The following is a 1,043,033-nucleotide window of genomic DNA, read 5'->3' as shown; positions in this document are numbered from 1 at the left end:
TTTAACGTTACCGTTAACTTTTAGTTAAAAATAAACGCACATAATAATTATTAACTCCAAAAATTTAAGGTGCGAGCTTGAACCCCGGACCTCCTGACTAGTAGGCCGACGTCTTAACCACTAGGCTTTTACCGACCGACTAGGCACCGGCGCACGTTCGTAAGATTCCCGGAGCCTCTTAATATGCGCTGAGGATGGCCATCGAGGGGGTTTTTAGTGGGTAGAAATCCCACATAACCCGATCTCTCCTCAAAGAGGTCGGGTATCTTGTGAAGATTTCCCCCCCGTCAACAAAAAAAAAAGGCTTTTATCGACCGATTTTTGATTAGGTATTTAAAAAATATTAAAGATTTTTGATTGGATTTTAAATCGCATTATTCGCCACGATCAGGGGGTCAAAGTGATCATAGACTAAAAAACTGCATCCCCTGTAAACATGCTCATAAGTTAGTGATAACGATATTTTTAAGCTGCGCTCGTGATAGTGATAAGAGTCACACGGTGGGCACGAATCCGTTAATAGATAGGAGTGAGTACAGTATGGAGTGATAACAGTGCAGTGACGTCATGGTAGGTAGGTACGTTCTAGAAAATGTGCTCGTGGCGACCACACTCCTTAGTTCATCCGGAACTTTGTTGTTTATTTTCCCTATTGGATTGAATCCTTATTGCTCCAAGCAATAAGGCCGCCTTTGCACACAATTGTTTTTTCTGTTTTTCTTCTTTCTGTGTTGTGATCCTTTACATGTGTTTTTGTGTGCAATATAGTGTTTCCATCTATCTATCTATCTATCCTGTGAATAACTAACTATGTATTTTATTTTTATTGCACACGCAAATATAGGTACAGAAAATATCATTAGCTTAAAAATATCGTTATCTAAACTAAATCAACAGGAATATTCAATACATATTTATAAAAAGTTCATTCATGAACGCTCATTATGAAAAGTTTCATCGAAATTAGGCTTTGTAATTCTGTCCTTCGACCTTTCTAACAAATAAAATAAATCTAGGCAAATAAATCATGGAAACACGGAAAGACTTCAACTGTTTCATGAAAACTGTGTTTTTTGGAACTTTCAGGTTGAATATTTCAACTATATTTCGTCGAGTAGAATAGTAGGTACCTACAAGTAATTTTTTTATCCGTTTTGAAGCCGTTCAAATGTTTTTAGTATGAACTGTAAAATATAGTCACTGGGTGTTCATATCGTTTTCAATAGGTTGGGTCGGGTCATCGGAAAAAAACCTTTTTGTTTTACTTACATTGGTCTTTTGACGTGACAACGTCTTATAATTCGATAGAGCCGGCTGCACGCACCAAAAAACATGACTCATGCGGCGTTACCTCGCTCTGAGGCGTTCCATGTAAGGCTTGAAGTGCAAGCGAGAGCGCGGAACGAGCGACAAAGAAGCACAATCGGCCTTTGTTGTCACGTTCAACTATCGTCAGTAAACCGACTTTACAGACAACCAATTTTTTGGGAAAGCGACCGGACCGGATTTAAACTACCTATATTATGTAAGTACATATATAGGTAGGTACCTATTATAATTATTCTCAAGTCTAATTGTTTATGAAAATATGATCATTATATAATTTTAACAACTTGTTGTCGTAAAAGATCATTTCCAAAGCAATAACGTCAATTATAAAGTAAACAGCTGATTAAGATCATCAATAATTATTTATCAATGTGATTTGGAGTCACGCCCATCGCGGGTGGTTTTCCTTATCGTCCACGCGCTGTCTTGCTGCCAAAGGTTGGTTGCAGGTGTGTACCGAGAGTACGTGAGGTGTGACAGTGCGATTAAGCCATAAATTACTGATTACCGATTAGTAAACATCGTTACCTACAATGTTTGGGCAAATCCAACGTTCTAATCTTTACTAATCAGCTTTCCGTCTTCAATTGTTGATGACATGGGAGGTCTACTTCTTGTATTACTTCTAATCAGCGGATGTCGGAGACCCAGAAAGGCATCACTAAATGAAGCCCCATTTGTGCCCTGGAGGGTGAGGCGTCTGTAAAGAAAATATTAATTTATTATACACCTATCTAATGTAAAACAAGCGAAAGCAAAGTGACCTAGAAATTGTTTGCTATAATATTACAGAAAAGATCCTTATTCTAAGTTACAGAAATCAGCGACTAAATAGATATTTAAAGCGAATCGAGCGGGATTTCTTATACCTACCTACCTACGTAAAGTAGAATTACTTACTCAATAAAAATTTAATTCAGAATTAATAAGCAAAAAATCGTGAACACGAGCGCGCGCGAGAATTTTTGTTTAATTCTTCAGTCCTACAGAACTGTTTTGTTCTATTTTTTTCCCTCCACATTAAAACTGCCCTAACCTTTCCAGGTTCCGTTTCCATCTTAGACTGCGCCATCACTTACCACCAGGTGATGCGATTTCGTTGCAGGCTGCAGAGTGGCTATTAAGAATGCCTCCAAACAGTTCCTCTATGATTAGAACTTCTAGAAGTCGCCATACAATAGGCTAGGCGCTTAGTAGCTTCCCGAATATTTTGCAACCAAAAATATAAAGAATACAGGTCTTTGTTCCACATAATTCGTTCAAGTTCCACATAAACAAACTATTTGATCAAGTGAAGTACTCGTAGATGACTCGTGGGTAGGTAAGTAAGTACATATTATTTATGTAGTTTATTTACATGCTGACTAATACCGTATGTCATATTATTATGTGTTTTATCTTTGCAAACTTTCCGCTGGAGCGTGTTTTATTATGTTCGTTATAATAAGACGTTGATTACTTGCTGTTCCATTTATAGTTTAATAACTTGGTGGAGTCGTTATGGTTCAATGATAAGAGCACGGAGATCCTTTTCAAGTTGTCGTGGTTTTTAAAAATTCCGGAATTTCCTTTGCTTTTTCGGGGATAAAAAGTATCGAACTATCTCTGTACGAAGTTGATGCTGGCCGGAGTTTCATCTAAGTAGGTAGATATGGATTTAGGCTGTTTAAAAATTCCGTGGGAAATTTTTTGATTTTCTGAGACCAAAAGTATAGGTGTAAATACTATCTTTCTACGGGATGCAAGGTATCTCTGTAACAATTATTTCGTCAAAATTGGTTATTCGGATGAGCCGTGAAAATATAGACAGACATAGACAGCTTTCGCATTGATAATGTCAGTAAGCAGGAAGGTATGGATTGAAATGCATTATTGAAACAGAGTTCAACTTTAAATGTTTTGATAAGTTTTGGAAGAATTATCAAGAAATAACAACACATCACGGAACCATGAACATCCAAAAGCATTTTTATTTTTGAACGCTCAAGTGATAAAATGAATCAACACTAAACTACATAAGTACTTACTTATATCCAAGCCACAAGAAGAACTTCACTTGACCCGGATTCGGGTACTGTCACGACCTTAAGCCTGGCAGCCTCGACAGTTAACCCGCCATCATGATAAACCCATCGGCGGCCCACTACTGAGCACTAGGTGTCCTCTCGCAATAGAAGCAGGGCTTAGGTTATAGTCCGTCACGCTGTCCAAGGGTCCAAGTGCGGATTGGCAGACTTCTCACACCTTTGAGAACATTATGGAGAACTCCCAGGCATGCAGGTTTCCTCACGATGTTTTTCTTCACCGTTACAGCAATGATATTTCATTACTTAAAACGCGTATTAAGTATATCCACAGTATATCTGACTCCAAAAGTTTAGAGATGCGTGCCCGGGATCGGAACTCCAACCTCCCGAATAAGAGACGGATTATGGCTATTTTGGCCCAAAGGGCTTGTCTTAAAACGGACTTACTCGACATTATTGGGTACCTAGCTATTAGATACCTATGTACTAGGTAGATACTCTTGTTTGTTTGTGTTGCTGTAATTGTACACACACATACATAAACAAAAACAGAAACATGCAAAAGGAAAACTAAATTTAAGAATTTTTGTAATTATTAGTAATATTTGTATTCGGGCAGACCTACGCAATCACCCAACACAATACAATAACTCATTTAAAATCATTAGGTAAACTCAACAAAATGCTTAGTAAACCAGAAGCGGTAATCTTTAGAGGTCAGGATCATCTTATCTGCGCTCCCAGGCCGCGGCGGCTGATAGCGCCAACAACATCGCTTATGCAGGACTCTTTCTTATTGCATCATTACATTAGTGCCTATTGAGCACAAGATAACTATATTTACTTGCTGTTAGACAATAAAATAAATAGCTGACCCGTCCCTTCTATTTTTGAGGAAAACCCATTTCTTAGTAGAAAAAGAAGCTACTGTAAGAAACCCTACATGCAAATTGCAAATCTCGAAGCTTCTAGTTCATAATATCGTTTTTGACGGCATAACTTTTAACTCTCTAACTTACTACAGGTATTAATTTAAATATAGTTGAACCAAATTCACAAAGAAGGCTTCAATAGATCATTCAAAAGTTTTTCATTTCAGCTAATTTTCTAGTTAATTTCTGTTTTGATGGTTCGGGTATTTAATTAAAAAGCTTCTAGCTATGGAGTCCATATCGATGTTTAGGAACTTTGTCATCTAGTACCGGAGCTTTTCGCTAGATGGCGACACACGAATAAAAGTTGTAAAGCTTCCGTTTTTTTAAAAGCGTATTGTAGATGGCGCGATAGGTCTCGTTTAAAGCGTGTATTAAGTAGTTTGGTTTTTCTCAATGCAATGTAGGAATTTCGTAAAAATGAAAATTAGGGTAAAATAACGAAGGAACTTATGTATTATCATCAATTTGTGAAAATCAAAGAAAATGCCGTCGGTGTCGTTGTGTTGACTCTTATCTCTGGTTCTACGTAGGACTAGTCTACTAATCACTATTGAACATTATTATAATAATAGTGTCTTGTAGGGATTTCCATAAACTTCAGCCTTGTGCCACGCTCCTTCCTGAAAAAAAAACAATTAAAATATTTAGTTATTTATTTACTGTAGGATATTACTGGACATGAACTATCTAATGTGTTTTTAAGTGGCAATTATTTACTTGTATTTACTTGTTTTGTATCAAATATTGTATAAAAATGAAAAAGATGGACAAGGAAAAACTTTACTCTGTAAGAGATCTCTAATTTCTATCACTGCCTTTGGCTCTGGGAGAGATTTTACTTACTTAGGCACTGTATTATTACATAGGTACTTATAGACTTTATTTATATTACATACCTGAAAAAAACGCTATTTTGATTATATTTTAAAGTCTTTATTATGTTTGACTTTTCTGCTTTTAATGTAGTTTTAAGCGTCAGACTCCGGTTAACTGAATTTAGGAAATAAGCTTATTTAAGATGGATCAGGAGTTATTAGTTATTGCTAGTTATGTAGAAAATTACATACTTGCTGATAATCCTTTCTTAGTGGTGATCTACGTTATAGGGAGAACCTGTGGGGACATTATGCATGCAGCATGCGATGCACTTTGAAGCACAATATTATATTCGCTTACGTGGGAACTGAATGGTAGTGCTAATAATACCTACCCTTGTGTACACTTGTAGATAATAAAGTACAACTAAAATAAATCTTATATTTAGCACTTCATCAGCACAGGTATTTCTCAAGTTGTGACCTACCACAATAAACAACCACTCAAAATCTTTTTTCTAGACTCACCGATTCGAGCTGTAAATAGGTATCTACGTTGATTATCTCAATCAGTAATTTTTTCCTTTTATAATTAACTTGATTTTACCCGCCACTTCATCCTCGTGATAAAAATAGTTGCCCATAAATGATCCCATCACGGGGATAACGTAATTTTGTATCAGTTAAGGAATTTTCAGATTTAGGTCATTAGTTCCGGAAATTAATCCTTACATCCAATCTTATAGTAACATTATGTATTACATACACACAATATTTCATATTTTTATCAAGTAAAGACTAGGAGGTCGATTAATTTAGTCGGCCATCGACTAATTAATCGTCTACCCAATTCTGAGTATGTTATTAGAATATTGCGCGAAACATTTGGAAATGTTAATTGGTATCCTATTATACATAACATGATTGTTTGCCAAATTGTGTGAATTATTATCAAACCGTACCTACCCATACTTAATTAATGTAATACCGCCATTATCAACATACGGAGTTTTCTCAGAAAACTAATTTGTATTATCAACATTAATTTTCTGTGGCCATGCAGTTTCTCTATCAATGAATTAATCTTGTCTAATAGATCACTCTACAAATTTTCAATACGAATCAAATTTTTTTAATTTTTGTAAAACATTTTGGATCAGATTTTTTTGAACTTGTTTAATTGTATTTTAAAAATTTTCTATAAAAATACTTAGTATCTGCATTCTTATCTATTAGGCAATTTATTTCTAAAATTTGTATTATTTATTTATTAAGTGACACTTTTAAACCTTTTCTATATTTTTAGTAATGCCTATTATTGTCTTTCTCTGCATGATTTGATTTAACCTATTGACTGAATATCTGATTGGGTATGTCAATAGTACCTACTCAGATATTCACTAATCCTTACCATAACATTTATGTATTTCTATTTCTATCGCTATTCCTTACCATAACATTCTTATTTAAATTGGCTATCATGGCACAAATAATAGCAGTTACATTATATCGTGGCTTACTGTATTCGGTATAGAAACGAGTATGTCTCGTAGTTTGCGGACGGTAAACAGGAAAGTTACCGCGCACGCGCACCGCAGTGTCAGAGGTCCGCGCCCTTAACCTCTTTAATATTTATCACTACCTACTTCTATTCTGTTTTGTTTTGCATCTATCGTATTGTCTGCCACGTTAGCATCCGCTTAGTCGTGCTACATTGTGGTAGCTAAACTGAATAACTTTATTTTGTTTATTTTTAATTTATTTAGCTTATTTTCAGTAGGTAAAGGTTACATATTAATTATGTGTATAAATTTTTCCTATTCATTTTTTCTTTTCTATTATTATTTATATCTACTTCATGGAAAGACCTGAAGTTTGAAATTGTATTAGAAATGAATGATTTTATTAATTAGAAAAAAGGTTGATTTCAGGTTTTTGGGAATAAAATGCTGAAATAAGTTTCATAATAATATTTTTTTATTAAATTATTCTTTTGCGTAATGGTTCACAGTAATGTGAAATCTTTTCAACGATAATAAATAACAATTTGAACCCACTCTAAATCGGCAAGGCTCGATACATCTCTCTACATACAATAATTATTCTTTAATATCACAAATATACTTATGAACTATTTTGTTTAAAGCTTTCGGTTTAACTTACGATCTAGATTTTTTAAACCTACACTAATTAGTTGTGAGATCTAAAGTTTTCTTGATAACACGTAGGTGCACTAAACTTATGGACGAGGCGGACACTTTGGGGGGCGAGCGGCTCCGAGCGGTGTTGGAACAGATGTGACCGTGGAGCCGGGTCCGCCGCTCCGAGCGTCGCGTCTACCACGGCCGCCACACTGCGGACGCCTTGGGGAAGCTGTTGGTGGTACAGTCCAGGGGAACGGCGGTGTGCACTGGGACCGGCGAGGCGGGCGGCGAGGGAGTCACGTAGCCGGACGAGGAGGACACGGTGGAGAGCGCGGGGCTGGGCGGGCTGGCGGGCGGGGTGTCGCTGCCGGCCGCTGCGCGCTGGATGTCGTTCAAGCGGTGTCCGAGGTGCGTCATCAGCTGCGTGCCCAGCCTCACATCCACTCCGGGGATGGAAGCCAGGCAGCGGGAGACTTCGTTGGCGGCGTGAGTGAATCCGGCTCTGAAGCGGTCGGCGTCCACGGTAGGGTTCAGCGACAGCCGACGTTGGCGGCGAAGTTTGTGAAGATGGCGAACGGTCAATTCCAAAATATCAGCTTTCTCCAACTTTGCGACGTTCTCTCCTTCCGACTGAAGAGCGCTGACCATCAGCTCCTTGAGCTCGTCGAGGCAGCGGTTGATGCGAGCGCGCCTTTTGCGCTCGAGCATCGGCTTCATCACTTTGCGATATTGATAAGTGCGCGAGACTGGCTGCGGGCCGTCGTCCGCGAGCGGATACGCGATATCGTAAGACATGGTAGACATTGTGTGTGTGTGGATGAGTGAGTGCGTTAGCGCTGAGCGTCGAACGCGGAATGCGGTACGGCGGTTCGGCGGGGGCTTATATAGGGAGTGGAGGGCGCGCGATCGTGGGAACGCGCAGAGCCGTCGAGTTCCCACACGCGCCACCTGTGCGGAGCAGCTGCCGCCGGGGCGCGGGGGGACACGCGCCGCGCCGCGCGTGCGCGCTGTAAACAATCGCCGGCGCGGCGCGGGCGCACGCCGCGACGCCGCGCCGCCGCACGCCGCACCTCCGGCCCACGGCTATTGCTGCCGTGGATGGACTGTAATGCTCATTGCGCTGAGCGCTCGCTTCCTAGTTCGATATCACGGGTTGATGTGTCACACAGAACATTAGCGCTTTTGACTCCCAGATCTATTTCAAATGATTGTTGTATGTTCTCACACGTCTACGTTTATTGGTCGTCTGTTGCTCGTATTTGAGCAATATGAAAGTGACATTTCCTGTTAATATGGTTAGTGGCATGGATGTATAAATTAGTGGTTAGTCATATTTAATTTTTCGACTGGACTCGATTAATGCATTTAAGATATTGTATCCGCAACAAATTAAAAATTAATTCCATAACATGTAGCGCAGTCGTTTATCTCGATTAGACACGGTCTGCGTATTCTCGATTAATCCGCTATCCCAGGGCTTCTATTGCATAAGTTACGTGTCTAATTAAACCTGCATTTAATTACGCGATTTATACTCGTATGGGTATGTCGTAATACGGTATTGGTGGCGCGGGGCGATCAATCAAGCGCCGGGCGCCGCACAATGGTGGCGTCAATTATAAACAGCTACTGTTGGCGTTCATCAATCATGGACTATGCGTAGTAATAATTATTGACAGATAGAATTACTGATGGCGCATTACGGTCCAGTAACATCCACTAATGGATCCGGAGAGCTGTCGGTCGGTGGAATTAAAAATGTGTTTTGCAATGAGGTTTTGTTTTGTTATTAATGTTGATTGCGCGTGTGTACGGCGCGGCGTGCCGCGGTAGCATTTCTCGGGATTACTTTCTGACCTCATAATCCCAAGGCGTTTTTGCTAATTCACTTGCTTGTAATTTGCATTCGTGTTGCATAAATTATTATCATTGAAATATAATGCTTTATCATGTAGGTAGGTACCTCTACCTACATATGGTTTTATGCTCTACAATTTTAGAGTTCAATCCACACAAATAAAATCAATTTGAACACACCTTTCAATTGAATATTTTTCCATAGTAGCTAAGCTAGTAGTTAGGTTTCAATTGAATATTTTTTGATAGTAGCTACTAGCTAGTAGCAAGCAGCCGCCAACTAGACGGGGGATTCAGTTTCAGATGGGATTTCAATGAGGCAATGACTAATAAAAAAGTTTGAAAGTTGTAAGACGGTATCTCCAACGTTTTATGGGGAATAGCCACGGAATAGCCCGGGGAAACGCATCGTCGAAACACATAAATCGTTGTGTTTACGGGTTTTGAATGTTAAGATGACTGTTATTGATGACTCAGACAATACTTTGAACTTTTGTTCGCTAATTGGAGTGTCGATTTAATGGATTTAAAAACTATATCTAAGGCAAACCGGACTTTTGGTATTTAATCTGCGTAGATTGTTTTGAGTAATTAAAAACGTTCCGCAAAATAAAATTTATTTAATAGTTCGCGTTATAGGTCTTCATAACACGTATTCTTTTTTATTGCAACATAATTGGTTACGTTCGTATGTCGTCATAATTCATTGATGATTTAGCAGAATTCAGATCGCAAAGTCCAAAGACAGAAAAGACTTTGGACTTAAGTTTGCAATTATGCTGAAATTAGTATTTTTTAGCATAATTAGCGTTCATTAATTTAGCATCGGGGATTTCTTATCTTTTATGTCTGTGATATAGAGTAGGTAGGTAAGTAATTGATTATTCCGGAAAGTATTGTGATAGTTTCTGGAATAAATCACAACCATTCCACTCTTTGTTTTTAACTTCTTCTTTACTACTACTATTGTTGTTATTGTTGTTGTGAATTTCAGATATGGATTAACACCTTTAACTTTTCGGGGTTATGTGTATGGAAGTGTTCTTTGATTTGAATTTGTTTGCTGCTGTAGTAACCGATGAGTTTGCACTGACGAAACATCTTGAAACTCTGTTTCTGTTTATGTATCGGGCTGCATTTGTATTGTGCTATAATTTTTGATGAGGTGTTCCTCTTCAAAAAATTATACGACATGGATAGTTAGTTTGATAAATATTTTAATAAATCTTGAAATCTGTCTGTATACGATTTTGTACTGTGTGAACGGAAATATTATGTACTTATTACAAAATAAGTTATAAGATTCGTCACATACGACGACCTGTCAAACATTCATATGTTAATATTTTTGGGGCAAACTAATGGTAAGCTGATATGGCCTGGAATCTGGACATATTAGTGTGTCTGAGTGGGAGGCAGCGTGGGACGCAGTGTGAGAAAATGTCAGAGTCAATCGTCTCGCGTCCTACGTCCGAGTTAAATCATACACTTTCTCCGAAAAATGTTCGCTTACCTAAAGTACTTAATAAAATGTTTATCGAAATCATTATCGACTTTGCTGCTGCACGCGTGCTTACTTAAGTAGGTACTGGACAGAATTTAGAGATTAGGGTCCCGTCTTTACAATTTTTTTATGTTGAAACGCTTTGTTTGTTTGTATTTGGTTGGTAAATGTTACATAAGAGTGGATTTCGGTCTTTTGTCAGATGATAAACAAAAGTTAGAAATTACCATTTGAAGCTTGAAGCTCTATCATCCTATGATTCGTCGTTGTCTTTACTGTTTCATCTGATAGCTGTGTGTGTCGATAGCTGGATAATGGATATAGATCTCTTGCAAGGACTTTCACAGAACCTCAGAACACATAATAGTATAGGACAGAACATAATATCCTTGTGCGGGTGCCATTTGTGTCTACCTAGTTGCTAAAAATCTTACATTAGGAACTTTCAGTGGGTAACTAACGGCCATCACTTGAGGTCTCCTGGTTAAAGATTGTGAAATATTATAGAGTAGATAAATGCTTAGGTAGTATATACTTACCTAATGTGTTGGTAATTTAAATTACTCATTAGTCTGTTTGCGTATATCGGACAATAGGCCTTACAGAGCGCGTCAGCGTACATGGTCTTCTTCATCCAGCCACTTCCCACTACCCTGATCAAGGCCAACGGCCCTACCAATGATAATTCACTATTCAGGCATTCAAAAATCGTAGGCGGGGTTGTAGATTCAAACACTTCAAAAGTCCACCGTTGGCTATTCTCATACCTACTCGTATTTACTTGTTCTCCCAGCTCAAAATGCTTAGGTACTAATAGTTGGAGGGCTAAAGAGGTTTTTTTTACAAGGAAAAGAAATGAGGGAAAGCAAAATATTGGCCATGTTTAAAAAAATTACGAAGCACAGGATAGAACTAGCGTGGACAAGCGTTGTCGGCACGCGTCAGACAGGAAATTCGACCACTGTACCAGATGGCCGTGGGACCTTGGTGTTGGTTTATCATACGAAATCGTTATCGCCTTTGCTGGGTGGCACGTGTCGGGGCTTGTACAACGTGTAGAACGATTATAACACTAAAACTAAAAAGCCATTGTATTAACTAACTATTCATTACAAAGGAGAACGGAGAGTGTAGATCATACGAATTAGATAGTAGGTACAATAGTTGACTAATATAGCTAGGTATCTAAAAATCTAGCTAGGTAAAAATTGGTTATAGATTACCTAAATGGAACGAGGATTAAAATTTAACACTATTACTTTTAAATACCGCTTAGGTGCTCAGATTTTCATGAAGGATATGTAAGTCCATGATATATCCCATAAATATTTCATTAGAAAATCTTTACCAACATCCAGTTGGTACAACCAACCAACGTGGGTAACCAATTGACTTGGGTGACATCTCGACCGAAAGAAACTCGCCCGAATAGCCGAGTGGCCACTTTGCAATAACGAATGGTAAACAAGTGTAAATTAAAAATTTTCAACACCCCCGACAAATCATTTTCAAATAAATAATTATGTATATCTAGGCAACGTTCATCTTGACAGCTTGACATTTGTCTATTGACACTTGAATATTATGAACCTAAGGGTTATCTAACCTTCTTTTCTACAAGAAAACTAGAAAATAGCTGATAACTTTTAAACGGCTGAACCTATTTTTTTGGATTATAGCTAAGAACACTCTCGATCAAGCCATCTTTCAAACAAAAAAAAGTTAATTAAAATCGGTTCATTCGTTTAGGCGCTACGATGCCACAGACAGATACACAGATACACAGATACACAGACACACAGATACACAGATACACACGTCAAACTTATAACACCCCTCTTTTTGGGTCGGGGGTTAAAAACAATATCGTATGACTATAGTTTGCCCCGCTAATCATTGAGTAGGTACCTAGCTACTACTACTAGGTAAGTAGGTACATATCGTTTACTTCACTTTAAGCGTAGGGCATAGGAACTTCCGGGTACGTAGCATACAACAATAATAAACAGTTTTATGATCATTTATATCGATAATGATAATGATAACAAATCGTCGTTATCAGTGCCAATCGCATCGTGGACATAGACATACCTACACAACGAAATCCCTAACACTTGATACGAATTAAAAATCACGCGATGGTATAAAGATACTTAATCTAATGATACGTACCTACCTACCTAGCTATCTTTTGATGATAGGACGTACCGTAAACGTTACACATAAAAGGTAGGTATTACTATCACGTAACAGATTATATCGTTGCTTTTTATGTTGATCAGTTATATCTATAATATAAAAATGAATCGCAAAATGTGTTGGTAAGCGCATAACTCAACAACGCCTGGACCAATTTGGCCAAATCTTTTTTTAAAATGTTCGTTGAAGTTCAAGGATGGTTTTTACGGCGAGAAAAATTAGAATTATTGCTGGAAAAACCCTAAAAACAGCCCTTTTCTTTTTTCCATACAAATGATTTCTAACTAAAACGTAGTCAATTTGAGCTTTATTGCTATGGTATAAAGTTCAAAGTACATTACAAATCTTTTTGACAGGACGAAGTCTGTCGGGTCAGCTAGGTATTAATAATTTATTATTAATTAGAGGTAAAGTTTGTAAGTTTGTTTATAGGAAGTAATCTCTGGAACTACTGAACCGATTTTGAAAATTCTTTCACCAGTAGAAAGTTACATTATTCTCGAGTGACACGGGCTACTTATATTCTTTTTTTTTTTTCAAAAAGTTATCGCTACGAAAATTGTAATAAGCTACACCTGCGAAGCCGGGACGGTTCACTAGTCTTATATAATATTATATGCTGTCTGTGGCGTTATCGGAATTATACAGGCGTAAAAACACTGCTTACTCTAGTCCATACTAATATTATAATTGCGAAAGTGTGTCTGTCTGTGTGAGGTACGGACTAACTCTAAAAATAAGGAAAACTATGAATTTAATCAATTACCTCCTTACCAATGTTTAAAGTTATGCAAAATATTTACATAATACCTGCAGTTTTTCTGATAATCACGGATTCTGCGTATTAAGGATTTCCGAATTCTTGAAATGACTAACATTTAAACATTAGGTAGGCATTTGAATCAGAAGAATTTGTGTCAGTCTGATATTAAAAAATGTTTTATTTCCGTTTCTCTACCTAGGTAGTTATGGTTCGCGACAGGTCGAGATGGCAATCGGGGTATGAGGCGGTTGGACGCACCGCACACCCGTGCTCGCCCGCATCAGCTTAGCGCGGGGGCTATGTCACCCCGATTGCCATCTCAACCTGTCGCGTCCACTCATCATCATCATCTCAACCCCATTGCCAGCCCACTATGAGTATACGGGTCTCTTCTCACAATGAGAAGGATTTAGGCAATAGTAATTATTAACTTTTAGATCTCGCAGGCATACAGTAAGTAGGTATGAAGGTACCTATGTATTTCCTTAAAACGCACATAACTCTGAACAGTTTCTGGTGCATGCCCGGGAATCGAACCCTGCAACTCCCATATTTTGCTCACTCTAGTATTATAAATATTCTAAGATCTAAATAAATATACGATAACGTATAGAAACCAAAGGAGTACCTATGGTATACCTAAGGGTTTAATAAATAAAAACTGGCATACCCCTTCCAGGTTAGCCCGCTTCCATCTAAGACTGCATCATCACTTACCATCAGGTGAGATTGCAGTCAAGGGTTAACTTGTATCTGAATAAAAAACAATAAATAAAATCGAGGGACCTATAAGTATTTAAATAGTTTTATTTTATTATTTGTCTACACAAGTAATTTCACAACAATACTTAACTAATCTCTGCCTAAGTAGAAAATCCATTAAATTCCACAAATCCGTTGACATTGCCCTTATTACGTAGCCTATTAGAAATGTTTCGTGTGTATAAACAAGGAGATAATTAATCTTAATAATAATTATAAATATTCCACTCCTCTGATAGCTATATTATGAACGGAAAAATAACGATTAAACGCGCGTCCGCGTCTGAGACTTGTGTTATGATGCTGTGTTACCTTCACATTAGAACAGGGAAGTTTAATATTTCACTCAATTAATTAGGGGTATTTAAGTAAACATCTAAGTAAATATTTAGCATTTAGATACCAACATTTCCACCACCTAATTAACGAAGATTTTTTTTCGAAAGTTTTTGGGAACATCACCGGAACGTCTGAGAAGAAATTAATTATCGCAGTTCTAAAATGCAGAATAATTGTCTGCCTTATATTGATCAGATCAATTTAATTAAAAAGGGAGTAAAAGCCACCAATCTATTTACCTAGCTAGATTCTTATGTATCCCATATTAAAATAATCCAATCCTATAGGTCTTGAAGTCGTAAACTTTGTACTGTCCGAAATCGAGCTACACCTATGAATACCAATTATTCGTAGAGCTAAACTAAAAATTGACCAAGTCGGTAAGTGACTACCTTTATTAGGCACTAATTAAAATTACACATACTTAATTACATACACATTAAAATACCTCAACTTCATTGCCGACACCTGAGGTGCCTGACACCACGTCAACGAATTCTAATACATTAAACATACATTACTTGATACTTGGTAGGTAGGTTGATAGTTACGTGTTAATTCACGAAAGATAGTCACCTCTCGTATACTTAGCTATCATTTTATAAGCTTGTTTAGCTCATAAAATTGCATTTTACATAAATTATGCTAATTCTAACGTAATCAATATTTTCACACACACGAGCGACGTCAACGGCCCCATAAATTAGTCGTTTCCTCGTTTCTCGAAATGTCATAAAATTACAATGATTAACAACAAAATATTCGCCACGAGCCCGTTGGTCAAATTGAGGAGGTGTTTGATAGCGACCCAGCAAACAGCCTGAACAAGAAGCGTGAGAAACAAGGTTCAACCAATTACAATATGCTCCCGAGCGATAGAAATTCCTTCAATTTCTGTTTAAATAGGTACACTAGGAATCATCTAAAAATATGAATAAGTTTCAGCTTTTTAACCCCCGACTCAAAAAGAGGGGTGTTATAAGTTTGACGTGTGTATCTGTGTATCTGTCTGTGGCATCGTAGCTCCTAAACTAATGAACCGATTTTAATTTTTTTTTTGTTTGAAAGGTGACTTGATCGAAAGTGTTCAAACTATAATTCAAGAAAATCAGTTCAGCCGTTTGAAAGTTATCAGCTCTTTTCTAGTTACTGTAACCTTCACTTGTGAGGGGTGTTATAAATTTTTAATTTACACTTGTAAGTTCTTTGTTTTTTGTGTAGTTGGCCATTCACTGTTGTAAGTACGCTAATTGAAGTTGTGCAAATTGATAAAACACCTTCAAACCTTTCGGCTTTCATTAGCAACCTTCTCAAAATGTCCTACGGGCTCTCGTGCCAAAATTACGATCAACAACAAAATACCGGTTGTTTGGAATGCAGGGGGTTTTATCACTTATTTTGCATTTCATTTTATTTGCCAATTTTAGATTTAATCAGCGTGAGAAAATAATGCAGGAACGCTACCGCAAAACCTCAAGAGATATAATTTACGGCTCTACTTTCCTATAAAAGTAGGTAGAACTTGATTACAAATGATCCTACGAACTTTTATAACACAGCTCGTGAAAAATAGGTACCTAACCTTACAAGACCTGCAGGCCGATTCAGAACCCTTCGATAACATAATTGTCGATCGATTCGGCAAGTTGTCGTTCGATAAATTGTATTTTCAATTCAGAATAACCGAATCGACAGTGAAATTGTCGAATCCGAAACCGAATCGAACAGACGTAGATATCGTTCGATTACGACTATCAAACGCTATTCACAACAACCTAACCGAATAATATTTGTCGAACGTCCGATAATTTTTGATGTTTACTTATCGAAAGCTATAGGGCATTCGATATCTTTTTGTTCACCTAGTTTCGTACCATCGTACAAGAAACAACAGTTTTGAGACTGTAATTTAATATTATTTGTTGTTATAGCGGCAAGAAATACACATTTTGTGAAAATTTCAACTCTCTACCTATTACGCTACACGAGATACAGCCCGCTGACAGACAGACGGACAGCGGAGTCTTAGTAATAGGGTCCCGTTGGTGCCCTTCGGGTACAAAACCCTAAAACCAGCGGACAAAAATCACAACACCGAGCTTAAAAAAGCTAGAACCCAGAGCCGTAAAACCAGTTAATAAAAAAAAAAACCAAACTTGCCATTGATTGACAGACGTAATTGATGTTTGACATTTGTGTGTATTTACGAGGATAGCTTTAATAAAACTTCACAAGTACATTTCGATGTTTTTCTCTCGAAATCAATAATTTAATAAGCTATCATTTTAAGTAATGACTTAAATTACCTTCAAGATGAATAAAAGTTATTTTTTTATGTTTAACTTGAATTTAAAAACAAGTAAAATTTTGGTAACAAAACATATTTTATAAATGCACATGTAATCGCAATGTTTCTTATCGAAAACGGTATCGTAATCGAAATCGAATCGAATCCTTTTGTCGAACGTTCTGAATTGCACGATAAAATTTGTTCGATTCGAGATCGATACCGAATCGAATCGATTCGTTATGTTATCGAAGTGTTCTGAATCGCCCTGCTGCAGGCCGATTCAGAACCCTTCGATAACATAATTGTCGATCGATTCGACAAGTTGTCGTTCGATAAAATGTATTTTCAATTCAGAATAACCGAATCGACAGTGAAATTGTCGAAACCGAAACCGAATCGAACAGACGTAGATATCGTTCGATTACGACTATCAAACGCTATTCACAACAACCTAACCGAATAATATTTGTCGAACGTCCGATAATTTTTGATGTTTACTTATCGAAAGCTACAGGGCATTCGATATCTTTTTGTTCAGGTAGTTTCGTACCATCGTACAAGAAACAACAGTTTTGAAACTTTGAAATTTAATATTATTTGTTGTTATAGCTGCAAGAAATACACATTTTGTGAAAATTTCAACTCTCTTCCTATTACGCTTCACGAGATACAGCCCGCTGACAGACAGACGGACAGCGGAGTCTTAGTAATAGGGTCCCGTTGGTGCCCTTCGGGTACAAAACTCTAAAACCAGCGGACAAAAATCACAATACCGAGCTTAAAAAGGCTAGAACCCAGAGCCGTAAAACCAGTTAATAAAAAAAAACCAAACTTGCCATTAATTGACAGACGTAATTGATGTTTGACATTTGTGTTGTATTTACGAGGATAGCTTTAATAAAACTTCACTAGTACATTTCGATGTTTTTCTCTCGAAATTAATAATGTAATAAGCTATCATTTTAAGTAATGACTTAAATTACCTTCAAGATGAATATAAGCTATTTTTTAATGTTTAACTTTAATTTAAAAACAAGTAAAATTTTGGTAACATAGCGTACTTTATAAATGCACATGTAATCGCAATGTTTCTTATCGAAAACGGTATCGTAATCGAAATCGAATCGAATCCTTTTCTCGAACGTCCTGAATTGCATGATAAAATTTGTTCGATTCGAGATCGATACCGAATCGAATCGATTCGTTATGTTATCGAAGTGTTCTGAATCGCCCTGCTGGTTCCATAAGTTTGTTTTATATTTGCCTAATAACAGAGGACAAATTGGCGAACACTGACCTTACAGATAAGATTCTTTAGTCTGGAAGCATTATTTTTTTAATGTAGCACACGCTAGAGGTCATAAGTCTGTCGGATATATTTAGTTTAACCTGGTAGCAAAGATTTTGAACTACCTATTCCTAGTCTCACTTGGCAGCCGAAAACATTACAGTGATCGCAAAACAAGTAGTCCAATCTGAAGCTTCGATATTGTGATCTGAAAATACACAAGCCTGAAATTTGATCGATCTTTTAGCGTAAGTAGGTCTGTAAACTCTTTTTTTTTAAATTGTTTAAAGGCAAGGCCTGACCACGATCACACTTGATGGAAAGTGATGGTGTGGCCTAAGATGGGACGCGTTTACCTAGAAGATGCCTAGTCACTTTTGTTTTAAAGATACCCGATTGTTATCGGTAGGAAACATTGATCGCGGTAGAGTATTCCAAACCTTAGCCATGCGTATGAGGAATAATGACGCGGAATGAAACCATGATACTGTACAGTCATAGAGTAGGTACGCCTCTTGTGCAGTTTGGCTTATCTATTATTGTTATTAGTTATGTAGTTTTGCGATCTGTACAAAGGAAGTGACATATGTAATTTATCCAGTTCGGAATATTTTGGTGAACACAAATTTTCGCTAAATTTTCCTTTCTACCATTAGCCGTTAATGAATGAACCCATTTAAATTCTATTTGCGACACCGCATATCTACAACGCATTCGGGTTAATGACTGGTCATGTATTGTATCCACAACTGACTGCACTTGATTGTAATGTAGGAATTTTCCTATTTATAATTAGTCTTGTTTGTAATGTCAGCACGCGTGCGTAATAGCTTCGAGATACTATTAAAGTGCTGTCATATCAGATAAGATATGGACGTCCCATTTATAAACTTGATCGTACTTAGATGTCTAGATACTTAGGAGCTCTATTTGCTTAGCTATAACGATATTGTCTATTGCTAAGGTTTACATTCAGTACTAGAAACCTAACCTAGCATAAAAACTCAGTAAGTCAGTAAGTAGTCCAGAGTCCACAAAAGTGTAGACTGTAGTGTATATCTATCTGTTTTCAAAAAGAATAACTGCTGAGTTTCTGGCAGGCTCTTGTCAGTAGAATCTGCTTTCTGAACTAGTGGTAATCCTGGCATATGGCATCACCGCATTGCTGATTGCCGTTCGCCTACTGGCTACTACCTGCTACTACGCCTACCTATTATAGGTAATATGTGCTTATATTAGATCCTGGAAGACCACGCGGATGAAGTTGTAGTAGGCTAGAGAAACTATAGGTAATTATTATCGTTCTAAAAAACCCGACAAACAAACTAGTGGTTTTCCTTACACGGCTTGGAGTTCGCAAGTGCGAAGTCATGTAATGTGAACGGAATAGCGTAGGTACGTGATGCTGGAGGCACGCGCGCAGCGGGCTCTGTGACTCATAAAGAGTGCGCGTGCGAAGCCCGACGTGCCGACGCTGATGGTTGCGTAGATTGCTTTGTTTCGTTATGGGGATTTTAGGGTTCCGTGGAAATGGAAAATGGAACCCTTATGGTGTGATTACTCCGTTTGTCTATCACAGTCGATTTTATAAGTAGCGCTTCGCTGTAGATACATATCAGTGGCCAAAGCTGATGGTAAATGATGATATTGTGGTCTAAAATTGACCGCGCTTGAGTAGAAGATGCGTAAGTAAAACTAATAAACTTTGGATTAAAAGGTCATACAAGATGGTGGGAAACAGAAGCTGCAGGGCATGTACCTATTTTTGCTTTGATTGATGCTACTATCTATACCTTTTTAATATCAGCTAATTATACAGTCCTTTTGTATTATTATATGACATTAATTGGTAGTTAAGATTGGTATTTAGCACTGAGTAGAGTTGTTTTTGTTATCTGTGGTATCTGGTATGTTTTCGTGAAATATATTAAAGTGCGCAAGGAATTTTGATTATTCGATAGGTACAGCTTAGGTCCTATGACCACATCTACTCATGTGCTATGACTTACGTACATACAACGTTTGTATACATGTATACGTATTTACCTAGATGTTATTGATAAGATCAGCGCTATTAGCAATAGAAAATTGCTCACTTAATAATCTAGCGTCTCATCATTATAAAGTAACAAAGTAGCGGAAATTCCAATGCAAGCCTACGGCTACTGTGCACAAGTACGCGATAGCCGTGTATCAAAACCTAGTAAGTGGCATTTTTTTTAATCCATTTGTAAAGCAACCGTTTCTGTATCTGAAAAGTACATATAAGTAAGAATATTTTTCGCTACTAGTTTGATTTATTTTATTTATGTGAAAGGAAACGATAAAATCGCAAAAAATTCATCAATAAGTGGATTTAAGAATAAATGGTTAACAAGGTAGAGCTCTATAAATATTATATGATAATTAGGATGAATATATAGATTTATATGTCTAGAGTCTAGACTTTAAGACTGGTTTAGCGCGATCCTTCTCCACTCCCCTGATAGATTTATGCGTCCGGTAATAATTTTTTCAAGGTAGTATCTAATGCCGGGAAGTGATACTATGACGAAGATGAAGACCGTATTTATTACATACAGTATTAATTTGATAAGTCGCATCGACAAAATTCGCTAGCGCAGAAAAATGCAACTTTATGCCATACGGACACTGAAATACACACCTTATTGCTTGAGATAAAGATATTAAATACAAGAACAACAGAGTCTCATGCTATGTCGCTTATAATTCGCGCGTACAAAACATGGCGCGTAGGCAACAACCAATACCGAACGGATGCGTTCTATGATTGGCTGAGATATTTTCATGGCATTTAAAAATGAATTTTCTGCGCAGGTCTGTCATGTATACCACAAAATTAGTACAAAAAAAAACACATACAAAGCACAACAAAATATAGGCAGGTAGGTACAATTTGGCAGCCTTATCGCTACCTAGCGATCTCTTCCAGGCAACCAAAATGTTGCAAAGGACATAGCCATAGATAAATAGAGGTAGGTGGTGCACGTATATACTGTATATATATACATTTATGTATAATATTAGAATAAATAAATACATAAAGACTAAATAAAATAGGTAGGTACTGTGGCGTGCTCTCGAAAATACCTCATATGTGATGCAGTCTCATGATATTGAAACCATTTCTAGGTTCTGATTCAAAGAAGCTAACCGGTATAGGGTAATTTACAGGTAATCAAAGTGGATAACCATCTAGCGCCGTTCCGGATCTTTCGTATGACGGTGCTTCCAAGGACCGGTTCGCCGTCTAATCTGAGGTCACCCGGGGCATGACGCAGAGGTTATAACTTAAGTTATAACATAGTAATGCCGAGTGTAGTGACGTCATAGCTGACTCACATAATGCTCCTGACTAAGCTAAGCATTAAGTTTTTTGAAGTTTGGACGCAGTTTACTACGTCATCGTTCAGCGTCACTTTTCATTTGATGAGTCTTGGAAATTGAGGCTTAAAGATTTAATTTAAATGCAAATTGTGAAACATTGCGAATTCACTACCTACTTCTGACCACTGACTAAGTAGGTAATTCAGGCTTCACGCAGCTATTAAGTATTTGGTTACGAATAGGTAGGCACGTCATCACAAACTGTGACGTCATCATCCGTCGTCTCGGAAGATAGTTTTCGAATGAATCTCGTGTTCCTATCATTGCAAATGTGTCATTGTTTTACATTGTAGAGCTATTTCAAACCGAGATAAAGTCTCCACCTCTAAATTTTCCATACTTCCGCACTAGAATTTTTCCACTAAATATTTGTAGATCATTGCGCTATCTAGTTTATTCTTGTAGCATGTATTTATTTTACTTTGTTATAAAACCGCGCATATTAGGCTATTCAAGGAGTTGATAGTTATTGTAATCTTATCTTACTAAATCTATTTTTCGCTTTCTGGGGACCATCAGGTTGTTTATATGTAAGTATAGTATCCACTGAACCGCGAGTCTTGGAAGGCTTCGGAATTCAAGGAGTTGATAATTAGGTATTATACCTATGTCGTACCTATACCTATGTTATTAACATTTGTGTAAATTGGATATCAGGTTATGGTATTATATATATGATATATATATATATATATATATATATATATATACTCAATTTACACAAAGGTTTCTATTCAAAAAACGATATTTTCAACACAACAATTTTAGAACTGGAAATTTTCTCTTTCTGGGCACTATCAGATTTATGATTATTATCCACCTAGGTGGCCACTTTCAGCGAATCTCGGAAGGCTTAGGAATCTCAAAAATCGGCAGCTGCTACCATTTAGCAACCCGTTAGCTATTAGTGCGGTTTCGATACCAAATCCTACGCTCATTTGTGTTCATTTGCCGACTCCTCAAATATTGTCTTAGCTGCCGTCATACGTCGCCTAAAAGTGTCCCCTGTCGGCATCGGAGTTACCAGAAACCACTAGCTAGTTTTTTGGATATTTGCAGGAGGTGTGGTATCCATTATCGTGGTTTGGAATTCGGGACCAGATGATTCTAGAAAAATACAGAGGACAGACGCAGAATATTATTAATAGTTGATTTTTACTGTGATAATGATGATTGATGCAAAGATATTCAACCTATTCACATAGACTAATTTGTACCTAAATCATATAAAAATATTTTAGTATGGCGCAAATCTCTTTCATGATAGTAACGGAAAGTTTACTGTACAACAATGTATGTACAACATTTCTACGTCAGATTCCTAAAATTGTTTTCGATGTCTTACTTATTCAGATAGTGTCGTCTATTTTGTTTGAATTTGACTCTAGTTAAAGCTATCTGGGGAAAATCCTGGATTTTTTAACGTTTGGTAATCACAGCCGGCACTTATAAAAGAAGCGGCCTTTTTGTCGTCTCAGCGGCGCCGAGATTTGCAAGCATCGCCAAATATTTGAGCTCAAGATGCCCCAGCCCCGACTAATGATTTACACGTGAGCGACATTTTTTTTAAAATAACTTTCTTATCTCTGGCGGCAAGTTTTTCGATTTCCCTCTTTTGAGATGTTATCGGATCTCGAGAATAAATTTTGTATGAAGAAAATTTATCAGAGCGATAAAATAAATGTCAATATTATGGTGGAAAATTTACAACGCCCTTAGGTGAGTACCTACGCCCGGTAAGGTTTTTGTTATCTCATAACCTCGAGTTTATTTATTTTGCAATATTTTTGAAATTTGACTCAAAAAGTATTGTATGCTTTATGTTATTTTAATCTCAATCAATGTATCACAACATACCTACTGCCAAAATTAGTGCCAAAATTATATTTTAGAAACCCAAAATAACCGAATGGGTACGTTGGAAGTATTTTTATATTTTCAATGTTTCTTTTATTTCTTCAGATTGTAACTATATGACTTTATTTTCAAAATCATTTCAATAACAGCTGATATTTCCCAACTCTCGACGTCAGTAATCGTATTTTTTGTTTAGGTTTTCAAAAACCTAGGCAGGTAGGTACCTACCTACACTTGAGAATGTTATCGTTTGAAGATCTGTACTGTCATAAATGAAGTGTTAATAAATGGGCCCCATAAAGTCATAACTGGCGCAATAAAACCTGTTTTTCTTGTACAAGTACCTATTATCTCTTCGGCATCTTTTAAGCTTTGTTCCAAGCGCTCTCAAGGAAGACAATGGACTTTACAGTCTTAAGCTGACACGTGTTCGCTAATGCTTCGAGGAACATAGACAATAGAGGGTAAGAACAGGTACAAACCCACAGAGGCAAGTGCACGGCCATAAACAATAATGTGGTTGCTCTTGAAACTGTTACAAGTCCCGAGGGTTCAACATAGGGTTGTCAAATGTTCCGACTTTATTGAAATTGAAGACTGATCGGATTTCGTCTTCTTGTAAAGCTTATTTTAAAGGAAAAATATAAGTTTTATTCAGATATTAATAAACTTATATTTATTTATTAGCTGAAGCCCGCGAATTCGTCTGCGTGGATTTACGTTTTTCAAAATCCCGCGGGAACTCTTTGATTTTCCAGGATAAAAATTAGGCTATCTGTTAATCCAGGGTATAATCTATCTCCATTCCAAATTTCAGCCAAAGCCGTCCAGTAGTTTTTGCGTGTATATACATTATTATATTGATTTTTTTTGTAACAAAAAAACCATAGTTAGATTTTCCAAAACCTCTACCGACATATTAAATTGTTATATTTCCGGTCTAATCTGGCAAATGGCAACTGACAACCCTAGTCTAACTGTCGCGTTAACTTCATTTATGATAACAATGTGGCGCCAATTTTTTTGCCACTTGTTGGTTTTGCCGTCGCGGCGAGGTGACGGTACAAACGATGTGAAATGTCTGTCTTTTGTACCTACGACGCGTCAAGTGTCAGCAGATGAGGCACTTGAAATAATCGCACTGCTAATGACATGGACGGAAGACCATAAGCCACGCCTTGAAAAAAAAAACTCCTTGATTTGTGACTGTCCCTTGATTTTTTTGACCGTTCCTAAGTATGCTGGACATTACTATTACCACGTATTTGCAGCATATGCAGGTATCTACCTATTTCAGGGGTTCAGCTTAATTTATTTAAAAGTTTAAAAAAAATAATTAGGTAGGTTCCTACTTCCTACTGATCTTCTTTTAAAAACTTTTCGTTTTATTTTTTGCACTTAAATATATGTAGGGCTTTATAATTTATTTGTGTAGGGAAGTATTAACTTTCTGGCTTTTATTCAGGTTCCTCAATAACGGACAGAATGTAAGCCGGTGGCTACTGCATTTATTGGGAATTGGAAATTAGGTACAGTGATTGAACGGAATTAAGGAAGCGCGTAATTCAAACTATTGTCATTGAATGTTCTTTTGCCAAAGTGAATTAAGGCTTTTGTATTGAAAGTGGACTACTATAGTATGTCTTATGGTAGATCCACATCTGCGCACGCACACTAACCGTGCAAACATTCGCACATCGAAGGTCTATGGACGGGTCTCGTGTGCACGTAGGTATACTATGTTTGTACTCCCAAAAACTCACGAACATGTACCTACCTACATGCCGTAACTTGTCGACCGCTCGCCACTTGTGAATTTTATGACATTGGTTCTGAGCGCAACTAAAGTTTAGAGTAAGTACTAAGTATTCGCATCTTTTTCTTACCAATGTAATAAGAAAAGGACAGACAACCCTTATTTAATTTAGAACTGTCAAACCTCGTAACTTGAGATGCCAGTCGTAGACTCATTGTTTAAATTTGTAGAGTGCACTAAAGTTGGTCTTAAAATTTTAAATGAAATGAAAAAGATGCAGATACTCCAAATTTTGCTTAGAAAAAACATCAGGATCAACACTATTACGTTCTTATTACGCGCGTTGTGAGCGATTCACTCGCGTTCGCAAGTGTGGATCAGCTTTACAAGGCGGTGCATAATAATATACTTGAGTAAGTATAAGTTGAGACTTGAGAGTATTCGCTATTCGTAAATAATATGAATACAATGGGGTTTTTTGTTTCCCATAACTGTCCCTACAAATTCCGAGAATGTTGTAAAATTAAAACCCTTTTTGTGCTTGACGTTCCTCACATATCCACGTGCCGACAAACGGACCTCTGGCCCTGGTCATATACATAATATTACAAAAAGCCTTTATGCTTGACTTTATTTCTTGTTATTGTGTAGGCTAGAAATAATAAAACGACGGTTAGACGCCCTTTAGCGATGTCTTTCTTGTCAAAAGTACCGCTTTTTGAATAGGCTATGGATCAGCAATTTTAAAAGTCGTATCAGTCTTATTCATAAAAATTTGTGGAAGCTTTATTAGCTTGTTATAAGCAAAGTTCTCAAAAACATGATTCATAAACGTTCAATAGTGCTAAAAGTGTTCAATAACGGCTCCATAACTTATAACAGGCTGAACCCTACTATAAACCCTTATTAAAGAACAAGATGGCCGCCGTCTTGTCTTAACAGCTGATAATTTGTTTGGAAGTGAGGTTATTTTGTTTTGGTTGATTCTAGTGTCATTGCATTGTAATTATTATTTGTACGTTATTTATTCTGGATTCGAGAGGCTGTGGTAATTAACTAGAGTTGTAAGTTTTAACTGCCATAAGATGCTAGGGACGGACGTCGTGAAGCAGGTACCTAAAAGTTTCTACCTAATTTCGAAGTTTCTTTTCATGTAATCATTCTTTTACATAGGTATGTGATTTCTTCTAACGTAAGAAATATGGCGGTGATGCAGCTCAGTACCTAACTACATAAACCGAGAAGGATTTGGGTAAAAAAAAAGGGCTGGCTCATTTTTTGCGCAACGGATCAGCCTGGCTGTCAAGCGTGGAAATGCAGCCAGTATTCTTGGCACCATTCCACACGGGCATGATTTGTATAGTAATTAGATAAGGCTAGCTTTAAGTTTTATTGTAATATTTTCAATTTAAAAAAAAAGGATTTTATTCCATGAATGTCCAGGTACTGTATCTAAATTCTAATACATACTTTTACCTAATACATCTTTTTTTTAAATAGTATAATAAAATCTAACGCTAATTTCTAAATTCCTTCCTGTTTCCATTTTTATAATTAAATAAATCGAAACACAAAACTCCGAACGATAATACCTAACTATCCTCCAGAACTCAGACAATTGACCGAAATTCGAAAACAAATGTCACACCTGCGTCACTTGTCTGTGTAGAGCCCAGTTTTTTTGCAATTTTGTCTATGAATTCATCAGGACGACAACATAACAAAGCGAAACTAGCCTATAGCGAGAATTTAGTTGTGAGAGGTTTATTGAACCTTTATGAATAAAGAAAGTTATGAAACGTTTAATAGGCCTAATGAGCATTTTAGCTAATGAACGTTTTAAACCAATATTAAGGGATTTTTATGAATAAGACTGGTTTATTATTTTGTCGGTTAGTCCAAATTTTATGGTCGCTCTTGTAATTTTATGATTTTCAAGTTTTCTTCATATTTTTTTGGGATTTTAAGATGAGTGCTTTGTTGTACCAATAGTTTTATGGTAGGTAGGTAATAATCAGTAGATACCTAATGCGATTCGAGATGTCCTTTCGTCCAAAACTCTTCAGTACTTGTAGATCAGTCTTTGAACAGTTCGTTTTGTCAGTGATTATGTAAAAATATACATATAGATCCGAGGCATGGTCTCTAACTATGGGTCTCATAAGAAAGCTCAGAGTCAGTCAGTGGGCGATGGACAGAGCTTTTGCTTGGAGTTTCTCTACGTGATCGAATCAGAAATGAAAAGCTCCTTTACCCGTAGGAGAAACAGAGTAATCGATATGCCTAGCTCCGCGGATTGCGATGATAAAATGGCAATGATAGTAATGATTGTAGTTATACCCGTAATATCGTGGTATGAGATCCATAATAAGTATAAAATACATAGATTTAAAATCCTTTTACATACCAAATACTTCGAAAAGACGACTTCACGTTTGAACACTTCTGAAAATAGGAAAAATACTGGTTACTTTGCATATTGTGCTAGGTTTATAAATATATATTGATTTATATCTTAATTCTGTTAATGTTATCTTTGTTTAAAGATTGTGATTTTTCGACAAGTGGGTACGTAGGATAATATATCAGATAAAAACAATCTTTGTTAAATATTGAGATTTGAATTAACTACTTACTTATATCATTAGGTAGGCGAGATTTTTCCGGATACGCTGGTATGTAAGAATTATCATGTTTTTTGCACGTGAAAAGTACGAATTTAACTGATATAATTAACTTTAACTAATAACAAAAACAATATTCCGTGCTCGAGCAAAAATAAGGAAAGGAAGAGGCGAGGTGTGGACTATTGCTAAAATAATATGTAGGTACTGGTAGGTATACCAGAATATCTTCCGAAGAAAAGGGCATTCTGAACCACAGTGCAGTGGTAGATTAATTTACCCGACGATGTAGCACTTTGAAAAAATACATAATAAAAAAAACTCTTTTATTCTATTCTATCAGCATTAGGACCTACACAGATTTACGATCTTTGACATTAGAAATTAAACATCGCGATTTTGGAATTATTCATTCTTTGGAAATTAATGCAATTTAGTATTCAATTCAGTGATCGATATGTGAACTTTGGGCTCAATTTTTAACCCCCGACCCAAAAAGAGGGGTGTTATAAGTTTGACGTGTCTGTGTCTGTCTGTGGCATCGTAGCTCCTAAACTAATAAACCGATTTTAATTTAGTTTTCTTTTAAAGGTAGCTTGATCGAGAGTGTTCTTAGCTATAATCCAAGAAAATCGCTTCAGCCGTTTAAAAGTTATTAGCTCTTTTCTAGTTACTGTAACCTTCACGTGTCGGGGGTGTTATAAATTTTTAATTTACACTTGTAGTTTAATTTTGACCGTTTTGCTTGGAAATTATTTGTAGATTGAGAGATTTGTATTCAGTTGGCTGAAAAAGTTCGATTGAAAGAAAAAACTATTTAGATCAGATGTGCAATTATACGCCATTTGGTTCGCCAGCTCCTCATTTGTTTCACAACAAAATAAGAAGAGCCCATAAGGTATCGGCCACACATGTAATGGATTGTAATTTAGCCGGGAGCACAGTGGCGAAGTCCGATTGATCGTATCGAAGCAAATTGCTGGTTGCCACGCTTTGCGTGTGCACAAACAAGATGACAAATTGATAGTGATGTATTTTAGTGCAGCACCAACCTTATTTAGCGAAGGATCTTAACAGGGCTCTCTCCGTCACTCGTTTCATACAATCGTAGTTCCAATTTCATTTGAATATTAAGCAACCAAAGTCCATGAAATTTTGCAGACATATTCTAGAAATTAATATCTGTGTCTGTGGTGTTTTAGATTTTTCTAAAAATATGTAGTTTTAAAATTACAGGGGCTCAAAGATTTGTATGAAAATTTTTAAGACCGCGTAACTTTGAAACCGAATATTTTAACAGAAATCTGGAAAACCACAGACATAGATATTAGTTTCTAGAATATGTCTGCAAAATTTCATGGACTTTGGTTGCTTTATATTCAAATGAAATTGGAACTACGATTGTATGAAACGAGTGACGGAGAGAGCCCTCTTAAACGCTTTTAATGGAGAGCCTATAAATAACCGCGGTTAAAAATAATATTGTTTTTGTGGATACAGGATAGGAATACATAAAAATCTGACTCTGAGATAGATACCAATTTATTATAAGCTATAAACTCCAATGTTTTGAAACTGGAACAGGTATTTACCATAACCAACCAATTTTCTTAATCTAAGTATATTTCATTTGGAACATAAAATCGCCAGGTTGGTAATATTATCAAGTCGGTAATATTTAATTAATTAGTATAATATATTCTATTGCAGTCAAAATCTATTAATTTGTAGATAGATACATAAAAAATGAACCACATGTGTGCTGGAGGCGATGAAAGATAAAATTTGGTAAACCATAAAAATATATTCACGTTACTTTAGACCGTAGTATCAAATAAATAGGAAGAGGAAGCTTTTATTGCGCTTTTTAAGAATTTTTTAGATAAACACTTCTTTTTATCTTGTTTTGTTAGCAGTTAGTATTTTAAAGTAAACCTATTTACTGGTTTGCTTTTAAAATATTTAAATTATTAAGATAATTAACTAAAACACATGTTTTTTGATTACGAAATCGTACAAAATAGCCTTATGTTACTACATACATTTATTAAATCTATTGCCTACCACATTAAGTAATATGTTGGAGTCATTAGATGGGTAGGTGCAAGTTTTTATTCATCACATTTTTTTGTAAAACAGGTAGGTAGATAAGTACATATTTAACATACCTAATTAGTAATTATGCCTACATTACATATCACACTGTCATTGCTATTCGTTAATTACACTGGTACGTTAATATATTTTGAAACTTTATTCCTAAAATTTGACTGGTATATAGGTAGGTATCGTGTGGAACTACCCTAATACCTGCTGTATTTTTAGATAATTATCACTAAACTGTGATAGCCTAGTGGTTAGAACGCCCGGCTTCTAATCGGAAGTCAAGGGTTCGATCCCGGGCACGCACCTCTAACTTTTCAGTTATGTACGTTTTAAAAAATTAAATATCACTTGCTTTAACGGTGAAGGAAAACATCTTGAGGAAACCTACCTAGATGCCTGGGAATTCTCCATGTACTCAAAGGTCTGTGAAGTCTGCCAATCCGCATTGGGCCAGCGTGGCAGACTATGGCCTAAACCCTTCTCATTCTGAGAAGAGACCCGTACTCAGTAGTGGGGCGAAAATGGGTTGATCATGATTCCTAAAAGACTGGTACATTGGTAGGTATCGTGTGACACTTCCCTAATACCTCCTGCATTGAAAGATAATTATCATTATCAAATATCAACCCATAGACGTCCACTACTGGACCACTGTCTCTTGTTACTTACACACGCCACGGTCTTGCGCTGCGCCGCCTGAATTTAGCGGCTCCCTGCAACTCGTTTTGATGTCGTCTATCCACCTCAAATTTAATCAGTAGAATGGAATCCAATCAGATAATATGTACTTACCTGTAAACTGATCCAGTATTATACTCATCTTATCGACGATATTCTCACGATGATCTTCATAATTGAGGCAGGTGACTCGGTACGGACTACGGTCAGCGCTAGTTGACAGTCAATTCACATTATGCTTCCGTTATACCTACCGTTAATAAAGTAGGTAGGTAGGTACTAGAGTTGGCAATTTCACAGCTAACATGTGAAAAATCACTTGGAAATCTTTTTCATAATATGTAACACTTGCTACCTTTCTTAAATTAAAATAGCATGTATAAATAACTAAGCGCTATAATTACTAGCGCACAGGCATAGCTTCGTCTGGGTAGTCAGCGCATGCGTCTAGTTGGTAATTCTATCTAGCTAAGTATCGAAAATATATGTACTTACCTATAATAAATAATTAATTGCAAAATTGATATTTCAAAAATCATTAGCTATACATACATACATAATATATAAATTAAAAAATATTCTAGTTTCCTTATTACAAAATATCGCCAATCGTGTTCGATTCACATTAAAACGGCAATCTTTGTGTCTAGCAAATAACTTCGTCCTTCGTTGTCTTCAGAACACAGTGAGTCATTTTTGGAGTGTGTGTTCCAAAACAAGTGTTCCAAACACTTGTTAAAACATTTGCTTTATATGGCACATTACAAAATGACGACATCGCTTAAAACTTTATATATTTAAATACACCTGAATGAGTCACCGCCATACAGTGTTATAAATTAAAAATTAAAAGCCATCTCAGTATTTATTACCGTGCATCGAATTCAGCGTAGAAGGAATTCGGCCTAACAATTCTCAGGTTTTAGGAAATATTGCTCACTGATTTACTTGACGATGTGTAAACTACTTTCACGTGATCAAACCTAGTGGTTACCCTGATCGATAAGCGCAAGCTTTTGTATATATCTAATAGATAATATAATCATAATCATCAATCAATAGACGATTATTGCTATAGGTCTTTTGTAGGGACTTCCACATGCTACGGTGCTGCCCCTCCTGAAACCAGCGGCTCCGTGCGAATCTTTGATGTTGCGTCCTAAGTAGGGAGTCTAGCAACGCTGCACTTTTCCGTGCGAGGTCCCATTCTAGCATCTTAAATAAAATAATATGATCAAGGTTCCGTCCATATAAAACACATTTTTAAATACTTATAGTACCTACTATTTTGTTAACATATTCTCTCTTATCTTACCTATAGAAAATCGAATGAACTAAACCCATTTCGTTGGATACAGATATCCATAGGAATAAAAAAAAAAATATATAAATCCTTTTAAAAGATACATCATCAGCTATTTGCTATAAATTATGGCGCAGTAAAGACATTGATTGCTCATTATTTTTCTCATTTCCTCTGCGGGTAAAAAAAGTAAATTGAGCGCTTGTTGGACGTGCATAATGAGGCTTCTATACCTCTGGGCTTGATAAAATAGTCGTTAGTTTGTACGTCACATGTTAGGTATATATAACTTTAGTCTCTAGATTAGTCTCTGGTCTCTACTCGAGTATATTATTGAAACAAATATGAACTGTATCTGGATGTCGCAAGCTGTCTGTTGAGGCACGCCCGAAAGGGGCTTGTGCCAAGGTCTATTTTATTAACCCCCGACCCAAAAAGAGGGGTGTTATAAGTTTGACGTGTGTATCTGTGTGTCTGTGTATCTGTGTATCTGTCTATCTGTGTATCTGTCTGTGGCATCGTAGCGCCTAAACGAATGAACCGATTTTAATTTAGTTTTTTTTTTTGTTTGAAAGGTGGCTTGATCGAGAGTGTTCTTAGCTATTATCCAAGAAAATCGGTTCAGCCGTTTGAAAGTTATCAGCTCTTTTCTTACTGTAACCTTCACTTGTCGGGGGTGTTATAAATTTTTAATTTACACTTGTTTTTATTCTTTTGTCAATACTATCATTCCTCTTTTCAATTACGAAAAGTCAAATTCAAGTCGGACTCGCTCAGACAGGGTTCTATTATCCGTTTACCATCGTACAAGAACTAATACCTACTGTTTAAATTTTTATGGCGGCTATTTTGAAATTTTAATTATTTGTTGTTATAGCAGCAACAGAAATATATGTTCTGTGAAAATTTCAACTCTCATAACTATTATGGTTCACGAGATATAGACAGACGGATGGACGGACGGACGGACGGATGGATTGACGAATAGCGGAGGGTAAGTAATGGGGCCCGTTGCCAAGGTTGCCAAGGGGGTTACGGATGAACTATAGCCCGCGACAAGTTGAGGTGGCAATCGGGTAATGAAGCGGGAGGACGCCCCGCACACCTCGCCAACAAACTAAGAGCCTCAATAGCTCAACAGGTAAAGGAGTGGACTGAAAACCGAAAGGTCGACGGTTCAAACCCCGCCCGTTGCACTATAATTGTCGTACCTACCTACTCCTAGCACACGCCTGACGCTTAGTTGGAGAGGAAAGGGGAATATTAGTCATTTAACATGGCTAATATTCTTTTTTTTTTTTTTTTTTTAAAAACAAAAAAAACTGGCCCACCAGTTTGGCGAGCTAAAAAATGAAAGATTAAAAAAAAAAAAAACAAACACCCGCACATCACCGGGGAGTTACCTCCCCGATTGCTATTTCAACCTGTCGCGTACTATACGTACATTTGCGGTCACACGTCAGGTATTTGTACCTACGTAGTTCGTGGTAGTACGTACCTACATGCACGTGTATTCCGAGTAGGTATTGTAAATCACATGATGTCCGTGCGTCCGTGGAGGTCGCTCGTGACTTATTGTCGTAAATATATTTAGCTCACGAGTGCCGAGTTCACGACTGCGGCGTGCCTTCTCACCTCTGGCTCCGCGTCTTCTCGAATTAATAAGGCGGAATTTACACGTTCACGACTACATTTTCATGTTTTACTTAATCGTGCTAATTTAAATCTCGCTGTAATGAGAATAGAGTCCAAATTTCATCATGAATACCTATTGATAGAATCAAGTGATTGATGTAGTTGGTAGGAATCTAACTTTTATAAAAGGTACAGTATCAATATCAATATGCCATTAAAAATTTAGGTAGTGAGGTATTTACTATAGCGGATAAATAAATATTATATATATATATATATATATATATATATATATATATATATATATATATATATATATATATAATATAAATATAATAAAAAAATAAAGTAAAAATGATAAATGATCTTTATTTGCAAAAAAACTTACCCGCTAACAGGCATGCAAATATTTATAGTACTTTTTTAAAGAATATTAGCCAAGTTTATTTTGCTGACTAATATTCCCCTTTCCCCTCCAATTAAGCGTAAAGTTTGTGCTAGGAATAATAATCAATATCTTAATTTTAAGGTTACATGCAGTCATGGATTGGCGAAGTTGAATTTTAGTGGTTGTTTAAACCCAAAGTTTATAATATGAAGATTGAAGGTGTTCAAAATGCCAAATTTTTGGAGTTTCATGGTGGAATATCAGAATAGTAAATTTAAAAAAATACCACGTCAGAAGTAACAATTCAAGTAAAAAACCGAATGGAATTTTTCCGAGCAGCACAAGTTTACTACCTATTGACGCAAGCTCTATTATTTACTCATCTGCATTAATTGCGGTACACGGTGTATTCATGTAAATGAATGAACGAATGAATGGATCTAGAAAAAAGGTATTTTTTTCAAGAAACTATAAATTACTTTCATTGTCTTAACTATGTATGTTCGAAAACGATTGTATTACAATAATTTGTGTCTAAAACTGTATGAGTATACAAAACCTTTTTTTGTGTAAAACTGTATGTATGTTGAGATGCAGTTCTAATCTCCAGTTAGATGGACACAAGTTTAGTAGTCTCTTGAAGGGATTTCCAAACTGTGCGGACTTTGTCGCTGCGCCCTATAATGTGCCAACAGTTACTTAATAGGATAAAGGCTACAAATATTTTAATTTTAAATAGCTTAATAAATATAACGCGCCTACTTCCTACTTATTGAATAAAATCGTCATAAAAGCCAAAAGCAATTTTTTTTAAACATAGACCGTATTAATGCAAATTAATCAGGCGGATAATCAGGTACAAATAAATCTTTCATCTATGTTAATTTAAGATTTTAAGGTTGTTATAATAATAAAAATCCTATTAGGTATGTAATTAACCTTGGAATGATGGATGTTTTGTGTCGCAGACGCGTGCTATGTTGCGTAGGTAGTTTTGTATATCCTCAAAAGATTAATTTATGCACGATTAGGATCTTAATACTCATCTCAAAATTGTAGAATCGCCAAAGGTCTGTTTAATTCAAAACGTTATTTCAGTCGACGTAGCTTTAAAACTTCAAGTAGTTACCTTTATGCAATAACTTACACAATAAAGACAAGTGTAAATTAAAAATTTATAACACCCCCGACAAGTGAAGGTTACAATAACTATAAAAGAGCTGATAACTTTCAAACGGCTGAACCAATTTTTTTGGATTATAGCTAAGAACACTCTCGATCAAGCCACCTTTCAACCAAAAAAAACTAAATTAAAATCGGTTCATTAGTTTAGGAGCTACGATGCCACATACAGATACACAGATGCACAGATACACAGATACACACGTCAAACTTATAACACCCCTCTTTTTGGGTCGGGGGTTAAAAAACGCTATTTGCCGATCTCAGGTAAGTACGTTACAATGTTGAAAGATTTGTTCCCAGTTTTCTTACTGGTTGTAAAACTAGAAATAATCTCAATAGTCTTGTTGCTAGTAATTATATGATTAGAGTACCTAATAGGTAACTGTAACTACCTAAATCTGGAATCCCCATGCCTTGCATCTTGTAACGTGGTGGGATCGATTTGTCGAAATTTGGTACAGGATTAGCTTACATCCCGGGGATATGTACAAAGGCTACTTTTTATCCCGGAAAATCAAAGAGCTCCCATGGGATTTTTAGAAAACTAAATCCGACGAAGGAAGTGGCGGGCATATCGTCTAGTTATTTATAACTGTGAGGTTGCATCTATGTACCCATTAGTCAAAAAACAACCTAACTAGTTTAATACCACATTCGAAATTGGTTGCCTTCATTAATACGAGTAACTGATACATACCTAAAATCTTGTTCCAATCACACCTTACGTCCAACGATCTCCCACAGGAAATGAGGCGCCCACGCGTTTTGGATTAGGCCGGTCGCATATCATCAGAAATTTTATATGAGAAAACTTTCTGAAGCATTTTTACTAAATCCGGGCGAATACTTTCAGATTTTTTGTAAGCAAAACTTATTAGGTAGGTACGTTGGTATAGGTAGATCACTCTGCTCATACATTTTGTATTAGAACCAGTAGACTGTTAGAATGTTGGCGGATCGGGTGTTCGCTACAGACAATTCATATTGTATTATATCTATCAGCCGTTTGATTTGGAAGGAAACAAATTAGTAAGTACTTACTCATGCAAGCCAGCCACATATTACCTATCAAAAATTGTCGTTAGAAAAATTTGGCCGTGCGTTGGAAGAACATGCTTATACATAATTTGTACTAGATCCCGTAAACTATCAGAATGTTGCCGAATCGGATGTATCTTCTGATATTGGTATAGTGAGTGCGACAGAAAGTTTTCTGACCGACAATTTCTGAGATTATGCGACGGGCCTAAATGTATGAAGAGCGTGTTTTCCGACTTTCTGATCCAGCAAATTTCGGATGTCCGATTAGCTTGCACCCGACGAACATTAGAAGTATTTACATCCGATCCATCAGCAACATTCTGATGCTCTGTGAGGTCCAGTACAAAATGAAAGACTATTTCTGATAATATGTAGCAAGCCTTAATATGATCCACATGTGTCTATATACATTTCATTGAATTATTTAATACTTAATAAATAACCTAATTCATTCTAACGTATGCCCGATGTGAATGGGGCCGGTGTTCATTCATTATCGAGTATGCAAATGAATGTTAGACGCCATTCTAATGAAGAGTGTCGCGAGTTTTATCTGGTCCCCAGAACATAAACTCTGGTTTATGTGTGAGTGCCCATTTCGTATACAGCTAGGTAGGTACGTATGCCTCATAAAATTTGTTATAGTCTATACATATAATAAAATTGTAGAAAAGTGGTGTCTGTACAATGGAAATATATAAAAAAAAAGTAGCAGGGGTTGTTATTATATCGATGCCGAACCCGAAATTGTAATTAATTTTTTTTTTGTCTGTTTGTCTGTTTGTCTGTTTGTCTGTTTGTCTGTGTGTTTGTGCACGCTAATCTCAGAAACGGCTAATTCGATTTAGATACGGTTTTCACTAATATATTGTAGTAAGCTTCACTTAGGATTTAGTGTTTATTTCATGTCAATCGGTTCATAAATAAAAAAGTTATGTCAATTTAAAGAATCACGGCGCCTCGCGCCTGAGCGTCCGTGGCTATATAAAGCGCGAAAAGTCACTATTCCTCGCGAACGAAGTCGCGGGCACAGCTAGTAGTAAATAAGGAGTAACGAGTAACGACCGAGTTATATCTGAATGCTAGACAAATGTTTCTCTCATAGCCTCATATAGGAGAGAGGGCTATCGTGGAAAGACAAATCTCAAAGTGGCAGTTAACCCCTACCGAAATAGAGCGAGGAAAATGCGAGGAAATGATACTTTCAGCAAACCGTATCTATGCTCGTATCATGCATACACAAGCTAGATGCTTTTGACGATTCAAAGTACTTGTAAAAGTTTAATTGAATAAAAATATTTTTAATTGGAATTTGAATAAATAGAGTTACGAGTAGTATAAAAGCAGAGTGAACTCACAAAACACAATATTCGTCGAACTCACAATCTAACTACCATAATACCTACTAGTTAACCATGTTAAGTGTGCTTATCTTACAACTACATACCTACATATTGAGCTATTATTTTCGCGACAACATAACTTTGTAAAAGAGGTATGTTTATTATACCTACAAGAACGTTTAATACACTGTCCACAAGACAGTTTAGATATCAATAAATCCCAGTAAACAAATTCCAGTAGCCCCTACAAGGTTTATATCATCAACTACAGATAAAAAGCTATCCTGCGCCATCGACGGCCAATACATAAAACCAAATACCAATCAGTCGCTGAAGTAAAAACAATAAAGAAAGCTTAATGCCATGTTAAATCCGAGACGCGCCGCCCGCCTACACGCACGGCACAAAAAATCTAATACTTTATAAGTTTATATACTCTGTAACTTGTAGGACACCCACACAAAATAAAATTCGAAATTCGAACACGGCACACACACGCGCACGCCACCCATTAGTATGTGTTAGCTGCGCGTGCTAGCCACTCGCTCCACGGCTTCTTATTATTATTATTTATTGTTGAATAATGTGAATGGTAATGCGTGGTTGTTCACGATCCCGCATAACACCTGCCGTCTTTTCCCACAGTCGAGCTTACGCTAGGGTGACCAGTTGTATCCACTTTTTTCGAGACATGGTCTTACACTTTGCCCCGAGGTAGTTTGTTGTTACGAAGTTGAAGATCTATCAATTTGTAGGACCCCAATTTTCCTATAAATAGTATTGACGTTTATTCTAGTTTTCATGCAAAAAATAACTCGATCGACTGTTTTTAAATACCAAAAGTTGCACGAGAGACATTATTATAATCTACATTAGTTTAATAAGTCTGTATTATACTATTTTAATTTTAATAAAATTCCAGTATTAGATGTGAGTCAAAGAACAAATTTATTAGGTGCTATTTTTATTTAATTGACGTTCGTTTATTAGTTCCGTGTTATCTAATTTTTAATAAAAGCATTCCAGAATTAAGTGTGAGTCAAACAAGAAATATTTCGTGCTATTTCTATTTAATTGGCATTCCTTTACAATAAATGATTTTCTTATAAATATTTATATGTCATAATTATTATCAAAATCATAGGTCAAAATGTTACCTAAACTTTTATGTCAGAATGTTTCTCTTGCGATGCTTATTAATATTTATAAAGGAGGACTTTTGTGCATCTTTATATAAATACTAATAGACAGCCTAAATTAACATGTTCAGGACTAATCCCGAAAATCCCGATGACGTGGTAAGGTTGGCTGACGATAGAATAGCGCGCGTGCAGGAAGTGTGAAAGAGAGGTCCAGCTCGCGTGCACTGCGCGTGCGAGAATAAGCGAACGATACTGTGACAGAGCAGGATAGCATGTGGGATAAGCGCCGTAGCTCGTAGCTCCGTAGCCACTTCGTAGCACTGAAAGTTTTTAGGTCTAATAAAAATAAAAAGTTCAAATCGTTTCAGAATCTCAAGTGTAATTTTGTGTGCTTAACTAACGCTTCTTGCTTCACTGTGGGAGGAAGGACTAAGTTGTGATGTGAATGTTGTGATTGTTAAGCAATGTTAACCCAAGTCGGTAAATGGATGAATGTGCACTTTGAAGCTCCAAATAATGGCATATATATTTTCATTTCCTCGTGCCTCGGAGAGCACGTAAAAACGGTCAGTTCCGGTTATTATTACTAACATGAGGTGACCTCAATTAAGCCTATGTCTAGAATAAACTTTATAATAAACCTATTAAGTATATTAATAATCAAAGTCAAAGGCATATACCAGGATAAATATAACACCTAATTTAAATAAATAATAATGACTTGACATTTATAGAGGATTTTTCTTTGTCGCCGACCCTGACGAATCTGTATGCAAATAATGCTATTTTTAGTTTTAGAATGATATTTACGAAATTTATTTGAATTCATAGGTTAGCTGTGGACGGTGGTATTTTTTAGAAGTAGGTATAATTAGTTTAAAAATAAACCTCTGAATGTGCAGCCAAAATTACCAACCTTCTGAACTTTAACATTCTTCTATTATTAAATACTGCTATGAATCAAATAATGGCTATTTTATATTAATTCTTGTATTGTGTGATTTTTAGTTGTAGGTACCTACTAGGTTCCTGACAACAGTAGAGATTACAAAATTATCAAATATCTGACCAGAGTCCAGACCATACCAGACCAGAGACAATTTTAGAAGACAAAAAAAATAACTCCCAAATTGCCTCTACCAGCAATAATTAAACCCTAGATACTATTACAAGAGCACAGCAGTCACTATTTTTTTTTTTTTTTCTGTTCAGTTTTACGATACTTATTTGAACGAAGATGGCTGGAACTGCGTTACAGTATAGTTTCAATGCATCAAAAAAATTGTGGAGTTTACCTACCTATAATTATATGTATCACAGGGGCCAAAAAGATTGTATGTTTCTCGAGGGTGATATTTTTAATTCAGAGCAAAGGATGTAAATTCCTGATTGTAGCGAGGAATTCAATATTCGCCACCCGAGAAAAAAAACAACACACTCTATTTTTCCATCACTACGTATGAGAAAGAACTAAACATATTAGGTATGCTAATGATGCTAATGCACAAACGCAGACCAGACCAATCATAGGAGAGAAAGTTCAAACTCACATTAGAACATACTAGAATTTTGTGCCCGCTGTCATGATGTGACACCCTGTAATGCCAATTTTCAAATAGGGATGATTAAAATTAATAATATCTTCTCTCGAACAATTAATGTCGGAAAACTTCAGTGCACTATAAAGTGCAAATAGTCTAGATTATCTTCGAGGTTCATACAAATCCTCTGACTTCCAAATATTCTCAAGTAGGTAGCACAGCAAGTAGTTCCTATATATTATCACGTATCAAGTTACACTTCTTTAAAATATTCATTGAGATGTTGAGATCATTCAAGATTCTTGCATTTGTATTGCGTGTTTCCATGTAAAATGCAATATTAAAGAGCTGGTTTTTTCCTTTTCCATTCAAATTGTAAATTGAAGATAATGTATGAAGTAGCCACTGCTCAATAGACACCCCGGATGTTCGCCATTTAGATTGCTCCGACTCAATGAACGCTATAGCTGAATTAACAATAAAAATTGCTCATCCCGTCCCCATACACTTTCGACGTACTATATGTTAAAGGATTTTCAACCTAATTTACTTTAAAATAGGGTATGTTTTCCAGATGTAGTATTTTTACACCGAAGATTGTCCACCATGTAGGTCAGTCTATTAAGTGGGTTGTCGTATACCGGATGGGACGATTAAGTTTCAGAGATTTTGAACATAATATTACTCTTATGTTACGTCACCCTATACTTTGTTTACCTGATAAAAGACTATCGTCTTCAAAGGATGTCTTGGAAATTAAGAAAAAACAACAAATAAGTGTCTAATAAATTTATGCCGTTGGATTTGTACAGGCGACTTGCAATGATGAATGTCACAGCCAAAACTCTTAACCGATCAAAAGGTGGTCAACCTTTGCTGAACGAAGTTCAAGTAAGTAAAGCTGAATGAAGGGATGACGGAGTGAGTCTTCTACCGTAGCCCATTTAAAACAACCGAGTCTTATTCAACATCCTTGTCAAAAAATTGGCGATAAGGACTTCGAAAATACTTTTTACTGTTTACTAACTCCTGGTCAAAACTACGTTTAAGTTCTAACGGGTTTTTAACTGAAAAGTCTCTATTTATGACTGCAAAAGTTTATACTCTTACTTTTAACTTCTTAGACCGTCCGCTTGAGTTCTCTGACATAATATTACCTAACAGAAGTTTTTTTCCAACTAACAAGTAGTAAGTAAGTAGGTAGGTTAGCTTAGCAAAATTCGAAAACCATTTTTACCCGACTACGGCAAAGCTAAAAGGATCCTTGATTTTGGCAGTGTTCACAAGTCTGCTTATTCGTCAAGCATATTGGTAGTGGGCATTAAATTTTCATGAACGTCGTTATAGTAACATACGATAATCGTGAATCACGGCATACGGCTAGGATTTCCAGGTCGGTGGTTACACAACGAGCGGGCTCGGACCCTTAATGGAAGTTTTTGCGTCACTTGGCCGCGGCGGGGTCAGTGTGGTCGCCAAATGTGCCCGTTCGCAAGAAACCCGACACGCGAAAGGCGATCCTGATGCCGAGATTCGCGTCACATGCTCCCGCACATGGTACGAGCGAGCTAAAGGTCGACCGAGGTGGCATTTTTTATGCGACCAAGTTTACGTCATGTTGATTCAAGATTACGTTACGTCGCCATTAAAAAAAATTGACCACAAGCACAGAATTATGGTTACAACCTGTTTAATAAAACTCCTCGATAGCTCAACAGTTGAGGAGCGGATTGAATTCCGAAAAGTCGGCGTTCGAACCCCATCCGTAGTTGAAGGTTAGGAGGAACGGGAGAAGTTAGGACTCGTAGTTAAAGGGTCCCGTACCTACCATCGTACAAGAAATAACACTTTAGTTTTCATAGCGGTTATTTTGAAATTTTTAGTATTTGTTGTAGGTACATTTTGTGAAAATTTGAGCTCTCCACCTATTACGGTTCACGAGATAGATACAGGCCGCTGGCAAAAAGACAGACGGACGGACGGTGGATGGACCGACGAACGGATGGAAAGCGGAGGATTAGTATAGGGTCCCGTAGGCACCCTTGGTTGGAACCCTGAAAAAGAATCTGTGCGATCCGTGGTTGTAATCCAAGTTTAAGGCGTAATCCAGTAGGTACGTAATTAGTAATTATGTACATTATAATATGTATTATAATATCACTGACCGCAAGCATCTTTTTTATATGACTCCTCGAACACCATTACGACTTACGAGACATCAATAAGCGGCTTACGTTCGATTTATTGCATTGTAATAATGACTCTCGACTCGGCCGCGCCGCGTCTCGTTGCGAAACATAAAGTTTATATCCAGTAGCAACTAGCTTTGGAAGTCCGATATAAATCAACAATTCCATTACAGTTTTATTCTGTCGAACATCGTTCCTTTCACGGTCCGTGCGACCGAGGGATTTGAATTCGAAGGCTCACAAATTATTGTTGGTTGTTGTTATTTTATTGTCGTATGATTTTTTTCTTTTCTTGACGCGCGTCCTTATCTGGCGTTGCGAGATCGGGTTCTCCGTCTCGCTTCGTCTCGACCCTGGTACACTGACCTTTATAAGTACGCTGGACTTGCTATTGCCGACCTGTTTTTGAAGCAACTTGATCATCGCCATTTTGGCGTAAAAGCATCAGTGAGCTTCATGTGAGCGTACTCTAATGATGAGGCATTTTTATTCCAATACAAGTTCTTCAACAGCAACCTCGCTTGGTGGTAAGTTACGATACAGTCTAGATTAAAGTGGTCTAACTGGTAACATAGAAGGATTATGGTAGTTTATTTACTAAACCACTACCCGCTAACGGTTCTTACATGGCATTGTACCGGAACGCTAAATCACTTGCCGGTACAGCTTTGCCGACAGGGTGGTAACTAGCCACTGCCATAGCCTTCCACGATCAGACCAGAATAAGAATAAGAAGTGTTTACTTATTTGCTAGAATATGGTATAATATCCATTGGTCTTAAATATTATGTAGAATCGCATATTCTGCCAAGCATGGCGTGCAAAATTTTATGAATTTATTGTGACCATTTAAAAATTATACAGGCCCAAATTGCCACTACCGAGAATAATTACAATATGGGTGATGGAACCTACCACATAATACAATACCACAGTGTTTACCACTGTCATCAAAACATCAATCATCATAGTATCAACACAAAGACCATACGGCACGTTCGATGAGGCGCTTTGAGTCGGCACAAAAGATACTTGTCGTTTTGTACGGCACAAAGTATCCAGCGTACTTGTGTTGATATCTGTGGCCTGGTAGCAGCGTCTCGAGCACGTGCGACACGTTAAAGGCAGAGCGTTCCCACGGTGCGGGCTCGAGGCGGCCCGCGCCCCGCCCCGCGCCCCGCGCCCCGCCCGCGCCCCGCTCGTGATTCTACTCCGGACACTCGTGTGCTCGTGCCAATGAAATAAAGTGCCCGCACACCACGTCCCAATTGCAAAACGCTGTTTGAAGATTTCGAGGTAATGAAAGTGGCGGAAATGGTTACTCTCTCGGATTGAGTAATGCTTTTAGGCTTGCACATTGTTCTCCGATATGAAACCGTCTTAGAACGTAATGGCCCATTGATAAATAGCTGACAAGAACTGTTCAGAAGATCGCATTAGCCTTTTTTGTGTACTCTATCGGGTCCATCGTGCTTTTTAGGGTTCCGTACACTAACGGTGTCAGCGGGACCCTATTACTAGGCCTCCGCTGTCCGTCCTTCCGTCAGTCCGACCGTCCGTCCATCTGTTTGTCTGTCAGCGGGCTGTAGGTACCTATCTCGTAAATCGTAATATGTATATTGACTTTAAATTTTTACAGATTATACCTACCTACCCCTATGTATTTCTATTGCCGCTATAGCAACAAACACAAGTTGTCAGGTCGTGATACTAGAGCTCTGCCTGAAAATCAGCGCTGCAGTAGTCAAATACTGCAGCATTATTGTGGCATTATGCTGAGGCAGAGTCCTTTTAGCTCACACATGGCACACACAAAATATTGTTATTTGTTTTGTAGTTTTAAGTACAGTTGTTATTTTGTAGAATTAACATAAATTGTATTTTTTCTATTCTTATTCTTTATTGTGCTTTTGTGGAGCTAATTAAACGTTTATTTGTTTATTTAAATAATAAAAATCTCAAAACGGCGGCCAAGAAAATTTAAAATGTAAGTATGTATTATTTCTTGTACTACGGAACTCTTCATGTGTGAGTCCAAATCGCACTTGACCGATTTTTTCGTGTATTTGATACTTCTATTGAGTCTATCGTGCTTTTTATTATGACGAGGTGCCAAAAAGATTCAACTTTTTAAGGCTCAGCTGAAGCCGTTTTATTTTTTGACCTGAATACTTTTTTGGAGTTATGAAACATTGTTACTTTTGGGAACTGACGTAAAAGTAGGTAGCTTAAGTTTGAAAACTGGTTTTTGCTGTTAACTACGCAATGCCTCTTAATTTTTATTGCCGTTCAAGTTATCTGTGGTGAAAACATACATTTCATCAAGTCACTTTCTTTATCTCTACAGATGCCAAACTATATTCGAATATCATGCTTTCTTGGGATTAAAGTTTGGAACCTGGTAGATATTATATAACACATCATCTCTCAAATATTCAACTTTTCTTTGGACCATGATGCAGGTAGACATCTTCTTTCAGCAGAGTTCTACACAAAGCAGAGGAAAGTCTATGACATATTACCTATAGGTAGGTACAGTAGGTACTAGATATATCGCTGTTACTTACTTATCTAGTATAGTTTTACTTGTGTGTTAGACAAACTTTCCTGATTAAGCAGAGCTTGTAACTCTCTATTAATTAACGAATTTCATCATGTTAGGTTATTTACTGTCCATGTTCTCAGACAGGACACAAGTTTGCCTAACACACTCTATGATAGTGTCACATGCAATCGCGATAACACATTGTCTTGTAGCGCCTTATCTCCAACAAGGTCCCGTTAATTGACATAGAAATTAGAAACTGCTACCACTCTGCTACTCGAATTGTTGCTTAGGAAATAATAAACACTAGCGACCCGCCCCGGCTTCGCAGATCGCACGGATGCAATGTAAGTAGATACTACATATAATATGGTACCTATCAGTGTAGTTATTTTTAGGGTTTCAAAAGGAAAAACGGAACCCTTATAGGATCACTTTGTTGTCTGTCTGTCTGTCCGTCCGTCCGTCCGTCCGTCCGTCCGTCTGTCTGTCTATCTGTCTGTCACCTACAGGGTACTTCTAGAAAATTTAATTTTCAATGTTATCAAGAGACGGTTATTGACATCGTCTTCCACTTTTACCTATAGTCCCAGTCATCCCTGTCAATGGCAAAGATCAAAGCTCTTTTTAGAAAGTTTCACACTTTCTGAGATAAAATAATAATTGGACAATTACCTACGTTGAAATGTGTTACAATTTCAAAAGAATCATACGTCTAACGGCGCGAGATCGATTATATTTTCATACAATCGTCTGTAAAGGTCACGCGTAATGCTATTCACTGCATCATTCTATACTGAAGAAACTATCCATTTTGTATCTCGTAAAACATTTCATACTTTCAAACTGCAAACGATTTTAAACTGAAATATTAGAGTGCTTGAGCTGAAATTTATTCGATTAAGAATTTTTGTAGCAACAATTTAAGTTTATTTGTAAAACATCGAAATTGAGACGCAGTTTATCGGAATGTGGCATCTTTGCGTATCACGATAAGGGTCAAAATGATGTTTCGGGGGCTAAGTGAGATTGTGTATCGAAAGCCAGGAAGCGCATTGTTAGGTCACGTTCTCACAACTCCCCTTTTCTTCGAGGGGGAATATATAATTGCACTTTTTTCTGTCGCATATGGCCAAGGAAACGGTGGATTGTGCAAGATCGTTCCCACGGTTCGCCCCTTGGGCATAAAGGCCGAGGTCAGGAAAAAATACGTGCCGGCATAATGCGGGGGCTTCTTTTGTAACGGCAGATGCACTCTAGGGTTAAGTGTGGAATAGATGTGGAAAATGGACTGATTGACGCGATATTGTTAGCGAAATCCTATTGAAGGTTTTTTAAGGCGATTGGGATTTCTTTTTGATAAAAAAAATGGTTTAGGTAAGACCTGAAGCCGCATTAGCTCAACGCTTAAGGTACAGGAGCGAACTGAATTCTGAAAGGTCGGCGGTTCAAAGCTCACCTGTTACACTACCTACCTACTTCTAGCACAAGCTTTACGCTTAGTTGTAGGTGAGAGGGGAATATCAGTCAGGAACAACGTGGCTAATATTTTCTTTTTTTTGTAAAAAAAGGCTGTCAAGAAACTTGCACTATGAAGAAATAAATATTAGGTATGTAGAGATGATAGGTATCTATTTGATTTCGAATTCGTTAGTAGAGTTCCTACTAGATTCAAATGTCTCGTATTTCGATGGAAGATAATTATGATATTATGTTACTGTTTTTGCATTAATAAAATGGCGAATTAATGAAATCAGTGAGTGAATGCTACTATAATGGTTCCGTTTTAGCAAATTAATAGGTAGTCCACAAAGAAAGCAATAATTATGAAGCAACCGTTAGCAATACTTCGTTCGATTTCCTGGTCGAAATGTAAATTTGAAAAAGAAAACGATTCCGTAAAAAATTATCAAGAACCGGTCCGCAAAAAGAGTCACGTTTTGTAACTGGCTAAACACTTTTTGCAATCTGTTCCAACTCAAACATCTTATCTTCAGTTCAAATATCGAATTCCACTCGTTCCAATTTCAAATTTCACTCGCCACTAGTTCTACATGTGGCCGCCATTAGGGAAAAAAGATGTTGACAAAAAAAGAATTGCACCTTTTCTAAGGCGTTCTTTACCTATTTGGAACTGGTCTCGTTCCCACGGTCGCTCGCGCCAGTTGCGTCTCCCCTCCGTAGCTTTTTTTCTTTTTCTTGCCATATCAATATTTATGTGTAGGTAGGTATAATTAAATTGCATATTACGTATGTGTAGGTTGTGTGTAGGTATGTGTTTTATATTTGCTTTTAAAATGGTCTTTTTTCGACTTTTATTACGTTTAAAGCTTTAAAATTAAATTGCTTGAATAAGTAGGTACCTACCTACACATAATGGACTTTTTTATCGTGAGAAGATTTTCTCATTTATGATATTACCTTCCTTTTTTTTTAAATTACAAGTACTTATTGGTCATTTATGTACCTATTAATTTCAGATATCCTGTGATTTTGTATGGTGATATTTACTTGGTTTTATTCCGTATTCGTCATAATTTTTTTGACAAATTATAGAAGGTATAGGAAGGTAGAAGAACGTAAAAGGATAAGCTAATGGACAGACATATTATGAATTACGTACCAGCAGCTTACACTGTTAATCTGGTCAAGAAACTTAAGAGATTGGTCTTCTCTATAACTTAGACCCCTAGTAAGAAAGGATTTTCAGAAATTCCAACAGAGCGGAGCCGGATCAGCTAAGTAGTCTCTAATAAAACACTTCATTAACAAAATAAACACTGTTTTCACGCGCACTTATCCTGAATAATCATAGAGGACATGTGCAAGGCTATAGGGCACATTGAAACAATAAAATCTCGATTTAAATACAATATGCACAGAGATCAAAATTCAAATTGATTTCCTTGGCGAATGCATGAATAAAGTATCAAATGTTTGGAAATTGAACTCTATGTCGTAAAGATTGAATTCAAATTCGTTGCAGCGATGTTTGAAGTTGCTCCATACGTTGACAGGCGTAAAGCCGCGCACACATTGCGTTTACGCTGTGATCCGTTCCCACGATCCACGCGGCATATGGCGCGAGCGCGGACTGGGGAGCACTTACGCGCGAACGGTGACGCGTGCACAAAAAATACTCGGACTTATGCCCTAAGCGGATCTATGGAGTACTTATGAATAATAATGAAATAATACATGTGTAAGGTAAGAAAACCAGTACCTACTTTAATACAATGTTTTGTTAGGTACTTACATAAGTAGTATTAGTAGGTAATTTGAACTGAATATGGATTTCATTGAATTTCAGGGGAAAAAGTGGTGATAGTTTTTCATCTCTTTCCTTCTTACTTCACAGGAAATAACAATAGTGTGACGTAGTAAAGTTCCGGGAGTGGAATAAACCCACAATTCAGCACAAGGAAATTATTTAAAAGTGGTAGATAGGGTCGTGAGTTCATGGGCCGGTCACTATCACCTCCAAGCTTGTAGCAGGCAATACTTCCCTGACACGCCGCGTGGTGACATCCCAGATGGCAGTGGGAACACGGCAAGATGTTTTCAGGTCTGATGGTAGGCGCGCTGGTGGAGACTGGAGAGTGCCGCAAATAAGCGTGCCTGGAATAGGAAGCGTCAGCGACAACCAAGGCCAAGAACTAAGGCAAAGGACCAAGGCAAAGAACCAAGGCAAAGAACCAAGGCAAAGAACCTGGAATGCACATTCCAGTGCGTGATAGTATAGGTATTACGCGGTGATGTCCTCGTGGTTAAGAAGTCGGCCTCCTATTCGGATGGTCCATGCTTCTATCCTAGGCACGCACTTCATCCGCGTGGTCTACACACATTTCAAACCCTTTTTTTAGCCACTTAGAGGTTTGGATTTTCAAAAATCCTTTCTAAGCGGATGTCTAGATCATAATAGCTATCAGCATGATTTTCAGCTCGATCCTTAATTAATTTACCTAATCCGATAATAATAAATAAGTCTATGATGCGGACCAAGTTTCAATCGTGCATAAACAAAACAAATCCAGAATAATTAACGAGCCAAATCAAACAAAAAATTAAGGTCAAATAAATCGTTCGAAATTGTAATTTTGGAAGTGTTTTATAGGCGGGCAGGTGGCGCTCGCAACTGTCGCCGTTTCCCACGGTGCGAGTTCGCCTCGCGCAGCGCGTCGCGTCATGCCACCAGCCACTCTTGACTCGCGATCGCGACCGCCATTTAAAAAAAAAAAAAGAATATTAGCCAACTTTATCTTTATGACTAATATTCCCCTTTACCCTCCAATTAAGCGTAAAGCTTGTGCTAGGAGTAGGTACGACATAGTGCAACGGGTGGGGTTTGAACGGGCGACATTTCGAATTTCAGTCCGCTCCTTTAACCGTTGAGCTATCGAGGCTATTAATTCTATTATTATGAAATTCCAAATTGCTCCGTGACGTCACCCGGGTCACAGCTGAAAATCAGCGTCCTGCATTTCTGAATGCGTGATGGTGCATAATGACGAAGGGCTATGATGCTGAGCTTAGCTACTGGGGTGGTGTCAAAGATGAAAATGTTACATTATGTGAATAGCTTAATAATAGCTTAACTTTTTCCTCTTTTATTTTTTCCTTGAAATCATTTTTCGGGTACATCCACGGGTTTCAACTTTTTATTTTATTTTTTTATTCAGATACAAGTTAGCCCTTGACTGCAATCTCACCTGATGGTAAGTGACGATGCAGTCTAAGATGGAAGAGGGCTAAACTGGAAGGGGTATGGCAGTTTTCCATTAAACCGATACCCCTTTGGTTTCTACACGCCATCGTACCGGAACGCCTGGCGGCACGGCTTTGCCGGTAGGGTGGTAACTAGCCGCGGCCGAAGTCTCCCACCAACTTATCATATTATACTTATGTAAGTACTTACTTAATCATAATAGCTACCTACTTATTAGAATGTTAACTCATACCTGTCAGCTACCTTCTAAATGGATATTAGATAGGAGCCTAACCATGAATAGTAAAATTATTCATATTAGGTATAGGTAGGTAGGTATTTATCATCGAAATGCCAGCGCGTGCTGCGCACGAGTCGAATGACGCATGCGCACAACAATTATTTGGAGTTTGCGTCATAGATAGAGGTTTTTATGTAAAACAATCATTGTTAATAACTCGTAGGTACATGATAGGTATGTTACTTATTATTACCTTAAGATGTATTTATTTACTTTAATAAAGATAAACCTCAGTATAACACATAGGTATTCGAATAGGTAGGTAATAAAGTCATAAACCGTATCTTACTTATATTAAGTAGATTCCTAGGTAGGTACCTACCTACCTATACTTACCAGTTTTGAAGGTGCGTCTATTCTAAGATGTAGAATTTCCAAAAAATATTTCAAGGAGTTTATAAAATACAGAAAACCTCCATGCCAAATCTAGTTTTTAGATCAGCAACTTTTGGCATGGAGGCACTAGATAAATACACAATGCGCTAAAGAACGCCTTATTGTAGAGTAGGTAGGTAGGTACTGTACCTATAAAATTAATAATTATTAATTAATCATTTTTAGTAAAACTATCTATTGTTCCTTGTCTCTATATAAATTATTATCTCTGTATAGCTCTCTATTGAAAAATTCATAGCGTTGAAACTTTGATCTTTAGTTGACGATAAAGTACTGCCATCTAGCGGCAGTCCGTCGCACTACATTTAACAATGCATAGTCCCGCAATAGAAGGGGAGTACAGGAAGTGATACAAGACAATTCTTTCGAGAACAATAGGATCTTTAGGTCAAAGTTTAAGAATTTTTGGAGCCCGTGGGAAAGGTTGCGATTTTGCAATTATCGAGGGTGCATCCTAGTATATATTTTGGACACAGCACCGTTGAATGTTCAGTTAATTTTGGGATCTGTAACAGGAAGTAACTAAATATTAACTTAGTAATTGTAGAAAACTGTAAATGTAGCCAAGTAAAAAGTACTCTAATTTTTTAAAGTGCCATTTTGTGTGAAGTGTGTTTCTTAATGAATGTCTACATAATATTAGCTATCTGTATGGCAAATTTCAGCCCGATCCGCCCAGCTGTGCCTTGATAGATTAGACTGATCAATCTATCTAGATATATATATTTAGAAAAATATCGATTTAAAATATGCTCCCCAATTTTTTCAAATAAAAAGAACTAACCAGTGAATAACGTTTAGATGGATGTCGTATGCATTACCAGCAACCCAAAAAACATTTATTTGAGTCAAGTAGGTATCTATAATTTGTATCTCTCGTCGAAATTTTAATACTTTTACGTACCACATTTTCATTCTCAACACCGGATTGATTGGTCATATCAGTGAAATATTTACAAGCGCTATTTGTGGTTTCCATGTGTAAGCTTTCATCTTGTCTATTGATATCCTCATTCAAACTGGAAAAAAATACTCATAGAGCGAGATGCCAGAACCACCTAACCTTACTTATGTCCTGTGTGGGATAGAGTAGTGTTAGCGTGTACTTTTATCGTACACATATAGCTGCTAGCTTGTGCCGACGGTCAATATACAGATATCAGCTGCTATAGGTACCAAATGTAAAAATATTACTCATTTCTCTTAAAGTGTAAGTGCTGATTGTATGTTTTACAAAATATTGTTAATTTTCAATATTGTAAAATACTTCCTGTCGGCGGCTATTTCCGCCAGACGCTTTAAAGCTTGCAAAAAATAACTTTAATCAAACTCCTTTAAACATACTACAAACATATGTACATAAAAATCAGCACTCTCAACTTTAAGAAAAGTGAGTAATGTTTTTACGTACCTTTAACATCTGCTATCTTTAGATTATCCGCCAGCACAACCTAGCAAATATGCGTAAGTACGTTAAAAGTACACACTAATACTACTCTATGCCACACATATTGTTTCTCAAAAAGTAAATAAAATATACCCATTAAATTACAAAATCACCAAAGAATTACATGTATAGATAGATCCAATAAGAAAAAAACCGGTCAAGTGTGAGTCGGGGATGATATTAATCAAAACTATGTAATGTATTTACAGGTTTCCCTAAAATTTGCCTTAATAATTGGGCTATATATTTCGACATAATACTATATAGTATATACTAAGTACTAACTATTTCTGAAACCGGTAAAGAAGTTTTGCTTTAAAAAACACTCAAGGTATTCTGTCTTTTTTATTTATTTGCCGCCTCTGCCACTTTCATAAGCTGCCGCGAAAACTCTGCGTCATCACTACATAGACTTATAAAACGAAGTGGCGTCCCGCCGTCTGTCAGTCCCTACGTATGCTTAGATTTGCAAACGCGGGCTATGAGATAGGTCAAAAAAAGGGTTCCGTTTTTCCTTTTGAGGTACGTAACCCTAAAAATTTATGCCATCAAGAAATAATTAGTATTTTCAAATTTCAAAGGTAACTATTTATAACAAATGGGGTATCATAATATTGTGAAATCGCTTTACTATATTTTTATTTATTTTTATGCACAATAGTTTTTGATTTATCGTGTAAAATTTCGAAAAAATACCTGAGTACAGAACCCTCGGGGCGTGAGTCTAACTCGCACTTGGCCGGTTTTTCTAGCTTCTGTTTTATTATTATTCATCAACTAGGTAGATACTCACGTTATGGTGGTGTTCCCAGATTCGGATTGCCCGATCTTTGATTCTGGAAATACGGTATTTTGATCTATTGGTTGTAAAACTTGTCTTTTATTCGCTTTTCTAAAATAATAAAAGTAAACAAAGAAACTGTTGTTAGTAACCTACCTGTCACCTATAGGTACCTATCGTACAATTTGCAATATTATGAAGGTATATATAGTACACGACAAATCGAGATGGCAATCGGGATGGGGACGTCCCACTCACCCGTACAGCCCTCGCGCTAACCCGGTGCGGGATAGCGCGGGTGATGTGCGGCTCATTACCCGATTGCCATGTCAACCTGTCGCGTACTATGGGGTGCTTTTATAGGTACCTCTACCTACTTATAAAATAAGTTTTGACCATTATTGTAATCTGTGACGGTACGTAGGAAGCTACTAGGTAGGTAGGTACTTAGTACTTACCTACTTACAGTATTTTGCCCAGCTGCTTACAAGAATGACGCAACAAGGAATGGTGTGTGTTTATCTATACTAATAAATAAAATTTAAGTGTCTGTCTGTAATTTCGAAATAACTACCTCATATAAAGCTCATATGGTTATTTGAACGATACCATAACCGAATCACACGTTTTTAAAATTTTTGTCTGTCTGTCTGTCTGTCTGTTTGAAAAGGCTAATCTTCGGAACGGCTGAACCGATTTTGACGGGACTTTCACAGACAAGTAGAGGATTCATCAGGGTGTAACATAGGCTACTTTTTTAACCGACTTTCAAAAAAGGAGTTGTGTTTTTCTACCTATGTATACCGAAATCTTCGAGATTTCTGAACCGATTTGAGTAAATTTTTTTTTAATAATCGATAGAGGAACTTTGCGACATTGCCCTATAAAAAATTTAGATTCCAACTCCTCAATCCTGATGCTGCAGGGGATCTGATCACCAAAGTGGATGGGGTTTAGAAACTGTCGTCGGTTATAACTTGATATTGAAGGTATATTTACCAAGTAAAGACTTTGTCGCGCGGTAGGGATAGACTACTTTTGTCCTGGGAACTCAAAAGTTCCCACGGGATTTCTAAAAACCTAAATCCACGCGGGCGAAGCTGCGGGCATCAGCTAGTTCATAATAAAAAGAAGAAAAGTTTGTATGAAGTAATCTCTGGAACTACTGAACCAATTTTGAAAATTCTTTCATCAGTAGAAAGCTACTGCTTTCTGCTAAGCATTATTCCTGAGTGACATAGGCTGTACCTATTTATTTTCAAAAAAGCCGTAGGTACGAAGCCGGGGGCGAGGCCGTTTATAGTAAGTAGTAGTACCTAGTTAGTCAGGAGTTTCAATGTTCCACTATGGGTGACAAGGTTTTGGATTCAATTCCAGGGATCGGGCCAAAAAAGTGTGCCGCACAATATTTTTATGTAATAATAGGTATATGGGAAGATAAGTAGGTACTTACGCGATTTTCATGCTTTCAATCTTTTGTAGTTGAGATCGTTTTAGTCGAGATATTTTCGGCATCCTGATATTTGACTATGATACCTTCGTACCTACCTAACACAATTTAAAACAACGAAATAACTCTAAAAAACACTACTAAGTACCTATTTACTATGGAGTTCACTAATATTTAGATGATAAAAGTTTCTTAAAACTAAAACAATTAATCATCCTTATTCAATAATTTATAAATAATAATTTCGCTACAATTACACAAAAAATATTTTCCGTAAATCGAGAGCGATTGGCGGGAAAAATTGCGCACATCCACCACGTCTGAAGGGCGCCTGCCGTATGCGTCGCGTCTCCCGCGCAGGGCCGACTAGGATTATTTTACCCAAATGTGAATTTTTCATAAAGAATGTCGAAATACAATAAAATACGTTTCGAAAGTGTATCATATATATATTCCCTATTATTAAATGTAAGATTTACTTTCATGGTTGCACAGGTAAAGAAGTTGATACACGATCTTATATGAAGCTACTATTGTATAAGATTCGTGTATTTATCGTAATAAACGATTATTTGAAAAAAAAAACTCCACATAACTAAAGACCATTAACTAAACTATTGTACATATTTTTTTGAAAATTTTGTAATGTCATTTGTAGGACTAGATAGGTGTTGAATAACAATACTTTCAAAGGAATAATGTCGGCAGGCCCTTAAGGATAGAGACTAAATTCCTACGTCCAAGAGGGTTTTGTAGCGTTTTGTTAAAAATTAGTTTAGTTTTAGCATCTATCGAAATTTCGAGCACTATTAATAACTAACATGTCGGTGACGCGAACTTGAAGTTCTTAGTTCTTACCCAAAATCGCCCAATCCAAAATCACCCAACTTGTCTTGAGATGTTTTCACTCCAAAAAAAATTGATCACCAATTTGTAAACTCGGGATACCTACCACGTTGGCGTGGCGGTGATGATTACACCTTTAGTACCTAAGAATAAATTGACAATAATAAAATAATAATTACTTAGACTAAGTATGCTAAGTAATATTATGTAAGAAGCCTCGAATATTTTAAGATTGCAAGGATAATAATAATTTACATACCTACTAACATTTTATTTTTATCGATTGATATGGAAATTTGAATAATTAAAGCTAATCTTTTAAACAATTCTCCAAATTAAATCAAAAAATTTGAATAGGCAGGCAATTTCCTCATTAATTACAATGCTGGATGACAGCGTCATAAGAACACTTTAATTTAAAGAATTCATTAGAAAATCATCAAACTTTTGTGGGAAAATAATAATCAACTAATATAATAATTAACAAACAATAACTATTTTTTAAATTATTATTATTTAATGCATTTGTGAGTAAATGAAATAGGAAAAAGCTATAGCATTAAACGTGTCTGTTATTTGACGCAAAAGTCAGTCAATACGTTAAATTCAGTTGTTTATTGAAAAGCTGTTTTTAACTCGATGACTCATTAATGATTGAGTTAAGGGGTAGTCATCAAATTAATAGAAACAAATATAATGAAGACCTTTGCAAAGTGTTTAGGCTTTAGATACGTAGGTGGATGCTATGCTCGTGGAATTATTTGAGTGAAATCATTGATTTCTTGTAGTAGAAAGAAAAAAGTTTCAGCTCTAACAAGAATTAAGTAGGCAAGTACCTAGCCCTACCTATTTACTGAACATAAAAATACCAAATGTATGTTTAAAACGCAAATAAATGTTATGTAGTCCTTAACATCAACAATGCTACCTAATAATATTCATTATCAAAGCAATCATCTGAGCAAACACCATGATATCACCAAATTTAAAGCAAAACAGTTGTGCAAATGTCTCTTAATTTTAACAGCAGAACCTGAATGGGCTTTCTAATAAAATGAATTCATATAAAATAAATTATACTACACTAGCTGATGCCCGCGACTTCGTTCGCGTTGATGTGGGTTTTTAAAATTCCCGTGGGAACTCTTTGATCTTTATAATCTATCTCCATTCTAAATTTCAGCCCAATCCGTCCAGTAGTTTTTGTGTGAAGGAGTAATAAACATACACACACACACACACACACACACACACACACATACAAACTTTTTCCTTTATAATATTAGTGTGATACATTATATTATTTGACGCGCGAGTCGCGACATTCGAGCAATCATCTGAGCAAACAAGGTGAGATCATCCAGCAAAGAAGCAATTGTTTCAGCAATGAAGAGATATTGACAAAAGCTGGATTGACGTAGAATGGAATGCGATATTTTTCTAAAGACCAAAGAATAATGAAACGTCTTACTTACTTACACATCCGAAAGATAGCCTATAGGATAGGTACGTAGAGAAAATGAGGTAGTATAAACCTAAATACGAAATTATGTTTGTTTGTTAGTTTGTCTTTCAATTACGTCGCAATGGAGATTGGCGCGACTTTTGCATGGATATAGTTTTTGAATACCTGGAGTGGAGTGACACTGGCTATACTTTTTATCCCGGAAAATCAAAGAGCTCAATTTCAAACCAAATTTAAAATTAAATAACATAAATTTTCATTTTTTTGTATTGAATTAATTGAATTAATTTTTAGGCTTTGCGCATCCCAGAACAAAAATATACCTAAGCATGAATATTTATGGAATATTTAAATACTTACTGTATAATATGAATAAAGTGACATTCAGAATACAAAGTCAATAATATAAGGATGGATTTATATTATTACACCGTGTAAACGTAGGGACGCCCGCCGTGCTACGACCGGGCTGTTGTCAATAGGTGCCAGTTTCTGGTGGAAGTCTTCGGCCGTGGCTCGTTAGGTACCTGTATCGGTCAAGCTATTTAGCGTTCAGGTACGATACCGCGTAGAAATCTATAAGGGGTATGGGTTTAATAAAAACTGCCAGAGCCTTCCAAGTTAGCCCGCTTCCATCTCAGACTGCATCATCATATATAAATACAATCACAGTCCAGTCAAGGGCTAAGTACATTCGTGCTGTTCTTTCTTACAGTTCAGAGTTGAGACCAGCGCAGACAGAGTGAGCCGAGTGGCAGCGAATGGAGCAGAGGCGCGGAAAGTGGCGGCGAGTAGATACGTCTCCACTCCTTTGTGGGGGGTTTTTTAATTATATAGACTAGCGCTTGGCTGCAATCAGACCTGCTAGTGATGATGCAGCCAAAGATGGAGCGCGCTTGCCTAGAAGTTGCCTATTCACTCTTGACTTGAAGGTACCTATATTATAGGTGCACCTAAAGATGCCTGCTTACTGAAGTGGAGTCATCTCCACTCCGATAGACAAGTACTCAATAGACAGACATCCATGCTAGAACATAATATATTTATGACTACCCGGGCACAGGCTTGGTGTAATATAAATCGACTATTAAATTCGCGAGAATTTATAATTCGATCTGAATGCCAAATAGTTGGCAATAGGCACGTGCAATTTACATTCAGCAAAATGCCTAAATTAATGAAATATTAATATGCAATTGGCATATTGACCTTCAAATTAAACAATATGGAGACCATTCTATCTGCCTATTTAACAATCATCATATCTACCTAATTATAAAAATAGTCATAATATTATATTATTGTCATTAACAATCGCAGTTTTTATTAACACATGGATGTTAATAATGCTATGTTGAAAACTTGAAAGTAAGGTGGTAATTACTCTCGATTGCATAGGTCTGGACTTTTAGTTTTTATTAATGTTGTTCTTGGATCGCTTTCAGACTGATGATTAAAGCCTGAGATTGACTTGTAACTTTTTGATGTACCTATGTACTTATTGAGTTTTTGTAACTCAAACTGAAGACAGACTTGTAACGTTACTTTGTAATTTATCATTCGCGGCGAGCGCCACGTGCACAACTCGACTCGGTTTTTTCGCGAATTCTCTTACACTAAGTATAGTTAGAGTGTTACATTACAACTACACATTACATTATTACAGTGCAAGTCTGCCATTTTTAGTAAAAATGGAGCACACTTGACCCAAGAGCTCGAATACATTACCATGGATCAATCATTACAAACACACGCAACAAGACAGTCTGTGTCAATCAAACGGTACAAGTCAATTTATTCCTTCAGATATTCAGATATGTTAGTTTGTTTCATTAATTTTTTAAGTCCATAAAGTAGTTATTTCTCTCCTGAAAACAGACGATTCTAGTTTGTAAAGTTTTTAGGTAAAATACTTAACTAAATTTTCTCAGCATGTTTTCATTGAAATTCTTGAAAACGAATATGAAAGTAACGTTTTACAGTAGAAACAAGCGATTCAAGGAACTTTTTAATTGCATTCTCATTTAAAACGCTTGAATCAGTCTGAAAGCAATCTTATAAGAAACCTGTATCATCAGTGGCAGCTCCATTATAACAGTTTAATTGTAATCGAAAACTAATTAGCTAGCGTTGGTACGTACAAGCTTTTTATAAATCGTAAGTTCTGTTGATACAACATTCAATTATTTCATCATGTGCTTGTGATATTATGTACTCACTTATCTTGAAAAGTATGAGTAGGTACATATACCTACCTAGCTAATGCGTCCTCACTCTGCAGCCAACATTCTAGTATCCTAAGCTGCTTACAGTGTTATATATCAACCATCAATATGTGTGTGACTATCAATCCAATGAATCTCTACAGTCTGTACATAGAAAAGTAGAAGGAGCTACTATTTGCTTAGGTAGGTACTTAGGTATTTATCTGGTTGACGATTTTCCATGCAATTGCATACCTACTTACCTATTTAAAACTGTTCTGAAATCAGAACTCTAAATAGTATGAGGTAGATCATAAATCATAATATGCCGCGTAGTACCTATTAATGTTTTCTTTTATAAAGGAGTCGTAACACATTTTGCTTTAGTTGGATATCTATGCAAACATTTAGCTAGTGATAGGTCATCCTAAATGGTTCTTATAAAGAGTTTTTTTACAGAATTCTTCAAGTTAATTTTTTTTTTCAGGAAAATTTTACGTAGCAAGTTGTAGCCACGTCGCAACGATTATTGCGTGTTTAACAACTGTTGCGTAGCTATAAGCCATGCCGTAAAACATTCGTAAGTATAAAAATAATATATATGTATTTAAAAACATATTTAATGTAAACACAAATATTTTTAATGGAAAATGTAGAGAGACTCTTGTCAATATTGTATAGATATTAAGTAGCTTTCATTATTTTTTTGGTTTTCAAACATTCCTATCCAACTATTGCAATGCACGTGTACGAAACGCGCCGAATCCGAAATTAGTTTGCAAAAAAATTTAAGTTTAACCCAAATTTCGCAAGAGTTGCGGAATTCAGAATAAGGGGTTGCAAAAAAAGCCTTTCTAACCCGAACGTCCGATAAACACGTGCATGAGGTAACAATGCCGATGACTCAGACCCATAGCGTTGGACTTTATTATTAAGAAAATAAAAAAAAGATACGCGCTCTCGTCGTATCGTCGAGAATTGTACATCTGCCGAAATTTCTCACGGCTCCAAGAGCGCCGTGTATGGTATTATTATACCGGACCTTATTAGGGCTGGCACATTAGAAGTTTTTTTTCTGAAACTGGAAGAAATGGTAACCCGCAGACATGCCTTGCATCTAATTTGCACTATATAGCCCTTTGATTTTACGAACAAGACAAAGTAATACGGGTGTTATTAATTATGTGTCTTGACAGTAAACAATGTATATGTGGGCAGCATTGTATTGTATGTGGGCTACAAGAGCCCACCTAGAAAGAAAATGGGTAGTTACTAGTTGTTATGTTATGTTGTTGTTAACTAGCTAACTACTTAATCATAAGCATAGTGCAATCATTTTTCTTCTCGCTTTGCCCTGCATTTCATCGTTTAGTATTCCTACCTATTCTTTATTCAATTTTATCTTTATTTATATTGATTTGTTAGTAAATTTAATTGCTAATAACATTTGGTTAAACTTAAAGAATCGGTTTCATTATTATATCTATTTGTTTTTAAGTATAATACATGCTTCAAGCACAGTATAAATAGTTAGATCATTCATTTTACAATTAAAAATAAGCTAGTGGAGTGTCCAATACAAGCTTTAGGGGTTAGGACACGCGACGCGTAGGGGTTTCAATGATTAAAGTGTCAACCCTATACCCAATCTACCTACGCATACACCGCTGATTATGACAACTGTGCGCCTAGCGGTATTACTTGGCGACTTTTTAATCAATAGCGCGCGTTTAGCATATCCGGTTTTGCGATACGAATTTACATAACGACTTTAGTAAAAGCTGTGGCAACAGTATGCAAATTGACGTGTCAATTTTGGGTTTAAGTTTCCCACAGTTTTATTGCTATTTCGTACGTAGTTCTCGCGAGTGTTAGCAAAGGTTGCGTTTTGCATATTTTGATTAGGTAGGTATAGATACTTACACATAACTTTTTAATAGTCTATAAAAATACGTTTTTTACGTAATTTACGTACACAGATAAGATTGGAAAATTACCTATTATAGTAAGTACATAGGTGGATTAACATATTTTTAAAGCGGACTTCGTCTGTGTTGGTGTTAGCTGGCGGGCGTGCTCTGCCTCTTTGGAGTGTTTTTTTTTTTTGTTAAAACTGACTGGAAAGCGCTCTAAGGGGGTGCGTATGTCGGCGAGCTCCGGCACAGACGGGGTCCATACTTGTATCGTTTAACAAACTTGTGTTACAAATAACTACAAACTTGACATTGGCTAATCTTTGTAAAGCCAGCCAGCCAGACAGAAAAAAAAGTACATAGGTAAGATTAAGTGTAATTTGTGTATTTTGCATGAAAATATATGTAAGTGCATGACTTTTCAATTAGGTAGTGCCGGCGAAAATGAATTTGGTGTATCTATCTACTGTGCTTATGTAGGTAAGATTAGATGAGAGAGGAATTAAACTTCAATTTTACTCTAGAAAATCTTTCAGCATTTCGGCAAGGAAAGTGAATTTATATTAGGTACCTAGTAATTCTACCAACTGTTAGGAATACTTTCAGATTTAATTATACTTAGTTTTGCTTTAATTTAGTATCTGTAACGACGGCGCTGGATACGAGATAGATCACCTATAAAAGCCATGTAAAAATATTTATGAAAAACTCCTGAAAATTCTAATACGATGTTTTCATTTAAGTACATAGAAGTCATTGATTTTTTGAATAATTTTGTAATGACAAGACACATTACCTCTTTGGTTTTCGGATTACGTGACAATGTACGGTGTGACGACACCTTTGAATAAAGTTTCATTTACGCCAATCATGAATAACTTAAAAGCTTTTGTAATTTGCACGTGCGTTACGATAAAATGGGCATGCTTATTGTCATCAATCTAAAGTGAAATAACAGTAGAAAGAATAGCTTGTTCTTCTTGCGTTGTGCAAAGCTTTTTTTTTTTCTTTTTTTTCAGTAGGTATATCTATAAAAGTTGAAAGCGAGTATAATAACCGCCTTGGGCTGAACTTCGCAACAGATTGGAACTTGTCGAAACGTGTCGGGGTGGCTTTCGCACACTATAACTTTATATAGTTAAGACTGATTTTGCAAAACTTTTGGTATTTTGGATGCTACAAACCCATTGCAAAGCTTTTGATATTTTCGTTAAATATTTCTTTTTCCATTTTAAACTGTATACCTAGCTATAAAACATTGTTTTAAGTACTTATATTGTTTTTAAATTTTTGGTAAGGTTCACGAGAAGCATGTATTGGATGCGCAATATTGAAAAATAATTGATGGAAAAATGACGTCTTTGCTACTTTATAATTTAGTGATCTTTTACTGCGATGATAACTGCACGCTTCTATGAAGAATTCAATGTTTTTGATACTTAATTAATTTACAGTAGAGCATGAGTAGAGTTAGTCTCTAAAATGTACATGTCTAGCTTGTGTGTGATCCTAATGGTGATCATTTTAAGTTTATTTATTTTATTGTTGGAGGTTTAGACAAACATTGTTGGTTTACTTAGATAGTGTAGCTGATACTAATTAATTTTTATTTGGTGACCTACTTATGAATGATTATTTGCCACAAGCTTATCTTTACGTAGGTTGCATACCTACGTAAAGATAAGCTTAGCTTAGCTTAGGTTAGTAGAGCTTAGAGCGTGGCTGGTCAAGTTTTTCATCTGGAATTGGAAGGTAATCTCTGCAAACTGGATCTGCAAACTAAAGAATGGCTTCTTAATCATTAATTTATTGTTAATCATTCTTAATCAAGTACCTATATGCTTGATCTATCTAATATGTAGTAAAGAGGTACACAGTTTTTTTTTAATATTTGCGTGGTTTGTTATATTTTTGGAAAATTGTATCATGCCATCTATTCTTATCCGCCATACTTTGGTAAGTCTGCCTATACAAATATTTATAGATTTTGATTGTTATTAAAAATCTTGCGTCATCTAAATGCCATCAATAGTAGCTTACAGTTAGTCCGTCGATGTATATCGACCTATGTTTTGTACTCGATAATCTCTCAAAATCGGCCATTAACTGAGACACAAAAAGAAAAGCATCTCAACAGCGCCTATTAAAAACCCAGTAGCGACCCGCCTCAGGCCCTGCACGTGCGCGGCCGTAGAAATGTTGTCCGCCAAGTATGGACCCGTCTCACGTTGGTCCAAACTGTAGCGCCAATACTGGCCAACAATTTTCATTACTAAACGACCACATGGAAGCCTATTGGAACGTTTGGTCAAACATTGGCTTTATAGTTACGTAGTAGTTATATTATACCTCTACGTATGTTGGCTCGCGCCGTCGCCTTTTCTTAATATCTGGTCAGACAACTTTTGACTATAGATTCCAGAGTCGATATGCGGTTCAACTTTACTGTGTTATTAGTTTCGAATAACTTGTTCAACAAATCAATTAAGTTACTTGTATATTTATCTCTTTTTTAAATATTAGGTACTTATTACTAAGGGGGTTGTAAAGGAAAGAGAAAATTCATTTCATTTCTTGTTTTATTAACGCTTTCAAGTCATTGACTTATTTACAACATGTAAAATATATAAATTACTATCCCTAAAACAATTAAAGCTTGGAAGGATGATCTCAATAAGATCGGCTACATCTAAAATAATTTTATACAATATCAAAATATCACAACACCAAGTGAAAAAGTACAATTAAAGCTTTTCCTGGAGCTATCACGAATACCTAACCCTAATACTTATGGCACCATAGAATAATTTAAAGCTAACATCACAGACGGTTGCCGAAACCAAGGCACTGGTTCCACGGAAGACACTGATTGTTGTTTCGTATTTCATTTAGGCTTGAACCCAGCGGTCTTGGAAGACGGGGTGTTGTTGTTCGGCTGTTTGGCATTCGGTGTAGCAGTGGGCGGCAGCGAAGTCGGCCTCGGTCTTGGAAACTGTGGTCCAGAAGAAGGTGCCGGCGTCCGTGCGCGCGAAGTGGACCGGAATGTAGAAGTCTTCACGAGCGATGGGCACAAGGTCGTAGGAGTCATCTTGGTTGGAGACGAGGAAGGCGGCGGACTGGCACGCGTCCATCTCGCTGTAGATTTTCTTCTCGAGCGCCTCGTTGCACGCGTTCTGGTCTTCCTCGTAACACGTGTCGACCGTTTTGGTGGGAGCGCGCTTCGTCGTTTTCTTTATCATTTTCATGATTGGCTTCAGGAGCGCCTTGAAGCCACTGTTTTTCATCTTTTCACTGTTGTATTTGTTCTCGTTCATCGAGTTGTTAGTCGCGATGATGTATTCGCTGTTCGCGTAGCAAGACATTTTGGGAAAGATATAGAGAGCGTGTGTTGCTAGTGAGAATACAAGCGGGAATGTAGGGCTGATCGAGCCGAGCGGTTATTTATACTCGGCCGGCCGCCCCCGGCACAAAGGCCGCGCATGCGTGAAAAGCTCCCCTCTCTATGTGTGAGTGTGTGTTTTTTTATTCGCTTGATATTTTCATGAAAGTTTAATTTGTTTCGGCAAGTTTTCTTTGGAGTAACAAGTATAATGTATTAGATAAACTTTGGGCTTGTAATGCAAAGATGGACGAAGATAATTCAATACGAGTAGTACGGTCTACGTCTTATTAGAACTTTTAGTTAGCTCTACGCCGTAGTAGCTAATTTCTACGTTATAGACGTAGTAGATACCTACACAGTTTATTAGTGCACAAGTCGTTAATCTTCAATTTAGTTTTTATTTAAAAATACATAATATTTATAATGTACCTAAATTAATTAATATGATTTAATTATATGTTAAGCTAATTTATTTGTAGTAGGTACTAGACACTTATTGCAATGAAAATATTTTCAAGTCTGTTTAGGTAGTAGTTAACTGGCATGTATTAAACTTAACGAATAAGATATTTCTAAAAGTTCAAAAAATATATTCATATCCTTTTTATTTCAGAATACTTACCTATCTACTGAATTAACGTATCATTTATGTTATTATTCATTTCCTTTTAACCCTATTGAAAAGCACTAACAAGGCTCTTGCAGTGACCACGTGCGGTCCACGCGCCCTCGGTTAATTGAAGATGATATTGTGTTCATTACCCATGGCGTGCGGACAACGGGGGTCATGAAGTCAGGGGTGACTTCCCCTTTGCGCCTGCGAAACGCTGGGGTAACGACAATAACGCACCTGATACACTTGACTGGATTAGGTAAGGTGCTTTCATTGAACATGATTTTTTTTAAAATTGTAATAATTGAAAAACCTTTATCAAAAATGTAATCTTTCTAAATTACATTTATGAAGATTAATGTTGGTATGTCTGTACCATGTAACATTTTTTACCCCTCAGCCTTTAATTCGGTATTTTAAACATTCAAATCGGACTGCATTAGCATTTTGTTTACAAAAAGAAACATTAGACATAGGATGCCACCTACGCACGAAATATTCGAGCGTACCGGTCCAAACATGTAGCATTTTTTCCATGTACGTTGAAGACGTATTACAAAAAAAATTAGTTTAAAAAGAAATCAGTGTAGCGGTGATAGCGACGATCGGCCAATGAGATGCGCGAGAGCAGACAGGTGCCGAGATCGCGCCTCACGCACACACGAGCGCACGAGTTTAAATATACGATCTTCGAACACGTGCATTCGAGGGGGATGAAAATATCAAATTCCCCATCAAACGAGCGGGACGTAAAATGTTTTTTATCGATGAATAGATTCACGACTCCTTCATATCCGAAATAGGGTAACGCAAACGCTAATTTGGTTATTGAAAATTGAGGGGTTGTTCGTGGGAATGCTCTCCGCTCCTAGGTTCCCAGGGTTGCTCGCACATTGAGCTTTTTTTGGTGCGATTCGGAACGACGACAGATGGCAAGCGGTCGATCGATCCCGTTCAGCTTTGTTATAATAAATCGTAAGTATATTGGAATTAAACATTCCATTTAGATGGTTCAGCGCGTTCGTGGGGTGGGGGATGAAGATGTAAACAAGTGTAAAAGGGGTCAGTGGAACTCGGGGCTGTAATTAAATGTCTATTAGAGGCATTTTGAGATTATTAGCAACGATTGCGTTGGGTTGGATTTTTGAGTTTTTTGGTAATTATAGCAATTATGGCGCTGTGTTGATGATTCGGATGGTAATCAGCGCGCCTTTCAAAAACTTTAGGATTTTAATGACTGACGAGCTACCATTTTTAGAAGATAGAGTGTACTTAATTCAAGATTCCGCTTAGACCATACCTTAACCTAGGTACTAAATTAAATATCTTGTTAGTAGGTTAGACTAGACATTAGTTAATATTTTTCTCCTTTTTGATAAGCTTCGTTTGCCAACTATCCTCGAATCCAATCTGAGCATCTGGTTTGATTCCAATAAGGATTATGGTTCTGTAAAATTGACATATCTCCTCAATTTAAGATAGAATGCACTTATAGCCTTTACCTTGAAGTAAAACCTATCCGCAGCAAAAAAATGATTCTAATTTTTACTATTAAAGTACCTATTTCACGATAAATGATATAGTTTTTTCTTTACCAACAGATTCAATAATTCATCGCGGTCTGCTCGATTCCCATGAAGATGCAAAAACCGAGTTCTGTGCCTAGTCGGAGTTTTTTAACCTATTCGATCGCGTAAAAGTTAACTGCGTTTTGTATGGAATTGAAATAGCGCCATCTAGTGACAAGAAGTGGAAACATAATTTGTGAGTGCGAGTTTTTTACGTCCTCGGGACCGACTATTGTTTACCGACTCGCATGCGAAAGTGACAACGTGAGCGCACGTGATTGGTCGATTCCAGAACTATGCGAGTGCGAGTATCAAATTTTGACAATCCGCGAAGTAAATCGAGTAAACACGACGCTAACGCGATAGTTAAGTTGTCGCATAGATTTTTACAGTGAAAGTTGAGTGAGGAGATAATTTTAAAGACATTTATTTGCATTTTTCAAGTTTAATTTAAAGGACTACGATTTAAAAATTATGGCAGGGCGGTATTTTAGTCAAAACTACTTTTAATTTACTTTTCTAGGCTCTAAAAGAATATGTGTTCATAAACATAATCAGTTTTATAAATCACGTATAGATGGCGCTGTTGTTATTAACTTATAGTCTTCCACGTAAAATTATTAAAATATCTTGTACGATGCTACGAAACCCTTAGAGTGCGAGTCCGACTCACCCTTGACTCATTTTTAATACATAATGATGACGTACATACTATACCTACCTACAAAGACGATGATTTCAAAACATAAACATAGAGAGTAGATATAACCAGTTAAATTTTGATAGACAGCTGCTTCCATACAATCACTTCATAGAAATTTCATTCTAAATTTGGTTGGTTTATATCACGACGCCAACATTACAAAAATAATAAACGCCATTCACGGTGAGGAAACGCGTATGGGCTGGTTAGCTTCGATAGTAACACACACTCACTTGCACACGATTCTCGGTGCGTTTGACGTTAGCTCGATTAACGCGCTGGTGAAGTCATGCGAATAATTTTGTACAACTCCCACTCGGCACACAGTCATAGTGAACAATGTGGAAGAATAAATTTCAAGGAAGATGCACTTTGCGTTATGTGCTTATTTAAAAAGTGAGATAGGTGAAAAAGTGAATATCCCATGGCGTGACAAGTGAGCGTAGGATTGCTTGGGATCGAGGGTGAAAAGAGGGTGCCCGCCTTCATTATTTTGTATTGTTTGTTACTTGCGGTCGAGGGAGAGAAGGGTGTCATTATCTGTGATTTTTGTAAAGTGATTTATTTTTTGGATTGTCCTAATAATTATGTAGATTGTTATTTTTTTCAGTTAATTGGTTATTTATTAATGATTTAATAGTGATTGTAGGTGTTATTATATAACTTTGCATAATTCTAGTGCACTTGTTTTATAATTTAAAAAATCTAATTAAAACTAAATAATAATAAATATAAGTACATATGTACCTACATTTATTATTGTGTTAATACCTTTACATAATCAATATGTTGTTTTCTTGATTCTTTTTTGAACGTGTAAAGCTTTTATCGGAATTTTCTCTTATTTTAAATATTGTTATAAAATAAAATTTTTTGTTAAAAACTTTTGGGTCGTTCAAAATTTTATTATTACCTTTATCTAGTTATGGAACTAATTTTGTTGTAGAAATTTGGTTGTACCTACGGTTAGGTAGATTTTAAGAATAACTACTTATTTTAAAAGCGAAATGTTTTTTTAATTTAAGTTAAGACTACAAAATACTTACCTACCAAGTAGGTATAACAGCCCTACCTGCTCCTATTGTGTTTGTAGTGTGGGAATTTCAGTTAAGAGATTTAATAAAATAAAATCGGGGGTGGAAAATAAAAGACATGTATAAATCACCCCTAATCGCTTCTTTTTGCCTTCTACACTTGTTGCGTCACCCATACTCTGTAAAAGATTGGAAACCAACTAAAAATTTCGTTTCGTAAACTATATATTTTAACAACGAACCTTATTATATTAACTGTAGAGTTTAAATTGTAACGAATGTTAATTTGTAATCGCAAAAATAACTATGTAAGGGTCATAGAATATGGGGGCGGTGAATTTCAGGGGTTGTTGAACAATTAACCGAATCGCAGGTAAACTTATTTCGATTTAGGAAAAAAAAGGTTAGATGATTTTGCATTTGTATAGAAATAGAAATGTGATTAGACTGTGTTATTATTATTAGACCGTGTTAAGTTATTAATGCATTTTTGTATTGTATTATAGGTAGATATATTATTATCTTGTTAATACACGTAGAAATAAAAAGTTTTTGAAGATTTTTTCTTTTTTTTTAACCCCCGACCCAAAAAGAGGGGTGTTATAAGTTTGACGTGTGTATCTGTGTGTCTGTGTATCTGTGTATCTGTCTGTGGCACCGTAGCGCCTAAACGAATGAACCGATTTTAATTTAGTTTTTTTTGTTTGAAAGGTGGCTTGATCGAGAGTGTTCTTAGCTATAATCCAAAAAAATTGGTTCAGCCGTTTAAGAGTTATCAGCTCTTTTCTAGTTTTCTTGCAGAAAAGAAGGTTACATAACCGTTAGGTTCATAATATTATGTCAATTGACAAATGTCAAGCTGTCAAGATGGACGTTGCCTAGATATACATAATTATTTATTTGAAAATGATTTGTCGGGGGTGTTGAAAATTTTTAATTTGCACTTGTTAATAAACGAGATCAAGACATTATTTTGAAAATCTAATCCAGCACGTACAAATAACGTATGCGCATGACACAGTTTTTTTTATAGATTACTAGGTAGGTACCTACTTCTTATGAGCGATACGACGACGTCTTGAAAAACTTAAATGGTACCTATACCTACGGTAAGAAATGTTTCAGACACAATCATGGCTATGATAGCCATGATTGTGTCTCTGTGCTATTAATTCAGTTCTACATAAATACTTCGATGGTGTGTTCCTTCCATTTCATCTTCCACATGGTGATCGGAGACTATTCATGTTTGAAGTGAATGTATAATAATACTTACATATAAAAAGTTTGGTAGTGGAGATGCAGCACTCTCAAATGAGTATACTTCACAGGTATACTTCAACTATAATCACTTCAAAAGTTAATGACTTCTGTCATTAAGAGGGCTCTCTCCGTCACTCGTTTCATACAATCGTAGTTCCAATTTCATTTGAATATTAAGCAACCAAAGTCCATGAAATTTTGCAAACATATTCTAGAAACTAATATCTATGTCTGTGGTTTTCCAGATTTCTGTTAAAATATTCGGTTTCAAAGTTACGCGGTCTTAAAAAATTTCATACAAATCTTTGAGCCTCTGTAATTTTAAAACTACATATTTTTAGAAAAATCTAAAACACCACAGACACAGATATTAGTTTCTAGAATATGTCTGCAAAATTTCATGGACTTTGGTTGCTTAATATTCAAATGAAATTGGAACTACGATTGTATGAAACGAGTGACGGAGAGAGCCCTGTTAAATACGGCGAGGGAGGAGAGGTGATGATCACCCCCAACCTCCTCTCTCGTTAAGGTTCTATTTTATTTTGAATACCTCAGAAAGTCAGAAATGAGTTCGGGAGGAATAAGTGTAATAAAAATTTAGTGAACAGGTTAAGTAGGAGTCGATGCGGAAAAAGGGTTCCGTACCCAATTGATTTAGGTAAGTTTGAATACGAAGATCTACTTCTATCACCTAGGTCACCTAGGTTATCTGTGGTGTCATCCATGACTATTTGATCGATACCTTTGACGGCTTTCTCGTTTGCCCACAGATTCTCAAAAATACTACTATTAAATATTAAAATTTATAGATGAAATCTACATAGGTACCTAATATTAGAATTTGTATTTGAAGTGTTTTTTTCTGTAATGCCGAAATTTTATTCACTAACACTAAGTATTTTATACTTGAAACTGTACATAATAATTAATCCTACATAATTCGTATGAAAGTTTAAGTACTTACCTACTCATTAATTTTCCCACATTTGAGAGCGGCTGAAAGAACTCTCTGGTGGGTGAAAGCAGAGATAAGTCATCCTTTATGCACTGGTTTTCATTGTACATATTTTTTAGAAGCTATTGGTACATTAATAAATTAATAATATATAAATTTTATAAAATAATTTAAAGTTAAATCGACTCTACGGGGGGAAGATGTAAAATTAAGAAGATCATCGAAGATCAGAACGAGAGTTTAAGATTCTAGCTTGTGTCTTAAAGTATTGACTTTAAAACACAAGCTAGTTTCACTGGTCTTCAAGAGTACCTAGTTATTTTGTTAACAGAACCCTAAAAAAGAGGGTTATTACAATTTTAATTAAGGATTCGGCGCGCTCTGCTTGAGCGGCCTAATAAAAATCAAACAGCTTTTTCTAAGATAGGATCGCCTTTAAGATTATAGTCATGACTCGAAATAGTAGCTACGTACTCGTAGGATATTTTAATGGATTTAGTATGAGATCGACTTGATTACTTCTAAACTTTTAATACATTTTGGATTTCGGAAGGAGCTTTGTTGATTACCGATTCGGATTCTTGATAAATCGATTCGATTCGAATTTGTTTCGAGTCATAAAGTGTAATTAGTTCATATATACGTAACTGCAGCTTGAGATTTCTAATTACTATTGCTTCGGTAATTTTTCTCATTATTGAGGCGGCTCCAGAGTCCAGAGACCATAAAAGAGTACACTTAGTATAAAGCGTGAACAGTACAGTATTTGTTAGAATCTCTGAAAGGTAGGATAGAAAGTAATTAACAGTCTTATACCTTCTTCTTCTAGTGCCAGCTCCAATCGGAGTTTGGTAACCGTTAAGGCTAACTGGATTTTGTTCTGCGCTGCCCTAAACAGTAGGTACCTTGTACTCATGATGAACCACTAGCGGAGGGTGTTCGTATACGGCCAAGATCTACGTTGGCCTTTTATCTAGCTGTATTAAAAGCTGTAGTAGGTCTTAATATTTTCAATTGCGAACCTCCGCGTGGATTTAGGTTTTTATAATCCCAGGAAAACTCTTTGATTTTCCGGAATGAAAGTAGCCTATGTCACTTTCCAGGACTTTACCTCTATCCATGCAAAAATCAGACTGATCCGTTGCTCCGTTGCAGCGTGATTGAAGGACAAACCAATAAACCAACAAACAAACATACATACATCGTGATTCGTGATGAAATTAACCAAGCCAAAATAACAATTTCAGTAATATAAATTTTTTAAAACCCTGACTAATAAAATAAGAAGCAACTCCATAGCGTGCGCGTGTCGCATGTCACAATGCGCCGGCGCATTGTGTAATTGAAACTAATAGACAACATCCAATTTGTTCCCTTGTTAAGATCGCACGCGTTGTTTTAATTTGTATGGCCTAGATACTCCTAACATAATACTATTATGCAATCAGTTTCAATAGAGGCTACAGTTTTAAATTACTCAATTGTTCATAGAGCGTTAGTGCTCGGTTCACATCAGATCATCCTAGTGCTGGGCTTCATTTCGGTAGCAATGCAGCGTGTGACTGTATAGCTGGATCGAAAGAGTATTGCAATGTTGTGACAAGTGTAAATTAAATTGTACATAACTTGTATATTCTAAAACAGATGTCTATTTACTTTTAAGCATAATAGTTTTTGATTTATCGTGCAAAGTGTCGGAAAAATACCCGAGTACGGTACCCTCGGTGCGCGAGTCTGACTCGCACTTGGCCGGTTTTTTTTTCTGGGCAGAGCTCCACCTTTAACCTTCTGTCGGTTGTGCGAGCCGAGTTCTTATCCGTCAGCGTGGTCAGTCCAGCCATCCAAGATCGCTCCAGAAGCCAAGCTAGACCGAAGAAGAAAAGCCGCCGTTTAAAAAATAGCAATAAGTCCTACATAAGTAGGTTTCCTTTCCGTAGTCACATGAAACGTTATCTTTACGAGTTACAAATCATTTAATGTAGGAAGTGAACTAACTACTCCATTCGTAATAAGTCCATTGAACGCATTTTATCGCTTACGATGGACGTGTCCGTGTCTGTGTATCGTGTAATTGAAACTATTAGCGATATCGAGCGACGCGCTCCCATGTTTAGATCGCACGCGATCTTGCTTTATGACTTACATGGTGTGTTAATTTTCACTTAAATGGATCTTGTCTGAACGAACCTTTTCTTTTGTCAATATAAAATACTGTATAACGTGTGCTCAAAGCGTTTTGAAAGCTTGTTCTAATTTAAAAAAATATCATAGATTGTCTCTCAAGCTAGTTGGACAGAAGCCGAAGTTTTGGCTTTAGACTAAGATAAATGAAAAAAGGCCTTATGGTGACAGAATGACTGGCTCATCTTTAGCGCAAAGGATCAGCCTGGCTGTCCAGTGCGGAAGGCTATTATTTTCAAGAGATAAAAAAAGAAATAAATATAATAACATACATTAAAAGAAATATATGTATATCTAACAAATATAAAGCCGCCGCCGCCGCTTCCGCCGTAGCGTCCGTCACCCAATAGTTGCCAAAAAAGCCGCCCAACAATTCGTTGGGCGTATTCGAAGGCGACTACGTACTTGCCCAATTTTGCTTCCCGCGAGTGTAACTTTTATAAAAGTCTAGGGTCGCTACGGATCTGTGAATTATTAACATTTTTCTTTCCTTTTAGACACCTATAAATCTTATCATAATTCGAGAGGATGCCATCTTTGAAAGTTTCTCATTCCACAGTTCTTTATTATTTGTTTTATGAAACAGCGCCGCTGTGCCTTAACCCCTACTAATAAGGTAATCTTAAATAGTCTCACGTATGTAACTAATTATCCTACCCAAGGTTTTATTCCTCCTAATAACTCCCAATAAATTAGGGGCAATTATCGTTGATGATGGAATAGATTTTTTGACGGAATTAAGCATCATTAACTAAACCGTGGACTGTATCACGGTGGACTAATTGCGTATTATTTTTTGGTTTTTGTTCTAATTAACTATTTATGAGTTAGTTTTTGTTTCTAATTAGGTAATTGAGATGGATCTGTGATGTGCATTTATCTTTTTGTTGATGATTTAGGCAGGTGTAAGGTGAGGTTAGAAAAGTTGAAGTATTTTCTTGGTAAATGTTTCCGCGTAAACAAATGGTAGGTAAAGAAACGATACTTAATTATTGTAACAAGGCGGAACTATAATTTTGCTAAACTTTGACTGTTTGTTTGTTTGTTTGAATCTAGTTTCAAAACTGGTACAGGGCTCCAACTGTCGCTACTTATTCTACCTAGCTAAAAGAAGATAGGACCTTTTTCTTATAATAAAGTTAAAAAACTAGTTTCTTGTAGGCATTTCCACACTCTATTGCATCGCTCTTCGCTTGTCCGTCTAGTGAAGAGTTCTACTCTTTACCGTTAAAAAAACGTTTTCATTCTATCAAAAAAAAAACTATATATTATGTGGCTGACTCATGGCATCTTCCAGACCTCATCATTGCTTTCCATAAAGCATAATGTCATCAAACGCAAGAACTTGTAATAAAAAAAATATCTCACAGGTACCTACCTGGTATCTTCTTGGATCAATCGATTTTCAATTTAATCAAAATTTAACCAACCTCGTAATTTATTACAAAATTAACACGTCAGTGGAGGGTTGTTTATAAAATACCCCTTTTGTTGCGGTGGTACATCAATTTAACCCTTTTCGATCATCTTAACCTGTAATAAATCAGAAACTTGATGGTTAAAAATTAACTATCGATTGGGAAACGAATAGGGATAATTTTAGGTAATTATGCAAGGTATGTTGTTATTGAAAACACAATTTGAGTTAAGTATGTTTTTAAAATGTGGTAAAAAGAAAAAACTATAAAATCTCAGACGGGTTCAGTAGGTATAGTACCTACCCGTGCAGTAGGCAATAGATTCTTTTTTACTATAAGTATAGCCTCCCAGTTTCACCATGATCATCATCTCCACCCATCGCCGGTCCACTACTGAACACGAGTTTCCTTTCAGAATGAGAATGGTTTTAAATTATAGTCCACCACGCTATGCGGATTGGTAGACTTCCTGTAAATGAAATATGTGTTCCTTCACATAGTACTTACCTACCTTTAAGAGTATTATGGAGAATTCTCAAGCATGCAGGTTCCCTCACGATGTTTTCCTTCACCGTCAAAGTAAGTGATATTTAATTAATTAAAACGCACATAACTGCGAAAATTGAATTGAGCCCTGGACTTTCTGAATAGGACGCTGAAATCTTAACGACCAGCCTATGAACCCTTCTCACAACCTCCCAAATTAGAAGCCTCTTTTCTTAGGAAGGTAAGTGATCGCAAATCTTTTTGAACTCTGGCGAGATCCGTACATTATCTTTTATTAAAAAAGGTGCAATTTTAAAATTTGTGAGCTCAATAAAAATGAGTTAAATTAATGCGAACTCGACGAAGTAACAAACAGCCTATAGTCATCATAAATAATTTTCACAAGTTCCGTTATCCAAGATTATTCACCACTAAGTGATGTTCTGGACTGGAAATGATACCTACTGTACCGATCCTTATATGAGGTTATAACGTTTCAGGTCTTTAATATCCGACTGTAACACCTTTTTTGCCTTGAAAAACACCCAATTATCGTCGATTGGCATCATTTGGGTTGATTTGTCTTAATGATTGTAAATTGGAAGGTAAATGTGGCCCGTGCGTTATACTGGGTTGCAGGGCCATTTATGATAGCCCCTTTTCTTCCTTCATTATGTAGGTATTTAATATCGGTTATTATGTGCACCTATTTTTGGGCCTGCTTATTACCGATGTCTCTTTTAGTATCAGGTTAACGAACTGTTCAAATTGGTTTCATACATTTTACGTATTGAATGCCGAAGTTTTTTGGCCTTTGAAATGTTGCAATTGGCTTAACATTGTTGCAGTCAAAAATGGAGCCCGTTTCCAAACATAGTCATTGCCCGTTTCCCTGGAAAATAATTTAAGGGCGGGAACATCGTGCGTGAGCCTTTGCTCCTTAATTTAAGACATGAGGGTAATTGCCTGAAGGGCTCCACATCGGCCACATCCAAATCCTAGCCTTAAAAGACTACCATCTGCATCCCTTATTAGTAGTAATCTATTCTTCTGTGATACTCACGTTTGAGCCTGATAATCTATCTTTTCTTTGCATGACTGAAGACATATTTACCATTACCTACTACTTTCAGTATCGTCATCGTTCCTGTTTCAACTGATGTCGTCCACTGAAAATAAGGCTCTTGCATGGATTTTTCATGATTTTACATGTGTTTCAGCTTTCGGCTAAGTACTCACTTAAGTTCATCCATATTACTCACAGGTATCCATCCGATACCAGTGAGGTCACCGACTCACCATTTCAGCGATATCTTTAGCATAACTTTATTCAAGCCTATTTTCTTGTATCAGTGGTAAGTGAAAAAAATGTGTGCTTTATTATCAGTTTCTCCGCTTTGAACCCTTCCTTGAGTTTAAACCACATTCAAACTATGTTTTATCAGAACTGAAAAAAAAACAGAGATAATCGAATCCACACTTTTTTATACCCCAAAAACTCTTTACATATAACCGAAAACGAACCAAAAGCAACTAATGGGAAGCGAAGTTTTTAGGTTTTTTATGACCACCCTAAATAATAGTGATAAAGTGCGGGATAAAAAGATTCCGTAAATATATTACGTAGGAGGTTTATCGTTTTGATTATAAAATATCACTTAGCACCCCAATAAACCCTCTGTTATCAGTTATCTAGCTTCGAGGGAGGCAAAGGTTGCGTTACTAACCTTTTGATAAGGATTTTTTTGTATTATAGAAGCAGGCGTTGTTTTGCTTCCTTGTATACTTAAAGGATTTTTTTACGAGACTAGTTTAAAGTAAGAGTAGGTCAGTAAAATTCACATTCTACTATAGATAATTTTGAGAACAATAAATAATAAATATTATATTTGGTATTGGTAAATGTAGGTACGTCTTTCTTTTAAAGCATGACTATGATATAATTACCTAAACATGATTTGTTTTGATAGGTTTGATTTTGATTGAGATTTAGGTAGTAATTTATAAATCCCAACCTTTGATTTTATGGGGATTTACTTTCAACTTTTTTTAACCAATAACTTTTTCACTTATTAAGTATTTATAGGTATAAATTTAATTTGAGGTATATTTTAACAAGTTATATATAATAGACCTATCGATTGTACTGGAAACTGTTTCGATGTCAGAATCAACGATTCTCAAATATCTAGGAAAAAATCAAATCATCTAGCATGCAACCTCTAAAAGGCGTATTATCTCGGTTGAAAGGGAGCGGGTAAAAAACCGTGCGCAACCCCGGCACAGCTATTATCTTTGAACACCGAAGTCATTTTAGCCATAATAAGATAACATTAAGGAGCGACATAGAGTGCAGTGCTCAAAGTTTGAGAAGAGAAATTAAATTGAACAGATTTATTCAAGCAAAGCAAGAGTGCTAAATATGGAAAGTCTGCTAGCTATAATATTGGTACCTTCAAAATAAGAATGAATGGGCACCTTCTGGGCAGGCGTGCTCCACCTTAGGCTGTCTCAGTTTGTACATAGTCAAAAAAATCGTCAAGATCTGCACCCGTACGTAGTCGAAATTCCACGGGCACGCAGGTACCTAAGTACGAAGCGAATCCTTCTCGTCTCTGATACAAACCGCCTACATATGGAATGCCCTTGCAGTTTCGTTTTACCTCCACTTTTAATATAGGTACCTTCATCTTCCAGGCAAGCGTGCTCCGTCTTAGGTTGCATCATTTATTTATTTACTTATTAATAAATAAATAAATAAATCATCACTTGCCAGCAGGTCTGATTGCAGACAAGCGCTTGTCTATACTTAGAAAAATTGATAAGTAGATTTTTACCAGGATCAAGCAATTAGTTAACAGAAAGTTAGCGAGTAATAGCAACGTATTTTATAATATAAACCTTCACTTCTATTTATTTTTGTGTCGGCATCATCATCACATTTCATCGCGAGCCCACTTCTTACCAAGCTGGCCGACTTCACTCGTCTTTTAAAATATTATGGAGAACTGTCAGGTGTGCATGTTTCCTTACGATGTTTTCCTTCAAAGTTAATTTATAGGAGACCATAGTAAAACTTTGGGAACCTGGCCTCCTATAGCGCGTCAGCGGGACCTGTCGGTCTCGAGTAGGGAACAGGTATAGCATTTTTTGTTGTTCCTTTTGGCGCGCGCGCACGTGTGCTGCCGCCCCTTAATTACCGACGCATACCATAAACAGATCTTTACGCTCCCTTAAATAAATCTTCGAGCCAATTTTTTCTTGTTTTCTTAGGCCCGTAATTTCGGAGCAGGGTTCGGTTCACCATATAGCATGGAGCAGCGGTTGCTAGGGTTGCAGTTGAGCCGGGAGTCGATACTCGATACATCCAACAAAGTGTGTTATCGATAAAAGTGTAGAATTTAATAAATAAATAAATTGATCATGTACACTTACCATTGATTGAACATGACGTACCTATACGTAGCTACTACACAATGTACTTAGTTAAGTTACTAAAGTAGGTATACTGTGTTGTAAGTCTTAAATTACAATGTAGGTACGCAACTGTAGTAGGTACTATAAGTTCTACTTGAGCGGATATTATAGAAGTTTTTGTTTTATGACCACCTCCTTGGCACAGTGTTTCGAGCAGTCATGTTAGGAACGGACCTATAAAGACGTTATAGAGTAGGAGTTAGGTAGGTACGAAACCGTAAATAAACTATCGATATACTTACATAAAAATTCCAGTATCGATAAGAATCGATAATTTTTGCAGCTCCCTAGAGCCAAGTCCGATCCGAGATGATCGATGGTGAGTCCTTGTTTTCACAGTTGATACGTAAATCGCCCGAGTGTTTTTAAACTATTCATTATGGGACGGATGTTTGAATACACTGATTCACTTGGGATGAGGATTATTGGATTAGAGTTGATGAAATACGTATCTAACCAGCCAATAGCAATACATATTTTTAGGATGAAATTATTATGGACAAGTGTAAATTAAAAATTTAAAACACCCCCGACAAGTGAAGGTTACAGTAACTAGAAAAGAGCTGATAACTTTCAAACGGCTGAACCGATTTTCTTGGATTATAGCTAAGAACACTCTCGATCAAGCCACCTTTCAAACAAAAAAAACTAAATTAAAATCGGTTCATTAGTTTAGGCACTACGGTGCCACAGACAGATACACAGATACACAGACACACAGATACACAGATACACAGATACACACGTCAAACTTATAACACCCCTCTTTTTGGGTCGGGGGTTAAAAACAAGAAATAAATGGTTGTGGGTGTCTAACTTTATACACTGAACGGGAGTTCGAGTCTTTATTTTTATCAAAAATTCGTTATTATTAAAGGATTTATTTAGGTACATGCTTAGATACCTATAAATCTTAAAACCCATGTAACTTTAAAACTAGATATTTTAACAGAAATCTGGCAAACCACAAAAACTAAATATTAGTTTTTAGAACGTGTCTACAAAATGCATTGAGTTTGATTGGTTGATATTTAGATAAATTAAGTCTAAAATAAGCTACTTTTTATCCCGGAAAATCAATGAGTTCCCACGGGATTTTTAAAAACCTGCTACCATCCACAGGAACGAAGTCGCGGGCATCAGCTAGCAATATATAAGCATGGCTAAAAAACCGACAGTAAAATGGTCTCCCGCAGGAACTATCCCTGTCACGTAACAATGCTATCTAGCATCGGCACGTGGTAAACATCGCCTTGTTTACAAATGCAGGGATCAATTTCAATGAAATGCATAGCTTAGTTTGTATGCAACTAACCGTAGACAATAGACTCAGGAACTTATTGACACAATAATGGAGAGTGCGCTACGAATACTGATAGGCTGTGATGATGACGATGTCTACTTTATTTCGCTGTGGAACAGTCGAAGGGTTTGCATCCTTACCTAAGAAACGTTCTTGTTGTACAGAAGCAGGCGTTATTTTGCGGAAGTCAACGATATACAAGGAACCAACAGCTTAATTTACTATGATCCACTAAACCATACAAATCTGTATGATGCATCGATATGCACCGCCCGCCCCCCTACTGCTAAACATGTAGGAAAAGCCAGCCACTGAGGATACTCTGGTGTTGAGGCGAAACTTACGTCGAGTGGTTTTGGGATCTGTGTGAGGTGGAAGCTTACCGAGTTTCAATAAAAAATCCTTCAGATAATGTTTAATAACGAACAACACCGCCCAACTCATGCGCATATGACAACTGCATTGTCATATCTTTTATTGTTTTTATAGTACACATAATTATTTTTAGAACCGACATAAAGACATAAAAATTATGGTCCTATAACTTTTCATAACGCTCTATAGGTAATTTTTCATTTGCTTCATTTCGTATTCCTCCACATTTTTTATGGGGATTTCATAAATATCCAGCATCATTAGTATTCGACGTCTGAAGCCGTAACTTTTAAAATATTCCGTGAATAAAATAATATATCATCAGGGGATCTCACACGCGTGTCGCGTCAGCGTTGACAGAGACATTCGTACTAACTTTAATTTGATTAGTTAGCGCTCTCTCGGGTTGTATAATTTAGTTTTAACGAGCTCCGGGGATTCGACGATTAGTGGAATCCTTCGTCAGAATCCGTGACGTAATGTTTGTTTAGCTGGTGTTGTCTGCTATGGATGAATTTCTTTTGCATGGTGATAAATTGATTTTAATTATTCGAGAATCCTTATCTTGGTGTGGGTCTATGAAACTCTGAAAATAACTAACCAACTGCATTGGAATGATATGCGAACCTGGCTACTACAACTTACAAGTACCTAACTACCTATTTTACACTTCTCTACTTAAGATTTATAAAATTTCAAGCTTACGCCTTTGAGAAAATATTAGGTGCAATTAACTGCATTGGAAAAATGTATACCGTGTTAATTTAGTAACACTTATTTTATCAAATTAAAAAAATGAAAATTTAGTTAAAGAAATTCCAAGCTCGTCATATATAAACAAAAAACAAACCGTTTTCCAATTCTTCCTTTCCGAGTCGAGTAGGTACCCGGAAAATTCTGGTCACTTGGATATGAAATTAAATACCTAAAGTTTATTTGCGTTTGCTAAATTGTACAGGATACTATTTTGCTGGAGTTTACATTGCGAAACGGTTGAGCTTTGAATATATTTTTCTAGACAAAATTTAGTCAAATACTTATTGCACTTTTTATTTATGTTACTAACGACTACCCGAGGCTTCGCTCGGGGAAAAAAGATACTTCTTTATTTCCGTGGAAATTATTCCCTTATGCGTTGTCTACATTATAAATGGTACCTCTGTGCAAAGTGTCTGCATCAATCAGTGAGTCAGCACTTTTCTATTTAGAGATAACATTTCAATTTCATGTGGCATATCTTTTTATCTGAAAACAGTATACCTTTAGAAAAAGGTTCAATCTCAAAGGTTCAAGCCCAAACAAAACTTCAAAGAAAGCCCTATTCTTATACATTTGCACAATATGATAATCTTGTCACGGTACACTTGACGCGAATGCTCGTAGCATCAAGGATCAAGGATTACGATGTTTATCAATATTCCTCGCAAATATTGTGTATCGCAACAATTATTGTGTTTATCGAACATCCTGCGTGACAATGACGACATAATATTTGTATTGTATCGGATTTAAGACTGAGTCCACACCGTGTGGCCACACCACACGATGCGTTTCCGTTGCGTTGCGGCGCCGCATCGCTGTGCATATATTACCTAATATACCTAAGTACTTGATGCCACACGGGCATTGCGTTGCCGTTCCAGCAAAAAGTATGGCGTTGCAACGCACCATCCCTCGTCTCTCTGGCCCCAAATCCGTTGAGCGTGCGGTGCGGCGCCGCACGACGTTGTGACGCATCATGTAGCATGGTACAGCGGTTTCTATCTACTAGGATGATACAGCGGCACTGCCACCGCAACGCATCATGTGGCTTCACTCTAAGATTCGTCACATCATGGAAAATAACGTGATTAGAATTTTTTTAATAAATTATTTCATGGTTTTCGTATACAGCTTCCAGACGCTGTTGGAACGATGAAGTACGTTATAATAGAGGTAATGTAGACACATAGTATTTATACCCTTTCTATGTGATGCCACATCTCTTATGTGTAACTAATGCCATACTCGGTTTATGTACCTACCTACGTCGTCTGTGCCAGGTAAGTACCTACCAAGTCAACTTCTTGCGCCACTTGAATCTTGAAGTTGGGTGCCATCTCCTTAACTAGCGAGAGGTCTGCCAACACAGCGCTTTCCAATGCGAAGTCGCTATTCTAGCAGCTTAGCTCTTAACGTCTATCGGTGTTCCAACTGTATGCCCTGCTGTTGCTAGGTATTTTCGCTTCGTTCTCTGGTTCTTCTACGAATCTCTACATTTCTACGATGACATAGGGGAAAAAAGCATTCAAAATACTGTCAAATAATTCCTATTTTTTTTTGTATAAGTACTTTAAGAATCCTTTATCATTAAACATTATAGAATGTATAATAAACATTTTATACTAAAAGCAATAATGCCCAATAAAGGTACGACACCAAATGGGGCGAATCCCAAACCCGCTTTATCTGCTAGATACGATCTCCGGTCCGTGGGTGTAGAGTTACAATACAACAAACTATACCTAAGAAAGGGAATTGTATAAACCTTAACAATTCGTTTTATTTGACCCACGAATGTAAAATTCACGCGTGAATTAATTTCCTTTACGTTCTTACAAAAATATTTAAGCTTTTTCTATGAAGTTATCTTGTAAGGATGTTTTAATAAAAGATTTATATTTTGTACCTACCTGTAAAAAGTGGATGCATGGTGTGACGGTGCAATTATTTGTTTATAAGTTTAGTATTACTATAGTTTGGGTCTTTGCTCGTAAAAATAAGGAGTAAGTTTTAATAAAGTCTTTGTCTTTATCTTATATTTATGTAGTGGGCATAAAATCCTTAATCCACGTGGACGAAGTTGAATGAATGAATGAATGAATAAAGAAGGAAGGAAAAAGGAACATTGAGCCGCCACTGTCTTTGAGACACATTCATACATGTGTATGATATGTACTTAATATGATGTGGTTCGCCAAATATTATCTATATATAATTCCATTCTAACGTGATCAGAATTCGACTTTGTTCGATTTGTAAGAAATATCATTCCAAAAAATAAATTCTTTTATTGCGTATACGCATACCACCCGCCCCTGTTCCGCGGCCTAACTTACAAATATTTTGGAAATATTTCTCCAACTTGTCGGCGTTTTATCTACCGCTTCTTTCCGTTTAGTTGCCTATGGGTTTTAGGGCCCATTAAATTTTGTATTAACGAAACACGCAAGCATTACCAATTTCATCCTTATCACTTAATAATACGACTTATTTGGCGTTGAATGATACTAGGCACTTAAAACGTTTGAAGATGCTTTATAATTTATTATCTTAGAGCAAAATCTTCACGAAAAACTAAAAATGGTGCCCGCAAAAAAAGTACGATCTCCGTATTCCGATAGGGCTGTCACATAAATCTCAATTTATTAACTAATAATTTCATTTTAATAATCTATAATTGATAGAGCGGTTATTAATGTTGTAAAATTTATAGTTTCCTCGTGGTTTTTATAAAATTGAATAACTTTATGTTTTTGCTCGTATGTACTTATCTATCCTATAAACCTATTTTAAGAAGATTTTGATTATATTGAATTGTTCGATATACATAATTTTATATATGAACCTATCAATAGCTTCTCATACATACGGCATTACGTTTCCGAATAAGGTTTATCTTGATAGAATTTTCATCTGATGAAAAATGTCTAATGAACTAAATCTTTAAAATATTCTCCACATCAGAAATTTATTCATTCGAATTTTGTTGACTATGCACATCACAGTTATGATGCACATTCATTGAAGTTCGAAATTAACCAAAACCAAACAATCACGAATTTTCTTAAAATTTTGATCCTTAATAAATGTTACAGTAAAATGTATAAAAAGGTTCCTAACTACATAGTTGTTTTTTCTAATTCCTTTGACACAGAGAAACCAAATTAAAACAAAATAAGTTTCCAAAACCCGGACCCCCATAAACAACGTCCGTCAACCCTAGTTTATCTCCCATCTCGTGCCACGTAATTTGACACTTTTCTCTGACAAAGCCCACGTCTCGACAGACAGACCTATGAACCGTCTCGCAAAAACCTTTGACGACTTACAAAAAGCAATTAGTATTTTTTGCGCCCCAAAATTAATATTTACGGGAATGTAGGAACTTGGGGGATGAAAAAATAACCCCAGCACGTGTTAAATGAATAGCGGACTGTAAAGTATGTCTTATTTTTCATAATTAGGCCGTGAAGTTCTCGAAAGTTTAAGGAATTTTGAGAATTTTTGCACGGGAAATGGATTAGGGTGGTCTATTCGCTCGTGTTTGGATATGGACAAATAGCTAGGTAATTCGATACTTCCTTTTGATTTTCGTGATTATAAGTAGGACGTTTATCAAATAATTTTAGTAAATACTTAATTAAAAACTCACGCGCCCCGGGTTTTGTTCGAGTAGAATTTTTGAATTTTTGAATTCTATATATTACGGGGTATTCTATATATAATACGGGGTCTATCTTATAACCAATATGATACGGCTATGAAAACCAAAAGCAAATTCCCATGTTTCAGTCTAGATCCATCTGTTTGTGCTAAGGGTTGTGCCCCCGTTTCATTAATTACATATTGTAGGTATATTGATAGGATTTTTCATGCGATAATAATTATATCACCTATCGTCCGCATACAATTCGACTACGAGAACTATTCATATTAGCGATAATACCCGGAAATCTGAAGTCGGTCACCTATCCAGTTCCTGACTAGGTTCAACGTTGCTTTTAACAATGGCAATCAATTGATTTGCGTCGTCACATCTAGGCCACATGTCTGTTTGAGCTTTACACATTGATAACAAGGCATTTTAAAATCTTCATAAGAATCATCAATCTACCATCGATTTGGACAGAATAGAAGAAGGGCATAATTAGTAAGCGTAATAATTTTCGCTCGCAATAATAATAAATAAAAAGACATGTATTTACGTACACGTGAAATCATCAATCAATTTGCCCCATAATACAACATCGAGATAAAAATATCCCGAAGGCGATACGCGATCCGTATCTCATAATCCGAACAGGAAGCTCATTGTCCAATACCAGATGCGAAATTCCGTAAACCGTTGTATGAGGCTTCTAATTGTACGTACAGAATAGTGCACTTGTGGGCGTGGTCCGATTGTGCATTCCGATCTAAGGTTCCGTCTTCCCGATTGTTCTGACAAAATGGTGTCAGGCCTTTTAGACCTTAGACCTTTATAGGTTTGCGTACTAAAATTTGATATGTTTCTGTATTTTTTATTCAGGTGTATTATTTTGGCAGAGTTAAGCAATCCTTTTGTATTCCGATGTAGTAGAAAAGAAATATAGGCTGTATGGTTTTCGATCTTTGCCTAAAAAAGTAAAAACCTGTCCGATGATAAAAATGCATTAGTAAAATAAAAGAATGATAGGTTTGTTACGAACAAAGTCTGTTATAGCTGTTAATTTTTTTTATAAAAAAAATGTGCATGCCCTGTTTTACTGTATTCACATTCTAAACACATTCCAAATCCAAAGGTGCTAACCCGTTGCTTTATTAAAAAAAAATCCGAATTGAATTTCAAAAAAGGAACACAGAATGAAGTAGCTCAGGCGGTAAATTGATATCGAAGAAGGATTTTCTACTGTTTTGAAAATAGAACGTGCATGGCGGTGCACTTTGAAAAGGATTACGTTCGGGAACTCAAACCTTTTAGGATTGTTTTTACAGCTTTACGGAACTCTTTGTCGGTTTTTGGACTGATAGAATGGAACTAAATACAATGCGGAACTTTGTATCGTAGTCCTTTCGCAAAGGCACCCATTTTACGGTTCTTGAATGGTCCTTCGGGTCCTTTGACGTTAGAACTACGTGATCGTGAAAAACCCTGTTTCTGTTTTACGGTCTTAGATCGTCAATAGGCCTGCAAATAAGCGTTTACGGTTCGTGTATTAGACGCGCTACCTTATTTTGTTTTGTGCTCGAGCCCACAACACTTCTAAGTTTTGTACCCTTTTATTGCTCTGAGATGGCACTAAGGATTCCTTTGTGTCGTTTCGTGAAACGCGTTAAATCTGTCTTTTTTCATATGCAACGAAGCAACACTTAGTTCCTATTATTGTGGTAGTAAATAATGATTTAAGGATTCATTACTTTTAAAAACGCGTGAAAATTCTGTATTTCAACATCCACGTACAATTAAATTCATCTATCCATTATGGTTTGATTCTTGTTAATCTTTACATTAATATTTTCTAAATATCAAGTTTGTTATGGGAGAATTATAGAGGTTATTAAAAAATAAAAATTTAGTGCAAGTTTTTATAATTTTCAACTAAATTAAAAATTGACCATTAGATTAAAATTCAGAGGGAACTCTTTGATTTTTCGAGATAAAATGTAGTTTAAGTACTTAGGTATGTCACTTTCCAGGACTTTAACTACATATATGCAAAAAACCACAGGTCCAACCAGTAAAGAAACAAACAAACACCCTCTCGCATTTACAATATGGGTAGTGATTTAGGTATACGCGAAATTCCACACTCCTTCACTAACAGTGAGTTGGGGAGCAGTAAGCTACTAATGAGTTAGTAGAACATTAGAAATATTACAAGCATCCGCGAAACTCAGGTAGCTCAAAGCCTTATCTTTCTGATAACCATTTTCAAAATAATTATAATTTTATTTATCTTGAAAATGGCCATTTTTAAGACAGTAATTTTAATGTTGTGGTAAAATCTATAAGAATTTTAGATAGTTCTTTTCTTTGGGAATATGATATTTCATCATAATAAATATGGGATAAGAAGTATCTTTTGTCTAATTCTGTGCTTTCACCATGATCGGTTGATAGTTGCACCGTGACAAGGTATCTCAGACAGGTAGACACACTTTCACATATTTTATAGGTTGATACTCATTAGTATGAATATACCTAGATTAGTAATAATTTTGAATTAAATATAATTAATAATATAGGTGAATTAAATCAAGAGAATTTCAGAATGTATGTACTATGTATGTATAATAATCCTCTCAAATTCTCAAAAAGCCCAAATGGAACAATATGCTGAGGACCTATTCAACTCGCCCATTCTAAATTCACATTCAAGGTAGTAGTACTATGTCATTTGTTTCCTTTAAATCAATCATAAATAACCTATTCTATATTTTTGTACTAAAAAGGATCTTCAGATTTTTTAGCATAACCCACTCGAAATAGCCGGAAGCCATATGCGCACAAATATTTAAAAGTGGTTCGTCTACGGACATTTTTTTTTTCAAAAACTTTTTATCTAAATTTATTTAATGGTTACTAAGTATTACTACGATCCTTTTTCACAATGACTTCGGGGTTTGACAGATTAGCGTCCGCGTTGGCAGCTATTTTTTCGCCTCCAAAGCCTTTTTTGTTATTTTGTGACAAGGGCATTAATAAATAACGAATAACCTAATAAGGTGGTTGAAAAAACTGTTCCATTTTCAAATTTTGTATCAGGGATTTTTTGCAGTAGGTATGTCCTTTTGTAATTTTGAATTTTGAAATCTTATGGGGTCGTTTATTTTTCATAATATTATCCTTCAATGGATTTTGAATTTTATTAAATGACGATATGCTCGTCACTTATCAATCGTCATTTATTTATTTATAAGCTAAGTATTTATCGGATATTTTGGGTGTCGGTAGACCTTACTTTATTCAGGTAAAACAACCAATAAACTAAACACAAACTAACTGCAGCTTCTGTTTGAGATTTGATCTAGATTGGTCCCTAGGTTATACTTTTATCTTTATGTACCTACCTTTCTATCTTTACCTTTATCTACCTACCTTTATGTATTGTATACCATCCATACTAATCCATACTAATATTATAAATGCGAAAGTGTGTCTGTCTGTCTGTCTGTCTGTCTGTCTGCTACGTTTTCACGGCCCAACCGCTGAACCGATTTGAATGAAAGGTACAGACATGGGATACATCCCGGGGAAGGACATAGGCTACTTTTTATCCCGGAAAATCAAAGAGTTCCCACGGGATTTTAAAAACCGAAATCTACGCGGGCGAAGCCGCGGGCATCCTCTAGTATTATTATAAATGAGAAAGTATATCTGTCTCTCTAAATCCACGCCAAATAAGCTATGGGCATCATTCCGGAAACGGATAGATAGAGACTATTTTTTATCCCGGAAAATCTATGTGTTCCCACGGGATTAAAAAAAACCGAAACTTATGCGGACGAAAACGTGGCGTGGGCGTCATCTGGTAGGACATAAAGCACTATCCTCTCAACTAAAATGTGCACTAAATCTAGAGAAGTAATATCTATAACCGAACAATATCTGGGAACCAATTGTCATGAAATAAATTGTGCTGATTGATATACCACCGACAAACTCAGTTGTCGTGTCCTTACAATGTGCCCCGAATATGCCTTCCAAGTGTGCCCTATAAATAATACATTATATTCATTGAAAAGACTCCCAATGTAAAGCTTTAAAGTTGGATGATCTCTTAAAATAACAAGTGTTTGCTTCAATGATTATCAACAATACACATACCTTTAGCTGCCTTATAAAAGCCTTCTTATGACACAGGAGCGATTAAAAATCCTTACAAACAAGACACCTCATTCAAAATCGAACTCAAAACTTTAAAGCTTAAAGTTGATTTTTAATTATACGTTCTCGTCTAAACTTTTAGAAAAATACGTTGCAATTTCTGTTTTATTTTATATTAATAGGGTTGATTTTTGTTTGTAGTGATTTGGTGAAAAATGTTGTAGAATAGTTTCCAAAAGTAAAATGCGCGTGAAACATCACGGCCAAGTTGGTTCACCATAACATAAAGAAACATTCAACTATTGATACTTCGCTATTTAAATGGTTTTACACATTTATAATATGAGAGACGATAAATAGAGTCTTTTGTGATGCAGTTTTTATATTGTTCCGTAGGATATTGTATGAAACTAATGCATTTAATTCTATTTTCAATATTTAGACGATCAGTTTTGAGGGTGCTTACGCGACGAGTATTATAATTCTGAATATTGGTTAGATATAATATCTAAGTAGGCATTAGGGGATTATTGATACGAAGATGATATTCATTTAGGAATATGTAAAAATATGTATTAAAAATTACCTAAGTTTATTTTAACCTTATTCTCGCAACAAGTAGGTAAAGTGAACTTTTGTTGCATCTTATAGGTCTTCATAGTAGAGCTTAATTGAATTTTGACAAACCTTTTATTCCAAAAAGAAATCATGAACCAAATCTATTATTACATAAGAAAAAGTATACATAAAAACTGGTCAAGGGCGAGTTGGGCTCGCATACGAAGGGTTCCGTAGGTAAATTTCGTGGTTCTAGGTCAACCGGAAGTACCCTATGGGTTTTCTTGCCAGACACGATGGACGGACGGACGGACAGACAGACATACAGACAGACGGACAACAAAGTGATCCTATAAGGGTTCCGTTTTTCTTTTTGAGGTACGGAACCCTAAAATTATTATACTAACCATAATACATAGTTCCTCAAAACGATAAACAATATAAAGGTATATATTTTGTAACATAAAAAAATATGACATTATAAATACCATCCTGCTTTTTTTTATTTCTACCCAATGACTTTCTAAGCATGCTTAGAAAGTCATTGTTTCTACCTAAGTAAGTGTAACCACTTAGGTAGAAATATTAAAAAGAATTCGGGCACAATTTGCGATTAGGCACAGCAGCTGGTCGCTCTGTCAAGAATACAAAACGCAAAGTCATCTAGAATCAGTACAAAACTACAAAGTAGGTACCCGCCCAAGCAATCAATCTCACAAATTGGAGGAATTCTACAAACTCGTTATAATTCTTAACTGATCTCCGCCTTGCTTTCTTTCGCTCCGCCTTTTACGCTTCAAGTCACTCGGTCAGATCAGCAGGAGTTTCAAGAGTCGTTAGCAATGTCGTTAGAGATAAAAAAACTATAAATATATTAAATTTACGTAGATACAGACGGATTCCCTAAAAAGTATCTTTTTTTGTTACAAAATATACATCAATTAGCTGTGTGAGAATTCACACCAACCTCACACGTGATCTGTGAGTAAAGATAAGTAACAATAAGTAGGTAAATAAATAATTATACATTTTCATAGCGCAGCGTTGAACTCTTTTACACCTAATCTTAAAAGATGTATAGAAATACCTGTAAAAGCGGTGTGTAATAAAAAGCACATTTTCACTGTGGTTGTTTTTCTATAAATTCATAGCTATAATAATATTTCGCCAACGTCCAACGAACGGTTTACTTTTCCATATTTTTCAAATAAAATCCATACTATACCTTATATTATATTTAGGTATATACTACAATATGCGAAAGTGTCTCTATCTGTCTGTCTATCTGCCGGCATTTCAAGGCCCATCCGTTTACCCATTTCAACGAAACTTGGTTTCATAGAAAGCTTGCATCCCATGACAGACATAAGCTCCTTTTTATTTTGGAAAGTTTCCCATGGGATTATTAAAATCCTTAATTGCAAGCGAATAAAGTGGCGAGCGTCATTTAGATTAATACATCCAATTTAAAGCCTTAAGTACATTCGCAGATTTGAGGTTGAGAGAGTCTGATTTATAATATCAGCGATATTTTTAAGTGCAGACAGGCACCGTAATAAGTATAATTTCGGTCCAAATAATTCTTATACCTAAATGATAATCACTAAGCAGGTGCTAAAATTCTCGAGTGTAAGTGTCCGCCTATGTTATTAATCACACAAATTGTTACAAACCAAATAATATAGCTTCGTCCCGCCCTAGGTATCGCGCGCCCCGCCCTATCACGCCTGGAATACGTAACAGCTCTAGGGCGGTACGGGTAAATTGTTTGGTCAAGAACACTTCCTTTTGTTAAATGCAGAGCTTTTAGGAAGGTTGTTCTTGGGTTTAATGTATCAGATAGTGATATTTCGCTGAATTAGGAATATGAGTATGTACAAGTGAGTGAGAGAGGAGAGGTGATAGGTATTAGTCAAAAAATACTAAGTACACTTCATTCTTGAAAACAGCGGGATGCCCATTCTAAAATGTTACGCACTGTAGGGTAAAAACCGTAAATACAAAAACGTATTGATTGACACAAATACTTGACAGCCGTCGCGAAACAAGCCAAAACGGACTCTCAACTTTAACGTGCAGTCTCTTTAAACCTGGAGTCTTATAGGCTAGGAGACAGTTGAAGGTAAATTATGTACTCGTAAATGTGAGTTCACACCTAAAAACATTAAACATGTGAATGTTTGACAGGTCTTCGTAATATGTGAAGAATCTCATAACTTATCTGTTGGATTCATAGACATCTCGTTGTAGTAAGTCGCCTGCGAAAGGACCTGGGGACCCACTACATTATTATCCCAAGAAAATGCCCACTATTATGCGGTTTAAGGAAAAGAGTCACAACCCTTAGGAATAAGGAAACTATGCCCAGCGAGAGATAGATAGTTTAGTGGGTTTAATTCTTAAGAAAACTTACCACTGGCTTCTGGTCTACAGTGCTCTTATCTTCAGATCTCACATTTTTATCTCAGATCTCGAGTATGAAAGAAGATGTTATCAGGGCTTTGAGAGGGTCTAATCCAATACGGGCAGACACAATGGGTCCAAATCAATGAAACACGTGGACGGCTATTCACGCCATATAAATTGGATGTCCCAAACATAATATTTTTTATAACGTCTTGTATTGTTTTCGGTTTGGCCACTATTATCTGTGAAATGAAAATACATAATAGTCAGCCACAGAGATATATAAAAGTAAGTACCTACCTAAGTAGGGAAAAATAATTAATTAAATCAACAGACAGAAAATAGTATTGTTTTAATATTACTCATTGTGAATTAAAATTTAAAATTTTGCCTGAATAAAAAACCATAAAAAAGTAAAAACCCATGAAAAAAAAGTAAAAAGTAAGTATCCATAAAAAGATACTTGGATGGAAAAGATACCTTCTAATAATAATTTTGGAGTCAATAGGCTTGTGTAAATAAGAGGCAGTTTTATACGACTGCCCCAATAGGATTGTAATATTTTCAGGGTTCATGAAAGTGGGCTTTTTTGTTCTAGGTAACTTCTAAATGCCTGACCAGATTTAGATGTATGGGGTACCTAAGTATATTTAGAATGAGTGCCACTGGCTATAAATTAAAAAAAAAAAAACATTGTGGCGGCTGTATGGTACCATTTTCAAATGTGTTGAATGTGTGTGTTATTTCTTTAATTATAACAATTCTTTTTTTTACTTCTCAGTTCGTTTTTTGGCATGGCAGTCATGCTTTTTTAAATTATCATTATTTAGAAAACCATTTCAATGCATTTTTATGAAGTATGCATGCTGTAGGTACCTAACTAAGTTTAAATTAAGAAGGAACTTTTAAATAAACTACAATAATAATTCTTAACTTTACAAAGAAATGAAAATGCAAAGGTCTTTAAGATTTGATAATAACATCGTTATTATAAAGTATCTAATATATCTTTACGCTAAATATCGTTAACCTAAAGGATTTTTCGAAGCGAAAACACATTATTATAATCTAAGATTCGAGTCATCTGCTATTGATGTTATTATGTCCCCTTTGTCAAATTTAATCGCTTGACGCTTTTGGTTAACGAATTCTACAATACAAGGTGTTCACAAAATGAAGTTTTGATTTGGTTGAGTTTACGAATTATTTTACCAAGCGTGAATTTGCAGTTTGTACTGACGAAACATTTGCATAAAACATATTGAAAGCTCTGTTAATGTATCGAACTGCGTTTGAAGCGTCGCGTTATTTGTTGAAGAGTTTGACATGTCAATTAAATTTTGGAATTTGTCAGAGAAATTACCCGATTTTCTGCAATTAAAAAAACAAGCTATGATATTCGGCACATACCTACATAAAACATTCACAAGTTTAATGTTTTTTGGTGCATACTCACGCTAAGATATTATAGGTAGGACCTAATCTAATTTACGTAGAAAATAGTTTCTTGAAACAGATGTTTTTATAATATATAATACACACTATTATAGGTACGTACCTAATTTAATTTATGTAATGTATTATTTATTTGCTTTGGCAAAACACATACATAGGAAACTGGCATCTCCTGGGGGGAATTTTGTATTGCTTCTACGAGTAAGAAAGGAATCCTGTCCAGCAATATAAGAGGCTGTTATTAACCCTCCTATTTACTAACGGAAGAGATAAATTAAACGGATAAACGTGGTTATGTTAAACACCCTGTATAGTCATTCGTTACAGTCAACTACAAATCAATGGCCGACAAAGAGCAATTTAATGGCCCTTTTAGTATTTTAAATGGAGACAAATTCACTTTAAAAGCCAATTTTAACGCGTTTGCTCATTCGACCGAGGAATTTTATTGAATTTCCTACATTTTATTATAATTTATAGTAAAGATACATAATAAAAGATGTGATAAACATGTGATGAATGTATGAGTGGATTTTGAATAGAGTATATCTACCTATGCAGCTGCTATTTACTATTATAATGTTGCTATTATACATATACATATTATCATGACCACAAAATATCTAAAATGCCAATAAAATCAATGAACTAACAGCTAAACTTCCCCTATATTTTATTAAAATAATAATATTGTACTTAGGTAAAAAAAAGAAGTACCTACGTATAGTGGTATACCTACCTACGTTAGTAAGATACAAAACTATTTTGAACATTCCTCATTACTCATTAGTCTTAATTCTATATCAATATAAATATTGCTCTTCAATATTATATATAAATAAAAGAAAAGTGATTTTGTCCACATTAAATGACTCCTAAATGAGATATTAGACGATAATGCTCATAGTAAAAGTTATAATACATTTGAATAAAAGAAAACACTACTAAGATGCTGCTTAACATGCTTTGTCTTGCTCTTATAATAAGATATCTTCACATGATTCTATTACATCTATTTTGTTTGATAAATGATGTAAAATTGAATGTAAGTGCTTGTTTTCAACATCTGCTCATAAGCTGAGAAAACATTCTTTGACGTCACATTACATTTCGAGTTCCGCCTAATATCCTCCAAGGTATGGTCTCCATTCATATAATTATTGTCAAACGTCATACAAGACCTTCCTTATATTTAATGCAATTTTTACACGCGCGGATGATTTTCTGCGCAAAATATAGAAAATTATTTACGCTGAATACCCTAAATTGAATAGAGGATTGAAAAACTTGATCGCCTTTTGGAGGCTTCCTTTTAGTATAAAAGGGGAACGAATAAAGCATCATATTTATTTCATAATAAATGACAATTATCGAAAATTGATTTCCGAGCCGACAATAGGTATGCAGCTAACCAAACATTGGCCAGAAAGGATAGGCCGATGTCATTGTTGAGATTTTCGAGGACACAAAAGGTATCTTTCTTGTTACCTTGAGACGTATAGAAGAGGTTTGTATTCATTGTGCTAGAGGCAACAAATATTATACATGAATATTGGACGCTAGGTTTTTGGTTGTTCGGAGTAGTTGGCTTATTTATATAAATAGGTTTAAGTAAATACATAACTAGGTAAAGTCATACAAGAAAATATAAATACAACGGTTAATAACGATATTGATTTGGTGGGTAAAAGCAGTTATGAAAAGCCTTTGAGGCAAACTAATGATGAAATTCTAGTAGTGTGTGAAGAAACTACATAGTTCCTTACTTGAATATTTTTTCGCATCGGAACTTGGGTCGGATTAACTATGTATTACGAAGGTTACAAACACGTACAATGAATGGTCATCATTAAACTAACTTCCTTAAAGATGTCGTCCGTGCTAAAAACTAAATAAGGGTCCACCCAGGTGCATACAATTCCCTAATTGTGATTATGCCCTAATTGTATGGCTATAAATGGTATGCTTGGAGTGTGATCATCATAATATTTGTAGTAGCTGTACATTTATACTCATTTATACCTACTGGGAATACACAGTCTTGCAGCAGATTGTTAAAGACTGCAGACCATTTTTTTTCTATATGTATGTGGTCATAAATGTCATATTAAAAGCTGAAACATAGGCTATAGAATAGAATAGAATAGAATAGAATAGATTTTTATTCAAATAAACTTTTACAAGTGCTTTTGAATCGTCAAATAATTTGCCATCTATCTATTAAGTATATCTTACTTAGATACCCCACTGTTTCAATCAGCTGCTCATCTCAAACCACACAGACTAAAATATTGTTCGCGTCTTGTCAAACACGCACAATGAGTGGTCATCAATTAAACTCACTTCCTTAAAGATGTCGTCCGTGCTAAAAACTAAATAAGGGTCCACCCAGGTGCATACATTAGAGGATAATCACTATTTAGGTATGTTAGGAGTGTGATCATCATAATATTTCTAGTAGCTGTACATTTATACTCATTTATACTGGGAATACACAATCTTGCAGCAGATTGTTAAAGACTGCAGACCATTTTTTCAATAGGTATGGGGTAATAAATGTCATATTAAAAGCTGAAACATAGGCTATATCTTACATAGATACCCCACTGTTTCAATCAGCTGCTCATCTCAAACCACACAGACTAAAATATTGTTCGTGTCTTGTCAAACACGCACAATGAGTGGTCATCAATTAAACTCACTTCCTTAAAGATGTCGTCCATGCTAAAAACTAAATAAGGGTCCACCCAGGTGCATACATTAGAGGATAATCACTATTTAGGTATGTTAGGAGTGTGATCATCATAATATTTCTAGTAGCTGTACATTTATACTCTTTTATACTGGGAAAACACAGTCTTGCAGCAGATTGTTTAAGACTGCAGACCATTTTTTTTTGATAGGTATTGGGTCATAAATGTCATATTAAAAGCTGAAACATAGGATATTGCTTACTTAGATACCCCACTGTTTCAATCAGCTGCTCATCTCGAACCACACAGACTAAAATATTGTTCGTCTTGTCAAACACGCACAATGAGTGGTCATCAATTAAACTCACTTCCTTAAAGATGTTGTCCATGCTAAAAACTAAATAAGGGTCCACCCAGGTGCGTACATTAGAGGATAATCACTATTTAGGTATGTTAGGAGCGTGATCATCATAATATTTCTAGTAGCTGTACATTTATACTCATTTATACTGGGAATACACATAGTCTTGCAGCAGATTGTTAAAGACTGCAGACCATTTTTTTTTTGTTGATAGGTATGGGGTCATAAATGTCATATTAAAAGCTGAAACATAGGCTATTTCTTACTTAATACCCCACTGTTTCAATCAGCTGCTCATCTCAAACCACACAGACTAAAATATTGTTCGCGTCTTGTCAAACACGCATAATGAGTGGTCATCAATTAAACTCACTTCCTTAAAGATGTCGTCCATGCTAAAAACTAAATAAGGGTCCACCCAGGTGCATACAATTAGGGCATAATCACTATATTTGGAGTGTTGTCACGGAACTTCTTAGAAGCTCATTGTTGTCCGCCACCCAGTAGAGGAGTGTTTGCAAACGGCCTGAATAAGCCGGCCCCAATATTTGCCTTACGAATGAACGAAACAAAGCCTCTGGTGGGACAGTTAGCGTTTTCTTGCGAGTCACGAGGACAATGTTAAGGTGCAATTTCATGGGCACTATATTCATTTAAAATCTTACAACGGAACACCTGCAAGAAAAACGCAAACCCCTAACTGTCATAACTCATGACATACATAATAAACACTATAGGTATGTCATACTATGTTAAGCTTGAGTTTGTCATCATCGTCATCATCTATACAAGCTGTAGATATGGGACAAGGTCTTTTAATTCATGGTCACGAACAAAATCTATTTATTTGTTGAAATAGATAGACCAATAAGGTGATGCTACAATTTTGTAAGGCCAGTTACATGATGCACCCAATCATTTCTATCTGCTTCCTCGAAGTCGTAAACTTGAGGTAAAGAACAACGTGTTTAGGAGTGGGAGGGCGGGCGGTGCATATTGCATCATACAGATTTGTCTGGTTGAGCGGATTATAGCAAACTAGAGGATGCCCGCGACTTCGTCCGCGTGGATTTAGGTTATTAAAGATCCAGTGGGACTGTTTGATTTTCTGGGATAAAAAGTTGCCTATATCAATTACAGGGACGCAAGCTATCTCGGTATCTTTCATAAAAATCGGCTAAGCGGATGGGTTTTTGATAATCCCGAGGGAACTCGTTGATTTTCCGGGATAAAAAATAGCCTATGTCCGTCCACGGGATATAAGCTAACCCTGTACCAAATTTCGTCAGAATCGGTTAAATTGTTGGGCCGTGAAAAGGCAGCAGACCGACAGACAGACAGACAGACACACTTTCGCATTTATAATATTAGTAAGGATTTAGTATGGATTAAGCTTTTGGTTCCTTGTTTAAAGAACAACGTTTATTTAGTCATAGCTACTGAAATGGCACCCTAAAAGGAATTTAGCGAGCACAGGCGTCTATGTTTGCACGTCCACGGACGTCGCCGCGGGAGGTGCGACCACCGCGTCCTAATGCCGTATTGTTAGTATTATATTGTATTTATTTTATTGTATCTACCACGCGCTCTCCAAGTCATACCCTGTAAATTAGTTAACAGCACGTAATTGGCGATGTGACATGCTTATAACTATTTATTTTGGTAGACTTAGCATAAGATTCACTAGATATACCGGTTCGGAATGTAGATTCTACTGAAAAGAGCCAGCATCAAAAGTTACAATAGATAGGTAGGTATGTACATGTAACAATACACTACGTGACCATACTGTGGGGTGGGCAACTGAAAACTCGCAACTTACTTTGTCAGATGCTAAGTCTTAGTCACAGATAGATAGATAAGAAACACCGGTTCAGAATGTAGATTCTAATGAAAAGAGCCGGCATGAAACTCAAGAGTTACTCTTTGCAAATACTAAAAAGTTACAATGGATAGGTAGGTATATACATGTAACAATACACTACGTGAACATACTGTGGGCAACTGAATACTCAGCCGGTTACTTTCACGCAACTTTGTCCACACAACACACAACACACAGCATACACACATAGAGAACAAAGATATAAGTAAGTACCTTGAAGTCTACCTATGACAAGTGTAAATTAAAAATTTATAACACCCCCGACAAGTGAAGGTTACAGTAACTAGAAAAAAGCTGATAACTTTCAAACGGCTGAACCGATTTTCTTGGATGATAGCTAAGAACACTCTCGATCAAGCCACCTTTCAAACAAAAAAAACTAAATTAAAATCGGTTCATTCGTTTAGGCGCTACGATGCCACAGACATATACACAGATACACAGATACACACGTCAAACTTATAACACCCCTCTTTTTGGGTCGGGGGTTAATAAAATGAAGTAGCTATTTTTTTCGGTTTAATAACTTCTAATGAGCCATGACTTACCTGTTAAATTAAAGAAAAAAAAAAACAAAAGTCATGCAACAAAAACTAGACATTAATATCTAAGTAGAGCAAAAATATAAAAAAGCTACAAATAGGTACTACACAGTTACTTATTCCACATCCTTTCCACAATCAAACAAAGTTGTGTTGCCAACAAACACGAGCAAACAAAAGCTTCTTTACGGTGTCATTAAAAGCACAATCAGTACCAAGAAGGAAGAGATAAGTCAACTCGACTGCTGATAGCATCCTGTGTAGATAGCGCGGTTTACTTTACAAATTGTTGAGGCAGGTCCTGGATAATTTACCCCGCCTGCATTAGAATTTAGACCCTAATGCTGTTACGTCTAAGGTGGTTAATTGCAAGTTTGTGTTAAAGGTAAGTATGGTGAGTTGTCATTATTAATTTACCTTACTGCATTCGAATTTATACCTTAAGAATATTATATTGAAGGTTGATAAAAGAAAGATCGTGATAATCTTGTACTTAGATTACAAGCACGCGCTTAGTAACTGCCTCGGATGCTAAAATGCGCAATAAACACTTACGTTTAAATGATCTTGGATAAAATTTAATAGTCAATCGTAGGTATAGCTGTTCCAGTCCCATAATAATATTATCTACCAAAGCAAACAGGTTTTGCTTAGATTTGATGATTGAAGATTCCACCATCACACAACACATATCTAGATTTTCATCTAGTTCCAAATTCATGTAAAATGGAGGAACATAAGTAATACGTCATTAAAATTTTACAGCGGTTACGGAATATAATAGATTTTTACCAAGGTTAATCAAGAGTTTCTTATCTATTACAAATTACAATGTTGAGAATATCAGCTTGGACCGAATTTTGAATCAACAAGTAAATTCTCGAAGAACTCGGCTTCAGTAGCGTCTGTCCTATGCTGTATCTTCATGCTCGCATTCTCACTTGTTTAAAGGTCACATATCTAGACGCGACGATATCGCCATTGAACGTCCAGTAGTTCAAGGAAGAGTAGAGGGTACCAGAGCATGTGGTAGATCGCCCATGAGATGGACAGACCAAGTGAGGGCTGTGATTGATATCTTCTTACTTAAGTGCACAAGGATGGCACCTATCAGATAGGAATGGAGACGCATCACTGCAGTGACGACCACGGTCGCTCTGTCAAGAGTGTTCCGACAAAGAAGAAAGAATAACATTACAATGTGGCTAAATTTAATTACACCCATACCTAAAATCCCTTAACAAGTAATCTTTACCTCAATAACAGAACCGACACAATCAAAGTTTCCATAGACGTTCAGCAATGACCTCATACTGGGACATTATGCTCCAACCGTCACACCTCAGTTCAATCTCCCTGACAATATTGTGAAACTTCACGCGACCCGCAGGGTTGGCAATTGTTGTCACACGTGCGCTCTGAATGGGCCCTCAATGGAATGTGTCGGCCCTATTTATGACGCCTAATTGAATTATAGACCTCGGTTTCCACTTATCAGATAAGCTTGTTTAATTCGTTAACTTAACTTTGGTTTAAATAATAAGACCAAGTAATATCTACTGGCAGACACTTTTCCGTATTCTTATACTTTTAGCAAATATTATAATTTTGTGAGTCTATCGATAAAAGATTTGGGATGTAAGTATTTAAGTAGGTGCCAAATTCCATGGGAACCCCGTTAAAACTTAGATAGGTTTTATGTTTGCTACACACCTAGGCAGTGGCGTGCAGCTCATAGAGGTATAAAAGTACTCGCTACCCTAGCTGTAATAAATCAACACTTATTTTCCATTATGACCTGCCAGAAAATAAGTTCATATACTCGTACCTTAATGCCTACCCTGGCTTTGAACTTGTGCACGCCACTGCACCTAGGTAAATGTAGCTTTATTTCTTCGACTAAAAACTAGCCTGTAAAAATCTCATTTCTGGTAAGTGATGATGCAGTTAAGATGGAAACAGGCTACCTGAAAGGGATATTTTTAAGCCCATACCTACCCCTAATTAATTTCTATTCAGCATCGTACCAGAACAATAAATATTCTGTGCCGGAAAGCTAAACTGCGCAAGGAAAGAGCAAAAAAAAAAACAAGTCAGTATATCGAAACTTTCCAAAATTCCTTCAAACTTAGGTAAGTATATATTTTGTTTCATGTTCAGATCACTATAGAGTCTAGTCTCTCTCTTAATCATTCAGATAATATACAACCGAATGCATTAAGTATATCTTTTTACCTCTCAGTGGTCCTATACCCCTATACCTTTATCGATATTTTCTGATCAAACTGATCCAAGTTATGATCCGTTTAGTGGCATAAGACTTCGTCACAAAGGTTCTCCATTGAAATCAAGACTGACTTCTCTCAACAAGTCACGGTCTACCAGTTAAGGATCTTCCATGTAATCCAAACATTCGCGTCGAGTGCTTGGCACATATTTGTTTTGTTAGATTCGGACTGTTATCTTTGCAAACATGGAGGCTGTTTGGATAAGAGGGATGGCGTCGGCAAATACCGCCATGGATTTCGTGTTTAGTTTAGATTTGTCGGATTTTCGTGGAACGTAAATAAACGTCGATTCTGTATCGATTCGCTGTATTTTTATAACATTTAAAGATTGTTAGACCCAATTTTATTGAAATTCCTTTCGAGGTGTAAAAATAAAATTAGCTAAACTGACACTTTTTGATCATCATCATTATCAACCTATCGCCGTCTCACTACTGAGCACATTTCCTCTCAAAAATAGAAGAGTTTGGCCATACTCTATCACGCTGGCCAAGTTCGGATTAGTAGACTTCACACATCTTTGAGAACATTATGAAAAACTCAGGCGTGCAGGTTTCCTCACGATTTATTTTTTCATCGATATTAAACAAAATTAATTGCTAAGCAAGCCATTAATTAGCTATAAGAATTACGTTCATTCAAGACTCGAAAGTCTTTTAAATGGACATCAAAAAAGCAAGGGCTGAATGCTTACATCTTTAAACCTATAAATTTAATTTGACTTAAGCGTAACGAGAACATTACTGCATGAAAAATATTCAAAGAATATACTACTTCACTTGAAAAACTATTACAAAAGGATTCTCTTCAAAGTAGAGTACATTGAAAAGGATGCGTATCAAATTAATACAGAAAGAACTCACATTCATGATACTTCATAGGAGATAATAAGGAAACGTGAATTATCCGCTTTGGGGATAAAAAATTTGGACAATTTTTGTTAGGTTCGGTATCAGAAGCCTTAGATGTGGCATCCGTTATTCTCAGCGATTGTGCACACTCAGTTCAGTCCATTCATAAGTTCAACGAAGCAAAGATCCTTGGTTTATCGAGGAATATTTTCGTGGTAATTATAAATCCTAAAGAGTCCAAACTATCTGACATTGATAGAATACATTGTGCTGGTATGGCATAAATAAAAGCCAAAACAGAAAAAGCACGAATTGGAATTCGTAAGTTCAGAGGTTACTCGTTGCTCTGATGCAAAAGTGTCTTTAGCACTCATTCTCTGTAAATGGGGAATTCGTGAGTGGAAAGAATTAGAAAATTATAAGTGATCAAATATTTCTTGTGTAGGTATTTTTCCATAAAATGATCCACAGTTAAGATAGTAAATATGGTGATGTTGTTGTATTTGATGAATGAATGAAATATGCTTTATTATACAACAAAAGAGAGCAAACAATAACATTATTGTATTTGAAAAGTACATAGATTTAACTAGCGCGTTCATCGATATTTTCTATCAGTTTGATTTTTCATCGAGACAAAAATCGAAATTAACTAAGTAGTTAGATCGCACGCGCAGCAAATAATATTGCCGATTTCTTTGAAAATAGTATACACCTAATATAATTCAGATATAAACCGTATAATATGAGTATTATATTATTTTAAAGTAAAAAGTTCGTTGCGCAGGCGAAAAAAAAGCAAAATTATCGGGACTATAATGAGCCCCTATGGCACAGCGTGAGTCCGAAATTCGATCAATAGGAATTTATTGGCCAGATTCGCAAAGCAACGCTTCCTTTTAAAGTTTCGATTGTTAAGGCGGGCAGGATTTTTTTCTTTTTTTCGAGATTTCTTTTTTTTTTTGAGATAATAGGACGGCGCGAGCGTTATTCCTCTGAGCTATTATGCTCGGAACTGAAATGACAGTAAGAGTTACGCCCACTTTTTAATTCTTTTTGTCCGAGTGTTCGAGTTTTTAAAGATTATAGAATGGTTCGTGAATAGACCTTCGAGCGGTTTCGGACGTAAATGGATGGCTGCAAAATTATATTTTATTTTTAGTTTATTATGCAATTATATATGAGCTGGCTATTGGTCATTGTTTTGTCTGTGTAAAGTTTATTTGAAAAATTAAAGACCAGATCTGAATATTATATTTTTAACCCCCGACCCAAAAAGAGGGGTGTTATAAGTTTGACGTGTGTATCTGTGTATCTGTGTGTCTGTGTATCTGTGTATCTGTCTGTGGCATCGTAGCGCCTAAACGAATGAACCGATTTTAATTTAGTTTTTTTTGTTTGAAAGGTGGCTTGATCGAGAGTGTTCTTAGCTATAATCTAAAAAAATTGGTTCAGCCGTTTAAGAGTTATCAGGTCTTTTCTAGTTTTCTTGTAGAAAAGAAGGTTAGATAACCGTTAGGTTCATAATATTATGTCAATAGACAAAATATGTCAAGCTGTCAAGATGGACGTTGCCTAAATACATAATTATTTATTAGAAAATGATGTTTTGGAAAACAAGGATCGTCGGGGGTGTTATAAATTTTTAATTTACACTTGTTTCCGTACTAGTCAAACAACTGGTATCCCAATCAAAACTATTTTTAGTTTCTTTTAGCTATTTACCGATAAAAAAGTTAGAATGAGAGATACCTTACTAAATACTGTTTTTCATTTTATCTTGTTCGTTAGTAACTTTCATAAAATTAACTACATATTATGTAAAATGATACAGCTGTAGGTAACTACTCTACTCTACTAACTCTAATTTAACTATCTTTGAATTTATTAAAAGTTTTAAATCACAACCCAATCAAAGCCTACCCACGCTTATGAAAGGGTCGTTATCTTGATGCCCGTAAACAAACCCCAATGGTCCTCTAGTGGCCAACTAACACGTGTTCAACTATTTGGTTACACTTGTGTATTGACTGCTTAACGTTCTAACTTAAGAATATAGCGGTGAAAACTTTGCTTTACCACTTTCACTTAAAGTTGATTTTTCATTGATTCATCAAGCTTGATTAATTTCATCACAGCAATATAAGATCGGAACTCACAATCAAATTAAGAATCAAATAACCGTTTAAAAGTGATAGTGTTAGAGCTCAGTGTTGCATGGCAGTATATAAAGTCTAGTTTACATGGGCATAAAATTGAATAATATCACTTCATCTTTAAGGGGCACTTTAAACCGTCTTAGGCATGTCGTAGCGAATGATTGTGTTACGTCGATACATCAAGCCGTAGACACTTCGTAGGCTTCTATTCAGTTTCGCCGCCCCATCATTTCCTGTCCCAATCGTGCCCCGAGGCGATTTTTGCAATACAATTAAATTTTTTCCGCACCTTTTTTCAATTTTTTAAATCTCGGTCAGTCGGTATTATGTTACAGATGAAAAAAATTGGGATTTTAGTTTTGTAAAGATAGCGCTGTTTTTAACTGAATACGTTTTTGTAGGTATAGGTAGAGTTTAGTTTTTTTGAGGCTGCATCTTTGCGAAATGACCGCATCGGTGGAATTATTTTTTTAGAGACGTTCAAAGATGTGCTTTCGGTTCGGGATTGCAACCTGCAGTTTTTTTTTCGGAGCCTCAGGTTTTGTATTTTTTACTTCCATTTATATACCTACCTACCTACCTACTCATCTCATCAACCGTCTTGTCAATTTATTTATTTACTAGCTGATGCCCGTAGCTTCGCCCGCGTGGATTGGTCAGATCCCCTGCAGCATCAGGATTGAGGAGTTGGACTCCAAATTTTTTATGAAACAATGTCGCAAAGTTTCTCTATCGATTAAAAAAAAATACGCAAATCGGTTCAGAAATCTCGGAGATTTCGGTGTACATAGGTAGAAAAACACAACTCCCCTTTTGAAAGTCGGTTAAAAAAGTAGCCTATGTTACGCCCTGGTCAATCCTCAACTTGTCTGTGAAAATCCTGTCAAAATCGGTTCAGCCGTTCCGGAGATTAGCCTTTTCAAACAGACAGACAGACAGACAGACAGAAATTTTAAAAACGTGTTATTCAGTGTTGGTATCGTTCAAATAACCATATGAGCTTAATATGAGGTAGTTATTTCGAAATTACAGACAGACACTCCAATTTTATTTATTAGTATAGATTTTACCTACCCTAGAGTCCCTAGAAATAAGATTTTACACGCCCAACAAGTCTACTTACGTCGCTGGAAAATATTTTCAGCTATGATGTTATAAATACCTAACTATAACTAACTTAAACTGATTTAAACTTATATAGCCGTATCATCCATAGCCAATTGCACTTACCTACCTGTAGAGATTTCAAAATTTATTATTGACTTCAAGTTTACTGTAACCTATGGCCTATGTGATAATATGCATGTACCAAGTTGCAAAGGTAAAAATATTTTGCCGCAATATAACTGTCAAAATATTCGCCCGCTTTTTTTGTGAACTCCGAAAAATCCGCAGTTTCCGTTTTAAAAAAGGAATGCGCTGTAATTTAAAACCGCACGAAATCGTCGCACCACGTGCAGAATGTATTTTTTCCCACTTGTTACCATGTTTTATAAAAACAAACGGGGATGTGTTATTTTTTTTAGCAACATTCTAGCGTCACGTGTTAGTGATTTGCCACTAATGGCGGCGTGGTCGCTACTTCCGATTGCTTCGAGGTTGCAGCAAAAATGCATTTCTCAACATTGTGACCACACTACAAGCTTCAAGACGTATATTTAAATTAATAATGTATTTTTAATTTAGGTATCAAACTCTTAATTTTTATTCTATGCGGGCCAATCTGAGATCTCTTTTTATCCTATCCCCAGAAAATTATTAACATTTTGGATTAGCAATAAAATTGTGATATCCAAATAAACTTTTACAGGTGAATTTTAATCGTCAAAAGAATTTATCACTTGTTTGGAATTCCCACCGCAAAGAACTAGCAAGAAACTCGGCGGTTGCTAAAGAGCAAACGCAAGAAAAGACTGTAAAGACAGTCATTTCTCTATGTTCATTTTACAATAATATGTCACAGGTATTGAAAGGTTTAGACCCTCAGAAATTAGAAATCTTTAAAAAAATTAGAAACGTAAGCTCTAGGTTATTTATGTCTTAAACGTAGGTACGTAGGTAGATAGGTAAGTACCAAATCTCTAAATTGCAAGATGTTAATGGGTCATGCAAGACGACAAACGAACTATTTATAAATTTTCAAATTCAAATTCAAAATATTTTTATATTCAATTAGACTTTTACAAGTTCTTTTGAATCGTCAAAAGCATCTACCACTGGTTCGGAATGCCTTTCCTACCGAGAAGAACCAGCAAGAAACTCGGCGATTGCTCTTTTAAATTTTTATTTTTTTCTTTTAGCAATCTCTGGATACTATTACTCCGTTATTATTAATATACTTACTCGATATCATTATCCTGCGTTTTTCTTACCAAGCATATGCAACATAGTCGGAAGTGCATAAGTGTTACACAACCAGCTAATTATGAGCCTTAAGTAACGTTTTCCTGTTCACTTAGCGCGTCCTTGCGAATTGCGAAGCTTGCAGCTAAATGTTATTTCCCTGTAGGTACAATGACACTGGATTGGCAGACTTCATACACCTTTGAGAACATGTTGGAGAACTCTTAGGCATGTAGGTTTCCTCACGATGGTTTCCTTCACCGTTAACGCAACACCGTATTTATTAATCAAAAGTATTTTTAACCCCCGACCCAAAAACAGGGGTGTTAGGTATAAGTTTGACGTGTGTATCTGTGTATCTGTCTGAGGCATCGAAGCTCCTAAACTAATGAACCGATTTTAATTTAGTTTATTTTTGTTTGAAAGGTGGCTTGATCGAGAGTGTTCTTAGCTATAATCCAAGAAAATTGGTTCAGCCGTTTGAAAGTTATCCGCTCTTTTCTAGTTACTGTAACCTTCACTTGTCGGGGGTGTTATAAATTTTTAATTTACACTTGTAATTGCCTAAAGTACGCTTGGTCAAGCGTTGTGGACTATGGCCCACACCGTTCTTATTCTGAACGAGACCCGTGCTGAGTAGTGCGTCAATGATGACTTGAGAATTGAGCTGATGATGCCACTGATACTGACAAGTTTAAAAAAGCTTGTTTTTAAAGTTAGCGCTTGACTGCGATTTCACCGAGACGAGGGTATTCAATGACCCTAGATGAAAACTTGGACCTAAATACAACATACAACCAGATTTATAGGTATGAGTCCCCTTTTCAGTATATGAAGTGACTCCAATAATGTCGTAATTAATAAAAATGCATTAAAAAAATTATAGGTAAAAGCGAAGTTAACATTTGCGTCATTCTTTTTTTTGGTGTATTTTCATTGCCATGATTTTCCAAAATCCTTATACAGTTAGCTACTTGGGTAAGTACCTCCTACTGATGGTGTGCCTACCCAAGTAGCTACTAGACCTAACTATACCTAACTTACAGATATTATCAACTTTATTTGTCGCTTTAAAAATACAACAAGTGTAAATTAAAAATTTATAACACCCCCGACGATCCACAGTATTTGAGTTTTCCAAAACATCATTTTCAAATAAATAATTATGTATTTAGGCAACGTCCATCTTGACAGCTTGACATTTGTCTATTGACATAATATTAGGAACCTAACGGTTATCTAACCTTCTTTTCTACAAGAAAACTAGAAAAGAGCTAATAACTCTTAAACGGCTGAACCAATTTTTTTAGATTATAGCTAAGTTAGTTACACTCTCGATCAAGCCACCTTTCAAACAAAAAAAACTAAATTAAAATCGGTTCATTCGTTTAGGCGCTACGATGCCACAGACAGATACACAGATACACAGATACACAGACACACAGATACACAGATACACACGTCAAACTTATAACACCCCTCTTTTTGGGTCGGGGGTTAAAAAGAATATACAAAAGCCTTCCGTTTCCCAGACTACAGAAACTGTTGCTTTTAACAGTATTCAAGTACCTATTTAAGTGTTATGTCCGCTTCTGCATTCTTGGGAATGACGTGGAAGTGACAATATAGTGTGAGGTTCGCAAGGGTCCGCTAAGTGGCCAGGAAGTGTTACTTAGGGACAATTAAATGGTTCTAAAATGCACACACAGACCTCTTGAATTTCCACATTTAAGTGTTTCGTAGCGTGACCCATTTACCTATTTTTCTTATCAGTTTATGTTAGTATATCGAAATATATGCAAATTTTATAAACGCAAAAGAAATCGTAACGATTTCTGTCAGCGAATTTTCTTGTAAAAATTACTGTAAGCGATCACACTATCTGTATCTACATATTATTTATAGCTAACCTAAGTAATTGACCTATTTAGTTTTTCTCTGTAAGTTTTTTGTGTGCAATAAAGTATTTCTATCTAAGTATCAATTTATAGTATAAGTACTTCCCTACCTATCTCTCAATTTTTGAATCACCTGCACAAAAATGCCATTATTATATTTTAAACAATTATAAATCTACCTAAATCCAGTACATAATATAAGAGCCTCAATAGCTCAACGGATGCTTTCGGAGGGGAAAGGGGAATATTAGTTACGGTTTAACATGGCAAAATATATTCTTTAAAAAATAGTTCAATGCCTAAATCTATTTTCGAAACTCATCTGAATTTTTAGATCTCTATGTGGACAATTACTTATTCAGCCACAGAAAACATTACTAAAACATTGCTTCTGCCGTAAAGATCCAATGTGAAGATGAAGATCTCTGTTTACGATATCTTTCAGCGAAGCTACAAAAAAATAAAGACATCTGCTGTTGCATATTTGGACCTTAGCTCTGTGTCGGTATGTCTTTAAATAAATTAAGTAACGCCGTTTTTGTGAAAAATCACACCAGCGTTTAACGGTTGCCAAACACCGTGAAAGCCTCAATCTCACCTTTATATACGATCGTTCTACCTTTTAAAAACGTCTTGGATTCTCTTAAAAGCAGCACTTTGGTCGTCAGCTCTTGTTGATGTTATATCGATGCGTGAACTCTGCCTGAGGCTATAATTATTATGCTTTTTTGCATGTTGGTATGGCGGTAAGGTTCAAAGTTGAATTTTGGGGTATTCATTCGTAATTATGTAACATGCATATTGCATAATATATACCTATATACATTTTTTTTGACTAAATAGGCATGCGATTGACTCTACTTTTTGAAAATTGTAAAGGATTAGATATTAAAAGAAAGCTTAAAATTCGAGAAATATCACGGACTTTGTCTACAACATGAATTGGTGCTAATCCGTCAGCTTTATCCGAATTTCACGCCAGGCTTGTTTGTTTCACGCGTCGGTATTTTGCACAAAGAGTTGTGAATTTTAACAAGGCAAGTGGCAAGTCCTATTGATGTTCACAGCTATTTGGGCTTGAATGACTGGCTCGTACCTATTAACCATTGCCATAGAATAATAGCGGTCTCTATTGCTGCAGATAACTTGAAATAGGTTGCGTGTGCTAATATAATTTTACTACTTACGCTGTACATTTTAGGATAATTTATATGTACGTGTCTACTGTTTAATACTAAGAGTATAGGAATTGCAGTCTAAAATTTTATGCTTATAAAAGAGAAAAATTGTCAACAGATCTTTTGCCCAATGTTTAGCTAATAATGAAAAATATCTCGAGTATCTCGAAAAAGACATTCCGAACCAGTGGTAAATGCATTTGATGATTCAAAAGAACTTGGGAAATTTTAATTGAATAAAAATTGATTTGATTTACTGCTGTCTATATCAAAGTATAGGTATATTTAGTGATTGGTCAGTAATAGGTGTAGGTACTGGAACAGCATCTATGTCAGTGGGAGTCAGTCAGACAGTCGCAGGAGTAGGCAATGGGTCAGAAAGTTGCCGTCGTTGCAGATATCGTTGATACAACATAAAATATGAAAGACCAATGAATCAGCGTACAATAAATTGTGCTAAATACATTAACCTGTCAGATCCTTAGATTCCATGAAACGAGCATCTAGCAGCTGTGACGGAAGGTAAGTCAACATCAATGTAACGCGTCGCAAACCGTGAAATCTGTCGCGAAATCCAAAAGCCGTCTCGGATCCCTGAATGCAGAGCTAGGCTAAATCAAAGAGCATGTGTTTGTAATACTGACACCCGTGCACCGAGACGAATCAGCGAAGAAAGCCCGTACAAATCCCTAAGAAATAACCGAAAAACCGAAATTTTTCTGCGATTCGACACAGCGCCGAAATTTCACGGTGCCCTATTATTGCATCCTTCGGAACTCATGTCTCCATGCGTCAGCTTATCGTCCGGACAGTTTGAATTCTATAACATTGTTTTGTTTTAAAGAAACTTGACCTATAGAGGACTATTTTAAATACCTATCTATTAAAATTCATTTTAAGAGCTGACCTTTTAGATAGTATTAAGTAAGGTGATAAAATATGTGTGTAGTTAAGTCAAAGGTTAAGTCAAAACTCAAAATTCATTCAAGTACTTTAGGTACTCGAAGAAATCACTCGCATTACTGCATGCCTGAGATTTTTCCATAATGTTTGCAGCTCGTTGTGTGTGATGATGTTAGTCAATCCGCGCTGAGCCAAAATGGTAGACTATGGCCCTAAACTCTTCTCATTCTGGAGGACACCAGTGCTTAGTAATGGGCAGGCGATGGGTTGCGAATCTTGAGGTGATGATGATATGACTAGCTACTACAAACAAAGAACCGTAACTGTCCCGGATTTTTACCTGCTAAATTACAGGCGCCCTTCAAAAGGACCTTTACCTCATCTATGTTTGTCGCTCTTAAAACTACCTTTGTCGCAGACATGAGCTGAGGTATCGCACTTTGTTCCTTCTTGCGGGATCGGAACGAATCGCGTTTAGAATTCATCCCGATTTATCATTCTTAAACGTTTGCCCGCCGCATTATACCCCTTACATGGACATCCAACACTTTTGTAGAATGTCACGTATCTTATACTATTTCTTGACACGTAATGTCGATATCCATTTATTTTTTATTCATACTGAATATATTGTGTCCACCACTGAATATGATTACTACAATGCCCGGCTGAATGTGTGGCATTAGATTTTTTCATCCAATCCTATATCAACCCTGAAGCGTCAATTCGTATAAAGCTACAAAAATTATTCGGTAGCTCAGGCGCTGCTTATTTAGCAAAATGCTATAACATACTACACAGTGATCTAGTTTTGAGTACGCCAAATGTCCTGAGCTTCGAATTTAATCAGTATCATCAATTAGGTATATTAATCCATATTAATCCTGTCTTTTTACAAGACATGTCTTTCATGCAACTTGTCGAGTTCGTACCTATGTAAGTACGCACATAATAATATTATTATGGCTATACCTATGGCCAAATCTCAGAATTTTAGACCAGTTCCTCTCAACCAATTTGAGCTGGGGTTATGTAGCTTCTATGACAATGCAATAATATCACGGAGGTAGTCTCTTGATGCAGCCGGAAGGTGGTCATGGAACTCATCAAGTACCCCACATACCTACTTACGAGTAGGTATATAACTCCATCGTGTTTGGCTAGATTTGTCTTGATAATGGTTTTAATACATGACTTAAATAAAAGCTTTTCTAAACAATTTTTTTCAAATTGAGGGTATTATTATGTGGCCGAGCTGGTCACATAAAAAAAGATTGGCAGATGATAATATAACCGTAAGTACCTATTTAAAAAGTTATAATAAACCAAATAGGGAGGGTCTGATTAACATTCCGAAATATGCTAGGAAAAAGAAAAGTGGTTTACACAGTTCATATGAGATTAGGTAGGTATATGTTTCTTAATAGACATTTACATAGCTTACATTGTTATTAAATACCGGCCAAGTGCGAGTCAGACTCGCGTACTGAGGGTTGCGTTACTCGGGTATTTTCCAACATTTTGCACGATAAATCAAAAACTATTAGGTATACATAAAAATAAAAATCTGTTTTAGAATGTACAGGTAAAGCCCTTTCATATGATACCCCACTTCGAATAGTTATCTTACTTTGAAAATTGAAACACGTTTTAATTTTTTTTTAATGATGTAACCACAAATTCGCGGTTTTCAGATTTATTCCTGTATTTGTGCTATAAGACCTACCTACCTGCCAAATTTCATGATTCTAGGACAACGGGAAGTACCCTATAGGTTTCTTGATAGACAGACAGACAGACAACAAAGTGATCCTATAAGGGTTCCGTTTTTTCTTTTGAGGTACGGAACCCTAAAAATAAGGTACTTTTCTCCTCCGCGGATATTAGCCCCTCGTCTACGCAAGTCTTAGTATTACCAAGTAGTTATATTTATTATTATTATATTATTATTTATAGTTATTTTAGAACAGACAAAGCACCGACCTGAATTTCAAAGTCAAATTATTTGTTAACAGAAATGTTTCTGCAAAGTATTTTAATTCAGTTTGGTACTTGTACTAGGACTAGGTAGTAAAAAGGAACAAAAATCATTAAAAGATATCTTTATTGAGATACAGAGATCAAACGAAAGTCTTGAAGTTACTTAACATTATCAGTCTACAAAAATGGTTTATAGTCTAAACTTAAAACTAAGAATTACGATACTATTCAAAGAAAATACTAAACTAACAATTGACATAAGAGGGAGAAATCGACAAAATTGTAATAACACAAACATAAAACTATAAGTTATAGATGTTAAAGCTTATCTTAAACTAAGATGCTTATATCTAAGAAAGATCTAAAACTAAGATTGGCACGCTCGGCCCATTTCTAATGATACACGTAAGAAAAAATTTAAGACAAGTTCTAAAGCAAGTTACAAGAAATATAAAACTTTAGAGAACTTATTCCTATTAAAGCTTTCGTCATGGATTCAATCTCATATTACGAGTATATTTTCTTATATAAAAACACTAAAAGCAATGTAGGACAAACATACATTTTATGTATCACAATTATTATTGATTGAAGAGTTAATTACTCTAAAAACAAAAATTTATTCGGTACTGAAGCTAAGTTCAAAGGCTTTGAAATTAGCTTGAATATCAGGAGTCCAACATCACTGTTAGTGTTTCAATGTATTTTGATAAAAATCTATAATTTTAAGTCATCTCTTATTCTAATTAAAGCTTCGAGTCATGTACTCTTGTTATCACAGACAAAACTTACAATCTAATGGAAGACAATGGACAAAGACGTTAATGAAAAGTGTTACACTTGAGATAGAATGAAGAAATTAGGATGAAATTGGTGCAATGATAATTACAGTGCAGTTGACATTAAAGCTGTCTACCAAAACGGGCACTTTATACGGTACACAATATCGAACACTAATACGCCGAGTGCTGATACAAAATACTCTACAATAACATCTAAAACTTGAAAATCTAAACCTTAATACTCTAAGATCACAAAAAGATAAATCACAACATTAGAGTGAGGTTGTATCAGCATACCGCGTTACTAATTCTAACGGAAGACGCCGAAGTGCTATCGAAGCACACACTAAACCTAATATTGGACACGATTTTGTTTTCACTGCATTAGTACCAAAATATTATTACGGATAATGGAAATAATTGGAAGACGATTATGATTTTGGAGATGCACGAATTAGTAGCAAAGCTTACATACGAAGCAGCTGGACTTGTTCGCCGTGTAGCAGATCTCCCGGACTTCGTTGGCCATGTTGTCATTGATCTCCTCTTCAGAGATGAGATTGAAACGGCTGGAGTTCAGGATGTTCTGGTTTTCGGCGTTGTCGTTGTCTTCGACGGGAACCGGTTTCATCGGGTCCATTGGATAGAAATATTCGGAGAACGGCACCAAAACTGGTTCTCCGGTATAAGCAGTCTTGTTCGATGGCAGGTCAGTGCGAGGCGATGAATTGGAGATCAACTCTCCAAGCTTCGACCAACATTTGTTGAGATTCACTCTCGTAGAGGCAGTCACCTTTCGTGGCAGCCTTGGTTTTGAGCTCTGTAAATAGTAAAAACAAATATTAGCTACAATATCCAATTATAAGGGTGTTATCAGGGAAACTGTTTATACAGGGGATCAAATTCTAATTGACAGAAGAGATAATTAAATTCTATAGCATGAAAAACTATCAAAATAAACAAAAATTAAAAATCTTACCTGGCGATTCAAGAGCTTCATCCAAGGCGAACGAGGCGACTGTGCCTCCTTCTGGGGCGATAGTGAATCTTCCTTAGCGAGACACATGTTTACAACTACGAACTTAATACGAATACTACGACTACGTATTTACAAGGTTACGTGAGGCCGTAAGCGCAAGCGACATGCACACACGGAGCGTATGAAGGGAATGATTGAATCAGGAAGGGTGGCGGGGTTTATATAGCGGGACCTCGATCGTGTGCGCCCGCGCGTGCGTCCCGAAGCGGGCGGCGCGCGCTCAGCACGCGAGCAGTAGCGCGCGCCTACGAACTGGTTTTTACTAACACTTCTACGAATAGAGGCTTTGACGCGCCGCGACTCGGTATAGTCTCTGACTAGATTGGGCTCATAAAGCCTTATTAATCATTCTATGTCCCAAGTCGGATGAGACTCTGAGATTCTTCATGTTTTTATTCGTTTGTTTGTCATACCAGAGCTTTAAGTGTATTCCGTTTTTATTGACTCGTCCGACGACTGAGAGTATCGTCTACGACTCTACGAGATTCTTAGCATGCAGCATGAGTCATTTATTTCTTTCGTATTAATATGCAGCGATTTATCGTTGCGTCTATGACTCTATAATAATCTAGAGTCGCTATTATCCTGCATAGCAATCGTGTCTTGCATATATTTGCATGTTAGTCAGGTCCGGCGGCCGGAGGCGAGTCCGCGTAGAATAAACAAGGCTATCGCACTATTATGAATCACTGCAAGCAGCTGGCTAGCAGAGGATAGATAAGTTCCTGTAGTACAGCAGATTGATCATGCACCCGCGCTGTCGCTTCCTGCGATTACACCGGCGCGGGGCTCGCAAATCACGTATGAACACTGATAAATCATTTCCTTTGGTCACTGAGGATACCTACACTGATGAATTATTTTAATACTAGATTTTAATATCCGATAGCGCTCAATCATTGTATGAGTGAAATAAGATTTTGTTCTGATAGCTACTGCAAAAGGTAAATCAGAATGTACCTAAATCAAGAATATTTTGTTCCACTAAGTTTTTTTTATATTTTAGACTGACGTTACGGTGTAGAGTTCTTACTAGTACCTAGATATTATGTGGTAGGTCTCAGGTTCGATTTCTAAGTGACTTATTTCGGGAATCGATACGAATACCTATTATAAAATATGAAAGTGTCTATCTATCTGCTAGATTTTCATGACCCATCCGTTTAACCGATTTTGATGACTTTTTTTACAGGGATAGGTTGCATCCCGAAAGCGAAAATATAGGATACCTACGTTTTATACCGAAGAATCGAAGAGTTGCCAAAAGATTTTTAAAAACCTAAATCCACGCGGATGAAGTCGCAGGCAACATCCTAGCAATACGATAAGTAAAAGATTCATAAGTTGTAATTTAATTAAGATGTTCAAAGGTGCCTTTATGGTTTTATATGTATAACCGTTACTTAGTTGTAGCTCCAAGTATAGAAAGACAAGCATTTAAACACGATTAGAAAATGGATAAAAGAAATAAAAGTGGTAAGCGTTTATCTAGTTTACAAGCACGGGAGTGATTAACATAATTTCTCACTTAAGTAATGATACGAGTGGAGCATCAAATTGGCATGCTATATGACCATTATATGTTATAGCTAGTAACTCCATCAAGTAACTTGAAAAATTAGGATTAGAATTATGAAAAATTTATATTATACCTAATCGTTAAATTCAGCCAAATAAGCATAATATGTAAGTATCTAAGTAGTTATCTTCAATCCGGTGTTTGAAAACTAGTCAAATCAGTATCTTTTTATCAAACGTCAAAACACGGGCTTAGTTTGCGAGCTTCTATGAAATACTAGCATGTGATGTCACAATGATTTGACGTGCAACTACTAACTACTAACTAACAAAAGGATCTGGATTTCAAATATTTAGGAAGACACTCTATTTAATTAATTAATCACTGAGAAATAATTTATTTTTGACATAAGCAACAAATACGTGAAACACACAAATGCATTCAACGATGCAATAGAAATAGAACAGAATAGAAATGAGTGCGGAATAAATGAAATTTTTTATTTAAATAATTTTTTATAAGTTCTTTGAATCGTCAAATACATCTACCACTGATTAGGAATTATCTTTCCTAACGAGAAGAACCAGCAAAAAAACTTGGTGGTTGCTTTTTATAAAGATTCAATTTATGATTAATATAATCTACGATTGTGTAACATCCTTTTTTCAGGAACATAATATGTATAATAAGTGGGTCTTACCTATTTTTAAAGTTGTATTTTTTTATTGCATTAATTCTAATAGTTGCAAAATGGCCTCCGCCTCATCCCAAACTTGTACAAATTGGGAAATTCCTATATGAGTAAAAAATATGGTAACACTAATAAGCATTCATAACTTTAATGGTAATTATTATTTGCGAAATCCAACGAGTTCTGTATGTGTCAGGTAAATAATTATTATGGAGGGCTACTGTGCGCGAGTATAAATTGCTTTCCAATAAGTCTTATAAGAATTATGTCGTCTTTTGTTTTGGTTGTTAAACTGCTGTGACTTCTTGTGTTGGTTGATTTTTTTTCTTTGTGTATTATAACTCCCTGAAACCATGATTGAATCAATGGTACCTATTTATTGGGTATTTAAGTATATATAGTAGTGAATACGTAACATAATATTACCAAGTACCAACCTATGTAAAGTGAAGACTTAAAGCTATGATAGGTACATGGAATTTTCACATCATTTAGAATTTTATTTCACCAAGAATGTTTAAATTAAATGGGTCAGTCGCAAGCATCTGTCTATAATATTATGTAGTTCCTAACGTTTATATTACCTATTAACTATTAGTTGTACCTAACGCTACAATATTTTGAATATAATTAACACTTCATTCAGCAAATGTTAAAAACTAGTTTTTTTTTTCAGGTTTTTATAATTTTCACATTTGTTATTTTATTATTTTATTTTATTCTTATGATTTCTTGTTTAACCTTATTGAAAATTACGTATTGTACCTACCTAGTTTCTTATACAACCTATGCTTCAAATAAACTTCTTATTGGAAATTTTCACATTTTCGGCGACCAATTAGAATTGTGGGAAATCTGAGGATTGGTTTTCATCGTGTTTGTTATTTTTACCTTATATCTTCTTATCTAAAAGATAAACCACTAAAGCGGATATCTGCTCAAACTGAATTTATCATAAGTTATGCTATAAAACATTGTCGGTTATTATAAGTTGCTAGGTAGGTACTTACCGTACCAACTGGTTTTATTGTATTCTGGTGATGCAACATAAGGTGCCTTTAAAACTGGCCAAGTGCGAGTCGGACTAGCACAAGAAGGCTTCCACAAGATTTTTGTTTTTAATAACTTACATTGCCGTCATTTTGAATTTTTTTATTATTTGTTGTTATAACGGCAATACAAATAGACATTATGTGAAAATTCCAACTCTCTATCAATTAGTTACGGTTCAAAAGATATAGCCCGCTAATAGACAGACAGACTGCTGGACGGACGGACAGCGAAGGCTTAGTAACAGAGTTCCGTTGGTACGCTTCGGGTACGGAACCCTGAAAACCGATATTGACGTCGAAAGCTGTCGTAACCGATCCCCTTGCGCTCTCCGCTGAAGAATTTTACTCAACATAATACTTTCATTAAAAAGAAAAAACAACGTACACCACAACCCGACCACGTGCAGCTTTTAAGAAAAAAAAAGAATATAAAATCTTAACCTTTTTGCCGCGTCCCCATCGTATAGGGTTACAACTTATACACATATAAAACGTACTATGGTCCGTGCATTCATCATGAAATGTAAAAATAGAAAGAGACATCACTATACTAGAAAAAAAGTAGCTTATGTCTTATGTTTTGAAATATCGCGTGAAAACTCTTTAATTTTCTGGCATAAAAAGTAGCCTATTTCACTCTCCAGGTCTTGTCTTTAACTATAATATTATAGTAGTGCAAAAAATCATGTCGATCCGTTTGTTGTGGCGTTATTGAAGGACAAACCAACTAACAAACACACTTTCCATTCATACTGATAAAATATGTAGTTTTATGCATAGGGGCTGTCTCTCTTTTATTCTTTCTGTCTAGTTAGTTTTCCGCAGAGTCCGAGTTGTTTATGGTTTATGAAACTTTGTATTCCGAACGTTACGTGTAAAACTATGCATTACGCTTTAGAATCTATGGTTGTGTATGGACCATAGAGAGATAAATTCAATGTGAATGTGTGCGTGAAGAGTGCAATACACGAGCAACTCCCCACATTGTTTGACTTTGGTTTGGGGACTTGGCTGTGCTTGGGGTATTGTGTGGTATCAATTATTATGAAAGTGTGTACGTTTTTATTATGTTGTTGAAATGTGAAAGGAATGCCACAATGGGTCGTTGGATTGTAATTACTTAAGTAAAGAATTTCGAATTTTCGGTAGGGACTCTAATTATATGTGTAGGTAACCTACCGTTTACTTTTTTGTAGATTTCAGTAATATTAGGTATGAAGTCTTAGCATGCTTTATTTACAGTATCTGGATAAAGATTGGGTGGTCCTTATATTTTTCAGATCTTATAAGCCCTGTAACTTCCATAAACATAAAATAATTCACTTTAGTGTTCGCCCACCAAGTCGGAAAATCCTGAAACCACCAGACAAATTTTGTCCGACTAGGATATGCCAGCCCCATCGTAGCCAAAATTGCAATCTAAAAATACATAATGGAATGCAACAGATAGAACCCTCACATAAATTACTTATCTATTACTAACCTATAGTAAATTTTGGTTTAGCCTGTTTGTATTATCGTGTCGGACAGCACGCGTTGTCGCGCGTGGGGACGCGTGGCGTGCGTACGTGCACTCATATTATATAGGCACGTGATTGCTGCTGTTCGGTACACTTCAATCTTTTTTATCTAGTACGTGTATTAGGTACTACAATACAACACAATGAATGAAGGGTTTACAACAATGCCTGATGGGTTAATTTATGTGATAATTATCTACATGATGGTAAGTAGTTAATAGAGTAACTATGTAGAGTATTTGATATAATCACTACGTCTCATCACTTCAGTGTAAACCTCGGCTAAGAACTTAATACTTAAGGACCTAGGTGGTCGTAGATATATTTTATAGCCTATTTGGTAAGAATGGTCCACACTCCAACCACTGGCCAAGTACGGATTGGTAGACTTCACACACCTTTTGAGTACGTTTTAGAGAACTCTTAGGCATGTAGGTTTCCTCATATTTTACTTCACCGTTAAAGCATGTGATACCTAATTTAATTAACGCACATAAGCCAGAGCAGCATAATTTGTTCAGTCGGTCAGTCAGGTTCTTAATAAATAATGGCGTCAAAAATTTACTCGTCGCTTCTCTCCGCTTCGCTTGCGAGTACCTACCTTAGCCGGTACTTCCGGGTCTTAGCCAACATCATTTGACGTACTCCGTTTGTTTTTTTTTTCTCTCTCATCAAAGATTTACAAAGCTTTACAAAGATTAGCCAATGTCAAGTTTGTAGTTATTTGTAACAAGTTAATTAAACTATTCAAGTATGAACCCCGTCTGTACCGGCGCTCGCCGACGTACGCACGGCACCCCCTTAGAGCGCTTTCCAGTCAGTTTTAACAAAAAAAAAACACTCCAAAAAGGCAGAGTACGGCCGCCAGCTAACACCAACACAGACGAAGTCCATACTCCGTTTGTTACGCGTTTACGTTGTTTCCTAATATTATTTTAATCAAGAGGATATTGTACTCGTGACAGTGACAAAATGTGCCCCTTGAATTAGCCCGTATCGTATCGGAATGCGTGTACTGTCGTATTGTATGGAGAGTGACGCGACGCGTGGCGTGCGTGCGCGCATTTATCTAACGCACGTGATTGTTTTGTACGATAATATGATAAGCTGGACAAAATATTTGTACTTCAGTATAATGGAGGGTGGGTTAGGATAGTTTATTGAGCTTTTGCCTAGTTGCAACGGCTTATACTACAAAAATGAAAATGACAGTAGATAACGTAGGTAACTCGGGTAATAAGATGAATGAATTACCAGGTTGGTAAAAACAGGGATGTTGTCCAGGTCAAAAATAATTTTTTTTCTTGTTACTATTACCTAATAATGACAATTAAATAGAGGGTCTTCCGAAATACGTAAAAAGCTTTCGGAAAATGGCTGGTACCTATCTAAATAAATACCTAAGTATCTTATTTTTGTAACATTGCAAAATATTTAAACTTATCGCTAATTTAAATTGCATACCTAGGCTTAAAGTACCGTTATAATATCCTAGATGTTACTCTTATCCACATTAAGTAGGTACCTATTTGTTATCTGTATTCTGTAATTCTACTCGCACTTTAATGTGCCGTGTACCTATTAATTTCTAAGATGTAATTACAGATGCAATCTAAATGAAAAACTGCCGCAAAAGTAATTAGAAACACTGTAGCATTAATAAAAAGAAAATGCGTGGCTATTACCGGCGTCAATTATCATTAAAATAGCATGGCGCATAAATCAAAATAACGCACACCTACACACTTACACTCACAGGGTAAACATCGAATAGCCCTTTTACGGGGGGTGTTGTTTAGGTTTGAATACGTTACTCCATATGACATTGTTAAAGTGTTCAAATCTTTACAAAGCAAAAAAACCGGAGATCTGTGGGGAATATCAGTAAAAATAATTAACAATATTATTGATATTATTGCGCCATATCTAGCCTTAATTTTTAATGAGTCTGTGGATACAGGCGCTTTTCCAGATCTCATGAAATGTAGTAAATTGATACCTCTTTTTAAATCGGGTAGCAAAAGTGACCCAAACAATTACAGGCCAATTTCAATTTTGCCAACACTGAGCAAGATATTTGAGAAAATCATGCTCAACCAACTGCTTCAGCATTTCAATTTAAATAAGCTACTCCATTCTGAACAGTATGGCTTCACTAAAGGTCGATCAACAACCGACGCGGCCGCAATGCTGTTAAAGCATATATTCAATGCGTGGGAGGGGTCACAGAATGCCATTGGTATTTTCTGTGATTTATCCAAGGCATTTGATTGCGTTGAGCACGAGACTCTTTTAGTTAAATTGAGCCACTATGGAATCAAAGACACTGCGCTTGGTCTCATTGCGTCCTATCTTAGTGATCGTATTCAAACAGTATGTGTGAATGATGTGAAGTCATCCGGATCAGCCTCACTAATGGGTGTTCCTCAAGGCTCTATTCTAGGTCCTTTCATGTTCTTAGTATACATAAACGATTTACCATATGTAGTCCAAAATATTTGCGATATCGTACTATTTGCTGACGATACGTCTTTGATTTTTAAAGTCGATAGAAATAAGGACAATTTTGACGATATAAATGGTGCCATATCTCAGGTAACTCACTGGTTTACTGTAAATAATCTACTTTTAAATGCAAAAAAAACTAAGTGTATTGAATTCGCACTGCCCAATACCAAGAACACAAGTAACATTAATTTAATGATAAATAATGATATTTTGAAAATAGAAGAGACTACTACATTTTTGGGGATAACCTTAGATGCGAAGCTGCAATGGGGCACCCATATATCAACTCTTGCTGGCAAACTAAGCTCTGCTGCTTACGCGGTTAGAAAGATTCGACAATTAACTGACGTGGAGACCGCAAAGATAGTATATTTTGCTTATTTTCATAGTATTATGTCTTATGGAATCTTAATATGGGGTAGAGCGGCAGATATTGGGAGAATTTTTGTATTACAGAAAAGGGCAATACGCGCAATTTATAACTTAAAACCACGCGATTCACTTCGAGAAAAATTTAAGGAAATAGGTATCCTTACCGTAGCCTCTCAATATATTTACAACAACATAATTTTTGTAAGACAAAATATTCTTAGTTACAAGAAGGTTGGCGATCTACACAACAGGCTGACTAGACACCGTAACAGGCTTGCGACTCCTACGCTCCGTCTCAGGAAGGTCCAAAAGTCATTTGTGGGAATGGGTATAATCTTCTATAACAAAATTCCTCAGTCAATTTTGGACTTGCCTTTACACAGGTTCAAAAAATCTATTAAAAATATGCTCCTGAGAAAAGCATATTATACTATCGAAGATTGTGTAAATGATAAAAAAGCGTGGATTTGAACTTCGATTCGCTCCAGCAATGCGCAGGACTTCAATTGCTTTTATACATGGCATAATATTGTATATCAAATCTTTGAAAAGAGCAACCGCCGAGTTTCTTGCTGGTTCTTCTCGGTAGGAAAGGCATTCCGAACCAGTGGTAGATGCTTTTGACGATTCGAAAGAACTTGTAAAAGTCTAATTGAATAAAAACATTTTGAATTTGAATTTGAATTTGAAATAAATCCTGAAATCGGAGCCACGCACACGCACGCACGCCCGTACGCACGCGCACGGCTCGAGCGTGCACGCACACGCGAGGCGCGAGCTACGCACACACGCGCAGGCTTCTAATCGACGCTTTCCTTCGCGTGGCAGTCGTGTGTGTAGCATGAAACATCCCCGTTAAGGGGCGCAGGTGTGTCTTGCTGAATGACGCGGCCGTGGGAACACGGCTCAACCCCGAGTTCCCATGCTCGCCGCCACCTGCCACCTGCCGTACTACGCATAATTCGCGTTCGTAAATGAACGGTAGTGACCACGTGTGCCCACTTTTTTCATCTCGGACGAGGACGCGGAAGACCGGTGGGGCCCAATTAATTTTATCTTTAATGATACCGGGCCGCTCGATCCCGGGGATGATGGACACTTCTCGAAGCTAATCGATTAAGTCCTGATAACTTTAACATGCAAAACCTATTATAAAATACCCGAGCTGATAAAATATTAATCACTTAGTCCTCGTCCGTTGGATTAAAAAAATGTTGATAATAACTATAATTACACCTCTCGACTACGTTTGCGACTGGTGTGATGGTGACACATGTTAAATTACTTTAATGACGAATTCAATTACGAAATTAATCAATCAAACTGTTAAAATGTCATTACCAATACACAAGACGCCGAAAACAATTACAGGACAAAAAGCTCTCGCACATCAATTATGTCTCGTAGCAATAACGATAAAAAATTCACTAACTTTTCAACAAGATTGAATACAGTAAATTTGTGAACTGACCACGGTAAGAAGTCCACTGGTAAGTAAAATGTGATAAGTAAGTATAATTTATACAAACCTATATACATATTTATAAGAGCAAAACATAGAGCAACGAGCAGAATAAGAAGGAAAAAACATGCATGAAAAATGCACTATTCCGTTGATTCACGTTGATTCTGTCGATATGGATTAATCGGTAGGTAAAGAAACGAGAAATAAAATTACTCAATACAATATTAGTTAATATTCCCGAAAAAGAAACATTGCGGAGAATCTCTTTAGAAAGATCCTACAGCCCTAAGTTAGCACAAAAAAGAAAATTAAAAAACCGAAAAAAAAAAGATTTAAAAGTGTAAGTAAATTAAAAATCTATAACACCCCCGAAAAGTGAACGTTACAGTAACTAGAAAAGAGCTGATAACTTTCAAACGGCTGAACCGATTTTTATGGATTATAGCTAAGAACACTCTCGATCAAGCCACCTTTCAAACAAAAAAAAAAACTTAATTAAAATCGGTTCATTAGTTTAGGAGCAATGATGCCACAGACAGATACACAGATACACACGTTAAACTTACCCCTCTTTTTGGGTCGGGGGTTAAAAAAGATCGGTTGGGTTATGAGTAGGTATGACAATAATTAGCTATTAGAGGAATAAATAAAGGGCTAATCGTTTGACCTTTGCCGCACTTGCTGCGACCTTACCTGTTAGTTCCGGTTAACATATTCCTGTTCCGGTTCGGTGAGTTTTGTTCCGCTCGTGCCCTATGGCCGTTGATGTCTTTTTAACCACGTGACGGTTAATATTAAAATTAGGTAACTGAAATAATACTTTATTGGTAAGAACCAATTCTCTTATTTTCATAAAAAGTGTCTGGAGCCTGAAAATATAATGTACTTAATTGGTACTTACCTAATTACCTAATGAAAGAATATAAAAAGAATTTTTCTTGCTGATTCTTCTTGGTACCGAAGAGAATTCTGATTTCGGAACCAGGGCAGTGGTAGATTCACTTGACGTTCCAAAAGTACTTGAAGAGTTAAAATGAATAAAAAAAATATCTATTTCTATACAATGAATAATAGAAAAGTATGATTACATAGTATGGTTATAATATCAAATATCAATCTACTGACAATTTTAGCGGTTAAATTAATTAGTCAAATTGACCACCTACAGCCTCTACGTTTTTTCAAGTGATTATTATACCGTTTAGATTACATTATGTTGAGCTTATAAAATAGGTATTTACTATTTAAGTATTATTGGTATAACCATAAGCCCTAAAAACCTTTAGTGCTGAGTGAAAAATATTTAACTAAAACCTTATTGCTATTGTGGCAGTGCTCCCAATCCAATAAGTTTTCAATGAGCTCTCTGTTCATCATAACACCAGTGCAAATTATTATGTTTTAATCATGTCTTAGTTTTTGTCAGTCGTAACGAAACAAAAGTTTAACTTATTAGTTATTTTTATAAAATACATTGTTGCAACAAAGAGTATTTTATCTCTTTCACAATTCAATTAAACCTTTTTCGAATCCAAAATCGATCAAGATATCAATTATTTATCAGATAAATTATTAAAAGCGAACACGGAACGCGATGAAAATAATTGTAATAAAAAACAATCATCCTATAAAGAGGCCCAAAATGACCGGTGCACACTTTTATTTTAATAACTCAGGCCGGAGAGGTGATTTGTACCTACTAGAGGTAGTGATGTCCTGCAAAACGCCCCCAACGACTGATGACAAAGAGGACGAGTCGAGCTATTTGTATTTGTCCTACATTTACTTTTTTCGGAAAATAATATCATTATATTTAATCTTTCATTTTATGGTATAACAGCTGATGCCACGACTTCGACCATAAAAAATAGCCTTTCATAAAAAATAGCCAATGTCACTCTCCAGGCCTTTAACTGTATCCATGTAGAGAAACAGGTCAATTCGTTGCTCCGTTGTGGTGTGAAGGGTAAACCTACAAACAAATACATTTTTGAATTTATAACATGGATAGTGATTGTAAAACTAAAAAAGGAAAAATATTACACTTACTTAAAAATATGTTTGATAAAGTATTGATGAACTCCCTGATGCAGTGATCAGCGCTGTAGTCTTAGGTCCTGGTTTCGATGCCGGGCTGGGGCAATTTGGAAATTTACAATTCCAATTGTCTCTGGTCTGGTCGGAAGTTTCAGCCGTGGCTATTAAGCCTTGCTGCCAAACAATTCAAGATTCCGGTACAATGCCGTCCAGAAACTGGTAAGGGGTTTAGTAAAACTGCCACAACCCTTCGAAGTTGGCCTGCTTTCATCTTATAGTGCATCATCACTTACCATGAAGTAAGATCGCAGCCAAAGGATAATTTGTACTTATCAGAATAAAAAAGAATTCAGCCAACACGTGCAGTAGGTACCTCACCTCCTACGGTACAAAAGGAGTCGATCATAATGGACACGAGAGACGAGATGACGGTGTGACTTGCTATACAAAGTTTTAGTCTTTATAAGATTTTTGGGCGCGTTTTTTCGTTGGTCGCATCTCTATGAACTATAACTCAATGGTACAGGCCCATATTTGGAAAACGGTGGCAAAATCAGCTCAATTATATCGTCTGTATTCAGAGCCGCGAGCGTAATGTCACTTCGGGTAGTAATTATGGTGTTGCGTTAAATATTATCCGTGGGCGTTGCAGCTCTTGAAGGGCGGTAATCAGCGGGTGTGGAAGATACAGTCACTAAGAAATATAGGTTTATTATAGCCACCAGTGTTAGCTAATGCTATTAGTTATTTATGTTCTAAGGCCTAGTTCTATTTTTATACTTACTTTCAGTATAGTTCATACAAAATTACTTCTCATTTCAACTCTGTAGGTCAACTGTCATGTGAAAATTACGGTTCACCTTTAGAATAAGAACTAAAATCGTACTTTTGACATGATATTTGACACATAAATTTAAAATTGACGCGTGAGAACTCATTTTTTACGCACTATAGGTATATCTATTATGTCACTACAATACTAAAACTAGCTAACCCAACCCCCGGCTTCGTTAGAGTGAAAATCTTTCCTAGTGAGGTTCTAAAAAACCTGAATGCAACTCGTTTCTAGACGCAGCTATTTTAGCTGTTCGTTGATATAAGTCAGTCAGTCAGTTTCTGTTTTTATATCACTTTATAATTTTAAAAAAATCTTGCTTTAAAACATTAAAAAAAAGGCATTGGCTGTGTTGAGATTAATAAATATCATTCCATTCAATTATATTGTATTATTATACCAATACTAGCGACCCGCCCCAGCTTCGCACGGGTGGACATTTATTTTTTCTATTTTCCGGGATAAAATATAGCCTATACGGATTCGGAAGAATCCCTCTAAGTAATGGCAAAAGAAATTTTGAAATCGGTCCAGTAGTTTTTGAGCCTATTCAATACAAACATACAAAAATACAAAGGTTTCCTCTTTATAATATTAGTACCTATAGATTGATAAATTAAACAATGTTATTTGTATTTTGACTGTACTTACGATATTTTCTTTAAAGATATTTAAACACGAACAACATAATATGTATTTAAAACAATGTCAAAATTAGCAAAGTTAAATCGTTTGTACCTACTTCAGCCTCAAGCGAAATGTAATATCAGGTTAGTAGTACCTAATTACCTACCTGTAAATGCCAAGATGTTAATTGCTTGTGTAGAATTGACTTGAAAACTAGTCAGTAGCCACCAGAGTACAAGAAAGAAAGATTTTTCCTTTTAAGGGCCGATTTTTCTATTGTCAAATTACTTTTATCTAAGGAATAAATTTGACAGATTTCCTATACAAACTGTCAAAACCTCAAATTAATTCCTCAAATCAAAGTTATTTGACGATATAAAAACTGGCCAAGTGGGAGTCAGACTCGCGCACCGAAGGTTCCGCAAGGGTTTCGTAAAGAAATATTTTTCACTGAAGTGAAGTGATAACTATATCCAGTTTCCAAATAAGCTCTGTTGAGAAGAAATTCCACAAAGTCACATAAATTTTAATGTATGACCAAAATTGGAAAGCTTCAATACATATTTATTATGAAATCTGTATATTGTATAACAAGTTTAAACAAATTTACAACCACACACCCCCGGCAAGTGAAGTTTACAGTAACTAGAAAAGAGCTGATAACTTTCAAACGGCTAAACCGATTTTTTTGGATTATAGCTAAGAACACTCTCGATGAAGCCACCTTTCGAACAAAAAAACTATATTAAAATCGGTTCATTCGTTTAGGCGCTACGATGCCACAGACAGATAAACAGATGCACACGTCAAACTTATCACACCCCTCTTTTTGGGTCGGGGGTTAAAAAGAAAAGCTGACTGACTGATTTATCAACGCACAGCTCAAACTATCAGGCTGAAATTTGGCATGCAGATAGCTATTATGACGTAGACATCCGCTAAGAAAGGGTTTCTGAAAATTCTATCCTTAAGAGGGCTCTCTCCGTCACTCGTTTCCACTCGTTTCATACAATCGTAGTTCCAATTTCATTTGAATATTAAGCAACCAAAGTCCATGAAATTTTGCACATATATTCTAGAAACTAATATCTATGTCTGTGGTTTTCCAGATTTCTGTTAAAATATTCGGTTTCAAAGTTACGCGGTCTTAAAATTTTCATACAAATCTATGAGCCCCTGTAATTTTAAAACTACATATTTTTAGAAAAATCTAAAACACCACAGACACAGATATTAGTTTCTAGAATATGTCTGCAAAATTTCATGGACTTTGGTTGCTTAACATTCAAATGAAATTGGAACTACGTTTGTATGAAACGAGTGGAAACGAGTGACGGAGAGAGCCCTGTTAAAAGGGTAAAACAGGGGTTTGAAATTTGTATAGTCCATGCAGATATAGTGGTATAACATAATCTAGTCGGATAAAAAGTTGGCAATCGCCATTTCAGGATTGAGACAATCATTGCAAACCACAGCTAGCATATTATTTCGCCCAGGTGCTCCTTGTAATGATAACTTATTGAGAACTTACGTGCGAGAATTCTAGGTAAATCCCTTATTAAAGCTATAAGTACCTTCATTCTTTCTTCAGCGTATTTACAAGAAATTTTAAATGATTCATTCCTTAAACCTGGGTGCGCACAGTGGAGTAGCGAAAAAGTACGTACCTACTAGTAAAAGTAGTACCTACTTACTAGTTTTCGTAACTATTAAGTAGGTAGGTATTTCTGATTTATTGACGCAGATATAACACTTAGATAATAATATGAAGACTATCCAACTAACTTTTTGGTTATTACCAACAATCTCAAAGTGTAAGTAGGTATACCAACAAATAACACTCGAAGAATTGTTGTGGATAAATTGTATATAGTCTTTTTTATATAATATACTACAAAAAAAGTCGTTCTCGCATGCATAAGAGTCTATTATCTTGTCATACGTTGCAGATCTTATATATATTATATCTTATAGATCTATAATAATACATCGAGTAGGTAGGTAATATTACAAGGATTCACTCATGTTCGTCGAACGTTTGTTAAGAAAGTACATACTAATCATTTTTTTAAATAACTAAAGGTAATCATAGTTTTGCAAATACAAGTGGAAACTATTAAGAAAGGAATAACAGAAATATTGGATTTTTAAACACCTCTGTGGACTGTAATGATAGACATAGGCCTTATTACGATCGACTTAATAGGTAATTATGTCTAGAAATAATCCTGTTTAAATAGCAAGGTGTTTGTATGTACACGGGAAGCGTAATTTAAAATTATCTATTAGCCACGGGAAAAAAAGTTACAGAATTTTAGGGTTCCGTACCTCAAAAGGAAAAAGGGAAGCCTTATAGGATCACTTTGTTGTCTGTCTGTCTGTCTGTCCGTCCGTCCGTCCGTCGTGTCTGTCAAGAAAACCTATAGGGTACTTCCCGTTGACGTAGAATCATGAAATTTGGCAGGTAGGTAGGTCTTATAGCACAAGTAAAGGAATAAATCTGAACACCGTGAATTTGTGGTTACATCATAAAAAAAAATTAAAATGTGTTTCAATTTTCAAAGTAAGATAACTTTACCAAGTGGGGTATCATATGAAAGGGCTTTACCTATACATCCTAAAACAGTTTTTATTTATTTTTATGTATGATAGTTTTTGATTTATCGTGCAAAATGTTGGAAAAAAATACCCGAGTACGAACTCTCGGTGCGCGAGTCCGACTCGCACTTGGCCGGTTTTTTAAAATAATAGATACCTAATAGCACATAGCGAGCAAACGAGCAAGCGGGTCGGATTTTCATATTTGCAGCACCCATGCAGTGCTGCATGGGTGCTGCAGAGGAACCGCCAATGCGATGTTTTTGAGGAATTTGTTTCCCCTTGAATAGCTCCCTTTAGTATTATGGGAATACAGATAGATAGATAGAACACTTTATTGCACACAATAACACATGTAAAGGAACACAACACAGAAAGAAGAAAGCAGAAAAAACAATTGTGTGCAAGGGTGGCCTTATTGCTTGGAGCAATCTCTACCAGGCAACCTTTACAGGAGGTAGAAGCCGGTGCTTTCAATTCTTATTCAATATGTTCTATTTACGCCCACTCATAGTACGTTCATGTATCTTTTAACACGTAGGCGTGCGTGGGAGTTATTCAGCTGTACCTAGCTATAGCTACGTAGGTACTAGGTACAATAAATATCAGTATAAATTATGTTTACTGAATCCAACAACCATCTTGATTAAAATGTTTATACGATTGTCGGACGTGGGCGGAAGTTGACTGATTAATTCGAATTACCTTAGTGTGGTAGGTACCTTACTTAACAGGGCTCTCTCCGTCACTCGCTTCATACAATCGTAGTTCCAATTTCATTTGAATATTAAGCAACCAAAGTCCACGAAATTTTGCAGACATATTCTAGAAACTAATATCTGTGTCTGTGGTGTTTTAGATTTTTCTAAAAATATATAGTTTTAAAATTACAGGGGCTCAAAGATTTGTATGCAAATTTTTAAGACCGCGTAACTTTGAAACCGAATATTTTAACAGAAATTTGGAAAACCACAGACATAGATATTAGTTTCTAGAATATGTCTGCAAAATTTCATGGACTTTGGTTGCTTAATATTCAAATGAAATTGGAACTACGTTTGTATGAAGCGAGTGACGGAGAGATCCCTCTTAACTACCTAATCATCTTACTCTATATAGGTGTGATATTTATTATTTAGATAGGCATTAGGTAGATAATACCCGCGTCTTAGTCTGTATGGACTTGGGCTTTTAAAAATTCAGTAGGAACTCTTTGATTTTATCCATACTAATATTATAAATGCGAAAGTGTGTCTGTCTGTCTGTCTGTCTGCTACCTTTTCACGGCCCAACAGTTTAACCGATTCTGGGGACGGAAATAGGCTACTTCTTATCCCGGAAAATCAAAGAGTTTCCACGGGATTCCTAAATACCCATCCGCTCAACCGATTTGTATGAAAGGCACCGAGGTAGCTTGCGTCCATGTTATTGACATAGACAACTTGTATCCCGGAAAACCAAACAGTTCCCACAGGATCTTCAAAAACCTACATCCACGCGGATGAAGTCGCGGTCATTCTCTAGTTTTTTATAAATAAATGATCTCCAATCCCAATTTCAGCCAAATCGGAAATCTTTCACATTTGTCTACAATATTAGTAGGCTTAGGATATAAGGATTAGGACTACATCATAATAATTGTCTTATGATTAAAAAAAATGTGTGCTCAAGCTTTGTGACCATTCCAGTGTTAAAAAAGTAGGTTAGTTACATACGAATAAGTAGATTGTTTTCTACATAGGTACTTGAATTGAGTGTGAAATATTGAAATAGCCTGTCTTCAATTAACCATTTATAAAAACAAAAAAACACCCGAAGCCCTTTCTGTACCACACCGCGTCTAATTGCATTAAGCGCGTTATTTTTTAAACTGCAAAATGTACATGATCTTCGCATTACTGCCTCTTGATAGATGAAGCGTGTAAGCAAAATTTATATCCCGCTCATTTAAATGCCAAATAACAGACCTCATCCTCGGTTACTTTATTCGATTGCTTGACTGCAAGAGATCGGTATTAATCTGATGATACGTTAAAGAAGAAACAGTCGGCTTTGCATTCAGTAACCCACAAGGTAGTGTAATCAACTGCTGAATTTTTTGCCGGCTCTTATCATTAGAATTATTCTTTCTGAAAGACTCTATCTTGACATAGATACGTCTACCTAAGTGGCATAAGTTGACCATCATGAAACAAATAGTAGGTATGTATTTCAGATATAATTTTCTGGTGGGAGGCTTCGGCCGTGGCTAGTTACCATCCTACCGACAAAGCCGTGCCGCCAAGGGATTTAGCGTTCCGGTACGACGCCATGTAGAAACCAAAGGGACATGGGTTTAATAAAAACTGCCATACGCCTTTCAGGTTAGCCCGTTTCCATCTTAGACTGCATCATCACTTACCATCAGGTGAGATTACAGTCAAGGGCTAACTTGTATGAGAATAAAAAATAAAAAAGTTACCTACCTACCTGAAATTGACGGTAAAGGTAATTACTGTTGAACAGCTTTACACATTTGACCTCCTTTAATAGATTAGGTAGGTACCTACCTAAATGCATTGCATACCTACGTAGATACTCCAGGAAAGTTGCATGTAGAAAGGCTGTGGAGGAGGAAAGACCTATTATTATAGTAAACCTTGAAGCTTTAGTTTAAAAGTTTACGTAATTACCTACTTATAAAGTTTGTAAAATTCAACAATTGATAATCGAAATGTGCTAATATAAATTAACTAAATTGACTCAGTCAGGAATAGAACTTCCTTGCAAGTCCACAGAACACAGTAGGACTTATAACGTAGGTACTGCTAAGCCAGAAAGCTTTCAAAAAGTCGAGAAAAGGTTACGCATCGATCTTTACGACTCCCACTTAATTTAACCACACCAATTAAGGGTGACTCAATAAATTGAACAAAAATAAAACACGCCACATTTAGTCTCTCAAAAGCGTCGCAAAAAAAAGATGTCGTCCGATAACCGAACCGAGGCGTACCAAAAAAGTAAGCAGTATCATTAAGCACACAAAATATGTTTTCCATTTACACAGACGCTACGAGGCGGTTATAATATTGTATACGCGGAGTGTTTACTCAGTAAGAAGTGCTTCGGATCCGTAACACCTGCCGCGTTTTCCCACGATTGCATTCGGCTTGTCTTCGGCTAAGCTCGGGGGCACTCGGCTTCGCGCGTCTCTCGCATACAAATTACTCACAATATTAAAGTATTATGTTACTAGCAATCTGCCGCGACTTTGTTCGCATTGGCTGACAACTTGGCCCTGAAGGCAAAGTTGGCTAAAACAAACGCGAGATCATTTTTAGTAGCAATTTAGATTTTCTGTAAGGTAAAGTTGCTGACTAATTTTGAAAGTAGGTGTTATGTCACTTGCAATCGACCGCGATTTCTTTGACATTGGTTTGTAACTTGGCCCTCAATGCGTTTGCTATCAAAATATATTATGAATTTTCTTTCTAGCAAAGTTGCGTACCAATAACTATTGATAGTTTATTTGGAACTTACTCTACGGAAAAGCTGGATCAATCATTACTACAATCTCAATTGTTATCATTAGCTGAATATTACTGAATGGAATTTTTCTTCAGGTTAATATGCATTTTTTAACAGCGAGGGAGTCGGTAAATGCGATCGTCACACTGAAGCTCTCATTTTACTGTAATCGAGCCCCTGGTTACTTATTTTGTATCATCTTGTCCTCCAATTAGAATATTTAGTCCTCAAAATACAGATTCTATTCTATTCTGAGATTGGAAACTTAAAAAAATGAATAAGCAACTTTTACGCTCCTCTAAGACTGCATTATCATATTTTATCACCCACTTACCTACTATTTGATTATACTTCAGTCAAGCGCATACCTATATTATGAAAAGGGTAAGTATGAAAAAATATATTATGCAAAAAGTATACGTACATAACGTACTTACACGTTATGTAATAGGTACCTAAGTACTTAGTATATTGTTCAAGAAAGTCTAGGGTTTATTTAAGAATTATACTTAATTTCATAAATCATCCTAGTTCTACTTAGAAGCTAACTTGGACAAACAAACTCTAACATTGCCTTTTTACGATATTAGTATTGATAAAATGTCTTCTATCGCTTGTCACGAATCACTGTCAATCGCATATAGGCACGACTCTTTAAATGCTTTTCAAAGTAGATACATACGTGCTTCGGCATATCGATGATTAATATCGTAATCCCTTTTGGTTATTGATTTATTGGGATAATATACGTCGATCTTAAATTAATATCTAATAGGAATCTAACTAATCGATTAGATATCACTTACTACGGTGAAGGAAAACATCGCGAGGAAGCCTATATGAATGAGAGTTCTTCATAATGTTTTCAAAGATGTATGAAGTCTGTTAATCCGCTTAATTGGCCTGTGCAGCGTGGTGGGACATTCTGAGAGGAGACCCATGCTCTGGCGAGCACGTCGGCGATAAGAGATGACGGAAAAACGAAGTAATTTTGCAGATTTTTTGGCATCAGGTAAGTAACTTGAATCTACGAAGTTGGTGCTTTGTCGATCTTTGTGGTACGGAGTGAGACGAAACGGGGCTATTATGCTGCCGCGACGTTTGTTCGTCAAGTAACTTTTCACTTCCCGCGCTGTAGGGAATTAGGTACAGTACCTACCTATTCGCAAACATTCAGCTCTTTTTTAGCTAACACAACTGATAACTGCTACTGGCTTTGTAATTATGTATTCAAATTCAACTTCAAATTATTTTTATTCAAGTAAACTTTTACAAGTGCTTTCGAATCGTCAAAATAATCTACCACTGGTTCGGAATGCTGTTCCTACCGAGAAGAACCAACAAGAAACTCGGCTATAACTGCTAAGTGCAGATACCTACTTAGGTACTATTGCTAAACCACTTTATGTTAAGTTTTGGTTTGAAATATAATTTCAGATTAGACAAAATATTTTATAGATATAATATAAATAGTTATACATTTAATAAGCGTGGATAAATATCTCTTTGCGGTTGTATTTTAATGTTAAAAAAGTACAATAAATAAGAACTAATTTCCATAATAGAAGACCACAACTCGCTTGTTGTACGATCGATGAACAATAAGGCCTAGTGCATACTGGCGCAAGATTGATGGAAATGAAAATTTAAGAGAGAGCTTTTCAAAAGCTGAATTTAAATTTAACTTTAAATCTGTCTCTAGCACGTAATGATAATAATCATTAATTATATATTATTATACAAAACATGTTCAATTGGAGAGGTTTACCGCCGTAGTTTGATTGTTACAGTGATCACAATCAAACTAAGTAGGTACGGCGGTAAATCGTAATCATCTCTGATTGGCCGTCACTCTAACATTGGCTGAAATGCATTGTTCCAGCTAGAATATTATAATTTCAGTCAATCACAATTAATCACAACTAAACAAAACAACTGAGATTCGTCTCTTACGTAGACATAAATAAAACTAGCGCTCCAAAATCGATGGTCTCATACGCGCGACGACCTGTCAAACATAACATGGTCAATGTTGTTTTGGTTCCGTGTAAACTCACAGTTTGGAAAGTAACTACATTTATTTTAGTGTAGAAATTGTAATTTTTCTGGTAAATATACGAGCATGCATAACCATTTTGTTGGTTGGCGGCTTGGCGCTTGTTTGTTATAGGGACTGGTAGTTTGTGTACGCCCTTATCGTCGCGTTGGATCTATCGGTACCCGTTATATCAAAAAGAGCAAAACGCGTATTTACGCATAGCGTGGCAAAAATAGTAAAAGAGTTGGTAGAAATAAAACATAATTGGCCGCAACTGGTAGAGCTGGTCGGTTGTTTACAATATTGTAGGCCAAATAAGCTGTGAATAAATTGTATATATGGCAAGTACCGTTGTATGTACCGGTGGCGATATTGTCTTGGGACAAGACATGATACTACTTGTTATTAAAGCAACCTTGAATTTATTCTTGTTTGTTTTTATCCATACTTAACTTATTTATAGATTTTATTTGAAGCCTGTATGAAGCCTGTATTATTAAAACAACTTAGGTAAATTATACGCACGCTAAGTTGCTTTTCAAGTTTTAGCTTGTGATGCTTGTATGATAAAATAATTAAGTTAGATATGCATAAGTATATGGAGTTGGGGTAATTAGGTAAGCTAGTACTAGACGCCTAAAACGAATTGAGAGATTGAATTACCTTTCAAAGTCTATCTAGCAATTAAATACATAGGTATATCTAATAATTACTTGGTTAAGTATCAATAGTTACCCAACCTATTTCCTACTAAAATTATATGATTAGGAAAATTATAATTATTTACCTAGCAGCTAGTTGTGTGATAGGGACGGTGTCAGTGACTTCGTCCACGTGGATTTAGGTTTTAAAAAATCCCGCGCGAGCTCTATTTTCCGAGATAAAAAGTAGGCGATTCTAGATCACCGGGAAGTACCCTATAGGTTTTCTTGACAGACACGACGGACGGACGGGCCGACAGACAGACAACAAAGTGATCCATCCTATAAGGGTTCCGTTTTTCCTTTTGAGGTTCGGAACCCTAATCACGTCGATCCGTTGCTCCATTGCGGTGTGATTAAAGGACAAACAAGCACACTTTCGCTTTTAATTAGCTAAAACTTTAATGCTCATTTTCTTATGGCTACCCATACCTACTAGATAAGATAGATAAAATCTACATTCTTGATATCATCATTACCATCGCGTGCAATCTTCGAAACGAAGTTTGACGATCATCATCCGAAAGCCGCCTCTTTCAACTTCGGGTAACTAAGCCCTGTGGGGGTGGACGATATTATAAGGGGGTGGCCCCTCAGAATATTGTCCAAAATTCTTGATATAGGTTGGTATATTTTGGTTTGCATAAAACACACCAAAAAAAAAAAACACTAGACACTAGTAGGTAGGTATACCTACCAACTAACTATACTTACCTACCGCTAGTAGGTACCTATAGATACCTACTAGCGGTAGGTAAGTATAGTTAGTTAGCTACTTAGGCTTTCTTTTTAACCCCCGACCCAAAAAGAGGGGTGTTATAAGTTTGACGTGTGTATCTGTGTATCTGTCTGTGGCATCGTAGCTCCTAAACTAATGAACCGATTTTAATTTAGTTTTTTTTTTTTGATTGAAAGGTGGCTTGATCGAGAGTGTTCTTAGCTATAATCGAAGAAAATCGGTTCAGCCGTTTGAAAGTTATCAGCTCTTTTCTAGTTATTGTAACTTTTACTTGTCGGGGGTGCTATAGGTAAATTTTTAGTTAACACTTGTTGTCGAACATTTCGGAAGAGATTGTTGACAAAACGGTTACACGCAGCTTCATCTTTTAAAATACGACAATTTAATTGGCGACTTTTACATTCAATAAATATTATTGACAAGTACAAAAACAATAAAACAAATGTCAGATTACTCGAAAACAGTTCCGGTCAATAAGTCTTATTACACGATTGCGAAGGCTTTTTATTTTAAAATTAAAACAAGTTCAGCGCTAATTAAAAATCAATATGGCCGCAGCATAGACTTAACGAAAACTTAGACAAGACGCGCGAAAATTAAATTACTTATTAACATCGTAAAAATAAAAAAGAGAAACAAATTAAAGAAGTTTTACATTATGACCAGTATGACAATAATTAAATGACTATCGCTTATCACCAGGTGAGATTACAGTCAAGGGCTGTAATCTCACCTGTATCTGAATAACAAACCGGTACATTTTTTATTTATTTTAAAACAGATATACATTTTAGGTATACTTATATAACAATGATTAGTAAGTACAATGGCCAGTCTCATAATTATAAGTGCATACACTAAACTTAAAATGCACTAAATCCTTAACAGAGCTCTCTCCGTCACTTACTCCATACAATCGTAGTTCCCATTTCATTTGAATATTAAGCAACCAAAGTCCATGAAATTTTGCAGACATAGTCTAGAAACTAATATCTGTGTCTGTGGTGTTTTAGATTTTTCTAAAAATATGTAGTTTTAAAATTACAGGGGCTCAAAGATTTGTATTTTTCTTTAAAAAAAGGCCCAACTTTGTGCTCGTTTTTCTAGACAACGAAGCAATTTAATGAAATTTGGAAAAACCACAGACCTAGAAAATTTAATGAATATTATGTAGTAAAAAAATTATCGTTATATATTTTATATTGTTATAATTATGTGGGAACTACGAAAACCAGAAATTACATCCAGAAATCTTGAAAATTTCGTGCTGTCTCGATTTGTGCAAGCGGGGGACGACACGTGAAACTGACAGAAACGGACAGTCTAAACACACGGGCCACATTTAGACTGCACCCGACTCCAAACTTGTCGATAGGTCTAACTAAATACATTTCAACTTGCGTTAGACGTATGCGTTACCTACTCAGACGTTGCCTGTAGATAAAAATATGTCTCATGTTTGCTGGCAATAGCGTATGCATCAAACCCTGCAAGTTGCAACTCTCTTGCAACCTATTCCTCACGCAATACGCACAGCTTTAATATTATAATTTTTGACAATGTATACTATATGTAATGCCATATCACAGGTCACTCTCTGATTTATTGCTAACAATTTACTTCCAAATGCAAAGAAATCTAAGTGTGTTGAATTCACACTGCCCAATACCAGGACCTTAAATGACATAAATTCATTGATAAATAATCATATGTTGAAAATAAAGGAGAACCCCGTGTTTCTCAGTATAATGTTAGATGCAAAGCTTCTATGGAACACCCACATATCAACACTTGATGGTAAACTCAGCTCTGCTGCTTACACTGTTAGAAAAATTCGACAGGTACTGACGTGGAAACTGCAAAAATTGTATATTTTGACTATTTTCACTGTATTATGTCTTACAGACTCTTGCTATGAGATAAAGCGGTAGATATTGAGAAAAAAATGTATTACAGAAAAGGACAGGACGTGCAATTTATAATTTAAAACCGCGCGCTGCCATACATTAAAAATATAAGGAAATAAGTACCTTATCTATTATCTTATAGTAGCTTCTAAACATATTTACAACTAGCTAATGCCCGCAGCTTCGCTCGCGTGGATTTAGGTTTTTAAAAATCCCGATCCTTTCATTTCCCAGAACAAAAGTTGCCTCTCCGTAATAGCCCGTCCCCGGGATGCAACTTGTTTCTGTATCACGTAAGAACATTTAAACGGATGATCCTTTTCAAATCCCGAGGGATCACCAGGATTTAGGAATGCAATTTCTTACAGCATCAGGGTTGAGGTCAACGACAAAGTATTTACTTGGTATAGATACCTTCAATATCAATTAATAATCGACACTTTTTAAATCCCATTAGCTTTAGTAGTCAGGTCCCCTGCAACGTCAGGATTGAGGAGTTGGAATCCAAATTTTTTATTGAACAATGTCGCAAACTTTCTTTATCGATTAAAAAAACTACCCAAAATTACGCAGTTAGGTTACCTGCCAAATTTCATGGTTTTGAGTCAACGGGAAGTACCCTAGAGGTTTTCTTGACACACACGACAGACAGAGAGATAGACAACAAAGTGATCCTATAAGAGTTCCGTTTTTCATTTTGAGGTACGAAACCCTAGAAAACGTAGGAACGGCATTCCGAACCAGTGGTAAATTTTTCTGACCATCCAAAAACACTTTGAAGTTTACCTAAAAGTTTACAGGAATAAAAATTTATCATTGTATTCCATTCCATTTCATTCTATTCCATTCTGTTCAAAGATAAATAGATAATAAAAATATTTGTCACCGAAACAATAATTTACGATACATCGACCAATATCAATTTTACTGATGACAATCTGACTATTACCAAAGTGAACGACTACTATAATATCTATTATATACGACTAACATAATATGTATTATAAATTGTGTGCCGTTTGCATTCTCACTAGGTTCTCATTAAGTTTGTTTTATTTGGTTAAACTTTCTGGCATTTATATTGTTATGACGTTTAATTGGCAAACAGTCTGTTTATTGGCTGAAACTCAAAAATTCAGCCAATCACAACAAAGAAAATATTGTAATAATGATTGATGCAGCTTTCTGTAATTGAAAACAAAATATTTGACATTAACTTGAATGTGACAGTGTTTTCCGAATAGGGTTGCCAGAGGCCCCGTATTTTACTGGTTACCCCGTATGTCAGGATAGAGAAACCGGTAATTATGAAAATAAAATACGGGGCAAATAAAACTAAATATTTTTAGGGTTCCGTAACTCAAAAGCAAAAAGAACTCTTATAGGATCACTTCGTTGTCTATCAGTCTGTCTGTCTTTCCGTCTGTCCGTCTGTCCATCTGTCCTTCTATCCGTCTGTCATGTGTTCATGAACAAATATTAGTATTTTCAATTTTCAAAGTAAGATAACTACATATATCAAGTGGGTTATCATATGAAAGGGCTTTACCTGTTCATTCTAAAACAGATTTTTATTTATTTTTATGCATATTTTTTTTAATGCATAACAGTTTTTGATTTCTCGTGTAAAATGTCGAAAAAAATACCCGAATCGGAACCCTCGGTGCGTGAGTCTGACTCGCACTTGGCTGGCGAAACCGAACACTGACGTTATGTCCAGTAGAAAGAATATTTTCCTTTTGCGGCAATGCGTAGCCGAAACCCACTCGATATTGATCATGGTCGTAGCCAAGGCGGCGGGGCTTGGTTTGAGGATGTTAGCCTTTTTTTATACAAGTTAGCCCATGACTTTAATCTTTTCTAGTGGTAAGTGATGATGCAGTCTAATTTCTTGGCCGTTAGGGCCATACTAACCATATAACTAGCCATGACCGAAGCCTCCCACCAGACCAGAAATTTTGAAATGGCGACTGCGCCTGGGAAGCCGTCAAAAACCTAAGCCTAAAATAATACTTACACTATTTCTTGCATTTGCTTACCAATTTTTTTTTGGAAATATATCAAACATTTCGCGCTCACTTCACTCGCGCTTTGAATTTGTATTACTTGGTGTAAGCCCCGCAATTTCGTTTGCATGAATTTAGAGTTTTAAAAATTCCGTGGGGGATTTTCCGGGCTAAAAAGTTTATGTCTGGGATGCAAGTTACCTCTGAATAGTAAGTACCAAAATTTTGGTAAAGAAGATGGGCCGTGAAAGGGTAACAAATAGATAGGCAAATAGATATACTGTCGTATTTGTAATATTAGTATGGATAGGGAGCTTTAAAAATAAAATCTTGCTATGGCTAAACTCGTTTCCCTTTCACTTTAATTCTTTCTGTAATTGAACCAAAAACACTTACGCTCACTGCGCTCGCGCTTTTTTATTGTTGTATTTTATCTCACTGTCAAATTGAAAGGCGATATTCCACTAACCAGGTAATTAGCCCATAAAGTTGAGCGAATGTTTTTTTCCTCATGACAGGATTCAGTTCCGGCCCTGATAAAACCTCTCCCGAAATCGATTCCTGGCTACGGCCATAGTATTGATACTGTGAAGGTGGAATTACAAGTTAAATGTAAATTTAAGTTAAAATGCAAAGATTGTATGCATGAAATGTATAACATTTTGCTTTACAAAACTAGAGTTTTTAAAAGCTATTTAAATAAATAAATCTTTTATTTAAAATCACATTGCAAACACAGTTCACCAATCAAGACACGGCAACATACAGAGAAAAAATACAAAACTTACAAATAAACTGAAATATCTAAATAGGCTTTCCATGCATTTCAGAGAGAACCACCGCCTATTTCTTCAAATACTTCAAATTTTTAAATTACTTCAAATCTAAACCCCGTATTTTTGATGGTGGTAGCCTGTAAATCAAAAAGAGGCAGGTGGCAACCCTACTTGCCACATGACATTACAGAATGAAAAATTGTTTTCATTACTCGGTAAGCCTACTGCCATAGTTTCACAGAAAGTGTGACGGTAGTTGTGACCTCTGATTGGTCGACTCTCTTTCACTATTTGCTAAAATTGATGATTGCAACAACAATTTTTTCTTTTTTGTAATCAAAAACAGAACACGGACGTCATACAGGTTGACTAATTGCAATCATTTCTGACCGGCTAACATTGTTCCGCTAGTGGCTCAAACTCACTGTCGCAGCAAGAACATGGTAAATTCAGCCAATCACAGCAATTAGAATTGGTTATCACAAATGCACCGATCTAGGAACCGAGAATACACGAACCAGGGCAGATAGAGATGAGAACAATAATATCATACGTAGGAAATCGACGGGGGATCGTTGACAATGATCCTCTTAACTTAACAAGATAAAGTTGAAAAGTAAAACCCGACTGCGATCGTCTTAATAAACGCTGAAATATTATAGTGAAATTGTTTTTCTGTCGCTTGGTATTTTTAAATTTGTAGTACATTTATATTTATGAACTCAGAATTTTCTCCTCTTTCATTTGACACCCCACTAGATACAATAGCAAAAAAAATATTTGCAGACCTCACTTTTTTTCATGCAACATTCGCAAACTTAGTCACCCGGACCTTTACGACGAATCGATTGACACCTCATTCATCAAAATCGGCCCAGTAGTTTAGGCACTACGTTGGAACACACAGAATCTGAATACAAACATACACACACACATACATACATAAATAGATTGCTAAAATTATAACCCTTCCTTTTGGCTTTGCCGCAGTCGGGTAAAAATACATTTTTTTTCTCTCACGTCTGACTTTACAAAGATAAGCCAATTTGAAGTTTGTAGTTATTTGTAACAAGTTAGTTAAACTATACAAGTATGGACCCCGTCTGTGCCGGCGCTCGCCGACATACGCACGGCACCCCCTTAGAGCGCCTTCCAGTCAGTTTTAACAAAAAAAAAAAACACTCCAAAAAGGCAGAGCACGCCCGCCAGCTAACACCAACACAGACGAAGTCCGTAAAAACACATACACTTTTACACTAAAATTGTTTCCATATTTGAAAATCGTACCGTATTGGCGCCCATTTCGAATTTCGAATCAACTTATCTCATTACGTCTATGGCCCGCAAAAACTATACTCGACCGTGTCACGGCACACAGTTCCCGCTGCGCGCACCTGCCCGAGTCTCCCACGGTACACATCGCGTTTGCAACTTTTTGCCCTTTTTCCACCGCCTGCATTTTAAGTAACCACTTTCCTTACAATTTTAAAATTTTGCTTATTACACCTCGTCGTTCATTTTGTGGCGCGCTTTTTGACAGATGCGTTTTGTTTATGCTTCGATGCGTATTTTCCACATTAAAATTTTAATTTATTTTTTGTCTGGTTTTGGACGTTTTGGTTATAATTCAGTCTAGTTTTAATATGATATTGGCAAGGTTCAACGGTTAATTACTTAGGTAAGTAGATAAGTTTAATGCTTCCATTTTTGATGCGCCATCGAAAAATCGTCTGTGTTCACATTAATTTTAATTGCTGATTTTGTAATAATAGCTGTTCATCATTCTGAATTGCTGATTGAAAGAGCTTAGACAATTTGTTTTCAAGCCATACCTAGGCTTGAAAACAATTGTCTAAGCTCTTTCTGGATAAAAATCTTTCATTACGAACAATTTGTTGTAACACCTCATAAAACGAGGAATTTTCAAAGTTTATAATCTGATCAAAACGCTTTTCCTAAGCATGTGGCGCGAAAATTACTTTTTATAATTATTAATTATAAAAAGGTTCCAATACTTGTATTAATAATAATAAGTTATAATTTTCTACATTGCAACACCTCATAAAAAAGGAAAATTGACTTTCAAATTTTATACCTAATCTGATCAAAATGCTTTTCCTAAGCGTTCCAACTTATGGCGCGAAAATAACTGTCTAAGCTCTTTTTGGATAAAAAGCTTTCAATAAGAATAATTTCCTCTAAGTAATACCTCACAAAAAGAGGTAATTGACTTTCAAAGTTTATAATCTAACCCAAACGCTTTTCCTAAGCGTATGGTGCGAAAATGACTGTCTAAGCTCTTTCTGGATAAAAAGCTTTCAATACGAATAAATTTCTACATTATACCAAACACCTCATACAAACGGAAAATTGTTTTCAAAGTTTTTAATCTGATCAAAACGCTTTCCCTAAGAGTACCTACTTATGGCTCTAAAATACGAACAATTTTCTACATTGCAAGTTGCAACACCTCATAAAAACAGAAAATTGACTTTCAAAGCTTATAATCTGATCAAAACGCTTTGCCTAAGCGTATGGTGCGAAAATACCTGTCTAAGCTCTTTCTGGATAAAAAGCTTTCAATACGAATACTTAATTTTCTACATTGCATCAGCTTATAAAAACGAAAAATTGACTTTCAAAGTTTATAATCTCATCAAAACGCTTTTCCTAAGAGTATGGCTCGAAAACACAAATAATTTTCTACATTGCAACACCTCATAAAAACGGAAAATTGACTTTCAAAATTTATAATCTGATCAAAACGCTTTTCCTAAGCGTGTGACGTGAAAATAACTGTCTTAGCTCTTTCTGGATAAAAAGCTTCCAATACGAATAATTTTCTACATTGTAACACTTCATAAAAACGGAAAATTGGCTTTCAAAGTTTATAACCTGATCAAATCGCTTTTCCTAAGCTTGTGGCGCGAAAATACGAATAATTTTCTACATTGTAAGACCTCATAAAAACGGAAAATTGATTTCAAAGTTTATAACCTGATCAAAAGGCTTTTCCTAAGCGTGTGGTGCGAAAATACGAATAATTTTCTACATTGCAACACCTCATAAAAACAGAAAATTGACTTTCAAAGCTTATAATCTGATTAAAATGCTTTTCCTAAGCGTATGTTGCGAAAATATCTAACTGTCTAAGCTCTTTCTGGATAAAAAGCTTCCAATACGAATAATTTTCTACATTGTAACACCTCATAAAAACGGAAAATTGACTTTTAAAGTTTATAATCTTATCAAATCGCTTTTCCTAAGCGTGTGGCGCGAAAATCCATCACGCCTAGGTCGGCCTCCCGCCGTGATTGGCGCCCGCATGACCAATAGGAACGCATCGATGCGCACGCCTACCAGACTATTTTCCGATTTGAATAGATTGAATACATTCCAAATTCAAAAGTTTTTTGTTCTTTTATTAAACTATTTATTGTCTGTGAGTGCTTGTGGCATGTTTTGAACGTGTAAGGTCATTTATTGTAGACGTAACCTCAATGAAAATATACAGAAACAACCATGTTAGCAACCGCTGTTAGCAACATATTATTGCGTATTAATTTTAAATTGTAGGTGCCTAAGAAGTACTAAGTAGGTAAATACCTACTTACAAAAGCTTCAATAGTTGTTTGCTGAAATTTTTCATATTTCAGACTTCATTAGATAAGTATATTTTATTTTAATTTTTTTGGAACCATCTAATTACTGAGTTCTAATAAAATATAAAAATATTCCTTTAGATAGGAAAACCATAATTAAGTGTTATTAAAATATCTACTTACTTGTAGTAAATATAGGTATCTTAATCTATTGTAATTAAGTTATTGATTTACTTATCTAATCTTACTGTTTCAGATTTTGGAGACAATCTGATGCAACAAATGGTGATCAGTTTGCTACTAGATACCTATTATCCACTCGTAAGAACCTATCTAAGGGTAGATTCATCACAGGTACCTACTTAGGTACGATGTATCACGACAGCTATCACCTCACGATATTATCATTGTCGTGTCCCGTGAAGTGGAGCTTGTTTATTTTGATAGGTAGGGTTATTATCACGATTTTCAGGTCATGTTGATTATAGAGAAAGTTAGATTGAATCACTAGGAAAATAATACTTAGGATGATCATAAAGTTCTTCTTAGTAAGTAGGTAATTAAGTAGCATAGTATAATACAAAATTATAAAAATCCACCATGCATAGGTAGTAATCTAAAATGAGTAGGTATGTACTTAACTATACCTAGGTACCTACATAGGTATGTGGAGAGGAAAATTGCAAAAAAGAGTGCGCCATTTTGAGACATTGACTGAAGTTATTCACAAGTGAGGGATATTAGAGGCTAGCAATTTAATTTGTAAATGGAATCAGAGTGAAGTTTTTAAAACATTAAGACTCCGACCACGTATTGAATTCTCATCGGCTTTGGACCACTTCTTACTGGCCAATAAAAATGTTTCAATAAAAAATATCTCGATCTAAAAGAAAGGAAGCCGCAATCTTTCACTGCCCATTGATCTTGCCATGAAATATATTATAAAATATTGGACGATAATCAACTTGTCGGACGTCATTAATATCTGTAACCACGATATAAAAGATAATAATAATATAATGTTTCATGGGTAGGAGGTGAGTAGGTATAATGAACAAAAAGTAGGGATAAATTTCTATCTTTTGTAATCAGTAGGTATGTACTTAAGTAGGTGTGACACAAAGACTTTATTATTCCTTAGTTACAAATAAATAAAGAATAATAATGTCACAAATAAAGACTAACGTAACGTGTAACGTAACGTAGGTAATTTTAGTAAGTATGAAAAATAAATAAAAAGAGATGTTAAAAATGGTACCTATAAGACGGTACCTACCTACCTACCTAAATAGGTACTTAAGCAGGGTGTTATCATTATATTAAATTATTCATACACTATTATAATATATTGACCATTCACCCTCTGGGCGGAATTTCAGTCTTTTTCTTGGTACCGATGGTTAATTCCCATCTATTTTCTTAAGGGGGGGAGGGGGGGGGGGGGGGGGGGTCTTATCTCCAAAACTACTACGAAATTTTGAAAAAATCTGAAAATAGATCTTCACTTAAAGATTACAGGGAAATCTATAAGAAGTCTGAGATCTGAGAACCCTTCGTCGCGTCGAGGACTAAACCAGGGTAAGTCAACTGGTAGAAAATAGAAATCCAGACGCTATTTTTGATGACTGATTTTAATTTCCAAAAATATTAATAAGTAAATAGATTAAAATTATTTATTACGATTTTCGATCCACATTTATACTACTATCGCCATCTAGTTGAAAACCATGGAACGAAAAAAAAATTTCTGTCTCCGTCTGGTGGCGCTGGTGTCTAAGCTGGTATCGCATTTTCATCATGTCAATCAATATTGGTGAAATTAAATGAAATAAAAGAAAATATTATGAATTGAACTATTTAATATTTCAAATTGTATTATGTAGCTATCACAAATTAGTGATTTTCTCATACTAAAATATTATGTACATATTTGTTTTTACCAAGCTATGCAAGATACTGAGGAAATCATTAGAAAGAAAATCAATAGAAATGTATAAAACTTATTCCGATCAAGAAACATGAACATTAAGTCTCATCCATTTCATAATGCATATTTAGTAAACTCGTAAATGTTTGCAAAATTCACATTAAACGCTATTCAATACGCATTGTTATGAAACATGAACCGCACAATAGGCTGAAGCTTTTTAAACACCCGCTGAAATGTATACAGCGCCCTCTTTTGTTGCGGCGTCGAAGGAAACTGCCACGAGCCAAACATCACTCTATCTCATTCTTTCTAATGTTAAACTGTATATTTCTCTCTTTCTATACATTGTCGTGTGTCTCTCTCTCTTATCGATCGGATCATTGATCTTTGAAATTCGTTGGCAAGTCGAGTGGCGCGCGCAGTCGTCGGTCAGTAATTTCCGTCTCACTCGCGCACGCTACGGTTACGTTCTCTCGTGTTTCTTTTATTGCCGTTTTATTATTTCTTGTAGATGATCACGCGATTGTAAGCTGTCGCTTGGCGCGCACACGTCATGTCTTCTGTCCTTGTTTGACGTGTGAGCGATGGGATGTTGCGTCTCGCTCTGGCCGGCGCACGTCGGACTCGCTGCCGTGCGTCGATGTTTTGGGAAGTGCACCCGCCCGCCGTTCCCACGGTTCACCTTCTGAGTTCTGACTTCCTTACGAAAAAAACAAACAAGAGCACTCTGTTGAAGAAAATCGACGTCTGCCGGTCGCGTTGAATGATTAATACAATTATGAACGCGCACGCCGGCTACCATCTCGTCTTGACGTTAATAATAGTTCTTTATAAAGGACACGTGGTTGGTCAATGTCAGTTATTCGAAGGTTTAAGGAAGGCTTTGATAGGCATTATAATAAGCGTATTGAGGAACAGAAATTATGTTTTGAATCCGAAGATGTTTTTGATAGCTGCAATGTAGAGTTCCGTACCTACTTGATAGAGATCATAGAGGCTTTCTCTCTCCTTTCCCGAATTTAGTACTTAGTCCTATCTGAAGGTTTAAGTTTTAGTGGTCCAACTTTACTGTTTGAAATTTGAATTGAGTCTATTTGTCTTTTCAAATTCAAATTCAAATTCAATGATTTATTCAATAAAATGTAGGTACAATATGTTGGAATAATGTCTGATGAGCCTTATACATTTTACCACTATAACTGGTGTTTGAATATTATCTTAAATTCAATTAAATTAAATACAAATAAAGTCAAGACTAAAATATTAAGTAAAGAAAGACATACATAGACTTTACACAAGCAAAGTATAAAATAATAGTTAAATAAAGATCAAAAAATGTCAACATTATAAAAACCATAAAAAACATATCAATTGTTATTAACAACTCAAAATATGCTTGTCTGTTAGGTAGTGCTTAATGTCAGAATATATTTTGTTTTTTACACATATTTTAAAAATAATTAGACAAACAAAATAAAAATAAAAACTAGAGATATCGAAAAATCATAGGTGCTATTATTTATAAGGATTCAAGTATTCCTTAATCGAATAGAAGCATTTCTCTAATAGCCACTTATTTAAAAATGATTTTAATGTAGTTAATGGCATAACTTTGACGTGGGAAGGAAGCTGATTAAATATGCTTATTGCCATGCAATACGAATTATTTTGGAATAAGCATAATTTTATATCAGGGTATATCAATCTGTCTTTGTGTCTCGTTGCTTTTCCAAGTGCATCTCCATGTCTGGTGAAGAGATCAGGGTTATTTTTTACAAATATGCACATTTCTTTTATATACATACAAGGTAGAGGGAGTATATTAAGGGATTTAAAAAGAGGTTTGCAACTATCCAAATAGTGAGCTCCGCATATTGCCCGTATACATTTTTTTTGTACTTTGAATGCTCTGTCTATGTCAACTGAGTTACCCCAAATTATCAGACCGTAATTAAGTACAGATGATACGTAACCGTGATACGCACTCAAAACAGCGTCTCTAGTGGCTATCTTCCTTAATTTTTTTAAAGCGAACACAAACTTATTGATTCTACTACATACAATGTCAATGTGATTTTTCCAGTTGCAGTGTTTATCAAGTTCAATCCCTAGAAATTTGGTTGATTCCACTTCACATATGACACTGTTATTGTAATGAATATGATTTGTTTAATTTTCTCTCAGTAGGATCAAAGTAAAATCTTAAATTAATTTATCTTTTGTCTGCAATCCAGATTCTAGCTAAGCAATAGGTAGGTATTACAATACCTATTAAGTTTATCTTAAACATCGAATCAGAGACTACTTAGCTACCAAACAGACAGATATTTTTATTCATCCTTAGCACTTATGGATATAATATGTAGGGTTGTATTTAGTATAATTTTAAAAATGTGATATTTATGTGGTTATATTAATCTACTTAGCTCTATGGTAGGCAATAGCTACATAGATGCACAGCCTTAATTTGGAACTCATTATAAAGGATGCTTAGATTAAGAATGTCCCAGTAAGTAGGTAGTAGGTACCTACTTACTTGAATTTTGAAACTTTCGGTGCTTCCGACTGTGAAATGTTAAGTCTGTGACATTTTGCAGTTAAGTATTCAATTTAAGAAATGAATGACATTTACAAAAATTACGAGTAAGTAAAAAACGTTTATTATCAGTAAAAACAGATTTCAAAAATTGAAGTAATTTTCCGGGATAAAAAATTATCTCCCGCAGTAAGTAGGTAGGTAAGCATTTTAGAATCTCTGTGATGCAATCTATTTGTGTATTTCGTTGAAATTAATTTGACGGATAATCCGTGAAAAGGTAACAGACAGACACACTTTCGTATTTATAATAGTACTTATTACTTAGATAAAGTTTCTTATTTCGTACCTCTATTATAATATGGATCTTTGCAAGATACCTAAGTGTTGATTGCAATGAAAATGACGACATCATAAGTAGGTATAGGTACAAAACACAAGCGTGTTCTTTGAAACTTTAATTTATTAATGTAAACTAAATACCTACTGATAAAAAGCAAATATTGGCACGACACGTGTACGAAGACCGTGGGAACTGCGCTCCCTAAGGATATCTTTAGTGAGGGATATTGTTTCTTGAGCACATGCCAGTGGAGCGCTAGTTTAACAAGGATATACCCCGTTGAATTTAAATAGTAGCTATGAATAGATTTTCTTATTTTGTGCTATAATTTTACTATTGTTTACCAGCTATACTGTGAACGTACGTTTTATATCATAGCTGTGTCCTACCTTTAGTAGGTATTTAATTGTAATTAATATTATTCTGCAATAAAAACAATATTCCAGTAGTTTTCCAGTACGCGCAGCAGGCAGAACGGTACGTGGAACCCTGAAAACTTTTCCTATTCATTTCTAAGTGGATTTAACTATTACCTACCTACTTCAAAATGTTTTTCTGAAACAAAGAAGTGGTTTTCAGAGCCAGTTGGATTGGTTTACATACGGTTACCGTTAAGCTTTGACCACCAATAGAAAGCAAAACCAACAATTACTTAATAATGGAATTTATTTTGAACCTATTTTAGTCATGATTCAAATAAACTTTTCAAACTAAGCGTAACCCAGAGTTTGAGGAAGATTCTATAATAAAATCAAATAGGTGGCTAGGCGACATCCTAACCCTGTATTATTGAGGTTTAATTTTATATTAGGTAGGTGTTACATATTATTGTTACTTATGGATTTCCACTCAGCGCTGATGGCTGACGGCCCTAGGCCCTTTCACGCGGTGGCTTTATCATATACTGCATAGAAAATAATAATAATTCTTATCCACGCAATTCTTTCCTCGTTCCCGCTCCATTGAATACACGTCCCGCATGAAGATTCGCCATCTGTCTCTCGTTGAATCACGACGCGCCGATTTGGGCCGTCGAGTTCGGTTGACACGTCTATTGACCTAACTGTTCTAATTTAATTAAATAGGACACGATAAAAACAATGTAGAAGACAAAGACAAAACATAATGAAGCATATCACTTTAGAGTTTCATTTAGGGATCAAATGGAATAGCTTTAGGTACACCAGACACTAAGACAGGTACTGGAATTAGTCAGGAAAGAAAGAGAACTCACATGTCCACCATTGTGCGAAGAAAGCTCGCCTTCCTTGGACACTTACAGAAAGTAGCCCAATTCTCATCACACCTATTCATCACTACATTCAATTACCATCCAAGACAGCTAGTCTCCCCTTTCATCAAAGGTTGCCTGGTGGAAATTGCTTTAAGCAATAGAGCTGCCTTTGTAAACAATTATTTTTAGTTTATGGTTAGTTGTTTTATCTTGGTTTTTTTTCTTGTTCTGTGTGAAATAAAGTATTCCATCTATCTATCTCATTTTCAATTGTCACGGGGTAATAATAACGTAACCTAAATACAGTTTTACTCTTAGAATAAACACCGTTTTACTGATGTAATAAGTAAATGCGTAATGTCTAAAGGTTCGTTTGTAAGAGAGTTCATGGTTTTTTTAAACAACTTCTTTTTACTCATGCTATGTTACGGACTAATACCTAATTACGTAATGCAGTTTTACTGTATGACGTAGGCAAGTAAATACCTACCTACTATTAGCAATAAGTTCACACGTCTGTCGCGATGTAAGAGAAAAGGGTCGTTATATAAATTGTAAAATTGGATAAACGGGGACAGACTGACGGACGGCAGGAAAAAGAGCGCAATCAATCAATCATTCATTATTTTAAGACATAATAAAAACAGCTACTCACTTTAAAGTACTTACAGAGCCTCGAATTACAGCTCATATCTCTCAGCAATACGGTCGAAAATCCTTTGTGCTCGCTCTAATGCGATTTGAACAGAAAAGGCGAGGAAAGCGAGAAATCAAATAATCAAGAATGTAATTTGAATTATGACACCTACCGTAAAATGATCGGATGTATTTGTGAATTTGATTGTGTTACACCTATGACGAAAGTTTCGTCTTTAATAGCTTTGTCGTTTAAGAGAAAAATTCAAAAGTCTAAATTTTTTGACCAATATTCTGAATATTTTTAACCCCCGACCCAAAAAGAGGGGTGTTATAAGTTTGACGTGTGTATCTGTGTATCTGTCTGTGGCATCGTAGCGCCTAAACGAATGAACCGATTTTAATTTACTTTTTTTTGTTTGAAAGGTGGCTTGATCGAGAGTGTTCTTAGCTATAATCCAAAAAAATTGGTTCAGCCGTCTAAAAGTTATCAGCTATTTTCTAGTTTTCTTGTAGAAAAGAAGGTTAGATAACCCTTAGGTTCATAATATTCAAGTGTCAATTGACAAATGTCAAGCTGTCAAGATGGACGTTGCCTAGATATACATAATTATTTATTTGAAAATGATTTGTCGGGGGTGTTGAAATTTTTTAATTTACACTTGTTTTATAGAATTCATTAACCCCCGACCCAAAAAGAGGGGTGTTATAAGTTTGACATGTGTATCTGTGTATCTATGTATCTGTCTGTGGCATCGTAGCTCCTAAACTAATGAACCGATTTTAATTTAGTGTTTTTTGTTTGAAAGTTGGCTTGATCGAGAGTGTTGTTAGCTGTAACCCAAGAAAATCGGTTCAGCCGTTTGAAAATTATCAGCTCTTTTCTAGTTACTGTAAACTTCACTTGTCGGGGGTGTTATACATTTTTAATTTAAGTACACTTGTTCTATCGAGAAAAGTTAGTCCAATCATGTTTTGTCGGATGATATTCTAGAGAATATAATGAAAAATACTATAAATTAATTTCAAATTTTTCAATTCACGCGTTACGAACCGAACTTATTTTGATTTTAGTATCGACGAAAGTGGAGACTGGTCCGTTAACACTCATTTTCGAAATCATGCTGGTATTAGGTATACAATAAGTAGAGTAAGGCTTATGCACTGTCGCCTATATCATATGATTAAATATCTCCTTAGGGAGAGTTGGTTCCTATATACCTAATAAATTTGTAGGTACCAACATTTTAATATTATGCAGAAGTTATTTATATTTTGGTACTTACTCCTAACCTATCTTTTTTGAACAATAAAGAATTTCTTATTATTATAGGTATTATATATGGGGAAAAGTTACTTAGGGGAAGTCCCAATGTGCTGCAATGGTGACCTTGCACCGGAAAGCACAAATTTGGAAAAGAGACCTATAAAATAAGTAGGTACCTACTAAATACTAGATACCTAAAGCTTTTAAAAGCTCTTAGCTGATGCAAATTTTATGCAATATTCAATTCCCTTAATCAACTCAAGAAAGACATTTCAATACAGTTTATATCTAAAAGGTATATAGAACCAATTCTCGGGTCTCCAATAATAAAATCGAAGGGTTCTTAATCAAAGTGCCTTATACGGTCACCATTTGTGCCCTCCACGGCTGAGAAATTAAACATAATAAATTCAGGGACTAACGTAGGTGTGAGTAAACTGTATGTATTTATCTTTTATTTATACGTATAATAAAATCTTTGCAAAATGTTTGTCCGGGCGTTTCTCAGGGCTACATAGATACATACCTAGGACCTAGCTAAGTATATACTTAAGTGAACTAAGCTAAGTAAGTATACACTTGAACTGAACTGCAACTGAACTGCGCATCGCGGCAGCGCCCCGCACGATATTCTCTCCAGCCGCGACGCGCGGCAGTGACGCGCTACGCGGTACGCGCGTCGCGGCTGGAGAGAATATCGTGCGGGGCGCTGCCGCGACGCGTAGTTCAGCTGCAGTTCAGTTCGAGTGCGTGGGCACCTTTATGGGCTTGCGATGGACTGCCGCGATCTCGAGATCCAGCGTTGATAAAATCGATAGACTCTACATCATCCTCATCTAATCAAGGTAGAAAAGTTCTAACCTTGGTAAACTCTAGTCTTGGTATTGGGAGTAGGCATGTGGCATTACTATTAGTATAGTAGCACCTGTGATAGAAGGTACCTTACTTATTTATACAAATTGAAATTAAGATATCAGGAGTAGGTAAAGATGTTATTGTTATTGATATAGAGTACCTAGTTTGTAGGTCTACAATATATATTTTCTAAGGTGGTTCAAAAGGTACATAAATCATTAGTTAATTTTAATTTACTTAGCGGGTAATTTTACAGAATGAAGGTTAATGGGCACTCAAGAAAAGTTTTTTTTCATAATAGATCCTACTCTAGCAACGTGGTATCACACTAATTCACTAAAACAGACAGTTGCTGCAGATTATTATCCAAGGTACGACCCAGGCGAAACCAGAGGGCATGTGCAAGTTATCAAGCTTACTTAACATGCAGCATCCGTTACTGCTTGTGGGAAAAGTAGACAGGTGTCACTTATCGCTCTATAAAGAAGCTGCGAGGACTTGATTAACAGCGTTCCCACTGAAAAATAAACTCTACTACACCAGCTTTAGAGTTTATTTTATATTATTTTTAATGGTTTCTTTTGGACAGCCAAATGAAAAAGCCAAGTGTAAGGAAGTATCAATATAGTCATAAACGGCACTGATACGTCAACTTAACATCAATTTGAACGCTTGGCGTAAGTATGGGATCCAATTAAGGCTTTTTAGGGTTACGTACCTCAAAAGGAAAAGCGGAACCCTTATAGCATTACTTTGGTGTCTTTCTGTCTGCCTGTCGGTCCGTCCGTCCGTCCGTCGTGTCTGTCAAGAAAATCTATAGGGCACTTGACGTGACTCCCGTTGACCTAGAATCATGAAATTTGGTAGGTAGGTACTTAGATCTTATAGTACAAGTATAAGAGAAATCCGAAAACCGTGAATTTGTGGTTACGATAACTATACCAAGTGGGGTATCATATGAAAGGGGTAGGGGTAAGAGTGGGGTATCATACTTACCTGTAAATTCTGACAGTTATATGCATAACAGTTTTTGATTTATCGTGCAAAATGTCGGAAAAAATACCCGAGTAAGGAACCCCCGGTGCGCGAGTCTAACTCGCACTTGCCGGTTTTTTTTTCATTCTGTTTTTGTGTGGCATAGACTGACCAGCTACAGCTATCTTCATTAAATCAGTTTATTTTATTAGTAGGCAAATAGCTAAGTAACGTAATCAATTCTCTATTTAGTACGTGTTAGATAGGTACCTATACCTACTATTAACATATTACATCTTTTATTCTGAAATTGTACCAAGTTGTCTATCTGTAAAAATAAATTAGATATAGAAATAGGGTTAGAAACAGGGTTTGGCCATAGTCTACCACGCTGACCAAGTGCGTATTGGCAGACTTTACACACCTTTTAAAACTTTACGGAGAACTCTCAGGTATACAGGTTGCCTCAACGATGTTTTCCTTCACCGTTAAAGCAAGTGATAGTACCTATTTTAATTGCTTATAACTCTGAAAAGTTAGAGGTGTGTGCCGGGATCGAACCCCCGACCTCCCGAAAAGGAGGCGGATTTCTTAACCACTTGGCTATCACCGCTTCAATTTCTTCAGAGAAAGCAATAATACAATGCTAGGAAATTGAACAAAACGCTCATTTTCTTAATTAAATTCAATAGTTAAAAATTTTGGTGTTCCAATACCATAAATCTTTCATAAAAATTTATGATTTTATTACATTCAATAAATCGACAGCTTTTTTGATTGAACGCAGTTTATATTAATTATTTTAAGATCTTTTTGGAATTCAAAAATATATACCTGTATTTACCTATATCATTTTACCGAAGACATTTTAATTCATGGTGCGTGCTTAATTACCTACAATAAATTATACCCGCATATTTTCTAGAATCAAGGCATTCTTTTTTTCTGTGTCCGCGATGGAAATTAAAATTGACGTAGGCAGTAGGTATATTCTTAAAAAAATACTTTTTAAAATCAAAAAATCAAAAATATCTCAAACCATCGCATCGCTGGTCCCATACTGAGCATGGAAGTAGGTACTTTTAATAAGTAACCTAGTTAGGTACCTAGTACCTAGGTACTTAGCCTACCTATCCATACTTCCATACTAATATTATAAATGCGAAAGTGTGTATGTTTGTCTGTCTGTCTGTCTATCTATCTGTCTGTCTGTTTGTCTCTCTGCTACCTTTTCACGGCCCGGATATAGTCTACTTTTTATTCCGGAAAATCAAAGAGTTCCCACAGGATTCCCAAAAACCCATCCGCTCAACCGATTTGTATGTTTGGTACCGAGGTAGCTTGCGCCCCTGTAATTGACATAGGCAACTTTTTATCCCGGAAAATCAAATAGTTCCCACGGAATCTTTGAAAAACCTAAATCCACGCGGACGAAGTCGCGGGCACCCTCTAGTCACACTAATATTATAAAGGAGAAAGTTTGTATGTGTGTGTGTGTGTGTGTGTGTGTGTGTGTATGTTTGTTACTCCTTCACGCAAAAACTACTGGACGGATTGGGCTGAAATTTAGAATGGAGATAGATTATACCCTGGATTAGCACATAGGCTACTTTTTATCCCGGAAAATCAAAGAGTTCCCACGGGAATTTTAAAAAACCTACATCCACGCGAACGAAGTCGCGGGTATCAGCTAGTAAGTATATAAAACAAACTTAGCAGACGTCCTTTTTCTGGGTAATTAATATTGATACGGGCTTCCGTTCACACGGAGGTCATCTAAATCGTTAAATCAGTGTGAGGAGGTGTGCAGTTATTGGGCTTTCGTAATTTAATCCGGTGTAAAACTTTTTACACAAACTTTGGACATATTTCAAGGGCGCGAAACGAGGAAGTGGTTACGATATGATATTGTAATTGTAAGGTTTCGTTTAAAATATAATACAAGCCAAAATAAGTTCATACTTTTTATCAATAAAAATGCGTGTTTGTTTGTTGCTCCTTCAGTTACGCCGGCCGTAATTTAGCAATGGATCGACGTGACTTTTTGCATGTATCTAAGTACCTACATAATTAAAACCTGGTTTTAAACAAATATGTAGTTACATAAAAACATTGTGATTGGCATGTTTTAATTGAATAAATACTTGATATAATGTATAGAATCTGGATACAAACATACATTCATGCCTACATACATACATAGACTGCTTAAATCATAAACTTTCCTTTTGGCTTTGCCGCAGTCGGGTAAAAAAGTAATATAAATTGACATAAGTACCCTAACTATCTTAATTTGTATAAGTAACTGTTTTTTTGGCCTCGACGGACCACCCGGTTAAGAAATAAATGTTCAAACGCGTAATTGGTAGCACTTTTATGGTGTAGGTAACAAGTTTGTATTGACTTTCAATTAATGTTATGCCGGTGACTTCAGCCGGCGGCCATGACAGTGCAGGAGGAATTATTTATGTTTTAATAACCCTCTTTTGGACGCCGCGCCGCCGTTTCATGTTATCATTTCTATATTTATAAAACAGTCCGCCTGTCTGTTCGTTTATAACTTCAGATTAATTATTATTGTATCGATGAAATACATCAAACTCTATGGAATAACGAATTGAATTGAATGGCGTAAACCTTGGAAATCAGCCTTGGAAACATAAAGTCCAATAAGTAGGTAAAGGAAAAGTAGGGACACAGCTGCGGGCAAATGAAAAGTTGTATAAAATCTGCTGTAGGTAGATATAGGTAACTTTTTTAGCTAATTAATTACCTATTATTCATGCACTCATCCGTAAAAGCGAACTGCAAGTGTTGAAACCAGACAAACCCATTATTTATTACCATTTCGACTTCAATCTATGAAATCGAGGGTATCCTGTGAAAACCCAATAAGATTTTCTTCGGTTCCTATAATAAATAATGTATACCCACCGCTTGAATCACACGTTATATATAGACTTCGTCCGCGAGGATTTAGATTTTCAAAAATTCCGTGGAATAACTCTTTAATTTTCCGTGATAAAAGGTAGTCTCCGTCATTCTTAGTCTAGGGCTTTAACAGGGCTCTCTCCGTCACTCGTTTCACACAATCGTAGTTTCAATTTCATTTGAATATTAAGCAACCAAAGTCCATGAAATTTTGCAGACATATTCTAGAAACTAATATCTGTGTCTGTGGTGTTTTAGATTTTTCTAAAAATACGTAGTTTTAAAATTACAGGGGCTCAAAGATTTGTATGAAAATTTTTAAGACCGCGTAACTTTGAAACCGAATATTTTAACAGAAATCTGGAAAACCACAGACATAGATATTAGTTTCTAGAATATGTCTGCAAAATTTCATGGACTTTGGTTGCTTAATATTCAAATGAAATTGGAACTACGATTGTATGAAACGAGTGACGGAGAGAGCCCTCTTAACTATTTCCATGCAAAAAATTACGTTCATCCGTTGCTAGAAGGACAAATCAACAGACGAACACATTTTCGCATTTCTATAATCAGTAGTGGTTTATGTATAAAACTATAGTTACCTACACCCTGTCTAATTCAAACACAATAATACTGAATTGTCCTTAACCCTTAATCGCAATAACAATTTCCCACAATTCCCACCGTTAGAATCACACGTTAAACAATTTATAGCAGATTTAACGATCCTCCAACAGCTTGCTTTACGACACTTCATTTGTTTCAATGCAGAACCATCCGTGTTGACAATCGTGATTACAGGATGGTGACTAACGCAGGATAATGCAATCACTGCAATGTTGATTGTAATTGCATTTAGATTGTTGTAAGGCACCTTAAAGTTTATGATCGAAGCTTAGGCTGAGATCTATAGGACGCACTTTGACTTTGCTCAGACTTAAGACACCGTTAAAAAGAGACAGATTTCATCCATATCCTCCACCTCTATATATTTCAACCATAGTGCGAGACACCTATTTTATAGCAAACTCCGTTAATACGAAGCATCAACATATTCCTATGTTATTAAGAGGTAAAATTAACAATCAATTTCCTTTGCACCTGCAAGACATTAATGATTTTAGTGAGGACATGGTTAGGTGGCTGCTGGATTATACTAGGAAGACTGGATTATATAGTAAAACCGATATCAAATTAATAGTCCGCCGCTGCCGTGTTGTGTGTTTGATCATGCCAGCTAATCTCAAAATACTTACTGATTAGATTTTGTTCAAGTTTTCACCACTGATTTACTTACTAATGTCTCCTGAAAAAGGTAGATACCTAGGTATATTATTTCCGGCTATTCCTTGACGGTTGTAGAAATAGAAATAATTCTTATTCAAATAAACTTTTACCAGTACTTAGATACCTACTTTTGAATCGTCAAATGCATCTTCCACTGCACAGCTGAGTGATTCGCTAACTCAGTGTCTAACACTGAATGAAAGCCACCGAGGTTGGTTGATTCTGCAGTCTCCTTCACTGCTGCAATAAAATATTTTTTGTAGAAAACTTTCAATGGATTAAAAATGAGCTCGGTGGCTATCATTCAGTGTTAGACACTGAGTTAGCGAATCACCCCGCTGTTCGGTCTCCGGTATGCCTTTCCGCGGCGGAACATCACTACATTTTATTACATTATTGGGTACACTTCCGTATCTGATCTTCCGCATAATATGTCGGATAACAGTAAATCAAATTATTATGTACCTAGGTAATAAAACGCAGTAGTAAAATCACATCCGAGAACGGAACTCTACGCACTAATCCGATCTCTGATCCAAATCCATGACATTCAGTGGACATCTTTGACATATCTACGTCATACATCCGAGGCACATCCGAGAAATTCTCACGGTTGACAAAGAAAACTCGGATGACGGAAGTCGGAGCTAGTACGTAAGCGCCCATGCAAACAGTTCTATGAATAGTTACTTCAGAATGTATTTTCACGGATTCTGATCGGATGCAGTGTGTAATCGCCCTAACTTTCTATATTACTTATGCTTTTAAAATGTATTCGAAAGTTTCGTATGAATTGGTTCAGTGATAATCGCATTTTGCACGTACAAACAGACAAATACATAAATATTAATAGGTAAATGATAGGTAGAGTCATCTCCGATACGAAGATGTGCGGAAATTACACCGTTATATAGAGCGCCCGTAATACCGTTCTGCTAATGAATTGTTATTTTAACCGTGAGAGTGTGATAGTTAACTGTAAAGTTAACAAGCTGAAAAAATATAGAACGATTTTTCGAGAGCAGAGCTGGTACTTGGAGATCTATTTAAACTATGTGTAGACAGTTAAGTACAGGTAAGTATACAAACCGTTAGTTAAATCCCAGTTTTTTTGGCCTAACTCCTAACCTTTAAACTTTCATTTATTCGATGACTAGCAATGGGGGTATGAGGAGAGGGAATGCCCATCACACGCACGCGGCTGTGAGGGTGTGGGAGGCGTTCCCACCCGATTGCCATCTTGACCTGGCGCGTACTATAGTTAGCCGCTGACTGCAATCGAGCAGTCTAAGTAGACTAACTTGGCAGCGATATACCTAAGTTTTACGTCAATAATATTGGATTTAAAATAAATCAGTAATTCTTTCATTCTTCTAGCGCTGGCAGTTTTAACTTCAAACGATAACAAGTGTAAATTAAAAATTTATAACACCCCCGATAAGTGAAGCTTATAGTAACTAGAAAAGAGCTGATAACTTTCAAACGGCTGAACCGATTTTCTTGAATTATATCTAAGAACACTCTCGATCAAGCCACCTTTCAAACAAAAAAAAAACTAAATTAAAATTGGGTTATTCGTTTAGGAGCTACGATGCCACAGACAGATACACACGTCAAACTTATAACACCCCTCTTTTTGGGTCGGGGGTTAAAAAGGAAAGTCCCGTCTCACTGACTGATCATCAACGCTCAGTCCAAACCCTTGGATCTAGAAAGCTGAAATTTTTAAATGTTGTATAGAAGCATTAGGTACTTTGCGGTAGTCCATGATATACAAGAAAGCAAAAGCTTAATTTCCTATAATCCGCTGAAAAAGACAAATCTGTATAGTGCAACATGCAGCATGCGATATGCACCGCCCGCCCTCCTACTGTTAAACATGCAGGAAAAGCTAGCCACCAAGCAAGCAATATGCACCACAACGCAGTACCACACAAATCCCAAGAGTCGAGTTATTTTATAGTTCAAAAACGACAAACACTAAAAAGTAAAAAATAACTTTTGTTTAGCTACACGTGTAATGCACCTAGGTATGAAGTCGAGCGAGCATATTAAAACAAAATTTGAAATCCAAGAGTGAAGCTCGCCCGACTTCATACCTAGGTGCATTACACGTGTAGCTAAACAAAAGTTATTTTTTACTTTTTAGTGTTTGTCGTTTTTGAAGTCGGTTTTATTTTTCTTTTGAAAATTTTTTATTTCACAATTTTTAGTGGCCCTACTGTACTATAATATGCTGTGCCCAGTTAAAACCCTACTGTTTACTAAGCTATTACACTGATCGCGAGCAATTTGCTCCTATCCATTGAGGAGTTCTGTTCTCCATCTCCGAAGATATTCATCAGATCTTCACCAAATTTATATGGGACCACCTGCACAGTATACCCTTCCAAACAAAAAAAAAATTTCCAAATCGGTCCAGGGGTCTTTGAGTAATCGGGGAACATACATAAAAAATATAAAAAAAAAAAAAAAGATCCCGACGAATTGAGAACCTCCTCCTTTTTTGGAAGTCGGTTAAAAATAGGCCAATGTATTGCGTATTCGTTCGACTACTTAATATTCGATAAATGAAATGAACACGCGATTTATTGTACTGATTAGATTTTATGCTGTTCGAGATCGATATCAATGCAAACAAGCTGTTGACATCATCTATATGCATAATAAAACTAGATAAAACTAGAAAAGCGTGCCTTTGAAGTTCGCCGCAGGTTGTAACTTTGTAGGTAATGATTTTACACTTCCTAGCAGGTTGTTGTGTCTATCCGTTATACATAGTAAAATATGTACAATCTAATGATAAAAAATTAAAAAAGTAAAAAAGATAAATAAAAGATTGTAAATAATGGATTTTAGCTAATTGTTTGTTTATTCAGTTTTGTGTTCCGTATCCTGTCCATTTGTTGCATATTTTTATTCATAAACTAATAAGTACTTCAGTAAGTAAAGATAACAAAGTTTTTTCACAAATATCGCTATGGGTTATGGACCTACCTACTTATTTTAAATTTTATTCCCATTAAAGATGTTCCCTGATGTATTTTAATACGGTATTACACAAAATCACACAAAATCAAATATTTGTACTTTACACAAATAGGTAGGTATGATAATATACTTAGTACAACAGCTAGGTACTTTTAGAGTTTTCGCTTATTTCTGGTAGGGATTCTAAAAACTCTTTCATTAGGTCTAGATTATAAAGAGAACATAATTGCAAAACCTCAAGCTTCTAAGGCCTAGCCCGCACAGCGATTTTTATTCGCGCGATTTATTTTCCGCGTAAGGAATTTCACCTAGCACGCACTGCGAAAGCGGTGAGCGCCGTATAACTCCATAGTGCACAAAATATTCGCGCGAATTTAATTCGCACCGCACCGCATCAATTTACAGATTTTTTCCCCGCGCGATTTTTATTTGCTGTGTGGACCTAGCATGAAACTTTACCTAGGTAGGTAGTAGGTACATAGATAATCTGTCAGCCGGCCACATTTTCCTTTATAATAATGTGTATGATATACCTAAATTTGGGATATTTTTTCTCCTAAACTTACTTTTTCACTCCCAAAAAATCCCAAAAAAATTGTTGAAAAATCCCAAACTTCCTGAGCCGCCCACAAAGTGTGAGAAAATAATGGAGAAATAATTAATTTAATGTGCATTACATGTCTTACAAAACATTGTAAATTCTGAATATTTAAAAAATATACCTATTAGTATTTGGGTACTGAATAATCCAACCTCCCTAATATATTTTAATATATTAAACATGTCCCAAATATTACTTATGGTAATTTTATCAAACAGTAGATTCAACAGGATGATGAAACTATGAAACTTGAGTCCATCGTTAGCTAATGGCCGTCATTAAAAGCTAAAATTTATATTTTGATATGTCAACAAAATATTAAATATTTTAGATTATTAATTATTATTTATAAATTAGGAACGCAAGGCCTGATGTAATATAATATTTTACCGAAGAGATGTTATATTACTGGAGGAGCAAACTTCACACCAAAATATCATAGGTGCAGTCAAAAGGTTCATGTGTATATTATAGTTATTATTATTTCAACAATTTAAATTATATTCTAATTTAATTTATAAATTACAACTTATTGCTCACAATTTATTGCATATACTGCAAAGCTACATCCAAAGGTTGGCCCACAGAAATTCTTCCAGAGGATGAATCCTAGGGCTCGCCCTTGGGAGGCTTTATGGAACATATCTGTCAAGGTTTCCAATACTTCTCCTGTCCACAAACTCACTCCTATAGAAGCTGTCGTGTTCAACGTAGCGAAAGCTTTCGATATGGACTGTGGACTTATGCGTTTGCTACGAAAGTTCTTCACCCATCGAATTTTCCGCTACGGCTTGAACGAGAGTCGAGACAGGTCTTCCCTAAGGTCAAATCATGTCAGAGTCTCTCAGTGCTCGGTTCTTTTGATTTCTCTTGTGTATGGCGACATCCCCATTGTCAATGATTATAATGAAAGAAGCTTGAAAATATTATGAGCATCATAAATAAATGAAGTAAATGTATGTCTTAGAAAATAAAGAGTTTCTGATGTTCTTCTACACCACTCAGGATATGTAAGGGAGATTAGACTCTTTAGAAATATGACATCTCCTGGTATTTAACAGGGCTCTCTCCGTCACTTACTCCATACAATCGTAGTTCCAATTTCATTTGAATATTAAGCAACCAAAGTCCATGAAATTTTGCAGACATATTCTAGAAACTAATATCTGTGTCTGTGGTGTTTTAGATGTTTCTAAAAATATGTAGTTTTAAAATTAGAGGGGCTCAAAGATTTGTATGTGAATTTTTAAGACCGCGTAACTTTGAAACCGAATATTTTACCAGAAATCTGGAAAACTACAGGCATAGATATTAGTTTCTAGAATATGTCTGCGAAATTTCATGGACTTTGGTTGCTTAGTATTCAAATGAAATTGGAACTACGTTTGTATGGAGCGAGTGACGGAGAGACCCCTCTTAAGAAAAAAATCATTATAAAAGGGCTGTTACGCAAAGCAATAAAGCACAATGATTAATATTGTATAAACAGATATTATAAAAAAATTAATCACTATTATGTAATTAGGAGGCTCAGTAGGCACGTGTTCATTTTTTTATATGGTGTGTAGCATTAAAATTCCTGTTATAGTTCCGCATAATATCATTTATAAGTCCATATTATTATTCATACGTGAATATTTTTTATTGAGATAAAATTATGCCTAAAACTATCTTGCAAATTGGCCAGCTAATTATTCAGTGGCAGACATCCTATAGTTTATTTAAATGAATAAAAAATATTTTGACTTCATAATTTATTATAAGCAAAAATGAATATGCCAAAAGATGCAAGATGGACACCAAAGATACGTGTAGGATAAATACCTGGATTTAGGCAGGATAGGTCACCGGTGGTTTGGAGTCTTCCCTTTCTCGTATTCCGTGGATAGTTTCTTCGAAGCACAGATTCGCAGAACACTTCACTTAATTTTAAAGTTTATGTGATTTAACTTATTTATTTAGCGTAGCGTTTTTACAGTTTAATAGCGGGTTTTGCGTGATTAATTTAGCGTTATATGAGTTTTTTACACAAGCGGCGCGTGGCGTTTTGTACAGCGGGCGTCACGCAGTTAGCGGGTTTCAGACTCGACGTGCGTAAACGCCGGTTCAAAGGTAACTGACAGGAGCGGGGTGTGAGAGCGGGTAATAGGATGGAATTTTATGTGTGCGTGAGTGTTTGTATGTGTGTATGTATGATAGCGTAATTAAATATATAATAATAACTTAAGTAACTAGAGGGCGCTTACAACTTCCCCCGCCTAGAGGTAATCCTCTAAACAGAACGAATTGCAAGACAGAGAGATAAAAATTATAGCGTTAAAAGCGTTTAAATAGAGTTAATAGCAGCCTATTGAGAAGGTAGAGGGCATATCCGAACTACAGGTCTGATGTAGCTTCCGGAACGCGTTCTAACTTTGACTGCTCGAATTATACTGTCTTTCCCTGGATAGAGTTCTTCTATAACTCCTAGAGGCCAGCAAAGAGGATGAACGTTGGAGTCTTTGATTACAACAACAGCTCCAAGACTCACAGGGTTGGATGGAGTATTCCACTTTTGTCTGTGTTGTAAAGAAGTCAAATATTCTTGGCTCCAGCGTTTCCAGAAAGAACAAGTAATTTTAGTTAACAATTGATAGCGGGATAAGCGGCTGTCGGGAATATCCGTTAAATCCTCGACAGGTAAATATTTTGCGGGAGTGAGATTGAGAAAATGATTGGGCGTAAGTGCGGAAAGATCTGACGGATCAGAGCTTAAAATACATAATGGTCTACTATTTAATAAGTTTTCGATTTGAATTATAATTGTATTTAATTCTTCATAAGTAAGGATTTGTGTCCCTACTACCTTGTATAAATGCGTTTTTACACAGCGAACGTTAATTTCGCTAAGACCATTAAAATGCGGGCCGTAAGGCGGGCTATGTTTAAATTGAATACGATGTTCTGCGAGGCGATTTTCAATAAAATTTTTATGAGCATTGGACTGTATGAGAGTGTAAAGTTCATCTAATTTGCGTTTAGCTCCGAAAAATGTAGTAGCTCCATCGCTGTATATTAGACTTACAGGGCCTTTGAGTGCGCTTAGTCTTAAAAAAGCTGCAAGAAATAAGTCAGAACTAAGATCTGAGACTAATTCTAGGTGTACTGCCTTGGTAGTCATGCATGTAAATATGCAGACGTACGCTTTATGACTTTTAATACCTCGGCGGCGAATGTGAGTTACAAAGAAAGGTCCCATGTAGTCCACAGCGGTGTGAACGAAGGCTTTAACTTGCGCTACTCTAAAAGCGGGTAACTCTCCCATTTGTGGAAAAGTAGATTGAGGGTTGGTGCGAAAACAAATATTGCATTTGTGTACACGTTGTCGAACCAAGTTTCTGGCAGCAATGATCCAGAACTTCTGTCTGAGTAAAGCGAGTAATAACGCGGGTCCTGTATGCAAATTAGTGATATGATAATAATCAACTATTAGTTGAGTGATGCGGTCTTTAGAAGGTAAGATTATTGGATGTTTTTGACCAAAATTTAATTGCGAATTGCTTAAACGACCACCAACTCTGATGATGTCGTCTGCGAGAAATGGGTTAAGTTTTAAGATCGATTTCGAGCAAGGTTTATTATTTTTGAGAGCGTGAATATCTTGAGAAAAATGTTTATTTTGAACATAGCGAATTATATAAGTTTCTGCAAAATCTAGATCTGAAACTGTAATAGAACCGCGTGATTTTAAGCGTTTGGAGAATCTTAACATGTAAACAATGGTGCGCAATAATTTAGACCAGCTAGAAGAGCGTTCGGCTAAGATATCAATCGGATGTTGAGTGTCGGAAACAGAAGTTTCAACTGCTAGAACAGTAATTTTTGCTTCTTCAAAATTTTCATTATGAGCGTTTACTTGAAAAGGCGTTATAGGCCATCGCGATATAGGATGCGTTGTCCACTGAGGAGCGTTAAACCAAAGTTTGCGTTCTAATAATTCTTTCGGCGTGACTGGACGAGATATAATGTCCGCAGGATTTTCGCGTCCTTTTATATGATACCAATGTTCAGCAGATAACTTTGAATTAATTTCGGTAATCCTATTGGCAACGAATGTATGGTATTTATATGCGGGAGAATGCAGCCATGAAAGAGCTACTGTAGAGTCCGAAAATGCGTAAATGTTATTTATTTTGCAGCGCTTGCTAAGAGTTTCACGTATCAAATCAATTAAACTGGCTAATAGAAGAGATGCGCAAAGCTCGAGTCGAGCGAGTGATGTTTTCTTAAGCGGTGCGACTCTAGATTTTGAAGCGAGCAAATGAATAGATCCAGAAGAATGTTCATCTGAACTTACGCGTATGTAAACGGCGGCTCCATAGCATTTTTCACTAGCGTCAGAAAAACCTATGAGCGTTACATGGGATTCAGAGTTCATACCTACGTAGCGTGGAATTTTGATTTGTTCTAAATGTGGTAGTTCATTACAAAATTGTTCAAACTGTTGAGCGATTGAGCTGGGTACTGGAGTATCCCAGTCGAGATTTAATTTCCAACATTCTTGGACGAGAAGTTTCATAAAAGCGGTAACAGGACCTATTAGACCGATTGGATCGAACAGGCGCGCGGTAATTGAAAGAATTAAGCGTTTTGTATAATCGCGTGGACTTTCCTTAGCGTTGATTTTAAAAGTAAAAGTATCGAGTTTAGGATGCCACTGCATTCCTACTATTTTTGTAACGTCTTGAGCATCTGAATCAAAATTAATTGCGTGCGGATTTTTATGAGAGCTAGGAACTTCATTTAGAAATTTAGTGTCATTGGAGATCCATTTGGTTAAATTGAAACCACCTGAGTTGAACATATCGACCATTTCATGATAAGTTGCTTTGGCTTTCTCAAAACCATCGATTGAGTTTATGTAATCGTCCATGTACATGTGATGAGTAGCTTCATTAGCTGCGAGCGGGTACCTGTCAATGCTGTCTTCAGCTAGCTGACGCACGACTCTCATAGCGAGATAAGGTGAACTAGATACTCCAAATGATACTACGGTGAAGTTATAAGTGTCAATAGATTGCTCAGTGTCAAATCTAAAAAGAATTCTTTGAAAAGCGTGATGCGCGGGCGTTAAATTTAATTGAAAATAATGTTTTTCAATATCTGCGGTTACTGCGATTGAGAATAAGCGTAAATTTATTAAGAGTTCAAATATGTTATTTTGTAAGTTAGGACCTACATATAATAAATCGTTAAGCGATTTTCCGGAGGTAGTTCGACTTGAAGCGTTTAGAACGATACGAGTTTTCGAAGTCTGCTTATCAGGGCGATAAACAGCTCTGTGCGGAATATAATAACAATTTATATCGCGTGAAGGGTTGTCTACTTTCGTAAGATAACCTTTGTCTATGTATGACTGAATGGTTGCGTTATAATCTTTACGAAGAGCGGGATTAGCGTTTAATTTCTTCTCTAATTGAAGAAAGCGGAGTTTGGCGATCGAGTATGAGTCACCGAGTTTAGCGGGATCATCTTTAAAGGGTAAGTGAACAGTATATCGGCCTGTTTCATCGCGTGAGTAAGTATCTTTAAAGATGCGTTCACATGCTTCATCATCAGGGCTTATGTGAATTTTATTAGGTACATTTTCTAATGACCAAAAGCGTTCAGTAATTTCATCAAGTGACGGAGAGTCTGTGTGACATAAAAAAGTTTTAAAATCGTTTGAGCGGTGAGTCGAGTTGTGAGCTGCGCAGTCTGCTCTCCCCATCAGTATGTAGCCTAGCGTGCTTTGAACCGCGACTACAGACGAACGAGGCGAGACCACTCTGTCACACCCAAGCAAGAAGGGGAACAGTTCATTACCGATTAGGCAATCGATCGGCCCTGGAGTATGATAATCGTCGTCAGCCAATGGCAATGCGTGTAAATGAGTTAACTGGGAAACATCGATACGAGCGTTTGGTAAGTGGTCGGTAATTGTGTCTATCACCCTAGCGGTAATAGTATAAGAACAGCGTGAGTCAAAGCGAGAGTAAATTTTAAATGTGACGAATCCCAGGGATGTGCTTTCTGTTTGACCAATGCCTTTTACAACTGACGGAGCGAATTTAATTTTCAAATTTAAGCGTTGGCAACATTCTTTTGATATAAAATTAGTCATTGAACCTGTATCTAAAAATAAGCGGATAGCGTATTGCGTATTGTTACTACATACATTTACTTTCGCGGTAGGTAAAAGTACAGTTGTATCTTTCGAGTAATTGCGTGAAGAGGTAGTCACCGAAAGTGCTAATTCTGTAGGATTAGTTGGCGGAGCGTGAGGTGCGGGTAGCGGTGCTGGATTCTTTGGCAAATCACTAGATTTATCATTCTGCGGTGGCATCTGTATCGGAGTGTTATTGTTGTTAGCACCATAGCGGTTCGGTGAGTAAGCGGTGGCATGTGACTGTGAGGTCCCGGGTTCATACCTAGGCTTAGAAAAAGAGCTACATAACAGACTGTGATGTGAGCTAGATGCACAGTTCCCACATCGACCCTGGCTCTTACAGCGGAATTTTAAATGAAATCCTAGGCAGAACTCACAAAATCTATTTTTTCTCACTATGTCTAGCTTAGTTTTAGCGTCTTGGTTTTTAAAAACCTCACACTTGTAAAGCGGATGAGCGTCTTGATTTTTACAGATTATGCACTTACGTTGAGTATTTTGAGAATTTAAATTATAATTATTGTTGTTGCTGACTGTACTCGTATAAGTCTGAGTTTGCGATTTAGGTTTATATGAATTAGGTTTTTTATTTGGAGTTTGAGTGTTAACTTGAACGGAGCGTAATGTTTGTATTTTTAATTGTTCTTTTAGAAAGTTATTTAAATCGGAAAAGGTAGGTATTTTAATGTGTTTGTGATTTTGTTCAAATAATGACACAACATCTTTACTTAACTTTGAGAGTGCAATGTGTGTAATCATAAAGTCTGATAAGTCTGGTATTTCTAGGCGTTGCAGTGCCGCTTGCGCGGAGCAAAATTGATCAACAAAAGATTCGAGCGGTTGATTTTGTTTGCAATTTAAAATCGTATCTATATATTGAGTAGCTTGCACTCTAGTATCTTGATATTTCTCTAATAATGCGTTCCATATAATAAGATAATTCTCAGAGGTGGGTGGTATGCCAGAACAAACCAAAAGCGCCTTATCAGTTAAGCAACTAACTAAGTATTGGACTTTCTGTACATCAGTGAGTCTATTGTTGTTATGGATTAAGTTCAAAAAGTTTTCATAAAAGACAGTCCATTTTGACGGACAGCCATCAAATGTTTTTAAATTCAGCGGAGGTAATTTTTTATTCAACAAACTGTATTGGTTGTCAAACTGTGACATAGCAGATTCACTTTTAATTTCATTCAGAGTATATTGAATTTGACAGTATAATGTGTCAAATGCGCCTAGCGGGGCATAGTTCGGCGTATAAACAGGGTCATGTTTCAAATAGGCTGAAATTAAATCGTCTATAACTATTGCGAAATCTTGACGTAATTTCTCTAAACTTTGAACGCGAGACAAGAAATTCGTTTTGTTCACAGGATCACTCACCTTCAGACTTAAATCATATATTTGTTGAATTGATAAAAACAAGAATTCTTTCTTAGCCTCTAATCTAACAATGGTTTCGTTAGATTTCGACATTCTGATATCTGATATGCGATAATAAACGTTATTTCAAGCGAATAAGACTCAATACGGGCGAATAATTATTGCGATATAATTTTTATAATGAGTTAGTTGTAGGTAGATATAAAATGTTTTAATCTTTAAATATTGAAAAATATACATAAATAATTATATATAATGCGTTGATATAATGTAATGCGTGGATCTAAACATAAATATGCGTAATTATACAAGATTTTTGTATATTTTTGTTAGCGGCGGTACCTATGTTCCGAACGTAATTCTATTGCAATGAATATTGAAATATACAATAAATAGCGTGTTTAGTGTTGAATTGTATATGGAATACGATTCTAGGAAGAGAAATAGGATACGGTGCGATAGGACCAGAGAAATTGTAGGATAAATACCTGGATTTAGGCAGGATAGGTCACCGGTGGTTTGGAGTCTTCCCTTTCTCGTATTCCGTGGATAGTTTCTTCGAAGCACAGATTCGCAGAACACTTCACTTAATTTTAAAGTTTATGTGATTTAACTTATTTATTTAGCGTAGCGTTTTTACAGTTTAATAGCGGGTTTTGCGTGATTAATTTAGCGTTATATGAGTTTTTTACACAAGCGGCGCGTGGCGTTTTGTACAGCGGGCGTCACGCAGTTAGCGGGTTTCAGACTCGACGTGCGTAAACGCCGGTTCAAAGGTAACTGACAGGAGCGGGGTGTGAGAGCGGGTAATAGGATGGAATTTTATGTGTGCGTGAGTGTTTGTATGTGTGTATGTATGATAGCGTAATTAAATATATAATAATAACTTAAGTAACTAGAGGGCGCTTACAATACGTAAAAATTAGCAACTTACATTTTTTTACCTAGTTGGCACCTATAGATTAATTAAAGTAAAAAAAGTATAATGTTTTATTTCACAAGGACAAAGCGAAAAACCAGAAGTTTATTCGATGTTTAAAGCACCGGCCACACAGGCCGCGTATGCGTCGCGTAGCGTAGACGTAGCGCGTACCATTGCGTTGTAATGTATGAAACTGTATGAGACATGGCATACCGCTTGCGTGGCGTGAACGTTCGCGTAGAAGAAATGTGTGCAGTTATGTCTACGGATTCACACGTGTCACTAAGCGTGTGTCACATGTACGTGCTTGGTGTGAATCGGCTTTTAAGCTGCAACAAGCAAGACGCACGACGACAGCAGCGCGGCTGTGTGAATGCAGTTCTGCATGAAAGTACACAATATAACGCGCGTTTACGCAAGTGCAGTTATTAATCAAAGAAAATATGTGAAGCATGTCAAATTACAATGCGCGACGAAGGCATGGAGCATGGCTCCAATTAGCACTTCACAGTGTGACCACTTTCATAATATTATAGACAGCTTGTAATAGGGTGTGATTATTATAAAATAAAGCTTAAAAGCGGAGTTATGTACGTTTTAAGTAATTTTCAAATATCACTTATTTTAACGGTGAAGGAAAACATCGTGAGGAAACCTGCATACCTGAGAGTTTTCCATAATGTTCTCAAAGGTGTGTGAAGTCTGCCAATCCGCACTTGCCAGCGTGGCGACTTATGTATTTTAATCCTTAGTCCATTACTTGCGCAAACCGCCATTTTGCAACTTCAGATTGAACTATGTACTTGTTTTGCGATCACTAGAGTAGAGTGTAAGAGCTTCGTTGGAAACCCTGCCGTCACACCGCGTTGCCATCGCGGTGGGTGTGTTTCAGGCTTTACTTGTATCTCAAAATGCATCAGAGCACGTGCAAAAAGACCCAATTAATTAAGAAACAAAAAAGTTGCTCTTTTTAGTCCTTAAGCGATTCGGATGTCATGTAAACTGTAGCAACTTGCTGCAACATTGTTGCTATGAATAATTACGAGTTAAGAATGGTCATTTTCATTATTAATGCTTTTATAATATACATAATGCATCTTGCTTGGCGAAGACACCTGCAGATGAGAAAGTGTTGTTATAAGATGTTTTTGGGCTGAGGCTAATAGGTATAGTAAGGGGAGGCAGAGTAAAATGAAATGCACTAGACAATTATAGTAGGTATATTTCTTAGTTCTCAGTTTTGGTCTAAAATAGATCATGAAAATATTTCTTTTATATCTATATGGCGCATTTTTCATCTAGTTTCAGTCTCTTACAGTTTGCATCACGATACGAAAACGAATAAATGCTTTTTTTTTATTCCATTACAAGTTAGTTATACATTATTTATGTTGCTTTATATACCAGGGACAGATCCATACCAACCCTGAGCTTTGAAGATCACTGTGCTCATTGGAACTTGGTTAGTGCAAGATGGAGCCTTATTTTATTTTATTTTCCAATTCCAATTTTATCGACCCTGATTCACGCCACTCGAAGAGATTCAGAATTCGAACAAAAACTGAATCGCAAACGACGCATGTCGACGGTCGCTCTGTTTGCGCTTGCGCATTATTATATACCTATCTAGGTATATAATAAAGCGCAAGGTAGGGGTACTTCGCTCTTGATCAAGTAATTCTTTGCTGGGCAAATGCAGGCAGCGCTAATATTTAAATAAAGCTTAATGCATCATTTCCTTTTGCAACTGCTTGCTTATAGAGTAAGCAAGTTGTAGAGGCGGTTTCGGATTTTTATCATTTTATCTAGATTTTTATCATTCATCGTCCTAGATACATAAATATGTAATTTGTTATATAGAGATTAATAGGAATTAAAAAATCTATTTATATTTCTAAAATTAGACATTGACTGACTTCTAATAATTATATCAATGTGAGTCCTTGCTACAGCTCAAAAGGCCCAGTCTAGAAACTAGTAAAAATACTTATTTGATGTGTGTACCTACTTATCTAAGTTTTTTTTATAACATAGACCTTTAGCTTTCAGATATTTTACCCGATCGAAGTTAGAATGGGTCAGCTAGTATTTTATACAAAAATAAGGTTTGGAATTTGAGACCTTTAGGTACTAGAATATTTTTAAATACTTTAGTACTTACTTACAACCTTGTACTGAAAACTTAACACAGAATGTACTTTTCTGGAACATATATTAATATCCTATATTATGATAGAATAAATAGTAATAAGTAATTCGAAAACAAACCATGATTTTTATTGATAGGTATTCAGTTAAATTCTTCGTAACTTATTGTGTAATTTTTCTTAACTCTGTAGCTTACCTATAGGTGTAGTAAGTATCTATAAAGTAGGTACATGCGGAGGTCGGTATGCGTTTTCATATTTCCCAAGCCCTGCATAATATTGCACATGAATAAATTGAGTTATCAAGGTAATGCGATTTAAATTGTCCCGGAGGCTTTGACACCTGCATGGGAATAATCAAAGGGACATAAGAAAGACCTCTATTTGATAGGGCTTCGTGACTTATTGTACTCGGTCTGGTACCCACTCGACCATCGTCAAACAATCTGATATACCAGTAAATAATGTGCTAATAGTTTTAAAGTTAAATAATAATTTGAAGATTAGAACTAGGGACTGATGTGATTTGGATTTAGATGAAATTATTACGATTTATTATTAAATTGATACGATTTCAGGAACAGAAAATATTACTGTGTGTTTTTTTCTGTAATTGTAAAATTTAATCTTACAGCTACGACGTTAAATCCTCTCAGTCTTACTGTTGATATCTCTGCGTAGGTTATAGAACTTATAGATAAGTCATTTATGTAATTATGCCAAAATATAAACCAATAAAACTAAAAAATTTGATATATCTAAGGATCGATCACATTCAGACAACCAAAACTGTGAATACCTGTCAAAATTACCTGTAAAAAAGAGCAGGTCCAAATCCAGCGCTAGATTTGAAACAAATTGGGTAGATGAAATTTTTTTTTATTGCGAGATAGGCTTGGGCTTGACGACGATTCGACTAATATAATTTATTCGAGCACTCCTTGCCTATAAGAAATCTAGTCACTCTTGCCTTGAAAGGAAGTATCAGAAAACACTGGCAGTCGGAAGGGCATTCCAGATCTTATCGGTTCGTATCAGAATTCACAAACATGAGTGATGTGACATAAAATGAAAATAAAATACTAGTAGGTACATAATATATTCTCTGTAGAGGTTATACTAGAGCCTGATTGAATAAGTAAGTGGAAAATGGTTGGTTTAAAGTGGTACCGAACAATCACACTAATATTATAAAGGAGAAAGTTTGTATGTGTGCGTGTGTGTGTGTGTGTGTGTATGTTTGTTACTCCTTCACGCAAAAACTACTGGAAGGATTGGGCTGAAATTTAGAATGGAGATAGATTATACCCTGGATTAGCACATAGGCTACTTTTTATCCCGGAAAATCAAAGAGTTCCTACGGGATTTTAAAAAATCGAAATCCACGCGGGCGAAGTCGCGGGCATCTTCTAGTTACCTATATTTTGGCTTGTATAGTATGTAATGGTTGAACGCGGTACAAACCACGGTCATCCAACGCGTGACCAGATATAATGGTGCAAACATAAGTAGGTGTTTTTGCCTACATTAAGTTATGGCTACGGGCGGCTGGACCCTTAACATATGCGTGGACAATCCGCATTGCGAAGCTGTAAGATAGAGCGTTTAAAATTAAATTGTATTATAATGATTGTAGTGCAATATGCAAGTGTACTTTACCTTCATAAATAAACAGACCAAAACAAGTGTATGTGGGCATTAAATACGTAAGTGGCAATAGAGCAGAGAATCTTTAATAAGGTACTAGCTGCCGCCCGCGACTTCGTCCGCGTGGATTTAGGTTTTCCGAAATCCTGTTTGAACTCTTTGATTTTCCGGGATAAAAAGTAGCCTATGTACTAATCCAGGATAATAGGTATCTATTTTCATTCCAAACAGCCAAATCCGTCCAGTAGTTTTTGTGTGAAGGAGTAACAAACATACACACACAAACTTTCGCGTTTATAATATTAGTGTGAAGTGTGATTGTTTGATTCGCCTTTTCGTTGTAGGTACCTACTTACTTAAATATAATATCATATTCTTATAGGTATTATGGTCAATAAATTAAGAAACACTGCCAGAATCTTGGGGGGTTTCCCTTGCACAGTGAAATCAATAATCTATTTTACATTTAACTTAATTTACTTAAGTTTTTGTATTTATTAATTTAGTTTTTATATCTATTTTAGTTTAATTTATTTTGGTCATAAATTATAAAGTCTAATTATGAGTAAAATAAAGCACTAATCACACCGGTTGGATTAAAAATTAGACCCGTTCATATCTTACAACAAGGAAAAGCACTTAAACAAACTTAGGTATGTTAAGATAAACACTTTATCCGGTCTTGAATGCGCTGATTTGCTTTTCGTACCTAAGAATAAGATAAAGAATCAGTTAGGTACTTACCTATACTTTTTACTTTTTGGAATTTCGTTCACTTTTCATTTATATCGATGTCAATAAACTGAAGTCAAGATAAAATGTATAAGATTGTAAAATGTAGATATAATATGTATTATGTAAAATGTATCATAGACTGGATGACACCTCGTGACTTCATCTGCTTGGATTTAGGTGTTCAAAAATCTCGTGGGAACTCTTTGCTTTGAAAAAAATAGCGTCTTTCCGGCTCCGGTTTGCAAACATCTCTGTACCAAATATCAAAATCAGTTAAGCGGATGGGCCATGAAAAGATAATACAGACAGATACCAGATTAGTGTGGATTTATTAAAGCTAGAATTGCCATTTAAATAAACCTGGAAGGAATAAGTTTAACTTTTATAACAGCTGTTCTTGTATAAGCACCTATTTACCTATAGGAAATCTGCTTAGATAGCCTCGTACTGAAGGTACCTAATCACTTTAAATTATGTAACGATTGAAATACCAATCCTAAATTATTTTATGGATCGCAGAGTAGGTATAGAGGTCCTAACTTTATCTAATGTTAAAAATTGCATACGACTCATGGGTAAGTATTGCTTCGATGTGCGATATCTTTTCAGTAAGATAATATTGAATTAGAGAAGGCACCCACATACGTTTACACCATACGTTTCATTCATTTCATTTTAGCTCAAATACTTACATGCACTAACTAATAAGTAGGTGACAAGTAGATGACCCGCTATCGATATCTCGTTCATTCAAAATTCATCTGAAGCGTTCAGAACCTCAAGTTTGTTGAAGTAAAATGAATCTTTCCACATAATTGCTTTACTATAACTAAGTTATAACCCGAAGTTCCTGTCACGCAAGTAAGCTCAATGTGAAAATTTTGTCACGTCAGCTAGGGTTGTCAATTCCTGAAGTCTAAAAAATTCTATATGGAGATAATACAATAGGTACCTAAAACGATATTAAGGCCGCATTTTCGTTATTGTAGGTAACCCTTATTTTATGCCTTTAAGGGTAGAATTTTCAAAAATTCTTTCTTAAAGGATTTCTACGTTACAATAACAGAATTCAGATAGAATACCAAATTACAGCACTATCCATCCAGTAGTTTGAACTGTGCGTGGCAGTCAGTTAGTCACCTTTTCACTTTATTAGATTTAGGATGAACCTTTAGAGGTAGGTATACCTAAGTATCGGTGGTTGCTAGAGATGTTATCTTTAATAGAACATTTGGACATAGTAAAGTTTAGTGGATGATATCCACGGTTTCACTCGCGTGGATTTAGGTTTTATGAAAATTCCATGGAAACTCTTCGATTTTCCGAAATAAAATATCCGGATGCAAGCTATCTTTGTATCAAAATTTGTCTAAATCGGTCAAGCTGGTAGACCGTGAAAAGCTAGCAGAAAAGTATGGATTTTGCAAGAATTGTTTCTTTGGCGCTCCGAATAATTACAGTTAAGTAGGACAAATAGAAAAATAGTGGAGTCGGAGTAAGCAAAAATTCGCGAATATGTACATTTTTCTTGAAAATTACGGCACCAAATTATATCAACGTATTGGTAGGTACCTAGATAAATGATGAGGAAGAAACGCGTCGTATCTTGTAAGAGTTACTTATTAAGAGATACTTTAGGCTGTTAATGAAAGGAAGTCGCGTAATAAATGACTACCAAAAATTTTATAATGAGCAATGATGGTGCAATAATTAAACCTGTGCTTGTTTTTATCAGAGATTAAATAAAATTATTACTGACCAGTAAGAGGATGTCATAAATATCCGAATGAATAAAAAGTAAAGTCAATAAATAAGACTCTGCAACCTTTTGGGCTAAGGTAGGTACCTACCTACCTACTTTTTACAGTATTACAATATTATTCTGTGCTTTTACTATACGTATCGATATTTAAACTGTTCAAAACTACTTAAGTAAGTATAGATAAATCCTAAGATTCCGTAACAGTGCGTACCTACTGGAGTGATTTTAATCAAAAGACCGTATCGTATGGCTCGTCCACAATGCTAAGAGACTAGACAAAAGCTTTACTTACTAATAAGCCTACATCATCATAGTTGTATCTAATCAACGCCCAGCCCAAACTCTTGGACCCACACATACAAATCGAGTGCGGACAGACCGGTGTCCTGGTCACAGTAATAGGTCAAATCAATTCGCTTTTATAGAGTATCGGAGGCGTGTTATTAGTGTTGTACATAAACGCCTCAGTATTTTACTGTCGGTCGAGTTGACCATCCAAAAATTGATAAAATTGTAAAGAGGCAACTCGGCCGTTCGGACGAGTTTCTTTCGGTCGAGATGCACCCAAAGTCGTGTATTTAAAGTCAATCTGATATCATGTATGTAATATACCTAACACAATTACACAATAAGGTGTAACCAGGCGTGGCAATAGGCGTAAACTCCTCTACTCTAGCATAACTGGTCCATATTTATGAAGCAAAAACCACGTTATGATATACGTTGTGCGCGGTATTATCTCGGCCGATATAAATTGTACGGATATTTCTCGCTAATAAAACAGCACATTTTTATAATGAGTTTTGAACAATTTGCGTTGACTTACAGACAGACAAATAATTGCTACTTTTTGCTTAGGTGGCGCCCGCTTAATCTGTAGACAGCGATCTCTATGTACCTACTTAGTAGTAGGTACCTAGGTAGGTACTTACTATGCACTATACTCTATCTGCTGAAAGAAGTTATTATACCTACCTAGGGCTCTCTTTGTTACCTAATCCCATACAAATGATTAAGAGAATAATCTCAGTGTTGAGTTAGCATTTTGAGTCACCAACCCCTCACAAAATGTTTCCAAAAACATTCGAAATTTTGTTCGAAAATCGTTGGTCTGTCCCCGAGGACCGACCTTCGCCATTTATATATCCCATCCATCCCATCCATTATATTATAGCCATCGCCAAATAACGAAGGTTTATACCCTCACGGGCGCTCTCTCTATAAATCGACTCCTAACTTTCATTAATAGCAGGGAAAGAGGAATAGGTAGGTACTGATAAAGGTATTTGAAAAGACGACTCGAAGAAGACAACGGATATAAAAATGCTGCGTCTCTTGAATCATATTAAGGAAGGTAAGTTTTAAAAGGAAGGAGGGAATTGCGAACCAGTTGCAGTGGCAGACAATTCAAAAGAACTTGAAAAAGTTTTTTTTTTTTTTTAAAAAAAAATCATTTTGTTTCTCCTCAAAAGTCAGATCCTTTTTAACCCCCGACCCAAAAAGAGGGGTGTTATAAGTTTGACGTGTGTATCTGTGTATCTGTGTATCTGTGTATCTGTGTGTCTGTGTATCTGTGTATCTGTGTATCTGTGTATCTGTGTATCTGTGTATCTGTCTGTGGCATCGTAGCGCCTAAACGAATGAACCGATTTTAATTTAGTTTTTTTTGTTTGAAAGGTGGCTTGATCGAGAGTGTTCTTAGCTATAATCTAAAAAAATTGGTTCAGCCGTTTAAGAGTTATCAGCTCTTTTCTAGTTTTCTTGTAGAAAAGAAGGTTACATAACCGTTAGGTTCATAATATTATGTCAATAGACAAATGTCAAGCTGTCAAGATGGACGTTGCCTAAATACATAATTATTTATTTGAAAATGATGTTTTGGAAAACTCAGATACTTTGGATCGTCGGGGGTGTTATAAATTTTTAATTTACACTTGTTACAATAAGTACCTAACCAAGAGAATAAAACATAACTGAATATTGTTTTCAAGTTTTACGTTTTCAAATTATTCAATCGCTAGACATTTTCCGGATTGGAATGCCGGCATTATTTCTTTCCCAAGCAAATCTAGGACATACTGCTAGTCACCTAGCATAATAAAGTACTGTACTGACTACATTAGCATTGTAATAGGCATATGTCAATACTAATCTATTCTCAGTAAGTAGCCGTCATATTCAATGTTAAACATTCATGTTTGCTGTTTGCACAAACTGTTTGCTCACGGGCGTGGTGGGGCTGGTAGGCGTGCGCAATCCTCGTGCAAACCTTACCTAAAGATGGTAGGTACCTAGTGTTGTAATTATACGAGTAAGTGGTGTTGAGAAAAATGTTGGGTGTGTTATTGCTGTCTTTTTTTATCTACGTGACATAGCGGACGATATTGATACGAGTATCTAATGTAAATGAAAACTACATGAACTGATCGATAATTGAATCGATCGATCGATCATGAATGATCCAATCGTTTTTCGCACTTTTGAAAATCGAATTGAGAACTGCTGTGCCTCTCATACGCTTATCAGTTTGTATCTACTATTGGCGTCACTCAGAAAAGCAGGTATTATTTAATTATTTTTATCGAATTATTGGAATGTTCTCTCCAAAACCAACACAAAAAACACAAGCTTAATGTGTAAGGTTATCCGAGAGTTTTAATCTAAACAAACTAATGCCAAAATAAATAATTTAATTAGAGCGTGATTGCTATCACAACATCTAATTATTCAGTTCACAATCCAAATACCGAAAATATGCGATATCGCACCGAATCTCAGAAGGAGACTGAACTAAAACCTTCGAAACACCCGTATTTATGCAAGTTCAATCTTGTTGGCCTCCTAGCAACAGATTGTATGACATCGAATGAGCCAAATATCGATTTTATCAAACTACCTGCATTAGGTAAATTAATAATTTTATATTATTTTTGACAACTCAAATCAATTTTTAAAAATAACCTTACAGTTCGGCCGTCCTGAATTTAACACGTCCTCGTGTTTCTAATCAATCTTGTCATGTCAGTCGCGGGCTTCCTTGCCCTAAGTCAAATCTAAATCATGGGCTATCCTGCCCTCCGTCAAATCATTAAAACCTATCCTTGAACTGCCAAACTCTCAGTTTTAATATCAAGTCAACAATAAATCCAAACGACTAACTTCTCATTCGATGTATACAAAATCTGAACCACTCATTGCAAATTACTTTCCAATTCACAAAAGACTAAATTATTAAAAAAAAACTAAAAATTTTAATCACCAAATCAAACTCAATAAAAATTTTAATTAAATGTGGGTTGTTTACAAAAAGATACCAAAGCGAAATTAAGACAACGTGAGACACGTCCCGCTTCTGAATTATTGGCGTCACTCAGAAAAGCAGGTATTATTTAATTATTTTTATCGAATTATTGGAATGTTCTCTCCAAAACCAACACAAAAAACACAAGCTTAATGTGTAAGGTTATCCGAGAGTTTTAATCTAAACAAACTAATGCCAAAATAAATAATTTAATTAGAGCGTGATTGCTATCACAACATCTAATTATTCAGTTCACAATCCAAATACCGAAAATATGTGATATCGCACCGAATCTCAGAAGGAGACTGAACTAAAACCTTCGAAACACCCGTATTTATGCAAGTTCAATCTTGTTGGCCTCCTAGCAACAGATTGTATGACATCGAATGAGCCAAATATCGATTTTATCAAACTACCTGCATTAGGTAAATTAATAATTTTATATTATTTTTGACAACTCAAATCAATTTTTAAAAATAACCTTACACTACTTACTTTAAATAGCTGCGACTGTTCTTGGGCCGTCAAGGATGATGCAGATCCAAAATGTAGAACGCAAAATAGATAAACGGATTCATAAATATGATATACTTACTCCAACCTATCGTACGAAGGTAGATAAACGGCAAACGAAGGCCTGGTCGAAGAAGAATAAATAACCTGGGTTAAAAACCTTCGCCAGTGATTTAGCATGAGCTCATGGTTTAGGTACTTTATAGGCGTTAAAAAAAGTCCACCTAGTTTTAATGGTTGCCAACATCCGGGCTCCGATAGAAGATGAAGATTTGCAAATACGTTATAACATTTTTTTTCCTCTCTCGTCTGGCTTTACAAAGATTAGCCAATGTCAAGTTTTTAGTTAATTGTAACAAGTTAGTGAAACTATACAAGTATGGACCCCGTCTGTGCCGGCGCTCGCCGACACACGCACGGCACCCCCTTAGAGCGGTTTCCAGTCAGTTTAAACAAAAAAAAAAAAAACACTCCAAAAAGGCATTGCCAGCCAGCTAACACCAACACAGACGAAGTCCACGTTATAACATAGGCATAGCATATCATAATATACCTAATGAATTATTATCTGTTGATCAATAAATAATTATCTCAAGAAAACCGCCTACAGGGGCCACAGACCCTCAATGAGTTTATGACGCAGACAGACATCATCATGATATATTATGTGTATCATGATGATCGGTCTTTCTGGTCGAGGATTTTTGGTGAAGACCATGGTCGTCAAATGGCCTTAGACAATGTAAATAAAGAAACACTAGGTATTTAATTCATAGAATTAGGCGATGTAATTCTATGACTTGATTACTTTCAAAAGGACCAAGAGGGCAGTTTCATTGAACAACGAATGAGCTTTAGTTATCAAGCTACCTACTTAGTAAGTGCGGAATTGCTAGGCATTCTTGGCACCATTCCAAGCGAACATGATTTGTATAATAATTATTGGTTTATAGATAAATTGAGATAGAAATAACTCTTGTCGTAATAATTCTTAAAATACCTATCATAAAGGAAGCATAAAGTTTTCTTTAGTTTTTAAACAAAAATGTGCTTAGGTATGTAAGTACATAGTTAGGAGCAAGATTTTGTGCTATACATATAACTGTTGCTACAATATAAATGTAATGTTGGCTGTTGGCGAATTAGGGGGTTATAGTTAATGCTCAGCTAGACTTTAATATGATCTAAACTCATAAAAGGAAAATAGGTTAAAAAATCCTATATACCTCATTTTTTTACCTTTAAATAATAGGTAGATATCGCACCTAGCACCAAAACCTTTACCCAGGTGCTAAATCTACGCATTATTAATATAAAAATCTGGGTGCGGCCAGGTGTAACAACCTGTTTATTCCAATACACGAATGTATGATAAAATATTTTTCCATATCAAGTGCCTCGAGCAAACATTGTGCTGTTGATTTTTTATAGATTAAACCCAGATATTGTGATGATCAAACACCACGTTCGTAGGTTCGATATACTCGACAAATATTTAATATTAATTGCTTAGAGATACGCAGGTAGGACGTATTAGCTTAACTTTGAAGTTGCTTGTGCCTGAATTATGTCAATAAAGTTCTCCGATAGTACCTACCTAATAATGTTCTGACGGAATTCAGCCACGGGTGCCAATCTCAACTTGGAAGCGGTATTATACCCACTTACTTAGTGCAAAAGACACGTGTGCGCAAAACGTATGCAAATACAGACATACCTACACTCTCTATTCCTCTCATAGCACGACCGGAGGGCAATTCGACACGACCGGAGAGAGAATAATAAGCACAAGACCAAAGCCCTTTACGGGATGTAGGGGGCAAGGCGGTGTATCACTGCCATATTTCCTACACCGCACTGCTGTTCTTGATAGAAACCCCCAACAATTTTTGACGCACTCTGGGAGTCAAACTGAACCTCATGAATGTCAGCCAAATAAGCTAGCCCCTAGAGTAACATGGGTATACCATATGGTTATGATGGTCAGACGAGCAATGTTGGGTATCTTTCGCAGGATTAAAATTCGGAACGAGGAAATTCGCAGAAGAACAAAAGCGACAGACATAGCTCAAAGGATTAACATGCTGGAGTAGCAATGGAAAGACCATGTCTCTCGCAGAACCAACGACTGATGGGACAGACGTGTTCCGGAGTGAAGACCACGTACCTACCGGTAAGCGCATTGTAAGACAATCTCGATTCTCCAGCCCGCTGGGCCGAGGACGTGAAGAAGGTAGCGGGAAACGGATGGATGAGGAAGGCGGAGGATCGGGTTTGGAGATGCGCTCTTGAAAGGCCTAAGTATATTATGTTCAGCATTGGACGCATGTACGTACACTGTACAGGCTAATGGATTGGATTAGAATGCACAGATCAACAAGGCAATATCATCATGTCGCACTGATTGTGCTTGGGATGCCAGTAGTAGGCTGATCAATCACCCAACATGACGTGATATTTGACAAATAGACAAATAAGACGTTTGATTGCCAAATAGTTTGTCAAACAAAAGTTTGGTCGTTTAACGGCATCTTGATGACTATCGCACGATTATGATCAGCTATGATTTATTCTATGGGGAATTTGGGGAAATAGAGTCACGTAGATCGTAGAGTCATGACAAGTGGGTAAGGAGGATATCTTCAGTAGGCGTAGTTTGTCAAACAAAAGTTTGGGCGTTTAACGGCATCTTGATGACTATCTCACAATCATGACCAGCTATGATTTATTTTATGGGGAATTTGGGGAAATAGAGTCACGTAGATCGTAGAGTCATGACAAGTGGGTAAGGAGGATATCTTCAGTAGGCGTAGTTTGTCAAACAAAAGTTTGGGCGTTTAACGGCATCTTGATGACTATCGCACGATCATGATCAGCTATGATTTATTCTATGGGGAATTTGGGGAAATAGAGTCACGTAGATCGTAGAGTCATGACAAGTGGGTAAGGAGGATATCTTCAGTAGGCGTAGTTTGTCAAACAAAAGTTTGGGCGTTTAACGGCATCTTGATGACTATCTCACGATCATGATCAGCTATGATTTATTCTATGGGGAATTTGGGGAAATAGAGTCACGTAGATCGTAGAGTCATGACAAGTGGGTAAGGAGGATATCTTCAGTAGGCGTAGTTTGTCAAACAAAAGTTTGGGCGTTTAACGGCATCTTGATGACTATCGCACGATCATGATCAGCTATGATTTATTCTATGGGGAATTTGGGGAAATAGAGTCACGTAGATCGTAGAGTCATGACAAGTGGGTAAGGAGGATATCTTCAGTAGGCGTAGTTTGTCAAACAAAAGTTTGGGCGTTTAACGGCATCTTGATGACTATCTCACGATCATGATCAGCTATGATTTATTCTATGGGGAATTTGGGAAAATAGAGTCACGTAGATCGTAGAGTCATGACAAGTGGGTAAGGAGGATATCTTCAGTAGGCGTAGTTTGTCAAACAAAAGTTTGGGCGTTTAACGGCATCTTGATGACTATCGCACGATCATGATCAGCTATGATTTATTCTATGGGGAATTTGGGGAAATAGAGTCACGTAGATCGTAGAGTCATGACAAGTGGGTAAGGAGGATATCTTCAGTAGGCGTAGTTTGTCAAACAAAAGTTTGGGCGTTTAACGGCATCTTGATGACTATCTCACGATCATGATCAGCTATGATTTATTCTATGGGGAATTTGGGGAAATAGAGTCACGTAGATCGTAGAGTCATGACAAGTGGGTAAGGAGGATATCTTCAATAGGCGTAGTTTGTCAAACAAAAGTTTGGGCGTTTAACGGCATCTTAATGACTATCTCACGCTATGATTTAAGTATTCTATGGGGGATTTGGATAAATAACCATGTAGATTGTATAGTCACAAAGTTATGTCAAGTAGGAAGGATATCAGCTTCAGTAGGCTGTAAAAGGCTATTTAATGAATTGAAGGTATGATAAGGAATTGGAGCGCTAGGATATGGAATGGCCTTCCAGATCAGTTTTCTCCTCCAATTTTAATATGGATAGGTACCTTCAAGTCTAGACACAAGAGTGAATAGGCATCTTTCAGAATCTAGGCAAGAGCGCTCCATCTTCGGCTGCATCATAACCTTGCCAGCAGGTCTGATAACGGCCAAGCACTAGTCTATACCTAAGTAAATTAAAATAAAAAAGAAGATAAATGTGACCTAAATCAACATTTCAAATCAAAGTAGTTACAAAAATGGTTATACTTAATTTTAATTATATCTAACCGTGTAGGCACGTGTAGGTGTTTATTCCGTATACGTTGTTCGCATTAAAACGCATTCATCACAGAAAAATTCACTACCGCCTTACTGCTACGAGGAAATAAAAACAAACGAGCCCCGTGTGTGTCCGTACACCGAAGTCCTTGCGTCAACAAAGCCTCAGTCCACGCGCTAACATATTCAACACAGCGATTGATGAAGTATAAAATTTCTTAGTACCGTCTCACTCACAATGGAATTATGATAATTTATCGGTTGGCTTGTGCCGGCCGAGTGTGGGAGCGCGCGCGGCACGGGCTTTCCCACGGCATTGCGATGCGAAGAAGAATGTCTGCTTCTGTATAAACTTATGCGTCACTTACGCTCTTGTTCTGTAGAGCGACAAAACGGGTTTAAAACTAGAATGTCTCAAGCGACGCGCGTTCATACCGAGCGGTACTTTTGGCGTCTCGGAAAGGCTTTTGTCTGTGAGTTAAGCCGTTTCGCAGTCTGGAGGGCTAAGACAGAATTAGAGTAGGTAGCGTCACGGCAGTTTCGACCGCACAATGGGTCGGTGTCGAGTCGACTAGCGGTGCTGGGAACCACTCACACCTTTGCACCGATAAAGCGAATGTTATTGTTTTTGTGACTAATTAAAGTGGACTCCTTTTTTATCACAAAAGCTTTACCTACATATCAAGTCAGAGGTATAAAATATAAATTGAAATGTTTATTGATTCTCATAGGTATTATGAAAAATTATAGAAAATATTCGATAAAACTGACGCAACTGACTAAAGTTAGTTTTAATCATTTTTACTTGCTGAAGAAAAAAATTATAGCCAGGTATGTAGGTACATAATACAATATACATAATACACTTAGATAGGTAGGTAGATATAGATATCTATCTACTCAGATTTCCACTTTATAACATGAAACTGCACATGCTTAGCACAAGGAAAATACCGTTATTAAAAGGTAAGTAGGTACCTACCTACCTACAACACATGTATCTAAACAGACCTACTATGATCGTTTGTACTTTTATCATCGACAAGCTTTTTTCCGTGACTTCGCACGCGTAATTTATCGCGTAGGTATTTTTTTTGCACGATAATTCAAAAAAACTATTATGCATACAATTCTGTTAAGTATAGAATGTACTGTACAGGTAAATCCCTTTCATATTATGTTACCCCACTTGATATAGTTATCAATTGACGTAATTTCCCCCCTTTGTAATAATTAAATTTAAAATACTTTTGATTTTTTTCCAATGATGTTGGGCCACTATTACCTATATACGACTACACCATCGATACCTCCAATAGTTACTAAATAATTGACTGGTGACAGACGGACAGCCGGATGGAGAAAGTCACACCAAGGGTTTCATTTTTAACATTTTGGTACGGGGCCCTCAAAATGAATAAAATATTGGAAATCAGACATATTGATATTATGAATACAAAGTTACACTTTTTAGTTTTTATCTAAGTCCATAGTAGAGCAGAGTAACTTTCAAACTGTCACAACGTAGATAGGTAGGTACAAACTAGGTTAGGTACCTATGGCCACCGGAACAGTTTCTTATTGATAATTTCATGTGTTACCGGTAAAAACTTTGTATAATAGAAAATTTTCTATCCGTCTTGTCTGTCTGTAGGACTGAACGGAGGCGATAACATGCCTCGTGTTACGGGGACCTGCGGACGGAATATCTTAGGGTTGCCACTTCCCTATTTTAAACGTCAATATTTAATTTTCCTTCTCCATTGTATTTTTTCTTTAGCATTGTATTCAAAATCTATGTATCAAATGAGAAAATAGCTGTCTGGCAGTGCCAGCCTGGGTCAGTTTTGCTGTGGTGCGAGAGATTACATTTTGGCACCTCCCAGGTCCCCAATTAGCAATTATTTTCACATATTTTTTATATTTCAATTATATATATTCATAAATTAAGTCTGTGCTAATTACTAACTGAAGGATTTTCTCATATCATTAAAATTAAAAGGAGGTACATAATCAGAAGCCTGTAATAATAATGGCGAATGAAGCAAGCGCAGTTTTTTTTAATATCTAATGTTATTACATAGTTAATGAAAGCTCTGTTTTGTAGACTTCAGAAAAATATAGGTTAGACAAAAATAATTTTAACTAATAAATGATTTTAGCATAATAAATGTTAAGTACTTATGATGAATTGTAAAATATACGTAGGAGTAAGGCGCATTGCTCAACAAATTCTCAATCTTGATGATAATTTGGAGTTTAATCATGTTTTAATTTAAAAAACCTACCTATATAACGAATTACATTTTTTACCGTAAATAATAAGTAAATTTTGCTCTGTAGACTAAAATATTGATTCTCTCTTTTAAACTTAATTTAACGGGATTTTTAGACGTCATTTTTCTTTTGTATTCTCATATAAAAAACGTAGTTGACAAAAGATCGCGACAGTGATTTAATACGTCGCCACGAGTCGGCAGGGGAACGTGACGTCATTGTGCTGGTTCGCCTCAAGGGGAGCGTCTTGTGCAGCTTTGCCGGGGGAGCGCGTGGGAACGCGTGCTGGCCAGGTGCCGTCAGCTGACTGCCTTGGTACAGCTGTTCGTAGCTCAAGAACAGTAAATTACTTTACCTATGTGTGAAAAGACTTTATTTCTGTAGTCTGATTTTTTTTGTAGATTAATCTTTGTTTTTTTTTAATATTTCACTTAGAATACCTATGGGAAAAAAAATTTAAACATATGTATTTAAAATAAATAATACCTATAATAGTAGGTAATATATTTATAGTAGTAAATAAATAGTAAATATTAGGTATATACTTAAGATGTAGGTCTATTATCAGTAAAAATGTATTTATGACAACTGAAAAAATATAGCTACCGTTCAGATATTAAAAATATAAATTAATTATAATATTAAAAGTATAAAAGTAACAAAATAAAATAATTATATAAAATTATAATAATTTGCTCAAAAATTTCAGAATTAATCCATAAAATACCTACTAATTTTCTGCGTATACCTATTTCATATTTTAAGTTTTTCATTATTAATTAAATTATTAAAATAAATCATTTTTGGGTTTACTTTAAAAATACGTATTTTTCAACATTTTTCTAAATTTTTAAGTTGCTGCCTATATTTTCTTAATATTAACCAGATTTAATAACAAAGTTTACTGTAAGAAACTGTGGGTAACGTATATATTTTGAAAAACTGCCCTTCAAATAACTTCGTGCGCGGCACCCCTATTTTTATCACGGGCGCTTTGCCACAATCGGTGTAGGGCGCATAAAACCAGAGTGTTCAGACTCGCGCGCGCCATTCGCTCAGAAACCGTCGCGAGAGCAACAATGATCCTTCCCACTCGTACCATGTCCCCACCGCACGGGGCCTTCCATCCGCCGGCGCACGCGCACCCCGACGAAGAACCCGTATCACGCACTTATCAGTACCGCAAGGTGATGAAACCCATGCTCGAAAGAAAACGCCGCGCTCGCATCAACCGCTGCCTCGACGAACTCAAAGACCTCATGGTTACCGCTCTGCAAGCAGAAGGCGAAAACGTCTCCAAGCTCGAGAAAGCCGACATCCTCGAGCTGACAGTACGCCATCTTCACAGCCTGAAAAGAAGAGGACAGTTAGTGTTAAACCCCGAAATGTCTTACGCGGAACGGTTCCGAGCAGGTTTTGCTCAGTGTGCAACAGAAGTGTCACAGTTTATTACGAACGCTACAGTAGCGGCGAACGCTATGCATCGGCAGGGTCCGGTGGATCCTCAAGCTGGAGCTAGATTGTTACAGCACTTGAGTAACTGCATACGAAGACTGGAGAGTCCGCAGGTGGTTCAGCCTCAGCCGATCGCGCCTGGAGTGGCGAGGCCGACGCCTGTGCAAGCGATCGCCCCCGCGCCGAGCCAGCCTGTACCCCAAGCCCCTCAGCCGGTCCCCAGAACGTCGATAGAACGGAAGAGACCAGCGGAGGAGCTCATCGACGTGGAAACGATCGCCACGAAGAGGTTATACGCGCCGCCCTCGCCGCCTCACAGCCCCGCCTCCGAAACAGACTCCGCCCAGTCGATGTGGCGTCCCTGGTGAACTAGCCGCCACCTCTCACCATGATCTCGTATGCTCACCATCCAGGATTGTGACAACCGTGTGATAGTTCCAATGTTTTGTTGTTTGATACCGTTAACGTTCCTAGAACCGATGTGTGTTGATTTACCTACTAGTATGCATGAACTCGATTTGATTTGTTGAAGTTTGTTTTTAATTTAATAAAAGTAAGGTTTTGTTTTCTTGTAAACTTACTGTTATTTTTGTCCTACATCGTCTTCCGCGTCGGTAGCATTTATGTTAAAGTTGATAAGTACCATAGCGTAGCGTAGCACCTAAGTTAACACTGTGATACCTGTTTGTAGTTGTCGCTCGAATAGGATTGTTAGTAGACAAAATGCTTCTTTAATCTCGCTATAATAGTGAATGAAAAATATAAGAGTTTTGTATATAATTCAATTGTTTTAGTTGATACCCCAAACGAATAACTTCAAAATAAGAAATCTTCAAAAACTTCTTATAACAAAAGTAACATTTTCAGTGCATCTAATGCTTCATTCAAATCAAGGCATTCAAATAATAAGCACTTGCATAAACCTCTAAAAACCATAAAGCTCTAGCACATTTTCACTGATTAATACCTAAGTACCTACCTAAGTACGAACTTACAATAAAATACTTCATGCCTCACAATTTCGAAGAATGATATACCTAAGTAAATGAATGATTTCCTAAATATAATAGCAAGCCTAAAATCCGATCAAAGTAGCTTATTAATACTCATTTATTTATTTATTTTTATTTTTCACGTACCAAAACTGCAGTTACAAAGTTATAGGTAATAAATTAAGTTACATTGGAAATGCTACCATACATTTTCCTGATGTAAAAATTATATTTTTAAGTACCGTAGGCACTTAGGCGTACTATATCTATAAACGAAAGAGTAGTATCAATATACTATGTTTAGTATCTACGTAATAATGTACCAAATAATCAAGTTATGTATCTATAGGTAAGTCGTGGGACGTTAGTCTTCAAAGTCAATTAAATCCGAGGCTAATTCGATGCGAATTCAAAATATCAAGTTACGCTGAGAAAACTGGAAAGCGTGTGAACGCAACGATAATAAAATAAACATTCGCCAAATCCTTCCTACGTCCGCAATAAATTATGGAAAAATATTTAAATTTTATTATCGTGTATATTTATTTATAAGTAAAAGCATAAACGTGTAAGTTGATGCTAAATCTTTCGCTAGTCCATAATAAATATATTTTTTTAAATACCTAAGTAGGTGCAAGAAGTAGGTGAGTAAGTTAGCACCTGCATCTCAATCTGCATTATCAGCAATTATTGCCGTGAAAAAAAAATACTGACTACGGGGTAAGATCCTAAAAAGAGAAGATAAAAATAAAACTGATATGTTTAGCAATCCCAAAAAAATCTCGTAAAAATCTCAAGAAAACTCTATCTTTTTGGTTATTTTAATTTTACCTAAAAAAATTACTTAGATATAGCTACTTTGAAATTTTTTGTTTAGTTTTCAGTCTTGGGTACACAAAAATCTCAGTTCAGTAAGAGCTGAGTAGAAAATCTGCAGCGGAGACCATAGTTTTTATCGAAGTTTTATCGTATTGTTTCGAACTAAGTAAATACAGTCTGCTTAACCGTAACTTGCAGTATAGAAAGTCCAGAATTGACAGGCTGTCAGTATTTACACAGACAGATCGCTATCAGACCGCGTGCGAAACCGCAGGCAAGCGCTAGAGTATAATAAAAGTGTAATCATGAAATATTCAAGAGCGGCTCGGGTAAATGTCAATTCTCACGCTGTCAGGCTATCGCTACATCAGCCGTTACGAACGGTTGTTCGAGACCTAAGATATTATTTTCGTGCAATGAACTGATGTCAATTTTCTCAACACTTTTATCCATACCTAGTCTTCTAGTATTAGGATTCCGTTTCTTAAAAGGAAAAAAATATCCCCTATAGAATCACTTCGATGTCTATCTGTCTGGCGAGACCCGTTTAAGGAATCAAAACATGATCAAAACCAATAGGGTACTTCCTTTTGACCTAGAATCATGAAATTTGACAGGTAGCAATGTTGTACGGAAAAATCCGAAAACCATGAATTTGTAGTTACGTCACAAAAAAGTGTTATCTTTGTACCATGGTACGGAACCCTTCATATGCGAGACCGATTCGCACTTGATTAAACTCATGTTTATAATATGAAAGGAGAAACTGTCTGTCTACAATACCAGTAAGTTACTACCACACTATTATAATTGTCATGTAGCTACGTTTTATCTATAACTTCCACTAAGAAAGGATTATCAGAAATTCCAATGAGATCTGTAAATCCACGCGGAAGAAGTCGCAGGAAAAACTAGTTAATATCATAAAGCAAAAATGTGTCTATTTGTCTGTAAGCATTTCACAGATAACCACAGATATACCTTGGAAACTGGAAACAAACAAGATTGCAGAATAACACATTCGAATTTGTTTGAATGAGCAATAAACTTTTGGATTGAAAATTACAAAATCCAAAAAGTTCCCTAATAATCACACTAGTCACACTCTTCACACTAATATTATAAAGGCGAAAGTTTGTATGTGTGTGTGTGTGTGTGTGTGTGTGTGTGTGTGTGTGTGTGTGTGTGTGTGTGTGTGTGTGTATGTTTGTTACTCCTTCACGCTAAAACTACTGGACGGATTGGGCTGAAATTTAGAATGGAGATAGATTATACTCTGGATTAGCACATAGGCTACTTTTTATCCCGGAAAATCAAAGAGTTCCCACGGGATTTTTGAATAACTACATCCACGCGAACGAAGTCGTGGGCATCAGCTAGTAATTATATAATTTAAATGTCCACTAAAATAACTACCCACTTTTAACTGGCTATATAACATTGAGTTGTAGATAGGTACATAACGCAAAATGTAAAACTGCGTGATTGGGTAACTTTGGTGACTAATCATGATGTCATCATTTTCCATGACGTGATGATAGGCACCGCTAGAGGTGGCATGGGCACCGTAACACAGTTTATAGACACTGCACGGTATCGGTAGGTAGAACCAAAGTGAACGAGAGTGAGGGAACTCTCAGTTTGATCCTGAATCAACGATATGTTAAATATTAGGCTCTGGGTAACGTGAAATTAAACAATAACTCAAAATTTAAAAAACCCCCGACACAAAACCTCTATAAGAAAACTAGAAAAGAGCTGATAACTTTCAAACGGCTGAACCGCTTTTCTTCGATAATAGCTAAGAACACTCTCAATCAAGCCACCTTTCAAACAAAAAAAAAACTAAATTAAAATCGGTTCATTCGTTTAGGAGCTACGATGCCACAGACAGATACACAGATACACACGTCAAACTTATAACACCCCTCTTTTTGCGTCGGAGGTTAGAAATAGGGCTACCTGCTTCAAATGTACATACCTACTAACATTTGACGCCTGCCAGTGACGTCGAAGCGACGACGTTTTGTTAGAAGTTCCCTAACTGTCGTGAACTGTGGTACCTATAACTAAATTGCATGTCTGCTCAAATACAGGATAGGCCTGCTAAAATTGCAGGCTAAACCTGAATGAAAAGTCATTCTGGTTTAGCCTAGGTGAAAGTATTTTTATAAATGCGAAAGTGTGTCTGTCTGTCTGTCTGTCTATCAGCTACCTATTTACGGCCCAATTACAGGGTTAGCTTATATCCCGGGGACGGACATAGGCTATTTTTTATCCCGGAAAATCAAACAGTTCCTACGGGATCTTTAAAAACCTAAATCCACGCGGACGAAGTCGCGGGCATCCTCTAGTATGTATATAAAAGGAAATATACATCTAGCTATGAGTATTATAGGTCCATGCTAGATATCTATTGTACGACCATTCTATTCTATTCTTGTTTATTGTGAAATCATACGCAAGTACACGTTAGATTATAATACGTCGTAAATTACAAACCTATTCTGTAATTCTCTCTTTATTCCGGATGAATTATTCAGTTTTTTCAATTCAATTACTGCACAATCCTAAGCAATTATGCTATAAATATTTCTACTAATAATATTATTATTGAGTTATAACTTGAGTTTACTTGTGACTTAACATTAGAGTAGGTAAAGTTGGTCGGTCGGTAACGGTGGTTGGGGGCACGTAGTGTGCCAGTGGTGGGTCTACTGCGGTGGACATCCGCTGGCGGAGTAACGAGGCGTTGTCGGTCCCTTGTGCTCCGTCGTCAGCGATGGGATGGAACTTCTTGAGGTTTTTAGTCTAGATCCGACATAACCACTGTGCTCTCCCGTTGTCAAATAAAAAAAGGTAAAGTTGCTCAGTAGAAATCAGGGAACTCGGTAGAAAGCAACAAAAAATCTAAAGTCAGTGAAGTATTACTTTATTTGACAAAAGACTTTTCCCACATTTTGGTTATTTTGATTTATTTTAAAACAATTATTTAATACCACCTTGTAAGTACATAGCTAGTTACCACGCTACCGGCAAAGCCGTGCCGCCAAGAGATTAAGGCTGGTTTTATAGTGACGCTTACCGCCAGCGGGTGGTGCGCGCGGGTGGTAAGCGCGGTGGTCGAATAGCCGTCAGCGCGGGCCATCCGCGCGACTATGTAACGATCCAAGAGACGCAAAGCTCGTGACCGCGACGCTTAACAACCGCGCTGGCGAAAGCGTCGTTGTAAAACCACACTTAGCGTTCCGGTACGATGCCGTGTAGAAACCAAAGAGTTATGGATAGCCCTTCTAAGCTAGCTCGCTTGCATCTTAGACTGCATCATGACTTACCACCAGGTGAGATTGCAGTCAAGGGCTAACTTGTATCCGAAAAAGAAAAAAAAACATACTGCAGAAATGATGTCAGCTTTGCAATGCGAACAAGCACTTTTCATACTCATGACCAACATCAGCGTCGGAGGTAGGTAGTATCCAGACACTTATGATTTCTTTAAGGCCTATAAACTCATATCATTCTGAGTGGAGACCCGTGCTCATTAGTGAGCCGGCGATGATTGGGATGATGTATTCATCATCTCAATTATCATCATACAGATATTCATTACTATATAGGTGATGATAAACCATAATTATTATAATTGTTCATATAATATTTGTGATGGTAGGTATCTATCTACCAAATAAAGCGGTTAATTATCGAGAGCGAATCCTCTCGCACGAGTTAGTAAGTTATGTGCCCATTTCGTGATACAAATATGTGCGTAGCGTGCCAATCACAATAAACGAGACCGGAACGAATAAAGATGAGGCAGTTAACCTTTCTTTGAGTATTTAACTTTTCTAACTTTTGTTTTATAGCGCAATTAGTACGAAGAGTATGAAATGGTTGTTAACACAAAATTGGCGTATTGGTCAATTGGAGTGTAATGGCAATGGGCCTTTACAAAGTTCAAATGAAATTTCACTCTATGGCTTGCAAAATCGTTAGCCTAACGGCACTATTAAATAGGTGAAAAGTCTTGGTTATAGGAATGGCTGTTGATTGAGGTCTAAAGTTGAAATCAAGGTGCAACGCTTTCTCGTTTTAAGTGTCTTAAATCTGAGCAAAGTCAAAGTGTAGTCTATAGATCTCAGCCTAAGTATAGGAATGGGACGTAGATTCGGCATCTGTAGGCGTTTTCAGATCAAAATAAACAAAATTATAAATAACTAGCTGATGCCCGCGACTTCGTTCGCGTGGATGTAGGTTATTTAAAATTCCCGTGGGAACTCTTTGATTTTCCGGGATAAAAGTAGCCTATGTGCTAATCCAGGGTATAATCTATCTACATTTTAAATTTCAGCCCAATCCGTCCAGTAGTTTTTGTGTGAAGGAGTAACAAACATACACACACACACACACTAACACACACACACATACAAACTTTCTCCTTTATAATATTAGTGTGATAACTAAATCTATACTTACATATAAAATGATAAAGTGTCTGACTGATATTAACGTACAGCTGAAACCGCAGGATCTAAAAACTTGATATTATGTAAGTAGGAATAGTTTTCCATAGATCCTCACTAAGAAAAGGTGTTCAGACCAAAGTGAAACTGGCTGGATCAGCTAGTCATACTACCTGTATTAATATAGTAATGTCACAGCCACGTTTGTCTGTGTTATATTCTCTTATAACTTCTAAAGTTCTTAATAAACTTCAATGCGGTCTCGCTGGGTCTCGCTATCACTTAGAAGCATAGATATAAAATGCTTAAAAGTAACACATTTTCATGAGAAAGCCCATTTGTGCAAATTCGTAGTCTCTTACATTTATGAGTCTTCAGCAACAAAAAGTACTTATAAAAGCGTAAGGTCCCATATTAATAAGCGGTATCAGTTCAGTAGTTATCGAACATTAATTATAGCAAACGTAAAACAAAAACCACAGCCACTGTTATATGGTGGCCATAACATTTTTGAACTTTTTTCAGCCCCTTATTAGTTAAGATAGCGATTACTGTCTTGGTGAACGCACGCGCGCCCAACATTAGCTCGGTCCATTGTAGAGTAGAAACACACTTTTAATACGATCCGATGAAGTTCAAATCAATTTAGTCACAGAAGAGTCAATATAGAATAGATGTAGTCAAGAATAGTCAAAGAAATATAGGTAAAGTCTAATTATGTTAGATGGTAATACCTAAGTTCTATAAGTCAAATCACGTCTCTTCACGTGTTTGTAATACAATTTTGAGATAAAAGTTTTAATTTTTCTAGATGTAACTGTATGGAAGTGTTAAATCACAACGTTAATCTAAACACATACATAAGCTCTGTAACATATAATAGGTAGGTACATAATTATATAGGATCTAGTTATTAAGGATCCCACAGCAGCCGCTATGTATGAAAGAAATGTTAAGAGCGCACGTTTTAACAATCACGTTAACGACGTTGATAATCACGGTTTCGATAACCTCAAAAAACCATGTCAGAACGTTTCAATAGACAGCGTTTTAGTGGCATATCGCTTTGTAACGGCCCTGCTATCCTAGGAAGCTACGCTAACGCCTATGAGGTTATGGCATCAGTTGTTCCTCTACTTTTAATTTAGATATCAGTATGAAGCACTAACCTAACAATTCAAATCAAGGGTGAAGCTTTTAGGCAAGCACGCTCCACTAGGCTGCATTATTTCTTGCCAATGCAACGGTCTGATTACAGCCAAGCGCTAGAAAAGAAAAAGATACCTACTTGCAAACTTATACAGGAAGTTCTATGGTTATAGCCGACTCGTGCCGCGTCCCATTGGATCGCGGCACGTGATAAAAGTGTGTTTCCATCTTCATTATCCCGGTCCATTGTAATTGGGTGTCGTTGCGTGCGCAGCCGTGGGAAGCGGCGGTGAAAACGACTCGGACTGTACTTTGTAGCCCGCAATTTGTATTTAGTTATGGCCGTGAGATATTTGATTTAAGTGTAACAAAACAACGATGGTTACATCTCGATGGTGTTTTGGTATTTTGGTACCATGGAATGGATTTTAATTGCTGTTAATGGTGGTTTTTACTCATAGGGATCCGTACCTGCCTGAAGGGCGGCAACGGGGCCCTATTATTAAGCCTCCGCTGTCCGTCCATCTGTCTATTAGCGGCTATACCTATCTCATGAACTGTAATAGATAGAGAGCTAAAACTTCCACACAATGTGTGTTTCTGTTGCCGCTATGATAAATATAAATACTTAAAAATGACAAAATGGCTGCCATTTAAATTTACAAAAATTTAAAAGTTTTATTTCTTTTACAATGGTATGAGTCTTCGTGTGCGAGTCTGACTTACACTTGACCGTTTAGTTACTTTTTTACCGATTTCCAAAAAAAAATCTATATTCTCAATTCGGTTCGTATTTGTTTAATAGCTATGTACAATAAAATATAAAAACATCATTCATATAAGTTAAATTAGGTACTTACTTACTTACCTATTTTGCTGTGAAATATATAAAACATTTTTATTTTGTATTTTTTGAGGAAAAATTAAGATCAATATCAAGTTTCTTTACGTCAATCAGGAAAAAATATCCACTAAAAAGGTATACAGCTATAGGTATACACATGTATATAAAATAAGTATACTAGGTAGTAGGTACCTATGTATGTAAAGTAGTGTAATATAAATCTTAGAGGCCATTAAGCTAGGTTATTTATATTTCGTTTGAGATTTTTCGTTATGTTAGGCTACAAAGTTTTGGATTTAATTTAAAGCTTGCAAATAAAGCTTATAAATTATTATTATTTAAGTGATATTGCGCTGTTAAATCTACAATATTGCCTTTGGACTTTACGCAAGTTGTTTTTACGGTTAAACAATGACTGTTTTAAAACAAATCGTGGTGAAACATAAAAAGTAACAACTAAAGAAATAAAAAGTAAAAGCCGGGTGGAGATTTCAATCGGCTACCAATTTTACGTAACCCCCGATCGGATCAAAGCTTTATTATATTAACGTAACAATATTACTTTCTGTACTATTGTTACAATCTTTAGGAAATAAGAGAATAGATACAATCAAAAATTCGATATGATCAATACGATTTGATACTATTGGTACTTGGTAGTTAGGTAGGTACTTAGTGTAACTAATATATCCCAAAAGCGTGGTTTCAAAATAGGTAATGTAGATATTCTTTCACTCATTCTCTACGTTGAAGTCCTCATTGCTGATAGAATTTTTTTGTTATGCACATATCTAACATTAAATAAGGTGATCTAAGCATGTTTAACATTTAAAAAATTTAAAAAAAAACCCGACTTCAGTAACCACCAACCGTAAAAAGTAAAAAATAATTTAATTCATTATCGAATATATTATGTACTAGCTGAAGCCCGCGACTTCGTTCGCGTGGATGTAGGTTTTTAAAATTCCCGTGGGAACTCTTTGATTTTTCGGGATAAAAAGTAGCCTATGTGCTAATCCAGGGTATAATCTATCTCCATTCAAAATTTCAGCCCAATCCGTCCAGTAGTTTTTGCGTGAAGGAGTAACAAACATACACACACAACATTTTTTGGAGCTGGTGCCAATTAGCCGCATGAACCGTCTACTTTTCATGCAGTCTATTGTTTGTGACTCCACATTGGCACCAAAAAAACATATGTAACCTCCCCCTTTTTTTGAAGTCGGTTAAAAATCATCACAAAAGTGAGAACATTCTATGATGTGAGTATAGATAGATAGTTTGTAAAAATAGCAATAGTTGTAGTCACGTCCCAAATAATAAGTAGTTGGTAGTTTTTGTTATAAACCGACGTGATATTTTAGAGTTGAGTTCCAATAATGTTTCCTGTATACGTTAGGGTCTCCAATGTTGGAACAACATTAATCTAACTTAAATAAAAATGTGTTTTATTATTCAAATAGCAAATTTTGTAAGCTGATACATATCTTGTACAGTTTGTCTATCCATTAATTTTTTAGGGAAATTATTTTGCCAGATACTAAAAAATGAAACGGTGGCAAATAGTACGTAATAAAATAAACTGGCAACTTTTTTTTTGCGACAAGTAAACTGAATACTGAGCAAAAAATAAGCTTCTTAAAAATATACAAAAGGTAGAATTGCCGTTAGTTTAATTACTTAATTAGCCGGTAAGAGTCTGGGACTATCCTATTCGGATGTCAATGAGGATTTCTCCACCTCCGGGAATAAAAGAAAATAACCAGTAAGTTAACTATGACATTCTTTTTGTTTTTCTTAGGAATGATCGTTGGCTTGCACTGTCAATTTTTTTAAATTTATTTAGCATATAAGTGCACAAGAATTCCTTAAAATCTATATCTCGCCAAACAGCACAGAAGTAGATATAACCATGTTAGCTACTATTATGCATCCAGATTCCATTTCACAAACTCTTTTTTCAGCCTTTCGCATCCAATCAGTGCCAGCTCTCAGCCAATTAGCCAGCAGATCGTGTATAGGAGACATAATAAAACTTCCGTATGATATTATATGAAGCCTTCATAGGATCTCACATTTCATTTTATTTCCTTTTTTTAAATCAATTACTTCATTTCACGTCCGAAGGCGTCGGACATCACGTTCTTCATTTTATAACTTTTTTTTCACTTCAAAGTGAGATGCACGTTTCAGTATAATATTATGTGTAGCTTGTCAGAATCAAGATTTGAAAGACAGCACTTAAAACACCTTGTAACATGCTATTGCGGGCCGCGGATATAAAAAAAATACATAAAATATATTTTTAATTAACGTAACTGAATAATTAACGTAACCGAATAATTAAAGGTGAAAGAGGTATGAAAGATTAATTTAGCAGGAGTCGTTTTCAATTTAGAAAAAGCTGGTGAAGTGCGAATCGGACTCCCACACGTCGGGTTCCGTACCATCGCACAATTTTTTTTGTTTTTTTTTTTTTTGTAATGTAAGCCACATATTTACGATTTTTCCCTTTACTTGCGCTATAAGCCCTACCTATCTGCCAATTTTCACGATTCTAGGTCAACGGGAAGTACCCTATCCTGTCCTACTCTATCTTGACAGACACCACAGACAGACAAAGTGATCCTGAAAGGGTTCCTTTTTCCTTTTGAGGTACGAAACCCTAACGGTAGATTTGGTTTGTTTAGGATCTTCTCAGCTGAGAGTGTTCAGTATTCATATCTGGCTACACATTGCCTACGATCATCGTTAATTTTCTGGCAAGACTTAACAAGTAATATTTGGTATGATGTGCCTTTTCCGTGTATACCTGGCTTAAACTATTAATTAATAGGAGTCGATTTCCATTCAAAAAGTGGTGGGTTTGCTTAGTCTATACAGGATCTTCTTTTTTTTGCGAGGGGGAAATCTTCTTAAGCTCGGGTTATGTGGGATTTTTACCTACTAAAACTCCCTCAATGGCCCTCCTCAGCACATATTGAGAAGCTCCGGGAACTCTGAGGAACGTGCGCCGGTGCCTCTCTCGCACGACGTCCTCTGGGTTCCTCCTGAAGGCTAAACTAGTGCCTGGCTGAGCTGTCATAGTATATTTTCAGGCCAAACTTAACCAGTATTCAATTCAATACTTAACAAAATAATAATGGTTTGTAATAAATATCGCATACATTTCGCAAGATAAGTCGCAGATTCGGTTGCGTCAAGAGCCGAGTCCCACGTCAGAGCGTCGTGAGCGAGGCGCGCGCCGTCGCGTCGTCACGCGCCCGTGGGCTCTGCACGAGCGGCTGGGGCCGGACTCTGAACACCATGTTTATTATCCTTGCTTCCTTACTTATTTTTAGTATTATAATTAATGCGAAAGTATGTCTGTGTGTTACGCAAACACGTCTAAACTACTGAACCGTTTTAAATGTTTGGTACAGAGATAGTCTAGAGCCTGAGAAAGGACATGAGCTACTTTTTAATGGGGGATGAAAGTTTGTATCGAAATTACTTCATTTTTAAAGCTTAGAAGAAAGACTTAAAACATATTTTTCAGGCTTTTGATTAGATATAAATAAATACGACATTTAAAGTTTAAAAAAAATTTAACCTTTTTAAAGTAAAATTCTGTAAATACCTTATTTTAATGTAAGTATGTGTTTTATTTGCAAAATAATTAGAGTAAAAAATTAAAAATGCTGTCGAAAGTCACTATTCCACGCGGATGTCGCAAACACAGCTAGTACTTATCGTGGATTTTTTGTTGTATCATGTCTCAGGTCAAAGCCTCGTATGCTGGCTACAGGACCGTAGGATGGCTTGGAATTTCATTCTGTCAAGGGCCGCGTAGCTTGCGCTACCATTGTTTGAATTTGAAGAAATCGTAAGAAATATCAAATGGTGGGGCCATAATATGGAGACATAGGTACCTATTATTAGTCTACTTTGACTGTCCGTGCCTATATTCCATAGTAGCGACCCCATTACTGAGTGACTCCATGGTCAATATCTAGACTCTGTTAAGAGGACACAAATAAATGCACCCTTATATGTTAGAACAGTGTTTTTATTCCTATACTGCAGGACTTTCTGCTATCTAAATAGTATACCACTCACCCCCAAGACGTTCTTATCGACTTTAAATCCCTCTATACAACAAAGTCTTATCAGTCTCCTTTTTAGGGGGTCTGGGGTTCGATCCCGGGCACGCATCTCTAACTTTTTAACCAGTACCATCTTTATCATTGTCAGGTATATGCGTTTAATTAAAATATCAATTGCTTCAACGAGGAAGGAAAACATCGTGAGGACAACTACATGCCTGAGAGTTTTCCATAAAGTTCTCAAAGGTGTGATGTCTGGCCAAACCCTTATCATTCGATCTCTTACCAGTGCTCAGTAGTGAGCGATTGGTTGATCATGGTGAATTGGCAAGTTATGCCTAATTAATTATTCAGATAATCATTTTCAAAATCAAGTGCGGTCCTGACCACGCTCGCCACAGGCGATAGTTTTCCCACGGTCGCGGACGGCCAAGTATAGCCCTGCCATTTGCATGTCCGCCCCCCACTGCCTACCACATTACACGACCAATTTAAAGAGCACTCATAACCACGTTATATCAGAACAATCGAGGCGATATCATATTCAGTAGGATGATAGAGCCAATTCATTTGGTACTTAGATCGGACAGTAAAGCTACTTAAGAGGCGACTGGATAATATACCAATTATCTGGTGATATATAATGCAACATAATCGGGTTTGGACTTACCTTAACATAAATTTAAACATTGAGTCTTTATTAACCTAGGTAGATACATAAGCTACTTTAAGAAAGGCCTATTACACCGTTGCTAATAAGACGTTGGTATGTGGAAGTCACTACAAGAGGCCTATGTCCAGCTGAGGTAAATGATGATGGTAAATTTAAAAATATTGTATTAGAGATATCTTGCATCTTCCTACCAAATGATATACCTAATCCAATCCACATACATAGTATAGGTACTTTAATCCTAGGAAAACATCCTATTTAGGTACTTACCGCTGATTGACAGACAACGCAGTCTAAACTGGTGGATCTTGCATGATCTCCGAGTCACAACATTATAGACCGTATGTAAGTTATAGAGAAAACCTATCTAGGTTTTTCTCTATGACTTAGAACCTGACTAAAAAAAGGGTTTGGAAAATTCCAACGGGATCCTTAAAAATATTATTATGGTCTAATGCCATACAAATGTACCTAGTAGTAGTAAGTTCAAGATATTCAAGACACATAAAAGAAAATACTGATGAGATATAAAAGTTAATCCTTGTATAGCTCATATAATTAATTAGGTATTTGGCCATTGATGACTGTCTGCCATTTAGCTTTTTGATGAAAGACGTCTAGTCATTTAAACTGTTAGATGTTAGTCATATAAACTTTATCGGCATCAAATCTACCATTCCGGACGTCTCTTTTTACTCATTAAATTATAATTATGACGCAAGCTACGTGGGAAAGCATCCAAACCATCGCACTGTAGTAATTAGTGTCTCCCTGTAAATTGACCCTCGAAAATGAACGCATCTTCGCTCTTTGAACACGCATCATCAAAAACTAATAACAGGTTACTCGAATAACATGTCTACTAAGGAAGCTTTATTATGATAATAATAATTAGCCCGTGCCACCCATTTTGATCCCCTTTCAAACTTCATACACCAGCCACAGAACACCTCATATGCAAAACGCGAGTTAAACTCGCACACTAAGGGTTCCGTACCATCCTACAAAATTAACTTTTTAATTTTGTTAAATATACTATACATTTTAAAATTTTTATTATTTGTTGTTAGGCGGCAATAGAAATCACACTAATATTATATAGGCGAAAGTTTGTGTCTATCTATGTATGTGTGTGTGTCTGTGTGTGTATGTTTGTTACTCCTTCACGCAAAAACTAATGGACGGATTTGGCTGAAATTTGGAATGGAGATAGATAATATCCTGGATTAGCACACAGGCTACTTTTCATTCCGGAAAATCGAAGAGTTCCCACGGGATTTCGATGAACATAAATCCAAGCGGACGAAGTCGCGGGCGTCAGCTAGTAGGTACATATTTTGTGAAAATCTCAACTTTCTACCTGTTACGGTTTATGAGATAGGTACAAGTACAACATACGTTCGGGTCAGTCGGATGGACAGCGAAGACTTAGTAATAGAGTCCTGTTCCCTTCGGTACGGAACCCTAAAAACGGTTTAACGATCAGTAATTAAAGTTTAGAATTTAGATTTATAAATCTAATTTAATAAATTAAAATAAAATTTAATAAATTTAATAAATAATCCTAGATTTAGCTAATCAAATGATCTAAAAAATAAAAATACCTATAATATCAGAAACGTTGCACAATAAGTAGTATGTACTATTTTTTATTTGAAAAAGAGTGTAGAGACCTGGGTTTTTATTCTAAGGTAGAGACCATAGACGTATTATACATACTGCAAAGTTATGTAAGTAGACCTACTGAATACCGATACTGAGACTTAAAAAACTGTAGTTTACTTGATTAGGAAATATTATTATGATTTGGTTCCTGATTTTAAATCATTATAATTCGAGCCCTATTTGCTGTAGAGACAATGGCACATAAATATCCTAATAACACATGTTGCAATTGATGGTACATTTCTTTACTAAAAATGTTATTGAACGGATGCGTTTAATTTATGCTAGTGTAATAAATTATTATTTCCTATTATAATAAGTAGATAATCACATTAAATTCGTGGTTAGTGGCATCAAATTTAAAATTATTAATGAATTATTCATAAAACTTCTTTGATTACATAGTTAAACGTGTTTTAAATCTGTTTCTACTTGAAATTATTACAATCTTAATTCAAGATATCTATTTGAGTTGGTTAAGTTTACGACCTATCCTAATTTTTTGCCTCCTTTAAAATTTAAATTCTTTTTTCATAAAAGTTCTGTAGATTTTAAGAGGTCTATCAAAATAAAGACTATTCCAAACCAAACTCCAAGTACAACATTACTTCACGCCAACACGATTCGTGAAGCTAAAATGAATAAAAAAGGATTGGAGCTATCACTATTTAAGATACATTCGCGATTTATTGAGAAAACTGATCGCCACCCGTTCCCACGGCTTAAGTTTCCGGCCGCGGCGAATTTTGACAGATAACCACAGACTAACTGCGTCGGTACAGATAACAAAAAGATAACGCGAATTTATAAAACATTTATTTTCGTTTCATTGTCATTGAGTGATAATATGATTCAATCTATTTATGTATCTACTATTTGAGTTGTCTCCGATACCTATAATATGAAAACATGGAATGTTATCACTGCAGTGTCAATCTGCACTTTATCTGAGATTCTGTGACATTGGCAAAGTAAAGTCTGTGATTTCGACATAGGTGCCTACTTGATTCTTGATTTGATTATCTTGAGTCTTTAGGAAAGAATACATGCTACCAGGATATTAAATAGTGCTGTAATAAATAACATTCAAAGCATTTTATGATATTAGATAGATAGATAGATAGAACACTTTATTGCACACGAAAACACATGCAAAGGAACACAACACAGAAAGAATAAAACAGAAAAAACAATTGTGTGCAAAGGCGGCCTTATTGCTTGGAGCAATCTCTACCAGGCAACCTTTGCTGAAAGGAGAAGCTAGTGTTGGATATTAATTCAGTATGTAATTTGAAGAAATGCATTTCACTCGCATGCGCGGGTGCATTAAGCAATATGTAGGTATTAACAAATTGCCGGCCCGTGGCACGCGTGCGTGAGAGGCGTTAAGTAAATTCACCCTGATTCTTATCTAGCCACCATATTATTGTGTGAGCTCTTGATGCTATAATTTTAATCAATTCATGGTAGGTCCTGACTCCTGCCATATGCATGCTCGCTACGAATACAATTAGCAATATTCACAAATTGCACGTCCTTTGCGTGACGTAAGAAGTTCAACCTAATATTTAAACCTAATTCTACCATAATATTATCTGACTTCACCTATGACCTATGCTGTACCCAATGTTAATCAATTCAATTATTATGTTAATATTTGGCATACCTGAGTCAAATTTAGAAAATCTTGTAGCTTAAAATATACCTAATGTCATTTCATTGCATAATTTACCTACCCAATAAAAATTTTACAAATAAAAATAGAAATATTTATGACACTAAATTATGCGTGTCGAGAAGAATTCACACGAAAAATAAATTTTATCAATAGGTTTATTAAATAATTTTATTGTTTTGCGTATACCTAATTCTTTTTTTGCTGTCGTTCCAGTCAGAGAAGAATGACCATCAATTAAGTGCGCGGGCGCCGCAGCAAACTAGTTCTGTAAACTATCGTCGATACTCTTTTTATTATCGACAAACGATACATTCGTTCGATTTTAAATTTTTAATCGATTTTTTTGCTAAACACTGCCGGATAGGTGTCGCCTTGCCTCATCATGGGTGTCTATTACTGCACGCTTATCTTCCTTATACTTACCTCTGTATTTTAATGAAGATTGAGCGATATCATAATATAACTATGAGAAAAGACAGACTAAAATCACTTATTGAGAAATCTCTACATTATCTCTAAGGTCTGGGTTTATGTATTTATTTTGATTCAATAAAAACTGGTCTGTCCGTGTCAGAAACGCGTATAAAATAAAACGGCCACTTTATGTCACGGGGTACTTTGTAAACGGTAATTTTTTTCGAAAAACTGTTTATAAAACCTCATAATGATTTGAAAATACCTTTTTATCGAGGTCCCACTCCAGGAATATGCACATTTTTTTACTTTCACTTTTTAGTATTTAGCTAAAGACACTTGTTTTCACAATATTTAAGTAAATAACGTATACAGGTATCTCTCTATGTAGGCAGCGGACTTTCTATAACTATGCCAAATATCAACTTTTAAACTTTATTAGTTTATTTAGGACTGAATGAAACTATAATAATACCTATATGCTATAAAATGTTCCTTACGTGCGTTCGTACGTGCAATCATTTAGAATTTAAATCCCAAGTCAATAATAAAGTAGGTACATTATACCTTTATTATTTATTATCTACTAATGTTTTCAATTTTACCAAAAGTTGGCAGAAAAAGAAAAATTCTACGAGAGTTTTGATCTGGCCCCAGGCCATATCTCGTGATTAAGTATTTAGCGAGGCACGCCTAGAATTATTGTTCTACGGACTATTTTTCAATAGGGCGTAGTTACAGAATACCGGATAGTGATAATAACCTCAAAATTTCAAAGAAACAGCCTCAGACCAGTTACTGATCTGTGGAAATATCATAACCAAGATTTGATGGTCGTAAAAATAAATTACATAAAATGCAAATCCAACGGATATTAATTTATGGATTACCTGATTAGAGTTGATTTGTGATTTGATTTTTTAACCTTTTAATAGGTATCCGGAGGTTATAAAGCTTTATAGGCCTATTTAAAACACGTTCTTCAAATTAAATGCCAGTTAAATCTCCTAAATATTTATATGTGTTTTTACCACGTGCTTATTCAATAACTTGGACAAACCTAGTAGTACCTATGTAATTTATATGTATCAAGGCCAGCTTTACTTACGCAGTCCCTACTTACCTACCTACTACCATAAATTACACATCCGAGTTATCCACATTAGGGATAATCGAAGAGGTCAACCCAGCTTTTTTCACTTTAAAATCACCTAATTCTACCGGAGGACGTACACCATTTATTAGTGGAATGTGTGCGGAACGAGGCGGAGAGATGGGAGATATGCAATAGGCAATAGATTTCCCATTCTTCGCCAGGTCGGTGGCTGTAACGGTGCCCTATCCCAACCTCTGTCGGATGAGGCTAGGGCACTGTTACTGCTGTACAAGAAGGCCTTACGCAAATAAGTTGTTAAGTATATAATGTGGCCTTACGGAGTGGCATTTTCCAAACGGAAAAAACTCCCAAAAATCAAGAATAAAAAAATTAAAAAAAACACCTAGGGAATTACCTGCACCCACCTCCCATTAACTAGTTAATCTGAAAAACTAAATAATTTTTCGCACTATCGTGAAGTCAGCAGTTAGAGTAACTTTAAGAGTTAGCTTTTAACTAGTTAATCTCAACTCTAACTGATTTAGTGTTAACATAATAATATTATGAGCTACATAAATTCATACCAAAATGTGACGCATTACTGTATTGGAACCGAAACTGTATGACCAGTTTGATAAAAAATATCAAAATTTTGGTATAATTAGGTAGGTAATTAGGTATCTAAGTTAGTATGCATGATATTTTCAGAAATTGAAGAAACTTTAACCTAAACAAAATTCACGTGATAGTTTGGTAAGTGCCTAATTTTAAATCTAAATAGGTAGGTGCATTAGTAAATAAAAACCAAATCCTAATAGATTTACATGTTGTTTACCTTGAGACGTTGAATACTTAAGTAGTCAACGTAATCTGGTAATAATGATACTGGTAATCTTATTATATTTTATAATTCAAATATGTATATTAAGTTACTAAATGTGTTTTGTCAAGAGATTAAAGTGGTAATCCATGATCTCAATCCTAACTTTTCTTCGAATAAAATGTGATAAAAATGATAACTTTTGTCACATGTAATATCTTTTGTAGAATTTTCAAGTTTTCATAAATTTTATTTAACACCCTCCTCTAAATATGTTAATCGTAAAACATTAACTAAACAAAGTATGATTGAAAAGCCTATCTACAACGATTAAGTAGGTATGCAGTGAATTTAAAAACCAAAAGATCAGGTAAGTGTGAGAAGATTTCTCAAGACAATCGCTATACATAATTAAATATGTAACAATTAATCGTCAACATAATATGTCACAGCATATTCTGAGCAGACTAAGTAACAAGTTACGATACAGACGCTTTAATATTTAAAAATTACCTTTTAAAAACATATTATTATGTATATACTTAATTTTTAATTAGGCAGGGAAATTGGCAGGCAAATACATTAGGTACGTGGTAATTGAAATAGAATAGAATAGAATGAGATTTATTTGTTGAACCAACACATAATATAATTACACAATAAACATAATATTACAAATAATAACGCTTGAAATATAAGACTTAAAATATAAAATTTATAATATAAACTATAAAATGGCTATAAAAGCCTACAGAGGGAATAGAATATACCTACATTTTCGCGGATTTACATATTGATTGGAGCGCGCTAGAGAAACCTCTCTTAGTAAGCTCACTGACTGACTGTAGGTAACTGCTGTCGTACCTAACACATTTGTTTATCACACTTAGCTCCAATTCAAAGCAAAATTCCTAGATAATCTTATCTTAAAGTATTCCTTTCTACTAAGAAAAATCTGTAGGTATAGGTATGAAGGTATACCACACAACGAGCCTGTGTTTACATTTCGTTCCTATATCGAACTTCGGACACGCGATGTGAGAGTGTCAGCCGCCGGTTTCCCACGCGTCACAGATTAAACAAAAACACTCGTTGTCGTCTTCGGCCAGCGATAAAATGGTCCACTAGATGCGGCGCTTCATAGCAACAGCCAAGCACTCCTATCAATTATTGTAATCCACTTTAATGCAGCCAGTTTGGTAAAAAATTAAACTTGGGCGAAAACTCTAAATTATTGTCACGTTATCATTTTTTTAAAGAATATTAGACATGCTAATCATGACTAATACTCCCCTTTCCCCTCCAATCAAGCGTACATAAAGCTTGTGCCAGGAGTGGATACGACAATAGTGCAACGGGTGGGGTTTGAACCGCCGACATTTCGGAAGTTAGTCCGCTCCTCAACCGTTGAGCTATCGAGGCTCTAATCTATCATATTTGAGTAAATGTAAGTAACGTTAAGCCTTATTTAAGCCAAATAGAACAAATGTATTTCCAAGTGTACGTATGTTCACACGTCAAGGTTTTTTTTACGTGTGAACGTTTGGGAATACATTTATTTGTTTTATTTGGACGCTACAGTGTGTTCTCATTTCTAACCTATCTATGTTCGTAGAAACGGATTGACAGGAGTGCGGACACCGATGTTCGTTGGAACTTGGAACATGTTGTTAAAGTATGAAGAGCCGCATCTAGCGTAACATTTATATCGATGTCTTCGGCTAATTATAATGAAGCAATTACACCCCACGTGTGGACAGTTGCGTCAAACTTGGATTGAACAAGCTAGTTGAACAAATAATGGCTGTTTTATCGTGTAAATTCAAATTCGTACCTATGTTTTATTCAAATAGGCCTTTACAAGCTTTTGCGACGAGCTATGTCACAGAATTGTTCACTGAGTTGACATTAATAACTTTACAACGGTGCTAATTCGGCTGTCCACAATCTTTGCTGCTAATTCAGTTGTCCACAATCTTTGGTGCTGATTCGGTTGTCCAAATCTTTGGTGCTAATTCGGTTGTCCACAATCTTTGGATTGAATTAAATTGACAGGTCTAAAAGTGGCACAATCTGCCTCGTAGACTAGGTTTATTCAGAACCTCGTTCAAGAAATTCTAGTTTGACACTTTACAAAAACACTAGTGAAGCCTCAAAAGAGATTTTTCAAGGGTCACAATAGCTATCAAACCAAATGCTTTAATTTTACTTACCTACTGTTTACTCATAGCTCTAATAATGAAGAGATAAATTGATATAAAAAATATAGAATGAATAAAGCGCAATTAATACCTATTAAGTTATTATGGAAAAGCGGGTCAGAGCTGATCTAGGTCCCGCAAGAATCAATTTTGGTCAAAATCGGAACTGTATTTGCCCAAAGTAAGGACTAAAATATGGTTTTGAATAACCAAAGTTTATTCTCAAGGGGTTCATTTGATTTTGAATGGTGAGCGCACATGTATAAAAAAGGAAAACTAAATATCTAAGTATTTAAAATTTATAGTAGGATAGAGATAAGGATAAAAGCTTTATCGTTTTGAGTATAATAAACAAACAAGTTTAAATTCCAAGCAGTTGAAGCGTGTTACGGCAAGTTTTTACGCCTACGTGCATACATGCACGAGTCAATAGTCAATAGTCTAGCGTGCGCTTTAAAGCTAGCCTGCACAGCGAATAAAAAACGCGCGAATATTTTCTTCGCAATTCTGACACTTGCAATCATATTACCTATGGAGAAGAATATCCGCACTGCGATTCAAAATTTGCGTGGAAAAAAATTCTGTGATTTGTTACAGATTTCACGCAGTGCGGTGTTAAATTCGCGCGAATATTTCGTACAGTATGGAGCTGTTGTAGGGCGCTCACCGCATTCACAGTGCGTGCAGGTGAAAATATTACGTACGTTTCCTTTTTATTAACCCCCGACCCAAAAAGAGGGGTGTTATAAGTTTGACGTGTGTATCTGTGTATCTGTGTATCTGTCTGTGGCATCGTAGCGCCTAAACGAATGAACCGATTTTAATTTACTTTTTTTTGTTTGAAAGGTGGCTTGATCGAGAGTGTTCTTAGCTATAATCCAAAAAAATCGGTTCAGCCGTTTAAAAGTTATCAACTCTTTTCTAGTTTTCTTGTAGGAAAGAAGGTTAGATAACCCTTAGGTTCATAATATTCAAGTGTCAATTGACAAATGTCAAGCTGTCAAGATGGACGTTGCCTAGATATACATAATTATTTATTTGAAAATGATGTTTTGGAAAACTCAGATACTTTGGATCGTAGGCGCGGAATAGTCCAAGAAAATCGGTTCAGTTCAGCCGTTGGAAAGTTATCAGCTCTTTTCTAGTTACTGTAACCTTCACTTGTCGGGGGTGTTGAAAATTTTTAATTTACACTTGTTTTTTGTCTAAATTTAGCCTAAATAACCTCGTGACTATAAATACCCACGAAATCTAAAAAATGTATATAAATGTCAAGTTTTTGTTTTAATTAATCAACTGAATAATAAACGAAGAGATGGAACTCGTTTCTTTACAATAAATAGCTATAAGTAATCTGAAATACCTATAAAATAAAACAGAGACCCACCACGACGCGATGTTTCAAATTATTCTTAGTTCTTCAACTACTAGAATACTTTGATAATAAAATAAGCTTGCTTGGTTAGTATTTTCTATTTAATAGGTAACTAATAAAATAATCAGAGGAATAAGGATTTTAAAAAATATACCAAGCTCACACGGAATAAGTATGCAACTTTGAAAAATCGGTCAAGTTTGAGTCAGGCTCGCACACAAAGGGTTCCTTACCATCGTACAAAGAATAACACTTTTTAATTTTTTTTACATTTTCATAGTGGTCATTTTGAGATTCTCATTACTTGTTGTTAAAGCGGCAATACAAATACAAATCCTGTGAAAATTTCAACTCTACCTGTTACGGTTCACGAGATACATCCCGCTGACAGACTCACGGACGGACGAACAGCGGAGTCTTAGCGGAGAAAGGAGAAAGGGACCCTCCCTTTGGCACCCTTCGGGTAAGGGACCCTAAAAAACGTCCACCAGTCTTGAACTATGAAACATTTTTAACCGGCTTCAAAAAAGGAGGAGGTTCTCTTCAATTTTTAATATACCTACTTACCTATTACCATATCCTTAAGCTTTTTTTGATAAGACATTACGAAAAATCAATGACTAAAATTGATAATATGTAACTCAACAAAGTCCACATTCATTGATTCATATTCATTCAAAAATAAGTCCTTAATGAGATTCAAACTAGATTCGGCTATATTTAGCTCAAAAACTTATTGACTCTAAAAATATGTACATACTTATAGATTGTCTGAGAAAATTGTTCCTTGAATGTCGCGAGTTCAAAAAAGTCGTTGCACAAAATATTTGTAAATAATGACACAGATATTATTTTTAGATGACTTTCAAGTAATTTATAATTAATTTTAAGCACACGTTCTGTTATCCAATTCCCTTCGTCTATAAAGTGAATCCTATTTTTAACCCCCGACCCAAAAAGAGGGGTGTTATAAGTTTGACGTGTGTATCTGTGTATCTGTGTGTCTGTGTATCTGTGTATCTGTGTATCTGTGTATCTGTCTGTGGCATCGTAGCGCCTAAACGAATGAACCGATTTCAATTTAGTTTTTTTTGTTTGAAAGGTAGCTTGATCGAGAGTGTTCTTAGCTATAATCTAAAAAAATTGGTTCAGCCGTTTAAGAGTTATCAGCTCTTTTCTAGTTTTCTTGTAGAAAAAAAGGTTAGATAACCGTTAGGTTCATAATGTTATGTCAATACACAAATGTCAAGCTGTCAAGATGGACGTTGCCTAAATACATAATTATTTATTTGAAAATGATGTTTTGGAAAACTCAGATAGGTACTTTGGATCGTCGGGGGTGTTATAAATTTTTAATTTACACTTGTAATTTGTTTGAGCTTCCCTTTTTATTAATAATAAAATATTAAAAGTATAGATTGCTATCCGGTTATATTTTTGTAATAAATTAAATTATTAAAATTGTGTATGAAAACACATGTTGATTGATGAATTTCTTAATAAGCAAGTTGCGTGGAGGTAACCGGCTGAGCTTTCAGTGGCGCACAAGATGGTGTAGTATATCTACCTATTACATTGATGATAATATGGTAACAATTTTTTTTTGTTTTGAAAAAACAACTGCTGAGTTTATTGACGGCTTTACTCAGTAGAATTTGCTTTCCGGACCGGCAGTAGAGTCACAGATGTAGGGTAAGAATCTAGTAATTTACAGGAAATCCTTTGAATTTCCTGGCCACCTTCTGATTTTCTCTTTCCAAAGCGTTTCCTTTCAAAAAGGAGAATTTTTTTTCCTTTTTCAATTTCGTTTGGAATTTCACAGTTTTCTGATTCGCTAGGTAGATAGATACCTAACCGATAAAGGAAAAGCTCTCCCGTTTGTAAGGACATACTTTTGGAAAGAGAAAATCAGAAGGAAATTTTTGTCAGTACAGAAAATGTGGAAAAGTACCATGCAATGACCAATTAAATTTATCGCATTGAAAGTAAATTAGGTATGTTTTAAAGTCCCAAGTTATTTTTAAGTCGAAAGTAATCATTTTAATGATACAATTAATTTTAAAGTCCTTAAAAGGCAATTTTATCATCAAAAATAGAAGACAGGGGTTCGAAATTCCAAACACCACTGACAAAAACTATTCGGGAATTTGGAAGAGGGACGCGCGCCAATTTCTACCTGGTAAGGAAAAAATCCAAAGACCAACATTTGGCTCGTTTTCTTGCCCATTCATTTGTTACATTTTTTTATTGCCATTTGTCCTCTAAGGTCGCATGCCGCCAAAGTAAGGCGGTCTCTTAGATTTTTTTAAGATTTTAAAAGTGTTTTAAAATCAAAATAAGGTACAGTTACTCATTATCATCTTCATTTTTGTCTTATTTTATTACGGTTCATTTAAGTTTTTTTTTGTTGCGGTAATCATTTTACCAATTACCCACTAGAATGTTTATGTTTGGTAAGTAAAATTCATTGTTCCGTTAATATTATTATCTATCGAGTACCGACAAAGAAGTTAGGGAAGGGAAATAACTATGTAAGTAAATATAATGAGAGACAATAGAGTCCAGTAAAAAGTTTTCGCTAAGTTTTTGCTGTTTAATATTTTGCCACGTGTTTGTAACACGTTAAAAGAAACCTAACGGTTTTTAAATTAGGCCCAAACAATTATTACCTATCTAAGGTCTTTTAGTAGATTTTTTTTAACTAGATTTTAATTAAGTTTGAATCAATCGTGTTTTGTTTCGATAGGTACGTAGTTGTGAAGATTTATCCTGTGTATGGCTAGGTAATAAATTGATATTACCTAGCCATACACAGGCCTAGCCATAATACATAATATGTATTATGTATTTTTGTATTAAGTAAAGGCAACTGGCAGGACACTAGCCAGTCATAGTGGGGTAGGTATACCTACTTATAGCAATTCGATTTTAGTGCATTAGCTCAATGAAATCATTAATTTTAATTCAAAGCCCCCGCAATTTATAAACGGGGCACATCCAAAAACCATAAAAAAGGCTTAAACTGCAAGTCGTAACTCCTTGAAAGATATTTAATACCTCAAACCCTCCCTGGGAAAGAAGCGCATGCCCGTAAGTTGATCCCATGACCACACGTGGCTATGAATGGCAGGGATGGGACGGGAAGGGAAGGGTAGAGGGGAGGGGCGGAGGGTAAAGGCTTTTTTCAGGCAGTACCATTCGAACCTCGGTAGGAGGCGCGTGTGTCGTTGAGCGTGGCAAATCATTTAAAAATTCAACGTGATCGTAATTCTCAAGGTTAGCTCACTAATATTTCTACAATAAAAAAAAAGCTATTTCGCTTCTATTTTTGAATGAACTTGACCCGCGCATATTTTAGAGTTGTTTCACTTTTGCATTAAAGCCTTTGCACTAAAAATTTTATTGCAGTGAATTATTTAAATAGTGTGTTAGATGTATAATTAAATTGACTTCCGGAAATAGAACTATGTAAATTGTTTTAAAAAGGGGGGGATCGTACGTAATATTAAGATTTATTTACTTATAAAAGAAAAGTTTCTAAATTAAATTTTACAAAATTTTGTCCTGGGTTGGTAGAAAGAAAGGTTATTAATAAGTTGCTGTGTTTGTCAGGTAAACAAAATGTCGGAGCCGGCGCCTTTGTCAAAGACGGCAAAGTACAAGAAGATAACCAAACCCCTGCTTGAAAGAAAACGGCGCGCGCGCATCAACCGATGCCTCGACGAGCTGAAGGATTTAATGGTCGGCGCTCTAGAGGTAAGACCCACTACCGTACTGTTTTTTTTTTAATTGATAATATAATAATAAATTCATTTCGAATTCAATTATAATTAATATTAGGTATATAAATGTGCTAATATATCTAATATACCTACTATAGGGATCTACATGTTACTGTATAACTTTCGAGACATACCTACTTAGCCTTTCATTAAAAAGCAACTTTGGCGCGCGTTGAATTCTTTTTGAACGAAATAGCGAATAACAACAGTTAAGTGCTCCAAGCCAGGAAACTAGAAATGAATTTACGCCATATTGTAACGTCTTAAACGGAAAACCGTAATTTTTCATGTGTAAGTTGACAGATAGAGGTCATTGGTTTTCCTATTCTTAGTTTGTATGCATACTGTAATATTCCCCGCCAACCTACGTTCAGTCTTTATATGAGATCCTATTTTTCGCTTTAGATTTAGACGCCTACCTTATTTTGCTAAATAGCATAGGGCAGGTCCTTACACTATGTATGTTTATCTAACGCAACGCTATAAAATTTCGATGCAAAATAATGCTTAATGTACAAAATGTACCTACTGTCTTAAAATAAAAAATTAAAAACAGTATTGCAATACAATAGTTAATAATTCATAGCTCCCATCCTTTAGTAGAGTCGGGCATAATTTATCTCTACTGTTTATGAAAAAAGTACTTATTCCAGTCATCAAAGTGCAATCCATCTTACATTCACACGCCATTTATTTTTATCAAGGACCGGTTGTCCTTTTGTTTATCCGAGGGCCTATTACTGCGAGACCGTGGCAAACTGGAATACTAAATTAAATGCCCGTTAATAAACAGGACTACAGTTATATTAATGTGACTCGAACTCCCGTAACATGAGAAGCGAGGAACGCACCTGCCCATTTGTTCATCTATTTTATTTTTGTCCACAGATCGATGACGACAACCTGAGCAAGTTGGAAAAGGCAGATATCCTTGAGCTAACTGTTAACCACCTTACAAAGTTGCACCGGCCTAAAGATCCTCTTCTGGAAGCGAAGAAGTTTCAAGCTGGGTTCGGACAGTGCGCTGCCGAAGCGTGCAGGTTTATCATGTCCGTTCCAGACTTAGATTCAAAAGTTAGCCAAAATTTAGTAGGACATTTGTCAAGACTGATTACATCGCAGCCTTTGAGTATTCAAGTAACAGAACGACCTACGTTTTCGCCACCCGTTTCCCCCTCTTCGGTTGTCTCTGATAGACAGCATTATTATAGCGACCATGAACGATCCTCCTCCGACGCTGAGGATTCAGTTTACTCAGCGGATAGTGCTTCCAAACAGTGGTCGTTCCCGCGACCTAATAATAAACAAAGTCTTCCAATCGCTGGTTTACTGACAACTGTTGACAAATTGGTTCCACATCACACAGAACATGCTATGAATGGTCATCGGAATGGCGCCTACTTCAACAAAGTTCCAGCTGAAGCCAAAGACATCATATTACAGAAAATAAGACAACACATAATGGACAAACGTGGTCATGAAAATATAGGAAACGTCGATGTTAACACCAACCCTGAAGTTCACCCAGAACGTTATGTTCGTGAGGAAATATACAGAGACGACGCCGCGTATTATCCTCCACAGAGTTACCCCAGCAGTAATGATACTTTAGATCTCCGAAAAGTTCGCTCACCGGCAAAATCAGTCAACACACCCCATTCACCAAAAGAGCAAGCTGCATACAAAATTGCCAAAGAAGTAGAATCGTCTTCTGTCGAAAGAAAATTACCAAACCCTCCAGAACCGTGCGAATTGCCAATGGATTACAACAACTTGCCGCCTAAAAAGAAAAGGAAATTAATCGAGTATCAGGAGTATAAAAAACAAGAGGAGGCAAGACGACAGCTCGACGCTTTTTATGCTGAGCAAAAAGATCGTCTAGTTCAGGGACCACCAGCAGACCATGATAATATAGACGCGAACAAGTGGCGCCCTTGGTAATCGCGACTTGATTTTAGGGTTCCGTACCTCAAAAGGAAAAACGGAACCCTTATAGGATCACTTTGTTTTTTATTCTTGAGTTGTCACGACACTAATTTGAGAAACAAACTCATCATACCACTTGAAGACTGAAGTTCGTATTTAGTTAAAATACATATGAAATATTGATGGTCATAATAAAATCTATGTCAATTCTCGATAATAATATTATAAAAAACCAGCTGATAGCTCCAATTGCCTTCAAGTTGAACTTATTCAAGAAGCGTTGCAATTTTTTTCAGTGCCTTTTTTAAATAAATATATTTTTCGTTAGTTTTAGTTGGAGCGGTCATCAGAAATGGAATTTTTCACCTGTTAAGGGATCGATTAAACCATAAACTTTAATAGTTAATAAATCCCTCTAATTTTGAACTTTAAAAAATGCAATGGACGGCATTAAATAATTTCACTTTTTGATTGTGATATTAATTCTTCCATGACAAAGCTTTAATTCGTTATTAAATTGTTATATAGAGATTAGTTGTTAATTTACAGAGGTGCCTTATTTAAGAAGTAATTTAGATTATGTTATATGTACTTAGTTAAGTTTAAGATTTATCACATGAATATGTGCCATGTATTTTGATCTCTATGTCTTCCCAACAGATACGAAATCATTTTGTAATGGTTGAAATTATTCTGTTGAATGTTTATTTTTTGAATTGATAATATAAATCTCGATGATTTATTCAAAATGTAATAATCATTATATTATACGATTGTGTTTGTATAATTAATAATAATCTGTCATTTGATTAAAAACAAATTACAACAAAATTACCTTTGATATTTTTTATTTTCTGTGACCTATTTATACCTAAGCATTATTATTTTTATAAAGGTAAGGTAGGTATTTTAAAATCTGATGATTTTTTTGTGAATACACTAGTAATAAAATTAAGCAGTAAGTAAGTACAACTTTCTACCTATTTTCGAAAAAAAATTGATTAGTATTTGAAAATAATATTAGATGTACATAATTTTTGAAATCTCGACTTATTTTAACAACTTTTGCAAACTTTTGAACAAATCGTAGAGTGCCTTTTGGTTTCCTCAGGTTGAGAATCGCTACTACTAGCGACATCTATTAACAGAATAATTATGTACTAATTTTTTTTTATACCATTAATACCACCATCTGTTACAGAATTTTAACACCAAAAATAAGTCATTTGTCAAGTGCCGGCTGAAACTTTTATCAAAATCTCATCTACGCAATGTTTCAAAATATACTAAGATTTTTAAAAATGTAATAAATGATACACTGCCATCTATACTAATTTTGAAGTACTACGGCAGCTTAGTTCTGCTTTTTGAGAGCGCCATCTATGTTCTACACAAAACATTAAGTTACGAGTCCATTTGTTGATAATGCTATTCAACACTAGATGGTGCTGTATAATATTTTATTATAATAATTTAATTAATTATTAATTTGGTTTTTCGTTTGCTATTTCTAAGTGATAATTGCTTTAATTAAATAGTCATTAAAATTTTAAAAAGTAGGTATGTTATAATCATGTTATAGTTATAGTTTGATGCCCGAAATCAAGAAATCGTGTTTTTTTGTTCAATTTAGTTAAGTAGAGTTAATTCAGTTATGTGCAAGATGTTAAAATTAAATAAAGTTGTAATTAATCAATCATTTTAAAAAAAAAGTATGTGTATTTTTGTTTGTTGTTTTAGAATACTTATATTTTGTTGTTTATGTTTTAGAATACTTAAGAATCTATTCCATTCACTGATAGATGGCGCTGTACGATAAATTACAAATCGTAGTAGAATCTTGGTGGGGTCACGCACGCGGCACGAGCGTAGAACAGAACAACTTCATTCATTCAATAACATGACGGTTTGTCGGCAAGTCGGTTCATAACTTTTGCCGCTCGATTAAGTGACAGGCAAAATGAACGCGCAAAACATAACGAACTTATTCGAATTTTAAATCGATTTGACAGTTGATTGAGAGAGTTATTTGACGTTAGCAATATTGCATTTTCCTTCATGTTGGATTGTGTTTCGTGATAATATTTGAGTGGAAGTGGAGTGTTTATCGTTAAAATGTTATGGTGATTGGAAATGCTCGTGGGTGAGCAGTCGCCGGCGCCCCGGGTGGTAGCCGGCTTGCGGAAACTCCGGCCTGAATTGACGCCAGGACCCTTTCCTACTCCTGCAGATCCAGATATTCGGATATCAGGTCAGTTGGCAATCCAGAACGAGTAGAAATTGTAGGAAACTTAAAACGCTTATGCCTTGCTTAAGCTCGAAAACTCAAAATAGAGATCAGCTGTTTGCTGCAAAGTCTGTTTTGTTACTTTGACTGTTCTTTAACCCCTGACCCAAAAAGAGTGGTGTACTTATAAGTTTGACGCATGTATCTGTGTAATCAAGAGTGTTCTTAGCTATAATCCAAGAAAATCGGTTCAGCCGTTTGAAAGTTATCAGCTGTTTTCTAGTTACCTACTGTAACCTTTACTTGTCGGGGGTGTTATAAATTTTTAATTTACACTTTGTTATTATAACCACATACCTACCTATAGACAAAAATTACGAGGTAATAATATGTAAGTCTATGTTAAAATCATTAAAATCATGATTTTTTTAATTGAAATTGAGGTATTTTAATTAGGTGCCTAGGCTACATTTTGGAAAAAATATCGTAAGTAGGTAAGTCTGTTTGTTTGTCTCTGATCATAATAATTATTATAATATTACTAAGTATAGTATTGTGTTATAGGTTTTTTCACAATAGGGAAGTAGGACATTAGATTAAAAATATCGTTGATCTATAAAGTTACGAGATTGTTTACATTTTAAATTAAATACATAACTAAACGTTGGTTACGTCTTACTAGGTTAATTTCAGGGTTCATTCACCTTTTCCATCGATGACCTTTCGTAATACATTAGTTGATAAGTTGACGAACGACGAATTATTTTCATAAATTGGTTCCTAGCTAATTTACATAGGACATAGGTAATAGGTAGGAACTGAATCAAGGTAGGTAAGTAGATAGGATCTACTGCGATTCTCTTGGTTACAATTTTTCAACCCCTTTTAATCAAGACGTGATATACACATAGGTAAATAGGGTAGGTAGGTACAATACAGACCTTAGTAAGGTATTAAGTATAGGTATTGTGTACACATAGCTAATGACCCTAACCTAATAGGTCTTTGTACCGCTATAAAACTTTAAAATAATAAAACAATGAGCGAGACGAATGCGAACCAGATGTTAAAAATATCCCATTTGCTTGCTTTCCGCCCCACTGTCGACAGATGGTTTCATATTATGAAAGGATATTGTGATCTATGTTTTAGGTACCTACTTAATCCATACTATCCATACTAATTAATATAAATGCGAAAGTGTGTCCGTCTGTCTTTTGCTAGCTTTTCACAGCCCAACAGTTTGATGTTTGGTACAGAGTTAGCTTACATCCCGGGGATGGACATAGTTAATTTTTATCCCGGAAAATCAAAGAGTTCCTTCGGGATAGGTACTTTAAGGCCCAACGATTTACTCGATTGGTAGGTTTGAAGTACAAAGGTTTGCATCCTGGGAATTGACATAGGTAACTTTTATCCCGGAAAATTAAAGAGTTCCCACGGGATATTTGAAATCTGAATCCACGCGGATGAAGTCGCGGGCATCATCTAGTAGGTAATAATAATGTCCTCCTGACCGAATTTTGGTCTCGACGGCCAATCTCCATAGAGATTAGCCAACTGCGCGAGAGATATTATAGTGCATAGGTACAGCACATTGTGTGTGCTCAAAATACAGGTGCACTCTCTATTCCAATCACTCTCATAGCCCGATGGGACGGAAATCCGACACGGCCGGAGAGAGGTCGTGTGCGGGGCGTCCCCACCCCAATTGCCATGTCGACCGGTCGCGAACTATATCTACTACACTTTCAGATATACAATACATATACTTACAGATAGAAGGGTTTGGGCCATAGTCTGCAAGTTGACCCAGGTTCAGTGTGGACTTCACACACCTTTGAGAACATTATGGAGAACTCTCAGGCATGCAGCTTTCCTCACGATGTTTTGTTTCACTGCCCGTGATCGCACCCCCGACCTCCCTAATAAAAGGCAGACGTCTTAACCACTAGGCCTATAGGTACACTGCGTTAACTACTCCAGAACACATAGATAAACGTTTGATAGATACAAGTGTAAATTAAAAATTTATAACACCCCCAACAAGTGAAGGTTACAGTAAGAACTAGAAAAGAGCTGATAACTTTCAAACAGCTGAACCGATTTTCTTGGATTATAGCTAAGAACACTCTCGATCAAGCCACCTTTCAAACAAAAAAAACTAATTTAAAATCGGTTCATTAGTTAAGGAGCTACGATACCACAGACAGATACACAGATACACACGTCAAACTTATAACACCCCTCTTTTTGGGTCGGGGGTTAAAAATAAAATAACTATCCAATTGCATAGACATCAAACTTAATCGGACAATCGGACAAAATTAGACGAATTCAAGTCATTACGTTCTATCTAACTAGTTAGTGTTATCGGAGCTGTTTACACAATTATCGCTAACAGCTGCTCTCTGAGGCGCCCTTTAACATTCTTGTTCTAATTTGAGTTTGTCCACTTCTTGATAAACTGACAGCAATGATATAAGATTTTATTAAAAGCTTGGATTTGATGCGCTCCAGCAATACACGGCGCTGCAATTGCTTGTATACAGTATGGCATATTATTGTAAATTGTACATTTGAAAAGAGCAACCGCCGAGTTTCTTGCTGGTTCTTCTCGGTAGGAACAGCATTCCGAACCAGTGGTAGATTATTTTGACGATTCAAAAGCACTTGTAAAAGTTTAATTGAATAAAAATAATTTGAATTTGAATTTGAATAGGACAGTAGCAGAATAAACTAGAGTGCAGGAACTCTCGGTTCGATCCTGAATCGACGAATGACGATGGATCGATGTGAAATATTAATGGGTGACCTGAAATCAAAGAAAAATAAGCGATTCATAGCCTACCTAGCGTCAAATATATTATAGAAACATTTGACACCTGCCAGCGACGTCGAAGCATCGATGTTTTGGTTTTTTTTTCCCCCGTCTTGAACTGTGACCATGTGACAGTACCTAGTTAGATAAAGTAGGTAATTACGATTGCTCATCGACCCTCCGTTTTTAATCTCTCAGTATGTTAAGTACGTTTAAGTATTTAATTTTAATTTATGGTGGCGAACAAAACAGTTATTGCATAAAATAAAATTTTATAGGAGAAGGAACATTTGTTCTTCATCTGAATCAAAGCTGTTGAAACTTTACTGTGATTGTGCCGTTTGATTGAAATTACGAACTTTGGACTCAATTTCAGTCAAATTTTAGCACAGTCTTAGGCTGTTTTGCTTGGAAATGATTTGAATTTTTTATTTAGTGATCGAAATTATGAACTTTGGACTCAGTATCAGTACAGTTTCAGGCCGTTTTGTTTAGAAATTCCAAAAGTGGTTTGTTTCCAATTGTGTTACTAAGACACCGGGAACCGATTTACATAAAAGTTGAATAAATGAGTAAAATTGCTTAAACAGGGAAATCCTGTGAACAGCCTTCCGACGTTTATCAACTCTGCGGAATGATACAAGGTCCAATGTCAAATTATACATTTTTATTGTTTTCATATGAGGTGTCTGTATTATTATTACTTACTTAAATAAAATATTATACTTAATTATTTATTTATCCTTGCCTTAATAAAAGTACCTTATCATTCAATAATGAAACAAAAAGTCTGTCTAATTTTGAACGTCTTTTAGATGTCTTTGACACGAGAATTGGATACCTTTGAAAAATAATTATTTAGATTTTTAACCCCCGACGCAAAAAGAGGAGTGTTATAAGTTTGACGTGTGTCTGTGGCATCGTAGCTCCTACACTAATGAACCGATTTTAATTTAGTTTTTTTTTATTTGAAAGGTGGCTTGATCGAGATTGTTTTTAGCTATAATCCAAGAAAATCGGTTCAGCCGTTTGGAAGTTATCAGCTCTTTTCTAGTTACTGTAATCTTCACTTGTCGGTGGTGTTATAAATATTTAATTTACATTTGTTAGGTATATACGTACCTACCTATGTAGGTACTTAATTAAGATCTTAATATTAACTAATGATCACAGGTTTAGCATTTTTTGATAGTAAAAAAAATTGAATTTTTTAATATAGACGCGTATGTAATGTAGCTACCTATCTACTTCTTTTTTACTAACACGTTTGTATTAAACCGCTTCCTTTTCACATCGATGTTTCTTGTTTACATATTATAATATCAGCGGATGATAAATGAAGCGTGACTATCCAGCTGGAAAGCCTAGAACGTCTTGTTTACTCCGTCACGCTAGATTGGTTATTAAACGAGATGAATGTTGGTCAATATCAAGGATGGTAATGAATCAAATAAAAACAAAACTTACTTTTATTTAGCCTGTTAACGAATTGCAAGAGGGCTCTCTCCGTCACTCGTTTCATACAATCGTAGTTCCAATTTCATTTGAATATTAAGCAACCAAAGTCCATGAAATTTTGCAGACATATTCTAGAAACTAATATCTATGTCTGTGGTTTTCCAGATTTCTGTTAAAATATTCGGTTTCAAAGTTACGCGGTCTTAAAAAATTTCATACAAATCTTTGAGCCCCTGTAATTTTAAAACTACATATTTTTAGAAAAATCTAAAACACCACAGACACAGATATTAGTTTCTAGAATATGTCTGCAAAATTTCATGGACTTTGGTAGCTTAGTATTCAAATGAAATTGGAACTACGATTGTATGAAACGAGTGACGGAGAGAGCCCTGTTAAAGTTGCGGCAGAAAACCAGCTTCCATGTCGTAAGAAGAGATTCCAGTTGAGTAGCTAATAGTAAAGTCTGCTCCCGAAGGACTATTTTACTTTCCTTTTTAACCTTGACCCAAAAAGAGGGGTGTTATAAGTTTGACGTGTGTATCTTTGTATCTGTCTGTGGCATCGTAGTTCCTAAACGAATGAACCGATTTTAATTTTATTTTATTTTGTTTGAAAGGTGGCTTGATCGAGAGTGTTCTTAGCTATAATCCAGGAAAATCGGTTCAGCCGTTTGAAAGTTATCAGCTCTTTTCTAGTTATTACTGTAATCTTCACTTGTCGGGGGTGTTAATTTTTAATTTACACTTGTAGCTAAAGACGTTCGTAATTTATAGTTGCGATCTGCTAGAGCGGAAAGAAAGAATCTTGGTCATTATCAAGGATGGTAATGAATCGAATCAAATCGAATCTAATAAAAACAAAGCTGATATTGTTTGGCCTGTTGCCGACACGCCTGGAATTTAATCCAAGGCCTAAGTGGGTTAAGCTGACATTTGCTAAGTCATTCCGTTGTCGTCTAACAACTCTTTACATAATAATCGGTTGTATTACCTAATATGATTTGTTTACAAACTGTTTAGCGATTTTTAGGTATTTTAAAGGTAAATTGTTATGTGCGTTTGTTATTACTAAGTCTAGCCAAGCTGCGAATTAAGTAATAAGTGGCTTAACATTTTTGCCAGGTCTGCCCTCGCGAAAAAAAGATACAATTTGCTACTTGTTATTTCAACTCAAAACTCATCGGGAAGGGGGAGAGTGGGGGGGACGTAACAATATCAATACCATATCGTGATTTTGGTATCGTAGGATTAGCTACATTCATCATTGATGGCAATATTGATAAGATACTGTCATTACCATATTTCCTCGATAGGGAGTTGCCATATCGCGTACCTATCTCGTAATACAATAGGTACCTAATATTCATGTGAAGCAACTCCCATAACTTCTATGTAACCAAGGGAGGTTAGTAACCACGACCACATCTGCAAAAAGTGAACGAAGAGGAAAAGAAGAAGCAGCTCCCATAATCTGCAACGTCGATTGTACTATCTTCGTAAAAGTCAAAAATATAAGGAACTAGCTTATGCTTGCGACTTCGTGGATTTAGGTTTTTGAAAATCCCGTGGGAACTCTTTGATTTTCCGCGATAAAAGTAGCCTATGGCACTCTCTAGGTCTTTAACTATGCACATGCAAAAAATCACGTCAATCCGTTGCTCCGTTGCGACGTGATTGAAGGACAAAGCCATCAAACCAACAAACAAACACCCTTTCGCATTAACAATATGGTTCGGGAATGGGATAACTAACCTCACTCTCAACAGTTCCAATCCTCCAAATTGAGAAACGCTTTTAACTGTAATTTACTTAAATGTGTTTTTTTTGTCACCAGGTGTCCTTCGTCAGTATTACAATGACGATGACGAGTCGTGGGCATGGGTGCACGCCGCCGTCCGTGGAGGGTGTCTGCTCGCGTGTCGGGATGGCACCCTGCCCAGGCGATCCGCAGCTAGGCTGCCCCTTCGCCACCTGCACCTGCGAGCTGCGGCCAAGTTGCCCAACGCGTTCCAGCTGTCGCGACTGCGGGATGACGTCTCCGTTGCCACGTTCCAGGTATTGAGGCATACTTTAAATACTGCTTATCGTATATGCCCCGGTGATGTACAGCTAGGCTGCTCAGCTGTGAGCTGCGGCCAAGTTGCTCAACGCGTTCCAGCTGTCACGACTGCGCGACCGCGACACCTCCGTTGCCATGTTCCAGGTAATTTAAGGGCATACGCCAAAACTTGTGGTATACGCCAATACTGCGGCTACCGAGCTGCGGCCAAATAGCCCAACGCGTTCCAGCTGTCGCGATTGTGGGATGACGCCTCTGTTGCCACGTCCCTGGTAATTTGAGGTATACGCAATTACTTGTGGTATAGCACCCAGGTGATCTATGGCTAGGTTGCTCCTGCGTCACCTGCACCTGCGAGCTGCGGTCAAGTTGCTCAACGCGTTCCAGCTGTCGCGACTGCGGGATGACGTCTCCGTTGCCACGTTCCAGGTATTGAGACATACTTCAATACTGCTTATCGTATAGCTCCTAGGTAATCTGCGGCTAGGCTGCCCCTGCGTCACCTGCACCTGCGAGCTGCGGTCAAGTTGCTCAACGCGTTCCAGCTGTCGTGACTGTGGGAGACGCCTCCGTTGCCACGTTCCAGGTATTGAGGCATACTTCAATACTGCTTATCGTATAGCTCCTAGGTAATCTGCGGCTAGGCTGCCCCTGCGTCACCTGCACATGCGAGCTGCGGCCAAGTTGCTCAACGCGTTCCAGCTGTCGCGACTGCGGAGTGACGCCTCCGTTGCCACGTTCCAGGTACCTATTGAGGCATACTATAATACTACTTATCGTATAGCTCCCAGGCGATCCGCGGCTAGGCTGCCCCTGCGTCACCTGCACCTGCGAGCTGCGGCCAAGTTGCTCAACGCGTTCCAGCTGTTGCGACTGCGGAATGACGCCTCCGTTGCCATGTTCCAGGTATTGAGGCATACTACTCGACTTCTTTCGGTATACAAAGCAAAACAGTTTCTTAGGCTTGCAACAGTTTGCCGAATCGTTTCTACTTTCTGTATTATAAAATAAATCAGCAACTTGCGCCATGTTAAGGAAAATTATTTAAAGTAGGTGTATGAGGTAAAACTCGAGCAGAAGGAGCGCATGCCACATGTCACGTTTGAGGACATCGCGTGACATGAGAGTAATTTTTAATTACCTCCTTACTCATTATAATAAACAAAAGCTAACCTGCAGCTTAACTCTTGCAAAACATATTAATTTCAAATGGTTTGAGTTTGATCCCAATCCTAATGTTCCTAAAATCTACGTAGTTAAGATTATCAGCCTATTCATCCTAAATGCTGCTACTATGTTTTACGTTTTTGTCGCTATAGTTTTTTTTTAAAAGAATATTAGCATGACTAATCACCCCTTTCCCCTCCAATTAAGCGTTAAGCTTGTGCTAGGAGTGGGTACGACAATAATGCAACGGGTGGGGCTAGAACCGCTAACCTTTCGGAATTCAGTCCGCCCCTCAACCGTTGAGCTATCGAGGCTCTAAATGTCTTTAAGTTTGGTATACCTCCTTCAATGCCGACTTCTTCATGGCCAACCTTCCTCAATTAGGTACACCCTGCCTTGAGTGCCTTGCTAGTCTTCCCATCTTGTACCTTGTTTCTCTCTGTAATGCCCGTGAGATGGTAAACAAGGGTACCTACTACCTAGGTATAGTTAATAAAGCAAAAATAAAACCTTGTTTATCACATCCACATCGCGTGATCTGAACTTAACTCGTCAAGTCTATTATAGTATCGTGATTATAGTATGATACATTGTATCGCTGGTATAATTGACTTCTTGTATTACTTAACTTACGTTCAAGTTTTTACCGAATCGATCCTAAATTCCTTTAATTAATACATTGAAGGTTTGATCACCGTGAAGCAAACTAGGTATACAAAAAAGTTAATCCTGCTCCTATTTTGCTAATGTACCTACCTACTTTAGTCCAATCCGGTTATTAGCAAGTCACTGTACCTAATTGTACTATTACATGTACAATGTACATGGTATGAAAAAATAACTATATATTTATATAACAACTTTATATCAAATAGTTACGTCCTTACCGGCTAGTTAAACAATAATTAGGTATTATGTAGTTAACAAGACGCTCACACCTTGTAAGATTAAAATGTTGATGCAGAAATCGTTTAGTAACAGCGATACACTATCCGCGGAAAGAAGTTACCCCATACAAAATATGATAGAAACGATCTGAATGAGCGCTAATTTTGAGTCACCAACCAATCATAAACGAAACTATGTTTTCGAATTGAATTTCGAATGATTTTTGAAAACATTTTCGAATTAATTTTCAAATGTTTTTGAAAACGTGTTGGTGATTGGTTGTTGTTCAAAATGGTTAATGCCCACTGAAATAATTTTATTCGAATCCCGTTGTCCCCGTTACCGGTGACATGATTAACGGGGACAACGGGACTACACGAGATTTTTGTCTCTATCATTTGTATGGAATTACGTGACAGAGAAAGCGACTAACTTCTTTCCGCGGTTAGAGTAAAGCTGTTACTAAACGATTTCTTCATCAAACATTTTTCCATGAAGGTTCAGAATACCGGTTATGAAACTAGGTATATGTTTAAAGGGCAATTAAAGTCACAAGTTTACTTGGCAGAACATTTTTTCTTATTCTTAATTTCAATATAATAACAGACAGCAAAAACTGGTTCCCATCCGTGATCAGACACATTAGTAAGTAGGTAGGTAGTAGCAGAATATTTTTTGCGTATGTACAAATTATCTTTTTTTTATATCACAAAGAGTACCTACCTATGGTACCTACTCATAGGGATAACTTGGGTACCTAAATAATTGATATTATGCAATATTCTTAGCATACATATATATTATTAAAGTTGTACCTACATACATTTTTCGATTGGCAAAGAAAAATTTTCTCAATAGCTTGAGAAATTGATGGATATCATATAGCTTTTAATCCATAAACCTGTATGAATAATGTACCTAATTGATACGTAAATCGTCGTCAACACCATATTTACGTAATTCCAAAGACATTTATCGTTTGCCTGACACAAGAATCCACCGCAAACTAGCACCGTCCTTGGAGACACGTTTAATATTGCAATTATTTGATATCATAAATATTACACTGCACGTGTGTGCAATAGTGATGTGCCTCAGCTTCATTGTAATCAAAAACATCCATCTTCGACTTATTCTTCGATCTATTTTATTCTTAATCTATTTAAATTATTTCAAAGTGTATATGTAGGTAACAAAAGCGATATTCTCCTCTTAAATTTTACAAATATTATAGATGTGTAATTTTGGATAAATGACTGAAACGATTTGACAATTTGTAATGGAGATAGCTTATATTCTGAATTAATTTACTTAGCTACTTTTTATCCTGGAAAATAAGAGAGTCTTCGCCGGGTATTTAAAACCTACCTTACCTAGGTAGGTATATAGTATATACGCGCCGACAATGTCGCGGGCATCATCTAATTATTGAGTATAATCATTTGTATTTTTTTTTTGCATTAAGTTATTACTTAAAAAATACAAGGTTTTTGCAATAAGTAATAACCTAATACAAAAAATAATACAAGGTTCTTAAGTATAATAATTTCAATTAAAGTCCAAATATGACCTCCTACAGAACTTACAAGTTGTTGATTAAAGTCATTTAACACACCACTTATTCGGTAGATTAAATAAATATCTAATTAATGACCTACATTACGTTCTGAAGTTCCGATTCAAATGTTAATCGACTCTAATACAAACTGCGTTTTGTGGTTCGACATTGATAAATAATTCACTTTTGTGACATCACTAATGGTAGTTATTCCTTAGCTAAAGTTTATCTTGCAATTAACCATAATTATACAGCTATGACATTAACGTAGATGTTAATTATTATTAACATACACATAGTCTCATACCCATAATCAACAATTAATCAATTAGTCATACCAAGAATACATAGTAGATAGGTTATTTGAATTAAGCTTCCGACCATCGAGCAGTATTGATTTGCGTAGAATGATTTTACGATAAAAATATTTGACTCGTATCAAGAAGTTTATAACTTACCCTCTTTCTTAATCCAAATTGATATCCAAAATGTACCTAAAAGGTTCAAAAATTATATTTTGTTATATAAAACTTTAAATCAATCGTAAGTCCTTGTAACAAGTGTACCTAAATTAAAAATTTATAACACCCCCGACCAATGAAGGTTAACTAGAAAAGAGCTGATAACTTTCAAACGGCAGAACCGATTTTCTTGGATTGTAGCTAAGAACACTCTCGATCAAGCCACCTTTAAAAAAAACTAAATTAAAATCGGTTTATTAGTTTAGGAGCTACGGCCTACGATGCCACAGACAGATACACAAATACACAGATACACACATCAAACTTATAACACCCCTCTTTTTGGGTCGGGGGTTAAAAATGTGTGGATGTACTAAAGACCGTTAGTAAAGCCAACGAACTCAGCATAAAGGGATCTAAAGCGTGGGTGAAATGCGAGCATAAAGTACCCCTGAAAGTAATAAGAGCTCCCTCAATCGGGCTGTAAGAGGAATAACAGCTTTGTTGGTATTGAATTGCCAACAACACAGATCTGAGTCAGACCTCTTTTCATTACCACAACATTGTATGCCCGTTTTGTTTTGGCACTCTTTTTAACCGACTTCAAAAAAAGGAGTAGGTTCTCAATTCGTCGGAATCTTTTTTAAACACAGTTAATTATTAAATTAAGGAAATTTTGTATCTGAAAAGTTATTCAGAAAAAACTTATATGAACCACTACTGCATGGATTCTCTTTCTATATACATCAGCTAAAACCTTGTAACAGAGGTTCACATAACAGAAGTCAAGCCAGCTGGCTATCATGCTCTCGATTCTCTGGACGCTGGCTTATACCCCGTGCACCAGCAATGTGGATCTTATGCACAAAGAAGCAGTCTATTCTGGCGTCAGCGAACATAAAAACATATTATATTACATGCGAAGGTCAAATCCCATAGCATCGGGATCCAGGTTGATAAGCTTAGAAAGCAAAAAATGTGGTTCTCCACATAGCAATAGCAAGGTCATTGCTGACTGAATAGTAATACCTACTCCGAGAGCTTATTCTGTTACAAAAGTTGGAAAATTAAACTATCCAGTAAACGTAGCTAGCTAGTTGGAATATATTTACCTCAAACAGTACGTACATTTTGTGTGGCATTCAAAAAGTCACGTTTACCAACAATACCTTGCCAATAATTTATGGAAGTATTGTCAACAAACAATGCCCTGTGCATGTGAGCGAAGAGCATAATATTGGCAAACTGAAGATAATTCGTTACGCACGCCACGGATCGTATTATCGCAATTTGTTAGCAATCATTAGTAACTAACAGAAACGATACAATCAACTCGTGATCCTAATGTTAAACAATCTAACATCTACCTATTACAAAAACGACCAGTTTAAAAATATCTCTTATTACAATATTTAAAGCAATAGCTACTTCTAGTAAAATAACCACTTACACAATAGGATAGCAACATCTCGCAAGACGTTGGAACTTGGAAGCCCCTTCAAAACTCACCTTTCTCACGACTCGGTCGATTTAATAGACCTCACTAAAGCGCAACACCCGTAAATCATTGCACCTTTGTATTCCGCGATCTTTTGATGGTCCTATTTAACATAAGAAGGGCTAGAAAGCGAAGGTGTTGACACGTAAAGAAACACGTTATGACGAGAGGAAATCCTTATTCTACATAATGGTACAAATAGTCCAAACTAGTTCTTGGAAAGAAGAAGTTACCCTTTGGAAATGTTAATCTATGACACTATTATACGTTTAACTTGTAATTTTGGTGCCATTCACAGCTGTTTAACTATTAAGCTATAAGTCTGGCATCGTTGTTAAGGCCGATAATAATTTTATTTTTCTTTGTTGCAGGCTTGCAATGCGACCGAATACGCCCGGTGGGTACGAGCACTATGCGTTGAAATACTTGGACAGACACCGTTACCACAAGTTAGATTTTTGGACGTGTTACCGGCCGCGGACACGTGTAAGGAACCAAAGAAAGAACCTCTCCAGGAGACGCCTGCCTGCCCTCCTAGACCGCCGCCAAGAGCACGGAGAAGGCTGTTGCCAACCGCAGAGACCCAGCTACCTCGGCGAGACCACTCCCCGGCCGCGCCGGACGAGGGCATCGTCGTAGAAGACGACGATTATGATTCATCGTCCGACCGCAGTCTCGACCTATCCCTTTCTCTCGACGCTCTCAAGACCATCGACGTGGTCGATGCGCCAGTACGGAAAGCTGAGGTCATCAAATGCGACAACTGCAGCAAATTAAATGCAAGTCCGCCGCAGCATCACACATTACCGCGTGCGAGAGCAAACGAAAATGAAATAGGTCGCCACCGGTATCTGAAAAGATGGGAGGGTCCAACGGGCAGAGCGGACAGAGGTAGATTTACAATGGAAGCAGCGAGAAGAAAGGCGGCTTCGTTGGAGAATCGGGCGAGGTCTTGTTCGCCGAATTCACACGAAGTTGTGTCCCAGTACGTTCCCGTACGAGAGAGGCGAGCTTTGTTCGAGTCTTTGTCGCAAAGCGGGGGTAGTTTAGCACGCAGTAGCGAGCAGTTGGCTCGTCCGGTACCCGTGATGGAGACGACGCCTCGTCGTGCGGCGTCACTGCACGACCTGCAGGCGCCTCCGACGAGGTCAGTGAGTGACCTGCGGCAGTTCTTCGAGGCAGTAGCACGCGGGGCTGGCCCGTGCTCCGGTCTCCAGCGCCACAGCGCGCCGAACCCTGTGCGCGCCTTCGCGTCTCTCACCTGTGCCTGACTGAACACTCTGTAAATATTGTAAATAAGACTCACGGCGTCGACCGTCGATCGTCTCACTAAGTCGTTCGTTGTAAGACTGTTAAAAGTATTGTTATAAAGTACCTAATATAAATGTATTAACTATTACGATGACTTTCTTTGAGCCCCTTGATGCGACGCGTTAGTGGTTATTGTTTCTAAAACGGGCAATGACCTAATACAGCGGGTTATTTTAATAGAAACTAATCATTTTTATTGCGCGCTGCACCCGTCACGCATTGTTTGCAAGTGAAATACTGATGTTCTTAATAGGGTTTTGACAATAATAGTCTCTTGAAATGTCACTCACTGAGTTTCAAAGGTCGAGCCTCAGACCGAGTCCTTCACACGATCTTACATTGTGTTGTAAATGTTGTATTGCAAAACCTAGGCAATGCCATGTTCTGCGATTGTTAGTGTAGTAGTAGTTTTTTGGGCTTATTAATATGAGAATAGAATCGCTTTATGATTAGAATCAATAAAAAACGCGACTTTCTGGTCGCCCACTTGATAAGGAGGATATAACCTCATAAGGAGAGATATCAGGTAGGTAGCGTCATTCTCATTCTTGATCTGAATCACTCGTAACCTTTATAACTTAATACGGATGTGCCTGAACTTAATATGAACTTTTATTGTAGGCAATAAAAGCTTTATTTGTATTTATTAATAAGTAAGCACCAAGTTAGCAAAAGTTTGGAAAACCAATGGGCCTTCCAATATGACCTTCAACTTAAAAGTGTGGTCCTGCAATGTCCTCAATACTGCCGGGTGCAGAAAAGTGGCGGCGACAAAGGATCAACTCTGCCAGAAATCATACGTAGAGCTTGGTACAACGTCTTCTACAGTGTATCCAGTGGCCATTGATTTGGTAAGTACCTACTTACCGAAATTATGTGAACAACTCATGAAAGATTTAATTACATCAAATTCTCAAATTCTTATTAATTCCTCGTATTCTTGCTAATCTATTCGCCAATAATAACTTTGGCGCCAGCATGTTCGTCATTTTGCTAAAGGGACCTACTGAAATGAATCAGAACGACCAATTAAGACATAGTCGCATATACGCGACATTGTCACGGCGTAGTTAAAAATCGACCAAATGCAAGACAGACTCGCGTACCGAGGGCCGGGTATTTTTTCCGATATTTTGCACGATAATCAAAAACTATGCTTAAAAATAAATAAGAATCAGTTATAGAATGTACAAGTAAAAGCCTTTCACATGATACCCCACTTGGTATAGTTATCTTACTTTGGAAATTGAAACACATTTTAATTTTTTTTTCTGTGTGGCAACCACAAATTCGGTTTTCGGATTTATTCCTTTACTTGTGCTTTAAGAGCTACCTACCTGCCAAACACAATTCTAGGTCAACGGGAAGTACCCTATAGGTTTTCTTTGTGCATTTTAAGCCGTTAAATATCACTTGCTTTGTGGGTGAAGGAAAATATCGTGAGGAAACTTGCATGCTTGAGAGTTCTCCATAATGTTCTCAGAGGTGTACTGTGAAGTCTGCCAATCCACATTGGGCCAGCGTGGCAGATTATGACCAACTCATTCTGAGAGGAGACCCATTCTCAGAAGAGGGCGGTGATCATGATGCATAGTCACCACATATGCATGCGGTCAGTCATAACTAAATCCATTGCTTATCACGGAAATGACGCGACCTCTGCGCTTATCATTCGGAAGCATTTTGTTTTAATCTTATCTCGTTTCTAGGGTTCTCACATACTTTTGAGTTTTTATTGCCGGAAGTAAATGAACCTAAATACTAATTAGTAATTATATGTATACTTATTATATAATCAAAATCCTGTACAAAATCGCATCGCATACCATTACCCATTTACCCAGGTAAGTACATATTATAAATGCGAAACTGTGATTAGGTATTTGTTGGTTTGTATTTCAATCACGTTGCAACCTATTTTAGGCTACTTTTCGTCCCGAAAACTCAGTGTTCCCATAGGATTTTTAAAAATTGAAATCCACGCGGACGAAGTCGTGGGCATCGGCTAGTTATCCATCAGTAGATATAGGTAATTTAGACAGTTGTAGCCTTGTAGGTTTTGACTTTATACTGGCCATAACAGATGTAGGTACTTACCTAATTTTTAGGCTGGCAGAGGAGTCACCAAATTATATAAACATTTAGATTAAATTAGGAAAAAGTTAATTAAATCTAAATATTCTGATATGACTAACAGTAAGGCCCTATTCAGTGCGACGCGGACGCGGACGGACGGACGGTAAAATGTATGAAACCTCAACAGCGCGTTCAGAGCGACGCGGAGCTGTCCGCGTCGCGGAGTTGTTGAGGTTTCATACATTTTACCGTCCGTCGCGGACGTCCGCGTAGGTCATCCGCGTCGCACTGAAAAGGCCCTAAAAGTTTCATCAAAAATCAAAATTCACTACATATATTTTGATGAAACTTGAACCTTACTTTTACGTCAATATAACCTGAAGAAACTGAGGAGAATCTAACAAAAAATAAAAATTGTTTCGAATTTCTAACTTAAAATCGAATCCAGAATCTGTTCATTACGAAGTGAACATTTTTGAATTGTGCAATTGGAGTTTGTCAATATTCATTAAAGTATTGCCAATTGTTGCTAAACAAATTAACATTCCCATCGCTAATTCTAAACACGACAAGTTCAGATGTTAAATTGAAGCAATTACGGCCTTAATTGAGACAAAGTATCTACTAAAGACTACTGGGACCAACCTACAAGACTATTTACGTAAACTAATTGATGTGTAGTTAACTGTGAAAGGTTCTAGGAACTAATTAGTAGGCAGAGACTACGCGTAGGTAGGACTACACATGAATAAGAGGTTTACTTTTAGAATTTAAAGAAATTCGCATTTAGCAGCTAGGAGTTGGGAACTTGCGTTGTGACTCCTCCGAGCCACGGAGAACACGTCCGTGTAATATTTCTCCTATCGTGTCGGATTGCCATCCCATCGGACTAAAGACTGAGGGAATAGATAGTGCACCATACCAATTAACCTGTGTTACCAATATCTCGTAACATACATAATAATTGGCCAGTATCCTTTGGGTTTGGCCACGGTGGCCGAAATTCGGTCCGGGCAACGTTTTTTTTGTAATTTAAAAGCTTAAACAAGTAGACCGTGGCACGAGATGGGTACGTGTCCAGCGTGTCTCTTAGAAGCTTTAATATAAGTTCACAAAAAAACGGTACCAACGGTCTGGGTACGGTACAAATTACAGTTATCATCCGGTTCGAAGGATCAAAATATACCTACGAGTACCGTACCGTACAAACTGTATCACTGTTTATACTGCTTCGTACAGTAGGTAATTCTTTAGTCCTAGAACACACGTTGCAATTCCATAGTGTGAAACTGCAACTTGAATTAGGTTTAAGTTTCATGCCTATCTATCGTCTTTGACTGACTGACACAGTTTAACTAGCACTGAATATAATGCAAAGGTGTAGTCCACAAACAATATATTTATCGTAGTCGTTATGACAGATTCAATTTCCGTTTTAGGCTTTCTGAAGAATCGCAAATATTTTTCACTATATCTAAATTATTGAATAGTTGAATACCTACATAAGTACTTACATAGACACAACAGGGGTCAATATTATGTCCATGAAACATTGAAGTAAGGTTATAAGGTTATCTTCGTCATCAACACAATAAACTCAACAAATTAATCATTTCTCTAATAATAATAACAAAAATATTGTCCAAGATTAATACCATCCCTTTCTAACGTCACAAAGATTTAATACCACCATATTAGCAGCTGGAATGCAGCCGTGTCGAATGTTGGATGCGACCGCACAATTCCGTAATTCAATCAACAAAAAACACTCGGACAAAGGGTGGAAAAAATCACAAAAGGTGCTAAGGGATGACGTGATACAGGTAGCTTATAAAATACATTCGGCTTGCGTTGATGTCGAGTTTTTTAACCCCCGACCCAAAAAGAGGGGTGTTATAAGTTTGACGTGTGTATCTGTGTATTTGTGTATCTGTCTGTGGCATCGTAGCTCCTAAACTAATGAACCGATTTTGATTTAGTTTTTTTTGTTTGAAAGGTGGCTTGATAGAGAGTGTTCTTAGCTGTAATTCAAGAAAATCGGTTCAGCCGTTTGAAAGTTATCAGCTCTTTTCTAGTTACCTACTGTAACCTTCACTTGTCGGGGGTGTTATAAATTTTTAATTTACACTTTTATGATATCACCATCACGAAAGTCCTATCTGACGCAGTGGGAAACATTTTTACCTAAGTATCTCTAAAATTTCGGCTTATTGTCTACCTCAGCATTTTTTATCAGTAAGTGGATTATGTCACAGGGAAATTATAGAACCCGGGATTTCATCAAATCCCGGCCCCGGCAGATGTTAAAGTAACAACTCAATTTGATTATTTCACTAAACAAATCTAGTGTTGTGATCATTTCATTACCAAATCTAGTGGTATGATAAAATACTGAGCATAGTTTAGATTCTACTATCTGCCGGGATTTCATCAAATGCCTTAGGGATATGATCAAGTCTCGGTTTCTTTTCCCTTCGACAGAATATAAAGTACCTACCTACCTACTTACTACATACATGATACCCACTTCTTATCACACTAATATTATAAAGGCGAAAGTTTGTATGTGTGTGTGTGTGTGTGTATGTTTGTTACTCCTTCACGCAAAAACTACTGGACGGATTTGGCTGAAATTTGGAATGGAGATAGATACTATCCCGGAATAGCACATAGGCTATTTTTATCCCGGAAAATCAAAGAGTTCCCACGGGATTTTTAAAAACCTAATTCCACGCGGACGAAGTCGCGGGCATCGGCTAGTTGTTGCATAAAAACTAGATACTCAAGAACATAAAGACCTTTCCTATTATGCACCTAGCATTTAAACGGTGACCGATGAATGATATTATCCTCAAAAGTAAACAACAAAGATTTTTTATCTCCCGCTCGATCAAATAGGTATTACATTTGCTCGGTGATTCACGTTCAAGTGACTGGCGATAGTTTTTTCGGACTCGGTCTAGGCGCAAGGCCGCCATTTAATAAAAAGGTTTGTTAATAGTCTTTCTGAACGTGCAACAATGGAAGCTGAAAAAGGTTTAATTTGAAAATCGAATGTGCTCTTACGTCCAATTTGACATTGTAGTAGAAGCAAACGGGTAGGTAACCTGGTGTGACGTGATCATCGCAACCCATGAACATTTGCAGCACCAGAGGAGGTATAGTTCTGGATGGAAGTGTCCCAAATAAAATCGGCTAGGTCAAAATAAAAATTATATTATAAAATCTGTCCTGCCGAGCGATTGAGCATTCAAGTGGGTACGATTGTTTAGTTTACTTGGAATGAGTTATCAACGTAACTTACTATCAAGTATGGTCCGTTTAGCGCCGTCGCATACGTTTCATGCGGCTAATTGGCACCGACTCCAAAAAATGTCATTATAGAACTACATTACCTCTTGTATATAGGTATATTCGATGGCAAATTAAATTATTTTATACTTTTTAGTGTTTGTTGTTATTATAGTTGGTTTTTTTTTAGAAAAAAAATAAATATTTTACAGTTTTTAGTGGGCCCACTGCATTAAAATATGGGCTATGCCTGGTTAAAAACCTACTCTTTACTAAGCTGTAACACTGATCGCGAGCAATTTACTCTTATTCCTGAGGAGTTCTGTTCTCCATCTCCGAAGATATTCATCAGATCTTCACCAAACTAAAATGCTACGTCAACCTCAGAAGTATAACGTACCAAGCAAAAAAAAAAAAAACTAAATCAGAATTTGGAGGAGTAATCGCGTAACAAACACAAAAAAAACATACAGTCAAATAGAGAACCTCCTCCTTTTTGAAGTCGGTTAAAAAAGGTTGTTATGTAGATTTAAATAGGTACCGAAACTAATTTGAAATTTCGAATACAAAGTATCAAATTGGCTATCGACTAATAAGTACGAGTATCGTGAAAGGCGATCTCATTCATCAAGCAATATAATTTGTAACCAACTCCGGCGCTAAGAGAAAGCAAATTAATAAGGCTCGATGGAAAATCAGCAACATTCTAGTTAATTTACCCAAGTGGTCTAGTACTAGATACTTATTTCATTATAGACACGAAACTGGTAAACCTGTTATTTGATCGCTATTCCAATTCGTCCTTCGCGAACCGGTAAAATAGAGAAAAGGCAGCTGTCTTGAGACGTTTTGATAGACCACCGAACCGCAAACACTTCAAGGTAAAACCACCCCTAAGTTAACGTGATTAAGGACGATAATAACATGGGGTATTTTGCGTTTCAGTAACAATGTGCAGTAGTATTTTAACTATGAGAAAGGATCTAGTTGTACGGATTAAAGGCTTGGCCAGATACAAAGCGTGACGGAGAATACTTGGCACAAAGTCACATGAAGGTGCACGTATGCGTTTTTTAGAAAGACGTTTTCTGCAGAGGATGACAATGACGGCGCGTGACTGCAGCTTCGCGGCTCTTTCGCGCCTCCACATTATGAACAAGGTAGGTAGAGTAAGAAATTCTTACGAGACATTTCACGGAGGTTAACCTTATCTAATGATAGAAGAGCCCAAACTCAACTTTGCGTAAAGAATGAACCTGGCTGTTCATTGCAGAGATTCAAAATAGAGCTTTCATTCTATGACACTAACTATTTGGCACTTAATAAAACACCTCGATAAAAGATGGTGGCCTCAATATAGCTGTTCTGTTTGGTGGCCATTTTAAATAACGGAAGTAACATTTACGTTTGTTCCTTTGGAAAAAAATCTGACTTAATCTGATCTCAAGCGCGCCTAAAGAAAGTTTTTAACCCCCGACCAAAAAAGAGGGGTGTTATAAGTTTGACGTGTGTATCTGTGTATCTGTGTGTCTGTGTATCTGTGTATCTGTGTATCTGTGTATCTGTGTATCTGTGTATCTGTGTATCTGTCTGTGGCATCGTAGCGCCTAAACGAATGAACCGATTTTAATTTAGTTTTTTTTGTTTGAAAGGTGGCTTGATCGAGAGTGTTCTTAGCTATAATCTAAAAAAATTGGTTCAGCCGTTTAAGAGTTATCAGCTCTTTTCTAGTTTTCTTGTAGAAAAGAAGGTTAGATAACCGTTAGGTTCATAATATTATGTCAATAGACAAATGTCAAGCTGTCAAGATGGACGTTGCCTAAATACATAATTATTTATTTGAAAATGATGTTTTGGAAAACTCAGATACTTTGGATCGTCGGGGGTGTTATAAATTTTTAATTTACACTTGTTGTTATTCTTCAAACACTTTATATTAATACCTCTGAGAACCGCTTCTTTGTACTTACACATACTGCACGTTGACATCACGCCGAGCCGCCGATATCACGCGTTTTGTGTGCCCAAGCCCTAAAGATTAACTCTACTGCGTGCCACCGCCAGTAAAAGGGTAAAAGGACAAAAAAGGAAACGGATTGGAATAATGGATTTATTCTTACGTCACTCTTAAGATGGATTCCAGTCTGTCCATGCGGGCCAGTCAAAGGGGACTTGTGGGAACTAATAACAATTAGTTGCATCCACGACACAATGACAAACCTATTGTTAAAGAATGGACATCGAACGAACGAGCTACCCTACAAAAAATTATGAACATGCATTATCACGCGTATCCAACTTTTAAGTGTTACCTACGTCCTACCTACTTAGGTAATTTATAAACTGATTTGAACAAATCCAATAGGTATTTTTGTATTTTTTTTTATTCAGATACAAGTTAGCCTTTGACTGCAATATCACCTGGTGGTAAGTGATGATGTAGTCTAAGATGGAAGCGGGCTAACCTGGAAGTGGTATGCCAGTTATTAAACCCATACGCCCTTGGTTTCTACAAGGCGCCCGAACGCTAAATTGCTTGGTGGCACGGCTTTGCCGGTAGGGTGATAACCAGACCAGATCAGAGAAATTATAAAATTTCAAATGCTCGCCGGAAATCGAACCCGGGACCTCCTACTAATTAGACCACAGCGCTTACTTACCGCTGCGCCGGAGAGTTCGTCGTATTTTTTTTTTTAAATCCGCTAAATTAGATAAATCTGTCGATGTGATGTGAAAGATGTCGGAGCCTCCCAATATGTGCTGAGGGTGGCTACTGGAGGAAAGGAGTTTAGTAGGTAAAAATCCTACATAACCCGATGTCTTTCCCAGGACATCGGGTAGCACATCAAGATTAAAACGGAACCTAGATAATAATATTATACCTGGGTTCCAACTTCCAACCTCAACAGAATATTTTATGCAATACAAATTACAGTAGAAAATAGAAAGCCTTCGATATTAACATAATTATTATGTATGTTTTGTCTGTTAAGGTATACCTACAATGTCTATTATGCTAACTATTTCCCTATGTGTTTTGTCAGTTTATATTGGACTAACAGTCACTTTCAATATTTACTAAGGTACATATTATACTAACTTCAATTACTTTTACGAGTGTCTATGTATAAATAACCACTTATACCGACCTATCTATTTTCCTATAAAAAGTATAACTGGTTAAATCAGTTTCCTAAAATACCTTTATTAGTCATATCAAAATAAAACTACCTAAGTATTAGGTTCCTACTTTTTTGTCAGTCTAACAATAAATAATAATATCCATTCATTCGTTTTAATCTAGACTAACATTTTAAAAACATACGTAAGTAGGTACCTACCTACCTATTGTTTGGTAAAAAGCACTACACAAATAAAAAATCGAACAAGTTAACAAAAAGAATAACCTTACAAAAAGCATACTGTTTCGTAGAAAACTATTCGAAGAAAAAATCAATCACTTAAAAACAGAAAACCAAAAATGCTTCACATTAGTACCTTATACCTTTACCATACCTTTCGCCGATCTATCGTTTATACTAAAAGAAGTAACACATCCAATAAAATTAAAATATTCCCCAGAGCGGATGTTTGAATATTCTAATTTTATTTACTCGTAACGATATCGGTTTGAACGATGTTCCGTTAACGATAGAAATGTTATACAAACAGTACAGTACAGTATTAACTACATATATGTAAATTATTGTAGGTGCCTACACATTGTTGGTTTTCTACTTTGTGTGGAAAATATTGTAAAATTACTACGTGAGATCTAAATGTTTGAGAAAGACTTAAACACTAGAAAGTAGATAGATAATGTAAGTAACTATAATATGTAAATGGATATTGTATCATGTACATGTAATTTTACATAAACGACTTTATATAGGTACACTATTCATTTACTTTCTATTGTCAAATGCCTTTATTATTATAGTTTTTATAACATGTAATCGTTTGTTAGCAGTTAGCAAGCGTAAATCAAACGATTTTTCAACAAAAACAACAGCATTTTACAGAACGTCGAGGAAATCTATACATATAATGAAAACGTAGACTTTGCCGGTAGAACTATTATAATAATATGTAATTGATATTTAATTATTTATCAGTTTTTGCTTTAACTTTGCAACACAATTTTTTTAGCTCCTCTAACAGTTCCTTAGCAGAAAAGATAAATTCAGCCAACCTTATAAGGAAAGTCTATTAATTCTGCAGATATATGGATTCCAGAAAACGATGTTATTAACAGAGCTCTCTCCGTCACTTACTCCATACAATCGTAGTTCCCATTTCATTTGAATATTAAGCAACCAAAGTCCATGAAATTTTGCAGACATAGTCTAGAAACTAATATCTGTGTCTGTGGTGTTTTAGATTTTTCTAAAAATATGTAGTTTTAAAATTACAGGGGCTCAAAGATTTGTATTTTTCTTTAAAAAAAGGCCCAACTTTGTGCTCGTTTTTCTAGACAACGAAGCAATTTAATGAAATTTGGAAAAACCACAGACCTAGAAAATTTAATGAATATTATGTAGTAAAAAAATTATCGTTATATATTTTATATTGTTATAATTATGTGGGAACTACGAAAACCAGAAATTACACCCAGAAATCTTAAAAATTTCGTGCTGTCTCGATTTGTGCAAGCGGGGTGGTGAAGTGCGGGGGACGACACGTGAAACTGACAGAAACTGACAGTCTAAACACACGGGCCACATTTAGACTGCACCCAACTCCAAACTTGTCGATAGGTCTAACTAAATACACTGGTACATTTCAACTTGCGTTAAACGTATGCGTTACCTACTCAGACGTTGCCTGTAGATAAAAATATGTCTCATGTTTGCTGGCAATAGCGCATGCATCAAACCCTGCAAGTTGCAACTCTCTTGCAACCTATTCCTCACGCAATACGCACAGCTTTAATATTATAATTTTTGACAATGTATACTATATGTAATGCCATATAACAGGTCACTCTCTGATTTATTGCTAACAATTTACTTCCAAATGCAAAGAAATCTAAGTGTGTTGAATTCACACTGCCCAATACCAGGACCTTAAATGACATAAATTCATTGATAAATAATCATATGTTGAAAATAAAGGAGAACCCCGTGTTTCTCGGTATAATGTTAGATGCAAAGCTTCTATGGAACACCTACATATCAACACTTGATGGTAAACTCAGCTCTGCTGCTTACACTGTTAGAAAAATTCGACAGGTACTGACGTGGAAACTGCAAAAATTGTATATTTTGCTTATTTTCACTGTATTATGTCTTACGGACTCTTGCTATGAGATAAAGCGGTAGATATTGAGAAAAAAATGTATTACAGAAAAGGACAGGACGTGCAATTTATAATTTAAAAAAAACCGCGCGCTGCCATACAATAAAAATATAAGGAAATAAGTACCTTATCTATTATCTTATAGTAGCTTCTAAATATATTTACAACTAGCTAATGCCCGCAGCTTCGCTCGCGTGGATTTAGGTTTTTATAAATCCCGATCCTTTCATTTCCCAGAACAAAAGTTGCCTCTCCGTAATAGCCCGTCCCCGGGATGCAACTTGTTTCTGTATCACGTAAGAATATTTAAACGGATGATCCTTTTCAAATCCCGAGGGATCACCAGGATTTAGGAATGCAATTTCTTACAGCATCAGGGTTGAGGTCAACGACAAAGTGTTTACTTGGTATAGATACCTTCAATATCAATTAATAATCGACACTTTTTAAATCCCATTAGCTTTAGTAGTCAGGTCCCCTGCAACATCAGGGTTGAGGAGTTGGAATCCAAATTTTTTATTGAACAATGTCGCAAACTTTCTTTATCGATTAAAAAAACTACCCAAAATTACGCAGTTAGGTTACCTGCCAAATTTCATGGTTTTGAGTCAACGGGAAGTACCCTAGAGGTTTTCTTGACACACACGACAGACAGAGAGATAGACAACAAAGTGATCCTATAAGAGTTCCGTTTTTCATTTTGAGGTACGAAACCCTAGAAAACGTAGGATCGGCATTCCGAACCAGTGGTAAATTTTTCTGACCATCCAAAAACACTTTGAAGTTTACCTAAAAGTTTACAGGAATAAAAATTTATCATTGTATTCCATTCCATTTCATTCTATTCCATTCTGTTCAAAGATAAATAGATAATAAAAATATTTGTCACCGAAACAATAATTTACGATACATCGACCAATATCAATTTTACTGATGACAATCTGACTATTACCAAAGTGAACGACTACTATAATATCTATTATATACGACTAACATAATATGTATTATAAATTGTGTGCCGTTTGCATTCTCACTAGGTTCTCATTAAGTTTGTTTTATTTGGTTAAACTTTCTGGCATTTATATTGTTATGACGTTTAATTGGCAAATAGTCTGTTTATTGGCTGAAACTCAAAAATTCAGCCAATCACAACAAAGAAAATATTGTAATAATGATTGATGCAGCTTTCTGTAATTGAAAACAAAATATTTGACATTAACTTGAATGTGACAGTGTTTTCCGAATAGGGTTGCCAGAGGCCCCGTATTTTACTAGTTACCCCGTATTTCAGGATACAGAAACCTGTAATTATGAAAATAAAATACGGGACAAATAAAACTAAATATTTTTAGGGTTCCGTAACTCAAAAGCAAAAAAGAACTCTTATAGGATCACTTCGTTGTCTGTCAGTCTGTCAGTCTTTCCGTCTGTCCGTCTGTCCATTTGTCCTTCTATCCGTCTGTCATGTGTTCATGAACAAATATTAGTATTTTCAATTTTCAAAGTAAGATAACTACATATATCAAGTGGGTTATCATATGAAAGGGCTTTACCTGTTCATTCTAAAACAGATTTTTATTTATTTTTATGCATATTTTTTTAATGCATAACAGTTTTTGATTTCTCGAGTAAAATGTCGGAAATAATACCCGAATACGGAACCCTCGGTGCGTGGGTCTGACTCGCACTTGGCCGGTTTTTTACAAATTCAGCAGGAGCTGGCTGGCGAAATCAAACACTGACGTTATGTCCAGTAGAAAGAATATTTTCCTTTTGCGGCAATGCGTAGCCGAAACCCATTCGATATTGATCATGGTCGTAGCCAAGGCGGCGGGGCTTGGTTTGAGGATGTAAGCCTTTTTTTATACAAGTTAGCCCGTGACTTTAATCTTTTCTAGTGGTAAGTGATGATGCAGTCTAATTCTTGGCCGTTAGGGCCATACTAACTATATAACTAGCCATGACCGAAGCCTCCCACCAGACCAGAAATTTCGAAATGGCGACTGCGCCTGGGAAGCCGTCAAAAACCTAAGCCTAAAATAATACTTACACTATTTCTTGCATTTGCTTACCAATTTTTTTTTTGGAAATATATCAAACATTTCGCGCTCACTTCACTCGCGCTTTGAATTTCTATTACTTGGTGTAAACCCCGCAATTTCGTTTGCATGAATTTAGATTTTTAAAAATTCCGTGGGGGATTTTCCGGGCTAAAAAGCCGCCTAAAAAAAATGTCTGGGATGCAAGTTACCTCTGAATAGTAAGTACCAAAATTTTGGTAAAGAAGATGGGCCGTGAAAGGGTAACAAATAGATAGGCAAATAGATATACTGTCGTATTCGTAATATTAGTATGGATAGGAAGCTTTAAAAATAAAATCTTGCTATGGCTACACTCGTTTCCCTTTCACTTTAATTTTTTCTGTATTGAACCAAAAACACTTACGCTCACTGCGCTCGCGCTTTTTTATTGTTGTATTTTATCTCACTGTCAAATTGAAAGGCGAAATTCCACAAACCAGGTAATTAGCCCATAAAGTTGAGCGAATGTTTTTTTCCTCATGACAGGATTCAGTTCCGGCCCTAATAAAACCTCTCCCGCAATCGATTCCTGGCTACGGCCATAGTATTGATACTGTGAAGGTGGAATTACAAATTAAATGTAATTTTAAGTTGAAATGAGAAGATTGTATGCATGAAATGTATAACATTTTGCTTTACAACACTAAGAGTTTTTAAAAGCTATTTAAATAAATAAATCTTTTATTTAAAACCACATTGCAAACACAGTTCACCAATCAAGATACGGCAACATACAGAGAAAAAATACAAAACTTATAAATAAACTGAAATATCTAAATAGGCTTTCCATGCATTTCAGAGAGAACCACCGCCTATATATATATTCTTCAAATACTTCAAAATTTCAAATTTCTTCAAATCTAAACCCCGTATTTTTGATGGTGGTAGCCTGTAAATCAAAAAGAGCCAGGTGGCAACCCTACTTCGACCTAGACAGAATGAAAAATTGTTTTCATTACTCGGTATGCCTACTGCCATAGTGTGACAGAAAGTGTGACGGTAGTTGTGACCTCTGATTGGCCGACTCTCTTTCACTATTTGCTAAAATTGATGATTGCAACAACAATTTTTTCTTTTTTGTAATCGAAAACAGAACACGGACGTCAAACAGGTTGACTAATTGCAATCATTTCTGACCGGCTAACATTGTTCCGCTAGTGGCTCAAACTCACTGTCGCAGCAAGAACATGGTAAATTCAGCCAATCACAGCAATTTGAAATTTGGTTATCACAAATGTACCGATCTAGGAACCGAGAATGCACGAACCAGGGCAGATAGAGATAAGAACAATAATATCATACGTAGGAAATCGACGGGGGATCGTTGGCAAGGATAGCCTTAATTAAACAAGTCGATTACAGTTAGCGAACATGTGTGGGCTGCAACTGAGTCAAAATTTAAAAGAAGCAGGTTTGAGTCAACCCAGTTCGTGTAAGAAAAGAATATCTTCAACTAATGAGTCAATATCATAAAGGAATACTTAGGAGGAAAGGAGTAGACCTTGACGTCCTGGTAAAAAAAAAATTGATTTCAAAATTAATCTAACCGTCCCACCGCGGTCTTGTGATAACCAGCGGCTTTCTGCGACTCGTTTGATGTCGTCTGGTGTTGGGTCTACCAATGCTGCGAATTTCGGTGCGATGTCACCATCCCAACACCTTGGGGTTTCAACGCGTAGGTATCTTCTTCTTCTTCTTCTCTCTGGGCTGGTTTCCGTACTTAAACGTTTCCGTCTGTTGTGCGTGCGTTGCCCCTCCCCGCCGAAGTCTTCACTCCAGCCATCCAAGCTCGCTCCAGAAGCCAAGTAGACGCGTAGGTATCTGTATGTTCTTCGAAATATTGAGCACATACTCTGAAAAATATAGGTGACACTATTGAACGCATACTCTTGCAAATAAGTGATCATCTCCAACACATGCCAAAATAAAATATAAAATGCTCTCACATATTTCTAGACCCAGTGGTCCGGTACATTGACAGAAGGGAATTTTCGAGGAGGAGGGGTATTGCATTTGTCTGAAAAGAATATCTTCAAGCAATGAGTCAAGTACTTGGGCAGTGTATAAATTAATCTTGCACGACAGGCGATAGATGGGTCACACGCGTTGATTACTCATTTGAGCTTATTCTTTATTTTCGTACCGTAAATGGTTTGAAAAAGGGTCTCAAGACCTACGCTAAATAAAGAGATGTGAGTTCCGTTTTATTGGCGATGTCGTACGGATATGAAAGGTAGGTAAAGACTTGCCTACAATCCGACAAATCGATTGTAACATTTACTAATCTTAAAATCATTTTCGGTCTAAAATGGACAGAAAAGAAAAGGAAGATAAGTCAGACCGTGGCTGGTAGTAGGCAACAAGGCGAGAACATTTTTACTGCTTGGAGAAAAGAGATGTTTTTAGCCGGTAGGAGTCCTGTACAACCCGATTTGGATCTCCATGAAGATTTTCCTCTCCTACGCGAAATAAAACTTGTTTACTACTGTACCGTACTGTACTGTAGGAAAGCACCAAAAAAGATTCGGTAGCATTAGTTTAACTGGTTTTTAAAATGCTAATGTTCTAGGAAGTCCGTGTAACATAATTTCTAGAAAGTCTGATCAATACCTAACCGTGTCTAGTTTCTAGGACAATGACCACTTGTGGAACTAATGATTTAATTTTGTGCGCCGAATAGACGTTCGACATCAGTAGAGACCTTTCTTTTTACCCGAGTGCGGCAAAACTCAAAAGGAGAGTTATGTTTTTGACTTGTTTGTATGCCCGTTCCTATGTCTTTTCGTAACTACTCAAAGGCTCCACCGATTTTGATAAATGATACGTCGCTCGTTAGATTCTTCTTGATGGTGCGAGTGTTACTGGATACATAAATTCTTAAAAAATCAAAATGGCAGGTTTTATGTGCTTAATGTCCGGGCTGAGAAAGATGCAGTGCAAACCGCAGTAAGAATTTTTTTGAAAACTTTTAAAGTAGGTACCTACCTACTTGTCAATTCATGCATTATAATCTAACTAATCAAACTATCTGGGACGTTGTTTATTCACTTTGAGGCTAAGCCCCGATTTCACCAACGTCAAATAAATCTTATCAGAGAATGAATTTGATATTTTGGCAGATTTTCTATACAAAAACTGTCGTTACGTCCAATTCATTCCTCGGTTAAACGTCACTCGACGTTGGTGAAATCGGCACTAAGCCTCAATTAGTGAATAGACAATAGACTTAGCCAGCTTTTTTAGCTTATAACAATCTTTTTCAGCTTTAGCTTAGCTATTCAATAATAATTCATACATTCGCATACTTTGCGTTGACCTATTGAGATTTTATCACACTAGTAATAAAAGTGTATACCTATAAAGTAATATCAAAATGCCAACTAGTCGAGTATAGAATTCCAGCACCAAATTATACTAGCTACCAACTTACTCAGACCGCAAACTCTCTTTGTGCTTATGAATTATTATGGGTGAAACACATTTGTGGCATGTCACCCAGCACCCCAAGCGCACAGACAGATACTTTCAAGTAAAAAGACCTGTGGCCGAACTGAAGGGGATGTGTTACACAAGTCCTGCGGCTTCATTACGCTAAAATGACAGCTACAGTGTGACAATCGCAATCACCTCTGATTGACCGACACTCGCTTACTATGGGCTACAATGTATTTTTGAAACAAGAATACCGATTGAAATTGCGATTGAAATTATGATTCATCAAGATCAGCCTGTTTGCGTCCACTGCTGGACATAGGCCTTCCCGAGAGCGCGCCACCACACACAATCCTCCGCCTTCCTCATCCACCCACTTCCCGCTAACTTAATTAATGCAGATTTTTCGAAATCGTATCGGAATATATAGCAGAGGAATAACAGTGGTATTTTTCTGGACCCTATTGTTCAAACTTTGAACTATCGTGAGTAAACATCATATTATTGGCATCATGGCAAAGGACTGCAATGTGTCTTGTAGTGCATGGTGGGTCGCTTGTTAGTAGTGTAGTAGGTATGTTTCACTAAAGTACGATTTCATTTACAGTGAGACTAAACATGCGTTGCATGGTGTAGGATCACGGGTATTGTGTCAATATGTTTGTACCATTATTTTATTTGAGCCAGGGACCTTCGTGAATTGGTTGCTGAACGGAGATTAAAGTGACTCATTACCTACAAACCAGTTTAATATTACAGCAATTAGTTTTGTATTACTTGCTGAGTAACCTTTAACATGGGAAAAGTAATAAAAACACCTACCTGTGCACTTCGATTGTAATTATTTACCTTATTAAACCCCGACCCAAAAAGAGGGGTTTTATAAGTTTGACGTGTGTATCTGTGTATCTGTCTGTGGCATCGTAGCTCCTAAACTAATGAACCGATTTTAATTGAGTTTTTTTTTGTTTGAAAGGTGGCTTGATCGAGGGTATTCTTAGCTATAATCCAAGAAAATCGGTTCAGCCGTTTGAAAGTTATCAGCTCTTTTCTAGTTCTTACTGTAACCTTCATTTGTCGGGGGTGTTATACTTAAATTTATAATTTACACTTGTTTAATAAGTACCTACTTCTCAAAAACTTGTTATGTTAAAGCGCCATTCTGAGGATTACTGCGAAAAACGCGAAATTATAGATAACACCACCGCCGCGCTACCTAAGAAACGCTCGCGGAATGTCCAGATGTTCCAGACGACAAAATATCGTACACATTCATTAGTCCGCTTGTGATATTTCACCAGGTCTGTCCCTAACCTTAGGTGGTATAAAATCCGCAATTAATTCATTGACCAGTCTATCAAGGATGATGATATAGTTTAACAACCTGACGTGGTAATGGACTAGACATGTCGCATATCCACTAGTCCAATAACACCATGTAAGGAATATAGAAAAGTTGTTGACTAGACAGCATTTTCATCTTTTTAAATGACTAGCTGATGCCCGCGACTTCGTTCGCGTGGATGTAGGTTTTTTAAAATTCCCGTGGGAACTCTTTGATTTTCCGGGATAAAAAGTAGCCTATGTGCTAATCCAGGGTATAATCTATCTCCATTCTGAATTTCAGCCCAATCCGTCCAGTAGTTTTTGCGTGAAGGAGTAACAAACATACACACACACACACATACAAACTTTCTCCTTTATAATATTAGTGTGATAATTAGCCTAGAGTTCATTAATCCAGATATAGCACGGGTTGTATTGAACTTACCACTTCTATCTTTTTGCAATAATTATGCCACTACGCCTGAAGATGCCCCGATTTGCTTTTCTTGCAAGTGTAGTAGGTCCCTATCTACCGAGCGGACTGCATCCTGCACATTATATCATACAGATATCTGGGTTAGCAGATTCATCATCATCATCAACCGAGAGGCGTCCACAGCTGGACATAGATCTCTTCTTGACACTTCCACACGCTACGGTATTGCCACAATGAGCAATTCAAAAACAAAAGTATTCCCAAAGTAGGTAGGTAGATACCTAAGCATTTATCTCGACGATTGCATAAAAACTGCACTGGCAAGAACAATACAAAAGGTAATAATAATTAGTTATCAAGTCGTGAAAGTTAAGCTTTTTCACGAAGACTCGCCGCCACGAACAAAGCATCACGGCCGATCGTGCCGCCGCCAAAGATCTAACAATACTTAGAACTTCTCTCATTGATATTTACCATATTAGTTCCTGTGGCCGCGGTAGGTTGACAGCTACAGTGTGACGATGGCAATCACTTCTGATTGGTCGACGCTCGTCACTATTGGCTGTGCTTATTGGCTACAATGCATTGTTGTCATCAAGAATACCATAAATTAAACAATTGAAATTGTAAAAATGATTGGATGCAGGTTTTTCGGACATTAAATTAGGCATTACAGGGACATCGTTATAATTTTGCCTTTATTTATTTATTTATTAACTAGCTAATGCCCGTGACTTCGTCCACCTGGATAGGTTTGTGAATTCCCGTGGGAATCCTTTGATTTTCTGGGATATAAAGTATCCTATAATGTGATTGAAGGATAAACCAACAAACACACTTTCGCATTTATAATATGGGTAGTGATAAGGTCATTTCCATTTATTTGTATGTCTACGTTTACCCAGAAAGTGAGAGTAATGGATGCGCTCACAGCGCTCTGTGCATCGTGAATGACGTTTATAATTAACGGCTGTGAGCTGCGCCCGCGCCGCCGCCGGGTCACTTGTGCACTTTTACTTTCATCGTGGTCCAAGAGCAGGTGGCAGACTTTGAGGAGGTAGGTACTTCATAAAACTATAGTAGATACCTGCCTCGTTACAAGTTAAACAGCCATTAAAATCTTGACCAGCTTATGTTCTTCAAAACCTGACAAGTTCCTGTCTTTGTGTTGATTGTCAGCGGAGCCCGCATATAGAAGTAGCTATCTACCTCTATTGTTACTTCCTTTATTTCTTACACCTTACTACTACTATATACCTTAATAGCGTGACTATTTGCCTATTTGCAAACCAAAGATATTCTTTTTTGGGTAGGAAAAGACGTTGTCCGTCCGTTAATCTGTCTGTCTAGTGGCTGTATCTCGTGAACCGTAGTAGGTGTAGTCGTAAATAGTAATTTAACAGACTACATAGATACTGAAGCGGTGTTTAGGCCTCTATGGGTAAAATGACACCTACGAGCATGCTTCAAAATATAGTGGCCGTTATAGTAAAAGTCATTGTTGTATAAAATAAGCTTAACTTGAACTTTGTCCGAAGAGTTAAAGATACTGAGATACCTGCCAAGGATTAATACTCATAAGCCTTTAATTATAGAGTCTAAAGTACCGAATTTTAGTTATTCACAAGAACCTCCTAAAATTTTCTACTAGCTCTCTGTTAATCACTTAACTTTACCACAAGCATGTTACGAGGCGACACGTAATAGATTGCTATCTCGGCCATTTGGTCATAATAAAGACGTCTTCCTCCGTCTATGACCTACTTCAAAAAGTCTGTATTTTTTAGGTCCATTTTATAAGACAGGTTTTGGCGCTTGACTCCGAATTGCGATCTCATCATGAGAAGATGCAATCTAAGTAAGACGGGCTAGGCGGAAAGTATCATCAGCATTCAGCATCAACCCATCGCCGACACACTACAGAGCACGGTTCGCCTCTCCGAATGAAAAGAGTTTATGTATGTTTCCTGACAATGTTTATTGTTCTCCTTCACCGTTAAAGTAAGTTAAACATTTAACGCAGATAACTCCACAATGTTAGAGGTGTGTGCCCGGAATCAAACTTCGCATCTCTCGAACTGGAAGCCGGTGTTTATTTTTTTTTGATAAAAATAATAAATATTAAATACCCGATGCCCGCGGCTTCGCCCGCGTGGATTTCGTTTTTCTTAATCCTGTAGGAACTCTTCGATTTTCCGCGATAAAAAGTAGCCTATGTCCTTCCCCGGGATGTACCCCAAGTCTGTACCAAATTTCATTAAATCGGTTCAGCGGTTGGGCCGTGAAAACGTAGCAGACAGACATACAGACACACTTTCGCATTTATAATATTAGAATGGATTAAGTATGGATTTAAATATATTTAATATTATAAATGCAGTAGGCTATCACCGCTTCGGCCTATTTATCGAATATCGGATAGTCCTATTTAGATATTTTAAATGCGGGCTATGATTGAAAATGAACATGAAGCGGCCATTATATTAAGCCCAGCGCGCGTCGCGGTGGGTCCGTGCTCCAAATGCAGGATTTCACGCTGATCTCTGGCGTTTGACAGGCGAACGAACATTTGGTATATCTGACATGACAATGTTTCTGATATTTTGAACTCTACGATCTTCTATACAAATGGGGTGAGTTACTTTACAATTGAGGTGTGCTACCCATTCGTAATGTAAAGTACCTAAATTAAAACATTGTTAATACTGGGTGTAAACAGAAAGCTAGCAAAAACGAAGACATGTGATATTACTGATGAAATACTTATCTTATAAGATACCACAAAAAAAGCTATTTTTTTTAAATCCTGGATTTTTTAAAAGTTCACGATATATTTCAAATAAAACATCTGACTGACGCTAGAGGTCAACGTAACGCTAAGTTTTTGCTAGCGTTCTGGTTACATCCTGTATATCGGCTCTTTAATTCTGTTTTGGTATGGTCTATGTTAGGTGTGTGCAAGTGCATTTGGGTAGTAGTGTTTGGGTGGGCGTTTTTGGGGGGACACACTTTGACATGTATGTTTACCGCGCAATTATTTTATAATTTTCCAAAAATATAAGAAAGACTAGTTAAAATTACCTACCTAGTACCTATTACCCAGAAAACCAACATACCGCATATAACAACCAAAACAAAGCACAGTATTAAATTTATAAACGAGTAGCCCACTGGCCTCCGGCTTAGCTCGGGTGGAATTTCTTAAAATCCTCCCTTACAAGGAATTACAGGCAAAATTAAGTTTCTAGACAAAACCCAGTGATTTAAGATGTTCGTTCATATGTCAATCAGTTCAGAAAACAGATTTTACTGTGCTTTTCATTTAAGTTTTTAAAAATACGAATAAATGTTACAAGCAACTTCCAAGTTTTATTATTAAAAATATAAAAGCGAGTGTGTTACATACCATATTTAGTACTATTATACGAATAGCCTATTATCCTTTAATGCGGTTAGGCTGCGTCGGGTATTCCATAATGGGACGTCTTTGAGATGAATTGATTCGGATTAGGAATGCAGCCCGTGATTGAACGGTGAAGTTAAGACGAACCGAGATTAATAATAATAAATTATCTATCCTACCATCATCAAAATATTCCAAAATTTTTACTGACAAAAAGGTATTGCCTAAAGTGGACCAGCCCAAACATTACCTATCAGTGTGATAACGCTTTTAAACGATAATTTATAATTGTCAAAATCTAACAACCATCGATGCTAACAACCCGTTTACGCTGCAAGCGACGCCATTCAATTTTTTGGTACTTAGTATGCATTGACAAACGCTCATACACTCGAAAAACATTACCCTATTTCAGGTGCAGTCGGGTAAAAACGCGTTTGTTAGGACTTGGAAAACGTTGTCGCACTGGTAGCGCTTGGACTGCAGATTTAGCCAGAACTCATAGTATAAATTGATACTACTTGATAACTACTACTGTACTATACTATAATACTAATTGATACTATTTTCGGATTTCAGCCAACATAAGTTTAATCTTCTAATACCTAGATTCAGATTAAAAATCGTCAATATTTTTCACAAAAAAAAAAAACATGTAAACCAAATTAGCACTATAATCAACATGGGATCTGACAAAAAGAGAAAACCGTAAAAGGAGCAGTGATCAATTATAGAAAAGGCATTATTCATTCCTTGTCCAAAGACACCACCCCTAAAAATATCACAATGAAGATAACAGTACAAAATAAATACGAAAGCAAAGGTATCATTAAATCGAGAACCTGGGGGATAAAAAACGAAATTTATCTGCGAAGGGACTATTTTAACAAAGCGCCCCGTTATTCTGGTGCGGCCATACGTGGGAATATGCTTATGCCCAATTGCTGTTAAAGTATCGCACACTACATAGACAAATGTTATGCCGTGGTTACATTAGCTCAGGATAAACCGTCAAAAAATAAAACAAAAGTGTACTAAACTATATTTAAATATAGTTAACATAAGTAATTTTTAAGTTTAAATTTTCCTTGAGAGTACCTAATGGTTTAGATAAAATTCGATGTTGTGTCGTACCTAAGCGAGAGTTGATATGATAGGTTACTTATTCTCACATTATAGGTTTTTAACTTAACCAGTTTCTCGCAGCAGATAAAACCTTTTTCAAATACGGGGGTATTTGTAAAAAAGCTTTCTAACCTAACCGCTGATTAGCCATAACTTATAACTGTTTAAAAGAAACTTTCTCATGCATCTGTTAAAAGATAAATTACAATAACAAAAAATAACACGAGTAAATCATGATATACACCGGATTACGAGAATAGCTGCAAGTATGTAGAGCATTAATTTTTCATCATTAGATTCTTTGTTTTGCTCCAATTAGTATGTATCGGAGCTGAAATCTCAGTAATTAGTTACTCTATCTAAATTCATGTACAAAAATTTTTAGTCCAATTCCGATCCCTTGTACAATCGTAATAAGTGTTGAATTCACTCGCATGGCTTGCGTTTTGTTTTTTTAATAAGGTAATGAGTACGCATGTGAAGTAGGCCTTTTAGCCTAAATGTTGTCCCAAAAAATAATTAAAATTACAGATAAGGAACAAAATACAATACAATAACTTTGAAATTGCATGAAAAGATAGTGAAAATAATGTTAATAATAATTTATAACAACAATCACACTAATATTATAAAGGCGAAAGTTTGTATGTGTGTGTGTGTGTGTGTGTGTGTGTGTGTGTGTGTGTGTGTGTGTGTGTGTGTGTGTATGTTTGTTACTCCTTCAGGCAAAAACCACTGGACGGATTTGGCTGAAATTCAGAATGGAGATAGATAATATCCTGGATTAGCACATAGGCTACTTTTTATCCCGGAAAATCAAAGAGTTCCCACGGGATTTCAAAAAACCTAAATTCACGCGGGCGAAGTCGCGGGCATCGGCTAGTACATAATAACTTCTTGTGGTAGTACAAATAAAGAGTACAAAAGTGTGGTAGTACAAAATAATAACTTATAAATTAAGCCAAATAAAAAGAAAAGAGCTATTGTGTGTGTTTACAAGCAAAGCAACCAAGACAGATAACCAGAAAATTAAAAAAAAAAATGTCTTATCCTCTCTTCAATAAAATCCATTCAGGAAACGGGACAAAGTAGACATTTGTGTAATTGCATACCTCTCGAAACATAAAGTTAAATTTACATTCCCAGGGACACCCAGGTTAATGATATATTCATAAATAAGTTACTTGTATGCTATTTCAGGCTTTAACGTAGTTTTGTCATTTTTAAAGAAGAAAACGCTATACAGCAACTAAACACGTCCGTTCAGCGCCGGCTCTAGGGCGACAGTCGACACTAGCGACACAATTCAAATTTCGAATCTCTTTCACAATTTTACAGCAAGAAACTTGCAAGAAACCCTTCGTCTCCGTTCGTTTTACATGATGAAGTTATTTGTATGACGATTATGTTTTAACAAATAATTACTCTGTCTATGAAACAAATCGAGATAACAATCGGGGTGGGGACGCCCCGCACACCTCCACAGTCCCCCCCGCCTTTGCCCCGATTGCCATTTTGATCTGTCGCGTACTATACCTACCTACCTACTAACTGATTTGATTCGAATAAGAATAAAACGCACCTACTTTCATGTTTATTACTTACCTACTTTTAGACTGGCAGACCACACTAGCTAGCACAATTGGTGTGACAAAGCTTTTTCGCAGCTTTTACAATGCTTTGTTGGTGCAAAACCCCATGAAACCATTGTTTACCCAAATTACGCAATAAAGAAATTGATTTGATTTGATTTGAAAGTCGTAAGAAAGTGTTGTCGCACTGATGGTGCTTGGCCTGCTGTCCATTTTTTTCAGTGTGTATAGACAGCCGAATTAGCTCAATTTTAAGATTTATAATGTAATACAGAGGTTATAAGGGCACTTATTTCAAAAAATGTATTACCTACTAGTTTGGTTCAAAAATATCTTTTATCGATTGAGTACACTAATCAAATAATCTATTCTTTTATCATCACTCTAATCATGTTTTTAATTTGTGTCTCATTACAGGTAACAAATTGCTGCAGTACCTCATCATTAACTATAATACTATCGGTTACATCTTCTTTGCTATTACCTGTCAATTTTGAACTCTCTCTCACTTTCGCTAAACAAACAACACGTCGATTTCTTGTTTGTTAAGTTAAGGTGATCGCTTACTGCCGCAAGATCCAAGTTTTTCTCATTCCTCTGTATTTTTTTATTATATTATTATTATATTTATACCTTCACATTTCTCTTGTATTTTTTTATTGTTATTTATTATGCTGAAAAAGTGTGTGCCTACAAACCACACAAATACTTTAAAAATCAGTACTTTTTAACTACACCAGAATACTCTTAAAAGCCATACGCGTGAGTGGTGGATCTGATTCCTAACTAGTTTACCTGTGTCTAGGATGTCATTTACATTCCCAATGCGTCCCAATGGTTTCCAGTAATTGATACTATACGCTTTTCAGTAAAACTTGCAATTATTCCGATAAATCTAAAATACCACCCATAAAAAAAATTAGTAAAAAGTTTGAAGAGAAAATGCATAAAATTACAGATGAATGAGTTTTTCTGATCTCTGCTGATGTTATTTGTAAAATCAGCGTAGTCGGAACTGCATAATATGTCACGATCAGTCTCTGATAGTTATAATTAAATGTCGACTTTATGCATTTCTAAACAGACATTGCAGCGGTGGTTGTTTTACCCTTTAGGTGTTGAAAAATCTTTTCCAAGCGGATGGCTACGTCATAATAGTTATCTGAATGCCAAATTTCAGCCCGATATGTCCAGTGGTTTGAGCTGTGCGTTGATAGACCAGTCAGTCAATCAGTCAGTCAGTCAGCTTTTCCTTTTATATGTATATAGATTTATGTGCCAAAAATTGCTCGCGACAGTTGCAGTTCAGTCTGCGCTGGGCTTTTAGACGCATTTGTGTAAATTAAAAAATTATAACACCCCCGACAAGTGAAGGTTACAGTAACTAGAAAAGAGCTGATAACTTTCAAACGGCTGAACTGATTTTCTTGGATTATAGCCAAGAACACTCTCAATAAAGCTACCTTTGAAACAAAAAAAAAAACAAAATTAAAATCGGTCCATTAGTTTAGGAGCTACGATGCCACAAACAGATACACAGATACACAAACATACGTTAAACTTATAACACCCCTCTTTTTGGGTCGGGGGTTAAAATACGTTGCGTTCAAGTGATGAAGTGACTGTTGCGGCTTTGCGGCTCGTCTCATGATAGTTATAGTTATATGCGATTAACTTTATACCCACTACATTATAAATTTTAACGAAGAACTATACTTATTTCCGCCAACAATAGTATTAGTTAGCGGTAACTACATACTCGTAGGTAGTAGATACCTACTAATAAAAATATAGTATATATATCGAGGTACGTAACATACAGGCTCATAAATAATATTGGATGCATCCGCGTTATTATATCTATAATAATTTTTAGTTTTAATTTTAATTGTAACTTCCTACTTTTTATTGTTGAATGATTTCAATTTGTTACTAATACATTTCCTGAATTTGATTTAAACTCTAAATTGTTTAAGGAAGTGCACTTTTAGCATTTAGTTTGTTAACTTTTTTGTTTGAAATAGTGAAATTATTGAAATCTATTACTTTTTCAAAAAACTTTAAGTACCTAAGTAGTAAGTAGGTATAACTAAAATAAGCGTAGATTCTACACCCAACGATGCCCAAAGGTGTCGAAATTACATGAGCATGCCTACAGACGTAAAATGACTTATTACACACAATTGTTTTGAACAATGAAATTATTCTGCTTGCGAAAGTTTATGTTTCTTGTAGGTGTGAGATATCATTAAAATAATATAAGGCTAAGTGCAATATACCTAACGGTCATAACTAATTTTATTTTTTTAGAAAATACGATTGAACACGATTTCACTCAGCTGAAAAATACAATACACTAAATTAAACTAAGAATAATACGTAAAAATCGGTGGAACTGAATAAAAGAATTTAAAAGAAGTATCTTTCGTTTTATTTTTCTCTGGCATTATTAGTATTTCAATACTCGAAAATAGAAATCTATCAACATTTTCGAGATGTGCAAACTGGTGCTAAGCCTCCATCGAACCAGACACAAAGTTAACAAAACAACCTAAGTTGTTCAATTTTAAACTGTTCAAGGATAAGGTAGTAAAATTATATGCTTAGTGACTAATATTAAAAGTTAAGGAAAACACAGTAGGTAGGTAACCTACAGTAACCTCACCTTATCAAGACATAATGATAAATCAGAAGGTAGGTACAATCTGTAGCTTCCCTTTATCTGTCTGATCTGTATGATGTTGCTATCTGAACCCTGATTTGATTTCCAAATTGGTAAAGGTTTTTCAATTAGTAGCTCCAATAGCAAGAACACAATATTAGTTAATATAGGTAGCTACATCAATCTGCCCAGTGATATCCTACATAGTTAGTATGAAGGTAAACTATCAAAACATTTCCGTTGGAACCCCGTAGAGCCTTATTAACCATCGACAGCTGATTCGTCAAACGTAAAATTAATAACATTTCATTCATTCGTACTCATTCCCTAGTGATTAAAAAAAATCTGACGAGGAACCCCTGCTGTAATGGATTGAAATGACAAATCGAAGGACATTCGTCACCAAACATCATTACAACAAACGGTTAAAATATTATTATTCTTTAGTTTTCCCTAGCAGAACTATAGGTACATTGATACGTAAGTAAGCAGGGACGTGGCGTTTTTAGCATCTTCTTTCAACATCTTTCTTCCATAGATCTAGGGTACGCCGTTGACACCACCACTGCCATATTGCTCCTATTTATGATGGTATAATCTGCATCATATTTTTATCTATGGAAGGACATGTCCGCCGCGATATAAATGATACGCTTACATAGCTTTTCTATACAAAATAGGACAAACACAGCAATAAAGTAGGATACACTTACGAATAGTTAAGTGGGTATTATGTAATAACATATATAAAGCAATATATTATACTTTTTTTCAGATCATTGCACTAAAAGCAACTTGTTGGTGGCCAGCCATTTCGGAATCTTCCACTGAAGCAGCCCTAGCAATATTGGCGCCAAAACGCGGCTTTTTCATCGACAAAGCTGTAGCAAAATCTTTTTGGGAAAGCTATTGTCCTAAATCGGTTTTGCTCAGGTTTAGGTTCTCTCAAGCCCAGCGGAGTTATTCGTTAATTATTCAGTGATCATTACTAAATGGCAATAGTTGATTATATATTGCTGCTTCACACAGCGATATAAAAATATTATTTTGTAGCAAATCTGCAATGGATTAAAAATAAAATTTCAAATGAGCCTGATACCTTTCATTCAGTGATTATCACTCAGTTAGCAAATTAACCCGCTGGGTCTCTTGTTAGGAGGTGTTCTGTGGTCTCTTGTGAGACGAATTTGGAATACTGGCAGTTAAACGGAAATCTCAAAAACAGCAAACTCCATAATTCATCCAAATAATAAATCTATTCGACAATCCACAATCAGATGTTTTGGCAACAATAATATAAGGACGCCATTCGCCACAATACGGGTAAGTATAGGGATTGTGCAAGCTGTGATTGTATCTTCACGATGTGCGAGATAAGACATTTCGTGTTACAATGCCTCGCTATTGTGTTTGACTATTCGGATATACCTACGAGTGCCTTTGACAAAGTTTTATACGTAGTTTTAGGCGTTACTTTGATTTTATAGTGCAAAATAACTTAATAAATGAGACAACTACATACCTATAAACTAGCTGATGTCCGTGACTTTGTTCCCATGGATATAGGTTTTTAAAAATATCGTAGGAATTCATTTATTTTTCGGGATAAAAAGTAGTCTTTGTATCCCATTATGTAATCTGTATGTAATCCAGGGTATAATCTATCTACATTCCAAATTTCAGCCAAATCGGTGCAGTAGTTTTTGAGTGAAAGAGTAACAAACACCCATCCACACATATAAACTTTCGCGTTTATAATATTAGTAGGAAGTGCCAGTATTCTTCAATTTAAAATTTAAGGCTTAGCCATTTTCATAAAGCCACTTTCTACTTTCGTAGTACAGACTTCCCTAAATTTATTTTTAGTTTATTTTTAGTTTATTTATGTAACATAGTTCTAGCTTATCCTTCGGAACTTCGTCGCACAGAGTTTGAGCGTTTCTTGATTACCATATTCCGAACAGGTGGCATTTTTCCAAAACAGTTTTTTGGCAAGCGTATCAAAAACTTTGTGCTCGATTCAGTGCCTGGAGTGTAACTTTTCAAGTTAAAAAGTTCGCTAGTTTTCAAGCTTAAAAAAACACCTGCCTTAATGTAGAAGTAGTAGAATTAATGTATGAAAAGTTCTAAAATGACGATGCTTGACTCCATTTCTTAACTCCATGTCATATTGATTAGGTAACTTGAAAAGTTATGTTGAGGCTTCAGCTCGAATCGTTCACCAGCCACCACACCAATGATTTCTCTGGTTTTCACATTGGCAATTCTTCTTCTTTTCTTGTTTGGCTTCTTTTATAATGCCAGCACAGCTCAATGCACTGCGCCAGTGTCAAGTTGCTTGAGGGAGGGCACATAGGAGATTATTCTTTGCATCTCATACAATACTGTCACTCTGACAGTTGTCATTTAAAGTGTTTTGTGAGCCGACCGCAGTAGATCGCGACTTTTACACAAAAATCGCTTTAAAATTGTCAAAAAAAGTTATAGAATCAGCGAGCTTTTTTTTCTGTGTGACTTATTACTTATTAGTCAGACCTTAAAAAAACAGCAAGCCATTACGTAGATAAAAATGCTAACTATGGAATTAAAATCGTATGCATTACTCGTAAATAGGGCATCAAGGAGTGGTAAAGTGGGCTGAAGGGACCACCCGCAGAGTAATTATTTGACACGTCACCAGAGTATGAAGTGACGTGGGAACATTAACCCTCCCATGCCCAAATAACAATGGACTTCGCCATCATGTACTCGTATGCATAGTTGATGAAATACTTAATCATCTATAAAAAATCTAGTGATTGCATTCATTTTGTATAACCGGTATAACGGTCGGTAGCCAAAAGCTCGCGATTTATTTGACCTACCTACAAAGATTTAAGTGTGTGTAAAGATTTAAAAGAAAATACCTAAGAGTCGACGCATACGAGTAGATGCATACTAACGGGGTCAGAGTGAACTAGAGTGAGTAGGTATCTCAGTTTAAAGCTGAACCGGGACTTCGTCTGTGTTGGTGTTAGCTGGTGGGCGTGCTCTGCCTTTTTGGAGTGTTTATTTTGTTAAAACTAACTGGAAAGTGCTCTAGGGGGTGCGCCGTGCGTATGTCGGCGAGCGCCGGCACAGACGGGGTCCATACTTGTATAATACTTGTGTTTAACTAACTTGTTACAAATAACTACAAACTTGACATTGGCTAATCTTTGTAAAGCCAGACGAGAGAGAAAAAAAAATCCTGAATCGACGACATTATGTCAAATATTAGGCCATGGTGACGTAAAATCAAAGAAAAACACGTCTATTTTAGGGCCACCTGCGTCAAATGTCCGTTTTGTTAGAAGTTCCCTAACTGTCGTGATCTGTGGGACTGACGGGGTCGGAGGCGAAAATTGGCTTATAAAAAAAAAGATTCCGACGAATTGAGAACCTCGTCCTTTTTTGGAAGTCTAATAAAGCTTAGTTTGAGTTATCAAGAAAGAAGTTGCGCCTTGGCTGCAATTAACTCTGCCGGTATGCATTGCGCTTAAAATAGATATTTTTCCGTAAAATAAGTCCTGAATATAATTTCAATTGATTTCTGCATTTTTGAACCTGTGCCTAGTTTTAGGTAAAGTAGGCAGCTATTGTAGTTTAAATTCTAGTTATGTTTATATTAAAAATTATAAGCCACAAACTACGAAAGGAGGGGTCATTATAAGTATTACCAATTCACATACAATGATGTAGCATTTACCTATTCAAATTTTCAAAATTCTCATAATTTAGAATATAATTATGTATATGAATTACGTGACTAATCACTTTGAGCATGCATCATTTGCCTAATTTCTCATGAGAAAAAGCTCGATACCAACATTATTATAATGGAAACTGGCATTAGACTTGTGGGCTTTAGATTAGTCCTTAAAACTTCAAGCAATTGAGGATATGCACTAAAATAAACTTATAGAAGTAAGCTTCGGTTGGAATATATAGAGCGCACTTTGACATTGCTTAGACTTTTTAAGTTTCAGTTAAAACGAGACAGATTTACGCCAGCGGTATAACGCTGTCTCGTTTTAACAGTTTCTCAAGTCGGGGCAAAGTGCGCACTATAGATCTTAGCCTTAGTGTGCCATACAAAATGAAAGTTCTTTTTTGACCAACGAAGAACTTCTTCGTTGACACTATGTTGACAGATGTCTACATCCTACTCTACCTTAGTAGGTACCTATCTCTAGCAGTGGATGACGATGATGATGATTTAAGCATTTAACTACTCTTCAGTAGGAATGCGCGTAGAAGACGTGCTACCTTTTTTTTTGTGGGTGAAATCCTCATGGATACCACCGCGCCCGGGGAGGCACGGGGGTTATGTCGGACTCTTACCGATTAAAACCCACCGGTGTTCCAAGCATCGCCTGGTGGCCGGGCTACGGGGCCAAACACGTTCGCGCACTAGCCAGCGGCGCCTGCTGAGGGGGCGACTGGTCCTTAGGAGACCAACATAGTCCCTACTCCCTACAGACCGGGTGAGGCTCACCACGAACATAAAGGTGCGCCTCCCGACTCAAAACTATGCCAACTATACTACTAGAATAAAATGTCTTTGATTACACACTTTTTTCACTTAAGGTTGCTACGATGTAGCAAACTTAAGTGAAAAAAGACTTGGCCTAAAAAGCTCAATATGCCCGTCACCAAAACGCAAATAAACCATAAAAGCTTGTGCAGATAAACAAAGAAACACGGTTAATCGATAGGCACACACATCAATTCTACCAAAGCTTACGAATCTACGAGCGATCGATAAACAATACTTTACGATGTATTACGAGGTCAGGCAAACTTTGATATTACAGACACACGTCATATTTTATATACCGCTGTAGGGTTCCGTGAAATAGCCATTTTTAGGCAGGGATTTTTAGGGAGCGTATTTTGAGTTTGTCAGACTTCAGACACAGTTACAAGGAGACATAGTTATGTCACTCACATAAATAGTCTGAGCTAAATCAACCTAAAAGTCCTTCCGCTCAAAAGATTTCAGCCTTATTCTTCTTTACATTGAGGTGTTTCATACACTTATAAACATTTTTTAAACTTCAAATGGAGTAATTTGAAAGAAACTCGATAAACGTAGTAAAGGTAGGTACTGTAACTACCTATTCCATTTTAATAGATAGAATTGGATGCCCTAAAACGTTCGGAATAAATTTAGGAATAACCATAACTAGAACCATTCTTCGAAATTATTCAAATCCTAAATCGATCAAACTTCAAGCGGGGCATCGTAAACTTTCTTTCGGGGGAAGTACAAAGCATTATGACTTATTCCTATATCAAACGTGGAATTGAGATTTCTTTTTATTTAGGAAAGTATGAGTAGGTACAAATTTATCGGAGAGGAAATATCATCAAACAAGAGAAAATCATAAAGATTGTTGCAAATTGCAAATGAGGTTGCAGTGAAAAAGGTATGGTGGAATAGAACCAATTATTTTTTATAAATGAGTGGAGTTAAAAAGTTCGGTTTTTTATTAATAGCGTGCTAACGAATAGAGGTTAATGTTATTACGGCCACACATGAAAATTTGCAGGAGCAAAGGAACGATGTGTTTGCCGACTTTTGGAAGGGAACAAATATTGGAAGATGGCAGACTAAAGATAATAATAATAATAATTAAACTTTCTTTCTTTAATTCGCTTTCTCAACCTGTCGCCCTGACTCCCGCGCCGGCCGTTTGGTCTCCCCTGCCGGGGCGTAATCCTCCGCCCTGTACAAATATGTATTTATGTAAATGTGTATGTAGGTTTATTTATTTTTATGTATGTAAGTATATTCCCTTTGGCTTTTATATATATCTATTTTGTAACCGGGCGTGAGAGTAAGTTATATAGATAATAATAATTAATTAACAATGTATACGGAATCCCAATAAGCTCCAAAAGGTTAAAGGTCTATGTCCAGTGGATCACGATTGTATCCGTTCGTTTCTGGATATGAGGTTGAATCAATCATACATGATATGCTCGTAGGCAGGTAGGTACCTACTCGTATGTCAAATTGAAATAACCTGCCATCACGACTTCACTGATGTTTGGATAAGTTATTATTTATTATTGTTTATTTTCGTGTTCAATCTTCGTTCGGAAATCAAAATTTTGTCGGAAATCCTTTTATTTTGTTAAAAGGTTTTTTGTGTGTGATGTTTTTGTTCTTGCTAACTCAAAAGTAAGGGTGCCCACGCACTTGAACTGAACTGCAGCTGAACTGCGCGTCGCGTCAGCGCCCCGCACGATATTCTCTCCAGCCGCGACGCGCGTACGTCACTGCCGCGCGGCGCGGCTGGAGAGAATAATATCGTGCTGGGCGCTGAAGCGACGCGCAGTTCCGCTGCAGTGCAGTTCGAGTGCGTGGGCATAAAGTCTAAAGTATCCTTCCTTACTTTAGTGGTTTCAACACTGTTTTCCCATCTGTATAGCAGGTACCTACCTAATTCTGATTTAAAATGTCTACTGCTAGTAGTAGGTTAGTTGGTAGAGATAGGTAGTTATTTCTAATAGCCTTATATGTACCAACTCTGCCAAAGTATTTTTCGATAATTTTAATTGGAAGTCGGTTATCTATCGCGTTTATTACAGACCTACTTAAATAAGTAATAGCTATAAAGATTAAAACTCTCAAGATTTTTTCGCTTCTTTTTGATTTTATTGCCCAATCAAATTTCATTATGATTTTCATTTTTAATTTGAAGTACACTTTCAAATTGCACACATAACAGCATAAAAAAAGTTATAAGTTATCGAACAAAGTTAGAAAAAATAACGTACACATATCTAAAGGGCATTGGCGTTATAATGTTTTTGTTCAAGGTTAAAAACCAGTAAGACAACTAATTACTAAGTGGCTGATAAAAGCATAGCACAGTTGCAAATGCAAGGGTTATCGCTGGGTCAATGCATTGGTAGTTGCATTGCTATAATTAGCGAACACTCAGGTCTCGGCGTACCATTCATACAGACAGACAGAGTAAAAAGATCAGTACGAAAAATGTTTTAAGCGACATTTGTAATGTCGCTTAAATACTGATGTCGTCCAAAAGCCGGCCGACTTTGATTGTCTGACTGGCACTCGTATCTTTAAGAATGAGAAGGGTTTGGTTTTAGTGTACCACGCTGGCCAAGTGCCGACTGGCAGGCTTCACAGTTCACACACCTTCGAGAACATTATGGAGAACTCTCAGGTATGTTAGATTTTCTCACGATGTTTTTTTCACCGTTGAAGCAAGTGATATTTAACTGCTTAAAAACACACACATAACTCCGAGTTAGAAGTCAATTCGAACCCCAGATCTCCAAATAGGAGGCCGATATCCTAACCACTAGGCTAGCTCCTCCTAGAATTAAAAAAAATAGAGTGCTTTAATTTGATAGCTTAGCATAAATATGCTGATTGCTGGATGTTGATAAAAAAAGAAAAGTGTTTAGTTCTTTCATCTATGAAATGATCTAGATCTTACAATGTGATGGAAGCTATAGATAAAACTTATAACTGTGTAGGCTTCTGCGGTAGTGGAGTGGTGCGGAAGGGGTGATAATAATGACACAAGTCGACAAATCACTGAGAAACCTACGTAATGTGATTTGCCTGTAGACGGAAGCTGATACATGGTTTTACTGCTATACTTACACTGTAAAATTTATCATCAATGATTCAGCAGCAACAAAGTTGGGCAATTTATGCGGTGAAAGGTGGATGCGCCTTGAAAAGACTTACAAGATAAACGACGTGAAAGAACACTCTTGTTTGTTTTTTTTTAATTGACACTTTGTGTCCAAACATAAAGTACTTAAGTCATAATAAGTAATAATAAATGTACTGTTTCACTTTGTTAAAGTAAAAAGTTGCTTAATTTGTATCTTTACTTACAGTTAAGAACTTTGCACCTATGTAGTACCTATTTACTTAGACAATTTTTTGAAATGAATGTTTTTGGCTATTAGAAGGTAAGTCAGAGTTCCGACATATTAGTAATTAAGTTTTATAAATGCTTGATATTTAACTCAAAATTTAAAAAACCCCGACACAAAAACTTCAATAAGAAAACTATAAAAGAGCTAATAACTTTCAAACGGCTGAACCGATTTTCTTCAATTAAGTATAGCTAAGAACATTCTCGATCAAGCCACCTTTCAAACAAAAAAAAAAACTAAATTAAAATCAGTTCATTCGTTTAGGAGCTACGATGCCACAGATACACAGATACACACGTCAAACTTATAACACCTCTCTTTCCCGGGAGTTAAAAATATGATATTTTATCATATGCAATTATGGTCCTATACGAGTAATACCTACACAATAAGTAATAATTAATACTTGTGTGTTGCTTTTTTTATATACCTACCTAATCTCATAAATAGAAACAGCTAAGATAATAGACCTTATTTAATAAAAACTTAGTACCTAACTAGGTGCTTATGTATAAAATATGGGCTTAATCATTCGATCTAGATATTATATCAGCTCATATCTAGGCGCAGGGTGGCCAGCTGCGGTCAGCCAAGGCACGATTACGTAACACTATGGAGTCTATGGATAATTCATGTCAGAACTACAACAAAGAATGTAGTCTACCTACCGTTTGTGTTTTATAGTCAAGGAACTGGCGACTTTAAGATGGAAACAATTGGACAATCGTCAACATGGTCAGTTCGCTAAAAATATGTGCATGGAAGATACAAATTACAAACCAAAATCACAATAACACGGTATTTGCCTATGTCAAAAATAAATTATTTCTCAGTGATTATTAAAAAGAGGGTAATCCAAAATACGTAAAATCCACGTCCTTTGTTAGTTTTAAGTGTAATAGCGATTTTCAATTCTCGATTATACTAAAAAAGCACAACAAATTGTGACGTCATATGCTAGTATTTCATAGAAGCTCGTCTACTCAGCGCGTGTTTTGACGTTTGATAAAAAGATACTGATTTGACTAGTTTATCAAACACTAGATTATCTCAATTCTCAACCCATCGCCCGGTCTATGAGGAACTATAGGCCATCATCCAGGTCGCCATGCTGACCAAGTGCGGTACGTATGGCAGATTTGAGAACATTATGGGAAACTCTCAGGCATGAATATTAGGCATAATATTGATGCTTTATTCGGATTCTGTTTGGTGTTTTCATAAAATTCCACAAAACAACGCATATTCGACAATATAACTTGAATAAGTAATCCTCGTTTCGATTTTTGTTTGGTCCAATAAGTAATCAGTGTCAATATAATATGGTACTTATCATAAAGATGTCTCATTCAGAATTTTTAATTGGTTACTTTAATTTGATTTGTGGTCGTAAGTTCACCATCTCTTACACTATAAAAAGCTAGTGTCAACGTTACTCCTTGAATATTATTAAACCTATCAGATGACAGCAACGCGAACTGTGTCCGGACGCCATTCGCCCTCGTAAACATGGGAGTTCCATCACTGATCCCACATACCTACGCACACTCCTCAAGTCTGATTGATAGAAACAGGTATTTATCGTTACTTTGCGGAACTCAATGCAACATGATGGCAGGCTTCGGCCGTGGCTAGTTACCACCCTACCGGCAAAGCCGTGCCGCCAAGCGATTATTAGAATTCCGCTACGATGCCATGTAAAACCATAGGAGTATGAGTTTAATGAAAACTGCTATAAGTACCAGGTTAGCCTGCTTCCATCTTAGACTGCATCATCACTTACCTACCACCAGGTGAGATTGCTGTCAAGGGCTAACTTGTATCACTGTTCTATCAACTTCTCATTCTTTTCCTTCCGTAATCAAAAAGATAGCTATATTTATTCTTTAGATTGTGCCATCTCTTCTTGCACATTTCTTTCTATTTCAGTTATCGTTCACAACCTCATCAATGACGTCATTAGATACAACTAATAATATATTCCAACGTCTCCACTATAAATACCTTAGCATGAATTGTTATTCAGATGGTGTCTCATATAATTCCCTTTGCTGAAGCAGGAAATAATGGTTCGTTTGGCGTTTAGATGGCCAACAATGGCGGTCGATTAGTGGATAATGTGTATGGGATGAATACGTTATGCGTCTTTGTACGAGTAGGCATGTGTAATTTTGTAATCTGTCTGATATTTTACATAGGGAGTCAGACTAGAGAAACCGATAAAGCTCAACGAGTTGCAATGATGAAGTGGCAATGAGCGGGGTACATAGTTCGAAGAACTGATAGACCAAAGTTTTGGAGTGGTGACCACGCACCGGAAAGCTCAGTGTTGGCAGATCTTTCATTATTTAGGTGGACATAATGACGTCCAATTAAGTTTAACTGAGTAACAAAAACCTATAACAGAGATATCAAATCTTGAAAATGTAAGGAATAACAGACTCTTTTGACCCGACTACGGTAAAGCCGAAAGGGTTATGATTTTTATTTTTTTTATTTTTTAATGACATCCAACGATTTCTAGGGAGACACTAGAGAAAGACGGCGCAAAATCATTTCGTGTGTAGGTGGACGACGACAATGGCGGCTTAGTGAGGTGGTCTATATGAGTAGGTACCTTTTCTGCTCAATGAGTATAATACACTCTTTGCGATTTTATAACACTTTGCTGATAAAAAAGCCGCGAGAAAACGTTGTCGCACTGGTTATGCTAGGGCCACACTAGGGCTACTGGCTACTGTTCTTCTTTCAAAGACGCTTTTTGCTCACTACGGAACGCAAATCGGTGGGGTTATTTGTGTGCATGTTTGTTCTTTTTGTTGGGAAAAGGACTTACTTACTTATGGACTTAAGGACTTATGTTCGATTTGCCATACTCATTTTGTTAAAAAATTCTGACGATGAATGAATGAAAAACAAGGGTTATAGTTTTACTTAAGTATACCTACCTATTTAGCGAATAATAAATAATGTGGTGATCATTGATCTATTGTTTCATTCAAGTAGATACCTATTTTTATTTTATCAAACAAAAACCGCAGACAATATTATTGCTCCAATTTGCAAAAAATATAATAAATTGCTTACATGCTTACATATTTTAAAACACCTATTGTCCTTATTCAATTTACTTGCAGGTAGGTACTTAACCTAAATACTTAATGAAAACACACACGCTCCACACACGCTTCACACGCTCCCCGAACATGCTCCACACACGCACCACACACGCTCCACACACGCTCCCCACATGCTCCATACATGCTCCACAGGCTCCACACAGGCTTCACATGCTCCCCACATACACTTCATACGCACTCCACATACGCTCCACACACGCTCCACACACACTCCACACACGCTTCACACGCTCCCCACATACGCTCCACACACGCTCTATACGCTCCACAGGCTCCTCCCACACGCTCCACACACGCTCCACACACACTCCACACACGCTTCACACGCTCCCCACATACGCTCCACACACGCTCTATACGCTCCACAGGCTCCTCCCACACGCTCCACACACGCTCCACACACACTCCACACACGCTTCACACGCTCCCCACATACGCTCCACACACGCTCTATACGCTCCACAGGCTCCTCCCACACGCTCCACACACGCTCCACACATGGTTCACACACCTGCTACACACCAACCTACCTACTACTCATCGCGTGACTCGCGAGGTTATATTTCGCAATCTATACACAAAATAGAGTTAGTTATACCTAATTAATTATAATTGAAAGTCAATTAATTACACATAACACAATATCGCTTGTACATGCATACTTGTGCCACGTGGTGTGATCTACCTCATAACCACAGTTTAGCAATTGAACAGTAGAACAACGAATGTGGCTTCTTGTGGCTATGGCGAAACGAAAATCATTCGCTGCTGACTAGGAGGACCCTGGTCAAGCTGGGCATTGCAATTTGCATTTTCAAATAGACAAAAATCCTTATCATGTCGATACATAGGTTAGATATTTTGCTTGATTAAATAAATTATTATAGGTAAGTATGCTTAGAACATTTCCAGCGCGGCGTCCGCGATTCAAGCTGATGCAGACCAACGCCACCAAAAGTCAAAACACATGTTTATGCTTATGTATTTACGCTTTCCAAGCGACTAACTGTATGTTTGCTAAACTTCGCAACCACTATCGCCGAAGCGAATTCGGCCTCGATAGCAATTGCGAATTATCGAAATAATTAATTCGAACAGTTGCAGATCAATTTGTTCGACATTGGCGAGGCCTTAGCACGGATGTTCAACGGAAGTGCGCCCTCGATTTGTTTAATGGTCCAATTCACGATATCTAAAGTAAATATTATCCTTTCTTCCACTTCGGCGGCTGACCTAGCTTGTTCCCGGTATATTTACATTTTAAATACAGCATTTTCAGCAAGGTCTCTTCGCGCTTGAATACGTTTGGTGTTTAGGCGATGCTGACATCTCTCAAACATCGCAACGAGACGTGACGCAAGCATCATTTGATTTCAGCTCTGAGTTGGATCAATTTAGGATACCTATTCAACCCATCACCGGCTCACTACAGAGCATGGCTCTCCTTTCGGATTGAGATTAGTTTCACCACAGACAGACAGTCCACCACGCTGGCGAAGTGCGGATTGGCAGACTCTACACGCCTTTGAGAACGTTATGAAGAACTCTCAGGCGTGCAGGTTTCGTCACGATATTTTCCTTCACCGTTAAATCGAGTGATATTAATAATTTTATTTAATTACTTAAAACGCATATAACTCTGAAAAGTTAAAGTTGCATGCCCAGGATCGAACCCCCGACCTCCGATTAGGAGGCGGACGCTCTAACCAATAGGCTATCACCACTTTTAAGATACCTATTACTTTATTCTAACTGAATTACCTAAAGCTAAAATTAGGATATTAATAGGGGGCTACCAAACCTTGAAAAACAGTTTTTAGTCAAATCTCAAATACGTTTAATAAATAAAAGCTTTGTAGTTGAAAGCTAACGCTAATGTGAATCAATGAAAAAAATTGCGTTCGCTGCGCTCGTTTTTTTATTCCACGATTGAATTATTATTATAAATACTATGCGAGACGCGTTTTTGAGTTTGCTTGGGCCAACGCAGCTTTGGTTTTTTTTTAAATCTTCATTTTTTTGGGACTTTTGTCCGACACGGACAGCTTTGGTTTGTTGATCGACACAAATATTATGGGTTGTCAAAACCAAGAATTCAACATAAACCTTACAATGATCCTTTTAACCGATTTATTACACTCACAGCACATACATCCAAATGAAATATATTCTGCGAATGAGCTTTCTAATTTAATGGCAACAATTTATTAACATTGCTCGCGCACTGTCACCCTTTGTACATGCTGAGTGCCGACAGAGTCTGTGAGGATGTGAAGTAAAATATTGGTACATTAAATTGTGATTTATTGAATAAAGGTTATGTAAGCCAACTTAAATTGTATTTTATAAATAAAATTCCATGAAAACATGAATGTTTCAATCAAACTGCCTTTAGGTAAAACTTGAATAAGCCCCACTGATTTCTCATTGAGAGTTTTAATAAAAACATGTAAGTATATCTACCTGTTTTCATGAATGTTTGATCGATGGGATAAAGGTCATGTAGGCTAACTTGTCCTAAAAACATAAAAACATGAATAAGTACATAAATTTAAATCAAATTCCCTTTAAATCTACACTCACTTATTACTACGAGTATAAAGAGGTAAAGTTTGTTTCTAGGAAGTAATCTCTGGAAGTACTGAACCGATTTTAAAGATTCTTTCATCAGTAGAAAGTTACAATATTCCTGAGTTACATAGGTTACATTATAATTAATTCAAAAAAATTAGAGATCCCTAAGTAAAGTGTAATAAGTTACCCGTGCGAAACCGGGGTGGATCACTATTATAGTTTTGAATAAATTTAATGATTCTTAAGTTTGATGAAAACAAGAAAACATTTTCGTCGAGTTTATTTATTGAAACTTTCAAAGTATTTGCTGTTCACGAAATTGAATTATGACAGACTTTAAAAACTTATAGGCCACTAAAACCTGTGCTAAAACCATTAAAACATTACTAAAAAATACTTTTTTCTAAAAATTACACTTAAAAAAAATGTAGGTAGGTACAGGTACCTGGAACATATATATGAATATTTTAATTGATTTGATATTAACCGAAAATGATAACATTGCTTAATAGGTGGGAACAAGATAGAGTGACACATTTTAATTGGTCAATCGATTTGATATTTGGTCAATTGATTTGATATCAACACTGGACTGTACAAACAGTTATTATCAAAGCATAGTTTACACTCAGATTGGTCGTCCATACAATCAATAACGGACAATGAAGACATACGTTCTCATTATCAATACTTATCGCTGACCAGCCTCAATATGTCATGTCTTCATTTATCGAGTGTGAACCGACCTTTACTACGTACCTAATTTGTGTAATGTTTGCTTATAACAAATTCTGCCTTATGTAAAAGTTAGTAAACATAAATGTAGGCCAGCGAACATGTTTGTCAATTAAAAACGTGCATGTTTCTAATCGCATGTGAAATTCAATTAGGTGTTAATGTGACAGACCTCACGCACCTAAACAAAGCATAAATTACGTAACCGTCTGTTATGGTCATTTTTTTATTGGGGGTTGGACTTATTACATACGTTTGTCTGAACTGGGTTAGGTATAGAATATTCTTCAAGTGTCTGTCCTAGAACAATTACCTCTAATCATAATCATCGTTGTCAATTGACGGTTTAGGCTATAGTTCACCACGCTGGCCAAATTTGGTTTGGCAGACTTCACAAACCTTTGAGAATATTACGGAGAACCCTCAGGCATACCGATTTTCTCATAATGGTTTTCTTCACTGTTAAAGCAAATGATATTTAATTGCTACGCACATACTTAGTTCTCCGACAAAGTTACTGGCGCTTGCTTGGGAACGGATTTTGGAGTCCGGACTTCCCGACTGCCTATAGCATCTTCTTAATATTTTAAATATGGAGCAAATTGATAACCTAAGGTCGTACAAGTTATAGGTCTGTAAATTATTTGGAACTAGATGATTTTCCGGGATAAAAAGTAGCCTATGTCCTTCCCCGGGATGTAAGCTAACGCTGTACGAAATATCAATATTGATTAAACTGTTGGGCCGTGAAAAGCTAACAGACGTCTGTCTGACTAACAGACAGACAGGCATTTATAATATTAATAAGTATGGATTAAACTAATCAAACCTACTATTGCACCTGACACTTAGTATTTCCTAAAGCATTATCGTATTGGAAGAGTCGTGACCTTTGATAAACATCTTGAAAATTTCCTGATAGTAGGTACATCGTGATCTCGGAATTTGTACATCTCCTTGTGACACAAGCTCTCATCTCGTGATTTTCTTATTAACATGATAAAATTAGTAGTCACGACGAGCTATGTATTTACAACAGTTGATATGAATATACAAGGTGTTAGAAAATGTCCGTCATATCCCGGCAGAACAGATGTCTAGATGTACCAAAAAATAACTAGTAGGTATCCTAGCGTGATACCTGATATTATGAGTATACTCAAAACTCCAATGTAACAACCCTGCAAACAGCTTATCGCGAAAATGAACTCTTAAAAACTTCTGTGAACTCGAAGGACCGTTTGAACATTAGTCATGTAGCAGAGACAAAGAAAGAATCGATGGCACAAACTATTTCGTGCTACATACCGCATTTTTTCATGTTATATTATTTATCAAATGAAACGAAAATGAAATGAAATGAAAATTTATGTAGGTACCTATCAAATTTAAGTACATGAGTTTCATGGAGTCCTATGTTGGCCCCTAAAATAGTACAGTCCGTGTTTTAGGGACAAGTGCCTTCCCATACAAATTATTATAATTAAGATTGATTAAAATCAAATACTCGTAAGTACGATATCAAACACACTGTATTATGTAAAAGGTAAAGTTATTATGTTACATCTTCTTGATGGACTCATAGTATTATTTTGATGCGTTCTGATTTTGAAAACCAGTTTCTTTATCATGTTTTTAGTAGATAAATTATCAAAATCCACGTAAGCTGTGGTTACTATGCAGCTATCAGATATGGTGAAAGTGAATGTAAATAAAACAAAGAACTTTGGTTTGGAAAAGAAGCAATGTAGAATGAAATTAATAGATGAGAACAAAAGAAAATACCTACAGAAAAGCGTATTAGAAATTAGAATAAGTTTAATTAGACTTTTTCGAACGAAACAATTTTAAGAATTAGTAAGTATAGAAATAGAATAAGAGCAGAAAGAAGAGTGAATTGAATTACCATGAAACTGTTGTTGTACCAAGAATCAGCTGCATCAGTGGCTTGCATCTTGCAGCTAAGCTACTAAGCTATGTAGCTGTGCGAGGAGGATGCGCTATGAAGATGCGCCGCCGCAAAGTAGCTGCGCGAGAAAGATGCGCAGCTCGAGCTATGCGATGTATCGATAGTAGGGAAGCGGTGAGAGCGACGCGGTGAGGAGAGAGGCGCTCACGCGTCCTGCCGTGCCTGCACACAGCTAACCACTCGCGACGGCCCATAGCAGGCATCCATAGCAGGCATCCTTCCATATAAAAAACATATCTTAATTGAACCCGTTTCCACCAGTGCTAAGCTATGTGCATGTATATGATTGGTGGATATCAAACGTATCAATAGCAACGTACCATAACACATCTCTGGTGTAAAAGCAGCCTTACTGTATTGCTGAAAAATGTCATGAGTGATGCTCTTTAGGGCGTTTATGCACGAGCCACCGCACGGCACGATTTGCGGTCACGATACACAACACACGACGACGTGAGTTTGTACCTTTTTCCTCTAGTGACAATTCCGTAACCCCACAGCAGTTTGAGGTTGTTGTGTTCACGTTCGCAACTCATCATATCGTGTCCCCAATTGCCAGCATTTTTTTGCAATCCTACTTTACTTATAAGAAGATGCAAAATATATTGAATTCATCCATTTCTAAGAGAAGGATCGTCAGTGACTTCATACTTGATTCGTACAGCCGCTATATCGTCACCAATTAAAAAAAAAATAGCAACAACATAGCGGCACCGATGACACAACCCAACCACAAAGTCATCTGCAAAACGTGCGTCGTGCTGTGCGGTGTCGTTGAATGAGTAAAAGTGAATGTGCTCGGAGTCGACAATGCATTTTATCGTGCCGTGAGGTAGCTCGTTCATAACCGCCCTTAAAATGTAAAGGTCATCGCCCACCGCAATTATTATCTAATAATTGTATTGTTACAGCAAGAATTCCAGCCTATAATAACAACTGAGATTGTAGCAAAGTGATAGTCACAACTTTCATGCTAAAGGAGCGAAATACAAGAGACTGCATAGAAGCGTTAGCATAGCTACCTACCTACATGCTTATCATGTAGCACCTATAGGACAATATCGCGTGTCATGGCCTAAGTAATTTATTAAAAGTAATGAAGGAAATGTACCTAATGAAGTCATCAACTTCAATCATTTCGCAATCAACCTTTTTTTTGTTGAACATATAAAACGATCCTTTGCATCCTGCTTATATTATAGTCTGTAACTAATAAATCTATCAAACATTATCTTCGGACAATAAAACAACAATTATTATTATATCATTACAGTATTTATCGTTAATACTTTATTTTATTTTTATGGTGTAAGTAATTTTTTTTCATCTTCATATTCATGAGTAACGTCGCCTTGGTGCGAAATTGATTAACAATTCACCTACTTTTAAAATGGTTATTAGACGTTCCCTAACTTATAGCCATATAATATTTATTTTTTCATAGTTAATTTACATACACTATCGATTTAGATATAATAATAAATGTTCATACTACAATCGTATTAAAAGCTAAATAAAAATGAATTACTTTTCACTTCATTTTTGAAAAATATTAATTATATTTATTTATCTCAAGCGGGAGAAAAATCCCTCATATTATTTAGGGATGTAATATTTCAAAATGTGTCAAAAAAATTCATAATTTAGGTAACTTTCATTTAAAAAAAAAAGATTCCGACGAATCGAGAACCTCCTCCTTTTTTGGAAGTCGGTTAAAAACCTCGATAACTTAATGTAGGCGGCAATAAAAACTAATTATACGTAGGCTAACTGATTACAATAGTGGCGCCATTAAATTAAATATTATCGCAAATTGCATGGTATAATCACAAACGGATGAATGGCGTTATCACATCAGCACATACTCGTCGTGCCACAGAGGATCTGCTCGCTCTGATAACTGATAAGAGGCGCCACATCTGTCTGTCACGTTTCCGCGATAAACTTGACCTCTTTTGATGTATCTATTAATTAACTCTAGAAAAGTTTACCTAGCGCGCTCCCCAGTTCTCTCCATATAATCATAGTTTGGTTCTCATTTGACTACTGTAAAAGGAATAACACTTGCTCATTGCCACTTCAATGTGCTAATCCTTTGAGCTATGTCGATCGATTTTGTTCTTTCACGAATTTCCTCGTTCCGGATTTTAATTTAAAGATTGCTTGAGTTAAATAAATTTTTAACGTAAAGATTTCGATTCTTCCCCCAATTACCTGTTTATTAATTATTCTCTCTAGTCTCTTCCGAAACACTTTGTTGTGAACCATCAGTCATCCTCAAAAACGTAAAAGTCTGAAAAGATAATATCAATAAAATAAAGAAAGCGAAAGCGAAAGCTCACGAATTTTTACGGTATCTTTGCAATTCGTGACTTTTTTTATGTTTGTCTATACATTGCATTCTGGCAATGGATGACTATTCTATACTAATATTATACAGAGGAAACCTTTGTATTTTTGTATATTTGTATTGAATAGGCTCAAAAACTACTGGACCGATTTGAAAATTTCTTTTACCATTACTTAGAGGGATTCTTCCGAATCCGTATAGGCTATATTTTATTCCGGAAAATATAGGATTTTTCGTGGTAGTGTCCACCCGTGCGAAGCCGGGGCGGGTCGCTAGTTAGAGATAAAGAAGACACATTATACATTAACATAACATTATAGCACAGGTTCGACAAATGCTTAATTATTTCACATTTTCAAATATTTTTTCCACACTCTAAAAACGACATTTAAAACAAATTTAAAAAATGATATACATGCCGAAATATTAACAAAACTTGCTCTTTAATTTGATTTCATGATTCGTTATTCTATTAGCCGCCCGAACTGTGACGGCAAAAAAGTTATCACAAACTCGCGGAACGAATGGATAAGCGACGAGACTAATTGGCAAGAGCCAGGTCTCCGAGCATAAACATTAAACACACGTTATAAATGAAGGTAGGTATATAAAAACCCCTCTTAGCAGGAATTTTTATAGCTCTATAAAAAGTTTATTAGAGAACTTAAATAGAAATCAAGTTAAATAGAAATCAAGGGAAACTTTAAAACAGGTTACCTTCTCTATACCGAAATTTTACCTAAGTTAAATTTAGATCAACGCAATATTTGTAGGCTTTTAAAAAGGTAGTTTCAAAATAGAGGACGTACCTAGGTACCTAGGTACTTAGGTACTTGCTTTCTATGGCTCAGACTGAAGTATAGTAGGTATAGCTTAGGCTTCTATCGTGATTCTCGAGGGCGGCTCAGCTCAGCTCATTGCTTTCGTGAATATGAGTATTTTCAAAGCTGCCGTTTAGATGCTATGGCTACTGGATAGACTAGATACTCAGTTTAACGAGAGAAACTAGAACTCAGTGTTTACTTGAATAAAGGTTAAACCGATTCGTAACTATTACTTGGATAGTTTTGGTACTCATATGTTGATCTGTACGAGTTATTTAGAGCTAGGATTCAGTCAGATCTACGCTTTCTATCTAAAATTACAGGACTCGAAATAGCTAAAACCATTCCCACTCCATAAATATTAAATTAATTATTATTTTTGACAAAAACCTATGCTTTTGCTAATACCTAATGATGCAATTCATATAACTTTTTTAACTATTGCATAATGACATAGGTCAAATAAAATAGTACCTCACAACCATAACTCTTAGTGAACGAACGGTCTACTTGTTTGTCTCTTTATACATTTCAAAAGTAAACGTTAAAGCAATTAAACGAAAACAAACAAAGGCACCTACGAGCGTTGAAATGGTTGAAATGTCTATAAGCTTGCAGCTATGTTCAATACACATACATCTTAGTCAACTTAACCTTTTATGCTTCTTACGTTAGAACATGCCATACGTAAAGGATTTACTAATCGTAAAGATGTACACGTAATTCAATAAAATAACCCTTATCCCTAATGTTATAAGGTGCAATGCATAGTCTAACAAAGGTATTGCTCATCTTTGCACTTCATATTCAGGGTTACCAACAACGAATTCATTTATAAAAATCAAGTTATAATGGGCCCATCAAAGCTTTTAATTATAAAAGCTCTAATAAGGAAATACATTTTTGAACTCAATAGTTCAATTCAAACATATTAGGTAGGATCTGGGAGTCTACCTACTGCACAAGAAAAGCCCAAGCCATCTTTACCTATCTACTTGGTGTTGCAGACAAGCGCAAGGATGTATGTATAGCTAAGAAAAGAGATAACGACCCGTAGAAATGAGGATAAAGACGCAGAGGGAGAGAAATGTAATTCCACATATTTTTCAATAACATATCTCCATCATCAGCAACCCATCGGCTCTCCTCTCAGAATGAGAGGTGCTTGGCCATAGTCAACCACGCAGGCCAAGTGCAGATTCGAAGACAAGGGCAAATTAAATAAATATTTTTATTACTAGCTGTGCCCGCGACTTCGTTCGCGTGGAATAGTGACTTTTCGGCAGCATATACTCTGTACGTTAAAAATGTTCGCCGTGATTCTTTAAATTGACATAACTTTTTTATTTATGAACCGATTGACATGAAATAAACACTAAATGTTAAGTGAAGCTTACTAAAATATATTAGTGAAAACCGTATCTAAATCGAATAAGCCGTTTCTGATATTAGTGTGCACAAAAACACAGACAAACAGACAAAAAAAAATTAATTACAATTTCGGGTTCGGCATCGATATAATAACAACCCCTGCTACTTTTTTTTATATATTTCCATTGTAAAGACACCACTTTTCTACAATTTTATTATATGTATAGATTTATTACAAGTTAGCCCTTGACTGCAACTCACCTGGTGGTAAGTGATGATGCAGTCTCAGATGCTAGCGTTCTAACTTAGAAAGGTATGGCAGTTTTTATTAAACCCATACCCCTTATCAGTTTCTACGTGACGACATCGTACCGCAACGCTAAATCATTTGGCGGCGCGGCTTTGCCGGTAAGTTGGTAACTACTTAACTAGCCACGGACGTAGAGTCCTACCGGAGTAGACCATACAAGACACAATTTAGAAATTTAGAAAAAAAATTGGTTGTCTGTAAAGTCGGTTTACTGACGATAGTTGAACGTGACAACAAAGGCCGATTGTGCTTCTTTGTCGCTCGTTCCGCGCTCTCGCTTGCACTTCAAGCCTTACATGAAACGCCTCAGAGCGAGGTAACGTCGCATGAGTCATGTTTTTTCGTGCGTGCAGCCGGCTCTATCGAATTATAAGACGTTGTCACGTCAAAAAACCCTCCTATTACATTGAAAATATTAGATAGGCAACCCTATAGGTATTACGCAAGTAGCTACGGAACCAGTTCCGCTAACCCACTTGTACACAGGTGCGGCGCCGCGCCGTCTGCCGGGACGGGACCAGCTTGCGCAATCGATACGAAAAGCCTTTATTTACTTTTTGTGCCATTTACGTTTTGTTTACTATGCTGGTCAATACACCTGCAGGTTATGTAACGTTATGTTTCAATTTAAGTTTAGGTTATGTTTGAAAATAAAGTTTTTTTTTTTTTTTAATTATGCTAGCAGCTAGAATTGGGCATTTATTGGTGTCACTCTTGATGTCGCATAATTAATATGACACAATACAAACAGGTTTATAATAATTAATTACAGCTGATTTTGTAGGTAATCATTTTTTAACCCCCGACCCAAAAAGAGGGGTGTTATAAGTTTGACGTATGTTTCTGTGTATCTGTTTGTGGCATCGTAGCTCCTAAACTAATGAACCGATTTTAATTTAGTTTTTTTGTTTGGAAGGTGGCTTGATCGAGAGTGTTCTTAGCTATAATTCAAGAAAATCGGTTCAGCTGTTTGATAGTTATCAGCTCTTTTCTAGTTACTGTAACCTTCACTTGTCGGGGGTGTTATAAATTTTTAATTTACACTTGCATAATATTAACTATAATTATAATAATGACATGGTCCCAACTCCCAACATTATAATTTGTAAGTATGTAAGTACAATATAGTTTCGGCTTACATAGCATTGTTTTTCGCTATACGATGGTTTAAACTTATAATAAGAGGTCCTTATTAAAAAATCCTGCACGGAGAAAATGGAAAAAATATATTATTTTCTATTCGATAGAGTCAAATTAAGTCAAGAAATGATCACCCATTCTGTACTTACTGTAGGTATTTTCTAACATTGTGAAGGTAATAAACATAAAAGTTATGAACATATTCAACGGCCTTATATTTCCGTAACAAATGAGAATACCACGAACATGGAAAATTTTAACATTCTTAACGACAAACTTAGCATTGCTAAAATAAAAAAAAACATATTAAACACACGCGTTTTGCCTCAATAAAAAATAAAATATAGTAAGTATCCTTTTATATTTCCTCTTAACAGGACTCTCTCCGTCACTCGCTTCATACAATCGTAGTTCCAATTTCATTTGAATATTAAGCAACCAAAGTCCATGAAATTTTGCAGACATATTTTAGAAACTAATATCTGTGTATGTGGTGTTTTAGATTTTTCTAAAAATATGTAGTTTTAGATTTGTATGTAAATTTTTAAGACCGCGTAACTTTGAAAGCGAATATTTTAACAGAAATGTGGAAAACCACAGACATAGATATTAGTTTCTAGAATATGTCTGCAAAATTTCATGGACTTTGGGTGCTTAATATTCAAATGAAATTGCAACTACGTTTGTATGAAGCGAGTGACGGAGAGATCCCTCTTAAAATAACTTTGACGTAGACGTGTCTAACCCATGGCCAGGTTAAGCTTTAACCTTGGCCTGACTTATTTTACATATATCTCTCATCTTCTATTGTCTTTTAACCCACGTTCCGAGAGCTATTCTTTACAAAGTTACCTATACCTACTGCCGAACATTGTCGAACATGACAACAAATAGGTAAGATATGAGATCTTGTTAAATATAAGAAGGATTAGGTATTTTATTTATTATATTTAGGGTCTGTTCCACAACCTCCAGATAAACTTTATCTAACGAATCATATAAGCCATATTTTTGCTAGCTATATTGGCTAATAAAAATATTAGTCTCTAAATAGGTATAGTGCGCGACAGGTTGAGATGGCAATCGGGATGGGGACTACCCCGATTGAAATCTCGACCTGTGACGTACTGTACTCGTACAAGAATTAAAAAAAAACTTTTCCATGTACTCCAAAAAGCAGCTTTTAAAATATTGTAAGATTTCATTTTCAAGTTTCGAAAGCAAATTGTACGGAGAAAAGCCTACAACTTAGCAGTTACGCATTTCAGTGCAGCGTATTAATTTGTTCAATTCAATACTAATGGAAAACGTATTAATATAAATTAATGAGGGAGCTTAAGGCCAAGAAAGTTGCCCTTAGCTTTCTTATCGAAGTAGGTCAAGTCAGGATTTTAATCCGTGTTACTAAGTTGTTAGAAAGCTCCTGACCCAATGCTTGAAAAGCTAATTAATAACCTGATCCCCGATCTCAATAAGTTTTTGTGATAGTGGTTAAGACGTCCGCCTGTTAATCGGAGGTCGGGGGTTCGATCCTGGGCACGCACCTATAACTTTTCGGAGTAATGTGCGTTTCTAAGTAATTTAATATCAGTTGCTTTAATGGCGAAGGAAAACATCGTGAGGAAACGTTATACCTGAGAGTTCTCCATAATGTTTTCAAAGGTGTGTGAAGTTTGCCAATCCGGACTTAGACAGCGTGGTAGATTATGTTCAAAACCCTTCTCACTCTGAGAAAAGACCTGTGCTCTGTAGTGAGCCGGCGATGGGTTGACCGTGATGATTAAGTTTTTATCAAAACAAATCTAAATAGGTTCTTGTATATGGGCTTGTCTTTTTCAAAACAAATAAACAGAATGTTAGATTAAAATACAGCTTGAATGGTTAGTTCATTGCCCCTATTGGTTTCCATTCCATTCCAGATCAGTTTAATTGGTTATCATTAATGATGAACGGCTTCAGTCGTGCGGTGGTGATAGGAACGTTAAACTCCCTTTATAGTATACGACAGTAGAAATCGTGTCGTGCAACTTTATATGTTTTATGAAAGTTAATGTTAATGACAAATAATGCAGTTATTTTCTCTTAAAGGATGCCTGCGGCTTCGGCCGCGTGGATTTCGGATTTTTAGATCCCGTAGGAACTCTTTGATTTTCCGGGATAAAAGTAGCCTATGTCCTTCCCCGGGATGTATCCCATGTCTGTACCAAATTTTATTTAAATCGGTTCAGTGGTTGTGCCGTGAAAATGTAGCAGACAGACAGACAGACAGACACATTTTCACATTTATAATATTAGTGTGGATTCATTTCAAAGGTTTGAAATGGTTAAAAGTTTGATAAAAGCTAACATTTTATAGTTTTTACCACAGTAAATTATTGATGAGGTATTCTGGTCAGTTTGTAGACTTGCATAGGTTATATTCGCACTGCTTAAAACTATAGGCACAAGTCACATTAACAAAAAACCAGCTAGTGCGAGTCGGACTCGCGCACCGAGGGTTCCGTACTCGGGTATTTTTTTCGACACTGTGCACAATAAATCAAAAACTATTGTGCATAAAAATAAATAAAAATCTGTTTTAGAATATACAGGTAAAGCCCTTTTATATGATACCTCACTTGGAATAGTTATCTTATTTTGAAAATTGAAACACATTTTAAATTTTTTTTAACTGATATAGGTAACCACAAATTCTCGGTTTTCAGATTTATTCCTGTACTTGTGCTGTAAGACCTACCTACCTACCAAATTTTATGATTCTAGGTCAACGGGAAGTACCCTATAGGTTTCTTGACAGACACGACGGACAGACAGACAGACAGACAGACAGACAGACAGACAGACAGACAGACAGACAAAAAAAGTGATCCTATAAGGGTTCCGTTTTTCCTTTTGAGGTACGGAAAATCGGTAGCTATAAAATACCCCAATGACGCACAGCGTGCAACACCTACTGTGCATAGAAGCAACAATTTTGCCAATAGCTTGCGTGAAGTAATGCGGCCTTCCCATCCCACAGTGGCACACTTATAAAATATACGCAGTAGGCGAAAATCCTTATTACAGTAGGACTGATCGTCCGAGGCCACTTTAATAAAGCCTATTGTTTCTATTTTTATCCAATTCTAAGCCTGTATCTTTGTTTACTATACTATCCTAGACATAATATATCATCACTTGTACCCACCAAGTACTAAGTCGAGTGCAAATGCTAATCTCCTAATTATATGCATATACTTACGATCCCGAGATGAGCATAATTGATCAATTTACTGAGAATTTTAATAAAATATCATTCATTATTTTCAAAAGTTCAGTAGCCTGTTATTAGCGAAATAACCTCAGGATAATATTATGTTATTGGAGACACCATTTAATTTTTATGTACCGTTACTTAGAGAGGCTGTAGTATGTCATGTTGGACATATTTTTAACCCCCGACCCAAAAAGAGGGGTGTTATAAGTTTGACGTGTGTATCTGTACGTATCTGTCTGTGGCATCGTAGCTCCTAAACGAACGAACCGATTTTAATTTAGTTTTTTTGTTTGAAACGTGGCTTGATCGAGAGTGTTCTTAGCTATAATAATCGAAGACAATCGGACAATCGCCGTTTGAAAGTTATCAACCCTTTTCTAGTTTTCTTATAGAGGTTTTTGTGTCGGGGGTTTTTTAAATTTTAAGTTATTAATGGTTATGGTACGTACTTCTGGTTATGGTACGTAGATATTATGTTGGAAACTGAATTCATCATTGTGGTAATCCTATATTTGGTCAATGACTTATTTATTATCATTTTTTTTTTGATGTCTTAAGTTTTGATTGTAGACACATATAGATCGGGGTTTGCATTTTTTATCATCATCATAATTAATATGATTACAAATTAGTATGCAACTTGGAAATTTAAAAAGATAAGCAGCTATTTTTTGTTATATTTATTTAGCACTAAAGAAAGTAAAATAATTGGAAAGCATTAATGTACGGTTTATAATATCCATATTATAAACTCTCTTTAAAAATACAATTAAAATGAACTTGTATTTAAAACAAATTGCAAGAAACTGATCAGTGTAAATATGGTAAGTGCCCAATAAAATCAATATGAGATTAAAAAATATGTTAACTTTTTTGTAACCCGCTTAAAAGTATTTCATATTTAATGTGGTTCAAGTAAATTGTATTCGATTTCTTTAAGTATTAACATTCCAACATTCCAGAGCAGCAATTTTAGTTGTAAACATAAAGTTGCTAGTACGAGTATATGTACGTTTATTTGGGGTCCCCTCTATTTGGAATGGTATGCATAGACCTCTAAAAAAATTATTCTATAGAACCATTTAAAGATGGTAATATAATGTACCTATGTATATTTTTATAGCACATCGCAAAAACACAAAATAGATCAGAAAAGAAAGACTTAAAAAGGCAAGTACAATGAAAAAATAACTACACAGCAGTAGGTATTAAAGCTGTAATGATGTCTTCCATATTATAATGTTGCAAGAATAGGGGGAAATTGATAAAGTGGACAGTGCAAATGGAAAAAAAAACAAAAAGTCCGTGCACACTAATTTTTCCAAGCTAGTTAAATTGGGTCACGAATCACGATTTAGCGTTCTGCTAACGATATCTATGGAATCTATAGATGAAAAAATGATACTTGTGACTTCGTCCGCGTGGATTTTGGTTTTTTGTAAAATACTCTTTGATTTTCCGTTATTCCAGAATACAAGTTTTCTTCTTGCTAAGTTGTAGCGCAACATTCATCCGCGAAAATGAAAGAATTTCAGCAATTTATGAATAAACAGGTAACAAACAGATTGTCAGCTGTTACTATGGAATCCCATTTGTAATATTAATCCGAGAACATGGCAGACACACTGGCCGTGTGTAGGTATGGAGATAAGTAGTACATGTACGAGTAAGTATCTACATATTGCAATTACAGTACCCTACATCTTTGTAAATCTTGAATTTTTTCAAGGAATTTTAATGCCCACCATAAAGTTAATAAATATGGTCAACATCAATACAATGTAAACGTTATACGTACATGCGTTCCAAAGATAGGTGTTTAAATAAAAATACCAAGCAAGGACTCGTTTAAACATCAAAGCGTTCAATTTATAAGAATAATAAAGTTCTTTTGGAGTAATATCTTTACTCAGTGGTAATGGCATTGTCTACACCATAGGCTCTCAACCTGTATTTGAGCAGCTACTGGATTAATATCGATGACAACTTGTTCATTTCAAAACCTTCAAATTAAATTCTTACCAATATTAATATCAGGCATGAAATAAATAAAACTTATAATTCGAAAAATTCTTTTATCTTAAATATTTTTTTCGATAGAAATACTTTTTAGTTTCAATCGAAAACTGTACTTATGTCGTTTATTATCATGGGTTTTTTAAATGCTTACTCATAATTTTATTTTTTGCGTTATTGCAATTCCTATCTCTTTCTCGACACCTGAAGTGAATGAATCTATCCTTTGCATATGATAGCTTGTAGCCCCATATATAAGGCACTATAAGTTTGAGAACCTGTGCTCTACATTCTACATTTAACACCATATGGCGGCAAAATATTGGCGCCAAATGTGAAAGGCGACCGTATTTGTGCAAGTATGTTTTTTTTTTTGAATTCCAACTTAAATAACACATTAACATTCCGGACCATTTAGCTGGCTGAAAACAAAAGGGTTTTATTATCTCTGATGGCGCCTACAAGGAGCGAATGGGATCATTGCGTTTATGGGAGGTCGATTCTTTTAAAATAGGTAGGGTCCAGCGGCGGACTAATTCCATCCGAGGCCCGGGATGGCATCACTAACTGAGTCCCCCATTTATAAAAACTTATAGTAGCTACTCTTGGATCGGCAAATGGATCTACCACTGCATTCTGGATCGGTATGGCTTTCCAACCAGAAGAACGAGCAAGAAACTCAGCGGTTGCTCTTATCATGCTATGCGTGCCTGCTTATATCCAGCGCATTGCTGGAGCGAGCTGCACATCAAGTCACTCTGGGATCAGCTAGATCTAGATAGGTATAGACTATAGAATGATGTGAGCACTATATTTATAGGTTATTATATTATAGAATGCTTCGGCATCAGGTGATAGTAATTTAATTTAGGAATATTAAACGTGAGTAATGCGAGCATGAAAACTTTTCAGTCTAATCTGTTATGGGGGAGGCCCCCATAACTCCAAACTGGCTGTCATTAATTTAACATAATATCTATGCCCATTAGGGGCCCTCAATATCCGAGGCCCGAGGGGGACCGGCTTCTCCACTTTACTCTTGTCCGTCTCTGGTATGGTCCTAGTAAAAGGGCTGTGTGGTTTGACCAAAGAGCCGAAGGTTAATGGGTCTATCAGTCACTGAATTACACAATTTCTGATTGATTCATTCCGTTCGTCCATCATATTTTATTAGTTGAACCACTTTTAAACAGGGTTGTGCCTTGTTTATCATCCAGAAGCTATACATATTGTAATAGGTACGTAGGTATCTATAATATGTATGTGTAAGAGATGGTAATGTACAAAACTTCGAATTTCGAAAGGTTTAAGAACAGTTTTATCATTTTTCCTCCTCCAAAAAAAAAAAAACGGTAACAGTTCATAAATTGCTGTTTGCTGTGCGATCGAATGAATCATAGTGTTCGATTGTGGATTATGGTATCAAAAAAAAGCTAAAGCAAAAGTCGGTCTTGCAGGGTCTCTTCGGTTATGGACACAATTACGAAATCTGCGATTTGCGATTTTTGGAGTCTTGGCTGGTGATGGAGGCAATTATTTTAGCAGAGAATTTCATTTTCAATTTGGAAATAGTTAAGGGAAGAAAAAAATTCATAATGCGGTCTCCATTTCCAGACATGGCTTGCTAGGCTATGTCGGTTACTTTGGTTCTCCCAACATAGCCCGCTCTCATAGTACGCTTAGCGTCTTTGAGCTTATGAACAGGGCGAACCATTAGTATCCAAGTTTCCCTTTCCGAACTTAGGTGTCACCCGTTGTATTTGTACCTGAAATCTGAAATCTTTCATGTCATTTGATTTAGCTAGTATAAAAAAACGTTGTTTCTAAACAGGAGGCGCCAGACATGTGGCCAATTTATCGCTCGAAAGACTTTATCACGACTGTGGGTCACTCCTTGAATGGTTTTTGTGGTGGGCCACACGCGATTGCGAGCAGTTTCGCTCCACATGACTAAATAAATAAAAAATATGTAGGTACCTAATATTAATTAATTATATTTTTTTGCATATTAATGCGGTCATGAGTGGTGACCGTAATAATTTATCTCATTATTTTGTTTTGGTGCGTGATAATACTGTTAATGTTAGATTAACTTGTTTTTTTAATTAATTTTATAAGGATAAAAATGGCCAAATCTAAATATTATGACTCTAATGATAAACCGACCGAAGATACAAAATTTAAAGCGAGTTTCATATTATGATAACTATTAATACTTCAGTAGGTAGTGTGAATCTGTGGAGTTATAATAAACTAAATAATTAAGTAATTTATAATGATGTAAAGAATAAATCACCATCTCAGGTATAGTACCTACGCGACAGGTGGGCCATACTCCGATTGCCATCTCAACGTGTCACGTTATTAGTTTACATACTATATTTTTATGTCTTTAGTTTAGACGTATATTATGTAAACTACTTCTAATGGGAACATATCGCCCATTACCAAAATATCACGCTTGGTGGCACAGCCATGTCAAAACTTAATGCTCGGAATGGTTGCATTCGGGTTGAATTACTATAAAAACATGCAAATAGATCAATGTCGGTCCTAAATAAATAGATGCAAACGTGCAGCAAACAATGGCTGAAACAGATGACGTGTCCGTAGATTTACTGCCTGTCTACTTGTCTAGTGTTTTTTGTTAAACAAATATTTGTATTAGAAATGGACATGAGGCAAAAAATTCAAGGACCTCAATCTATTTTCTGTTAGTAGTGGAATTTTCTCATACCTACTAAAAACAAGCACTCAAGGAAAGTTAACTTGGTAATTTGCATGGACCTCGCTACAATTTATAAGCATTTCGGAAAAAACTGCGCCCTAAGAAATAGCGTAAATGATCACTACGAATCTACGATATCGTAGTTTACGATTCTACATAGGTGTATCACAAACCTACCTAACTGGTTAAACTAACGCGCGTAAACCACAAACAATGCTTATTATTTATTACCTTTCTTGTCAAAAGATCATCATTGAAAAATTAAAACTATTTAATCACTAGCGACCCGCCCCGGCTTCGCACGGGTGGACACTACCACGAAAAATCCTATCTATTTTCCGGGATAAAATATAGCCTATACGGATTCGGAAGAATCCCTCTAAGTAATGGTAAAAGAAATTTTGAAATCGGTCCAGTAGTTTTTGAGCCTATTCAATATAAACATACAAAAATACAAAAATACAAAGGTTTCCTCTTTATAATATTAGTATAGATTAACACTTAGCAATTATATAATATGATAATAAATTCAGTACATTACTTTAATTACTATAATCATAGAAGGAGATATCGTAGAGGCGCTTTTCATAGACTTAGGGGAATATAATTACATATTTATCCAAATTTTTATTGCCATATCGTCAAAGCAACCAGTTTTTAAATCTCATATTCTGTAGTAAAAAGTAGCTAACCGAAATTCAACATCTGCCTTATAGACCCATCTAGCGGGTGGCAACAATTTACGAGGATTTTAATGTCCTGCTTAAAATTAAGGTCATAAAATGTTAACGATCACAATGAGAGGTTTATAGTTTACAGGCGGCCGTAATTTATCCTATTATGACAGAGCTAAGCTTGTAGCTGAATTTTACGTATCAATAGATTAAACGTACCTGAAATGTAATAAAAATGTTATAATATGCTTTAACTATGGGACTTAAAATTATGTGTTACCCACGATGATCCATGATCTTTCGTTCCTACCTGTGATGGAGACAATGCGCATAGAAACTTTCTGCTTATATAAAATAAGGAAATCTGGCCCTCACGCGCTCTTATCTATACCTGCAATTTCATGAATAATTTTTTTTTTTAATTAAACGGAACCCTTATAGGATCACTTTGTTGTCTGTCTGTCTGTCCGTCCGTCCGTCCGTCTAGTTTTATAGTTTTTGTGCATAATAGTTTTTTGATTTATCGTGCAATATGTCGGAAAAAAATCCCGAGTATGAAACCCTGTGCGCGAGTCTGACTCCCACTTAGCCGGTTTCTTTATAAGTTTGTAGTCTTCCATGCTGCCCAAGTTCGGAATTCGGATTGGTAAACTTCACACACCTTTAACAAAATTATGGAGAACGCAGGATTCCTTACAATGTTTTCTTCCACCATTAAAGCAAGTGATGCTTGCGACAACATAGATAATGGCAAAGAGATCATTGCACAATAGTATCACGTAGATAATAGAAGTCCTAATTAAAGACAGAAATGCAAGATTGATTTTAAAACCAAACCCTATCCTTTAATCCAATATTTTAAATCCCTTTTTAACCGCATAACTAAGTCGGGTTAAAGTAATGAATCTATCTATTAAAAATATGCGTTCGGATGAAAAAAGAGAAAATTTGTGAAAGGATTATTCATAATTTATGACGATTAAGAATTAGACAAGCACACTTTTAACTGAACAACAAGCAATAACTACCAACTCGTTTATTATAAACGACAATCAACACGAGTCGTTATAGAGATTTTTCCGACAAAAAACCAGCACCCGACATTAAAAGCAGCCTATCAACAGAATCCCGGAGCCGACAAAAAAGAAGACAACCCATAAATCATCTTCGGATTACAAAAAAATGGAGAAGGGCCTCGATTCTAATCGCTTCGATACATTTCTCGTGCTACCTGTTTTTTGATAGGACCGATGTAGAAGTCATGGTTTTTTTTAAAATATAATTTCTACTATAATTCCAGATATAGATACATATTATGAGGTAAAAAGTTTAGCCAGAAAAAAAAAGTCAAAACTTAGAGAAACTCCGAGGTTACAAAGTGGATAGTTATTTTAGGGGCAGGTATAGCAAAATGCTGCAATATTGGCGATGAGTATTATTCAGTGGTTAACGAAATTATTGAAGAAAAGAAAAAAGATTTAGGTTTTTGAAAATTCTGTGAGAACTCTGTTTTTTTGGAATGAAAGGTATCATAAGACATAATCCAGGATGCAAGCTATCTTTGTACCCATCAAGATCAGTTCAACGTTTGTGCCGAGCCATGAAAAAGTAATTTAATAATAGACAGACAGACACACTTTCGCAATACATATTATGGATACAAAATACTTATAACTACTCGTAACATGTGTAACACACAAATAAATATGACAAAAGTAGGCATTGGGTGGATATTTTACTACACCTTTACTAAAAATTCTGAGAAAGTCAAGAGTGCATTGATAACGTTCAAAGATAACGCGTAAAACTGACTGACACTATCTGACCGTCTCTTCAAATTATTATGGCAAGAATGTTGAGCAATAGTATTTATTTACATATTTACTGTCTTCACACTAATATTATAAAGGCGAAAGTTTGTATGTGTGTGTGTGTGTGTGTGTGTGTGTGTATGTTTGTTACTCCTTCACGCAAAAACCACTGCACGGATTTGGCTGAAATTCAGAATGTAGATAGATAATATCCTGGACTAGCGCATAGGCTACTTTTTATCCCAGAAAATCAAAGAGTTCCCACGGGATTTCGAAAAATCTAAATCCACGCGGGCGAAGTCGCGGGCATCGGCTAGTGTAAGTATAATTTTATGTTATAATCCTCCTTGCGAATCGTTTAATGTCTTCTGAAGTTCTGTCCTCCTATTAGCGGCTCAGCTTTCCAGTGCTAGGTTGCCATTCCTAAGAAGCCCAACATCGATCGTTCCTCGAAGTATGTATAGGGTCGAAATGACCATTAAAAGGCCATTTTAAAGTCTGGTCTTTTTCGTTAGTCCAGTATACCTACTTACTAAGAAACCCATACCTACATTTTTAGTTTTATTAGGTTAAATTTTAATGACGAGATAATATTGTGTAATTTTAGTTTTAATGTCAAACAGCTTTTACTAGCTTAGATCAATTACTTATGTCACTTTATCAAAGGTTACTACCATTAATCCTTAGTAATCAACTAAGAACAAACAATAGAACAGAATCCATTTGCATCCGCAATCACTTCCATCAACGCGCCTATGTGTTAAAATATTTAAAGTAATCACCACAATATTCCCCTTTATCTCCTAACACAGCTACTTATCTCCAGATGACAGATCTCAAATCCCATTGGTGACGAAAAACTTCACACCTCGCCTATCATCAATCTTTAAAAACAAATAACTTAAAACTAATATTTAGGCTAGCATCCACTGCCATTCTCGACTAAACTATAATGCACGTACCTACTTCTTTTAGGGAAAAGATATTATGTTTTACTGGGATTTCGACGATGGGAGTGCTGAGTCACATGACATGTAGAAGCTAGCAAGCACTTTGACACGCCTAAGGTTCTGTCTTGAGGCTATACTTATAAATTATAGCTAATACGATTGTTTAAAATCTTAGCTCGCTTGTTGGTACTAATAACGTAGACTACAATTTTTATTCAGTTTTTTTACTAGTTTTTTTTCCTAGTAAATTAAGTTTTACTTTCAGATTTAATTAATTCCTTTGTAAACGTAAGCATTGATTTAGCTAACAACAATAACATAAACATTATTTCGATTATCTTTCTTGTATTAGCTTCGCATAGTATCGTGTTATCAGTGGACAAATACCTACTTTCACAATCGGATTATTTCTGAGAAGAAATTACCGGCAGCACAAACATTCTGCTTCACATTTATTGAAAAGACAAGAAATTCATTTTCAATCCTATGACTTTCCACTTAAAGTTCAATTTTCTTTATCATACATGGTTGACTGGATATCTTGGATACGTGACGTCCTCACCCCTTGTAGTGTGAGGTCCACGGGATATTAATACAAAATTATGTCCTTGGGAACTCATTCCCCTTTTTCTTTAACAATAAACACGTTTTAAAAATCTTTAGAAACCTTTTTTCGTCTATAAATTGTTCGTCCTTCTGGCCTATGATCTTTATAGCAAATATTGCAAAAAAATCTCTGGGAACCCGGTAATAAATAGACCTTACATTTAGAACAATAAAGCGCTTTACGGCGTATAGTAAAATCGTGGTAGGTACTTTGATCAATGCATACCTATCGGTTTTGCCCGATATAATATTTTATTGAGAACAAAAATTGTGCCTGCGACCTTTAACAATTTGTGACCTTGCAATCCATGTCATAAGGTGTCTTGCTTGAACCATAACACGTAATATATTGCTGTAGGTTTTCAGTAACAAAGTAGGTAGAAAGGTACATAATTAAAAATTCAATTCATCTGAGACACAAATCTTAATAGTAGGTCTACCTAAGTAGATATACCTACTCAGAGCTTATACTAACACAAACAACACAAATGAAAAAGTATTCGGACTAGTCTCAGAATTTCGTTAATTTAGAACAAAAACTGTTTTATTGTTTCTTAAACCCGTTCTTCACTCACATGCGAATCGTGGTGTAGACGGCAGAAGCCCACGAACGACGCGAAACAACGGATGGTTGTTCGGGGTGTTCAGGACTTTCGTGCTGCAATTTTCATAGATTGAATAAATTGGATGTCGATCCCGAGGCACAGAGTAAGGACAGTATTGTGACTCTTCATAGTTTCTTTATACTGTGCCCGAGGCTTCACAGAGAAGTTTAATGATTTTAATCAGCTTCGGAGTTACTTACAGAGTTGTTTTTAAAATAAACCATAACACATGAAATGAACAATAAGAAATTGTCTATATAAAAAATGGCGCGTCTTTCCAGCCAGTTGTACTTATTTATACCTATACACTCATTTTTATATTTCTTGAGCTGTAAATAAATTCATGAGCGTACACAAACGCAATTAACAGCCTAGCATGACGTGATGTGTACACATTAATTTAAGCCGCTACCACATTACCAAAGAAGAAATCAGTCTTACCACAGCGTCTTCAGCAGAGATGAATAGCTCAAACATTTGTACTTGTCAGCACTCGTTGAAATAGAAAAGTCTTATAACAGGGTGCTAGAGTTTAGAATTGTGCGCGATTTTGTAGTGACTTGTATTAAAAATATGACTTTCTTCGTCCTTCATCCCCGATGCTTATACAGATGTCTTCCCTGTGTCCATAAATAAAGATTATAAGCACATTAAAGTTAAGCTTGGGGACCCACTATGGACACCATCAATCGGATTTCCTTCGGAAAAGTCTTCAAAATCTTTTAGTAGTTTAATCAATTAATTACATAAATTAATTATTATTATTGCAGTTACGATTAAAGATTGCAATCTATATTTTAAGAGAAATGCCGATTTTTAACTTTTAGAGCTTTGATATTTTAAACGTTTGTCCTGTTTTCTATAATTTATCTAGCCACCCTAGTTTGTTATTTAAAAGGGTGCATTTCTATGAGATTTTTACAATATTGTCCTTTGGTGGTAAACGCTAAGTTGCTTTTCTAAAGATAGCGGCTTAAAATGTAAATAAATGTAGATACCATCTTAGTGAAGATATCGATCTTTTTGAAGAACTCTTTGGGAAGCTGCTGATAACAAAAAAAAATTGTATTTTTTATAAGTAAACTGAATGAAAAAGGTATTAGGTAAGTGACAAAGTGAAAAGACAGTCATTAGATATACTTAATAACTTTATATAATGTAATATTTAATAGTTTTTTAAACTAATTATTCAATAAATAAAATCAATTATAACTTAAAATTAGAAATTTTTTTGTAAAAGAAAGCTACCAGGCTCTCAACTACGAGCATTTTGAGTCTGACTATATATGAGACTTCTTAGTTTGTATTCTGACATGGCTTCTTCGATTAGGTACAACCTATTTTTTAAAGTTTAAGAAGAGTTTAAGCTAGATCTATTCAGTTATAATGACCACAATGCTATATTTAAAAAAAATGGTAGGTATGTGCTAAATACAAGATTAAAATACAGCCGATTTATGCTCTCATGTAAAAACATGCCTTCAAGAAAATAAATATTACAAAGAACAGTTACATTTTGTATTGTAATTGTAATATTGTACTAACAATGAAACGGAGAAACCTCATTGAATCCATCTGTGTCACTATTATTGATTTCGAATTGATACAAGTTTTGTTAGTTGGTTATGCTGATCGCACATCAGATGAACCGCACGCGCTGATCATACCGCGTATACATAACATACGTTCCGAACTCATTATTTAATAGGTAGATCCATTTTTCCACGCATACGCAAACTGTGGAATCAACAACTGTTTCGATTAGACTACAACATCGGGTTATTTAAGGGGCGGATCAACAAATTCCTGAAATGGCGTAGTGCGCACCGCAGTTAAGATGTTCGCTCACCACGAAAAGGAGGCACAAGAGCTACAAGAATCGCAAGAATCGCACGCAATGCATGTTTAATACCTACTGAAAATGCTAAATATGCACGAATCCAGAGCGCCGAAAAATTGCCGAATCAACCGAGTTCAATAGAAATCATGTCAGCGCTGTCCTCTGACGATGTGACTGCTACTAAGGAATACGCATTGTATTCTTCTTCGTCTTAACTCTCTTAGCACAGCGGTCGTGGTCATCACTCATCACGAAGTAACTTTGAAGGCAGATGTTATACGCCTCACGAGCATTCGCCACTTGCTCTGCTGGCCTGGTACACTCCTGCAAGAGACCGCCCACAGCAGACTCAATTTGGTCGGTTCATCGCATGGGCAACCCGGTTGGTGCCCTCCACCTTGCCCTGCACGACAAGACACTCGATCGAGTTACTCTCACGTCGGGAGACGAGTCCAAAGATTTTCAACATGCGACTCTGTACTAACGCTGAAAGTCGTTGTTTAATGCCGAGTTCTTTTCGCATTTTCAGTACTTACTAATAGCCTCTTTTGCGAAACTTGCAGTCATCTCACCCACGCGGCTACTTCATCATCTTTATTTGGCACGGACTATGGGCTGTTCTTGTGAGCAGACTACTAGCGCCATTTGTATTATATCAGTGATCAAATATTCGGTACGTAGGTCTAGTATGCGGATTGTCCTAAATGGGCAATCAACTTCTAATTTTATGCGGCTCATAAGCTGTAAAATAAGGATAGAAAATACCGCTTACCCTATTAACCTATAATTGGAAAGTGTCTAATCATTTAACTTTTACTGAACCATAGATAGATCCTTTGAAATTAATAAAATATTTTGATCTTCCATCTAAGGCTGCGCACAGATTGCGTGAAGAAAGTATATGGTGTATTTTTTGTTAATATCTTATTTTTATAGCGTCGAAAGCGGTCTTCCCCTAAGACTGAGGCTGGTTTCCTACTCATGCTGGTCCTCGACCCTATAGCACCTAGCTACTTTTCTTATGCACATAGTTAGCGACCATGGCTCGGATCCTAAGGAATGCTTAATATTAATGCAAATACATTTAACATTATATTGACCTGTCAGCCCTGATGGTCACCATGAGAAAAAACAAGTCTGAGATGTTTTACTGTGATAAAAAAGCACAATATATTGTTTGTTTCTAAAATGCAAGGCTTCTTCAAGATTTATTCAGCGATTTTGGTGTGAAAAGCAAAAAAAGTATAATTAGACAGACGCATACACTTTCGCATTTATAACGGTAAGTACCTACTGTGGACTATAATTATCTATTTATACAAAATAACAATTGCATACAAATTACATGAGAAAATAGTGTATACAGGTAGCTTATCAATATGAGAGATCTATTCCAGCTTCCCTGCAGTGTGAGAGAATAGAGTTCATTACCATATTTTGCAGCCCTCAAATAAAATTAATCCCTAATGATTATTCTAATCTTTGCTTGCTCTTTCCTAAATCTCTAGGGACACATGACAAGCATTAAGCCTCTTGGATCACTGGGATTGAATGAATGAAGAAGGAAAAATGATAAATGATGAATGTTATGAAATGAGTTACTGCGCTTGTATTATCTATACTAATAAATAAAATTGGAGTGTCTGTCTGTAATTTCGAAATAACTACCTCATATTAAGCTCATATGGTTATTTGAACGATACCATAACTGAATCACACGTTTTTAAAATTTTTGTCTGTCTGTCTGTCTGTCTGTCTGTCTGTTTGAAAAGGCTAATCTTCGGAACGGCTGAACCGATTTTGACGGGATTTTCACAGACAAGTAGAGGATTGGCCAGGGAGTAACATAGGCTACTTTTTTAACCGACTTTCAAAAAGGGAGTTGTGTTTCTCTACCTATGTACGCCGAAATCTCCGAGATTTCTGAACCGATATGCGTAATTTTTTTTTAATCCCACGGGAAAGTTCCCACGGGATTTCAGACCCTAAATCCACGCGCGCGAAGCTGCGGGCATCAGCTAGTTATAGATAAAAGTACATGCAGATAGAATAATTTGTTGTGAGACGCGATTTTTCAGTCTTTCATACCTTGTGTGCTTGCCCTAAAAGACGCGTAACGAAATTAACCACGAAAAAACATCAAGTTGATTAATTTTTATAGGCTGTAACTTGTAAGAAGTACCTATATTTAGTGCAGATACGATCTTTGTAATATATCTTCCATATTAAATGCGTAGGCATGGAATCACTGCCAGAGGCCCAAAATACACTGCGCTGTGTTTTAAGCCCTAGACCACACACAACGCGTGGCGGTAAAGGTACGCAACATATCAGCAGCGTATTAAAAGCGGTTCCTAGAAGTTGGCATTAAATTCGGTTGTTGTATTGCGGGAACTTTAATCTGTATAACAAAGTGCGTGCGACAAAGACGCAGTGCTGTTATCACGCGTTCAGTGGGAAGTCTTGCAGCCCATGCATACCACATCGGTGCAACGACGCTTTTTCGCAGATTTTGCATTTTCTCGCGGCTTTTTCAACACTTTTTCGATGAGACGTGAGAGACGTATGTGGCACCGACGGTGCTTGGATTGCTGCCACCACGCGTCGCTGCCATCACGCGCTTTATCTATCCGAAGCTTTAAGTTATAGCGATACGCCGATAAGAGAGAAAAAAGGAAACGTTTATGCGAAGCGTTTCCTAAATTAACTCTGTTCGTATGCAAGTTTATTCTGGGTTTCAAAACAAAAAATTCTTATAGCAGGCCGTTTGCTACCTACAGTTAAAGAAACGGATAACAAAGTTTTAAAGATTTTTTGAGTAGGTAATTTAAAGGTATTAATTTAATACCTTTAAATTACCGCCGTGTGTGCGCATAATAGGTCATCATGAAATCATCACCGGCTCACTACTGGGCATGGATCTCCTCTCACAATGCGAAAGGTTGGCCATAGTCTAAGTACCAAGTGCGGATTGGCACACTTCACACACTTTTGAGAACATTATGGAGAATTCTCAGGCATGCAGGTTTCCTCACGATATTTTCCTTCATTGTTAAAGTAAGGGATAAAATTAGTTGCTTTAAACGTACATAACTCTGAAAAGTTAGGGGAAGGTTCATACTCGTAATATGGGAATGAACCCCCGGACACCCAATTGAAAATCTGACGTCTTTAACAACTAGACTACCAACATAGAAATAATAGTTGGTAGATAATAGCTGATAATAGGTAGATATAGTACGCGACATGTCGAGATGGCAATCGTTGTGGGGAGTGGGGACGCCCCGCACACCCGCCCGTCACCCGCGCTATCCCGCACCGGGTTAGCGCGGGGACTGTGTGTAGCGCGGGTGACGGGCGGGTGTGCGGGGCGTCCCCACTCCCCACAACGATTGCCATCTCGACCTGTCACGTACTGTAGGTACACAATCTCTATTTATATCTTTAATTATTAAGTACTCACGTGTTTTAAATTTAAATTTAATTTAATTATTATAAGTGGTTATATTATATTGTGCTGTACACTATAATATGGGAAGACACTGCCTCCTGAAACACAGTTTCCACTTCATCAGGAGGCAGGGCCTCACACCAAAGTCTGTAAATAAAGTTCTGCTAAGATAATAAAGATTTATTTATTTATTTATTTATTTATTTAATTAATTACAATAGTCATAGGTAGGTATAATTAACAGTTAACTGAATGTTATACTTAGGTACTGAAAATAATCGCGGACAGTTAACCACAAGTGAGTATTGCAAAAATCCCTTCAAAACATCCCGCCTGACTCAGCGACATGACACATTTAGGGCGCCGATATAGATTATACATAACAATAGGCAGGAATGTATGGAATTCTGATTGCTGAACTGTCATAACCATCATAATTAACTCATCTAAACCCTGTTGTACAAAATCCCAAATCGATTCAACTGTTTTTAAATAGTGTTAAAATAAAATGAAATATTTTTTATACGTTTTGATATTTAGATTAAAACCTGTTTAAAAATATGTGCCTCATGAAATCTTGTACAAACTGGTGAAACTTAAGAAACTATAGTAATATACCTAAGTACCTACCTAAGTACAACTTTCTTTTTTTAATTACCTAAACATTAATTTGGGCTATCTGGACTATATTCCGAAGTCTGAACTGAGTTATGGACAATGGTATGTATTACCTATTTATTAAAGTAATAAATAAACAGTTCTTCATTTCTTGTAAATGAGCAAATACCTAGCAATGATCTAAGATAAACGTCGTAGGCAATAATGGCATACAGTGGACCCCCGGTAATCCGGCCCCTGTCTAATCCGGCGCCCCCTGTAATCCGACAAGTCTATTTTATTATTGAACTAGCTGATGCCCGCGACTTCGTTCGCGTGGATGTAAGATTTTTAAAAATCCCGTGGGAACACTTTAATTTTCCGGGATAAAAAGTAGCCTATGTGCTAATCCAGGGTATTATCCATCTCCAATCTTAATTTCAGCCCAATCCGTTTAGTAGTTTTTTGCGTGAAGGAGTAACCACACACAAACTTTCCCCTTTATAGTATTAGTGTGATGTGATGTGATTTACTTTTGACATACATGGTGAAGTACCTATGACTTGTATTTCAGAGTAAGTATGTATAACATATAGAATCTTATCGTTAGATCTTTAATTTGTCGGATTACAAGGTACTCTTTTGTAAAAAACGCCAGACTATAGGGGTTCTTACGCAGTACTCAATAATCCGACAAATTCGATAGTCCGACACTGCCCTGCAAAACGTTTGTCGGATTACCGGGGGTCCACTGTATTTTGAATTAGGCCACTTCAGTATTTTATAATCAATACTTTCATTTATGTTAAGAAATTTATTATCCAGTTTCCAATTATGAAATAATTTGTATATTATAATCTCATGACACAGTTCAAAAACCCAGCTGAAAAGACCACGCGTTGATATATTTTTAGGTTCCATATCTCTTGTTAGTCATTTGATGCGTCCCAGCTGCCTCCGATTGAGTTTGTCCTATAATTTGTCTGTTTTATATCGCATTAGTTAGACGCAGTGCTTGTTAAATTGAACCGTAATTAATTTATATTATAAACAAAGGACCACTGATGTTGAGAAATGTTCAAGTATAAATTCTTAATTAGTCGTGCAATCTTAAAACATTTTTATTATACTTAGATTTATATTTTTTGAAACTTCCTTTCGTTAAAATGATATTAAGTTATTCTATTTTCATAGCGACAATGTTAACAATATTTTGTTATTTAGGTTTTCCTACATATACAGTATGGCATATTATTGTAAATTGTACATTTGAAAAGAGCAACCGCCGAGTTTCTTGCTGGTTCTTCTCGGTAGGAACAGCATTCCGAACCAGTGGTAGATTATTTTGACGATTCAAAAGCACTTGTAAAAGTTTAATTGAATAAAAATAATTTTAATTTGAATTAGAATTCCTTTGTTCATTAAAATAATGTAAAGTGCATAATATTTTTTATTAAAAAAATCCTTTATTTACAAATGATTCTTCAAGGATCTTGTTCAATTGTGTCAAGGTCAGATTAAATAAATAAAATTGGTAACAGGTAATAGATAATATATGGATTTAATAAACTGCACATCGTTTACAATATTTCAGACTGAAAGTAATGTGATTCACATCAAATAAAACCCTATGAGAAAAGTTATAACAGCTTAACTAGAATCTAGATTCTAGATAATGATGAACTAAATACTATCTACTTAATAATTAGTTACAGTGGAATTAACTATCAAGAATACGTCGAATTAATCAACGACGCATAGCTGAAGCCATCTGCATGCAATCAATCAAGATGGATATCTAGGCAGGGCTTTCAACGAATTATTCTACCAGTCTGCTATACCAAACAAGACCACCAAATAAAAAATCGGAGACGAAGATATCAAAGGAAGTCATACGCATATTAGTTGCACAAATAGAGTTACCATACATATAAGTAATTGGTGAGCAACCGCCGAGTTTCTTGGTGGTTCTTCTCGGTAGGAAAGGCATTCCGAACCAGTGGTAGATGCTTTTGACGATTCAAAAGAACTTGTAAAAGTCTTAAAAATATTTTAAATTTTGAATTCCAAAAATCTACAAGCACAATTCGTTCGTACATGATAAAGTTTAAATGACTAATGAAAAAATCCCTTTTAAGTATTATTCATATTTCAGACGATATACCTATAATTATGTAAAGAGTATTTATTTATTTTATTTACCTACTTTTTCGATTGTAGATACGCGGAAACCTGTCGGTGAGAAAAATATCTTCACTAATATTATAAAGAAATTAAGTTTGTAAGTTTGGATGTAGGGGGTAATCTCCAAAACTAATGATCCTATTCCGAAGATTCTTTTCACTGAGAGATAGCTGCGTATGCTATAAATATATTAACAGACGAAGATGCGGGAAAAAGCACTACCTTTTCTCTTCCACCAACTTTTTTTTCGGTAGGTACCTACCAACCTACCGAATTTTTAACCGAAAGATGACTTAGTTAAAACAGTTAGTAAAAATCTCTATGAAAATAGTCAAGTGTTAACCAACCCTTAGCGAATCTAATTCGACATGGCTCGTCTTATTTTGTCTGGCGCATCATGTTTGTCGCAATTGCTTACCACGGTTAATATACTCCGTTAACAACATCAGAGCAAATAAAACAATCCAATTGTACGCTATACACTGACCTATACTAATACACGCTGGATTTGCGATTGCTCACCTGTTTTTGTGGCAGCTTGCTTATACATTTTGGCGCTGATAGCAGCAGCAAGCTTTATGTAAGCGTACTCAGAACATCTATCAACATAGTGTCAACACAAATAAGGTGACAAAAATACTTACAATCTTAATTCCCAGTAGGTACGCTCGATGGCATGCTTCGTCACAAAAAAATCTTCATTTGTATGGCACGCGTCTTCCAGTGTACTTGTATATATTATATCCATTTCAGTGACTCTATACTATATAATAAGAGCAATTGCTTTAATGCCGTAACACGTGTGTCTAGAAATATGAATTGAATGAAACTTTCAAGTGCTTTCTTTAGATGACCCGTCTGGGAGGCGTGTGAACGGAAATAGCATTGCGAAATTCAGACTAGTGCTTTCTTGGGATATTGCGGCTATAATAGTTAAGTATTAGATAAGTATAATTAAAACTCTAGACAAAACAAGCAAAGTAGTGAAGATTTTAGCATTCCAACTATTTTGAGTAACAGCCATTATACCGTCTTTGAAGTAGTCTTTTTTCAATGGGAAAATTTCATAGACGAAACGAGATGGGTTAGGTTAGGCAGATGCTAACACATAAAACTGGCTAGTCAAAATTGATTAGCTCAAGCTTTAACAGCAATACTTATTTCATTCAATACTGATAATACAGCCAATGCGCAATATGCCGATACCACGTGTGGCAGGTTTTTATAAGAGTTTTTGCCCCGAATTCCTTTGGCAACGGTCAAAAAAGGACGGTTTATGATACTTCTCACATTGACTGGAATGGACAGGACAGTGGACGCCGACAAAATAAATGGCGTTATAATAAAAGCTGCTAATTAACATACTTGTATCCATACTGTAGGCATGGATATAGAAAATCCATACTTCCATACTAATATTATGCGAATTGTAATGCGAAAGTCTGTCTGTCTGTCCGTCCGTCCGTCCGTCCGTCGTGTCTGTCAAGAAACCTATAGGGTACTTCCCGTTGACCTAGAATCATGAAATTTGGCAGGTAGTTAGGTCTTATAGTACAAATATAGGAATAATCTGAAAAGCGCGAATTTGTGGTTATATCATGAAAAAAAAATGTGTTTCAATTTTCAAAGTAAGATTACTATACCAAGTGGGGTATCATATGAAAGGGCTTTACCTGTAGATTCTAAAACAGATTTAAATTTATTTTTATGCATAATAGTTTTTGATTTATCGTGCAAAATGTTGGAAAGAATACCCGAGTACGGAACCCTCAGTGCACGAGTCTGACTCGCACTTGGCCGGTTTTTTTTAGTGAAACAAAACCCGTAACCAATTTGATGTGAAGAGTCCTTCTAAATTAAAGTCTCATTACAAGATCACGTATCAGGGATTCGGAGGTGGACGCGATTCAAGGACGCTCGTTTATCGTCGCATATCACTCCAAAAAACAATGGCTACTACGTGACATAAATAATCCATGACAAATATATTTACTTCGATACTTATCTATAGCTACTTATCAAGACAGCAAAGTATTTCACACTACCACTCAACTTTATGATAGCAGCTTTTATTGCTATTTCAAAAAGCTATAAGTACTTAATACACTCACTTCTTCATTACTAAAGATCGTGGACTTGGTGAGATACGAGTATCTTAGGATAGGTGGATAAATAAAGTTCATGTTTCGCTGTTTCCACCGATTTATGTGGAATAGAATAGAATAGAATAGGTTTTTATTCAACTAGATTTTTACAAGTGCACTGTTGGTTTCTATTTGTTCTATATTAGTTTTCTATAAGCATAGTGCGCCAGGTCGAGATGACAGCCGGCAAATGGGTTGATCATGATGACTTATACTTACATATTATGACGATTACAACTCTTTCAACTTTTTGAATCGTTATATCTCACAAACGGTGGCTCTTAGGAAAAAAAAATTTGTGAACATTTTTTTATAGATCTACAATTTTTGTGTGGGCTAGTTTTATGATAAAACTCTGTTTTTGTGACTTTTGACCCCGAGTAATTTTTTCCAGGTGTCGGATCGATGAGGACTTTTCACATTTCATTTATCAACATTTATTTAGGTAAATAATATATATTTAGGTGTTTTGAACAATCCTATCAATTTTCAGCCAAGTGTGAATTTTTGTAACCTTGGATGTCTAAATTGACCGGACTATAATTTATCACCAAATTGTCAATTTGGTGATAAATTATAGCTATTACTTAGTATATATACCTACTTGGCAAATTTAATTGCACGTTATGAATTAATTTTATTACTATTTCTTCTATTAAGTGTGCCATTAAAATCTCTGATAACCTCAGATTAATACTGATAACAAATTATATTGACCAACAAGACAAGAAACTTTGAAACTCGACATTTTGCAATATGAGCACATGGTGTCGTAAGCGTAACTATTGAAAAAACCTTCATCATAGTAGATGTAGGTATTAGAATAGTTATAGAAACAAGCCAATTATGTCATAATGCTAAATCATGAGCTTGTGCATTAAAAATAATGACCAATCCCATTTTATTATCTTCCAGGGCGTGTCGAGCTTTCATTAGGCCTTAATAAAAGTTTATTGCTTTATTAATAATCATTAATAGCTCGAAAAACGAAGAGCGCACACGTTTTAATAAGTGAAAGTCATTAATCCTAAATAATGGTGATACTTAATAGTAATAAAGGTTTATGGGATTTATAAAAAGTACAAGTTCGTATGAAGAGATTAGGTAAATGATAGTGAGAATCTACCTACCTAAGCCTCTTCTTACGGAATTTAACTCCGCTAAGATAGTGTCGTCATAAGTTTTCTTGGTTCCAGAATCCAGATTCGCTCGTATTCTAAGCGATTTGTATGTATGTCGCAGGGAAATGGTCAAAATCGATGTTAGATGATAAAATTACAACTCAATTTGATCTTTTCACTAGACAAATCTAGTGATTTGATCATTTCACTAATTAAATCTAGTGATATGATGCAATACTAAGCATAGCTTAGTGGTTATTGATAATATTAAGATAATATTACCCAGTGGAACCTACGTTTGTTCTAATCTAACCTAACCTAATTTAAGATACGAACTATGATTCAGTCGTACTTATTACAAAACGCTAAAATATTCAATATTATTCCATATTCCTACTTATAGTTCGTTTCTCCTTCCTTCATTAATAACAAAATCTAAGGAACTCTAAATCTCTACAAAATGTACATGCATCACGTCTACTTTCTCTGACAATTTACAGACTTATCTTAACTCAAGGTCAGGATGACCGATGAATACATTTAAAATGGAAATTAGTTTTAAAAAACGCGCCGAATTGTAAACCTCTTCCTTTTTGGAAGTCGGTTACAATTTAGCAAAACGCAAATACTAAAATACATTTTACATACATTTAACATACATTAAAAATGTATTTTACATTTTCAAAGATAATTTGTAGTCAAGAAGCTTTTGCAGTTTTGTAACATTCTCAAAGAATGAAATATCCCAAAAGTAGGTACAAAAACAGGCAAGAACATTGAGAGTCATATTCTGAGTTGAATTTATTATAGTAACAGTTCAAAATCCTCAAAATAACCCACCATTTTTTGGAGGTCAGCTAAAGGTCAAAATCACGAGTCATGTTATTGCACTATACTCCTGCGTAATTTACCATTTCCTGTGCAAAACATCCGAAATAATGCGCGTCACATCAGATAATAATATTATGCCGGACGTAATAATATGTCTGAATTGAACAAAATTACTAAAACCGGTCTTCGCCCCCATAAGATAGGCAAAAAGCTCTTGTACTCAAAGATTAAAGAATAACAAAGCAATGATCCTAGAAGTGAGAGATATTATATAAATTATATATTATATTATATTTATAAATTAATTTATTGGTTTGCCATGTCGACGGATATACAAGCTAGCACATGTATTTGTAGTTAAATCAATGATTTCCATAATAATCGAAGCATTTTCGTGAGTTCTAAGCGCTTTACCATTGCTTATTTTCAAATACATTATAATATTTAACACACAAATCCTACAAAAAATCGACGTATTTAAATGTAAGATCTATTGTCGGCCGTTGTCAGTCATAACCAGTCGAGAGAAAATAAATAATTGATTTCATGAAATAGTAGTTAAGTAAAATATTGAATTAAAGAAAAGAAACACGCGAGGTTTCTTTGGATGTTTGATATATCCTATCCATTTTTTAACTTATCTATGATGTCCCGAACTCCAACCTAAGATAATTACACACGCAACTGGTACAGTGACCATTATTGTATCATTAAGGCCCGTTACACATAACTGGGGCTCCAAATATTGCTGCGGTCACATTTGAAAGGAATTCTTTGGTAGCCACTCACTGTTGATTACTGCAGTCTAAGAGATGTTGTATTACTGGAGGTGCAAATCCATATCCAGGCATCAAAATATCGCATAAAAGGTAACAAAGAGCTTGCGAAGAGCTTTCGAGAAGTTTCGTAGCTTTGCATTGCACTTCGCTGCTTTTCTTTTTTCATGACCGTTTTCAAGTCGTTTGACTATCCACGAGAGGGGCTACAAAAGCGAGAGACTATAAATAATAATCTTTATTAATTTCACAAAAACGTATTAACAAACTTGAATGAGGCCCTGCCTCTTGAGAAAGTACATACATGTGTTACGATAGCAACAAACAACCACTTTTGAGAAATTAATAATACTACTACGCACATCGTTTTTAACCCCCAGCCCCGATCCAAAAAGAGGGGTGTTATAAGTTTGATATGTGTGTCTGTGTATCTGTCTGTGGCATCGTAGCTCCTAAACTAATGAACCGATTTTAATTTAGTTTTTTTTTTAAAGGTGGCTTGATCGAGAGTGTTCTTGGGTATAATCCAAGAAAATTGGTTCAGCCGTTTGAAAGTTATCAGCTCTTTTCTAGTTATTACTGTAACCTTCACTTGTCGGGGGTGTTATAAATTTTTAATTGTAAATGAAATTGTTAATAGCATTAACAATTATTGAGAGTGTAGAGGAACATATCATTTCATGTGCAAATCGCGGACAAAATTCACACTTGTGAAGAGCGGGTAATCTCTTGTTACCCAAAGAGTTGCTCCACATGATAAAGGAAGCAATATTATTAAAAGACGCGGTGAAGGCCGGTCACTAATTTACTGATCGGTATCGCTGAACACCAGTCAAATTGAGGCCATTTTTTGGAACATCCGATGGTAGTCTAAAGTCTAGAGTCTTCACTCATGTAGCTCTAGTAATATTCCAGTAACTTCTCTATGGCAGCGGTTATAACAGATCTGCCCACTACCCACTACCCAGTAACCTATGAAAGTCGCTATAGTTTTTGTTCCTTAGGTAAGAGCACATTACGTAGAGTCATTTGCTGATAGATTAGATGCCGGTAGATCACTCACAGTCAACGGTAAGCTTTTTGCTTACCGTTTTGTAGTAGTATGTACATTTAAAAAGAACTCCACATAGTCTATACATCATTATTGTGATAGTAATATGAAGAAGAATATGATCATTTAACATATTTCTTCTAAACAGGTTTGATGAAATTGCATTTGGCACTTTAAGATTGGTTCACACCAAAGAAACAACTTGCTACAAATGCGATATGTTACCAATGGAAACATTGATTTTGCCACCGCAACATTCAACAGGTTATTTTATGCCAAGACTCGTGCATCATATTAAGTATAGCCGGCGAAAGATCCTTGCTACGTTTTATTATTGAAGCAAGTGGCATGTAGTATGCCGCAATGTCGCACCATATTAATCTGGTGTAAACGATGTTTTATAGTGCTCTTCTCTATCTTTGGAGAGCATTAAAATTTTAAATCAAAACATTTATTTATATTTATTTTGTTATATTTTATGCGGATATTTTTATTTTGTTAATGACAAAATGAATTTTATGAATGAATGAATTTTAATACCTACTGTAAAATTGGAATAAAGAGTTATTTTGCATGCCACTCCATGGCAGATTTTAATTACTGTAGCCATACCTAAGCATAACATCTATTCTACACCTCAATCTATGAAAATAAATGAAACGCAATGAAAAATATATTAGGTAGGATTTTTAAGTATTTTCTAATGGAAATAGTGGCAAATACTTGATGCATCCATTATATCACCTCATTTATAAACATTTATATGTTTACCACATATAATATTATAATTCAATATTTATATTTATATCCATGAGAAGCTATGAAATAACAGCCATTATTTATTAGTAATGATGGACATAAACTAAAAGTTAATGTTGACATAAATCTGACGATTACACCTAAAACCTGTTAAGCGAAATTTCTACGAACATTTTGTAATCCATTATGTAATTCAAAGGACCTATTACGAAAGACCAAGGTCGGTAGTCAATACAATGGGTGTTATTTTGATAAGAGATCGGACTACGCACCTGACAGATTAGCGCATAAACAAAGATGAGGAATGTAGTTTTGATAGAAATCGCATTATCTATCGAGGCGTAGCTACTAGCTACCTACTCATGAATTTATGCAACGGTTCGGTAACGAGTCAATTAATCGGTGCTTCGGTGTAAGTAACCAAGGTAGGTATTAGACTAAAATGTCAATCATAATTTTAGACTCCAATTGATAGACCGTCTGATATTATGTCCAAAAATCTATACTAATCAGACTATCATATTAATATAATATTATAAAGGCGAAAGTTTGTGTGTATGTGTGTATGTTTGTAACTCTTTCACGCAAAAACTACACGACGGATTTAGCGACGAACCAATTGTCGATACTTTGTAGAATCTGCTTTCCGAATCAGTCGGAACTTATCATAAAAACCACAAGTTGGATATTTGAATTAATTCGTCTAAGGCTATGTTCATACCAGACTCATAGTTGGCAGCTCACTCCGAGCCATCAGTTAGCACCCAATACTATAAATGACTAGATGATGCCCGCGGCTTCGCCCGCGTATATAGATGTTTTTTTTTTAAATTCCCGTGGGAACTCTTTGATTTCCCGGACAGGATTTCCGTGTAGGACAATCTCTAGTCCTATCGACGACCTGTAGAAAAAGACGGGTGGATAAGAGAGGTGGAGCTTCGTATTTCGCGCTCCTGAAAATGCCTGTGTCCAGAGTGGGGTGGACGCTGGACAGGCTGATTGGGTTGGATTTCGTTTTAATGCTGAGACAATATCTAGCTATAGTATTGGAATATGCATTATACCTACGGTATGAAAGTCTGCCGACGATTATTATTGCTACATCCATCCATACTAATATAATGAATGCGAAAGTGTGTCTGTCTGTCTGTCCGTCTGTCTATCTGTCTGCTACTTTTTCACGGCCCAATAGCTTAACCAATTCTGACGAAATTTGGTACATGGTTAGCTTATATCCCGGGGACATAGGCTACTTTTTATCCCGGAAAAACAAAGAGTTCCCACGGGATTCCTAAAAAACCATCCGCTTAACCGATTTGTATGAAATGAGGTACCGAGGTAGCTTGCGTCCCTGTAATTGACATAGGCATTAGCCGGAAAATCAAACCGTTCCCACGGGATCTTTAAAAACTTAAATCCACGCGGACGAAGTCGCGGGCATCCTCTAGTTTTAAATAATTCCATCATGCGGGACTGTGGTTTGTGGCTCATAGTCAGCTGATCATAGCCTTTATAGGCAAGAAAATCTAATAAAACATTTTTACGTTGATATAATATGTCAGTCAGTCAGTTTCACCATCGATTTATTATAAACTTGGTAGATTGCAGTAAATGGTAGATCTATAGAACAAAATAGATTCCATTGCAGATTGGAGAACCCTTGCAAAATGAGATCAACGTACCTAATAAGCTGACCTGCGTAGGTATGTAAACCACTGCGTATGGCTTCCAATAATCCTCGGATATAACATGGTTAACACGAGTATTCTAGTTTATTCTTATGCATTACAATTACAATTTAATTAATTTAGTAACCCCCGACCCAAAAAGAGGGGTGTTATGAGTTTGACGTGTGTATCTGTCTGTGGCATCATAGCTCCTAAACTAATAAACCGATTTTAATTTAGTCTTTTTTGTTTGAAAGGTGGCTTGATGGAGGGAATTCTTAGCTATAATCCAAGAAAATCGGTTCAGCCGTTTGAAAGTTATGTGCCCTTTTCTAGTTACCTACTGGAACCTTCACTTGTCGGGGGTGTTATAAATTTTTAATTTACACTTGTTTTTTTTAACGCGAGTAGGTTAGGCAGGCAGTTTATAATTAAATATAATACTTACGTGTTTAATAAACCATACTAATATTATAAATGCGAATTTGCTTTTGAAAATAACCTTGTAGTAATGAATAATATTTTATAAAAAAAAGTTAAACAACTTGTGGACATGGCCCTCACCTAAAAAAAACCGGCCAAGTGCGAGTCAGACTCGCACTCGGACGGGCGAACGTACGGACGGACGAACGGACGGACGGACGAACAAACGGACGGACGGACAGACGGACAGACAGACAACAAAGTGATACTATAAGGGTTCCGTTTTTCCTTTTGAGGAACGAAACCCTAAAAAACATACTAATATTATAAATGCGAATTTGGTGGCGAGCTCTTGGAAAGGCTTATGTCCAGAAGTGGACGCATACAGGCTGATGGAATGGAAATTCAACTTAAAGCTTGCATGATTGATTCAAGTTAAAACACTACGGTTCAAAAGCAGATTATACGAAGAGTCGACAAGAAACTATGGTATAAGTTATTGGTTAGGTACCACTTCATACAAGGGTACGTTCACTCGACGTCCTTGGTAGGTCGGCCACGTGTCAGCATAAATAAACACAAGGGACGGCCACCGGTTCCGATCGCCAGTCCGCAAGTCACACGCATTGTTCAAACTTGATTCATCACCTATCCATTATTGTGGAACCTGATTCAATAGTTGCATTTACGCTTTGTGGTATGAAGATATAAATCGCGACTCTTGACTGGTTTGAATGATTAAGCATTTAATAGCAGTATTAAGTTAGGGTTGCTAAATATGCTAAATATTGCTCGTAGGGTAGGGTATGATCTTGGATTAACCCTGATTTATTAAGACGCTAGTCCGTGAATACCTACCTATTCTATTCTCAATAGTTTAAAACGAGGTCGCCATCCGCGTTCACACTATTTAATGCCTATGGTTTACTAGCCGATGCTCGCGACTTCGCCGGCGTGGATTTAAGTTTTTCGAAATCCCGTGGGAACTTTTTGATTTTCCGGGATAAAAAGTAGCCTATGTGCTAACCCAGGATATTATCTATCTCCATTCCAAATTTCAGCTAAATCCGTCAAGTAGTTTTTGCGTGAAGGAGTAACAAACATACACACACCCTACACACACGCACACACATACACACAAACTTTCGCCTTTATAATATTAGTGTGATAGTGTGATTAGTGTGAAGTGTGATACAAGTAAGTAGTAAGTACTTAGTAACCTATTCGCTCAAAGTTCTAATTCGATTTCAATATGATTTCACCATCGTTTAGAACATAATATTACAAGAGCGTTTTATATGTGCATAACTGTAACTCATTCAAAACGGACAAAATCGCATGCAATATGCTTCAATAGCATGTATGTATCTTAATTCTTAATATTAGAAGATGCTCTTATTTTTGAGCATAGGCAACTGATATATGTATTTTATTAACTTTTTTTAAACTATCTAAGCTCGCGGCTTATGTTTACCAACACAATATAACGAACTCACCTCTAGGCAAGCGCGCACAATCTTAGACTGCATCATCACTTGCTAGCAGGTCTCATTGCAGCCAGCGCTATTTAAAAACAACTGTAAATTAAAAATTTATAACACCCCCGACAAGTGAAGGTTACAGTAACTAGAAAAGAGCTGATAACTTTCAAACGGCTGAACCGATTTTCTTGGATTATAGCTAAGAACACTCTCGATCAAGCCACCTTTCAAACAAAAAAAAACTGAATTAAAATCGGTTCATTAGTTTAGGAGCTACGATGCCACAGTCAGATACATAGATACACAGATACACACGTCAAACTTATAACACCCCTCTTTTTGGGTCGGGGGTTAAAAAAAGTCTATGTCGTTCGCTAACACGCTTGCCAAGGAGATGCCTCTTCGCTCCTGTTTTGAAGTTATTTAAATTATACGAGGCAGGAAACAAGGATTCCGGAAAGGCGTTCCATCCCACGATTTGTAATATAAAATTAATTAATAACGAAAACCACTGAACGAATTTCATGAAAAAAAGGAGAAAACTAATCACAATCGAGCAGGTTGGTTATTAAAATGAAGGCTATTGAACGTTTCATGTAACAGCACCGCAACGGTAACGCTCTTGCAGCTTTTTCATCACTCCAATTAGCTTAATCGACTTCTCAGACCATTAAATATTAATTTTATTACAATATGAGCTAATTTATTTTCTGCAACTTCGTACGCTTGTAAAATCTAATAATTAAACTATCTAGATAAGTAAAATAACTATATGTGCGTTACACAAAAATTTTATGACGCAACTTTCGCAGTTCAAATATACCTACCTAAGAAAATAATGCTAAAATTTTGATCGCATAGATGGCACAAGAGCCTTAGAAAAGTTTCTGGACAGCAAACCGGAGAATCCTAGAGGCCACTGAATAGAAAAATCGGTCAAGTTCGAGTTGGATTCGCAAACGAAGGATTCATATACGATAATTAATATAATGATTATTATAATGATTATTAATATAATGATTAATATATATTGATGGAATTAATATTATTATTAAGATAATATTATACAACTTAGGTACACAAAATAAAACTTTTTTGTTTCATTTTTTTTTTCAAGGCAGCCATTTTGAAGTTTTTGCTTATAGGTTGTAGAATTTTGATGACAAAGTTACCATAACTTCGATCGATCCGCTAACCCGAATTTCACGTGGACATAGAAGAGTGAAAAGCTATTGTTAAATTATAATTTCATATTATTTAACTTCATATTTTAGTAATGATCTCTCTATTGTACCACTATAATTTTCAAAGGCCTTTAATACAATTATGTATTTCAAAGCACCTTACTCATAGTATGAAGACATCAACATTATTATTTAGTGTCGACCTTTTGACAATCACAATATTAAAATCATTTTGAAATATTTTGAAACAAATGCGATATTTTCATGGTCAGTTACCAATTACTTTTATTAGTACACGAACAAATGCACAAGTCAGTGTGAAATTAATTAAAAGTTTTGCAACAAACAGTATCTACTTCGAGTAAAGATGATCACAGATTAAGGCAGGAGCTGCCAGAAACGCGTAAGGCTTATCGAAAAGCATTTTTAGGGTTCCGTACCTCAAAAGGAAAAACGGAACCCTTATAGGATCACTTTGTCTGTCTGTCTGTCTGTCCGTCCGTCCGTCTGTCCGTCCGTCCGTCTGTCAAGAAAACCTATAGGGTACTTCCCGTTGACCTAGAATCATGAAATAAAGGATTAAATCTGAAAACCGTGAGTTTGTGGTTACATCGTTGAAAAAAAATGTTAAAATGTGTTTAAATTTACAAAGTAAGATAACTGTATCAATTGGGGTATCATATGAAAGAACTTTACCTGTACATTCTAAAACAGATTTTTATGTATTTTTATGCATAATAGTTTTTGATTTATCGTTCAAAATGTCAGAAAAAATACCCGAGTATGGAACCCTCGGTGGGCGAGTCTGACTCGCACTTGGCCGGTTTTTTTTTGTACTGCAAATAGCTGAGTCCCCCATAAGCGTGGCAGCCCCGCGAGGCTGTTGCGCTTATGCTTTGTGCGATAGCGTAGCTGATAGGACAAGCACTGACATAAGTAAAAGCTTTATTTTCCGATTGATGCAGCTTGGTACAATGCCCATATCAAGAGGACCCAGTTAATAATGGACGGCCGTACAGATTATATTGTCCAGGGATTAACCAGTGTGTGTATATCGAATAAATGTGACGGTCATTCCCATTTTGGTGGTTGTGGTGTCTGGCTGGTGTTGAAATTTTTAATCTTGAAAAATGAATTGCGTCCGGAGAGAGCAACTTGCGTGATGCGTCTATGGCGGCTCTTGCTGTAATATGCGATCATCTTAATGCTACTCTCTAGGCCGTTATGAAAGGCAAAAAAATGTTAGATAATGCTGTTTAATGTTTATAAACAACTTGATTTAAGTATAAGTAGGTATATGGCATTCGCCTACTTAATTTATTGCATTGGGTTCTTCCACACATGATCGTCTGCATATTTTATTTTTCTTACGTAGCTGCGTAGGTATGATTACTGATATCGCTAGAATTACAATAGCACCAGGTGGTAAATGGTGCTTCGGATAAAGCGTGCTTTGCCATAAGATATTTATTCACTATTTATTGGAATAATAGGTACCTACAGATGGAGAAAACTGATGCCCAAAATTATATTTTCATAGATGAAATTGCGAACAGCAATACCGCAATTCATATATTTTTAATTTTTAACAGTTTCGGGTAGTTTTCCAAATAGCTAAGTACCTATATTATGATTGATTATATATGAATTTTTTTTATTTTTATTTTATTTATTAATCATTAAATAATTTAAAATCTTACTATGAATAACTTAAGCGATTAAGTGCATTCAGTCCCCTATGCAACCTTAATTACAGGTTACAATATAATTGATAGTTACAATATTCGGAGGCAATATTACAACTAGGTTCGTAACAAATCATTCAAATTCAAATTAGTTTGCTATTACATGCTGTAATAATATGGAACTTTTTGCTCCAGTTTCTGAAATAGTTCCTTAATTGTATTGAACAACCAGAAATTAATTGAATAGATTTTGTAATACAACTGTGGTATTTTTATTACACACAAATTACTATCAATTTGCACTGTAGCATGACTAAGTGTAACATTGACGGCTATTGTTATGTTTATTCTCCCTTTCATAATTTTATTCGTTAGTTAATTTAATTATTATGTAAAAAGGCAGTTATTCTGAAATTAACGGGGCTCTCTCCGTCACTTACTCCATACAATCGTAGTTACAATTTCATTTTAATATTAAGCAACCAAAGTCCATGAAATTTTGCAGACATATTCTAGATACTAATATCTGTGCCTGTGGTGTTTTAGATTTTTCTAAAGTTTCAAAATTACAGAAGCTCAAAGATTTATATGTGAATTTTTAAGACCGCGTAACTTTGAAACCGAATATTTTAACAGAAATCTGGAAAACCACAGGCATAGATATTACTATCTAGGATATGCCTGCAAAATTTCATGGACTTTGGTTGCTTAATATTCAAATGAAATTGGAACTACGTTTGTATGAAGCGAGTGACCGAGAGACCCCTCTATAATGCGTAAAAATTGACTCTCACGGGCCATGAGTCAAATGCCATGTCAAAAGTACTATTTTAGGCGGAATAACCAAAAAAAAAAATCAATTCCACCAGTAGTCGATTTCAATGATGCATCATAACATAAATCATAGTGCGGTTTTATTATAGCAGCGAATCAAAAGAAATGCTCGAAAGTATGCCGTGTCTAATGAACCAAGCAAACTGCACATTAGTACAATCAGCTGCACGCAATAAAATACAGTATACACAAGTTTAATACTTATTTACTAATGCAATATAGATCATTATGGTACCCAAGAATTAAAGTGTGTAAATGTTTATGGTCTGGGTGGTATGGTATGCCTTTGCATTACTGTACTTCTAGTACGAGTTTGCATGACTCGAAACTTAGATGGTTTTCGTAAGTGCCGATTTTATAACCACTACTACTACCGTCTAAGCGATCGCTTCTCCCTAGATGGACAGATGATATCAGACGACTTACAGAAAGCGGGAGCCTCTGGATTCAATCGGCGCAAGACCATCCATAGCGTGTGGCAGTCCTGATGGCCTAACATGCGCCACACGAGAAAATTTTGCCTTCACATTTTCTCGTGTTATTCATAGAGATAACACAAGTAAATGCGTAGACAAAATTTTGTCGTGGGTTTTGTCTTCTATCAATTGATGACCACGAGGATGATGCAGTAGAGCCACTAGAGATTGTTCTTTAATTGCATTGGCTACTAGAGAGGCTAGACGCTCACGCATTAGTTTCTAGACATGATGAACATGGACATTAGAAACTATCGCGTGAGCATCAGCTCAAAGATTGGATGTTATTTTACGTTACGTTTCCTCAACGTAAAAGTAGTAACGCTAAAGTTAGTGCTAGAGGCGTGGCGATCGATTGACGGATTCCACATCGAAGTTCGTTTTCGGAAACCCGTACTAGACATGTTGTTATTACTCGACCACAGGTGAAAGGTGTAAGTGTAGTGGGTTAAACATAACTTCGCCATGGTCCATTTTTCAAGGTAAATTGTATTGTTTGGTTGTTTTGCTACTTTTCACTATCAATCAAAAGCTTTTAAACCTTTCTAAAAGCTACATTATAAACGAAGTGTAACTCTAACAGAGCAGCGCTGCAAATATAATTCCAAAGGTCCAGGGTTTGATACCTGGCACCGGCAAGAGCAGTGTTTGCACACACCCACTAAGTGGATTAAATGGTAGATGACATATAATGAGTCCCAAGGGGCCGCTGAATCCAATGGTACAAGACCGTGGCATGTGGAAGTCTCCACAAGAGACTTAGGTAGGCACTGGTCCAGCTGTAGGCACTGGGCGTCTATCGGTTGACGACAAAGCCAACGAAGACTATTTGGCATTATTGTCTTTAAATGAGAGGAGAGGGCCTTCGGCTCTTCGATTCGTTCAATTTGGGAATACATTCTACATTGGCTAAAATTGCCAGATCTGGAAGGAAACCTCGACCGTGGTTTTAGTTTACTATCTTACTGGAAAATTTGAGGGTAGGTATCACTCAATAGGTAGCTACGTGAGTACTATTAGCGGCTATTGCCGGGCATTTAGCGCTGTTTTATCGTAGATTCTGATATATAAAATGCCGTCACTTATCAAGAGATACCTACCTACCAAAGTCAAGTGCAACAACAACAAAACATACTATACTATGAAAGGGTTTATGTGGTCTATTTAAATCATTAAAAGAAAGGGACATCTAGCTGTCAGATCGCTGTCTGATATCTAGACCAAATATGGTAGAACTTTCATACGCGTGGTATGAATACGTTAGGCGTAGAAACTTGACAATTTACACTAGATATTTCCATATGAAATGAACTCAGAATTATCTTGATACAGATCGTACAATAACTTCACTTTCTATGTAAAATACGAGTAGATATTCGTTTGTAAAGAGTCCAGTACACATTAGGCCAACTTACTCGTCCAATGCAGTCGGCGAACATGTAAAATAAATGCCACTTGGGCTACAAGAACAAATACTTTTTTAGCGTCTACGCAAAGACTCCTAACATAATATTATTAGGTTCTACGATTTGCCGCTCAGGGCTATTGGCCGGCTTGCCGATTCATGTGAGTTTTCAAACATGAAGGCTTTGTGCAATTCTGTAACAGCGTTTACACATAGCCGCTCACTTGCCGAACGTATAGGGCCAATGTGTATTGGAGATTTTATAAGTGTAGAAATCGACTTAGTTAAACTGACTTTCATGCAGGCGTTTCCTTCATAGTCTACCATTATGTGACTACGCGTTGTGATAAAATACTGTATAGACTACAGAAGCATCCACTCATACCAAACATTGGTATTTTAAATTGATTCTCACCTTTCGTCCACGATACTACAAGGCTGTGATTTACAAAAATAGGAATGTATATAGAGACAAAATGTAAGAATTCCTGCGTGTTCTTTAATGATTAAATTAAAACAATTTATTCACTCAGTATAAAAGTTAAAGACGAACAAAATAAAGTTCTATTAAAACACAACAAATTAATATACCTACATACCTAGAGGATGCCCGCGACCTCATCCGCGTGGGGTTTTAAAGATCCCGTGGAAAATGTTAGATTTTCCGGGATAAAATGGCTATGTAATGTATGTATAACTATATGCAATAACAGGGACGCAAGCTACCTCGGTACCAAACATACAAATCGGTTAAGCGGATGGGTTTTTAGGAATCCCGTGGAAACTCTTTGATTTTCTGGGATAAAAAGTAGCCTATGTCCGTCCCCGGGATATAAGCTAACCCTGTACCAAATTTCGTCAGAATCGATTAAACTGTGAAAAGATAGCAGACAGACAGACAAACAGACAGACAGACACACTTTCGCATTTTAGTATGGATTGGACGGACGTATATCAGATACGTACTTAATATTTAAAACTAAATATTGAATAGAAATACAATTAAAAATGCTAAGTGCAAACTAAATGAGATTGTTATCATGCACAAAAATTTTGTAATTGTAATTTGAATTTTAAAAATGTACCTAGGGACTGCCTGTCGCGTTCAATGATAACACGAAATTGCACCAGAGTTTAGCAATCGTTAAAACAGAAAAATAGCGATAATACTTTCCAACCCGTATAACGTGTAAGGTTGTGTAATTCACGTTACAAAATGTTACCATATCGTTATGAAACTGAAAATACTCGTAAACCTACTTGTTCTGTGTACAAGTAGTTAATTTATAGCAAAACTAATGGACAGCAGCCAACATCGCTGAATATCACACTAATATTATAAAGGAGAAAGTTTGTATGTGTGTGTGTGTATGTTTAATACTCCTTCACGCAAAAACTACTGGACGGATTGGGCTGAAATTTAGAATGGAGATAGATTATACCCTGGATTAGCACATAGGCTACTTTTTATCCCGGAAAATCAAAGAGTTCCCACGGGAATTTTAAAAACCTACATCCACGCGAACGAAGTCGTGGGTATCAGCTAGTACAGGAATATAACAATTATAATAATGTAAAGCATAACAATTATTTAGATTATTTAGATGATGCCAGCGATTTCCTCCCTGGAGCCTTTAGGATATTTAAAATCACTTGGGGATTCTTTGATTTTCCAAGATAAAAAATATGCTATATCCATCTCCTAGACGCAAACTATCTCAGTACCAAATAGATAGATAGATGGTAGTTTATTTTATTTAAAAAAACTCAGTTGATGTGAATATAGAATAAAAAATGTGAAGTTTAAAAAAAAGATAAACTTATTTGCACACAAAACAAAAAAAAACACAAAGAAACCAAACAAATAGATGATGCCCGAGATATGTTTTTTAAGAATCCCGGGGGAACTCTTTGATTAAACAAGTGTAAATTAAAAATTTATAACACCCCCGACAAGTGAAGGTTACAGAAAAAAGCTGATAACTTTCAAACGGATGAACCGATTTTCTTGGATAATAGCTAAAGAACACTCTCGATCAAGCCACCTTTCAAACAAAAAAAACTAAATTAAAATCGGTTCATTCGTTTAGGCGCTACGATGCCACAGACAGATACACAGATACACACGTCAAACTTATAACACCCCTCTTCTTGGGTCGGGGGTTAAAAATAGACTATATCTGTCTCTGTAACAAATGTTAAAATAGGTTAAAATGGGCCGTGAAAAGCTAGCAAAAAAACAGACAGACAGCACACAGACACGCTTTCGCATTTATAACATTAGTACGAAGGATATGGATCACACAATTTTATTCTCACAGTTTTAATCTCAAAGGATGTTGTTGCATGTTGTTTGTTTGCCAACAAGTGAATAGATAGGAGTAAACTGCACACAGTGCAGTCAGTAAATTTCCTCATTTACTAGATTCGCAACGGAAACTTCGTGGGCGAGTTTCCTATTTGGAAACATTCCTAGCGTTTATTTTCCATGTTTATCCTGATATTCATAATAATACATATTATGTTGCATTTCCTAGAAACGCATGATATATTATAAGCGCATTATATTGTAGCGGCTATGAACATCCTCATTAGCGCGTGTGCACGCTGCGCCGTTCGGCGACGGACTGAGCTTCATGCGGCCGTGCATTCCACATACAGAGGCTGCCCGGAGAGATGCATTCGCCGATGGATGGTCGCTCCACGCCGCACCGCTGCCCGCTGTAGACTGAGTTTCGAAGACACGGTTTCTTGCCTTATATAGACGACACTTATTGCTCGAAGCTGTCTGTTGCGCCTGCGCCGATATTGCGGTTTATGATTTGTCGATTGCGAATAATCTACTCGTGTATGTAGTCAGTTTCGTAAGTCCCAAAATTGTATATTACAAGTTCCCAAATAAATGATTTTCATGATCCCAAAAGCCAGTTTTATTTGAATCGCCTAACAATAACTATGGACGGCAACACTGGTAACTCCGACGTAAAAAAAGAAGATCTTACAGAACTCGCAGCAATATCACTCAAGTCCCGCATTCCGGTATTTTGGCGGCATAAACCACGATTATGGTTCGCCCAGTTTGAATGTATAGTAGCAAGCCAGAAACTCGGCGATGAAGCTAAATTTCAATTCGCCGTCGGACAGCTTGAATTATGCGACATCGAGCAAATCGGCGACATCGTGTTGGACCCCCCCGCGACCGCAAAGTACGAAACTCTTAAATCGAGGTTAATAGACCTTTACGAAGAAACAAATACGAAAAGATTACACAAGGTAATACATGAAATGGAGCTTGGGAGTCAGAAGCCATCACAACTGTTAAGGCGAATGCGAGATGTGGCACAGAAATTATTTCCAGAAGACACATTGAAGCTACTATGGATTAGTCATCTCCCTCAAGGAGTTCGCACCCCGCTTACTATGAGTACAGAAACGAGCCTAGATAAACTCGCCACGACAGCTGACAAGATGATTGAACAACAGAATTCAGAAGTGAACTCCGTCTGCCAACCATCAACATCAACACAGGGCAACAGTGATGTAGTTTTGAACAAAATCGAAGAATTATCAAAGGAAATCGCCGCTATTAAATTGAACCAATCACACTTCTCTCGTCGGCCCCACCGAGCCAATTTGTATCGCCCGCCTGTATCGCAAGAACAGAAGTTTAATCGCTCAAGAGTTTGTTTCTACCATCGTCGGTTTGGAGACCAAGCTTATCGCTGCCTATCACCTTGTGATTACAAGAAGCAAGTCAACAACCAAAGTACGGGAAACTAACGACGACTCAAGCTGCGACGGGAGCCCGGGTCGAAGAAGTACAAGTGAACCGTCTATTCATCAAGGACAAATCAGGCGGATTACGTTACCTAGTCGATACTGGAGCCAACATATCAGTCCTACCACTGCAAAACTGCAAAAGAAAAAGGCGTGATCCTCAAAATTACCTGTATGCAGCTAACGGGACTTCCATACCTACATACGGCAACCAAACAATAGAGCTCGACCTAGGTCTACGACAATCATACAAATGGACGTTCGTCATAGCTTCAGTGAGCCGACCCATCATAGGCGCAGATTTCCTCCAGCATTACAACCTGATGGTCGACATTCGAGGCCGAAGATTAATCGACTCAAGAGGTACTTCGATAGCAAGAGGATGTGTATCTTCGTCTGTAGAACCAAGCATACGTACCATCGACGATAGGCAACCTTATCACGATTTATTGGCGAAGTATCCCGACATCACAAGACCCAATGCAATGAAAACTTCTCGAAGTAACGTAGAACACCACATTGAGACCACCGGCCCACCAGTATTCGCTAAGGCACGACCACTATCACCACAGAAAAGCAAAATTGCCAAGGAAGAATTCCAACACATGATGGACCAAGGGATCTGTCGACCCTCCAGCAGCTCTTGGGCTAGTCCATTACATATGGTGGAAAAGAAAAATGGCCAATATCGCCCCTGCGGTGACTACAGAAGACTAAATGCGATGACAGTTCCTGATCGGTATCCCGTGCCGCGCCTTCACGACTTCACTCATTGTTTGGAAAACAAGAACATTTTCTCAAAACTTGACTTAGAGAAAGCTTACTTCCAAATCAAAGTCCGAGAAAGCGACATTCAAAAGACTGCGATCATCACTCCATTCGGACTTTTTGAATTCACCAAGATGTGTTTTGGACTGAGAAATGCAGGTCAAACCTTCCAGAGACACATCGATAACGTACTAAGGGGCCTACCAGTATTTCCTTTCATCGACGACATATTAATAGCTTCGGAGACCGAAGAGAAACACAGAGAACATCTAGAAGAAGTCTTTAAACGCTTGGAAGAAAATGGGTTGACACTGAACGTTTCAAAATGTATCTTCGGTGTACCACAGCTAGATTTTTTGGGCTACACCGTGTCTAAAGAGGGCATCAAACCTACAGAAGAGAAAGTCAAAGCTATATCTACATATCCATTACCTGAAACAATACAACAACTCCGAAGATTCTTGGGAATGTTAAATTTTTACCGGGAAAATATACCACAAGCAGCAGAGCACCAAAAAGACCTCCATAGATACCTTCACAACACTAAGAAGAACGACACAACAAGAGTACATTGGACAGACGCAGCTAAAAAGGCTTTCGAGTTATGTAAAGAAGATATCAAGTCCGCGGCTTTGCTATACCACCCATCCTCAGTAATGCCATACTCTCTTATGACCGACGCCTCAGATTCATGCGCCGGCGCTGTCCTACAGCAAAAAAGAAAAGGATCATGGGTACCTATTGGTTTTTTCTCCAAGAAGTTTAATGAAGCACAAAGGAAATACAGCACATACGACAGAGAACTATTGTCGATCTACATGGCCATTCGTCATTTCCGGCATATATTCGAGGGTCAGGAACTAACGGTATATACTGACCACAAGCCATTAACATATGCACTGACTGCGCAAAGCAAGACAGAATCTCCACGCAGAGCACGTTACCTGGATTACATTGGCCAGTTCGCGTCTGAAATTAAATATATCTCCGGCAAAGAGAATGAAGTTGCAGACGCCTTATCAAGAGTCGAAACCTTATTCTGCCCTTCTCCGATCGACTACGAACAGTTGGCCCAGAGTCAGAAACACGATGTCGAGCTTGTCAATCTACAAGACCGCAGCAACTTGAAATTCCAATCTGTAACCCTACCCGACACTTCAATAACTATCATCTGTGAGATGTCCACGGGAAGCGCACGCCCATACCTGACCAAGGAGTTTCGTAAACTAGCATATAACGCAATTCACGAGCTCAGTCATCCAGGCGTTAGAGGAACAAGAAGATTGATCACTGCACGATTTTTTTGGCCCAGCATGAATAAAGATGTAAACGAATGGACTCGAACTTGCATACCTTGCCAGAAATCGAAAATTCAACGACATGTCCACGCACCCCTGGAAAGTTTCGAGTTCGCAGAAAAGCTTCAACACGTGCACTTGGATATCATTGGACCACTACCCACATCCAACGGATATCGTTATTGTCTGACTATGATAGACCGAGCAACGAGGTGGACTGAAGCATGCCCTATAACGGATATAACTGCAGAAACTGTAGCCACAGCATTCTATGAAGTATGGATAAGCCGTTTTGGGACACCGGAGAAGATTACAACAGACCAAGGGAGGCAATTTCAGGGTGAAATATTTAAGAATCTAGCACGACGTATGGGAATACTGCAGAACCGCACCACAGCTTACCACCCACAGACTAACGGTATAATCGAAAGATGGCACAGAACCCTGAAATGTGCATTAACGACACGCCTAAACGCTGATAACTGGTCTTACGAATTACCTACCGTTTTGTTAGGACTTCGAGCAGCTGTCAAAGAAGATATCGGGTACAGTGCAGCTGAGTTATTGTACGGACAGACGATTCGCTTGCCAGGGGAGTTCTATGGTGCAGCGAACAATAATTCAACTGAATCCAACATAAAACTAATGACCAACATAAGCAATGCAATAAAGAAATCACAAGAGTAAAGAAAGCCAAATTGTCGTCCAATATTTGTTCCTCAAGACCTTTCAAGGTGCGAACATGTATTTGTGCGACACGACGCAGTAAGCAAGCCTCTCACTCCCGCCTACGACGGCCCATTTCAAGTCATCGAGCGATGTGCAAAATTTTTCAAGATCTCCGTAAATAAGAAGATAATAAATATTTCCATCGACCGACTGAAGCCTGCCTATGTAGTAAAGAGCCCCGATCAAGAAGAAGCTCAAGAACCTAAAAGCTACGCTCATGTAACAAGATATGGAAGAGTCTCGAAACAACCCAAACGCTTCGCTGATGAGGGGGTGGTGTAGCGGCTATGAACATCCTCATTAGCGCGTGTGCACGCTGCGCCGTTCGGCGACGGACTGAGCTTCATGCGGCCGTGCATTCCACATACAGAGGCTGCCCGGAGAGATGCATTCGCCGATGGATGGTCGCTCCACGCCGCACCGCTGCCCGCTGTAGACTGAGTTTCGAAGACACGGTTTCTTGCCTTATATAGACGACACTTATTGCTCGAAGCTGTCTGTTGCGCCTGCGCCGATATTGCGGTTTATGATTTGTCGATTGCGAATAATCTACTCGTGTATGTAGTCAGTTTCGTAAGTCCCAAAATTGTATATTACAAGTTCCCAAATAAATGATTTTCATGATCCCAAAAGCCAGTTTTATTTGAATCGCCTAACAATAACTATGGACGGCAACAATATAATATGTAAGTTCTAGGTTCTAGGTCATAAACAGAGTCTCTACAGACTGCATAACCTCAGGCACTATCCCACAAGACCTAACCGTGGGAACGGAGGCATACGGTAGGTAAACAGTGGGTCCCACGTGGCCCTAACTGCCTAGGAAGCGTTTATCGGCGACCTTCACGCCGCACGCGCACTAATCGCGCTTCCTGGACCATGCTCACTGATTTCAGAGCAATTGATAAAAATAAATACCTATCTATAAACACATAATATAAACACGAGCAATGAGCATGAACAAATCACAATCTGAACCTAATCCATATCCATCCATTTTATCCAATATCCATCTATATCCAATTATCCATAGTATAAATGCGGAAGTGTGTCTGTCTGTCTGCTAGGTTTTACCGGCCCATCAGTTTAACCGCTTTTGACGTAATTTGGTATAAAGATAGCAAGCAATCCTGGTACTTATTTCGGAGGGATCTTCGATTCTCGTTATAAAGAGAATAGAATAGAATAGAATAGAATAGAATAAAATTTATTCATTGAAACCGACACATAAACATAGTATTACAAATAATGACGCTTATATACAAAACTAAAAATAAAAAATACAAATAAAAAATATAAAACCTAGAATATAAAATTTAAAATATAAAACTTAAAAACTAACTTAACTTAAAGAGTGTATTATGTATGTATTATGTGTCGTGCCAACGAAAGGGCCCGAAGAGAATCAAATGATACCAAAACTATTATCTAAGAAGCTGCGACGTTACATAACAGGCCCTCAGAAAGGTCACAGTAAGAAAACTGATACATTCTAGTTAACTTATGTTCGGATTCAAACAAACGGCCCAAAGATCAGTTTCCAAGAATCGCAAGTTGGCTCTTAATCTTGAGTTTAGAACTCATTTATCTTGTTAATGTTTGGAACAGTGTCAAATAACGAACAGTTCCACGTATCGTGTTACCAAAATATATGAGTATATAATGAATAAATAGACAATATAATAGACAGCTTCAAATAAGTATTATGACGGCAGATATGTGTGTTCTAACCCTAATTTGTAGTTTTGTAAAAGATAAACGTAACTAAGTAACTTCATCTTTTTTATTCAAATTAATTCAAACTAATGACCTCTATTTAGACCGTTTTGACGTTCCATTAATTTAATTCTCACAAAATTCAACAGAAAATAAAATTAAATTGGTCAACCGTTAGAACAATGTCCTTTTACTAACGGCATAAGATGACAAACGTTTACAAAGACGAAAAAAACGTTTTACAATGTAGGTTATTATATCTATCGAATTGGCCAATTAGGTATCAAAGCTATAAAGATTTGAAATGAAAAAAAAAACATTACAAATCTTCAAAGACTGATACATAGGTACCTACTTACTTACACATAAATGCCAGAGCGTTTGTTTTTTTTTTGAGAGTAACAGAAATAAACATAGTTATTTATAAAAAATGTAGGTACGTTTTTATTTATAATTACATATTTGAAAACATACCAGTTATAATCTCATTTCTAAAATTGGATTGGGTAGGTAGGTATAGGATCTATAATAATAAACGAAGTAAGTCCCCTTTATTACTGGCATCGGCTCAATCAAAGGCAACATGCAAATCAGCCGTCAAAGGAGAACAGAGTAACAAATCATTAGCCAAATCTACTCTACGCACTACACGGAAGTGTGTTTGTATAAACATTGCGAGTGTACAGTTACATCCTCTCCTTTGTTATAGGTCGCCGACCAGCTATTGTACTAGTATATTTACTAAACACCCAAATTAATACTAACCCGCGAATCTTAGCTTTGTGAGAACCGAGAACCGACATAGCATTCATTTTGTTTTCAAATGTTCTACTGTTCCACTGTTTAAATTAAAAAGTTTTTTTTTTAATCTTAATTTTTATGGGACTTGTTATAGGTACCTACAGCAAACCTTGAGACCCCCTTTCGCCTTTTCAATTCAAGTAAAGTATGCATAGAGTTCCTACTAACTACAAGCTACAAGTTCATTTTATCTATAAAACATATTTTTCGCAGTTTCCCAGGATACTAACTGATATTTTTTTTTACTTTTCAGTGCAATCAGCTTCGTAACAGAGGTTTATTTCGCCGCGGGACGGATCCCGAGGCATCTAGGAGTCCCAGCATTGAACTAATAATACTACGTATCTACCTCAGTAAGTAACAGGCCCTTAAGCAGTTGCCTACAGTCAACAGTACCTGTGTGGATGAACAATCCGAGACCAATATTATATTATTATCTCTTAGTAGACGCCTAGATTTAGAAGTTGAAATTTTCGTCCGCTCCGAATTGAAAGAATCGTAATCTGATCTTCGAATTGATGAATGGTGCAGTATCTCATTGCCGTAGCCTATTTGAAACTTACTTTTAGTTATAAATACATATAATAAAATTATGTACAATAAAACTTATTTTCAGGAGAACCTATGTACGTTCTATGATGACTTAAAAATTCTTATTTTTTTTAACTGAATGCTTATTTTTTATTATAATTAGATTGTTCCCGACCTCGCATATTCATACGCCTAATTATCTACTTAGTAGAAACCTTTCCCAATCCCAAGATACTGAAACAATGGCGATTCAGTTCAACGACACCCGTGGGACGAAAAGAGTTAATTGTATTCGACGCATCATGTGCAAAACCTCCACACGTGGGCGACTGAATATGCAAACTTAGGGTGACCATCGCCTTCGGATTCTGGGACATAGTGCAAACAGTGAACCAAATAGGTCCTAAGGGACTAAGCTCACAGAGACAGATTTATTTATATCTTCACTTTATATCTATCTAGATATAAAGTTTGTAAGATTAGATGTAGGAGGTAATCTCCGAAACTACTCCTTCGAATTCAAATATGCATGCACTGACACAAGTCTCAGCCTAAATTGCTGCTAGTCATGTCTATCTTGGATTACTTCAAGCCAATCGTCTCTTTCAAGGGCTTGTAGACTAAAATAATACAAGAGGTCCATGTGTTGAAGATTTTTTTATGTAAATAGGCATTTCATAAAATTAATTATTATCCATTAGATCATAGCATTTGTTTTAATCTTAATTCTTAGCATAATCAAGATAGTTCGTACACGTACCAGCAAACTCATTTATTTATTATCAATATACATGTCACTAAACTGATAAAGAAATATCTAGAAACAAATTAAAGAAACACACACACACACACACACACACACACACACACACACACACACACACACACACACACACACACACACACACACACACACTTATACTACACATACAAACACACATACTGTGCACCCTATAGTTTACCTTTAAGAGCTGGGACACACCAAACGCGTATGCAGCACGTACACGTGACCACGCGCGTAGTGACGCGCGTGAATCCATAGACATGACAGCACGCAATACGTCTACGCGAACGTTCACGTCACGCAAGCGGTATGCCATATCTCATACAGTTCCATACATTACAACGTCATGGTACGCGCTACGTCTACGCTTACGTGCTGCATACGCGCTTGGTGTGTCCCAGCCTTAAATGTAGTAAACTACATGTATAGGTTCATACATTTGTTTAAATTGAAAATGTTAAAGAAGTTGTAACTGTTGTATTGTATTGAACTTGTATGTAACTTTCTGAAATAATTCATTTGTGCTCGTGCATTATTTATTTATTTTTTAGAAAACCGAGAGAGAGATCTAAAATCTTGCTAAGACTCTATGTACAAACTGAAGTTAACATTCTGGATTTAAAAACGTATGGTCACCCTAAAAATACTGATGAGTTAATCTTAAAATCGTTAGGATTAACGCGGTTTGCTTTGTAACCATTTATTCAGTGAAGGCAATAGCGTCTTTTATAAAGTCTACCTACACATGTCTCGATAGTAGATAACGACTACGTTACGTAGGCAGAATCTTAATCATTGTAAACAATATTAGCATTTGGGACTCTTTTATCATTTGTAAAGCTAAGTATGCTAACAGGTTGATACTTACTTAATATGCATGTCTTGAAACTTGACCATAGTAAATAATCATACCTACTTTAATAAATGTAAGAACTTATATATTGTGCTGAAGTTAAATCGCTCATCCTTTTACCTATGTAGGTAAATGATAATACCACGTACCAACTCGAAACGCTTCGACGCTGGCGCTACTCCTACTCGACTCACAGTGAATCATACAAATGTGAGCTTTATGTCCTGTTCCTTCATGGACTACAAGCAGTCCACCTGTCATAACTCTTCAGAAAAACTTCAACTATTTTACTTCTTCAACTTCAATGTTGAAAATTTCACCGTGAGGGCGTTTGTGCACTCATTCGTATTCGGATATTGACGGATCCGTCAAATCACGAATCGAATGAGTGCACACGCGTACGTCCGTTTTGTGTGACGGCCACTTCGAATCGTATTTTTACGAATCACAAAAACGAACCGAATACGAATGAGTGCACTAGCGCCGGAATACGATATACAGCTCCTGTGAGTTCCTGTCATGCTGCATTCTGTGTAATATGCGAAGACCTTTAATAGGTATAAAAATAAAACGTGGAAGACCCATAATGACTAAAGATAGCTTGTATGCGGGAGCTGAGACGGACATACAAAACTACTTTTTATCTTGAAAAATCAAAGAGTTCCCACCAGACGCGAACAAAGTCGCGGGCATCTTCTAGTAAAGAATATAATTTAAAATGAATAACTACACTACAGTAGTGAAGTTTTTATTAAAACTTAAGATTAAACTTGTTTTTCGGTACATTCAATTATCACTTTGATCATGATTGATTGATGGACAGTGACAGCTGAACTTTTTGTGTGTAAAAAGTCGCGCCTACGCACTACTATGTAAGCTATCATTAATTTAAATCAATCTTTAATTATTGTATAGTGCGCTATAACTAAGTACGTTGACTTATCAACAAGTAATTAAAAGTTGAAAAATTTATGATAATAATTAGGTAAGCTTTAGCGTTTGACATAATAACAAATGGCAGATGGCTACCTTATACAATCTTGGTTTTACATAGGCTTTTCTTGGATATACATACTTTGTAGAAAGCTCAGATAAAGTATGCCACCTTTGTGAAAGGGTAGTTAAGTACCTATTAAGTCACATACAAAATCTGCAAGAATAATAATTTCAGTAACTAGAAAAGAGCTGATAACTTTCAAACGGCTGAACCGATTTTCTTGGATTATAGCTAAGAATACTCTCGATCAAGCCAAGCCACCTTTCAAACAAAAAAAAACTAAATTAAAATCGATTCATTAGTTTAGGAGCTACGATGCCACAGACAGATACACAGATACACACGTCAAAGTTATAACACCCCTCTTTTTGGGTCGGGGGTTAAAAAGTGTCATCCTGTTATTATTTCTAAAAGCTTAGGGTTGAATGTTCAGAAAGTTTGACCTACGAAATACTATTCGATACCTATCTACATACCTACAGGCAAACTAAGAAAGATACTTACATTTAATATCACTATATCAACAGCTTATACTAAGTATTTATTAGTAAGTATATGTTCTTGCCTCAAGCTTTGAACTTTTGCTTACACTATCATAATACATATTTTCTCTTCTAGCGTACAGAATTTCATTTTAGACAGAATTATCATAATAACATCAAACGAGAAGTATCGCAGTCAAGCGCAAACCTGTCAATTATAAAAAAAACCCGCCCAAGTGCGAGTTGGACTCGGACACGAAGGGTTCCGTACCATCCGTACAAGAAATAACACTTTATTTCATGGCGGCCAATTTTTTTTATTATTCGTTGTTATAGCAATAGAATTTCCGTGAAAATTTCAACTCTCTACCTAGTACGGTTCACGAGATACACCCCGCTGACAGACAGACGGACGGATGGACAGCGGAGGCTTAGTAATACAATACGGAACCCTAAAAACGTTACCTTATATTCGTACGTTCATTATAACTGCTCAATAGAGCATAAACTGAGGCGAGGTCAACGACAGCCACCTAGGTGGTCAGAGGCGATCTTGGCATCGTACCAACGCATGCTGGATGCATGCCAGACAACTTGGCGCTCCATTTACCTGTAATCCAAGCTCAAATATTACCATCGAGATAAATCCATAATTATTTTGCTTATCGGTAGCTTCTCTATAAGAGATTGTCTAGGGACAAATAGTAATTGCGCAAGCGAAAAAACGCCCGTCGAATTTCTCTTCACCATTTCGTATCTATCTACATGGAGATATGATATGGCGTGGTGGCTCCACGTGGCTCTAACATGTCAAATTGTTATGTTGCAGCTGGTTTCCACGGTTTACGTGAAGGACGCGAAACAATATGTTGTTTTCTGTTGTTACCATAGGTAAATATTGTTTTCATTACGTTTTTTCCTTAGATTAAGGATAGGTCTTAGACCAATACTTAGTCTATTCTTTCAAGGGCATTAGCGCCGCTTTTCAACGTGATAACATGAGTGAAGAGCGTGCTTTAGGTCTACTTACACAAAAAGTAGTTTTCCAATTAACAGGACTCTATCCGTCACTCGTTTCATGCAATCGTAGTTCCAATTTCATTTGAATATTAAGCAACCAAAGTCCATGAAATTTTGCAGACATATTCTAGAAACTAATATCTGTGTCTGTGGTGTTTTAGATTTTTCTAAAAATATGTAGTTTTAAAATTACAGGGGCTTAAAGATTTGTATGAAAATTTTTAAGACCGCGTAACTTTGAAACCGAATATTTTAACAGAAATCTGGAAAACCACAGACATAGATATTAGTTTCTAGAATATGTCTGCAAAATTTCATGGACTTTGGTTGCTTAATATTCAAATGAAATTGGAACTACGATTGCATGAAACGAGTGACGGATAGAGTCCTCTTAAACATCACAAGTAGCAATAAATCAATCTTAGCTTTAATTACCAAAGAATAAACAAAAAAACTCATTCCTTATGAATGTGATAGTAAAAAATTCGCATTGTTATGGTGTTTATGTACTTATTTTTGACTGATTAATTATACCTACCTACGCCTATGTGGGAGTCCGCGGTGCCGAGCGATGATACATAGCCTTGAGAGGCCAAAGCTCGGTGTCATTCGATTTGTATTGTTTTTTATTATAATAAAATGTATTTGGTATTGTTTGTATGTTTCATCGTAATCACCTTTCGAACAAACGAGTAACAAAGCAAATTTTGTTTCTTGAAATTTCTGAAAATCCGGTATTTGTGGAAGAAAACCTACATGCAAAGTTTACAGACCTAGTGGTTTAAGCTCACTTTGATAAATTAGTTAGTCAGTTTATTCTTTTATAGTAATGGTAAAGAAGATTATGTGAGGGTGCAGTTCGAGATGAAAACGTAACAACTAACTCAGGAAACCTATAATTTTTGAAAAACTAAAATAATAGGAGTATTTTGAGAAATCCATCCTTAAATAGATTGGCAGTATGATTTTTCAGTAAGCTGCTACAACTGACGTCTTACCAGACCAAACCTATTCAGTATTAGTAGTAGTATCTGTTGTAGTAGTAGGTATTCAGTAGGTAATCATCATCATCGGCGTTACAGTACAGCTTCGTGATCCCGAGTCCAGGAAGGTCCTCATCTATATTCCATCTACTGACTACTCTATGACCAGTTAACAAAATTTTTAGATTATAGAGCAGATTCTAATTACTTTAATGAATACTATAAGAATATTATTTGGTTAACTGATAGGTGAGCAAAACCACAGAGGAATTTGATTCGAGGTAACACCCTCCCTTGGTATTTAATATTTATCAACTAGTCGGTCGGTTAGTTCAAAGAAACATTGACGATTGTTTACCACGCAAACTCTACCTAAGGTCTCGCTAAAACAAACCGATTAATTTATAACATCAAACATGGTCTCCGTAAGCACCGTGTAGGCAAGATTACCTGACTTCCGCATCATATCATGACTTAATCATGTTAATTTTAAGACGATTAGTGAACCTACACCTGCCCTTAACTGCTTATGTTACCAATATAGAACATGTGTAATCAAATCCAATCCAGTCCAATCCATCAGCCTGTATGCGTCCTGTATCAGCCTGTAGGCCTTTTCAAGAGCGCGCAACCAAACACGGTCCTCCACCTTCCGCATTAACCCGCTCCCCGCCACATTCAAATATTATTGAAATCATCAAAATTCAAATCAAATCACTAATCATCAGTAATATGGCATAGGTGATGTTCATCCTAAATGTAGACAACCCCTACTTAAACTTAATTTAAATTTAATATTAGCTAAAATTGTAAAGCATATTTCTTATTTTGTAGCGTAGATAGGCATGTAGGTAGGTACTTGTGCTGTAAGACATTGCTGTCTGCCTTCATGATAGGAAGTACTCTATAGGTTTTGATTTCAATGAGGGGTCTTGACAAAAAGGCAGATAGTCAGACAGACAACGAAGTGATCTTATAAAGGTTCCTTTATTCCTTTTGAGATACGGAACCCTAAAAAAGTACTTTACAAGCTTTCTCGTAGAAGGAAAAAGTCACAGGTAAGTCTAAATGCTTTTAGTCGTTATTTGATAAGTTAACTTTCCCTCATAAATATTCAGCGTTAAAAGCATGTGAAAATTTTCCAACGCTTCAACGCAGTTATTGTTACGGCCATTTCACTCTTATCATAATATCATTATCTAATCTATGCTTAGTATGAGGACTTTTTCGTGTTATTATGTATGTACCAAATTTCCTCATATCATTGATAAGATTTGACTAAGTACCTACCTACATTTAAAAAAAAAAGATTAATATTAGCCATGCTAATCATGACTAATACTCCCCTTTCCCCACCAATTAAGTGTAAAGCTTGTGCCAGGAGTGGGTACGACAATAGTGCAACGGGTGGTGTTTGAACCGCCGACCTTTCGGAAGTTAGTCCGCTCCTCAACCGTTGAGCTATCGAGGCTCTGATTTGGGGACGGATTTGGAGCAAACTTTACGCTCAGCCGCTTCAGCACTGTACGATAAGTTGTCCCACACAATATGACACTGTTCATTCCGGTGCTTCTTCTGTTTAGGGCCTTACCTACCTTTAGCTAAGCTTTAGTGAGGCTAGATTTTTAAATAAACGTTTTTTTGTTTGTTGTAAAAATAAGAGCAGAACTACGTTTGTATGGTGCTAGTGATGGAGAGACCCCTCTTAAGGTAGGTATGTGTATAACAGCTCCATAGAAAGAGAAATCTGCATTTGTTCAAACTTCAAGCCAAGCGTATCAATGAAAGAAAGCATTTCCGATCACTTTTCCATTCTACATAAGGCTTACAAATTACCTTTGCGTGTGATACAGATATTATCCGGAAAGCTGGTGAATTAATTATGTTTATGCCGGTGCTACCATAAACAACTAGATGATAGACTCCGTGTGGATTTAGGTTTTTGAAAATCCCGTGGGAATGTTTTAATTTTCCGCGACAAAATGTAGCGGATCCCCGGAATCCCCGGAACTTAAACTATTTCTATAGGTACCTACCTCTTTCGTCAAAATCGGCCATTGTTAGTATTTAGCTGTTAGTTCTTCTTCTATCTTAAGAGATCTACTGGGTCAACCGATTGAGTTAAATTAACTTTAAAAAAATGCATGGACCAATTTATTTTGCCAACGTTTTACCAGTAAGAAATAAACTTAGAAAAAAAAATCCTTTTTTTAACTTTATTTATGATTAATTTATATAAGTACAATAGGTACATATTTACAACTACAAGACTCTCCAAATTGGTGAGGCAGTTTGTTGGTGTACAAAAGCCTATATTGTGCCTACAGAAAAAGTACTGTGTAGATAATATATGTATTCCATTTCAAAAAGATATTGTGACGTGTATAACGTCATTGTTAACTGATCCTTAGCGAATTCTGCATAAACTGCGTCAATCTATTCGGCGTAAACGATCAACTGATATGCGCACGCGACATAACCACAACAAACGAAATTACGAATTCAAATCGTAAGTATGTGCCTAAGTGAAAATAATATATTCAATGAAATTGAGACAGAAACAAGCAGATAAAATGGGCACCAAAGTAGTCTGATTCATAGTTCCACGATGAAAATGCAATGAAATGAAAATTTATTTTTAAAACTAAGTCGTTTAACAACTGTGCCGGGAACCCTGTAGTAAGTTTATTAAAATAAATTTTATGATTTTATATTCGAACTTTGAATGTAATGTCTGAAAAGAGCAACCACCGAGTTTCTTGCTGGTTATTCCCGGTCGAAAAGGCTTCTAAAAAATTCTATTTTATCTTCGGACCAGAGACACGTAGAATAAAGCTAAAAACAGACCCGTATGGTTTCGTCCTTAAAAGCTTTTAAGCGAAATTTCATTTTAAACGACAATAGTAAAATTTAATAACTATAAAACGAGCATAAAGAAACCTTGTTGGAAGATTTAAGCGCCTCACCTACGCTTTTCAAGACCATCTTGGTGCATTTACGTTTCGGATTTAACCATGTACAATCACAGTGAAAACTTTTATCAAAAGAAAAAGATGACTAACTGACTGCCTGACTGATCTATCAACATGTAGCTCAAATTACTTGTCCAATTGGGCTGGACATGCAAATAGCTAAGGGATTTTTAATTTATGTAGTCCACGCGATCGAAGTCGCGGGCATAAACTAGTGTGAGTATAATTAGTAGGTAGGTTGCTCCTATTGTATTAAAAACAGCTTAAGCGGACTAACCACCAAGGTAAAAGATATATTTTTCTAGCCACGGCCGAAGTTTCGTCGAAGTCGTGGGCCACCCTGTCTACAAAGCCGTGCATGCCGCTAAGAGATTTAGCGTTTCGGTACGATGCCATCATATCATAGAGGTAAAATGAAATAAAATAAATCTTTATTGACAAGAAAGTTTTACAGTCATTTTGCCTTTGGCCTCCACACTACGGTTCCCTGTATCGTGGAGACCTAGGTATAGGTTTAATAAAATCTGCCTCTTCCAGGTTAGCCCGCTTCCATCTTAAACTGCATCGTCATTTGCCACCAGGTGAGGTGGCTGTCAAGAGCTAACTTGTAATATTCAAAACAATTTTTTTAATAAAGAGCGATAAACTAGTCAGTCGCAGAAAAGTTGCATTAGTATCATTTGTTGTGATTGGCTGAATTCATGGCATTTTTACTGTTACAATGGATTTTAAGTTTTAACCAACGACGAAAGAATGTTAACTATTTGGCATTTAGAGGTGATTGCGGAATGCGACTTTTATACTGTAGCTATAATTTTACCGCAATCGACCTGTTGATTGCAAGCGTTACATTTTAGCTGTCACTTGACTAGCTGCACTCTGCAATCTGCACTAGTCCAATCTGAAGTTGCACTGTATTTTTTTAGTTTTATGTACATAGTTTTAAGTGTTATTCTCTCGCCAGTACCTATCGCCTATTGCTTACATTTAGTAAGGGCTTTCTAATGCAACTTTTACGAGCTATCCCTGTACACTTTTGTTTTTATGTCCTGTCCATCCACGTCTTTAAGTGAAACGTGATGAAGTTTAGAGTTTATGTTCTCTGTTTTTTACTTGTGTAAATGCGTATCAAGAACCAATGTTACAAGTTTACAACCGTAAAAGGAACTACGTATCTTCGTTTCTTATTTTTTTGGTGTATATAAGTGTACAATCAATCAATCTTTTATTATCAAGTAGTTTACTAGAAATTCAAGAAAAACTTACAGTTTTACACTATTCAAGTACCTACTTAGTGTTAATTTTCCTAGCAATTTAGGAACTCTAGCGACCTTCACGCCCAACAAAATACCAATTGTTGATGGAGCAGAAGAACTAAACCTATTGTGTAAGGTTAGAATAGATGAATTTTTCTAAACGAATCAATAGAAAAACTTTGATTATTTTTCAGGGAAGCGGCAAGCAGTGCAGTTTTTTTTGTCCGAATAAAAGAAACCGAATAAAAGTTTTTTATTCGGTGTCTAGTTAGATTGATCACTGTTGATTTAGTCGGTACTTATGCACGTTTAAAAAAAACTACAAAATTAAAAAATCAGTGCTATTCAGTTACTAGAAATCAGTTGTAAATAAAAGGAAAACTAGTTGTCTAGGCAAGTAGGTAAACTCTTCTACTACCATATCTTCATGTGTTTCCAAGATAATGGTAAAACTACTTTTTGTGACCGTGACAAAAAGTCACTATAGTGCAACTTTTGCCTAACTTGACAAAAAACTGCATGCCGCTAGATAGTGTCTAGTCCAGTGTCCCAGTATGGCAAGTTACTTTCGTATTTTCTTAGTTTAATAATAAATGTAAACAGGTCTGAAAGTGTAACTGTCGACTACGCTTATTGTATACGGATTATATTATATACTTATATTTATTCTTTTGAATAGGTTTTTAAATATCCTAACGCAACAAGAAAAAAATAAGAAAAATAAGGTATTCACTATTTAGGTATTTTATTTGCAAGTAAATTGTTCAAGAATTTGATCAAATAGTTTAAGTACGAGGTGGGTTACGATATTTCACTGTGATTAATTTAATCTTATGTGAATAACATAGGCTTCTGCTAAAAATAAATAAAAACCTTTAAAGTATTCAGTATTAATTTTATTATTATTAGCGCCACTGCATATTACAATAAAATCCGTGGTGAAAATAATTCTTCTGAAGTCTAAACTGTCCATTTTTGTTTTAGTAAACTGAAAGACTAGTGACATCTAGTGGCAAGTAGACACAAAATAATTATGTTATGCAGCGCCATCTTGTGTTCAATAGCCAACTAAGAAAATGTTTTCAAAAACACACGCTAGATGTCGTTTATACTAAGTAGAATTTTTTAAATGAAATGTTTCAAAAAGAAAAAGCATAATAGTATAAAATATTAATTCGTATTGCAGGGATTATGTACTCTGACTGCTTATTGAAAATTAATTCAAGAAAACACCTGTAAAAAATACAAACCGGTTTATAATGTAAAACTTGCCCATTGTTTTCGATATAAAGGTCAATATTTTCATAGTTCAAAAATACTTTTTGAGTTTAAATCATTGAATATAATAATAAATTAGATTTAATAACCAAAATTACATTCACATCTTGTATTATTTTTATTATGAATACTACTAAGTAATTTCGTCATATCTTCTACAAGCTGCGGTGTCCGAGTGGTTAAGGAGATGGACTTGAAATCCATTGGGTTCTACCCGCACAGGTTCGAATCCTGTCCGCAGCGAATTTTTGTCATCGGAACATAAGTTAATTTTACAATAATTCATTCATTCAGTTGATAAAATAAAACGATACTATTAAATTGATAGCAATATCATTCTTATCATGATAATTCTTAGTACAACTAAATTAGTATTTTTAGCAAAATAAATTGCTTCTTCAAGATTTTGATGTAAAATTGAAATTAACTTTAAAAAAAAAATAACAAAAAGATTCCTTCGAACCGGATTTGAACCAGTGACCTATGGATGACAGTGTTATGTTATTCCTCTACAGTCCACCGCTCTACCAACTGAGCTATCGAAGGTTATGAATCTAATGTAAAATTTTACATATCTACAGAAATAGCAAATTCAAACTACGTCATCATCATAATAATGAAGGAGACGATAATGATATGAGCATTCATCCAAGAATATGAGCACATAAAAAGTGTGTTGCGTTAAAACCCGGCGTTGCGCTGAAAATACAACAGTGCGCGATAAAAAAGCGTTGACGTGTGAATAGATACTTGAGAATGCATATTTTGTTCTATTTGAACGCTTTTTTTAACGGACGTTACAAAAGTTCTCGTATGAATGAGGCCTAAGTAGATATGAGCGTTGAATTGACGGGTCAAGGCTGCGTGTTTATGCGATATCTGACCGATATCGGCAATCTATGCAATTCGATATCGCGTCGCATTAGTAGTCTATAAACTGTCTATCGATAGATCTAAACAGCAGAGATATTTTAATCTCCATTGTTTGCATACGGCCAAAGCTCTTGAAACCGCGGGTCAACATCCCGCGCAAAATAGCTCCGATGAAAATATCTCAGCCTATGCAAATCTACCTCAAAATAACCTTTCACCAACATCACTACCCATATTATAAATACTAAAGTGTGTCTGTTTGTTTGGTTTATATTGCCAACAAACCAACAAGAAATAAATAAAGAAAGAAAGAAAGAAAACTTTTTTATTTGATCACTAGGTATAACACTAGGTACAATAATCTTAAAAGTAATTTAATTAATCTACATAATATTAGAATTATAAGTTAAAATATACTAAATAAAGTGTCATAATGTGTCCAAATATAGGTCTCCCGCTCAGCATAATGCTGCAGCAGGCTGCAGCGCTGGTTTTCAGTGAGAGCCTTAAAAAGTGAGGTCACGGACTACGAGTTACGAACAAACAAGCGGTCCTTCAATCGTGTCGCAAAGGAGCTACATATCGGCGTGATTTTTTGCACGGTTATAGCTGTGGTTATATAGGTAGTCAAAAACCTGGAGAGTGGGCATAGGCCTTTTATCCCGGAAAATCTAAAGTTCCCGAGGTCCCCGTCCGATCAATCCACGTGGATGAAATCGCGAGCATCATCTAGCATTTAATAACTCTGCCTATTATAGTATTAATTATTATTTACTAAACGTAGCTAAACTAATAGAACTTGAAATAGGAACTTACTCTATGGATAAGTACCTAATTTATGGACTGGAGAGGATTTTTTACTGTCTACTTTCGAGAAAGACGAGTACTAAGGTGCGTATATATGTATATTTTTCCTGCTTGATGGCTAGACGTCTTGTATTCTTAGTATTACCAGAGTGATCTAAAATGAGGGAACTCTCGATTTCATCCTGAATCGACGGTATGCCAAAGTAGGCAATGGTGACGTGAAATCATGGAAAAATAGGGCTACCCATAAGGCTACCTGCTTCAAATGTACACACCTACTAACATTTGACGCCTGCCAGTGACGTCGAAGCCTAGACGTTTTGTTAGGAATTCCCTAACTGTCGTGAACTGTGGTATTACTGAGTAGTACTTACTAGATTTATTGCTTGGGTTGCTTTTAAAAAATAACTTTAGTTATAAGGCTGCCTTACATCCTAGCACAATTATTGTCTTTCTTCTTGTGTGTATGAGCCATGAGGTTTACCACTGAATCCAACTAGGTGAGGTAGCGTCCGGAAAACTCCAAGCTCCAAGACTTCTTGTCCGAAATTCCTCAAATGCCTCGGTACTAATAATGTCAGTTTTTTGTTCAGTTTGCTTTTTTGTGGCGGTACAAATAAAGTGTTTTGAAAAAGCTACTACGTAATTGTGGGTGGACGCAGTACAATCTTCTCCAACTTCCAAATTACTCCCCTTAAACTGATAGATATCGTAGCATTTAAATAAAAAGAATCAACTAGGCAGGTAATATAAAATGAAATTCCAGTTAAACCTGCTATACTCATTCAAAGAAGCAAAAGAACCAAAAGAATAATAATATTCATTTCAACTTATACAAAGTCTCGAGCAAATGCTAATTTTGTAAAGAGAGTCAAGGCTTCACCTAACCTCATTTCGCGCAACCGTAGATGCAAGCCTGTGCCCGTTTCTGCTTCAAAAATTTGTCTAATAGCGCGTTCATCCCGCTCTTTGGCACATTGACGTCATCAGCTCCACGGCACAGCCTCCGCTGTATTGTCAAACACATATTTAATTACCAACGTGTGCAGTGCGGCACGCGCAAACCCAACTTGAAGATGACCAAAGATTGGTCGTTGATTTGGGCCAAAAACGGCTCTGTTCGATTCGGGATTGAAGATGTTTTCGGGAGAAGTACACGCGGTGGTTATGATGTTCTTCCAAGGGAGATGTCGGGTGAATTTCGGCCGATCCTTGCTTCTCACCGCGTCTGCGCAAAAAACGTTCGGGCACGTATATCAGTCAAAGTAAGGCGGCGCGCCGGCTAGCGCGCTCGCCTGGCGTACGGCCCGGGCTCCCACGACGTCTCCTCTGAAGCCGGGAGCAGTTTCATCAATAAAAAGATGCCCCCAAACATGTTTACCGAATGCGTGTGGTACCGCAATACGTCAATTTAGCCGCATAACGCATGTAAATGGACACGTGACTGCGCTGCCCGTAGTGTCTTCCTTTGTAGTGTGATTGACTCTAGTGCTGGTTGTTTTTGTGAGGTGAGTTTAGTGACTAAGGTCGAAGGTTACCCTTGTGAAATGTCACATGCATGGCCCTTCATGTGGCAAATTATACTTCGCGTGTCGGCCACAAAGGATCATTCAGAAAAATGCTCTTTCATGATGTATTTTTCAGGGTAACTTTGAGATTGCATGTGCAATGTAATCGCTTTAGGAAAACGTTTAACGTGACTAGGAAACAACAATATGGTAATCTATTGCCTTGTTTTGATAGAGTGAATCCGAATTGGTGTATTGCAATTCAGTATTTGGATTTGGCTGGTTGCTTTATTACGACTTTCAGTCAGCAGAACGCCACATTCAATAAGTACCTACCCCAAAGATTTTCATGGTTTGATCAAAAACCTATAACTGATTCAATATAGAACGCCCACATTAGGTATATCTATTTACTGTGGTTGTCATTGAATCTGAGTCAACACATAATCTCATTGAGATTTATATATTCCTGTCTCTATGTATCATCTTGACAAAATCAGTGATGTGGAAAATATAATAATCATGTTCAATAAGTATCTTTACTTGTTTTTATTAATTCTCTTCTTCAAAGGTTCTAAAATGAATCTCACAATTTAGGAAATTAACTCATCCGATCGTCTCTATATTCAAGTTTTTATTATTTCTGTAATCAACCTTATTTTAAAGTTTTCTGTACCTACCAGAACTGTTATTTTCTTGATACCAATAGGAACCTGCTGTGTTCTTCTGTAATTTTACTGTTATCTCCGCTTGTAGTTATTTTTTGTTAAGGTTTGTAGCTAGGACGTACATTTGTTATCTTTGATAATTGATTTGTTTGAATTCAAATATGATAATGTTATCAACTTGTTCTTGTCTTCAAAGAATTATGACTATTCCAATCATGAAGACTTCAACTAAGGCCGCAAGCAACGTTATATTTAAAATCACCCTTTATCATAAGGTCTTTGGCAAACTGTCAAGGCAATACAATTGCCCTTTCCAAAGTTCACATGACGGAATTCGCGGTGAAATTCAATTAGGGCCACGCTTCTTTGTTCCTTCGTCAATCCATATCAAAAGGGCTTATTCAATTCCTGTTTGACCTTTTTCCCTGCTCTTATTATTTTTGGCATTATTAGGCAGCTGTTCGACGGCCGCGAGAAACGAGTTAAGCTATAAATTAGAAACGAGCTGGCGACCAATAAATAGCGAGTGTGTAGTACAGATAGTTTTGTCGTTGGAGTTTGGACTATGAGTGAGTGTCACCTACTCGCCCGACTTTCCCTGCGTGAACGCCTACGCGGCGGGTGTTAAGACTGCCAAAACGACGTCGCTGAGCGAGTTTTTAATTTTTATTTCATAGCTTTTGTCGCTGCGACAAACTAGTGAAGAGAGAGTTCTCGCCGGCAGTGTGCACAGTAAGCGATCAACCATGGATATATTATTTTGTTATCTCTTTGATTGACACAGAAACACAGAATCCTACAAGGATTACCTATACTTTTCTTGGGCGAGAAAATTGTCGATAGCTATAATCGCTTCCTCGCTGGTGGTAGCACAAGCGCCTTAAGTATCTAAAAATTTACTTTGGCGGTTCTAACTGGGATCGCGTTTCCTCCTATGCTGTCATTTAAAAACTTTTGCTCCTCAACTTTGTCTACGCTGATGCTCTTCAACTTATAGACATGACATTTCGTGACTTCAAACTTCTGAAAAGCTAAAACACGATTATGAAATAAGACCACATTAGTACGGATGTTTTTTTTTAAATATAAATTCTATAGCACTCCTAATAAGTAAATGTGCTAAAAGTACGAAGTACTATCGGCGGTTCCTCTGGTGCCACAAAATATGTTCATGGGTGGCGGTTATCACTTGTCATCAAGTGACCCTCTTCCTCTTTTACTTTCACTTTATATTTAAAAAATACCAGAAACTTTATTTACTTCCCGATTGACATTAATTGATTTGATAGAAAAATCAAGACCTCAAATTATTCGCAGTTGAATAATATTTTTTCTGTTTATTTACAGTACCTATTATTGTTATTGAGATTTGAATATTGATACCTGAAGAATACCTGGCATGATAATCACGTAAAACTATTGTTAAGGGGCTTAAGTACGGTCATTTGTAAACCTTTTTAACCTCGCAATAACTTCAGAATTAAGAAGTACTAAGCACTTCTGTAAGTAGGTATGTTTAGAAGGTTAAGTTCAATGTTTATGTGCATGTAAAACATGACGTGGCTTACCTTTTTAGATCCAAGTATTTAGCTTTTAAAGAAACAATATTTTAACGAGTAGCAACCCAGCAGCGTTTCTTTTAGTGGCATATGAACAGCGCAACAATAATTTGCGAATGTTATACAATACCGTTGCCAAATTCAAATAGGTAGAGCATGTAGCTCTCTATAACTTTAAAGGTAAACATAGTTTGTATAATCTACTAAAGTTGTTGCAGATATAACAGAGAGTGTATAATCAAGTTAAAGTTTGAAGAGCGTAACCTTTTGTCGTTTTAGTTATTAACCGACTTCCAAAAAAGGAGGATGTTCCTAATTATTCGTGATCTTTTTTTTTTATGTATGTTCCCCGATTACTCAAAGACGCCTGGACCGATTTTGAAATTTTTTTTGTTTGAAAGGGTTATATATACTTCGCAGTTGGTCCCATATAAATTTTATGAAGATCTGATGAATATCTTCGGAGACGGAGAACAGAACTCCTCAATGGATAAGAGCAAATTGCTCCCGATTAGTGTAATAGCTTAGTAAACAGTAGTTTTGACTGGGCATCGCATATTATAGTACAGTAGGGCTAGAGCCACTAAAAATTGTGAAATAAAAAAAATTCAAAAGAAAAATAAAACCGACTTCAAAAACCACAAGCACTAAAAAGTAAAAAATAACTTTTGTTTCTACACGTGTAATGGATGTATGAAGTCGGGCGAGCTTTACACTTGGATTTCTAGTTTCTTTTATTATGTTCGCTCGACTTCATACATACATTACATGTGTAGAAACAAAAGTTATTTTTACTTTTTAGTGCTTGTGGTTTTTGAAGTCAGTTTTATTTTTATTTTGAAATTTTTTTAGTCATAACTAAACCTAACTACTTGATTTTATGTAAAAGGTTGAAAAGCCGATGTAGGTAATGAAAACTTGGAAAGCTCTTAACCCAGTTTCTTTCTTGAAAAGTGTAAATTCAAAAAGTTGAGAAAGTAACCCAAGTCATAATAATATGCATTGTCACGTTGATATTTGCATAAACCCTTTTTGTTTTAAGTCTCACAACATCTTTGAACTCCTCTTAAGAGTGCTTTCCATGGTCGCTCCATGTCGAGCGTGAGAGCATGGGAATCAACATTTACGTACGGATGGGATATGCAAGAGCGAGATGCGTGTTGATTGAACCACGTAAGAAGCGCGTAATGGTGTGGCTCCATTGGCGAACATTCGGCAAATCTTCGGCAAAAATCATCTGTGTGGTCCGACGTCAATCGTATAGTTTGACATTCGCAATATATTTGTCAAACATTCGTTTTGAAGCGGCAATTTGGCCCACATCAAAGGTATAATTAGTCTGAGATCCGACTACTTGAATCTGCAGGGATCTATTTTGATAAAACTTTTTTTTTTAATAATACATGATAATAGAATAGATTACAGCAGGGTTGCCTGGCAAACGCCGAATTTTAACAAAAAATAATTTCTTACAAGTTACAAAATATTTAGTTAAAAGTGATTGGGGCAAAATTTTGCCAGGCAACCCTCTGTAATCTATTCTACTAACGTGTATTATTCATAAAAATTAAGTACCTTAATAAAACAGACAGATACCTGCAGATCAAGCGGCTGGATCTTAGGTTGAAATCTATAGAGCGCATTTTGACTTTGCTTTGGCTTAAGTTTATGCCAGCGATATAACGCGGTCTCGCTTTACCCGTGTTTGAACTCTGAGCAAACTCAAAGTGCGCTCTATAGGTCTCAGCCTTAGACAGAAACATTCGCTGAATCCCGAATGTGGTGGCTACACTGGCAACTAGCTAGAAAATTTGCCGCTTCTCGAACCTTCGTCAAACTCGCCCAAACTCGAAACCTTCGAGCAGTGTCGTTGAGCCACACCGTAAGAAGTGTACCCTTAATATTTCATAAAGAAAATCTTGAAAACACCGCATGTTGGACGCAATATTACATAAAAATGTTACCTTATACCGGACAGCTGGTAATGGAGTGGCCATTTACCGCGTTGCGGTGTGCCCGGATGCGGTGCTGACGTCACCAACACACCAGTGTCCGGCTCACTAACTCAACTTTGGGACTTGGACTACTAGTAACTAGTTACTAGATGGACTAGTTTTGCTGACAAACTGTTCAATTCAAACATGCGATTCAATTTCCGCAGGTAGAGCCGGAGTTAAAAGTAAGATCTTGACGATACAAATAGATGATAAGTGATAACGTAAAATATTTTAAGAATAATTTAATTTGCACGCAATTTAAGTCTTGCGCGCGCCGTTTGAATCTAGCGACTCCATGTGACCTTGTGGAGTTCTGAAAAAGCTGCTCTTGCGAGTGTAAGGTCGCCATTCCAGCATCTTAGGACCCCAACGTTTCACTTAAGTCTCTTACCAAGCACGTACACGTGACACGTGCGTAGTGACGCGCGTAAACCCCTAACGGGTTACGCATATGTCCACGCTTTACGCAAGCGGTGTGCCATGTTTCATACAGTTCCATACATTACAACGCAATGGTACGCGCTACGTCTACGCTTACGCAGCCTGTGTGAACGAGCTATTAACACATGAAACTTGAGCCTTTAATCCAACCTACCTATTTACGTTTTAACTTTCAAAAAACTTTACAGAGTAAAGACGAGATGAAGGGTCCCTCAACCCTAAAATCTTAAACTATTCACGCGAAACCTTAAACTATCTAAATGGTTCCTAATTGACCCACGGGGCTCACTGTAGAGTGTTGCTCACACTCGCACACGTGTCTTGGCAGAATTACGAGATGTGCGTATTTCAGATACGCGTCGGGAAATGTCTGAAACTTGGAGGATTTATTATTCCCTCGCAGGATTCGTAAGCCTATATGAGCTTTTAGATTGGAGAAATGATATGACTAGGTACGTTTTCAGAATATAAATACATAAAAGGAAAACTGACTGACTGACTGACTGATCAACGCACAGCTCAAACTACTGGACGGATGAGGGTGAAATTCGGCATGCAAGCGTCCGCTAAGAAAGGAGTTTTGAAAACACCCCAAATCCCTAACAACAACAAACAACACAAATTCAAATCCTAAACTAGTTCGGTATATTATGTGTACTGTAGGTATAGGTCTGGGCACATTCGTAAAACCTCGCTGTTGCAGTTGGTGAGAATTGTAGATCGATAAGGTTAGCTCTTGACTGCGATCTCATCTGATGGTATGTGATGATGCAGTCTAAGATGGAAGCGGGCTAACTCGGAAGGGATATGGAAGTATTTTATTAAACCTATTGCCCTTATTGGTTTCTACACGGCAACGTACCGGAACGCTAAATCGCTTGGCAACTTTCTTATAGGTACTTCTATCTCTGTACCAAGCGAATACAAATCAGTTAACAGGGCTCTCTCTCCGTCACTCCATACAATCGTAGTTCCAATTTCATTTGAATACTAAGCAACCAAAGTCCATGAAATTTTGCAGACATATTGCTAGACACTAGAAAATAATATCTGTGCCTCCTCTTAAACGGATAGGCTGTGAAAAGGTAGCAGACAGACAGGCACACTTTCACATAGTTATAATATTAGGCAGTACTAATTAATTTGTTATTCCTTGTGAAAGCATAACCTTGACCAAAATTCTACCGAAATCTGGTCTAGATTTATCTAGAATCTAAATCGCGTAACGAATATCAAAAATGCCAGCTATATTTTTTGATTAAATACTTTAGATTAAGGGATTAAGTAGGTGTTTGAGGGGTCATGGAAAAATATTGCTGAAATACTGAAAAAAGAAATCGAATTTTTCTCTGTTTTCTGTGTGCTTAGTATGAGATTTCAACGCGAACGTTGATAGAATTCGAAAGTCACAACTCTTCAGCCTTACAGTAAAATGGACCTTAATTACCTTGTCTTAAAGCTTACATTCATCTATACATTTACTACAGCCAGCGCTCCAAGCGGTTTTTATGTTTCGACGCTCGAACTAAAATGAACTAAGTGAGGAAACTCTCTGTTTTGATACTGAATCGAGATCTGTACATATTAGGTTAGGGATGACATGAAAGATACATAGTCGTTTTATAGCCTACCAAGCGTCAAATGTAGGCAGCATTTGACGCCTCCCGTGTAGGTGAAGCCTCGACGTTTTGTTACAAGTTTCTACACTGTTGTGCTCGAATCCTATCAACGAATGTCTGTGCGATATAAATTCTCATACTAAGCACACTGATCCAGTCACGTAGAAGTTTGAAAGCTATCCAATATTTTGAGGATTTCTCCTGGGGATGTTTTCAGAAGAAATACTGAGACAAAATCTTCACACTGCTTCACAGATATCTAGTACAGCTCGATCGTATCTCGTAACATACGTGAAATATTTTCTCATGAGAATTGTTCGAAAGACGCACGCACTATTTAGCTTTCTGAAAATATGCCACGTAGAAACTATTATGGGATTTCAAAACTATGAAACCTTAGGTTAGCTTAGCCTGCTTTCATGGTTGTAGTAAATTAACTAGCCATCGAGTAAGAAACCTTAGATAGAAACTAAACCAATAATAAAGATTGTAGAATTATTGTAGAGACGAGATGAATCATAATAGATGTTTTATATATCGACCTATACCTTGACGACCTCGCAAGACATAGAAAACGACAAAAACAAAAAAAAAAACACTAAAACTTGCTGTGATGTTTTCAGCCCCTGAAGGCATAAGACCAGAGTAAAATATGAAAGAGTCGTCTTAAAATAGCAACGCCTTTCGTATCTACGGGCACTCTCAAAGAGTAAAGTCAAGCCACATCATTCTGGAGGCTCGAAACACAAAAGACAGTCGCAGTTGACAACAAACACGATTGAAACCATGGAGATGTGATATTACAAGAGGGTATAACACTGAAATGGTCATATAAGTAACATTGATAAAATTCTGTATAATGACAGAGTAATCTGAACTCATTTCATATCTAAACAACTTAAAACTGTACTTAAATTGAATGTAAAGTTCATGATTTCTATCAGTGACTACAAAAGAAAACCTATTTCCTAGCAAAACGGCCTAAAACTGTGCTAAAAGTCAAGTTCATGAAAAAAACTTGAACTGATTTCCGAGCAAAACGGTCTATAACTCAAAATGTAATAAACCCCCGACACAAAAACCTCTATAAGAAAACTAGAAAAGAGCTGATAACTTTCAAACGGCTGAACCGATTTTCTTCGATTTCATAGCTAAGAACACTCTCGATCAAGCCACCTTTCAAACAAAAAAAACTTAATTAAAATCGGTTCATTCGTTTAGGGGCTACGATGTCACAGACAGATACACAGATACACACGTCAAATTTATAACACCCATCTTGGGTCCGGGGTTAAAAACTGGGCGAATGGAATTCAAATTTAATGATTCCGGAACTAATTTCTAAGCAAAATGGCACAAAACTGTGCCAAATTGAGTCCCAAGTTCATTATTTCGATTGAATCGGTACAATTATTTCAATAGCTTTCATTTAGTTTTTTTTGCTTCTCTTGTAAAATTTTATTTCGTGCAATTGCACTGTCTTTTTCGCCAGCTCCTCAAATAAAACCTTACGAATTTCGCCTGTGCCTAGGGATAGGTGTCGTTATAAAACTTCTTTTAGAAAAAGATCTTCTCAAGTATGCTCTGGGGAAGAGTGAAATGATCTATTTCCTTAGTCACGAGGACCGTATAGAAAATAATGAACCCAAGATGTGCCGCGCTCGCTTTTTATTATGCTTGTAGTAATTGTTTTCCTTTCTTTCACGTTTCACAATATGAAAATACTTTCACAAGACAACTCAAGAGTAAAAATAACGGTTTGATATGTATGTAGTAGGTATATATATTATTTGTTACTAGATGATGTTGGTAACTACGTTCGCGTGGATTGAGGTTTTTAAAAATCCCCCGGAATTTTATGATTTTCTGGGGCAAAAAGTAGGAAAACGTACACTCGGAAAAATAATTCGCTTGGCAGAGCATACTAATGCGCGCGTATGTATACAAACACAAAGATACGACCCGATGCTATCCGATAATAGATACACTCACACTTACTACACTCACTCACACTTCTAGATAACCTTACCAGTCGTATAGGGTTGCAAATTTCACATTCGTCAACATAGTTCTGATGGCCGAGTGGTAATAGTGTTGAAGTTCTTAAATATGGCGTGAGTTCTAATCCTAGTGGGGGATTGCTTTTTTATTTTTGCAATTATTTATTTTGTCTTCTTTATACAGTCAAAATTATCATACTTTCAAACAATATAATTATAAGCAAGAAAAAACAAAAATAATAACACTTTTCTATTTTAGAAGTTATTTATTTGTCTTTTGTGCAGTTCATAAATTATTATAATAAGCAAGAAATAAATAAGACGCTTGTCAAAAAATTAACACATCAAGTTAACAGAAGGTATACAAAAGAGGAAAAAAAATTGACATACTTTATCTACTCCTATTACTACTATAGTAATTTAAAACCAATATCGATGTGAAGTATGCTAAAAGTCGGTCAAGTATGAACGTAATGTTTTATTTACGTTTTGGGTTACTTTTAGGTTTGTGAGATGAATCAACATGTTAATTACTTAGTTAGAAATCAAAATCAATTATAACTTCTAACTGCAATAACAATAACATCACTCACAAATAGAATTAAATTAATTACCTATACTTTATTTAATAATGTATAAAGGTAGGCCACCCTCGTAAGCTATTACTTTTTGTAATCGACTCGTCATGTTAGTAACCATATTCCAGCAAGTCTATGCTGCCCCACAGAGACTCCCAGGTTGAAGTTACCACTTTATTCAAAGTATAATATATCGTTTACCTGTTGTTCTATTATTATAGTATTTTACGTCCATCCTTGTCCGACTCAAAAGATTTTTCATTATTAAAAATAACAACGTAATTACATCAGTCAAAGTTTATATATTTCATTGCAAAATGAAAGTCTATGGTCCTGGTGCAAACCATTCGTAATATTTTCTTCGTAATGTATTCCGGCCGCACGCAAATGCTTCCGCACAGTTTGTAGAACTACATTGTGCTTGGTCGCTGTCAACCAAATTTTTAAAAAGGAATCCACGCTATGCATTGCAACGATTTCTTGGTGGTGATGTGACTCCATCTTATAAGCTGATGGTTTGGGCCCAGGTCAACAATTGTCTACATGCCCCGTTTCTCCGTAGTGACAGACCCACAAGCGCACGGTATTCATCTGTAAATGATTATATCCTGGATTAATACATAGGTTACTTTTTATCCCGGAAAATTAATGAGTTCCACGGGATTTTTAATAACCTATATACACGGGAATGAAGTCGCGGGCATCAACTAGTATTTAGTATATTGGTTACATTGTTATATTATAATGCGTCTGATTAAAAGTATTAAATGGACTAAAAACATTACGCTAACATTTAGAAAATACTAAATGCACATAAGTAAAACCATAAACATAATTTCAATACGAGTAGGTTATATTTGTTTACTTACCGATATCATCGATTTCGGTTATCGAAATATTCCGCTCAAATAACAATCTCTGCTTTTTAAACAAAGATAAATAAATGTTCCATGGTGGTGAGAAGTTCAGTAGTTATTCAGTGTGAAAAATAACACAATACACCATAAATGAATTCACTACTAGGATCTATTAATCCGCGTGCTCAAGTTCTATTTGACAATAATTTTTAAAATAGGTAGGGTAGATTTAAAAAATGGGACATCAACTTGATATTGCCATTCTGTAATCTATAGGTATACCTACACCGCATAATTTATCGTTTTGTGGGTTCGAAACATTTCAGTGATGAATAGACCTTAACTGTCTTGTTTTAAAGCTTAAATTCGTCCACATATCTACAGCCAGCACTGCAAGTGAAAACTGCTAATTAAAGTCGTGAATTTTAGACGTTATCTCAAGGTGGTTTAAGGCCATTTTACTCTGACATAATTGTGCTTCGACGATCGGATTCTATCAGCGTGGGTAAGCGGCAATACTACCTAGTGCCTGCTGTGGGGAAATCAGCGAAATATGTAATTTGTAATTATTGCAAGTAGGTATGGTGAAAAGAGACCGACAATTCATTAAAGAGAGATAGGTGTAAAATAATAAGTAAACGAGTTATGCACACACATAATGCTTCGTTGTGTTGCCTGCTTACCGATTTGTTTTGCTTTGTGTACCTTGGTCAAACAGACAGACAGGCACACTTTCGCATTTATAATGTTAGTATTGATTTTCAAAATGAAATAATTAAGTAGGTACTTGTTTCATATTATTACCATACGAACAATTCTTTATTCATTGTTTGGTTAAAATAATTAAATTAGGTTTTTAAGATTTAGATACGCTAAACAGGTATATCAAACACATAGGTTTAGTGTTATTTATATTTTTATAATATTTAAGTACTTACGTCTTTTACTCAAAATTATGTAACTTGTTACATCAAGAATGAAAGAACTTACAAACAAGTGACTCGTTAGGGAATTCTGCAATACAGATCAAATTCTATAATACCGTAATTTGCGGCACATTCACAATTTCCTTTAGATATAGGAATAGTATAGTAGGTACTTTGATGTAGGTACATAAAAAGCAGTTTTACATGATGGCATAGAACAAGAAATGTATGGATAGGTCGTTTTTACTAAACAAATCATCACAAAGTAGGGATTATAATTAGGTTGCTTGCGACTTACATACAATAGTATACTTACATTAAACTTTACCAAAACATATTTTGGGAATTATCCACATTACCTACCAGTCAAAGTATTCTTAACTCAATCTATAAATTTGAAATTTTTAGAATATAATATGGATTTAATACAGAGGTAGCTTGCGTCCCAGAAATTGACATGAAAAAGTTCCCGCGGGATTTTTTCTAAACACAAATCCACGCGGACGTGATGCGGACGAAGCCGCGGGCGTCATCTAGTACCTAACTTATAAAGTTCAACCAACTGTAGGTAGAGGAGTAAATTTTAAAGTTCACTACTATTCATATCGTAGAAAAATTTCATTGTTTGAAAAGTTTGTAAACAGTAAACACCCACTTCATAATCGATACCATGGAGTAGGTACTTGATACCAAGACGGTGTCATTAACCTTTATAAGCAGCCATTACCTGCAGACCTACTTACAGAATGGCAATCATTTATATGGCCTAGATATGAAGCTTTTACACAAAATAGTATTTCGAATATAAGTAGCACTTCTTTGAATGAGGAAAATCGCAATAAATTCTGCCGTTGTTATATCTCTCGACATTCTGGAGATCGTAAGTATATTCATACAAGATTGATACATTCTTTATTCCAACTCTCAACCTCATCTTGGCTTTAATGGCCGATTCATACCAATTGCGTATGCAGCACGTACACGTGACACGTGCGTAGTGACGCGCGTGAACCCATAGACGTACTCGTAACTGCACGCATTACGTCTACGTGAACATTCACGCCACGCAAGCGGTATGCCATGTTTTATACAGTTCCATACATTACAATGCAATGGTACGCGCTACGTCTACGCTTACGCAGCCTGTGTGAACGAGCTCTTACAAATTTTTAGAGATTCGATATACTTATTACCATCGTCAATCGATAGACGTCCTCAGCTGGAGATAGGTCTCTAGCAGGAACTTCCACCCGCCACGGTCTTGCGCCGCCTAAATCCAGCGGCTCTCTGCTAGTTTGATGTCGTCTGCCCTGTAGTGGGGGTCTTTCATAATTTAATCAGTAATTACATTAAATATAATTCACAAAAAACAAAAAATATTATACACTTCAAACGATTATAGGTAACATGGTGCCCAAGAAACTGGCTATTGCCTAGCTGGATTACTAGATGATGCCCGCGACTTTGTCCACATGGCTTTAGGTTTCTGAATATTCCGTGGGGACTTTTTTAATTTTTTCGCCCCGATCAAATTAATATTGCAGTTGGGTTATTTAAAGATCAAAACTCTTGATAAGCCTCTGAGCGTTGTGGCTTATGTCCTCGCGAAGGCTTAGTATGAAAGAACATTTTAATAACTTATAAAAATAGTTAAATTATAACGGCCCTTTTGGCCTAAGCTTACAGTTCAGAAGTGGGATGGAATTAACGCAAAAATCCACTTAAGCATACAAAATATAGTTCACAAATGAATATAGTTCGGAGTTAAGGGACAACCCTGGTCCTAGAATAAAATGTGTTGGGACAACCCTGGTCCACTCATTCAACACCCTTTAAGGGACAACCCTGGTCCTAGAATAAAATGTGTTGGGACAACCCTGGTCCACTCATTCAACACCCTTTAAGGGACAACCCTGGTCCTGAATAAAATGTGTCGGGACGACCCTGGTCCCGTAGTATTACGAACAACCGTCCCCCTATTAGTATTCTGGACAACCTGGCCTAATATTTATTTCCGTCGCTCGAGGTCGAACGACCCAATTTGGATGGCCGACTGTTAGCTTTTCAAAAAAACTATTTAAAATTTAAAATAATTAAACAGATATTTGACTCATTCGACGTCACATGATTTCTTCCGAGCAGCCATCTTGAATCGATTTGTATAAATACGGCTGCTTGATGGTTTTTAAGCCAGTCTCGCTCCGACTCGAGACTCAACGACTATTAATACTTTTGTGTTTGGGTCGCTATTTTGATTGAGTGGTTGCAATAGCAATTGCGCCCCGATCAAATTAATATTGCAGTTGGGTTATTTAAAGATCAAAACTCTTGATAAGCCTCTGAGCGTTGTGGCTTATGTCCTCGCGAAGGCTTAGTATGAAAGAACATTTTAATAACTTATAAAAATAGTTAAATTATAACGGCCCTTTTGGCCTAAGCTTACATTAATTTCATAGTTTCATAGTTTAAATGCTGAACAATAGTTTCTCATAACTATTTTACTTTTCATTCTGAGCTGTCAACATTCAACGTCGCTCAGAAGGAAACGATCAATCAACTCATCCATATACCCATTGCCTCTATTTTGGGTTCGCCATTTACCCGTCCAACAGAAACTTTGTTAAAAACTAATTTAGCGCCTAAACCGATTGCCCCGTCGTCGACGTCGCTGCTAATATCGGCTAAATTGATAACGGAGCGTACTTAATCTTCATAAGATTCTTTACGAGAAAATCTATTTCATCCAAAGGTACTTAAATAAAAATTATTTTAAAAAATTGATCTACCTAAATCATATATTCATACAAGATTGATACATTCTTTATTCCAACTCTCAACCTCATCTTGGCTTTAATGGCCGATTCATACCAATTGCGTATGCAGCACGTACACGTGACACGTGCGTAGTGACGCGCGTGAACCCATAGACGTACTCGTAACTGCACGCATTACGTCTACGTGAACATTCACGCCACGCAAGCGGTATGCCATGTTTTATACAGTTCCATACATTACAATGCAATGGTACGCGCTACGTCTACGCTTACGCAGCCTGTGTGAACGAGCTCTTACAAATTTTTAGAGATTCGATATACTTATTACCATCGTCAATCGATAGACGTCCTCAGCTGGAGATAGGTCTCTAGCAGGAACTTCCACCCGCCACGGTCTTGCGCCGCCTAAATCCAGCGGCTCTCTGCTAGTTTGATGTCGTCTGCCCTGTAGTGGGGGTCTTTCATAATTTAATCAGTAATTACATTAAATATAATTCACAAAAAACAAAAAATATTATACACTTCAAACGATTATAGGTAACATGGTGCCCAAGAAACTGGCTATTGCCTAGCTGGATTACTAGATGATGCCCGCGACTTTGTCCACATGGCTTTAGGTTTCTGAATATTCCGTGGGGACTTTTTTAATTTTCCGGGATATAAAGTTGCTTATATCAGTCTCCGGGATGCAAGCTACCTCTGTACCAAGATTCGTCAAAATTGGTTAAACTGTTGGGCCGTGAAAAACTAGCAAACAGACAGACACACTTTCGCATTTATAATATTAGTATAGATTTATCTGTCTAAAAAGCATCTAAATAAAATTATCAAGTAGTTCTATACGTGAGGTATCATCGATGTAAGATATACATCACCACATTTCACAATACAAACAAATCAAATCGCCTTAGATGCGTCTATTTCCACGTCTAAAACAATTCCAATGATAATCGTGTTCAATTTAAATTCAGCTAGGTATTGATATTCAATTTCTAATACAATTCTGTGTAGGTACCTACAGCCCTAAAAGCTGTCGTGACTCGTGACACAATCCGATCAGTATCGCATCAATACGCTACTTGGTACACTGGCACGGGGGTATACCGTGGCAGTTAATCTGTGATACTAGGAGTCGGGATACAAGGTCTATTGTCCTTGACAAAGGGTCTATGAATTTTACCCATTTTACCCTAACATAACCGGCCAAGTGCGCGTCAGACTCGCGCACCGAGGGGTCCGTATTTGGATATTTTTTCCGTCATTTTGCACTATAAATCAACAACTATTATGTACAAAAATAAATAAAAATCTGTATTAGAATGTACAGGTAAAGCCCTTTCATGTGATATCCCACTTGGTATAGTTTCACATGGTATAGTACAAATTCACGGTTTTAGGATTTTTTTCTTTACTTGTGTTATAAGACCTACCTACCTTTCACGATTCTAGATCAACGAGAAGTACTCTATAGGTTTTCCTGAAACTATGAAATTAATGTTAGCTTTTCAAAAAAACTATTTAAAATTTAAAATAATTAAACAGATATTTGACTCATTCGACGTCACATGATTTCTTCCGAGCAGCCATCTTGAATCGATTTGTATAAATACGGCTGCTTGATGGTTTTTAAGCCAGTCTCGCTCCGACTCGAGACTCAACGACTATTAATACTTTTGTGTTTGGGTCGCTATTTTGATTGAGTGGTTGCAATAGCAATTGCGCCCCGATCAAATTAATATTGCAGTTGGGTTATTTAAAGATCAAAACTCTTGATAAGCCTCTGAGCGTTGTGGCTTATGTCCTCGCGAAGGCTTAGTATGAAAGAACATTTTAATAACTTATAAAAATAGTTAAATTATAACGGCCCTTTTGGCCTAAGCTTACAGTTCAGAAGTGGGATGGAATTAACGCAAAAATCCACTTAAGCATACAAAATATAGTTCACAAATGAATATAGTTCGGAGTTAAGGGACAACCCTGGTCCTAGAATAAAATGTGTTGGGACAACCCTGGTCCACTCATTCAACACCCTTTAAGGGACAACCCTGGTCCTAGAATAAAATGTGTTGGGACAACCCTGGTCCACTCATTCAACACCCTTTAAGGGACAACCCTGGTCCTGAATAAAATGTGTCGGGACGACCCTGGTCCCGTAGTATTACGAACAACCGTCCCCCTATTAGTATTCTGGACAACCTGGCCTAATATTTATTTCCGTCGCTCGAGGTCGAACGACCCAATTTGGATGGCCGACTGTTAGCTTTTCAAAAAAACTATTTAAAATTTAAAATAATTAAACAGATATTTGACTCATTCGACGTCACATGATTTCTTCCGAGCAGCCATCTTGAATCGATTTGTATAAATACGGCTGCTTGATGGTTTTTAAGCCAGTCTCGCTCCGACTCGAGACTCAACGACTATTAATACTTTTGTGTTTGGGTCGCTATTTTGATTGAGTGGTTGCAATAGCAATTGCGCCCCGATCAAATTAATATTGCAGTTGGGTTATTTAAAGATCAAAACTCTTGATAAGCCTCTGAGCGTTGTGGCTTATGTCCTCGCGAAGGCTTAGTATGAAAGAACATTTTAATAACTTATAAAAATAGTTAAATTATAACGGCCCTTTTGGCCTAAGCTTACATTAATTTCATAGTTTCATAGTTTAAATGCTGAACAATAGTTTCTCATAACTATTTTACTTTTCATTCTGAGCTGTCAACATTCAACGTCGCTCAGAAGGAAACGATCAATCAACTCATCCATATACCCATTGCCTCTATTTTGGGTTCGCCATTTACCCGTCCAACAGAAACTTTGTTAAAAACTAATTTAGCGCCTAAACCGATTGCCCCGTCGTCGACGTCGCTGCTAATATCGGCTAAATTGATAACGGAGCGTACTTAATCTTCATAAGATTCTTTACGAGAAAATCTATTTCATCCAAAGGTACTTAAATAAAAATTATTTTAAAAAATTGATCTACCTAAATCCCTCTAATACCTATCATCAAAATTGGTTAAACAGATGAACCGTGAAAAGGTACATAACAGACAGACATGCAGGTAGTCACACTTTCGCATTTATAATGTAAGGATAAATACTACGGTTCTTTACCAACAATTAATTTAATCAAAGGGTTATTGGAATTGGAAATAATGACGAATTTCTGAATTTCACAGATTTTATTTTACAATTTACATCTCTTTCATAATACAATCATTATTTTGGATATTTCATAATTTGAAACAGGGTTCGCATAAAAAAAATTAAGAGAAGTAACCCTAGCGCTTTTCAGACAGACGTAATTTGGTTCTCATTTTAATACTAACCAATTAAGCTCAATGAAACGTAGATAGTTCTAGACACTAAGATTTGTGTCGGGTTTGTTAATTTTCCATAAAAATGTGTAGTTGCAAGGTTACAGCAGATCAAGTATGTAAATCTTGATTGAAACGGAAACCAAACTACGTTTGTATATAAAGCGCGCCAGGGTTACTTCTCTTAATAGATGTAATCCCCTGTTTATCATATTTTAATTGAATGTTGCAAACCTGACACAAAATTTATTAAAAATGATTCTGACGTAGAATTTAATTAAAACACTTTCCTTTGTTCCAGGTTAATCGTAGCGGGAATCCTGTAAATAAGGTCTATTACTAAAGCAATAATATAAAATCTAGAAACCCCGTAGGTAAATAAAATAAGTAATATTATTAGTTGACGCTGTAGAAGTGCAAAAAAAAAAAACAGAAAACCAGCTCTAGTCTACGCAGTATCTTCCATTATTAACTGTAACTAATTAAATTAACTATTTTATAGTTTTAAAATAAAAATAAACTGTGCAAAATGTTTCGGAACGCGAAAATCGAGTTAAAATACTCGTATATCGAGTCGCCGGGCAGTGTCGAGGGAATGAGTGTTGTGGTTTAAACTAAAAGAAATGCCAATAAAATGCCGCAGCGCGCTTCGTCATCGTCCAGCTTGATACGACCCTTCGTGGTGTTGGCGTTGCCCGGAATGTACCTGCTGTATAAGTACAACCAGTACCGACAACAGCAAATGGAGACCGCGCGGCGCCGGGTCACCGAGCGTGAGCTTATGCACCTCAACACCAAAATTGTAAGTACTCGTACTAGTAACAATTTCCTGAAAGACCGGCAACGCATCAGCGGTACCTCTGGTGCTGCAAATGTTCATGGGCGGCGGTAATCACTTAACACCAGGTGACCCGCCTGCTAGTTTGCTTGCTATTCTTAATTTTTAAAAAAACTTGGTACTAGTCAACGAATTTCACAGTATAGCCCAGTAACGAACAGACTTCAAAATATGGCAGCCTATATTTTGAAGCCTGCTCGTCGGTGTCGACCTAAGATTTGGGAAAAAATATAACCAAATAACTAGCGCCCGTCACACCGAAGTTCCAAAACTTTTAACTAGAGACTTAGATTAATTACTATAATTTTGAATTACTTATTTGGAATTAATTTACAAATTGGAAGAACTTTCAGTTGTCGATCTAGTTGCAATAAAAATAAACAAAATTGATAAGAAAATTAAAAAAAATAAGTTTTGTAAAGCCCATAATAATAACAGGTAGAGGTCAAAAGTTCAAAAGCTATTTTTTTGTTTCAAAAATAGATTTTATTAACCTCACTCCAATTTGTGGTTCATTCTTTAAATAGGTCAAGAATTTGCAATTTGCTCATAAAGTTTTTGCATAGGTATCCATAAAACTTCATTTATATTCTGTCCATGAAGTGTTTTTAAATATGCTGAAGAATTTTATCTCGAGAGCCCCGTCCGGGACTCGATAGCCTAAAAGCTCTTTAAAGTCTAACGTCCACTAGCAAGTCAGTATTTCGCCTCTATTTATTATGTGCGAGCATGGTTGGCACTGGCTTTAACATTTGCTCTCGCTTAGATGTTTGAAAAAATTGTTCATTCAACTGCCGCTTTGTTTTCGTTAGTACTCATGTATCCTACCAAAACTAGTAGCCACCACCACTTTTCAACTCATTGAATAAGTAAAGAATCGACTTCACTGAAACGGGTCAGCAAAGCATGCTATGGACGGTGTATTAGTGCGTTGATTACTTCGAACTAACAAAGAAGACTAGGTACATGAGAAAAGCCAAACTTTGAAAGCTTAAAGCACCGGGCAAAGCACATCCTTGTGCGTTTTCCTGAGAAATTTTCTGTGATTTGTAGGTTACGTGGAGGTTTATCCATTGCATTATAGGTCCGCGAACTAGTGGACGTTGGACTTTATTCTAAAGTATCAAAGCAAAGCACGTATTTAATAGTATATGCATGACGGACTACCTACTTCACATACCGTAGATTAGGTACAATTTGCAGTAACAAGTATTAAATATTTATGAAAATAATGTTAAAAAAATTCCTTCAAGTTTATTTAAGTGAAAATGTATTCGGTAATTCGAACTAAGCGTATTTGTATGCAATTTACTGACTTTATAAATTATTTCAAAGCTACAATTACTTAGGAACTTAGGTAATTTTCATACAACAAAAAGTCAAGGCTGGTTGAATACGAACCGTAGGGGCTTCCCAAGGAGGTACCTACTAGAACGCATAAAACTGCGAGACATATTTTATTTTGGTCAAATTTTTGTTTACTAGCTAAGTTTGTCTTGGGCTCTCAGTTCTCACAGGTGGCCAGTTAATACATAAGTGTTTATAGTCCAACGTGGGAAAACAGGACTTTGGATTAAATTCTCAGTTACCTGAAAATAGTCCAAAGTCCTAAAAATTCGTTACGCAAAAACCAAAGGGGCCAACCCTTAAAGAAAGCTGTTCCAAATACATTGGGTATTTGGAAAATTTTCTTTGATTTCTTTCCCAACGAATAGAGTACCTGTATATTGGGAAAGACAATTCATCTAGTACTTTTTACATATACTATATGTACAATATACTATAGTGATGATAGTTGTTTGTCAGACGGTAATCGACCTCCGACGTAACATGCTGGCAACTGCGCCAAACGGCGACACATATTTCCATATCATATTAATATAAAAAGCGATGCCAAGGCCATTTTCAGCCCCTGAACCTAAGCATTGCAGTGGTAGGTACTTCGACCCACTCAGCAAATCACGCAAAGTTATGTCCATTTTTTTGCGTAGGCACAAAATAATAGGCGAGGCGGAACACGCGATGCTCCTGTTTTGCCTCATGAGTCATTAGGTTTCATTATTGGAAATGAGTTTGATGTTTGGTCATGAAATTACATTGTTCGATGAAACAATTCTGTCGATCTGGAATTAAAATCGATTTCCGTGTAGATAATAATTAATTATTCATCGTAGATGGTTACTAGGAAGTAGGAACCCTCGGGCCACCTACAAAACCAGTGCTACGTAATCAGTTTTCAGTTCAGTTCCTATAAAATCAATATTCAATTCGGAATAGGTATTTCTAAGTTCAGCGGTGATAGCCTAGTGGCTAAGATGTCGACCATCTATTCGGGAGATCGGAGTTTGTTCCCGGGCACAATCGAACTCCTTTTCGGAGTTATGTGCGTTTTAAGCAACTAAATGTCACTTGCTTTAACGGTGAAGGATGTTGTCCTCTCAAGGACAAGTTCCCCATAATGTTCTCAAAGGTGTGTGAAGTCTGACAATCCACACTGGATCAGCACGGCAGACTATGGCTTAAACTCCTTCTCATTCTTCTATGTACTGTGTTTGCGCCTAGCTTATAGTCCCGAATAAAAGTATATTTATTTATTTATTTATTTATAGAGGAGACCTGTGTTCACAAGTGGGCTGGCGATGGGTTGATCATGAGGATTTCTAAATTTTAGTGACGTGCTATAGGTATGTTAGCAATGAGACAGTAATATAATAGGTGTCTTACTAAAAATTATGAAATTGCTCTAGCAACTCTAGCTACAAAACCCAAATGTGGTTTTACAGACCTTAATAATAAAACATCAATTTTATGATGAAGCTATAAACGTGAGTTTTCTTTATAATATTATCGTGAACGTACCTATTCCTTATTTCACTATTAGGCACTTTTTGACCTTTTAATAGATTAGCTGATGCCCACGACTTCGTTCGCGTGGGTATAGGTTTCTAAAAATCCCATAGAATTTTTTTAATTTTCCGGGGCAAAAAGCCTATGTATTAATCCAGGGTATAATCTATCTCTATTCTAAATTTCAGCCAAAACTGTCCGGTAGTTTTTGCGTGAAAAAGTAACAAACATACACACATACTCACAAACTTTCGTCTTTATAATATTAGTGTGATAACCACTACTATACTTATTTATTCTTATTTATTTTATAAACTATGAGGTATATCATCTAATGCAGTTAAAATATAGGTACTTGGCGGTTTTTAGCCATCGTGAAAAAAGGGAGACGGTTCTCAATTACGAATAACAATATCTGTTATTCGTAGGTTCTCAATATTTCCTACTTCAAACTTATTGATGATCAAATAGATTCTCTTGTAAACCTACGATCGATCAGACACAAGAGATAGTGGAGTAAATAAAGCCGTAAAATAGCCAATCTTAGGAAGTCCTCAGAAACAGCTCCGATTTTGATGATTTTTTTTTTAAATTCTTGTTTTTTATACATTATTTAAAATCAGAAACGTTTTGAAGCGGGGAAATAATTTTTAGTATTTTTTTATCCATATGTGCGATATTTATACACGAGGTCCAGAAAAACGCTACCTTCTCTTTGAGAAGTTGTAGAGGAGGTTAAATGCTACAAATGACTTACTTCTAAACACTTATGGGCAAAAACCGCCCGTTTTTGAGTTATTGATCGTTTTCAGAAAAATACGTATTTGTTTCTTAAAAAAAAAAAAGTAAGGCATATTGCCGACTTTTTATTTAATTTCTAAGTACTAGACATCTCAATTAATAATTGTAAATTCTAAAATAAAAATAATCTTTGTAGGTTCCCCGGTTAGGGATCCAAGATTGTACCAGTTTCATAATTTCTATTGGGTTACTTTGCCAAAAATGCTATTTTTTTTTTAAGTTACAGAAATTTTTCGCCTGCAAGTTATTTTCAAAGCTTCTACACATTCTCAGCTATCTAATGATGTACAAAACTTTAAAATAAGTTGAAAATTAACTGAAAAAACGATAAAATAATAGCACAAGGAAGAAATTTCTTAACGCTTAAATTTTAAACAAATCGTTTTTTCTTTGTTTAGAGGTAGTCTCTACTTAGAAAGAGGTAACAGTTTACTGTGAATATGTGATCTGGTCAAGTCTGATTATAAAATCCGCCACGGGATAGCTCAATTGATCGATAGGAACGATTTGTTTAAAATTTAAGCGTTAAGAAATTTCTCCCTTGTGCTATTATTTTATCATTTTTTTAGCTAATTTTCAACTTATTTTAAAGTTTTGTACATCATTAGATAGCTGAGAATGTGTAGAAGCTTTGCAAATAATTTGCAGGCCAAAAATTTCTGTAACTTTAAAAAATATAGCATTTTTGGCAAAGTAACCCAATAGAAATTATGAAACTGGTACAGTCTTGGATCTCTAACCGGGGAACCTACAAAGATTATTTTTATTTTAGAATTCACAATTATTAATTGAGATGTCTAATACTTAGAAATTAAATAAAAAGTCGGCAATATGCCTTACTTTTTTTTTTAGGAAACAAATACGTATTTTTCTGAAAACGATCAATAACTCAAAAACGGGCGGTTTTTGCCCATAAGTGTTCAGAGGTCATTTGTAGCATTTAACCTCCTCTACAACTTCTCAAAGAGAAAGTAGCGTTTTTCTGAACTTCGTGTATAAATATCGCACATATGGATAAAAAAATACTAAAAATTATTTCCCCGCTTCAAAACGTTTCTGATTTTAAATAATGTATAAAAAACAAGAATTTAAAAAAAAAACACCAAAATCGGAGCTGTTTCTGAGGACTTCCGACGAAAATGCTTCGTTTACTCCACTAAGATTACAAGTCATGGCATTAACAGAGCTCTCTCCGTCACTTACTCCATACAATCGTAGTTCCCATTTCATTTGAATATTAAGCAACCAAAGTCCATGAAATTTTGCAGAAATAGTCTAGAAACTAATATCTGTGTCTGTGGTGTTTTAGATTTTTCTAAAAATATGTAGTTTTAAAATTACAGGGGCTCAAAGATTTGTATTTTTCTTTAAAAAAAGGCCCAACTTTGTGCTCGTTTTTCTAGACAACGAAGCAATTTAATGAAATTTGGAAAAACCACAGACCTAGAAAATTTAATGAATATTATGTAGTAAAAAAATTATCGTTATATATTTTATATTGTTATAATTATGTGGGAACTACGAAAACCAGAAATTACACCCAGAAATCTTGAAAATTTCGTGCTGTCTCGATTTGTGCAAGCGGGGTGGTGAAGTGCGGGGGACGACACGTGAAACTGACAGAAACGGACAGTCTAAACACACGGGCCACATTTAGACTGCACCCGACTCCAAACTTGTCGATAGGTCTAACTAAATACATTTCAACTTGCGTTAGACGTATGCGTTACCTACTCAGACGTTGCCTGTAGATAAAAATATGTCTCATGTTTGCTGGCAATAGCGTATGCATCAAACCCTGCAAGTTGCAACTCTCTTGCAACCTATTCCTCACGCAATACGCACAGCTTTAATATTATAATTTTTGACAATGTATACTATATGTAATGCCATATCACAGGTCACTCTCTGATTTATTGCTAACAATTTACTTCCAAATGCAAAGAAATCTAAGTGTGTTGAATTCACACTGCCCAATACCAGGACCTTAAATGACATAAATTCATTGATAAATAATCATATGTTGAAAATAAAGGAGAACCCCGTGTTTCTCGGTATAATGTTAGATGCAAAGCTTCTATGGAACACCCACATATCAACACTTGATGGTAAACTCAGCTCTGCTGCTTACACTGTTAGAAAAATTCGACAGGTACTGACGTGGAAACTGCAAAAATTGTATATTTTGCCTATTTTCACTGTATTATGTCTTACGGACTCTTGCTATGAGATAAAGCGGTAGATATTGAGAAAAAAATGTATTACAGAAAAGGACAGGACGTGCAATTTATAATTTAAAACCGCGCGCTGCCATACAATAAAAATATAAGGAAATAAGTACCTTATCTATTATCTTATAGTAGCTTCTAAATATATTTACAACTAGCTAATGCCCGCAGCTTCGCTCGCGTGGATTTAGGTTTTTAAAAATCCCGATCCTTTCATTTCCCAGAACAAAAGTTGCCTCTCCGTCCCCGGGATGCAACTTGTTTCTGTATCACGTAAGAATATTTAAACGGATTATCCTTTTCAAATCCCGAGGGATCACCAGGATTTAGGAATGCAATTTCTTACAGCATCAGGGTTGAGGTCAACGACAAAGTGTTTACTTGGTATAGATACCTTCAATATCAATTAATAATCGACACTTTTTAAATCCCATTAGCTTTAGTAGTCAGGTCCCCTGCAACATCAGGATTGAGGAGTTGGAATCCAAATTTTTTATTGAACAATGTCGCAAACTTTCTTTATCGATTAAAAAAACTACCCAAAATTACGCAGTTAGGTTACCTGCCAAATTTCATGGTTTTGAGTCAACGGGAAGTACCCTAGAGGTTTTCTTGACACACACGACAGACAGAGAGATAGACAACAAAGTGATCCTATAAGAGTTCCGTTTTTCATTTTGAGGTACGAAACCCTAGAAAACGTAGGAACGGCATTCCGAACCAGTGGTAAATTTTTCTGACCATCCAAAAACACTTTGAAGTTTACCTAAAAGTTTACAGGAATAAAAATCTATCATTGTATTCCATTCCATTTCATTCTATTCCATTCTGTTCAAAGATAAATAGATAATAAAAATATTTGTCACCGAAACAATAATTTACGATACATCGACCAATATCAATTTTACTGATGACAATCTGACTATTACCAAAGTGAACGACTACTATAATATCTATTATATACGACTAACATAATATGTATTATAAATTGTGTGCCGTTTGCATTCTCACTAGGTTCTCATTAAGTTTGTTTTATTTGGTTAAACTTTCTGGCATTTATATTGTTATGACGTTTAATTGGCAAACAGTCTGTTTATTGGCTGAAACTCAAAAATTCAGCCAATCACAACAAAGAAAATATTGTAATAATGATTGATGCAGCTTTCTGTAATTGAAAACAAAATATTTGACATTAACTTGAATGTGACAGTGTTTTCCGAATAGGGTTGCCAGAGGCCCCGTATTTTACTGGTTACCCCGTATGTCAGGATAGAGAAACCGGTAATTATGAAAATAAAATACGGGGCAAATAAAACTAAATATTTTTAGGGTTCCGTAACTCAAAAGCAAAAAGAACTCTTATAGGATCACTTCGTTGTCTATCAGTCTGTCTGTCTTTCCGTCTGTCCGTCTGTCCATCTGTCCTTCTATCCGTCTGTCATGTGTTCATGAACAAATATTAGTATTTTCAATTTTCAAAGTAAGATAACTACATATATCAAGTGGGTTATCATATGAAAGGGCTTTACCTGTTCATTCTAAAACAGATTTTTATTTATTTTTATGCATATTTTTTTTAATGCATAACAGTTTTTGATTTCTCGTGTAAAATGTCGAAAAAAATACCCGAATCGGAACCCTCGGTGCGTGAGTCTGACTCGCACTTGGCTGGCGAAACCGAACACTGACGTTATGTCCAGTAGAAAGAATATTTTCCTTTTGCGGCAATGCGTAGCCGAAACCCACTCGATATTGATCATGGTCGTAGCCAAGGCGGCGGGGCTTGGTTTGAGGATGTTAGCCTTTTTTTATACAAGTTAGCCCGTGACTTTAATCTTTTCTAGTGGTAAGTGATGATGCAGTCTAATTTCTTGGCCGTTAGGGCCATACTAACCATATAACTAGCCATGACCGAAGCCTCCCACCAGACCAGAAATTTAGAAATGGCGACTGCGCCTGGGAAGCCGTCAAAAACCTAAGCCTAAAATAATACTTACACTATTTCTTGCATTTGCTTACCAATTTTTTTTTGGAAATATATCAAACATTTCGCGCTCACTTCACTCGCGCTTTGAATTTGTATTACTTGGTGTAAGCCCCGCAATTTCGTTTGCATGAATTTAGAGTTTTAAAAATTCCGTGGGGGATTTTCCGGGCTAAAAAGTTTATGTCTGGGATGCAAGTTACCTCTGAATAGTAAGTACCAAAATTTTGGTAAAGAAGATGGGCCGTGAAAGGGTAACAAATAGATAGGCAAATAGATATACTGTCGTATTTGTAATATTAGTATGGATAGGGAGCTTTAAAAATAAAATCTTGCTATGGCTAAACTCGTTTCCCTTTCACTTTAATTCTTTCTGTAATTGAACCAAAAACACTTACGCTCACTGCGCTCGCGCTTTTTTATTGTTGTATTTTATCTCACTGTCAAATTGAAAGGCGAAATTCCACTAACCAGGTAATTAGCCCATAAAGTTGAGCGAATGTTATTTTCCTCATGACAGGATTCAGTTCCGGCCCTGATAAAACCTCTCCCGAAATCGATTCCTGGCTACGGCCATAGTATTGATACTGTGAAGGTGGAATTACAAGTTAAATGTAAATTTAAGTTAAAATGCAAAGATTGTATGCATGAAATGTATAACATTTTGCTTTACAAAACTAGAGTTTTTAAAAGCTATTTAAATAAATAAATCTTTTATTTAAAATCACATTGCAAACACAGTTCACCAATCAAGACACGGCAACATACAGAGAAAAAATACAAAACTTACAAATAAACTGAAATATCTAAATAGGCTTTCCATGCATTTCAGAGAGAACCACCGCCTATTTCTTCAAATACTTCAAATTTTTAAATTTCTTCAAATCTAAACCCCGTATTTTTGATGGTGGTAGCCTGTAAATCAAAAAGAGGCAGGTGGCAACCCTACTTGCCACATGACATTACAGAATGAAAAATTGTTTTCATTACTCGGTAAGCCTACTGCCATAGTTTCACAGAAAGTGTGACGGTAGTTGTGACCTCTGATTGGTCGACTGTCTTTCACTATTTGCTAAAATTGATGATTGCAACAACAATTTTTTCTTTTTTGTAATCAAAAACAGAACACGGACGTCATACAGGTTGACTAATTGCAATCATTTCTGACCGGCTAACATTGTTCCGCTAGTGGCTCAAACTCACTGTCGCAGCAAGAACATGGTAAATTCAGCCAATCACAGCAATTAGAATTGGTTATCACAAATGCACCGATCTAGGAACCGAGAATACACGAACCAGGGCAGATAGAGATGAGAACAATAATATCATACGTAGGAAATCGACGGGGGATCGTTGACAATGATCCTCTTATGTGCACTTTCCTTCACCGCCCTGTTTGCTAAACGTCATAAATCGTTACAGACGCTATTACATAACAGTGCCGTCTCTTGGCCGACAGCAGCTCACATACGTTGTACATACATGGAGATCATTGGTTATACGTCACTAGTTACGTCAAAGGACGTTAGGGGAAACAAAGTTAAAATCACGTGGAGTGACGTGGAGTTATTGAATTTACGTGTACTAACGTTTTAGCGAGTAACTACCTACATACTGTTAGTTTATCGAGAAATTTTGTCTATCGCATAAACTTAGTTTACTAGATATACGTAAAACTGTGTATTTATTACGGGATTAATCACCCGTCACAACTCACATGTGTTTGTAGTGAAATCGCGCGACGTCGCGCGTTGCCCGCATTCACCAGACTTCATACGACGTACCTATCTGGCGACAAAAGTTTGTGACACAAGATTTCTGGTGACGTCAAGTGACGTCGTGAGACTTATGTCACTGGAGACGCGTATCGCGGGACATTTTGTCCCCTAAAGCCAAATCTACCAGAGTGGAAATGGGTGGAAGAAGACGAATCAGATTAGGTATTGTTAGAGGACATGATGATTTTTCGCGTCATCTATCAGTAATCTGATTGGTCTGCTAAACACATTTCCGCCTATCCCGCTCTGGCGAATACACGGTTTTAACTTCACTCTTGGATTCAGCCATTTCTTCTTTCTTTCATCCTAATATTATACGTAGCAGGTAATTACATTACTTTCGCGAAACTCTTAAAGTTAAAACTAGGTATTTACTTAATTTGCGAGTCTAATTTGTAGGCGTGCTTACGTCTAAGTGTACCTACGTAGCGCTGAACTCCATTTCAGTTTCATGAACTTTTTAACTGAAAAGTCGTTCAGAAACTTAGTCCGGTGATTGCGAAGATATTTTTCAGATTAAACGAGTCGCTCCACTCAACTGTAATTGGTCTGCTCGTTTGACGTCACTGAGGTAATTTGTCATGGCAGGTATTTTTTTTACAAAGTTTTTCAGAGATTCAGGGACTCCTAGCCTACTTACGCTTCGTATAGTCTTTGGTACGTAGCATTTGCAAAATAGATATCACCTACTACTATTTTTATATTTATAACTGGATTGTACCCGCAACTTCGTCCGCGTCGGGCTACATAAATGTCAAAGCCTAAGGCCTCAATAGGTTAACGTTTGAGGAGCGGACTGAATTCCGAAAGGTCGACGGTTCAAGGTTTCCTCACACTTAACTCCGAAAAGTTAAAGGTGCGTGCCCGGGATCTAATGGACCTCTGAACTAGGAGGCCGACGTCGTAACCACTAATGAGCCTCGATAGCTCAACGGTTGAGGAGCAGACTGAATTCCGAAAGGTCGGCGGTTCAAACCCAACCCGTTGCACTATTGTCGTACCCACTCCTGGCACATGCTTCACGCTTAATTGGAGGGGAAAGGGGAGTAGGCTAATATTCTTTTCAAAAAAACCCTATTTTACCCCTTTAGGGATTCAATTTTCGAAAATTCTTTGTTAGCGGATGTCTGTGTCATAATAGCTATCTCCATGCCAAACAACCCAATCCGTCCGTCCGTTTAAGCTGTGCGTTAAGTTTCCAAAGGTTTCTTTATTTGCATTTACAGCTAAACATAAAACACTTTCACGAATAGGGCTATAAGAGTGCACCTATTAATACGACACGGCCAAGGTAGAGCGTCGCCCGCCCCTGTTTCCCACTCGACGGTGAACTATTGTTGTTTTCTATAGTTCTAGCATTCCAGCTTATTTATAAACCTATAGCAGAATTTCTGAAGCTACGTGTGAACCCAGTTCACACGTATCTAAGTTCCCAATAGAACTCAACAATGTGAAATCAATGCTATTTTGGTTCAATTCTAATATGCGTTCTGTGTAAGTGGATGTTTGTTTTTCTGATTCCCATACAGTACTCATCATTCTACGTGATTAAAGCAAGATTGAGGAGATCCGTAGAAGAACCAGAGTAATCGTGACAGAACATCCTTCGGGTTATGAAGCTGAAGTGACAATGTGCGGGGCAAATAACCCATTATCACCACTATATCGCACAAGTTTAACAATTTCGACCATCAAAAGGAGTACAATTGTACCTACTTTGAATAAATGTTTTTGACTTTGACTTTGACTTTGAAATAGAAGAACCAATAAACGTTGGCTTATGATTATAAGCTGCTGAAATGGCGGCCTCGCAGTGGAAAGATCCTTAGCAGACCCTTAGCTGAACAGACGACATCAAACGAGTCGCAGGAAACTGCAAGACTGCAGCATGTGGAAGTCCTGGCAAGAGACTTATTATGTTCAACCGTGGACATCTATAGTTTGACGACTGCCGTCTACTGACTGACTGACTGACTGGGCGTCGACTTTGTCTAGTGGTCCACCTTTATATAATGGTACTATATATGCCAAAAAGTAGTTCATGATCCTGAAGAATGTAATAAATTTCTGTTCTAAGGCAACTAAAAAAATAAATTGTAACATGGATTTGAAATATCTAGGCACTCATTAAAACTTCAAAGCAAAATAATATAGGCTCCCAACTACAACTAAGCTGCTACGTTATAAGACGTTGAGACTAATAATGTACCTAACAACAAAGTAGAACTAGCCCGAAGCTATCTTTGTAGACAACTATGTTTTAAGTTGAACTCGTCAAAACTACATACGGATAGACAGCAAAAATAACTTTTTCAAGCACTGTTATGTTGAGAAAGGTGCATGTGGGTGCTCTCTCCACTCTCACAAAGGCTTCATGCCCGAATGCCAATTAGACAATTTATATTCCCTGCATCCTAAACTCGAAAACAACTCTCATTCGGGACATATATAAGCATATACATTATACCTACTTAATTTGTCATTCAATATGAATCTAAAACCTAAAAAATCTCAAGAAACTCAAAATATTCATACCAAAACCCAAAACCTAACCAAAACTAATATAAATATGTAATATGTAAGATGTAAGAATTTTATAAATTAAGTAATACTTCTTGGAAAGAAATTCTTTCCATAAATTGGAAACCAGTCAGAATTATAAAATCTTTTTAATTGACATTGACATCACCAAATCAAAAGATCATTCACGATTACAAAATTCTTGCATGGATTCAAAAATGAATTAAATAATTAAACGTAATAATAATGATCTAAATTCAACAAGTATTTACGAAAAATTATTATAAAACGACAGCAACTTCCTATAACCAATATAAACAAAAATCTTGATACTAAAAATGCACTCCTCAAAAGCATTTTCTCTCACGAATGGATTATGGGATAATGTTCTTAACTCTTCTCGAATGTTGGGAAATAATGGCGTAAATCGTAGACAGTATACAAAACAAGCGAAGGATAGTGTTTGTATCTTCAGCTTATCGCGGAGTTTGGTAAATAATAGTGTAAATAAGAGAGGGTATGCGAAAAAACCGAGTGACGATTGTAGAAAGGCTTGCGTTGATATACCACCGGAAGTAGACCCTGTATGTAATCAACCGAATGAAAGAAAAACTAAGAAGAAGCAGGGCATCTTGCACAAGATTAAACTGAAAATCGTCGAAGGAGGAACAAATTTTGGGAGTAACTATATATTTCTAACTATACTTATATCTAACTATTTTTCATGTCTAATTTGTTTTAAATTCTCTTCTCTGGAAATCCATCGCTAATAGTCCTTAGGTGTCATCAGATTCTATTTTGTGAGACAGCCATTATAATCGCTATCATCCATTGGCCATAGAACTATAAATTCAGACAATTTTAATAATTATCTCAGTGTGATAATTATTAACCGCCATTTCTTTTTTCACCACAAATGGAGCCTTCTACTTCAGCGGTGTTATTCAAGGCACGAATCAATAAATTCCTGAAAACCCGGGAACGCGTTGATGGTTCCTTTGGTGCTGCAAATGTTCATGGTCATATTATTACCAACCTGCTCGTTTGCTCCCTATTTATTTAAAATTTAAAAAACCCGCAATTTACTAGCAAGTCTTTTAAATAAGTAATCCTGTAGATCTCGATATAGTTGCTTTGTCATCGGAACGAAAACCACAGTTGCAATTTCTCGACTTCCTAAATTGGGTGCACTTTACTTAGGAAGTGCAGTTCTGAGTACCGTTTAGCTATATTTCTGCCCATCTTAACACAGCTCCATTTCGAAGTCTCCAACGTAAAGACAAGGTGTGCAAGGAAGTAGTCGTGTCGGAACCGAAGGCGTTGCCCGATCCAGTGCCTCAGCCAACCCCGCTACCGCCGCCTCGGCCTGCTGTCCAAGTGTCAGTACTAGGTGCCGACACTAGTTTAGGGCAATATGTGGCGTTGCTGCTCAAACAGTGCCCTTGTATAAAAAAGTAAGTAGATTAATTTTCAGTAGAGTATGCCGTATTTAACAAAAGCTGACTCGCCTTGGCATGGTACAGGTAAAACTCATTCTATATACCAAATGTAAATTTGACCATCAGCATTTACTTGTGTTTTGGATTATATCATGGATGATGTTATCGAGTATCTTTGTATGTATGTTTGCAAGGGCATCACGTCCGAGACCTCGCCTTTCATGCCATAGAGTTTTGCTGTAGAAACGGAGAAATCTTATCGTACCAATTTTGGTTAACCTTGCCGCGTGTATTGCTTAAAATTTTTGCCAATGCTATCATTGTTTTGCAGGTCCTTTGAAAGGCTTCAAGTTTTTATATTTATTTTTGTTTAATCAGAAACTCCCTAATTTATATTTCAGGGTCCTTGAGACTTAACGTTAACTATCTTACCAATATTTGCTACGATAGTTGTATAAAATGTATGCACTATAGCTATGCAACCCACTCCAATAAGGATGCCCCATTTAGGAGTCACACCCGTATAATCAATTGCTTCCTACACGATGTTTATCCTATTAAAATTCCATCTTAGATTACCTTTATTATCATTTGATACAAAAATTTCTAGTTGTTGAGATCATACGTAACTCCAACGACAGAAGAATCTGGTTGATTCGAGAACAAAGCTATTACCAGTGGCTATTACAGACTCAAGTTTTGTATTGCTTATACCCTGAATTAGTATAGTAAATAAGATACTTTTATCTCGGAAAATCAAAGAGTTCCCGCGGGATTTAAAAAAAACATTTCACGCGGTCAATGTCGCCACGTCCGCCTGTATCATTTAGTCATTTATCATGATATGCATACTCGGTAAAATATTACGTACCTACGTATATTCCGACTATCACACTAATATTATAAAGGCGAAAGTTTGTGTGTATGTGTGTGTGAGTGTGTCTATGTTTGTTACAAGCAAAAACTACTGGACGGATTGGGCTGAAATTTAGAATGGAGATAGACTTTACCCTGAATTAGCACATAGGCTACTTTTTATCCCGGAAAATCAAAGAGTTCCTACGGGATTTTTTAAAAACCTACATCCACGCGAACGAAGTCGCGGGCATCAGCTGGTATGTTATAAAAATTTTAGCTGATGCCTGAGACTTCGTCCGCATGATATTGGTTTTCAAAAATCTCGCGGAAACATTTTGATTTTTCCGGATAAAAAGTAGTCACTCTCCAGGACTCAGGTCTGTAATTACTTATACCCGTGCCAAAATTACGCCAAACCACACTTTCGGAGTTATAATATGGGTGATGAAAAATTAACTTTGTAAAGTTTTGAACCACAACATTGTGTAAATATAAAGTTATTTCATTATTTCAATGCATGTCATAATACGAATATTTGATAGAGCTTCATTTTACCAGTTCCATGAGGCGAGCATGACGCATGGCCGCTCTGGGACCGTTCGTCTTTTAGTTACATAACATCAATTTCATCTGTAATGTTTATTTACACGAGCGCCCCGAAACCCGACATAAATAATGGACTTTTAGGCTTCATCCATATTGCACCTTTTTGTGTAAGCTCTTAATCTCTACTATGATAAGGAAAGCCTTTTCCCTCCCGTCAGCGTTTAATATGCTGTTACTTTGTCTGTAGGTTAAGTAGGACCGCGATTACACCTGTAAATTTTACTCACGTAAATGTACTTACAAGAGTGTTTACATTAGTTTTGTCATAAGTTAATCATGCAAGCTACTTACGTAAGTAAAACTTAGAAGTGAATCCGCGGTCTAACATAAGTCCCTCTTATTGGTACATGATTAGAACGACGCTCAAGAATGTAAAGACCTGCGTGCCAACAGGGGCCGATAGGGGTTTATTTTATCGGTTGCTCTTAACTTTCTTAGGTACCGTTACCTAAATTAAACCTTTTTTCGAAAGCGACTTCTAAAGAACTACCCAAAACAAGTAGGCCAATTACAGATGTTGGTCTGCGCAGATATATCCAAGAACACAAGCCACACGGAGATATGTTTTTGACTTTTGTAAGGTATAAGGCAGTGTTTAGACTGGACTAATTACTTCTTTTGCGATCACCATTTACTGTAAATATTTGCTAGATATATTGCAAAATTGCTTGGCAGTACGAGACGTGACGACTAACCAAATGCCCTCACAAGATACGCCCGTATCGAAGCCTTCAATCGCTTTAGTTTCGAAAACATGAGTTCCTTTGAAACTGTGCATGCATTCAGGAATCTTAGATGTAAACAAAACGAACTTCATTCCTCTGTGCTTTCTATGTTAATTTATACGCCCAAAGGCTTTAGTATAAAAACACTCAAAAGGTTATGAATGTGCATCGCATTCCAAAAACATTTTCCATTTTCATTTCCACGTGAAAATATATTATTACGTTTGTCCAGTTATATTTCAGCGGCCGTCAGCATTAATCTTTTTTACTTTTCAACTTTTCCCATAAAGCATGTTTCGACTTCACTTGGAATTTGTATAGGCTTTCATTCGTTATACAGAAGTTTTGCGTATTCCATCAAGTAGGGTTGTTGAAATACAAGGTCAAGGTATTTATATTCGATGGTTTGATTTATTGGCTTCAAATACACTCACGAGGCATAATTTTGTGAAAAGCATTAAGTATACCTATTTTATTTATGGTAGTATAACTGGCCACTATGAATAATATTGAGTTACAATTTTATTTAGAGAATTCCTATTCAGAATATGTTGTTATATTACTACTACTTTATAATAATAAAAAATCTCCAATATTCGAGAAATGTTTTACTGAAACAAGTAGCTAACATCGTCTAGGGAGTAGGGACTAATAAACTGGAAAACCTTTGATGAAAAACTCAATCATATCTAGCGGAAACATTCGACAGAAAACATTGAAATATGCAGGTAGGTACTAGGTAGGTATATTTCATACATAAAAAGAGGAATTATAAAAACCAACGTTCATATATTTTTGTATTTTCTGAATGGGATATCCAATTATATTATTATTTCCCGAGACTCTTCAGTAAATCATATAATATATGAAAATATAAAAAAAATATATCATATTATATTTGTGTGTAAATAAAAATAGTCTAAAACAATGGGTTTATATGTATAAAAAAAGAAACCCATTTAAATAACTACGAGACTGCTTTTGTAATATCTATTGTTCTCATTCCTTTCAAAAGATCCGTCGACAATATCTAGGAAACCATTTGCCACCATCTAAAATCTAGATATTATTTTATGCTACTTTAGACTCAATAAACGTTTAACTTTGAAAGCATACTCGAGCTTTTCGAAGACAAAAGATTGATAAGTAGACACTTTACCTGAATTGGAAATGGTTAGGCTGAAAAAACTGCATCTTATCAACTTTTTTGATGTTCTTTTCTTATCGATGACAGATTCGCTCTTGACTCCGCTTGATCTCAAGATAAGAGTCATGATGTATTTTAATATACTAAGTTCGGCTAATAAGCCCTTAAGTACCTGAAAATGGTAATTATTGAAACAGGTATCTCTAAATGGCTGGAGTGCATCTGGAGTGAGTCGTATAGGTAAGTTTAAATAAAGTCCCGTGAGAAAGAAAAATGAAATGTTAAAAAAAAATGTTTCGTACCTACCTACCAGCCAAGTAAAAGTAATGCCTCCACTATAGTGACTTACAATACAACACAAGATTCGGTTCCCTACCCAAGATGCCCAAAGGCTTTACTACTCTTCCGAATCGTTGTCACGCGCATAATAAATGTCACTCTCAGTACGTGAAATCACTGACGCATCCGGAATAGGTGCACATCAAACATTTACAGGAGCCTGACATGCCATTATGTCGGGTCATTCACAGAATGTAATAAAATGAGTCGGGATTTTATGAGCTTCGAGTAGGTACGTCAAGTCTCTTGCGTCGTCTTCTACTTTTTTATTACAAAATATTTTACACAAACTTTACGGTTACTGAAATAATAGTTTTATCCTTAGATTCAGGTAGGTAGGTCTTTATTGGTAGATTTGCTATACCTTGTCAGGTATCTTCATAGTGTTTTTAACCCCCGACCCAAAAAGAGGAGTGTTTTAAGTTTGACGTCTGTGGCATCGTAGCTCGTAAACTAAGGAACCGATTTCAATTTAGTTTTTTTTTGTTTGAAAGGTGGCTTGATCGAGAGTGTTCTTAGCTATAATTCAAGAAAATTGGTTCAGCTGTTTGAAAGTGATAAACTCTTTTCTAGTTACTCTAACCTTCACTTGTTGGGGGGAAGGGGGGGGGGGGGGTTAATTTTTAATTTACACTTGTTAGATTTTGTTATCATCAAAATTTCTAGTTCTGATAAAATGAAAATTGAATTTTTTATCATAAACAAATTCGGTCTCGTGTAGACCTTTAATAGATTAATTCTAGGGTTAATTATGTACACTAATATTGTAAATGTGTGCTTGTATATCTGTTACGTTTACTTTTTATCTAAGTTAATGTTTTTGTATACTTTTTATACTGAAAAATCAAACAGCTGTGACGAGATTTTAAAAATCTCCAACGTGTAAGTTAAAGTTGCAGGCATAATCCTGTAAACCGTAACAATCACAGATGAATAAAAAGCTTTAAAATATGAAGAAAAATCTTTTACAATAATTGGACAAAAAGACGAAAACCACAAAGATCACACGAAAAGTCGGTTTTTGATATTCATGCAGGGTTCAACTTTAAAGTCTGAATTTTATGGTGAATATCCAAAACCAACTTTATGCGGGTTGGCACCTTTTTGCGTAACAACGTCCAATTGTGATTCGTCTACCCGCAGTGTGATTAGCCTAAGCTCCATATTACAATCTTACGCTAATGAGACAGGTCTTAATTGATCAGGAGGATAATAATAAACTATCATTCTTACATAATATTACATGGAATAAACTTATTCTCTCAGAGAATTCCCAGATACACCAAATGACAGAGATATTTTGAAAATAGGTGTACATTAAACTTTTATAGAAGCCAGTAGACATAACATTTAGATAATTCACAGAATGTAATAAAAAGACGGCATTTTATAGGTATGTCGTGTGCCTTTTATGGCAAAATATAAAATGTTTTGTCTATTAGAAAAGTGACCTTTTCGTTTCTTTGAAAGAAAGAGGTCTTGGATAGTTTTATTTTGAAAGTTGGGAAGTAAATGATGATAAAGAAAAGCTGATTGATTAAAACATTCAATTTTATATTTGGCGGCTCGTCCGCAGAGGTTTACCTACTAGACAAAAACTCCGGATGGGTTCGAAACTAGTCGGGCATACACCGAGTGAGTTCAACCGTCAGACATGTTTTTTATTTAAAAATATTAAATGATGGCCGCGACTTCATTCGCGTGGATTTAGGTTTTTTTAAAAATGTGGCCCATCCTTTTTTAAAAGAGCTAATAACTTTCAAACGGCTGAACCGATTTTCTTGGATTATAGCTAAGAACACTCGATCAAGCTAACTTCCAAACAAAAAAAAACTAAATTAAATGAATGGGCCGGAAAAAGCTAGCAGACATACAGACAGACAGATAGACAAACACACTTTCGCATTTATAATATTAGTATGGATTAAAGTAATTTTTCTTCCAAAATCTGCATAGCCGAGATGTAGTTTAACTCGTTAATAAAAAAAGGCACTGCATGCGGAAAGGAAAATAGAGCAAAGTGCCTCGGCGCCAGTACAGTGTTTCTTCGATCATATTTATAACAGAAAAGACTGGAAGAAAAGTCTTGTTATTTTCCGCTTTCACTTAACGACCAACGTGTTATCTTAAGGACCCCTATAGCGAGGCATGGCTTGTTGTAATGGGAGGGATTCCAAACGGGGAGGCGTTAGGTACGAGAATAAGAAAAGTCCGGCCATATATTCGCTAAAAGGTTTCACTGGATAAAACTGTCACATCACTCTATGAAAATTCAGTTTAAAATTAAATGCGCAAAACTGGTAATGTTAGGAATTAAAAGAAGGAATAGTAACACTGCATAGGACTAACATTAACAAGTTTTATTATAAAAAATTAAAAACGACTACCCTGCCAAAAAACTAATTAAAAAATAAAAAGTGCCATTTGAAAATGGCGCCTGACAGTCGCCATATTTAATTTTGAAGATTCTAACGATACCACACACATCCAAATCTGTAAGAAGTTATGGTGGTATAAAGAAACTCTCATAAGTACATGACTTGTACATGAATCCTGAAAACATATCTAATCCTTTTTTGGGAAGTTGTGTAAAAATACTTATATTTTCTTCGTGTCCTTTCGAATACTTTACGGGAAAGCTCTTTCCCCCACTCTAATAAATGGCTTAACAGAGCAGAACTTATTGGACGTGTTGCTGTATTTACTTCAATTCATTTCTATGCTTTACAGTCTACACATATATCTGTTTTTTAATGGTTTTATATGGTGATGAATGATCAATTAAGACAAAAACGTAGATCACACTAATATTATAAAGGAGAAAGTTTGTATGTGTGTGTGTGTGTGTGTGTGTGTGTGTGTGTATGTTTGTTACTCCTTCACGCAAAAACTACTGGACGGATTGGGCTGAAATTGAGAATGGAGATAGATTATACCCTGGATTAGCACATAGGCTACTTTTTATCCCGGAAAATCAAAGAGTTCCCACGGGAATTTTAAAAAAGCTACAACCACGCGAACGAAGTCGCGGGTTTCAGCTAGTCTTATATAAGAGAACAAAAAAATACTTCAATTTTAACCCCCGGCCCTGAGTGTGACCCAAAAAGAGTGGTGTTATAAGTTTGACGTGTATATCTGTGTATCTGTGTATCTGTCTGTGACATCGTAGCTCCGATTTTAATTTAGTTTTTTTTTTGTTTGAAAGGTGGCTTGATCGAGAATGTTCTTAGCTATATTCCAAGAAAATCGGTTCAGCCGTTTGAGAGTTATCAGCTAGCATATCTAGTTACTGTAACCTTCACTTGTCGGGGGTGTTATAAATTTTTAATTTACACTTATTCATATTTCAGATTGCGTTTATATGAAGCGACATCAAATTCGGAATGCTCTCGAGACTTGTGCCAAGTGGTCCAAGATCTTCAACATATCGATACAAACTGTGTGGTTCAAGCGTTCAGTTGTGCAAGCTGTGAGCTTGAACGATGTCTTCAGGTTTGAAAGGATTTTTCAACTTGTAGCTTCTGACCGATTTCCTATTATCATTATAATTAATAATAATAATAAGTCTGAGTTTGTACCGCAATTTAGGGCTAGAATGATTTTAGTTTTTGATATACTTACTCGTAATTACACTTTGTATATATTTTTAATCATGTTAAGTATGAAGGTATAAATGATTAAAAATTCATTGCATAGCTTTGTTATTTAGTATCTACCTATGTGTAGGTTTGTAAATGTTGTATTGTATTGTATTTCTCATACGAGTATGTTTTAGTGGTTAGTTTTTGAACACTATTAAACACACTGTTCTCAGTAAGAAGGGCATTCTGAACCACCAGTAATTCACTTGACGATTCAAAATCACTTACTCATAAAAGTTTCATCATCATCATCATCATCAGCCTGCGGACTTCCACTGTTGGACATAGGCCTTCCCTAAAGAGCGCCACCACACCCGGTCCTAAGCCTTCCTCATCCAGCCACTTCCCGCCAGCCGCTTTATATCGTCGGTCCATCGTGCTGGAGGGCGTCCCACACTACGCTTACGGTCTCCACTCAAGGACTTTCTGGCTTCGACGGCCATCGCCTCTAGGACAGGCCTGCCCACTGCCACTTCAGCTTGTTAATAGTTTGGGCTTCTCAGTGACCTTGGTTCTCCTGCGGATCTCCTGTACAAGTTTATTGAAATAAAAAAACCTTTCTATTCTATCTATCTCTACGATTTAGTTGCCTACATTAAAAAAAGCCTACATTGAAACATAAATAGGTTAGCTAAGTAGCTAAGTACCTATCAAACCCTCGATTTTCTTGCAAACTCAGTTTTACATCTTATAATGTTAGTGTAGCTGTAGATATGATAGATAGGGAGACTTAAAATTCAAAAACACTTCATGCCGTGCCTAGTTGTAAAGTGGTTGCCGACGATAGACTCAAAATCTGCATATCTTGAAGAGCACTTACCTCCCCAAGTCGACTTGAACTGAAACAAACTTCAACAATTTTCACCAAGTTTCTCAATACCAATTTATATTCAAAGTTTGTTGTAATTTATTTTTTAATAGGTATATATAGCATAGTGTTTAAAATAACCGTAATTATAGACAAGACTAACGTTTATTAAAAAAATACACGGATGTTAAAAAAGTAAAGTAGATACTCGTACCTACTCTTGTGAGGAAGAAATTTGCTTCTCTCTCTCTCTCTCTCTCTTTAGTAATGGCCGAATTTACACTAGCGGCACGCTATGATGGCCGGTTTGACACATTACAATAGTGATGTGGAATGTCAATTTATTCTCGAACAAAAAACAATTAAGTTTTGTTTTTGTACCTGATTAAATAGGTTTAATAAAACAAAAATGTATATGTTTATTTAATTTATTTGAACGAACTGAATATTTGAACGAAAATGAATATACATACTTTATATGCACACAAGAAACATATGAATACAAAAGATACCAAAAAAGGTGCCACAAAAGGCCATAATTAATCAGATTCGTCCATACTACTATTTTCACTGTCGTCACTGCTATCATCACATACATTAATAATTATATGTTCGTTTTCTATAATATTATCTATTTTCACATCTCTTTCATAATCTTCCCTTATTAATTTAACAGTTCTATTCACAACCTTTTCCCAGTCTCCTTTAGTCACATGTTCACAAGCTTCTTCTAATAATTTTAGCATTTTTTTTGTGGTAAATGGGGGTTCTGTATTGTGTCTTGCAGCATATCCCTTAATTTGAGCCCACACCAACTCAATCGCATTATACTCACAATGGTAAGGCGGTAACCGTATAACTCTGTGCCCATGTTCTAATGCTATTTCGTCAATGACGTATCGGATCTTGGTTGGTTTGTTTTCTTTTAAAAGACGTACTAATTCCGCTTTTAACATATTCATGTTTGCATCTACGCCATTTTTACGAAGCCATGCGACGATATCAGCTTTCTTTTGGGATTGGGCAGGTGGCTTGTCAATTTGCATCGAGTGGTATGGGGCGTTGTCCATAATTATAATAGATGGTTCAGGGAGGCTACACAACATTGAGGTAAACCATTCAGTAAACTTTTCTCCATTCATGTCTTCATGATAGTCTCCAGTGGTTTTTGACGCAAAAGCCATGAGAGAACCTTCGACAAACCCGTTGATGGTTCCGGCGTGACAAATTATAAGTCGCGATCCTTTTCCTACAGGAACTTTGGAAGTAGATGCTGCTGTGTCATCGTTCCAAGAACGGCCTACAGTATGGTTAGCATTAAGCCATGTTTCATCCAAGAACACAACATTTTGCCAATTTTTGATTTCTTTCACTTGCCGTAAAAAAGTATACCTTGCCATCGCTATATCAAATCTTTCCATCAATATTTTGCGTTTGTTACATTTTTTGTATCGAAATCCAATGGTCTTCAAAATCTTCGTTAAAGAACTTTCCCCACCGAAGAATAATCCAGCTTCCTTCAGTGAATGCACCAACTTTTTTCTTGTTGGATACTCCTTCTGTAAATAGTAGCCGTAAACATGTCTTCGGATAGCATCGGCATCAAAGCTATCGATGCCTACGACTGGTTTTGCTCGTTTTCTCTTTTTTGGTGTGTGAAGTTTATTTTCTTCTGTGCCAGTCTCGCCATATTTTTTTTTAGTTATCCGTCTAACAGTTCGTTGTCCAATATTAAGCGCATCAGCTACGCGTTCAACCACTGACGTTATAGGTAAAATTGGCCCTCCATTTTGAGCTTCACGATCGAAATAGTTACGAAGGCGTATTACGAACTCACGTGTCTGACTATTTAGAACAGTTCTCTGCGTACGTTCGGTCATATCGACGAAATCCACAACAAAGGGCTTGAACAGAGTCCAAATTAACGAGCAAGGGTCAACAGTAATGCAGTATCAATATTTGAAATCCAAAGCCAGGTCAAAACTATATCACAATCGCATTGCACTGACAGTTTATACTTTTCGAAGCAACGTCAATTCGAAACTGCTTTGTTTTGCATTGAGCATTGACGCGAGTTTGCCGGAGGTAGTAGTTGTGCTAGCCAGCGATCCTATGTGACGATCGTATTAGATTCCATTTTTAAAAATTTATTGATATTTTTTTGCGATTTCAGAGGTTTGTCCACATAGTGAAAATTGTTCATATTCACAAGTACATTCACCCCTTAAATGGTGCAAACTGATTTTTCTACACTTGTATACATTTAAGAAATCAATTTAATAAATAAATTTTGAGTCCTAAACCTAAAACTACATTCGATAAAATTTATGAATCTCTGCACATCACTATCGTCAATAAAGTAATACAATTATTTCCTTCAAAGTCGTTATCAATTAATACGGAACTTCATGAGCGGACAAACGTCAAACCGGCCATCATAGCGTGCCGCTAGTTTAATAATAAAATAATCCATGTATTATGGATAAGGTACTTAGCAACGTAGTAGGTATAGGTAGGTACACACTATACCTACAGATGGATTACGGATACTACAGAAAACAGTATCAATGATAAAAAATTGTAAACTTTAGTGATGGTCGTATAAAAATGAAATTGAAGTCCCACTTCAATCAGTTATTTGTATGCACCAAGAGATTTATATAAATAAAATAAATATTATTTTATTTGGGGTCATAGCGCAAATACAGTATGTATACAGTATAAAACACAGAAACATACAGGAAAGAGATCACAAATACCAAGTCTTAAATTACGGCTTTGCTATGCAATTCAACCGAGAAAACCTTAAAAAAAGAAAACCTAAGAATTTTTTTTGGACCATAGAATGGGTTAGTTGGAACCTTTATTTAGTTGGGTCTTTAAACCTTAATTTAGATCTCCTTTCGATATATAGCTTTCGCTTTAACCTAAACCTTATCGGAAAGACTTCAAGTTAACGAATACCGAAATTGATGCCGTTTTCCATTCTTACCCACAACAAAGTAAAGTAATCTAGACAACACAATAGAATGAATTGCCAGTGGCTTGGTTCTCGTGGTATTTGCAAGCAACTGAGGGTGGTGACCCTTCACCGCTTGCCAATCAATACCGCAAACGACCACGTACTAAATCTTGCACGTTATTCACATGATTAAGGCCTTGGCAAACCCCTTTTTAGAGGCCATCATAAAAGGTTTTAACGTGTTATTCGGTTGGGGATGTAATCACGTCGCCACAATCATAATATTATTGTGGTCAGACAACTTGACAGATCACTTTACATCGCTTCAATGACGATAGTTCACTCTGCCAACGATCTCTATGTACTAAGTAGGTACACATAGGTAGAGTTACACCGTTAAAAGCTAAACACCAAAAATGTAAAATATACGCAACACAAATGAATGATGAATTTTAGCACATTTTTAAAGATGTTTTTATTACAAACAAAACAGCGATATAGTATAGAGTTTCTTATAATAGGTATATCTTTATTAGTATATTATAGTGTCTATAACTTTTTAATCCATACTTAATATTTCAAATGCGAAAGTGTGTCTGTCAGTCTGTCCGCCTGCTACGTTTTCACGGCTCAACCGCTGAAACGATTTTAATGAAAGGTACAGAGTAAGCTTACATCCCGGGGACGGATATAGGCTACTTTTATCCCGGAAAATCAAAGAGTTCAAAGTCAGATAGTTGGGTCTATCCGTTTAACCGATTTATATGAAAGGAACAGAGGTAGTTTACGCCCCGGAAATTGACTTCGGCAACTTTTTATCCCGGAAAAACAAAGAGTTCCCACGGGATTTTTAGAAAACCTAAATAAACGCGGACGGAGACGCGGGCATCAGCTAGTCTAATAATAAATGAGCATGGCGACAATGGGTTACTCCAACCGTATTTCTGTGGTTACTCCTGTGTAAGATTGGATACAAGTAATTTATCACCAAGTAATATGAAATGTGGGTAATTAATATTTGTTCATTATTGGCCTCCCGTCACTACAGCCGCGCCCTCAATGCGGTCGTGGGTATGATTAAATGTTATTGACCTTTTACGGTGCCACGGAACTTCAACAGCACAATAAACGAACCTCCAAACGTAAAACACAATTAAAACTAGAGATGGTCTTTATTGCTACTTTTAAATCATTTTCATTTGGTGAAATTACTATGTTTCTTCACAGCGATTTTGCACGGAAAATGATTTTTCAATTTTCGCATTTTACAATCTTTTGTTAGAACTAGAAATTATGATCATGATCAACAGCGCTGATATTTGACAGGAGAGTTTTTACGGAAAGCGAATTTTCGCACTTATGATTGTACAAATGCGAAAATTCGCTTTCTGTAAAACGATGTTTCATGATTTTTCACAGGCTACTTTAAATAAAGTAGCTAGTGAAGCTTTCCCATTATTTTTCACATATTACCTGTGAAATGGTCCATCTCTTATTAAAAACACAGCCCCGTTTGTGATTATGACCCAATTATTCAATTTCTACTTTAGAATTCAGTTAAAAGATCTCTGGCACGGTAATGGTATGTATACAGTATTCCAACTTCATACAAACGGGCGAAATGCAAGCTATACCTACGCACCTCGATGTCGGCAGGCGCTCGACACGCAGACAGTCGCGACTGTGCCGCAGTGACGAACGGGCGGTGTTTTGTTTTTCTAACAATAACCACGCGATTTTTTCGTTGTATGTGAAACCCGATCAAAGAAGCCACAATTTCAGCTCAGAATGTCGGTATTTAAGGTACCGGGACTACAATAAGATTAATTCGCAAACTTTTTTGATTGTACCCAGCGATGATTTTATGAAATATATGCAAAAAAATGGAGAAAATATTCCGAACTTCATTTAAAACCAAATATATAAATTGTAAAGTAACTGCAGGTATCTATAACCAAGGAAAAGATATTCCATTTTCTCCATCTTGTCCATGTCACCCAAAACAATTTTTGATTAAAAGCTTTATACTAGAATGCGGATTTTTTAAACTTTAAAATTTAATAATTCGTAACGTTCGTTTAATTTCCTACATCTCAGTCGAGGCGCAAATATTTTTCGGTCTCGAATATATAAGACCGATTTGTTATTCAATCATAAACATGATTTTTTAATTAAATCTACCAATCAAAAAACAACACGCATTTTTATTGGACATTTCCTATGCAATTCACAAAGTATTTTATTTGTTTATATAAAAAAGTATATTTACAATCACAAAACTAGATGGAAACACAAAGTAGGCAAAAATTAAAATACTGGCGGCAGGCAGCCCTATTGCATGTTTACGTACCGCGCAGCTGTAGGTATTTATTTCAAAGAAACGGCCGAGTTAGAATACTGTATCTATACTCTATACTAATAAATAAAATTGGAGTGTCTGTCTGTAATTTCGAAATAACTACCTCATATTAAGCTCATATGGTTATTTGAACGATACCATAACTGAATCACACGTTTTTAAAATTTTTGTCTGTCTGTCTGTCTGTCTGTCTGTCTGTCTGTCTGTCTGTCTGTCTGTCTGTCTGTTTGAAAAGGCTAATCTTTGGAACGGCTGAACCGATTTTGACGGGACTTTCACAGGCAAGTAAAGGATTGACCAGGGCGTAAAATAGGCTACTTTTTTAACCGACTTTCAAAAAGGGAGTTGTGTTTTTCTACCTATGTACACCGAAATCTCCGAGATTTCTGAACCGATTTGCGTCATTTCTTTTTTAATCGATAGAGGAACTTTGCGACATTGTTTCATAAAAAATTTGGAGTCCAACTCCTCAATCCTGATGCTGCAGGGGATCTGACCAATCCACGCGGGCGAAGCTGCGGGCATCAGCTAGTAGATAATATTACCGTGTCTCTGGCATTGTACGGGGGAAAATAAACGGATTTTACTGCATCGCTATACAATATTATATTATGTATAAATCCGCAATGTGTTTGTCTAATAACTACCCACATAGTCTCGTCTCTATGTTGTTCGTATTTACCTAACTATTTTAAACCTAACACGTGGAACATTTTTGTTATAATAATGAAAACCGTATTTTTTTAATAGCTATAGGTACCTAGTTCATTTATTCATGTAGCTAGGTAAAAAATCGATGCTCATGAAACATTATTCACGAAGCATGAGTGCTGACTCATTATGTTTTCAATTTTTCATATCGTAGATCGTAGTTTTATTGTAGACTGCATAGTTTGTCGGCAGTTTCGATGCAACTGCAATACTAGGTACTTACTGCACCCAAACTGTAATTTGGCTGTCTGCTTGCTGCAGTCCAAATGTAGAACAGCTATATTCTCATACTAGCTGATACCCGCGACTTCGTTCGCGTGGATGTAGGTTTTTTAAAATTCCCGTGGGAACTCTTTGATTTTCCGGGATAAAAAGTAGCCTATGTGCTAATCCAGGGTATAATCTATCTCCATTCTAAATTTCAGCCCAATCCGTCCAGTAGTTTTTGCGTGAAGGAGTAACAAACTTACACACACACACACACACACACACACATACAAACTTTCTCCTTTATAATATTAGTGTGATCTTGACTGAATGCTGATAAAAATGCTCTGATGGCATTACCATAATCCAACAACGGCCAAAATTAATAAGCAATCTATTCGTAATCTGTCTATAAGTTACTAACGTAAAAGTTACGTATCAACGTAACTTTTACGTTTGTAAAAATCGAAAAATTGTATTATCTTTTCAGACAATCATCAGATTGTCTGAAAAGATAATACAATTTTTCAAAAACACACACACACACACATACAAACTTTCTCCTTTATGATATTAGTGTGATGTGATGTGATGTGATGTGATGTGATATTATTGCTTTTCAGAACTCAGATATCGTGTTATTACTGGAAAGTGGGAGTGTGTCCATGGATATGCCAATAGTTAATAGGTTCAACGTTCAGGCACCGATAGTAAAAGCTTACGCCGATGCCATTGCTAAGGAATGTCCGAATGCTTTTATTATTGTTTGTACTACACCTATTGAATGCATGGTGCCATTGATTGCTGAGGTAACTTAAGTTTTTGGTATATTTTTATTTAGATTTGTTTTAATTCATAGATAAATAAATCTAAATCTATCGTTAAAATTTCCTAAAACCGGCAATTCCCGTTTAACGTCCCACGTTATTGAGGCAAGTGTACAAGTGTAAATTAAAAATTTATAGCACCTCCGACAAGTGAAGATTACATACAGTAACTAGAAAAGAGCTGATAACTTTCAAACGGCTGAACCGATTTTCTTGGATTATAGCCAAGAACACTCTCGATCAAGCCACCTTTCAAACAAAAAAACTAAATTAAAATTGGTTCATTAGTTTAGGAGCTACGATGCCACTGACAGATACACAGACACTCGTTAAACTTATAACACCCCTCTTTTTGGGTCGGGGGTTAAAAACGGCGAAGATACATGCCTGAAAGTTTTCCATTAGGTAGGTATGTTCTCAAAGGTGAAAATCTGCTAATCCACACTTGGCCAGCATGTTGGACTATGCTTTACCTTTCTCAGTTCAGTACGTTCAGTAGTGGGCCGGCGATGGTTTGATGATGATGATGAGTAAGCAAGCAACCTCAATTTTTTTAATGTCTATCATCTCTTCCGAATAGGTCTAAATACCTAATAATATTATGTTTGCAAGGTCTTGTACTTTAACCTTTTCCGGTAAATTTTACAAAAATTTCGACAACAGTTTAAAAGCACTTTCGTCTTAACGACCGGAACATCCATCGCCATCATGCCCCTCTTTCCCTTGATATTTTATTCAAGCTTTTTTATTAAGTATTAAGAGCAATATTATGTTGTTGCTGCCTCAAGAGTTTTATAATTTAGTGTTGCTACTTATATATAGTCTGGGTAGTGGTTACATCGATGTATGCATGTCATTTGCACATAATAATGTCTAGATTTCTTATTATTATTGTGACTTATGCCACTCTGAGAAGAGAATACCCTTCTCATTTTGAGACGACGACGCCCATGCTCAGTAGTGGGTCGGCGATGGGTTGATCATAATGATGACTTACATCATATTCCACTGCTGCTACTTATAGATTACAACACTGTATGCAAGGGGCGACTAGCAAATTCGTTAATAGACGGCAACACATAGGCGGTTCCTTTGGTACTACAAATGTTCATTGGGCAGTGGTAAGGAAACCCGACTGCTCGTTTGCTCGCTTTTTTATTTAAAAAAAGCATCAGTTTCAGAATTCATATTTATTTTATTCGGTGCTTCCTTTGTTTTATTCAGTTTTGTCAAAATCCTAGTGACCTGCTTTATGGGAACTTTTGCTTTTAATAAATATTCATGAGAACAACCCAGATATCCGTTTTTTGTATTACGTTTTCATACTTATCTTATGCGTAAATCTAGTGTATAAGTCACCAACGAAAAACAAGAGACTTTTTAAAAGCGTTTTACCGCAACGAGCGTAACATCCATACTATCCATACCTACTAGTATTATTATAAATGCGAAAGTGTGTCTGTCTGTCTGTCTGCTACGTTTTCACGGCCCAACCGCTGAACCGATTTTAATGAAATTTGTTACAGACTTGGGATACATCCCGGGAAAAGACATAGACTATTTTTTATACCGGAAAATCAAAGAGTTCCTTGGGATTTAATAAACCGAAATCAACGCGGGCGTAGCCGCGGGCGTAGCCGCAGGCATCCTCTAGTAATACATATTTACCTATATTTTCTCCAGTAACTACAAGCTATCTTATAGGTACTTACTCCCATAGATTATCACAGCTTCCTTTGGACATTAAAAGTTTTACGAACTTCCATTATCGGAATATCAACACGTTACGACGTCCGATATGGATCATCAATGTGTACTTAATAGTTGTTAGCATTATTTACTTCTCTATTCTTTCATCCCACACCTACGAGTACTTTTTCTTTAACTGAAATAAAAACGTCATTCAGCCGAGATATTTCATTGAACGATTGTGATTTCATTGATTAAGGCCATGGATGACCAATCAGATTATTGATAGATGACGTGATCTAATTTTTTCACATGATTCATCAAATAATCTGATTGGTCTTTTTTTCATTACCTCGATGTTTCGAGCGTGCCCGATTCCATCGGGGAAGCTGCCCAACGGCCTGCGGACTAAACACCTTCTCCATCCGTTCGCTCTATCTTTTAGGTAATATCCTTCCGTTTCATCTGAGAATACCTTAGCATTTCAGATGAATAAATACATAATTCTGATTTGTCTGCTGAACACATTTCTGCTCCACTACACCTAAGTGGATACCGGTTCTAAACAACCACTTTGGTCCTATGTTGCTTTAGTACATTTTTATTTTCGTAGACGCTAAAGGAAACAGGCTGGTACAATCCTCGTAAGTTGTTGGGCTCACTAGCGGTCCCAGAGATGCGTGCAAGTACCCTCGCAGCTCGAGCCCTTTGTCTGGAGCCCTATTATGTGCATGTGCCCTGCGTCTGTGGAACTGAAGGACCTACTTTGGTACCTTTGTTTTCAAAGGCATTGCAGTATTTTGACTTTAGTGAGGTAACATTATTGTTGTTTATATTCCTGTATTTCAATATACATGTCTAATAATTTCAATACAGTTCAGTGAATGTGAAATAATTTGGTCACTAAAATTGCTGTTTGATTTGAAATTTTCATAAATCAATTGGATAAGCCCATTGAATTAAATTAGTACCTCAATAACGTGCATCTTAGGTACATGACGTATAATATGCGTGTTCGGTACCTAATTAATTAGACAGACGATAAAGCATTAAAGTAGCAGAGTTAACGCTCTACAAATACCTATACATATACCTATACATATAGAAGGTAAGTATGTGTCCCAGCCTCAAGTGTGGTAGTTTTAAGTCTTCCCTTTAGGTATGTATGTAACTACTACTTTAGAAAAGCTGTTTCAATTAAAAAATCAAGTTCTATGAAGCTATCAAAAGTATTATAATATGACACTGGACATCAGACACTGTAAGCAAAAACCAGTTGCAGGCCACAAAATTTTTGTTCAAATTGACTCTTCTTATGCTTAGTAATACAAACGTGTTGGATAAGCCTGTTATATCAGTATGCACTTTTATTCGATATCCTAATCGAAAATTTACAAAACCAAATCCAATATTATCTTGTAGCATAACGCGGAAATGATGACGCAGACCGTTCGCTGCGCTGCATCAGCCGTGGCTCGAGCAGATGGCAATTGTTGCAAAGCTGCTGAACTAAGCGAAGCACATGCTATAGCGGGGCTGGTAACGAGAGTGGCTTGGGCGTTACTGTGCAAGGATGTACCGAGGATATCTGGATTTGTTGAAACGGACCCGGCGCAAGTCGTATCTCCTGCCAGGTTAATTTTTTATTACTTGCTTAGTTTAGGTTGTATTCGCTGAAATTTTTCAAACATTTGTTTTTTTATTACTTGCTTGGATTGAGGTGTATTAGCTGATATTTTTTGAACATTTTTTCGAGAGCAGGTGTAGAATAATCTATATACGGGCTGGAGTTTTGATAAAAAGGTTATTTTCCTGCTTTTTAAAGTATATTTTAATAGATGATGGACCTTTAGTTTCATCATCATTATCAACCGATAGTCTTTTGTAGGGACTACCACACGCCACGGCCATGCGCCGCCAGAATCGAGCGGCTTCTTGCAACTGGTTAGATGATTATCTGTCGCTTTCATCATCATTGTAGCAGATTGGGACCCCAATAACGTCTATCGGTTTTTTGAATTATGTGCCCTGCGAATTATCACTTCAGCTTCGCAATCCGTTGAGCTATGTCGGTTACTCTGGTTTTTCTACGGATCTCCTCATTTCTAATTTAATCACGTAGAGAATCTTCAAGCATTACAATTTACAAGGTTTATTTTGTACATCACTTTATTCTAGTTTAAATTTTATTATCGAATATTCGTGAATGTGCGTACAGGCGTTAAATAGTGGAAGTGAGTCAGGGACAAAATTGGATTACTGGATAAATTATCGTGCATTTAAACGGAAATGTCCTTGGCCCAAGTTACAATAAATTTGATAAAGCCGTTTAACCTTGCCATAAAAACAATTCGTTATTTATTGGAACGTGCGAGTATCAGATTGCAAAAGTAAGATAACTATCGCTCTCTGAAAAGTCGGCAGAATTAAATTTATAATAACTTCAGCATGTTTGATAAATTATACTTATACGTATGTGGTGCCAAATAGTTAGTGTCATAGAGCCTTTCGTTGTCTCTGCTACTTGAAAAACGGTCCTTCGAGGCTCGAGCTTACGAAACTTTTTTACCATCAGCTGCAGCAGGGTTATCACATTGGAGTTTAAACAAATTCTTTAAGTCCTCATATCAAACACGAGTATCATGCTACGAAACTCATTGCTTTTGGTAGATCTACACATCATTCCTAAAGTCAGCTTATCGGGATGTTACTAACACCTCATATTATAACTATGCTGAGAAGAATAAGTTATTGTCAAACGGGCTATACCAAAGAATAAGAAAGGTATAAAAAATATTAGATTGTTGTATATTCTGGATAACCGTACTTCAACCATGGGACAGGATAATGTCATTTGTAGGAATTAATCTTTAGCTATCTTAACATACAATACAGTATTTGAAAAGCCTAGAAAATCAGAACTAAGATATGCAGAAAGGTACAATACAAATTCTGTCTTCAGATTCATTGCGAATGCCGTGGAGATTACGGGCTCGGGGATCACTAAGAGCCTTGGATTACCGAAAATGTCGGATGCAGAAGTAAAACAAGTCGACGATGCCCTTAACAAGCTTTATTTCACGCAGCAGATGGTGAATGATTGGTATTGCAAGTACTGTAGTTCTACGAAAAAACTTGACGCCTGCCAAACACATTTCTTCAACCCGAAAGCTTCGCAACGTTTCGAAGATTGCGCGTACGCCGCCCTTTGACTGTGATTTTAGTGTTATTTTTGTATCCTTTAATTACGTCTTGTTAATGATATGCTGTTTTTTCATTACGAGTAGATATTTGGTAGTATTGTTTGGTCAAGTCAGTGGTTGAATTGTGATTTTTTTGTGTATCGTAATTTTGAATATATTGTTATAATAAATATTGTTGTTTCTTTGTTATCCTCCTTCTTTAGCAAAGCAGGATTTAATAAATACAATATCAATGTATCGCGAAAAAAAGTAACAAGTTATAAACTGTAATTTTTTTAATAACTAGTCAATGGTTATCTCATATTTTGACGAAATGAAAGACTCAAAATGAAATCCTTCCTACCTTTATCAAATTCAAAAAGCTTGTGTATAGAATATATACGCACTACATCGTCATTTACTTACAAAATTCTGTTAGCTTCTAGTAATTTAGCCCGTTTTCAAACTTAGCCATACCTAAATATTCTAGCGTTAAACCAAGTTAAGTAGCTATCCTTAGCGATGTTAGCGCCTTTAATATAAGCGTTTAATTTACCGCTACAACACATGTTAATCTATTTAGTTATCTAGGCAATATTAATTTTAGTAAAATATATGTACAAAAACAGAACCACGGATCTTTAGCATGTTTTTAATTACTTCAAAAAAAGTAGGAGGTTCTCAATTCAACACTTACTTTTTTGGTGATCTTACTCTTATGGTAGGGTGGTAACTACCCACGGCCGAAGCCTCCCTCCAGACAAAAATCACTCGCATTCTTTGCTACAGCTAGTACCTAAATCTTTTTAACCACGTATTGATTTGAATGAATACCTCAGGTTTTTTGCGACTGACGTTCTTATAAGTGGCACGGGGGTATGCGACAAAATGGCACTCCCAAAAATAAGCCCTTTTGAAATGGAGTTGTTGGACGCCGCATTTGGCAACGTCAAAAACAGCGAAGACCTTGCAATAGCCTGGAACCGAGAACACATGGGATACCAATATTCATCTGCCAAGATTGGATCGAAAAATGAATTCTTAAGCTGGAAAAATCTCGAACATACTCGTATACAACCCTGCATAGACACAATAGTGGAGTAGGTAAACACCTTTTTAATGAAAATAGGTAAAAAATTCCTGTCTATAAAAATATTGAATATTTGTGAACGTAAAACGTATAAAACATATTAATTTGGAGTCTGTAATTCGTTTGAAATCTAATTATTTATCAAATTATAAAAAAAGTAAAATAAAAACACACGTTTGGTTAAATTTTACAGAGTTTCTTTTAAATCACCTGTTCTTGAAACATCCATGTGACATAGTAAAAGCTTTATGAAGTCACAATATCAACAGTTTATGGGTCATTAAACAGTTCATAAATACCTGATCACTGTTTGCTCTATCAGCTAATAACGTTGACGATGAGTTAACAGCTTTAAGCCTTGGTCAAATAGAACGCGTATCTACCTAGCACCGCATTGTAGCGTTGTAGCGGCGTCGCTTTGGTCTTTGGATGTCAGTCTGAAATTGCGACTGGCAACGCTCTACAGTAGAATATGTACTATTTTCAGAGCGTACCGCAGATCTCTCTATCTTTGGGAAGTTTGTTCGCTATTAAGGGGACTCGAATGATTCGGATGTGGAATAATCTTTAGGGACTTTCGTAAGCTTTTATCATGATCACAGAGAAAAATATTATCGATTTCCGATTAGCTGCCACAATTATGATTTTATTGCTATTTTAATGGGATTTATCATTTGTATTACTTGTATAATTTAATTTTTTAGTTTTTTACTAATATTGCAAGTGCACACAGCACATAAACATTGGGCGCTAAAATTAAATGTTGTAAAAAAAATGTCCTACGCCACGTTAAAGCGCCACGTAATGCTAGCTATAATTAATAAGAAATTAATTTGCTAGCGCGCGCACTCTTTTCGGCGATAAAATAACGACACCACTAGACGCTATAATGCGGGACAGGCACGCGTTCTGTTTGGCGAAAGCACATACCATACATCGTAATTTGTGGTTAGGTGTCACTGACTTTGTACGTTTTGGTAAGAGTTTGATTACAACCAATAACACGATTACTTTCACTCAAATGTTTCATGAATAAATGCTTATTTATATTGCTCGAAAATTGCTTTGATATGTCTTTATAGCATGAAGTGATTCACCGCTGGCGAGCTAGCAACCAGTAAGTTAAACATCGTACATCGTCGTGAGGAAACCTTCTTAAAGAATTTTGAACAAACTCTACAATTGTTTTCTATGATAGCATAGTAAGAGCCTCTTCTCTGTTTCAGGTAGGTTACTAATGGTCTTATAAATTCGTATTTGAGACAAATATTTATCCATTCTATCATTTACTTAACTGTTCACATTATAGGTACCTAAATATTATCTGATTATATAGGTATCTTTTAAAGATAGTGTATAAGTCGCAATCTTCTTTCGTCAATGTCAACGCTCATACTATCTGAACTTTTAGTTTAAAAAGATGAAAGTATTTTTTGGAACTAAATCATTTCACGAGGAAGAAAGGAAGGTAGAATAACACATTCACATTTAGTATATACAGTAAAGTCTACAGAATAATTAAGCTCACTCACCAGCCCACCATGCGAATCTGGAACGATTAGCTAGCTATTAATATTTTTTGATTATTTACTACACAATAGTATATTCATAGTGAGTATGTATTTAATCTTGAATAAGCGAAGTATTAAATTCAAAGGAAATCCCGATATAAATGAAATCTATTCAGTAATCAGACTCAGAAGCAGCCTCTTGTTTGAAAATATATTTGAATGAAGTATTTTCATATTTTGCCTCTTTTAAGCCGCTGCTTTGGGAGCTTATTATCCTCATCCAATCCTATTCATTCCAGCTATTCAACTCGAAGTCATAATATTAATGAGGTCATAATGGTAGAAACACATTTGCAAAACGCTATCGCCACGCCAACGCTACGTATCATGTTGAGGTAAATCTATAGTATTTTGTAAGGCCAGAAACATACTATTAACACTCGACGCGAAGCAACGGAATGCCCTCCACAGCCTTTTATGCTTTAGCCAATCAGATTATTAAGAGATAACGTGATAAAATCTGATTCATCTGCCAAACACGCCTACACTCCGCTTCAGTGGGAACATACTCTAACTGACTCTAACAGCTGCTGTTATATCCAACGTATCCCTTGCAATATGTTTCAATACAACACTTGATGCCAATGGGGTCTTGACCTGTAGTAATAAAATGATGTGATGTTTTGAAAAGGGGTAGTTTAAGGGAATAATTAAATTAAAATCATGACTTATTTATTTTTAAGAATAAGAATAAGAAGTGTTTATTTGCTAGAATATGGTATAACATACAAGTACATTGGTCTTAAATATTATGTGGAACCGCATATTCTGCCAAGCATGGCGTGCAAAATTTATTGAATTTATTTAATGATTTTTTTTAATATATTAATTAGTAACTATTGCTAAAAACGCTGGCGTGGCGTTTCTTTTCACGCTGAACGTCGCTGCTGGCAACCAGGGTGTAGTTATTCAGGGCTCACCGGTTGGTTATTCAAGAAGACTTCCGTAGCAAGGCAAACGGCCGCGCACTGTTCAACATTGAACGATAATAATATTAGAAACGCTTCATAGTAATGCAAACATAGGTATTGCACTGTCACGCCTGCGATCAGCGAAGAAAACCAACCTAATGTGCCCAGTACACGCAGGTATTGACCACGCGTCGCATTAGCTGGGGGTGTTACAAATATGTTTCTACCATAATAATTGTAGGGCAGAGTTAGCAGATTGTCACTGACGGGGCAGATTACGACAAATGAGTATGTGAGAGGCTTAGTCGTCATCAATATCTGTAAACATGATCTCGATTCGCGCGAAATGAGAAATGAAGCACTATCACGTTAGATGTTAGTCCGATGCGGGATTTATCGATGTTCTGATTCGGTTACATCGATTTGTGTCGAAGTGTTATTCGTTTTGCATCCATCACCTCGTCTTGATATTGGTTTTATCGATGCAACGTAACACGAACGAACACTTTACGAAATACGTATACAATTTAGGTACACATTGAGCCCATCTTATGTAGGTTAAATCTGCATAAGCAAGAAAACATGTGTAGGTACGGTTCTGAAAAATGGTGATAGAACAGATTATTATAGGATAGTGAAATTTTAGCCCTTCGCATTGTAATAATGTCCCTGAAAGTCGAAAAGTAACGCAGCTACGTGATGCATGCTGGTTTTACTGAAACGGAACGTTTCTAGAAACGTTAATTCAAATGGGTAACAAAAACTTACCGATTTGTAAGGTCTGAATTTGGCCATTTCGCCCCTTCTGTGTCTCGAAGAGCACGTTATTGACCTTGGTTATTATGTAATCAAAGTCTGATAATAATCATAACCTAAGAGTCGAAATCCCTTGTTTCTCTCGAATACAACTCTTTTAGTCGAAACGTATTCGGGAAGACCTGAGAGTCCATCGCATTATCATCCCAAGAAAACACATACCCTTCGTGAATAATGGGAGAGTCACAACTCCACAATTACTCTAATACGACGCAGAGTGGTCGTCGTAGACGTAGGCTAAAGTTATGGAGAAGACTTTAGGCCTTTAGTAGGGATTTCCAAAGACCACACACACGACGCAGAGTTTTTTTTTAAATAAACTAGTGCTTGGCTGCAATCAGACCTGGCAAGTAGTGCTGTAGCTTAAAATGGAGCGCGCTTGCCTAGAAGATGCTTATTCACTATTGACTTGTACCTATATTAAAAGTGGACAGGAAAACTATATAAATTACAGGAGAATGCCGTTAAAATATTAGTAGGTTGAGGGCAATTCACACTTATTGGGCAAATTACGGCGAATAGACACATAACGTCGAAATCGCGTTAGCGTTATCAGCGAACATGATCAGCATTCGGGCGAAATTAAATGCTATTGGGATAGTACTGTGCCAATTTCATCGGCAAGTAATACGTTTGGCTTGTTTGGCCTGAAGATAAGATAAATGATATTAGTTTGCTATAAATTGCTCTGTAGCAATGAATGAAAAATTTTATGGACTTTTGGAACTGAAGGCTTTGTACGACCTTTATAATGAGAATTTGAAGGCTTTTTTATAATGAGAATTTTGATACCAATGCAATCAATGCTAGATTACGATTTAATCTGCGCTGTCCTTTTTACTAACTTTTTGAAGAACACAATACACCAAAGCTTTATATACTTGTACAAGATATGATTCAAACCTTCAAGTAAACCTATCCAAATAGACCTAAAAGCTACGTTGCTAGCTAACAACAATCAATCTTGTGTAACCCAACGAAAAGGTCAAAAAAGCAATTAAAAGTTCAAGACTCTAATCTCACATGTTTGTGTGGAGAAATTGAGGGATTCTTCTCGTAAAGCTCGAGATTACGCCCTTGTTTTTATTACGAAATCCATCGAGTGACGTAACATGTTACAATAAAAAGAAAACCTCATCTCGTCTCTGTGTGATCAAAGCTTCGAACGTTTGCAGTAAAGAGAAAAAGTATAACCCATATTGGATTGTTCTTGTTTCGATAAAAACCATGTTCAATCCAACTTTTTCCACCACTATCTGATATTGGTGGAACAAAGTTATTAAAACTAGGTTGATAGAACAAAAGGTAGGGCCGGGTGAAATGGGACTAGAATTAGATTTTTTTAATTCAGTGATGATATCTAAATGGACAATTAGTGTAAATTAAAAATTTATAACACCCCCGACAAATGAAGATTACAGTAACTAGAAAAGAGCTGATAACTTTCAAACGGCTGAACCGATTTTCTTGGATTTATAGCTAGGAACACTCTCGATCAAGCCACCTTTCAAACAAAAAATATATATTTAAAATTGGTTCATTAGTTTAGGAGCTACGATGCCACAGACAGATACACAGATACACACGTCAAACTTATAACACCCCTTTTTTTGGGTCGGGGGTTAAAAAGGCGACTGACTAACTGATCTATCAACGCATAGCTCAAACTACTGGACGGATCGGGCTGTAGTTTGGCATGCAGATAGCCTATTATTCCTAGACATCCGCTAAAAAAGGATTTTTGAAAATTCAACCCCTATGGAGATAAAATAGGAGTTTGAAATTTGTAATCCGAGAAATGGTCGCCCATAGACCTCATAAAAAAAACAGTGTCACTCAGTAGGCGAACGTTTGCTCCACTTGTGGCGGGTAGTAGAAACTATATACTTCTCCAAGTCGATCTATCATGGCCTTATGAAATTAAAATAACACTTTATAATTAATATCTACTGTTGAAATACGGTATCTGGACTGCAGACACACCCAATGTTTCGTAACAATGTTTGCGTAAGCAAGGCTGGTAGGAAATTGGGAGAAAATTTTTATGCCTACCTGGCAGAAGCCCAGTAATTTGAAAAACTGCAATTTTTCAAGAAACTGACACAAGTTATACGTAGGTTAGATAAGTGTGGGCTATCTATAGCTCAATTTTAAATGATAAAATAACAAAAACCGACGTTTTTTTTATTCCGATGCAAGTTAGCCCTTGATTGCGATCTAACCGTGATAAGATGAAAGCGAACTAACTTGGTAGGGGTTGGCAGTTTCATTAAACTCATAGCCCTGATCGGTTTCTACATGGAAGGTGGAATCGTACTGGAATACTGTATTCTGCCACGGCCGAAGCCTCCCACCAGACAAAACCTACGAGTACGTTATGGGGTTGGTATGGAGCGTTTATTCTGTGTAACCTGCTTACTCCATCCCATTCGTTCATCCGTTCGCCGTCCGTCTGTCATTGAAGTCGATCGCAGAACTCAGAACTCTAACAGTAGGTTCAAAGCCTTTCCTTACTTGTTTTAGGCCCTTATCCTTAAGATCTTCCCTCAGGTAAAAGTAAGTACATAACGCCAAGACTTCAGGGCACTAAGAATACAATGTAAATAGTTGTAAGAATTATGTAAATACAATAAATAAAAAAATAAAAAATAAGTAGGTATGTGTTTGTGTCCAGAATTACAAGTGAAGTACCTAAATATTTGCTAAAGTCTGAGCCATCTCGGAATATTTTTAAGGCTCAAGGGGACTTGGAACAAAATAATTAAGGTTTTAGACTAGAGAACTGAGACTTTATTGTTAACAAAACATTAAATATTTATTTTTTACTGAATAAGATTTAAATACTATTACAATAATACTTAAAATATTTGACTACAATGAGAATTTAATGCTTTATGATTACTTTCTTATCTCTAGGGTCCATTTCTAGCGAACGGTGGCTTATCGTTTGTGAGCAAATACATTTTGCCTTTTGCCCTGAAAATAAAGAAAGATAATCTTGTTATAAATTTAGTGCCTCGCATTTAGTGCATCGCACACGAAGGGTTCCGTACAAGAATTAATGACACTTATTTTTAATTTTCATGGCGCCATTTCATAATTATTATTTGTTATTATAGCGGCAATAGAAACACACGTTCTGTGAAAATTTCCACCCTCTACCTATTACGGTTCACGAGATATAGCCCGATGACAGACAGAGGGACGGACGGCCCTTCGTGGGAGAGCCCGACAATAATTTTTCTTAAAAATATAAAATAAGAAAAATATAAAATAAGATAAAATAAACATTAATAATCAATTGTGTCTTCAAAAAAATGCCATTTTACTTACGGTAACTTTGCTCCTAAGCCCATATAACCGTCGACAACAAACCTACAAGATGCTGTCGCGCTTGTCCAGTCCTTACACAGCGTTGCTGGAAATCCTCTAGGGTTCCTAATAGATTCCGCATACAATCTCCAGGCACGGTTGTGGCTGCAGCCATCTGAAAAAAAAAAAACTTTAATCACTAGTCAGCTATGATAGTCTAGTAGCTAAGACGTCCACCTCCTGTTCGGAAGGTCGGGGATTCGGTCCCGGGCACGAAACTAACTTTCCGTAGCTATTAAATATCACTTGCTTTAACGGTGAAGGAAAATATTGTGAGGAAACCTGCATGCCTGAGAGTTCTCCATAATGTTCTCAAAGGTTTGTGAAGTCTGGCTGTGGTAGACTATGGCCAAATCCTTATTTTCTAAGAGACCTGTGCTTATTAGTGAGACGATGGGTTGATCATGATGATAATTATGACTTTAATCGCTTTAAAAGATGTTGTTAAAATAAGCCAAAGAATTCTTCCTTCATCTCAATCCATCGCAGGCCTCTCAAAATGAGAGGGTTTAGGCCACAGCTAGTCCTAAAAAATAAATTCCATCCAAAATGCAAGTCATTAGCGCAAAGTCACAGTCATCTTATAATGCACAGGCACTACGTTGCTGCTCCGACAAAAAGTATGGCGTTGCAACGCACCACCCCTCCCCGCCTCGTCTCTATGATCCCAAGTCCGTTGCGTGTGCGGTGCGGCGCCGCACGACGTCGTAACGCATCGTATGGCATGGTGCAGCGATTTCTATGTAGGATAACGCAGCGCCACCGCCAACGCAACGCATCATGTGACTTCACTCTAATGACTTTTCCCAGTTAAAAAGAAATAGTGAAACATCTCAGCATGCAAATAATGCGATGAAACTTTTGGAAAGTTGGAATAATGGAAATAAAGTTTGCGCTGCGAAGTTTAGTAGCAACTAGCAGCGTTCTCCAAAGTTTGTCTTGGGATTTTAAATTATTATTAGTAACACACGCCGGGAATCCGGTAGTAATAATATAATTATTATTTATCTTTAAGAACACGAAAAGTTCAGTTTTAATTTTCGACTTAAATTTTTGAATTCGTCCTGATTCTTATGAAAAAGATCTCGCATTACAAAGCCCTTCATTCATCTGAAAACCAGATGAAAGGTACTTTGTTTTATGAATAACTAGATGATGTCCACGAGTTGGTAAAAATTCCGCGGGAATTTTTATCCCTTTGGGGGTTGAATTTTCAAAAATCCTTTCTTGGCGGATATCTACGTCATAATAGCTATCTGCATGCCTAGCCCGACCCGTTCAGTAGTTTGAGTTGTGCGTTGATAGACCAGTCAGTCAGTCAGTTAGCTTTTCCTGGTTTAGGGTTACGACACAATACACGAACTTACATATTCCGAACTAGCTGTGCCCGCGACTTCGTTCGCGTGGAATAGTGACTTTTCGCGCTTTATATAGCCACGGACGCTCAGGCGCGAGGCGTGTAGTACGTACTCTGTACGTGAAAAATGTTCGCCGTGATTCTTTAAATTGACATAACTTTTTTATTTATGAACCGATTGACATGAAATAAACACTAAATGTTAAGTGAAGCTTACTACAATATATTAGTGAAAACCGTATCTAAATCGAATAAGCCGTTTCTGATATTAGCGTGCACAAACACACAGACAAACAGACAAAAAAAATTAATTACAATTTCGGGTTCGGCATCGATATAATAACAACCCCTGCTACTTTTTTTTAACCCCCGACCCAAAAAGAGGGGTGTTATAAGTTTGACGTGTGTATCTGTGTATCTGTGTGTCTGTGTGTCTGTGTATCTGTGTATCTGTGTATCTGTCTGTGGCATCGTAGCACCTAAACGAATGAACCGATTTTAATTTACTTTTTTTTGTTTGAAAGGTGGCTCGATCGAGAGTGTTCTTAGCTATAATTCAAAAAAATTGGTTCAGCCGTTTAAGAGTTATCAGCTCTTTTCTAGTTTTCTTGTAGAAAAGAAGGTTGATAACCGTTAGGTTCTTAATATTATTTCAATTGACAAATTTATGTCAAGCTGTCAAGATGCCTTCACTTGTCGGGGGTGTTATAAATTTTTAATTTACACTTTTTATATATTTCGATTGTACAGACATCACTTTTCTACAATTTTATTATATGTATAGATGAGTTGCCTAAATGGGCATACTACATAGTAGGTAGTAGGTACCTCTATAAACTGTTCATTCCGTTTAAAGATTTATCTTTGGAAACGCCAAAACATGAGATCCGTTAGCATTGTGATATTGTAAGCAAACTGGCGTACCAATTGGCTCCTATCCAAAACTTGAACGTTTTGTCCAAATTTCAATACGTTTCTGAATAGTTGCTTTCTTAGGTAATAGATAACTTTCGAGATTATGCATGCCAAGCTTTCCAATAACTGGCTAAGTTATAGATTCTATTAAAAAAAAAAATCTAATCATAGGTTTCAGGTACGTAGTCCTTTAGAGAGATAAATTAAGTCGATTTTAATGCAGTTTTTACTAGGAAGGGTTAAATAAGCAATCCTAACACATGTGAAGTCGGCCTGAGTTATACATGTAGGTACCTAACTAGTTATTTATAATATAAAGAAAGAAAAAAAGTCACAAATCCATTTATATATACAACATAACCCAAACTAATTTCTGTGAACATAACCGTTAATCTCAAAAATTGCTATACATAATCTCAAACCTACTTGAGGGAGCAATCGGCATTTGGGGAGATCCAGGCAGTAGCATTCGTCTTGTACTCTGAGGTAACCAATCTTCATTGACATTTGGACATGGCGATCAATCTTCGGACGTAAGCCGACTAGTTCGCCAGTTTGATGTTATTATCTACACAGCCTCGCTTTTAACCCTGGCTGAATTTCAGTCCGCCCTTACCGTATAGCTCTCTCTTTACAAGCAACGTATCGTAACGCTGAGGGTAGGGACCCTTTCAATTAAGCACGTAATGGCAGATGTTTTATTAAGGACTCCGGAGTCTCGATCCTTCGATAAAATCGAGTGGATAAAAGTATAATTTCGACTCTTATCAGATGTCAACGATGATAACCGGAAACAATTTTGTATAATGGTTACTCATCCAGTTACTGGTATAGGGTCAACATTGTTTAACTAGCACAATCGATTGATTTGATGGTGATGATGAGGATGAAGTTCTTTTATTCCCTCGTGGAACCTAGGGCTGCCGGCTGTAGCATTTGTTTTCCATGTCCCCATATCTTTGGCCACTGCCTTGACATGGCTCCATGAGACAGTCTGTTTCAATGGACCTCCTCCAGGTGTCGATCAGTCACCCAGGTCTCCTTCGACCGATAGGCTGCTTTTGGGATCGCGATCTATCGGTAGATTTAGGCCGTCGCAACTAGGCCTCGCAAATCGCCACCCTCGTGTAATTCTAATAAATGCTAAAATATTAAATTTATTTTTACTGTCTTTACATCCTGTAGGAAGCTTCAATTATAATCTACCTGCCTTTATGATTTCATCAATAATAATTAATTCTAGCCTAACTTAATTAAAAGCTAACAGAGTAGCAATTCTCGGTAAATGGATTAATTCGATGAGTTAAAGTTACATAAAACGTCCTAACCAAGCATTTAGTGCAATGCAACCTAATTAGTCAACCCGACCTATTTACACTGTACTAGCAACAAAATATTTTTTTACCCACTGTCTACATATCACAACAAATCAAGCATAGATATTGGTTTTAAAAAAAAAACTTACAAATTTTTCAATCCTCATATCAACACCGATCATCGCTTTCAACGTATAAGTCTTGTCACGTTATTCTCGATTAGTGTACCCACGTAAATCGTTTCCACAATAACGTCATATTACCTACTACCTTTAGGATGCTTTAGGGAAAAAACGTAATCGTTACTCTTTTGTCCTTCGCCCCCAGCATCCGTGACGTCAGAGCATCGATCGATTTAAACGCGAAGCAGGCTTGAATCTTTGTTCCCAAAACAATAAAGGGCAAGCAGTGACATTTAAGGAATGGGCTGAGGGTGACAAAATATCCTTGCCTATACCAACGTTGTATGATCAGTAGGTATAATGCATAAGTAAGTTGATGTTAAATAGTTATGTATAGGCATTTACAGTGAGAGTTGAGTGAATAGGTAATTAAATACTGGCAGAAGAGGGTGAGGCCATTCACCAACTGAAGTAGTCCAGTGCAGAGTGATAGGCATCTTCTAGGCAAGAGAGTTTTATTAAGGACTCCAGTTAAAAGTTTGATAGCCGTGTAGAAACCCAAGGCGTATGGGTTTAATAAAAACTGGCATACCCCTTCCAGATTAGCTCGCTTCCATCTTAGGCTGCATCATCACTTCCCAGCAGGTCTGATAACAGTCAGCCACTAGTCTTTAAATAAAATAAAAAAATGGTGCAAGTTTGCTAAAGTGATCGCCGATAGACAAAAATGAAGACATTTGATTTAGTTGAGACTGTCCTCTTGCCTACACCACAGTTTACAGTAATGAAGGAAAGATAAGAGGAAGAAAGAAAATGTCTATTATTTTTTTAACTTTTTAGGGTTCCGTACCTCAAAAGGAAAAACGGAACCCTTATAGGATCACTTTGTTGTCTGTCTATCTGTCTGTCTGTCTGTCTGTCCGTCCGTCCGTCCGTCCGTCCGCCCGTCCGTCCGTCCGTCCGTCTCATTGCCTAATTGCAAAGAGTTTGCAATTACGCATTGTAAGGTCTACATCTCCTGAGGATGCTCCGGTGTCGGGGCGAAACGTGCGTCGAGTGGTGTTGGAATTTGTGTGGTGCTCCGTGGTGGTGGTTCGTATGGCTTGCTTGGTGGCTGGCTTTTCCTGCATGTTTTTCAGTGGGAGGGCGGGCGGTGCATGTCGCATGCTGCATGTTGCACCATACAGATTTCTTTGTTTGGCGGATTATAGGAAAATAAGTTTTTAGTTCCTTGTATATCATGTAAAAAAAAAAATTAAAATGTGTTTTAATTTTCAAAGTAAGATAACTAAGTATACCAAGTGGGGTATCATAATATGAAAGGGCTTTACCTGTACATTCTAAAACAGATTTTTATTTATTTTCATGTTTTTGATTTATCGTGCAAAATGTTGGAAGAAATACCCGAGTACGGAACCCTCAGTGCGCGAGTCTGACTCGCACTTGGCCGGCTTTTTTAATAATGTACGGAATAACACAAAATATTGGATTGCCTGCGAATTTCTTCGGTTTCTGAGTATCTCCAAGTTAAATGTCCGAACCCCTCCAAAACAAGATGAACACTGAATATACTTACAAAAATAACTCAACTCTCTATTCTTCACGAGTTCATCGAACCAGCATCCAGGCTGGATCCATTGCCCGTGGTTAGGGTAGAAGTCCACATCACCAATCGGATGAGGAAACCCAAAGATCCCAGGATTTGTGTGTAGCACGTCTACGAATATAGCGTCTCCTTTAGCAAGATGGTTCTCTTGGCCGCCCAAACTGTAACCGGGATACGCTGGATCCAATCCTTTAGGAAGAGGAAAGTTTATTTTAAAAATCGGTCAAGTGCGAGACGGACTCGTACATGAAGGGTTCTGTATCATGGTCTAAGAAATAACACTTTTCAATTTTTTTTAATATTCATGGCGACTTTTTTGAAATTTTATATTTGTTGTTACAGCGGCAATAAATACACATTCTGTGATTCTGTGAAAATTCCAACTCTCAGCCTTTTACGGTTCAAGAGATACAGCCCGCTGACAGACAGACGGACGGACGGTATAGCCGAGGTTTAGTAATAGGCTGTTGGCAACAGAAATTAGCCATCTGCAGGTGAGATATCATAGTTCACAAAAGTGTACACAAACACAGGTGTACTTTCTATTCCTTCACTCTCACCCTGGAACGGAAATCCGACACGATCGGAGAGAGGTCAGGACCACCGTCTTTCCATGAGGAGGCACGGTGATGAAACACCGCCAACTTCCTAACTCCGGGCTTAGTGCCTACTGAGAACTCTTTTTTTTTTCTCTTCTGGCTTTACAAAGGTTAGCCAATGTCAATTTGTAGTTATTTACAAGTTAGGGAAACTATATAGGTAAGTATGGACTTCGTCTGTGCCGGCGCTCGCCGACATACGCGCGGCGCCTCTTTTGAGCGCTTCCCAGTCAGTTTCACCACCAAAAAACACCAGTGAAACACAAAAACCGGCCATTTTTAACAAAAAAAAAAACACTCCAAAAAGGCACCGCACGCACGCCAACAAACGCCACCACAGACGAAGTCAGGAGAACAGGAGAGTAATAAAAGGTCTTACCAGTAATTCTTCCCAATCTCAGCCTCGGAGTACGAGACCGAAGCACCTTGCCTGCAAACCCAGCAGCCTCCGCTCCTAAAGAAAATCCGATAACATGCAGAGATTCCGCTGGCACGCCAGTCAAGTTCAAGAACTCTACAAAATTTGCTAATCTCTCTCCCATGTATCTTGTGTTCCTTACTGCTGATATGTACCTTGAAGGAAAAGCAGCCGAATGTCTTATAAAAAAATCTCTTCTATTTATTCTGGTATCTTTCAAATTGTTCTTTATTCTAACACTAGCTTTTGCCAGCAATTTCGTCCGCGATACTTATAATAAAATTTATTTGATTGAGGTTTATTGAAAATCTCATAGGAATTCTTTGATTTTCCGGGATAATAAGTTGTCCATGTCAGTTTCCGGGATGCAAGCTACCTCTGTACAAAATTTCATATAAATAGGTTAAACGGATGGGCCTTTAAGAATGGAAACTCTTTGATATTCCTGGATAAAAAGTAGCCTATGTCCCCGGGATGTAATCTAACTCTATACCAAACATCAAATTTTTTTTTTTTTCGCGTTCTGGTTACACCCTGTATGTGCGTATGTTTGTTACTCTTTCACGCAAAACTGCCAGACGGATTTAGCTGTGGAATGGAGATAGATTATACCCTGGATTAACACATAGGCTACTTTTTACCCCGGAAAATCAAAGAGTTTCCACGGGATTTTTAAAAACCTATATCCATGCGAATGAAGTCGCGAGAATCAGCTACTAAAGTAATAAAGTTTCGTGAAGGTACTGTATAATGAATTGTACTAATCTAATTCTAATCCAGCGCTTCACGGCATCTTAAACAAACGATCAGAACGCAAAGCTCATCTTAAGCCGAGTGGAAAATACGTTAATGTTTGTGCATAATTGTTGAGATGAATAATTTATCCCGCGTCAGTCTCGTAATGGGAAGCCTGTTTAGGTCAGGTATACTTTTGTCTCCTTAGTTCGAGTTTGTACGTTTCGATTACGCTGATAGATTTCGCTAATCGAAATCTATAAGAATCGAAGCAGTCTTATTCATAAAAATCCCTTAATATAGGTTTAAAACGTTCATTAGCTAAAATGCTCATTAGGCCTATTAAACGTTTCATAACTTTCTTTATTCATAAAGGTTCAATAAACCTCTCACAACTAAATTCTCGCTATAGGCTAGTTTCGCTTTGTTATGTTGTCGTTCTGATGAATTCATAGACAAAATTGCAAAAAAACTGGGCTCTACACAGAAAAGTGACACAGGTGTGACATTTGTTTTCGAATTTCGGTCAATTGTCTGAGTTCTGAAGGATAGTTAGGTATTATCGTTCGGAGTTTTGTTCCGCTTTATTTAATTATAAAAATGGAAACAGGAAGGATTTTAGAAATTAGCGTTAGATTTTATTATACTATTTAAAAAAAAAGATGTATTAGGTAAAAGTATGTATTAGAATTTAGATACAGTACCTGGACATTCATGGAATAAAATCCTTTTTTTTTTAATTGAAAATATTACAATAAAACTTAAAGCTAGCCTTATCTAATTACTATACAAATCATGCCCGTGTGGAATGGTGCCAAGAATACTGGCTGCATTTCCACGCTTGACAGCCAGGCTGATCCGTTGCGCAAAAAATGAGCCAGCCCTTTTTTTACCCAAATCCTTCTCGGTTTATGTAGTTAGATACTGAGCTGCATCACCGCCATATTTCTTACGTTAGAAGAAATCACATACCTATGTAAAAGAATGATTACATGAAAAGAAACTTCGAAATTAGGTAGAAACTTTTAGGTACCTACTTCACGACGTCCGTCCCTAGCATCTTATAGCAATTAAAACTTGGAACTCTAGTTAATTACCACAGCCTCTCGAATCCAGAATAAATAACGTACAAATAATAATGACAATGCAATGGCACTAGAATCAACCAAAACAAAATAACCTCACTTCCAAACAAATTATCAGCTGTTAAGACAAGACGGCGGCCATCTTGTTCTTTAATAAGGGTTTATAGTAGGGTTCAGCCTGTTATAAGTTATGGAGCCGTTATTGAACACTTTTAGCACTATTGAACGTTTATGAATCATGTTTTTGAGAACTTTGCTTATAACAAGCTAATAAAGCTTCTACAAATTTTTATGAATAAGACTATAACGTCATTCAGAGCAAAATAGGCCTCTTTGTTTTCTCTGTTTTATGCCCACTTGGACAAGGACACTTAAAATGATAAATTTTTTAAGCTGTCGCTTTTTGGGAACTGCAGGAACCGCATTAATGCTCATATCAAAAGTGACAGCATTACAAAAAATAAATCAATTTAACTGACCTTGTGCAAATGGACCGTAAAACCATTTTTATCTGGACGAACTTGAGCCTTAAAATAAGGTAGGTCATTTAGGGTTTCACTTTAACGTAATAGTGTTTTGATACTCGATGTCGCAGTAGAGCAAACTTGTACTAAGCCTATCGAATGTGACCTCATTGCTTCAAGCTTCTGCTGTAAACAAGGGATTTGGTTTAAAACGCTTAAGTTTGAGTCGGGAGACGGGACGGTTAACCTGTGCGGTCAATGAGACTTGATATGCTTAGAATTTGATCTCTTTTTTAAGGGTTCCGTATCCACAAAGAAAAAAAAACCGGTCAACTGCGAGTCGGACTCGCGCATGAAGGGTTCCGTACCATCGTACAAGATATACCTAACACCTTTATTAGTACTCTGCAAGTCAATAACAGTCAGCGCCATCTATATGTGATTTAGTGAATTAAGTTTTTCGTGAACACGTTTGATTTTTTTTTTGTATGATGTAACCACAAATTCACGGTTATCGGATTTTTTCTTTACTTGTCCTATACCTACCGCCAAATTTCATGATTCTAGGTCAACGGGAAGTATCCTATAGGTTTTCTTAACAGAGACGACAGACGGATAGACAGACAGACAACAAAGTGATCCTATAAAGGTTCCGTTTTTCCTTTTGAGATACGGAACCCAAAAAGGAACTCTTATAGGATCACTCCGTTGTTTATCTGTCTATCGTGTCTGACAAAACGGCAAAATTTCAGTAGAAGGGTTTGCGCTCGAGATCGAAGGGTTTGAACTGGGCGTTGATGAGTCACTAGTCAGTCAGTGAGTCAGGGCTTTTCGTTTTAGTATAGACTAACAGTTAATTGCAAAATATCCATACTTCCATACTCTATACTTAATATTAGAAATGCGAAATCGTGTCGGCTAGCTTTTCACGGTTCATCAGTTTAACCGATTATGATGAAACTAGTCTGCGGCTTCAACCGCGTGGAGTAAACAAATTTCAAACCCTTGTTTTACCCCTTCAGAATGGTGCCAAGAATACTGGCTGCATTTCCACGCTGGACAGCCAGGCTGATCCGTCGCGCCAAAATGAGCCAGCCCTTCTGTCACCCGATGAGGCTATTAATCGCGGTAAAATGTCTCGTAAATGGTTAGAAGCTCTTACCAGGGAAAAACGACAAGTCGAGACCAATCCACTGCAATGAAGTTATAATCACCTCTAAATAAAAACGCTGAAAGAAAATAATTTTTTTAGTAATATAATTTAGCTAAGTCTGACTTAAACTGACTGACTTAGACTGAGTCGTCAAACCTCTGAATGTAATATCATATCCTTAGTCCTTACTCTGGTTGATCTTTGCCCCGTGGGGAACAGTGGAAAAGCGTATCATGAGAAAGCTAGGGCGATTTCTTATAGCTAGGAAACCCAAGAAAGGTAATTGGACATTTTGGACCCGCTTTGCGGACATGAACCAAAATAGTTTTACATCAAAGATAATATTGATTTTTTTTGTATATAATAATATAAATATTTGATTCAAAATTGATGGCGGAAAAAAGATATTAAATACGGAATTGATTTATACTCTTATAAATCAATAGGTTTTCTTTCATGGTACAAAAATCATTTGATTTTTTTTTTTCGTGATTCCCATGACCCACGACAACGCGACCAATGTAGATGCCGAATTTGAATGCATACTTTTCGCTTATGTCCACCGCCGCGGGTATGGTTAATGGTATCCATACTAAAGTACTCGTTTAACTTTTAATCCAAGATTTTTTTAATTTTTGATAGGTACTTATAATAGGTTTATGTATCGTTTAAAGATCTCACCATTTTTCAACATTGTAGTACTTGCACCTGTGATGGCTTCAGAAAATCCATATAAATAAATGACTGTGGGTCTTGATGAACTGAAGCGCGTGTCATATAACGCTCTTTGGTCTCCCGGTATGATGGAATCGTGGTAAATTGGATTTCCCCTGGAACAAGAAAATATAATACTGGCTTAAATCCCGCGAGTTCGTTCACGTGGATTTAGGTTTTTTTATAATTAAGTCACAGTCAAGCGTAAATCGGCTCATTATTCCGATCCCGATCCAAAATCTGATTAATTAAATATACCTATTACCTATATAAAGAGAGAAAACTTAGTGAAGGAAAAGGTAAAACCCTCAAATATACAATGGCTTCTGTTATCACACTAATAAATTATTATAAAGGCGAAATTTTGTATTTGTGTGTGTATTTGTTTCTTTCACACAAAAATCACTGGACAGAATTGGCGAAAATGTGGAACAGACATAGATTATACCCTAGATTAACACATAGGCTAGTTCTTATCTCGGAAAATCAAAGAGTTCCCACGGGATTTAGAAAAACCTAAATCCACGCGGACGAAGTCGCGAGCATCAGCTAGTAGCTCAAATAAAATAGAACTAAATAATTGTATCCTCAAACCACGAGTTAAGAAATCAAATTTAATAATCGTTATAATACAGAAATACATCTACTTATCTAAAAATCGACTAGACTAGACTGATCTATCATCACACAGTTCAAACAACTGGACGGATTGGGCTGAAATCTGGCATGCAAATAGCTATTATGACGTCAACAGCCACTTAGAAAGGATTTTGGACAATTCAACCCCTAAGCGAGTAAAACGGGTTTGCTGTAGTCCCCGCGGGCAGTCACGGGCATAAACTAGTTACTAGATAAAACTTACCTAGTAAAAAGTTTATATTGAATGTCGATGGTATCGTCTCTCGCGCAACAGGTTTCGCAATCGCCCACCGGGGCTGGCATGAAGCACACTTGAGTGATGCCTGAAAGCATGGAAATAAAACAACGTAATAAGGTACCCACTTCACCTAACACCTTTAGAGTTTAGACCGGCCGCATATTACACTGGTTTTCTTTTTGAGGTACGGAACCCTAAAAATAGACTTTTTAGGGTTCCGTAACTCAAAAGGGACAACGGAACCCTTATAGGATCACTTTGTTGTCTGTCTGTCTATCTATCTGTCTGTCTGTCTGTCTGTCCGTCCGTCCGTCCGTCCGTCTGTCCGTCCGTCCGTCCATCCGTCCGTCCTTCCGTCCGTCCGTCCGTTCGTCGTGTCTGTAAAGAAACCTATAGGGTACTTCCCATTGACCTACAATCATGAAATTTGGTAGGTAGTTAGGTCTTATAGCACAAGTACAGGAATAAATCTGAAAACAGCGAATTTGTGGTTACATCATTCATTAAAAAAAATTAAAATGTGTTTCAAAATAAGAACTATACCAAGTGGGGTATCATATGAAAGGACTTTTCCTGTACATCCTAAAACAGATTTTTATTAATTTTTATGTTTAATAGTTTTTTATTTATCGTGTGGAAAAAATACCCGAGTACGGAACCCTCAGTGCTCGAGTCCGACTCGCACTTGGCCGGTTTTTTATTGTTTGTAATACAGTCGTAGAACTACGTTGTAATACATTACAATAATAATTTATATGCTCGAGCGAGTAAGCACAATGTGTGCGTAAGATAACATTGTATGTATAACACTAAAGTATAAGTTATAACATAAAGTTTACTTTGCTAAGTTATTTCCGATTGTTCTATTGCGCTCCGACCATTGCTATAATAAAATACCTATTACCTACCTAACATAATTTTGTTTTTCAATTCAATTTAATGCTTATACATATTTCTGTTCATAAAGTATATTTTGAAAATTTTATTCGGATGAAGCAATTGATCGTAGAGCCCAGCGAGGGTGATTTGCTGACTTAGTGATCAACACTCAACTGAATGATATCCACCGAGCTAATTCTAATTGACCGGTTGGGTGACGAATAAACCCATGATGATCATGAGGTGATCAGTAGGAGAATCAAAGCAGCCGACATACCTACTCGTAGCTTAGTTCAAAGAATCGATAGACGTTGGGGCTCCAAGCTGCTTGAATAGGGACCTCGCACCGGAAAGCGTAGCGTTGGAAGATCCCCCACTAGGTGGACAACAGACATCAAATGAATAGCAAGGAGCCAATCACTCCAAGAGACCTACGTCCAGCTGTGGAGTCTATCAGTTCATAATGATGATTATAAATAAACTATGTGTTACTGGCCTTCTATAGGCTTTTGGAGTGAACTTGAACGTAGAGTCTAGAGTCATACTCTATCTAAGGAATCGTACAAGCGGTCTCACGCTCAACGATCGGACGTGGCACTGTAAGCACATGAATTAAAAAACCGGTCAAGTGCGAGTCAGACTCGCGCACCAAGCGTTTCGTACTTAGGTTTTTTTCCGACATTTTGCACGATAAATCAAAAACTATTCTCTATAAAAATATATAAAAATCACTTGTCACGAGATCAAAGACGTAGGACTACTGTGTATCCTTAAATACTGTGGTGTAAGTGCGGAAGGCTCAGGAAATAAACAAAGACAAAGTAATAATATCCAATTAACTATAAATAATATAGCCAAGTGGCTGGGTACTATACTGTAGTAATTACCAGAGAAAAATAATAAACACTTTGTTAATTTTACATTAGACCAATAATAATAATTGCAGTCAACACGCGATTTAATTAAATAAACCTTAGCAAGTCCTTCATTCTGCAAACAAACATAGCTGTTGCATGACAAGTAGTCTGTAAACATATAAGTGCATACGATTTACTCATACTTCATACGTCTCTAAATACTTCGACAAGTATTTATTTCTCTCTTTATTTCACTAGATTGTAAAGTTATAAAGCCCAGCGAATGTGTCTGTTTGAAAGTGCGAAACTTAAAAATCGATCAACAGATTGTACCTAGGTATTCAAGTTTTCACCAATAGAAGGCGTGTTTTGTTGAAGGGTCCAAAGTATAGGCCACCCCTGCGAAGCAACGGTGAGTCGGATGATTGCCAATAAAAGCTAGAGCGTATAGCACCGGCCAAGCCGGTCCAGAACTAAAGGAACTGCACTATATGTTGCTCTTTCTGTTCCCTATGATATATAAATATAAAAATAATAATAATTATACTTAGTTAGTTATAACATTACCTACTAACTGTAAGATTTATAACGAAACACGTGGGGCCACGTTTGGCGAACGCTTGGAAAGTGCGAACGTAATCAGAATGCAATAGATATAATTGATCAATGCATGATTGACACCTGAGTTTCAAACAGTTTTATTCTTCTGCAAATCATATGAACTGTTGTGAGTTGTGAGAGTATTTTCCAAGATAGCTACTCATTATTAACCAGAATTATTGAACCCTCACTTCAAACTTATTAACCGCCGAGTTTCTTGCTGGTTCTTCTCGCTAGGAAAGGCTAATGCCTTTGCGAACCAGTGGTCGAGGCTTTTGACGATTCAAAAGTGCTTTTAGAAGTCTAATTGAATAAAAATATTTTAAATTAAAACCGCAACACTAAACATTGCGCAATCAATATACCTACTTTGTCATCAGGTAATCAATATTACCTCAAATTGTCTGCCAATCCGCACTAGGCCAGCGTGGTAAACTATGACCAAAACCCTTCTCACTCTGAAAGGAGATGATGCGATGGGTTCATCATGATTATCTACCACAATATGGATCGTAATAACATGCGTGGATCGTGTGATAATATTGAACATTTACCTAGTAGGCCAATATAAGATTGAGATGTATGTAATTCGTGCATCCACTATTATGAAACATCCACTTTGCTACTTACTTGACATAATAACACACACAGCTGTACATAAAGGATCCAGCAGCATATTTATAAAAATATGAGAACAAGGTACCTAACTAACATTGAAGACTGCTTTGTTAGAGAAGGTATCCAATATTATTACAACATCAACTGTTTCAGTACCTAGCAATTCTGTATTAATTTGAAGCCATTAAGATAGCTGAAACCGTAAAGAATTTAATAAAAAGCAATGCTGAACTAGTTATAATGATTTAAAACCAATTTTACCAATGCTAAATAGGCTGTTGTGTAATTATTTCTAAACGATTTTCATCGATGCGGGCTAAATATTGAAGAGTTGGTATGAAATTGAAATATCAACTGTTATTATTTTATTAGTGGGTCTGTAACTTTATGTTACAGACCCACTAATTAGTAACTACTACCGTTGTAGTAACTACCGTTTTTAGGGTTCCGTACCCCTAGGGTGCCAATGGGACTCCATTATAAGCCTCCGCTGTAGGTCCGTCCGTCTATCTGTCTATCAGCGGGCTGTACCTATGTCGTGAACCGTAATACGAGTAGGTAGAGACTTGTAATTTTCACAGAATGTGTATTTCTATTGTCGCCAAAACAAAAAATCTTAACGAATAATAAAATTTTCAAAATGGCTAACCATGAAAATTAAAGTAAAGAAAAAGTGCTATTTCTTGAAAGATGATACGGAACCCTTCAAGAGCGAGTCCGAGTCGCATTGGCCGTTTTTTTGTGGATTAGTTAGTAAAAGAGGTACCTATAAGATTCCGAAAATTTAAATATGTAGTTTTTGCCAAAATAGCCTTGCTTTTTATAGTTTGGTAGAAACCGAACCGGAACGGTTCGCCCGGGTCATAATACCTATAATATAACATTATACTTAGACATAATATATATTATACACTATATATTATTATATAACATAGCCGATGTCCTTCTGGAATACGAGGATGTCCATCTGGTGAAAGAATTTTTCCGGATGTAGTTCCGGAGATCACCTTCCACGTATGTTATACTTATACAAAAAGTAGGTACCTATATACTTACATGTAATTAATTATCACCACTATATCATCTTACAAATATAACAATTTTGACCATAAAAAGGTGTACAATAGTACCTAAATGATTTTGAGTTTGAGTTTACACAAACTCATAATACTTTTTAGTAAGTATAGAAGTAAGTAAGTACCTTTTTATATAGGTACCTATTACGATTATCACCACGAAATATTTCTACATCAAACCTAGTAATATCTAGAATATTATTTTTATTTTTATTGTATCTAACCCAGATTAAAAGTCCTTCATATTCATTGTAAACTTTCTTAAAATAAATATACCTAGTTACCTAATTCTTATTGATATAATACGTCCACTGAAATAACAAAATCTTTACACAAAAATATATAACAGATTGAAGTCAAAGCTGGTAATCCAACTTATAAAGTAAACAGTCATAAAGTATAGTAATCTATAAGGGAACTTTATGAAATATTAATAATAATTATTTGTCTATTTAATTATTTGTTTTGGCGCACATCACGCCGAAACTGAATCCTTATATACTGAAACGGAAATACTGAATCCATTGAGACGAACTTTCACAGTTCGAATTACTTAAGATTGTTTTTTTCTCTCATTTATTTATTTTTCCCATTTTATCCTATTTTTAAACAACAAATAATAAAATAACAAAAACAAGAGAAAAAATAACAGAAACACAGAAAAAATAACAGAAACAACAGAAAAAATAACAGAAACACAGAAAAAATAACAGAAACAACAGAAAAAATAACAGAAACAGAAAAAATAACAGAAACATATTTATTATTAGAATTCACACTTATTTCCACAATTTCATTATTTATTTTATCTGATTGTAAATATGATTTATGATTTGCTATGTTAACTTCCGATCTCTGATTTAATAATAGATCTTTACTTTTTTTTTGTTTCCCTTTGACACTGACGCAAAAGCTGGCTTTTGGTCCCAAAGGTTTGGTTGAGATTTGCGTCCACCTCACTCAAACCCGTTCTCTAACCTACTTTTATATTATCTATTATATATATATCTATTGATAAAATATATATTTATTAATCCTATAATAATTTCTATTGAGGGCAACCAATAACTAGTAATAAAACATCTTTTATATAAACTTTTACAAGTGCTTTTAAATCATCAATAAGTTTACCAATTTTTCAAACCACTCACCAATATAAAAAGACATCAATTGGCATGTCGCTGTAGTGTTGAACATACTCCAAAACATTTTAAAATTTCCACTTTTCCACGCGTAATGGAAAATATTTCTGATACATTTTATCACGTTCTGAGATTACCTGGTACACCGATATACTCTGCACCAATACACATTTCGATTAACAGACAAAAACTTTTTTCGATTATTAAAGGTCTTTTTTTGTATAGACGAGTAGATTTCGTATATGAAATCTACAGAAACAAATAGGAAACCTTATTTGAAACACGGCATTCGCACACGGATATTCACTTCTATATAAGATGAGATTGTTCCATACGTAATTTTTCTTTGAGCATCTACTTCGGAGCTCCTTTATTTATAAGATACGAGGAGCAAAAATAAATAACGCGAATAAATTAATTCAATTTCAATCTCTTCAGCGTTCAAGGTATTTTTGAAGACTAAGTTTCTATTATCGTAGCGTTCGTTCACGGTACCTACCCGAATGTTATGCAAATGTTTTATTATTTTGTTTTATCTCCGATAATGGCAGATTAGCCATAGAACTGCGGTGTGCAATAGCGCTCCGTCGAATCGATTACTTCGACGTCTAAAATAAGAATAAAATTACTATAAGCTTTATCGCCATGATCGGTTTGATGACGATGATGCCTTTGATTTTGTTAACCCCCGACCCAAAAAGAGAGGTGTTTTAAGTTTGACTTGTGTATCTGTGTATCTGTCTGTGGCATCGTAGCTCCTGAACGAATGAACCGATTTTAATTTAGTTTATTTTTGTTCTTAGCTATAATCCAAGAAAATCGGTTCAGCCGTTTGAAAATTATAAGCTCTTTTCTAGTTTTCTTATTAGACCGGTTATTACTATCCGAGTCCGACCAATACAAATTAGTGTCCAGCCAAATTCTAATAAAAATGTGTCGGGGGTTTTTTAAATTTTGAAAATTTTACTTGTTTGCGATTATGTATGATCAAATACAACTATGTACATTTTATGAAATGTACCTACTCTTGAAAAATTTATTATTTTCAGCAAGAGCTGATCATATTACTAGAACGGCTGAACAAATTTTCACTATCAATACTTATAAAAAGAAAAGTCCTGAATCATCTACTGTTGACTCATCTACGCCAAAAGTTTTTTTAGAAAGATTCCGTTTATATTGTAAACAAGAAATAAGGTAGAACTTTTCTAAATCGTCACGGGAGTGAAACTTCGAGAGATGAACTTTTAAATTTTGAAATTGGACTGATTTAATGCGGTTTTCAAAAAATGCGTTCAGTTCAGACACACAGACAGACAAAACAGTGAAATTATAACACCCGTCTTTTTATTTTTCATCCAGTGAGCAAACTCAAAAATTGTTAACGTAGGAAACTTATAGACATGACAAATTATACTTAACTTTTCCTTAGTAAACCTTCTCTAAGAAACGCGTAAGCGACGTGATTTGCCCGGCGCTTTCGACCTTCTTGAGTTAGATTTTTCACTCGCATCATGATTTCATTGTCAGTTCGCGGTACCATAAGGTCGTATGGGCCGCGTATAGTGCGTCCCCTAACGCATTTCAGCAAGAAGCTACTAAACTAAAGGAAAACTTACACCTTCCTCTATAGTTTTATCAAATCAGCAATTCAACGTACAGAAGCGAGTTCCCTCTCAATTTTATATTAAGGATGATTGTCATTACAGTAATTGAATTTAACAACCTGCTCGTGACTTAAGGCGTTTACATTATCATATCCCATTGTATTGTTAAAGATAATTTTGTTTAAATTTGCGTTTATAAAAATTATTTTTTAAGTTACTCTTACGGCCGAGGCATAGAGACGGTGTGATGTCTAGTCTTTTTAACCCCCGACCCAAAAAGAGCGGTGTTATAAGTTTGACGTGTGTATCTGTGTATCTGTGTATCTGTCTGTGGCATTGTAGCTGCTAAACTAATGAACCGATATTAATATAGTTTTTTTTTGTTTGAAAGGTGGCTTGATCGAGAGTGTTCTTAGCTATAATCCAAGAAAATCGGTTCAGCCGTTTGAAAGTTATCAGCTCTTTTCTAGTTACTGTAACCTTCACTTGTCGGGGGTGTTATAAATTTTTAATTTACACTTGTTAATAATATATAACTTTGATTCGCTATACATAATAGCCCTTGACAGGTAGATGTACGGTGGAAATTCCTTCGTCATGTGCTATAACATTTACCTACCTGCCAAACTTCATGACTCTAGGTCAACGGGAAGTACCATAATTATAGGTTTTCTTGACAGACATGACAGACGGACCGACAAACAACTAAGTGATCCTATAAGTGTTTCCTTTTGTACGGAACCCTAAAAACCGATAGATGTCCACTGTGGACGACTATCGGTCCACAGCTGGACTTGTTGTGTCTTGTTGATTTCCATACGCCTCCTGCGACTCGTTTGAAATTGTCCTACTAGAAGCCAAAAGTCATTAGGTAAATAAACATTGAAAGTTCAAAGGTAATTCTGAGTCATACCATTATTATTGAGATGTGAGAGATTGATCAGCAGTCATCAAGAATCATGATTATTTTGTAGTTGCAATCATTAGTGTTAGGGTAACCACGTACAAAAACTTCTTGATAATAAATAAATAGATAGTGTGTATGTATGTACCAACATGTTGCATTAACGTAAAACAGATAGGTAGGTAAATTATAATTAAATATTTCCATGAGTATACATTGTAATTACCTACTTATGTAAGTTATGTGTATGTATGTAGTTACGTGGAGATGATTATTATTATTATAATATTATAGTTTGCCCTGTTATATATACCAAGAAAAATATGGCGGCATGAAAAACGCCAGGTTCGGAGTTCATGGAATTTTCCACTTGCTAGGCTCAAGGTACAGGCACGGAGTCCAAGCGAAGTAACGCGTCTTTAATAAATAATTGTTTCAAAGTAAACTGAATGCTTAATTGCTACTTCCGCTCGTTAAGTAGATAAGTGTGGAAAAGGGTACGTCGTCAATGCGCTTCTAATCTGCGCTCATGTGCCGTGAACCTTATTGTAAGGTTATTTTTAAAAATTGATTTGAGTTGTCAAAAATAATATAAAATTATTAATTTATCTAATGCAGGTAGTTTGATAAAATCGATATTTGGCTCATTCGATGTCATACAATCTGTTACTAGGAGGCCAACAAGGTTGAACTTGCATAAATACGGGTGTTTTGAAGGTTTTAGTTTAGTCTCCTTCTGAGATTCGGAGCGATATCGCATATTTTCGGTATTTTGGGTTGTGAACTGGATAATTAGATGTTGTGATAGCAATCACGCTCTAATTAAATTATTTATTTTGGCATTAGTTTGTTTAGATTAAAACTCTCGGATAACCTTGCACATTAAACTTGTGTTTTTTTTGTGTTGGTTTTGGAGAGGACATTCCAATAATTCGATAAAAATATTTAAATAATACCTGCTTTTCTGAGTGACGCCAATATTATAATATTAGACAGACCTACCTACATTTTGACTACGCGCGCAAAAAAATGAAAAAAGATAACGATACTTTCTTACCAAAAGATTGTTCTTTTCTTTGCCTGATCAATAAAGCATTAAATATTCACATCTTCAAACGGGCAAGGACGTAGGTACATATTATTATTAATATGTAGGTAGATACTGACTACTAACCGTATAATTAATTATTTTGCATTTTTTACTTATATTTTTAAATACAGCACAGCCAAAGACTTACGGAGTAATAAATAATTTTGATTACAAATAAAAGTTTCATATCCAAGGAATCACAGACGAATAAATAGATATGGAAACTCTAGTCCTAACTCTATTAAGCAATACCACACACTGGTGTGCAACTGGTCTTCAGATTGAGCACCTACTCTACAATCACTTAAGATGTGATAATAAAATTTTGTGGCCTTCGTTACAATGAGATTATAATATTTTAGTTTACTTAGTAACCTATAAGAGGAAACTCGTGCAACACCAACATTCTATCGGATCATGAGACAGACGACGTTAGCATAGCAGTGATTGATTCTGAGGATGAGCATTCTTCGGTTATTTTTGAAGGAGTTCCCCGGATTGTTCGGAAAACTATACCTGTACTAGATAGGTACCTATAGTTTTCCACCTATTAACTGGTACAAACATAAGAAGGTTCTTATTTACTTTTGGTGTCAACTGTCATGCAACGTTTTCCTCCTCTTCCGATTTCCACCAGTCTTCACGATTAAAATAAAATAATTACTCACCCATCCACTACCTCCATAACTAATATAACTATTATAAATGCGAAAGTGTGTGTTGTTTGTTGGTTTATTGGTTTGTCCTTCAATCACGTCGCAAAGGAGCAAGGAATCGACCTATTTTTTTGCATGGGTATAGTTAAATACCTGGAGAGTGACATACTTTTTATCCCAGAAAATCAAAGAGTTCCCACGGGGTTTTTAAACCTAAATCCACGTTCACGAATTTGCGGGCACCAACTATAGTGTTTGAATAATAAAATTAAACCGTTAACCAATGTCCAATATCTTGTGCCGAGAAAATTAGTGTTAGTCTAAGTATTTCTACTATGTAATCCAAAAAAAATGTTTGAAGATCACTCAGCCGCAAAATTCGTAAACCAAACTTTTTGTTACAAAAGTTTGTTATGTATTAACCAGCTGTGGACGCTGTGATGGTACGTAAATAGTGGTAAATAGCAGTGTTTTTGCGCTCTGCACTATTTTGTGGTGTGGCCGTGTGGAATCGTGAAATTGTGCTCTCTGATTACATTTTAGGAAATCATGCAATTTCCATAGAAGATTGCCGAGGCAAGTTTAATCACGGCTGAAGGCATTTGTGTAGTCGTGCTACGGTTCACTGTTTCTATTTGATCGTTGACCGACTCTTGACTTGCCTACCTAATTGCCTACTTATCAAGCGAATTACTCACATTTTAAGAAGTTAAATGAAATATATTTATTTCAACTGATATAACTACTAAAACATTGTAATTGTAAGACTGTGGGCGCGTTTGGAACCCTCGTAGCTTTAGTTTTAAGTTTAGGTAGGTACATAATTAGGGGAAGTCCGGGAGAGTTGAACCGCTTTTTGCTTAAAGTGTCGTATTTTCTTATAAATGAGGCTTAGTGATTCAATTGTAATTATAAACAGTAGCTTATTTATTTAGGATTACTTATGCATAAATACTTTTTCGAAATTATAATACTAAAATATGTTATATATATTTGAATGAAAAATGGGATTTGGGTCAACTCTCCCCACCCCGAGGGACACTTGAACCGGGGTCTGGGGAGAGTTGAACATAGCATTTTAAAGGGGAAAATAAAAACATTTTGTAGCTTAAATTACAGATATACTAAACAAAACATCACAAAATGAAATTAAATCATAAATAAACATAGCTATTGCTTTTCTTATAAAGAAAAAACTGATGTGAGTCAGACTCGCGCACTCGGAATTTTTTTCCAACATTTTGCACGATAAATCTAAAACTATTATACATAAAAATAAATAAAAATCTGTTTTAGAATGTGCAGGTAAAGCCCTTTCATATGATACCCCACTTGGTATAGTTATCTTATTTTGAAAATTGAAACACATTTGAATTTTTTTTTTTTAACGATGTAACCACAAATCCGCGGTTTTCAGATTTATTCCTGTACTTGTGCTATGAAACCTACCTATAAGGGTTCCGTTTTTCCTTTTGAGGTACGGAACCCTAAAACGTACGCAACATCTTCACACACGTCTTCACACTCGGTTTCACTATTATCATTAACATTTTTATTTTTTTTAGCCTTTTCCAGTTTTCTTTCTCTGGGCTTTTTGTTTCGAACCTTGTTTAGTTTTCAAAGTTTTCTTTCTAAATTTCTAAATTTATTAAATAAAACTTCAAATTTTTCCACTGGTCATATCTCCCGCACCCGCCATGGTTCAACTCTCCCGCATATACTACTTTGCCATTAAATTTTACTCACAGAAAAAACAATCAATCTTAGCAAAAAAATACTTAGCACATGTCAAACTACAATAATCAGGCAGTACAATAGTAATAACACACAATACGTAACTCTATAAACACGGCTGCAATCTTAAAAATACATAAATTAATAAAATTTACTTCGTCGTAACAAAAACACTTTTCCGAGCCTGATAGCCAAACAAACCGGCCATTGTAAAAAATGGCGGCGTGCTGGTTATTGGCCTCCCACGCTTTACCAATGAACGTCTTGACGTTTCATTAGCGCGAAATTTAAGCTGAATTTTAAAAGGTGGTTCAACTCTCCCACCTGAGCAAGTCTCCCGGACTTCCCCTAATTATTTATCACCACTAAGACACACATCTACATCAAAAAGAGCACAATTTAGTAGGTACCTATTTTGAATAAATGATAGACTTTCGAACTAAAGTGAACCTCTTCCTTTTTTTGAAGTCGGTTAAAAACCCAAGACGTTTTTGGTCCGACCCGAGAATTGAATCCAGGACCTCCTCGTTCGTAGTCGCACATACTAACCATTAGATAAACGAGTAACTACATCTACCTAGAGGTGCTTTAGCAACACAAAATTATTATGATCATAACATGGACAGATAAATACTCGATCATAATTACTACAAGTGCGTATTATATACTTTTCACTAAACAAACTTTTCCTTGTTACAGGATAAATTGCTCAATAAATTGGAAGAAAATGAGCCTGAACTCGCTACGTCACCCGAGGAAGAAGTAAGAATTTTGATTATAACCATACCACAATAATCCATACTAATCCTTACTTAATTTTATATATGGGAAAGTGTGTATGTCTGTCTACTAGCTATTCACGTCCCATTCGTTTAACCGATTTTGACGAGACAGCTTGCATTCCGGGGGAGGACATAGGTTACTTTTAATCCCGGAAAATCCAAGTTCCCACGGGATTTTTAAAAAGCCTAACTCCACGTGGATCAACTATGAAGTTGTGGGCATTATCTACTTGGTATAGAGATATAGCTTTTATCTTGGAGGCGGACATAGGCTTTTTAATCCCGGCAAATCACCGGTTGCAGCACTATGCAAGCTGATTAACAATTTATTGCGTGGTACCAAGAATCAGCTGTGATAGCCTAGTGGTTAGAACGTCCGCCTCCTAATCGGAGGACGGGGGTTCGATCCCGGGCACGCATCTCTAACTTTTCAGTTATGTGCGTTTTAAGCAATTAAATATCACTTGCTTTAACGGTGAAGGAAAACATCGTGAGGAAACCTGCATGCCTGAGAGCTCTCCATTTTCTCAAAATGTGTGAAGTTTGCCAATCCGCATTGGGCCAGGCAGCGTGGCAGTGGCCTAAACCCTTGTCATTTTGAGAGGAGACCCGTACTCAGTAGTGGGGCGGAAATGGGTTGATCATGATGATGATGATGATGATGATGACCAAGAATCGCTATATATTTAAACATCTTTGAAGAGCGAGCCTTCGGTACCTGAAACTCTGTGGTTACTCCAGCCAACTACACTGGTTCCTGGACTGAGTTCAATGCCCGCTAATGAAACCTGTCTTTTCCGTTTTCCAGTGTGTAATATGCGTAAATGCGAAGGCGACGATGCAAACATCTCCGTGCGGCCACCGTGTGGTCTGCCGGAGGTGCTTCGTGAAGACCATTCAGATGGCAGTCAGTCAGAGACTGCTGCCGCTGCGCTGTGTGATCTGCCGGGCGAAGATCCTGCGACTGCGGCAGGCACCTCGCTTGGTGACCAGCAAAAGTTGGCAGGTGAGTGAGGAAAATCTGCTATCTTTCCTTGGAACTTGGAATAGACACACAATAACTTTTGGTCTGCCAGATGGCTGTCAGACAAAGACTACTGCCACTGCGCTGTGTGATCTACCGGGCGAAGAGCCTCCGCCTGGCGCAGGAACCAGCAGGTCTGATTGCAGCCAAGTGCTAGTCTATAAATTAAAAAAAATGTTCTGAATTCTAGGTGTCAAGTGGAAGTGGAAAGTCATGGGGAGTGCCAGGATCCGTGTCGTCGTACTCGGTCGGTGCGCGGTCAGTGCCTGCCTCCGCATCGCTTTACTCCGTCACCAGTGGCGAGTCTTCCCTTTCAGGTAAACACACTTCTTTGCATTCACTTCAAGGCAAACCAGCCGTGATAGCCTAATGGTCAAGAAGTTAGACGTCCAGCTCGTATTCGGGAGGTTAGAGCTTACGCACCTCTACTTTTCGGAGTTATGTGTGTTCTAAGAAATATAAATATTTGCTTTAACGACGAAGGGAAACATCGTAAGGAAACCTGCACAACAACACAATTTTCATTTTCATTATAGAATTCACAAGTCTTTTATCATTAAATTCGCGATTAATTCTGGATATTCATAAATGTTTCTGAATTCTCCTGGAAATAAATCTTTACACATTCCAGGTGTATCTTCCGTATCGTCTAACAGTGGTGGGAATGTGAGTAACACTGGTTGTTCCACCAAGCTGTGTGGAGGCGCGAAGTGTGGTGGGGCGTGTCTAGGCGCGGTGCCTAGGGTGCCTGCCGCCTCCGCTCCGCCAAAAGCGCGGCAACCAGCCTCCAACTGCCTGCGACGATCACAGCATCATAGCATGAAGGTAATTTTACCTACTATAAGTAATGCCCGTATGATCAAACACCGGTTGGCAATATGAGCAGCACCAATTGTTTTACTGAGTCTTATAGAGGAACTAAGTGGTGGAGACTAGAACGTGTCTGTTGGCGCGGTGCCTAGGGTGCCTGCCACTTCTGCTCCGCCAAAACTGAGGCAACCTACTGTATCTCTTTGCATGACGGTAATTTTATCTTACTTATCCATACAGCACCAATGAAAGCCGCGTCCAAAGTATTTAAATCAATATGAGTTATGAGTTATGACCCATATTATCCACATGCTCATCGTACCTTTAAAGAGAACTACTTAGTTTTCGTGCGACGTTTGTTAACAAATTCCTTTTCACTTATTTCAGGCAAGATTGCAAGATTATCAAGTACACAGCTATACGGGTGGGCCGGCCGGAGAACCTTCAGGCAGACTACCTCCAATCCGCGAATTCCAAAGAGAATTCCGCGAAGGACGGCGAGAAAGCGCCGCTGCCGCTTCAGCGTCGACTAGAATAAGGTTGAACCTACTCTTAAAAAATAATTACTTATAATGTTAAAATTACTGGTAATGTTAAAAATTAACTAATTCTAAAAATATACCTAGGTCTATAAAGCACAATTCATACTTTCACAGGTGCGCACAAAAAATTGTAACGCAGCTAGAAACATCGCCACAAAAGAATAAACAACATTTTTTTCGACCCCTAAAACCCCCTAATAAAGACGAAACCCCACCAAAATCAAGAGATCACAGCAAAGAGACTGACAGCAAAAAGGAAAACCCCAAAGCGAAACCGAAAAAAGAAGAAAAGAAAAAGAAAGAACCAGATGAAAACGTAAAGCAAGGTGAAAAGAATAAAAAAGACGAAACTAATGATAATAAAAAGAATGAAATAGCTGAAAAGAAAAAAGAGGAAAAACTTAGACTTAAGGCGGAGAAAGAAGCTAAAAAGGAAGCTAAATTACAAGCTAAAGAAGAAGAAAGACAAGCTAAGCTTCTCGCTAAAGAGGAAGAAAGACAAGCGAAACTATTAGCTAAAGAAGAAAAGAAGAAAGCTAAAAAGGAGGCAAAACTTGCGGCACAAGCTGAAAAAGAAAAAGCTAAATAATAAAATATCCATATAATTTTTACATCTTAGAAACTTTTAGCCGTCTTTAGATTTTAGATTCGGAAATCGTTAGGTACTATCGGAACAAAGATAAAATTTTACAAGTATTGTAAATTCGTATTAGACATAAATAAATTACTGTAACTTATAAAATAATGATTAGCATGATTTCATTTCTATTTTTTTACTCCTTTTGTTACCCTACATTATTTTATATTATGATAAGACAATATGAATGAAATAGATAATGTTAGAAATAGATATAGATAAAGATTACGTTACCGAGTAGTGCATTACAAAATTGCTCTCATACTGTTATTATAATTGGAATGTTAAACATAAATAAGGCAGTGTATGCTGTGGTGTTAGTGGTTCCCTATCACTTTGGAATGCATTACCATGAAACGTGGTTATGTGCATTCATCGCCCCTTCATTCAGCTTCACCTACTAGACCTTCGTTTCAGGAAATCATTCGCGCGCTTCAGCTTACAAAACACTCTAGGAGTAGGACAGACTAGAGTACTTGGGGACGGGGTTCTTTTTCGTTCTGGACCACATTTGGCCTAATTTTATGCATTATTTAATTGAACGTGATAATCATTTGACTACGAAGTCTCACCTTTGGCACTGTTGCCAAGCAACGGCACTGCAACCAGTCTTACGGCAACGCGAACCAAAGTGATAGGGCACCGCTATGCCCTAATTCGCATGAGCGTTATAAAAGCGTTGCGTTAAAACCCGGCGTTGGCGGGTAATAACGTTGTATATAAGCGTTGTCGATTGAACAGATACTTGAGAATGCATGTGTTCTATTTGAACGCTTTTTTAATCGACGTTAAAAAAGCCCTCGTGCGAATTAGCCCAAGGCATCGCATACATTTCCTAAAATAATATAGTTTTTAAAACCGAAGGTTATAAAAAGCAATTTAATTAAATAGAATGTTGGGTCATAGTTGGAATTTTACAAACTGCGAAGACTGAACGAATGAGATAAAGAAATCATATCGTTTTGTAATTTGTGTGTAACAGTCGTAGTTAGGAGCTCTGTGCATTACTGCATTGCCAAAGAATTTATTTACTGAGAGTTAGCACCAAAATTTTTACCTATGGCATTGCGGTAACCGCAATTGTTGTGATTGGCTGAATTATGGTATTCCTGCTAATACATCAGCGCATTTTAGCCAATAGTGAGATCTGTAGCTAATTCTGTTGTAGATAATCCTTAAACTAAACTTATATTGACAAGTCGAAATCTAGTGCTATCCTTTTCCGCTGGGAGCATTATGAAAGAGATAGCAATTCATTTAGACCTATCATTTTAGTTTATTTCAGTGATTGTGAACAACAGAATTACTATTTAGTCACACTGTCAGCACATCAAACATATTGCGATGGTCACATTAAATAGCAGTCAAATTTTGATGCTAAGTCTTCTGATTTTATGGTGATCCAACCCATCTCTTAAGTATATTCTAGAACTCCAAGTAGTAAATTGAGTAAGGTATTTTGCAAGGTTTTCTCATGGTTTGTCAGTGTTTGTCACCATCATCTGCCAGGCGGAATGCAATTTTTATTTTCATATTGTAAAAGTAGTGATCGCAAAACAAGTAGTCCAATCTGAAGTTGCAACATGACAATTTTCGTACGTCATAGACTATACTTGACTGAGATCTATAGAGTAGGTATATTTTGACTTTGCTCAGACTTAAGCTTCAATTAAAACGAGATGGTTTTATGTCAGCAGTATAGCTCTGTCTCATTTTAACAGTATCTTAAGTCTAAGCAAAGTCAAAGTGCCCTCTATAGATCTCAACCTAAGAATTAAAATATACACAAGCCCAGCGGAGATCCTTTTTGTACAATGCGCAGTCATACGCTTCGAGTTCAGATTGGAGTACTTTTTTGCGCACACTTTACTATCTTAGAGACTTTATAAAATACCAAACCCAATTATACGTTTGGGTTCTAAGAATATTATTGGTATATTGTACTTAATTTCGAAATAAAAAATAGAGAAGCTAGGTAGTATTATTTTTTTAATATTTAAGGATTTCTTATATGCTTACCATAGAAAATCCTATCTGGATCAACAGCTATACGATGTGACTAAGGCACGACGCAGACCTGCAGAATGGAGTGAAACCAAGGTGCAGAGCCTTTCTGAATAATAACTCAAACTAACCTTTATTTATTTTGACATAAAGGCGACGACTAGTGCCGCGTTAAACGTGCCATGCGTCCTTTCAGTTTCCTGTTTTGTTTTCAGTACGTATATGAGAATGAGCTCGCACGGTAAAATTACACAGCGCCATTTTAAAATAAATTTTCAAAGCAGAAAAATAGCGCGAATAAATATAAAATTACCTTAACCCTTTGTCTATTATGTAAAGGCGCTATCTACCTGTAATCTGTAGTTATGTTACTTAGCAACATTGTTATCTGTCAAAAGAAATGTACAATTTTTGACAAATAACAACGTTGCCAAGATGTTGCCAAGTAACTTATTTACAGTTGCCAAAAAGATTGATTTGCAAGGGATCCTTGATTAAACAGGGCAAAGCGGAGTGTAAGTTTTTAACACAAAGACTGTTCCACTTGGCTCTACTCCACTCTGTCTGTATGTGTTGACCCTAATTAGTTGCCAAAAACTGGAAATTAACATAACCACAGTCCGTCTGTCATCCTAATCTCAAACGAGTCACAAGGTAATATTTTAAATTTTAAATATTGTAATGTAGAATCATATCAAGTTGAGTTAGCATGAACCTAGGTAAGTGTTGAGGTTTCTTTTATAAGGTTTCCATGTCGGAATCTATTGTCAATCGTTAGAAGTTTCCTGTAAATTAAATAACAATGTTACCTAATCATGTGTTTTATTATCCTATTTAGTAAGTATCACATTATACTTACCAAAAAAGTCTGGCTAGGTATAACTTATACAAAAATTAATGTTTGTCTTAGAGTCTAAGACAAACATTAATTTTACTATCGCGTAAGAAAACGAATAGGTCTAAATATCTAATCGGTGTGCGGACGCCCCGCACACCCACACAGCACCGGCGCTTACCCGGTGCAGACGAGTGCGGGTGTGGGGTGTCCCCCCGCCTCATACCTCGATTGCCATCTCGGCCTGTCGCGAACTACACATAAATGCATTCGCGCATTGTTCATCTGATTAAGTTGAAATTGAAGTTTCTAATGTAGTATATCAGCTAATAAATTAATAACTCAAAATTTAAAAAAACCCCTGACACAAAAACCTCTACAAGAAAACTAGAAAAGAGCTGATAACTTTCAAACGGTTCTTTGATTAATTATAGCTAAGAACACTCTCGATCAGCCCACCTTTCAAACAAAAATATTTTTTTCTCATACTAGCAATTGCCCACTTCAGCGTGGGTTTTGGTTTTTAAAAATCCAACTGTGGACTCTTAGATTTTCTGGTATATAAAGTAGCCAGGTCTTCAACTATACCTATGCAAAAAAATTACGTCATCAATCCTTTGCTTGGTTGCAATATGATTGAGGGGCAATCTAACAAACAAACACACTTTCGCATTTATAATATGAGTAGGGTAGTGATTATAAAAAGGAAAGATTTTGTTTGTTTTTAAACTGTAAACTCTGAAACTACTGAACCAATTTTAATAATTATTTCACAATTGAAAGCTTTTTTACCCTAAAGTAATATAGGCATAAAAAATATCTGCTTTTAAGAATGAATAAAATTCAAAAATCCATCTATTATTTAGTCTCAAATTATTTATTCACAACGAAAACTATAAATCAGAAAGCATCCTTTAATCATGGTATGGAAGAAAACCAATAAATTATATCAAAAGATAGAAAAACTCAAAAGGTTGCACTTATCTACATATAACAATATGTTACTATACACTTGATCACTAAATTACTAATAATAGTATAACAGAATAAACTTAATCTTTATAGTCATCACCAATACGTTCCAAGATATCATCACCAGTTTTCTTGTTGATGCGGAGGTATTTGTTGACCATTGGTCGGTAATAGTAGGCTTGGTAGTCATTCCTCTCTGCCATCTTTTTGTTGACTTGCTTCTCTAGAGCTCTTATCTTCTGCTTTTGAGCTTCTTCATCTATGTAATGGAGGAACTTCTCATATTCCTGTAATAAGAAAAAAAATAGATTATACAGTGGAGCCTCTTTGACTCGAACTTCAAGGAAAAGGATACAAATCTTTGACTTATCGAGGACTTGGAGGTAAGGAGTTTTAAATTATTCGATTTCAACATATAGAGGCACTTAAGTTTTATACAATGATACTTCAAGAGAATAAAAATTCAACTTATAGAGATTTATTTTAAGGAAAAAGAATGAACTTGAAAATAGCAAACCAATTTTCTATGTAGACAGCACAAGCAGTAATGAATGACACTTTCAATGAAGCAAAGGAAAAAAATCGCCCTGTCAGCTAAATGATTTTTTGGAATTTGTTATTGAACAATTCAAATTTTGTTCGAGATGAAGAGTCCTATAGACAAATTTCAATTTATAGATGCCGCAAAGTTAACATATTATTACTCTTTCGAGATATAAAGTCTGTTAGATTTGTTCTTCAAGTCACAGTGTGATATGTATGAATAGAACATCACAGGGAAATTATATTGAATTTGAGTTATAGGTTTTTTATACTTCAACAGAAGGGAATAACTAATTTCTTTGTCTTAGTGAGGATTTAGAGTTATTGGGGTTCAAGTTAAAGAGGGTAATGTATACTTTCATAGCATGCATGATAAATATCATAACATTTAGCTATGAAGGATTACAGAGACAATCATGATCAACCCATCACTTGCTCAATACTGACCATGGGTCTCCTTTTTTTCACACATCCATTGCTCAAAGACAGTACTTTTCTCCAGACATCACACAATTAAATTAATCTTCAACATAAATTACCTGTTGAGGACTGTTGTGAATGTATCGGGCGATGAATCTGGTGATGGGATGGCGGTGGTATTCCCAGTGCTTAGGATTATAGTCGTCAGGGATAGGGGTCAGCTCGGCAGGCCCAATAAACACATTACTGTAGAAAATTATAGCACCGACAGGAATCAGCCCAACCATCAGGTAATAATGGAACATGTCCTTGAATTTGTGCCATTGCCACCTGTAATGTAGGTAAGTACAAAATTATTTGATGAATCTACGTAAATACGAGTTTTCTTCTAAATTGGTTAGGTAATCACTGAATGGAGCACCTTACCTGGACGGCTGTAATGCCATGGTTCTAGGGCCATGATCGCTCGCTAACTTTTTGCCTACCGAGAAATTTACATTTTGCACTATGTACGATGTTTTTAAGTTATTCTTAAAAAGATTTGTGCCGAAAGATCGGCCTAAAGCACTCCAGGAAACCATTTTTATTATGAAAAATGTGACAGGCGACAGCCCACAGGTGACGGTGACAGTGACAACGGGGGTCAGAAGAAATGTCATCTTTCCAAAGCTACCAACCTAATATAAAAATTTCTATGCTAAAGTCTATGGTCTACACTCTACACTACACCATAGCAATAGACTTTTATGAGGCGTCCACACGTTCGCTTCGCTCTTGCCTGTGCGCTTACGTCTTATGATGCGTGTGGAGAGGATTGAGCTTTATGAGAACGGTGAAAGGTGCGATAACCAGGCGAGATGCAGGTTCGAATCCTGCCTGTTACACAATTTTTGATAGTATGTCTTAAAATTATTACTAAGGAATAGGTAAAACACTATCAAAAAAATTATAAATCGATAACTTGGTTTGTTGATATGTAGTATTATAGGGATCTTAATAATAAACGAATAAATCATAATAAATTACCAAAGGGTAGCAACCAATTTCATACAATTTAATAGCACGATATCTTACCGGACTGTAAAATCAAATTAAAATAATATTCTAACACTTGATAACTTCTTTTTCTAGTGACATCTCCTAATTGGAGGTTGGGTGGATGGATTTTGATTACTGCTACCCTAAACAGCCCTAAACAGCCCCTTTTTTCTCATGTTGAACCACTGGCGAAGGTTCTTAGGCAAGAATGTTCGTCTACGGCCTATGTTTGCATTTTATTTTGGCTTGCCTTTTTTAATACCTATAAAAGGGCCCTACTTATAGGTATAATAATAATTTAACATTGCCTATCTTGATTACCGCAAACATCCAAGGTTTTGAATAAAATTTAATTAATAATACCTTGCCACCTGTTGATATACGCACTACAATAAACTAAACTAACAAAAAAAAACAACAGCAACCGACTGAGGTATTGATTTTTAGTTTGAGCATGCTCCGAAGGATCCTCTCTCGATAAGACCACCCACTCACCGTAGTATTACGCAGTTTATCACACGAATACTTATTATTGTTAGGTTTTCTGGACTCCTAGTAAAATAAATTCGTGTTTAAGTTTTTAAAGGGGTTGAGTTTCTATAAAATGGTTTGGATCGATGAGTGATATGGAGGAATTGCTGCAAGATATCTTCAGGGAAGCTACCGGACCGAAGTTAATTTCTCTCAAAAAATCATGTCAGGATGCCTTAGGTAATATTTTTTTAATAGTATTTAACACTGTAACAGTTTAGGCTCAATAATATTAATAATATGTTTTAGTACCTACACTCGCTCTAATGACGGATTGACCAAACATGCTCTAGCCTCTAACGCACCTACTCACACAGCACACAGCTTGGCTCTCGACGCTGTCGCAGCGACGACATTTGTAGCGAAATTGAAACATTTGACATTCAGAGCTTATGACGTCAAATATACTTAGTATATGCAGGTACCATATGGCAGATCTCATGAAGATCTTTGGAGATGGCCCTCCAAAGATCTCCCTGCCATCTCCAAAGATCTTCATTCGTTCACATTTCCTCCACAACATCCTCCATTTCGTATCAAAACTACAATTAAGACGTAACAGTCAATCCCACCACCACGCCAAGAAACAGTTCAGATAATTTTTTATTAAATAGATATTAGTACCCATATATGAATTCCATAATTTCCCCTGCTGAGAATCGTATCCGGGACCATAATCTTGCAAGACCACAGCGCTCACCACTGCACCAGCGAGGCATTGTTTGCACCCTTTTTTTGCATCATAAGTGCCAATACAAATTAATACGTTTCGTATCTGAAGAGTGCGTCCGTCCATGCGTTCGTCCGTCTGTCTGTCAGTGGACTGTATCTCGTGAATCGTAATCGGTAGAGAATTGAAACACCAATGTTAGGACGGGGCGTCTCGGCGGCAGAGAAACAAACACGAAGTCAAAACACCCCGTTTATTTAGTGTTCTTTGTTCATACAGTCGACTTGGATACTTGGATTATACCGAGCGCGGAACCCTAGTGAAGGGTTTAGAGAGCCGGAGTCTCTTCTTCAATCTTTTCCGAGGTCTAACCGGCAGGCAAAAACCATGTCCGAAGTTAGAGCAGATCGGATTGAAGAGTTGAAAATTTAAAAAAGTGTTATTTCTTGTACGATGGTATCTACGGGGCCCTTCGTATGCGTGTCCAACTCTCACTTGGCATATTTTTAAATCCCATGTTGTATGTTCTGGATTCCAGAGGTGCTATGTATGCAAGAAAGCAGCCGGCGGGCGTCGTTCGAGCTCCGGCGTGCGTGCTTGCTGCCGCTGCAGATCGCGCTCGAGAGCAAGCGCCCGCGCCTAGTCACCTTCGCTCTCCAGGGGTTTCATGTGAGAGTTCTAACCCAAATATAGTAGCTTCAGGAATCAGGATCCTGCCTTTAGAATTTAAACCCATTACGCACGGTCGACTAGTCGCCCGGCAAATTGGTCGAGGCGATCGTTAGACCGTGCGTAATGGATCATTCAGCAATGCGCGGGACTGCAATTACTTTTACACATGGCATAATAGATATTGTGAATCGAATCTTTGAAAAGCCATACCCCGAATTTCTTGCTGGTTGTTCTCGGTAGGATAGGCATTCCAAAGTAACTATTATTTGGAATGCCTATCCTACCGAGAAGAACTATGCATTTAACAGTTCAAAAGTCCTTGTAAAATTTATTTGAATACCTATGTATAAAAATATTACTAGAATTCTATTTCTAACTATTCTATTGTAATAGTATCAAATAAGCTGAAGCGCCCCGCCTTCTCTGAAGGAAAACATTATTTAGAAGTGAGTCCTTGCGTTTTATAAGGAACCTTAGGCATGCGTTGATATATCAGACAGGACAAATTATTTATTTATTATTTACGTACGTACTACCCTACGTAAATAAAAATTTAGATAGGTTTGTTGATAACTAGCAGTGTTGCCAGTGGCAGATAGTCAATTGTAACACGAGACATCTCAAAATGTAACATTTTCACGAGAAAAGTAACATTTCCTTATTTTTCGTGGAAAATAAAAGTAATAAGGTACACAGGTTAATATGGCACTTTATTATACAAAAATTTAAACAGTTTTCTTGTCCCATTAGTTAAGCTTAAAAAGAATCGTAATAATAATTGTTGATTGAATAAATTGACTGCTGATCCTGAAAAAGAAAAACAAATCAATATGTAAAATAATAATATACCAATGGATTTAGAAATGTCTTTGAATAGCTATAACTTATTTTGTTAATCAATTTATAATACAAGTGTACTTAAATTAAAAATTTATATCACCCCAACAAGTGAAGGTTACATTAACTAGAAAAGAGCTGATAACTTTCAAACGGCTGAACCGATTTTCTTTGATTATAGCTAAGAAGTACTAAGAACACTCTCCATCAAGCCACTAAATTACAACTAAATTAAAATCGGTTCATTAGTTTGAGAGCTACGATGCCATACACAGATACACACGTCAAACTTATAACACCCCTCTTTTTGGATCGGGGGTTAAAAAGATTAAAATCGTCTTATATCGGGCGATCTGGCAACACAGGACTGTTTGAGTTTGAGAGGCTACGCACTAGGTGGACTTTGTCTGTGTAGCGTTTGATGGCGCGCGTGTGGTGCCTTTTTGGAGCGTTTTTTTTTTTTTTTTGTTAAAAGTGGCTGATTTTTGTGTTTCACTGGCGTTTTTGGTGCTAGAACCATGCTGGAACTAACTGGGAAGCGCTCTAAAGGGGTGCCGTGCGTATGTCGGCGAGCGCCGGCACAGACGATGTCCTTACTTATATAGTTTCCCTAACCTAAAAATATCTTCAAACTTGACATTGGTTAATCTTTGTAAAGCCAGACGAGAGAATAAAAAAAAACGCACTAGGTAGGTACGCAGTGAAGAAAATTACGCGGGAATTTCAAATTCGTTTTGTTAACTGAACAATACTAGGTAGGTACCTAACTACTTACCTTGGTCTCAGCAAAGAGATCGATAGATTCGATAGCAAAACTCAAATTTTAGGTTACGCCGGCCGGTATCTACTTAGCTCGCTCTCATGCCTGTAAAGAAAACCGAAGTTACCTACAACAATAACTAAGTAGTAAATAGCTAAATGAACTTCTGGAAACTAATGTGACTTAATAATAAGATGACAGTCAATACAAAAACGAACTGCTTTCAGTTGCAAATACTATAACTTTGTTTTTGCATTACTGATTCCCTAATTAGTTAACTACTTACTTATTTACTTAAAACTACATTGTATACAACATTTACTTACCAAGCAAGTAGTGTTAGCAACACATATACACAGTCGATAAGGATAACGAACAAACCAATCACTTTCGAATTTTGACGAAATAAAGATACAAATTTTTTTTGTACTTAGATACCTAACTACCTACAATATCACTACCCCGCAACGAATAACTTTTTTTTTTTTCTCTCGACTGGCTTTATACTGATTAGCCAATGTCAAGTTTGTAGTTATTTACAAGTTAGGAAAACTATAATATGTATAAGAATGGACTTCGTCTGTACCGGCGCCCGCCAACATACACGCGGCGCCCCTTTAGAGTGCTTCCCAGTCAGTTCCTTGGTCAGTTCCACCACCAATAAACACTAGCAGAACACAAAAACCGGCCACTTCTAACAAAAAAACACTCCAAAAAGTCACAACACGCGCGCCAGCAAACGCCACCACAGACGAAATCCACGAATAACTTTATTAGCCAAAACTTGGCCAAAACAAAGTTGAGTCACAGAGAAAAACAAACAAAACACTTTTTTAATCACAGAGTAATTACAAAACAAAGTGAACTTAGACCAATAACTTAGAGAAAGTGAAATAAACTAACAAATGGGCCAATTACGACAAACGAAAACTGTTTTGGATGCGTTCCGTTTCACGATTATTTTTGGTTTGCTGGGAAAAATTTGAATATTTTTATGAAGTCCTAAAAGTAACGTAAAGTAACATTTTGAGTCGTGTAACATAGAGGAAACATGAGGGGGTCAAAAGTAACGTAAAATGTTACAAAAGTAACATTCTGGCAACGCTGATAACTAGTGTCTAGTCTAAGTGTAGACACGTCCTAACTCTCTCTGACAGTTTTTGAGATGTCTATGCTTTGGGCAACTCTATGCACTCTCTCATCTGGTGAAATGGCCAATCAAATATCAATGGCCAATGGCCAGCCAATGGCAAATCAAATCGACAAATCAATAACGTAACGTAGTGTCTAGTGATTACATACTCTTTGTGAAATCAATGATGGCGATTGGCAAATGGCGATGTTTGTTATTGTAAAATAATTGAAAAGTAAAATAGAAGTCTATTCCTGATTCTGATAAATCGTTTAATCGGAGCTTACCTTTAACAGTATGTATATTAATTGTTTAGAATTATAAACACTTTGGTACTTACTTTACTGGTTCCGTGACCCAATGCGGAGGGGTTGTTCCCTGTTCTGTTCCCATTGAAACACACCACAGTTTTACGATCTATCTGTGGACACACTCCCGTGAGTAAGACTGTGTCAGCGGAGAAAAAATCCTCGAGAGTCCCAGTGTGACACGAGGAAATTTTGGGCTCCAACTAAAATCTGCCATTTTGCGCCGTTTGACTCTTCAGATGCTTCAGATTACGCTTAGCGTGTAGGTATTCACACATTTCGTCGATTCAGTTTTACAGCTCGTTGGAATCCACAAATCCTTACCATTTATGATGATCAGTGTATTTTTTTTTTTCTAGAAAATACTCCGAGATGATCGTTTCCATCGAGGCATCGAACCCGAAGATGATTCGCTGTGGATGCCGTCCCAGCTGCTGTGCGCCACCACGTCTGTCATGTACCATTTGCCCGACACTCAGGTAAAATACCCCTAATGATTTTTCTGTAATATATGATGCTAATTGGAATAGTTTATTTGAGTACCTACCACCTATTTAATTAGTGATGATTGGGTTTATGATTAGACTATCTATAAAATGATTGTGTTGAAGCAAATACTTACCTCAATGTAGAAAATGCAGAAACTGAAAGGAATTCTTTATCAAATTGTGGTACATGATCCTACTGGGTATAAGGTACTACGGACTACTTACCCGTTAGGCCTTGTCTCATATTGTCACAGTTTAGTGCAAATAACTTTTTAATCTGCACTGTGTAAAAAAGTCTAATACAGATTTCCACATAATATGATAATCTTATCGCTTTTGCCCAGCAGCTCCAGTTATTCCTTTGATTCGCTTGAAAAATTCTCTCTACCCATTGGAGGAGTCTGCCATGCCAAGCTAGACAATCAAATGACTCGTACCACACCACTCAACTCACTATTGTCATCATCACAGATTCAGTATAAAAAAGTTCATTTACCTGGTGTAGGTGCAAATATTCCGCATGTACCTATCAATGGCGCTGTCTCCGCGGCGCACGCTCAACGGGCGGCTGTGCGTGTGGGCGTGCGGGCGCTGCGGCGAGGCGGCGGGCGCGGCGCCGCACGTCGCGGCCGCGGCGAGGGCCGCTGCTGCCCAGATGCTCAGAGCGTACTGTGCTCAGTTAGGTGAGTTGAAACCCTAAACTATTTGTGTTATTTTCACCTGTTCATGAAGTAAACTTAAACTCAAAGCATTTGTTCAAAGTTGATAGGTACCATTGTACACCTTTTGATTGTCAATTACTTACTAAGTTTGTAATTGGTGAAACAATTTTAAATTATCCTGGGAATATTAACTTTTCGATTTTTCTGCTATCAAGTTTCTTCTGATAGTGCCTCATGCTTTAGTTTTTTGTTTGGTTGGTAAATTTTATTATCAACTTGGTAGGTACATCAACTACATTCAATAGATAGATAAAAAACTTTACTGCACACAAAATATGAAATAATTAATCAAGACAAAACAAAGAAACTAAAACTAAAAACAATTGTATGCAAAGGTGACTTTATTGTTCAGAGCAATCTCCACCAGGCAACCTTTCGTGAAAGGATAAACATTCCATGTTTCTTTTTCAGATGAAGAATGTCAAGAATTGCTATCAGAAGGTTCTCCTTTGGGCAGAAACCACATAGTGGCTGTGGGATGTTACAGTGAAGTTATACCTGTCATCCAATATCTATGCAGCAGGCTCTCTGAAACTCAGTTGTAAGTACTGGTGCTTTGACCTTGCCACCAGGGGTTCGATTATGGTAAAATGCCAGATTGGTCGACAGTCGACACTTGTTCACAGACAGACAGACAACAAAGTTATCCTATAAAAGGGTTCCATTTTTTGTAAAGAGTTAGTGAACCCTAAAAATTAAAAAAAAAAAAAACAATGATTGATGCAGCTTTTTGTAATTAACCTGGAGATTACTAATCTCTATCGTGTCCGACATATAGTACACAACAGGTTGAATGGCATTCGAGGAGGGAATGCCCCACCTCATACCCCGATTGCCATCACAACCTGTTACGGACTATACCTACCAGCATATAGGATGCAATCGCTTATAATTTTTTCGCCCTGTGAAGCAAAGAAACTTAGTGTTATTTGCAATTTTTAAACTATATGTCCCCTTTCAGGATACCAAAACAGAATCCATTAGCGTTATTCTTTTTGGACTGTCTCCTGACATTGATGTCAAGTCTTTCGGAGCGAGTAAGTGGAAACTCTCACTTCACCACATTCTTATGGCAGAAGTTTTGCCCATCGCTCATATCGTTCTTGGGTACTCCAAGAGTTGATAAAAATATTAAATCTAGGTAAGCAAACGTTAACCTTAACATTTAATAAAAACTTCGTAATCGTCGTGAAAAATGCATGTATATATCACAAACTACCTATAGTACGGGGACAGGTCGAGATGGCAATCGGGATGGGGCCCCGCACACCCGCACAGCACCCTTGCTAATCTAGTGCAGGATGGCGCGGGTGACGTGCGGGGCGTCCCCCGCCTCATACTCTGGTTGCCATGTCGATCTGTCACGTATTGTAGTACTCCATCTAAAGTGTAGTATGTAGTTACTCTGTCAAGAAAATACCGGAAATTGGTTAACGAAACACAAATTTATTCATCCAAAATTGTATTGCCTTCAAAATAGGCTTCTGAAGTAATACACAACAATATGCCAACAAATAACCCAATCATCAAAACAAACACATCTTCAGTGCCCACTCGCCACAAATTCTCTTTTATCTCTTCTAGTGACTGAAAACGGGTATAAGTCAATGATCAAATGCCTAGTTAGTTTCATTAATTTTATTGTTATTGCAGGGAGCATGATGGCCACCTAGTAGACGATTCAGGCAGAGGATCTGGAGCATTAGTTTGTGCACCAAGTTTCAATAGCAAACAAGCCAAAGCTATTTACAGGTACTTAGCATGTTTACTTCCCATGAATCACATGTGGCTCTAATCTAAAATCTTATACTACGCGTTTGAACTAGGTATCTATAGTACGCGACAGGTTGAGATGGCAATTGGGGTACGAGGCGGGGGAACACCCCGCACAGCTGCACGTCACCCGCGCTCATCCGCAGCGGGTTAGCACGGGAGGTGTGCTTGGCGTCCCGACTCCAGTTGCCATGTCAACCTGTCAAATTGAATTAAATACGGGAAGCCAATAACTTCTAAAGTAAAAAAATTGCAAGGACTGCACTGATTACTACTTTTATAAGATAAAACCAACTATTTATTCTAGCTACCTAACTAGATGTAAAATTCCCCCATAATCTTCTTGGGTAAATTTCATAACGAGCTGTAAACCCGTAAAGATTATCATTTTGATAGACAAGGATCGTGTAAACTGAGATTGATCTATTTCAGACCCAACACAAAACCTTCACATAATTAATAATATTTTTCCTATATACAGCATTGCCAACCAACTGGTCCGTCTCGTTGGTTCAACTTCAAACTTGAGACCAGTTCTGGAAGCATTGTACCACCGAATGTTGCTATACCCACCGGTACAACATCGCGTAGAGCCATTGCGAAGTGTTCGAGAACTCTTGCACAATCCAAAGAGGCTATGCCAACTTGTGCTCATGAAGAAGGCGGATCATCCAGAACGTCATAGTGATGATATGGCTATTGTAAGACTGTGAGTATTTGACCACTACTTGAAATGTTTTTTTGTATTTGAACCTTCATTTTCCATCATTATTGGCAAAATATTTGTATGTAGGATTTTACCATCAGTATTTTTGTAAGGTTCTGTGTAAAAATCACTATCAAATACTTATCATAATTTTACGACCATGATGTCGATACGCACATTCAGACAACTATGCATGAAAAAGCTTATGTCGTTATTATTATTTATTATTGACTAGCAGCTTTCGCTGATGTGTCTATATAAGAAGCTTCGAGTTTTCTAAATCGCTAAATCATCATCGCTATTTAGCGATAAGACCACCTTTTTGTACCTACATTTTAAGTTTTCTTTTTTGTAACCTGTCATTTGTGTTTTGTGTATGTAATAAAGTATATACATACATCATTGTCAACTATCGGTAGTAGGGATTTCCATACGCTACGGCCTTGCGCTGCCTGAATCCAGCGGCTCCCTAAGATTCGTTTGATGTCGTAATATTTGAATACATCAAATTAATCACGTGGAATGTATAACCCCAATATAGAATCAGTCATCAGTACAGCTTCTTTGAATCTGATGAACCAAATGCATAACAGATTTGAAAGTTTAAATTTATTTTACAGAATAATGGATGGGATTGAAGACTGTGGTCGAAGTGGTAACCCTGAGGTAGTAGCAGCTGCGGTCGAATGTGTATTCTCTCTCCTCGACGCTCTGGAGAAACTTTGTTCTGGATCAGTGGAATACCTGCCGCTGGACACGGCGACCCTCATTTTGAATCACTGGCCCAAACTCCAAGACGCTGATTATAGTGGACCTTTGACTTATCAGACCCTGGCGAGATTACCAAGCCCATATCGGTAAGAATTTTCTTTGATATTTTTGCAGATGTTGATGGTAATTAAATCACTCACGAGATAGCCTAGTGGCACGCACCTCTAATATTTCGGAGTTATGTGAGTATATTAAATATCAATTGCCTTAACGGTGAAGAAAAACATCGTGAAGAGGAGAGTTCTCCATAATATTCTCAAAGGTGTGTGAAGTCTGCTAACCCGCAGTTGGCCAGCGTGGCGGACCGTGGCCTTTCTCTCATTCCGAGAGAAGACTTGTGCTCAGAACAGAGCCAGCAATGGGTTGATCATGATGATGTAAAGGACCTCCGGCCCTAAGCATTTCGGCGCACATTGGCTGGTCTATGACTAGTGTGAATATCCACATACTCAAACGGTGATCGTCATCGATAATGATGTAAAGCAAAACAACATATTTTTCATTGTTACAGAGATGTGGTTGCAGTTTTACAGAGTAATGAATCTAAGGACCACGATTCTTCTGGTAAGTTGAACTAATCGTCTACCATCTTTATAATCAGAGAAACTAAAAATAATTGAATTTTAAAAACTACCTTCAATTAGGTGTATACTAATTACTACTAAAGGTTGAGAAGTCAAATATTTAGTTATTTGCGTCTATCGTAAAAAGTGATGGCACTCCCTTAGTAAAATAATTGCAAAGAATTTCGATGTTCAATATTTCACCAGATACCTCAGGCCCAGAAAATGTAAGCTCAGGCAGTGAAGCCGAACCCGATTCAGATGCAGACAACGTCTTCCTTCCTTCCAGAGCAAACAATCCAGCATCACCCAAAAACGCACAAAAGGAACCGTTTAGTGACAAAACTAAAGCTGTACCAAAAACCTTGAATCTTGGAAGGTACTTTTTTTTTGTAATTGCACATACACACTGGAATTCATAGTCAAGATAGGGGCTTCTTTAGGGAACCATTCAGACGACATGTGTCATATTCAACCTTTATGCAATGCATTAGGATCAAATTGAATATGACAGCCAGTCTATGAATTCCAGTGTCAAACAAAAACTATACAAGAGACAAGAAACTACAAAAGGTTGCAAAAACGGCCTTAATCGCAAAAGCAATCTCTTACAGGGTTTGGTGAAAGAAATCAATTAATCATAGCGCAGGATGGTGCAATAAATTTTGTGCATAGCTATAAAAATATGAAAAAACTTTTTTTTTTTCAGATGTACTGTAACAGAATGCAACGTAGACTTGGAAAGGCATAATGCAAGGCAATTTGTTAAAACTCTGCAGAACTCTTTGCTGCCAAAGTTGATAAACCTGAGAACTTGTATTGAAGTAAGTAACTCGAAAAACTCTTTGGTATCTCAGAACTTAATGAAATTTGGTACTAGCTTGCATCCCAGCCCGGCTAGCATGGGCAGTAGATAAAAATTATATCCCCCGATTATATCCACCGATGCCATAGAAATCATGCTAGCCGGGCAGGAAAAGATATATTCTATTCTCAAGTAAAAAAAAACATTAAAAAATTTATTTACTACTAGCTGATACCCGCGACTTCGCCCGCGTAGATTAGGTTTTTCTAAATCCCGTGGGAACTCTTTGATTTTCCGGGATAAAAGTAGCCTATGTGCTAATCCAGGATATTATCTATCTCCATTCCACAGCCAAATCCGTCTAGTTGTTTTTGCGTGAAGGAGTAACAAACACACACACACACACACACATATACACACACATACAAACTTTCACCTTTATAATATTAGTGTGACTAATAAAACTAATCTTTTGTAGGTGGATGAAGCAATGCAAGACTTCGCATCCAAATGCTGTCAACATAATGCGTCACAACCACCGGCCACTGCTTGCATCATGAACGCTGATGGCGTGTATTTGGCTACGTACGCTGCACTACTTCTCACTTTGAAACAGCGTCGCACCAGATATTATACTGATACTAATGTAAGTAAACTAGCCAATTTCAAACCCCTATTTTTACCACCTTAGCGGTTGAATATGTAAAAATCGTTTCTTAGTGGATGTCTACATCATAATGCCTATCTGCATGCCTTTCAGCCCGATCCATCCCTTGGTTGGAGCTGTGCGTTGATAGATCAGTCAGTCAGTCAATCAATCAATCAATCAGTCAGTCACAGTTAGTCAGCTTTTCCTATATATAGATTATTGTGGCTAATGGAGAAGTTTCATGTTGTTAATACCATATTGAAGGAAAACTACGTGATCAAACCGGCATGCCTAAGACTTGCCCGTAAAGTTTTCAAAGGTGTGTGAAGTCTGCCAATCTGCACTTGGCCCTCTCACAGAATGAGTTTGGCCAGACTATTGCCGAACTCCTCATTTGGAGAGGAGGCCCGTGCTCAGTAGTGAGCTGGCAATGGGATGATGATGATGAACTTCAGTTCTATATTCAATAATTTGTCTAAACGAGCTAAGATAACTTTGGCAGGCTATCCTTATGTAAACAATTTTAGAAATTTTCATAAGTTCATATTCAAATCCATCAAACTCGTGGTAAACATTAAAATGCTAATTAAAAAAATTCTCACAGAAAATTCCAGTGCCACTAACAGAAGACGAATTTGTTGACGAAGTTCAAGGCAGCGGAGTTTTGGTATATTTATCCGCAACTTGGCTACGAGAGCTGTACCAACAAGTCCTGGCCTCTGATTTGTTGAAGGACGTAGCTAGTGCAGACCATCCACTAATACATCTGTTATCAGGTAACTAACTTATTGTGTGAAACTCAACTCAAAACATTTAATCAAAGTGGGTACCATTATACTGACTGTTTTAATGGGAATGTTTTAGTAAAATGCGGATGTCTTTTTCCATGCTTTATTTGCGTCTGGTTTACTAAATAGGTAAAATGCATAAATGTTAATACATCACTTCATAGATACTTTCGCGACAATGTATATAGGTTAAAAATCATAGAATGGTAGGCTTGAATAATAGGATAAGATAAATAATAATTATGTACTAGCTGATGCCCGCGGCTTTGTTCGCGTGGATATAGGTTTTTTGCTGGTTCTTCTCGGTAGGAACAGCATTCCGAACCAGTGGTAGATTATTTTGACGATTCGAAAGCACTTGTAAAAGTTTACTTGAATAAAAATGATTTGAATTTGAATTTGAATTTTTTTAAATCCCGGGAATGGGAACTTGTTGATTTTCCGGGATAAAAAGCAGCCTATGTTTTAATCTAGGGTATAATCTATCTGCATTCCAAATTTCAGTCAAATCCGTCCAGTAGTTTTTGCGTGAAAGAGTAACAAACATACACACAAACTTTCGCCTTTATAATATTGGTGTGATGGCTATTACCATCCCACCAAGTATTCGTTTTGGATGGTTGGTGTCGCTTATTAGCGGCATAAATATGGGAATGAGTATATAGTATACTTTATCACCATTTCACAATTATCACTTAAACTTATTGAAACTATCAGAGCTCATTCGCAAGTTTTCTTATGATTTAAATAATCCTTTTGCATTGATGTATTGTAATAAAATGATTCATAGACGTTTTATTATATTAAGTTTTACTAACAATTTGCAATAAGAGTTCAGTAAATTACTATGGGAGAATCTAATTTTACTTTTTCAGATTTGGGAGGACTAGACCAGAACCCAGTTATGTCAGATTGGCAAAAACTAAAAGAAGTCTCCATGGTTTATAATAATACTAATGATTCACCACAGTATCAAGCCAGCTTACGTTGGGCTAGAAGGTAAGCTATTTTGCACTAGGTTTAGGTATTCAGAAACAGACCTTAAGTATTTAGACATCATATTAGATTTTGAAAACCAGAAACTAAAATTCGTATTTTGAAGTCTAAAACCATTTTTAAGTTTCATACATTCAGGAGATAGTTCAATCTCGAAAGAGCTTAGTTCTAAAAAGATACTATAATTTTCAAGTTATGGCGACTGGTATACCTTCTGTAAACCTTGACAAGCTGTGTAAAAACATCTGATCTGATTTCAGAATTTTAACTTGTATCTGGGATTCAATGGTGACGGTACTGAGCGTGCCTCTAACGGGGTACAGAAATAAGAAACACAAATTGCGTGGTATGATAACGACGAAGATCAACACTTTCGGGAAGAGGAAGCGCATTGCTTGGGAGGGATTGACTATACAATGCTTAGAAGGATTGCACAAGGTACCTACTTCAAACTGCTAACTTCTCTGAAAATTTTGAAAAATTAATACTTAGTTCATCAATCAACAAGTGCCTTAAAAATATTAAGTCATAAGGTCAAATAAAAATAAAAAATCAAGATCAAAACTAGCGATGGGCGATTGTTGCAAAATAAAAACAATCGAAAGACACTCGATTGTTCAATTGTTCGATTCATTCGATTGTTACGTAATAATGACGAAAACAACGAATGCGGAGTGCACGGTCTAGAACGAATAAATCGAAAACTTAATTGCGTAGTTACATTTGATTTCCGATTTATTCGTCCCAGACCCTAGTGCTAAGGAACAATTTGAAAAAAATGATAAGTTAAAACATTTTTAAGCCCCGACCCAAAAAGAGGGGTGTTATAAGTTTGACGTGTGTATCTGTGTATCTGTGTGTCTGTGTATCTGTGTATCTGTCTGTGGCATCGTAGCGCCTAAACGAATGAACCGATTTTAATTTAGTTTTTTTTGTTTGAAAGGTGGCTTGATCGAGAGTGTTCTTAGCTATAATCTAAAAAAATTGGTTCAGCCGTTTAAGAGTTATCAGCTCTTTTCTAGTTTTCTTGTAGAAAAGAAGGTTAGATAACCGTTAGGTTCATAATATTATGTCAATAGACAAATGTCAAGCTGTCAAGATGGACGTTGCCTAAATACATAGGTAATTATTTATTTGAAAATGATGTTTTGGAAAACTCAGATACTTTGGATCGTCGGGGGTGTTATAAATTTTTAATTTACACTTGTGTAATCCCTTTTTAGGCAGCACGCATAAGCACAACTCTCAGCTTACAGAATCGCTGCAGCAGTATACTGGCCCTGCTGGCGAATTCAGCAATTTCACAACCTGCTAATGGAAAAATTCTGTCTACGCACGCCTTATCACTGGATATTTTAATTTCAGGTAGGTCCACACTCACAGTTTTAACGCACACTTTCCTTCACTTTATACGCTTTCACTATTCATCACTGTACTCACACCAGAATTTATTTAATGATAGCAGTATAACTTATATTCTATCACACTTAAGACTCTACTTTTTGTAACACTTAGTCCCATTTGATGTAATTAACATCATATAACTGGGTACTGAATCTGAAAACGCAAATCACGAAGAAGGTGTTCGTTGTTATTCAGTTTTTAGGAACCTATTTACAAAATACACTGAACTGAAATTATACAGTTAATAGTATACATCAAATTCAAACCCGGATGTTTTTTTAATTCTTTGCTTACAGTGATTTGATAATATTAATTATTTATATAGTAAAGAATTTTTTATTTTTTTAAATTGGTACCAGAAAGTTGTAACAATAAAAATAAAAATAAAGTAAAAGTGGAAGTTATTTACTAGACGATGCCCGCGACTTCGTGCGCGTGAACTCTTTGATTTTCCGGGATTAAATGTAGCCTATGTTACGAGGTGCAATGTTTTACAATATAGCCTTTGACTGCAATCTCACCCGCTGGTAGGTGATGATGCAGTCTAAGATGGAAGCGGGCTAACCTGGAAGAGGTATTGGAAGAGTCATTAAACAGATACCTTTTTGGTTTCTACTCGACGGCATCGTACCGGAACGCTAAATCGCTTGGCGAAACGGCTTTACCGGTAGGGTGGTAACTAGCCATGGTAACGGCCGAAGCCTCCCACCAGACCAAGGCTATCTCCGTAACTTTCATCGAAATCGTTTAAATGGATGGGTCGTGAAAAGCTAGCAGACAGACAGACAGCTATTAAGTTTGAAATCTATAGAGCGCACTTTGACTTTGCTTAGACTTAAGTTTCAGTTAAAACGAGATAGGTTTATTTCTAGCGATATAACGTTGTCTCGTTTTAACAGTGTCTTAAGTCTCAGCAAAGTCAAAGTGCGCTCTATAGATCTCAGCCTAAATATGGATTAGCATGAACAAAGTTCATTAAATCAGCCATACCTGTCGTAGAGGTGGAGCTGAAAGGATCTAGAGTGGAGACCGCGTATAAGTAAGCGTAGTGCGGGACGCTCTCAGGCACGATGGACCGACTACATAAAGATGCTGGCGGAAAGTGGCTTGTGGCTGGATGAGGAAGGCTAAATACCGGGTAGTGGCGCTCTTTGGGCAAGACCTAGGTCCCATGCTCTTTAGGAAAGGCATAGGTCCAACTGTGGACTTCCACAGGCTGATGATGATGATATAAAAACAAAATTATAAACCTTGAAAATTTATCAAAACATTACATACACTGCGTCGTTACGCCTACCAAATCTGATATGTTTTGCAATGTCGTAAACTTTAATACGCTACGCTAAAAGTTTGAAACCCTACCTGAGACCAGCATTTTACTATGAGAAACTTGAAAATATGTACCACTTTTAAATTGATGGTCTGGTACATTATCCTAGTTAATATAACATATCAGGTTTGGTAGGCGTAACGACGCAGTGGCTTTAAATCCACAGGCGGCCTGGAACTCGGGTCCAAAGCTCCGGAATGCTGGGAGCACATCTTCGCTGCATGCCAGTATGTCTCCAGCTTTGAGCACTCGTTGTTCGGGCAGCAAGGAAACAATGCTACTCCTATTGTCACCATGCAAACAGGGAGAAATAAGACCGTTTCCATACTACAGGCCGATGCTAAGTTGATACTCGATGGAAGAGATGATGAAACATGGTAAGGGACTTTAAAACATTTCAAGATCCATTTCAAATCTTTTGACATAAAAAACAATGCAGTGCCCGGTAGGAAATATTGTACGAGTACATTGAACTTTAGAACGAGATTTCGGCTTCGTTGAGCGTTGTCTCTGTCACTCATACCTATATGACGTTTCGTCGATCTTAACGAGAGGCTCTCGAACTATAGAAAGAGATAACGGTTTCGTAGAGCGTTGTCTCTCGTTGAAACAGACGAAACGTCACATACGGATGAGTGACAGAGACAACGCTCTAAGAAACCAAAACCCCTTTCTAAATTTTGATGTACAATATTTCCTGCCTGGCACTATACATAAAAATTACAAATCAAAAATATCCTCTAAACCACTGTAACAAGACAAGATGCCTAAAACACTGGCTGTGTCACCTTGTTGAATGGCCAGACTAATAATATGCTGACCGAGGTAACTGCCAGCCCTCCGGTAAATTAATAATAGTATTTATTGTACTTTCAAATCTTTTAAAGGAACTTTAAAGTGCATTAGTTACTTTTGGAAAGGCAAGATTTATCTTGACTTGAACAAGAAACCCTAACAAACCCCATCTTTGCAAACTAAGCATTAAAGTATAAAGAGACAAGAGTAGACATTTGAAGGAGATTTGCAATAGTGAAAGCAGTTGAGTGTAACTTTTGTTTCAGTGTCGATGTCTTCAACTTCTTACAACCTGTGCTTGAAAATAACCCAAATAATGATATGTCCGTGGCGAAAATTGTGGAAACTTGCAGACAAGAGGTAATTCATTTTCCGATTCATGACTAGACGTAGACGTATGTGAATGTCATTAATGATGCCTGGGATAGAAGGGGTGATAGCCAAGTGGTTACGACGCCGGCCTTTTCGGAAGGTCGGGAGTTCGATCCCGGGCACCCGTAACTGTTCAGAGTTATGTGCGTTTTAAGCAATTAAATATCACTTGCTTTAATAGTGAAAGAAATTATCGTAAAGAAACCTGCATGCCTGAGAGTTCTCTTTAACGTTCTCAAAAGTGTGTGAAGTCTTGTAATCCATATTGGGCCAGTGTGGCATACTATGGCATAAACTACTAAAATTATTATACTAACCTTATCTACTAACCACATTATTTATTTGTACTCACTTATGTTGTATCTTATTTACTGTACGAAACTTCTGGCTTCACGGAAGACCAGCGCTGTGCCTGCGTTCCTGACACAGGCGCAGCAAATGCTGAGTGGAGTCATTTTGGTACCACATACCACGCATCTCATTTTACATTTAATTTATTTTTAGTTATCTTTTTGTTGGCACCAAATAAACAGTTTTTCTTTCTTTCTTTCTATACCCTTCTCATTCCGACAGTAGTGAGCCGGCGAAGAGTTGATCATGATGATGACGATAGGGTTTCTAATGGAAGTCCAAAAACCAAACCCTTAAAACCTTAACTGCTGTCTTATGCCATCCCTCTCGTAATTTAGATTTATTGTTTTGGGGTTTCCCTTTCAGATTCTCCTAGTGAAGGTATTGGTTTTAGTTTTGTATTTCCTTAGGCAGGTAACGTGATCTCTGGGTCAGGAGCAGCCAGGGTATGCTGCGCCCTGTCTGCGGCTGCGGACGCCCTATTCACACGTCTCGCTGCCACGACCACGTTGCCAACTTTGCGGGCAGCACTACAGAGGCTTGTGGCCCATAACCATAGATTGGTAAGCTTTAGCTTAGCAATAGTTCAAGATTGAATTACAATCTGCCGTTTCAGCCATATTAATATGAATTTTTTTCCGTATCCCAATTTATTATTTTTTACGCGACTACGGCAAAGCCAAAAGGAAGGGTTATGATTTAAGCAGTCTATGTAGGTATGTATGTTTGTATCCAGATTCTGTGTGTTCTACCGTAGCGCCTAAACTACGGGGCCGATTTTAATGAATGAGGTGTCAATTGATTCTTGTAAAGGTCCAGGTGACATATTTTATACAAAAAAATTGTCCTAACGGATGTTACATAAAAAATAGTGGGGGGTCTCCAAATTTTTTTTTGCTATTATATTGAATGTTATGTCAAACGAAAGAGGAGAAAATTCTGACTTCATGAACTACAACATTAAAGTATACCAAGCGACAAAAAAACTATTTTACTATTTTCAGTGTTTATTAAGACGATCGAAGTCGGGTTTTAGTTTTCAACTTTTATCTTGTTCTCAGCTATTTTCCTCATGGGAACAAGACGTAGCGAACAACAATGCGACTTGGTGGCGTCGTGGCAAGTCGGTTACGGGGGGAGTTACAGGGGGAGGGGAAGCGGCGCGGGCGCTGTGCCGAGCGGGCGACGTGGCTTTGAGGTGCCTTCGCGCTGCAAGACCGTTAGCTCATCGTATGGCCATATGGACTGTGGTTGGACCTCACTTTATGCAGGTAAGACTTTTCAATTTTGAATTATTCTTCTTTATTCTTTAAGTTATTTTTCAGACTACCATTTCATATCCCAAACCGATTTAGAATAATGAGTAATACAGATTTACAACAATTTTCACTGACTTACAGTATAAATATATCGTAACTAGACTAAAAGTTAATAGCTCGTTCACACAGGCTGCGTAAGCGTAGATGTAGCGCGTATCATTGCGTTGTATGGAATTGTATGAAAAATGGCACACCGCTTGCGTAAAGCGTGGACGTATGCGTAACCCGGTGTGTTAGGGGTTTACGCGCGTCACTACGCACGTGTCTCGTGTACGCAATTGGCGTGAATCGGCCTTAAACGGTTTTTCGTAAATCTAGGTACAAAAATAACTTAAAAATTTTGTACCACAACGTTCATTGAAGCACCCCCACCATTATTTATTATGTTAATAATAAATAATTAGAACTAAAATATTACAGGCTGCTTGCCATAAGGATATCCAAATATCAAGCTTGGCCATTCAATGTCTGCACGATTGTGCGACTGCATTACTGAACCAACAAGTTGAACTGCCCCACTTCCACTTCAATGAGGCTTTGCTGAAACCTTTCGAGAACCTACTATGTTTAGAACTATGTGATGATGACATACAGGTACCATATTTTCTCTAACTCTTGAATGAAAATGATCGTTTAACATTTTTAAGGAATCACCGAATTTTAATACTTACTCTTTTTCAGGAACAAATTATTTCCTGTATATGTGAATTTGTTGAAACAAATAGAATGGAAATAAGATCCGGTTGGAGGCCGTTATTCAACACGCTCCGGGCAGCTAACAATTCAAACCAATATTCAGCTATTCTCGAAATTTTCAAAGTATTTTTAAATACAGATAACACTTTAGTATTTGCAAATGCGGCTCTTGACTGTATTTTGTGTCTCTTGAGCCACATAAAAGGATTACATTACGATGAAGTACAAGCAACAGAAGTTAAACCCAAGAAAGTAACGACACCTCCCCAGCCAAAGCCAAGTCTCAGCCTTAAATTTTCAAAGAACAGTAAATTTATACCTCTTAGTGAAGAAAAGTCTGAGAAAGTTATCGTCGATATGTGTAGAGAGGCATTATATCATTTAGAAAATTGTGCTGATATTTTAACAATGATGTATAATATGCCTAAGTGTCCTATTTTCAATACAGGGAATAGAATTAAAGGGGATTTGCCATTATCAGTAGTTGATCCTATAATACCAAATGATTCTCTTGATGTGACCAAATACATCGTTAACGAAAATTGCGAAGAGGAACAAATCTCTTACAGAAAATTATCAACAAGCTTACCACCTATGAGTACGACAAACAATTGCTTACTAAAATTTGATAAGCCTAGTAATATTTTTAAAGTATGGTACGTTCTAATTGAAGGATTAATATCGGCTACAGTTGTGTGCTCTAAGAAAAATCAACCTGCAGCTATGGAAACTTTATTCAAGTTACTCAAAAATATAGCTGATGTTCCAGGAACACACTTTGGGTTTCATTGTATAAATCATTTACTCTTGCCAACCGTTCAAAACTGGTTGAGGCAGATTAGTAATGTAAATACACATTGGGATAGCGTTATGCCAAATTTTAAACAATGCTGTGGGATGACTACTGATACTATTGTTGTGTACCTCCATCAGTTGCAACAAATTAATGTTGAAAGAACCAATGATAAGGGTGAAGAATTGGAACCAATTGAAAGTTTAGAGGCGACATTTGCTCTGAAGCAAATAATGTTAATATTAGTGGAATGTATTGCTCAACCGCAAGAACCGATCGCTAGATTAGGAGCTTCATGTATAAGACACATAATTTTAACTTCAGGCCACCTTCTAACAGACAATCAATGGGAAATTATTTGTATAAGTCTACACAGAGCTTGCAATGCCAGTCTGAGCCCTTTGAAGCAGCTAACTTATGCATTCAATGAGAATTCCAATAGCTTTTACGGAGATCTAGCTATTGTTAAAGTAGCAGCAAGACGAGATTGCTCTGTAAACGATAATGTAAGATTACATGCTATGGCTCAACAAGTATTTTTAACAGAACAACTGAGAGTTGACACTCATACAAAACAAACTGGTAAAAACACCAGTCAAAACTTAATTGATGACAGAAGTTACATATTTCTTATTTATCTGCAAGAATCTGTGAATTCTCATAATCCTGACTTGTTCACGGTTAGAATTCCTAACAGAGGATTGGTGGTTGGACTCCTGGCTCATCAAATACTGGTTCAAATTATTGCAACTGTACTCATTCAAGCCTCGTCGGATGTATTTTATGGTATAAATAATATTTTGCTAGAAGGTTTTAAGAGTGGCACAAATATTTGTAATTATAAGTTTTTCCTAAATAAGTCTAACATTAATCTTTTACTAATGAGTTTAGAATTATCATATACCCGGGCGATGCAGTTTGATGCAAGACCAGGACTTAAGTTTCTCGTACAAAAAGTATCAAATTTAGACCACGCCGCTAATTTATACAAACAAACGTCTTCCTCTTGGCTGATTAAAACTATAGCCCTGACTGAAATATTTTTCAGTGGCGTAATAAAATTCAAATTGAGATCAACAGATGTTTCTATAATATTGAACAACTATAAGACAACACTAAACATGACGTTAGAGTACGATCAATTCGTTATGAAAATATTCGACTTGAAAGCGACTTGGGAACTGTTATGTTGTAATTATGTAAAACATCTCATAAGTGTTTCTGACTTCGATAATTGTGATAATAATAAAGATCGAATCTCGTGCAGCTCTGTAGAAACAGATTCTTCATCGAATAATTATGAACACTATTTTTCACAAGAAACAACCGAACCAGATAAATTTATTACCGAAGATATTTGTGAATCTGAAGAGGTTGAAATTGAAAAACCAAAACCTTTTACTTTTGCTGACTTTAAAGCAAACTCTGTAAACGAAGATAACGCTACTGAATCATTTAAGTCATCAAATGAAAATTTAAAAGCTGTAGATGAAACTAGAGGCTTAGAGGAATCTGAAAATAAAATCCAAAAGGACTCTAATGACTATGAAGAAATAAAACATAGCTCCCGTAAATCGGCTGACTACCCTCAAAGTAATAGAAGTCCAATCAAAATGAAACAACGTTCTGCATCTGAAAATAATGATAATGCACGCAAAGTTAACATCACCATATGTGACGGGCCTGCATATGACAAGAACAAACATGTGGAACCATTGATCCCACCACAGCCAGTTCCACCAGAAATAGAACAGCAAAGAACACTCAGTATTAATAAGGTAAACTTTAAACTTTGTGCTTAAGCCATGACTTGACATAACTTGATCAATGAATCGTTTTAATAAATCACATTTTTAACCCCCGACCCAAAAAGAGGGGTGTTACAAGTTTGACGTGTGTATCTGTCTATCTGTCTGTGGCATCGTAGGTCCTAAACTAATGAACCGATTTTAATTTAATTTTTTTTTTTGTTTGAAAGGTGGCTTGTCGAGAGTGTTCTTAGCTATAATCCAAGAAAATCGGTTCAGCCGTTTGAAAGTTATCAGCTCTTTTCGAATAACTGTAACCTTCACTTGTCCCCTGTTATGAATTTTTAATTTACACTTGTATTTTTGTTTCAGGACATTGAAGTGCAAAGGAATTGTTTCCAGAACATTTTGATGGCGTATCTTGAACTCGTTCTAACATTTCCTTTGGAACGGTTTCATGTAATATATCCAGTCTTGCAGACGGGGTTCATGCAGTTAGCTAAAACGGTCACTGACCCTCAACTTCTCGATAGAATCAACATATTTTTCGATAAAAAAGACTTAACTGAATTTAGATATAAGTAATCAATTAATAATATAGTGATATCGGAACAAGCATATTCTTCTTAATATTATATTCTTCAATATTTGTTGTGCGTAAATAAAACAACTATATCATGAACTGAATATTATTTTAATCCAGTTTTATGCACATAAATATATTTTTCTCGTAATAAGTATATCGAAATATATCAACAAAACAACAAAAATAACTTTCACATATTTGGTATAAGGACTACTCCATAAATTGTCTTTTGTAAAATTGATAAAAATGCTTATTTCAGTCTATCAGATGTACTGTTAATATTTAAAATATGCAAATACGTACATAAAGCTTTGTTTAATGGCACATTTAACTCACAATTATCAAATTTCTACAACATCGACTGTGCCCTCGGTAAAGCGGACCAAAGCATTTATAATCTCAAAATAACACTAACATATTTGGTGTTTAACATTTCGTATGTACAATATCTATTTACAAATCAAATTATCTTACACAATAGACAGTCGTTAACATTTCACCTTAAAACGAAAATGAAGAGATATGATAACAGTATTAGCGAAACCGATAAACTTACACTAGAAGTACCTTGCGTCGGATGAGTATGAACAACCAAGGCATATGATAGAGCACTTAAACCTAGATCGCTGGTAATCAAAGCACTTTCTCGGTTGATGAGATCCGCCAATCTCTCAGCCTCCAAAATGCAAACATTTAACTGTAAATCTGTCGGATTTTTCAAAATTGACTCTACTGTAACAAATATTTCCATTTCAATGGTAAGATATCCTCTTAGAGCGCATTGAGCTACTTTGACATGTCTATCAAGAGCAGATAGTACATTGTGTAAGTTGATAACGCTTGCCGATATGTTAGTGCCGTATAATGCCCTGTCTATTTGCTTTTTAGAATAAAGGATTCTTAGAGCTCCACCGCATTTAGGGCAACATGCTCCAGGAGCTGTGAATCCAAGACAGTCTTGTATCTTGAGGGGAGGACAGATGATTCTGTCGAACTGGCACTTGGGTTCCATGCGGTCCGAGATGGGGCCAACAGCGAAGCAAGGTCCTATATAGTCCACACTGACATACTCTGCCCAAGCAGCGCACTCTGAAGTATACGTGATACCATTCACTCCACACACACTGCCAGTCTGAAAACAACATATTTCAAGTTTTTCATACTTTTGGTCAGTAAATAATTAAGTCGTGATAAAATCCGCACAAAAATAGACTGTCCAAATCTTTAGACCGAACTTCTGTTAATTTCTGAGTTTTAATAATATTTTGGAAATCACAAACATTTTCAAAGATTGACTACGATTTTGGGGGTAGTAAGAAATTTCACTGGATGCTTACCGCAGAACAGCCCCGCAAACATTGTCCCCAATAGGCTAGTTTTCGTCCACTCATGACAAGATGGCACGGGTTAGAATGCGTGCGTCCATCAGTGTCGCATACTGGTATAGATGATTGTGCATTGCATGCTGTCATGTTCACTGTAAATAACGAAACCTGATTAAACAGTAGGCATTTTCTTTATTTACATAGTAATATAGATAATATTAAAAGGCGAAATGGAAGTAAGCTAAGTCCAGGCTGGGCCTAGAAACATGAAATCTTGCATATTATAGTTTTTGCATGCCGCCTCCACTCCTTCTGGATGCATTGATTTTACATCTATGAGTTATTGATTTTTTTTATTGGGAGATAAGCTTGTCCTTGACGACAATCACGCCTAGGTAGATAGTAAAAAGCAGTATAAGGTCTAGGTTGGAGTGCGCTTGCCTTTTATAGAAGATGCCTATTCACTCTTCCTTTAAAGGTATTTAGGTTATACTAATGATAAGGCATTTCGTATACTCATTACTCACTCAAAAGAAATGTATCAATCGTGTGATTATGCCATTAAGAAATATCTGTGATAAAGTTTGGTAGAACTTACCGCATTTAAATTGAGGACAGGCAGTTTGAAGACGTGACAGACAAACAGAACGCGCGGGAAGACATGCGTGATGCCGCCCGCACGCCGCGCCCGCGCACGCGGCTCTGGACCCGAAGTCAATGTCTCCATCCGTTGCTCCCGCGCATCTGAGTAGTATGTAAACAACAGGGTTTGGTAAAAAAGTCTCATAATTGATATCTCTATAGACTTCTAAATTAAAACAATACAAGAAACTCTGAATAAAAAAAATGTTTTCAAGCTTAAACGACGAATTTCCACAGTCTACATTGTATTTAGCGAGCTACGCATTTAGTCCTGCTATCTAGTCGATAGTTAGATAGTCGCAACTGCAGGGCAGCCCCGTCAACAGGGAAGCGCATCACACGCGCTCGCCCGTCAGGCATGGATTATGGCAAAAGAAAATATAACCGGAACTTTTGTTCAGGATTAGATCATTGCATACTAACTTGGCAAGGCAAGCGTTCGGATACAGTCTTCCGGGCGAATGTACAGGCAGATGGTGCGGCGGGCAGTTGCAGGGCAGCCCCGTCAGCAGGGCAGCGTGTCCGCACGCGCGGCGCGCACACACGCGCTCGCCCGCCACGCACACGCACTCGTTGCACTCCATGTAATACTTCTCTCCTGCAAGATAGAAAATATAACATTCTTGCTGCAACTGTGCGTTTAGTCAGAAGTGAGAGAGTGCCGTCGCAGTTCACGACAGGCTTCGACGTCACTGGAATGCGTCAAATGTAGGAACATTAGACACAACCAACAGTAATCGCCAACTGTAGGAGCTAGGTAGCCTATGAATAGCCTATTTTTCTTTGTTTTCCTTGTTGTTTTGTTTATTAATTAGCCTGATATTTGACATATAGTCGATTGAGGATCAAACCGAGAGTTCCTTCTATCTGGTGTCTGGTCCGTTCAATCGGATTGCCACAAATAGCTGTCAAACTACCACAGTAGGCGTACCAAAGGCGTACCGAATGATCTTAAAATGGGATGCCATCGAGATAATAGCTCCTTTTTTCATCCGAACGAGGTATATTCATGGAGCGGGGATTCTACATCCTAAACCTATCTCATATTTTCTCCCAGAAAAACGATTCTCACGACGTTCAGGGTTTGGAATAAAAATTCTTTACTGTTCCACATACACCAGAATTTCTCCCAATTCTGCAAATTTTCATACAAATTTTTTCTTTTCCGAAGATGTATGTCGATTAAATGAATTTCCATGGAAAACTAGAAGAGCTTGGGATTCAAACAGTACGGCTCTGGTTCTCTGGTATGGTCACAGACCAAAGCCCTGAAGTAGTGTAATAAAAGGTACCCTTACCATGTTTGACAACTTTGTCATGCAGTCGACAGTTATCCAGTGCCACGCTGGGCAATGGCTGGCAGTGCGAGAGGCCTCGATTGGTGCATCGACAGATCTTGATGCAGACTTTTTGCGAAGCGCAAGTCATTGGCACCCTCACCCTTGAGCCCATCGGGACTATGTATGAACTTCCATCACCTAAAAACAACAGAAGGATAAAATAACCGTTCAAGAGCTTAGATCTGAGTATTACGCCATACATGCATGTACCAGAACTAATCAAAGGAATTTTCAGACAAGTTTTACAATAAACTCAGCCTATCCAGGAATGATAAGTGTTCTAATCATACTTGATAGGAACAACGAATGAGGGTAGGTTTAAAAATATAAACTACCTAATGGGCATCCATCGATGCAAGTATATTTCATGCAAGAGCCTCCTTGAAGACAATTCCTGTTCACGACGCAAACTTGAGTTCCGTTGCACGGAGAGCCCGCGCAGGGAGACGTGATCACTTCCGTGGCGGAGAGTAGAGGTGGATCAATACCTGAAAAATTGGAAAACTTTATTTTTAATCTAGCGGGAGTTAATATAATATTACTAAGTGCTCTTTCGAAAATAAAAATATAAGATTGTGACACCAATCTAAACATACTGCGCTCCTCAAATTCGGGTACATATTCACTTTGTCGACAACCATTCAAAGTAACTCAAAACATTTTATACTCAAAATGGGTACCATTGTACATTTTTTAACCGTCAATTGTTGAATTTTGCGAGGGTTCCAATCGCGCCCTGGTCTAAGATTCTTCCAAAATAAACTCAGCTAGGTATTCTTATGAGTGAGTGGTTTAACTATGACCGTTTAACTTATCAGACCCATCCAAACTGTTCCATCCAGTTCTTATGTTTTATAGAGTGATCTAAAATCTAACGCTAATTTCACAAATAATATGACTGCCCCACTGACAGCATATTAGTTTAATAGCCACATCTTACTATACCTACGAGCTTTAACATTTAAGCAAAGTCTTACTTGGAGCCATAAACTCCCTCAAGGAGACGCATGGAGCATTCTCACTGGAGGGAGCGAGTCTGGCGCACAGGGCGGTGGCTGACAGAGACGCTCGCGACCACTCCACGCAAGAAGACACCAACCGCTTGCAGTCCTCCATGCAAAGCAGGCTGCTGTGACCCTTCAAACAAAACCACTTCTTTGTAAAAGAGGAACTCATTTGTCAGTTGTGTGAACTGATGTCCGTACCAACAAGTATCTTTAAAATCAAGCGCGAGTTGTCAACAACCCAATATCTAAGCTTGCCTTCGTGATGATACAACAGAAGAGGAATAAAATCTTAGCCAGCTATATTGTGCGTACAATCTGAGAAAGGACTCGCAATATGTGTTAACTGTCATGTTAAAAGTACAGTTTACCCAAAGAATAATTAGCACTTCCCGATTCCATGGGTTTCCCTAAGGATTTACCGTACATTTAGCATACTTTATACATGACAGATGACTCATAGAGCAAATATGGCGGGTCTTTTCACAGATTGTGCGCGTAATGGCATATGTTTACAAACCGAAAAAAGTGACCATATAGGTACAATAAACAATGGAAAATATACCTTTGCTGTACATGGTTTAACGTGCAATGCACAAGCCACACTCTTCCAGACATCTGTAGTACATTGAGAAGAATTCTTTAACGGTAGCTGAAGTCCTGCAACAGTCACGTACCTGAAAATATTAACCGTTTAAAATTATTTACCGTCTCAACATTCAGAGAAATCGTTAGAGTCAGTCATCAGTGAATTTCTATTTTTAAAGAAATCCAATCAGTTTTGAAGTCGGTGCCAACCTTTTGCTCATTAATGGTTGTTTTAATATTTCAATTCTTGGTATATTGTGATTTGTGGCAGACAAGGATATGACTTCATTAGCGATTTAATTTGTTTAAACATCTTTGTTGTTAAATAATGTGACAAACAATAAAAAATACAGGAGAGACTTAAAAACAAACGACGACCTTACATGATGAATTACTACAGTGAATTCTTCCAGTAGAATTGCAAGCTGTTCATGTTTCTCAGATAGATACCTACTTAAAATAATAGATGATTTAAATAGGCTATCACATTGACTTTCCAATAGGAGAAAACATGGTAACTGCAGGTGCTTGGAAATAAAATCTGTCTTTTTTAGTAGCCAATTTAACTTACCCGCTACCTTTTTGTTCTGCTACTGCTGAATGTGCATCAAGGTCGGCTTGAGAGGAACAAGACCTGAACAGACTTGTTGGTCGGTTGTTCATCTGGCTGCAGTACGTTAGCCCTGAACAGCCGAGGGTGCATGGTGCTTCTACTGAAAATCCAAATATTTGTATTAAATATCAAAAGAAATAAGTTCAAATCAGAAATGAGGAGATCCGTTGGAGAAGCAGTAACTGATATAGCTTAACATGTTGCGAAGCTAAAGCAATGGGCAGGACACATCGTTCGAAAAACCGATAGGCGTTGGCGTCCCAAGGTGCTAGTATGGCGACCTTGCTCCCGAAAGCACAACATTGGACTTGGAAAACCCCTTACTACAACATCAAAAGGAGTTGCAGGGAGCTAAGCAGTGGGTTTCAGGCGGCGCAAGATGGTGGCGTATAGAAATCCTAAAGAGACCTAGTTCCAACAGTAGACATCTATCGGCTTATAATATGACTAGAGGATGCCCGCGACTTCGTCCGCGTGGATTTAGATTTTTAAAGATCCTGTGGGAACTGTGTGATTTTCCGGGATAAAAGTTGCCTATGGCAATGACAGGGACGCAAGGTACCTACCTTTCATACAAATCGGTTAAGCGGATGGGTTTTGGAAATCCCGTGTGAACTCTTTGATTTTCCGGGATAAAAAGTAGTCTACGTCCGTCCCCGGGATATAAGCTTACCCTGTACCAAATTTCGTCAGAGTCGGTTAAACTATTGGGCCGTGAAAAGGTAGCAGACAGACATACTTTTGCATTTACAATATTAAAGTACGGATAATGGAGCACCTATTGCTGAAAAGGTCAAGCCGCAAATGTTTGTTATGGTTCAAGAACTAGTAGAAGAGGCTGATTCTTCTACTATTTGAGGCGGTCCTTACCTTCTTCTATACATTCCGCCATTTCCATCTCCTGCGGGTCTCCAAGACATTCTGTGTCAAATTTCTGCCAATTTAATTGCCAGCCATTGTTGAACGTGTTAAAACAGAGTCTTCGGCAATTTATTGTAGCTCCCTGAAAGAGAAAAATTATATTTTATTCAAATATAGTCCTAGAGAGCGCAGTCCTGTGTTTAGCCGTTGAAGAGTTGTATAGAAATCATTTGTAGCCGGCTATAGCATCTAGATTTTAATCCGATGTTTTAACTAAATAATGTTCATTATTTTTCATTACCTAAGCGTACCTCTCTCAAAGAAAATCGCTCGAATATTTCTAAGATTTTATCAAGTCGAAAGATCCGTTCGACTAATGAGCTCACACAATATGTTTTCTTCATTTTATTCGTACCTTTTGACAGCAATGTAGCTTAGCCACGTCGTGCGGGATCACGTCTTTGGTTTCAGGCGGTGCGTCCTTCCTGAGGAAACATTGCCACATGTTGTCGTGCAGAGCCGGCGCGCCGCACTCCTGAGATAACGCTTCTGCTATCTCTTGAGACTCGCCAGTACGACGGAGAACTGCTTCGCAGGTACTTCGACATTCTTGACTAGGAGATTCGTGACAGCATGGTAAATCTAGAGCAGAATTAAAACTTATTCTTCTATCTTATTTCTCACACGATTTACTCTTCGTTTCTCCTTGACCTCGCTTCTCTTAAATAAATTCAGTAACTTCAAGGCAGGAGCTAACTATGTAACTTTTCCTAGAAAAAATGTACCTAGATACTTTTAATCATAGATTTTTTCATCATGATCTATAATATATTAATATGAGCGTCTACAGTCAACAGGATTGAGAAGCAGAGCTCTGATATTTTTAGTTATGATTTTGGCAGTTCCGAATACTCAGGTTTTCCGTCTTAGGTAATTCATGTTATCGTACTCACATTTAGACGTATCTGTGAGCACAGTGGAAACTGTGAGGTCTCGTAAACAATGGAGCAATGGAGGCGACTGCTCGCACAGCTCCACTGCCTTTTCTCGAACACCACTGTCCGCTCGCGTCTGTCCGACTCGCCACACTGCGCGCTGGCATGCTTCATGACAACTCAGCGATTGGGTTTGTGCTGAAGAAAGTGAACTTGTTTTAGGTGGAGTCAACATAACTTAAGCTGGGAATCCCTGGAGAGTGTCTATATGGACACTACCAGATTTTTTTTTTGAGATTTTGAATAAGGAGGTTATCAATTTTACGCGTTAGTTCATATCTCCATCAAAGACTGTCAATTGCGAGAATTCCAGTACTTAGAGTGTAAACTAGAACGGAGTGCGGTCTACTAAATAACTGCTGCTGGAGCTACGGTGATAACATAGTGGTTAGAATGTCAGCCTTTTTGCTGGAGATCAGGCATGTCTTAACTTTTCGGAGTTATGTATGTGCGTGAATTAAGCCATTAACGATCACTTGCTTTAACGGTGAAGAAAAATCGTGAACCTGAGAGTTTTCCATAATGTTCTCAAAGATGTGTGAAGTCTGCCAATCCACACAGGGCCAGCGTGGAAGACTATGGCCTAAACCCTTCTCATTCTAATAGGGGGCCCGTTCGAAATAATGAGCGGGCGATGGGTTGGATAATGATGGAGGCCCTTAGGTAGATATGTTTAGGAATTTGCTTTAACAATATATTCTAGATACTTATGTTTAGGAATTAGCTTTATACCTACCTACCTCTATTACGTAGATGTCCAATTTAAACTGGGACATCAATAAAAATTGTTCGGAAAGATAAGTAAATATTCTATACTTACAACAGCACCACTGCGCTTCTTGCTGCCTTTGAACGCAGTCGAAGAAAGCGATCTCATCAGATCGCCGACAGGGCTCGGACAGCGCACTGGCGTCCGCAGCCGTGGCGCAAGCGCGGCGACACCGCGGGGAGTGCCCGAGCGAGCAGCACGCTCTGCCCCACCAGCCTGACCCGGACACTACCTCTGAAATATAAAGAACTTATGAAATACTAGCTGATGCCCGCGACTTCGTCGGGATAAAAGTAGCTTATATCTTAATCCAGGGTATAATCTATCTCCATGCCAAATTTCATCCAAATCCGTTCAGCCGTTTTTGCGTGATTGAGCAACAAACATCCACACTTTCACATTAATAATAATTATAATATTAGTTAGTAGGAAGATCAACTAACCATAGTAGAACTCGAGAGATTTGAGGATGAATTCGTGATTGCTCTTGGAATCCGAAAATAACCATCAGCGACATTATTCCTAAGCCCAAGCGATGTCTTCGAGACGAAAATTAACATTGTTTTGCCAACTGAATTTTGGCCACGACATACAGACAAAGTAGCCATTTGAGCGTAACACAAGCGTGTGTGCAAACACAGGTGCACTCTCTATTCCCTCCTTCTCATAGCCAGATGGGATGGCAATCCTACACCACGGGAGAAAGAGTAGGCGCAGGACCGACGGTTTTTACGTGCTCTCGGAGACATGGGGATAAAAATTCACCAACTTCCTAACCCCGGGTAATTAGGTACCTACTGGAAATTACTTGACAGAAAACCCCAATGAGTAGGTATACCTAACTATTTTTGACTCAATCCGGAAACCGAATCAGAAACCTCGTCATCGGCAGTCATGCTTCAACCAACGAGGCAGCCAAGACGAAAAATAACAAAATTGCAGGCCGACTCGAAGTGGCACCAAATAGGCATTTGTGATGAGATCAAAATAAGGTTCCTATTCCTTCTAAGAAACTTTTCCGTAATTAATTGGGCTATTTCGACAGTTCCTCAGAAATGTTGTCCCAAATGACGAACATTTCACTGAGTAATTTGGAAAATTGAAAACGTTCGCTTTCCAACTTGATCAAAATAATGTTTCAAAAGTAAGTAAGTAGATAGTTAAGTAATTATTTTCAGTTGCTTTTAACTAAATTGAATGGGTACCTACTTAAAGTCCTCAACACAAAATTATGACTTACCTTGAATAGTTTGATTCATACATATCCAGAACTCTATCTGCAAAGATAAATACGTATTATTCTTAGTCGAAAACAAAGATTTACGTCGGCATGTCTTTGTTATATGATTTCCCTATCTATTATTTGTATGTAATTCGACACGACCGTAACCGAAGACGATCACAAAACCTCCCCAATTACAATACAATGACGATAGGCGGTTTATTGACGATGGCAAAGGAAGGTTTTAGTATAAATGCCACCATTTTGTAAATGAATGAATAAATATCATCTTACTCAATACAAGAATTAAGAATCGGGACTTTCAATATTGGAAATTGTGAGGCGGCGAAATAAAGATGAAATTGATAAATGGCCAAAGAAATTTACACCCAGGTCTTTGGACTTTTTTTAACTCATACTAAAATGCTGAGTAGGTAAGTACTCATGAAAAATACTAACTAATAATTATATTAACTAATAATTAAGTACCTACTGAAATATGAAATGTATTGAATTTATTTATTTCATGTAAGGTACCTACCAAAGGTAGGACAGTTTGCGCCACTTATGAGTCAAAACTCTACCATCGTGCATCGGTTCGGAAGATACCTACATAGTTACCTACATTCTTTTGAGAATAGGCGGCAAGAAAATTAATAAGTATGTCTCGTAAATATTATAGATAAACTTCTCTACATGTGTGTATTATTCAAACTTATACAAGGAATAAATTATAGATACTTGAACAAGGAAGAAAGAAAAGAAACTAAGTAAATAAGTAAGATATAATATATAAATCTATCTACGGATTATAGAAGAGCACGAAGTCTTATTGCTGTGAGCAATATTATGTTACAAAAATAAACAAATAAGCGAGACAAATGAAAAAAAGTAACATACCAAATTTGGTATGCAAAACTTGTAAATATTCTGTATTCTCTCCTCCCGCATCGCAGAGTCAGAGGCAATTTCCACGAGGGACATCTAAAACAAAGAAAATGCTACATTTTACTCTCATTAGGAACTAACATTAGCACACAAAGCTGCAACTTGAAATTGCCGATGAAAATTTTGCTCAGGTAATTTCATTAAAATACATGGGAGCAGGTACATAATGATACAGCTGGCACCAGCCATCTCTGGCGAAAATATCGGGTCTTCATTTACATATTATTTTCCCACTAAAACAAAAAACGTTTGTGCACGTCTTTTCATCGTACATATCTAGCTTTAGTTTTGAGTAAATGTTACATGGATAAATTAATAAGGATTATAAGTTACCTACTAAGTCTTAAGTATAATTGATTTAAACGTGTAGAGGTGCCTATATTTTCTGTAAGAGGAAAAACCAAAACTCTAGAAAATCAAGATATTTAAGAATCAGTTGGTTCGACGTAAATTAATACACACTTAGTTATTGGTAGGTACCTAATAAAATGAATTTTAAGGTGAAATCAAAGTAAAAATCTTTTTTCTTCTAAATCTCTGGTCTGGTCTGGTGGAAGACTTCGGTCGTGGCTAGTTGACACCCTAACGGCAAAGCTGTGCCGCCAAGCGATTTAGCGTTCCAGTACGATGCCGTGTAGAAACCAAAGGGCTATGGGTTTAGCAAAAACTGCCAAACCCCATCCAGGTTAGCCCGCTTCTATCTTAGACTGCATCATCACTTACCACCAGGTGAGATTGCAGTCAAGGGCTAACGTACTCGTATATCTGAACAGAATGACAAGCAAACCAGGAACATACTAGCAGAGTGAACTAATACTAGAGCAGTAATATCGAGATTCGTCGTCATCCAATGCTGGACCTAAATTATTTATTATGTCTCTTGTAGGGATTTGAACACTCCACCGGTCTTATGCCATTTGTTTCAACGGCACCCAAGGACTCGTTTAATGTACAAACATTCTTAATAGACGAGAATACCTAATAATAATTATGATAAAATTGTAACCCAATTTATACCAGTAACGATTCCCACATGGCTCTCTTATGACACAATCATAATCAACATCAAATGCCGTACAAATAGGCCACAGCCAATAAATCACCTAACCCGACTTCGGAGATGCAATAAAACTAACTCGACGAGAGCGTAGATCGAAATAAACACATGTTCTCTGCTCTTTATTAGTGGCATTAGGGGTAATGAAATTAATTGACGAGCGTCTACCGTCTGTCCCTTTTAAAATATCTGATTACCTCGCGACTAAAAGAGGCAAACTTCCTAAATATCAACAATAGATAGAGTGTCTCATATTATTATGGCGTTCCGTGGAAGCGGTGTGAATTATTTTATTTTTTCAATCTTACATTTACTCTTTGCTAATAGCCCGTGAAGGCCAGACCTTCGTTATTTTACAGCTGAAAGTTTCTCGCGTATTGTCCCTTAACACAGAGAGGAACGATCAGTGACTATGAAGTTTGGATCATGGTGGCTTTGGGAGATTACCGGTAACAAAAGTTTAAAAAGTCTTTCGACAAACTTACGTTACTCACATAAAATTTAGTTTATAATTTCTTCGGAATAGTATTAGAATTCGGAATAGTCATAATTGCCAGACACTTAGTATCGTGGCAACCTCTGCCAGACACAAATAACGAAGGTTTGGCTCTCACAAGCTCTCCCTGTATACCTACTGTGTTTATTAATTTTTTATTTTGGTTCTGACGTGAATATCTCAGAATTAAAAACAAAACAACCTGTTACTTCATAATGCTCTTTTAAAGTTGTAAGCGTTCAACGCTTAGAACTTTGTCGAAATAAACCTCACTACCACGTGCGCCACATACATAATCGCTAGTCATTATTCAACGCATATTACACGTATCCTCTTGAAATGACTCAGGATATGTTACATTGTGATTAAATAACTCTAGCGACGCGGATGGTGAAGTAAGTTAGTTGTTTTTATCGCTATCTTGTGTTAATAAGGTTATCTGGGAGCGACCCACTTACTTGATTAATGACGACGAAATCTCTCACCGAGAGGACCGTGCGTTGTGTCGTCAAGAATGTCTGGATAGTTTTCCTTGCTTATACATTTTGTATTTTCGTCACTAATGTAAAGCTTACATGATAAAGGTTTTTTTTTCTATATTCAGTATATATTATTATTTGATGTCAATATTTTTAGTGTAATAGGAATTATTATTTTACAATATATACAATATTTTAATCTGTTTCATTTCACCTCTTTCGCAAGGTGGTAAGAATGCACTTAAAATTAAAAAAATTGGTAGCTTGGCCATCCAAAGGGGCAATACTGTTAGCATCCTGGATATAAAGGTATAGTTGTATGCCTCACTGCGATGAAATCGATGAGAACTTAAGGTACTTGCACTATAATATTGTGCATGGATAAATAAATATATTGTGGTAACTGTGTTTTAAATAAATTAGGAAAAATATTCGTTTCAATTAGCTCTGATGAGGAAGTTATGTTAAAAACCCGCATTTCAAATTAATTTTTGAAATGGTGAATGGCCCTTTCCCTCTTCGAAGTTTACGCATCTATTTATTAATTTAATTAAACTACAATATGGCAAATAAATAATTTAGCTAGGTAACAAATAGAACTTGATTAATGTAGATAAGTAACTAGTATAACTTAACATGAAAGAACGCGGAAAAAACCGTGATTGCTAGTAACTAACTAATATTTTAATTAACTTCTACTGTTGCTATTTTTATTCAAACAGGAAACTTGTACCTAGTCATGATAATTACACACACATCTCATTCAAATTGCCTGTTATAAACATGCGTTAATGTTTAATACATGTCAAGTACTACATTGAATAGGTATGCGATGAGCATACATTAAACCGACATGCAATATTAATTCGGATCATCACATAATATCGTTCCTCTATTAAGCAGGAATCGACGCCATGCGGTTATTAAACTGTATGAATAGGGCTTTTGGCCTCTATAGACGTCCCAATTTATAAATGAGCTTTGGGTTAAGAAACACGATTATAGAACTTAAAGGATTCCCTAACCTGAATCTATTACCAAGTAGGTAATTGGAAGAGCTAGCTCAACACATTACTAGTAGTCAGTCATTAATAAATGTACTCTACCTACAGCGTAATAATATAATCACTTATTAGGTTTTGATTCAAGGTTTTAATTTACTACTAACGGCCAAAACTATGAATCAATCCTATCTTTAATCTATCGATAGATTACTTTAGCAACCTACGATTAGCAGCATTGTTTTTTTGTCAAAAATTGATTGGTCTTTTTTTGACAGTTGTCAACGTCCCACCGTTAGGTGCCGTTAGTCTGCATATTGTGTAAAGTTTGAAATGAAAATGTTTCCTCCCTTTGTCCTAATTCTTGGTGAAATCCATACATTATAAATACAAATACAAAATTGTTTATTTGCAAAAATGCGAAAATTTATCTGTCTGTCTGTCTGCTAACTTTTCACTGCCCATCCATTTGACCGATTTTAACCAAAGTTACAGAAATAACTTGCATTCCAGAGAAGGACATAATATGCTACTTTTTATTCCGGAAAATCGAAGAGTTCCCTTGGGGTTTTATGAAAACCTAAATCCATGCGGGAATCATCTAGTAAATGACACCAAAATGTAATGGCAAGTATTTACTGAGAACCACATTAAAAATTACTCTTTTCTGTATCTAACTTACAATCGGGACGTGAGGAAGGGCCTTTACACTTCGAACAATGATCATTGTATACAAATCAGGTGTCGTTAAACAAGCCCAAATCAGCCCACACCACTGACAATCATTAAATTTATTCAGTGCCATTGCAAAATTGCGACAGTCATTTATAACATAACTAAATAATAGTCTACTATACGTGAAAAAAATTAATCAAATGAAGACCGCCCGCGTGTTTTTATCTTGGCCCTTCCTCTTGGAAGAAAAAATCTTTTTTGAATTTAATCCAAAAAAAGCTAGAGGATTTACAAAAGAAGATTAAGATTTAATCATTAACTACTTACAACATATTTTGTAGACTTATTTTATCATTGTACTGTACTTATCTGACTTTCATAAGCGCTTTTATAAGTCGAAATCAAAGATTAAAAAAAAATAAGACTATCTTGGGGAATCGATGTATTAAATGAAAAAGTGGCTAAATGCAACATTGGAAACAAATGGGAGTCCTAAATAGATCTAAGTAATTTGAGCTCCAATCCAAGACAAGGCAAAAGGTTTGTTGGAAGACAAACAAAATCCTGGCCGAGAAACCTGCGCCAATGGTTTAATAAAAACACCCGTGCTGTGTCCACAGTTCAGGATGCTATAATGATCGACAATCTTTACATCTATTACTTAGAGGAAAAAAGAAAAATTCTAATAGAACGCACTTGTGTAAACATTATTTCAAAGGACCTCCTTATACCTATGTATTTTATAATATTTTTAATGTTTTACGTGATAATGATCGCATTGGCTATGTGCCTAAAATTGGTAATAATTTAGTAGCTATCTTTGTCAGAAGTTTATTTATGCTTTCAAGTTCCGATCCTACGTAGCTCTATTACCATACATATTCAACAAAGATTGTTACGGTTATTTTCGTTTTGAGAAAAAGTCTTTGTTCTACAGAACTGTGGTAGTAGATTTTTTTTTAATGTCGTACATCCACCTTAGGGGTCTGCAAACAGTGCACTTTCTGGTGCGAGGTCGCAAACCTTGGTACCTCAGGGTTTATCAGTTTTTAGAACCATGTGCCCTGCCCATTACAACTTCAGCTTCGTAACCCGTTGATCTGTATGTCGGTTACTCTGCTATGTTAGACGACATCAAAAGAATCGCAGGGAACCGCTGCTACGCTGGATTCAGGCGGTGCAAGACCGTGGATGGCGTGTGGAATGGAATCTCAAGCCTTGACATCTTAATTTATCAAATAAATAGGTACCTACGAGTAGAACAAAGAATTCTTAGATATACAAAATGGTACATTAGACTTTAGATGAATCACCAGTTTTTATGATATGAGGAGCATGAGTCTATAGTGGGACATATGGTTTCTTTCTGTTCACACGCCTCTGTCTAGAATACCGATTTTCGCAACACGTAAACAAGAATTAGATCAAATGTGTTATGAAATAACTATTATAAACACACCTACAGTGATATTTACATACTCAAACGATCAAAGTAATAAAGACGCGTCCTAAAATACTCATCTTTTTTCGCTGGGGAAAATGCACTTATCTACGCATCCCGCACACACACACATACATACATACACACAAACTTTCGCCTTTATAATATTAGTGTGATCTATAAGGCATTATAGTACGTAGGTAGCACATTTACAGAATAATTTTCATAGTGATTATCATCTAACATAATTGAAAATGACCGAGACTGAAGTTACTCTCCGAGATATGGAGATCGGATACCTTATAGCATAATTTAGTTTCGCCAAGCCTAGGTTCTACTACACCTAAAGAGATTATGTGCACAAAATGTAGAGTTTGTGCTACCGCACTAAAATTGTTTGACAAATAATTTAGTGCTAAATCAAATTATATCTAACATAGATGAAACTATGCCTACCTAATTATTATAGCCGTCAGTTATATTATGTACCTACACCGTATAGGTACGCTGAGGCCGTACCTATATTTAACTGATTATAAATACCAATAAGCCGGTTTAATTTATCAAAATTGATTTGTATTGAAATTGAAGTACCGGTACCTAGGTACGTAGAATTTGTAATATTGCCTCATTGCCATGAAGGTACACGTAGATATAAAACATTTTCAAAGACATTCAGACACTCTTTCTCGGTAATATATAACGAAATAAAATGCCAAACAAAAGGCCAATTGATGTGTGAAAAATATATAACAAATCATGACAAATAAGAATAGCTACAATAAAAGCGATGTCGACGAATAGAGAATAGATGCGACACAAACACAGACACAAAGTAGGCGACAGGGTATTTTTATTTCACATCGGGCATTTCAAAAGCGGCATTTATTATTCAATCCGCGAAACACATTTGTCAGTGTGACAGAATAAGGAGTGTTTCGGTGTATAAAGTGATGGAAGTCTCTAGGTTTGATAAGTTCGTAACATTGAAAAAGTTCTTTTCGGGTTTTTAGGGCTCCGTAGTCCATACCTAAAGGGTTAAACGGAGCCTTATTAATGTCAATCTGCTATCTGTCTGTCTGGATTTTTTAAAAACACCTAAATCCACGAGGACCAAGTCACAGGCATGAGCTAGTAATAATGTATTTTAAAGAAAATATTATATCAATGAACTTGGCAGGACTCCTAGAATTTTCATGAGAAGCGTAAAGTCCTAAATAAAACCTACGGGATAGATGACAACCCTGATTTAGCTCCGACATGGTAGGTACCTACCTATTGAGCTATTTAGTATGGACATAATCCATGGGGTTGGCTGACATCACAATGGTATTATAATGGCGATCACACATCCTGTGTGAATCGTGTACGACATCCTGGCACATTGGATCGGTATTTCCAGGAAATATTTCGAAACAATACATCTAATTGTTCCTCTAATGCAGGATACATTATCATGATTTCGGGAGGTACGTAGGTATATGAAAAATTAAATTTAAATAATTACTTATAATAAAAAAGTACTTTTGAATTTGTAGTTTTAGGTTTATTTCGTGGCTTAACATAATATTATACTGTAAATAACGGGCATAAATGAGCAACGATGATTTTAAATTTATTAATATTTCGCTCCAGACGATGCCCTGTCAAAATTTCGTTAGGTAATTCAAAATCATCGTATTGATTGTAGTGCGTACCTGTTATTTGCTTTATAAATAATTTATAAACACTAGAAAACTATTGAAATGACGGAAAAATAAATTAACTACGAGTATTTCAAGCTTATTTTTGCAGCGTGCAATTTGAAACACAAGCTCATTGAAGCATAATATGTATAATGAGCTGTGATTTTTTACGTTCCACTAATTTTGTCGTTGTATAAGCATAATATTTACCTATATTGATTCGTAGGTCTAATGGATTCGAGCAAAATAAAGTAATTTATCTAATTATTCAGGACTTGAGACTTGAGAAATGCCAGCAACACATTGCGGCGGTTCTTTTGGTGCAAATCACCACTTTTTTGGTGCATGGGTGGCGGCAGATCACTTAACATCAGGTGACCTGCCAGCGCGTTTGATTGTTAGGTAGGTATAAAAAAAAAATTGTTAAATTGACCACTATTTAAATGACACTACAGCCGGGCTATTCAGAACACTCGATTCGGTAAGTTATCGTTCGATAAGATGTATTTTTCATTAAAATTCATCTTATCAAACGATAACTTACCGAATAGAGTGTTCTGAATCGCCCAGCTGTTCTGTTCACTGACTGAGGTTAATTAAATCAACTAACAACTACTAGCTGTCAAAGTTAACAAACGGTTTATGTGGGTAGTCAATCGTCATCATAGTTCACTCTGATAGTACCTACCTAACACCTCACGTTATGCAACATACATAGGGGTCGTGACTCGTGAACCCTAATTTATAGAGCCTACAGCCTACCTTACAGTATCTATAACACCAGACAGTCATATCAGACCACAAGACAATATATTAGAATTCGGAGCGCATCACTACGCAGACATTCTGCATATAGAGACATCATAATAAAATTTAAGGGCACGTGTGATGTGACAATATCTAATTATTACTATTATAACATATTACAGGTTACCACACTTCAAGTTAAAATCGAAGGTTATGTACAAATAAAAATGCTTAAATAAAAGCGATATTCTAATAAGTAAAAATATTTCTTGGAATAAAAAACAACAAACTTGGCATAAACAAAAAAAAACAATTATATGTATAAATAACAATTAATATGGTTTTTGGCTGTAAACAGACAACTTAAGGCACCTCCTGAGGTTCGAACATAACAATTAAAGCTGTTATTGTAATTTTTTCTTCCCAGTAAGTAGGTGCTGACTTTTTAATTGGATCATTAGGGTCGGCGCACAATAAGTGGCGGAGCGCAGCGCAGAGCATTTTTTACAGTCAAAGTATTATCGACATTGTCCTCATTGAAATAATATCTAAAATCAATTGTGCATCCGTATCCGCGCGCAGTCCCGCCCGTGCTCGCGCATTCTCTGGTAGAAATTCGCGTAATGTGTCACGCGATTAGAAAACTTCGCGGGCATGCTCTGCGCTGCGCTCCGCCGCGCTCCGCTATAGTATGTGCGCCAGCCCTTAGTCTCTTATCTTATCCTGAAGAGATCGGAGTCGTACGACGAGGTTATCGGGCGAGATCACGTTAGCCTAATAATGAAATATCTATGAAAATTTCTTCAAATAAGCTTCGAACATACTAAGATGATTAGACTCTCAACAGAACTCAACTCAAAACAAAATAGTTCGCTCACTAACGTCTATGCTAGTTAAAACACAAAGGGCCATAGTTGACATAATAAAACGTAGCCGAGTGCGTACGCCCGCCCCAAATAGTGTATGTAGCCACTATAGCTAGTGGCTACTAGTACTAGCCTTTCGCGGCTAGCGAGTGCCGCCTGTAATTATTGCACAGGGTGACACTGCCAGCCCTGACTGGATACCATAGGGTTGTACAAAACTTTTTATAAGTATTTGAAATAACATTATTATTAACCAGAGTTAAAGAATCAACAACTTTGGGGAACAGGGTAACTGATCAGCTTTTAAGAATTCAAAATTTACGGTCAACACAAGTAAACACCTACTCGCAAAATAAAAACACTATGGAACTCAAACCGCAATGTACCTTTACCGTAAAAACAGAGTTAAATAAAGATTACCTATACTTTATCTCAGATGATGTGATAAACGATTTTTATGAGAATTTTATACTTAACGTATTATTAGATAAATAGGTAGGTACATCAGTTACAGTTCACTAAATCATTATCGTCAACCCTTATTTCCTCCATTTAGCTTTGAATTCATTGTTTTCCTTTTGTTACTTTAATTCAAAACTTTACAAACTCAAGTTTACTCTGCAGTGTAGATTAGTGTGATACAGGGTGGTCAAAAAGTCGTGGATCAAACGCAATAGGGAGATAGAGGAGGTCATTTCCAGCAAAAAAAATTTCTACAGCATGGCCATATTTAAATTGCCCTAAAAGTTATGACTATTTTTGGATTTTTTAACAAAATACCAAATTCTCTTACAATTAGACTAATTAAAAAAAAATGTGATAAAAAACAATAAAACAAACGATGTTGTGTCATTACTAGATAATGTATCAGCACTCAAAACCTTCTATTGAGGCTCTGGCTACCAAATTACAAAAGCAATTAATTTTTTTCCAAAACTTTTAAAGCGTTACCAAAAATTAAATGTCACTTTAAAAGCGCACTGTGAAAAAAAAAATGTGCTACGGAAAAGTGACACTGTATTAGAAAAACTTGCTGATTTAATGCCAATTCAAATGAGGTATAACACATTACTCGTTGTTTCGTAATTATGGTATTATAATCGTTTTTTCATATGAAGGTGCAAATTTCAGTAGATTAGTTTCATTCAAAATCATTTTGAAGATTATCATGCTGCTAGTTAAACTGCTAGTTTTTGTACGTTGGAATGCTAGAAACATCACTGTGCTTGTCACACTTAAAATTTGTGAAAAGGACAGAAACTCTTCACTACCACCACGTGCCAGAACTACCTAGAACGCCCGTCTTGCAAGTCATTCAGATAGCGATATCTTTTCTAGGAAACAAAAGTATAAAGAAACTATGCCTCTCTTTCACACTAATCATCCTTCCTTATTTCAACAATACAAATAGGAACGATGATTTTGTTTCCTAGATAAGATATTTTTGGTAACGCTTTAAAAGTTTTGGAAAAAAATTAATTGCTTTTGTAATTTGGTAGCCAGAGCCTCAATAAAAGGTTTTGAGTGCTGATAAATTATCTAGTAATGACACAACATCGTTTGTTTTATTGTTTTTTATCACATTTTTTTTTAAATTAGTCTAATTGTAAGAGAATTTGGTATTTTGTTAAAAAACCTAAAAATAGTCATAACTTTAAGGGCAATTTAAATATGGCCATGCTGTAGAATTTTTTTTTGCTGGAAATGACCTCCTCTATCTCCCTATTGCGTTTGATCCACGACTTTTTGACCACCCTGTATATATTTTTTAAATAAACTTTTACAATTACAAAAGTACTAAGTAGTTACATATTTAGTGAAGCGAAATTTCTGAACTTAACAAAAAAGTGGAACGAACTCGACATCTCATTTCGCGGCAGCCCGTAATTTTACAAGACTATGTGCAATGCGAAGAAGTGTTTTTAACCCCCAACCCAAAAAGAGGGGTGTTATAAGTTTGACGTGTGTATCTGTGTATCTGTGTATCTGTCTGTGGCATCCTAGCGCCTAAACGAATGAACCGATTTTAATTTAGTTTTTTTTGTTTGAAAGGTGGCTTGATCGAGAGTGTTCTTAGCTATAATCCAAAAAAATTGGTTCAGCCGTTTAAAAGTTATCAGCTCTTTTCTAGTTTTCTTGTAGAAAAGAAGGTAAGATAACCCTTAGGTTCATAATATTCAAGTGTCAATTGACAAATGTCAAGCTGTCAAGATGGACGTTGCCTAGATATACATAATTATTTATTTGAAAATGATGTTTTGGAAAACTCAAATACTTTGGATTGTAGGCGCGGAATAGTCCAAGAAAATCGATTCAGCCGTTTGAAAGTTATCAGCTCTTTTCTAGTTACTTAGTTCTAGTTAGTGTAACCTTCACTGGTCGGGGGTGTTGAAAATTTTTAATTTACACTTGTGACTTTTGACCACATGACTATGAGCGAGGCATATATTAAACAGCGTCATTTCTGTCGGGTGTTTCACATGGTTTCACGACATTACACGGTTTTTTTCTTGAGAGTGGTAGCCCTGCGTCACGACTAGAGTGTCAGGTCGAAAATAGCGAATGGGACGAACTCGGTCGGTAATCAAAGGACGGAATCGCATCGCTGGCCGCCTCCGACAACGCGCCCGCTTTGAAGTTTCTTTGTAAATTAGTTTTGACTGCTTTGACTTTTATGTTTTTGATCCGTATTATTTTAAGTAAATGCGACACGCTAACAAATATTTTTTGTTTTGATATTTTGAAACGTAAACTGTAATTCGAAAAGCTACGCATAGAAAATCTTTCATTTGATTCTTAATATCAGCACTAGGTAAGAATGTTAGTTAGAAAATTAGAAAAAATCATGAATAAAAAACAATATAATTCGAATTCATCAAAATAACTGAAATAATCCAAAAAGGCAAATTTGAGTTACACCCTAAGGATCTCTGTTCATATTTAGGTAAACAACAATATTATCTCTGTCGTAGGAAAATCCAGAAGAATATTGTTTGAAGATATTAAGTATCTATTTCACAATTATTTATTCCATTTTCAAAATCTTCACAAAGTAGTAAAATATTGTATGTCAAAAATACAAATATAGAAGGAACAGTCGCTTCCAGCTCGCATAAAATGACATTTAACAAAGCAAACAGTCAGAAAGAAGGCGACTTTGGTTTACTTTTAGCGGGCCATATATTCCAATTATGAGCATGAGGTCGGCGCTCTGAATACAGTGACGCGAAACTCATAATTCCGAGTACTTCAATAAATTAAAACGCTAATTTATAAAGCGACAGACGTTTACGAGCATGAGAATGTCTTTTTAAGGTGATCGTATACCCATCTCAACCACAAGAAGGCATACAATGCTGAGAATTGAAAACGCATGTATGATGTTAACAACATAAATCGTTCGCAGGAAGAAGTTGCAGGGCGGCGTTGTGATGCCACTCGGTGTTTCATTACTGATAAATACACTTATTGCAGCTTTAGAAGGTCCTGCGTGGTGCTCCCGCACGTACTACTTATATCTTATACCTCTAGGTGTGGTTATGTGTACGATCACTTTTATTCAGCGTTGCTAGCGTAAGCTTCCGCCGTATTTTCTGAATATTGAAAAGTAAAAAACTGATCCATGTGTCAAAAATGTTACTGTTCGTCGCTGCGTCAGCGTTGAAAGTCAGACTGCGTTTAGAGAATAGCATCACAGTTACAGACATTGATTAATGACTAATGAGCAACAGACTGAAACACACATATTATTTTCAAACTTTAGGACACCACGTTTTCTAACAACCTAAAACATTTAATAAGAATTGGGAAAAATCAAGCGCATTGATTTCATCAGTAGGAGCCCGAGTTATAGCTGATGGTCATGTATTTTCAAAAATTTCATTAAAATTATTCGAAAAGTTCAACAGGTTGCCTTCCTTTTTTAATTAGCAGCAAATTAAGGTGTAACCAAATCGCCTAAAAACGTTGTGTATCACAAAAATTGGTGGTTCGTACAAACATAAGTAGCATCTAAACTTTCATAATTTAATATACTGTAGGTAATTTAACGAACTACTTAGCTTATCACAAATTCTAAAATCAAAGTCACATAACTATTAAGTATAGGTACTTTTATAAGTCAAAACACGAGTTTATTAAGCGACAGACGTTTACGATCGTCAAGAGCGCGTCTTCATACAGTCTGTTGAGCTATAAACTTCAGCAGAGATATCACGGGCGAGGACAGACGCGTGATTAATGACCCAAACTCGCGTACACAGCGTTTCAAATGATCGTTGAGAATAAACGCTTCACCAAAAATTATTATCTCTACTTTTTTCGTAAACAAACACTCAAGCTTTTAAACATTGATAAACGAGTTTTAAACTTAGGTATACAATATAGGTAGTAAATCTTAGCAATTCCCGCGATTTCATCCGCCTAGATTTAACTGGAGTTGGAACTTTCTAAAATCCTTTCTTACTTAGGGGTTTACGTTGTAGAGAGGACCTACATGCAAAATCTTAGGATTCTAGACCATGTAGTTTGAGTTGCACGTTGATTGATATATTATCAGGCCATTTTTAGGCAGTCAGTTTCAATTTTTTTGGCTTTATATTTAGAATATAATTAGATTGTTTTCCTTAGGGCATGCACGGGTTTAAAACGCTTTCCTTTCTTAATTTGTTTTTGTCGTGAAATCCTAATCCTTATTTGGGATGACGTATAAACATTACAGTTACCTACTGTATAATGCTGGTTTTAGGGTGTATTGAGGGATAAGATTTATAGAATCGAAAGGGACTTAAGGGATACGCTTATAAGTTAGAAAGTTTGGCTGTAAATCCTTGTCTGAACTTTTTACCAACTGTAAAGTCAGTAAGGATGAATGGCTAGGGTAAGCTTTCAGTGTGACACAACTTTACAATGGCGAGAAACCCTCGACCTTCCCCTCATGTCAGTCGTAGACCATTTCTGGGAAGCGATAAGCCCGTCGTAATAATATAATCGCATGCGAACTCAATAGCTTTGCGACATTCATATTATTGTAAGTTGTTAAATAATTTAGCTTTGAATGAGTTTGTTTCTACTTTCGACGAAACTATTAGTTTAATGAAAACAGTTGAAGTTAAGAAATTCCAAACCGCCCGCCCCTGAAACTAAAACTGTCGTAGCTACTCGTAGCGCCTTTGGTGTAAGTTCGACATTTTACTACCACTACCCATATTATAAATGAGAATGTGTGTTTGTTTGTCAGTTTAATGGTTTATCTTCTTGTTGATTTGTTTTTCAATAACATCGCATCAGAACAACGGATCGACGTGATGTTTTGGCGTGGTTATAGTTTAAGACCTGGAAAGTGACATAGGGTACTTTTTATTCCGGAAAATCAAAGAGTTCCCACGGGATTGTAAGAAATCTAAATCCTAAAAAAAATTAATACAGCAAAGTATGTTCAAAGTCCAAGTGAATGTATCTTCTGGAACAAGCAAGCTTAAAATCTAGACGGCATCTTAGAATTCCATCGGACATGATTGTATTCAAACATAAGACTATCTTGCATTAAAAATAATTAAGTATTATTATATAGTAGATAATATTATGCAATCGATGAATTCTACACAATATAATGAATTTTTGGAATTCAAAGAATAGTTTTAGACTGTACAAATTTTGCATGCCTGATTATGTAAGGTGAAACATTTCCACTGGACAATATGTACTTAATAACATCTCATTGTAAAAAATGTTTCTGCAAATAAAAAATCTTGAATCACACTTCACATCAGACTAATCACACTTTGAATATTATAAAGGTGAACCTTTCTTTGTACCTGGACGGATTTGTTTGAAATTCAAAATAGAGATAGATTATACTCTAAATTAATGCATAGGCTTATTTTTATCTCGAAAAATTAAAGAGTTCCTACGGGATTTTTAAAAACCTATAACTATCCACGCGAACGAAATCGCTGTCATCAGCTAGTAGAAATGTAATTTTTCCAAGGAGTGTCTGTCTCAGCCTAGTCCAGTATGTCACAACAGCATTTCTGTGAAACGATAAGCCCTACCACAAATATTCGTATTTACGACGTCAATAATATACCGAGTAGGTACGTGGCGAGTGGCGACGTCCTGTTCAGATTTGTTGATAACATGTCGGACATGACTTCAACTTCGACAATTAAGTTCTTCGGAACATTTTAGGAAAAAACTACTGCTAAAAGTATCATTAGTTATCATCCAAAGAAAAACCTGACCAAAATACCGGCGACATGGTAACATTAGTTACTCACATAAGTAGCTTACGTGAATTAGCCTTTTCAAACAAACAAACAGACAGACAGACAGACAAAAATTTTAAAAACGTGTGATTCAGTGTTGGTATCATATCGTTCAAATAACCATATGAGCTTAATATGAGGTAATTATTTCGAAATTACAGACAGACACTCCAATTTTATTTATTAGTATAGATGGGTATACTAGTACTAGTAATGCATTAAAATGCACGAAATTCCTTGTTAGACAGGTACTCTTCTTTAAAGTCTACTAAAAGGATGCCTTTATCCGGGTGCCATATAACTTCTAATTTGTTCTAATCCACTGCAGTTAAAAAGGGTTATTATGAAAATTTATGTGAGCTTTTCTAGAAAATGTTTGCAGTGGTGAAATTTTGGTCTCATTCCTGAATTTCCTGGCCCCTTCCCCGTCACAGCGCGATAAGCCGGCCATAATATTCACATTAGCATCATCTAATACGACAGGGCTGTAGTTAGAGAGGTTGCATTTCCTTTCCATAAATCTTGTCGTACGATTAAATGGGTTAAAATAAACTCGTCTAACTGAATATTATTCATGCTTAGAAAGTTTGAGCTTTTGGACTTTTCTTAGAGCAGTTTTATAAAGGCATGGTGGCCTATCACCAGTGTTGCCCCTAGCTTATAAAATCCCCCGCCTAGTGAGTAGAGATCTTCAAACAACGTTGTCAAAGGTGTTCCTGAAATCTCAATAAGAAAGGTTAACACTTGTCGCCGGAGTGGGCCGGCCGGCGACGGACATGAAAGGATTTCAGATGAGTCTATTTTCACCCGCTTTGAAACGGCGAGACACATTACTTTGTTTATTTTTGCAACTTTCAACTTGAAGAATGTTGCATTAGCGTAACTAAGGCGAGACTTTTTTTGTTTCGGTATTTATGTTGATTTTTTTCTAAATAAAAATAAACCGTTTATTTTTAGGATTCCGTATGTCAAGTTCTCAAGAGAAAAAAGAATAGTATCACTTCGTTGTTCGTCTGTCCGTCTGTCTTTGGTGTAAGTCTGTCTGTCAAAACCCGTCAAGAGAATCAAAACCTATCATGAATATTTTAACTTATAAGTACAATGTTATGTAGATTAATTCAATTAGTTTTAAGATAATATTGTAGTGTTATAGTGATCAAATCAAAAACGTTTTCTATTATTCTTTCTTTCTTTCAAAGGCAAATTAAAATTAAAATCAAACGTGAAGTAGAGTGGACGATATCTCACTTTTAATAGTTAGCTAACTAAGTCTAAGAAATTCTACGTCTTATTTTAAAACACCGCACTCACTGGAGTAATAACATTTTCATACACAACCTTCTCCTCGTATGATTTAATTAAAAAAAGTGTGAAATAAATTCTGAAGCTTCAAAGTTTCGTAGCTGGCTTTAACTCGACTCGAGAGTTTCTCTGTGACTGTTAGTTCGTTTTTAATTAAAAATTATTTAATATTTATGCTTAATTAGGTAGGTACTGTTTACTTTCCAAAGTGGAACACGCATATTATATACCTACATTTTAAATGCTTACTCCATGTTATCAAAATAATTTATTCAAAGTATGCTATTGTACACCTTTTGATAGTCAGAATTGTTAGATTTGTAAGATGATACTTATTAATTAAACTAAAGCTACGAGGGTTCCAAAGGCGCCCGGTCTGAAGAGAGCCTACAACAAACTCAGCCGGGCATTCTTTTTAACCCCCGACCAAGTTTGACGTGTGTATCTGCGTATCTGTCTGTGGCATCGTAGCTCCTAAACTAATGAACCGATTTTAATTAAAAAAAATTGTGTTTGAAAGATGGCTTGACCGAGAGTGTTATTAGCTATAATCCAAGAAAATCGGTTTAACCGTTTGAAAGTTACCAGCTCTTTTCTAGTTACTGTAACCTTCACTTGTCGGAGGTGGTATAAATTTTTAAATTACACTTGTTATCACCACTTCACAAAATCACTCAACTTATTAGAACTATCCAACCCAATCTATCGGCCTTCGTCCAGCGGGTTGGAGGTCTACCTACACTGTGCTTGCCGTTACTTTACGCGGTCTCCACGTCTTCAGATCATCTCTGCATTGTCGGCAGTCGATTCTGCGACAGATATGGCCTGCCCAATCATAGTTAGGGTAAACTGAAGTCCTTCCGTAGATCTTAACTGCACCCTTAGTCTAGCTTGCCCAACTGTATTTCTAGCAAACTACTGTACGCTTGGCTTAAGCGCACAAGATAAGCAATAGACCTGTCCCTACGAACTCTCTCCTCCTCCGGGTCTTTTCTCAGAACAAGAAGAGTTTGACCATAGTTTACCACGCTGGCCCAGCGTGAATTGGCAGACTTTAGACACCTTTGAAAACATTATGGAGAACTTTCAGGCATGCCGGTTTCCTCACAATGTTTTCCTTCACCGTTAAAGCAAGTGACATAAATCCAAAAAGTTAGAAATACGTGCCAAGGATCGAACCTTGGACTTTCCGACTAGGATGCTGACGTCTTAAAACTACTAGCTTATCACCGCTTTTTATCGAATAAAGTACAAACGGGAGAGCAATTATTATTTTGATAAAACAGTCAAGACAGGAAAAGCAACCCCAAAATTTTATTTACGGTCTAGTCAAGCCCGACAGTTCAAGCAAAAAAATAAAGGAAACTACAGACAAACCTTTTCTGATTTCGTCCCTATTCCGAAGGATTTTCTTTGAAGTGCGCTAACGAAAACAGCAGTCGTATAAAGGCACCTAAGGTCGCCCTACGTGATCGGAATCCCGCCTGCATGTCCATTTTCTAGTATATTATTCTAAACGTATTTCCCAGAAACGCGATGGCCAAGTAGTCAGAACACGTGGTACCTACCTTACGAAGAGGCACAGAGAACTGAATTTCTAAACATTACGCTTATTCATTCAAGCGCTTTCTGCATGAAGAAAATTCTAGGGTTTTCGTGAAAAATATGAATTAACTAACGATCTCGCGCGGCTTCGCTGCCGTCGGGATTTTGGAAAATTCGGTCGTATTCCGTGTCTACTGTCTACATTATATTATTGGAAACCTATATTATGCACAATTTCAGGTTTTTGTCAGTCAGTAAGTCAAGACTTTTCTTTTTTTAAGTATCTATTAAATCCAGTTGAATCATTTTCCCATATTTTCTCTCTTCTATTAGAAAATTAAAATACTCAATCAAATGGTACTGGCATTGTTAAACAAATAGAGGGAACTCATATCCACCATCATACGGGAAAAACTCGCTATCTTTAGACATTTACAGATAGCCCAATTTTCAATCCAAAGATTAGTGCTGGAAAGGAGAATTGAAGCCAAAAGGGCTCCAGATCGTCAAATGATTGGACGATATGATGGTGGATAGGGCTTAGTTACCTGAAGTTGAAAGAGGTCGCTTTACGTATGATGACCACCAAACTCCGTTTCGAAGAGGGAACAATGATGATGATGAGATAGAATAGAGTTTGTAATAGACTATTACGATGACTATAGGCAGGCACATGATACCTTAGGCGCGTGATTACAGTCTCAAATTGATAATTCTTTCCAGCAGCCTCTTCCAGTAAGCAATTGGAGTCTGAATTGTTATAAATAAACATTTAATCAAAATTTTCTTCGAATATATTCCCAAAATATTCAACTCTCTGGTTAAACGTGCCTGAAGTCGGTAGCTACGTGATTGGAATCTGGCGGCTCGGTCCGGGATTTCAATTGGCATGACACTCGTCCCGCGTATTGCTATTGAATTCCCGGACATAACGAACCCGATAATCAATGCACAGCTGTTACAGGCTAAAGCAATCCCTGAAATATTACTAACACAAACAATACAATCTCCAATGTACAGAGATATCCAAATAATAAGCGGACCTGCAAATATTAACTGTATAGCAAGCGGTGGCTAACGGAAAGGTGCTTCTACACAAAAGATGAACTTTTAAATTTTAAAGAACCAGGTTAGGTAAATACCTACATTGGTAAATATTATGTAAATATCGTAAATATTGAATAATTGTACAATGCACAAATTTTGCATGCCTGATTATGTAAGGTGAAACATTTCTACTGTACAATATGTAGTAAACATCTTATTGTTAAAAATGTATCTGTAAATAAATAATCTTGAATCTTGAATCTAAAGCAGTTTTAGGCTAGGTCTATTTGCACAATTACGCGTAGGTACAATCTGAGAAAGGACTCGCCTTATTTGCTTGTGTCATGTCAAAAGTACGATTTACTCCTGGATTACCCATGGAAGTAGAAGGTAATAATGCTTGAGTTTACCTAAGTACTCATGGATGTAGGAAATAATAATACTTAGAGAAGACCGTCCTGAACTGAGCCGTACCTTTGACATGACAGTTGACACGTAGAGCAAATTATAAGGCGAGTCCTTTCCCTTTTTCAGATTGCACGCGTTGCGTATAGTAAATTTTTTATGCTGCCGATATGCTGATCCCGTACCTACTATAAAAATCGGATTCGAAAGGAAAACAATAAGAAGACATTCTAAGCAATGCTCCACCTTCATTCGAAACACATTACGTAGATACTCGTAGGTACGTAGAATCGAACAATGATCGTGCGAAAACTTAGCGCGGGAGTACCGCACGTCCTGTGTCTGTACGTGATTAGAGTGCCACCTTCCATGGATAGTATCAAGACTGACGAATTCCTATTGTGTATTTATTATTTACTAGGGGATGCCCGCGGCTTCGCCCGCGTGGATTTCGATTTTTTTTAAATCCCGTAGGAACTCTTTGATTTTCCGGGATAAAAAGTAGCCTATGTCCTTCCCCGGGATGTATCCCAAGTCTGTACCAAATTGCATTGAAATCGGTTCAGTGGTTAGGCCGTGAAAACGTAGCAGACAGACAGACACACTTTCGCATTTATAATATTAGTATGGATATGGATTTGACACTGATTATATACCACAGAGAAGTAAGGATAGTAATATGTACTGGTATTAGTTAGTAGAGAGACAGAGCAATCGTGCTCTAAATGAGGGGCGAAGGAACGACTCAAACTGGCCTAAAATCTTCCAGAACACAACTTACGCTTCACGTTCGCGACACCCGAGCATCTTCGGTGTGAAACGTACATTTATGTGTTCTGGGAAATTTGTTTGGTGCTGTGTGTTCATGTGGTGTGAATCGCTTATTAAGAACTTATCAACATTTACAATTACACTATCAAAGGGAAGTAAGCAATACACGCCACCAACACGAAACATCACACAAAAATCTTCCAGAACACAACTTACGTTTCACGTTCCCGACACTGGAGCTTCTTCGGGGCGAAACGTAAGTGTTCTAGAAGATTTGTTTGGTGTTGTGGGTTAATATCGTGTGAATCGCTTGTTAAGTAACAACATTTCACAATAACACTATCAAAAAGCAAGCAATGTATACATGCAATATCATATAAATCTTCCAGAACACAACTTACGTTTCACGTTCACGACACAGGAGTATCTTCAGGAGTGAAGCGTAAGCGTGAGTGTGTTCTGGAAGATTTGTGTGGTGTCATGTATTCGTGTGGTGTGTATATCTTACTTTAAGTTCGTGGTTCCTTGTACATAATATATAAAAACTCATACGAAACGTATTCCGTCCGATAGAGCTTGCGAAAACACGGCACTGGGGTAAACGCGCCCAAAGTTGGGCGTACGTGACCGGAATCCCAACTGTCCCGGATCCCGCGTCCTGTCGAATTGTCGGACTCCCGGTACGGAACGTGATTGTCACGTCGTAATCCCAGTAATCAATTGTCACAACCATTACACGGAATACGGATTTCGGGATCGAGTTGGAGTATCATGTTGAATGCCGTTGATTTATGTTCGAAATTCGAATTAAGTATACGAAAAGGTTTTTTTTTTAATAAACCTACAGAGTATATTATAAAAGTGGGTGTTCAATGTACATTTATTTTCTTCAGAAGAACACACTCCTACTTGGTGTGTGAGACAGAGAAATCGAAGGAAGTAGGTATATGGAATTAAATATCTGCTAGTGAGCGGGTGGAAAATTTTAAGGACTGGATATTTTTTTATAATTAGTAAATGTATGTAAAAAAAGTCAGAATAATTTGATTGATTAGATTTAAAAACGAATTCATCGACTGGGTGCATCACCACTCCACTCCGCTTCAGCGAAATGGCATCCTAACTGTATAAATTATTTATCTAAGTCTAATCTACCTACTTATATCAATGCATATTACCTATATGCATAATGTAACAGAACGTTGCCTACAAGTATGTACCTACTAGGTACCTATTAGAATAAAAACTCACAGCCAATGTGGACCAAAGCACTACGTTATGTATTTTTCTTCAGAGCTAAAATATTGCGAGTTTTGCTAGTTCACAGTGTGTACGTACAGTGTACACCTGCTTAAATGTGACTAATATGATACCTATAAAGATTGGCACGATAAGCTAAAAGGAATTGAAAAAAATAGTGTCACAAAAGTGGCATTTATTTTTCAGTAGGTAACGTAGCGGTTTTCAGCGCGCGGCGCGCGGCGGCGAGTTCAAAGCGCGCGGTCGCTTTGATGTGCGCGCGTATGATCTAAGTTGTCGCGGACGCAGCTGCTACGTTTATTAATATACATTCTTGTTTACTTACAGCGAGCTACAGTTATTTGCCATTAAAAAAATTCACACGGATTAAACGTAGGTATGTTAGAACTGCTCTTATAGTGAATCTCCTTTGGTTGGGGCTTTAATCTGGGTCTGCTCTACTTTTAGTAAAATTAAACTGAAAGCTAGGTTTGCTTGGTACACTTATATAGTTAGTGATATAATTTTAAAAGAAGTACTTAGGTACCTAACTAATACTCTCATTTATTTATTTTGCACATTTTACCCTATTTAAAAAAAAAAAAAACAAAAATAACAGCAATAACAAAAACAACAGAAAAAATAACGGAAACACAAAAAGAACAAAAAATAAACTAACAGCAACAACAAAATCAATAAATAACAGAAACAAAAGAGAAATAAAATAACAGAAACAACAAAAAGATAAAGTAAGGGAAGAAAAAAAAATTGGATAAAAATGCGGTAAAATGGGTCCCACTAGCAGCGGGGTATATAACTAATTATTATTAGAAGTAGGATCTGAATAAAACCTAGGTACTGATAGGTACTCATAGATGTTAATATAGTCCCAAGTCGAAATGCCTGATAGATCTGGATAACTTTAGAGAGCGCTTAGTCCAGCTTAGTGCAAAGTCAAAACTTCGGTTTCTAGAAAGATATCTTGCCTCGGAGAGAAGTTTTTAAAATATCTTTTATACATTACATCTTTGACTCACTCATATTCTAAGTCGTAACCTCATGATTTCTTCGACTCGACTCAACCTCACTGAGGCGTTTTAATATTCTCAGTTACTACTGTGAGGTAAGTCTTTGAGTTTATTAATTAAGTACCAACTCTAAGACCAAATTATTTAGGAAAAACTCCTGGTAAATTAGCAACATAACACATGTAGTCACAAATTTGTCATGCAGGTGATAACCACGTCGGTGTATACTCGTACATCGCAATATTTCTGTGTTTACACGTCGCGAACTAGATACGAGCGTGTTTTTATGAGCCGTAAGTTTTTCGCGGGCCATCGCCTGTCATGTAATCTTCTGAACCAGTGCCGACGCTTCATAAATTACCAACTTTAAAGAGCTGAAATGTGGCTGAGACTTGAATTTCAAGAACGAATTTATTATAAAGTTAATAGAGATATCTGAATATGTAAAAAGAAAAGGACGTCTCACTGACTGACTCATCAACGTCCAACTTTTGGCCCTGGAAAGCAAAAATTTTGCACAGAAGTTCCCTTTAAATCTAGACAAAAAAATAAAACCAGATTCCTCGGATTTCCCACGGGATAGAACTAAAATTTGCAAGGCAGGTTTTAGTATAGGTAGATACTATTTCCATTTGGACAAATGCCATATAAACTTTTACTTTGTAAGTCAGCAAACAAATCATTCAAGGAAAAGTTTGAAATCTACGATCCCACAGATTTCAGTTCAACTTTAAAACCCCAATAAAATTGTTGCTATTTATAAAAAACTTGTAAAACAAGCAACAGAATATAAACAAAGAAAGCACTAGCCCACACTTTCAACAAAACTAATAATTGTCAAGCCAACAAGAATTTACCTAGTAATTACCTACCTGGAAAAGGCTTTGATACTAATTTAATAGACTTTCCGGAAAGCCCGACTACTGAAAGCATGGCTGAAAAGCTTGTTATTATGGTGTCATTACCTCCCCCCTCCCCCCTCATTCCTGTCCGGACAACATGCCTGCTATTGGTGATGGGTATATTGCTATTTTTATTAAATCATTTTGTTTTAATGATTTTTTTTCAACAGGTGATTTCACAGGCGATTTTTCAAGGAAAGTAATTTTTTTAAATGATCAAGATCATTAACGCTAATATTTCAAAGGTGGTTTTTCCCGTTTTTCGCTCTTATTATCTTTAATTTAATTCATTTTTACTAGATTTTTTGATTTTTACAAACACGAATTGATGCGAGCGTTCTTGCTCGCGAACATCTGCTTAGCTAGTGTTGATGATGATGACCATGCGAGGGGCAAAAATTGACCGCGATTAAATGTAATAATTTTAGACTTTTTTATTAATTAAATTTTTAAACTGAATTATTTTTATTTGTTAAAGTGCTCTAGATAATAAGTCAGACAATTATTCAATACTTAGGAAGGCACTGGCCCCTAAAATATGGGTTTCCCTAGTTTAGGGGTCAGGATTCCTGTAATCCTACTACTGTACATACTGAGTTTAACTAATAAAGATCTTCTAATTTTTTCTAATATTTTGTAGGTACTAACAAATAATTGAAATACGCAACATTCCACAATCCGCGCATAATCAGTTAGGTATGTAGTCTGAAGATATAGGTATAGTCTGGAGATAGAAATACATAAGTCACGAACTTCCACCGATACTGACCTGCAACAGAGCGAACTACCAGCAGTCTACTTTGCAATAAAAATGCAAGATAGAATAGCAATGTCAAAAACTTTCAAGTAGGTATTGTATACAAAATTCAAAACTAACTCTGTGGCCAGGCCTTTCCATGATCTATCTTAAAAGAATGCATCAGAGTCTAACGAATTGTCAAACGTTTCAAATAGGGTTAAATACGTTAATGGGGCGCCTAACAAGCAACCACTTTATTTAGATTGTCTGTCCGTTGCACCGCTTTATTAAAATCACCGGATGAGCTAGGGCTGCGACCATTGAGACAATCGATCCGTCTGTACGTGGTACCTACGGTGTAATACCTAACCTATTATGTAGGTATAGCAAAGGGGCCTGCCAAGTTGAAGCTCCTGGGTTCAAGACCTGATTGGTTCAATACCTACAGGAAATCATCTTGTTTGAATTTCCTCAACTCACTATTATAGGTATTAGGTACTGCTCGTAGAGGCTTTCAGTTATAAGCGAACTAGCGACCCGCCCTGGCTTCGCATGGGTATTACAATTTTCATAGGGTTACTCAGGAATAATGTAGCTTCTAGTAGTAAAATTATTGTCAAAATCAGGCAAACTGCTCTCGGGTCTCGAACTTTAAAATTATGCTTGTAGGTTTTCTTGTACAATATAGACCATCACTAACAAAATATTTCAGAAATTCAACCCAAGTGAAATCAAGATGGGTCACCTAATTACTTATACTCGTACTTATTGCTATTCAATAGTCAAATGGTCACTTCACAATAGGCTAGATTCAATCTTCATTTCAGATTCAAGTTTCTTGCTGGTTCTTCTCGGTAGGAAAGGCACTCCGAACCAGTGGTATATGATTTGAGAATTCAAAAGTGCATACTTGCATAAAAATTTTATCGAATAAATAAATATTTTTTATTTATTTATTTAATCTTACCATTATAACTCCACCATGGTCTTTTCACCATGATAACTCCAGTAATTCATCATGAATTAAGTTATTGAGGCCGGAATACCACTATTAATGTCTCATGAACTTCAGCAGGTCACTCGTTAACGTTGATCAAGAATGTTAGAAATGTGTTATCGATGGGATTCTCTCATGTGCCAACATCGAGCATACTTGGAAAGTTGTTCACGGTTATGTATTACATTCTTGGGGCGGTCGGCCTTTTGCATCAGCTGCATCCTAATCACTATTGAATCCCAATCATAGTACCTACCCGAGTCAAATCAGCATCTACTTTATCTATATGTAAATGAAGATACATGTAGGTACTCGATCAATGTGCAGACTCCAGACCAAACAGCTCAAGTTGAACTATAAAACTGCGACAAGAGTAATTCAATTTTATGACAGACGCCCTAAAAAAAGATCGATTTGAAATTCATAGATTTTGCACTGGTGTGACTACATGAATGTACTTAAAGTTGACCCTTTCAAGTAGGTAAACATCTACTCTCTCAACTGGCTCCTGACAGGGATCAAACCCTCACCACTACATGGACCCTCACCACTCTACTAGAGAAGTAAAACAAATTATTTATTGTAATACTTTCTTTTTCAGAAGTTGAAACTCAAAGATCTTTGCTCTTTTATACTATAGGTGCTGTACGTCTACTTGTACTAACTATTTAAAAATAATTGATAACGAAGTCTGAAGATAAAGATAAAACTATACCTACTAAGTACTACGTAACCTTAGCTAAATTGAAAAATATTAATCGAATAATGTTAACAGTAGCTGAACAATCAATAATAATCTATTGAGATATACACTATAGGTACAGTAACAAAAGTTTTCATTGACTAATTAAGCCGATTTATAGCTTCCGTAGCGCTTCCAAGTTCCACCGGAGATATTTTTAACATCCGTTCACATTTAAGGTCATTTGATATCTGTACACATAATAGAAGTACAGAATACGAATGCGGCTTTGATTTTTTGTTCGATAGAAGTTAAGACAGTCTTTTGATCCGAAAGCAAACAAATAAAGGATACGTGGTGAAAGATCATCGACTTTCTTGTATCCTGTAGATTGTAGAATACATCTACCTAGGTTGAGAGACGGTGACCTAGACGTCGTTGTTCTAAGCACTTTTAACCCATTTCATGAACAATTTTTCATAGCAAGCCTGTATGTAGGTACTCGTAGGTCCGCTGTAATATTTCCTCTGCTGTAGTTTTTGTTTAACAGTTGAAAATTTAAATTAATAAAATCAATGTAAGTATCTATAATCTGGCGACAAAGTTAGTTAGCAAAGTTGTTACATTTGTACATAAGCTATTTTCCCCCGGAAGATCAAAGATTTCCCACGTCATTAAAATAGCCAAAAACTTAAATCTTGGATGAACTCACAGGCAATTTGGTAACTTGGAACCTGAAGACAAACATAGAATACTTTTACACCGGAAAATCTACGAGTTTTCCATGGTTTTAAAAACATGCGAACAAAATTGGGGGCCAGTTCTAAATATTTTGTATAACTAGGCTTACATATTTTAAATTGCCATATTTTTTTTTATTTTTTTTTATTTTTTTTTTTTTTAAAAAAAAAGAATATTAGCCACGTTAAAATGACTAATATTCCCCTTTCCTCTCCAACTAAGCGTCAGGCTTGTGCTAGGAGTAGGTACGACAATAGTGCAACGGGCGGGGTTTGAACCGTCAACCTTTCGGTTTTCAGTCCACTCCTTTACCGGTTGAGCTATTGAGGCTTAAACTTAATATTATAACCCCTTCCAAGTTAGCCCGCTACCATCTTAGACTGCATCATCACTTACCATCAGGTGAGGCCACAGTCAAGGGCTTGTATCAAAAATCAGAATTAATAAATAAAAACTACTTAGTCCGCCAGCTCTTAGAACAATAGTTGTGGATATTCGACGCATCGCGTCGGGGCTAATCAGGAATCGTGTCACATTGGATAGTGTTCCGAGAAGGAGCGTCGAGTGAATAAAGGAAAATTATTAAAACGTGTAAGAGGAGCCGTGGACGGGGTCCGGGACTAGCGTTGCCAGATGTGTCGACCTGTGGAGGACGTCCCGATTTTCAGTGATTCTAGTTCACAAGAAATCCCTACCATAATGTTATTCACAGAAATAGGTCGCGACCCTCAGCAATGACGAATACGATGCAGAGAGACTACCCTTTGAATCGAGTTGCCGAATGTACTGTAGGTCGATTCCGGAAAATCTGTATCGAGCCATAGGTGCTTGATTGCGGTAGAATGACAGCTACAATGTCACGATCGCAATCACCTATGATTGGTTGACGCTCGCTCACTATTGGCTACATGCATTGTTGCAACAAGAATACCACAAATTCTGCCAATCACAACAATTCACATTGTAATAATGATTGACGCAGTTTTTCTTCAACCGACCAGCTGGTATCCTTAGCACAAGTAGGTACCTACTACATAGATAATCCATTGAGTCTGGATAAAAGTGATTGTCGCTCGTCGTGAAGCATTAAGGCTGGGTGCACATTGGTTTCTATCGGCTGAGCGAACCGCTTATTTGCAACAGCTAAAGCAGCAGATTTATGGCAACATAAACTTCAATCAAGAGACAAGAGGGTAACTCGGGCATCCTAACGTAAGCATTTGAGCAATTAAGAGCTGCCGTAGAGAATCCTAATTTTATAGAGTGGCTATAGACGCTCCGGCAATAGTCGCCAATAGCGTCCAACTCTAAAGCAGTGTTACTGAATCATAGTTTGCTGAGAGAACCCTTCCTATACCTATACCTAATATACCTTAAACAGCTTCATTTCCAGCTTATTGTACTCAGAAATTTTTAAATGATTTAAAAATTTAGGCAAAGTTAGGCATCAAATAGTACTTAAAGCTGTCAAGTAATTTATAAAAATAAACGTTGATTAATGGTTTCGATTTCCCGGTTTTTATCCTCTGTCCCGAAATTGCAACAAACGTGGCAGCACTACGCTACGCCGGACTAATACATTCGTATTTAATTCCGTCTCCGAACCGCGTGACGTTCGCTTCCTCTGCGCGACACTGTTTGAATAAGATTGACGCGATTTAATTGTATTTCGAATCGTCGATAACTTTGTGTAGTGATTGCAGTCGATTTGTTTGCAACAAAGCTGTCGAGAGAAATTTAATTACAGGATTTGCATTAGGTAACCTACTGCTTTAAATCGGTCGCACATCATCGTGCTATTGGCATGACAGAAAAAAAAATGCATTGGTACGATGTAAAACACTGAAATAGATGGACAGAATAAGACAGGTTAGGACAGGTCAGTCTTCAGACATAAAGATTCGGATGAGGAGGCACTTAAATATTTTCTTTTTGACTGATATATCTTTTTTCTGTGTACACATCTAAAGACTTATAAGAAAATACCTTATAACCACTCTTCAATCATGGGCGAACCATGGCGCGAAAGTCCGTGAGCCATCCATGAACGTAGAGAGACATTCACAAACAAACGTCATAGAATTTCTTTCAATTATGAACGGCGGGAAGTGGCCATCCACTCTATCGTTCGCACCCCGCCGTTCTTGGCCATATGACAAAAGATCCATAAGGGTTCATCAATTCAATTCAAAGTTCATCTCTTTAAAAACAAAATTATGCCATCAAATATTGTTTTCATGAGTTCAATAACTTACCTTCTCGCAAACGCTCCGGCATGTCCCGACGGCTTTATCGCAGCACGCCGATATATCTGAAAAGAGAAATGCCCACAATAAGTCTCCAAACGACCGTACCTACTGTTTACTGAAGGGAAAACAACAGCTGTGCCCGCTACAATAAAGTAGCAACTCTCATATTTAATGTGCCTTTATATGGCCTTTATTCGCTTCGTTTTACTAGAAAAAGTAAATTTCGAATACTGGCAAGTTAATTAATTCTTTAGGTCATCTTTGATTTAAAGACATTGATTTTGTTGTATGGATAAAAATGTCTAAGAACACGTGAAAATATTATATATTCAAATCGTCTTTTAGGATTCAGGTGTAGGTATAAGCACGAATTCCATTATCCATACTAAATATAGTATAAATGCGAAAGTGTCTGTCCATTTGTCTGTTACTTTTTGAAATCAGGCTAGCAGTTCTATAGAATAAGATCATTTTATTTCCAGAAAAATTTAACTTGTGAACTCCTTTATGTGCTATGAAGAACACTTTTTTGTAGGTACATATTAAGAAGAGATTTGTGATTTTATTAGAAGGTCGTAATTATCATGTAAAAAAGCCCTAACAATGTCAACTAAATCCTCAAACTTCGAAAAAAAGCTTTTAATTGGAGTCAAAGTGAATGTTTACATTTTTATTATAAAAATCCCTTAAATTATGCATGGGAAAATGTATATCACCAACAAAATCCTTATTAAATCTTTATTAACTTCTATTGAGAAGCCAAAAAACTACCTGTTTGCTACCGGCAAGTGTGCGACCGCTCTAACACGCCGGTAATTATTAAATTAATTACATCGTTTCACTCATCTAAAGTAACTCAAATTAAAATGAGTTATGCTAGCAATCCAACATTCCCGTCGAGATTAAAATGAAAATTAATGTGTAACAATTTCAACCCCGTGCAGTAGGTATAGGTAGTACCATATACATGTTAAATGTACCTACCTCAATTGCAGACTCGGTGTAAAAGATTAATTTACACCAAGGTGCCTTAGGTAACAGAAAATTGAAAGTTCAGTAGCTTCTTTTGCGTCCTTGCAAATATCATAAAAGCATAATAGGATAATTTTGTTTTAGTATTTGGAATCATTCTAAATACCTACTTAAATTTGATAGATTAAGTAGACACAGATTTTTACATCCTTTATATCAAGCATTAATTATTTATTGTTATCAACGATACACTTTGTTAATAAAGCTAGAGACCAATATACATTTTGATATATGTGTACTTAAAACTACTTACCTACCTACAATGTCTAATACAAAAGAAATTAACGCAAAATCTACGTGCCCTAATTATAGGCACCTACCTTCATCATCATTTCAATCAATCGCAAGCCCACAACTAGCATGCCAAGCTGTTGTAGTCCATTATTTATCAATACCATGCCTAAATCATTTCGTATTAAATATATCAATTAGAATAATAATTTATTTATATTAAATATATTGCTAATATTCTTAAAAAATAAAAATATATCATGATTTATATCACGCCGTGCACGCATAAGAGCAATTAGACATTGATGAACTCTGCGCACTGACACATGAATTGTACTTCACTGTAATAATATACTCGTAGCTCATACAGTGTCATACGATTCTTGAAAACGTGCCCCGTCCAGCCACTCAGCCGGTGTGTGTACAACCACGCTAAAACCAGCGCTGAGGTTTTATTTTTGAAACCTGCAGCATTAATGCTGAGCCGTGGCCTTTTCTTAATTATTAAGTAGGTACTTCATTTAAAACTACTACTAGATACTCTGTGCACAAGATGAATAAATTAGTTTTCTTCCTTTCTTCTTTTAAAACACCGACTGTTAAGAAGGATGTCATAAAGCTTTGATCTATTCCGTAAACGACTCCCGTTCAGCCGTCCAAAGTGATCCGAATTAAAGAGAGTTATGCTGGCAATTAAACAACTCTGTCTACATTAGGTTGGACTTGAGAAGATTGATGCTCTCGTTTACACGGTTTTGAACTTAAAAATCCGTGAAAGATAAATAACTTTAAATTGTTATTATAATTACATGAATAAAGATGAAAATTATTAAGATCAAGAAAATACCTACCTTGTTATGGGTGTACCTATCTATAAATCATAACACATACAGGACATAATACCAACTTATAGCTCAGCTTTATATATTAGTCAGCGTCTACGGTATAAAGGAAACTTCCATGCAAAATGAATCTCACTTATGATTTTCACAAACATCCGAGCGATACCAGCGCGGTTCATTACCTTACACCATAAAACACTCATAAATAATTTGATTAATAATCTATTAATTTCTTAAATTTCTTTTTTAAATTGGAAACTTAATATTCTCAGATAAAATCAGACAAAAATATTTTAAACTAGCTGATGCCCGCGGCTTTTGGATTTTAAAAATCCCGTGGGAACTTTTGATTTCCCCGGGACAAAAGTAACCTATCCGGTAATATCCCGTCCCCGGGATGCAACGTATTCTGTACCACGTAAAAACATTTAAGCGAATGATCCTTTAAAAATCCTGTGGGATCACCAGGATTTATACATCATCAGGGTTGAGGAGTTGGGTCCTCGAGGTCGACGACAAAGTCTTTACTTGTATTTTATAAGTATTGAACAAGAAATAAAACCTCGCTTACGGCGGTAACCAGCTCTTCATTTATATCTAGATAGGTACCTAGGTACATATTGCATGCGAAACTACATCGCGTAACCCAACCATTAGCTTAATATTTTATAGAAGCAGCTTTATAGAATATCACGCGATTACCCATCCTAGTTACTGTAATCACAGCTCGACTGTCCTGCGCTTAACAATCTATGAGAAGTGCTTCCTATAATTTTGTTTCATTGAAAACGCGCTAGAGGGAAAAGACATAATGTAAACGTGTTTTATCAACTCGCATATTAAGTGCTTTCACTGGTAATTCTAATATCGATTATGTATTGAGTTAGGAAATGGGTATAACTTAAAACATAATTGCACCCGGTACCTAACCTATTACGAGTTACGATTACCGAAGACCCAATGGTCTAGTGGTTAAGATACTCAGAAATTCTCCCAAGATTTTTAAAAATCTAATAGAGAATTCAATCCGTGAGATGTCACGGATGCGTGTTTGCATAAAAGAAAATAGGTAGGTAAGTACTTAAGATATTTTTTTAAGGTATAACGCCTTAACATTTTTTCATCAACATAGAAAATTAAAAAATTAAAAGCAGGACTGCCCTACCATATTGATTTGTTATTCTATTCTTTAAAATTAAAAATGAATATTGAATTTTATAGCACAGTAGGTAGGTATAATGAATAGGTAATATTTTATTACATACTTAATTTCAATTGGCAATCAAATGAAAACCATACCGGTCTACATATTATTAAAATCAATACAAACAATAAAACATGCCAACAGCACTTGTCGATTCATTGGGGCGCAAATTAAATTTCAATTAGTTAGCAGATTGGATACTCCGTCACAGGTAAGCTTAATTAATGAACGTGATGTGATTATCTGTACAAACCTATCATGCTCTACCTACCCAGTATTATAAAAGAGTCTGACTGCTCTATGTAAAATCATAAGTGTAATATGTATATAGTACTGTCGTTATATATAGTATTTCTAGTCTGTCTGCCTGCTGGTAGGGACGATGAATATATGAACAAAGATAGGGACTATAGGTACTTATCCTAAGGCCACTTTTCCTCCTAAACGTAGCCAGCGATGTGTGCGTGCGTGCGTGCGTGCGTGCGTGCATGCGTGCGTGCGTGCGTGCCTGTGTGTGTGTGTGTGTGTGGGCGTGTGTTTGTGTGGGTGCGTGTGTGTGTGTGTGTGCGTATGCGTGCGTGTGCGTGTGAAATATCTAGCACTCACACTTTTCCCTTGCTTCATTTTCTTTAATTGCGCCAATGGCCTCTAGTATCGACTAATCTGTATAAATTAGTCGATTCTAGAGCTAATTTCTTAAACTGGACCCTTTCAAGTAAAGATTTTTAAGTATATAAACCTGTGAGGATGATACTGCCATTGGCGCAATTAAAATGCCATAAGCCCATATGTTGTCAAATTGCGAAAAACCAAATTTAATTTGAATTTCGGGGGCCGACCCGTCTCATGCCCCTTAAACCTTTTTTCTTTTGAGCTAAGATGCAGCAATGAAAATGAAACACCTCGTTAAGTACCCTGATTCCTGACAGATCTCTAGTAGAGAAAGAGCCCAATATTCTTAAACCTATAACCTATTAAAGTACTTATGTGAATAGTCTTACCCTGTGAGTTAGCGCTAGCCAGAGTGAAGGCTGCCAGTATAAGCCTCGTCTTCCACCAGCTGCGGTCTGCCTTCATTCTGCGTCTGCTCGCGGTCATGATTGCATGACGTCACTGATCACCATAACATCCTTCCACCTGTAACGATGTTGCTGTTTAGACTCTCTGAAGATTGGATAATCGCTCCTTCACTCATTCACTCATTCAATTTTAAAGCCCTGGTCATAAACAACGCGTGAGAGTGGCGACTCCAAGCGGCTTTTAGAAGTTGGAACACAAGGAATTGTAGGATGGTGGTGGTATCTAAAGGTTGCTAGCTACATCATCTAACTAGTCATAATCAGAGAAAACTTCGTCTGTTCCTATAATGACGTAGGTAGTCAGATTTTGCCATCTGTGCTACCGTACCTTATGTCTATCCTCATCTGATGAGGAAAAAGTCTTAGTCAGTGTCAGTGCAAATAACATCACAATACGGTATTTGCCTATGAAAAAAAAGAAATTATTTCTCAGTGATTATTAAATAGAGGTGGTAATAATCATTTTAAATTATCGATTATACTAAAAAAGCTCGTCATATCATTGTGACGTCACATGCCAGTATTTCATGAAGCTCGCATACTAAGCGCTGTTTTGAAGTTGGATTATAAGATGCTGATTTGTCTAGTTACCAAGCACCGGATTACTTAAATACCCTAGGTACTATGCTTCCGTCCTATATCTAAAAAGCCGTTACTGCAAACAAAATTGAAATATCGTGAAAAACACAGGAATTTTCAAAAACAATTGTTTCTAAAAAACCAATGTTAGTTTTTAGTTTGGTCTTCTTTAGACAACTTTTTACAAACATTAGTTTTTTCAAAATTCCCATACCTATTTTTGACGATAACTTTTGAACTATTTTTTGCAGTTAACGGCTTTTTAGATATAGGACGGCAGTAGAAATATATATACCTACCTACAATCAAAACTCAAAAAATCACGTCTTATTATGTTCAAGATGTACCTACAGAAGAATAATAATAATAATCGATGGAAATGAAAGATAAACGCTTATGAAATATAATTCGTAAACATAATATAAATAATCTGTAAACACCGCGCTGCTAACCTTTAAAACACTGAATGAACTTACAAATTATTACAATAACAATAACCAAGTGATTTGACTATTTAATAGTAGAGACAAAAATCATAAAAAGTAATTTTAATACGAATAATTGAAATCAAAAAGTACCTGCTTTATGTTTACATAATTAATACAACTTGGATGATTTTTACGAGACATTCCACCGCCTTTAATAGCCTCATCAGGTGACAGAAGGGCTGGCTCATTTTTTGCGCAACGGATCAGCCTGGCTGTCCAGTGTGGAAATGCAACCAGTATTCTTGGCACCATTCCAAGCAGGCATGATTTGTATAGAAATTAGATAAGATTAGCTTTAAGTTATATTTCGAATTTTATAAAAAAAACTTGGATGATAAGTGTAAATTGTTTATTTAGTGTAGAGCTTATCTTATGACGCACTTTAGTAGTCATCCTTTTATACCTACTCTAACTTTTAATTAAACCTTCAACACCTTTGTTTTGTTTACTAACTAAAATAAACTTCTTTTAACTCATGTAAACCACGTATTATTAAATATACCTTTTAACGATACTTGTGGCTTTAGATTTTACATATTATTTTATATTATCAGTGCCAGAAAAGGGTTTTGACCACGAGAAACTAAGAGGTATTAACACTATTAGCACATGTAGATAATAATAATATGTATAATGACTATTATCACGTCGCATTATACGAAATGGATGGCAAAATGTCTCTCCAACGATTTTATGCGTATATATAAATATAATTTTTAATTAAGTTATCACATAACTTAGAATAATTCATAAAGTTGCACAGTCTGACTAGGTGAGCCGCAAACGGGTTACGAACACACATTTTGAGGACTGAAAAACTTACTGAAAAAGCAACGATACCTATACAGCTCTATAACCTATGCGGACGTCTTCATCATCCGCATCGGCGCGCCGGATGCAGTTGACTGTTCATTTTCACTGTCAGTACGGAAAAATACCTTGTCATTATCACACTAATATTATAAAGGAGAAAGTTTGTATGTGTGTGTGTGTGTGTGTATGTTTGTTACTCCTTCACGCAAAAACTACTGGACGGATTGGACTGAAATTTAGAATGGAGATAGATTATACCCTGGATTAGCACATATGCTACTTTTTATCCCGGAAAATCAAAGAGTTCCCACGGGAATTTAAAAAAACCTACATCCACACGAACGAAGTCGCGGGCATCAGCTAGTACCTAATATGCGTCGGTTGCTGTAATTTGCAATCAGCTAAATATAAAATACCGACCTAGGCTCAAAGTTCTTAAACTAGGTACCGAATGTTCTATGAAGGGTAAAGGTCATCACCCAAACCTGCGCTACCAAAGCGACTACGAAGCGGGAACGTAAGCTGCGCGGCGGTCTACTCACACGTGCACATTGATTACGAGTCGCGTCCCATATCCCGCGTTCATGACGCTCAGGTGTGGCCGTAGCTTTAATAAAGTTATAAAAAGTTAACGTTGTCTATTAATCTGAAAGTACAAAAGTACTCATCTATTATGTATTCCATTATCCAGCCTTATTGCAAAAGTTAGTAAATTGATAAGTAACATCTTACACTATTGTTATTCAATTTCAGGTCTGCAGACTTTATTAAAAGCGCGCGGCGAACTGAAGACAGATTGCTTCATATTAAATCTACAAACGAGATGGATATTGCCTTTAATATTGCTCCTGGATAGTACCTCCTGTATCTATTCCATATCTATTCACATTATTTAAGAAGACATTCCCTTATCTTCAGGTGTTTTCAACATAATTTCGATAGCTGAACTATGTACTTTAACAACAGTAGTTAGGTAATAGATACGTGAAAAAATGATTCAATTGATTTTTTAACTTACTTACTAAATTGTTTAATTAATAAATGTTGCAGTTAAAAAAGTTAAACTTAACAAAAACATGAAAGTTAAAAATGACGATTATTATTCACCCCTTTTAAAAATTGACTTTTTCACGACTGACCAAAAAAGGAGTGTTAGGTACCTATCTAGTATCTACCTAATATTTTCAGGGTTCATTGTATCCGATCCCCCATTACTTCTAAATGCTTGAACAGATTTGAATGTCTTACTTATTAGAAACCTTACATCATCCAGAGCTAACCAGAGTGATATGGCTATTTTTTTTTTCGGAAAAAAGTATGGCGGCAGTATGGTGCCATTTTCATATATGAAAAATTTTACTTTTTAGTTCGTTTTTTGGCAGGGCAGTCGTGTTTTAAATTTTTTAAATTATGACTTTATTAATTTTATTGTTTCTAGAATTAAGGAGAAACATATTGCATAATAAATTATTCAATTATTATATTAATCAAAATTAATAAATACTATTTAAGTAAGTACCTAGGTACCTAGTGCCTACAGCGTTTTATTAAAAAAGCAATGGGTATAAACTGTAAAGAAGCTTTGAAAGCATTTAACTCGAAAACGTTGAATTCAGTTCTCCTTTGTAGGTAGGAACACAATTATTATTTCACAATCGTTCTTTGTTCTAAACAAACAGTACTGACCTGTCCAGTCCTGAAGTAGGTGCAAGATGCCCTAGTTTCATGATGATATAGATACTACCCAGATCCTTATATACAGAAGTATATTACATACAAACTACTACATATAATGTCATGATACAACACAAGATAATGCTATGCATTCATCATCATCATCATGATCAACCCATCGTCAGCCCACTACTGAGCACGGGTCTCTTCTCAGAATGAGAAAAGTTTTAAGCCCTAGTCTACCACGCTGGCTCAGTGTGGTTTGACAGACTTCACACGCCTTTAGAATAGAATAGAACAGAACAGAACAGAACAGAAGAGAACAGAACAGAATAGAACAGAACAGAATAGAGTAGAGTAGAAAAGAATAGAGTAGATTTTTATTCAACCAAACTTTTTACAACTGCTTTTGAATCGTCAAAATAATTTACCACATAATCCAATCTATCTTACCTTTGAAAACACTATGGAGAATTACTCTCAGGTGATATTTTAAATTTTGAAAAGTTAGAAGTGTGTGCCTAGGATCGAACCCCGGCCCCCGAATATCAACCGCTATGCCTACATCTTTATTATTTTACATTCCCATTTCCTAGTACCTACTATAATATAATAAATGCAAAAGTCTCTATTTGTCTGTTACCTTTTCACGATGACGAAATCAGCAGAAGTAGCTTGGTATAATGAAGTCAAGGGCATCATTTATAGTTTTATATTATCCTATATAGCCATCTTAAGGATGCAAACCGTCTCTGTACCGAATTTCATCAAAATCGGTTAATCGCCTTCGCATGGATCATGTAAAGCTCACAGACCTGTATATTAGTATGTATAGTATATACAGTCGCTTTCTGTATTTACGAAACAAAACTTTTCACATGAATCAAAAGGGACTTGCAAACTGCAAAGTTACGTGAATCGCACGAGGATAAAAATTTCACAGCATGTGCGCCAAAGTTGCAGCAATGCACGAAAATTGCTCTTTGCCGGACAACTTTTAACATAAACTAGTGCAAATGGACTTTTGCAGCGCTTGCTTATGTTTTAACTTTCAAGTAGGTACCTCATCAAAAGACTGTCAAGCATGCATGGAAGTAAGCATGCAAGCGAAAGAGCAGCTGGAAGTAGTACATAATATATTGTTACGTAAAACAAAAGAAATATAGGTGTCTTAAATTAAACTTTTTTTGACAAATCGCTTTTCAGGGGCCATACCTAGTATGTTGTACCTAATACCTACCTCCTGGGTAAAAAATCATTTTGTTCAAAAAGTAATTAAAATATATTAGTAAGCGTTTACATTTTTTTTTAATTTAAGACACGTTTGTATTTATGTGAAAAGTTCGAAGTGCATGCCTGAGATCGAACCCACGACCTTCCGAATGGCCGGCGGACTGTCTTAACCACCTGGACTGTAGGTCCTAGACCATCACGACTTACAATTATTTTATTATTATTATTATCACTTTAGGTAGGCAGCGACTCATGTTTTTTTTATTGCTTATATTTTTAGACCTGCCTAGGTATAAAAATATACTCAACACAACGCAAAAAGTAAAAAAAAAATACTCGGTTTTTCTAATGGATCTTTATAAGCAAACAAAAGTTTTCACATAAATCAAGCGTGACTTGGAAAATTGCGGAAATCGTTAGGAGGGAAAAATTTTCACAGCATGTGCGCGAAAATCACGTAGGTACAAACAAACTACGGAAATTGCTTTTGGAACATTACCTGTCTTCAAAACTTGTAAACAGCTCTGAAGGTGTTTTTCTTAAAAGAAAATACAAATAGAGAGAGCTTTTATTGGTGTACGTACTTAATTATGGAGTATATAATATTAGTATTTATAATATTCGTGATAGACATGTACTTAAGTATACCTAAGTAGGTATGACTTTATTGTATCAGGTTTTATTTTGTTTGCCTTGTTTATCAGATACATTAATAAATAACAAACTCATCTAATTGAAATAAATCATTGATCATCATTAATTATTTTTTAAGTACCTACATCATTTATTTTATACTATCTTTTTTGTTTTTGTTTAATTATATTTTCAATAATTGTTAACTATTTTCATTTTCTTTAAGAGAGACCCAGTAGGTACTTTATACGTCCATGGAGAGACCGAACTTTTCCCGATATCAAAAGGAAGTAGGTACCTACATTCTGAAGAAACCAGAACCAGAAAGGTATGAAAAACGCGTCACAGAAGTTCTGCTCTACATTGATTAAGTACCTATTTAAAGTCATAAACATTATTCTGTCTAGAAAAAATGTTATTTTATCTAATGAACCGATTTTGATGTTTCTTGGATGGGTTTTGAAAAAATATGCTTGCACAAACATGAAAATTTCATGAGCTTATTCATTGATCAGTAAAAATTGAATAAAAAATGGTACCTATGTTCAATTACGTTTTCATTTTCAGGAACTCTATATACCTATCTGGTAAAAAACTTGTGGAGTTGTTTAACAACTTACTTATACTTTTAAATGCCGACTTGTAAGTTCCACAACTCTTTTAGAAGTAGGCAAGTCGGAGTAGCCCACTTGCAGTTTATTAATATATCGAAGTGTTAGTCATTATCAATTTGCTCTACATTTCAGAGGATCATAGCAAAGAAAACATTCACAGACGGTATTTCTAATATCTCGGTTATTTTAGGCCGAGCTCATCTCTCTCTATATCACTTCAAAGCACACCCCGGACGCCTTATCTTTATTATTATTTACCTATATTCCTCTTAAACTTCCTGATAAAAAGCACTTCAACACAAATCACGAATAAAAACTTTAAAAAATGAAAGAAAAGTTTTTAAAAAGTTAACACTAAAATTGCGCGGAGCTTTTACAATTATTTTTTTGGTAAAGACGCGGTTCGCGGGCTTTTTATGACGTCAGAGCAAAGTCTCACCCACAACCTTACTCGCGCCAAATTGACGCGTAACTAAATGGACCGGCATAAATTCATTCAACTTCAGACTCCATCGCTCATCCTTTTCTTACAAACGCTTTATCGTGTCTCGCTCTCCCTATCTGTAGCTTCCGCTTGATGAACCCTATTGAGCTGGTTAGTCATTAATTAATTCTGCATAAGAAAATTACTTTTAATTTAAACGGTGCACAGATGTGACCGAGCGGGCTATCAGTGAAGTGTTAAAACTTTGCGGATAATATGCGCTGATCTCCTGTGTGGTCCGGTTATAGTATGGTATGATCCTTAGGTACTTATTTACCTAGGTAGGTAGTAGAGTAGGTACCTACTTCTATATTTAGTTTACATTTTTCACGTGCACATTAAGATTTTCACATTAGTTTTCCCTATCATTTGCTCGAATCGGTAACTTACGAAAACGATTGCTGGTACAGGAAATACGAATTATAAGGATACGCACCATAAGTGTTTTTTTACATAACGCAAATTTTGACACCTTCGAGTATGCTTTATAAAATTAGTAGGATTAAGTACATTTATGGAACAAATTACCTACTACCAATCTTGTGGGCAACTGAAAGCTTTGTCGGTTCCGCGATTGCTTACACGCAACTTAAACTTGCAATTTAAGTAAGTATAAAGTAGGTAAATACTAGGTACCTAGGTACATTATATTCTAAAGGTAAAGGTAACAAAACATAGATTTCATGTAAGCAACAGCTATCTTTTATACTCAAAAGTACCTACGTATCCTAATGTACACATAACTCTCAGTTTCAGTTATCAGAACTACCTATTTATTACAAACCAAGTCCGCCGCTCGCAAAGGCGTCCAAGTCGAAAACTATAAATTTCACTTTGCGTCGAAAAACTTCGTATCGGTTCTTGGTGCGCGCTGTTTGATGTAATTGATAGCGGATTTAAGTTAAAATACGTCTTCTTTGCGACACTGTAATGGCGGTAAAAATGTTCTAAGTACGCCATATTCCCATAGTCTTACTATTATAAATGCGAAAGTGGATATGTCTGTCTGCAAGCTTTTCACGGTCAAACCTTTGACCAAAGCTTGCATCCCGGGAAAGGACATGGGCTTCTTTTGGTCCCGGAAAATTAAAAAATTCTTTAAAAGACTTTAATCCACGTGGGCAAAGTTGCAGGCATCACCTACTCGGTACAGACTTGCAGAGATACGCTTGCATCCTAGAGGCGTACACAGGCTACTTTTATCCCATAAAGTCAAAGAGTTCCCTCGGGATTTTAAAACCTAAATCCACGGTAAAGAAGTCACAGGCATCATCTAGATTCTGGTAGAACTTACCTACCTACTTAATGGGAAATGTGAATTGCATATAACGACCTTTCTTGTTAGCAAGGGTCGCTACCTGCCGTCAAGTGCTTAGGTACTTGAGGAACATTTTGCCTAAGCACATGGACACACTTCAGGGCCTTTCGTTCACAAGACCGTTGAAATATCCACAAGACCGAAACTATAAGAGGTTTTCAATAGCTTTTTTAATCTATAAGTAACAGCTGTAACACTATTTTATAATTATTTTATTTTATATTTTATTATTTTATAACTACTTGATATTATTACCTTAGCTTGGAACAGAGGATTAGAACTTTTTATAACAGGTAAACAAGGTTTTCCTGCGTGATTTCTAAATTAGCCTATCTTCACGGACGAAGTCGCTGGCGACAGCTAATATACCTAGTACCTATACATGCAACTAATTATTATCTATGCTACGTAGGAGAAGAAAATTAAATTAAAAGCCCTAAAGGTTGGTTGGAAAATTAATCACAAACAACAAAAGTTAGAAGAAAATTGTAATTTAATTCAGTTTTTATCTCAAAATGGTAACATATCGGGCTATTTTTCTTTCCCTCGAACCGTTTCAGCATAGAGTAAAAGTTATTTTTATGCAAAAATATACAGCAAGTTACGGCCCGCGACATTGACGGATGAGCTCGGGCCCGCTTGAAATGGGCCGAGGATCTTTTCGATCTCGCCCCACGTCATTTACTTTATCGCCATTTAATTATAAGCAACTCCTTTATAGAGGCTTTTTCAGCAAGTATCAAGGGAAAAGGCCGAATACTGATTAAATGATAACGAACAAAAAGTGCCTGTTTGCTGACATATTAATTTATCTAAGAATTCTATCTTAGATAAAATATGTCAATATAAATAGGTCTTAACTTTTAGTAGTAAGTATTTAGTCGTTGAAGTCGCAATTAAATGCCTCAAACTAGTGATTGATTTATGAAAGTTTATATAGGTCTCATTCTAGATGTATGCTACTTTGACTTTCTATCCTACGTATGGACCCATAAATACTCGCTACATAGTGCTACATACTCGTATTATGTATCAATTTTAGACATATAATACGACTATTCGAAATCCAGTTAGATTTTAGGTATTTTATTGAGACTATGTAATATGTACATTGTCCTATATAATATATTACATTTCCTAAGTACATACATATATTACCTAAGTTTCAAACGATTCATGGCCATATGGATCTAGTAACAAAAATTAAGATTCCCACAGTTATTTACCTGATACGAAATCTTGAAAAATATTGATATGCAACTATGATAGGTCGTCAGAACTATTTGGTTTTACATAAATCAGAATGGGATAGACTAAGAAGAAAATCAAATCCCGATTCCACTGACAACAAAAGAGAGGAATATTTCAAAGCCTTAAATGAACAGTCACAAAAGTGGATGAAGCTTTGGCCAGATACAGTACAGGTACCTACTTATAGGGTGGCAAGTGGCCAGAAATTCAATAATATAATTATATCCTTACTTAATATTATTAATGCGAAAGTGTGTCTGTCTGTCTGTCTGCTAGCTGTTCGCGGCCATTAAACCGATTTTAATGAAATTTTTTAAGAGATAGCTTGCATCCCGAGAAAGAACATACTTTTTGTCCCGAAAAATCAATAATAGATTAAAGCAAGTGACTCTCTGAATTGCTTAAAATGTAATCATTATCATTGTAGTCAATAATTGTTATAGGTGATGCACTCCTAAAAGTTAGAGGTGCATTCCCCGGTACCTACTACATATAGACTTTTCACATTAGGGTACTTAATGCACATACATAAGGCACACTTTAAATATCGTAGGGACGTGTGTATCAGTTGAAAAAACAAAAAACCATAGAACACCACAAACATATACAGACTGTAAAAGAATTTGTTCTAAAAAAGAAACAATATGATACGGCCGACGCAATCAAAAGAGCCAAAGAGCAAATTTTTGCAGACAGTTGCTATGGAAGACAATTATTAAGGTATTAAGATTTAGTATAGCTACTTATCTACGTTAATATTATAAGGAAGTAAAGTTTGTAAGGTGTAAGTAATTTCGGAAACTAATAATAATCCGATTCTCAATTTTTTTTTATTATCTGTGTAGTTGCTGTATGCTATAAACTACGCGAATTAAATCGCGGGAAGCTAGATAGATAGATAAATGCATGTAATTCCACTTTACATATTTCAACTTACATTAAAACCTTACATATTACAGCGCTCTTCTAGAGTCGAAAACTTTAGAAGAAAGAGACCTGCAATTAAAATTTAAAAAAGAATTAAATGAAAACATTTCAAAAATTGCTCAGTCTAACAAACCAAAAAGTTTGTCCTTACGAGATGCTGAACAAATGGAAGTCGATGAAATAATAAATATATCGCGAAGAGATCAAATTGCTAAAGAAGTAGCGAAAATTAATATAGAAATGTGAGTAACCGAAGTTTATTTAACAAATGTTATGAAGATTAAAATTAATACTTAGAACTAATTACGTTTTGTCAAGGTTTGAAATGAAGAAAGAAAGAAGATTAAAAGAAAAAGAAGAAAAGAAACTGGAACTTGAAGATGCAATATTGAACAACGAATTTCTGAAAAAATATACCGAGATTGAGGTAAAAAAATTACACTGACTTGTAGAGCATCTTAAATATGTGACTAATATTAGGCATCTTGATACAACAAATACAAAAAAAAAAAACAGTTAACTACTTAATATTTTAAGAAGCTATTAATTACCTACTTATTAAAAACGTTACTTATTTACTTAAAAACATAAGTGCGTAATTACAACGATATTTTCGTATAGTCAAAATTGGCGTATCAAGAGAAAGAAGAAATAAAAGAATACGAAGCAGAAAATAAAAAAATTAAAGACTTTCGAGCAAAAAGAGAAGAACAGGAAGAACTAAAAAGGGAAATATGGCAAAAATATCAAGATAGGATAAGAAACAGAGAGAAAGCTGTTTTATATAAGGTAAAATATCACTGATAAAATACGTCCTACCTCTCCGGACAAGCGAATGATTTAATTAAACTTAATATGAACCACTCCACTAGTTCAACTGATTAGTACCTAGGTACAACCTTTGAGCTAATGATACTTTTTCTTCCCAGTACCTAGTTCAACTGCATCTAAACCACCCTAGCCCGTCTGAACGAAGTTTATATTATGTATTTTAGTTACACCATGAGAAATACGATTCGCCTCAGTGCCAGAAAATCTTCAAAACCATTCAAAACATTGAAGAGAATAAGAATAATAAATGCCTGCCCGGCGTGGCTGAACTAGCGAATGATCTGGGTTGTAGCCTATACCAGGCGGCTCCTAGACATTCGCTGGTTCGGCTATACGAGGCACCCTTCATGCAACCGGGCGGGTCGGCGGGGTTGCGGATCGCCGGCGTCCCCAGGACCCTGGACAAGAAGGACTGCTACGGTACCACTCCCAACACCGAGCAGTGTCCAAGTAACCCTTTCCCGTGTTCCCCCAGCCTACTCCTAAACCAAATGTCCTATCATAAAAGTCCCTCAATTAATCCTAAACTCCCGCACACTCCACACTCACTTACACACAGAGACACACACAAACACTACTCAGATAACACACAAACTTTTAAAAAACAAATGGCGGATCTTAAAACTAATTTCGGTCTCCTGGTGGGTAGCGGCTCAGTGCCCAAATCCCACCCTGGCACCCAGGCGACGTCTACCGACGGCGCCCAGGGCCCAGGCTGCCCCACCGTATCAGGAGGGGGCAAAGACCCGCAAACCATCGGTTCGACAATGATGAAAACAACGACCTCGGCTACTAACATGGACATGTCCTCCCTTGCCGAAGCGATCCCTGTGCCTGCCAGCGCAAGCACATGGACGCTTGTGGCCCCCAAGCAAAGACGGAAAAACAAGGGGAACAGGACAGACAGACGGACACGAAAACAAACGGACACACAGGCAGACGAACAGACGGACAAATTGAAAAACAGACCGACGGACGGTAGGGAAAACGGAGGCGGGAAGCGAAAGGAACCCGACTGCCCAAGCGCGGACGCCAGCCACTTGGCCGGAGGAAGCAAAGGTGGAAGCGAGGGACGACCCCCACTAAGTGGCGGCCGGCCTTCTGCGGACACTGGCGCAACCCCTGGCTGTTCCGCAGGCGAACAGGCGAGCGGGCAGGTATCGGCCCCCGATCGCAACCCTAATGCCTCGGGGAAGTCGAGCACCACCACTGTCGGGGCTGGGCAAACCGCAGTCGAGGACAGGGGGAACGATGGTGGTCACACTGACCCCGACGGGAACCCAATCCAGGCGCGGGGCGCAACGGGCCCTGGCGGTTCCAACACCGCTCGACCCCCAACTACAACAACAACAAAAACAACATCCAACAAACCAACAGATAAAACAGACGCAACAAAGACCTTGAACCCACCTAAAGCGAGGGCACGCCCGCGCTTTAGGAAGCGGAACAGGGGACAGACAAAAGACAGACAGGACCCCGGGACGTCATCGAGTCAGACGAACAAGAAAAGAGACAGACTTGACGACACGATTTCACCCAGGGGGGAACACAAACGCGCACGGACTGACGACAGACACACCCGAGATGCGAAGGGCTCCTATGCCACAGCAGCCCAATCGCATCTGAGCGTCGCTGTAACCACCACCCCCAGAGTTGACCTCACCCAAGATGAGGCGAATGCCATTCAGGCCCAGATACAGAAGGCGATTTTCGCGGCCTGTATCGAGCCTCTGGCACCAGGCCAAACCCGATACGCCCCGGCGTTTGAGGGTAAGGCCTTCCTCAGCGAGGGTGTACTAAAAATGTGGTGCCACGATGACCAAGCCTGTAACTGGCTCATAAACGTGGTGCCAAAACTAACATCACCCAGGAGCGGAACAGGGCTCACTGTGATAAAACAGACCGAAATCCCAGTCAGGATTAGGTCGGGACTTTATGTCCCTGACTACGACGGGGAGATAGGCCAGCTACACCAGGTCCTATCTCACCAAAACCCATGGTACGGAGTGTCACAGTGGACCCTGTTCAGCTACCGTAGAACAACCAGCAGCCCTCCTGGGGTGTTCCTAATATTAGGAATCCCCAATGTAGAGCTGCCAACGATTCTGGCGCGCGGCAGGAAGGTCGCCTATTCCACGGGCTCCATCTACATCAGGTTCTTCACGAGTGAAGGACTGAGTGATGTACCGCCCGGGCATGACTCAGCGCCTGAAACTCGAGAGGAGCCTGATGCGGATCGGGACATGGATGTGGATGGACCAACCGGCCAGCTCCCAGTGACACCTGAGCCTTCCGTGAGTGCTGTCCTAGACAATATCGAGGAAGTGCTGGCGGACTCCCGGATCAATACGAAATCACGGGAGAGGAAGGCGACACACAACGCTCCAGACGCAACAGCCCCCGCCGAACAACCACCGGCGCAGAGGGCGACAAAATAAAAATCATCCAGACCAACCTCCAGCACAAACATCTCGCCACGGCCACGCTACGAAGGCAGCTGGAGGTTGAACCCGAGACCATCGCACTGATCCAGGAGCCGTGGGTCAGGGGTAAAACCATATGCGGTTTCGGAAGCTGCAATGGTAAGATCTTTTCACATTGCAATGACGAAGCACCAAGAACATGCATTTACATTCCGCGCTGCATTACAGCGTCACTACTAACACAATACTGTTCCAGAGATCTGACAGCAGTAAAAATAAAAAATGGAATACAACAGGGCGTGGGACTACCACCAAGACCAGTGGTCCTAGTCTCACTCTACATGCCCATAGAAGACCGAATACCAACAAAAGAACTGGTGGACCTCACAACACATTGTGAGGACAACGACATAGATCTAATTATCTCTGTCGATAGCAACGCACATCACAACCTGTGGGGATGCACAGCCAACAACAAAAGAGGTGAGAATCTCATGGACTTTCTACTAACAACCAACCTAACAATTACTAACAAGGGCACTGAACCGACTTTCGTGTCGAGTAGGTACCAAACCATAATCGATCTAACCTTAGCGTCAACCAGAGCTGCAGACCAAGTAACGAACTGGCATGTCAGCGACGAGCCTTCGCTCTCCGACCACAGGCGGATATGCTATGAGCTAGATCTGATGATAACCCAACACGCACCAAAGAGAAATCCAAGGAAAACTAACAGACTAAAATACAAAACCTTGCTAACGCATCAGATAGGTACAAACAAACCTAACGACATCGACGATATCGACAACCTCGAACAAAACGTAAACAAACTAACGGAGTGCATTAAGACAAGTTATGAACAAGCTTGTCCTCTGAAGAAAATCAACACAAATCGACTGCCAAAAAACAGCTGGTGGGGCCCAGATCTGGAAAGAATGAGGAAAAACCTCAGACATCTTTTCAACAGAGCAAAAAACACCAGACAAGAACAAGATTGGGACAACTACAAGGAAGCCCAATACAAATACAACAAACGCGTCAGAGAAAAAGACAAAACCGCGTGGCAAAAGTTTTGTACAAGCATAGAGTCGAACGACACTGCAGCCCGCATACGTAAGATTCTAGCAGACGACAACACCCGCACACTCGGCTCGCTGAGGAAAGCTGACGGAACATACACGAAGGATGACAAAGAAATAAGCGAAACGCTCATTGAAACGCATTTCCCTGGCTGTAGAATAGTAGACTCAGCAGACTGGGAACACAACCTAGGACACCATCCCACAGATGAGGATTGGGATCTTGCTAACAACACAGTCACGCGAGATAGAATCAGCTGGGCTATTGACACCTTTCACCCTTTTAAATCAGGGGGGACCGACAAAATTTTCCCTGCACTTTTACAATGGGGAAAACTTCAACTGACACCATGGCTGGAAATAATATATAAGGCCTGTATAGCATACAAATATATCCCAACAGCCTGGAGAGAAGTAAAGGTAGTCTTTCTACCAAAACCTGGAAAGAGTGACTACACTTTACCAAAGTCCTTCAGGCCTATCAGCCTTACATCATTTCTACTAAAAACACTAGAGAGACTGGTTGATCGGTATCTCAGGGATGGAACCCTAAGACATGTACCCCTACACTCACACCAACATGCTTACAGCACTGGCAAATCAACGGAAACCGCTCTGCATTCCGTTGTTGGCAAAATTGAACATGATCTAGAAAACAAACTATCAACACTGGGTGTCTTCATTGATATTGAAGGAGCTTTCGACAAGACAACCTTTAATAGCATAGACAGGGCCTTGGGACGATACGGGGCGCCAAGAACTATACGCAGCTGGATAAGAGCATTATTAGAACTAAGAATCATACAACTAGATATCAACGGAGTCACAAAAGGCATAGTAGCGAGAGGCTGCCCTCAAGGAGGTGTCCTATCACCAATCTTGTGGAACCTTGTAGTTGACGACTTGATAAACAAACTAAACACAAGCGGATTTTACACCATTGGTTATGCTGATGATCTCACCATCTTAATCAGTGGAAAACTAGAGAACACATTATATGAAGTCATGCAACGGGCATTGCGCGTAATCGAAAGATGGTGCAATGAAAATGAACTCACCGTAAATCCAAAGAAAACAGAGATGATTCTGTTTACCAACAAAAGGAAAATAGAGCTAACCAAACCACCAACTCTGTTCAACACAAGCCTCAAACTGTCAACTGAGGTAAAATACCTTGGTGTGACTCTGGACAGCAAGCTCAGCTGGAAAAGGCATACAGAAGATAAAATTAATAAATCGCTTACGATACTAAACCAATGTAAACGCATGCTGGGGAAAAAATGGGGGCTTAAACCAAAGATAATAAAGTGGTTATACCTAGCGGTAGTAAGAAGCTCATTAACATACGCCGCTTTGATATGGTGGCCGAGAACTCTTCTTACGACCGCCCAGCAAGAACTACAGAAATTTCAACGACAAGCATGCCTCGCCATTACAGGCTGCATGAGTACCACACCAACAACAGCACTTGAAATCATACTGGGGATCCCGCCCCTACACTTACAAATCAGAGAAGAAGCAACGCTCGCAGCCTTGAGACTGAAAACCTCAGGTCTATGGAAAGAACAGAACACAAGGCACACTAAAATTCTAGTGCAAAGCATAACCAAAGAACCACGCCTGGAGTGGAAATGTGACAGAACCAGGAAACAACACATACTGGACAAACCATACAAAATATATCCAGAGATAAACATAGATACGAAGTCAACACGGGATGCAATAGAAGTGTACACCGATGGATCCAAAACAAAAACTGGCACAGGAGCAGGGGCCTACTGCCAAGAACTAAACATGAAAATAAGTCACGCACTCGGTAAGGACAACTCTGTCTTCCAAGCAGAGTGTGTAGGCATTACAACCGCAGCCATAGCAATGGCAAATCGACAGGTAAAAAACTTTAAGATTAACATTAACTCAGATAGCCAAGCTGTTCTCAAAGCTTTGGCTAAATTCTGGACAACCTCCGAACTCATACAAGACTGCCATAAGGCTCTGGAAACACTCGCCATGTCGAATGATATCACCCTACGGTGGGTCAAAGGACATGATGGGGACCAGGGAAACGAGGCAGCGGACGCATTAGCACGCAAGGCCACGACGCTGAAGGTGACAGGGCCTCAGCCTATTGTACCCATACCCTTCAGTGAGTATAAAACTTGGTTGCATGAACTAACACTTAAGGAGCATTCCCAATTATGGGCAAACGCAACTGACTGCAGGCAAGCCAAAGAGGCTTTCCCTAACATAGATATACGACAAACTAACAAACTACTCCGCCTGGACAAAGGTAAACTTAGGAAGGTGGTGGGACTCATAACAGGGCATAGCCCACTAAACAAACACCTTTTCGTTATAGGTGTTACCGACAGTCCTCTGTGCAGGGCCTGCATGGAGGTCGATGAGACGCCGACACACGTGCTCCTGGAGTGCATGGTCGTGGCAGAACAACGAGAACGCCATTTGGGTTCCCCAACCTCACTCCATGAAGTCCTCGGCAACCTGGGCGGTCTACTTGGCTTCTGGAGCGAGCTTGGATGGCTGGAGTGAAGACTTCGGCGGGGAGGGGCAACGCACGCACAACAGACGGAAACGTTTAAGTGCGGAAACCAGCCCAGAGAGAAGAAGAAGAAGAAGAAGAATAATAAATATGATGAATTCATTAAAAAAGGCATCGAACGATGGTTAGATCGGTAAGTAATCTACCTATTGCAGTGAAAAAGTTTATCTAAAATGAATCACTAGGATTTAAAGATCGACTTCTACTATAGTACTGAATTGCTAGTTGTACCTACTACTGAATTATACAGATCTTACAAACGAGAACAGAAAGAAATTGAGAACAAAACTTCCCTACGCAATGAAAGGAAATTATTGGATGAAGAAAATAAAATTCAAGCTGAATTACAAAATCGCAGACGTTTGCAGGAGATAGAAAAATGTGCATCTTACAGACAATGCATTCTACCAAAAGGTTGTGGAGCAAAAAAACATGAGAGTATGATAAAGAAGGGTAAGTAAATACTATTACCTATGTCTGTCTTCTTTATAAAATTATAAAAAACAGGTCAAGTGCGAGTTGGACTCGCATACGAAGGGTTCCGTACCATCGTACAAGATGTGGTGCAATAGGTGGCGCGTATACAAGCTGCCTATCGCTACGCATGTCACGGTAATAGGTAAGCAAGCTAATATGATATAAATCATTGAAAAAAATTCTATGATTCCTTGATGAACTTTCATTCTGTTAACGAAACTTCTCTTTACGAAGTAATACTCTACTACTATCTACTCTAATATGATATTACGATTGAGAATCCATAGTCCGAAACCATCTCTCCGAAACATCTTCATGAATCAATGAGTCAAATATTAGTACGTAGTACACACACCCGCACCGCTTGCGTTTGCCAAAGTTAGCTGTTTGATATCCGCCGCTCAGCTTTTTCGATCTGATGTGGCACGGAGCCATGTGTCAAACGTAGACGGCGCGTGTGACGTCACACTTTAGCGTAGGTAGTAACTTTACTCTTTTCGGGCAACAAGCGCTAGTCATTGCCCGAAAAGAGCAGAGTTACTCTGAATCTATTGATTGAACACTAATCACACTATTGGTTCAATTACAATACTAATTCTTAATTAGGTACCTACTATAAAAAATCTGCTTATTTAGAATTCGATACTTCACGTTGAAGCAGTTAAAACTGAGTCCCTCTGAGTGTCCCGAGCAGAGGGCGCAGTAGACGCACCCATGTGGCATTGCTCCAGGAGCGGAGGGTGTGTGTGGTGGGTGGTTGGTGATAAGTGTTTCGTCACCCATTCAATCACTGACTGCCGCACCGGTTTCTCGCCTGCCCGGTTTGGTGATGGGCGAGGAAAACAATCTTAACTTTATTTAATTACCCGCTGTCCCCTTGGCAACTTTCGGAGACGAAATCCTAAGAAGTATTCTGTGCTACTGTTACAGATGTCCCTACTCCTTCATTTTTACTACCAAGAAACAAGCAGCTAGAGGACCTTAAAGTCCGCCAAACGGAGCCTACCCCCTGGAGCGCATTGAAACCAGCGCACGAACAGTTTTCCCAGCACGCTAGCAAAACTTTACAGGAGTGCCGGTACAAAAACGCTGCCAGGAAAGTTGTTGATGTAAGCTCTCTGTACATGAACATCCCTCCCTCCTCCCATCAATGTGTGACATTACCCAATTCTCGTCGTCTCAACCTATAGACGTTCGTTGCTGGATTTAGTTATCTTGCAAGGCTCTCCACAGGACAGGGTCGGGAACCGCTTGTTACGTTCGACGTTAATCCATATACTAATATTAATGCGAAAGTGTGTCTGTCTGACTGCTAGCGTTTCACAGCCCAACACTTTAGCCGATTTTGATGAAAGGTACAGAGTTAGCTTGCATCCCGGGGATGGTCATAGGCTATTTATCCCTGAAAATTGAAGTGTTCGCACGGAATTCTCAGACCCATCCTTTTATATTTTTTTTTTTTGATTTATACGAAATTTGATACAGACATAGCTTGCATCCCGGTAATTGATACAGGCAAATTTTTATCCCGGAAAAGCATAGAGTTCCCGGGATTTACAAAACCTAAATCCACGGCGGTTGAAGTCATATGCATCATCTATTATTTCTATAAAAAGAGAGATCCCGAACTAGAAAACTGAAATTTTTCATTTACTGAAGTACCCTTACAATGTAGACAGGGAATAAGGCAGGATTTTTCGAAATTCCCACGGGATAGAGAATACAGGGGATTTATAATATTTTTGTCGCACGACCCCGCAGGCGGTCGCTAATATTATTTACTAAAGTATTTTATATTAAATAATTGAACTTTCGCTTATCGAACTTTTACTAGCTAGAAGTATTATTCTTAATTAATTTAATATTTTTATTATTTTCAGAATTATAGAAGAGTTAACTGTTTGGACTCAAAATCACTTCCAGTTTCTAATTATTATTAATGTTTTATAATATGTTTTTATGGTTTAATTTGGTAAAAATAAAATAAAAGACATGTTTCGACAATCATTATACTACATTTTATTTTATACTAAACACTTATTTACAAAACCTCTCCTTACTCCTTACTTCTTGTTAAATACGATGCAATGACATTCCGATGTTCCTACTGATTTGAGATAAATTTTATTTAAATTGGAATATTGGATAATATTGCTGTTAATTATAATACAAAATAAATAACATCTAATTCTAGTCAAAACTTTTGTGTACAGTCGAACGCATAATTTATTATTAGTTTTAAATATGAAGATATAAGGAATGTCCGCCCGACTGTAGCTTGTACTACGTAAAAATGATTGCAGAAAGATAAAAAGTTAAATTTAAAAATAGCTAAATTTGAAACTAATTTTGTTTATCATGGATAATTTAAACAAAAGTAGTTACAAACATTAATAAATCGATCGCTTAATAATAAATACGAATACTTGAAATACAGTTGGAATAATTTTAAATTCAATGATATTTCTTACTACAATACGTATGTATGCGTACGTCAAGAAATGTATTCGTACGCGTGTATTTGTATTGAAAATCATCTTAACATAACTAATCAATTTATGTATTAAGTATTTCGCACACTGAAAACAAAAATGGCACTATTCAAAAATTGGTGATTCTGAGTTACAACTACATTCATCTTTAATCTGCGAGAATAAATACGTCCGTTTCTAAGGGCACTGTCTCATTAGGTCTCCGGTAGTCGCGCAACCAGATCGTGCAACCAACGAAATTCATACAGCTTTATGGAGTGTATCCACCTGGTGCCCGCGTTGTTACGCAACCAGGCGGATATCCTCTACAGAGCTGTGCATAAAAATATATATATTGTTATGAAGAACCTCCTTAGAAGTGCAACGAGACTTATGAAGATAGCTGTCATCTTTCGATTGTCATGGATACATCACGTCAAACAATCATTAATTAATTGTTGATATCTCAAGCTCTACAATTTCGATATCTTCCTACGATTATATTATTCCAAATTGCCCTTTTTGTTCATTTTATAAGATCAGAAGTGGGATTGAAGGCCTATTTCGTTCGATACCATCTCTGATTTTATAAATTTGAAGAATTATCTAAATTTTGATATGTTCTAAAATTTTCGAGAAAATTTTTCATTGTTCTGTTAACATTGAGCAGAGATACTTACAATACCGTCTGATATCTAGCAGACGTAGTAAAAGTAAAGAGGGACGTCCTTTGCGGACTCTCTCAACCACTAATTGTTTGGAAAAGCTTTTACAGTGTTTTCACGTTTGAAGAAATGTCACGTGTGGGTATGGATCCGGTAGCCGCTACTAGCTTCGGTGGTGCTGGTGCATGCGGGCAGCGAGACGCGGTCCGTGTCGGTGCCGATTGCGGAGCCTAGCCAGACTCTGGTGCTGCTCAGCACGTCGTCGTGAGCTTCAGCGCTCTCCGGAGCGCGAGGCTTTGTTGTGCTGTGGCACGACGCCGAGTACATCGCTACGGGTTTCAGCGCTCTCCGCTAGTACGAGGCCTTCTGCACGTCGCTGCCAGACGTAATGCCTCGTCACGGTGTCCGAGTGCGCGCCGCCAGCGCCAGGTTGCAGTCAACGGGTATCTGAGTGCTACAACATCGATGCCGCGCCGTGCAGCGATATGCATAACGCTGCAGACCGTTTGTATAAACCTATCGTTCCCTTTTTATCACTACGAGTGTTCATGATATCGATATGGTCTGGAAAAATACTTGCTTTGTACCATTGGGAAAATAGAAAACCACAATCATTGCTTTAAAGGTGAAACAAACCTAGCTCAATGAATGTGAACAGACTAGCGCTGTACACATTTTATTTCTTTTCTTTATAAGTTATGCTCACGAGTTGTCGATATTACGAACATTCTCTGTTTGTTTATAGTTTAGACTCGGTAAGCCAGACAAACTTCCCACTTTTCCAGAATGCTTGCGATGCGATCTTTGAGATTTTTGCTGAAAATATGCATGTTAAATTGCTTTAGCATTTTGCTGTTTATTTTATTGACGAATCGAAATGTGATCCACGGATTACATCATGTTGCTGACCCATAGATTTGTGCCTATGCTTAGATGAATTGATTACTATTATTGATAGCACTGTGGAATATTTGTCAAACTGCTGAGATAACAAACTCTCATAACGTGTCTAATCAAACCAGTTGTTAAATGTTTTTGAACCAGTCAACCAATCTTCAAATTAGTTGTGATTTATTACGATTCAAATAATGACGTGTTAGGAAGTAGGTATGCATTATATTACATCAAAAATATTGTTCCTTGTGTGTGTATCAGTCCAAATAAAAACACAGTTTTGTCCGAAAATGACTGAAGGCAGATTTAGAAGATGTAAGATCTAAAATACATGGTCAAGTTAAGTAGTGAAGTTCATAATCGAAAAGTATCTAATTTTATTAAGCAATGAAAATTTATTTTTGTCAGCAATTTATACATTCTACTGGATAGGACGATTCATAGTCATGTTTCAACGAAAATCAATTCAGGAACTCCTCCAATCGAGTTCATAGTCCCATAGATGTACGTCTGTAGTCTGTACTATGCACTTTGTGTCGGTTTAAAAATCGTATGAGATGACATCATTTAATAATTTTTGGTATCAGCTTTTGTCCAGTTAGGCACCTATTGTTATGATTTTGAGAAACCTAGTGGCATTGTCTTATGAAAGAATAGGGATGATGACTACTAGTCAAATCGGCGACTTTTTACTTGCTTTTTACTCGCTTAGTAACTCCCTTACTTGAATGAAATTCACAGATGTGACGTCATAACATTTGACGTAATTTAACATATTTTTTTTAGTTAAATCGATAATTTAAAATGGTTAGCAATATTATAACTAGCATCGAATGCGCATTTTAAGAACTTTGGAAGATACTCTATTGAACAATTACTAAGAAATAATTTATTATGATGACAGGCATCATCCCCATTGCGCTTATGTATACATGTAACCATTAACCTCTATTACAAGTGAGTAGCTACGCTGGATTTGCGATTGAATAACTTAGTTTTGTAGCAAATCATTTTCGTCATTCTGGTACGGTTAGCAGCAGTGAGTGAAGGTGAACTAAACGTTAGTGTTGAGATATCTATCTGCCAATGCCAATGTAGTGTCGACGAGAAGACTACCAATTACTGAAACAGTGACAATTTCAATTCGTATCAAGTTATTACAAAAAATATTGTAATTTGTGTAATATATACATCTTTTCTCGCGTACTTGTATGAATCTAATCCTATGCATATGACTTATCTCCACTGAATGACAAGATTAAAGACAAATAATAATTAGGGTCAGGTAGACCGAACGGTTCTAAAATTAATCAGACTGACTAATGATACCTAATCATGTTCTCAGTTACGCAGGCTAGTCTAGTTAGCGTATGCTGTTATACGCCTACTTGGGAAATAATTTACATAGGTAGTTGAAGTTTTTATTTTCACACTCTCATCGCGGAAAGTTTATTTTTATTTCATCGCCGATCCTGTATTGACTAAATTCAATATTATAAAATTACCTACGGAACTACAATATTTTACACAACAAAGCGAAAATGAATGTCAATGCGTAACGATGTAAGTCTTACTTTCTGTAGAGGTATTTAATTTTCATTACTCGGTGATAGATTAACATGCAAGTTTTTGATATACCTACCAATGCAAACCAGGATAATGTTTTCACTACTGTAGAGAAATATAACAGGCATAGTAAGCTTAGGTAACTTTTTCGTATAAAATACCTCGTGTATCGTTATAGCTTATTGCATCTTTGCAACTTATGTTATCTTCGTGCCAAAAGGCTCGTATCGTTCGAAAGGTAGACATATTATGCCGATCAACTCGGTTGAATGAAATAATTAAATAGTTTCAACTGGATTTTAAGTACATTACGATAAATAACTGACGTGTCCATATACCTATTGTTTGATATATGGTCTATGACAAGACTGTGATCAGAATTATCTCGTTGTTTAGCACTTTTAAGCAATTAGGGTGCGATCATACTCGAATGATTAATAAAAGCGAATTTGAACAACGCTTTACTAACTTTGGGGTTGTAAACTATCAGTTCAACTAATTAATTTGGTTAAAGCAAATCTATCGGTTTAATAGTTTTATGAACTCATCGAAGTGGAGACAAATATCGTTGTGAATACGTCAATACGAGTACTTAATACTGGGTATCTAATGAACTTTTAGTTAGAGAACTTGTACAGGTCTGTCTAAAACTTGACAGATACTTGTTTTACATTGACAACGTGCATATTACCAGGTATTGCTAGATAGTCGTGACGACTATGTACACAAAATTGGGTTCTAATTCTTCTTGAGTTTCTGATTAACGATTTGGTTCATAATAATGAATATGTTAGTGTTATAAACGTTCGTAAAATACTGGTTAATTAGACAGCGGCATGAGAGGTCCAAATAAAGTAAATGCAGTTGGTTCAAGTATTAGAAATGAACGTGTCTTTTGAACGTGGCTTTTAGCTATGTGACTTTTGGCTATGAAGTTTTTAGCTATATGTGATACCTACTTATCGTGGATTTTTGTGCTGATGCTTATGGCAAGAGCAGTGCTGACTGAGTTCATGGTGTTGTGCTTTGAGCGATGACACCTTACACAATGTTCTAGTATTTTGAAAGTTAGTCAAGAACATCGATGGTTGAGAACCTCCTGAGTTTTAAGATTAAGTACTATTTGAACCCAACTTTCGTTTGCTTTAGTGATTATGAATTTTACAGTCTATGTACCAACCAAACAATCATAAGTTGCTTTCGTCTTTTGTGATACATGTCTCTTCGTTCTGTTCTTCTGTTTGTGATGTTGTTGGTGATCCCCTAAGCAGAGTTAATGCTATGTGAAAATCATAAAAATGTGCAAATAAATGAAATTGAATTGAATTGAATGTGGTGTTGCACGCAATGAAACTGGTGTGGTAACGAAGTTTACTCGTCGAAAAGCAATCAACTATTATACTGTTTATTGATATCACTATGTCATTGTTTTAATTAAATGAAGTAAAGATTACATTGGATATAATTACATGATGCAACGAACAATGTGAACCGTGCTATAGCCGATGGAAGAGAGATTGAAGGAAACTGTCAGCTTGACAGCATATAAGTCAAATGTCAGAATGACGTATTAGAGAGGATATACTTACAAATGAAAAAAAAAAATATTATTTTAACAGAATCTTTGATACTTACAGATGAAATAAACATTATTTTAGCAGAATCTTTATGGAGGCCTCCGTGTTTGGAAAGGGGATCGACCGTTGTGGCCCATTTTGTGCCTGTGAGCATACCAGCTGAGGGTATGGCTTGCGTTTTGGCTGTGAGTCTTACCAGTTGAGGGTCTGGCTTGCAGACGAGGTGGCGAGGTGTCAGTAGGGGCCCATGCTGACCCTGCGTTATAAATCCTCGGTAGGTATCGTGTGGGTGACCTACTTTAACTGGAGTAAGTCCTTAGTGCACGTGGCATTCGGTGTGGGAATATACCACCGTGTAATTCCTACTCTTGTGATCGTCGAGACGTGTTATTTTGTGTGTTTTAATGTCATAAGTGTACTTGCAACTATGATGAATTGTTGCGTGCGACTGAATTGTTGCGTGCGACTGTCTGATTATGTTCGTAAGTATACTTTCAACTGTGATGAGTTGTCGCGTGTGACTGACTGATTGTGTTGTTCGGTACATAGGCTGGACATAGACAAAATAGGTTGAACCATAATAATTAAATGCTTTTTAATTGCTGATTAATAATAATTACCGTCAAGTTCTTCGAAAGCTTTACATATTGAACAAAAAAAAAGGAAATTAAGGACCAATTTTATCAACATAAAATAAGTCTTATCCGAGGTTAAATCTGAAATTTTGACAGATTATCCATTTAAAACTGTCTTTACGCCTACGGTCTACGTTTATGCTTACGTTCTACGGTTAAACATCATTCAAGTTGGTGAAATCAGCACCTAGATTGTGTGCTAAATGATTGCTCTGGTTACAGGTTGTGGTGACTGCTCAGTCTATGAATAGCGGAAGAAGAGGGCACCGAGGACGGCGCCGTGGTCAGTCTGGCCGTGTTATGAAGAACCTCCTTAGAAGTGCAACGAGACTTATGAAGATAGCTGTCATCTTTCGATTGTCATGGATACATCACGTCAAACAATCATTAATTAATTGTTGATATCTCAAGCTCTACAATTTCGATATCTTCCTACGATTATATTATTCCAAATTGCCCTTTTTGTTCATTTTATAAGAATATAATATATTTTTATGGTAGCTTGAAATCTCTGGAGCGTACTTTGACTTAGCTTAGACTTAAGTTTCAGTTAAAATGAGACAGATTTATGCCAGCGGTATAACGCTGTCTCGTTTTTACAGTGTATTAAGTCTGAGCAAAGTCAAAGTGCACTTTATAGATCTCAGTCTTAGAAGTAATAAATAGTAAGAATAAAGACGCTGGGTCTTTAGTCTAAGCAAAGTCAAAGTGAGCTCTATAGATCTCAGCCTTAGCGAGATAATGCACTTAAGATTCTTGTCTCGGTAACTTCTATGCTTTTTACTAGTTTTCGGTTTATGATCTATCACAAATCTTAAAATGTCCATGAAAAAATGAGAATTTTGAATAGGGTCAGTTTTGTTTTCAATGAGTGATTTGTATTCGCGTATTGTTTGCTAGATGTATAGTTGTTCTAGTAGGGCGACTGTTTCTGCTTCATGACGGCTTGGACGCACTTGGCCATGGTGGGTGAGGCGCGGCTGATTGCGTCCGTCATGAAGAAGTCCTCTAGGTGCTTCAGTTGTACGTCCAGTTTACCCGACACTGGCTTTTGGAGGCTCTGTAACAACAATATCAGTATAAAAAATGGGACTTAAACTATTTTGTATAGTAGTCTTACTACCGAAAGTAATAATAATAATCAACCTATCCGTAAGCTAAGGTACTTAATAACATTTGTCAAGAAAGACATAATTTTTGACAAATGGCTGACCTAGTATAAATTGCGGACTTAAGGGTTATCGCACACGGGAGCTTTTCGTATCAATACAGGTGAGCGTTTCTTGAACCAGACTCTGAATTGCGACAGTAGCGATTCAGAATAGTGGGCAAGAGACATGTGCCGCTACTGTATCGCGACCTTTTTGCGGCTGTATCGCTATCGCATCGCTGCAAAAAGCCGCGGTGGACGACCTCCCTAAGGTGGCCTTTTGAGTCCAGCGTATAATATGTCGCATCATTAACGCACTCACCGCACCGCAATGATGAGTGGCAATCGTCACTGACGCATATTGCGTTAGTGACGATTGTCATTCAACATCATCGTCATCATCATCATCATGATCAACCAATCGCCGGCTCACTACTGAGCACGGGTTTCCTCTCCAAATGAGAAAGGTTGAGCCATAGTCCACCATGATGCCCAAGTGCGGATTGGCAGACAAGACTAAAATCATTAGTACTTAGTACTATTTGTATGATAAGTTGCACACTAGATCCGAATTTGGTTCTACAGTTCTGCCGTCCTAACAAAGAGTGCAATAAGTCGAGTTTTTGGCCAAATTGACTTAAGACCATATCCGTAATCAGGAAAATGAGCTCTATATTTTCGCCTTAGACATCTTTTTTGTATCTTCAGTAGTTTCGGTTCTGTTGGTTATCAAAACTGCAATATGTAATATTACGATTTGTAAGTAGCTAATCATAACCGCGAATATCTCGAAAGTAGTCGAAACCTAGTTATTGCTCTCTTCGTTAGGGTAATCAAGAAAATGAGCTCTATATTTTCGCCTTAGACGTCTTTTTTGTATCTTCAGTAGTTTCGGTTCTGTTGGTTATCAAAACTGCAATATGTAATATTACGATTTGTAAGTAGCTAATCATAACCGCGAATATCTCGAAAGTAGTCGAAACCTAGTTATTGCTCTCTTCGTTAGGACGGCAGAGTTATCAGATCAGAAGGGTAGGAAAATGTTTACCTGAGCGAGCGCCCTGGCTTGCGCGAAGTAGTTGTTGTTCTGCACCTCTCCGTAGCTGACCAGTGTGGGGCTCACTTCGCTGAGGCGGTCGCGCACGTCGTCCAACGTGTCGTAGGGCAGACGCTCGCCGCATACTTCCGAAAGAGCTCTGGCCATAACAAAAAAAAATCGATAGAACGATTTAACGAGATTTCTATTTATATAGAATTATACTGGAGCCTGCAACCTCGCCTGTGTCGATTTATGTTTTAAAAATTCCGTGGAAACTCATGTTCTGAGATAAAAATACTAGTCCTCCAATAGCGCTCCTAGTCTATGACACTCTCTTTAAACTTCATTCAAACTTTCACCTTGCCTTGCCTACCTGATAATCTTCCAGTCTTCCCTGGCCTTGCCGGGTGGGGTGACGGCGGGCAAAGTCTGCTGCGCTCTGCCTTCCGCGTTAACGTACGTGGCTCGCTTCTCCGTGTACGCCGCTCCGGGCAATACGATGTCTGCGATCGAAGCTCCCGCGTCGCCATGATGCCCTGGTAGAATAGAAACGGAAAGTTATGGTTAACATAACCTGGACGCTAAACCCTAGTCCGTTCAAATTAACGTAGATACTTTGTTTTTTTCTTTAAATCTGGCTTTACTCTGATTAGCCAATGTCAAGTTTGTGATATTTTCAAGTTATTGAATTTAAACAAGTATGGACTCCGTCTGCGCCGGCGCCCGCCGACACACGCGCGGCGCCCCTTTAGAGCGCTTCCCAGTCAGTTCCACCACCAAAAAATACCAACTAACACAAAAACCAGCCACTCTTAACAAAATAAAAACACTCCAAACAAGCACAGCACGCGCGCCAGCAAACGCCATCACAGACGAAGTCCACGTAGATACTTAAATATCGAATAAAAAATCGTGGCAGTAGCCAGAGACGAAATTTGTGATATGTAGTATGTTCACTCAGGACAGTACTGAAGCGACTGTTAATGCCATCTAGTAGCGACACTGCACTTTGATATGTATTTAAAAAATATTTAGAAGAGTTGAGACTCTTATATGGTCTCGTCTATGGTCGAAAAAGCAGAAAACTCAAAATGTATGCACTAACCTTGGTAAATAACCACGCAGTCTTTAGGCAGCGACTCCCTCGTCACGACTCCCGCGTCGGCTCCCAGCAGAAACACCACTTTGGGTCCTTCCTGCAGGAATTTGCCCACGCCCGGCTTGTACCCGATGTCTAAGGCGGCCACTTGAGACGCGGTGCGTTGAAGGACGTTCAGTACCTAACAACAGAGTTTTATTAGATTTAGATTAGATTAAATTATATTTTATAGTAGTCTTCAAACGTTAAAAAAATTATGACACTATTTTGTGAGAAATTTAAAAGAAAAATAGAAACTACTAAGAAGCTATGACTACGAAATTTAAATAATTACGGTTACAGAATTATTCCGCTTAGACTAAGAGAAAAAACTGTTATGGGAGGCATATAAAAAACCAAATAGTTTTAAACTCATTAAGTTTTTGCGTGTAAGCCAATAGAATGAGAACTTTCTTAAGTTGGTCGTCGTCGTCTATGACTTTTAGTTTAGCACTTAGTGCCTTTAGTTCTGAGCTAACACATACCTGTCATCATTGACAGTCAGTTTGCTCTGCAGACCTAAGGCCCATAAGCTAATAGAGCGAAGTATTTTGATCTGTTCGGCTCCTTTGATGACGACAAGGCGTTTGGCACTATCTAGCCTTGAGTTAACTACGAGTACCACATACCCTCCACTCCTTGTCAGCGAGTTTGTCCTGCAGACGCAAGGCCAGTTCCTGCGTGTAGGCCAGTAGAGCGGGTCCTTCTGGCGTCTTCAGTTGATCGGCTCCGATGATTACTACGGGGCGTTTGGCGCTCTCCAACCTTTTCAGAGCTTCGTGTGAGGATGAACCGGTGGCGAAGTCCTTGACTATGGACGCTGAGTCACCGACATGCTAGCGTAAAAACATAAAAATAAAACTTAATTTATAAAAAATAAGCACTAACTGCTTGATTTATAGGTTTTCAACTGACTTAACAGCTTTGGATTCTAGCTCTTTTGAGCCACTTGATTTCACGATAATATGGCACCTTAGAGTAAAGTCAATGGTAGCTTTTGAGTGCGCAATTTAAAACTTTATTTCGTAATTTCGTCATAAAACATATTGCTTGTAAAACGTACGATATATTCGTAGGTGAGGTCAACTTTGGGCCCGATGGACGCGATGTCGGTCTCCTTGTGTATGAAGGCCTTGCGGATGCGCGCGTTCAGCAGCGGCGCCTCGAAACGCACGTTCGTGCCGATCAGCAGTACGAAGTCTGCATCTTCCACGTCTAAGAGAACACATTACTTTATAATTTTTGTTTTCATTCATTGAAGAACAGAGACAGTCGATACGAATCCAGGGCAATCTATATCGCCAACTCTGTCAACATTTTGTCGCTGCCACCGGCAAATAACTTGAGCAAAAATCGGTCGATTGCGAGAATAGAAATACAGATTCTGTAAAAATTTCCTCTCTGCCTATTACGGTTCACGAAATATAGCTCGCTGACAGACAGACATATTGCGTGTTCCCACACGGTAGAAATCCCGTCACGCCTTCTTCGTTCCGCTAAAGGGACCTAAAAATCTATACTGCTCAAGCTGCATTTGTTCAAGTTGTTTGCCGCTAGCTGTTTATTTCATGTTTATGATTCACAATAGGGTACAAAAAGTATTTCTCAATAAGGTAACAATACAATAATAATCATGTTGTTGTAGCAAAATATATGTGTTGCCAAAAAGAACTAGAACTAAAAAAAATATGCAAAAACACGTACTGGCAATCTTCGTATTCAACACGTAGGACGAGCGCAGGTCGGTGCCGGCGCCCTCTTGCGGGAAGTACTGTTCCGTGCAAGCGTTCTCTGAACCGAGCCTGTTCAGAAGGTCTTTGAGCGCTACCAAAGCTTCCGCGTCTGCTAACTCGCCCGCTACTGCTAATAACTGTGGAAGTCACATACGTACTTGTTTGCGTTCATATGTGTGCGTGAGTGCAAGCGTGCTTGCGTACTTGCATGCGTGTGAATGTGTCTGAGCGTGCTAAAATATTATGTGCGTACGTGCGTGTAAAAACACATGAGTGCGTGCGAGTGTGTATGTGTTCACATACAGTACCCGGCGAGAAATATTGCACATCGAAATTTAAAACAGATTGCGGCTTTATAGGACCTCGTCTCAGTCACTCATATCTATGTGACGTTTCGTCGATCTGAACGACAGAGACAACACTACGAAACCGTTAATTTTTCTAAAGTTCGATGTGCAATATTTTCTGCCGGGTACTGTATATGATGTAACATACGGCCTTAGTTGACTAAACCCCGCACGCACAACGCACTCATATGTTCTTACACGCACGAACAATTCATGCACGCACATATGTATGCACGCTCGCACAAGACACGCACACCTATGCGAGTACGCACTCATGCACACGTATGCACGCAAACAAGTACGTCCACACACTCACCAATGCACTAAACACATTTTAAATACCTATATCTGGACGCTAAATCCCTTGGCAACCCTTCAGTGCCAGTAGAGTAACTGTTACCTTATTCGGTGGGCAGTCGCGCAAGGCCCTCCCGGCAGCCACGATGGCCTCCTCCCACTCGACGGGCGTGAGGTTGCCGCGACTGTCGGCGATCATCGGCGTCACCAGCCGCTGCCGCTTCAAGCCGTCGCAGGCGAAGCGAGACTTGTCCGACAACCATTCTTCGTTGATCTCCTAGTCATTTTGAATACCTATATTACTTTTTATGTAGTGGTTTATTTAAAACGAAGATTCTGGAATCTTCTAAAGCGTTTTGTATGAGATACAGGAAAATTTTTGAGACATTTATTATTAGAAGCAACATTATATGTTACGAAACAAATAAAACACTAATTGTTGGTTTGGTAGCCATGATACAAACTGAGGTTGTCAACATACCCAAATAAATTAACTTTATTCACAAGCAAAGGGGCCTATACAACAAAACACAAGCCTTTAACAATCCTCACTAGCTATACTGTATACATTTACATAAATAACATTACATCTTTCATGTAGATGAGGTGTTCCAAAGGACAGAAAATTCCCAATTGTTTAAATTATTTTTATTTGTAGCAAGACATTTAGCGCCTCTTAGATTCTAAATCCCCAATAATAATGGCCTTTAAAATAGCAGTTTAGAAGTGAAAGAAGACCCTGTATACACTTCTTTGGAATATAGTAAGCAGAGTTTATTTATCTTTTGTTTGAAATTGTAACAAATGGTATGTCCACTTACTTCATTAGTCCTAGGCAAGATACGCAACACTTCATTGGTACGTGTTGCAACGACAATGTTACTTCCCAAGGGGTCAAGGACATCAACTGAATCAATCTGGAACAAAATATATTTTAGCAAAAAATATAAAACCTTTTAAATTTTTACAGAATGTGTAGTTCTATTGCCACTATAACAACAAATAGCAAAAATTTCAAAATATCCACTATAAAAATTAAAAATGTAATTTCATTTGACTGTATGGAACCCTTCGTGTGTGAGTTCAACTCGCACTTGAACGATTTTTTTGTATTTAACATTTAAAAGGCAACTCACCCTTCTAGTCTCCCATGGTCGAGCGGCGAAACTGTATGGTTTGGATGTTAGGGCGCCGACAGGGCATAGATCAATAATGTTGCCAGATAACTCTGACAGGAACATTTTCTCTACGTAAGTTCCCACCTGCAAGAAACCGCACACTAAATATAACATGTTTTTGGTAGCTCTCACAATTTAAAACTTTAATTTTTTTCAAGAGTGCCTTATATTGTAATGCTTGGATCCATAGCCATGTAATTCGGGATCATATATATTTGTAATTAACTGTCCCTGCGTCATTGAACGCAGATTTCAATTACCTGCATTTCAGTGCCCCTTCCAGTGGTACCAAAGTCGTCAACACCGGCCACCTCTGACGCGAAACGAATACATCGAGTGCAGTGGATGCATCGCGTCATAATCGTCTTTATCAATGGACCCACATCCTTGTCTTCTACAGCCCTGGTAGTAAAATGAGAGTAACAAAAATCTAAAATTTAGAAAATCTTAGAAAAATATGCAAAAAAAAAAGGTGCAGTTAGTTCATTTCAGTTGAGTGCTGGGTGACAGTAGTGGGGATTATTTAAGCATGTTTAAGCCATTTACCATTGTACACATTTTGATTGTCAAATTGTTGAATATGTAAGACAATTAGTAAGCAAATACATAAACTTAAAACTAAAGCTACAAGGGTTCCAAACGCGCCCTGGTCTGAGAAGAGCCCTGAATTTGAAACATTCATTAATTTAATAAATGAATAAGATTCCAATAACTTACCGTTTTCCAGAGAAATGAATATCAGTGAATCGACTTTTATCAGAACCGAAAGCCATAGATTGATCTTGCAGGTCACACTCCCCTCCCTGGTCACAGATAGGGCAGTCCAAGGGATGATTGACCAAAAGGAACTCCATAACACCTTCTCTAGCTTTGCGGGTGAGATCAGAGTTGGTTTTCACCCTCATTCCCTTCATAACAGGCATGGCGCAGGCTGCAACAGGCTTGGGTGACTTCTCAACTTCAACTAAGCACATGCGACAATTGCCGGCTACTGCTAATCTTTCATGGTAACAGAAGCGGGGTATCTCAACTCCAACTTGGGCAGCTGCCTGTCACACAATATTTGCAAAATTAATTTTATGTTAGAATAATTATGAACTTTATTCATAACACAAAAAACCTGATACAAAAGGTATTGTCTAGAAAGATCTGTCTGGAGAAAATGATGATTATTTTATTCATTATTAATTATTATTGATCAGTGATAAATTTTATTACATTTTTGTTGCTACCTTACTGTCTTCTGTGAGCTTTTTCTCTATGTTGTTTAACATAGCAGACTGTCTCTGGCTCTATCCATACTATGTTTAAATTGATAAAATAAAAACTTTTGAAAAAGGTTTGTTTGTTGCTGTATTACAATATATAACTTGTTCAATGTCATGACCATTCTTGAATTTAATGTTATAATTGTTCCTGTTATAAGTATATGATTTAAATAAAATAAAAATGATTTCCTAGATTATAGTAGCACTATACTAAATGAGTAGTATGTCACCTGCAGAACAGTGGTACCAGGTGGCACTGATACAGGCTGATCATCAATAAACACTTCCACATTATCAGGCTGTGCCTGGACCTGGTCGGCGAACTTGCGAGCCGTCAGAGGCGCCCGGCGGCTCGGTGACAGCGCAAGCGCCCTGGACAGCGGCTGGCGCAGCATTCTCTGCAGTAACAGTAACTACCTATATAACAATCAATGATACACTCACACTTTAACTCCGTATATTTCACAACAATTTAATTAAACTTAAAAGGTAATAGTATATTATCTAGACTTTAAATTAACAACTGGAAATCATAAGTATGAGTAGAATAGTAGTGAAAAATCAATTTATAAGACATAAACCCTCTTGTTATTGTTACATAATTTAAGATGTCTAACCTAAATAAATGTATTATAAAGAAACCGATTTTAAAAACTAATAATAAGGTAGCAAGGAAACTAATCGGAAACCATTAATTTAGAATATACGACGCACTTTTAATTAAAACGTACTTAGAAAAATATTTTTCAGATTTTGAAGAATGATGACAAAACGCAAGGCGAAATCTGTCACTCACAGCTGTCGCCTGTCACTTCAATTGCTGTCATAAGTCACTATCAGTCAACTAAATAACTTTTTTTCAACTGGCTTTACGGCTCTAGGTTCTATAGTCATTGAAGAAGTTTATTATTGTTAAATTGCAAACTGATCTAATTATACCGCTCAGCACAAAGTTTTTAATGGCAGCGACCTAAACAGCTTTAAACTTCTCAGTTGCAAACTTGCAATACACCATTTTCCATTTTTAACCCTATTATCGAGATTTTATATAGGTAGTCTGAAATCATTATTGATGTCAAAATTTTGTCTGGGGAGGGCGGGAAACTGCGTACATAAGCGGACGTGAAATTTTCTTCCTTTAATTTTTTAATACAATTTGGAAAGGGATTGGTGTTGTTTTATAGTGTAAATATTGTAGTTTTAGTGACATTTTCATAGTAGATAGCTGTATATATAGGTAAGTTTTAAAATTTAGTATAGTTTAAATTTCAACGTTATGGACATCCGGCCCCCCGATCCAGGGGGGTCAAATCCTTCGGGATCATTGGATAATACATCAAAAATGGATATACTAATAGCAGCGGTTGAGTCGTCAATGGACACTGATGCATCTGTCGTGTCCAATGTCGACAAAACTCTTAAAAGGAAAATATTCTCACGCAATTGTTTAACATGTAATAAACGAAAAAGGAAAACAAAAACTAGAGATGGAAAAGAACAGTACAGTTGCGATTGCAAGTTTGAAATTAATAATAATAGTAATAATAACAAGGCTAACCCAAATCCGACATACCCTACTGAATCTACAAACCCCACCGATAATAATGGAACCTCCTCACTACCAACTCGAGTGCCAATTGGCCGTACTTATTACCAACAATCCGATAGTGCCCCATATGTAGTGCATATACAAAAAGAATGCGAAAATAGTGATAGCTCAACAACTCTGCATCCTATAACTTTTGGTCGCTTTTTAAAACATAATAAATTCAATGGTGTTGTGAACGGAAGCTTGAAACGGGTAGGAAGGAATCGCATTAGTATGGCTTTTTCTTCCTACTTGGATGCCAATAATTTCTTGACAAACAAAATTCTTGAATCCGCAAAATATAGGGCATTTATACCTACTTTTAATGTCACACGCATGGGTGTAGTAAAAGGTGTACCTAATGACTGGTCCGAAGAAGAGGTATTACTTAACATGAGTGTTCCACTTGGTTGTGGTCCAATCATTAAAATAAGGCGGATCAAAAGAAAAATCGTTGTAAATGATACAAACCAATTCATTAGTACTGGGACAGTAATAATAACCTTTGATGGCCAAATTTTACCTACCCGGGTATACATGTGTTACACGGCTTTACCTGTTGAATTGTATATTTATCCGACTGTGCAGTGCTACCGATGCTGCCGTTTTGGCCACGTGAAAAATCAGTGCAGGTCAGTGCCAAAGTGTTATAAATGTACCCAAGGGCATTCTGGTGATACTTGTCAGGTGGAAGAGGAGGATTACCGGTGTTGCTTATGCAAGGGAGCGCATCAGGCTATAAATAAAAAATGTTTAGAACATAACAGACAAAGAGCAATTAAAGAAACCATGAGCAAAAGTTGTATTTCTTATATGGAAGCAATTAAAATGCATCCACCAGTTTCAAACATGTCATATGCTGAAGCTTTGTTTTCAACACCTGTATCATCCTCTCCACCACAGGATATACATGGTCCTCAAAAATCCAACATTCCATCCACTTCAAACTCAGTGCCTCATTCATATAAAAAAACAGTCTTCGCAAAGCCAAGATTACCCTCAAAGCCTAGCAAAGGCTATGACCACTTTGCCCACTCAGAAATAATAAGAGATCCTGTTTTACCTAAACAGAAGTTTAATTTTAATAACAATAGTACTGAAAATAACATGAAAATGGCAGACATTATTAAAATATTGATTCAATTATTATCACAATCGAATATAGTTACACCGTCCCACGTTGCCACAGTAATTGAAGCCTTATATCAAATATCTAATAATAATGGATCACAGAGCCAGAGTGATTCAGTGGAATTGCTTGAGTCTCAACAGTAGAAAACAAGACTTAATACATCTCATAAATAAACATGATCCTTTTCTCATCTGTCTCCAAGAGACATGGTTGAGAAAGGAATTTTTATTCAAAATGCCGGGGTATGTTTGTCTCAGGGAAGACAGACCTGATGGGTATGGTGGAGTGGCTATACTCATCAAAAATACTCTGACATTCACACCTATCACTCTTCCTGTACATAGCGATAACTTGTCTGTTATTGCAGTTATTGTAAATAGTATATGTTATGTATCTGTATATTTCTCTCGTCCTAATAATGATATATTTAATGAAATTAGTGAAATTTTTAATTTTTTACCGAAACCATTTTTATGTTTAGGGGATTTTAACTCTCATCACGAATTATGGGGTTGTGCCACATCAACCTTCTATGGAGAAAAGTTGTTAGATTTAATAAGCTCCCATAATCTGTGCATTTTGAATACTGGGTCTCCCACTCGGTTGGCACGGACACCTAGTGCTCCTGATTTGTCCATTTGCACTCCTGATCTTGCTTCATCTCTCATCTGGTCTCCCGCTGAATCTACTGGTGGTAGTGATCACTACCCTTTAATCATTACTTTCCCTTTTGAAAAACCTCCAAAACATGTAAGACAGCCACGCATAAAACATAAACTGATAGACGCTAAATGGAGTCTGTATAGTGTAGCTGTAGAAAAGAAAATCAATAATTTACCAGAAATTAGTCACTCTAACATATTAGAATGCTCACAAGCATTATCTACAATATTAATTGAAGCTGCAAATGAAACTTTTCCTGTAAAAAGGTGTGGTATGGAATTTATTCCATCACCACCATGGTGGGATGTGGAATGCACTAATGCAGTTAAGCAAAGAAAAGAAGCAGAGAAGCAATTTTGCCAAAATATGACTGATGACAATTTTGAGCGTTACTTAGAAATTGCTAATACTACTAAGGAGCTACTTCGGGTAAAAAAATATGAAGGGTGGCACAGGTTTTGTAAATCCTTAAGTCCTAATGTTTCACCATCAATTGTTTGGCAAAATATAAGAAGGTTTAGATCTGCATTTAAAGATTCCCAACAGAATAAAATATCTCCAGTTCTAGCAGAGCAAGTCATGGATCGTTTGGGTCCTCCTTATGTACCTGAATGTCCCATGGCCTTAACCCCCATATTGTCTAATAATTGTAATGTAGATTTAAATTCGCCATTTACAATTAACGAATTGAAAGGCGTACTTTCAACGACTAAAGACTCTGCACCAGGTGAAGACGGAATTCCTTATTCCTTCTTATCGAATCTTGACGACAATGGTCTCAGGTACTACCTTTCTTTGATCAACAACGTTATGATGGCGGGTATCGTCCCCGAATCCTGGCGGTCCCAAACTTTGATCTTATTACGGAAGCCGAATAAACCGAGTTCAGATCCAACATCGTATAGACCAATAGCATTATCGTCAGTATTAGCTAAAACTGCTGAACACCTTATTAAAATCAGGCTGGAATGGTTTTTAGAACATAATACATTATTATCGAGAAACCAGTTTGGTTTTAGGAAAGGTAAATGTACTATTGACAGCTTAAGCATTTTTACCACGGACATAAGACTAAGCTTCTCTAAAAATGAGTCATTGGTTGCTGCCTTCCTGGACATAAAAGCCGCCTACGATAATGTAAATATTTCAATTCTAAAACATAAATTGCTTGCCCTGAATATTCCTAACTTATTAATTAATTTTATTGTAAATATGTTGTACGAAAGATATATAAAGTATTCGCTAGATTCGGTCGAAGATGAATTTATTTATAGAACTGTGTGGAAGGGTTTGCCACAAGGTTCTGTTTTGAGCCCTATTTTATATAACATTTATACTTACGATTTGGACATTTCTGTAAATAGATATGCAAATGTGCTTCAATATGCAGATGATTTGCTTTTGTATGTTGCTGGGCCATCCTTAGATAATGTTAGTGAGTTGTTAAACTTAGCGTTAAATGCCTTAAAATGTTGGTTACATAATAATGGTCTAGATTTGTCACCATCTAAAAGCTCTGTTGTAGTATTTTCTCGGAAGCGAAATCTACCATCTCCTCATATTAATTACAATGGAATTCCGCTAGCAGTTAAAGATCAAGCGAAATTTCTAGGTGTAATATTAGACTCTAAACTTACTGGAATTCCACATTGGGAATATGTTTTATTAAGATGCGAGAAAAATTTGAATATTTTAAGGTGTCTTACAGGAGTATGGTGGGGTGCTCATCCTTTTACAATGAGACTGCTATACAATGCTTTAATAAGAAGTGTTTTAGACTATGGAACATTCCTATTACATCCTGGTAATAAAACTGCAGTTAAAAAGCTGGATATAATCCAGGCAAAGGCTTTGAGGTTGGTTACGGGTGCGATGAAATCAACTCCAATAAAATGTCTTCAGGTAGAATGTTGTGATCCGCCCTTGTATCTAAGGAGACAGTTCCTTTGTGATAAATACTTTTTCCGTACATTACAGCTAAGTTCTCATCCTTTGTTTTTAAAGATACGTCAACTTGCTTATCAGGTTGATACCGGTAAATACTGGACTAATAGGGATTCTCCATGTCTTGTAAACAGTCTTAGAAAATATGAAAGTTTGGGAGCTCCCACCCATCGAAGTATTATTCTTCCTCTATACCAACACAACTACAAGGGTCTTATTACTGTCCCGGAAATTAAATTCGACATAGGATCCAAATTAAAAAATAACCCTAACTCAAAACAGGAATTTATAAACATTCTCAATGATAAATGGCCTGACTGGCATTATGTGTTCACGGATGCCTCTAAACATGAGGATAAGAGTTGCGTTGGCATTGGGATCTATCATTCACAATATAAAGGTATACAACAAGTTAAACTTCCACCTGAAGCTTCCGTTTACACGGGTGAATGTTATGGTTTACTTAAAGCTTTAGAATATGTTTTAATTTTAAAGATACCAAAAACAGTCATATTCTCTGATTCCTGCAGTGCTCTAGAAGCTATCAATAGATTTCCATTCAAATCCCATAAGCAGTCTTCAATTGTTTTTGGCATTAAAGATCTTTTATATAAGTGTTCACAGAAAAATTGTGATGTTGTGTTGGCTTGGGTTCCAAGCCATGTGGGCATTCCCGGAAATGAAAGAGCTGACCAATTGGCAAATGAGGCGATACGTGTTGGAGATACTGTTCCATTCACCAATTATTGTTCTGATTTGATAAATTTATCCAAAGTATATTTGTATGAAGCGTGGGATGGGGTATGGAGTAACGATGGTTCAGTAGGTAAACATTATAGAAAAATTCAGACGTCCATCCCGAGGAAACCATGGTTCAGCCAGTTAGTTTTCTCAAAAACTGTTACTTCTATTCTGTGTAGAATGCGCCTGGGTCATGTATGTACCCCGGCGCATTTACACAGGATGAAAATTGTTCCCGATCCTCACTGTTCCTGTGGGGAGTATGGGGATTTGAACCATGTTTTCTTTGCATGCACTCTATATGATCGAACTGACTTTCTTGCTAATCTCGAATCATTGCACATTCCATTTCCTACATCTATATTATGTTTGTTATACACAAATTCATTTAATGTTTACAAAGTTTTATCTTTGTTCATAGAACATAATGATATCAAGATATAGTTAATGTATAGTTACTTATATTATATTATTATTTATGTATATGTTTAGATATATGTATATTATGTAATTATTTAAAAAAACCTTATCCGTTTCCTTTCCAATTCTAAATCCCGATTTTTCATTATTTTATACATAATATATAGTTTCCCTAACTTGTAATTATAACTACAAACCTGACATTGGCTAATCTATGTAAAGCCAGACGAGAAGAAAAAAAAAAAAAAAAAAAAAAAAATTTTGTCTGGGGAGGGCGGGAAACTGCGTACATAAGCGGACGTGAAATTTTCTTCCTTTAATTTTTTAATACAATTTGGAAAGGGATTGGTGTTGTTTTATAGTGTAAATATTGTAGTTTTAGTGACATTTTCATAGTAGATAGCTGTATATATAGGTAAGTTTTAAAATTTAGTATAGTTTAAATTTCAACGTTATGGACATCCGGCCCCCCGATCCAGGGGGGTCAAATCCTTCGGGATCATTGGATAATGCATCAAAAATGGATATACTAATAGCAGCGGTTGAGTCGTCAATGGACACTGATGTATCTGTCGTGTCCAATGTCGACAAAACTCTTAAAAGGAAAATATTCTCACGCATTTGTTTAACATGTAATAAACGAAAAAGGAAAACAAAAACTAGAGATGGAAAAGAACAGTACAGTTGCGATTGCAAGTTTGAAATTAATAATAATAGTAATAATAACAAGGCTAACCCAAATCCGACATACCCTACTGAATCTACAAACCCCACCGATAATAATGGAACCTCCTCACTACCAACTCGAGTGCCAATTGGCCGTACTTATTACCAACAATCCGATAGTGCCCCATATGTAGTGCATATACAAAAAGAATGCGAAAATAGTGATAGCTCAACTACTCTGCATCCTATAACTTTTGGTCGCTTTTTAAAACATAATAAATTCAATGGTGTTGTGAACGGAAGCTTGAAACGGGTAGGAAGGAATCGCATTAGTATGGCTTTTTCTTCCTACTTGGATGCCAATAATTTCTTGACAAACAAAATTCTTGAATCCGCAAAATATAGGGCATTTATACCTACTTTTAATGTCACACGCATGGGTGTAGTAAAAGGTGTACCTAATGACTGGTCCGAAGAAGAGGTATTACTTAACATGAGTGTTCCACTTGGTTGTGGTCCAATCATTAAAATAAGGCGGATCAAAAGAAAAATCGTTGTAAATGATACAAACCAATTCATTAGTACTGGGACAGTAATAATAACCTTTGATGGCCAAATTTTACCTACCCGGGTATACATGTGTTACACGGCTTTACCTGTTGAATTGTATATTTATCCGACTGTGCAGTGCTACCGATGCTGCCGTTTTGGCCACGTGAAAAATCAGTGCAGGTCAGTGCCAAAGTGTTATAAATGTACCCAAGGGCACTCTGGTGATACTTGTCAGGTGGAAGAGGAGGATTACCGGTGTTGCTTATGCAAGGGAGCGCATCAAGCTATAAATAAAAAATGTTTAGAACATAACAGACAAAGAGCAATTAAAGAAACCATGAGCAAAAGTTGTATTTCTTATATGGAAGCAATTAAAATGCATCCACCAGTTTCAAACATGTCATATGCTGAAGCTTTGTTTTCAACACCTGTATCATCCTCTCCACCACAGGATATACATGGTCCTCAAAAATCCAACATTCCATCCACTTCAAACTCAGTGCCTCATTCATATAAAAAAACAGTCTTCGCAAAGCCAAGATTACCCTCAAAGCTTAGCAAAGGCTATGACCACTTTGCCCACTCAGAAATAATAAGAGATCCTGTTTTACCTAAACAGAAGTTTAATTTTAATAACAATAGTACTGAAAATAACATGAAAATGGCAGACATTATTAAAATATTGATTCAATTATTATCACAATCGAATATAGTTACACCGTCCCACGTTGCCACAGTAATTGAAGCCTTATATCAAATATCTAATAATAATGGATCACAGAGCCAGAGTGATTCAGTGGAATTGCTTGAGTCTCAACAGTAGAAAACAAGACTTAATACATCTCATAAATAAACATGATCCTTTTCTCATCTGTCTCCAAGAGACATGGTTGAGAAAGGAATTTTTATTCAAAATGCCGGGGTATGTTTGTCTCAGGGAAGACAGACCTGATGGGTATGGTGGAGTGGCTATACTCATCAAAAATACTCTGACATTCACACCTATCACTCTTCCTGTACATAGCGATAACTTGTCTGTTATTGCAGTTATTGTAAATAGTATATGTTATGTATCTGTATATTTCTCTCGTCCTAATAATGATATATTTAATGAAATTAGTGAAATTTTTAATTTTTTACCGAAACCATTTTTATGTTTAGGGGATTTTAACTCTCATCACGAATTATGGGGTTGTGCCACATCAACCTTCTATGGAGAAAAGTTGTTAGATTTAATAAGCTCCCATAATCTGTGCATTTTGAATACTGGGTCTCCCACTCGGTTGGCACGGACACCTAGTGCTCCTGATTTGTCCATTTGCACTCCTGATCTTGCTTCATCTCTCATCTGGTCTCCCGCTGAATCTACTGGTGGTAGTGATCACTACCCTTTAATCATTACTTTCCCTTTTGAAAAACCTCCAAAACATGTAAGACAGCCACGCATAAAACATAAACTGATAGACGCTAAATGGAGTCTGTATAGTGTAGCTGTAGAAAAGAAAATCAATAATTTACCAGAAATTAGTCACTCTAACATATTAGAATGCTCACAAGCATTATCTACAATATTAATTGAAGCTGCAAATGAAACTTTTCCTGTAAAAAGGTGTGGTATGGAATTTATTCCATCACCACCATGGTGGGATGTAGAATGCACTAATGCAGTTAAGCAAAGAAAAGAAGCAGAGAAGCAATTTTGCCAAAATATGACTGATGACAATTTTGAGCGTTACTTAGAAATTGCTAATACTACTAAGGAGCTACTTCGGGTAAAAAAATATGAAGGGTGGCACAGGTTTTGTAAATCCTTAAGTCCTAATGTTTCACCATCAATTGTTTGGCAAAATATAAGAAGGTTTAGATCTGCATTTAAAGATTCCCAACAGAATAAAATATCTCCAGTTCTAGCAGAGCAAGTCATGGATCGTTTGGGTCCTCCTTATGTACCTGAATGTCCCATGGCCTTAACCCCCATATTGTCTAATAATTGTAATGTAGATTTAAATTCGCCATTTACACTTAACGAATTGAAAGGCGTACTTTCAACGACTAAAGACTCTGCACCAGGTGAAGACGGAATTCCTTATTCCTTCTTATCGAATCTTGACGACAATGGTCTCAGGTACTACCTTTCTTTGATCAACAACGTTATGATGGCGGGTATCGTCCCCGAATCCTGGCGGTCCCAAACTTTGATCTTATTACGGAAGCCGAATAAACCGAGTTCAGATCCAACATCGTATAGACCAATAGCATTATCGTCAGTATTAGCTAAAACTGCTGAACACCTTATTAAAATCAGGCTGGAATGGTTTTTAGAACATAATACATTATTATCGAGAAACCAGTTTGGTTTTAGGAAAGGTAAATGTACTATTGACAGCTTAAGCATTTTTACCACAGACATAAGACTAAGCTTCTCTAAAAATGAGTCATTGGTTGCTGCCTTCCTGGACATAAAAGCCGCCTACGATAATGTAAATATTTCAATTCTAAAACATAAATTGCTTGCCCTGAATATTCCTAACTTATTAATTAATTTTATTGTAAATATGTTGTACGAAAGATATATAAAGTATTCGCTAGATTCGGTCGAAGATGAATTTATTTATAGAACTGTGTGGAAGGGTTTGCCACAAGGTTCTGTTTTGAGCCCTATTTTATATAACATTTATACTTACGATTTGGACATTTCTGTAAATAGATATGCAAATGTGCTTCAATATGCAGATGATTTGCTTTTGTATGTTGCTGGGCCATCCTTAGATAATGTTAGTGAGTTGTTAAACTTAGCGTTAAATGCCTTAAAATGTTGGTTACATAATAATGGTCTAGATTTGTCACCATCTAAAAGCTCTGTTGTAGTATTTTCTCGGAAGCGAAATCTACCATCTCCTCATATTAATTACAATGGAATTCCGCTAGCAGTTAAAGATCAGGCGAAATTTCTAGGTGTAATATTGGACTCTAAACTTACTGGAATTCCACATTGGGAATATGTTTTATTAAGATGCGAGAAAAATTTGAATATTTTAAGGTGTCTTACAGGAGTATGGTGGGGTGCTCATCCTTTTACAATGAGACTGCTATACAATGCTTTAATAAGAAGTGTTTTAGACTATGGAACATTCCTATTACATCCTGGTAATAAAACTGCAGTTAGAAAGCTGGATATAATCCAGGCAAAGGCTTTGAGGTTGGTTACGGGTGCGATGAAATCAACTCCAATAAAATGTCTTCAGGTAGAATGTTGTGATCCGCCCTTATATCTAAGGAGACAGTTCCTTTGTGATAAATACTTTTTCCGTACATTACAGCTAAGTTCTCATCCTTTGTTTTTAAAGATACGTCAACTTGCTTATCAGGTTGATACCGGTAACTACTGGACTAATAGAGATTCTCCATGTCTTGTAAACAGTCTTAGAAAATATGAAAGTTTGGGAGCTCCCACTCATCGAAGTATTATTCTTCCTCTATACCAACACAACTACAAGGGTCTTATTACTGTCCCGGAAATTAAATTCGACATAGGATCCAAATTAAAAAATAACCCTAACTCAAAACAGGAATTTATAAACATTCTCAATGATAAATGGCCTGACTGGCATTATGTGTTCACGGATGCATCTAAACATGAGGATAAGAGTTGCGTTGGCATTGGGATCTATCATTCACAATATAAGGGTATACAACAAGTTAAACTTCCACCTGAAGCTTCCGTTTACACGGGTGAATGTTATGGTTTACTTAAAGCTTTAGAATATGTTTTAATTTTAAAGATACCAAAAACAGTCATATTCTCTGATTCCTGCAGTGCTCTAGAAGCTATCAATAGATTTCCATTCAAATCCCATAAGCAGTCTTCAATTGTTTTTGGCATTAGAGATCTTTTATATAAGTGTTCACAGAAAAATTGTGATGTTGTGTTGGCTTGGGTTCCAAGCCATGTGGGCATTCCCGGAAATGAAAGAGCTGACCAATTGGCAAATGAGGCGATACGTGTTGGAGATACTGTTCCATTCACCAATTATTGTTCTGATTTGATAAATTTATCCAAAGTATATTTGTATGAAGCGTGGGATGGGGTATGGAGTAACGATGGTTCAGTGGGTAAACATTATAGAAAAATTCAGACGTCCATTCCGAGGAAACCATGGTTCAGCCAGTTAGTTTTCTCAAAAACTGTTACTTCTATTCTGTGTAGAATGCGCCTGGGTCATGTATGTACCCCGGCGCATTTACACAGGATGAAAATTGTTCCCGATCCTCACTGTTCCTGTGGGGAGTATGGGGATTTGAACCATGTTTTCTTTGCATGCACTCTATATGATCGAACTGACTTTCTTGCTAATCTCGAATCATTGCACATTCCATTTCCTACATCTATATTATGTTTGTTATACACAAATTCATTTAATGTTTACAAAGTTTTATCTTTGTTCATAGAACATAATGATATCAAGATATAGTTAATGTATAGTTACTTATATTATATTATTATTTATGTATATGTTTAGATATATGTATATTATGTAATTATTTTAAAAAAATCCTTTTCCTTTCCAATTCCAAATCCCGATTTTTCATTATTTTATACATAATATATAGTTTCCCTAACTTGTAATTATAAATACAAACCTGACATTGGCTAATCTATGTAAAGCCAGACGAGAAGAAAAAAAAAAAAAAAAAAAAAATTTTGTCTATGTAAAATCGCTCCATCTCTTTCTTTCGCTCACTCAAATCGGCCGTGTGGTGTGGAATTGTACGAAGTAGTCTAATAAATTCACAAAAATGGCATTCGGAGACGTAAAATCTCAACAGGGTCTAAGTGAATTGAACAAATATTTAGCTGAGAAGAGTTATATATCTGGGTAAGTCGTATTTTTGTTTTAATATCAGGTTTAAGTGCACCACGTCGACGTACGTTAACCTCTATTTTTAGGAAAGCCGAATAATATAAATCGCTATATATTTCTGTATCAATGAACCTGCCCTTAACCGCGTACTCTTAGTATTGAGTCGTTATCTACTTGTTTAGGTACACTCTTTCTCAAGCTGATGTTCAAGTGTTGGAGGAAGTAGGCAAGGCGCCGGCCGCAAGCTTGCCTCATGCCCTTCGCTGGTACAACCACATCGCTTCATACACTCCTGCCGAACGCAAGGTGTGGGCACAGGGAGTGAGCCCACTCAACGCCGGTGCTAAGCCTACAGCATCTGCACCTGCAAAGAAGGATGATGATGACGACGATGACGTAGATCTATTTGGCTCTGGAGATGAGGAAGAGGTTTGTATTTTACAATTGAATAAACTGTAGTAGTCATTATTGTATGCAATATTGGCATTACAAAATTTTGAAAAATATAAAAATTGTGCTATTCTATTACTCTCCAGAAAAGGATAGCACTGAATAGAGCAGTCAATTAGTTCAGAGGTATAAAAACAAATTAGCATTCATCCAAATTAGAAAATTGGCCACATCTCTAAATGAGTATGAATAATTTTGAAATTTTGTGTATTAAAATTAATTCTGACTAAAGTTTTAATCATTATAGGACGCAGAAGCAGCCAGAATCCGTGAAGAACGTCTCCAAGCATATGCAGACAAGAAGTCAAAGAAACCAGCCCTTATTGCTAAATCATCTATAATCCTTGATGTCAAACCATGGGATGATGAAACAGATATGGCTGAGATGGAAAAACAAGTACGGACCATTGAAATGGATGGTTTGTTGTGGGGAGCTTCCAAACTAGTCCCAGTAGGCTATGGTATCAACAAACTACAGATCATGTGCGTCATTGAGGATGACAAGGTGTCCGTTGATCTCCTAACAGAAAAGATCCAGGAGTTTGAAGACTTTGTCCAGTCTGTAGACATTGCCGCCTTCAATAAAATCTAAATGCCATTTTAAATTTATTTATTTTATTTTCAAATAAAATCAGTTTTTCTTTATATTTAGTGAGTTTTATTATAAATTTATAACATACAAAAAGTACACTTCAATCTGTGTTGTTTATCATGATGAACATTTTATAAGTATATAATCTATTACTTAAGGTGATAATGATAGGACTTATGCAGATGTTTTGATTTTTCTTTATTAGCTATGTATGAGTATATTTCACAAAAATCTAGATAGAATAATTTGCTATTTTATCTTTATGAGTGTATTTTTATTAGGTACAATTAAAAATGTTTAAATTATTTAAAAAAAAAAATTACAATTAAAACAAAACATTTTTGACAACAAAAATAAAACATCTAAACCCGTAAATATTCACAAAATACACACGAATTATAACATTTATTTTTGGAGCATTAATTTCTTAACAACACTTCAATGACTAGTTTCTGTCCTCTCAGGGCATTTAATGTTCTATTCAACTTGAATTGGCGGTACGTCTATCGGTTTTGAAACAGTTTCACCAACATTTGCTTGTAAGAACATATTAGGGATATCATTGCCAAAATAGATTTTGTTGTTTAATGCAAGTGCTTCATACTTTTTAAGTTCTAAATATTCTCTAGTTAGAAGCAGTTTGTTGGCTTCAGCTTGTTTCTTTAAATGGTAAAACTCTGCTTCAGACTTTGTTTGGTGTTTAGCTTTATGTATACTGTCTTGGATGAGCTCCATTTTCTGCATAGATTCCTTTTCCATGATCTTCTGTTCAAAGTGGATCTTGGCAACATGAGCCTCTTTCTCTGCCTCTATCACAGCTTTCCGACGAGCAGTCTCAGCTTCCTTTTCAACAACCTTATAAACAAAATTTTTATTAGTAGTAAGTTCATAATATAAATTTTATAAGTACAAAGTTATAAACTGATTTGTTTCTAAACAAATAATACCTAGTAAAAACTAACTTTATAATTTGCCTTTCCTGAAGAAAACATAAAATTGAAGAAAAATTAGTAAATACAATGGTTAATTTGATTGATTATTTGATGATTTTATTTGACGATATTTCGACCTGATTGCACCGGTCATGGTTGCAACAGATCTGCATTCTGCTGGAACTTCAACACAAAAGTGGTTAAAAACAACAATCCTCAGAAGTATGTGATCACTGAGTATATTCTACAGCCAGGCACAAAACATTGGATTGAACTTTACAACCACACCAACACCACTGTATACCTAGACTAGTGCATGAAGCAATTGAAATCCAGAAACACCAGAATTTCGATTGTGAGGATGGCTTTAAACTAGCAAGTATGTGAAATCCAGTAGTAGAATTATGCAAACCAGGACAGCTTCGTACGACATCAAAAGTTAATAGTGACGTTGCAACAACATTTTGCTAGACAGCTTGTGAAGTTCCAGCAAAAAAAAAAAACAAGAAAGAGGGTAGTTCGCTACTGTCCAAGACAGCTCAAACTTCAGCTCTCGCAACACTGCAATCCCGTCATGACCACAACCCATCACCTGTGCAATTGGGTTGAAATGTCGACAAAAAAAATTTACAGTGGTATGTACCCCTTACATACATTAAAATATGTCATCAAACTACGAAATAAGCTTAAAAATCATCAAATTAGTAAACTCAAAAATAGTCTACATTATACCTTTTGATGTTGCTCTGCAATTAGAAACTTAGATTTCTCAGCCTCCATAAGCTCATAGTTCTTTCGTATGATTTCTGGAATCTTTGGTTTGGTCACTCGAACACCCTTCACTTTTAGGCCTGGTGCCAATTCATTTAAGTCATTTTGTAGAGCCTTAATTAAAAAAAATGTTATCAGCATAAAGATTTTACTAAACATATTTTCAATAAATAAATAATTGTATATTATATTATTCTTACTAGGTAGATGGTGTGTGAAGAAAATGATACCTACTTTCGCGGTAAGGTCACCCTATGTTTTACTTAATTATATTATTACATTATTTGTACTTATTGTGTAATATTTGCTATAAAATAGTTTATGAATAAATAAACAATACTTACTGTGCTAAGGTTCTCATCAATCTGGTCGAACAATGCAATGTATACTTCATGCAGAGTGTGGGCACTGCAAAACTGATTCAACTCATGATGCACCTTGTTGAATATCAGGGTCTTGTCATAGTCGGCTGTGAAGTTGCGTACCACATCAAGAACTAGAAATAGAACAATAAAATTTATTAGCATTAAAAACCCATATCTTTGGTATGCTTGTGTCAGTATTGTGACTTATGAAAAAAATGTTAGTCTCTAATAAAACATTGTGCTGGAACATGTTAACTAAAGTTAATATCTATAATATTTATCAAAAAGCTAGTCTCATCAATTCCCAGATAAAGATAATAATCTAAAAATAAAAAATTAAACATACCACTATTGGGGTCCAATTTATTGACAACTTCAATTCTTTCAAAATATATCATAACACCACCACTTGTACCACAAGGGACATTTTTAACTTCATCAGTTTGTAGAGTAGTCTGTAAATAGAATTGTAATAAAGTAAATACAATCTATGTACCTAACTACTCAATTATTTTAAGATAAAAGATTAAGCTATCAAAAATAAAACAGAAAAATGATCTAGTGCTGACCAGATATAATAAGTTAGGTACCTGAATAGCCTTATAAGTGGTGAGCAATGGGACCATCATGTGAAAGCCAGGTTGACTTGTAACTGGGAGTAACGCTCCACCCTGAAAACAATATTTTTGGCTTGATAACATAAACTAATAAAGAAATAGTAGTCTGAGGAAGATTGCATTATTTTAAAGTTTTTAACTATATTATAAAGTGTTGTTACTTACGCGGTAATAAACGCCAACATAACCCTCTTCAACTTTGTGTAAGGAAAAATGCACTGAAACACCTACAGCCAAAATAACAACCGCTAACGTTGAGGTCTGATCAGCCATGGCTGGGCTACGAAAAAGTTAGAAATTAAGGTTATTAAGCTAGTAGGAACCTATATATTGCAAACACTGTAGAGTGTAAAACACTATATTTACCTCCAAAAATCTAAATGAACGCTCAATATTAGCGGTATGATGAAAATTAATCCGCACCTGAATTTTACATTAAATCTTTGTAGGTATCACTAAAACTTCTACTGATTATACTTATGATTAAGTCATGTACAATGAGACTTTATTAATTACTCAGTAATTATATTCTATAAGCCGCTTGCGTCAATTAAGAATTTATACAAATTACAAACAAGAAAATTATCTATTTTTCATCCCTGTTTTGACTATTGACATTTTGTTTCTTTATCGTCTTCTGTGCTGTGTCCTCTTCACTTATTTTACCTCTGGGTTCTGATATTTTGCTCCCGTATGTTGGCAATGTTTCCGGTCTACATAGAGTAGGTAGTAACCATAGACTTTTTCTTGAACTAGTTTTACGGCTCTGGATTCTAGCTTTTTTGAGCCTTAACCTTAGACCAAGGGACTATGAAATTAAGGGATATAAGGCGGCCCTGCCCGCGAAATTCAAGTTTAATTTGGTTTACAAATTGCGAAAAACCAAATGAAATTTCAATTTTGCGGGCAGGCCCGTCTCTTCCACCTTAAGGCAAGATATAACTAATAATAATAATATGTAACAATTCTCTAGTCGATCGTTGCTAGTTCGACTTTGATGTGATGATCACATAATGATGAAAAATCGATACAAGAATATCGATTTTTTAATGGTCGATTTAGATAATATTATATTATAGGACTTGTGAATTGGCTAAAAGAATTCATAGCGAAGTAGCCTCGGCCTACCGCCATGCCCTTCTCCAACATTTGTGTAAATCACTACCTATACTATAAATAGTTACGAAAGTCTTTGTTGCTTATAGGTTTTGTCGATTTATTAATTTCTCGCTCGTTCAACCATTTCGCAACGGAGAGTGCTACTTTTTACGAAAGTTCCTATAGGGGTTTAAAAACTAAATCCACGCGAAAAAAGTCGCGGGCATCAGCTAGTATGGAATGAAAGAATGTTTCTTTAAATAGAAAAATAAATCGTAATATTGTATTGTAGTTTAATTTATTTCGTTTATTACAGGAACTGAAAAGGTTCTTTAATCTATTTCAGGGCGTAAAGGCACTTCTTCAGGAATATTTTCGCTTTCATATGTCTTCCCCTCTGCATGGACGCTGTCCAATACTTTAGCTATTGTTATTTTCAACGCTCTATACTCTTCTAAGGCCTTTGCGCACAGTTCGCCTTCAGGAGAGTTGCCTGGTTCAATGACTAACATTTCTAGAGCACGTTTTAGGTGTTTCTCAGCATTTAACAGTTCATCCTAAAAAAAATATCTTTATTTTTTTATTACATAAGGCTTAGTACAAGTTTGCAGCTCTCAAAAACTCTGATGCGTTTAGAGTAAGTATCGAAATACTGGCTTCAAACATTCGCATTTTCGAATGTTTTTTTGATTCCAATATAAGCGAGACAGAGTCTCAAAATCATAGTCTAAAGCCGTAAAGTCTAGTCATAGTCATAGTTTACAGTAAAATTATTTAGTAAGTAGTTTGTACCTATCTCCTTAAAATTACATACCACGAAAACCGAAGCGGTGATTTCACGCGCATCAAATAACTTCTTTGCGAGCTGCACGATCGTCGCATGAAGTTCATAAAGAGTGATTGCTGAAAGAAAGTGGTAATTTTGTTTATGTATGTAAAGAAAATGGTAATCTTGTTTATGCATGTAAAGAAAATGGTAAATTAAGGTGCACTACGTCTAGTGCCCACTAGACGCCTCTAGTACTAGACTAGGGGTCTAGTAGCGGGGGGGTCTGCCCGCGAAATTCAAATTTAATTTGGTTTTTCGCAATTTGTAAACTAATACGATAAAGTAGTAGTACAGGTTTAAATAAAAATCTTTACTTGCAAGTGTCCCGTTTAGGAAATTTCAAAAAAGTCAGTGAGTCACTCACATATTAGTCGATACTCTGACTAATTTCGACTTGGTGCGTGTATAGTAAGTTTGTAATATAAGCGCAGATTACTTAATAGTACCTTCCAGGGACAGAAAGATCAATCTGCAAAGATGTTAAAATAAAAAAAAACTCTTGTATTACACAATTAAGTACAATTCAGCTCCTACAGCGCTGCAGCATAAATAAACACCTCTCTTTCTATCGCGTAAACTCTTATAATACATCTCTCATTCTCATAAGAGACGAGTTCACAATTGCCGCAGAAGGGACGCGCCGCCGTAGGTATATTTCTCAGGTCACGTGACCAACTGAACCCGCCGTGGATAGATTCCTAAGAAGCTGCATCAATCAATTTTACTATCTCAATAGTTGTGATATTAGCTGTATTTATGGTATTGTTTCTGTAACAAAGCATTTCAGCCAGTAGTGAGAGAGTGTCGACCAATCAGAGATGATTGCGATCGTCACACTGTAACTGTCAAACTACAGCGGTAGAGCCACCGGCCTGATACTGACCGGTCTGCTCTTTTTCTTTCTTACCTTTTATACGACAAATCCCTGGGCTTAGTGTCTCCAAAACTGGCAATAGTTCCTTACACAGCTCTATTTTTCGTCGCATCACCTTCTTGGTAGGTCTGGGTTCTCTGTTTATAACATCTCTTAGTACTCCCGCAAGGCGTTGTTTAGCGTCTAATAAAAGATAGTGATTTGGAGCCAATACTAATGATACATGTTTTATGTACTCTTCTAACTCTTTATCGTCCTTTTTATCTAGAAAAAAATATAAGTATATAGGAATAAGATTGCAAAAAGATTTCAAAATCTAGTAGTCCGTATGAAATGTATGTTAAAAAATTAATATTAAGTACTGGCGTGCCATGCGCCAGAACTATGTGTTTTCTAAAAAAAAATATTATTAGAAATTTCTTCCAAGTGAAGCCGGGACGGATCAGCTAGTTATAACATTAAAAAATCCAATTTTCTTTGCCTGATTAGTAATTACCTAGAAGCAATTCTGGTAACGGGGCGCCATTTTTCGCAGCACGCACGTAGATGTCAAAAGGTTCGTAAATCCACGCCAGTATATTTTATGGAGTCTGTGTCGCTACGCGTATGCGTCACACATACAAGCGTAACAATTTGTCTTCACTTTTTAAAATACAATTGTATGAGCGTTCCCCATTTGGAGTTTGCACACAAATTACTTACTAATAACTTCTAACTTATCCGAGCAGCATTGAACCTTATGCCCTATGACAGAGTGTTCAGATTCCTTCTTGCAACTATGACAGACCCACGACTCTCCAACCCTGGACATATAACCGGTTTTACACTCTGAACAAATGGCGGAGCTCATAAAAGTGTCCATTTCGGTTATATCCGAGCATCTTGAGCATGTGCATTGGAAATATTTTCCGACCATTAGATGCTGCTGTCTAACTTCTGTACCCTGAAAGTAAATTTATTAAGCGTAAGTTATGACAATTTATTGAATCACGCTTGAATGATAAAATACCTATAATACTATTTACTTTTTAATTTTTTTACTTACAGGGTGGCCATTTTGATACTCGCCATCTTGGTTCTTAGGGTTCCGCGCCCGTAGGGTGCCAATGGCACCCTTTTACTAAGACTGCGCTGTCCATCCGTCTGTCTGTCTGTCAGCAGGCTTTATCTCGTGAACCGTAATAGGTAGAGAGATGAAATTGTCACAGAATGTCTACCTATTTATATTGCCGCTATAACAAAAATTTCAAAATGGCCGCGATGAAAATGAATAAGAATGAAAAAAGTGTTATTTTTTATACGATGGTACGGAATCCTCCGTGTGCGAATCCGACTCGCACTTGATTGATTTTTTATTATTATTTATTACGCCAATATAAATAAACACTCTTTGGAAATTTCTACTCTGCCTATTATGATACATGAGATACAGACCGCTGACAGACGGACGGATAGCGGAGGCTTAGTAATAGGGTCCAGTAGGCACCTTTCGGGTACGAAAACCTAAAAAGGGAAAATTAAGCGTCATAAAAATGTCGCTGTTGCTAAAAAAAATCAAGTATAAAATTGCACTCACTTTGAAAGGGTCGGTATAGTTATAATAAATAGGCTCCCCTTTCTTGATGTCGGTACTAGCGTGGCACACCAACACGTTGTTGTCGTTGATCGACATGTGCGTGTTGGCGACACAGTCATGCGCCAATAGGGCCGCCTGAAAAAAGCATTACCTATAGACCGTTCACTAAAATTGTACCCTGCCGTCAAGTTGGCACTATTGCTTGATTTGTTTGCTTTTTAATACATATGTATTTAGGGTTTATTATAGTGTGACTTGCAATGGTGACAACATACGGTGGGTACGCCTCGCACACCCACACAGCCCCCGCGGCAACTCAGTGTGGGACAGCGCGGGTGAGATGGGGGTGTGCGGGGCGTCCCCCCGTCTCATTACTTCACTTGCCTGTAAGTAAACTCCACGTAGCACCTCAGCGCATCCTATAGCTGGAATCGGCGGACCGCGGACTTCGAAACTGTTCACATCAATCGCAGCACATATCTGTTGGACCAAGTCCTGGTTCTGTCCATTTTCGAGGAGCCCGAGTGATTGAATAAACTGAAATGGTAAGAGTAAAGGCAACACACACCTGCAGAATCGAATAGAGTTAAAGCGTCTTGATTAAAACTCAGCTTTTATTTAATTTCGCATGACGGCGAGTGCACGCCACACGTCCTTTGATTCACCTACGTATTTACTTTCCAGTGCACCAATTTCAACTGTATAAATAACTCAGCTTTATGTATTAGAAAGTCTTAAAACCACTCCACTCCGTCTGTATTCATCAGTCCTATGAGAAAAATCTATCCTTACTATTGAAACTGTTACAAAAAAACAATGATTCTACCTTTACAGTGTTATCATAGTATTCCCAGACGCGACTTTCTCTCCTTCTATCCAAATGAGATTCCAACTCACTGAACATCTTCCACTCCCGAGGGTTGGTGTTCTGTTTGAGCAGCGCTCGCAAAACTAGCAACGACCCAACATTCTGAACCATTGTCATGGGGTTTAATCCTTTGTTCAATTTTAAGTTTCGGAAGAAGTCGCACTCTTGCTGATTGTGCCATTCTGTAATATTAGACGAACTTTTGTTATTGACATAATTTTACTGTGTAACTGTCGAACTTCGACCCTTTCTGCTCGCATTTTTTTAATGAGCCGAAGTATAAGAATAAGTTTGGTAATTTATAATTTTTATGAGTATTTTACCTGCACTTCAAGGAAATTTCTAAATAGTTTCAAATACATGATCAAAAATTGCGGAACCGGCAGTTTTTTTTTACACAACACACAAAATATAAGAACATTATTTTAAGCGCCGTACTCTCAAAACTGCCATTTCTTACTTCCACCTCGATTACCACGGCAACTTTGACGTCTATATATTTTACCAAAACATATAAAGCAGAAGTAAATAGTACTTACTAGCAAACTGTTCTGGGCATCCATCTCCAGGGCATATCGGAGCCATACCACAATTCTTGCACACCAGGAACTTGCTGATGAGTGGCAGGTAGCAGTTAAAGCAAACCAGCGAAGTATCGCTATTGGGGCCCAACACAAATGGCTGGTCCAACAAAATCCTCTCCCCTGCTCTTATATCATTTGCCGCTACTAGGTATCTACAGAGCATAAACGTTAAAAATCAATAAAATCGATTTCTCTAAGAGATTTGTAAGTAATTTCGTAAAAATAATATTGAACTTAAAGATACAAGTACGTAGCGACTGCAGGCAGTAGCAGCAGGCAACTTGTCGCCACTACACTACTGGTTTCTATGTATTTCTAGCGACACATCGGCGTCACATCGTCTGTAAAGTATCTGGCAGAAATACGTAGAAACTGTCGCGGCTACACCTCTCCTGCTGCAGCGGCTACAGACTTGTACCTTAGAACAACTCATTCAAAGATGTAGGCAGTAATGGATATTTACTGCACTAGAATAAAGACTAAATAAATAATCGTTTATTCGCAAGAAAGTTGTTACAAGAAAGATTGAAGTAGGTATAAGAAGCCATAACATTCGACTAATTCGAATAATGTGCACATATTTAAAGAAGGGTTAATTTTGTTTTAGAATGCAATATATACATTGTAGCTATACTTATATAGATGCATATTCGCCAAGCGAATATTCTCTAAAAATAAATAAGTATGTAAAAAAAGTTATTAAATAAATAATACAAGAGAAACCAAAAACTTAAAAATGAATTTATCAAATAAATAAGGCACATAAAATACTCATCCTTTGGAACAATTCGTAATTATTGTTTATATAAAGTAAGAAACAGCCGTACCAAAGAGTTTCGGCGCATTGGTACCGTTTTACGGTAACCGAAACGGTAACCGGTTCGGTTACCGTTTTGGTATGAAGCCAGCTGAAAAAGCTAAGATACACACCTGCCTAGTTTATCTGATGTTTTCACTTCATATTTAATACTCATTTTGGTATCAAAACAAAAAACTGTTGTTAATAGAGTTCAACTCGACCCAAGCACACGTGAAACTGAATCGCCGGCCGTATTTATAGAATCTAGTGTGCTGTGCTATTTTTAACATATCTAATACAAAAGTTTGCTACTTTGCCCGCAACTTCGTACTTACATATTGAATAAAAGGTGTTCTTTTAAAATATAATAATCCACACATCCACGGGATTATCTACTTTCTTGCCAAATTCTAACAAAACCCATCCTCCTGATTTCGCAAATACTTATTTATTAGCTTATTTTCTTGGGACTGTAGTGTAAAGATTACTATAGAGACAAGTTTAATATTCCTTTAAGGGTTGCGGTAGGCGCGGCCCGACAGTTAATTTGTACGTACTTGAATTGAGCTTTTAAGTTAAAGATGCAATGCTTTTGTTTTTCTTTATTTAATTAGCATTCTTCAAACACATTAATTGGCAGAATAATTTTTAAAATCATTAAACGCTTAATAGATGACCTCTGAGCCAAAACGGATGTTCTTATAAAAATTGGAAGGCATATAATAAAACAAACGCGACTTTTAGAAGTAAAAATGTCTCTTTTATTAAGTATAATATCACTATTATTTACATTTCTTCCTTATGTAAATATATTTTTACATAAGGCACATGCTTATGACTAGAATAACATAAAATATATGTACATTATTTACACATTTGCGATGTAACAGTGTTAAACATCTGATATAACCTAGTATCTTATTTTGGCTAAAGTATTTACAATATATTCCATTTTAAGCATTCACAAGAATATTTATAACAATATATCAATGGTTACTATTTACTTAACAGTCTTTTTATACAAAGAAAATAACGTATTATTAAAGCTTTACACCCATTACATAGAACCGCATTTCTATCGGATTGATATGATATCGATGTTATAACGTGCGCCATACTTTTTCGTAGATGATTTCGATCCAGTCTGATTTATTTAATAGAGAATATTTGATATTCCGAGGCTACGATCAATGTGGATTTATGTTGATTGTAGCTGTCATAAAAATTCATTAATAACAACCAAGTCATAAGGAAAAAATTGAAATAATAATTAAAATGTCCACAAACTTTCACTTTATTCACTAGTAATACGAAAATACCGCATACAATCTTTCCATTGACGCAAACTAGGGAACAAGAGGCTCCTTTTCTAGCTTTAATAGTTTCTTTATGAAACAAAATATGGTCAGGAAGAACGAGTGAATGAATATTATAAGTAAGTAGCAGTCAACACTCAACAAGTTCTCTTGACAATCTTTTAGTTCCGACATGAGGATATTTACTATACTGTTCCGAAACTAATTCCTTAAACATCATTAAGTATGTGCACATGTACCAATGAAAGTGCGGCCCTATGAAGTGGGTGGAGACTAATAGCAAATTCGTAATAGGAACATTATAAAAAAATATAGAGATTGCACTAAAAAAAGATTGCTCTAGGTATATAATATTAATTTCAACTATCACTTGTGGAATATATTAGTGCTGTATAATTAATTATTATTATCACTGTACACCGCTCAGAGAACTTTCCTTCGAATATCATGCGGGTTCCTAAAACAATGTAAAACGTAATGTTTATTTCTTGCAATAATGTAAAGCGGCAGGAACGCGCGTGGTGTACTTAAGTCTTAACGGGGTTTCGTGAGATGTAGCCCTGTTTCGTTCTACAATCATTTACAAAGTTTTTAAGGTGTTGATTACACCCTAAAAACTTCCTCAAAAATGACACCCATACCGAGTTCCAAAAAATACGTCAGCCATTTTGAATTTCAAAATTAAAAATTTTCAAAAGCTTCGGAGACAATACAAAAAGCTTTGGAAATGACACCTACAATAATATCGATTTCTTAAATGTATTTGAAGGCTGGCGGCTTTTTCGCACCATCGCTTTGCTAAAAAGCCAATCCACTATGTCAGAGCGGCTTACGCCGGTCGGCAGAGCGGAGTCAAAGTTATTTTTGTGATGCTGATGAAAAAAGATGACTCGGTCGTTTGATCGCCGGTCATCTAGTGCGATCCTACTCTACTATACCATACACAGAACATACCTCCTCCATGAGGCACGGCTTCTATTACTTTTGTTCTGACGCTGCAGGGTTACCTGTGTGCGTCAACATTCACCTCCTTGATGACGTCAGGAATGGTGTTTGTCACCCTTTGCTCCGGCTCCGTGTTTGCTCCTTGTTGTCCACCGCGGACGCTATGGGGCACTGGAATACGGCTTCTATCACTTGTTGTCATGTGGTACCGTTTGCATCAACACTCACCTCCTCCATCAATCCGACCGACGTGCTCTGGTGCGCGGCGCTGATGATGTCCTGCAGACAGCGCGCGAACTCCTCGATGACGTTGCGCATAGGGTCCGTCACCCTCTGCTCCGGCTCATCCTTGTTGTCCACCGCGGACGCTATGAGGCACTGGCACACGGCTTCTATCACTCCGGTTGTCATAAAGCTGCAGGGTTGCCTAGTAAAAACAAAGCGACATTAATTTCCGAGCATCGAGAAGGTAAAATAAGCAAAAAAGAAAGCAAAGGTAAAGAGCATAAGGTAAGATGGACAGACTACGGACTTATATACCAACTTGGGCGCAAGGGGCACGTCGGGCGGCGGCGCGGGCAGGAGGCGCGGCAGGTGGTTGCGATGTCGTCGCTCTAATGTTTCTTCAACGTTGCGACAGCCGACGCATTTGCAGATCGCCGTGCAGGCTATTTTCGCCTACACAAATTATAAAAATAATAGGTTAAGTGTGAAGAGCCCCTAGAGGGTCAAATGGTTGCAAAATTCATCAAATGGAATTTTGCCACAAATGGTTTGCTTCAAACCTCACCTATATAGTGGAGTATGGTTTAAAAACAATCAACAATGGTTTGATAGGTATGTTACCTGTCAAACCAATGTCATAGACAATTTTTTTTTTTTTTTCTCGTCTGGCTTTACACTGATTAGCCAATGTCAAGTTTGTAGTTATAAATATACAAATTAGGGAAACTATATGTATAAGTATGGACTTCGTCTATGCCGGCGCCCGCCGACATACACGCGGCGCCCCTTTAGAGCGCTTTTCAGTCAGTTCCACCACCAATAAACACCAGCAGAACGCAAAAACCGGCCACTTCTAACAAAAACACTCCAAAAAGTCACAACACGCGCGCCAGCAAACGCCACCACAGATGAAGTCCTGTCATAGACAATTAAAATGGTTGGACTCAAAGCAAAATGTATTTGAATCGAACCGTTTGACCATCTCTGTTACCTCTGTTATTTACAGACAAACAGAAATTGGTGGACAACAGAGGTAATGCTTATTTCTACTAACTATGTGCAGGGGTTTTTTTCTCTTACCATAAAGCTCCATTATATCATGGCAGCTTTATTGCTACTACCATCTAGCCTATGGGCTAATAAGTAATATTATTCTAGCTTAAACTTCTACAATTAATACTGACAGGGTGGTATCGTTTTCATATATCATTTACGAGTATATCGCACTGATATTGCTGCTAAAAATACGCACACAACAAGATATGGTATCTAAATAAAATTGATCTTTTAAAAATAACTAAATATTATTTAGTTACCTCATAACATTCACAATAGTTCTTGAGACAGCCGCTCCGTTTACAGTTGCATCCCTTGTTGTGCCTCCGAATTATCTCGGGACCTCCAACTTTCGTCTTGCCAATTTTAGGCCTGTAAAATATGTTTCGTTAAAACGTGCATATTTTCGTTCCTACGGTTGCGCGATACAGAAAACAACTTTGCGGCTGTAAGTCACCTCCCTCGCACTGCACTTTGGATGTTACAGTTGTATCTTCAAATCGCGAAAGGAACAAATAAGAAATACCAGCATGGACAAACTATTTCGTTTTTTTAATTAACTTTAAATAAAATAATAACTTAAGATATTAGAAGGGCGTGTGGCCTAGTTGTGACAACGCATATCAATCGAATGCGATCGTTATGCAACATTGACCCAATTCGGTAACCGAATGGGTCTTTCGAGGTCTGAATTTGGCCTTACGAAAAATATACACGGTAAGCCATCGTCGCTATTTAGTTATTATCATTAACGTCTGATGATAACTAATAAACCCAAGGGAACCCACTGTATTACTATCCCAAAAATATACCTATCATTATGTGATTAATAAACGGGGTTCTATTTATATTTCAACTCTATCTACTGAATCTCCGCAATGAGGAATACAGTGCAGAGAGGAATACCTGAAGGCTAAAAGTTCCTATCGAGACTCGGATGGCCATCTGGCGCTCGTTCTGCAAGTTATTGTGCCAGTAGCAGCAGTTGCAGAACTTTCTCTTAGAGACCCAATCGCAGTATAGTTTGAAGTATTGGTACTTTATATAGGTGTACTCTTCATGGCACTTTTCATTTCAATTCTCAGATTAAAAATGCGTTGCGGTCCTAAAGGATCTTGTGGAAGGCACTATTTCTGGGCTCACCTTAAATTTTTTAATTATTACTATATTTTATGAGAATTCTTACCTAAAGGCATTAGGGTTCCTGTCCAGACAACCCCGGATGGCCTTCTGGCGCAACTCCTCGTTCTCCAAGTTGTTATGGCAGTTGATGCAGTTGCAGCGGTTGCAGAACTCCCCATTGGCGAAGCAATCGCAGTACAGCTTGAGACATTGCGACTTTGTACAGTTGCACGCTTTGCGTGGACGGAGGCCGAAATCTGATGGCTTTGCCTCTGGAATTAAAAACATATTAAAAAACCGGTCAAATGCCAGTCGGACTCACATACAAAGGGTTCCATAATATATATTATGTACTTTTTTTTTAATTTGCCCATTTTGCAATTCGCCCTCTTGGTTTTATATTATTTTTTATCTTGGTTTTATATAGCGGCAATAGAAATAAATACACACAAACTTTCTACATATTGCGGTTCATGAGAAACAACCCGCTGACAGACAGACAAACGGACGGACTGCGGGGGTTCAGTAATAGGGTTTGCAGTGATTTTATGCATGAAGGTAGGGTACACCCCTGAACGTGATTACTGCTCCTAGTATCTTATATTTTAAGATATGCATAAATCAGTGCAATACACGTATGGAGGGCACGTCCTCGCCGATTTGGGTGGTCTGCTTGGATTTTGGAGTCAGTTCGGCTGGAAGCAGCACCAAGGTCTCACGTCAAACGGACGGACGATTACTTCTAAGGCTGAGATCTATAAAGTGCACTTTGACTTTGCTCAGACTTAATACACTGTATAACCGAGACAGTGTTATACCGCTGGCATAAATCTGTCTCGTTTTAAGTGAAACTTAAGTATAAGCAAAGTCAAAGTGCACTCTATAGATGTCAACCTTAGTGCGGAAAAGAAACCAAGGAAGAAATGAGAAGAAGGAGGGCACGTCATTGCAGAGAAGCTATTGATGTTGTTTCAAAAACAAGTTTAAAATTGTAACATACCTTGATCGTTTAGGGCCTCAAGGATTTTCGAATCGAATTCGGTCATTGCTTCGTCGTCCATGTTTATCGTGTTATCCATTTGTTGCGAATCATCCTGTATTTAAGAATTATGTATTAAATCTAGCGGTTATAGTGTGTTTTATTTATATTAAAATTTGATACACACAAAATGATACACAGAATAAAATAAACAAAAAACTAAGAGCAGAATGCAAAAGCGTCTTATAGCTAAAGGCGATCTCTCCCAGACAACCTTTAGAGAAAGGAGAAGAGAACAGAGAAGTAGTATTATAGTTATTATAAAAACAAGCAAAAGCGTTTGATTTTGTTTTTGTTTGTTTTGAAGATTTCCTTGAAGTTATCATAAAAATAATTAAGTATTAAAAGGGATTTCGATTCAATGGGATCTTTGAAAAGCCTAAATCCATGCAAAGTTACGGGTAAAAGCTAGTACTGAATAATTACCATTCTGTCTTGCACGGCTTCTATAGTTATTTCAGTTTGCTCGGGCTCATACTTGGTAGGAAGCATGATCAAACGTTGCTCTTCTGACTGACTGCTAGACTCGTGTTGCTCCATACTGTCCATACTATTGTCTTGTACTGGACTCTGAAATTATTTTTAAATCACTAAAAAGGCAAATCCTTGTGGATAAGACTTTAACCTCCTATTCATGATACTCTGTAATATTTAAAGTACGTTTAATACTCACGTGCGGCTGTTGCTTAAATTCGATCTCAACCTCGGTCATGGACAAGTTTTCGTCCTCTGCTACCGTGTTCTCTATGAGTTGCCGTAGCGCCGTTTTCGAGTCAACCTCTTCCAATCCGTCCGCTAAATCCTCTGACTTCGCTATCGCTTCCACGGCCAGTGCCGCTTCCGCGCCCGCTTCCTCTTCTGTGAGCTCGCTTTGTACTAGTTCTTGCTCCTCTAATAGGGTCTTGATTTCAGGTAAACTGGTGTCAGTTGTCATGTGGACAGGCGATATTGGGGCTAAAAGGCTTTGTGATGATCTTCCGGGTTGCTATAACAACATTTAAATTGATAGGCAAGTTTGCTTTGTCTGTGACCAGGCCTATTAGTAACAAAGAGCAAAGAAAGAAAAAAAAGAAAGTTCGAGGGTAAATAAGCTTACAACTTTACTATCTCAATAAAAAGCAAGTTTAGTCACGGTCACTATAAGGGTCTGTTCAGATAGACCGGTACGGAGAGCAGAGCTAGTTTTGATTGTATTTAAAATTGAGTTTTAGAATATTGACACAAGCTTTATTTTTAACCGACTTCGTTCTCAATTCGTCATGTTCTCCGATTACTCAAAGACGCCTGGACCGTTTTAGATTATTTTTTTATTGTTTGAAAGGGTATATTTCACAGGTGGCCCCATATAAATTTGGTGAAGATCTGATGAATATCTTCGGACATGAAGAACAGAAGTCCGCAATGGATAAGAGTAAATTGCTCGCGATTAGTGTAATAGCTTTGTAAACAGTAGGGTCTTACTGGGCATAGTGGTGCCGCTAAAAAATGTGAATTAAAAAAATTTCAAAAGAAAAATAAAACCAACTTCAAAAACCACAAACACTAAAAAGTAAAAAATAATTTTTGTTTCTACATGTGTAATGTATGTATGTATGAAGTCGGGCGAGCTTCGCACTTTTGGATTTCTAGTTTCTTTTAATTATGCTCCCTCGATTTCATACATACATTACTTTATACACCTATTTTTACTTTTCAAATTATTTTACAATTTTTTTAAAACTTTTAACAGATATAATAATTGCAGACTCCGCCTGAAACCACACATACAGTTTATTTAATATCAACTTCTTTTTTAATATTAACTTACTATGCTTACTGTATATTTAATAATATTAACTAGTTACACATATTTAATATATTATAATGTTATATTACCAATATGTGTATACTGTCATAGCAACGTTTTTATCATAGCGACCCTTATCATTTCATTTTTTGATCAAGGTTTATACAAAAAGTGTACTTACCGTAGCCGCTTGCGTAGTTTTCGCCCCAACCGGTGCAATTCGCACAAGTTTATGTTGAGGCTTTGACGCCGCTGCAACAAAACCACAATTTTATACTGTTCCACCAACACAACCAACTTTTATTCATTAACTGACATTCAACTGACTTGAAATATTTAAATTGTTCCAAAATTCTTAATTCCTATTTAAAATTATTTCAAATACAAAAAATAACATTCTTTTGAAAAAAAAAAAATGATTGTCACTAACTACATATTTGAATATTTTAAATTTTACCTTCTATTCCTTCCATTTTTAAGTTTTAGGAATAAAATCATTTTTGCCTGTTTTAACTTTGTATACATTGCATGTTTACTTTTTTTTACTGTTAAGAGCGGTTACGCACTCATCCGACCCGAATCCTTGAAAATATGGATATAAAAATTCGGACTGAGTTCGGATATTGCTTACGCACTCTGAATCCGAGGTAATACGAAAGCGTTCGTACAAACAGTACTACGGCTACTTCGTCGGTCCAAACCGCTATTGAGTTGGATTTTTTTTCAGATGACCGATAGAAATCGAATGACGGAAGCCGGATATAGTGCGTAAACTACCATAAAAATAGTTCTATGACTACTTTGGAACGTATTTTCACGGATTCGGATCGGAAGTATTGCGAAACCGCCCTAAAGTATAAGCATTAAGCTCATTTCTCCCCTATCACAAAAACCGTTGATATAATGCCACATTCATTTTAAAGTCCCCTTAAATTTTATCAAATCATTTTCAAGGTCTGCGCAGCTGAGGGACAACCCATGGATGGGGTCTCAAAATAGATAGCTTGAATTGAAATGCATCTTATATAACGCACATGATGGACTAATATTGTACGATGACTAAGCAGTAGCATAGAGCGCAAAAGTACTTTTGACATGGCAGTTGTCACATAGAGCAAATATGAAGAGTTCTTAAAATTTACGCATTACAGTAAACTAGCGATACCCGGCGAGTGCTACTACGCTAAAAAATAATGTTCCTAATGCATAGTTTTTTTTTTGTCTAAAACCATCTAACCATTATTACCTTTTTAATGAAACCGGTTAGGGGCACATTGGTTGATGGTTTCAAAGTCATACATAGGTAGAAATATTTTTTATGTTTTATAAATAGAGATTACAACTTATACGTACTTGTGCTAGTGTTTGCATTGCTCGTAACCACAAGAGAGGGCGGTTGCCCAGCTGTCATCTTCTCTGCTGTCATTTGGATTATATTCCCTGTCAAATGTTTATAGAAATTAGAAAATACTTGTTTCTTTTTAGACAGTTCAGTACAATATATTGGAATCCTGACTCCTAACTAGGAAAGCCTGTATCTTCGTCCTTATGGCCGGCCAATGTGTAGCCGCTGTTTACGGATTGCACAAAAATACTCTTGTTTATATTAATAGAACTAGCGACCCGCCTCGGCTTCGCACGGGTAGCTTATTACAATTTTCGTAGTTATCTCTAACTTTTTTGAAAATAAAATATAGCCTATAATAATGAAGGCGTCAGGAATAGTGTAGCTTTCTACTGGTGAAAGAATTTTCAAAATATGTTCAGTAGTTCCAGAGATTACTTCCCACAAACAAATTTACAAACTTTGCCTCTTTATAATATTAGTATAGATGAGAAAGGTACTAATCTAAACAAATACTACAAAGTCATGATGACGGCCAAATCTGCTGGGTTGGCAGATTTCACACACCTTTGAGAACATTATGGAGAACTCTTAGGCATGCAGGTTTCCTCACGATGTTTTCCTTTACTGTTAAAGTAAGTTATATTTGTTTAAAATGCACATAGACTCCCTGACTAGGAGGTCGAGCTATTCAATTGTGGTTCGAGAAACTTTCCCCTCCCTTTCCATCCGGCATGAGAAATAAGATGCTGTTACGTTACCTTAAATTAGCTTACCTTTACTGTCTGTTAGTACAAATGTTTTAGAGTTAACAGCCTTGGGTACTGCTTTGGGTGCCAAATTTTTGTATAGGCGAACATATTGGACCTAAAACGATTTAAAAAAGTCATAATTGTAATTGAACACCTGAAGCAGAGTTATCCTCTGTTTCACTTACTCATTAGAAGAAGCTTACGTACCCAGCCAATAATTAATAGAAACGATTTTTATTTTACTCTATTACTTCCTCTCTCTCTCACTCATAATATGGGCAACAATATGCGCTATCCAAGCCAATAAGGGTTTTTTTAGTCTTAGGGTTCTGTACCTCAAAAGGAAAAACGGAACCCTTATAGGATCACTTTGTTATCTATCTGTCTTTGTTGTCTGTCTGTCCGTCCATCGTGTCTGTCAAGAAAATCTATGGGGTACTTCCAGTTGACCTAGAATCACGAAATATGGTAGGTAGGTGGGTCTTAGAGCACAAGTAAACAAATAAATCTGGAAACACAGAATTTGTGGTTACATCACAAAAAAAATTATCACATATAGATGGCGCTGTTGTCATTAACTTGCTATGTTGCACATAAAAATATTAAAATATCTTGTACGATGGTACGGAACCCTTCGTATGCGAGTCCGACTCGCACTTAACCTGTTTTGTATTATTCATGTTTTAGTTGGACACAGATGTTCGTTGGAACATGTTATTATTATGAAACTGGAATATTCACTGGGAACTCTCTGATTTTCTCGTGTCAGCTCTTAATCAATTAAGTTTACTTACACCTTTGCCTGGCACACTGATCTGATGCAGTTGGGACTTTTGATTCTCGATCACTTGAATGCCATCGTTTGTCACCTAAAACCACATAATTCAGAATAAGTTCCACTGTTAAATCATTAATAACCTAGTGATTAACACTTGTGTCTCATATTGGGGTGGGGGTCCGTTTCCAAAAATTAAATATCACGTTGCCTCTAACCTTTAGGAGTTATATGTATATATGTTTTAATTGTAATCAATTAAATAAGCATATAATCAATTATTATAATAATATAATAAGCATATTAAATATCACTTCCTTTAACAGTGAAGAAAAACATTGAGACAAAATTATCTGAGAGGAGAGAGGTGTTTAAGTAGCAGGCTGGTGGCAATGCAATAAGCTACTTTTATGATCTTTCCAAAATAAACATCTGTTTCTGCACCGGCAGCAAGTGAACATGGCCTGGCGGCGGTCTAAGGCTTCCCAGGTAGACGCAGGTTTGAAATTTGAATCCTAAAGGTTCCGCAATTTTTGATATGTATTTAAAAACTATTTAGAAATTTCCTTGAAGTTGTAGGTAAAAAAACTTTATAAAAATTATTGAATTATTACCTCAGTAGCTTTAGTTGGAGTAACTGGTTTAAAGACAACATTTTTCGTTGTGTTTGTTACTTGCAATACTTTGCTTTTGGTAGGGCCACTGCTGACGGGAACTGTAACAGAAATATTAAGTAGTAGATAGTAGTAGTAGTAAAAGAAGTAGATATAACAATGTGAATCCGGAAGGATTCGAACCTGCGCCTCCTCTGGGTTTCGTGCCTTTGAATACTAGGCCACAGTTCACTTACTGCCGGTGACAAGTGTAAGGTTGAAATCTATAGAGCGCACTTAGACTTTGCTTATACTTAAGTTTCAGTTAAAACGAGACAGACTTATGTCAGCGGTATAATGTTGTCTCGTTTTAACCGTGTCTTAAGTCTGAGCAAAGTCATAGTGCGCTCTACAGATCTCAGCCTAAGAGTAACATGTTTGTAGTAGATGGCATAACAGTTGCTAAGCACTGAATAAAAATGGCCCTGGCGGCTGGCCACGATATCTGGAGGAGATGCAGGTACGAATCCTGCGGGTTCCGCAATTTTTAATATGTATTTAAAATTATTTAGAAACTAAATCATACTGTTAATTGTGCTATATACCCGCTATTTTACATTATAGTGGTAAACCATGAAATAAGCCTAAAATCTTTTAATTAGGTTTTATCAAAACTAATGCAGCAAAGCCAGATTAACTTGACACTGCAATTAATTTTAGCTCACTATTTTTTTATATAAAAAAAGAAATTGAAAATAAACTGGTATTTTTTTTAATTTGCATGGCAGCCATTTTGAAATATGCCATCTTTTTCATTATTTGTTTTTATAGCAGCAATAGAAATACACACCATCGTGAAAATTCCTATTATAAGTTCATGAGATACTGCCCACTGACAGTCAGATGGAGAGACGGATAGATGGAGGGACAGTAGAGGGACAGTAGAGCAATAGGGTCCCATTGGAACCCTTTGGGTACGGAACTTTAAAAAGTAAATATCACATACCCAGTGCTGGAGCAGGCAGTAACTTTGCAGTGGGTGACTTAATAGTTATAATTTCTTGTTTCTTTGCCAACTTCACTAGACCTTGTGTCGAAGGTGTTGCCATTAAAACCTGAAATAGGAAAATTCGTAACAGCCGACCATATTGGTAGTTGATGTTTTGTTGATCATGGCTATGACTAATTAATCCATACTTAATATTATAAATGCTAAAGTGGCAATATTACGAAAAAAGTGTATGTGTGTTACCAATTCATTGCATTCGTATCAGAGATAACTACTTATATATAGCATAATAATATATATAAGTAGATGGGCATAGGCTACTTCTTGTGCTAGAAGTTTCCATATTTTTAAAAACCTAAATACACGCGTACTAAATCGAGGATATGATCTAATATTACATATGTCTTATTTCAGAAGGATTCCATCAGATTTGTGCGTAGCCTTATGGCGTTACCATAGAATACTTGGTTGGTGTCTCAAAATAGTTAACGCTGAGATTGTCGTCTCTGTCATTTGTATGGTAATACGTAACAGAGAGAGCGCTATACCAACTTATTTCCGTTGATAGAGTAGTGTTACCTTGTTTCCAAAAGAGATGGGCACATTCTTTGGCGGCAAGGCGACGAACCGCGGCGTGCCGCCGATCTTTCCGCTCCCCACTGGCATTATCTTAGTGATTACTGCGGGCTGATTTGATGGGTCGAATTTCGGCGGACCTACAATGCAGAAGTACTTGTTATTATATTTTATTTTATGGCGCGGAGCTGCACCAGGTGGGCGCGATTTACTTCGCCAATAACGTGTGGGATTGAAGAGACACGAGAATGGTTGGTGATAGCTGAGAATTTCGAGCAGCTTTTAAATTTGGGTAATTTTATAGGCAGGTTTTTTCAGAATATGTTAATTTATAGGGTTAGTTTCTAGTTTTATTACCTTGAACTGCAAATAACTTAGCCATAACAGGCTTGCTCTGTGTACCGCTGAGATTTTTATTTGCAATCAATTGTGCCTGAAAAATAAATATTAATAACTGTTTGAAAAAGTCACAAGATTTTTAAGTTTATGTACTAGTCATTGGGTAGATTATTTTAGCTTGTAGTAGATTGATTTTGCTTAAGTGCATAGAATACTATTTCAACATTAATTAAACGTTTTCCTTTTGAACTGCGTGTTTTGTCTCGGTTGGTCTGGTGACTTATACAACCTCTGTGAGTTTGCACTGACGAAGCATTCACAAGACATGTTGAAAATTCTATTTTCTGATCATACAGCGTGTGCAATTTATATTATCGTGTATTTTGTTAAATAGGACTTGTTTGATAGATAGCCTTTGCCATACAAATCTTGAATTACGTCGAAGAATTTATGATGCGTAAAAAATTACTTCTCATGCGCCGTTTTAACTATATGTGTCAACTGTCATGTCAAAAGTACTTTTGACATGACAGTTGACCCATAGAGTCAAACAGGTGCGTGAGAAGTCATTTTGTACGGACTATACATGATTATGATTTTGATGTAAATTTTAATTAAACAAAACAAGTTTTGAGATTCACCACATACAACAACCTGTCAAACATTCATATGTTCATTCTGAGGTGCAAACGCTCAGTAAGAAATAAACAAAATATTCAAAACTAATATATTATTTAGTAAATAGTGTTCACCTGATCAGAGTCTGGTCTGACATACTGTATGTTAGGCACTGAACCAGTTGGAGACACAAGTTTTATCTTCTGAGACCCAGACGGCACCATTATTAACTGCTTCCCTATTTGTGCTGTAACAAAATATCTCATAGCAGTTAATACATTATGGCATATACTATGTATAGTTACAAATATGTACTTGTATTTATATGTAAATTATGTACTGGAGTACCTACTTATCTCTTTAGTATTTTTATAATTGTTTTTTGTAAATAGTATGTCTATGACATGTTTAATATAAAGCCATAATATTGAAAATAATATTATTTATGAAAAAGGTGCTTAGGTATCTTATCAATTTTTATGCCATTTTCATCATTAACTATTATTATTTGGATCCTGCAACATATTCTGTTTATTATTGTGCTGTACTGATCGGACTTTCGTGAGCGCTATTATAAGTCTAAATCGAGGAATAAATAAATACAAAATACAAATAAATAAATACCTAATATAAGTAACTTACCTAATACAGAATTGCCCTTAGTCGTTCCCTGCACAACGTTAGCTATGGATACCTTCACCAGACTTTGGGCACGATTGGAGGGCATGTTCATGGGCTTGGGTGCTATGGGCAGTTGTTTGGGCGGGGTGTAGGTCTTGGTGGCCACAAGCTTGGGCAGTTTAGGCGCGATCGCCACTTGTCGCGGCGCGGGTGCCAGGGCCGTTTCGGCTTTTTTGACTACTGGCCGGGCTGCTGCCACATTCTACAAAATTGCAATTAATTAGTACCTATATGATTGTATCAACTATCAAAAATCAGACAAATAATATCAACAATATCCTTAAGGTTGAAATCTATAAAGCACACTTTGACTTTGTTTAGACTTAACTTTCAGTTAAAGTAACATAGATTTATGCTGTACTAGCTGACGCCCGCGACTTCGTCCGCGTGGATTTAGGTTTTTTGAAATCCCGTGGGAATTCTTTGGTTTTCTGGGATAAAAAGTAGCCTAACGCTGTGTTAAGTGATAACGCTGTCTTGTTTCAACAGTTTTTTAAGTAGATTTGCCACTATGGCTAGTATCCAGAGCCGTAAAGCACAACAAGCTGTACTATGATGGAAAAATATTTTAAAGCATTTTTCAATATTTGCTTAACAAAACAGTGCTTTAATAAAAAAAAATTATATTAAAGATGTGTGAGTAAAGTATGCCAATATGTGACACATTTTAATTTCATAATCACAATTTTAAGATATGAGAGTAGATAAATATGTTTTTGTGTTCGGAAATTAGTTTATTATAGCTCACCTTGACAGTGATGAGTTTAGGTGGCAACATGTCAGTTTTGACAGTGCTCACTAGCTGCGGCTGGTACTGGATGTCTATCATAGTATCCGACTGAGATGCTAGTATCTGCTGTTGCTGTAACATTCAATTCATTATAATCCATGCTTGTAATTCATAATTATTATTCATTATAATATATTATGAATGCGAAAGTGTCTCTGTCTGTCTGTCTGGTATCTTTTCACAGCCCAACAGTTTAACCGATTCTGACGAAATTTGGTACAAAGTTAGCTTATATCCTGGGGACGGACATAAGCTTTTTATTCAGGTAAATCAAAGAGTTCCTACGGGATTCCTAAAGAACCGCTTAACTGATTTGTATGAAAGTTGGTACTGAGGTAGCTTGCGTCCCTGTAATTGACATAGACAACTTTTTATTCTGGAAATTCTAACAGTGCCCACAGGATCTTTAAAACCTAAATACACGCGGACGAAGTCGCAGGCAGCCTCTAGTTGATTATAATTTTAAATAAATAAATAACAAATATTTATTCGCTTTGGATTGCAAATATATACAGTAATCCCAAAAGAAGTAGTTTAATCTGTTGTTGCAACATGGCAATTTATATAAGACTAAGGATTAAATACACAAACCCAGCTGAGATCTGATTTTATCGCTGATAGCGAATCAGTACTCTGAAAATGAAGTGCATTGTGCGCTTCAGGTTCAGAGTAATGATTTGCTGACTCAGTGTCTTAACACTGAAACACTGAACGATAGCCACCAAGCTCATTTGACATTTATTTTTAATCCATTGAAGGTTTTCTACGAAAAATAATTTTGATATCGCTCAATAAAGCAGCAATGTTGAACCACCCAATGTCAAATGAGCTTGTTGGCTATCATTCAGTGTTAGACACTGATTTAGCGAGTCAGACTATTTGTTGTGCACTATAAAGGATTCCTAACATCTTTGGCATGTAGGCATGCAAATTTTGGCTAGGTACTTGTTAAGCATTTTACACTTCTTTGTAAACCTTATTAAAAAATTCTAGAAACAAAATAATTGCTAGACCAAATGCTTTTTTAGACAAGATATATACAAATCTTACATTAGACTCAACTGTTGTGGTCAAACCAGTGGTTTGGTCGCTCTGCACAGAATACTCCTGCAAAGTAAACTGGTCCCCCATAAACTCTGAAACTAAAAAATTACCTAATAAATTGCTAAACTATCCTTAGAATTTTATTTCAGTTTGAATGAGTGAATTTAATTTACCAATAATTTCTTCATTGGTTGTATCCATGAGTATGGGCTGTTCTTCGGTGTGTTCAAATTCCATCGGAATGCTCTGTTCATGTGGCGTAGCTTCAATTGACATGCCAGCTTCACTCACCACTATATCCTCAGGTTGCTCAAAATCAACCTTACAAAAAGAAAACTTTCATGTAAATCTAAACAAACATAGATCAACTTAGGATATTATTTTAATGTATTACACATTTATGTATTTATTTATCAATATAAGAATTAAAGTATAATTCACAAAGCATATTTTTATAACTATAAATTATAAATATATTATAAAAATAGACTTAAAAGTTGGTGTACTAAAGCACTTACACCCATAGCACTCTCCAGGTTTAACGAGTCGTCCAAATTGTGATCCATGTTGATTATATGATGTGTACCCTTGTTTACATAGTCCCCATACAGCTTGTACACAATATTTATTGAGAAGTGATCACCAAAAACATAACATTTTTGAGTTCAAAAGAGGCCGCCATTTTAACTTGTCAAATAAAATTTGCCTCTCCCGCAGTTCGCCACGGTTAAAAACAAATTGTCACAAATATGAAACACTATTATTGAGAAGTACACACTCGTAAAAGCAAAACTTATAATCACTTATGCAAGATAAAATATATCTCATGCGATTTCAATAATTATAGCGTTATTTGAGTGCAATTTCTTGAAAAATAACACAAAAATTGCTATAATATTATGGCGCTTGATTTGATTTTTGTAAAATTGTCAAAAAACACTAGTACCAACATTAAGATATTCTATGTTTTTGGTTTTGTCTATGCCATAATTTGCGTTCATTTTAACACTACGTTAGAAACGGGTAACATTAATATAGTAGTAGCGAGCACGTGGCGGGATCCATACAAATTTATTTTATTTACTAGCTGATACCCGCGACTTCGTTCGCGTGGATGTAGGTTTTTTTAAATTCCCGTGGGAACTCTTTGATTTTCCGGGATAAAAAGTAACCTATGTGCTATTCCAGGGTATAATCTATGTCCATTCTAAATTTCAGCCCAATCCGTCCAGTAGTTTTAGCGTGAAGGAGTAACAAACATACACACACACACACACACACACACACACATACAAACTTTCGCCTTTATAATATTAGTGTGATATACCAAAAAATAATAGGAAATCACCATTTACTTTGTACTACGAGGGCGGCACTGAAAATTTCGGGAATCAAGGAAGTGACACAACATTACTATTTAAAAATGTATTTATTGCTTTTCGAAGTATTCTCCGGGAAATTTGACACATTTTTCCATACGATGGAACCAATCATTGAAGCAACCATTCCATTCGGAAGTTGGGGTCTTCAAAATCATGGCCGTTTTGTAGGCGTCCATAGCTTCTTCAGGTGATGAAAATCTCTGACCACGCAATGTATTCTTTATTTTAGGGATAGTACAGAAATCATTAGGGCTTAGGTCGGGGCTGTACGGCGGATGGACTAATAATTTTATGTTTTCTTGCTCTAAAAACTCTTTTGTTCTGTGCGCGGTGTGAGAACTCGCATTGTCGTGATGGAGGATGATGCGGCGGTTGCAGTTCTCTTTACGGAGTTCATAAACGACCTGTGGCAAACAAATGCTAGCATACCATTCTGCATTAACCGTTCTTTGTCCCTCAACAGGAATAGTCGCAACATGGCCGGTTTTGGAGACAAACGTGGCCACCATTTTTTTTGCAACACTTCGTGAACGAACAATTTTTGTTGGCTTTAACTCATTTTCGAACACCCAAACTCGTGACTGGTTTTTTGTTTCGGGTTCGTACGCGTATATCCAGGATTCGTCACCTGAAACGATGTTGTATACAGCATTTGAGGATCCTGCGTGGAATATATCGAGAGTTCTGACGCACCAAGTAACGCGAGCCGCTTTTTGCTCTTCACAGAGCAAATGCGGTATCCATCGGGAAAACAACTTTTTTACACCTAATTGTTCATGCAAGATTATTTGTATTTGACTCATGCCAATGTCTAAAGTTGCCTGAATTTCGCGGTATGTCACATGTCGATCTTCCTCAATCAGCTTACGCACAGCATCAACGTTTTCTTGGGTGACTGCAGTTTTTGGACGACCTTGACGGGGATCATCACTGAGCTTGACACGTCCACGTTGAAATTCAGCAAACCAGCGATAAATTATGGTTTTAGATGGGGCTTCATCACCAAATGCAGAAGTCATCCGGTCAACACACTGTTTTTGTGTTAAACCACTTCGAAAGTCATAATAAATCATCGCTCTAGAATTATATCGAGTCAATTCCATTTTCTCGACGACTAAACAAGTTTGACAAGACCTTGTGACAAGACCGAGAATCTTTTTTTAAATAAATAAATGGTATTCGATTTTTAAAACCAAGGAGTTTTCAATTAAAAAGATTTTAATATGACAGGGACAGTGGAAATATTCCATTCCCGATACTTTTAGTGCAGCCTATGTAGATGATACCCACGACTTCGTCCGCGTGAATATAGGAGTTTTAATCCCACGAGAACTCTTTGATTTTCAGGCATAAAAGTACAATGAGTTAAATCAAGGTAACTATAAGTCATATCTGTTCCAAATTTCAGCCAAATCTGTTCTGTAATTATTGCGTGAAAGAGTAAAAAATATACATATTTTCTCTTTTATAATATTAGTGTGATTGATTTTCTATATTGATTTCTAAGACTTTGCGCGAATTTTGTAGTGCGTTTCATCAAGGTTTCATCGTATAGTACCTATGAAGTTATGTTGGCTCCCCTGTCTATCCAACTCATTGGCAAAGAGTATATAAACACTACGTTCTACTCATTGGCACCATATTTGCATAAGAAGACGCAGATTTTGTTTATTTTCATTTGATTTTCCTGAATGAATGAAATGAAAATCAAATGAAAATAAACAAAATCTGCGTCTAAATATGGTGCCTATGACCACCCAACAGACAGGGGAGCCAACATAACGCTATAGGTACTATTCGATGAAACGCACTATACTTGAATTTTAATTATTTGTGGCGACATTTAGCGACTTTTTGAAAGTATCATAGCGACAAACTGTTTTAAAGAGTTGGCAGTACTGAGCATAGAGTAAAGTAAACTAAAGTATGCAGCAGAGCAAAGAGAAAGAGGCTTATCTGTGCATCCAGAAGAAAAAAAAAGAGAAAGATCTCTATGGTTTTCAGGAAAAGCAAGAATTATTTTATTTTATTGGTAGGTATCTACTATTGAAAATTATTTAAACAAACGTCCAGCGCTATTAAAAAATAATGCCGCTCAATTTACCCGGCGTACGCCAGTATTTAAGTGAGTTAAGGATTTGGGGTGGTTTACATAAAGATCAGGCTGAAAAGTAAGTATTTCAATCAATATTCTAACATCCAAAACAAAAATTGTACCTACAATAATCTCCAAAAAATAATAAAAGTATTCTATTTTAGGTACCGCAATGTGTTACGGGAAATACTGAAAAACCCTGAGGGAGAAGTAGCTGAATGTTTGAAAGCTTTTGTGGAAGCAAGTAAGTATTCTTAGAGTACCATGTATGTTTGAGCTCTAATTGAGCTTTTGAATGTTAAAGTATGAATAATATCAGTTGCTTTAACTGGTCTCAAAAGTGTGTGAAGTCTGCCAATCTGCAGTTGGAAAGAGTAGCAGACTTTGGTCAAACCCCTCTCATTCAGGAGACCCATGCTCAGTAGTAAGTTAGCAGTGAGATTGTGGTTTATGGCAATTAAGGTTCCTTATTTCAGTTGTAAATGAGAATGTAAGCTTGGTGATATCCCGGCAGTTGCTCACAGAAGTCAGTACACACTTGGCTCTGCTGCCAGACAGTGTGTCACAGGACGTGTCACACTTTGCCCTGGACGTGATACAACCAAGAGTCATATCGTTTGAGGAACAGGTGAAGAGTTATCATAAAAAAAATATTTTATTTTTTACTCGCTGATGCCCACGACTTCATTCCTGTGCATATGGGTTTTTAAAAATCCTGTGGGAACTCATTAATTTTCTGGGATAAAAAGTAGCCTACCAGGGTATTATCTATCTCCATTACAAACAGCCAAATCTGTTCAGGAGTTTTTGTGTGAAAGAGTAACAAACATCCATACATACAAACTTTCGCATTCATAATATTGTAGGAAGTAGGATTTTACAGCTTACAGGAAAAAGTAAATAAATATGAACATAAGAAAATTAAAGCTAATAACAAGTTTTCACAGATAGAATTTACATAAGAAAATAATTTACAAAGGAAAACTCCAATTGGTCCACATTTTTTACTTAACTTTGTGTAACACAAGTAAATTAGACTTATTCTTGCTTTGGTTATTCTTTATCAAAAGTTTAGGATGTTGTTTGTAATTTCAGGTTGCTAGCATCAGACAGCACCTGGCAGATATTTATGAGCGTAATCAAAACTGGAAGGAGGCTGCAAATGTTCTGGTTGGCATCCCTCTTGAGACAGGACAGAAGTATGAAAATTTATTTATTTGAACAATATTAACTTACTTACTAGAGGATGCAAATAACCAGAAAACATTATACACATTATGAAAGAGCACATCACATTTATACCTAAGAGTTGGTACCTTATACCCGGCGCTTCCTCTACTTGAGCATTAGATTCAAAATGCCTCAAGCAGAAGAAATGCCGGAGTAAACAGTCATGTTGGCACAACCCGAAAAAATATACATCTGCTCAGCACAACGCTGTATGCATAGATATACAAGAGAGCATACAGCACTGATTTTCAGCTGAGCCCCTGATCAAGGTGACACCACAGAACTATACTACCAAGTTATACTACACAGTACTGAAACTAAAGATCATCATTGTCATTAAGTAATACAATGGTTTTCCTAAATCTTTCAGACAATACTCAGTCGACTACAAACTAGAGACTTACTTGAAGATTGCCCGCCTTTACTTGGAAGTTGACGATCCAGTGCAAGCGGAGGCCTATGTGAACAGGGCGTCGCTATTGCAGGCTGAGACTACTAATGAACAACTACAGATATATTATAAAGTGTGCTATGCCAGAGTATTGGATTATAGAAGGTATGTAATGTAACTCATACTTGAAATACTTTACAGGCTGCTGATGAGGCTGACATGTGGGTTATTACAATAACCTTATTTAAAATTCTTTAACTGTTTTTGGCAGCCTATTTGCAGTAACTGCATATGTGCAATAGTGATTCATATTATTGCATGGCTTTTGTATGCATCCTACTCTATAATAATATCTCATCCAGAGGCAGCTTTACTTATGGCACAGGGTATGCGGGGTGCACATGGGCGCCGAAGACACGTCACGTTCAAAGAACACGCGTCGCTCGCAACGCGCCGGCGGTCTCGAACATCCTGCATCCGTGTTCTGTTAGGTTCAGCGCATATTGGCCAAAATCTGTCACAAATTCTGATGTCTTTCTGTCATTTAATTCATTGCACACGGGCGCTACATAGGCTAGAGCCGCCTCTGATCTCATTGCACATTTCTATTTTGCAATTATATCTACAAATCACTTTACAAGCAAGCTAATTGAAACTAATATGAAGTAAAACCTTCCAGGAAATTCATAGAGGCAGCGCAGAGGTACAACGAGCTGTCATATCGCAACATCATACACGATGACGAGAGAATGACTTGCCTCCGAAACGCGCTCATTTGCACCGTGCTGGCTTCCGCAGGTAACCCTTGGATCTTAGTAACAAGTTTCATAACTTAAAATCTAGATAAAAAATGTAACATCAATTTTCAGTGTGATGCCTTAAGAACATTAACAATTTAATAATGTGCAAACCATCATCACACTAATATTATATAGGCGAAAGTTTGTATATGTGTGTGTGCGTGTGTATGTTTGTTACTCCTTCAAGCAAAAACTACTGCATGGATTTGGCTGAAATTTAGAATGGAGATAGATTATACCCTGGATTATAAGTTTCTACATGGCATCATACCAGAACTCACTTGGCGGCATGGCCATAGTGAATTGGGTGATAGCATATCACTTTGTGCTGTGTTGCTGTGCACATCCTATATTTTATTTGAATTGTCTATGTGCAGGTCAGCAGCGCTCGCGGATGCTGGCGACGCTGTTCAAGGACGAGCGCTGCCAGCAGCTGCCCGCCTACTCCATCCTGGAGAAGATGTACCTGGACCGCATCATCCGCCGCGCGGAGCTGCACGAGTTCGAGGCCCTCATGCAGACTCATCAGAAGGTCACATTCATTCCCATTGCATAAAACTCACAAATTATATTATAATTACACTAATATTATAGAGGCGAAAGTTTGTGTGTATGTATGTGTGTATTGTTTGTTACTCTTTCACGCAAAAGCTATTGGACGAATTTGGCTGAAATTTAGAATGAAGGTAGATTACACTATGGATTAACGCATAGGCTAATTTTTATCCCGAAAAATCAAAGAATCCCCATGGGATTTTTAAAATCTATATAGGTTACTTTTTATAGATGTGTTAATCCATGGTATAATCTATCCATTCCACACAGACAAATCCGTGAACAACAAACATACACACAAACTTTCGCCTTTATAATGTCAGTGTGATATTCGGCAGGCGTCCACGCCAGACGGATCAACGATACTAGACCGCGCAGTGTTCGAGCACAACTTGCTCTCGGCCAGCAAGCTGTACAACAACATCACGTTCGAGGAGCTCGGCGCGTTGCTGGAGACGCCGCCCGCGCGCGCCGAGCGCATCGCCTCGCACATGATCAGCGAGGGCCGGATGAACGGCTACATCGACCAGATTAGCGCTGTCGTGCATTTTGAGAGTAAGTTAAATAACAGATTTCACCTGTCACTTAACGTCACGTTTATACTATGCAGTTAGTTGCACGAAACTAGTTTCGTCTAAAAATCGCGTTGAGCACGAAAGTAGTTTAGTTTCGCGAAAGTAATGCATGCATTACGAAAGTAGACGTCTACACGTGCAAGTGGTTACGAAAGTAATGTCGCGTAACTAATGTCGCGCCACTAAATGCATAGTGTACATTCGGCATAACTGTAACTGTGTGTATTGTTGCTAACTATTGTACCGCGTACTGGGAAAATTCAGTAGTACAGTAGTACAGAAACCGAGCAACCTCCTTCGTACTTCGGCGGGGAGGGGCAATGCACGCACAACACAGAAACGTTTAAGTGTGGAAACCAGCCCAGAGAGAAGAAGAAGAAGAACCTCCTTCGTGTTTTCTTCAAGCTAAACGACATTGGTGAAGTATATTGTGCCATGGTGGTACTACCAAAAGCCACTAAACCAAGAAATACCAACAACAGCTTTTCACCTGAAACCCTACTCTCTCACTCTCCTGTCTTAGCATTAGTCATTGCTGTAGAAGAGTCGTGGAGACTATTGAATAATTCTGTTAAGTAAATTGATACCTATATCAAGTTCTATCCTCTTCCGTAAGGAGCAAATCGAAAGGAATAGCAATACATAAATTACATCTATAATTTTGGTTTAGAGATGGCAGAATTAAAATTTATCACAATGGTAAGGATTCTCGGGATAGCATCTGGCGAGGCAAAGCGCGGAGCAACTGCCAAACCGTTATTGACTTGACATATTTACTATTCCCCAAGAGTAAAAGGGAAAGTCTAACTAATAGTTTTCAATTTATTTCCAATACTATTTTAACGTGAGCAAAGTAAATAATGCTTTGTAAAAAATGATCATGGTGCCAGATGTGCGCTGGTTTTAAGAGTGCAATTTCGACTTTTTAACAACGTTTAACGATTCTTCATTTTCTTTGAATATCAAAACCGTTTATTGGTAGAGCTTGTCTATTTTGAAATGACGCGCCCCACCACCGCAATTTACACATCACTACTACACAAAATTATGTAGTGGGGCTCGTCATTTCAGGATAGACAAGCTCTACTTGTTGATTATTACTTGTTAAAGTAGTGGCCTCAAAACACAATAATCTTGAGTAATATTTTGGATTCCCCCAGCACGCGAGATCTTGCCGCAGTGGGACAAGCAAATCCAAAGTCTGTGCTACCAAGTCAACGGTCTCATCGAGAAGATCGCGGCCGCCGAGCCGGAGTGGATGGCCAAACTGATGGAGGAAGAGATGATTCAGTAACTTGTGCATAAACTATAGCTAATAATAAACTTACTTTTTACTATCTACAAGTAGTTTTTAGAGTTCCATACCTCAAAAGGAAAAACGGAACCCTTATAGAAAAGTCTGTCAAGAAACCTATAGGGTACTTCCCGTTGACCTAGAATCATGAAAGGTAGGTAGGTAGGTCTTATAGCACAAGTACAGGAATAAATCTGAAAACCGCGAATTTATGGTTTACAAAAAAATTAAAATGTGTTTCAATTTTCAAAGTAAGATAACTATACCAAGTGGTGTATCATATGAAAGGGCTGTACCTGTACATTCTAGAACAGATATTTATTTATTTTTATGTATAATGTTTTTGATTTATTGAGCGAAATGTTGGAAAAAATACCTGAGTACGGAACCCTCAGTGCGCGAGTTTGACTCGCACTTGGCCGGGTTTTTTTAGGGGTCCGTACCTCAAAAGGAAACCCATATACTTATATAGGTTCACTTCATTTTCTGTCTGCCGTGTCTGTCTAGAAACCTGTAGGGTAATTATTTCCCGTTGACCTAGAATCATGAAATTTTGCAGGTAGGTAGTTCTTATAGCACACGTAAAGGGCATTTAATAATATCTATTACCCTGCGGGGTCTAGTACGAAATATATGATCAGCGTCTTCCGACGCGCATCAAATTTTTTCTGACGAGCTTAGAATTTCCTTTCGAAGAGGTTAACTTGGTTAATTACGGGCAAGTTGTTTCAACTTTCATGAGTCATACCTTCATCAATATCAGTTCAGCCGCATCGCATTTATACAGCATCAAACATCCACTTTCGCATTTTTAAAAAATTAATACGAACAATATTTAAAAAAAAGTTTATTTTCACAATCTTACGAAGAGAATAAAATAAAGATACTATAAAAGCATGAATTTTGCAAAGGTAGATAGTTATTAGCACTAAACTATTCAATGGGACAAGGAAGGAATACGTGATATAGGATAAGGAAAGGATAAATCGTAATAGGGGTTGTTATCACAATGAAACAAAAAATATGATATTGATTCCAACAGACTATTCATTTAATTCTCAATCAATCAATAGTATACACACCGTAGGTGTATTATTTACAAGATGATACGGATAGGTAGTAAATTAGTTGTTTAAATAAAAGTCGCAACAAATGGTGACAGGCGCGCGTGCTTCGAACATGTACAAGGCAACGTTACGATTAAGAAAAGCGCTGCTTCCTGTTATTTTATATTTAAAAAGTTTTTTTTTTTTTTATTCACTATAGGTAAGCGCTTGACAACAATCACACCTGATGGAAAGTGATTTGGAAAATACCCCCAAAATGTTCCCAGAAATTAATGACTAACTTTCTGTGACTCATTTCCTGGCTATAACTATTTTCTTAAACTAACTTTTCAGTTTCATCTTTATGTTCTAAAAAATACTTGTACTGGCTTAGCCAAGTTTGCAAGTCAAGTCATCGATTTTTATTTTGTCAAATGGGGGTATTTTTAAAATAACCCAGAACAGTGAACTGCGCTTAATAGGTGCATTTGCACCGAACAAGTCACGTTAAAAGAATTAAGGTCGCGTTAGACGGACAAAATACTGCATAGTAAGAGACACTTGGAAAGTATGATTTTATGTGATACATACGCTTTCACAATATAACAGTTAATGTGGTGTTATATATTATCTACATATCTATAAGCCGGCGACTAAGTAAATGCCTAGGGCTCGAGCTCTAGGGCGACGCCCACTTTGTGGCCGCCGGCGTTGAAGTTCTGCCCGTCGATGGCCGCGGACAGGGTCAAGGTAACGCCTGGAAAAAATTAAGTTTATATTTGACAGGGTAAAACTTTGTTGAAAACTAGCTTATGGCAGTGAGTTCGTCCATGTAGACTGCAAAAATTTCAACGCAGTATTTTACTGCCTAAGGGGTATTTTCAAAAATTCTTTTTGAGCCAATGTCTGTCATAATGGTCTGCATGTCAAATTTCAGCTCAAACCATCCATTGAAAGATCAATTTGCTATAAATCATGCTAAGACAAGCGGAGATAACATGAGATTATGATTTTATGTGAAGATTTGATTGTTATCAAGTGTGATAAAATAGAAATCTAAAATAGATATCCAAGAAACATGCACATTTTGTAAAACTGACATTTTACAAAGAATGTGAAGTAGGGTCAAGATTTTTACTTAGTTTGGAGTTTTAGGTGATAATTCAATAAATACTTTTGTAATTGACCGCTTTTTAGAAATAAGACAGCAGGAGGAGATCTGCTCTGTAGTGATGATTCAAAATTATTTTACAGCGCTACCTTGCATGTAAAATTCAAAATATTTTTACACAATTACACTTTTACAAATACTTTTGAAACGTCAAAAGCATGCTTCGGACGTTCAATTCGTTGTAAACTAGGTAAAATGGTATAATTACCTGGACGCAGCTTCTGCTGGTAGCCCAGGCCGACGAGCGACTTGTTGTTGAGCTTGGCGTGCAGCGACGCGTCGTCGTCCAGCGCGAACTTGGCGCCCACGCCGAATAGCGTGTCCGCCGAGCCCGACGTCCACTTCATGCTCACGCCGCACTCCAGCTTGTCCGACACCTTCTGGTAGATGGAGCCACCGAACTCCTTGCCGTTGTCACTGTTGGGTAGACAAACATTCATATATAATCATCATCATTGTCAACTGATAGATGTGCAGCAGCTGGACATACGTCTCTTGTAGACACTTCCACATGCCACAGTCCTGCGCCGCCTGAATCCAGCGGCTTCCTGCTGCAATGTTGTCTGGACACCTAGTGGGGGGTCTTCTAACACTGCGCTTTCCCGTGCGAGGTCGCCATTCCAGCACCTTGGGATCCCTATAACTATCGGTTTTTCGAACTATGTGCCCTGCCCGTTGCCGCATCAGCTCAGATTACTGATTATGATTAGTACTTTGTAAATATAGGCAGGCTTTAAATTCATCTCTACCAATCTATATAGTGAAACGTCAACTATATTGTGTAACAACTAACATTCAATCAATACATTCACAGTTCAGTGAATAATATGCAATGTGTCAAGTTTCACATACAAGGGTACAGATTTTAAATTCGCAGAATGGGAGATTAATGAGGCTAGTTTTTAAGTACTAACAAGTTAATTGATTCATCCTAAACCTAATCCTACCAATATTATATATGTGAAGTGTGGATGTTTGGATGTTTGTTACTCAATCACGCAAAAACTACTGGACGGATTTGGCTGAAATTTGGAATGGAGATAGGTTATACCCTGGATTAACACATAGGCTCCTTTTTATTCCGGAAAATCAAAGAGTTCCCGCGGGATTTTGAAAAACGTAAATCCACGCAGACGAAGTCGCGGGCATCAGCTAGTATTAGAATAAATACTAAGATTTATCACAATGGAGTCTATTGTTAAACCCTTCTTATTCTGCGAAGAGACCTGTGCTCAGTAGTGGTCCAGCGATGCTGTACAGTGTGATCTAACCATATAAGCAATATCCATATAATAGCCTATAAGCACAAATGTATCTCAATGTGTTTCTAAGAATAATTTTTATTAGATACAGGAGCCAGCATATCAGCAGTTTGTAAAACAATATTAATGTAACAATACACCCACAGCCATATTCTAATCAAAGGTGTGTGAGGTCAAATTCAAGGGAAAGGCTCTGTTTATTTAACACTAACTGCTCCAAGTGGTATACAATTACCGCATGAGTTCTTAGTATTTGATTGTTTATCTGTATGGCTAATGGAATTTTACATCTAGATTTTCTCTCTTTGTACGGAGCTCATATTGACTTAGAAAATTGCATTTTAACACTGAATAAATTAACCCCCGACCCAAAAAGAAGGGTGTTATAAGTTTGACGTGTGTATCTGTGTTTCTGTGTATCTGTCTGTGGCATCGTAGCTCCTAAACTAATGAACCGATTTTAATTTCGTTTTTTTGTTTGAAAGGTGGCTTGATCGAGAGTGTTCTTAGCTATAATCTAAGAAAATCGGTTCAGCCGTTTGAAAGTTATAAGTTCTTTTCTAGTTACTGTAACCTTCACTTGTCGGGGGTGTTATAAATTTTTAATTTACACTTGTAATGGAATAAAATTCGTATTACCATTGTTAAATAATATTAAAGTTGAGAAACCTGACTTTTTGATTATACCTGCTAGGTCTGAATATACACATCATATTAGTACTATCCAAAATGCAAGATAGATTTTTTTTGCAAGTATGCTAGTTATGCTTAAGGACGGGAAACACGGGAAAATACCCAAAGTATCAATACTTCTGAAACGATTTTTATTCACAGGATATAATATTATACACAAGGCTAGTGATTATGATATTTGTTTATTTGAAAATCCCTGTAGAGACTCAGAGTGAAACGTTTATTGAAATTATTAAAAAACCGTTTAATTTTGGAGGAACAAGCTAGCATTGAAAATATATGTGCAAAATATAATGACATATTTTAACTTGATCATTTTGTAAGCTAATTCGTCTGCGTGAAAGACTGAAGCAAATGGTATCAAAGTAATGAAAATCTATACTAATAATAATAATAAATAAAATTGAAGTGTCTGTCTGTAATTACTAATTTCGTAATAACTACCTCATATTAAGCTCATATGGTTATTTGATCAGTACCATAACTGAATCACACGTTTTTAAAATTTTTGTGTCTGTCTGTCAGTTAGAATGGGCTAATCTTCGGAACGGCTGAACCTATTTTGACGGGACTTTCAAAGACAAGTAGAGGATTAACCAAGGAGTAACATAGGCTATTTTTTAACCAACTTTCAAAAAAGGAGGAATTGTGTTTTTCTACCTATGAAATAATATACCATATAAGCAATATCTGTATAATAACCTATAAGCACATATTATAATGTATCTTAATGAGTTTCTATGAACAAAGGCAGTCCTAAACCAACCATCGGATTGTTTGCTAATTTCCGCCAATTGCCTCAACCTTAGAATGGGTTAAAATGAATGAATGATGATGAAAAAATTTAGTTCAAAGGTACTTACACATTGGTGTGGAGGGCAAAGTCATTGGTCTGGTAGCCAAAGGCAAAGTTGTTCTTGGCGAACTTTGCCTTCTGTGTGTCAAACTGTGTGTGTGCTCCGGCCAGCCAGCCCTGGTACTTCAACACCGCCGCTACATCCACAATAGGTCCCGCCAGGTCAAGGTCTAAGTTAGTGTTGACGGCTACTGTTTCATTTGCAAATGATGTCTTGAGTTTACCAGTCTTGCTTCTGCAAAGTACATGAAATCAACAATATTTATTTGAAAACCCTTGTAATGAAACATACTTATACAATCAATGATATCAAGACAATGTCACAAAGTGTGACCAGACTTGTCACATTTGGAACTGAGGTCTTTCTTGGAATTCAGCTAATTTGTAATGAGTATGAGAAATGAATCCTTAAATGATTACAAAAAATTTCCAAAGAGAATTAATGAATACAAAAGTGGATCACTCGAAGCAAAAACTCTTACCTAAAAAATTTAAAGAAAAGCTTCTTTCTACATTTCTAGAGATTTTTTTACTGGATTATGTCATATGTGGTTATTTAAGATCTTTAATGATAACACATATTATATATTTTGTGATAGCGGGTGTTACAAAGGTATTTGGTATAGAAGTTATTATTTACCCGGTCTGTGGTGCAAAAGTGCCCTCAAGCGTGACCTTGAGTCCAGCGGCAATCTTATCCTGGATGGTGATGTCTGTGGCAAGGGTGTTGTCTGTGTTCCACTTCTCTGTGAACGTCAGACCGTAGTCTTTTACCGCATATTTCGATGAAAGGCTGCCGAAAACCTGTATAACAACATAAATATGGATTTTCTGACTGAAGTAGGTTTTTATGTCAAGGCTTGTATACGTGCAAATAGACCTTTTAGTGTTTACTACTAGCAATCTATTGTGCCTATAATAAGAACAATTCATATGTACATTGTAACAGTTACGTAGAGAGTGCTGTACAGTATCTGGCAGGAAAGATTGCACATTGAACTTTGGAAAGAGATAACTGTTTCATAGAGCATTGTCTCTGTCATTAAAACTGACAAAATGTGTTATCTTAATCATAAATGTGACACAGTCAGTCAGTACAGTATACATTACTATGATGTATGACGCTGAAATCCCTTTTTTTAAGTATGCTATGCTATCTTACCTGCTGGGTACAGTACATTACTTTTTAAGGAACCAGATGATGTCCGTGACTTCATTTACATAGATTTTTTTTAATCCCTTGTGTACATTAATTTATTTGAAATTGGCTGAGAGCATGGGCCATGAAAAGGTCAGACAGATAGATTGAGTTTCGCATTTATTAGTATGGATTAACATAAAACAGGTTGAGAAAAAGTGACTTGCTATTAGTACAATGAATTATTGGGGTGGCCTTATCGCTATATACCAATTACTTCTCTAGTATAAGCATAGTATAAGAGATATAAAGAGAGGCAAAAGTATGGAACAAAACATATAAATATGTATACTAAAAATTAACTAAGCTTCTTACAAATAATACTAATTAGATAAAGATAGTTATGGCTCGTCCATCTGTCCTGTTAAGATTTCTTTGAAATGCATGTCAGGGTTTTGTGCCTCCAGCAAGTGGTGACAGTGTGTCGCGTGATTATTATTTTCATTATTAAAGATGCCTCAATATCTAAGTTGTTTCTTTTACATTTTCCCTGGTGAAAATACCAGGAAAACTCGGAAAGCTCCCGAAAATCAAAAGTAGATATAAAAGAGTATGTTTTTAAACACAAAGTAAACAAAACTGACATGTTATGGTAAAATTTCATAATCATTTCATAATCATATTTCTGTTTGAATATTAGAGTATATTATATGTATAAAAATGATATTCTACTCTACCTTTCCACTTTCTTGGTTAGAGGTGATGCCACTGCTGAACTCAACACCTGACTCACTCTTGGTCTTCAGATCGAGTTTGAACACTCCAAAATGGTAACCCTTTGAGAAAACATCACTGGACTTCTTTCCCAGATCAGCATAGTATGGGGGAGCCATTTCCTGAAAAATACCTTACGTTTAGTTCATACAAAATGTTCAGAACTCATGTAAATTGCTAAACTAATAAGACATCGCGACTGCGATGTGCGAAGCTCGTTCAACTATTACGAGCGTCAGAGGGCATTGAACTCTTAAAAATTGAAATGTTTCAAATAAACCTGTAAACCTGTTCATCCCCCAATTTTCCGAAACTCGACTCTCGAGTGGCAGAACAAACAGTCAGTGCCAGCTGTGTCAGGGTCAACAAATTCACATTATTCTATTTAAAAGCCACATTAGACTAACAGGGTTACATAACACATGCAAGGATTATAACAGCCATTATGCAAATCCTTACTGTACTGAGCACTTTAAATTTCTTTAACCTTACGACCTAAAATCGTTTATTTAAGATGACCGTAAACTTGACCTTTGTCAAAATGGCCTAAAATAAGTTTCCAGAGGCTATAATCATATGCTAACGAGGTCCCCATAACATCGCAAAAAATCTTTTAATTATGCAAGTTTTGGCCGTAAAACAACTACGACATGAATTAGACATTATAAATAACATCTCTATTGTCTTTATATTGCGTATTTAGACTAAAATAATAAATAAATCACGTGTGTGACGTAGATAGTTCTCCGGCTAGTGAACAATTATTTTGCTAACCTAATAAGAATTTTACAACTTTTTAAAATGAAACCTGTGACAAATATGAAAGCTTAAATACTCACTTTAGCTTATATTGTTGCACTTAACGAAATAAGATATGTAGAATTCAGAGAATTCTTGGCAGTAACTTCACCTAGTATACCAATGTACTCTGTGCACCGCACCACAAGACAAATCAAATTTGCGAAAATGTCAGAAAGAGGGCGTTCGCACACCGGATATAACGTTATTGACAAAATTTGCAACAATCTTTTAAAATCACAAAATGAATAATTACAATGAATTACGAGTTAAAATATTCAATTAATAATATTTTAAATATAAATGTTTTAAACAACGTTGATAAAATATTTTATGTAACTCAAGAAAGTTATACAATATAATTAAGACTCAACTTGACCGATAATTGATGCAGCAACTTCATGCGCATAAACCCAAGTTTTATCAATACAGCAACAAAATAATATCACTCTCTAATTAATTAAGTAATTTTTAACACATATTTTACTTGAAATAATCTTTAAATAAATAAATATTCCTTAGTCAATACTCAAGTGAAAAAATAATCAATAAAGAAGATAAATTCATCACCGCAGACGGAAAACAGATCGTTCCCGCGAAGTTTCAAACCAAACACGTCTTACCAATATTTTCAAATTGTCTGTCAAAAAAAAACTTACTATTTTATTTTCGCTGTTTTTTGCTTCACAAGTTTCTAAAACTATATCTATTAGGTAAGTAATTTCAAATTATTAAACTTACCGGACAACATAATAATTTTTGGGATGAAAAGTGTTCTTCTTGGAATTCTCTGTCTTCGTCGTCATCTTCACAAGGACAATCAATTCTTCGACCCAATTCATCTTTACAGACTATCATTTCACCTAGAGACCCATCCTGGTGGGCAAAAAAGGAGACGTGATTAACTACCCTAATAAAATGGCAAAAAAGCCCAATATATTGACCTAGTACTTAAAACGCTACTTCGCTATGTACTTACTTAGATCCCTAACTGACACCACATCTTAACAGCATCATCATCATATCAACCCATCGTCAGCTCACTACGGAGCACGACTCTCCTATCAAGTGCGGATTGTCAGACTTCACAAACCTTTGAGAACATTATGGAGAACTCTTGAATGTATACAGCTGTGATGTGCAAACAATAGCACATTTAGGTACTTTTGTAATTTTTGTGAGTGAAAAAACTAACATTTTACAGGTTTATTAATTTACTAGCTAGTGTTCGTTCCACGGCTGCATTTAATGTACCTACTGCACAAAATCTTGGTCAGGACTCAGGACGCCATATACTTTGTAAACACCTCCTTTGTAGGAATGCGCTGGCGATCATGAGCGGATTCATACTCCGACTCGCACTTGACTGATTTTCGGGTTGCTGTGCCCACAACCTTTTTTGAGGTCTGGATCCGCGCCTGGGAACCCCCGTCTTAAAACCACTAGCTAAGCTATCACCCCTGTTTTACATCTTACGTTACAGATTAACTAGCTGATACCCGCCACGTCCTCGTCCTTTAGGTTTTTAAAAACCTCGTGGGAACTCTTTGATTTGCCGAGATAAAAAGTAGCCTATGTCACTCTCCTGGTTTTTAACTATCCGGTTTACCCATGCAAAAAATAACGTCGATCCGTTGCTCCTTTGCGACGTGACAAACCAATAAACTAACAACAAGTACTATTATACAGGGTTACTGGTAATATGTCGGCAATCCGTTAAGGGGGTGTGGGCGAAGTAATTTGCAATCAAATGACCCCTTATGACCCCTAGGCAAATGTCAACCATTTTCGAGTAATTTGACTTTTTGTGTTTTTTAGAAGAATTTGAGGTATGCAACTTTGAAAATTTATAAAAAAAAAACCAATGCATGATTTTTTTTATTATTATTATTATTTGCTTGCTAACACTTCAATACATAATAATCAACCATAAAATGACACTTATCTTTAATAGTTTTCAAATCACAGCTACAAATCTGTACAAGTTTCATAATTTACACCAGGTGGTCTGACAAAAATGGTCGATTTATGTAAAAAATTACTGAAGAACTTTATCGGCAGAACACATGAAAAACATGTACAACTTCTCAGCTACCCAACGAGATACAATATGGTACCAGAAATCAGAAAATGGCCGAAAAAAAATACAATTATTGTTAAAAAGACGAAATCGTCTGCAATCAAAAATTACAATAATCGTTTAGGAAGTTTAAAATAATTACGTAGATAAGTTACACTAAGCCATTAAAACTAAATTCTAAAGTTCATTTTCAAAATGTGACCCTCTATTTCTTATGCACAGGCGCATTCTTTTTCTTAATTGAGATTTTACTACATTACTTGTCAAATTGGTTCTTATTGAATTAGCTGCATTTATTATTCTAATTTTCAATTCTTCGACTGATGGCACTGGTGAGACATCGTACACTAGGCTCTTCATATGTCCCCAGACATAATAGTCCATAGGTGTCAGGTCTGGACATCTTGCTGGCCAAGGAATTGGGCCTCCTCTGAGGAGGAAATCGGCGAAGATATTCACGGCGAGCGGCCAAAGCATTGCCGTCACAATATCCATAACAAAAAAGGATATTGGCGTATTCCTCATTGGAGTACTGGGTTCTTTCTGCAGCCATTAGTCCTTTTGACGCGCCAAATTGTCGGGAGAGCAATAAATCAGAGTCCAATCACAAGCCAAATCACAGAGTATGCCAGAAACAGTCCATAAGAAAAAGCCTGGTCAATTCACTTCCAAATTCACAATGATGTAGGTACCAACTTAGGTAGAGATGATCTGTACAGTACGAGTGGCACAAGCAAACTGTAAATTTTTGCAGTTTTGCAAAAATTATGAAACATTTTAAATGTCTTATCTTTTAAGTCTAAGAATTTATAAATACAATACAATTAAATAAGTTAAGGATCCCACCCTTCACCTAATGTTATTGTACTTGCCAGTGCTTTAATTATTATCCTATTCTCTGAAAAATGTTAGGCAAATCTAGCTATTTATGCCTTTGTTTTTTCTATCCAGTCACTAGATAATGTTTTTAAGCTCTTCTTATCGGAGAGCGCTGATTGGTGCACGTGTTCATACAAAGGATTAAAAATGTCATTCTTGGAACTCTCATTATTTTTAGAGTGTTATTTTTAGAGTTTTATACTTCGAAAATGAATTGTAAGATTAATTATAACTCATTACTCATCCTAAATAAGAAATAAGAATATTACCATAAAATTCGACGTTGAGATATTATTTCGTATTCTTAAGACGATTTCATTTTTTTCACAATAATTGCATTTTTTTCGGCCAATTTCTAATTTCTGGTACCATATTGTATCTCGTTGGATAGCTGAGAAGTTGTACATGTTTTTCATGTGTTCTGCCGATAAAGTTCCTTAGTAATTTTTTACATAAATCGACCATTTTTGTCAGACCACCTGGTGTAAATTATGAAACTTGTACAGATTTGTAGCTGTGATTTAAAAACTATTAAAGATATGTATCATTTTATGATTGATTATTATGTATTGAAGTGTTAGCAAGCAAATAATAATAAAAATAAAAAAAAATCATGCATTGGTTTTTTTTTATAAATTTTCAAAGTTGCATACCTCAAATTCTTCTAAAAAACACAAAAGGTCAAATTACTCGAAAATGGTTGACATTTGCCTAGGGGTCATTAGGGGTCATTTGGTTGCAAATTACTTCGCCTACACCCCCTTAACAGATTGCCGACATATTACCAGTAACCCTGTATAGTTCTGCGCCAACAAACAAACCACTTTCGAATTTATAATATGAGTAGTGATTATAGGGAGATATATCTAGCTATATTTAAAATCAATTGATAAAAGTATGTATAGGTAGGTAGTTAGGTACTTACGGAACGACGACATGGCACTGTTTCCTTGAAAACTGCAGCATCCACTGTGGGAAGTGTAAACCAATTTAAAAGATCGTCGATATTGAACACACTAGTCAATACATTCTTAAAAATTGACATAATTAAGAAAAAACATATAGGAAATAATAATTTAATAACACATCATTTAGATTCGATCGAGTCTAGATTACCAAAAATTTTGAATGTTAAAATCTATATGGCTTCTACTTACCATGTGTTTTTGAATCACTTCATAATGCCTTAAATCGAATGTAAACACAGATCTTAAAAAATATAATTGATACCTAGATTTTGCTGCACACATTGCATCCTAAATGTTAATCTGCTAATACCAGATAATCCATACTTAATATTATAAATGCGAAAGTGTGTGTGTTCATCTGTCTGTCTGCTACGTTTTCACGGCCCAACCGCTGAACCGATTTTGATGAAGTCGGTACAGACTAGGAAAGATGCCGGAAAATCAAAGAGTTCCTACGGGATTAAAAACCCGAAATCCACGCGGGCATCCTCTAGTACTAAACATTTTGATTTTTGCATCTGTACCTGCATACTTAATTATTATTATCTTGATATTTTGATCACACAAGATTTGCGATAGCCTATTACTGCGCTTAGAACCTAACTAATGGCCAATATTATTTACCACTTACATATTTACTCTACCTATTGATAGAGTGATGGTGTGATGGTGCTGGTACAATATGCGTATTGAATAGGTACGGGTCGTACACCATCGGTTCTCCGCATGTCCCCTAGAAAATTGCTCAATTTTAGAAAAAATAATTTCTTGGTAAAGCTCTTTAAATAAACTCAAGACATTTCCATTGATATGGTAGGAGAGTTTTAGACCAATTGCTTAAAAAGTTGTGCGAACGTATGTAAAAGTAAAATACAGTAAGAAACAAAACTTTGTTTATTTTTAATCAAAAATAGCACAATATTTAGGTAGGTATACTTAGTTACCTAAGTATAGGTAGCTTTCTCGAGTATTCGGCTGGCATTTCTCGAACGCTCATCCGCTTATTTTAGGACGATCTAAGGCTAAAGACATTTCAGTCTTCAATCTTCGTCTGGCATCCCACAACGATAGTGCAAACAATTTATTTCTATGTTTATTGTAAAACAAATAACTTAATTGACGAGAATGGCCGACGTGTGCAACTATGATATATTAAAAAATGAAAAATACGGTCGTTATTTGGTCGCTAACAAAGATTTGGATTGTGGCGAATTAATTTTTACAGATACACCAATCGCCGTAGGCCCAAAACCAGGCAAGTATTAATTAACCCCTAAGGAATGTGCAGGTTCTATATTTACTGTTATAATATAGCGAAAAGGAAAATGGAATTTCCTGATGCATGGCCTCAATTCTGTGTGAGTAAAAATAAATCATGCAATACATATCAAAACGATTTGGAAGTCGCGGAATTAGATTGCTAGCCTACCTCAACAAGAAACTTATTAATTTGCCGAGTGTTAAGTACGAGTGCCTAATGTAGATTCATGCCTTTAAAAAAAAAACCGGCCAAGTGCGAGGCAGACTCGCGCACTGAGGGTTCCGTACTCGGGTATTTTTTCCAACATTTTGCACGATAAATCAAAAACTGTTGTACATAAAAATAAATAAAAATCTGTTTTAGGATGTACAGGTAAAGCCCTTTATAGTTTTCTTATTTTGAAAATTGAAACACATTTTTTTTTTGAATGATGTAACCACAAATTCGCAGTTTTCAGATTTATTCCTGTACTTGTGCTATAAGATCTACCTACCTACCAAATTTCATGATTCTAGGTCAACGGGAACTACCCTATATAGGTTTCTTGACAAACACCACAGACGGATAGACGGACAGACAGACAAAAAGCGATCCTATTAGGGTTCCGTTTTTCCTTTTGAGGTACGGAACCCTAATTATTACAGCAAACGATCAATAATACGAGATTTCCGTTTTGCACTAAAGATACTCCACCACTGTGCTTGGGCTGTTACTGTCCCGTGGAGAGCACACTGTGCTCGCGATGCGGCTGGCCGATTTGCGGCAGCGAGTGTGAGAAGTCTCCGCACCACTTGCCTGAATGTGACGTGTTCTCGCAAGCTATTAAAGTGCGCTTTCAGCCAGTAGACGATTGGACTGCCAGTTCCCCTCAACTTGATTGTATTACTCCTTTGAGGTAACTTCAATATAATAAGTACCTAGATTTGTTTTACCCGGGTATTCGAATTCGGAATACCTACCTCTACTCACTTTTGAAACTCATATCAAACTGGAAAACTTTTAAAAGTTAGGCTCCGTAGTTTTTGAAGGGCTAAGGGCTTTGAAGTGAATGATATAGCTGGAACTCACGACGTACATCCTGGGATCTATATATATATATATATATGTAATGCAAATTAGCAAATTATTCCTAGTTATCTTTATCTGTCCCTGCTTAGCGGTGAAGGAAAACATCGTGAGGACACCTGCATGCCTATGAGCTCTCCATAATGTTTCCAAGGGTGTTTGAAGTCTACCAATTCGCAGTTGACCAACGTGGTGGAATATGGCCAAACACTTCTCATTCTGAGAGAAGATCCGTGCTTAGTAGTGAGCCGGCGATGGGTTGATGATGATGATGATGATGATGATGATGATGATAAAACCAGTAACGTTTATCTAACTATGTTAATCTCAACAGATTGTTCCTAGCCAAAGAGAAGGACCCGGAAAGATGGAATCGAGATGTAGCAATAATGGAAACTCACACGGAGGAGCGAAAGAAGCGACCTGCTTGGGAGGCTGACCAGAACAACATCGTCAACTACCTGATAGACCGCTGCAAACTGGGAGATCGGTGCTCTAGGGAATTGTTGACACAGATCTGTGGGATTTTGGAGGTAGGGAATGCCCTCGTCCGCCAACGCGTGACCACAGCATCGCGCGGTATCAAAAAGTCAGAACGCAACACTAAGGCCTCATTTACACGAGAGCTTTTTAACGTCTGTTAAATAATGTTAAATAGAACAAATATATTCCCAAGTATATGTATACACGTAAAAAGATACTTGAGAATACATTTGTTCTATTTAGACGCTTTTTTAACGGACGTTAAAAAAACTCTCGTGTAAATGAAGCCTGACGCAAGTCACGACTCTTTGAAATTGTAATAAAAACAAATATTAAACTTCGGTAAAGAGTCTATCTGTCCCTGTTTTAACGACGGAGGAAAACACCTAACACAATCCAATGCCAATCACTAAATATTTTTAAATCCGAATTGTATAGCGTACAAAACTCGGGTCAATGACCCCACCTACGACGCGGCATTGACTTCGGGTGCCCTATTTACGGAACGTTCGTTGACTTCTAGCGTCAGTCAAATGTTTTATTTGCAATAATATTGTGAACTTTTAAAAAATAAGTAGGTACCTACAGGAGTTTTTAAATACTTTTTTCGTCATTTTTTGTGGTACAATATATTATGAGCAATCGTCAGTACCTACTTATTAGCTGTCTTCGTTTATGCAAGTGTTCTGGGTACACCCTGTATCTTCTCATTCTACTCTTAGAAGGGAGACTAACGCTTAGTACCTGATGGGCCGGCGATGGTTTAAGATGATGATGATGATGATATGAAGCACGTCACTGCGGAGTTGCGCTACTGCCGCGTCGCTGCAAGCGTTCAGTGACGACGTTCCACTATGTCATTGTTTAATTCTCCATTTGAGATTCTTGAAGCTGAAGTGTTTCGGTTGCAACATTTTCTGTAGGGCTCTAGATATAGACTCTATTTAAAAATGCAGACGGTAAAATACCTAGTTGTGAAAGCAAAGTTAAAATTTTGGCAAAGAAACGCGGTCAAAGACGCCAGAAACAATTGTTTACGGTGATAGGTTAGAAAATTATGGCTGCTAATGATAGTCATATTATTTTACTTACATCGATGCCGCTATATGTCTTTGACACAAATTATTGGTTTCTCAGCGAAAACATGGAACAAATGATTTCAGACAGAAGCCACTCTAGATTGTTCAGAGATGAAGCCAAAAGCATGTTGTATATTCGGAGATCAGAGAAACTTCAGCTATTTTTAGGTAACACAAACATTTACCTAATTCTTCTCAAGGAGCAGCATTAAATCTGTGCTGGTACACAGTTTGGTAATAGCTTAAAATTTACTTTATTTTTAACTTAGGTGAATGCTGTGGAAATCCCTTCGCGAGGTGGTTTCAGTATACGCGCAGTCTATCCTCGCCTTGCCATCGCAGCCCACAGCTGCGTCCCTAACATCGTTCATAGCATCTTTCAGAACGATTACCAGTAAGTTTGACGAAATTTCTGGTGCATGTTGACATTGTGGTCTATAAATGGGAGGTCCCAGCCCAGGTCGGATTCCCGGCAGCAATATGGACAGTTATATTGTCCCTGTTCGGTCTGGTAGTAGCCTAGTTAGTTACTAAGCGATAGTCAGTTACTACTCTATAGGCAAAGGCAGACGCTCAAGCGATTTAGCAAGCATTCTAAGTACTATTTTAAACCGTGTAAAAACCGATTTGAGGTACTATGAGTTTAATTAAACTGCCACACCCTTTCAAGTTAGCCCGCTTCCAACTTATATGCTACATCGTCACTTGCGAACATCCGCGATTAGAAATTAAGAAAATTTTTGAGTGATCACTATTCATTATAGAGATAAGTAGGGCGGCAAGATCGAAACCTACTTATTTGACCTATATTACCTAAATTGCTTGCCAAAATTTTCTAAACTCTCCTACCTAATGTTTTTACAGGGTGCAAATACGAGCAGCAATCCCCATCAAGACTGGCGAACTTCTACACATGAGCTACACTCACGTGTTGTCCCCTACCATCGTGCGTCGGGAACACCTCTTGGAGTCAAAGTTCTTCTGTTGCGACTGTCCACGATGCGCCGACCCCACTGAACTCGGCACTCATTTGAGCACTCTCAAGTGTACCAAATGTGACAATGGGGTTATACTTTCAAGCAATCCTTTGGGTAAGTGCAGGATTGGTACATAAAATGATGTTCCACAGTTAAACCTTCTATCATCAACCATCGGAAACAATTCTTACCAAAGTCCATATCATATTATTTGTAGTAAATTATTGAAAAAAAATCGGTTAAATGCGAGTTGGACACCGCGGAGTTCCATACCATCGCACAGGAAATAACACTTTTTTTCATAATGGTTATTTTGAGATTTTTAGCACCTAGGTATTTGTTGTTATAGCGGCAGTAAAAATATACGACATTTTGTGAAAATTTCAACTCTCTATTATGCCGGTCCTATGGATGGTTCACGAGATATAGCCCGTTGACAGACGGACGGACTGTGGAGGCTGTGTAATAGGGTCCCATTGGCACCTTTCGGGTACGGAACCCTAAAACATATCCAGCCTTTTATTTTTTTGTATGAGGTCTATTAAAATGCGAGCTTAGCAGCCCAAGCTGCCTGGATCAAGCCGGCATTGGAAGATCGCAGATGACATAATCACATTCAGTTGTTTTTGAATTCCTTGACTTTTTGAACCATTTTACATAGTACCTTTACTTACACTTATAGTAAAAAGATATTCACATAAACAGATAGCGATGCATCCTGGAACTGTACGGACAAGAAATGTGAGTTCAAGACATCCGGCGCTGCGATGCGCAAGATGTTAGGTGTGGTGCAGGCCGAGCTGGACCAGCTGGACGCGCTGGAGCCCGGCCCACAGGCGATAGAGATGCGGGAGGCCACGCTCCACAAGGTACGAAGCTTCAAGCTACCCTCAAAGTTTAAGAGTTTAATCTGTCACGATCGCATAGTTTGAGGAACCAATAGATCTTAGGATTGCCCATAGGGGTGGAGGTCAGTACATGAATGGCGCCTTCTTACTAGAAAGACGCAGAATCGCAGGACACCGTTTGGTACAGGCTGCTAGTGGCGTGCAGTTTGAAGCCAGGATAGCCTTGATGAGTTAGATTATTTATTTACTGGCAGGTCACAATGGAAAATGAGCGTAAAGCTATTACAGCTGAAGTAAGGAGTGCATAAGCAACCATCACACCGCGGCGGCGTATGGAAGTCCCCAAAAAATCTCTATTCTCCTAGATCCTTTACGATGCCTATTCTTATAAAAGTAACTACAAACTAACAGATTGCTACCAACGACGAATGGTTCATAATATATTTATATAAAAACTGTACGTTTTCGGATTCTCTACATGATAGATAGATTTATTTCAATTTAGTTTTCAAGAAGAATTTTTTATCACATCCACCATGTTGAACTTATCATGACGTCATGTTGCCTTTTCAACCGTAGCTTTCAACACAAGGTATACTCGAACAATTTGAGTGCTTATTGCCGTAAACGACACACAACTTCAAGATCAAGAGCTGGCTATCCTAGCTAGATTTTAGATCTATTTATCGATATCAAATGATGCAGAAAAAAGTTATGGTGCTATTTAATTTCAGTACAAATCCGTGTTTCATCCGAGTCACGCCATATTGCTGTCCATAAAGCACGCATTGGCGCAACTGTACGGGCGCGTGGAGGAGTACAGCATTGACGAGTTGCCGGACCTCGTGCTGGAACGGAAAGCGGAGTTCTGCCGGTTGGTGCTGAAGACCCTCGATGTCATATCGCCGGGAGACAGCAGAATGCGAGGCAAGGCTTGATTCTTTTAGAGTTTCGTACGTCTGAACGTTTCGTACGGAACCGAGTATCTCGTGTGTGTCTGTCTGTCTGTGTGCTACAGCCAATTTACTCCGGATCTACTTGGTACGCATATTATGAACTTCTATAACCCAAACACGACGTGTAACATAAATAAATGAATTCTGAATATGGGAGTCGTTTTTGGGGGGCAAAGCAGACAATTTAAATAAAAAGTTTTGCAAAGTGTACCATGTGACATATCAAATGAAAGGGCTTGTTGTGAGGGTCTCATATATACATTTTTATCATTTTAAAATAAATAAGTTTTTAAGTTATTTAAGAAATAACATAGGTGAAACTGACCATTCGCCCCCTCGTCTCCAAAAGTGAGCCTACAGTTTTGAAAAATACAGAAAATGGTAGTGCTTTACGTATAGATCACAGAAAAACTTATAAGAAGTCTGCGGTCTTTAACATGGTTTTGCTTCTGTCGGGTGCCCCATGACTTATCAACTTAAGTATTACCTATTTGTTCACAGGAATGATGCTATACGAACTCCACGCTCCGCTAATGTACCTGGCAAGGAGCGAGTTTAGCGCCGGTCTCATCACCCAAGACAAGCTGAAGGATCGTCTGCAGGAGCCCATACAATGTTTGTCCGAAGCGGCTCGCATACTGCGCCGAGAAGACCCAATAAGCCCTGAGGGCATCACTGGCAACATTGCCTACCAATCCATGGAACAACTGAAAGCTAGTCTTGAATCTTTGTAGAGCCAATTTTTTTTAAATCTTTTATTTAGAACCTTTTCTTGTTTATGATTTGCGATTGTATTCAAAATAAAGTGTATCTACAATTCTGTAGTTTGATTTTATTTCCTGAATTTGATATCCTTCTGCTCAATCATTCATAAAATATTACTAACTAGACGATGCCCGCGACTTCGTCTGCGTGGTTTTAGTTTTTTTTAATCCTGTCGGAAACCTTTGATTTTCCAGGATAAAAAATTGCTACTGTCAATTTCCGTAATGCAAGCTACTTCTGTACCAAACACATAAATCGGTTTAACAGATGGGCTTATAAGAACCCCGTGGGAACTCTTTGATTTTCCAGGATAAAAAGTAGCCTATGCCCTTCCCCGGGATGTAAGCTAACTCTGTACCAAATATCATCAAAGTCGGTTAAAGTTTAAACTGTTAGACTGTGAAAAGGTAACAGAGAGACAGACACATTTTCGCATTTATAATATTAGTATGGATATGGATAGCAAAAATAAAATATCAAATTACCTTTTTAAATGTTTTATTTGTAGGTACATGAAATAAATTAGAATGTTATCTTTTTAGGTTTCTTAGACACTGGTTCTTCAGACACTTGTTTAATATTTTGTCCAATATCCTCAATATTGTCATCTGTCAAAGTCTGTAGCTTGATAGAAGTGCTTTCCTTCTTCTCATTTACCTGTAAGTTAAACAGTTTAAATTAATTCATCTATGATTTTATATATGAGAGTTCCATCACTGTACTGGAATCAAAAACCGAATGTACACTGCAAAATAAACACCAAATATGAAGAAAAAATTACTTAAATTACTTACTGTTGGACAATCCTTTCTCAAGTGAGTGACATCTCCACAAAGTTTACAGCACCCACCATTTGGATACAAGCCCTTAGGATTATCAGGACATTGCCTTGCTATATGACCCTGTTGGATATAAAAAAATAAAATTTAAAACAAATAATTTATAGTTAAATACAAATTAAAGTAACAAAAAATAATAGTTGTAAAGTTTGTTTCACATACAAAGACTGGGAAGTACAGGTTTTCACATGGCAGTAACTAATAAATCAATGCCAGGCAGTATAGATGCCCCCCTCATACTTTATACCACCAAATAGTAACCATTATAGAAATAAATAGAGTGCCACCGAATAGATCACCTGCTATACAGATACAAGGTCAGCAGTCATTTTATGTGAAACAAACTGTACAATTCAAACTTACAGCTTCCTTGCAAATAAAACAAGTAGCAAATCTAAACTCCTTATCCCTCTGCACTTTACATTCAAACTGCCTATGCTCTGTGGAGCCACATTTAAAGCATACACCATCCGCTGCACCAGCACCGGGAATATTAGCCTTTAAATCTGGACAATCAGATAAATTGTGGCCACCTTTCCTACAATTATAACATACATCTCTTTTAAGTCTTGCCAAAGCTTTCTCAGCTCTTCTCCTCTCTAGTTTCATGGTCCTTTGGACTTCGCTTTTCGGAATGCCTTTCGCTATCATACTTTTTTTTAATTCCTCAAGTCTTTCTGCATCCCTTTTCATTATAGGGAATCCATCATATCTTACTAATTGTACTTCTTTTGAATTGATTATAAGCTGGAAGCTATTGTCGTTTACAGGTTTTCTGCGACCCTGCTTGTCCTTTTTTTTCTTTGATTTCTTTGATGGTGTAGGTTGATTTGGCGTACTCAATTTTTGTTCTGTGCTATTTTCCGATTTATTACTTTCTTCATTAACATTCTTCTCAGGAATCTTTCGTTTTTTATTCCTTTTATTTTTCTTTTTTTTACTGTCTGGCTGTTGTCTGTTAGGTTCTGCTGGATTTAATTCCTTCTCAGAGGTGTTTACTGATTCATCAGTCTGTGTAGTCACTTTTATTTCTGTGGATTGCTTTTCCTCCTTTTTTTTCTTTTTCTTCTGTGGAGTTTGTTGTGTGTGGTTGGTTGTAACTTGGTTATTTTCGGTGGCCTCTTTTACATCTTCCTGGTGATTATCATTTATTTCTATCGCTGAAGGCTCAATGCTGTGTTCAATATTATTTGATTTCTTTTTCTTGTTCTTCTTTTTAAGCGACTTATTTATTTTCAGATCATCATCACCATCTCTACCATTTTGTAAATTTGCTTCAGGATTAGACACACATTGATTATTTGGTTTCTTTTTATTGTTTTTTGCATGGTTTTTACTTTCATTTGAAGATGAACTTATTTGATTGTTAGTTTGTGCTTCAGGGAATTCACACCATGTAGCTTTTCTCTTCTGAGTCTTTTGATCTTTGAGAAAGTTATTGTAGTTTTCTATTCTCTGCTTTTCCGCCTGGAATATTAGATAAACAAAATAATATTTATACCTAGATGCTTCTTTTTAAATCACTAAGCAATCCATATATTAAATAATAAATGCAAAAGTGTGTCTGTCTGTCTGCTGGATTTTCATTGCTCAACAGCTTAACCACTTTTGATTAAATTTGGTAGAGTTAGCTTACATCCCAGGAACAGACATAGGCTACTTTTAATCCCGGAAAATCAAAGGATTTATGAAAATCCTTTGATTTGAAAAGATTTATGAAACACTTAGGGGTTGAATTTTCATAAATCCTTTCATAGCGGATGTCTACGTCACAAAAGCTATCTGCATACTAAATTATATCAGCTCAATCCAGCCAGTAGTTTGAGCTGTGTACTGATAGATCAATCAGTCAGTCAGGCACCTTTTCCTTATATAAAATGATTTATATTAAACTTAATTTGTAAAACATTTCCGTTCCCGTAAAATCCGACACTGTAGAGTTTATACATTTGGAGAAATGCAATTATGGGTGATGGGAGCTGGAACTGCACTAGATAAGGATAGGTGCTTTATAGAGAAGTACTTATCAAAATATAATCATGATTGATAAAAAGCTCTTTACCTCTTCTCGATTTTTGCTTTCTTCGTTTTCTTTTTTAGATTTTAGCAATTGATCTTTCATTACCTCCCATGGAGTACTATCTTCTGGAGATTTTAGGTTAGAAGCCTTAGAGCCTTGAGCCCTGGCAAACCTGGTCATATTGTATCAAGTTTAATACTTCTCACGCAACGAGTGATTATTATGCTTGTATGCTTGTAAACCGTAAGTTACATCAATTAATACCTAATGGAATTTTACATAAAATCCCACGTTATAATTTACGTGCTTTGATTTGATTGACATGTGACATTGTTGGTGACAATCATATGACAATCACAGACCAATAACATAAAGGATATGACTTAAGACGTTATCCATAGAGTAAGTTAATTTTTTTATTTTAAATGAGCTCTGGGTTTTAGGTCTTTTGAAATTCAAATTGATTGCGCATCCAAGTAGGTACACAAGCCTACAAGGCAAGGTAAGTAGAGGTGTAAAAGTAACGAAAACGAGCGTACCCGTATGCATTCGTTACTATAACAATTAGTACTCGTTACTATCGTATCGTTACTCGTTACTTTTGATACCACGTAAGATGAACGAATCGAGTCGTATTGCGTACGACAGTATGAAGTCGCGGCGTCCGCATCGCAACATTCGTAATTTGTAGAAAACATACTTAGGTCTACATTGCATACAAAGCTGCGTAAGGTGCAATTTCTCACTTTTCCGTATTTTGAACCAGACGTGTGTTTAAGTTATTCTCAATTTAGATTGATTTAATAAGTGTAGAACTACAAATGAACTGTTGACGGAATCTACTAAAATATTAAAAATTTTAACCTTGAGCTTGAGCTTATGTTAAATATCTATACTATTACATAAAATTAGAGTATTTGTCTGTAATTTCCAAATAACTGTCTCAATATTAAGCTCATATGGTTATTTGAACGATACCATAACAGAATCATACGTTTTTAAAATTTTAACAATAAACTAAACAAACATCGGCCTTTGTAACGTACGTTTTTAAATTCACCGAATGAGCGCGCCTGCGCGTAAAACATACGGTTAGCAAACGTTTCAATACACGTATCTACGGTACTTGCGTGAACCGAAAGGGTCATTCTACCGAAACGCTATATTTGTGTTCGCTTAAAATATATCGTAGCTCCGTAAATTTTAACTAATTTTAAAACCTAATTATTAAATTTCATGACCTTCTTCAACATATTAAATAACTATTTTTATAATTAAATATTAAATTTTACTTTAATTCAGTGGTACAGTACGTGATTACTCACGTCCTGTAGAATGTTCGCGACATAGGATATAATATTGACGTGTCTCTAAAAATTATTTAGAAAGTCTCAACATGTATGGCAAATTAATTATTGTGTAAAGTATATGACAAAGAAAGCACCAATAAAAATAACAAAAAATCTCACTTATTATTTTAAAAGTTATTTATCATTCTACAATGTTTGTGAAAAATAATCACACCTGTAGAAAAAAATTGCCGAAATGCTAAAATTTTTATTTTTCAAGTTGGAACATTCGTTTATAGCTCTAGCAACTCTATGATTTGCCTTGTTATGACTAGTGTAGGCCATATTTCTGCAAGTGATAGCATTTCAGAGAATCATTAAGTTGTATAGGCGTTCTACACCAGTGTCAAAGTTGAAGTCTCATTTCTGTACTCAATAAAAAAAAGTAAGTAAAGAATTTAAAAATATGATTTGCTTAGGGCCTTATTAATAAGTTGATTAATTAATATAATCGAGTGAATCTTGTTTTCATAACTTAAAGTTTTGCACCGAAAACATATTTTTAAGTTAAAACGCCACTTCTGTAGAATTCACTTCTGTTGATATAGCTTTCTCCAGAAGTGAGATATTTCTACAGAAATGATAATTTACTTATTATTCTAATATATTTTATCTTCTGTGTACAAATACAAATTTATAATTATTATAATTTAACTAATGCAGAATGCTGTTTTTTATTATGAACTGGTTTTAGATATTGTACTGCTAGCTTTATTATTATTATTTTCGACAGAAGTGACTTGTTTTCTACAGGAATAATAAGCATGGCTCTATTTGGTAGTTTTTTCAGGCATATCAGGCAAAACGCGATTGGAGAAAGAAAAAGAGTAACGTTTAGGAAGAACAAAAAAAGACTTGGATACCGAAGAAGAGACAAAAAATGACCAAAGCTGGACCGGAAGGAGCGCATCGAAAATATAGAGAAAGATACTAAAAAAAACTATTAAGAAGCTGGGAAAATAAAATCAATTAAAGACTACACACCAAGAGCACAAAAAACAATAAGAAAGAGTTGGCCAGAGCGTGTATAAGGATTGAAAAGAAGATAATTCTCCTTCAAGTCCAGTTTCACAAATATCTACAGTATTTTCTAGACTTTCCTTAGATCAAAGTCTTGCAGACAAAAATAGATGAACACTGAAATTAGAAAATTTGCTTCTTAAGCTAAGAAAATTAAGCTGGCAGAGTTTGAAAAACAGCTCGGATTTGCTCCCATTACAAAATTAGGATTATTTACTTTACTCCCAAAAAAAACTGAAGACTGAGCTGATTTAACGAAACCAACCCATTCACAGCTGGTATCTGCAGAACCAATAATAATATAGGAATATACAGGAACCCAATAGCGACAACGTCAAGTCCAGGGTTGAAATTTTTTACAGATCAACCTTTGAATGTGAGGGTACTTCTGATATTTTTCAAACTGGAAAATGCAAACCAAAAAATAAAATATAATTTGTATGATACGTTCAATAATGTCATAAAACATGTTTTAAAAACTTTTTTTGCTTCGCCAGACGAAGAAAATGATATTTTGTAATGATTCTATTTTCAGGATCTTATTCTACAGGGATCTTATGTTTAAGTACGTCATTTCTGTAGAATATGTTTGTTGATTTTTTTTAATAGTTTTTAACTAAATTTCACTTCCTGAAATTGACATATTAAGACTGTTGACACCAAAAACAATTAAGCCTGGTTATTTTTTTTTGCATTCTTACATAAATTTGTAATTTTAATAAAATTCCTGTCACTCATGGCGAAATTCATGTCACTCCTGTTGATATGAAAAAACCAAAATATGCGATTATTTCAAAATATTATTGTTATTGATCTCTGTTTAAATTTTTTAGATGATAATTACATTAAAACTTATCATAATAACCCAACAAAAAGTTGATATTGTTAAATAAAATTTTATTTTTTTATTTTTATCACTCGGTAGAATTACCCGAAACAGTGTAGGAACCATAGGAACGGTCATACGACGAAAAGTGCGAGTAACGAGATGCATTTGTGAGTAACGATTCGGTACTCTGTACTAGATGGCGCACCCGTTACTCAGTAACGAATACATACGGTTCGCTACAGCTCTAAAGGTAAGGTACCCTCCTTGTATACATTTTGTCGGTAGCGCATTGTAGTCACTGGCTATGCCGCCACTGGTGTCCTAGTTAAATAATGTCCTAAGAGCAACCTCCAAGACCCAAGTTCGTATTACGGGGAAAGATATTCTCATCCGAACCAGGGCAGTTCACTAATCTTCACAAAATGTAGGAACAACACATTATGTAAGTAGGTACGTAGTAAAAATATGAATAAAAAAACTTTGTTTTCTCTATTTTACATTTTTATTCCACTAATTTAAATGCTATGTACTGAAACAGCTACAATTACGATCAATGTTAATAGTATAGTACTTATTGTTACATTAATGCAAATGAATACAAAGTCTCTGTGTGAAGTAAGTAACAATCTTGTTCTATTATACGAAAAGGTGCTGATAAACCTGAGTATTCAACACCAAAACATTGAACACTCGCCGCTTTTAATTGACGAGCAAGGACTAGAGCAGGTACCGTCGAGTGACCACTGTGCAAATTGCAATGCAGTGCAGTTCTGCTGTAATGCGGTCCGGTACCTTTGGTTCACGTACGTTATTCCTTGTCAAAATTTTAAATCGGCAAATGCTCAATGTTTTGTTACAAGTAAATGCTCAAGTTTATCTGCACCTTTAAGCAAAACTAGACTAAACACTTGAATCTGTTTTGTTAATTATTATTCGTAACAATAATAAACCGCTACAATCATCACTTGGAATTTAATTTTATTAATCATTCAAAGTCATCTGTACCAATCAGCCTCACAAATGGGTGTTCCTCAAGGCTCTGTTCCACAATAGGTCCTTTCATGTTCTTAGTATATATAACGATTCACCATATTTGAGCCAAAATACACATGTTATTGTACTATTTGCTGTAACAATGTCTTTGATTTTTAGAGTTGATAGAATTAAGTAAATCACTGGTTCAATTAACAATTTACTTACAAAGCAAAAACCAGCAAGGATTCGCACTGCCCAATATTAAGACCATAAGTAACGTTAATTTAATGATAAATAATGATATTATTTTGAAAATAGAAACCTACTATAACCTACTATTGGGTAAGCATGCATAATATGTGTATGTGTGCATGTTGAAGATTATGTAAATAACAAAAGAGTGTACTTTTATACATGGCATAAATATACATTATTGTTAATCGAATCTTTGAAATAAAGCAACCGGCGAGTTTCTTGCTGGTTCTTTTCGTAGGAAAGTCAATCCGAACCAATGGAAAATGCATTTAACGATTCAAAAGTCTCCCTACTTGTACATAATATATAATTAATAATAAAAATCTTTCGACTTAATCCAGTTCAGGATCAGGATGTACCGCGGACTCAGGGTCGCGTAGACTGTTCAGATAATAGTCATCCGGCACCAACACACCGTCCGTCGCTGGTGGCTCCTCGTCAAATATCTCGGATAATTCGGCATCCTTCAGGAAGTCGCCGGGTGCGAACGTGGCCATATCGGGCAGAGCGTCCATGGGCGTGGCGCTGGAGCCGAGCGGCTCGTGCGACTCGGTGAAGATGGAGTCCAGGTCTGCGAGCGAGTACTGCATGTGGTCCGAGGGCGGGAGCACGCGCGAGGGCGAGGAGGGCGAGCGGCGGCGCGGCGCGCGCTGCGGACGGCGGTCCTTACGCCCTCCCGAAGACTCCTGTTATGCCTTCAACTTCTTCCCCTCCTTTTTTAGGGCACGCTCTTTTGCCTTCTCATACAAGGGCATGAGCTTTTTGTTCTCTGCCAGTATCTGAAGAAGTGTTATAATGAATGGGAGATAGTTGTGCCTCCTTCGCGCTAGCTCTTCTTGGTATCTAAAACAAGATGTGTTAAATTCGAATTAAAGACCTCTATGTGCTATGCACTAAATAGTAATTCCAAAGGAAAATCAGACTGAAACTGTCAAAATTATCCAATAGATTCTCTTGTACACAATCTCTAAACCAAGTCTATTTCTAGTACTATCTTTTTTTGGAGGAGACATTATGAAAGGGATAGCAATAGATTATTTAGACGTATCATTTTAGTTTAGTTTAGAAACAAATTCAAGGTTTTCAGATTTTTTCCTTTACTTTTGCTATAAGAAATTGCTACCTGCCAAATTACATGATTCTAGGTCCAGGAGAAGTTTAGGTTTTGATTCCCTTGGTGGGTCTTGACAGACATGTCAAATGGACAGGCAACAAAGTGATTTTATTAGGGTTCCTATTTTTCTCTGGAGATTCAGAATCTTAAAAAACGAGTTTGACTTTACCTCGACATCTTTTGGTCCTCAAGTTCGATCAGCATTTGCAAATTGCGAATTTCATTTTCGACCTCATTTGTGTCCATCCCGAGTGCTCGTGTATCGTCAGTTAGCTCCTGTATTTTTCGTTCGTGGACCATTTTCCTGTCTGATACTAGTGCCATTAAATTGAAATGGATTTCATCATTCAAATACCTGTAACATGACCCATATTATAAATGCAAAATAATGTTTGTGTGTTGGTTTACCCATCAACCAGGTCTCAATGGAGCGACGTCAATTTTTGTATGGGTATATAGTTAAAGACCTGGAGAGTGACAAAGGCTGGCTAAGTGTGGATTGGCAGAATGAAATAATATATAATTAAACAGAAACTGACGCCTTACGTATTGATTCTCTTTAAGATGATAGGGCGAACTACATCCAGCCAGTCTTGTTCGGGTGCAATGGGCCCGTGATCAATGGGGCCATCTTTCAGTCCATCAAGTTCATACAACCGTCCTTGAATAGGTATATAACCAACAAAGTGATAAGCATCTTCTTCCTAAAAATATTTAATTCATAAGTAAAATGTGATGAATATTATTTGAGAAGGTTGAACTCTTCAATGAATAACAATTCATAAGAGAATTCTCTTGCATAAGACATCATCATTTGATCTTTCATCATTGCATATCATCATCATCTTCATCAACGCATCGCCGGCTCACTACTGGGCACAGGTGTCCTTTCAGAATGAGAAGGGTTTCACCATGCTGACCAAGTGCAGATTGGCAGACTACATCAGGGCTGGCAGTTTTAAATTTTTTCAACAAAAAAAAAAGGTTTATTGTCCAACACACTTCACCTTTGAGAAAAACTCTCAGGCGTGCAGGTATCCTCAGTATTTTTTCTTTCACTGATAAAGGAAGTATAATTGCCTAATACACACAATATAACAAAAAAAAAACAGTCAAGTACGAGGTCAAAACTCGGGTATTTTTTTCGACACGATACACAACTTTGCATGATAAATCAAAAACTGTTATGCATAAAAATAAATAAAAATCTGTTTAAGGATGTATAGGTAAAGCCCTTTCATATGATACCCCACTTGGTATAGTTATCGTAAACACAAATTCACGGTTTTCAGATTTATTCCTTTACTTGTGCTAATTCCTTTAATGTGCTATAAGACCTACCTACCTGCCTTTCATGATTCTAAGACAACGGGAAGTACCCTATAGGTTTCTTGACAGACACGACGGACGGATGGACAGACAAACAGACAGACAGACAACAAAGTGATCCTATAAGGGTTCAGTTTTTCCTTTTGAGGTACGGAACCCTAAAACAAGTACTAAACAAGTAATAAAATAACATGAAATGTACCTTGGTGGCTACTTTTGGTTCAAACTCGTACAGCGTTGCTTGCGCCACCGAGTTATGGGCACTTCGAATAGTCTGAGAGTTACTCAGAGTTAGACCGCGCATTTTAGGATCGAAGGACATGCTGAACTCCTTCAGCCTTGTAAGCTCAGGTCCGAGCCATACATCTGGGTGAGTGCAGTTTAACAACAGGCTTATTACTGCTTGCGTCGCACATGCGTTGTTAATGACCTGAAAAATAACAATATAAACACTAGCTTCTCCTTTCAGCAAAGGTTGCCTGGCAGAGATTGCTCTAAGCAATAAGGCTGCCTTTGCACACAATTGTTTTTTCTGTTTTGAACAATTATCATCATCATATTTCAAAAAATTTACACAAAACAAAATATGTTTAAACTTTCCTCTTGAATCACCCTATCTATTAATGAAAACTGCATTAAAATCTGTTGCATATCTCAAAAGATCTAAGTGTACAGTAAGACAGACTGCAGGTAGGAACTTTGTTTTATACTATATGTAGAGATAAGCAGTGCAGTGCAGCACAGCTATGTAAAGAAAGGCAGTGATAGCCTAGTGGTTAGGATATCTGCCTCCTATATGGTAGGTCGGGCTTCGATCCTGGGCACTGGATCCAACTCTAACTTTTCGAAAGTTATGTGTGTTTTAAGAAATTAAATACCACTTGCTTTAACGGTGAAGAAAAGATCATGAGGAAACCTGCATACTTGAGTGTTCTCCATAATGTTCTCTAAGGAATGTGAAGCCAATCCGCACATAGCCAGCGTGGTGGACTATGGTTAAACCCTTCTCATCCTGAGAGGAGACCCGTGCTCAGTAGTGAGCTGGCGATGAGTGGATCATGATGAGATAAACAAGTCAAAATTAATAACTACATGATTAGGTCCTACCTGCTTAGCAAAATAAATGGTCTTAAGTCGGTCATCAGTTACAACCGGGTTGGATGCTTCCTCATGTTGTACATACTTAAAAAGGAATATGAGGCCGTGGACTGGTCTGAAAAGTTTAGTAAGTATGAATATAAAGTATTCAATTTAATTATTAGCAAATATTAAATAAACAAGCAATAAGTACGCATCTAAATACCTTAGATTTTCAAATATGCCTTCATCTATGGTCCACATTTCTTCTACTTGGACACCTTTTGCTCCTAAAAATAGTTTATTAAGAATTAGCAAAAAATAACAGCGTTAGATCTGGCACAAGGTGGACAGACAAACATCAAACAGGTCACAGGGAGCCACTGATTTCAGGCGCCTCAATACTGTGTGTGGTGGTGTGGTGGTGTGACAGTTCCTACAAGAGACCTATTTTCAGCAGTGGACTTCTATCGATTGACGATGATGATGATGATGATAGATAATGAAGGTACCTATTGTAAAATAAAAATATTGTCCTGTGTATTACGAGCACTGTAGTCTATACTAACTATGAAGTAGGTACTTACCAAACTTTTTTATTAATTCAGTAAAAACCCCAGGATCGCTTTCAATCAGACACCAATCTCCGGCAGACTCCATGTTGAACCTACGAAAAATGGGACATATTAATATAAATTATTAGATATCTATACAAATCTAATCAAAGGACTAATCGATTGCCGCCCGTTTTTATGATTATTAAAGCCTTATATAAAATAATATAAGACGGACGCCTTCCCAAATCTGGGAAGAAACGAAATTGTGAAAAAATGTACTTGAGTTTAATGTTTACTTATTAAATTATTATAAATAATCAATATTTCTTACCTGAAATGCAAAGTAAAATGGAGAGGAAATGCAGAGTAAAAGTATAAAACAAAGAGTGTATGTATGTAAGATCTCTATGTTATTTACAAAAATTACAAGAATAAAATTATAGCTTTGATCACCGACCAAAAAAAAACTGAAAAGAGGCTTTGATATTTTGGATTCAAAACATTGTCCAATGATTCAAAATGACGTAAAATGACCAACCAAAAATGACCGCTGACAAAATTCTGTTACGACTCTGGGTTCTAGCCTTTTGAGCATGACAAAACAAAATATGGTATCGCCAGACGGTTGCGGCAAACGGCATACAGCAAGCATCGGCAAATATGACAGAGTAAAATTTTATGTACACAGGGTTGCCAATGCTTGGGAGCGCTTGTCGTTTGAACCAATTGGCTGCATGCTAAACTATTGCTAAACAGTTGTGTATAAATAAAAAGTACTATAATAATATGTTGTTTGCCGCAAGCGTCTAGCAGCACCATAAGGATTATACTGGAAACCAATAGGTATTGTCAATGCCAAAAACGGAACACAATTGTTCCTAAAGGTTGGCCCGACTGAAAACCATAGACTACAAGAGAAATCTCTTACTCTCTCTACTAATCTTTGTAAAGCCAGACGAGAGAAAAAAAAATGTATTCAATGTACTCTGTGCTGGCCAGTTAGATATTCCGCACGTTTCGCGCTCATGCTATGGCAACTTAAAGCTACGGGAGTCTAAGACTTTTAGCAGCGCCATCTATGAAAAGGATAGGCTACAAAAATATGACGGATTACGCAGTGTTACTAGACTAAAATATACAATTGCAAGATGGGAATTTGTACAAGTTAAAAATCATCCTTATTAATTAATTTATCATTGAATGATAGAAAAACACACAAAAAATATGTCCTGTTAAATAAATGTACCCTAAACTCATTTTTGGCTGTAATGATATAGAGTAATTTATTGTTCTTTACTGATGCCCTATGTAAAAATGGTCATATTTAAGTTTAGTAATATGGCATTACTTTATTGCAAATGGCTGCGTATGAGTTTCAAGTCGCTCGTATTAAACTTTTGCAATAAAATTCTGTATGTCCTGTCCTGTCCTGCCCGGCTAGCATGGGCAGTAGATAAAAATTATATCCACTGATTTCTATGACATCAGTGGATATAATTTTTATCTACTGCCCATGCTAGCCGGGCAGCTAAGTACAATTTTATTTGAGTAGGTACTACATTCTATAGCTCTACCTATAGGTAGCTATATATACGATATGGCAAAGTTTTGCCTAGACAAACATTAGATGGCGCTCACTCGAAAGGACCGCCCATAGAACCCGACAGAACCCATGTTGCCTGTCTATACCTAGTATAATATTGTAGTCTTTGTTTCGCGCTAACCCGAATGGTTGGCGCGAATGTTTTGAAAATTCCAAGAAAATTCTTCGTTTTTAAGGGAATGTCGTAGGTATCTAATACACCTTTATAATGATTTATGACTATGAATACTCCATAGGAAGGACACTGTCTGCTCATAGATATGTTCATCCAAGCGTCTGCCCGTCTGATTTGCCAAAGTTAGGTATTTAAAAATTCGCCAAAAAAAAAAAACATTCGCAGTATACCGAATAATGTGGCTATTAGTATTATTGGTATTGGGTTCTCTGTCAAAAAATATCAGTATTATCCCGGAATCAAGTGGTGGTACCTACCTATTCGGAAAGCATGTAAAGCTCTCAGAGCTGCGCCTGATCTCTCTCCAGTTGTGTTGTATTTCCGTCCCATCAAACTTGAGAGAGGGAATAGAGTGAGTGTAGAAAAAATTTGTTAGTTCTCACGCGCCATTATGTATCAAAGATCATGTCAAAGGAACGATTTTAGTCCTTATTTTAAAGGTGAATAGTACTTTTGACATGATAGTTGACCCATAGGTAGAGTTCAAATGGCACATGAGAAGCCATTTTGTATGGACTATACTTATTTGTGAATTCATACATACTAAACGTAATAATAAATATCTTCCGCACTGATAGCTAATACTATGAGGATTGGCTCGTGGGAATTCGGTCAAGATGGCTAAAAAGAATGCGAAATTTTAATTTAAAGAATTTTTATTTCTTTTTATTTGGACCTAACTTAGCTTCTATCAGTTTCACCCAGTTATCATATTGTACATTATCTTCTTCGTCTAATTCATCACAAAACTTATCGATTTCTTCATCTGCAGGTTCTTCCTCATCGTCGGTTTTCATTTTTCCTCCTTTATTTATCGTAACTTCTGTTCCTTCCTCATTATCGTCTGTAAAAATTATTTTTTTGTTTTGTTTAGTTTTGTTATTTTCTATATTGTTCTCGGTACTCCTAGTGTTTTTATTCCGGCTTTTATTAGGCGAAGTCGTGCTAAGTGCATTGGTGATTTTCTTAACTGGTGCTATTTTAGTGGGTTCATCATTATCAAATACAATTTTCTTATTTTTTCCGTTGCCAGTTGTTTCTATACGAGATATTTCTTCTGTGGTGTCATCATTGGCTGCTATATTATTATTTGATCTCTTTTTCTTTGTTTTAACGTTATTATCCTTTTGTTCGCCTTTATTTCTCTTGCCCATATTTCTGTAACAAAAATAACTTCCTTTAAAATAAAACATAGTAAAAAAAAGGTAAGAAGAAAGATAAACTTATCGTTTAGTTTACAGTTTGGTATTTTAAACATTACGATCTAGACTACTAGGTAGTTCCAAGATTTTAAATAAAGTGGAGATTAAAAAATTAAACAGCAGGCCTGTATTTTTCTGTTTTGTAAAGTGGGCTTGTGGTGGGTGGGTTGTAAAATACAGCTTCTAACGTTTTGTTTATATTTCCACGAATTGGTACAATCAATAAACCTGTTGAATAACGTCGAAACAGCATTTCAATATTAATCTTTAGCCTCTACGGATTTATATAGATTAAAATAATAGCACATTTCTTTTTGGTTTATTTCTGTCAGGCAACACATTTTCTCTGAACTGCCAGCAGTTTTAGGGGTCCTTTATAGATCGTTCCTAATCGTTCAAAATATTATTGTGGTAAGAAATAATGCATGTTCTATAAATAATTGTTATGTAATATTAATACTGTACCTTTGACCTATCTACGTACTACTTACAGTTAGTTAAATTGCAAAATGGCGTAACTGTTTAACTTAACTTGAACTCCAGTTTCCATACCAGGTAGGTACTTGACAAAACCAAGTCTAGTGTTATATTTTGAATACTTACCTACCTATTTAAAAATCCATACTAATATTATAAATGCGAAAGTGTGTCTGTATGTTTGTCTGGTAGCATTTCACAGCCCATCCGTTTGACCGGTTTATGCAAGCTAAGTCCCGGAAAAACAAAGTTCCCATGACATTTTTACAAAACCTAAATCCACCCGAACGAAGTGGATGGCTTCCTTATTTGGTACAGAGACGAACATAGGCTACTTTTTATCCCGGCAAAACAAACAGTTCCCACAGGATTGGAAAAACTAAATCCACGCGGACGGATCTAGATTCTAGAAGTATTTAATTTTCTAAACAGCAACGTGCCTAGCATTATTAGCAATATTCCGAGCATTGAGCTATCAATGTGCTTACGCGATCTTGAGACTCTACATTTCTTGCATCTTAAAACGCTTCTAAATATTCTTATCAGTTTTCATAAAACAATGCTCTTCTGTTGAGTTTGTCTACATATTTAGCTCGCTAATCTCATGGGTTTTTCACGATTTCCATTAGTGAAAAGACGCATTCTTCGAAAAGATTAAGGTGTATAATTTATAAAGATTTAGATGATTACTGTCCGAAAGGTCAGCTAAAATCGCGCTACTTGAGAGCTTTATTGCTTAAAAATAAAAATAATGCATTGTGGAAATGTCTCTGTTAAACTCTCAAATAGATCAAAAAGTTTATGATTATTCAAAGCTTAACTCACAATAACATATCTAGGCTACCCGTGCGAAGCCAGGATAGAATGCTAGTCTCATCCAAAGCGAAGTTTCTAAAAGAAAAGGAGGTCAAGGGCACCAAAGTGGGATTGACGTCATAAATGCAAATAGGCCGAAATGCGTTGTGCACATTTGCGTGAAACCCGCGGGTTTTATTGATTTTAAGGTTCCTATTTCGCCTTTGAACTCCGTTTCGTAGTCTACGGGTCTGTACACAAGCTACTAAGTACCTAAGGCACAGACATGGAAATAACGATTGGTCTTTAGTGATTAAAGAGAAGTCTTTAGTGGGAGGTTCGATTCCCGGCAGGGGAAATTTAGAAATTTATCAATTTCTAAATATTTCTGGTCTGGTGGGACGCTTCGGTCGTGGCTAGTTACCACTCTACCGCCAAAAACGTGCCGCAAAGCGATTTAGCGTCCCGACACGATGCCGTGTAGAGACCAAAGGGGTACCTATGGGCTCATTAAAAAACTTCCATACCCCTTCCAGGTTAGCCCACTTCCATCTTAGACTGTATCATCACTTACCACCAGGTGAGATTGCTCTCAAGGGCTAGCTTGTATCTGAATAAAAAACTAGAGAATAAGAGACAAAATGTGGGTTCAATTCACCCCCCTCGGAAAAAGCTAAGGTCGTCGTCACAGCCCATTCATACAACCTACTCGTATTTAGACGAAAGATGTTTATACTTCTAGCGATAGAGTCTTCATTCCGGAGACAGACATAGGCAAGTATAGAGAGTATAGCCTACTTTTTATCTCAGAAAATTAAAGAGTTCCCATAAGATTTTTAAAAAACCCAAAGCCACTCGACCGAAGTCACGGGCATCAACAAGTATACAAAATTTAATTCGTTACCGCCAAAATTAGACTCTTATCATAATGATGTATCCGTGGCAATTAAAAGAGTAGATACCCACCTAATTGCATGTGGAATGCATGTGGACCAAAAAATACGACTGATGACATGTTGAACAAGTAGGTACTCTTATGATTAATCGTTTCATTAATGACTTCTAGTAATAATTAGTGGGACGAGATGAGCCAATGCTTTGATATATTAGTACCTACTAGTTAATAACGTTTTGAGTACTTGCCAGAATAATTTAGAATTTTCTCTTTTTCTTCAGTTACATAAATGTCAAATGCAGTCTCGTTTTAAAATATTGGTTGGTAATAAAACACGTCAAGACTCGAGCCACAGATATGATCGTTTCGTGGCAGAGTTATATTAGAATTAGGTACCTACGTTAAAAATGGAAATGATAACGTGAAATACCGGTAGGTGGATTGGTAGGTTAGTTACCTACCTTACTACGTAAGCAAAAGTAAGTTTGCTTTAAAATCTATTTTGAAATGGATTTATCATACGTAGGTACGTATTTTTCGAATAACGTTTAGCTGCCTAGGCATCGGCTAGGTTACTTATTTATAATTATATCTATCTACACGCAACATGTTCGTGTGGATTTAGGTTTTTATAAATCCCATGGGAACTCTTCGATTTTCCGGGATAAAAAGTAGCTTATGTCCGTCTTCGGAATGCAAGCTATCCTGTACCAATATTCAAAATGACAAAATTGGTTAAACGAATGGGATTTGAAAAGTTCCGTGGAAACTCATTGATATTCCGGGATAAAAAATAGCTTAAATGTCAGTCCCGGGGATGTGAGCTAACTCTGTACCTTTCGTCAACATTGGTCAAGTGGATGGGCCGTGAAAAACTAGCAGATATAGACAGACACACTTTCACATAATATTGTTATTTTCCTTTGCCTACAGTGGTTAAGACGTCGGTCTCCAATTCGAGGAGGCAGGGGTTCGATTCCGAGCACGCACTAATTATTTTTAAGAGTTATGTGCGTTTCAAACAATTAAAATATCACTTGCTTTAACGGTAAAGGAAAACGTCGTGAGAACATCTGCATTCCCGAGAGTGCTCTATAATGTGCTCAAAGGTGTGTGAAGTATAACGATCCGTACTTGGCCAGCGTGGTGGTCAATGGCCTAAGCCTTTCTCATTCTCAGAGGAGACCCGCGCTCAATATTGGACTGGCAATGGGTATATATACTAGATATATTATACTTAATGATAATAAGGATGAAGTTTCCCTACGTACGATAATACAAATACGAGTAAAATAACCTTATGGACAGACCTTCTGTGCCTTAATGTATCGATGACTGCCAATTAATTTGGGTTTATTATCACTAAACGAAAAAGTGACAAGAGGATTTATTGACTTTGTTAGCAATAAGTCTGAACAGCAGTGTGATAAACATATCGGCCACTCGAAGAGATAATGCAACACAGTATACACATTACATTTAATTACGTAACACGAGAGACGCGAGAAGGGGGCTGCGGGCGTATTGCCACCAACGTCACTCCCCAACCGCGGCCAGTCGGTCGGCCACCCGCCTCCCACTTGACTCGCGTTGCACTGCCACTGGCCGTACTGATTAAAACTTCCTATCGAGTGCCGCGTAAACAATCGTCTCAAAAACGGAAAATTGTTTTGAACTATAAGTACTATTTTTTTATAAATACAATATGGCAGAAAAACAATACATTTTGGGAATGGACATCGGCACGACTTCCGTCAAAGTTTGCGTATACGATCCCGACACCAAGGAATTAGTGGCTAAGCAGAGTAAGGACACCGCGGCGAACATTCCCAGCGACCAGGGCATCGAAGGAAACAAGCAGGATGTTCCCAAAATAGTCTCTGCTGTTCATTACTGTGTCTCGAGATTGCCTAGAGATGTTTTACGGCATGTCAAGAAAATTGGCGTTTGCGGTCAAATGCACGGCGTCGTGTTGTGGAAAAACAGGTTTGTGATTTCGTTTTCCGTATCCACTAATTACCTATTACCTACCTAATTCATCGTCTTCGTCAACCCGTCGCCGGCTCACTACTGAGAACGGGTCTTCTCTTAGAATAAGAAGGGTTCTCGCTTCTCATTACTTATACTTGATCCTAAAGGTTATAGTTAAAAGGATAGTTTGCATCCTAGACACGAACATAACCTACTTTTGATCCCCAAAATCAGAGTTCCCACAGGATATTTTAAAAGCCCATCTGTTTACCTAACAGATTTTGATGAGAGTTGGTACAGAGATATCTTGCATCTCTGGGACAGTCTATATAACTTAATATTTTTTTATTGTTTACAGAGCTTGGGAAAAGGTAGAAAAAGAAGGCGTCGTAATTCGTTTCGAGGCTACCAGGGAGAAAATGTCGGCGCTGTACACCTGGCAGGACACAAGGTGCAAACCAGAATTTTTGGACACTTTACCAAAGCCTGATTCACATCTCCAATGCTATTCTGGTTATGGTTGTGCCACCTTGTTATGGATGCTGAAACACAAGCCGGAGAAACTGAAAAGTTTCACTTGCTCAGCCACAGTTCAAGATTTTGTTGTAACAATGTTATGTGACTTAGAGTGCCCTTTTACATCGGATCAAAATGCTGCTAGTTGGGGTTACTTCAATACAGAAAAAAATGAGTGGAATATGGATATATTGAAATCAATTGATTTTCCAGTCAATCTTTTGCCTAAAGTTTTAAAGAGTGCGGAAATTGCAGGAGTACTGAGCAGTTCTTGGAATGGTATTCCAGAAGGGACACCGGTCGGTGTAGCAATGGGTGATCTTCAATGTTCCATTATTGCCACACTTGAAAATAAACAGGATGCAGTGTTAAATGTATCTACCTCAGCCCAGCTTGCCATTGTAGCTGATAGGATAAATGATTTAGGATGTAAGACAATTGAGCACTTGCCATACTTTAACAATTCTTATTTGGTTGTCGCTGCGTCTTTAAACGGAGGAAATGTGCTGGCTACATTCGTGAAAATGCTTCAACAGTGGATGCTTGAGTTTGGATTCCCTATTCCTCAATCTAAAGTATGGGAGAAACTTATAGCCCTCGGATTGGAGGCTCCAGAAGGCACGAATATGAAAATAAGCCCCTTGTTGTTGGGTGAAAGGCGTGCCCCAACTGCTAAGGCTTCAGTGGAGAATATAGACCTGTCTAATATACAACTAGGGCACGTGTTCAGATCTTTATGTGACAGTCTCATTGAAAATTTACATTCCATGATGCCCAAAGAGATTTTAAGGAATGCTAATATAAAGAGAATAGTTGGGAATGGCTCTGGCTTGTCAAGGAATGCAGTGTTGCAAAGGGCGGTGGAGCACTATTATAGCTTGCCTTTAGAATTTACCTCGGGCGGTGATGCTGCCAAAGGGGCAGCTATAGCTGTCCTAACAGCGACCTAATCACTGTCAATTACTTTGAAATGGAAATTCTTTTATATAATCCATACTAATATTATACATATACATGCAAGAGTGTGTGTCTGTCTATCTGCTAGCTTTTCATAGCCTATCTGTTTAAATGATTTTGAGAAAATTTGGTGAATTGCTTAGCACTGGGTAAGTTTGCTTACATCCCAGGGATGGATATAGGTTACTTTTTGTCCCAGAAACTCAATAACTTGCCACAATCTCACTTAAACCATGTCATAGACATCATTTATGTAATATAAAGTTACCTTATATCGTAGAGATATGTTACTTTTCATCCCAGCAAATCACCATGGGTTTTTTAAAAACTTATATCCATACGGAAGTTAAATCCAGGACATCATCTATTTTAAGAATTTAATATATTTTTTTTAATTTTATTAAAAAGAATTTGAGCCATGTTTATCATGACTAATATTCTCTTCTTTTTTTTAAAGAATAGATAGTTAGATAATAGATACCTATATTTGTTTTACTCTAAAATAAACAACCACCTATTCACCACTCAGGTAGCCGTATCTGTACCGAAACATTTTGATAAATATTCTGATGTATCTGTAGTCTATTTTAAGATCCAGATATAGGTTATGTTACACGTTTATTAAAAAAACAAAGTAAGTTAAGGACAAAGATTTAACATACCTTAATAACGGCTTATCCTTATATTTTGATAGGAGAAGACAGAAGTTCGAATTAAAATTATTTATTCAGAGTAATCTATAGACTTCTCAGTAACATAAAGGTGATATGACATGCCTTTAACTAGATTGAATGGCTGAATTACTAGGTACCTTACTTATTCATTAATAAATCAACTACCTATTTCAACAATAAAATAAAGAGAACATAATTATGAAAGGATTTTACACAAATTCAAAATATCTATTAATACCAGTGTTGCCAGTGGCAGATAGTCAATTGTAACACGAGACATCTCAAAATGTAACATTTTCACGAGAAAAGTAACATATTTCCTTATTTTTCGTGGAAAATAAAAGTAATAAGGTACACAGGTTAATATGGCACTTTATTATACAAAAATTTAAACAGTTTTCTTGTCCCATTAGTTAAGCTTAAAAAGAATCGTAATAATAATTGTTGATTGAATAAATTGACTGCTGATCCTGAAAAAGAAAAACAAATCAATATGTAAAATAATAATATACCAATGGATTTAGAAATGTCTTTGAATAGCTATAACTTATTTTGTTAATCAATTTATAATACAAGTGTAAATTAAAAATTTATATCACCCCAACAAGTGAAGGTATGTAATGTAATTAACTAGAAAAGAGCTGATAACTTTCAAACGGCTGAACCGATTTTCATTGATTATAGCTAAGAACACTCTCCATCAAGCCACCTTTCAAACAAAAAAACTAAATTAAAATCGGTTCATTAGTTTGAGAGCTACGATGCCATACACAGATACACACGTCAAACTTATAACACCCCTCTTTTTGGATCGGGGGTTAAAAAGATTAAAATCGTCTTATATCGGGCGATCTGGCAACACAGGACTGTTTGAGTTTGAGAGGCTACGCACTAGGTGGACTTTGTCTGTGTAGCGTTTGATGGCGCGCGTGTGGTGCCTTTTTGGAGCGTTTTTTTTTTTTTTTGTTAAAAGTGGCTGGTTTTTGTGTTTCACTGGCGTTTTTGGTGCTAGAACCATGCTGGAACTAACTGGGAAGCGCTCTAAAGGGGTGCCGTGCGTATGTCGGCGAGCGCCGGCACAGACGATGTCCTTACTTATATAGTTTCCCTAACTTAAAAATATCTTCAAACTTGACATTGGCTAATCTTTGTAAAGCCAGACGAGAGAATAAAAAAAAACGCACTAGGTAGGTACGCAGTGAAGAAAATTACGTGGGAATTTCAAATTCGTTTTGTTAACTGAACAATACTAGGTAGGTACCTAACTACTTACCTTGGTCTCAGCAAAGAGATCGATAGATTCGATAGCAAAACTCAAATTTTAGGTTACGCCGGCCGGTATCTACTCAGCTCGCTCTCATTCCTGTAAAGAAAACCGAAGTTACCTACAACAATAACTAAGTAGTAAATAGCTAAATGAACTTTTGGAAACTAATGTGACTTAATAATAAGATGTCAGTCAATACAAAAACGAACTGCTTTCAGTTGCAAATACTATGACTTTGTTTTTGCATTACTGATTCCCTAATTAGTTAACTACTTACTTATTTACTTAAAACTACATTGTATACAACATTTACTTACCAAGCAAGTAGTGTTAGCAACACATATACACAGTCGATAAGGATAACGAACAAACCAATCACTTTCGAATTTTGACGAAATAAAGATACAATTTTTTTTTGTACTTAGATACCTAGTTAACTACCTACAATATCACTACCCCGCAACGAATAACTTTTTTTTTTTCTCTCGACTGGCTTTATACTGATTAGCCAATGTCAAGTTTGTAGTTATTTACAAGTTAGGAAAACTATATGTATAAGAATGGACTTCGTCTGTACCGGCGCCTGCCAACATACACGCGGCGCCCCTTTAGAGTGCTTCCCAGTCAGTTCCTTGGTCAGTTCCACCACCAATAAACACTAGCAGAACACAAAAACCGGCCACTTCTAACAAAAAAACACTCCAAAAAGTCACAACACGCGCGCCAGCAAACGCCACCACAGACGAAGTCCACGAATAACTTTATTAGCCAAAACTTGGCCAAAACAAAGTTGAGTCACAGAGAAAAACAAACAAAACACTTTTTTAATCACAGAGTAATTACAAAACAAAGTGAACTTAGACCAATAACTTAGAGAAAGTGAAATAAACTAACAAATGGGCCAATTACGACAAACGAAAACTGTTTTGGATGCGTTCCGTTTCACGATTATTTTTGGTTTGCTGGGAAAAATTTGAATATTTTTATGAAGTCCTAAAAGTAACGTAAAGTAACATTTTGAGTCGTGTAACATGGAGGAAACATGAGGGGGTCAAAAGTAACGTAAAATGTTACAAAAGTAACATTCTGGCAACGCTGATTAATACCAAAACAAAATGTCACTTGACTTGAGACTTCATCAAAATCAATTTTTGACATTGACAAATGACATCATTTTTCATAACCATTCGGACATGCCATTCATTCAGTCCTCGTAAGAGAGTAGTATATTCTTTGATTCAGTCATTCGTTTTGGAATCTGGAATCCGGATTCCGATTTCCGACACTAGAATACCTAGGAATTTTGTAGTGTAAAGCCATTGTAAAGCCAGACGAGAGAAAAAAAAGGAATTTAGTAATTGACTTGAAGCACAACTTATGGAGTAGCCAAATGCTTATGACAAAAAGCAAAAAGACAACAGCAGGCGTATGGACAGTTGCTTGAATATTATGCTTGCCAATACTTTGGAGCGTTCCGAATCACAAAGACAAGCTATCTGTGGTGTTTGCCGAGCATGCTGTTTGTTGTTTGCCACAAGCGTGAAGCGCATCCATTAGATTAACGAAATAGAATAGTGTTGGCGCTTGGCAAGACTGCCAGCGATTTTGATTTTTGACATGACAATAATTGACAACTGACAAGTTACTGTCAGAAGAGTTTAAAATTTCAAGTGTACACATACCTACATAACCCAATTTTACTGTATGAAATTGGGTTTTGGTGTTAGTATTTATTTATTAAGTACTGCAAACGTATCATTAATTTAAATAAACATTGTTGCTTTTACCATACAACATATAAGAAATATTGAAAAATGCAACTCTACAGAAACAAAGTCATATGAAAAATTGGTTCGCCTTAGTGCATTTCTGAAATAGAAATCGTGCTTTAAGTTTAGGTTTCACTAAATCGGAATCGAAAATGGAAAACATAAAAAAATCAGAGGATTTGGACAGTCCAACAGCTGATGGAAACCTTTTACAGCCACCGAAGGATCAGAGTATTCCAACAAGAAACCCTCTGATGAAAGTACGTACTTATGTGCTAGCGCTGCGGCCGTGGTCTCTTAGCGGAAGCCTCCTGCCTACTCTACTAGGAGCTGCACTGGCGTATCGTCTTCCAGGCGACAATGGTTTCAGTTGGGTGACATTGCTACTCACTTTGTGCACAGTTATCCCCGTCCACGGCGCCGGGAACGTCGTCAACACATACTTCGATTTCGTCAAAGGTATAGACAACCGAAAATCAGATGACCGAACTTTAGTCGACCATATCTTAAGTATTGATGAAGTTGTTTCCCTTGGAGCCATACTTTATATGGCAGGATGTGCATTTTTTGTATTGCTTGTCATAATGTCTCCAGCAAGAATGGAACACTTAGCTTTAGTGTACTTCGGAGGCTTGTCATCCTCTTTTCTTTACACTGGGGGCATCGGTCTTAAGTACATAGCCCTCGGTGATATTATAGTTCTAGTCATATTTGGGCCTGTGTCTGTAGTGTTTGCCTTCCTAGCACAAACAGGAAGAGTAGATTGGCCTATTTTTTACTATGCTATACCACTGGCCCTAAACACTGAGGCTATTTTACATAGTAACAATACTAGGGACTTGGAGGCAGACAGTAAAGCAGAGATTGTAACGTTAGCTATTCTAATAGGCAGAACTGCATCTCATTTACTTTATGCATTTTTACTTTTCACCCCATACATAATGTTTGTAGTGGCATCAGTCAGATGTTCCCTTTGGTTTCTATTGCCATTGTTGACTTTGCCCCGAGCATTTGAAATTGAGAGGAGGTTTAGACGCCCTGAAACAATGCAGTATGTTCCCAGACAAACTGCAAGACTTAATTTTTATTTTGGAATGTTGTATATGATTTCATGTCTGTTTGCTAATAAATTACCATTTCTTCTGAGATAATAAAAAACTGTTTATTATTTGGTATCATTAATATTTATGTACTTAATGGAGCTTATTTTTAACTATTGTGAATAAACTGCCCTATACATATAAAAATGGACCTTTTATTTATAAGAATGTATAACAATGATGTATTATTAAGGTGCATGCTCAAAAAGTAATGTTGACATCCTTTATCATTAGATTTTATCAACTTTAGAAAGTTATGATGTATAAATAAATGATTTTATGCAAAATTAATGATATTTATGGCAGTTATTCTTGTTATTGATATATTATGTATACTTATGTGTATGGAATATTTTTGTGAGTTTTGTTAAGACATTTTATTATTTATTAATTTTACTCATCTGTTGCTATAGTTTTGGGTATTAGTTTTTGTAGAAACTTAATACTTAGCGTAAAATATAATTTAATTTTGTGAGACTCAACATCTAAACCAGGATGACTAAAATACTAGCATGAAATGAACAAAATTGATGACGGTTACAGATAACTATTGTTATCTAAGCAAGCAGTCCATACAAATGTAAAGTAGTTTGACTCTCGAAAAATGTATTATTTTATGTATGCTTGTAGTTATACCACATTGGTGTAGTCAATATGAATCTCCTTTAGTTTCAATATTTTTTGTCAATAGTCGTGTTTTGTTATTTAAATTATTATATTATATCTAGGTGACACAAAAAATGAGAACCAACTCCTTTTAGAAGGCAGTTAATAAGTTGCAGTCCACAAAAATGTGTAATGGGCCCATCTTGTGACTTTGGTTTTTGTCTTTTATTCAAATGCAGCTCATGATATTTTAATTTGTAAAAGTATAAATATAACGTAAAAATATTAAAACAATGATCAACTCATCTGACAATAAACTATTAAAATAAATAGATTATTTTATCTAATTGCTGAAGTTTTATTTGCAAGTTTTCAATTAAAACAAAGATTCAATGTTTATTATATTTTATTGACATCAACATAAGAGTTTTTTTACTATTATAATACATCTTTAAAATATATAAGATAAATATGAGACAAATTATTATAATACAGTGAGACCAAGTAATTTTAAAGGTGTATATTATAATTTAGGAATGCCTGATGTATAGACTAAGTTGAATTGTCTTGGCAGTGACAGGAGAAAATTACTACTTTATCAAAAATAATAAATTGTTGGCCTGATCTTGTATTATTCTGGCATTATTCCCATTTTAATAATTATTAATTAAACTGACTGAGATGTCTAATTTTAAACATTTAAATGTACTTACTTAATAAGATTACTTTTTTATAGAAATGCATTATAATTATATTATTATCAAGTTAATTTTCTAAAAAATCCATAAGGAAATTAATCCATTTGACTATATAATAAAGGAACAAATCACATAGGTAAATTCTATGCAACAATATTATGAGAACCGAATTTGTAACGAAAAACTTAATTACATCACTATGTGCAAGACAAATACATAAAAATATAATTCATTCTACATTCTAATTTCTATTTTCTCATGAAAATATAGTCGCTTCCAAATTCCATAAAATCTTGTATGTAACATATGCGTCACCGAACTCTGTGCGAGCAAGAGAGCAATATATACATATTTAAAAGCGTGCGACAGAGGTAATGAATTCTTCTCTTTAATTCAGCGCAGTAGTTTATAATAAAATCAGAATATGCAAGTTTCGCGAATGAATATTAAATTACTGACAATCTATCCAGGCAAACAATATGCATGAAAACAATGCTCTATAACTAGATGAAAAGGCCGTTTAATATAAATTATTTGGCGAAAAATTGTGATTGGTGGTATTATTTAGGCCTCCATTTCATTGACATACTTATAAAATCTAATATAAGTTCATATTCTAGTTCACAAACATGAAACATTGCTGACTCTGTACATCTGTGTGCAGTTATAACTTAAATTGAACAATGGGACTGTTCAGTTAAATAGCTATCAACAACACACATATAAATCTGTCAGATATAAGAGCCCTCACACACTTGTCGACTAGTCGCCCATGGGCCTAACCACATGCAAACTTAACACTGAACTTGTGATTATTTTATTAATGGATTGAATTTACGATACTACAGTGGATTTTACCATAAACGATTGCAATTATCATTTTCATCATGATCAACCCATCGCCGGATCACCACAAAGCATGGGTCTCCCCTCAGAGTGAGAAGGGTTTTGGTCATAGTCTAACCACGCTGGCCAAGTGCGGCTTGGCAGACTTCACACACCTTTGAGAACATTATGTAGAAGACTCAGGCATGCAGGTTTTTTCACGATGTTTTCCTTCACCGTTACAGCAAGTGATATTTAATTACTTAAAACGCACATAACTCCGAAAAGTTATAGCTACGTGCCTGGGATCGAACCCTTGATCTCCGATTAGGAGGCGGACGCCCTAACCACTATGCTATCACGGTTTTAAAAAAAAAACATATTATCGCAGACGAATTTCAATGCTTTTTAAAAGAGTTGTTGAAAGTAAATAACAGGCTGCAAAAATATACATATTAAGCATTTTATAAGTAACATTCGTAGGCACCTAAAATAATTGTATTACAGGTAGAATCGAGATTTAAATTGTGATAGATTTGCCCTCGTCTATGAACAAAATCTGTTCACAGTGAATAACTAGATCTCTGACTTGACTTAAGAATTGAGATAGAAAGTATTCGCTTAGGTAAGAGAAAAAGAGATGCCACTAACCTCTCAGTAGCGTTGAATTTATAGTGATTAGCTTATGTACATCCAGGCACAATTTACATCAAACTTAAGATAAAAGAAATTGAATAAAAACATTTTTATGAGTTGCCAAAACATGTGCCACAATCGTTCATGTCAGAGCATATTTTGATTTAAAATCTTTGGGTACAATAATCCTTGGACTACCTAAAATTTGAGCACAGTTAATTGCCCATATGAATTTGAGTGTAAACGCATAATCGATATGTTTCTTATATTCATGAATCCTACATCGAAATGACAGTAAAATTATGGATCAGTATTAGTTTTGATGATAAATAAAACTTGAATATTTTTATAACTATAGTACTTATCTTACGCGATTGAACGAACAATTTTTGCTACTCAGTATGTACGTTTTGTAATGCATACTGTAAGAGCAGGCATTCAAAGGTATGCTCTCTTTCACGATGACCACTCAGTCTTGGTTGTAGTACCTACCGATGAGCGTTAACGCATTTGTGTGCGTAATGCTTCGTGGTCGAAACTGAACGCCGTGCACACTATAACAATGTGTACATATACATTCACACAAACATGGTCAAACGGTCTTCGTGAAATAGAACATCTGCAGCAGTCATGGCTGACCACTTTAAGATGTGACTGCATAGCGAACTATAGTCTTCCTTTTATTGTCATATTGATACACGAGACTGCTCCAGGCAGTCGTGCGGTGGAGTGTTTTACAACTCACACAGACTGCTGTCGGGTCTTGACTGCTCTGGCAGTCAAACCCTTTCAGTTTCTATATTGCGACTACAGATAAACAGCTATCTGCTCAAGCAATTGATAGTGACTGTCAGTCTGTGTATATTGTTCAACAATCAACTGCTCAAGTTACCAGTGTACGACTGCTCTAAAGGTGCAAACAAATGACTGTGTTGTGGTGTATCATATTACGACAAAAGACAATTAAAGTGATGCATTTTATATTTGCTGCTTAGTAACGGTCAGGGCTACCGCAACCCAAGGTTCATGGTACCCTGGTGTCTCTGCCCGCTGTAATGTGCTTGCACAGAAAGATTTTCAGCCTTTATACTTTGAGGTAGTTTAGGCATTCATGGGCTCTTGGACCATGTACTGTATCTCTTTGACCCAAAATAAAGAATTATTTATTTATATAAACGCCTGAGTAAGATTGGCCGATCGTTTCGCCAGATATTTCGTGTTTCAACACACGACAACACTGTAATGTGTCTGCACCTTAATTTTTTACTCAACAAAATCCTCAATCTTAGCATAGGTAAACATTTACTGGACTGTTTCATTCCAAAAAAACGTTCTGTATTTTTACTGATTAGCTTATGTACATTCAGGCACAATTTACACCAACCGCAAGATAATAAAACTTGTAATTGAAAGAATAAAATCGTTTTGAAAATTTCTAATACATCTGAGCGTATCTTTTTGAGTCAAACCGCTTTAGAGATCGTAGTTTTTCAGTATAATGCGCGCTCAACATCCAACTAGTCAATCTTAACACGAAGCGTATGACCGCGCATTGCACAAAAACAGATCTCAGCCGGGCTTTTGTAAGGTCGTAAGTCGTTTAGCATGTTAATGATCATATCCGCGTGGCACGGTTATGCGCATGCGTTAGGTGTATGTGGCGTGTTTATACAAAAAGGTAGGTTTTCGATGCAGTAGTTTCGCGGAATTGCTACACGAATTCGGAGGCCGACCGTACATTCGGTTTTAGTCAGCATTAGGTCACGCTTTTCTGTGCAAACGAATATTGCCAATGCAACTTATAAAAGTTGTAGTTCAATTGGAAAAACAGTGCGCAGTAATCTCTCATCCATCCATGTGGACAATAGTCCGTTTGGTCGCTGTAAACACGCAGCATAGTCTTTATATATGTCATACATTATATACATCAGACTTTGGGTTGGCTTAGAACGTTTAGGACGTTGAGGCTTTCTTATCGCGTTGCCATTGGAGTATCCTTTCTTTTAGTTCCGTCGCTGTAAAAGGAAATTATAGCATAAAATAATTTGTGTTGGAAATGGAGTAAAAAAATGGAAGGAAATGAACAAAGCCATCTAAGAAACACACCCTGGAAAGTTTCTTGAATCTAAACGTATTTTTATATGTGTTAAACCAACAAATACTTTGATATAATAATTCAAAATATACAAGGTATATAATGGTCCTTGAATACAATTGTATAAATAGTAGTGGGTTTTTTGGAAGAAGAAAAAAAACCAAAGCAGTAGTAGATTCACTAAAGCTTTTAAAAGCTTATTTGAAAAAAAAATATTTCAATTTCTTTTTAGGGTTCAATAGAAAAAACTGAACCCTTATAGGATTACTTTGTTGTCTGTCCGTCTGTCGTGTATGTCAAGAAAACATATGGGGTACTTCCTGTTGACCTAGAATCATAAAATTTGGCAGGTAAATAGGTCTTACAGCACAAGTAAAGGGAAAAATCCGAAAACCGTGAATTTGTGGTTACATCACAAAAATTTAAATGTGTTTCAATTTTCAAAGTAAGATAACTATACCAAGTGGGGTATCATAAGAAAGGGCCTTATATATACATTCTAAAAATGTTTTTTATTTCTTTTTAAGCATAATAGTTTTTGATTTATCGTGCAAAATGTCGAAAAAAATACCTGAGTACGGAACTCTCGGTGCGCGAGTCTGAATCGCACTTTTCTCAATTCACATATAAATATTTTTTAAGATAATTTATTATACCTGGATGCAACTGGTCTTCAGTGAGCGGCTGTCGGTTGAAGGGGTCGGTGGCGCTGTTCAACAAGTGACGCAGGATTACTGAACGATCCATGACCTGCAAATCAGTAAAGAAAACCCATAAAATTAACTGCGCTTTAAACCAGACTCGAATCGGAAAGTTAGCTATGAAATATCTTTAGTAATTGTATGTTATACATTTTATCCTGCGAGAACTCTTATTTTCCGTGATAAAAAGTAGCTTATGTTACTCTTCAGCTCTTCAGCTATATTTATGCAATAAAGCACGTCAATCTCTTTCTCAATTACAATGGTATGATTGAGAGACAAACCAAACACTTTCGCATTTATTATAATATACTAGTTGATGCCTGCGACTTTGTTCGCCTGGATACAGGTTTTTTTAAAAATTCCGTGGGAACTCATTGATTTTCCAGGATAAAAAAATAGCCTACATGTTATTCCAGGGTATAATCTATCTCCATATCTATCTAACCCTAAGCCAGATCTGTCCAGTACTTTTTGCGTGAAAGAGTAACAAACATACACACACACAAACTTAACTTTCACCTTTATAATATTAGTGGGATCAGTAGGGATATTAAATCAATTTGATAAGTTTATTTACTTTATCATTTATTATTTAATTATTAACTATTATTTAGGTTCGACATCCTCTCCAAGATAACGATCCTCTAGATCAAAACGATTATATAGATGGACAAAAGAAGAAATATATATGAGGTGAGAAGAAAATTTGATATTTCGATCTCACCTTTCCAGAGGGCAGGAAAACGGGGTCAGTCATTAAGGTATCCATCAGAGGATCTCTGAATTCTTCCGGAGCATCTGCAAACTCGTCACTCTTTTGTTGATTAGATACTGAAAAAAATGTATTATGAATTTTTAAAAATAATTAAATAAAATTTTCCCAAAAAAAAACTATTGGTTTAAAAATTTAAGAAATCCAATATCAATAACCTTATACTTGTATTTTTAGTGATTTAATATTTTCAAACCCGCAATATATAGGGTGCAAAAGTCGAAGTCCCGTCTAAGAGCGGCATTGACCCTGCCGCACCTAACTACGCAACGTTCGATGACCTCTAACGTCAGTCAGATATTTTATTTGCATACACATACATTACGAACTTTTAGAAAATAGTTTTTTTTAAAATCACTTTTTTGTTGTATCAGTAATAATATCAGTATTATCACCTGTTTTCGTTTTGCTAGCGTTCTATTTACACTCAGTATATTATATAGATGAACATACCGGCAATCTGATATGCATTGTCTGCTAGTGTCTTGAAGCGTTCAATCTCGGAGGGTGTCTTGATACAAGACTTGGCGAGCCTTAGGGCGGCCTCCTCGAATAACTCCTTTCGGAATGATCTCTGTGGATATTGCATTCATTACATAACATCCGAGTCTTAAATTTTAAGTGAAAATATCACACATAGAAAATTTTCTCAATGCATATAGCAATAAAATTACAGCCAGAATATTGACTGATGAACTGACAAGTACGTTTTAAAATTTCACACGGTATTGAGATACGGAACCCTAAAAAAAGGATGATAGCTCACCTCGTCCGCTGCGAGCGCGGCGTGGAACTGCGGGCAGTCGAGATGAAGGTAGATGTCTACCAGCTGACTCAGCAGCCGCCGTGGTTCCCATCCGTACTTTTCTGGCCGACGCACCTGAAAACGAAATACGTATTTTAGCTTAGCTTATTAGGTTTGGTTATTTACTCACAGCTCGTTTGTTGTCACCCATTACCCTAGAGATAGTTATTCTGTCACTGATAAGTGTGAAAGAATATACTTAATTCAGCTAAACTTAAACGGCCGAGCTATTCTGCCACCAACCTTATTTGAATGAACATAATCAGACAGTCATCAACTATTGTAAACCAATGTATTAGGGTCTCACTCCTTAATCAGGAAAAAGAGAACCAATAGATCTAATCAAACGAAAAGCAGATCAGGAATAATTCTCCACAGTGAGCTTTTGAATATGACAACTTCTCACGCTAGACCAGAGTGAGGTACGAGTATGACCGGCATTGCCGCTCGTCTTGTACGAGAAGTAGTAGTAGATAGAGAGTATTGTTTTGTCAGTTATTCTGTCAAAAGCTTGGTTAGAAATCGATCATTTCTTACTTTGAGATTATTGCACTTGGGCCCACATAGTTGCTGCAGGTTGAAGTTCAGCATGGACGCGAGGCGCTCCACTAGCTCAGCCCTAAGGAAAGGCTCTTTGATCTCCACTGTGAGATACTCCAACATGTCCACAGTTTCTCGCGCGAGTGTGAGATAAGACCGACACTGTCGCTCGTCTTGCGCGAGTGCTCTCGCGCGCGCTTCGCTTGAACTCGTGCTTGCGCCGTTCGCTTCTGCTTCTTGAACTTCGTGGATGCGTTTCAGGTACTAGAATAAAGCAAAGTTTACATTAATTTCAAAGTAGGTGTGTGTGACCTATGCATCAGAAAAATGGGAATAACACAAAATTAGCACAAGGTTGCACAAACAAGAACAGAATGGATATTAACATACCGTAAGACATTCGTCGAGCAGGAATGTGGTGTCATTCATCAGCATGTTAATGAATTTGACGAACTGCCGACCCGACCGAGATTCTTTCACGATTGCCTGAAACAGAATTTTAACAACTTTAGTCATATATAATCATTCATTTTTTTACTGTATTCATATCTAACTCGTGTACCCAGATGAATCGAGCGCTCCTAATACCTACTTGAAACAAATACCTACGTATCGCTATCTCACTTCGACTAAACAAATTGGAACGAGATCGGATGACTCCTGTAGTCTTCCTACTTTTATCTATACATTCCTGGTATTAACCCGGTGAAAGATGGTGGCCTCAAAACTGCAAATCTGTTTCGCGGCCATTTTTGAAGAAAGTGACGTAGAAAGTTACAATCCGGCAGGTCGATTCGCGAAAAACTGCATCAATCATTATTATTATAATCGCAATTGTTGTGATTGGCTATATTTATGGTATTCTTGTTGCAACAATTGATTGAAGCCAATAGTGAGCAAACGTCATTGTAGCTTGTAAAAAGAAAACAAAAAAAAATAAAAATGGGAAAAGATAGAAATTAGATTGTAATTACCTGTTTGTGTATCGGCCTTTCCCACATCCCTTTGAGTATTATGCTAATATGAAACCGAATCGTGAACTTGTCATAGAACTCTGTACTTTGGCCTGTCGTCTCAATATCCGTGTAGAACTTCATCAAAGCACTTGGTAAAGCGGTTTGTGACATCGGGTGGTCCATGAATTTCTCGTATACATTCTTGATTTTCATTGGCAGGGATAGATTGATGACGAACAGAACCTCCACTATTTTCGCTACGAGATACGGGTTCTTGATTAGGTGGGAATTGCAAATGGCGCCTAGAAGCCAGGTTATTATGGGGTCCTCAATGTAGTTGGCTACTGTGTGTGGTACGTATCTGGAAATGAAGATAGTTAGATTTAATTGTCTAGCATTGTATTGGTTAACAACTGTGTAGTTAACGGTAACATAAGGCAGTTTTTCTTGTGGTAGGTATATGAAATTGATAAAAATTGCAATATCGCTTTACTTACGTATAAGCGTTGCCCTTGTCCCGCTAGGTTGACTTCGCTCAGACCACAGCCATGTTCAACCCTAACGGACCTAAATTAATTACCCAGACACAAATCTTGTGCGGACAGTTCGGTGTTCCGGTAGTAGTAAATGGTAATTAAATCAGTTCGCTGGTATGAAGTGCTCGACCGCCGCTTAACCAGCATAGCGCCTGACGAGTAGCTAGAGCAGGGAGTGTGGAAGGTGTACTCACTGCACAGTGAAGAGCATGAACTCGGCGATGTCCTCCACATACCACTCGGGCGTGGCTCGGAACGCGTGTGCGGTCGATGACTGCGACGTGCTGGGCTCCGCCGCCGCTTCCAGCTGCTTCACCAGCATAGCGCATACCGACGAGTAGAACTGAACTCCGCGCCGCATTAGTTCAATGTCTAGGAGCGCCGTTTCTGCGCACTGCTTTGATCTGTGGACGAGAAAGTGCTTTCCAATCTTGTGCACTAAGGCCTGAGATCTATAGAACGCACTTTGACTTTGCTCAGTATCAACGACATCAAATGCGGCACATCAAAGTGTTTTTTTTTAATAGACTAGCGCTTGGCTGCAATCAGACATAGTGGCAAGTGATGATGCAGCCTAAGATAAAGCGCGCTTGCCTAGAAGATCCCTAATCACTCTTGACTTAAAGGTACCCATATTAAAAGTGGAGGGGAATAAGACTGTATATACCTGTGTAGCCTTTTAATCTGTTTTCTCCATCTTCTCAGTAGTTCTCTGTTCCTGTTCGCTGAGTAGCTGTTCCGCCACTGAGGCTCGGCCGCCATCAGCTCCTCGATTACCTTCTGCAGGTCGCGGAATGCCCTGAAGAATTACGAAAATTCAATATATTTGCTCATAACTTTTGTCAAACCAGTGCAGCTGTCAAAATTGTAGCGAACACCTTAATATAATATGGTGGCCTTAAAACAGCTGTTCTGTTTGGCGGCAATTTTGAATATTGCCACATTAGTACGATAATGAAAATTACTGCACGCCTTTGTAGGTCGATAAGTGTGCAGGTGGGATATTTTGTCACCCATTTGTAGTAAGTATATACTTTAGTTTTAATAGCGATGAGGTACAAACCACTTCACAAACAAATGTGAACGTGTTAGATATCGTATACATCTTTGACAACGACCCCTATATAGTTGTCCTACCCACAAGACGCGCAATTACAAACAAAAACTCATTTTTGCTTACATTTTGATCCCCAGTTTCATACCAATTTTAACATCTTCATATTCATAATGTTGTAAAGCTTCACAGAACAAGACTTTTTTTAAATTGCCCTTCTAAAGTAGTACTTATTTAATGAATTATACCTACATACAGCACTCTACAGGTGGAGATGACAATCGGGATGGGGACGCCCCGTACAACCCCTGCGCTAACCCGTACGAGATAGTGCGGGTGACGTGCAGGTGTGCGGGGCGTCCCCCCACCTCACACCCCGATTGCTATCTCAACCTGTCGCGTACTATACATAATACTGTATATAAACATGAACATAGTTACCGTATGCGTCTCTGGTGCGTGTGTAGAGCCGGGATGAGAGCAACGTGATGCATATGCAGGGTGAGGAACCAGCACACAGTTTGGAACTTCGCCTCGGGCCACTGGTGTGCGGGGTCATTGTCTAAACAAAAACGTTATATTTAGAGGTCAGGTTTCGTAGGCTGAGATCTTTGGGGCGTACATTGACTTTCCTCAGACTAAAGTTTCAGTTTTGAAACTTTGGAGCAAATAAACTTACTAAGAGCATCCAGCCAGTCCTGCGCTTCCTGAGCGGTGAAGTAAAGTCTAGTTTCGTCACGCACACTGATCCACGTGTCCGGTTGAAATGTGTAAAGCGGATACACACGCTCCAACTTTATCCGCACCGACAGTAGCTGCAGCACCGAGCATACATTTAACATGAAGCCGTCACCTGGAAAAAAAGTACAACTTAAACCGTTGGGTCTAAAACTTGCGATTTTGGATATAGGTGTGTGTGCCCCCCCCCCCCCATTACAAAAGGATTTTTTCTAGCTAATCAGGGATAGAGGACAAAAAGAGTTCTTAATATAGTCTGATTGCTTGTGGTAGTAAAATAAAAATTAACAGACTATCCAGGAATAAAAATACGTCTTCTTCACTGGATAATTTATTGATAGCTGTTTTTAGTACAACAGTTTAATCAAACTAATACCCTTAAGCAGTTGCTCGCGGCACTATACCGAAGCCTGAATCACTTTGCGAAACGTCCTTGAGTAGTAACTAGCCATAGCTGAAGCCTAGCACCACAACAGACCATATACAATTTAGAAATCTATATCTATAGATAGGAAAAGTTGACTGACTGACTGATCTATCAACGCACAGCTCAAACTAATAGACGAATCGGGCTGAGGCATGCAGATAGCTATTATGACGTAGACATCCGCTAAGGATTTTTGAAAATTCAAGCCCTAAGGAGGTGAATTAGGGGTTTGAAATTTGTGTAGTTCACTTGGACGAAGTCGCGAGCATAAGCTTGTTAAAAATCCTCCCACTTACAAGACAGTCAAGGAGGTCATCAATGCAATTTATCTGTTACTGATACTACCGTGTATATGATATGTATTGTATTACTATAGTTACCTACTGTATCAAGTACCTAACTATCAAGGATAAGGTCAGGAAGGTAGATACGAGTAGAAATGTGTGGCATTAACGATCCGAATATATAGTAAATCGCATCCACCTGGCATGAATGTGTAATTAATAGTTGATTACAAATGTTAAATTAAAGCAATTTTCACTGAAGAAATTACTATCATGTTTCTTGCCAGTTCTTGTACCTACAATTTATAATTTTAAAGATATTAAATAATATCACCAAAGCAGACTTATTTTTAGGTGGCATCTACTGTGCTTTAATTCCACAAATACTCCCAATGAACTGAAAAAAAATTATGTGAAAAGATGCGATCACAATCACATCTTTTCGTCGTTTTTATATAAATTAGAAATCGTTAATTTAAACAGAAAATGTTCTTACACAGATTACATTTTTGTTCATTTCATTCGCCGTATTCTTCTAATTTTGTACATTTTGTCATTTAATTTATTTGTCAACGGAAGTGTCACATAAAAATCTATTTATGTCGAGTACAGTTCGCAAAAAAGTAGCAAAAATATATTGTTTTTTAATTTTTGCTAAGAGCCGGTGTTTATACCGTGATCTTGGAAAGCTTATAAATTGGATTGACGCCAATAGAAAATCATTCAACGAGGTGAGGTGAGCGACATTCAACGCAATATCTATTTCGGCTATACTCATTAGGCGTTATCGTACTTTGAAGGGTCTAACTACGCATTCTTTGTGATACAACTTTAAACATGGTCAAAAGTTCTTATAATAGTATCTTCAATAAAAATTAAATTAAAAATTTAAAAAACCCCCGACACATAAACCTCTAAAAAGTAAAAAAATAATAGGTAAGTATGTATGGGCCCTTTAAGAATAGTATAAATAGTAAAGTTTTTATCCAAGCGTTCGTTGCGTCGGGGGACCGCTACCTATCATAAACTATGAAAGTCATGTTGTAGGAAGAATAGTTTTTGTTAACTTTAGCGGTCCCCCGACGCAACGAACGCTTGGATAAAAACTTTACTATTTATACTATTCTTAAAGGGCCCATACATACTTACCTATTATTTTTTTACTTTTTAGAGGTTTATGTGTCGGGGGTTTTTTAAATTTTTAATTTAATTTTTATTTCACGCTTTTTAAACTTTTATTCATAAATTACCGTTTATATTTTGTGCCATTCTAAAACCCAATTTCTATAATAATATAAATCCAATAAGGCAGCTAATATCTCTTCAAAAGTAACATCAATGTTATGTTAATTATACGTTCCATGAAATATTTTTGACCGAACATCACTAAATCAAGAATTATCTGAATGACTCACATAGTTTAACATGACCAAAACGAAATATCTGTTTCTAACATGTCGTTGCTTTAAAAATGTACCCATTTTACGTAGTCGTATAATAATAATATAAGCTTTTCAAGATATACCTACGATTAAATTGAAATCGACTTTCACCCGATGAAATAAGGAATAAAGTGGCTTGTATTTCATTTTGTTTGTTATTGCATGTAAAATTTTTATTTGACATAACTTTCAAAAACCGGTCAAGTGCGAGTCTGCCTCACACATGAAGAGTTCCGTACAAGTTTTTTTTTATGTAATGACAATTCAGTTGTCGGATTTTTCTGTTTACTTGGGCCACAGGAGTAGAGTGCTTGGCCTATAAGATATTGCTACCTGCTTTTCATGACTCTACGTAAACGGGAAGTACCCAATTTATAAGTTTTGATTCTCTTGAAAGATGACACACAGACAGACAACGAAGTGGTGAAGGAAAACACCGTCAGGAAACCTGCATGCTTAAAAGTTGGCCATAATGCTCCCTCAAAGGTGCGTGAGGTGTGCCAATACGTGCTTGGCCAGTGTGGTAGCTTCTCATTCTGAGAGGAGACTTGTACTCAGTAGTGAGCCGGCGATGGGTTGATCCTAATGATGATGAATTTTTAACGTATTTTGTCAAAATAAATAAGCTGAGTTCAAGCAGATAAAATATAAAGAAGGTGCGCCTAATGCATCATCCAAACCTGCGTGACAAAGCGACTACGATGCGGGAACCTCAGCCGCGCGGAGGGTCATCGCCTCCTACGATATTTAATGGTGCCATGCACACCTACGCGACTAAAACAGTCGAGGCTACATCTTTTTTTTTTTTCTACAGATACCTACTGAACCCTAAAAATAGTTTGACTATGGTTTGGGTTTGGGTCGATTGTTCGTGGCCTTTAGTTGACTGTTGGATATTATAATTGAATTGATGATTTCTCGTTTAACTGTGATTATAATATTTTATAAATTAGAAACTCCGCGCCTACGATCCAAAGTATCGGAGTTTTCCAAAACATTATTTTCAAATAAATAATTATGTATCTAAGCAACGTCCATCTTGACAGCTTGACATTTGCCAATTGACATAATATTATGAACCTCTGTTACAATAGTGAAAGATCCCAGGGCCACCAGCCGTCACGTATTTTCTGACGAACGAAATGTGGACGATTGAGTAGTGTTAGTATGTACTAAGAACGCATGCCTACAGACCTGCTAGCTTGCTTAGACGGCCAATTTTCAGGTATCAGGTAATTAAGGTACATAAAAACATTACTTACCTCACGTGAATTCTCCAATTTTTTTAATTTTTAGCTGTTTTTTTTTAATATTAATAATTAATTGACATAAGTAAACTATAAGAGAGTGAGAGAGAAGTCAATATATCCTAATACATGTCTTACTCAATCTCATGCGCGTAGATAATGATGCCCTCGCGCTCAAACCCACAGAGGCATTAAAATTGAATTTAGGGGATGATTGGCCCTCTGGATCGGTCTGTCTTCTTGTAAAAGGTTTTAAAATAGTTGTCTGGTGGACATATATAAAAATGAAGCATCAGAATTTACGTGCAGTTAAGTATTTACTTATTTTGGGAGCTTTAAAGCGTCTGCAAAGCAATACGGCCGACGCGGGAAGTGTCTGGGAGTATTGGCGACATATTTTTAAGGATATTGCCTAAAATATACGTAAAAATCAGTTTGGAGAATTTACGTGAGGTAAGTAATGGTTTTATGTACCTTGATTATCAGATACCTGAAAATTGGCCGTCCAAGCAAGCTAGCACGTAGGCTAGGCATGCTTTCTTAGTACTTACTAACACTACTCAATCGTACATATTTCCTGTGTCAGAAAATACGTAACTTCTGGTGGTCCTGGGATAAAAGTAATAAGAAAACCAGAAAAGAGCTGATAACTTCCAAACGGCTGAACCAATTTTTTTGGATTATAGCTAAGAACACTCTCGATCAAGCCACCTTTCAAACAAAAAAAACTAAATTAAAATCGGTCCATTCGTTTAGGCGCTACGAGGCCACAGACAGATACACAGATACACAGATACACAGATACACAGATACACACGTCAAACTTATAACACCCCTCTTTTTGGGTCGGGGGTTAAAAAAGGACTGATTGTTTGATAAAATTAGTCTTTACTTACTCTAGATTAATTCAATAATAGTTTTAAATAAAAAATCATCATACAAGAAATAAATAACACTTTTTAATTATTTTTATTTTCATGGCGGCCATTTTTAAATTTTTATTCTTTGCTGTTATAGCGGCAATACAAATACAAACACATTTTGTAAAAATTTCAACTCTCTACCTATTACGGTTCACGAGATAAAGCCCACTGATAGATAGACACGACCGCGACGGACGGACGGACGGACGGACAGACAGATAGACAGACACACAGACAACAAGTGATCCTATAAGGTACGGAACCCTAAAAAAACCACCCTTTTCATCGAAGTTGTTTATAAACAAGCGTTTTGGAATTCAAGTCGAATGAAAGTATAAGAATATTTTTTGCCATTCTGCACATCTTAATCTTGGCTCCAGGTTGGGATATTATAAAAGTAATTTCGTACCAAGCATTGAAAACTAAATATAAATTACAATGCTAAAGAATAAATAACGGGCATCATTGACTAATAAAAGCAAACACCGGTTTTCCTGATAAAAAAATATTCAAAGGTCATTCTAACAATGGAAAATGAAATGAAAAGTCTAACAAAGCACGCTATGGCAAATGTTTTACGTAGGTATTAACACAGGTTATAAGTCAATGGCTCCACTGGGTACTGACTCATCAGCGTCCAGACGAAAACGCCAGACACGTCGGGTGTGTTTAGATTTGGCCATGCTACACAAAAACAATATTTTGTAAATTCAGATTCGTATAGACGTCAGACGAATAGAATACAATTCAGTTATGCGTACGCGATTTGAATCTGTGAAAACATCGATAATATTCTGTAGCCCGTGTAACCATTGAAAATCATATACAAAAAAGGCTTAGTGGGTATCCATTTGACCAGCCGGCCTCTAATTGTAGCTGATCAGAAATCTTAGCTCGACCTTGGTGGCTTGATCGAGAGGGTTCTAAGCTATAATCCAAGAAAATCGGTTCAGCCGTTTAAAAATTATCAGCTCTTTTCTAGTTACTGTAACCTTCACTTGTCGGGGGGTGTTATAAACTTTTGACTTACAATTTTTTCATATAAAATGTAGCCTATGTCACCCTTTACGACAAATCGATTGACACCTCATGGTTCATACATTAAAATCGGCCCAGCAGTTTAGGCGCTACAGTGGAACACACAGAATCTGGATACAAACATACATACATATACATAGACTGCTAAAATCATAACCCTTCCTTTGCCGCAGTTGGGGAAAAAATGCGCATCCCTGGAGCGCCGGGTATGGGTCAGCGCCAAAAGTCGTGAGCATGATACCGACTGTTACGTGAACCGCTGCTGAATGGTTTTAGTTAGTGGTAGAAACCATGCTATAGTGGTTCACATAAGTTTTATTTTATTTGGTCATTATTAGCGTAATTCCATTTATAAGTCTTTGTTACAAACTTCTATTTAATAATATGTCGTATGTAACGGCATGCTTTAGGCTGAGGGAGGTTAAGGCGTCTCCAGTGGGCTGTGCTATTTCGACCCGTAGCTACCTATAAATATAAATATCTTACGGCTAGACTCGGTGATTAGTCAAAGTATACCTACTCGACTAGTTTCGATCCCGTCCGGGGTCCTTATCTATAGGGCCACTACTCACGACGCGGAGCGAATGAAACGGATCGTACTTCAAGTTCTAGTGGATATACTAAGCTTAAGATACAAAAGGGACATTTTGTGTGTTACTTTTTGCTTTATCACATTGTTGTGTTATTATTAAACGTCGCATGTTATTTCCCTTTGTAAATGCGCCGTGAGTTGGTTATATCAACGCGGCAGAAATAACTTGGCTATCTTTTTTGTCAACAGTTGCGCGCGAAACAATTTACAAACGCAACGTAGTTTTTTTTAAACTGTTTGCGATCTCTAGTTTTTACATGGTGCGTTGATGTGAATCTAGTGATAAATAAATTGGTCTGTAAGCCAGAGAGTAGTCAAAATCATGGCAGACCCAAGGCTAAGTGAATAGACTGTATAAAGTGTGCCCTGTCTTAGCGGTCAGAATATATAAAAGAAACTGGTGGAAACATTTAGTAGACCAACCCAAGGTTCACAAAGGGCTATATAGCAAAATCAATTCTCAAATCATTCGAGTTAAATCAAGTCAGTCTTTAACAACATTGTAGCATTAATTCACTAGTCGAGGATACCCCTCAGATGAAGTAATATGTTTACATAGTAATCTAACCTGGACCCAATTTTTGTTTTTTTTTAGTTGCTTAAACTTACCAGCAAGAGATCTTTCGTCCGTCTGCAGTTGTGCGCGTCTTTCGTTCCGTTGCAGCAAGTTTGCGAAGTAGTTGAGGAAGGGTTCCCTGGCATCTGGACACAGGAGTATGTTGTGGCAGATGTTGTGGAGCGTGTTGCGGCTGGCTTCCACCTCTCGCTGCAGAGCGAATACTAGGCTCTGGTCGGTGCCGGTTGCGAACATACGCTCCGCAAAGCGGGGGTTCTCTTCCGCGAACAGGGATATCTGGAGGACAAATGTAAGGTTTTCACTACGTAAGTTCGCATCGTGCTTTTAGAATTAGAAGTTGCTGGAAATAAATGATGATGTGGCCCTTCCATTGTTTTTTTTTCTGTCACAAATCTTCTGAGTGGTGACTGAGGATTTGAGTAGGTACATACTAAAGACTTTTATGTAAGTTTCTTTATATATATTTGGATATAATTTATTCAGCACTTCTTGGTTATAATATAAGGCCTTGCTCGTAGTTCGCAAAAAAAAAACGTAGCGTACGTACCTGATTCGGCGGCCAAACACGGCAAAGAAGTGCCAAGAGATAGGCTTGGACATCAGAACACTGGTTTTGCGAAATGTCTCGGCCCAGCTCTTATCTTGTAAGAGCGGTCAGCTCGCACCATTGCTGTGATTAAATTGACGAGCCGAAATACGCTTACCTAGATATTAAAGTAGGAATAACTCACGGCGAAGAAAGGTCCGAGAAAGCTGACTCTCGCGATCTCTCGTCCAGGCGCAGTGGTTAACGCAGGCGGGCAGAGGCTCGGCAGGCGGGCGATCAGAGCGCACACCGGTCTAGCGGAGAGTCTCGGCCCCGCTCTCAGCTCGCATAGAGAGCGTAGAGCGCGCAACGCCGCACCGTGGCCTCGTCCCACGAGTTGGGACACGCAACGACGCATTTCTTCGCGAATCCCCATTAGTAGGGGGATGAATACCTGTGCCCAATATAATGATATTTTGGAACAAATAAAGATGGGTATCAATGGACCATGTAGGACTAAGCCTTTGTTATTTAATGAAGAAATACATCAATGCCTATGCAAAGTATTTTCCCTGCAAACCATAAATGTGTTTTCTACTGACAGTTGTCTTTTGCTTGTTTAAGTTGCCTTTGTTGATTTATAATTCAAAGGCTGAATTTGAAAACTAATACTAGCAATGTTTAGGATTTTTTTTTTTTTATACTAGAAAAATATGCAAAGCAACAGGATGATAATGTTTGAGTAGAAAGATTATAAATAACCACAGAATATAGAAGTTGCTAAATAAGTTCTGTCACAAACAAATAACATAATTTATATTACTCACATCGTCGAAGGCTTCTTGATCCAAATATGTAGCCAAGACGACTTCAGGAATGAGACCAATCGGCGTGTTCCCGATCAGGATATATGGTAACAGTGGCGATTTCCTACACTTTTCCAGTTCAAACATGCCTCTAAGCACTAACACTAAATTATTTACAAGTAAAGTCCTTAAACTCTGTAGCAAATCACTCAGGGGTGGTTCCGAACTTTTCTTTGAATGTTCTCTCTCATAAAGGTTTATGTTGTTGTAGAACTTAAGTAAGTAACTAACAGCTAGGCCCTGTGAGGGAATCGTTTTTGGAATAGGCAGTGATGGGGTGGGACAGTCCGCTTTGTCTGGGTCACTTTCGGAACCGAGGTGTCCAGTCGTCAAAATATCATCACCACAGTCTTCACTTAGTCTTTTGGTCGTCTCAGACACTGCAATCAGTTTTTGATTGAGAGGATCTGAGCCATCTACAATTTGAGTAATGACATCCATTACAGCCTCTGATGCTAGTTCCTCTAAACTTAGTTTTGGATTGTCCAGCAACGATGCCGCCACTGACGGCACAAAGATTCCACCTGTAATGGAAAAAGTATTAAACGATCTTCATTATGTAGCGTCATAGATCCCAAAGAACCAAACCTATTTTTTCATTTATTTAATATATTCCTTAGAAAGATTATTTGCTTAAGTGAGCCCAAATCTGATCAAAGATTGCCCATAGTTATAGAATACTGATGCCCGCAACTCTGCGTGGATTTAGATTGTTTAGGTCCCGTGGGAACTTTTTGATTTTCCAGAATAAAAGTATCCTATGATACTCTCCAGGTCTTTAACTACAAAAAACCATGCTGATCCGTGGCTCCGTTGCAGCGTGATTGACAGACAAACCGACAAGCAAGCAAACTTTCGCATTTATATTATGGGTAGTGATATCTACCTGATTAGTGATTACACATAATTAGACCCCAGCAGTAGATAATGTTTTAGAATTTTAATTGACAGTCAGTCATGGCTATGCAGTTAGTTACAAGAATACACAGGTGATGTAAAGCAAGTACCTCACAGACCACACCTATTATAACCATACAATTCTATAAAGAGAACAAGTGTCAGCATTTCTCTCTCCTTATCTCTGCCGCTGGCATCTATAAACCAATTTTGATTTGTGCTGTTACATAATAACTTTGTTTTCACATTATAAACATTATTTAAATACATGCAGACCATTGAAAATCATGAATGGTAAACATATTGTGACTTACATAAAAGTATGTAAATATTCCTAGGTCTCACCTGCACTGTCCTCGGACCATGATACTTGGAGTATTTTCCCAACAATATGCCTAAGTTGTTCCTCCGTAAGTTCTGTGCCACTTACTGTGCGAGACCTTTGTATTTTACGAGCAGGTGATTGTGTTGAGTCATTGTCTTCAACCTAAAATATACTCTGTTTTGTAGAATTGCAAGTTTATACTGTTCATTTTAAAACATATCATACAGCAACGATTGAATGAAATCATTATTGTATGAGAATTTGTAATAGATATAGTCACAAATACAACAATATTTGAGGTCAATATAATCAATATCAATTTAACTGCATACATAATCTATAAAGTATTAATATTACAGTATGTCTGAATAACAAGCCTGGAAAGAACAAAGTAAAAGATGATTTAAAAAGGAAACCTTAGCAGAATGGTCATGCAATGTAAAATATAAGCATGACACATACACACACAACTGACTTTACTTTAATATAAAGCAGAACAAGTCCTATGCACAAAATTTATAGGAAAATATTTATCTTTATCTTAATAATTTAGAAATATACAAACTTAAACAAAAATTCAAAATACTTGATTCATATACAAGTGTAAATTAAAAATTTATAACACCCCCGACAAGTGAAGGTTACAGTAACTAGAAAAGAGCTGATAACTTTCAAGCTACAGCTTTATAGCTAAGAACACTTTCGATCAAGCCACCTTTCAAACAACAAAAAAAACTAAATTAAAATCGGTTCCTCAGTTTAGGAGCTACGATGCCACAGACAGATACACACGTCAAACTTATAACACCCCTCTTTTTGGGTCAGGTTGAAAATTAATATTGCAATATTTTCATAAGACCTATAAAGTTTGTGCCCAAGCTCTCATCATCACGAACAACCCATCGCTTAGTCACTGTTGAGCATAGGTCTGCGAATGTCTCAGAATGAGAATGGCTTGGCCATAGTAGTATGCTAGCCAAGTGCAAATTGGTAGATATAGATTATATTACTAGTACCTATTAGATAGTTATTTATATGTATTCTTAGGAAGACAATTGATCCACAAGTTAAAGTAAAACTTTTGTATTCTAGACATATTGTGCTAAACAGTTTCGCAGTGTGGATGGGTAAGGCCCCATCTTTTAACTGTGCAGAGTGCGATATAGTGCACATAATGGCTGAATGTGTCCAGAATGAAGCTAAACGGTCTGATTTTGGAATCAGAATATGGAACAGCCTTGCCGGCATCCGAGAAGGCAAGAATGCTATAAAAATTAGTATTAAAAGGGCTAAAGCGTAGAAATTAAAATATTTTTAAGTTGATTTTGTATACGGTTTAATTCTACAGGGCTGACATGATCACTTTGTAAAACCACATTGTTTTGAAACCCTTTTAAATAAATTTGATTAAAAAAAGTAAGTAAGTATAAAATAAATAAGTAGGAAATATAGCTATGACAAAAACAAAAAATAGAAACCATTATAACACTCTTGACTAATTAAGTAATATTGAATGCAAAATATTGTAATAAAAATTACACAATCATACTAACTGCTACTGTATGAAACAGTATTTTAATGTAGCTACATAATGAATAAAATCAGAGCGCATTTACTCTGATAAATGTATGCATAAGTCAGGTAATTAACAATTAATGATAAACACTGGTTTCTACAAACATAAATACCAATAATAGCCAAGTCAATCAGGACAAGAATAACAATAGCTTGTAGTTACTATAATACGGCTGAATTAACTGTACACCCCAGTGCAATGTGTACCTCTTGCTTTCTCTATATGTCTCTTGTATCCATCTTCCTCTCACACACATTGTGACATCATCAAATTCAGAAGCACAATTAATTCAACATAGTAATATGTGTCATTGTGTGTTGTATGTTATTAATAAGAAGACCAAATGCAATATTACGCTGCTTCCTAAACTTGCACAATAGACTATGAAATTTAATAGTTATGTATTTTAATATTACTATGAATTTTAAATCTTTAATCTAATTTTGTACATTTTTTGAAAGGAGATTCAAATATTCAAAAATCTATCAAATAATGGAATTTAAGTCTGATATTAACCCCAATGATAAAAATTCTACACCTTATCTTAGCAAGAAGTGCATTCCAAAAGAGAAGTAATCCAAAGCACTTTGTAAGAGATTATTTAAATAAAAAGTTACTAATCACACACTATAAAAATTGCATTATGACTCATTTGTAAAATATTGTTAGGGCTTTTTTTAAGAAACCAAATTGAAAGTCAAACTATGCACTAAATATCATTTAATCTGAGTACTCACCTCCATAGCTTCCTGTGGTGGTTCAGACTGAGAGTTTCTTTCTGATACATCATCTACTTCCATAGAGAGAGATCTTCGCGAGCAACTAGGTGAGGCGGTGCTTGTCCGTGGCTTCACAGGTGGAGGCTCAGCGAACTGTGCAGGCGAGTTAGACCGAGATGTGCTGTCTTCTCTATTAGATGCACCCTCAGAACTGCTCACAGTGGACTGAGGCAGGCCTCGCACCGATCCACAGCTCAACAAAGTATCGTCACCCATGGAATCAAAACTATTGTATTGTCTCGTTTGGGACAAATCTGTCATTTTGGTATCAGGCATTTCATCCAGTAAATTACTCTCCGCCTTCTCCGTAACGATTAACCCATCTGGTGGGATTTTCGTCTGATCTGGCACTTCACTTTTGTTCTCTGCAAAGCTCTGTTCTTTGTCTGTGCTCTCGGAGTTTTCATTGGAACTGCGAGGCGCGGGCGATACGACAGTGGCAGGCGCGGGACTCAGCACGTCGGCTGGCATGGAAGCGCCAGGCGTGATGGGGGGACTAGGGGGAGCTGGTGACGGACCAGTACCTCCCAGAGCTGCCAACCGAGCCAATCTCCGTCTTCGTATCTGCAACGAAGCAAAATTGATCGTCGGGAACCGAGCACGTGTAGAAATTTACACTCACACCAACGCTAAACACCACGACACTAACGCTTTGTTTTGTTACGAAATTAGATTGGCCATACGCACTATGCCAAGGGCCGTTTACAAAATACGACTCACCTCTTCTTGACTGAGTTCACTCATTATAGGTCGTTTTGTAGACTTTGTATCAAATAACTGGTAATATCACTACAAGAAAGAATTTAGATTTTCTGATTGAATAAGACAGTATTGTAGCGCAAACCCCAACGTCAACCAGTCAGTCACCTTTGGCTCAGCTGAGACCGCTGAGACGATTGGCCATGGCTATTTGACGTTTACTTGTAGATAGATGACGAGAAAGTATTGAAAATACACGCGTCATCCTCCCCAAGTCCCCACTTACACAAAGACTTATGTTATTTATTATCTGTGACTTTTGTATTTAGTACAAGGATGTTGGATAACACGATAGACGATAGAACTATTGTACTGAATGTTGCCATAAAAAAGATGTATAATTATTTCAAATTGTATAATAGTCTTATTTCAAGGATACATTAAGTAAAGATTTATTTTAATTTAATTTGTTTTTATTTTTAAATTTTTTCCTGAAAATATTAAGGTCCAAGTTATTTTATTTAGTCAAATTATATGGACGCCCTCCACGCTCGTGGCAGACTACATGCATTGGCAAGCGTGTGAACGTGTTTTAGTGCATCTTGCCAGTGCTTTGGAGATTTTCTGATTGGCAGGGAAGCCATCTGTGGTGTTTGCCGATGCTTGCAATGCTTGCCATTTGTTGTTTGTTTGCCACAAGCATGAAGCAATTGCATAATTATTCCATTCATTCATTCAGCTCATTTATGGTTTTAACACAAATGGAACACAACCAACACAACTACTCATGTAACCACAGAGTAGATACCTACAAGTTTGCTGTTGACACTTGTGCACTTGACACCACAGACCAATAACATTTGACACTTTACTCATTTTCAATGATGGCCGCATGTTTTCAATTTGTAATTTGTTTACATTTTGATTATAACTAAAATAGTAATATTTGTGAAATAATTACTAATTTATGGGCAATATAAGTGCGCAATATATTATATAAACTATGTCGAAAACGATAAAAATGTTTAAAGTGTACTGTGGCTAAATTAGTCTAGTAGTATTTCCACATTTCTGTTTATTTTGTGGATCTTAAAACAAAAAACAAGATGACGAATAGTCAATTAGTATCTGATTTGATTGTGGGCTTAAAATCTCGTCACACAGAAACCCGACATAAAGCTATTCGGGAGCTCCAGAACTTCGCTAAGCTCGACCTGCGAGAGATGTCTCAGGATGCTTTAACTCAAGTCCTGGATGAATTCAGTCAACAAATTCATATAATGACTTCAAGCTACGATATCAACGACAAAAAAGCGGGAATTTTGACTATTGGTAATAAATCTTATAATAATAAAAAAAAACCTCTCATCAAATTACTAAAACAATAATGAATCTCATGAGAAACCTTTTGCCAGCTAGATACAGCTATGCTAGAAGCTATTTTTTTAAGTACCTAGTACCTAATATTCATAATTCAGTGTGTCCTTGTCTCACTTCAAGATGATAACTTACACCTGAGAATAAAATTAGTACACAATAAAAATCGATAATGTAAATCAATTTTATCCAGAAAATAAGTATATTAAAATATAGTAATTAATTATTATTTAATACTAATATTTTTTTCCAGTTTGCCTCATAAGCAGTGACTCAGAAGCAAATAAGACAAGAATAACTCGCTATGCTCATTACTTGAGAAACATATTCCCATCAAATGATATAAATATTTTAGAACTGGCGGCAAAAACGATGGGTAGAATAGCAACATCACTGGGTATAAAACGTGGGGAATATGTAGAAATGGAGATAAAAAGAGCCTTTGAATGGCTAACTGGGGAAAGAAATGAGGGGAAAAGACTATCGGCTTGTCTCATTTTAAGAGAACTAGCTATTGCTATGCCATCATTCTTTTTTCAGCATATCAATAGCTTTTTTAACTATATCATGACAGCAATGCGAGATCCTAAAGAGCAGATTAGAGAAGCTGCAGCCAAAGCTATCAGAGCTGCTTTTGTAGTGACGTCTCAGAGGGAAATACCAGAACAGAGCAACAAGGCTCACTGGTACATTCAATGCTATGAGGAATCCATGTCTTCTTTCTCAGACCCAATGAGAGAAAGATTTATGAGCAGAGATGAGCATGTTCACGGGGGATTATTAATTTTAAACGAACTGTTCCGTTGTTCTAATTCCAATTGGGAGAAGAAATACACTGGTCTCATGCAGAAGCTTGATTCAGAACAGGAAATTTCTGATGAAATGTCTTCATTTAACCCAAAACTGTATGGCTCATTGTCATACCAATATGATGATAAAAACCAACATATTATTTTGGAATCGTCAATATGCAAGAAGTTATTAATGGAAAAGTATGATAAAATATCTGTGGGTAAGTTAATTTTCTTTCTATGATAGCTTAGTGGGTAGCTTACTATTTGCTCAACGTTTTACTACTCTAAAACTGGAGATTGACTTGTAACATATTGGTGCAATGTATCGAGTTATAACTCAAACCAAAGACTGACTTTTAATGTTAGTTTGTAACGTATCATTTGCGGCGAGCACCGCGTGCTCCACTCACCTGTCGGTTTTTTCGCGAATTCCATTTGAGTGTTACATTGCAAGTCAGTATAGGTCGCGTCATCGCGAGAGCAAATTGTAGGCGCAAGCCATCTCAATGGAGCACACTTAGAGTCAAGAACTCCAATGATGATACATTACAAACACATGCTACAAGTTAGTCTGTGTTGCCATATCGAGATCGCCTGGAATGGTAAATGGACAAGTCCTTCTCCAGCTTTAGGAACTACTGATTAAAATGATGTTCAACAGTGTGATAACCAATTATTTATTAGTGTTAAGTGAAAAGATCTTCCATAACTCTGTATATTAAATTGTATGATTGTTTCTTATACTTTCAGATGTCATGGCACAGCAGATATCAAGGTCTCACAGTGTTCATCAGATGCTTCTTCTAGTGATACCAAGATTAGCAGCGTTCAACAGAGAAGCATTTGCTAAAAAACATCTTAAATCTACCATCAATCATTTGATTACTTTTTTGAGAGGCAGAGAAAAAGAGAAAGCTATGGCTTTCACAACATTAGGTCTTATTTGCATAGCAGTCGAAGATGATATTAAACAGTACCTGCCTAGAATTATAGAAATCATAAAACAAACTTTTCCACTCAAAGATGTACCAAGAAAAAAAGTTGGAATAGATACACCTTTGTTTCATTGTGTTACTTTACTAGGTATTGCAATGAAAGAAAATGTTGCAAATGAAATAAAAGAGCTTCTTGACCCTATGTGTGCAACTGGACTGAGTTCACAGTTGACAACGTGTTTTAAGGAGCTGAGTCAAAAAGTTCCATCATTGAAAAAAGAAATTACAGATAGATTGCTCAATATCCTGTCTCTAATATTGAGGAAGAAGCCTTATATCTCCAGCAGTGTAGAATCACCTTCTGTACATGCACTATCAAAAGCTTTGTTAGTAGAACCACATGATGCTGTAAAATTAGTCTTAGCATTACATACTTTAGGTACATTTGACTTTGAGTGGAACAATACTCTGATGTCGTTTATAAGAAGATGTACTGATCATTACCTACAGTATGAGCAGCAGGATGTGAGACTAGAGGCAGTAAAAACTGTAGCCAAATTGCTAATCAAAGCCATTGAACGATGTTCAGCCACTAATTCACGAACTTTGAATTCTTTGATTGACGAATCTCTTGGCAAACTTTTATCCATCGGTCGATCTGATTTCGATCAAGAAATACGGTACAAGGTTCTCGAAATTTTTACGAACCCAATTTTTGACAAGTATTTAGCTGTTGAGGAACATTTGAGTTGCCTGTTTGTTGCCATCAATGATTCAAATACCGACGTGAGTGAATTGGCTCTATGTGTCACGGGGAGGTTGAGCAATATAAATCCGAGTTACACTACGCCAATTCTGCGGCAACTGTTCGTACAGATTTTAATGGAGTTGCAGTATTCAGAATCAGCTCGCAATAAGGAGCAGTCTCTCAGGATGGTGAACAACATCATATCGCACGCCCCGCGGCTGACGCAACAGTTTGTAGATACGATTTTGAAAGTGCTCATACCTAAGTTGAAAGAGGATGAAACAAATTCAACTATGATATCTATAATTTTGAAGTCTATAGGAGATCTGGCGGAGATACACGGCGGAGGCAATGCTCTGATCCAATGGTTGCCAGAACTTATGTCGATCCAGATAGAAATACTGTCAGATCCCAATCAACCTGAAAAGAAAAGTGTGGCTTTATGGTCCTTTGGTCAAATCATCGGGGCGATTGGTTATGTAGTGACGCCATATATGGAATATCCCAATCTAATGGATATGCTACTGAATTTCTTAAAGACTGAACAACATCCTGTAGATAGAAGGGAAACTATTCGCGTTTTGGGTCTCTTGGGTGCCCTAGATCCTTATAAACACAGAGTTAACCAAGGTTTGATTGATTTTCAAACTATCTCTACCTTGATTCCTGTGCCTGACACGTCGGCGAATGATACTTTCGATACTAATATAAGTGAAATGCTTGTGAGCATGTCGCCGTTAGTCCTGGATGAGTTCTACCCAGCAATCGCAGTAACTTCGTTGATGCGTATACTTCGCGATCCTCTACTTGCTCAACACCATACCAGTGTAGTTCATTCCGTCACCTATATCTTCCAAACTCTGGGTATTAAATGCGTGCCGTATATCTCCCGTGTTACTCCGAGTCTTTTATACGTAATCCGATCGACAGACAATCAGAATTTTAGAGAATTCTTGTTCACTCAGTTAGCATTGCTTATTTCTGTTGTTAAAATCCACATCAGGGCGTATTTAGAGGATATATTTGATCTCATCAGGGAATACTGGACTCCAGACAGTCCATTGCAACCCACACTCATATTACTAGTCGAACACATAACAGTAGCTATTGGTACTGAATTTAAAATATACCTACGCAAAATACTACCAAATATTTTGAGGGTCTTAAAAAACGATAAAAGCAAGGATAAAATTTTAACCGAGAAGTTACTACTTGCTATTCAGAAATTCGAAAACAATTTGGATGATGTTTTATTATCGGTAGTACCCGCTATAACTGGGCTCTTTGACGGAAGGAATATACCGGCTTCAATATCCAAATTGGCGATGGAAACCATTGAACATTTGGCCATGTATTTATATTTTAAGCCATATTCGGCGATGATAATCCAAGCATTAGCCAAGGTCTTGGAAAACAGTCCATCTCTGCAACAAACGGCTATGAACACGCTATGTGCTCTAATCGTCCAATTGGGACGCGAGTACATCGACTACATAGCTTCAATCGACAGAATATTGGTCAAACATAAAATACAATGTCCAAATTATATAGTGCTAGTGACCAGACTACAGGTCATTTCCACTTTAGCCTCAGACGATGACTATCTGGACGAAACAAGATTACGAATACGAAATCTAAAGAAGAATGTAAGTATTGTGTTTTTTTAATAGACTATGTGATATAGTGATGCAGCCTAAGATGGAGCGCCCTTTCCTAGAAGATACCAATTCACTCTTCACTTCAAGTACCTATATTAGCTGTTTAATAAATTTTGCATTAATATTGATCGAGAATTGTTTATAAGGTGGTCAACAACGATCCTCAAACAATCCAGAAGTTGGCACTCAATGTTGAAAAACTCCGAAAATGTTGGATGGTGCACAATGTTGTATCAAAAGAAGACTGGTTAGAATGGCTGCGTCAGTTAAGCGTTGGATTCCTGACTGAGTCTAATAGCCCTGCAATAAGGTAATAAAATAAATATAAGATTGACCAAAAAGTTTATTTATTTTCTCTGCTAAATTCTCTATTAAACAAGGAATGCGATGATGGTGTCGATTCTGTTGTTTTCTCTAAACTAAATTTAGATTTTGTATCTGTTTTTAATGTTGCTAAAAAGGACGGAAAATGAATTTTAAACTAAATAGGTAGGTACTCTATATTTTAGTGCTACTCTACAAACACTGCTCCAGATTGGCACCTAAATTAAAGTCACGAGGTTTGATAGTTTGTCCTTTTCTTATTACATTGGTAAGAAAAAGATGCTAATACTCTAAAATTTAGTTGCACTCAGAATCTGCACCATTATCATATAACATATTTTCTTTCAGAGCTTGTTCGAGTCTAGCCCAAAACTATCCACAACTAGCAAGTGACTTATTCAATGCGGCCTTTATGTCGTGTTGGACGGAGTTGGGCGAACAGTCTCGCAATGAACTTGTGACGTCATTGGAGCGAGTGCTCAGAGTTCCCGATGCTCCGGAACTTGCCTTAGTTGTCCTCAACCTGGCGGAATTCCTGGAACATTGCGAAAAAGGCGCGCTACCCATATCCATTAAACTTCTTGGTGATACCGCTATAACTTGTCGGGCTTACGCAAAAGCACTTTATTACAAGGTATTTTATTAATCATTTTAGGCTATTTTTTATCAAAATGAATCTTAACTTATAGTTTGGTTTTAATCCATTTTCGCAGGAAGAAGAATATCGAAGAAATCCTACGACTCAAGTGGTCGAGGCGCTTATACATATAAACAACAAATTACAACAAAAAGAATCCGCTAATGGGTTAATTGAAAAAGTGATATCCCAGAAAAAGAATGGTGACTGTTCTCTCAATGTTCACGTGCGATGGTACGAGAAACTGCATAACTGGGATCAGGCATTGGAACTTTACAACAAAAAGTTGGAAGAAGAGCCTCAAGATTGTGAGTCAAAGTTGGGAATGATGAGATGTCTAGAAGCTTTGGGAGAATGGCGGAAGCTCTATACCATAACTGCAGAAGATTGGGATTCTATGAACGAAGATTTAAAAAAGAAATCTGCGAAAATTGCTGCCGCGGCGTCTTGGGGTTTGCAAGAGTGGGATTCTATGAAAAAATACGTGGACTGTATTCCAGATGATACTCAAGATGGAGCATTTTATAGAGCCATTTTGTCGATTCATGAAGGGCATTGGTCGGAGTCGAGACATTACGTCGATACTGCAAGAAGCTTATTAGATGCAGAGTTGTCAGCCGTAGTCGGGGAAAGTTATCAGAGGGCGTACGGGGCTTTGGTGAATGCTCAGTTGTTGACAGAATTGGAGGAAGTTGTTACTTACAAGCTCGTCGAAGAGAGAAGAGGTATCATTCATAGAACGTGGTGGACGAGGTTGCAAGGCGGGCAGCGTTTAGTCGAAGACTGGCGAAGAATGCTTCAAATTCGGACCTTGGTTATGACACCTCGGGAAGACTTTCAAACTTGGTTAAAGTTTGCGTCCTTGTGCAGAAAAACAGGTGCCGTTAACCAGGCACACAAAGTAGTTCTCACGGTTTTAGGTTGCGATCCGATGTCTAATTCTGACGTGCTTTTGCGGAACCAAGATCCACGAATCGTTTTATCCTATAGCAAAAATTTGTGGGACGCGGGAAATAAACGATATGCCTACGATGTTTTGCAAAGATTCGTGGACACCTCCGAACCAGAAAGTGAAGACCACTGTCGCTTGCTAGCACGATGTCACTTGAAGTTGGGTTCCTGGAGCGAGTCTCTTCAAGAAATTAATGAATTGTCAATACCGGAAATCTTGAGAAACTATGATGCGGCGATAAATCTTGCCCCAGAGTGGTACAAAGCTTGTCACGCTTGGGCGTGTATGAATTTTGAGACTGTCCTGTTCTATAAGCAACAAGACAATATGTCGGAGAGTAGTTTAGCCGGCGGTTCCAGCGAGAAGAAGGTGTCAAGGGCGGAATTCATCAACACGTATACTATACCTGCTATTAAAGGATTCTTTAAGTCCATCAGTCTTTCAAACGGAAGTTCTTTGCAGGACACGCTAAGACTTCTCACTTTGTGGTTCGACCACGGACATCATCCTGCCGTATACGACGCTTTGTTCGAAGGTATCAGACAAATCGATGTCAAAATATGGTTGCAAGTGATACCGCAACTCATAGCTAGGATAGATTCACCGAGGAGCCTTGTGGCTAAATTGGTCCATATTTTGCTCATTGATATTGGCAAGCTACACCCGCAGGCTTTGGTCTATCCTTTGACTGTTGCCACGAAGTCGTCTTTTGTTACGCGAAAGAATGCTGCAAATTATATTTTGAGGACCATGTGTACTCATTCACAAAAACTCGTCAACGAAGCTGAAATCATATCAGAGGAATTGATCAAAATTGCCATGTTGTGGCACGACCAAGTCTACACTGCGCTAGAAGATGCCTCAAGGTGATAACTAAAAACTTTTAAAAGCTTTTCGGTTATAATTTCGTAACATATGTGCCTGTATTGTGAATTGCCTATTTCAGATTATATTTTAGCGAAAAAGACTACAGGGGCATGTTTAGGACTCTTGATAAAATGCACGCGATGCTCGATCAACCACCCGAGACGTTAAAGGAAGTTTCGTTTCTGCAAATGTATGGCAGAGATTTGCAGGAAGCACAACGCTGGTGTGAAATGTACAAGGTAAAATAATTTGTGTTAAAGAATCTGTAAGGTAATAAAAGTTGTAGATTCAATACAATATCACACCCTGCGTTCGATAAAAACCATTTAATTTTTCTGGCGTAGATAAATCTATAACCGATAAAAGTAAAAAATTTATACAATTTGAGTTCATCGCGCCAACAATGACTTTACCAGATTTGAAGTTGTTACATTATGTATAGAGCATTTCTCATACGCAACATAGAGCCGCGTAGCTGTGAATTGTGGCGCTGGAAACGTGTCAGTGACGCGCTCAAGTTTGAGCGATGGATGTGAAAAATGTGGTTCGTTATCTGTGGCCGTGACGAAATTACATATATAGTCTCATGATCTGTGCGCTGTGCTGGTGAAATGTTAGTAGCTCCTAAGACGTGCCTAATAGAGTTGTTCGCCCGCTACCAGGAGACCAACGAGGACCGGTACCTGAACGAGGCTTGGGACCTATACTGTCACGTGGTGCGACGTATTGGCGCGCAGTTCCGCTCGCACACATCGCTGGAGCTGCAGTACGTGAGCCGGCGACTGCACGCGTGCCGCGACCTGGAGCTGGCCGTGCCCGGCTCCTATGTACCCGACGAACGCGTTATCCGCATCGCGCACATAAATAGTCACTTGCGGGTAAGTACCAGGAGAGCAGCGTGCGCAGGACCTGCCAGTCGCTGGAGCTGCAGTACGGAACCGGCAACTGCGTGTTGCTGACTGTGCCCAGCTTCTATGTGCCCGACGAACGTTCCGCATCGCACATATAAATACCTAGCCACTTGAGGGTAAGTACCAGGAAAGCAGTCGGCGATGCGACGTAACAACGTGGCGTTTATATAATGTCGGTATTTGGTGCTTTTACTTTATTTTTACACATAAGAAAGTCGTGGAACCTGTCCGCAGATGTTGACGTGACATAGGCAATAGGGAGGAGGGGAAAGCTTGACTTCACTTCATACGCCAAGATGTACTCTCTTGCAGGTACCGCAACATCACCTTGAGGTATCAGGGAATCAGCGAAACGTAGACTTCTTGATCAAGTGCTAGTGATTTAACCTTCAGATGCGCCATAAATTTATTTGGAGTAGCGGAGAATTGATTCTACTCTACTCCACTTCTTTTTTGGTTTACTTTTTTATTGCCGCAGAATAAATAAGAACTCAACTTAATATTGCCAACAGGTTATCAAATCCAAACAACGCCCACGTCGTCTCACAATACAAGGCTCGGACGGAAAGCAGTACATGTTCCTCCTCAAGGGCCACGAAGACTTACGTCAGGATGAACGAGTGATGCAACTGTTTGGGCTCGTCAACACGTTACTGCAGGCAGACACGAACACATACAGACACGATCTAGCCATACAGCGGTATGCGGTCGTCCCGCTGTCTCCCAACTCTGGCCTGATCGGTTGGGTGCCCCAGTGTGACACACTGTACAACCTAATAAGCGACTACAGAGACAAGAAGTCAAATAAGATGGCTTTGAACACTGAGCAGCAGATTATGTTGCGGATGGCGTCGGATTATCAGAAATTGATGCTGAAACATAAGGTATGCTTTTAATGACATTGAGAATTTAGAGATCTTAAAATTTTCTTCAATTTTGCACCTAGAATTTCTTTAATTTTGCACCTAGAAACGAACTAGAAATATTTTGTACCATTTTTATTTACAATATGAGCTAATGCATGCGGCAGGATGCGATTTCGAATCTCGCTATTTCAAGTTTTATACTACCATAGTAGTTATGCTACTGTTATTTTTCCTTCCTATGTTCATTTTTACTTTTGTAGAAACAAACTCTACTTCAAAATGTTCTGTAGTAAAATACTCGCTCTCACTAAAATCTGAAACTTTGGCCTGGCCAAATCAAGAGAATCTAGATGTTTTCAATGTAGCTATTACATACATGACACGTTTAAACTAACCAAATTTACAGATTGATTTGATGTCAGATTGATTACATAAACAAAAGCAAAAAAAAAAAAAACGGTAGATCATATTAAAGCATAAGTAATACAATTTCAGGTAGAAGTTTTCGAATACACTCTATCCCAAACGCCAGGGAATGACCTATCCAGACTGCTGTGGCTAAAGAGTCCTTCAGCGGAAGCTTGGTTCGAGCGTCGCACGAACTACACCCGTTCTCTCGCAGTCATGAGCATGGTGGGCTACATCCTGGGGCTGGGCGACCGGCATCCCTCGAACATCATGCTGCATAGAGTAACAGGGAAAGTGCTGCATATCGACTTCGGGGATTGCTTTGAAGTCACACAGAGTAGAGAACGGTTTCCAGAGAAGATTCCGTTCAGATTAACTCGGATGTTGATCAACGCTATGGAGGTAAGACTAAAACTGGATATTTTCAATTCTCTGTTATTTTCTACTCTATAGTAGGTAATATTATCCTGCTAGTTCGTTAGAGTTAGGTTTCAAAAAAAATCATTATTGAATAGTTATTTAGTGATTCTACAGTTTTTTGTTAGTTTTATGCCCCAGTATTTTAGTTAGCCTTTGATGGAAGTAGATAGATAGATATTTAGTTACCTTCAAGTTTAAGCACACTCCGATAGAGTTGAAGCGACGTCAATTTCTAAAATGTTTCAAAGAAAATTAAATTTTAACTCCTCTATGTAATGTTCGAATTTGTACGAAGCAAATTTTCGTGGCTACTTATTTAGATCATCACTTTTTTTTACAAAATATTTCTCACCAAACTGTTGACTATTTTGTTGACGAGTTCGCGGTTTTATGACTAACTTATCCTAAACACAAATAGTTGCACTAATTCCTACATACTAAACCAATAAACGATCATTGGATCAAGGATTGGTCTCTACTGCGCTCCGAGCGCATACATTTTCAAACAATAGTTTACTCAGTACTATTTTTCGCAGGTTACGGGCATAGAAGGCTCATATCGTTCCACGTGCGAATCCGTAATGCACGTCCTTCACAAACACAGAGACAGTGTGATGGCCGTACTAGAAGCATTCGTGTACGATCCCCTGCTCAACTGGAGACTCATAGACAACGAGAAACATTCTATCACAGAATCCACATTCTCATCGGACATAGACTCCTCATATTCTCTACCAAGCAGAAGTAGAAATCACTTAAGATATGAGTCCTTAGAAATGCCACCCGAATCTAATCTGAACAAGCGAGCGCTTGCAATACTAAATCGTATTAGAGATAAATTGACAGGAAGGGATTTCCCCCATATAGAAGCGGTGGTAAGTGTACCAAAGCAAGTGGATCTGTTGATTAAAATCGCGACGAACAATGAGAATTTGTGTCAGTGTTATATCGGTTGGTGTCCGTTTTGGTGAACTGTGACGGTTTTTCAGTGTGTTTTTATTATGAAAATGATTTGTATGTGAAGGCCAGGATCCTTGCCTAAGGCTGAGATCTATGAACTGTAGGTACTTTGACTTTGCTCAGACTTAAGTTTCAGTTAAAACAAGACAGATTTATGCCTGCGAAATAAAGCTGTTTCGTTTTAACATTGTCTTAAAGTCTTAGTAACCTTAGTCTTAATTTACATTGAAAGGGAATGGAAGCGAATTCCTATAATATTACACAGCATATTGACTTCATCTCCACACTAAAGCACCAATTTACGGTAATTTTCGCGCATTCCGGTGGGTTATTCATTTGGGCAAGGTGCTGGAGATAAAAGTCAATATGCTATGTAATATTTTAGAAATTCGCCTAGGACGTGTGTTAAACTAACGTTATGGGATCATAATAAGCACTGATTTAATTCAAGAAAATACAGGTCTAATTAAATATATTCTTATAGCAGCGAAACATCATATTATTGCCTATCAGTATTGTTTATACAACAAAATAATAAGTTCCTATTCTTACACTACAAAATAGACGTCGAAAAATTGTCTAAAAGCTTGCCAATTGGCTAATTCTATTGAATAGTTTCATATATTGTATACGATTCCTGAGACTGTTCACGCCATACAGCGCATAGAAAACTGCGAACTACGCGGACGGCAGAACTAAAGATATGTGTACATTTTTATGTCCATAGGTTTCGTTTCATTTTAAAATAATACCATCCTTTTCTGCACGGAACATTGTAAATGAGATAGCATTACGATAGGTTGAGATTTATAGAGCGTAGGTACTTGGCCTTTCGTGAGATTTAAGTGTTATAACGAGACAGGATGTCAAGACACATATCTGTCTAGTTTTAACTCTAGGCTTAGATCTATAGTGTACTTTGACTTTGCTCAGACTGTATTAGAGTTTATAAAAGAAAGTAAGAATAAACGTTTATTTTGTAAGTTGTGTCACACACCACTTTATATCTCAATCAGTGAGCCTGTCTGCGTCCACTGCTGGACATAGGCCTTTCCACCACTCACATACATTCGGTCCTTCGCCTTTCTCATCCACCCACTCCACTTCCCACTATTCTATTAAGGTCGTCGGTCCAGCGGATTGGGCGACTTTAAATACCTAAGGGTTGGTTATCTCAGCGCTTCCTCCACTCAAGCATTAAAGCTGCATGCCTCAATGTGGTAAAACGAGAAAGAGAAAATTACTTCAGAGGTACAAATCTGTCTCTGTCTAAGTAAAGTCAAAGTACCTTCAGCACTATCATCAGCTGATATTCTAATTTAGTTTAGCGGTTGGGTGCTGCCGAATTAGATGCCTATTGCAATTGAAACAATACTCTTGGAAAGTTGTATAAATGTCAAGTACAATTCGCCTCATCTTTTGATAAGATAAAATAAGACTCACCCGGGGACTCCCCTCAACTTTATAGTCATTTGTAAACTTCATTATAATGAAACTATTGTAGGTAACTTCCCTTATTTAATTTCTCTTATATTAAAATACTGTGCGTATAAAAGTGTAAACTGTAATATAGCTATGTATGATGTAAAACATAATTATGATAAGGTATTAAGTTTATCATAATAAACAAAAGTTATTATTGAACTGTCTTTATTTTTCACGTCCTCGACGTCTTTAGCTCTCACCACCATTGTTCACATTATTACATTCATTATTATTTACAAAGAGATGTCATATTACCTACTAGAACATACAATGCCCCGAGTAATTACCATTGCCGGCTCACTATTGAGCCACCGGTCTGTCAGAAAGAAAAGAGTTTGGCCATAGTCTACCAGGCTGGCCACGTGCGGATTAGCAGACTATCCTCACAATGTTATGCTTCACCGTTAAAGCAAGAGATACTTAATTGTCTAAAGCGCATATTATAATAAACTCCGAAAGTTAGAGGTCGTGCGCGGGATCGAACCCCGGACCCTGGACCCGTCTAGGAGGACGACTGACCTCTTAAACACTAGGCTATTCGCACATTTTTTATATACAGTCTGTAAACCTTACTTCGCTCATCGTTTATGGCGCAAGTTTTACGACAATCTCCAATCCAATCCATCAGCCTGTATGCGTCCACAGCTGGACATGGGCCTTTCCAAGAGCGCGCCTCCAAATACGGCCCTGCGCCTTCCTAATCCGAATTACGACAATCTAGTTAATAAGTGAAAAAAAAGTAAGACGTGTGTTCTTAAAAATATCGACCAGACCTTATACTTATTATGTGCTCCTTAAAGGAATCCTCGGTGCGTTGGTGATAAAGTAATTAAACGGCACGAGTTCCTTTGTAAAAATTTAGTTTTTAATTTTTCTCACAACAACATAAATAAACAATGATAACAAAAACAGTCTTGACGTATATAATCTGAGTGAAGGTTTTTTTTTCTTTTTTTCAAACTTTTATTTTTAAATAAGAATGTGTGTAACCTACACTCCTTCAGTATTATGACATCTCTGAATTATTATTATTTGCAATTATTAATTACACTATCTTTTTGATAACTAACAAACGATAGCGGCAGCAACTGGGACAGCTTCGTGCACAAAACCTGATCCATAGTTGGTTTGCAGAGGTATATGTCCATGTCGCCGTCTGAGCCGCGGAATTCGCTTAGAGTTTGCCTGCACACCCCACAGGGCGCTGTGTACGAGTCGTGTTGGTGAGCGGCAACCGCCACCATTTTGAATTTTAAATAACCGTCACAAACGGCCCTCGGTACGGCCGCTCTTTCGGCGCATATGCTCGGCGACAATGTTGAGTTCTCAATGTTAAACCCTGTGTACACTTTGGAGTCCTCTTCGGTTAATATTGCGGCTCCAACGGCGAAGTTTGAGTACGGACAGTAAGCTCGCTTTCGTATTTCCACCGCTTCTCGTATTAAATTTTTGACCACCTCGCCTGTAATAATTCAAACGTATATGTTGATTTGTATTAACAAATCCTTAATCAAGATTAATTAGATAATGTCTGAAGGGTACAATAAATATGTGATACGAAGTCGCTTCACAATAGATTAGGTGGTCATTTAAAGCCGATCGTAGTTTATTACACAGCGCGTAAGGTACAATGTTACAAGTTTCTTTACAATAGATAGTATAGACAAAATATCATTATTGCAAATCATTGTTTATTTACAATAGCATTAGGAACTGGGTCAACGCGTAATTGAAGGCGTTTATAAATAGACAGACAGCTTTATAATTTTGCAAGAACACACGATGACCTGCGCAAAAATTGAACCAAAAATATATGAAAATAATTAATATCCTACATTTTTATGGCTCACAAAATGCATATACCTACCTAAGTATTAAAATTGTGAATAAATACTTACTTAAAGAATTAAAGTCCACAATTCGGAAATTGTCCATCGGCGCGTAATTTATCGTATTGTCGTAATTGAAAATTGCGTGGGAAGAGGAGTGCGGCTCGGCGAGCGGTCGGCGGCCAACTGATTATGTTTAATGATTGTTGATTAGATACGCAGCTTCAATGATTGAAAGTCTTATACGGCTAGGGTGTCCATAAAAGTAGAGTGAAGTAGAGAAGCTATTAGTCTTAGCTGAAAAATTCGTATCCTTTCATAATAGATACAATTAGTAGATTTAAAGGTAAGATATTTGTGAAGAAGAAACGATACTTTGTTAGAAATATTATACAGAACTAAAGTTCGTTCTTTTCGCTGCGGGTGCCTAGAGCTTTGTCACGGATCACACAAGGTCAAAAGAGCGAGAGCCCGTACCAACTAAGTACGTAGGTCGTGTTAACAGCAGAGGGACTACCTACATAACGAAAATTTTTCAACACCGCTATTAAATGGACAGCAACCGAAGTTTGAAACAATCCTTTCCAGCGTCATCTCGCCAGGACCACAATCTTCAGCAATGAAAGAAACACCGGATGAGACTGTTGGATAATAAATAATCTTATAAAGAAAACTGTCCCAGACACGTCGAAGCAATGGTATCCGAACCTTAGGATTTGCCGTGCGTAGTGGGAGTCAGTATCCGTGCCCTATTCGCAATAATTCGTAATCACAACAGATACATTGTACACAATATGATTGTGCATCATATAACAGGTTCTCGATCATTCATCGTTATACTTGTAGGTAGGTACCTACTTATACTATAGTTGTATTTTGACTAAACTGATTTTGATTAAACGGATATTCACAGTTAACATAATACCTATTATTTAGGTAGGTATATCTGCTTAAGGTTGCCGTACAAAGAATCGTAGAGCAGACAAAGGAAGTAGGTACATACCTTACGATCGTGAACGAACGAAGGTTTTGCGGTGAAAGTCAAGGTAATGTTACAAGGATTGCCAGACAGCGAATCAAGTAGTTAGTAGATAAACTTATAAGTTACAACGTAGGTAGAGAAAATACTATAAATAATCAGTCGTTTACTATGATGAAGGTAGTAAGGAGGTATACTCATACGCGGCCAAGCTAAAATCTAATTCAGACTTTGCTGTTTCGAAAAGACATACATACAATTTAACGAAGTACCTAATTGAAATGTAGGCACTTGCGATATAGTTCTTAGAAATAATTAATTAATCAAGTATTATAAGTTCTTAGAATGAGTTCGTCCTCTAATGCTGCGTACAGACCGGCCAAACGAACGCCAACGAACGGGTTTCGTTGACCTTCGTTGCTGCAATCTGGACGGCTTAGCGAATGCCAACGATCGCTCGTTGGCGTGTGCCGGCGATCCGAAGCGTGGCGGTAACATCAAAGAAATCGAGCTATTTGATCGAACTCTGTTTGGACGGTCGCCGAAGGCCAACGAACGAACGCTCAGTTGAAGCAAGAGTGCGTAGCGTGTAGACGTCCAATTTGATAATTACTTGGATATTTCTTATCGTTTATTTTTTCTTGTTCTTGCTAACTCGTTTTGGTATATAAAACTAGCAATTATAATGATGTCGTCGTCGTCCATGATTAAATTGCGAATGAAAGAGAAAAGATCCGGAATCAAGTGCCAACGAACGTTCGTTCGAGCACATGTATTTGGACGTATTAACGAACTCCAACGAGCGTGCGGAAGCCAACGCTAGCGAACGATAAATATCCATCGTAGGGCGTTCGTTGGGCCGGTCTGTACGCAGCTTATCTGGATTAGATAGAGGACGTCTCGTTGTAAACTCTATGGTGGGTACATCCCTGAATGAACAATCGAAAATACTACAGACAGACATCAATGCATAAGGATCAAGTTTTTAGCAGTACCCTTATTTTCGTCTGGAAATTTAAAAAAGCATGGTCTCCTCCAAAATAAGTGACTTTAGTCTAATTTGTGGGTTCAGTGTCCAAAAGTTTCAAACTACTCGCGCTCGTTCCCGCTAGTTCAACCGTTGAACTATTGAGACTTTTTTTCCCAGTAGTTCAACTGCGTCTAAATTATTTTGAGAGTTGAATACTGGTACTAAATGGTTAAACTCAGATAGTGAGGGGAATTTGAGGGAACTGATTTAATTAAACCATAAAATGAAATTATGTGTAGGTAAGTGTAGTACTCTTCCATATCTATGACCTCCGTGAATTTCTTACAATACCAAGTACCTGAGTTCAACTATTTATTCCCAGAAGTTCAACTGTAACTAAATAATTTTAAGAGTTGAGCTAGCAGGAACAAGCGATTACTCGACCGTGACAGATCTGCTTTGTACTGGATTGGCGCGAACAAAAGCCAAAATAAACAAAGAAAGAATGGTTGAGAAAATAAAAGTCACGAATTTAATTCACATTTATTATATTTTTAAATGCCAAGACTGTATACAATATTTATATTAGTATGATGATATAAGTATCAGCTTTTGCTGTTGAAAAAAATATGTTTAGGTACAAATACCTAAAAGCAATATATAATACCTAATTGAACGTTTTGCAACCTTAACTTCAGCTAAAGATGATGAAATTTTGAGTTAAGCAGTTCTAAGCAGACCAACTCACAAGAAATATGCATTAATTTTATGTCATGAACATAAGGTTTTTAATTTTAAGTTATTGCACGCTCGGTGTTCTTACGTGAATGATTGATAATATTCATATTATCAGAATATATTGAATACATTTTATATACACTTCAAGCATCTTCAGTACTACCATTCTTATAAGTCAGTAGGTTTTGCATAGAAAAGCGTAACCACACTGAACTGACTAAAACTAATGTATACCTGTACCTATACAAACCTTATCGCTAGACGTTGAGATTTTAAACACAATTCTATCTCGCTCACATTTCGCGCGTACAAAACATGGCCGTAGACAACAACCAATAGCGAATGGACATGAGCTATGGTTGGTCAAGATATTTTTGCGCCATTCGAAAATAAGATTTCTGCGCAGGTATATCGGCGTAACTTATAAAAGTGGTAAGTATCAGTTTGACAACCAAAATACTTGACGTTGTGTAATGAAGCTTCAATCTACCAAAACGGACACCACCCGACATAGCACTGGCAAAGATTTTCATTACTAGTCGCTTGCTGTATCAACAAATCAACTTGCTTCTGTACGGAAACGCTCGCGTCGTCTATATGCGTGAAATCCCGTCCAGTTAACTTATCCCTGACTCGATTCACGATAGCTAAAGCCCGTTTGTTTAGATTTGTCTCGGCGGGTTGGTCGACGTCGTTCAATGGTAGAGCTCGACTTCGGCTGGGTTGCGGAGACGCGGCATCTGATGAAGAAGCGTCGGCGTCATTTCTAGAGCGTCGGGCCGCGTCTATGAGCCTCCAGTTCAATAATGGGTCGTATACGAAAGCTTCGAGTACGGCCATGACGCTGTCTTTATGGCGGTGGAGGACCTCCATTACGGATTCGCAAGTGCGACGGTATATACCTTCGATGCCGGTTACCTGAAAAGGACGAGATTTTTGAGTCAAAACTTTTTAGGGTTCCAACTTCCGTACCCGAAGGGTACCCAATGGGACTATTACTAAACCTCCGCCGCCTGTCACCCGTCCGTCTGTTTTCAGCGGGCTGTATCTCGTGAACCATAATAGGTAGAGAGTTGAGATTTTCACAGAATGTGTATTTCTATTGCCACTTTAACAAAAAGTGTTATTGCTTGTGCGATGGCACGGAACTCTTCATGTGTGGGTCTGACTCGCACTTGACCGATGTTTTTAGATGACAAGCCAGGTGAAACTGATAAATCAATGATTAATCAATCGATTACCTATTACAGAATACATACCTCCATAGCATTAATCAGCATACGCGTCAACCGGAACGGTATCTTCTCGGGAAACTTGTCCCTAGTAACGGCTACTTCGAAGCAATCTCCGAAGTCTATATGCAGGAACTTGCCCGTGACTCTATCGAGCATGATATTCGAGGGGTGCCGGTCGCCCAGCCCCAGGATGTAGCCCACCATGCTCATGACTGCGAGAGAACGGGTGTAGTTTGTGCGCCGCTCGAACCAGACCTCTGAAGAAGGGCTTTTAAGCCACAGTAGTTTGGCAAGGTCATCCCCAGCTGTATGCTCCAGAGCATGCTCGAACACTTCCACCTGGAAAAAATAAAGTGGCATTGGTGCTTCTCCAGCTAAACACAAATCTCTAAACGAAGTGTCTAAGGGTGAGATCTATAGAGCACACTCTGATTTTGCTTACATTTAAGACAGAGTTAAAACGGGATGGATGTATATCTCTCACATAAATCTGTCTCGTTTCAACTCAATCTTAAGTCTGAGCGTCAATGTGCGCACTATAAATCTCAGCCTATGTACCGCTATCCTTTTCCACTGGAAATATTGAAACAAGTACAAGTATATTAAAACTTTTAGACTTTTCAATTTAATTTATCAGATTTGTTGCTAAACCTTGGTTGCTAAACAAAACATAACCAGCATGACAAGTGCTAACATTTTCACAAAGTTTCGTGTACAATGCTTTATTGCAAATTGAGCTTATTGTAAGTTTCTTGTTCACCTGTATTATCGTCTCTACTTCCAGCCATCCATAATTACATTATTTGGACCTTTATTTGTAAGATATAGATTGACATAAAAAGATCCTTAAGCTAAGCGTAACCACGAAAATATTATGTAATAATGTAACAGATTTTATTTATTAGAGAATTGATCCTTTTCTACAGTTCTATGATTTGGTTCTCGAAAGACAACTAATTCCAACTCACCTTTTGCATCAACATAAGCTTCTCCAAATCAGATGCCATCCGTTGCATAATCCTATGCTCAATATTGAGCAGAATCTTCCTCTTCTCTCTATAATCCTTTATCAACGAGTGCAATGTGTCACAGTGAGGCACCCAGCCAATCAGACCCGAGTTAGTTGACAGAGGTATTACTGCGTATCTTTGTATGGCCAAATCTCGTCTGAAAGTGTCCGGATCGGCTTGAAGCAGGGTGTTGACTAGGCCGAAGAGTTGCATCACTCGCTCATCCTGACGCAAGTCCTCGTGGCCCTTGAGAAGGAACATGTAATCTTTGCCGTTGGAACCTCTGATGCAAAGGCGACGCGGGCGTTGCTTCGATGATATCACCTGTTTATGAAGCACAAAGAAAATCACTACCCATATTATAAATGCCAAAGTGTGCTTGTTGTTGGTTTGTTCTTCAAGCACGCCACAAAGGAGCAACGGAATGACGTGATGTTTTGAAAAGTTATGAAATAACTGTAGGAATGTAGTCAGCTTTTATGAACTTACAATAAAAGTAAAGGTGAAAACACTTGGTAGTACTCGCTGCTGTTAAGGTGCATTTCTCCCCTGAAGCTGAGATGTGATCAATGTACCAATCAGGTTATTGTTAGAAGACGTAATAATTTAGTACGTCACCACTGAATATTCTGATTGGTCCAAGTCAAAGTCATTTATTCAAATTGGGTACTATTGTACACTTTCTGACTGTCAACAATGATGTAGTGGGGATAATAGATGGTCGAAAACAAGTCTCCGTTTAACGAACGCACGCACCCTAAATGTTCATGCGATGCAAACGTTTATATCATAAGCTATTCACAGAGTAAATTTTACCTGTAAGCTGCTCTGTATATGCGCGATTCGGATGAGGTCCTGATCCGGCACGTACGAGCCGGGGACTGCTAACTCCAAGTCTCGGCAGTTGAGCAGTCGAGGGCTCACGAACTGCAGTTCTAAAGATGCCAGTTGTGAAAGTTGGCGACTTATGCGCCGGAACACGTGGTAATACAAGTCCCACGCTTGGTTTAGGTCGCGGACCAATCCTGACTCCTGGAAGGAACAATCATACATATACAAGGTGTGGTTTATATAAGAGTAGCGAGTAGCAGAGACGTTAACAGACACATTTTTTGTATAGATTAAAGTAAGGATTTAGGCAAATAAAGAAAAAATGAGTCCAAAGCCTATCTATCATGTTTCAATGTTAATTTTAGAAATTTGTCAATTGAATTGATTAGTCTAGAAACTGTTGATATAAAAGTCTAGATCAATAAGAATGTAAATCACCGTAGTTACCAACTAATCGAACTCCATAAGGCATTAAGTTCACTCTACTACTTGTGTGATTAAGAATTAAAACAACAGACTAAATCAAAAAAGGAAATGTTCATCAGTCACTGAATGCTTCTTACCTTAAATCGGTTACACCATTCTTGCGCTTCGTTCAGATCTCTCCCATACGCTTGACTGAACGATGCTTCCTTTGATGTCTTCGGGCCCCTTTCTAACATCGCGTGCAATGGCTCCAAAGTTTTAAACATAGCCTTAACATCGTGCTCACTGAAATACAATCTAGAAGCTTCTTCCAAAGCCTCATGCCATTGCTCGTGCCATAATATAGCGACTCGGATGAGCTCCTCAGATATCATGGCCGCTTGGTTGACTAAATTAATCGAATGGGTACACATCGACTTCAGAATTTGATTCGCGGCATTCTTACGATCAACAAAGGATGATTTTGACGCCACTGTCAAGGGATAGACTAAAGCTTGAGGATGCGATTTGCCTATATCAATGAGCAGGGAGTGAATAAGCTTTCCAACTAAAGCTCTCGGGGTGTCAATTCTAGCGATAAGCTGAGGTATGACTTGAAGCCACACATTAATTTCTATAGTCCTTATCCCTTCAACTAAAGCTTCATGAACGGCGGGATGGTGTCCGTAATCGAACCACAGTGTGAGCAATCTCAAGGTATCTTGCAAAGAACTGCCCTGGGATAAGTTTATCGATTTGAAAAATCCTTCAACTGCAGGCACAGTGTGCGTTTGAATGTACTCGGTAACGGGTTTGGCCTCTTCAGGATTAGACGTATCGACTTCCTGATGCTTGTAAAAGAGAACCGTTTCAAAGTTCATATAAGCCCACGCATGCCAGGCTTTGTACCAATCGGATGCTAAGTTAGTGGCAGCTGAGTAGTTTCGTAATATTTCTGGAATGGACTGTTGATTAATGCCTAGTAAAGATTCACACCAAGATCCCAGCTTTAAATGACAGCGAGCGACAAGCCTGCAATGTTCTGCATCTCCCGTCTCTACTGTATCGACGTAACGTTGAAGCTGGTCGTATGCTAGTTGTTTGTCTCCAGCGACCCATAGATGTTTGGCGTATGCGAGGGTGAGCCTGGGTCTTTGAGTCGGAAGGGGTTTGTCCCGATTCGCATTAGGATCCATTCCGAGAAGCATGACTAGCGTCTTATGCGCTTGTCGCGGTGCCCCACTCTTCCTGCATAGTGAGGCAAACTTTAGCCACGTCGCCATATCTTCTTGAGGCGTCAAAACTAAACCTCGAACTTGCAAAATTTTGCGCCAATCCTCTACCAATCTCTGGCCACCTTGAAGTCTTGTCCACCAAGCTTGTTTTATCGATTCCCTCCTTTCTGGAACCAACTTGTACGTAATCACTTCCTCTAATTCAGCGAGCAATTGAGCATTCACTAAAGCTCCATAAGCCCTTTGATAGCTTTCGCCGGCCATTGCCGTCAATTCCGAGTCCAGTAGCGTTCTAGCTTGATCGATATATAATTTCGATAAACTGTAATCTTCGTTGTGAATATTTAGAACGGCTCTATAGAAAGCACCGTCTTGCGTATTGTCCGGTAAGAAGTTCACATATTTAACCATAGAATCCCATTCGTTCAACCCCCAAGCGGCAGCGGCGGCCAGTCTGGCGGCTTTGAATTTTTCCTCATCGCACATTCTCGTCCAACGCTTGGACACCGTATTATACAACTCCGTCCACTCTCCTAAAGCTTCGTAACAGCGCATTTCACCCAGATAGGCCTCCATATTATCATCGTCCCCAACTAATTTTGCGCCATAAAGATTTAATGCCTTTTCCCAATTGTGCAATTTTTCGTACCACCTTATTTGAACTTTGAGGTTAGTATCGCCGGCTTCCCGTTGAGCCATCACCCGCTCAAGTAATCCTTCGGCAGCCTCTTTTTGCTGCAACTTGTTATTGATGTGTATTAAAGCCTCTACTACTTGAGAGGTCGCCCCATTACGGAATTCTTCCTCCTGCAAAAAGGTCAGTTTTTAATAGAAAACTATGAAATAAACGCTGAACGCAAATAAAAGTCGCTTGCAATAAACTCAACGCATTTTTTGTATTGAAAATTCGATTGACGTCGCAGAAATATTCGTGAAATTGTCACATTTTTGTCATGTTTACGCACATTCAACGCTTCGATCAGTCATTTTGATGATCATCGAAGGAATTCGCGGCCCATCGTATTTTATTATGGCAAACATGCACAAAACACCTATAACGCTAAACTTTACATGGGAAAAACAATCTTTTTTACGCCGCAACGTTACACACTCAAATTTTTTATGGAGTGGCTGCACTTAATGTGTAATCAGTAGGTATACAAACCTTATAATGAAGTGCTTTAGCATATGCCCTGCAGTGCATGGCTCTTTCACCAAGAAGCTGTGTAGAGATTGGTAAGGCCCCTCCTTCACAATGCTCCATGAACTCCGCGAGGTTCAGTACCGTGTGAGCGAGTTCGGGGGCATCGGGAGCTGTCAAGGCCTGCTCTAAAGCATTGGAGAGTTCTGTACGTGAAGTGCTATCGAGCTCCGTCCAGCAAGAGACGAAAGCTGCATTGAATAGATCGCGTAGCAACTGGGAATAATTGTGTGCGAGAGTTCGACACGCTCTGAAAAGTTTTAGATTAATATAGTCAAAGCCGACATTCCGCTAATCCACGGTTTGCCTAGACAGTAAGTTATCACATCGAAAACAAGTCAAAAACCAAAACAAGAGTTTTAGGGCACTCAGGGCCAAACTTTGTCAGATACAATGTGATGATCAATCATTTTCGCAGATTGGTTCCTAAATCTGTGGCTGATACAGTATTGACTAAAATGCAGTCTAAAACGCAGCAGACTAAAAAGACTAAGCTAAAAGTGTCAGGCTTTACATATTGTGCTTTTGATTACTCAAAGAATTGGCCAAAAATTTATTAGTCGACGGCTTGCTTTGCTTCCTTGCCTGACCTGAGAATTGATTAGGCAAAACTAGAAATGGCGTTAATTCAGCTTTTGATTATAAAGTTTACACACATATTTTATCAATGAAAATTTGAAATAATTCAAACGTTTCTTAAAATAAAATCTCAAATAATTTTAATTACTAACCTCAAAGCAGGGCTGGGAGATTCAGTAATCAGCCCAATGCTGAAAGGTCGCAGCCATTCAAGCCAATCGTCCTTGGACACCCGACTGCTCACTGTCCACGCAACTTTTAGGCTGTGCGCGTTCACGTAAAGCTTGCGACTCGAATGGGACGGGTCGCACGCTACTATGCGTGTCTGAAAAAGTGACCACGGTTTAAGGGCGACATTTTTTAAACCGATACGCCGACATACGGATATATTTTAGCTAAAAAATCAAGTAATTTTATTGGTGCTTTTCTCTCAGATATATTTAAATTCTAACTGCTGTGGCAATTGAGATAGCAGTAAGTAAGAAAGGGCGGTTTCCAAAAGGCGGTGTTTTAAGAAAAAATTATACACTACCTATTTTTATGCTACATGGGTATGAAAAATATCGTTTGACAAACATTCCATAAATGTAATTAAAAAAAAAAAACGAAAATCCAACTTTAGTGCCCTCTCAATTACCATAGCAGCCAAGCACCCTTCAATAACTCTGGTGTAAAGACAAAAAGAAGAATTACAGTACAAAATATAGGCACACACCTCTTGGTTGTTATTCCTAGGTCTTCGTCTTGTGCTCTGCAAGAAATCGTCCACAGATAATGTTGTATTGGACTGCAACTTTGAAAGCATCAATTCGTAATTGTGATGCTGAATCCTGTGTTTTATTATGACTTTCTGAACTAGGGGTATAAAGTCATTATATTTCCGACCCAGTTGAATGATCAGAGCGCATAATGTGTCCATAGCTGTCGTACGAAGAGGGGCACATGTGTCCAAACTTCTTACGAGAGGATGAATTATTCTGGATACAAGTTCGCTGTAATTCAAAGAGTCTGAAAGACAATCAACTGTTTCCATTGCAACTTTTGCTACCGGTATAGGGCAGTCCGATGCATCAAACAACTTGACTATCGATGGAATCACCAAATGCATGTAGTCATCAAGGTTATCCTCAAACTTTTGTAAAGCATAAAGTAGCTTCTCAGTAACAAATCTGTCTTTACTCGTATCGTGAGCGAGGACGCGTAATATTTGCGGCATTAATTGAGGCAAGTATACTTTAAATTCAGATCCGAGAGCCCAGGCAATATGTTCGACCAGTAATATTAACGTCGGTTGCAATGGACTGTTTGGAGTCCAAAACTCCTTGATCAGTTCGAAAATTTTATCCAAATAGTTCCGGATGTGGTGCTTCACGATTGCAATAAGTTTGGCTAGTTGTGTAAAGAGAAATTCTCTGAAGTTGTTATTATTTTCGGTCGCTCGGGCCACGTAGAGTAGACTCGGAGTTACGCGTGATATGTAGGGCACGCATTTAATGCCAAGGGACTGGAATATAGCCGTTACGGCTTCTACGACATTTTTATGATGCTGCTGCAATGTCGGGTCGCGTAGAATGCGCATTAGAGTCGAGATCACAATCGCCGGATAATACTCATCGAGCACAGGTGAAGACATGTTCACAAGCATTTCACTTGTGGTCATATCGAAGTTGTTTTCCTCTGCCTTGCTATCAGCGACTGGCACTAAGCTCGAATCAGGCTGGCCATCGATTAATCCTCTAGTCACCTTATGTTTGTAAGGATCTAAGGCGCCCAAAAGTCCTAAAACACGAATCGTTTCTCGCCTGTCTTTGGGTTGCTGCTCCGTTTTCAAGAAGTTTAGTAAAACATCCATTAAGTTCGGGTATTCAGTGTATGGTGTAACGACGTAGCCCGTCGCACTAATTAGCTGACCGAACGCCCATAAAGCAACACTTCTTTTCTCTGTAGCAGAAGCATCGGATAGTAAATCCAGGAGAATTGATAATAATTCTGGCAGACATTTTTTTAAACCAGTATTGTCTCCATGGACATCAGCCAAGTCTCCTACAGCTTTCAAAACGCTGATTACTACCCCAGGATTTAAATCAGGTTCCTTTAATTTAGGAACAAGGACATTGAGGATAGTTTCCATGTAGGGTTTAACAAGTTTTGGAGCGTGTAAAATGAGATTATCTAACATCCTAGCTGCCTGTTCTTTATTTCTGCCCATTCCAGAATGTTCAAGTTCAGTTAGGAACTGTATTAAAGTCTTACGAAGCCCAGGCATCACATATGCGGGATTGACTGAACTCAAACGACCAATAGTACAAATGGCTAGTTCCCGAATCTCTAAGTGTTCATCATTCATTGCAATGAAAAGGAAACTTAAATTTTCAATCTGTGCCAAATGGGTGTCGAAGATTTTCGTCAGGGATTCTAAAACCCAGTATCGTACTTCGTAATCTGGATCTGTGACGGATACAACCAGCATTTTGCCCACAACTTCAGCAGTTAGCATGGTAAGAGTTCTAGATGGTGTTTTCATAGTTCTAACTGTGGCATCGGCTAGTAATTTTGCTGCGGTTTTTACTGCTTCTACTCTGATTTCTTGTTGATCGCTCTGTAAGAAATGATCGGCGCATCGTCGGACGAAGGTTAATAAGCTGTGTTGCCCCACAAAATGGAATGTCCCAAGCGTTCTCAATGCCAGAACTATACTGGCAGTATCCTGTTGCTCTATGGGGACACTCATAGTGCTCTGTTGTTCTAAGCTTCGCGGCACACCGGGGTGCAAGAAAGGTTTATTCCGTAACACTTGCGAAAGCATATTTAGGAGACCCTCGGAAATTTCACACTTAAGTGTAGGTAAATTTTGACATAATTCCTTCAAACATATGGTCAAAGATGGACTTAAACCAGTTACAAACATTGCATCAAGTAATTCTTTAATATCAGTGACCACTAGATCTTTGACTGCACTACTTAGTAAAGTAATGCATGCGAAAATGGATGGGTCAATCCACATTCTTTTTTTAGTTTGAGTATCCCTTACAGGTAGAGCTTGTTTGATCACATCCATTATTTTTGGAATATAAATCTTTATATCCCCTTCTATAGCTGCTGCCATTAGACCTAATGTAGTGAAAGCCATGTTCCTATCTTTTTCCCTACTCTTTATTGAATTGAGTAAGTAATGCATGGTGGAATGCAAGTATTTCCTTAAGAACAAGTCTTTATTAAATGCTGCTAGTCTTGGAATTATAATGAGCAGAGTTTGTGGTACACCTTGCGTTTTGAGGAGCCTCTGACATGACATAACATCTGAAATATAAATTATTTTTATTTGATGTTAAATAAATTATTGTTTTATAAATAAAAATTATTATTAAGAAATAAGCTACAAGACTAATGATAAGTATGGTCTGAGTGCTAAGCTGTGTTCTTTATCTTGCTGCACCCAGTTTCTCAACTCTCATCACTAAGATACAGTAGGTACAGTAAGCTGGAAAAATGAATAGCTTTTGGAAAGGACCTTCTTGATCTTTGAATAAAGTTGTATCCACACAAAAAAAGTTTGTGTTGTGCATTGTGCTTGATGTAAATTTATTGAAGCTCAGTTTCATTGGTTTGAATCAAAATAGCAGCAAAAATAGTTACGATGCAAGCAATGTTCACTATACAATACATATGTTTACTGGTGTGAATGAGCCTTAAGGTTCTTCAACTTATTCATTAAAACTTTAATGGTAATTTTATCAATTAAACTAACCTTGACAAATTCTCTCAATTTTTTCCATTAACAATTTCCTACACACTTCTGATTCATAATTAGGAACTGGATACTGAACGTTTTCAGTCTTGAAGCCATCACACAAGTAGCCTCTCTTCACAGATGGACTGTGGAGCTTCGAACTTATGAAGATTATATCATCTGATACTGTTATATCCTTCTGCGTATCTAGGCTTCGCATTAAATGGGTATATTTCTTCTCCCATACTGCATTTGAACATCTTAAAAGTTCATTTAGTATAAGTAAACCTCCATGAACTCTATCCTCTTTGGTAATACCCTTTTCCCTAATCGGAACCTCTTCAAATGATAGCATAGCTTCTTCATAACACTGCATATACCATTGAGGTTTTGCCGTTGATTGTTTAGCTGTTTCCCGCTGGGCGGTTACAACTAAACCAGCTCTTAAGGCTTTTGCAGCTGCTTCTCTAATTTGTTGCTTAGGATCTTTTAGAGCTATTAGTATATGATCGAAAAAACCAGATACTTGTTGATAAAAGTATGTTGGCATGGCAATGGCTAATTCTTTTAGCAATAAAACAGCAGAATGCCTCCGACCTTCATTTCTCTCTTCTGATAACCATTCAAAAGCTCTTTTTACCTCAAACTCAACATATTCTGCTCTTTTTACTCCTGATACAGTTGCTAGACGTCCAACTGTTTTAGCAGCCAGTTCCATTACACCTACGTCAGAGGATGGTAGGAGATTTCTCAAATAGTTTGCGAACCTCGTTATTCTGGTTTTTGTTGTATCACAATCACCTCCAATAAGACACACTGAAAAAAAAGGTTTTAATTTGTATTGATCTAAATTTATTTAAAAAAAATCTGCGGTGAATTGAGGACCTGACATTTTTAAGCTGGTTAAAAAGATGTAAATGTATGACTTACAAAAACCGTAAAATGCACTTTAGATGAGCTTTACTCATCTAAAGTGCATTCCCTCCCTGTCGATTTACTGGCTAGCTTACTGCTAGCCACTAAATCAACAGCACACACACACACACAGAGGGAATGCACTTAAATAAAACAGGGAGCTAATGATATGTACCTATGGCGAGTACACCTCCTTTCTTCTCGTGAACATCGTTGCTGGAAACCATCTCAAATATTTGGTGGTTAAACTCATCGAGGAACTGCGTGAGCTCTTCTTGCGGTACCTCCCGCAGCTCGGTCTTTGCATAGTGATACAATTCCCGAGCTGTTTTGGTTTGTATATCCACATTTCGGTTCTTCAAGCCCGCTACAAACGCGGGCACTTGATTTGACATTTTTATTCACGGCGCCACGGCGCACAACCAAACATTATGCCCTATACGGTATTAAAAATTAATGTGTTTGTTTGATAATTGAAACATGAGAACAGAGATACGATCTTCGACCTCTTCGACCCACAAGGCACAATTATACAAATCAGGACAAAATTATTTACGTTTTTGCAACTTTGTAGGTAGGTATATTTCATAAAATGTAAGTATAAACACAAAACAACATAATATGTTATTGGTCTGTGTTTTTTTTTTTCACATGACCAAAGACAAAATTCGATATGATGTTTCGTCCATTCATCAAACTTGGCAGCAGGCAGCATCTTGGCCACTGGGCAACAATTATCCATAGAGTAAAGATCAATGATCTATGGTCAGATGGCCACTGGCACAGGCATGCCACAGGCCACCACAGACTCATATTTCAGTCATAAATCATCGTTTTGAAGCTTCGTTTTCTTTCTCTGTCGTTTAGGTACCTAATGTACGGGCGGTCATCGTTGAAGATATCCGTATAAATTATTAAATGAAGGTGCTATAAGTGTTGATTTTATGAAAAAGCTGTAGGTTATAAATTGTTAAATAATGATCTTGCTGGAGATCAATAATAGAATTATAGAAGAAACACTAACAGTTAAATATAAAAATGCACTGGCGCGGTGAGTACGTTACGCTTAGAAAGTTTACCTGTTTTTATAACGAGTGCGATCTCTATTGGCTGTGCGGTTCCTATACGTGCTGTTTTCTGCAATTAGTGCTTATCTTTAGAATAATTATAAGAGAATTTGGTTCATAACCCCTTATGTGGAAACTTGACAAATGTCAAATAGAATTCACACAGGGTGGGCCCACGTTGGCCGCGGAATATGCAAAATTCGAATCATATTGGCATTATGTCAGTGTATTCATGGTATATATTTCCCCAAACCATGGCTGTGCCGTGACGTGATACGGTCTATATCAGCGCTGATGAGTCATGTCGGTCGGGTGCGGAATCGTTCCATAAATTGTTTTCGGATTCCTTAGGTAGTAAACAATATTATATTTTTATTATAGCTATACTTACTGATATACAAACAGAGAGGGACATGTAATTTAGTGGCTAACAGGAAATGAGTAATAATGTTGCTTTTGCTGCAAATTGATGTAGGAGCTTATCAAGTCAGCTCCCTAAAACCAAAATTAATGCAATCTATATACGACAATCAAAATCCCAATGATTGGCTGATACTCGTCCACTAGTTGCACCCAGGAAATTAATTATTGGTACACAAATTGTAAAGCATTCCCCCGTTGATCCTATAATAAATAATCAAAGGTAAATTAAGATACTTCTGATTTTCGGACACTCTTTACCTTTGTGGCTCCCAGAATAAGAGTAATAAAGTTTTGTTCAATAGTGTACCAGTTTATTAGCCCCCCAAAGACAAACTTATGAACAATTTTAAAGAATGTAAACCACACTTTTCCACTACCTATATATTATTAAAATTCACAGTTATGTAAGTCACCCAAATCATGTTGTTACAATGATTACTAGGTTTATTGATATTTTATAGTACCTATTTTCTATAGATTTAATTTTTTTCCAGCTTAAAGCCTGAATCCATAGATGTGACGCTTGCAGACTTTGACGGTGTGCTCTTTCATATATCCAATGTAAATGGGGATAAAACCAAAGTTAGGGTATGTTGAATATAAACTTTTTGATAAAAAATTATGAGTCAAGCTGGTAATGGTCCAGCTTTAAGGAAAATAATCCCACTCCATCTATACTAATATATTAATAAGTAAAATATGAAACTGTGTTATTAGTAAAATGTTACTAATTTAAATATTAGTTTCAACATCAACTTTTTAATTAAATCGGATACTCATTTGTATTCAAATTAAATTGATAACAACAAATGCTATTGTCAATTACCACAAGTAGGTATTTAGTATTCTGGAAAATGTCATGGCTTCATTTGGTTTCAGTTTTATTTAAAAAAGAATAACTGGTGTAAAGCAACCTTTCCAATAATCCATTCTTATATTATAAATGTGAAAGTGTGTGTTATCTTTTCATTGGCCACCTGTTTTACCAATTTTGATGAATGATTCAGAAATAGCTTGTATCCTGGAGACAGACAGGCTACTTTATATCTCAGAAATTTCTTCTAAGTGTACAACAATAACTAGTGAACCTATGATCTTGTAGATTTCAGTCCACCCAATAAACCATTAAACTTTTTAAGCTTTCACTGCTGTTGACCTTTTTGCTAGCTCTTCTCAATATAGTACTTTCCGAATTATGGCAGTAGAATCTTGAATAGACATAAATACAAGTTTTACAATAATTGATTCATTTTCCAGGTTAGTATATCACTGAAGTTTTATAAGCAGTTAGAGGAACATGGGGCAGATGAACTGCTCAAAAGGGTGTATGGAGAACTGCTCACTGAACCAGAATCTGGTAAGTGGATTTATCATTTCATGCCTATTATATCAAAACCATGGAGGTTGTATGGCCTATATCTGACTGTTAATACTAGATTGTCACTTTAGATAATAGTTACTATAATTTTGCACCTCAGAAATGTTCATCACCATGTGTCATCAGTGTTATACCGCTGGCATTGAACTGTCTTGGTTTGACTGAAACTTTTTTTTTGCCACAAGATTTTTAAAAACCTAAATAGACGCGTACGATCTCGTAGATATCCTCTAGTAAAATTATAATATATATTTGTACCATAAATTGTGTGAGTTAACAGTACAATAAATTATATTTTCGAAAAGGATTTAGCCAAGATAAAGTGACTTTGAACATTAAAATATTATTGTGTTATCTTTTAATAGTTATTTCAATTATTCTTATTCTGTCTTTACTCAAGATTACTAGCGCCTTTTGTAAAACTCCACAGCATAATAAGCAACATCTTAATCACACTCTAAACACTAACACTTGCATCGAACACTCAACACATACACACTTTATTAAACCACACACAAAATATATTCCTCATCCAACTCGCTCCCGAATTCACAAATCAAATATCATACAACATTTTTACCACACCCACGTCACTTTTAAAATAAACGTCAGAATTATTCCGTCTCGATCTTCAAGCAAATGTTACCTTATATATCCGAACAATTCAGCCTGTCTTCATTACTCACAATACTGCCTAGGTATATCCATATATTACTTTTCTATATTTTGGTACTTATTGCACATTCAAGGGCGCTAATACAATAGAAATACTATACCAAAATGTGCGTGGTCTACGCACTAAAACGAATGAATTTAGACAAAACATACTAAACCACGATTATGACTTAATTTTAATTACAGAATCATGGCTCACTAACGGTATCTATGACAGTGAGATCTGTGACAATAGATATGACATCTTACGATGTGACCGAAACCAGGAAACATCTGCTAAAAAAATGGGTGGGGGAGTTCTATTATGTGCGTCAAAGAAGCTACATATCCAACATCAACGTGAGTGGATCTGTCCCGGCGTCGAATCCTTGTGGGCAACTATACCAGCTGACTCACTCAAAATTCCAGGGCACCGCAACCTTCATATTGGATTAATATACGCACCACCAGACTCAGAGTTACCTATTCGACTCGAGTCAGTCTCTAACCGTCTGGCAGAAGTTCTGGCAACTCACCCCAATGACTATTTTATCTTAGCTGGCGATTTTAACTTACCGAATGTTACTTGGACTGATACCGGCCCCACAGTACAAAAACGTGGCTCAGTGGAACTACAGAATTCTTTTATAAAAATTTTGGACATATGTAATCTCTCTGGCTTGGCACAACATAACACTATCCTTAACAGTAAGGGTAACACTTTAGACCTCTTGTTTAGCAACATTGATTTTGTTGTTCACCGCGGCATTAATCCCCTCGTCGCAGAAGACGTATACCATCCATGTCTAGAATTTAATCTCTCGAATCTATTTATCCGTAATACTCGACACAAACCCGTGAAAAGACCTAATTTCTATAAAGGAGACTACGTAAAAATAAACGAATACCTTTCAGGAATTAACTGGCATGAGCTGCTAGTAGCTGACTCCATTAATGAAACAACAAATATTTTCTACGCCATTCTAAACGATGCCATAAATAAATTTGTGCCACTCAAAGTTAAATATAAATCTAATTTCCCTGTATGGTACTCTAGGTCTTTAACTCATATAGTGAAAGAAAAACTACAGAAGCACAAGCAATGGAAAGAAAGTAGAAACCCTCGCGATTACGACGAGTTTGTTATACTCAGGGCCCGCCAAAAACTTGTACAGAGACAATGCCATACCTCTTACACTCAGCGTATGCAATGCTACATCCGCAAAGATCCTAAACTTCTATTCTCTTATACAAAGTCCCTAAGAAAAAGTGATCAAGGATATCCCACCAAGCTCACTCTTGGAAATACTACATACACAGACGAAACTTCAGCTTGTAATGGATTCAGCCAATATTTTGAGAGTGTATTCGTAAAACCGGCGAGCTCGTACGATGTAACAAGTTCTCTAAATTTAAACCATAACGAAACCATTTGCAAAATTATTGTGAGTGAAGATGAAGTTTGTAAACTACTGAAAAATTTAAAAACTAATAAGGGAGCGGGTAGTGATGGCATCCCACCCGTCTTTCTAACTAAGTGTGCTAACAATTTAGCACTGCCACTCTCCATAATTTTTAACCTGTCCATTAATGTATTTGGCAATTTCCCAGATATATGGAAAGAAGCACTTATAGTACCTATACATAAAAGCGGATCAAAAACCCAAATAGAAAATTATCGGCCCATTTCAATCCTAAACGTGATGAGTAAAATATTTGAAAGAGTTGTCTATAGACATATATGTCCCATTATAACTAGGTCTATTCCCTACGAGCAGCACGGTTTCATGAAGAGCCGTTCTACCGTTACAAATTTAGCTGTTTTCACGGATTATGTACTACAAAGCATGGATGAGAGATATCAAGTGGATGTGGTCTACACAGACTTCGAAAAAGCATTCGACCGCGTAGATCACGTTATCCTACTTCAAAAACTAAGCGTGCTTGGAATAAATGGGAGCCTGCTCCGGTGGTTTACTTCATACATTAAAAAGCGTATGCAAGCAGTCGTGACGGGTAGTGCTAGAAGTAACTTCGTGATGATACCCTCAGGAGTACCCCAGGGGTCCATTTTAGGCCCTCTTTTATATAACGCCTATATATTTGACATTGGAAGCTGCTTCCAACATGCGCAATACCTAATGTTTGCGGACGATAAAAAAGTGTTTGTTAAAATACGTTCCATTGAAGATTGCCACAAGTTACAGCAAGACCTTAATGCTTTGACAGAATACTATGCGAGGAACAGAATCACAGTTAATGTTAAAAAGTGCCACCATATAACTCTGACTCGTAAAATTAATACACTTGAATTCGATTACAGAATCAATGGGACAAGTATACCCAAAGTGACCACCGTTAGAGATCTGGGTATCCAAATTGATGCAAAACTTTCAATGACTGACCATATCGATAATGTAGCTAATAGAGCCTACAAACAACTGGGTTTCATCAAACGGGTAACTCGGTATTTTAGTAATGTGGATTGCATTAAATCACTTTACTTTGCGTATGTCAGGAGTATTCTTGAATATGCGTGTAGTATTTGGTCGCCCCAATACATAATATATATCCAAAGGCTTGAAAGCATACAGAGGCAGTTTGTGAAATTCTTAGCTTTTAAAGATTTTAAAAAATTCAATAGTTATGAGGAAGCGTGTTCGTATTACAGTATCGACTCGCTAGAACAAAGAAGAGAACAGCTGGATATGCTATTACTGCAAGCTATTTTGACTGGCTCGATCGACTGTCCTAGCCTGTTGTCAGCCTTTTCATTTAGTGCACAATCTCTACGAACACGCCACACGCGCCTTCTGTATGTTCCCAAATCCAACACAAATTATGGTCAAAATTCTATAATTCCGCGCCTGGCACGCACTTATAATAAGCAGTATGCTGAGTTCGACTTATTTCACCTGACAAAAAATAAATTAAAAAAGGAATTCCATCTTCGCAAAAAAAAAAAAAAAATTGATAACAACTAAACATGCACACACTCACGCACAATCATATACACCACACACACGCACACACACACACACACACACACACGCACGCACGCGCACACACACACACACACACACACACACACACACACACACACACACACACACACACACACACACAGTTTTAATTTTTGTACATCTCTTTGTTTTTATTGTTTTTCTTTATATTATTGTATACTCTGTTAAAATACTTGTCAATTAATTTTAAGAAGGTAATCTCATGTGGCCTTAAGTTTAACTTAGATTTATTATAATAATTATGTTGTATAACGCTGTTGATTACAATTGAATAATAAAATAAAATAAAATAAAATCAGGGATATTGCCCAACTGCTTATTAGAGTGAAAAGTGATATGGTTCATGAAACACTAGCTATTGTCTGTGTAATTAGTACTTTCCTTACTACCATTTTAATTGTACTATGAATACACATTCTTTGTTATAAATGTATTCATATTACATAAAAAGGTGCAGTGAGAAAAAAATTAACTGACCTTGAATCTTTCTTCATAGTAACTAGTAAGTGTTTTTTAGATCAATATAGTAGTTTAAACTTTAAATTGTCGCTTGATGGTGGGGATATGTGTATCGCCGCGCGATTGGTTCATCAATCAACTTTTCGCTTCTTGCACAAGAGTACCTCTGCAGAGACACCATAATATTCTCTCTCTGCTATGCAGTGTTTCAGTAATAATTTCAATATATATTTTTTGGCACATGTTCTGTAATATTCCTGTTTTCTGTTATTAGATTCTAAAACATTGTTGAAAGCTATACTTACTTATATTAATAAATAAATACAATATGATTCTCATACAAAATTAATTAAAATAACTCAAATATTTTACATTTAGCTGTACAATGTGATAAGAAAATTGTTAAAATATGTTATCATACATACTCAAATTGTAAAATTTGCAAAAACATTACATAATGAACATTATATTGTATGTACATTGTGAGTATAAAAAAGCTAACAACAATTTACTGTTAAAAATGAATTACATGCTGCCTACAATGTGTTTATCTGTCAGAGCTGAATAATTTTGTGATAAGATTAAAACTTGGACTTTAAAGAATGATTCCCTGATAAGATTCCAAATCAATTTTTCTGTATTTCAGAACATAATGTATGTCATGATGAGTAAATTAAATTGTCAGGTTTTGCCAGTGATTTTCCTTAAATCATTCTGAATTCTGAAATATCTTCCATAAAATAATAATACATGTAACTAATATGAAATAATGTCTGATATACTTACATCCATATTACTATTATAATTTATAATCTCCCTCTGACTGTCTGTTACATTTTCACAGTTCAATCACTGCATCCGAAATATAGACAAAAATGAAACAAATATTTATTTATTTATTTAATTAAAGACTTAATTAACAAAGAACATTTTACACCAATTGTTGTAGACCAAAGCACTAGATAAAAACTGAGAAAGTTAGTAAATTAACTAAACTCACTTAAAAAAACAGATACTTATGTTGCAATTGGGCTAAGTATAAATTATAGTTGATACAAACCTAAGCCGTACACATACAGTAGGTTAACCAGCGATTTTAAACTTTTATCAGCTTACAACTTGTTACTATAAAAGATGGAGGCCTGAAAAGCTTCTCTGGTTTGTGACCATATTGGCCACATTAGTGTGAAATGTCAAGCACCACAGCTTTTGCATTGAAAAGGTTATATTACCACTCTTGTGCAAGAATAAATAAAATATTACCGCACAGTCCATATAGGTAGCCAAGTGTGCAGTAATAGTCCATTTTACAGTTTTACAGATAGGGGTGTAATAATAGCCCCTTTCTAAGCAAATATAATGAAAAGGAAATATTTTTTTGCAGGTTACAATGTATCAGTACTACTGGACATGGAGACCATCCCAGAGGACTGGGAGGCGATCGTCAAGAAGGTGGGCCTGCTGAAGCGGAACTGCTTCGCCTCTGTGTTCGAACGCTACTTCCGGCTGCAGGAGGACGGCGACGTGGGCCACAAACGTGCCGTCATCAACTACCGCCAGGATGAGACCTTGTGAGTATAGTAATAGAAAGATTTTATTCAAATAAACTTTTACAAGGGCTTTTGGATTGCTTCTTTTAATTGATACTATTCTGACGTTTTTGAGGCTTATTAATATCATCCATTTTATAATCCAAGATGACCAAAGTAGTTTTTCTGCTATACTAAAAGTGTCATTCCAGATATGTGGAAGCGCAAGAAGATCGAGTGACAGTGGTATTCTCCACAGTTTTCCGTCATGAAGACGATGTGGTCATCGGCAAAGTATTCATGCAGGAACTAAAGGAAGGAAGAAGAGCGTCCCATACCGCGCCTCAGGTAATAAAATATAACTTATTTTGCAATACATTTTCTCATAAAGTGGTTCACCTCTATTGAAACTATAAAGTATTAGCGTTAAAAAATTACCACACGAAAATATCCACTATCGCACTAGTGCGGGAATATAACGGTTGCAACAACTGTTTCGGAGCCGACATCATTATCGAGGTGTTCTAAAGTATCAAATAAAATACCTAATCTCAATATGATAGAATCTAAAAACTCTGTATCTTACTAACTACATGATATAATAAAAAACCTTGCTGCCCCATTTTCAAGAACGGATTCGCGCGCGGGTTTTTGTTATTGGTTAGTAATGGCAATGCCAATTTGATGAATCATAGATTTATTAGTATAATAGCATGTTATAATTTTAGCATAGACTCCGTTGTTCCCAGGTGTTGTTTTCACACAAGGAGCCACCCTTAGAGCTCTTGGACACTGATGCCAAAGTAGGTGAAAATATCAGTTATGTCACATTCGGTGAGTGAAACCTTTTTATTATGTTTGTTTACGTATTAAAACAACTAATTTATGTCCACGTGGACTACACGAATTATAAACCCCTATTTTACCTCTCTAGGCATAGGAATTTTCAAAAATGCTTTCTTAGCCGATGTCTATGTCTGTATGCCAAATTTCAGCCCGATCTGTTCGTATCAGTAGTTTGAACTATCTGTTTGTCTATAAAATGTAACTCACTATAAGCTCTTTTCTACGCAAACGATTTTTGCTTATGTGGCTTATAAAAGTGGTGATACTGTAAAACGTTAATATCCCCATTTGCACCGTCATTGGTTACAACCAATTGTATGGTAAAAATGGTAATGAAGGTGATGAAGAACCCAATGTTGTCTAGTATTATAGAATGCCAAGATTAACATGGGCAAAAATTGCGCTGTTCTGTTCCTTTCGAAAAATCACATAGACTATACAAAAAAAATATCTAAAAAACGTCTCTGACATGACGTCAGAGGCAGCAGCCACCTCTTGTTAAGTTATGAGAGAATTAATAAAAAAAAACCCTTGTACGGAGAATGTTGTGTGACGTGTGTGTCGTTGTGCAGTGCTGTTCCCGCGGCACACGTGCGCGGCGGCGCGCGACAACACCATCGACCTGCTGCACATGTTCCGCGACTACCTCCACTATCACATCAAGTGTTCCAAGGTAAAACTTAATTGCCTTAACTTAATACATTTGCCGCCTCTGTAGTTTAACTTATCTGACTTTAGACTAACTTTTTTATTAACAACATAATTGTATTAAAATAGGTAACATAATCCATGTCAATAAGGTTTATGAAAATTTAACAACTGTGCCAGGAACTCTGAAGTAGGTTTAATAACAATTAATCTGTCTATCCCCGCTCAGGTTAGTTTAGGATCTAAAAACAAAGAATTAGTGGCTTCCATTTTTTATACAGTTCCTTCCAGTATCACTTATAGAGACTTTACAGTTTCCTTTTTATGATCACAAAGAACCCCAGATATTGATTTTGAAAAATGCGCCAATTCATCAATGTAATGGCACAGCTACTGGTTCTACCGCGTGACGTCACTCGGTTCTCACTTGCCACACGAGCGAGAATCACTGATGTGATCACTTATGTACCTATAGGCTATCCTTGTCTCGCTTAGACCTCGGCCATGCTCTTAACATGACAATAATTAAAATCGTGTGCGGACAGGCCGGTGCTCGGTATTAGTAATAGGTAATTAAATCAGTTCGCTTGTATGGAGTGTCGGGAGTGTAGTTCTTCAAGTGAAACGTGTACGCAGGTGTACGTGCACTCGCGCATGCGCGCCAAGGCGGGCGACTTGCTGAAGGTGCTAAACCGCGCTCGTCCCACGCCCACCTCGCGACCCACCGAGCGGAAGACCATCTCGTGAGTAATACTTTTATGCTGACTAGGATCTGGCGCCCAGTGGTGGCATAGCACGGCAAGGGATCTTTGGCATCCCTGCGAATACTGGTAGTAACTCTGCCGCGGTATCCTTAGGTATGCTGTAACGTCCTTAGGAATGCTGAGACATCCGTCTAAGCTAATAGCAACGCGCGCGGTTCTCTGGCGCTGTCTTGTCTAGGCATCCCGAAGAATGCCGAAGCGTCCCGAGTGCTACCGAAGCCCCGAATGCTACTGATACGGCATGCTTAGAGCTTACCGCGGGCCGCGGCATTGTTTTTGTGCCTATCACCATTACCATTGAAATTTCAACTTTAAGTCAGTAATTATGGCATATTCATTACTTCAAAACCCCCTTGCAGTGCTGTGCCGCCAGTGGACGCTGGGCTTAAAACTGGTAATCTTTTATGGTAATCCCTTAGCTAACTTTAGGTATTTACACTCTACCAATTCCGATCAATTTATTATTATTATTAAAGTTCTCATGTTTGTTACAGGGGAAGAACGTTTGTAAGGCGAGATTGAGTGTTGCGAGTCGGCGAGACGTAGACGCCGAACATCGCCACCGCTCCACACCACTCGGCTGCACTCCGACCGTCACACCACTCACCACCTACCACGTACCACTTACCACTTAACAGATACCACTACAGTACGCGTCAGGAAAGTTGAAAATTGAGTTGTTATTGTGCTCCGCGCAAGATGTCTTGAAAACGACGTTCTTGCCACCGTCACCCAAAAGAGGGTTTATTTTTGCGCTATCGCCAAAAAACGTGTGTATTTTGAAAAACTGATGATGTTTCTTAAAAAACAATGATACATAAGACCAAACTAAAAAACCTTGGTCTTACGAAGCATTTTTTAGAAGCACCAACTTTTTAAAATTCCTACATTTTTTGGGAATAACTCAAAAACTACTTTTTGTAGTTTAAATTCTTTTTAGAAATAGATGGTAGTTTTAGTGCTTGTTCATGTTAACTCTTGGCTCGTAGCGGTTTTCGCGATCAAATGTATAAATTAAAGTGTGTCACGTAAAAAGAACTCTGACTTTGAATCGTATTTTAAATCATAAAACGTTTTGAAATAAAAGCACATGTCCGAAAAAGGGATCTTGTATTTTACATTATATTATTTAGGTTTTTTATGTGACACTTTACCGTTACTAGTGAAGTGACAAGTTTGAACATTTGAGCGAATAAGAGCCGTTTCAACTTTCGTGACGTAACTGTAGCTTACCACTTATTTACCACCTACCGCCGTGTTCAAAACCGGACTCTAACCACAGTATGTACCGTATTTATTAAGTTTATGCCCATATTTCCATATAAATAAAGCGGCGGGATGTAGTACATGACACGAAAGTTGAAAATGTGAGTTTTGATTGATCGCCTTTTTTTGACCACACTGCCTGGCGCAATAGAGTGCGCTTTGGTCTCATATAGGGAGATGCCGGGTTCGATTCCCGACAGGGTCAATTTGGGAATTTCGTATTTTCTAGAATGCGGTCTGGTTTGGTGGGAGGCTTCGTTCGTGACTAGTTACCACCTTACCGGCCAGAATATGCCGCTAAGCGATTTATCGTTCAGGTACGATGAAACATAGAAATAGAGTTAAAATACTGCAGTTTTTAATAAAAACTGTAGTACTCCTTCCAAGCTAGCCAGCTTCCATCTTAAACTGCATCATCACTTACCATATGAAATCACTGTCAAAGTCAAAGCTATTTAAATTCAAAATAAGTACCAACACACTTTAATTGTTGAATTTGTGAGATAATTCATGTAATGGTGATAATTACGCAAACATATAACTAAAGCTACACGGGTTACAAACGCTCCTTGGTGCTCGATTGTGGTAGAATGACAGCTACAATGTCACGATCGCAATCACCTCTGATTGGTCGACGCTCGCTCACAATTGGTTACAATGCATTGTTGCAACCATAGTACCATAAATTCAGCCAATCACAATAATTGAGATTGTAATAATGATTGATGCAGTTTTTCCGCAATCGACCAGTTGGTCCATAGGCTAGGTTGTCATAAAAAACTGACTATTCCAGTTTCAACTTTCGTGACGGGCTTGTATACAGGCGACTCGGTCTGAGTGGATGTCCTCAGTAACGAAACTCTGACAATGTGCGTATTTCCTGTGACCACAGTGTAAGTAAACTTATATGCAGTCTGTATTCATTGCACTCTTCATCTTAATTTATTGCATCCATAATTATAATTGTTGAAACTTCGAATCGTTAGCTTTGTGTTTGTGTGAGTCTGAAATAGTTTTTTTTAAAGAGTATAATACTCGGATTTAGATTTTTGAAAATCCCCTTGTTTTTCCACGGCAAAAAGTAGTCTTATGTGCGTCTATGGGTTGTAAGAATTTTCATCAAAACTGGATGGGCCCTGAAAAGCTAGCAGACAGACAGCCACCCTTTCGCATTATAATATTATTATGGAGTATGCATTTGGCTTTGTGTAAGATGGTAACTTAAATACTATCAGACCAGACTTGACCTAATTAAGAAAATTTTACTGTCTAAAGTTTAGACTCTAAACTATCTCAGTCAATGTTTGAATCCAGCACTTTCCAATATGACCATTTCCCTGTATGTCCATTCCTATATGACCACATCCCAGTATGGCCACTTCTTGATGTATGACCTGACCACTTCCCATTATGACCACTTTCTGAAATAACCAGTTCTCTATATGGCTATACCCCGGTATGTTCATTCCGAGTATGGCCAGTTCTCGAAATCGCCACATATTTTAACATTTACAAAATTCAAAAGGAATAATCAGATCTTTTCAGATTTATATTTTAGCAACCTATTTAGAGTGTTATTTTTAACCCCCGACCCAAAAAGAAGGGTGTAATAAGTTTGACATCTGTGTAAACTCAGTGTCAGTGCAAAACTATACAACTTTGAAATCACGGAAGTGCAAAGCTCGTTTCGTCGTTTCAACTACTACGTCACAAAGTACTTATCCCTTGTTTGTCTTTCGTTGCCATCTCGCGGGAAAATCTATTGCCAAATATTATGCTCAATATTCGGTGTACATGTTACGTTGGACGGGAGAAATGTGCACATTGTGACCATGTTAAATACTATATTTATTGCGTTGATATACAATACACCGAAGATATACAGATCGTTTGGATTGGAAGTACTAAAAGTGGCCTAATATTGTTGGCCTTTCCAAAGTTTACAATTTAAAGAAATTAATTGGCTTTACCGGAAATAAAAAACCGGAATTAAAAAGTTCTCAAAAAGTCTCCAATGTTTTGACGCATGAAAACTTCTCACTACAGTTAGTAAGTTACATCAAATAACATTTGGTCATCCATATGAATTGACAAAATAATGTTTATCACACATAACAATTATTTACAACTAAGTCAAACCGTACATGGTGAAACTTGATATTGAATTAAAAATTAATATTCGATGAAGAAATTACATTGCTTTCGGCTCATCTGATAGTATGCGATCAGCTTAAAATTTACTCAACACTTATTAGTAGACCAATAACATAATTTATTCGGACACTTTCACGGACGTCTGTATATCTTGGGTTTCGTATGTCGATGGTTTATTATTATCGATTCTCCATGCCTAACATAGATGAAGTCAAATAAATAATGTTGCTGTAATTCTTGTTGATAATCGAAATTATGCTTTATTGTAAAACAAATATAGTTCTATTTATAGTGGAGGCATTGCAGTCGCGACTTGGGTTCCTAATTACCGTGCTCTGCCCTGACAGGGCGCCTTTTACATTATCATATAGATTCAAAGCCAGGAGTAGGTAGGTACAGGGCGGCCGGTCGAAATCAGTATAGCGAAACGATTAACGCCTATGGCGTAAATGCGTATCGCATGTCGCGTGCAAATGCGTTAGTGTTCTAAAGGCGTTAAGCTGCAAATATAATGTATGTATCGTAAATCGTAGTGTACTCTTCGACCAATTAGAGAACGCCTTTAGCGAAACGTTCGCGTACCATTTGAAATACTTGTACCTGTTTATCTATTTTATTTACTATCCTATTTATTTATGAGAATAATTCGACAAACGACTATTGACAATAGCATCGGACATACATAATTTTGAATATTTTTACAATTTTTTTTTTTTTACTTAAGTACCTAAGTAAAATAGAAATCGTCCATCACTTAATAAAGATCACTGCCATAGATGTCTTTTATTAGCAAATTTCAAAAATAATGTAGAAAATAATTTATTATTTTCTACATTATTTGGTAGAATAATACAATAGTATCCCTATGTTACTGTCTTTTGACCCTTTCCAGCTCTCTTATTCTTAAAGATTTGACTATGATAATGTAATAGGTGCCTTCTTAGAACACTTTTGTTTAGAGTTAGACCACTCTGGTGTCCGTCGGAGTGTCGACTTGTTTAGCTTACGTAATTTGTTGATATAAGTTATTCAATTAACAGTCCTCATGTAGGGTAACCATGTATTATAAAAACCTTAGCCTATACTGGGCTCGGCGTAAGTTGTCATGCAGGCGATGGTTAAGACTCCTCACGTCATTGACCGTGAACCATACGTGGTCCACGCGTCTTACACTTCCCAACGTTGAAAATTCGATCGTTTATAGCACGATCCAACCACCACCACGATATAAAGTTCACATTTCCATGCTTTACTGTGAGTTAAGTTGGAGTGGAGTTAGCGTCGAGTCTGTTGTGTGAAGTGTGCCAAGACTTATCCACTTTGCCCTGTGTCCCTCGCCCGCCTGACAGATTACACTTGGCCTTATTGTTTCGGTTTTACAGACGTGTAAAAATTGTAAATCCGCGATGAAACAGGTAATCATGCACAAACTTACGAATTATTCATTGTTTAAATTTAAAAAAAAACGCTCGTAATGATTGTATTTAATTTGATAGCTATGCAATACGAACAATAAAATAACTAATGAAATTAAATAGCTATTTAATATGTGACAAGTTGGAATAGTTCCAAATCATAAATGGTAGATTATATTGTACCTACTATCTTATGGTGCAAACGCATTGCTGTTGTAATGTGTTACAACGATCGACCAATCAGAACGCGTTTCGAGCATCAGCGCACCGAACGGATCTGATTTGCGCCACCGATAAAGTATGGTGATCGATTTGTAACTTTTTCGACTCGTCCCATATAATATTTTAGGCAGAAATGCTTTGAAAATCCACTGTTAACGCCAAACAAAGTCGCAACTAAAAATATAATATTTATTCCTTCAAACGTTCTATAAAAGTATTAACAAATGTTACTAATATACTTACCTAATAAGTACGACTGCGTTCATACAATAACAGAATTTTTCACAAAGTTTCTGAAATAGCATTCGGTTTTTAATACATCGTGATGCCACTAAAACTGTTTGGACGCTGTTAAATCTTGACTAAAGACCTTGAAAAAGTGGATCTTCAAAGCATCTCCCGCATAAAATGTATTATGTTTTTAGGTAGGCCCCATTCAATTATTAATATGTAAGTGAAAGTGTATAAATATTTCTCTACACATTCTTCCATAGACAGGTGACTTGACGTATAAATTGAAATTGCCTTATTTAAGGGAAAAGGTTTCTATTTCGGTTCCGAAAACCGCTGCGGTTTTGAGTGAGTAGTGTCGCTAGTGTAGATCACGGTTATATTACGGTCACGAAAGTTGAAAATGTGTTATCTTATCTAAGTACCTTCAAGCAGGAAATATTACACATCGAATTTTAGACAGAGAATTTAGCTTCGTAGAGCGTCGTCTCTGTCGCTCACACTTATGTGACGTTTTGTCGGTCTCAACGACAGAGACGGCGCTCTACGAAACGTTATCTTTTTCTAAAGTTCGATGTGCAATTTACAACCACTTTTATAAGTTACGCCGATGTACCTGCGCAGAAGTCTTATTTTTGAATTATGGAAAATATCTCAGCTAATCATAGCGCGCGTCCATCCGCTATTCGTTAGCCTACGCGCGATTTATGAGCTAAATGGCACGAGTCTCTGTTGTTCTTGCGCTTACGTAAGCAACAAGGTCTGTATTTCATTGGTGTACATTTGGTTTTAGTCGGCGTAAGGTTGCACTTTTCTGCGCAAACGAATTTTGCCGATGCGACTTATAAAGGTGGTAGTAATGTAATACGCTTGATTCGTCTCGCGCACAGCACCTCAACCACAAAATAGAAAGATATCAAAATGCGGTGTGCCTCGGTCCCACTTCACTCTACTGGTGTGCGTTGTGCCTCATACCCTCTCTATTTTGTGCCTTAACTCTTGCACCGTTTCAACTTTTGTGAATCGTTATGTATCGATTGTTTATGTGCAATTCGGCCGCTACTTTTATTCCAATTCGCATTTATTAATTTATTTTAATTCCAAAGAATGTGCAAGCAAAAGAAATAATTTCACTGAAAAGTAGCTGTAAATATCTAATGTACGATTACAATTAATGTACCTATTGCTACCTTGCTCTCACATGAGGTGGTCAGCGATTAACATTAGTATGTGACAGAGATAAACATAAGTTTTGATGAGGAATTTTTTTTTCGGTCGCAGTGTACAGAGCAGGTTTATTGTTAAACTAAATAATGAGAAAGACGTAGAATGTAATGAAACCAGTACATAATCGTGTTATTCTATTTATTTTCAGTGAACAAACTACGAGATAGAAATGTCACTAAGAAATTATTAATATTAAATGAGATTTTTAATCTCGCAATTACTTGTTGACATTTAAATAATTGTTTTAAAACCAGAATAACGTTACAATAATTATAAATTTGCTCAATAAAGAAACAATATGGCGAAGTAAATCGTGCACAAATAGCAGCCAATAGCCATAAACCAAAACTTAAAAATGGAGCGTTAAATATTTAAATAATACCTACTGTACAAAATTAAAAGATGCTGTGTAAAATAAAGGCTAGCGCACATAAGAGGTCGCACCGCAAACGCAACGCAAAAATCAAGATGAATTTGAATAGTTCACCTAGCTTTAATAAAATGAAAAATCCGTTCATCACTTTAAAATAAAGTATAATATAAATATTTTATTATATTATAAGGGGTTTTAAACGAAGACGTGATGGGTTAACTTTCTACTACATAGTGGTAAACTAGTGACTATAATAGATAACACGTCCAACTAGTTAACTTACATAACGACTAGTAGGTATTCCTTAGGACGGTATTTATTTAGCTAGACTAAAATAAGTCATTTAAACCATAAAATCACGACTTATAGCACATCAAAAAATACACAGACTATTATTGAATGAAAAATTACGGACGGATTTTGCAAAGCGGCGCAGCCTGCTTTTGTGTACATAGCCTTAGAATATTGCTTTGAAAGGTAAATGTAAATTCAACTGTAGAACAGAGGTATTAGCGGTTAAGGATATAAAGGAATGAGATTGTGGCAAATATCGAGTCATGGACTGAGAAATGTTTAGGGTATACTATCGTTCGTCGGAAGAAATCACTAGGGATTCGCAGGAGAAAACAAAAGTATCGATAAAATATTAAAACGAGTGTGTTACCTTTAACTTTTCAAAGTTTAATCCCCGATTACTGCAAAGCATTCTTTAACAAAAGAGATAATTGTTATTATGTAGGTATTCGGGGGCTCGAACTCAATTCGATTAAAAATGAGATACGAATAGGTTCCCACCATAAACCATTCGATTACAATAATGAATGAAAGACTGTATCGTATTAAAATCTATACTTATTCGTAATAAAAGTATCGAAACTTTTGGCGAATCCCTAGAAATTATTAATTAACTAAGTCACTAATTAATATAGAAGATAAACGTGACAAAAACTAATTTACATGACAGGCCCGGAAGCGGCGTATTGTTCAGTTGTTCAGAAAAGTAATGAGCGTGTAGAAACAATTTATATTATTATCTATTTAAAATAAAATTGTAGCTAACTTGAATTTTACGTAATTTTTATTTGCAAGGATGTATTATTTATGTATAATAAAAATGTAAGTTAAATGTTGCTTTAGTTATCGCTTACGATTTGATCATTGTTTTTTTTAACTGTCAGTTAAGTGTAACAGGAGATTATGTAAACATGCAGATTACTGAAGTTATTTGTGAATATGTAATTATTCTTGTGATCTAAAATCCGTTTATATACTGTATTTTTTATTTTCTAGATTAAAGAAAACATCTTACTGCATAGGTAATTTGGTTTTTCTTGAAACCTAGCCGTAATAGCAAGCGCATAATATGGGCATTATATTTCTTTATTAGGGCAACGTTAGACAGTAAAAACCACGTGGATTTTATTTATCTCTACATTCATTCATTTCAGTCCTAACCGCGTGGACGTAAAATCCGCGCGTTCGCTGTTACTCGACACCCGGAAAATAGCTTTGCACAGCTTTTGTGTAGTGCTATTGCTAAGACCTATCTAGACAATGTTAATTGCCTTGCGATGGTAACAATTCCTATTCTTACATTTATTCTGACGCTCACCGAGACTGTCTCAACAATAGGTTACAGCTGTTAAAATCGCGCGGTTTGTATCCGTACGTTTTCGTCATGTCTGAACTGGTCCTAATTTTTGGCGTAAAGCCGCACGCCTTCAATTCCATGTCACAGGATTCTGCGAGTATTTTAAGTATGCATTTACCCTTAGATTAAATAGGTCGCGGGTTCAAATCGCAGTCAAGTGCCGATTCAATTCACAGTTGGGTCAATTGAAAAGAAGTTTAGGTCAGTTTAATTGTGGTCTAAACCAACTAGGTACATCGTCAAACAATATAATCATTCAGTTGAGAATACGTGTTGCCATTTTTTTTTACATAAAACCGAACGAAAAAGATATGGTTATTTAAAACAGAAATCAAAGCTAATTTAAATATATTTATTATGTAGGTAGGTACCTATATATTATGATAAATTCTTAAAAAATATATTTTTCATAGTTATGCATATTTAGGTACAATAGATACGTATCTACTTAGATAATTTTTCGTTAAGTACTACTATTCTATCTATTTGCCAAAAATAAAAGGAACAATATTTCAATTAAAGCTAATAGTGTTGTAGCCTTAATTAAATTAGCATACTATATTTTTTTATATATTTGCTGTGCGAAACGAGAGATCTCCAAGTTTAAACTCATGTCCAAGTAAAAGTGCTTAAAAATCCATCTTATTATCTGAAGTGGTTGGCGAAGTGGGCGACTTCGGTTGGCCAAGTTTTGACAAATTGGCCACTTTGGTCGCGAACTTCACAAAGTTGAGCCCAGACGCTTGCGGCTCCGGCTTCTGGCCTCCATCGGGCTGGAAAGAGGCTTCTAGTGAACCTGAAATAAACAAAAACATTTATTAATGCCCTCTTTGACTGAAATCGATTTAAAATACACTGTAATCAAGGGTCAGTGCATACCTACACACGGAGTGGAAGTAAAGCTGAGTTTTTGCCGTGCCACAATGAATAAAGCTTAGTTTGAGATTGTCGTCATGAAGAAAGATGTTGCCTCGGTTCCACTTCACTCTGCTGGTGGGCGTTCCGCCTATATATGTAACCACGTAGGTATATGTACATACCTAACTACCGTAGACATACAAAAATCGATGTAGGTATCGTCAGTAACACGAATTCTACTATGTATAATATATTAAACTTTGTAACTAACTCTGCCTAAGGAGAAAATACAAACAACGATCTTTTATGAGATAAGACAATTTTATTTTAATGTTCAAAAAGTCTCCAGGTTCGTTTTCTAGTTGAATAAATTTAGAGTTTAGACAGTTAGAAATGTTTTTGAGCTACATAGAAAACTAAGAATAACTTAGCAGGCGACGCAGAAATAAAAAAGCAATTCTCGGAGTTTCTCTACATGATCAAATTTGAATGAGGAGATAAGTAAAAGTAACAAAGTAAGTTGAGCTACATCTCAACAGGTTACTAAGCTGAAGTGGCACTGTATGGGGCACATAATTCGAAGAACCGATAATCGTTGGGGTACCAAGGTGCAGGAATGGTGACCTTGCAACGGAGAACTCAACGTTGGCAGACCTTCCAATAGCTAATCAAAGGGAGTCGCTGGATTCAGGCGACTTATAAGGGCTCTTTTCTGGACACGCCGTGGAGTGGCATCGTACTACGCATTATAACATGCAAACGCTTCTACAGAAACGCTCTCATACTTGGCCATATTATGTTTACATCACGAGAATCTTTAAGAGATAGCTGCGGTCTAAGTAACTGAAGCTGAATTTCTTGATCATTAGGTAAAGGATCATAGGAGTAGGTACTTACTTTGTTGAGGGGACACCATGGAGCTGTGCTGAGAGCCTTGCTGATTCTCCCCCTCCATTGATTGGCTCTTCTCGTGCAATAGCTCCAATGCTGATGAAACGACTTGGTTAATTATCTACGGCTGTTAAACTGTAGGTAAGATAAGTTATCGAGATAACGTCTTTTAAGCAAACAGGAATCAACATTACGTTAGTGAGACATTCCACCGTATGAACAGTGCAAATAATTACACCTACTGCCATCTGATGATGTAAAAACATAGATATTTAGAGTAGATTTCGGCAAAAAAATTATAACCTGTAACGATTAAAATGAAAATGAATAGGTATTTAAATACCTACTTATAATTGACGTCGCGCGATGTGTGCGTCCATGCCTTTACATATTGAATACCTACTGAGGCACACAACTTTGTCCGCGTGGTTTTAAGTTTTAAAACTCTTTAATTTTCCGGGATAGCAAGTTATTTAAAAAGTTAGCGCATAAAATCCGCGATTTTGATTTTTTTAGAGTTCTTGTACCCAGTGACTCGCGCTATCAAGACGAATCTGATGACGTATAATTTATCAAAATCTGTATAGGCCGTTTAGTAGTTACGAGGGGACATAGAAACGGACACACGTCAAAATTCAAACTCAAACTCAAAATCATTTATTCCATATTTATCATAAATCATATTATATCTACCTATAGTGGTGATAAATAATTACGTAAACTTAAAACTAAAGCTACGAGGGTTCCAAACGCGCCCAGGTCTGAGAAGAGCCAACAACGTTATACACACAACCTCCACTTTTTGGACTTCTCTTGAAATGTAGCGCGTCACTTTCCAGGTCTTTAACTTTAAGTAGGTACCTACCCAACAAATCTGTTGTTCATAAATTCGCGCCGTTCAGCAGTTTTGAGTCGGTTCTTGTATATTTTTTGCGAAGAGCTGAAAGGTGAGCAGGCCGGTGCCTTTGTGAAATGTGCTAGATCGTTGTCTTTGACACGAGGAATTAGCTCAGTGTCAAGTGAGGGCCATCGAGACGGGCTTTGTTATACGAAAAAGCCTCAATCAACAATTTTTTAGTTCATCGACTTAGGTAATACACTTAAGTGTTGAAGAAAAGAAAATTCTTTAACTTTCCTATCCGATCCAATTCAATTCTCAAGAATATTTAGATATCTAAAGATGCCTAAGTTAGTAATTACTTATACCTATGTGCCATAGCTCATTCTAAAATTAGGTAGGTACTTATCTAGTTAAAATACCTTGTTAATAAAAAGTGTGCACAATATGCATGTATACCTACCTACTGTTCATTCATCATCATCATCAGCCCAGCGCCGGCCCACTGCACGCGTTACTTCTCAGAATGAGAAAGGTTTTAGGCCACAGTCCACTTTGTACTACCAAATAGATCGTTAAACGTCACTGTGCCGGGTCACAGCTTTTTTAGAGATGCCAAATGTAGGACCTACCGTCTTTCAGGGAAATGGCGTCCATTTTGGAGTCTTGGATAGTTTCCAGCTGCTGGCGGAACTTGGTGGTGATCTTGCGGCGCTTGTAGTCTGCTTCGATCTGTTGCTTCGTGCGCGGGATGCGGAAGCGGAAGCAGCAACAGATCACCACGACTACAGATAAACCCATCAATTTTTTATTTTAGTATGGGCTCGCAAGTCGCAACGCCCTGTATAATACGTGCGAGCTAAGAATAAGAATTTCTCCATATTGTGGATAAATAGCAAATATGAAATATCTGCCTACTTATTCGCTAACTCAGTGTCTAACACTGAATGATAGCCACGAACGAACTCATTTGATATTTATTTTTAATACATTGAAGGTTTTCTATTAAAACTATTTTAATTTCACTCAATGAAACAGCAATGTAGAACGAACCAATGTCAAATGAGCTTAGTGGTTATAATTGAGTGCTAGACAGTAGACACTGAGTTAAAGAAACACCCCGCTGCTAGGCACCTCGAAAGAATCTTCACCCCAGTCTCGCCCCGTTAGTAATACGTCACAGTGTAAAGAGAGACAGTAGTCCGACGAGGTTGATCTCGTGCTAAATGACAACCACGATGACCGACGACGAATTTTTTATAAAACTTAAAACAAGCTAAAACGTCTCTGACCACCACATCAGAGGAAGCGGCCGCCTCCTGTCATACCCACATGAGAAAAAACAACTACGACGACCTTTCAACATAGAGCCCTAACTACTTAGTAACTTATAACTACGTAGGGCCAGTTGTAAGTAGGTACGTCCCGCACTTTTGCTTTGCTTTGTCTAGTTGGCTTCGTCGAATCTCTGTATGTAACCATTATATCATTTTTCTGTGATAATAATATACTAACCCACCCGTTTACCTACTACTAACTAAATAGGTAACTAGGTATCTACGTTAGGAAAGGATCTATAATTTCATTAATTTTTAAATTAAGCCAGCAGCTATTGGCATTACCACAGAATCCTAAATAACATAATAGAATGGTATCTTCTGTCTTTAATAGCGGGACAGCAACATGTTGCCGATTTTTAGCAACAGAGTGAGTTGGTAGAGAAATACCTAATTCGAATTTTTTTTTGGTTTCAAAAATTATCGACCCTGGTCTAATATGTTTTGATTATGAAGAATTTATGAACAAATATGACGTAAAATAAATAAATTAATATAACACTAGATAGTTATCAAAGTATTAAGAAAACGTATTATATAATAAAGGCTTTTTTATTGAGCTTACGTTGGCTTTGCTCAAACTTTACATAGAGTTAAAACGACACAGATGTGCCTCACATAAATTCTTCTGGCTTAAGTCCGAGCTGAGCAAAGTAAAATGTACAATCTGAGTAGGTAAATATCTCTAGCGTCCACAGCAAACGCTATTTGACGTATCACACTAATATTATAAAGGCGAAAGTTTGTATGTGTATGTGTGTGTGTGTGTGTGTGTGTGTGTGTGTGTGTATGTTTGTTACTCCTTCACGCAAAAACTACAGGACGGATTTGGCTGAAATTTAGAATGGAGATAGATAATATCCTGGATTAGCACATAGGCTACTTTCTATCCCGGAAAATCAAAGAGTTCCCACGGGATTTCGAAAAACCTAAATCCACGGGAGCGAAGTCGCGGGCATCGGCTAGTATTTAATAAGTTGCAATCTCTTTTACCTTCTCTATATCATCTATTTTAAATTCTGTGGCTATAACTTTTCTCTACTTCGTCTAGCACATGCTGTGATATACTTGCCTATAAGTAGTCTATTACTACCTACCATTCTAAGCTCACGAATTTTCAAGTAGTCCAAACATCTATTACCTAACCTCGACTGTGTTGACTCATTAACAATTAAAGCTCCTACCTAACTGGGGCAAATCATATACCTACTTTCAAGTTAAAGGTTTTGACGACCTTAGTGGTGCATTGGTTTGTGGATCGGAGGATATGATAGGAATCCCATAGAGATCAAATCTCGATAGTCAAAATTTTGTTCGATATTAGATTTCGGCCTACTTCGGCGCAACTGCACACTAAAGTCGGTTTTAGATTAGCGTTTTATCTGTAGATACACGCTAACGCACGCGCTCCATTTTTAGGGTTCCGTACCTTAAAAGGAAAAACGGAACTTTTATAGGATCACTTTGTTGTCTGTCTGTCCGTCCGTCCGTCGTGTCCGTCTAGAAAACCAATAGGGTACTTCCCGTTGACCTAGAATCATGAAATTTGGTAGATATGCAGGTCTTATATCACAAGTAAAGGAATAAATCTGAAAACCGTGAATTTGTGGTTACATTATTAAAAAAAAATTAAAATGTGTTTAAATTTTCAAAGTAAGAAACTATACCAAGTGGGGTATCATATGAAAGGGTTTACCTGTCATTCTAAAACAGATTTTTATTTATTTTTATGGATAATAGTTTTTGATTTATCATGCAAAATTTCGAAAAACATACCCGAGTACGGAACCCTCGGTGTGCTAATCTGACTCGCACTTGGCCAGTTTTTCTTTTTCGCTTCAATCAAACTAACGCGCGTGCACGCGCTGAATTCCGGCGTGTTTTCTCGAACCAGTTGCGGTGGCCTCCCTATAGAGTAAATAATGTTCCTTGGCGGTGGCAATATGAATTCCAACGAGGAAACGCCTCGCGCGTACGCTTGTATGAAGCCCGCGTGTGACAAATAGGCGTGTAGATATAGCGCGTACAAAACCAGCTTACACACGCAAAAAACGCCAAACCGGCGGTAGGCCGGCGAAGCCAACTACAAAGTCTTTTTTTTATAGATATTCTTTGAAAATCGCGGTTCAAATCTTTCTCCTTCAAAAAAAAAGTAATGTTAGCGCTGCTTATTACCTAAGTAGTAATAAGTAGTCGCAGTTCGATTCCTTCCTAATTTAGGTCGATAACTACTCCTTAGTTACCTTAGTTAAAATAAAATTTCCAGTACCTATATAAAATAGTGCATTATTAGTTGCACTTAAGTTAGCTTAATTAAATGATTACTTACTCAGAGAAGTGACCCCGGCTAAGCACAGGAACATAATTTGCCAAACTCGTAATTCCCCTACTATTGTCCTTTCAAGCCATTCCGGCTCCTCTGAATTTTTTATTACGTCCATTATGGGATCCATTATACAGCAGGATGTAGATATAAGTACCTAGTACTAGTAAGTGTAACCTTTTATGTAAGTTAAATAGGACAAAGCGTACAATACGCGTCCGTAAAACAGTTCAGCTCAAGTAAAAACTAATTGTCCCAATTTCGAGGAGTGGTTCATAGCCACACCTACACAATAGCATCATGGTATCAACCTTCGTTAGTCGTCACATCCTGAAGTTTATTACTTACTAAGCCATTATGAAATTAATCAATAGTCTAGTTTAATTGTTATATATGTGATAGGCTGTTTTAAAAAGATAATAAAAAGTGGTTTTATAAATGTATTGTTTTATTTGATTTTTATCGGTAAAGTGCGAAGGGTTACCATACAGCATGGGAATAAAAATTCATATTTCCCTCCGAAAGTCGTAAGATAGCCGTGAAAGTGTTGCCATACGAAAATAATATGACGTCCACGGCCTAATGAAAACTGAATGAACCTCTAGCGAACTTGACATTCATTAATAACTCATGAATTAATTATTTTAAACTCACTTGAAAACATGGTATATACCGATTTTTCAGTAGCCAAATATCAGAGCCTGGTAGTGTTTTCCATGTGCCTAATATAACTTAGATTCATGTCTTTTTACAGATCTGTCATTTAGCTGAACTTGTTTCATTGTAAGACAGAATTTATTTATTTGTTATAGTTAATATACCTTTTCATCATAATTTTAAAAATTAGTTGACTATTACATCGTCCAATATTATATTGTGTTTTTAAATAAAAATAAATGAAAACGCGAACGAATGAATGTGATTTTTTTTCTAATGACAACATATGGCCGATCGTTTTTCTCTTTCGTTCAAAAAGCTATTTCACTTTCCCGCAGAAAATAGGGTGTCGAATCTGTCCTATAACCTCCGTTATATTTATTACAATTTAAAGATCGAAGATGTATCTTTTATGATAATTGTGGATAAATTCATATAAAGATTGTTCAAAGTGATGTTGTGTAAGATCATTTGTGTTCTTGCGATAATTCTGTAGCGTTTTTAAAAATTAAACATGGCCTCGAATCGAGGAATTCAGATTGGATCCGCGTGGTTTCAACGGAAGCTCAACTTGAGGCCGCAGCACCGGGGCGTGCACCTGGTCACCGAGGAGATCCTCAAGCAGGTGCCCGAGTTGTCGCAGTTTGCGGTCGGGCTCTGCCACATCCAAAGTGAGTACCGGGGACCACTCTGCCCACTTGCCGCCGATGTTTAGACTTGTCGCTAAATGTTTCATGTATTTAATGCTCATTAGTTCCAATTTCGTAATGTTGTTATGTTAATATTGCAATAAGATATCGGCAAACATGATTTTGTCACACAGAAACTCTTGATACGTTTGAAGACAGCTGATCCTTCTGATACATGGTAAACTCTTACAGTAATGCACACATCGGCGAGCCTCGCGCTCAACGAGAGCTGGGACCCTGATGTCAGAGACGATATGGAAATGATGCTCAACAAAATAGTGCCAGAAGGTCTGCCTTACCGCCACTCGTGCGAAGGCCCTGACGACATGGTAAGTTGCAGAACTTGTGTGCAAATGTTTTGAGTCATAAACTCTTAGTTTAAATGTTATTAGTAAAGTTTCATTTGTTTGTATTTAGTAAAGACAGTTCATGGGTTGTTTTGTTAATTGTTTGACTGTTGCTACAGTTGGGGTAAATATTATTAAGTCATGGCTTTCTTTACAAAGTAATACTAAAATTAATAACTTTATTATCTCTATAATAGTAACAAATAAAATAATAATGTGAAGCAATAGCAACATAGGTTAGAATTTATGAAACATGACAAAATGATGAAGTTAGCCTGATTTTTAAACTATGATAAACTGTGTTTGTGTTATTAAAAGCATTTTGATCTCCACATAGTATAAAAATAGGTGTCTGACTTTTGAAAATTCTTCTAAAAGAGTTTATATAAGAAATCAATAAATTCTAAAAGAATTTTATTCAAATTTAATGTCATACACTTAAAAAACTGGGGCGAGTCAGCAAGTAATCACTAAAGTACACTTTATACAAACATATCATTTGTTATAGTATTTAGGTCATAATGCAGATGGTATATCTATACTTAATTAACATAATAGCGCTGAAAAATCAAGGCTAAAATAACATAATATAATAGGTATATAAAACTACTTGTTTATTCTTGCAGTTATGTATACTCTGAAGTGACCTTGAAGTGATATGCTGATAACGGTTGACTATATAACCTTACTATTGTTCAATTCAATTTGCAATATTGCAGAATTTCACTTTGTAGCATCTTCTAATTAACACAGCTTAATTGGTTTATGTCAAATACTTGAATTTATATTCCATTTTACTAAACTGAATGCTGTTATGAAACTACTCTTAATTTATTTTGTTATGACATAGTTGATTCTTCGTTAATAGTTTATGTAAAATTGAGTTATTTCATTCACTCCATAAGTTGTTTATTTCCTGATGAGCTACTGTACTGTATAGTACATAAATAGTCTAACTTTGGGGGATATTTTTGAGTTTACTGGATGATGCCAGCGACATCATCCTTGGGTATATAGGTTTTTAAAAATCCCATGGGTTTATTTGATTTGAATCCTTGATTTTCTGAGATAAAACGTAGCCCATCTCTATCTTTGGGATGTAAACCAATTGCTATCTTACCAAAGATTGTACCTTTTGTCAAAATTAGGTTAACCGATGGACTGTGAAAAAGTAACAGACACTTTCACATTTATAATAAGTATGGATTATCATTGACATTAAAATAAGGAACAATTTATGACCACTAAATAAAAGTAAGCCAATAGTCCTGGATTCCTTTCCCAGTTGGGTCAGTTTGACATCGCTTGTGGCTGATTACCATCTGTCTGTTAAAGTTGTACCTATATAACATAGTTCTATAAGTTGTAACATTAAGTGCTTGGATGCATCCTTAAAACCTCAAATGCTCACATTCTACAGTTAAGAATTTCTAAATAATTGTTCTATATACCAATTACTATTGGGATGATAAGTCTCATCTCATTATTTCACTTTTTATTTATTTACCTTCTTCGGCTCTTCTGCATGGATTTTCGTTTTTTAAATCCCATGCAAACTCTTACTTTCTGGGACAAAAAGTAGCTTATGGCCCTGGGATAAGAGTTATTTTTGCCAAATTTTATCAAAATTGTTTAAGCAGATAAGCTGTGAAATGAAACAGACAGGCTTTCACATTTATAATATTGGTATGGCAGTATGGATGACAAATTGACTATCTTGTTGGTTTAGCTATCTTGTTTGGACTGCAAGTCCGGGGTTAGGGTCTCCGTTGGGTCAAAAAGAGTCATTGGGTTTTTGGTAAATGATGATTGCTAATGTAATTTTGTATTTGTTTACCAGCCCGCACATGTGAAAGCTTGCTTCCTCGGGTCTTCGCTGACGATCCCTATCACAGATGGCAAATTGAACTTGGGTACTTGGCAAGGAGTATGGCTTTGTGAACATCGGAATCACGCTGGAAGCCGAAAGGTATTGTTATGATGAAATTGTAATATTTTAATACCAATTTTATTTCTTCATTTTACAAATAAAATGAATTTTAGTTGTATGCAATGCTAAGGAGTGGTATACAGCCTCGCATTGTTGGACATAGACTGTATGCAATAAGCCATCGTTGCTCGTGCAAGTTTATCTACAAAACTTACCACAAGGGAGAAACTCTCGCAGTTCCATGAGATTGTTTAGAGGTTTATACAGCCTTTCCTCTTACCTCATTCTAACTTCTCCAATAGGGATGATGACTACTAGTCAAATCAGTGACTTTTTATCAAACGTCAAAACTCAAAACGCTCGCTTAGTAAGGGATCTTGTATGAAATTCACAGATGTGATGTCATAGACATTTGACATAATTGGACCTACTTTTTTAATTAAATCGATAATTTAAAATAGTTAGCAAACTTAAAACTAACATCGAATGTGGATTTTACGAATTTTTGAAGTCCCTCTATTTAATGACTCCTAATAAATAAATTATTTTAGACATAGGCATCATCCCAATATACAACATGAAGGGGGCTGGAACATAATATATATGGCTAATTGAGCCAGTAGATATATTGGAAAAAGTCATCTTTCTACCATAGGCATGTTCCGCACTTGTACAGCAGTAGTTTAGCTATGAACCAATAAATCGTTGTTATAAACCGATAGACATCCACTGCTGGAAATAAATTTATTGTAAGGATTTTCGCACTCTGCAGTCTTGCTTTGCCTAGATCAAACTAGTTAATTGATGACATCCGTCTGTACAAGCAGTACAAGCTCACTAGCACTTGAGACCCTGTCAAACTATGTGTCCTGCCCATTGCCACTTCAGCTTTGCAACCCGTTGAGCTTTTAAGATAATTTTGCTTATCTCTTGTGTTGGCCAGGTGGTGGTGACTCTGTCGGGGTGTCCGCGAGACTCCCCGCTATCGCCGGTATCAGCCGCGTCGTGTTCCAGTTAGGAGAGGGGGGGGGTCGCGACCCCCCGCACGCAGTCCCACTCGCGACCCTCCTCCAAGAGCACGCGGAGGTAAACCCACCCCACTCACACACCAAAAAACAAGCAACAAACCCTAGGCGATAGTTCTTACTCTTATCTTCGAACGACAATATGTACATAAGATTAATGTTTTTGTAATCTACAACCACTCAACCCATAGGAGACACTTCCAAAGTCCGACATATTATTTACTCTTTATAAGGTTTCAGGCAAGAATTAATTACCTATAGTATTTTACACTAGATGAATTTATTTGTCAGAGTATAGAATCTTATTGTACACGATTGTCAAAGTTGGTTAATTTACAAATTTTTAAAGTAGGTCTTTTTTCCAAGCTTTTTGTATCGACTATTGATAACCTGTTGCTATATTTAGGCATGTTCTTTAGTGGATATAATGCTGTATTCTCTGAAATCATGAATATAGGAAATGATTCAAAATAAACAACTACATCAACTCATTAGTTGGTGATAATACTCAAAGGATTCATTTAGGTCTAATTTGGCAAATTAATTATTATTTAAAAAAAAATAGCTCATTTAGCCTTGAAAATAAAATTTGGAATAGTAACCAGTCCATATTATATGGGCTGGTTACTATTCTTCTTTCTGATACGTAATAAATTTCAGTTACCATCATTACTATTATTCTGGTATCGATTGTTTATATCAACAGTTGCTATTGTACTAATGGTTTTTGATTCATGACAGATGTAAGGGTTCTGTTTTTCTTTTTATAGTGTAGAATCCTAAAAATTAAGTTCAACGACGGCGTCTCTTATGGGTTGAATGCTAGATGTTTGTAACTCTGCATGGCAGTTTGAGCAGAACCTTCAAGACCACCTCGCATGCCGATTTTGTGCAAGCCAAATTGAACGAACCACCATTTGAGGTTCATTGATTAAAATTATTGATCGTAATTTCATCAATACTACCCTTAGAATGAGTTTCTACATCTCGAACATGTTGATAGTTTCTGGTGTTACACTATAATGTCAATAGATGATATTATTGTATGGCTCAAATTCGTCCATACAACTACAGCTAGCATCCCGGAAACTATACTAAATTAAACTAGGTTATTAGATTAATGTACGACTTTTAAACAAGGGAGTTTTAGGTTTATTTTACATCAATGTTAACTGTTTCAATACTCAAAACTATCAATGTTGTCGAGATATGAAAACTGTTACTAAGGGTACTGTTTATATGAGTGCTCAGTACTACATAGTTGGTGTTTGCATACAAGCGAATGGTCAAATCTTTAGAATCATAGTTTAGCAGAAGCGTCACAAAAATTGAAGAGTAAACGGTCCCTGCGTTGGCTGTTGCGGCGGTTGTTTCGTTCCTACACCACCACAGTTGGCACAACAGTTTCAACTTTCGTAGGCCGAGCTAATCAGTTGGTGTTAGGAAAAAGCTCTGAGCTTGAACCTGCGCAGTGGGTGATTTATTGATCTATTTAGTGGTACGCAGTTAGGCACAACTGTGTGGATATCTGTCCTGCCACGCAATCGGTTTATCAGGCAAACTTTTCGTTTTTACAAGCAGTACCTATGTGCGACACATTCCCCTCCACTGTCGCCCAGAGCTCTTTTTAACCGACATCAAAAAAGGAGGAGGTTCTCAATTCATCGGTTTTTTTTAACCTGAAACCAACATCATAGACTGGTGGCCTGTTCAAATAGGAATTGATATTGGTTCCCGTTCCCCGACCATTTCCGTACCTGTAGCGAAGTGCCATGCAAAGATAATGCCCTGTTGATGTTATTAGTGTCCGACCGAATTTCTATCATTAATAGTAGTCAGATTTTTGGTTTTGGCTGAGTTTATTGTAAATGGGCTCGAGTTAAATATTTTTAAAACCAGTTTTCTTGGTGTAAATTACGAATTATCTGAATGTTTGTAAAGATCATATTGCGCGCTCAATTGAGCTTCATAGCTCAATTGAGTGCGAATTGGAACTGTAAACTTTCTGTTAAGTAGTGCGAGAAAATTTGAGGCTGGAGTCCTGTTACGATATGGACCGCGAAAAATATGCATTAAAAAATAATGTACCAAAAGCTGTTCAAAGTGTGCAGAGGGGTGTTTTGGGCGGCAAGTACCATACCTCGCATACGATACGTAGCATACCTCGCAGATCTCACGTTATTGTGCACGTGTAGATAACTAAACAAAATACGATGTTTTGGAAAACTCCTTCAGCCAAATATTTTTTAGCCGCGGTTCCTGCGAAAGAAAAAAATGAACATCGGTCGGACACTAGATGTAATTGTTCGGTCAAAGTAAACTGAACCAGTTTAATTTGTACATATAAGGTTATGTGCAACAATTTTAAAACGTATACATAAAATAATGAATTGTTGTTTTGTTACGACAAGTTGTCGATATGTAAATAGATCACGCGTGGTCGTGGACATGCTTGTAGTCTCGGTTATCGAAGGGTCGATGTGACATCTATTTTAACCATTTCTAATCGTAATTATGTTAAGGGATACGAGAGTTCAGTCGTATTTATTTCTACTGCACGACTATTTTCACTTTCACACGTTCTTTTGTCAACGCTCACCAGTAGGCTTAGTGTAAGATTTTACCATCTCGTTGATAGAATTCGAGCGTCGAAACACTTCATCGATAAAGTTAAACTAGCTCGTTTTAAAGCTTCCATAGAACATACATCTTCAGCCGCGGAAATGTTGCGAAATTAAAATTGGTGGTGCTGAATTTTTGACTTGTAGGATTTAAAGTTCTTTAGGCTCATTTTAGTTTGAAGTTATTGCGATTCGACGCTCGCATTTTATCAACGAGGGTGAGATGTAAAATCTCCTACTGACCACACTGAAGTCACTATATTTTCACCACGGTACGTTAGACGTTTTTATGAGGTCGACACTTATTTAACGACACCAAAACTTTGTACGTAACCGCACTGGTTAAAAATCAGTTGGATGAAGTTTGACGATCCGGACTTAGGATGTATAGTTAAGTACTGTGTACGTCTACGATACCTCCCTTCTTTCTCCGTGTTAGGTTAGAAATTGATTAACGGTTAGTATGTGAAAATATGTCCATAGCTTTAAATGTGTCGCGCCCGTTGTATCAACGGGTCCCTGACGGGTGACAGTGAGCTAACCAAATGTAACACTAGTTAGAGTAGTATATCATTAACAGTTAAGGTCATTTAAGTGCCTCGGACTCATGGGGTGGTATGTATCATTTGCGAATCGTCTCGGACGGCTGGCTTCTACCGACATTATACTGACATTACACAGCATCACACTCACTCGCCTCTCATAGCGTCTGCTTCTCTCGATCGCGTGCGCTCCGTAGCCTTAGTTAAGGTTTTACATTTCAACAACTTTGATTGAATTCGAGCGTCAAAGCACTTTAATATTAAAATGTACCTTAACTGCCTTGTTTTAAAGCTCAAGTTCGTCCATACATCTATAGCCAGCGCTTTCAAGCGGAAACTTTGCGAAATTAAAATCGGTGGTAGGTAGTTAGGTACTGAATTTTTGACTTTAAATCAAGAACCTTTAGGTCTATTTTACTCAGACGCTATTGTGTTTTGACTTTCGAATTGTATCTACCTTGGTGAGATGTAAAATCTCATACTAACCATATTAGCGTTTGACGCAACGTCGCGTCGCTTGTTTTCCCATCGTACACGCACTGGTTTTCGGGTATACATCTTTGGAAACGATCTTTGAATTCATAATGTGTATGTAAAGCGTATATATGTATAGATGTATGTCTTCCTATGTAAGTACACCAGGATTAGTGTTATATTGGCATATGGTATCTGGAATATGTGAACGGCTTAGGTATACCAGCATCGCCTGATCCGGCCACGACTAAGTAACTTAGCATACGAATATAACGATAGTGGACTTCATTGGACCTGTCGACATTCTAGTAAATAATAGCCAGTAAAATAGAATAAATGGAATAATTGGTAGCGAATGTCTTTTTATATGGACTGAATGGTAGCGAGAATTAAATTTAGAGAGTACTCCATTGTATGACTCGGTTCATATAATTTTAAATAACATTCCATTAAAGTACAGATTTGTAAGACACATTCCAAGTGTGAAACGACACTGGTCTCCTTATCACAGTGCTTCAAAGTGTTCTATTAGCATTTTTACACAGTAACGTGTCATCGAAATTGCCTATACTGCACAATTAGACTCAAATCTAGTTAGGAGTTAAAATTATAAAAAATAGACTACAGAAGTTAAGGTCACTTTAGAGGTGCTGGCTGTGGGACAGTTGTTTATCGAGTGCAGTGGGAGTCTCGGAACACGCCAATATTGGGTGCTTTGCAGGACATTTACAATATTTAAATGGCGCTGGCGCCTAGAGCCTGCATGGCGGGATGTATTTCGAAATTTATCTGTATTGTAAGATTGGACGACTTGATATCAAAAGGCTAAACCGTAATCAAAATGCAATCGGCCTGAAGTGCAACGGGACCGTACTGAAAAGCTTTACATTAACTCAAACAATGTCCGATGCGACTTCAGCGGTTGCAGCGTAAAGGCTCGTATGAGTGCTCAGGGAACATACGCACAAGCACCGCGGCCAGCGCCGCACTCACGTTTTGATACCGCAATGTACAGCGTAGATGTCACGGACATGCGAACTTTTGTCTCATGGACAATATAGACTTACTCTACTTAGAGCTTATCGACTGTTTATAAAGCGGACTCGTTTGGCGCTATTCAATCATAAAATGGGACGTTCGGGCATCGCTTTTTCGAGTGTCTTCAAGCAGACACACAGAGTGCGGCTCTCAAAGCAAATCTAGTGGAATTTATACACCTCTAAACCTCCAGGAACTGATTTCTGCTTCAATAATCACGCAAGTGGATGTTTCATTGCGTGGTTAGTAAGAGTAGGTATAGTCCGTACCAAATGACTTCTCACGCGCCATTTTAACTCTATATCAAAAGTACGGTTCGCCTTTAAAATAAGGACTAAAATCGTACTTTTGACATGACATTTGAGTCATAAAGTTGAAATGGCGCGTTAGTAATTTTTCACGCATTATACGATAATTTTATGTCAAAATGTATCAGTAGTATACGAAAAGACACGCGCGCGAACTTTTTATCGGTCAGTTATAGTTTGAAAGAAATATAATATGACGCGACGCAGTGAAATTACGTGAGGTATCGCCGCGATATTCGGTTTAGATCTGTCTCTAGCTTTACGATTCAATAGCGCACAGTGTGTCCTGTCTATTATCCCTCACTACACAATTTCTTTTTCTTCGCATTCAATGAACAAATAGTTAGGGCACTTCATGACAGTTTTTGATTACATTTTGCTACTTTTTGCACTTTCTTTTACAATCGCTTTAATAATAATATTATGTACATTATATGCTTTCTCTTGGATAGTATTTGGGTGTCGGTTTTAGGGAGGAGTTTAATAAGTGCTTTTTACAATATTGATCGGTAATTTGTAAATATTTTTTGCTATTATATAGTGTACATGTATATTTATTCGTGTACATAAATAAAAGTTCATAATAATTATGTAAAAAATGTTCAAGTGCTATTTGTGTATGAGTGTTAGGTATGCCACTGCCATTGGAGATTTGCCTCTTTATAATGTTACGTGAATAAACAAATTAAGCTTGAAACATATTTATAACTTGCCACTCGCTGAGCCGACCGCCGTGGACTCCACGGAACGTTGTTGTAGTATTTTCTACGACCACCAAAACACATTACTATATAGATACGAGACATTACGTCGCATCATCGGGTGGCATGTTAAAAGTATGTTCCCGGCCATATAGTCTTCGATTAATTATGATTTGACTATCCTGAGTTTATACTTCATATTATCTTAATAATGAATTCTGTAAATGTAGCAAGACGACTGGTTTCGTCGATATTTCCCTTATTTTGGTCAAAATAATGTTTCCACCATTCCGGGGCAATAAGTTTCCCCTTTTTATGTGTGAACCCATTCCAGGCTGTTTAATTACAACGAAAACGTTAGTTTTACCTTAGGTTTTATTGGTCATTGCTTCTAGAAATTGTCCAAATAATAAGATTTCAATCTGTGTACAGAACCTAATCATTTTAGTAAGGTTTAAAAAAAAGTGAGTCTTAGATCACAACGCCGCGCTGTTACTTTTTGCAGAGCTACCAAGTGTTAGTGGATATTGGGTGACTTTCGATTACAGATAGCTCCTTATAGAAGGTATAAAAAGTTACTCAGTGTTGTTTTGTTGCAAAACATTGCTCCACAAAAAGTTACAGCGGTGTGGATGCACCATTCGGTGATGTAAATCCTATTGTATCCTTCCGTTCATTGAAACTGAATTTTATGGTCATTTATTTTTGATTTTAATGTAAAAAGTATTGATAAACGACAATATCATTTATGGCCATGTGAGTAAGATTTAGTTTTGAGGGACGCAATTTAGAATTTAATTTAGCTTAGTGACTCAAACAAATTACTTACCTACCAATAAATAAGAAAACAAAACACAAATAGCCAAAATAACATTAAGTAAGAGTAGAAACATACTTGGGAGACACGACGTGTGTTCAGTTTTTTTCTATGAGAACCACGCTGAGTGAAAACGACGCATCTGGTGACTGGTCGCGTTTCAAAAGTATGCATCTGCCTGATTAACGCATTTATTTGTTCTCTGTTTGGGTGTTTTCAATATTATGAATAAACATATTGATTAATTAATAAAAAAGTAAATTCACTATAAGGGCACGAGTTTTTAATCTTAATAATTATTTATCAGCATAAGGTAATTAATTTGTTAATTATACTGCACATAGAAAAGTGAGGTTGTAATCAGGATTTATAAAAATTTAACCAATATATAAAAAGATGGCAGACAAATAATTTGTGTGTATATTATTTAAGATCGATATTTATGGTATGAATACGATTGTACAGATCACAAAACTCAAGTCTCTGGGCCATACACACAGTTGGTTTTATGAGCTCACATGTGACTGAGGAAAGTCACAATAATTTAATTGTATAAACTTGTACAATATAAATATTATAGATCCACAATTATGAAAAAGATTAAATATTTGCAAAAGTTAATTTATTGCATTTTTATTTCACTTTCATCACGTCTGTCAAGTTAATCTAAACTATACAGGATGGCGTCGACAAAGTACAAAGTATTAGGCTGAGATTTGACTTTCCTCAGACTTAAGAACTGTTCAAACGAGACAGCGTTATACTGCTGGCATAAATCTGTCTCGTTTTAACTGAAACTTAAGTCTATCCAAAGTCAAAGTGCGGTCTATAGATTTCAAACCTTAGACTCTGTGCAGTCGAGTCAACTATATTGTCCGAGGAGGACAAAAGACCGTCGTCTTTTACTACGAGCTTTCTGCGTACTATTAAGTCCACCGTGTGTGTTGCGCGATGCAGATCTGTAAAAGATCAATTTGTCCTCCGCGGACGATAATTAATCGTCTGCGTAGACCCTTAAAACGTTGAAACATTTAAAAATAATGATCAGTTGAGATGAACGCATTTACATTAATTAATGCCTCAATATCGTCGCCACCCTGTATATTTGCTTACAATTAAGTATTGTCTACATTATTTGGTACATTACAACTACAGCACTGTTTGCTCCACACTTAATTGGTAGCCGCGACGTGGGGCCCAGGACCGCTATCTGTAAATGGGAAGAAATTAAATTATTTTCTTAATAACAATTTCACTATACAGGACTGGTTATTGTTTAAAATATTTTTTGCGTTACTAACAGTGCAGTGCGCGCAAAACCGATCTGAACACAAGGCGTACAACTGCGTATTTTACAGAAATCTCAGCTGGGCTTGTGTATTAAATGAAATCTAGGCTTTGATCTACAGAGCGTAGATACTTTGCTCAGACTCACCTCAGACTTAAGTTTCAGTTAAAAGGAGTCTGATTTGATTACTGTACAGCGGCGCTGTATACAATCTTTTGGCACAGTTTTCTAACATCTAACTTGTGTCGCGAGGTCAAATTCGGAACGAACCACAGGATTTTCCTATTAATGTTCAACTAACCTTCTAATTTGGCTTGAACGTCATGGAAACTCGTCTTGGCCTTCTCCAGAGCTTCGCCGAGGCCGGTTTTGATCTGCCCGAACTCCTGCGTGACGAGCGACAGTCGGCCGAGCAAGTAGTTCAAATTGTCGTCCACCTCCAACATGCGTGCCGTTATGCTGCCCACCTGGGAATACACGGGGAATTAACTACATAGCGATAATGAGGAGCTGGCAAATAAAACGGTGTTAGGGTGCATCGAGACGGGTCTGCCCGCGAAATTCAAATTTAATTTGGTTTTTCGCAATTTGTAAACTAATACAACAAAGTAGGCTTATGGCATTCTAATTCCCACAATGGAGGGCGTCCCCGCCTCATACTTCGATTGGCATCTCAACCTGTCGCGTACTACTCCTACTTACATTTCTTTAAAAATCAAATGAGGTATCTAGCTATCTAGTAAGAAATATTGAAAAAATGTAGGTACCGACTACCTACCTACATACGATTTTCTGAAAACCCATTCTATCTTCTTTAAAATTCTCTATGAATCTAGTTTGATCCTTTTTTCTTCAGTTATTATTCTTTAGAGTACAATACACCCATTTGTAATTTTCGCCTCGCTAACCCATTACTAGAATTTCTCTTCATAAATAAGTAACTCTTATGAGCTTGAACTTAAAGACCTTTTTACCTAATACATAGAGTTTTAACTTACGTTCTTTTTCATGCTGTCTAATGTGGTGGTGCTTCCATTAACGTATCGCGCCGTTTGCTCCTGCAGATACAATCAGCCGTTAGTTAATTGTGATATGTAAAGTGGTACAATGGAAATGGGAATGTATGACGTAGTTTTTTAAAATAGCAAATAACCGTCTCTTTTTCCTTAATTGAAATGAATGAAATACCTTTTTCCTAAAAGGACAATTCACAGGTATTTGAAGTAAATTCGTTACAATCACGAACTGTATGAACTTTTTATGGAGCCTGTCGTCAAAACCATTAAACTGGCAAGAATGTGATGGGCAGGACATGTGCAACACATGGACGACACACAAGCCGCGAAAAAGTTGTTGGACAGCAAACCAGAGGGCCGAAGACCTAGAGGTCGGTGAGTTGTTGGAGTGGAGAAGGACCTAAGGGTTCTGGGGCTCAGAGCTTGAAGGAATCTGCATTAGACCGGCCCCGATGGCGGAGTTCGCTTAATCACCCAGGGCTGTAGTGCGTTGATATTATAGAAGCAGGCGTTATTTTGCGGAAGTCCATGATATACAAGGAACGAAAAGCTTAATTCGCTATAATACGTCAAACAAAACAAATCTGTATGGTCCAACATGCAGCATGCGACATGCACAGCGTATGGATTGCTTGGTGGCTGGCTTTTCCTGCATTTTTATCAGTGGGAGGGTGGGCGGTGCATGTCGCATTCTGCATGTTGCACCATACAGATTTGTGTGGTGTGACAGATTATGGCGAATTAAGCTTTTTGTTCCTTGTATACCTATCGTTGATGATGATGCTTCGCTACAGTCAGACCTGCTGGCAAATGATGATGCAGCCTAAGGTAGGTAGAAAGGGTTTCTTATTAAGTAAGGGTTGAGGGTTAAGGATTTTTTAGGGTTTCCCACTCACAGTGAGGCCGTCTAGCGCGGTGCGGCTGGCGGTGAGCTGCTGGTACACGATGCCGATCTGACGCCACACCTGCGACATCTCCGACTCGATCTTGGCAGTTAAATTGCTCAGCGCGTATGTCTGGTTGGTCACTATTTGCGACTCGAGGGCGTTTAACCTGGGGACACGAGGATTACCCATCAATTAAATTTTAAATGGTTTAGGGGCCTAATAAAAATAATGGTTATTAATAATGGTTTAGGGGGTTTAGGTGAAGCCGTCTAGACAACAATCGTGCGAAGTGCGGAAGGAGCGACCCGAACTGGCCTACATTCTTGCCTATACTTAGTCCACGAAAGGTTGAATCGGCAATTGGGGAGGGAACGCCCCGCACAGCCCCCGCGCTAACCCGATGCGGGTGGCACGGGTGTGTGTCCACACCTTTTACCCTGATTGCCATCTCAACCTGTCACGTATAATGGTTATGGCCCTATGTTGAAGGATTGTTCTGGTTGTCATTTATCACGAGATAACAGCCGATCGCTTACCTTAATCAATAATTAATCAAAATACAAGTAGTATACGCAAATCTGAATCACACTAATAGCGTTTTTTGTGATCTGCACTATATTTAAGTTTCAAGATACAACCGTTGGCCCAGCTGGCGCTACCGTGCTCTTCACCACTCGGTGGGTTTCCTTATCGCTACGGTCGGACACACAGACACCGCTCCCGTACAGTACTACGCCCGAATACCTATATGTAGGTAAGAAAGTAAATAAATGTCCGTACCTATCATGAATAGTCTTGTTGAGTTGGCTGCTCTGGATCATGATGAGCGTTATCTGCTGCACGCCGTACTCGAGGCGCTTCTTGGTCGCGAGCACGCTGTCCGCTGTTTGCTGCATCACGTGCTCGTTTTTGGAGAAAGCTTGCACCTGCAGAAGTTAATAATAATTCATGCCATTTTTTTTTCTGTTTCTGTTATTTTTCTATGTTTCTGTTATTTTTTCTGTGTTTCTGTTATTTTTTCTGTTGTTTCTGTTATTTTTTCTGTGTTTCTGTTATTTTTTCTGTTGTTTCTGTTATTTTTTCTGTGTTTCTGTTATTTTTTCTGTTGTTTTTGTTATTTTATTATTTGTTGTTTAAAAATAGGATAAAATGGGAAAAATAAATAAATGAGAGAAAAAAATTAATTCATGCCATAAGTTAACCATTTTATTTTTGGGACTTCGTCTGTGTTGGTGTTAGCTGGCGGGCGTGCTCTGCCTTTTTGGTGTGTTTTTTTTGTCCAAACTGACTGGAAAGCGCTCTAAGGGGGTGCATATGTCGGTGAGCACCGGCACAGACGGGGTCCATACTTGTATAGTTTAATTGTTACAAATTACTACAAACTTGACATTGGCTAATCTTTGTCAAGCCAGACGAGAGAGAAAAAAAAACCATTTTATTTTAGTTATTAAAACAATAGGTAGGTACTAGCTGATGCCTGCGACTTCGTTCCCGTGGATATAGGTTCTCAAGAATCCCGTGGGAACTCTTTAATTTTTCGGGATAAAAAATGCAGTAAATTTAATAATTATGTGAACAGTTAAATAAAAGCCTGTTAAAGTATATAAAAGTGTTTTTTTTTTCTATTAGATATATTAGATGGAATGTCTATAAAGACATAAGAAGATGGACCTACCTAATAAGTATCGCGTGTTAAAACTTTAAAAGCAGGATTTATGATCGAACAACTTCGCCGATTCTGTTTCTTGAATTACCTAAGTACTAACCAGGATTTCATAATAATAAGGAAAACCGTCAATATACTAATTATATCATACCTAGTTTAATAAATATGTAAATACGATGGTAAATATGGAATATAACACTAATAATTTATATGATAGTATACTGATTTTCGAGGTATATTTCCTCTTATGACCTACCGTTACAAAAATACCTAGTCCTAATAACCAGGAAGAAGAAAATAATATGATGGCTGTACCCACCTCACTTCTCAGACTCTCATAGCTGGTTTGTATGTCGTTGTAAGCCCGCTCGCTCATCGTGTTGCCTTGCGTCAGGCTTTGCTGGATGTCCTCATTGGTTGCCACCAGTCTATCGCCCATCTCGCGCAACTTCAGGTTTATTTTGGTGACGGCTAAAAGTGAGGAGAGATAGTTACACATCTTGAGAAGGCAACACTAATTCCACTCATGAAAGTGCATCTGCTGTACCTACCTAACTACTTTGTTACGGACGGACGGACAGACAAACAGACAGACAACAAAGTGATCCTATAAGGATTCCGTTTTTCCTTTTGACGTACGGAACCCTAAAAATCGAAAAATAAAGTCCAGTTTTGACCAAGCTAACCTTGTACCTTCGGGCTTTTTAACGGGCCAAGAAAGTGATAATCTAGTAGAAATTGTGGAGAGAATGATGAATGAGAAACAGACGGATCAAATTTCAAAATGTTGAACCAGTTCAAAAATCTTCAAGTAGTTTCTAATGGTAAGAACATTTAGCTAGATACCTACGCGTAAATATCCAAAAAAATGCGCCCAGTCGCCCACCAGCAAAATGGATCGATGATAATAATTATAAAGGCTGGACAAGGAAGGGTGACGATCAGCTTACAATCGTGTATAGCGACGCTTTTTCGGTAAGGCATATTCAGCAGACGATGTATGTCTGCAGTCTGAATTGATGATGACTTACCCCTGTCCTGGTTTCCAGTGAGGTTGGCTTGCAGCTCGCGCAGCCCTTCCAGCGTATAGTTGGAGCCCCGCTGCAGGTCCGCGAGCCGCGGCAGGTCCTTCCACATGCTCTCCGCGTCTGACAACAGCTTCTGGATCTTGTTTATACTCTTCTCTTGACGCTCCATTACTATTCGACAAAGTATTAAAGTTAATAAGTACCAAAATTATAATTTCTTTTATTCCTGTGCAGTTGTGTCTTGTGCTGGTGTATAGCAGCAAACAACATTATTTATGGGCTGAACAGTATATCGCCATTAGCCTAGGCAGTCCTCAAAATGCCGAAAGCGCTTAGTCAAAAGCCAAGCCTTGGGATTCCGCCTAAGTTTTTTTTCCTACCATAAAACACTCTTATAATAGCAGCTTAGCCATAATAATTTTTTTGGTGCATCTTAGAAAAACCTACTTATCTGAATATTCATTCCAAAACTGGAACTCAATTTTATCAATTCAGCAATTTTGCAAGTTCACGTACCTAACATCTTTTTAAAAACAAAAATTAGGTACCTACCTATCATTATAAATCATTGTAGCCACCTAAATATTTTGTATACCTATAAATATTTATGTGTTCAGGATTCAATAATTTTCGTATGCTACGAGTATTTTGGAACAAAGCTAAAGATAAACCTACAAATCGTTTCAAAGCATATATAAAATAAATATATAGTAGTAAATAAATAAAGCATATATGTAGTAAATAAATAAAGCATAATATCTCAAAGCGTTTACCTATAGTTAGATTTGTAGGAAATCAAATCCAAAAATGTTTATAAATAGAAGTAAAACTGATACTTAGAAGTGCAATACACCCATTTCGTATTCCATTTAGTATTTTTAGATCGATTTGGCAGCCATTGCAACCATTATTGGCGGAACATCAATCAGTATAGCTAATAAATAATGATAATGATCGATTCTGAAATTACTGGATTGAAAAGCTTTTACGCGAACCTATTTAAGTATGACCATTAGACTCTTCTACGCATTTATATTACAGTATTACTTATATATGTATATCTAGCTCTATGTAGAGCCTCGATAGCTCAACGGTTGAGGAGCGGACTGAATTCCGAAAGGTCGGCGGTTCAAACCCCACCCGTTGCACTATTGTCGTACCCACTCCTGGCACAAGCTTTACGCTTAATTTGACGGGAAAAGGGAGTCATGATTAGCATGGCTAATATTCTTTTGAAAAAAAATCTAGGAGTTTTTGAACTAGTCACCGACCACAGGATAACTTCGATACTTTACATTTTAACTTTTTCCAGATAATATGGTCTTTCGAGCCGGATTCGCAAATTGATGAGGTATCTAGTAGGAAAGTAGCTATATATTTAATTTAAATGAAAAATTACGAGGTTGTTAAAAACGGGACCTCCGCCTAGTGAAAATAGTTGGCTATAAACTTATATGGCACAATATATTCACTTAAATGGTCGCGTAAAGTTTAAACCGATATCGTGACTTATCACTTTAAAGCTGATTAGATATACCTAGTCATAATTTACGCGACTGAGAACTGTACTGGACCCGTTAACTTGCAAGCTTTGCTCGCTCTTATACTTACGTAGATTCAGATTATAGAAAATTGCTAAGTATACTGAAATAAGTTTCGTGATGAAATATTTTTGTTTCAGCAATGAACTAAAATGTGCCTTCTAGCAACGGTTCTAGCAAACAAGAAGCGTACCTACCTATTTTAAGATTTACTTACAAAAGCCCAAGAGATGCCTAACTCCCCCAATATAAGATAGAAGATCTTCGAAGGAGGTTTTAAAAGGTCCGGTATAAGATGCGGTTGTTACTTGTTGATGTCAATTTTTTAGAACTGAAATTAAATTGTTGTGTCGATGGAGATTCTGTGGGAAACTTTTATTTGTTTTTAGGGTTCCGTACCTCAAAAGGAAAAATGGAACCCTTATAGGATCACTTTGTTAGGTCTGTCTGTCTGCCTGTCTGTCCGTCTGTCGTGTCTGTCAAGAAAACCTATAGAGTTCTTCCTGATATGCAGGTAGGTAGGTCTTATAGCACAAGTCGTTCGGGTATGTACTCGTTGGTGCTACGACCGTAAAGCCGGTTCGTCCGCAAAACGTGAAGGCGTCGTCTCACTGTACCTACCTATGTGTCGCTGTCCTACACTGTGCTTCTACCTACCTTCAGTCATCTTGCTGTGCCACGCCTCATCAGCCAGCGCAACTTCGCTAAGTGGCACGAAATCAGTCTGCACTTTAGTGCCGTTTCCGTTCAACTCGTTGAGCTTCATGTCATACTTGTTCAGGAGCTTCTCCGCTTCTGAGATGTGCCTCTCGAACGGATTCATCTCTATAGCTACGTCCAGGCACATGTTTCTTAGAGCATCCTGAAAAATAGATGCGATATTGGAGCAAAATTATAGTAGTAGGTAGGTACAACACAAAGTGAAGAATACAGACATCATTAAAAGAAACAAAAGGAAGAGAGTAATATGCGAAAGGCCTTTTGGCTCAGTAGCGATATCTGCCAGGCAACTTTAGATTATGTAGGTATGTAGTAGGAAAGATTGAGGAAATTGAATAGCGAGTAGATAGTATAATATTTAACTATTATAAACACACTACGTATTTATAAGTATTTATATAACAATTATAAACACACTACGCGAAAAGTTGGTTTTCTACTTCTCCGTGTTCAATCCGGTGAATATATTTGAGATAGGAAGTATTCATGGCATATCTGATGTATTGAGTTTAGAGTTCAAAATAATTTCTAAAGAATTTTGTCTCGCTCTACTAGTAATTTATCTTGCAGATGACAAAAGGGAGATAAAAATTTCAATTTCCAAATCAGTGTGGACTTTACCTTGCTTAAGCTATTCTTCAAAGCTTCAACTTCTTTTTTAATGGAATCCAATTTAGCGTCAGTGGCATCAAGTCGACTGCTTAATGGATCTCCGATAGGATTCAGGCTGTTATCCAACTCTGCGGGTGGGGCAGGCTTGAGATTCGTTGTTACGATGGCTGTTAATGTCTGTAGAGACTTCTTTATCTCATCTAGTGCTTCGTTCGTCTTCTTCTGAGTTTCTTTTTCTCTTTCTTCCTTCTGTCACAGATTGGAAAGATTAATTAATAGGTACCTACTCGTTATTTATCTCTAGTACCTACCTATTATTAAGTTTCACAATTAATCATTAATTTAATTTATATTAGAAGTCAATAGAAAACAAGTGAGTCTTGTTTGAAAAGGATTGCATCACGTTCATAGATTAGCCCCTTGAAGTTTAATTTTTTTTTCAATAGGGTTAAGATGAGCTCAAGGAGCAATAATGAATATTTATTGATTAGTAGGTACTTTCACACACATCCCTACTGAAATTGCAGGCTTAAAGTAGAGTAGGCTTTCTTGATCGTGTTTTCTTGAATGTTACCTGTAAGAATATATTCTCCACATTGTATAACCTATCGTCTAGCCTCGATATCGTGCCCTTCATGGACTCTAAGTTCCTGTGCTTCTTCTCCAAGCCTAGGATCATCTTCTTCAGTTGTTCTCCGAGGGCCTTCTCTCGGTACTCATGCCGTTCCAGCTTGTCTTCTGATATTCGGAACATGTGGACTAGGGACATCATTGCGTCGCGGATGTCTTCGTGACTGAAATAAAACTGCTATGAAAATGTTTTGCCTAAGTATAGATTTCATCGAAGCAGTGTTGTAATTTATAGCGCTATTTTGGCCGTAGTTTTTACAATTTTGACGAAATTATTACATAAGTGCACCTTAACATTAGAGACTACTTATATATTTGACGATTTTCCTTGAGATATGAAAACTTTCTCATGAAACTAAGTACATAATATAAGTAAATAGGTACGGTCGGCTTCAGCATTTGAGTAGCAATTCCGCGAAACTATTGCATCAAAAAGCTATCGCACTTATGACCTTTTCCTATAAATATGCCACACACACCTTACGCATGTGCGAATATTATGATCATTAGGGTGCTAAACGACTTACGGCCTTTGACTGTACAATCAACATTTTGTAAATTCAACGAGTTTCGTTTCCGAAGTTCGAAACCAAGTGCTTTATAGGCGCCTCCGATTTGAGGACGTTCGTAAAGATACTTCAATATTTAACTCGGGCCAAGTACCTAGGTATTATAATAAAGTGTTCACATGTGAATCTCTAATGTTTATCTAAACGGTTCGCGCTCATTCAACATTATGAATGGTTGAATTGAAATTATAATGGCACAGGAGATTGTGACCGCTGTAGTGGTTGTATTGTACTCATGTTTGCAAGCTACATGAGTACGGAATGCGATTAAATAATCCATACTGCAGGTGCAGTATGCATCTCCTATGCAGGTTACAATTTTAAGGATATACATATAATCTTAAGTTTATAGGTACTCAGGCTTAAAAATTTTAATTCAGTTAAACTTATTCGTTACACGCAATTCAACTATTTTTATCAGGTACTTAGGTACATATATGTGTTCAAAGACAAGTACCTAGGTACCTAGGTGTTGTATGAATAAAGAAATCTAGTTTAGACCATATCAAAACGATAGCCAAGCGTGGATTGGTAGACTTCACACACATTTCTCTTGATTTGAGAACTCTCAGGCATGCAGGTTTCCTCACGATAATTTTCCTTCACCGTAAGTGATACCTACCTAATAGCTCCGAAAAGTTAGATGCGTGCCCGGGATCGATCTCCGAGCCCACGAATACGAGGCAGAAGTTTTAACCACTAGTCTATCACTACTTTATGTAGCGGTGATGTAAAGTAAGGCCTAATTATATCCATAATCACAAGTATTCGATTCCGATCTAAAAATCGATTTTTGAACTTAATATCTACTACCTACTCTGATTGATTGGCTCATGCATGCCAGTCTGATCGTACAGTGTTGTATATTGTGCTCGCCGTCTCTTGGCCTATAACGTTTGTAGTTTGTACAATACATCCTGTAACAAGTACCTAATCGATTCATAACATTCCGAACTAAAAATGGATTCTTGATTTTCCTTGAACTGAATATAGACTCGCCCCTGATTGATTGGCTGGTGCATATCGTGTTGGTAGAGTGTTGTATTTGATGCATATTATGTAGTTTTGATCGTGCAGTTGTATTGTGCTCGCCATCTCTTTATTTATAACGTTTATACAATATGTAGTGTAACAAGTATGTTCCCAATCGATTCATAACATTCCTTACAAAAATTGATTTTGAATTTTCCTTGAATTGAATATACCTTCGCCCCCGATTGATTGGCTCATGCATGCTAGCTTGTTCGTGCAGTGTCGTATTGTGCTCGCCATCTCTTGGCCTATTTACATTTGTACAATACGTCGTGCTAATTCAATAAGATAATGATGTAATATCTCGAGTGCCCATCGCGGTTACACAACGGCCCTTAGTTTTAAAGTTTAAACTATTCGACTAGCTTTAGGACAGAGAAAGGCGTTTTTACATAACATTTAACTACAGCGACATCATAGAGAAAAGTGACGATGCAAGATTGAAAATTTAAATTTTGATATATTATACTGCACTACTAATTTTTACGTACCACTCCTAGAGCCTCAATAGCTCAACGGTTGAGGAGCGGATTGAATTCCGAAAGGACGGCGGTTCAAACCCCATCCGTTGCACTATTGTCGTACCCACTCCTAGCACAAGCTTTACGCTTTATTGGAGGGGAAAGGGGAGTAATAGTCATGATAAGCATGGCTAATATTCTTAAAAAAAAAAAAATCTTATACAAATACGTAAATTGACGCAACGTTTATACGTAATTATCACAATTACGTAATTACTAATTACGCATTAAACTAAAGCTACGAGGGTTCCAGACGCGCCCTGAGAAGAAGCCCACAACAAACTCAGCCGATAGGTACTTACGTGACATTTCTTGCTTGTGTGTTTGTTGACGCCAGCAGTACGGCCGCGACCACCCACCATAGTCTCTGTGGACAAAATATGACTATTGAATACTGATGACAAACAGCCACATAGACTTCAAAGTTCAAACTAAGTAGGTATAAATCATACTCGTAGTAAGTAAGTAGGTACAACACATTTAAATCTCCCTCGTGAAATGTTCTGACTGATGTGATGTGAAACCTATAGGCGGTAGGCCGCATTGAATTGCTGTGAGAGGTGACAATTTTTTAGGGTTTCGTACCTCAAAAGGAAAAACGGAACCCTTACAGGATCACATTATTGTCTGTCTGTCTGTCCGTCCGTCCGTCCGTCGTGTCTGTCAAGAAAACCTATACTATACATAGGGTACTTCCCGTTGACCTAGAATCATGAAATTTGGCAGGTAGGTAGGTCTCATAGCACAAGTAAAGGAATAAATCTGAAACACCCTCGGTGCGCGAGTCCCAACTCGCACTTTGCCGGTTTTTTTAACCGGGGCTTACTGATAGGGAAAGAATGAATATTGTGTGTAAGTATATTACAATTGAATTTCCTACACAAATATAGGATCCTAGCTTTATTATTTAGTAGGTACCTACCTACGTGCTTAATTGTAAGTAGTATACACGCTTCCATAACGGCCCTTTTTTCATTCATTAGCATATTAAATTACGACGATTGTTGGCCAACGCCATAAATATTAGCATGTCAACTTTAATTTGTTACCCATATTTAAACTATAAGTTGTCATTTAACCCCATTAACCTTATAGTTAACCTACATACCGCGAATCGCCTCTCACTTATTAAAGTTATTAACATGGGGAATGCAATATTTTGGTTCCTTATCGAACTCTACATGTTAGAGCAAGATAACATAACCTATATAATAGTCACCTATAGTGATTAATGATATGCATGACATACATTATTATGTAAATAGTAAAGTATCTACATATTTAGGTAGGCGTCCATCAGCCATAATGTTAATCAACATCATCATCATTAACCCATCGACGCGACGGCTCACTACTGAGCCGGCACGGCACGGCGCAGTACCTAATGAAAACGGTTTGGCCACTAAGGCCAACTACTCAGGGAGGCAATGGTACTGCGGTTAAACTCTACCCTGAAATACGTTTCTGATTGGGGTGATGCCAATTTGGTAGAGTTTAACGCTACCAAGACGCAGGCGTGTCTACTCACAGCTAAACGGAGTCCTTTTACCTTGACTCCCACTTTCCGGAATATATCTATTAATATCACCGATCATATTGATCTCCTAGGTCTCGACGTGTCTGCTAACATCAACTTCGGAAGATCCATCGAAGCCAAAGCCAAGACCGCCGCAAAAAAACTAGGCATTCTCAACAAGGTCAAGCAGTACTTCACGCCGCGCCAACTGATAACTTTGTATCAAGCACAAGTCAGGTCGTGCATGGAGTACTGCAGTCACCTCTATGATGGCTCCGCTAAATATCAACTAGCAGCTCTGGATGCCGTTGATCGTCGAGCTAGGAGACTTGTAGGCGAAGACTCTCCTTTGTTGGCGAAACTTCATAGTCTTGATCACCGCCGTAAGGTCGCTGGCTTATCGGTGTTTTATAGGATATATTTCGGAGAGTGTGCACAGGAACTTTTCGATCTTGTCCCCCCTTCACCATTTTACCACCGAACCGCAAGACGTCGGGCGAGTTTCCATCCTTATGTCGTCGACATTCCATCTACACGCACGAAACGTTTTGCGTCTTCATTCCTCATACGCATGGCTAAGGTTTGGAATACTCTTCCCCGATCTGTGTTTCCTACCAATTACAATCCGAGTATCTTTAAAACAAGAGTGAATAGGCACCTTCTAGGTAAACGCGTCACATCTTAGACCACATCATCACTTTCCATCAGGTGTGATTGTGGTCAAGCGCTTGCCTATAGTGAATAAAAAAAAAAAAAAAAAAAAAACTACCACGCTGGCCAAGTGCGGATTGATGGACCTCACAGTCCAGAGACCTTTGAGAACATTTTTTTTTAAAGAATATTAGCCATGCTAATCATGACTAATACTCCCCATTCCCCTCCAATTAAGCGTAAAGCTTGTGCCAGGAGGACAATAGTGCAACGGATAGGGTTTGAACCGCCGACCTTTCGGAATTCAGTCCGCTCTTCAACCGTTGAGCTAACGAGGCTCTAATATTAAATTACGCGAACTCTTAGGCATGCAGGTTCCCTCATGTTAATCCAGTGGTAAGTACCTATTTAATTGCATAAAACGCACATATTATATCTAACTCTGAAAAGTTAGAGGTGCGTGGCGCGCGCTCGGGTTTGAATCCAGGATCCTCCGAATATCCGATATCTTAACCACTAGTCGCTGGGCTATCATCTATACTAATAAATAAAATTGGAGTGTCTGTCTGTAATTTCGAAATAACTACCACATATTAAGGTCATATGATTATTTGAACGATACCATAACTGAATCACACGTTTTTAAAATTTTTGTCTGTCTGGCTGTCTGTCTGTCTGTCTGTCTGTCTATCTGTTTGAAAAGGCTAATCTTCGGAACGGCTGAACCGATTTTAACGGGATTTTCACATACAAGTAGAGGATTGACCAGGGTGTAACATAGGCTACTTTTTTAACCGACTTTCAAGAAGGGAGTTGTGTTTTTCTACCTATGTACACCAAAATCTCCAAGATTTCTGAACCGATTTGCGTCATTTCTTTTTTAATCGATAGAGGAACTTTGCGACATTGTTTCATAAAAAATTTGGATTCCAACTCCTCAATCCTGATGCTGCAGGGGATCTGACCAATCCACGCGGGCGAAGCTGCGGGCATCAGCTAGTAATAAATATAGCTAGCTCCATAATAGCGTAATACAAAGTTGGAACGTTGTTTTACTATAAGAAAATGCCCGGAAGATGTGAAACAAGCTGTCTCACGATCTATGATCTATAATCTACATTATATATGCAGGCACAAATTGATTTACCTGCAATTCTTTTATGTAAAAGGGCATTCGGTTTAGAGTTGCGTGGTAAAATAATGAACCCTTACAGTTTCATCTAGTCCGGGTCCTTTTGTCTTTGTGTAACATCAATTTTTAGAATGAACTAAGTACTTATAAAAGTATTTTTTCCAACATGTTTTTTTAATAAAATAAATTTACATCTAAATTAAAACTAAAAAGAGAATTTTATTATTTTCTAAATTAGCTCAATCAGGAAATCTTTTCAATTTTTAGGGTTCCGTACTTGAAGGGTATGCGATTTAGTATACCGAGTATTCTTCAATAAATCAATCAATAAAATCTATAATGGTACCAACGGGACCCTATAAAAGACTCCGCTGTCCGTCCGTCTGTATGACAGTCGGCTGTAGGTACCTATCTCGTGAACCGTAATAGGTAGAGAGTTGATGCGTACTGCGTATTTCTATTGCCGCTATAACAACAAATAGGTACCTAGGTACTTACTAAAAGTTTCAAAATGGCCGCCACGAATGAAAAAATTAATAAGTGTTGCTTCTTGTACAATGGTACGAAACCCTTCGTGTGCGGGTCCGACTCACACTTAACCGATTTTTAGTAATAAATCGATCTTGAATGGATATCTACACTACACTAGGAACCTGTTAACACATAGATCTCCTTTTACCATAATGAACGTAGGCCGCTATAATTTGTCTCTCCTAGCGATTTTCTAGGCTCCCGTTAGCTTAGAAAACTAGATAATGAGAATTACGTAAGTACTACTTAGTTACAGGTCCGTATACCTATTATCTAGGTAATTTTTATTCTAATAAACACAAGCCAGCTCTTAGTTCGCTGGGGTGGCCAACATTAATTTTGGTTTGAGGGGACCAATCATGTACAGAAGGTACTTACTTACCTACCCTAAAAAACCGGCCAAGTGCGAGTCAGACTTGTGCACCGAGGGTTCCGTACTCGGGTAATTTTTCGACATTTTGCACGATAAATCAAAAACTATTATTTATAAAAATAAATAAATATCTGATTTAGAATAAACCCTTCAGGTTAAAAGTGTTGAATTCCTAAAATGTTGAATTCTCATAATGTTGGATTCGCAAAATGTTCATATGATACCCCACTTAGTATAGTTATCTTACTTCGAAAATTGAATCGTAACTTTTTGCACTATAAGACCCCCACCTACCTGCCAAAATTCATGATTGTAGGTCATCGGGAAGTACCCTATAGGTTTTCTTGACAGACACTACGGACGGATGGATGGACGCGGGACGGACAGACAGACAGACAACAAAGTGATCCTATAAGGGTTCCGTTTTTACTTTTAAGATACGGAACCCTAAAAAATTAAAATCTGTATAGTTTTCTAAAAGAGAACCTGCGAGGTTGCATATCCCACGGTATCTATTGTAGACGTAGGCAGTCACCACTGCATTAACTTACTTGGAATAAGTTTCCAAAGGTCTATAAAAATCGACTTAGCATTTTAGAGAGGAAATGCATCAGCATTAGGTACCGAGGTGTAGGTATAGGCACTATAGGTACCTACTACCTCTCTATTAGAATTTTGCAAGTATGACAGGTACTTCAATTTATAAATATATTCAACTAATTTATATTAAACTAGCTGATGCCCGCGACTTCGTTCGCATGGATGTAGGTTTTTTAAATCCTGTGGGAACTCTTGTTTTCCGGGATAAAAAGTTGCCTATGTGTTAATCCAAGGTATAAATTTCAGCCAAATCCGTTCAGTAGGGTTTGCATGAAAGAGTAACAAACATACATACACACACACACACACACACACACAGCATACAATTTTTCGCCTTTATAATATTAGGGTGACAATCGTACTGACATTTTGATACCTTCTAACGGTTTCTATAAAAGGTAATGAGCCGCCCTATTTTGAAGCATGCTCATGGGTGTCGCTCGTTTTACCTAAAGGTGAGTAAGCAGTAAACGCATCGCCCAAGTATAAGTGTAATGCACGCACATGCGTGTTACACATATAATATTACAAGGGTATGAATCTGTCTTCACATTTAAAATTAGTACAAATATTATGTATGAGCCTATCTATGGCTTCTAGTAAATATCATAGGATGTGCAACAATGAAGTCCTTGTGAACAATGACGTAATATAATATGGATGCACTTTGCATATACAAATAATAGTTAATTTAATTACTGTTTGGACACGCAGATGATGCTTTTCCCTTTACTTACGTCTTTCGCAACAATGTGTGGCTCGGCCGGCGCACACGCACAGGACTTTTTTTTGTTGACAGGAGAAAACCATTTAAGATACCCGATCTCTTTGGGGAGGGATCGGGTTATGTGGGGTTTCTTCTCACTAAAACCCCCTTTGGTAGCCGTCCTTAGCGCATATTAAAAAGCTCGCGTACTAAAGAACGTACGCCGGTGTCTCTTGTACGATGCCCATTGGGCTCATTCTGGAAGATGTACTCCCCAGGCGTCCTTGCATGTACTCGTAGGCACGATAGCTTTTCCCACAACAAGCTGCCATCTTCCCAGCGTCGCCGGCTAGAGTAGGTACCACTTAGGCAAATCGCGACCCTGAGGTCACAGCGATGGATTAGGACCTTGATCAGCGCCATCTGGTGTCTTCACTAGAGCCTATACCTACGCACTTGGAGATCTAGGATGCTATTATCTAATAGTGCATAGACCAATAGGCATTAGTTCAACGTGCACGCTTTATAGAGCAAATAAATTCTCGACAGTGTATCCACGTACTTAGGTACCGTCTATCAATTGGAATTTGTCTGAACGTCGAGCCTTTAGAGTTTATTACTTAGGCACTTCGTACTCACACCTAGCACTAAATGAATCGGTAGGTACCTAGGCACGACAATGACGTTATGTACTTATACACTACGCAATGTGTTGACAACGGGAAAGGAGTTTTAGGCTACTGGTACAGCTGAGCGCAGACCTTGGCCGAGATCCAGGTTAACGCCGTGCACAAAGCTTTTGAGCTTTCAAACAAAGGCACAGGAATGTTAGGATTAGCTGCGTTGTACCGGAATTAATAAATTATACTGAACGTATGTGTTTAGTTTATAAATATAAGGACTAAAATTGGAAATAACTGGAATGATTCCAATTCTTCCGCTATTAAGCACGTTCCAGATGGCAGTAGGTACTTATAAATTTTGAATAAAACGGCCGTAATATACCTACGGATTTAGGTATACACCCAGCTTATTCCCACGAAGCTACGGTAGAATTAGCTCTTTATACCCTGCATCCGATCCGAATCCACGAAAATTCAGATCTCTGAAAACTAACGGACCGAATCCGGATGTCGATTTTACACTGTTTCGACGGATGTCGCGTATTTTGCGGTTACGGTTTGATCTTTGGGTTGCAGCTTCGGGTGCTGTGCGTAAAGACGTAGGTTATATTATTATCATTGTAAATTGAACATTTGACAGGAGTAACCGCCGAGTAGGTATCTTGCTGGTTCTTCTCAGTAGGAATGGCATTTCAAACCAGTGCAGATTCTTTTGACGATTTAAAAGCACAATAAAAGTTTATTTGAATAAAAAATCTCTCTATTTCTATTTCAGAGCCTCGAGTGTTGTAATTTTTACTTTTGAGTACGGATCACTAAAAATGAAACCTAACTCATCAATTACCCGCGGGTCCACTACTGAGTACGAGTCTTCTTTCAGAAGGGCTAGGCTTTAGTCTCCCACGCTGGCCCAGTGCGGATTGACAGCCTTCACACACTTTTTCCTTTGAGAACATTATGAAGAACTCTCAGGCATGCAGGTTTCATCACGATGTTTTCCTTCGCTGTTAAAGTAAGCGATATTTAGGTAATTGCTTAGAACACATATAAATCCGAAAAGATACGTATCTTTTCGGATATGCGTGTCCGGGATCGAACCCGCGACCTCCCGATTAGAAGGCCGACGTATGTACCACTAGGCTATCATCGCTTATAGAAATCTAAGTAGGTAAGTACCTATAATTACTTATGCTAAAGGCGCTCAGGTGATAACTCAATTTCTTGTCACGAAGACGCGTGAAAAGCATGCGTCAACTTCCAGCCTGGGGCAATAAACTTTCTTGGGCGATCATTAGCATAAAATAAAATTTTTAAGCGCTTTTGAGAAATTCAATCACCTACCTACCTTGACTACTGGTCTTACGACGAATAAAGTTAAATTTTACTGGTGTCAATATTAATAATCTAAAGGTCGATAGATTAAGGGCTCGTAAAGTGTGCATTAGGTAAGTATCCTATGCAGAGATCGTTATTCTAAACAGATAATATTAACAGTCGTTTACTAGAGTTTATCTGAGCAGGGTTAGTGACATCAGAGCCAAACAAAATATAAGTAGTTAGCTATGTAGGCAGGCCTCGTAGGCTAGAAGCAAGCCCGAAAAATCTATGAAATGTTCTAGGTAGGTAGGTACCTGGTCCACAACGTGAAACTAGGACGTTTTATATCGAGTAATGTAATAGGTAATTTGAACGACAGATTTACCTAGGTAGGTACCTATTTATCTATACTTACTTATTTTGAGGAAAAACAATGAATTACATAATTTGTAAAAAAAAATCGCCACCTCTCCCATAATTGGGTACATCTATCTATTAGCTATTATATTAATACATACTGTGCAATTAGATAGTATATCATGTCAGTTAGGTACTTTATAGAATTTTTTAATCTACGTAACTCTACGGAAAACTCTACCTACCTATGCCCTTGCGTAATTGTGATTTTTCTGATTCGGACTTTTTATTTTGCCTTTAAAACACTTTGTCATGTTATACGCTTCAAAAGGTCCATTAAATCCAGTGTCCATTAAAAAGTAGGTACCTACTTAATAATCAAGTCATAACAAACTTGTTTTAAGATCCTTTGTTTATAAGTTATTCTTATTAGTAATTCATTCAACACGATAAACAATTTAATCGAGACGTGCGTCTACATTAGGTATTTAAATACGGACTTGTCACACACCCTACTGTTTACACATGGTTTACACCAAGTTATGTCCTGCGTTGTATTATACCTACGTAAATACCTATAAAATCATGTTTCTCTGTTTATTATTCAGCTAATAACAAAGAAAGCTCAATTTAGTTCGAAATGTAAAACTGCATTATTTAACCGTATTATTTAATTTAACTATTAAATGAGGTACTTACTTATCTATATTTTTTCAAATTTTAAATCTATATTTTGTTGGCTATTTTATAATTTTATTATGAAAGATATTTGGATTCATTTCATGAGTGAATTTCATGGAAAGAAGCTTAATTTGGGTTCAAACGTAAAGCGTGTTCTTTTAACGGTATTAAAATTTAAAATATGGATTTATTTTTTTGATCAATAACAAGATATTTTATAATTCTGGCATTTTATAAAAAGCTTCAATATTTCAATATTGCATTATATAGTAAAAATCAATAGATATACAAACATACAGGGTTTGTAGTGTGTCCCATTTAAACTAAACTAAATTAAAATCGGTTCATTATTTTAGGAGCTACGATGCCACAGACAGATACACAGATACACACGTCAAACTTATAACACCCCTCTTTTTGGGTCGGGGATTAAAAATAAAAACCTCAAAGGAAAAATAGTAAAAGAGCTCACCGCACTAAATACTGCCATGTCCTTTAAGTTCTAATTTTATGTAGGAAGCACTTCCTTTTTGTTTTTATTCGTGCGACGTCCTCGTACGAGTTTGGAACGTGTTCTAAATTTGAACTGATGGGCTGCGCTCGCGCGCGCAGTCTCTCGCGAACTGATCGGTGAACTTTTGTCGATTACTCGGTAGCTGCTGGCAGTGCTGGCGCCGGTAAGCGCAGGGTGAACGAATGCCTGTTTATTATGCCCGGACGTGCTTGATCGACATTCCATAGGGTTAAAGAGCCTTATTTTGGGACACTATCGGTCAATCAACGTTCAACAACCATTAATTACCGGTAGTCTGAAGGAAGCCGTAAATCTATTACGGTAGCCTTTATAACATGTTCTTTATATCCTTTGATTATACGGACGGTATCTCTGAAAGTTGTCAGTATGAAATAAATTAGTTATAATTAATTGACTAAGATTAAAGACATTTTGTATTCATCTTATCATTACGATACTGATACGCTTATTTAAACGGGAATAGTACTTACCTTCCCTGAGAACTTAAGTACGCAGTTTATAAAGGTAGACAAGATAAAGACGTGGCGCGGACAAATCGCGTATGGCGTTCCGCTTTAGTGATACAGGGAACGCATAGCCATTCTATTGTTGCATCGTGATCCTCATTTCTGACGATATAACACACCCTTCCAATAATCACATAAATATTGGGTTATTTCAAGTTTTTCTTTTGAGACCACTACCTACGTCTATTGTGTGCATTTAACTAACGCCATATTTGGATTAGGAAAGAGCCAAGAGTGTATCTGCGTCACGTCCGAGCCATGTCTCTAGTCTCTACCCTTTTAAACCGATTAAGTAAGTAATTGTGGAGTCGTGATGAACGTCTCTACGTTAGAATACCAAGAAGTAGCGGGCTCGAGTGTCAGGCTACGTTTAAAATGGATTGCGTTTGGACTAGCAAGTTTTTCATTTAAATATGTAGGTATGGGAAAAACTCAATGATCAACCCAGCAGGAGATTCGCTCCTATTTAAACATGAAAGATCGGTTCGGATAAAAAAGCAGCCAAGTGCGAGTGAGATTCGCGCACCGAGGGTTCCGTAATCGGGTATTATTTTCTACATTTTGCATGATAAATCAAAAACTATTATGCATAAAAATAAATAAAAATCTGTTTAAGAATGTACAGGTAAAACTCTTTCATATGATACCCCTCTAGATATCTTAATTTGAAAATTAAAAATACTAATTATGAATGAACACATTTTAATTTTTTTTGTGATGTTACCACAAATTTTCGGTTTTTTTTCCGTAACTTGTGCTATAAGACCTACCTATTTGTCAAATTTCATGATTCTAGGTCAACGGGGAGTACCAACCCTAAAGGTTTTCTTGACAGACAGACGGACAACAAAGTCATCCTATAAGGGTTTTTTTCTTTTTGAGGTACGGAACCCTAAAAAAGCGCTCTCTATGCCCACGACATCATCTCAGTGAATTTAGGTTTTAAAAAATCCCGTGGGAACTCTATGTTCCGGGATAAAAAATTGTCTATGTCACTATCTAGATCTTTGACTAACTATGTCGTGATTGAAGGAAAAACCAACAAACGAGCACACTTTCTCATTTATAATATGGGTCGTTTCATGGTAAAATTTCAATTATTATGAATGTAATATAAAGATGAATATTTTTAAACGAGTAGGTAAATACCAAAAATATGTGTAGGGACTATAGGGAGCTAATGTACAGGCGAAACGATTCTTTTTCTATTTATCTATAGGTATGGAGCTTATCGTCGTATAGTTGAACTCATTTAGATAAACCCTACTTCAATTGTTTAGACTACAGGCCCATGTTTAAAAATGGGTGGGTCATATGAACCACCAGGTGACGTATACAGGACGATATAAGAGCATAAAATAATAAGTTTCAGCACTATGCCGTCACTTGTAAGCTGTCCAACAGAGTGCTGGTGAGAATTGAAAAGTGCAGGTAGAGTGAGTACATTTTGGTCATATATTTTTGTACGGCATTTTTACCATCGATAGATCCATGAAAAATAATAAGAAAGCGCGCAGTGCCGTAAAAAAATGGTGCGCCACAAAGTCAGTAAATGTTTTGATTTTCTGACAATTTCCGGGGTAAATTTGGTCATTTAATTCTGTACGGCACTAGTTTCATACTGTTTCAATACAGCCTCTAATCCATTATTCCGCAACGCCGTACAAAAATCATGCGACAAGGGGAAAAAATTGAGGGTAGCAACCCCCTCTCTTTCCGTGGTCCGGGGGGTGATTTGAAACAACATAAAATTAATTTATTTTGAAAGTGTTTTATGCATAGATAATATTTTTTTACATGCCGTACATTTTCGTTGGTCCAAAGGTTTGTAGGGGATGTGGATATTATATACACACCCGTTCACTTCAGTTAGACGGCATAGTGATTTTATCATATTATCAATTGTTCTCTTCAAAAATATGTTAATGCCGTACAGTATCAGATGGCCATAAAGTACTACCCTTAAAATGGTAGCGTCATTTTCATCAGCCTAAAAGATATGGTCTGCATTAAAATGTACGGCATAATTTTTTCCTAATTTATTTATCTTAATACTATTTAAAACAAGGGAAAAGCGTAGAAAATTGCTATATTTTATTAATCTATGAATATTTAAACTTTTGCAATAATTTGAAAAATTTCAGTTTTTGTATTTATCTATAATTTTTTTTAGAACAGTTTCTTTTGAACGGCAATACTATATAACAATAGTATTTTACACTATCATGTTAAAAAAAAAGTTGCCGTACAGAGTCAAATGATTTTACAGCTTTAAAAATTAAGTATACCATGAAATTAAGATAATTATTGATACACATTCAAATGAACACTAATTTTTTTACGGCATTATTTTTAATAGTACTTTTGAGTGCTAGATAATGTTTTGGAACCAAAGCCGTACTTTCTCAAATCACCCCCCGGACCACGGAAAGAGAGGGGGTTGCTACCCTCAATTTTTTCCCCTTGTCGCATGATTTTTGTACGGCGTTGCGGAATAATGGATTAGAGGCTGTATTGAAACAGTATGAAACTAGTGCCGTACAGAATTAAATGACCAAATTTACCCCGGAAATTGTCAGAAAATCAAAACATTTACTGACTTTGTGGCGCACCATTTTTTTACGGCACTGCGCGCTTTCTTATTATTTTTCATGGATCTATCGATGGTAAAAATGCCGTACAAAAATATATGACCAAAATGTACTCACTCTACCTGCACTTTTCAATTCTCACCAGCACTCTGTTGGACAGCTTACAAGTGACGGCATAGTGCTGAAACTTATTATTTTATGCTCTTATATCGTCCTGTATACGTCACCTGGTGGTTCATATGACCCACCCATTTTTAAACATGGGCCTGTAGTCTAGTTGAGTTCAATATGACATTCAAACAGCGAAGACTCAATGAAATCGTGTCACTAGTTTATCTTTGAAATAGGTAGATACTACGAACAAATAAACAAATGACAAACAAGTGTAAATTAAAAATTTATAAGACCCCCGACAAGTGAAGGTTACAGTAACTAGAAAATTGCTGATAACTTTCAAACGGCTGAACCGATTTTCTTGGAATATAGCTAAGAACACTCTCGATCAAGCAACATTTCAAACGAAAAAACTAAATTAATAAATCAGTTCATTAGTTTAGCAGCTACGACGCCACAGACAGATACACAAATTACACACGTCAAACTTATAACACCCCTCTTTTTGGGTTGGGGGCTAAAAACAATAAGTAATATAATATGAAAGAAAAAGCAAATTAGGTGTGTTAAATTGTTTCGTTCCCTAAATTATGTGCACTAAATAAAATATTCGCAATAAGTACTTACCAATTAAAAAAAAAATTCATTCAGTTGAATGAAAATTGAAAATTTTACACCATTCTCTTGCTATTTTTTTGGGCGAATAGCTAAGTTACACATGTATAACCGTCTCTTTGACTATCTGTGAAGTTCGGAATTTCAAATGATTACCTATGTAAGAGCCAAAGAGCGACGATAGCTTAGTGGTTTAGACGTCAGCCTCCTACTCGGCGGGTCAGGGGTTCGGTCCCGGGCATGCTACTCTATCTTTCGGAGTTATGTACCTACCTGCGTTTTAAGCAATTAATATCACTTGCTTTAATGGTGAAGGAAAAGATCATGAGGAAAGCTGAACGCCTGAGAGTTCTTCATAAGTTCGTGCTTGTGAAGTCTGCCATTCCACACTTGACCAGCATGGAGGACTATAATATTGGCCAAACTCTTCTCATTCTGAGAATGGTTCCAATGCTCAGTAGTGAGCCGGCAATGGTTTGATGATGATGTAAACAGCCTAATCCGAATCAGAGTCAAAACTCGATAAGATAAGACAAAGGAAATTCTTACAATATCGGATAAATCAAATAATCACATAGCAAAGTAACTTTCTATCTCGAGCCTGCAAAAAATATAAATCGCGAAAATCTTTTTCCATAAGACTTCTTATAGTTCAGACATAAACGTAACAAAATTTATGTAGTATCTACTAATTAGGTACTATTCGAATGGATAAATCCATATCCATCCATACTAATATTATAAATGCGAAAGTGTGTGTCTGTCTGCTACCTTTTCACGGCCCAACAGTTTGTACCGAGCGAGGTAGCTTACATCCCTGTAATTGAAATAAGCAACTTTTTATCCCGGAAAATCAAAGAGTTTCCACGGGATCTTTAAAAACCTAAATCCACGCGGACGAAGTCGCGGGCATTCTCTAGTGGTTATATAAACATTAAACAGCCTAATCCAAACACTCGATCAGTCATCAGACAATATAAAGGACATTGCTCTTATAAATTCGGTTAAGCTAACAATGCAGATAGTGTGGCGGCGGCTATCGTTTTCCTTAGCAGCGGTTATGGTCGACACTTTCGACTGCCGTATATGCCCATGTATATGGGCAGCTCGATCAGTTATTATTAGCTACTCGAGCAGTCATTGCCAACTGCTGGAATAGTAGTTTCCCTAGAGCAATTCAAAATTTAATTGTACCTAATTACAACACAAAAGCTGCACCAGAGCTATGTACCTACTTAGTGTCACTGCCAACTGCTCGAACAGTCGTTTTTAACCGCTGGAGCAGTTAGAAACCATTAAGGCTTATAATAAAACTGCCATGCCTCTTCCACGTTAACCAGCTTCAATCTTAGACTGCATCATCACTTACCACCAGGTGGCATCACAGGAAAGGGCTATCTTGTATCTGAGTAAAATAATACGTACCTATATCTCTCGTAAGATCGCCGAAGAATAATGAGTCCATTGCGAATCAGTTTAGTGTTAGAAAGTCCTCTTTTCTGTGACATTTTGCAATAGGTGACGTCGACCTTTGGTCTTTAAAGACTCTAAAACTTAGACTGAACTTAGAAAGTTCAATGAGTAAGCTTAATATATTTTCTCCTACATAAACGCCCACAACTGTATCCCAAAAAATAAATCTAACTTTTTAGCATCTACTTAAACTAGTTTTACCGTTTTGCGATATTTAAATGCAGATTTTCCGTTTCGTAAGATAAGTTACCGAATAGGGAAGGCTATTGTCATGCAAATGTTCCACAGAATAGAAATTAACATTAAAATGCGAACCTTTGCGTCTTTCGTCACTGATCTGTGTTCCTGAGGTAGCTTTGGTTCGAATCTAGTTCGATATTTGTAAAGCAAATTAGAAACATTTGTATTGGGAACAGTTCATGAGATCACAGATGTGAGGATGGGATATTTTACCTAGGTAGTAAGAGTAAGTGCTGTGAAGTAAACACGAAACTAAAGGTAGTTCACAATTCACATGACTACAATTATGCATGTCTATTCAGACAGCTGATATAACTTCAATAACTTCAAATATATCGGCAGGCAAAGGTCGTGAGGCCACGCTGCCAGCCTTTTCATGGAATAGAATAGGTAGGATATTATATAAAGTCTAAAATATTAACTCTTTTTTTAAAATTCAGATACAAGTTAGCCCTTGACTGCAGTCTCACCTGTTGGTAAGTGACGATGCAGTCTAAGATGGAAGCGGGCTAACCTGGAAGGGGTATGGGGGGTTTCGTGGATGCAAAAATAGCATTCACTTTAGGCTGCATCATCACTTACTATCTGATGTGAATACAGTTACGCGCAAGTTAAATAAAATCCGTATACAACACTACACTACCGCAAATTGTTTGCTTTGCTTTTTACCTGATGATTATACCTAATAATGCGCTAAAACTTTGAATAATAATATATTAATACACCCAACAAATTATGAACTGATAAGGGGAACCCCAAAAATTAGGTACAGCTAATAAACAAAACCCGTTGCGAAAGAAATAAATAAAACACGTGTATAGTCACCGTCAAAGAGATAATGTGCTTTAATAAATAATTCGGAGCCGATAACGAGGTCAAATACACACTACAACAACAATTATAATAATTTCTGTTCGACTTTTTGAACTTTGATATTTCTGTGAACTATTCTCCTGTGTCGAGACACACAACCCGAAGTCCTAAACGTTTTGCCACACTCGGAACAAGTGAAAGGCCGTTCATCTGTATGGGACCTGTTGTGGACTCTGAGAATGTCCAAGGAATTGAACCGCTTCCCACAGGTCTCGCACGCGTGTTTCCTCTCGTTCGCGTGTATAGCGTAATGTTTGCGATATTGGGCCATAATGAAGAAATTTTTCCCGCACACTTCACAAGTTTTCTTCGGCGTGGTCGCATGAATCGCTTTATGTAGAATAACACCGCTTTTGAACTTGAATTTCTTCTGGCAAATCTCGCACGAGTATATTTTATCGTTGGAGTGAGATTCCATATGGGTGACTAGATTCCTCGTATTTTTCCCGCACACTTCGCAAATCTTCCAATATTCGTATCTAGGTTTTCGGACCCTGTTCCTTTTCAAAATTTTCTTACTCTCCCTTTTGATTGAAGGTTTTTGTTTTTTCGCTTGACTTAATTTTATAATGCGTGTTTTAACTTCAGTCAGTTCGGTAGGTTGGTCATCGTAGTTCGCGTCTATTTCAAACTCTATGGCATCGTGTCCACTGTCTCTTTCGTCGTTGTTATCATTGTGATGATAGTTTGGGTGTGACTCCATTTTAACTTGACTAGCTTGGTCCCTGAACATTTTGTCCATGTCTTGACATTTTCTTCTGAATTTGTAAGCGTTTTCTAATTCTCGAAGGCAGTTTAAACAAATTTGTGACGGAAGAGTGTCGGATTGATCAACCTATAACAATACAATTTATAGAATATTTACGATGAAAGCACGGTAAAATCTTTGTCACGATATTTGATGTAAATTCTCTAATTCTTTGGAAAAATGTAAATTGCTAAATCAATTAAATATTCAAGATATTTGAAAGCTCTTGTAAAAAAAAAATTAGATATTGACTGAGAAAAATCTTACATCAAAAGCAAATAGATTTTCAAGAACAAATATTATTTAGACTTGATTTTTAGAATACAAACTTAGGTGCTAATTCGTTCCCACACACTACCGATACTAGGCGTCTTGACGTCAAAGCTCAGTTTGATGAATCATAACGTGTTTCAAGTAAAAACTACCTCAATACCGCAGATGATCTTCAACTTGTGCGCCAAATCGACCTCACCCTCGTCTTTCTGGTCGTAAATACCGACAACGCCGTCTTCATTGGAACAACATCGACACACATTGGCGTCCATCACTTCAAACTTCGGTTTGACGAGTGTTAACCTCTGTTTCAAATCAAATAACTTCATGTCGTCTTCAATATCGTCATCTGTTAAAAATGAAAATCAATTAATTCCTTGTTTTGTAATACTCACCTCTGTTTTGCTTTGGTTTAACATAAAGTTCATAAAGTACTAAGTAGTTTAACATAAGTTATACATAAATATCCTATAATATAATAGGGACAAATCCTTAGCAAGAATCTACATGCAAAAGACTAGTTAAGTTACTAGACTCAGCAATTTGAGCTATTCCTGACGCTTAGTTGGAGAGGAAAGGGGAATATTAGTCATTTAACATGGCTAATATTCTTTTTAAAAAAAAACGTTGATATGCCAGTCAGTCAGTTCCTTCTATATTAATAAATGCTCAGAAATACAAACCCCGAGTGACGTGATTGGTGGTATAGTATAGTATGTCATAAAACATTACACCAACCTGACATAAAATTGTGTTCTGGTTATGTGGTGAATGAATGAAAAATGCTTCGCAAGATTTGATTAAGTACGAAAGTACCTAATATAAAATTATTTAAAAAACAACATAAGTATGGGTAGAGGCTTTTGAGTTATAATGTTACATACCCACAGCCCCGTCTTCGTAGTCATCCTGCTTCTGTTGTTTGATTTGGTGCAGTTCATGTGTTTCCATGTACTTGGCCATTGCGTCAAAGTACGGCCATTGCTCGTTTAGTATGCCCTTGATAGCGAATTTTCTTTTCCACTGCAATAAAGATTTAACTCTACTTAATGGGGATCCACAGGCAAAACTCAGAGGGCGCCACAAGAGGTCCACCCAATAATCTATATCTATATTCTATAATAATAAATAAAATTGGAGTGTCTGTCTGTAATTTCGAAATAACTACCGCATTTTAAGGTCATATGGTTATTTGAACGATACTATAACTGAATCACACGTTTTTAAAATTTTTGTCTGTCTGTCTGTCTGTCTGTTTGAAAAGGCTAATCTTGGGAACGGCAGAACCGATTTTGACGGGATTTTCACCGACAAGTAGAGAATTGACCAGGGAGTAACATAGGCTACTTTTTTAACCGACTTTCAAAAAGGGAGTTGTGTTTTTCTACCTATGTACACCGAAATCTCCGAGATTTCTGAACTGATTTGCGTCATTTCTTTTTTAATCGATAGAGGAACTTTGCGACATTGTTTCATAAATTTGGAGTCCAACTCCTCAATCCTGATGCTGCAGGAGATCTGACCAATCCACGCGGGCGAAGCTGCGGGCATCAGCTAGTGTCAGATAAAATCAATTATTTTTTGTTTGGTTGCTAGCGTTGCTAAGAATTGTTGATATCAATACAATGTAAGATGGTTTTGTGAAATTTAAGATGTATGATACCTGGAAGCTCGTACAATAAAAATTATGGCGTTTGATAACTCAGTAAAGCCGGTCCCACAGATGAAATACTATCTTTATGGCCAGTTCGTTTATGCGCCACCTATCGGGATAAATTGGCTGTGTAGATCCCCATTAGTGTAGTGCACCTACTTGTCTTTTGAAACTAACCAATTAACTTGAATAATTTTCAAAACAATTTTGGGCTCATTGAGAAAGGGTGTTGGAGTGCTTACGCTTAGAGATTTCAAGAGAATTTTTTTTTAAAGTGTAATAGAAGTTTTGGTATCAAGTTTACCCTGAAAGTTCTCAGTAAATGCAGCCAAATGTCTTCAATGTCCAACAAACTGTGGTCTATGGGAATACCAACAGTTCTCAGTCTTTTTTCAACCTCCCTGTGAAAATAAATTATTTTCAAGTTCAATGGCATACAACATTGTAACATTTGATGACATCCTTGGCGCAGTGGTGAACGCTGTGGTCTTTTAAGTGGGAGGTTCCGGGTTCGATTCCCCGCAGGGGCAGTTTGGGAATTTATATTTTCTAAATGGTCTCTGGTCTAGTCTGATGGGAGGCTACGGCCCTGGATAGTTACCACATTGTCGGCAAACCCGTGCCGCCAAGCGATTTAGCATTCCGGTGCGTATGCGTAGAAACCGACTTAGACTGCATCTTCACTTACCACCAGGTGAGATCGCAGTCAAGGGCTTACTTGTAGAGGATTTTTTATAATATTGTATAAAGCGAAAAATAAAATATAATAAGCCTTACCGCCACCCCTGTTGTATATATTTGTCGGAAAATCGGAACAAATGCTCCAAGTCTGTTCTTGCGCTTATCAAGTTTTGAACCCACTCTTCTTGCCCTGCGGAAAAACAATTTTGTCTGTGACATTCATATTTTTAATACAAACATTTTTGCAGCAATGGCGATGATGATCCTATTATATTATTATTATGGCTTTTCTTTAACTAACTGATCCGCCCGGCTTCGCTCGGGTGTAATTTCTTTTATAATATACATAATATATTATAGCCAAGATATCCATCTGAAATAATATACCTTTCAAATGGTGAATGAATTTTTCAAATAGGTGCAGTGGTTCTGGATATCACCCTCCAAATATACACAATCTCATTAAAATTGCACTCTTTCTTTATACTATTACTAGGTTATGCCCGTGACTTCGTCCGCGTGGACTACGCGAATTTCAAACCCTTATTTTACCCTCTTAAGGGTTGAATCTTCGAAAAACCTTTCTTAGCAGATTTCTGCATCTGCAGCCAAATATCAGCCCGATCAGTGCAGGTAGTTTGAGCTGTGCTTTGATAGATCAGTCAGTCAGTCAGCTTTTCCTTTTATATATACAATTAGTTTAATGCAAGAAAAAAAAGAGCCCTTGAAAACCCCTAGAATATGATTAGGTAATGGAAGGGGTAATAACCCCAACACCATGAGGAATACAATGTAGTGATATCGCTCAATATAACTCATTAACTAGTCAATTACATATTAGTATTGAGATACACTCATTAAAATTTACTCACAGCCAACCATAGGATTTAGACTTAAGCTTCCTTCTCCAAGGTATAATTCTAGTAAGTTATAGTACACCCATGATTTGTTGTTGGTCGCCTTCGCTTTTTGGTACTCCTAGAATAACATAAAAATAATGTATAATAATGCAAGCAACCTTATTCAAACAATAAACCAGCCCCCGATTGTGTTACAAAAATGTATTTATCATTATCGTAATTGACAGCAAAATTCTGCCATTTGATTGGTTGATTCGCTATTTACATTTTTACTATATATTTTACATTTTTTCACAGCCAATCAAATGGGTAGAATTTGCTACCAACTACGATAACTACGAATACGTTTTTTTTTTACACAATTTGCGGGCAGACTTTTCTTGAATGCCAAAAAGTACGTTAGAACAAAAAAACGGTCTCGCTTTTATAAAGGGCTCATTTTTCAATCGCCAAATAAATCTTCGACTTAGATTATTATTTGTTGTTATAGCAGCAAAAGATGAAAATTTTAACTCTCTGCTTTAGTTGAAATTTTCAAGTTTAAGTAAACTCAGTACAGGGCTTTCAAGAATAGTACAAAATGAATAAGAACATAAGTATATTGTTATACATACGCCGTAAGTCGCAGCCCATTTCCTAGAAAGCTCCCGCGAGCTCAGCGTTTGGGGGAAACCGTACTCTTCTATCATTATCTTTCGAAGGTTACTGCAAAAAATTGATGATTGTTTAATTAAAAAAAATGAATATTATTTTCGTAATCAGCTCCTCGAAACCATCGGAAATGACACGTTAACTATGCATTGAAAAAGTATAGCTGCGATCTAGAAATTGAAAGTGGATATCATTTTTGTAACCAGTATTCCAAAAATCCTCAGAAATGACGCCCATATTATTCTTCAATAGAATTGGTGGCTTTTTAGCCATTTTGTGGGTAGTCGAGTCTGTGGTGCTACAGGAGCTGATCATATTATAGATACTACAAATGAAATAACTTACTTCCAAGCCCATTTCCTGTCTCTAAATAGCCAATCGTGCTGCAATCGGATCTGTATAAACGTTTCTGTTATGTCTTTCGACCCTGAAAAATAAAGCACAGCATTTTTTAATAATATATTCAACAATATAATTTCTCTACATGATCAAAGCAGAAATTAGGGGATCCAAAGCAGAACCAGAGTAACCAACAACAACAATCTTCTTCTGCTTTGGGGCTATGCAGGTTCTTGTATACATTTGACCATCTCCGATCCATTGTGATCGCCTCCATTTCATATTTCCTTGTCAAAACCTGTAGCCCTGAGACTGCAGCACTTTTCTCACTGGAATTGAAGTAGTATCCTCTGGGTATACGATGTGTTTCCCTAGATGGATGCTCTGTTTAGGCATTAAAGCGGGGGAAAAGCAGACTACGTGCATCAGAGTTTCGATAGACTCCTGGCACAGTCTGCAGATGTCTGTACCCTATAGCTTAAGGTTGTAGATGTGTCTGTGTAGTCCACAGTGCCCCGTCAAAGTTCGTACTAGGATGTATAGATTTCTCCTACTAAGAGCCAGCACTTAAGACGCTTATTGATGAATTTCACCAGCGCTTTCACCCTGTAAAGTAACAATAACAATACTAACATTGGAAATCCTCTTCAATTTCCTGTTTAAAGGTGCCCTTGGGTACATGTTTCTTCCTCAGCTCTATGCTCGCGAGGCTCGCAGCGGGCATGTTCTCGAGGCGCGCCAAGTACTCTGCCTCGAACCTCTGGTAGTAATCTAACATTGTAGGGTATAACGGCCAGTCTTCCGGGTTCAAACTCTGTTTCAGTACTAGACGATGTTTTCTCTAAAAATATTACTAATATTAACAGTAAAGGAAAACGTGAGGATACTTTGGGATCCCCAATCTCACTCCATGAAGCTCCCAGCTACCTGGGCAGTCTATCGACTTCTGGAGCGAGCTAGGATGGCTGGAGTGAAGACTTCGGCGGGGAGGGACAAACCACCCCAGAGAGAAGAAAGAGAAAGGAGAACAGTGAAGAAAAACATAGTGAGGAAATCCGCATGCCTGAGAGTTCTCCATAATATTATCAAAGGTGTATGAAGTGTGCCAATTTGTACTAGGCACATCAGCGTGGCGTAGTATGGCCTAAGCCCTTACATTCAGGAGCTGATCAGTAGTGAGCCGGTAATGTGTTGATCATGATGATGACGATGAAGTTTTGTTACTTAGCTTAAACTATGAGGATAACTTGAGTTTTTATAATTACATACATTAAAAGTAACTTTGATATAATGCCAGAGCCCTTTCAGGTCTTGAATACAACAATCTGGCGGCAAGTCCTGACATCTCAATGCTCTTTCCACAGTCCTCCACATGTTATGAAAGTCGAGTTTTACTTCTTTTGTCTCAGATATGCATATTATTAGTTTTAATCTCCATTCATCATTCCCTACAATAAAAAGGTTCACATAATTTTTACAAAAGAAATAATTAAAACAATTACATATAAGTAAGTTAATGTTGTGACTTACATGATTCATATTTGTCTAAAACTTTTTTGCCAAAATGTTTATCAAACATTTTATAATATTTCCAATCTTTATTTTTAGTCTTTTTGGCTAGTCTATATGACTGTAAGAAAAATTATAGGTGAATTGAATGAGTATTTATTTTATTAAAAAAAAATGTAATTAAATTATTTTGAAGAGAAGAAAACTTACATCATAAGTATAAGACCACTTCTTTCTAATGTGATTCATAGTCATTTCCTCAGGAAAGCCATCCTCAAGAAGGATCTTACGGAATTCCCTACAATAAAAACACTTTATGTATGATAGGAATATTCAATGAGAGATCAGTGTGGATTTAAGTTTTTTAGAGATCCCTAAAACTTTGAACATAAAAATTGCTTATATTTTACAATTTGGCCACACATATTAAAAACTAAGCAACCAGAACTCTTAAATTAGTTAGGCTAAGTGGTCTTTAATCAATAGGGTTGAAATTCAAGTACTCATATGACTTTTCATTGGAAACGACACATTTTTTTATTGTTTTTTTTTTTTTTTTAATTTTTTCTAAAGATTACATTAGGAAAATCTATTCAACATATCTGATCAACCACATGATAACCCACACAGGAGAAATAAATTATATTCAAGTGAATGAACTAAGTATTTAATTTGCAGTTAGCATAAATATTACATGACATGCATCTGATATATTATATCAAAACATAACTAAAATCTGATTCCAGTCAGAAATCATTTCATATCAATAATCCAAACTAGAGGAATCAATTTGACAAATCTACAACATATCTGGCATTTGCTTTCACAATCGAAAGCACCTATATTACATGCCATGATTTTCCTAGCTTATTCCTATTTCTTAACCAAGCTTGGTACACATCTTAAAGCAAAGTGACTGCCATCCTTTTTCTGGCTTGTGCAAATAGTTAAAAAAAGAAAGTAATTAAATTTTAAAATACTAATCACTTCAAGGCTTTCTTAATGTTTACTATACAGTGTTGTGATATTAATCGGGACAGATGCTTAGCTTGACTTTCAAAATACCTATACCTATAAACAGTAAGAATTAAATTCCTCCATTCATCAGTAATGTACTAACTTGGTCACCACTCCCCACCAAGCTTCAGTGATTGCGACGGAATGTGACCAGACATCCAGTGATTAAACTTACCTAATTATAATACAAGGCAAATTCAGTAAAGGTTACTCACGTCCAAGGCTGTTTCTTTTGTTTAAATAGCCACTCATGTTCGAAACGTAATTCGAAAAATCGTTGCGTTATATCTGGAGTCCCTTTAATAAAGAATACAACAACAGAGAATCAGAAAGAAATCAGTTTACACACATTAAAAACTATAAAAACCTTATCTTACAAATAAAATTTTTTTCTTCCATTTTCAGAAATATTTCACTTTTAATTATACTAGCATCATCTTTGATTATTATTTCGTAGAATAAATCTGATAGTAAGCGTGAGAAAGCTCATTTAATATTAATTGTACTTATTTAAAATTTTAATTTAATTGCGATATTTGACTTTGTGTATTGACGTATTTACTATTTATACACACTACACTCAGATCACTATTTAACAGTAATTCTGATTACATACTCTTTGGTGGATTGTGAAGGTGAAGGACTTCGTCTGTGTTGGTGTTAGCTGGCGGCCGTGCTCTGCCTTTTTGGAGTGTTTTTTTGTTAAAACTGACTGGAAAGCGCTCTAAGGGGGGTGCCATGCGTATATCGGTGAGCGTTGGCATAGACGGGGTCCATACTTGTATGTTTTAACTAACTTGTTACAAATAACTACAAACTTGACATTGGTTAATCTTTGTAAAGCCAGACGAGAGAGAGAAAAAAAAGAAGGTGAAGTTGACGTAGAGTTGACCACAGATACGTAAATCAGTGTTTCCATAAATGATTTGGTTTTTACTTTTATATAGTTAGTGTTACCGTCTCAGACTAAGTATAGGTTACCTTGGATGGGTTTTCATAGAAATTCGCCCTAAATTAACCTGTTAAAACAAAATACTCTGAATAATTTGGGTGCATTTTTATCATTATTAAGAACAACTTTGCTTCCCGTTTTCAATCACTTAACTCACCATCTTTTTTTTTAAATTATTAATAGACTAGCGCTTGGCTGCAATGATGATGCAGCCTAAGATGGAGCGTGCTTGCCTAGAAGTTGCCTATTCACTCTTGACTTGAAGGGAAAACTGATGGTGGAAGGGCGTTCCATATTCTAGCGGTTCGGATTAGAAACGAGTAAGCAAATCGCTTCGTACATGTTTGAAAAATTTTTGTTTATTTTACAAATTTCAACCATCTGAATAAATTATCCTGCCATTAGAAAAGCCCGCCTAAACTAGGCCGATACCCTAAAAATGGAAACACTGCGTGAAGATAATAATCTGTATCGATTTGGTATCGATTGTCAATGTCTGTTTCGCTGAGAATGAGATTTTTGTATTTTTGTCTGTGTTTTGTCCTACTTCATTTTCACGTGCTTTTACAAAAGTAAAAATATCGGCATTATTTTGTGATTATTTTTAAATTAGTGTTATTATAATTATTGAAAAACAAACAAATAAATAATGCATAGGCTTCTGTCCGCAAAGAGCTTGTGCCAAAATAATTTCCACGGAGTTACATTGCCAGCAACTAATTCATATAAAAGTGTTTCCCTCACTCAAATAAAATGTTCTTTTTGCCGTAAAGTACTTTTAACTTCCCATTGTACAGGTACGATATTTAATAGAAACTTTTATATGCATTTGGAATTAGAAATAATGTTAGTTTCACGTGATTGTTTATATATAAACATAACCTGTAAAATGATTTAATTATATAACATTCTAGAGAACTTATTCCTCGCGCGACACCAGTCTACTAGAACGGTTAATGCTGTGAGATCTCTAAAGAAGAAAACCAAACATAAAGGATACAAAAAGTATGGTGAACTGTTACAGGGTAAGTTGAATGAAAGTAAAGTGTACAAGAGTAATGTTTACAATTTCCACACAACATTTGAACTTACTTTTTTCTATTTACAGTAAACGAAAGTAGCATGACTGAAATGAAAGTGTCTATAAGCAAGTTAAACGCATCTCACCTCTCTAAGCTAGCTTCCAGTCCAGTATCCTTGGGGCAGCTTCATCAATTAACAACAAAACCACCCAAAAACATTGAAGTTGATAAAGAGCTCCTGCAGACTGTTAGAGAAAAGATTTTAAAGAGACCAAAGTCAGATATCAAATTAGAGGATGATAAATGTGCACTGATATTCACAAATCATAAAATAACTACTTTGGAAGAGAGATTTAAAGCCAAACAGTACATAGACATGGTAAAGGAGAGCTATTATAACTTTAGAAAAGCTACTATTTATGACCAAAGGTTGCAGGACCTCAGATATGCAATAAATGAAGGATTGAATCAGGAATTTGACTTTGAGACAAAGTCTCAGATGCTAAATGCTGATCCAAAATCATTACCAAAAGGTCCACATGCAGTTTTTAGAGAGTTGTTTATTGATAACCAGTTAGACAGTTATGACCAGGAGCTCATGAGTCACATTGCAAACTTACAGTAAGTTAATTCATTCTATTAGAAAAAAATCAAAACTTTTGTCAGGATCCACAATTCTTTATTAGACTGTCACACTTCCCAATGTAACTGATTTTCCACTCTCTAATCAATGTAGCTTGTACATTGATTAGAGAGTGGAAAATCAAATAGTGAAGTCTGAATAACACATCTCATATTTGGTTTTTTTTTATTTCTATATAGTTATGATTTTTCAGGATGCAAGGTTTATCCCACCCTGCTATTGATGAAATCTGTGATGATTCAGTACACACTGAAATAGGAGATGTAAAAGAGGACTCAAATATTGAAAATGAAATTGCCAATATCAAGAGTTTAAATGTAAAGAAAAAGTAAGTGTAATACCTGAGTATTAAGTATAAGATTTATTTTTTACTAGAAGTAGTAAAAGTTTATATTTTAATGGGTGACAGATTTTCCCATAACATTTCAGAAGGCCATCTCATTTCCCCCATATTTTGTAAGCCATCTGATAATAATTCTAAACCTAAAAATCTAAATTTAACACTCTTAAGGCCAGACCACATTAAAGCGTCAGCGCCTCAAGCGTGGCGCGTCAAAATATTCACTATGCTGCGACGCGCTGTGGAGCCCCGCTCTAGTGTGACATGCATCATACGAAATGATTGAAATAATATTTTGACTCTTTGTGCTGCCCAAGTTTACGTGTGGAAGTATCTGGAAACCCACTGCATACCTAGAAAATCCCCACCATTATGTGATTAATGAAAAGCAATCAAAACCCTGAAATAGGTACAAATATAATGTTTATTTATAGACGGCAAGCAATAAAACAGAAAAAGAAGAAGCTGCGTGAGAAACGTCGCGCCGCCAAAGAGGTACATATGAAGCAGGACATGCGTGAGATGGAACGGCGCGGCAAGCAGGACTCCCTGCACAAGCTGCTCACTTCACACCTGCAACTGCTTTGCTCCCTTGACATGATGAGCGAGGTAAATTCTCCCTACAATGACTTTATAGGGTTTTGTAGTCAGCAAGGAACCCTTATTTACCTGTCCATCCGTTACATATAGTTTGCGGCTTAGCTTAGAGATTCAAAGGTTGAAATCTATAGACCGCACTTTGACTTTGCTTCGACTTAAGATTCAGTTAAAACGAGATAGATTTATGCCAGCTGTATAGCTCTGTCTCTTTTTAACAGTGTCTTAAGTCTTAGCAAAGTCAAAGTGCTCTCTTAGATCTCAACCTTAGTACTAGAAAGCTGTAATTTGGCAAGGGTATACATATTAACCATGCGGTCAAAGTGGTAAAATAAAATCGCGATAGAACGAGAGCCGTTTATAAGATTTTAGGCTGCAGCGATGACCCATGTGGAAGTTGTGCTTTATTGTGTCATAACTTTGTGTAGTGATAATTTTGTATAAGTTGACTGCCAATATCTGGTTGTTATTGTTCCTTTTAACTAACCAATCGTGTCAAAATTTTTGTGTAAAATCTTGATACACAAAAAAGATACAAGCATTAGCTTTACAAGATGTTCAGGATCACCATGGATTGGAGACGGTTCATGTGATACTGGGAATTCAAGGACCAAAGAAAAAGAAGAACAAGATGTTAAGACATGGCAAATTGTTTCAGGGTCGGCAAGTATTACAGTATTACCGGCAGAGAAGTGCCAGGGCGCCGGAACACCCCAAAGTCACCAGTGTCAAAGTTTACAACACACTTTTACATGGATTTGCTTCATTGGTGAGTGACAATCAGCCAATTCCGTCGAGTGGTTTTTGCGTGAAGGAGTAACAAACATACATACACACACACACACACACACACACGCACGCACGCACGCACACACAAGCACGCACACACACAAACTTTCGCCTTTATAATATTAGTGTGATGCTTTGAAAAACATGATGTTTTTGTATTGTATCATCTATGTCTATTGTTTACAGGGCCAACTAGAAAATGTGAAAGAGTTACTATCATTCATGTCAGAAGACCAAGTGGAGCCCAACGCTCAAACGTTTGCTGCAATATTTGAGTGTGTTGAGAGAAGCGATTTGATAAATAAAAACTTAGCGTTACATTATTATCATAGTCAAATGCAAGAGAAGGTAACAAAATGATTAACCCATTATGAAGTATAAGCTTTATAAACATCTGAATTAGCTTCATTATAGCCTCGATAACTCAACGGTTGAGGAGCGGACTGAATTCCGAAAGGTCGGCGGTTCAAACCCCACCCGTTGCACTATTGTCCTACCCACTCCTGACACAAGCTTTACGCTTAATTGGAGGGGAAAGGGGAGTATTAGTCATGATTAGCATGGCTAACATTATTTTAAAAAAAATATATGCCTAACATCCAACGTTTACAACATTCATGCGTGCGCGTTTGCGTGCAAGATAGGGTGCTTGTGTAATAGACAAACATTTTATTTTAGGGGTTAACACTAAACGACTTGCTAGACAAGACGAAATTCCTCCAAAACCAACGCGAAGTGGTATTAAAAGCTGTGCGTCGGTTAGACCCACATTTTGAACCAGTATACACCCCGCCAGCGCTAGACTACGACTGCCCCTTACTCGAGAATATTAAACTAGAGAATGTGGAAAATAGGAAGGGGTTACTGACGTCACCTGCGAGTGGTTTGCTGAGCTTAGAAGATTTGAGGCTTAAGGGTAAAGAGCAGTTGGCAATGGAAATTTCTGGGGAGATCGAGGTGCAGAATATTGCTGTAAAGGATGAGACTACGAAGAGTGTGGAGAAATATGTAAGTTTCTATTAATTCTTCATTCTTGCATGCACTCAGTCAGTTATTTTGCTAACCTCTTTTGTTATTTTAAGGATCCTACCATATTATATTATGGTTTTCAATCATTCAGTAATGTGAAACCACAAAAATTTAAAGGTAATAGAAATGGTATTTGTTTATCTGTTGTCTTTGTACGCCGTTGTTGTCGCAGTTTCCGAATAACTCTCTAAACTAAAATATACAAAAGTAATTCTTTTTCAGAAAAATATTATTCTCTAGCATCCAAAACCAAAGTAAATTAAACTGTAATGCAATGCAAATAAGTCTACTTTTACAATAACGGGCAATGATGCCTTATTGTTCCAGAGAGAGAAATACAACGCCATCGAGAAGGAGTGGCGCGATGTTATTCACGAGGCGTTTACGCGCAACATGAGCACGCTCAAATCGCGCAGCAACGCTTCGCACTCCGCCATCACGCTCTATCCCTACCTGAAAGTTCTAGAAGTAAGTACAACGATAATTTTCATTATCATAATTTTTAGGTTTTACGTTAAAAAAACGGTCAAGTGTGAGTCGGGCTGGCACACGAAGGGTTCCGTACCATCGTACAAGGTATACCTGACACTTTTATGTACCTTATCTAAAATACCCCCTTCATAACTTTGAATTTTCAATGAAAAACATTGTCGTCAACAAGTTCCCAAATATGAATGTTGTTAAAATATACATACTTTGTTTCAGATTGATCAATTTGTAGAGCTGATAATGAGTGAAATCAGCAAACTAGTAGATGGCAGTGAGACATACAGCCCTACGCTGAAATTATTGCAGAGGGACTTGGGAACTCAGGTTTATAACAAGTAAGTTTCTAACATTAGAAAGTACTTACGCCTACTGAAATAATACTTTTACGCACAAGAGTGCGTAAAAAATATTTAAAAACCTTCAACTTTTATAAAATAACGAAGGTCCGGTACGCGCTGGCTCTCTCTCTAATATTAAGTTAAACGCTAGATAATCTTCTATAAAAAAATGTTATTTCAGGTATCAAATAGAACAATTCCGACGTAACGGTGTTCTAGAAAAGATCGAGCAAATATACGAGAAATACTGCAAATGGTACCTTGAAAGGCACCCATTGGATGACACCAATAGGCCCTACAATGGTAGACAAGCGTGGCAGTTACTAGTTCACCAGAACAGAGAAGGGGCTAGCTTGGTAAGTGATATTGAACTTTATTACCTTGGAGCTAATGTTGCTTTTACGACAATAATAAATCCATCGTTTAAATTTTTGTATTCTTAATTATGTGTTTGTTAAATGAGCTTTATGGTATGGAATAAAAGTTGCTTTTACAACAAAAACATATTTAATTAACTTTTTTTGAACTAAAACTTCTATAGATACGATTTGAGATTAACCCAGATTCTCGGTCAGAAGTAACGTGAAGTTCTACCCATATTTGAAATGTGTGCCAAACAGAACAGCTGCTTTTAGGCTGTCATCTTTGCCATAACATCAAAGAAATTTTACTTCAACTGTGTGTGAAATTTTATTCCCATTAATGTTTTTTTTGGTAAACAGCAATTTGGTATTTTAATTCAGTAAATACTTTGTTTCAGAATGTCGAAGAAGCTCCTTGGCCCGTGGAAATACGACAGAACATTGGGAAATTCCTCTACAACATAATCATAAATGATGTTAAAATTGACGTCAACATGTTCAAACAGAAAGCGAAAGTGTGAGTTTGAGCTTTGTTTACTCTAAATTTTCTTGCCATATTTTCAATTTTAATAAATCAGTTATATTGAAATACTTTTTAGTAAGTTATTATGTGTTGAAAGCTTGAACATAAAAATTGATGCCGGTGACAAAATAAGACTTTTGAAAGGAACATCACAATCTTTTGGAATGAGTTAATAAAAACTTTTTTTTTTAACTACAATCAAAATATTTTAAGATTATGTGGTATTTAATTCTAAGAATAGCCTTTTATAACATCAGGAAGAAGCTTCCAGCAGTATACAAAGTCCACCGCCCTTGGGGCAGACTAGTACGGCTAGAACTCAAACCGCATCCGGCACTAAGTCGATTATGGGCGTCGGCTGCTCGCCCACAACTCAAGATGCGCGCCGCCCTAGCGCCCACGAGAGCGCCGCCCGCACCCTGGCTCGCGCCCACGGCCAATGGCGCTTATCTGCTCACCGCTACTCCTTTAGTCAGGTATGACATCATACAGTTTCACAGTGTGACCAAATTCAGGGTAAAGTTGTACAGCTTGAATTAAAACCTCATGCGGTGTTCAGTCGTTTCTAGGCGTCACCCGCGCTCACAACTCAAGATATGCGCCCACGAGAGCGCCATGCGTGCCCACCGTTAACTGTGGCGGATATCTTGCTTACTTCTACATCTTGGGTCAGAAATATTATAGATATAGAGGTCTACTATAGCATGATTAAAAATTTTATCACTATGTAATTAGGTCCTGCAAAATCATATTTGACAGATGTTTACAGCTTTTTTATGACTTCAGACTACGAAACTAATGGTCTTGGCCTTACTAAAAACAGTGTTTTCATTTAAGAGTGTACATATTTTGTTTGAACATTACCGTTTTCCCCAGAATGCCCTACTTTGTAATGGCCCAGACTAAGAGGCTGGAGGAAGCACCACCCGCGTCGTTGTACCCAGTGCTGGACAGCCTCAACCAGCTGGGCGAAGTGCCGTGGCGCATCAACCAGCCCGTGCTCGACCTGCAGATGAAGATATTCAGGTAGCTCCTACATCTATACTAATCTATACTAATAAATAAAATTGGAGTGTCTGTCTGTAATTTCGAAATAATTACCTCATATTAAGCTCATATGGTTATTTGAACGATACCAACACTGAATCACACGTTTTTAAAATTTTTGTCTGTCTGTCTGTCTGTCTGTCTGTCTGTCTGTCTGTTTGAAAAGGCTAATCTTCGGAACGGCTGAACCGATTTTGACGGGATTTTCACTGACAAGTAGAGGAATGACCAGGGTGTAACATAGGCTACTTTTTTAACCGACTTTCAAAAAGGGAGTTGTGTGTTTCTTCCTATGGACACCGAAATCTCCGAGATTTCTGAACCGATTTGCCTCATTTCTTTTTTAATCGATAGAGGAACTTTGCGACATTGTTTCATAAAAAATTTGGATTCCAACTCCTCAATCCTGATGCTGCAGGGGATCTGACCAATCCACGCGGGCGAAGCTGCGGGCATCAGCTAGTCTTAGATAAATCCCTACTACGTAATAGCTGACAGCAGAAGGCTGGAATCGCCGTCGGCTATGTTGTATCCAATGATGGACAGCATTGTGGCGACGATCCACATACAAACACAAGAATCACTTGAGTCTGTATGTGGATGGATGTTACGATAACTTTAAGGAACTTACAACTGGATGTCGCCTCTCGCCATATCGCTCGCACTTGCGAGGTTTTTCTTACGCAGCACTATAACAAGTATACAAGTTTTAAGACCAAAGTTTTGGCCACATGTCCCCAGACAACAACAGTCCAGACAGAGTAAGATTTTCCTATTGTTAAAGTTGAATGCACATCACCTGTTCCCATTCACTTTTAATCAGCCCATACTGGAACTGCAGTTGAATGAGGAATGATAGAGCAGCTGTTCTGTTTGGCGGCCATTATTCAATGGAAATGACGTTTGAATGTTATTCCCGTTTAAATAAAACTTTCATAGGTGCGACTTGAGTGTTATTCTCAAGAAATACTTCAATATTCGATGTGGTTGACAACAGGTCAGGCGGTGATAAGAAATTGGACATCCCGCCTCCCTCGTCGTCGTTGAATTTGTCGCAGTGGACGGCTACGGGCGACCAGCGCCCGGTGGCCGGCGACCATAGCCCAGGTGGTGACCACGGCAAGGCCAGCGGTGACCACAGCCCCGCCAATGCGCTGCGGCGCCGAGTGGCCATCAACCGCGCGCGTGCTGAGATGCACTCGTTGTGGTGCGATGCATTATACAAACTGTCACTGGCCAACCACTACAGGTGAGCTGAATGTACGCGCATCAGAAGTAAAAACATTGTTTTGAGGCCACATCTGGCACTAAATATACGCGTTTTAGGAATTGAAAAGTCGTATTAGTCATATCTGAGAAGCAGAGAGTCAGTGACGTATTTACGCATTATACACCGTTTCATTGAAGTACGGGCCGGTTGCGGAAAGTCAAGGCGCTCAGCGTCCCTGTCATTTTCCAGGAACGTTCGAACAGTCGTCATTATCTATTTGTTCGAAATGTGTTTCTTCTACGTTTCTGACACGCATTGAGGTTTAAAACGCTAATCTGGCATCAGTTTCCTGTCATGTAGAACCCAAGTAATATTTTGAAGGCAAGAAAGGATAGGTATCTTTGGCTGCATCTTTACGTCTTGTAATAAAATAAAATCCGCGCCATACCCCACGAGCCGTCTCAGTAAAACACTTATCTCTGGGTGATTGCTTATTTCGCTATTTTGTTAGCAGTATATGTATAAGTTGTGTTTCCCAGGGACCGTATATTCTGGCTGCCACACAACATGGACTTCCGCGGTCGCGTGTACGCGGTGGGGCCGCATGTGTCGGTGCTAGGAGCGGACGCGGCGCGATCTTTGCTACAACTCGCTCAACAGAGGCCGCTGGGCCCGCGCGGTTTGAGCTGGCTCAAGCTGCACGCCATCAACCTTACTGGCACTAAGAAGAGAAGTACTGTTGCTGAAAGGTGAGGAAATCATGCCTGTCAACTTCCATTGTTCAACATATGCCTATAGATCGCTACTACATCCATTGCTCAGCCAGTCTCACCTAGCCACTAAACTCCTCAAAAACTGGAAACGCAATGGCGATCCCTCAAGTGTTGCGTTTCGTTCATATACATATCTAGTACATACATTTGATTGCCCAATTGCTTGATGTTTAAAAACCCATGGCAATTCACCTCCAAGTGAAAGCACGAATGACGGAACATTTCTCGTTGTCCATAGACTGGCTTACGCAGACAGCATCATAGACAAGATCCTGGACTCTGCAGACAACCCATTGAATGGACAAGGATGGTGGAAGAAATCTGAGGAGCCTTGGCAAACGCTCGCCTGCTGTATGGAGATCGCTAATGCCATGCGATCGCCAAACCCCGAAGGTACAACAAGCACTTTTGACTACATCCCTAGTGTTGTGTATATATATAGTAGTACTGGGTAGAGGGTCCCGGATTCGATTCCTAGCAGGGGATTTTTTATAATTTATAAATTGTCTCTGGCCCTTTGTAGTAAGTAGGAGTGGCTAGCTACCACCCTACCGGCAAAGACGTACGATGCTGCATAGAACCGATTAGGGATATGGGTTTCATTAAAATTTCCATACCTCAATCAAGTTGGTTTGCTACCACCTTTGACACCATCATCACTTCGTCATGATTGCTGTCAAGGGTAAACATTTCCCCCGCAGGATTTCTCTTGTCTAAATTATGTCTCCATCGACCGACTGTATGAAATTTCACTGTAAGATGTTGTGTACTACAAGTTTGCACATCTCGATACCGTTAATTTATTTCGATTTTCGAATGTCGAAACAGTGAAGTAAAGTAAAAGTAAAATATTCTTTATTGTACACCAACAAGACAGTAATATATAAATAACATTATAGATTTATGTACAAAAGGCGGCCTTATCGCTAATAGCGATCTCTTCCAGGCAACCTTAGGGTGAGGAGATAAAGGGTGAAAATGATGGTTTTAAAGTCGTTTATTTCGTTTACAAAGTTGCCCCTTGGGGTCTAGCTGTAAATGTTATGTTTTTGTTGACAAATAAGTGGCATATAAGAATAGCAAGATAAATACACCATTTTGTAATACTCTAAGGTTGAAATCTATAGCGCGCACTTTGACTTTGCTTACACTTAAGTTTCAGTTAAAACGAGATAGATCTATGCCAGCGGTATATCGCTGTCACGTTTTAACTCTGTTTTAAGTCTGAGCAAAGTCCAAAGTACGCTCTATAGATCTCAGCCTTATTTTCCATTGTTTGTCCGTAGAGTACATGTGCGGGTTCCCCGTACACCAGGACGGGTCGTGTAACGGGCTGCAGCACTACGCGGCGCTGGGCGGCGACGCGGTGGGCGCGGCCGCCGTCAACCTGGCGCCGCGCGACAAACCGCAAGATGTTTACAGCGAAATTGCCGCTCTGGTAAGGAAACAGATGTTTTACACCGTGTTTGTCCTTAGAGTACATGTGCGGTTTGGTGAAAGCGGCGTTCACAGTGAAATTGCCGCTCTGGTAATGAAACGGAGATTTTTTTGTGAAATAACCTCTTTTACATTTTTATGGTGTTTCGCTATGTCAAGATGTCGACATAGCGAAAAGCTGGTGGCTTCACAATGACGTTATATTAGTATACTAGCAGCGCGTAACGCAATTTATTTGTTTGAAAAATGCGTTTGATTCAACGAACGCCCCCAGTAAAGCTGTGGTGTATATACGCAGCTATACGCTTGAAGATTAAAATGGACCAGCTCCTTGTTTCAAATAAGTACATTGTATATTACCGATGTTTAAATGTACATTTTTTTTTACTAAGAGTTTTGCGCTGCGCTGTTTACAGTACCCTTAGTTCGAGTTTTCTTATAGTTTCTCATAGCTGTCAATCTGATTCATCGATGTGAAAATGGTTGATTTATTTCTTGCAGGTGGAAAGCATGCGAGTGAGAGACGCGGCGGCCGGTGTGCCCGCTGCTGTAATATTAGAGAACTTTGTCCGACGAAAAGTCATCAAGCAGACTGTCATGACTACTGTGTATGGAGTCACCAAGTTCGGAGCTCGATTGCAAATCGCCAAGCAACTCAAAGGTAATTATTATTTACAAAAAGCTCCCAGAAGATATGTTGAGGATATTATCTTTCAACAAATTAAGAGTTTTTATAAAAATCCTTTTTGTAAAATTCTTCTTTATACTGGCTGTAAGCGGACTAAAACTGCTTTTTACGCTCTCGTGCATAAAAGTGTTCCTAGCGTTCTATACTCCTATGCTCTTCTGTTACTTAATGTAAGCTACAGTTGGTAAAATACCTACATACTTGGCGTCTCATTAAAAAGACTGACCTTGTACCTGCGCAGTGAGTGATTTATCGATATATGGCTAGAGCATATGTAATGACCAGAAGAGGTGAAGTATAAGAATGAACTCACCCACGGGTCGCGGTCGCGTATCACTGTTTTGTTTTCTCATAATCGAAGTGTATAAAACCCATTTATTCTGTTTTAAACCCATTTTAACCTCGAATAAAAAAATATATATACATAAATGTCTCGAATGAAATGGCTTGTTTTATGTCCTTGTTATACAATCTACTATTTACAATGTAATTAAGAAAAGTTTGGGAAATCGGTGAAAAAATAGAAACCCATATGGAAAATGGATGGCAACTTTAAAGAATGTTTGTGAGTGAATGTTAACAGACTATTATTATTGTTTTATAGATATCGACGACTTCCCTAAAGATCAAGTATGGCCGTGCTCGCAATATTTGACGTCGCGAACGTTCGACTCCTTGCGAGAGATGTTCTCTTCCACAAAGCTGATACAAGACTGGTTTACCGACTGCGCCAAGTAAGACAATTAAAAATTCATTTTATCACTGAAATGGACTTATACATGTACACTGGAAGAGGTTTACAAGTCACTGGAATAGAGTACTTAATACAAGTATGTTGGCGAGGCCCAACAAAATGACAGTTATTTTTTGTGCCTATTCGAAGCGCCCTAACGTGTGTACCGGCAATTATTATCATTGTGGGTCTTTGTGATGACGCTATGTAGACAGTTAGGCTGAGATTTAAGAGCGCACTTTGACTTTGCTCAGACTTTAAAACGAGACAGCGTTATACCTACTGCTGGCATAAATCTGTCTCGTTTTTACTTAAACTTAAATCTAAGCAAAGTCAAAGTTCGCTCTATAGATTTCAACCTTAGTTTAGTTCCGGATCGCTCACAAGACAATCATTGCTGCTGCTAGCAGCGCCAAAATTAAGTTGCTTCTAAAAAGGTCGGCAATTACAAGTCCAGTGTACTTGTGTTAGTAGAGTCAGTGCATTTTATTCTAATCTTTACTTGGATTAATCAGAACAGTTTCAATATAAATTAAAAATATACATTTATTTTATGTAGAATTTTCGAAAATTCAACCCCTAAGGGGGTAAAGTAAGTTTGTTTAGTTCATGCGCACGAAGTCGCGGGCGTCAGCTAATTACTCAATAAAGTGAGTAACAAAGTTCTCCAACATTCTCAATTTTCGGTAATCCCAGCCTTTAATCTCATTCACTCAAGAACATTCTCACTCTACAGAGTGATATCGGGCGTTTGCGGTGAGAGTGTGGAGTGGGTGACTCCACTAGGGTTGCCAGTTCTGCAGCCGTACTACAGACGCGGGCCTCCCACTAACAACTCCGCGCAGCACTCGCCCGCTGCACCCGTCGACCTACACCAGTAAGTATTATGTAACCAGAACGCTAGCAAAAACTTAGGGTTGGGAAAAAAAAATTAACATACACCTCTATTTCTATTTCGTAATAGGCAAGCGCGCTCAACTTTAGGCTGCATTATCACTTACTGTTTGATGTGATTGCAGCCAAGCTCAGGCCTATTTAGTATTAAAAAATAACAGAGTACAAAAAAGTATCGTTGTTTTCCAGGCGGCCGTGCACAATGAAGCAGCGTAACGCGTTTCCGCCCAACTTCATCCACTCTCTGGACTCCTCACACATGATGCTGACTGCACTGCACTGCGAAGCGGCCGCTGTCACCTTCGTCTCCGTGCACGACTGCTTCTGGACGCACCCCGACACTGTGGACCAGATGAACCAGGTTTGCTGCAGGCATAAAGCTTAACTGAGTAGGCTCCTACCGAGTAGGCCGAGTTCCCATCGCACGCATACCAAATCATTTTCAACGAACAAATTAGACGTTACTAAAGAATCTACAATTTCTGGCCATAGAATCGTGCTGAAAATGCTATTATTATACTACATAACATGCATTACAATATACAAGTTCCAAAACAAAATTTAGACCAGTTGAGTCCCCCCGGACATAATAACAGTCCAGACAATAATCTTTCAATTGAGCGCATATCATCTGCCCCATACAACTGTTCGTAAAATTAAATGATGACAAAAATATCAAGCTCACCAAATTAATTTTAAAGCAAGTTTACTTTCAACTTCGCATTAATATTAAATTTTTTTTTTTTTTATTTCAGATATGTCGCGAGCAGTTTGTGGCCCTGCATTCGCAACCGATTTTGGAAAACCTATCCGAATTCCTTGTGAAACGATACAGTTACCCAGAGAGGTAAATATGTCTGAATCATTTTTTTCATAACAAGCCCATTTTTCATTTCTGGGGTAAAAAATACCCTATATCTGACTCTAGAATGTAAGCTGACTGTGCCAAATAGATGATGCCTGCGACTTCTTCGGTGTGAATTTTGGGTTTTTTGAATCACCAGTGGTAACTTTCTGAGATAAAAATAGCGTATATCCTCTATCTTTCAGCGGATCGCGGGTAGTAGTCGGGTTTTAGTGCTGCTAAACTTTATCTTGTTTGTTTTACTGTAGTGAACTTGAAGACGGCACTATCGGCGCAGCAAACAAAGAGAGAGTCAACGCGTTACTGAAAAAAGTTCCAGAAAAGGGAGACTTCGACATCAACAGTGTGCTCGACTCAGTATACTTCTTCAGCTAGTTCCGTTCCGTAGTAGACTGGACATGCGCGTAGAACAAGATCCCAGGACCGCCAGACATTACTTATGTATTTTCTGAGAAAGTATGTGTGTCCTACACATATACTTTCTCAAAGTAGTGCTAAGGCGGACACAAGTTATCGGACGTGTCCGTAAGCCGTGGTCACGTCTGTGGCAGTTGTGGAAGATAGGTGTGCAGTCGTTTGGGACGCGGGTTACGAACTCATCCGAGCGTTTTCGGCTGTGAAAAACATCCAGCGGCCCAGAATGGGGATGATGCCTATGTCAAAAATAAATTATTTCTTAGTAATTATTAAATAGAGTGTCTTCCAAAATTCGTAAAATCCGCATTTGATGCTAGTTATAAGTTTGCTAACCAAATCTTATGACGTCACATCTGTGTATTTCATACAAGCTCCCATACTAAACAAACGTTTTGACGTTTAATAAAAAGTAGCTGATTTGACTAGTAGTCATTGTCCCTATTCTATCGAACGTCCAAGCGCTCAAGGACGTCCCAAAGTTACGTCCGCTACTCACGTCCGATAGTTTGCGCAGTGTACATTTTATCATCTAAGATACCTATAAATCGCGGCGGTCACCCGCGTCCGATATAATTTGTCTCCGTCTCTAGCGTTGTACTTTTGAAGTACGCATATCTGCTAGCTTGTGTCTACAGCCAATCTATAGGTATTAGCAGGCGGTCCATGGATCTTGGAACAACGGTCCTGTGGCCGTATCAAACTTGTTCGTAATGCGTTTTATGACTACTTTTGCACATCAAGAACTGCCAATATTGACGACTGTATTAAGAGTGTTGAACCGGCATGAGCTATTCTTAAGCCATTTTGCCCCCCTATATTTTATTAAACACTGCATTTATGTAAAACATGTATATACTACTTTGTAGAATATTTCCTGTTTTATTAAATTGACAGACAACATTTTGCAATTTATTCATAGTTTATCTTTTATTGCCTAAAATACCAAAAGACTATTACTGAATTTTGGATTTCGTGTCATCTTTGACGTTCACTACATCAAAAGTTACTTGGTCGATTCTCACAAAGAGATATATTTACCAAAGAAAAGGTCCTAAACTAATAAGATGACAGAACCAAATCTTTCGTTTGGCATTTTTTACATTATAAAAATTCAAACAAAAAAGTCATAATTTCATAAAACTACAGACACATAAAACTGTCATTTAGGTGGGTTATTTTTCTTCATTTATAAATAAAACTAAGTACTCATTAAAGAAGAACATATTTGCAATATAAACAGAAAAAAAATATTTAAATTTAATTAATATTTGTTTCCAAAAAATAATCTTGAAACACACTACAAAACCGTGCAACAAGCAATAGTAAATTGAACTAGGAAATTAGTATCGGCCGAGGCCTCTCCGAGAACGGACGTAACGCTTGTTTGCTTAGCAATTGTTATCGGATTATTTACGATTTACCTGAAATTGTAGTGCGACTATCACTTCTCAATACTAGGTATTTTTATTATAGTAGGTGATTTTTATTATAGTAGGAAAATTATTATAGTAGGTGTAACTATTTATACTGTGCATGATAAGGGAACCATATTTTCGTAAATATGTATAAGGAAAGTTGAATTTTGTATAATTTCTTGACTCTCTTATACTTACACAAGTATATAAAAGATTAGTATTAAGTATTGACTACAATTATAAGTTTTATTCACTCGTACTTAATCTATAAAGACAATACACTGTTTTAAAAAACACCATTGTTTTGAAAAAAACGACAAACTAACACCACATACTTAAAAATATTGAAAAAATAATCTGTTTGAAAATCGTCTAGGATCAAAACGGTTTGTTATAAACTAAACTGCGCTGGGTACGTCCGTTCACGGAAACAAACAAAGAACCTCGGGTAAATACCTAAACTTGTGTTCCAAGCTCATGCTTCAACGCTCTTAACGATTTCAATATCATAATAGTATAAGGCTAGACACAAATATAAAGGAATCCGCGGGCGGAAAAACGCGCGCGAACTTATCACTTCAATATATTGAAAAATTTAATGAATTGAATTTAGACAATATTCGGCGGATAACACATTTTCCGCGCGCGTTTTCCGCACGTCTGCGCTTATGCGGAATTTCGACAACTTACTGTAACCTTCGATATCAACTTTGAATAATTGAAAGGGAAATTTTTGCTTTGTTTTTTGTTTCTAGTATTTCCGAATTTGTTTCTAGCCTAAGCACCCAAGTTATTGTATTTGAATAAAGATTTTCGTCTATTGTATGGCACATGTTATAATTCTATGAGTAACATAGTTTGCGTCACAAAAATTATTATTTAAGTAGACGCCAGCTGTCAAAGGATGTTATTTTCCTCTAGGAGGCCTAGACTGATTGTGTATTCTTATTTTTAAGTTGATGTTAAGGTTGTTTTGCTATGACTCTAGATGTCAGAGCACTAAATAGAATAGAGTTGAAGGTACCTTTTATGCGCCAACTGAAACACGGCTTTATTTACTTTAATGTATGGTTGAAATTCTATTGAATGAAAACAAAACAAGAGATCTCCATTCAATCATATTTTAACCTTATGTCAAGGTGTATAAAGCTGAGTTTCAAATGCCATCTATTAAACGGCTTTGACTCTAATCTGCTGGTGGAAGGCAAAGCTTTTAAAGCTGCGATTGTTTTTCACGTTTTCTCTTTATAATACTAGTTACTAGTATTGAAAGAAAATTATGTATTTTACACCAAAATATTATAAATAGTTCAAGTATTAGTCTGTGATGATTACCTAGAATTACATGAAATAAATTGATACTTACATGAAATACATGTTTTTTTTTTGTTATTTTGTCATTTATCCATCATAAATTATAATCCATATTTATATTATAAATGCTTAGACAAGGAGGCACCTTTTTGTCTTAAATACTAAATCGATTTGCGTTCTGGACTTCTGAAGATCGACATCTCTGCGTCATATTTCTCATTGATAAGGGTCTTGCCTTAATTACATAATGGCAGGATATCTCGGTCTTTTCCAGCAGTGGTGAAATTGGTGGTTAGACTAGTTTTTTCTACGGTTTCCATTATTTAGATTCATTTGACTAATAAAGTCTTACCACAAAAAAAAAGAAGTATAAAATATTATGCCTAAATTGAAGTATTAAACAGTTTTTGTATGGGAAATCTATCCAAGTTTAAAAAACACGCATCCAACATTTGCTTAGGTTTTTTGTGGTAAGGCGTTTTAGTTTTCTTGGGATAATAATGCGGTGCGTTCCCAAATTCTTCATACAGATTCCTTACGATGTTTTCCTTCACCGCTATACTAAGTGATATAACTCCGAAAAGTTGGGGTGCGTGCTCCGAATCGAACGCCTGACCTCCCGAATAGGAGGCGAAAGCCACTTAACCACTGGGCTATCACGGCTCAAAAGCACGTAGTCACACTCAAAACGTGTAACTACCCACTTCTACTTTTCCGGATTTTAAATAAATAAAAATACATCCATGGAAAAAAACCTTTTATTGGTACAAAATTAGTATCGAATTGACATGAAACAGTTAATTTAATACAACAATTATTGATTTATGCAAGACAAGTCACTAAACATTTAAATAAATCACGAATTATAAGTGAACATTTAGTTTTTTTTTTGTATTATTTCAATAATTAACATCTTTTTAATTTTTAACATTACTACAAGGACTACTTATTAAAAATATAGTGGAACAAATTGTAAAAGGCGGGAAAATATTTGGCGTTTGTGCAGTCTACTGATTTTTTGATAATAATAGCAAGTCTGTTGCACCCAAAACTTTAAGCAAGACATCAAGTAGGTTATTGCGATAGGTATAAATAACATAATTATACATTAGTAAATGAAATTAGATAACTATTGATATTTGTGATACGTAGGGCCGTAAAGGATTCATAATCTGTCTTGTATCTGTAGTCTACAAAAAGGTTAATAAGACGTATCGTAGGTACCTTCGCGTCCTGAGAACAACAGACTTGGTAGTTGACGTGATTTATAAATTCTTGTTTTTCTATTAACTAGACAAATGATAAAAATGCATTTTTTTGTAACAATCACTACACATATTATAAACTATATCATTTCGTAACGGAGCAACGAATCGACGTGATTTTTTGGATTAAAGACGAAGAGTTTTCATCCCGCAAAGTTTCCATGGGGGTTTTAAAAACTTAAATCCACGCGAACGATGTCGCTGGCATCAGCTAGTAATTCATAACCTATGAATAATAATCCATTAATACCCATGTAAGTACCTACATAGTTCTAAATCCTTCTTTAGAAACAAATCTACTTAGTTACATATATTGCTGACTTTTGCATTTCAGCAGATCTACTTACTACTTATTTGAAAAGACCCTTTTACTTTTTTTATAAAGTTCAAAGACATGTTTTTTTGACATGTACCTAGTCTACCTACCGTACATAATATACGAGCTTTCTGCTCTTGGGACAAACGCATTCCTCCTACGCACCTCATCAAAACAAAAACTTGAATCCTAAGTATAAACAAGTACATTAATGAGAAATCTACAAGCGAATTTACGCCCATTATTCTCTAAATTATCGAAAAACTATACCTAATACCTATTTTATGTAAGTACGTACTTGATTATTTTCAAAAATATTTATAAAATTCGCGCGCTTTTTTTTTTTTGCAATAACAACAGCAATGTTATGAGACTTTTTTTTTTCTCTCTCGTCTGGCTTTACAAAGATTAGCCAATGTCAAGTTTGTATTTATTTGTAACAAGTTAGTTAAACTATACAAGTATGGACCCCGTCTGTGCCAGCGCTTGCCGACATACGCACGGCACCCCCTTAGAGCACTTTCCAGTCAGTTTCCAAAAAAAAAACAATCCAAAAAGGCAGAGCACGCCCGCCAGCTAACACCAACAAAGACGAAGTCCTGTTATGAGACTTGACATAAAGAGAGATATGACCATAGATTATCTACTATATAGAGATATGACCAAAGAGTATGTAATTAGTAATTACGTTTTGAAATGATATGTGCGCCAAGAATAAACTTTAAAATGTAAACAGGAGGTGATTCTACAACTTTTAACATCGCCATCGTTTCATTTTAATTTATTGAGGTACGAGTTATTTGAATTAATATTTTTATAGTTAATAGTAACGCCGAACACACTATAAAGTGCTATTTATAATAATTGTTATTGTTGTACGATGGCACGGAACCCTTCGTGTACGAGTCCGACTTACACTTGACCGGATTTTAAGCTTAATTAATAGTAGACCAATAATTCATTGTTGAAGGTCGCTCTTGAACGTAAACCCGTGCACTGCAGTGTGCGGTCTGGCGGCGGGGTCGGCTGCGCTTCCACTTGTCGTGCTGCGACTGGCTTCCGATGGGCTGGTCATACAAAAAACTGGTTATTCTCCTTCTCTGCATTGTATTACTCATTACTGAGGGTCGTGACCGCTTTCTTTTATTCACATGACAGAAGTTTTCATGGGATAGTAAAGTGATGGGTTTAAAGATCCTTCCACATTCAAACAGAAAACGAGATTTTGATTCTTAGGTTTAACGGTTATTCTCAGATATTAGTGGTAATAATCGGGATCAACGGCTTAACTTGCTCTCCGAGGCACGGGTATATTCATCCATCTACCCATATTACTCGTAGGACTTTAAATAATGCAATACTTCCAATCAAGGCGGTCGATGGACTATCAAAAATTGCAGAAATGACCGGATTCAGGGCTGAAAATTTTGATACATTTATTTGTTAGAGATTCTAAAGGAAATTATTTACCTGGGTGAAAGATTGTCGATGTCAACATCCTGTAAGCATATCCACTGTGGAACTAGTTCTTCACCTTTAGCCATTTCCAACGAGCCCGTGTATACCAATAAGTCGTCCATCAAGACCTGAATATTACAGTTATTATATTAGCAAATTCATTTTTTGGAGAGTGGAATTTGTGCTTATCTGGAAACCATTGGTATATTTTGTCTTAAAAGTGTTCGTATTTTATTGTTACTCGTTAATACATAGGCCATTTTAGGCAATTAATTATTATCATCATTGAGTGTAGTAAAAATAATGTTACCCCAAATTCTTTGACGCCTCTGGTAGGGGTTTTGCCGTAGTTCCAAATCTTCATACCATATACTGAAATTGGGGAATCAAATACGAAAAATACCCTGCAAAAGAAAAAGTTACTATTTACCACAAAATTTTTATTGAGACAAAATGTAAAAAGATTTTTGATTTGATATAACAAGACTCCATTGTGTTGTCGGTTTGACATTTCGAGACAAAAGGTGTCGGTTCTCATATATTTTATCCTTTCATGATTTTCTTCCAGTTCATAAGTATGCCATCGTAACCCGTGTGAGCCTTACTTACCTTATACCAATGCACTTTGTGCCTACCCTCTTCTCTGTTTTGACTTCTAACAATGGTGAAATACGCCAACAAAGAGGTCTAATAATAACTGAGGAACTTAACAAGAAATTTATAGCTACCTATTAAGCGTATGCGGTAAGATTGGCGCAAGCCACGAGTGGTGAGCGTGCGATGCACGCGAGTTGTGCCCGTCCACAAGACGCGCAGGCGTGCGCACGTCACGGACACCGCGAGAACCACGTGATTCCAATACATTAACGCTCGCTGGTTGCGCACAAACGTCTGTAAGTTTAGGAATATTTAATTGTTACAATAAAATAAACTGGCATTCTTCGAAATGGAATAGGCCTGGCTAAAATATGTTGTTGTAGGTCCGCGTCACGCACGCAAAACAGTTTATCGTTCATAATAAGAATAACAATAATCAGCTCTGTACGAGTAAATGTGCTAATAGTAAGAAGCTAGTTACATGGTGAATACTAAAAATATCTTACTAGACTCAGTAACTTCAATCATATTTTCCTGTGGATCGTAGAGCTCAACACCAGTAAGGCCGACGTAGTAAGGATCACCCCACGTCGAATAAATGCTGATCTGTAGGACGAAACCCGTCGGTACTTTCAATTCTAGCGTGCCGTAGAGTAGCCATTCTGGAGTCGAGTCGGATGCTTGATGACTGTTTAACCTGAGTTTATGGATGAATAATTTCAAAGTTACACGAGTTCAAAGATATACATAGAAATCTTTGAACCTGTGTTTTTAGCGTGTCTACAAAACTTTATTGAGTTTGTTTGGTTTATATTTAAAATAAACAAAAGTCGTTTATGTCTACACTTCTCTTAAGAAGTTTCGATTCATCAAATTCTAACTTTATAAAGTTCTTAGTTTACTTGCCTATCATCCAACGCAGCAAGTTCAAGATGTTGTACGTAGTCATAACAAGTATCGCCTGGAGCGCGTCGCAGTAAAATCGCTCGCTGATGCAATGGCTCCTCATCGAGCGAAATTCGCACATGCTTCGCTCCGATATACGACATATCCATGTTCGCATTGTAATTCCATATGCGGACACCTACATACGAGTATTATTTATTTATCGTGAATGAATAGTAATTTAAGAACTATCGTAATAAATATCTTTCTATTTTTTTAAAAATAAAACCGTTTATTAATTCCTCTCACTAATAAAAGACATACATGAAATAAGTTCCACGATGCTGAGAGGAAAGTGCTTACAATGTGAAAGAACAGGGCATTACAAATTACAATGCAAAACACATAATTCTATAAAGAAGAAACTAGCAAACATATTAAAAATAATACAACGCAATCGAAAACGGATATCATTTTCTTATTCAGAATTATAGATTTTCAATTAACGCACTCGAATGTGACCATGATTGGCATTCGGGACTACTTGGTAAAAATGAAGAAGAGATTTATAAAACTTTAACAGAACTCAATATATCACGACTTTTCAAGTGAATGGCAGTAAAACTTACTTGTAATCTCAGTCGGCTCTACAAATTCCATGACAATGTGACAGAATTTATACCCTGGGGCAAAATTCGTGCACCACATCTCATCAAGTTCTGTGGTGATATTGTTTCCATTAAACAAACTTTTACAATCAATATAACTGTTGTGTGTTGGACTTAGTTCATCGCTGATATGGGACGTGTATGCGTGAGCACGATGCACTTCAATCGAATTATTATTGCAGAGGATATCAATACCTGAAATGATTCATAATTATGAAATATACATCCACCGAATGGATGAACTGAATTCACTGATTTAGTTGAAGTTTTTATTGAGATAATACAAATGAGCTCAAACACAATACGAGTGTCTGGTACATACAATTCTACGGGAGTCTACGGGTGGGGTTTGAACTGCCGACCTTTCCGAGTTCAGTACGCTCCTCAACCGTTGAGCTATCGAGGCTCAATTGTGTTTAAACATAGTTACCCGTCAATCCAATAAGTTTCTTCTGCCCCCAGTTGGACATCAGAGTTAACTTTACACTTCTGACTACATACTTAATTTCATGTTCATTACTTCCAAAATCCCCTATTGTTGGAGGGCTTAAATTGTTTTTATTTGCGTTGGCTGTTGGTGGCCGTTTTTCGACAGTAGAATCAACCATTGGTTCATTGTCCTTTAAAAGTGATTGAAAGTTCTTATCGTTAGCCAAAATGGATTCGAGAATGTTTGGATCTTTGGTGAAAATTATGGTCTGTAAAGAAATCAAAATTGAATTTTTACAACTCCGCGGGAGCAACACGACCTGTCTGATATATGCACTGGAGCATAGCAGGGTAGATCCACCTTGACCCTTTGCTAATTATTCATACTTGTAAGCTTAGACCAAAAGGGGCGTTATAATTTAACTATTTTTATAAGTTATTAAATGTTCTTTCATATTAAGCTTGCGCGAGGCCATAAGCCACAACGCGTAGAGGCTTATCAAGAGTTTTAATCTTTAAATAACCTAACTGCAATATTAATTTGATCGGGGCGCAATTGCTATTGCAACCACTCAATCAAAATAGCGACCTAAACACAAAAGTATTTAATTGTCGTTGAGTCTCGAGTCGGAGCGAGACTGGCTTAAAAACCGTCAAGCAGCCGTATTTATACAAATCGATTCAAGATGGCTGCTCGGAAGAGATCGTGTGACGTCGAATGAATCAAATATCTGTTTTATTATGTTAAATTTTAAATAGTTTTTTTGAAAAAGCTAACATACTAATGTGTTCGTACGTCTGTTACCTTTTCATGGACCATCCATTAGTTACGAGGAAAGTATCTGCATATCTTGTTAACTAGACCATCACCTAGCTAAGCAATTTTGTATAACATTTATTTAATTTAGTTAAGCATTTTGCAATACTTTTACTATTAATAATAAGTAACATATTTGAAGAAAAAATGATAAATACTCACGTCTCCAAAAGATTGCATGGACCCTTTTAATTCTCCACTGGCGCGAGCGATTTCACCGTGAAATATGACTTGATCATCCAGTTTTATCTGAACCAATCTAACCCCACGGCTTGAATAGATGCGTGATTTGTTGTAATTCTATTTGCAATAGATATTTTATTATTTTTATTTATATTTTATATAATAAAATTTAACTATGCACTCACGTATGTAAGCATGTTTTGTAAAACTTTTAATTCTTTGTAAATTCTTGTGTTTTGTAAACACAAGAATTCTTTGAAATTATGAAGTTGCATTTTAAGCGCCCGTATATTACAAGTAGGAACCTACTTCAATTATTGGAGTACGAGTAAAACTACGATGACGGCGTTCAACTCTTTACAAATCTACCTAATAACAATGAAAATCCCAGTCAAAACTTTTCGCTGAAACAAATTGGACGTAAAAGAATCTACTTTTGATTGTTTATTAGTAAAAAGTAGTTTGATCCCTTATGGTTTTAACAGTAACATATAAATTATTGCGATAACTTACGTAACTAGGTATATGAACTCACCCATATCCTCAACAAAGCCAGTTTAGTGCAAGTAGTCAAGAGCACACTAATGGCAATAGGTAACGCTCGCGTCACGGATGTACTCCAAGCGTGCTTATCGTCCCGAGTACGCACCACACCATCTACTATGTTCTCTAAGCGACCGTACTTAGAATAGTCTCCTGTGTCTGAGTCTGTCCACACCTATAAATAATAGAAATAATAAAAACCACTGCTTGTGAGTGATTTGCTGCTAGTCTATACTAATATTATAAAGAGGAAACCTTTGTATTTTTGTATGTTTGTATTGAATAGGCTCAAAAACTACTGGACCCATTTCAAAATTTTTTTTACCATTACTTAGAGGGATTCTTCCGAATCCGTATAGGCTATATTTTATCCCGGAAAATAGAAAAAATAAATGTCCACCCGTGCGAAGCCGGGGCGGGTCACTAGTTATATTATGATATTTCCAAAGATTTTGTCTACAGAGGTATATTATACATGTCGGAATAAGCACGGCTACTCATCATATTGGGGCATCAAAACATAAGTCGTCTTGAGATGCAGGGCTACATCGTCTGACAGAGTCCCTGGTGCCACGGCCGGAGAATGTAGACGTATAACAATAAATTGAGGAGGTAATAAGAGATGCTACGCGTACCTTGAATCTATCTTTTTCACTGTTTCTATGATATGTAATGGCCTCATAGAATTGGTTTACCGAACCGCTTTTATCAGAATTGATTAAAAGAAAATCAATTAATAATATTTGTAGCTTTAACCTGCATCCTGCGGAATACGCCAAGCAATCGTTAAACTTTTTTTTAAGTTTCCAAATGACATTACCTTTTCAATATTAATCTGATGACCATTTGAATCGAACATCTCCACACCATTCATACCAACTAGAAATTTATCGCCCCAGTTTGAATAAATCTTAATTTCTAACAATCTTCCTTCGGGTAGTTCTGGTATAATAAATTCACTTTTGAGTCTCTCTTTTTGTGAATGTCTTCCGGAGACAGATATTAGGGACGTAGGTTTTTTCGAGGACACGTTGGTAATTGTATTAAACGTATTTTGTGTAATACTTGATGATGCTTCTTTTGGGACATGATTTTTGTTATTTCGATAAGCCTCCTGGAAACCTTAAATGTAAAATAAATGCAGGTATAGTGCAACTTAACTAAATAGTTAAATGATTTACAATACTCAAGTTAATCAATCCTTTATACTTACTAATATTATAAATGCGAAAGTGTGTACCTATGTCTATCAGACATCTAGTAAAGCATAAGATTAAGTCGAATACAGCTTAGAATAGATATCAATTTGGTCCTTTGAGCCGGATATTTGAAATAATTGAATAAAATATAACAGTGAGGAAATACAAATACCTGTCTTATATTATTTATAAGTTAGGTACCTAGTTATTTGTATTTTCTTATTAAATTGGTCTCGTATTTAGATATGTACCTAAGAGATTTTATAAAAAATCTTACGTGATCCTAAAATGACGTCGTTAAAATCATCATCGCCAGGGTTCTTCAAACATCTGTGTCTCGGCGTCACATAATGAGGAAGTAGATCCGAGAGAAAATCATTTGTTGCAACGTTTGTAGAATCACTCCATTCTTGTTTTCCGTTAATATTTTGTTTTCTTCGTCCATTATGTGTGTAGCCTGATTAGATACACGAAAAGTAGTTAGATACATACCCACTTCTCCACAAAAGTTACATTTTGTCTCTTAATTGGCATCGCATAGTATTTTAATTTTAATTGATTAAATTTTAATTGACTAATCAAATTATTGGCTTATATCTTCTTAAAATTAGTAGTTTTTTTACCGTTATTCCGATTGTTCCGTAAAGTGCCAGCTGATTGTGCATTTTGATGTTTTTGAGGCTTTAAAATCATATCCATTGCTGTATCTAACGACGTTCTTCGTAATAACCTAGAGAAATATCGAATTAATAAATTAATCGGTTAAGATTCTTAACTAGCTTATAAAATCATAAAATTCTATACCTGTGAGTGTCCAATTTGGAATTTCCATATTTAGGACAAGGGAGATCAAACGTTGGAGAACAATCATTTTTGTCGTTTTTTATGTGTGTCTCTTTGATTTTCCTACAATAAAACATTTACATGCATTATTTGTGTTTAAAATAATTTCCGCTAAGGCCACGACTGTTGCGTGTTACCACATAGGGGTTTTTGCCTATGGATCTTGCATTTTGAAAAGTCGTAGCCCTGCTTGTTTGTCCTAAGGTCAAGTAAACGTAGATTCACCATATTAATTTAGTAGGTAGGTACATAATAATTACTTACTTGCTAATATCTTCGAGCCATAATGGAACCTTCGCGTCCTCAGCCGAATGCTCAAACCCATGGTGTTGTGCCATTCTTCAGCCATCAATGTATTACACTATCCATTATTATGAAAAAATCTTTGGATTAGCTATAAAGGTGGCATTGAAAACAAGTAATTTGGGGTAAAAATCATTTTAGCCAATTTTTATACTGCAGAGTTTGCTGAACTATTTAAATGATAAGAATAAATAATGGCTGATTAGTTTTATTTATAGTATTTATAGGCATTTAATTCATCACTTCATTACCACTTGCCAGTTTTGAAATGTAATTTGGCGCTGTTTGTTTGACCTTGGTTACTAGGCAACAAACGTCAATTACTGTTGAAAATAACTTGGAATAGTCCATATACGTCCATGGTCCAAAGCCAGCAGAGACTTACATGCACGTTAAACTTTAAAATTCTTTATGGTTCTGACACGTCACACTGGCAGTCAATGTCACTTGTGACATGTGATGTGAGATGTCCAGTCAACTGTCAAGATGGAAATTGGATAGGTAACCTAAAAATATTTTTGGATCAACTGGTTTTCAATAAAAAAGTGGAAACCCACACGGTTTCTTAGATTTTTTAGTAACATAAACTGTTTAAGGAATATATAGTGTAATCTTTATTGTTGAATAAAATGTCCGAATTAAATCCTGAAGTACTCGAAGAAAGGACTAACAGTGCCGAAAAACAGGTGAAGGAAATAGAAGATGAATTGGAAAAGCTGACAGAAGGAGACCTCAGTTACATAGGCGATCCACGACTCGATAAACTGCTCTCTGACAACGAGAAATTAAAACATCGTCTTGCGATACTCGAAAATGCAATCAAAAAGGAACAAGCCGGAGGCAGCTCAGTAGGGGTAAAGAAAGCGCCCCAAAAGCGACCTACGTTAATTACTGACATAAATTCCGTGGATGGAACATTGTGCTTACTAGATGAACTCAAAAACATCTTCACTGTCGCCATAACATCAGCTTACCCGGACTTAGAAGATCCACCGATTCAAATCAGTCTGTCTGGGAACAATCCTAAATTCGGAGACTACCAGTGCAACTCTGCCATGCAGATTTCGCAGCTACTTAAAGCTAAGAATGTTAAAACGAATCCTAGAGAAGTAGCTAACAATATTCTAAACAAAACACCTTCATCACCACTTGTTACTAAAATTGAAGTTGCCGGAGCTGGTTTTCTAAACATTTACTTAAATAAGGAATTTGCTGAACATGTTCTTAATTGTATTCTCAGATTTGGTGTAAAACCTCCGCCTGTGAAAAGGGAACGAATCATAGTTGACTTTTCATCTCCAAATATTGCTAAAGAAATGCATGTAGGTCACTTAAGGTCCACTATAATAGGTGATAGTATTTGTAGGCTTTTGGAGTTTTTGAATCATGATGTACTCCGAATAAATCATCTCGGAGACTGGGGCACACAGTTTGGTATGTTAATTGCTCATTTGCAAGACATGTACCCAGATTTTAAAACCCATTCTCCACCTATAGCAGACTTGCAAGCATTTTACAAGGAGTCTAAGAAAAGATTTGATGAAGATGAGGAGTTCAAAAAGAGGGCTTACGCCTGCGTGGTTCAGCTGCAATCAGGACAACCTGACTATATTGCTGCTTGGAAGTTAATTTGTAATGTATCACTCCAGGACTTTCAAAAGATTTATGATCGCTTAAACATCAAAATCACCCCTAGAGGAGAGTCTTTCTATCACAGCCGGATGAATACAGATGTTAAAGAATTGAAAGAAAAAGGATATTTGGAAGAAGACGAAGGAAGGTTAATCATGTGGCCGAATCCTGATAATCATGATGGTATTCCGTTAACAATAGTTAAATCTGATGGTGGTTATACTTATGACACCTCAGACATGTCAGCGATAAAACAGAGGGTACAAGAAGAAAAAGCTGATAGGTTTATTTATGTAACAGATGTTGGTCAATATACCCATTTCATGCTTATAGATGGCTGTGCTCGGAGGGCTGGGATCTTGACTAATGATAAAAAATTAGAACATGTAGGTTTTGGAGTGGTACTTGGTGAAGATAAAAAGAAATTTAAGACAAGGTCTGGTGATACAGTCAAGTTGCGGGATTTGCTTGATGAAGGATTAAAGAGGGCACTAGACAAGTTAATAGAAAAAGGTAGGGATAAGGTCTTAAGTCCTGAGGAATTGAAGCAGGCGCAAGAGGCGGTTGCTTATGGTTGCATCAAGTATGCAGATCTCTCTCACAATAGAATTAATGATTACGTCTTCTCCTTTGATAAAATGTTAGATGATAAGGGTAATACAGCAGTTTATTTACTGTATTCTTTGACTCGAATTAGGTCTATTGCCCGAACTGCTCAAATATCGATTGAACAACTAATGGAGGAAGCTCAGAAATCTGGTATTAAGCTGACTGATGAAACTGAATGGAAACTTGGCAAAGTTCTTCTTAGGTTCCCAGAAGTTATTCTCAAAGTTTCGAAAGACCTTTACATTCACAGTTTATGTGAGTATTTGTATGAAATATGCTCTGCATTTACAGATTTTTATGACAAATGCTACTGTGTCGAAAAAGATAAAAGCGGCAAAATTGTGAAGGTATTTTACGAAAGGCTGATGCTGTGTGAAGTTACCGCAAAAGTTATGCAGAAATGTCTTGACATTTTAGGCCTTACTACAGTATCTAAGATGTAATATATGCATATGCATCACAGTAAATAATTTACTTTTTATATAATATTTATTGTTATAAGAAAACATTTTCTTAAATAAAACAGTTTGGATGTAGTAAAATGTTTATTTATCCCCAAAAACCTCTACAAAACTATACCAGGGTCAATCATTATTTTTATCAAAGTTAACATTTTACGAAATAACTTTTAAAATTACAATGAAATTATTATTATTAACAATCACTGGGCTATGTATTACAATGACTTAAAGTTAATTTCTGAATACAGATAGTAAATTGATTTCTAGAGCAACTAAACAAGTTTATGGAATAATTTACTTTGGACATTTAAGTTAATAGTAGAAAATGCTGTTTATATATTTTTGTAATTCTGGAATGAATAGAGCAACACTGAAACTCTAAAATTGAAAAGCACCACAAGTATTGAGTAATAAGTTTTTTAAAGTTATCTTAATGGTGCCTTCAAAGTTTAAGAAGCATTTCAGAGATTGGGCCACTGAAATGGACTTATACAAGAACACTGGAAGAGGTGTGCTATCAGCGCCAAAATGCCGAAAATAAAGTTGCTTCAAAAACAGATCGGCAATTGCAGGTCCAGCGTACTTGTATTAGTAGAAGTCAGTGGATTACATTTTAAACAGCAAATCCTCGATGTATATAGACTTGAATTACAAAGTCATTAAGATCTAAATATAAAATTCTATCAGGGGGCACGGCAGTGCCCCCGCCAAGACGAGCCAAACGGCGGCCGGGGCGCTACGTACCTTTTTCTCGAAGTGTTTCGCCGTATTTTCGACCCGTCATAACTTCGGTCTGGATGACGCTAGAAAGCTGAAATTTTCAGTATAAGGTGTCCTCAGCAAATTTACTAAATATACTAAATGTCAAATATCTAGCTTTTATGGTTACAGATTTATTGATACCTAAAATACGCAGATTTCGTCCCTCACTGATGATCATCAAAACCTCTACTCAAAACCTCTAAGGTACTTCCCGAAGTCCTAGAAGACTGAAATTTGGTATGTAGACTAGAAATTGACTACAAACTACAGGAAAATTAAGAAATTGGAAATGCCCCCCCTCTACGCCTCTTACGGGTGAAGCAAATCTGTAAAATCTGTCGCTAGAAAGCTGATATTTTCAGGATAAGATGTCCTGGGCAGATTTATTAAACGCATTGAGTATCAATTGTCTAGCTTTTATAGTTTCAGATTTATTGACAGTCAAAACTTCTAGTCTGTAATTCTAGGGTACTTCCCGAAGTCCTAGAAGACTGAAATTTGGTGTGTACACTAGAAATTGCATACAAACTACAGGAAAATTAAGAAATTTAAAAATTTCCCCCTCCACTCCCACGTATGGGGGAAGCAAATTATTTGTAAAGTCTATCGCTAGAATGCTGATATTTTCAGGATAATATGTCCTTGACAGACTTATCAAACGTGCCAAGTATCAATTGTCTACCTGTTATGGTTTCAGATTTATTGCCATTCAAAACCCCTCTAGTCAAAAGTTCTAAAATACTTCCCTAAGTCCTAGAAGACTGAAATTTGGTATGTAGGCTAGGGATTTCATTAAAACAACAGGAAAATAAACTTTTCCCAGTCTGTACATTTAAAAAATGTGTTTCCTGAAGTCCTAAAAGACTGAAATTTGATATATCTGCTTTAAAATTGAGTTGCAAGATTCCACCCAAACAAACATAGTTACATACATTGCAAGAATAAAAGCTTTTAAAAAAAGAGGTAACGATAGAGAGCGGGCCATGAAAATGATGTAGGTACCTACAAAAAATAGATCCAAAAAAAAAATCTAGGGCACCTGCCAAAAAGAAATGAAATCCCACCAAAAACATTTCATGTAAAATGTTGCCAAGACTCACAAGTTCATAATGCTTTCACTGTTAAAAAGTGATGAGATCTCTAGTAGAGCCAAGCCCCTAGCTGAGCTTAGAATTGCGCTGCCCATGGGACCTATCCCAAGTCCAAAGTATATAGCTCTTAAATGCTCTTGAGTATATCACATTTATAACAATAAAGAACAAATAACTCTACTTACAAGCTCTGATTTTACAAACCCTAAATCTTGATTAAAAAAGTACGGCTTGGCCGTTTAATGTTCGTGAAAGCATTACATGGCATAACATATTATATTAAGGTCATAAGGAATAGTTTGTTCGACAATTACTAATTTTTATTATACTTCATGATTGTCGCACAAGCTATTCCGGGCTTAAATGTCATATCAGATAAAAGTACCACGAACATTAAACGGCCAAGCCGTCCTTTTTTAACCAAGATTTAGGGTTTGTAAAATCAGAGCTTGTAAGTAGAGTTATTTGTTCTTTATTGTTATAAATGTGATATACTCAAGAGCATTTAAGAGCTATATACTTTGGACTTGGGATAGGTCCCATGGGCAGCGCAATTCTAAGCTCAGCTAGGGGCTTGGCTCTACTAGAGATCTCATCACTTTTTAACAGTGTTTCTTTAACTACTTACTACTTTGAAATCAATTTTGCAACATTGGTTCACATATCCAAAATTCTCTGAAAATATTCAATGTCTGTAACTACTACCTACTTGTTACTACTGTGAAACTAATTTATAATGAGTTTTTAAGAACAAAACAATCCAACATTAATAACAGAAACAGACATATTTTGTAGAGTCGAAATCGAAGCTGGGACTTCTAAACATAGATACACTTAAGATCTGGGCACTACTCGCATTCAATATTCGAGTAAATACATATTACATGAGCTTACGTATTAAATAATGACTACTATTGGAAAATTAGGCCCAGTATCCACCAAAGCGGAGATAAGTTTAGCAGACCAAACAGATTACTGATCAATGACGTAGCTCTTAATAACCTAACTGGTACTTTAGAAACCATACGCCTCCGCTTCAGTAGAACCGCACCCTTACAGTTGACATCAGGTAAAGAACTCTTAACGACAGTGGAGGCTATGTCTATGGATTGGCAAACATGTACTTTCCTACAGATGATTAACGAACCAATAGTGTGGCGGACGAATACCACCGCCATTGCGCCTCACTTGTACCACCAATAATCACCCACTGCGCACTTCAAGGTCAGAGTTGTTTTTAGCCGACGGCAACTACAGGCATGTATGCTCCCAACCTAAATTAATTTTCAAAAATATATTGTACCTACAAGTAGTGGGTTACATAAGTAGGTACCTACATAATGAGAAAACACCGTAAATACCGTTATTCTAAATACAATAATGTACATAGGTACTATATTCAAAAATATGTTTTACATTTGGCCAAATACTATTTGAAGTTTCCTAATGGCTAGAACCTAAAGCGAAATTTGAAAAAAAAAAGTTATAATGCTTTTCAATGTATGGAAAACCAATGAAATCTCCGTGGAAGACTTGAGATACATACTGATCTAATGGCCACTACAAATAATAAGATAATATTTTAAAAATGAAAATATTAGAATACTTACCTACTTAACAATTCCAAAAACTTAATACCATAGGGCTACTATGAGTATGAGCAGTGAGAAATAGGGCGGTGCACCCTACAATTTCGCCTGTTCTAACGGACTATAACAAATTAAGGTAGGTAGTGGTTCCTTGTATATCATGCCTTCCGCAAAGTAATACCTCATTCAAAATCCCTTAATAGTTTCATTAGCAAGTATTATGCAGCCTTTACTCAATTAAAACTCATAATAGCCATACACATGTATTGTTTCACAAAAATAAAGCATGTCAATGTATTAGTAACTAGGTAATCGAGACAAATTCTATAGAGATGATATTCAATTCCTAATCAGTAAACAATACAAAAATATTTTGTGAATGTGATGCCTACTTACCTACACAGACTTATGGAAAAAGTTACACGGGTCTGGAAGTGAGCATTCGGCTTCATTTCATACGAAAGAAGCCGTTTGCGTGATATACTTGGACTGAAGCTGCAAGGAGTTTCCCTAATCCCTTTAGCACACTTCCGCCGCGAAACCGCCGAAGCTACATCACGACTTGTCAGTTGTATCACATGCGATACTACCTGCTCTAACGCAGGGACTTGTCTAAAAGTCCATCTCTTTTCCACACAATCAGACCCCTATCTCCATTACGAAATAAATATGGCTAAACCACTACGCCCTTACCTAAATTCAATGAACTCATAATAAATAGAATATCAGCGTTAAAACTGGCAGTTCCGCTGTTGTTTCCGCTGCAATTCATACAACGCAAGTCATGGCGGAACTTCAGCAATTTCGCTTTTATGATTTTGCGGCGATATGCTATAGGCTACCTAATATAAATACATTCTGCGCCGCGCGTCTTGTCCAACTTTTCATACAAGTCTGTGCTTACATAATAGTTGCAAACTATTCATTATGATTCCAATATGTCTAATATTATTTTACTAGCCCTCTTATACTTTTCTACAATTTTTAATAACTATGTTTCACTCGATGGGGACGATTCGTAGGCTAGTGTGCGGTTTGCGTGAGGGTGCTAACGACATTCAATTCTTTATTTTAGCGTCAACCCTCTTGCACCCCGTGCTTACCTTACGAGCCGTCTCCGAAACGTTACGTTTAAAAGCTATAGTACCCGGCAGGAAAGATTGCTACATCGAACTTTAGAAAGAGACAACGGTTTCGTAGAGCGCTGTCTCGGTCGTTGAGCCCGACAAAACGTCACATAGGTATGAGTGACAGAGACGACGCTCTACAAAGCAGAAATCTCTTTTCAAAGATTTTTTGACGGGTAGGTACTCTACAAAGACACGGCAGCGCAAAACCAAAACCTAGTAAATGATTAATCGAATTTAAAGAAAAATAGAAACCCGCTATTTAAATTATTTTTAATTATTTGTATTTATTCAGTACAAAAATCTAGCACTTACTAAGTTTTGACATTGGATACCTATGTAGTTGGATAAGAAATTATACCTAATTATTATTTATGATTGGAATAAAAACTTTTTAAATAACACTTGTTGGCATTTAGCCTTATGTTTCATTTAGCCGTTATTTAGGACCCCAATCATAAAATAAGACCTAGATCATAATACATGTATTAATTTACACATAATTCATAAACAGGCATAGATCATGCATAGATTAATCCTAATTACAATCATATTCATCATAAATACTAGGAAGATAACAACTTAGCACTTCCTTATTTCAACTATGGGATAAAACTTGGTAGCGCAGTTACCATTTTTACTAACAAACATAATTCATAAACCTTTGTTTATTTAATATATAAATAATATTCAGATTGAATAATTAAAAATCGATTCCTTTTATTTAAATTTTGTGCAACCGCGTACATTAAAAAAAAATTACCCTGTCACCTTATCTATAACCGGTCGAATTCAATCTTTCAGATTTATTCGATCAAACAATAATAAAATCAATGTTTCAATCAATATCATTCAACTCAGTATATAACGATCACCAATTTGCGAATATTTGCAGCAAATTTATGACTAGAAATAGTTTATAATTATCGCAGTGTTCAAATTGTTATTTTAAAAATTACTTGTATGAATAGATTAAAATCCGGTCAAGTGCGAGTCGGACCCGCACTCGACTGGTTCCGTACCATCGTACAAGGAACAACACTTCCTTTTTACAAAGTCCCAAAAAAATTAAGATTAAAAAAAACTCTCATAATCCGATACGACCGGAAAGATCACGGCTTTACGTGCGAAACTTACTTACCTAGTCTTGCACTAAGAATTTATTGACAGAAACCCCAAAATCAATTTTTAGCACGACTTGGGAACCGAAATCAGGACCTCGTCATCCGCCTAACATGCTAACCACTAGGACTAGACCAACAACGCAGTTAGTGCCTAGTAATATTTACTTTTCAGCGCCAACCATCAGAGTGAAGAAAATTTGTCAGATAGTAGGTACAACATTTCCTAGGTAGATATAGTCCGCGACAGGGTGACATGGCAATCGGGGTATGAGGCGGGGGACGTCCGGCACACCCGCATAACTCCCGCATCGGGTTAGCGCAGGGGCTGTGCGGGTGTGTGGGGCGTTCCCTCCCCGATTGCCATTTCAACCTATCGCGTACTATAGTTAGTTACCTTATTTACGGCATGATTTGATTTTATATTTTTGCTTGATGCGGCGTCGGATAGTGTTTGAGAAATGATAAAAGTGCCTCTTGCTGGCTCAAGCTATTGACGGGCGGAGCGTTCCAAGCTGCTTGACTCTTGAGCAAGCAAAACAAAACTACGTGCTTGCTATCAAGCCACTTGACAATCTCCGAATCCCTTTATCGCATTCGAATGTCATATCGGGAAAGGCCCGAGTACATTGTTAGCACAAGCATGAATATTCATGCGACCTACATCGCTTTTCACCCGTGAGTCGCGCTTCGCCCCAGTTTCCCAACAGACTCCGATTGTCTCGCACTTTATCGCGACACGATAAAAATTAACAATACACGGCGGTGTCCTAATTAATTAGACGATACATGATAGTTCAATGTCTGAAACAAAAGAGTTTATGTTTGCGATTTATAATTTTTATGATAGCGTTTTACATGCAGCACTTCAAGAAAAGGGGTTTGAATATTTTAGAATGGAACCTGGCTTGCATACTATCCGCCATTTTCTTTTTTCAAAATAGCAGCCATACGTAAAACCTGTAGCCAATATCAATAGCAAATATTGTATGAGACAAAATCTTCTATAAAGTGTCATGTCTCCGAGATATGAGCTACCAAAGTTGTAGACGCCATGGCGTGGCCACTATTTTGAAAAAAGGAAAATGTTGGATCACTTGGTAGGCTCAAATCCCTTTCTAAAAAATTTAAATACATATCAAAAGTTTACGAAACCGGCAGGATTCGAACCTTGAAATCCTGCCATATCTTCAGTAACTTTGACATTCGTTTAAAATTATTAAGTTTGCCAGTTTAACATAATATCCGATAAATGGTAGGTATCCTTAGGGTTCCATAGAAAAACAAGGGACCCTTTTAGTTTCATTCAGTCCGTCTGTTCGGCTAGTCACAGGCATTTTAAAAATAGACTGTGCTGTAAAGTTAGCACATTAATGGAAACTTGAAGCTGCACTAATCAGCAATAATATCTAGGATACCTCCTGAAAATATTGCTGACCCCGTATCATGGCGTTTTTACTTAAATAAACTTAAAAAGATTTTCTTTACATTTTGCCTATAATTTTACTAAAGCCCCTACGTACACAACTGGTGGGAAGTCTACTTTATATTATTTAAATATGACGATTCATAACGATTGAGCAATATCTACTTAATATACCTACATTTATTCTAAGAGCCCACCAGGTAAATTGGGAGAGGTTTACATCTTTTATCAAATAGGTACCCTCTCCAAATTATCATTAGGGCTTTTTGGTTTCTTAGAATAAATTCCTTTTAGTTTACGACACCAAAATATACTTACTATAAGATAGTCGGTACATGCTGAAGAACACTATTCACCATAATATACACAAAGTATAACATTAAAGTTAAAAACTAGCTACACTAAAACATGTATAAGGAACTATTAATATAGTCTAAGGAAAAATTCACATGAGGTGTATAAAAAAGACCACTGGAAAAACTGGATTCCATAATATAAGTATAGACTACAGTAGACTATAGATAGATTATTATAAAAGTTTCTAAAAAAACCCCTATTAAATTTTAAATACTCTAAAAAGGGTTGGATTTGGTCTCGAGATTCTGGGATACTACGTAGTACTACAACAATAAGATTCAACAATGTTTTACAAAAAAAACACAATTAGTCTGAGAGATGGTGAACGATTTGTTTTGAATGTTTGTACAGGTCCTAATTTAGTACATAGTGTCAGATTAAAAAACGAACTGGTAGGAGGCTACCACTCTACCGACAGCAAACTAAGATGAGTTTCTTCGTCTAGCAGAAGTAGAGATATTATGGTTAGCAGCTATTATTATATATTCAACATTTTCTCATTATTCGTCGAATAGTGAATAAAAGTGTCAATTATTCTACACCGGCGAATAAATTGTGTGACGTAAATTTTGACAGAAAGACCACAGATTTGGAAAGAGTCTAATAATAATTATTCTGTACGAAGACAGATTTTATTATTATTAATACACAATAATCGGCATACAATTTGGGCAATCTTGTCTTAGAAATCGTATAAAAATCGTTTTGATTTTGATAGGACACGTACCCATATGAGTAGAGAAACCAAGGTAGGTTCAAGGCCACTAGAGGCATGTTATTGTTATTTATTACCTAACTAAGTATATATTTACCATGGTTTTTAATGTTGATTAATTTTGGCGAATAAATTGACTATTCGCCAAACGAAAAGACGGATAATCACTAGCCGATTTCCATAACAACTAACTATTAAAACATATGATCAAAAGTCAAAATTGCAGGAGAAGGGTCCTCATTCTGAGAATATATATAACTATAGCACCTTTAATTCAAATCATTTTTTATAATAGAAAAATAGGTACAATCATGATGAAGACTAGAATAAATAGTTCACCACCTCTTGGCTAACCACTGTATTTTAAAACGAACGCGTTCTGCGTAGTTTAAAATGGGATTAAATTACTCTAGAGGTCGCGGCTTGTTGCATAAACGCAGCCGTATAACTTTATTCATACGACTCGGATGACTGCACGCGATACAGGTTAATATGGTATAGAAAAAACGAACGTAATAGATAGAACTATTCCAATATTAATTTTTAACTTTATGTATGCTTGTTTATGATGAAGTCTGAACTTGTATGACAGTTTATAAGTGAACGGACTCGTCCCTGAAATTGGTATTTAACGGACTATTTTCAAATCAAGCCAATCGATTTTCAAATCGGCCAAATCAAGTTATATTTGGCCAAATCACGATTTAATACATAGGTAAAAAGGATAAAAACTTTCACCGGCGGAGATGACCTCAATTTGATCCTTGAAGTTAAACTCAATAGTTTTGAAATCATCCTTGCTAATGCATTTTCTAGTGGGAAGTAGTGATTTTGTAAGCCTAATATTTTTTTTTACATTAAAACTACTTACTCATAACCGAAAATTGGTCAGAAGCAGAACGCATTAGTTTTTTCCCAAAACACTATGGAACACTATGAAATTCAATAATTCCTTGAGAACCATACATTGATTAAACTATACCCCTTAAGAGTATTCATAAGTTTGTTTCTTAGATTGTCTAGCGTAAATTTTACTATTTTCATTTTTCGGATTTTGTATCATCCCTTACTTAATATATCAAATATTTTTTGTGAGCTGTCAAGACGTTAAGAAATAGAATTTTGGTACCCCCCGCACTCGTTCTCATCCATTAATAAAATATAAAGTGATCAATGTATAGTTCCTAATCTCTCTAATGCATTCCCTTAGCGCTCAGGTCGAAGACATATCGTCAGGGTGTCTCCAATTGACATCTGACATTTCGCGTGCCGTTCATTACATTCAGTGGCCTTTGTTACCGAGTAAACAAAAATAGCTTAGAGAGCTCACTAATCGAGATTAAATACGTATTGGTCCAAGAGTGGGTGAACGATATGTTAAGAATGTTTGTATAAGTTCAAATATACTATAGGTAATATTATATTTTATACATTAAATACTAGTTGGGCTTTTTGAGAGAGATTTTTGTTCTAGCTACGCTCGATGAAATTGTCCAATCCTATGAAACTTTGGAAAATCTGTGTTCGTATTTCGCACCAATTAGACATCGACCACGATCTTGAAACATCTAGTATTCATATACTATTTTATAAATGTATAATATTAGTGAAATGTTTTATACGCTTGGTAAATAAATAAATAACAATGCATTAGATGGTAACGTTTTTTTACCTAGTGTCTTTGTATATATTATGTTAAATAAAAAATGAAAAATAAGTTGGTTAATAAGGAGCTGATTGACCGCATCAGATTATTAATAGCGTGGTTATTTTTGTTTTGCACAATCTCCTCACTAAATTGGCCGGTCTAAAAATGCTATCCTTTTCCACTGTGAAATGAAATGTAATCTAAAATGAAATGAATTTTTATGCGAACTACATTCTGTAGTATGCATAACAATTCATTTTGTACAAAAAATGGACCTGTATAAATCACTTTACAAAATCGTTCACCAGCTCCGTGCCTACCGGGCAGTCTTCAATGCGTTTTGAGTTCCGGGAACAGATGGCGGAGTATGGCAAGGTAGTGGACGCTGGCAGCCAACGCCACGAATAGGTGCCATATCGCGTGGGCGAAGGGGATCCGGCCGTCGGACTTGAAGAAGAAAACTCCTATCAGGTACAGAAACCCGCCGATTTTGAGATCGTGCATCGCTGGGATGTGGTGCTGGAAAGAGTTGAAACAAATTAAAAATTGGTAAGAAAATTGGGTAAACAAGATAAAGTTGAAAACTAAAACCCGACTGCGATCGTCTTTATAAACTCTGAAATATTATAGTAAAACTGTTTTTTTGTCGCTTGGTATATTTTAATGTTGTAGTACATTTATATTTATGAACTCAAAAATTTGTCCTCTTTCATTTGACATCCTACTCGATACAATAGCAAAAAAAATTTTGGAGACCCCACTATTTTAATGTTGTAGTACATTTATATTTATGAACTCAAAAATTTGTCCTCTTTCATTTGACATCCTACTCGATACAATAGCAAAAAAAAATTTGGAGACCCCACTTTTTTTGATGTAACATCATTTAGGTCAATTTTTTTCGTATAAATGTAACCTATGTGACCCTGACTTTTATGGCGAATCAATTGACACCTCATTCATCAAAATCAGCCCAGTAGTTTAAGCGCTACGGTGGAACACACAGAATCTGGATACAAACATAGATACATACATACATAGACTGCTGAAATTATAACCCTTCTACACTGTACAGCAAGATAAAATTAATTAATCAAATAGGTACCTATATTATATAGTGCGCGACAATTTGAGATGGCAATCGGGGTATGAGGCAGAGGGATGCACAGCCGCACGTCACCCGCGCTATCCCGCACCGGATTAGCGCGGGGGCTGTGCGGGTGGGCGGGGGCGTCCATCTCGATTGCCATCTCGACCTGTCTCGTACTATACCTACCTACCTATCTCGAGTCTCGGAACTCATTGATGTTAACTAAACAGAAACGAGTTATCCTTCGCCATACAAGTTATTTTGCCGTTAATTGTCCATTTTGCCCGCTGGCGACTAATAGCTATCGAGCAACATGCCGAGGAGTAGACATCTCTCGTCAGATACAAAAGATTAGAGCATTTCATGCAGAGGTAATTTTTATACGGACAGAAAACTCATTTCTGTAAATATCTATATCAAATTAAAACCTTGAAAGTTCCGAGACGTAGCTAATGCGCGACATGTATCAATTTTTTGTAATTTATTCGAACGACTTGCGCGCCACCTATTGTACGTTGAGCACCTACTATGCCTGAAATTTTCACGCAAATGCCGAGAAAAACTGAACAAAATTACATTTCAGTCGGATGAACGACGCACCGATACGCATATAACATGAACACACAAACATTATTTTTTATCATATTTATGAAAAGATAAAATTACTAATGTAGGTACCTAATGTTTCCAAAACGACAGACAAATGGCAAAAATATAGAAGGCAAATAATATACTATTTAATGTACATATTGCTACTCCACAACCAAAATACATTGCATGAGAGCAACGATATGTGCTGTATTATTGTGTAATGACTAATGAAGGTTGTCAACCTAATAAATGTGTGATCTTTCGTTGCGACGCAGGACAGTAAAGAAATTAGAACCAAAAATATTAACAAATTCACGTACACTTAGATGAAATGGGAAATACCTATAGGTGCCCACTGCCTAATTTTCTGATCTCGTGATCCAGAGCATTGATATAGGACAAGGGTGCGTATAGCTCATGCCGTCTCCTCTTTGATGAGAGGGGTTGCTTATCTTTTTGATCGGACTAAACGACGGACGTTTCAAGGCAAAGACTGAACGTAAATGCACGTAAATATTTCTTTTAGCTTTTTGTGAGCGATCACTGCCGTACCTATGCGTAATTTTACGTAACAACGTTATAACGTTAGTGTAATAAATATTAATGATGTCTAGCGTTGTTTAGGCCTTGAAGCTACAGTAAATATGCATTCCTATTTTTTGTTAGGTTTTAAACGTAACGAAGATAATAGGAATTTCTTATACGTCGCATAGGTTGTTTTCAATAGGTATAAAATACTTACTACCATGTTTTCATTTGATTCGTCAAGGTAACCTTTACCACGCGATAAAATATAACCTACTCCTTTACTATTCAATTCAATTAAGGCTTTCAGGTGTGCCAGCTGGGCATGGATTGTTTCGTAGATTGAAAAGGGTGGATTTGACAAGTAGTAGCTAATAAATAACAATAATAGTGATAGAGAGACAATATTTAAACATGCATCTATACCTAAGAGTAGGTAAAATAGTAAAATGTAAGTAAAGGTATGTAAGTAAGAGTAAAATGTTGGCATTATCATGATACTTAGTTCTTATTTTGTTGGGCGCAAACTATGTACATTGTGTCCAACAAACCATTTTTTGAGTTGAAATAAAGATAAAAGATCCGTTTCAACACTTTACCCAAGCAAAAAACTATTCTGACCTGTGCTCTATAAATGTCAGATAGAGAAAAGTTTATATTTACTGGGGGAGTTTATTCATAAAGATAAAAGATCCGACGTAGCTGCTGCATAAAACCATAAAACCTACCACTAGAGAGCTCGTAATAGCAGAAAAGTTTATATTATTTGCTTTAGAATGTGCCACAAAACGTACTTGTTCCTATGTAAAGAAAGTGAATGAGATTTATTTATAAAGAGGGAAGAGCTGACATAACTTTGCATAAACCTGACCTACTACTTCAAGAATAGTTCCGAGTTCGTAATAAGATCTCACGCAGACAACCGCTTTTTTAACCGACTTCAAAAAAAGGAGAAGGCTCTCATTCGTCGGAATCTTTTTTTTTAAACAGGTTTTTACCAGAGTAACCGATATAGCTAAACGGGTTGCGAAACTGAAGTGGCAATAGGCAGGGCACATAGTACGGAAGTCCCTATAAGAGTTGAGAGAGTTCTGTCGGTTGATAGTGATGATGATAAGATTTTTACCAGCTAACATCCGAATTTAAACGATGCGAAGCGGGGATTTTAGGCAGAATATATAGGTACAGACCATCTATGAGGCAGAATCAAAGCACACCGATTTTTGAACTTCTAAGTTAATGTAGTAGCCCTCTGTAATTTTTGGCGACTTAAATCGTGCTATTACCTATCCATCATATGCGTTGCCTCAGACATTGTGATATTCGACCGCGTCGCGCGACAGCTGTAACGCGAACTCAGTGTCGCGCTATTTGTATGCAAAGTGTCGCGCGTTGTGGTCGCTAACTTCAAATGCTCTCCATTACATTTCGCAAGTGTTACCTCCAATTGGGATGATGCCTATGTCTAAAATAAATTATTTATTAGGAGTCGTTAAATAGAGGGACTTCCAAAATTCGTAAAATCCACGTACGATGTTAGTTTTAAGTTTGCTAACTATTTTAAATTATCGATTAAACTAAAAAAGTACGTCCAATTATGTCAAATGTCTATGACGTCACATCTGTGAATTTCATACAAGCTCTCTTACTAAGCGAGCGTTTTGACGTTTGATAAAAAGTCACTGATTTGACTAGTAGTCATCATCCCTATTGTCGCTCGTCGCAGTCGCATAGCTCAAAGTCTACCTTTACAGCTGTTCAGCGGAGTTCACGAACTTTTTTGCTATGTAATTTACTAAGAAGCTTTTTCATGTTCTGTTAAAAATTACTCGTATTTGACCTAATTTTAAAAATTGTGAACAATAGTTTTTTCATGCTCCAGGTACTGTTTTCTGCTTGCATTCAACAAGTTTTTTCATCACGTAGTCGTTTTTATGCTATAGCAGAAGTTTGTAAGCTATCATTCCTCAATTCGAAGTGGATTTTTAATGGACACTCTTTCTTGGAAAAAAAATAACACTAGTTTTACATGATAAACCTGACAAGTTCAACTTATTTTTGTACATGTTTCGTATGACGAAAAAAAAATTGGCCGTTAGTGGGGAATCAAAACTATGAAAATTATTATTATACGACTTATAGCTACAGATATGCAAAGATATGATATTAACATTAGTATACCGGTGACGGGACCTTGAAGTTTTTAGCCATCCCAAAATCGCCCAACGTGTCTAAATAAGTTTTCAATTCAATGAAAAATAATTAATCAGTACAATCAAAATTCAATTTGCGGTTGACGACAAACAGACAAACACCAACCAAACTGAGCTGATACAATATTATGTGTTCTTTTCTGTTATTTTTTCGAGAATGAAACACTAACAAGATTTCAAAAAGGAAAGGAAAACAAAAAGTTTTCCAGATTTCATTTAAAATATTCGGTTTCAAAGTTACAAGTGTAAATTAAAAATTTATAACACCCCCGACAAGTGAAGTTACAGTAACTAGAAAAGACCGAAAATACCTGATAACTTTCAAACGGCTGAACCGATTTTCTTGGACTATTCCGCGCCTACGATCCAAAGTATCAGAGTTTTCCAAAACATCATTTTCAAATAAATAATTATGTATCAAGGCAACGTCCATCTTGACAGCTTGACATTTGTCAATTGACATAATATTATGAACCTAACGGTTATGTAACCTTCTTTTCTACAAGAAAACTAGAAAAGAGCTGATAACTCTTAAACGGCTGCATCAATTTTTTTTGGATTATAGCTAAGAACACTCTTGATCAAGCCACCTTTCAAACAAAAAAAACTAAATTAAAATCGGTTCATTCGTTTAGGCGCTACGATGCCACAGACAGATACACAGATACACAGACACACAGATACACAGATACACACGTCAAACTTATAACACCCCTCTTTTTGGGTCGGGGGTTAAAAATAGACATAAAAGCAAGCCACTACATAATCAAGCTTTGAAATTTAGAACGATAGCGAAGCTGTGCCAAGCTCCGTCGAGCAAAGTCAAGCACCCGTACGCCGACGCTCAAGTTCAAGAACATACTTCAGCACGCTACAGCAAACTTACAACAGCATTTATGTGCCAGTTTGATGCTTATGTGATGATATGATAACATAATAACGTGCTATACTTAATTTTTAGGGTTCCGTACCTCAACAGAATAAACGGAATCCTTATAGGATCACTTTGTTGTCTGTCTGTCTGTCCGTCCGTCGTGTCTGTCAAGAAAACCTATAGGGTACTTCTCATAGACCTAGATTCATGAAATTTGGCAGGTAGATAGGTATTATAGCACAAGTAAAGGAATAAATCCGAAAACCGTGACTTTGTGGTTACATAATTAAAAAAAAATCAAAATAATTTAACTATACCAAGTGGGATATCATATGAAAGGGCTTTACCTGTATATTTTAAAACAGCTTTTTATTTATTTTTATGCATTATATTTATAGTTTTTCATGTATCGTGCAAAATGTCGCAAAATGTCTGTGTAGGGAACCCTGACTCGCACTTGGGCGGTTTTTTAAATCTTTCTGACTTTTTTTACCTCGGAAAATGTATGGGTATACGTAAGTTTCTGAAAAAGGCATATTCGAACTATTGTTTTGATGATATTGATCATAAATAACAACACACAGCACAATACAAAAATAAATAGGTACATCATGAATCATCATGTCGACAATAGATGGAAGTATAATATTTCATGAAATGCTATCAAGCACGAAATGATCGACTATTTAATGATATTATGGTTAACTAGATGATCCCCGCGACTTCATCCGCTTGGATTCAGGTTTAAAAAATCTCAGACCAAACTCTTCGATTTTCCGGAGGAAAAGTAATCCCTGACTAAATAGGTTAACCCATGACTTTATGTGGATTACACAGATTAGACACTACGTGTATGTAGATTTTAAATATCCAATGGTGATATTTTTTTCTCTGCGATAAAAAGTACTTAGTATGTGCACCCCAGAATGAAAGCTATCTTCAGCTATACTCGTCAAAATTGGTTGAGCGGATGGACCATGATAAGCTAGCAGACAGACAGACTGACAGAGAGACGAACATTCACATTTATTATATTGATATGGTTTAGGAGATGGATCCTGCAAGCTGGTCACGATATTACTAATATAGCACTCACTACCCCTTGCCATTATCTAACAACAGAGAAAAGCGAAATGTATGTACAAGTTATGAAAAGTGGTTTCTGACTTTGAACTCTAAAGCCCTAGGTATTTAGCTTCACATTCGTTTAGTCAATTAAAATCTTGCGCTTGATTTTTCAATACCAGTTCTGCTGAACCGATTTTTATGGAACTTTCAACTGTAGTTTTCTACTGTATAACTGTAGTTTTAATTAACGTTTTTAACTTTTGATTAAATATTTATCTCAAAAGGTAATTTAATAAAACTTTTACTGGGTAAGTTTTAATTTGCCAGTTGCCACCCATTACGAACAAGCCAGAACATTTTGATCCTTTGCTTTTTAAATTAAAACTTTCAACGTTTCAAACGATTTTATGCAAGAGTGAAACTTGAAATATATTCACCACCAATCTGAATACTAAGTAGGGAGTTCTGTCACTAAGTTATTCATAATCATAAAGTACACGGACAAAATAAATTACAATGTATCTAATTTTCAAAAGTAAACCAGTGATTTTGATAGGAAAGCTTAATCACATGCAAATTGTGGAATCAACCCCCTTCGCCGGTTTTCCTACTAGATTTTAACATGGGGTTATTCAACAGGCGGATCAACAACAACGCTTTGGTGGTTCCTCTGGTGCTGCAAATGTTCATGGATGGCCTCATCTGCTCATTTGCTCACTATATATATTTAAAAAAAAAGTTACTCAGTTGCCGACGAAGAGAACCAAGGCTCCGAGTACCTATGTGATCAATGATCTGAAATGGAAGTTCCGTAGGAGAACCGATTGCTCAACGATTAGCAAAGTTGAAATGGTCAATGGTGGTAAAAATGAATTGGTGATACAAAGGACCGATGACTTTGGGGTCACAAGAAGCTGGAATGGCGACTTCGCATCGTACCTCTATGTAGACCCCTAAACTAGATGGAAAAATTACATCGAGTAGCATATGGAGACATAAAACGTGGATTACAAAAATCTCAATAGTCCTATGTCCAGTAGTGAAGCCCGTCGGTTGAGATAACAATATTTGTTTGGAGAACAATTCATCACTCTCTATCGATTTGATTGATTGCGATAGTATTTTTGTATTTTCTAGATCCATCATAACCTATCGTATCCTCCAAATAGCGTGCGTGACAGCTCTTTGCTGGAGTTATCGAGGAATAATTTTAGGTAACATTATTCTTTATTCTTTCTTTATTTGCATTCATGTCTTCATCACAAAAAATATTATTACAACATGAAGCCCCGTCAGGGCGCTGCAAAGTATAACATTGGTGATTAAAACAATTACAATTCTATTGTTAACAATTATGAAAATTATGAAATGTAAATAACAATTTTGAGTTAATTTAATGGTAGGTAATTAATTAAAAAATACAATGTCACAAAAAAAATACAATAATTAAAAAATACAATAATTAAAAAATACAATGTCACGTATAAATAAATGTTCTTATCCATTGCTCAGAATACATCTATCGTAACAATATTCATTGGAGTACATAATTTATCGTGGAATTGAGGTCATATGCGTAAAAGTAGGTGCAGTTAGTTACGAGGAAAGTTCATTTATGTCATAAAAACAATTTAGTGTGAGCCATTGTTTGAGTTTTCGCCTAAAGGTCGTATCGTTATTTTCATCTGTTATGTATTTTGGGATTTTATTATAAATGTTAGTAGTTCTGTATAGTGGGCCGCGGCAGGAGATTTTAAGCTTGTAAGTAGGGTATGCTAGTTTGTTTTGCAAACGTGTACTTCTTTCGTGTTTCTTTGTGTTCTCCACAGTTTTGTATAAATTGTAATGCTTCCTAACAAATAAAGCCGCCTCCATTATATAGATTGAAGGTACTGTCAGGATTTTTTTGTTTAGAAAGTGCGGTCTACAGCTATCGCGTGGTTTTATGTTGACAAGGATGCGGATACATTTTTTTTGCAGGATGAAGATATCCTCTGCATTGGTGCTTTCCCCCCAGAGGATTATACCATATCGGATCCACGAATATGCGTATGCGTAGTAGGCGGAAAGTGCAGTTTCGTAATTTGTATTTGCTTTCAGTACGCTGAGAGCATACACAAATCGCGAAAGCTTTACGCTTAGGTTGTGAACATGGCACTTCCAGTCCAGGTGAGTATCGATAGTGAGGCCGAGAAGAGTAAAGTCACTAACTTCTTGAATTTTTATGTTATTTGCAAGTAATTTGAGGTTTAGTGGATGTTTCTGGTGCGGTTTAAATTGTATGAGTTTAGTTTTATTTAGATTTATTTCGAGATTATTGTGTGATAAGTAATTTTGAATGTTTGCTAGGTTTTCCGAGATGAAATTTTCACAATCTGTCACATTCGCGCACATGGATAGGACTGACACGTCATCCGCAAACATAATGCATCGCGAGTGTGGGTTTATTATGTTAGGTAGGTCGTTGATGTATACCAAAAAAAGAATACATCCGAGGACACTTCCTTGTGGTATAGACCAGTTCGTAACGCGTACGTTCGATTCAAAGTCGCTTAATATGTTAGTCCGTTCATCGCGATATTGCACTTGTACAAATTGTTGTCTGTCTTTCAAGTAGGATTCCAGCCATCGGTGAGCATTTCCCCGTATACCTGAGTCGTATATTTTTTTTAATAGTAGTTTGTGTGAAACTTTGTCGTATGCTTTAGTCATATCTAGGAGCAGTCCGACACCGTACTGTTTTTCTTCTAAACAGTTTAGGATTGCCTGTATATATTCAAATACGGCCAGCGTTGTCGAACGGTTTTTCCTAAAGCCGTATTGATTTCCTTTCAAGATGTTATACTTTTCCAGAAATTTGTATATGCGGTTTGTTATTATCTTTTCGAAGATCTTTGACAGCGCGGGCAATAGGGCGATAGGTCGATAGCTGCTGGGTTCGTTGGGTTTCCCGCCTTTTTTGAGAATAGGTCTTATTTTTGCTATCTTCAGTTTGTCGGGACAGTAGGCTTCGTCAAAAGATTGGTTTATTAGAAATGTCAGGGGAAGGGTTAATTCATTAATACACATTTTAATTAATGTTGGTGGTATTTCATCTGCGCCGAATCCGCTTTTTTTTACTAATCTACGAATAGTGTTATATATTTCCCGCTCTGTAACCGGCTCTAGAAATAAAGAGTTAATAGATCGAGGTTCAGGATTACTCATATGCGGATCGTATTTTTTAGAAACTGTTCTATCGTCAAAGGATGACCTTCCAACTGATGCGAAGTACTCGTTAACGCGGCGGTCTCCGTTTTCGTCGATACTAAAGTTTACTAAAATGGAATTAAGTTAGGAACGCATGGATCGAAAAATTTGAAATTAATATATAATATTTTTCATTATATCCCCTTGGATTTGGTCCGATTAAAACATGATTGGACAAACTTTCCTCGATAGAAAAAAAATCAGAAGTTTGGTCTAAAACCTTAGACTTTTGGGTTTTTCTCTTTAATGACAAAGCTCTTAAAGACGTAACTTTCACCATAGGTGTAAAACAATCAAATAAATAATTCGGTCCGATCATTTCACAGTAAGTGCTATATTTCAAATTATATTCTAAATTATTTGATTTCACGCTTCCTCGCTTATTCTCTTCAAATCGCGTACAGAGCGAGTACAAAGAATTTTCGACCCTATTGTTGAGTATTATGGGCCGTAATTACGTTATCTTGTCAGTCATACCCGTCGCCTCAGCGCGGCAGGACCTGTTTCGGGTTTCATAAGCATTTTGTCATACTGTAATTGTACAGAATGCCATAGAGTAGTAAATTCAGTACTATGTTATAAAGTATTTTTATTTAGGATTTTTCTAGATTTTAAGATAAGTTTATATTGTGCATTTATTACATTAAAAAAGTAATTATTTTAAAAAGAATGCAGTAAACAGTACATTGCAGTGTAGTGAAGCTAATATTAGGTCATTATAGACCAGGACTTATAATTTGAAAATAAAAATTAATTAATCTGAGTGCTCTATCCCGGTAGCTCAAAGATCAAAAACCAAACTTGTAAAATGCATAAGTATTAGAAGATAAGATGGAAAAAAAACTTTATTGATATCAATTTAAAGGTTTTTAGGGGAAAGTACTAATTATTATGAAAATAGGATGAGAGGAGACCGCGTATAAGCAAGCGAAGTGTAGGACGTCCTCCAGCACGATGGACTGATGATATAAAGCGGCTGGCGCTCTTTAGGGAAGGCCCATGTCCAACAGTGGACATCCACGGGCTCATAATGATGATGATGATGATCATGATTACTATGAAAATGACATCCACTTTCAAGTCCGAGATGTTTATCCAAGGTGTTATAATTTTTAGTTTCTTCACTTGCTATGCAATGATATCATTTATTAGGGTTCCGTACCTCAAAAAGAAAAGCGGAACGCTTATAGGATCAATTTGCTGTCTGTTTGTCTGTCTATCTAACTGTATGTCTGTCTATCTGTCCGCCTGTCAGTCTGTTTTGTCCGTGTGTGTTGTGTCTGTCAGTAAAACCTATAGGGTACTTCCCGTTGACCTAGAATCATGAAATTTGGCAAAAACCATGAATTTATGGGTTCATTAAAAAACAATGTGTTTCAATTTTCAAAGTAAGATAACTATACCAAGTGGGGTATCTTATAAAAGGGTTTTACCTGAACATTCTAAAACTGATTTTAATTTATTTTTAAGCATAATAGTTTTTGATTTATCTTGCAAAATGTCGGAAAAATACCTGAGTACGGATACGGAAACTTGGTGCGCGAGTCTGACTCGCACTTGGCTGGTTTTTTTATGTATATACGTCACTAAGTAGTCAATAATAAGTTTGACTAAAAATTGCAGTGTCATAAATGTTTTATAGATCAAAAAAATAATCATACTATTAAATATTCCTTCAACTTAGACCTTATTGTCACAGCTTAAAAGTTGAAAATGTGCAAAACAAAATTTCATACGTACTTAATACTTTTTCTCATAAAACTAGTTCAATTTACAAGAAATGAAAGATCCTATTGTGTTTGCCTTTGTCAATACAAAGGATCTTTGTGGCTTTTGTGTTCTCACTCACGTATACTAACATTAAAATATCGATGTTAAAATATTCGTTGTAAAACTTACCTTATGCAGTTATTCTTAAAGTATACATTAAATTGTTATTAGGACGAGAGTTGCTTCGTTTTGGAATGCCAAATCAGTGTATCAATTTTTCTTGTTTTGAATCGAAAGGTAAGAACAGTAATAAAATGTAACTACTGAAATCGTTTGTTCGTAGCTTTTATAGGTTCGTGAGAAGTAGTATTGTTGTATGATAATTTGGTCAATTTACAGATCAAATTTCTCAAAATCCTGTCTTAGTGCGGGTCTACGTTATATAGAGAACCAACTGCACCTTTTCAAACTTCAAAATCCCATCAGGACCAGTCCTGGCACAATTGTTAGTTAGTGGTAGTACCTTTTCACCCCCACTTTTTTCATATTACATCCGTTAGGTCAATTTTTTTCGTATAAAATGTAGCCTATGTTACCCGGATTTACACCTCATTCATCAAAATCAGCCCAGTAGTTTCGGCGCTACGGTGGAACACACAGAATCTGGATACAAACACACACACATACATATACAGACTGCTAAAATCATAACTCTTCCTTTAGGCTTTGCCGCAATGGGGTAAAAAAACAGGCTGAATTGAGAACCACCTTCTTTTTGGAAGTTGGTTAAAAATTAAAAAAGGAGCAAGCAACAGACCATTTAGACTATTTACTTTTCCAGACGTTTTAGATACTATCTCATTCAGCGTTTATGTCATCCAACTATGTAATTTGACGTCTGGCTAATGAGGTGTTCTAATCATACAGACTATTCACAATTCCAGACGTTTTGCTACTTGTGCATTCTGTTTTTATGGCGTACAGCTAAGTTGACTCTCTGCTGACTGGGTAATCTGCTTTGATGTCATCTAGCTGAATTGTCTATTGGCTTACTAGGCACTTTGCTTTCATGTCAGTCAACGTAAAATTGTCTTTTAGCGAAAAGGTAATGACCTCTTTTTCTGGATGCCTAATGATAGGCATCCAGAAAAAGAGCTCAGCTTCTGAATTAGAGAAAATAATTACTACAAATTTAAAATTTGAATCAATGGCCCGAATCTGAATATAACAAAAAAGCTATAAAATATTTTAATCTCTGTCTTGACTTTGTTCAGTATCATATAAAAACATTTCTCCAGCGCTTTGACTTTGAACCTTAACGTAAACAGTTAAGTTAGCGTATTGAATGTGTACATACCTACTTATGCTCTTTTGGAATATTTCACCTAATTAGTTAACTTTTATGGCTATTAGCTCCGAGCGGGCCGGTTTGACTGTAACCATATTGAATAAACAAAAACAAGGATTATAAACAAAACAGCTTTTTATACAACACGAAATATATTATAATGTTATCCTGTTATGGCTGCAGGTGCATATAATCTCTTTCAGGTGTTTTTGCACGCCTAGCGCGTGTGATATTTTTTTACTGTAAACGTTTTGATAATATGAAAAAATAGGATTTTACGATCTCGGTAATTAGTGAAATGCAATAAATAGTTACTTGTGTAATGTCCGTGCTAACTATATTTTCATTGAATTTCAGTTGAGTGTAATTTCTATAATCTCAGCATCTATAATAGCAATAAGATATAGAAAATATAAGATTTACCTATAAATGTAAGTAATTAGGAATGACAGTATTATCATTATCAATAAGTGAAAATTTCAGAAACTTGGACTTGTCCATGCTATAATCTTTTATCCATGTGAAGTATCTTCTTTCAAGGCCAAATGTAATGGTCACCACAGTAATGACCAAAACTGGCAGATAGGGGTTTATAATGAGAACGTTAACGTAAAATAGACCTTAACCGCCTTGTTTTATAGCTCAAATTAATCCATTCATGTATAGCCAGTCAGACAGAACCAGAAATTAAAATCGGTGTAATTGAATTTAGGACCTTAAGTCAAGGTTATTTAGGCCCATTTTAATTTAATGTTACTGTGTGTGTGTGATCTCATTCTATGAAAGTTGGTGAAATGTTAAATCTCCTACTATAATAAGCATACAGGTTGAAAAAGACACCTATTAGCATGATTGTAAATAGATCTCATTCATTATTTCTCGTTGTTGACAAAACAATAAAAGTACATTATAATATTGTTGTTTTTTTTTTTATCAGTGACTGTTTACTAACTAATGATAGTAACTTGGCAACAGTGTGCATTAAAATCCATACCAATATTATAAATGCGAAAGTGTGTCTGTCTGTCTGCTACGTTTTCACGGCCCAACCACTGAACCGATTTTAATGAAATTTGGTACAGACTTGGATACATCCCGGAGAAGGACATAGGCTACTTTTTATCCCGGAAAAATGAAGAGTTCCTACGGGATTCAAAAAAACCGAAATCAACGCAGGCGAAGCCGCAGGGATCCTCTAGTAGTATATAAAACAATATTTAACTTGTACACATATTTTTATAGATACGCAATGTTATATATTACAATAAAGTAACCCAGCGAAGTCGAATGTAATCGATTCTGATGATACCTACAGATTAATTTTTTTAAATAAATTTTTAATTATTTCATAATAAATATTTTTTATCACTATAACTTTGAATTTTAAACTTATACATAACTTGACTTTTTACTCCATCGTAAACACTGAAGTGGGGTGACGTAATGATTAAATGCAGGAGCGATGTGAAAATAATAATCTACACTGTGGCGATGCGCAACCGGTTCAGGGGCGTCTAAGAGAGATGCCGATACAATGTGTATCGCCATCTCTAGATTTGAAATTTTACCTGGAATATACCGTCCCCTTAAATAGGTTTGCGACTTCTTGTGGTTCTTTGGCTAAACCTGATTGTGTCGATAGCATTATGTTTTTGGTGTATGTCTGTTTGTTCTTATTCGTTACGTCCTTTATTATGTTCCACATGGTTTTAGTTTTGTTCTTAGAACTTTGCATCTCTTTTATATTGTCAAATTTCCTCGATAATTTAATACATTTTTTAAGCAACTTACTGTAGGTTTTGTGGTGTATTTTTAAGATTTTGTTGTTAGACTCATTAGTTAGTGTTTTAAGTATGCGCTTGTGTCGGCATGAGATTTTTAGTCCGGTGGTTAGATAGGTTTTGGTCCTGGCTTTAATCTTAAGTCGACGCTTAGGAATACATGTGTCAAGGTTTTGGGTTAGTTGCTCTATAAAGTTGTTATAGTTTTCGTTGGCGTTGTTATTTTGTGTTATTATTTTGTTCCAGTTTATATTTTCCAGTCTTGTTTTAAAATTAGTCATTGTTTTGGCATTAAAGATACGTTTAGTAACATACTGGGTGGGATTTGTATTTATTTTTCCGCGACCTTTGTGTATGCAGATGATACTTTTATGGTCTGAAATACCATGATCCTCAACCGTAAAAGTAAGGTCTTTATCGCTGGTAAAAATTAAATCTATACACGAGGACGTCGTTTCTGTCACCCGGGTTGGTTTATCAATTAGTTGAGTTAGATTTAATTCAAGCATCAAATTCGAGAGCTTACGATAGTCTTTTATTTTAGGCGTTGCAAGTGCATCAATATTGAAATCTCCCGCTATTATAACTTTTTTGTTTTGTAATTTGGCGCAAACTTTTTTTAACAGGTTTTCTATGAAAGTAAAGAAGACCTCGATTTCACGATCTGCACGATACACATTTATGAGTAGTAAATTCTGTGAAGGTAACTCTACCGCGCAACATTCAACAATGTATTCAGTCGATAAGTCCGTTATATCTTTCCTTTCTTTAAACTCTATCCCGTTCCTTGTTAGAATCGCAACACCACCTCCTTGTCGTTTCTTACGGTGAAACGATGCCGCAAGGTTGTAGCCATCTACTGTAACTAAGTCTTTTTGAGATTCGGAGATCCATGTTTCGGAGATGCAAGCAACGTCAATATTTTGTTCCTCGAGGAAGCTTGTTAATATGTGTGATTTGTTTTTTAGGCTTTGCGTATTCTGTATAAGTATGTTAAAATTAATATCTTTATTATTCTCTTCACTTTTACTTCCGAAATGTCTCAAGTATTTCCGAGATAGTTTGGCGTGGTTTATGGCCGGTCTGAAACTCCATGTTAGTACTGTCGCGCTGTAGCTGCTGTGACTCATTCATTTGGTGGGATAAATAAGCAGAGCAAGTGCTACCTCTACTTGTTTCTTTCCCAGCAATGAGCGGCTTGCTGCCACGTTGTGATGTGTGGTTACCGCTTTTCCGGGCGTTTATATATTCGTTTCTCTCCTGTAGTGCTTTCCCGGTTAAAAACGCTGTAATCGCAAGTCCTGTATTCCGAAAATATCGTTTATTCTGAAGGATGTACTTAGTCATGCGTTTGCTTATCAGTTCGATGACTAATGGGCGTCGAGGGCCTTGTTTCCCAATGCGGTTCATGTCTTCGATATAGCCTTGGATATTTATATGTAGTATGTCGCCAAATAGGTGGACTATCCTGTCATTTAGCTCCGCCTCTGTTTCGCGTTGATACTCATTCAATCCATACAGTACAATCTTCTTGTTGCAGTCCGTGCTACTGTCAGGTTTAGTTCCAGGTGCAAGCTGTTCCGAGATCATATTTATTTCGTTTTTTAATTTATGGCACTCCGATTCCATGTTTTTCATTTTGTCATTTAGTTCTCTGAGATCTTTCTTAATGTTCGTCTGTTCACTGGTTAAAATGCTTGTCTTCTGTGTGAGTTCTAGTTTAAATTTGTTAATTGCTGCATTTATTTCGCTCTGGATTGTCGTTTTTAATTCACTAAGGATGGATTCCTTATTTTTTTCTAGTTTTGTGTCTAGTAGTTGACTTATTTGTTGTAATGTACAATTGGAGTTTAAGGATGGTGGTGCAGGTGTTTTCCGTGTAGGAGCCTCTGCTGTAATTGTGTCACCGAGGATGCTGCGGTCCTCGACGAAGTGGTCGTCCATGGACATGTCAGTGTCGTTTATTGTCGTTATCGTGTCGTGTCCGGGGTTGCAGCGCACAGGGGTGTTATCGTTCCTCGATCGTCGGGTTATTTGCTGGCATTGCATACATCTCCAAGAGCGCCTTAGGTCATTAGAATGGCCCTCAAAATGCGATTTTGTCATATTAAGGCACTCATAGTGAAAAGCGCCCCGACAAGATGTGCAACACAGTAGTTCGCTTGCAGCGACCTTATTGTCACAGGCCGCACAGTTCATATTTGCGCGCACTTATAGTTCAACGGTTAGTAAAAATGTTATTGTGACTCACGCGTCGCAGACAGTTTGCAACGGTCACCTGTCCTGGCCGTGCGCGTCGACAGGGATGCAGCGTCGCTTTCGGTGATATGTGCAAGCGGGACAGTCAGTGCGTCGGGTTCAATGACCTGCGGTCAACGGCCGACCTTGGCACACAATGGCTTACTACTAGATGATATTATGTTAAACTGCTTGATTTTGATATTTTTAGCACTATTTTAACACTTGTTTCGTTTAATGATTCCTTGTAATCACTTTTATATACACTTTGCTCATAATTTTAGCTTGATATCACCCGTTTTTTCCTGTATTCTTATTTTTAAAAACAGAGCGTCGTGAACTAGTTGCGTACAGGTTCGCGCGCGTTCGCGTACTCTAACTTACTCAAAATCAGAGTTGACACTTGGCAGAGCCTCAATAGGTGGACGGACGATTTGAAACAAGCTGTTTGGGAGCTTAGAATTTCTTAATTCTAATATTCTTATGAGTGGGATTCAGCTGAAGTGGCAGTGGGCAGGTCATGTCGGTCGCAGAACCGATGGCCGCTGGAGCGGACGTGTTCTAGAGTGGAGACCGCGTATCAGCAAGCGCAGTGTGGGACGACCCCCAACCCGTTGGACTGGAAGGTAGTGCGAAGTGGGTGGATGAAAAAGTCGGAGGACAGTGTGTGGTGGCGCGCTCTTGGGAAGGCCTATGTCCAGGAGTGGACACAAACAGGCTGATTGATTGAATATATTTTAGTCAATAACGAAAGAGCGTCGTCACCCAGCATTTTACATTTTCTTGAATTATAGCTAATAACAAAAAAAAAACTAAATTAAAATCGGTTCGTTAGTTTAGGAGTTACGATGCCACATACAGATACACAGATACACACCTCAAACTTATAACACCCCTCTTTTTGGGTCGGGGGTTAAAAAAGATTTCACTCCACTGCGTCGAGTTTGCGCTAGCCCTTTGATTGGCTTATTTTAGTATCACAGCTCAAATTGGTCTTTGACCTTGCGATAGATTACGTATTAGTGCTATTAACTAATCCCCAATCCGTAACACTATACTGATAAGCTAACAACATTACGCTAAACGCTCTTGGAAGGCGCCTTAGGTACTCTAGGCCGCTTACTTAAGCCTAAACGGACGTAATGCCTTAATTGGTTTTACCTAACTAAGCTTCTTTGGGCTTTAGCTTCTCGTTCATCTAAGTACCAGCTTTAGGTAACTGACTGATAAAATTTACTCCCTGGAGGATATTAATATGTACTCGTATATGTATCGGAATTTTGTGTAAAGCTCCAATCCAATTCAGCATTCCACTCCAGTCCTGAAGGCTTTTGTGACCTTGGAAGGCTTTAAGGATAACTTCTAAAGCGTGGATGTTTTTTGTTTCTGTATTTATTAGAAGAAATTGCGACGTGGCCATATTCAAATTAAAATCTTATGCAGGCTATGTTATTATACTCTCCAAGCAATGATAAGTCAAGGCTCTATTGCCAGTGCGGAAAGAAAATTCTATTGAGAAGAGCCAGCTTAAGTGATTATACTCGTAGTAATAGACCCTGGGCGCGTTTGGGAACCTCGTAGCTTTAGTTTTAAGTTATAGTGGTGACTAGATGAATGATTTTTAAAAATCCTATGGGTACTAGTATTTTTCGGGATAAAAAGGAGCCTAGGTATGCCCATCCCGGGAATGAAAGGTATCTTTGTCCTCGTCAGACTTTCGCATTTATAATATTAAAGTAATGATAAGTTAAGCTAGCTGCCTTGATGGTACGTGATAAGGCAGTCTAAGATCGAAGCGGACTAATTTGGAAGGGATATGACACTTTTTTTAAGCCCATGAGATTCTAATCGGTTTCTACGCGACATCATTTTGTATCATAGTTGGTTGACACAATTCTAAAGGTACCTAGTAGTAGTACAAACATTTTATACTTAGTAGGTACTAGGTACCTATCTACTAAGTATAAAATGTTTGTAAAGATTAAAGTTTATTTATTGCTCTTCACTATCCTAATCCCGTACTCGATCATAACCTCCGTCGCGGTCGTACATCACTTTGACAAATCAGATATGGGGAGATCATTTTTATCGCTCGTAAAGAAATTATAACGGTCCGAGATCCCAGGACCGCCAGACGATGCTTATTTTCTTAGCAACAAAATGTGTGGGATAGTAGTGTTAGTGTGTAATTTTAAGTACACATGTTTGTTAGCTTGTGCCGACGGCCAATTTAAAGATATCAGCTGCTTTTAGGTAGTGCATTTCTTAGGTAGGCAACTTTAGCGGCCGATACATATGAATTGGCCATCATCGCCACAAGCTCATGTCCGTCTGTTAAAAGTACGCACTAACAATACTCTATCCTACACATTGTTTCTCAGAAAATAAGCAACGTCTGGCGGTCCTGGGATCCTGCTCTATAAATAAAACATAATCGATAAAACCATGGTGATGGCGGGCATTGCGGAAAATTTGTGGAAAACAGGTTTTCAAAGTGCCCGTTTTCGGCGAAGGCTAAATATTATTCCATAGACGTGGAATAATTATATTGAGCTGATTATATTTGTGGGCATTGTAATTTTGTTAACATCTTGTTCTTGAGTTTTAGCCTTTAGGTGACTATAGCGACCATCCTCAGCTTCGCTCGGCGAAAATATATATCCTGATTAATCCATATCCCGTTCCCGTAAGAATTTCAAAAACTCCGGCCTCGTTTCTTGGCTACATTATAAAAGAACCCCTGTGCTTTCAACTTTCTAGGTCCAAGGTCAGCAAACGTCATGCATCATTATCATCAACCGATAGACGGTTGCTGCTGGATACCACCACACGCGTTCACACAGGCGGCCTTGCGATGCCTGAACTCAGCGGCTTCCTGCGATTCGTTTGATATCTAGTGTGGGGGGTTTCCAACGCTGCGGCGGCCGCTGCGAGGTCCCCAGTCCAGCACTTTGGGGCCCTAACATCTATACTTAGGTTTTTGAAATATGTGCCCTCTTCACTGCCACTACAGCTTCGCAACCTGCTAAGCTATGTCGTTTATTCTGGTTCTCCTACGGATTTTCTCATTTCTGATTTGATTACACAGAGACAGTCCAAGCTTTTTATGAGGCCCATATTTAGACCATGTATCGGATCCATACGTTATGCATACTTTAGATATATTTGAAACAGTGAGAAAAGCTATAAATGTAACACAATCGATAGAGCCAGGTGGGCTGGACAGGACGGGCGGTGAAAGATCAACATTCAACATGAATGGGGAATGTATCTAGCTAATGTTATTATTAGGGCGATGACGTACGATGCATTTAAGTGGAGTATGGATAGGACCTTAAATTTTTTGATAAAGCTTTGACACTCACTACAGGTGTTTCTTGAGTAATTCTAAGCATATATCTAGTCCGAAAAACATTTTGACCGATTTTGACAAGGATACAAACATGGCTTGCATCCCGGAAAATCAAAGAGTTTCTACAGGAAGTCGTGGCCTCATCTAGTCTTCTATATATAAATCAAAGTATCAACTGATTGACATATCAACTTACAACTTAAACCTCTGGGTCTATAACTAAGTAAGTAGACCTTAAATATTATAAAAAATTCACGGGCGAATACAGGAAATGTTTATTGTTATAAATATGCAATCGGATTTTTTAACTTTAATTACCAAACTTATTAAAGGAAATAGATTATTAATTTAACTTGCTAGCAATGAGACAGACATACATACATATTTTCGCATTTATAATATCAGTAGGGATGGATAATGGATATGGATTATACCCGTCTCCAGGATGTAAACTATCTCTGTGCCTTTCGCCAAGATCGGTTTAGCGGTAACACTGTGAAAAGGTAACAGACAGACTTTGGCTTTTATAATGATTGTATGGATCCCCAAAAGTGTATCGTACAAAATTAGAAAATTGCCCCACCAATCAACTAGTCTTCGAGAAAATTACCTAGACAACAGCTGGCTAGGGCACGGACAACGAACTAATCCAATAAGTGTTTGATAAACATTTCTTCAACGTAACTTCAGCTAAAAATAACTGCGTTACGTAGTGGGCGAACAACTAAGGGTCGATGCATACAGACGGAGTTTAATTTAATAACCCTTTTAGCGCAGTTTTATGGACATACTAAGATTGAAAACAAAACATGGAATAGATACATGGGGCGTGTTGCATTTCATTACACAATCGAAGATTATGTGAATGATAAAAGAGCGTGGATTTGATTCGCAGCTCGCTCCAGTAATGCGCGGGACTGCACTTACTTTTATACATGGCATAATATTATTGTAAATGTATGAAAAGAGCAACCACCGAGTTTCTTGCTGGTCTTCTCGGTAGGATAGGCATTCCAAAGTAGTGATAATACATTTGACGATTCAAAAGGAGTTCTAAAAGTTTTTAAGAATAAACAATTTTTCTATTTCTATCAAGAAAGATGCCCCTGCCTCGGCCCTGCCGGTGGGCTTTGCGCTTTAGTCTTTAATACTCTGAGAACATTGGTAAGACTATAAATACTAATATAATCGATACAATGGTGGGTGGATACTGGACAGGCATAATGAAAGGTCGACCAGAATATCGCAAGGGTGTTGCGTATATTTGCTATTTGTGTATCAAATACCATCACTGTAATATTGCAAAGTTCCTATTTGTGTGAGTTTCCGTATTATTCCCGACATTTTGCACGATAAATCAAAAACTATTATGCATAAAAATAAATAAAAATCTTTTCCTTTACCTATAAGACCTACCTACCTGGTAAAAATCTTTTCCTTTACCTATAAGACTACCTACCTGGCAAACTTCATGATTATAGGTCAACTGAAAATGTACCTATGAATTTGTTAGTGATTCTCTCAAATTGTCATAGTTTTAGTGTTGACTATAGTTTGCTTTTAATTTAGTTTGTAACGATGGGTCTGGCATATATGTTATCTATAAAAGCCTCTTAAAAAATCTGATTAAAAACAATTTCATGTTATTTTTCCGATCAGCGCGCGTTAGGCATATGAATATGGGTATTCACTATATTGTGCTAATTATAATTATTATTAAGACATAAAACATTGTTCTGTAGTTTTTGGTAACCGACAAACAAGAAGAGTTAGCACATACCAATGAATCGCACAAATAAATATTTATCCTCATACGAAGATCGACTAACGTAAAATTAAACTAAAGTCGAAAATAACTTGTCATCGTGTCAATCCTAATTTTAGGCAAATTCTCACAACTGTCATGCCAATATAGTATCTACTTAGCCAACAAAAAATGGTCTGAGACATCGAAATATAAATAAGTTAAGGGAAAAAGTAGAAAACAATAGGTACAATAATAATAATAGACTTGGCCTTTAACTTGATATCTGTGACCTTCGAGATTATTTCTTATTAGAAACAGTGGTAATGTATATTTTATCCTACGAAATGATATAGTGTAAAATTACTGGATCAAATGCACACAATAGCTCGTCACAAAAAGTACATATCCACCAATGACTTTCTAAGCAAGGACATCGCACTGGCGCGCATAACAAGGGACCAAGTAAGTGTGCTTATACTCGGTGTAAGCACACTTTCTTCATTAGTCGCACGTTGACTGCAAAGCTGTCAAGACGCCTAAATGCGCGATCAAAAAGTGCCAAAATAATACGTTAACGACGCAGAAAAGAGATGGTGTGACTTACCACCGGTAAGTTAATTTTATTTACGTAAGATAACATGCGAAAAAGTGTAAAATATTTAGTAAAACCATTGAAAACACTAGAAATATCTAAAATTATTTACAATGTTCCCATTCCTTTCTCTCACGCACATCGGAAAGAGACAGATGGAAGGGCGCGTCACGAATGTCGGAAAAACAAAACTGTGGAGTAGCTTTTTTTTGTTCAATGTAAAATCTATTGGCCATTATTGTATCACATTTATTTTATTACTAGCTGTGCCCGCGACTTCGTTCGCGTGGAATAGCTCTCAGCGCGCTTTATATAGCCACGGACGCTCAGGCGCGAGGCGTGTATCTGTACGTTAAAAATGTTCGCCGTGATTCTTTAAATTGACATAACTTTTTTATTTATGAACCGATTGACATGAAATAAACACTAAATGTTAAGTGAAGCTTACTACAATATATTAGTGACAACCGTATCTAAATCGAATAAGCCGTTTCTAATATTAGCGTGCACAAACACACAGACAAACAGACAAAAAAAAATTAATTACAATTTCGGGCTCGGCATCGATAAAAAAAAGTAGCAGGGGTTGTTATTATTAACAACCCCTGCTACTTTTTCAATTTTATTATATGTATAGATAGATCTTTTGACGACCTCCAGTGCGCAGTGGTAACGCGGTGGATTTGTATGACGAGGGTCCCGGGTTCGATTCCCGGCTGGGCCGATTGAGATTTTCTTAATTGGTTTAGGTCGGCTGGTGGGAGGCCTTTGGCCATCTTGATTCAAGGCCCATCTTGAATCCGCCATTTTGGTTTTATTTTTCAGCTCCCTGTCAATTGGATGAAGTTCTGAGTGACATTTGTTCGAGCACCCCCCACCTATCTTCAATACCCTGGCCGTGCTCCTAACCCAAAATCCTCAATCATCAGCTCTATCCATATTTTTCCTCCGAAACATTTTTTGTCCTCTATACGAAACCATCGGTAAAAAAAAAAACATACAAATGTTTGATCAAATGAGTCAGTCAGTCAGTCAGTGAATCAGCACGAGCAGAATAGTATAATAGTTATATAGTATAGATATAGTATAATAGTTTCATATTTACAAAAACGAAAAATCTCTCAAAGAAATAACAAAAATTAATAGTGCTACACTACTCCATTCCATTTTTTGTTCAAGTTTGCTTCTAAAATCACCTTATTCAGCTTCGAGTGCAATAATCGATTTACATTGCGGCTTAATCACTGAGGTTAGTTTACAGGACTTGAATGTTAGCGGGAATGTATAAATGGAGCAGTTGAAGCTACATAGGGTGAATTTAGAAACGTGTGCCATGTTTTTGCTCTTGTGTTGTATGCATCGATGTATATGGATGGGCCGTTCGAAGATAAAAAACGCGCTCAAAAAGTCAAGAGAAATTGCAAAAGTCTCTTGACTTTGTCAATGACGATGACGTAAGATTCAAGCGTATTTTTGCGGACGGAATTGTATGGGAAAGGCTAATCCATATACATCGATGGTTGTATGCCACGATGTGTCCATGCTTAGAAAGTCATTGATATCCACAAATGTAATAAGGTAATATATTTCTACTACACAAGTTACTTTAAAGTGTATTTCTAATAATAATGTGAATTTTTGCTATTTGGTTTTGCTTTATCGATAGTATATTATATCATAATATTATAAAGAAGTAGTTATTTGTTAGTTTGTAGGGGTCTTTTCTCCAGAACTTATAATCAGATTCTGATAATTCTTTGACTGATAATCGCTACATTATCCCCAACAGCTACAGGCTACGTAGTAGGTCACACGGATTTTATCTCAAAATTTTTCTGGTTAAATTATTATAGGTAAGTAGAGGTAGGTACCTATCTGTATATAGCTAAAACAGTTGTGCGAAGAATTGGGAAGCGAATGACTGTATTTCGAAGACCATCCTACTTAAGTTTTAGCCACCAAAAAGAAGCAAAAGTACTACAAATAACAAGCAAAAATACAAAACTGTACGAAACAGATGAACTCCGCTTTTCTTTGTTATTTGTTTTATGCGAGAAACAATACTCTTACTTTACAGTTCTGCCGTCCTAACAAAGAGTGCAATAAGTCGAGTTTTTGGGCAAATTGACTTAAGACCATATCCGTAATCAGGAAAATGAGCTCTATATTTTCGCCTTAGACGTCTTTTTTGTATCTTCAGTAGTTTCGGTTCTGTTGGTTATCAAAACTGCAATATGTAATATTACGATTTGTAAGTAGCTAATCATAACCGCGAATATCTCGAAAGTAGTCGAAACCTAGTTATTGCTCTCTTCGTTAGGACGGCAGAGTTGTGCAACGAGAAATTAGCGCAGGCAAGCAAGCATGTAAACATAAATAGGACATACATTCGACGTGACAATGATGACCGCGGGCCCCAGCCCCATTATCATGTAGAGCAATAGTTCCAACATCTTGTACCGCTCGTGGAAGATCTGTTGGTACGTGATGCCCAGGACTGCTAGCAGCCAGATCGCCCATCTCAGCTCTCGCAGCATCCAGCACGATAGACTGCCGACGGTCAGCCAAGGGAAGTAGGAGCTCGCGATGAAGATGTAGATCATCGCACGATCGCATCGGTGGAGGAAGTGCTTCATTTTGCTGCAAAATTAGTATGGTTTAGCTTGATGCGTTTTGTAAGCTTGTGGGTGAGGTATACCGTTAGAATGTGTTATAATATGGGGTTTACCCAAAAACCTATTGATTGCCTAGGACCTAATTAATCATAGGTCTCTAGTAGAATAGAGTGCCGCCGGTTAGTCAAGGGAAGTGAAGAAGCTCGCTATGAAGATGTAGATCATCGCGCGATCGCATCGGTGGAGGAAGTGCTTCATTTTGCTGCAAAATTAGTATGGTTTAGCTTGATGCATTTTGTAAGCTTGTGGGTGAGGTATGCCGTTAGAATATGTGTTATAATGTCGGGTTTACCCAAAAACCTATTGATAGCCTAAGACCTAAGTAAGCATAGGTCTCCACTCTAGTAGAATAGGGTACCGCCGGTTAGTCAAGGAAAGTATAGGAGCGCGCGATCAAGATGTAGATTCCTCTCGCGATTTCATGACTGTGAAAGGTGCTTTAATTTTGCTGCAAAATTAGTACCTATATGGTTTTAGCTTGATGCGTTTTGTAAGCTTGTGAGTGAGGTGTGCTGTTAGAGTAGGACGTGTTGTATGTGGTATTTACTAAAACACCTATTCATTGTCTGAATAATCGTAGCTATCTAGTGAGATAAAGTGCAGATGGACAGTGGGAAGACGAAACGCGAAGATCATTAGGATTTGTTAGTTACTAGCATTAGCCCGCGCGGATTTCGATTTTCAAAAATCCTGTGGGAACTCTTTAATTTTTCGAGAAAGTAGCCTATGCCCGTCGCTTCGTTATGACGTGGACAAAGGATAAACTAACAAACAAAACTCGCATTTAGAATATACCCATATTCTAAATGCGAGTTTTGTTTGTTAGTTTATGTTCAAAATACTCGTAGGATCATTTTGTTGTTATTAGCGATTTGTTTAATGTTCAAAATAGGATCATTTTGTTGTTATTATCGATTTGTTTAATGTTCAAAATAGGATCATTTTGTTTCAGTGACAGCGTCGCGTCGCGTTGTTTAAACGGAGATATATTATAAAGCGTTTGATATCAGGTAAATTGTTATTAAATAATGGAATTTTAGTATCACGAATCTACAAATTTGCTTTGTAAATATTTAAAAATACGTTTTGAAGTTTAACATTATACGGTTGATAAACGGAAATGACAATATCAGATAACGTGGACAAGTGTATGCAAACAGACGATTACAATAGTTGTAGCTATTTGAATTTTTACCCGACTGCGGCAAAGCCAACAGGGAGGGTTATGATTTTAGCAGTATATGTATGTAAGTATGTTTGTATCCAGATTGTGTGTTCCACCGTAGCGCCTAAACTACTGGGTCGATTTTGATGAATGAGGTGTCAATCGATTCGTCGTAAAGGTCCGGGTGACATAGGCTATATTTTATACCAAAAAATTGACCTAACCGATGTTACGTGAAAAAAAATGGGGGTCTCCAAAATTTTTTTTTTACTATTGTATCGAGTGGGGTGCCAATGAAAGAGGAAAAAATTCTGAGTTCATAAATATAAATGTCCTACAACATTAAAATATAGCAAGCGACAGAAAAACAATTTTACTATAATATTTAGCGTTTATTAAGACGATTGCAGTCGGGTTTTAGTTATCAACTTTATCTTGTAAATAAGTAGGTACAACTTAAGTTTTCTGACATTTCGACGAGCTGGGAGATTTCGCACACAAAGGGTTTCGTAACATCGTACAAGAAATAACACTTATTGCATTTTTATGGCGGCCATTTTGAAATTTTTATTTGATGTTATAGCGGCAATAGAAAATCACACTCTGTGAAAATTTCAACTCTTTACCTATTACGGTTCACGAGATACAGCCTGCTGACAAAGACGGATAGACGGGTGGACAGCGGAGGCTTAGTAATAGAGTCCCGTCGTTAGCACTGTTAGGGTATGGAAGTTTACGGAACCCTAAAAAGATGTCCCAAACGCCCAGTGACAGCTCTAGATCTTTTACATTTGGCTATGTCATATGCTTTGAATAACAACGGACTTTTCTACTTTTCTTGTTTGGTGGCTTTTTGTAGTGCCAGTCCAGCTCAATGCACTTCGCCAGTGTTAAGTAGCTTGAAAGAGGCACATAGGAGGTTGGCCGGTAAAATGTGCCTTTCTGAGAATTGTTCTGTAATAGAAGGCTTATCCGTGCTTCGAACATTTCAGAAGAGACATCGCTTGCAAGCTTGACACATCACACAATAGTCTCGCCTCTAGACTGCGCCAGTCAGATTCGCAGAACACAATTTAGGCCACGGGAAGTTATTTATTACGTTTGAAAGGAGATTCAATTACTAAGTAATCCTGCTCCTTTGGGATCGGGAAGTAGCTATCAAAGGACGTGTAAAGGACTAAAGCCTGTTATGTATTTTCTTTTGAAAAGTTTTCCGTCTGCAGCTATTTTTAACCCTCGACCCAAAAAGAGGGGTGTTATAACTTTGACGTGTGTATCTTTCAACCACTCAAGTTTTGGAATCATTTGGAAGCATTAAAATAAATAAAAATTATTGGAATCGATCCCCATACACTCGTACTTATCAAAAAGATATCTATCGAATTGATGTTAATGCCCCCAATTTTGAAACCGGTAAAACACATTAAATGAATTCATTTTCAAAAGTAAAAACCCCCGACACAATAACCTTTATAAGAAAAATAGAAAATAGCTGATAACTTTCAAACGGCTGAACCGATTTTCTTCGATTATATAGCTAAGAACACTCTCGATCAAGCCACCTTTCAAACAAAAAAAGCTAAATTAAAATCGGTTCATTCGTTTAGGAGCTACAATGCCCAGACAGATACACAGATACACACATCAAACTTATAACACCCCTCTTTTTGGGTCGGGGGTTCAAAAATAGATTTTTCTAAATTTTTAACATAATTAATTATTATTAACGTCACGTTGTAGTACGGAAGGCGACGTCGCAACATATAAACGACAAATATGTATTTTTAAATTTTTTAACATAAAAAAAGTATTTTCACAAACATCACATCATTTTATTACTACATACAGTTCAAGACCCTATTATACAAGCTTTGTCCATTTCCTTTAAGTATGCTTATAAGGTATGTGTAGTGTGTACCTTGTGCCAGAGAATCTTGCAAAGTCAGTGTCGGATCGGACAACGTAAAAGCGCCACCATAATTATCGCAAAACTGAGAATTTCATTCTAGTAATTATAAAAGCTTATAGAGATGAAAACTCTCTTTGTGCTGTGCGCGGAGCCGGAAAATTTCGCTTTAATCGCCATGCACAAAGAGCTTTTAGCTGCTCGTGATATTATGACTTCCTATTTCGTTGACATTATCTTTTAGAGCAGAGTTTTCTTGCACATTAGAAAAATAATAATTTTCTAGAATTTTTAGCTGCAGTAAAATACAGGATTTACAAGTGTAAATTAATAGTAGATTATGCAACATGGGGGTAATGTAATGTCTTGCGTCACAGGCACCTGGATAAATCCCAAGCGAACGAGGGATTTTAGAGTAACTCCCGAGCGTAGCGAGGGTGTTACATCTAGAATCCTGAGTGAAGCGCGGGATTTAGGGGTGCCCAAGACTAAGACAGCATTATCCCCAAGTTGCATACTCTGCTTTTCACACCTCGCAATCAAAATCAAAATCTTCGTATGCTTATATAGGTACCTTACCTATCTGTCTTTAGAAATATCTGGGAGCAAATCGTTTATTACACTTTGAGCACTTTTGAACACTTTTCATAGTTTCCGGAGTTAGATTATTGCTGCCATCATCGTCATCACTCGACATTTTAATTTCAAGTTAAATAAATAATTTATTTCAATAACACCATAATATAACGTTTCGCACAAGGTTTCGCAGATATGTTTTGAAGGAAATTTTCAATATTCTTTAATCTATGGTTTGTGAAAGAGAGAGACGCCATCACTAATCAAAGCGGGATAGAAAATTTAAATCGCGCGTGTAAGAGGGACACCATCATACGTCGAAGCGAGATAGTTGATATCTAAAAGCTTTTTGGACGCTACATTACGCCCCATGGGCATTTCATACAACATTATTGCCCGGCTAATTCATAGGAATGTAATGACTTAGATTACCTTTAGAATAACAGGTCAGTAATAAGGCATTCTGGAGCGAGTGCTTGGATGAATAAATACTCAGGATGGTATGCTCCGAAAAGTCAAATGAAGCAGGGGAACTGTCAGTTGATGAGTATGTGTGCGTTATGGAATGATACCATTCACATATGAAAATTTGCCTATTTTCCTATTTTTCCCTATTTTTCCCTTTCACGATGATTATTAAAAAATGAGATCTCATTAGATTAGTCTTTATTATGATAGTTACAAATCGATGGATGTTCGATGCTAGAAAATAATAATTTATCGATTGCAACGTATTAAAATTTACCTACTCTGTTTTTACATAATTTTGATTAATTACAGTATAGGGCCTCTGGCCTTATTGAAAATCTCTGCTTAACAGGGTGCCCATCACCATGTTTACTATATAATCGTATCCTGACAGTTAAAAATAAAAAAGTTAAAAAGTCAAATATAAAAACGCAATATATTCACTAAAAATATTTAATAATAATCCAAGTATGTACCAGTTAGCGATTTTATTTAGCGTATCTCGCAGGGTTAGTAGACTTTTCACTGCTTTTGGTGTTATACACCGGGCAAGTTTACATCCCTATATCGTAGATCTCTTACCAAATTACACAAAGCGGCTCTTGGGTAGCGGTTTTTTTTTTTCTCTAAGCCAAATTCAAAGTTATTTATTCAAAATGGGTTCATATTTTATTTGTCTTGTGTTTTATGACATTTATGACCTTAAAAAATACCGAAATAAAGATAAATATTCTAGCTATCCGTATAGCGTCCCATCTTTGACCACATCACGCGTGACGAGTCCTCCGTTCGTCGCTAAGGTTGTTTTGGTGGGTGCCTACTGTAAGGTTATTTTTAAAAATTGATTTGAGTTGTCAAAAATAATATAAAATTATTAATTTATCTAATGCAGGTAGTTTGATAAAATCGATATTTCGCTCATTCGATGTCATACAATCTGTTGCTAGGAGGCCAACAAGATTGAACTTGCATAAATACGGGCGTTTCGAAGGTTTTAGTTTAGTCTCCTTCTGAGATTCGGAGCGATATCGCATATTTTCGGTATTTGGATTGTGAACTGGATAATTAGATGTTGTGATAGCAATCACGCTCTAATTAAATTACTTATTTTGGCATTAGTTTGTTTAGATTATTACTCTCGGATAACCTTACACATTAAACTTGTGTTTTTTTGTGTTGGTTTTGGAGAGGACATTCCAATAATTCGATAAAAATATTTAAATAATACCTGCTTTTCTGAGTGATGCCAATACTACTACCTATCATGGACTAACTATAACTAAATAATATTATTAATGTAGTAAGATTTTGATTACCTATTTATTTATTTCTTTATTGCACACACAAACATATACATTTACAAAAAACATAGAAGACAACATGGTAAGTACGTTGGACAGATAAAAACATACGTTTTTATCTGTCCAACGTACGTACACCAATTACGTAGGTACCTAGGTACTTCATGATAAATTTGGCATGCAGCTATTATGACGGAGACTGGTATATTAAATGTACTACAATTTAGTAATAAGTTTTGTTTTAGTTAAATTTCAATATCAATTTAAAATCTTTTAATTAACAAAACAGCCTTTTTCGCTTAGTTATATTATGATTGTCATCAAAAATAAAATATAAATTTGTCTCAATATAATGAAAAAAAATTGCTCATTTTTAGGCAAAATTACCCCATTTATTTTCTGACAACCCTAGACTTCAATTTGAAGTTGTGTAATTTGCACAGCACGATTACGATACGATTTAAAATTAAATTATTTCATTGAAGTGTCAAACAAAAAAATATAATCACTACGTTGTGTCAAATGCGTATCGGAAGGTGTTAAGTGGCCAGTTTCGTAGAATTTATGTTGAGTTTGTGTGCGTGACGTGTAATTACAGAGATTTGGTCGATAGTGGGTCGATAGTTGTGCTTCCTTCGTTTGTACGGCGGGGTCACCGGTTGAGCGAGTGGTGTGAAAAAATTTATAACACCCCCGACAAGTGAAGGTTACAGTAACTAAAAAAGAGCTGATAACTTTCAAATGGCTGAACCGATTTTCTTGGATTATAGCTAAGAACACTCTCGATTAAGCCACCCTTCAAACAAAAAAGACTAAATTAAAATCGGTTCATTAGTTTAGGAGCCACGATGCCACAGACAGATAGACAGATACACAGATATACGCGCCAAACTTATAACACCCCTCTTTTTGGATTATATTAGTAATCAGTATTATTTATCAGGCTATTAGATATCTACATATTACAACACGGAACAATTGCCAGACGATTCACCTTTTCGACCCTATATAGGATAAAAAGGTTAAAGATGAACTATTAGCACAGATTAGTTTAACAGTTGAATAGTTTGCGACACTAATGTATGAACACCGTATCGACTAAGCTATAAGAGCTCACGAGTGCCAGACCTTCGTTATTTTATAAAAGCTGAAAGTTTCTCTGCGTTTTATCCGCAACACAGGGAGGAACGATCAGCGACTATGAAAGGATCAACTGTCTGGCAATGCATGACGTGATTTCTAATATTATTCCGAAGAAAACATAAAAAAATTAGACTCTATACTTTGTCGTAAGATTTTATACGTCTTTGTTATCTGTTATCTGCCAAAGCCACCATGATCCACCATGGACAATAATCCAAGCCAACGAAACAACTTTTATAAAATAACGAAGGTCTAGCCCTTGCGGGCTCTCTTTAACACTGGCAGCACTAGACTTCGGTGGTAGCACATAGTTTTTATGTACCTACCAGACTCGCCCCAAAATAAGTGATGTATCGTTGTTGCTTCACATGCAAATCCCTATGTGGAAAATCACAAAAAAAAACCGGCCAAGTGCGAGTCAGACTCGCGCACCGAGGGTCCCGTACTCAGGAGTTTTTCAAGTTAGTTCGAAAACTATTAAGGTGCCCACACACTCGAAGTGCACTGCAGCGGAACTGCGCGTCGCGTCAGCGCCCCGCACGATATTCTCTCCAGCCGCGCCGCGCGGCAGTGACGTACGCGCGTCGCGGCTGGAGAAAATATCGTGCGGTTCCGCTGCAGTGCAGTTCAAGTGCGTGGGCACCTTTATGCATAAAAATAAATAAAAATCTGATTTAGAATGTACATGTAAAGGCCTTTCATATTATGATACCCCACTTGGTATAGTTATCTTACTTTGAAAATTGAAATACATTTTAATGTTTTTTAAATTATGTACCTAACCACAACGGTTTTCACGGTCAATTTTCGGATTTATTCCTTTACTTTTGTTATAAAAACTACCTACCTGCCTAAGTGATCCTATAAGGGTTCCGTTTTTCCTTTTTAGGTACGGAACCCTAAAAAATTACCTAATTTTAAAAATGTATTAAAAAAATTGCGTTTCTTTTCGGTCAAAACTATAAGTAGAGTAGCTAAAAATGTTAGTTATTTATCCAGCTAGTGGAGTTTCAACCATAAAAGTTATGACACGAGGGCTACGGTAGACGAGCACCCGAAAAGTTAATTAAAAGTAGCCAGCCAAGCTTGAAGTGTTGTAATGGGTTCGCGAATGTTCATTTTATTAATATTTTTGCACGTCATACAACGTAAGGTTGAATTTTTGCGATGGGTCTCTGCACTCTATGATAGTTTGGATATATAGAAACTATACTTGTCTATAATAATAGTTTATAATATAAGTATATATATTGTAGTTTGGATATGGGTTGTGATTTTACTTTTAGCAGTTTACATAACACTAGCTCATTCCCGCGACTTCGCCCGCGTGGACTACACAAAATTCAATCCCCTATATTACCCCCTTAGGGATTGAATTTTCAAAAATTCTTTCTTAGCGGATGTCTATGTTATTATTTATTATTAGCTATTTCAGCCCGATCCGTCCAGTAGTTTGAGCTGTGCGTTGATAGATCAGTCAGTCAATCAGTCAGCTTTTCCTTTTGTATGTTCAAACTATGGTTAGCTGACAATCAGCCTCATAAGAAAGCTCAGACGTTCAGCGGGCGACGGAGAGAGCTATGCTTGATTTCTCTTCTTTGATCATATGAGGACATCCGTAGGTGAAGTTGAGAGTTAGTTCCATAATTTGCATAGACTTACAATTTTTTCGCTACGCTCAATAAGCCTATGGTTTCATCAGTATTTTCTTTTATTCAAGGAAAATAGGGATAGTATGTAAATTAGTTAGTATTCTGTGATATACGGGTAGGTAAATAAGTATTTCCGAAAATATGAAAATAATAACACAAGAAAACGTGAACGTTCTTCTTGGTGATATTTTTATACTCATAATAGACTCTCATAATACATATCTTGTGTACCTATGTACCTACACAAGATATATATTATGAGTGTAAATCCTGTTTGGTAATGCACGCGCGTCCTCGGAGAGAAAGTCTTAACTGCAAAACTTTGTGAGAAGTCTTTAAAAGCTTGTATAAAGTTGAAGATATAAGTTGAGGATAATATAAGATTCGCGAAATGTCACACCGCCATCCAGGTTAAGAGTGCTCTCTCCGTCACTCGTTTCATACAATCGTAGTTCCAACTTCATTTGAATATTAAGCAACCAAAGTCCATGAAATTTTGCAGACATATTCTAGAAACTAATATCTACACCACAGGGTTTGATGAAAAAAAAAATTTGGAGTTTCAGTTCTAAGTATGGGGAACCCCCAAAATTTATTGTATTTTTTCTATATTTAGTTATGTAAAAATCTTAATGCGGTTCACAGTATATATCTACTTACCAAGATTCAACAGTATAGTTTTATAGTTTCGGAAAAAAGTGGCTGTGACACACGGACGGACAGACAGACATGACGAATCCATAAGGGTTCCGTTTTTTGCCATTTGGCTACGGAACCCTAAAAATAGGTAGTTTTTAGGTCTAAGTTGGTAGATAGGTAGATTGAAGTGAAAATTGGTAGATCTACCAAAAAGTTGGTAGATATGACATCGCTGTGCGCAAGTTTGAAGCGTAGAATTTCAGTGATCATCACTAAATGAAAACTATCAAACTCCTTTGACATTGGTTGATTCTGCATGGCTGCTTCATTCAGCGATATAAAAATAACATTTCATAGCAAACCTTCAATGGATTAAAAATAAATGTCAAGTGAGCTTGATGGCTTTTATTCAGTGATGCTACTCTTGAACTAATCTTTTACCAGTTGGGGAGGATTGAGGGTCTTTGAGTTGGAACTTCCAGAGTACTTTTTTGTGTCTAGTGAAGTTAACGCAAGGGCAAGTGCGCACTACAGAATTTCACCGCGCGATTTTCCCGAGAATTTTGTGACGTATGGAAATTAAGTACATTCGACTTCATACAACTTCCATGTCATAGAATTCTTCAAGAAAAGAAAATCATGCAGTGGAGTTTGCAACTTTTTTTGATGGTCAAAAACGGTAACCGTCGTAACTTTAGCCGTAAAAAATTGATCCTTAATCACACATAGTTAACTTTAACTCGTAAAGTTAAAGATAAACTTGAAAAGCAAAGTTAACGAGTCTGATTGGTTTAAAAGGTCGAAACTTAATGCTGTGGATACTAAGATAGCTTAGCTTATTAAATTATACTTGTAGCTATTCTCCAATCTGTGTAATAGCTAAACTAAATGAAATAGCTCCCAGAGGGTTAGCTTGCAAACGTCGTTCGAAACAATGAAGAAAGTATAAACTTTTCCAATATAAAGCAGGCACTTAGATATATAAGAAACTAGCTGATGCCCGCGACTTCGTTCGCGTAATTTTAGACAAACCAACAAACTAACAAAATAATAAACCAACAAGCAAAAACACTTTCGCATTTATAATATGGATCCGGAATGAATTAGGTGTTTTACCAGTCTGAATGCTTATTAGTCTGAGAATTGGATTTAACAAAAACATTAGAAGACTTATAGCTGCTTTTTAGACTCACTTCACCCTAATGAAATTCGATTCGCACTTTTATGCCCCTTTGAATTTTCGGAAGGTGGGTAGGGTTGGTACATATTTATTTGCCTGTTGAATTTCACATTATTTATTTCAAATGTGTTAGTTAATACTTAATTAAAACTTTAAACTTTAAAAAAGTTTAAAGTTTTTGTATATCTATATGGAAGTGATGTCTATTAGTATTAAGATATGATACAGTAGGGGAGAATAATAACGGCGAACAGAAGATCTTAAGAGCGAACGGGGTTAGCAGCTCGAGCGCGTCAAGCGGCGCGGGCGCAAACGCAGTGCGCCCGTGCATACGACGTATTGTGAACAGAAATACTCACGTCTCAGATTTACAGCAGCACACGGAATGGAAGGTAGTGGAGACGGCAAACAGAAGACAGAGTGCCAAGCCGTAGACCACGGCGGCTATGGCTTGCGGCGCGTTCACCGAGCGGGTCAGCAGCTCGCGCGCACCGAGCGATGCGGGCGCTACGCATAGTGCGTGCGTGCATACGTTCGCGACGTTTTCGACCTGCACCAACAATAATAGAAAAATTCATAATAATGTCCTCCCCACCGAATTTCGGCCACGGCATCTCCATAGAGATCAGCTAATTGCGCGGGAAAAATTATAGAGCACGTGTGTGAGTGCACTCTCTATTCCCTCACTCTCATAGTACGATGGGACGGAAATCCGCCACGACCGCAGGACCGACGGCTTGACCTGCTCTCCGAGGCATGGTAGTAACACACCATCAACTTCGTAACTCCGAGCTAGTATCTACTGAGAATTTCTTGACAGAAACAATACCTTTTTTTTTGGCCAGACCCAGAAATCGAATCCACGACCTCGTCATCCGCAATGACGATGATGACGACAATAATGGTGAATTTCTCACATGATTCACTATGAGGAAACTAACATGTCTCAGGAGTGAATTATAAATTGTGTCAAACTACACTAGTGTATAAAGCGATGAAACGCGACAGCCTAGTGGTTAGCAGATCAGCCTCCTATTCGGGGGATTGAGGGTTCGATCCGGGGCATGCACCTTTGACTTTTTCAAGTTATGTTCATTTTAAGCAATTAAAAATCACTTTCTTTAGCGGTGAAGGAAACCATGAGGTGAGGAAAATAGCATGCCTTGCACTCCATTTTTTTTCCAGAACAATCTCCATAATGTTCTCAAAGGTACTGTGTCCTGTGTGAAGTCGGCCAATCCATACTTGCAAACCAATTTTGCAAAACTTGCATATTGACTGTGAGCTGCCAACCTATCTCATGACGATTTCTCTTTTTAACATTTAGTACTCTAAAGTGTCACAGTTTAAGACAATTATCTAGCTTGGAACAAAACTTTCAAAAGCATGTACACAGCAAGGCTTCATCTACATGGCAGGCATAATATACAGTCACTATTTACATGGATATTCGATTTACTTACAAGTATTATCATTGTTCAAAATTGTTTACAAAACAATGTTAACAATCCATTGATTAGGTAGGTACTTATATTTAAACACTTACTACTACTAACACTAATTAATAAGAGAAAAATTGTTGCAGAATTTATAATGTTCTTTGCTAAAAATAAATATTAACAAAGGTATCCAAAAATAAATACTTATTATTGATTCTATAAAGTATTTTGAAACCTTACCTTTGTTGGAACGTACGCCTTATTAGACGTAGCCCTCTCATTCATCCATTTCACCGACTTCAGCTTATCCCATTGCAAATCACAATGAAAATAGAGCTTGCTCTGGTTAAACTTTGATTTAAATTTCATGATTATCACAGAAAATAAGCTGACAACGTCGCCCATCGCGTTTTACAGAATGCCTGTGATGTGACTTCAATGGTCATGAGACCAACAACTGCACGGGTAATCTTGTTATGATGTTAGCATTCATGTTAGTAATTCAATTTACATTTTCTGTGAGATTTTAATAAACCATTTTTATATTTTTAGAATACGTTCCAATCGAACACCATCCATGACAACAACCGATCCGCGATTGACAAAAAATTTGACAGTTAATGACAATTTCGCGAAATTTGACAGTAGATTGACAGCAACCATGACATGACAGTAGACAAGAGACAGTTCACTTTGCTGTCTATGGTGAACTGTAGGGGTGGATCTCTTAAGGTGGATTTATACCACGATAGTGTAGCAATTTAGTTTTAGGTTTCAGATATCAATTTTTAATATTCAGTTCCGAACTACGATCAACAATATCACTGATTCTGAATAATAAATGCGTAAAATAGATAAAGTTGATTGTTAATTCGAATTGTTCTATCGAAGTTGTGTCAACTCATATTATATTATTAAAAGTTTATTATAAACTTGAAAACTATAGAACCCAAAGCTCCTAGTCTCTTCTATACTACACTCCATACTGGTACTTGCTGGTACTGGTGCTGATGTACTAGAAAGCAGGCTATAGTGAAAATATTTATTATGTAGGTATTTACAATTACGATAATATAGTAGACCATCTTGAGTTTCTTTACACTCTAGGACATCAGCTTAGCTTTCTAGGACACTAAGGTTGAGATCTATAGATTCTATAGAGCACACTTTGACTTTGCTTAAACTTAACTAACTTGAGGCACTGTTTGTGTTATAATTTTTTCTTGTTCTAATGGTTCTAACTGAAAGTCTGAGCAAAGTCAAAGTATGTGCTATAGATCTCAGCCTAAGACCACTACTTATTAAGGCGCATGAGACGGGCCTGCCCGCGAAATTCAAATTTAATTTGGATTTTCGCAATTTGTAAATTAATAGGACAACATAGGCTTATGGTATTTTAATTGCGACAATGGCAGTATCATCCTCACAGGTTTAATATAAAAATCTTTACTTGAAAGGATCCAGTTTAAGAAATTAATTCTAGAATCAACTATTCTCACAAATTAGTCGACCAAATTAGTTACCATAAGCCTACGTTGTCCTATAAGTTTACAAATTGCAAAAAACCGAATTAAATTTGAATTTTGCTGGCAGGCCCGTCGCTTCCACCTTAATTATTATCTTCTCCAATTTAATAACTAGGCAATTTATGAGTGCTCATATTAAAGAGGTAATGAGTGCTCATATTAAAAGAGAATATAACCAATATGTTTCTCGCCTTAAGCTTTTATTTTCAAAGCAACATAATACAAACTTGCAGTTTACTTTAACACTTCTTGAATAAATTTGTAAAACTAACCTTAATAATTATCAATTCTAATCCATAAGCTGTTGTAAATATTTATCTTTAGATATTCTACAATCAAATAACATGATAGTCCACACAATTGTTCATTTTACAGACACATCTTCGATTTCGTTTAGATTGTACAGGTTTTCATCTTTCACTTAAATCAAACTTCAGAAATAGCTTTCAAATATTTGTAAAAGCCGCTTAATCTCAGCTATCCTTGCTGCTTGAGCTTGTACTGGAACCATAGCCTGGGAAACCTCTTCCCCTTTTGCAAGGATTGTGTACATACTTTTTATATTATTATCCATCGCATCACATGTTTTTCCCACAGCGTCTCTATAAACTTCCATGTTTTCTGCTGTGAGTGAGGAGTTGGAATGTAAAATACTGGATAGATTCTCTATCAAATTGTCAACAGACTGCGCAATCTTTTGAGCTTCATATTCAAGGTCGTTTAATACTGTTATGTCTATTTGGCCAATCTGGGGGGCCAATATTTGTCGGTAAAGTTTTCCAGATGGTGTGCTAGATCTTGATGCACTAGAACTACCAAAGATTGGAGTTTCACCTCTTTTTGCTATTGGACTAGAGAGTTTGATCTTAAATTCTAAATCATCAGCTACATAATGTGTCATGTCACCTTCATAGTGAAACTGCCCATCCAAGGGTATTTTTTCCTGCTTACGATTTTCAGAAGGGAGATCGTATGGTCTTGAAGGCCCAGGTTCTTTGGATTGTTCATCAGTACTTTGACCATTGTCAGAATGAAAAGATATCTCACTGTATGAAGCGGTCATCCGGGCGGATACCTCGTCATCAATGTCCTCGCCATCCTTTTCATTAGATTTGTTTTCAACCTCTGTTTTAACGATTTCAGGAGGTGAAGTTGAACTTTGTTTATCACTCATAACTAATTCGTTTGTTGTACAGTTTTAAGAGTTCTTGCACCTTTTTTGTAGTTAACTTTACCTGTTTAAAATTGACATGATTGTTATTTATTTATTTTTATGTTCACTAATTATTTTTTGATAAATTATGGCTATGCAATATGGATATCTGTGATGGATATGATAGATAAAGTCTATGATTTATTATACCTCTATGATCTATGATAATACAAATTGAAATTGTTGGTGTCAACTAAACTGCCAAAGTCAATTTTTGATCATATGTGCACAGAGTACTTTTGTATGTTAGAAAAAAAAGAAAACTACTTTTTTACTGATATAGTGATCTGTGTTTTGTTCAGGTAAATAAAATAATTATGCAGACCAAAAGCGAACCACTTTAGCAGTTACTATACTTATGATTATGTATATAAATACTACCTACCTATAAAAATTATACCTAATCGAATATATACTAAATAGACTTCGTAATTTTTTGAAAAAATCAATGACTATAGAGTTTAATGAACTTTGAGGAGTGTCAAATTTGCGGGAATTTTTGACAGTTGTCAATAAACACATCCCCAAGCTAACGTGAATTCGTCTCGAAATTGCCTTCGATGGATGGATTGCGAATAAAATAGTTTGTGTTTAATGGAAAATATAATTTAGGCGAGGTAAGCGATGTCTGAATGTTAATTTGAAGTGTGAATTTGTGTTTCCTCAATTCATTGCGAGCATAGGAAATTATTGTGAACGGTCGTGTAACATGGCGCACCAAAACGACATGTGGGGACGAGACATAACGCTGGCCCTTTGTCGTCTTAGATTCTATTTCGAGCTTTGAAAGTGGGTAATATATCGTTTTTGAGTTGTGTATAAAGTTTTCGAGCTGTTACATAATCGTTTTGTGAGCTTGGATGTAATATTACGACATAAGTATCGAACATTGCAATGGTGAAAACCCGTCGCAGCAACGGAGAAAACGGGGAAGTCGACGAAGGGAATTATTCGATAAACGACGTTGGCAGCGTATCGGATGAGAAGGTGAATAATCCTCACTGATATTCTTCTTCTTATATCTGAAAACGCACCTAAGCTTTGAGTGGAATATGTCTTTGTAATCTAACTTCCTGTCCCCATTTTACCTTTGGTACTTTCAGAGTGCATGTACTTGCATGCGCTTGAATAGCTTCACATCATGATTCTTGAGTTACCACAAGGTTTAGTACTTGCACTATAATCTTGCTGAGTCATTATTTCAGTTTTTAGTTTAATATAGTTGAAATCAATGCCATATGGCATTGTCTTAGCTGAAATCACTGTTTGTGCATAACTAAGTGTAGTTTCTCTAAAACAATTAACATTAGTTTGTTACTTTATATGCCTGAAAGCTTGCCTCATTTCATTTTAGTTCTCAAAAAATTGAGGCTTCATAACTTGAATGCATATCAAAATTACTATTTACTACATAATAATACAGGCATGATATTTGTAATCAAGGAAAATTGTTTTTAAATATTATTTGGAGTCTGTTTGCACCTATATGTAATAATATGTGTTGTGATCTGTGCACACTTTAGTGGCTAGCACTTTATAATTTTTGCTGTCTAAATACCTGTTAGGGTTATCAATTATTCCTAGCAAACACTTCCATATCCATACTAATATTACAAATGCAAAAGTATGTCTGTTTGACTGCTAGCTTTTACTGGCCCATCCATTTATCCAATTTTGTCTGGTACTAAGTTAAATCATACTTAGGACATAGGGTACTTTTTGTCCCGAAAAAGCAAAGATTATCCTCTGGATTTTTAATAAACCACAATAGTTACTGTGATACTACACAAAAGTTAATGTGGATTAACCACACCATGGACTGATTTCATCTAGTGTCTCTTAAATGCTACATCTGGGACTAAAAGTCATAGTATTATAAAGTCAGTGACTCCTTTAAAGGTTGTTGTCTCCCTACTAACCCAAAAATAACTGTGCTCAGAGTCCCAACAGGTTACAATATTGTTATAATGTGACCTGTGAAACAAAAATTGTTAAAATCTTTGTATATAATCTTGTGATGAATAATTAATAAATGAATATTATAATGACTGACTCTACCACTGGTTTGGAAAGCAGATTATTGAAAAAAAGAGCAGTTACTCTTTTCAAATGATAAAAAGTTAGAATATTATCACTTTAACAATGTACACTATATGGTGGGCAACTGAAAGCTCAGCTCATTTGCTTACACACAATTTTGTCATTAAGGATAATTGAACTTCACAGTATAGAAGTCATTATATTATAACATTAGCATTACTTTCAGATCTAAGTTTTGTGAGCAATGTAATTCTTATTGTAATTATAGCCCTATCTTTAAAGTTAAATTGGCTTTTAGGCATCAAATTGGTCTCAGAGAGAATTACGGAGCAGCCAATACAAGGTTACAAGAAAAATACAACGTTGGCCAACTAAGCGTAAGTTATATTATATATTTATTTGTATTATGAAGGAATTTTTAATTACTAAGTATATCTTTGCAGAAAAAAATGAAAACAGTCATCAATGATTAAAATAAATAAATTAAGTATATTATTGCAGTGTAGCTGTTTGCACTTGATTAAAAAATTATTTTCATCGTATTTTCTTTTATAGACAGCCGTAGCAGACTTCGAGCGATCAAAATGCCTCGTATAATGTTTCCCGAGAGTGACACAGAACCTGAAAAGTATTCAAGGAGGTAATTTTATTGTTTATAGAACTGCAATCGTGCTGCTGACTTTCTGATGTATTTTTTTTTGACTAATTTGAACTAACCTATCACTTTTCTTTTTTTTTTTTTTTTGCTCTCTCTGGCTTTACAAAGATTAGCCAATGTCAAGTTTGTAATTATTTTTTGTGAAACTATACGAGTTTGGACCCCGTCTGCGCCGGCGCTCGCCGACATACGCACGGCACTGCTTTCCAGTCAGTTTTAACAAAAATAAACACTCCAAAAAGGCAGAGCACGCCTGCCAGCTAACACCAACACAGACGAAGTCCATCACTTTTCTTTACCCTACACTTTAAAACTTGTACTGTAGTGTAATGAAATGCTGCTTGGAATAGATCACATTAGTGATAATTTTACATTATGATATCATGTATTTGTATCTCCTTTCATTAGGTTACCTCAAAGAGGTAACCTAATGAAAGGTAAATAAGGCCTTCTTTACACTTTAACTTGGTGTAAATATTCTGTTATGATTTTGTATATATTACTATTTGATTTGAATAAAAAAATAAATGGAATAATGTCAAATATGTAACTACTCTATCCGTACATGGTCAAAATCAAATCAAACCAATTTATTTATTTCCAATACATTGTTGTTATTGGTTAAATAGAATAAGTTTCTTATAGTAATTATAAAATGACAAATTACACAGACATGTACAGTGCAATTTGCTTCCTTGTTTCTAGTTCAAACTGCTAGGATATGGAATGCCCTTCAAGCATCAGTTTTCTCCTCCAATTTAATATGGGTACCTTCAATTCAAGAGTGAATAGGCATCTATAAAATAAAAAGAAAGAATGTACCCTACAAACCCAAAGTGCCTAAACAAACAGAAATAATATTTTGCTACATTATGTATTGGCCTATGTTATTTCTGGCTAAAGTAGCCTTCTAATGGTGAAAGAATTATTAAAGTCAGTTCAGTAGTTTCAGAGTTTTGTGATTACAAATAAATCAATCTTTCCTCTTAAAAAATAGTCTTAGCCTTCCCTGGATATATCCTACAATACATCAATTGGTTGACTTTCAGATCTCGTCAAGTGAGAGTGTTCTTTGCTGACGACAATGATTCCACGAACAGGAGCATAAAGATTCGTCGCAACCGCGGCCCGAGGAAGAATTACATGGAAGACAGTGAAGATAAGCCGATACAACAAAGTAAGTGTCATTGTTTCAAGTTTCAACCGACTTCCAAAAAAGGAGGTTCTCGATTAGGAGCTTTTTTATAATAAATTCTTTACTCTCAATATTCCTCTTTTTGCTTAATTGTATAGCCAATATTTTTACGAATATATCATTGCAAAAGTGATATAGGTATTCAGAATGTAATCACTTTAAGAATACAACCTTCGGCTTGCTTTATTTACCTTTAAGCTGTTACCTGCGACTTCTTCCGTGTGGATGTAAATCCTGTGGAAACTCTTTGATTTCCCTGGTTAAAAAGTAGCTTAAGTCCCTTACCTGGTTTTTAACTTTGTCCATGCAAAAAATTACATTCATCTGTTGCTCTGTTGCGCCGTGATGGAAGGACAAGCCAACAAACAATTAATACTTACGCATTTAAAATGCTTACTAATCACTACTATAGATAAAGTTAAAAGCCCTGGAGAGTGACAAGCTACTTTTTATCCTGGAAAATCAACCAGTTCCCATAGGATTTTTAAACACCCAAATCCACGTGGTTGAAATCGCAGGTCAGCTAGTAATGTAAGCTCATGTTAAGACATTTCAGATGTGAGACGTAGTTGTCGCAAGCGCAAGCTGCTGCATCACAACTTCAACGAGAGCTGGATCACCAATGAGCTCAAAGTCAAGGGTTATCCTGACCTGTACGGGTTTCCTGTAACCAGCTCCTCGGATGAGTTTTCATCGGGAGATGAGGCTAGGGAAACTAAAAAATTGGTGAGAAATAAGTTAATTTGTATTTGTATATTATAAAAAAAAAACTTCATTTTGTCAAAAATATTTGTGTAGTAGGCAACAGGTCGAGATGGAAATCGGGGTGGGGAAGCCCCGCATAGCCTCCGCGCTAACTTGGTGCAGAATAACACGCGCTAGGAGCTGATGTGTGGGGCGTTCCCCTGCCTGACACTCCGATTGCCATCTCGACCTGTCGTTATAGGTTGTTTTTTCTAAAATAAAATGCTATTTACAGTAAGCTGTGAGTCAAAATAATTTAGAAAGTTGAGTTTCTCATTTGTCATCGGGTGAGACAACTAAACACCTTTGGGTTGGCTTTGAATGTCTGTTAAGGACTTAAAGAGTGCTTATGCCATTCAAATAAACTCATCAGCACAGCGCAAGTGGTTGAAATGCTTGCTTGCTTGTAGGTGCAATCACCTAATATCGTGTGATTTGCAGTTTTTTCTGATGTTGGCCCACTGGATATAAAAATTGAATAAATTTTCAAGTAAAACAGCCTAAAACTGAGCTAAAAAAGTACAAAGTTTGTGAATTTGATCAAAACGCTATAATTACTTACAGTTCAGTTTTTGCTCCTGTAAATTTTTTCCGTGCAATTACACGGTTTCGTTCGCCAGCTTCTCAATTTGTTTCTTTCTCCATTAGACTCGCAGCCATCCCCCGACCAACACAGATGAAGACACGCAGCTCTCGCGTTTACGACGAACTTCAGCTAGATTCACAAATAAAAAGGCAAGTACCCTAGATAGTTTATATACAGAAGACCACCATAGGCTATATAGGCTATATGGCATAGGCCATATAGGCTACCATAATAAAATAATCTTAGATCAATAGGGATAAGTCGCTGATAACAACGATAAAGAAGGATTAATTGAAGCTTTTTATTCTTTTAAACACCTGCAGGATGCTTCAGAATCAGACTCGGACGATGAAAAAAACCAGACTGTAATAGAAAAGAAACCTGTTGTAACCAAGACAGAAAAAGAGGAAGATGAGAAAATGGAGACAGAAGAAACGCAACCAAAGGAGAAAACAGAGAAAGAAATTAAATCAGATGAGAAAAATGTAGTGCAAGATAGTGAGAGGTGAGATGTTAGATATTCTTCTTGATATGTTGTATTTTCTTCCGCAGTGTAATTTTTACCTACTTCACCAAAGACAGAAGGGTTATGTTCTATGGTTATGAGTCTTAGTTTGCATAACTCCAGTGAATGACAAAGCATAGAAATATTCCATACGCTCAATTACATCTATCTCTACCGCACGCGTTGTCAAATCAAACTCTTATGTCAGGTTTTGACAATAATAGTGACATTGGTGCTAATTCAGACCTAAAAATAGTTTTGCTATCCTGTTCCTACAGATAACGAGAGATTAATAAATTAATAATCATAATCATTACTTTAAGACTTGGCAATTTAGAAATTATGTACAACCAAATTAGCATCACTACATATCGCGTTGTATCGTGGTGGTGCAATTTTAAAACATTTAACAGATGTTATACAAACTGATTAAATTATTCATTAGAGATTGATTAATTATTATATATTAGAGAGCCTCGATAGCTCAACGGTTGAGGAGCGGACTGAATTCCGAAAGGTCGGCGGTTCAAACCCCACTCGTTGCACCATTGTCGTACCCACTCCTGGCACAAGACTTTACACTTATTTGGATGGGAAAGGGGAGTATTAGTCATGATTAGCATGGCTAATATTCTTTAAAAAAATTACAAAATTACAAATTATTATAATTTATTGCAGTAATCAAACCCCAGCGCGGTCCACTCGGGGAAGGGGTAAGAGAAGTAAGAAGAAAGTGGACTGCCAACAAGACACAGGTAAGAAAACTAATAGCCTCAATAGCTCAACAGTGAGAAGAGCAGACTGAAATCCGGTTGGTGGCTGTTCAAACCCCAACCGTTGCACTATTGTCGTACCAGCTACTCTAAACACAAGCTTTACTCTTAGTTGGAGGAAAAGGGTAATGTTATATCTATGTCGAAAATAAATGATTTCTCAGTGATAGAGGGTCTTCCAAAACACGTAAAATCCACGTCCTTTGTTGGTTTTAAATGTAATAACCATTTGAAATAGGGGTAAATAGGGAATGAAAATTAGTATGGAAGTCCCTAATTAAATATCTACGAAATTTGGTTGAAGACTTTTAATTGAATATGGCGAAATACGTGTCTTAGGATTTTAGAAATTCCATTCTCGAGGCTTCGATATTTTGATATGACAGTTGACCATAGAGCAAATGTGGCGAGTCTTTTCTCATATATGCATGATATTTGCCAGCATCATCGTCATCATCATCGGAGTCAGGCAGCGTGTTGGGCATGCGGCCGCGTCGTTCCACGCGTACGCGCGCCGCACAACCCGCGAGGTTCGTGCAACTCGCACAGAGGGAGGAGCCCAGGAGCAGACCTAGAGGTAATCATGCAGTGTCTCCAGAAAAAAAAGGCACAACTCTGACACTTTTCAGCGGAATGATAAAACTAATCTGTTGAGATAGATCTTAAAACTGTTAGCCTGCCATGTCTGAAACTGGTGGTTAGTTTCGTTGGGTAAATATAGTACGCGACAGGTCAAGATAGTAATCGGGGTGAAGACGCCCCGCACAGCTCCCGCTCTAACCCGGTGCGGGAGACGTGCGAGGTGTTCCCCGCCTCATCTTCTTTGTCTAGGCTGATTTCCGCACTTAAACGTTTCCGTCTGTTGTGCGTGTCATTCCCCCGCCTCATACCCCGATTGCCATCTCGATCTATACTATACATGTTCGGTTACCGTAACGTAATTGCCTGTTATGCAAGGCGCGATTCCGTGCCACGCGGCAGATGGCAGACGGCAAACAGCAGCGGCAGACGGCATCCCTTTACAGTATTACTTTTTATGAGTCTGATTCCGACATAGGTATGACTGCAACACTGCCGTCCTAACAAAGAGTGCAATAAGTCGAGTTTTTGGGCAAATTGACTTAAGACCATATCCGTAATCAGGAAAATGAGCTCTATATTTTCGCCTTAGACGTCTTTTTTGTATCTTCAGTAGTTTCGGTTCTGTTGGTTATCAAAACTGCAATATGTAATATTACGATTTGTAAGTAGCTAATCATAACCGCGAATATCTCGAAAGTAGTCGAAACCTAGTTATTGCTCTCTTCGTTAGGACGGCAGAACAGCTGCCGACCGACAGCGCGCTGACTGCGTGTTCCGCGTGGCAAGAAATTGCGCTTTAAAGAGAGCCAAAATTGACAAAAAAATGATTTTTCAGGAAAAACATTTACGCTAAGAAAGAAACCATATAGCTTGAGAGAAAGAAAACCAAAGTTACTACGGAGGAAAACTATTAGATGTAAGTTTATGTATACAATTGACATGAATCAAATAAGTAAATGAAATAATGAGGGACTTTCCAGCGAACGTTCCATAAAATTATCATAGATGTCTGAATGCATAGCTCGCCGCAAAAGGCAGAAAAATACTGTCTGTGCCCTTTAGTTCGTTTTTTAGGTTATGTCAATCAATGATATAATAATAATTATGACGAGTAACTGTTTAGTCTATGGACATATTCCTACGTCAGCCATTCGCCCACATTCGCCAGTTTGCCATGCTTTCAGAGCCATCTATGATAATTTTACGGAACGTTCGCTGGAAAATTCCTCATTAAAAAAATTGCTTGCCCTATTTTGTCATTAACCTTTACTGAAACTAAAATAAAGTAACAAAAAAGTAATGAAATACAAAAGGTAAATAAATACAAAAATAGTACAAAAAAAATGTTAATTTTCCAGCACAATCTCCGTCAAGTAGCAGTAGTAGTAGCACGTCCAGTTCAGACACGGAAGAGGATCTCAATGTTTCCATGAAGAATAAAACCAAGGGCAGGTAAGGGCTTTCTGTTTTTGTAGTTAATCATGTTCGATCTAAATAAATAATAATCAAAGAGAAAATTGGTTCTGAAGAAAGACATCTAAATAACACATAAATGGTCCTCTCAGTTCAATTTAGAAATTGTTTCCACAGTGATGTTAGTTGAAGAGTTAAGTATCTATCTGGCTGACTGGCGCCCATTTTTTTCTTTTTTTTTTTGTACTTTTTTTTTAATACCTTATTTCTTTAAATTTTGGCGCTTAAAACAGAAACCTTCATGCCATCTTTAATTTTTTTTTTGGGTATCTTTGACATTTGTCGCCCTGACGTTCCGAAAAGAAACATTTTAGTTATGTCAAAAATATACAGTACATTATTGTTATTTTATTTATTTTTCTATTTTTTTTTCTAAATCTTTAAATTCCACCTTTTCTCAGTACAATAAATTTAACTTTCTATTCTGGAATTGAGCTCCCTTTTTTAACAAATCGATATATAAGTATACATATATAAGGTTTCTTTACAATCCCTTTTTTGAGCTGCCCATGCCATCCTTCATCCATCTTCTTCATGCAATTATTTGTTCTGAAATTTTCGTTGTGACAAATGAAAACCTTTTCTGTATATTTTCCAATCTATTGTGTAAGAATTATGAATTAAAAGCATTATATTTCTTATAATCTAGTGAATTCTTGGACGATTAATAAAGTTTCTGGGATTAAGATTGGAGAAAGCTAAGGTATTGTTTATATATTAGTCGCGTTTTTGCGTTCGAGTGTACATTTCTGTCATATAGCGTATCTAGCGTATCCAGAATCTGTCCGATACAGAGTAAAGGGTTCTGGGCTCTATCTCAGTGTCACTTTCACAGAACATTTTCAACATTTTCACAGAACAACAGTTCTTAGTTGCTTGCAATCAAATTCTTCATCAGTAACTTTATTTGTTACTTTCAGGCAAAAATCGAAGTCCATGAATGAAGATAAGAAAACAGACAGAGCTTTGCGGGACATACAACCAATAGAAGTCGATGGAAGTGTGAGATTTTCATCTGTAAGTCCCTTTTATAACATATGAATATTATAGTTCTTAATTCTAAGGATTTGAGAAGCTTCTTTTTCTTTTTTCAAGGAAAAAAATACTATTATATTTACGTGTTTTAACATATTTTATATACTGGCCTTTTTCTACATTATTATGAGCGATATGAAACAAAAAGGCATTCTGCATAAATAATTTATGTGGACATAATTAATTATTATTATTAATTATATGTCCTACTTAGCTGAGATTTTCACCCTTCCTTGGTATTATTTTCTACAAAATTTTATAATAATTACAGCTTAAAATTGAGCGCAAAGTTAGTCATGGCTCTAATATTATAATGAAACCGTTATTTATTCACAGGTTGGAGGTCTAGAAGAGCATATAAAATGTCTCAGAGAAATGATTCTGTTCCCCCTTATGTACCCAGACTTGTTCGACAAATTCAAGACACGACCAGCCAAAGGCGTCCTATTCCATGGGCCACCAGGCACTGGGAAGACTTTGTTAGCTAGAGCTCTGGCAAACGAATGTAGTCTGGTCGGTGGGAGGAAGGTGGCGTTTTTCATGAGGAAAGGTGCTGATTGCTTGAAGAAATGGGTCGGAGAAAGCGAGAGACATTTAAAGTTGCTTTTTCAACAGGTGAGAACAAAATGTAGTTTACTTCTGACACCATCGTTATTGTAAGACAAGTTTTAGCTTAACATAATGCCCATACCATAGACTATAGTATTGTTCATATTATATAAAATTTGTGCTCGATTATGAGTAAGACAAAAGATACAAAACGCACGAGAGTTGGAGAGATAGCGCTCAATAAATGTGGCCCAAGTGTCGTAATTTTGAGGCTTTACTTTGGATATTACGTATGTAACATATCTATTTCTTTTTTTACATTAATATCATTAATAGTATATATATTTTCTTCTATTTAATATGGAATTCTAGTTTGGTATGGTATAACATTGTCTTTTCAATGTACAAGGATCAAATCCTTTACTATCTAGATCTAAGCTTGTTCCCAGGATACAAAATGTTAGGGAACAGATAGTAAGATGTTGATGAAGAACTTTTTGCAACAAATTTTTCAAGAGCACCTTGTCAGTTGGACTAACTTTCGTTTATTTTCTGATTCTGTGTTTTGAAATTGTGACCTTTTCGTGGATATTCTTTGTGTCTATGAATTTTTAACTACAGTCAGCAAAATGATTATGATGGTATATGTTTTAATTCAGCGAGTGTTTTAGGCGAATAAGATGAAGCCCTCGATAATTTTCTTCGACGAAATCGATGCGCTGGCGCCGGTGCGTAGCGTGAGGCAGGAGCAAGTGCACACGAGTGTCGTCGGCACGCTATTGGCTGAAATGGATGGCGTGTGTGATAGGTTAGTATATAAATGTAATATGCCATCCATACTAATATTATAAATGCGAAAGTGTGTCTGTCTGTCTGTCTGTCTGCTACCTTTTCACGGCCCAACAGCTTAATCGATTCTGACGAAATTTGGTACAGGGTTAGCTTATATCCTGGGAACAGACATAGGCTACTTTTCATCCCGGAAAATCAAAGAGTTCCCATGGGGTTCTTAAACATCCATCCGCTTAACCGATTTGTAGGAAATTTAGTACCGAGGTAGCGTGCGTCCCTGGTATTGAACATAGGCAACTTTTCATCCCGGAAAATTAAACTGTTCCCACGGGATCTTTAAAAACTTTAATCCACGCGAACGAAGTCGCGGGCATCCTCTAGTAATTAATAACTATACAATGAACTGTCATTCGAATAGATTTTTTTTACCTGCCCGCAGTTTCGCCCACATAAATTTATTTTTTACCGGTATAAAAAGTAATCTACTAAACCAATATTCCCTGGGACGAAAGCTATCTCTTTATCATTTTTTGTCAAATCGGTTAAACAGTTGGGTAATGAAAAGCCAGCGGACAGACAAACACACGCTTTCGCATTTAAAATATTAGTATGAATATGTTATATCCTACCCATATTATAAATGCGAAAGCGTGTTTTTTGTTGGTTTGTCCTTCAATCACGTCGCAAGGGAGCAACGGATCGACGTTGTTTTTTGAATAGGTACAGTTAAAGACCTGGAGAGTGACATAGGCACTATTTATCCCGGAAAATCAAAGAGTTCACACGGTATTTAAAAAAAAGTTGTGTACGAATGCAAGCTAGTCACACTAATATTATAAAGGCGAAAGTTTGTGTGTATGTTTGTAACTCCTTCACGCAAAAACCACTGGACGGATTTGGCTGAAATTCAGAATGGAGATAGATAATATCCTGGTTTAGCACATAGGCTACTTTTATCCCGGAAAATTAATAAGTTCCCACGAGATTTTGAAAAGTCCACACGGATAGACTCGCGGGCTTCAGCTAGTTAATTATAATCTGAAAATCTGTACGCTTTAGTGTTCGCGATAGCTAGGTCAGGTAGATGGTAGATTTACCTATTGATTTGACATTTTCACAGAGGAGAAGTGATAGTAATAGGTGCAACTAACCGCCTGGACGCAGTGGACCCCGCATTGCGTCGCGCGGGTCGCTTCGACCGGGAGTTACATTTCCCTCCGCCCCACGCGGCCGCGAGGAGGGACATCCTGGACATTTACACCAAACACTGGCAACCCAGGCTGAGCGACGACACGTTGAACCATATAGCGGATATCACTAATGGATATGGAGGTTAGTAAGAAAATTCTGTCCCTTTTCATTCTAATTCGATATATTTTTAACCCCCGTGTTATAAGTTTGACGTGTGTATCTGTGTATCTGTCTGTGGCATCGTAGCTCCTAAACTAATGAACTGATTTTAATTTAGTTTTTTTTGTTTGAAAGGTGGCTTGATCGAGAGTGTTCTTAGCTATAATCCAAGAAAATTGGTTCAGCCGTTTGAAAGTTATCAGCTCTTTTCTAGTTACTGTAACCTTCACTTGTCGGGGGTGTTATAAATTTTCAATTTACACTTGTCATTCTAATTCAATATATTTTTAATTTTTAAGTTTCTGTATCTCCAGAGATAAAAAGGAACGGAAGGAAAAAAAACTTGAATTTATGGATATGGAGAATATGGTTATAAGGCACCTAAATTGAGGAAAAAAATTGGTTGTCTGTAAAGTCGGTTTACTGACGATAGTTGAACGTGACAACAAAGGCCGATTGTGCTTCTTTGTCGCTCGTTCCGCGCTCTCGCTTGCACTTCAAGCCTTACATGGAACGCCTCAGAGCGAGGTAACGCCGCATGAGTCATGTTTTTTCGTGCGTGCAGCCGGCTCTATCGAATTATAAGACGTTGTCACGTCAAAACTGATGCTGGAAGGGCGTGTTATATCCAGACTTTGTAGTTTAGAATTGACCAGCGCTTATGTTAAGACGGTGACCTTTTACGATCCCTTTTGTTGTTTCAGGATCTGATTTAAAAGCATTATGTTCAGAAGCTGTATTAAAGGCTCTAAGAAGAGTTTATCCACAAGTGTACGAAAGCGAATACGCATTGGTTATAGCTCCTAAAAATGTAAGTTGATCTTTTGATGTTTTACCAGCTGTCTCGCTAAGTTTTTCAAGGGAATATGCATCTTATTCTGTTAAAAAAAAAGTTCATATTCGATCGATTGTATTATGTAATAACCTCGTGTCGTTGCACTGCTTATTTTGCCTCTTATGAATCCACGAGAGCCTAATTTACATTATGATGTACTGTGCAGTCTTGTTTCATAAGTTAAATGAGGTATTTAAACCGATTTCAAAACGGAGGTTCTCAATTTGACCTGTATGTACATTACTATAGTGCGTTTCATCGAATAGTACTTATGGCGTTATGTTGGCTCCCCTGTCTGTCCAAGTCATTGGCACCATATTTGCATAAGAAGACGCAGATTTTGTTTATTTTCATTTGATTTTCCTGGATGAATGAAATGAAAATCAAATGAAAATAAACAAAATCTGCGTCTTCTCATGCCAATATGGTGCCAATGACCATCCAACAGACAGGGGAGCCAACATACTATACCACTTTTATAAGTCACTTCGGCAAAATTCGTTTTCGCAGAAATGCGCAACCTAACGACGACTAAAACTGAATGTACGCCAATGAAATACAGACCTTATTGCTTGGTGCTAAGATTTTAAATACAAGTACAACAAAAACTCGTGCTATATCGCTCATAATTCGCGCATGCAAAACATGGCGTTAGGCAACAACTAATAGCGGACGGACGTTCGCTGATTGGCTGAGATATTTTCGCTCCATCACTACCCATATTTAAAATGCAAAAGTATGTTGGTTTGTCCTTCAATCACGCTACAAGGGAGCTACGGATCGACGTGATTTTTTGCTTGGATATAGTTAAAAGACCTGTAGAGTGACGTAAGCTACTTCTTATCAGCATATCAGCGTCTTAAAAAAGTCGTAGTACTGTACACATTTTTCTCGCCGCTAACTTGACGGATTCTGGTGCAGTTTTCAGTGACCGTAGCCCTATTTCTCAGAAGGAATTTTTAAGCTATTGCATAGCTTTTATCGCGGGCTTTGTGCGCGACGACCGAATCAAGAAATTCCGCAACGAAAATAAATCTTAAACCCCCCCTCCCCACTCAGACCGGCACAGTGGTGCGGCGTTGAAAGCCGTGTTTCGTGTAAAGTCGTTTCAGTTCGGCAAACTTCGGCATGGTGTTTGTGTGCGTGCGATTAGACGAATGCGTGTAGACTAGCTGCTAACTGCTCATAACTGATTCTATTGCATAATTTGATAAAAAATGCTATGTAATAGCTTTACCGCGGCAGTCCCCGAGTGCCATGTATTTTTGTTTTTTGAATGTAGGTGGAAGTAACAGAAGGTGACCTCGAGGCAGCAATGAGCGGCCTGGTCGCGGCGGGCGCTCGAAGTAGTCCGGCGGCCGCGCATCGATTACCGCACTACAGTGTGCCGCTACTTCATACGCAGCTGCGAGCCATCTCCAATATGATACAGGAGCCACAGTCTCTACAGGGACTTAGAAGGTGAGCTTAAAAAAAAAGAATATTAGCCATGCTAATCATGGCTAATACTCCCCTTTCCCCTCCAATTAAGCGTAAAGCTTGTGTCAGGAGTGGGCACGACAATAGTGCAACGGGTGGGGTTTGAACCGCCGAACTTTCGGAATTCAGTTGGCTCCTCAATCGTTGAGCTATCGAGGCTCTCTCTAGGTTATGTCTATGAGCAACAGAAAGTGACCTCAACGCAGTTCTGTGGTACCTTATAGCGGCGGGCTCAATTACTGTACTACAGTGTGGCGTGTGCCGCTACGTTATACGCAGCTGCGAGCCATCACCATCATGATACTGTAGCCACGGTTTATACAGGGACTCAGAAAGTTAGTTGTCTCTAGGAGGAACAGAAAGTGACCTTATTTAAGGTTATTCATTCCATTTAGAATAAAGATTTTTGGTATATTAAAGTACAAAATCAAATACAACTTGAAAATTCCTTGATTTCTTTTGTTTAGGCATAATGACACACCAGCCGCATCGAATGTCCTGCTAATTGTGGGGGAGTGTGCGGAAACTCATTTAGCACCTGCACTATTAGCACAGCTTGAGCGATGTGCGGTGCGCGAACTGAGCGTCGCCGCACTGCATTCCGCACTCGCTTTCACTCAGGAGCAAGCTTTGATATCGGTAAGTTTTTGTTTGTTGAAGGAAGAAAGATATCAGTGTCTTTTATTCATTGAAAACGATAGTTGAGTGTACCTTAGTCATAAAAGAAATCAGATAATTTGCTTGTATTCGTCTCAAAATCAATTATTTATCTCATGAAGCACTATTTTGAACCCTGTTCATGTCTATTTGTTAAGGTCCAGAACCTGACCCATTGTAAAAGAATTTTTCAACAGATTTTTATATAAGTCTACAATGCTGCTACTGCTGCAAAGAGGTTGTCTACATACCATAACATAGACAACCATACATCATACATACCATAGACAAATAATGACCTTTTCAGATATTCTCGGAGTGTCGTCGCGCGGATCGTGGTTGCATCCTGTTCATCCGCGACATAATGGACGTGTGGCGCAGCTTGAGCGGCGGTGCGGGCGCGGCTTTGCTGCTGCAGCTGTGGAGGACGCGCGCAGCGGGGGATAACACCATACTTGTGGCCACTGCGCCTGCGCACGCTATCCTACCACCAGAGGTATAGCGCCCATTTGTGACTTGTGAATAAAAATACTTTAAAAAAAAATTATTACCTATATTATGCCTATTTCTAGAAATAGTACAATGTGTCTAACAAATGAACATTTTCTATGTGGTTATACCTCTTAAAAACAAGCATTCTTCGAAAGTACTTCTTACGAGGAGTCTCAAATTGTAGCAACTATTGGTTTCAGCTTCAAGAATTGTTCCCAGCGTACAGAGATTGCATATACAGGGTGCGTGAACCCACATCCTCCGAAGTGATCAACTTCCTCAAACCAATCCTCACTGAAGCACCCTTGGAACCACCTGTAGTTGAAAATACTGAACCCCCGCCTCCATTGCCTAGAGGTAGGTAATACTAATATAGACATGGTTTCTTGACCACATTAATCTTTTACAATATTGTAAGAAATGAGTGTGGTCGAGTAACCTAATTTTATCTTGTCTGCGTTCATTTCTTACAAAGGTTGGCTCGTGCACTGTGCTGAGTGTTTCATCACTATTCATTACCGTCTAGCCATATTATGAATGCGAAAGTGTGTTGTTGGTTTGTTCTTCAATCACGCCGTAAGCAACGGATCGATGTGATTTTTTAACCCCCGACCCAAAAAGAGGGGTGTTATAAGTTTGACGTGTGTATCTGTGTGTCTGTGTATCTGTCTGTGGCACCGTAGCGCCTAAACTAATGAACCGATTTTAATTTAGTTTTTTTGTTTAAAAGGTGGCTTGATTGAGAGTGTTCTTAGCTATAATCCAAGAAAATCGGTTCAGCTGTTTGAAAGTTATCAGCTCTTTTCTAGTTACTGTAACCTTCACTTGTCGGGGGTGTTATAAATTTTTAATTTACACTTGTTGCATTGATATATTGTGTAGTTAAGACCTGGAGAGTGATATAGGTTATTTTTTATCTGGTAAAATCAAAGATTTCCCAGAGAAAAAGGATTCTGGAGAGACAGTACTTACAAGGGAGTTCATAATAATTATAAATATTATTTCAGCCCCGCCCCCTCCCCCACCGCGCGAAAGTGAAGCAGAGATAGCGAGGAGAAAGAGAAAGGAAGATTACAAGCTGCGCGAGCTCAGGATATTTCTACGCGACATTTGTAGGAAGCTGGCTTCGAATCGACGCTTTTACAAGTTCACTAAGCCTGTGGATCTGGAAGAGGTAACGGCAATAATAGTTAAAGTTTTATTGTGTATTTAGGTACATAACTAACTAATCCTGGTCCAGTTCATCTGCCCGAAATTATTTAAACAAGATATTATTACATTTTTAGGGTTCCATACCCAAAGGGCGCCAAAGGGACCATATTACTAAGCCTCCGCGGTCCATCCGTCAGCAGGCTGTATCTCACAAATAGGTAGAAACTTTCTACATATTTATGAGATACAGAGCCTATTAACATGTAACTAACAAAAAACTTTCTACTAGAAAATTAAAATTTACACAGAATGTGTATTTCTATTCTATTTTCTAAATAATAGAAATTTCAAAATGGCCGCCATAAAAATGATAAAAATATAAGTGTTATTTCTTGTACGACAGTACGGAACCCTTCGTGTGCGATTCCGACTCGAACTTGGCCGATTTTTGACCTAAACATTCAAGTGGCTGAATTAATAGCATTGTTGCAGGTGACAGACTATCTGGACATAGTGAAGCAGCCAATGGACCTTGAGACGATGATGACCAAAGTGGACCTGCACAAGTACAACTGCGCCAAGGAATTCCTTGATGATGTCGATTTGATCTGCGCTAATGCATTGGAGTATAATCCTGACAGGTATGGATGATGGTCGTTTTTAACAAAAACTTTGAAACCAAGTTACTTAATTTTTTTTTGTCTAGGATGAGGAACTCGCCATGTCCAGTTGCCTAATAGGCGATAGATGTTAAATTTCGACCGTCAACAAGAGAAAAAACCGTGTAAGTGCGGGTTGGACTCTTTTGACGTGACAACGTCTTATAATTCGATAGAGTCGGCTGCACGCACGAAAAAACATGACTCATGCGGTGTTACCTCGCTCTGAGGCGTTCCATGTAAGGCTTGAAGTGCAAGCGAGAGCGCGGAACGAGCGACAAAGAAGCACAATCGGCCTTTGTTGTCACGTTCAACTATCGTCAGTAAACCGACTTTACAGACAACTAATTTTTTACCAGCTTTTAAAATTTGTTCCTTAACGCAAACTATTAAGGTTCAACTTTTCTCAGATACTATAACTCTCTACAAGAGACCTATGTCCAAAAGTGGACGTCTATCGCTTGATAATAACGATGATGACGATGTTAGTCTATAAATTAAAAAAAAAAATACCATGAGTTCAGACAATTACAACTTCAATCCATAACTTCGGCCTCTCGTCCCTCACGTTTTTTTTTATTTTACAACCTGCACTAAGGTCATTGAACACTAAACGCTAGTTGCATTATAAGAGGGCTAAAACAAGAGTATGGTTACCGTTAAACTTTGACCACGTAAAAAAAAAATTGTCTGACGTAAATCTAAATCTAATTGTCTCGAGGTAAATCTAGGTCCAAAGTTAACGAACCCCAAACTTATTCAATCCATTTTGCTTTAAATAATGTTCAAAGTTTAACCGTAAACGTAACATAACTTAATCGCTTGATATGCAACTGGCCCTAAATATGCATGCGTTCTCTATCACTTCATCATCGATTAATTATTTAATGTTTTTTTCATATTCCCCGGTGCCATACAAAGGGCTAGAGCGATGTCTAGGTATGGGCTAACAACAATAACTTATTAATAGTATTTTATTATCTAAATATCGTAATAATGTAAACAGTAATATATTATGTACTAACATCCTCTAACCTTTTGTGCATATCATATATTACTTTAGAAGTATTTTGCTTGTCTTGTATTGATGCTCTATTTCACGACGTCCGTTTGGCTGCGTTTGTGGCACGCAACTTCACAACCGCTTACGTTACGCACACAAATTGTGCACGCAATTGTGTGTGAGTGTTTGTGTGTGTGTGTGTGTGTGCGTTGTGTGTATGTTGTGGCGTGGGCACCAAGGCTGAACGGTCTTTGTGAAGAACAACTATAATAGCTTAGACATTAGATGGATTTATTTTGTATCTGGCAGTTGTAGCATGTTCATAGAATTAAACAATATTGTAGTTTATTTGTATTGTATTTTTTGTAGTTTAAATCTGGTTTATTTGTTTTTTACTCATATTAATTTAACAAAATAAAAAATACAAGGAATTAATCATACCAACTTCATTATCATTTACTGAATTCTGCTTTTGTTACAATTTTCACTACACAAATAAATAAATTCCGACCTTTTCTGCATAGATTATTGTACTTAGGATGGTAATACTTTTAGTTCTATCCTGTGTTAGTTTCGTGGACACCCAGGTCAATACCCACACAACAGTCTCTGCGTCATATTCCTCATTTCTGAGGGTTCTTCTTTCCATTAATAGCATAGTGGTGGGAGTTTTCCTTGTTTAATAATATGCTGGGCTAATTTGAAGTAAATTAGTACCTATAGGAGAGCTGTTTCATACAAAACTCGTGTTCTATGAGGTTGTCAAAAATTGACATGAAGTTGTAAGTAAAAACGAGATGAACCCCACAAATTTATTTTTTTGAATGTTCTGACCTATATATTTCCCTAATAGGTGAGTCCGCATATCCCTTCTGCGTTTCAGTGCTAGATTAAAATTAAATACGTTGTCCATTTGTTTCTAAAATAGAAAGGGACAAATACAACGAACATTGCTTTTGCATTAGCATGTTTGAATCAAAACCGAAAGCACGCAGAGCTCTCAAAGATTTTATTTAAAAAAGTCGATTTTGTACTAGAACGTCGTCAGACAAGCAGATACGTCACGAAGCGTGCGCGCTAAGGGACCATGCGCATGCGCTTATCGACGTGGAAATGGATAGCGACTTTGAGTTGGACTGTCAAGAGATAGCCAGGCGACGCGTCGAAGAAGGAGCGGCTGACAATGATCTGCCAGATTTCATCTACACTGCTTCGAATTTACGTAAGTGTTTCCTTTTAGGACATAATAGATCCCATTTTAGAGTAAATGGGGTCTTAATTTCTTGTAAACCTGGTCCCTTCATTGTGTTTGGCAACGCATTGGCGGTTCCTTTGGTGCTGCAAATGTTCATGGGCGGCGGGGCTGCGGTAGTCACTTAACATCTAGTGATCCGCTTGAATGTTAGCTCGCTAATTTAATATTAAAATAAATTCACATCTATTTTAGAGCATAGTTTGAACTCGACCACAGCCGAGCAGAATGACAGCAAGACAGTTCGGACTCCGCAAAACGGTGAAAAGAGTGAGCCGAACTCCGTGAAGCGCAAACGTAGAAGAATGAACGCGTGGTCTAAGGGACTCGTGGTCAAACGACAAAAGACTGTGCAGAAGGTAACTTTTTGAAACTTCGAACTTCTTGAGAACGATTTATTTGAAAGACCATTTATCTCTTTAACCATTTCTATTACATTCTACCGTAGATTTTTTTTTACCTGATTCTCGGTAGGAACGGCATTCCGAACCAGTGGCAGATTATTTTGACGATTCAAAAGCACTTGTAAAAGTTTACTTGAATAAATTCTGTTCCATATATTCTGTTCGATTTTAGTCTATTTTAATTGTTGGAACAACAATTCAATTAAAAGTAATCGTCAACTTCTTGAAAAGCGACAAAGCATTGGCGGTGCCTCTGTTGCTGTAAATGTTCATGGGCGGCGCCTATCACTAGATGACCCGCCTTCTCGTTATTTTTATTATATATAAAAAATATGTTGATGTTTTATTACAGAACTTCAAAGATTCAAGTATGCCGATAACAGATGAAGAGTCCAAAGAGAACAAACCGATCACGTCTACACCCCTGCACAATGGGTCCTGCAGTACATCAGGGTCTGACGATGACGCGCCTTTGCGGAGGCCGGCCAACGATGACTCACTGTTGAACCTTACCGCACATTCGCATATCAACCATGTTCTCGAAAGGTGAGGATATTCCAAACTAAACAGGGTGAACCTTCGCTAGCAAAAACGAAGGGTGATAGTACTGATCATTACTAATAAGATACCATAAAAAAACTACAAAAAAAATACAAAAACCTTGTATTTTTTAAAAGTTCACAATATATTGCAAATAAAACTAGACTGATGCTAGAGGTCAACGAATGTTCCGTAAATAGGTCACTCGAAGTCGCGCCGTAGGTGGGACATTGACCCGAGTTTTGTACGCTTTACCACGCTATACAAATGGTTATAATTGGCATTGGATTGTGTTAAGGTAGTGTAATGATCATGCTAAGTTTTTGGTAGCGTTCTGGTTTACAAAGTAAGATTTATTTTATACCAAACTAAATTTTAATTTCTTTAGTTTAGTTGAAATTTTAGTTTCTAGAGCAAAATTCAGGTCATGAAAGACCAAATTGAAATCTGAAACATTGAAAACTAATTTATTGCGGCTTTATTATTTTTTTTTTGAAAAGGAATGAATAATGAATGTCCAACAAATTCACAACTCGTAATTGGAGAAGCAAGAAATTAAGACAAAAATAAAAATGAAATGAAGTATAAAAACATGTGAACTTGGAGTGAAACCATTAACGGCTGATTCACATCAATAGCGTACACGTGACACGTACGTAGTGACGCGCGTAAACCTCTAACACACCGGGCTACGCATACGTCCACGCTTTACGCAAGCGGTGTACCATGTTTCATGCCGTTCCATGCATTACAACGCAATGCAATGGTACGCGCTACGTCTACGCTTCCGCATCGCTTACGCAGCCTGTGTGAACGAGCTATAAAATGTTTTTCTATTGCAGTCCGGCCAAGTCGACAGAAAGGTCGCCCACAAAGCAATCACCAAAGAAAAGGAATTCAGGCCACGAAGCCTCGAGTGGAGGTATGTACTTTCTGTTATGAATCAAAAATGTATTTATAGTTTATTTTTTTATCCCGGATACTAAAATGACGTTTTGTGTGTTGTCTGTTTTTTACGACTCTTCAATAGTGATGTGGTGCAATCGATACGTACCGATAAATATTTGTAGGAGTTCTTTTCAAATGTGGTGTTGAAAGTAATTCCAATTCAAATGAAATAAGTGTGGCTTGATTCTGAATTTATGAGTTTTACATAATATTATTGTAAAATTCCTTAGGTGAATTATTTTTTGTTACTAATTATTATTATGTAAGTCTTTCAAATAATACGTGATTAGTGGTACTTTTAATATCGTAATTACACATTTCGTATTTATTTTACTCGTTATGCACGAAATATTATTTTATTAAATATTATGAGGGCAACACTATTTTTGTTAAGCTGGTATCATTATATTTAAGTTTGACATTTCTAGCTGTCATTTTTGTGTCTGGTATGAAAAAATAGACTATAGTCTGACTTCAATCGCGCATAAAATTACAGACACAATTTTTTTTTTTTCACAGAAGCAGAGAAAGTACTGATAAACAAGACTGAGTTAGATAACATTCTATATAAGAACGCGAAAGCGCTGCGCACCATAGGCCTCGAGGCTTTGCTAGACATGTACGCGCACCTCGCGGCTGCGGTGCGCGCGTACGCGTGCAAGCGCGACCGCACCAAACTACCGCACGCTCTGCACGCGGTCATCACCAGATACTTGCACGCCAAGAAGTGAATAGCACGGCTGGCCTTCCGATGAAGTTGACTTATATAATTGCAAAATATAAGTGCTGACGAAAATTCGAAAACTGTTTTTAACTTGTATTTATTGACTTATGTTGTGCACACAATATAAAGAGAGACTTATGTTGTGCAATATCCACCGCGGATAACACTTGCATGTTTTATATCAAACCTTGAAACAATACTTGAAAGTCTTTCATGAATTTTGAGATACCTTAATAACTCCTACTATACTCTTTCCACGACGAGAAGTTAATATAAGTATCTCTCTGTTATGTAATGACAAAGACAAAAATGTTAATGTGCATTTACCATTTTGAGTGACCAACCAATCACAAACGAGTCTACGTTTTCCGTACAACTCTTTTCACGGCAACAAGTTAGTACGGAAAACGGTCGTTTGTGATTGGTTGGTCCTCAAATGCTTAACGCCTACTGTCTTTTTGTCTTTGTTACTTGTGTGGGATTACCTAACAGAGAGAGCCCTATATTAACTTCTCTCCATGGATACAGTATACAAGTGAGTTTGCACCAAAAACATTAAACATGTGAATGTTTGATGGATTGACGTGATGTGAATGTTGCAGAAAAACGGGTAAATTCTTTGACAGATTTCAAGATTTGATGAAGTGTCAAATAAGTCTGTTCAATAAATTATATGACAATGCAAACGCAGTTCGACACATTAACAGAAAACACAATTTTCAATATATTTTTATGTAAATGTTTCGTTAGTGCAAACTCACGGTTAGACTGCGTTTACCTAAAGATGAACACACATTTATCCGAGCCGAATGAAATGAATGAAAGCCTTATGAAGTCTCATGAAACCTCGCACACTTCCCCGCGTCGAATCGTCCGAACCTTCGACGCGCGGAAATGTGCGAGGTTTCATGAGACTTCAGATACAGAATTCTTAAATTCGTTTCATTCGACCCGTTCGACGCGTTCGGCTCGAGTAAGTGTGCGTTCACCCTAAGCGGGTGGAGACATGTTCAATAGACCAATCAAGTTGTTATATGACGTGATAATTTTATCATGATGTACCTCTTGAAACAAATTAAAACATTAACTCTCCTAAGCCGTCCAGAATTAAATTTTATCAATACCTATATAGATTAGGGTTAGTTGCGTAATGCAATTTCAATCAATAGATATCACGAACAAGATATAACAATTGACAATCAATGAGTATACAAATACAATGGGTAGCTATTTTGAATAAATGAACTTTATTTGACCAGTTCTTGGTAATTTAGCAAACTGTGTATTTTGGCCACTAGGAAAAGTTACAGAAAGGGAGTTTTGTCAAATTATTGCATTGAGCCCATCAAAGTTTGGCTACAGAAGATTGATCTAATTGTCAAACTTTGATTGCATTTGATTGGATTCCATTGAATTGAATTTTTTACTTCAATATAGCTTGAAAACTAGTAATGTAATTTTTTCTTAAGGGCTTCAGTAGTCAGTTGTAATGATTGCGATTGCGTGACGCAATTAACCACCATTCCATATTTCCATACTTTGACGGAAGGCTGTACCATTGCATCGGTGTGGTATATTTGTTTGGAATAGAACATTCCTTGTAAATGTTGTATGGGTGATAATGTTGGAATTATTTTAACGTTTAATTAAGGGCTAGTTTGTTGTTACAGGGGAGATTAGGGGCGGAATCATATAAATAAATAAGTAAAAATATTTTTTTATTAAATAAAACTTTTACAAGTACTTTTGAATCAAATGCATCTACCACTGGTTCGGAATTCCTTGCCAATTAACCAGAATAACATGCCATTTAACCAGATATCATATTTTGGCCCGCGTTTTGTCTATCGGACGAACCGAAAGAAAGTCGAACATAATAAGGGGTGTTTCACTATCAATGCCATATCGCAGGATTTCAAGAATATTCGGATACATTGTAATGCTGTCAATACCATCAATGTTTCCTGAATACAGGATCGCGATATTGCGTATCGCGATAATATTGACAGAGTAACATCAATATTATGTAGAAAATATATAGGATCTAAATTATGAAGTATGGATTATAGAACGCCGAATGATGCCGAATTATAAAAACTAAGACGAATTTATAATAATTATTCTAGGATATTTTTTTCCACAGCGGGTTTTTAAGTTAACAGTTAAAGTTAGTCCGAGCTTTAAGTTCGGCAAGTCTCTGAAAGGTGTCTTCAACAATCGTTACAAAGTTACCAATCTTCCCTGTAACAAATATAATATAAATAAATAATTTACTAACACTATTTATCTCGACATATTAGGGAAAGTATTAGAATTATTATTCATGATTACCTAAACAGCCAAATTGTGAGTAAAAATCGTATTTGAAGTGTTTCGCCTATTACATAGGAATATTTGAAAGTTCATTTGATTTTGTACCGGGCTCTGGAAAAATAATTATACGCTGAATACTTTTTTTTTATCTTAATTTTTTTTGGGACTTTTTATGCTGAATCCTGAATCTGATTACAGGGCTCTCCTTTTAAAACGTCTAATAATACAATGGACTAAGGGTTTTAGTTTAATTCCTGAATCAATTCACATGTAACAGGCGAAAACTTTTAGATGCATCAAACAATTTTGCCCTCTGGTCTGTGATAAGTACGTATTTTTAGTGTAATATGTAAAAAGTAAAAGGTTTCCATTGGTGCTGATTTGGTTGTACACGAAACTTTTGAAACTAAACTAGGAGAATATCTATTTTCATTTATGTTCCAGGAACGAGTCATAATGATTGCGACTGAATGTTGCAATAAAGAACTGAATAAAAACATGATTTTGAAGGAACGCTGTTTCATTTGTTTGGATTGTTATCAGTTGGCATAAAACTTTGGTTTATCGACTATCTAGTTGAATCTTTCACTTATAAACATTTCTAAGAATCTACTTTGAGGATACAGGGTGTTGAAGATAGTTTTCGAGGAAAATGATGATAAAAGATGTTAGTAAAAGAAGTTTAGTTTATTTTTTGTGTACTAACAAATTCGCACCGATATCATATCAGCTGGCCGCGTATTTATTATCATTAATCTGCGAGTTTTAGGCTGAGATCTATTGAGCGCGCTTTAACTTTGCTCAGACTTAAGACACTGTTAAAACGAGACAGCGTTATACCGCTGGCATAAACCTGTCTCCTTTTAACTGAAACTTAAGTCTAAGCAAAGTCACAGTGCGGTTTATAAATTTCAACATTAGTGTTAAAACTTACAGAAGTTGTCTTGCTGCTGAATGTTTGAACAATCCAAGCAATATGCAAATGACTTGCCAAAGCTATCTTCTGTAAGTTTTATTTCTAATACACTTAGCTTTAGGGGTTGAAGTTTTCGGAATTTGAGGGTTTTTAATATGGAGAGTGTTGCTAACTTATAATAAATCCTATTTAGCTTGTTAAATGTATAAGCGATTACCTCGTATAATCTTAATTAATGTTATATACATGAAGGATATGGTTCAAATGTGTGTGTACAATATTATATTAGGTATATTATAATAGTATGTATTAGTATTGATTAAAAAAAAAAATCTATTCTATTCTATTCTATTCACATCCCAAAAAATTACGCTAAAATGTATGAAGTGAGCGTATTAGTACGTACATTTGAACGCACTTGCGTATACACTGCGATCAAGTAAGGGTTTGTCGATTCCATTCGTCTAAGAGCCAGTTCCCACTTGTCGTCTGTCGGACCCGGATTTTAATCGGATGTTCCAGTGGCAGAACATTTTATATGAAACTATTCACACTTATCTGAAACCGATTTTGTGTCAAAATGTTCTGCCACTGGAACATCCGATTAAAATCCGGGTCCGACAGCCGACCAGTGGGAACGGGCTGTTACGTGGTGGCACATTATAAAATTGTTGTGGAAATTTGATTCTATGAATACAGACAATTTGGCTTTTTAGGTTACACGACAAAAGTAAAATTTATCTGGATAATAAATTATATTAGCGAATATACTAACGAATTATTTATATTGTTTAATCATGAATTAATATAACAGTAATTTATGTTATAGGTAGTTATGTAACAATGCGGAACTCTAATTTTTGCAGTCCTTATATTAATTGGCTGAACCACGTGCACTCCATATAGGCAAACAAGCTCCGCCTATCTTTGTTACCGCCTAACATTTTGAACAAAAGCATAAGAATAAAGGCGGCTACCCATCTGGTGAAAATCGACGCGTATTGAGTCAAATCAAATTATTTATACTTTTTCCATGGAAATAAATTAGTATAGTGCTTTCTCTGTTACGTAATCCCATACGAATGATAGAGACAAAAATCTCAGTGGGGTCAGTACATTATAAGTGAAATTTTAGCAATCTGTAGGATCATTTTATTTATTTGACAATAACTTAAATGACTTTGACAAATTATTTGTTACTTTGACAAATGCTCGAAGAAAGAGTATCTACCTACGTACAAAATGTGGTAATTTCCAAATAACTAAATAGTCTATTCACGATTTTTGTCTCATCTATTTTATCGTGTCCTCATGCAAACGCTATACAACCTATAAAATAAAACCTGGTTTACACCAAGCTAGTTGCTGGGTCGAGTAGAGTAACTTAGTACCAGCACTTTACTCGAGGCTTCACTCGGTCTGTTACAATCAATACTGACGGTTGCAGGAAAAATATGTCGGTGTATCTAATGTTATAAATACATATGTCAACTTGATTAGAGCTGCAGCTATACTAGTTTAATGAACTTTTTAAAAAAAAATAGGTACATATAGCCGATATAACATCTTATATTCTACAAGAAAAGATGTCCGTGGCAATGCGAATGTTTTTGCCTATGCAAAGAACTTATTTTTTACTAACTGATCCACTCCAACTTTAATTAATTTATGACAGTAATCCTTTCTTAGCGGGAGTTGTTATAGAAACATTAAGACAAATCTGTCTGACTTTTTGACGAGAATTTGGCGTTTATTGGTCCCGGCTACTATCATTAACATCTAATAATAATTCGATTCCTTACATCATCAGATAGTGTGTTGGTAGTGAACATAGTGTTCGTATTCATAGGAAAAATATTTGATGTCCAGGCAATATTGTACTCGTACAAGTGCACTGTCTCAACCAAGCACTCGACTGGTGTGAAGGCATGTAAATCAATCGTTTATTTGGTGCCCGCAGGCAAGTTTTTTCGCGGGTCTCGTTTGTAATAATTGTGTTTACACAGCTTTCGCCCGCGATTCTATTAGTGCACGATAAATCGAGATCGCTGTCTTTTTTTCTCTTATTTTATTAGTAGTGTCAAAACGAAACATACTTCGCTTTTTGTGACCTTTTGGTAATAGAGCTTAGACAGACTTGCCAACTTGTTGATTGCCAACTTTATAAATGGCTCTCTGCACTCTAGATCAAGAAGATATGAACAAAGGAGTTGGGAATTCTACGAGTCTAGAATTTACAATTCCTAGGTATGTTTAGATCTTCTTAGTAGTTGGCGCCGATATTGACACTTCACAACTTCTTATTCGATATTGATGTTGCAAGATCGTCAAGACGGTTCGATTTGTTTTTTAAAAGCAGTCATAATTTATTAGGAATTGGTTTGGTGTGGATATTGTTCCTGTGTCAAGACTCTTTATTGTATCGGCTTCACCTTTTTGTTAAGTCTGTAAATTTTAATTAATGGAATGTACAACGCTCACCACCGTAGACTTTTTATGTAGAGTTTTTGAATTTCGAATTTTTACTTTTTTATATTCGTTTTTAAATTTCTGAGTAACAAAGGTAATGATTGGGTTACGCGTGAAAAATTATGAAGTTATGGTTATATTGTAGACTTTAAATAACAATAATTTATTTAAAAAACTTTTACTTTTTATAAGTACTTAATTTTACTTATTTAAGATTTAAATCTGTTGACACGTGTGGCGTATAATGTTTAAAGGTGTAGACACACTGCTGGAGTGGTGTATCGTTATTCCGCAGAAGGCGATCGGATTCAAAACAGTTTTGATATAATAACGTCCATACTGCACTTACTTACTCCTTGACTTGTCAAGGTATCTTGTTTATGTCTTGCCTTTCCCTATCGTCACGCTAGATTACTTTGCAACACTACATCACAGTAGTTTGTGTGCACCTTAATGAGAGTTTCCTTCGAGCGCTCCCGAGCACGCTCCATATTAATTATGATGATTTATTTGATTTTATATTATTTATTATAGTATTTTAATCTACACTTCAAGGAAATTTTTAAATAATTTTAAATACGCATTAAACATTGTGTGACGAATTTGTGATACGTATGTTCTTTCAGTACTGAAGCGACTGTTAATGCCATCTAGTAGCGACATTTTGCAGTTATCGAAACTACTTTGGTTGCTAAATATTCAAATAAAAATGATTTAATTTTTATTTGAATATGTAGCAACTAAATATAATGAAATTTTTAGACGCTTGGGGATACATTTCTCTTACGTTTTTTATAAAAGTTTTAACTAAACGGTAACCTATATCAATGTAAATGATATAAACATAATAAAATATGTATTAAAAATGAATTAACAATACATAAACAATAGATAGATTGAGTGGGATGTGATATCGATGGAATATGCACATATTATAATAATTATTATTAATGATATAGTTACCTTATTCCAGTTTGGGATAAAAATATAATTACGTGTTTAATGTACCTTATACTGATTACTGTTATGAAATAAGAAAAACTACTGCCATTTGTACTCTATATTTATTATCTGTCAATGAATTTGGATTAATCTGTTAAAAATTCGATGATTCGGGCTCGTATAAAAAAACTTTATAGTAAAAATATAACACGTGTCAATATAGAAACAAATCGAAACAAAGTGATGCTAATCATACCGTCTCACTTACACACTTTACAAAGACATGCTGTGTAAGTGAGATCGAATGATTAATGCTGCTCTTTTCGATTAGTTTTTGTATTTGGTATGCGTTGTAGTTACAGAATATACATACATATATATTACATATGTAAAATTCACTCGAAATGTGCATTTTCATTACTTAAATATAAGAATTGTATATATTTTTCCCACTAATGAATATGTGATAAAAACTAAGATTTAGTTTAATTTCAAAGAGTTAAAAAGATAAATAAAAACACTTGTTCGATCCTAACATCGAATTTTACACTACAAAACGAACTTTTAGTAATACTTGTAAATACCTTCTGATAAGAAACATGTCTAACACTTGCAGAAATAACTCTTTATTAAATCATGTAATTAAAATATTAAAAAAGTATAAATTAAATATGTTTATAAATGTATTAAATTAAATCAGTTTTTTAAGCAGATTTCTTCTATTAATTCTACTTTCTAGTAAACTAACCCTAATAACAACATCGATTTGGGTATCACAATGAAATGAGGATAAAGTATAATATAAAAAAACTTGTAGGTAGGTATACCACAACATAATATGTTCTCAATAGCTAATCAACTATAACAAAACAAAAAACATATTTTCATCACTATCAGATTAGATGTTGGCTATCTATTCTACGTCTTATAATATAAATCTTAGAAAACAATTTGTTTTGTGTGCGATGGTAATGAATCGGATGGCCATGTTAGCAGAATATTTTTTCGGGACGTAAAATATGCGACATACTGTTTTTAAACAGTAAAAATTTACTGTTCTAATTATTATATTATTTTCTGTAGGGGACGTAGGGAATAAATTTCGTCTATAATTTTGAAATAGGTATATTAAAACAGTGGCATCTCTTTAAGTTTATAAAACGTCATAATCTGCCTGTCTGCTAGCAAAATCGAAACTTTTCTAGAATGTTTGAAAGGTAGTATGTATTTGTTAATCTCCATTTATCGTTAAACTTAGCCCGCTTCCATCTAAGACTGAATCATCACTTACCACCAGGTGAGATTGCTGTCAAGGGCTAACTTGTATCGGAATAAAAAAAACTAGATTTAACATTGTTTATGTTTTACGAGTTTTACATCTGAAGTTAATACTAGTTTTGAAAGAGATAACTTTTACATTATTCAATAAAAAAAAACCAGACGGTCCCTTAAAATACGTCGATATTGGATACCCTAGTGAAATATTCTCAGTCCACGGCCCTTGCATTACTGTTGTTTTCTAACTCATTTCGGTAGATTATTGAGTTTTTAATAACACTTTATTATTTTTTACGCTGACAAAAGATAGTGCTGTTTTATAATTCGAAAAAGAACACCATTGAAATTTGCATTATTGGTAGGTGTTATTTAATTATGTCGATATAAATTGTTAAAAAATAACAAGTGTATGGCGGCTTTAATGGAGTGAAAGGCGAATTAGTATTGTAGTATGTGGATGAGAATTGAGTACCTACCACTATAACTTTTTTTTATAAAAGCGATTAGATTAACATACGAACGAAAAGTGAAACTAAACGAACTTTAATGAAAGCTGAACATAATATTAGGTCTCTTCAAAAGTCTTTGGAATTAATGATCCGATTTTGAAAATTCTTTCACTGATAGATATAGCCATAACCCTTCCTCCTTTCGGCTTTGCCGTAGTCGCGTATAAATATACATTAATATCGGTGGCATGCATTGCATATAGGTAACTAGGCATTGCATACCCTATTATTTAAAAACATTCTGTTTTCTTTTTAATCGAAAAAAACTAACGCATTATTTAGTTAAATAATGCCAGAAGTCTGTTTTGTTCCCCTTGACGCAACTGGGAATTGAACTAAGGACCTTTTAATGGCGAAGCGGGTATTCGCACAGGTCAAGAGCAACATTAGACATTAGTACTTATTACTTATCTACCTAGTTTTTTATTATTTTAAAATATATACCTATATAAAGATATAAAATGAAAAGTTATTACTGCAAGTCGCTAATCTACAGATTATAAACCACAGACTAAAGGAAAGGTATAGACAATAAAATTAATCAAACGAGTGCGGATAAAAATAAGTCATTCACCTTGTCACTGAGCCAGTAGCTGAATAAAAATGGATTGCTTCAATTTGACGTTTGGTCGCAACAGCTCTGTCTATATTGTTCCTAAGTCTGTAAAAAAATTAAAACTCTTGCAGACTAGATGAATAGAACCAACTATCGGCCGATCAAATTAGTCTGCGGGAGTCTAAAGCTCTGGTCAAACAACTTGCGAAGACAGCGACTCGTGACAGTAGCGTTTTCTAAACTGCGTTTAGAAATTGTGATACAAGAAACCGTGTGAAAGGGACGCCGTAACGACACATAGGTAGGAGTGACAGAGACGACGCTCTACGAAGCAGAAATCTCTTTCTAAAGTTCGATGTGCATATTTCCTGCGGGTAGGTAGGTACTACTAGAAACAGTTTCTTGTAATACAAACAACAATGTATAGCTGCTAATCGAAGCATTACACTGCCATGCCAGACTTCAGTATGATGTAATGCCGTATTGCCGTCATGTGCCGCTGCCGTCACGCGTTGTTTCTAACCAAGGCTTAATTGTAAAGAGAACCTGCTTGCATTTTGCTCAATGTAATGTTTGAAGTGTTTGTACAGTTCTGGTTTTCTAGGATACCAGTGTCGTCAAAAAGCGGCCGCTATATGACCCCACCGCAGAGAGCGTTTATCACATCGATGTTACGATCACCGATCGATACGAAAAGAAAAACCACGTGATCTTCCAATAGACGTTTAAGTGACGTCATTTGACGGTTTAAAGCGTTTGATAAGTGACGGCACTGCTAGATAGTTTTTGACACTGACATAAGGATGTCTGTCAACTACCTAAAGTGGAACTTTTATATGGGATTTGTATTACATCATCTTTTAAAATAGGTACTGATATTGCTGAGTACATCTGCGCTTTAATGGGCTTGCACACGTACAGTGTAAAAGCACTGGGAAACCCCGTCATCTATAGACAAGGTTTAGTGACGTCATTTGACGGTATATAGCGGCCGCTATGTAACGGCACTGCTATCCTAGAAAACTAGAGCTTAAACGATATCCACCGTTTTTTAGTGTGTAAATTTGTATTTATAAAAACTGTATTTAATTTAAAAGTTAATGAATAAAAGGGTACGCCTTCATGTGATAACGATGATTGTGTTTTATTTGCCTTACTAGCTCATGTCTGCGACTTCGTCTGGGCGGATTTAGGAATTTTTTAAAATCCGCTGGAAAGATTTTCCGGCCCCGAGCACTATGGTCTGTTTTGCGGGATAAAAGTAGCTATCTCTGTCTGATGTCTCTCCTAGTCCTTAAAATTAAAGACCCATCGAAAATATCAAGTCCTTGTCGTCGATTTCAAAGAAAATAAAAGCTGAAAGCTGAACTGAAATTCAAAGATTTTCAAAAATGCTAGGAATCAAAAAAATAAGTGATTTGGATTGTGGTACTTACCTACTAAACGATAGGTACCTAAGAAAATAAATACAAAGAAACGAAAAGAGCGATAATAAGTACCTATACCTATTGTTTATAGGTAAGTAGGTACCTACTTAATTATAATAATAGCTAAATAAAACGCATATAGGTTGGTAGGTCCAAAAAATTAAAGGCCCGGATTCGAACCTTGGACTCCCGAATAGGACAAATTCCCGAAAGGCTGGCGACGCATTGGCGGTTTCTCTTGTGCAGCAAATGTTAATCTGTAGGAGGTAGTAATTCATCCACGGTCTGCTTATTTGTTCGCTAATTTTTTTTAAAAAAAAAAGCGGCCTAGAAAAGAAAACCACTAGGTATCATCAAATCTACCTTATGTATAGATATCAAAGTCTTAATGGTATTAGGTATTTAAAATACCTTTGTGTATAGTATAAGTCCTAATGGTACCTATCTTACAGGCAAGATATTCGAGATCGTGACAAAATAGTAACAGGTCCTGTTAATACTTATTTATTGAAATGGACAGTCGCCGCCGAATCAATGTCATAATTGGATTATAATGAATGCACTATGCATATTGCTTGCAGGTAAACGGAATTATTTACCTATGCTTACCTAAGTATAGAGTAAGGGTCAGTGCAAGCAGACGGAGTGAGGTAGAGCCGTCAACAGTCTTTTTCATTAGAAAATAAGGCTGATACACACCTACACACGCGTACCAACTAACGCGACATGTGTGCGCGTTGTGTGCACGGTTCGCTGCGATTCCGCAGGTGTGGATCCACTTTTAACTCAACTTTATTTACTGTCATACCGTTGAAACTGAAATACTGAAAGAAAAACACGGACTGCGCTTCCGTCGCTATGCAAAAGTAGGTAAATAGTTTTAGTTTGACTTGTTATTAAGCCTCGGCTCTGTCGGTGAGCTTTGCGCCTAATAATAAGCTCTATGTCTATCATTCAGTGTTAGACACTGAGTTAGCGAATTCTCCAGCTGGTTGAAAGGAGCCTGATCCAGTTCCATTCCATCAGCCTGTATGCGTCCACTGCTGGACATAGGCCTTTCCAAGAGCGCGCCACCAAGCACGGTCTTCCGCCTTCCTCTTCCATCCCCTCCCCGCCACCTTAAGGCTTCAGGTCATCTGATCCAGTCCCTACTTACTTACACCTAAATAGAACAGTGAACCAATAATTATAATTTGTAGGTTTGAATCTCATTCGTAGCAACCAGGTACCCACTTTCATCACACTACTACTGTGTATTCAGAAGGTACCTACGTAATATTATATAGGTGTAAACTTTACCCTTAGTTCAGAAATCCCAGTATCTCAATCGGGAATCGAACCCACGGTCATGAAAGATTTGCCTAGTTATTTCCATCTCTATGCTAGTGGGGTACGAAGGCCCTTGCCTTACCAGAAGTGGATAAAATCTATCGCATCTAGAATCTACATGCCATTTTTTCTACATGTCAAAGACCGACATTGATTTTATGAAAAAAATTCAAGATTTCTGCATACAAAATGTTGCTCGTATGCGTTATGCCTTACTTTATGTATACAGTTGTCTGTTACTAAACCCTGCCAATATGCTGACAGTCGACAAAAGGTAAAAGGCAGCTCACGTAACGGCGGAATAGACACATGTAAATCGATTCATTCTAGATAGACTACTTTATACAAGTTATGTAAGTCGTTGTAAAACTCTCGTATTGTCAAAGGTGGCGAAAGGCACAATGAAACAGTGCAGCGGTATTTCACATTTTTATTTTTACACTTTACGTTGGTGACCGTAAACGAATTTTACTACTACATCGCTCCCTCATTTCAATTTCAATTACAAGATATAATGGTACTAGAACATAAATATTATTTTTTTCGTATTTATTTTATAAGATCAAATAGATAATCTTTTTTACACCCTAATGTAACGATATCATTTAATTTAAATTTGTAAATTATTAATTATATTTAGGCAAAAATACAACAAATCAAATTACACAACTTATAAATTATTTATAATTCTTTATTATGTGAGAACAATTAGTCTAAGCTAAAAATCATGATTTCATTATAATTATAATAATTAATTACAATTTATAAATACTCGTAACAAAACTGAAGGAACTAAATATTTGATTTCTACTAAAATTAATACAATCACATTTTTATCAACTTAAAATACGTAATTTCTTAAATTTATGTATGTACCTATTAAATTACGTCCTTAGATTTGGCTCCTGGTGAAAACTGTATGAAATATACACATCGGTATAGCGGCATAAGAAAACATTGGAATGCACTAAAGCGAATACGCGGGTAGACATACATTCTAAAATAGCGGGTAGTCCAAGAAAATAAGGTACATCAGATACATAGGTTCACTCGTGTGAATACGCGATGAATTGTGTGCGTAAGTCTGTTTAGGAATAGAGAATGTATGTTTGTACTTTGTATCTAAAGGACAAAACTTTGGGCTCTAGGCATATTGCGGGCGAGTGGAAGCGACGTAAGGCGTCTTCTCTAAAATGTTGCCAAGTTACTGGATTTTTATCTCCATCTAACGTAATGTCATAGAATATGCATTTTTCGACGGAAAAATGTATATCTATACTCAATGTAGGCACATAATTATTGTGATTCAACTAAAAACAAAACGCGTATTTGCGCCTCCATTTTATTTTACTTCACACAAATCTGTATCCAATAATAAATAGCTGTTGATTTCGAAACATTTTAAAAAAGATGCGTGGCATTGCTTCGACCTTCGTAATCTACCTACTTTGAGCTTTACACGAAGTAAAAAGTGTAGGTACGAGTACCTATTTATACAAACTCACGCACATAATGCCCCGAGCGCACACTCGAGCAAGTATCTTTATAACATTATAGATCTGAACAACTAAACCATTAATAAATTTCGTCTAAAACGAAAAACTATGTTAAATGAGATTCCTATTGCTTATCGTGTAAACTAAAATAAAATATTCTCATAGTCAATCTACCTCCCGTCGCACACATTAACAAATAACAAAACTTAATTAAAAACGTCTCAATTAAAACTTTAACAAAAATCACTCTAATACTGCTTGAATTTGTACGAATTAGGTAAACTCTATAAACCGACGACACGCAATGTGCAATCACAAGTCACGATACAACACAACTACTATTGTCGCGCGAGATAAATGCCATTTGCCAATGCGGATCCGAGCTTCTGTATAGCTTATTCACACAGGCCGCATAAGCGTAGACGTAGCGCGTACCATTGCGTTGTAATGTATGGAACTGTATGAAACATGGCACACCGCTTTCGTAAAGCGTGGACGCATGCGTAGCCCGGTGTGTTAGGTGTTTACGCTCGTCACAGTAGAGCACTGCTGCCAGCAAAAAAAAAAAAACCAAAAAACTGTCAAAGGTCTATGCAGAGTCAAAGTACCTAAACGCTATAGATTTCACCCTGAGTGACATAAATGTAATTTTGGGTCTCGTTTTAATCTGAGCAAAGCCAAAGTACGCTCATACATCTTAGCCGTAGAGGCTTTATGAGATAATTATACCTTCCTGATCTAATCTTTGAGATGTTTAAATAGTAGACCTTTGCGATTATGTTCTAAGAGTTAAAACTATTTTAATTTTGGAAATTCATAATATACATATTATTATTGCGGCCAAAATATATTTCGACCATAACCTAACTAGCAAAACATAAATGAATTAATAGATTAATCGATAATCTGCGTCTATCATATCATAGTCACATCACTAGCGCATTTCTCAGCATGGCATTCATCTCGCGCGTGATCAATAACTTCATAAACAAGAATTAATAAAAAAATCAAAGACAATCGATAGTAATAAAGCTTAATACATAGGAGGCTGCCGATAAGTTTTTTAAGATTTCGATTTAAATTTTTTGGCACATGTACTTAATATATTTATTACTTGATTAAATTGAAACGATTCACTGAAATAATTTATTCAAGACATCATCGAGACAGCTAATTTCATTTTGATTTATAATAAGTAATAGTATTAATTCAGCTAGTTTGCAAACGTGATTTTCATTTACGACAAACGTAGAGTGGCTATCGTAAGGTTTTGTTGGAAAGACATCGTCGCTTTTCGTCGATTCAATCCAGATAAGCGAAAGTAAAGTCTAGGAGAAAAAAAGCAACAATTTATACGTTCTGTTAAACTATAGGTACATATTCAATTATACAATTCGTTAATATATAAAATCCCTGTAATGATATATTGTAAAATGACGTGTCACTAACGTGTTTTCTACTGCATGTGTTTCGTTTGCTTGCCGGATTTAGTACTGTGATTATGTGTTAAATGTACAATTATACAAAATAGAGTCGAAAATAGTTCTCAGTCTTCTGTTAAGTTATGCAGATTCGTAATTCTGTATCGACGACTATAGATTAATTCAAAGTTTATAACCACTTACGATCCATTCGCGGTAACCGAATACGTCAGTGTGCTTTTGTGTAGAAATCGAAAAAAGATCACTACAAAACAAGGTAGTTTCCTAATTATAAACATAGAGTTATATTCAAGTTATTTGGAATGTTCCGTTAAAAGAAAACATCGTATATTTTCAACACAGCTATAAATTATTTAAAGGACTGGATGCACGGTCTATTTTGGTGCTTGCACTAAAACTTGCTTTTAGCGAACGTTATGCATAATAACGATGTTAAAAATCTAAGACAGACTGAACCTTCATACGTAAATTAAGACATCTGTATATTTGCTTTAATATAAAAACTCATATGGATTAGAACCATTACAACATAGTAATGCCTGTGATGCGATTCCAGATCGGTATAGAAAAGTGGAAAGTAATGTACTATTAGGTAATATTCCACGCGTAAGACCTCTAAAACTTACGGACAATACATCAGAATCTAACCAAAAAACGTACGTTGTCAGGGTCAAGTGTGGATACCAACGTTAGAACATAGCATCACATTTGCCTATGTCATCAGTACACCTCATATTTTAAATTCATTATCCATAACCGCGCGTTTTGACCTTTGCTTTGACAATCATGATGGACCGTGTATCCAGGCCTTAACATTATCGTATATGTACAATAGAACCTTTTGAAGACTTGTGATATAAACGTCCCGTGATATTCTAATTCAATACGAAATCATTGTATACAATTATCTAAAGCCAGGTAATGTTGAGACCCGATTTATTCTAACTTCCATTATTCACTAAAATCTTGAAAGCTCCTTTTTATTTGAACATTGAGTGCAGATACTTTATTTGTCTTAACCTGGCGCGCACTGTCGTTGTTACGTTAATGATAATGAGGTCTTTGTTATTTTTTTTTGTAATCTTTAATCAGAAATTTGCTGACGTCACGATGTGATTGGACCACCGGAATAGCGGAGTCGGGCTCACGAACTGGGCGGCTCATAGGCCATAGCTCGTGACGTATCTACATGTCATGGTAAACCTTATGGTCTACATGACCCTTATTTCCTTTTTTACGGCTCCCTGTAAGATTATGACGTGGTTTTAAAAGTTTTTTTTAAATGTTCCTCAAGATTTACAATTAATAAAGTATCTATCGTTTTGTTTTACAGCCGAAATTAATAATAGTAATCGATCTATTTGTAAACTGACGACAAGTAAGTTAGCGACGTTGTTAATTGTCAAAAAAGACCGTACAATTTTGGACAAAATATAATGTTGCTAAGTATCTATCGGCAGATTACAGATATGCTTGATTAATTATTTAGTTTCGGCCGTTAGAAGTTTGTGTTTGTGTGTGACTAGTGCGTCGCGAACCCACCGATGACGGCTGCGTCGTCTATCGACGTATCGATAGTCACTTCACTGTATTATTCACTTCACTAATTCTACAACAATTATTACAAATACACTACCATTTTAGACACGTAATGTCCCCTTAGTTAATGGTTAATTTAAATTTAATATCCCATTAATTTATATAATAACTATTTACATTTTAAAAATTGTTTATAATTATTCATCGAATAAAACTATTATTACGAAATATTTTACAAACTTTGGTGAAATGCAGAAGTTAATTCGCACGTAACATAATATCTACACTTGATAACACAGAAAGTAAAGGCAAGAATCGATCGAGGATAGACTATTAAAAGTATTAAAATCGTAGAGCCTTAAGTGATATGAAATATTATTAAAAAAAATATACTTAAGTAATAATTATAGAGAGGGAATGTCGGAATGGAATGTCAACAATATAAGACTTGAACAACATCGCCGCGGCGATAACAATCACAACACACCTTTCATCCTTATTGCACTCCTTCGGAATAATAAATTATCGCCTAGCACTTATACGAGACGCTCAATATACATTTACAATATTAACACATCTTTTAAATATAAATTTAACTAATTTTAACTCGGACATCGCTCATTTCTAACCGCCTGGATCTTACGACGCTTGAATGTGAGCGGGCGGAACTGAAATTCTGCAAATATACACCGTTTAGCTTAACTCATTTCCAATTAGATATTGCACACGATGATTAAGTACATAAATACAATTAGAGCACAATTTAAAACCGGGCATACACTAACAAAACTCCAGTTTCACCGTCGTTTACTCATGGGGTACCTGAGCGATTACATGTCCATAAATTAAGTATAAGGATCCCGTTCTCTTGCGTCTCTTTCGCCACGCGGGCGGTGGAGAGGGAAAGATGAAGATTTACAGAGACGAGACGAGCTGTAGAGAAGGTACAGTGCAGAGGTTTCAACTAATTTGGAAGGTCTAGTCCTGCCCGTTGTGGTGCAGCAGCGTGCGCGTGTCGGGCGGGTGCGGCGCGTGCGACGGCCGGTACGAGTCACCCTCTTCATCCGCAGAGTTCTCCTTCGACCTGTCGCTTTTGCAGTCTTCCTCCTTCGTCACCCCCGAAAGAGAGTCCAGAGCCATCGGCATCGACTGGTACAGCTCTCTCGCTTTCTCGCTCGGCGGCAGCAGGTGCAGCATGTTCAGCGGCATCGGAAACCCGGGCGGAAACTCCGGATAGAACCCTTGCTGAAACGGATTGAACATCGGATTCGACGAAATGTCAGGCTCGGAACTCGACGGCCTCTGGCTCGCGTTCTGGTGATGCTCGTCTTTCTCGTGGTGTTTGCTCGACGGATGGTTGTTGTTGTTGTTCCCGGAATTCAGATTTAAAACTTCTAGAGGTCCTCCGATGCAATCTTTCCTCAGCTGCTCGAGTTTTAAACTCTTGCCGTATTTACCCCGCACGTACATCAGTAGCGAGTTGTACGGGATGCCGAATATCCGTGACGCTTGGCTCGTGGTCATTTTCTTGTTCCATACGTGTTGTAAAGCTTCCGTTAGTTCCGCGTTCGTCCAGGATCGGGGCGGGCCACCGCGCGGCGCGCTGTGCTGCCCCTTCGGCCGCCCTGTCGAACAAAACGCATAAATTAGATACGCGGATTACTAGCGAATCGTGTTAAGTTGTAAAATATTGAATCCGCTAATTACGTCGGGGATGTCGCATTCAGTGATTTATGTTCAACCGGAATGCAGGCAGAAGGCGGTGCAAGCCGGCGGGAGTGCGAGTGGGTTGCACGACATGTGCCGTGAGTCGCGACAACATTACCGAATGCACAACTATCTAATGACTGTGTTTTGGCTTCGGCTGCGTTTCGAGCTCGGCGCCGAAAGTCGTCACTCGGGAAATGAGCGGGTAGGACGGGTCGCGGGCGACACGCCGGGGTCGTCATTAATTCGCCGCGGGCACGCGACTACGTATTAAGGCGGGTCTGTCAAAAAGAAAAGCGGACCTGCATACGCCGGCGACGTCGCCCCATGTAACTTTATAGTTTTATAATTTCAACGGATCACGTTAACTCGATTCCGATCAGATAATTCGTGGAACGTTTCGGATTACGGCCGGAATGATATTTTATTATGGAAATTAGTTTTTCTTTTAATAGTCGTCGCGGGGCACGCGAGCGGTCCGGGCGCGGAAATTAAAGACGTTTTCCATTCAGTGGCGGGCTGAGCTCTTCGCTCGCTCGTTAGCATTTCACGAGGAAGCATCGGCATGCATATGACGTCTCCGTGGAGCGATGGGCGCTAATCGATCGGGCACTATTGTGCCGCGCCCGTCGTGCCCGTCTCACAGTCCGACTCATTCAAAGCATACGTTAGACTCGCCGTCTGTTCCCCTATGAGATACGCTATCAGATCGTCTTAATAAACATTCGCCGGGAAACAATAGTCGTTTAACATTTTGCGCGATGCGATTGCGAGATGTGTGATGGGATGCTGCGCTCGCTATCTGCCATTTGCTAATGTTGAACGCGCTATTGTTATTCATATGCTCGTTGCATTTAATATTTACCTACTAAACAAATTATGGCTACTCTTTCTTTATCAAAATAATATGGAATGAACATATACCTTTACCTATATCAATACATAATTCGGTTTTTAGAAACTTTGATTTTCTGAAATGAAAAGAACTTACTCTTTGGATGCAAGCTGTCTCTGTACCAAACTTTAAAATCGGTTAAAAACTGACAGACAGACATATGTTTGCAGATATTTATTCGCATTACTATAACATAAGTAGATATAGACATTGTCTTTTCTTATTACTGTTATTTTTGAAGGCCAAATAGTTTGATATATTCAAGAAAATAAAGACGTTCAACGATTGGAAAAGTTTGTGGTTTGATTAAAGCATTTTTCGGATTGGAATGGAATTCTTGCCTAGCATTCGAAATTTTATCAGTTAAGTACTTACCTAAACTTTAGTTATATCGACCGGAATCTTTTGAAATAGGAAGTAGAAAAGACAATTTACGGAAGGTATTACCTGTCTTATGCTGAAATCTTGACTTTCAGAGCGTACTTTGACTTTGCTCAGACTTGAGTTTCAGTTAAAACGAGATGGATTTATGTCAGCGATATAACGCTGTCCCGTTTTAATAGTGCCTTAAGTCTAAGCTAAGTCAAAGTTCGCTCTATAGATCTGAGCCTTAGAGTGAGATTTATTATAGAGCGCACTTTGACTTTGCTGAAACTTAAGATTGAGTTAAAACGAGACCGATTTATGTAAGAGACATACATCTGTCTCGTTTTAACCCTGTCTTAAGTCTAACGAAAGTTAGAGTGTGCTCTATAAGTAGATCTCACCATTAGAATTCATAGAACTAATATTCTAAATGCGAAATTGTACCTCTCTGTCGGTCACCTAGCTTTTCACGGCCCATCTGTTAAATATTTTCTGATATAAATTGTTGCAGCAGAGATAGCTTGCATCCCAAGAACGGACATGGGCTTGCAGAAGCGGCATATGGTGCTCTGGGTGTCCTTGATGATACAATGATGGAATGCTTACATTTTTTCTTGACGTTGGTGAATAGCTGCGCGTCGAGCGGCGGCGGGCGGTGCTCGACGTCCATGAGAGGGTACATCTTGTGTTCCATGCCCGGCGGAAACAGCCCCAAGGAGGACTCCATACCGAACACTGTAACAATAAAAACATATAAGTATGTAAATACCTCTTATGCATATTATTTGATTGAATAATATAAGTTTTGTATAGGAATTTAATCCTATCCGATACAATTTGCACATATTAGTTACCTAGTCAGATCTAATAAAAAACGTATTGTTTTTTCCGTGATTTATTTTATAGTAGGTATTTCAGTCTCTCACAAAAGCTTATTTGAAAGTGAAGAAAAACGAAAAAGTTTAATTTTCTCAAACTTTTGCTACAAGTATTTAATTCCTTAAAAATCTTAATTATTCATATTTTTATGGAGTTAAATTTATTTTTGTTTGCAGAAGCTATTTCGGTAAGAACTTGAAAACACACCATAAAGTTTTTAGTTCCGCTACTCGACACTAGGTGGCGCTAGTAGTATCTCGTTGAACTTAAATGAATATTACAAAAGTTCGTAAACGGCTTGCGGCAGAGTATATTGAACTTTCCTCCCACAAAAAATATTTTAGAACAAGGTTTTTGCCACAAACGATAAAATAAATAGTTTCAAAGCGTGCATAGCTAAAGTTATAAAAAAATAAGAATCTGTGAATAAGGTGTTTTTACCAGAGATCTAGATCTACACAATTTTTATCACTAACAGCAACCTTTTGGGAAATATAGTGCCTAGATACCATAAAACATTTCTATTCCATGGTAGATACAAACTTAGCTTATAGAGAAAGGATATTTAATGGTAAGTTAGGTGATTAATTTCGATTTATGTAGGGGTAATTCATCGATTTATCACTAAAAATATTGAAAATACATATTTTTAACCGGTGATAGATAGGTAAAGTAGATAGATTTGATAAGAATTTACCATAGAACTTATTCCAAAAAAGAAAGAAAATATTCCAAAATTGTTGGTAAACTTATAAGTAAGTATAAATATTTTTGAAATTGAAGCGGCCTAGTGGATAAAACTTTGGTCTTCTATTCGGGAAATCCGGGATTCGATCCCGGGAATGCACTTTTAAATTTTCGGAGTTATATGTTTTATGAGTGGGCTATAATAGACTAAAAAATCTGAGGGGAGACCGTTATCAGTTTGGACCGCTTAACCTTTGAAATAAGTAAATCTCCTATTAGACAACCGCCACAAGCTTTTTTGGAAAGCTTTTCTGATTTTAATTTTTTAAGAAGAATAAAATCACACTTCACACTAATATTATAAAGGCGAAAGTGTGTGAGTATGTTTGTTACTCTTTCACGCAAGAACTTCTAGACGAATTTGGCTGTTTGAACGGAGATAGATTATACCCTGGATTAACACAGGCTACTTTTTATCCCGGAAAATCAATGAGTTCCCACGGGATATTTAAAAACTTATATCCACGGGAACGAAGTCGCGGGCATCAGCTAGTATTACTATATTTGTGGAATACTGTTCCTAGAAAAGTAGGTATCAAATGAATAACAAAGTGCCGCTATAAGATGTCGCTACTGCTCGGTCAGATAGACTAACGATACATTTCCATTGTCTGGAGGCTGTGGCAATAATAAATGGCGGATTACGCGACGGTCGGTGGCGGTTCGTAAATACCTAGGTTTACCTGCGAGGTGTCGTCCGTTGAACTATGGCAACTGGGTAGGTGTAATCAATAACATTTTACCTAATGAAAAAACCGGCCAAGTGCGAGTCAGACTCGCGCACCGAGGGTTCCTTACTCGGGTATTTTTTCCGTCATTTTGCACGATAAATCAAAAACTGTTTTGCATAAAACAAATGAAAATTTGTTTTAGACTGTACCGCTAAAGACCTTTCATATGATGGTACCCAACTTGCTATCGTTATCTTACTTTGAAAATACGGATTAATTATTATTCTGTTGATGAACACGTTTTTTTTTTGTGATGTAACCAGAAATTCACGTTTTCGGGTTTTCTCCATTTACTTGTGTTATAAGACCTACTTACCTTCCTGCCAAAATTAACGGTCAACCGGAAGTAAGTACTACCTACCTACTACCTAGTACCTAATACATTTTGAATCCCTTGCGGGCGTCAAAATATGCAGCATAAATGGCTAAATCTTTTGATTGCTTTGACTTAGAACATTCTACGTGGATTGTAATATTATTATTATGACTTATGAGTTATGAATGATCAAATCCTATGTCTCGGCGAAGTTATACCGGGTCCCGGCTCGGTTTCCCTTTAGCTAGATGTAAATAAGCCTGGAGGTGTCTTTGGCTGGTCGCGACAAATCAATACCTTTACTTTATTGCTGTACCTACGTAGTTTCTACGTAGTACGTAGGTCGCAGATTGCTTTAAGCAATAAGGCCGCCTTTGCATACAATAAAACTTAAAGCTAAATCTAATTACTATACAAATCATGCCCGCGTGGAATGGTGCCAAGAATAATGGCTGCATTTCGCGCTGGACAGCCAGGCTGATCCGTTGCGCAAAAAATGAGCCAGCCCGTCTGTCATCCGGTGAGGCTATTAATCGCGGTAAGACAAAACAAAGTTTTTGTTTTGTCTTGGTTTTTCTTTGATTTGTATGAAATAAAATTTTCTATCTATCCATACTCCATAGGTAGGAACTTATGTGGCTGTTGTAATAGTTTCACTTGATTGTTAGATAGCTATGCTTCGGATACACTTTAAAACATTTTAATTTTCTGTGATGCCTACAGTGGATAATCTCTACTTTTTATATTGTTAATGCGAAAGTGTGTTTGTTTATTGGTTTGTCCTTCAATCATACCGCAACGGAGTAACCGACCGATGTGATTATTTTCATGGATAGATATCTATTCACCTCAGGGACTCACCAGGGAGGAGTGACCGACGGGAGAAAGACAGACCAGAGTTTAACCGTAATCGTTACGTTACTTTAACTGCCTTCATACAACTGGCCTACGTGTCCTTTTCCTTGGAAAACATTGATTTACACTCGACAAATATGCTGATAATAAAAGGTTTGTAGGTACTTAGACCCAACCGGATTTACTGTCGTTTAAGCAATTTATTGACCCATAGATATAATTAAGGTAATTTAATAAGGATATTGGGTCATTTTTAGTTATATGGCACTTATGACTTAACCAGCTAAACTGTGTCCGAGACTCAAATCCGCTCCGCAAAACGCGGTAGGTATATTTTTAATAACATATTATTACACTAGCAAGCACATACGTAATGGTTTAAGAGATGGTGTACAATTTATTCCAAGCAAATACATTATCTCTACACATAAGTAATTTTTTTTAATAAAGTGATATTATATACATTCTTATATCAAAACATATTACTTACAAGAAATCGTATGGTTCTGATACCGAACATTAATTCATCGTTACCACAAAAAAAAAATAGTTTTTTTCATCCGATTCCTATTTGGCCTTATTTTTGTATTAGGTCTTAAATAAATAAATGAAAAGAAAAAATAGACCAGTTACCTAAAATAATTTAAACAATGTTTCCACCAGCTCTCAACTTATAAGTTATCCTACTACGTTATTACACAGAAGCTAGGAAGCGTTTCATAAGAGCGCACTAATTGCATGGGATATTAGATTCACAGCATACGCATTAATATTACGAAAGGCTCGCTAGGCTGTGGTTAGTGTGACGGCGCGGGCGACTGAAGCCGCGCGCAAAACTAGTTAATTATTAGCTGCCAATGATAAGATGTATGGGTGTTTCGAGTTCACTTTTCATACTGGCTGTAAGTAAATATTAAAGTATCCTTACTTAGATTTCGCAATTTTAACTTAAATATACCTTGAAGTAATTTGGGACATAGTTTTAAGTGAAATATATAGATACTTAGGTAGTTAGGTACTCTATTTCATGCTATATAAAAAAAACTAAATTTTGCCCACGACTTCGTACATAGATACATAATTTATAGCTAACACTCAGAGATAATGTATCAGTGAAAGAATTTTCAGTATCGGATCCTTTGTTCCGGAGAATACCCTTAGACTAGATCCAAACCTCCTTATAATATTATAACATTAGCTACAAGTGTAAATTAAAAATTTATAACACCCCCGACAAGTGAAGGTTACAGTAACTAGAAGAGAGCAGATAACTTTCAAACGGCTGAACCTATTTTCTTGGATTATAGCTAAGAACACTCTCGATCAAGCCACCTTTCAAACAAAAAAATCTAAATTAAAATCGGTTCATTAGTTTAGGAGCTACGATGCCACAGATAGATACACAGATACACTGACACACAGATACACACGTCAAACTTATAACACCCCTCTTTTTGGGTCGGGGGTTAATAAATGATACTTAACAGTCAACAGCAAAGAAAACCCCAAAAATATTACGAAATAATAAATTTTACAAGCTACTTCTCATTGGAACGGACTTTAAGTTATCAATATAAGAATGAAAACTTATGCAATGAAATAAAAAACGCTCTAAATGTATGATTACCTTTATTAATATATCACTTTACAACACTTCATTATAGGTCCTCATTATAGTTTAAAACAGAATTGGCTATAAAATTGTTTATCGCGTCTGAAATTGGTTATTTTAGTGTCAATAAATAATTCGTGTATTGATTATATTGTGTTGCTACAATGCAGTCCAGTTCAGTGTGAGTGAAAGTTCTAACAGCTTGTGTTTTTATAATCGATTTTGAACTTGACACGAAAAAACTTTTGACTTGTTACATTTTCGTGCAAAAAAAAAGGCCGTTCAGAAAAAAAATTTAAACGCCTCAAAGTTGATTTGCATAGAGATATGGGTATTTCCTCAATTGACTTGATTTTTTACAAAAATGATGCCCTTCCACCACAAACCAATCTTCACAGAGATTAGCCATTCTTAACCAGTGGTAGATATTCATTTGACTATTAAAAAGTAATTTTTACAAGTTTATTTGAACAATTTTTTATTTTTATTCCGATACACGTTAGCCTTTGACTGTGATCTCACCTGGTGGTAAGTGATGATACAGTCTATGATGGAAGCGGGCTAGCTTGGAAGGGATACCGCAGTTTCTTTAAACCGATACCCCTGATTGTTGTCTACCCGGCTTCGTACGGGAACGCTAAATCGCTTGTATAAAATAATTATAGTTTATTTATTTTATGTTCGAATCAGTTTATATAAAATATTAAAACCTTGGTTTACATACCCAGATACATTGATTTCGCAGAAAAAATATTTGTAAGCGCTAAGAAAAAAAGCATTGTTGTTCCTTATCATTATGTGAGTCAGTAGTAAGAAAGGGACAAAAACTACATATTTTTATGTACTTCTCATTTGTTATTGTATTCTTTTACTGTAGTTGGCTGGCCGCCAAATTGCTTCTAGTACAAAACTCATACGTGGGTAAGATTCAGAGTAGGATTTCCACATTTTTAATCCGGGACTTTCTAGTTAGATATTCGGGACACCACTCACTAAGCGGGGAAATATCGCGACTTCATCCCCGTTGATTTAGGTTTCGAGATTTGAAGATTTCGTGGGAACTCTTTGATTAAAGTATCCACATAATGTCTGTTCACAGGATGCAAGCTATCCCTGTACCAAATTTCGTCAAAATCGGTTAAGCGGATGAGTGGTCAAAAGAAACACAAACTTTCGCATTTATAATATGCATTTTACTGTTTTATCTCAATCAGAGTACCTAGTCGTGATTTTGACAGCTTTTAAAATCTGGTAGGCATGAAACAATTAGGTAAGTAGGCACTCAATCCCGAAGTTTAACAAACTTTGGTTCGTAGCAAAATCCAAACAAAGAACTAGGTAGATATTATGTAAATCATAACCCTTCCTTTCGGCTTTGCCGTAGTCGGGTAATAAGGAAACGTTTGCGGAAAATTAAATAACACATAATTTATACCGCTAATGGCGATATTCAATGAAGTCCCGTTTTTATAGTGAACCGTCTTAATGGAAACGGGACTGTCCCGGAAAACTCGGACCATATGGTGACCCTATCGCAGTCCATTTCCCGGGCTTTATTGCCCCGGAGCTAACGAACCGTTAATTCGTATCACTCGTTAAGGCCGGCAGATATACACTCGTTATTTGCATAATTACCCGCAATCAATACACATTCGCGTCTCCAGCCAATTGCTCTGACCGTATGGAGTGGCCATTATGGGATATCTTAGATCGATCAACATCGCTTTTATGATAAGTATACATACTAGCTTATGCCCACGAGTTTGTCCGCGTGGACTACACAAATCTTAAATCCCTATTTTGCCCCTTTAGGGGTTGAATTTTCAAAAATCCTTTCTGATATCTACGTCACATTAATAACAGCTATCTGCATTTCTAATTTCAGCTAAATTCGTCCAGTTTGAGTGCCTTGATAGATTAGTCAGTCAGTATCTTTTCCTTTTCAATATTTAGACTAGATGACTCGGCCTGGACTCGTCTCATACGCGTAAAGAGTGAACCTGTTCGAAGATAACTTGAATAAGAACCATTGAGCACTTTTGAAGCGAAACTTCTGTTTCGACAATAGCGTTAACAGGGCTCTCTCCATCACTCGTTTCATACAATCGTAGTTCCAATTTCATTTGAATATTAAGCAACCAAAGTCCATGAAATTTTGCAGACATATTCTAGAAACTAATATCTGTGTCTGTGGTGTTTTAGATTTTTCTAAAAATATGTAGTTTTAAAATACCAGGGGCTCAAAGATTTGTATGAAAATTTTTAAGACCTCGTAACTTTGAAACCGAATATTTTAACAGAAATCGAGAATGTCTCAGTAATACGAACGACTCTTGAAACGTTCATAATAATAAAGGTAGGGAGTTCTAGTTTTGACGGAAAAAGAAAAAGCTCTCACCTAGTTCGAAGCGACGAAAATCGCAAATTATATGCGGGCGGAAACCGTACCGTATAACGTGTCCACTCTATTTCTTATTATTGTCATCGAAATTGTTTTTAGGGTTCCTTTCCGTGCCAACGGAACCCTAATACTAAGACTCCGCTGTACGTCGTCTGTTAGCGGGTAGTAGGTACCTACCGTATCTTACTTGTACCAGTCTCAATAACTCTCGGGCCACACGTCAATGCCCTGCAACGCCATAATTTCATCGTGATAATCAACGCGTTACACTGAATGGTCACACTTGAATGGTTAACGTCTAATGCCAATTGAATTGGGGTTGAAATCGTCTAACGCCAAATGGCAATGTGAATGCCGTTGTACGTTGATCGTGGCTACATCTAAGTTTAACGAGAAACGCCGTTAAACATCGCGTTGTTGACAGTTAATGTGGCCAGGACAGAATAGAAAGTTGAAATATTTACAGAATATGTATCTATTTCTATTGTCTTATAGCGGTACTAGAAAAAGGTACACAAACACACTCTGTAAAAATAATAAAAAACCAAGATGGCGAATTTCAAAATGGCCATCATGTAATTTTTTTTTAAAGTACATAGTGTTAGATCTTGTATGATGGTACGGAACCCGCGTGTGCGACTCCGGGTCGCAGTTGGCTAGTTTTTTTAGCGAGTAAAATTTCAAATTTCTATGAGAACAGAGTAAACCTTGCGGTCAATTAGTTGTGCTGTAGCGCGTCGGCTCACTTGACGCTTTCTAATTCCAGTGTTTGAGACACCTCGCGAAACTGTTCGACCATAAACAATGATTTACGAAACACGCCACCGAACAAGTGCAATATACCTACCACTTGCCGCCTAGCTATAATTTATTTTCCTAAATTTAGCAAGAACTTTTTCAGCAATAACACAATATGTAATCTTTCTAGATTTGTATTGAGAGAATGTATTTCCCGTTCTCCAATCATAGACATTGATTTTCGAAACATGCCATCGAACAACTCCAATATCTTGCAGTTACCTATATAAACCTAGTGCTCGTTTATTTTTCCTCAAAAGTAAGAACTTTTTAAAATAATCCATGTATAATGCGTACAAAATTAGTTCTGATGCGCCATTTTAACTTTACGTCTCGATTTTAGTCCTTACTAGCTGATGCCCGCGACTTTGTTCGCGTGGATGTAGGTTTTTAAAAATCCCGTGGGAACTCTTTGATTTTCCGGGATAAAAAGTACTAATCCAGGGTATAATCTATCTCCACTCTAAATTTCAGCCCAATCCGTCCAGTAGTTTTTGCGTGAAGGAGTAAAAAACACACACGAACACACACATACACACACACACACACACACACACATATACACACAAACTTTCGCCTTTAAAATATTAGTGTGATTTTAAAGGTGAACCGCACTTTTGACATGACATAGGACGCATAAAGTTAAAATGGCGCGTGAGAACTCATTTCGTACGGACTATTTACGTACCTACTTATCTAAAAACCGTTGAATTCGACATTTTTTTCAACATTTTAATTATTATAAGCAATGATTTGCTAAACATGCCACGAAATGATCAAACTAGAGCAAGGAGTAGGTATGTATGTAAGAAAGTTTGGTAATAGTATATTTCATTACAAGTGCGGAAAGGCTGTCATTGCAAAGAGTTCCGACAAATGTCTACCCGAGCCGAGGCGTAGCTGAAGGCGAGGGTTGACAGTCGGAACGAGTTGCAATGACGGTTCGGCACGTGTACTGAACGACTATTTTTAATACAGTTGCGAAAAAATGAAGCAATTTAATAAAATAATAAAAACACAATAAACTCAACTAACTTAATTTAATTTAATTTAAAACAACTTTATTGTTAATAGATATAAAAACTAGGGTCGAAATTACTCATTTTAGGCAACCAACAACTAAACTCGCAAAGAAAATTTCTGAAAAATGGCGCCAACCGTAGAATATAAGCAGAGTTTTTTTTTTCTTCACCCATTCTGGTAGGCAAAGGGAACTATGCCCATACAGCCAAGTCTTCAGTAGAAGTTTTTATTGATATGAAATGAAAATGAAATTTAATGAGATGAAATGAAATGAAACCTAACCAAACTCATTCAATCAAATCATTAAATCTGATATTGAAACAAATTAGTAGCTTCTAATTAGAAATACGTATTTGCATGAATCATAAAAACTTCTATGAATTTTTTTAGTGAAAACTTCATGGTTGGTTTTTCTTTTTAATATTTTGACAGTTGGGAAAGAAAAAGCACGAGTGCGGGAAAGGTAAAGAAAAAGCACGAGTATGTAATAGCCCACATCCCGAACGCTATACGTCCCTGCAATACGCCACTTTTTGAGCAACTGTATTAAAAAAACTTTTTCAGAGCTAACGAGACTTAATTTTTTTTCTTATAGCTTACAGTAACTTTATATTATGTTTTTGATCACTTTCATTTTATTATAAGTAGACGTATGAATAACAACTTTTGCAGTAGTCTACTTACCTTATTCTTTTGACTTATGAAATTGTTTGTTATTCGATAATGAACTACGTCTACCTGTTTCTTTGCTGTGTTTTTTCTAATTCTATAGTGCATACCTATTCAAAAAGTATTTCCATTCATTCTTTCAATTAATTTTATTTACTGTTGAGAACTTTTTCAGAACTAAAACAGTTTCCATTTAACCTACCCAGGAACTGAAACTTCGAGCGCTGCAATCGAAACAGCTTAGCGAAATTGGTTGTTACTACTAACTTGAGTAGACAACAAAGTTTATGATCGATTGCCGGCGCCCCATATGGAAGGCAACACATCGAAAACGAAAGCGCTCTAAACTTCGTATCCCGGCTCAACCCTTTCGCGCCCATAACTTGTCGGAGTTCACCACGTACGTTCATTGAGAAGTTAGCGCACCCTCTCTCTCCCTCGCCCTCTCAGGGTCACGCACGTATGTGTTGTTGTGATGTTGTGTCTCGCTCCGTATGCGTATCTATACGTATTTTCCCAATAACCCGGCGAAAGGGAAGAGGAAATCCTCGCGGGTAGAAAGGGTTGCGTTCAGGATGCTCAGTAACAAGGTCGGGTTATACGCATATCGCACGTGACGTGGTGGTATATATAAGTCGGAAGTTCGGAAGGGGCCCATTCATCCGCCACACACGGGGGCGAGCGGGCGTTTCAGCGACGTATTGAGGCTTTGAAGAGTTCGAAGCCGTGTGGGAGTCGCCGCGTGTTGTCTATGGTCAGGCCGCGCGTGCTCGTTAATTTTGCAACTAGATTTACAACTATAACTGTAAATTAACTTTATCGAGCGGACCCGAATCTAGGTCGTATGGAATCAGCATTAATTATCGCTTTAATCTTAGGGCCGATGTCGACTCCGTACAATAGATCACATGATAGATAGCGGCGCACGCCAAGGACGCGAAAGTAATAACAGACAAATGCTTGTAACTACAATATGCATGGAACAGACTTGATGCATTGTCTGCGCCAGAGATATAAGGGTAGAGCGGTTAAATACTGAAAGAATTTTCATATCTTGATCTCATACTACCTAAGTTCCTCGTGACATCACACGAGGAGGTACAAAAACTCGCTGGTCGATTCCGTGAAAACTGCAATCATTATTATAATTTCAATTGTTGTGATTGGCTGAATTTATGGTAGCTTTTGCTCAACAATGCATTTTAGCAAATAGCTAGAGAGTGGCAGCCAATCAGACGTATTTGCGATCGTTACATTGATAGCTGTCAAACTATTGCGGTCGGCTTTTCAAATGCGACGGTTCAATCGCTTCGACAAAGTCAGCCGTCATAATGTTAAGATGTAACTTATCGAATAGGCATTTGTTTTGAACCGCCCATCGCCACTGCGATACGAGAATTATTGTCTACGCTCACATCATTGGTTTTTTAACTGATTATGAATGCATTGAAGAATGGACTTAGATTAAAACTTATGTGACAAGCGATAAATAGCCAAATGGCCATCTTTTCTTGTGTTATAGTATCAGCCTTCACTTTGTCCTATCTGTCGCATGATAGTTATCAAACATCTAAGTCTAAATTTAGTTTTAATAAGAAAGTCATGCTGGGCTGTAAGCAGTGCATGGGGTATGTTAATCTATTGCAGCTGGATTTTCGTCTATTTTTAGCAAAGGAAAATCACCATAGATTGTGCATCGGAATTTCAGCCTAACGATTTATGCAACTTCAAACGATATCAAAATGAATATGATACATATTCCTCCGTGCTCGCTTAAAATACAAGTTTTGGGTGACCGAGCTTCGCTTGACGTTTTGCGAGCTTGCCATGGGTTAACGTGATAACTTCCCACGGAAAAATGTTGCTGGGAAGAGTAAAACTTGAAAAGTAAAACATTATCTAAATATAGGTAAATACATGCTATTCCGATTCCGAGAAACCAAATATATTTTACTTACCTATATTTAAAATTCGCTCGCTTAAAGTACTAGTACAACTAGCCGTTGAAAGGCCCTTTCCTGTCTACATGACATCTTTTTTCTTTTGGTTGGGCACAGATAGCAACTGCGCCCAACAAAAAAGCTTAACTATGACGAAGACAAAAAAAATGTTTTTGTCTTTATCACTCTTCAGAGCTTTTTCATACACTTGGCTTACTCTAACAAGGTTTATTATTTTGATGACAGGTCCACCTTGATTATTTGTCTGAGCAACAAGGTGTCCTATGTGGCACTACCTAAAAAATGGTCCCAGCTCCGTATACCATGTATAACTGTAGAGGCTCAGGATGACTGAGAAACTAGCGCGCGGCATTTGCAGTTATCTGCGCTGGTCTTAAGGTTTTGTAGTAGGTACAATGTATCGGAAACGCCATGGCAACAGGGTGTCCTGTGTGGCACTATCTAAAAAATGGTCCCAGCTCCGTATAACTGTAGAGGCTCAGGATGACAGAGAAACTAGCGCGCGGCATTTGCAGTTATCTGCGCTGGTCCTAAGGCTTTGTAGTAGGTACAATGTATCGGAAACGCCATGGCAACAGGGTGTCCTGTGTGGCACTTCCTAAAAAATGGTCCCAGCTCCGTATAATTGTAGAGGCTCAGGATGACAGAGAAACTAGCGCGCGGCATCTGCGCTGGTCCTAAGGCTTGTAGGTACAGAAATGTAGCTATAGGAAAATTTAAAATATCTAGGACAGTCTTAACATAAAACCGTACATACCTAGTAATCGATGTGGAGAGCAATTAGCCACAGAAAGAAGTCTAGGTCAGCCGAAGCCTATCCTTGCATTGTTCGCGATGATCGCGTGTCCAGTGTAAGTCCTCATTACATAAATCATGGGCCTGGAGTGTGTACCGATGACTTATGAAGGAAAATTGTTATTTACTTGAGTTGTAAACCTTGACTGGTGTGGGTGCCATCGCATGACAGAAATCAGCCACGTAAGTATCTACCTATCTACGCAAGTTGGATTGATCATTCGTTTTTAACGTTCCGATCAAAAGTTCACGAGATCAGTGATTAAGTTAGTATACCGTGGTTAACAAAATAGGTATTTTTTCATGGATTGCTCTGCTCTGATTTAGAATACTTGGCAATTTTAAAGTCTCATACCAATGTTTAGTTCGGTGCAGTGTAGGTAAGTTCTCATAAGAAAGCTCAGAATCACCCAGTAGGCGATGGAGAGAGATCAAAGAGTTCCCACGGGATTTCAAAAAACCTAAACCCACGCGGACGAAGTCGCGAGCATTATCTAGTCAGAAATAAAGGAAATCTGTACGAGAACCAGAGTAACCGACAAACCACAAAAGAATGCCAAGCTGAAGTGGTAATGGACAGAGCAGAGCGCATAGTTCGACCGATAGACGTTGGGGTTCCAAGGTGCTAGAATAGAATGGCGACCTTCAAACGAGTCACAGGGAACCGGGATTCAGGCGATGCAAGTCAGTGGCGTAGTCCCTACAAGAGACGTAAGTCTATATAAATAAGGCCAGATTTCTCAAAATTCTCATGGGATCGAAGCCGCGGATGGTCGCTAGTATAGAAAAAAGCTGCGTGTAACCGAAAGAGTGTTCGAAGCGCTCCCCATATAAACTGGAATCAAAGTCTGTTTCTTCCCGATACTTTCACAGATAAGTAAAACACCCTGTTTCTAAATAATGAAAAACTTATAATCACGTGATAAAGTTTTCATTATTTGAACTATTTATGCATAAATATTAACGTGATATTATATACCTACTAAGAAACAATAAGCACAGCTATTTAAAAGCCTTAAAGCGGGGATATTTTTTCTGTAAAGATTTGGACCGGACGTCCGCATCCCCAGACGACCCTCGAATCCAGGGCACAAATATACGGAGACATTTAAGGATAGGTATTGTAATTTGTAAGTATATCACAATACTAATAGGTACTTACATTGCTGAACTAGAAATACGTGAAAATATGGTATCTGCTCTACAGGAGAATCCCTCTTTGTTATGAATGAAGAGGTCTCGTCCAGCAGTGGAACAAAAACAGGCTGTTACTTAGGTAGGTATATGGAAAATTTTATACATAATAGGTAAGTCATGTAGAACGAAATTACACGGAATATCTCTTATACCGTTTTTTTACAATTACTCTTTAACAATGATAAATAATAGTGTCATATACGGTACATTTGTAATAAATGTAAATAAACTTTGGTGATACAAGACGAAAAATAAAAACATTGTCATTTCAATCGTACCTATAATATTACAGCGATCGTTCTTACTTCTGAGTCCATTGTCGTATTTAATGCTTTGAGAGAAAGTGATTTAGTTCGTCCTATTGGATTTGTATACATATGTATATCTAAATAAAACGAATATAGTGGTTCAATATAATAAGAGCACAAAGTAGGACTAGATTTTTTTTACCTATAGCTATTCTTGAACATTAACTTACAAGTAGGTGTAACAACAATTGTACAAACATATCGGATATTCTCCTCAACTACTGAATATGTCATGTCTCATCTCATTAGGATTTAGTTTAGACTTTAGGCCACAGTCCACCACGCTGGGAAAGTGCAATTAAGCAGATCTCACACACCTTTGTGAACATTATGGAGAGCTCTCAGTCATGCTTTCCTCACGATGTTTTCCCTCAAAGTTAAGACAAGTGATGTTTTAATTGCTTAAAACGCGCATACTGAAGAGTAGGTAGAGAAGAGGTTCGTGTCGGAAATTGTACCCGGACCTCCGAATAGCAGACTGACGTCACCAGCCACCATTAGGCTATTGGTGTCCCCCATTTATAGTCCCCAAAAGATACCACATCATTTTTTTTTTTTTTTTTTTCTTTAAATCTGGCTTTACTCTGATTAGCCAATGTCAAGTTTGTGATATTTTCAAGTTATTGAATTTATACAAGTATGGACTCCGTCTGCGCCGGCGCCCGCCGACATACGCGCGGCGCCCCTTTGGAGCGCTTCCCAGTCAGTTCCACCACCAAAAAACACCAACTAACACAAAAACCAGCCACTCTTAACAAAAAAAACACTCCAAACAAGCACAGCACGCGCGCCAGCAAACGCCATCACAGACGAAGTCCGATACCACATCTTTTTAGACCAGATACCTTTTTCTCTCGTCTGGCTTTACGCAGATTAGCCAATGTCAAGTTTGTAGTTATTTACAAGTTAGGGAAACTATATAAGTATGGACTTCGCCTGTGCCGGCGCTCGCCGAAACACGCACGGCGCTTCCCTAGAGCGCTTCCCAGTCAGTTCCACCACCAAAAAACACCAGTAAAACACAAAAACCGGCCACTTTTAACTTAACAAATAACACTCCTAAAAGGCATAGCACGCGCGCCAGCAAACGTCAACACAGACGAAGTCCCCAGATACCTTTAATCATTCATCAATCAATAATATGTTTACGAAACCAAAGAGTAACAACAGCACAGTAACACCGTTGTGTGGAATCGAACATCCGTTTCCCTTCTTAAACACTGTTAAAAACCGACATATTAAAGTTTTTGATTGAGCGAATTTCATTTTTGCAGCCGATTGAAATTAATTCCGGAATTGTTATTTACATTTTATTGAAGAACTGATTTATGATAGGGCAATAACTTTTACCTTTTCTCCAAATGCCTCGTTTCAAAGAGAAACTGTTACGACTCGATTGTATTAATCTTTCACTCAAAATAATAATAATTGTCAGCTTATTTCATGGCCTTCCTTAATAAAGTTACTTACACGGTTTTAAATTATAGCTCCAAATTCAAATTGGCAGGGTTGGCACAAAGCTTTTACAATCTACTAGCAGAGCTGTGCTACTAACTTGTGCCCGCTACTTCGGCCGCGTGGGCTACACAAATTTCGAACCCCTATTATCATAAATTGCACGCCAAACAGCCCAATCTCAGAGGTTCTCAATTCGGCCCGTTTTTTTTATATGTACACCGATTTTTCGAGGTTTCTGGACCGATTTACAATTTTTTTTTTCATTGAATAGCAGTCGTGGTGGTCCCATTCAAATTTCTGGATCCGACTTCTTAATCCTAATGCTGCAGAGTCGGTCACTGCCCGCCTAAGTTGTCACGATTCAGGAAGTGTATTAATATTGTAGGTACCAAGCAACGACATCATGCTTGAACTCTAAATCTCAACTCTTCAACCGTGATGATGAGTAGGTACAGCACTCCTAAACTATAAAGATTCAGGTATTGCGGATGGTGCAATATTATTTTAGGTACCAAGCATAGACTACATCGTTTAACTTTGGATCCCAACTCCTCAACCCTGATGCTGAAAGGTAATGGACTCTTAATCCGTGGGGATTCGGTATTTCTGATGGTGAATTGATAGTTTAGCTACCAAGCAATGACTACTTACTTACTCTAAGAAGCTTAAAATAAAAACCGACTTCCAAAACCGACTTCAATATACACACATTAATTGTAGAAACAAAAAGTTTGGAAGTCGGTTTTTTAAATAGGTATTTTTTCGTAATACTAGACAGTAATGGTACCTATATTCAATCTTCTCCACATATTATTCATAGGAAATTTCAGCTGGATTTCTTTGAAGGGTATTTGATGCAAAGCTTATAAATATTCAATATTCTATTACATGATAACGATCTCTTCTGCCGAGAGGTTTTCAATACCTACCGCAATGTACCTACTCGTAGGTAAGCTAGAAACTGAAAAGCTTATGCATAAAGGTACTTAAAGGAATTTTGTTTAACCTTTTTTTTAAGGTTATTAGGTAGTAGAAGGATTTGCTTGCTTAGCTCTAAGTTTTGGAAATTATAGTTTTTGCCCTTCAAAAAATTTAAGTGAGTATGACGTTTTAACTTTATTAATCGTTAGGTTATTCCTGCAACTGTGCCCTCGTGGATATAGGTTTTCAAAATTCCGCGGGACCTCTTTGAATCTTGTATCTCCATTCTAGATAGCGAAATAGGTTCAGTTATTGTAGCGCGAAGGAGTAACAAACATCCAAACTTTCACATTTATAATATTATTAAGATTGCGTAATCAGTATTATTTTCTCCCCTACAACGCGTAAGTATTTATTCCTAATGCTAACCATTGAATATAATTCAACAACCGTACAAATAAATTGCTTTGTAGTGTTATTGACCTTTGCATACCTAAAAAATAAAAAATAAAAAAAAGGGACACCCCTAAGTAACAAGATCACATTAGCGATTATTCGAATCACACACGCATAAGCCTGGGAGAATCTGTATAATACAAATGAATTGCTGGTAACGTGTTAATTTTTTACTGTACCAATTTGATTCTGAGATTTTGTAATGTGTTTTCGTTACTTTCCATATTACCCGTTCCGTGTGAAGAGACCATTGTTTTTCACGTCGAACAATTGTCTATGCCCTACAAACTACGATCATAATGGAGAAGATAAAAAATTAAGGCTGAATGGTCTTCGACCTTTGCCTCTCCCAAAAGCAATAAATATAAAAAAAACCATTAGTAAATTAAAGCGATACATTCTAAGCTTTGAACTTTGCAGACCCTATAGTGGCATATTAAAGTATCAACTATTATTATTATTGACAACAATTATACTTGTTTTAAACTCAATTGATACTAATTACCTACTTAATTGTTAGAAAAACAATGATCAACTAAAATTATCCAAATGATTGTAAATCGAAATTGCTCTCAAGTGTTATTATTAGCCAAACAAAGCGGAAGCATGATCTATAATCTGTGCTTAATACTTAATATCTAGCTTTTTGGGAACGGTGGAGAATTAATATCTGACATCTAGTTTTTTTTCGGAGCGCGATTTGCTTAATTTCTTTCTCTTCTATTGAACTCACGACGTCCACAATTCACACTCGAAATTTTGCATTGTTAAAAAACTGCTGATGTTTCACTGACGCTATTTGAATCGGCAATCAATCGACTTTTTTTGGAGGTTTTGCTAGTTTCAGATTTCATTATTTCGCTCGATTTGTAAACAAAGTTTGAGACTAATTATTTATTAATTAATTTACTTGTACCTGGGTTTCGTAACATACTTACCTACTTACTGTTTTTACGTAAGGTGACATTTCGTTTTATAGTTTAAAAAAAAAAATCCTAATCTATCAACAACATTCAATTATGCTATACCTACACAATTTTAAATATGTATATGTAATAAATTATGTAAAAGCCATTAAATAAAAGCTTGTGTACCATCTTGAAGAAAACTATTTTCTTAGTTTATTTGTTTAATAAGTTGTAATGTTGAATGAGCTTTGCCTAACTGGAGCAAAATAAATCGAAAAACACAACAAAAACGTGTCAAAATTTAAAAATCGCAGTTTTTAGCGGGAGACTGCGATAATGGAAAAACTTAGAAATTTTAATCTTAAATTACAGTTAAACTAATTTCACACATCAAAATGTGCCAATTTGTTTACTTTATGCAGAGAAAGTACCAACCTGAGTGTAATATCGCTAAAGAGTAACGACCGTATCGATTTTTATTTATTCGTATCATTGTTGGCACTTAAATCGATTCTCGCGGACCGCAATCGTTTTACTTCTTATTTCACATGATAGATTACATACGTAACGGAAGTTAGGGATTGGTATCACGACCACAGAGTATTTCTAAAGAATATCTATTATTAAATTTTAGTGCATCAAATCACATAGTAGATATATACCTACCTATTATTATAATCTTAGTATAAAATCTTAGTTGTGCAAGTGTTTTAACTTACTAAATTACCTAAGTAATCTAATCCTAATAACATATCTAAATGTGAAAGTTTGGATGTTTGTTACTCCTTCACGCCACAATGACTGAACCGATTGGGGATGGAGTTATTGCTGACTTAAGACATGGGCTACTTTTTATCCCAGAAAAGAGTTCCCGCGAGATTTTCAAAAAACTTATATCAATAGGTACATTATATATTTTTCATTTTTATTAAGTATATATTTTATATATACTATTTTTCAATAAATTACCCTAAATTTTATTATATTTTCAGAACTGTGCACCCGTTTTTGCAACTAAGTTTGGTCTATTCTGCGAACTATAGAACCTAGAAAATCTACAAGATTTTTAAACTATGTAGATATCTACCTAAGTGTATAATGACAGCAATTTTTTGAATTTAAATATTCGAATATTTCCCATATCAAATCGTTATCGACAAAGATATATATTCGTTTAAAACCTTATTTATATCATTAATACAGCCTAAGGTCTTAATGTTGATCAATGATGAAATTTTTATTTAGTAATGCGAACCTAGGTATTTAGTTATCGAATGGTCATCGATAAAATACCAATCATTGAATCGCCCAATCATATCGATCAAACGACATTGACATCTTTCTTTATCGACATGGTATCGTAGATCGTTCGAGCTTATTGTTTAAAGTTCAAAGCTTTTTGTAATAGCGCAAGCGCACATTGACGGATTAAGAACGAAACAGATAAAATTTTAAAAAGTGTTGGAGGTTCAAGTATCACCATCTCTAGATTCGAAATTTTAGCTCGCTCACCTTGCAGCCTAGGATCTGTTCCTATTTTGAAATAACTGCCTCAATTTACCTATTAACTGACATGTTTTTACTATAATTTTAAATCTTTTTTGAAGAGCCTATGGTCACTCATACGGTTAGGTACGTAGCTACTAGCTACGTAGCATAAACACGGCTACGATTAATACACACGTTTTAATAAGCCCCATTTTTTAGGGTTCCGTATTCAAAATTCAAAAAAGACGAAGTTCCATGCAAACTTTAACCCTTTATTTAATCCCGTTAGGGCCAGAATTTTCAAAATCGTTCCTTAATGCTCGCCTACCTTGAAGGAACTTACAAGAACCTCGCGTATGTACCTTTACCTTATAATACGGTACCTGCCAGTAGATACCTAGTATTTTGTGCTTTCTATATGCACCGGTTTAAGTTGTGCGTTGTCTGTCAGTCAGTCAGTGTTGGAGTTTTATCATGAAGGTTAGGTACAATGTTTTTTCTAGTGGACCAATTCTATCTAGTGGGCGGTAGGCCTTATAGACTGTTTAGTAAGTACAAAACTATTATCAATACAAACGTTACAAGATCGTTACATACAATTAACATTATACATAAATGGAATCAAATGTTACATAATAGGGCCTACTAATACATTTGCAATACATTAATTGTACCATGTTACGTTAGGCCGACTGTTGTCCGATATCACATATTATTACGTCACAGTCATCCAGTAACACGTCTAAGAGGGGACATTGCGCTCATTTCCCATAATATCTTATAGAATAGGCCCTACCTACTAATACGTTACATATCTTGCAATACATTAATTAATTTCATTTATTGTTCCATGTTACGTTTGGTCAAAAGTGTTTCGATATCACATAGTATTATGTCGCAATTATAAAGCTACACAACACATCTAAGCTCTCTTTAACTATTATAATAAGTAATTAGGATACGCGGTGATATGCCAGTCTATAAAATGCAAGCTATTTTTGTGCTTATCATGACGTAGATCAGATCTAGCTTTAAAATATAGACAGATTTCAGTAATGCCTTCATGTATTTTACTGACCCAATGGGCTTGTAGTTTTGCAGAGACGAAAGTTGCATATAACTTCTCCCCTTGAGAGGAGGGGCCACCACAATGAAACAGAGAGTATCCGCCTAATAATATATTAACTGCCTTTTGTTATGACAATACGAATTACATTGTAATTACAGTTTCATTAACAAAAAATAACCCATAACATGTTGTAATCACAAACATTGCGTAGGGATGTCCAAAACTAATGAAATTGGTTCTTTTATACTATAATTTAATTAAAAAAAGCTGTAATAGCCTAGTGGTTAGAACGTCCGCCTCCTAATCGGAGGTCGGGGTTTCGATCCCGGGCACGCACCACTAACTTTTCAGTTATGTGCGTTTTAAGCAATTAAATATCACTTGCTTTAACTGCTGGTACTCACGTGATTCGTCGACGTAAGCCCGACTAGTTTCAAACATATTCGGGGTCCTTTTACATAGGGAAAATGTAAAAGGTTGTAAATAAGTCGGGCTTACGTCGACTAACCGCGTGAGTACAGCCGGGACTATCTATATCACACTTCACACTAATATTATAAAAGCGAAAGTTTGTATGTGTGTGTGTGTGTGTGTATGTTTGTTACTCCTTCACGCAAAAACCACTGGACGGATTTGGCTGAAATTCGGAATGGAGATAGATAGTATCCTGGATACTTTTTATCCCGGAAAATCAAAGAGTTCCCACGGGATTTCGAAAAACCTAAATCTACGCGGACAAAATCGCGGGCGTCAGCTAGTTTATGATAGAAATCACTCACGGTAGTTTAAACGCAAAAAAAGTCATCATCGACAACCCTAATCACACATCAGCTGCATCGAAAGTCTATTGATATTGGAGCGTGGAGCAACAAAAAGTTTAGATTGATTCAAAATTGCTGTTTACGTGTGTGGTTGGCCACAAAACTGATTTCCTCTCCGCCTTGAGTCATGTGACCATTGACTCATACGTGGCGTGCAGACTATAGGAAAAAGACAGACGAAGCTCTAGCAAACAAGCGTGTTCGAAAAGTGAAGCCACGTGCCCATTGTTATGGATATTGGATTGCAACAAAAAGTTTAATTTAATTTTAAATTCACAAGAAATTCATAATTCACTATAATCCAACTAAAACAAGCAACCAACAAAGAAAATAATACGCTCAACCACCACACAACATCACACAAGCTTTTTAAAAGATTTCTGTGGTAATTTGCGTAGTGGTGCGTATTTATTGCTTTTACACGTTTAGTAATGGGATAGCGGGAAGTGATATTGCATGCTGCATGTTGTATCATACAGATTTATTTATCAGACGCTTTATTTATTTGAGATTTACGCTTGTTGTTTCTTGTGTATCATGGACTTTCGCACAGAAACGCCTGTGTCTATCCAAAATCATATTTTAAATTGTTGCTTGTGCGAGTAATCCATAAAAGTGATTGCCTCCACCCATGAGTCCTTTCTTCATGGGGTCATTTTTGAGTCATATTTGACTCCTTGAAAAACATAGACAGGAAACGGCCGGTAAAATTTTTCTCTTCATGGTGATCTCGATAAAAGGCGATAATTATTCCCAATTCTTAATTTTAGCTTTGTAACGAGTTTAGTTTATTTACGAAGGCTCCATTTATTTTTTGGTTTAGTCTGCGGTGCGACAATGATATGAGTTGTAATTTGTAATGGAATTACTTGGAATATCTTAATGACTTTGACCAAATACCTGGTACTCGCAAGATATTTAACACCATACGCTTATGAATGAATGATGCATTCACTGGCTAATTATTCATATGTGATTTATGTTAATACCCGTTTCCTATTAATTCGTAATGTGTTATTTATAGTTAATTTCCGTATTGTAATAACTATGTATGTACGAGTATGTTAGTTGTATAAGAATAATTAGATGTTCCTATGTAGGTATGTATGTAGGAAGAATGATTATTCTAAACATCTAGATATTTAAAAAAGTTAAGTAAAAGTACCGAAGTACTTACTTAAATAAAAGTACTTTTAAAATCGTCAAATGCATCTATCATTGGTTCAGAATGTCTTTCCTATTAACCGAGAAGGACCAGCAAGAAAGTCGGCGGTTGCTATTTTCAAAATTCGATTTATAATATTCTGCCCTGTATAAAAGTCCCGTAAATTGCGGGAAAATGTATAAAGTATATAAAGCTGTTCGTACCTACGAAATATTATAAGATTAGGTACCTATCTACTTTCCAATCACGCCAGCCGTTCAGATTTAATAAACATAATACGTATTAATTATTGTTTTAATCGGTTCACAAAAAACAACGAAAAAGCTGTAAAGGTTTAGTTTTCCATAACCTCTAAAGCAGACGGAACCACGTGTATTAACTAATCCTACTATAATGTTATAAACCCGAAAGTTTGAATGTATGGATGTTTGTTAGACTTTCACGCAAAAAGTACTGGACGGATTTGGCTTTTTGTTATGGAGATAAATTTTACGCTACGGATTAACACATAGGCTACTTTTTATCCCGGAAAATTAAAGAGTTCCAACCGGATTCTTAAAAACTTATAGCCACGTGAACGAATTCGCGGGAATCAGCTAGTAATATTATAAACACGAAAGTTTGTAAGTATGTATTTGTTACTTTTTCACGCAAAAACTACTGGACTGGACGGATTTAGCTTGGAATACGCTGGATTAACACATAGCCAGCCTACTTTTTTCTCGGAATACTGAAACTACTGGAACGAAGTTGCGGGCATCAGCTAGTAAAAGGAGAAAGTTTGTGTGTGTGTGTGTGTGTGTGTGTGTGTGTGTGTGTGTGTGTGTTTGTTACTCCTTCACGCAAAAACTACTGGACGGATTGGGCTGAAATTTAGAATGGAGATAGATTATACCCTGGATTAGCACATAGGCTACTTTTTATCCCGGAAAATCAAAGAGTTCCCACGGGAATTTTAAAAAACCTACATCCACGCGAACGAAGTCGCGGGTATCAGCTAGTATCACATAAAATACATGTAACATCAAATGTGGTTTCCTAGAGACATATTTCGGAACTGTGCTGCGGTTCGCCGCGCTTTGTTCTGTTCGGAAACTTTATAATCGCGGGGCACGTAATCTGATTTCGATTTTTTACGAAGCTTTTTGTGGTTCAAAAGTGAAGAGAGGTTTTGAACTGTATGCTTCGCTTTTTGTAATATTCCTACATCGGAAGTTTTATTGTGAATTTGTCTTGTTTTTAACTTAGACCCTTCTAGGTAAAATAATAGTAAAATGGTAGGGACCACTAGGAATATGCGAGGATGTGAGTCGAGAGTTATTCGAGTTACATTCATCAATATAGGATCAGGCAAGTCTATTCATCTTAGATCTGCTGTACGTACGTACCTACTGAGTTAAGCTTGAAGACAAATATACGAATAATATCTCTTTTTACGTAGGTCAACTTGTGGCTTTGAGCATTTAGCCATAGTACAATCTTTCGAAGACCAATCAATTCAATAAAGATTCGCTTACAATACAAGTCGCTGGTCGAAAAATTCATGCGTTCGATGGCATTTTTCGGTAGCTGAGTAGATAGTTTTCGAGTGCACGGATTTTAATTGCTTTCTAAAGTCCATTCGTCGCTCGATTCCCATGACGGTCTGTGAAATTGACTAGCACACGTAGATGCATGACATGTAGTTTTTTCGTTTGGGTTTTTTGTGTTTATCATGTACTGGGATCTGGCTGTATGGTAGTGATGTCTTAAATTAATTTGTGAGAGGCGCTTAAACCTGAATCAGTTCAGTGAGTTAGAAACTGCGAAATTTGAATCACTAAGCATTATGAAACTCATAAGAACTGCTAACGTACAGACATTGGATATAATAATATTCTTACGATGTGGCTCATACGAGGTGACACGTAAAAATCTCTTTAGTTCTCCCAAAAAATTGTAGAGGACTGGATAAAGACGAACCCCCAACGCTTGCACGATTTCACATAAATAACCTTTATCACCAATATTCTTTTTCACTTACCCAACACTCATTCAAATACAAACGTAAGTGCTATGAGAATAATTTCTGGCCGATTGACGTTCTTATCTTTACTGGTGGATATCTTCGTCCTTCATTGATATTTACTGAAAGATACCTTCACAGATCATCATTAGTGATCTCTACTCATAGCTTTAGTTTTAAGTTTACGTAATTCATTAGCACCACTATAATATCATCTTACAAATCTAACAATTCCAACTATCAAAAGGTGTACCATACCTACTAACTTTGAATAAATGATTTTGAGTTTGAGTTTTTGAGTTTTACTGAAGAACACCTTCACGGATCTGTATAAAATGAACTGCATCTTCTATCCAACACTACGCGGTCATTGTGCTGGGCGAGAGCTTGCGACTAGCATGTTGTGTGCTTAGTATGAGATTTTACATCTCAACTTTGATAGAATCCGAGCATCGAAACATTTTAGTATCATTAAAATGGGCCTTAGCTACCTTGTTTTATAGCTCAAGTTTGCCGATACCTATAACTGCCAGCTTTAAGCGGATACGTCTTAGTGAAGCTAAAATCAGCAGTACTGAATTTTCGATTTTGAATCAAGAATCACTAGGTTCATTTTACTCTGACGTTATTTTTTCGACACTCGCATTCTATTAACGTTGGTAAAGAGTAAAATCTGCTTTTTTCTTCTTAAAAGATAAACAAATCGCAGAAACTTTTTCGGAGAAACGCGTAAGCAACGCGATTTGCCTGACTGACGTACGTTGCTTTAAACCATCAGAAGTTGTTTTTCACATGTAGGTAAGTAGGTATCATGATTTAATTGTCAGTTTGCGATAACAAGATCTTATAGGCCGCTTATAGTGAGGCTTTTACGCTTTTCAGCGAGAAGCTACTTGTTCACCTTTTCTTCAAGATAAAGAAAAACCGGTCAAGTGCGAGGCGGAGTCGCGTATGAAGGGTTCCGTACTATCGTACAAGATATTTCAACATTTTATGTACAACACTGCAAGCTAAATGACAAAAGCGCCATCCATTTGTGATTTAGTAGTAAATTTTTTTTTGTGATGTAACCACAAATTCACTGTTTTTGGATTTATTTCTTTACTTTTGCTATAAGACCTACCTACCTGCCTTTCATGATTCTATGTCAACGGGACCCTACAGGTTTTCTTGAAAGACACGACAGACGGACAGATATACAACTAAGTGGTCCTATTAGGGTTCCTTTTTTCCTTTTGAGGTACGGAACTTTAAAAGTACATACTAAGCCTACTGAAACTGAACGCAAAGAGCTCGTGATCTTATTTCGATACTCATTCACGGTACGCGCATTCAAATTTAACGGGCGAAATCAATTTGGTGTGTTGTGTGACGGCGACACCGCTACCGGTAATCTAGCTGAGGTTTTAATAACAGTGAAAGGGAATCGTAGCGTTAGGTATTAGGATCAGCGAGCCTCACGCCTAGGAGTGGACAATGAACATTAAATGCCACTGCGGTGACTTGTCGCTGGTGTTACAACCCAAGAAGACGGGTGGAGTGGTTGATAATCCTACATTGTGCTCAGTAAAACCGAGCGTTATAAGGAATTTCTGCATAAATCTTAAAATAAATGACGCAATAGAAAGTGCTCTTGTAAAGTGGGAAATCCAATTCAGCACTCTTTGTGAATCAATTTGCTATCGCGCCACACAGTACCTATAGTAAATTGTAACAGTATATATCATTAATTCAGATAATAAGATACTAAGAGTAAACTGAAGTAGAACTCAGCCTGAAGTAGAACTGAGTCTTGACGTCAGAATTATGTCATAGCCAGCTTGGGCTACTAATAAGGCAAGACGTTAATAAGTTTGGATTAAAACAGCACTTTGCACACACTTTCCAGCGTCGTGGAATATGGTATATGGCCCAAATTCTGAGACTAATCTCAGAATGAGATTTTAGATGATGATATCTAGATAATGATGATAGCGATGAGTTGTTTTATTTCTTTGACCCAGTGGTCCAGAACTTTGGCAAGGGGGGACAGTTGTGTATCTCTCCTCCCTTTCAAGGGTTGCTTTTTGATAGTAATATATTAGACTGAATGGATTATGGAATATTAATTATTAAGGCCGGCGCTCGCAGCGGGCATACGAATCGTTGAACATCAATCTTGCCCCGGATTGTGTGTCGGCACCTCTTTATCGGCGGCAAAAAATCGAGCGGCTATTTCACATGGTCATGCCACAGACAATGGCCGCGCATCTCACTTGTTATTAAATTCGTATAAAATTAAATATAATGTGTGATTCTAGTTCCGGTTGCGCGATGGGAATGTTGCTAACTGTTCTTCATTGACGTTTATAGATGTGCCGACAATACGACTGCCCCAATCCAGTCATGACCGAGTATTCAACCAAAATACATGCTAACGACTAAGATTTCATCTAATCTACAATTCTACATACTTTTTTAAATTTAGAACTTGGCTAGAATTAGACCTAATGGCAAGCCTAAGATGGAGAGGATGGATGCCTAGAAGATTCTATAGGCAAGCGCGCTCCATCACTTGTCTCATATCTTCTACTGAATGTTCCAATCAGGGATTTCAATCTATTTGAATTATTATCATATTAAAATAGTAATTACGCACATAATTATTAACTAGTGATATTATAATGACATCTTCACAGAATAAACTGACAATAGGTAGGTATATGACGAGTGTGCACCGTATTTGAATATATGCCATCCAGAATAAGGGTACAGTAAAACACAAAATAACACAAGTGACTTGTAAATATTGTTTAAATTAGGTTTGGGGCTCCATCTGACCAGCCAACCACCTTAGCTAGTCACAGACGCAACGGAGTTGGCACGTCTGTAGATGCTTTACGGGATCTGACAAAACAAATGGAACTGCGTAATGTTGTATTGTAAATTGGCTGCTATTTACATAAACCTGTGTTGTGAGACCTTAAATCGTTCAGGCTGTCTTGAATTTGATATTCAGGCTGCTCTCGATGCAAAGATATTATTATTGATAAATTCAGTGCGTCGTAAATTGAATAATTTATGGATAGAGCATAAAACTTAAAAGACGCATTAGGTTGCGCACGCGCTACTTTATATCCAATTAAGTAAATCACCTAGTCTACTTATTTTCAAAAGCCATTATCGCCTAGTAGTTGGAATGCGTGGATCGAGGAGTAACGAGTTTGATACCTGGGCTTTTCAAATTTTAGAGATTTATATCTGATTTATATTCTTATCTTTGAGAGATTGAAATCATAGTCTGTCATTTAGGACGGGAAAGGGATGGAATTTTTTGACCTACCCTATATCATAAATCTTCGGTTAGCAAACAATATCGCTCAAGTCTGCTCAAGATACAGTTAGTGGTTTTACTCACGCTTTGATTACCTATAAATTTTTTAAGTATTTCGACCAATTAGCTGCTGTAACTCAAAAAATTGTAATACAGCACTTAAAATATGTCGAAATGTGTTTTTTTTTTAGAATCAGATAATGTTTATTTGACGATATATAAAGCAGCCCTTTCTATTATTTTGATCAAAACTATATTTTCAATAGACACATCATCCTGAGGAAATCAATAACTTAGGTAATAAATAGGTAGTTAAAAAGAAAAATATGTGCGTTTTAAGACATTAAATATCACTTGCTCTAACGGTGAAGGCAAACATTGTAAAGAAACCTGAGTGCCTAAGAGATCGCCATAATGTTTTCAAAGATGTGTTGCAGTCTGCCAATCCGTACCTACTTACCTACTTGGCGAGCCTGGAGAATTATAGCCTAAATCCTTCTCATTCTGGGAGAAGCCGCTTACTCAGTAGTGGGCCAGCGATGAGGTGATCATGATGATAATGATTAACTGGATCTCCAGAATAAGAGGTCTTTGCCCAATTCAGGGAAATCAAAAATGTTTTAAGTAGGTATAACACTTTAACTTATGTCTGCAACGTTCGTTTTTTTATCGTTTATAATACGTCTCGGTCGCTTGAGTGGTAATTTAAGTTTAAACGACACATTCTCACATTACAGAAACGAATAGGTGGGTACATAAGCGAAATATAATGTCCGTTGACAGTAGCGGCCATTTTGGTAATTGTTTTCGACTATGGGACCGTACATCATCATGGTTTCGTAATGATTGCGAACGTGTAAACACTTCTTCAGACTTGGGTAACTAACTATTGCAAACATTGTGTTTTATCTATTACGACTAAACTAAACTATTAAACTAACCTTATAACTATTAAACTATTAAATTGAACTAAATTATTAAATAGAAGGGTTATTTTAAACCAAAATCATGTTCCAGAAACTGTTAAAAATTAGTACAATATCAAGTTGAAGTCACGAGTGACATAAAATATACTATATTTATGAGTTGTAAGCAAAAACGAGTTGCAGCCTGCAGAAAATCTTGTAGGGAATGACCCATCTACGTAGTGCGTAGTGAGTAGGTAGTTACTAGTAGGTACTATTCATAGAGGTCGTTGGCTTTTTGTATATATTTTTACTAGCTGATGCCCGCGACTTCGTTCGCGTGGATGTAGTTTTTTAAAAATCCCGTGGGAACTCTTTGATTTTCCGGGATAAAAAGTAGCCTATGTGCTAATCCAGGGTATAATCTATCTCCATTCTAAATTTCAGCCCAATCCGTCCAGTAGTTTTAGCGTGAAGGAGTAACAAACATACACACACACACACACACACACACATACAAACTTTCGCCTTTATAATATTAGTGTGATAACTGCCTCGTTGGTTTCGTGACTAGTTTGTGCGTCTACAGTTCAAGAGGTCCCACGTTCAAGTCCCAGGCCGGTGAAAACTGCTATTGAATTTTTTGACAAGAAATTATTAGTCGCTGCCGGGAGTCAGGAAGTTGGTGGTGTTGAGATAATGTGAGTGAGAAAATAAAGAATAGACCTGTGTTCGACAGACAATTATCTGCGATATATTTAACAGAAATAAGGGAAAATAGTAGGTAAATTATAATAATAATGTTCTGATCGAATTTCGACCATAGCAGCAACTAATCGTGCAATAATATAGTGCATAAGTGTGAGCGCATATACAGAACATGCGCACTTTTTATTCCCTCAATCTCATACCCCGATGGGACGGCGATCGTCAGAGTCAGGCGCAGGTTCTTTTTTTTTAAATTCCATTACAACAAAAGCAATCTCACCTGGTGTTAGGTGATGATGCAGTCTAAGATGAAAGCGGGCTAACTTGGAAGAGGTGTGGCAGCTTTTATGAAACCCATATGCCTTGTCGGTTTCAATACGGCATCATATCGTAATCTTATAGTAGCAAAGAAGGGAAATGGGGAGATATTCTTCCCAATCTTTGACCATCTCTTGACAGTAAGTACACCAGTAACGTTACGTACAACAATAGTTAACATTAATGCACACGCAATCGCAAGGTGAATCCATCGAGCACATGACCTTCAAGGGTGGCAAAAAAGAGACCCCGAGACATTGGCACGAAGCTGCGCGCACGCAAGGGTGTGTAGCGACACCATGCGGTACGGATTAAAGTGGGAAAGTAACGTTATTGTTCTGTCCGCCAATTTTTTCCTGTGATGTAACCACAAATTCACGGTTCTCAGATTTATTCCTTTACTTCCTACCTGCCAAATTTCATGATTCTAGGTCAACGGGAAGTACCCTATAGGTTTTCTTGACAGACACGAATAACGGACGGACGGATGGACGGACGCGTCCAGACAGATAGACAGACAGACAACAAAGTGATCCTATAAGGGTTCCGTTTTACCTTTTGAGGTACGGAACCCTAAAAATATAGGTATATTTTTTATTCAAGTACAATGTTGTCAAGTCTTAAGGTACAACACATACAGCCTGGGTGAAGTGGAGTGGCGAGTCTTTTTGGTGGCAACTTAAATTCAACTTTATGTACTTGGACATACAATTGAAATTGGTATAACGAAAATAAAACGAGCGTTGCAGTTTATAAGTAACTACTACAATGGCATTAATTTATTACAATAATTGGTTACCAAGTGCCAACTTAAGTTTTTAAAGCAAGACCTATTCAAGGTCCATCGGCTTAACCGTCTTTTAAGGTTATAGATATCTCGTATCCCAGAGACGACCTTCCAACCTCGGAAACACAATCTCGGAAAATTAAAGAACTCCCACGGGTTTTTCAAAACCTAAATCACTAAAGTCACGGCCATCATCTAGTAGTAAAATTACTAGGTACCCATTTCATTAATGCTAAAGCACCGATGTTTGTTTGTTGCTTTATTGGTTTGTCCTTCAATCACGTCGGAACGGAGCAAAAGATTAACATGATTTTTTGCATGGATATAGTTAAAGATCTGCAGAGTGACATTGGCAACATTTTATCCCGGAAAATCAAAGAGTTCCCACGGAATTTTTTAAGACCACGCAGACAAAATCACGGCCATCATTTAGTAGTAACAAGAATCGCATCGTCTCTTAGATAAAAAGCCACACATGGCTGGTATATAAGCTAACTCAGTACCATGGTGACATAGTACTGAGTTAGCTTCTATCCCAGGGATGGACATAGGCTACTTTTTATCCCGGAAAATCAAAGAGTTCCCACGGGATTCCTAAATACCCATCCGCTTAACCGATTTGCATGAAAGGAACCGAGGTAGCTTGCGTCCCTGCAATTGACATAGGCAACTTTTTATCCCGGAAAATCAAATAGTTCCAATGGGATCTTTAAAAACCAAAATCCACGCGGACGAAGTCGCGGGCATCCTCTAGTTTACTATAATAGTAGTAAAAAAAGTATAAGTATGATGTTATGAGTAAGAGATGTTTGTCCGCAGAATGCGTCGGCATGCGCACTCTAGCGGATAGTGAAGCGCCCACGCATTTACATTCAATCGACACTGCGCCGGTGACCTACTTGCGATTCTCATCGCGTACAACTGCCCTCGGGCAAGGACTGTTTTTTTATTTTTAAAAAGTACAGAAATCTACGAGGTAGGTAGGTACGACGTATCTACGTATCAGTGTGTATTACTCGAATAATGGTACTGATGCTGAGCGCAACTAAATATTAAAGTACCTATTCATTAAAGTATTCGCATCTTTTTTAATTTTAACAAGAAACGGACAGACAAACCTAATTTAATGTAGAACCTTTTTTTAGCAAAAAAAGGAAAAGGTGCAGATACTTTAAATTTAGTTTACATCTGAATCGATGCAATTGGTCGAGTTTTACTTACTGTTACCTACCTACTATTTTTTTCTGTAATGACACCATTGAGCTGGTCTTTTGAGATTGACTCGACACATGTTTTGTTGGAAATCGTTGATAATATTTTTATGCTTGACTAGCTAACGCCCGCGACTTCGTCCGCGTGGATTTAGGTTTTCCGAAATCCCGTGGGAACTCTTTGATTTTCCGGGATAAAAAGTAGCCTATGTGCTAATCCAGGATATTATCTATCTCCATTCTGAATTTCAGCCAAATCCGTCCAGTGGTTTTTGCGTGAAAGAGTAACAAACATACACACACACACACACACACACACATACAAACTTTCGCCTTTATAATATTAGTGTGATAGTGTGATTTCAATCGCGTGGTGATAAGTAATTAAATGTATACTTAAACTATACTTAAACTTAAATAAAAATATTACCTAGGTACCTGTATGAATTTTGTTGAGTTTAAATTGAAGTTTAAGTAAAACACCAATTTGATCGAACGCAGCTCAAAATTCCTGTTTTAATTACTTTACTTTGCATTTGCAGTGGGAGACAAAAGCAATTTCCACATATACCCACGTTTCTTATGTACGGAACCCTTGGTGCGCGAGTACGACTTGCACTTGGTCGGTTTTTCTTAGACTTACTGAGTAGATATGTTTTTTTTTATAATTTCACGCATAAGTAAACATGTAACAACACATTGTTAGTGTATAAACGTTCCGAGTTGGTAATAATGTCATTATGTCTTAACATCGGCGCTTGCGCAACTTCCAGACGTGAATCAAGACATAATTGATAATAGAATAAATTAAGTTTTGCATTTTTTATAGCCAGACTAAAAGGCGCCCGTGTAACTATCCTATCTACCTACTTACTACATTATTATTTTGCATTTTTCTGGTAGGTAGGTATTTTCATTCCTGTCGCGTATATACAGTTGAGTAAGGTAACCAAAGGAATTTGGTAAGTAAGTTTTTCATAAAAAACCAGACAAGTGTGAGTCGGACTCATACGCGAAGGGTTCCAAATCTTCGGATAAATATACGTACCTAACACTTTTATGTAGAACACTGAAGGTTAATGTGATTTTGTAAATTTGTTTTTTCGTGAACACTTTTTTTTTTGTCATGTAACCACACTTTCACGCTTTTTGGATTTTTCCTTTACTTGTGCTATAAGGCCTACCTACCTGACAAATTTAATGTATCTAGGTCAACGGGAAGTACCCTATAAGTTATCTTGACAGACACGAAAGACGGACAGACGGATAGACAGACAGATAACAAAGTGATCCTATAAGGGTTCCTTTTTTCTTTTGAAGTACGGAACCCTAAAATTAGGTTCTTTTAAGTTTTGCAGTGCAATTTTCTGACTTAGTTATGTAATATCTCTTACTTTTAGACTAGAAAAAATAAATCTTTGCAGGGTTGGTACCGTTTTAAACGTATTTTTACTGATGAAAATCTGTTTAAACGAAAATGTTTTGTCTAAAAGTTGAATTTCTGTGGCCAAAAATTTTTCCTTAGGTAAGTAGTCAAAATAGTTTCACTACTTACCTACTAAGAGAAGTTTAGCTAAAAATATTCCTTCAATCCTTTCAACCTATTCACCCTTTCTACTAACCTTTTTTACCAATGAATCTTTAATCCGTTTTATATCTAAGTTCTACAAATAGGCACATGGCGTTGTTATGTCAGTGGGTATATAGATAATTGCATACATGCCGTGCTCGCGATAATTACCACTTATCCATTGTGTGGTAAACTTGCAGTTTTTGCGGCGCCTCATGTAGGTGCTAGAGTGTACTAGGTAACTATAAGGGCCTGCGCAGACGAGGGACTTTTGCCCACGGTGGACGAAAATCCCCGAAACTAGTACCCCGTACTTAGATAAAATGTCCTCCGACAATTTACCACGGACGCACACAACGTGCGATCATTTGTTGAATGCGAAGCACATGCTAAGGAAGCAAATATTCTGAAACTAGCTGATGCCCGCGATTTTGTCCGCGTGGATTGAGGTTTTTCAAAATCCCGTCGGAACTCTTTGATTTTTCGGGATAAAAAGTAGCCTATGTGTTATTCCAGAATATGATCTATCTCCGTTCTGAATTTCAGCCAAATCCGTTCATTAGTTTTTGCGTGAAAGAAGTGACCAAACATACACACATACATACACACAAACGCCTTTATGATATTATTAGTGTGAAGTGGGATTACGTTGTGTTGTAAACTTGAAGTCTAAGAAAAAGAGAAGACGTTTCTTAACAGGGCTCTCTCCGTCACTCGTTTCCACTCGTTTCATACAATCGTAGTTCCAATTTCATTTGAATATTAAGCAACCAAAGTCCATGAAATTTTGCAGACATATTCTAGAAACTAATATCTATGTCTGTGGTGTTTTAGATTTTTCTAAAAATATGTAGTTTTAAAATTACAGGGGCTCAAAGATTTGTATGTAAATTTTAAAGACCGCGTAACTTTGAAACCGAATATTTTAACAGAAATCTGGAAAACCACAGACATAGATATTAGTTTCTAGAATATGTCTGCAAAATTTCATGGACTTTGGTTGCTTAATATTCAAATGAAATTGGAACTACGATTGTATGAAACGAGTGACGGAGAGAGCCCTCTTAAGACAATACTGGGTACGTCTCTTTATTTGAATAGCGGACTTGCGGATCGAACGGGGACTAAAATCTGCTGTGTGTGGTACCTTGGAATTTTAATTCTATTTTTTTCGGGGACGCCCCGTATTTTTGTGCGCTCCAGTCTGTTCTCGGCTATTCCAGGGATCTTTTGTACGGGGTTCTTTTAGTTCCTCGTGTGCGTGATAAACAATCTATTTAGATTTTTGACGGACGTACGATTTTTGATGATGTCCGTGACTTCGTCCTCCTGGATTTAAAATAGCCTATGTGTTCACTCAGGGTATAAGGCTTTCTCCACTCCAAAGATAAAAAGTAGGGGTGAAATGTCCTAAAATCCTTTATTAGTTAACGTTAGCCTTTGCTAACATTATTTACAGAAACCTACTGTCGACATTTCAAGTTTTCAAGCTCAGCGGTTTAGGCTGATGGATTTGTTTGTCAGTCAGTTAGTCAGAACAAGTATTTCATACGTACAGAAGATGATATTACTTAAAGTATCTACTGATTACAAAAAAAATGAATTTCCCAGGGAACTTCTTGGGACATTTTAATCGTCTTAAAATATTAGCTCGCAAATCCAATATAATACTTATGCATATATCTTGCATAGCTAGTACGAACAAGGTATAGCGAAAGCCGATATCAATCGGCGAGCTATCGGCTGAACGAGATACCGAATGACTTAAATAGGCCTCCGAGTAGGGACACCATGTCGTTTGGAGCTTTTGACACTGCGTCCAGTAAGGGATAAATTGCATATTATAATATGTGCTGAAAGCCAAAAATAACATCATTCTATCTTCTGGTGCAATCGGTTAAAATTAAAAATAATCATCACAATAATATTATAAAGGCGAAAGTTTGTTTGTATATGTGTGTGTTTGTGTGTATGTTTGTTACTCCTTCCTTACAATGTTTTCCTTCACCGTTAAAGCGAGTTATTTAATTTCTTAAAACCAATACCACACATACAATTTTAAGTTTAGAGACTACTTGATACAACCTGAAATACTAATGTTTATGCAATAAGTCACACGCAATGCGTTAAACATTTATACGATTGATTCCAAGAATTAAAGTACATAGGTTTTCCCAGCAAAGAATATCCAAACATCACATAAAAATATTACTATTACGTTTCTTGTGGTCATATCATGAATTTCATTTTTTTGCGTCGACGCGTCGCAGGATACTTTGTGCATACCTAGTAGGCATTGTAGGTATATCACGTATGACGTTTTTAAATGTACTCTATTTAGGTACCTAGCAATATAACTTGGATTTGAGTGCACGTTTTGCCATAAAAAACTCGGCACTATAACCGGTCAATTTTTAAATAGATAACAAGAGGAGCTGCGCTGCTTATTTGTCAGCATACAGAATACAGAGACAGTTCACGACAGTTAGGGAACTTCTAGTACATTTGACGTAGGTAGTCGTAAAGTAGCCCTATTTTTCTTTGATATTACGTCACCATAGTCTAATATTTGACATATCGTCAATGAAGGATCAAATCGAGGGTTCCCTCTCTCTAGTTCACTCTGATACAGATGTAACACATACTTTCTCGCTAAATGTGAGAGGGTTTTCACCATCATCATTATCAGTACCCATCCCTGGCGCACCAACTGAGTACGGGCTTCTCCTCTGCTCTCAGAATGAGGGTTCGGGGTTAGGGCCAGACTTCTAGAATCCAAACTTGGTCCGCGTGGTTCCAGATATCACACACCTCAGAGAGATATGAAGAAAATCGATCGTACAACATGGTCACCCTACGTCCGGGACACATAGGAAATTGTAGGCGTTTCTCGCATTACGGTAGTGTTGGGATAATTTATTGTGAACATTTCTATCTGCTATTTATTTCACAGGTGACTTGTGAAAGGCGGGGGTATGCGAGCCCTGCAACAATGTCGACCTTAGCGAGTAGCTTGGAGTATAAACCAGACGACCCAATTTAGTTAGAACGACCGCCAATATGATATTAGTCGGTCCAACAATAAGTACCTATAACAAACGACCCAATTTGGTTAGTACTTAGTACGACCGTCAATACTATGTAAAAGATTATTTATTTTTCCAAGTGTCATTGGATAAGAATTGGGAAACCAATTTAGTTCGTGTATTTATTAATAAAATACTATTAATAATAAAATAATAATAGTAAAAATAATAATTTAATAATAAAATAATAAAATACTATAATAAAATACTAATCGTAAAGCCTGGAACACATTCTTGGAAAAATCTTAAGGTGGCTATGTCTGAGTATGATGTACTTAGGTACTTATGAATATATTTAATTAAATGATACCAGCGACTCGTTCCACCTGGATTTAGGATTTCTGAAAATTCCATAGGAACTCTTTTATTTACCGATACAAGAGTACTTACCTAGAGCCTAGGTACTTTTTAGCTATTGGATTAGGTACCGGGCTAATAGAAATTATAGATCTAAACAGTAGGTATAATTTATATCTGATTAATAATAAAGAAATATCACACAAATTATCACTAATCCGATTTTTACGGCAGCCGATTTTACAGTAAGTAAGTAGATAGGTATGCCTATCTTTTTCTTTTGTTCCCGCCAACCATGCGCTGTCACTTTTTTTTTGGAGACAAAGGTCAACGTCATCTGCCAGGTCATCGAATTTGCGGTTTACTTGTTTTTATTAAAGATTATATCTTATGTTCGTGTTTAATTGTTAATCCAAAAATAATGTTATTTAATTTTTCAACTAATATTTTGAAAACAATTAGTATGTAAATCGGACCAACACGATTCTTAGGTATGTAGCCCCCACTAATGGACCTGAAACGGGGACAATGACAAAGACCTTAATTCACCAATTTAAAGACACAAAACGAGATATGGAGAGGTCTGTTGCCAGTTAGGAGTCTACCTAAAGGAAAAGCAAAAGAAGAAGAAACAAGGTCACTGACATAGCCCAAACCATCAGCAAGTTGAATTGGCAGTGGACAAGCCATGCTTACTGTAGAAGCGATGGTTGCTGGAGCCGGAAAGTTCTAAAGTGGAGACTGCGAACAAGTAACATTAATGTGGGATCCATCAAGATGGACCGATATAAAAAAATTTCAAAAGAAAAATAAAACCGACTTCAAAAACCAAAAACACTTAAAAGTAGACAATAATTTTTGTTTAGCTACACATGTAATGTACCTAGGTATGAAGTCGAACGAGCATATTAAAACAAAATTAGAAATCCAAGAGTGAAGCTCGCCCGACTTCATACCTAGGTACATTACATGTGTAGCTAAACAAAAATTATTTTCTACTTTTTAGTGTTTTTGGTTTTTAAAGTCGGTTTTATTTTTCTTTTGAAAATTTTTTATTTCACAATTTTTAGTGGCCCCACTGTACTATAATATGCTATGCCCAGTTAAAACCCTACTGTTTACTAAGCTATTACACTGATCGCGAGCAATTTGCTCTTATCCATTGAGGAGTTCTGTTCTCCATCTCCGAAGATATTCATCAGATCTTCACCAAATTTATATGGGACCACCTGCACAGTATAACCTTTCAAACAAAAAAAAAATTTTCCAAATCGGCCCAGGGGTCTTTGAGTAATCGGGGAACATACATAAAAAAAAATAAAAAATAAAAAAATAAAAAAAAAAGATCCCGACGAATTGAGAACCTCCTCCTTTTTTGGAAGTCGGTTAAAAATAAAGAGGATGGCGGGCGAGGCTGGATGAGGAAGGCTGAGGACCTGGTGTGGTGGCTCTTTTTGAGAAAGACCTATGTTCAGCAGTGGACCTGCGCAGGCTGAAATGATGATAGTTTAAGATCTGGAGATTGATATACTTAGGCTACTTTTATGTAGGAAAATCAAAGAACTCCCACGGGATTAAAAAAAAACTCAATTCTACGCGGGCATCATTATTTTAATTTTATTTATTCTCTTTTTAAGTTCGGTATTCTTTGAATAAATTGCAATAATTGTTTTAAATGTTTTTCTAGTCTCAGAAGTCGATGACTGAGACTTCTTAAAATGCAGTGGGTGGTGGGCAAGACATCATACTGTCATTCTACTGTATTTTTCTACAACCTACGCACTATTTTTCTAATTCACTCAATATAAATAGGTAGTACTTAATCTACTGTTCATAAATCGTCAATATGGGGATACAAAAGGTGTCGATTTCGCACTCTTTTTTCATCAAAAACACCTTTGAAATAATGTAGTGAGAGTTTCCATCATCCGACCTTTGTGCTAGACCCCTAAAGTATTTCTTAAACGCTATCTATAAAATATAAGCTGACGCGCTCGGTTTTGCTCGAGTGCACGTTAAAAAATTAAAATGTGGGGTTCGTAGGTCCAGCCTAGTTTACCCAGAAGATATAACAAAAATATTTTGATTCTAATTTTAAAAAGGACCCTAGAAAGATAATGCTTGCTACCCTCTTCTAATATCATTGGCTACCCTTATCAAAACTGTGCTGCTATAATAGGTATGTTATGTGGCCTGTGCATAGTAAATACCTACTAAATACTATGCACAATTCATATAACATAGCACAGATTAGTAATACCTATACCTACCAATGCATAATTAGGCGCCATTAAGAACTGATTACAGTACAAATTAAACGCCCACATGACTCAAATACATGTGTCATTCAGATATGCAATGGAAGTCATTAAATTCATTGTAATTACTATAATAACAACACGCTATCATCTGAAAATGTCGAAGTTAAAGTTCCTATAGTTTTGAAGTTTAATGATGTGTCATAATCTCGTTTAAGAGAAGTTTCCCTAGCGTTCCCCATACAAACGTAGTTTGATACTCATTTAGATATTAACCAATCAAACTCAATGAAATTTTATAGATATTTTCTAGAAACAAATAGCCATGTCTGTGGTTTGCCAGATTTTGGTAAAAAATGTGTACGATTGATGTTTGGTTTATTAACTTTTGGATTTGGAACAAAATGTTAGCTTAATAGGTACCTACCTCGTTGTTGGTTTACCCTGTTTATTAAATAAAAACTAATCATTAATGCTGATGAGCGGATGAACATTTCGAAGGCGCTCACGAACAAGAGTTTTAACAGTTACTAGTGGATGGCTATCGGTTGACAATGATAATGATGATGGTGATGAATGCTGATGCCTGAACGCCACACACGAAGCTAATTCCAGTTGCTCCACGCACTTTACGACCACTAATTGTTTTAAACCAAACAATTACATTTACGCACCATTTACGATACACTACCGACTAGGTACCTATAATATTATACAGACAACAATAATCATCTCTTTCTGTCTGTCTGAAACCAGGGTTGGTGCTATAGTGCGTTTCATCGAATAGTACCTATGGCGTTATGTTGGCTCCCCTGTCTGTTGGGTGGTCATTGGCACCATATTGGCATGAGAAGACGCAGATTTTGTTTATTTTTATTTGATTTTCATTTCATTCATTCAGGAAAATCAAATGAAAATAAACAAAATCTGCGTCTTCTTATGCAAATATGGTGCCAATGAGTTGGATAGACAGGGGAGCCAACATAACGCCATAGGTACTATTCAATGAAACGCAATATAGTAGGTAATATTCAATAACCTCGACGACTATCAATGAATTATCAAAAAAAAACTGATGCCTACGGCTACGCACATGTTAAAAGACTTATACATTTTTAATAAAAAAAGAGCAATAAAATAAAAGTGATCAAAATATCAAACAGCTGACACGGTCTCCGACCACCAAATCGGGGAGAAATTGTTAAAAAAAACTTCGACATCAACCCTGGTGCAGTGGTGGGCACTGCAGTGGGAGATCCCGGGTTCGATTCCCGGCTAGGGCAACTTTTGGAGTTTATTATTACTAAATTGTCTCTGGTCTAGTCTGGAGGGAAGTTCTGGCCGTGGTGACCAGCACATCCGTGTCGCCAAGCGATATGGTATGGTATTCCGGTATAATGCCGAGTGTTAATAAAACTTCCCTTCCAAGTTAGCCCGCTTCCATCATAGACTGTATCATCATTCATCACTTACCACGAGGGCTAACTTGTATTGAAATGAAAAATGAAATACATTGTGCTGGACTGGCACAGTTAAAAAGACACCAAACAAGAAAAAAATGTGCATATTAAAAAAATTAGAAAAACATTGGCAGCCCTGTTTGAATGAATCGGAATTAAAAAATAAAACTAGCTCGGAATTCAAATTTGGAATTGCTTGACGACTCCAAGTGGGCACAATCATAATCAGGAAGCCAGCGTGATTGCCAGCAGTCACCGCCAACCCCTCATTACATTTACGCACCACCATTAAGCGTAATCAACCTCTCATCACACACGGAGATGGAGGAAACAATAAAATGAACACTTATTAAAATAATCCCCGACAACAACCATAAGAACGTAAGATTGCGTATTGTTTTCTTCACTTAATTTAATTTGAATAATAGAACATTAATTTTTAATGTCTGCCCCATAGAGGCCTCATTTCTTTTTTTCTGGCAGAGGTGGTTCTGGGTTCAAGATTTTTAAGATATTGGAGCGACAAAAAATGATACATACATACATATTTCTTAAAATATTGGTTTCGTAGTTCTGTGTTTTATCATTGGGTAGGTAGGTACAATTATTATAAGTGTTTTTGAATCTATTGAGGACTACAATATCGCACAAAACTCAACAAAAAACCTTGAATTTTTAATAAAGAAGACCTCAACTAGTGGTAATAAAACAAAATCAGATTCAAATCTTATTTCTAAGATAAACTTCCAAATGAATCCAAGAACACTTAAAACATCTTTTTATAAATAAAGCATTTTTGAATTTCATTTTAAAGGTAAATTAAGAGTGAAATATTTGTACATTGTTCTGGCTACGAAATAAGTTCAAATTAAATATTAGTGCTTAAAACGTGTTTGTAATTATTTTCTAAACGAGCGTCCAAAAAAAAAAAAAAAAGAACATTTCAAATTTAGAATCTGTAGCGAAGGAAACGTTTAGAAACTTCCCCTCGGGGGTGTTTAGTTTCCCTACGCACGTCATTGGGGTAAGGAGTGCGTGCAACCCTTCATTTAATCCTGCACGACTATTATGACGTAATCAAGCCCTCCACATATGAACTGTGGAGTCAGTAAAATAAAACACGCACAAATTCAACACCATGATTTGGTTTGGAGTGTAGTTTGCGGAGTTTGAGTGCAGTTTTTTGTTAATTTTGTTGGTGCTTAGCCGAAAATTTTTAATGAGTCTGAATTTTCTAACTTGGTAGAATACCGGAGTCTACCTAATAGTAGGTAGAATGCTGTGTAGGAACTCTATAGGTATACTGATAACTATTCAACAGATATCAACAAGAAACTAGAAATAATAAATATGAAAATTTAAATCTAAGATTTAGATATGGATGTATTTCGAAGAACCCTGTTGATTTTTGTTTAGTAGGTATGAAATATTTGCTTTATTTTCGCGCACATTTTCATTTCCATCTACTGGGTAGTTCACATTTTAGTCGGTAACGGACCTTTTATTAAAATATTTCCGATAATATTGGAATCGGAATCAACTAGAACAAAGATTTGCTCATTCGATTTTCAATTATTAGAATCTCTTCAATTCCATTGTTGAACGTAAAAGCAGGATATGCATAGTTGCAGTACCAACATACGATCTCACAATCACTATCAGTTTCCGCAATATAAACACGTTTAGAAATCGAAAAGGGCTCGTAAAACAAGATGACTGCCCTGATTGCTTCCTCCTCATGCGCGTAAAAGGAACTCAAGTAATTATTGAAGAGTAAAATTTATACCGACACTACAGATTATCACATGCAAAAGGATAAAACGGAATTTATATTTTACATTTTACAAACGGGTCCTAGCGACATGCAAACTTAATAGACCATATAAAGCTAAAACCTCTTTGGATACCATAGATAAGGAATCCGACGTATGAATGGGTGATCTTAATTTATCTGTGAAAGGTTCCGGTTAACACTCTGCGTCGATAGCTAATCGAATCATTAAAACCTACATGCGATATATCGATAAATTTAATGTCCATTAGTTTGGTTCATGAAGTCTAGATTCTACTTTACGTTCTATTTTTAAACAACAATCGATTAGGTACGATGCCAACTTGCACTAATTCTTTAGAAAGCCTCTTTATCCAAGTTCTAATAATTTTGATGCATAAGTATGATAGAATCTATATCTCTACCTAGTTATTGTTATTTACACCTGATACATTATATTATTAAATATTAATTATTGTCACAGGTTTATCAATAAAATGTATAGCATTGGATAAATAAGAACCTTATTTGACAATGAGTAAGGGAGGCCAGCTGTTTTTTGTGGGCTATTAGTATTTTATTTATCGTTTGGCAATTGTTCATCCAAATCGACATTGTTGTTACTGACCTTTTACTTTTTATGCACAAGCGACATACCTACTGCACTCGACACTACCGTTACACCGCACCGTTTATTACATTTATTACGAGTTTAATATCACTTTAATCACTGTCAATAGTAAATATATTCATAACAATGACACGCTGACATCGGCCATAACATTCCTGCGTTTGATTTGCGAGACGCAATCATTGAGCAAACGTGTAACTAACAACCTATTCACTACTACCTTCATTTCTTATCACTTAATTAATCACAGATATGCAATTCTCAACTAACTTCTCGTTTGGCTCTTTCACTCCCTTGCTTTAATTGGTATCTAGAAATTCTGAACTGGTATTTATGGTAGGAATTCTAACTTCTAGCAAATTTTGGAGCCAAAATCAAAAGGTACTCACTGTGCGGGGGCGTCAGCGACAACGCAGAGACGGCGGGCGGGGGCACCGGCGGGAACAGGTCCTGGTGCGGCGGGAACATCCTCGGCGGCGGCGGCGCCTCTGGCTCCGGCTCGTCGGGCTCCTGCTTGTGCGGCGAGCGCGGGCGCGCCAGCCGCACCGCCTTGAGGCCGCCGGGCGAGCGGCGCATGGACAGGTTCTCCGGCGTGTCGGCCTCGCCCGAGCGGCGCCGCGGCCGCGCCTGCTTGCGGCGCGGCTGCGGGCTGTGCGGGCTGGCGGGCGGGCTGGCGGCGGGCGGCGAGCCGGGCGAGCGCTCGGGCTCGCAGTCGGCCACGTCCTGGTCGGCCAGGCCGCGCACCTGCAGCGACTCGCCCGCGCGGATCACGGTGCCCAGCTGCTCCTGCGCCACGGACACCTCGCCGCGGTACATGAAGTCCACCACGGCCTGCACCTCCCATCCCTGGAAGTCCTTGAGCACGATCACCGGGTGCTTGCACGGGTTCTCGCTGAAGATGCGGCGGAACAGCGGGCTGCACGCGCCCAGCAGCACCTTGTGCGCGCGCACGCGGCGCTCGGCGCACACCAGCGTCACGTCCACGAGCGTCTCCGCGTGCAGCAGCGCCTCAAAGGAGCGCAGCAGGTGCGCCTGGTGGTTGTTCCAGCGCAGGCTGTAGTGCTCCTCGCCGCCGGCGCCAGGCGGCTTGTCGTCCATCGCGCGTGCCGGTGCGGACGCGTGTCCCGGCCGCTGCGCTGCGGGCGCGTGCGCGGCTCAGCGCCGCCCTCCGCCCGCTGCACGCTCCAACCCTTTCGCTCAGATCGCTCTCCCGGAGCGAGAGCAGAGCATCGCTCGGTAAAGTTCGGTGGCACTGCACGGCACGGCACTGGGTACGGGACGTTCGCGGTGCGAGTGGACGTGCGACGCGGTCGAGTCGCGGGCGCGGAGTGAGCCAGAGCCGGAGCGAGCGCGGCCACGAGCGGCGGCGGCCGGCGCTGCGAGTGGCGGTGGCGGCCCGCCCCCGGCCCCGCCCTGCGCGCACACGCGCGCGCTCCACCCACACACGCCACACACACGTGTCACACACATGCATGCCTACACATATGACGCCTCCTACACGTTATGTATTTTTTCAGATACCTACCAGTGGCCGGGAAAGCCGTGAAACGTCTCGGTGACACGCTCCGCGTCGCGCCGGACCGGCGAGTGAGACGTCGGGAGCTCGCGTAGGTCGAGAGCGAGCGAAACGAGCTTTGGCATGGTTTAGGAGCGAGCTTATTTTAATGAGCGTTTCTCTCGGGAGTATCGCGTGATCGCTGATGAATATACTCAAACGGAGAGAGTGGCCACTCGGAAAATGTTTTATATTATGATCGACTGTTTCTTACTGTACCTATTTTGTATTGTACTTACCTACCTATAGATAGGTACTTATTTACCTCCTTTAAATTGGTTGGTTTATGGTTAAACATGTTCCGTGGAGAGATTTCAAGTGGATTGGAGCTAGGAGCTATTAATGAGCGACTTCTTGTTTACCTAAGTAGGTACTTAGGTAAGTACCTATATTGCTTTCAAGTGGCATATCATGATGAATAAAGAAAATTGGTCAAGTGCAAGTTGGGCTCGCACACAAAACGTTCCGTAGGTAGGTACCTACCTATCTACCTACTATATATTTATATTACCGGCAAAACTGTGTCGACATATAAGTGATTTAGCGTTCCGGTACGATGCCGTTTAAGTAGAAACTAAAAGGTGTACCTATCTACTTACCTACCCAAACCATAAGAATACAAACGTATGGCAATGATTCATTTAAAAACAAAATAATGGCTGTTTTTTAAATGAGTCATTGTCACAAGTAACGACATGTAGGTACCTAAGTACCTATTACGTTGATGATAGGGATACATTGGATTATTGTAAGTTTGATGATTTTTCGTTAATTGCCAAAACAGGTAAGTAAGTACCTACTTTGATGTATAATACCTACCTATTTAATATTTTTAACTAATTATATTTATTATCATGCAATTTAGATACGAGTACCTACGTACAATTCTCACACATTAAAAAGAAAAGCGCTGACTCACTCACTTTTTTTTAAAGAATATTAGCCATTCTAATCATGACTACTGTTTAATTATCTTTTGCAATTTTAAGATAATTTTGGTAAATGTTTATTAGGTGGTGTTATCTAATTTTGCTATGTTATTTCACACTTGTTTCTAAAGCTGAAACTAGATGGCGCCACCTATCCTTTGCATTACGCTATCTCAACATGTGTTCTACGATATAAGACAAATTGCTTGGTATCGAAATACAATACGGTTCAGCATGTGAAAGTGTTTTAATTGTACATTGGTCCTTCGAACCGGATAAGTTAAAATGTGTGCAGTGCTAAAAAAGTTAAAGTCAGTTAATGTGAAAAAGTGATGTGTTGTGCAACGGTATCGGTAAGACTGACTATAAGTTAAGTGAAAAAGACTTAGTTAAATAATTGAGAAGAAAAGACTTTGTTAATTTGCGTTCTAGTTACACTTAGTGAAAAATTCATATTAAAAGATTTTGAAATAATTCGATAACTTCTACAACTTAGAAAAATTCCGTTGAAAAAAGACTTTGGCAAATGAACGTTTCTACGACTTAGAAAAATTCTGTTGAAATAGGACTTTGACAAAATTTCAACATTTCTACAACTTAGAAAAATTTCGATGAAATTAGACTTTAACAAATATCGAACTTCTTTAAGACTTAGAAAAAATTCGATTCAACTAACTTAGAAATTTTCTGAAAAACTTCAAACTTGGAAATATAAATTGAAAATGACTCAACCAGCAACTCACAACTTACAAGCATGCATAGCGCAAAAGTCACTTAGCGAAAGCATATCAAGGCTACACACGAATTTTAAGAAAACTTCAAAGTCTCGGTACTCTCGGGGATTTTTGGAAACTCGACTAGAAACATTGAATGGTTACTGGGAGTCGTACGAAAAGCAACACAATGATATTATTATGCTAAACATTCCCACAGATTTGCTTGACAAAATTAAATTTGACCCAATAGATAATTTTAACACAACAGAAGATACATACTTGGAGCTTAAAACCTTACTGAAGGAGTGTTTGAGTGAATTAGATAATACAGAACAAAGATCGACTCTTTCAGCAACATGTCATACTGATTCCACAGAGCAAGTGAAACGCAAAGCAAAACTACCGCCGATTAACATACCTAAATTTTCTGGTGATTACCTTGAGTGGCTTAGTTTTAGAGATATTTTCACTTCGCTTATTCGAAATGATAATAGTTTGTCAGACATAGAGAAATATCACTATTTAAAATCTAGTATTACGGGAGAGGCTGAACAGCTTCTAAAACATTTTGCTCTTACCTCCGCTAATTATGATAAGGCTTGGAAGATTTTAGAAGATCGTTACAATAATGAAAGGGTCATAGTTAATAACACAATAAATCGGCTACTAACTCAAAGAAAGATGAATGTTGAATGTGCGCGAGGAATAAAGGAATTATTGGACACTACACAACAATGTTTGCATTCTTTACAGAATTTAGGAATAGATACTGAGACTTGGGATCCTATAGTAACTCACGTGGTTGTTTCAAAATTGGATATGGAATCTCACAAGCTATGGGAACAATCACTAGGATCTTCCACACACATTCCTTCCTTTACGTCCTTGGCGTCTCACCTAGAAAATCGATTCAGATCTTTAGAAATGGTCAATGATTCAAACAAAGAAGTACTCAAAAGAGACTCACCTAAAGCAAAGGACACAACTAGAACAAACTCGCACAACACACCTGTAAGAAGTTTTGTTACAGAAGCCACACGCACTTGCACATACTGCTCACAAAACCTTTATGTTTGCCACTGTAAAGATTTTGCCAACTTAGATGTCACTTCACGTAAAGATTTCGTTAAACAAAACAACATTTGCTTCAACTGTCTTGTTCAAGGTCACAGAGTGTCTAAATGTAGACAGAATACAGCTTGCAGCCAGTGTGGACTACGTCACCACAGCCTGCTCCATATTACAAACCCTGACAAGCCACCTGCCAATGATAAAGAAGAGAACCCACAAGCAACTTGCAACCACGTCACCATGAGAGTACAATCTGAAACAGAAGGCGATCAAGTTATATTAGCAACAGCACAGATTGCAGTAAAAGCTAAGAATAGAAATACTTACATACTAAGGGCTCTCATCGATCAGGGGTCACAAACCTCATTTATCACAGAAGCAGCTTCACGACTTTTACATCTGGATCGTATTCATGTAAACGGCAAAATCAATGGTATTTTAGACACAACAGTGGTAAAGACACGATCTATGGTCAATTTCACAATGCTCACTAAACCCGAACTCTCTCCACTTGAAGTAAAAGCTTATGTCCTGAAAAGGCTCACATCCCCGTTATCGACAAGAGAGTTCTCACAAGAGTTCTGGCCTTCTCCTATGCAGTTAGATCTCGCTGATCCTAACTTTCACAAGCCAGGCTCCATTGATGTATTGCTAGGTGCCGACGTGCACGCAAAGATAGTCCTACCAGATATACACAGGCACGAATCTCTCGTCGCTATCAACTCTAGCGTTGGATGGTTAATATCTGGAAAAGTCATTCACACGGACTCACAAAAAGAAACTCACAAGGAAACTCACAAGGAAACTCACAAAGAAACTCACAAGGAAACTCACAAAGAAACTCACACGGACTCTGAAAAGGAAACTCACACCGGGAATGAAGCTCACAAGGACAGTGTAAATGTAACTCACACTCACGATGTCCTCCGGCTGACGAGTCCGAACACTAAGATGAAAGTAGTTTATGATGCAATGGCTGTTCCTGAAAATTATAAAGCCATTAAGAAAGAATTATTGCCAGGACCTTCACTATTGCCATACAAGGATGAATTGATGACTAGCTGCTCCACTGAAGATGATGCGATAAGCCTGCAACACAGTTTAAGTGCAATATTAAATCAATATAATTTCCCTTTGTACAAGTGGTCCTCCAATAGTGAAAAAGTGTTTAATCAAATCCCAAATAAAAGTAATGTTCTAAAAAGTAAAGTGAATATAAAATTCAAAGTTAAATTAAAATTTTAGTTGCTACACGGAACTCACAGATAAACAATTTTGAATTGAAACTAAATGCTGGAAATTGTCATTATGTTTTTAAAGAAAATGTATTGTCTGTAATTACAAAGACCTTCGACTATCTGAGTTGGTTGGCCCCATCAGTAATTTCACTAAAAGTTATCATGAACAAAATGTGGCTAGCTGGCTTGGATTGGGACGAAGAGTTCACACCCGAACTGAAAACTGAATGGTTCACTTACCTTGATAAATTCACTAATATGCAAAACATTCAGTTTCCACGATGGCTTGGTTTGTCAAACGCCACTACTCGGGTTGAACTTTACGAATTGGTGATGTATCTTGTACCGCTTTTGTTTATGTCCTGTACCTCAGAGTTTGGAAAGGTGATCACATTATAATTGTTCACTTGATTTTGGCAAAGACCAGAGTATCACCTATCATACAACTATCAGCTCCTCTCCTAGAACTCTGTGGTTCAGTTTCACTAGCCAAGATGTTGATCTTTGTTATAACTATGTTAAAGTTTTACGATGATTGTGTATTCATATGGACATACTCCACTATCGTTTTGGCGTGCTTACGCAACTCACGATATATCTGGACTAACTTTGTAGCGAACCTCACTTCAAAAATTCTCACTGTAACGAATAACAGTCGGTGGAATCAAGTTGATTCTGAAAATAACCCTGCTGACTTACCTTCTCGCGATGTGTATCTATCCGACTTACGAGAAACAAAACTATGGTGGAACAGTTCAAACTTCTTAAAAAACGAACTTGTTAAAATTGTTAACCACGATGATAATTTACCTGAAACAGAAATTTAATTAAAGGAAAATTGTAATACTTACCTGTCAGCAGCACCTGTAACAGAAAAAGGATTAGTTTCTAACAATCTAAAGAATTTAACGATGAAGTTATTTCACTATCACAAGGAAAATGTAATTCACAAAAAGTTAATTGTATACTTACTCTTAATCCTTACCTATGCACTTAATGATAATTTGTTGAGATTGAAAGGTCGATCGGCATATGCAGAAGTTTATACTTATCTAAAAATACGAAGTATGTAAAGTAATCATAATCTTTTATTGAAATTGTTGAATATAAGACTCACAAGAAAGCTCTGCATAAAGTAATCGACTCACCTTGAATAATAGTTTGTCTCTTTAAGATTCTTAAGAGTTGGTTAAATAACTTCCACAATTAGCTAGTGGAATCTGCATAAAAAATGTAGAAAATGATGTAGATTTCAAAACTATGTTTGTTGTCAATGATATGATTTTGTTATGTAGTTTTAGTAACAGAATTTATGTAGTTTGGATTGTCAATGTTAAGTTACTGTTTCTCTGTTACTTGTTTTAGTAATTCTATTTGTTATGTAAATTCACATATTGTCCCCTTTTCTTTGTTAGAATTAAAGGACTTAATTCGTCCTTGGGGGCCGGGATGTTTAATTATCTTTTGCAATTTTAAGATAATTTTGGTAAATGTTTATTAGGTGGTGTTATCTAATTTTGCTATGTTATTTCACACTTGTTTCTAAAGCTGAAACTAGATGGCGCCACCTATCCTTTGCATTACGCTATCTCAACATGTGTTCTACGATATAAGACAAATTGCTTGGTATCGAAATACAATACGGTTCAGCATGTGAAAGTGTTTTAATTGTACAACTACAACTCCCCTTTCCCCTCCAATTAAGCGTACCTAAAGCTTGTGCCAGGAGTGGGTACGAATAGTGCAACGGGTGGGATTTGAACCGCCGACCTTTCGGAATCCAAACCGCTCCTCAACCGTTGAGCTATCGTGGCTGACTCATCAAAGCACAGCCCAAACCCTTGGACCAAGGAAGCTGAACTTTTGCAAAGAGGTTCCCTTTGTAATTTAGAAAAGGTACTTAGGATTTTTCACAGATCCCGAAAGACTGGAGCCGCGGGCGGCCTATATATTTTCACTATTAAGAATCTTTTTCTCGTGAGCAAAATCCGTCCTGGATACCACCGGCTACGGAAGAACACAGTCTTTATGTCGGACTCCTACCGACTAAAGACCTCACGATGTTCCATCTCACCGCTGACGGCGGAGCACAAGGGACCGACAACACCTCGTTACTCCGCCAGCGGATGTCCGCCGCAGCAGACCCACGTGCCCCCAAACATCGTTAGGGGCATGCTGGAACAGCACGCTAACCAACCCTGATGACCACACTGAACGACGGGCCACCCCGTGTGTCCAACACCCACAGGTCCTCCCGAGGGCTAGGGTAGAGGAGGACAATTCCCTTTCCACGTTCTCTATACCTACTCAACATCTCCCTCACCCGTCACCAAACTGGATAGGTAAGAAACCGGGGCAGCCAATGATTGGATGGGTGATGAAACACTCATACTTAAGTACTTACTACAATCCTTTTTTTCCTTAGCTGACTTAAAATAATTTAAACAAATACAAGTAGAAATGCGTAAGTGACGCTTTATGCAAGATGATCTTACCGTGAACTTACCATAAAACTGTAATAGGAAAGTGTAACTGTAACACGTGAAAACCTAAACTTTAGAAAGTTAAACGCTAATCAAAGTAACGTCACTTATGCGATTTCCTGAAGTTATCTGCGATTGGTTTACCTTGTAGACAACTTTAACCAACTTTGTCAAAAATATGTCACGATTTCCTGAGTGGATGTGTTGGCTCAACCCTGTATCGAAAACACTTTGACATTCCATACCTATTTAAACAAATAAAATAATTCATGCCATTTTAACCACATAGCATTTAAAATAGATGTAAAAATTGTTGAAAATTCAGTGATTTTTGGCAAAATTAACATGTTCAGGCGACTAAATCAAGGTGTCGCGTTATAACTGAAAAGCTTAGGCGATATTAAGTGAGGTCAGGGGTCAGATGTTATCGCTCGCACTAATGGTACACACGTAGGGTAATTCGGCTTGATGTATGGTGCACGCACGGGTCGACGCTTTATTTGGCTTTTTATGTTCCTGCCTAGCAAAAATTGTAGATAACTTTATGATCTACTAGCTGATGCCCGCGACTTCATCCGCGTGGATTTAGGATTTTAGCAATCCCGTGGGAACTCTTATGTTTTCCGGGATAAAAAGTACTCTATGCGCTAATCTAGGATATTATTTATCTCCATTCAGAATTTCAGCCAAATCCGTCCAGTAGTTTTTGCGTGAAGGAATAACTAACATACACACGCACATACAGACAAACATACAAACTTTCGCCTTTGTAATATTAGTGTGAAGTGTGATGTGATAATTTTTGTCTAACATATTTTCCCGGGATCGAACCCCCACCTTCCGATTAGGAGGCGGATGACCTAACCACTATAGGCTATCACAGCGAATCTGGGACCTTCCATTTATTAGACCTCATCGCTTACCACTGCGCCAGGGAGGTCACTATACATACTTAATCACGTTGTGATTATGTAAAAGTGTTTTAATCACGAACCCCTGCATGTCGGTAATTATCGGTGATCATTATTGATGAGTAATGCGACGATCATTCAATGATTAAAATTAGTGAGTGAACTTGAATATAATATGTAGGAGAGTAGGTCATGGTTTATATTGCAAATAAATTATCTATCTAAATCTAGGCACTACCTACCAACAGTTTTGTAGGGTTCCGTAAATGGATAGTCTAGTGGCCAAGACGTCGGCCTCTGTGGCGGGTTGGGGTTCGACCTCTAACTTTGTAGAGTTAGGTAGGTATTTATATACCTATGTGCACTTTTTTGTAATCAATTCTTTGATGGTGAGGTTATCTGCAAGAGAGTTCTTCATAATGTTCTCGAAGGTTTGTGGAGTATTCCAATCCGCACTTGGCCAGCTTGGCCCTTCTTATTCTGCGAGGAGACTCATGCTAAGTAGAGAGCAAATTAAAAAAAAGTTTCTTAATCGTTCCCGCTCAGCCTGCATCCATCTCAGATTAAGTAGATTTAATATAAAAACCACAGATAAATAATTATAAAACTGTACTTAGATAAGTACCTAGACAAAGCTCATATGATAATTGTTTAAAAAGTGACGATAAATTCGTACGCCTAGCGACTAGCGAAACACACCTACCTATTACAGATACTAGCTCATTATTATAAACGCACCATTTCATACTAGCGTGGTCCAAAACATGACCAATGACGGCCCGTTACGAGGGTTTATCATCACTTACCACCAGGTGAGATTGCAGTCAAGAGCTAACATGCCATCATAAAAATACTCTTACTTTGCTAGTAGGTACAATACCTTATTGCAGCTGAGGCGTGCAACCGGAAGAAACGAATGTTTTGGCTTCACAAGTTCAGTCTTGAGGAAAATGTACAGAGTAATTTTCTATAGAGGCAGCGGAAAAAACGCACCAAATAAGTACCTAGGTCCTAGAGGCCTCATATAAAATTTTTCTTGGTCAAACAAAGAAAATATATAGCGTAGTTTTATAGAGGCTTTAAACTTAGTTATTCTATTCTGATAGCATCGAATTTCGCTATGCTAGGTACAATAACTTAGTGTGGCTGAGTGCAACCGGAAGAAATGAATGTTTTGGCTGCACAAGTTCATAGTACCGCGCCGCGCCTGTCTTGAGGAAAGTGCACAGAGTAGTTTTGTTTACAGAGGTTATTGTACTGATTTACCTATCACTATCTACCTACATAATTACTCAAAATAATTATGATTGATGATTCGTTTTTAATGCAGCCCACTGCTAGTAAAAGATGGCCAATATTTCAGTAGCGAAAGGTATTTTTCAGTCCAAATTCTCTAGAAATAATTACAACAACGTTAGTAGTTAGATACTTTATACTAAACAAAAAACGACTAATAGAAACTTGTGTGTGATACATACGGGTAGCAACACAGACTACATTGATATTGGCGCCGGGTTCACGCACATTTTGACACCTACGAGCGTGTTTAAAAAAATGACGGCCCTTTTTATACCAGGATTGATTTTGATGTAGAGTCTGTGGAAAGCTACTCTGTCGCTCTTCCATGCATGTTACGTTCATATCACTGGTTGGTTGCTCACTGAAGGCTGAAAATAAAAAAGCTCACGTCGGCACTTGTCTGCCAACTTGTACGAGCTTGGCACTTAGATTAGTTCCGAAGTTGTTCCCAACTTTCGTGTGGGGTAGGATGAATGTGGAAAAATCTTTGCCTTGCCACGTTTTGTCATACGAAGTTTTTTTGATAGTCTATGATGTTCCTTTTTCAAATAAGTTTCAAATATGGAAAAAGTTGACGATAATGTGTATTTTTTTTATTGCAAGTTGCTCTATTTGATGTTCCATTTGAAATGTCTCATTTTAGATAAGTAGGTTTATTAGGTGTACCTAAGTCTGCAGCAGATGAAAAAGATTTTCATGGTCACAATGAAAGCCACACCAAAATTTCAATGGAATACAACTTTGGCTTTAGCCAGCAAAGTTAATGAAATCTATATTTCATTTTTAACTGAACTCAAGTTGGACATAATCCTTAACAGGATTAAAAGCTATTAAGAGTGATTAAGTGAGCAAGGAGTCGGTATATCATGATTCCACCTCCGGCCTGACGCGAGGCTTGTCTATGCCGCGCTCGTGTCTATGTGGGTATAGACAATATAGATCGCGGCGCGCGGTAATGAATCAGATGTGTATCGGCGACGTGTGAGAACACACGGCCGAAATACAGGCCGTTAATATTGGCTCGCGTGCAGTGTTACTTGAATTTGGAACGGGGAGAATTGGACTCTTCCAAATTTAAAAAGTCAGCAATTTGGAGCTGGCGAACAAAACGGCATAATTGCACGAAATAAAATTTTACAGGAGAAACAAAAAACTGCATCATAGCTTCTGAAACTTCAGTATAAATACCGTTTTGATCGAAATCACGAACTTTGGACTCAGATTTAGAGCGTTTTGTTTGGAAATGAGTTTAAATTAAACGGTAACGGTGAAGAAAAACATCGAGAGGAAACGTCCTGAGAGTTCTCCATAATGTTCCCAAAAGTAAAGTCTGCCAATCCACACTAGGTCAGCGTGGTGGACTATGGCAAAACCCTTCTCACTCTGAGAGGAAACCCATGCTTAGTAGAAGGACAACAGAAGTAGGATAATCATGATGATGGTAATGTTGTTTTGTAGTTTAAAAAGGTCCCTACTTTCGACATCACAATATCCTCAACTGTGAAAATCTCTGATAAAGACAATTTACTTAGGTAGGTACATATATAAGTGTCCAGCTATAGATGATAAAATAATAACAAAAAATAAGTGGTGGTATCTGTCTATAAGTTGTTAACTCTACGGTCAATTCGTGCACGGCTCGCCCGGAGCACAAAATAAAAGTTAAATTCATAGTGATAAGCGCCCAAATTTTCAATGGTTTCCCTGCATTGCGAGCGTATACGAGTACTTAGCTGTGATTAATATGCTTTTATTGTATCACATGTTTGTTACGAACATGAAACAACGAATGTTTAGGAACGATGCTTTTTTGTTTCGTTTAAAAAGTAGCACACATTTTTTAATTTTTAGGGTTCCGTACCTCAAAAGGAAAAACGGAACCCTTATAGGATCACTTTGTTGTCCGTCCGTCGTGACTGTCAAGAAAAACTATGAGTAGGGTACTTCCCGTTGACCTAGAATTATTAAATTTGGCAGGTAGGTAGGTATTATAGCACAAGTACAGGAATAAATCTGAAAACCGCGAATTTGTTCTGCCCCTCTTCTTTCACAGGTTAAGGGATTTGTTTATTAATATAAGATCGGTCAATCAAACTGAAATATGGTATTGTTGCGTATTATAGGTAGATATATTTCTTCGACAGTAAATTACAGCAGAACCGAAATATAGTACCTATAGTGATATTACATTTGTTAGGTACTTAATAGTACGGTTGGCAACCCTAATTATAAGGTCTGTTACACACTCCGCGGTTGTTTTAGAACTTGTTCACACGATGCAGTTGCTGAACTCGCACGTGGTTATTTGTGCGCCTCGAGCGAACTTTTCTGTTTGCTTATTTTTCGTATTTACATTTTAAGCGGGGTGTACGTCGGATAATTAGGTACATATTGTGTTGTTTTTACCTGCTTGTTAAAGTAAAGGGAGCTGGGTACGTGGATGGTGTGTTAAAGCTCCATTGAATAATAAAAGGAGATCATTCTAGCTCCATACATTTTTGGGAATTTTCTGAAAGTGCCGGCCAACGAAAAAAAATGGTACGGATCGTTAGAACTAGCCATTTGGAGTAATAGTTGATATGGCAGAAAAGTTGTAGGATTGCTCTGAACCAAGTTATACAAGGTCGAAGATTCGTCATTTTCATACATTTTATTGATTTCTAAAAGTGCTGGGAAACATAAAATAATGTTAGATATTGCTAGAACTAATGATTTGAAGCAATTGTCATTATGACCCGAAGGCTGTGGGGCCATTATATGTCGTGTTATACAAGTTATACAAAAAAATTAATATAATTTGTATAATTAATTGTAACCGATTTTATGATTTTGTTACTGTTCTGATTGTTTTATACGAATTTGAATACACGTACAATTATTTTGACTCCCACGAAGTGCTGGATCAGCTGCAATGTGGACAAAATTCGTTTATACATACCTGGATTGTATGCGGCCTTGTAATACTAGGTGATCTCATCCAGCCATCTCCCAAACTTCTGCCACCGGGATATCTCCGGTGAGCTCTGTGATGAATGCACCATTTGGTTATAAGTACTGTTCACCATAGTAACTACGGGCTTGTTTCAGTCGATAGCTGCCCAAAGCAACCTGCGTCGATTCTTCTGTGAATCTAGGAAAGTCATTGAACGGAGGATGTCGGCTTCCATAGCCTGGAAATGAGCTCTTCTTCTATTATAATTACATATTGTTTGTGATAACAAGTTCTGCTGAACTGTTTTGCGCATTGACCATTCTTGGATTTTGTCAAGGAAATCACGTCTGTAGTACACGTTATTGTCTATCAGAACATGATAGCTGTTTAGCGATGTTACCGCGATCCTGAAATAATCGATGACGTTACTTAATGTCCGGTTACAAATCCTGAATAACCCTGAGTAAACAAAAATCTCTTCCAAAGCGGTCGTTAATCATTTACATTATCCAGCAGCAATTGGTAAAAAGTCTAGATTTATTGGCTTCGTCAGTAGTTAGCTGGGTTTTTACTGATGTTTTGTTACTGGCATTTGTGCCACATAACCGCACACCTCAAGAAAGAAAGGTTAACTCAAGATTGTTTATGGTATCTCTAAAACCATGGACTAAGATAAAAATCCAGTAAAAATCTTCTATATCATTTAAGGTATCATTTAAAATCTAGGCATTGTAAGTTGCTGCAGCGTGTAGATTATTGTTCCATCGCAACAAATATAAAGCCTTTTAGTGGTTTCAGAACTTGTGGTTAGGGTATGATTTTCACTGAAAAAAGTAATTAGTGCTTTTCTGAAGATATATGTACATGCCTGCATCTGTCTTTACATGCCCTTTATAGATTCCCTTTCCATGCCCTTTCTTTCTTGAGGCATGTGGTCATGTGACACAAATGCTAGAAACAAAACATTTAAATGAAACCCAGCTAATTACTGACCAAACCAATAAATCTAAGCTTGTTACCATTTGCCGCTGGATGGTGGAAGTGATGAACAATTGCTTTAAAAGAGATTTTCGTTTGCTCAGGATTGATCAGAATGACCGGGCATTAAGTAACGTCATCGATTATTTCAGGATCGCGGTAACATCGCTAAACAGCTATCATGTTCTGATAGACAATAACGTGTACTACAGACGTGATTTCCTTGACAAAATCCAAGAATGGTCAATGCGCAAAACAGTTCAGCAGAACTTGTTATCACAAACAATATGTAATTATAATAGAAGAAGAGCTCATTTCCAGGCTATGGAAGCCGACATCCTCCGTTCAATGACTTTCCTAGATTCACAGAAGAATCGACGCAGGTTGCTTTGGGCAGCTATCGACTGAAACAAGCCCGTAGTTACTATGGTGAACAGTACTTATAACCAAATGGTGCATTCATCACAGAGCTCACCGGAGATATCCCGGTGGCAGAAGTTTGGGAGATGGCTGGATGAGATCACCTAGTATTACAAGGCCGCATACAATCCAGGTATGTATAAACGAATTTTGTCCACATTGCAGCTGATCCAGCACTTCGTGGGAGTCAAAATAATAGTACGTGTATTCAAATTCGTATAAAACAATCAGAACAGTAACAAAATCATAAAATCAGTTACAGTTAATTATACAAAGTATATTAATTTTTTGTATAACTTGTATAACACGACATATAATGGCCCCACAGCCTTCGGGTCATAATGACAATTGCTTCAAATCATTAGTTCTAGCAATATCTAACATTATTTTATGTTTCCCAGCACTTTTAGAAATCAATAAAATGTATGAAAATGGCGAATCTTCGACCTTGTATAACTTGGTTCAGAGCAATCCTACAACTTTTCTGCCATATTAACTATTACTCCAAATGGCTAGTTCTAACGATCCGTACCATTTTTTTTCGTTGGCCGGCACTTTCAGAAAAGGCCCAAAAATAATGATCTCCTTTACGTATTAGTTTTTTTCGGAATGATTTTATCGTACGAAATGAGGTAACTAAGTACCTACTTATTTTTATTTTAGCAGTTTAGTACCAGTAGCACGAGTTTCCTCTAAGAATAATTCAAATTCAAATTCAAAGTAATTTTATTCAATTAAACTTTTACAAGTGCTTTTGAATCGTCAAAATAATCTACCACTGGTTCGGAATACCGTTCCTACCGAGAAGAACCAGCAAGAAACTCGGCGGTTGCTCTTTTCAAGTATTCAATATACAATAATATGCCATACTGTATACAAGCAATTGTAGCGCCGTGTATTGCTGGAGCGAGTTAAATCCATGAGAATGAGAAGGGTTTCGCCAAGTGCGGATCGGCATACTTTACACACCATTGAGAAAATTATGGAGAACTCTCAAGCACGCAGGTTTCCTCACAATGTGTTCCTTTACCGTTAAAGCAAGTGATATCCACCTAATTGCTTCAAATGCAAATAAGTAGGAAAGAAAAGTTAGCGGTGCAGCTCCGGGATTGAACCGCCAATCTCCCGAACAGGATGCTTACCTTATGTATTTTGAATTTAAAAATTATTTATTATGTATTAGTGTTTGGCGCGGTTCCGCTCGGCGAAAATATAAATTCTCTTTATTTCCTATCCCGAAGGAATCTTCGGGATAGGAAACTAAATCTTGTCTACATTATAAAGGGAACCGCCGCGCTGTGCCGAATTTCAGCTTTTTAGGTCGACGGGTTTCTTCTGGGCATTGATGAGTCAGTGGTTGAGTGAGTCATGACTTTTCTTTATTTAGATATGTCACATAATTTTCTAATGGTAATAACCTAGTAGGTAATCGACATTAATTGTACCTACCCATTAAGAAAAAAACATGAGATACCTCATACACCGTTTAACTTTCTTTTGTCACTCGCACATTAAATTATTACGTGGAATTTTGAAATCCCAAATAGGTACCTGTGTACGTGTGTGTCTAAGTATAAAACAGAAAGTTACAATATACAGTAATGGTCAAAGCAATAAACATGTTACCCGTCGCATTGTTATGTGGAGTGGTAAAGACAACGGATTTTACCTGCCATGCGGACTTACCATACACACATATTTTTTCTTGGAAAAGATAAAGTCATAAACAATACAGGATGTTAGAGGACTGTGTGAGATAATAATATTATGTAGGCATCATTACGCTGAGAAACAGGTTCAAAAGCACATTCGTAAGTTGTAAGATTGTATTAGGTAACAACGAGTATTGTTTTTTTTAATATTTCTGGCATGCTTTGATGACACTAGATCGCAGTTTCTGAAGCCTGATCCTTAAGCTCTTTAGGAAAACTACGTAGATCAAAGCAAAGAATTAAAAAAAAATGCAGTGGTTTTAAAAAAATTGTAAAAATTAGGAAAATATTTGGTAGAGAACTTGGTGGAGGAGAATGGTGGACATGGGTTCCATAATAGGTAGGAGAGCGAAGGCCCAGTAGTAATTTTATTATTTCGGAAGATACCTACTTACCTATTCAACTTCAGCTGTTTACATTTTGCGCAGACCGTGCTATATAGTGCCGTTTATCGGTGAATTTAAATTTCGAATATCAAATTAAATAGGTACGATTTTATTAGTTGAGACAAGTATTTGTTCTAAATTCAAAATGTCATGCTTCCAAACTATAAAGCTCTACACACACTTTACGAAAACACGATTTCGGAAGTTGAGATAAGGGCATTAATGGATTGACTGACATAAATGTGACGTCACTCCACATATTTCAGGCGATCGCATGTAAGTGCAACCAATTTAACTTGGCTCTTTGGCTGCTCAGTTTTGTTAGTAAAGTAAAGGTCTTGCTAAATGGCTATGTTAAGGTTATCTGATAGTTTTGGGGTTACATTTTCGTATGCGTGGTCCGGCTCACGCGTTAAGGGTTAGATAAGGATCATGCATTAGCATTTTCGGCAGTAGGTGCCTACGTGGTTATGTTTTGGCTGTCTTGAGGTCATGTGTTTGTTTCTTGCACGCAACGCTTCTAGCGTTTATGGTGACCTTAATCGTCTATTACCTACGCATGTGGAAAATTAGGGAAAATTATAATTTATCGTGCGTTTTCGTTGCTTTATTATGGAAATTATATACTTTGGCGCTTATTTTATGTTAAGTTTTTAAATAGGCCTGCGTAAATAGTTATGCGTGGCTACATGTTCTAGGTACCCTTCCACAAGCTATTGTCATGCGTCAGTGGTTTTGTTTGTAACATTCCTATACCTTTGAAAATCCCGTGGGAACTGATTTTCCAGGATAAAAGTAGCCTATGTCGCTCCCTGGGATGCAAGCTTCCTCTGTAGGTAAGTTTCGTCAAAATCGGTTAAACAAACGGGCCGTAAAAAGCATGCAGACGGACAGACAGACACTCTTACACATTTATAAGTAAGTAGTGATATTAGTATGGATTATTCAACAAAATTGCTTCAACACCGCCTTAATTAATCAGTGATTAATCATTGATTACGAGTCACATTAGTCAGGTTAAACTGTAGTTACCTACGCGTTCAAACTAAACCGCACCGCCTTTATGTTGGTTAAGTGCCCACAGTTAATGACACGCAATTCATTTTAACTTTTGTTATTAATAAGTGTTTACTAACTTGTTACCGTCGATTTATACCTAATACCTACTTGAAACTTACATTTTTAAGTAGCTCCCCATTCAAAAAAAATTCTTAGTAATGCATTCAAAACTATTAAAAAATCCGATCTTAATAATAATATAAAACTCTCTAAGATTCGCACAGAGAAGAGTTCCGTATCATCGTACAAGATGTATTAAAAGGGGTCTCTCCGTCACTCGCTCTTTACAAACGTAGTTCGTCCTGAGCCCCTGTAATTTTAAAACTACTTACATTTTTTTAGAAAAATCTAAAACACCACAGGCACAGATATTAGTTTCTAGAAAATGAAAATGAGTAAGTGATGGAGAGAGCCCTGTTAAGTAGTATGTGCCAAACACTGAGATATTTAGAACACTGCAAGTGAATGTGATTTAGTAAATTAATTTTTCGTGAACACATTTCAATTTCTTTTGCGATATAACCACAAATTCACGGTTTTTAGATTTTTTCTATTCGTATTACTATTTTTAGTATAAAAATATCTAAATTAAATAAGTATAAAAAAGATTTTCTGGGCTAAGATTTTTTTTTGCCAGACTTGAGCGATAACTTTGACCTACAACCTACGGAAATTATTCAGTAAGTTTGTACCAATTGCACTGACATTATTTTATTTACAGATAAAAAAATAAACTCGTGTTGATTTGAGACATCTCTATTAAAAAGTCCTAGTCGTATTTACATAGGTAGGTACATTTTTTGTTCAAAACTATGACTAACACCCTCGATGCTCATGCCAACACACATTGTTCCTTTACAAACGGTTTTTTACCTTTCTTTGCCTTTCGACGCTCCGACATACAAACAAACAACAATGCGTGTAGTTTATTGCTAATATCCTTTCAAAATGTATTTATTATTCACTAGTGCAACAAAGGACTCTGTCACAAGTGTCTACCTGTGTGTTGTAAATGTTTTGAAAGGAAATATGTGGATTTATTTTAATTACTGTAACGGTGAATATAGATAGATGTCATATTGTTTCGGACCTGCCTATGGATACTTACCACAGATAAATATAAATCTTCAGATTCCATTAACATCAATGGAATCTAGGCACAGTGTAGATCTCACTAATATTATAAAAGCGAAAGTTTGTATGTGTGTGTGTGTGTGTGTGTATGTTTGTTACTCCTTCACGCTAAAACTACTGGACGGATTGGGCTGAAATTTAGAATGGATATAGATTATACTCTGGATTAGCACATAGGCTACTTTTTATCCCGGAAAATCAAAGAGTTCCCACGGGATTTTTAAAAAACTACATCCACGTGAACGAAGTCGAGATGAGATCGGTATTTTATTACTTACTAGCCGATGTCCGCGACTTCGCCCGCGTGGATTTAGATTTTTCGAAATCCCGTGGGAACTCTTTGATTTTCCGGGATAAAAAGTAGCCTATGTGCTATCCAGGATACTATCTATCTCCATTTCAAATTTCAGCCAAATTCGTCCAGTAGTTTTTGCGTGAAGGAGTAACAAACATACACACACACACACACACACACACAAACTTTCGCCTTTATAATATTATTAGTGTGATGGGTAACATAAACCTCAATAAGAAATGAAAAATAGAATCCATACTAATATTATACCTAAATGCGAAAGTGTGTCTAAGTATCTATCTATCTGTTTGATAGCTTTTCACGACCTATCTGTTTAACCGACTTTGACATGGGAGGTATAGAGATAAGGCATGGCATACCTCTCAAGGGCGACAAAAGCTTCTTACTTATTTTCTATCACAGAAAATTAAATAATTACCACGAGAAAAACCTAAATTGGTTAGTAAACTTAGAACTAACAATGGACGCGAATTTTACGAATTTTAGAAGACCATCATTTAAGAAATTTATTTTTGACATATAGGCACCAGTGGCGTGCAGCTCATAGGGGCATAAAAGTACTGCCTACTCTAGTTGTGATAAACCAACACTTATTTTGCATTATCACCAGAAAATAAGTTCATACGTTAATGCTTATCCTGGCTTTAAACCCCATGCACACCACTGATAGGCACCATCCCAAATGACTATAGTATAGACTAATAGACTATAGAAAGTGTTAAAGAAGCGAGTGGTACACCAAATATTATGTAAAATTCCTGCCCCCATTAGACAATAAAATAAAATATTGACAAAAATTAGTATACATATACCTAGGTGTACGTTGCTTAAGATTTCCTTCACGAAGTAAAAAGTTTGTTCAACTGCATGGTGATTGTATAAAATTTTAAAACGGAATCGTTTCTACCCGGCCCGCCGTACAATATTGATCACACAAGTATTAATGAGGGTTACGAAACAGTTCGGGGTTGTGATTCATTAGGCGATACATCGTCGGCACATACAACAGACTGCGGGCAAAGATTATACAATAATTGTAGATGCGTTAAATCTTACAGCACCTCAAACACCTGTCCCGTGCCAAGAGGAAGTGACTAGCTCTATTTTCTCGTTCAAGAAACGTTCAATCGATATATGATTCTGTTTGCTGTTCGGTCAAAACTCACTCACCACTAGTTTATCCCTGCGACAAAAATAAAAAATCGCTCAGCGACTCCCTTGGCGACCAAATATTCACGCAGTTTGCGCAGGAGTAACCGGTGCGAGTAATTTCCCGTCAAACTTGCACTGTCGCTCATAGTCCAGCGATAAAACTATCGCTGGACTATAAACACTCGTTTCTCGTTGATTTCCAAGTGGTTTTCAGTATTTTTTAGCTCAACTTACATCTTGCTAATCGTCCGCGGTCGAAAAACTAATAATGTGTGAAAAATAAATATTAACCGCGTAAAGGCTGATTCAATTTGCTATGGTACAGTTGTAATTAACTATAAGTTGTTTTATATTTTAAGGCAATTTAAAAGTTCAACGAACATGGACCCGTACACGGACCTGTAAGTCATTACAAGGCAACACGTACTGTTCTTGGTATTTGTATGAGTTGCTAAAAGTCGACACATGCTGTTCTGTGGGTATTAAAGACAGCAGATATAATTTTTAAAAAGCAAAATGTCAAACCCCGTCGCTGGCAGCCCTAGGGTTTGTGGATACGAACTGGGCCACAGATAGGTGTGGAGTTTATGTCTATAATGTTTTATTGGGTAAAACGATGAACACGGCCACTGACAGCCCTAGTGTTCGCACAACTGTGCCGCAGACATAGAGTTTCTGCCTAATGCCGGGTCTGCGCTAACTTGCTCGCATACCCGAATGTATTTGATAATACATCGGCGGCACGCGAGCCGGCACACGTGCCTTCCACGACAAATGCAAATGAATAAGCGCACATATTAACCACGTAAAGGATGATTCTTTATTTCATCAATTCTTCGTGGTGCGCGTAATAAATTTAAAGGCTGCAAGAGCGTAGGTAGATATTTTTCTTGTTCTCATTTTCAAATTAACGGAGTGATACTGTTGTTAGTTGCCTAAATATGCCTGATATATCTATTCTCATCCTATGGAAACTTTTTGAAAATTTGGACGACGAATACTCATTACCTAATATCCGAACCATATTAGTAAATATCCAAACGAACTACACCCATTTCACTGAAAACATTAATAAGTTACATAAAGTAGACCGTAAATTCACATCGCATAGCTCGTCTTTCACTGTTAACCGTTCTATAATCTAGATAGTCTAACAGCGCGGAACTTTTTATAATGACTGCCAAAAAAAACACAGCCTGTATGAGCATGGCGCAAATTCGGGCATGCCCGTGCCAGGCCGCGCCGGCTCACCCTGTATAATTGCCCGTCTATCTTTCATGTGTGTATGATTACTAATCTATCCTTGCTAACTTTTGAGCCTCATTTACATAAAGATAGCATCTCGTGTTGATTATGCGATAAAAAATGAAAGTGAAAGTAGTATTTCTAAGTATTTCACTGTCCCACATCTAGACAAACGTCTCTTTTTCCCTCTCTCATAATAAGAAAGAATGGTACGGTTCTAAGATTTACCACATTGCATGTGTAAGCTTCACATTGATTGGTGTTTCTTGCAGATTTATTGCAGGATTCTCGAAGCATTAAAGTTTTTCACTGTTTTTCTATCCCTTAGGCCTAAGTAATAAAATTGTACTTTTTAAGACTAATAAAATCTCTGAGTATACACTATACATATTCTGACCAGTGCATTAAATTGGTGAAGATCAGTTTTTAAACAGCCATGCCATCTAATTTAAGAAGATAAAGTACCTAGGATAAGTAAAGATAAAAGTGTTGAAATGTAGTTTATTGAATAATAGATAAGGTTTTAACTTTTAACTGTACCTACCTACCTTAACGTAACTACTAACTACACGTAAATAGTAGTAGTAGAGTAGGTCGCCTGAAGATAAAATCTTTTACAACTTGCCTCCGAATTCCACGAAATAAGCAGAAACTCCCCACATGTAAACGGGGCTTAAACATTTCAGAAGTAAACATTTGTGTAGTGAAACTTTGCTTTTTGTGCTCTTTTTATTGACTCCGTTCAAACATTACTCACGAAATGTTAGCTACGAAGGTATAGTGACGACAGGTCGACATGGCAATCGGGCCATGAGGCGGAAGGACCCACCCTGATTGCCATCTCGACCTGTCACGAATTATACCTACCAACTCCATGAACGTTTCAGTGGCGTGACAAAAGGCCCAATTGCTGAACCGATTTTGATAAAACTTTGCACAAAAACCGCTTATATTCTAGAGAGAAAACAATTGGTTTTCAAGGGATTTTTAAAACCAAAAAAGTTATATAATAAAAATATATAATAGAAAATAAATAGATATATAATAAAAATAAAATATTGCAGAAAACTCAAAAGGACAAACGGAACGCTTATAGGATCACTTTGTTGTCTGTCTGTCCCTCCATCCGTCCGTCGTGTCTGTCAAGAAAACCTATAGGGTACTTCCTGTTGTCCTAGAATCATGAAATTTGGCAGGTAGATAGCTATTAGGTATAGCAAAAGTAAAGGAATAAATTCGAAAGCCGTGAATTTGTGGTTACATCATTAAAAAAAATTAAAATGTGTTTTAATTTCCAAAGTAAGATAACCATACTAAATGGGGTGATTATGAAAGAGCTTTAACAGATTCTTATTTATTTTTAAGCATAATTGATTTTGATTTATCGTGCAAAATGTCGGAAAAATTACCCGAGTGCGGAACCCTTGGTGCGAGAGTCTGACTCGCACTTGGCCGGTTTTTTCTATTTGAGACCTCTAATTTCAAAACTTGACCACGTGGTCAACAGATTTAGGTAGGTATAAGTATTTACAATGTGCAAAGCTAGTTGTAATATTATACAAATTCCAGAAGAAAATATTATAAAAAAACTATAGATGATACCCGACTTCGTCCGCGTGGATTTAGGTTTTTGATCCCGTGGGAACTATTTGCTTTTCCGGGATAAAAAGTACCTATGTCAATTTCCGGAACTGCCTGTCCGTCTGCTACGTTTTTACGGTTCAACCACGCACATATACCTACTACTTAGGCTACTTTTTATCCCGGAAAACAAAGAGTTCCCACGGGATCTTTAAAAACCTAAATCCAGGCCTACGAAGTCGAGGGCATCATCTAGTCCAAGTATCACACTAATATTATAAAGGCGAAAGTTTGTATGTGTGTGTGTGTGTGTGTGTGTGTGTGTGTGTGTGTGTGTGTGTGTGTGTGTGTGTCTGTGTGTGTGTGTGTGTGTGTGTGTGTGCTTGTTACTCCTTCACGCAAAAACTACTGGACGGATTGGGCTGAAATTTAGAATGGAGATAGATTATACTCTAGATTAGCATATAGACTACTTTTTATCCCGGAAAATCAAAGAGTTTCCACGGGATTTTTAAAAATCTACATCCACGCGAAAGAAGTCGCGGGCATAAGCTAGTTACCTAATAAATTAATAAACTAGCACTAAAGCAGCTGTAGTTTTCAATATTGCAAAAACAATCACCAGTTACAGTTAATCACAGATTAGCGGCAATGATCTGGTCTAGATTTTGAAATAGCCTCTAGTTTTTTGTTAAGGATTAAGATTAGAAGTCGACAAGGCGTGACATACGCTGACCATCAGGTATATTTCGACGGTTGTTATTCTGTAAAGACACAGCCTTGCATTCAGCGCTGAACTGGCGATAAAATTAAATCGTGAAATCAACAAGATAAACGACTACTACCCGCGAACTGCCGATAGATAGCGATAGTTATAGTACAAAATTGTTTTTCTGTCGCGCAGCGTATTTTAAAATTGTACAGCTACATAAATGTACCCAAGTACATCACAAAAAAAACGGGATTTTCACAGACAAGTAGAGACCAGGAACTAGGGAGTAACATAGGCTACTTTTTTAACCGACTTTCAAAAAGGGAGTTGTGTTTTTCTTCCTATGTACACCGAAATCTCCGAGAATTTAATAAATAAAATTGGAGTGTCTGTCTGTAATTTCGAAATAACTACCGCATATTAAGCTCATATGGTTATTTGAACGATACTATAACTGAATCACACGTTTTTAAAATTTTTGTCTGTCTGCCTGTCTGTCTGTCTGTCTGTCTGTCTGTTTGAAAAGGCTAATCTTGGGAACGGCTGAACCGATTTTGACGGGATTTTCACAGACAAGTAGAGAATTGACCAGGGAGTAACATAGGCTACTTTTTTAACCGACTTTCAAAAAGGGAGTTGTGTTTTTCTTCCTATGTACACCGAAATCTCCGAGATTTCTGAACCGATTTGCGTCATTTCTTTTTTAATCGATAGAGGAACTTTGCGACATTGTTTCATAAAAAATTTGGAGTCCAACTCCTCAATCCTGATGCTGCAGGGGATCTGACCAATCCACGCGGGCGAAGCTGCGGGCATCAGCTAGTTATCTTATAAATTCAACAGTTGACAATCAAAAAGCTTACAGCTACAATGGTACGAGATACCTCTACCTATCTAATTTGAATGAATGATTTGATTTTGACTATAGAGGTGTACCTAACCAGAACGCTAGCGAAAATAAACACAGGTGATAGTGCTGATGATTACTGATAAGATACCATAATAAAAACTACGAAAAAAAATTAAAAAAATCCTGCATTTTTTATATGTTTACAATATACTGCAAATAAAACATCTGACTGACGCTAGAGGTCAACGAACGTTCTGTAACTAGGTCACTCGAAGTCAAATACAGCCGATTTGTCATTCGGAAAATGGTCAATAAACTCGACATTTTCCGTACCTAATGCAATGGATGGCCGAACATTTTTTTGGGCAAAATACAGAGAAACTGTACAATCTTTCGAAAACGATTTAACACCCGATTAGTTTGCCAAGTTAGCTTTGTGTTATTTCTACGTATATCTAATCTACCACGTATACCTATTACCTAATATGTAAAGAAATTTACAGAAAATAGGTGTACGGACAATGTGTTCTCTTTACAGGTATGCTCGCAAAAGGAAGTTCTTAAGATAATTAAAGGCATAACAACTAATTCGGCAGGTCATGATGACATCTCGGTTAGCATGCTCAAATTAACTTTACCGCGGACTCTGCCAATAATCACTTACATACTAAATACCTCTATTTCCAAAAATGTTTTTCCTGATCGGTGGAAACTAGCCAAGGTTGTACCGCTCCCAAAATCTGCAACTGTTTCAGACTACAAAGATCTAAGACCAATTAGTATACTACCAGTTATGTCAAAGATCATTGAAAAACTGGTATGTAGCCAACTCTCTAGGTATCTAGAAACAAATAACTTGCTTCCAGCGGTACAATCAGGGTTTAGAAAGGGCCACGGGACGGCAACGGCTTTAACGTCAGTCACAGACGACATACTATCTGCATCTGACAGAGGGGAGGGTACCATACTAATACTGCTAGATTTCTCTAGAGCATTTGATTGTATAGATGTTGAACTTATGTTAGCCAAGTTGCGATATTATGGTGTCGATTCGAATGCATGTACTTGGTTTAGCTCGTTCCTCCGTTGCAGGAAACAGTATGTGGTAGTTGACGAAGACGTGAAAGTACCGTTGTTATCTCAGGTAAACACTGTTCCACGGGGTACTCCACAAGGGTCGAGCCTTAGCCCTTTACTATTTATAATTTATACTGCCGATATTATCCAGAATATACGACACTGCCATGCCCACCTATATGCTGATGACACTCAAATTTACTACCATTTTAACCCGGAACGAACAGCAGAAGCGGCAGAATTAATAAATAAGGACTTGGATTATATTTCTAAATGGTCGGAGGAAAATAGACTAGTTCTTAATGCCAAAAAGACGAATTTTATGGTGTTGGGAAGTAAGCATCAGAGAGCTATCATAAAAGGGAGAAAACCAAATATAGCTATAAAAGGCGAGCCTATTGATAATGTGGCTATCGCAAGAAACTTAGGGCTATATATGGATGAAGACCTAAGATTCATTGAACATCTTAACACTAAGATAAGGAACGCTTTCTACAAGCTAAAAGTACTATACGGTGTAAGGCGTTTTTTGACGGTCGGAGTCCGGCGGATACTCGTGGAATCTCTTATTTTGTCAGCTTTTAATTATTGTGATACTATATACGGACCTAGACTGCTCAAAAAGACTGAAAAGGCCGTTCAACGCATACAGAATGCATGCATTAGATTCTGCTTTGATGTTCCAAGGAGAGGCCATATTACACCTGTTATCAATAGCCATAAAATCCTTAGTATGAAGTCACGTAGGAACTTACACATTGCAATGTTGATTCACAGAGTAATATTTAACAAGCGACCGCCGTACTTATATGACAGACTACACTGGCGAGTTGACAGAGGCACGACTCGATTTCAGCAAAAAAAGAAGCTGGCTATACCTACTCATAAAAAGGCAGGATTCAGGGGCTGTTTCCGTTTTGCTGCAGCTAAGGTTTGGAACGATCTCCCGCCTCCGCTTCGGGAATGGAATTATCCTACTAGCGAGATCACAATAAAAAAGAAATTAAGGAATTTTTATTTAAATGACCAGATCGAGGCAGCTAAATTTATTTACACCTAACTTACTTATTTACACGTCTTAATAATGAAATTAAGGCTAGATATGCTAAATATTCTATCCTAGTCTTATTTATATCCATATATCTGACTAGTGCATAATGTAAATAATTTTAGTTATATAATACATAGATACTTGATTAATTGGAACCATACTATTATTATTGTTGTCTATAATACTACTATTTAAGTTATTAATAATATTATTCGTTAGGCCTAGCTGGGAAGGGACATCTTGTTTAGATCTTATCTTGTTTAGTTTTTATTTTTATTTTTTTTTGCTTGTTATGTGTATGTGTGTGCTTTTTTCTCCTTTTCATTTTTCTTTCTACTGTACGGTTTTTAAGGTTCTTTTTTGGGTTGTACTGTATTCATTTTAATATTGATCAATAAGCAGGGAACGCAACGGGCGCGGTGCGTTTTTATTTTATTAATCAATATTTTTGGAGCAAACTGAAAACCAGCGCTGAGCATTGCCATCAATGCTCGGCCATGCTGAGTTTGCGGCCTATTGCAATTGTTAGTTTTTTTTTATAGATTTAATTTACTTATAACATATTATGTATGTTTGTCACTAGCAATATGTAAGCAATAAAGCCTATTTATTATTATTATTATTATAGATATAACTTACTCTCACGCCCGGTTACAAAATAGATATATATAAAAGCCAAAGATAATATAATATACTTACATATATAAAAATAAATAAACCTACATACACATTTACATAAATACATATTTGTACCGGGCGGAGGATTACACCCCGGCAGGGGAGACCAAACGGCCGGGGGTCAGGGCGACAGGTTGAGAAAGCGGCGGACTATCCTAGCCGAGTCTAGCAAGACCGCTTTTTGCATCCTGGCTGCGAGCGAACTGCCACGGAACCCCAGTCGCCTCAGATGGTGAGCGAGGCTGACTGGGATCAACCCGTTTGCAGATATGACGATTGGGATGATTTCGGTGGACTCCACATGCCACATGTCGGAAACCTCGTGAGCCAGATCAAGATACTTGCGTTTTTTCTCCGTCTCAGCTCTCACGAGGTTCTCGTCATATGGAATGGTGATGTCCACCAAAAACACCCTCGACTGTGCCCGGTCCACCACCACAATGTCAGGCTTATTCGCTAGAATAGTCCTGTCCGTGATGATGGACCGGACTATTATTATTATTATTATTATTATTATTATTATTAAGAAGACGAGAACTGAAATTGGTAAACCAGAATAGACATTCTATTCTACGTTCTTATTCTATGGGTGAGTGGAAGGCGGGGATGATTAGTTATGAGTTCTCAAGTCAAAGGATATTTCTTTGAGTTTGGTATTGCAAATTGAATTCTTCTATTTTTTATACAGATGCAAGTTAGCCTTTGACTGTAATCTCACCTAGTGGTAAGTGGTGATGAAGTCTATGATGCAAGCGGGCTAATCTGGAAGGGGTATGGTGGCAGTTGTTATTAAACCAATACACCTTTGGTTTCTACACGGCATCGTATTGGAACGGCCGGCCGAAGCCTCCCACCAGACCAGACCAGCGATTTAAAAATGATAAAATCCTGCCGATAATCGAACCCGGGACCCCCTCTAATAAGACCACAGCACTTAGTACTGCGCTATGGAGGTCGTCATTGGAGCGGGTAGGGAGGTTTCTATGTCAAAAATTCTTTTCAGTTCATCCAAATAATAATAACTAAATTGTGGGGCGAAATAAACTACCTACCTACCTGAGATGACATTTAAGAAAGAAAGAAAATGCATTTATTTGTTGTTGGTGCAGTCACAGATAAAAACAAAGCATACAAATGTACATTTTCACCTGTGACACCACCCCTCAAATGGGTGTAAGTACAGCTCAGCGCAAGTAGTTCGACTATTCTTTTCTTGCTTTCTGCTCTTCTCTGCTATCTTCAATACAGGAGACTATCCACCATGATGATCATGACCTGAATCCTGACATACCTAAATATTGCTTCCTACACCTCAATCTCACATCGACACCGTGGGACAGGCAGATGCGGAGTATTAACGATACTGTGACGAATCGATTACGTGAAATCGATTTTTCAATATAACGGTGCTCGAGCTATTTACATCTAGATTCTTGCGTGGTAATTTGTGAGCGTGATCTATGAAATTTTCTTTTGCGGCTTAAGGTTCGTTCACATGGAATCAAATTTTCGTGAATGTATCGTGACGTAGCTCTAACCATCAACAATCTGAAGTGGAAGGCCATGCTTGTCCTAAGAGCGATGGCGGTAAGAACCGATAAGTTCCAACGCTACTGCGTTTTCAGGTGCGAGGCTGCCATTCCTTCTCCTTGAATCCAAAATATCTACCTATCGGCTTTCAAATCAAATCAAATCAATCATTTATTTGCTCTAAATGCAGGTTAACAAAGATATTATATATATTTTGGGACTGTGACCAGCTCATTGCCGTTTCAGCTTCAACCCGTTGAGCGATGTGGGCTACTCTGGTTCTTCTACGGATTTCCTCGTTTCTGATTCGATCTCGTAGAGAAACTCCATCACTTCCCAAGTGACTCGATGAACCTTAGTTAACCCACTTTAATTTTCTGTCACACGACAAAACTTATTGAATGTGTTGATGTAAACCCACCTTTAAATGTTTGCTCATCGAAGCATCAATTGTCATTTCATAAGGCACGCCGACGACACAAGGTAGCCTAACGACCGTTTTATCTTGGCCCATGTCCAGCGGTTCATCCGGTGCTTATCTCTGGTTTTTGTACCAAGCGAGGGGGGCGAGGGGGGTCATTGTAATTTGGCGAGGTGACACATTGTCAACGGCCGCACGATTTCGCTGACCGGCGAGACGTGACGAGTTACGCGTGGTCGCCGTTTTTACTTCTGCCAATGACGGGTGTTGAGGCGTGGTGACTGCAGATTCACCGATTTACCAAATAACTCTTATGCTATTGTAATAAAGGTCAGATTCCTTAACCCTTTGTTCTGTTATTAGTTGATTGCAACCGGTGAAGAGTGGGAGTGATATGGTTTTTTTTGTCATCATAGCGTATAGTCACACGCCCATTTGAAATCGTTAACTCGAGAATAATCGATGTTGCGTCCGAGATATTTCTAAATCGGGTTGTTGTTTTCGAGTTTCGACTGTAGGTAGATTGCGCGCAAAACAAGTAGATACCTAGTCCAATGTGAATACGAGGCGTATGACTGCGCATTGCACAAAAACAAATATCAGCCGGACTTGTGTATTTTGATCCTTAGTCTATGATTTGCACTAACCGCCTTGTTGCAACTTCAGATTGGACTACTTGTTTTGCGCACATTACTTATGTAATTCATAACATATGGTTTAGTTTGAAATGAATGTTTATATAGGCATAGCGCACTACTTACTCTCGTCTATTACTACTTGGAACCATCCTTTTTTCAATTCGATGAGGAGAAACTTGTACATAATTACGCTAGTAATTCAAATCTGTATCATTGCTAATCCACACAAAGTTATTTTTAAAACTATCCTTTTTACAATTTCATCGAGAAAAAGATTGCTTTACTTTTGATCTATCAATTTGGTTACTTAGGTACCTACCTACCTACTTACCACTCATCTAACTGTTGTAAAATTAACTATAGATAGATAAATATTAATAAAAATATTTTTAGTCAAATAAACTTAGTAATTCTTTTTATTATACCTACTAGATGATGCCCGCGACTTCGTCCGCGTGGATTTAAATTTTTTGAAATCCCGTGGGAACTCTTTGATTTTCCGGGATAAAAAGTAGCCTATGTGCTAATCCAGGATACTATCTATCTCCATTCCGAATTTCAGCCAAATCCGTCCAGTGGTTTTTGCGTGAAGGAGTAACAAACATACACACACACACACACACACATACCTACAAACTTTCGCTTTTATAATATTAGTGTGAAGTGTGATCTATACGTACCTACCACCTAATAATATCAATTACTTAATACAAGATAAACATTTTATTATGTTACTACCATATTATTACATGGTGTAAAATTCGTGCTGGGTGATGATGATGAGTAAGACAAAGATACTTAGGTATGTGCCTAACGCTAGAGATCAAATTATGACCCAAGTGTCATTCATAGTTTTAGGAAAGTCTTCATTTTAGATACATAATGTAATCTATCTACTTCTTTTAAATAAAACTATTATTGACCTGCAAGAAATTAAAAGCATTTAACGCTACGTAGGCATACCGAGCGATTGTTTCAAACTATTTTTATTATCTGTACCAAATTAAAACGTTCGCTATTAGAGATCAAATAACGCGTAGCTCTGATTTAACAGTAACATAATTGTAGTTAGAATTCGGTAAAGTAATCCGGACGAGATATCTCATAGATTTGATTGGGCTTTATGTATCGCCCGCCCGTTCTGATTATGACGTGACGTGGCACATCTGTCTGGCCGTAGCACGCGCCTCCCGCCAAAACCGGGGTCGATGACCTTTTGGGTTATTGAGAAAAAAAACCATTTTGCTGTCAGGCAGTAGTGTTTCCTTCATTATCCTTCTTCTAAAGTTTAAAAAAAAATTGATTCGAATTGTCAAAAATAATTTAAAATTATTAAATTATCTGATGAAGGCAGTTTAGTAAACTCGATATTTGGCTCATTCAATGTCATACGGTCTGTTGCTAGGAGGCCAACAAGAGTAAACTTGCATAAATACGGTTGTTTTGAAAGGTTTTAGCTTAGTCTCCCTCTAAGATTCGGAAAGATGAAGAAAAGTGCAATTAGATGCTAAATTTTAATTCTCACACATGCCTATCTACTTACAGTTATGTAGGTAGATACCTACTTGGTTTCGCATGGTGAATTGTTTTATAAACCACCACGAATTTACCACTTCCTTTTCCTCCTTCATCTTTCTTTTCTGAGAGGATACTTACCTAATATTAGCTATGTAAAAAGACATACCTACCTACCTACTGAAACATATCTATGGATCTCCCTAGAAAATAATCTCTATTGATAACTCTCACGTCTTATTCTATAACGTATGTTAATAATATTTATTTTTACATAATATGATTTGAAATTGTGTAATAGAACTTCTAACAAGGATGTAGAAACTTTAATCCCCAATCCTCAAAAACACGCCAACAGAAAGTGTGGCTCAGTAACTTAACATAATACATTATTACAAAAGATTTCGATTAAATCTGGCTCATTTCGATTCCCAAGACATTACGTGCAAGTAATAGTCGAGTTATCGACGACATATCTCGATATATCGATAACATTCACACATAGCACACGCTCTAGCTCGCCGTGTCAATAGAGATGGGCCGGCGGATGCTTTGTTGCCCGTATCGAATATCGATATCGATTTTTCTACGGCGGTCCTGTCACTCAAACGTTTTTGGTTTTTATACGTTCCTTGATAATATATCGCTGAGTTGTAGTTAGTACTGGAATTCAGTCAATTATTAAATTGCCAGTATTACAGTCATTTTATAGTATTGTTTTACTAACTTTAATAATATTTTTATGATGAATTTTATAAGTATGCACAGATAATAAATTATTGATAAGAATTGATGTCAGAAATGCTTTCTTTGTGTACTTGCAAATTAGACTAGTTAATTAAAAATCATTTAATATTTAGATACTACCTTTTGGTGATTGCGGTAGAGATATTATATTATATAAATTAGTGTTTTAGTAAATAAGCCATAAAACATACATAATCCTTAAAATAGTTAATTTATTTTGAAACTAAATATATAACAAGTGTAAATTCAAAATTTTCAACACCCCCGACAAATCATTTTCAAATAAATAATTATGTATATCTAGGCAACGTCCATCTTGACAGCTTGACATTTGTCAATTGACACTTGAATATTATGAACCTAAGGGTTATCTAACCTTCTTTTCTACAAGAAAACTAGGAAATAGCTGATAACTTTTAAACGGCTGAACCAATTTTTTTGGATTATAGCTAAGAACACTCTCGATCAAGCCACCTTTCAAACAAAAAAAAGTAAATTAAAATCGGTTCATTCGTTTAGGCGCTACGATGCCACAGACAGATACACAGATACACAGATACACAGATACACAGATACACAGATACACAGATACACAGATACACAGACACACAGATACACAGATACACACGTCAAACTTATAACACCCCTCTTTTTGGGTCGGGGGTTAAAAAGAAAAGTCCTGACTCACTGACTGACTCATCAGTGCCCAACCCAAATCCTTGGACCTAAGAAAGCTACTTATTTTAAAGTGGTTGCCTTTATAAAGGGCAGATTTTTCAAGATTCCCATGGGATAGGGAACAAAAAAGATTTGTATTTTCGCCGAGTGAAGCCCGTGGTTCGTTCAATTCATAGAACAAGACTTCTCGTATACGTAGACGTACCCAATACTAAAGTGTACTTACTTGAAAATTTATGGCGTGGTAATTATCTTGACTGTTCAGGTACACGGTACTGGTCATTGTGATGGTCATTTGTTGAACCTCCTTACTTTTTAACTTTGGCTGCAACATGTAATAATTACATTGATGGTATTAAGTTGTGTACAGGCGTGAGATATCGGACGGATCTTAAATGGCGGCCACGGGCCACGATGCGGTCAAGATAGTTTTAACACTCGGCTTTTAATGGAAATTTTATTAACATCAAAAGTTATGTAACCATATTATTTCTATCTAATAATAGGATATTTAATCATAATATCTACTTCAAAAACTACTATTATATCAACAATAAACCACTACAAACAACAAACAAAGTTAGTTTCGCGGTTCGTTAACAAAAGTGATTCTTACAGTTTGACAGTCTTCTGTACGGAATACTCGGTGCGCGACTCCGACTCGCGCTTGGCCGGTTTTATTATCCGTCTAACTGATTTTGACGAAATTTGTGAAAAGATAGTTTTCATCCCGGAGAAGGACTTAGGCTACTTTTTGTACCGGAAAATTAAAGAGCTCCATTTGGTTTTGTCTATCTGAACTTTCACAATATCTTTGTTTAAAGCATAATATATATAAGTTTCAATAGGCTCTGCTTATTTCTAAAATAACACTTTTTTGTGAAGTTTTCCATACTATGATCTGATGATGTTTTTGTTTGTATAACAAAAATAAACAGTGTCCACTCAGTTCATCGACCCTACGTTAAAAAGTTACGGACAATAGCGAAAAAAGTGGGTAAATTTCAAAATACAATGTCAATAGCCGGCGGCCGGCGGACCTGCCCTACGCGCCCTTGACTTGAGATAAAAATGGGGAGGGAGATGACCCACCCCGCACCGCGGTCGGGGGAGGGTCACTTCATTGCTTCATCCCCTTATAGTATTCCAAAAGAAAAGTTACTCTCAAGTTCAAACTTTTCAAACTTTTTTTCGTGGAACTCTATGTAGGTATTATTTTTTATTCGGTTAGGTAAGGTAGTAAACTACACACCTACTTAGGTAGAATAATTAAAAAAATTTAATCCAAATTATAAAGATGTATTCAAACACATAGCCACCCACATTCCTAAGTTTTCCTAAAGTATTAGGTAATAATATCTATAAAAAGAAGAAAAACTCCATCTTATTGACAAGCAATAAAAAGTGAGTTTAAGCCCTAATTTGCACGAGCGTTAAAAAAGCGTTGTGTTAAAATCCCGTGTTGCGCTAATAATACAAAGTGCGAGTTAAAAAAGCGTTGACTTGTGAACAGATACTTTGAACCCTTTTTTAACGTCCGTTAAAAAAGCTCTCGTGCGAATGAGGCCTTAAAAAGAAGAAGAAAGAAAGAAATCTAATTAATTCATTTATTTTAATTTTAACACCTATACTTCTACATTAAATTGATTTGGAATATAGTAGGTACTGCACTTAATGGGGCAGAAAATTTCCCACCTCGTGCGGCGATCCGGGGAGGGTCACTTTATTGCTTCATTCCGTTATAGTATTCCAGAAGAAAAGTTGCTCTGAAGTTCAAACTTTTCAAACTTTTTTTCGTAGAACTCTATGTATTTTCTGTTTAGTTAGGTAAGTTACCTACTTACGGTACACTTACTTCATTAAACATAAATAAATATTTTTCATTTTAATGGTGCAGATAGATCTAGTACAGAGTACCTAATGGTGGTCTAAATTTAACAGCAGCCGTAAGTACAGTCTCTCAATTTAGGTAGTTAGGTAGATACTGGACCGTAGTGTAGGTATCTTTTGAAATTAATGAACGTTACAATATGTGCGTTCACGTAAAATCATTTTGTAAGGACGAACAAAACGTCGTTCAAAATAGAACTTTGCCAAATTAACTCGGACACTTACCCTCAACTCAAGGTACACTACTGACTACACTTTGTAGTAGGTTCGTAAACTATGACCTTGCCAGAGAGAACTAGAGTGAGGGAATTCTCAGATTGATCCTTACTCATTCGATCCGAGTCCTTGAAAATACGGATATAAAAAACTCGGACCGAACTCGGATATTACTTACCCACTAATCCGATCTCTGATCCAAATCCAAGCTATTCAGCAGACATCTTTGACATACGAGTATCTACGTCGTATGTCCGATTTGAATCCGAGACTCATCCGAAATATTTTCATGGATGACCGGGAGAAGTCGGAGCTAGTGAGTAAGCTACCATACAAATAGTTCTATAACTACTTCGGAACGTATTTTCACGGATTCAGATCGGATGCAGTGTCATATTATCACACTTCACACTAATATTATAAAGGCGAAAGTTTGCATGTGTGTGTGTGTGTGTGTGTGTGTATGTTTGTTACTCCTTCATGCAAAAACTACTGGACGGATTTGGCTGAAATTTGGAATGGAGATAGATAATATCCTGGATTAGCACATAGGCTACTTTTATCCCGGAAAATCAAAGAGTTCCCACGGGATTTTCAAAAAATCTAAATCCACGCGGACGAAGTCGCGGGCAACATCTAGTCACACTAATATTATAAAGGCGAAAGTTTGTATGTGTGTGTGTGTGTGTGTGTGTGTGTGTATGTTTGTTACTCCTTCACGCAAAAACTACTGGACGGATTTGGCTGAAATTTGGAATGGAGATAGATAATATCCAGGATTAGCACATAGGCTACTTTTATCCCGGAAAATCAAAGAGTTCCCACGGGATTTTCAAAAAATCTAAATCCACGCGGACGAAGTCGCGGGCAACATCTAGTGTCAAATATTAGGCTGTGGTGACAAGAAAATTAGGGCTACAATAGGGCTACCTGCGTCAAATACAGTACTAATAACATTTGGCGCCTGCTAGTGACGTCCATTTTGTTAGAAGTCCCAACTGTCGTGAACTGTGACCTTACTAAAAGTTGAAAGTAAAAAAAAACGTGAAATATTAAAGTGTAAGTGGCATCAGCTGATCGTAAAGTCCCCTCGGTGGAGGCGGCCTTGAAACGCGACCCCACTATTGAAATTAAACCCCGTGCTACGGGGTTACTGGCACTCTGCACTTTGATTACACCCGACAGATTTGTGCGAGTTCAATGACCTGATAAAAATAAAGTACATAGTATGAAAAATAACAAAAAATTAAAAAAATAAAAGTGAATTTTGTCGAAGTATGACTTACTATTGATAAAACGTGAGTTTAGTTATAACTAGGTGATCCGCCCGACTTCGCTCGTGTGAAATTTGTTATTGGTACCTTTATATTCTATAGATGTTTATATTTACTTATATACTTCTGGATAAAGTAGCTTTCTAAAAGTGAAAGAATTATTGAAATCGGTTCAGCAGTTTCAGAGTTTATCGATTACAAACAAACAAGCAGATAACAACAGTCTTTCCTCATTTCCTAACTAGGTATTATGCGTCTGACTTGGAATCGAACCAATTTTTTTCGATCATCTGCAGTCGAACATAGAAACCAGAACCACTAGAGTGTGAGTCTAGAGTTAGACTACCGAAATCTGTTACAGCGCTTGAAATTAAAGTAGTGTCGGATTCCCGCACCATCGGGCTATGGGAGTGAGGGAATAGAGAGTGCACCTGTATTTGTATACACATTTGTACACTATGGTATCTCCCATGCATTTGGCTAATTTTATGGAGAATGGCTGCCATGGCCGCAATTCGATCGGGAGGACATTATAATAGGTAAGTAAGTTGATAGGTAGGTAAGGGCCTCACACTAAAACTTGTAAACACTACGTTTTGTTGAGTTAAGAGGGCTCTCTCTCCGTCACTCGCTTCTACTCGCTTCATACAATCGTAGTTCCTATTTCATTTGAATATTAAGCAACCAAAGTCCATGAAATTTTGCAGACATATTCTAGAAACTAATATCTATGTCTGTGGTTTTCCAGATTTCTGTTAAAATATTCGGTTTCAAAGTTACGCGGTCTTAAAAATTTACATACAAATCTTTGAGCCCCTGTAATTTTAAAACTACGTATTTTTAGAAAAATCTAAAACACCACAGACACTACAGTTATTACACTACAGATATTAGTTTCTAGAATATGTCTGCAAAATTTCATGGACTTTGGTTGCTTAATATTCAAATGAAATAGGAACTACGATTGTAAGAAGCGAGTGGAAGCAAGTGACGGAGAGAGCCCTGTTAATAAAGACTTATTTATTTATTCATTGAATTAGTTAATATCTTTCTATTTCAGTAATCTAGCTACTCTGATCAGCTAAGTAGAGATGCTATTTTTAACTATGTTTATAGAAGCTCCTATACGCTAGAGGCTTTAGACATGAAACAAAAAACGGCGTGATTGTAGCTATCAATCGATGCCTATCCCGGGAGGCCTAAAAAACCTCTATTCATAAACGCTCTCACAGGCTAACTAGGCATGCAGGGTGGCCACGAAACAAGCATGTTTAAAATGATAAAAAAATTATATAGCATACAAATTCCACTATAAGGAAAATCACAAGTTATCAGGAGAAGTTAACTGGTTAAATTCACATAGATAAAATGAATAGAAGTACAATGTTATATCACGTAAATAAACATGCATGTTAAAAAAACAGAGTTTGCAGGACGCGTGTGAGTGAATACATCCTTTTTTTAAACTAAATGAAAATTGCATAAAAAATCTAAATTCTGGAAAAAATCCAGCACAAATTTTGCATGTGCAGCGACGATAAGTAGGTATCTATTTAAATAGTCTGATGGGTGTCAATTTGGTTAGGACGTAGCCAATTGGATTAGGCAATATAATTACCGTAACTCGAAAAGGTAGTTATATTAGATATTTAGGAAATTACATACTTACTTTTATGATTTTTAGTTTTGATATAATAGGGATTCTATATACTTAATATACAAAATTATCTATTAAGGAATTCATGTCTTTAATGAAATTTAATCGTATTTTAAAATCATTATACACGAAAATACGGCTGTTCCGCTAAAGTGGTGACAAGAGGCGAATCTAGGACAATAAAATAGGACAATTAAAAAAATTCTAGTAAGAATTTGTTTTTGGGAGATATAATATTTAAATCGGAGTTTTCATGGCCCCATTCTTAATACAATCGGAGGCCAACGTCCACCATGTCCATTGATTCGGCTTTCTTTAAGAAATCACGTCGTACGCCGGAAGACAATTCGACGCGCACCACGCAACCAGAACGATAACTGACCGGCATCACCTTTACACAAAAACCAACTTTATTCCAACACTTTAGAGCTCAAATTCCAACAAGTCTTAAAAAATTTCCGAGAGAAGCTAACAAGAGAATTTGAGCTTTAGGCGCATTAGTTTTATGGTTGGTTTTGCATTGCGGGGAAGTTTCAAGTAAAGTATGGCATTTTCAATCCTTCATAGTTCCTTCACGGCCGAATGCAGGGGGTGTAAACGCTAAGTCACCGACAGATGATGTTCCGCCCTGATAGATGTGATTGCTAGGTGAATGGTTTTTAGAGTGCTTAAAAAGTAATATAAGTTATTTTTAAATCGATTACAGGTTTGTGCTCGACTACTCTGCCTCACCTGGTGGCAAAGTAAAGATTAAAAAGAAAAGTGCTAACAGAAGAGATTTTACGGGGAGGTTGACGCCACAGAATTTGTATAGAAATGGTAATTAATCGAGAGCTTGTTATTGTAAGCTTACAAGTGTAAATTAAAAATTTATAACACCCCCGACAAGTGAAGGTTACAGTAACTAGAAAAGAGCTGATAACCATCAAACGGCTGAACCGATTTTCTTGGATTATAGCTAAGAACACTCTCGATCAAGCAACCCTTCAAACAAAAAAAGCAAAATTAAAATCGGTTCATTAGTTTAGGAGCTACAATGCCACAGACAGTTACACAGATACACAAATACAGAGATACACATGTGAAACTTATAACACCCCTCTTTTTAGGTCGGGGGTTAAAAATGGACGATATGCTGTCCCGGTATTTTACCAGCGCCAAAATGTGGCAGATCCAGCGTACTATGTAAATAGTATTGTTATAAGACCAATCTTGTATAAAATAAACCTATGCCTAAAACATGTATAGGTAGTTGATACGATATTATTAAAACGTGTGGGATTTGAACTTACGGTCTTTTAGTTCACTTTTAAACCGCGCTGAGCTATTGAGGCAGAATCGCTTCTACTCATAAAAAAAAAAAATATTCCTATTCGTAAACTTACCTACTATGTTTATGCTACGCGACTACGCGTTGAAATCTTTCGTATGTGAGACACGTGTGTAGCGAGTGTAGCTCATATGTACAGAGTTCTACGAGCCGCTACGCCGTATAGATTTTTATTATAAAAACATATCCATATAATATCTTATATGTTGCTTTTAATTATATTGTATGTTGGTATCTACGTGTTTTTATAAACGTTACTAGCTGATGCCCGCGACTTCATCCGCATGGATTTAATTTCTGAAAAATTCCTAAGGAATTTTGATTTTGACGTGCACGTGAATTCAAGTTTTGAAATCCCGTGGGAACACTTTGATTTAGTTGAGATGAGAAGTAACTAGCTTAAGTACCTACGCCAATTTCCGGACATATAGGTAAGTAAAAGTATGTCAGCCTATCTTATAACTTTTTACCAATATACCTACATTTAATGGTTTTTGAGGTTTAGTACTTACAGGGATAGCTTTCGTATAGATACATAGGGATACAAGCTACTTTTTATCCCGGAAAAACGAAGAGTTCCCATGGGTTAAAAAAAAAACAACCTAAATAAACGCGGACAAAGTCGCGGGCACTATCTAGGTATAAACGCGTAGTTCACTCTGATAGTAATGAGTTTAAGCTTAAGTTTCCTTCAATTCCAGTGCAGACGAACCCTTTCTTGAACGGGTCGCAAGTCTCAATCCGCAGTAATAGTGATTTCCGAGTGCCGACAGATAAAACCTCCGGAAAGTTCATCTCATATCCATTATGCATTCGCGCATCCGAAATGCACCGAATAAATCAAATCGGAACACCGATCCCGCTCCTTCGTCCTTCGATTTTCGCCTGCCCATTGTTGTGTTTGTGAGCCATATATGCAAATCAGTTTTCCGCACACAAACACGCGTCTTCTCACTCACACGTACACGACAGAGAGAGAGACAAAAGCCAAATCCACGGTGTTAATTTACGTACAGTTGGCAATTATAATTTTCGTATTCTATTTCGTCCTTGTCTGGCGACGGTGTTTTTTCCCGCCGTCTCTTTTTTATGGGCAGGGGGGTTAAAGATAAAGGCGGTGAAGACGCGCAAGATATGTAGAATTTTTTAATAAAACCAAGCTTCTGTGTGCGGCTAAGTGATATGGCTTGTTCTTTTTAATTTCGTTTTGCGAATGCGGCGCAGTCGGCGGATCATCTATCATGGATGTTTCTTTTTTTTTTTTTGTTCGCCGCGGACGGTTATGAAGATTTCGCATGGGATATGAATATTGATTGTTTTGCGACTAATGAAAGCTTGATTGGTGTTCGCTCGATGTGTAGCGACTCGGCGGGGAGTCCCGTTTGTATTTTTCTTGGTTTATTGTTGTATTGGTATATTGGTATCTACGACTTATTCAATCGTACGCTTCATTAGTTTTGCATTTGTGCAGATGAAATGAAATAGAATTGTGAGAGTTAGGTAGATGCCTAGCTTTAGAGATTCTATGAGCGTAGTAGCGTAGCACCAAATTAACAATTTACCTAGTTACTCGTATATATCCGTTGACTTTGTTCTTAAAGAGATTTTCTATAGGCTTTACTTTTGGTATGATGCTAATAATGCCTGCTTTTACTGTGAGTCGTCTGTTTATATGGAATCAGCTTAAATCTGTCCCATGCATTCCAAATGTGAAAATTACCGGTAAGGCACTTCATAACCCTTGTAGAAATCAAACTTTTAAGTACCGCTTGCAACTTTTTCGCTTGGTTTTTATTTTAGCGCTTTTATTACAAAAATACAACAATTACGTTAACGTTAAGAAATCCCTATTCAATTTTTCATATTTGAAATGCATAGTAGTTACACAATTATGAAGATTTTTAGGTACTCCACCTGTATGAAGTCAGTCAAAGAAATAATAGAATTGAGGTTTATTTTGATCTAAATAATTATTAAGTCTTTTATGTACTAAACACGGGTCGCAACTCGCGTAGTACTCAGTATACAGGGTGCTACAGGAGACGCGTAACGCAAAACAATGGCGCGGCGACGTTTGACCTCGCGGCCGCCTCCCCGCATCTTGCCTCCCGGTAGCGCCGCGTGCAATTAATATGCCGAGGCCGCGTGTAGCGCGACCGACCACCCTGCATCGTTGTGTACTAAACACGAGCCGCAACTCGCGTAGTACTCAGTATACAGGGTGCTACAGGAGACGCGTAACGCAAAACAATGGCGCGGCGACGTTTGACCTCGCGGCCGCCTCCCCGCATCTTGCCTCCCGGTAGCGCCGCGTGCAATTAATATGCCGAGGCCGCGTGTAGCGCGACCGACCACCCTGCATCGTTGTGTACTAAACACGGGTCGCAACTCGCGTAGTACTCAGTATACAGGGTGCTACAGGAGACGCGTAACGCAAAACAATGGCGCGGCGACGTTTGACCTCGCGGCCGCCTCCCCGCATCTTGCCTCCCGGTAGCGCCGCGTGCAATTAATATGCCGAGGCCGCGTGTAGCGCGACCGACCACCCTGCATCGTTATGTACTAAATACGGGCCGCAACACGCGTAGTACACACTGTACAGGGAGCTACAGAAGAGGCGTAACGCAAAACAATGGAGCGGCGATGTATGACCTTGCAGCGGCCGACCACCACTCATCATTGTCACGTGGACACACAAATTACCTCTTTGCCAGAATTCATCAAAATAGGTTCAGTGATTAAGCCGTGAAAAGATAACAAACACAATTTTTTATTTTTTTTATTCACACCAACAATTTCTACACAATTATGATTATAAAATGTGCAAAGTCATTGAAGTATGGTTTTCCATTACAGGTGCACTTATGAATGAAAATAATCTAACATGCACTAACCTACAACAATACAATTTTTTTTTTAATTTTAAAATTGAGTTCCTTTCGCATATTGTTAAGTGTGCATTCAACATTGTCATTTATCTACCTACTTATCTCCTTGTCGATTCTCGTCACATTATATCACTGCATGCTGATGATCTAATCTATAAACACATCGAATTGCAATTATTCTATCGTGGTCGATATTGACAGAAAATAAATAGAAAATCATTAAAATTATCTAATTACAACGATCAAGCTACACCGGTTGACACATAACCCGTCCAAGTTTTCTTTTGCGAAAGAAGAGAGAGAATTTTTGATCAATAATTGTCACTGGGCGGGCGCCCCTCAGGGCGGGGGGTAGCTGGCGGGAGGGGGGCGGGGGGGTAATTACGAGTGCGTTTTGTTACCGAGATGATAGGCGCGAAAAATGGCTTGCGCGTGCCTTTACGTACGTCTCCTCTAGTTTTGAATATTCAAGCCGGCCTCTTGCCCTGATGAAATATTGAATAGACTTGAGTAATTTATTCCTGGAGAGTTTGGAACGGTTTCGCCCGTCGACGGATATTGAAATTAGGTGCTAAGAAAGCTGATGAGTGTCCCTAGCTTGTGAGTCGGACCGAAAGCTAGCACCTCTGCTTATCAAGAAAATCTTTTTGGTGGCTTTTTGGTTACACAAATTGGATAAAAAGATGGCTATGGCCGCAAACACCAATTTGTAACTACATAAGTCCAGGTTTTAAATTTTCTATAATCATAATATTACTTGAGTCAAATAACTTATTTTGTGTCCCTACTTGAAATGATTTTAGTCCAATTTCATTTTCTAATATATTGACTACATTTTTTTTTTACTTAATTGATTATTTCAAATTAGATGCCATATAATATAGATTAAGTAGTAGGTATTACGTACAAAATTTTCAATAAAACCCAAATGTAAGTAATTCTAATGGTACCTTTGGTTACGATACATCCTTTTGAAAAGTTTAAAAAAATTGGTATCACCGGAAATTAATTTGAAACCTGCTTTTACCTTTTTTGTTATTGAATAATAAAAAAAATAGAGACAATGTAGTCATTAGAATCTTTATTTTTATATTTTAGACCAATTAACCCGCACCTCATTACCCCATCATCCTACCATGGGGTTTATTTCGTTAGGATTTCTGAAAATCTTTACTTCGTTGAGTTCTATAAAGAGAACCTAGCAAAATCTCAAGTTTCTAGATTCATCAGTTTGAGCTGTTGGTCAGTCATTCAGTTTATTCTTTACGAGATGACATTCGCGACTTCGTTAGAATCAGATACGGTTTTTTTAAAAATCCGTGAGACTTTTTTGGGTTTCCAGGATAAAAAGTACTTATATCCGTCTCCGGGATGCAAGATATCTCTGTGTGAAGTAGAGCTTCATCCATGTGGATTTAAGCTTTTTAGGAATCCTGGGGGAAAACTTTCATTATACAGGACTAAAAGTAATTTACCTATGTCCTTCCTCGGGATGCAAGCTATCTTTGTGACTAACGTCAGAATTGATTAAACAGATGAGACATGAAAAACAGGCAGATACACTTTCGCATTTATAATGAACAAGCCGATGCCCGCGACTTCGTCCACGTGGATTTAGGTTTTTTGAAATCCCGTAGGAACTCTTTGATTTTCCGGGACAAAAAGTAGCCTATGTGCTAATTCAGGATATCATCTATCTCCATTCCAAATTTCAGCCAAATCCGTCTAGTAGTTTTTGCGTGAAGGAGTAACAAACATACACATACACACATAAAATATATCATACATATACACAACGCCTTTATAATACTAGTGTGAAGTGTGAAGTGTGATGTGAAGTGTGATTGTATAGATTTATTGAAGGAAAACTTGGGTAAACAAATTCAGTGACAATGTATAGTAATTTTATACAAAAAGCGTATTAATTGGAACGAGGCGAGAAGTAGGGTAAATACGAGTGTTAGAGTGCGTACAGACAAGCTATTGCACTTAGAGCGCTCGGATATGCAAATTCATGCTTCTCTTCTACAGTGTGTCGTGTGCGGATAGCGGACAGGGAAAACTGTAGAGACTAAATTAAAAAAAAATGAATTTTTTGAAATTTAATGAAGCAATTCGTGGACCCTTAGGGTACTCAAAACGCAGACAGAGGTATTTGTAGAGCAAATTGTAGTTGAAAATAGTTTGGTACAGTACCTACAATCTCAGATTTTGTCATTACGGATGTTGTGAGAAGTATCGTAAATACGCGTGTTACAACAGATGAGTTATTGCACTAAGAGCGTCAGATATGCAAATCCATGCTTCTTTTCTACAGTGTGTCTGTGTGTGAGGACATGGAAAACTCTAGAGACGAAATTATACAAAAAGAAAATTTAATACAGACATTGGTAGGTTCTAATTACTTTTAACGCGGGTAGAGAAATCTGTAGAGGGCTTATTTTTGTTGAAAAATATTTTTAATATAATATACTTACCAAATGATGTTTTACTATAGAGTTATCAAAATAAATATTGTTCTGTGTGAAAAGTTGGTTGTTTATAGAGAGGTAAAGTTTGTAAGTTTAGATGTGGAAAGTAATTTTTTAAACTACCCATCCAATTAAAAAAAATCTTTCATTGACAGATAGAGCTATAGGTATAATTCGCAAGTTTTTTAGGCTATAAATTATATAGGTATATCATGGACGAAGTCGCGAGCAAAAGCTAGTAATAAATAAACCCGATCAGCGTGCAACACTCAGTTTTTAACGCCAAGGCACTCCGTAGGTTTTCCTGTGATTTATGAACCGAACGCTAACGAGGGTGGTTAATGAATAAAAAAATTCCCGTTTTTTTCATAGCAGTGATTAGTTACCCTCATAATGAGTGGCGTGTGTGTGCGTGTGTGTTTGTTTGTGTGCACGTAGGGGAGGATTTTAAAATCGCACATGACAGTTCGTGAGGGATGATTATATTCGGTTATTGATCTTAGAATAATTTTGTTTAGAAAATTTCGGAGGGGGTGTATTTTTTTAATATCAGCTACTCTAAATTAGAGAAATTTTAATTATGATCGTGTTATTAGGGATATTTGAGATTTTATTACTTGTTAGGACCTAAGTTTTTAGCAAAATACTGATCCTGTCTTCACACATATCTATATTTATTTTATAATAGGATTACGATAATTATATCGAAGTTAATGGCGAATTCATTGAAAATTGTTCGAAATCTTAAATAAGTGAGCAATAAAATTCCATACTAATATTATAAATGCGAAATTGAACCTATCTGTCTGCCTATCTGCTAGCTTTTCACGGACAATCTATTTTACCGATTTTACCGAAAGGCAATGCAGGGGACGAGCATAGGCTCTTTTTGTCCCCGAAATACAATAACTTTAAAAAATGGGATTTTAAAAACCTAGAACGAAGCACAGAAGTCATAGCCATCATCTATTTAATACAGATATAGCTTGCATCTCGGATACCTATAGACTACTTTTATATTGGAAAATCAAAAAGTTTCCACGAGATTTTCAAAAACTTAAACCCATACAAGCTGTAGGTAAAGTTGCGGGCATCTTCTAGTAATAAATAAGATACAAAAAAAAAACAGATGATTCAAAAAGTAATTAAAGCTAATAAGCTCAGAGCCACAGTAAGGTACTTATGACAAGGGAAAATTCGCCAAAAAAACGCGAATGTTTTCCCCAATTCAGCGTAACGTAGCCGCAAACGGCGTGTCAAGGTGAACCCCAAATGAAATCGGCTAAGTATCACACACATATAAAAAGAATAAGTGTACCGCCTCAAGAAACGGGGGCTGCCTTACTTTTGCCTCCCCATACCGTCTCACGTCCAATGTAACTTGAACTACACACTTAGCTAATAATACGTCCCCAGAACCTTGCAACGTTCAATTGGCGGGGGGAAAGGAAGGCCGAGGAAAAACGGTTTCCATTCAAGGAGGGATGTTAAGAGTGACTCAAGTTAAATTAAGAATGTGGAGCTCGTATTTTCTTTTACTTTTTTCACTCACTTTGTTTGTTGACGGAGACTTTTTTGACATTGTGGACTTTTGTGTGCGCCTTCCTTTTTTAATTCTTGAGGCGTTCATGTATACACACCCTAGTACACTTACTGCTACCCCAGTAAGTACCTACGTACGAGACTTGGATATTTTTTACGACGTATTAAGGGATTTCCGCGGAGAGGTGTGTTTTTTGGATTACTATACTCTTTGAAGTCCCTGATTAAGGTTTTTGAGGATGTTGTGTTTGTTTTGGGTAGGGTTCCTTCTCAGGTAATAAAGAATACAATAAAAGTATGATAACGACATATTGCAAAACCTATTTTTCCTTAGATATAAGTGGTAGGAGAACAGCAAATTAGATGTCGTTAAACTAGTCACGATTTCTAAGAAAACAAATCGTCGCTGACCAGAAAAAGAGCACGGAATTAATTAAAAAAAGTATTGCAGCTGTTTTAGATTTCTTGATCTATTTTGTACTCTATTTCTGTAGCTATAAAGAGTGTTTTTGGGTAACGGTAGGTGTTTTTGAGGCAGCCATTGTGACGATCAGTTGGAGCGTATCGCGAACGGTCACTTTGTAAAAAGAATGATTGTGTGTGACATAGAAACAGCACACGTAGGCTGAAGACTTATCTTTTTGTGAGGAAATCATACGGTTTTTATTGTTCTTTGAAGGTCGACTTACTTTATATACCGATCGAGTTTTTGTTAGGTAGCTACCGAATGAATAATTTTGTTCCTTTTTAGTATTCTTGAGTTTTCCTTTAATTTTTAAGTCCTATACCTACCTACTTAGTATCAAATTCGTATTTTTAACACGCCTGAAAGATGGAATTCGTAAATTACTCCTTTTATTTCTATACTACCTATTAAAATATTTAATTATCGAAGATATTTTTTTATGACTTTAGAAACAGTGCAGGGACCTTTATTTTGAATTAACTTAGCATTCATCAGAAACATTTAAGTTTGTAACTTTTTGAATTTAGATACTTAAATATTTCAGTTCTTCTTTTGTAAACACTACGCATGATAATTTATATCGATATTATACCACTGGACGATAAATATTTGAGGACGTTAAGTATGGAAGTTTGTTATACAACTCCGCATACACTTTGAAACAAGTGTAAATTAAAAATTAACGCTAAAATTGGAGCTACGATGCCACAGACAAATACACAGATACACACGTCAAACTTATAACACCCCTCTTTTTGGGTCGGGGGTTAAAAATACACATAACTGGGAGATGTTAGAGATACCGAATAGGAGACAGAGGTCTCTAGGCAACCTCTGCATACCTATTACCCACACAACCTGTAGGCTTTTTAAGGGTTTTAGCCCATACGGCGGAGAGGCTTGACCGCAAATTTCCTGCTCTTCCGATGTGATTGAGGAATCACGGTCCGCTCCACACACCTGCTGCGGTCTGGGCAACATTATACAATGCTCATCTGCTCATGTTTGCCTTGTACTTATACCTGATAGCTGCTGCTCGCATTTAACTGTTATACGGTTCAATAGCTTAGTAATGGGGTTTCAAGTTTTTGATTTTTTATAAAAAACATAATTAGACTAAGTACATTTAGACAAGTAAGTTAACATGGCTAATATTCTTTATAAAAAAGCAAAAACAAAAAAAAGTAGCGCTTGGCTGCAATCAGACCTGCTGGCAAGTGATGATGCAGCTTAATGTGGAGCGCACTTGCCTAGAAGATGCCTATGCACTCTTGACTAGAAGGTACCTACCTATTTTAAAAGTGCAGTGTTTGGAACATCAAAAAAAAATGTTTAATAAAAATCCATCTACCTCTAACATCTATGACCATTGCACTATTTTGGTTGCCTGGAAGAGTTCGCTAGGCCGCCAAATTGTACCTACCTGCCTATATTTTGTTGTGCTTTGTATGTGTTTTTTTTGTACTTACTGATTTTGTGGTGTATGATAAAAGTATATATTCATTCATTCATTCATTCATTGCGAACCGACTTCAAAACCTCCACAGCTTGGACAATTAAGACAATTTCCTTAATTCTTAGCACTACTTCAATTAATTAATAAAGTAAAGGTTTTTCAGAATATTTCCAAATTAAATTGGCACGCACAGGTAGGTATAAGTCCGAGATCATATCGTCGTGTTAAACTTTTCACATGTTTAACTTTTCACATGAAAATCGGTGCGTGCCACGAAGACGCGATGCTATCGTATGCTTTGTTATTAATTACGGCACGCCCAAGGAAGGGTTTGTGCCACCGAATTTAGAGTAGGTGTCGAAATGGTAAGCTTGTTACCGCGGAGATGACCTGTGAAACTATGAAATGTAAACCTTTAACTACGTTATTATAAACTAGTCATATTTGCATTGGATTGCAATAGTTGCTTTAGCCGCTAGAGATATTAATAGGTATATGGTGTCGAATTTTATTTTTGTACATTGCTACAATCAAGCTTGTTGTGATTGGCTGAAATTATATTATTCTTAAAGCAATTATCTACCTAATTATATCACTTGGTTTAATAGTGAAGGAAAATAACGTGAGGAAAACTACATGTTTTACGAGTTTTCCATGATATTCTCAAAAGTGTGTGAAGTCTCCCAATCCACACTTCGCCAGCGTGGTAGACTGTGGTATAAGCCACAGTCTACCACGCTGGCGAAGTGTGGATTCTACTCATTTTGAAAGGAGACCTGCTGCTCAGTAGTAGACCGGTAATTACCTCTTAACTTAATTTTTTAGATGTAAATTTTACGTCTTGTGTATATTCTGAGACAGCAGAAACCCCTTCTATTACCAAAAGCATTCAGTGGTTTGTGCATATTAACCGGTGTAATTTATTGTCGAAATACCGACGATACGTGCTGATACGTATTTCGGTGTAACGATGTTTACGAGGCGGGACACGCAAAGGTTACCCGTTACTTTGGTAGATATCACTATTTATTAGATGAAAATTGATGACAGCTTTTTTATATTTCCCTTCTAGTTTTTTGACTAGCTCTTTCCCGCGACTTCGCACGTGTGGGTTAAAGTTTATGTTAAACGCTTTATGCTTTCTTAGTGAGTAGACACTTATTAGATTAGTGTACTAATCTAATCTAGAGATTTTAAATGCAAAATCTCAAGATTTAGTGTGAGTTGAGCCTACATTGACGTGTTACTATCAGTTTCTCTTTGTATAAACATTATACTATTGTTATTAAAGAGATCTAGCGAACCCATCCCGGCTTCGTTCGGATTAGATTTTTGAAAATTCTTTCTGTGCGGGTCTGTGTTATAGAGATAATCTAAATACAAAATTTCAAGCTATACATTTAGCGGTTTGAACTGTATATTTTTATATCAGCCAGTTGATTGCTCCTTTAATAAGTATAGAAAATAACTAACTTGACATACCTATCTATTGTAAATAATTAGGTATATTTATATTAGCAAGCTTTTATGCGTAGATACCTATATACCTATGTATTAAATAACTTAGCGTTTTTATCAATGAAGAATGAAGAATATTTTATTTGTGAAAACGAAACTTTAAGTTCTGTATCTACCAGTCCAATAAAAATAATAAAGGGAATAATATTTCACCCTTTTAAGGCAATTTCGTTGTGCCGTTACCCATTACCAACCCTGCCTGTATTCACACTTTCCAACAAATCATCACGTGTGCCTCCAATTGCCGTAGTTTCGTAGTTTTGTAGTTTTCAAGCAGTTTGATATTTTCCTAACAAAAAGGTATCGGCAACTTTTGGTCACGTGACTTCCTGTCGTGAAAATGTGAACCTGCGTTTAATCCTCTCTTTTGAACACTGTTTTTATTAGTTTTTAGGGTTCCGTATTTATTTTTAGCTGATGCCCGCGACTTGGATTCAGGTTCTTTAAAATCCAATGAGGAGGATGATCCAATTTTACGGGATAAAAGTATTCTATATTCGTCACCGGGATAAAAGTTAACTCTGTGCCAAATTTTATCAGTTGAGCCATGAAAACCACGTGAAAACAGATAGATATATACCTACTATTGCATTTATAATATTGTTATGGAATGGATTTTAGTTACCTGTTTTTGAATCTTTATTTAATTTTGCGTTTTCATAATAAATAATATACCTATGGATTAAAAACACGGATTATATCGTCTTATCTAAGCTCATTTAATAAAGGAAGTAAGTGCCATTGGTTTGAAATGAAATTTTCGACTAAAAGTTCAGTCATTCCATAAAAAAGGAGTCTATTGAAAGAGATTTTAAAGTGTTGTAGATTAATAAAGATAACACCAAATCAATACTGTCCGAAGAATTATCGCTGGAGGGCGTTATGCTAAAATATGTTTCCGTTAGTAATAAATGGCGATAATTGGACACTTCGGGTAATAAACAACTAATCAAAACAGGAATTCCGATAGCCTGTGTGCCGTGGCGTAATTTCAGCTCGAACTAAACTTGTATCGGTTATTCAATACAGTATACCTACCTGCTTACAAGTAACTATCTACTTCAATAGGTGTTTGTAGGAAATAGGTACATATTTTATTTGTAAGTATAGCAATGATCTCTGTGTGGGTCTATTGATTTCAATGTGCAACTCTTAAAAGATCGATTTAGGAGAATTTCTGAAATAAGCCAAATATCCGCACTAAGTATCATCGATAGATACCTTCCGCCTTAGACTGCATCATCACTTACCACCAGGTGATATAGTAGTCAAGTGCTAACTTGTATCTGAATAAAAAAAAATTGCAGTCAGCGGGTAAATAACACGATCTATACGATATCGACGAATTATCGATAGGTATTTAGATCCAGTAGCATACTCCGTCCACAGATAGACAAGGTCTCCTATAGTCACTTCCCCGCTCCTGAGGTCTTGCGACGCCTGAATCCAGCGGCTCGCTGGGACTTGTTTGATGTCGTTTGTGCGCTTAGTGCATCGCTGTAAGATCTCTATTCCAGCACCGTGGGATCCCCAACATCTATAGGTCCTTCGAACATATATGTAGATATGTGTCCCACCCATTACCACTTCAGCTTAGCAACCTGTTGGGCTATGTCATCTAATCTGGTTTTTCAACTGATCTCTTCATGTCTGATTTGATCACGTAGAGAAACTCTAAGCATAACACTCATTCCATTGCCCACTGAGGGTACTATACTATATTGATCGTTGATTGTGGGAATCCTTACATGTCTATTATAGCTCGTTTTAACCACTAGGCTACTAAGAACTTCTTAACAGAAAAATCCAATGTCTAACTATCTTTGGTTCTACCCGGAAATTGAACCTAGGACCTCATTATGGTAACCACTAGACCAATGGGGTAGTGACTAGGTATTATTATCCAGTGATCGATATTGCTACAGTTCTTCTGATCGCACGCCGGCGGTGACGGTGGGCGATCGCGAAATTCACTTAGAGCATCGGACGCCGTCGGAATAATTTAACCAATAACAATCCGAAGGCTAATTTTAGCGGTAAAAAATTTGCATAGCGCGATCTGGATGTTATGATTGCAGGTTCCGTAAGTACGTTTATTTTTTCGTGACAAGTTAGTGTTTGCGATATGATAGTAAGTGACTATGCAATCTTAGATTGTGATGAGAAGCAAGTAAACTAACAAAGGGATATGGCAGTTTTGTAAGCTCTAATCGGAACGTTAAGTTGTTAAGAGGGCTCTCTCCGTCACTCGTTTCATACAAACGTAGTCCCAATTTCATTTGAATATTAAGCAACCAAAGTCCATGAAATTTTGCAGACATATTCTAGAAACTAATATCTATGTCTGTGGTTTCCAGATTTCCCTTAAAATATTCGGTTTCAAAGTTACGCGGTCTTAAATATTCACATACAAATCTTTGAGCCCCTGTAATTTTAAAACTACATATTTTTAGAGAAATCTAAAACACCACAGGCACAGATATTAGTTTCTAGAATATTTCTGCAAAATTTCATGGAATTTGGTTGCTTAATATTCATATGAAATTGTAACTACGATTGTATGAAACGAGTGACGGAGAGAGCCCTGTTAAGCGGTACTTACAGCTATACTGGTCAAGTTATTGGTAACTATCCGCGGCCGAAGCCGCTCGTCACGCGCCAGTCCGAAAATAAATATTATTGTCTACGTAGAGCGAGTGTAAAATTTTGATTTAATTTATACCTAAGTAGGTAAACGAAAGGCATAGAAAATAAATTTCAACCTACATTGTACTCCCAAAAGCGTCGAGCTATTGAAGCTAAATATGATATCATGCATATTATATGATAACCAGATGATGTCGACGATTTCGTCCGCGTGGATTATGTATTTAAAAATCCCGTGGGTACTCTTTAATTTTTCGAGATGAAAAGTAACCTATGTCACTCTCCAGTGCCAAAAATTACGTCGATGCGTTCCTCCGCTGCCACGTGATTGAAGGACAAACCAACAAACAAACATATTTTCGCATTTTTAAATAAATAGATCATTCATATTTGGTCAAGTTCACAAGTTTACGCATTACTGAAATCCTGTCTTGTGTAAAAGCTAAAACTAGTTACCTATCTATGAACCGATAAATGTATCTAACATTTTTGTAGGTTCAATTTTGTAACTGTGTGGCGAATTAATTTGTAAATTTTCAACGATTTAACGTGCATGAAGTAAGTAATCTATTGTAGCTCTAGCTAATAGAATGAAGAGGAATCTTTCTCAACCTATTCCAAAATACCATGTTGGTTGAAGAGCTAGTATAAAATTTAAAGAAGATGCTTGTTACGGCAAAAAATTGTAGTACGAGTAGGTACCTACCTATTTACATACACTAAAACAAAAATTAATAAAAATTAATTAAAACTTGCAGTTGTTGTGTGTGTTTGTGTGTTTGTAGTGACAGTAGTTACGTATAAATATATACCTATGAAATATGTTATAGTAAGTAGGTACGTCTTAATATAATATGCTTGCAGTCAATAAACGGTAAAAAATTAGTATGGTTCTACCAAGTTATCTGAGTATGGAAACCTAAACCTACCAGCTAATGGGTGCAATTTTTATGGATTTGATTTTTTACACGTCTTTGGTAGATATTATAAATCTCCATTCTAATATTAAGTTATAACAAAAAACATCCTAAATAGAATAAAGATAATTATGTGAATCACCGCTAACTAACTATACAAAATACATAATAACTAGGTGAGAATCAGGTGCTAAACAACCGTAAAAAAATGTCACAGTTGAAATCAACTTACTACAAAATGACATTGACAGTTGATTAAGTCCAGATTGCCATACTCAAAAAAGCTACAAGCACGAATTTGTAAAAAAATACAAATTAACAGCTCTTTCTAAGCACTTCTTCAAAATTTCCACAGTATCTTAGACAATATTGCAACAGCCAAAAACTGCTCCGATAAAAGACTACAGTTCTTTTTTCTATTTCCACGTAATTGCTGTAGGTTTTTGCTGAAAAAGTCTGTTTCAGCAGTTTTTTCAAATATCACTGTGTAGTTTATAAAAAAATAAAAAATATAGATACCCTGCGGCGACATCAAGGACGGACATGCGATGGGTTTTTTGCAAAATTGCAAAGTCGTTAAGTGTGAGTTGGATGAATTGATTTTTCTTATAATAGACGATTATAAAAAAGAATCTAACGAGCTCTATTGGGTCTTTTTAACCCCCGACCCAAAAAGAGGGGTATTATAAGTTTGACGTGTGTATCCGTGTATCTGTGTATTTGTGTATCTGTGTGTGGCATCGTAGGTCCTAAACTAATGAACCGATTTTAATTTAGTTGGTTTTGTTTGAAAGGTGGCTTGATCGAGAGTGTTCTTAGCTATAATCCGTTCGGAAAATCGGTTCAGCCGTTTGAAAGTTATCAGCTCTTTTCTAGTTACTGTAACCTTCACTTGTCGGGGGTGTTATAAATTTTTAATTTACACTTGTTACTCTTAAGCTCAAGGCAATTTTAGTACTAACTAGAGATGCCCACAATTTCGTCAGTGATTCAAGTTTTTTTTAATCCCGTGGCAACTCTTATAATTTCTGGGATAAAAAGTAGCCTAAGCCTGTCACCAAGAACGTCTCGTGACGATATCCACGTGGATTAAGATTTTTTAGAATACCGTTGGAATTCCTTGATTTACCGGAACAAAAAATTTGCCTTTGTCCTTCCCTGGGATGCAGAGGCACAGAGATATTGTCTTTCGTCAAAAAAGGTTAAATGGGCGGTGAAAAGCTAGCAGAAACAAAGACGTACTTTCGATAGTATGGATAATTTATAGGAATATAATAAAAGGGTTGGCTCTTTTTTGTACAAAGGATCGGCCTGGCTGTCCAGTGCGGAAATGCAGCCAGTATTTTTGGCATCATTCCACGCGGGCATGATTTGTACAGTAATAAGATAAGGCTAACTTTAAGATTTAATGCAACATTTCCATAAAAAAAATAGGAAAATGGAATAGTTCATAATAGCTTCACGGATCTCTGGAGCGGGTGACGGCGATCGCTAAAGCAATTTGCGTCGAAGTGACGAAGACTGCGTGCGCCCAGCGAGACGGAGAAATAACTAACTTTTGACGAAATTATGTAAGTATAAGGATAAACGTTTTTTTTTACTTTATTGCACAACCAACAAAAGTTACATAAAAAGACGGTTAAGTCCGTCTTCGACTCGAAAACAGAATTTTTCCGAAGGAAAGTGTAAAACAGACGTGTTGTGGGTGTGCTCAAAAGCAATAACAAATAATAATATTGTTACTAAATCCCGTGGGAACACTTTAATTTCCCGAAATAAAAAGTAGCCCACCTTTAACCGAGTATGATGATTTTCCCGCGTAAAAACTTATCAGGGCGCATGAAGTTCATCAATAATAATACAAGTGTAAATTAAAAATTTTCAACACCCCCGACAAATCATTTTCAAATAAATTATTATGTATATCTAGGCAGCATCCATCTTGACAGCTTGACATTTGTCAATTGACACTTGAATATTATGAACCTAAGGGTTATCTAACCTTTTTTCTACAAGAAAACTTGAAAATAGCTGATAACTTTTAAACGGCTGAACCAATTTTTTTGGATTATAGCTAAGAACACTCTCGATCAAGCCACCTTTCAAACAAAAAAAAGTAAATTAAAATCGGTTCATTCGTTTAGGCGCTACGATGCCACAGACAGATACACAGATACACAGACACACAGATACACACGTCAAACTTATAACACCCCTCTTTTTGGGTCGGGGGTTAAAAATAAAACAAATCAAAAACGGCATCAACAAAGACCTCGTAAATTGTAATTATCGTAAACAAGAAATCAGAATAGGTATACAAAGAGACGTCACAATCGCAGCGATCGACCGACAACCGTATTTTAACCATAACGATGTTCCTAGATTTACGTAACTTTAACTAGGCTCGGTATAGAATGCATTGCGCTGCCATTCACATATCCAACTTACTAATTAAGTCAACAACCGAGAAGAAAACTGTAACTTTGACAATGTTACTCCATACGTAACAATCTATGCAAACGACCAGAAAATCTTGGTCTTTTAATCTTAGGTATAATCGCTACTAACGACTTTTTATCCTGTCGCCTTGCTGCACAAATTATAATCATGGTGATATGAAGAACATTTTAAAAAACACAAAGAAATCAAGAAAAATAACACAAGAGCGATAATATTTTTTAGGCCTATTTTGTATCACAGTGGATATTTTGGTCTACACTAGAGTCCAAAAACAACTGAGCTACCATCCACTCCATGCCACTTTTATTGGAGTCTGTTACAGAGATTTCGTGCTAAAAGACGACTTCTAAAGAAGTCATCTCTGGTACCCAAGAGAAAGAGCTAAGATATAGAATAAACCCGATGAACTTTTTTAGAACAACTTCAAATTCAACCTCAACCATGTTTCTTTTTCGAGCCTGTCCATTGATTAAAATAAATATAATCTCAGTTTCAGTATGTTTTCCCTATCAAGAAGAACTAACAAAATTGCTCTTTATAATACTTTTTTACATTCTAGCACGTTGCTTTGAGTAAACGGACTCGGCTTACATTAAAATTGTAAGTAAATAAATAATAATCTAATTTCAAAGCCTCTGTAACAATGTTTAGTCGTAAGACATGTCGCTAGTATGTTTTCACGTGAGCTGAAGTTTTACGAAAAAGCAGTAGAAATCAGATAGGATCAAGTTACATTGGCGTCCGTTTCAAGCGAAGCCGCGCACATAGATCTACGCCTATTTAGACACGTCCAAATCGAGACGACGCATGCGCGGTTACGCGGCCATATACGGCTCTCACTCTATGGAGTGAACAATAGCGCACAAATGACAATCCCGCGATCCCGCACCGCCCTCATTACGCCGCCATGCGTGTGCGCTCCTGAATAGACCATTGCGAAGAAATAGCTTTAGTGCGTTTAACTGTTATATTGAGCTGGAATGTGTGATTTATGTGATAGCGTTTGTTAGAGCCTTAGTATTTGTTGGGCCAATGTATTGGACAAACATTTGTGCCGTCAAAAATGTGCCAAATGCCCACAATTTCATCCGTATATTTATGTTTTTTTAATCCCGTGGCAACTCTTTTAATCCTGGGATAAAATAAGCCTAAGCCCGTCTCCAAGAACGTCTCGTGACGACATCCCTTGATTTTCTGGAAAAGCTTTAGTAGAAAGAAATAGCTTTAGTGTGTTTTATGTGTGATTTATGTGATAACGTTTGTTAGAGCCTTAGTATTTCTTGGGCCAATGCATTGGACCAACTTGTATCACTATTGTGTACGACAAAAATTTGCCAAATGCCTTTCTACACATTGGCCCAAGAGTAATTTGCTACTGATCAAGTTGACCTTTAAAGGTGTGTAAATTGTTTGAATAGTTATGCTTATCAGTTGAACTATTGCTATGGTGAGGTGCAAGCTTTGTAAGGTCCAAGTTTCTTTAGAATCTGTTGGTAGGTTAGAAAATGAGGTCCAGATTTTTACGTAGGCTTATACCTATACTTAGGTTATAAGAGTGTACTTAATTGGCTGGCAGCGCGTCCATATGAGTGACCGAGACAGAGTATCAGAGAATTAAACAAAATGCACCACAGCGTACTTTATATACAAAACTTTGGTTCTATCGGGTCGCCCTACCCAACTTTCGAGTTTTAGAATAATTTGTATGCATTTAATTGCTTATTATACACACAATCCTCTGAAGAATCCTCTGAAGTTCTATAAAAACAGCGCTGACTCCACTAACTCCCGGGGTTTTTAACGAAATCAAACAATTCCATCCATTATTTTACCTCCACTTCACCTAAATTCACGTCTCGCACTGAGACGTAAACGAGGCAGCACACTGAGTAGCACACTTCAAAGAAGGCCTCAAGGAAGGCAAAAACAACTCGTCCGATATAAAAAGTTCTGCCCACCGATTTTACGGCTGAGATCTAAGTATAGGTAGAGGAGCGTGCTTAGACTTGGCTTAGAATTTACCTACTTAGAGTTCAAATGAGACAGATTCACATCAGACTTAAAGTAATGGCTGTGCACGATCAAAATGCGCTCTACAAATGAGCTCTCTCACACCTTATCACGTCTAAAGAAAAATCATGATTGTATTGTGGTTGGCACAGTATGTACGAAAATCATTAAATTAAAAAGTTAGAGATTTTAAGTCCTAGTTCATACTTCATGTGGAGCCAAAATGCAACATTCTTAAAAGTTTAATCTCACTACACAATCAATGGATCCCTAAAGATGTTTATAGAAATGAGCTAAACGTCAGTTCATGTTTTTCCTTGCTTTATAGCTATAGTTTAACAAAAATTATTATATGCGTAATAAATAAACATCAGTTGCTGTGACAAAGAAAATACAATAAACCTACATTAAAAACTCACGCACACTTCGTTGACATTTCGATCGAATATCTTTGGATCAAGTGGTCCGGTTCTTTGGCCTAGGGGAATCTTATGTATTTCTTCTCCCCCTCAAGGAGAGAAGCTTTGCTCGATGATGCTGCGCGTTTATTCAACCCGATAGTGTATCTCATTAAGCGGGCACTCGACGTTTTACGTCATTAAATATGTAAATAGTAGGAATACGGGCGTCCATTCAAGTGACATGTCGCGACGCCGGCTTCTGTAGACCTGTTAATCTGTGGAAATGACGTTATAAACATGTTTAAATGGACGAAATATGATTTTATTTTGCCCTTTTTTATTCGAAAGCCCTACCTTTTTCTCTGCGTCGTATTCCTCATTATTGAGTGTTTTCTCCTAATTAAATAATATAGAAGGTTTCCATTTTCTTAGGATATAGTAATGAGGTGAGTTACCTAATACTAGAATTACGGGAATTCAACGTCTAAATAGCCGTGTACTTATATAACCTAGTATAGCCGTGGCAGCTTAGTGGTTAAGATGGCCACTGCTTATTCGGGAGGTCGGGAGTTCGATCCCAGGCACGCACCTATAACTTTACGGAGTTATGTGTGTTTTAAGTTATGTATTACTTGCCTTAACGGTAGCGGAAAACGTCGTAAGAAAACCTGCACACCTGAGATATCTCCATAATGTTCTCAAAAGAGTGTGAGGTCTGCCAATCCTCACTTGGTCAGAGTTGATGGTGTATTATGGCTAAACCCTTCTCATTCTAAGAGGAAACCACCGCCGGCCCACCGACTAGGCTGACATCTGAGGCTATTAGGCTTTCATCGCTTTTTTAACCCCCGACCCAAAAAGAGGGGTGTTATAAGTTTGACGTGTGTATCTGTGTATTTGTGTATCTGTCTGTGGCATCGTAGCGCCTAAACGAATGAACCGATTTTAATTGAGTTTTTTTTGTTTGAAAGGTGGCTTGATCGAGAGTGTTCTTAGCTATCATCCAAGAAAATCGTTTCAGCCGTTTGAAAGTTATCAGCTTTTTTCTAGTTACTGTAACCTTCACTTGTCGGGGGTGTTATAAATTTTTAATTTACACTTGTACACCGAGTGATTATCTTGTGGTAATAGATAGAGCTAAAACCGTTTTGTTTCTGAGTGGAGACCTGTACTCAGTAGTGAGCCGACGATGGGTTGGTGATGATGACGATGATGAATCGATAGAGTATGTTTCAAGGAATAAATGTTGTAAAGATACACACTGTATAATACTGTTACTCAAGCCCTTATATTAGTATAAGCGATATCAACAACCTACGTTAATGAGATTTCACCTGTTGAACCGATCCGATTACAATTTATATTAAGTTCGCTCGGAGCAGATTTATACCGGCTGATATAGGGCATTAAAGTTGAGATCACGTGGGAGGCAGCCTTGGATTCAATAGAGTGTTCGCGAATGGGGTACTTACGCTCTAGGCACATTGCGGCATGGGCGAAGCGAAGTGGCGCGATTTTTCTAAAATATTTCAAAGTAAACAGAACTCATTGACTAAATCCCTTTTAGTTATTAAGTACTAACATAGTGATTAAGTATTTTTACTAACTACTAGTGTTTAAGTATTAACATAGTAACTAAGTTTTTTATTGTTACTAACACTAAAATGGATCTTGTTGTCTGATAAATAAATGAATTACTTAGTTAAAAAAATTGCTAAAATATTCAAAATTTTGTGACGCAAATTGAAAAAGAGGTGTAAAATTGCACGTCAAATTATTTTTCTTTTACTAAAACTAGCTTTTTCCTGCGATTAGTCAGTATTACCTACTTAATCAAGACTTTATTTAAAAAACCCGTGATAAAATCTGAAAATCCTTTCTTAGTGAGCCTCTAAATAATTAAGTATATGACCTACGTGCAAAATTTCAATTTTCGAGACCTATAAGAGATTTTTTAAAAGATTTGGAGGTCCAAGGCTAGGGGCCTCATGCGTTTGGGGTATCTGCCGAGATGCTTGCGCCACCCATCGCCATTTTCCGCTCCGGGGCCATACACCTCGGGTAAATACACCCCTGCTACCCACTACGCTTCGACTATTCGTCGGAAGTTTTGCTAATAAATCGGATGTAACGCGGAAATTCCTCCGCCTCGATAATATTTCGCATAGTTTTGTATTTTAATGGCTAAAGATCTCCGGCGAGCTGGACGTCTATTTTGTGCTAAGTTTAGCAAGTAAGGCGAATAAAGGGAGATTCCTTTCTCTATAAATAACCTGAAGAAATTTACACACATAGATACTCCCGGCTGTACCTACTACCTACGTCCTTAGTCGACGTAATCCCGACTAGTTTCGAACCCATCCGGGGTCCTTTTTCACAAGAACTCAGCTCGGAAAGGCATCGTGGTCCATACTGCGTGCTGGATGAAAACAATTTGGATATACAGTGGACCCCCGGTAATCCGGCCCCTGTCTAATCCGGCACCCCCTGTAATCCTACATATCTATTAGTATTGAATTTACTAAATTTGACATACATAGTGAAGTATGATTTGTACTTCAGAGTATGTATAACATATAGAAAGAATCTTATCATTGGATCTATAATAATTTGTCGGATGGTCGTCTTGTCGGTCGTGATGTCGGAGGTACTCTTTTGTAAAAAAAATCCGGACTATATGGGGTCTTAGGCAGTAGACTACTCTATTATATACAAATTCGATAGTTCGACAATGTCCTGCAAAACGTTTGTCGTATTACCGGGGGTCCATGACTGTAATGGAATAGTTCCTCTCAAGCTACCCGTGCGAAGCCGGGGCGGGTCGTTAGTTATAAACCAATAGTAAAATATATAAACATCACTCGTATCTACTAGGCACAATAATTTAATCTAATTACCACCGCAAAGTAAACACAAACAATAAACATACATCAGGGAAACACAAAAAGCTTGTGTATATTAATTAAGCATTGCGTGCGCATAGACAATGCCGCGTAAAGAATCAATAAGACTAAAACCGCGTTAAATCAACATTGGGAAGGCAAGACAAGAAACGAATCCCGGAATTTATGGTCGCGTTACTACAGACCTGGCAACTGCTAGAGCGGGCGTAAATGATGCGATTGTATATTTCATTGTCACTGAAGAGTCATTTACAACAAGCGATACGAAGCTCTGTTACGATAAAATGATAGCTAAAGCGTGGTCGTAATCACCTTTGATTGGCCGAAACTTTCTCGCTCCTATTGTTGCAGCAAATATACCTACCATAAATTCAGTCAATCACAACAATTAAGATTGTAGCAATGATTTTCCGTAATGACATGGTCAATATTTCTCATATATATGTCGCTAACTTTGAAACCTATAGTCACTTAATAGGTGATGGAGAAAGCTCAATTCATTCTCAGTATCGTCGATCACATATCATTGATTAAAAATGCTTTTCGTTTGGTTAGCAAATGGTTAAAGGTCGATCTTGTCCCGTAGAACATAGACTATATTATTATTCTATATGTTTCTAGAGTATATGACTAGACTTTAGATTAGAATAACCGGCATAGCTTGGTCAACCGCAAAGATGTAGCGGTAATAGGCAGAATACATAGCTCGGATCATTGATTGACGTTGACGTCCTATGGTGCTGGAACTGCGACCCATGACTTATTTGATAGGATTGATTGTAGTGCCTTCCTTATCAATATCTTCAACACTGAAGAGAGAAGCATGTTTTTCAGACTTGTAAATTCCGTTTGACTCAGGTTTTGTTTTTACAAATTAATATTAAATTATTAATTAAATTAATATCATACGACGATTCTGTCACGACGTTACATAAAGCCTAAATTATGTAATGTCGTTACATATTCGTCGTATGACGTATCGTCATATCTAAAAATTCCTAGTGGCACTTTCTGCTAAGTCTTAAGTGGCTTTTGGAAGGCGTCTATGCTAATTTTAGACCTAATTAAGCCTGGATTTATGTTAGGTGCTTAAAAGGGTTTGATTTAGATTTTTGGTGACACAGTAATAGATCTTAGATAACAAATTGCGAATAATTATACATCTTAGATTGAATAATTACACAATTCATCTAATTCCAATAATAGTAAAAAATGTTTGATAGAAGCTTAGGTACTTTAATTTTAGTATATATGTGTGTGTGGTGTATGACACAGTGTTTTATTTTACCTATTTGTGTGAAAAAAAAACACACACACAAGGCGAAAACCATTATACCCCATGCATTCTGGTAATTATTTACTCAAGATAAGAGATATTCGACATATTGATAGCGGTATTAAATCTATATCTTCTAGTCAAAAAGTGTCATCAAAACTCGCAAACGCTTGATTTTATGAATTAAAAATAGTGCTTCCATGTAAATGAATATTAAGTTTCGCAGACGATTATTATTAAGTAGATGATGCCGGCGAATTCATGGAATTAGTTTTTTTTTAAAATTCCATGTTTCCAAATTATTATCATGACACACGACAATATTATTTGCGATAAACTTTATCGCAAATAAATGTTTTTTTTTTTACAGTTAGTAGGTACTATGCCTATGCATTTTACTATTCAGACATTTTTATTCTGCCATATCTACTTTTAAATAGCTCTATATATTCCAAGCTTAATTTTATTAAGGACGCGCCCGCACCCGAAAAAGGCGCGAAACACACGCGACATAAAAAATGGCGGCATGCAATTTGAATGCGTGAATTATTGTCTTTTAAAAGGAGGAATAATACACCGCCCGGAATCCAGATGCCTCCAGAAGATAAATATACTGCACCGTTCATTTAGTTTACGTGTTTTTCAGTGGAATAGAATAAAAATTAACAACAGTACCTATTTACTACCAACATCTAAACAATAGGGTGTAATGGCGCGCTTTTGAAAACGTATAACTCCAGTCCAGCGTCGAAAGTAGAATACATTTATGAACTAAAATTATCTACTTAATAGAAATATAAATGAATACAGAAATATTTTTATTAGTTTTACAAATGCTTTTGCATTGTCAAATGAATCAACCACTTGGACTGGTAGGAAATGTCCTTCCACCTCAGAATCAGCAAGAAACTCGGCGATTGCGGTTCTTAGGTGTATTTTTAATTATAGAATGAATTTTGTTTATGAATAATATATTAACGATATTTAGTTATTTTCCACTTGTAATATACTTGGCAGGAAAATTACGCGCAGAGGATACCTTTATCACTAAGATTTCAATTACATGCTTTATATTTTGTACCACACACAGTAATATTAGTACCTACCTAGGTAGGCATTGTAGCGTTCCAAGACCGTTATTTGCCAGATGGCAGATAGGTAAGTTACATAATACATATTAATATGTTATTTAAAGAAAATACAGACCAGTTAAATCTAGAATTGAGCTGTTTATCAAAAAGTAAATGAATAAATTAATTGAAATGGGAATGGGCTTCATGAAAACTGCCATACCCCTTCCAGGTTAGCCCGCTGCCATCTTAGACTGAATCATCACTCACCACCAGGTGTGATTGCAGTTAAGGGCAAATTATTTTTTCGTAGGAACTGTAGAATGTAAGGTGACAGCGATTTCTAGATACCACATAGTAAATAAGTACCTATTATTAGGTATATGTATATATTCTGATTCTGTGATATCACTTAATGACCTAAGTACTTACTAGTGAGTAGATAGGTAGGTACCTACTTGCGAACGTAAATGTTCACTTCTACATTATTCTAACCAATTAATAACAAAAAGTGGACAGTTTTTGTGTAATATCCTTCGCGGTTGTTTCGAGTCATTGCGTGGTTTGATCACTTCTGAGTTCTGTCCCTCATTACGTTCATTAATGAGTACTAAGATATTGTAAAAAACCATGTACTTAAAGTAGTCTAGGTAAAACCCAAGACCAATTTGAACAATACATTGTCAGAAAGAAACCTTTTAACAAAACTTTAAACAAGTGTAAATTAAAAATTTATGACACCCCCGACAAGTGAAGGTTACAGTAACTAGAAAAGAGCTGATAACTTTCAAACGGCTGAACCGATTTAATTGGATTGTAGCTAAGAACACTCTCGATCAAGCCACCTTTCAAACAAACAAGTGTAAATTAAAAATTTATAACACCCCCGACAAGTGAAGGTTACAGTAACTAGAAAAGAGCTGATAACTTTCAAACGGCTGAACCGATTTTATTGGATTATAGCTAAGAACACTCTCGATCAAGCCACCTTTCAAACAAAAAAAAAACTAAATTAAAATCGGTTCATTAGTTTAGGAGCTACGATGCCACAGACAAATAAACAGATACACACGTCAAACTTATAACACCCCTCTTTTTGGGTCGGGGGTTAAAAATATAATATTATCTATTTAACAAAATAGGTATCATTCGAGGGAGTAAACCAAAGTTTCTTTCGCCTGCAACTTTTCATTTTATCCCATCCGATCCGGAAAAAATCCGAACCTTAAAAAGAAATCTTTTCTGTATTCCCCCTTATTTTCATGGTAATTTCACTTAAATTAACTAAGTATAGGTATACGTATATAAGTATATATAATATATACCTACGAGTAAGTAGTTATAAAGTTAGATTAAGATTTGCGATTGATTACTATCTCTCCTTATGGTTAATAATAAAATATTATCTTAGCTATCTTTTAATGGCCAATATTCAATGTCGCGTATTTTAATGCAAATTGAAAACGTGAAATATTAATGAGACATCGGCTGATGCCGCTGATCAATACACTGATAACTGATAATGCAGCTTCCTTGTACGGGGCAGTGAAGTGTGATTTAGATTGATTTAAATAATTGGATGCAGTGACATTTTCGATATTTATAGCTTTACACCTGATAGTTTTGTAGCCGGTTCTTAGGGACGTTGATTTTCAATTTCCGGAATTTAAATCACACTTCACGCTAATATTATAAAGGCAAATTTTGTGTGTATGTGTGTGTGTGTGCGTGTGTGCGTGTGCGTGTGTGTGTGTGTGTGTGTGTGTGTGTGTGTGTGTGTGTGTGTGTGTGTGTGTGTGTGTGTTTGTGTGTGTTTGTTACTCCTTCACGCAAAAACTACTGGACGGATTTGGCTGTTTGGAACGGAGATAGATGGTATCTAGAATTTTTTTTTTCTTTAAATCTGGCTTTACTCTGATTAGCCAATGTCAAGTTTGTGATATTTTCAAGTTATTGAATTTATACAAGTATGGACTCTGTCTGCGCCGGCGCCCGCCGACATACGCGCGGCGCCCCTTTAGAGCGCTTCCCAGTCAGTTCCACCACCAAAAAACACCAACTAACACAAAAACCAGCCACTCTTAACAAAAAAAAAACACTCCAAACAAGCACAGCACGCGCGCCAGCAAACGCCATCACAGACGAAGTCCGTATCTAGGATTAGCACATAGGCTACTTTTTATCCCGGAAAATCAAAGAGTTCCCACGGGATTTCGAAAAACCTAAATCCACGCAGACGAAGTCGCGGGCATCGGCCAGTTAACAATAATTTTATGATCTCAAACAACAGATTTCGCGCTATACTATTCAGTTGGGATTCGGTTTGTCACCCGTAAGTACTTCATGATAAAGTATCGGGTCTTATTTCTGGCAAATGTACTTTATACTTTGTAGAGCATTAAGTACGTGAAAATCCACCTATTTTAACTTTTAAGATTTTATTTTTGGTTGTTTGTAAAGCTGTACACTGAAGTTGCTGAAAGTGTTCGAGAAATGCCGATCAAATTGTAAACGCTTCCATCCTTTGTAAGAAAACCCACGAAAGTCAGCCAATATTTCACAAGTGACAATGTATGGCAAATAGAATGTACTGTACGTTCGCCGATGCAATGGTCCAATAGTTTGTGAATCTCCAGTTTATATTTCGGAATTAGATTAAAACTGTATCTAATGTATGTAGAAATATTTGTATATTTAATATTTAAGCAATGCTTTACGGCCCATTGTGTACAAATCGGCGCATATGCAATACAAGAGATGCAGCCGATACATTCCGTTTTTCATCCATGCCAGAATACGGAATCAATTTAGCATCACTATTATAATATCTACGCGGGTTCCCATGCGCCCGATGCATCTATTAGCATTAAACCGCCGATACAATGTAGATACATGCATCTGTAACATGCGATATTCTGTCGTTAGTTAACTAAGTACGCAAAATGTAACTGGCTAACTGAAAAATGCAAGTTTCGAGCTTTTAGCGACAAGCGGGGTCGAAAATCGTACTTGTTGGAACCCTCGTAGCTTTAGTTTTAAGTTTACGTAATTAGCTATCACCAACCACTTATCATCTTTCAAATCTACAAGTGTAAATTAAAAATTTATAACACCCCCGACGATCCAAAGTATTTGAGTTTTCCAAAACATCATTTTCAAATAAATAATTATGTATTTAGGCAATGTCCATCTTGACAGCTTGACATTTGTCTATTGACATAATATTATGAACCTAACGGTTATCTAACCTTCTTTTCTACAAGAAAACTAGAAAAGAGCTGATAACTCTTAAACGGCTGAACCAATTTTTTTAGATTATAGCTAAGAACACTCTCGATCAAGCCACCTTTCAAACAAAAAAAACTAAATTAAAATCGGTTCATTCGTTTAGGCGCTACGATGCCACAGACAGATACACAGATACACAGATACACAGACACACAGATACACACGTCAAACTTATAACACCCCTCTTTCGGGTCGGGGGTTAAAAAAACGGACAAACAAAAGGCGTACCGTACATATTTTGAATAAATGATTTTGATTTTGATTTTGATTTTGAAAAGATATAGTAAAGCATAAATAGAGCATTAATCGCTTTTAGTTTTGTGTATATAAAATACTAAGGGGTTTCTTTTGATATACGAGTAACATACTTACATAACATTGATAAACAATATTATTATGCTGCACACCATACTGTAATGAGCTATATAATATGTAGTACTTTAATATAAAATACGTATTTTAAATCACTTATATACCTACTAGGTAACATAAAGAGATAACATAACAGAAGAGTTACAATGTTGGAAAGCAATGACTAAAAAATTTTTCAAACAGTGCACAGTATTTAAAGAATTATTTCATCATTTTGAACGGTAGTACCAGAGATTACCCTCCATAATATATTTACCTAGGTAAGTAGCCTCACAGACACTCATAAAGTTTCGCACTGTTTATTATATAGGTATGATATACGTAAGTACAGTATTAGATAGTGTAGATTTTCTTAAAATATTCTCATGAAACAGGCACTTTGGTAAGAGGTAGGTTTGACCAATAAACTCAGAATTGAGCATACATGGCTTAGCTGCGTTCTAGTTAACGGACATAGCATGTACAACATAACACTACACCGAACAACATACTCGATACAAAATCGCATATGCAAATGAAATGCGGTGCAATAATCCGCACAAAATGGCCGATTTGTCAGGCGAATATATGAAACTCACGGCTTATTACGTCAAGTGATTTTATGTGGCCAATAACAGTTTATCGGTTCGTAATTCTAGCATTCTATTAAAGCGCTATCTATAATAATATCAGTGTGATAAAACGGACCACTCTAGTGCCTATTTCCACTTATGGGTACTAGAGTAGGTATGTATGTGTCACTACGACAAGCAAATGGCTTAGAAACTGCATCGTATATATCGAGTTATCGACACCGGATATATTATGCAAACAGTAAAATTATTAGCTCATTTTGTTGGCAAGGACATGGATTGTAACTAAGGTAGGTAAACATCAATAGCTAAATAGTAGTATTTCGTCTGAACTTACATAAAGCAGCTGTCTCTAAATAACGTGGAAAGTGTAAATTAAAAATTTATAACACCCCCGACAAGTGAAGGTTACAGTAACTAGAAAAGAGTTGATAACTTTCAAACGGCTGAACCGATTTTCTTTTGGATTATAGCTAAGAACACTCTCGATCAAGCCACCTTTCACACAAAAAAACTAAATTAAAATCTGTTCATTAGTTTAGGAACTACGATGCCACAGACAGATACACAGATACACCGATACACAGATACACACGTCAAACTTATAACACCCCTCTTTTTGGGTCGGGGGTTAAAAATTAAGTCTAAGGCCCTACAAATTGAAGCGTCATGTCATTGGACTTGTACCTATCTCTAATAGATTTTTTCAGTAGGTATACCTAGAGAAATCCGTTAGTGCTTACTTACCTAAGTTTTTTTTAAAACTTACAGGAAGCTTAATCTTAAACTTTTCTTACATTACCTACTGCAATATAGTATCGCTTTCGCGTATCAGAATTGCTAATAAAGGGAGAATGTGTGCCAGTAGAGACCATAGGGTTGTCAAACACTGTAGCAGCTTGTGATTGTATTTTGAAGACATTTTATAGAACTTTACTTAAAAACTTTTCTATTCTATTCTATTTTCAAAAAAAATACATAATTAGGTATATCTAGTAGGTAATTTTCATAATTTTCTGAATTCTATACAACTTTCTTATATCTATAGTATTATTACTTACTCTGTCATTTCCAAATCTTAAATTTATTAGTAAAAAGAAAAATCATAGATTTATAGTCTACGAGAAAGTTTAATGGAAACGGGTTAATCTTCTGATTAAAAACAAAAAAGAAAATTGGTCAAAATGAAAATCAAACAGATTAACATCCACGAGAGGGAAAGAGAAAATTAACATAATTAAACAAATTAAGATAATTCCTTTCTTAGATTTTCCAATCGTCATTAGCTATATAGGTAATTCAATTCAAATATTCATTTTATGAAAGTTGCGGGCTCAAATAGACCTTACGGATCTTATATAGACCCGAGATTTAATTTCCACTGCCTTAATATTATTAAAAAAAACCTTGAAAATATTGAGAAGAATTTCTGTATCAATCTATTTTGTATTTTTTTAATAAATTAAATGTATTCTAGAAGGTTGGCAGCCCTGAATGAATGTGCGGGCGAAGCTTAATGTGCAGTGGCGCCCTCCGGACAATCGGCCGTTACGTGAACTAGCGTGAATGAATTAATGGACACGTTGCAGTGCAACCTTTTTGCATATAGCTGTTTATGTTCGATATTTAAGCCGGGCTCAATAGGCTACTTGATAGCGGCTATTGGGAAATCTCAAGGAAATCTGAGATGGTTGGCGTTTGCTACCAGTGTAGGCAGTGTTACAACTTTAATGTTGTTCAAATCGGAATTAGTGAGTTCAGCGCGTGATTTGCACAGTAACTTGGCGAGGAGACATATTTTCCTTAAATTTTCGTTACAGTAATGAGTGAATATACATCGTCACTGGCATTAAGAGGAAAACCATCTCGAATGACTTAGACGATTTCACCTTCAAACTAGCAATTTTGACATGTCATGACCCTCTATTGACAATTAATCAAGCAGACATTTCAATCTGCGAAATTTACGCGGACTTTTAGTATTTTGACGTAGGAGGGTAAAAGATCCAGTACATGAACGAATAAGGATTACCCTGACTTTCACCTAAAATTAAGATATATGAGAATTGTTCTATATATAATTTTTATTTTTTGTGTATCTGTACACAGTATATCAAAAAATCAAATAAAATGCGTGGTATTAATTATTATAAATTATTTTATTTAACAAAAGGATAAATTGCCAGTAAATGAACTGGAAATTTCAGTGAATGAACGAACTCTATCTAGTGCATAAACTCTCGATTCCTATTAATAAATTCTTAAGTATATTTTCGGCTTGGAATTTAAAAAAAAATGTCAGATTTTCAGTTTTTGACTTATTGTATATTTTTTTCTACATTTTTATTTTTATTTTATTTTATTTTATTCGACTAACCTACAACTTTTATACATAAAATATTTACAAAGATATAATTGTTTATAGCTAAAAAGATACATAGTATAAACGTTAGTAAAAGGCTAGTACAAAAGATTTAAATACAATGATATTTTAAAAGGTTAGTAGGTAGTAAAGTGGGGTAAGTTGCAATAATGAATATCAATATTAAATTAACACGTTACATCGTTAAATCTCTTACAAACTAATTAACTCCCTTACGCAGGGAGGCAATGACGTTACGACGAAAGCAGGTCGTCGTAGAATTAAAAATGTTGAGTTGCCGATGTTTGTGATGAAGCATATTAAATTGATGACAAATGCGATTGATGAAGGAGTGCTGCGCGGCAACAGTGCGCGATAAATCAAAAAATCTTTTACATAATAATAATAAATAAAACCTGTTTTAGAATGTATAATAGAGCCCTTTCATATGATATTATCCCCTTTGGTATAGTTATCTTAGTTTGAAAGTCACCTAAATTTTCTGGAAAACAGTCCAAATGACTACAGAGAAAATGAAACTTAACGCCCTTGTTGCATCCAAGTCGCTGGAAGTGCAACATCAGCTACTGAATGTGTTAAGAGTAGTGAGAATAATATACCGTAACACAAGTGTCTGATGTTATCAGATTTGTTCCTTTGAGCCGAGAAGCCACATGTTCTGATGCTTTTTAGACAATCTAAGATCTCTCATTAAGTGATCCAAATAATTTTGATTGAATGGTCTAAGTTGAGATGTAAAAAAGTCACTACATCGTCACTACCTTCTGAAAGTTCTTGAAATGGTAGATTAGAGGTACTGGGTTGGGGCTGAGGTACAGATTTATCACCAGAAGTCAGAATCGTTCAAATTGCAGACTGCAAGTTACAATAGAGCCGCTTGGAACAATTTTTTTGCTGTTTCTTCTGGTAATATTCACAACGCAGAAATAATAATCATCATGGTGTTTAGATGGTTCGCGCCAAATAATAATTTTTTTTTTTAGTAAAAGTAGTTAACTATTCTTATTTGCTCATAAACGCAACGAGGAAATACAGCTTCCACATATAAAAATTGGAGTCCAGGCCTTGCTGTTAGCTGCTAATGGGTTCTCAAAGTAGCCCGAGTATGCTTGTTTTACTGGGCACAAAAGGAAAGAATGAAAGGAGCTTACCCAGTACATCTTAAAAGATCCGTTATAGATACATGCATCCTGCCATGCCTTACCTATGCCAGCCAAACATGGGTCCAGACAAAGAATATAAAAAGAAATAGTAACTTGCTAAAGGGCGATGGCAAGTTGCATAAATTAAGCAAAAAATATTCAAAGTGAGAATTGAAGACATAAGAAAAAAGACAAAGCCTACAGACACCTTGAGACATGCCCTAAAACTGCAATGCAAATGGTCATATTGTATCGATTTTTACAGATGAAAGAAGGACAGGTAGGTAGACCGAAGACGCGTTGGTCTAATGCTATTGTGCAAATCGCGAGAGAAAATTAGCTTGATAGTACCAAAGACAGAGAGAAATGGGGATACCCAAGAGGGATCCATATCCAAGAAAGAAGAATACCAGAATAAATATAAAAAAAATTCAAAAGAAAAATAAAACCGATTTCAAAATCACAAACACTAAAAAGTAAAAAATAATTTAAGTTATTGTGGTTTTTGAAGTCGGTTTTATATTTCTTTTGAAAATTTTTTATTTCAAAATTTTTAGTGGCCCCACTGTACTATAATAATATGCCATGCCCAGCTAAAACCCTACTGTTTACTAAGCAATTACACTGATCGCGAGCAATTTGCTCTTATCCATTGAGGAGTTCTGTTCTCCATCTCAGAAGATATTCATCAGAACTTCATCAAATTTATATGGGACCACCTGCAAAGTATACCTAGCTTTTCAAAAAAAAATAATTTCCAAATCGGTCCAGGCGTCTTTGAGCAATCGGTGAACATACATTAAAAAAAAATTGAATTTGCTCTTATCCATTGAGGAGTTCTGTTCTCCATCTTCAAAGATATTCATCAGATCTTTACCAAATTTATATGGGACCACTTGCAAAGTATACCCTATCAAACAAAAAAAAAAACCAAATCAGTCCAGGCGTCTTTGAGTAATCGGGGAACATACATAAAAAAAAAGATACCGACGAATTCAGAACCTCTTCCTTTTTTTAAAGTCGGTTAAAAATATACTAAGATTTACTAACATGGTGTTATACCACAGAGTAGCAAACAGAGGCAAAGCTTCTAAGAAGCGAGCAAATTTTATAACTATTTTGGTAGGGTTGGCACTGGAGGATACAATTTAATTAACAATAGTTATTTGTTCAACAAGATGGTAAAGTTTGTTTTTGTTGTGATTGCCTAGTTTAAATATCGATCAATAGATCTAAATATCGATTTTGAACGAAATCAGTCAATTTAGAAAGAATTATAAATGGTGCCAACTTTTTTAAATTTTGGTTACAGTTTCCTATTTTGTGATCCCAGGGAGCTCTAAATATCGATTTTGAACGAAATCGGTCAATTAACAAAGAATTTCAAAATGGCGTCGACTTTTTTAAATTTTGGTAACAGTTTCTTATTTCGTGATCCCAGGGAGCTCTAAATATCGATTTTGAACGAAATCGGTCAATTAACAAAGAATTTCAAAATGGCGTCGACTTTTTTAAATTTTGGTAACAGTTTCTTATTTCGTGATCCCAGGGAGCTCTAAATATCGATTTTGAACGAAATCGGTCAATTAACAAAGAATTTCAAAATGGCGTCGACTTTTTTAAATTTTGGTAACAGTTTCTTATTTTGTGATCCCAGGGAGCTCTAAATATCGATTTTGAACGAAATCGGTCAATTAACAAAGAATTTCAAAATGGCGTCGATTTTTTTAAATTTTGGTAACAATTTCCTGTTTTGTGATCCTAGGGATCCTCAGATATTGATTTTGAACAAAATCTATGACAGTTCAAGAAATTCAGTTCAGAATTTTAAACACTATTTAAATTATTATCATTAACATTAAATTAAATGAAAACACGACGCGCGACGTGTACTGCAGCCCCTGAACTTGAGCACAGGCCGAGCCGGTATAAACCGATTTCTCTCCGTACGCGACGTAGCGCCTGTGCTCACGCACACACGCGCCTCAAGCTTGTAGTAGTGTACCTATCGTAGCGCGCTTGTATGAAGCTTTGACTCTGTTCGCTACTCATGTGGTTATACAACGCAATACCACACTCACAAACACTCGTACAAACATACAACACACTCACACACACACATGGACGCACGCACACGCACTTTTGAACGGTTTGAACGGAACACGGTTTTGAAATTGAAATTGAAAAAAGTGTAAGAATTTGTAAGAAAATATTTAAAAAAGGTATATCAGCCGGTTTTTTATTCCAGCTCTTAATACATGTAAAAACGTCCAATCTGTTCATTTACTCGAGCCTTTACCCTAGTACCTAATTATATCGACCGCCCCATATCAAAACAAAGTAAATGTCATTTTTCCGAAAATCGTTTTATGTCATAAGCCTAACTTTCATAGTATGTCCCGTTGTATTGTAAGGACACCCACATTAAAGTAAAATTAAAAGCTAGTAAGTCGCTTTGACCATTTTAAAACATAGTAAGTCTTTGAACTGGCTAGGTTTTTATAGATTAATGCGCCTTACTAAGTTTTTAAAAGGAATTAGATTAAATAAAATAAATATCACCCATTATCTAAATACCATGTCAAAACAGTAAATACTTAATAATGCATTAAAACTTAAAAGTAAGATAGGAAAAGTCAATGACCTCTACATGTCAACTGTTAAAATATGGTTTGCAAGGGAAATACTTTGCATACTTACATAATGTTTTTAGGGTTCCATATCTCAAAAGGAAACACGGGACCCTTATAGGATCACTTTGTTGTCTGTCTTTCTGTCCGTCTGTCGTGTCTGTCAAGAAAACCGATAGGGTATTTCCCGTTAACCTAGAATTATGGGCAGGTAGATAGAATAAATCCGAGAACAAATTTCGTGATTCTAGATCAACGGGAAGTACTGTATAGGTTTTCTTGACGGACGGACGGACAAATGGACAGACAGCAAAGTGGTCCTTTAAGAGCTCCGTTTTTCATTTTGAGGTACAGAACCCTAAAAAAGAAAATGATGCACATGTAATGAATAAATGTGTTGGCCAGTCTTCACACTAAAATATTTAAACCCCTTTAATTTAAAAACTGTCATAGCCTAGTGGTTAGAACGTCCGCCTCCTAATCGAAGGTCGGGGGTTCGATCCCGGAATCACGCACTACTAACTTTTCAGTTATGTGCGTTTTAAGCAATTTAATATCACTTGCTTTAACGGCGAAGGAAAACATCGTGAGGAAACCTGCATACCTGCAAGTTTTCCATGTTCTCAAAGGTGTGTGAAGTATGCCATTCCGCATTGGACCAGAAAGAACTACGGCCTAAACTTCTTTTGAATTTAAACCACTTACTAGGTTTTGATCTGAGAAAGAAATTTGACATTAATTGACAAAATTGAGAGACCTAAGCTTGTATAAGAACACAGAAGTGTCATAATTCGTGTTCACTTTGCCTAACGTCTCTCAGAGAGCAGAGAGAGATTTAAACTGTTTCTTATAATCACTGGCCATATTTCAAATGCGAAAGTGTGTTTGTTGGTTTAATATTCAATCACGCTGCAACGGAGCAACCAGTCGACGTGGTTTTTTGCATGGATACATTTAAAGACCTTGAGAGTGACATCTCTCTCCGCATCGTATTCTTTATTGCTGAGGGTTGTGACCTCTTTCCATTATTCCTACATCTAATGGTAGGTTTTCTTGGGATAATAATGCAGTGGGTTCAAAGAGCCTACGGAACTCGACTAGAAAAACGAGATTTTGACACTTAGGTTTAACGGTTATGAATTAGTTATTAATATCAGTGATAAAATTGATTAGGGCTGTCAGGTAAAATGACATTTATCTCGGAAAATCAAAGAGTGTCCACGAGATTTTTTTCCAAGTTTGCGCTACTAACTACATATATTATGAAGAGGAAAGGTTTGTTTGTTTGTTATCGATAAACTCTGAAACTACTGAACTACTTGCACAAAAGACATAATCATCAACATCAACCGACAGACGTCCACAGTGAACATAGGTCTTTAATAGGGTCTTCCACATGCTACGGGTTTGCGCCGCCTGAATCTTTGCGCTTGCGCTTGACGACAATCATGCTTTAAAGAAAGCAATGATGAGGTCCAAGTTGGAGCACGCTTACCTAGAAGATGCCTATTCACTCTTGGCTTGCAGGTATCTAAGGTATATATGGCAGGAAACACGGCCGCCGAAATGGCGTTCCAACCTTTAGGCTCTCCCCATTGCCCGCAGCATGAATCTGAGCTTTCTTATGAGACCCATGGTTATATTATGTACATATAATATCTCATAAGAAAGCTCTAACACACAATCCAGCTAAGTAAGTCCAATTTCGAAAAAAGCTAGCTAGCCGACAAATCTAACTCAGTTAGGCAGCCTTCGGGAACCTTCGAGATGTCTCTGTCCAAAATTCCTCAATGCTTGAAGAACAGTCTTTGAATAGTGCATATTGTCAGTGATGAAATATGGATCCGAAATATAGGTCTTTTTTTTGTACACAGGAAATGCCTGACGCATACCCCTCCGTCATGTGGGGCTTGCACCAAACTTGCACTACTACGAAATCCATTTCGGAACACGGCACCCGGAACGAGGCGCGCTATCTCCTAACATAGGTATAATACCTATTTAGAACACTTACTATCTGTCATCATAATCTATGACAACCTCCGAGTATTTACCTGGTAAAACCGTAACTTTAGAATAAAATTTAGTATATAAGCAGGCTTCATTTAGAAATGAAAAAATCCCTATTTTATTTTTCAACGATTATAAACACAACTTTCATTCAAAAATAATAAGCTTAAATTCATTTTAAATAATATTTTGCGACGAAATGACGCGCGCAGTCCGTCCGCCATTAGAGTCCAGTGGACACTGAATTCCATAGAGCGCCTGCAAGAAAATAAATAGCACAGGAAGTTTTTTGGTTAGTTTTAGATTATTTAAGAAACGAAAAACATTTAGTATAAAACTAACAGTTAAAATTGATTGCTAAACCTAAACATATCATTTTCTGGAGGTTGGCTTCAAAGTATCAAGATGTTAAAGAAAACTTTTACAGAACAAGTTGCGAACAGCAATGTTTTCAACTTGGTTTTTTTTTTTATTGGGATAATGTATACTAAATAAAAAGAGGCCCTTATAATCTTCACAAACTGAAGTTTTTAATTGCATGTATTTAATAGCTGTTAATGCTTTAGAAAAATAAACAATTTACTTCAAAGTACAGCATTTTTGCGATTTGTCAAATAGCAATTACCTTAAGCGATAGCGTGGTTTAGCGGTCAGAGTGTCGGGCGCGAACCCAGAAGATGCAGGTTCGAATCCTGCCAGTTTCACAATTATTATTGATATGGATTTGTAAAATTATTATAAATTTCCTTGAAGTGTGGGTAAAAAACACTTTCATAATAATTATAAGAAAGTTATTCGATAAATAATAAAGATATAAGAATAATATACGACAATATACAATATACAGGTATAATAGACAATATACAGGTATAACACACTTCCTACTCTGCGATTACGAACAACGTAACTTTTAGCTTCGGGCGGAATCAAGGGGAAATTATTTATGCATATTGCACAATATCCTGTAAATGGTAATCTAAATGTATAGGTAAAAAGGGCCTCACAAGATAACTCAGAGTCACTCAGCGGGCGATTGAGAGAGCTATGCTCGTAGTTTCTCTGCGTAATCAAATCAGAAATAAGAAGACCCCACGGGTCCAGACCAGAGTAACCAACCTAGATTCCAAGTTCAAAATTCAGAATATTTTTATTCGATTAGACTTTTACAAATACTTTTGAATCGTCAAAAGCATCTACCATTGGTTCGGAACGCCTTTTTACCGAGAAGAACCAGCAAGAAACTCGGCGGTTGTTCAACAGATTGTGAAGCCGAGTTAGCCATGGGCGGACTCATAGTTCGAAGAACCGATAGAGGTCCGGACCCCAAGGGGCTAGAATGATGACTTCGCATCGTCCCATCGTCGGCTCACTACTGAGTACGGACCTCCTCTTAGAATGAGACGGCTGTAGCCATAGTCTACCTAGTTAGTAAGCTGTGATAGCCTAGTGGTTAGGAGTCCGCCTCATAATCGGGGGTCGGAGGTTTGATCCCGAGCACGCACCTTTAACTTTTCATATATCACTTGCTTTTACGGTGAAGGAAAACATCGTGAGGGTTCCTACATGCCTGAGTTGTCCGTAATGTTCTCAAAGGTGTGTGAATTCTGTCAATCCGCACTTGGCCAGCGTGGTGGATATAACCAAAACCCTGTGAGAGGAGATCCGTGCTCTGTAGTGAGCTGGCGATGGGTTGATAGTCTACCACGCTGGCCAAATCCAAATTCACCGACTTCTCACGCGTTATCATTTTACACAAGAAATAAATATTTTTTCACATTTTAACATTTAAGAAAGTGATTAAAGTGTGGTCATGTCTGTTACTCTACGGTATATTATGTGTCTATGGTTTCCAAATTGATTATGTTTTATAACTTATATCCACTAAGTAAGTATAATTTCTCATTAACTTAGCTTAATTAACGTCCGAGGCAACTTGGCCAATTAAGCCATTACACTAAATACTCCTAAATACAGCATATGGCCAGACCGTGAGTAAGTATAAAGTAACGTATATTTAAATTAATATATTCATAGACTGAGTTCGCCTATTTCTTGTACCGAGTATATAGCGCAATAAAATAGCTGTGACATAGGAGCCTGGCTTCTATTTTAATTAGCAAGCTCATGTTAATATGCAAATCGCGGCCTGGTTAATGAGTGAAAATGATATGTATTATTACGGTGCGTATGCGCAAGCGGTAGTGATGTCGAATGCGTGCTACGGTTTCCTTTTGAAATAACTTTCTTAAGATTCACCCAAATGTTTAAATACGCAATTTATCAATATAATTAATTTTTAATCGACTTCCAAAAAGAAGATGGTTCTCAATTCGGTCCGTGTTTTTTTTCTTGTGAGCTTTTAAGTAAAAAGAATATATACGTACTGATTCTAGATGTTATTTCTTTTCTCTCGTACGTAGTCAAAATTCTACAAGGATACATACGAAGCGATTTACCTCCTTGCTTATAATTCCTTCCAGCATCAGTTTTCCCCTCCAATCTCAATATTTTTGCCTTCAAGTCATGAGTGAATAGCCATTTTTTAGGCAAGCGCGCTCCATATTAATAGAGCTTTATTTTCATCAGCTTAGTCTTAAAAAGGTTATATTATATTACTAACTATTACATTATGTTATATACATTGCTAGTATGTAACTAACAATGCTTTATCAAACATATATTACTACATTTAACTCTTAAGTATTGCCTAACGCCAGTCAAATCGTGTGTGAAACGTGCAAAAATGTTATCCGTATACGCCATAAGTCCAGCGCGTCGTGAGCCATTAAGATACGTGAATATATTGCTACAAGGGCTTATTGTTGCACCGTTTTTATTCAAACTGCACTTTAAAGGCACATGTCTCAAACTGTTGCAATCGACATGAACAATATTGCTCAATTTAACATCGGCCGACCCAGTATGTCCTAGCATGCTCCAGTATTTTTTATTCGGATCCTATCTATAATTTTTATAGGTACCTACTTAATTTTTTATTAATTGCTTTATTTAATATAATATTTCTTCCCTACAAAAGTATGTTTGTTTGTTGGATTAATATTAGTTGATCTGTTGGTTTCAACGGAGCAACAGATTGACGGAAATTTTTGACTGATACAGGCTACTTTATCCCGGAAAATCAAAGAGTCTGCACGGGATTTTCAAACATAATCCACGGGGAGTTAACAGGTAATATTTTTCTAGTAACTAGGTAGGTATCTACTAGATAATGACCGCGTGATTTTAACAATCTCGTGGGAATACTGCCATTATCCGAGATAAAAGTAGTAGATATATGTAAATCTTCAGGATACAAGCTCAGCAGACCAAACGTCAAAATCGGTTAAATGAATGGGTTAGGGAGTCACATAAATTCACATTTATAATATACCTAAAGTATAAAGTGTGAATAAAGCTTGCCTTGCTAGGTTTTCCATAAATGTTTTTTTTTAAATCAGTTCAAAATTGAGTTGACTAATTTTAGTCAACTCAATTTTTCAATTCGGATTCTAATAAGAATTTATGATGTCGAATGATATAATATTTTTATTTGTCCAGCTATGGTGGTTTGGTACTTAGACTATAATTTTTTTGAACTAATCTAACAGGAGCTATGCTAAATTTTGGCCTTTTTCATTCAAATTTTGCATCATTTTACAAGAATGCGCGAATGTGGTCATAAAAATGACGTGAAAGTAATCGCTTCAGATCTAGCGCGTCGTGACTGTTTAAGATAAGTGGACATGTGAGGTTACACAAGGAACTGAACTCCGAAGGTGCTACCACATCTGGCCGAATAAGAGAACTTTTAAAAAGTAGGTACCACATTTTAGGACCCTAAGGTAGGTACAATAACCAAGTAAGCTATCTATCGTTTCTTTCATTAAAATAAAGTGAGTTAAAGAAATAGACTTTTTATACTAAGTTCAATTTACTGTCGTAGAAGCTACAATTTTTTTCATGTCAACTCAAAAGTCTCAAATCTTTAAGAACCAACGCATACACATGGATTGGAGCCGAACATTTTTGTGTAATTTGGCATAATATGGTTGAAATTGGTGTATTGAGATCAACACACAGGCGACGCTGCCTCTCCGTTATGCCAAAGCTTAGTTTGAGTTGTTATCAAAAAAGACTTCACTTCACTCTTCCGGTATACTTTTACCATTAATAACTTACAAAAAAAGTTATAGTAAGTTAAAGATAAATAATAAGTTAAAGATAAGATAAAAGAGTAAAAGAAAAATGGTCGAGTCCTTGCACATAAAAGGTAATAACTTTTACAATATGGTCTTTATTCTAATGCTTTTCACAAACTTTGTCAATCCAGCCCTACCTACCTAGGACGCCCAACGAGCTTTTATCGCCCCAAGGACGATTTTCTCCTTCTTCATCGTAACACTCTTGGCACTCTGCCAAGTCAGTGGTCATCACAAAACATCTTTGAGGGCAGGAGGAACGCTTCACGAGCATTCATCACATCTCCCCGCTGGTCGACAATCTACCTATGACTTTCGATGACTTTCTTACGACGATCCGAACTCTGTCCTTATAATAAAGCTAGGATTTAGTAACCTTAAATAAAAGCTCTCTATCTAATGTCTCGTCACCCTAACACATCATGTAGTTTATTTGTAACATGCATACGCGTTTATGGTCCATTCCCCGACATTAAACATATAAAACGGCTGATATTTAGACAATGGTAGCAATTTAAAGTTCACCGCAATTTCCCAACGCGTTTTGTAACGTCGAACATGTTTATTATTGTGTTAACTTATAAATGGGTTCAAGCTGCTAATGCTACCATATCCTTTATATTTTACGTTGTGAACGAAACGATTTCATTGTATTGGGAATTGAGATATTTATTTATTTACATCTAAGGACCTTTTGGCTAGAACTTAGAATGCTTTACTATTTAAGTACTATTTAATAAAGTCGTGTATAATTCTTTATAATTGTAGGTAATTAAATACCATCCTGGACATGTTGCCAGCAGCCAAGACATAAAATTAGATCTACAACGCTTTCTCGAGGCTTTGTAATGTTCTTGATAAATTAGTCAGTCAGTCAGTCATCTTTTTAACCCCCGACCCAAAAAGAGGGGTATTATAAGTTAGACGTGTGTATCTGTGTAATATCTGTCTGTGGCATCGTAGCTCCTAAACTAAAGAACTGATTTTAATTTAATTTTTTTGTTTGAAAGATGGCTTAATCGAGAGTGTTCTTAGCTATAATCCAAGAAAATCGGTCCAGCCGTTTGAAAGTTATCAGCTCTTTTCTAGTTACTGTAACCTTCATTTGTCGGGGGTGTTATCAATTTTAAATTTACACTTGTATAATATATTAAGATTTATCATAATATTAACAAATCATTAAGGCACCTTAACCCAAACGCGATGTTGAAGTAAAAAAAATAGACAACTTTTAATCAGCTAATCTATTAAATATACCTACAGTAAATTAATCATTGTTCCTACGCAGGTATAGTGCCTAAGTAATTATTATTATAGTATGCAGAGGCGTGGAGCTTGCGCGTGCGCAGGCACAATGCAGATAATCAGGTGCTACCCGCTGCCCTATATATCGTGAAATGGACCTACATACAGGATGTTTAAAAATTGTATTCGACATATTATATAAAGTAAAAATTATCTGGTTATAAATTTTATTTTAGATTTTTTGATTATTAATTTATCATTTACTAGCGACCGCCCGTGTCACCGTTTCCGTGGGAATTTCGAAAAATCTGGCTTTATCCTCTTCCATATGATAAAAAAACCTGTGCATAAAATTTCAGCCTTCTAGGTCCAAGGGCTTGGGCTGGGCGCTGATGCGTCAGTGATAGAGTCAGAACTTTTCCTTTTATGTAATATTTATTATTTAGATTATTTAAATTTAAAAACAAGTAGATAATTTAACGGATTTTTTAACAACCATTGCCTACAGCATAATAATTGTAATCATAGAAAAAAAATTTAAAAGCATTGTTGCCACCATCTTTGAAATATAAGTAACTTCCGTTTTTTTGTGTTTTAAACACGTTTGTAAACAAATTGCTATATTATATACCTACAGTTAAATATCTTGGCATAATAATGACTAGATACTTAAATGACAATTTTTGTTTTTTTTTTTTTAAATTGAGATACAAGTTAGCCCTTTACTACAATCTCACCTGGTGGTAAGTGATGATGCAGTCTAAGATGGAAGCGGGCTAACCTGGAAGGGGTATGTCAGTTTTCATTAAACCCAAATACCCCTTTGGTTTCTACACGGCATCGCATGGGAGCGCTAAATCCCTTAGCGGCACGGCTTTGCCGGTATAGTGGTAACTAGCCACCACCGAAGCCTCCCACCAAACAAGTGTCTACGGAGACACTTGTTTTACAAGTACCTAAATAAAATAATACGGCATAATAATGTTAAAGCTCGATCCTCCAAAGTTTGAGATCTCAGGCTAGTCGACTGATCTATCGAGAGTTGAAACATTTAAATCACCCTGTACAATGTAGTGGTATTACGGTACATTGTCCTTCGGTACGCCCACGGCACGGACACGCGTTGATCGGACCATACCTCACAGTTCACTGGTGTAGGAACACCGTTCCACGGATTCACGAGCGATTTAAATTTATAGATTTTACAATTAGGATCTCCTGTATGTTGATGTTACGGTACATTGCTCTCCTGTGCTTACATTACAGCATATTATTGTAAATTGAATGCTTGAAAAGAGCAACCGCCGAGTTTCTTGCTGGTTCTTCTCGGTAGGAACGGCACTCCGAACCAGTGGTAGATTATTTTGACGATTCAAAAGCACTTGTAAAAGTTTAATTGAATAAAAATATTTTGAATTTTTGAATCACTGTTTTGGTATGATTTGACCAAACAATACCTATAGGTAGTTACGTACCTACTTAGCTAGTTTAGGAAACAGTTTTTTTTCTAACTTAATTAATCCATACTTATATTATAAATAAGAAAGTGTGTCTGTCTGTCTGCTAGCTTTCACGGCCCATCCGCTTAACCGATCTTGACGTTTGGTACCGAGATAGCTTGCATCCGGGGAAAGGATATAGGCTACTTTTTATCCCGAAAAATCAAAGAGTTCCCACGGGATTATGAAAATCCTAAATCCACGCGACCGAAATCGCGGACATCATTTAGTATTTAATAAAAAATACCTTCTTTAATTAATTTACACTTTAATTATTAATTACTTAATCATTTTCTTGGCGAGCTTTTGGGAAAAATTATTTATCAAATCAAAAGTATTTAGTAACAATTTTGCGCTGAGGTTCTTAACTTTGACCATAACCAAAAATATATGATACAAAATCCATACCTAGGTAATTTGCATAATGTAATATTATATTGATTTCTCTATACAACAAGCATTTCCCTGTACCACCTACATAAGATTATGTAAATAGATTGAAGTAGCCAGCAAGTCATAGGAAACCTAATGCTATTCTATTTCATTCGGCAACCATAAATACTTCTTAGCGTCGAATCGGAGTTACGTTGGAATGCAAAGTCGGACATACGCATTATATACACACATACATAATGTGTGATTATGTGTGAATTGTTAACGAAGTCATATTTTATTGAGATCAATGTCAAACTTCCCGTTTCTGCTGTAATAATATATAAGACACACAATTGGAACAAGATGGTGCCCAGGATTTCGTCCGCGTGGATTTAGCTTTATGGAAACTTCCAGGGAACTCTTTATTTTTCCGGGATAAAATATTTCAGGATACAAGCTATCTCTGTACCAAATAGATAGTATCAACAATTTCATAAACGTGGATTTAGGTTTTTTAAATCCCGTGGAAACTCTTTATTTTTCTGGGATAAGAAGTATCCTATGTCCCACTCCAAGATGTAAGCTATCCCTGTACCAAACAGATGATGCCCGCGACGTCAGTCAAGTGGATTTAGGCTTTTTTAGAATTCCGTGGCAACTCTTTGTTGTATAATAATGATTTTACTATACTATATTTTTCAAAAATTCAAATTTTTAGTGGCAATTTTTTTTTATAATTGCTATTATTCAAAAGTTACATTTTTGTTAAATTTCAGTAAGTCCAGCCGTTTGTTACCCATCTTTTACTCGGTCAGAGTCAACGTTGCTTTCCCAACATAATATAAGCTTCCGTGTTTAAAACATTAGACTGCTCTAAATACGGGAACTTAGCCCCTAGCTGATAATAATTTTATCGCTAAAATCAAAATTAGCAGTTTACTAAGTTTGAATACAATTATTATTTCTGTAATCTAACTGTAGAGCTACTAACTCGGTCAATTTAAATTGTAACTTTGATAATTCATATATGATAAAGTTAATTGGCGAGATGGAGATAAGGAGTAGGGCTAAGGAAATGTAGTAAGACTCTGATATAAGTATTTAAGTATTCAATAGAAGGGACTTAGCTATTTTCAGAGTAGGTAATTTTATTTATAATAGGGTAGTTAATGATACTTACTAATTTTAGGGTTTGTTGCTTACCTAAGAAAAGGAAGAATGATGATCACTATTTCAATTCTTTTCAAAGAATTCAATAATTATTATAACTGCGACAGAATTTTTGGATAGAAATTCAAGACACACCGTTTTTCGCTGTTTTACCCAGTTCTGTGTATGTATCTTAAAAACAGCAAGAATTGCATCCTAGCTTAGGACAAGCCCATTCAAGTACTTACCTAACTAAGCTTATGGTAAATTGCAGTCTAAGCTCGTGCGTGATTTGTATTGCCACACTCCTTTGTTATGACGCATTCACACCTCGTTTGTGACTATTGTTATGTGGCCCCTACATCATATCGTGTCGGCGAAACTGTTATTGCAAAACTTCGTCCGGGGATTTTTCCGGTACTTAGGTAAGATACCTATTTTGCTATGAGGTCTTACAGCACGCTCGAACGCATAGTGTAGGTTCCACCAATCAGATCATTGTAAATTGACGTGATACAGTCATCTGATTGGTGGAACCGACACTGTGCGTTCGAGCTCACTATGAGACCTCATAGTAACGTTTGTGAATACGGGTGTAAATCTCGTAGGCTCTGTACTCATACTAATAAACGGCCTTCAGTGCCGTGTAAGGAGCCTTTTGAGGTAGGTATGCAACTTAACAATGCAACGTAATCAAAAAACCTTCATTTTATTTTAATTACTCATAGCTATTAGATATTACAGTTAAATAACACTATTTTTACTACCACTGGATTCAGGTGGCGTAAGACCGTGGTAATCTGATGTCGGTAACCTATGATCATCATACCGTTTAACACATAATATTATGTAATTCAGCAGCACAAAATTCAAATTTTCGTAACATTTTCCGCTTGCATACTGGGTTTACAACATCAAAACAACTTGTACTCATTATCTCTATTGGAAGACTTATAGTGATCCTGAATACGCAAGTAAAGTGATAACAGATAGTTAGCACGTATAGCAGTGGACTAAGCGCAGCTATTAGATGGGCAACACACTGTAGGATGTCCGCAGGCCAGCTCCCGCATCTGATAGCGAGCCCACTTTCTACTGCTCACACTGCGAAAACTCTACACTTAACCGTCATTTTCAATGATTACAATGATTGGAACTACTTAAACGCCACACTACTGAGCAAAGTTAGAAATGCGTTCCCGGGATCAAATCCTGAACCTCCTGAATGGGAAGACGTCTTAACCACTAATAAAGTGACCACGAATAAAGTGGTAAACCAGATAGTTAGCACGTATAGCAGTGGACTAAAAGCAGCTATTAGATGGGCAACACACTGTAGGATGTTTAAAAAAAATGTACGCAGGCCAGTTCCCGCATCTGATAGCGAGCCCACTTTCTATTGCTCACACTGCGAAAATACTATATTTAACCGTCATTTTCAATGATTAGAATGACTATTGTGCTTCTGGTGCATGGGCCGAAATGCCCATGCACCAGAAGCACAATGTTCAAGAGATGGAGGCGTAGCAGTAACATACCCTAAGATAATGTGAACCTCTAAGAAACCTTGACGTAAAAGAGAGGTACACAATGTAACTAAAAAACCGGTCAAGTGTGAGTTGGACTCGCACACAAAGGGTTCCGTACCATTATACAAGAAATAACACTTTTCAAATTTGTTTGTGATGTACTAACCACAAATTCACGTTTTCCCGATTTTTTCTTAACTTGTGGTATAGGAAATTACTACTATCAAATTTCATGATTCTAGGTCAACGAAAAGTACCTTATAGGTTTTTATTTCCTTGACGGTATGCCAATACTGTTTTCTGAAGAAATCATTTCTTATGCTTGGGGATCGTAGAGTTAATTTGAACAGGTGGCAGCTTTATTTTCAAAAGAGTGTGTATATTTATAGGTAAAAAGCATAAGTTCAAATAGTCCGTGGTGGTAATGTGATCGCAAAACACTTTCTATATGAATTGTAGGTGCACGCATTGTAGTGGTTACATGATACAGGAATTGGAAAGTCCTTCCCGCGGCCAGAGATTAACAGAACATGCATACAAAATTATTACATTAGCGCAGCGAAAGTTATATTTAGAAGATGTATTACGATTTACTATGATAATATTAATTTCTTACGCACTTTGACGGACTTTGAAAGACAAATCTTGTTTTGATACGTATGGATGGTATCAGAGAGCCGGAATATTGCTGGTCACCAAATTAAAATGTCAGAAAGGTCGAGGGATACCTAGAGGATGGATCGGAGAGGAATTGGGATATGGATATAAATATTTATTTGCTGTACCTATTAAGGTAGTTGTTGAAAGTAGAGCTTGGTAGGAATAGCACTCTTACTGAATGTTTTTATGACTAAAACATGTATTAGTACTTACCATCGATGGTACTTACCTATATATTTCAGCAAATTCTATGAAGTTTGATTTCGGTAATGAATGATCTACAAAGATCCAATTCCATCTCAAAATAACGCCGACGTATTATTTTTCTTTCTACAATAATGTATGTAAATCCTAGGACATCTTTTAGAGGGTCAGAAAAAAGTAAATTTTCCATTTGATAGTTTCCCAGACAGTCGCATTCGGGAAGTCTTCTGGCACAAAAATGAGAAGATTTAACGAAGCACTTATGATTCATAAATCAAAAATAAACCAAGTCCCCACATCTCCGCTCTGGCTAACGAGGTCCGCATATGCAGTAGCGAAATAGATAAGATATTGATTTAATTCCCATGTCTCGTACGAGTCCGATAGCCCGATAGCCGATCGCTTTCCGATCTTGTTAACATAATTAATATGCGAGCATTTCATTAATATTACTGGCTCATTATAGCGCTTGGCTTGCTTTCAACTGCGGGTATAAATAGCATTAGTTCAATACACGCCTTTTATATGGGGTATAAAATTAAGGATCTCGGTAATAACCTGTTGCTTACCTTCCGTCGCATTCAAATGCAAAATAGGAAATACTTGTACGAGCTAAGTATTGTGAATTCGACGATTTAAGTTTTTACCTTATGAATTAGATTTTTTGTTAGGAACTTAAGAATTTTTATTTAGGTTATTATTTTCCAGAGGTTTTTTCTTCATTCCCAAACGTACAGTAGGAAGTATTAATTTAGAAAATTTATCATCGTGTTGATCATTGATTGTTGTTGTTGATATTGATGTATCATCAGCAGGCTTTTCATTTCGAGTTCTAGTTTTTCAGATTCAGTGTACAGAGTTCAGTGCTATTTTTGATTTCGGTTGTCACAGAATATCTCCAAGTCTGGTGTGCCTGTTGGTAAAGGATATTTTGTTAGAAAATGTAGAATTTTATTTAGATTATTTTCTAGAGGTTCTTTCTTCACTTCCACACGTACAGTCATCATCATCGTCATCATGATCCATGATCGACCCATCATCGGCTCACTACTGAGCACGGACCTCATGTCAGGATGAGAAGGGTTTGGCCATAGTCAACACTGTGGATTGCATGTCAGACTTCACACATCTTTGAGAATATTATGGTATTATCAGGATATTAGTATGAAATAGTTTAAGAACTTAGAATGAATAAATGAGAATGAATAAATGATTTTCCTTCGCCATCAACAGATCAAGTGATATTTAATATGGAGTAACATAGTATCTATGATTCATACACACATTGTAGTAAAGATTTTTCAGAAAATTTTCTTTATCTTTATAATAGGTAAAGAATAAAAAAAACCGGTCAAGTGCAAGGCGGGCTCACATACGAAGGGTTCCGTACCGTCGTACAAGATATTTTAATATTTTATGCACAACACTGCAAGTTTATGACAACAGCGCCATCTAGGTATATCTGATTTAGTAAATAAATTTTTTCGTGAACACATTTTAATTTTTTTTGTGATGTAACCACAAATTCTCTGTTTTCGGATTTATTCCTTTACTTTTGCTATAAGACCCACCCACCTATCAAATTTCGTGATTCTAGGACAACGGGAATTATCTATCCTATAGGTTTTCTTGACAGACACGACAGACGGACAGACAGACAACAAAATGATCCTATAAAAGGGTTTCTTTTTTCTTTTGAGTTTTTGAGTTACGGAACCCTAACAATATCAACTAACACTAATGTACTTCAGCAAACAGGGTTGTAAATTGTAATATGGCTCAACCATGACAGTACACGTTAGTTATCAAATGTCCTGGCGCGCATACATTACTTTACTGTAATAACCGAGCGAGCCATGTACAGCTATCATATAATTATTGGCATTCGACATAAATTCCAACTGCTTTCTCTTAAAGACCTTTATGATAAACACGGGGCTTAATTGGATCCAATAAGTAAATGAGCGATTTAATTAAAACATGTATGTATTTGCATACCTGGTTTTATAGGATAATTATGTTCAGGGCTTGAATAATCGGGTTAGCTTAACTCGGGTGATATGCGTTTTATACGGGCTTAATAATATGTACGCAGCAAGTATCTTTTCCTTAGCGGCACAGTTGTGGTTGCACTATAAAAGTTAATATACTCGTACTACTAGCTGATGCCAGGATCTTCGTCCGCGTGGATTTAGGATGTTAAAAATCCATTGGGAACTCTTTTATTTTGCGGGATAAAAAGTAGCCTATGTCACTCTCCAGGTATTTAACTAAGTATAACCAGCGGAAAATTACGTCCGTCCGTTGCTCTGTTTCGACTTGATACAAGAAACAGGCACACCAATATCACATTTTCATATTTATAATTTGGGTAGTGAATAAAATTAACTTTAATTTTGTATAGATTCTTTTATTGATCAGCCATCATCACCATCGTAAGAGTCTACTTTCAGAAGGAGAAGAGCTTAGAATATAATTCCCCATAGTGGTCAACCAGGGATTGGCAGATTTCACACACTTTTGAGAACAATATGGAGAACTCTCAGACATACAGTTTTCCTCATTTCATGATTTATGTTAAGGCAGGTGATAAGTTCATTGCTTAGTTGCACATATTAACTCCTAAGTTAGAGATGCGTGCCTGGGACCGAACACCGGAGCCTCAAATAGGAGGTCAAACCTCTAGAGGCTGTCACCGATTCGGTTTCAAGTGTGATGTATTTTAAAACAGCGCCATCTAGTTTTAAATCCTAAAATAACTGGAAGCTGAATCATAGGCTATCGTGAACACAAGTCAATTAATTGGCTGTTATCGGTTTACAAAACGATTGCTGTTTATTATTTAGAAATTGAAGCTATCTGTTGAACAAACGTTGTTTTATTGTGACAAAACAATCACGGTTTTCATTAAGAAGGTAATTTTATATCGTATAGTTACAGTACTAGTCTAGTATCTATGATATTCAACAGTATTCGAGCAGTTTTCTTGCAAGTTTGTAGTTTGAATCAAGTAGAGTAGATTAATATCCTATATTTTGTGGAAGTAATTTAAAAACAACTTCACAGTTAGTGCACCGTGCTTACTATTCGGATGGTCCGAGATTCAATTCCGGGCACGATTCGGAGTTAAAATGCGTTTTGAGAAATAAAATATGAGTCCTTCATTGTTAACAATGAAGGAAAACGTCGTGAAGAAAGCTTGAAAGTTCTCCATAATGTTTTCAAAAAGGTGTGTGAAGTCAGTCAATTTGCACTTGGCCAGTGTGGTGGATCAAACCCTTTTCATTCTGAGAGAAAATATATTCTCAGTAGTAGACCAGCGAGGGTTGAAATGATGTTGATTACCTAACCTAAGTTATAAGAAAATGGCGTATCAAAATTATAATTACCTTCTAAATTATTTTGCTTCTAGAAAGCTTCCAACTCCAACTTGCTTCTAACTCGGAAAAATATAAAGCAAAGAAAATAATAAAAGAAGAGAATACTTGTCTAGGTTCAGTAGGAGATTTCTAATGGATTATACCTACCTACGTACTCTAGTTAGTTCTACCTTATAGTAAATCAATATCAGAGTTGCTTGAGTGAATTTTATTTATTTCATGACACATTAGACATGGTTGTATAATTTATGTAATTGCTTTCCAGACTTACAATCATAGTCGGATAATAAATCAATTAACTGGTATCAGAGAGTTGTGTGCTACTAGAGTTAGCAATGTCCAGTTTTGCCACAACCTCATTGGCAGTGGCGTGCACAGGGTTTAAAGCCAGGGTAAGCATATAAGGTATGAACTTATTTTCTGGCAGGGCATAATCCATACTAATATTATAAATGCGAAAGTGTGTCTGTCTGTCTGCTACGTTTTCACGGGCCGCTGAACCGATTTTAATGAAATTTGGTGCAGACTTGCGATACATCCCGGGGAAGGACATAGGCTACTTTTATCCCGGAAAATCAAAGAGTTCCTATGGGATTAAAAAACCAAAATCCACGCGGGCGAAGCCGCGGGCATCCCCTAGTGGAAGATAAGTGTTGATTTATCACAACTAGGGTTGGAAGTTATTTTATACTTCTATGAGCTGCACGCCATTGCTCATTGGTGTACAAAAGGAGCAGTAGGGTTAGTACGATTTTTAACTCGTTAACGTTAATAGAATATCGAAATACTATAAAGCGTGGCCGTAGCCAGGTCCCAGACATAAAGTGAAACTAGTTTGGTCATTTTCTCCGCCGCACTCGTGCTCCTGTTTTGAAAATTCTGACCAGATAAGCCGCCTAGTCATCCCAAAAGTTTAACTTTTAAGGTTTGAATTTATTATTTATTTATTTAAGTACTAAAAGATATAAGCACTGAATTGAAACCTTCCTTCTTTATTCGAAATTGATTAAAAATACTAGTTTCTAATATTTGTAAAAAAAAATTATAGCTTTTTTTGCTATTGTAATCGGGTTGCGCCTTTTTGGTGCTTGTCATATGAGATTTGCTCCTCCATGGTTTATTTAACTCAATGGCCAGTATACTCTCATTACGAGTGCTGTTATCGGGAATCGAACCTTGGACTGGTCGCGTGCTCGGTGAAAGTGTTTCGCACACTCGTTCATTAGCTTAAAGCTATTTAACTATTTAATGCTGATTTATTGAAATGATTATGGAGGCTTAGAATGCCCTTTCTGTTAAATTTATGTTATTTTGAACGTACTTATTTATGTAATTTTTTAAATCGCAGTATGAGTTATGACGTCCTTGATAATTTTTTGGCTCTATGGGGGTAAAAACTTAAAAATTTAATACTTAAGTATTTTTTTTGCTTTGATTTAGTCTGGGATCTGAAGTGCGTACTTTGACTGTTCAAATTCAATAAGACACTGTAAAGTCAGCGTCAAAGGACGCTTAGTAGATTTCCTTCAGCCTTAGACTGCATTGTCATCCGTAACTTATCTACCACCATGTGAGATCGCAGTCAAATGAGTTGAATTTAAAAATAAATAAATCTGAAGATTAAAGTAGCCATTAATTGATACTCGATAAATATACCTAACCGATAAAGAATCTTTACCAATTCTTAGGCTGCGGTTAAACCACCCGAATATGCCGTCGCTAGACGCTCGTTCTTGTGTGTGAGCTTTATGGTCAGTGAGAACCCTGTTTACTAAGCAACAACATTCAAATTCCTTGCAATAATAAAACCACGTCTGCAGAGGACGCACGCGTCTACTGATCAGTAATTCTTCTTTTTCTTCTTCTTTCTTAGCCCTCATTTATCCATTGTTGAACATAGGGTTCCTCACGTGAACGCCATACTTCTCGGTGCTGGGCGAGCCTCCTCTCAGTTTTTCCAGCAAGCTTGGTGATGTCGTCGGACCAACGGGATGGATTACAAAACTCTAGCAAATGTAGTCGCGATTCGCATTGTAGTCGCGTAGTTGTGTACATACAGATTCGCGTCGTCCTGCATCCCGCGTTTATGAGGCGCAGGTGTGGCCGTGGCTTTACAGTGGGGATCTTAGCGGTGCAGTGTCCCCGCATCGTGATCATCTAGGATAGTCCGGCGGGATAGCTATCTCTCATCGCGCGACGTCGGTAACGCGATACGCTATTGTGTTGTCCTCACTCTACCGACACTCGTTAACGTAATTGACTGGGATTTACTTACTTACAACTAAGCACCGGAACTACCAAGCATTTTGTTTATAAAGAAAACTGATAAATTATTCTTAAGAAAACCATTTTGTTTTTAACCCCGGACCCAAAAAGAGGGGTGTTATAAGTTTGACGTGTGTGTCTGTGCATCTGTGTATCTGTGTATCTGTCTGTGGCATCGTAGCTCTTAAACTAATGAACCGATTTTAATTTAGTTTTTTTTTTGTTTGAAAGGTGGCTTGATCGAGAGTGTTCTTAGCTATAATCCAAGAAAATCGGTTCAGCCATTTGAAAGTTATCAGCTCTTTTCTAGTTACTGTAACTTTCACTTGTCGGGGGTGTTATAAACTTTTAATTTAAACTTGTTGTTACAAGAGGCGGAATAAATGAATGTAAGCAATTAAATATCACTTGCTTTAACGGTGAGCAAAACAATGTGAGGAAACCTGCATACCTGAGAGTTCTCCATAGTGTTTTCAAAGGTGTGTGAAGTCTGCCAATCTGCACTGGTCCAGCGTGGTAGACTAATAGCTTAAACCCTTGCCATTCTGTGAGGCGACCCGTGCTTATTAGTACGATCGTTGGATTTCTTATCTCTTTCTCTCATCGCATCAAATGCCTCATTTCTGAGGGTTGAGATCCCTTCCCATAAATCACAATAGTTTTCTTGAGATAATAATGCGGTCGGCTAACAGCTCGCAGATTCTTCCGCATATGACTGAACTGAGAGCTAATAAGATTTCAACTCATAACTCAAACCATAAAAGGAGCAGAGTGCGACTCGTCCAGGGCCATCCTTTATAAATAAAATAAACAAATAATAATAAAATTTTATTTTTATTTATTTTTTATTTCACGCCAACAGTTTAAAATTATTAAAATAAAAATTTAAAATATTATTATTATGTGTAGATATACATATAATATTTTACAATTAGGCTTAACCATTCAGATTGTGTTACTTTGTAGATTATTATTAGACTGTACTGACATTATACAAGGTGTAATGTAACCAGAACGCTAGCAAAAACTTAAGTTATTATTAAACTACCTAAACACAATCCAATGCCAATAACCACTCGCCTTGATATGCAGTTTTTTCAAACCCGCAATGTAGGTATCTATAGCGTGCAAAACTCGGGTCAATGCCCCTTCTACGACGTAGCATTGACAAGAGTGGCCTATTTACGTAAAGGATTTGTAGCGCCGAGTCTTTTTCCTAATTCTGTGGTAACGCCAGTCAGATGTTTTTTTGGAATATATCGTGAAATTTTAAAAAATACAGGATTTTTTCGCGTTTTTTGTGGTGACTTATCAGTAACCATCAGTACTTACCTGTTTTCGTTATTGCTAGCGTTGTAGAACACCTTGTATTATCGAGTCTCATTTTCATCAGGGCAGTTTTTCTTAGATCCGATTTTTCTTCAGACACCAGAAAATCTTGTACTGGACTAGTTAAAAATTGAAGACAAGGGAGAGTCTATAAATGTCATAATCAACCTACGCAGCAATAAACACGCACGGCATTGCTAGCGCCAAGTTCCTAGGCAATCACTAACGAGTAACAATAAAATCTAGTCCGCTCTCGTTTTACGGCCGTGAGCACTGTATTGACATATCCTATCAGCTGGCTGTAAAAGATCCGTTGTTTATGGTCCACACTCAATATAAACTCCTTTAAGTGCTTCCTGCTATCGGATTTATTTTTAAGGTTCCGTGAAATAGATAAATAGGAATCGTGGTCCTATTTACCCTATTAACCCTAACCACTAGTAGATCGCCTCTAAATAAGGCCTGATATCCACCAGAGCGGAGATATTTAGCAAACCAACCTGATTTTCTACAATTTTTGATATCTATTTAAAATAATTTAGAAATTTCCTTAAAATACTAACAACCTACCTTTACCTATACAGTTTTATACCTTACAACAAGTTAGCCCGCTTCCATCTTAGACAGAATCGTCAATTACCATCAGGTGGGATTGCAGTCAAGGGCTAATTTGTATCAAAATTTAAAAAAAACTATAGGTACAGGCAAAACACTCACAAAAATCCATACTAATATTATAAATGCCAAAGCGTGTCTGTCTGTCTGTCCGTCCGTCTGTCTGTCTGTCTGCTACCTTTCCACGGCCCAACTGTTTAACTGATTCTGATGTTTGGTACAGAGTTAGCTTATATTCCGGAGACGGACATAAGCTACTTTTTATCCCGGAAATCAAAGAGTTCCTACGGGATTCCGAAAGACCCATCCGCGTAACCGATTTGTATAAAATTTAGTACCGAGGCGTACTTAATTGATATAGGCAACTTTTTATCCCGGAAAATCAAACAGTTGCCACGGGATCTTTGAAAACCTAAATCCACGCGGACGAAGTCGCGGGCATCCTCTAGTTATAAATAATTAATTAAAAGATTAAAACCTTTCACAGAGTTTGCAATCTTAACACACTCATTACCAATTTGACGGAACAATTAATTTTTTTATAATTAACTGTCCCTCGATAAGATTTATCCGAATAATCGACTAATTGGTACATACTCTCGTACCTACAACGTTTATGACTTGCAATTGCAATTATGAGTATCCGTTTTATCCTTTCACAATAAAACGCTGAGAGCGGACTTGAGATTGGTGTTATTATATCTTATGATAATAATTTATGCACAAACATGTCATTCATTATAACGGTTAGGTTGCATTGACGAGACGGATACGATATATATACCTATATAACGGATCGGATAATGTGGAAACGCTCGCTCTCCGATACGCATTAGTATCGGACACCGATACGATATCGAGGCAAGTAAAATGTATGAAATATGTACCTGCCTTTCACATTGTCCGCCCCGATATCGGATTTCGGAGCCGATACCGATGTAAGCAAAAAGTAGTTGTAGCCCACGAAATTTTTTGTTCGGTACCGTCCTGTTGTAGTACCAGAGTGAATTAAAGTGAGGGAACTCTCGGTTTGATTCTTAATCGATGATATGTCAAATATTAGGCTATGGGGGCATAAAATCAAAGAAAAATAGGGCTACTTTAAGGCTACCTGTATCAAATGTAAGTACTAATATTTTGACGCCTGCCAGTGACGTCGAAGCCTCGACGTTTTGTTAAAAATTTCCTAACTGTCATGAACTGAGGTACTACATAGAGGTTGCTGCACCTAAACACCTTTTCGTTATAGGTGTCACCGACAGTCCTCTGTGCAGGGCCTGCATGGAGGTCGATGAAACACCGACACACGTGCTCCTGGACTGTACGGGCGTGGCAGAACAACGAAAACGCCATTTGCGATCCCCAACCTCACTTCATGAAGCCTTCGGTAACCTGGGCGGTCTACTCGGCTTCTGGAGCGAGCTTGGATGGCTGGAGTGAAGACTTCGGCGGGGAGGGGCAACGCACGCACAACAGACGGAAACGTTAAAGTGCGGAAACCAGCCCAGAAAGAAAGAAAGAAAAGAGATTTCTGCACAAGAGGTTGATGCCGAACGATATGATTCATAAACTCATGAGTAAAATAACGTACCAACTACCTCAATTGAATAGTTGATCCTGTATCAAAACAATCCGCATAACGGTATTTAAACTTGCTCCCTCCGATATACCTACTATTAAAACGACGGACAAGCAAACACAATATCGGTTTGAGACATCACGCAATTATAAACCGTGCGTACCGGCCGCGGCCGGTGGAAGCGTTCTATCGACGTATCGACACCTTGGACCAAGAGCTTGTGGGGATTTGTGAGGAGATAAAAGACAGTGAAATAAGAAATGAAAAAGTTTATATTGATTAAGGTTGTGTGCAAGTTGTGTGTCCAAACCAGTAGTTCAGTGACGATTCAAGGAAAAAACCAGCCAAGTGCGAGTCAGACTCGCGCACCGAGGATTCCGTATTCGAGTATTTTTTTTCCGACATTTTGCACGATAAATAAAAAACTATTATCCATAAAAATAAATAAAAATAGAATGTATAGGTAAAGGCTTTTCATATGATACCCCACTTGGTATAGTTATCATCTTACTTTGAAAATTGAAACCATAGATTTTCTTGACAGACACGACGGACGGACAGACAGACAGACAGGCACCAAAGTGATCCTATAAGGGTTCAGTTTTTCCTTTTAAGGTACGGAACCCTAACAATCATTGGCTCTTTTCAAATAACTCTACGAAATCTTCCACTAGCTTCTGTTTAATGTCGACGATTGTAGATTTATAGCGGACGTACGGCGTTCGTACGTGTTAATTAATACGGGCGACCCATTAAATCACCGATGGCAAGGAAATGTGGCCTTGAGATAGGGCCTAACTGTGTTTTTATCGATAATGCAAATCGCCTCTCTGCTAACTATGCGTGTACGGAAACTCTCATTTAGCGATTACATCTGATTGCTGGAATACTAATTTTCAAAACTACTTTAACGCTGAAGTGATTTTGTTGGGCCAATTTTACTTTAATACAAGTGTAAATTAAAAATTTATAACACCCCCGACAAGTGAAGGTTACAATAACTAGAAAAGAGCTGATAACTTTCAAACGGCTGAACCGATTTTCTTGGGTTATAGCTAAGAACACTCTCGATCAAGCCACCTTTCAAACAAAAAAAACTAAATTAAAATCGGTTAATTCGTTTAGGCGCTACGATGCCACAGATAGATACACAGATACACAGAGACACAGATACACAGATACACACGTCAAACTTATAACACCCCTCTTTTTGGGTCGGGGGTTAAAAATAAAACTGCTTTATTTCAACCTTACCTAGTCATTAAGGTACCTACGAGTACCTACCTACGGCAGAGGTGGATATATTATTTGAATGTTTTTAGGGCTCCGTATCTCAAAAGGAAAAACGGAATTCTTATAGGACCACTTTGTTGTCTGTCTGTCTGTCTGTCCTTCGTATCTGTCAAGAAACCTATAGGGTACTTCCCGTTGACCTAGAATCATGAAATTTGGCAGGTAGATAGGTCTTATAGCACAGTACAGGAATAAATCTGAAAACCGCGAATTTGTGGTCACATACATCATTATAAAAAAAAAATAAGTATGTTTTTATTTCCAAGGTAAGATAACTTTACCAAGTGGCTTGGTGGCTTGGTGGGTGGTGGTTAATATGAAAGGGCTTTACCTGTATATTCTAAAACAGATTTTTATTTATTTTTAAGCATAATAGTTTTTGATTTATCGTGCAAAATGTTGGAATCCTCAGTGCGCGAGTCTGACTCGCACTTGGCCGTTTTTTTTTAACTTAGAAAACATTTTAACTGTTGTTCATTGGGGTTTATTCAACGGGAAGGAACATGCTTAAAATAATTCATGGTCTACATATTTTAAATGGTTTTAATCCAATAGTGGGTTGGACCTTTCAGTTGTTTTCCCATCTTCATATTATTTTCAATTTCATTATGTCTTTTCTTCATCAAACAATCACATACTATTTGTGTTCCTCTATTTCTTAACTAAAAGTTAACGATCATCTCGTAGTAACCATAGGCACTGCTTTTCGTTGCGTAGTCTAGTGACGTCATTCGGATTTTGAATGAATACTATTTTTTTTTTAATTTCTATCTGAGCGAAGGCGCGCCGTGTCAGAAAGTTATAAATAAAAATACAGCGTGTACAGTGCGTGGTGCAAAGCGTAGATGTGCGATCATCTTTAAGGGCCATTTGCCTAGATACAGGCGATAAAGGCTATTACGTATTTACGAGTACCAATCGACGGGCCACTGTGGACACGCCATTGTGCTCCAGCCCGGTATTCATACGTCAACACTCAATTTATGAACCAACCTGTATGCAGGTGCCGAAATAAAAACTCAAAATTCTGACCTTTATTCCATTCAAAATAAAGTTTAATTTTCCAAATATATGGTTATGCGTGTACAAATTTTTATTAGCCCTAAAGATGTATGGGCTATGTCTATAGAGATGGCTAACTTCAATACGGGTAGCTTATTTATTGCATAGAGGATTAATTACTATACTTAGCTTTAAAGTAATTGCTGTGGTGATACTATCTTTAATAGGATGACTATCCTAGACTTATTGTAAGACCTACAGCAACTAGAAAAGAGCTGATAACTTTCAAACGGCTGAACCGATTTTCTTGGATTATATCTAAGAACACTCTCGATCAAGCCACCTTTCAAACAAAAAAAACTAAATTTAAATCGGTTCATTCGTTTAGGAGCTACGATGCCACAGACAGATACACAGATACACAGACACATAGATACACAGACACACAGATACACAGATACACACCTCAAACTTATAACACCCCCCTTTTTTGGTCGGGGGTTAAAAATCTACAAAATTTTTGTTCAGAACATTGTCAAAACGGTACCCGAGTAAAGGAGGTGGTACATTCGAACTCATAACGTACCTATCCAATTTCTGCATTAGGTACACTGAGTAAAAATAAAAAGTATGTGATTTTTAATCTCATCAACAGCCAAGAGTGTTTAAGCATTCCCAGTTGGAGATTTTGAACTTTTTTAGGTACTTAGCGCCAAAGTTTCCTTTTAGCCACGGTTACAAGTTACAACAGATGCTAGCCAATTGTCGGATGTCATCGACTCCAGCATTCATCGCTTTCCGACAAACTTGACCAGCCCACTGGCACTTTAACGTGCTTAGGTTTATAGGCTACGTCGGTCTGCTATTTTAGTTTTTTAACCCCCCACCCAAAAAGAGGGGTGATATAAGTTTGACGTGTGTATCTGTCTGTGGCATCGTAGCTTCTAAACTAATGAACCGATTTTAATTAAATTTTTTTGTTTGAAAGGTGGCTTGGCTTGATCGAGAGTGTTCTTAGCTATAATCCTAGAAAATTGGTTCAGTTGTTTGAAAGTTATCAGCTCTTTTCTAGTTACTGTAACCTTCACTTGTCGGGGGGTGTTATAAATTAATTTACACTTGTTGCTACACCAATTTCTCTAAAACAGGGACTAATTCGGCAAAATTCATATTTGTATACACCCTACTAATAAATACTAATATTTCTACATGACCTACCTGACTACGTACCGTAATCAAGCTTAGCCTTGTCTCGTTAATCAAGGAAACAATCGAATATTAGTATTTAACTAAAATAGGTCACAATTTCACTTTACACGGAGCTTATTAGGCATTTGGTGTTAAATCCTATTTGTTATTCCGTTTGCTGGTGCAATCTAGGTGTTGCCGTGTTTGCCTAATCAACTAACCCGTACGTGACCGAAATGAGTCTAGTAGAGACTGCTCCGTGTTGACTCAACGCCGGGATGTTAGGATAAATGTGTTGCGAGCGAGCTTGATAATGCTCGTGCCAATACAGTGTTTGAGTTTACATTGAGTTGTACGTATCTGTTTTCAAAGTACGTAGTAATACCAACAATGACTCGACGTAATATGGTTAGGTCGATAGGTATTTGGTGACTTTTAGTAAAATCCTGTGCATAGAATACGAACATGGTACTGATTCTGAGCACAACTATAGAGTATTCGCACCCTCTTCTTACTAATGTAATATGAAAGGGACAGATACAGTCTGACAGTTTTAAATTTATTTATGTTTGTGTCACATAATGAAGAACTTTTCTTTTCTTTAAACAATGTATTAAAAACAAACACCTGTAAATCAAGAGGTGGAAGATGACAAGCCTAAACTTAGATTGCATTATCACTTATCTCTATAATATGTGATCGCAGTCAAGAGTTAACTTGTAATGGAATAAAAAAAGGAATTAACCATTTCTACAATGACTAGGTACTTACCTACTAATTAATTATTGAGCCAGAACTTAATCAGGGTCTTCATATTATTTACTTCCCAGGCACAATTAATTTTCATATGAATATACATAGTGTAATAGAGGATTTTCTAATCAAAAGTCTGTTATTTATAGCAGCATAGTGGATGTGGAGTGAATTGATTTGCATTTACAAGTCCCTGATAACGAATGGGGACGGTTTTGCATCAAAGATATTATGCTCTTACGGTAGATGGAATACATTATAATACTTGCTCATAAATGACCGCTTAAAGTCCCAGGGCTCTATCAAATATTCGTGGACTTATGGAATGGATTTCATTTTGAAGTTTCTAAGCAAGTGATTCTAGGAAATGCTGAAGTGCAATGGGCAGGTCGTGTCTGTCGTAGAACCGACGGCCGATGGGGCAGCCCTCTGGACGTTCTGGAGTGGAAACCGCGTACCGTAAGCGCATCGTAGGACGACCTTTAGCCCGCTGGACCGATGCCTAAAGAGGGTGGCGGGGAGGGTAGAGGACCGTGTTTGGTGGCGCTCTCGTGCGCCTACAGCAAGGCCTATGTCCAGCAGTGGACGCATACTGGCTGATAAAATGGAATGGAAAGATAAGTGATTTCTACCCTATTGTACCTACTCTATATGATGCCAAATGTCTACGATCAATAAAATTACCAGAAGTTTACTATGCGAGGTCACTTGCAGGTGTTCATTTGTGTGACCAGGAGCACCGAAGTTGCTGAAGACAAGAAATTGCAGAAACTGACATTGGACATGACAATGGCAATTTATTTATTCAATAAAATTGTCTATGGACATTTGGCCTAAGGTATGAAAGCAAAATAATTTCTCACAAAAGCTAATTAAATACATGAATTTTCTAAACTACAGAAAGGCACATATTATGGTTCCGAGAACACCATACAAATCTTATAGAACACATTTCATCCTGAGAAAATGTTGACTCTACTGTGACTCTACAAGCCATACCTTTCTATGTACTTATCTAGGTACCTATCGCACATTTCTGGTGGAAAACCAGCCTTATCAGTTAGCATGTATTGTAAAGTGAAGTGTATTGTGAAGTGATATTTGTCATGCAAAACGGAAACAGTACAGAATATATTTATAATAGATCAATCAACAATAACGAGTATAACTACCCAGTTTCTCCCACATATGCATACTCAAGCCATAATTTAGACGTAGGGCTGGCAGTAACTCATAGCTGGCTGGTGACAGTTGCCGTTTGCATACACAAATAACACGCAACATTATTTTGAACAGATGAGCTTGTTAACATTCCTATTTACACTACAAGTCAGGTAATATATAATTTGTTGTTTAGAGAGTACCCTAGGGCTGTCAAATTTCAATGTTCAGTCCCCTAATGTTTTGGTCCGTTTTTCCTTAGTCCGTATAAAAGAACAAATTGCAAAAAATTTCCGGGAGAAAGGCGTAAGTGACGCGATTTGCCCGGGGCTTTAGACCTTCTGGAGTTAAGTTTTAACTCGTATCATGTGATGTCATTGTAAGTTAGCGACAAGAAGATTAGATACATATAATACAAAAGCATAAAGATGTTCCTAATTTCTGAAGTGTCAATTCTACGTAGTATCGTATTAGAACGCTGCGCAACATGACTTTAACGTGGCGTTCGGGAACTAACCTCTGCCAAATCCTCCCATAAGATCAGACCTGAGTCAAAAAAGTAGATTTAAAAATAACGACCATATTAAGAACCTTTTTGGAAGTTGGTTAAAAAAAGCGTTCAGCCATTTTTTAACACTTGGAAGTTTTATTCAAGTTCGCAACGGCTTTCTTATCTACAATTTAAATATCGTAACGAAGAGATCAAAACGTGATTAAATGATGCCTGAAAATATAGGTCAGCGATAGACAATATAATCAAGAACAATAAACAATTAATGATCCCGTATAAGCGACCACCAACAGATGTAGGGCGTATGTGGGCGTACCATCGCGAATGCTTGTATGCTGTACCAATGTGCAAATGTTAATGATTATGCGGATATTATGCGCTGTTCGCTATTGTGATTGCATTAGAGTTCGACGTCGACCGGCGTCGCGAGTGGTCGTGCGTGCGACCTCGCCGAGCAAAACCTCTTTTTTTTTGTAAATAACAGAAAATTATGTGTCAGTGTTTAACAAACAGTTGTGCCAGTGTTTAAGTTTTTTTAACGCACTGGATTGCTATCGGACCAGAGACAGTGCAGCCTGATTCGGCCATACGTGTTTTAAACTTTCTAACTACCCTCAAGTACCCTCATACCGCTAACAGTGAAAAAACTTTAATAACTATTGACCTCAATAGTAGTATTCATAAAGTGGTAATAATTGCAATTAATTAAGTGTTAAAATTTTATTTAATAAATAATTATATTTTGACCCAAATTTCAAACAAGCGAAGCCAACATTACGAATAGGTACGGATTGTACGAAGTGAATAAGTAACACCCATTGCCATCTATCGGATAACGGGCACATTACCTAAGAAAGTTGATTGGGTTCCTAAATCGATTTGGAAATGACGCGGTGCGGTGCTTGTGGAAAGTTCCTGTCGCCGGTAGGTGGCGCTAAATGTAGTTCATGTCCAACCTTATATCACAAAGCGTGTATTGGGATTCCAGAAGCAGCACAAATTGCTCAGGGTTGGATGTGCCCGGAGTGCAAAATGAAAATACCTAAAACTGGAAATACGGCGACACCCGTTAAGCACGCCAGCAGCGATTACCAGCTGGATACCTCGGTTGCTCCAGAAGGCTCTATGATGGAAGATGATGCATCAGCTGCATGCGATGACAGTCAAGTTGCTCTAAATGATACGGTCTTTGATACCACCCAGCCACTGGATTTGGCCCTAGAAATGCGCCTTTTCCGCGAGGAGCTTAGAGAGGTTAGGAGGGAGTTCAAGGAATTTCGTACCGAACTACTTGACATGCGAAATATCATCACAGGCTGCAATCGGCGCATCGACGATATAGAGGGGAGAGTAGGGGCACTAGAAAAAGGAGCTCTGGGAATGGGTCAAGGGGGACCAGATAGAGTCGTAGAGCTGCGTGTGTTGGAGGAAACCGTAGCTCTGCTGCAGGAAGAGCTCAACGAACGAGACCAGGAGCTTTTGCAAGCAGATATAGAGTTCACTAATTTGCCAGAAGTGAAAGGAGAAAATCCTATCCACATTGTCACGACTCTAGCTGCAAAACTCGGTGTAGACCTGGACAGTAAGGATGTCATCTTTGCAGAGAGAGTTGGTAAATCCAATGATAGCGCAGCTCAGTCGAGTAGCGGGGGTAGAGGTAGGCGTCTGGTGGCGAGACTGGCGCGGCGCAGCCTTAGGGACGAGCTGCTCCAAAACGCGCGGGTTAGGCGCGGGGCCACAACGGAGGATATGAGCTTCGACGCACCGGCCAGGCGCTTTTATGTCAATGAGAGGCTGACGAAGAAAAACCGGCATCTTTTCTATCTTGCGCGGGAAGCGGCGCGAAAGATGCAGTGGAAGTATACGTGGACCAAGCGTGGGCGCATCTACGCGCGAAAAGGTGAAGGCCAGCCGGCTCACAGCATTAAGGTAGAGACAGATATCGCTCGTGTTTTTGGTGCCATTCAGGTTGGTAGAGTTTAAGAAATCGGGCACTGTTGCAAATAACTTTAAGCATATATTGTACTGTTCTGCTGCTCAAGTGTATGTATTTCTCGTTATGTTTGTATGTTTATTTTTGTGCATGAAATTTTCTTGGGACGGATGCGTGTTTATGGCGGGCAGGACAACTGTGGATACTTGGGGCTGGAAACTAAGAAAAAAAGACCTGGTTAAAGTAAAAGAAGAAGATTTAGATCGAAACATTATTTTTAGCACTACTATATATTATTCTAGACATAAAATCTTACTTCAAACTAACACATTAAAAAACGGCTTTTCAAATATTAAACTAGTCAACGGTCTAATGGGCCAGTATAAATTTATGTTTTCAAGAAAAATAGAGGTCCGTTTATTGCGACAAATATGTCTTAAACTCATTACACAAAGGGTATGCCACATTATAACTAAGAGCCACATCAATTTCGAAAATCAAATTATACTTTTTATCTCAGTTCACAATCAGGTGATAGAGCCTAAATATGAAGGTTAAGTCGAAGTACATGAAGGTTGGACTGTTTAATGCAGGCTCACTCGGAACCCGGCACGATGAATTCCTAGTGGCAATGAGTGACATCAAAGTAGATCTAATAGCTATTAATGAAACCTGGCTGAGGGAGGGGGAGGAAGGGCTTGCTCCGCAAGTACCGGGCTACCGCCTTCTTCACACACCGCGGCCGCCACATATAAAAGGAGGACGAGGAGGTGGAGTAGGATTCTATATAAAGAAGGGCTTAAGGGTCACTATTTGCGAACATCCAAATCCTCATTCAGTTGAACAGATGTGGTTAAGTTTAAAAGCCGGTAGTAAAAAGATTATGGTAGGGACAGCGTATCGTCCACCGTGGCAGGATGTTGAGATATTTATTGACTCTATCACCCAATCACTGACTCTATTCTCAAGCTATGAAAATATAATACTCTTGGGAGATTTTAACATCAATCTACTAAACCCGTTAGATAGCAAAACTAAACTTTTTAATGATTTCTTAAATTACATAAACCTTAACCAAGTTGTCACAGAGCCAACTCATTTTACCGACCACAGTGAGACCTTGATAGATTTAGTCTGCACAGATGCCTCAACCCGGGATGTAGAGGTGAGTCATGTAAAAGAATTAGGTAACCATGCCATTATAACACTCTTATTAAACCTAAAGAAGGCTAAAATAGCTCCTCGATGGATCTCCATTAGACCACTAAAGGATATTATTGCCGAAGACTTTAGTGAAGATTTAAATAGAGTTCCATGGAAAACTATTAACCGGTTGGATAATATTGAAGATATGGTGTCAGTATTTCACAATTATATTTTAACTTTATTTGACATGCATGCTCCCACAAAAAAGATACAGTTAAAGGAACAATCATGCCCCTGGATAACTCACACTATTAAGAAAATGATTATGTTGCGCAATCAAAGTCATTCTCGATATAAAGCATCAAAAAAGGAGACACATAAAGAGTACTATAAGAATTTTAAAAAGATTGTTTGGGAAGCAATAGAAGCTGAAAAAAGTGCTTATTATAAATTTTATATAAATCAATGTATTAATAAACCTATGTTGTTATGGAAGAACCTAAAAAAAAATGTAGGGATAAATAAAAAACAGGAGTATGAAATACCAACGAACTTATGTGACCCGGAGAAAGTAAATAATCATTTTTTGAACATACCATATAGTGAGAGACCCACACTGTCTAACCTTACATACTATGAATTCAACAGGTTTGGGCCGAATACTTTTAACCTAAAAACGGTAACTGAAGCAGAAGTTATAAAAACCATAAAAGGATTAAAATCGAACGCACAAGGCATTGATGAAATCTCGTTACAAATGTTGCATTGTACACTTCCACAGAGTTTAAGTACTTTAACAGCTATTATAAATAAATCCATCACAAGCAGCACATTCCCAAATGCATGGAAAACTGCAATAGTTAAACCTCTTCCAAAAGTAAATATTCCAACCAGTTTGAAAGATCTTAGGCCTATCAGTATTTTGCCATGCATTTCTAAGATCTTAGAAAAACTTGTATGTGCCCAAATGACATCTTTTGTAGAGGAAAACAACATTTTACCAGCTCACCAATCAGGATTTCGGAAATGCCACAGTACTGCGACCGCAATGATGGATGTAATTGATAACATCCTGACAGCGCAAGATCAGGGCATGGGAACTATGCTGGTGCTGCTTGATTTCTCTCGAGCATTTGATTCGCTCGATACCACTCTATTATTGTCAAAGCTGTCTTATTATGGATTTGGAACGTCAACCTTAAAGTGGTTAAATAGCTTCCTCAGTGATCGGGCCCAATCGGTGCATATAGACCAAAGTGATGGTAGTCAATTGATTTCATCAACGTCCCCAGTTCTACGAGGAGTGCCTCAAGGATCTGCACTCAGTCCGTTGCTTTTTGCTGTATATACAGCAGACATAGTTAACTGTTTCTCCAACTGCAAATACCATCTCTATGCTGACGACGTACAACTATATTTCTCATTCAAACCACAAGACGCAGCAGACGCAGAAATCAAAATTAATGAAGATTTAAAAAGAGTATCCATCTGGTCAGATAAAAACTCTTTATTATTGAACCCTCTAAAGTCTAAGTGCATGATACTAGGAACTAATAAGATGACGAAAACGATCGAATCTCTCAATCTACAAGTTAAAATAGGAAATATTAGTGTAGAAAGAGTAACTGAGGCAAGAAACTTGGGAGTAATCTTTGACTCAAACCTACACTTTGAATCACATATCTTGAATATAGTCAAAAATTGCTTCTACAGATTAAAAGTACTTTATAAGATAAGACCTTACTTAAGTGTAGAAGTTAGAATTCGGATATGTGATTCACTAATCTTGTCCAAGTTAAACTACGCAGACACAGCATACGGGCCTTGTCTGCTTGGAAGAACCAAGAAGTTAGTACAGAGAGTCCAAAATGCATGCGCTCGATTCTGCTTTTCCATTGCTCCTCGTTCTCATATCAGTCCCTATCTCAACAAAGCAAACCTATTAAATATGTCAGCTAGAAGAAATCTGCACTTGGCTACTTTGTTGTTTGGGGTTATTTCCACTGGTAAACCAGAATATCTTTTCACGAAGATTACGTGGGCAAGGCAGCACAGTAGGTATGCGCCAAGAAATTCGGCGTGTCAAATAGCCGTGCCAAGGCACAGGACCGCCGCATTTCGAGGGAGTTTCAGGCTTGCTTTCTCCAGGATCTGGAACATTATCCCACCGCCAGTGCAGAACCTCAAGTCAGTATTTGCTTTCAAGTCTAAGCTTAAAAAGATACTATTAGAAAAGCAAAAGAGCTTGGAAGCACTTACTTGAGTTTACTTTTTTATCATCAATCCGGTATTCTGGAAAGTAGCCTGAAAAATAGCGCAGGGAGTTTCTTAGACTTTGGATCTACAAATTAGTTGGAGATAGAGATTATAAAGAAGTAAATTTTACGGCTATCTGCGGACTTAGTCAATTTTGCATAGGGAGGTCAATCGCACAGGTCAAACAGAATAATATCTAGACTGATCCGGGACGTCGAGCTGATTTTTTTCAGGGGTTGCCTGAAAAACAGCGCTGAGGTAGTGTATCCACGTACGCTACTACAGCATTATGCTGAGGCGATTCCCTTTTTGGGACAGTTTGGCGCCACAGACACGCATTCTGTTTTTTACTATTATTTAGATTTTATAATTGTTTATTTTTAGATTTAATATAAGTAGATATAAGATTCATTGAAATTCCATGCAATTCGGCTCAGAGGATCACCGTGCCTTTGCAGTACAAGTTTATTATTTATTAGAACTGCGAAATAGCGGTGGTCGTCTCGGCCGAAATGCATGGAAAGCTCAGTAAGTTATGTTTTAGATAAATATTTAGGTTTTTAAGTTTAATTTATTAGTTTTTATGTTTTATCTGTTTTCATTCTATTTACTGTGTTTGCGCCTAACTTTATAGTCCCGAATAAAAGTATATTTATTTTTTATTTTATTTATTAACTGTTTATAACAAATATTATAACCTAAGGGTACTTTTGTTATTATGGTTGCGAGAGATTTTAGCTTCGATACCTGGTTAGTAGTAGTAGGTAAGAACGCGCCATTACACGCATACTCACACTAAAGGCATTCCGAACCAGTAGTAGATGTATTTGACGATTCAAAAGCTCTCCTACTTGTAAAAGTTTATTGAATAAAAGTTCGAAATATTATGTAGAAAGAAATATTATAAGAAAAGAATCGAAATATTATGTATATTTCGATTTGATTTTAAGTACTTATCAAACTAATTATAAAGGCGACAATTTGTGTGTATGTGTGTATGTTTGTTACTCTTTTAGCTGGATTTGGCTGAAATTTAGGATGGAGATAGATTATACCCTGGATTAACACAGAGGCTACTTTTTATCTCGGAAAATCAATGAGTTCCCACGGGATTTTTAAAAACCCTAGATCCACGCGAACGAAGTCGCGGGCATCAGCTAGTATTATAAAATCGCAAGTAAGTGTGCATGTTTGTTACTCTTTCACGCGAAAACTACTGTATTGATTTGACTTAAATTAAGAATGGAGATAAATTATACCCTGGATTAACACATAAGCAAATTTTTATCCCAAGGGATTTTTAAAAACCTAAATCCACGCGAATGAAGTCGCGAGATCAGCTAGTAGTAAAATAAACCGTCCGTCCTGTTGTAGCTTAAGCCATTCCTCGTATTGATATAAATGCGCGTACGCAGATAGATCAGTGTTCGCTGCATCAGTCATTGTGCGAGCTGTCGCGAGTAATGGCGGCGCGATCGCTGCACAGATACCGGACTGCAACCGGCCTTACAAATACTATTGTACCAGCTTTTGTTTATAGTTTCTCTAACTTATAAAGTTAGTAAAAAATTAACACACACCAAAGACAAAGCAACGCTGGCCCAGTGTGGATTGAACAGACTTTACACACCTTTGAAATCATTACAGAGAACTCTCAGGCATGCAGGTTTCCTCACGATTGTTCCCTCTACCGTTAAACCAAGATACCTACTTAGGTATATCTAATTGCTTAAAACGCACATAACTCCGAAAAGTTAGGGGTACTCCGACCTCCGGAATTGGACGCCGACGTTTTAACTACTTATTAGGCTGTCCACCGTTCCTGTTTCACACACCTACTGTTAAATAACAATAATTCAGACCATTCCAGACCTTTAAAAATATTCCGTCAGGTGTGTTATTTATTTTCCAACACATAAAATGATTAATGCTATTTCTAGTTATCAAGGCTATTTTCAAACAAGTGTAAATCAAAAATTTATAACACCCCCGACAAGTGAAGGTTACAGTAAATAGAAAAGCGCTGATAACTTTCAAACGGCTGAACCGATTTTCTTGGATTATAGCTAAGTACACTCACGATCAAACCACCTTTCAAACAAAAAAAACTAAATTAAAATCGGTTCATTAGTTTAGGACCTACGATGCCACAGACAGATACACAGATACACACGTCAAACTTATAACACCCCTCTTATATGATGCTTGCGCTTGACTACAGAGTCCGTGGGATTTTCTATGAAGAAAACACAGTGCGTGGACGCTAAGTACAAATTAGTTCCGCTTTTTTAACTGAGTACCTACTAAAATAAGCAATCCATTCTACGAGGTTTAAATCCCCAAGCAAATATTTATAAATGCACATAAGCACACTTCAGTTACCCATATCAACTATCGGCAGGATTTATCCGACCATCGTGACACTGCGTCTGCGTCTGCGCACGGTTGCAATTATTCAAATCAACTAGTTTAGCGTGTGGCTTGGGACAAAAAGACATAGAGTTATATTATCGTTTAAAATAAAATATTTATTATGTTTCAACAAAAAAGTCTCTTTATTAAAATCCTTAGCAAGGTTTTAATAATCCTGAAGAAAATATTTATAAATGCATATGAGCACACTTCATGACAGTTACCCATACTATGGGCAGGTTTTATCCGACACTGCGTCTGCGTCTGCGCACGGTTGCAATTATTCAAATGAACTAGTAAGTACTAGTTGTACGTATGTCATCTATCTACTAGGTCAAGCTGTTTATTATATATCTAAAAGAAATATCTCAACATATTGTGCAGTTTTCTCCATGGCGTTTTTCAGAGCTTTGAATGCTAGTTAGGTTAAGTAAGTAAAACATATCTGTATTTTAATTTAACTCATTGTAATTCCGTGAAATGACCTGCCGTGCTATTAATAAACAGAAAACTAAGCACTACTCTATGGCATTGCTGTTCTAATAAATAACTTAAGACCACATTGTGCATCGTCACATACGATTGCTTGTATTGCAAACATGCTTGATTACTACTGATAGTAATACAACATGTGTATATACCAATAGCTTATTAAAGAACATTTTGTGATACATGTATGTCTCCACGTCTCTATATCTATGATCAAGATCAAGATTTAACTAGTTACCTATCTTTTCGATCGATTGGCAATACCATATTTGGTTAAATACGGTACTTTGGCTAGCCAGCGGGTTGGCAAAGCAAAGATCCTGGTTCAAGTATATTAAAATCCGAATGATGTATCTGAATTTGGCTCAGTTTATTTTGAATTATTTTTCTTTTGAAATTTTTTTATTTCACAATTTTTAGTGGCCCCACTGTACTATAATATGCTATGCCCAGTTAAAACCCTACTGTTTACTAAGCTATTACACTGATCGCGAGCAATTTGCTCCTATCCATTGAGGAGTTCTGTTCTCCATCTCCGAAGATATTCATCAGATCTTCACCAAATTTATATGGGACCACCTGCACAGTATACCCTTTCAAACAAAAAAAAAAATTCCAAATCGGTCCAGGGGTCTTTGAGTAATCGGGGAACATACATAAAAAAAAAAAAAAAAGATTCCGACGAATTGAGAACCTCCTCCTTTTTTGGAAGTCGGTTAAAAATGAGTGCACTGCCCCATTGCATTGCTGTCATGATAAATAATTTTCGTCACATACGATTTCCTGTATCGTTTATATGCCTGATTATTACTGATTGTAAATGGTATAGACCTAGTACTTAGATACTAAATAGTTTGTTATAGAACATTCATGGCATGATTCGTCTTTTTTATGTTTAACTAGTTTTGCCCCCGACTTCATCCGCGTGACGTATAGGAATTGTGTATTTTTCGCAATAATTCAATCAATCAATAATAATGCAATCGGGAATAATTTAGCTATCAGTAAAGAATTTTCAGAATCTGATCATCAGTTTCATAGATTACTCCTTACATATAGCCTCACACTTTTTCAAATCTCTTTATAATATCAGTTATCTGTAAGAGATTGCTGGCTGCCTTTGCACCCTTTAGTATAGTTTCTTCTGTGTCTTATATTGTTTTTTTTTCTGCATATGTGTTTGTGTGTGCAATAAGGATTTCTAAAAAAAACAGTTAGGTAGTATAACTTTCAAGCTAGCTAATGATGTCATGTGTATGTAGACCCCAATTTTTTTGTTCTATGAGTACCTACTTTGAAAAACATAATAATGAGGCTCAAAAAAGAATTTGTCACAATAACATCCTATGCACTTAGTTTAAGAGAAAGTAACATTGTAATGTAGTGTGTGTCAGGCGTGGGTGACAGCCCACTTGGCCTCATATTGCAATACAATGTGTCCAATGCATTCTCATTGCACGTATCAAGGATACGAATTGCGAGGGATTTTGTGATGATGAAATATTTTGTTTATGAGCTGTTGTGACGGTTTGTCCTGTCTCAGAATCAACATCTATTTAATAGGAATGCATTTCAGGTCGAATCAATTGATTTTTTTGCTTTTTGACATCAAAAATAATAATGTTCGTATCCGCAATAGCATACAATATCTTAGTGGTGGAATCAGAAACGAGGAAGCAAATCGGTTCATACCTAAGTGTCTCTGGAATGTCGATACAGTGACTATTCTGTGAGTGTCGAGTATCTATATAAGTACTATGCAGTGTATACCTACTTCATCTATAGATTTTACTTTTATCATTAACTCCCGAAGAAGTAGAATTTTCCGAAGCCTCTTTTTTCATAGCGGATGTTTAGTAGTTGACTTAGGTGTTTTCAGTTTGAAATATACTTGCGTTAAATGAGTCAAACTTCAATTTAACTTTTTGTAATTATTGCGTGAAACATCAAAAAGTATAAGTTTAAACCATATTATGGCAATATAGTTAGGGGTTCACATACCCTTTTCTGTCTTCTTTCTCACTGACCACCGTGTTGACTGGACGTTGAATAAAACAATAAGTTTTTGGTTTGGATTGCCTTCCCAAGAGTCACCCAGGGATTATTTAGAGACACAGTTCCTGCTCTGCGCAGTAATATTTAGTCAACATTAACATTTTTTAGATACTTAGTGAAACCCGAATTCATTATTAAGTTAAGATTAAGTATTAATCCCAATAGCATTATTTTATTATTTTAGTGCACCTACTTTTAGCTACTGACCGCTGCCTTCAAACTTCCGATAACATACGAGTTCGCGTGTGGGTACACGTAATTACCCGAGAGCAGGATCCAGTTATGTGTGTAGACGCGGCACGCTAGAGCATTTCTCATGATCGGCGCGTCGGGGCACGTCACATATCGGGTATCGCGTGCGTTTCGTATCACTAGTGCTGCCACGTTGCTTTTTTTCATTTGGACTTGTTTTTTTTTAAATAGCTCTATTAAACAGATTTTACGGATGGCTGTATTATATTATGTATGTACTAAAACACAGGAGCACTCTCTATTCCCTCACTCTCATATGGTACATCAACCCGAAATTCTCCGACATCAATGAAACTGACCAAACCAGATAGATATCAGGTGTAGAACCAATGCCTAAAGGTGCCCACGCACTTGAACTGAACTGCAGCTGAACTGCGCGTCGCGGCAGCGCCCCGCCCGATATTCTCTCCAGCCGCGACGCGCGTCACTGCGACGCGCAGTTCAGTTGCAGTTCAGTTTGAGTGCGTGGGCACCTTTAACGTTCTTACTGAGGCACGGGGATGCCAACACAGCCTTCTTTTCAACTCTGGACTGCTATCAAAAATGTCTTGGTTGAAAACCTAATAACTACCGTGGGTATATCACAATATTAATGCCCTAAAGATTAAAAGATCAGTCTTGATTTTAGTCTCACTTTTTCCCTATAAAATATCGGGTTACAATAGTAAGAATGTGTAGTTATTCATACATTTGTTATGTATTAGACGGGCTATAGTTATCAATGCATTTTGTATTCATAGGACACGTTCCCAGTGATATAGAGTGATGAAAGTTTTTGTTTATTAGACGGCTTTTTAATTGGTTTGCGTAATTGCTTTAGATGTTGTGTAATGTATGTGTATACAGTGCCCCAAGCGTGATCAGTGCGACAAACCGTTCTAGCTGTATTTTTATCGACAAGATGTTGCAAAAGTCGCGAGAAGTTTGCGAGAAAGCGAAGAAGAATTGTTGCTGGCATGTAAAATCTCATACTAAGCGCACTGAAGTAGGTACTTACCTACCTACATTTGCTTTTAATTTCGTGATTGACACACACTGATGGTCATAAGTTTCTTGTAGGATTTAGGAACTTCTCAAGTCTTGGAAATGCCAAAAATACGTAGATATTTCTGCATTTTTGCCTGAAAGTGCAAATACCAATCAAAAATATAACTTGAAAAGTGACGCACTTTCATACAATTCATCCCCTATTTAACACCTACAGATATGGAACTTCCAGCTAAATCCTTTCTTGTAAGTGTATTTGTATTAAAAGGAACCTACTTTTAAAATTTTGAGTTTCCAGCACCAGCGATTTGAGCTGTGCGTCAGCTACTCAGCTTTTTATATAGACACTAGCTGATACCCGCGACTTCGTTCGCCTCGATGTAGGTTTTTTAAAATTCCCGTGGGAACTCTTTGATTTTCCGGGATAAAAAGTAGCCTATGTGCTAATCCAGGGTATAATCTATTGCCATTCTAAATTTCAGCCCAATCCGTCTAGTATTTTTTACGTGAAGGAGTAACAAACATACACACACACACACACACACACACACACACATACAAACTTTCTCCTTTATAATATTATAGTGTGATAGATATCTATAAAGTATATAGATCACTTAGAAAGTTTGAGATCTAAAGCAGAATCGATACAGTATCGTGTTCATGTACTTCGCAATGCATTAAAATACCTTTCAAAGCTAAAACGGATTTCTGAGTTCCCTGTATGCATATCCAGGATCACGCATGACTGAAGTTCGCTGCGAAATTACATGCATCGTGAGTTACGCAATCACTTTAACTACGTGAGGCTAAGGATCACACTAATATTATAAAGGAGAAAGTTTGTATGTGTGTGTGTGTGTGTGTGTGTGTGTGTGTGTGTGTGTGTGTGTGTGTGTGTGTGTGTGTGTGTGTGTGTGTGTGTGTGTGTGTGTGTGTATGTGTGTGTGTGTATGTTTGTTACTCCTTCACGCAAAAACTACTGGACGGATTGGGCTGAAATTTAGAATGGAGATAGATTATACCCTGGATTAGCACATAGGCTACTTTTTATCCCGGAAAATCAAAGAGTTCTTACGGGAATTTTAAATCCACGCGGGCGAAGTCGCGGGCATCGGCTAGTTTATTATAAACAAGCTTATTCCCGCGACTTCGTCCACGGACTTCACGAATTTCAAACGCCTCTAAGGGTGGAATTCTCAAAAATCCTTTCTTAGCGAAAGCCAATGTCATAATAGCTATATGCATGCCAAACTTCAGCACAATACGTCAAGTAGTTTGAGCTGTGTGTTGATACATCAGTCAGCCAGCCAGTCAGTCAGTTAAAAAAAAAAAAAATTTGGTGCCCGCGATTTGGTCCGCGGTCTTACAACGCTTTTCAGTACGAGGTCGCCATTCTAGAGCACTTTGGGACCCCGAAGTCTATCGGTGTTAGGTAGTGCCATACTACTACCGAGAGCCAAAGCCTCCCAAGCTCACTAAATTAGGTCATTTAGAAATTATCAAGTTGACACATTCGAGAATTGAACTTAAGATATCACACTAATATTATAAAGGCGAAAGTTTGTATGCGTGTGTGTGTGTGTGTATGTTTGTTACTCCTTCACGCAAAAACTACTGGACGGATTTGGCTGAAATTTAGAATGGAGATAGATAATATCCTGGATTAGCACATAGGCTACTTTTTATCCCGGAAAATCAAAGAGTTCCCACGGGATTTCAAAAAACCTAAATCCACGCGGGCGAAGTCGCAGGCATCGGCTAGTAATTTATAAGACTGCAGTATTCACCACTGTGCCAGGGAGGTATTAAAAAGGATAGAAAAATAATTGGATTATCAGAACCCTATAATCTCTATACTCGTTAGTAGATAAAGTCCTAGCGTTGAAAATTGTTTTTCAAAGATTAATAATAATCAGCTTCTATTTTGTATTGCGTAAGTATAATTAGATGATAACCCTATTGAGAGTGGACACGCGCCGGTAGCTAAGGCTGGTTTTCCACTACATATCCAGAGATAGTAGAAAATATTTTTTTTTTTACATGATATAACCACAAATTCGCGCTTTTCAGATTTATTCCTGTATTTGTACTTACTATAAGACCTAGTTACCTGCCTTTGATGATTCTAGGTCAACGGGAAGTAAGTAAGTACCCTATAGGTTTCTTGACAGACACGACGGACAGACAGACAGACAGACAACAAAGTGATCCTATAATGGTGCCGTTTTTCCTTTTGAGGTACGGAACCCTAATAATCTACATAATTATGTTAATAGCGAATGATTATCTTAGGTTGTCCTTTTTGTTTTTGTCCAGTGTGTTATGATACGTGTATGCAACTGTTATCATAATATAATTATAGCTATAGCAGGAGATATCCACTGGATGGATGTCTCTAGTATCTCATGTGGTCGTACTGTTATAATATTATGGTCTACAGTTACGCGGAACAATCTGCGCGTTTCGCAATAAATCCTTGTCGGCGCGTGAGCAGTTTGTTGTGATATCTTGTCATGAGATTATCGTACGCGTATCCTTTATGCAATTAAGCGGGCGATATGTTGATACTTTGCAAGTAGTTGTTACATTTAATGCAAGCTAACCTTTATTCAGCTGTGAAATAAATAATTTTATTAGAACCCGAGTTACCTACTTCCAGCTTTACCTACCCAAAATAATCGTCCGATTTTTATTAATCGTTGGCTCCGTTTTTTACGTTAAGCTAAGTATCCACTAGCAATGAAAGTTCGTTATTCAGCAAACATTGTTATGTCATTGACAATTTCAGCAAGACTTAGCCATGTCATAGCAATTAAAAACTTGCATGAGTTGACTAACTGCGACTGTTTAGCTATTTGTTGTGAATGTGACTTGCCAGAAGCTGCTTTGATACAACTTAATACAACTTATGCAAGTATTATTGCTAGTGGATATTTGGACCTAGCATTAGCATATTCGATTGTGTGATATGCTTTTTCAGGAGCATACATTTAATAGACTATATAGGTACTACAACATAGTATAGACCCTAACTAAACTGATGAATGTATCTGTTCAAGTTTCCACTCACACACGCAGCCATCTAAACTCCGAAGAAATTCCTCAATAGGTAAGTACTTAGATCTTGCTCTATTTTCGTTCGCAAATAGTTCAGGAACTAACACACTCGATGCACGAAACACGCGGTATCTGGCATCTCGTTCCACCGCTAACTAATTCCTTAATTAAGTGTAAACCGTTCAATCGCGGTGCGTGGGTTAAGCTGAGTATGTACCGGGAGCTAAATATAGGACGAATGATAGCCAAGGCTTGGACATGTGCCATAACTACTGAGTTATGTCACATGTCCTTACAAGCCTTGGCTATCCTAGTGTCATCATGGATCATGAGGACACTGGTCCTGCACAGGGTTCGAAGCCATGTAGATGTAGGCATTTATGTCGCTGCATGAGGACTACTTCAAGGTACGACTATTAAGTTTTGACCTGTTATGTTCAGTTTTTATTGAGGTGTTTGCATTGATTGTTGTATGCCGTGGTGATGATAGAACTTTTAGAATTAGAAGTTTTTTTTTCTTATATTTTGGAATAGCAGGCTTATAAATTTTCCATTCATTAAAAGACGTTAATATATTTATTACATATACTATATTATTTTTAGTTAGTATATTTATATTTGTTATATGTTGATATCCAGATTATCCAACCAAGTAGCAGCTGGAGCAAGGAGTTCAAAAAGGTAGCTAGGTGTAGCTATTCGAAGGTCTGTTCCTTGCTATATTCACAATCGGAAATCCTGGAAGTCATAACAGTTTTTCTTGGTGTATCACCAGCGTTATAGTACCGCAATAAAGGGGCAAATGTTGACAGTGTAGTGCGCCACCGCTTCTGATACGCAATTAATTAGCACAGGCCCGCATCACGCGATTACAGTACACAATATAATTACTTGCTGCCAACTATTGCAAACAAACTCACCTGGATTTGGATTATTGAATTTGAACTTAGAGTAGGCACGCATACATACTTTTTAACCCTCGACCAAAAAAAGAGGGGTGTTATAAGTTTGATGTGTGTATCTGTATATCTGTCTGTGGCATCGTAGCTCCTAAACTAATAAACCGATTTTAATTTAATTTTTTTGTTTGTTTGAAAGGTGGCTTGATCGAGAGTGTTCTTAACTATAATCCAGGAAATCGGTTCAGCCGTTCACTTTCACAACGTTCACTTGTCGGGGGTGTTATAAATTTTTAATTTACACTTGTACATTTATTAGGTTTCATTTAATTTGCAGTAAACGGCAGTTTTGTTTCTTACTGAACCCCTTAATACACCTAAGCTTCTAAACTAAACTTTGCATTAGCCAACTACCAGCTATCAAACGAGGATTTCCGTAATCTATTGATAGGCATACACTTTGGTGCCTTGTAATACTTAAGCCCTACAAGCAAAGACGAATGGCAAAGTCCGAACAATTTCAATAAGGACTTACCTCGATGAATTTTAAACAAAACATGACCGGCGCGGCCTTCTAGACGTGTGTTATTGATACCCGCCCGTCTAACATATACCCGTGACTTGGCAATGTTAGCATATGTCTAAGCTCAGACTGAGATTTGCAGCTTCATTCCAAGCTGGAGTTATGGACACGAATCGCTTAGATGTGACGTGGACACGCTAAACTTTGGAAGGGAGAATATACATAAAATGATACGTTTAAATCTACATAGAATTGTTGAACAACTATTATGTTTATTTTCCTATGCACTAAAAGCAGCATCTCAAATCACTGTAAACCTATTAGAAAAAAATTACTTTAACTTGAGGCATGGCGTGCCATTGGGCTAATTTCGTCGGATCGTATGTTTTTGTCTATTTAATATTTAGTTGCCAAGAATTACAGAATTAATAATGTGACGATGTGACTTGTGAGTGATGAGTAAATAATATGGATCCGAGACATGTTCGGTAACGGTCCATAAACTATTGGCCTCATGAGAAAGCTCAGAATAAGCTCAGATTGAGCAATAAAGAGAGAGCTATATTCTTGGAGTTTCTCTACGTGATCAAATCAGAAATCAGGGGATTCTTAGGACACCATAGTAACCGACTTAGCCAAAGGGTGGTGTAGCTGAAGTGGCAATGGGCAGGGCACATAGTTCGAAACACCAATAGACGTTGGAGTCCCAAGGTGCTTGAATGGCGACCTCACACCAGAAAACGCGGCGTTGAAAGACCCTCCAATAGGTGGACAGATAATCCTGCTATCTGCTTCTCGATTCGAAATTCAATTTTTACCAAGCAGACATAACTTGACGAATATTTAGAAAGATACAAAATTAAAAGCTATGGACTTTGTGCAATACCCTTAATAAGGCATTACTATACATGTACATTTTAATTTGCATTCTTTGACCTATACAATAGAGTTATAATTGCATTATCTCGTGTCCAGGCAAGGGGCATACTTCATTCGAACGTCTGTCTAAGGTTGATGTGTGGCCCGCGTGTTGTGAACTCCATTAAGAACGAATTATGTACCAGTGTCATGTTTTGCTGCACTTCGAGAAACAAGCGTTATTTTACAGTTAGCAATTATTGATTGAGTTGAAAAAGAGGTCAACCTAAACTTTTATTCAAGCTCTAAGCAGATATTATATGCCAACTCACACACCTGAGTGTTCTTCTACAACAAGCTGCTAAGCTTCTGGAGTGCGCTAGGATCGTTGGAGTGATCCGCAAAAGTTGTCTCATCTAGGTATAACGAATAGTCTTCGGAAAAAGGTCTAACAAGTATAGGAGAAATATAAAGACGGATAGGTATTTTTTCTTTCGTAGGTACTCTTAATAATTATGTGTTAAAGCTTATCAGGCTTATAGACTCCAGTTGATCTTGTTCAAAAACAATAATTTTGTAAGATCTCTAGTTATCGAGGTGAAGCTTTTTAATCAGGGTTTTCCGTGTGGACAACGATAGACGTATACTTAGACCGATAGTACCTATACCTACTCGTAGATTAAAATTTGTAAATATACTAAAGTAACTGGTATCAAAAGTTTTTCAGTATTAAGAATGAATTACGATCAACAATTATTAAGGCCAATAAAATATTATATTATGGATTTATGCTCAATATGCTCAAATAAACCTATTTAAGATAGTCATATTCAAATATATCAATCTATTCACATTAATAAGTTTTTAAGGCAAATAATAGGTACCTACTATAATCTTTTAGAATTAGCTTCTGTAAAGTTATGTTTTGTAAACCTAGCTTTACAATACGGAGATTGTGGAGCAGATAGATATGAAATATGTATTCGCAATTAGAATATCTCGGATCTTGTGTTAATAGTTTTTGCGCAAGTATTGGGAAACTGTAAGGTTCTATTTGTTTGTCGTAATTTAGCAGCTGCGCAGTGGCAGCTTTGTTATTTAAATCATGTTTGACACTGATAAAAATCGCGCGCTAGAATATTGTTTTAAGAAAAGTAACCCTAGCACGCTCCCTAGCGTTTTCCATGCAAACATGGTTTGGTTATTTGAGAATTAAGTAGATGATGCCCGCGCCTTCGTTCAAGTGAAGTAGGTTTTTAAATATTCCGTGGGAACTCTTTAGATTTACCAGATAAAAAGTAGGTATAGGTAGCCTATGTCCACCCCCGGGATGCAAGCTGGAGCCAGCTTCGGAGCAAAATCGGTTGATCGGATTGGCCGAGAAAAGCAAGCAGACAGACATATTTATTTTTAACCCCCGACCCAAAAAGAGGGGTGTTATAAGTTTGACGTTGTATCTGTGTGTATGTATATGTGTATATGTGTATCTCTCTGTGGCACCGTAGCGCCTAAACTAATGAACCGATTTTAATTTAGTTTTTTCTCTGAAAGGTGGCTTGATCGAGAGTGTTCTTAGCTGTAATCCAAGATAATCGGTTCAGCCGTTTGAAAGTTATCAGTTCTTTTCTAGTTACTGGAACCTTCACTTGTCGGGGGTGTTAAAAAAATTTTATATTACACTTGTTATAATTGGTATGCATTAACCAATCAACCCCAATGAAATTTTATACATAGACACGTACTTACGAGAAACAAATATCTTTGTGGTTTGTCAGATTTTCTAAAAAATGTGTAGTTTCACTGTTACACCGGCTTAAAGATTCTTATGTTGTACCTACCTAATCTTTGGGTGTTTTGCTTTAAAACTACACCTTTTTATCGAAGTTTGTAAAACTACATATCTAGATATTCTAGAATGTGTCTACTTTAACTGAGTTTGATTGGTTAATATTCAAATGAGAACCGAACTACGTTTGTATGGAAAGGGCTAAAAATTGTTTTGAAGACAAGTTAAGGTATTTTCGGTAATTAATAGGTAAATATAACCTATATACCACCATGCTTAAAGGCATAGGTATTAATATATCGTGTCTGCATGTAGAGCACTGTTTTATTGTCGGTGTCCTGACAGGTGGAAGCTGAGTTATGGCTGAGATGGAGTGATTAATGCCTATCTCACAACACTGTAATGTAACGTGAGTGAACGGAACATGCCCTAATGTTTGTGAAGCAGTACAAGATCTATTTAAGTTCTTAAATCGTTGACGATAACGTAAGTCATAGTATACGGAACATACAGTATCATCATCATCATTATCAATCGATAGAGGCCCACTGCTGGACATAGGTCTCTTGAAGGGACTCCCACACGCCATGGTCTTGTGCCGCCTGAATCCAGCGGCTCTAGATGTCGTTCGTCCTTTCCGGTGCGAGGTTCCACTTCTAGCACCTTGGGACCCCGACGTCTATCGGCTGTTCGAGGCTGAGTTTGTTGTGGGCTCTTCTCAGACTTGGGCGCGTTCGAAACCCTCGTAACTTTAGTTTTAAGTTTACGTAATTAATTATCACCATTATATCATCTTTAAAATCGGAAAAGTTACACTTAGTACCTATTTTGAATAAATAATTTTGACTTTTTTTATGAGCTTTCTTATAAGGCCCATAATTAGTGACCAAGTCTCGGATCAATATGTTATTACTGGTAGCATGTATTGGACGAGGGTCTGTTTTAAAAGTGATTTTTTTATTTGCAGACATAAAAAGAGAAGAACTTAGAAGACAGTGCCTTTTGGCCTCTATGAAGTACGCTCCACTGTTTGGTAGGCAAGTAGGCATAATAAAAGCAGGCCTTAATTATATTTATGTTACAAAACAAAGCGAACATAAACACGAAGTTCGCCCGCGATGTCGTAAGTCGTATCAAATTACAGAGGACAGTAATGTGCCTAATTCTAGAGAATACGCTGCGCAGGAGTTTTCTATTAGTCAATGTGGTTTTAGGTTGAGGTTTCACTGTCTTACTTCGCGGATTAAACATCGTTGTAACCAGGGGAAGCCTTTGTACTGTGATGGTTTTAGAATTGCCGTTTATTAAGCAAAAGCCTTATATATAAAACTAAATAAGGACTTCGTCTGTGGTGGCGTTTGCTGGCGCGCATGCGGTGCTTTTTTGGAGTGTTTTTTTGTGAGAAGTGGCCGGTTTTTGTGTTCTGCTGGTGTTTATTGGTGGTTGAACTGACTGGGAAGCGCTCTAAAGGGGCGCCGCGTGTATGTTGGTGGGCGCCGGCACAGACGAAGTCCATACTTATACATATAGTTTCCATAACTTGTAAATAACTACAAACTTGACATCGGCTAATCAGTGTAAAGCCAGACGAGAGAGAAAAAAAAATAACTAAATAGTTTTGACTAATACTGGAGTCAGGACCATACCTTCTTCATCATGGAGTGAGATTTTATTTGACAGTGTTAGCTTATGATGGTCGACCGCGCTGGAAATCTCTCGGAAACTTGCAGTATTTCATCTATAGAAATTATGAAGAAGTAGGTAGGGAACTACCTACCTACGTCCTAGTACCTACTTATCTAGGCTCCCAAATATCCATGAAAAAGCGCCATGACGAGCTTATCCGGAATATGAAGGAATTGTGGATTAAGCAACAACACCAAGAGCCGTCTGGTTCGTGCCTTTATTTCCTATATCCATGTGCGGAGTAGAAACATGGACCATCAAGGTCAGAGGAAGACCAAGGATAGATGCAAACGATATGAGGTGCTGGAGACGCATGTTGGGGATTCCTTGAATAGCCAAGGATAAAACAAACGTGTCTATCCTGTCCTAGCTAAGAGTGAAAACGCCTGCTCTCCTATTTCGGGCACATGATGCGACTTTTTGGTTAGTTTGGAAAAACTTATTGTGACGGGCAGCACAGAGGGCAAAACATTTACAACATTTTACATTTTTAACCGACTTCCAAAAAAGGAGGAGGTTCTCAATTCGTCGGGATCTTTTTTTTTTTTTTTTATGTATGTTTCCCGATTACTCAAAGACCCCTGGACCGACTTGAAAAATTTTTTTTTTGTTTGAAAGGGTTTAAACAGTAGGGTTTTAACTGGGCACAGCATATTATAGTACAGTAGGGCCACTAAAAATTGTGAAATAAAAAATTTTCAAAAGAAAAATAAAACCGACTTCAAAAACGACAAACACTAAAAAGTAAAAATTTTCAAAAGAAAAATAAAACCGACTTCAAAAACCACAAACACTAAAAAGTAAAAAATAACTTTTATTTAGCTACACATGTAATGTACCTAGGTATGAAGTCGAGCGAGCATATTAAAACAAAATTAGAAATCCAAGAGTGAAGCTCGCCCGACTTCATATACCTAGGTACATTACATGTGTAGCTAAATAAAAGTTATTTTTTACTTTTTAGTGTTTGTGGTTTTTGAAGTCGGTTTTATTTTTTATATTTAAAACTTTTATTCATGCAGCTAGTTTGATGTTTATATCAAGAAGTCGAGTGACTCGCGTCGCTTATTACTGAGTCCGTGGTGCATTGTTCACTAGGATGAAATTCCTGCGGCGACCGTAGCACACGAGCGCCTGAATTAATCACAATTATGTGACAGCGCCGAGTGTGATTGTGATGGAAGGATGCTGCACGCTGCGTCTTGCATTAACAGGACTCTCTCCGTCACTCGTTTCATACAATCGTAGTTCCAATTTCATTTGAATATTATGCAACCAAAGTCCATGAAATTTTGCAGACATATTCTAAAAACTAATATCTGTGTCTGTGGTGTGGTTTTTCTAAAAATATGTAGTTTTAAAATTACAGGTGCTCAAAGATTTGTATGAATTTTTTTAAGACCGCGTAACTTTGAAAACGAATATTTTAACAGAAATCTGGAAAACCACAGACATAGATATTAGTTTCTAGAATATGTCTGCAAAATTTCATGGACTTTGGTTGCTTAATATTCAAATGAAATTGGAACTACGATTGTATGAAACGAGTGACGGAGAGAGCCCTCTTAAGAGGATCTCGTGTAGTACCTACTCACCTACCTATGCTTTTATTTTGATTATTATTTTATGTAAGACTACCTTTGTAAATAAAATATAGTGGTTTGTTCTTATTATAAAATACTAAATGATGCCGTCCGCGTGGATATTGTTTTCTTTAAAATCCTGTGGAAACTCTTTGATTTTCCGGTATAAAAAGTTGGCTGTGTTAATTTTCGGGATGCAAGCTACTGTACCAAATTTCATATAAATCGGCTAAACGGATTGGTTTTTAAGTAGCATATGTCCTTTTCCGAGATGTAAGCTATCTCTGTACCAAATTTCATCAAATCGGTTAAACTGTTGGGCAGTGAAAAGCTAGCGGGTAGACAGACAAACACACTTTCGCATTTATAATATTAGTATTGATAGCGAAAAAGACTTCAATCTCCAATTCCAGGAGCTGGGGGTTAATCCAGATTCCCGTCATAAAAAGTGGTTAAGTATCTACAAAAGTTTTTGAGTTCTCGCCAAAAAACGTGGAATTTTCTAAACTGATTTTTCTAGATGGAATCAAGAAAAAGTATATCAAATAATGGACAAATAGCATCAAGTTCGCGATAAAACAAATAATTATAAAGCGCAAGTGACGTATCTGATAGAGTCAATTGGACGGCATTGTCCTGCGCTGGCGATAGCATCTGGCATACACTCGTATGTAACGAGCACCGCGGTGGTCGCCGGCGAATGTCAATAATTCATGTCACGGCATTTCTGCCCGGAATATTACTTTGTCATACCAAACCATACCAGTTTTAATGGGATATATAGACTGAAACCTTAACACCTCACTATGAAAAAGGAGAAAACTCATTGACAATTCCTAGGATTGACATATTAACATTTAGCCCAAACTGTTGGATCTAGATTTAAGAAAAAGATTCGCATGTAGGTTCTTTAATCTCTCTTGAACGACGAAACCCACTACACGTTACACGATTTTTAAGAATTCCAACGAATTTTTTTTCGTTCTTCTTGTATGAAGTTTGAAAATATTTTTTATCACGTTCTTCGTTTAAAAACACATTCGCATACCTTGCACACCAGTCGTACCGAATATGCGACTATACTTTCTCGCGGTTTTGTTTGTCGATATCGTTCAAGCATTCCTACACTGATTATTATTATTCTTGAGCCGTTGGTCGAATAGATTATTTTATTTTATTGTGAGATAAGCTTTCGCCTGGTGACAACCATACTAACAAAAGCAATGACGAGGTCGCTTGACTAGAAGATGCCTATTCACTCTTGCTTTGAAATTTGAAAGGATTTATGTTATACCTATACCTACCAGGAAACATGGATGCCGGAAGGGCATTCCAAGGACGTTCATATCAGACGCGTTGAGCAAAACCCCAGAATAAATTGGATGTCGACCACACACTTAAGGATGCCTACGTTCACGGTTCTCGCTGTTCTGTGGTAGAATGGTGAAGCAGGAACAAAGTTGTGGAATGCGGCCAGATGTGCGATTTCAATATTCTAAACACGTTGTGTACGGGGAAAACTATGCACCTATTGGCTGTTGGTCAGTCGACACGTAAACGACAAGCGTGAAACAAATTACAAAGGAAACTCGTTAAAAGCCCCGCGTGGTCAATAGCTCATGGTGGCCACACTCGGCCTGTAAATGGTCAGGCAGAGCCACGACTGCCAGATATATGGTCGGCGCTTGCTCTAAATAAATCACTTCCTGCTTACGATACAATGCCGAGAAGTTTCTAGGGACCTATGAAGCGTTAGAGTTGAAAAGATTTCTAGGTATGAATTTGTTTCAAGCCTTGCGTGGTCACCCGCAGCTCATGGTGGTCACATTCATCTTCTAAGTTCAAGTGATCAGGCTGAGCGATGAGTGCCAGATATAAATGGTCGGTGCTTGCTCTAAATAAATCACGTCCTGCTTAGGTACAAAATAATGTTGCATAGGTTCTAGAGGCCTATGATATTTTAGAATGGAGAATTTTCGTTTAAAACTTGCGGCTATTATTATAGCTTTTTTATCGTGTCGTGTATCTTGGCAGGCCTATGGTCAGTGGTGTATGACGCGGCGGCATATGAGGGCGCGTGATATATCGCCCCTGTAGCGTTAACAGGGCTCTCTCCGTCACTCGTTTCCACTCGTTTCATACAATCGTAGTTCCAATTTCATTTGAATGTTAAGCAACCAAAGTCCATGAAATTTTGCAGACATATTCTAGAAACTAATATCTGTGTCTGTGGTGTTTTAGATTTTTCTAAAAATATGTAGTTTTAAAATTACAGGGGCTCAAAGATTTGTATGAAAATTTTAAGACCGCGTAACTTTGAAACCGAATATTTTAACAGAAATCTGGAAAACCACAGACATAGATATTAGTTTCTAGAATATATGTGCAAAATTTCATGGACTTTGGATGCTTAATATTCAAATGAAATTGGAACTACGATTGTATGAAACGAGTGGAAACGAGTGACGGAGAGAGCCCTCTTAATAAGCGGACACGAAGCTCGTGATCCCCAATAGCGAGTGCCGCCTCGCAGAGATGATTATAGCTTTTGTCGTGTCTGGTATCTTGGCAGGTCTATGGTCAATGGTGTATGACGCGGCGGCATATGAGGGCGCGTGATATATCGCCGCTGGAGCGTTAATAAGCGGACACGAAGCTCGTGATCGCCAATAGCGAGTGCCGCCTCGCAGAGACGATTATAGCTTTAGTCGTATCTCGTATCTTGGCAGGTCTATGGTCAGTGGTGTATGACGCGGCGGCATATGAGGGCGCGTGATATATCGCCCCTGTAGCGTTAATAAGCGGACACGAAGCTCGTGATCGCCAATAGCGAGTGACGCCTCGCAGAGACTATTATAGCTTTTGTCGTGTCTGGTATCTTGGCAGGTCTATGGTCAGTGGCGTATGACGCGGCGGCATATGAGGGCGCGTGATATATCGCCCCTGTAGCGTTAATAAGCGGACACGAAGCTCGTGATCGCCAATAGCGAGTGCCGCCTCGCAGAGACGATTATAGCTTTAGTCGAAATACTGTTACAATGTATGACTTTGTGGAGTAAAAGAGCAGGGAGAGAAGGTCGTTTTGTAATTTCTGAACTGGGTATAAGACAGGTAACAGTTAACTTTTAATATCTTGAGATTATAATATTAACAACATTTGCTTAAAAATAAAGGCTAATTGCTAGTTCACATAGGCTGCGTAAGGGTTGCGTAAGCGTAGACGTAGCGCATACCATTGCATTGTAATGTGTGGAACTGTATGAAACATGGCACACCGCTTGCGTAAAGCGTGGAGGTATGCGTAACCCGGTGTGTTAAGGGTTTACGCGCGTCACTACGCACGTGTCACGTGTACGCAATTGGTGTGAATCGGCCTTTAAGTTTTCATTTTTTACAATCATGTAGGTAATTTCACAGAACAAATTCATAAACAATCACGCCACCCACGCTGGCCTGTGATAACAGCTTTGTCATTAGCACGCGTATTGGCGTATAAAATAAGTGGAACATAGCATGAGTATAGGAATCAGCGTTGAACTATTTCAACTAGGGTAACTATTTTTAAGTAAGCAGTGCTTTTCTATGAGTTGCATACCACTGTAAGTAAGTAATCCTATACAAAAGAAAATAATTACCATTACAAATGAGTCGCATTAGAATTGAGAATTGGTTATGTAATTTATAAACTAAATTGAAATTACAATAACAGACACAGTAATAATAATAATTATTACGATCATGTAATTTCACCAAACAAATTCATAAACAATCACTCCGCCCACGTTTGCCGTGATTACAGCTTTATCATTAGCGCGCGCATTGGCGTATAAAATAAGTGGAACATAGCATTATCTGGCAATATCCGTGTTCGAGCGATATTATATCATCCGTGCTGGGAGCTGGTAGGTGCAACCTGTGGTAGGCCTGAGATACACAGAGCTATTGATCTACAAGCACAATTTTTTTTTAATTCATAGAATAGCGCTTGGCTGCAATTAAAACTTTCAGGCAAGTGATGATTCAGCCTAAATGGAGCGTGCTTGCCTAGACACCTATTCCTTTTTGACTTGAAGATGTAAACTCATGTTAGAATTTAGAAACAAACAGGCAAATCGCTTCATGAAAACCACTCCGCCTACATTGTGGTTTGCTCGTGATTACAGCTTTATCAATCAACTAGCTGAATGCCCGCGACTTCGTTCGCGTGGATGTAGGTTTATTAAAAGCCCCGTGGGAACTCTTTAATTTTTTGGGATAAAAAGTAGCCTAACCTCTGGCAAAAACCCAGGCTAAAAATAGTTTACGGAACCCGGTGTGTCTCAGAAGGCTTCTCATAGATAATACAGCAATACGCAGATAACAATGCACTCCCGGGCGCGCGGGGTGTACTTTGAAAGGATTTCATTAGAGCGCGGAACCAGCGAGTGATTCATCTCACCAGATGTGGGTCATACAGATCTTGTATCTGTATCTTGTATGCGTGTTGCGCATAATAGGGTATTGTATGTTGGAGGTTTACAGTTAATCGGGTTCTTTTGACGTATACTTATACCTCAATGCTTCGAGCTGCTTTCGCAAAATTTTCAGAGCGCTTAGAATTTATCTAACAAAAAATGATGACTGGAATTAGACATTATCACTGTCAATATTTTCTTCTCTCTAGGCAGGTTTCCGTCTACTATGCGTACATTGCCACTCTCCACCGGAGTCTACAGCCATCCAAACAGAAATCCAGTTTATCAATGGAAGGATATGCGAGCCCAGCGCGTATAATCATCCCAAGAAATCTTCTGGATCATCGCATAATGATCAGGGGGTTTTATTCGTTGGCGATTAATGAATAGAGATCACGACCCTCAACAATGAGGGAAAGAGCAACTACTGAGTTTCTTCCCAGCACTGGCTCTACTTAGTATAATCTGCATTATGAACCTGTGGTAGAATCACACACGCAGCATAAGAGACACTAGTAGGTAACTGTCCTACAAGAAATAAATAAGTAGTGATTTGAAATTTCTTTTAGAACATCTTACTAGGAACTTTCACCTTCTGAATTGACATTATTAAGGAAACCCCTTATTGGGAAATTCTAACAAAAATTACAATGTATACCTACTTAATATTAATTCGCGCTGTTAGAATTAATTATATTTAGCCCAGTGTAAGCAATTAAGATCGGTTGACAAGTACCAGCGCCGCGTAACTCGCCCTAATGCCTGGACGACACGCACTCCGCCACAGTTCCAGCTAACTACTGTTTGAGTGGACCTTATTAGATTAGCCGGTTTAATTACAATAATTGTAATTAAACCAACGAACAGAATATTATTTCGAAAACTGCACTAGTGACCTCTCGATCCTTTATGTCCCGACCTTTCGGCTACGGTGGACAATTTCTACTGGCAAAGATGCATTCTCTATTTCCTTATTCTCATAGTCCTATAGTCCAAGAGACAAGTGTGGCGGCTTGTCATGCTCTCCGAGCACCACTAATTTCCAAACTCCAGAATAGTTCTGAAAATGTGCTCCAGAAAAAGAATCTAGTCATCCACAGTCCAACGTGCTATTAATGTCTTGCATGACGCATGTGATACAAGACATTATGCTGAGCTGTACACCCATTTGGGATGGTGTCATAGATGAAAATGTGCATTTGTATGCTTTGTTTTTAACCCCCGAACCAAAAAGAGGGGTGTTATAAGTTTGACGTGTGTATCTGTGTATCTGTCTGTGGCATCGTAGCTCCTAAACTAATGAACCGATTCTAATTTAGTTTTTTTTTGTTTGAAAGGTGGCTTGATCGAGAGTGTTCTTAGCTATAATCCAAGAAAATCGGTTCAACCGTTTGAAAGTTATCAGCTCTTTTCTAGTTACTGTAACCTTCACTTGTCGGTTGTATTATTTTTTAATTTACACTTGTTATATCTGTGACACCAACAACGAATAAATGTATTTTCTTCCTTCTTCTTTCTTTCTTTCTAATCACTAGACCAACGGGGTAGTCTGAAAACAAAACTAACCAGGAATAGGGTCCTCAGTGATTCGCAACATACAGACAACCTTACGCTACTCTGACTACATTATACTAACTTACTTAAGTGGCTATGTGCTTAATATGGCATTAACCACATAACCACATTAACCAAACCCAGCACGACTCCTAACATCAAAGTATAATGGAATTTATATATCAAATCACGATTTTGGCACGGTGGATACCGTACACTCTATACTCATATAAAGTCGCCTATCCACTGAAACAGAGGAAAGCGGAGACGTGTTCAGCAGACCAATAAGATTATTGATATTGTTGTCTATTATTCTTTATCGTATTCTATACTTGATGATGCCCGCGACTTCGTATTCGTGGATTTCCGAGACAAAAAATACTAAATGTCCATCCCCGGGATGCAAGCTATCCCTGTACCTTTAGTCAAAATCGGTTAAACGCATGGACAGGAAAAACTAGCAGACAGACAGCTACTTTCGCATTTATAATATTAAGGATGGATTGTATCTATTAGGAAATACTAATTTCTTAATTTCTTAATCAATCAGATTGTTTAATCGAAGGATAGATGATTTCACTCCGCTCCGTTCCTCTCCGCTCTAGGCATGTAGTCTTAGAGCCAGTTGCACCTTGCATAAGGTTACCGTTAATAGCTCGTTCACACAGGCTGCGTAAGGGTTGCGTAAGCGTAGACGTAGCGCGTGCCATTGCGTGTTAATGTATCGAACTGTATGAAACATGGCACACGGCTTGCGTAAAGCGTGGACGTATGCGTAACCCGGTGTGTTAGGGATTTACGCGCGTCACTACGCACGTGTCACATGTACGCAATTGGTGTGAATTGGCCTTAAACCACGAAAAATGGAACCGTAAGGGCGCTTGTACACGCTAAGAAAATTTGCCGTTCCTGCGGCAGACAAGACAAATTCTTCGTGTAGACGACAAGAATTTTGTCTGTTCCACACACGAAAACTTTTCGTGTCTTCCGCAGACAAGACCAATGGAAACGTGTACACGACACGATTCTTTTCGTGCAGTCGACAGTCGGGCGTAGGGCGCGCAAGTAATAACAAGTGTAATCAGTGAGTTTCGTTTATTTATATAAATGTTAACTACAAAGCAAAAAAGAATGATAATTGCATATTATTATTATAACAAAATAAAAAAGGAAACAAAAAACAAGAGACTTTACTGGGTTCATCCAATTATACAAGAGAAAAATGAGTTTGGCGGGTTCATTACCCTTTACCGTGTCATGCGACAACATGAGGAAAAATTTGTGGATTATTTTCGCATGAAAATGTCTACGTTTGACAAGCTTTTGACAACAATAGAAAATAATATACGACATGACAAAAACTGGGCTGGCTCAACCCTACTACACCGCCCCCCCGCCGCTCCGCAACAACGTTCGCCGCGTCGTGTCTTGCGCAGACAAGATTTTTTTCGTGCACCGCTGCGAGCAGTGTACACAGTTATTTTCTAGTTACGACACGAATTCTTAGGTACGCCCGGCGTTTTTTCTTAGCGTGTACAAGCGCCGTAAAGTTTGGTAACGGTTGGCTTGGGTAAAAGTACCTTAAATTTTTTATTATTTGTGCAACTTTAAAATATTGCATGCTATTAAACATTTTTCTTATGCGCTGAATTTGTGGTCATACATTCTATGAAAGTCCTTGGTCTAAAAATTAAAGATCAGTATCTGTACCTCCACGATATAGGTTAAGTCAAATGGTTAAAAGTCAGAAAACCCTGCTTTGTGCATCACAATATGTACGTTTTTTGTGGTCAACTTGAACGACAACCTCACTTTGACCGCTTGATATGGACCTGGGCCTTAGTGCGATCTAGAACAACAGGTTGATTAACCAGTCCGCTATTCGGCGGCGCGCGCGCACGCCGACGTGGCCGGCCGGCGTTTTCATTAAAATGCCTCCCGCTTCCGATATCTGTGCCCTCAGTATAAGATTTTACTTTTCACCAACGTTGATAGTATTTGAGAGTTTAAACTTTTTAGCGTTATAGTAAAATGCCCCTTCACTGCCTTGTTTTAATGTTCAAGTTTGTACATATATTTACAGTCAGCGCTCCAAGCGGAAACGTTGCGAAATTAAAATCAAAGGTACTGAATTTTTGACTTTAAACTAATAAACTTTAGGTCCATTTTAAGTTAACGTTATTTTGTTTCGACTCTCGAATACTATCAAAATTGGTGAGAAGTAAAATATCATACTAAGGGTTACAGGTTATTAAACGCATGCAGCGAATGTGGGAGCACGAGTTATTATCTAGTAGATGATGTCCGCGATAGCCGTGAAAGCCTAGTGGTTAAGACAATCAGCTCCTATTCGAGAGGTCAGGAGTTCGATCCCAGACACACCTCTTAGTAAAAATTGTATTATGTACGCTCGGCCTCAGAATTCGAGAAGCAATTCCGCAAAACTATTGCATCAAAAACCTGTAGCACTTATGACCTTTTTCTATAAACACGTCTCACACACCTAACCATTTAGGTGCTAAACGACTTACGGCCCTTGACTGTACGTTTTAGCAATTAAATATTACTTGCTTTAACAGTGAAGGATAACATCGTGAGGAATCCTGCATGCTTGAGAGTTCTCCATAGTGTTCTCAAAGGTGTGTGAAATCTGCCAATCCGCAGTTGGCCAGCGTAGTGGAGTTTGACCAAACCTTTCTCATTTTTTGAGAGAAGAATACTTTTTATCCCCGAAAATTAAAGTTTCCACATGGAAAAATTCAATCCACGCAGATCATGTAGGTATCATTTACCTACATAGTTCCATATATTTTTTTTTAAATGTAGGGTAGGTTTTTAAAAATTAAAAAAAACTAGACGCCTGGTCTAGTTTCGATAAAACCATGTACTGGAGATATAATATTATTACCTACTTGCAATGTTTTCCTGACCTAACTATAGAAAAATTGTAACAAAGTAGGTCTACGTAAGTTAATACCCTATTATTAAAGTTAATACACTATTAATGTGCTTACCCAGCCTGATTGGTAATTATGGCGTTCATGTTATAATAGCCCCGGGCGAGGCAAGTGTGGGCCTGTTTCTCTACCTCACGATAGCATTTTTTTTAATATTCCTCAAGTGGTACGTTTTTGAGGAAATAAAAGTGATCTACTTATCAGGGTATAGATCTGTCAACTTGTAATATGGAAACCAAATAATATGCGATATGTAATTGGGATTATTATGACCGTAGCTTTTTTAGACTTCCATATAAAAAAAAAACTGAGCATTTATGGCATTACGTTAGTGTGTCTGTTTGTCACAGTCGCTTTATTCAGAAACTATTATTTCTGTAGGTAAATCTGAATTTAAAAAAAGTAACAGAAATTGTTTACCTACCTACCACTTAATTGATCGTGTAGCCTAAAAAAAATCAGGGTAGGTAGGTACCAACAAAGCTGAGAACTTAGTTTGGTTTTGGTGGTTCATTAGAGCGTAGGTTAAACTACTGGACGGATCGGGCTGAGAATCATGCAGATAGCTATACATTCATAGACGTAGACATTCGCTAAGAAAAGATTTTCGAAAATTCAACCCCTAAAGGGGTAAAATAGGGGGTAAGAAGGGGGGGGGGGGTGAAATTGAATTGTCCACGCGGATGAAGTCGCGGGCATAAACTAGTTAATTATATAAGAATAGCATAATCTGAAATAGTTAAATGGTTACATAAACGATAAATGAAATTATCATTCCTAGAAATTAGAATACCGCAAGTCTATAGGTAATATAAATCAAGTATTCCGAGATAGATAGTAAGGAAATGTGTCCATGCAAATTAATAACACTGCCACATACTGCCATATAGAGAGAAGTCGAGGCATTCTATAAATAATTAATTTTGCTCCTAAAATAGAATAAAGGCGGCAGGCTCTAAATCAGGAAGTCGATTTCTCGTATGCGTATCATTCCTATTAGATTATACTGGTAACTACTGATCAGGTTATGAAAGCATTCATGTCTTACAGATATGAGAATATAAGAGACTAGCGACCCGCCCCGGCTTCGCACGGGTGGAAAAATCCTATCTATTTCCCGGGATAAAATATTGCCTATGCGGATTCGGAAGAATCCCTCTAAGTAATGGTAAAAGAAATTTTGAAATCGGTCCAGTAGTTTTTGAACCTATTCAATACAAACATACCAAAATACAAAGGTTTCCTCTTTATAATATTAGTATAGATGATTTAAGTAGAAATTGCACATCCAATTCTGCAGCTTTTTCAGACTTATCTACTTCATAAAGTACCTCCCTAACTAATTAATGTTTGTGACAAGTGTCAAAATTTAAGAGCGCCATCTTTATGTTTTACTTCATAGAAGCATCTTGTCCCCCCTTCACCATTTTACCACTGAACCGCAAGACGTCGGGCGAGTTTCCATCCTTATGTCGTCGACATTCCATCTACACGCACGAAACGTTTTGCGTCTTCATTCCTCATACGCATGGCTAAGGTTTGGAATACTCTCCCGCGATCTGTGTTTCCTACCAATTACAATCCGGGTATCTTTAAAACAAGAGTGAATAGGCACCTTCTAGGTAAACGCGTCC

The 1,043,033-nt window shown here is 36.9% G+C and overlaps 43 protein-coding genes, 9 long non-coding RNA genes and 2 other non-coding genes across 79 annotated transcripts; 26 read left to right on the top strand and 28 right to left on the bottom strand.

Annotated features, from left to right (window-relative positions):
* Positions 1-7,061: 7,061 nt before the first annotated feature.
* LOC123873695 (enhancer of split mbeta protein-like) lies at positions 7,062-8,228 on the bottom strand. Its single transcript, XM_045918677.1, has one exon. It carries the CDS (start codon positions 8,052-8,054, stop codon positions 7,443-7,445), a length of 612 nt encoding a protein of 203 aa, XP_045774633.1. The 5' UTR covers positions 8,055-8,228; the 3' UTR covers positions 7,062-7,442.
* Positions 8,229-51,144: 42,916 nt separating this feature from the next.
* Positions 51,145-54,102, bottom strand: LOC123873549. Its single transcript, XM_045918413.1, has 3 exons — positions 54,077-54,102; positions 52,636-52,734; positions 51,145-51,414 (listed from the first exon to the last, which is right to left on the bottom strand). The coding sequence occupies exons 1-3, from the start codon at positions 54,085-54,087 to the stop codon at positions 51,213-51,215; spliced, it is 312 nt and encodes a 103-aa protein (XP_045774369.1). The 5' UTR covers positions 54,088-54,102; the 3' UTR covers positions 51,145-51,212.
* A 9,048-nt stretch (positions 54,103-63,150) lies between these two features.
* Positions 63,151-64,211, bottom strand: LOC123873871 (enhancer of split malpha protein-like). The gene has a single exon (XM_045918970.1). The coding sequence runs from the start codon at positions 63,861-63,863 to the stop codon at positions 63,390-63,392; it is 474 nt and encodes a 157-aa protein (XP_045774926.1). The 5' UTR covers positions 63,864-64,211; the 3' UTR covers positions 63,151-63,389.
* A 47,227-nt stretch (positions 64,212-111,438) lies between these two features.
* On the bottom strand, positions 111,439-113,268 carry LOC123873873. Its single transcript, XM_045918973.1, has 2 exons — positions 113,093-113,268; positions 111,439-112,933 (listed from the first exon to the last, which is right to left on the bottom strand). Exons 1-2 carry the CDS (start codon positions 113,177-113,179, stop codon positions 112,568-112,570), a joined length of 453 nt encoding a protein of 150 aa, XP_045774929.1. The 5' UTR covers positions 113,180-113,268; the 3' UTR covers positions 111,439-112,567.
* Positions 113,269-125,104: 11,836 nt separating this feature from the next.
* On the top strand, positions 125,105-147,997 carry LOC123873877. The gene is made up of 4 exons (XR_006797784.1): positions 125,105-125,270; positions 125,418-125,420; positions 135,617-135,621; positions 147,961-147,997. It is a non-coding gene; the product is annotated as an uncharacterized LOC123873877 (long non-coding RNA).
* Positions 147,998-187,302: 39,305 nt separating this feature from the next.
* LOC123873864 (enhancer of split mbeta protein-like) lies at positions 187,303-188,586 on the top strand. Its single transcript, XM_045918961.1, has one exon. It carries the CDS (start codon positions 187,431-187,433, stop codon positions 188,172-188,174), a length of 744 nt encoding a protein of 247 aa, XP_045774917.1. The 5' UTR covers positions 187,303-187,430; the 3' UTR covers positions 188,175-188,586.
* A 24,688-nt stretch (positions 188,587-213,274) lies between these two features.
* LOC123873856 (class E basic helix-loop-helix protein 40-like) lies at positions 213,275-233,339 on the top strand. Of its 2 annotated transcripts, XM_045918949.1 has the most exons (5): positions 213,275-213,353; positions 213,690-213,833; positions 214,748-215,816; positions 215,870-215,891; positions 233,329-233,339. In XM_045918949.1, exons 2-3 carry the CDS (start codon positions 213,699-213,701, stop codon positions 215,798-215,800), a joined length of 1,188 nt encoding a protein of 395 aa, XP_045774905.1. In that variant the 5' UTR covers positions 213,275-213,353; positions 213,690-213,698; the 3' UTR covers positions 215,801-215,816; positions 215,870-215,891; positions 233,329-233,339. The 2 variants fall into 2 exon arrangements, with proteins under 2 accessions (XP_045774905.1, XP_045774904.1); XM_045918948.1 differs by lacking the exon at positions 233,329-233,339 and having other exon boundaries at positions 215,870-216,591.
* LOC123873854 lies at positions 217,666-231,323 on the top strand. 2 transcript variants are annotated; one of them, XM_045918945.1, is made up of 3 exons: positions 217,666-218,036; positions 224,128-224,348; positions 230,296-231,323. In XM_045918945.1, exons 1-3 carry the CDS (start codon positions 217,919-217,921, stop codon positions 231,193-231,195), a joined length of 1,239 nt encoding a protein of 412 aa, XP_045774901.1. In that variant the 5' UTR covers positions 217,666-217,918; the 3' UTR covers positions 231,196-231,323. The 2 variants fall into 2 exon arrangements, with proteins under 2 accessions (XP_045774901.1, XP_045774902.1); XM_045918946.1 differs by lacking the exons at positions 217,666-218,036; positions 224,128-224,348 and adding an exon at positions 224,671-224,781.
* A 103,942-nt stretch (positions 233,340-337,281) lies between the features above and the next one.
* On the top strand, positions 337,282-337,363 carry Trnas-uga. Its single transcript has one exon. It is a non-coding gene; the product is annotated as a tRNA-Ser (tRNA).
* A 210-nt stretch (positions 337,364-337,573) lies between these two features.
* On the bottom strand, positions 337,574-337,666 carry Trnay-gua. The gene is made up of 2 exons: positions 337,630-337,666; positions 337,574-337,609 (listed from the first exon to the last, which is right to left on the bottom strand). It is a non-coding gene; the product is annotated as a tRNA-Tyr (tRNA).
* A 2,002-nt stretch (positions 337,667-339,668) lies between these two features.
* On the top strand, positions 339,669-428,439 carry LOC123873853 (protein PRRC2C). The gene is made up of 8 exons (XM_045918944.1): positions 339,669-340,308; positions 357,349-357,849; positions 422,527-422,589; positions 423,418-423,615; positions 423,824-423,950; positions 424,265-424,458; positions 424,831-424,982; positions 425,100-428,439. The coding sequence occupies exons 2-8, from the start codon at positions 357,682-357,684 to the stop codon at positions 425,572-425,574; spliced, it is 1,377 nt and encodes a 458-aa protein (XP_045774900.1). The 5' UTR covers positions 339,669-340,308; positions 357,349-357,681; the 3' UTR covers positions 425,575-428,439.
* On the top strand, positions 370,221-392,796 carry LOC123873846 (malate dehydrogenase, mitochondrial-like). Of its 4 annotated transcripts, none has more exons than XM_045918930.1 (7): positions 370,221-370,724; positions 371,296-371,497; positions 378,508-378,649; positions 386,469-386,654; positions 388,975-389,175; positions 389,784-389,995; positions 392,383-392,796. In XM_045918930.1, the coding sequence occupies exons 1-7, from the start codon at positions 370,382-370,384 to the stop codon at positions 392,645-392,647; spliced, it is 1,551 nt and encodes a 516-aa protein (XP_045774886.1). In that variant the 5' UTR covers positions 370,221-370,381; the 3' UTR covers positions 392,648-392,796. The 4 variants fall into 4 exon arrangements, with proteins under 4 accessions (XP_045774886.1, XP_045774887.1, XP_045774888.1 ...); XM_045918931.1 differs by lacking the exon at positions 392,383-392,796 and adding an exon at positions 391,324-391,723; XM_045918932.1 differs by lacking the exon at positions 386,469-386,654.
* LOC123873858 (pancreatic lipase-related protein 2) lies at positions 398,720-416,444 on the bottom strand. Of its 2 annotated transcripts, XM_045918953.1 has the most exons (9): positions 416,336-416,444; positions 415,846-415,991; positions 410,650-410,749; positions 409,755-409,903; positions 409,083-409,149; positions 405,598-405,791; positions 404,590-404,808; positions 399,265-399,418; positions 398,721-398,907 (listed from the first exon to the last, which is right to left on the bottom strand). In XM_045918953.1, exons 2-9 carry the CDS (start codon positions 415,901-415,903, stop codon positions 398,844-398,846), a joined length of 1,005 nt encoding a protein of 334 aa, XP_045774909.1. In that variant the 5' UTR covers positions 415,904-415,991; positions 416,336-416,444; the 3' UTR covers positions 398,721-398,843. The 2 variants fall into 2 exon arrangements, with proteins under 2 accessions (XP_045774910.1, XP_045774909.1); XM_045918954.1 differs by lacking the exon at positions 415,846-415,991 and having other exon boundaries at positions 398,720-398,907.
* Positions 428,440-429,317: 878 nt separating the features above from the next.
* LOC123873867 (NADH dehydrogenase [ubiquinone] 1 beta subcomplex subunit 5, mitochondrial-like) lies at positions 429,318-431,207 on the bottom strand. Its single transcript, XM_045918964.1, has 4 exons — positions 431,187-431,207; positions 430,823-431,073; positions 430,516-430,726; positions 429,318-429,720 (listed from the first exon to the last, which is right to left on the bottom strand). Exons 2-4 carry the CDS (start codon positions 431,053-431,055, stop codon positions 429,514-429,516), a joined length of 651 nt encoding a protein of 216 aa, XP_045774920.1. The 5' UTR covers positions 431,056-431,073; positions 431,187-431,207; the 3' UTR covers positions 429,318-429,513.
* Positions 431,208-431,880: 673 nt separating this feature from the next.
* On the top strand, positions 431,881-454,095 carry LOC123873835 (brefeldin A-inhibited guanine nucleotide-exchange protein 3). 3 transcript variants are annotated; one of them, XM_045918904.1, is made up of 24 exons: positions 431,881-432,145; positions 433,174-433,304; positions 436,704-436,823; positions 437,338-437,515; positions 437,966-438,095; positions 438,516-438,695; positions 439,208-439,306; positions 439,809-440,036; positions 440,654-440,890; positions 441,316-441,368; positions 441,575-441,746; positions 442,077-442,191; positions 442,651-442,818; positions 443,426-443,597; positions 444,485-444,608; positions 444,866-445,043; positions 445,829-445,970; positions 447,506-447,716; positions 448,401-448,494; positions 449,268-449,420; positions 449,919-450,128; positions 450,597-450,770; positions 450,858-453,443; positions 453,786-454,095. In XM_045918904.1, the coding sequence occupies exons 1-24, from the start codon at positions 432,052-432,054 to the stop codon at positions 453,996-453,998; spliced, it is 6,162 nt and encodes a 2,053-aa protein (XP_045774860.1). In that variant the 5' UTR covers positions 431,881-432,051; the 3' UTR covers positions 453,999-454,095. The 3 variants fall into 3 exon arrangements, with proteins under 3 accessions (XP_045774860.1, XP_045774861.1, XP_045774863.1); XM_045918905.1 differs by lacking the exons at positions 431,881-432,145; positions 433,174-433,304 and adding an exon at positions 436,203-436,331; XM_045918907.1 differs by lacking the exons at positions 431,881-432,145; positions 433,174-433,304 and adding an exon at positions 436,203-436,606.
* LOC123873839 (reversion-inducing cysteine-rich protein with Kazal motifs) lies at positions 454,089-503,548 on the bottom strand. Of its 3 annotated transcripts, none has more exons than XM_045918912.1 (18): positions 503,347-503,548; positions 496,977-497,112; positions 492,673-492,728; positions 464,259-464,342; positions 463,377-463,413; positions 462,188-462,370; positions 461,326-461,505; positions 460,788-461,014; positions 460,382-460,514; positions 459,470-459,611; positions 458,876-458,987; positions 458,284-458,443; positions 457,642-457,794; positions 457,265-457,444; positions 456,390-456,564; positions 455,923-456,068; positions 455,337-455,476; positions 454,089-455,131 (listed from the first exon to the last, which is right to left on the bottom strand). In XM_045918912.1, exons 2-18 carry the CDS (start codon positions 497,071-497,073, stop codon positions 454,496-454,498), a joined length of 2,841 nt encoding a protein of 946 aa, XP_045774868.1. In that variant the 5' UTR covers positions 497,074-497,112; positions 503,347-503,548; the 3' UTR covers positions 454,089-454,495. The 3 variants fall into 3 exon arrangements, with proteins under 3 accessions (XP_045774868.1, XP_045774869.1, XP_045774870.1); XM_045918913.1 differs by lacking the exon at positions 503,347-503,548 and adding an exon at positions 503,247-503,314; XM_045918914.1 differs by lacking the exon at positions 503,347-503,548 and adding an exon at positions 503,095-503,117.
* A 2,518-nt stretch (positions 503,549-506,066) lies between these two features.
* LOC123873852 (trichohyalin-like) lies at positions 506,067-517,079 on the top strand. Of its 2 annotated transcripts, none has more exons than XM_045918942.1 (10): positions 506,067-506,314; positions 506,695-506,861; positions 507,101-507,310; positions 507,387-507,495; positions 507,690-507,857; positions 508,064-508,129; positions 514,033-514,094; positions 514,212-514,414; positions 515,369-515,547; positions 516,319-517,079. In XM_045918942.1, exons 1-10 carry the CDS (start codon positions 506,153-506,155, stop codon positions 516,376-516,378), a joined length of 1,386 nt encoding a protein of 461 aa, XP_045774898.1. In that variant the 5' UTR covers positions 506,067-506,152; the 3' UTR covers positions 516,379-517,079. The 2 variants fall into 2 exon arrangements, with proteins under 2 accessions (XP_045774898.1, XP_045774897.1); XM_045918941.1 differs by having other exon boundaries at positions 508,064-508,146; positions 514,050-514,094.
* A 2,306-nt stretch (positions 517,080-519,385) lies between these two features.
* Positions 519,386-522,704, top strand: LOC123873880. The gene is made up of 2 exons (XR_006797786.1): positions 519,386-520,163; positions 522,469-522,704. It is a non-coding gene; the product is annotated as an uncharacterized LOC123873880 (long non-coding RNA).
* A 343-nt stretch (positions 522,705-523,047) lies between these two features.
* On the bottom strand, positions 523,048-531,201 carry LOC123873843 (NADH-ubiquinone oxidoreductase 75 kDa subunit, mitochondrial). 4 transcript variants are annotated; one of them, XM_045918922.1, is made up of 14 exons: positions 531,128-531,201; positions 530,627-530,813; positions 529,846-530,177; positions 529,389-529,530; positions 529,087-529,212; positions 528,772-528,867; positions 528,054-528,227; positions 527,278-527,443; positions 526,637-526,788; positions 526,203-526,409; positions 525,541-525,715; positions 524,809-524,971; positions 524,445-524,592; positions 523,048-523,306 (listed from the first exon to the last, which is right to left on the bottom strand). In XM_045918922.1, the coding sequence occupies exons 2-14, from the start codon at positions 530,789-530,791 to the stop codon at positions 523,160-523,162; spliced, it is 2,193 nt and encodes a 730-aa protein (XP_045774878.1). In that variant the 5' UTR covers positions 530,792-530,813; positions 531,128-531,201; the 3' UTR covers positions 523,048-523,159. The 4 variants fall into 4 exon arrangements, with proteins under 4 accessions (XP_045774878.1, XP_045774882.1, XP_045774879.1 ...); XM_045918926.1 differs by having other exon boundaries at positions 530,627-530,794; XM_045918923.1 differs by having other exon boundaries at positions 530,627-530,801; positions 531,124-531,180.
* An 11,619-nt stretch (positions 531,202-542,820) lies between these two features.
* LOC123873866 (elongation factor 1-beta') lies at positions 542,821-544,061 on the top strand. The gene is made up of 3 exons (XM_045918963.1): positions 542,821-542,979; positions 543,147-543,393; positions 543,662-544,061. The coding sequence occupies exons 1-3, from the start codon at positions 542,900-542,902 to the stop codon at positions 544,004-544,006; spliced, it is 672 nt and encodes a 223-aa protein (XP_045774919.1). The 5' UTR covers positions 542,821-542,899; the 3' UTR covers positions 544,007-544,061.
* LOC123873860 (erlin-2-like) lies at positions 544,010-547,332 on the bottom strand. The gene is made up of 7 exons (XM_045918956.1): positions 547,058-547,332; positions 546,857-546,971; positions 546,665-546,745; positions 546,421-546,529; positions 546,054-546,205; positions 545,671-545,823; positions 544,010-544,861 (listed from the first exon to the last, which is right to left on the bottom strand). The coding sequence occupies exons 2-7, from the start codon at positions 546,962-546,964 to the stop codon at positions 544,484-544,486; spliced, it is 981 nt and encodes a 326-aa protein (XP_045774912.1). The 5' UTR covers positions 546,965-546,971; positions 547,058-547,332; the 3' UTR covers positions 544,010-544,483.
* A 733-nt stretch (positions 547,333-548,065) lies between these two features.
* LOC123873847 (SET and MYND domain-containing protein DDB_G0273589-like) lies at positions 548,066-553,574 on the bottom strand. The gene is made up of 9 exons (XM_045918935.1): positions 553,451-553,574; positions 552,476-552,672; positions 551,895-552,118; positions 551,453-551,605; positions 551,069-551,203; positions 550,195-550,435; positions 549,526-549,756; positions 548,604-548,692; positions 548,066-548,346 (listed from the first exon to the last, which is right to left on the bottom strand). Exons 1-9 carry the CDS (start codon positions 553,492-553,494, stop codon positions 548,122-548,124), a joined length of 1,539 nt encoding a protein of 512 aa, XP_045774891.1. The 5' UTR covers positions 553,495-553,574; the 3' UTR covers positions 548,066-548,121.
* Positions 553,575-554,265: 691 nt separating this feature from the next.
* Positions 554,266-570,249, bottom strand: LOC123873840 (protein lin-54 homolog). 3 transcript variants are annotated; one of them, XM_045918918.1, is made up of 23 exons: positions 569,849-570,249; positions 569,504-569,651; positions 569,337-569,428; positions 568,245-568,358; positions 567,458-567,698; positions 566,950-567,062; positions 566,216-566,291; positions 565,862-565,998; positions 565,280-565,388; positions 564,295-564,395; positions 563,700-563,774; positions 562,930-563,020; positions 562,162-562,248; positions 561,235-561,237; positions 560,990-561,060; positions 559,696-560,007; positions 559,449-559,592; positions 558,984-559,077; positions 558,048-558,255; positions 557,122-557,233; positions 556,125-556,258; positions 555,809-556,007; positions 554,266-555,092 (listed from the first exon to the last, which is right to left on the bottom strand). In XM_045918918.1, the coding sequence occupies exons 1-23, from the start codon at positions 569,894-569,896 to the stop codon at positions 555,081-555,083; spliced, it is 2,721 nt and encodes a 906-aa protein (XP_045774874.1). In that variant the 5' UTR covers positions 569,897-570,249; the 3' UTR covers positions 554,266-555,080. The 3 variants fall into 3 exon arrangements, with proteins under 3 accessions (XP_045774874.1, XP_045774872.1, XP_045774873.1); XM_045918916.1 differs by lacking the exon at positions 561,235-561,237 and having other exon boundaries at positions 556,113-556,258; XM_045918917.1 differs by lacking the exon at positions 561,235-561,237 and having other exon boundaries at positions 556,113-556,258; positions 560,990-561,057.
* A 2,491-nt stretch (positions 570,250-572,740) lies between these two features.
* LOC123873855 (COP9 signalosome complex subunit 4) lies at positions 572,741-577,698 on the top strand. The gene is made up of 9 exons (XM_045918947.1): positions 572,741-572,883; positions 572,972-573,051; positions 573,284-573,435; positions 573,903-574,006; positions 574,408-574,593; positions 575,108-575,226; positions 575,606-575,760; positions 576,122-576,338; positions 577,519-577,698. The coding sequence occupies exons 1-9, from the start codon at positions 572,801-572,803 to the stop codon at positions 577,650-577,652; spliced, it is 1,230 nt and encodes a 409-aa protein (XP_045774903.1). The 5' UTR covers positions 572,741-572,800; the 3' UTR covers positions 577,653-577,698.
* Positions 577,699-578,674: 976 nt separating this feature from the next.
* LOC123873857 (voltage-dependent anion-selective channel-like) lies at positions 578,675-589,442 on the bottom strand. Of its 2 annotated transcripts, XM_045918950.1 has the most exons (8): positions 589,275-589,442; positions 586,132-586,266; positions 584,556-584,714; positions 583,321-583,484; positions 582,688-582,915; positions 580,078-580,286; positions 578,943-579,455; positions 578,675-578,871 (listed from the first exon to the last, which is right to left on the bottom strand). In XM_045918950.1, the coding sequence occupies exons 1-7, from the start codon at positions 589,392-589,394 to the stop codon at positions 579,364-579,366; spliced, it is 1,107 nt and encodes a 368-aa protein (XP_045774906.1). In that variant the 5' UTR covers positions 589,395-589,442; the 3' UTR covers positions 578,675-578,871; positions 578,943-579,363. The 2 variants fall into 2 exon arrangements, with proteins under 2 accessions (XP_045774906.1, XP_045774908.1); XM_045918952.1 differs by lacking the exons at positions 586,132-586,266; positions 589,275-589,442 and adding an exon at positions 585,432-585,600.
* Positions 589,443-590,299: 857 nt separating this feature from the next.
* On the top strand, positions 590,300-596,806 carry LOC123873850 (SET domain-containing protein SmydA-8). 2 transcript variants are annotated; one of them, XM_045918939.1, is made up of 9 exons: positions 590,301-590,410; positions 590,441-590,572; positions 591,263-591,473; positions 591,978-592,176; positions 593,475-593,599; positions 594,070-594,296; positions 594,888-595,051; positions 595,765-595,957; positions 596,488-596,806. In XM_045918939.1, exons 2-9 carry the CDS (start codon positions 590,443-590,445, stop codon positions 596,718-596,720), a joined length of 1,482 nt encoding a protein of 493 aa, XP_045774895.1. In that variant the 5' UTR covers positions 590,301-590,410; positions 590,441-590,442; the 3' UTR covers positions 596,721-596,806. The 2 variants fall into 2 exon arrangements, with proteins under 2 accessions (XP_045774894.1, XP_045774895.1); XM_045918938.1 differs by having other exon boundaries at positions 590,300-590,572.
* Positions 596,807-597,232: 426 nt separating this feature from the next.
* On the bottom strand, positions 597,233-599,933 carry LOC123873848 (transcriptional regulator ATRX homolog). Its single transcript, XM_045918936.1, has 4 exons — positions 599,653-599,933; positions 597,954-599,057; positions 597,546-597,653; positions 597,233-597,408 (listed from the first exon to the last, which is right to left on the bottom strand). Exons 1-4 carry the CDS (start codon positions 599,788-599,790, stop codon positions 597,274-597,276), a joined length of 1,485 nt encoding a protein of 494 aa, XP_045774892.1. The 5' UTR covers positions 599,791-599,933; the 3' UTR covers positions 597,233-597,273.
* Positions 599,934-601,104: 1,171 nt separating this feature from the next.
* Positions 601,105-602,390, top strand: LOC123873876. The gene is made up of 2 exons (XR_006797783.1): positions 601,105-601,344; positions 601,741-602,390. It is a non-coding gene; the product is annotated as an uncharacterized LOC123873876 (long non-coding RNA).
* Positions 602,391-603,291: 901 nt separating this feature from the next.
* LOC123873861 (ubiquitin carboxyl-terminal hydrolase isozyme L5) lies at positions 603,292-608,660 on the bottom strand. The gene is made up of 8 exons (XM_045918957.1): positions 608,447-608,660; positions 608,146-608,225; positions 607,785-607,848; positions 607,589-607,694; positions 606,684-606,911; positions 605,699-605,856; positions 605,322-605,507; positions 603,292-604,881 (listed from the first exon to the last, which is right to left on the bottom strand). The coding sequence occupies exons 2-8, from the start codon at positions 608,216-608,218 to the stop codon at positions 604,728-604,730; spliced, it is 969 nt and encodes a 322-aa protein (XP_045774913.1). The 5' UTR covers positions 608,219-608,225; positions 608,447-608,660; the 3' UTR covers positions 603,292-604,727.
* A 1,877-nt stretch (positions 608,661-610,537) lies between these two features.
* Positions 610,538-617,620, bottom strand: LOC123873868 (hybrid signal transduction histidine kinase M-like). 4 transcript variants are annotated; one of them, XM_045918966.1, is made up of 2 exons: positions 617,518-617,620; positions 610,538-611,051 (listed from the first exon to the last, which is right to left on the bottom strand). In XM_045918966.1, the coding sequence occupies exon 2, from the start codon at positions 611,045-611,047 to the stop codon at positions 610,550-610,552; it is 498 nt and encodes a 165-aa protein (XP_045774922.1). In that variant the 5' UTR covers positions 611,048-611,051; positions 617,518-617,620; the 3' UTR covers positions 610,538-610,549. The 4 variants fall into 4 exon arrangements, with proteins under 4 accessions (XP_045774922.1, XP_045774921.1, XP_045774923.1 ...); XM_045918965.1 differs by having other exon boundaries at positions 617,369-617,614; XM_045918967.1 differs by having other exon boundaries at positions 617,483-617,614.
* Positions 614,812-617,143, top strand: LOC123873851 (sedoheptulokinase-like). The gene is made up of 2 exons (XM_045918940.1): positions 614,812-615,248; positions 615,592-617,143. The coding sequence occupies exons 1-2, from the start codon at positions 614,968-614,970 to the stop codon at positions 616,697-616,699; spliced, it is 1,389 nt and encodes a 462-aa protein (XP_045774896.1). The 5' UTR covers positions 614,812-614,967; the 3' UTR covers positions 616,700-617,143.
* Positions 617,621-619,898: 2,278 nt separating the features above from the next.
* LOC123873859 (ubiA prenyltransferase domain-containing protein 1 homolog) lies at positions 619,899-621,970 on the top strand. Its single transcript, XM_045918955.1, has one exon. The coding sequence runs from the start codon at positions 620,569-620,571 to the stop codon at positions 621,565-621,567; it is 999 nt and encodes a 332-aa protein (XP_045774911.1). The 5' UTR covers positions 619,899-620,568; the 3' UTR covers positions 621,568-621,970.
* Positions 621,971-624,395: 2,425 nt separating this feature from the next.
* LOC123873838 (ubiquitin conjugation factor E4 B) lies at positions 624,396-644,965 on the bottom strand. The gene is made up of 18 exons (XM_045918911.1): positions 644,701-644,965; positions 643,939-644,544; positions 641,646-641,787; positions 640,365-640,927; positions 639,743-639,991; positions 639,044-639,287; positions 632,423-632,596; positions 632,185-632,305; positions 631,357-631,488; positions 630,884-631,093; positions 630,172-630,514; positions 629,588-629,683; positions 629,195-629,461; positions 628,619-628,732; positions 628,306-628,426; positions 627,805-627,911; positions 627,033-627,126; positions 624,396-626,296 (listed from the first exon to the last, which is right to left on the bottom strand). The coding sequence occupies exons 1-18, from the start codon at positions 644,722-644,724 to the stop codon at positions 626,235-626,237; spliced, it is 3,669 nt and encodes a 1,222-aa protein (XP_045774867.1). The 5' UTR covers positions 644,725-644,965; the 3' UTR covers positions 624,396-626,234.
* LOC123873872 (cytidine deaminase-like) lies at positions 639,637-660,050 on the bottom strand. 2 transcript variants are annotated; one of them, XM_045918972.1, is made up of 4 exons: positions 659,920-660,050; positions 659,016-659,483; positions 648,153-648,157; positions 639,637-639,652 (listed from the first exon to the last, which is right to left on the bottom strand). In XM_045918972.1, the coding sequence occupies exons 1-2, from the start codon at positions 659,954-659,956 to the stop codon at positions 659,050-659,052; spliced, it is 471 nt and encodes a 156-aa protein (XP_045774928.1). In that variant the 5' UTR covers positions 659,957-660,050; the 3' UTR covers positions 639,637-639,652; positions 648,153-648,157; positions 659,016-659,049. The 2 variants fall into 2 exon arrangements, with proteins under 2 accessions (XP_045774928.1, XP_045774927.1); XM_045918971.1 differs by lacking the exons at positions 639,637-639,652; positions 648,153-648,157 and adding an exon at positions 658,045-658,814 and having other exon boundaries at positions 659,020-659,483.
* LOC123873834 (serine/threonine-protein kinase Tor-like) lies at positions 645,542-674,264 on the top strand. 2 transcript variants are annotated; one of them, XR_006797781.1, is made up of 12 exons: positions 645,542-646,011; positions 646,310-647,068; positions 647,601-650,179; positions 650,338-650,501; positions 650,864-651,149; positions 651,229-652,970; positions 653,051-653,210; positions 653,634-653,849; positions 654,395-654,766; positions 655,244-655,558; positions 656,113-657,243; positions 674,253-674,264. XR_006797781.1 is itself a non-coding variant. In XM_045918903.1 (11 exons), the coding sequence occupies exons 1-11, from the start codon at positions 645,786-645,788 to the stop codon at positions 656,545-656,547; spliced, it is 7,254 nt and encodes a 2,417-aa protein (XP_045774859.1). In that variant the 5' UTR covers positions 645,542-645,785; the 3' UTR covers positions 656,548-658,180. The 2 variants fall into 2 exon arrangements, 1 of the variants encoding a protein (XP_045774859.1); XM_045918903.1 differs by lacking the exon at positions 674,253-674,264 and having other exon boundaries at positions 656,113-658,180.
* On the bottom strand, positions 662,330-674,288 carry LOC123873832 (serine/threonine-protein kinase mTOR). Its single transcript, XM_045918902.1, has 10 exons — positions 673,854-674,288; positions 672,782-673,579; positions 669,749-672,333; positions 669,186-669,358; positions 668,419-668,704; positions 666,177-668,060; positions 665,599-665,814; positions 664,741-665,106; positions 663,797-664,111; positions 662,330-663,455 (listed from the first exon to the last, which is right to left on the bottom strand). The coding sequence occupies exons 1-10, from the start codon at positions 674,071-674,073 to the stop codon at positions 663,024-663,026; spliced, it is 7,275 nt and encodes a 2,424-aa protein (XP_045774858.1). The 5' UTR covers positions 674,074-674,288; the 3' UTR covers positions 662,330-663,023.
* A 221-nt stretch (positions 674,289-674,509) lies between these two features.
* LOC123873862 (actin-related protein 2/3 complex subunit 2) lies at positions 674,510-685,509 on the top strand. The gene is made up of 9 exons (XM_045918958.1): positions 674,510-674,729; positions 675,663-675,756; positions 676,426-676,525; positions 682,067-682,253; positions 682,424-682,559; positions 682,961-683,045; positions 683,630-683,730; positions 684,342-684,448; positions 684,964-685,509. Exons 1-9 carry the CDS (start codon positions 674,656-674,658, stop codon positions 684,989-684,991), a joined length of 912 nt encoding a protein of 303 aa, XP_045774914.1. The 5' UTR covers positions 674,510-674,655; the 3' UTR covers positions 684,992-685,509.
* Positions 685,510-686,138: 629 nt separating this feature from the next.
* LOC123873878 lies at positions 686,139-692,670 on the top strand. The gene is made up of 2 exons (XR_006797785.1): positions 686,139-688,696; positions 688,748-692,670. It is a non-coding gene; the product is annotated as an uncharacterized LOC123873878 (long non-coding RNA).
* LOC123873874 (transmembrane inner ear expressed protein) lies at positions 690,754-699,608 on the bottom strand. The gene is made up of 4 exons (XM_045918974.1): positions 699,262-699,608; positions 696,228-696,380; positions 694,764-694,853; positions 690,754-693,804 (listed from the first exon to the last, which is right to left on the bottom strand). Exons 1-4 carry the CDS (start codon positions 699,383-699,385, stop codon positions 693,638-693,640), a joined length of 534 nt encoding a protein of 177 aa, XP_045774930.1. The 5' UTR covers positions 699,386-699,608; the 3' UTR covers positions 690,754-693,637.
* A 508-nt stretch (positions 699,609-700,116) lies between these two features.
* Positions 700,117-711,025, top strand: LOC123873870 (UPF0047 protein YjbQ). The gene is made up of 4 exons (XM_045918969.1): positions 700,117-700,583; positions 700,794-700,930; positions 702,789-702,917; positions 703,822-711,025. Exons 1-4 carry the CDS (start codon positions 700,427-700,429, stop codon positions 703,894-703,896), a joined length of 498 nt encoding a protein of 165 aa, XP_045774925.1. The 5' UTR covers positions 700,117-700,426; the 3' UTR covers positions 703,897-711,025.
* LOC123873845 (spindle pole body component 110) lies at positions 711,010-731,060 on the bottom strand. Its single transcript, XM_045918929.1, has 12 exons — positions 730,874-731,060; positions 722,217-722,281; positions 719,737-719,956; positions 719,172-719,411; positions 718,488-718,692; positions 716,293-716,460; positions 715,581-715,732; positions 714,376-714,521; positions 713,605-713,761; positions 712,691-712,750; positions 711,994-712,159; positions 711,010-711,614 (listed from the first exon to the last, which is right to left on the bottom strand). Exons 1-12 carry the CDS (start codon positions 730,889-730,891, stop codon positions 711,577-711,579), a joined length of 1,635 nt encoding a protein of 544 aa, XP_045774885.1. The 5' UTR covers positions 730,892-731,060; the 3' UTR covers positions 711,010-711,576.
* On the top strand, positions 717,137-726,331 carry LOC123873881. The gene is made up of 3 exons (XR_006797787.1): positions 717,137-717,149; positions 720,581-720,582; positions 726,258-726,331. It is a non-coding gene; the product is annotated as an uncharacterized LOC123873881 (long non-coding RNA).
* A 6,223-nt stretch (positions 731,061-737,283) lies between the features above and the next one.
* Positions 737,284-745,623, bottom strand: LOC123873842 (zinc finger protein 37 homolog). Of its 2 annotated transcripts, XM_045918920.1 has the most exons (14): positions 745,458-745,623; positions 745,296-745,377; positions 744,274-744,361; positions 744,085-744,184; positions 743,824-744,002; positions 743,188-743,395; positions 742,561-742,642; positions 742,179-742,269; positions 741,577-741,682; positions 740,801-740,894; positions 740,328-740,424; positions 739,254-739,392; positions 738,522-738,718; positions 737,284-738,183 (listed from the first exon to the last, which is right to left on the bottom strand). In XM_045918920.1, exons 1-14 carry the CDS (start codon positions 745,477-745,479, stop codon positions 737,374-737,376), a joined length of 2,295 nt encoding a protein of 764 aa, XP_045774876.1. In that variant the 5' UTR covers positions 745,480-745,623; the 3' UTR covers positions 737,284-737,373. The 2 variants fall into 2 exon arrangements, with proteins under 2 accessions (XP_045774876.1, XP_045774877.1); XM_045918921.1 differs by lacking the exons at positions 744,085-744,184; positions 745,296-745,377; positions 745,458-745,623.
* Positions 745,624-746,542: 919 nt separating this feature from the next.
* On the top strand, positions 746,543-760,989 carry LOC123873836 (DNA-directed RNA polymerase, mitochondrial). Of its 2 annotated transcripts, none has more exons than XM_045918909.1 (24): positions 746,543-746,829; positions 746,947-747,057; positions 747,141-747,675; positions 747,891-748,025; positions 748,472-748,646; positions 749,293-749,403; positions 749,610-749,771; positions 750,102-750,431; positions 750,780-750,917; positions 751,155-751,276; positions 751,461-751,635; positions 752,040-752,158; positions 752,422-752,640; positions 753,041-753,190; positions 754,209-754,460; positions 754,961-755,170; positions 755,433-755,587; positions 756,481-756,632; positions 757,133-757,292; positions 757,924-758,053; positions 758,789-758,929; positions 759,136-759,307; positions 759,702-759,793; positions 760,060-760,989. In XM_045918909.1, exons 1-24 carry the CDS (start codon positions 746,682-746,684, stop codon positions 760,184-760,186), a joined length of 4,221 nt encoding a protein of 1,406 aa, XP_045774865.1. In that variant the 5' UTR covers positions 746,543-746,681; the 3' UTR covers positions 760,187-760,989. The 2 variants fall into 2 exon arrangements, with proteins under 2 accessions (XP_045774865.1, XP_045774864.1); XM_045918908.1 differs by having other exon boundaries at positions 750,780-750,920; positions 751,158-751,276.
* A 4,475-nt stretch (positions 760,990-765,464) lies between these two features.
* On the bottom strand, positions 765,465-772,777 carry LOC123873841 (katanin-interacting protein-like). The gene is made up of 15 exons (XM_045918919.1): positions 772,425-772,777; positions 772,122-772,223; positions 771,941-772,047; positions 771,595-771,774; positions 770,939-771,240; positions 770,111-770,293; positions 769,555-769,692; positions 768,577-768,844; positions 768,108-768,341; positions 767,500-767,677; positions 767,100-767,290; positions 766,725-766,887; positions 766,307-766,400; positions 766,009-766,124; positions 765,465-765,605 (listed from the first exon to the last, which is right to left on the bottom strand). Exons 1-15 carry the CDS (start codon positions 772,496-772,498, stop codon positions 765,497-765,499), a joined length of 2,439 nt encoding a protein of 812 aa, XP_045774875.1. The 5' UTR covers positions 772,499-772,777; the 3' UTR covers positions 765,465-765,496.
* A 136-nt stretch (positions 772,778-772,913) lies between these two features.
* On the top strand, positions 772,914-775,843 carry LOC123873844 (arginine--tRNA ligase, cytoplasmic). Its single transcript, XM_045918928.1, has one exon. The coding sequence runs from the start codon at positions 773,093-773,095 to the stop codon at positions 775,145-775,147; it is 2,055 nt and encodes a 684-aa protein (XP_045774884.1). The 5' UTR covers positions 772,914-773,092; the 3' UTR covers positions 775,148-775,843.
* Positions 775,844-784,168: 8,325 nt separating this feature from the next.
* Positions 784,169-822,110, bottom strand: LOC123873863 (monocyte to macrophage differentiation factor 2). Its single transcript, XM_045918960.1, has 4 exons — positions 821,764-822,110; positions 820,444-820,634; positions 809,767-810,019; positions 784,169-785,520 (listed from the first exon to the last, which is right to left on the bottom strand). Exons 1-4 carry the CDS (start codon positions 821,926-821,928, stop codon positions 785,332-785,334), a joined length of 798 nt encoding a protein of 265 aa, XP_045774916.1. The 5' UTR covers positions 821,929-822,110; the 3' UTR covers positions 784,169-785,331.
* Positions 822,111-823,228: 1,118 nt separating this feature from the next.
* Positions 823,229-824,399, bottom strand: LOC123873865 (BLOC-1-related complex subunit 6). The gene has a single exon (XM_045918962.1). It carries the CDS (start codon positions 824,221-824,223, stop codon positions 823,483-823,485), a length of 741 nt encoding a protein of 246 aa, XP_045774918.1. The 5' UTR covers positions 824,224-824,399; the 3' UTR covers positions 823,229-823,482.
* Positions 824,400-824,670: 271 nt separating this feature from the next.
* Positions 824,671-856,806, top strand: LOC123873837 (ATPase family AAA domain-containing protein 2-like). The gene is made up of 29 exons (XM_045918910.1): positions 824,671-825,249; positions 826,601-826,679; positions 826,858-826,942; positions 828,010-828,137; positions 828,712-828,881; positions 829,548-829,634; positions 829,809-829,990; positions 830,669-830,745; positions 831,206-831,340; positions 832,181-832,261; positions 832,704-832,797; positions 833,739-833,835; positions 834,190-834,468; positions 835,074-835,210; positions 836,315-836,526; positions 837,249-837,355; positions 838,662-838,840; positions 839,326-839,497; positions 839,823-840,011; positions 840,208-840,364; positions 841,015-841,181; positions 841,652-841,800; positions 842,740-842,757; positions 843,859-844,043; positions 844,269-844,432; positions 844,830-845,023; positions 845,860-845,939; positions 846,485-846,965; positions 850,972-856,806. The coding sequence occupies exons 1-28, from the start codon at positions 825,157-825,159 to the stop codon at positions 846,694-846,696; spliced, it is 3,909 nt and encodes a 1,302-aa protein (XP_045774866.1). The 5' UTR covers positions 824,671-825,156; the 3' UTR covers positions 846,697-846,965; positions 850,972-856,806.
* LOC123873875 lies at positions 830,018-850,233 on the bottom strand. The gene is made up of 3 exons (XR_006797782.1): positions 847,298-850,233; positions 842,233-842,237; positions 830,018-830,028 (listed from the first exon to the last, which is right to left on the bottom strand). It is a non-coding gene; the product is annotated as an uncharacterized LOC123873875 (long non-coding RNA).
* Positions 856,807-858,844: 2,038 nt separating the features above from the next.
* On the bottom strand, positions 858,845-910,086 carry LOC123873849 (protein jim lovell). The gene is made up of 3 exons (XM_045918937.1): positions 909,161-910,086; positions 866,480-866,608; positions 858,845-864,530 (listed from the first exon to the last, which is right to left on the bottom strand). The coding sequence occupies exons 1-3, from the start codon at positions 909,867-909,869 to the stop codon at positions 863,884-863,886; spliced, it is 1,485 nt and encodes a 494-aa protein (XP_045774893.1). The 5' UTR covers positions 909,870-910,086; the 3' UTR covers positions 858,845-863,883.
* Positions 910,087-943,989: 33,903 nt separating this feature from the next.
* On the top strand, positions 943,990-958,943 carry LOC123873810. The gene is made up of 3 exons (XR_006797771.1): positions 943,990-944,139; positions 948,258-948,261; positions 958,932-958,943. It is a non-coding gene; the product is annotated as an uncharacterized LOC123873810 (long non-coding RNA).
* A 19,808-nt stretch (positions 958,944-978,751) lies between these two features.
* LOC123873591 lies at positions 978,752-999,781 on the bottom strand. Its single transcript, XR_006797715.1, has 3 exons — positions 999,770-999,781; positions 991,258-991,263; positions 978,752-979,125 (listed from the first exon to the last, which is right to left on the bottom strand). It is a non-coding gene; the product is annotated as an uncharacterized LOC123873591 (long non-coding RNA).
* A 29,052-nt stretch (positions 999,782-1,028,833) lies between these two features.
* LOC123873811 lies at positions 1,028,834-1,035,757 on the top strand. Its single transcript, XR_006797772.1, has 3 exons — positions 1,028,834-1,028,846; positions 1,033,035-1,033,038; positions 1,035,608-1,035,757. It is a non-coding gene; the product is annotated as an uncharacterized LOC123873811 (long non-coding RNA).
* The last annotated feature ends 7,276 nt before the right edge of the window (positions 1,035,758-1,043,033 follow it).

This window comes from Maniola jurtina, chromosome 17 (genome assembly GCF_905333055.1).
Source record: "Maniola jurtina chromosome 17, ilManJurt1.1, whole genome shotgun sequence".
In the NCBI taxonomy this organism is placed as follows: Eukaryota; Metazoa; Arthropoda; class Insecta; order Lepidoptera; family Nymphalidae; genus Maniola; species Maniola jurtina.
This window is presented reverse-complemented; position numbering and strand designations above follow the sequence as displayed.

Excerpts from the sequence above, each read along its gene's own strand:
- LOC123873843 (XM_045918922.1), bottom strand. The coding sequence starts at position 530,791 with ATGCTGCGCCAGCCGCTGTCCAGGGCGCTTGCGCTGTCACCGAGCCGC. Across the intron at positions 530,178-530,626 it reads CTGGTACCACTGTTCTGCAG|GCAGCTGCCCAAGTTGGAGT; the intron begins GTGACATACTAC and ends ATTGTGTGACAG. Across the intron at positions 526,789-527,277 it reads GTTGAATACGAAGATTGCCA|ACGTGGAAGATGCAGACTTC; the intron begins GTACGTGTTTTT and ends GTGTTCTCTTAG.
- LOC123873838 (XM_045918911.1), bottom strand. The coding sequence starts at position 644,724 with ATGAGTGAACTCAGTCAAGAAGAG. Across the intron at positions 644,545-644,700 it reads GTGAACTCAGTCAAGAAGAG|ATACGAAGACGGAGATTGGC; the intron begins GTGAGTCGTATT and ends GCTTCGTTGCAG. Across the intron at positions 627,912-628,305 it reads CAATGCATATCAGATTGCCG|TATCTAATCAACAAAAGAGT; the intron begins GTATGTTCATCT and ends CATTTTTTTCAG.
- LOC123873832 (XM_045918902.1), bottom strand. The coding sequence starts at position 674,073 with ATGTCAAATCAAGTGCCCGCGTTTGTAGCGGGCTTGAAGAACCGAAAT. Across the intron at positions 665,107-665,598 it reads ATATACAGAGCAGCTTACAG|GTGATATCATCGAAGCAACG; the intron begins GTAAAATTTACT and ends CTTCATAAACAG. Across the intron at positions 663,456-663,796 it reads TGCTGATTAATGCTATGGAG|GTAACCGGCATCGAAGGTAT; the intron begins GTATGTATTCTG and ends CGTCCTTTTCAG.
- LOC123873868 (XM_045918966.1), bottom strand. The coding sequence starts at position 611,047 with ATGGGCAAGAGAAATAAAGGCGAACAAAAGGATAATAACGTTAAAACA.
- LOC123873847 (XM_045918935.1), bottom strand. The coding sequence starts at position 553,494 with ATGAGTATTAAATATGAAGTGAAAACATCAGATAAACTAGGCAG. Across the intron at positions 552,119-552,475 it reads ATGCCCAGAACAGTTTGCTA|AATGGCACAATCAGCAAGAG; the intron begins GTAAGTACTATT and ends CTAATATTACAG. Across the intron at positions 551,606-551,894 it reads ACTATGATAACACTGTAAAG|TTTATTCAATCACTCGGGCT; the intron begins GTAGAATCATTG and ends TTACCATTTCAG.
- LOC123873842 (XM_045918920.1), bottom strand. The coding sequence starts at position 745,479 with ATGGAAGAAAAAAATTTTATTT. Across the intron at positions 742,643-743,187 it reads AATTGAAGAGGATTTCCAAT|GGTCGAAAGACATAACAGAA; the intron begins GTTAGTATTGTT and ends TTTATTTTTCAG. Across the intron at positions 738,719-739,253 it reads CTACGAAGACGGGGCTGTGG|ATGACGATATTGAAGACGAC; the intron begins GTATGTAACATT and ends CATTTTTAACAG.
- LOC123873863 (XM_045918960.1), bottom strand. The coding sequence starts at position 821,928 with ATGGGCGACGTTGTCAGCTTATTTTCTGTGATAATCATGAAATTTAAA. Across the intron at positions 820,635-821,763 it reads AGGCGTACGTTCCAACAAAG|GTCGAAAACGTCGCGAACGT; the intron begins GTAAGGTTTCAA and ends TTGTTGGTGCAG. Across the intron at positions 810,020-820,443 it reads TGCTGCTGTAAATCTGAGAC|CAAAATGAAGCACTTCCTCC; the intron begins GTGAGTATTTCT and ends CTAATTTTGCAG.
- LOC123873837 (XM_045918910.1), top strand. The coding sequence starts at position 825,157 with ATGGTGAAAACCCGTCGCAGCAACGGAGAAAACGGGGAAGTCGACGAA. Across the intron at positions 838,841-839,325 it reads TCTCTACAGGGACTTAGAAG|GCATAATGACACACCAGCCG; the intron begins GTGAGCTTAAAA and ends TCTTTTGTTTAG. Across the intron at positions 841,182-841,651 it reads AGCCTGTGGATCTGGAAGAG|GTGACAGACTATCTGGACAT; the intron begins GTAACGGCAATA and ends GCATTGTTGCAG.
- LOC123873549 (XM_045918413.1), bottom strand. Across the intron at positions 51,415-52,635 it reads TCTGGGAACACCACCATAAC|TTTGAATGAGGATATCAATA; the intron begins GTGAGTATCTAC and ends ATTTTTTTCCAG.
- LOC123873845 (XM_045918929.1), bottom strand. Across the intron at positions 712,751-713,604 it reads CCGCGCTAGACGGCCTCACT|GAGCAAACGGCGCGATACGT; the intron begins GTGAGTGGGAAA and ends TTGTATCTGCAG. Across the intron at positions 712,160-712,690 it reads TAGACAGCATGAAAAAGAAC|GTGGGCAGCATAACGGCACG; the intron begins GTAAGTTAAAAC and ends GTGTATTCCCAG.
- LOC123873848 (XM_045918936.1), bottom strand. The coding sequence starts at position 599,790 with ATGACCAGGTTTGCCAGGGCTCAAGGCTCTAAGGCTTCTAACCTAAAA. Across the intron at positions 599,058-599,652 it reads AAAGCAAAAATCGAGAAGAG|GCGGAAAAGCAGAGAATAGA; the intron begins GTAAAGAGCTTT and ends CTAATATTCCAG. Across the intron at positions 597,409-597,545 it reads TGAGAAAGGATTGTCCAACA|GTAAATGAGAAGAAGGAAAG; the intron begins GTAAGTAATTTA and ends TTTAACTTACAG.
- LOC123873870 (XM_045918969.1), top strand. The coding sequence starts at position 700,427 with ATGGCCTCGAATCGAGGAATTCAGATTGGATCCGCGTGGTTTCAACGG. Across the intron at positions 700,931-702,788 it reads GCGAAGGCCCTGACGACATG|CCCGCACATGTGAAAGCTTG; the intron begins GTAAGTTGCAGA and ends TTTGTTTACCAG. Across the intron at positions 702,918-703,821 it reads ATCACGCTGGAAGCCGAAAG|GTGGTGGTGACTCTGTCGGG; the intron begins GTATTGTTATGA and ends TGTGTTGGCCAG.
- LOC123873861 (XM_045918957.1), bottom strand. The coding sequence starts at position 608,218 with ATGGAGTCTGCCGGAGATTGGTGTCTGATTGAAAGCGATCCTGGGGTT. Across the intron at positions 606,912-607,588 it reads CCATTTATTTTGCTAAGCAG|GTCATTAACAACGCATGTGC; the intron begins GTAGGACCTAAT and ends GTTATTTTTCAG. Across the intron at positions 605,508-605,698 it reads ATCTTAAAGAGAATCAATAC|GTATTTGAATGATGAAATCC; the intron begins GTAAGGCGTCAG and ends GTCATGTTACAG.
- LOC123873858 (XM_045918953.1), bottom strand. The coding sequence starts at position 415,903 with ATGTTTTGGAGTATGTTCAACACTACAGCGACATGCCAATTGATGTCT. Across the intron at positions 410,750-415,845 it reads ATTGATGTCTTTTTATATTG|GCATCACTCAAGTGTGCTTC; the intron begins GTGAGTGGTTTG and ends CCATGCTTTCAG. Across the intron at positions 404,809-405,597 it reads GAGATTGGGAAGAATTACTG|GATTGGATCCAGCGTATCCC; the intron begins GTAAGACCTTTT and ends CTCTTCCTAAAG.
- LOC123873859 (XM_045918955.1), top strand. The coding sequence starts at position 620,569 with ATGGAAAACATAAAAAAATCAGAGGATTTGGACAGTCCAACAGCTGAT.
- LOC123873695 (XM_045918677.1), bottom strand. The coding sequence starts at position 8,054 with ATGTCTACCATGTCTTACGATATCGCGTATCCGCTCGCGGACGACGGC.
- LOC123873865 (XM_045918962.1), bottom strand. The coding sequence starts at position 824,223 with ATGAGTGATAAACAAAGTTCAACTTCACCTCCTGAAATCGTTAAAACA.
- LOC123873873 (XM_045918973.1), bottom strand. The coding sequence starts at position 113,179 with ATGTGTCTCGCTAAGGAAGATTCACTATCGCCCCAGAAGGAGGCACAG. Across the intron at positions 112,934-113,092 it reads TGAAGCTCTTGAATCGCCAG|AGCTCAAAACCAAGGCTGCC; the intron begins GTAAGATTTTTA and ends TACTATTTACAG.
- LOC123873855 (XM_045918947.1), top strand. The coding sequence starts at position 572,801 with ATGCCGCTCAATTTACCCGGCGTACGCCAGTATTTAAGTGAGTTAAGG. Across the intron at positions 573,436-573,902 it reads TCATATCGTTTGAGGAACAG|GTTGCTAGCATCAGACAGCA; the intron begins GTGAAGAGTTAT and ends TTGTAATTTCAG. Across the intron at positions 575,227-575,605 it reads CACCGTGCTGGCTTCCGCAG|GTCAGCAGCGCTCGCGGATG; the intron begins GTAACCCTTGGA and ends GTCTATGTGCAG.
- LOC123873834 (XM_045918903.1), top strand. The coding sequence starts at position 645,786 with ATGACGAATAGTCAATTAGTATCTGATTTGATTGTGGGCTTAAAATCT. Across the intron at positions 653,211-653,633 it reads GCTGGTGTGAAATGTACAAG|GAGACCAACGAGGACCGGTA; the intron begins GTAAAATAATTT and ends GCCCGCTACCAG. Across the intron at positions 655,559-656,112 it reads TGTTGATCAACGCTATGGAG|GTTACGGGCATAGAAGGCTC; the intron begins GTAAGACTAAAA and ends TATTTTTCGCAG.
- LOC123873864 (XM_045918961.1), top strand. The coding sequence starts at position 187,431 with ATGATCCTTCCCACTCGTACCATGTCCCCACCGCACGGGGCCTTCCAT.
- LOC123873872 (XM_045918972.1), bottom strand. The coding sequence starts at position 659,956 with ATGGACAATTTCCGAATTGTGGACTTTAATTCTTTAA. Across the intron at positions 659,484-659,919 it reads TGTGGACTTTAATTCTTTAA|GCGAGGTGGTCAAAAATTTA; the intron begins GTAAGTATTTAT and ends GAATTATTACAG.
- LOC123873862 (XM_045918958.1), top strand. The coding sequence starts at position 674,656 with ATGATCTTGCTGGAGATCAATAATAGAATTATAGAAGAAACACTAACA. Across the intron at positions 682,560-682,960 it reads CGTCCCATACCGCGCCTCAG|GTGTTGTTTTCACACAAGGA; the intron begins GTAATAAAATAT and ends CGTTGTTCCCAG. Across the intron at positions 683,731-684,341 it reads ATCACATCAAGTGTTCCAAG|GTGTACGTGCACTCGCGCAT; the intron begins GTAAAACTTAAT and ends ACGTGTACGCAG.
- LOC123873850 (XM_045918938.1), top strand. The coding sequence starts at position 590,443 with ATGGCCGACGTGTGCAACTATGATATATTAAAAAATGAAAAATACGGT. Across the intron at positions 590,573-591,262 it reads CGCCGTAGGCCCAAAACCAG|ATACTCCACCACTGTGCTTG; the intron begins GCAAGTATTAAT and ends TTTGCACTAAAG. Across the intron at positions 594,297-594,887 it reads ACTTTCAAGCAATCCTTTGG|ATAGCGATGCATCCTGGAAC; the intron begins GTAAGTGCAGGA and ends TCACATAAACAG.
- LOC123873849 (XM_045918937.1), bottom strand. The coding sequence starts at position 909,869 with ATGGACGACAAGCCGCCTGGCGCCGGCGGCGAGGAGCACTACAGCCTG. Across the intron at positions 866,609-909,160 it reads GTCGCTGACGCCCCCGCACA|TGTTCGGTATGGAGTCCTCC; the intron begins GTGAGTACCTTT and ends TTATTGTTACAG. Across the intron at positions 864,531-866,479 it reads CACCAACGTCAAGAAAAAAT|GGCGGCCGAAGGGGCAGCAC; the intron begins GTAAGCATTCCA and ends TTTGTTCGACAG.
- LOC123873866 (XM_045918963.1), top strand. The coding sequence starts at position 542,900 with ATGGCATTCGGAGACGTAAAATCTCAACAGGGTCTAAGTGAATTGAAC. Across the intron at positions 542,980-543,146 it reads GAGAAGAGTTATATATCTGG|GTACACTCTTTCTCAAGCTG; the intron begins GTAAGTCGTATT and ends CTACTTGTTTAG. Across the intron at positions 543,394-543,661 it reads GCTCTGGAGATGAGGAAGAG|GACGCAGAAGCAGCCAGAAT; the intron begins GTTTGTATTTTA and ends TAATCATTATAG.
- LOC123873835 (XM_045918904.1), top strand. The coding sequence starts at position 432,052 with ATGAGTGATATGGAGGAATTGCTGCAAGATATCTTCAGGGAAGCTACC. Across the intron at positions 439,307-439,808 it reads CAAGCCAAAGCTATTTACAG|CATTGCCAACCAACTGGTCC; the intron begins GTACTTAGCATG and ends TCCTATATACAG. Across the intron at positions 440,891-441,315 it reads AGATTACCAAGCCCATATCG|AGATGTGGTTGCAGTTTTAC; the intron begins GTAAGAATTTTC and ends TCATTGTTACAG.
- LOC123873867 (XM_045918964.1), bottom strand. The coding sequence starts at position 431,055 with ATGACATTTCTTCTGACCCCCGTTGTCACTGTCACCGTCACCTGTGGG. Across the intron at positions 430,727-430,822 it reads ATGGCATTACAGCCGTCCAG|GTGGCAATGGCACAAATTCA; the intron begins GTAAGGTGCTCC and ends CCTACATTACAG. Across the intron at positions 429,721-430,515 it reads TTCACAACAGTCCTCAACAG|GAATATGAGAAGTTCCTCCA; the intron begins GTAATTTATGTT and ends TTCTTATTACAG.
- LOC123873841 (XM_045918919.1), bottom strand. The coding sequence starts at position 772,498 with ATGGCACAACACCATGGGTTTGAGCATTCGGCTGAGGACGCGAAGGTT. Across the intron at positions 771,241-771,594 it reads CGACGTCATTTTAGGATCAC|GTTTCCAGGAGGCTTATCGA; the intron begins GTAAGATTTTTT and ends TTTACATTTAAG. Across the intron at positions 767,291-767,499 it reads CTTGCTGCGTTGGATGATAG|GTTAAACAGTCATCAAGCAT; the intron begins GCAAGTAAACTA and ends CCATAAACTCAG.
- LOC123873853 (XM_045918944.1), top strand. The coding sequence starts at position 357,682 with ATGCCGCAGCGCGCTTCGTCATCGTCCAGCTTGATACGACCCTTCGTG. Across the intron at positions 423,951-424,264 it reads TGGCGAGTCTTCCCTTTCAG|GTGTATCTTCCGTATCGTCT; the intron begins GTAAACACACTT and ends TACACATTCCAG. Across the intron at positions 424,983-425,099 it reads TCAGCGTCGACTAGAATAAG|GTGCGCACAAAAAATTGTAA; the intron begins GTTGAACCTACT and ends ATACTTTCACAG.
- LOC123873854 (XM_045918945.1), top strand. The coding sequence starts at position 217,919 with ATGCTCGTGGGTGAGCAGTCGCCGGCGCCCCGGGTGGTAGCCGGCTTG. Across the intron at positions 218,037-224,127 it reads TCCAGATATTCGGATATCAG|GTGTCCTTCGTCAGTATTAC; the intron begins GTCAGTTGGCAA and ends TTTTGTCACCAG. Across the intron at positions 224,349-230,295 it reads TCTCCGTTGCCACGTTCCAG|GCTTGCAATGCGACCGAATA; the intron begins GTATTGAGGCAT and ends TCTTTGTTGCAG.
- LOC123873844 (XM_045918928.1), top strand. The coding sequence starts at position 773,093 with ATGTCCGAATTAAATCCTGAAGTACTCGAAGAAAGGACTAACAGTGCC.
- LOC123873860 (XM_045918956.1), bottom strand. The coding sequence starts at position 546,964 with ATGGCTGATCAGACCTCAACGTTAGCGGTTGTTATTTTGGCTGTAGGT. Across the intron at positions 546,746-546,856 it reads ATGTTGGCGTTTATTACCGC|GGTGGAGCGTTACTCCCAGT; the intron begins GTAAGTAACAAC and ends TATTGTTTTCAG. Across the intron at positions 544,862-545,670 it reads TTGCAGAGCAACATCAAAAG|GTTGTTGAAAAGGAAGCTGA; the intron begins GTATAATGTAGA and ends TTTGTTTATAAG.
- LOC123873840 (XM_045918916.1), bottom strand. The coding sequence starts at position 569,896 with ATGGATCACAATTTGGACGACTCGTTAAACCTGGAGAGTGCTATGGGT. Across the intron at positions 565,389-565,861 it reads CCATCTCTTTTGGAAACAAG|GTTTTAATGGCAACACCTTC; the intron begins GTAACACTACTC and ends TTCCTATTTCAG. Across the intron at positions 559,078-559,448 it reads AAGCCGTGCAAGACAGAATG|GATGATTCGCAACAAATGGA; the intron begins GTAATTATTCAG and ends TCTTAAATACAG.
- LOC123873852 (XM_045918942.1), top strand. The coding sequence starts at position 506,153 with ATGATAGGTCGTCAGAACTATTTGGTTTTACATAAATCAGAATGGGAT. Across the intron at positions 507,496-507,689 it reads AAAAATATACCGAGATTGAG|TCAAAATTGGCGTATCAAGA; the intron begins GTAAAAAAATTA and ends ATTTTCGTATAG. Across the intron at positions 514,415-515,368 it reads TGAGAGTATGATAAAGAAGG|ATGTCCCTACTCCTTCATTT; the intron begins GTAAGTAAATAC and ends CTACTGTTACAG.
- LOC123873846 (XM_045918930.1), top strand. The coding sequence starts at position 370,382 with ATGCACTCCTCAAAAGCATTTTCTCTCACGAATGGATTATGGGATAAT. Across the intron at positions 370,725-371,295 it reads AGGAGGAACAAATTTTGGGA|CTCCATTTCGAAGTCTCCAA; the intron begins GTAACTATATAT and ends ATCTTAACACAG. Across the intron at positions 378,650-386,468 it reads AGCTTGAACGATGTCTTCAG|AACTCAGATATCGTGTTATT; the intron begins GTTTGAAAGGAT and ends ATTGCTTTTCAG.
- LOC123873874 (XM_045918974.1), bottom strand. The coding sequence starts at position 699,385 with ATGGATCCCATAATGGACGTAATAAAAAATTCAGAGGAGCCGGAATGG. Across the intron at positions 696,381-699,261 it reads AGCCGGGGTCACTTCTCTGA|TCGTGGTGATCTGTTGCTGC; the intron begins GTAAGTAATCAT and ends GTTTATCTGTAG. Across the intron at positions 694,854-696,227 it reads CGCCATTTCCCTGAAAGACG|CATTGGAGCTATTGCACGAG; the intron begins GTAGGTCCTACA and ends TCGTTTCATCAG.
- LOC123873851 (XM_045918940.1), top strand. The coding sequence starts at position 614,968 with ATGGCAGAAAAACAATACATTTTGGGAATGGACATCGGCACGACTTCC. Across the intron at positions 615,249-615,591 it reads GTCGTGTTGTGGAAAAACAG|AGCTTGGGAAAAGGTAGAAA; the intron begins GTTTGTGATTTC and ends TATTGTTTACAG.
- LOC123873857 (XM_045918950.1), bottom strand. The coding sequence starts at position 589,394 with ATGTCAATTTTTAAGAATGTATTGACTAGTGTGTTCAATATCGACGAT. Across the intron at positions 582,916-583,320 it reads ACTTTTGCACCACAGACCGG|AAGCAAGACTGGTAAACTCA; the intron begins GTAAATAATAAC and ends TGTACTTTGCAG. Across the intron at positions 580,287-582,687 it reads TTTGCCCTCCACACCAATGT|TGACAACGGCAAGGAGTTCG; the intron begins GTAAGTACCTTT and ends TCTACCCAACAG.
- LOC123873839 (XM_045918912.1), bottom strand. The coding sequence starts at position 497,073 with ATGACCGCGAGCAGACGCAGAATGAAGGCAGACCGCAGCTGGTGGAAG. Across the intron at positions 464,343-492,672 it reads GCCGGAGCGTTTGCGAGAAG|ATGTCCCTCGTGGAAATTGC; the intron begins GTAAGTTATTGA and ends TCTTTGTTTTAG. Across the intron at positions 456,069-456,389 it reads CCGAACGCTTGCCTTGCCAA|ATGCGCGGGAGCAACGGATG; the intron begins GTTAGTATGCAA and ends CATACTACTCAG.
- LOC123873836 (XM_045918909.1), top strand. The coding sequence starts at position 746,682 with ATGCATAGGCTTCTGTCCGCAAAGAGCTTGTGCCAAAATAATTTCCAC. Across the intron at positions 747,676-747,890 it reads AGTCACATTGCAAACTTACA|GATGCAAGGTTTATCCCACC; the intron begins GTAAGTTAATTC and ends ATGATTTTTCAG. Across the intron at positions 748,647-749,292 it reads CCCTTGACATGATGAGCGAG|GGTCGGCAAGTATTACAGTA; the intron begins GTAAATTCTCCC and ends AAATTGTTTCAG.
- LOC123873856 (XM_045918949.1), top strand. The coding sequence starts at position 213,699 with ATGTCGGAGCCGGCGCCTTTGTCAAAGACGGCAAAGTACAAGAAGATA. Across the intron at positions 213,834-214,747 it reads TAATGGTCGGCGCTCTAGAG|ATCGATGACGACAACCTGAG; the intron begins GTAAGACCCACT and ends TTTTGTCCACAG.
- LOC123873871 (XM_045918970.1), bottom strand. The coding sequence starts at position 63,863 with ATGTCTTGCTACGCGAACAGCGAATACATCATCGCGACTAACAACTCG.